The sequence below is a fragment of the Eschrichtius robustus genome, chromosome 2 (assembly GCF_028021215.1).
Source record: "Eschrichtius robustus isolate mEscRob2 chromosome 2, mEscRob2.pri, whole genome shotgun sequence".
NCBI lineage: Eukaryota > Metazoa > Chordata > Mammalia > Artiodactyla > Eschrichtiidae > Eschrichtius > Eschrichtius robustus.
Genome location: NC_090825.1, coordinates 110818837 through 111919199, shown reverse-complemented (window position 1 = coordinate 111919199; position 1100363 = coordinate 110818837). Strand labels below are relative to the sequence as shown.

Genomic DNA, 1100363 nt, shown 5'->3' with positions numbered 1-1100363 from the left:
TCACCTACAACAAGGGAGTCCCTTCCTGCGCCCAGGTTTCTCCCCCAGCTGCGGAGGGCGCGGAGTTTGTGGGTACCTTGGAACGGGAGCCAAGGTGTGAGCAGTCTGTGCCCCGGGCCCAGTATGTCCTGGGCTTGGAACTGGGGGCTTCCTAGAGCTCGGGGGCTGCTCGAGGCTGTGCTCGAACACCGGGCCGGCAGAGTTAGGACTCCTCAAAACTCCATTCTCTGGCGCATCTTCCAGCCTTCTGCCAATCTGGGACCTCCTTCCAGGTCACCCGCACACACTGCGAACGCAAGCATATACCCCTCACACTTCTATTGAGTGCCTGTTGTATGAGGGACTCATACATTACACATCTGTGATGGGCCTCTCAGCCATGTGGCGGCTCCGAGGCGCGAACACAGCCAAGTGGGCAAGGGGGAAATATCCCGCCAGACCCCATTCCAATCCTCCAGCCCCACCCCCCCCACCCCACCCCCAACACCTCGCTCAACTGAGTTCCATGCCTGGAACCTGCGGCCGGAGGAGGGGAGACTTTGGGCAGCTACGTGGGCCGCGGGATTCTGACGAGGGGTCAGTGGTCCCAGCAACTTAACCGGGAAGTCGCATTCCCGCAGAGCCCATTGACTCTGAGCCTGGCGCAGGCGGGCCCCCGCAAGATCTAGGCTGCAGGGTCTGTAGCCGGAGGAGAGCGGGAACGTGAGCCACCTTCCATCGCATCTACCAGGCACCTTGGGTCATGTCCACGCGGGCCTCCTCAGCACACTTGACCTCAGCTCAGCCACTGCATCTAGGAAAGACACCGGCCCTTTTGGATCGCGGTGCAGTAAACCCAGCAGGTTTCGGTGCTGGATTCAGTGTAGACGTTCCCACGTCTCCCGAAAGCAACTGGTGCAGAGGGTATTTAGGAGGCGAGAGCGTCTTGGATGCGTGTCCGGTTCAGAGTCCCACAGGAGTCCTGTAGCGGCGCAAAGCCTGGCCGGAAGAGGGCCGCGCCGCCCCTGCGGGTCCAGGCCCAGCCGGGCTGGCTGCGGATCAAAGAGCCACGGCCGCCCTTCTCTGCGTTCAGATCCTATCTGCACCCGCCCAGCGGGGCGCCTCGGCCCCCCACCTCAGGGCTAGAGTGCCCACTTTTCCTCCCTTCCCGGTGCTGGAGGGGCGGGGCGTAGGGGGGAGGGGGTTGGGCACTGGTGCTCAGCTTGGTGATGGAGATGTGGGAAGACCCTGCCCATTAGGTCTCCCCGGGCTCCTTTCCTGGCTGTGAGCTTGCTGCTCAGTCTCACTCATCCCCTCTAGAGTGTGTGTGTGGGAGGGTTGTTCCAGCCTGACTTGGCCCAGTTGAGGGGCAGAGGGTACAGGAGGAGGGGCCCACAGCTTCCCCCATCCCCTGCCCCTGAGGTTGCAGGGTCTGACTTTGGAATGAGCTTCCTCTGGGAAGTTGAATGGGAATACGAATCTGCCTAATCCAAAGGCTTTGGAGGTCCTCCTCTGTTTGCGGGTGACCCAGCTTAGTAGCAGCCTCCTTCCTCCAGGAGAAGGTCTGCAGACCCACGCCGTCACAGTGGACATAGGCCAGTGGGGATTGAAGTTTTCTCCATGGAGAAAGGAGAGAAGTCAGGGCAACAATGAAGTGGTTGGTTTGTTTTTCTCAATAAGGCTAAATTTTTTTCAGCTTAAAGTATTAGCCTTTAATCAGAGATTATGAACTTTCTGCTCTATTGGGATGAAAACAGCCTTTCTTTACTAAAATGATAGTGAGAATTGATTTTTTAAATATCCTTATTTGGCAAAAGAAAAACTTGGCCACTCTCTGTTCCCTCTGCCACCCCAAATTTCTTTGGACATTTTATAGGGCTGTGAAATCCCAAGGTCTGGGATCTGCTGCCCTATGGGGTCATGGCCCCAACCTCTTGCCCTGCTGGGTGGAACTGGGGGAGGGGGTGGGGGAGGGGGTGGGGGAGTAGGGACAACAGAGGGGTGAGGTGGGGTAAGGTTGGGAGAGAGAAGCTGAGGCTCAGACATCCACAGCCACACTGGAATCAGCCTGAAGGCTTGCTGAGGGAGCCTCTACCCTATATCTGGACTCAGGCTGTGGAGAAGGGAGGGGCCGAAGTGGGGACCTGCCCTCCAGGAGGCATTGACTGTTTGAGAAGCTCAGAAATTACTAGAGCTGAGTTTGTTACTGTATTAATCTGTACAGATGATGGGCAGAAGGAGCTCAGATATGGGGAGATCAATGTGGCTGGAGCGGTCAGGCTGGTTTCCTGAAGGAGGCGGATTTCGTCTGGGTCTGGAAGGCTCTGTAGTGCTTGGAGAGATATAGAGGAAAAGGTATTCAGGCTTGTCCCCAAAAGATATATACTCACCTCTGCAGCAGCCCCTTGTCTGGTCAGCACTGAATCCATCATCCACACAGTGACTTCGTATTACTGAGTGATTACTACGTGCCAGGCATCATGGCAAGAGCTTCACACACATTATCTCGTTTATTCACCATACCAATCCTATGACATAGGGACTATTATCCCCATTTATGAATGAGGAAACTAAAAAGCTCAGAGAAGTTGAATAAGTCACCGCAGGTCTCACAGCTTAGAAGTGAGGGTATTAGTATTCCGAACCCTGGCAGTCTGACTCCTGAGCTACCCTAACCACCACACTCTAGTGTTCCATTATGACTTCTAAAATTCCAGAGGGTGTCCTTATCTGCTTTGTGATCTTTGCAGACAAATGCTGATGAATGAGCTGTCACTAATAGAATCCCAGCTTCCTGGGTGGCTCACGTTGCATACAGGGGCCACCAGGAGGATTGGGGAAACTTCCTGGCTGGTCTGAATAGGGTGGCTCAAGCCCTTTGCTGGTTGAGAGGGCCCAGAGCATCTGCCTTGAGTCAGACAGACCTCAGCCCGTACCATCTCTCCCTTGGGCTCACCCTAGACTGCCTGCTCTGGGCGCTGACTCAGATCCCAAACAGAGATGATAGGCCCTGGGGTTCCTCTGTGGGGTGGTGAGTGGGATCTGCTGTGGCTGCCCCCCCGGAGGTGACCAGGGAGTTTGGGGACCAGGGCCAGCTGCAGAGAGGCCCCAGAATCTTCTGGACTCACGCAGCCCAGGCTTCATTTTCACACAAATGAACCAGGTGGATCGCGCTGTCATCAGATGCTGAACGCAGGACAAAATCAGAGCTCTTAAGGGTTGAGGGATGGAACAAGAGAGCTCTGGGTTTGGATTTAGACAGACCTGGTTTCCATCCCTGCCCTGTCATTTATTAGCTGGGGGACCGCAGATAAATCACTGACCCTCTCTGAGCCTCAACTTCCTCAGGGGTAAAATGGGTGTCACCCCAGAGCCTGCCTCGCACTGTGGGAGCAAGGCTGAGATGACTCATGTATCCTAGGAAAGAGCTTAGCACAACACCCAGCACATTCCAAGCACTCTAATAAATGGGTGCTCTTGAGCTAGATATTTTTCAGAAGTTGTTAGGCTAATTGGCTCTTCATGTAACATCATGTAAATCATCTAAATGTTCTCATGGCCTGAGCCCACTTAATCACAACTAAGGCTGAAAATATACATTTCCTTTCCTTTTCTTTCAAGTTCCTTTAACATGAAAGGCCCGCATGAACTCTCTGACCTTTTCTAACAGGGAGACCCTTGAGATGTGGTGTTTCCAGAAAACAGCTCAAAGGAGCCCCAGATGGATTTGGTAAATTACAACGGGGAGAGAGGTTCAGAGTGGGTCTCTTCCTGCCCGCCAGCCGCCTGGCATCCTGTTGGGGCTTGCTGAACGCTGCCTGGAGGCTGGGCTGCTGGCTCCAGGCAGGAACACTTCCCATGGAGCTTTCTCTCTCGGGGCAAAGCCTGGTCACACGTCCTAGAGTCAGACTGGTTTGTTACTAGAAACACAGTTTGCTCTCTGAAAACTCTGTGTAGTTTCACTGCACGTCTGTGCATGTGTGTCTGTGTGTGTACATGTGGGAGGTTGTAGCCTGCAGAATGGCAAAGACACACAATTGCTGGGATGTGACTGCTCTGGCAGCTGCCTTTAAAATGAAGCAAGAGGGTTTGGGGGTCATTTTTTCCATCTTTATAATCTTCTGTGTGTTCTCCCCCAGACCCCCTCCCCCACAATTAATGCAATAACCGAGAATTACTCTTAAAATAGAAATTTAATAATGAAGCTCGATGTTAGCTTTTCCTGATGAAAACCCAAGGAAGTTTGGCCAAACTGGCTTGAGGGGTCGTAGTGGTGGTGAGATTATAAAGAGAGCTGCCCCACAGGTTCAGAGGGCTCCTTATGACAGTTTCCCAGGGCTTATCTCCCACATGGGACCAGCTATTGTTCCCAGTGAATGGGGCTGGGATTTGCTCACCCGGAGGAATAAAGAGTCCTGGGTTTCCACAGGAAGGGGTCTGGAATCAGAGGCACCAAGGTGTCAGCAGCAAAGGCAAGCTGGGAGTGGCTGCTGCGTGCCCAGCACTGTGCCGCCAGGGCGCACTGGTCTCCCAAGAGCTCAGCAGTGGGAGGCTGTGTCCCGTACCCTGCTCCACCACTGGCCTGCTGGATGAACTGCCTTCTCCGGGCCCAGTGCCCCTTACCTAGTTTCAGGGATGCAGTGAGGAGCCTGTGGCGATGAGTCCAGAGGTGAGAGACAAGAGGCACCCCAAATGCAACAGGAAGTGGGGGACACTGAGGCCCAGTGTCCATGTGAGAGTCGCCGGCAGTTTCACGGAAGGGTGTGCCCACGTTCGCTCCTGTTTGGGTTGTGGGAACGGTCCCGGACACGTTGACGTACGAACGTCTTACCAGGAAAGTACCATTAGATGTCTCTTTTTGAAACAGGGCTGTCAGGGCTTTGCTGCTTATCGCTAGGGTCTGACACAGAGCTGGCGAACTGCAGTGCTCAGAAATTTTTGGATGGATGACGTACTTGATGGATGGATGGATGAGTAGGTGGATAGATGGATGGGTGAATCATTCACAGCAGGGACCACTTAGAATTCAGGGAGAAAGTAGCAAGCCCAGTACCCGCTTTCTAGGAACTTGCCGTCTTGCGGGGGACATCAGGCCAATAGAGTTCCCAGGAGCCAGGGGTTTGGAAACATGGCTGTTGTATGCATGTCATGGTGGACAGGGAGGGCTTCCGGAGGATGAAGGTCAGCCTAGGAGGCAAGCAGAATTTAGGAGGTGGGGCAGTAGCCCACACTCTGGGTGGTGATGAACTTTGACCCCATAGGGTCTCTGGGGCCTAGGTGAGCCAGGATCCTGGGGGAGAGTTTGGCTATCTGTTGATCCTTGCCCAGAATGGCACATCTTCATGCCCCAGTTCCTACAGTCCCCTCAGCCCCCCTCCAACTGGGACAATTTCTCCCAAGTACCGCCTCCCCAGACACCAGCTCTCCCTGTTTACCTCCTCTCCTAGGACAGACTACTTCCTGGGCGCATAATCCACCACCTTGCACTGGGCTTCAAGGCTTTCCTGGCTCAGTGCCCCAAGTAGAGTGCCCCCTCTTTTCTAGCAGCTGGGCGGGGGGAGGAGCAACAGGACATGGGAGGTAGGGAGGATTAAAGGGGACCTGGGCCAGACCCTGGAGTCACTGCCAGTCCCAACGTACATGGCCAGTAAAGATTCTGAGAAGTCCTGCACCAGGAAAGTCCTGTCTAGCCTTCCTTGGTTAAGTGCCTTCCAAACTTATCTGACCGTAAAACTATTTTTCCATGTATGATTTTCCAAAGAACGTGGCTCCCCTGAAAGTCTTTTGGGAAATGCTGGTATCCCTGGTTTCAGGAGGCAGAGATGGGCACTCCTTATCCAGAACATATTCCAATTTGTGTCCCTGATATGGAGGAAATTAGCAACACTTGCACCCCAAACTGGTCTTTACAGCTCTAACCAGGCTTCACTCTAGGCCTACTGGAGTCTCGGCTTCTTGGGATCACGGAACCTTCATCTGTGCCATTGCTGAGTGCTAATATGGACCAAGCATACTGTGGCTCTTAATAAATGCCTGCTGCCCATGGGATGGGGCTGTTGTGTAAAGGTCCAACCCACCTCGGTTCCTCAAACTCCCAGGGGCTATTCCCATCGGTTTGTTAGCTGGGAATTCAGCAGCGTCTGAGATGCCTTGCTTTTTCAAGGCTCATCTCTGGTCTCTCCCTTATCCAGGAAGCCTTCCCACCTACTTGGGTCCACAGGGCTCTCTCTCCCTTCCAGACTCCCATTGCCTTTTGAATTGGAACCCCTCAACTGCTCCTGAGCTGTTCAGTCTCTGTTTCCCGTGAGTGAGTCTCCTGTCCCTCGACTGCTGTCTGTGTTGTCTGGTGGTCAAGAGCGGGGCTTAGAGCTCACAGCCTGTGTGTGAACTAGGGCTTCTGCACTTACTCATGGTGGGTGGGACCTTGGGCGAGTCACCTCTTTCTTGGAGCCTTCGGTTCCTCATCTGTTAAGTGGGCGCAATGATAGTATTGTCTCAAAAGCTGGGAAGGTGAGATGAGTTCCTGCTTGTAAAGTACTTTGCACGGTGTCACGTGTGGAGTAGGTTCTTGCTAAGTGGCAACCAGTTTCAATTATTATTATTGATCCCAGCCAGCAGGGCTGAGCCCGGGACCAGCCCTTCAAAGTGCTTAGCAGAGGCTGTCCTGCCATCTCGCAGTCCTGCTAGTCATGGGTGGAGAGCGGGAACCAAGGTGGGGAAGGCACCAGGAGCCCTGCCTTCTGAGGCCAGGCCGAGGCCACTGAGTGTTCAAGTGGGGACTCCTGAGTGGGGACTCCTCCTGCCAAGAGATGGCCACCTCCACATGTCTGCAGGCCGGAGGGAGCCAGCTGGCCTGTGGCACCTGAGGGCAGAGACAGGACTAATGGGAGGAAATTACACGGAGAGATTTCATCTGGCTTGAGGAAGCACGTCTACCAGGCAGAGCTGGCCAACCGTGGCCCGCCCAGGCCACCGACAGAGCCAGTGAGCTCTCTCTGTCACCAGAGGTGTACGAGCAGAGGCTGGGGGCTTCCAAGGGAGGGAAGCCACTGAGGGGATTTCTACCCTTGAGGCTCCTCCGAGGCTGTGGGCAGTCCCTTGTACTTCCTGAGTGGGCCTGCCCCTCCCTGGCCCATCTGAGTCCACCGCAGGTGTCTGAGAGTGAGGGCAAAAGCTTGGATACTTCTGGCTCCAAACTGGGGCTGGAGGCTGGAGGGGAGAGGGTGTTGCTATAAAAGGGTGATCTCAAGGGGGTTAATAACCACAAAGTCACCTTTTTGAGGCAGCAGCTTAGTTCAGTGGCTGACATCATGGAGCCGGAGCCTGTTCTGTGCCCAGGCACCTGCCTTAGGCCTGCTGGGGTCATGGAGGACAGAGATTGGTGGTAGGAGGGGTCTTATTCTTAAATCAGCCTCCTCTCTCTTGCTGCACCTTCTAAAACCAGGGGCTGAGGAGAAAGACGGGAAGAAGCAGGAGAGGAGAGAGCCTGGGTTTCAATACTGGTTCTGCCACTTGGTAGCTCTGTGACTTTGGACAAGTCACTTAACCTCTCTGTGCTTCAGTTTTCTCTGTAAGACGGAAAGATAATAATAATACCTCCCTCATTCGGTTCTTGTGAGGATTAAGTGAGTTATTGTTTGTGGTCCATAATAGTCCATAGTAAGTACCATGTATTTGTTAAATAGATAAAAATTAATTGATAAACTCACCTATGCCTAGCCTAGTAGCGTGCAAGGGTCTTTATATCAATCACCTTGTTTAGTCTCCACAACAGCCTAATGAGGTTGAAACTACTATTATTAGGGAAAGTGAATCTGAGAAGGTCAAGTTCCTTGCCCAAGGTCACACAGCTGATGAGAGGCAGGGTGAAGGTTTAAACTCCGGATGGTCTGGCTCTCCAGTCACTTGGCTCTGCTGCCCCACAGGTTTGCAGCCTCTCTAGGGAGGTAAGGTGCCAATGAGAGCAGGGTAACAACAGATCAGTGGGCAGGAAGGGGTCAGAGGCGTCCCCCAACCCCCATCCGCCTTGGTCAGGCTGGAAGCCCCCTCTCGCGGCTGCTGCCTGGGAGAGATTTCTCTGACTAATTTGTGGAAACGTTGCTGGGTGACTCCGATTACAAATTACAGCCCTGCTTCCTCCAGCTGAGTAATCTCCATGATGGGGAGGAGGGGGCCTGGAAGTAGCCGGAGTTCTGGGCTGGCAGTGTTTGCCTTGGCGGTGACACTGCTGAGGGAGCTGGGCCACCCCAGACAAGCTCCAGGGACAAGGGACAGGAGCTGGACAAGAACACAGTCTCTCTGGGTGGTGTGGGGCTGTGGGCCTAAGGTGTCCTGCTCACTCCCATTTTCTCTTCTGTCCCAGCTGGACTCCTCTCTCTTGCTCATGACTGTGTGCCCTGGGCTGAGCCAGGGCCTGGCAGAGAGCAGATGTCCAATAAATACCTGTTGGGTTCCAGAAGTCTCCAGACACTGCACTTCCCTGTTTACAAAATTCCTTCCCCTCTGTTATCTCATCTGATCCTTACAACAACGATGAGAGGTAGATGAGGAAACTGCGGCTCAGAGAGAGGAAGTGACTTGCCCAAGGTCACACAGCTCAAACCCGGGTTGCCAGGCTCCAAGTTAACTGTAGCTCCGCAGCCCACAGAGACGTCTCCCTTGTCCTTGTGTGAGGACAGTGGGAGGACAGAAAGAACCCCTCATGGATGGAGGCTGCCCCATGGCCTCCTTCGGCACAGAAGTACTCCTCAGAAACCGTCAGGGGAGATGGCCTTATTGTCTACTGGGACACAGAGCTACAGCGTCCGGGGCTTCTGACTGGGATGAGGGGGCTCAGGGACGCCAAGTTCTTTCCCAGCCTCTCCTGGCTGTCAGATAGACAGGTCCATGCAGTCAGAAGCTCTTTGCCAGGGAGGTGCATCCAAGTCACTGTCCCAAAGGCCAGTCTCCATTCTGCAGTGGTGAAAGTACATCTCTTCACCTCTGGGTCACTGGTGGGCCTCTGCTGACAACTGCGGTTTTCCTGGTCAGCTCTGCTGTTTTTACTTTTTGTTCACTGCTCTATTATTACTGATATCTTAAAGGGTTTCCCCTTCTGGTCAAGCTTTGTCTTTTGTTTTTAATATAATTTTGGAACTTCTCTCCTCTCCTCTTTTCTTTCTCCTCTCAGCCTGTGGTTTTGGAAGATGCTGAAGCAGGAGGTAGGTGGGAGGCAGTTTAAAAGCAGCTTCCCCTTGCCTCCCTCCTCTCCCTGTCCCTGCCCCTAACAGGCCTGAGGGGCCCCCAGGGTGGACCCAGCTCTGAGGGCAGCACTTGGGGGAGAAGGCGCCCCTTTGAACTGGGAATTCTTTTTCTTGTTCTAAGTGGCTTTGGTTCTTCTAGCCCTGCACATACAAGCCCCCTTGGTGCCGTGAGCCACCCCTTCTCTTTCTCTCCAACATTCTCCCCCTCTCGGGGCTGTCCCCACTGCTGAGGGAAGCTTCTAGCACAGCTGAGACAACTGACCATAAACAAGTCAACTTCTTGGGGCCTGTAGTGCCCTGGGAAAACGGGCACATGCCAGAGCCTGACAAAATGGGGGATGGGAAAAGGCTTTCGTGCGGCCCCTCTGCTCATCCTGATTCATTGCGGGACTAGGTCTAGGCAGAAAACTCCCCTTCTGAAATTCGCAGCCGCTCTGGCTGGGGCAGGGGTTTCTGCAGCTGCAGCACTTGGGCCATAGCCACAGGCCCATTGCAGCACATTCTGGGCCTTAGGTAGGGGCTGGGATGGCCCTTCCATCCTGACTGTGGGGCTAGCGCTTGCCAGTTGGTTTTGGGAGGGCAGGACTGCAGAGCTCTCAGAGATTAACTTGAATTCATACCTCCACCTTGGAGCCAGAGGGATACTCCTGGCCTCCTGCTCAGCCTTGTACGCAGGACCCCAAACTGGGAGGGACAGAAGTTCCAAGGCTTTTTGCTCCAGCTCCTCCCGCTCCAAAATAGTAGGGGCGGGACCTGGCTGGTTCTAGAACTACTCTTGCTTTTGTGGCTGAGCTCTAACTTTTCGTTTTGTGTTCAGAGATGAGATTCAGATCTGTAGGGGGAAAGCACTTAAAATCCCTTTGGTTGCTGAGACCTGTACCTGAGACAGACCCACGGCACACCAGCGTGGGAAATGCTGTTTTGGTCTTTCCTTTACACCCACAGAAAGTCCCGAAGGTGCCCAGGGCACCAGCTCACGGGCTAGTCAGGGAGCTGAGCTGTGATGCCGGCACAGAGAGGACCAGGCCTGTCTTGTTGACTGCTGGTGCCAGAGCCCCCAGAAAATGGGGGATCGTCAGTGGGAAGTTAAAGAGTTCCACTGTATGGACGAGGGCCTGGTGTAACTCCAGGCCCCAGACAGCTGAGTCTAGCTGTGCAGGCCTCAGAGAGTAGGAGAGCAGTGAGGACCAGAGTGGTCAGGGAGGGTCCCTGGAGGAGGGGCCAGAGCTGCACTGGAGGGCAATGAGATGGGAGGCAGGGACGGGGGCCTTTGGAGCAAAGGTTAGGAGATGCTCCTCATCCTTTCTTCCCTCACCAGCCCTGAGCACTGAGGAAAGCCAGATGGCTAGAGCTCAGAGAGACTCAGGAGATTGCCAGGACCCCTGAATGTGCAGGCGGGGAAAGAGGCCCAGAGAGGCAGGTCTCACAAATCATTGGCGCTCCTTCCTCTACTCCATAGCTCAAAGAATTTAGGAGCCCCCTGCCCCAAGCTCAGGACATCGTGAAACGTGCAGCAAAATAAACAAAAATCCAAAGCACACATTTAATATATTGAGCATGAGCTGCTTTTGTAATAAAAAATAAACCACTTAATGTCATTAAAAAAAAAATGCAGGTGGAAATAAACACTTTCGGGGTAGGGTGGGGCTTGGGAGCTTGCTGCATTACAAGTCGTTCACGCCCTCACTGCCCCGGCCGGCCCGGGTGACCAGGCGGCTCCTTCCACAGCCTCCTCCCTCCCAGTGTTGGGGAGGCTGGATCCTGCTGGGGAGCAGCCAGACCCGCGCACAGCGCCCCCTGGTGGCTGGATCTGGAAGAGGCTGTGTCTGAACGGCAGGGGTGGGAAGTAAGGAAGTTGGCGCGCGAACACTGGATCCCCGCCTCTCTCCACAGCTGCTCCCACCGAATACTAGAGGACAGGCGCTCGGTCTCACCGGAGAATTCACCTCCCTCAGTTATCAGGGAGCTGTGACAGGGTTCTCACCTGGGCTCTGGAGCAGGCCTGGCGGCCGGATGTGCAGGTTCAACTGAGCCCCAGAAGGGGGGTCTTTTAGAGCAGAATCGTTCACACGGGGCCTGACGGGGGTGGCAGGCTGCACGAGAGCTTGGAAGCCTCCAGTTGCTCCTGAGCCTCGGTCTGAGCCCCACCTTCAGTGCTGCTGACAGACCTGTGGTACACAGCTGGTGAGGTCCCACGGTGAGGGCTGCCCCGAGAGTGACAGGGCCACGAGGCCCCGCTCTACCCCGGCTCAGCTGCTCAAGCTGGAAGGATAGTAGCAACAGTAATGGCGGTAGGAATGTCACCTGGCATTTACTGAGCGCCTCCTGTGGGCCGGCACAGCCGAAGCCTCACAACAGCTCCGTGAGGCAGGTGGGGGTCTTCTTTTTACTGAAAAATCTTAAAGGTAGAGAGAATTGTATAATGAACCCACCTATATCCCATCGTCCCAATTTCACAATTATCAAGATTTACCACAAATGTTTCGCTTTTCCTCCCTCCCTTCCCCTTCCTTCCTTCCTCCCTCCCTCCCTCCCTTCCTTCCTTCCTTTTCTTTCTCTCTTTTTAATTAAATATTTTATTTATTTATTTTTTTAATTAAATATTTTAAAGCAAATCCCAGATATAATGTCATCTCACTCTTGCATGCTTTAGTATGTATTTCTAAAAACATGGACATTTTCTTAATAACCACAAAGCCGTTATCACATCCAAAAAAAATGAGTAATAATTCCTTGGTGTTATCTAATATCCAGCCTGTGAGGCAGGCACTCTTATTGCCCCCATTTTATTAGATGAGGAAACAGAGATTCTGAGGGGACCGGTAACTTGGCCCAAGGTCACAAAGCTTGTTAGTGATGGGGATGGGACCTGAACCCACAGAGTCTGACTTGGGAGCTTGCCCTCTAAATCACTCTCTCTGGTCCTCAGTTTCCTTCTCTGTAAAGTGAGGAACAATAATGACTGCCTTACTACTTCACAGGATAATGCATGAGTGTACCATGTTATTCTTGCCTCTAACAATAACAATGAAAATAATAACGACATAAAGCAATCAGAATTAATAGAACGTTGGTATGACTGCAAATATGGCAATTAAAGGAAATTAAGTTCTGCTGAGTCCCCACTCATGTCTCAGCTTGTGCTTATCTCATGGAATCTTTACTCCAATCCTATGTTTCCTGAATAGCAGCTTCATTCTGCAAGTGAGGGAACTAGAGGCTCAAAGGGAGGAAGTGCCTTTCCAAGGTCAGGATACTGGTAGCTGATAGGAGAAGGATTTGGAGCCAGGCTGCTCTCTTGGGGATGGCAGACATCGCTGGGGTGTGTCAGGAGCTGAAGATGACCTTTGCTAAGGACTTAGGGCATCCTGCCATCATGGGGAATGTGCCAGTTGGGATTACTGCTTGTAAGCAACAGAAATCAGCTTTGGTAATTTGGGGGCAGAATAGGAGTTTATTGGAGGGATATGGGATGGCTCACAGAATGGATTAGAAGGAGAGATCCAGGCTGGGAAAAGATGAATGTGAAGTAGCCCTGTGGCCTGGAAGGCAGCAACTGCTCAGAGGTCTCAACTGACCCCCCAGCTCCCAACACACATCCTGGGATAAATCCACTTCTGCCTATTTCTCTGCTTCTACCCAGAGGCCCAGGAGAGAGCATCAGGGAACCCAGCCTGATGGCACAGCCCCTGCCCATCATGGCTGGGAAAGCATGGCACTTTCCTGGAGGGTTCCAGAGTGCTGGGTGGTGCCAGGGCTTTTTCAATGAGTGAAACAGAAGGGAGCTGGAGGGGATTCCCCAGAGAAGGCTCTGCCATCTCTGGTTTTCACACTGTAATTTTGCTTTTAGTGCTTGGTGTGTGAGTCACATGTGAAAGTCTCTTGTTTTTCGAGGCCTGTGTCTGCTGCTGCTACCACCTTCACAGCGGCTGCCACCTCTAGGTAGGAGGCCCAGATCGCAGGCAGGATCCCCTGTCTACCACTGGGTGCTACAGATATGGGAGCAAAGAATTAGGGACTGTAATCTTGGGGCCCACTCTTGGGGAGGGGTTTTCCATCCTTTGCATCATATGCAAATAGATGCTAATGATATGCAAACGAGCAGGTGCCCTCAAAGCCCAGCTGGGTAAGATGTGAAGGCAGGGGACTTGGCTCTGGCTGGCTTGTGCCCTCCAGAAAATGCTCTCTTGATCCAGCTTGCCCCTAGAGAGAGCCCTGGCTTTGGGCAGATCTGCTGACATCTCCTTCTAGAAATGTGCCCTGGGCAGTGTTAGAGTCTGTACCCCTGGGCACTAAGTACTCCCTGAGGGGCCTCAGATCCTTATGAGAAGTAGGTGGGGAATAAAGTCTAAATTAATAAATAAAAGGCTCCACCTGTGGCCTATGCACAGGGCTGGACACACAAAGCCTGCTGGATTGGCCCAGGACCAGCCAAGGGGCCGGGCTGTACCAGCAAGGCCTGGGAGATGTGGGACAGCCCCCTTCCCACTGGGCCTGACCCCTGGGCCTTGACAACGGTTTCTGGTGAGGTGAGGGAGGCAGCTGGGAAAGGCTGACTCCAGGGAGAGGGTGTGAAGGCTGTTTAACACCTGGCAGAGCCTCTGGAAACTTCCCAGACAGGATGCCCTGCTCTACTCAAGCTGTGCCAGATAGTTCAGATGAGAAGATGAGCCAGTGGGGGAAGTGGAGAGGAAGGGAGTGAGAGGGACCCCCATGGGCCTTCAGGGCCCCGAGAGGCAGGAGGGCTTTAACTTCCGGGAACTTAAAGGGCCGATCCCATCGAGGGGCAATTCTGCGGTGATTAGAGGGCAAGCCAGAACAGTCCCCTAAGCCAGGCCCAGCCAGATGCTGACTGGCCCAAATTACAGTCTCCCCAAAAGCCCTACTTCTAAGAGTCTGGCCTCAACCTGAAGCACTCCAGGCTCTGAGCTGGTGAGTTTCAATGAGTTCTGTCTTTCCTGCCTGTCTGTTTACTTCCCCTCCTCCTCTCCTTTCCCTCTCACGGCTTCTCTTCATGAGGCTCCATTTCTCCTTGGCCTCAGAATTTTACCCCCACTGGGGCAGCCTCAGCAGCGTCTGACCGTCTTGCTGATCATAGCTGCAGGATCTGAGCCTGGAACCCTGCCTGGCTTGCCCCCTGCTCCTGAATAGATATAGGCCCCGGAATCACAGGCCCTCAAACACAACTTTGAATCCAGTACGGCCCACCTGGGCTGTTTTCCTGTCCCTTATGGACCCAAACTTGGCCCCTTCGGACTTGGCTCCCTCCCCAGTGCCTCAGTCTCTCTGGGGGAGACTCCAGGAGTGAGAGTAGGCACTGAGCCTGCCCTGGTCACCATGACTTGAACTCCCTACTTATGCAGGCTGCAGATACCTCCAAGGATAAGGTTGGGCCGAGCTCATTCAAGAAGCCTCAGAGGCCTGGGGCCAAGGGTGTTCATGTGATGGAGATGGGGCTGGTGGTCAGGGCCACACAGGGGACCACTACCTGTCCAGGCACAGAGGGCTGGAGGGTGAGAGGGGAGCAGTGTCAGAGGTTGGCAGAGGATTGTCCAAGAAAAAGAAATCCTTGTGTTGGCAAGACCTGTCCTGTGAAGTTTCCAGTGGGAAAGTCCCCAGGAACCTGAGCCCCGGTTGTGGGGGAAATGAGACAACTATCTCCTTGATGGCTGTGACCCTTATTCTGGACAAACACACACTGCTGCTCCTGTCCCGCTACCACCCAGAGGGGCACCGCTGAGGTCCGCTCACCAGCAGCCCCTCCATAGGTGGGGGTGTGTAGAGTGGCAGGGACCAAGTGCGCTCGAGCCACTGGAATGACCTCTGCCTGGTGAACCGAGGAGGCTGTGGGCTTCCGGGAAGAGGTGGCTTCCCTATGCCTGTGCCCAGCTGCCAGTGTAAATGCACCCTCACCGTTTCATCATCCAAAGATTTATTTAAAAGAGTTTTGTGTTGTGGCTGTTCTGGGTGAAGTTCTCAACGATCTGATTTTAAAAGCCTTTTTCTCTGCCTGGACCCTCAGTGAGTTCCCCTAGGGATACTTTAGAGGCAAAAACAGAGCTAATGAGCTTGATTGTGCCCTTGTGATCCTGAATGTTTTCCATTCTGAGCCCTTAACATATAATTAAAGATTATTTAGCATGGACTTTTTCTTTTATTGTAAATTAATTTCAAAACCAAGTTCTGAGGTTAAATAATGATTGTATTTGTTAATCAATCCAACCTGGGTTTCCTTCCAAAAGAAAACCGGATGCCATTGTCGAAACGCTGGGAACGGGACGTTTGAGAACTTTGGGGTTTCACTGATTGCAGCAACGTTAAGGGTTCTGACAGTGTTGATGTGTGTCGATGTCTTTTCGTTAGACAGGGATGGGCTTTGGGAAAGGGTGAAACTGGAGAAGCTGATGGGAATATGAGCTGGGAGCTGTGAACCTCCAGCTATGGTCTGGGTCCCAGGAAATTCACAGCTTCCTGAGAGGGGGCCGTCGGCCCCTTGGTCAGGCCTCAGCTTGCCTGCTGGAGAGCCCATATGTATCTACTCAGACATGGAGAGGTGGGTGAGAAGGGATTGCCACTTGGCCCGTGAGACAGGCTAAATCGGCTTGCAGTGCCTCATGCTGCCCGACCCCAGTCTCTCTGTTAGAGAAACTTCTGATGTTTTCCTCAGGGTTTTTCAGTCTTGGCACTATTGACATTTCAGCCAGATACTTCTTTGTTACCAGGGACTGTCCTGTGCATTGTAGGATGTTTAGCAACATCACTGACCTCTACCTGCTAGGTGCCAGTAGCCCACACGCACCCCTCCCCCACTGTTGTGACACCAAAAGTGTCTCCAGAAGTTGCCAAATGTCCCCTTGGGGACAGAATTACCCCCAGTTGAGAACTGCAGAGTTAAAATATCATACACATTCATGATAGAAAACAAGATAAAAATAATCTATAATTCCAGTATCCAGAGTTAACCTCTTTTAAGGTTTTTGTTTGTTTGCTTGGTTTTTCGCCATGCCATGCGGCATGTGGGATCTTAGTTCCCTGACCAGGGATTGGGCCCGTGCCCCGTGCAGTGGAAGCCCGGAGTTTTAACCACTGGACCGCCAGGGAAGTCCCCCCCTTTTAAGGTTTTGATGTTCTTCTTTCAGACTTTCTTTTCCATGCATATATGCATTTTGGCTTTTTTTCTGAAACCGAGGCCATACAGTACATTGTTTTATCACTTGCCAAGCCATGGGCTGCACAATGGATATTTCCCTTCATCGCCAGATCTACTCTACTGCACCTCTTTCCAAGCTCCGTTGGAAGCATCCGCCTTCAGTAATGGGCTGGAGGGCCTGGAAGTGTGGTATGAAGCTCACCACGATCACATCTTAAGCTTTCAGGGCCCAGGGGATCAGTGTGCTCATTCCCCCAGAGGTGATGTGCTGTGGGGACAGACCCACACTCACACCAGTGCACTACTTACCAACAAGTCACCCCAGACCCACACTCACACCAGTGCACTACTTACCAACAAGTCACCCCAGACCCACTTCCACCTGGCCCAGTGCCTGGGTTGTGCTCTGTTGGGCTTGTGTTTTAATGGATAGGCCTGGTGGAGAGCCCACCTTTCAAGGAGGGAGATGGAGGGTAGGCCAAGGCAATTGGAAGCTGTCAGGTACCAGGCAGCAGGTAGAGGAGGGTTCTGAACTTGTGATGATTGTGGCCCCTTTGAGGACCTGATGAAAGTAGGAGCCTTTCTCAGGAAAAACAGCCACATCTGCCTGGTTCTGCATCCAATTCCATAGATCACTGGTTAGGAACTTCTGAGGGCAGCGATTTTCCTGAGGACTTGTGGTGACCTACAGGCTTACTCCTCTCTCTTCTAGGAATATATGTTCAGGTCCTGGGAAGGCTATGACCTCAACCCTTCCCCATTACACAGGGCAGGGCGTCCTTCACAGAACAACAGTGTCGGTCCCAGGCAACAGATGGATGGATGGGTAGATGGATAGATGCACACATGCACGGATCCGGAGAACTGAGAGTAAGATGTGAGCTTCTCCAATGATAATGTTGATCAAAGCTAGCATTTGCTGAGTTTGAGTGTGGAAAGATAAAAAGTCTAGAACTCTGTTGCAGAATAATGTGAATATTCTTAACATTACTGAACTGTACACTTAAAAATGCTTAACATAGTAAATTTTATGTTATGTGGTTTTTACCACAATAAGAAAATGTGGGAAAAAAGTCAGTTGTGGAAATCTGAATGCTGGAAGAAAAGAAAAGAAGTCTGCTTCTGGCTCTGGCCTTGTCTCTTTCCCCTGCAGGTGGGCAGCACCCGACTCGCTCCTCCATCTGAGTTCCTGGGGGCTGTCTCCACATCATCTGAAGGGTCTAATGGGGCCAGAGAGAAACTAGCAGTTTGGGGGAAATATATGAGAGGGTGGAGCTTGGACCAGCCTGAGGGCTGAGAAATGGGAAATGTGCACCCCAAGGGAGTTTTATTATATTTTATTTCATTTACCTTTTGAAAAGACTACATAGGTAGTGGGACAAACTTCAAAAGGTACAAACAGATATGCAGTGAAAATTGTCTCTTTTCTACCCCCTTGCTTCCCCCATCCCCTCCCAGAGATAGCCATTGCCATCACTTTTCTGTTTATCTTTTCAGAAATAGTCGATGTACCTACAAGCACATACGAATGCAATATTTTTCTGCCATAAATGGCCCATTAAACATATTGTCCTGCACTTTGTTTTTTTTCACTTAGCAACATATCTTGGAGATCACTTAATGTTAGTATAGAGGGATGGCTCTCAATCTGCTTTAGTAGTGACACAGTATTCTACTGTATGAACCATATTCAAATGGATCAGTCTTTTCTTGATCATCATATGGATTGTTTTGGATATTTGTGGTCATAAACAATGCTGCAGTGAATGATCTGGTACATTCACCATTTCACACATAGGCAAGTATATCTGTGGGCTAATTCCCAGCTGTGGAAGTGCTGGGTCAAAGAGGATGCATGTTTGTAGCTGTGATGGCAGTAACCAAGTAGCCTTCCCACTTAGGAAGGTGCCAGGCCCACCACTGCCTCACCAATACTCAGTGTGATAAAATGTGTCAGTCTTTTCTGTTCCCATGAAGAAAGATGGCATCATGTTGCAGCACTCTTTTAAGTTCTCATCTGTGTCCTCTGTGTCCTTATGCCCATTTTTTCCTTTGGGTTGTTAGCCTTCTTATGAGTTTATAAGAGTGCTTCTTGGACTACAGGAGTATTCCTATGATTCAAATTGTGGCTTTTTAGAGAAAGAGCTGAAGAACCATGAGGCTCTCGGCCTCTCCCAGCCCCACATCTCCTGCTAAAGGTCTGTGTTGGGCTCATTGAGGAACTGGCTGGGGCCGGACTCTGGGTTGAAGCAGCAGCTCCTGGGGAGGAGGGGCAAACTCACTGCTGTGCAATGCAGACAGCGAGGCTTCTCCTCAGGACGTGCCCTCCCATCAGCCTGGTTCTGAGGTTGCTGCATGTGGTCACCAAGCTTAGCCTGCACAACTCCAGGAGGCATTGTTTATGGGGACTGTCATGTGAATGGTGACCCCGGGAGTTCTGTGACATGGTGGCCCTTTTGGGGTCCAAATGGAACCAGTGGTAGGCAGCTAAACTGGTCTCTACTTTCTTGATGTTGAGCAGACTGTGTGACTTCCTGAGCACCCAGGTCTGGGCAGGGCCCGTCCACAGCCATGTGTGCACTGACCTACATCGAGGCAGCATAGGACAGCCACGTGGGGTGTCTATGTTGTCACGGGCTTGGCTTCCTACAGAGATTAGCTCCCCAGCCTAGCAAGCTCCCTTGGAAGGGAGTGCCCAGGATCCCTTGTCCTGGGGCAGGGCTGATGGCCCCCGGGAAGGAAGCCTTAAGGGGAGCCTGGAGATCTGAGGACAGGCACAAGGAGCCTGAGTAGATCTGGTGGCTGCTCTGGGCATTGCATGGAGCCCAAGTCCCCAGGGAGCTGAGAGGTAGGGGCAGATTGTCCAATCCCTGGGTCTACAGTGTCCCTCGGCAGAGAGCGGGTGGTGCCTGGGCCTATTCCCAGATGTATTGAGGAAGCAGCGGGCAGGGGTCTTTGGCACTGCTTGCTGGAGGTCAACCCCTAGACCAGCTCCCCGACCACCCAGACTGCCAGCCTCAGAGCAGGACTGGCCTGGGCAGCAAGGAGTCTGGAGGTCCACAGGGAAGACAGCCCCTTTCCTGGTTTCCCAAATAGCCAACATTGAGGGAGGCCTGCGGCATCAGCCTGTGGCATCGCCCTGGGGGAAGGCAGGGGCATGGAAACAGAGTATCCCTTGTTCCCTGGATGAAGGAGAGAGCTGGGTGCTCTACAACTCCCACCCCCAGAATAGGGATTTGATAATGCTGAGAGTCCTGGCAGAGAAAGCTTCTGGAACCTGCTCAAATCCCAAAGCTAGGGCTGCTCAGTCAAGCTGCTGGCGTGGGGCCTTGACTGGGGGCAGAGGCAACGTTTTAGTTGCCTTGTCTCCTGGCATGGAGGGCATCCCAGGACTGGGACTCCTCTGGGGAGCATGGGTGTGTGTGTGTGTGTGTGTGTGTGTGTGTGTGTGTGTGTGTGTGAGAGAGAGAGAGAGAGAGAGAGAGAGAGAGAGAGAGAGGGAGAGAGGAGCACCGCCCCTCCTTCCCCATCCAGCAGCAGTGAGGCCTGGGGAGGAGTTGGGAAAGAAGGCCCTGGGAGGGAACAAGAGAGTGGCAGTCAGGCCCTGGGTGGAGGAAGTGTGCCCCTCGCTGCCGTCCCCGTGAAATACCTCTGCTCCACTCGGGTAGAGGCTGCCTCAGTGGCTGGTGCCCCATGGCTGTTGAGGACTCAAGGGAGGCTTGTTCTTGGTTTCCTCGATAGGGCAGAAGTCCAGAGCTCTTTTCTAGAATTACTGTGTGGCTCTGGGTTGTCTCCTAGCCTCCCTGAGAGTCTCATCAGCACCGACCAATAGAATTTTCTACAGTGATGGAAGTGTTCTCTGTGCTGTTCAGAAAGGTTGCCACTAGCCGCATGTGCCTAGTGAGCATTTAAATGGGGCTAGTGTATAAAATAGGTAACTAATGAGAACCTACTGTATAGCAGAGGGAGCTCTACTCAGTGCTCTGTGTTGACCTAAATGGGAAGGAAATCCAAAAAAGAGGGGATATATGTATACGTATAGCTGATTCACTTTGCTGTACAGCAGAAACTAACACAACATTGTAAAGCAACTGTACTCCAATAGAAATTTTAAAAGAATGGGGCTAGTGTGACTGAGGAGCTACATTTTAAATTAAATTAAATTTTAGTAATTTAAAATATAAATAGCTGCCAGTGGCTAGTGGCGACCTTCTGGACAGTGCAGCTCTGGTCCCTGGGCCCCATTAGCCTCTTGCAGCTCACTGGAGCCCCTGTGAGTGGGAGCGGATGGCAGTATCAGGTATGGAAGCAGGTCCCCCAATGATTTCAATAAACCACAGTCTTGTGATAAAGTCCATGAAACACCCTAATCTCTCCTCCTCTTGGATTTTTGAGATGCATATTACCATGTGATATAAAGGCTCTGAGATGTTTCTGCTCAGAAGAAACCCATTGGTTTCATTTAAGCTCAAATGTTCCAAATGCATGTGAGCACAGCGCCTTTTTCACATGGCACATCTAGTAGTATTCTGGGAACCCTTTGAAATGCTGCGAAAGGAGGCTAGACTCCCAGAGTAGCTAACACTCCCAAATGGGGCTACTTCTGGTTCATGCAGTGTATGTAGGGAACCTGGAGCTCTTGGTTAAAATTGAAGATGTTCCCATGGGTTGCCCCAGGGCTTCCCGGCCTGGGCAGGAACCCAGCAGGGACCCTGGGAGGCTCCATCACTGTGTGCTCTGCCCTGGACCTGGCAGCTGCAGGCCAGGGCAGCCCCTCCCCGCTCCATCCATTGGCCTCTTGGTGGGGAGCACAGAGGCAGCTGCCCCATTTCATGTCTTTCCAATCTTCTACTGCTTTGACTGACCACGTGTCTGGACTGGGAGAAGCTCTGTTGTTTTTCTAGTTTCTGAGCTGGACCCTGATGAGAAGAGAGGGGAGACGGGGCAGGTGTCTGTCAGGGGTTCCCTCCATCTGCCCAGGTAGGCAGTGACCCAGAGCTGGCCAGGACTTGCACCTCCGCAGGGAGACTCCAAGAGCTCCTACTGGACACTCTTCATGCTGATTCGATAAGCCCTGTCACCTGCATTAAGCCAAGCAGGGAAGCAGCTGCAGCCCACCCCCACTCCCCACTTTCCTACAGTGCTTATCAGAATAGGGAATGGCCAACAGGAGAGGGGCTGCCATGGCCACTTTCTATCTTTCTCTGCAAGGCTGTGGCCCAGCAGCCGTCTCTCCCTCGGGGGATGGTTCAGTCCTCTCTGGGCAGCAGGGAAGAGGGCCTTCACCCTGACTCCCCCTAGAACTCTGTGGGTGCAGGTCTCTGCCCTGCATGAAGGCCTATTCTCTCCTACCCAGATCCATGCTTTGAGCTTGATATGAGGAGCACTGATGGGAGAGCTGGAACACTTCCTGCTGCCTATTCTGGGAAGTCTGAAGGCACGTCTGGGAGGCCTCGTCGGGCCCTGTGATAAGATGTCACCAGCCACCTAGGCAATTACATGTCTGTAGGGCTTGGGCTGAGGTGGGATGCTCAGCTCTGCCCCAGCCTGGAGTCCTGCGGCTGGGCCTGCTTTCTGTGGGCTCACTGGACACACATGCAGGGCTACCGTGGAACAACTCTGGGGGCACCGCTCACAGAGGACCCATGTGACTGTGCTGGGGACACACACATGCATACGTGTCAGTCTTGTCACCATGCACACTTCCTCACCACACCTCAGTATCCCCAATACACAAAAATCCAACATGATTATAAAGAACAGGCAGTGATCTTGCCCACCCTTGGAAATTAATGGCTTCCTTCAGAGCATTTGAAGTGGGTTCCATTTACATCTAACTTTGCAGGACCACATCCAGCTCTGTCCGGTGAGGTGCACCTGTGCTCCAATGACTCACACATACATTCAGGCTTGCCAAGGGCCAGGGCAGCTGCTGTTCCCAACTACAGCCGATCGCTGGTAGATTTAGGAAACCATAAATCACCTTTATTCCCTGGAAGGATGATTGTGTGTTAGATTGAAAGAGGCCTTTGCCGCAAGTGTCTTTGGCAAACCCTGGTCAAAGCTATTAGCCATCATAAGGAAACTCCAGCAGTTCTGCTGGTACCTGGGAAGTGGTAAAGCGCTAAAACCAAGAAAGACTTGGATGCGAATCTGTGATAACCTAAGCCCCAGGAGAGAATTTACTGAACTATGCAGCAATGCTACAAGTACAGTACCTTTCTTCCATCCTTGTGGCGGGCCAGAGGCGGTTGGTGGGGGGAACTTGCATGAGTGGGGGGACTCTAGAACCAGTGCTGGAGATCACCCAGAGAAACCTGCCCATCTTCTAGATGAGGAAACAGATCCAGAATGATCAAGACGTTACCCTAGCATTTAACAGAACGCGAGGGGCAAAGCCAGGACCCCAACCTTGGTCTTCTAAGCCTGACCCCTGTCCTGGAGCCCTCCCACACACAACTCCCTCTCCAGAACAGAGAGAAAGCCAAGACGGTGACTCACAACCCGCTTGGCAGTTTTGCTGATAAATTCTTTGTTTTGAAGCGAGATGTTCTGCCTCCATTAAAGTCTTTAGGAAATTATAGTGATTTTGACTTTTTGAGACATGTTTGAATTACTCACAGTCTGGAATTCCCAGGCAGAGGGTGAAACCCAGAGAGGCTGCAGAGAAGTTAGGGGCACAGGATCTGGGGTCAGATGGATCTGAATTCAAATCCACACTCTGCCACTTACTGTGTGAGTTAACCACTCTTTGAGCCTCAGTTTCCTTGCTGGTTTTGGTAACTAACACCAGGATTAATTCAAGAGTTGCTGGGGGACTAAATGAGGTAGTGAGCAGAGAAGGCTTGGTTCCCAAGAGACCTGAATAAATGGGCAGTTGGGTTATTCCCTGACTGAGCAGGAAGGGAATAACCCCTGGGGTCTTGCTCAGCAAGCACAGAATCAGCCTGCATTGAGACCTCAAGCAGAGCCTGCTCGGCCTTATGAATCACAAGCAGGGCTGCCTGAGTTCATATGCAACTCTGTCACTGACCTAGGGCCAAAGGACTCGTCCTCTCCGAGGCTGTTTCCCTGAAGGAAAAATAAAAGCGGATAATGGTAGCGCAGGTCTGTTGCAAGGACCTCCATGTTCAGGGTTAGAACTGGTGCCGGGTGCTCATGGATGGTCGTTTTATCACTGTCCCTATTCTTTCTGCCTGTGTTTCCGGCAGGGCAGCAACGGCTCATACAGAGGTAGTGGGAGAGTTTCCATAGCTCTGTTTCTGCCAAATATGGTGCGAATTTGAGCTTCTCTTGTTCAGTATGTGACTGAGACTTTGCCCATGCTGTTCCATTGCTAAGAAGACCCTAACTTCTCCATCCCTATCTATTAGCATCCTTCCAAGGCCTAGCTTTAAAGGCTGTGGGAAGAATGGGAAGAACTTTCCTGATTCCTCAGTCCGTATATTCATTGAAAGTTGAACAGATATTTACTGAGTGCCTACTCTGTTCAGCACTGTGCTGGTGGTAACTTCTCCATTCTTTTTTCCCAGCCCATTTTTGCACTTGAACACTTGTGTATTCTGCCTTATCCTGTAGCATTAATATTTTAGAAGGCAAAGGGCCTTAGAAAACTGCATAGGGTTCGAGGGCCAGTTTGTACCCGGCAACCTCTCTGTCTTTTCTGACTTTTTCTGACTTTTCTCCCTGACCACAGACTCACCCAGGGGGCAGATGTGTCAGTCTTCCATCCCCAGCCAACAGCAGATAGATCTGAGCATGCTCAGTAGGACCGTAGGGGGGTACCACCACCCAGTTGGGGATTCAAAGCCCTTGAGAGGTAGCCCCCGAGGGAAGATGAAGGCTTTAAACTGTTATTGTAAGTGTGCCTTCTCTCCGTGGGTTGCATGGAGATCAAAGTCTGAAGGAAGTAGAAGGTTGCTCTCTGACAAAAACACCATATTTTTAGAAGCGCTTGGTGGTTTAGGATGTTTGCCCCAATGCTGCCTTTCAGTGGCAGGGGGTGGGGCTGGGGTGGAGGCCAAGGGATGCGACCTCAGGCTGAGGGTTGGTGGGAGTGGGTTTCCTGGCAGCAAAAGGCCTGAGGGTGGAGGCTGAGGGTGGGAGGACGTTCCATCATCACTTATCTTTCCTGAAAACCAGAGACCCCAGACCTTACACTTGGGGAGTGGGCAAGGGAGGGGGGACTTCGAAGCCTCTGACTCCATCTCCTTTCAAAGATGGGAGCACTAAAGCCCGGAGGGGAGCAGAGAACTGGCTAATCTCCACCTCCCCACCCCCTCCATGCTTCCCCATCTGGGGATTTGGGACTTGCACACATGAAACCGTTAAAGAACAATGTATGCATTCTGTAATCAGCGCTAATTGGTGTGGTTCAGAGGAGGGGGAGGAATGCCAGGCATTTGAGGGCAGAACATCAGTGGGTCTCTGAACCAACTGCCCACGAATAGTCTGTGGAGAATTGGAATAACTCTTGGGATCTGGGAAGGGTAAAACGTGGGTAGCTGAGAGGACAGCCCAGCAGTATGGGCAAAAGGTAGGAGGTAGAAACTCACTGGGCCTGAACATGGGGAATTATGGGAGTCTCCACGCTCCCATGCTCGGCGCCTGCCTCACTACGTTCTGTTGAGCCTCATTTTCAATGGTGGCGGGGAGAGGTGAACTGGCTACTCCCCGCACCCAAAGGGAAGCAGAGAGAGACATGTTGGGGGGCTGCCCGGCTCTCCCCACCTCCCCCCAGGACTTCTACCTTATAATCAGGGTGGCCCTTCCTTAATGTTTATGCCCAAATCCTAAACAGCCAGGCTGGGATGGTGAGCTATAATTTATATCATTTTTCACATGGGTTCTAGGCTCCAAAGGCTCATACTCCTTCAAATGGGAACCACATTGAAGAAGGGGTAAACCGATGTTAAGAAATCTGGTCCCAGGAAGCCACCTGCTTCTCATTTGGGATGTGCCTGGGTTTATATTGTTTGTTTCCAAGGCGCAGCTGGTTTTGAGAGGCGGCAGGGCAGCCGTGGATCACTACGCTTGCCGGGCGTCCGCGCTGAGGCTGGGGCGAGCCTCTGCTCTGAGTCCTCCCGGGCTCCCGCGTGCCCCCATGTGAGGCTCTGCGGGGGAAGCTGGGAGCACACTGGTCTTTGTCCTTGCCTGTCCCCACAGAGCAAAGCCAGCTGGAGACAACCGAGTCTGGGCAAAGCCCCATGGCCTGTGGGAGGCCTGGCGCCCCAGGCTGGTTCAGGGGAGCGAGGACTCTGGGCTCCCCCAGCCACTACCAAGAATCAGGGCACCAAATCAGGCCAGGAGGCCGGCTGCAGCGAAGATGAATGAACCGAAGCTCCACGCAACAACACGGATGGACCTTACACGTGTGGTGTTGAGTGAAAGAACACGAATGATGGACTCCATTCATATACAGTCCCAAACCAGGTAAAACTATGCTGTGGTGTTAGAGAGGTAAGCTTAGGAGATAAAACTAAAGTTGGAAGGGATTACCCTGGAGGTTGGGATGATGGTAGCCTTTAGTGAGGAGGTTGGGGATTGGATTGGGTGCGGCGGGGGGATTCCAGGGGGCAGGCCATGTTCTAGTTCTTGATCCTGAGGTAGCTACAGGAGCGTTCTCTACAATCATTCATTAAGCTGTACATTTATGCTTTATGGACTTTCTGAATGGGCTATTTCTCACAATAAAAAAGGCTAAGAGGGACTTCCCTGGTGGTCCAGTGGTTAGGACTCTGAGATTCCACTGCAGAGGGCATGGGTACGATCCCCGGTCAGGGAAATTTGCAGGCCGCGTGGTGCAGCCAAACAAAACAAAACAACACAACAACAAAGAAAAGTTAAGAAAACAAAAAACAGGACATTGAACGAGTGAGCATGGCACTCACTGCCCTCCCTGGCTTGTCTCTCCTCTCCATCCCACTTTGTCCTCAGGGCCCTGGAACACTCCCTCCCTCTTCTCCCCCACTCCAACTCCCACCCCATGAGCCAGCGGTCAGCCCCTTCCCACTTGTCCTACCCAGCCTGGCTCAGGCCCAGGCCTTCCTTGGTGCTGATGGCGTCACAGGTGAGGGGGACTTCCTGATCCCCAGAGAGCCCTGAAGCCCAGGGGGCTGTGGAGCCCTCTTCTCAGTAGCCCCTGCCCACTCTGGGCCTAGCCCAGCACTGGGTCCTGGATCGATTGGCATGACTTTCCTGGCTCTGAGAGATTCCGCATGGTCGCTCACCAGGTCAGGAATCGTCAGAGCTGCCTGGACTTCCCTGCCTCAGCTCCTGCAGGAACAGCCCACAAGCTGAGTAGCTGGTCAGAGGACCTCTGTGGACGGTCGTCGGGTGGCCTCTGGTAACAGGCCTGCCCTGGCAACCTCAGCTCTCTCTGAGGGATGCCCTGGGGCACCCTCACTGTGAACGAAGGGCAATCTTTAGAACAAGCATAGTTTTTGAAAAAAAAAAAAAATCTCTGATCTTCAAAGTTCTGTTTGCTCTTTTAAAGGGCATTGCCTTTTAATGGGTGAAATGGATCCCTCAAAGTGGATGCTGAAGAAACTGTAGGAGAAAATGAGAAGCATGGGGTTGGGGTCCCTAAGTGGGAGGGGCCGGACTCGGAGGGCTGGCTTCCTCCACACTCCTAATTTCTGGGAGCAGATGACTCTCCCCAGGGTGCCCTGGCCTCGGGGCTCTTCCACAGAGCTTTCAGGTGAGAAACTTTCCATTGTTGCCTTATCTTGTGGCAATCCCCGCCTCGCTGCCCCAGAAACCACAGGTGCGCGCAGATCTGAGGCCCTGATCTGTTCCATTCTCTTTGTGCCACGCGGAGCCGGGGACGTGAACCCCGGCATGAAACGGCGCCCACAACCGCAAGGCCCGCTGTGCGCCCTCTGAAACTGTAGGTAAAGACAATTACCGGCAATTTCCACAGCATGGTTTGTTTTTTGTTCAAAGGCCATGAAGGCATTCTCAGCAGCGGGCCCAAAATATAGTATTCCCACCGCACGCCGCCCTCATAAATGTGCGATAAAAGCTGTGGTCACTTTGTCCCGGCTCTTCCTTTTAACAGTCAACCCTTCAAATCTGATGTTGAAACTGCTTTTTTCTTAATGTGTACTTTGATGGCCCAGATAACGCTCCATGATAAGGAACTGCCTTCAAAACTACTCACTGTACCTCGTGCTCACCAATAGGATGTGCGTCACAAGAGAAAATCAGGTGCCCGAACTTATGAGAAGTGGGATAGTAATGTGCTGAGTCTGTGAAATTCTCCTCTCTGATGCCTGTATTGAAGATTTTGCAAAGAGGGGAAAAAAAAAAAAAAAAAAAGAACCAGGCAGCGATCAGAAGAGGAGAAAATGGTGGGCCATGTCCTAGAAAGAGCTATTTCCCCTTGGCAACAGTTGCCAAGAATCTGCGCACTCAGGCCCATCAGTTTTCCTTAACAGAAAAGACTCCATGAGGCTGATGTTAAGCGGCCTAGAGAGCTTGGGTATGTCGGAGCTCTCCTGGGGGAGTCTTGAGGTTCTGGATTCATCAGGTGTTGCGTCTCCTGTGGTTGACTTTAAGCTATTCCCTTAGCTCATCGGTATTTGGAATCTACCAAGAGCTGCCCACACCTGGAGTCATTACCTCACAACTGGAAGAGACCCTTGCGTTGTATAAGCAATGGTTGCTTTTTTCAAAGCACTTTCATGTCCATTATCTCATCTCCAAACCCATGGAGAAGGTTGACATCAATATGGCGGCCAGCACAAACCCCAGTAGGGTACTAGGCCCATTTTACAGAAAAGGTAAGAGTGACTAAAGTGACAATTGCAAAAAATACTCTAAGGCCAAGAGATGGGCTTTTCAGTGGAGGTCTCATAATTGTGTCTGCAAAGACCAGGCATTTTCAAAGACTTCTAAGATTCGGGCTAAAATCAGTGGCTTCTCAAGTCTCTTAGGAGGGATCATCCTGGCTCTTGACTTCATTTTTAGCTTTGCCTTGTTCCCAGGGACCCCAAAGATCCCCGGCCTGTGAGGCAGAGGGATTAGAACTGGCTTGGATCAGACAAACTGAGGCTTGAATCTGCTTAACCAGCTGTGTGACTTTTTGTGAGTTACTTTACCTCTCTGGGCCTCAGTTGCTTCATCAGGAAAATACAGGTGTCATGGTTAAAGCTCCTCAGGGTCCCTGCTAGGCATGAGCGTCTGTGATTTTGTGATTCTATGAATTACCCTGAATTTGCATAAGCATAACATCTTATAGGTTTCGAAGCACTTTCACATACCTTTTAGCAGTTCATTTGATCTCAGCCACAGCTCTGTGGGGTAGGCAGGCAGGCATGCCATATTTTCATATCCCCATTTGAGAGATGGAAAAGTTGAGGTACAGAAAGATTAAGTAGCTAGCCGCAGGAACTCTGGCAAGCTGGTGCTGGCCAGGAGCTGAGCAGACATGTGGAGATTTCTGGACTGTCTGTGGGCAGCCCTTTCTGTCAGGGATCCCTACTGTGTTATCCTGGAGGGGACTGAGAAGCACCAGAGCTTCAGGGTCTGGCTTAGAGTGCCTGGCCCTCTGGGCCTCCTTATCATGTGCAGCCTCAGTGGCTGGACCCTTGGCCTCACACACAACAGCTGGCAGCATTCCAGGAGATGCTTCGGGAGGCAACTACAAAGGCCTTTCCGAGGCGGAGGCAGGGGAATCACTGCTCCAGCAGAGTCTTCTCCCTCAGCCCCTCTCCTGTGTGTCCACGCCCTCTGCCTTGGATCACACAGGTTTCCCCTGCTGGAATCCCCTCATTCCTCCTGCCAGTCAAATTCTCAGCTATCCTTAAAGCCCAGACCAAAAAGCCCTCCTTTGAGCCAAGTGCTCTACATACATTTTCGTATTTAATCCTCTTTGTTTCCTTGCCTGTAAAATGGGAATAGAAATATACACAGCCAACATCATTTATCCCCCATTTTGCAGATGGGGATACTGAGGCTCAGAGGGTTAAGCCACATGCCTGAGGTCATGCAGCTGACAGGGGCTAGAGCCCGGATATGAACCTTATGACCTAAAGCACTCAGGGTTGTAGGCACCACCCAACACTGACTTCTTTGTCCCATTCACAAAGCACCTGGGGACCACCCCTCCGTCTTCTGAGCACTCCCATACTCACTGAGTGTGTGTTCCATGGATCTCACTTATCTCCCTCTCTGGGCTGAGCCTTGCAGGTCAGAGGCTGCATCCTCTTCAGCGCCATCTGCTCCGCATACCTGCCTGGCACATAGTTGGTCTTGGTAAGCCCTTGCTAGTTGAAGGTTCAGAGAGTGAAGGCACCTGGTGTGTGGAGGGGTACCAAGGCCAGTGGGGCCTGTAAGACTGGGGGCTGGGACTTCCCTGGTGGTCCAGTGGTTAAGACTCTGTGCTTCCACTGCAGGGGGCGTGGGTTTGATCCCTGGGGGGGAAGATCCCACATGCTGTGCTCCTTGGCCAAAAAAGGAAAAAAAGACTGGGGGCTGCTTTTCCTTCCATCTGGTTCCACCGGGGGCCGGGCTACTCCAGTGCTCTCTGGCCTAGCACTTAGAGCACAGCATTGCAGTAGGGTGACCCACTTTGTTTTTCTCACACTGCCCACAAACTTGGTCCTGACTCTTCTAACAATGTAGAATAATGTGCTATTTAAAAGCACAGGGTCAGTGTTGGACGCTCTGTCCCCCATCTACTGTATGACCCAGGACAAGTGACTTCATGTATTTTATGAATCTGATTCCATCCATCGTAAGGTGTACCATATTTTATGTCCCAGCAAGAAAGAGAAAAACACTCCCTGCCAGTTAAGCTATGCTAAGCCACCAGCTGTAAGATGTATCTCAGTTTCAGAGATATTAAGGTTTGTCTAGACACTTCACAAAAGAAAATATTCAAATAGCTAATAAGCACATGAAAAGATGTTCAACATCATTAGTCGTCAGGGAAATGCAAATTAAAACCACAGTGAGATACCACTACCATATCCATCAAAATGGCCTAAAAAAAAATCCCAAACTGACCATACCAGGTGTTGGCAAGGATGTGAAACAACTGTATTGCTGCTGGGACTGTAAAACCACTTTGGCAGTTTCTTGAAAAGTTAAACATATACCTATTATATGACCCAGACATTCTACTTCTAGATATTTACCAAGAGAAATGAAAACACATGCATACAATAACTTGTACATAAATGTTTACAGCAAACTTGTTTTGTAATAGCCCCAAACTGGAAACATCCCAAATGTCTACCAACAGGTGAGTGGATAAACAAATTGTGGTACATCCATTCAATGGAATAGTACTCAGCAATTAAAAGTAGTTAACTATTGCTACATGCAACTACATGGATAAAACTCGCAATAAATACGTTGAATGAGAAAATCCAGAGAAAAGAGAATACATACTGTATGTTTTGATCTATACAAAACTCTAGAAAATGTAAAGGAATCTATTAATAAATTGACAGCAAGTAGGTCTGTGGTTGCCTAGGGCTGGGGTGGAAGGAGGGAGGAATGGATTACAAAGAGGTAAGAGAAATCTTTGGGGGGTGATGGGAATATTTGTTAAGTTGATTGCATGGGTATAAACAGGTCAGAACTTATTAATTGTACACTTTAAGTATGTACAGTTTATACCTCAATAAATTTGAAAAATATGTGCATTTAGGAGAGAATGCTTTCCTTGTCTGTAACCCAGGAATATTGTTATGAGGCTTAAATGAGATAAGGCATTAGCCCAGTATCTGGTGCTTTACCTCTGTAGGTGGCTTGTAGATTTTATTTCACTGTGAGGTCCCTTTAGAGACAGGGGCCTGGGGCTGGGAGAGGCCAAGGACCCTGCCCTAGGTCCTACAGGGAGTTGGTACAGCGCAGGCCAGCATTCCCAGTCAGAGTGTGTCCCCGGTCCCATGCATCTTGCACTGGCCCAGCCCCAAGCAGAGCAAAAGGGAACAATGCCAGCCTCCAACAGCTTGAGAACGGTCTGGCTGGTGGGAGCCAGGGCCCCTGGGGACTGTGACTTGAGAAGCCCTTGACATCTGCTCTTGGGTCCTTCTCGAGGGTGACTGCCTGCAGCGCGCAGAGTGGATGTCACCCACCCGGCCACCTGCCCACATCGACACAGTGGTCCTTCTACACAGCCTGCCCCGGCCGGGCCCCAGGTCCCCTGCAAGTGAATGATTCAAAGCCGCTCTTCACAGCAAGTGTGAGAAGCCTCCGCCGCAGGCCGCCTTCGCCTTCTGGGCGGGCCGAGATTCGACATTACTCACAGCTTCCAGTACCTGCCTGAGTTCAAACAGGAAGCCTGGTTTTCCCTCTTGGGTCAACAACAACCTTTCTTTCTCTCTTTCTATTCTGGCCTCTGGGCTCTCCTGTGGAGTGGGTTTCTCGGGGTGAAAGTCGGGGGCGTCAGTGGGCCCCACCAGCAGATGTCAGAACCTCCTCTCCTGGGGAGGCCTGGAAGAGGGCTTTGTGCCAGCGGGCCGTGAAAATGACCTAGCTCATCTATGGCTGTGTAAACCAAGGGAGCACCTGGCCAGGCACATAGTAGTCCCTCAATACATGTTTGTTTGACTGATCTAGATTGATATGCAGTATGTCTCCAAACAAATGCAGCTCCTCCTAGCTTCCTGGCTCAGCAAATATCACCTCCACCTGCTCCCCTGGCCCAGACACGCTGGAGGCACATCTCTGGCTTTTCTATTCTCTCATTCCCCACCCCAAGTGGACACTAAGTCCACTTGTCCTTCTACCTCGATGTTTCCCAAATCCATCCCCTCCTCCCCACACTCTCTGTGATGGTCCCCTTCTGACCCCTGTCACGCGAGGCTGTCACTTTCTCCTCTGTCTCACCTGGCCCCGTTCCACCCACAGACCACACAGCCACCAGAGCCATCCTTCCTAGACGCTTGAGGGACCACATCACAAATGGATCTTCTTTGCTTCCTATCCTTGCACACCTCGTGTGGCACATCTAAAGTCCCTGCAGTGGCCTACAAGGCCCGTCTCTCAGAAGTCATCCTGCTCCCAGGGCATTCTCTGTGTGCTGAGGATACCCAGCCACTTGCGGTTCCCTAAGCAAGCCTTAGTCTTCCTGGCCTGCTGGGCTTTGCACAGTGCTCCGAATAGGCCCCTGCCAGCCCCTGCTCTCTCCACGCCAGTGCAAATACTCTCACCCTTCAGCTGAATTCCCACCATCCCCGCACGACCCACTCCCTGTAGCCTTTCCTGAGGGATAGCCAGAGTTCGTTTCCCTCCTGTGCATGTGTGTGTGTGCAGCTTGGTTTTGCATGCATCACCCATGTATATTTCTAGGCTCTGAAGGCAGGGGTCCAGTTTGTCTCTGTGTCTGCAAGCCAACCCAGGCTTGTTGGGTCAAGGAGTGTCCAACGTGGAGCAGGGGCTTGGGAGCTGTGTGTGCTGGACAGCCATCCCTTTGTGCACTTCGTGACCTCAGGGGACCTGACTCTAGAAGCAGCTGGCACGTGGCAGTGACTCCCCAGTTCTCCCTTGCTCCCCAGGCTCCCTGGTACAGCTTGCTTTATAAGGAACACGTTCCGTGGCACTGATAATTAGGGACAGGGCCAAAGAGGAAGGATCTCTTTCTAGGGCAAATTTCCATGAACATTGAATGCCTTTTGTGTCCGTCTCCGGCTTTACCTGGAGATCTGACCTGTGGCCAAGGCTGGGACACTCAGACAACCTCATTCCATTTTTGCCGAGTTCTGAAGACAGTATTCCTGGATTCCTGGACAAATGGGCCTACCTGGGTTGGATGGGTTCTAGGAAGGCAAAAGGGAGGTCTAGTTCTTCTCTGTGGTTATTGTGAGGATTAAATGAGTGAATATACATGAAGCTCTTAAACAGAGATGGACACACAGTGCTGTATATGTTGGTCTTGATGATGATGTTGGTTATGATGACGACGATGGGGGTCTGTGGGTGCCCCAGTGTGGTGGGAAGTGCACAGATCCCAATGTGGGGAGGACAGGCCCCAAGTACATGGGTCTGGGCCATACATCCCTCTCTCGTGAGGGCTAAGCTCTGTGAGGGTAGAGGCTGCATCTGGCACATGGTGGATGCTCAGTAAGAGTTCGTTGAAAGGAGTTAGAGTTTTGACTTTTTGGACCAGGTGGAGGTGAAGTTTTTTTCTCCTGTGTCAGGGAAGGCAGACTTTGTGAAGCAGTTGAGGGTCAGGAGGTTTAAGGATGAATGTTTAGTCTCTTAAAAGGAGAAACACTTTAAGTGCTTATTTTACAAGGGTAGTGTTAATTAGGAATCATTATTATCTGGTTATTAAGTCAAACGTCCCCCTAGAACTGTTAGGTACCCACACAGACCCAAACTGAGCTAAGGGCAGGCAAACTGCATTCCTTGAAAACAACCTGACTCAGCTCCCAGAGAGTCAGGTTCTTGTCTCTCCTGCCTCTTCAGCCTCCTGCGCCTAATGGCCCTGGGTCTTTGGATGGGATGATGCCCCACAGAGGCCATCTGGTCCAGCCCTTTGCCTCATGACCAGAGGCACATGGCCACCGTGGAGGAAAGGCCATGTCCTGAACACTTTGAAGGCTGCTGTGCTGTAAGAACTCTCAGCCTGGGCCCGGAGTCCCTCCCTGACACCACAGATACCCCTCGGACCTGAATCCACTGGGTATCAGGTTATGCTGGGTGCCGGGGAGAGAGCAATGAGCAAAACTGACTCAGCCCTGCCCGCATGGGGCTCAGCGGGGAGGGGAGACGGGGAGACAGACATTGTACAAACATTAGACATATATAAACATCATTGCAACATGTACTACCTACAAAGGAAATGGCCGAGATGAAAATGAGGGCTGACCTCAGCAGGAAATGACCTGGTCTGAGGGAAGCCCTCCCCAAGAAGTGAGGCTTCCTCAGAGATCTGAAGCGAGCATCGAGTTATCTTGGTGAGTGGGGATCTGGGGAGAAAGCCTCGTAGGCCTAGGGAACAGTGTGTGAGAAGGTCCTGGGACCTGTTGAAAGACAGAAGGGAGGAGGAGCTGCATGGCTGAGCAAGGTTACAGGGGGTCTGAAGGAGGGGCAGGGACCCACCCATGATGGCGCTGTTCGCTCTGTCTAGGTTTCTGCAGGAAATGAGTCTTGGATGGTGGACATTTTCACAGACTCCGTGAAGACTATCTAATACCAAATCTCCACTCGCCAGCTTGGAGTTCCCTCCAACAGCCCGAGATCCTTGCAGGGTGGGGTAAGCATTGCTCTTCTCCAGGTCTCTTAAGAAAGGGGAGCCAGCAGTCCTCCCACTGTTGAGCGGTTGGGGGTGAGGCTGCTACAGACACCTTATAGGTTAGGTTGACCTGGCCTGACCAGCAGCCCCTCGGGCAGCAAAACCTCCTGCTTTCCGTTTGCACCATCCAATGCTTCCTCCCTTTCCTCTCCGTGCCCTGGTGTCTGTGAGCCAGGGTGGGACCTCTGGCGCCTGACTCCCACCCAGGCTCTGTGCTGACGCTGGCTTACAGGACCCCCACCTCAGCATGCTTGCTTCTCAAGGTAACATCCTTTATCAAATTAGATTAATTTCCAAGTTTTTATTCATTCTTTAAAATTGACTTGACGGGGCCTCCCTGGTAGCGCAGTGGTCAAGAATCCGCCTGCCAATGCAGGGGACATGGGTTCGAGCCCTGGGCCAGGAAGATCCCACACGCCGCGGGGCAACTAAGCCCGTGTGCCACAACTACTGAAGCCCGCACGCCTAGAGCCCGTGCTCCGCAACAAGAGAAGCCACCACCATGAGAAGCCCGCGCACCGCAATGAAGAGCAGCCCCCGCTCACCGCAACTAAAGAAAGCCTGCGCAGCAATGAAGACCCAACGCAGCCAAAAATAAATAAATAAATAAATAAATAAATAAATAAATAAATAAATAAATAAATAAATAAAATAAAGTTCCCTTTAAGAAAAAAAATTGACTTGATGATAGTAATACAGATATTGGAAAAGAAAATAAACAGCATGGTTAGAGCTAGAGTTCCCTCATCCCAGGACCCTCCCTGGTGGGGGGGGGGGTATCAGTCTTTTTCAGTGCATTTTTATTTATATGTCTATAGATACAAAGACACTTTTGTTTGGTGTGCACTGGCTTTTTTTTTTTTTTTCATTGAAGTGTAGTTGATTTACAATGTTGTGTTAGTTTCTGGTGTACAGCAAGTGATTCAGTTATACATATATATTATTTTTCATATTCTTTTCCATTATGGCTTATTACAAGATATTGCATATAGTTCCCTGTGCTATACGGTAGGTCCTTTTTGTTTATTTTATATATAGTAGTGTGTATCTGTTAATCCCAAACTCCTAATTTATCCCTCCCCCACCCTCTTTCCCTTTGGTAACCATAAGTTTGTTTTCTATATCTGTGAATCTGTTTCATAAATAAGCTCATTTGTATCATATTTTAGATTCCACATATAAGTTATATCATATGGTATTTATCTTTCTTTTTCTGACTTACTTCACTTAGTATGATAACTTCTAGGTCCATCCATGTTGCAGCAAATGGCATTATTTCATTCTTTTTTTATGGCTGAGTAATATTCCATTGTATATGTACCACATCTTCTTTATCCATTCATCTCATCTCATAGTTTTCTCTGGATATATGCCCAGGAGTGAGATTGCTAGATCATATGGCAACTCTATTTTTACTTTTTTGAGGAACATCCATACTGTTTTCCACAGTGGCTGCACTGACGTTTTTTAAAACATAAATCTGAGTTCTTTGTATTGTTTAGCAACTTCTTTTTTTACTTAATAGTACACCTTGGAAATCTTTGCACATCAAAGTATGTAATCCCACAATGTTCCTTTTTAATGACTGTACAGTATTCTCAAGTGTATATTCCCATAGGTTGTTTACCATTCTCTCACTGATGAACATTCATTCACGTTGTTTCCAGATTGTCACCATCACAAGTGAACCCTTGTATGGGACCCTCAGCCTAGCTCAACACAAGGATAGCTGCCTTGACTGGTGATGAGATCTCCATCAGAGGCGGTATTCAAGTAAAAGGTGAAATAATGTCTTCCTCAGCCCAGAACAGTAATGCTTAAACTTTATTGTTTATGAGAATCACCTGGAGACCTTTTTAAGATACAGAGTGCTGGGCCAGACCCCGGAGTTTCTGATTCAGGAGGTCTTGGATGGGCCTGAGAATTTGCATTTCTAACAAGTTCCCAGGTGAGGCTGCTGGTTCAGGAGCCCTGCTTTGAGAATCACTGCCTCAGGGTGTTGGCTACTCAGCCTCCACGCACTTGAAGAGTCACCTCACCCTTGGGAAACAATGTTCAGGGAGAATTCACCCTGGGCCCCTCCCTCTACTGAGAAGTGGGTTTTCTACTTGACATCCCTCTGGGAGGCAGGGCCCTTCAGGGCCCTGGTTATGGGTCCAGAGGTCTGGCTAGCAAGGCTGTTGGGCAGATGTTCCAGCTGGGGCTGGAAGCCCAGGGGCCTCTAGACACAGTCTGCAGCACCAGCCTTTTCTGGGCACCACCCCCCTACTCCTGACCTCACCCCACTCTTCCCTGCGGAGTCTAATGAAGAACTGAGGCTGGCTGTGAGCTGTTTACAGAGAGTGACTGGGAAGTGCTCTGGGGTTTTCATAAAAGAAACAACAGGAGACCACATCCCCAGAGAGGGTCTTCTAAAGGTCTTGAGGTTTCAGGACCCTAAGGCACTCTTTGTTTCCAGCTGGACTACAGGAGGTCACACTGGGGTTGGGGGAGAGCCTCTCTGGGGTGAGGGTGGGGGCACCAGGAGCCTGGACCCTAGGAACTAAAAAGCATCCCCCTTCCCAGACCTTCCTGGTGGCCTTGAGGGGGACACTTCTGCACCTAAGGATGGTCAAGTTGCAGGCTGAGGGTCAGATCCCAATGGGCATTTGCCCCATACCTCCACCCAGAGCTGAGTTTTGACACCCAGCCGCTCACCAGGCTCCTTGCCCTTTGACCTTAAATGTGCTGTCCATAAACATCAGCAGCCTGGGTCATCAGAAAGAAGCTTCCCCTAGACTGCTGGCTCCTGTGTTTGCAGGTAACAGAAGGGAGGAGGGAAGATGCCTCAGCCACAAATCTGCTGATTTGTGGGAGGGATGGGAGGGCCTTTGGAGCTCAAGGAGAGCTGCTCCAGGCGCCTCTCCCTCGTGGGGGCAAAGTTTAGACCCAGTTCTCCTCCCATGCAGGAGTGCTGTTTGAAGCAGACTGGCGTGCCTGTGTGCTGCTCTCTTTGGGGCTATGTCTAAAGTCTCGAATGTTCTACCTGATTTGTTTATGGTTGTAATCCCAGCATCTAGCACATGGTAAGAGTCTAACAGACCCTTGTTGAATAAATGAACAGATAAATATCTTAGAAGGTGTCCACAGGATGGGCTCAGGCTGCTCATTCCCTGGATGTGAGGCCAGACCCTAAGGCCAGCTATTCAGCTATCTGAGGCCCTTTCTGCAGCACAGCAGCTGCGAGGGGCTGGTTCCCACCACAGCCTCTGTACAACCTCAGCTATGAAAGGGGCCCTGGGGAAACTCTGCCTCCTATGCAGGGCTTACCCTGGGACAGGCCAACCGCGGAGGAGAGTGTGGAGAGGAGGACTGGCTTCCCGTTTCCCGTGGCGGAGCGGCTGGAATGATCTTTGAGCCCGGCCAAGGTCTGGCGGTGCACGCACAGGGCAAGGCCAGGCTCCGTCCAGGGTCCCATCACCCATCCCTCCACCTGCCCTCTCTCGCGAACTCTACAGTAATACTGGAACTGGGGGGTAGAGAGAGAGAGACTTTTCATCCTTTCAGACTCAAAACTGAACTTCTCATTTCTCTCAAGATACCCGCTCCTAACCCAAAAAGCGAAAGCGAGGCTGGGGGAATCCTGCTTGGTGGAAAAGCTCAGGGTGTTATTTTTGGTCTGGGTGGGGCCGGTCTGCCGCGTTCACAGCCCGCTCCTTGCACCAGAAGTGCCCTAGGCTGAGGGCACCGAGGGTCTGCGGGTCGGGTTCTTGACCCGGGCCGAGCGGGGGCCGCGGAGGAGGGCGCCCCCCAGGGGCTGGGCGAGGAGGCTGTCTCCACCTGCACCGCGTGGCACAGCTCGGCCACGAGTGACCTTCCCGGCCTCGTGGGAAGGAGCGCATCCCCTGGAGGCTTGGAAGCTTCCCTCTGCGGCTTCCCAAGCCCGGCCCCTTTCTCTGCCCGCCCTAACGGGACGCTTTGAAGTGGCCGAGTTCGCAACCCCGGTCCCCAGGGAGGCGCCGCCCCCGCTGCGCCCGCACCTTGGCAGTGGCTGAGTGCTTTGCATGGGAATGGGCCCCGTGGCGCCCGCTGGGCTCTCTTTGTAAATTCATCCCCATCCCCAGGAAGGCCCGGCCAGAGGCCTCTGGAGGAACTCGACTCCCGGGTCCCAGGGCCGAAGGGTGTAGGCTTAGGCTCCTGCAATCCGCCAGACTTCTTTCAGGGTTAGATACCTCCTCCGGACTTAGGGTGGAACAGTCAGAGCCCTCACAGGTTCCTCTGGGGGAAGTGGGGCGGGCTGGGCAGGACCCAAGCGCTGAGGAGTCCGCCCGGGCAGGGGATCAGCGCACGAGTTTTCAATGAAAATCCAACAGGCTATTTGGCAACATATTTGTACCGGTGCTTAAAAACGCTGCAGACCTTTGATCCAGCAGCTCTGCTGCTGCTAAGAAAATAATCATAGATCTGTGCAAAGATGTCCTTACATACAACACATTGGAGCGTTGTTTAGAACTGGGGAACTGTGAACATACCCAGCTGTAGAGATTGCTTATATTCACTAATGAGTTAAGTTTACCACGGGCCAGTTACCGTTGGAGGAAATCTGTGATTTCAAATCATTAGCAATGATGATATAGAATATTTACTACAAAAAAAATGCTCTTGATGTTAAATTAAGGCACCAGTTATAGTATATACGTGTATGGAAAAAAGACTGGAAGGTAGAGGATACCAAATTATTAGTAGTGATTTTCTTTGGATGCTGAGGTGAAGGATGACTGTTATTGTCTTAGGCTTTTCTGAAATTTGTTATAATTTATTCTATAATCATGTACTTAAAATAAACTTTATTTAAATAGAATTTCAGTTCTAAGAATTTAAAACAAAGTTTTGCCAGGCTTCTCCATAATTTCTGAATTTGAACAGCACGCCACAAGACTCACAGCACTTTAACAAGTTTTTCTCTTTGGTTTTCAAAATAAGCTTCCAGCACCGAGGGGTGAGTGGGCAATTATTGTTATCCCCATTTCTCAAAAGAGAAGGCTGGTGCCTTGGGGGGCGATGGATGGGTAGGAGGCAGAGCAGGGCCAGACACCAGTCCTTCCATAGTGCCAAGCTCCTTCTAGTTTGCAGAGCGTGCATGGAGTCATGGAGTGGAAAATGGGGACGGGGTGGTGTGCAGAGCCTCCTGAGCAGGCCCCCTCGGGCTCTGCCTGCTGCAGGCCAGATGCCCCTTCAGGGTGCAGCCAGGACCCCGGCAGTCTTGGTTTCCATGCTACCATCAGCATGCAACATCCCCACCCCCAATTGCAACCCAAAGCCTTAATGGTGGAGAAATGAGATGTGTTAGAAGTGTTAGTAGGTAGGAACATGACCCCCAGACCGTAGTCTCCCAGATGTCCTGGGTCTGGTTCTTCTCACCCCTCTCTTCTCTCTGATGCTACTCAGGTGCCCTGAGGTGATGGAAGGGAGCTTCTACAGGACTTGGAGTTGTCCAACGTTCAGCTTTCTTCTTAAAAGGCGATGATTAGCTAGCTGTGGGAGAATCCCTCCACCTTTGTGTGGTCATCCCTCGACTTCCAGCAATCCATTCATGGCTGGCCCCTCACGTGGTAAAGAACAGTCCTGAATTATTAGGGCATGGGTGATGGGGGAGACATATTGAGGAGAGGTCTGTTGTCTTGGGATGTATTCAGAGGGTTGGAGGCCAATTGAAATGGCTACTGTGATTGAAATGGGTGCCTCAGTCTTCCCCATAAAGTTTAGAGAACACTAAAAAAATTTTTCTTTTCTCTAGTTAGCTTTGGTGTTGTTTTGATGTTCTTGTTTCTAACATGGCAGTTTATTACTCTAAGTCATTCTACGCTTCTGATTTCTTTAACATTCATCTTTGTTTTCTTCTGAAAGCACAGTAAAACCTGGGGGGTGGCTGTGTGGGCCACAGTTCTGCTGGGGCCCCCAGGGGTTACTGCTACTGAGTGAAATTTGGTTTACTAAAACACACAAAAACTACATCCCAGAGAACTTTTTTTCTGTTCTAAATTCACTTTAGACAAATGTACCAATTCAACACAGAGATTTTTAAAAGATTGAAAATAAATGAGAAAAGGAGACCAAGACACACAGAGGATAGAAAAGCAGGTAAAATACCTCTAATATGAATTTCAGAAGACGACAATGGAGGGAATGGGAAAGAAGCAATATGCAAAGCACTGACAACTACTAATTTTCCAGAACTGATGGATACACGAATCCTCTGACTGAGAGGCACAGTGATTTCTGGGCAGAGAAAATATAAATCGGTCTATACTTTGCCCCATTGTAGTGGAACTTCATGACACCAAAGATAATGAGAAAATCCCAAGAGAAACCACAGAAAAAAGAAAAATTCTCTGCGAAGAAATGATAATTAAACAGCAAGAAAGGAGGTGAGAATACTATCTTCTGAGTGCTGAGGGCAGAGAATGATTATCCTCAAATTCTATACTGAACTACTTGTTGTTCAAGAATGAGGGCAAGGGGGCTCCCCTGGTGGCTCAGTGGTTGAGAATCACTAGGCCTGTGAGCCACAATTGCTGAGCCTGCGCATCTGAAGCCTGTGCTCCGCAACAAGAGAGGCCGCGATAGTGAGAGGCCCGCGCACCATGATGAAGAGTGGCCCCCACTTGCCGCAACTAGAGAAAGCCCTCGCACAGAAACAAAGACCCAACACAACCATAAATAAATAAATAAATAAAATTTATTAAAAAAAAAAAAGAATGAGGGCAAAATAAAGACCTTTCAAAAAAGGACTGAGAGGGCTTCCCTGGTGGTGCAGTGGTTAAGAACCTGCCTGCCAATGCAGGGGACATGGGTACGAGCCCTGGTCCGGGAAGATCCCACATGCGGCGGAGCAGCTAAGCCCGTACACCACAACTACTGAGCCCACGTGCTATAACTGCTGAAGCCCGTACCCCTGGAGCCCGTGCTCTGCAACAAGAGAAGCCACCGCAATGAGAAGCCCGCGCACTGCAACGAAGAGTAGCCCCCGCTTGTCACAACTAGAGAAAAGCCTGCGCACAGCAACGAAGACCCAACGCAGCCAAAAATAAAATAAAATAAAATAAATTTATTAAAAAAATACAAAAAAAGGACTGAGAAAGATTTTTCACTTATACGCCTTCATTGAAAGAACTACTAAAGGATGTTCCTCAGAAAGAAGGAAATTAAACCCTGAAGGAAGGAGTGGATGAAAGAAGCAACACTGAGAAAAAAAAAGTATATGTGTGGGTAAATCTAAATAAGCCTTGTATATAAAAAGCAACAACACAAGGAGTACTTCCCACAACTTCTGCTGCCAGTGTCCTTGTCCCTGCGGTGAACCACAGCCACCCCCCACCTCTGCAGGAGACCCTCCAACACTAGCAGGCACACTGTTGAGGCTGCTCTTCTTCCTTGGCTACTGCCTCCAGAGGACACTGACCCCTCAAAGAAGAAGATGCAATAACCCAGAGTGCTACCTGCCTGATGCTCAGTGCCTGTTCTGTAACATTTCTTCCTTCCTTCAAAGATTCAAGTGCTGAAAGAGTACTGAGAAGCAACAATGTCTAGATTTTGAAAAAAATTGCAGAAATTTCATGCATGAAGACCTTTTCTCCCCAGTCTATGAGAAGGCACAATAAAAATTAATTCTCATTCGAGACAGCTCAAAAAGGGAATAGTTAGAAATCAAGAGACAGATGAGAGAAACAAATGGACTGGACTTATTTTCAACATCAAAGTATGATCAAAGCTGGTAGAACTGCAGAAACTAACACACCATTGTAAAGCAATAATACTCTAATAAAGATGTTAAAAAAAAAAAAAAAAAAAGCTGTTAGAATGGACTTCCCTGGTGGCGCAGTGGTTAAGAATCCGCCAGCCAATGCAGAGGACACGGGTTCCAGCCCTGGTCCGGGAATATCCCACATGCTGTGGAGCAGCTAAGCCCGTGTGCCACAACTACTGAGCCTGCATTCTAGAGCCTGTGAGCCACAACTACTGAGCCCATGTGCTGCAACTACTGTAGCCCACACGCCTAGAGCCCCTGCTCCGCAACAAGAGAAGCCACTGCAATGAGAAGCCCGAGCACTGCAATGAAGAGTAGCACCTGCTCACCGCAACCAGAGAAAGCCTGCGCGCAGCAGTGAAGACCCAATGCAGCCAAAAATAAATAAATAAGTAAGTACATTTATAAAATTAAAAAAAAAAAAAACCTGACAGAATGCTTGAGCAAGGAAACAGTTGTGCAGTCCATGGTCTCTTTTCATTCCTGAGGCAGTGTTAGTAAAATCAAAAGAATAAAAAAAGTTGATGAAAAAAAAAAAAGCAACAACAGTAATACTGGCAACTGATTGCAGAGGGGTTAAAAACAAGAAAAAAAAAAGTACTAGACAATAAGATGGAAGAGGGTAATTGGAGGAAAGCATTCTAGGATTCTTTTGTTATTTTGGAAGAGAGTAGAGCAGAAAGTGAATTTATCATGAAGCTAAGGAAGCATAAACTGCAGGACTAATTCTTTTACTCTTTTTAATTTTTTTCTTAGAGAAGACTCCCAAATTGAATAACCTTCAGGTCCCATAAAATCTGGATCTTCCTCTGGGGTAGGGTTAATGTTTTAATATTTATATTTATATTTTATTAAAACAGTATGTTTGTAGAGACTTCCCTGGTGGTCCAGTGGGTAAGACTCTGTGCTCCCAATGCAGGGATCTGGGTTCAATCCCTGGTCAGGGAACTAGATCCCTCATGCTTCATGCTACAACTAAGAAGTCCGCATGCCGCAACTGAAAGATCCTGGGTGCCGCAACTAAGACCCGGCACAGCCAAAATACATACATAAATAAATATTTAATTTATTTATTTCTGTATTTATTTCTTTTTGGCTGTGTTGGTTCTTTGTTGCTGCGTGCGGGCTTTCTCTAGTTGCGGCGAGTGGGGGCTACTCTTCGTTGCAGTGCGTGGGCTTCTCATTGCAGTGGCTCCTCTTTGTTGCAGAGCACGGGCTCTAGGTGCACGGGCTTCAGTAGTTGCGACACGTGGGCTCAGTAGTTGTGGCTTGTGGGCTCTAGAGCGCAGGCTCAGTAGTTGTGGTGTACGGGCTTAGTTGCTCCGCGGCATGGAGATCTTCCCGGACCAGGGTTCAAACCCGTGTCCCCTGTATTGGAAGGCAGATTCTTAATTACTGCGCCACCAGGGAAGTCCCATAAATATTTAAAAAATAAATAAAACAGTATGTATGTAAAAAGTTGTAAATACAACTACTAAAAGTGTAAGAAACTAAATGTGTATTTTCTAATGTGGTAGGGAAATTAAGAAAATTTGATCAAACCAATGAAAAGTAGGTAAAGAGGGGGGAAAGAAGCAAAGAAAGCACGTTATAAATAGAAAACACAAGCTAGAATGGCAGATATGGCCTAAATTATTATTTAACCCTGATATCTGTTCCCCCTTCTCACATGGCAATGTAATTTTTAGCCAAGCAGTTTAAAACCTACATCTCTCATCCACCCTTACAGCTGGATATGGCCACTGGTATGTGACTAGAAGTGGTGTTGCAGCTTGTGGGTTGCCATTAAAAGGAAGGGAAATTTTCTCCTCTTTCTCCTTCTCCTCTTCCAGCTGGCTGGAATTTAGATGTACTAGCAGGAGCTAGATAATCTATCTTGTACCACAAGTGAGTAGGATGCATATCAAGGATGACAGAGCAATAAGAAAGAAGGAGACTGGCCCTGATAATTTTGTGGAGAGCCATCATACCAGCTAGGACTTTTATGTGAGAGGTAACTTCCATCTTGTTTAAGCCATTTGTCCTTTGATAGCTTGGCAAAAGCAGCTGAACCAATATACTGACTAATTTAGTAGGTGTAAATATAAATATGTCAGAAATCATAGTAAAAGTAAATAGATTAGACTCACTGGTTAAAAGACAATGATTTTCAGATCAGAATAAAACAAATAAACAAAAAATAAATGCAGCCACATTCGTTACATATTGTCTCTAGCTGAGGTATATTCACAGGATATTGCCAGAGTTGAGTAGTTGCAGTAGAGACTGTATTACCTGCAAAATAAAAAATAATTACTACTTGACCCTTTACAGGAAAAGTTTGATGACCCCTGAACTAGGTCATAAAGCAAACTTTAACAAATATCAAAGAATAACTATCATACTGGCCGTATTCTCTGATCTTAATGAAATAAAATGCGAAGTCAAAAGCAAAGAGGTAGCCAAAATAACCTCATTACATTTGGAAGTGTGTTAAAGAATTCACAGGGAAGAGAAGAAATCATAAAGGAAATTATAAAATATTTGGAAGTGGAGAACATTGAAACACAATATAAGAAAATTTGTGGAAATCAGCTAGAGCAATGGTTAGAAATTTATACGCTTTGAAATATATATTAGAAAAAGAAAAATACTAAAAATTAGTAAGCTGAGTATGCTCAACTCAAGAATTAGAAACAGAATAATAGAATAACCTAAAGAAAGCAGTGAAAGGAAATAAGAATGGAAACAAACAAAATAAAAAACAAAGAAACAGTAGAGAGATAAACAAAAGCAAAAGTTAGTTCTTTGACGAAACCAAGACAAACCTCTGGCAAGATGCACCAACAAAAAAAAAAAGGGAGAGAGAGGAATGGAACAAATAATAATAGATTAGTTTACTAAATTAATTTACTAAATGATTTAATTTAAAATAATTAAAAAGTGAATGTAATAAAAGGTACTGTAGAGATTTTTTTTTTAATTATGAGAGAGGACTCCAAGCAGCTTAATGCTAACAAATTAGAAATTTCAAAAGAAATGAATAATTTTCTAGAAACGTGCAAATGTCCAAAACTGATTCGAGAAGTTATAGAAAAACAAATTCTCTGTCCTTTGTATCAGTTACCTATTGCTAAGTAACAAAATCACCCTAAAACATAGTGTCTTAAAACAACAACCATTTTATTTGCTCATGATTCTGCAGGTCAGCAGGTTAGCTAGGCACTATGGTAAGAACAGGTCTTCTGCTGCTCTTGCCCTGGGTAACTCAGGCAATGGCATCCATCTGGCAGCTCTACTGGGTCTAGATGGTTCAGGATGGCCTCCCTTAGATGTCTGGCAGTTGATATTGGCTGTCAGCTGAGTCATATCCCTCCATCAGGTTATTCCGTGCTTCTCATGTTAGCAGAAGGATTCTAAGCAAGCAGCAGAACGGGGCAAGCTCCAGTGCACAAGTATCTTCAAGCCTCTGCTTGTGTCGCATTTTTCCGTGTCTCACTGGCCAAATAATAACAAGTCGTGGCCAAAGCAAGTCACTGTGTGAGGGATTATACATTGGTAAGGGTACAGGGATAGGCATTTATTGGGGGCTTGTTTCTATAACAATCAACAAAAACTGTTAACTCCCTAAATATAACGTGGTATTCCACATTGGATGCTGGAACAGAAAAAGGACATTGTGGAAAAACTGGTGAAATCCAAGTAAAGTCTGGAGTTTAGTTAATAATAATGTACCAATATTAGTTTCTTATTTTGACACATGTTCCACGGTTATGTACTCTTTTTTTTAATAAATTTATTTATTTAATTTATTTTTATTTTTGGCTGCATTGGGTCTTCGTTGATGCACGTGGGCTTTCTCTAGTTGTGGTGAGGGGGACCACTCCTCGTTGCGGTGCGGGAGCTTCTCATTGTCATGGCCTCTCCTGCTGCAGAGCACCGGCTCTAGGCGCGCGGGCCTCAATAGATGCGGCACGCGGGCTCAGTAGTTGTGGCTTGCGGGCTCTAGAGCGCAGGTTCAGTGGCTGTGGTGCATGGGCTTAGTTGCTGCGTGGCATGTGGGAACCTCCCGGACCAGAGCTCGAACCCGCGTTCCCCGCATTGGCGGGCGGACTCCTAACCACTGCGCCACCAGGGAAGCCCCCATCGTTATGTCCTCTTATAGTAACATTAGGGGAAACTAGGTAAGAGGTATAGGGGAATTCTCTTTGCTATCTTTGCAAAACTTTTCTGTAAGTCAAAACTTATTCCGAAATAAAAAGTTTATTTTTTAAAAATGCAACAACCTTCCAACATACTGAAGCACAACTGGCCCAGATAGTTTTATGGGTGTTTTTTGCCAAATTATTTAAGGAACAGCTATCTTTCTTTTATTTAAACTGTTCCAGAAAATTGAAAAAGAATGTATGTCTTGTAATTAACTTTATGAGGTTAATATAGTCTTGATATGCAAGCTGGTTAAGGACAGTATGAGAAAAGAAAACTATAGGCCAATCTCACTTATGAAGAGAAAGGCAAAAATCTTAAGTCAAATATTAGCAAGTTGACTATATATATAATTGATCCAGCAGGGATACAAGAACAGTTTAAAATGAGAAAGCGCAAATTAACCAAATTAACAGAGTAAAGAAGAAAATCCAAATAATCATCTCAATAGATGCAAAGGTAAAAAGCACTTGATAAAAATTTAACATCACTTATTATAAAAACTCTTGACCACCTCAGAATTGAAGGAAACTTCCTGAACCTGTTAAAGTCTGTCTAGCAAATACCAACAGCAAACAATATCCTTGATGGCAAAATATTTGAGGGATTTCCTTTAAAATCATGCATGGGAGAAATCTACCTGCTATTGCTGATACCATTCAACATTGCACTACGTGTTTTAGCTAGCAGAGACAAGAAAAAGAAATAAAAAGAATAAAAATTACAATGGAAGAAAAAAGTTGCAGTTTTATGTGCAGATGACATGATTAGCAACATAAAACATTCAAGGAAATCTACAGGTAAACTGAAGAAAGAAGTGTTAAGTAAGATGGCTGGATATATGGTCAACATACAAATGGGATATGAAAAACTTAACAATTGTCTCCAGGAGGAAAGATGGGGAACAGGACGGAGCATGGGCTTTAGCCACGTGTGTAATGTGTGTATATATATATATATATATATATATATATATATATATATATATTTTAAATTCTTTTAATTAATTTATTTTTGGCTGCATTGGGTCTTTGTTGCTGTGCGCGGTCTTTCTCTAGTTGCAGCAAGCGGGGGCTACTCTTCGTTGCAGTGCGCGGGCTTCTCATTGCAGTGGCTTCTCTTGTTGCGGAGCATGGGCTCTAGGCACGCAGGCTCAGTAGCTGTGGCACGTGGGCTTAGTTACTCCGCGGCATGTGGGATCTTCCCGGACCAGGGCTCGAACGCGTGTCCCCTGCATTGGCAGGTGGATTCTTAACCACTGCACCACCAGGGAAGCCCTGTAATGTATTTTTCTTAAAAGACAAGAAGAGGAAGGAGGTCTGAAGCAAATAAAATCTTATTTGTTAAATCTGGATGGGGGGTACAAGTATGTTATATGGTTTTCTTTTTAGAAAGTTTCTGTGTAATATACATAATACACATAGAGTGATTTATGCAACAAATATATGACTTACGAAGTATAATTTAAGAATGAGCCTGGTGACCCCTCCAACACCATTTTGCTACCTGTGTCCCCCTTCCCCATTCCTTGTCTTTTAGCCCAGAGGTGGGCCCTGTCCTGAACGTCGCACTGATAAATTCTTTGCTTTTTAAAAATGGAATTTGATCTATCATATTGTTTTCTGTGCTCTTCCATGTGTTTGAAATGCTTCAAACTTAAGATAAAATAAATGAAGCAAAACGTGTCTGTTCACAGTCTCCAAGAGAAAAATGATTATAGGAAAGAAAGGTTTGGAAAGAGTACGTTGACGGGGAGGAGCTTTGATTTATCTGCGTCCACCTCACTATTCACGCAACAACATTTCCTGAGCGAGCGCCTCCCTGGTGCCGGGGACTGGGGATGCAGGCCCTCAGCGTGGGGGAGAGTGGCTGAGGCTGGGATCATGTGTGTGAGGTGCATCATCAGCCTGGTGGCTGGAGCACGGTTGCCACTCAGTATCTGGGGACCATTACTGTTGCTGGTTCTTAAGAAATGGCACAGCTGCCAAAAGTCCATCTGCCAAGGTTTGTCTCTCATCGATCCTACCCTTGGCTTCATTGTGCCCAGTGCCTGCTCACTGGAGTCAGTATTCAGCGTGTTCGAGGCGGTTCTGGAGGCTGGCAGCCCAGCGTGTAAACTAGTCATCACCAGCAGAGCCGCTGGTGCGGCAGCTTGGGCACCGGCTGGTATGTAAGTTGCAGGGAGGCCTGTAGATTTCATGAGGCAGAGAGTGAAGGACAGAGCCCTGGTGGGGTGTGATTGTTTCTGCAGGAGACACACAGTCTCCCCGGGCCTCTGCCCAAGCCGGGCTTTGCCCTCATTCCTTGCTCCCTGTGCCTCTCTGCGTCACCTTCAGCCACCCAATCAAACATTTGCAACAAGAGAAAACAAACAAGACGTCGAACTTGGGTAGCGTTTACATTTGCTGTTGCTGAGAATCTGTTCTTGAACTAAAGGCACAGTGTATGGGGGGGGGGGGGTACAGGGTGTGTCTGGCTTCATTATTCTAGAACAAAAGAATCACCCAGTTGTCTGAGAACTCTGGAAGCCCTTGCATGCTACAACGGCTCGGGGATGTGCCGATCCTCAGGAGGCCCGAGGTGTCGGCTCCCACTGGTGACTGTGAGCACGGCTGCTCAGGCGCTGGGTGCGGGGCCTATCCTGGAAGGCAGGGGAGCCCCTCCCAGGGTCCAACACCCACTGTACGGGGCAGGCGCCCTGGCCCTGGACTCTGCTGTAGTTTTGGTTGGAAGACGCAGGCTTTGAAACTCCACTAGGCTCTGACGCCAGCCAGTTTCCTCCTGGTCTAGAGCTGGGGAAGACCTGGGTCCAAGCACATCCAAGCCTTCCACCTGGGCTCGCATCCCTGAAACTGGGCCTTAGCTCTGTGGCCTGGGAACCTGAGAGCCTCACGTTGGCTGGTGGGGTGGAAAGACGCAGGCGTGCCCAGTCTGCTGCTCCTGTCAGGGCCTTTCTTTCCCCATTGCCCCAAGCCTAGAGCTCTGTAGCTCCCTGCCAGCGTTGCTGCCTCACAGGTTGGCTAAGCCTTTTAAGACTCGCAATTTGTGAGTCATGGCCCATGTCAGACCAGGGACCATGGGCAGTGCTGAGTCACTTGGGCTTGTCTGTTCTGCTGAGGACTGCTGGGAGGGCCAGCCTCACAGGCACTGGGGAGAGTGATGAAGCCCACATTTGACTGCTGGGCGGACTGGACTCAGCTCGGGGGGAAAGGGCAATGGGTGGGGGGGCCAGAGCCTGTCCACTGGGGTCACAGTCCCCTGGAGAGAGGCTTGGGAGAGCACACAGAGAAACAGTTTACTTCTCTAGGTCAGAAGCAGGGGCGGAAATACACACCCGGAGAGGAGTGCAGACGTCCTGAATGAGGAGCACAGCAGAGAAGTGATTGAAATCACCTATATAGGGCAGTCCTTCCGGGTCTTTGTTTACATTTGGCCAATTATCTTGTTTCTTTTTTCACACCTGACTGGTCCTAGGACCCCAAGATGTGTGCACAACTTTTTGCTAAGATGGATCCCACTGCAGAGGCCTGTGGGCGTCTGTCCATACTTATTATGCAGTGGCGCCCCGTCCCTTTTTGACCCCCAAGGAGCCTTCCTGCACATGTGCAGACAGGGAAGTTTTCCTTGGTCTCAGGAGTGGTCATCGTATCTCTTTATTCCAGCAGAGCTCATCTTCTGCCACTAGCTTTGTCCTTGGAGTGTCTGGGTGAGAACAAAGCTTCAATTTTACTCCACTTGACAGACACCAGCCGTCTGGCCCAGGGCCCTGTCTACCTCCGACCTCACAGCCGCTCACTCAGCCTTCCTGCACTCACTACTTACTTAGAAAATAAGGACAGAAGTGGCAGCAGTGAGGAGCACCTTTTGATTTTTTTTCCGCTCACCAGATTGGCAAAAAATTTAAAGGACTAGTAATACCCAGCGTTGAAGAGAATACAGGGAAACAGGTACTGTCCTATGAATATGGCAGGGAGCAAGGGGGCCCAGCCTGCCCCTGAAGGGCCACTTGGCAGGATCTGTTAACGTTTAACCAGCAGCACACTTCTGAGAACATGTCATATGGAAAAATTTACAAAATGATACAAAAACATCTTGCAATTCCAAGTATGTCTACAAGGGTAGGTAACACAGAAAGTTATGTTCAAGAATGTTCCCTGCAGCTTTGTTTGCAATTGTTAAAAAATAAATAACAAGAGCCTTAATGTCTGTCAATAGGGTGATATAAAAAAACTAGACTCTGTACTATTGAATACTCATAGCTGTTTAAGAAAAATGAGGTAGATCTGTATGTACCAACTGATATGAAAGAATGTTTGTGATACGTCATAAAGTGAAAACAAGTCACAGAACCATGTGTTTAATATGATTTTGTTAAACAAGCAAAGCCCCTGGTGGTCCAGTAGGTAAGACTCTGCGCTCCCAATGCAGGGGGCCAGGGTTCGATCCCTGGTTGGGGAACTAGATCCCGCCTGCCTGCTGCAACTAAAAGGTCCCTCATGCCGCAATGAACATCCTGCATGCCACAACTAAGACCCGGGGCAGCCTTAATAAATAAATAAATTAAAACAAACAAACAAAAAACCAAGCAAAGCCCAGTGTGTGTGTGTGTGTGTGTGTGTGCGCATGTGCACACACGCACATAGGAAAAGGTCTGGAAGTATGTTAGTGGTGGTTTTCTCTGGGAGGGGGCTGATAACTGAGATAATGGGAGACTTTCACTTTTTAATCTATATATTCCTATACTGTGTGACTTTTTACTAGTGTGTGTTTACTTTCAAGTAAAAAGAAAAAACAATTAAAAACAAAATAAACAATTGTCTTTATGCATCATGAGGACCCGAATGATTGCGTGAATACACATGTGCATGCATGAGAGATTGGGAAGTGTCTGAGATTTCTCCTGCTTCCCCCAGCGCTGAAAACTCTTCCCAGGGTCCCTCCTCCCTCAGGTCAGATCACCCAGTGGGTGCCACAACTGGGTCTAAATCCCATTCCTAAACAACTTCCCACATCTACCCTCCAACCCTCCCAGTGACTCCCTTGGGGGTCCTTCCTGCCCCCACCCTATGTCCGAGAGCCCCCTGCCTGTCTCCTCTGTGACCTCTTCACACTGGTTATCACCCCCTCCACCCCATGCAGTTACACCTTGGGCACCACCAAGGCAGGAACCTACCCCTCTTTGCTTTTCATTTATATGCACAGAGAGGAGCCTAATAAATGTTTGGTCAGTGACATAAGAATGAATAATAAAGAAACCATCAGAGGGACGCTGGACGGGAAGGGACCTCTGAGATCAGCTGGCCCATTTTCCTACCCAACACCCAAATGCCCTCGGCTTGACACCTCTGCTGCTGGGGCAGCCACTCCCATCCAAGGCAGCTCACACCCCCCTTCCTGTGAGGAGTTAGTGGCTTCCTTGGGTTAATCAGGAGCAGGGGCAGTGGCTGAGGCATTTCCCAGGTACATTGAAAAGTCTGTGGTCAGTTCAGCTGGTAGTTTAGAAGCTTGACAGGGTGAGATGAAACCCCTCCATTCCTCCAGCCAGGGGAGACCATACCTGCTGCATATTGCACCTCATCCAGTTCCAGCAGGTCAGCCCCACCCTAACCACCACGCTGGCAAAGTAAATTAAGCATTAAAGACAAACTAATTAGTACTTCAGGGTAGCTTCATTCAGAAAATTACCACACCAAGGAGGTGTCTCATTTAGAACCGACTTAATTAAAAGACATTTGGTAAATTCCTGTAAAGATGAAGACAGCAGTTCCCAGAAACGCTTAACTGAAATGTTTTACTCTGTATATCAAATGGTTATTAAATCTTTACTATCATAATTCCTTAAGAATGCCATTGACAGTGACAAACATCCACCCTCGCAACAAAGGAGTCAACTGTTCCCTCCTCTTGGCTCTGCAAAACTGCAGGAAGTCGTAATTTCTCTGCTGTACTCCGTTCTGTGCGTTTTCAATGCCTATGAGTAAATGCCAGCTCTGGGAGCAATCCACCATAAAGATAAAGAATGGGAAGAAGACTGTTTCTGACTGTTTCTGACTGGTTGACTTGTGGTTTAGAAAAAAACGCATCTTTCCCAGGTGAGGCGGCAGGGGTTGGTTGAATATCTGCCATGGTGGGTGGGCTGTGGTCTGGGGGTAGCACAGAGACGCTGAGTGAGTTGCCCAAGTTGCCTAGCAAACTGGAGGTGGGAGAGAAGACCCTGCTCATCAGTGCGGGATGGCCAGGCACTGCTCCTGCCCTGGATGTGGCCTGAGGCAGGCAGGATGGTGTGAGCAACCTGCTCTGTCCTCCCACTCCCCACCTTGAGGGTTTCCTCCCAGCCCAGCTCTTGGGGGACTGAGCAGGTCTTCCTACAGGATGGGGGCCAGGCCTTCTCCCAGAGCACCTGGCCCTGGCATGGCTCAGAGGAGGAACCTGGCAAATGGTGGAGGGTTGGGCAATAGGTCCACTGATCCACAGGAAATTGACAAAATGCAGAATTTCTCAGGCTTTGGGGGTGGGCGTGTGGGAGGGGGGACGAGGGAGTTTGTGAATAGAGTAGGGGCCTTCTCAGAATAAACTGAAAGTTACCTTCTTGCTGACTTGCTGTGGGGCCGGGCAAGTGGCATGCCCACTCCTTGCTTCCGTTTCCCCGCCTACAAAAGAGGTGGAAACGTCACGAGGGCCTGTGTTTGGAGACAGCGTGATCTGAGTTTGAATCCTGCTTAGTTACGTATTTTGGGATTTGGAGCCTCTGTTCCTTAACCTTGCAAAATGCGGAGCGTGGCCCCAGGGCATGCAGGTCAGAGTTCAGTGAGTGAGCACAAGCACATTGACTGGCACCGCTGCTCAGTACATTGATTGGTGTTGATTGTTCCTACTTCAGCTGGGTTTACAGAAGGAGGAAAGGGAGAAGGTGCAGCTGGTGTCAAATCCAGATGGCGAGCAAGGGGGACCTGCTGACTCAATAAGGCTCTGACAAATAATCAAGCCCTCAAAATGGAGCTGAAGACGGTTGGTTATTGGTTGCCCTGACCTGCGCAAGCACCCTAGTGAGTCTTCTCTCTCACCCCGGCAGGTGGCATGCACAGTGGGTACTGCAAGGGCTGCTTGTAGATTCTGACAATAGACTTAGAGCGCAGAGCTCCGTGAAACCATCGGAATTGGCTAGCCGACCCCCCTCCTCAGACAGATGGGGGTGCTGAGGCACAGAGAAGGTATTTCAGGTTCCCATCTGGAGAGCCATGGCCGAGTGGGAGTCAGGGCCTGGCCCCCTGGCTCTTGGTCCAGGGCTCCTGCAATTCACTGCTACAGTCCAGGCAGCCGCTGGCCCTTCCGGCACCTTTGGGAAAACCGCAAGAAGGTGTTCCATCCCCCTTGCTGGAGGGTGCAGGCTGGATTTCAGCCTCCCTGGCTCCCTTGACCGCGTGCTCTTGTGCAGGGCACAACCCACACACTGTATGTGGCGTCTACGCTGCCCACTCTTTTTTTTTAAAAAAATTTATTTATTTATTTATTTATGGCTGTGTTGGGTCTTCGTTTCTGTGCGAGGGCTTTCTCCAGTTGCGGCGAGCGGGGGCCACTCTTCATCGCGGTGCGCGGGCCTCTCACTATCACGGCCTCTCTTGTTGCGGAGCACAGGCTCCAGACGCGCAGGCTCAGTAGTTGTGGCTCACGGGTCTAGTTGCTCCGCGGCATGTGAGATCTTCCCAGACCAGGGCTCGAACCCGTGTCCCCTGCATTAGCAGGCAGATTCTCAACCACTGCGCCACCAGGGAAGCCCTATGCTGCCCACTCTTTCTGCAGCCAGGATCATGCACACTGTTAAGAACTACCCAGAGGGCTCTTCCACGGGGGCTGGAGAGCGAGGGGGTGGCTTCCCTGGCCCTCCAGATGACCCCCACCCCTGCCCTTGGTGCTTCTTTTGCTGGGGAGGCAGGGAGGTCTTTATCCACCTGGGTCACAGCCCCCTGTGACTTACCCTGATTCCCCCGCCCACTCACCCAAAGCCCATTCACTAATGTGCCCAGCAACAACCTCAACCCCAGTTTGACATATTTCTAGTATTCCGTTTGAAGAATTTTTTGCATCTTGTGAGTTTTTCAGGGAGTTTCTTAAGCCAGTTCTTATTAGGACAGTTCTGCCTTAACTCCAGGTCAACCAGTGCACTTTAGAAGCTTCTAAGAACAAATGGAAGACCTCCTGCATCCTGTCCTAATTTGCTGAGGGAAGTTGTGTGAATTGTCAAATTGGTACTCGGGAGGAAGAAGAAAAAATGCCCTTCCTCCTTCAAAATACAGGACAAGTTATAATAATGTAAGTAGCAAGAATAAAACAATGCTGTTTCCTGGAATAAGCTTTTCTTATTCCTAGTTGTAGGGACCCCCGTTTTCACCTTCTCTTACAGTGTTGATTCATAAGAAATATTGTTACATACAGGAAAACTTCATCTGTATGGGATATGTATTTGCAGTGGTGTTTGAGCACTGTATTATTTCTGTGCATTACCTTAGTGTCAGAATGTTGTCTTTATTTTAAGATCATGTGCATGTTCTCCTGCCAAAGAACCTTTACACAGACCCAAACAAACAAAAATTCCTTCATATTCTGAGAAAATGAGGCACAGCATGGGAAAGGAATAGGAAGGAGAAATCAGTCGCAACTTGGGACACCGACATATGTCTATAAAGCCAGTGCACACAGGAACAGTGGGCCTGGGTAAAGGGTGATGTTGGTAGGACCAGTAAATAAAGAATAATAAAAGACAAAGGGAAAAGAAAAAGAAATGGAAGACCTTGGGAGAAAGTCATTCATGTGTAGAAGAAGGGGCACTCCTTCCCCTGTAATTAGGAGAACATCAGTCTCAGTAGAATTTCTCACTTTCCTTATTTTCCATTCCCTTTCATCTCTCCCCCTGCCCAGAGGAGGGGGGATTACTGGGGGGACTTGGAAGTGTAAATGGGGGCCTCTCTCTAGCATATCCCCCAAAGGATGCACTGAGGAACTAAAGGGTTGAATAATTTAAAAGCAAACTGTACAACCTGTAGAAAATAGAATTAGTAACTTCTCTGGAAAGGGAAGGTGTTTCAGACCTGGAAACAGCGGATGAACATGTAGAAGGGTAGGTGGTGGATTGAATAGGTCTACATTTCCATATGTAAAACAAAAGAAAACAAAACATAATTGAAGGGAAAACATGCTTGAAAGATTTAAAAATGCACCATTTGAACCAGTAATTCAATTTCTGGGGAGTCTTTGCTAATGAATAGACATATATAGAATTTCATTATGCATGAAGTTGTTTATTGTAGAATTATTTATGAAAGTAGGGGAAAAAACCAGAAAATAACCTAAATATGCTGTGATTGAGGAATGGCTCAGCCTATTTAAAAGAATACCAAGAAGTTATTTTAAATGCTCTTTCTAAAAATGTTCACTGAGAGGCAGTGATACAATGCATTAGCAATATAGGCTTGGGGTCAGCTAACTTGGGTGAGAAACTACACAACCTTGGAACTTAATCGCTCTTGCTCTAAACCTTAGTTTACGCATCTGTAAAATGGGGATAATGACAGTACCTACCTCATAGGGTTATTGTGAGTGTCACATGAAATAATATATATAAAATACTCAACACAAAGTAAACCCTCAACTGTCACATATTATGATTATTATTACTTTTGCATAACAGAAAAATTATCTATGTTCATTCATTCCTTAATTCAGCAGATATTTATTGAGGTCCTATTTGTGCCAAGCACTGCTCTAAATGCTGGAGCTATAGCAGTAAATGAGTTAATGCTAAATGAAGAAAAATCAGAAGGTATGCATGCAGCATGAACACAGACATGTTAAAAATAAAAAGATGCCGTGGGGGAAAAAAGATGAGAAAAAAAATAAACCAAGGTCTTAACTGTAATTTTCTTTGGATAGTGAGGCCATCGGGTGGTCTGTCCTTACCACCCAATTTTCTTTAATGAGTATGAACTTTTTTTTTCTCACATTTTATTTTATTTTTTTTAACATCTTTATTAGAGTATAATTGCTTTACAATGGTGTGTTAGTTTCTGCTTTATAACAAAGTGAATCAGCTATACATATACATATATCCCCATATCCCTTCCCTCTTGCGTCTCCCTCCCTCCCACCCTCCCTATCCCACCCCTCTAGGTGGTCACAAAGCACCGAGCTGATCTCCCTGTGCTATGCGGCTGCTTCCCACTAGCTATCGGTTTTACATTTGGTAGTGTATATATGTCCATGCCACTCTTTCACTTTGCCCCAGCTTACCCTTCCCCCTCCCTGTGTCCTCAAGTCTATTCTCTAGTAGGTCTGCGTCTTTATTCCCGTCCTGCCCCTAGGTCCTTCATGACTTTTTTTTTTTTTAGATTCCATATATATGTGTTAGCATATGGTATTTGTTTTTCTCTTTCGGACTTACTTCACTCTATATGACAGACTCTAGGTCCATCCACCTCACTACAAATAACTCAACTTCGTTTCTTTTTATGGCTGAGTAATATTCCACTGCATATATGTGCCACATCTTCTTTATCCATTCATCTGTCGATGGACACTTAGGTTGCTTCCATGTCCTGGCTATTGTAAATAGAGCTGCAATGAACATTGTGGTACATGACTCTTTTTGAATTATGGCTTTCTCAGAGTATATGCCCAGTAGTGGGATTGCTGGGTCATATGGTAGTTCTATTTTTAGTTTTTTAAGGAACCTCCATACTGTTCTCCATAGTGGCTGTATCAATTTACATTCCCACCAACAGTGCAAGAGGGTTGCCTTTTCTCCACACCCTCTCCAGGATTTATTGTTTGTAGATTTTTTTGATGATGGCCTGAACTTCTTTTATGAGTGGTGACAAAGCTCCTATGTTTTTAAAAAGTCAGAGAAAGATGATGGCGCATACTGATTAACCTTTTATGACCCAGTATCATGCCGTGATGTAGGTGTTGTGAAGAGCAGGGCACGGTGGTGAAGTTGCCTCTGAGACCCTCATACGTGTCCTGCGTCACTGCCAAGCCAGCCTCACCACCCACGTGGGAACACCACTGGGTCATGTGCTGATTTGCTTTGCATATATCCACGTGGCACAGAAAAGTGTGCAGAATCAAAACAGAAAACAGCAAAAGCAACCCCAGAGGGTTGGTTGCAGCTGATGGCAGGGTCTGCAGTATCACCAGCTAAGGAAATACTTCTTGGCCATATGACAATGAGGAGGCAGCCTCAGGGGAGAGGCCTGGGAGGCTCTGCAGTCTTTTCTGGCCCGGAGTTCCCTACTGCGGGGCTGAATGGAGACCCTGTGGCCTGGAGATGGGCAGGAGAGCATCTTTTCTCTCTCCTGCAGGAATGGTCCTCGGAGGCCTGGCTCACACCCCCTGTCCCGGAAGCCTTCCCAGTCCCTCGGGAACCTCTCCTTACCCCATCCCAAACTCCTGTTTGGAGAGACCTTGGCAGCATCTCTGACGTCACCCCTCCCCCCCCCCCCAGCTATGGGGACACTTACTGAATCTCTGTTGCCTCTGTGTGGGCACCGCGCCCCTGGGGGCCGCCATGGACTGCTTGCCTGTGTCTGCAGTCATGCAACACCCAAGTCTATGAAGCAGGGTTTCTTCCCTGCACCAGCAGGTGGCTTTTCATGCAAAAAGTATCCCTTTGTTCCCTTTCTGAGACCCAGTTAGGTATCAAAGGTTTCCTTCCCTGGGGAGATTCCAAGAAAGTGGCCTCCCCACTGCTCTGGGGTGGGGCAGGAGAAGGGTTCCAAGGTTCAAGGGCACTTGTTTGGTTACCAGGCCTTCTGGGTGCATGTGTGCCTCCCTGCCCTCTCCTGGCCTTCACTTCTTGCATTTCTAAATGGGATGAGCAGGGGGGTGGGGGGCTGCTGAGATCACTGCCACAACTCTGACAGTGCAGCCATGATGCAGGCTCATTGCACCCTCAAACCAGGCTTCGTGGTGGCTCTCCTCATCATCCCCACTTTACAGATGCGAAGATCGAGGCGCTGAGACATTAAGCCACGTGCCCAAGGTCACCCCACTAGTAGGTGGTGGAACTGGTATGAAAAGCAAACCAGGTGCTATTGACCAGTCTGCACAGCATATTTTAGGAGACTAGCTTAAGTCTGGGGGGCAGCTTCTTCTTCCTCTATCCTGAGGTGCTGCCCCAAAGGACACAGAACCAGGGGGTCTGCAGCCTGAGTTCTGGCCTTTACCCAACCACTTCAGACCTTGGGTAAGTCCTTCCATTTCTGAGTGTGGGAAGCAGAATGATGTTCCCCACCTGCCTAAAATGCCTGGGTCCTAATCCCCAGAACCTGTGAATACGTTTCCTTACATGGCAAAAGGCACTTCACAGATGTGCTTAGGTAAAGATCTTGAGATGGGGAGATGATCCTGGATTATCCCAGTGGGGTCAAAGTAATCACCAGTCTCCTTCAAGTGGGAGGCAGGAGAGTCCGTCAGAAGAGGCGACACAACAAAAGCAGAGGTGAAGGAAGTTTCAAGCTGCTCCGTGGCTGGCGTTGCAGACCGTGGATGAGGTCAAGAGCCAGGCAATGCAGGCAGCTTCTAGAAGCTGGAAAAGGCAAGGAAATGATTCTCCCCTAGAACCTCCTGAAGGAATGCAGGCATGCTGACACCTTGATTTGAGGACTTCTGACCTCCAGAGCTGTAAGTTAATAACATTTGTGTTGTTTTGAGTCACTGAGTTTGTGGTAATTTGTTATAGCAGCAACGGGAAACAGATATACAGGGCTTCAGCTGTGCCCTCTGTAAACAAGTTGGGGGCTGGTCAGAGGGGCCAACACACTGCTTTCTCCACAGGCAGCCAAGTCTAAGCCAGCCGGGCCTGGAGTTGTTTTGACTGATTTTGTGGATTTTCTTTGGGAATCTTGCTCCTTGGCCATTCTTTTTCCTCCATGGAAGGAGCTGTTGCTTTGTCCCTTGTTGGCACTAGGGGGTTGGCCTGTGAAGAGGTCAGGGAGGAAAAGAGTGGGGCTTTGCCGGGAGAGCCTTGTTGGGGGTGGCTGGGCCTTTGCCTTGAGACCAGCCCCCCAGAGGCTAAAACTGCCCTCTGGCTCCCATGTAGAATTAGAGCCCTTTCCCAAGCCTCCCTTCCCCAGAATGGCCTGGGTTGAGGGTTCCCTCTGTCAGGGCTCTGCTCTCCGTGTGGCCCGGGTCTCTCTTGTGTTCCCAGAACTGGCACAGTGACTCTCATGGATCAGGTGCTCAAGAATTGTTTGTTGAATGAATGATACAGGGACACAGACACACAGCTCAGTAAATCACACAGTCATCACTATACCTGGACATACGCTTCGATAGGTACCTGCATACAAGTGAGCACACTAGGGACTTCCCTGGTGGCGCAGTGGTTAAGAATCCGCCTGCCAATGCAGGGGACACAGGTTTGAGCCCTGGTCTGGGGAGATCCCACATGCTGCACAGCAACTAAGCCCGTGCGCCACAACTACTGAGCCTGCGCTCTAGAGCCCGCAAGCCACAACTACTGAGCCCACGTGCCACAACTACTGAAGCCCGTGTGCCTAGAGCCCCTGCTCCTCAGCAAAGAGAAGCCACCTCAATGAGAAGCCCATGCACCGCATCGAAGAGTAGGCCCCGCTCACCGTAACTAGAGAAAAGCCCGCGTGCAGCAACGAAGACCCAACGCAGCCAAAAATAAATAAATAAAATAAATATATTTAAAAAAAAAAAAACAAAAAAAACAAGTGAGCACACTAACACACACACAGATAGGAATGTGCACACACAGACACACACATATAGGAATGTCTACACACACACACACAGATGGGAACGTGCGCACACAGACACCCAGAGGGGAATGTGCGCACACACGTGCTGTTGAGCCCCTCTTCTGAAGGAAGAGAAACCTCTGTTCTGTGGAGAGAGTTGAAATGCCAGCTAGCTTAGCAGGGCCCTGGAAGTTTTTATGAATCCACTGGGGGCTTCCCTGAGGGCCCAGCAGCTGAGGAGGACCAGGCAGGAAGGAGGGGGCAGATCTCCCACTGATAGTCGGTGGGTAGCCAGATGTTGGCTGCCGTTGGTGGGCACACACACCTGCACACAATGCGAGCTGGAGCTGGGCATGGGGAGGGACTGGGGCCCCTGCACAGATGTCTGAGTCCACTTTCCTCCAAGGGGAGATGAGCCCCTGAAGGTTAGGCCCCAAACCACAACCCACCTGGGATCCTGGAGGAGACCCAGCTTTGGGGCAGTTATCATGGAAACGAGGAAGTGCAAGCTTGAAATTCCACTGGTAAAGAGACAGGGGAGGGAGGCAGGGTACTGAGCAGAAAAGAGCGCCTGATCTGGAGTGGGAAAGGCTGGCTTTGAGTCCAGGCTGCCACTGACCAGCTGGGTGACCTTGGGCTGGTTGATGAGTATCAGCTTCCTGATCTCTGAAACAGGCTGATGAAGGCACCGACTCATCAAGGCTGGAGAGGGGATTAGATGAGAGAATGAGAAATAGGTGCCTAGCTCATTGCCAAAGAACTGAAAAATGGTCGTAGCTTAAGAAAATGGAGGCACTCAGTACAAAGTCTACTCAACCCATCCTAGACCAGAATAACCAAGGAAGGAGGTGAGGAGTCCTCTCCAGCCACTTCCCACCAGTCAGCCCCACAGCCTAGAATCCTGCTCTTGTTGGGCTGATTCCTGGGAGGGGTATGGCCCGTGCTAACCAGGTGCTGGCTTGCTGTGTGACCTTTAGTAAATTTTATTTTTTTTGGCCACACCACACGGCATGAGGGATCTCAGTTCCCCAACCAGGGATTGAAACTGTGCCCCCTGCAATGGAAGCACAGAGTCTTAACCACTGGACCTCCAGGGAAGTCCCTTTAGTAAATTGCTTTGCCTCTCCAAACCCCAGCTGCGTCATTTTTCTCCAGCCTGGAAGAGTCGTGAAGCTCAAATGAGACTGTGCATCTGAAAGTTTTAAGAGAAGTGAGGAATTCTCCCTCAGTAGGGAGCACCTCTGGCCATCCTTGGCCATTCATTATTGATGATACCACTCTACCAGGCCAGCTGACCCTTGAGTCTCTGACCACGGTCCTCCTGCCACCTCTCACACCAGGCTCATGGGTGTTCACTGAGGCTGTTGACAGGATCCAATGGCACCAGCTGGGCCTCTGTGGGCCTGGCTTCAGATGCTCCCGTTCCCTCATCCAAACTCAGGAAAAGGCCCAGGCAGGGTCCCCAGCCAGCATGTCTCCCAGGGCCCACACACCCTGGGTGTCAAGACAGGGGAGTCCCCAACCACTTGGAGCCTCGTGGTTTCTGCCCTGCTGTGTGCTCCCTCCAGGAGGGTGGAAACATGGGGGAGCCCAGTTTCATCAGGAAACAAAAGTCCTACAAGCAGATGAACCAGAGCCTGTCCGGACCTGCCCTGCGGCACCAGTGCTGAGTGAGCCCACACCATCTCACCTGCTGGCCAGGAGCTCCCACGAGGCAGGGCCCGGGTATGCTTCACCTGGTCCTGGGCACTCAGCACGGGCGTGTGGGCTGTGGGCTGCTGAGATGGAGGGTGGGCTGTGAGGTCCACAGTCACTGGCTCGGTTTCCATTGCCATGCCCTGTCTCCTCACCCCTCCTTGCTAAGGGAGGAGACCTGGCCCCATCAGGGCCTGGTCCCCTGCCAAGTCCAGTCTGCCCAGGGTGAGTATGGGGTGAGCAAGGGGTGGCCGTGGCCTTGAGCAGCCGCTGCTGTCGGACCTGAGCCACCGGTGCCGGGTCAGTGGGCAGCCTTGTTTCCGAGCCTGCCACGCCCTCCCTTGACTCATCTGGAGAGAGCGTTGCCGCGAGGGCTTCTGGCCTCTGCATTCACCTTTGGTTTGGTTTCTGCTCGGGCAGCTCAGAGCAGTTTTGTTTTTAAGTGCAAACCCACAGAACTGCTTTCCCCTTTCTCTGATGCCCCAAAACAAACAAAGGATGTTGGTCTGCGTTTTGGTTTGTTTTGAAGCTGAGGGAAATGGGTCACCTCAGGAGCTTCAAGGGTGGCCAGGCCAGTCAGGGAGCGTGAGGGTGTCTGAGGAGGGGTGGGTGGCGGCCAGGGTGGCGCCTCTGTCCCTTGGAGTGTGGGCTGGCCAGGCCACCCCGTGTGGGCCCTGCTTCCACGGAGTTCCCTATCAGCAACAGGGAGGCTTGGAGCTGGGGACTCCTCATGGGGCCAGAGCAGGACCCTGTACTGAAGGCAGGAGGCCTGGGGCAGAGGCATGGCTCTGAGGCCCCTTGCTGTGTGACATTAGGCAAGGCCTGCCCCTCTGTGAACTTTAGTTTCCTCCCTGGTGAAATGAGGTATTGGGGGTTGGTTTTTTTCCAGAGAGAAGAAATTTTTATTTCATTTAGTAATTCACTTTCTGTTGTTGTTTTTAATTTATGAAAATTAAAAAGGAAAATAAATACAATATTGCTGTATAAATTTGATAGTCTATTAAAACTTCTTACATCATGTTAACTTTTTTAAAAAAAATTAATTAATTAATTAATTTATTGCTGTGTTGGGTCTTCGTTTCTGTGCGAGGGCTTTCTCTAGTTGTGGCAAGCGGGGGCCACTCTTTGCGGTGTGCGGGCCTCTCACTATCGCGGCCTCTCTTGTTGCGGAGCACAGGCTCCAGACGCGCAGGCTCAGTAATTGTGGCTCACGGGCCCAGTTGCTCCGCGGCATGTGGGATCTTCCCAGACCAGGGCCCTAACCCGTGTCCCCTGCATTGGCAGGCAGATTCTCAACCACTGCGCCACCAGGGAAGCCCCATGTTAACTTTTTGTTTCATGTGCATGTCACATTCATCAAGCCAATATTCCATGTGGCGCTCTGGGGAAGTTAAGGTAATTCAGGGAGAAATGCCTTCTAGAGTCCCCTCTTTCTTATATGGGCAGTAGGCACTATTGGGTACCTGGGTTTTTCTTCAAAGGGCATTTGGAGATGGGGAACCAGTGGCTTCTTTTAAGGTATGAGTGCTGCATGCTTAGGGGTTTCTCTTGGTTGCCAAAAGGGGCGGTAACTTTCCTGCGGACTGAGGGAACTAAGGCCCTGCTCCCCGTCCTGAGAGGCGCCTGTTTTGGTGGTCCTGGTAGGCTCACCACCTACAAGGGCTGTGCTGGCACCCCTTGTTTTCTCAGTTGACAGGCGTGGGGGAGTTTGCTCTGTATGCGTGTGATGGGGCGCTCTTTCTGGGATCCCCTGCAGCTTACTAAAGCCCACGCAGGCGCCAGCCAGGAGCAGTCTGAAAGTTTGGGGGAAATGTCTGTAGGCAGACACCCCACACTCTTAGGGTGAAAAAACCCTCTCGGGGCTGGAGGCTAGCGCCTGCCGCCTTAATCCGGAGGCCTCTGTCTCCTCCCAGGAGGGTTTGAGAACAGCCCTTTTGGGCCTGATTCTAGTGCCACCTGGTGGCTAATTCTCTAATAGCAACCAGGTCTCCACCTGGCGGTAGAGGGTTCTCAGCCCCGGCTGCGTCCTGGATTCACCAGAGGGAGCTTTTCAAAGTACTGCTGTCGGAGGGCCATCCCAGACCAATTAAAGCGTCATCTCTGGGGGTGGGGCCGGCATCAGGGTTTTGTAGCCCGTCTGTTGCACTTTCAACTCTTTGCAATGTATCGTTTATGCGTTTGTTTCCTTGTTTATTGTTTGTGAACCCCATACGTTGTAATTCCTTGAGGATAGAGGCCATATCTAGAATTTACTACAATACCCCAGTCCCTCACACAGAGATGTGATTTAATAAATACTCTTAAAAAAAACTCCTGTATTTTGAAATAATTTTAATTATAAAAATAGTACTGAGGGCTTCCCTTGCGGTGCAGTGGTTAAGAATCTGCCTGCCAATGCAGCGGACACGGGTTCGAGCCCTGGTCCGGGAAGATCCCACATGCCGCGGAGCAACTAAGCCCGTGCACCACAACTACTGAGCCTGCGCTCTAGAGCCCGTGTGCCACAACTACTGAAGCCCGTGCGCCTAGAGCCCGTGCTCCGCAACAAGAGAAGCCACTGCAATGAGAAACCCGCTCACTACAAAGAAGAGTAGCTCCTGGTCGCCACAATTAGAGAAAGCCCGCGCGCAGCAATGAAGACCCAGCGCAGCCAAAAATAAATTAAAAAAATAAATTTATTAAAAAAAATTGTACTGAGAGTTCAGATATACTTTGATTCTGCTTACCCTAATGTATCATTTATAACGATAATACAATCCTCTAAAAAAAGGAATTAACATTGATACCATACAATGCGCTCAGCTACAGATCTTTTTAAAAAATTTTACTGAAATACAGTTGATTTACAAAGTTGTGTGTAATTTCTGCTGTACAACAAAGTGACTCAGTTATACATATATATATATTCTTTTTCATATTCTTTCCGTTATGGTTTATCACAGGATATAGCACAAGGTCCTGTGCCATATGGTAGGACCTTGTTGCTTATCCATCCTATATTCAATAGTTTGCGTCTGCTAACCCCACACTCTCAATCCTTCCCTCCCCCACCCCCCTTGGCAACTACAAGTCTGTTCTCTATGCTTGTGTTTTGTTTTGTTGATATGTTCGTTTGTGTTGCATTTTAGATTTCACATATGTGACATCGTATGGTATCTGTCTTTTCTCTTTCTGACTTACTTAGTATGATAATCTCTAGGTCCATCCATGTTGCTGCAAATGGCATTATTTCTTTTTAGTGGCTGAGTAATATTCTGTTGTATATGTATATCAATATATATATCACTTCTTCTCTATCCATCCGTCTATGGACATTTAGGTTGCTTCCATGTCTTGGCTATTGTAAATAGTGCTGCTATGAACATAGGGGTGCATGTATCTTTTCAAATTAGAGTTTCGTCTAGGTATATGCCCAGGAGTGGGATTGCTCGATCATACAGCACCTCTATTTTTAGTTTTTTGAGGAACCTCTATACTGTTCTTCATAGTGGCTGTACCAATTTACATTCCCACCAGCAGTGTAACAGGGTTCCCTTTTCTCCACACCCTCTCCAGCATTTATTATTTGTATAATCTACAGATGTTAATAGAACTTATATGGACCCATTAGTGTCCTCTCTTTTCTGGTTGAAGTTCCAATCCAGAGATTGCATCCTGTGTTTAGGTGTCATGTCTCTTCAGTTTCTCCAAATCTGGGACTGTTCCTAGTCTTTCATGATCTTGTCACTTCAAGAGTTTTGGCCAGTTATTTTGTGAATGTGCCCCAAACTTCCACAATTAGGCTGAGGTTATGCATTTGGCAGGAATACCACAGAGGTGATGCTGTGCTCTTCTCAGAGTGTGACAGCAGGGGGCACATGTGTCTCCATGTCTCACTGCTGGTGATGCTAACTTTGATCACGAGGTTATGATGGTGCCTGCTGGGGTTCTCCACTGTAAAGCTACTATTACTAAAAAATATCTTGAGAGGAAATACGTTGAGACTATGAAAATATTCTATTTCTTGTCATATTTTCGCTCACTAACTTTAGCACCCGTTGATGATTCTTGCCTGCAACAATTACTGTGGTATTTGGCAAATGGTGACTTTCTATTTCCATCAGTACTTCTACATTTATTAACTGGAATTCTAATGTAAGGAAGAGTTGTCCTTTCTCCCCCGTTTATTTATTTAATATTTATTTATATCAGTATGGATTCATGGAGATTTATTTTAGTCTGTGGATTATAATTCATTAATAGCATTATTTTTTGCTCAAATTGTCCCAGGTTTGGCAATTGAGAGCTCTTTCAGGTGGTCTCCTGGGTATACCTATCCTTTTTTTTTTCTTAGAAAATTTGTAATTTCTGGAATCACAAAATATACCAGGCTCACCTTGTACAGTCCCTGCCTCAGCCCAGGGGCAGCCATTTCTCCAAAAAGCCCTGGTCCTCTCTATTGGAGCCTGGTGCTTAGAAACCAAGATCTGGGGGCCAGGTGGACTCATTGTTACTGGAGCATCATTGCTTCTAGGCCCTGTCAGTGGACAGAACTGGGAAATACATGGACATGTGGACACATACACATACATCTCAATCTCTTTCTTTTTTTCCTCTCTCTTAAAACAATCATGACTTTTTACTGATACCTCTGACCCAGTTCAGTACCCCAGGGTTTATTTTAACTTATCCCCTTTCCTTATTTGTAATTCCTTTCTTCAAAAATGAGAACCCTGGTCCTCTTTATCCACATATGTTTACTTATTTGCTCAATCCCAGTATACACATTTTATTAATTTCGTAAAGTCACTGTAACAAATTACCACAAACTGGGTGGCTTAAAACAACAGGATTTAATTTTCTTCCAGTTCTGGAGGCCAGTAGGCCAAGATCAAGGTGTCAGCAGGGTTGATTCGTTCTAGAGGCTCTGAGGGAGCAACTGTTCTATGCCTCCCTCCTAGCTTCCGGGGACTGCGGCCACCGCTGGCGTGCCTGCACAACTCCAGTCTCTGCCTCTGTTTTCACATGGCCTTCTCCCCTGTGTGTTTCTGTGTGTCCGATCTCCCTCTTCTTTTTCTTACAAGGACACCAGTCATTGGATTTAGGGCCCCCTCTCATTTCGAGATCTTTAACTTGATTACACCTGCAAAGACCCTATTTCCAAATAAGGTCACATTCATAGGTTCTTAGACACGTATTTTTGGGGGACACAACTCAATCCACTACATACACAAAGTAGTTTTAGAATTGCTAACCCATACGCTTCTGAGAAACAAATTTACTAACTGAAATATATATGTATAGTTCTTTTTTGGTCTAGCCATGTACAGTCAAAATCATGTTTTCCAAAGTTACTTAGATTAGCACTTTTCTTCTTCACTTTCTGGTGTGACTGGTTCTATTTGTTTCTAATATAATTAAATTCATTTGTTACTGTTTTTATTCCGTTTGAGGCTCCCCTGTATCCTGGTTGATTTTCATTAATTTTTTTGGTATATGAAATATTCCCATGGTTTTAAGACTCAGAACTATACAAAAAGATAAACTCCGAGAGGGAGCGCTCCCCCATCATGACTTCTACCCATTTCCCTTCCCTCCTTCTTACCATCCATTTCCATCCTCCCATGTAGGTAAGCAATCTAATAGTTTCTCCTTCCTCAATTTTACTTCTCTGCAGAATGAACAGATATACATATATTTTCTTATATCCCCTTTTTCTTCCATGAAAAAGTAGGATACCATAGAGACTCCTTTGCATTTTTCTTTCTTAATATCTCTTGGGAATCAATTTGTACTAGTTTCCTCATTTTTATGTATAGCTGCATACTACTCCATCATGCGGTCATACCAGAGTTTATTCAACCACTTTCCTGTGCATGAACACTTAGTGGATTCCAGTGTTTTGCAATTACAAACAATTCTACAATGAATAACCTTGTGCATGCATATTTCACATTGGAGGTGTACCTTCAGAGTAAATTCCTAGAAGTGGGTTGCTGGGTCAAAACTTAGGTGCACATGTAGTTTCGTTAGGCAATATGTTAGTTTCATAATGCTGCTGTAACAAATTGCCATAATTTTTGTGGCTTAAAACAGCATGAATTTACTGTCTTACAGCTCTGGAGCCAAAAATCGGAAATGGTTTCACTGAGCCCAAACCAACGTATTGCAGGGCCATGTTCCCTCCAAGGTTCTAGGAGAGAATCTGTTTCCTTGCCTTTTCCAGCCTCTAGACCTGCATCCCTTGGCTCATGGCCTCTTCCTCCATCTTCGAAGCTAGCACGTAGGCTTATCCAGTCTACTACAGGTAATTCATGCTTGTTTGAACTAAGTGAATTTGATACTTATAGATTTACTCCAAGTCTTCGTTTTCCCATCTATAAAAGGCAGGGATAAATCCAGAAAGTTTTTAAGGTTCCTCACTGTCTAAAAATCCTATACCTGTGTTTAGTTCTTTCTTGATCAGCTGGAATGGTCAATAATGGCTGCTTCAAAATATGACAAGGTGGTCATCCAGGGCTGCATTGGGGCAAAATGTGAGGTCCTTGTAGTCTGTCTCATGAGTGACAAGTGATAGTAATGAAAGTGGTGGGTGACTGGAGCACTTTTCCTGTCACGTCCCTTGGGCTCCCTAGAGGTGAGAACTTGTTCCAGAACGTCTGGGCCTAATTCATGATTCTAGCACAAATGGAGAGGTGAGGGGAAAACTTTTCTACCCTGAAACCTGCTGGCCTGAACTTTCTTCTTATTAGAGCCACCGAACAGAACCTTGCGAGGCAGTGAGTTCCCTGTCACTGGGAGTTCTGAACAGAGGCTAAATGACCAGAAGACATTCCAGGGGGATCTGTGCATTATATAGGGCCTCACTGTCCAACATGGTAGGCACTAGCTACATGTGCTATTTGATGCTTTATGTTTATATTTAAATTTTTTTTTAACTTTTTATTTTGAAATAATTAAAGATTTGCAGGAAGTTGCAAAAATAGTGCAGAGAGGTCTCATGTACCCTTCACCTAGTTTCTCCCGATGGTTACATCTTATTTTATTGTAGTACAATATCAAAACCAGGAAATTGATGTTGGTACAATGTGTGTATAGTTCTATATCATTTTCTTACACGTTTAGATTTATGTTACCACCAGCACAATCAAGATACGGAACTACTCCATGACCACAAAAATCTCTCACATGCTGCCCTTTCATAGCCACACCCATCACTATTTCCCCCACCATCTGTAACCCCTGGTAACTACTAATCCGTTTGCCATCTCCATAATTTTGTCTTTTTGAGAATGTTATATAAATGGAATCATACACGTGTGCTATTTAAATTTAAAGTTGAATTCGTTAAAGTGAAATCAAATAAAAAAATCAGTTCCTCGGTCTTACCAGTCACATTTCTAAGCTCAGTAGCCACAGCTGACTAGTGACTATCACATTGGACAGCACAGATATACCGCTGTTTCATCGTTGCAGAAAGGTCTATTGGAAAGTGCTGCTTTAGGGAATAAGACCAGCTCCATGGTTCACAAATGCTGATTCATAGCCCACGGCACCCGGGAATGTCATGAAATAGAGAGTCCTGAGTATATTACTCATCTATTGCTGTTTAATAAATTATCCCCGAAGTAGTGGCTTGAGACAACAGTCAACCTTTATTATCTTGCATACGTTCTGTAGGTCAAGAGTTAAAGAGTGACTCAGCCGTGTGACTAGGCCCAGAGTCTTTCACGGAATTGCAGTGAAATGTTGGTCAAGACTGCGGTGTCTGGATGCTTGGCTGGGGCTGGAGGACTGACTTGCTCACATGGCTGGAAAAGTGCTGCCTGTTGGGGTGACCACTCGTCTCCACTTGCCCAGGACTAAGAGGTTTCATGGGATGTGGGACTTTAGTGTGAACACTGGGGACTGTCCTGGACAAAGAGAACAGTTGTTGGCAGGAGGACTCAGTTCCTCCCAACATGGGCCTCTTCCAGGGCTGCTTGAGTGTCCTTATGACATGGCCATCGGCTTCTCCCAGAGTGAGTGATCCTAGGGAAAGCAAGGCAGAAGCTCCGATGTCTTTTCTGACTTGTCTTGGAAGCACATGGCGTCACTTCTACTGCATTTTTTCATTAGAAGCAAGTCCCTAAATCCTTTGATCCACAATCAGGAGAGGAGAATTAGGATCCTCCTTTTGAAGGAAGGATTGTGAGAGAATTAGTGGACATATTTTAAACCCTCTACACTGGCCTATACTTGAGATCCTGATTGGGCAAATGGGGCACAGCCCAGGAAACCATATCAAGGTTTCCTGTTGACCCCTGATGTGCAGTCACGTTTGCCCATCTCAAGGTCCTGTCCCACCATAAGATGGTGGTCATCCCACTTACCTCAGTGGATACTCACAGGAGGGAAGAGGGGGAGGGCAACTCCAGGCTAGTGAGATTGGTGAGCTGAGCATGATTCCTGAAGCTCTATTAGATTACTTGGATGTCCTTTCCCACAGGATGAGGGAACAACAACTGGGGAACCATTTAGAAAATTCTCGCCACACTGAAACATTGAATGCTGTTACAAATGACCATCACCAAACTACATAGCAACAAGGGAGAAAAAAACTTATGACACAATATATACACTCGTGGGATGGTTGAAATGCTAGAGCAATACAGGGACAAGGTCTGGATATGAATTTATTATACAAACAGCAACATAGTTGCAGTTATGGTAAGTGGGTGGGGGGAGAATTGTGAGTAACGTAAAGAAATGCCTGTTAGTGTTACTTAGATTGTCTTTTCAATAAAAGAGAGTGGTTCCTTCTTCAGACCTCAACTGTCACCTTTCAGAGGCCTTTCCAATCTTGGTTAAAGTTGGGCCCCTCTAGTTGTTGGTATCTCAGTGCCTTGTTTGTGCCCACATAGCACTCGTAACATTTGAAAATATGCTGTCTCTCTCTGAAGCCTCTGAGCTCCTTGAAAAAGGCAGGAACTGTGTCTGCTTTTGTCCCCTGTGGTCTCTCCAGGGCCAGAACAGTGCCTTGGACACGTTTGCGGATCAGGAACTGTCGAGTGAGGCATGAAAGAGGTGATGTCTGTGGGAAGGAGGAGGGAGATGCTGCAGGTGAAGGACGCAACGGGAGGCCTCTCATGGCTGCCTGGGGGAGGGGCCTGGGAGTCAGCCTAGTCCAGTGGCCCCTGGTCTGCAGATGTCCAAGACCCCACGAGCCACCCACTCCTGAGACTCTGATTGGTTTTCTCACGCTGGGCGCTGGGCGCTGTTGCTCATCTGGGCTAGATGGTCCTCCTCGTTGTGGGCGCTGTTCTGTGTGCGATGCTTGCAGCATCCCTGGCCTCTCTCCAGTCTTTGCCAGTAGCACGTGCTCCCCTGTGGCGACAAACGTATCTCCAGATGTTGCCAAATGCTCCCTGGGCATCGCCTTTGGAGCTGGATCAGAAAACCAGCCCAGCACCCTAGTGGCCTGAAATCTTTGCATGAAGATGAGCTGGGGGTATAAATGAGGGAGACTGATGCCTGTCTCACCGGAAAAGCTTCTTTGGTTTTTTTTTTTTTTGGCCGCACCACGCGGCATGTGGGATCTTAGCTCCCTGACCAGGGATCAAACCCGTTGCCCTCTGCAGTGGAAGCGCGGAGTCTTAACCACTGGACCGCCAGGGAAGTCACTTTGTTTGTTTGTTTGTTTTTGGAAAAGCTTCTTTGAGAATTTGTTGCTCAGAGCCTCTCCGTGATGGGCACAGAGTGTGCTGCCACCTGTTGGTGGGTGGGTGGGAGTGCACCCATGGCTCGCCAGCCCGGAGCCAAGTGGAGCAACTTGCCTTGGCAGGTGGGCTGCAGTCGGGCTAGTTAAGGGCCACTCCTTAAAGCTGGGCCAGAGAAGCTCCACATAAGGCCAGGGTGTGCAGCAACCAGGGAAGTCAGCGGGAATGGGACATTTTCCCATCATTTTTGTTAAATGTTTAACGATGTACTAGTTAAGAAAAAATCAGGCCAACTTCATTGATTGCTCTCTCCCCTTTTCCTACAGACGTGATGATTCCTCCTCCTCAGACTCTCTTTCCCACCAGGCTGGGCTTGGGGAAAAAGGCAGGAGGCTGGCGCCTCCCATGGTCAAACCCAAACTCACCCTCTTTCCCACACCTGCCCCTCCTCAGTGCTCCCAGCTCAGTAGAGACAGCGCCAGCCCCTCATTACACAGCCAGAAGCATCACCTCCCTCACTGAGCCCTACAGGTTCGTCTACTTCCTCTACTCTCCCCATCTTCACTGCTGTTCTCACCATTGTCTGAGCCACACTCATCCCAAGCCTGGGCTAGTGCAGTGGCTCAGCGGCGCCGTTCCTCTGTTCCATGTGGTGTTGCCTGGGGTCACACTTGTGGTCGCATTTAGCTGGGAGCTTGGCAGAGCTGGAGTGTTCTAGATGGCTACTGGGGGTGGGGGTGTGGAGGCAGCTGGACTTCTCTCTCCAGCAGGGTTGTTGAACTTATTTAGCGTGTGCGGGGGGACCGGGCTGCAAAAGACAGAGAACGGCAGTTGACTGGCCTCTAAGGTCTAGACTCAGAGCTGGCACAGTGTCTCACCCACCACGTTCTGTTGGCCAGAGCAAGCCCCGAGGCCAGCCCAGTTTTAGTAGGAGGAGAAGCAGACTCTACCTCTTGATGAGAGGAGAGGTTGGGATGAACTGACCTCCATCTTTACAGACAACCCACCTCCCTCTGGTCAGGTCAGGCTCTCCATTCAATATCCACTTGCTCACTTCATTCACATCCTTCATTTCTATTCAGAAGTCACCTTCCCAGAGAGGCTTTCCCAGACTGTCCTGAGTAGATCACCCCCCCCTGCCATTGCTCTCTACCCCAACCCTGACTTAATTTTCTAAAGAACACTTACCAGCACTTGACATTGTAATTCATATTTATTTGCTGTCAGTCTTGCCCACTAGACAGTAAGTACCAAGAGAGGAAGGACTATATCTGTTTATTTTAATGCTAAGTCCCCAACACGTAGAACAGTGCCTGGCCCATTGTAGGAGCTCAATACGTATTTGTTGAATGAATGAATGAATGAATGAATGTTTCTAAGAATCTTTCTTCCATAGAACTTATCAAAATTCATCTTTACATGTTTATTTGTATGATGATCTGAGCAAAGTCTATCTTTTCCACAAGGGAAGGGACAGTGTCTGTTTCTACCAACCATTATATTAGATCCCCAGTTCTTAGGGCAGTGTCTGGAAAATAGCAACCTGCAATGAATATTGGCTGAGTGAGTGAGTAGGAGGGACAGGACAATGGCAAAAAGTGAAGCATCTTCCTAGAGAGTCATCCCTCTCTACAGCACACAGATGTTGGATCTTGAAGAAGAGCAGTGTTAAAAAAAAAATCTTCTGAATTGATTTCCTTTTACACCCCAGGGGACTAATGTTCAGAGCAGCCACACCCCGAATTTCTTCCTGTGAGGTTATGTAAGGTCACAGCCATTCCCTGAGCCTGCTGTTCCAGGATCAATTGGGGTGCTTGTGAAAAATGCAGGTGCTGGCCCCACCCCGGAAATATTAATGGAGAAGCTTGAGAGGTGAGGCCCCGCCCCCTTCACGGTCCACCAGCCCTGCAGGTGACTCTCATGTACACCACATGTTCAGAAGCATCACCTTTCCATTTCTGTGTTCTAAGTTTGGATTTTCTTGGACTGCTTTTTCCTTTAGGCTATCTTGCGTCTCTTAAGACCTTGGTAGCTTTATTTACTTATTTCCCCAGGAAGGCTTTGTAAATAAGCAGTTCATTCCATAATCCCTGGAAAATAAAGAGTGTTTCCTTACTTTTGCTGAGCCTGATGCTCAGGGTCATGAAGAGGTCATGTGGTCCAATCCTCTGTGGTTGGGCAGGATGATGCTTAAACCACACCAGACAGGGAGGAAGCTAAACTTGGTTCTCTCCTACTTCAGATTTACTGTGTATGGAATAATGAGGTTTGTGTTTGTGGCTTAGGGAGAGGAGGGGTGAGGTCCTTGGGGGGAGGGGTGGTTTAGCACACTTAAGGGGAAGCAAGGATTTCCCCAGGCGTTAGGAGGAGCTGGGGAGGAGTGAGGGAGGGAATAAAGGGCCTAATCTTATGTAAGAGTCATGGATGAACTTGTTTTGTAATACCAGGGCAGCAGGGCTGCTAAGTTTATTTTACTATTAAAATTTATTTATTTATTTATGGCTGTGTTGGGTCTTCATTGCTGTGCGCAGGCTTTCTCTAGTTGCGGTGAGTGGGGGCTACTCTTCCTTGCAGTGCGCGGGCTTCACTGCGGTGGCTACTCTTGTTGGGAGTATGGGCTCTAGGTGCGCAGGCTTCAGTAGCTGTGACACGCAGTCTTCAGTAGTTGTGGCACATGGGCTTAGTTGCTCCACAGCATGTGGGATCTTCCCAGACCAGGGCACAAACCCATGTCCCCTGCATTGGCAGGCAGATTCTTAACCACTGTGCCACCAGGGAAGCCCAGGGCTGCTAAGTTTAGATTTGAACCTGAAACTTCTAAACTTCCGAGAGGCATCCAAAGCTGCTGCTGTCTTGGGCTGTGCTGACTGTGGCTGGAAGTGAAACAGGAGGGAAGGAGGCAGGGCACAACCTCTGAAAGAATGACATAGCCCGAGGACATGACATAAACTGATTAGAACCAAATGGGTCCAAGATGACGGACAAGTCGACTTCCACTAGACCTTGAGCCTCAGTATACACTCACTGTAACACATCAGCAAGCTAAATGACACACCCACAGCCGCCATGACAGTTCCAAAGCAGACCATAAGCATCAAAAAGTGGGCGGTGGCCCAATTCCTGGAAATCCCCACCCCTTCCTGAAATAGCTGGAATGCTCCTCCCACTCATTAGCCTATGAAATTACCCACCCCTATAAAAACTGACAACCCCATACCCTGGTGCCTTTTCTCACCTTTTGAGATGGCCCACACTCTGTCTGTGGAGTGTGTGTCTCTCTAAATAAATCCACGTCTTACCCGTCACTTTGTCTCTCACTGAATTCCTTCTGCCATGAGGCATCAAGAACCTGAGCTTCATTAAGTCCTGAAACCAGGTGTGTGATCTCAGTTGGAAGACTGTGGGTTTTGGCCGGGTTCGAGTCCCAGATGCATGGGTTCGAGTCCTAATCTGAGTTTTGGCTGGGCTTGAGTCCCATCTGCGTGGGTTCAAGTCCCAATTAGAGTTTTGGCTGGGTTCAAGCCTGACCATGTGGGTTCAAGTCCCAATCTGAGTTTAGGCTAGGTTTGAGTCCTGGCATGTGGGTTTAAGTCCCAATCTGAGGTGCACGGTTCCAGAAGGACTTTGTCTGTGGCTCTGCAGTCTCCTCCTGGGCAGCTGGGGGAGCTGGTGGGCAGTAGAGAAAGGAGGTTCCTAACAAGTTTTAGGAAAGCTCCAGCATTTCCAGAGAAAACCCTGTTGGTCAGCCCGCCCTCTAAAATCTCTTCTCCAGCACAGACTAGAGTAGGTCACAGAGGAGGGGGCTATGAGAGACTGGGGTGGGGACAATAGCAGGGACACTTGAGCTCCTAGCCAACTTGGCTGCTGATTTGTTGTCTGTCTACCTGTCACTGCCCACACTGGAAAGAAAGTTCTTCCCAGCAGCCGGGAAAGAGGAGCAGAGGAAGCAACTACTCTCCAGCTCCTGGAGGAGGCCTTGGGGAATAAAAACCAGTAGGCAGTGTGCTCCCAGCCGGGGCAGATGCCTGGTGGTCTGACAGCAGACCTCAGTCAGCCAGGAGAAACCAGAAAAAGCCAGTCCTCGGGCAGAGTGTATGTGTGTGTTTGTGTGTGTGTGTGTGTGGGGGGGGGGTCAGAGCAGTGCAACATTAGAGGGAGCACAGTCAGCAGGACGATCCCCACTGCTGACACCAGTTGCAAGTTTGGGGTCTCCAAGAACATCCTTACATTTGATGATTCAGTAGAAGGACTTGCAGAACTCACTGAGGGCCGTTATACTCACACTGATGGTTTGTTACGGGAAAGAGTACAGATTAAGATCAGCCAAAAGGGCTTCCCTGGTGGCGCAGTGGTTAAGAATCCGCCTGCCAATGCAGGGGACATGGGTTCGAGCCCTGGCCCGGGAAGATCCCACATGCCGCAGAGCAACTAAGCCCGTGCGCCACAACTACTGAGCCTGCGCTCTAGAGCTCACGTGCCACAACTACTGAGCCTGCGTGCCACATCTACTGAAGCCCGCGCACCTAGAGCCCACGCTCCACAACAAGAGAAGCGACCGCACCGCAACGAAGAGTAGCCCCTGCTCGCCGCAACCAGAGAAAGCCTGCGCACAGCAACAAAGACCCAATGCAGCCAAAAATAAAAAAATTTTTAAAAAAATTAAAAAAAAAAAAAAGATCAGCCAAAAGATGAGAAGCGTGGGGCAGAGTCCAGGAGGGTTCCAGACGTGGAGCTTCCAGCTGTCCTCTCCTCGTGGACTCACAGACACTGTTAATTCCTCCAGCAATGATGTGTAACAATACACATGAACTATTGCCAACCAGGGAAGTTCACCCAAGCCTTGGTGTCCAGAGATTCACTGGGGCTCTGCAGACTATCCACAAAGCTGACATCAGCCTCCAGTCCCCATGGAGGTTCAGCTGATACCGTGTGAGTCAAAGCGCCCACCCTAAATCATACTGTTAGTTTATCCTGTGTGGCCAGTCCCCACCCTAAATCACACTGTTAGTTTATCCTGTGTGGCCAGCCCTTGCCCTAAGTAAAGATACTCCTATCTGGCATGACATTGCAAGGGCTTAGAGGTTTCTTTCCAGAAGCCTAGGGCAAAGGCCAGACCTTCCTTTGGGTGAGGTTAAATTCTTTACAGATTAAACAGTACCAGCCCACACCACGGCTGTGAGTCCATTCTTCCTGGAGGATTCACAACGCAAGGAACACGATTCCTAGATGTCTGGCCATTAGGACAGAAAACAGCGTTTGCCAAGGTGCGCAACCTGCAAAGAGGGGTGGTAAGTGACTCCAAGTCAGTCCCCTTTCTTTCTTTTTTTTTTTAAACAATATCTTTTTTAAAAAGATAAATTTATTTATTTTATTTATTTATTTTTGGCTACATTGGGTCTTCTTTGTTGTGCACGGGCTTTCTCTAGTTGCGGTGAGCAGGGACTACTCTTTGTTGCGGTGAGTGGGCTACTCATTGCGGTGGCTTCTCTTGTGGCAGAGCACGGGCTCCAGGTGTGCGGGCTTCATTAGTTGTGGTGCATGGGCTCAGTAGCTGTGGCTCGCGGGCCCCAGAGCGCAGGCTCAGAAGTCGTGGCGCACGGGCTTACTCGCTCCGCGGCATGTGGGATCTTCCCGGACCAGGGCTCGAAACCGTGTCCCCTGCATTGGCAGCCAGATTCCTAACCACTGCGCCACCAGGGAAGCCCCAGTCCCCTTTCTTTATGCTGCATGTCCCTCATCATTTATTCAGTCATTTATTTACTCCCCATTTACTGAATACCTGCAATGTGATCAGCACTCATTCTAGCTGGGGAGACAGATAACAAAGAGCAAACCAGCTGTTAAGTCATTTTAAAGTGTGCTGCGTGCTATGGAGAAAACAGGGCTGAGCTCCGAGTAAGGACGGAGGGGAGAAAGGAAACTGCCTTAGATTGTGGGCGGGGAAAGGCAGCTTTGAGGCGGTCCAACTGAAGCTGAGGCCCAGAGAATGAGAAGGCACCAGCTGTGGGAGAAAACGACAGAAGTCAATGCCTGGCAGAGAGACACATGGGCCTCAGCTGCCAGCTGACGCCTCCAAACAGATTGTGAAAAGGTGCCCAGAAGTAGAAACACAGTCCTTTCCTTGTGGCTGACACAGTCTTGTTGGGACCCAAGGCTCCGTGAGCTGTGGCAGAATTTCAGCCCCACGCATCCCCTTGGCCTGTGCTTGTGCAGTGTGTAAACCACTCCACCCTACATGGCAGGCTTGGACAGACAGTGCCTGGAAGCCAGCATCCCTGGGCAGCCCTACAATGTTGGTACCAGATATAAACCCATTTTAACTCCATTTGACTTCACCCACCATTTAAAAAACAAAACAAGTTGTGCCTCTTAGCAGAGTCCATGATGTAGAAATTGGGAAATTCTTCATCAAACCCCAGACCCTTGCGCAGTGAAGGCAAGTCATGGGGAAGAGGCAGCTCCATTTCTGCCTTTAGGGAAAAGCACATGTGTCCACTTACTGGTAAGGTCTGGAAGAGGGGTTCCCTGTCCCTTGCAATAAAAGGGGATCCCAGCTGAATTTTTCCCCCGTTTTCTTCATCTCTCTCAGGAGCCAGCACATGCTGAGCAAAGGAGAAACTCTTGCTTCTCTTAGCTCAGAAGTCTCTGGAGCAAAGGAGAAACTCTTGCTTCTCTTAGCTCAGAAGTCTCTGGTAGGATTCCAGCCCGGGTCAATTCTACTCACCACCCTCACAACCCACACCCATGTGCACAGGCACACACACTGATGTCCCTTTGAGGGGACCGGACAAGTACCAGAGCCGGGCCTGGACTGAGGCCTGGGTTGGCTGCACAATGATAGGAAGGTCTGTGTTCCAAACTGCAGTTGGTTTTTTTTTTTTTTTTTTTTTTTTTTTTTAGGGGGCGGACCGCAGGTTGCGTGCCGCGCCTGCGCAGCACAGCGCCCGCGCCGCCCCTGCAGTTGGTTTTATATAGCAGAAATCCCTGCCTCTTTTCATGATTGTTTGATTTTAATATGTTTACCACATTATTTATAAGTTGGAAAGTAGAGAATATAAAAGAAAAAAGCCACTTGGAACCTTGCCATTTATTAGGGACCACATGTTTGTGTTTCCTCACCCCCAATTCCACTGTTGAACCACCAATGGGAAGGTCTTAGGATATGGGGCCTTTGGGAGGGAATTAGAGCTAGATTAGGTCATGAGGGTAGGGCCCTCACGATGGGATGAATGCCCTTATAAAAAGGAGAGGAGACAAGGGATCTCTCTGCCTGCACACATCAAGGAAGACCGTGTGGGGATGTAACCAGGAAGAGGGCTCTCACCAAGAACCTGATCATGCTGGCACCCTGATCTCAGACTTCCAGCCTCCAGAACTGTGAGGAATAAATGGCTTTAAGCCACCTGGTCTTCTGTTACACATAGCAGCCTGAGCTGACAGCATTCTAACAAATCATTTTTAATATTGTCTTCCAAAGGTTCATGTATTAGTTTCCTATTGCTGTCATAACAAACTACCACAGATTGAGTGACTTAAAACAATTTAGATTTATTATTTTACATTTCTAGAGGTCAGAAGTCCAAAATCAGTCTCAGTGGCCTAACGTTAAGGTATCAGCAGGGCTGGTCCTTTCTAAAGGTTCTAAAGGAGTATCCATTTCCTTGCCTTTTCCAGCTTCTATAGGCTGCCTGCATCATGTAGCTCACGGCCCCTTCTTACATCTTCAAAGCCAGCCATGTAGCATCTTTTGGCTTCTCTCTCTCTTTCTCTCTGATCTCTTCTTCTGTTGTTACATCACCTTCTCTCACTCTGAGGCTCTTATAAAGATCCTTGTGATTACATTGGGCCCAACTGGACAATCCAGGTTAACTTTTCCATCTCAAGATCCTTAACATAATCACACCTGTTACGTTCCTTTTGACATGGAAGTCTTGTGTGATGAGGGTAAGGAGCTCTTGTGGAGGTCATTATTCTACTATTTTTAAGGTTTTTAAGTTGTGGTTGCAGTAATACTGAAATATAATTGTGTTCAATGAGCACTGTAACAGAAATATTTCCCCAGAGGAAGTCTTTGTAGCCTTCTTTCCGCAAGGCCATGAGTGCTCCATTGAGGGGATGTGCTTCTGTTTGCTCATGCTGGAAACCAGTCTGTATTGCCTTCTGGGCTGCTATACATCTTTCTGAAGCTAGCATTCCCCATACTTGGGATTGTTGCCTTAGCATAGGTTCTCAGGAACAGGTCAAAGGGAGCAGGTTTATGATTTGTATTACATATTGCCTAATTGCTATCCCGGATTGTATCACTTTACGTGATCTCTCCTAATCAGCCTCATTTGGCTTTTTTAAAAATGAAAGAAAGTTCTTTTTATAGGAAAGGTATTATATCCTCATTAAAGAATATCTGGGAAATATAGAAAGAGCCAAAGGAATAAAAATACCTCATAGTCCCATAAACTGAAACACAGCTTTCATTAGTATTTAATGCTGTTCTTTCTAATATTTCTGTCTTTGAGTGTATATATAAACACCACCACCACCACCACCATGGTTATGATATTGGAACTTCTTGGAACTATTTTAGTTGTAGGACACCTCATGGTTTTGGATATGGGGGAGAAAAACTTTTATTGTTCTTATCTTGGGATGGTTACCATCTTGTTTTTCCAATTGATTTCTGCTCTCCATGTCACTCAGAACCTGGAGGCCTGGTCAACTCCTTTCCTGGATAATGAGTGACAGGGCACATTGTAGGGAGTATGGACTGGGATTCTTGACCACAAATCCTCAGTCTTGACTCCTCCTACCCAGTCTCTAGCCTGAAAAATGGTTGGAAAGTTTAAGTTTTATAACAATTCAGCTTTATAATCCAATTCATTGATGCTGGTTACAAGTAGAATTTTTTTTTTTAAATTTATTTTATTTATTTTTGGCTGCATTGGGTCTTCGTTGCTGCGTGGGCTTTCTCTAGTTGCAGCGAGCGGGGGCTGCTCTTCGTTGCTGTGCGGTGGCTTCTCTTGTTGCGGAGCATGGGCTCTAGGCACGCGGGCTTCAGTAGTTGTGGCACGTGGGCTCGGTAGTTGTGGCTTGCGGGCTGGAGAGCGCAGGCTCAGTAGTGGTGGCACACGGGCTTAGTTGCTCCGTGGCATGTGGGATCCTCCCGGACCAGGGCTCGAACCCGTGTCCTCTGCATTGGCAGGAGGATTCCCAACCACTGAGCCACCAGGGAAGCCCTACAAGTAGAATATTTTTAAAGAATAATTTATATATATATCTTCCATCTTCCATCTTCCATTTCTATTTTCATGGACCTCATCTTCAAGCTCTGGTTACTTGACAAAGACAGTATTAAGAAATCATATTGAGGAAGTCCTGGCCACAGAAGTCAGATAAGAAAAAGAAATAAAAGGAATCCAAATTAGAAAGGAAGAAGTAAAACTGTCACTGTGTGCAGATGACATGATACTGTACATAGAAATCCTCAAGACGCCACCAAAACACTACTACAACTCATTAATGAATTCAGTAAAGTTGCAGGATACAAAATTAATATACAGAAATCTCTTGCATTTCCATATACTAACAATGAACTATCAGAGAAACATCAAAAAGAATACAATACCTAGGAATAAATCTAAGTGGTAAAAGATCTATACTTGGAAAACAATAAGACACTGATTAAAGAAACTGAAGACAACATATACTTACACTGATCACCCATTCCAATATGAAAAATGAAAGTAAAATCTCCTCTTTCCTGGATGTTGTACGTTGCTCTGCTTGCACAGAGGAGAGGAACAGAGTTAGGACCTGGAAGAAAACCTAATCCAAACTGGACTAAGCAAAAAGGGAATCGTTCATTTCAGAGAGCTGGAAAGCACAGGGGGTAGTCAGAGGCAGGGCTAGATCCTGGAGCAAGAGGTCCCCAGGACCTGGTTTCTGTCTATTTTGTGGGCTGGCTTCATCTTTAGGGAAAATCTTTATTTCAATAGACCCAGGAAGTCTGGGCGGGTCTCACTGGTCCATCCCTATAGCAAGGGGAGTGCAGTACTCTGATTGGTCAGGCTGAGCCAGGGTTACTGCAAGGACAGCCCTGGAGTTAGGGATGGAGTCAGGGGTGTAGTCAGCTCCATTAAACCTTGTGTACTGAGAGGAGAAAGAGAAGGGTCGTTCCCCCAAATGAAAACTTTTAGACTTGACCTGGATTTCTTAGTTTGCAAGAGAGGACCTGATTGGCCACTCTTGGGTCAGGTTTCTATCCCCAGCCCAATCAGCTGTAGCAGAAGGAGTGGAGGCAGGGCTGGCAGTGTGGCTCTTGGTGGTGTGGTAAGCCTGGTAGGACAGGCTGCCTTTGCTCAGCTCTTCCCTCAGGGAGGGGTCAGCACTAGGTCCTGAGGCTTCCGTGTCCTACCTGATTCCTTCACTGTTTTCTGAGTGCTTACTTGTACGTGTCTTATTTTAAAATCACAACAACCCTCCGAAGTTGAAGCTGAGAGGTTGCGCCTCTTGCTCAGGGTCACACAGCCAGTAAGTGACTCAAAGGGCACTCAGGTGATTCATCTGAAAGTGAAACCGTGCACCTCAGATTGGGACTTGAACCCATGCGGATGGGACTCAAGCCCAGCCAAAACTCAGATTGGGACTCGAACCCATGCAGCTGGGACTCGAACCCGGTCAAAACCCACAGTCTTTCAACTGAGATCACACACCAGGTTTCAGGACTTAATGGAGCTCAGGTTCTTGATGCCTCATGGCAGAAGGAATTCAGTGAGAGACAAAGTGACGGGTAAGACGTGGATTTATTTAGAGAGACACACACTCCACAGACAGAGTGTGGGCCATCTCAAAAGGTGAGAAAAGGCACCAGGGTATGGGGTTGTCAGTTTTTATAGGGGTGGGTAATTTCATAGGCTAATGAGTGGGAGGAGTATTCCAGCTATTTCAGGAAGGGGTGGGGATTTCCAGGAATTGGGCTACCGACCACTTTTTTTTTTTTTTTTTTATTTACATTTATTTTTGGCTGTGTTGGGTCTTCATTTCTGTGCGAGGGCTTTCTCCAGTTGCGGCGAGCGGGGGCCACTCTTCATCGCGGTGCGCGGGCCTCTCACCGTCGCGGCCTCTCCCGTTGCGGAGCACAGGCTCCAGACGCGCAGGCTCAGTAGTTGTGGCTCACGGGCTTAGTCGCTCCGCGGTATGTGGGATCTTCCCAGACCAGGGCTCGAACCCGTGTCCCTTGCATTGGCAGGCAGATTCTTAACCACTGCGCCACCAGGGAAGCCCTACCGATCACTTTTTGATCCTTAAGGTCTGTTTTGGAACTGTCACAGCGCCTGTGGGTGTGTCATTTAGCTTGCTGATGTGTTACAGTGAGCGTATACTGAGGCTCAAGGTCTAGTGGAAGTCGACTTGTCCGTCATCTTGGACCCATTTGGTTCTAATCAGTTTATGTCATGTCCTCGAGCTATGTCATTCTTTCAGAGGATGTGCCCTGACCCCTTCCCTCCTGTTTCAAGAGTAGCACCTAGGGGAGCCCCAGAAGGGACCCAGAGAAGGTGGGGCATGGGGAACTCTCCCCAGGGCTGAAGGTCAGTGAAAGGGGGGTTGACAGGGAGGTGCTGGAGGGGCGGGAGCACCTTGGACATTTGGTCCAAGTGTCACACCTGGGCTTTACTGACCTTGGGCAGGCATCTGCTCCTAGCTCATGAGGTTTCTGAAGCTGCATCTTCTAGACGAGCCACCTGGTACTACCTACCTCTCTGAGGTCCTGTCCTCCCAAGTTCTTCCTCACTGCCCTGGTGGGTTACTCAGTGGCTTTCCAGGAGTGGGCTGGGGCCTTTGTATGGGGGTGGGGATGGCCAGGTTGGGGAGCTCCGAGTCTCCAGTCAGTCATGGAGCAGGTCATGGGCCTGGAGAGAGTTCTGGAGTTAGTCTTCTACTCTTCAGGACCTCAAGGGGTCCAGGAGCTCCTCCTCACATTTTCAGTCAGACCGGAGCCCCTACAGGGGCAGGGCACTCTGTTCACACCCGCTCCCCCACCATAAGCTCCTTTCTTTCTCAACACCCCTAGGGCACTGGAACACTACTTGCCACTTTCCTCATTGAAGCTGCTGCCTCTTTCCAGCAGCCTGGCCTGATTGCCTCTTTGAACGCCCCAGTTGCCTACTCCTCTAATTTGTGCCACAACTGCTTGTGAGCGGATGTCTTGATTCTGTAGACTGGCGCCTCCTCCAAGGGGCCCTAGACGCCTCAAGCCTTGGAGAACGTTTATTGGCCAAAGGCGAAGGATGCGCAGAATCTTCATCCAGCCAGGCATTCGTTAATTCTCTAAGTTCGCTAGGGGTGGGTCGCGTAGGCCTAGCGGGGAGACTGCGCACGCTTTAACCGAGCCCCGCGGGCAGGCAGGCCCTGTCTGAACGCGGGTTCCCGAGGGGCCCTAGGCTGGTCCGCGCGCCATAGGACCCAGCAGAGGACGTTCTTGCGAGAGGCAATTTACTTTTCTTACGTCTCAAATGCTCCGAAAATGGCTGCTAGCAGCTTCCCTATAGGGGTAAACTGCCTACTCATCTTGAGTGCATACTCGGCAGACAGGGGTTTTCTCGGCGCCTTCCGTTCCAGGCCCCTGCAGGGATTTGCGAGCCTGGAGTTGCAAGAGGGAGGGTCGGAGGCGCCGGAAACATTGTGTCTGGAGCCGGGAGCCCAGGGCCGAGGGCCAAGGAGCAGCATTCGTGGGCACTACTCTGTATCCGCGCCACCTCGGGCGCCCATTCCCCTCGCCGGGTCTGTGACTGCCCTCAGGGGCTCGGAGTCCGATTTAACACCCTGAGCAGGTTTTGCTGGGGAGGACCCGGGGGTCACCTCGTCCACCCAGGCCAGGCCTTGGTCCAGCCACCCGCCACATCAACTCCAGGGGGAGGGGTGTTGTCTCCCAGCTCCGAGGCCGAGCAGGAGGCCCAGGTCCCCCCGTGTCTTCTGTTAGCGCAGGGGACCTCGGCCACTGCTCAGCTAACCGGAAGACCCCTCCCGCCCCGAATGCTTCAACCTGGAGGGACCTCCAGCAAGGTCGGCCGGCGCGGGCGGCGGCACGCCTGTCCCTACGCACGCACACAGCTCTGCACACGTCAGCCCCACGCCGCCCAGTGCCCGGGCGCACGCAGGCAATCACGCGTGTCCGCACTCGCCCGTGGGCACACGCGTCTGCCGCGGGTACCGAAGGGCCCCAAAAGGTCCGCGCGCACCTCAGGCGCTGCAAGCGAACCCGGTCCGGGTCCGGGCCCGGGCGGTGTCCCGGGAGGGCCCAGGGGGCGGAGCTCGCGGGGCCGGGCTCGCTGGGTCGGGGCGGGTCTGCGCCGCCGCCGTCAGTGCCGCCCCGCCCTCGGCCCCGCTGCTTGCTCTGTTCCTCACGCTGCAGCCCCCGCCGTAGCCGCCGCGGAGCCCACTGCCACCGCTTCTGAGGTAGGCGCAGCGGAGAGGGGTCAGGCCCCTGACTGCGCCCCGAGTCGCGGGCCGGCCCCTGGGGGGTTGGGGGAGGAGATGGGATGGGGAGCGGGTGAGGGCGAGGGGCCCAGAGCCGGGCCGGGGCAGGGAGCGGGAGCGGCCCGCCAGGGCCTGGCGGGTCAGCGGCTGGCAGAGCAGGCCGCGCGGGGCGGGCGGGCGGCGAGCAGGCCCGGGCGAGGGAGCGGGTGGCCGGACATCCGGAGGCGCCTGCGGCTGGGAACCAAAGCCCGCGGGGACCTTCGGGCGGAAGGGCACGGGCCGCCGCGTGGAGGCCCGGCCCGCCGCAGGTCTAGGTGACCTTCCTTGGAGGCGATCTCTGGCCCTCGATCGCGCCAGTGCGGGTCGGGCAGGGACCCGCCCGCCACCTAAGCTCGCGGGGCTGGGCTCACGGACCTGTGCGGGCCACGCTGTCGCCTAGGGGATGAGCTCATGTGACGACCGTGGTCCCGCGCCCCCGGCCCTGCACGCCCTGTCGGGTCCACGCCCGAAGAAGCTGGCTCCCGGCACTGTCTGCGCCTGCCAGCACCTTCCGGGCGGAATGGGAGGCTGACAGTCGACTTAGGCCGCAGGGACCAGGGCCGGAGCTGGGGGCTGGGCAGAAGGTTAGGCCTTGGAAAAAGAGGTCCCGCGGGTAGTGATGTGGCCTTCTTGGCCTTAGGAGGGATTCCTGCCTGATTCGGTCGCTCATTCATTCACCAAATGCAGCGGTGCCTTCACAGAACTGCTTCCGAGCCCTTTGGATTTGAGGCACGCAGCATTAGTGATTTGTCCAAGGTCACACAGCCGGGAAGATACTAAGCCTCTGTTTTTTCATCTGTAGAATGGGAGCAATCATACCTCTCCTTCATTGGGTTTTTGGGAAGAAAATGAGTTGATTAACGTCAAACATTCAGAACAGTGCCTGGTAGGGAGAAGGTCTGGGCAGAAACCTTGACAATTACCCTTGAGGCTTTTAGGGGAGGATCTAGCCCATCCCCTGCAGACTATTTTGCTCCACGTGGTGCTCTGGAAAGGGTTCAATAAAGGTGGCCTCTGTTATTTTAAACATTATTATTAAGCATTTGTGTGCCAGGCATTAACTTTCAGGGTAATTCAAAAAACCTTTAAGATTACAGACAGACAGGGTCAGGCTGGAGCAGAAAGTTGAATGTGGGTTCAGACCTGGGCTAAGCCTAGGCCTGTTCCACCTGAGGCCCCCAGCCCCTGGACCAGCCTCCCTTCTCCAGAGGAGATAGGGAAATGAACACCTCCTTTGCCTAATGTGCTGTAGGCAAGGGCAGGGCAGACTGCCCAGGGTGTGCCTTCTTTCCACCCCAGCTCTGGACTGAGTTCCTACAGGGTCAGGCTTAAGCCTTATACAACTTTGTTTTCAGTGCGTGGGGTGGTGCCACCTGGCAATACTAGGTGCTTGAGAAGGGTCTGTGGGGGTGAATGTACTCTTGCTGACAGAAAGATAGTTTTCACCATTCCAGCATGTGGCTTATAGTAGGTGCTCATTAAGTATTTGTGGGATTATTGAATGGGTATATGTAGTGGCTGCAGGCCCAGACCATAGTCCCTTGATCTTGGACATCCTTTTTGAGGGACACACATCTCATTCACTTTCAGAAAATCGCCTTGCCTAGCAGAGAGTCACAAATAACTAAAGGACTACAGCGGTGTGTACAGCCCTAGAGCAGTGAGAGGCAGAACTCTTTCCTAATTTGAAATAATTGCTTTGAACATGTTATCCTCATTCTGTGACTTTCCAAGTCCTTTGGGAAACTTGTTGAACTGGTGTTTCTGGGCTTGCGGGGCTGGGGGTGACACTGGTGAAGGGGATTCTCCTAAAGCCCTTGGGCCTGGTGCCTCTTCCCTCTCTGATGGTGAGGGGGTCAATGGCTTCTACTGGAGTTGTGCTGAATAAAGTGCTTGACCCTGGGTATGGGGGGCTGCTCTCAGTCAATTAGTTTATTTCTGCTATTCTATAGGCAGGGGCTGTTTGTAGACAAACAGAGGGGCTCAGGGGGACAATATAGTGAGGATTTGCCTTTGGGCCTCTGGCCCCACTGGACAGTAGGCACACGTGGACAACCACCTCCAAGCTGGTGGTCATGGGGAACATTCACCGCCACCTTTACCAGTAAGGTGCTCCCAAAGTCCATTTTGCCCTTGATGGGATTTCTCAAGGTGTGACGTCTTTGGTAAGAGAGAGGCATGTATGGCTGAGAGCCAGCCCAAGCCTGCAGGCAGCCCCTCAGGGTGCTCAGGGGCTCCCCTCTGGTTGCCACTGAGGAAAGGTGATCAGGTGATTAGCTGGGCCTGGGCACAATCCTCCATTTCACCGCCTGCTCTCAGAGGGGTGAGGGTAAGTGAGAATCTTAGCCCTTTACCCAGAACTCCGCTGGAAAGAGTCCTGGAGAGTAGATTGAGCTCATATAACACAGCTCTGACATGAGCCATGGGGTCTAGTTACAGGCCAAGTTACCTCCTTGTTCCTCAGTTTCTTCACTGTAAGTGTGATCGTCATTATTACAGTCATTCTTTATTGAGGGCCTGCCCAGCACTCTCCTGGCTGGTTGACATATGTATTATGACGTTGAATCCACTGTCCTCCAAGCCCTGGGAGAGAGGTACTGTTGTTTCCATTTCACGGGTCAGGAGACTTGAGCACAGAGTGGTGAGGTAACGATCCCAAGGTCACACAGCTCAGCAGGAATGGGGTTGGGATTCAGGGCCTGGACTGGCTAGCTCCAGTGCTGATGCTTTCACACTGCAGTTGCCACTCCAAGGGGCCACTGTGAGGAGCTAATAGATTTGAGTGCCTTTTGAAAGGTAGAATTTGCTATTCAGAGTGGAACTGTTACTCTTTTACACTGACCAGAGGGAGCATGTGCATGGCTGGGTGTGGTCTAGCTGTCAGTGGACAGCAGTCAGTGGAGTTACCCTGTTTGTTGCGAAGACAGTGGCACAGGGTGTTTATCAGGAGAAGGGTCAGTTTTCCGTGGGATGAGGTAGGAGGCATTCTTCCAGGACCTGGCTGGACAATATTCAGCTAAACAATACCTCATTATGGTTGGGGAGAACTCTGGACCCTGTGGTTCAGGGTGACCTTTCAGCAACCTGCACAGCAGCTATAATTATGATAAGAAATATATAAAATGAAAATCTGTAATAAGTTCTATCTGTGTTTGTTACATATTTACTGGGTACCAGCCACTGTACTAAGTGCTTTGTACTAGCAATCTCATTCAGTCCTCAGAATGATGCTGAGTCAGGGACTCTTTTCCTGTACTGGAACTGAAGAAAAATGAGGGGCAGATAGGTTGTGACTTGCCCAAGATCTCATAACAAGGGAGTGGTGGAGTAGGATTGGAACTCAGGTCTGCTGGACTCCCGAGTCTACCTGCCCAAGCACTGTCTATTTTATCTCCACTGGGTCAAGCCAGGCAGCGAGCAGGAGCCCTAGGTGCACCTGGGATCCAGACCTTGGCATGCTGCCTGCCAGCCCAGGTCTTCTCCTCTTGATGGGTGGGTGGGCAGGCAGGGTGTCCCCAAGTCAGTGCGTTCTCTTGAGGCTTGTGGAAGGCTGTGCCGGTGGTGGCCCACCTCCCAGGGTGTTTTAAAATAGAAGTAATACCTGGAAAGCCCAGCTGCCCTGTGTGAGACATTTGTGGAAGGGGGTGGGAGGACAGATGCACTGAGAGGACAGACCTACCAGAGTCTGGAGTGGATCTGGCGGGGCAAACAAAGAATATCCAGAATAATGGGTTGTGGTTACACTACCACTTACTGAGCCCGGGCATTGGCTTTGCCAGCATCCTGGAGATCCAACCAGGGCCATTCTCCTGGGCTGCCACTTCTGGTGAGCAAGTGTGGGGTAGGGGTGTAGGGAGGCTCCTGATGGTGTTGGCCTCACATACTGGCTTTCGGAGCAGCTCTGGCCTCCTGCTGGGGAAGTTGCTTTTCCTGTTCTCCAGAGTTAGGAGTAGTTGCTTTTGCTCTAATCCCTGGCTGGTCTGATGCCCCTCTTATAGGCTGGCCCAGTTCTGCCCTGACAGACTGCCTAGAATGGTGTTAGAAATAGCAAGAGCCAAAGGCTTTCCTACAATTCTCCCTTCCTAAGGGGAACCTGAGATGGTGATGGTGAAGGCGATGACTGCTGTGTTGGTTGGGGTCCTTGCAGGAGTCAGATGTACACCCCCATGGGTTAATTAAAGAAAGCGTGATGAAGGGATCATTTGCAAAGGTATGGGCAGAGTATGGGGGACCTGACAAGGGGTGTGGGCCCCTGGGTCCTTTAGAACAAGGAGGGGGTCCTTTGGCAGGAGCTGTGGCGTTGGGTAGAGGAAAGTCGCTGCCCACCTGAGGACCAACAGGGAGGGAGCCTGGGGGATGAATACCCCAATTGCACTCTCCCATCTTCTGCTGGTGCCCCCTATTTGCTGAGCCCAACCCATAGCCCACTGAAAACAGTGCATAATGATCAGCTCTTGGGGCATAGAGCAGGATGGAGGAGGAAGGTGGATCTGGAGGGGCAAACAAAGAATATCCAGATTAGTGGATTGTGGTTACACTACCACTTACTGAGTACTCACTGTGTGTCAGACATTTCTGCGTGCTCTATCTATTTTCCTTACTTAATCCTTGCAGCCACAGTGGTAGAAAGGCACTATTGTTAGCCCCATTTTATAGATGAGCAAAATGAGACCCTAGGAGTATAAGTGGCTTGTCCAAAGTCACACAGCTAGAACCTCTGCCAGGCTCATAGCCCCTTCCATTCGTCATTGTGCCCTGCTACCTGGGTACTCGGATGGGTGGAGAAATGCCATGGCAGGGTGGCTCTTGGTGTTTAGGTCCTAGCCCAGTTATACCCTTGCCATTAAAAATGTTGTCTGTTGACCCACTGGGTGTTCCCTGTGTTCAGAAAACTTTTCCTCTCAACTATTCCTGACTGAGCCGTTTGGACCCATGGCCACCCTGCTCTCTGTATCAGCCATTGCAATGGTTGTTGGCTTTCTGGGAGCACCAAGGCTCCCCTGCCTGGATCCTTCTGAGGGAGCTTCTGCAGAGAAAAGAACATGCTTCAAAGTGGGGGTTCTGGGGGTGCTTGGTGCGGGGAGCCAGCCCACTCTTCTCAGTGGCATCTGAGGGCTGCCCTGCCTGTGCGATAGGCAGTGAAAGACAGAGGGAGGAAGGAGACTTTTGAAAAAGTGCCTCAGACGACTCTCATGCACACTGAAGTTAGGGAGCTCTGCCCTACTCCTACCTTCTGGGCAGGGTGGCCAAAGCCATCAATGGTCACCTGAGGGTAGAATGTGCCCCCCACAGGCCTTACCTGTTAACCCTGCCACCTCGGTGTGATTTGAATCTGTTCTTGGAACCAGTATAGACACATTGATGGTTTTCCCTTTTGGCACCTCTGCTGCAGTAGCCTTTTGGAATGTGACTTGTGGCATCATGAATGCAGCGTGGCTTAATTTTGAACACATTCGTTAGGTTTTTAAATTTTCTGTCCTTAGTTTAAAAAAAAATTATCAAGCACACAAACAACTTAAGTGATTAAGTAAAATCAAAAATGAAAATCCTATTTTAACTTCACTGCTTTCCTAAACCCCCTTTCCTTTCTAGAAGCAGCTCCAAGGCAGCCACAGTTTACAGGTTAGCTCATGTCCTTCCCTTTCACATACTTTTCCATCCATTCACAAATGTGGAACATATAAAGATGCATATGTAAAATGGTTTTCCTCCAGTCACATGGAATTTTTCATTTTCTGTGGCTTGCTCTTTTTCATTGAACTAGTATCATAGGTAGCTTTCTATGCCACCACGTAGAAATCCACCTCATTCTTTTTGATTACCACATGGTATTCCTTAGTTTGCAAGCACCTTAATTTTTATTCATTTGTTTCCCTATTGGTGGACATTTAGGTTGCTTCTGGGTTTTGTGTTAAAAATAACCCTGTGGTGAGCATCCTCCTGTATATATCTTTGGGTGCCTTGGGTGCCACTGTGAGTGTGTTCCTAGCAGTAGAATTGCCGCTAGAGTTACTGCGTGTTCACTTAGGCACTGCCCACCAATGGGCTCCTCAGGGGCTGTACTGTACGTAGTATTCCTACTTGGGGAGAATGGGAGTGATCATTTTCCACGCCAACAGTAGATATTGGCATTTACATTTTTGCGAATCCATTGGTTGAGTGAGCTGCCCAAACACAGATGTGTCAGTCTTTCTATAAGGGCCTCCCTGAGGCCCTTTTAATAAAGTCCATGCTTGGTTCTGATGTCAGAAGTGGCAGTACTCTCTTCTGAAGGCTCTTGGTTGGTCTCCTCAGCTTGAGTTCAGCTCTCCTTAGGCCATTGTGGCGGTGGGGCATGCTAGTTGTGCGTCTCCCCCCCATCCCTGGTGGTGCCGCAGTTTCCCTGTAGAGGGAGCTCCTGCCTACTGGTTACATTGTCATTTGCTTAGTCCCTATTGTCGGATACTAAGTTTCCTTTTTTTTTTCTACTGTAAAAATACTTTGATACTCACTGCACATTTACTTATTAAACAGACAGTGCTGTCAGAATACCCTGCTTCATGCTCAGCCTCTAGAAGCTGAGTTTCTTCTTTTTTTTTCCTTTTTTATTGAGGTAAATTGGTTTATAACATTGTGTTTCATGTATACAACCTTATATTTCTACTTCTGTGTGCACTACAGTGTGCTCACCACCAAAAATTTAGTTTCCATCCATCACTATATCAATCCCTTTACCCATTCCCACCCCCTCCCCTCCTTTTCCTTTCTGGTAACCATTACTCTGTTTTCTGTATCTATGTGTTTGTTTTGGTTTGTTCATTTATTTTGTTTTTTGTTTTTTTATATTCCATATATGAGTGAAATCACAGGGAATTTGTCTTCTCCCTCTGATTTATTTCACTTAGCATAATACCCTCAAGGTCCATCCATGTTGTCACAAATGGTCAGATTTCATCTTTTTTTTTTTTTTAATGGCTGAGTAGTATTCCAGTGTGTGTGTGTGTGTGTGCGCGCATTATCCAGTATTATCCATTATCCATTCATTATCCATTCATTCGTTGGTGGTCTCTTAGGTTGTTTCCATTTTTTGGCTATTGTAAATAATGCTGTGACGAGCATAGGAGTTCACATGTCTTTGTGAATTAGTGTTTTCATATTCTTTAGATAAATACCCAGAAGTGGAATTGCTGGCTCATATGATAGTTCTAGTCTTAATTTTTTGAAGAATACTGTTTTCCGTAGTGGCTATACCAGTTTACATTCTCACCAACAGCGTATGAGGCTTCCCTTTTCTGAAGACACATGGGGTGGATGCTGCAGAGACAGATGGGGAGTGATTTGGAGCTGATCGAGGTGGCGGAAGGGGCCAGGACCAGGGTTCAGTCTCCAGGTCAGTGCAGGCAGGGTGTTAAGTGAGAAAGCAGAATGCTGAATTCTCTCCCCATCTAGTCCTGGCCTGAGAAAGCATGGATGGCAATCATTGTGTTTACATTAAAATTGTTTTTGAAGCAGGTGCTGAGAACTGTGCTGGGTGCTGTTTGCAGTTGTAGGAAAGCTGAGCTTCTCAGAGAGGCAGAGCTGCTTCAGTCCTGTCAGATAAGTGCAGCAGGAGACGAGAGGTGGGGAAAGAGGAAGACTCCATGAAAAGCAAAAGGGGAAGCTACAGCCACACAGCCTTTGGTGAAGGGGAGTCAGCGTCTTGCCCCGCTTGGTGGGTGTTCCCTCAGGGCCAGGAGTGGGTTTGGCTCCACTCAGCTCGTGGCTCCTGTGCATCTTCCCTGCCAGCCGCTGCGCTGGGGATGCAAGGAGAGCCTGGCCTTATGTGAGCTCCCTCTGCCATCCCACCTCTCTTGTCCTTGCATGGTAATCTCCTCAGTGGCCACTTTAGGGTGATTTTTGCTGTGGGTGGAGTGTGTTTTGAAAGGTGGCTTTGCTTTTCAGTTTTGGGGATTAGGGATAAGCAGGGGCATTTGGGGAGCATTAAATGATGAGCGTTCTGACTTTTTCCTGAGGGATGGACCAGTCCAGACGTGAAAGCCACGTGTGCCTGGTGAGGCGGGTCCTGGAGCCAGGGGAGGGTACTCGGGAAGGCCCTGACCTCTGAGGTACAGGAGGTCTTAGCTGACCCGGAGATATTGCCACTGGACTGCCCTTCCTGTCACCCGGCTGGGGCTGAGTTTGTGGCCCAGCTGGGAAGGGGACAGCACTGAAGAGGGGTGTTCTGTCCACTGATAACTGTTAGCAATTGGTGTGTGTGTGGAGAATGTCCTGGGCCCTTTGCTGAGATGTTTTGCACATTTCCTTGGGGCTCTGTTACCTCAGCCTTCAGTCCAGGGTTGTTTCATTGCTTCTCCTGGGAGGGGCCCGGGCCCATCTGTGGCTGGGGCGTGTGCCTAAGGCAGGGGGTATTTCTGGAGGACTTGGTGGATGGTTTCCTGGTTTGTCCCTGGGGTGGGTGTGCCTATGGGGTTCATTTGGGGTGGAAGGGGAGAGGGGAGGGAGCCTTGAAAGAGCCAGTGGGAGCAGCCTGAAATGGTTCTTCCACCGTGTTCTTTATGCCCTGATCCTAATGGGGACTGAGTTGCCCATGGTTCCAGCCTGATCATGTGTGAGAAATACAATAATAACAGCAACAAAAATAGGATCGCGTAAACAGCTTACTGGGCTGCTCCTCTCTGCTCTGACACAAAAGGGAGCTGGGACAGAATTAGCAAAACCTCTGAAAAAAGTAAAATAGGACCAGGACCACAGTTTTATAATTTAAAATTGTGGAAGTTTATAGTTTTTTAACATTATACTCATTGGTTTTTTGGGCTCCCCGCAATGTCTTTGAAGTTGAGGCTTTGGTCAGGATGCAACTTCCAGTTGTGATATTGTTCCCCTGAGATCACTTGCACCACTTCTCACTGGGTTCCCATTTAACCAGGAATATGCCCTGTGGGTGTTAATTTGTGTGACTACATTTATATGTGACTTTAGGTGAGGTGTATGCAGTTTGGTAATTTAAGTATACTGTATTTAAAATGGATGGAACCATCCTCGGGTTAATTGAATTTCTGGCTAATTGAGGCTAACAATTTTAGATGGAGAAGATGCAGAAGATGGTGCTTTCTCGCATTCCCCTCTCCTCCTGGGTGCAGCACAGAGTGTGTGCCGTCCGGATTAGGGTTTTAATTCTGTGTACACAATGTGTCAGTGCAGAGCCTCCCAGCAGCGCAGTGTGGTCCTTAGGGCAAGGACTATTTGAAGTTCTTGCCTTCCTTGAACAGCGAGGTGTTTAATAAATGCTTGTTGACTGACTTAGTGATGTGCATCAATCCCAAGTACTACTTTGATAGTTGGTTTTAAAAGTAAAGTCACATTGAAGCTCAATAGGTGTTTATTTGAATGAAATTTGGGGGGGATGTGGTTGCATTTCCTTCCATGTGAAGAATTGCCTAGTTAGGTAGGTAGGTTTTACTGTTTTCTCTATGAGGAATATGATACTCTAAAAGTGGGTTCCCGTAGAATGCAAAAGTTTTGTGAAAAGTTGCGTCCATTCTGACACATAGTAGGTACTCCATAAATATTTGTTGAATGAATGAAATCAGAACTGTATAGAAAATACGTTGGCATGAAAAGCTCTGATTTCTCTTCAGTGTATTTAATGTCCTAGCAGTCGATATTTTGTAAGAAGATATGTTTTATTGGCAAGAGTCCTGCAGTTCAGTAAAGTAGCTGGCTTATGGGACTGTGTCTGTGCCAATGAATTCATTTAGCAAATATTGACTGACTCCTACCGTATTCTGGGCCTGTGCTCAGTCCTGGGGATGCCTAGGAGAAGAGGTCCAAAGTCAGGCTGGTCTGCTGTCAATAAAAACTTACTGGGTGTTTCAAGCTCTGGCCACAGAAAGAAGCAGGAGATAGCACAGGCTCCTTTGTCCACACCTGGGGGAATAAGGTACCTGGAACTCAGTGCTGATGATTTTTATTGGTGGAAAACTAATATCCATAATTACCAATGCGTTTATTCTGGTGGTTCTTTTATTATAGCAGAAGATGGCTGTGCCTCCCACGTATGCTGATCTTGGCAAATCTGCCAGGGATGTCTTTACCAAGGGCTATGGTGAGTGTTGCATGGAGTGGCCTTTCAGCTCAGAAACTGGGTTGGCATGTTTGGTATTTCACCCCTTACAGTTTGAGAGACTTGGGTCAGTCAGCTCTCAGAAACTTCATGTCAGGGAAAAAAGATAAGCCTTCTATGGCTAGTGAAGCAGTTTTGGTTGTGCACCCAGTACGGGTAGGCTTGTGAATTGCTGCAGACAAGTGGACATTCTTGTTTCCTCTCCTAGGCGGGAGCAGGTCTGTGGATGCTGCTGCAGTGGAGTGCGGCTTCTAAATTTAGAGCTCGTCCTTAGGCATGTGCTCACGCTGTCATGCACCCTTTTCTCAGACTCCACTGGGAGTGCAGGCGGGGCCTGTGTCTGTTCTGCCTGCCACTGTTCCATGGCAGCCGGGCTCCACACACAGAGAGGCAGGCGGCAGTGGAGACCGGTGCCCTCTGCACTCATCTCATTTTTATTGATTTATTTTTCGCTGCATTGTGTCTTAGTTGTGGTGCGAGGGGCTTAGTTGCCCCGCAGCATGTGGGATCTTAGTTCCCCCACCAGGGATCGAACTCTCATCCCTTGAATTGGAAGGTGGATTCTTTACCACTGGACCACCAGGGAAGTCCCTCATCTCATTTTTAAACAGCCTAAGGGAGGCAGAGATGCTGCTCTTGAGTTAGTTATTTAACGTATTAACAGTTACCATGTTCTTTCTTTAGGGTTTGGCTTAATAAAACTTGATTTGAAAACAAAATCTGAGAATGGACTGGTAAGTTGTCTGCCTATATGGAGCATGGGTATTTATTGTAGATCAATAAATAACAAATAACTTCCGTCTGGGTGGCAAACAAAGGGACTTTTCTGATTGTGGCAGCTTGTGGTTGTCACATTCATTGCATCCTCTGTGACATGGGTGGTCCAGGGGAACCATGTGACTAGGTCCCCAATTCAGCAGCTGTTAATACTCATAGGAATATGGGACAGGCCTCAGTTTTATTTTTCCTCATGTTTCTTATTTCAAAATTGACCTGTGTTCCATACCACATAATTATTGAAAAAAACCCCCAAATCTTAGTAAGCCCTTTTAGATTGTGAATTGTTGGAAGGAAGAAGTTTTGGGTAGAATTACTGCAATGTCAGCTTTAGCTCAGAGCTTTTTCTCTGTATGAGCCTGGAGGTAGGACAGAAGGAGAATTGCCTTCCTGTCTAGACTAAAGAGTTACAGGGGAGGAAGGAAGCTTTCTCCTGATAAAGAATTCCCTGAAAGAGTCCTTTAATTAGCAGACTCCATCTGTACTTCAGATATCTAACTGAACTGTAGAATGAGCTTTTGCACCCACGCATTCAGGGTCTCACCTCTTGCATAAAGGAAAGTACAGTCCATTTAGGGGTGGAGCAATGCAGAATAAAGTGCTGGCATGCAGGCTGTGACTCTCTTCTTTAAAGGAATTTACAAGCTCAGGTTCAGCCAACACCGAGACCACCAAAGTGACGGGCAGTCTGGAAACCAAGTACAGATGGACCGAATATGGTCTGACGTTTACGGAGAAATGGAACACTGACAACACACTAGGCACGGAGATTACTGTGGAAGATCAGGTAATGGTCACCTGTGAAAAGACACAGTTTTATTAAGTGACATTGGCCACCTGTCTTGTGACTAAACCTGTTGGTGAATTTCTTTTCTGTTCAGCTTGCGCATGGCCTGAAGCTGACCTTCGATTCATCCTTCTCACCAAACACTGGGTAAGAATATCATCTGTTTTCTCCATAAGGACCTTTAGTGGTGTTTTATAGTAAGATTTAAGATTCATTCTGTGCTGTTTGTTGTTGTTCTCCTGGCCTCAACTGTGGAGGCTGCAGGATTTCTGGTCCAGTAATGCTCCATTCCATGTGAGTGAGGCTGCTGGTAATGTAAGTGGCCAAGGCTCTAGGGCAGCAGGCAGTGTTTGGAAGCAAGGGCTGTTGGTCACTGTTGCCAGCCCCATTTTTCATGCTGGAGGGCCTTTTCCCTAGCTTCCTACTTAGGGACACTGAGAGTGTGTGGGCTTAATTGCAAGGTGGCTCCTGAGACTGCACTTTCCTGCTTTAGGCCCTCCAGCCACAGACAGATTAGGCTTGCTGGTTATTGGGCACATCAGGAGGCAAGAGGGCATGTTGATCTGCCTCAGCTCCTGGTGTTTTTCAAAGTGGCTAGAGGGAGTCAGTCTCTTCTAGAACACACTGTTGTTTTTTTCCACTCAGAGCAGTGGGTCTCCTAGGCCTGGGAAGGTTGTTTTGCACACTGATGACAAGGCCAAGGGCATGTATTGAATTTCATTTCTTAGTTTTTTTAGTTTTTAAAAATTGTGGGGACTTCCCTGGCAGTCAGTCCAGTGGTTAAAACTCCACACTCCCAGTGCAGGGGGCACAGGTTCAATCCCTGGTGGGGGAAGATCCTGCATCCTGTGTGGTGCGGCCAAAAATAAAATTTGTGGTAGAATACACATAAAATTTACCATCTCAACCATCTTTAAGTCTTTATTTTTCATGACTCTGACACTTTCAAAGATGATTGGCCAATTTTTTTGTAGAATCCTTTGATTTGGATTTGTCTGATGTTTTCTCATGGTTAAACTCAGGTTATTTATTTTTGATAGCTGTAGATAGGATGTTGTGTTCTGTCCATCTTGGTACATGACATCAGGGGGTATATATCAATGTGCTTCATTACTGGTGACGTTACTTTGGTCACTTGATTAAAGTGGCGTTTGCCGGATTTCTCTGTAAAGGTACTTTTTTTCTCTTTATAATTAACAAGTATCTTGTGGGGAGATGCTTTGAGACCATGCAAATATTCTAATTTTTATACTTTGACTCACAAATATTAGCATCCATTGGTGATTCTTGCCTGCAACAATTATGTTTGGCAAATGGTGAATTTCTTTCTTTTTTTCTTTTTAATTTATTTTTTTATATGTTATTTATTTTTGACCATGTTGGGTCTTCGTTGCTGCACGCAGGCTTTTTCTAGTTGCGACGAGTCGGGGGGCTTATTGAGGTGGCTTCTCGTTGCGGAGCATGGACTCTAGGTGTGCGGGCTTCAGTAGTTGCAGCACGTGGGCTTCAGTAGTTGTGGCTCACGGGCTCTAGAGCGCAGGCTCAGTAGTTGTGGTGCACGGGCTTAGTTGCTCTGTGGCATGTGGGATCTTCCTGGACCAGGGCTCGAACCCGTGTCTGCTGCCTTGGCAGGCGGATTGTTAACCTCTGCGCCACCAGGGAAGTCCCCCAAATGGGTGAATTTCTATTCCCATCATTCACTCTACATTTATTAATTGGGATTTTACTGAAAGGAAGAGCTCTTCCTTCTCCACCTTTTATTTATTTGATCAGTTATCTGTATCAGTATGGATTCTTGGACATTTATTTTATTCTATGGATTGTAATCCATTACTATATTTTGTTACTCATATGTCCCAGATATGGCCATTGGGAGCCTTCAAGTTGACATCCTGTGTGCTTTTGACAAGCCCCTGTCATTTTTTTGGAGCATTTCTTCAGAAAGTGTACTTGTTCTTCCCTAGTCCTGCTATCAGCTATTTCTCTGAAGAGCCTTTGTTCCTTTTATTGAAGAATGGAGTTTAGAAACTAAGACTGTGGGCACAAGATGTACTCATTGCTACTGGGTATTTGAGGAAAGTTTTGATGACTCGATGGAGATTGGAAATGAAAGCTGGCTTTCCAAAGTGTCTGAGGGGTACAGCCTGGGAAGGTATCCTGGCTTCCTTTAAGGAGCTAAGCATATACCACATTTGGATGAAGCTGCAGACAGACCTCATCAGGGGACTGGCACCCACACTGAGTACCTACCACAGATAAAGCCAGCTTGTTAACCACAGATTAAGATTATACCTCTCTCAGGTGCTGTCAAATTAGCACCATTATTTAAATAGCTTTAAAAAAATCACAATAATATTTGAAAGAAGAAAAGCTCCAAAGGCATAGAATGCTGCCTTAGAGCCAAGCCTGGAGAGAAACCTAGTCACTGCCCCACCAGTGCCCGTTCCTTGGGGACCTGGTGCCTCTGGCCAGAATCCAGTGGGGTGGCGTGTGGAGGCGCTGTGTAACTGTCCAGTGTGGCTTGTGCACACCACTGGTCAGAGGCCCTGGTACAGGTGTCACATTTTGTGTCAGCAGCAGCATTTTACCCAGTGAAGATGCCTGATTTTTACATGTCTTGATTTCCCCTTTCTAAATGTCAGCCTCTGAGCAGCTGTTTTTTTCATCAATCATCCTACCCTGCTTGGTGCCAACTGGATACTTGGTCATAACCCAGGTTTCTTCCTCTAAAGAGCTGGCAGACCAAAATAGGTTTATTTTAAGTTTTTCTTATTGAGAGTTAGTTTGTCACTCCTTTCCTTCAAAGCTTGCAAAAATGCACAGAAGCAGCTTGAACAGAAGTTGTAAGTTTCATTGTCACTAGGGACGGGTGTTAACTTTATTTTCACCTATGACCTCTGAAATTCCGACTCATTGGAACTTGGGAGTGTTTAATCTTTAAATTTTTTATTATGGAAAATTTCAAACGAATTTTGAACAAATGCAGAAAAGTATATTATACCTTCATCATGTTCTCATCACCCAGCTTTAATAATTATCAACCCATGGCCAATCATGTTTTATTTATACATCCATAATCAACCCTTCCCACCCTCATATTATTTTGAAGTAAACAACAGATATCACATACTTTCATCTGTATATATTTTTCTATGTATCTTTAAGTTTCCGTTTAAAAAAAAGCATAACCACAGTATCATTGCATTGTGAAAACTAATCATAATTTCTTAATATTGTCAAGCCTAGTCTCTTCAAATTTACATGATTTCATGAAAATTTTTTAGAGAATCAAAAATTGTCCATGCAAAAATGTAAAAATTGGTTCACATGGCTCCTAAATCTTAGTTTTTAGGTTCTTCTTCTGTTTTTTTACCCCTTGCAATTTATTTGTTAAAACTAGATCATTTGTCTTCTAGAATTATGTATAGAGTAAATTTTGCTGATTGCATTCTGTGGTGTTGTTTAACTTGTTCCCCTGTCCCCCACATTTCCTGTTAATTGCTAAGTCTAGAGGCTTCATCACATTTAGATTCCATTTTGGGGGGTGCTGAAATCTGCTTCCATAGGGATGCGCACAGAAGGCCTGGTTTTCTCTTTGTATGTTAGTGCCATTCATGATCTACTCATAAGGGGTTACAAATTCTTGATAATTCCACCGTTATCTTTCTTTCTTCATTTTTAGCTGGAATATTTCTATAAAGAGAAACTTATCAAATCTTTGTTTATCTTGAGATATAGTTAGTATAGGAAAGGTGGGATACATGTTTGATTCCTTTTTTATTTACTCTTTTCAAAATAACAAATTGATTCTCTAGTCCCTAAAGATGACCAATGTGTGTGTGTCTTGAGTGTCATTATGAGTTCATAGATTTAAACATTTGATGTGCTTCAGTCGCTGCTGATATTATTCTTGATGCTTATATTGTCTCATATTTGAAGCCCTTGGGAGCCTGTTTTTTTAAAAAATATATTTACATATTTATTTATTTGGCTGTGCTGGGTCTTAGTTGCGGCATGCGGGATCTTTTAGTTGCAGCATGCAGGCTCTTAGTTGTGGCATGTGGGATCTAGTTCCCTGAACAGGAATCGAACCTGGGCCCCCTGCATTGGGAGCATGGAGTCTTAACCGCTGGACCGCCAGGGAAGTCCCTGTGGGAGCCTCTTCATCTTAGCTTTCAAGTCCTTTTGCTCCAACCTCAAAGTCTTTGATAGCTTTGCTAGATGCTTCAAGCTCGTCTTGCACCTTTCCTGCCCCAACCTGTAATCTGCAATTTTCTGAGGAGTGCTGGTTCCTTTTAGGAGGGAATGGTATTTAGGGCCCCCAGTTTGGGTGCTGGGGATGAAGCTTTAATCTCAGTGTGAATGAAGCTGGGCTGGACAGGGCTATGTGGTCCTTGAACCTTGAAGCATATCTGGTTTCTCCTGTGGTCTCTGCTGAGAATATTTCTTGCTGTGGAAGATGTCCATTTTGCAGTTGAATGACAGAAACAATCAGGTGAAAATAGTCTAAATTATATTTGATAGATGTGATCTTGTCTCTAATGCTGACTTTTGGTAAAAGGCATTGTGATAATATATTTGCAGGTGACATGACTCACTTGCCTTTCCTGAGAAATGTTGGGTCTTGAGTAATAGTCAAGGGAGGCGCTATCTGGCCGTGTACGCAAATCTGGGATCAGCAGACTAGACCTGGGATCTTGTCCAGTCCACCAGGGCTTCCGGGCTCCCTATGACTGCAGGGCCCCAGGTTCTATCTACCTCACTATCCAGTTCTCTGAAATATATACTCATTGGGATCTCATGGATACTGAATTAAAAGCTGTCTAACTGTTGTATTTACTTAGAAGGGATTTAGTATATGTTTCTTTACTAAGTGAGCCACAAAGTAAGAAGGTGACCATCTCATTGAAAGCTGCTGTTTAGATAGCTGCCTTCATGACAGATGTATCTTTTCCACAGACTTGGAAAATAGCAAAGATGCATCTGTTTCATAGTTACATGGTGGTGCTCTGCGTAATGAATGCCTGTGTAGGCCACTACATTAAGCACAGGGAGAGGATAGTAAAAATTACTTAGTGCTTCTTTTTCCAGCTTTTCTTGCCTGTGTTCTCACTTCATTATGGTGGTGTTTCTTCATTATTCTGGATTCCAGTTGAAGAGAGGTTGTGTTCTGCCCATTGTGGCACAGAAGTTGCTTAAGGGAGATCTGGGGCCCTGACTTTGCCTTCCTACCCCCCTATTCAAACGGGGATTATTATTTTTTTAAATTTGTGTCTCTTGGCATGCTTGTCGCAAGGTGAGTTAGCTTCTGATTTTAATACAATTTCTTTTCCTCCAGGAAAAAAAATGCTAAAATCAAGACAGGGTACAAGCGGGAACATATCAACCTGGGCTGTGACGTGGATTTCGACATTGCCGGGCCTTCCATCCGGGGTGCTCTGGTGCTGGGTTACGAGGGCTGGCTGGCTGGCTACCAGATGAATTTTGAGACCACGAAGTCTCGAGTGACCCAGAGCAACTTTGCAGTTGGCTACAAGACTGATGAGTTCCAGCTTCACACTAATGTGTAAGTGTATGTGAGTGTGTGCGGTCGGGGGATTGTTTACCACGATTTTTTTCTAAGCTCAATTTTTAATCACTGGGAAGTGAGTTTGTTGGAATCAGATGAGCCAAATGGCCTGCTAGTATTGTTCTTGTTTCCCACCTACCCGTTTCCTGAAGTGATGTAGGTTCTTCCTATTCTGTGAACAGTAAATGTTGTCCCTGGTACACACAGAATGGCTGATCACTTACGGCAAGGGCATGATGTCAGTCCACAGGAGTGTCCCTTCCCTGCAGCTTTGTGGACATTGGAGGGCCTTTCATTTTAGTTAACAAAATGGGGGTGGGGAGGTGTAGCTCTCTTTCTCTGTATACTGCCTGAGGACCAGCTTGCTGTGCTTTAATGAAATGTAGGCATGGGAGCCAAATTAGGAGTTGATTATCTCGGTTAAATACTGAGTGTCTTCTCTGCATGGCAGAACATTTAAAAGTTTATTAACTGGACAGTATCATGAAGGGAAGAGGAAATTACAGGGTAGGTAAGAGAGAGCCCTTTGTAATCAAACTTGAGGGTTGAAGCAGAGTGCTGGTTTAGATTTAAGGGAGACAAATTTCATCCATGAAATCTCTGTAGACATGAAGAACTAATGCATGGTGCAAGCTGGGTACAAATTTACCAAATTTCTCTCTTTCCACTAGAGGTCACTGAAGAAGTGACTTTTAAAATTTAGAGACAAGTAAATGGTATTTGGGTCTAAACTAGTAACATTTCTATAATAAAAATTTTTGAGGAATTTTTATAATTAATAAATTAATACAATACATTAATATAATAAATTAATAAAATTTGAGTCTTTTAAAACTAAAAAAATCACAAGAAAACTATGGAGATGGACAGCCCAGTGGTCGGGGGAGGGGAACAGGGAGGGTGTCACTTTGAAGGGGTGGCACAGGGGAGTTTGGTAGTGGGACTGTTCTGTATCCTGGCCACACGAGTCTTTGTATTAAAATTCATAGAAATGTATACTGAAAAAGGTCAAAAAAGATATGTAAATTTTAAAAAGGTAACATGCAAAAAAGCCATAAGAAAAATATCACCTGCATAGAAGTGTTTTTTAATTGAGAATTTTGGCTGACATGGAAAGTGCTTCCTTGGTTTGGAATTGGGAACTTGCACCAGTTCCAGGAAGAGCAGTGACTTTTAGCTGTTTTACTTACCTGAGTTTCAAGATTTTTAATAAGTGGACATGGTTTATTTTTGGAACTGGCATGGAAACAGCTGACATAGCTAATCTGGGTTGTCCTGGTCTTGCAGAGGCCCAGGTGTGTAACAGATGTTCTCTGTGCTTCATGTAGATGACTTTTTAAAAAAAATTAATTAATGTATTTATTTATTAATTTTTGGCTGCGTTGGGTCTTCGTTGCTGTGCGTGGGCTTTCTCTAGTTGGGGCAAGCGGGAGCTACTCTTCGTTGCGGTGCGCGGGCTTCTCATTGCAGCGGCTTCTCTTGTGGTGGAGCACGGGCTCTAGGTGCGTGGGCTTAAGTAGTTGTGGCACGTGGGCTCCGGTAGTTGTGGCTCACGGGCTCTAGAGTGCAGGCTCAGTAGTTGTGGTGCACGGGCTTAGTTTCTCCGCGGCATGTGGGATCTTCCTGGACCAGGGCTCAAACCCGTCTCCCCTGCATTGGCAGGTGGATTCTTGACCACTGCGCCACCGGGAAGCCCTAGATGATTTTTTTTACAACGAGTTCCTTTATGGTTTTAAGAGTTCAGTACAGGAAGGCAGTGTTGCTGGTTTTAGAATGTATTGAAAAATCTAATGTTTAAACACATTTAAGCCCAAGGAAATTTCCCCATTTGAGTTATACCAGAGTCACTCAAAAATCTATTATTTTTGACAAGCTGCTGTTTTGTAGCATGCTCAGACTTTCTGAAGAAGTCAGGATTCTCTGTGAATCAGGTGGTATCTATGCTCTTCCTGTACTTTCTGGAAGCACAGTGTCTGTCTGGCTGAATTTCAGGGGAAAACTTAAGAATTTAGAATGTATTTAATGAGCATCTACTTTAGAGAGAGTGTATTAGTGAAGAGCAGAGTTTGCAATGAAACAGCAACAATTTATTCATGGGTTAGTGAGTTCTAAGCTCTTTGCTGGATTCCAAAGCATATGGGACCTGCCTTAATAGTTTCCAGTGCTATTTCCACTGGAGACACCCAAAATGATGAGGCAGAACTTTGACATTGTTTTTTTTTTTTTAATTTCTTTATTTTATTTATTTATTTTTGGCTGCATTGGATCTTCGTTGCTGCACGCTGTCTTTCTCTAGTTGCGGTGAGGGGGGGCTACTCTTCGTTGTGGTGCGCGTGCTTCTCATTGCGGTGGCTTCTCTTGTTGCAGAGCACGGGCTCTAGGCACGTGGGCTTCAGTAGCTGTGGCACGCGGGCTCAGTAGTTGTGGCTCGCGGGCTCTAGAGCGCAGGCTCAGTAGTTGTGGCGCATGGGCTTAGTTGCTCCGCGGCATGTGGGATCTTCCTGGACCAGGGCTCGAACCCGTGTCCCCTGCATTGGCAGGTGGATTCTTAACCACTGCGCCGCCAGGGAAGCCCCCTGACGTTGCATTTTTATGTTAAAAATGTTAGGGTGGGGAAGGGGATATTCCCAGAGGCTGCGGTCAATACGGTGTGTTTGGAAGACAGGAAGGAGTTTGGCTTGCTGGGTTTCATTCCAATTTTGAAAGACAGAAGCATTTTGTAATGTAGCAAGTTGCTCCTTTTCAAATCTCACCAGGACCATAGATGTTGCAGCATGGGTCAATAGTATGCATAGGCCAATGAGCCTGAATAATAGGTTATGCTCTCTTGTAATTGCTGTTCCTCCTAGGGCCTGGGTCAGTTCTGGCTGTGCACCCTCAGCAGTGGATGCAGCTGCTGGTGCTAAGGGTTATAAGCTGCCTTCTGAGGAACATGAGTGGCCCAGACTTTCTTGCCATTTCTGGCTTTGTTCTCTCTTTCCGTTTTTATAATAGAGCATTTATAAAAGTAATAACCTTAGCAGCAGAAGAAAGAAATCACTCAGAATCCAGAATCCCAGTGCCCTAGTTACTGCTTTTATTTTAAAGATTAATGTGGAAGCAAACTTCAAGTTCCATGCAGCCTGAGTAGTTGACTGAGCTGCCTCTGGGTGTTCCCAGTGATGGCTGAGATAGCCTTTCCCTTCCTCTGAACCTTCCTGACCCTGGTGTCTGTGCCATTCCTATCAGGCTTGCCGTAATTTGGTGCCTGTTTTGTGATCAGTTGAGTCCATTTACAACATGCTTGTCCTCTGTTAGACTTGGTCAGCTCTGCCCAGCTCAGGTCGCCTTCCTCGGCTGCTTGGCATCTGTGCTGTGCTTATTTGCAGAAATGATGGGACAGAGTTTGGTGGCTCCATTTATCAGAAGGTGAATAAGAAGTTGGAGACTGCTGTTAATCTGGCCTGGACAGCAGGAAACAGTAACACTCGCTTCGGAATAGCAGCCAAGTACCAGATCGACCCTGACGCCTGCTTCTCGGTGGGTACCTGTGGAATCATGTATCTCTGAGACATAACCCTGACCCTTAGGTTGGAATCCTTTTGGATTGATGGAGTTCCATGCTTTGGCTAGAGATTTTCTCACTGTGAAAGGGTTCACAATGAGTAAAACGATCATAGTAATAGTATGTACTATGGCTGCCAGGCACTGTATTGAGACCATTATATGTGGATTACTGTATTTAATTCTTATACAACCCATTTGAGATAGGTGCCTTTTTTTTTTTTAATTATCCCATCCATGTTTTCACAAATGAGGAACTGAAAGCTTAGAGTGGTTGAGCAACTTGCCCAAGTGCAGGCAGGTGGTAAGTGCTGGGGTTTGTGTTTAACCCAGGCTGCCTTGCTATGGAGCCTCCTTCTCTAACCAGTCCCTGGTCCATGCTGCAGACTGTAAAGGGGGTTACCTTGAGCCTGAAGGTTTTAAATGTTCCTTTCCCCCTCAGTTTTCATTCTCTTGCCCAGCTCCTGTACTGCATATTAAGAAATCAGGCCCGGCATTGGGTGGTTGGCATCTTATTTTGCAGACCCTGTAGCATAGCTAATGGACCCTTGTGTTGCTGCACAGTTTTTGCATTAAGTCTTGTTGAGCTCATCTCTGTTGTCACAGGGCACTGCCGGTTGTATCCTTTTTGGGGTGGAATGAGGAAATCTCATGTTGCAGGATGGTTTCTGGGCTGACTTGTGTAATTAACAGACAGCCTATTTTAAGTTTCCTGAAATAGGAACTGAATTTGGCTTCCTTAATGTTAGGCACTTTAAAACAAAGGAAAAGGGGCCTTATTATTTGGAGGGCATGGGCAAAATTGAACATCTAGATGGGGCACTGACTGCCTGGAGGCCTACCTTCCTGTTTTCTCCTGTGAGAGATGCTGGGTCTAAAAACAGCATGTGAGCAGGAAAACACACACCCTGGTAGCTCTAGCTTTCGCCAGGACTCGGTGTTCTCACAGCTTGAGCTTGCTCTGCTCCTGACCTCTCCTTATTTCCCCAGAAAGGGGTCAGGGAGAGGCCCAGATTTCCCTACAACTCAGGCAGAAGAATAAGGGCAAAATTATTATCGACTCAACTGCTTTACTAATTATTAATCAGCATTCACTAAGTGCTGAGATTTAAGTGATTGGCTAGGTTATTGTTTTGCTCCAAAAATTCAGGCTTGTCAGTGCCAAATTTTTTTGATTTTTGCTTCTCTTTTTCATGAATAAAAAATTCGAACAATGTTCTGCCATTTAAAAAAACGCTTCAAAACCCCATCTGACATTTGGTCTGTTTTTCTTTATCCCAACAAATACAAGAAAGTCTTTTATGTCTCTGGCCATAAATAAAGGTGTCCTCACCTGTTATAACTTAAAAATACAGACCTACTATGTATAAATGGAATTGGGCACACATACTGTAAGGAATCAAATGTAAATAATAACTTCCTTTTACTTGAAAATTGTGTTGTTTCTTTGTGTTACCCTTCTGAGACCTAGTTCCTAAATTTGATATATTTCATATTGAATTTAATGAATCCTATAAACAAAGTGGTCATGAAAAAAGAGAATTTGATACTGAAGTCCAGAGTTGGTTGATTAAAAAGCTCTTATTCAGTTTGGAGACAGAAGCGTGAAGTATTTAACATTTTCACTCTCTTATCTTTCCCTTGACTAGGCTAAAGTGAACAATTCCAGCCTGATAGGGTTAGGATATACTCAGACCCTAAAGCCAGGTATGTGTTGGTTGTGTGAAATTAGTTCACAATGGCACATTTTGTGCCATTAAAAAAGATGTGTTGCTGGTTTGCTGCTTTATGTTATTGCTTATAAAATGACTGTGTACTACATTGTAAATGAGTGTATATAAAGTTTTATAGTCGACTGTTTGTAAAGGAGTGCAGAGTCATTATAAAACGGTTGGTGAATAGGAGAAGTAGTAAGTAGGAGAAAAAAGGCCAAGGCTAACATGTATTACATTTTTGGTTATTTTCTTCCATTCTTTTTCCCAGTGTGTGCCTAATGCTTGATACTTATTTCCAGCAGGTTCTTAAAACCAGCCTATAAGTCATCCCCATTGTAAAACTGGTTTGTAGGTTTCCTCTGCACAGTTAGCCAGGCCAGTCCATAGTATGTTACAGCTACAGGAAATAATACCACCTTGGGGTTAGTTTGGTCAAACTGGGGCTTTGAACGCTGGAAATCTAAGATTACATGATGGCAGAAATTTCTAGAGAAAATAGCATTTAGTCGTGTGCGTGTGTGTTTGCATTTGTGTGCATGCTGTGATTGGGAGTGTAAGACCGTGGAGTCTGATTCATGGTTGGGGTTTCGTTTCAAGGGGCTTTTGCTAAAGAAATTTTCTGCATGGCGCTGATTATAGATTTTGTAGCGGGGATGATGAGAGGATGAAGAAAAGTGGATTTGGGTGAGCTGTGGAATAATCATTATTGTTGTACACGCTCATCCTAGGCTACCTAGTCATGAGTCGGGTGGTGCTGAGTAGCAGGGATTGAAGGGCCGTGTGGTTTTGCTGCTGCTGATCACACTCAGCTGGAACAGGTTCTGAATTGGGTGTGGTGTCACCAGTGTGCTTCAGCGATCCTCCATTTGCTAACCTTTCTTCTCTTTTCTTTCCTCCCTCTCTCCTCCTTTCCTCTTCCTGACTTCTCCCCCTGCAGGTATCAAACTGACACTGTCAGCTCTGCTGGATGGCAAGAATGTCAACGCTGGCGGCCACAAGCTTGGTCTAGGACTGGAGTTTCAAGCATAAATGAATACTGTACAATCGTTTAATTTTAAACTATTTTGCAGCATAGCTACCTTCAGACTTTAGTGTACCTTTTAATGTTGTATGTCTGGGATGCAAGTATCGCTAAATATCATGTTAGACTTCCAGGTTAAAGAAGATTCAGCTTTAGGGTGTTACCCTTTCAGAGGTACAGAAGAAACCCAATTTCAAAAAAGGTCCTTTCAGCTGTAGACTTGAGGGGGAGCTTGCTGGCCCCTCTAGAGATGTCAGGGTTCTTTTTTACCTAGAAATGGCTGCAAGTGGAAGTTGATAATCTGCAGGCACTTTGTAATTTGTAAATTCGTATTGAGTAAATGAATGAAATTGTGACTTCCTGAGAATTGAACCTTGGTTTCCTACCCTGATTGAGGAGAGGCTGTTTGATGGTGTATACAAACTCATCTGAAAGGGACTTTTTTAGGCAGGGACTTTTTCCACCCCAATCCATCACCTCTTTTACACCAAAAGTAGTCTGCAGGGCGTGGTAGCTGTTTCTTTTGTGCCATTTTGGGGTGGAGAAGGTGGATGTGATGAAGCCAATAATTCAGGACTTAACTGTGTTTTTTCTCATGTTGTGTTTTTTTTGCCCTTGCTCCAGAGTATGAAATAGCTTCTAAGAGCTCCAGCTGCAAGCTGGGAAGAGTCTCTGTGACTGTAATCACATGGTGACAACACTCAGAATCTAAATTGAACTTCTGTTGTATTCTCGCCAGTTTATTTTTTAGCAGTTTAATGGGTACATTTTAGAGTCTTCCATTTTGTGTGGAATTAGTTCCTCCCCTTCAAATGCTGTAATTAACATCACTTAAAATAAAACTTGAATAAAATATTGAAACCTTATCCTTCTTTTGTTGTCTTTATTAATAGAAGTGTAAACAAACAGGGCATATGTTTGGCCTTGTTCTTTGGCCCCTTGGTGTGGCTGTGTGTGTGTGTGTGTGTGATATTTTTAGTTTTCTATTGCTGCATAACAAATTACCACAGATTTAGTGACTTAAAACAACACTTAATTATTTCACAGGTCTGTCGGTCTGAAGTCCAAGCACTGGGTGCCTGGGCTCTCTTAAGTTTCTCACGGTGCTGAAATTAGGATGTCAGCTGGACTGTGTTCTCATCTGAAGTTTGGGGTCCTCTTCCAGGCTTATATGGTTGTGGCAGAATTCACTTACTTTTAGTTGTAAGATAGTGGTTTCTGTTTCCTTGCCGGCCATCAGCTAGGGGCCACTTTCAGCAAATAGAGGCCACCTGCATTCCTTGCCATGTGGTGTCCTCCATCTTCAGAGCTGGAACAGAAAAATTTCACTGTCAAATCCTTCCCTACTTCAAGTCCTCCAGAAGAGACCGAACACCTTTATAATTTAAAAAAAATTTGTTTTTAAAATTAAGCTATAATTGGCCTATAACATTATATTAGTTTCAGGTGTACAACATAATGATTTGATGTTTGTATATATTGTGAAATGATCACCACAATAAGCCCAGTTAACATCCATCACTGTACAGAATTGTTTTTTTCTTGGGATAAGAACTTTTAAGATCTACTCTCTTTGCAACTTTCAAATATATAACACAGTACAATTAATTATGGTCACCATGCTGTACATGACATCCCCATAACTTATTTATTTTATAAGCATTCCAGTCCTTTTAAGGGCTCACCTGATTAGGTCAGGTCCACTGAGGATAATCTCCCATTAAAGTCAACTGTCCACACATCATAACCTAATCACAGGAGTGATATCCCATCATATTCACAGATTCCTCCCACACTCAAGGGCAGGGGATCATATAAAGGCATGGGTCATTGGATATGGTTTCAGAATTCTGCCATATATAAAAAAATAACGGATTTCAAACGTTTACAAAGTATCAATAGAATAGTAACAACTCTGCATATACATTATCCAGCTTCATCAAATGTAGACATTTTTTTCTATTCAATGACAAATATTTTTAGGCAGAATTCCTTTTTATGGATGTTTGGAAGTGACAATTCCCAACAGGTATCAGATTTACTTATAGCATTTTGTGTAACTGGTCACCCCAAACCTGCTGCCCTCAGTATTTATTATACTGTCTTCATCAGGTTCATGAGGACCCACAGCTATTTCAAAGTTCACTTTATTAAATGTGTCCAGAGATTTTGGTGCATAATGGTTGTTGGGTACATCCAGTCAGAAGCCAGGTGCAGTATTGGTATCTTGAAATGTACAAAGGGCCCTCTGAGGGAATATTTTCCTCCCATTTACATATTTTCTGGTTGTTGCATGTAGCATGTCAGAGTATTGTGCAAAATGCCTTGAGTTCATGATATCTCACTAGTAAGAGAATTGAAATAATCTGGTATGGGGCCAAAGGAACAAAGTGGACAAAGAAGAGAGGATTGAAGGTGTGTTTATTACAGGAAAAAGGCCTGACTAAGTCTGAATCTCCCAACATGCAGAAGCTAGAACTGAGAGGCTAATTCGTTAAACTGAGTGATGGTTTCTGTACTCACAGAGGGAAAGCTCCAGGGGAACTTGGGAGGACTTTGTACCCTGGCTACCCTGGAAGTTTTGCAATAAGTGCACCATTCAGTCTATCTGGGCTTGTGGTGGGCTTAAGGAAATGAATAGATGAATGACCTCTTAGTTTTCTTAACAACACAGAGTTTGTGTGTTTTTGAGCGGTCACTAGCGCCAGATAAAATGTTAAGGGAAACCAGATTCAGGAGAACACAGGCTTTTCTCTTTTCAGAGGCAGCTCAACTGTCTCTGGGGGATAGCAGCGATCCTCTGAGGAAATCATGGAGACCAGAGTGGTGAAGCTGTGGGGTAAAATAAATGTCTTGCTTCATGCCATGCTGATTTTCCTGCAAATCAATCAAATGTAATTTTACGAGCTGAAGCCTATAGACATTAAGAAAACATTCACAGGCTCGCGCCCGTCTCTGGAGCTCATTTAAGCGGCCCTCTTTAAAAAAAAAAAAAAAAGAAAACATTCACGGAACACACAGACCAAAGCATTGTGGCTAGGGCCCTAAGGGAACTTCCTGGTTTCTAAATTTGCATTTTCATATTCTGGGGGGTTTAAGTTAACAAAATTTAAAAGAAGCTTATTGTAGGAAATGTGGAAGCTGTTTGCACACCTCCTTTCTAGCCCACTTCCCTGCTTTTCCTCCATAATACCTTTACCATTGTATATAGTATGTATTTTACACTATAGTCTCCCTCACAGAAAAATAAATTCCACAAAGGTGGGGAGTTTGTTTTGTTCAGTGCTGTACATTGAAATATGGAGAGGTACTAAGTATTTGTTGAAGTAATAAATGATTACGGGGAAATGTTGAAAATAGAACACTTACCTAAAATTCCACCACCCACTCAACATTTATTTCCTTTGCCTTTTTTTTTGTTTATTTTTGGTTGCATTGGGTCTTTGTTGCTGCACGCGGGCTTTCTCTAGTTGCGGCGAGCAGGGGCTACTCTCTGTTGTGGTGCTCAGGCTTCTCATTGCGGTGGCTTCTCTTGTGGAGCACAGGCTCCCTGCGCGTGGGCTTCAGTATTTGTGGCTCATGGGCTCTAGAACGCAGGCTCAGTAGCTGTGGCACAGGGGTTTAGTTGCTCCGCGGCATGCGGGATCTTCCCGGACCAGGGCTCGAAGCTGTGTACCCTACATTGGCAGGCGGATTCTTAACCACTACGCCACCAGGGAAGCCCTCCTTTGCCTTTGGGAGGGGGAGGGCAGTTACTTCTCTTTTGGGATCAGTCTATTACACAGCTGGATAGTCCTTCTAAAAATGTTCTAAAAGTTATTAGCTGTATAGTAGCCCATCACGTGGGAAGAAGGGGCTCGTTGTGACTCTCTTCACACCTTACACAATACATCCTTAGCTTGCAGCCGAGTTTCTCGTGCTTCCCTTTGCCCCAACTCTCGCTATCCCTCTCCCTCATTCCCGCTCCCAGAACCCAACTCCAGGCTGCCACGTCATCACGTTGGGACGTAAACGCCTACGGCCGCGATGCCATACGCAGCGTCTGACGTCATGACGTAGAGCCTAGCAACCGCGCAGGCTCGCAGCCGACACCGTTATGGCCGCCGTCGCCCTGAGGAGGATGAGGGGAGCCCAGCAAGCGAAACTGCGGCCCAGGCCGGCCATCCAGGTCCCCGGAGGGCTGGCGCTGCTGCTGGTCCTGGCGCTTCTGCTCGCGTCCGCCACCACGTCCAGTGGTAAATGGGGCGCGGCGGTAGGGAGGTCGCGGGAAGACGGGGAGAGCTCGGGCGCGGAACGCCAAGACGGGCCCGGCCAGGGAACGGGCGCTTCCGAGTGTCCGAAGCAGGTGGCGATGTCTAGAGGGGCAGGGTCTCTACAGCCCCGACGAGGGAGAGTAGGCTGTCTGAAGGGGTCTGTGGAGGTGGGGTCTCCAAGAGGCCTGAGAAGTGGGGTTGAGAGCTGCAGGGACCCAGGCAGCAAGCGTGTAGATGGGCGGGGAGGGAGGAGTGGTGGTGGTGTCTAGAGAGTCTTGTAGAATGGGTTGCCACAGAGAATGGCGGTGATGCGGTCTCCAAGATTCCTTGGAGGTGTCGATTACAAACAAAAACAAAAACGCACAACTGTAAGAACTGTGAGTTTATTCAGTGTCTTACTGAAGGCTGTAGCGGGGGGAGCCAGTTTCTCAGTTCTGAGAAATTGTTCGAAGAGGTGAGGCAGGAGCCAGGTTAATGCATGAATTTTTTGCTGGGAAAAAAACATGTAGTCAAACATCAAAAGATTACTGCTCATCATAAAGAACAGACATCTGAAGTTCATAATTTTAGTACTTTGTATGGGAAGACGCAAGATTCTGGGGTTATTGAAATTCTTCCTTAGGTATGCATCTTACTTGTCTAGGACCCGTGTATCCAAAACAGAATACTTCATCCTGTTTTTCTCCATCCTGAGTTCCCCTCAGATCCACTGTAGGTGGGCAACTGCAGTGGCTAGTAGCTTGATTCTTGTAGAACTGGGATGGCATGCAACGTTTTTTTTTTCTTTTTTTTCTTTACAGAGATGGGAGTTAGGAGGGTCTAGAAGAGAGCACAGAGGGGACAGGTGCTGAGGAGACAGCCGAGAGTAGGAGCTGTGGTGTCTAGAGAGAGTCCCAAGGTCAGGTGCGGGTGCCCAGGGGTCTAGCTGGGCCAAGGGAAGGCGGGGGCTTTCCAGAACGGGTGAGATCAGCGGTAAAGACGAAGGTGGGTAGGGGCACTGACCGGACCGAGCCGATGGAATAATTTGGAGAGTGAAAGTGAAAGGAAAAGAGCTGTCTTTGAGTATTGGTGCATCTGTGAGGACTGGGAGGTTCTGGGGCTTGGTAAAGAGCCAGAATGCTGGGGCGTTGGACTCCTGAGGGGCTTGGGAGGAGAAGAGGAGTTCTGGGACAAGGGAGATTCTTTGTAAACATGGTCCCCCCCCCCCCCCTGCTTCATTTTAATGGATCTGTAGGATTTAAGTATTTATTTATTTTTTATTGCGGTATAATTGACATATTAGTTTCAGGTGTACAGCGTAATGATTTGATGTTTGCATACACTGTGATCACACATAAGTCTAGTTACCATCCATCACCACACATAGTTAACATTTTTTTCTTATAATGAGAACTTGTCAGATTTACTCTCTTAGCAACTTTCAGATATGCAGTACAGTATTATTAACTATAGTCACCGTGCTGTACATTGCATCCCCATGACTTATTTATTTTATAAGTGGAAGTTTGTACCTTTTGATTGCCTTCACCTCCACCCTGCCCCCGTTCCCTCCAACCACCATTCTGTTCTCTGTATTTATGAGTTTAGCTTTTTTATTTGTTTTGTTTTGGTTTTTAGATTCCACATGTAAATGAAACCATATATCTGTCTTTCTCTGACTGACGTATTTCACGTAGCATAATGCCCTCAAGATCCATCCATGTTGTTGCAAATGGCAAGATTCCATTCTCTTTTGTGGCTGAATGATAATCCACTGTGTATGTGTACCACAACTTCTTTATCCATTCATTGATCCATGGGCGCTTAGGTTGTTTCCATATCTTGGCTATTGTAAATAGTGCTGCACGATTAAGTATTCCTTTTCTTAGAAATGTTACATTGTGAATCAAGATATTGAAGGCTTTATTGAGAAAAGAGGAAACCTGTAGACCAGGGCCTGAGACTTAGGGGGAACAAATCCACTAGTAAGAATTTATAATGATTAAGCAGTATCTTGTTTAGTAGTCCCTTTTTTATTTCAGGCCAAGACACGATCCTGCTTTTTCTGCCTAAATCTTGTTTGAGTTCAGATGAAAAACAGTATGAATGGGATAGTGTCCATTTATTTGCCAACAGGGGCTGTCTAGCCATACATTCCTGTACTACAGTGCTGCGGTTACTTACTTGGGTTTCCCCAGCAGCAGTGAGGGCAGGGCACCTGGACCACCCTCCCAGAAGTGTTTGTAAGTCTGTGGGAAAGGACTGTGGCCCATTTTCCCAAGGCCCTTTCATTGTTAGTAAAATATAATGAGGATTTCTCTGGTTGATGCAGATACTCCTGTTCCTAAAGTACTTAAGTAGCGTGGTTGTTTTGGTCATTTAATCGTCTAAGAAAAAACTGACATTTAAGCATTTATATTTCTTGCTGGAGTGCTTAAGATATACAGTTTGGGGAATATGTAGCTGGTAACTGTAGTTTCAAAAACAACTTTTTCTCTTAAGAGATGGTTGAAAATTTTCTGATGTGTGGGTAAGCGAGGGTGCGTGTGGAGTATTAAGGTGTCCTCTTGTCTTTTTTTATTTGTTAGGGCCCCATACACATTGCTCCAACTATACTGGGACATTTCAGGGAATGGTTTTCTTTTATTAAGTTTTTGTATATATCAATTTTAAATTCAGATTATTCCCTACTGAAAATAACTTAAATGAAAACTAACGTGTATGCTTTTAATAGGGAAGCCGCTCCATTGTAGTACAGTGTAGCATGTGTAAAGCTGTGGGTAATATAAGTGTTCTTATGGGTAAAGTGATTTCAAAGTAATTACTCTTGTAATAAGAAAATTAAAGTCTAGCTAGACTATATTGCCTTCCAAACTTCAAGTAAGCATAGGAAGTTAGAAAGTTTCCATATCAGATTTATTTAAGCTTGTTCCATATTAGGTTTCTTAAAATTTCAGTGCTTGGGTGTATTCTTGGCAACCTGTAAGACTTTTTACAGATGGTTTTGTTTTGATAAAGTTTAAAAAAATTAATGTAAGTGTTATTTTGGATCACTGGATGCTCACCGTATGACCTAGTCTTGCCATGCCATTTCAAAAGTGCCTGCTTTCTACACTGACCATCATATTGCTCCTAGATGTTGCCTACATTTATTTAATGTGTAATGTATTTAATTTTTAAGGCACTGTTTCCCAGAATTCAGTGTGTGAATACATTCTCAGGGTCTTCTGCATTCTTGTTTGAGAAATATTGATATAGTTTATTTTAAGGCAGTTTTTAAAAAGGTACCAGTAGGAGAGAATTAAATTAAAAAATTTTAATTTTTAAAGTGTTAAGTTTTAACTAGAGAGGTAATATCAAATAGGAAAGGGTAGAAATGGAACATATATCAATATTTAGAAGTCTAAAGTTATATATATATATATATAAACTCAGACAATTAAATCCATAAAGTCAGAGTTATCACTTTGTTCTGAATACTCTTTATAGCTGACTGGATCAACCTCTTTCATTTGAAGGAGTGGCAGTCCGGGAGGTTGATCTAATTTACATCAGATGTTTCAGATGAAGTCCTAGTTTGTTTTCTTGTATATAACATCCACGTGTTTTTTTTTTTTTTTTGCTGCGTTTCACGGCATGTGGTATCTTAGTTCCCCAACTAGGGATCGAACCCTTGACCTCTGCAGTGGAAGCGCCGAGTCTTAACCACTGACCGCTAGGGAAGTCCCAACTTCCACATTTTTACTCCTTGAACAGTATTTATTAACTCTGCTCCTACTTGGTGCTAGGTATTGGAGTTAAAACAACAAATAGGGTGATGTTGGAGATATCCTTAGAAGAGTGGTGGGGTCTTACCTGGCTGAGAACTATGAGAAAGGCTTTTCAGAGGGTGTAGTAGGTGCAAAAACGCTACTTGGGAAGCAGTGTAGGATTTGTGGTGAGAGTTGAGCATTTTCAATAAATATTTATTGAATGCTTGCTATCTGTTAAGTAGGCAGTGGGGATAGAATAGTTAGGAAGATTAGTAGGAGATAACAGCATTGAGATAATGGGGACCAGATCATATAGGATCTTATAGGCTATTATAAAGACTTTGAATTTCACTCTTGAGAGAAATGGAGAGCTACTAGATGGTTTTAAGCAGAGGAGTAACGTCATCTAAGTTAAGTTTTTACAGGATGACTCTGGCTGTTACGTTGAGAGTGGACACTAGGGGTTAAGGTAGAAGCAGACAGATTGTTTAGAAGACTACCATGATAATCCAGGTGAGATTGTGGTGGCTTCGGCTAGGCAGTAGCAATGGAGGGGTGAAAACTCTTCAAATTCTGCATATATTTTGAAGGCAGAGAAACAGATTGGATGTGGGGTGTTAAAATAATGACTCCAAGGCTTTTGGCTTGAGTAACAGAAAAATGGAGTTGCCATTAACTGAGAGGGAGACTATAGATAGAACAAGTTTTTGTTTTTGTTTGTTTGTTTTTTCTTTTTGGAGTGGGGAGTAAAAATGCATTTCTTTAACCTTTTCATTCTGAAATAATTGTAGATTCACTTGCAGTTGTAAGAAATAAAATACAGAAATTCTGTGTACCCTTCACCCAGTTTTTCCCAGTGATAACATCTGGCAGAACTGTAGTACAAAATCACAACCAGGATGCTGATATCGATACAATCAAGATACAGAGCATTTCCATCACCATAAGGATCTTTCCTGTTGCTCTTTTATAGTCACCCTCACTTTCTTCCTATCCCTACTCCCTCCTGAAATCCTGGCAACCACTAATCTTTTTTATTTCTATAATATTATCATTTTGTGAATGTGATATATGGGATCTTATGGTATGTAACTTTTTGGGATTGGCTTTTTTCACCTAGCATAATTCTTGGGAGATTCTTCTAAGTTGTTTCATTTGTCTATAGTTTGTTCCTTTTAATTGCTCAGTAATATTCCATGGTATGGATGTACTACACTTTGTTTAACCATTCATCCATTGAAGGACATCTGGGTTGTTTCCAGTTTTTGGCTATTATGAATAAGGCTGCTATAAACATTTATGAACAGAATTTTATGTGAACATAAGTTTTCATTTCTCTGGGATAAATGCCCAGGACTGTAACTGCTGGGTCATATGGTAGTTGCACATTTAGTTTTTTAAGAAACTGCCAAGCTGTTTTCTGGAATGGTCGTCCTATTTTACATTACCAGCAGCAACATATGAGTGATCTTGTTTCTCTGCATCCTTGCCAACATTTGGCATTGTCATTATTTTTTATTTTAGCCATTCTGATAGGTGTGCAGTGATATCTCATTGAGGTTTTTTTTAAAAAAATTAATTAATTAATTTTTGGCTGCGTTGGGTCTTCGTTGCTGTGTGCAGGCTTTCTCTAGTTGGGGTGAGCGGGGGCTACTCTTCGTTGAGGTGCATGGGCTTCTCATTGTCATGGCTTCTCTTGTTGCGGAGCACAGGCTGTAGGTGCACAGGCTTCAGTAGTTGTGGTACGTGGGCTCAGTTGTTGTGGCTCGCGAGCTCTAGAACTCAGGCTCAGTAGTTGTGGCACACGGGCTTAGTTGCTCCGCGGCATGTGGGATCTTCCCGGGCCAGGGCTCGAACCCGTGTCCCCTGCATTGGCAGGTGGATTCTTAACCACTGTGCCACCAGGGAAGCCCTCTCATTGAGGTTTTAATTTGCATTTCCCTAATGGTTAACATCCTTTCATGTGCTTATTTGCCATCTGTATATTCTTTTTGGTGAAATGTCTCTTTATGTCTTTTGCCCATGTTCTAATTGGATTGTTTGCTTTTTCACTTTGTGTATTCTAGATACTAGGCCTTTGTTGGGTATGGGGCTTACAAATATTTCTCCCACTTTGTAGCTTGTCTTTTCATCCTCACAGGAAGGTCTTTCACCGAAAAAAGTTTTTAAATTTTGATGGAATTGGGCTTCCCTGGTGGCGCAGTGGTTAAGAATCCGCTTGCCAATGTAGGGGACATGGGTTCGAGCCCTGGTCTGGGAAGACCCCACATGCCACGGAGCAACTAAGCCCGTGTGCCACAACTACTGAGCCTGTGCTCTAGAGCCCGCGAGCCACAACTACTGAGCCTGCGTGCCACAACTACTGAAGCCTGTGTGCCTAGAGCCCGTGCTCCACAACAAGAGAGACCACCGCAATGAGAAGCCTGCATACTGCAACGAAGAGTAGCCCCCACTGCCGCAACTAGAGAAAGCCCATGCGCAGCAACAAAGACCCAACACAGCCAAAAATAAATAAATAAATTAAAAAAAAATTTTTGATGGAATTCAATTTATGAATTTTTCCTTTTATGTATTTTTGGTATCAGGTCACAGAATTTGTTGCCTAGTCCTAGATTCTGAAGATTTTGTCCTAAGTCTTTTTTAAAAAATCTGTGTAGTTTTACATTTAAATTTGTGATACATTTTTAGTTAATTTTTGTAAAAGGTGTGAGACTTAGGCTGAGGTTCATTTAGCTTGTTAATATGGTGGATTACATTGATTTTTGAGTATTGAGCCAGTCTTGCATCCCTGGAATAAACCTTAGTGATCATGGAGTATCATTCTTTTTATATATTGTTGATTTCTTTGTTTTTTTTTTTTGGCTGCACTGCGTGGCTTGTGGGATCTCAGTTACCTGTCCACGGATTGAACTTGGGCCATGGCAGCGAAAACCCGGGATCCTAACCACTAGGCCACCAGGGAACTTTATATTAAAGTTGATTTCTTTTTTTAAAAAATTTATTCATTTATTTATTTTCCGCTGCGTTGGGTCTTTGTTGTTGCACGCGGGCTTCCTCCAGTTGCAGTGAGCGGGGCTACTCTTTGTTGTGGTGCGCGGGCTTCTTATTATGGTGGCTTCTCTTGTTGCGGAGCACGGGCTCTAGGTGCACGGGCTCAGTAGTTGTGGCGCACGGGCTTAGTTGCTCCGCGGCATGTGGGGTCTTCCCGGGCCAGGACTCCAACCCATGTCCCCTGCATTGGTAGGTGGATTCTTAACCACTGTGCCACCAGGGAAGTCCTAAAGTTGATTTCTATTTGCTAATATTTTGTTAAGGATTTTTGCATTTCTGTTCATGAAAGATATCAGTCTGTAATTTTCTTATTCTGTAGTGGCTTTGGTTTTGGTATCAGGATAATAATATTAGCTTCATAAAATGAATTGTGAAGTGTTCCCTCCTCTGCAAGTCTCTGGAAGAGATTGTGTAGAACTGGTGTTAATTCTTCATTAAACATTTGGTAGAATTCTCCAGTGAAACCATCTAGGCCAGGAGCTTTGATTTTGGGGAGTTTTAAAATTAAAAATTCAGTTTCCTTAATAGTTAAAGGGCTATTCAAATTATGTATTTTGTATGGGGTAAATTGTGGTACTTTGTGTTGTTAAGACTCTGGTCTTAAACTTTCTCTTTTAGTTGGCTTTTTATGACATTGCTCTGGCAGGGGAGGTGGGGATTGGTGCACATTACTGGCAGGTAGAGCTAGAAATCTAGGGTCTCCACTTGATCTGTGTTGACACCTGAAGGGTGGTGGTGGTCCTGTTAGTTCTGGGCAGGGGTGGGAGTTTTGGCTCCCCTCATGGTCTGCACTGAAATATTGTTGGGGGTGGCCTCATTACTGCTAGACCATGGTTAAAGTCTTGACTGTTCACTAGGCCTCCTCTGACATCATCCTATTGTGGAAGGGAAAGGGCACCTCATTACAGCTTGGTGAGGGTGGAAATCTAGGCTCCCCACTCGGTCTTTGCTGGTGTAGGTGTGAGTGGAGCCACAGTTTTTTCTGTGTTGTTTGCTTGGAGTAGAGCAGTCACTGTCTAGAAGTTTTCTTTCTTGCTAGGCTGCCTCTCTCCTGATCTCCTGGCAAGAGAGAGCAGGCTTTTTGGGTGGCCCTTTTTGTCCATACCCCTGGTGTTTCCAGGTTGCTGGGCTCTTCAGCTCAAGTCTGGAATACGCGAGGTAAAAAGAAAATCCAGAAAAGTCACCGCTGGGTTGTTTCTCATGTCCTGAGGTCTCTAAACACTCTGCCTTATTCTTTCCACCTTTCAGAGTCGTCTTATGTTATTTTATATGTAATATGCAGGGTTTTAATTTGTTTTTAGTGGGCAGAATAGGGAAAAATACATCTACTCCATCTTCCTGGAAGTCAAAGTCAGAATTCATTTTGAACATGTTAATTTGAATGACAGACGTCTAAGAGGAGATGTCAGGTAGGCATTTGGACTTATGAGCCTAGAGTTCTGGTAGTACATGGAAGTTCTCTTCTGATGGCTTCATTTTTCTCAGAGAAGTTAGGAAGTGATGTTAGCCTTTAAAAATGAGGACAACAGAGAAGGTGTTAGAAGTTTGAGGACAGAGGAGAATGTGAATGGTCTACTAAGGGAGTAGAAGGGTGAACGGACTAGGAAAATACAGTATAATTGCTGACAGCATTACATGTATATCTCAGTTTTGGGCATTGAATTTAAAATGAAATAAAAAAATGAAAAAATTAAAAAATTAAAAAGAAATAAATTGAAATAAAAAACGAAATATTCATCAGATAACAATTGCCTTGCCAGATGGTAACAACTTAAGCAGCATAAGAGACCTACTGCATTACATAGCCTGCCACTGTAAGAAAAAGAAAAGAAAGAATAGAGAGGGGTTTGACTTTAGGTCGCAGTGGCAAAGTTCACACAGAGCTTGTACCCTCTGTTTTCATTTCACAGAGGTTTGACTTCAGTACCCAGACTCTACCCCAACCCCAGAACAGAAAGACAGGTGGCTGATCCTAGCTTAGTGAAAAGTTTAGGTATATGTGCTTCTAGCTTGGTGGAGATAAATTTGAAGATTTCAGTTTAATGTTCTTTATTTACTTATTTTAGCTCTATCACAGACTGATTTGCTGAGCCAGACTGTACTCAAGACACATGTTTCTTCTCCAAGTACGAATGCTTTAACAAATGAAAACCAAACCAAACCTTCTATTTCCCAAATCAGCACCACTCTCCCTCCCACAACTAGTACAGAAAAAAGTGGAGTGGCGTCTCTGTCCCCTCATCCCTCGCCTACTACTTCTCTGTCCCAAGAGGAAGCTGATAACAATGAAGATCCTAGCATAGAGGAGGAGGATCTTCTCACACTGAATAGTTCTCCGTCTACTGCCAAAGACACTCTGGACAATGGAGATTATGGAGAACCAGACTACGACTGGACCACCAGCCCCCGGGACGATGAGTCCAATGAGGCCTTGGAAGAAAACAGGAGCTATATGGAAATTGAACAGTCAGTGAGACCTTTTAAGACCCCACCCTCAAATATAGAGGAAGAAGATAGCCATTTCTTTTTCCATCTTATTATTTTTGCTTTTTGTATTGCTGTTGTTTATATTACATACCACAACAAAAGGAAGGTAAGTTTGGGATTTTTCACCCCTTCTAGTTGCCCTCTATCATCTCAGTCATATTTCTTATTAATACTTTTGCTGATTCAGAGTTTTTTCTTTTTTGGTCAGGTTTCAATTGATGGTAAAATATCAAGATGTCTCATATCAGTTTATAAATCTGTGGTGTATTTTAACAAATGAAAGACAGAATGCTTTACTACATGTGCTTCTAAAAAAAGAAACCAAAATATTTTTATTGAGCAAAACCAAAGCCCAGTGATTTTTTTAAAAAAAGGTTTTGTATCTTAACTTAGCATTGCTACTTCATTGGGAGTACTTGTGGAGAGAGATTGTTAATTTAGGACTTCTAATTTATTAAGCACTGAACTTAATGATATTTTGATAACTTTTTTCCCTGGTTGTTAAAATATTACGTGTCTTTTTTAGGGACACAGAAAAGTGTAGAAAAGAAAATATAAGCTACTACCCAAAGCTGAGCATTATTAACATTTTGGTATATTTCTGGTCTGTAAATGTGTGTATAGTTCAGACATATATGTGTATGTTAATTTTTAAATGAATTTGATTATTTCATATAGAGTTTTGTATCTTGCTTTTTACCTAACAAATCATGAGCATTTTTCATATCATTAATAATCTTTAAAAACATGATTTAATAGCTACATAATTTATTTGGCTATTTTCCTGCTGAGTATTTAGATAGTTTTCAATTTTTGGTTCAGAAATAATATTGTGATGAACACTGCTGTACTGGAATTGGTGTGTTGGACTACATGAGGCAGAGGAGGCATAAATAGGACTGGATGGATAATTTAGTGTGAGGGTTCATCTGGGCACTGTGTAGTCCCAGAGCTAAATAGTTAAGCTTTTTAAACATTTAAAGGGAGATCAAGCACAATGCCCTTTTTAATACTTATTGGCCAGGAAATCTCAGCCTTGACTTTGTTGTACCTTGCTTTGTCATTCCTGGCAGCCACCTTCCCCTTTGGGACCTTTTTCTCATTTGCGAAATGATAGAACTGGACCAGAGAATTTCACAATGCCTTCCAGCTTTGAGAATCAGTGATTCTAATATTTTGCTTGTTGTTTTGACTTAGAAAACAAGCAAACAAACCCTTTGGTTATTTGTGGTTTAGTGGTCTATGACTAGCTCTGTAAATATTTGTAGATGGACAAAATTTTGAATGCCAGTGATATTTTATTCCAGTGTTTAGTGTTGGACCATCTCTATTATAAATACCTAAGGGACTTGTTAAACAGGTAGGTTCCTGGACTCCACTGCAATCTGCTAACTCGTCTCTGAAGAGAGAGGCCAGGAATCAGTCTTTAATAGGCATTCCTATGTACATTAAAATTTAAAAAGCACTGTCTCACCTTGTTTACAAGATGGAAAACAAAGTAGCCCTTTTGTTGACATTTTACTTTTGTATTTGGGAACCTAGGAGAGAGATACTTCACTTGTTATAAAAAACTTTTAGCATGTTCTCTATTTTCTTTTTTGCATATCTGATTTATTTTGCTTTATTCCAGATTTTCCTTCTGGTTCAAAGCAGGAAATGGCGTGATGGTCTTTGTTCCAAAACAGTGGAATATCATCGTCTAGACCAGAATGTTAATGAGGCAATGCCTTCTCTGAAGATTACCAATGATTATATATTTTAAAGCACTGTGATTTGCGTTTGCTTATTACGTAATTTTATTTGCTTGACTTTTTATATGATATTGTGCAGATGTTCACCATTGGCAGTTAGTACTTAAGTGAGAGGTGGGCCTCTCTTTATTTTGCCTTGGTGCTTTGGAAGTTAAGTATCATGAACAAGGAGTATATAATTTTTTTATCTACATTTTTAGAGTTGAAATCAATCAGGTGTCCAAAATGTGGAGCTAAGCATTACCTGTTTTTATTGTTTTAGATTTCTTTATTGTGCTTTTTCTGGAAGTGTTAGTAATGCTACTTTTAAAAGATCCCAAACTTACAATTAAATTCTAACACATCTGATACTGCTGACTCAGATTCTCTTTCTGCCATCCAAATACTGTTTCTTAAGCACACATTTCTTTGTGCTGTCAAACTGTACCTTTGTATGTAAGGATGTATGTAATAATGCTTTATATATAAGTAACATTTTTTTCTTCCAGGAAAATTGCTTTGGATATTTTTGGATAACTTATACATAATTTATTATTGCTCATTCTGACCACAATTTTAAGTAACACATTAATAAATTTGTCTAGAAATTCTGGCAGTAGAGACTCTGCAGTTTGCAGTGGACATAAATAAAATGTTATAGAGAGCAGTTTTTGGTTTGAATTACTGAATTAAATTTAGAGGTAGAAATTGTCATAAAATTTTAAATATGTGAGTAATTGCTTTTACTTAGCAACTGATTGTAGTATGGGTTTCTCCAAGCTTTCAAGCTAGGGGCAGAGTTTAAAATTATACCATATTTGTTCACTTGTTTATTTTTTTATAGTAAGTTTGAATAAATTTTAGGGGCCATGTCACTTAAATAATATTGTATCTAAGTCTTTCAAATTAAAATTATACCTGAATGAAGTTGTTTGTATACATGAAGGATATATGTGTACGCTGACTCTTTCTCCCCCTGTATTTGTTTTGTTTTCTTGTTCTTTTTTAATAGAAACTGGAAATTATTTACTGTATTTAGTTTTAGCCTGTCTTTCTATCATAAGGAGTTGATCAATATGTAAATATGTGGTTTGAAACCTGGTTGACTTCTTACAAGTGTCACGACAACTTTTTGGAAAACATAACCCCTAATATATGTTAAACACCACTCACAAAGCCCGGATGAGCCAGTGGGCATGCGGTTTGTGTAGAGATGGAAGAGGCAGGGCAGTCCATTGTTGCTCTCGGGTGGACAATTTACTGTTATAATAAGGAAGGGAAGCAGAGTGGAAATACACCTGAACTGATTTATTGCAGTAATTTTTTTCATATCTGAAATTGTATTATTTAATATTTTGAATAAGATTTTAAAAAATAAATGGCAAAGATATAAATCCATGATTTTATAATGTGTTTCATTTTAATGATGGCATGGGGTCCTTCATTTGGGTGGTGATAGATGGGTAGTGCTGTGTCTGGGAGGAAGGTAAGCTGATTAGCTTGCTTTTATTCCTTTTAGCAATAGGACTGTGCTTCTATGAATTCCACGTACATTTCTAGATCTTACTTTAGGTCTAGTTTACTGTTATGTACTGAAGTTTATTGAAAACTGTAGCAAAGTAGGATTGCAAAGAAAAGTAAAGCAGCTAAATCAATGTGCACTTCTAGCATCCTAGCTTCCCTGTTGTCTCCCTGTTGAAGCCCCCCGATCCTGGAGGATCATCCCCCTTAGTGGATCTGGTGTTCTTGGGTGCTTCCTGATGGCACAGTCTTTGCTACCCATGTCCCAGTGCTGCAATCAAGTAGCCTCTGACTTTTGGAGCATCGGACTGTACGTTGATTTAAAATGCTGCCAGTGTCTTACAGAGGCACCCAAGCCACTGGTCTATAAATGTGTATATAATTCACACATATGTGTATGTTAACAATTTTTAAATGAATTTGACCTCTATAGCGTTTTGTATCTTGCTTTTTACCTAACAGATCCTATCATTAATATTCTTTAAAAACATTTAATAGCTACATAATTTATTTAGCTATTTTCCTCTTGAATGTTTAGATGGTTTCCAGTTTTTGGTTCAGAAATAATATTGTGGTGAACATTTCTGTACTGGAATTGGTTTGTTGGGTTAAATGAGGCAAAGGCGTAAACAGGATTGAATGGCACAGATAAGACCCACATTTGAGTCTTACAGCACTAATATATCCTACTTACATGTGGTATTGTCTGTTGCCTTCTTTCAGTGTCGGTTTCTGGAGAGGCCAGGAGCACTGCACCAAATGTTGGTACTAACGGCAAAATAGAAAACACTTTAGTTTCTGTTTCTGTATCTTATCTGAAAAAGAATGTGTTGAAAGTTGTGAGGCAGACAGAAACAGACATTTAGAATTTGTGCAGGCAAGCATGTCTTGACTGGGGTTTTGATTTTAGATGTGAACTCAAGAGGGTGAGTGCAAGCTCTTTAGTAGAATGTGTGCAGGAGGCGGCCCTCGCTATGGTTTGCTCCACAGAGTGTGAGCTTGAGAACTGAGACTGGCCCTTACTCATCTCTAGCCCCTTACTCAGCACTGCCTAACACCTGCTAGGCCCCTTGAAATCATTCGATGACATACTTGCGAAATTAGATGAGGAGAAAACAGGCCCTGCACTGGCTCATGTAATTGGCATACAGTCCAATACTACTAAAATCTGGGACCTAGCACTGCAGGCAGTGGGGGAGAACCAAGATGTAGTGTGTGAGCTTTATCTGAATATCCACATTCCTACATGAGGCTAAAGCCCACATTAATTGTGTGAGATATCACCTCTTCATTCAAATCCCAGGTTCTGATCAAAGCAGCTGCTGCCTATGAAGGTGAAGGCATGGAGAAGGTTACTGCAGGCACAGCTGCTAAAGTGTTCTGGTTCTCTCTCTTTACCTCTCTGGCTGACTTTGCCTTTTGTATTTCGCCTTTTGCCCTCTCTCAGTCCTATCTGGTGGTGCAACAGTTTGCCTTCTTTTCAGCAGTAAGCTGAAAACGGTGTGGGAACTTCCCAGCAGAAATTCAAGAGGTTAAAAATATCTTGTGAGGGCCAGACGTCTTCCAAGGGAGCTGAAAATGGGGCTGTCCTGAGGTTTGAGGTCAGTCTGTAGCTAGATTCTGTTCACCTGTCGTTTTACTTACTTGACATTTACTTACTTGAGGAGGGGAAGTTGCTAGGATAGATTGTGGAAATGGAGCTGGGGCCATTTCCGACTCCCCTCTCAAGAGCCCTGTGTGGTGGTGACCTGCTGTCTAGGCTGCTGAAGTGACTCCAGGGAGCCTGAATTTGGACCCATAAGCAGCAGCTTTTACCCCAGCTTTTATCCACCTCTCTTCCAGCTCCCTCCTAAGGAGTCCCAGACCCCTCTGCCACTATTGATGAGGTTTCAGATTTAAAAGCCCTTGCTTCTTAGGAAGCCTTTCTCTACCTAACACACTAATATTTCTGCTCTGAAACCCTATGGATCTTTCTCTCAAAACCCCAAAACTCCCTCATTTCTCTGCTGGGAAACCTAGAGATGCCGTGTTCCGGGAATCCTTTACTTCCTGCATGCCCTTCTAATAAGGCCCTTTGTGCTTCTCTCCCAGGCTACCCTTCAGAATGTGGATTGGACAGCACTCCCGAGACCCTTCCAAAGGAGGCAGTGCCTTGCAGTGGGTTAGAGCTCTGGTGGGCCCTGTGTCAGACAGTTCTGGGTTGGATTCCCACCCTAGGCCTGACCTCTAGACTCAGAGTCCCTCACATGCCATTTTGCAGCCTCCAGGGAGAGGCCAAACACATTTCCTGATCCCCTGGGAGTGAGGAAGGGTCCGGGATCTCCAGGGCTAACTTGAACGTCCCTGGGCTTTGCTGAGGCTAAGGACGTCCTGGCCCACATTGCACCTACCTGCTCTTCTAGGCAGCCAGACCTGGGGAGAAATGGAGGGGAAGGAGGAGTGTGGGATGAGGTCAAGGCTGGATGACTTTGGCCTGAGCTCTGTGTTTGCATTAGCCTCCTACCTTATAAAATGGGCAACTGGTTAGCTTCCGGGTTTGTCAGGAAGAAAAAATGGATTTATGTTTGTGAAAGGACTTTGTGTACGGGGAGGAGTTTCCAACATATCACTGACGACAGAAGAGCCAGCTTGAGCCTTGGGCCCACCAAGGAGTGAGAGCCCGAAGGAGCTGCTAGAAGCTGCCCACAGTCCTGGGACTGACTGCCCAGCTCCCCTGGGGCTCCCTGGAACCATGCAGCTTGTCAGAGCTGGGCTTATACCCTGTCCTCCAGGCTTGTACAGCCTGCTAGGGAACAGATGGGGCTTCCTTGGAGCCTCCCAACCCCATTCCCTCTTCCCATCCTCATCCTTTCCCTGAAGCAAGGCCAAAGGGTCCTTCCCATTATGCCCTGGGCTGTTCCCAAGAACTTTGTCTAAAGGCAGTGAGACCCAGGACCCCAGGGAGGGTTGCTTTTAGGCTCCTCAGTGTGCCTGAGCTAAGGGAGCCTGCAGCTCTGCCAGGGGTGAGGGTTGGGAGGTGTGCAAGGACGGAGGCAGGGCTTGGGAGCCGAGGTTCACCCTCAGGTGTCTACCTTCTGCCATTACCACAGCATCGCACTGAAAGCCAAACACCTGGGCTCCTTTCATTCCGGCTCTGTGCTGTGAGCTGGGGGTGCCAGTAGGTTAAGGCAGACACTGTCTCTGTCCCCATGGTGCCCTCTGTCAGGCAGAGAAGAAAAGGAATTAAGCAGTCACAGTGAAGTGTGATGAACGTTATACGCCAAATACCAGATTGCACCTTTTTTTAAAAAAAATTTTTGACCACGCTGCTTGGCTTGTGGGATATTAGTTCCCTGACCAGGGATTGAACCCCGGCCCATGGCAGTGAAAGCACAGAGTCCCAACTACTGGACTGCCAGGGAATCCCCTCACCTTTGTTTCTTCATGGTCAAGGTAATTTAGACTTATTACAATAGCAACTAACAGTGAGGGCTTCTCATGGATCAGCTACTCACTCTTCCGTGTGTGTACACTGGCCAAATAAGGTAGTTACTATTATTATCCCCATTTCACAGATAAGGAAACAAGCACACAAGCGACTTGCCTGATGTCATAGAGCTGATAAGAGAGAGCTGGAGTTTGAATTAAGGTAAGGTCTGACTCCAGACTCCCTGTTTTTTTTCTTTTTTGATCACAAATTGTCTGTTATTATAGAAAATGAGACAGCTACACAAAAGAAGAAAAACTATCCAAAGCTCCTGTCCCCTTAGGCCCTAAACATTTAGGTATATTCTCGTTTTCTTCCTTTAAAAATTGCTTTTATTATGAGTATAATATAACACACTATAAGAAAATGCATCAAACAAATATACAGCTTAACAAATTATTAAAGAGCAAATGCTTATGTAGCTATTGTCCAAGCAGAGAAATAGAATTTTGCCAACATCCCACGCTCCTTTTCCCAATCATCACCCTCCCCCTCCCTCTGTAGGGAGTTATTGTTTTGACCTTCATGGCAATCACTACCTTGCTTTTCTTTTTAGATTTGCCATGTAAATATATATTCCTAAACACTACAGTTTAGTAAGTTTTGGACTTTCATATAAATTGAATCATACAGTATGCATTGTGTATATTCTTTCGTGACTAGCTTCTTTCATTCTACATTATGATGGTGAGATTCATCTTAGCTCAGCATGTAGCCGTAGTTTATTCACTTTCATTGCTGAATGGTATTCTATTGTAAAAATATACTGCAATATATTTATCTAGTCTACTGTTGATGGACATTTGAGTTATTTCCAGTTTCAAACTATTATGGATGATACTATTAGGAACATTCTTATACATATACACGTTTATATACACATTTTTTGTTGCTTGCAGGAGTGTTTGCATTTCTGCTGGGTATATACCTAGGAGTTGAATTGCTGGATGCATACATTCAACTTGAATAGCTAATGTCAAACAATTTTCTCAAGTTGATTGAACCAATGTACACTCCTTCTTCTAGCAGGGTGTGAGAGTTCCTGTTGCTCTACATTCTTGCTAACACTTAGCATTGGTTAGTGTTCTTAATTTTAGCTAGTCTGGTGGATATCTCATTGTGCTATTATTGTGGTTTGACTTTGCAGTTCCTTAATGATTAATCATATTGATCATTTTTTCATATGTTTAACAGGCATTTGAATATCTCTTTTGTGAAGTTCTTTTTCAAGTCTCTCACCTATGTTTCTATTGGAGTGTCTTTTTCTTACTGTTTTGTGGGAGTTCTCTGTTCTGGATATGAGCCCTTAGTTGGTTATATATGCGACATCATTTCTCTTACTTTGTGTCTGGCTTGCCTTAGCACTGTCTTAATGGTGTCTTTTTGATGAACAGAAGTTCTTAAGGTTTTTTGAGGAAATTATAGCTCTGTTTTACTGAGGTCTACTTTGCATACTTAAATTCACAGATTTTAAGTTGTTCAATCAGTTTTTACAATTATATATATCTGTGTGACTGCCACCCCAGACAACAGATCCATCACCCCAGAAATTTCCCTAGTGCATCTTTCCAGGTGTTTCTTTATTCACCTTTCAGAGGTAACCATTTTCTGATTTCTTTCACCGTAGATTAGCTCTGCCTGTTCTACAACTTCATATAGGTGGAGTAAAAAGCATGTATTCTCTTGTGTCTGACTTCTTGTGATTAGCACAATGGTTTTACTTTTGGTCTTTGTTTTTAAATTCACCCATATTTTTGCATTGTCAGCAGTTTATTACTTTTTATTGCTGAGTAGTGGTCATTGGACTAATAGGCCATAATTTATTCATTCTTCTATTGATGGACATTTGTATTTTTTCTAGATATAGTCATACACATATATCTGGATTTAATATATATTATACATATTAAATATATTTTAGTAATTTAATAATGTTTAATAATTAATATATAATATTAAACTTTTAATTTTGAGATAATTATAGATTAATATGCAATTATAAGAAATAATGTAAAGATCCTGTGTATCTTTTACCCAGTTTCCCTTGATAACATTTTATAAAACTAGTACAAGAATAATACACTATCACAGCCAAGGTGTTATCTTGATACAGTCAAGATACAGAGCATTTCCAGCACCACAAGGGTCTCACTTGTTGCCCTTTTATGGCCACTCCCACTTCCCTCCCACCCTCGAACCCTCTTTCATCCCTGGCAACCACTAAGCTTGTCTCCATTTCTGTTATTTTGTCATTTCAAGAATGTTGTATAAATAGAATCATATAGTATATAACGTTTTGGGATTGGCTGTTGCATTCAGCATAATCATCTGGAAATTCATCTAGGTCATTGCGAGTAGCAATAGTTCCTTCCTTTTTATTGCCCAGTAGTATTCCATGGTGTGGGTGTACCCCGTATTTTTTAACCATTCACCTGTTCAAGGACGTCTGGCTTGTTTCCAGTTTTTCACTATTATGAATAAAGATGCTTATAAACATTTATATACAGATTTTTGTGTAAGTATAAGTTTTCATTTCTCTGGGATAAATGCCCAGGACTGCAATTGCTGGGTTATATGGTAGTTGCATATTTAGTTTTTTAAGAAAGTGCTAAAGAGTTTTCCAGAGTGATTGTCTCATTTTGCACTCCTACCAGCAACAAATGAATGATCCAGTTTCTCTGCATTCCAACCAACATTTGGTGTTGTCACTATTTTTTTACTTAGGTATTCTGATAGGTGTGTAGTGATGTCGTATTATGGTTTTAATTTGTATTTCCTTAATAGATAATGATATAGAATATCTTTTCATGTGCTTGTCATCTGTATATTCTCTTTGGTGAAATGTCTCTTTATGTAACTGGAATGTTTGCTTTTTTGCTGTTGGTTTAAAAAAAAATTTTTTTTTTATTGTGGTAAAATATAACTTAAAATTTATCATTTAACTATTTTAAGTATATAATTCAGTGGCATTAATTATATTCATACTGTTGTGCAACCATCACCACTAACTGTTTCCAAAACTTTTTCATCACCCCCAACAGAAACTCTGCAATCATTAAGCAATAGAAACCCCCCTAAACCTTGATAACCTCTAATCTACTTTCTGTCTCCATGAATTTGCCTATTCTAGATATTTTACATAAATGGAATCATATACTATTTATTCTTTAGTATCTGGCTTATTTCATTTAGCGTAATGTTTTCATGTTGTAGCTTGTATTAGAACTTCACTCCTTTTAATGGATGACTAATATTCCATTATATGTATATACTACACTTTGTTTATCTGTTCATTTGTTAATGGTCACTTAGGTTGTTTCTACCTTTTGACTATTGTGTATTGCTGCAATTAACACTGGCATACAAATATCCGAGTCCTTGTTTTCAATTCTTGTGGGTTTATACCTAGGAGTGAAATTGCTGTGTCATATTGTAACACTATGTTTAGCTTTTTGAGGAACTACCACACTACCACGGAAGCTGCACCGTTTTTACATTCCCGCTAACAATGTAGGAGGGTTTTAAATCCTCATCTTTGCTAACACTTGTTATTTTCATTCATTCATTTATTTATATGTATCCTAATAGGTATAAAGTGGTATCTTATTGTAGTTTCCATTTGCATTTCCCCGATGACTAAGAATGTTGAATATATTTTCATATGTTTATTGGCTATTTGTATATCTCTTTGTCTTTTTTTTGATTGGGTTTGTCTTTTTGTTGTTAAGTTTTAGGAGTTCTTTTTGTATTTTGGATTATTTATTTATTTATTTATTTATTTATTTTTGGCTGTGTTGGGTCCTCATTTCTGTGCGAGGGCTTTCTCTAGTTGCAGCGAGCGGGGGCCACTCCTCATCATGGTGCGCGGGCCTCTCACTATCGCGGCCTCTCTTGTTGCGGAGCACAGGCTCCAGACGTGCAGGCTCAGTAGTTGTGGCTCACGGGCCTAGTTGCTCCGCGGCATGTGGGATCCTCCCAGACCAGGGCCCTAACCCGTGTCCCCTGCATTGGCAGGCAGACTCTCAACCACTGCGCCACCAGGGAAGCCCTGTATTTTGGATCTTAATCCCTTATCAGATATATGATTTGCAAATACTTTCTCCCATTTTATGTTCTTTGATGCATAAAAGATTTTAATTTTGATAAGGTTCAATTTATTTATCTGTTTTTTCTCTTCTTGCTTATGCTTTTGAGTTTGTAAGGATTCACTGCCGTATCCAAGGTCATGAAACATTGTTTTCTTGTAAGAGTTAATGGTTTTAGCTCTTACATTTAAGTCTTGATCCTTTTGGAGTTAGTTTTTGTTTTGTTTTGTTTTTTTGGCCACATGGCCTGTGGTTCTTAGTTCCCTGACCAGGGATGGAACCTGGGCCCCTGGCAGTGGAAGTGCAGAGTCCTAACCACTGAACCACCAGGGAATTCCCCATTTAGAGTTAGTTTTAACATCTTGTGAGGTAAGGTTTCAACTTCATTCTTTTCTGCATGTGGAAATCCAGTTGTCTTAGGACCATTTGTTTTCTTTTTCCAGCACCATTTGTTGAAAAGACTGTTCTTTCTCCATTGAATAGGCTTAGCATCCTTGTCAAAAATAGTATCTATAGATATATGGGTTTTTTTTCTGGACTCTCTGTTCTATTCCATTGGTCTATATTTCTATCCTTATGCTAGTATTACACTGTTTTGATTTCTGTAGCTTTGTAATAAGTTTTGAAATCAGAAAGTACAAGTCTTCTGAATTTATTCTTTTTTTCAAGTTTGTTTTGGTGGTTTGGGGCCCCTTGCAGTTCCATATGAATTTGAGCATCAGCTTTTCTATTTCTTCAAAAAAGTCTGTTGGAATTTTGATAGGGGTTGAATTGAATCTGTAGATCTCTTTGAGTAGTATAGACATTTTAATAATATTAAGTCTTCCTACCTATGAACATAGGGTGTCTTTCCATTTATTTAGGTCTTTTATAATTTTGTCAGCAATGTTTAAAGTTTTCAGTGTATAAGGCTTTTACCTCATTAGTTAAATTCATTACTAGGCATTTTATTCTGTTAGATGCTATTGTAAGTGAATTTGCTTTCTTAATTTCACTTTTGGATTGTTCACTGCTGGTGTATAGAAACAAATAGATTTTTGTGTTTTGATCTTGTACCCTGCAACTTTCCTGAACTTGCTTATTAGTTTTAGCAGCTTTCTGTGGATTCTCCAGGATTTTCAATATATAGGATAATGTCATCTGCAAATATAGTTTTACTTCTTCCTTTCCAATTTGGATGTTTTTTTATTTCTTTCTCTTGTCTAATTGCTCTGGCTAAAACTTCCAGTACAATGTTGAATAGCAATGGTGAAAGTGGGTATTCTAGTTTTATTCCTCATCAGTCTTTTACCACTGAGTATGATTTTAGCTGTGTATTTTTTGTAAGTGCTCTTTATCATGTCAAGTAAGTTCCCCCTTATTCCTAGTTTTCTGAGTGTTTTTTAAAATGAAGAAAAGTTCTTTCATTTTGTCAAATACCTTTTCTGCATCAATTAAGGTGATCTTTCCCCCCTTTTCCTATTAGTGTGGTATGTTACAGTGATTGGTTTTCTTACGTTGAACCACCCTTGCATTGGTTCCACTCGGTCATGAATTATAATCCTTTTAATATGCTGTTGGATTTGGTTTGCTAGTATTTTTTAATCTATATTCATAGGGATATTGGTCTATATTTTTTTTCTTCTGAGGTTTTTATCTGGCTTTGGTATCATGGTAAGGCTGGCCTCATAGAAGGAGAGGAAGTGTTCCCTCCTCTTCTATTTTTTGGTAGAGTTTGAGAAGGGTTGGTGTTAATTCTTGTTTAAATGTGTGGAAGAACTCACCAGTGAAGCCATCTGGCCCTGACCTTTTCTGTCAGAAGGTTTTGTTTACTGATTCAGTCTCATTACTTGTTATAGGTCTGTAGAAATTTTCTATTTTATCTCAAATCATTTAGGTAATTTGTGTGTTCCTAGAAATTTGTCCATTTCATCTAGGTTATCCAGTTTGTTGGCATACAATTGCTCATGGTATTCTTTTATAATCATTTTTATTTCTGTAAGGTCAGTAGTGATATCTCCACTTTAATTTCTGATTTTAATTATGTGTATTTTCTGGCTTTTTCCCTTGTCAGTCTAGCTAAAAGTTTGTCAATTTTGTGATCTTTTCTAAAAACTAACTTTTGGTTTCATTGATTCTATTATTTTTCTATTCTCTATTTTATTTATCTCTTTTCAAATCTTTATTTTCTTTATTCTGCTAGCTTTGGGCTACTTTGCTCTTCTTTCTTCTAGTTCCTCAAGGAATAAAGTTAAGTTATTGATTTTAGATTCTTTCCCTTTTTTTTTTATTATTATAGGCATTTACATTTATAACTTTCTGAGCACTGCTTTCTCTGCATCTCATAAGTTTTGATATGTTGTCATTTCCATTCATCTTTGCTTTCTTGTTTGATCATTGATTAAGAGTATGTTGAATTTTCTGGTTTCTCTTCTGAATTATTTATTTTTAGCTTAATCCCATGGTGGTTGGAAAATATACTTTTAAAGATTTCAGTGTTAAAAAATTTATTGAGACTTGATTTGTGGCCTAATATTTGGTCTATGCTGGAGAATGTTCAATGTGGATTTGAGAAGAAAGTATATGCTGTTGTTGGGTAGAGTGTTTTATGTATGTCTGTTATGTCTAGTTGATTTACAATGCTGTTCAAGTGTTCTGTTTTCTTGTTGATCTTCTGTCTGATTGCCTACCCATTATCAAAAGTGGTGTATTGAAGTCTCTAGCTATTATTATAGAACTGTCTAGTTCTTCCTTCAGTTCTGTTTATGTCTGCTTTATATATTTTGAGGCTCTGTTGTTTGGTTTATATATGTTTATAATTGTTATATCTTCTTGATGGCCTTTTTCTCAATATATAATGTCTTTTTTTTTTGGTCTCTTTCAATAATTTTTGGTTTAAAGTCTATTTTGTCTGATTTACTATAGACATCCCAACTCTCTTTTGGTTACACTTTGTATGGAATTTCTTTTTCTGTCTTTTCACTTTCAACACATTGGTGTCTTTGGATCTAACGTGAATCTCGGGACTTCCCTGGTGGTCCAGTGGTTAAGACTCCACGCTCCCAGTGCAGGTGGCCAGGGTTCGATCCCTGGTCAGGGAACTAGATCCCTCATGCCACAACTAAGAGCCCACATGCCGCAACTAAAAAAAATCCCGCATGCTGCAACTAAAGATTCCCCCATGCCGTGACGAAAGATCCCACATGCCGCACTAAGACCCAGCACAGCCAAATAAATAAATAAATATTTTAAAAAAGTGAATCTCTTGTGTATATAACATGTAGTTGGATCACGCTTTTAAATCCATTCTACCAATTTCTGCCTTTTCACTTGAAGATGTTAATCCATTACATTTAAAATAATTACTGATAAGGAAGGACTTACTTCTGCCATTTTACTATTTGTTTTCTGTATGTAATTTTAGCTATGATATGTCTTGGTGTGGGTCTATTTGGGTTAATCTTGTTTGAGATCCTCTGTTCTTCCTGTACCTGGATATCTATTTCCTTTTTCAGGTTTGGGAAGGTTTCAGCCATAATTTCATCAAATACATTTTTGACACCTTTTTTTCCTTCTGGGACCCTTATAATGAGAATGTTGGTACACTTGATGTTGTCCCAGAGGTCCCTTAAACTGTTATCATTTTAAAAAATTTGTTTTCCTTTTTGCTGTTCTGATAGGGTGATTTCCATTATTCTATCTTCCAGATCATTTGTGCATTCTTTTGTATCACCTGGTCTACTGTTAATTCCTTTTAGTGTGTTTTTCATTTCTGTTATTGTATTTTTTGGTTCTGATTGTCTTTTTAAAAATTTTTTTTAGTTCCTCGTTAAAATTCTCACTGTGTTTATCTCTTATCTTTCCTAATTCAGTTAGCACTCTCATTACTAGTTCCTTGAACTATTTATCTAGTAAATTATTTATCTTTGTTTCATTATTTGTTTTTTCAGCGTTCTTTTTTCATGTTCTTTCATGTTCTTTTCCTTGAAACAAATTCCTCTGTCTTGTCATTTTGCTTAACTTTCTCTGTATCTATTAAATTAGGTGAAACAGTTACCTATCCTGGTCTTGAAGGGTGTCCTTGTGTGGGAATGTCCCTATACAGTCTGTATGTGCCCAGTGGCTTTGCTGGGAGAGTGGGTCTGACATGAGTATGAGTCATGTTTTCCCCTAGGGTGTGCTGGCAGCTATCACTGAGGTGGGGCTGGAGATGGAGGGGCTAGAGCCAGCCAGGTGTGAGGCAGGGCTTCTCCTCTGCCCACTGACCATCACCACCCTATTGGGGGTGGGGTTGGTCCCAAGTTTCTGGAGTGGCAGCCCTGAGGCTCAGGTCCATGCTGTCTTGGTCCCCTCTAAATGTGTGCTTCCCCCCCACTCCCAGCATTGGTAGCTTTGCCCCAGAGAGGAGCAGTGCTGGAGCAAGAGGGGCTGGAGTGGGTATTTGGTATGGGTTGGGGTGCAGGCTGGGGTGGTCCCATCGTCAGTCAGAGTTCCAGGCCACTCCTGATTGGCTGCCTCCATGAACACCAGCAATGGCTGCCCTCACCCTGTTCAGATGCTGTGTTGGGTCTGAGCTGGCTCTGTCCTCTACAGCTGCTCACTTTCTTTGGCTGTGGTAGCCTTCACCTTAGTGTGGAGCTGTGCCTTGGAGCTGGAAGAAAGGTGATAGCCTTGGTCTCTGATGAGAAATTGATTGTTACTCTTATTGAGGGTCTCTTGTACGAGATGAGTTGCTTCTCTCTTACCGCTTTCAAGATTGCCTCTGTTTTTTGACAGTTTGACTATAATGTGTCTCAGTGTGGATCACTTTGAGTTTATCCTGCTTGGAGTTGAGCTTCTTGGATTTTTGGATTTGTAGATTCATGTTTCCTGTCACATTTGGGAAGTTTTTGGCTATCACTTTTCTTCAAATATTCTTTCTGCCCTTTTCTCTCTCCTCCTTCTGGGATTCCCACAGTCCGTACGTTGGTCTGCTTGATGGTGTACCGCAGGTCTCTTAGACTCTGTTCATTTCACTTTTCTCTTTCCGCTCTTTAGACTTGATAATTTCAGTGGTCCTATCTTCAAGTTTGCTGATTTTATTTCTGCCTGTCCAAATATGCTGTTGAACCCCTCTAGTGAATTTCGGTTATTGTCCCTTTTAGCTCAATAATTTCTGGATATCTCAGCTGAGTGTCAGGAGTGTTAACGTGGTGTTATCCTGTGTTAATGAGATTTCTTCACTCAGGCAGGGTCGTAACATCAGTTTCCCTCAGCACGCTTTCTCTCAACCCAATAGCAGCTACTATCTGCCAAGCCTTAGGCGGTCTCTTTCTACACGTGTATAGCCTAGCCATCAGCCACAGATTTACAAGGGACCCCTACATTGACCTCTTGGGCTCCTTACCTGCACATCTCGCTTTTTTTCAATGACCTACCTCTCAGATTATAGCTGCTTTAGCTGCTCTAAACTCTGATCTCTGCCTCTTCAGCTCAGTAGGTAGTACTGTCATGCTCTATTTGGACTCCAGCTCTTTGAAACATGATTGGGAAATAAATGAACGAACAAAAAACAAACAAATAAATATTCCAGTTTTATTATTGTTTATGATGGAAGGGCTAGACTCTACTAGCTACTCCATCATAGTTAGAGGCAGCAGTTTCCCTCTTTCTGGATGAAATGGATTATGTGTTGGCAAAGATGTCAGGCAGAACTAGCTACTCTCTCTGATGCCCTGTGTTTGTCAGGTCTCTCTGAGCAATAGGACCATCACTTGTTAGGCTCTGCAAGTGAATAGATATGATGTTTTGTGTCCCCCTCCGTCCTTAGTGTACTTCAAGTGAAGGGACTTCTACTGCATGAGCGTCGATGGCAAGATTCTCTTGGACCCTGGAAGTCATTCACCTTATTGTTGCCAACAAATAAAGAGTGTGTTCATTTTCCATTAAAAACTCAGTTCTGCCTGCATTAGCCTGCTCTTTTGCAGCAAGGAGGTTAATGTTGCTCTGTTGCCTGGTGGAGGGTGGATGGGAGCACAACACCTTCAAAGTCTATTTGGCTTCTTTGCTGCTGTAAGTCATTAGCATGTGGACCAGACTCTAGGCCTTGGGCCTGCAGGCTGAAAGCCATGTGGTAAACCATGTTCCAGCAGAGGAGGACACACAAGGGATGTCTTTCAGAGCATTAGGAAGGAGACACTGCCAAGTCAAACACCAAAACAGAGGAGTTACTCTGAGACATGCTACACCTATAAAGGAATGTAAAGTTTGGCGTCTCACCCTGCTCCAGGAGCCCACAGGCAGCTCATTCATTCAACAGACATTTGATGACTGCCTGTACTGAGCCAGGCCCTGGGTTGGGTTCCAGGGATACAGGGTAAGGGGAAGATTCATCAAGGATATGATGCTTGAATTGGCTCCTGGGGTCAAATCTCGGTTCCAAAGAAAACTGAGGGAAAAAATTGCAATCAACTCGTCTTTCCATATTGCTATTTGAATAGAAGAACATACAAACTGAATTTATTTTCTAGAAAGGGATCCAGAGATTTCATTTTGGAGGCTGGGACGCTGCTTTGAGGGGGACCTCTGGCCTTCTCTAACTCACCCACACACTCTTAGAATAGGCCCTCTCTAGAGCCCATACCTAGTTGTGTTTCCAGAGCTGAAGGCATGAATGAGCTCTGGCCTTTCTGGAGGGTTGAGGACTCTTTCTGATCTCACTCCTCTTCCTCTCTTCTCCAAGAAATAACTGTCTGAGCTTTAGGTGGCCCACTCCACAGGTAGGATTAGCTGTGGAACTTTGGACTCCATCCCTGGGTTACTCCTGGGACTGGACCCTCTCTTCTTGACCTCCTGGCACCCTCAGTCTGTAGGTGGGTTTCTGGTAGGTAGAAAAGGGGAATTTCTATTTTAGGTGCCATGAGCCTCACTCTGGAGCAAGGAGGCTGCTGGCCAGGGTGAACATTTGTGGGTCTGTGTGTTCTTTGAATAAGTGAATCTACCACCCTCAGAAAAAGTCTTGGCATTTTCTCTGTAAATTCAGTTTCTGTTGAAGGGAGGTTTCTGCAGGATCTAATGGTACTAAGACTCCAGAGACTTCCTAGGTTTCCAAAGATGATTTCTGGGCTTCCTTTTTGTTAGTTTTACAAATACATCTCTGCCTTCTTTCCTCAGTCACGTTCTTGTGGGCCCTCTGGCTTAAGGGGCCTGGAGCCATAGAATAAGGGAAGGCAGGCAGGGGTTTCTTGCCTGCTGGGTGTAGTTTTGAGGTTCTCTTGGCCACACTGGTGGATGAAGCTTCCAGTTTGGGGTCAGATGCTGCCCAGGGCCGTATGCCTGGACAATGCCCTTACCATTCCTTGTCCTGGTTTCCCCATCTTCTCTCTCTTCCCCTCCCACCAGGCTGCACAGCCCTTTTTCCCTTTTGCCCACTGTCATGGGCACGATGGTGCTGCTCACATACACCGTGCCCCTCCATGGAAAGGCTTAGATTTTTGAGGAAACACAGATTTTTTTTGTGTGTGAGGGAGAAAAAGTCTATGATATTGTGATTAGAATTAATTGTGATGGAAATTTATTGATTTAAAAATAGAACAATTAGGTCTGGAAAAGATAGCTTAGATGAGGTTCTCTAGGTGGAAATATGTGGACTATGTGGTATGCTCTGTTTGTGGTTGGAATGGGGTTGACTTAGGAGGCTGGAGCCTGCCCTTCTGCGCAGAGGGAAGCTAGTCAGCACAACCACTAGGGGGCGACAGAAGCCACAGCTGCCACATTCCTGGGTGATGGATCTAACACCGGCTTGTTGGCCTCTCTCTGGAGAGTAGGTATGAATGCTAGACAAGAAAGGGGACACTGTTCTACAACCTGCTCTATTGTACAAAGCAAGTAAGCTGTTTGGTAACACTAACCAAGGTCACCAGGGTGTAATGGGACCAAGGCTTAGAAACGGTGCTTTGGACTCTCCAGGAATGTACCTGAAGGGGAGGAGGGTTGGGGGCAGGGAGACAAGGGGGAGTTCACAATTTTGACTCAAGCAAAACAAAAACAAAAACAACAAATAGATAAATAAATGAACAGGGAAAATATATGGAGCTGAGAGTAGTATTGGCCAAATGGATCCAAAGCTTTCCGATAGACCAGACTTCAAGGACCGGGTTTTCATGGTGCATGAACTGCTCTGAGCCTTAATGGGTTTGATTCCTCCCTTCTCGCTCTCCCCGCACAGCGAGAGGCGGCTTTTCTATAATTGGCCCTTGAAACATTACTACAATCACTTTGTGGCCTCCTTCAGCTTATTTTTAATTACAAGCTCTATTGCATTGTTAAATTATTAACTCTGACAATTACTTATCTTAGCATTTTCTTATCTTGATGGAAATGAAAATAGCAAGGTCATGTTAGCTCACTTGAGGTTTTGGTCTGCTACAGCTAAAATTGAGCTGGATCAGCTCAGCAAATGTTTGCAGTGCGGTGAACCGAGTTTGCAGAGGGTCTGCTAGTGGAATGGTGCTGAGGGGGCTCTGCACCCACAGGTGCTTATTCTGGCTGGTTAGGGCTGGGCTGTCCCTGGAAGTGGGATGTGCTGTTGCAAGTGATGGTGTCGCAGGCGCGTGCGGCTTCTTCTCTAACCTTGAGGAAGGGTCCTGCATGCAGGGCTCACACTTGCAGAAGCTCTCAGTCCGGTGACTGAGACAGCCAAGGCAAGGTCGGGAAGTGGAGCACATCCCACTGCCTCTCCTGATGTGTCCCAGCTCTGCTCTGGCTCACGGTCCCCCTTCTGCTTTTCTAAGTCCCACTCATCTGAAGCCCTTTCTGGACCCCTTCTTCCCTACCCCTCTCAGCCCACGCTGACCTCCCAAGGTGCTCCCTGTATGACAACACTGGCAACAATGACAGCAACTAAACAGCCACAGTAACAATGACTAACATGTACTGAGTGCATACTGTATACCTGGTGCCTTGCCCGCAGTGGACTCTTGGCAAATGTCTCCAAATGCTGGCCATGGCAGGCCTCATTGTCATGCTGCCTTCTGTCCAGCAGGGGGTAGTGTGACTACACCATAAAGGGGACCCTCCTTTACCTGCGTTCTCAGGAAGAGTGAAGCTTCAGAGTTTCTGTGGATCCTGGAAGAGTGCTTCTGGCTTTCACAGTGGGTCAAAAGGCTCCAACAGACAGTGAGGGTAAAAGGCTGCACAACGGTCACCCTCGCTCCCCCCAGCCTTGGGCACTTGGGGTCCATCAGTCCCAACATCAAGTCATTCTATGTTCAATCCCTGGCTCTACTGACTTCATGGAGAGCAGAGGGCAGGCACGAACTTGGAGAAATGGCTTTGGCCTCAGTCGACAGCGCTGATTCCATGGCAGGTACTTGGCACCTTGCTTCCTTAGGGATACACAGATGGTTCCCAAATCAGACAGCCACTTGGTAGGAACTAGAGATTGGGGGAGCGCAGATCCCCAGATGTGTTATACACATTAATGGATGGTACCGCTTTTGGGAGACCACTTGGCCCCGTGAGGCAGTGGTTTCAGTGGGCAAATGTCTAGCCTGTCTAGAGTTTCTCAGGCAGAAGCCTGTGAGAAAGTCTCATCTTTCCCATAGCCTGGTAGCCAATTGTTCCCACAGTGAGGGGAAGAGGTGAGACTACTGGCGGTTTGTGGTTGCGTCATCTCTCACCTCTCTTACTTGCGGAGGACCTCAGTGAGAGGGTAAGGTACGAGCTGGCTCCCGCTGTGGGCAATTTCTGTCGACCCAGCTCTGGCTGTGGTCTCATGCTTTGGAAAACAGTCAAGAGCTTCCCAGAAATGACTCCACTGACATTTCTGCCAATACTAGGGCCTGCTCAAGACTCTGAAGGCTGATTCTTTACTTTAGGAGGGATTTTTGTGTCTGGTCCCCAGCACAGATAGGCTGGGAGATCTCTGACTAACTTCCGTGAGGAGTTCAGATCCTGGGTCCCTCAGCACAGCCCACATCTGAGGCTCTAGTTCCATGAACTTAAAGATCGATGTGGCCGCCCAACCTCTCGGCTTCTGAAGTGCTTTGGGTTCAGATGTTCAAAGCAGCCCTGAGTTATCTTTGTAGCTTCTCTAAATTCCTCCCCTATTCTCTAGGCCCCTGTGAAAAGAAACTGCTAATCTATCACAGACTGCTCACTCCACCCCCAGCCATCCACCTACTGGCAGCCAGAGGGAAGCGATCAATCAGAAAGTGTTCAAACTGTAAAATGGCTGTGCGTCCAAGGCAATGCCCACATTCGAGGCCTCTTGCTCCCCATCACCAGGCCTCACCCAAATTGGCCTTTACTGTAAAAGGGCTCAAGTTCAAGGAAACTGTGTCTGTGTGTGCACGCTCTTTCCAAGTCTGTTTTTTAAAAAATATTTATTTATTTATTTTTGGCTGCGTTGGGTCTTCGTTGCTGTGCATGGGCTTTCTCTAGTTGTGGCGAGTGGAGGCTACTCTTCGTTGTGGTGCGTGGGCTTCTCATTGCAGTGGCTTCTCTTGTTGCTGAACACGGGCTCTAGGCACGCGGGCTTGAGTATTTGTGGCACGTGGTTGTGATCTGTTGTGCAGTTTCCCAGACCTAGGCCAGTTCACATACCTGAAACCACACGGCTGCAGGGTGTTCTTGGCCCTCTTGAGGAAGAAATCTACAACAGTGCCACATGCTCCCAAGCTTTCCCCAAGGGAATCCATAGCCATTTACTAGGGTGACTGTAGACTAAGGAAATATACAATCCTTTTGGGGGCAACTTGACACTGAATCTTAATTTTTGCTAATTCTTGGGGACTCAAAATGCCCCTGTAGTCTACCAGTCAAAGAAAAGGTTTATGATGGTCAGGTGATAAATGAGGTTTTGGACAATCTTCCTCTCACACTGGGTCCATGGCCCTACTCTGTGAAGGCTCCTTAGTTTCTAAATGTGTAATTGGCGTCGATAACACCCAGCAACTGGCAGAATCGTCGCATTAGCAGCCTGACCTGTGAAGTGAGAACTAATACAGAATTTCCCTTTCCTACAAGGATGCTAGGCCAAAACCAATACTGCATCCTTGGAAGAGAGATTAGCATCAAAGAGAGAGGATTTCCAAGAGAATCCTCTCTTGGAAGAGAGAGGATTTCAGAGATTAGCATCAAAAAGTCTTGAAAGATGTAGAGGTAGTGATTTCTATCGCATGCCCATTTCACTCATGTATTTGACCCATGTGGAAAGTGAGGGGCTCTTGGAAAATTACTATGGATTATCATAAACCTAGATTTTTTGGTAATTCTAGTTGCAGCCACTGTTCCAGTTGTGGTATCTTATATTTATTTATTTATTTATTTATTTATGGCTGTGTTGGGTCTTAGTTGCTGAGCGTGGGCTTTCTCTAGCTGTGGTGAGCGGGGGCTACTCTTTGTTGCAGTGCATGGGCTTCTCATTGCTGTGGCTTCTCTTGTTGTAGAGCATGGGTTCTAGGGCATGCAGGCTCTAGAGCGCAGGCTCAGTAGTTGTGGCGCACGGGCTTAGTTGCTCTGCGGCATGTGGGAACCGGACAAGGGCTCGAACCCGTGTCCCCTGCATTGGCAAGCAGATTCTTTTAAAAATCAGGGTTGTTTTTTTTTTTTTTCATTTTTATTTATTTATTTATTTATGGCTGTGTTGGGTCTTCATTTCTGTGCGAGGGCTTTCTCTAGTTGCGGCAAGTGGGGGCCACTCTTCATCGCAGTGCGCGGGCCTCTCACTATCGCGGTCTCTCTTGTTGCGGAGCTCAGGCTCCAGACACGCAGGCTCAGTAATTGTGGCTCACGGGCCTAGTTGCTCCGCGGCATGTGGGATCTTCCCAGGCCAGGGCTCGAACCCGCGTCCCCTGCATTGGCAGGCAGATTCTTAACTACAGTGCCACCAGGGAAGCCACAGTTGTGGTATCTTTATTGGAACAAATCAACACAGCCCCTGGCACCTGGTATGATCTGACAAGTACTTTTGATTTTACCTGTCAGGTACTGTTGACAGGGCACCTTTCTAGTGTTGTCTCAGGATTATGTCATCTTGTCTGGCATTTGCCATAATATAGACAATAGAGATCTTGATCATCTTAGCATTCCACAGAACATCACACAGGTACATTGCATTGATGACAGCTTGCTGATTGGACCAGATAAGCAGGAAGTACGTAGTATCTTAGAAGCCTTAGAAAGACACATATTAACCAGAGGATGAGAGATTAACCCTATGAAAATTCTTCGAGGCTTTTGGAGTCCAGTGGTTTAGAGAATATGGGGATATGCCCTCCAAAGCGAAAGAAAAGTTGCTGCATCTTGTACCCCTTGCCTTTCAAGAGGCATAATGCTTGGGGGGCCTCTTTGGATCTTGGAAGCAATATATACAACACTTGAGTGTGCTGCTCCAACCTATTTATTAATTTATAGACTTACAGTTTTGCAAGGAGCCCAGAGCAAGAGGAAACTCTGCAGGACGTCCGGACAGCAGCACAGATGCTCTGAGACTGAGCTTTAGGACCTAGTGAGTGTCTGTGGTAAATAAGGATGCTGTCTGGAGACTCTAGTAAGCCCCAAGAGGATAATCAGGGCAGAGACCCTTAGGGTTCTGAAGAAAAACCATGCTTTTTTATGCAAAGAACTATTCTCCATTTGAGAAACAGCTCCTGGCTTCCTACTGGGCCGTGGTGGACTAAATTCCTGACATCAGTAAACAGGCCACCTGAACTACCCATTGTGCACTGGGTCTTATTTGACCACAGCCATAGGCTGGGTTTCCATAGCAGCAATCCCTCAAGTGGAAGTGGTTGCTGAAGGAACTGGAAACTACAAGTAAGGTGCATGAGTAAGTAAGTAGATGCTCTTGCTGCATTGCCTCCTCTCCCTCAATCCACACCTATGGCCAAATGGGGGAGTTTCTTATAACTACTTGAGTGAGAGAAAAAAATGGACCTAGTTTGCAGAAGGTTCTGCAGGATATGCTGGCACATTCTGGAACAGGATTGCTAGGGTAGAGACCATAATAAGGAATATTTCTGAAAGAAAATGGCAAAGAGAAATCCTCCAAGAGGACAGAGCTTCAAGAACCACCTGTGGTTTTCCACCTTCTATGGGCTCAGAGGTGGCCACAAGTAAGAATCTACTCTAATTAATGGGCAGTGGCTGTTAGTTTGGCTAGATGGTCAAGGACTTGGAAGGAACAGGATCAGAAATTCGTAGACTTTACAGACAAGCAAAAGCTAAGAGAATTCAGCACCACCAAACCAGCTCTACAACAAATGCTGAAGGAACTTCTCTAAGTGGGAAACACAAGAGAAGAAAACGACCTACAAAAACAAACCCATAACAATTAGGAAAATGGTAACAGGAACATACATATCGACAATTACCTTAAACGTGAATGGATTAAATGCTCCAACCAAAAGACACAGGCTTGCTGAATGGATACAAAAACAAGACCCATATATATGCTGTCTACAAGAGACCCACTTCAGACCTAGGGATACATACAGACTGAAAGTAAAGAGATGGAGAAAGATAGTCCATGCAAATGGAAATCAAAAGAAAGCTGGAGTAGCAATATTCATGTCAGATAAAATAGACTATAAAATAAAGAATGTTACAAGAGACAAGGAAGGACACTACATAAAGATCACGGGATCAATCTGAGAAGAAGATATAACAATTATAAATATATATGCACCCAACATAGGAGCACCTCAATACATAAGGCAACTGCTAACAGCTATAAAAGAGGAAATTGACAGTAACACAATAATAGTGGGGAACTTTAACACCTCACTTAAACCAATGGACCGATCATCCAGACAGAAAATTAATAAGGAAACAGAAGCTTTAAATGGCACAATAGACCAGATAGATTTAATTGGTATTTATAGGCCATTCCATCCAAAAACAGCAGATTACACTTTCTTCTCAAGTGCACTGGGACATTCTCCAGGATTGATCACATCTTGGGTCACAAATCAAGCCTCGGTAAATTTAAGAAATTGAAATCATATCAAGCATCTTTTCCAACCACAACACTATGAGATTAGAAATCAGTTACAGGGAAAAAAACATAAAAAACACAAACACATGGAGGCTAAACAATACATTACTAAATAACCAAGAGATCACTGAAGAAATCAAAGAGGAAATCAAGAACTACCTAGAGACAAATGACAATGGAAACACGATGATCCAAAACCTATGGGATGCAGCAAAAACTGTTCTAAGAGGGAAGTTTATAGCAATACAAGCCTACCTCAATAAACAAGAAAAATCTCAAATAAACAGTCTAACCTATACCTAAAGGAACTAGAGAAAGAAGAACAAACAAAACCCGAAGTTAGCAGAAGGAAAGAAATCATAAAGGTCAGAGCAGAAATAAATGAAATAGAAACAAAGAAAACAATAGCAAAGATCAATAAAACTGAAAGCTGGTTCTTTGAGAAGATAAACAAAATGGATAAACCTTTAGCCAGACACAACAAGAAAAAGAGGGAGAGGACTCAAATCAATAAAATTAGAAATGAAAAAGGAGAAGTTACAATAGACACTGCAGAAATACAAAGCATCCTAAGAGACTACTACAAGCAACTCTATGCCAATAAAATGGACAACCTGGAAGAAATGGACAAATTCTTAGAAAGGTATAACCTCCCAAGACTGAACCAGGAAGAAATAGAAAATATGAACAGACCAATCACAAGTAATGAAGTTGAAACTGTGATTAAAAATCTTCCAACAAACAAAAGTCCAGGACCAGATGGCTTCACAGGTGAATTTTATCAAACATTTAGAGAAGAGCTAACACCCATCCACTATGGAGAACAGTATGGAGGTTCCTTAAAAAACTAAAAATAGAATTACCATATGACCCACCAATCCCACTACTGGGTATGTACCCAGAGAAAACTATAATTCAAAAAGACACATGCACCTCAATGTTCATTGCAGCAGTATTTACAATAGCCAGGTCATAGAAGCAACCTAAATGCCCATCGACAGACGAATGGATAAAGAAGGTGCGGTACATATATACAATGGAATATTACTCAGCCATAAAAAGGAACGAAATTGGGTCATTTGTAGAGATGTGGATGGATCTAGAGTCTGTCATACAGAGTGAAGTAAGTCAGAAAGAGAAAAACAAATATCGTATATTAACGCATATATGTGGAACCTAGAAAAATGGTACAGATGAACCGGTTTGCAAGGCAGAAATAGAGACACAGATGTAGAGAACAAATGTATGGACACCAAGGCGGGGAAGTGGCGGGGGTGGTGGTGGTGGAATGAATTGGGAGATAGGAATTGACATACATACACTAATATGTATAAAATGGATAACTAATAAGAGCCTGCTGTATAAAAATATAAATAAAATAAAATTCAAAAATTCAAAAAAAAAAAGAAATTGGTAGAGGTTTGGCTAAGAGGTATATCTATATCTGTCTGTCTGTCTGTCTGTCTCTCTCTCTCTCACTCAGGAAGAGCACAGGGCATGAAGATGGTTGTATCCCATGTGAATGCTCACCAAGTTACATCCACTGCAAAGGAGGCTTTTGGTAATCAGGTGGATGTGATGACATGTTCTACAGAGTTAGTCAACGTCTTTCCCCAATGGTCCCAGTGCTTGCTCAATGGGCCCATGAACAAAGAGCCCATGGTGGAAGGAATGGAGACCACACATGGCCTCAAAACCTGGTCTTGTCTGTTCCAAGGCTGATGGTTATCACCACCACTGCTGAATGCTTAACCTGCCAGCAATAGAGACCAATGCTGAGCCCCTGATATGGCACCATTCCATGGGATATTTGGCCTCTTCCATCATGGAGAGGGCAGCAATTTGTTCTCTCTGAAATAGACAGGTATTCTGGATATGGATTTGCCTTCCCTGCTTCCTGCCAACACTGCCATTAATGGACATATAGAATGCCTCATTCACCATTAAGATACTCAGATGACATTGCTTCTGACTAAGGAACTCATTTCGTTGTAAAACAAGCACAGCAATGGGTGCATGCCTGTGGAATTCACTGGTCTTATCATGTAACCCATTGCCGAGAAGTAGCTGCCTGAAAGTAGGTTGAAACATATAAAATTGCCAATATTCAATAAAATTGGCAGTTTCAATGATTCAACTCAGTATAACAGTGGAATGGCCGATTGAAGATTCATGTGTGGCACCAACTGGGAGACAACATCCTGAAGGATTGTATAAGTATACTGTCTTATATGATGCAGTATGCTTACTCTGAATCATGGACCAATTATGGTGCTGTTTCTCTTCCAGCCAGAATACAGGGATCTAGGAATCAAGAGAGTGAGTGTGGGAGTGGCTCCCATCACTACCATACCCAGTAACCCACTATGATGATTTTTGCTTCATGGCCCTGTAACTTTGGGCTTAGCTTATTTTGAAGTCTTGGTTTCCAAGGGAGAAATGCTTCCACCAGGCAACACAACAACCACACAATGGAAGTGGAAGTTGAGACTGCCACCTGGCCACTTTGGGCTCCTCATGACGCTGAGCCAACAGGCAATGAGATGGTTTACTGTACTGGGTGGGATGATCAATCCCAATTACCAATAAATTCATTGTTTTGCTTAAGTTAGTTTAAGTTGGTTTTCTGTCCTTTGCAACAAAGATGTACAATAGGAGCTCAATAACTACTGAATTATAGGTTAGCATCTCTCTATCTCTTTGGGTTGTTCCATAGGTGGGTCACAGAAAAGCACGTAAAATTTAAGCTTTTTCTCTGGGTGGGAGCTTCCTGTCTTTGGCTTTTTTTTTTTTTTTTTTTTTTGACTGCATTGGGTCTTTGTTGCTGCGCGCAGGCTTTCTCTAGTTGTGGTGAGTGGGGACTACTCTTTGTTGTGGTGTACGGGCTTCTCATTGCAGTGGCTTCTCTTGTTGCGGAGCACGGGCTCCAGGCACGCAGGCTTCAGTAGTTGTGGCTCGCGGGCTCTAGAGCGCAGGCTCAGTTGTGGCTCACGGGCTTAGTTGCTCCGTGGCATGTGGAATCTTCCTGGACCAGGGCTCGAACCCGTGTTCCCTGCATTGGCAGGCAGATTCTTAACCACTGTGCCACCAGGGAAGTCCAGGGAGCTTCCTGTCTTGAGGACACCTGGAGATGCTGTCACTCCAGGAGGGATGAGAGGGCAACCTGGATAGAACAGCAGAGAACAGAGCCAAACTTTTGGTTGTCATTTAAAACATGAAAAATGAAAAAAAAAAAAAAAAAAAGGAGCACTTTCACAGATATCAGTTTGTGTTTAATTCTTTTCCCTAAACTCTCCCAAGGATCTATGGAAGTTTGAAATTGCTTCTTTGTTTCACACCTTTGACCAGGGATGGCTTAAGGTCTGAGTCAGAGCTCTAAACGAAGTTGCTTTTCTTCCCCCTTCTCCTTGTTACAATGTCCGGTGATGCCTATTAAATGGGTCAGAAATGAGGTCCCATGTGTCTACCTCAGGGCTTTGAGAATCTTACCTGGTTGTACAACTTTCACTCAAAATTAACGCACTGCGTGGTGAGGGGGATAAATAAACTCGTTAGGAGCGTTAGCCAGCATCCTCATTGTCACCTAACAGCATTCATTGTGTGTGTGCTTAGAATAATGTCTTTTCTACAAGCCAGATGGGAAGCTGCTCGAATGCATTTTCCTGAATTTGGCCTGCCACTCTTGTAAATTACCTTGCTTAATGGACTCTGGGATTCTGTTACCTATTTGGAAACTCCGGGGCTCCTTGAGAACCAAATCAAGTGCCTTAGTCCGGAGGAAGGGAAGGCAGGCTTAGAAGATTTACAATTCTGTGAACATCATTATTGATGTCTGTTATGTTTTGCAAACAACTTTCTAGTGGAATAAGTGCTTATGATGAGGCCGCGGGCACTTTTTTTGGATAAGTTGCCCTGAAATAATGACTACCAGGGCCCATAAATCACCTCTGGAAATCAACATGCCAGGAAGGTGTTTGGCACTTATTCCACCCCCACCCCCAGCCCGGCTGCATGTGGGCATCCTGCCAAGGCCCTCAGCAATCTTCCGGCCATTTACCAAGAGCCGCTAAAATAGTCATAATATACCTACCACCACCACCATGGCAGCCCACAAGTGTGGAGCACTTTACAGCTGACAGAGGGGTTCGCTGGCCTCGTTTCATCTGCTGAGACATGGAAATGGAGGCCCGGAGAGGTCAGCCAGGAGTGAGGGCCAGAAACAGAGTGGAGCCGGGCCTTCTACTGTCTTTGCTCCCTACCACTGGGACAATTAATTTTCTGTGTTGGCTTGACTGGCCATGGTGCCCAGTCATTGGTTCGAACATTATTCTGGGTGTTCCTTTGAGGGTGTTTTTGGAAGAGATGAATATTTGTATCGGTAGACTGAGTAAGGCAGACTGCCCTCCCCAGTGTGGACGGGCCTCATCCAATCTGTGGCTGAACTGACTAGAACAAAAGGCTGATTCTCTCTTGAGTAAGAGATTCTCTTGCTTGATGACCTGCGAAGGGACATCAGATTTTGGCTTGCCAGCCTCCATAATCACATGGCCAATTCCTTAAAATTAGTCTTTCTCTCTCTGTCATGTATATTGGGGTTGGCTGTAAGAAGTTACAGCAAAACCCGAATCAACTTTTTGGCCAGCCCCAATATGAACTTCCTATTGGTTCTGCTTCTTTCTCCTCATGTAGTTATACGACGTGCCCTGACTGCCAGTCCTTGAGCTGAGGTACGGACCTGAGCTGGGGGCTACAAAAAGGCTAAAATTGGCTGTGAAAGTAAAGGTTAAAAAAAAAAAAAAACAAAAACTTAAAAAAATTTGTTTTTAATTGTGTTAAAAAATGCATTACATAAAATTTATCACCTTGATCATTTTATTTATTTTTAAAATTTTATTTATTTATTTATTTTATATTGGAATATAGTTGATTAACAATGTTGTGTTAGTTTCAGGTGTACAGCAAAGTGATTCAGTTATACATATACATGTATCTATTCTTTTTCAAATTCTTTTCCCATTTAGGTTATTACAGAATATTGAGCAGAGTTCCCTGTGCTATATAGTAGGTCCTTGTGGGTTATCTCTTTTAAATATAGCAGTGTGTACATGTCAATCCCAAACTTCCAGTCTATCCTTTTCCCCCACCCCATCTTGACTATTTTAAATTGTACAGTTCAGCATTGTTAAGTATATTCACATTGTTGTCTAAAGTTTTGATTTAAACTGGGCTAGATAGGGCTTTTTTTTTTAAATTTAATTTAATTTATTTTTTTCATAGAGCAGGTTCTTATCAGTCATCCATTTTATGCACATCAGTGTATACATGTCAATCCCAATCTCCCAATTCATCCCACAATCACCCCTCCCGCCACTTTCCCCCCTTGGTGTCCATATGTTTGTTCTCTACATCTGTGTCTCTATTTCTGCCCTGCAAACCGGTTCATCTGTACCACTTTTCTAGGTTCCACATATATGCGTTAATATACGGTATTTGTTTTTCTCTTTCTGACTTACTTCACTCTGTATGACAGTCTCTAGATCCATCCACGTCTCTATAAATGACCCAATAGATAGTGCTTTTTAATACCTGAAGATGAGATCACCCTTACAACGAGAAGTGACCCCAATAGTTATGGGATTTGCCCGAGATGGCTCTGAGTGACAGGAAAGGAGGTCCAGTGGAGTGTGTTTGGAGGTAGGGATGAGAGGAAAATAAAAAACAAACAGCTCCTGGCTGTTTGCCTCTGTGGAGCAGAGGCCTTTCTCTAAACCAGGAAGAGAACCAGCTGCAGCGCTGTGATAACATCAAGGTGAAGTGGGGCTGAGGACACAAAGGAGGCTTGGGGGGAGGGGGTGGCTGAGCCAAATGCTGAGGGGTGGTGGGATCTGAACAACTGAAGAGGGGAGGGATGAGGGGGGGCGTGAGGCAGAGAGCAGCGTGGGTGAAGGCCAGCCCCGGCCTGCACACCGGCCTCCCTGCAGCAAGGATAGCGGTCATGTGTCCTTGGGCCATGTCTACCATGGTGACCATACACGTTCCCACCAGCCTCCGCAGCCCTGAGCCCTGGCCAGGCTCTGAATTCTGGAGGAGCGCCGTGCCCACCCCCCACCTCCCCTTGAGCTTCCAATCCACGCCTGAGAAGCAGCATTTTATAAATAGCCGTGTTGACAAAACCTTAAATATAGCACCTCTGGGAGCTTAATTACCCAGTTGCAGAGCTGAAAGTAAGTACCGTCTGGGGTGTGACTAGTGGGGCTGGCAGTGCAGGGAGGGGCAGGGGTCTGAAATGCGGCAGGCAGCCCTGGCTCCACGTCCCCGTCCCCCCTCCTGCACCCCCTCTGCCCCACGCCCTGATCATTACCAGCAGGCCTGGCCTGAAGGAGGGCGGTAGGAGCCCCTGGGAGCAGCCTTTGTCTACACAGAGGGAAGTACCACCCCAGCCCCCTCTTGTGGTCCTACCAGTTCCCTGTCCCTCATCTGATCAGAACTCGGGGTCCTCCGTCCTGACTGGCTTCTCCTTGGAGACCGTGAGATGGCAGAGGCCACAGCAGGGGCAGTTTTGGGAGGAGCGAGCTTCTGGGGTCAGGCCTGGGACCGTGCTCAGAGGATTCTACTTGAGCAATTCACTTAAGTGGACCACATCCGGCCTGCCTGCTCTCAGCAGCCCCCCAACCCTCCACTGTGCTTTCCACACCGTGGCCCCAGGCGTCTTCTTTTGGGAGCTCACAAACACCAAGCCCGGGCTGCACACAATGCTCCTCTCCCTGCCCAGAGCGCCCTCCTCTTCCTGCTCCCCTAACAGCCTTTCCCCGCTACCCTTCTCATCCCGACCTCAATTCTGCAGGTGAGCACCCCTGCCCTGCTGGAGGGTAGCCCCCAGGGCACACTCACGAGGCACCGTGTTCTTCTTGGGTACCTCATATTCTAATCGTTATTGCGTCCTCCTTGGTGTCGTTGTTGGCTGCATGTCTGCCACCTTTGCGAGACTGTAGGCTCCACGAGGGCAGGGGCAGTGTCTGGCTTGTTTCTTCCTATATCCCCTTGCACAGGGCTTAGCACACAGTGGGTGTGCAGTGAGTGTGCAATGAATGAAAGAAGGACTATCTAGCAGAGCCCACACTTGTCTAGGACCAGAAGCACCCACATCCCACAGCTGAGACCTCCCTCCACCTCCCTGGAGACATCTGGCAACCTCAGCAGCTGAGGCCAGCGGGAGGAGATGGAAGGGTCAGCTGAGACCTCTCTGAGACCAGGGTGTATGAAGCACGTAGAGCAAGGAGCACTGGGCTGAGGTCTTTGGCCAGCAGGACTGTAATGGCAGCAGGGACGATGGATACACATTGGTTCATGGTCGATGCCATCGTGTCAGCCACTCCGAGTGGTCCAGAGGGTCAGGGGGACCACCTATAACCACAAAGCAGGCTGTGGAGGGGCGGGACCTGCTGGGGAGGGGCACGTGCGCAATGTAGGCTGCCAGGCTTCAGGAGGGGATGCGCAAGGCTCCAGGGTGTGTCAGGAGACAGAGACGAGGATGCAGGGAAGATGCAGGGATTGGCCTCAGTTCTCACAAAAGCCTCAGCCTTTCCTGATGAGTCCAGGCTTTGCTGCCCACACCGGCAGCCTGATGCCATGGTCATTTAGATCCTCTGCCAGGGAGCTGGAAGTCTGGCACCTCTGGGCAAGCCACAGCCCAGCAAGTTCCAGAGGCAAGGCAGAGGACTGGCCAGTAGGGGCAGTTGGTCCAGACAGGGCAACAGGTCTTCACAGTTTGCAGGGCTCAGATGTCTGAGAGGAGGAGGATGGGGGAGAGGCAGGGAGGGGAGGAGAAGGAAGTGGGGGGTAGATGCCCTGGCCTCATGGTCACTGGGACAGGCCTGGTCAGGCGCATGCGTGGCCCCAGCACTCCCGCTGGGGGTGCAGGGCCTAGGCTGGTGCCAGGGCAGGGAGCCTTTTGGCCCAAGCCTCACATTCACAACCACCTCTTCACACTTAGGCTTTAGGAATTATTCCAAGTGAGGTTTTAATGTTAAAAGCAGTAATTTGTTCAATGTAAGCATTTAAAACCTGCCACAGGTTTACAGCTCTATCTTGGCATGTCTTTGGTTTTTAATCAGAGGACTAGGAAAGTGGAAGTGGTCCAGGCCTCTTGGCCGTGGGCAACCCAGCTGAGAGGGCCTTTCTCAGGGACAGAGACCTAGGCGCAGCCCCAACCTGTACACTTTGTTGAGTGTCTCCCCTTGCTGGCTTTGCTCAGGCCACCATGCACCCCTCCCACCCCCCCTCGTCGAGAGAATGTAAGGATGTTTTCATTGCTTCTTGTTCACCCTAGGGTGATGGGGCTGCTGAAGGACAGATGAGAGTGACAGCAATTTATGGGTCATGTATACTCCCGGCCTGGGGAAGGAGGAGACAGCACACCAGGCAGGGCCGCACGGGGGCTGCATGTGGGAACAGAGTGGACAACCAGGGTTTATGAGAGGCAGGTTTTACAGCATCAAGAGGGTGAGGTGGCCCCTGTTCCCGTGGGAGGATGTGATTGGCTTGTTTGAGTAACTCAGTGACTGGCAGGGAACTGAGCCCTGCTACTCAGGGATAAGCAGGAACTGTGGCTGGCCTGTGTGATGGGAAAAGTTGTTAGCTAGGGGACCTTATCTGTGGGGCAGAGTGGTGAGGGGCAATGCGGTTAGACCATTCGAGACCCTCCCATTTTCACCAGCTGTCGGGCAGCACATAATATTAGGCCTTGATTTCAGGTTGTAGCGCTCTTGCCGAAAGTACAAGGAGTGACACAGGCTGAGACTGGGTAGACAGCCATGTGTGCAGGGGGCTCAGTGAGAGCTTGGGACCGATGAAAGTTCTCCTCTAGCTGGCATGTTGCTGTGGATGCTTCTTGAAACTGTCCCTGCTGTGTTTAGACCAAATCAAACGTACTCCCACTAGAGCACAACCCCGTTTTTCTGACCTGATGGAGAACACATATACGGGTGTCCTTGGACCAGGGGTCCCAAGGCCAGGAGCCTAGCCACCTGGGAGACAGACTGACCTTGGTAGGGGAAGGCTCAGGCTCCTGGGAAGCGGGAAGCCCCTCAGAGTGTCCACTGCTGCCCCCCCAACCCCCAGACTCTGGATCCAGGCTCCTGGAGGGCTTTGGGGAGCCAGGGGCAAGATGGAGAGATATAGCCCAGAGTCACACATTCCAGATCTCCATGGTTCTGCCCTCTGGTCAGGATCTTTGTCTCCATCTTCTCACAGTGACGCATCAGCCCCTTGCAGTGTGTGCTTCCCTGCAGCAGCCTCTGTACCCTCCCCGCAGGCTTGCTGCTCTGCCCTGCTCTGTGCCAGACTCCAAGACCTCACCTGAGCCCTCCTGGAGCTCCTTCTGGGGTTCCACCTGCCCTTCCATAGACCTTTTCCAATGCCACACACACTGAGCATCTGTCCTCAAAGGCCCTGGTCCCTATTACGCCTTCCCAAGTTGTGTGTAAAATACAGGATGCAGGGACAGTTAATTTGAATGTGGATCAGTTTTGTTCTCACTGAAACATTTGGGGCCATTTTCCTAAACCTGGGAAGGGGCTGGTGGTTTGGTTTGCAGGTTTTACAACAATAGAGATGGTGCCCCAGGCCTAGCCATTCCCTAAGGATGGGCAGGACCTCAGGGAGGACGGTGTGCAAGATGGGCCTGGCAGAGGTCCACCCTTGATGCCACATTGGGGGCGACCAGGGAAGACTGAAGATGTTAGATTCTTCCTGAATATTCTGCTCTGTGCAGGAGCCCCAAGAATATTGCACAACTCTAGGAAGGGAAAGAGGCTTCCCTAAATCCCAACAGATGTTGGATTTCTCATCAACCTTGGTGAGTGGCACGCTCGTGAAACACTGCAAGCTCATTTTATTCTAAGTAACTTGTCTTAGAAAATTTGGAAAATATGGAAAAGTACAAAGACAACCAACCTCAGCCAGGGGTCAGCACGCCTGCCATTTCGGGATCTTACCCTGCAGTCACAACTTATGTGTATTAGACGTGGGTATGTCCAGTTTACAGGATGGGCATTCACTATAGAGAGAGTTTTACTTCTGCCTTTGGTTTAACAGCTGCACGATATTCCACTCTGTGGATCTGCAGTCATATAACACTTTCCCTATTTTGGGTAATTTGGGTTGTTTCCAGTTTTTTGCTATTATGGGTAATGCTGCAGTAAATATCCTTGTGTGTCAAACCGTATGTATGTTTCTGATAAAGTGATTTGTCAAGTGTTACCATGTAAAGCCCCTGCTTGGGAGTCAAGGGGTCTCTGACCTAGAGATCCAAAGCCAGAGGCAAATGCCCATCTTCGGAGCTCTCTTCCACTTAGAGCTAAACTTCCCTTTACCTACATGATCTCATTTAAACCTTCCTCACGACCTTTTTTTTGGTTTAATTAATTAATTAATTAATTAATTAATTTATGGCTGTGTTGGGTCTTCGTTTCTGTGCGAGGGCTTTCTCTAGTTGCGGCGAGTGGGGGCCACTCTTCATCGCGCTGCGCGGGTCTCTCACTATCACGGCCTCTCTTGTTGCGGAGCACAGGCTCCAGACGCGCAGGCTCAGTAGTTGTGGCTCACGGGCCTAGTCGCTCCGCAGCATGTGGGATCTTCCCAGACCAGGGCTCGAACCTGTGTCCCCTGCATTGGCAGGCAGATTCTCAACCACTGCGCCACCAGGGAAGCCCCCCTCACGGCCTTTTAAGGACACCATTCCTGACCCCACTGGAAAGATGAGGGAACCGAGGCACAGACAGAGCCAATTAATCGCCCAAGGCTACAGAGTCGGTAGGTGGCTGTGCTGGACTTAAAGACAAAACAAACAAAAGCAAACGGCCCATGCAGTGCAGAGAGGGGCTCTGGCCTGAATGTGGATCTGACGTCTCTAGAGGTGGCTCCTGGGTGCCCACTGCTGCACTTCACTTTCTCCCCTCGTGTTTCACGCACCCCAGCTTTCCGGTGGGTGTTCAGACGCTCGCAATTCAGGACTGTTGAGGCTCACACTGCCTCTGTCCACCTCCACCTACCTCATCTGAGCAGCAAGAAGGAGCCTTGAAAATGCCACTGGAGCAGGGATGTCATGCTCTCAGGTGGGGGCCCCCCAGTGACTCATGGTTGGGCTCCGAGCCTCTGGAAACACTCCTCTTGGCAAGGGAGTCACTGTGGCCGGCGGAGCTTTGTGAGCCCCAGGCCCTGCCCGAGCTACCCAGGAACAGAGCTCCCCCTGGTGCTCCTGGAAGGGCCCCCATGGTCTCCCACAGCCTCCACAGATGGTCCGAGGAGTGAGAGCCAGGCTGCAGGCGGCGCTCGGAAGTCCTCAGTTGCCACCATGCACTCTGGGCTCTCCCCAGTCCCAGGATCCTGCAAAGCTGCTGGGCCACCTTTCCAGAAGATTCTTCCTGCCAAAGCCTGAGGTGCTGACGAAGAAGAAGCAGAGTGAGACCACGATGCTGGAGAGTGTGTGTATGGGGAGTGTCGTGGGTCAAATTGTTCAGGTGTTACCACCACCGTGTGACTGATGGGAAAACTGAGGCTGCATGGGGTGAAGTGACATGTCCATGATGCCACGGGGCTGGGGTGTGACCCTGGCTCTCCTGCCTGGAGTCCAGGCCTTGTAGCCTGGATCAGTGAGGAACACTAATTAGTACTTGTTAACTTTGACATTGAAAAAGAAAACAGCCAGCCCATCCAGCATTTTCCAGAATGTGCTCTGAGATTTTTGGGCCCTCAAGGAGCTCTGTGAAAAATCTGCAAGCTCTGGTCTGTTGCATGGGGGCATAAGGGAATATGTCACAAACACATATATCAGCATCTCTAAGGGCACCTGCAGTAAGGCCGCCCTTTTAACTTCCCAGAGCACTGGGCTTCCCTGTGAGTTTGGACCTTGGAAGCCTCCTTCCCTATGCCTTCCCTTCATTTCTCGTAATGAATAACCACCCTGCAGTAGACGACTTGGACTCCATCAATTCTTTGGTTTCTCCTTACAAGAAAAGCCCTCACTTGCCGTTTCCAGATGATAACTGGAGGGGAGGAGGGGACAGGGCAGAAAAGTCATGGCAGAGCCTCAGATCTGGCACCGAATCCTCCTGGGCTCCTGGACTCGCTGATCCTCTCAGGAAACGCAGGACTTCCCAGGAGGGAGGGGCCCTGGGGTAGCTGGGAGCGTGGGTGGGCTAGGGAGAGAGCCGGGCCCTGTGGCAGGAGCTGCCCTCCTAAGCCAAGTGGAGCAGACTGTGGTTAGTTATTTGTTTTCCTGGATAGCACTGCCTACCCCTACCTGCAGTTCCTGGGCCTGATTACATTACCCCTCTCCGTGCAGATTCATCTCAAACCTGTCTGATGCTTCTCCAGAGAGCTCCGTCTGGTTCCTGCACCGTTTCTGACAGGTGGCTAACACGGCTCTCCCGAGCGCCCTCAACACCAGGAAACGTCGTCCGCAGAACTGACTTGGCTTTTAGGTCGTGTTTCTGTCTCCCAGTTGTGTGTTTGCCACGACCACAGACATCCGTATGAAAATGGAATCCGTGTTTGTAAGGGCTCATCTGCTCGGGCTACCTGAGAGGAGGCACTGGGGGGCACTCTGCCAGCCCGGCAACAACCCATGCGGCTCCACGGCTCCCCATGCCAGGCTCCCCCGGCCTCTGAAAGCGCGGGATTCAGCCGGGATTTATGGCCTGAGTGGGCCTCCCTGGGCCTTGGGAATATCTGCTTCAATGTGGCGCCATCTCCAAGCATCTGTCCAGGCCTGGGCCCAGGCCTCGCAGGCTGCGGGCCCCATCGTGGAGCCTTGGCAGAGGATGGGGCCAGCCTGCTGGGCTGGGAAGGGCCGGTGACTATCAACCGGCCAAGGGGGTTAGAGATGAGCCACCAAAAAGGACATCGAGTGAGGTACCAGGGCCTGGGTGAGAGCCAGCACAGGTCCTGGCCTGATGCAAATCAACAGGGAGCGTGTCTCTTTTCCTCCCATGTGAGCGTGGACCTTTAGTGTTTGGTGTTTTCAGGGTGAGTATTAGGGAATGAACGTTTGTGTCTCCCCAAAATTCATATGCTGCGGCCCTACTGCACAATGTGATGGTATTTGGAGGTGGGACCTTTGGGAGGTAATTAGGTTTAGACGAAGTCATGAGGGTGTGGACCCCATGATAAGATTATTGCCCTTATAAAATGAGGACGAGACATCAGAACTGCCTTGCTCCACCACATGAGGACACAGTGAGAAGGAAACCAGGAAGAGAGCCCTCACTAGAACCCAGCCTTGCTGGCACCCTGATCTCGGACTTCCACTGGAGGGCTCTGAGCTGAGCAGTGACAGCGCCTTACCCATGTTTTGACAGGAGCACTTTTTGTTGAGAATGGATGGCAGGGCCAGGGATGGAAGCAGGGAGGCCTGTAGGGAGGCTGGCACAGTGTGATCCAGGGGAGAGATGGCAGTGGGTGCCTGGACCAGGGAGGAGGTGGTGGAAGGAGTCAGATTTTGAAATATTTGCTGACCATTTGGATATGGAGCGAGAGAGAGAGGGAGTGAGGGAGTTTGTGGCGTAGGCAAATGGAAGAATGGATTTCCACTGAGAGGTGGACGATGTAGGAAGAACAGGCTTCCAGCCAAAAGACAGCATTTCCATCCTGGAAAGGAAAGGTTTGTGATGTCCATTAGAAATCCGAGTGAGGCTGTCGAATGACCCTGGAGCTCAGGGGTGAGTCTGGGCTGGAGAAATCAAGCTGGGAAGGTCAGCAGATGGAGTGCATTTAAAGTCACGAGACTGGATGATATCACAAGTGCAGGATTGTTGGCAGAAGAGAGAAGATGGCCGAAGCTTCTGTCCTGAGCTGGCCAATGTTAAACAGTGGGAGAGATGGGGAGGAACTGACAAAGATTCTGAAAAGAAGGTACCAGGGAGGTGGGAGGAAAACCAGGAGGGTGAGTTTGCTGGAAGCTAAGATGTGTTTCAGGGAAGATGCCTATTGCATTTTTCATTCCTCTGGCCACAGTGTTTGGTTCACACACATGACCCAAGTGGGTCTAATTGGAGCACATTCAGGGCTCTTTGTGGAATTATAAAGAATAAGAAACATACTCTCTTTTGCCTCATGGTTCTTAGGTGGGGGATGAGCCTGGAGCTATTGGTAGCCATTTTACCCACTGGAGTGAACAGCCAGCACAGAATCAAAAACGCAGAGACAAAGAAGGAGACAGAGCTCTGATGACATCATCTCTGCCCTGGATCCAACCATGCCTGAAACCCCTAGACTTTTAGTTTCCCACTTTTGCTTACGTCAGTTTGAACTGGATTTCTGAATTTGCAACCAAAAGTTTTGACCAAAGCAGTAATGTGCCCCTTCCCTAATACCATCCACATGGAAAACATGCCCCACTGCAATTGTGAGGCTCCCCTCCCCCATGTTGAACACCTGTTCCATGTGGCACTGAGCCCTCTGTCATAGGGACATCTTACAGTAGTCACCTTTATCTGAGGTTGAGCAAAGAGGGACTGAGGAGAAAGCAATGGAGAATCCCTGGAGAGGATTTTTTGTTTGTTTGGTGGTTTATTATTTGCTTTGCTTTTTATTATTTAAAAAGTTCTTATTATTTTTTATTTTAAATATTTGTTAAATTGAAAATGTTTATTATTATTTGCTTTATTGATTAGTTTTTTTAAAAAAGGGGGCAGGGCTTCCCTGGTGGCACAGTGGTTAAGAATCCGCCTGCCAATGCAGGGGACACGGGTTCGAGCCCTGATCCGGAAAGATCCCACATGCCGCGGAGCAACTAAGCCCGTGAGCCACAACTACTGAGCCTGTGTGCTGCAACTACTGAAGCCCTCGTGCCTAGAGCCCGTGCTCCGCAACAAGAGAAGACACCTCAATGAGAAGCCTGCACACACGCAACGAAGAGTAGCCCCCACTCGCCACAGCTAGAGAAAGCCCATGCGCAGCAACGGAAGACCCAACGCAGCCAAAATAAATAAATAAAAATAAATAAATTTATAAAAAAATAAAAAAGGGGGGAATGACAGGATTGTACCTGTACTTTGGACCCCAATGGCTGTGATAAAGGTGAGCTGGAGGGGCTGAGGCTCCCGGCGTGGGGAGGGGTAATAGGAGGATGGGCCCCTGAACACAGGAATAGGCAGGGTGATGGGTTCAAGAGAAGTGGAAATCTTTAAGAGTTGTGACATATTGACCTGAGGGGATGTGTGGAGAATGGAATCAAGGACTCCTGTTTATTTTGTTTTTGTTTTGGCTAAAGCACCTGGGTGGACAGGGAAGAGCCACTGAGTCAGATAAAGGGTTGAGAGAAACCAGCCCCCGGAAGGGGCAAGTCCAGGCCCTGGCCCTGAGGCCCCCTCCCCAGATTATTAATCTCTTGTTGTATCTACATGTTTGCTTTTCTTTTAATATGATTTTAAAAGAAAATTTATTTATTTATTTATTATATACTTTTGGTTGCATTGGGTCTTTGTTGCTGTGCGCGGGCTTTCTCTAGTTGCGGCGAGCGGGGGCTACTCTTCGTTGTGGTGTGCGGGCTTCTCATTGCGGTGGCTTCTCTTGTTGTGGAGCACGGGCTCTAGGTGCAAGGGCTTCAGTAGTTGTGGTGCACATGCTTAGTTGCTCCGCGGCATGTGGGATCTTCCCGGACCAGGGCACAAACCCGTGTCCCTCGCATTGGCAGGAGGATTCTTAACCACTGCGCCACCAGGGAAGCCCTAAATGTTTGCTTTTGAAGGGCATTTTTTCCTCCATGCCTTGGAGTTACTTAATTCATTAGTTCTTCATCATTTATGTCCTACTTCATTATGTTATAATTTTTAAAAAATAATTAATTAATTTTTGGCTGCGTTAACTAATTAATTAATTTTTGGCTTCCCTTATAACAGGGAAGCCCTGTTATAATCTTTACAGTTGTTAATTTGCATTTCATTTCCTGCAGTGACAAAAAAAAAAAACCCTACCCGTGAAAAATGTTATTGTTGTAAATATTAATACAAGTCACAAATGATCACCATCCAGACCCCATTTCACAGAGCAACGGTTCCCTTTGTCTGAAGCTGGGAGGATTCAGGGTAATTACCAAAAGCAAGAGCTCTGCATGCCCTGAAGCTGAACGAGCAGAACCAGTCACAAGCCCTGAGATAATATTAGAAGAGGCAGAAAAAAACAGCACTTGTGGGGACTTCCCTGGTAGCGCAGTGGTTGAGAATCCGCCTGCCAATGTGGGGGACACGGGTTCGATTTCCTGGTCTGGGAAGATCCCCCATGCCACGGAGCAGCTAGGCCCGTGCACCACAACTACTGAGCCCGTGTGCCACAACTACTGAGCCCGTGTGCCACAACTACTGAAGCCCGCGCACCTACAGCCCGTGCTCCGCATCAAGAGAAGCCAGTGCAACAAGAAGCCCGCGCACCGCAACGAAGAGTAGCCCCCGCTCGCCGCAACTAGAGAAAGCCCTCACGCAGCAACGAAGATCCAACACAGCCAAAGAAAAATAAATTAAAAAAAAAAAAAGCACTTGTGGATGGCCACAACCCACTTGTGCACCTAGTGCCACTCCTGACATAGACCCCACGCTGCTGCACCTGAGTGGCTCAGAGGCGAGAGGGACAGATGGCTGCCTCCATGCCCTGGGGGTTGGGGATAGCCCCTGTGTCCAGGAGGACAGAGGAGGAGCAAAGCCGAGGTGAGGTCCTCCCTGGAGGAGAGCCAGGGAGAAGGGGGCCCTGGGAGGGAAGGAGAGGGTGGGCGGTGGGTGAGCAGCTGCATGCACTCCAGCCCCAAGCCCCTCAATTCCTTCTCTCCTGGTCCAGGACAGGACTCTTGCTTTGTGTCTTTTTAAGGACATTTGCACTGCAAAGGGTCATTTCTTTGCCCTGGAGACCAGAGATGACCCATACTCCCAGCCCCTGAATGAGCTGCTTCAACATCTAGACCTGGAAGGAAATGCCCGTCACTCCTGAGAAAGTTCTGTGCCTCCCCCTGGCCCCGCCAATCCCCCGCCCCTTAAGAAGCTCCAGAACAAATCTGGGGCAGCTGAGTGAGAGCTCTTCCTGGTGGGTCCCAGTGCTGTGCTGGGAGGTTAAGGCTGTGAAGGTCATCCCCACTGTGGTCTCTGCTCCAGAACATATCTGGGTCCCAGCTCTGACCACTGACTGGCCCCCACCTACACCTGACCCCAGGATGAGCTCCAACTCTGGTCACAGACCTCTCTGGACCCCACCTCTGATTAAGCCCTTACTCTGGCCAGGTACTACTGCCCCAGTCACTGGTCCCAGAAAGAGTCCCAGTTCCACTCACTTCTCCCCGGTGTAGCCTTGGCTTTGATGGAACATAAATCTCCACTGTGCCACACACCAAGCTCATAATTGATCAGGCTGGGGCAGGGGCTGCTGGAAATCCCTCCCCTGGGAGCCGTCTCCACACCATCCGCTTCTCCATGTGCTTCTCCACTTTTGCTGGTAACTTCAGTCCCTCTTCCTCCAGAAAGTCTTCTCTAGTCAGCCCAGCCCTCATTGACCTCTCCTGCCAGGGGCAACCCGGGGCCTGGACCTCCATGACTTTCTGGTTCTCCTGCTAATGTTAATATCATTTGCTGTTATTAACTAGGACTTAATAGGTGCCAGCCACTGTGCTGAATTCTTCACACCCCTTAGCCCAGTTAATCCTCCCAATGGCCCAGGAGATGGAGACTAAGTTATGCCCTTTGTACAGAGGGGGAAACAGGCTCCTAGATACAAATGAAGTTGCTCAAAATCACTCAACATGTAAATCACAAATCCCAAGGTTTGAATCAGGTACTCTAGCTATTTCTTTTCTTTAAAAATTTTTCTTCCTTTCTTCCTTTCTTTATTTTTGTTGAAAGTTTTAAACCCACAGAAAAGTTGGAAGAATTACACTGTACCATGAACACCTGTGTACCCCTGTTAATACCTTCTTGCCCACTCCATTTTTCTCTCTTTATATACACACACAGAGTTTTCTTTTTTTGGTTGTCACTATGGACTCACGATTTTTTCCCCCATCAAATGTGCTAGAATTTCCATGATCGTCATTACTCTTTTTGTGGCTAGATTTGTCCCAAATTTGACCCATGGGATCCCCTTTTGGCTGGTTATGTCTTTTAAACATGACCCCATTAAATCTTTGATCAGTCCCTTGCTTTCTGGTCCACGATATTCCAAGTTCACTTTGTACTTTCCCTGCTCTAGAACTGGCATCAGCTGTTTTCTAAGAAGTCCTGGGTTATTATTTTTTAATTAATTAGTCTCCTCACAGGCTGAGCATAGAGGATATGCCTACTTATTTATTTATTATTTCTTGTAGGATGGGTCTCCTGGAGAGATCTTTTGTAATCTATTGGTCACTATCTGAAGGTGATGTCTGTAGTGATGACGGTCGGGAGAAATGGTGATGACCTCAGGGTAGTAACAAATCATCATCCAGAATGCTAAGCATGGACTAAGGTCCCCGCAAAGCAAAGGCACTGAATGGGCTGAACAGGGCCCCCCAAAAGATATGTCTATATTCTGGAACCTGTGATTGTGACCTTATTTGGAAAAAAGGATCTTTGCAGACAGATGTGGTTGAGTTAAAGATCTTGAGAATATCCTGGACTACCTGGGCCCTAAATCCAATAACAAGTGTCCTCATAAGAGCTAGAGAAGATACAGAGAAGGCCATGTAAAGACAGAGGCAGAGATTATTGTTTTGCAGCCACAGGCCAAGGGAGGCCTGGAGCCACCAGAAGCTGGAAGAGGCAGGAAGGACCCTCCCCTTTCCTTCTGAGGGAGCCCGGCCCTATCAACACCTTGATTTTGGACTTCTGGCCTCCAAAACTGTGAACAAATAAATTCTTGTTGTTTTAAGCCACTCATTTTGTGGTTCTTGGTTAAGACAGACCTAGGAAACTCATGTGGCACCAAGAAAAAATTTTCCTGAAAAATCATCTAAGTATTTACCATAGGAAAAATCAGAGTGGTATTAGATCATCTTACACTTTGGTATGGCGTGCTTTGTTTTTATCTGGAACCACTGCTTGAGTCCTCTAGGTCTCGACTGACCCAGCTCTGCCCTGTGTTCCTGATGGCTGTGGCCGTGGCTCTGTGGTGTTTGCTGTGGTCTGATGCAATCTCCCAGATGTGTGGTGGCCGGCTCTGGGCCGTGCGTCCAGGTGTCTGCAGGCTGCCTCCCCCAGGGCGCTGCCAGTGCAGCCCGATGGTCCTCCCCAGTGCAGAAGGTGCCTGACTGCATCCCTCATCTGCATACCCCATTCCACGGTGTGTGCACCCTGGGCCACACGACTGGAGCCCAGAGCAGCACTGAGGTGACACACCAACATGCTAGTCTGGAACCACTGTCATTGCAGCTGTGAATTCCCCCACTAATTCTGAATCTGATGGGCTGGGGAGCAGCCCCCAGAGTGCAGGCTCGGGCCAAACCACAAAGCCAGGTGGGGGCTGGAGAGGCCAGGGGGTCTGAGAGAGAGCCTGGCGCTATAAGGCTTGGAGGCCCTGAACCTGTTTGATGAGGGGCGTCTGCTGGAGGGCCTGGCATGAGCCCCAAAGAGCTGAGAAGCAGGCTGGTGGCAAACACAACCTGGTGGCTGCCAGGTGACCCGGGGAAGAGATGGGTTGTATGGGGTCAGTGTCTCTCTTGGAAGAACTAAAGCTACTCCTCTCTTGAGCTGTGCCTAACTGCAGGCTTTGCCGAGGAGTTTTGCACCCTAAGTGGTTTGGAGCTTTTGAGAAGGTGGGTCCTCAGAGGTGAACCAGACCAGGGTGCCTAAGCTGAGCTTCGTGGCCTGGGCCCTGGGGAGGAGGGGACTGTAGAGCAGTGTTTCTGCAGAAGTCCCCACCCCAATCCCTGAGATGCTTAGAACCTTGGCCTTCTGACTAGAGGAGGGCAGGAGGAAATGACCTTGGGCCTGAGCTGAGCCCTCTAGCTCTGAAATAGGGACACCTCTCTGACACTCCTGATCGCCACTAATGGTCAAACCAAACCATAAATTCTGATTAGGGAAAGATACTGGTTAGCAATGACATACAGAAAGTTTGTGATTAGTGAACTGTAAAAGCTAACATGACATGCTCATAATTGGGATGTATTTACTGTGCAAAAAAATGTCACACTGCCATTCAGGCAAAGTGACTTTGAGGGAACTTTCTAAAGGAGTCCAACACAACTTCCCTCTTTTGCTTACCAAACAGCAATAACCATTATTGATGGTGCTTTTCAAAAGACCGCTACAGAGAGAGGGGGCTGTGATTTCTTGTCAGAACTGTTTTATGGTGTCGTATTTTCCGGGTGTTTAAGAAGTCCTGTTCATTTGTAGCATTATCCTGGGTGATTTATGGACCTTCAAAAAGCTTACTTCATTTCGATGTTTTAGGCATTTTGCTTTTTTACAACAAACCTTCTTCCAATATAATCAATGGAGGTTTCTCCCTCTGGCCTGTGAGGGGAGTGCCGTGTGGGTTTATAGCAAAATCAGTAGGAGGATAAATGGACAGCAAAGAAAGTCCATTGTCAGGGTGGAAAGAGGCTTGAAAGTCCCGGCCTCGCGGTACAGCCATCAGCAGGCACTGGTCTGGAGGCTGGCCTTGCTGAACGCAGTTGCGGGAAGTTGTTCTGGCTGACCAGCCCAGGGGGACGCTGGGGACAACACAGCCAGGCAGTGGGGAGAGGGCTCAGACACACTTTAATTAAATAAGTTTATTTATAAGCGACCCCCCCTCAAGTCTCATGAATGTTTGATGCTGTTTGAATGTGTTTTCTAATTAAAGTAAAAAATGATTCCCAAACACGTCAGTGTTCCAACTGATGAGAAGGGGATGAGAAAGCAGATGAGTAGCTCACAGATGGATCTAGTGTCCCCTGAAGGAGACCTTGCAGCTGCAGAGGCCCCTGGAGGAACCCCAGATCCACTTGCTAACACTTGTCCCCCAGTCCTTGCCAGGAAAGTCCTTGGGTTTTCTCTGGAGACATGGAGGGGTACCATAGCAGGCCGCTGCTTCCAGAGGGGCTTGGAGGTGGGGGAGTATGGAGCACCAGGAGGGGGTCCACCATGAGGTAAATGAGGCCATTTAAGACAGATATGAGTTTGCTTGTATGGGACAAGGAAAACTTACAGGCCTCTTGAGGCCCCTTGGTGGAACACAGTAAATATTAAATTAATGGGCAAACAAAGAAAGTTCTGGCTGGAAGTAGAATCCGGCTCCAGACAGAATAGACAGACAGGTAGAGGGATATCTCCCTGCCCTGGGCAGCCTCATGGTGCAGACAGTAGCTCTCTGTCCTATCTGCTGGCCTTACATTCATTCACTCATGCATTCATTCACCGATCACCTAGCATGGGCCAGGGCTGGCCCAGGGTCTGCAGGCACAGTAGTGCCTGGGACAGGTAGGCTCCAGCCCTCAGGGAGCTCATAGTCTGGTGCAGTAGATTCATATATCACTACCAGTGATCAGTGTCATGAAGGAAAAGAGCCCAGTCAGCTCCCCAGCCCTCTAAAGTACTCCCACCACCCTCAGGCCAGAGAGAACAACCTAGTGCTTGATGGATTTGGTTCCGGCCTCAGGCCTTTATTTAAGTAATCCTCCGTCCCCAATAATCCTTTCAAGAAAGGTCACAGAACGCTCAGGGCCACCCCTTCATCCTTTTCTGCCCCATCTCCCCCAGACAGTTTAATATGAGCGGGCAGAGGTCTTGTGAGGTTTGGCTCCATGCTGGTCCTTGTGCTGGGCACGGAGAAGTCAGCCATCAACTTCCAGAAACAGTTCCTTTCCTCCAAAAATTTACACCCTCATCTTTGTGCCAGGCACCGTTCAGCATTTGATTATCTCCTGCCTTGGGCTGGTGCCTGCTCATTTCACACATTAGAGTCCCAGTATATCTGGGGGTTCCTAGAGGCTGGGGCCTCACTGCTCCCTTGGTGGTCCCCTGCAGCACATCTGAGCACAGGGCCAGACTCAGCTGGGGCTCCTGCTCAGCTTGTTCTGGCTCCCCCAGGGGACTCATTACCTGTTCTAAATTACAGTGACTCTCTCTATCACTAGCCCACACAACTAAGCCTAAGCTGCATGTGGCAGAGATGGCTGGCTGCCCAAGAAAACCCATCCTCCCCTGGCCATAGCAAAGAGCAGTATCTGGAAAGCCCGCCCAGGGACATTTTCCAGCCACATCCCCACTTCCCTACCCCCATCCCATGCGTCTAAGCATGACTGTGTGACTAGTTATTTTTGTGACCAATTTTTTTTTTTTAAACATCTTTATTGGAGTATAATTGCTTTACAATGGTGTGTTAGTTTCTGCTTTATAACAAAGTGAATCAGCTATACGTATACATACATCCCCATATCTCCTCCCTCTTGCGTCTCCCTATCCCACCCCTCTAGGTGGTCACAAAGCACTGAGCTGATCTCCCTGTGCTATGCGGCTGCTTCCCACTAGCTATCTATTTTACGTTTGGTAGTGTGTATATGTCCATGCCACACTCTCACTTCGTCCCAGCTTACCCTTCCCCCTCCCCGTGTCTTCAAGTCCATTCTCTACGTCTGCGTCTTTATTCCTGTGCTGCCCCTACGCTCTTCAGAACCATTTATGTGTATCATTATTTTTTTTAAACATCTTTATTGGAGTATAATTGCTTTACAATGGTGTGTTAGTTTCTGCCCTATAACAAAGTGAATCAGCTATACATATACATATATCCCCATATCTCCTCCCTCTTGCGTCTCCCTCCCACCCTCCCTATCCCACCCTTCTAGGTGGCCACAAAGCACCGAGCTGATCTCCCTGTGCTATGTGGCTGCTTCCCACTAGCTAGCTATTTTACATTTGGTGATGTATATATGTCAATGTTCCTCTCTCACTTTGTCCCAGCTTACCCTTCCCCCTCCCCATGTCTTCAAGTCCATTCTCTAGTAGGTCTGCGTCTTTATTCCTGTCCTGCCCCTAGGTTCTTCATGACCACTTTTTTCTTTTTTTAGATTCCATATATATGTGTTAGCATACGGTATTTGTTTTTCTCTTTCTGACTTACTTCACTCTGTATGACAGACTCTAGGTCCATCCACCTCACTACAAATAACTCAGTTTCATTTCTTTTTATGGCTGAGTAATATTCCATTGTATATATGTGCCACATCTTCTTTATCCATTCATCTGTTGACGGACACTTAGGTTCCTTCCATGTCCTGGCTATTGTAAATAGAGCTGCAATGAACATTGTGGTACGTGACTCTTTTTGAATTATGGTTTTCTCAGGGTATATTGTGACCAATTTTTGACAATAGAATGTGAATGGAAGAGATGTATGTTGCTTCAAGGCCCAGCTTCTTTGTCCTTTCATCAGCTGTATGAAGATGACCAAAGGCCGTAAGAGATGGTAGAGCCACAGAAATAAAAATCCTGGGGCCCTGAATCACTGTGTGGAGGATGCTGTCCACCTGCCTGGGACACTTGCTTTAAACTGTTTTGTAAGCAGGAAATAAACTACTATTAAGTAAGCCAAACCCCCCACATATATTTAGGGCTACTTGTTGGGTGCCTGTCCTCCCCAGTCTGTACACCAGCATGAGACCCCCCGCCCCCTTTCCAGCCGCCACCAGACTCTGCTTTCTCGGCCACTTACTCATCTCTCTCAGTCTTTTGCTTATGAGGGAGAATTGTGCCTTTGGCCAGAGCATGTCTCAGAAATCACCATGGTTTGCTTGTTTGTGTTGTTTTTAAACTTTATATTATGAAGATATATGTATAGAAAAGTAGAAGGAATAGTATAATGGGAATATATAGTATAATGTATATTATAGCAGTCTAATGGACACCCTTATGCCTATCACCTGCTTTGAACTACTGTTTACATCCTGTTATATTTGCTTCACCTGTTTTTTACTTCTGAAGTATTTAAAAATCAATTACAGACACTATTACATTTCACCCATAACTATTTCAATATGCAACTCCAAAAAATAAGGTAATACTGACACATAATCATAATGCCATTATATTAGTTAGGGTTCTCCAGAGAAATAGAACCAACAGGATGTCTGTAGATACATAGAAAGAGATTTATTATAAGGAATTGGCTCACGTGATTACGGAGGCTGAGAAGTCCAAAGATTTGCAGCTGGCAAGCTGGAGGCCCAGGAGAGCTGACAGTGTAGTTCCAGCCTGAAAGCCAGCAGCTTCGAGACCCAGGAACTGCCGATGGTTCGGTACAGTGTCCCAGCTCAAGCAGTCAGGCAGGCGGCATTCCCTGTTACTAGTGGGAGGGTCAGCCTGTCAGCCTTTTTGTTCTATTTAGGCCTTCAACTAGCAGATGAGTCCCACCCACATGAGAGAGGGCAGTCTGCTTTACTCAGTCTACCTAGTCAAATGTTAATCTCATCCAAAAAACCCTCCCAGACACAGAATAACGTTTGACCAAATGTCTGTGGCCCAGTCAAGTTAACACATGAAATTAACCATCACAGTAATTATTTTCCCTAACAAAGTTAACAGTTCCCTGACACCATCCAGTACCCTGTCTATATTCAGATTTCCCCAAATATGACATACAGAATTGTTTCTTCAGACTAATACCCAATGAAAGACAAAGCATTCCATTCAGTTGTTTCCCATGACCCTTTGAGAAACCCAGCAGCCAGGGTCCGTGACTCCTCTTGGCTTGGGTGAGGGGGGACTCTTTGGATGTGGAGTTGGGCTGCCGGTCTGAGAAGATAATTATTCATTACTGAGAACAAGCGCAAGTGAAGCATCATCATGCTCAGAGCTCCATCTCTGGCAATTTATGGGCCCCAGCCATCAAGCACTTATGTCTCTAAGTGCTTTACATTGTTAATTAGATACACTCGGGAACCCCAGCAAGGGCGAGTCATCGCTGCCAGGGTAACCTCCAGCAGCGCATGAGTGGCTGAGCTGCCCACTCAAGGTCACCAAGCAGGTCTGGGCCTGAGTGTGGACCTCTGCCCCAAGCACGGTGTCCTGGACTCCTCTCCAAGGCTAGAAGCCAAAGTCCAGCCAGACAGGGGCTGGGCACCAGCCAGGCCTGGCCCAGCATTCCCAGGATGATTAAGCCTTCCTCCCTGCAGGGAAAGTGGCAGGACAGCAGCCCAGGGCACCCAGAGGCAAGCATAGTTTCCCAACAGGCAGGACACTAAACATTGTAAGTCAGATTACATTTTAAATGCATTAGGGAAGTTTGCTCAAACTCCAGGTGAGTGCTTTCCCAAAGTAAAAGATCCTTTCCTTATGTGGATAATTTGTCCGTGAACTATCAGGTTTCTGTGAACTGGGTTTTCTGAAAATGACCGTAGAAGCACAGGAGTTAAAATGGCGGGCCACTGGATTCCAGACTCTGCCTCACCACAGGTGGCTTACCTGTACAAGCCTCATATATAAAATGGGGATTATAACAGTGTCTACCTCAAAGGGTGGTTACGAGGATTATACAAGATAACGCTCAACTTAGTGGCTGGCACATTACAAACAATAAATGTTGCCTAGCTTTCTTGTTATCATTTTGTTATTATCTATTGGCCAGACAAACAGATAGATGATCACACAAACAAAACTGCACAGAATTTAGTTCAGGTCCCAGGTTTCCTATCGGTCACCCAGACTGTACTAAAACCTGGAAGACATCCTCAGGGCATGATGACCACTAGTGTGGGTTCCTGGTGGGGCAGGGATGCAAAACAGGTTGGGGTGATTAAAGCCTGGGTAGTGTGTTTGGGCTGATCTATACATTGTCCAACACGAAGCTCCAGAAAAATCCCAAGGTTCATCCAGGACTGGACCGTCTCAGGCTAGCCCAGGACTGAGGCTTGGCCGTGCTGCTTAATCTCCCTTTCACCTTAGTTTTCTTGTCTGTCAAATGAGGGTAATAATGTCCACCTCCCAGCATGGTAAGGCCGGAATGGGATTCAGTGGAGAAGGTGTTTTGCTCAGGGACTGGCATAGGTGGTCTGGAGTAGCCGCTTGTCATGCTAACTTAAGTGCTAAACGCTCCTTGAGGGTGTCTCCCAGAGGTGGCAGCCACCCCCATGAGCCAGAATGCTGGGCTACCCGGGCTTCCACCACCCGGTCCAGGGCCCGTCCCCAAAGTCCAGCTCAGGAGTGGAGAGTCTCTCTTGGAGCTCCCTCTTGCTGGGGCAAGTGGCCCTCTGGCTCTAGATGCGCCCGGCTGCCCAGGCGCCTCTGCGAGCAGCAGCTCTGCATGCTCCTGCTTGCCATTCACAGCCAGCTGCCTCTGCTCCCCTTGCCACATTATTTTTCAAAGTGATGACCCAATGAAGCAATTACTGTTCCAATCGGGAGGAAGATCTCTCCAGCCTGCAGCCAAGCACGGCCTCTGCAGCATCTGTTACTCTCCTCATTTCTTCCTCCGCCTCGCCAGAGACCTTCTCTACGTTCATGCCCACTGAGAGTCTCTAAAGGCTCCAAAAGCAAGGCCAAGCCCCCCTCTGAGTGGACACTTTTCCTAAGAAAGGGGGCTCCACGTTATCCCAAGAGCCTTTGTGAAGAAGCCTTTGTTTGGTTCCACCCATGGTGTTTGGATTCTAGGAGATTTTTCCCCCTTGGAGAGCAAACAATTAAAATTGCACTTTGTTTATAGATATGGTATGACTGCAGCCTAGAAAGTTTAATCGTGGAAGAGTAGTTCCACAACGCTTGGCCAGGCATTGGTGGTCTATGAAAAGACTGCTTGCTCCAAGGTGCCGTCAAGAAAAAATGATTGTGCAGCAGAAGGAAATAAGATGGGGATCCTAGAAGTTGTGTCTGCGTGGATTCTACTTCTGCACAGTGTGTAGACGCTGCCACTGAAGACGCACGGATCTTCTTCCCTGGTGCCGGTGGAGTCCCAGCCTGGAACTGTGGAGAGCGGGGCTGTCAGGCAGCCCACCTGCAAGGGAACTGTTAACTGCAGGGGTGGGACCTTGCACTTGGAAACAAGCAGTGGGCTGGCAGGACGACTGATGCGTCACCTTCCTCCTGAGGCCTCTGCTGTCATCCCCACCTTCCCCCAGAAGCGTCCCTCCAAGGTGCTCAGCTGGCTCTGCCTCAAACAGTCGTTCCTGGACCCCCAGGCCCCCTGAGAAGCCTTCTCCAGGTAAAGGAACAGGGGACGACTGTGCCGGGTACACTACTCTGTCCAGCTGCCACAGCAAGTTCCACCTCCCGAAGGCCGTGTGTGCTGTGACCCTGCGAGCCTCAGCCATTTCTGTATGCATGTGGACCAACCTAGGACTTGGGGTGGTAGGGCCCTTGCTCCAGCCTGGCTGGGGCTATGTGCTGATACTCTCCAGTCTCAGAAGAGCTTATAAATCTATGTGGCTACAGGTCTCTTTGCTGGGAAAGGGGACTGAGAGGGACATTTCCTGACACTGCAGAACCTCTCCCAGCTGCCCCATCTGAGGCTACCCTATTGCCCACCACGTGGGATGCAATGGGCACCGAGGCCTACAGGAAAATCCCAAACGCTGCAGTTAGGATACCCCCTTCTTGCAAAGGGCCCAGGCTCAGAGCTGCCAGGACAATGATGTATTTTGGAATACCAGTGCCCCGTGTCCCTGCAGGACGACTCAGAACTGCGCTCTCCCAAATCAGAAGCAACGGCAGTGCAACTGTCATAGCATTTTGTTATTCTCTGCCTGCATTTACATAATGTTTCTGCAAAGTGCTTTATAATCATTTCATTAGTCATTCATTTGCTTAATTGCATAGCCTTCAATTCAGTTAGAAATTCTGACTTTAAATTCAAGTTTCCACTACCACAAGTTTTAATTCAGAAAAATTTTTTTTTTTTTAATAGGTGGAAACATTTCCAAATTTTGAGCCCCGTCCCATAAGCAGTGACTGTTTCTGGAGTATAGAGGGAAAGACATTTAAAAGTGGCGGCAGCAGTGGCCTGGTTTTAAGGTCTAATTTAGAATGGCAGAGGACCCTTGCCCACCATCTTGAAACAGGAGGAGCGCCAGGTTGAGCACTAACGTGGCAGCTGGACAGAGTGATTGCTAAAGCAGACTCACAGGACCTCAAATCATGATGCTTAAGAACCTGTGGTTTATTGCAGGACAAGGATACAATACAGCACTGGCACGCAAAAAGGAAATGTGTCCCTGCCAAAGGCTGCCTTGAGGCATCGCCCAGAGAGGCCAAGGTTGGGCTCCAATTGTCCTCTCTGTGAAGGGCCATACTAGATGCACTTCCTCTCTTGGACCAGGAATCTCCAACACATGCATGGAACACCTTGAATTGGGAAGCCAGAAATGGAGTCTTGGCCAGGACTCCTTATCCCCTGCTGGTCCCATAGGCATATTTCTTGCTGCAGTACTGGCCTAACGGCAGAGCCTCTGGGGTCTCATTGAGACTAGGTGCAAATCATCAATCTCGCCGTTCTCAATAAATGATGCTGTCTACCCGGTATAAAATGCCCTGAAACGCCTCAGACCCGTGGTTGCAAAGCAACACTATTAATCAGTGAATTTCCCGCACTGATCATGGGGGTAGCGCTGTGCAGGTACAGCTCTTGTTTCTGTAACACAGCTCAGCCCAATACCAGGCCTGCTGGAATTAACCCTCCCAGTTCAGCTCAGGGAGTATGCGTTACCAAGAATGAAGAGGGAGTAGAACCCGCCCGCTCTGCCAGCCTGGGGAATCCCCTGGCGGAAGCCACAGGGCTCAGCCTGCTGGTGGACAGGGTTCCCTGACCCTGACCGTGGTCACAGCCCCTAGTGGCTGCAGGCCTCCAGCCTCTCTCCCCTCCCATCCATTCTCCATTGGCCACCCAAGCCCCGCTCTGGAGCACGCAGTTTTGGTCATGTCCTGACTCAAATGACTCCCTTTCATCGAGCCCTTCCTTGCACCCCTTATTTAAAATTGCACCCCCTCCTCACACTCCCTATTCCATTTCCCTGCTATATTTCTCCTTTTCATGTGTAACCCACATATCTTGCTTATTGTTGTCTTTCCCACTAGAGTGCAGGCACCATGAAGCAGGGGTTTTGCATCTGGGTGTTCACTGCATCTCTGTGCTTAAGTCAGTGAGTGCCTGGCATGTACTGTCTCTAACTCGATGCCTCACACCCCACATTCGTTCCCCCTGGTTTTCAGAATCCTGGCCTGGGCCCTCTCTCGCTTGGCCCAGGCTGCCTTTTTGGTCTTCTCTCCCATAGCTTCCTCCATCCCACCCAACACATACCTGTCATTGCCACCAACCGCTTCCTGGTCCTTTAACCCCTTCCACCTCACACATGTTGTGCCCCTGCCTGGATTCTCGCCTATTCGTCACCTTCCTGTGACACCCAGTGTCACTGTCTCCTCGCCTGCTCCCCCAGCTCCTATCCATCTTTCAAGCTCCGGTTGAAATGGCACTTCCTCCCAGATGCCCATCCCTACCCTGCTTCCGCCAGACCAAACCCACTGTCATAGCACCTTGTGCTCGCCCTGCAGCCCAGCCCTGCTCCTGTGGCCTAATGTTCTGTCTGTGACCGCCCGCCTGCTGGGCTGTGAAGCCTCCAGGGAAAGGTGAAGAGAATTTCTGTGGCTGCTGCCATGGCCACCACCATCAGGTGCCAGGTGTTGGGTGGAGGGCCTGACGTGGATGATCTCATTTGATTTCCCAAACTCCCCACGAGGTAGGTATGTGACTATCCTCATTTTACGGAGGAGGAAACTGAGGCACAGAGATGCCAAGAACCTCACTGAGTGTCACACAGCTAGTAAGGGGTGGAGCCAAAAGTCAGATCCAGGTCTGACTCCAAAAACTTGTGCTCTTAACCACTCCCATCCCACGCCTCCTCCCCCAGCTTGCTGATATTTTTTAAAATTTATTTTTAAATTAAAAAAAATTTTATTTTTTAATTTTATGTTAAAAAATTTTAAAATTTTATACTGGAGTATAGTTGATTAACAATGTTGTGTTAGTTTCAGGTGTACAGCAAAGTCATCCAGTTATACACATACGTGTATCTATTCTTTTTCAAGTTCTTTTCCCATTTAGGTTATTCCAGAATATTGAGCAGAGTTCCCTGTGCTATACAGTAGGTCCTTGTTGGTTGGTTATCTATTTTAAATATTTGCTGATGTTTTTATTCACCATGATGTTGGGGGAAATACCACCTTTCCACACCTCTGGTTTCCCTTGACGGCTCCTGACTCCTTGCCCCACCCCTTGCTGTGCCTGGTTGACAGGTTTGGGGAAGGAAGTGGGTGTGCCTGCCCTGCCCCTTTCCTTTGTCTTGGTCCTGGGAGCCAGGGGCCCCCAGACAGCCCGTACTCCTAACTGCTGTCAGTCCTGTGGTGTGTCCCCACCTGATAGGGTGGGAAAGCCTACGTATTTTTGAGGTCGAGCATCAGAGAGCTACATGCCCTCAGATACAATTCAATTGAGGGATTGAATTCCTCAATTCAGCCTGTTCAGAAATCGAGGCAGCCTTTTAGTCTCCCCCTCCCTTAATATCTTGTTTGTCAGTTGGCTCAGATTCAGGTAGAGAAGGGGGTAGTGATTTACCAGGTCCCTGAATGGAACTGAGGGAGGAGAAGTGAGTGTGAGGAACGGCAGGCTTGGTGGGGGGCAAGGGGTGCTGGGCAGAGGAGGCTGGACCAGGCTCTTTGCACGGAATGGAGCTGTTCTCCAGACATAAGGAGAGCCCTGGGCCAGAGCGGACGCTACAGTAACCGTGCGGGGTGATGATCCTGGGCCCCAGGTGATCCCACGCTGGGGCTTATTGAGATCAGGGTTAAGGGAGAAGGCGGGCCTTTCAGCGCAGCTCCCAGTCCGGCATTCTGAAGGTGACTTTGTGCCTCTCGCACTGGCCTGGCCTCCGTGTGGTTAGCGTCCTTCTGGCCCACAGCCCGTCTGCAAAGAGTGTGTGGTCTTCGGGGTCAGGCAGGAGTTCTCCGGGCTTTCCTCTGTGCCCTGCGCTTGCTCCATGCTCAGGCCCGGCCTCGCTGTCTTCCAGCCAGCTCACCCACGCTCAGCACTCCCGGCAGCTGCTGCCTGTGGGGCTGTTTGGAGCTCCCGCGGCTGCGTCTCGCCTCATGGCCCCCTTGCCTCCCCTGAGAGCAGGGTCTCTAGCTCACCTGCCTGGCTGGATCGTCCTTGGTATGCTGTCACACGGAGCCCGGAGCCGGCAGCCCGAGGTAAGGACGCTCCCCGCCCCGGTCACGGCTGCTCGGAGCTGAGCGCTCAAGGTCTGCGTGGCGTTCTCTCCGCCAACCTTAGCTTCTGAGTCTGGGCGGTCTGCCCCTGGGGCTTGGCAGGTGGGAAGGTACAGAGGCTCAGGGTGTCCACGGCTCAGCCAGAGCCCTCAGCAGCCTCCCTCTTTCCCACTTTTCTCTGTCTAAGAATATCAGCCAACTTTTAGTGAGGCTTATTGCGTGCAAAGAGCCTTACACACAGCACCTAATTCCATTCTCACAGCCTCTTTCCCCATTACAGCTGGGGCCCGAGAGGCCAGGCCTGAGGTCCCAGCAGGTGCTGCGGCTGACGCTCGTTTCTCTGTCTCCGCCCTTTCTCTCCCAGGGCCCGTGCTTCTCCCACCAGGCCCTTGCACCTCCTATTGTGGTCAGATGTGCATGAGCCCTGGGAGGCCCGACTTGGAGCCCAGGTGTGCCTGCCTGTGGAAAGTTCTGGTCAGGACCGAGCTCACTAGGGTCTCTGTTCCTTTTCTGTGTGGCGGATGTCTGCCCCTTGCTGGATACGTGATCCTTAAACTGTCACTCTGTACTTACCCCTGTAGCCCACTGAGCCGGGAGAGGAGACAAGGCAGTACTGGTCACGGCCCCTTGGGGCACCTGGTATCTATCAGGGCAAGACAGGAAATTCGTAACATTTCAGTAGCTTAGACCAATAATGTTATAAAGTTTATTTCTTGCTTGCACCTAGTCCAGTAGGGCTGACCCAGGTCAGGCAGCTGATGCGGTGATTCAGGGACTCAGGCCCCCTCCATGTCATGACTCTGCTGACTTCAGGGACCCACAGTCACTTAGGGGTCGTTTCCACTCCAGCCAGAATGGAAAGCAGCAGGGTGACTCTCCCGTGGAAGGTTTGTATTGGCCAGGCTTGCAAGGAGCACACATCACTTGTGCCCACATTCCATTGGTCAGGACTCATGGTCGCAGGGGCAGCTGGGAAAGGCCTTCCTGCTGAAGGCCCAGGAGGAGACAAGCTTTGGTGAGCAGGCAGTGCTGTGCTATGAGGCCTGGCTTGGCCACATGGGGGCCATCTGCAGCCTCAGAATCCTGGTGTGTCTCCTTGCTGCTCCCTGGGACATCTCTCAGGCAGGGTGAGCCCCTGGCTGAAGGCCCTGGTGCCTCTGCAGGATCAGGGACACTGAGTAGTGAAGGCTGGGTGAGGGCTGGGCTCCTGCCCCGACTGACGTGCAGGTGACCATGGGTGAGGCCTCGCACCTCTGGTGGGTCCAATACCTGTTGAGCCCAGCCTGCCTCTGGGAGTTGCCAGAGGAACAAGGAAAGGCACTCAGAGAAGATAAAGAGCTGAAGGGAGGAAGAGGCAGAAGGAAAAGGAGGTTGATCACAGCTGGACACACCCCACAAAAGGCTGTGGACGCCCAGCCCCGAGGATGCTGAGGTATCCAGCATGCACGGTTCATTAGGCCCTGCTCTGCCTTCCATGGCCAGGCCATCCACCTTGACCCTTTGTCTGATCACTCTGCAATGTACACCCCTCCTCCCAGGGGATCTTAACACATTAGAGGCATTTGATCCAGCACTGTTCCCCTCCAGTTAAAAATAAGGCTCATAAATTGAGGCCATGCCCTAGGGGACAGCAATGTTACAAGCTCATCTCCTGATGATGATCAAACCTAGTTATAAAAATACACAGCACCTCCGCACCAGGGAGCAAGTGACCTACTTTATACCTCATGGACCGACACTAAATTGGCAGGGGGAAGGTCCAGGCCCTTGTTCTGCCTTTAAATTCTTGACAACCGGTGTTCTCGGGCTGATTGCTCTTCTTAAAGCCGGAGGCCCCTAACTGGTGTGTTTTTCTCGGGCTCATGCTGCAGCTTGCTTGACTCTGGGGCCACGCAACAAGGTGCTCTGGGACTCAGGTTTTCTGGGCACCTGACAGGGAGACTTCTTGGGTTTCTTCCTGTCTCCCCCATCCAAGGGTGTTGGTCCCTTAGAGCGAGGAGTGAGGCCTTCCCAGGTGTTTGGTCTCCCCCCTTCACTGTGCCTGGTGCCAGGTCCCTGCAGGATGGGGCCCCATGGTCCTTGCTGTCATTACTCTTGCGTCCTCAGTCAGCTCTGTGACCTCCCGCCTTGGAGCCTCCCCTGGGTCCAGAGGCCGAGGACACAGGACCATCTGCTTGCTCTTCACTCATTCATTCAACAAGTGTTTACTGCGAGTGTTCTGTGACCCAGGCCTGGCGGGCAGCAGGGCACACAGATGTGAATCCTCCTGTGTGGCGCTCAACCTCCTGGGGCAGGTGGATGTTTACCTACCAATTTCCTGAGTGTGTCTCTCTCTCTATCTCTATATGTCCAAATCTATCTGTCTACGTATATAAAAATTGCTAACGGTGGTAAATTCCAGGAAAGGGGGGGGCACCTCCATGGTATGGTGCTGGGAGGCTACAACGTGGAAGTATGACCTGATCGTTGAAGTCAGGGAAGGCTTCCTGGAAGAAGTGACGAGGTTGCTGAGACTGAAGATGTGCAGATCGAACCGGGTCAGGGAGGAGAATGTAGAATCAGGACATGAGGTGTGGAGCAGAGCGTGGGAGGTCAGCTGAGGAAGGCTCCCCGGGGCTGCCTAACCAGAGCTGCATCCAGCTCCCACTGGGGGCGCAAGGGCCAGTGGCCAGGGCTGTGTCTCCTGACCCTCCTCCTCTAATATCTGTGCCTTTAGCAGTCACACACCATGGCTGTGCAGCAAGCCCTTGCTGGGTTGAATTCAAGAACAGTTCTTCATTTTTCTATTAACCCCCCTCAAGGTTTACGTAGTTTCTTTGAGGTCATAACATAGCCCAGAGTCCCCTGTCTGGTCAACGTTGGTGGTGGCGGGGGGCAAATGCCCACACCTAACTCTGCCCCTCCCGTGAGTTTCAAAGATACTCTCAATATTCATTTTTAAAGGGAAGACATTTGTTTTCCGGCAAAAAAAATCTGGGATGTTTGCTTGCTTGGGGAGTAGGGGTGCCATCATATGTGACCTATTTAGAAGTTGGGCCTGAGAACTGAGAGATTGCTCCTTCCTGCCCTCTGCCCCTGGTTGATGTTGACTTTGTACACAGCAGTTTGCAGTCAGCTGACCCCTTTGTCCAGGCTGTGAGTGACCAGTGTGCTCCCGGTGGCTGGGTCTGGCCTGATGAAGCTCCAGGGGGAGGCCAGCGGGTCACAGGTGCCCCCACCTGGGAGAACCCTTGGAGGGTGGTCCTGTACATTGTGGGTAGGCGACAGCGCTAAGGAGAAGTTGCTCAAGGCAGCACACCGGACCCATGTTTCCCTCTGGAAGACCAGCTCTCTGTGTGACGTTCTGCTCCAGCATTAGTGCCTCCTCTGTTCCCACATCTTACCTCTGGCTCTTGTCCGCTCCACGTTAGCCTGGAAGGGGCTCACTGGCAGTGCAGGCTCTAAGGGCTCCCATGGCCTCCTCACACCGGAGCTGGCCCTACCTCTCTCTCGTCATTTCCAAGGCGGCTCCCAGTCCTGACTGTGGAAACACCCAACCTGCCACACTGGTCTCAGGGCGGTGGCCTCCTTGGTGGGAGAGGCCATCCCACGTTCTCCCAGTCCAGGGCCCCTGGAAGACCTAGGATAGAGCTGGGAGGGGGTTTACAGATCTCTAAGGCCAGAACTTGGCATTAGTGGCGTGGCTAGAGAGATCATTATTGATGTAACTGTTACCCTTTGTGGGACAGTTAGAGTGTAATTACGTAAGTAAATGAACTGAACAGCACTGATTTTACATTGTTATGTTTACACTTACCAAAGAGCTTCACCTCGTATTATGAGGGGTCATATTTGACACCTCAGGGCTGAGGGGTCAGAGGGGCACACAGAGCAGTCCTGGCCAGATGTGAAGGCAAGCCTTGGGGACACCTGAAGAGAGAAGCAGGGACTCTGGGAGGCCCAAGCAGCCCCATCCTCAAAGACGGAACACAGGTGTGTCTTGGTGCTGACCCCCGGCGCTCCTTGCTGGAAGGGCCTCGGTACTGGGACTCTCCCATCGGTATGCTCAGAGTCGTCCGTGCTCCTGCTATCCAGCCTGCCCTGCCCGATGCATTATTAATAAGGCAGCCTTCATTTCCAGTTTTAGGGTAGCTAATTTGTTCCTACAGTCATGATTTCAAATATCACATGAATAATTCAGAGAATTGTTTTATTGTAGTTTGATAAGCCTGTTAGCTGTCACACGTCTGAATAAATTAGCTTCTCCATCTCATGGGGCGTGGAGAAGCGGTGTTGGCCATGAAGCGGGGGTCTAGCCCAGGCCAGCATAGCACGCAGATCTTGGCTTCAAGAGGTCAGGTCTGTCTCGGGGCTGAGGGTATAATACGTACTGTAATTTGTCATGGAGGAGCTTGGTTGATGCTGAGAGTGGGTCGGTCACAAATGACAGTCTCCCTTGCCCAAATCTGGATTGGAGATGTGCACAGCTGTTCAACAAGCCCTGGGTGATACAGCTGAAGCCCCTCAACTCAGAAATGCAGACCAGGGTCCATGCTCTGCATATGAAGCAGGGGACTCTGCCACGTGACAGTTTCAGAAAGCCCCCCCACCCGCATCCATATACTCCCTTCAGGAAGGTGGGGCACAGATAGAAATTCACCTGATTTTTAATTTTGCTGTTGGTGGTGGTGGGGTGCCCTGGCTCCATCCCTTATTAAGTGGGTTGTATTTGGGAATTTGCTTCCCTTCTTTGAGTCTTGTTTTCTTCATCTGTAAATTGGGCACAATATTCTTAGAATGCCTCACCCACTGGGTTTTTGTGAGAGATGAAACTGAAGTAATGGACATGCAAAAACTTTGCAAACTACAGAGTCCCGCAGGGCTATCCAGGTTACTCAGTGCCTGCCTCCAGTGCCTTCAGGACAAGCCTTATCTGTATCCCTCCTCAGTAAATACCCGAGAAAAGGCAAGTCTAGCCCTCTCCCCAACATCCATTCTGGTATTTGAGAACCTACCCAGTTCCCCTTTTATGCAGCCATCACTGGCCATGTGCCAGGACCTATCTCTGGCCTCATTCCTTGTGCCCCTGGTATGTCATTCCCAGGAACAACTTTGGTTAGGACAGGTGGTCACCTGTGCCAGGGGCAGCAAAGCTCTGGCCCTGGGGATGGGGCTGTCTCTGGTGTTAACCATCTGACCGAGAAGCTATGTCGTTGAAGGCAGAAGAGTAAGGTGCCCTTAGGCCCCATCAGGGAGCAGCCTGAGCCTAGAAGACCAGGGAAAGGGGCAGGTGTGGCCTGGAGGCACGTCTGCTTGTGCCTGGTGCAGTGCTGGCCATGGCGTGTGTCAGCAGGTGCCTGCTGGAAGAATGACCAAGTCCCTTGATCCCACTTGGATAAAGTAGGCTGGGTCCCCATGTGGGTCCCAGCTAGAGCTCAGCTTGAGGGGGAGGTTGGGGAGCAGCTGGGCGGGGCCTGTGGAGGGTGGGAGTGAGGTGCTCAGCTGGGGTGACCAGGGCCGGTGAGGGGGAGGTCTGGGGCTCCCACAGGGGAGGGGAGGAAGGAGGCTGCAGAAGAGCAGCTGGGAAGGACTGGAGAGAGAACCAGGGGCCAGGGCTTCAGGGGCTATGGCCAAGGGCAGCATGGCCTGGAGGGTAACGATGCAGGCTCTTGGTTCAGACCTAGGAACGGTCCTGGTGCCACTACTGGACAAGGACTGTGACCTCTTCAGACTTTGGTTTTCTCCTCTGTGAAGTGGAGGTGATAAATGCACTCATCTCTGGGTACCATGGTGTGGGTTCCATGAGATAATACTTTGAAAGCTCTTAGCACAGTGCCTGGCATACAGGGAGGGCTCAGTACACATGAACTACCACCCCTACCGTCATCACTGTACCCATTACTGTGGTCCTCACTGGTTTCTAGACACTTGTCAGTTGCCTCAAACCGCAGAGCCTTCCCTGGAGTCCTGGCCAGACAGGCATGAGGTGCAGGGGGAGGAGATGTGTACGCTGCCCCCCGTTTCACAGCTCCTTTGAGGCTATGCTGAGCATCTTTCTAGCACTGCCCACTACCCACTGCTTGGGAGTCCAGGACCTCCTCATTGGCTTCCTTAGCCTCTTTCTCTGGGTCAGACCCTTAGGCTCGGCTTAGATGCCCCCAGGGGTGCGTGGCGGAGGTGGGGGAGACTCTGCATCCTTAGGGACACGTGGTTAATTTAGTTGGAAGACTGTCCATCAGTGTGCACAAGCTGGGGCCGGTGGAGGATATCCTGGGGGATCCTCTGTATTAGGGAGCCCCAGGACAGAGTGGGAAGATGCCACCTGCCTAGGAAGGAGGGGTCCGAGCACTACCTGAGGGAGGAGTCCGTGAGGCTGTGCAGGAAAGTGGGATGGCTTGGCTGAGACTCCAGAGGCAAGCAGGCTGCTGAGCAAGCCATTTGTCAGGATCTCGGCGACAAGCGTTCACAAGGAAAAATATTCGCATGTGTACATTTTTTCAGAATGATTAATATTCAAATTAGTGTTGGAGATTCAAATTGCTAAAGTGTAACTAGGCAGAAAACTTCTCTGACAGCTTGTAATTTTCGGTCCATTCCACCGTTCCCCACTCCCCCCATACCTCCCTACCTAGTTCCCAGATATACCTCTGGGCTTCTGCAGCCTGGTCCCGGAATGGCAGCAGCTCCAAGGGAATTCAATTCCTGCTTCTTACCATGCTGTGGGTGCCTGGCCTTCCAGACCAAAACAGCAGCTTCCCTGTGACCGGCCGGAGCCCTTGAGATGCTCACCTCCTGACACGCTCCCCCCTCCCCCTCTGGCATCCTCCTGCACACAGCACATTCCAGAGGTGCCATTCTAAGGCACAGCTGTAAACATTCCATCCCCTGCTCTGACAGTGTCAGCGTTACCCCACTGTTTGCAGAACAACGTCTGAATGCCTTTTTCTGGAAATCATCATCAGGACCCAAACTAGCTTTACAGCCCTCTAACTTCTGCTTCCCTCTGCTCCAGCCAAATGAGCACCTTCCCCATCCCCGCCCCCCGCCCCCTGTCACCATCCCCTGGGCACGAGTGCATTTCCTTCTCCGTGCTGTTGCTCAAGCGGTGGCCTCAATGGGAGTGTTTCACTGCACTACGGCATCTTGTTTCAAAGTTCTTTAGGGCCCACTTTCCCTTAACCAAATGTAATTCCACTTGCAGTTGAGAAAATGAAATTGGCAGAAGGTGGTAACAATAGTTACTTTTTTTTAATAAATTTATTTATTTATTTATTTTTGGCTGTGTTGGGTCTTCGTTTCTGTGCAAGGGCTTTCTCCAGTTGCGGCGAGCGGGGGCCACTCTTCATCGCGGTGCGTGGGCCTCTCACTGTCGTGGCCTCTCCCGTTGCGGAGCACAGGCTCCAGACACGCAGGCTCAGTAGTTGTGGCTCACGGGCCTAGCCGCTCCGCGGCATGTGGGATCTTCCCAGACCAGGGCACGAACCCGTGTCCCCTGCATTGGCAGGCGGATTCCTAACCACTGCGCCACCAGGGAAGCCCCAACAATAGTTACTTTTATTTCTCAGGTTTAGAGCAGGCTGTAAATATGCTTTCCAGTTTACAGATTGTTCTTAATACTATAAGATACACATGGAGGTAGCAAGATCACTGCAGCATTGATTCATAACTTTTAATAGATCTTAGGCTCTACCTATGAGAGCTTTTGTCTGAAGATGATTCACTGAGCCTGTGCCCCATGAACCAGCCTCTGGCAGACTAGCTCTACCAGCCAATCACACGTTCCACCCTCTCGTAGTCCCTGCATCCTTATTCTTGGCTTGTTTTTCCTCTTACGTACTGAGTGTTCCCTGAGGGCAAGTATAGTGTCTTATGAATCTCCAGCACTTAGCATCCATCCACCTATCCATGCATCCATCCATCCGTCCATTTATCTATCCATCCATTCATCCATTAATCGAACCAGTATTTATGGAGCACTTAATGAGTCTTCAGCCTTTTTCTAAGGGCTGGGAATAAAGCAGCTAACAACCCAAATCCATTTCCTGACCTCTAAAAGCCCCTTGTCTAGTGGCCAAGGCAGAAGGGCAAGGAAGCAATTATCATGCAGGGTGGTCAGGGGGCTTTGGGAGCCAGAGGAGGCACAGACCAGGTAGGGTGGGGAGGGGGCAAAGGGGAGGGGTCAGAGGAGCCTTCCAGAGTCAGTGACGTTTAGGCCACAAGAATGGGTGCTAGAGAGAGGGGGCTTTGGGGTCAGGTGGCCCTGGATTTAAGTCCCAGTTCTGCAAGCTGAGAGACTGTGGGCAAGTGAGGTCACCTCCCTGAGCCTTGGTCTCCTCATCTCTGAGATGGAGATAATAATATCTATCTCATCTGGTTATTGTGGGGATTTAATGGATTTCTATGTAAAGTACTTAGCATAGTGCGGGGTGCTTGGTACGTGCTCAGATCTCTAGCTAGTAAGCTGAGATCTGCAGGCTGAGTAAGAAATAGACAAAGACAGAGTTTTCTAAGCAGTGGGACTGTCCACAAGCGGAATCCAGAAGCAGGAGAACCCATGAAGATTCTCTCTCTTGTGGGCATCTTGGTGTTCTCTCCTGCCTCTGGGAGTGGGGTGAGGGCTGGTGAGGAGGAGGAGGGAGACGGGTCCAGCCAGGTGGAGTGAGTGCAGGGGTGGCCCTGGTAGCTGTTGGGGCAGAGTGGGCAAAGTCTCAGGAGGGAAAGGGCTGGATCAGCCAGTAGGGGGTGCCATTTCAGATAGCTGGAGTGGGTGTTCTCAAGTGGTGGCTTAGCCCCTGGGTGTCATTGGAGATGGGTAGGGAGCCAAGACCAAGCCACATTTGCATCTGTCTGGCATTCAGCAGAAGGTCCCCAGACCTCTGTTGTTGTCTCCAAGATCTGCACCCGGCCACTGGCTTCAGACTGGAAGAGAGGGTGCCCTTCTCACAGATGTGACCAGGTTGAAAGCATCCAAATCCTCTTCCTCTCCAACCTCCTCTCCAACCCATCCCTAGCTAGAGGACCCAGCCTTTGTATGGTGAGCCCGACAGGCAACTTTCTACTGGGAAGGCCAGAGAACCACAAGTTGGAAGCAGAAAGACTGACGTAAGAAGCAGGAGGGACAGAAGACACCAGGGGGCTTGCAGACCCTGGGTGGGAGAGTTTTTAGGGTGAGTACAGCTTCAGGTGGGTGGGATGCTAACAGACTGGAAGGTGGAGAAAAAGGATTTTAAGAATTTTTGTTATGCTTTATGAAGGAGTCTCTCTTTGGAGATAAAGTTTTAGCTTGCTTTGCAATTATATTTAATTTTTGGACTGGTAAGTTTTTGAAAGCAAATTTATAACCAGACTTGCCCATGAGGTGGGCCAGCTCTGCATGGCTTACATACTAGGGCACTCAGCCTGAGAGGTTGGACCCATCCATGGTCACATGTGTGTTGAACCAATGATCACATCTGGGCATCCCAAACAGGGCCATTTCCCTTAGAGCATGCTGGACTGTGGGTGAAATTCCATTTACCATATTCCCAACCATAGCCCAAGAAGTCTGGAAATAAATGAAAAATAATTTGGGGGTGTACTACTATATGGACATTTAAAAAGTTACCTTAAAGAGTGCCTAAGTCAAGAAGAAAATCCAGAACAAAAATCAGAATAATTAAAAAAAGGAACAAAATATCAAAACATATGGGATGTTGCCAGAACAGTTCATTTAGAAAAACTATATTATTCTAAATTCCTATGTCTCTAGGAAAGATCAAAAACAGAACAAAACAAAAAATCATACACACAGAGAACTGAGTCCCTACATTGAAGCTCTTAGACATGTAAGAAAGAGGCTAAGAAAATTAGGAAAGCAAGCAATAATAAAGCTGTAAAAACAAAACAGAAAAAATGAGTATTGATGGATAAAACCAATAATTAGGCCTTTGAAAAAATCCACAAAGCTGTTAGTCCAACAGATCAAAGAAAGAGCAAATATAGAAGCAAACAGAACCAGAAATGAAACATGAGATGCAACCAATAATATAAAAGAGATTTGTAAGATTTGGGGAGAATATTGATTTCACTTATATGAATAAATATGCAGATATGGATGTGTATCTGCAAAAAAGTCCAAGATATGGCACCTAATGCCATGAGCACACTTGCAAAGCAAATGTATCTTCTTGCTTTGTCACTGAGATCTGTTATGGGTTGAATTGTGTCCCCCCAAAAGATAGGCTGAGGTCCTAATCCCTGGTGCCTATGAATGTGACCTTATTTGAAGATGAAGCCTTTGCAGATACGATCAAGTTAAGATGAGATCATTAGGGCGGTCCCAATTCAATCTGACTGATAGCCATATGAGACGAGGGGAAAATTTGGACACATACAGAGAGAACACTGTATGATGACAGGGGCAGAGACTGGAGTAATGCAACTGTGAGCCAAGGGACACCAAGGGTTGACAGCCACCGTCACAAGCTAGGAAGAGGCAAGGAAAAGTTTTACCCAGAGTCTCAGAGGGAACATGACCTTGCTGATACCTTGCTTTCCGACTTCTGGCCTCCAGAACTGTGAGAGAACACATTTCTGCTGTTTTAAGCCTCTCAGTTTGTGGAATGCTGTTACAACAGCCCTAAGAACCTAATACAGTTTCCCTCCATTTGTCAGCTATTGGACCACATATGTCACGTTTCTCACGCCTATAATTTCTCTATTAATCTTCTTGATCTGTCGCTCAGAAAGTAGAATGTACAGCCAGGGGCATTTGTGTCCAACTTTCTTGCATCTATTTTGTGGCCATGGGTGTTTGAACCGCATGTTTGTCTTGGGCTGCCATTGTTAATTCATTTAAAAAAAAAATCTGTTCTATTGTACCTTTGCGTATCTCATAATACTCTTTGCTACAATCTACTTTAACAGTTATAATGCGACTCTTGCTTATTTATTTATTTTTTTGCATATTAGGGCAATGTTTTAGCTTTTATTTACTTAGGGTTAGGGTTTGTTAAGGTTTTTCTTAGGGTTTCTTTAGGCAGAACTACGTGTTTATTTTGTTTCAGAGTTCATTCATGAAGTTTTTCATGGATTACTTATCATGCAAGTATTATATGCAGGTACAGGACTGGCACTGGGGACACAGAGATACCCTGCAACCCTGGCTTTGCCTTCCCAGACCTCAGAGTCCAAGGACGTTCTGCCAGTGGCAGCTCTTCTTTTAGTAGGGAGATCAGCTCATCTGCATGTCAGGTTAGCACTGACACAGATGGAACGCTCTGCCACTGCCATTAAAGAGAGATTGAACAGTGGAGAAGAGCAGGAGGAAAAGACCGGAGGGCAGGAGACAGGGAGAGAAAAGGGAGGGCTTGGGGTCCTAAGGATATTTAGAGAAGTGTTATTTTCTTGTAACCGGAGACTTAACAGGTGGTATCCCTGGTCCTGTTCCGTGGAGAAGATGTAATTCGGGCCGAGGTGGCACTAGTGCTGTGGCGATCTCACATTGCTCCTCTTGCCCATCTCTAGCACCAAGTCCCTTCCCGTCTGACCCACTGTCTCTGCCCTGCGGGGCCTGAGAGCAGCTCAGGTTGTTCTCTGTTCTCAACTCCTGAGTGAGCCGGATCCCCAAACCCTCTGCTGTCATTGTGATCGGGAATTCCCTGGAAAATTGGGCTTCTCTAGAGCAAGGCACCTGATTTTCATCTTGAGGCAGTGCCTCATATTCTGTTGTCTCTCGTGCTCCCAACTTTAAGCAGCTGTGGCCTCTAACGAGAGAGAGAGGGCATCAAATGTCACCATCCTTAGAGACCATCCAGTTTAACTGGCTCCCAGGACAGATGAAGAAACTGACCCAGTGTGACGGCCCACAGCGAGCTGGTGGCAGGTGGCCTGACTTGCAGGCAGAGCTCCCTTGGCCCTCCGGGTGGACATCGGTACTGGTCACCCAACTCTCTCTCCCCGAAAGGGACAGCCTGGTCTGAAAGCAGCCAGTTTCCTGGCTGGCTGGCCTGGCTGAGCTGATCCTGGCAGCCAGCACCGGGAGGCTGGACAGAAGGGCCCTCTTCCAAGCACCAAACTCTGCACGTTCTCACCTCATTTTGATTTCCAACTCCCGTCCAGCCACATCCATCACCCCTACAGCTTCCACCCTGGAACCTTCACGATTTTAGAGGGCTTTGCTGAAATATGCTCTATTAATAAAAGCCATGGGTCCAAGTCTTCACCTGATCTTCTCTGGACTGGGACTTCTAACTGAGCCAAATTTATTTATCCAGATCTCCATTGGCCATGAGGGGGTGGCCCTAAAAGCCCATAAACCAAGTGGCATGGGAAAGGGGTGAGCAGCTTGGAAATAAATCACCAACCCTGGGGTCTCTATGCCCTGACTCAGGCCCAAGGACTCAGAGTGACTCCCCTGGCCCAGTCTTAGGAGCCTGACCTGGCCAGCTCATTGCAGAGGGTGGTGGGGGACCATGCTCTGGGTATGTTCTAGAAACAGCACTGTGTGTGTGAGTGGACCCGCAGTACCAGAAAACGCTGGCAAAGCAGCAGCCTCCACATGAGACATAGTCTTGCCCTAGGGCCTGTGCACCTACCCCAGCCCACCTCCTGAGCGGCGGACGGCAAGCTTGGCCAGCCATGCAGCATCTCACTGAAGACTCACAGCCACCTTGCAAGCCAGATATTATTTTTATTCCCATTCCCAAGGTCTCAGAACCAGAGAGTGGCAGAACTGGGGTTTGTACCCAGGAGTCTTTTACTTCAGAGTCTGTGCTTTTATGTATCCACTGCCCTCCACCCCATAACTGGGGTGAGCATGGCTGGAAGGGAGGCCAAGTCTTCCATCCTTTCTGGACCTTACATTCTTTGAGTCCCTTCTTTACACCAGCCAGACTACTCAGAGGGAAGAAGATGTCCATCACGCTCACTGGCTCTTGAGGTCAATAGCCTGGTGAGTCAAAGGCCAGGAGGCCAGAGGTGGGAGCTAGCTCCCCTGCAAATCTCCCGTATTCCACCAGCACTTGAACCCCAGTCCCTGCCGTCCTCAGAGACCAAAGAGGTGTCCCAAGGGTCAGAAGGGGGTTTAGCTCATTTCTGGTCTGGCCCCCCAAGTATCCTTTTACACACAGTCCCATAGGGCAGAGGTGGTTGTGTGGCTTTCCCGGCCCCTCTGTGGACCTCCTTCCCTAGCTCAGCCCACTGGACCATGGCCTAGGACTCTGGCCAAAGATTATCCCAAACAGTGACTGCCATCCCACTGCCATCCCAGACACTGAAGGGTGGCTTTGGGATACACCCAGGATCTCCATTGTTTTTTTTTTTGTTTGTTTTTTAGCTGACAAACACCCATGTAAGTTTCCCTTCTCTGAATTGCTGGCACTGATCAGGGCCAGAGGGACACAGAAACCAGAATGCAAGTTAAATGTTATCTCAGATAATTCACACTCGGAGAGAAGCTGTCTGAGATAGCTCTGAACTTTGGGAAAACTCTGGAAAGTTGGAAACCTCATAGGGAGTGAAAAGGAATTCCTGTGATTTAATCCTGGGATGCCTGTGTCAGTTTATAAATCTTCATTATTCTAATTTGATGTCTCTGAATCTCCCAAAGAACAAAAATATAATAAACGTGGACTTTGGTTTTTTGGGCTTCCCTCATCAAGCTGTTCATCGTGGGTGGGAAACCCAGGGGGCTGGGGCTCTCAGATGCACGGAGTATCTGCCTCAGTGTGTCCCTAAGAGACCTCTAATCTGTAAATGCTGGGGAGGTGAGAGGTGGATTTGGGGGAGGCTGATGGTTGGTCCCTGAGCTCTCCAGGGAAGGTCACCCAAGAAGTCTTGGAGCCGGGCACCCCCATCCTGCTCCCTACCCCTCGCCAGCAACAGCTGCAGTGCAGCCCCTGAGTCTGCCCGCATAAGCGGGGTAAGGTCCCACCTCCGCTGCTACTGCTTCCTGAGCAGACTCACACATCTGCAATCTCCACCCCAGCAGGGCTCCGGAATGTTTGCAGCCTTAGAAGTAGTCACAATGTGCTAAAAATGCAGTGACAACAGCTGTCTTTGGGGAATATATTTAAGGGTAATAGGATCTGAGAGTCATTAGTGCCAGAAATGTGGATCTCATCTTATTTTTAAAAACAAAGTGTCACATCACCAGATGCTCCAGCCCACACCTCAGGCCATGTCATCAAATAAGCACAGCCCTGGTGTCTCCTGAGTGCTGGGGTCATGGTCAGAGGTCATCCTCATGGGTGTCCACATTGGATTCCAAGTCTTCATGGTTCCAATTCGGACAGAGAGTCTGGTGTGAGGAGGCAGGGCTCCCAACTCAGCTGCTTCTCCTTCTACATTTCACATGAGGCCCACCCCAGGGAAGGGCGATGTTTGGGGCCCTTTGGGCATGAAGGTCACACCTGGCAAAGGGAGCCCCACGTGGAGCAGGCATGGCTGACCCCTCTGGCCAGTGTCCGAGGCCCAGGCTGCAAGGGACCCGAGCTCCATCGGCACCCAGAGATGCCAGTGTTCCTGGCTCCGGAGGAGGAACAGACCCGTGGTTGTGCTGTTGCACAGGGTTAAGCATGAAGTTTGGGGATTTCAGAGGAAAGGCCCCCTGACTTGTGGTCAGAACTGTTGCTCAGATGACTTTTTCTCTAGATCAGCGCTGTCCTATACAAATATAATGCAAGCCATATAGGTAATTAAAAATTTTCTAGTAGCCACATTAAAGAATTAGAATGGAACAGATAACATTAATTTGAGTAATAAATTTTATTTAACCCAATCTATCCAAAATGCTGTTATTTCAATGTGTAATTAATGTACAAAACTGTTAATGAGATAGTTGACATTCTCTTTTGTACAAAGCCTTTGAAATCTGCCATGTATTTCATATTCACACATATCCATTTGCACGAGCCACATTTAAAGTGCTCAGTAGCCGCATGTGGCCAGTGGTTACCATACTGGGCAGTGTAGCTCTAGAGCCTGTTCTCAGGGGGCATGTGGAAGGGCCAGTGTGTGGGGAGGTGGGATAGTCTCTGGCCCTGAAGGAGCTGTGATAGTCATTCATGGTTGTTTTTTCTCGGGGGATCCAGGACAGCTGGGGGTGATGGGGTCAGTCCTTAGGCCTTTGCACACGCTGTTCCCTCTTCACATGGCCAGGGGCCCAGGTCTTGGGGCTCCCTGTGGTTCATCACAGAGGCTGGAAAGAGTGCAGAGGCAAACTTCCTGGGGGTGTGGGCCCTGTGAACAGACAACCTCCCTCCCCCCCCATTTCCTCCCCTATAATATGATTTCTCTGTGAGACAGGGAGCAAGGTCATCCACCCTTCAACAAATATTTCAAAGCACTGACTACTGCAAGACTGTACTCTAGGATCTGGGAATAAATAGAGCAGTAAAAAAAAAAATAGACAAAAACTCCTGCTTTCATGGAGCTTTTTAGTTGGGGGTGGTGCGTGGAGAGACAATAATCAAATATATATCAGTAGTGATAAATATTGTTTTAGTCTGTTTGGACTGCTGTAACAAAATACCATCTACTGGGTGGTTTATAAACAATAGACATTTATTTCTCACAGTTCTGGAGGCTGAGAAGTCCAAGATCAAGGTGTCAGCTGAGTCAGTGTCTGGTGAGGACCTGCTCCTTCATGACCTAGTTATGTCCTAAAGGCCCCACTCCCAGCACCGTCACATTGGGGGTTAGGTTTCAACATGTTAATTTGTTGGGAGACAAAAATTCAGTCCTTAGTGAATGTTAAGAAGTAAAATAAAGTAGGAAAAATGATAAAGTAAAATAAAGTAGGAAAAGAGAGTACTGGGAGGGGATGTCCACACCTATCTGTGGAGGAATCTGAGATCGCTATGATGGTGACACTGTATACAGAGACTGGAGGAGAGCAGGAGGAGTGAGGTCAGAGCGTGGGGCGGGGCCCACATCATGTGGGCCTTATAGGCCTTTGTAAGGTCGTCCGCTTTTACCCTGGGTCAGATTAAAGGCCACTGCAGGGTTTTGGGCAGAGAGGTGACATCATCTGACTTACATTCTACCAGGCTGTTGGATTAGTTTTCTGTTGCTGCTGTAACAAATTACCACAAATTTGGAGGCTTAAAGACCACAAATTTTTTTATTGAAGTATAGTTAATTTACAATGCTGTGTTAATTTCTTCTGAAGCAAAGTGATTTAGTTATACACATATATATATTCTTTTTTTAAATATTCTTTTCCATTATGGTTTATCATAGGGTACTGAATACAGTTCTCTGTGCTGTACAGTAGAACCTTGTTGTGTATCCATCCTATGTGTAATAGCTGACACCTGCTAACCCCAGCCTCCCACTCCATCCCTCCCCCAGCCCCCTCCCCACCCCAGCAACCACAGCCTGTTCTCTATGTCCCTGAGTTTCATAGATAGGTTCGTTTGTTTCATAGATAGGTTCGTTTGTGTCATATTTGAGATTCCACATGTAAGTGATATCATATGGTATTTGTCTTTCTCTTTCTGACTTACTTCACTTAGTATGAGAATCTCTAGTTGCATCCATGTTGCTGCAAATGGCATTATTTCATTCTTTTTTACGGCCAAGTAGTATTCCATTGTGTATATGTACCACATCTTCTTTTCTTTTTCGATGATACACTTGCTTTAGTAGTAAACTAAAATCAATATATATTTTTTTATGACTTTTTTTTGAATTTTATTTATTTATTTATACAGCAGGTTCTTATTAGTTATCCATTTTATACATATTAGCGTATACATGTCAATCCCAATCTCTCAATTCGTCACCCCCCCCACCCCCCCTGCCCCCACCACTTTCCCCCCTTGGTGTCCATATGTTTGTTCTCTGCATCTGTGTCTCAATTTCTGCCCTGCAAACCGGTTCATCTGTACCATTTTTCTAGGTTCCACATATATGCGTTAATATATGATATGTGTTTTTCTCTTTCTGACTTACTTCACTCTGTAACAGTCTCTAGATCCATCCACATCTCTACAAATGACCCAATTTCGTTCCTTTTTATGGCTGAGTAATATTCCATTGTATATATGTACCGCATCTTCTTTATCCATTCGTCTGTCGATGGGCATTTAGGTTGCTTCCATGTCCTGGCTATTGTAAACAGTGCTGCAATGAACATTGGGGTGTATGTGTCTTTTTGAATTATGGTTTTCTCTGGGTATATGCCCAGTAGTGGGATTGCTGGGTCATATGTACCACATCTTCTTTATCCATTCATCTGTTGATAGACATTTAGGTTGTTTCCCCATCTTGGCTATTGTGAATAGTGCTGCTTTGAGCATAAGGGTGTATGTATCCTTTTGGATTAGAGTTTTGTCTGGATATATGTCCAGGAGTGGGATTGCTGGATTATATTGTAATTCTGTTTTTAGTTTTCTGAGGAACCTACATACTGTTTTCCATAGTGGCTGTACCAACTTACATTCCCACCAACCATGTAGGAGTGTTCCCTTTTCTCCACATCCTCTCCAGCATTTGGTATTTGTAGAGTTTTTAAGGATGTCCATTCTGACCAGTGTGAGGTGGCACCTCACTGTAGTTTTGATTTGCATTTCTCTAGTAATTAGTGATGTTGAGCATCTTTTCATGTGCCTATTGGCCGTCTGTATTTCTTCTTTGGAGAAATGTCTGTTTAGGACTTCTGCCCATTTTTGGATTGGGTTGTTTGTTTTTTTGTTGTTGAGTTGTATGAGCTGCTTGTATATTTTGGAAATTAACTCCTTGTCAGTCACATCATTTGCAAATATTTTCTCCCATTCTGTTGGTTGTCTTTTCGTTTTGCTATGGTTTCCTTTGCTGTGCAAAAGCTTGTAAGTTTGATTAGGTCCCATTTGTTTATTTTTGTTTTTATTTCTATTGCCTTGGGAGATTGACCTAAGAAAACATTGGTACAATTTATTGGTCAGAGAATGTTTTGCCTATGATCTCTTCTAGGACTTTTATGATGTCATGTGTTACGTTTAAGTCTTTAAGCCATTTTGAGTTTATTTTTGTGTATGGTGAGAGGGTGTGTTCTAACTTCATTGATTTACATGCAGCTGTCCAACTTTCCCAACAACCCTTGCTGAAGAGACTGTCTTATTCCCATTGTATATTCTTGCCGCCTTTGTTGAAGATTAATTGACCGTAGGTATGTGGGTTTACTGCTGGGATCTCTATTCTGGTCCATTGATCCATATGTTTATTTTTGTGCCAGTACCATGCTGTCTTGATTACTGTAACTTGGTAGTATTGTCTGAAGTCTGGGAGGGTTGTGCTTCCTGCTTTGTTCTTTTTCTTCAGGATTGCTTTAGCAATTCTGGGTCCTTTATGGTTCCATATAAATTTTAGGATTATCTGTTCTAGTTCTGTGAAAAATGTCATGGGTAATTTGATAGGGATCGCATAAATTTGTAGATTGCTTTGGGTAGTATGTCCATTTTAACAATATTAATTCTTCCAGTCCAAGAGCATGGACTATCTTTCTATTTCTTTGAATCATCTTCAGTTTTCTTTATTAATGTTTTATAGTTCTCAGCCTATAAGTCTTTCACCTCCTCCTTGGTCAGGTTTATTCCTAAGTTTTTTATTTTTATTTTTATTTTTAAAAAATTTTTGTTTATTTATTTATTTATTTTTGGGCTGTGTTGGGTCTTCATTTCTGTGTGAGGGCTTTCTCTAGTTGCAGCAAGCGGGGGCCACTCTTCATCGCGGTGCGCGGGCCTCTCGCTATCGCGGCCTCTCTTGTTGCGGAGCACAGGCTCCAGACGTGCAGGCTCAGTAGTTGTGGCTCACGGGCTCAGTTGCTCCGTGGCATGTGGGATCTTCCCAGACCAGGGCTCGAACCCACGTCCCCTGCATTGGCAGGCAGATTCTCAACCACTGCGCCACCAGGGAAGCCTAGTTTTTTATTTTTGAGGGTGAGATTTTGAGAGGTATTGTGTTTTTTACATTCCCTTTCTGATATTTCATTGTTAGTGTTAAGAAATGAAACTGATTTCTGTATGTTAATCTTGTATCTTGCTACCTTGCTGAATTCATTTATCAGCTTTTGTGTGGAGTCTTTAGGGTTTTCTATGTATAGTATCATGTCATCTGCATATAATGACAATTTTACCTCTTCCCTTCCAATCTGGATACCTTTTATTTCTTTTTCTTGTCTGACTGCTGTGGTTAGGACTTCCAATACTATGTTGAATAGAATAGGTAAGAGTGGGCATCCTTGTGTTGTTCCAGATTTTAGCGGGAAGGCTTTCAGCTTTTCACCATTGAGTATTTTTTTTTTTAACATCTTTATTGGAGTATAATTGCTTTACAATGGTGTGTTAGTTCCTGCTTTATAACAAAATGAATCAGCTATACATATACATATGTCCCACCATTGAGTATTATATTGGCTGTGGATTTGTCATAAATGGCTTTTATTATGTTGAGATATGTTCCCTCTATACACACTTTGGTAATAGTGTTTATCATGAATGGATGTTGAGTTTTGTCAAATGGTTTTTCTGCATCTATTGAGATGATCATGTGGTCTTTGTCTTTTCTTTTGTTTATGTGGTGTATCACATTGATTGATTTGTGTATGTTGAACCATCCTTGTGAACTTGGGATGAATCTCACTTGGTCGTGGTGTATAATCTTTATGCATTGTTGGATTTGGTCAGTTTAAATTATCTTTTACTTCTTGATTTAATTCTGGTGGGCTGTATGTTTCTAGAAACTTTTCCATTTCTTGTAGGTTGTAGAATTTGTTGGCATATAATTGTTCATAGTATTCCCTTATGGTTTTTTGTATATCTGCACTATCGGTTGTTATGTCTCCTTTTTCATTTCTTATTTTGTTTATTTGGGTTCTCTTTTTTCTTTTTAGTGAGCTTGGCCAGAGGTTTGTTAATCTTGTTTACCCTTTCAAAGAACCAGCTCTTAGTTTTATTGATTTTTTCTATTGTTTTTAAATCTCTATTTTACTTATTTCCTCTCTGATCTTTATTATTTCCTTACTTCGGCTGACTTTAGGTTTTGTTTTTTCTTCTTTTTCTAATTTTTTAAAGTGGTAGTTTAGATAAACAACACAAATTTATTATCTTCCAGTTCTTTGGACCAGAAGTAGGACATGGTCTCACCAGGCTAAAGTCAAGGTGTTGGCAGCAAGGCTGCATTCCTGTCTGGAGACAGGCTTCCTCGCTCATTCAGGGGTTGGCAGGATGCGGATTGACGCAGCTGTAGGACTGAGGTCCTGTTTTCCTGCTGACTCTTGGGTGGGACTGCCCTTAGCTCCTCCAGGCCACTTTCCCATCTTGCGTGAAGCCTCCTATATCTCAGAGCCAACAACAGATGTGGAATTCTTCTCATGCTGCCCTTCCTTTGAACTTCTTCCACTGTCACAGCTCTCCCTGACCATAGCTGGAAAGGTTCTCTCATTTTAAAAACCCACGTGGTTGGATCGGGCCCACCCAGATAATCCAGGGTGATCTCTCCATCCTTAACCTTAATCACATTTGCAGAATCTCTTTTGCCATGTAAGGCAACATATTCTCCAGTTCCAGGGATTAGTGAATGGGCATCTTTGGGGGGATAGCACCATTATTTTGCCTCCCATGGGAATGGATGAGATGGTGGTGGGTGGGCGACAAAGGAAGGAAGCCAGGAGGCAAGGAGGAGGCCAGGGCAATAATCCAACAAGAGGGAGTGGTGGCTTGGCCCAGGGTTGTAGGATGGTGGGGGAGCAAAGTGTTCACATAATGCACTTATTTTGAAGGTAGAACTGACAGGTTCTGCTGTGAGATTGGACATAGCATGTAAGAGAAAGGAAGGAGTCAAACACCCTGACTCCTCGGTTTTGGCCTGAGCAGCAGGAAGGATGAAGTTGTTGCTCTCTGGAACAGGGGAGACTGTGGGAGAAGCAGGTTTAGTGTTTGGGAGGTGGAGTGGGATTCAGGATTTCTAAGAATTTCTGGTTCCTGAAAAATCTCGTTCAATTTAGGGAGACAGAAAGTTGGGGAATATTATCAAGGAACTGGCCAGCAAGCGTCACAGGGTGAGGTCACTGGCACAGCAGTTCCCATTGATAAGGGCCAAGTATCTGCCATGTATGCAGAAGGGACATTATGACATCAGCTTGGCTCTGATGTCGGCTCTCTGTGGCAGGAGGCTGACCGCTACCCAGTACCACCTTGCTGTCTCAGCCCCTGGGGAGCTTTGAGTCTCACTGAGAGGTCAGAACCAAGTGCAGGAAACACTAACTTCCAGGGCCAGGCAGCAGCTGCTTGGTGCCGGCGAGGGGGCCCCAGGTGAGAGAAGCTGAGGGCTGCCCTCCAGAAGAGGCCTGGGCTCCCTGGGAAGTGCCTGCACCTGCCACTCAACCCCTCAGCCAGTGGCTCTTCTTTTCCACGTTTGGTGGCTGTGACAGCCAGGCCAGTGTCTATGATTTCCCACATCTGGTGTCCTGGATCTCCACGTCTGTGTCTGTCCGTGATCCCTCTTGTCTAATCACCATGGTTTCTCAGGTCACTGTCCAAGATCTCCCACGTCCGGGATCCACATTCTCTCATGTCTGGGGCAGCCAAAATGCCACTCATCACCTGCGGACCTCGCTCTGGGAGCACAGCGGGGAGGAGGCTAGTGTGGAGCCAGCCTGGGTTTCTGGAGGAGCTCCTTACCCCGAAAAGAAGGCAGTGTGTCTTGCGTTAGGGTAGTGAGAAGGCTGCCTCTGAAGATCACTTGGTCCAAATTCCTCTGTTCCAGATGGGGAAACCGAGGGGATTCGGGAGGACACCCTGGTCAAGACCCTTGCAGGTGCTGGTGGCCTTGCACAGCACTGCCCAGTGTCATTTCCCGGGTGGCTTCTCTTCCATGCCCTGGCTGGGGTGACCTTGCTTTGAAGGGTGGGAGGCGTGACTCCAGGTCAGGTACGCTCTGCCGTTCTGCCTTGTCCTTTGTGGCCTGGAGCCTCCTCCTCACACCTTGCCCCCTCCTCTTTCAGTTCTCCCCTCTCCTCCATTGATGCTACCCGCCTCCTCTTCCCCCTTTATCGGGCTCCTCTAACCCAGCTCCCTCCTCCTCCTCCTGTTGTTTCTCCTCCTTCTTGTCCAGGCTGCAAGGGAAGTTGAAGCTGGTTTTGGGGTAGCCGGTTGCTGGCTTCCGTGTGGGGCTGGTATTCAGTGCCCACAGATGCCTGGGCCCCGTGGGGGGGGAGGAGGAGGGAGGTCTGGTGTTCTTCCTGCCCCAGGTTCCTGGCTCCCAGGGATGGCGTGGGGAGACCTGACTGCCTATTTTGGGGAACTCTTGGGCCAGAGACTACCTTGAGGGCCTTCTGCAAGCAGAGGGGACCATCTCAGAGGAAGGCCTGTGACTGTGACCTTCATGGGGCTCCTTTTGTTGGCCTATGTGGTAAGTAACGTCATTAAGATGAATGTGTGTTTTGGTACAGGGTGTAAATGTATAAATAGTATCCTTTCCAGCTCCATATATCACCCTGCGTTTATTCTGTGCCTGGTGCATAAGCTAGAAGGCACACATTGCTATCTGGGGCTGTGAGTTTTAAAGTACATTAAAGGAGTTTACTGAAAACTCTTGGCAAACAGATAAAATACAATTACTCTAATTCCCAAGGCATTACAGGCAGAGTGTCCTGAAAACCTGCAGTATAATAATTCACAGGGAGCCATGACAGGCAGCCTTTGAGGCATCAGAAGCGCTGCTTTTGTAAACTTCAGAGGCGGCCAAGAGCTGTCCCACGGGAGACCCATGTCCTGTGTTTTATTAACCTCCCTGTTTCTAGCTGAGGAGCTGCAGGGGGAATCTAGCTGGCAGGGCTGGCTCCTGCCCTTGTGAGCTTTTCTAGGGTCACATATTGGGGGGAGCAGGGAATGAGATGTCCCACTTTCTTCTGGCTGTACCCCTCCCTGTCTACATGCTGTTCAGTAGCAGGCTGTGCTGGATAGTTGCCTTGCATCATGGGAAATTCTCATTGCCCATGAAGTATGCAGGACTCTTAGCCCCTTCCTGGGAAATGGAGGCTTTTGCTGGGATACCTGGAAGAAGGATATTAGTGATCAAGTTTTTCAGCTTCCCAGAGGATTTGAGGTTGATTTCTAAGCTATACACAGGGGACACAGGACAAATTCTGATGCAGAGGTGGAGTTGCCACCCCATGGGGCTTGAGCAAGATCCCACAGGTGCTCTTCTCTGCCTTGCTTCCCTCACTTTCCAGGGAGATGGAAAATGCCCCTGGGGCCTACAGACTTTGGGTGCTGCTGAGTAACTGGCATCCTGTACCCAGGATGGGCACCCGTGCTGTTCTCCAGAGCTCAGGGAGAGCCCGGACCTTCCTGGGGAGGAGGTTTGGTGGAAGTGGGTGGCTTAGCTACTGGGCATCTACGTGATCAACGGTGGACAACTATGAGAGGGTCAGAACTGTGGGGACCCTGGACCCCAATTTCTTAGAGAGGGAGCTTTGGATGGGGCTTCCTTGATCAGGGCTCCTCCCTGGCCCCCAGTCCTGAAACTCCCAGTCCTGGGCCACTCTTCAAAAGCTGGACTAGGTCTGCTGTGCTGAAGATCATGGGCAGCGCCAGAGAATTTGTGCAGGGTGAGCAACGGTCTTTCAGACATGATGTATAGAGTGGGTAGAGGCAATCAGAGGGCAGAGTGGGTGAAGGTCTGTGTGACTTCAGAACTCTGTGACCAAGTTCTCAGAGCAGAGCAGACTCTTGTGGGAGAAGGGCCTTCCATGGACATTGAACATTGCATTGAAGAGATGTCGCAATAGCCAAACCCCAATCAATTGCATGAGCTGAAATGTTGGGGGGCCTGAGCAAGGAGTCAGGTGAGATGGAAGTTTAGAGGAGGAGACTTCTGGAACCTACCCTCTACCTGCATCAGTAGTTCACTGCGAGATTTCATTCTCACCTGTGTTGCAAGAATACAATAATAATAAACACCTCCCCAAACAGCAACGCCTAGGATTTACAAAGTGTGCACTTCCAGGGTGGCTAAGGCCCAGAGAGGACCTGATACCTGTGGCCGCCTGGCTGGCAGGCCTCAAGTGCTGTCCTTTGGAAGGTGGCCCCAGGACCGCCAGCCAGAGTCTGGCTTTGATGTCTCAAAATTGGCGCCTTGTTTTCTTTTTCATTAAGCCTCTTCGTGAAGCTTCTGGCAACAAGTGAGTCTTAACCTATCCTGTCACTTAGCACACTCGGTCTTGTAGTCGGGCATCCTGCTTGGAGCCCAGGCAGGGCCCTATTGGGTACAGGGATTGGGAATACTTTGGGTGGTCTAAATGGAGTCAACCTGGACCTTTTTCCAGTGCCAGATTTACAGGGGCTGGGGAAATTGGTAGCTTTGGCTGGGATTTAATTGCTTCGATAGAACTGTATGTGGAGTTTCTTGTGGGAGATACAGAAATTAGACCTGCTTAACTGGACTGACCCCTTCTCAGCCACAGTCACTGTATACAAGCATCCTCTTCCACTACCAGGGAGACTTTGTAAGTGGTGTTGTTTAAAGTAGTTATTCGTGGGACTTCCCTGGTGGCACAGTGGTTAAGAATCCACCTGTCAACGCAGGGGACACAGGTTCGAGCCCTGGTCTGGGAAGATCCCACACGCCACAGAGCAACTAAGCCCATGTGCCACAACTACTGAGCCTGCGTGCCTAGAGCCCGTGCTCTGCAACAAGAGAAGCCACTGCAATGAGAAGGTCGTGCACCGCAATGAAGAGTAGCCCCCGCTCGCCACAACTAGAGAAAGCCTGCTCACAGCAACGAAGACCCAACACAGCCAAAAATAAATAAATAAGTAAATAAATAAATTTATTTATTTATTAAACAAAAAAGTAGTTGTTTGTGAACAATCATCGACAGTGAGACACTGGAACTCACCAAAAAAGATACCCTACATCCAAAGACAAAGGAGAAGCCGCAATGAGATGGACTTTGACAGGACTGGGGGAAACAGAGACTCCACTCTTGGAGGGCACACACAAAGTAGTGTGCACATCAGGACCCAGGGGGAAGGAGCAGTGACGCCATAGGAGACTGAACTAGACCTTCCTGCTAGTGTTGGAGGGTTTCCTGCAGGGGCGGGGGGTGGCTGTGGCTCACTGCTGGGACAAGGACACTGGCAGCAGAGGTTCTGGGAAGTACTCCTTGGCATTAGCCCTCCCGGAGTCCTCCATTAGCCCCACCAAAGAGCCTGTAGCCTCAGTGCTGGGTCACCTCAGGCCAAACAGCCAACAGGGAGGGAACTCAGCCCCACCCATCAGCAGTCAAGTGGATTAAAGTTTTACTGAGCTCTGCCCACCAGAGCAACAACCAGCTCAACCCACCACCAGTCCCTTCCATCAGGAAGCTTGCACAAGCCTCTTAGATAGCCTCATCCACCAGAGGGCAGACAGCAGAAGCAAGAAGAACTACACTCCTGCAGCCTGTGGAACAAAAACCACATTCACAGAAAGATAGACAAGATGAAAAGGCAGAGGGCTATGTACCAGATGAAGGAAAAAGATAAAATCCCAGAAAAACAACTAAATGAAGTGGAGATAGGCAACCTTCCAGAAAAAGAATTCAGAATAATTATAGTGAAGATGATCCAGGACCTCGGAAAAAGAATGGAGGCAAAGATCGAGAAGATGCAAGAAATGTTTAACAAAGACCTAGAAGAATTAAAGAACAAACACCTAGAAAAATTAAAGAACAAACAAACAGAGATGAACAATACAATAACTGAAATGAAAAATACACTAGAAGGAATCAATAGCAGAATAACTGAGGCAGAAGAATTGTTAAGTGACCTGGAAGACAGAATGGTGGAATTCACTGCCGTGGAACAGAATAAAGAATGAAAAGAAATGAAGAAATCCTAAGAGACCTCTGGGAAAACATTAAACGCAACAACGTTCACATTATCAGGGTCCCAGAAGGAGAAGAGAGAGAGAAAGGACCAGAGAAAATATGGGAAAGGAAATAGCCACCCAAGTCCAGGAAGCACAGAGAGTCCCAGGCAGGATAAACCCAAGGAGAAACATGTCAAGACACATAGTAATCAAATTGACAAAAATTAAAGACAAAGAAAAATTATTGAAAGGAACAAGGGAAAAACGACAAATAGCATACAAGGGAACTCCCATAAGGTTAACAGCTGATTTCTCAGCAGAAACTCTACAAGCCAGAAGGGAGTGGCATGATATATTTAAAGTGATGAAAGGGAAGAACCTATGAAGATTACTCTACCCAGCAAGGATCTCATGCAGATTCGACGGAGAAATCAAAAGCTTTACAGGCAAGCAAAAGCTAAGAGAATTCAGCATCACCAAACCAGCTCTACAACAAATGCTAAAGGAACTCCTCTCAGTGGGAAACACAAGAGAAGAAAAGGACCTGCAAAAACAAACCTATAACAATTAAGAAAATGGTAATAGGAACATACATATCGATAGTTAGCTTAAAGGTGAATGGATTAAATGCTCCAACCAAAAGACACAGACTCACTGAATGGATACAAAAACAAGACCCATATATATGCTGTCTACAAGAGACCCACTTCAGACCTAGGGACACATACAGACTGAAAGTGAGGAGATGGAAAAAGATAGTCCATGCAAATGGAAATCAAAAGAAAACTGGAGTAGCAATACTCATATCAGATAAAATGGACTTTAAAATAAAGAATGTTACAAGAGACAAGGAAGGACACTACATAATGGTCAAAGGATCAATCCAAGAAGAAGATATAACAATTATAAATATATATGCACCCAACATAGGAGCACCTCAATACATAAGGCAAATGATAACAGCTGTAAAAGAGGAAATCGACAGTAGCACAATAATAGTGGGGGACTTTAACACCTCACTTGAACCAATGGACAGATCATCCAGACAGAAAATTAATAAGGAAACAGAAGCTTTAAATGACACAATAGACCAGATAGATTTAATTGATATTTATAGGCCATTCCATCCGAAAACAGCAGATTACACTTTCTTCTCAAGTGCATTAGGACATTCTCAAGTGCACTAGGACATTCTCCAGGATTGATCACATCTTGGGTCACAAATCAAGCCTTGGTAAATTTAAGAAAACTGAAATCATATCAAGCATCTTTTCCAACCACAATGCTATGAGATTAGAAATCTATTACAGGGAAAAAATGTAAAAAACACAAAGACATGGAAGCGAAACAATACGTTACTAAATAACCAAGAGATCACTGAAGAAATCAAAGAGGAAATCAAAAAATACCTAGAGACAAATGACAACAAAAACATGATGATCCAAAACTTATGGGATGCAGCAAAAGCAGTTCTAAGAGGGAAGTTATAGCAATACAATCCTACCTCAATAAACAAGAAAAATCTCAAACAGTCTAACCTTACACCTAAAGGGACTAGAGAAAGAAGAACAAACAAAACCCAAAGTTAGCAGAAGGAAAGAAATCATAAAGATCAGAGCAGAAATAAATGAAATAGAAACAAAGAAAACAATAGCAAAGATCAATAAAACTAAAAGCTGGTTCTTTGAGAAGATAAACAAAATTGATAAGCCATTAGCCAGACTCATCAAGAAAAAGAGGGAGAGGACTCAAATCAATAAAATCAGAAATGAAAAAGGAGAAGTTACAATGGACACTGCAGAAATACAAAGCATCTTAAGAGACTGCTACAAGCAACTCTATGCCAATAAAATGGACAACCTGGAAGAAATGGACAAATTCTTAGAAAGGTATAACCTTCCCAGACTGAACTAGGAAGAAATAGAAAATATGAACAGACCAATCACAAGTAATGAAAGGGAAACTGTGATTGAAAATCTTCCAACAAACAAAAGTCCAGGACCAGATGGCTTCACAGGTGAATTCTATCAAACATTTAGAGAAGAGCTAACACCCATCCTTCTCAAACTCTTCCAAAAAATTGCAGAGGAAGGAACACTCCCAAACTCATTCTACGAGGCCACCATCACCCTGATACCAAAAGCAGACAAAGATATTACAAAAACAAAAACTACAGGCCAATATCACTGATGAATATAGATACAAAAATCCTCAAAAAATACTAGGAAACAGAATCCAACAACACATTAAAAGGATCATACACTATGATCAAGTGGGATTTATCCCAGGGATGCAAGGATTCTTCAATATACACAAATCAATCAGTGTGATACACCATCTTAACAAACTGAAGAATAAAATCCATACGATCATCTCAATAAATGCAGAAAAAGCTTTTGACAAAATTCAACACCCATTTATGATAAAAACTCTCCAGAAAGTGGGCATAGGGGTTAACAAAATAGATAAACATTTAGCCAGGAAAGAGGGAGAAAAGAAACCTCAACATAATAAAGGCCATATACAACAAACCCACAGGAAACATCATTCTCAATGGTGAAAAACTGAAAGCATTTTCTCTAAGATCAGGAACAAGACAAGGATGTCCACTCTCCCCACTGTTATTGAACATAATTTTCGAAGTCCTAACCACGGCAATCAGCGAAGAAAAAGAAGTAAAAGGAATACAAATTGGGAAAGAAGAAGTAAAACTGTCACTGTTTGCAGATGACATGACACTATATGTAGATAATTCTAAAGATGCCACCAGAAAACTACTAGAGCTAATCAATGAATTTGGTAAAGTTGCAGGACACAAAATTAATGCACAGAAATCCCTTGCATTCCTATACATTAACAATGAAAGATCAAAAAGAGAAATTAAGGAAACAATCCCATTCAAACAATGTCAATCCCATTCAACAAAATTCCATTTTGTTGTCACCATGGCAACAAAAAGAATAAAATACCTAGGAATAAAGCTACTTAAGGAGGTAAAAGACCTGTACTCAGAAAACTATAAGACACTGATGAGAGAAATCAAAGATGATACAAACAGATGGAGAGCTATACCATGTTCTTGGATTGGAAGAATCAATATTGTGAAAATGACTATACTACCCAAAGCAATCCCTTTGGGTAGTATAGTCACTGCACACAGATTCAGTGCAATCAGTATCAAATTACCAATGGCATTTTTTACAGAACTAGAACAAAAAATGTTAAAATTTGTTTGGAGACACAAAAGACCCCGAATAGCCAAAGCAATCTTGAGGGAAAAAAACGGAGCTGGCGGAATCAGGCTCCCTGACTTCAGACTATACTACAAAGCTACAGTAATCAAGATAATATGGTACTGGCACGAAAACAGAAATATAGATCAATGGAACAGGATAGAAATCACAGAGATAAACCCACACACCTACGGTCAACTAATCTATGATAAGAGAGGTAAGGATATACAATGGAGAAAAGACAGTCTCTTCAATAAGTGGTACTGGGAAAACTGGACTGCTACATGTAAAAGAATGAAATCAGAACACTCCCTAACACCATACACAAAAATAAACTCTTAATGGATTAAAGACCTAAATGTAAGACCGGACACTATAAAACTCTTAGAGGAAAACATAGGAAGAAAACTCTTTGACATAAATCACAGCAAGACCTCTTTTGACCCACCTCCTAGAGTAATGGAAATAAAAACAAAACTAAAAAAATGGGACCTAATGAAACTTAAAAGCTTTTGCACAGCAAAGGAAACCATAAAGAAGACAAAAAGACAACCCTCAGAATGGGAGAAAATATTTGCAAACGAATCAAAGGACAAAGGATTAATCTCCAAAATATATAAACAGCCCATGCAGCTCAATATTAAAGGAACAAACAACCCAATCCAAAAATGGGCAGAAAACCTAAACAGACATTTCTCCAAAGAAGACATACAGATGGCCAAGAGGCACATGAAAATCTGCTCAACATCACTAATTATTAGAGAAATGTAAATCAAAACTACAATGAGGTATCACCTCACACTAGTCAGAACGGGCATCATCAGAAAATCTACAAACAACAAATGCTGGAGAGGGTGTGGAGAAAAGGGAACCCTCTTGCACTGTTGGTGGGAATGTAAATTGATACAGCCACTCTGGAGAACAGTATGGAGGTTCCTTAAAAAACTAAAAATAGAATTACCGTATGACTCAGCAATCCCACTCCTGGGCATATACCCTGAGAAAACCATAATTCAAAAAGACACATGCACCCCCAATGTTCATTGCAGCACTATTTACAATAGCCAGGACATGGAAGCAACCTAAATGCCCATCGACAGACGAATGGATAAAGAAGATGTGGTACATACATACAATGGGATATTACTCAGCCATGAAAAGGAATGAAATTGGGTCATTTGTAGAGGTGTGGGTGGACCTAGAGACTGTCATACAGAGTGAAGTAAGTCAGAAAGAGAAAAACAAATGTCGTATATTAACGCATATATGTGAAGTCTAGAAAAATGGTAGAGATGAACTGGTTTGCAAGGCAGAAATAGAGACACAGATGTAGAGAACAAATGTACAGACACCAAGCGGGGAAAGCCAGGGGAGGTGGTGGTGGGATGAATTGGGAGATGGGGATCAACATATATACACTACTATGTATAAAATAGATAACTAATAAGAACCTGCTATATTAAAAAAAAATAAAATGCTTATTAATCTAGCATTATTAGTCAAGCATTAGTTATGGTAGTTAAGCTTTTAGAGATAATGAAATGTACATGTGCCTCCAGAGCATGCCATGTTCCCCGAAACTGAACACATTCGTGAAGAAAAGTTGTTGTGGTAGGATGATGGTGAATATTAATTGTGTGGATTTACATACTCTACAGATGGCAGTGCAGATGCTGGGTACAGTCAGGAGCCGTGACACAGGCCAGCAGGAAAGGGGAGCCTGGGCTCGCTTTGCGCTTCTCGCTGGGCATGTTACCCTAACTGGCCACTGAAAGTTTCCCGCTGAAGTTTCACAGGCCACACCAGGGTCAGAGGTGAAGCTGGGCCTCAAGCCCGGGGCAACCTGACGCTGAGCTCTGCTCTTCACCAGCTGTCCCACATGGGCGCCCGGGTGGCCCGTCCACCTGTGTCCCAGTGGGGGCCTCAGCTAGTTACCGCACATCTATCCTGACCACCTCCCTCCTCCCCAGGCCCCTCCCACCTGAAGTCAGGAAGGGCCAGTGATGATTATTTTTAAACCAGCAGTTGTTAATTATTGAGTGCCTATGCATGCCAGGCACCGTGCTGGCATTGAGGTTACTCTCACTCATGGAGCTGACGTCTCAGCAGTCAGCAAATAACCACCAGGTAGATGTGCATTTACCGACTGTGAGAAGGGCTCTGAAGGCAAAGCAAAGAGAGCGATGGGAGATGGTAAGATGTTGGCAATAGTAATAATGGCTGCCACTAATTATTTACTACGTGCTCCACACAGTTCAAAACACTTTCAGTGGGTTTTGTCCTTTGACCCTCCTAACAGCTCTATGAATTAGTTCCACTTTACAGATGAGGAAACAGAGGCTCAGAGAGGTGAGGTAACTTGCCCATGGTCACAAAGCTCGTAAGCAGCATACCTGGGATTTGAATCAGGAAGTCTGATTGCAAATTCCCTGCTGCTCGCCACTATGCTCTGTTGCCTTAGAAAAGAAAGAATGAATTTGGATGACACAGGAGGTAGGGAAGACTTCTCAAAGGAGGCTGTGTGTAAACTGGACCTCAGAAGCGAGCTGGTCACGGGGGAGAGCCCTGGGAGAGGAGAGAGCTTGGTGTCCTGAGGCGTCAGCATCCTCAGGGCTGAGGCTGGGAGTGCTGGCCCCTGCAGTACAATTCAGTTTCACGGGGCCTCTGGGGCTGGTGAGCTGTGAGTCCTTACCTAAAAGCCACACGACGCCGTGTCAGGGTTTTGAGCAGGGGAGTGACAAGAACCAACCTTTTTTCCCCCTACATTATTCCTCAGGGAGGGAATGAGGCCCCCTTTCCACTGTATAGAGGGTCGGTTTGGTAAGTTGGCATTTAGTCTATGGGTAGAGCATCTAAGTTCAGGGCAGACTGGGTGCAGAAAAGGCATCTGTCGGCTCCGTTTTCAGACTTTGAAGAGGCAGGGGAGAGATGGGACACATCACACTCAAGGTGGTGCAGCCCTCTGTGTGGCGGGAGGGATGAGAGGCCAGCCAGCCCTGGAAGCTGTGTGTGTGTGTGTGTGTGTGTGTGTGTGTGTGTGTGTGTGTCATGCCTTCTGAGACAGGACAGTTGGTGAATGCAATAGGCATGGGCATGCACATTTATCTCTGAGGGAGCTGTAGCCCAGCAGTGGCTTATTTGAAAGATTACAGCTTCGAGGAAAGAAACACATTGGTTAGCACTGACCTGTGGTTTATGAGTCCCAGGACCCCTGCCCCTTAGAGGGGAATGACTCTATTTGCTGCATAGAAGATGGGGTCCCTTTGTGTTAAAAAGGAAAAGGCTGCAATGCATATCTTGGGAGCTGCCATGCACTTAAAGTAGGAGGAGATGGGGACTCAGGAAGCATCCGGTTCTGCTCTAGGGTGGGCTCTTTGGCGGGAAGATTTTGGTTGGTGCCAAGTTTTATCAAGCCCAGGGAGAAGGCCAGGGTCTGAGACAGTGACCAGAGTGAGTGAAGAGCGGAAATGTACAACATACTTACTGCAGAAAATAGAAATACATCAGCGGTTTTGCTGAAGAGGTGAAAGGCAGTGAATTCACCAGCTGTAAGAAGGTGGAAATCTGGGAGTGCTTCCTGGCAGAGGCAGGCCTTGAGCTAGACTCTATGACTCTCAGGACAGTGATCTTTAAGCCCTGAAAGCCCCTGCAGAGGCCTGGCCCTGGGGAAAGGTCCTGCTCGTGTTAGAGCCTCATGAGGTTCCACAAGCCAAGGTTCAGATAACAGCCCTGAGGACTAAGTCCAGGCTTCTCATTCTGTGCCAAGCTTTGGCGAGTGGTCTCCACATGTAAGCTCTGGAGTTCCTACATGGATTGAAGGGTCTGTGGAAAAGTGGGCTAGAGGACTGCTGTGTTTGTGTCGCTTCACATGGTCGATTGTCTCATCAGGAGTGGGGGCAGTGATGGACCTGAGGGGGCCCCGCAGACACCCCCAGCCACCCCTTAGCGCTGCCACTAATCTTAGCCACTGTTCTCAGCTGGGCTGAGGGCTGCTTCCCGATACCAGTCCTCTCTTCTGTTCTGATGTCCAAGGACAGGCTTACACATTTTCAATCCATCGAGGGCTATTCTTGACCTAGAACAATCTGCATATTTTATGTTCGTCCAAACCCAGCGACCCTTCAGGACTTTTTTCCAGTGCTTCCCCTTCCTCTCACCATGAGCTCCACAAGCGCAGAGATTCCCGATTTCATTCCCTGGGGTTTTCCTAGCTTATAGATCATGGTCTGGCATGTAGTGAGTGCTCAGTGGATAAACATGGAATGAACGAATGAAGCTTTCCTGTCCTTCCAGCCCTGGATTTTTATGAACCGCAGTTGGCATTTATTGAGCTCATTCCTGTGGTGGGTTGAACAGCGCTCCACACCCACCCCAAATTCGTGTCAACTGGGAACATCAGAATATGACCTTATTTGGAAATCGGGTCTTTGCAGATGTAGTTAAGGATCTTGAGAGAAAATCATCCTGGATTTAAGGTGGGCCCACATAAGACTAAAATCATCCTGGATTTAAGGTGGGCCCACATAAGACTGGTGTCTTATATGAAGAGAAGACACAGCAATACACAGGGAAGGAGGCCATGTGAAGACAGAGGCAGAGACTGGGGTGATGTGTCTAAAAGCCAGGGAACACAAAGGATTTCCGGCAACCACCAGAAGCTCTGAGAGAGACGTGTGACAGATTCTCCCGCATAACCTCCAGAAAGAGCCAATCCTGCCAACACCTTGATTTTGGACTTCTGGCCTCCTGAACTGTGAGAGAATAAATTTCTGTTGTTTCAAGTTAGCCAGTTTGTGGTAATTTGTTACGGCTGCCCTAGGACACATACAATTCCTACTGTCAGTATTTTGTAAGCTCTCACTCCCTTCTAGAGCAAAGGCTTGGTCAGGTCAGGAGCAAGTCTGGGTCACCACCATAGGTCCACTGCTTAGTGACCAACCACCCTGGTTTGTCTGGGACTGAGGGGTATCCCAGGATGTAGGATTTTTAGAGAGCTAAAATGGGGGCAGTCCTGGGCAAACCGGGATGACTGGTCATCTTGCTTGCAGGGTGCCTGACACTGTGTCAGTGCCTGGTAGTTGGTGGCAGTTGTGTCTTGTGTGTGGGAAGAGCATGGGCTGGGCCAGATGCAGGTGGTGTGTGCAGAGATTTTGTGCAAGATGAGCCTGGAGTCGGATAGGAGAGAACTGAAGAACTGGAAACTTACTGTGGGTAATAGGGAGCCACAGTAGGTCTCTGAGGGCTGCAGGGTTCCTCTTGGGAGGCCTGGGGATTCCTGTGCTGGAATCCCTGTGGGCTCCCTCTAAGCCTGCTCCTGGGAGGGCCAGGCACTTTGGCTGCAGGAGTTCCCCCACAGGCCTCCCAGAAGCGGGTCTCCTGCCCCCAGGCTGCAGCCAGCACCTGCCGGGCCCAGGGAATTTCTTTCTGAAACCAAGGGCGGAGAAAACCTAGGCGTGCCCACATTCACCCTTCCCTCCATTTAAATATACTGAATGGAGCTGATTGCCTAAATGGAAGGTATTATAGTACAATGATTGTTATAATTAAAACTATTATCATCTGAAAGAGACCAGAACCTGGGAAACCACTGCCAAGACTTTTAAAGCTTTTAGAGCATGTTTTAGAACCAGATAAAAGCTCCTTTGTGTGGAGTGTTTGAGAGAGGGAGTCTGTGAGTGGGCACCTGTGGGCTCTGAAATGCAGCCTGGTCCTCCATGAGGTGGGTGCGGGCAGCAGGGGTTTTCGGCCAGAGGGTGCCCGCTGCTCTGTTAGCCCAGACCCGAGATGCTGCCCTCAGCAATGCGGGCAGAGCAGGGTTCACTCTGAGGGTCCAGGCCAGGCGGGGATCCGATGGAGGAGCGTTGTCCTGAATGTGGGGCCTGTCGAAACAGACATGTTGCATCCCCCCCTCCCCACATTTGGGAAGGACAGTCTGGCTCTGGCGGGAGAAAGGGGGGCAGTGTCTGGACTGGAGGTGTGAAACCCTGGGGGTCTCCAGATGGCAAGAAGAGGGGACAGTAGTCCTAGAGTGGTAGGCTCAGGGAAGGCCTGGGATGGCAGGATGGGGGCTTACAGCGGGCTCTCGACCTGGCCATCAGGAGCCCCCTCTGCTCACGGGACAGGACTCCCAGATGCCCAGGTGGGTGTGGAGCTGGAAACAGCCTGAGAGGAGCTGGGGCTAGCATAGCCGGCAATGACTCTTCTGAGTTTGGTTACCTCACACTCTCCTCAGTTTCCCCACCCCCACGTTGTACAGGCGAGGAAGCTGAGGCTCAGAGAGGGAAGGGATGGGCCAGGGTCACCCAGCTGGTAAGTGGTAGGGGCCAGGCTCTGGACCCCAACTCCAGGGTGCCATGCCTTTTACCTCGGGCCTCTCTGCATCTGGCGATGGTGGCCATGCTTGGTTAGCTGTCTCTTGGGTTGGTACCATGTGTGCTGGTCCTTGATTTGGATGGGCACTTGATTATATTTTGTCCCACCTTGGTTTCACTGCTTTTTTTCCTTTTTCTTCTTTCAAAAAATTATACAATTAATACACGAAACCGTTCTTATTAAGAAATCAAACATTATGGGTGATAATAGTGCCAACTAAAGAATGTTGCTCGCCATCTGGTTCTACAAGGATTGAGTCATTAGCCACTGTAGTCGCTGACCTTCAACACACCCTGAAAGCAATTCCAGGTGGAGATCAGGAATGAGGCACTCTGTGCTCTGGGAAAACTGGCAGAACAGTCCTTCAGGTAGATATTTTTAGGAGAAAATTTTAGGAACCCAAATTCTTGCATCTCCCCATACTTAGAAAAGCGCTAAAACCATTAACTAAGATACCTGTTCCTGGTGCCTAGCAGCAACCTTCTACTGAGATGTGTGCTTGATCCACAGGTACCCTTCGCCTATCACATGTACACTGACCTCCCCCCTTACCTCTTTGGAACAGTTCTCAGTGCTCTCTGAGAGGCGGTTTCCCAGGCTACAGTCCTCAGTAAGACACTGAATAAACTCAACTCACAGCTCTTCCGTTGTACGTTTTTTTCAAGTTGATAATAGCTAACTCAGAGCAATAATCTTAGACGTGTTTGTGTATATGTATACATACATAATACATTTAGTCCTCATACAGCCTTTTGAGGTAAGCACCGTTTTCCTTATTTTATAGAAGAGAAAATGAAGGCCCTTGCTGGAGGCTACACAGCTGGCCTTAGAACTGGTAGACCGGTCAGAGCCTGTGTGTTTGATTCCTGTAGTATGGAGAAAGTGGAATGTCCCCTTGAGAATATCCCCTTTCCCCCCACAGTCTTACTCCCTCCTCCTCCTGAAGCAAAGATCAGTTACTGTTTCGTGTATCTGCTTTCAGACCTTTCTCATGAATTTACACATAACAGAGTTTTTGTGTATGTGTTTTTGGACATAAACAGTATCATTTGGTATTTATTGTTTGCAGATTGCTTCCTTCACTGAACAATACATTGTGGTGATATTTTCATGCCAATAACATGCCAACGCTGTACCCTTCTTAAATGTTGCAGTGTGTCCCCTAGTTTATTTATGATTGAGTTTATTTATGATTGAGTATATACTAGTGCCATGGACTGAATATTTGTGTCCCCACACCCCCCCAATTCATATGTTGAAACCTAATCCCCTAGGTGATGGTATTAGGAGGTGGGACCTTTGGGAGGTGATTAGATCAAGAGGGTGAAACTCTTGCAGATGAGATTAGTGTCTCTATAAAAGAGACCACAGAGAGCTCCCTTGCCCTTTCCACTATGTGAGGACACAGCAAGCCATCTTCCTGATTCATAAATCAGGAAGCAGGCCCTCACCAGACACCAAATCTGTTGGTGCCTTGGTCTTGGGCTCCAGCCTTTAGAACTGTGAGAGATAAATGTCTGTTGTTTATAAGCCACCTAGTCTATGGTAATTCTGTTGTAGCAGCCTGAACAGACTAAGACGACTAGTAATCATGAAGATATAAAAAAAAAAAGGAGACGCAGCTTTTTCACCTGACGGTTTAGCAAACATTAAGCAGATCGCTATCATCGAGTGTCAGCAAGGACGAGGGAAGATTCTTGCTCATTGCTGATGGCTGTGCACATTGGGGCAGCCTTCATGGAGGGCAGTTTGGCAGTATCTATTAAATTTAAACTAGCACACCTTTGTCCTACCAACCACCGCCAACCCCCCCCCCCCCCGCCCCCGGCTCACAACAGCTTCTAGATCTCTAGCCTAGAGACAGATGTGCATATACCAGCAAGGAGACATCCTAGTGATGTTCACGTAACACTGTTGGTAGTGGTGCAGCATTGAAACAGCCTGTTGTCCTCATCTTGTGTCTCAGCTGGATTGTTCAGGTGCTGGGTCCTAGGCTGGCTCCCAGCCTCCCCGAAATGGACAGAGACCTGCGCATATGCCAGGAGATCAACAGATACTTTCTGGGATTTTTTTGCTTTGTGAACTTTTCTTACCCAGGTTCTGTGTATGTAGGTTCAGAACCCAAATAGAACTAGTGGGCTTAGAATGAAAGATGGCAGTACCCTGCCCCTCGTTCCCTGCTCCCAGCTCCCAGGAATCAACTGCTTTCAATGTTTAATATAATTTATTTTTGTATTTCTTGTATTTTCTCTGCATTTCTATACTACTTGATTTAACTGCTTGATTTTTTTTTTTTTTTTCATTTTGGATATGACCCATAGACTTTCTTTTGAGGAAGGGAAGGATTATTAATTTTTATTACTGGCACAGCCTCCTCCCCTGCCCTGCCTCTCTCCCCCCACCCCCTCCCAAGAACTTCCCCTTCCTCTCTCCTGAGAATGTTAAATCCTCATTTTGGGTTAAGTCAGTATTCAGTGTTTATATTATTATGACTATGTAACTAATATTTACAGAGAGCCACATGCAGTACTATGATTATAGTTTCTTGTACAACTTTTAATTTTCTCAGAAGTTAATAATTGCTCATTTCTTTTCCTTTATTTTGTTTTGTGTACCAATTACAAATTATTTCCCAAACTCCATGACAACAATGAAAATCTCTGAATATTTTAAACACAGCACCAAGCGACTTGTTTTGTTTGTTTATTTTTCAGACAGCCCTGAAGAGCCTCCAGCCTGCAGCTGCTGTCTAGACTGTTCTCTGAAAACAGCACCCAGATTCTTACCTGAACTTTCCACCACCTTCTCCAGGGCATCCCCTGCGCCCTGGATCCCACTTCCTTGTCTTTCTTGGATTCTTCCCTTCTTTTGAGGGGAATACTTCCTCCAGTAACTTCCTGAGGAAGGGGACTAGGAGGTAAGTTTTTGGAGACCTTGTTTGCCTGAAAATGTCCTTATTCTAGCTTCACATTTGATTGATAGTGTGGCTGACTCTAAATTGGAAATCATTTTCCCTCAGAATTTTGAATGCATTGTTCTATTGTCTTCTAGCTTCCATTGTTGTTGAGATATCAGATACCGTTCAGATCCTGAGGTTTCTATGTGACCTGCTTATTTACTTTTAGAATTTCTCTCCATTTCTCTTTTCTATACTTCATGATGGTATTCCTTAGCATGGTTTAAAAATTTAAAAAATTTTTTAAAAATTATTCTTTTAAAGTTTAATTCATGATGCCATATACTTGGAAGATTTGTTAAACCTTGAAATACATTTCCTTCAGTTCTAGAACAGTATCTAGTATTATTTTTTGATAATTGGATCCTCTCTGTTTTCCAATTTTCTTTTTCTGTAACTCCTATTAGTTGAATAATGGACCTCCTAGGTTAATCCTTGAATTTTCTTATCTTTCTTATTTTCTACTTTTTTTCTGTTTTTAATGGAGATTTGTTCTATTTTATTTTTCAAATAATCTGTTGATTAAAAAAACTCTGCTCTCATGTTTTTCATTTCCATGTTTTTTCTTGTTTCCTGAATATTCATTTTCATAGTTCCCTTGTTCTTATTTCGTGAAATGCAATATCTTATAATTTTTCTGAGGGTATTAAAGTACAAACATTATTATTATTATTATTTTGTTTGTTTCTTGCAATCTCTCTATTTCCTTTGGAATTCTTTTATCTCCTGTTTGCTCTGATCCTTCAGTTAGAGGCTTTTCTCCAACCTCTGGTGCTCTATGGCCCCCCACACATATCTGAGAGTGAGGTACCAGATACCCCCAGGGACGCTCCCTGTGCTTGAGTGAGGCTCGATGACCAGTAAGCGTCAGTATAGAGTGATTGGGGTGGGGTGACTTGGTTATTTGCATATGGGATTCCTGATGTCAGGTCCTTTCTCTAGGGGTGGTCGGTTTCTCCAGAGAGAAATCCTCCCATTATCTGCCTGGAGGAGGGGTATAGGTCTGGGTGAGAACTTTCCAGAAGCTCAGTGGGAGAAGGTGACATGAGTTTTCACTGTTCAGTTTATAGAATTACCCTTATTCTCCCTGTTTTAAATATGGCCCCCACCCCCATGCTCAGCTGTGTCTGCTGTCCTTGAGGGCAGAAACTCTTTTGACGCAAACTCTCCAAAGAGTTGGCCTCCCATCTATTTTCATGGTGAGGGTAGGGTGGTCATCTTGCTGGGAAGTGGGGGTAGGATTCCTAGTTCTCATGTGGACTTTCCTAGTTTTTAGCCCCACCTATGCCTCTGCCTTCTGAGGTAGTATTTGTTGCTTCCTCAGTTCCTGGGTCTTTCAGTGTTCTGAATGGGTCTGCTCATACAAAACAGGCTTCAGCTTTCCCTGATCCGCTAAGTGAGTTGGCTCTTGCCCATCTGCTTTCCAGCTTCCAAACTGTTGTTGATAGAACTTGTCTTCTGTCATCTTCTCTTTTCTCTGTCCTTGTGGGTTTCTGTCATTTTTAGACCTTCACTACTATTTTGGGGGGGTTCTTTTTACAGGGTGTGTGGCAGAAATAAGTGCGTATGTTTAGTCCTATGTGTTTACCCTGGACTCCTGAGTTTTTTCTTTATGATAGAAGCATGAGCAGAGGCACAGATCATCTGTTTGTTATGTGTCCTCATGAGCATGGCTTTTATCAGGGCCCTGTTTTCTTGCTGGCATGCTGTTTTATGCCAGAAAACCCAACCCAAATGGCTTAAACAGTAAAGAGATTTATCTCATTTAATGATAAGCTCTGGGGTAGGACGGCTCCAGGTTTGGTTAATTTAGCAGCTCAACAATGTCATTGAGGGCACAAGTTCTTTCCATTTTTCTACTCCACTTTAGTGCCCTTCATGGTCACAAAGTGGCTGCTGTGGTTCCTTCCACTCAACCTTCATGTCCTTGTATACAAGTGTCCACAAGCAGAAAAGATAGCGTCCCTTCATTGTTTTACTCTCTTTAAAAAAGTAAAATTGTGTCTTAGTCTGTTCAGGCTGCTATAACAAAATACCACAGATTGGGTATTTTATAAACAGCATACATTTATTTCTCTCAGTTCTGGAGGCTAGGAAGTCCAGAATCATGGTCTGGCAGATTCCATGTTTGGTGAGGGCTTTCTGGTTCATTTAGGTGACTGTCTTTTTGCTGTTTCCTCACATGGCTGAAGGGGCTATGGATCTCTCTGGAACCTCTTTTTTAAGGGCACTAATCCCATTCACGAGGGCTCTGTCCTCATGACCTAATCACCTCCCAAAGGCTCCACATCCTAATACTATCACCTTAGGGGTTAGGATTACAACCTATGAATTTTGGCGGGGACACAAATATTCAGACCATGGTGAATTGTTTGAATAGGTGTTATATCCACAGGTTAGCAATCTAAAATACTTAAAAGGCATACAATAAAAAGTCTCCCTATTACTCCTATCCTTTCTTCTCATGAATAGGATTTTCTTATTTATTCTTGATGGCAAAAACTTGGCCTCTGTTCACCGGTGCCAAATTGAAACTTGGAGACAGAATTTTGGGTGAAGTAGAATAGAATAGCTTTATTGCTTTGCCAGGCAAAGGGGGACAGAGTGAGCTCCCGCCCTCAAAAACTGTGTGTCCCAACCCCAGAGGATTTGGTGAGGAGTTTTATAGCAATGATTCAAGGGTGGGGATACTGATAAGATTAAGTTGTGTGCAGGGCCTACACTCCTTTAATCTGGTCTCAGGTAATCTCTTGATGAGCTTCTCTGGTTCCTTTAATCTGGCTTCAGGTGGTCTTCTCTGGAATGAAGAATGCTGACATTTTCCATTTGTTGGGGGTTTTAGTTCTGTAAAGAGCTCAGAGATATTATGTGTGTCCTTTGAGGTGGAACCAGGACCTTGCCTCAAGGCTGCACTATTGTTTCTTGGCTGCTCCTCCCTTGTCTCTGCATCCCCTCCCTTCCCTGATTAGCAACTGTTTGAATCTGCCCTTGGGAACTCAGGGAAGGTCATGGAGGCTGGAGTCTGTTCCCTACAGACAAGAAACAGGGGACACAGAAAGGCTTCCATGCCCAGGAACTCCACAGGGTCCTGCTCGGTTTCATTCTTCCAGAATCTCTTTGTGTAATAAGGCATATTACAAGCAAATATGAACATATAGTTTTATCTATCTCACTGTCACTTTTCCATGCTCTAAGCATTTTTTAAAATTAAATTAATTTAATTTATTTATTATCTTTGGCTGCATTGGGTCTTTGTTGCTGCATGTGGGCTTTCTCTAGTTGCGGCGAGCGGGGTCTACTCTTTGTTGTGGTGCGCAGGCTTCTCATTGTGGTAGCTTCTCTTTGTTGTGGAGCACAGGCTCTACGTGGGCGGGCTTCAGTAGTTGTGGCACTCGGGCTCCATAGTTGTGGCTTGTGGGCTCTAGAGCGCAGGCTCAGTAGTTGTGGCACATGGGCTCAGTTGATCTGTGGCACATGGGATCCTCCCGGACCAGGGCTCGAACGCGTGTCCCCTGCATTGGCAGGTGGATTCTTAACCACTGTGCCACCAGGGAAGTCCCTCTAAGCATTTTTTGACACTGCTTTTTTTTTTCACTGAGCAAAATATTTTGGTACATAAAGCACATCCTTAACATTGTTTTATAGCTATATTATATTGCATTATATGCATGTAACCTAATTTGTTTAACCAGTCATCCTTTGATAGATATTTGTTTCCCATATTTGCTATTATAATAAATTCTGAAAATCTGTTAGTTTTCCTAGAGCATAAATTCCGAGAAGTAAAATTGCTGAGGCAAAAGGGGTATGTATTTGTGACCTTGACAGATGTTGCAAATTGCCCTTCCTGGGGTTTGTACCAGTTTATTCTCCCATCAACACCGTATGAAGGGCTGGTTTCGCAACAACCCACAAGGTATCTTCTCAACCTTTGGATTCTTGCCAATCTGTTAGGTGAAAAATGGTCCTTGTGTCTCTATTTAAGAGCTAAGAAACCATTCCCAGGAGTTTCTCCAGCAGACTTGTTCTCCTGAGCAAGGTCTCCTTGGCCAGAATTTTGTAATGTGCTGCCTCCTAAACCAGTCATTGGCAAAAGGAATGAAATGACTCTAATTGGTCTAAATTAATCCAGATTAACATCTTCTGGTGGGGTTGGTATAGGGGCAGCCTTCCCACTACAGGGATGCCTGGACAGTACTGGGTTCTGTTAGTGAGGGAGATGGGGTTAATGCCGTTGGCTAGGCACCCAGCAGTGTCTGGGATATCCCTGGTCCACCACCTGCTAGAGAGCTGGGCTCAGACCTGTGCCTCCAAGGTCTGGAAGGCTCCTTCTAGGACTCCCCATTCTCACGCGGTCAATGCTGGTAGGCTGCCTGGGGTGGGAGGATGGTTTGTGGTTGCACAAACAGCCTGATCTCTGATCAGATCCAAGATACTTGTTGCATAAACCAGGTCAGAGAAGAGTCTAGGCTTTAGAACTGGCAGCCCTGGGTTCAAATGCCCCCTCTGCCACTTAGTAGCTATGTGACCACTTAGCCTCTCTAAGCTTCAGTTTTCTCAGTTGTAAAACTGGGCCAGGAAGTCCTGCCTCAGTAGCTGTCGGGAAGTTGAGTGGAATGTATACCATGCGCCCATCCCAGGGCCTGGCGCACAAGGAGTTGCTCAGCAGAGGCCCGTCCTGGCTGAGGTCTCCTGTCCCCCAGGAGGCAGGGAAGAATATTCCATGAGCTCTGCCCCAGGTCCTGAGCTCCTGGGTGTGGCCGGGGAGGGGGCTCAATCGACCCTGTGTCCTCCAGGCCCAGCACACAGCCAGAGGCTCAAAAAAGTGCTCCATCTGTGCTTGTCGACTGAATGAGAGAGCAGCAATAAGTTAGCACAAAAGCTGTTGCTACATATCCTAATGGCGTTTGGCTTTTTAAGCCATATTGAGGCAGAATTTCCCTTGATACCAATCTGTATCGAATCATTTACACATGCCGTGCCTCCCGATGACACGCACTGTTTATCTGCGGCATCAGCTTCGTATTGATTTATCAGTGCCCGTTTTGCACAAAGATCAATAATTAATTGCATCTCTGCAGACATGGGAATGCAACCTGTTTGCCATGTAGAGTGCAGCCCTGAGCTGAGAGCCTGCTGAAGACTTTGTTTGCTCCTTGTGAGTTTTCCTACATACGGTGCTGCTTTAATGGCCAGTGACAAGGTCCTGAGTGACCAGCCATCTCCACTGCCCTGGCAGAGGTCAGGACCACGGGAGACCTGATGGCCGTGCTGGGTGTGTGTGAAGGTATCCGGATGGATGAGGGAGAGTGACCTTGTGGAAAGGGCTTTTTTTCGGGGGGTGCATGCACCTGGTGGGGGCTTCTCTCCTGTGACCCTTCCTGGGGTGGGTGTCTCCCCCTTTAGCTCTGTCTCTCTGGTCATTTCTCCTGTAGACGGAACACCTCAGAGTAGGATATGTTCTAGCTTGTCTGTTTCCCTGGGGACTGCCACACACATAGTAGGGCCTCAGTGAAGGCTGGCTGAATGCTTGAGGATGAAATGTACCATTTTCTGGGTTTCCTTGTGGTGCTTCTAGATGGTCTGGGAGCTGGTGAGTGGTGGTGGCGAGGCTCGGGCAGTAGGTGGCGCTCTGCCAAAGTCTGCGATCCGTGTCTGGAAGGAAAGCTGTCAGGAGAGCTTCAGAATCCACCCAACTTCAAAATTAACAGAAAATGACGATTGAGCATTTCTTACTTAAAAATTTTTTGAAATGATATTGGAAAGCCTTATTTTATAAATGTTAGGGAATTACAATCAATCGACTGACATAATGTCCATTTGTTAAGCACCTACTAAGTGCCAGGCATGGTATTAGCGAATTAATTCTGCTGGCTGGAGTGTTCCTCTTTCTGTAACATGTCCCCCTGTCTAATTTATCTATATTACTTACCTTTTAGAGGAATACATTGATGAATTGCTCTATTAAAAGAGAATAAAGACACTTAAAGTCCTTAATGGGAGAGGACTCACAAAGGAGTTTTTAAGTCTAACTCAGAATTGTGTAGAACACTCGGCACATTATGCTAATTTTGTTTTCAGAGGCTGAGCAGCTTAGAGGGGAAAAAATTCAGCCTGTTCCCATCTAGTTGCAGAAGCCGGGTAATCTGTGTCTCATCAGTGCTAACAAATATACCCCCTAATAACAGTTTGTGTTTGTAACAGTGAGAAATGCTTCCCTGGAAAATATTATCAGCGCTTATATTATCTTACAGATTATACTCTCACTCAGTGGAGGGTCCCACTAAAAATATAATAGCAGACTGCAGCCGATGGGCTCTCTATTTTTATGTTAGAGACTTCATTATTTTGCAAAGTGGAAAGAAATTCTTTGAAAACACAGGCACCTGGTGCACAGGCACAGTTGCCAGAGTCCAAAGCTGGGAGGGGGTCTGGGGTTGGGGGTAGGGCTGCAGCCTGTCGGGAAGCTGTGGGAGCTGGCAGTCTGGGGGGGTGCTGCCTTCCCCAGGACCGGCAGAGTGAGGGGTGGCTCTGAACCCTTCCTGCTCCGCGGCCATCTTCCCTGCTAGACTGTCAGCTCCGTGAGGACGGGGTCAGGGTTAGGGACAGGGTGTATGATTCCTGCTGTCACCTCAGCAGCCAGCACGGTGCCTGGCACACTTAGGGGCCTCAGCAATCCTGGGTTACCCCAGGTGTTGGAGCTACAGGAGAAATAGCCAGAGAGGCAGGGCTAAACAAGGTGTCACCCAGGGACCGGGCAAGCACTTCTCCGTGTGCCTGGGCCACCTCTCAAGGCCTCGGGCAGGAAGGAGCCCAGGCTTATGAGGGCTGACCCCAGGGCAGGACTGTGGTCTTGGAGATGCTGGTGTGAGGATGGAGGGGGGAGATCTGCCTGAACTGAGGAAGCTGGTGGAGGCTACTGGAGGAGGGAAGGTAAGCATGAAGTGAGGGGGGCATTAACAAGGCTGGAAGCAGGCATGAGATTAGGGGTGTATAGGCCAGGGGGCGGGGCGGGGCGGGGCCGGGAGAACCTGGCTTGATGAGACCCCAGACCCCAGGGGCACCCTAGCCCAAGGCCCGTTTCCATTCTTTTCGTCCTTGGAAGAGAACTTGGGGCTGTTCCTCTCCCAGAGGCCCCTCTCCCTTTCTCAAAGGGCCGTTCCCCTTCCACGAAGGTATGTCTCTGAAGATGGCAGCGGTGCCGTGGGTAGTGAATCTGTGGACGGGTTTCACCTGCACGTCAGCAGCCGGGCATTTCTCTGAGGGTGGCCGCTTGTGCTGATCAGGGAGGAGCTCACAGCCCAGTGGAGGAAACAGAATCATCATGTGGGACGCTGCAGTGCACAGGCCACGAGGGGAGTCTCTTCCATAAGTCTTTGTGTCCCCAGGCCAAGCACAGAGCCTGGGCCACAGCAAGTTCTGATCTTGGTGAACTGAAGAGAATTAAGGTTTGGGGGTCATGGGGCTATCAGGGACCGAGAGTGCGGGCTGGAGCTGAGCCGCGACATACATCGAGTCTGGGGAGGGCTGATAAGCAGGAGGGGGCGAGGCACCCCAGGCTGACGCAGTGACAAGGGTGAAGCCTTGGAGGTGGGAAATACGGCGACGTTAGGGGTGCCTGGGCTGTCTGAAGTGTGGTGTACAACAAGGGGGGCAATGCCTTTGGGCCCAGATCAAGAGGACCTGGGATGCCAGAGTGAGGTGTCTGCACTTGCTTCTCTGCTCTCTGAGTGGGAATCTGGGCAGGGTATGCCCAGATGGGGTGGCACCCCAAGGGCAGAACTACAGAGACCCCTGAAGCTGGGGCTGTCCCTGCCTGGCCAGCTGAGGAGGCTCAAGAACAGCTTGGGGGACACGGGGCTCCAGCCTGAAGCTTGAAGCCAGCTGGCTTCTTGTCCAGCAGATGGTGAGAGACCCCGACCCTTATTCTGGAAGGAGGAGCAACACACGGGGGTCTGTGTCAGTCTCCCGGCAGGGCCAGGGGCTGCTCTAGGGCCCATCACGCCCCCTCAGGTGGAGGTGGAGCTCGTGCTCTCTGGCGGAGCCCCAGATCTGGCAGCCTCCAGGCCCAGGCAGCCCGCACACTGGGCCGCCACCTTCTCTTAGGGGGCTGCATCCAGGTGAGTCTCCTCACTCAGGTTCCACAAACCCTCCAGAGTCTGTGCCACGGAAGACGCCCCTGCCCACACCAGCCTGTGTGCCGTGTGCCGTGTGAGGTGTTGCAAGGGGCACAGGGCTCTGTTCTTTGCTTACAGATAAGAGCCGAGCACCCGAGTCTCTTAACGCCAGCGTAGGTGATGTTCCTCTTGCAGCTGAGGTCAGAAAAGTACCAGGGATAAGATGATCAGTTCAGGGAGAGAACAAAGAAAAACAGCCACCTTCTACTGTGCGAGGCAACATATAAGGAGCTCCAGGTGAGCAAGGGAGTTTGTAAAGACGAGAGAGAGTCACAGACAGTCATCAGCTGTGGGCAGTGAGAACAGAACTGGGAACAATAATCTTTGCCTGAGTGACAGGGTCCAGGCTCCCCACGGGGCACTCGAGGACCTTCTGTTCTGACCCTGCCCGCTTTTCTCCCGGGTCCCCACCCCCCTTGCCCCTCACCGGGTGGCTGCCCAGCTCTCCCAGACCTCAGCCCTTTCCTCTGCCTCCAGAACCCTTCCCTGTCATCAAGCTCTGCGTCAGGGAGTCTTCCCTGGCTCTCCAGTGCAGAAAGGCCCTGGTCATTCTGGACCCAGAGCTCACCCAGTCACCCATGGACCGGGCCGTTGGCATCCCTCCCTCCCCTTCACCATGGTTGGGTCCCTTGAGGGTGGAGACTATCATTTTTTTTTTTTGTCTCTCTGGCTCCAGGGTCTTGCTTGGGGCCTGAGATGATGTTTGGGGTGTGAACGGATGAAGTAGGAGAGGATGCATTCTGACAATTTTGGGGTGACAGGAGTCGATGGGGCTGCTGTGCAGGAAATGGGGCTGGGCAGGGGTCCTGGCACAAAGCTTGAATGCTTGGTGGAAAAATGCTAGTTCTCTGGAGGGCTGGGTGTTTGCACAGTTTAGTACTTGCTGCTGCTTGGCATTCTTTTCCTTGGGCTGACCCTGGGCAATTTGAGGGTGCATATTTTATTCTATTCATTTCTATATCATCATAGTCTAGTTCTGGACCCGAAAAACAGTAGGAACTCAATAAACGCTTTCTGACTTACTGATTGAACTTAGTGTGTTGTAAATGTATGCAAACCCTCTTATCTCTCTGGGCCTCAGTTTCTCCATATGTAAACAGGGAGTGAGTTGGAGAGGCTCCTCTGGTCTCTTGAACTCTCCAGCTGTGACTCTGACGCTGGGTGCTGGGCGCTGTGAGTTTCTCCAAGTCTCTGCCACCTTCGTCCTTCACCGGGGCCCAGAGAGGGTGTGTAGGTGCATCCCCAGGGCTGAGCCCACAGCTGCAGGCCCTGCTGACCCGCAGGACATGGCATCCACGTTCTTCTACAGCGCCTGCCAGGGTGCACTCATGCTTGTGGGGAGCTGTGCCCTGGGACATGTGCCAGTGAAGGATCGCACCCATTGGGTGGGTTGCTGTGATTAGCTGGGCTCTGAGCTGGCTACGAGGGGAAGGAGGGGGGCAGAGAAAATGGGCGTATGCTGCTGCTTGTGGGAGAAGGCCTCTGAGGTGGTGGGGCTCTGCGCCCTGCTCCTTTGGGGAAAGAGTCAGAGGATCCTGGTATTCTAGGAGGTGGCAAGTGAAATTAAAGCCGCGTGCCCAGAAGACCTGCAGAGCTGTGCACATATTTAAGGGTGAGGCACTAAATAGCAGGACGGAAGTGTGTGTGTGTGTGTGTGTATGTGGCCCAGCAGTCGGCTTCACTGAGGGTAAATGGAATTGAGGGGTGCATTAGTTTCCTAAGGATGCTGCAACAAATTACCATGAACGGTTCTGGAGGCCAGAAATCTGAAATCAAGGTGTCGGTTGGCAGGACCACACTCCCCGCACAGGCTCTAGGCTTCCTCGCCTCTTCCGGCTTCTGGATGACTCCTGGTGTTCCCTGGCTTATGGCAGCACAGCCCCAATCTCTGTCTTCACATGGCCATCGTCCTTATGTCTTTCTCTGAACTTTTCTGTCTTTTAAAGGACATTCTCATTGGATTTAGGGCCCTTCTAACACAGTGTGGTCTCATCTTGATTCTTACCTTAATTACTTCTGCAAGGACCCTATTTCCAAATAAGACCAGATTCTGAGGTTCTGGGTAGCCATAAATTTGGGGGGAAAACTATTAAACCCACCGCAAAGTGGCCACTTGTCCATCTATATCTGTAAATCTCTTTTCTTGAGGTGGTAATTTTCTTTGGAGCCGGGTTACCAGTGTTCCCAGCACCAGGCAGGGGAAGGGAGCTGGGGTTCTTGCCTTTGGGTAGGTGGACTTTCACTTCATTCGTTTTCTGCAGTGCCTGGGGTCCCAGAGAGCAGGGACTTGGGACCAACCTCTCCTGAGAGCAAGCCCCCATCTCTCTGTGTGTGCCAGGCAGGGAGGGCACTGGGGGTGTACAGGCTTCTTACACAGATTTGCAGGCAGTCCCTCTGTAATGAGTGTCACGTTTGCCCCCGCTCTCAGAGGTACCTGGGACCTCTGATTCCAGGGCCCGTTCTGGGTGGGAGAAGTGCAGATCCACTGTTTCTAGGGTTTCCACACTGCTGACTTGGTCTTGCTTTTCTCTCATCTGCTCTGCCAGGTTGTCCTCAGCCACCTGCTTCCCAGCTTCCCAGATTTTGATGCTATTTGTCTCCTATTCCATTCACATCTTTGGGGGTGTTACCCCTTTACTGTCACTCTACTAAAATCTGTCAGAGGACTCTGATCCCCTTTAGAATGATGCCCAGACTCTGACCATGTTGTCCTGGGCCTTCGCGGGCCGGCCACCCAGCCTCCCAGACTCATCTCCTCACACACTATCCTCCAGCCTCTGAGGGCCTGAGCTCACCCCTGCTCATCCTTTCTCCTTAAAAATGTCACTCTCCAGAAAGACCTTCCCAGCCCTCTCACCCACTCACCTTTGTGCCGTATACCCCATGCTTCCTTCTTGGCACAAGTAACAATTTGTCTTTGCACAGCCAAGAGCCATGTCCCGTCCACTCGTCCCTCAGATACTCTCCTCCCTGTCCCTTCAGGGCCAGGAGCTGACCTGTAAGGGCCGCATCAGTGCCCCCCACTCACCTCTGGCTTCCTGTTGAGTTCATTTAGCGGGCTGCTGGCAGGAGAGGGGAGGGTAGGAGGAAAGTGAGCTTGGCGTTTTTATTCTTCTGGCCCCTTCCCTGATGGGTCTCCGCGGGCTGGCTGTATCCCTTCGCTGAAGGCCTCAGCCCCCATCAGGTGGTCCTCTCCATTCGCACACTCTCTCAGTGTTCCAGTAACTTCTCTTTCCCTTTGACCCTTCTGGCCTAGAAGTGGTTACTATGCCCTCTTTAAACACTGCCTATGCCTTGAAAAATAGCCCATCCTCAAGTACCAGGTTTGACCGTGCCTACTCTCCTGCTAGCTCTCCTACACTTTTCTTGCTAATTTACTTGCTTACTCTTGTTCACCCCTCGCAGACTATCAGCTTTGTGGGGAATGGCACTGTCTGTTTTCATTGCTGAGCCCCCCGAGCTTACCTCAGGGTCTGACACACACTGGGTGCTCATAAATGCCCATTAAATAAGAGACCACACCCACACATGCGTACACACTTGCACACATGTGCCCATGCAGACAGACAGACAGACACACACACACACACACTCTCTCACCCACTCACACCAAAGGCCTCTGCAGTTTTCGGCAGCTTGGAGTCTTCAGATAGTTGAGACCAGAGCTTGCTCCACAGCAGGTGGGCCTGGACCTTCTCAACCCCCTTCCATTGATTTGAGATGCAGTTTGTGGAAGCTGCCAGCGTTCCTGCTGTGTGGCCCCAGTGGGTCAGCCTAACATCTCTGGGCTTCAGTTCCTCTCACAGGGATAGCGATAACTGCTCTGTGACCACCTTCCTTGGTGACCCTGGAGGTCACGTGCCACCTTCTGCTGGTCTGCCAGTGACCCCTGGGGGTCAGAGTGCAGAATGCTTAGGATGTGCCTGGTTAGCTGTGGCAGCAGCAGGAGGGTCACATGAGCCTAGAGGGACTTGCCTGGGAGTGGTGGTGGGGAGAGACTTCTGTGAGGGGGTTATTGCATCACATCGCCTTCTCGCTAAGGGTTTACTCAGGCTGCAGTCAAGCCCCAGTTGCCTGTGGGATTTATTGTCTTAAAGGGGAGGCGGGGGCCCAGGAGAAGTCAGCTGGACAGCTGGGTATCAAGAGTGATGCAGGCCCAGCCTTGGCCCCCCTCAGCCAGGGGGAGGCTGAAGAGAACAGGCTTCTGTGCCAGGGAGGGGGGGCTCCCATTCAGCTGAGGGAAATAGACACACACCCAGAGCCCTTCTGGCTATTCCCTCCTCTCCTCTTCTTCTCTTACCTTCCTTCTGCTGGATTTCTCTTCTCCCTTCCCTTGGTCTGGCCGAGAGAGTGCCTGGAACTTTCTGGAAGGTTTCTTGGGGAGGCTGGGGAATGGGGCCCATTCTCACTGAGGCTTTAGAAGGAAGCCATAAAACCTCTCTGAGTTCAGGTTTCTATTACACGTGTAGAATGTAGAAGCTGATGATAGTCTATGAAAATTCAATAAACCTTGAAAACAGCATCAGGGTTGATACCTGTAATTTAAAATAATGGATACCAAGAAATTGTTTCTCATTTATCTCACTGCTGAGATTGTGGCACGAAAGAGACTTCATTAAGCGCAGATTTTTTTTTAAAGAAAAAAATAGTGTCATTTATCTCAATCAATGACAGATGAGGGAGGTGGCTGATGGTGGTGTTTAATAACACCCGAGCAACAAAAGCCTCGGTTCCTTCACAGTATGGGACAAGTAAATGGGTGCACAGAATCACTTCACAGTGGGAGAGGTGCAGAAACTTAAAGTCTCGTTCTGCCCCACAAGTACCACTTGTCATGTGTTAAGCAGCACATCTGGCTTGTGGTATTGTTCCAAAATTAGGGGAGGAAGAGGGGACTAAATTGTGGCTGGGTCCTGGGCCACAGCTGGTCAGTTTAAACCCCCCTCCACTGCCCCCCCATCCAGAAGCCTTGAACTGAAGCTGGGGGAGCCTGTGAGAGAGCCTATTTTTGGCCCTTTGCCTGCTGCCAGCTCCCAAGATGGGCTGTGCTTGGCTGGAGAGATTCCTAAAGTGTGTGTGTGTGTGTGTGTGTGTGTGTGTGTGTGTGTATGTATATGCATGTGTGTGTATATACACATATGTGTGTGTGTATACATATATATCCATGTGTATGTATATATGTGTGTGCGTGTCTGTCTGTCTGTGCCATGTCCAGGCTTCCTTCTAATGAGTTAGGAGACACCATTCCTCTTTTTGCCGTATTCCCATTTCAGAAACCAAAAATCCAAGAGTCTAGTTCCTGCAAGTGACAGATTGGCAAAGCAGGAGGCAATCCACGTGAAGGTGATTAATTAACTCCCTTTTTAGGACAAAGAGCATTTAACCCACCATCTTAAGCCCCTCCACAGTTCCTGCATGGCCGGTGGTGGAGGGCAAGGCCTGCTCCCGAGTCCAAGTCCATGGGCATCTGGACGTGGAGGCTCCCAGGTTTGGATCCCCCAGGTTTGGATCATTTGTTTCTTTGATCTTACGCTGGTTGTGTGCTGTGGGCCAGGCGTAGTGCTGCTTAAAGCCAAGGGGGTTGGTGACAGTGATGCAAGATGATCAGGGACACGGGAGCCCCGTGGGCACTCAGGTGGGCTAGGGTGGGGGGATTCCCAGGGCGGAGCCCACTCTGCTAATATGCGAACTCCTGCTCCCCTTCGAGCTTCACCCCGACCTCCCCTTCTCTCCCAGCACAGGCTCAGGCTGCTTGTGTTTCAGATGCAGGTCATGTGTGTGAGCCTCTTTTCCCCTTGAACACCCTCCCCCTGCGGAAACAGCAAGCCTAGCTCATGCAGCCACAGAGCCAGGGACATCCCACTGTTAGGACATGGATCAAAGAATGCTAATTGATCAAATATTAAATGTGGGCTAAACACTGCACTGAATAATTCACCTTTTCTCATGTGAGCAACTTTGCAGCAGCTAGAATAGGAAGCAGGAGTTTTCATGCTGTTAACAGTGTTAGCAGGGGAGAGGAGGGAATGTTGTTTGTTTTCCTGAAGTGTTGCAAAATGTGTGGGGACCCAAGTCTTCACTTAATTAAATTCAGTCCTGTAGGAATACAGCGTCAAGGTTTTCCATCTCAACCTGATTTTTAGAGAATCAGGTGACAGGGACATGGAGGGCATGGAGAGGAGGGGGGAGTGATGTCCTTGGTGGAGGAACAGCTGATGGGACTGGGGATGCTTTGCCTGGAGAAAAGAATAAGGGGCAACCCCACCGTGGTAGGCCAAGTCAGGGCCCCCCAGGATGTCCTTGCCCTAATCCCTGGAATCTGTGAATATGTTCCCTTACATGGCAAAAGGGACTTTGCAGGTGTGATTAAGTTAAGGTGTGATTAAGAAGGTTAGCCTGGGTCATCCAGGTGGGCCCAATGAAATCACAAGCGTCCTTTTGAGAGAGAGGCAGGAGTCAGAGTCAGAGAAGGAGATGTGATACCATAAGCAGGGTTTGGAGTGATGCCACCATGAGCCAGGGAATGCGGGCAGCCTCCAGAAGCTGCAAAAGGCAAGGAACAATTCTCCTCTAGAGCCTCCAGAAGGGACACAGCTCTGCCAACATCTTGATTTCAGCCTTTTATGATCCATATTGGACTTTTGACTTCCCGAATGGTAAGGTGATAACTTTGTGTTGTTTTAAGCCACTAGAGTTGTGGTAATTTATTACAGCAGCAACACTCAGGTGTCCTGGAGTCTCTCCCCCTGCAGCTTGCTATGTGCCTAAAATAGCACCAGCAGATCTACCCCTTTGGGGGCACCTGTGGAAAGCAGATATTCCTTATTATAATTACAATTAGTAACACTGGGAAGCCCTTACTATGTGCCACACTCTGTGCTAAGAGCTCTACCTGCGTTAGCCTAGTGAGTCCTCATATCAACCCTACAGTCTGTGGGGTTCAGAAACCCATCGCTATCCACGCTATATTGTTTCTATTGCTCTGTAACAACTTACAGCTTAAAACAAGATACATTTATTATCTCACAGTTTCTGTGGGTCAGGAATCTGGGAGACACTTAGCCGGGTGGTTCTCATGAGGATGTCTCACGAGACTGTTGTCAAGGTGTCAGCTGGGGCTGTCGTCATCTCAAGGCTTGACTGGAGGCAGGTCCGCTTCCCAGCTCACTGACGTGATGGGTGGGAGCCCTAGGGTGCCCTGGCTGCTGGCTGGAGGCTCCAGTCCCCAATCCATAGGGCTGCTCACAACATGACAGCTGGTTTTCCCCAGAGTGAGGGATGAGAGAGACGATGAGGGAAGGGGAGAAAGGGAGAGAGAACTCAAGATGGAAGCCATAGTCCTTTTATCACAATCTCAGAAGTGACAGCCTATCACTTCTGCCATATTCTATCCATTAGAAGCCAGTGACTAGATCCCGCCACACTCATGTGGAGGGGCTTACGCAGGGCTGTGAATACGAGAGGCGGAGATTATTGGGGACCATCTTAGAAGCTGCCTACCACACCCACTTAACAGATGGGATAACTGAAGTCCAGAGAGGTCAGGCTAGTACAAGTTAGAGTGAGGATTTGAATCCAGCTCTGTGTGAGCTGGGAGCCCACATTCGTAACAATTTTGCTGTCTCGCTTTTATGAAGCCTAAGTTATTTTAACGCTCCTGCCACCCTCAGACCTTATTGCCCCTCCTTGGTGTACACTCATGTACACCCCAGACCTAGCATGGACCACCCTATACTACTGTGTTTGGTTTGTTGTCTGTCCTACTAGATGGGATGGTGAGCCAAGTGCTGAATAAAGGAATGAAATAAGAAATGAAAGGATGGGCTCAAAGAAAGAAGGGTGTCCTTGCAACATGGGGGCCACAGGGTGCAGCACCCTTCTGTGATGGGGCGGGAGGTCCTGTGCATGTATGTATGTTTCTGTATTTGGTGGTCTCTGTGTGGGCTTTCCCTGGGGTCTCAGAAGCTCACCAGTTTGGCAGCTCCCTCCTTCAGACCTTGTCTCTCTGGCATCATCTCTGTGGCTCTCTCTCTGCACAATGGGAGGAAGGGGCTATGTTCCAAAGACCAGGGGTTAATGGGCCTTAAAGGGCCTGCTCTGGGAAAGGAGAAGATACAAGCTAGTGCAATCGTGTTCACTATACATCTCAGGGGGCCTCCTTCCTCCTTCCTTTTGGGGCGCTGGGCAGGTGAGAGGCTCAGGGATCCCTAGAACGTTATTGTCTTCCCACAGTAGAGAGAGGGCTTCCCCTCACTGCTTCAGCACACCAAAGCCTCGGTGGCCTTCTTCCTTAATGCCATCTGCTGAGAACCTCTAGGCCAGTGCTTCTCAAAGTGTGGTCCTTGGACCAGCGGCAGTATCACCTGGGACTTGTTAGAAATTTAAATTCTCAACCCTTCCACCCCAGACCTTTTGAAACAGAAACTCTGAGGTGGGACCCAGCAGTCTGTAGCTTAACAAGCCGTCCACGTGATTCTGATGCATAATAAAATCTGAGAACCACTGCTCTAGGCCTTAAAAAAATCCTCTAAAAACTTCTCCATTTCTTAAAATAAAGATTTTCAGAAGTAAAAATCTTCAATATATAAATGTGTTGGAAAATCCAGCAAAGCAATAGGAAGGAATTTAAATTACCTGGCGATTAGTATTAACTTATTGGTGCATGTCAATTCATTGTTATAGGGATATGTGTGTATTTATAAATATGTATCATGTTTAACAGAGTTGAGATTTTACAGTAAATATAGTTTTGTACACTGCTTTTTAAACATTCTCCCATGGCATCACGTGTTCCTGGCTGTCAGGTCCTCCATTGTTGGAATGTACTGTAATTTAACTGATCCCTGGGACTTGTGCATCCACTGATATTGGCTGTGAACCGGGAAGATAGACTCACAGTGTAAGCAGATGGCTGGCAAAACCAATGAACTGCTCCCTCTTGGCTTGGAGGGTGGGACCAATGAGGAGGCTCATGAGAGTCTGGCCTCCCGGCAGAGGCTGGACACAGCCATGGGAAGGCAGAGAAAGGGACAGATGAAGGAGGCGCCACAAGTTCAGTGAGTGCCCAGAGTAGGTTTTTTTTGGGGAGGGGAGTCAGAGGTTCAGCATCTGTGTGACACAGAATGCACTGTAATAGGAACACATTTTTTTTTTTTAACACCTTTTTTGGAGTATAATTGCTTTACAATGGTGTGTTAGTTTCTGCTTTATAACAAAGTGAATCAGTTATACATGTACATATGTTCCCGTATCTCTTCGCTCTTGCATCTCCCTCTCTCCCACCCTCCCTATCCCACCCCTCTACGTGGCCACAAAGCACCGAGCTGATCTCCCTGTGCTATGCGGCTGCTTCCAACTAGCTATCTATTTTACATTTGATAGTATATATATTAGTCCATGCCACTCTCTCACTTCGTCCCAGCTTACCCTTCCCCCCACCCCGTGTCCTCAAGTCCATTCTCTACATCTGCTTCTCTATTCCTGTCCTGCCCATAGGTTCTTCATAACCATTTTTTTTCCTTTAGAGTCCATGTATATGTGTTAGCATACGGTATTTGTTTTTCTCTTTCTGACTTACTTCACTCTGTAGGACAGACTCTAGGTCCATCCACCCCACTACAAATAACTCAATTTCGTTTCTTTTTATGGCTGAGTAATATTCCATTGTATATATGTGCCACATCTTTTTTATCCATTCATCTGTCGATGGACACTTAGGTTGCTTCCATGTCCTGGCTATTGTAAATAGAGCTGCAGTGAACATTGTGGTACGTGACTCTTTTTGAATTATGGTTTTCTCAGGGTATATGCCCAGTAGTGGGATTGCTGGGTCGTATGGTAGTTGTATTTTTAGTTTTTTAAGGAACCTCCATACTGTTCTCCATAGTGGCTGTATCAATTTACATTCCCACCAACAGTGCAAGAGGGTTCCCTTTTCTCCACCCCTCTCCAGCATTTATTGTTTGTAGATTTTTTGATGATGGCCATTCTGACTGGTGTGAGATGATATCTCATTGTAGTTTTGATTTGCATTTCTCTAATGATTAATGATGTTGAGCATTCTTTCATGTGTTTATTGGCAATCTGTATATCTTCCTTGGAGAAACATCTATTTAGGTCTTCTGCCCATTTTTGGATTGGGTTGTTTGTTTTTTTGATATTGAGCTGCATGAGCTGCTTGTAAATCTTGGAGACTAATCGTTTGTCAGTTGCTTCATTTGCAAATATTTTCTCCCATTTTGAGGGTTGCCTTTTCATCTTGTTTATGGTTTCCTTTGCTGTGCAAAAGCTTTTAAGTGTCATTAGGTCCCATTTGTTTATTTTTGTTTTCATTTCCATTTCTCTAGGAGGTGGGTCAAAAAGGATCTTGCTGTGATTTATGTCATAGAGTGTTCTGCCTATGTTTTCCTCGAAGAGTTTGATAGTGTCTCGCCTTACATTTAGGTCTTTAATCCATTTTGAGTTTATTTTTGTGTATGGTGTTAGGGAGTGTTCTAATTTCATTCTTTCACATGTAGCCGTCCAGTTTTCGCAGCACCACATATTGAAGAGGCTGTCTTTTCTCCACTATATATTCTTGCCTCCTCTATCAAAGATAAGGTGACCACATGTGCGTGGGTTTATCTCTGGGCTTTCTATCCTGTTCCATTGATCTATATTTCTGTTTTCGTGCCAGTACCATACTGTCTTGATTACTGTAGCTTTGTAGTATAGTCTGAAGTCAGGGAGCCTGATTCCTCCAGCTCCGTTTTTCTCTCTCAAGATTGCTTTTGGTATTCGGGGTCTTTTGTGTTTCCATACAAACTGTGAAATTTTTTGGTCTAGTTCTGTGAAAAATGCCAGTGGTAGTTTGATAAGGATTGCATTGAATCTGTAGATTGCTTTGGGTAGTATAGTCATTTTTCACAATGTTGATTCTTCCAATCCAAGAACATGGTATATCTCTCCATCTATTTGTATCATCTTTAATTTCTTTCATCAGTGTCATAATTTTCTGCATACAGGTCTTTTGTCTCCTTAGGTAGGTTTATTCCTAGATATTTTATTCTTTTTGTTGCAATACTAAATGGGAGTGTTTTCTTAATTTCACTTTCAGATTTTTCATCATTAGTGTATAGGAATGCAAGAGATTCCTGTGCATTAATTTTTATCCTGCTACTTTACCAAATTCATTGATTAGCTCTAGTAGTTTTCTGGTAGCATCTTTAGGATTCTGTATGTATAGTATCATGTCATCTGCAAACAGTGACAGCTTTACTTCTTCTTTTCCGATTTGGATTCCTTTTATTTCTTTTTCTTCTCTGATTGCTGTGGCTAACACTTCCAAAACTATGTTGAATCATAGTGGTGAGAGTGGGCAACCTTGTCTTGTTCCTGATCTTAGTGGAAATGGTTTCAGTTTTTCACCATTGAGGACAATGTTGGCTGTGGGTTTGTCATATATGGCCTTTATTATGTTGAGGAAAGTTCCCTCTATGCCTACTTTTTGGAGGGTTTTTATCATACATTGGTGTTGAATTTTGTCGAAAGCTTTCTCTGCATCTATTGAGATGATCATATGGTTTTTCTCCTTCAGTTTGTTTATATGGTGTATCACATTGATTGATTTGCATATATTGAAGAATCCTTGCATTCCTGGGATGAACCCCACTTGATCATGGTGTATGATCCTTTTAATGTGCTGTTGGATTCTGTTTGCTAGTATTTTGTTGAGGAGTTTTGCATCTATGTTCATCAGTGATATTGGCCTGTAGTTTTCTTTCTTTGTGACATCTTTGTCTGGTTTTGGTATCAGGGTGATGCTGGCCTCATAGAATGCGTTTGGGGGTGTTCCGTAGGAACACATTTGATCCCATTTTTGCTTCAGGAAAAAAAAAACCCACAAAAGCAAAAATCCGTCTTTATGTGCACAGAAAAATGGGTGGAACGCTATAAACCAAAATGTTAATGTGATTTCTGAGTGGTGATGTTATGAGATATTTTCATTTTCTTCTTATTGCTTATCTTTCTGAATTTTCTATAAAGAACATCCATTACTTTTGTAATAAAAACACTGAAATAAAATAATTGAGGGAGTGAGGAGGAGAAGTTAAAAAGGAGGAGGAGCATCTTTTGGGTGGAAGATGCTGGAAAGGTCTGTTTAGTTGTGTTGAGGTGATGGCCTCATGGATGCTTAGAAAAAGAGGGTCAGGATTGAAGGAGTGAATTTGTAAATCTTTCTCCTCGAAATGCCCATGATGTCATGGGCCAGACTGAGCATTCTGAGGCTGGGGGAGGACCATGGACCTCCTGTTGGTTGATTGAAGGACCCTCGCTGGCTCAGAGAGAGTGCTGCCAGGGAGGGGCTCTTCCGCCATCGCGTTGATCTCCCCAAGCCTGCCGTGCGTGCATGTGCGTGCGCGTGTGTGTGCGTGAAGTGACCACCTCACCAGTGGGAGGATGGAGGCCAAGCCCCTGATTTGGGCTCTGCAGACCCCAGCATGGGCCTTGGTGGGCAGGAAGGCGTCCAGTTCTAGAATCTTCCTCCAGATGGGGCTGTTCAGGAGGGAGTCAGGACTGTTAACCTCTCCTCCTTCTCCACGGCTTTCACTCATCGCAATGCCCTGCGGAAGAAACCTTGAAAGACAGCGCTCAAATGAGTTTCAGTGACATCTAATCTGCCGCTCAAGGGGCTGTGCTGGTTTTTTATTAAAGTTCATTATTTTCAATTACGAAAGAGGGGGTTTGGCGGGCTTACGTCTTCGACCTAATTGAACCATTTCCCCCACTCCTCTCCCTAGTGTAAAGCATTCTCACCCTTTGGTGCAGAAAACAGCAGAGAAAACATTTCTTCATTTTAAGGAAATATATTTATCCATGAAGGGCATCGAGAACTGAAGAAAACATAACAGGCTTGGTTTGGAAGTGAGGGAGGAAGAGGCTGCTGCCAGAGAGCCCGACACTGCGGGTCCTTGAAATCCAACACCAATGGGGAGGGGTCGCTAGTGCCAGCTCCCAGGATTCCTGGGTCCTCCACTGGGGTTCCATGGGCTGCTTTGGTTCCTGGGAAATGGGGGCTGCTTTACAGGGAATACTTTATAAGGTCGATGGAGGCCACTAGCTGGAGGGACAGCGGAATTGTTCCTGGATAAGCAGAGCTCTCTCTCTCTTCCCTCCCATCCTCCCAACAAGATTTCTGGATTGGAAAAAAATGATTATGGCTGGAGCTTGTCCTTGAAAGGAGCTGAGCTCTGGAGTTCGACCTTCCACGGAGCCTCAAAGGGATTTCATAAAAAGCGTGTGGCGGAGGGGTTGGGGCCTGTGGGGCAGGGTGTCAGGAGAGTTGGCAGGCTTCTTGCACATGCATCTCAGCTCTGCACACGCAGTCACCAGCTTGCTTTGTAACATGTTTCCTAAAGCATTTCTGCAGAAGTCTGATGTCGAAGCCAGGCAATCCAGTGAGTGGTGAGAGGTGGGCTGGGGGATTAGGAAGCCAGGTCCTCGAGGCTGTTGCTGTGTCACAGGGGAACTGGGAGGTCACCGTCCTCCCCCTGTGCAGGGGACCCCCTTGCTCTCTCCTGCTGAAAAGGGCTGTGGTGAGGACAAGCATTCCCCCCAGACCAGAGCCCAAGTGGGGCGGCAAGGTTAGGAGTGGTGAGCATGGAGAAATGTTCTGACCAAGTGCATTCAGGTCTCGTCTCTGATTACTTTGTCCCCTGCCTTTTATTTGGGTGTGAAGGAAGCCGGGGAGAAGGGGCACAGGAGGAAGGGTCTGCTATTCTGGTAGAGCTGGTGGAGAGAAGGGAGGGATTGCTCTGGGGCCCTGTCCACTGGCCATCTGATTCTTGGGAGTGGCTCTCAGGCCCTTCTCATGAATCTGACCTTGGGTTCCTGTGACCTGTCTCTTTATTCCCCTCCCGTCAGTTGTCCCTGGTGCCTTTTACTGCCTGGGCACTGTGAGCTTTGTAGGGGGGTTGCAAAGTGATAAAGAGATGTCCCCAATGGCATGGAGCTTGCTGGTTAGCAAAGAAGATGCCAGGTGTCCATAATGACTGTGCTCCCAGCAGAGGGTGGAGAGGGTTTCAGGAAAGGGGCTTTCTGGGACATTCAGATACCATGGAACTTGGAGTCAGGGAAGGCTTTAGGGTGAAGAAGCACTTCTCCTGGCCTCCGTAGGATCTGACAGGGAGATGTTTGAGAGGATGTTCTGGGCTTGGGGGCCAGCAAGGGAGAAGGCCTGGAGGTGGGTAAGGGGGAAATGGAAATGGGGAGATTCAGTGCTGAGCGTGGGTGAGGGAGGGTGGAGAGGGTGGGGTGGGAGGGGTAAAATGGATGCTACCTGTGGGGAGCCTTGGACAGCTTCTAGGAGCTTGGTCAGGGGACAGGAGGAGGAAAGCTTGGGAGGTCTGCGAGTTTGGGAGCTTGCTTAGAGGTCGCTTTGAGAAAGCTCATTGATTGCCTGGCTGCTGGGTCTGGGGCTGGCAACGTGGTGAGAGGGGAGGAGGTGAACAGGGGTGCTTTGGAAGCTGCTTGGGGAAGGGGCAGCGGGGGTTCTCTTCCTCGGTGCCCTGAGCATCACAATGGAAGGCACGGCCAAATGCTGAATCAGCCCCATGTGTCCCTGGTGCCCTGACTGTCTTGTCTGAGGCCATGGCTAGGAAACTGGCCCCGTCTCTAACTCCACTGTTTAAATCTGGGCCCTTGAAGGGCTGGAACCTCATCCCCAACCAGAACTGACAAAGCTGGCTCTCTCTGCTGTCTAGAGGACTGGAAGCCTCTGGTATTGGTTGCCCGGATCATACCCAGCACCTGATACCCGCCTGAGCCTGGATCTGCTAAAGCCATCCTCTCCCCACCTACCCCCATCTTCTGCTTCCCCTGAGTGCTAGTCAACACCCAAGAAAGACTTTGGTGCTCTGAAGACCCTGCCAGCGAGAGGGTTCTCAGTGAGCCTGAGGATGGTGGGCTGGTGGGGATGCGGAAGCCCAGAGTTGACACTTGAAACGTGTCATTATTTTATTAAAGTTTAAAATTTAATAAAACACAATTTATGGGAGATGTTCCAGCTCCACATACATCATTCGGCTTCTTGCTGATGCAGCATGTTGGGCGCACAGCCATGACTCTCCGTCTCTGGATGTCAAAAAGGGAAGGCCTGGTGGTTGTTGGGGACTGCTGGGGTTGGGGGTGGGACAGAGCTGGGCCAAGGTCAGGCCGGGCCAGGGTCATGTCTTTGGTGCTGTTGTTCTGAGCCCATCTAACATTTCTGCCTTCATTGCAGCTGTCCTTGACCAGTAGTTGAGGGTACCCTGAAAGCCCTTAAACCCCCACGTGGAGAGGAGTAGAGCAGAGGATACAGGAATAGACTGCAGAGCCAAACGGTCAGGATCCCAGCTCTGCTGGCTACTTGCTGTGCTGGTTCCCGAGCGCTTCTTCATCTGTAAGGTGGCAATAACAAGCGATCCACCCTCATTGGGTTATAGCCAGGTTGTGCCAGTGAGGTGCTTAGCATAGTGCTGGCACTTAGCACAAAATGAGAGGTCACGCTTTTTTTACATTTTATTATGCGCTAGATGCTGTTAGATATTATGTCCCTACCCTCACGGAGCCCGAAGTCAAAATAAGGGGGTAAGTTCATGGACACTTGAAATACTCGGAGGTATGCTAAGTATTGAGAGGAACCCATAGTGAGTGCGTGTGTAATCTGGGGAGGCTTCTAGGAGGAGGTGATTTTTTGACCTGGCCTCTTAGGGAGGGGGGAGGCGTTCAGTTGAAAGATCTAAAGAAACCTGACAAATACTACCTCAGCCAGGTGACCAAGGTCAACATCAATGGTGATAAATCATGTTAATATTGAATAGTATATACTCTGGATATGAGAATGGCACTTTATCTCTGTAGTCTTCCTCCCTAAAACCCATAACTCAAGTCTAATCAGAAGAAGAACATCAGACAAATTCCAGTAGAGTATCATCTGACACAGTATCTGACCAGTACCCCTCAAAATTGTCAAGGTTATCAAAACCCAGGAAATCAGAGAAACTTGCACTGCTGAGAGGGGACTAAGAGGATGACTAAATGTGATGTAATATCCTGGATGGGATCCTGGAACAGGAAACGGACATCAGATCAAAACTAATAAAATCTGAAAAAAGTAAATCTGAAAAAGTTTTAGTGCAGCTAAAACAAAAGGATCTAAACTCCTTTTCTCTGAAAAGGGAGCAACTGAGAAAAGCTGAGCATATGATTGTCTCAAAGAGGTATTCACAATGATTGAAGTCTTCAGCTAAGGGCTGGGATTCCAACCATCACTGATGCTGATGCTAATGAGGGTGATACCAACAATAACAATAATAACAATGATAACTGACAAGGAAAATTTAGATCTACTAAGGCAGGTGTTTATTGGCCTGGACTTTGCCCTCCTTCCTAGCATACCTCTTAAGGGTGTGTATCACGGCAGACTGCCCATCAGGAAATCTTACCGTGAGCTTACCCAGTGTGGGACATGGTTCCTGACCCCTGGAGGTCACGGCTGCTGGGGACACTGGTGAGGAAACAGGCCTCGGCACAGGGTGCGTTGAGGGTTGGGAATGGGTGCACAGACCTACCTGGAGTGATGGGCGAGGGAGCCTCCCAGACCCGGGAACATGAGCATGCGCACAGGCCTCCTTGGTGAGGGTGTGGCGCTGGGAACCCGCTCGGAGGCTTCTCCGCAGACTCGGTCACACCACCTGGACCAGAGCATAGCCCCTCATAGCAGCTGGGTGACAACATTTTTTAAAAATCAGAGAAATGATTACAGTTTGGCCCAGATTCCAGTGCTGAGAGAGCAGTGAGACATTTGCATGAAGGCCTTGGAGGGTCTGGAGCTCTCTGCTGTCATTCACGGCTTTCCTTTTAATCGCTATTTATTTTTAAATATCTGTCTAATGTATAATACAAGCTTAGGCTCTTGAGGCCATCGCCTCCCCTTTCAGCTCTGTTTCTGAAATCCCATTTAGGGAGGACAAATAGCTTTTGGGTACAAGAGTCTTTGCCTCTTCAAAGGAGCAGTTAGCCGGCTGTTCTCTCCTGCCTGTGTCTGTCTGTGGCTGGGGGCAATAAAGTGAGATTATTTTAATTCCATTTAAACTCTCCAGGGGTCTGGCTGTCGATGGAGGCAGCTGCTGTCTTTGTTGGCTTCCTTTTCTCATAGAACTGCTGTGTCCATTTCTTGGGGTGGGATGGGGAGGGTAAAGCGATGGCACTGGCAGGGGTCTGTCTCTGTCTACCGGCCGCCATCAAGGCCTGAGGAACTGGGCCCAACATTTCTCTGAACTTCAAAGAATCTCTCAGCACCATGTTTGCGGTAATGACTCAGAAGGGCATTTGCTGAGTTTGTGAGTATTTCTGTGTGTGAGTGCCCCAGGCCATGAGGTTGACTGGATTTGTTAAGCATGCTTATCCTCTGAGCCAGAATTTATGGAGCACCAACTATGTACTGGTCACAAGCCACACAAAGATGCCAAGTCCCCTGCCAGGTTGGTGGAGTGGTAAACCCCGGGAAGGAGGAATATGGGGTGCTGGGAGAGCTCAAAGGAGAGGCACCTGACCCAGTTCGGGAAGGCTTCCTGGAGGAGGTGATGTTTAGATTGAACTCTGAAGGATGAGTAGAGGTCATCCTGCTAGTACTTTGCTTTTCCATGAGAGAAGCATGGGTACTGGGTCTGCCATGTGCAGGCCTGGCACCTTGAGAGGAACGTTGTGAGGTGGGGACGTGATCAGACACTTGCAGCTCAAAGGACTGTGGAGGTGACGGTGAGGGGCAGGTGATGTCAGAGTCTGCCTGGAATGATGGGGTTGTCTCAGGCTGGGGAGGGGATGGTGGGAGTGGTCCTTATCCTTAGACCCTTGGGACTAACTAGGGGACAAAATAGTTTGGGAACAAATAGCAGGTGTCACATCCCCCCAGCAAGGAGGACTAAACCAAGAGGTGATGTAGGGGGCCAAGCAGGGACCTCAAATGGTCTCTCCTGCCAGGACCCTCATCTGGGGATCATCTGGCTGTAATGACAGGTCTCAGAGCTGTAGTCAGGAGTTGGGGGAGGTGGTGTGGTCATCAGCTGGTGCTGAAAGCTCTTCTTGCCTTTGTTTAACCTAAGAGTGGCCCCTTCCAGTGCCTGGGGGTGCTTGGTTCCTGGCTGGGGTTTGGAGGACTTAACGGGAGTCTTCTTCCAGTGTGTGGAGACCGTGAGGACCCCAGGCCCCGGCTCTTTGGAGCATGACTGTGACAAGACAGCCTCTCGGCCCACTGTCTGGCAGCTACTGGACCCTGGCGGCAGATTCCCTCCCCCTCAGGGAGCCAAGCCCTTGAGCTGTGTGTGGAGCTGGAGGCTGGGTTGTGTGCTGTGCCCTTTAGTGTGCCAAGGGCGACACTTGGCTTGTGGGCAGTTGGCTCACGAGGCATCTGTTAGTATGGCAGCATCACAGGGCCAGGTATTAGAAAACTCAGGTTCTTGCTTAGGGATTTGCTGGGTTATGTGGTCAGGTCACCTTGCCTGACTTTGCCTCTGTTTCTTCTCCTTCTCCCTCAGTTTTATCATCTTAAAATGTGGGTGGCTGAGATTACATGTGGCATTCAGTGCTTGCTTTGCCAGAGCAGGCTGGTATTCCAAGGCCTATACTCAGGCCTGGCCCTGCATTCTGCAAAGTCCCCTCCCCCAACTCCCTTTTGGGCCTCAGGGGTCCAGAATCCAGAATGCCCACTAGGCCCTCCCTCTCTGGTGACTCAGCTCTTGGAGCACAGGAAAAAGTCAGAGCAAAGAACGTGAAGATGAACTCAACAACAGGGTCCTCAAAATAGCTCCCCTGACAGCTTGGGATAGGGGGGCAGCACTAATTTTATCTGCTTGCGTTTCCTCAGTTCACAGTGACAGCAAAGTGCCCTTCCCAGATAGGACCAGATCATTCGCTCTGGTTTTGGAGTCGGGGTAGAGCAGCCGTCTGCCTGCCAGGCCCCGAGGATGTTCTGCGTGAGCACAGATGCTTGTGTTAGAGCTCCGTGGAGGGCTCAGGCCCTGCCCTGGGGAGCCCGGCATTGTCACCTGGAGAATCTCTCCAGTTTTCTGTTCTGCACAGTCCCACTCTTCCCACTCCGGGAAGAGTGTCTGGCCTGGACTCTGGGCTGAGTGATGGGCAGGCATTGCTATCCCCATTTTACAGGTGAAAGGGTGAGATCCAGAGTTTACCCGATTCTTCTTGGCTCACACGCAGAGTCAGAGGCAGGGTTCGGTGTAGAAATGCTTCTCTATGCTCTTCCCGTACTGCCCCAAGATGGGTCACCCCAGGGACTTGCTCTCCATCCTTCTTCTGTCCCCCCATCTTCTTTCCCCTTTCTCCCATCCTCTGGAGCTCTCCCGTCCACACAGTAGCCACCAGCCACATGTGGCTACGGAGCCCTTGAAACGTGGCTGGTCGAGATGGGCTGGAAGTGTAAAATGAACCCTGGAGTTTGAAGATTTGGTACAGAAAAAAGAATGTAAACTACCTCATTAATAATTTTTTATATGGACTACATGTTGAAGGGATCATGTTTTAGAGATACTGGGTTCAATAAAATATATTATTAAAATTTATTTTTAATGTACTTACAAGAAAATTTAAAATTACAGATGTGACTCATGTTCTCTTAGAAAGCGCTGCTCCGAGTCTTGCTACTCAAAGTGTGGACCCTGGACCAGCGGCACTGACATCGCCCGGGCTAGGCGCTGTGCCCACGAGGGCCCCAGGGGGTGCACGGAGGGTGCTGCCAGGGCCAGCAGCTCGTACACATGCTGATGCCTGTGGCCCTCTTCACTCTAAAGTCAGGATCTGCTGCCAGGACTCATGTCTGCTCCCCCTGGGCCTGGGTTTAGTGGACAGAGTAAGGGTTTAGAGTGAGGTTTCCCCCTGCCAAGAATCTGATTCTGAAGAAGTGATTCTGGTCACCTGAGTCTATTTCTCCTCTGCGATTCTGTAAAATCTGATGGTGACTCTAGCCTTCTGGGTTGTGTTCCAGTGATGGAAGAGAAGGGCGTGTTCAGTCCTTCAGGCTGGTGTGATGGGATTTTCAAGCAAGAGAGCCCCTGCCCTGGGAGGGGGAAGCTGGCCTGACATGCGGTGTTGGGGCAGGGGGCAGATCTGAGGGTGGCAGGTGACTGGTGCAGGGGTGGAGGGGGGTGTGGCCGGAGAGGACCTGTGGGTGCAGCACCGGCTGCGTGGGCCCAGGCCAGAGGGACTGCCCTGGGGACACCCCCTCCCTGCCCTCAGAGGTGACTGCCAGGAGTTAGGCCCCTGCAGGGCTGTGGACCCCATCTGGGCCCAGGTGGGTGCTGGCCAGTCTCCCAGCCACAGTCTGACAGCTGGACCAGGCACCCAGCTGACAGGGAGGGGGTTCTGTGTGCTCATGGCTGTCTGGCCGGACATCAAAGACAGTGCTTAACCTGAGGGGGGGAGAAATCTGTGTTCTTTAAAAGCCTTGTTCTTAGGTGTCTGCATTTTCCTTATGGGTTATTTTTTTCCCTGAGTTTCCCAGAAGGGTTTCTTTTGAAAAATTTAAAAACTTCACATTGAGAAATTTACCCCAACAGCTTTCAGGTGGAGGAAAAGGATTTGCTGCCACCTGGGCTGGGATAGTGGGGTAGGGGTTAGGGCAGGGGAAGAACAGGCAGGCCTGGAGTTCCCTCCCTCAGGGAGGGTAGCAGGATGGGAATCAAAGGAGGCATTTACTCTCCCACCACCCCTTTCCTCTCTTCAAATCCTGCTCAGTCTTCCGGGCCAACTCCAGTGCCCCTTCTTCCAGGAAGCCTTCCTGACCACTGTCTCTTACACCTGTCTCTGCTAGGTGCTTCCCTAAGTGATTTACATAGATTCTCTCTTTAATCCCCACAGTAGCTGAGAGTGACGTGATTATTATTATCCCCATTTCCAAATGAGGCGACTAAGGCTCAGAGAAGTTAAATGGCTTATTTGAGAGTATGTTGTTGGCGAGTAGTCGAGCTGAGATTCTAAATCAGGACTTCCACTACATACAGCAAGTACTTAATGGTTTATGGCTGCAATTGGACTGGATGTTGATTTCAGAACTCAGTCAACTAGCCTGAAGGGAGTTACTTAGGCTTGTGGTCACACCCATGGGTGTGGTGGGTGGTAGGAAGGCGGGGCCTTGAGAGAACAGACCTGCTCCTTGCTGGACAGGAGACTGGTAGTGACACGGAGGCCAGGGTTAGGGTGTGCAATGGGCCACAGAAAGACTGGCCCTGGGTGTGGTACCCACTGAAACAAACAGCCCAGTTTGAATTTGGGACCTCTATCTGGTGGGGGATCGGAGGGTGTCACCTACCCAGGCATCCCCATATCCGGTGGCCTTGGCCACTGACAGCCCCTCGGCCCAGTATTGGCTGGCCAGCAAACCCCAGTGTAAATCCACATTCTTCTTCTCTTTGCTCACCCTTCTCACTGATCATCTCTCTCAGATGAGCATATAATAGGAAGAGAAATACAGTGTAGGGCTCAAGCCTGTTTCCTCAGCTCTGACATAAATAATTCAGCCCCCTCCTTATGTGTCTACACCGTGCTTGACCACATGACCTTGGCCATTATTTAGAGGTGGCTTGGTCTTTTCTCCCTGGGCTGGTATTGAAGAGCCCACTCTATCTCTCTCGGGTGGGATGTGAGGGCAGGGATGAGCCCTGACTGGGTCCTGCTGGCCATGACATGGGTCCTCAAGCTGGAGGGGCTAACACAGGCCATCTTTCTGCCTTCACCAAGGACATCCCACGCGTCTCTCCATAGTCTGACCCCTGGCTTGCAACTAACTCTGGGGTCTGTGTGGTTGGCAGGTCACTGGCCTCAGGGACATGTGGGGCAAGGCTCTTAGTTATTTCTGATGTGTTTATTTACTCATTCAATAAGTATTTGCTGAGTAACCACCAAGCGCCTGGCTCCGGCTGGGCAGGAGGTGACGCAGAGATGAGTGTGGTTCTGCCCACAGTGAACCTGGTCACGTTAGGACGTCTGATGGTGCTGTGATGGAGATAATGGTAACAGCCATCACCTAGCAGGCACTGACACCTTGCTATAGGAATTTGGTGTGCAGTTTCCTCATTTGATATTGGTTTTATTTTTATCATTTACATGCTGTGGATGAGGAAACTGAGGTTCAGGGAAGGTAAGAAACTTGCCAAAGGTCACACAGCCGGGATGTGAAGGAGCTGGATGTTGAACTCAAGTGTGTGATTCCAGAGGCTACACTCTTTTTTTGTCTGCTAGAATTTTTATTTTGGTTGTTTCATCTATAGATATAAAATTTTGTGTTAATTTTCTTCTTAGAATTATTTAAAAGCAATATTCCACTGTCCTGTGGCCTCTGTGGTTTCTGATGAGAAACCCATGGTCATTCAAATCATTGTTCCCCCTATACAGTTGGTCTTTTTTCTTTCTTTCTTTCTTTTTTTTTTTAAATTGACGTATAGTTGATTTATAATGTTGTGTTAGTTTCTGCTGTACAGCAAAGTGATTTAGTTATACATATGTATACATACTTTTTCATATTCTTTTCCATTATGGTTTATCACAGGATACTGAATATACTTCCCTGTGCTACACAGTAGGACCTTGTTGTTTATCCATTCATATCTGTCCACAATAGTTTGTATCTGCTCATCCCAAACTCCCAATCCTTCCCTCCCCCACCCCCTCCCCCTTGGCAACCACCAGTCTGTTCCCAGAAGCTACACTCCGAACTGCTGTACTCTTCTAGGAGCGCAGAGGAGGGTGGGAAACCCAGCCCAGGGGGGAACGTGAAGGAGAGAGGTGTTTCTGGAAGTCTCTGTGAGCTCTGCTCTGGTTATCCATAACAAAGAACCTAAACTGAATGCTGTAAAACAACAGTCATTTACTCTTCTCATCTCCCATGATCCTGAGAATTGACTGGGCTCATCTATGGGTTCTCATTCAGGGTCTCTTGTGAGGTTGCCGTCAGATGGTGGTTGTGGTGAGTTATCCTAGAAGGTTTCCTCGCTAACCTGTCTGGTGTTGGAGGCTGCCTTTCACCCGGAACCTCAGCTGGGGCTGTGATGGCCTCTCCATGTAATCTGGGCTTCCCTGCAGCATGGCAGCTGTGGGACAAGAAGAGTGGTCCCCAGAGTCAGGTAGAGCTGTATTACCTTTGATGACATAGCCTTGGAAGTAATGTAGTATCACTTTGCCGCACTCTCTTCACTAGTAGTGAGTCTCTAAGAGCAGGACATACTCTAGGGGAGGGGAATTGGACTCCACCTCTCCGTGGGAGAGGGTATCAAGGAATTTGCTGCTGGTTTGCACAAACTCAATGTGAGAAGATAAGCAAAAGCATAAGTAAGAATGTAAGTAGCAAAGGAGGGAGAGTGAGAAGGTGTTCTTAGCTGAGGGTACCTTAGTAGCAAAAGGTGGGGAGGGACAAGGGGCTTGGGTGGAGTCGGGAAGGCCAGAGAGGGGAGGGTGAGAGACATCCCGTGCAGGCCCTGGGGGCAGGGGTGTGGGGCAGGGCATGGGGGCCATTTGGGGCTGTGGAGGTAGGGTTTCCATCTAGACCTGACCCTTAAAACAAAAAGCCAATTTGCTGAGTTCCTCGTTGGGCTTCAAGAGCACTTTGGAAGCAGCTGGAGGAGAGCAGCACCCCTGGGCAGCAGCTCTGGGCTGGGAGGTTCACAAAGGCAGATCTCAGCCTCTGAGCCCACTGACCTACCCAAGGTCGGGCCCCACGAGGTCTTCGTGTTTGCATCACCCTGCTCCCCAGTGCTTCTAAGATGTGATCCTCCCTCCCTCCCAGCATCCTTGAGAACACTGGCTCCTGGATGTCCAGAGCCGGGGCAAGGAAGTAACCCATTGGGCAATTGGTAACTTGGTACCTGGGGGAGGGTGGGAGAAAGAGGAGGGGAAGGTGAAAGAAGTTCTGAGGAAAGGCCTCCGTTTGATTGGGTGTGAATTATTACCACTCAGTCAAGAGTCAACTTCTGGAAGTATCTGTTCCATGTTGTGCTCGCTGGTGAAGGGGCTGCTCCTTTGTTCTTCCGTCCCTCCCTTGCATACACGTGTACACACACACACACACACACACACACACACACATCCCCCCCAGTGCCTGAGCTTGCTGTTTTCTGACCTGCCTCTTCACATGTCCAGGCGTGGAGGCTTGGTGAGGGCAAGAGCCAGCAGAGCCTTCAGGGTGTGGTGGGGAAAGGTGTGGAGTTGGACCCACTGCCTGTACACAAAGATAGGCAGATGGTTGGTTTTAACATAGAATTCTCAGATGGCGCCCACGATTGCCACCCCTGGTGCATGTGCCCTGCATAACCATCTCCTTGGGTATAAGTGGGATGGTAAGTACGACGGGCTAGCACTCCAGAGATGAGAGCTTCTCCTACCGGCTTTGAAGGGCTAAGCTGCCGCATGGTGGAGGGGGCCGGGTGGCCAGGACCTGAGGGCAGCCGCGAGGGGCTGAGGGTGACCCCTAGCTGATGGCCAGCAAGAGACGGGGACCTCTCTACAAGTCCTGCAAGTGCAAGTAACTGAATTATGCCAACAACCTGAATGAGCTTGGAAATGGATTCTTCCCCAGTCAAGCCTCCAGCTGACAGTGCAGTTGGCTGACACCTTGATTTCCGCTTTGTGAGGCCCTGAGCAGAGAATCCATTTGAGCTGTGTCTGGACTTCTGACCTACAGAACTCTGGGGTAATGAACGGGTGTTGTTCTAAGCTGCTAAGTTTGCGGAATGTGTTCCGCAGCAGTAGGACACTAGTACAGTGGGGGACGCCTCTGTCTGCGTTTTGGGTGGTGTCTGGGCCCTTGGCAGTCAGGGCCTGCAGGGGCTGTGGTTGGGTGTGGCCTGCACTGTGGCCACGGTGGCTGGGTTTCCGGTGGCCAGTTCTAGACCCCTGGGCCTCATGGCTCACCACCCCTCTAGCCCCCAGTCACATGACGGCCCGCTTCATGGCCTCGTGCAGACACATTTTATTGTCGAATTAGTAGGAATAACAGCGGCGTTTTAGTGGCTGATTGGGAGATGTATATTAGCGATTGTATTAATAAATGCACAGTGACAGGAGACCGGTGAGAGTGAGAAAATGAGACATGGTATTTATCCCCTGTGCACAATCTTTTTTATCATTAAAGGCACTGGGTTAACTGAGGATAGATTTAATGCTGGTGGTAATTTTATGGGATCAGCAGCAGCCCAGGGTCCCCACTGCAGCCTGAGCTCTGGAACCCTCATCCAGGGCCATTGGATTCCTTGGAGAAGCTGCAGGGCTGGGGAGTTGCAGACGTGAGCACTTTCTTGGGACCTGACCTGGGCCTGCAGTTCCCTGTAGGCAGATGCTGGGCAGCTGATGCGAGACAGGGCGAGTTCCTCGTCCATTTGGAAATGAGCAAGGCAGTCAGTGCAGGTTCGGAGGCGTCTCAAGAGAGAGATTGCAGGGAGAACATCAGAAATGGTGCAGGCGCACCCCTGGCTCTCGGGAGCCTCCCAGCAGGGGGCTGCACAGCTGGAGGGTCTTGTGTTTTGGGGGCGGCCAGCCGGTGCCTCTCACCGTGTGCTCTGTCCCGTCTAGTGCTAGCTGAGTCTGCTGTGTGGTCCAGCCTTCGAGAGGGATGGGTGTGCCTGGCACTGGCTGGAGGAGTCCCACTGCTAAGGGCCCCCTGGGGGCGGAGCCTGGGGCTGTGGCCGCCTTGGTGCTGTGTGCTGTGGACCATGCATTCTGGCAGGGAGACTGTACTGAAGACCCTTGCAAGCTCTTAGGCCTCTGAACATTTTACAGGAGGGCTACAGGTTAGACTATGAGACAGGAGAGGAAGGCATGGAATCCAGAGATGCTGGTAGCCGATGGTCCCAGCCAGGCCTCCTTCCTTCCCATGGACTTGTAGGCCACCTCAAGCCTGCTTTCTTTTAGCTTCAGTCCAGCTCCCTTCACCACTTCTCTGTGGTTCTCCTCTGAAGGGTCAGCCCCTCTTCCCTATAGGTTTCTCAGGGACCCTCATCTGACCCTCTCTTTGCACCTTCTACCTCCCCCACCAGCAGACGTTGGGGAGCAGAAGATGTGTGATGGCAGGTGAGGGCCTCATGTAGCATAGGTGACGGAGAGCATGGCGTCAGAGAAAGAACATGGGCCTTGAGACACAGCTGACCTGGGTTTGTGCCCCGGCCCTGCTCTGTGCTGGCTGGGTGATGTCAGTCCTGGGCGCAGTGCTTACCCCCGAGCCTTGCTGAACTCAGCTGCCAAAGATGACCACCATCTCCACGTCACAGGGGGATGGTTGTAAGGACTGAAAGAGAATGAACATCTGTAAAGGGCTTTGTACGCTATCTGGCACATAGTACATGCTCAGTATAGAGCATGTTATTATTTCTAGAAGAACTCAGACTCTTGCATTCTCAGAGGAACCTCCTGGCTGATAGTGAGGTTAATTTGCTCACTCGTTTGTTCTTTCCACAAGTGTTTGGTGCTGGGTGTTGGTGATACTGTACGAAGCAAATAGCAGATGGTCAGTGAATGTTTACTGATTGGATGACTACAGAGATTCTAGACAAAGTTCTTTCTCTTGGGGGAGTTTGCCTGGGAAGGGGTCATGTTGGTGAGTGGTTATTTTCTGGTTTTCCTCAGGCCATTTGCTCTTACTTTGGTGCCGAGTGCCAAGGAGGAAGCCTAGAAGGTTCCTCCATCCCTGTGGGCCAGAGACATTGCCTCTTTCCTCTGTAGCTCGACATTTTTTTGATACGGGATCTCAGGGAGATGTGACCTTGATTTTATCCTGCTTGGCAAAGACAGTACAGACCTCCTTGGCCTGGGGGCAGGGGGTTGGTGGAAACTTCTGGACACAGTCAGCATTTCTTAGCCTCCTGTGGGTGCTGCGAGGTCTCCATTCTCCCTGCCCCATAACCATGCAATTCCTCTGCCTCTGTCCAGCCCAGAACAGACACAAACCTGCCCTGCAAGTACCCAGTTGAGATATAGGGAGAAGCGATCATTTTGGGAAATCTTCATGTGCTGCTCTGGAGAGCTTGAGCTGGGTTCCTTGGGGTGGGAAGGTGGGGAGGGATTCCTTTCAGTAAGGTTGAAAGGAAATGATTCCTTTTCTTACATTGGAGTTCTTTTTGGAGTGTAGGTCCTTGCCTCCAGACTATGTTCCCCAGTGTCAAATCCTGTGTAGAGTGCTGGCCTGGCAGGGTTATGGCTTGAATAGCCAGCCTTGGAGGTATTCGAAAACAAATGCTGGCCTTGCTATCCCTAAAGCTGAAGAGAGCAGATTGAAATTGAGTGACAGTAGTTTGCTGAGCCTGGGAGCATGTGGAGGGTCCAGGAGCTGGCAGCCTTTGGGGCCACTGAACCTTCACATTCAGAGGCTGATTGTGCAGAGACCAGCAAGTGTCCCAGACCCTGTGGTGGTGTGTCTGTTCTAGGGCTGAGGACTGGAAAATCTGTGTGATTGTTTATTGCCTCCATTTTTTATTATCAGCAAAACTTTAATTACAGCTCTCGCTAAACCTACTACCTTCTGCCGGCATTTACAAGGCAATAAATTTCCCCTTCTCTCCTTACACAATCTGAACCTCCAGTAGGGCCATGCATATGCACCAGAAGATATTGATTCCCCAAAGAAATTATAACAGCATTTGTTCTCAAGTAAACACACAGAGAGGCTATTATAGCACTGAGGAAGAGTCGATTGTCTTTGCTTTATTAAACAACACAGCTCTCAATTGGAAGCATATCTAAATTATCAAGAGACTGGTAGAACAGACAGGCAACGATGCCTGGAATAAGGCTTTGAGTGGGAGGACTCTAATGCAGAGATTAGGAGGAAGGCTTTGTCCCTTTCTCCTTGTTTCTCACTCCTTCATCAAGCCAAATTGCTCCCCACCCCTCACCCCTGCAGTCCTTTTGCATTGAAGGGGCATTGATCATGGCTCTCAGCTAGGGAGTGGAGAGCGCACTGCAAGCTGGCAACAGTGAAGCTTGCACAAGGCCAACTGGCTAATGGCCCCATGTGTATTGGCAGACTGTAAACACAAACCTTTTAAAAACTTCTTGTTGTGTTACTGGCAGGTAGAAAAGGTTGATGCATTCATCAGCCTAATTTGGAAAATGGTACACGGCCCGTCTTTGCTTTGGAACACCCAGAAATGCATCCCACTGAGCAAAAGAGTGATCAGCCATGACCTCGCTCCCACCGGCGAATTTGAGACAGAATATTTTATTATGAACAACTTGGTTCTACAGTCCCACAAGAGCAGAGATGGAATCAAAAGTCTGAGGATGTTCTGTGCAATGTTGATGTATTTTACACAGTGTTTATGGGGTGTTAATTGGTATCCTGTTACTAAAAGGATAACTTCCCCCAAACCTACTTTCCATGATTAAATAAACTCATGAGACCTGGGGGTGAGACAAAGTTAAGCAGATTTCTTCACTTCAGGACTTTTCAGAGGCTGTATGTTAATATGCATTATGAATCTGGAAGAGGGTGAAATATGTGAAGTTCCCTGAATTTTTTTAAAAACAAAATTCACATCTTGTATGACCAGAGTTTTTATAGAACAGTCTTTGAGAATAAAGCAAAAGTAGAATAGACCATGAGAAGTGGTCTGGATTTTCTTTGCTGTGTTGGGCGTGGAGAAAGCCTTAGGAGTAAGTCTGAGCGCGTAGTAGAGGAGAGTCAGGCTCTGATGGTCAGAGTAGCCAAAACTTTTCCAAAATGGTACCTGACCTCTCACTGGGCCTCTGGGAAGATTTGCCCAATGTTGATGTGATAAGTGCTGCCTACCTGGAAGGTGGGTTCATCTGAGCTAAGAGAAGAGCTCCAAAACAGAGGTGTCCTTCACTCAAACATAATTATGGCAGTCTTACCTCAATTAAAGAAAACTCCAAGTTAATGGAGAAGGGAATTTCTATGCTTGGAAGTGACACTCTAGCTTATTTTAGGCTAAACTACTATCAAGAACAACTAGACAAGTTGTGGCTGATTGTATTTTCCAGATGGCCGCATCAATGTCTATTCCATACCACACGTCCATGTGTGTCATGTCATCTTATAACACATTATTGACATTCCTGCATTGAGGGGTAGGTTTTATGTTCCTTCTCCTTGAACATGGATGGGCTTTTGTAATAGTCCTGACCAACAGAATGTGGCAGAAGTGAAGTTGCTTGACTTCCGAGACTATGTCATAAAAGCTTCTGCCTGCATCTCCTTTTCTCTCCTGGGATACATACCTTGGGAGCCCTGAGTCAACTTGTAAGAAGTTCAACTAACCTGAAGCCTCCGGCCTGTAATAGCAACATGGAGAGATTACACAGAGATAGTGGGGTGCCTGGGGAGCCCGATTCCCAGTGGTTTGAGTCTTCCCAGACCAGGTACAAGATATGTGAGTAAAGAAACATTGAGATGACCCCAGCCAAATCCACCATCTGATTGCAACCTTATGAGACACCCCAGGCCAGAATCACCCAGCTGAACAGCTCCGAAGTTCCTGACCCTAGTAGCTGTGAGAGATAATAAGTGATTAATATAGTTTGAAGCCACTAAGTTTTGGGGAAACTTGTTGTGCAGCCATAATAACTAGAACACAGACCCATAAAATTAATAAAACATGTTAAAGTCTTTGGAAAGCTATCAAAATAATAAAGGCTTGCCTCAAGGGACCAGAATTCTTGAAAGAAGGGAAACCCCAAGAGGAGAGAGCCAGACATTTGATTCCACTTTCACCCTCAAGTTAATTATGGGCTCAAGTGCAACAGCTGAGAGGCTGAGCAGAAAGTGGCTGCTAAATGGCTGAGAAGTTGAGCACAGCTCTTGGCATTTTCATGGGGCTGTGGGGGAAAACTGGGGTTCAGGTTCTGCCAAATAGAAAGAGTCCTGGTAAATACCGCAGACTTTCAGGTGCAACTCTTGACTAAGAGTAAAGTTGAACTTGAAATAGGTTAGCCCTAATAAAATCTGAATCCTGCCTTTAAATCAGCTCACCCGGTGACTAGGTTAAGGTCATGTGTCTCTACTTCATCTGCCACCAGAAATAAAAATGAACCCTCTCTTGAGCAAGGCAACATTATACGGAAACTCACATTATTTCTACAATATCTGGAATTCATTAAGAAATAGCTAGATGTACATAAGGCAAGAACTGACTGATAATCAAGGGAAAATACATAGTATAATAGACTTAAAGGAAGTCTGGCAACTGGAATTATCAGACATGGACTTCAAACCAACCGTGATTAATATGCTCAAGAGTTTGAACAGCAACATAGAGAATTTCTGTGGAGAATTGGAAACCATAAAATAATAAAGTGGAAATTTGAGATTTGAGAAATCAGTCACTGAGAAATCAATAACTGAAATTTCAATAGAGGGATTTATCTGCATATTAGACACGGTGAAAGAGCAGATTGGTGAACCAGAAGAAAGATAAGTGGACAATTTCCATTTTGAAGGACTGAGGAAAAAATGATAGAAAATACAGAAAAGGGCATAAGAGACACATGGGACATAATGAAATGGAAAACATGTATAACTGGAGTCCTAGAAAGAGGAGGAGGAGGAGTAGAAGCAGTATTTGAAAAGATAATGGCCAAGAATTTCCCCCAACTGACAAAAACATCAAGCCACAGATTTAAGAAGCACTATGAACACAAAGTAAAATAAATTAAAAGGAATATACCTAGGTACATCATAGTAAAACTGCTAAAAATAATAAAGAGGAAATCTTAAAGGATTCAAAGGAGAATAGGACATATTACCTTCTAAGAACAACGCTGAGCATGATACTGACTTCCAAGAAAAAAATGGAAACTTGAAGGCCATGGAATGACATTATTCATGGTGAAAGAAAATAACCTCTGTGTTAGTCAGCTTGGGCTGCTACCACAAAATACCATAAACTGGGTGGTTTAAACAACAAACATTTACTTCTCAGAGTTTGAGGCTGGGGAGTCCAAATAATGGTGCTGGCGGATTCAGTTCCTGGTTAGGACTCTCTTCCTGGGTTGCAGATGGCTGTCTTCTTGCTGTGTCCTTACATGGTGGAGAGAGAGGGAATGCTGGTTTCTTTTCCTCTTCTTATAAAGACACTAATCCTGGTCCCTGCCATGAGCCACAGCTGCCCCCTGCCTCTGCAGGATACCCTCCAATACTAGCAATCAAAATAAAAAATTTCAACTTGGAGAGGAACCAAGATGGCGGAGTAGAAGGATGTGCTCTCATTCCCTCTTGTGAGAACACCAGAATCACAACTAGCTGCTGGACAGTCATCGACAGAAAGATACTGGAACTCACCAAAAAAGATACCTCACGTCCAAAGACAAAGGAGAAGCCACATTGAGACAGTAGGAGGGGCGCAATCACAGTAAAATCAAATCCCATAACTGCTGGGTGGGTGACTCACAGACTGGAGAACACTTATTTCACAGAAGTCCACCCACTGGAGTGAAGGTTCTGAGCCCAACGTCAGGCTTCCAAACCTGGGGGTCCAGCAACGGGAGGAGGAATTCCTAGAGAATCAGACTTTGAAGACTAGTGGGATTTGATTGCAGGACTTCAACAGGACTGGGGGAAACAGAGACTCCACTCTTGGAGGGCACACACAAAGTAGTGTGCGCATCAGGACCCAAGGGAAGGAGCAGTGACTCCAGGGGAGACTGAACCAGACCTACCTGCTAGTGTTGGAGGGTCTCCTGCAGAGATGGGGCATGGCTGTGGCTCACCGTGAGGACAAGGACACTGGCAGCAGAAGTTCTGGGAAGTACTCCTTGGCGTGAGCCCTCCCAGAGTCTGTCATTAGCCCCAACAAAGAGCCCAGGTAGGCTCCAGTGTTGGGTTGCCTCAGGCCAAACAACCAACAGGGAGGGAACCCAGCGCCACCCATCAACAGTCAAGTGGATTAAAGTATTACTGAGCTCTGCCCACCAGAGCAACACCCAGCTCTACCCACCACCAGTCCCTCCCATCAGGAAGCTTGCTTAAGCCTCTTAGATAGCCTCATCCACCAGAAGGCAGACAGCAGAAGCAAGAAGAACTACACTCCTGCAGCCTGTGGAACAAAAACCACATTCACAGAAAGATAGACAAGATGAAAAGGCAGAGGGCTATGTACCAGATGAAGCAACAAGATAAAACCCCAGAAAAACAACTAAATGAAGGGGAGATAGGCAACCTTCCAGAAAAAGAAGTCAGAATAATGATGGTGAAGATGATCCAGGACCTTGGAAAAAGAATGGAGGCAAAGATCGAGAAGATGCAAGAAATGTTTAACAAAGACCTAGAAGAATTAAAGAACAAACAAACAGAGATGAACAATACAATAACTGAAATGAAAGCTACACTAGAAGGAATCAATAGCAGAATAACTGAGGAAGAAGAACAGATAAGTGACCTGGAAGACAGAATGGTGGAATTCACTGCCGTGGAACAGAATGAAGATAAAAGATTGAAAAGAAATGAAGACAGCCTAAGAGACCTCTGGGACAACATTAAATGCAACAACATTCGCATTATAGGGGTCCCAGAAGGAGAAGAGAGAGAGAAAGGACCCGAGAAAATATTTGAAGAGATTATAGTCAATAACTTCCCTAACATGGGAAAGGAAATAGCCACCCAAGTCCAGGAAGCACAGCGAGTCCCTTACAGGATAAACCCAAGGAGAAACACACCGAGACACATAGTATTCAAATTGGCAAAAATTAAAGACAAAGAAAAATTATTGAAAGCAGCAAGGGAAAAACAACAAATAACATACAAGGGAACTCCCATAAGGTTAACAGCTGATTTCTCAGCAGAAACTCTACAAGCCAGAAGGGAGTGGCATGATATACTTAAAGTGATGAAAGGGAAGAACCTACAACCAAGATTACTCTATCTGACAAGGATCTCATTCAGATTCGATGGAAAAATCAAGAGCTTTACAGAGAAGCAAAAGCAAAGAGAATTCAGCACCACCAAACCAGCTCTACAGCAAATGCTAAAGGAACTTCTCTAAGTGGGAAACACAAGAGAAGAAAAGGACCTACAAAAACAAACCCAAAACAATTAAGAAAATGGTCATAGGAACATACATATCAATAATTACCTTAAACGTGAATGGATTAAATGCTCCAACCAAAAGACACAGGCTTGCTGAATGGATACAAAAACAAGACCCATATAGATGCTGTCTACAAGAGACCCACTTCAGACCTAGAGACACATACAGACTGAAAGTGAGGGGATGGAAAAAGATAGTCCATGCAAATGGAAATCAAAAGAAAGCTGGAGTAGCAATACTCATATCAGATAAAATAGACTTTAAAATAAAGAATGTTACAAGAGACAAGGAAGGACACTACATAATGATCAAGGGATCAATCCAAGAAAAAGATATAACAATTATAAATATATATGCACCCAACATAGGAGCACCTCAATACATAAGGCAACTGCTAACAGCTATAAAAGAGGAAATCGACAGTAACACAATAATAGTGGGGGACTTTAACACCTCACTTACACCAATGGACAGATCCTCCAAAATGAAAATAAATAAGGAAACAGAAGCTTTAAATGACACAATAGACCAGATAGATTTAATTGATATTTATAGGACATTCCATCCAAAAACAGCAGATTACACTTTCTTCTCAAGTAGCACGGAAGATTCTCCAGGATAGATCACATCCTGGGTCACAAATCAAGCCTCAGTAAATTTAAGAAAATTGAAATCATATCAAGCATCTTTTCTGACCACAACGCTATGAGATTAGAAATGAATTACAGGGAAAAAAACGTAAAAAACACAAACACATGGAGACTAAACAATACGTTACTAAATAACCAAGAGATCACTGAAGAAATCAAAGAGGAAAACAAAAAATACCTAGAGACAAATGACAGTGAAAACACGACGACCCAAAACCTATGGGATGCAGCAAAAGCAGTTCTAAGAGGGAAGTTTATAGCTATACAAGCTTACCTCAAGAAACAAGAAAAATCTCAAATAAACAATCTAACCTTACACCTAAAGGAACTAGAGAAAGAAGAACAAACAAAACCCAACGTTAGCAGAAGGAAAGAAATCATAAAAATCAGAGCAGAAATAAATGAAATAGAAACAAAGAAAACAATAGCAAAGATCAATAAAACTAAAAGCTGGTTCTTTGAGAAGATAAAATTGATAAACCATTAGCCAGACTCATCAAGAAAAAGAGGGAGAGGACTCAAATCAATAAAATTAGAAATGAAAAAGGAGAAGTTACAACAGACACAGAAGAAATACAAAGCATCCTAAGAGACTACTACAAGCAACTCTATGCCAATAAAATGGACAACCTGGAAGAAATGGACAAATTCTTAGAAAGGTATAACCTTCCCAGACTGAACTAGGAAGAAATAGAAAATATGAACAGACCAATCACAAGTAATGAAATTGAAACTGTGGTTAAAAATCTTCCAACAGGGGCTTCCCTGGTGGCGCAGTGGTTGAGAATCTGCCTGCCAATGCAGGTGACACGGGTTCGAGCCCTGGTCTGGGAAGATCCCACATGCCACGGAGCGACTAGGCCCGTGAGCCACAACTACTGAGCCTGCGCGTCTGGAGCCTGTGCTCCACAACGGGAGAGGCCACGATGGTGAGAGGCCCGCGCACCGAGATGAAGAGTGGCCCCCGCTTGCCACAACTAGAGAAAGCCCTCGCATAGAAACAAAGACCCAAAACAGCCAAATAAATAAATAAATAAATAAAGTCAGGAGCTCTTTAAAAAAAAAAAATCTTCCAACAAACAAAAGTCCAGGACCAGATGGCTTCACAGGTGAATTCTATCAAACATTTAGAGAAGAGCTAGCACCCATCCTTCTCAAACTCTTCCAAAAATTTGCAGAGGAAGGAACACTCCCAAACTCATTCTATGAGGCCACCATCACCCTGATACCATAACCAGACAAAGATGCTACAAAAAAAGAAAATTACAGACCAATATCACTGATGAATATAGATGCAAAAATCCTCAACAAAATACTAGCAAACAGAATCCAACAACACATTAAAAGGATCATACACCATGATTAAGTGGGATTTATCCCAGGGATGCAAGGATTCATCAATATACGCAAATCAATCAGTGTGATACACCATATTAACAAATTGAAGAATAAAAACCATATTATCATCTCAATAGATGCAGAAAAAGCTTTTGACAAAATTCAACACCCATTTATGATAAAAACTCTCCAGAAAGTGAGCATAGAGGGAACCTACCTCAACATAATAAAGGTCATATACGACAAACCCACAGCAAACATCATTCTCAATGGTGAAAAAGTGAAATCATTTCCTCTAAGATCAGGAACAAGACATGGATGTCCACTCTCACCACTATTATTCAACATAGTTTTAGAAGTCCTAGCCATGGCAATCAGAGAAGAAAAAGAAATAAAAGGAATACAGATTGGAAAAGAAGAAGTAAAACTGTCACTGTTTGCAGATGACATGATACTATACATAGAGAATCCTAAAAATGCCACCAGAAAACTACTAGAGCTAATCAGTGAATTTGGTAGAGTTGCAGGATACAAAAGTAATGCACAGAAATCTTTTGCATTCCTATACACTAATGATGAAAAATCTGTAAGAGAAATTAGGGAAACACTCCCATTTACCATTGCAACAAAAAGAATAAAATATCTAGGAATAAACCTACCTAAGGAGACAAAAGACCTGTATGCAGAAAACTATAAGACACTGATGAAAGAAATTAAAGATGATACCAACAGATGGAGAGATATACCATGTTCTTGGATTGGAAGAATCAATATTGTGAAAACGACTATACTACCCAAAGCATTCTACAGATTCAATGCAATCCCTATCAAAGTACCAATGGCATTTTTTAATGGAACTAGAACAAAAAATCTTAAAATTTGTATGGAGACACAAAAGACTCCGAATGGCCAAAGCAGTCTTGAGGGAAAAAAATGGAGCTGGAGGAATCAGACTCCCTGACTTCAGACTATACTACAAAGCTACAGTAATCAAGACAGTATGGTACTGGCATAAAATCAGAAATATTGATCAATGGAACAAGATAGAAAGTCCAGAGATAAACCCATGCACCTATGGTCAACTAATCTATGACAAAGGAGGCAAGGATACACAATGGAGAAAAGACAGTCTCTTCAATAAGTGGTGCTGGGAAAACTGGACAGCTACAGGTAAAAAAATGAAATTAGAACACTCCCTAACACATTACTCAAAAATAAACTGAAAATGGATTAGAGACCTAAATGCAAGACTGGACACTATAAAACTCTTAGAGGAAAACATAGGAAGAATACTCTTTGACGTAAATCACGGCAAGGTCTTTTTTGACCCACCTTCCAGAGTAATGGAAATAAAAACAAAAATAAAAAAATGGGACCTAATGAAACTTCAAAGCTTTTGCATGGCTAAGGAAACCATAACCAAGACAAAAAGACAACCCTCAGAATGGGAGAAAATATTTGCAAATGAATCAACGGACAAAGGATTAGTCTCCAAAATATATAAACAGCTCATGCAGCTCAATATTAAAGAAACAAAGAACCCAATCCAAAAATGGGCATAAGACCTAAATAGATATTTCTCCAAAGAAGACATACATATGGCCAAGAGGCACATGAAAATCTGCTCAACATCACTAATTATTAGAGAAATGCAAATCAAAACTACAATGAGGTATTACCTCATACCAGTTAGAATGGGCACCATCAGAAAATCTACAAACAACAAATGCTGGAGAGGATGTGGAGAAAAGGGAACCCTCTTACACTGTTGGTGGGAATGTAAATTGATACAGCCACTATGGAGAACAGTATGGAAGTTCCTTAAAATACTAAAAATAGAATTACCATATGATCCAGCAATCCCACTACTGGGCATATACCCAGAGAACACCATAATTCAAAAAGACACATGCACCCCAATGTTCTTGTAGCACTATTTACAATAACCAGGTCATGGAAGCAACCTAAATGCCCATCGACAGACAAATGGATAAAGAAGATGTGGTACCTGTATACAATGGAATATTACTCAGCCATAAAAAGGAACGAAATTGGGTCATTTGTAGAGACGTGGATGGATCTAGAGACTGTCATACAGAGTGAAGTAAGCCAGAAAGAGAAAAACAAATATCGTACATTAACGCATATATGTGGAACCTAGAAAAATGGTACAGATGAGCCAGTTTGCAGGGCAGAAGTTGAGACACAGATGTAGAGAACAAACGTATGGATACCAAGGGGGGAAAGCCGCGGGGGGTGGGGATGGTGGTGTGCTGAACTGGGCGATTGGGATTGACATGTATACACTGATGTGTATAAAATTGATGACTAATAAGACCCTGCTCTATTAAAAAATAAATAAAATAAAAATTAAAAAAAAAGACACTAATCCTAACATGGGGTCCCATCCATGTGACCTCATCTGAACCTAATTACCTCCGAAAGGTCCCACCTCCAAGTACCATCACATTGGTATATGATTGTGTCAAAAGTGACACATCCCTCATCATCATGGAGTCCTGAGCTCCAGACATGCCCACCTGGGTCTTTCAGGCAGCCTATTCTTGCAGGCACTGGTGATATGGACCATTGAGGTGGTTATCTCATTTTGGAAGTAGGGGAGGGGAGGTTGGTCTAGGTGACTTTTATTTAGTACTGAGAGCAAACCTACCTGAACCATCTGGATCCTTCTCAATTCATTTCTTTATTTTTTTGAAAGTTGCTTTCCTTTCATTATTTTTGCATAAATAATTTATGTTCAGTACAGAATAATCAGAAAAAAATGAGAAGCAAGAAGAAAAATAATCATTCATAACTCTACCCCTAGAGATAATTTTTATTGCATTTCCTTCCAGTCTTTTCCCTATTTTCCAAAATGGGCTCTAACTAAATATTATTTGATGGCTTACCTTTAAAAACTTTTCAGTTGTATCAAGAACACCTTTTAAAGTCAATAAATATAGGTTTATACTTTTTATTTTAGTACCATTTATTTTTTCTAATTTTATAATAATATAAACAATACAAAAAAGGGGAATTAAGAAAATTAACATCTCTAGAGATGACTACTTCTATTTTTGGTGAAAAATTTTCAGTCTTTTCTCCATGTGTGTATTGGGTTGACCCAAAATTTCGTTTGGGTTTTAACATAACATCTTATGGAAAAACCCAAATAAACTTTTTGGCCAACCCAATATATAATTTCTACTTTTTTCTCTCTAAATCAAAATTAGGCTCATATTATATATGGCAACATTACTTTTAATGACTGAATTGTATCCCACTGTATCCATGTGCCATCTGTTATTTATACAGTTTCTTACCTTTGGTCATTAACTTGTTTCTATTTTTTTTGCTATTGGCAACAATGCTGCATTTATTAGTTGGGTAATCTATATCTTACGCCACTTACCCAGTTTTCTCTAAAAAAATTTCTTGAAGCTTAATTGCTCGGTCAAAAAGTATGCCCATGCTTATGGTTTTCAATTCCTCTTGCCACATTGCCTTCTAGAAAAGCTGTGTCCACTTACATTCCCACCAGCACGGGGCCTCTTTTCTTCCTGCTCTTACCAATGTGGGACACAATCCTCCTTATGAATCTGTGTAATGCCAGTAGATGGAGAATGGTATCCTGATGTTTAAATTGGCATTACTTTGATCTTTAGGAGGTTGAACATTTTCTATATGTTTATTGTTCATTTGTATTTCATTTTTTGTTACTTTCCTGGCCACACTAGATCAATTCTGTGGATTCCAAATAGGGACATGTCTGACTTCTTTGGTGAAGGCTCTTATCCAGAGTTCTAGATAGAGTTGTGTCCTAAGTCCCTTTCTGTTTTGTTTGTTAGTCAGATCCAAAAGGATCTGTTTTATTTTTTTATTTTTATATTTTATAAATTTATTTATGTATTTTTGGCTGCGTCAGGTCTTCATTGCTGCATGCGGGCTTTCTCTAGTTGTGGAGAGCGGGGGCTGCTCTCTGTTGTGGTGCGTGGGCTTCTCATTGTGGTGGCTTCTCTTGTTGTGGAGCACGGGCTCCTGGCGTGTGGGCTTCAGTAGTTGTGGCATGCGGGCTCAGTAGTTGTGGCTCACGGGCTCTAGAGCGCGGGTTCAGTAGTTGTGGCGCATGGGTTTAGTTGCTCCGTGGCATGCGGGATCTTCCTGGACCAGGGCTTGAACCTGTATCCCCTGCATTGGCAGGCGGATTGTTAACCACTGCGCCACCAGGGAAGTCCCTAAAAGGGTCTCTTTTAAATTGTCTGAAATGATATCTAGTCTTGGAATATCTGAACTGAAAGAACACATAGAGGACATTTATTCCATCTCCCAGTTTTACAGATGGGAAAACTGAGACCTAGAGAGGACAAGGGGCATGCCCAAAGACACACTGCATAACTCTCTGTGTCTAACTACCTGCTTCTTTCTTTCTCAGTCATGTCTTATTGAAATGTGATGTCTGGAATGGCTCATTCCGTCTGGAACCTTCTGCTATTCCCTACCCGTCACCTGGGCTAAAGATGGAAATATTGGGTACGAGGCTGAGATCCCAAACTGTCAATCTCACTGAATCGGACAGATTAGGCGAAAGTTTAGTCTGAATGTGAATATTCTTGAAAGGAAATGACTCTAAACTCCACTGTGATTTTAAACAGATTTAGGGGATGTTGTCAAGTTTCAGCATGTTCAGGATTTGCTTTAATGAACAGATTAAAGTCATTTATACATAATTTATGATTTTAAATGAAAATGGGCACTACAAAAGATGTTTAAAGTGTGTTTGAAAAATCATTTATTTTCTTTTTAAAAAATCATTTCTTAATAAAACTTTTATATTGAGGTTATGTCTATTCCATTAATTCACTTAGAAAAATCCTTCATAGATCATTTCAGACAGGATAGGCTAAGTTTGCTGCAGTAACAAGTAACCCCCCCAAATCTCAGGGATATAAACAACAAGAGTGTATTTCTTATTCACTCTGCATGTCCAGGGGGAACTGACTGGGGGCTCTGCTCATCAGAGGCACTCATGGACCCAGGCTGATGGAGGCTCCATGTCTAAATGTACTTCTGTGGTCATCTGGGCTGGGGACATGGGTATAACAAATCACCCACTGATTCTTTTGAGGCAGGGCTTGGCAAACTATAGCCTTTGGGCCAAATCTGACCTGTCACCTGTTTTTGTACATTCTGCAAGTTAGGAATATTTTTTTTACCATATTTTCAAACAGTTAAAAAAATCAAAAGAAGAATCACATTTTGGAGACACAAAAATTATATGGACTTCAAATTTCAATGTCCATAAAAAAAGTTTTATGAGAACACGGCCACACCCCTTTGATTACATATTATCTCTGGCTACTTGCATATTATAATGGCAGAGCTGAGTAGTTGTGGCAGTGACCACGTGGCTCACAGAGCATACTATTTGGCCTTTTAGCAAAAAAACTTGCTGACCTCTGTTTTAAAGCACCTACCTGGAACTGGTATATGGTACTCATGCTCACATTTCATTGGTCAAAGCAAGTCCGTTGGCCTTGGCTAAATTTAGAAGAGATGGAGAAATGTACGTAAGGAGGGGAACTGGAAATATTTGGTGAATAACACTGATGGCGACCCCATAGACAGAGGGAAGATGACCTTCTCCCTAGTATCTGGCTGAGATCTCACCAATTCTTAATGAATTGAATCCAAGCTAAAGATAATTTACTTTAAATGCCTGTCAAAACTCTGCAGTGCCTATGTTTGTGTAGACCTGGTCCTGCCTCAGAATGACTTCAATCGATCTGTGATTATTCTCATAACGTCAATTTACAACTTGATAACAACAGCTGTAGAAATTTATAAGCAACCCAATGAGCAATTTTAAGGAAAAAAAAATCAATTCCAGTTCTCCAGAGTACAAGGGGACATTTAATACTGTAAATTGTCTGAGCTCAGCTAGAAAGAGAAAAAGAAAAGCATTTACTTTCTTATTTACAGCCTCCATTAGGGTAAGCGTTTTGACCCTTATCTTGGAGTGACATTTCCCAAACAAGGCAGAAGGGGGACTAGCTAGGCTGGCACTGCTTCCTGAGAAAGTTGCAAGCCCCTCCACCAGCTTCAGACATGTTCCCCACATTAAGTCCATAAATGCTAAGTAAACCATTAAGAAAATAAGAAATGTGAGTAATTTTCAAATGTTATCTCAGGGCTGCTGGATTTAGACTCCCCTCATGAAATGTAGACACATGCTTAGCTTCCCTCCCCGAGTTCCTGGTCACTGACACCAGTGTAGGACACTACAAATGAGCTTCGGGCAGTCGCTCCCCAGACCACTCTCTGCCCCGTGGACACACAGACCCGAGAGAGCAAGCTTGGGCATCCCGACCAGCTGTTCCAGAGGCCACTGAGGCCACTGAATCGGCCTCGCTTATTCTGGCTCCCTGAGATGTTTTCTCCCTGCCTTCTCTCACACAAGTTACAATCCCTTTCTTTTAAAAAAAATCTCCTGAAAGCTCTTGTGCTTTTGCTAACCATAGTTATTCGTAATGAATCATCCCCAGAGGGCACGTCTTCATGAAGTCTTGCCTACTTCCTTATGGTTCTGGCAACTGAGTAATCAGGGGATATAAGAGCTCTTGTTCTCTGCCATAAAATATGTTTATAGAGATATAATTAGCAATTATATTATCTTCATTTGGACTTAGCCATATTAAATGTCCTACAAGAGTGGTTTACGAGGTGATATGAATGGTAATGGTATTAATAACGCGATTAGCCAGAAGTATCAATATTTCCCACCACTCACTGCCTCCTAATGAGGTTGCATGTGGAGTTCTGGGATGGGAATGAGCTGGTGGATTTATAGAAAGTTGTAAGGAAGCACTTAAGAGTCATTAAAAGGAACTTGGTAACCTTCAACATGTAGGGCCCTTGTCCTTCCTTGAGCTACTTGCAGGGCAGGTTTCTGGACACAGATCCCGGTGGCCCTGGACCCACCCTGCTCTTTGCTCTCTCCTTGCCTCCGCAGGTCTTACTCCCCTGCCTGAGGCACCCTGGCCCGTTCAGTCATACCCTCCAGGGGCTGGTTCTCTTACTGCCTCCTCTAGGGAGCACTCAGAGCACTCACTGGGGGCTTAAAACGATTCCATCCTCTACTGCGGATGGCCTTGGCTCACGGGCTGTCTTGTCTTCTGACAAGAGTGTGGGTCTTTGAGATGGGCACGCTGTTTCCCATTTCAGTATCTCTTACAGCACCCAGGAAGAAATAGGCTTGACTCTCCACCCTCTGAGCACCCCAGCTCTGTGTCTTTCAGCGCTCTGCAGGTACTTCTGCCTCCTAGGTGCCCCTGGAGTTGTAGGGGGTAGAGCTGGGGAAGCCTCAGTTGCCATTTAGTCCCGCCGGTCACTTTACAGAAGAGGAACCCAGGACCCACAGTGGTGATCTGCCTTGCCACGGTCTCATGTGGTGAGTGACAGAGCAGGGAACAGAGCGCATCTCTCTGAGTTCCCAGGCCCAGCTTTGGAATGGACACGTGGGAGAGGAGAGGAGAATCACCGTGGAAGCTCCAGTGCTGGGCAGAGGGTGCTACGCCATTACATATTACATATTAATGGTGCTACGCCATTCCTGCAGAGGCCTGGATGTTCACCTGACTGAGGAAAACTCCCGTGGAAGCCAGAGGGCAGCATGGAGGAGGGAGCTCTGGGGCTGGCGTTAGGGGCCAGCTCTGTGCCTTGCACGCCTGCCGTGGCTGAGCCTCGGTTTCCTCATCTGGGAAGTAGGGATGATATTCTGTTCCGTTGGCCTCCCTGTGTGCCTGTGAGAATCCCATGGTAGACTCGCCGAGAAAGTGCTCGGGTTTGTGCGCTCTCCTCCCTGCCTGGGCAGGGCTGGGTGGGGGTGAAGGGAGAGTGTGAGTGCGGTGAGCAGGGCCCCCTGCCCAAGGCCCTATCCATTCTGCTGGCAGTGGTGGCCCCTCATTTCCTCCGTGTGGTGGCGATCCCAGCCCAGGTCCCCGACCTGCCTCTGGGAGCTGCTTCCACCCATGTTGGGCGGGCACCCCGGGGAGCAGTGTGCCCCGTGGTAGCATGTCTCATGCTGACACTGACACATCCTCCTGATTCATGGCCAAGAAGCCTGCTCCGTCGGGGATTAGCTCATCACCACCCCTGACCCTTGACCTTGACTTGGGCACGCATGCCTGAACACAAAGTGAAGACTATCGGCCGCTGGGTTAAGGCTATAACAATCTCATTGGCACATCTGTCTGGAAGAAGTGGGCAAAGACTTGTTGATTTGTCACTGGAGCCCGCTTTTTGGGGGTCATGCAGGACGTGCCTCAGAACATCTCTGAGGGCAGAGCTGGGCTGTCCCCTTAGTCTTCATGCAGGCCAACCCTGGCTGTCACCAGCGGGCACTCTGGCCCTCAGAGACGACAGGGTCTTGTCCAAGGCCTCACGAGGAGCCTTGAAGAGGGATGGAGCACTGGATCCCCAGACACTGAGGGTCTTCTCACCATGAAGGTGAGGGCAGAGGGACCATGGTTGTGAGGGTGGAAGAGAGATGATGGGCCACCCTGGAGCAAACCCGAGGATGGGGTCTCTAGGAAGGCCTTCTTCCTCAGGCCTGGCCTCTGAGAGGAGACCAGATTTTGTATGAAGACCAGGCACCAAGTTCTCCCATTGCTCCCCAGGTGGGCACCTGCACTGGCCAGCAGTTTGGGCTCTGTTCTATCACTCTGGGGTCAGCAGGGACAGCAGGACCACTGACCCTTTCTCTACATCCTTTGATAACACCAGGAAAGTATCCATCAGCTTGGGAACTCCTGAGCACTGGCAACTGTCAGATTCCTTGCTATACTCACCTCGGAGCACGCAGTAGGTGCTTGATACACAGTATCAAGGTGCTGATACTGTGTATACACAGGTGCTGAGACAAAGGTACTGAATGAATGAATGGGTGAGCAGGGCATATAGAAGACAGGGTGGTTGGGTTTGGTGTTTGGGATGTTTTGGAGTCTTTTCTTGGAGGAAAGTGAAAAATCCCCCTGAGTCTCACCTGAGGGAGAGCATCCTTCTGATGTCCCAGGTGAGTGGTTTGTGGGAGGGGTGGGTGGCAGGAAGCGCAACTGGGCTCCACTCTCCCCTTTGCTGACAGGGCTGCCTGTCCGTTGTATATGGCTCCTCTTAGCCCTCTCAGATCCTATTATGCCAATGTAAATTGAGTTACAGCATCAAAAGCTCTTTGTTTGGTGAACCAAGCACTTTGTATTAGTTACTACATCTGTCTTGTTATTTTACGTCATCTTTGCTAGAAGCCTGCGTGCGTGTCCTCAAGGAGAAAGCTGAAGAGACTAAGTGATTTATGAAATCTATTTGGATCTTTTGGTTATTCTTAAATGGGATAAACATTGGCATGGGGGTTCCAGTATTTGCAGGGGAGGTGCATAGAGGGTCCAGGGTCATCCTTGGTCCGGGAGGATCGTAGTGCCCGTGGTACCCCATACATGAACAGCTGAAGGTGCGGCTGATTTTCTCTGTAATCTAATTAGGCATGGTCTGTTAGAAACAGTTCTTGCAGAATGGTTGCAGAGATGTGAGAATTACTAAGGCTGCCAATTCTTTGCATTTGTACAGTTTAAAAAATAGCAGTTTTTCCACATTATAAAAGTAATACTGTGTACATTGTAGAAGATTTGGAAGATAGAGACAAAGCATAATGGAAAATAAATTCCAAATCCCACCACTAAGGGTAAAACTCTGTTAACACTTTAGTGTGTGGCTTTCTAGAGACCCTTCCAGGGGTGTGTGTGTGTGTGTGTGTGTGTATGTGTATGTATGTATGTATCTATACCTATACATATGTACTTACAATTTTTACAAGAAAGGGATCAAAACTGTATTTGCCTTTTATCCTCGCAGCCATGGTGTCTTTGGTTCCCGGGGAAGCTGGCTGACCTGTCAGCTCACACAAACCCTCCTTCCCTGGCTACCACTGTCCCCTAGGGAATCTGATCCATCTTAACACACAGGAGGGTGACAGAAAGTGGACCACGTGTCACCAACACCCAAAGCTCTGCACCTGCTGGGGGGGTCCTCACGGGACAGGAGTTGGGACTGAGTCCCCTCTGGTGTCCCTCGATGGCTTTGTCACCGAGGAAATACCAAGCCGTTCTGCACCTCTTGGTGACTCTTTCCAGCCCGGGGCTGGGATGGATATTGATGTGCCCCTGTGTGGCCGACCTCTCAGGCCCTGAGGCGAGTCCTCATCCTTGAGCCTGCAGAACCCCAAACTGTGCCCGTGCCTCCTGCTCTGCCCTTTTCCTCACCCTTCTGCCCGAGGATGGCTCCAGGGAGGTGTGTGGCCAGCCTTGCAGGCAGGGTGCAGAATTTGGGGTGGGCTGGGGTGGAAGAAATCTATGCTTTGCAGACCTTTCAGCTCGTGGAGGAAAATAATACCAGAGGAGCTTACAAACTTTGGTCTTCCTGCTGGCCTTAGGAAAACGTGACTTTTCGTCTCTCAGTCACTCACGGGTGGTGTTAAAGGATCTCTGCCTTATTGCCGATTTATAAGGGAGTATTTGTTCAATGTCCACTTTCCATTTTCCCAGAGAAATCAATCCTCCTTGTCAGAAACACGTAGTTCCAGGCGATGCCTGCATCGAATTCAGGGGCGGTGGCAGGGGGGCAGGGTGGTCATGGGGCGGGGGCAGTGCTCCTTATTCAATATTCTTTGACCTCCCAGCTCACCCTGACTTGGATCGGTTGATCGCCCCCCTGCTATCAGGAAGGCCTGCCCTTGAACGTGGCTGAGGATTCATAACCCGTCAGAGGCAGCCAGGTGTGTCTGCACATGGCGGCGCTGGGGGCTCGTTAGCTGGCTTAGTAATTAAAGGCAAACAAAGCCCGGATGGAGACCTATTGCTGGTGCTGGGGGCGTCGAGGCAGAAACGAGCGGGAAGGCAGTCAGCTTCCAGACCCCAGGAAGACGTGGCGTCCTGAGAGGTGACAGAGAGGTGCTGAGTTCCTGCAGCGGGGGAAGCGCGTGGCTCCACCGCAGGCCATCCTGCAGGACCACGAAGTCCCCACTCCCATCTGGGCCTGGGGTGGGCCTTCTGTGGTGCGAGAGGAGGATGGCAAGGCCTATTCTCACGTCACTGCCCTGCTGGGCCCTTTATTGGAATCAAACTGGGTGTTGGTAACATCCTAAGAAAGGACTGAATTTTAGTTATTGCGTAAGTGGCAGAGGCGGGATTCAAACCCAGAGCTTCCCGACTCCAAACACTTATTCTTGCTGTTTTTCCATAGGTGGGGTGTATAAAGGGTTGAGTGGGTGGTTTCCCCCCAAAGTTATGTCCATGTCCCTGAAATCTGTAGATGTGACCCTATTTGGAAAAAGGGTCTTTGCAGATGTAATTAAGGATTTTGAAATGGGGTGACCATCCTGTATTAACCCGGTGGGCCCTAAGTCCAATGACAAGTGTCCTTATGATAAGAGAAAGGCAGAAAGAGATTTGAGACAGAGAGGAGAAGACACAGACGGCAGAAGTGGAGGCAATTTGATCACAGGGATAGAGAGTGGAGTGATGCGGCCACAAGCCAAGGAACGCTGAGCCACCAGGAGCTGGAAGAAGCAAAGACTCTCCCTTTGAGCCCCTGGAGAATGTGTGGCCCTGCTGGATTTTAGACTTCTGGGCTCCAGAACTGTGAGAGAATACACTTCTGTTGTTAAAAGCCACTCAGTTTGCAGTAATTTATTACAGCAGCCGCAGGAAATGAACACAGGGTGGCTCAGCCTGTCAGAGCTGGAGATTTGCAGCCCCTTTGCCATCGTGGCAGCATTTTTTTGGACATGGGACAGCCCTGCTGGGGTGTGGCCTGGGCGTGGAGGCATGTGGCTCCCCCTGCATCCATCCCTCCAGGCCTCTCATGACATCCATGGCATCGCAAGCTGCCATAGTCTCGGTGTCCTTCTCGCGTACCCTGGAGTCCCCAGGCCTGGAGCACAGCGAAAGCTGACCTGATGTTGCACATACATCTTTTATGAATGGATTTTGCTCAGCTCTGAGGTTGCCTGTTTCTTGCCTGGAGGCAGTGGCAGGAAGTTGGTGCTGTCTGGGGCCTTTAGGCCTGAAGTGGCCCACTCCCTCTCCAGCCTCATCGGTAGGTAACCTCACAGGAAAGTTATAAATAGCAATCAGGAATGGGTTCTGAGTGCCTTAAAGTGGAAGCACAATCACTTGATGACAGTTCAGTGCAGGGGGAGACAGCAGGATGCCGGGGGCCAAGGCTTCTCTTCCGCTCTGACGGTAATCAGAGCAGGCAGATGTCTCCGACAGCTGGGGCTAATAGGCTGTCAGACAGGGCCGGACTGGCCTGGGACATCCTCCGTGCTCCCTGACACTGGTCCAGCTCAGACCGAGGGAAATCAAGCATGGGGCCTACGGGGGAGGCTGTGGACCGGCTGGCAGAGGCTGTGCCCTCTCTCCCTCCTGATGAAAACTCACTCACTAGGAGTGGAGGTCTCCTCCGCCCACCCTGGACAGTTTTTTCATTTGTGGGAAATGGTCATTTGAATTGTTGATGAGAGATTAAAACTAGGCTAATTCAGTTCAATTTCTCTAATAGACGAAACTATTTATAATTAACCTAGCATCAAAGGTCAAGGCAGTGGTAAATGGCTGGGGTGGCAGAGGAATTGTAATGACGACCCGCTTTGTGCTGGGGTGGAATTTATGCAAGAACCATCTTGAGAAGTGCTTTGAAATGAATTCCTGATTCAAGACCAAAGTGTGGTGCTACCTGAAAGACTTTCCTCTCAGCCTTGGGACATTTTGAGCAAAGGAGGGTCTGGGTTTGTTTCTTCAGTGTGTAGCCCTGAAAAGGGAGCGAGCTGGTAGCTTCTGGGAAGGGGAGCCAAAATGTTCTTGACTTGCCTGTCCAGGCAGCTGGGGCTTTGTCTTTGGTGGGAGTCCTGGACCAGGGTACCGTTCAGCAAACTTGACAGGGTGAGGACTCAGGGATCTGGCAGAAGGTAGTGGTTTCTTCCAGCACACAGCTGGGTCCGCCTCTCCCCTGCCTCCAGGGCACCTGCGCTCGCTGTGTAGGAGAAGTTTAGCTATTTTGGCGATGAGTGTCCTGGTGAGGAACTGGCACACAGGCAGGCACTCCAGCGCGTCATAGGAAGGCACAGGCCTTCTGTGCCCCCAGTTGTTTTTTTTTTTTTTTAACCTCTGTTTTGGAGCTGAGTAATGCATCACCTCTTATTTAATGCTGGTAAAATGTATTTGGCTATTCACTGCTGAACCACAGAAGTAGCTTTCACATATCTATATAGTAGCAAAACCCTTTAAAAAATGAAACCTTATGAGCAAATTCAAGAAGTAAGACAGAAAACGTGTAGGGGCTGCTCTGCAGTGGGCGAGCTGTGGCCCTACCTAGCTGCTTCCCTCCCCAGGGGCAGGCTGGCCTCTGGGGGACCATGAGGACGACGCTCATCCCAATCCCAGGGTATGCTGACCTTGGTCAGAAAACTACCCGATGATAGCGCTGACCTGCTCATTTTAAAGCAGAGGGACCTGAGACTCAGAGAGGGGAGTGGACGGCCCAGTGTCTGTGGGCTCCTGGCCGAGCAGGACTCTCCAGGTTTCTAGGCTGGTGGTGGAGGGAGGAGGGAGGCCGAGGGGGTTTCTGTCTCTGACCACACATCGCCTCTCTGGGAGCTGTTCTCAGCCCTGCTGGGGGTTGGGTCTCTGAGTTTCTGAGGACCTGGCCTCCAATAAGATCTCCCCACTGTATGACTAGTCCCCTAAGACTTAATGTCAGGCTAAGGCCTCACCACTCCTGTCCAGTAAGGCCCGACACAGACCCTGGAAAGAAGAGAGGAGGGGAGGGGAGGGGAGGGGAGGGAAGGGGAGGGGAGGGGAAGGGAGGAGTCCTGTCTGGCAGAATGTGACTATAGCTCAGTAGACCAACAGGGCTGCCTTGGGACACTCTCTTCTGATGTTTTGCATTTGATTTGTTTCCTGGGTGGCTGAAGCTGATCTTGGAAGGAGCTGATGGGGATACATGGGTGGCACAGGAGTGCCTGGTGATGACCGGATCTGGCTCTGCTTTCCACTTGTCCTCGCTCATTGTCCTTGACCCTGTAGAAACTCTTGGCTTCTTGATTGAGGATTTGCCTCACATTGGTCTCCTGAATGCTATGGCACTAAATCACCTTCTGATCTACCATATACTTTCCCTAGTTATTATGTCTGTTGCTTATGGTCTGTTTCCATGCCCACGACTGCAAATGTAAGCTCCTTCAGGGCAGAGATACTGTTTGTTCACTGCTGTAGCCCAGGTAAGATCTCAATAGATATTGTTAAAAGGATGAATGAACAAGTGGCTAACATTTCCTTCCCACAGACCTACAGACCTTTTGCCTTTCTCTGAAGGTTAATTCTCTGCTTTTTTATTTTATTTTAATCTTTTGGGCCTCTTTTTGGGTAGAGTTAAAGTTTGTGGGTTCCAAGAAAGGGCGTTTGATGTTTGCTGGAGGAATATAAAACTGGAGGAATATAAAACTATGTCTTCAAGATGGGATCCATATTCTTTCTGAAATAATGCCTTCCCCAGACTGTATGTCTGAGCGTTTCCATGACAGTCCCTGGAGGGTTCCCATCCATAGCTTTCCTCCTTCATGCTGGACCCTGTGTTATTTCACAGGGCTCCACTCTCACCTCCTTCGGTTTCTGCAGTTTTGAAGTCTGCCCTCACCTCTCAGTAATGAGGAAATAAACACTGCTGCCGTGTGTGACCTCTGATTTTAATTGGATTTTAGATCAGTTTTGAATGAATGAATGAAGTTGTTAGGCTCTAAGAACAAGCGCTTCTAGTAATGAGCTGAAACTATTACATTAATTTCCTCAGGACCTCTTCCTTCCTCAGCTCAGATTGCTTGCAGACACCGGTCAATGCTACATATAAATTGAGGTCTCAAAAGGCTAAATTAACAATTAATCGGAAGCATTCCCAAGCCCCTAAAATGGAAATTGTCCCTCGATTGTAAGAGGAAATCCACCTTCAGACACCTCTTGTTATTGAAGACGTGCACCTTGAGCACGTCAGGGGAACGTGACGTGAACTCTGGTTTATAAGGTCCAAAGAGGCGAAGAGTGTTCATACATCAAAGACATAATTCTTAGCGTTCTGTCACATCAGCTTTTCTCTTTTCTCGTGTTAACGCCAAGTATTGGAGGAAAAGGCATCTCTGTCGCTCAAGGAGGGCAGCAGGTTTGATTTAGAAATGTGCGTTGAGTGTGTCCCCGTGGCTGCTCGTCTTCACTCCTCCTTCTCGCTGTATCTCCTCAGACTTCTCTAAGGCACTTGGCATCTGATACCCATACCTTTCGTGCTCCTCCTTCCTGAACCACCACGTTCTCTGCCCCTGGATTTCTGGCTGCTCTCCTTGCCTCCAGCATATCCCTCCCCATCCTTTCTGAGCACGCGGTCTGTAATTACCCTGCTCAAGAATCCTCAATGACTCCGCACTGCCCGTAGGAGGAGTTAGGAGCTCCTCCCCCAGCCCTGCACTTCCTGCTCTGCACCGTCTTCCCTGCCCCAACTGTGCTCCACTCTCCACGTGGGCTGGCTCTTCATCATGCTGCTCCCCACTCCCCACAGCGCTGCTAATTCCCACCTCCAAACATTTGCTCCCACTAATTCTAGGCTGGTTCATATTATCTATTGTCCAAACCAGGGTGGTTTTGATAATGAAAGGGGACACTATTAGTAATTGTGTTGGGACAATGGGTGTGAGTTGGATGGTCCCAGGAAATCAGGACATGGGGTCATCTTAGCTGTGTCCTACCATTGTTCTCCCACTTTCCATCTCCGTTCTCACCCTCCTGCTAAGTTCAGCTCAGGTCTTTCCTGTCCTTGATGGCTCACTTCCAGGAAGCTTCTCATGGTGAGTTAGAGTTTCTAAGTCTTCATTAGAAGGCTATGTGCCAGAGGCCCTTTGTTCCCCCTGGCTCTGTGCTTCTCATCTTAGTACCTCCCAGTAGGTGAGTGGTGGCACCCAGATTAGGAGCATGGATTCGGCATCAGAAGGGGGCCTTCCTGTTAGTGCCAAGAGTTGGACCACAGGTAAGAGCATAGGATGTCACTCGGTTATGTGTCATGGTCATTGCCATTCTTTTTGTTTTTCCAGTATCTGAACCCCGTTATTCTTAAGGAATTTCCTCCTTTTGAGGCAGACTGTGTCTCTTACAAATACAATGAAAAATGCCAGGTACTCACTTTCTGGCTTCCCTTGCAACCAGGGTGCAGGAAGGGACCATCTGGACTCTAGTCTGGCGAGCGTGGCAGCCGTGACAGCAGCCAGTGGTCCTAATCATGGTGTCTCCTATCAGGTGTTGGTGGCAGCCCCAGCTGAGGTGTCTGCACCTGGCACAGGGACATCAGTGGTGGCTTCTCTGGACCAGTTCTGGTGTAGATGTGGAGATCTGTTCCTGGTTGTATGCCTCCAAGGATGGTTCTCTGGCCCTCTTGGTGACTCTGGGGGCTATTTACCATTCTTTATTACAAAAAATGTGAACCATAAACAAAAGAAGAGAAAAAAAAATCACACAATGAACCCAAGTCCCTGCATGCTCACCACGTAGAGTCAACAATTATAAAACTCTGTTCATTTTGATTCCTCTGTTCCTGAGGGCCATGTGGTTTTTGGTGTCGAAGTAGAAGGTGGAAGAAGGGGTGGAGAATGCACACCTGCTTCTTACCCGTCAGGGAACGACACCCAGAGTTTCTCATTCCATTTGTGAGAGTTAGTCGCGTGGCCAGCCCTGCATGCAGGAATGGCTGGGACATAGATTCCCTTGTTGTCACCACTTCCCAAGGCAGTGCTACACCATGGGAGAGGGAACATCCATTTTCACAGACAGTTCTGCCACTGCTTTCATGGTTTGTGCAGAGCCTGGCTTGAGTGATGCAATCACACATGGAAACGCAGGGCACTGCTATTCCTGCACATTTTCCTTTTGTTACAGCCTCTGGGTGTGGACTTCTCATTCTGCTAGTTGTTGCTCATCTTGCCCACTATCCGATTCTTCCCCTGATGTCCCTGGACCCGAGGGAGGGTCTCATTTTTAGCTCAGTCTTGGCAAGAACCAGATGAAAAAGAGATGTGGATGGCGTGACATCACGGATCCCTCAAGGAATTCTGCTACCAATCAGAAGAAAGTTCTTTAAAGAGAAAGCCTTCTCTCTTTAATCAGTGTTTTTTACTATTTAACATTTACTCTCTTTCCTAACCTCCTTGTGAATTCTCCAAAGGTTGACAACAGCCTGTAACATAGTTTGTATTCAACTTTTAGAGCGAAGGATTAAAACATGTTTTCAGAAGACATAGCTTTCAAATAAAATCAGTGGCTGCTCTTATAACTTCTTTGCAAATCTTAAACTTCCATCGACCCCTGCCCTTTTCTGAAAATAGCCCCTTATTGGTTAGGACACAGTATTTAATTATAACATACATTGCGTTGTTCTGCAATAGTTTAATATGTCTTTTTTTCCCCAACGACTTTAGAAGTCCCCAGAGAGGGGATAGGATATTGTATGTCTTGATGCCTCGTTCACCTCCAGCTCAGGCCCAGCTACAACTATTGCTGGTGGGTTGGTAGACTGCTCTTACGTTGTCTAGAAAAGAAGTGACACACAAAGTGTGAATGCTAGCACTTAAAAAATCTCAAGCCGCATGTGGTTTTGGGTTTGGTGGAACGTTGTAGAGTTGGGGACCTCTGCTCTCCCTGTAAAGTTACTCTATTTCCTCGCTGTTATACACAGGCCAACAGACTATGAGATGTATAAATCATGGACTCTAGGAGGGGTCAAACTGAAGGACCATTTAAATGTTTCATAGGAAAAAAAAATGTACATCAAGTGGGGTAGGGAATGAGGAGGTAATGCCTGTGCCAGACAAGCCTTTGTATGTGTTTTTTTAAAATTAGTTTATTTATTTTTTATTTTGGGCTGCGTTGGGTCTTCGTTGCTGCGCGCAGGCTTTCTCTAGTTGGGGCGAGCAGGGGCTACTCTCTGTTGTGGTGCGCGGGCTTCTCACTGCGGTGGCTTCTCTTGTTGGGGAGCACGGGCTCTAGGCGCCCGGGCTCAGTAGTTGTGCCACGTGGGCTCCGTAGTTGTGGCTCGCGGGCTCTAGAGCACAGGCTCAGTAGTTGTGGCGCATGGGCTTAGTTGCTCCGCGGCATGTGGGATCTTCCCGGACCAGGGCTCAAACCCGTGTCCCCTGCATTGGCAGGCGGATTCTTAACCACTGAGCCCAAGGGAAGTCAAGCCTTTGGTTTTGAGTGTGCTTCCTGCCTGAGGGGGAGAAAACCAACGTGGTCACCAGGAGGAGTGTTCCCAGGCATCTGATGACACTATAAATAGCATAAACAATGACAAATTCCATAAACATCACTGATGGAGGAACTTGCCTAGAAGTTCCTTCTGGGATCTAATTTAAAGGAACATTTTGGTGAAACCAAGGTCATGAGGGAAGCAGAAATAAATGGAGAGAAATGCGGTGTGACAGCCAAGCCCTCCCCGCCGGCCTGCCAAACTGCGCTGGCTCTGCCTGCTGGAGGGAGGGCTCGGGGAGGAGGTGCTGGTGGGAGTGATCCTGCAGCAGCAGTAACCCCTCAGGCCTGCCGGCACCAGGCCCCACAGGACAGGAGCTGTGCCGAGCTGGGAAGAGGATCCAGAGTGAGAAGATCAGAGATCAAGCCTTACCTCTGCCGTTTACTATATAGAGTTGAGTGACCTTGAACAAGTCATGTGCCTGAGTCGACACTCCCTTATCTGAAAATGGAGCTGAAGTTGTTGCCCACTGGGGCTGCTGTGAGGACCAAGTGCAGTCATGTCTCCAAGGAGAGGAAGGGTGGTTGTCATGCAGTCAGTTCATGAATAAGGAGGTGCTGGCCAGGGGACGTTTATATAGGGTCCCCCAGTCTGAATATTCTTCCCATTCAAGGGTTTATTTAGGCTTTTAGTTTCTGAAAAACAGACTTTTTCTTTCTTTCTTTCTTTTTTTTAAAATCAGAGTTGGGAATATGAAGTTGGAAAGCAGGAGGGTTCATCCAGAACAGCGTGGGTGGGCAGCCGGGTTTCATCTTGATCTCTGGATGTATTGTGAATGTCTCAGGTCACCTAAACCTGTGTGCAACTCCAATGCTGCCGTAAGTGTAGCAAGTAAAGGGCACACAGGCACAGAGAGACACGTAAATTAGAGCCTGCAGATCCCAGGGCCCTTCAGGCGGTGCTTTGTTCTGCAGAGAGGGTGACACGCCTTTTGTGTGGTCCAAGAGGCCAAACATGAGGGTCCTGCAGGCTTAGCAATGATACCTGTGTTTCTCAGCCGCCCAGCAGAGTGGAGGCCTGGGGCTCTGATGTCCCTGGAACCAGTTGTTTAAAAACTGTCAGGAGAGAAGCTTTTCTCCCCAGGGAAAATAGTACAGATGAACCTATTTCCAGGGCAGGAATAGAGACGCAGATGTAGAGAACGGATATGTGGACACAGGGTGGGAAGTGGAGGGTGGGATGAACTGGGAGATTAGGTTTGACATAAATATACTACCATGTATAAAATAGATAGCTAGTGGGAACCTGCTGTATAGCTCAGGGAGCTCAGCTTGGTGCTCTGTGATGACCTAGAAGGGTGGGATGGGGGTGGGAGAGGGAGGTCCAAGAGGGAGGGGATATATGTATACATACAGCTGATTCACTTCATTGTACAGCAGAAACTAACACAACATTGTAAAGCAATTACACTCCAATAAAAAAATAAAGTATTATAATACAAAAAGTAAAAAATAAAAATAAAAACTGTCAGGAGGGAAGCTTTCCTCCCCAGGGCCCTGCACCTGCCAGCTGGTAGGAGACAGAGCGTGTGCCTGTTTATTTTCAATTTCAAAGTGAAGCTGACTTTAAGCTCTTGTTCTAGGTGGTTCTTATTTTAGCTGAAACCTACAGTGTCTGTCCTCAGGGCTGCAGGGGAGTGTTCACTGTGTAAGGGAGACGGGAAAGCAGCAGGCAGGGCCCGGAACATTGAGAAAGGATTGGGGAAACTGTGTGCAGCATGGGCATGGGGGTGAAGGGCTGGGCAGATTCGCTTGGTTCATGGAATCCTGTTGATCTTCCTGGAAGTTGTGTATGTTTATTTTGTCTTCAAAAACATCTTTTCTAAGAATATTTCGGAAGAGAAGGGCTGGGGGGCTGGGTGGGGGACTTTAAGCTGAGTCCCTTTCTGAGGTGAGTGAGGTTCTTTTTGAGCTTACAACTGAGGTCTAATTCCTCCTTCTAGAAAAGGAATCTGGAGAGAGGCAGGATTTGTTATTACTATTTTAAAAAATATTTCATTGAAGTATGTTGATTTACAATGCTGTGTTAATTTCTGCTATACAGAAAAGTGATTCAGTTATACACACATAGATTCTTTTTCATGTTCTTTTCCATTATGGTTTATCACAGGATATCGAATATAGTTCCCTGTGCTACACAGTAGAATCTTGTTGTTTATCCATTCTCTATATAATAGTTTACATCTGCTAACCCCAAACTCCCAATCCATCCCTCCGCCTCAACCTCCAGCGGCCACAAGTCTGTTCTCTAGGTCTGTGAGTCTGTTCGTGTTTCGTAGATATGTTCATTTGTGTCATATTTTAGATTCCACATGTACGTGATATCACGGTATTTGTCTGTCTCTTTCTGACTTACTTCCCTTAGTATGATAACCTCTAGGTCCATCCATGTTGCTGCAAATGACATTATTTCATTCTTTTTTATGGCTGAGTAGTATTCCATTGTGTATAGATACCACATCTTCTTTATCCATTCATCTGTTGATGGACATTTAGGTTGTTTCCACGTCTTGGCTATTGTGAATAGTGCTGCTATGAGCATAGGGGTGCGTATATCTTTTCAAATTACAGTTTTGTCTGGATATATGCCCAGGAGTGGGATTGCTGGGTCGTATGGTAGTTCTATTTTTAGTTTTTTGAGGAACCTCCATACTGTTCTCCATAGTGGCTGTACCAATTTACATTCCCACCAACAATGTAGGAGGGTTCCCTTTTCCCTACACCCTCTCCAGCATTTCTTGTTTGTAGAGAGAGAGCTGGGATTTGGTGTGGGGTGGGAGAAGGTCTAGGGGTGCACGGACCTGTTCTTTTTTTTTTTTTTTTTTCTTTTAACATCTTTATTGGAGTATAATTGCTTTACAATGGTATGTTAGTTTCTGTTTATATCAAAGTGAATCAGCTATACATTTACATATATCCCCATATCTCCTCCCTCTTGCATCTCCCTCCCACCCTCCCTATCCCACCCCTCTAGGTGGTCACAGAGCACCGAGCCGATCTCCCTGTGCTATGCGGCTGCTTCCCACTAGCTATCGGTTTTACATTTGGTAGTGTATATATGTCCATGCCACTCTCTCACTTTGTCCCAGCTTACCCTTCCCCCTCCCCGTGTCCTCAAGTCCATTTTCTGCATCTGTGTCTTTATTCCTGTCCTGCCCCTAGGCTCTTCAGAACCATTTTTTTTTTTTTTTTAGATTCCATATATATGGGACCTGTTCTTTAGAGTGGATGACACTAGGGTCTCACAGGCACCATGTACGTCACACCACATCCTCACTTGCTGTCTCTCAGCCTTACCCTCCCATCTGTGAGTGTTTCTGGGGCGGCAAACCCCCAGACTGAGCTCCCCAGGCTTCCTTGCCCGCGGGCCTCCTGGTGGGTTCTGCCTGCAGGAGGCCCGAAGACGGGAAGGTAGGGGAGGCCTTGGTTCTTCTTGGCTCTCTTACTCTCTTCCTGACCCTTCCAGTGGAGTCTGAGAGGCAGGCAGCACCTGCAGCGGCCCTTTCTCCATCTTCCAGCTCCTGGGGCTGAAGCCCCCTCCTCTCCCCCTCTTCTCCTCCCTTTGTGCCCCAGCCCCAGAGGAGGTGTTGGCTCCTTGCATTTCCTAATCTCTGTGTCACCTCAACTTCTCCTTAGTAGTGTCCCAGCACCCGTATACGCGATTTGCTGTGTTAAATCTCCTTCGTGTGGAGGACCCTGCATGGTTTCTGTGTCCCTGACGTGTCTCTGACCCATGCAGTGGAATCCTGTTCATCATAACAAGAGCACAGTCTTGGAATCAGACAAGGCAAGGTTCACACACCATGACTCCACCCCTTCTTGCTATGTGACCTCTATGTGTGCATCTGTAAAATGGGGATGATACTAGAGCCAACCTCATGGGGTTATTGGGAGGAATTAACGAGACAATTCTTTTGCAGTAATAGAAGTAAAAGCTTCACGTAGTGTGTTTACGGACAGCGACACGGCGTGAGGATGTGTTTCTAGAAGTGTTCGTTGCTTTCTCAGGTTGGCCCAAGGAGTGCTGGGGAGGCCACTGGAAAGGGTGTGTGAGGTGGTGGGCTTGGGCAGCCGGGGGCTGTGTGGGGTCTGGAGGGCCGTGTGGACGGGGTCTTGCTGGAGCAGTCTCATGTCTTCTCCCAGTTTAGCTCAGAGGTTCAGCTAAGCACCAAGGGCCGGGCCCTCCCCGGACCTGTAAGTGTTATGGCCTTTTCTTCAAGTCTCCGGGGCTCAGATAAGGGAGGACAGGTCAGTGCCTCAGTCTGAGGCATCATTGGTCACGTGGCTTTTAAAATCTCCTTATTCATTTTACCTAATTAGCCAATGACCTCACACCAGCCTATAATGTTATTTTCCACTGCGAATGACACTCATGGGGTTTGGGAAGCTGGAATATTTCATCTGCTGCTGGATGGCCAAAGTTCCCAGCGTTTCTCACTCAGACCCTCCAGTGGGGAGGGTGGCGCTGGCCCTGCCCCGGGGGTTATCTGAGAGTCGCAGGGCCTCAGAGGGGATGGATGGGCCCCCGTGGAGTGCTGGGTCGGCATGCCCACTGTGAATGGATGTCCCTGGGCTTTTTATCTCTAGGATGTCGGGAGGGTGTGGTCATGATGAGCAGGCAGAGGCTCTGCCAACCTTGGAGGGATCTGAGTCAGCAGAGCTGAGACAACTTGCACCCTAAGCAGGTGGTCTGGCCTGTGTAGTCTCGCCCACCTGCCTGCGCTCTGTTGGGCCCTGCCTTTTCCCAGGGTGCTCCTGGAGAGCTGGAGCCGGGACCCTGCGTTCAGAAGAGCAGAGGCCCAGAGTGCAAGGTCCTCCCTCTACCACCTGCCCTCCCCACCGGGAAGTCCCCAGCCTCGAGAGCGTCCTCTCCTTCAGACAGGTCAGCCCCCAGGGTGCACCTCTTTGCCCCCAGCCTTTGCCACACCACCTTGCCGGTGATGCCCTCTCCTCTCCGAGAGTGCAGATCCTATTTGTTCTTTAAGGCCCTAGGAATTTTCCCTGCTGTTCAGAGGCCCGCTTACCTCCCTCCGTCCTGCCGTCTCCGTACTGTGTAACGAACGCTTCATTAGGTTTTGCCTGACATGATTCTCCAGGTCTTTGCAAATGTCAGGCTGGAGTCTCTGTTGGCTTCTGTAAAGTTCAGGATTGCATGACCAGCCCTACAGGGGTGCAGATTTCACTTTGGGACCTTGGGTACAATTCTGGGTACTCTTACCAGGAAGGCAGAGTTTTCAGGTAGTTGCTGTTTGGGGCCATCAGCTAGGACTTTCCCACCTGTGGTTAGGGGAGGAGCACCCAAGGTTTCTTAATCCGACTTTGTGCCTGGGAAAATATTAGAAAATTTAATTCTTAGACCTCACTCCCAAACACTCCATTTTAGTAAATCTGGAGGCAGGGCCTGGGGATGTGTGCTTTGAAGCCAGATTCCCAGATAAATCTGATGTCCAGCAGAGTTTGGGGACCCTGGCATAGAACAACACACGAAGAACAATCATCCTTACAACTATGCAACATCCTGTATTTTTGGGGACAGTCTGATTTCAAATATTCTGTCCCATTGCTCCTACAAGCCACTGAAATGGCCCCAAGCCCCAGGTTTTATTACCCCAAATGAGTGTCTCAGGCCACCTCTCAGACATGAATAAGACAGTAGGCGTTCTCCAGACCTAGTCCTGAGTTGGGAAATGGGTGCCTGCCCATAAAAGCAACTGAATCATGAGGTACTTGATTTTCACTTCTCTCGAAATCTAAGATTTAGCAAAGAGTAATTCAAGAATCTCCTCTGGGGGCTTCCCTGGTGGCGCAGTGGTTGAGAATCTGCCTGCTAATGCAGGGGACACGGGTTCGAGCCCTGGTCTGGGAAGATCCCACGTGCCACGGAGCGACTGGGCCCGTGAGCCACAACTACTGAGCCTGCATGTCTGGAGCCTGTGCTCCGCAACAAGAGAGGCCACGATAGTGAGAGGCCCACGCACCACGATGAAGAGTGGCCCCCGCTTGCCGCAACTAGAGAAAGCCCAACAGAGAAACGAAGACCCAACATAGCAATCAATCAATCAATCAATCAATGAATAAATCTTTAAAAAAAAAATCTCCTCTGCACGATTCAATCAGTGCTAGAACGATCCCAGCAAGAGGAGCCCACACTTGTGCTGTGTTGGTGACCCCATGGGTGGCCCAATGGGTTAGAGCGTCTCCGTTCCTGGGGTGGATGTCCTCCTTCCTGTCCCTCTCAACCCTGGGTTCAAGATTTATTTTGGAGGTGGAGCCGCCTGGAGTAGCTGATTGTTTTCACTGTGGTGGGTGGGGGGGGGGGGTGAAGGAAAGAGAGGCATCATGGAGGATGCCTAGATTTTTATCCTGAGCAACTGCATAAATGGATGGTGGGGTTCTTTACCAAGATGGTGAAGCCTGGGAGAGGAATGAATTTTGCAAGAGGTGGGAATTGAGTATCAAGAGTGCAATTTCAGGCGTGTTGAGCTAAAGATTACTTTAGACATTCTATGTGGAGACACTGAGGAGGAGCTTGGATGTATGACTCTGGATAGAGCTCAGGGGAAGTGTCTGGGTCTGTGATGTAAACACAGAAGCCACAGGCACCTACGTGATATTTAAAGCCACAGCTCTGACGGGATCCCCAGGGGGCTGGGGTAGATGGGGAATGAGAGGGTTCTGAGAGCCCTCTAGCACTTAGAGGTGGAGCAGAGGGAGAGGGGCCAGCAAAGGGGATGGTAAACTTGACAGAAGGCACAGAACCCAAACCTGGGACATTTAAAACTCCTGAGCCTAGCTCTGGTTGGCTCCAGGCATGAGCTCCTAGTTTCTGGCCCTTTGACGATTGTATTTGAGGAACTCCCAAGCCCAGGGTGGCTTCAGTGTTGAGTAGGGAAGAGGGTTGGGCTCTGGGGCTGCCTCAGGCAGTCCTCCTGCTATCTCTGCATCCCAGGGAGCATCCAGGATGCTGCGGGAACACCTTTTGTTCAGGATGGGATTTCAGCCAGGTCTCCACGGATGAGAGCAATGTAGGAAGGCTTCACAGAAGAGGCAAACCCTGAATAAGCCTTGAAGGGCAGTGAGAATTAAGATGGGAGAGGGCCCTTTAGGTTTGAAACCAAAACCTGAGGCAGGAGTAACATGGGATGTTGTGGGGAAGAGCTGAAGAGAAAGGGGGCTTATGAAGAAGTCTGTCTAATTTTGGTAAATGAGATAACCTATTAAGTGGCTATATCAGAACTCAATAACGTTTTTTTTTTTCAAAAGTAGAGGTTTTATGTGGGTGTGTAAGAGAAATATGGCTGGATGGGCTGGTACCCATTTGGAAATAGTATAGCACTTTTGAGGGGTGGAATGATGAGTTAAGGGTGGTGTTTGAGGCTGATGAATCTGGCGTGGGGCAATGTGAAAGGCGACTGAGTTTCTGAAATACAAGTAACGCAGTCATCACGTCCAGGGGAGATCAGGAGGGCTGGACACCGGGCACTGAGCAGGTTGTGCCAGATGAACCAGAGGATCTGAGAGCTTTGAGCTTCTGGACCAGCCCCTACGTGTCACCTGTTAGAGGGGCAACCCGAGGAGTGGTGGCCCCAGGCATCAGGGTGGTCCTATGACTCAGATCCTCAGAAGTCAGAAGCCCTGCACGGGCACGTACGTGCAGAGGAAGGGCTTAGGTGTGATTCCCAAGCTCTCCTTGCTCTCGAGAATGGGCCACATCTGAGGAAGCAGAGTGGCCACCAAGCACGTGGCATGCACGTGGCACACCCGTGGCTTGAAGCACCTGTCCCAACTGTATGCTTATCAAAACTGGTGTAATTACTTATTAAATGTCTATATCCCCAGCCTGGCCACACTTTTGTGCAATGTGGTATGTTCAGATCGCAGCACTGGGCCTGGCAAACAGCAGGTGCCCAATTAATGTCTATGGACCAAGTGGAAGCCAGTGCTGTCCTCTTCGCCTGGGCTGTCAGGGCTGGGAGGAACCTTGCACGGAGGAGTGAGTCCTACTGTCCATTTCCAGGCAGCCCCGCTGGGAAAGGAGGGAGAGAGGGTGATAACACTTCTCCCACTTGGCCCTTTACCCTTAGCGGCTGTGGGACGCCCGCTGTGAGCAGAGTCCTCACGCCGGTCCCGGCTTCTTCCTCCTGTCTCCTTCCTGAGCTGCCGACTGGTCTCCTCTGACCATGTAGTTTGGGATTGATTGATTGATTGATTGACTGATTGATTTATAATTTATTTATTTATTTATTTTTGGCTGTGTTGGGTCTTCGTTTCTGTGCGAGGGCTTTCTCTAGTTGCGGTGAGCTGGGGCCACTCTTCATCGTGGTGCGCGGGCCTCTCACTATCGCGGCCTCTCTTGTTGCGGAGCACAGGCTCCAGATGCGCAGGCTCAGTAGTTGTGGCTCACGGGCCCAGTTGCTCCGCGGCATGCGGGATCTTCCCAGACCAGGGCTCGAACCCGTGTCCCCTGCATTGGCAGGCAGATTCTCAACCACTGCGCCACCAGGGAAGCCCCTGGGATTTATTTTTACACAGTTTTCTTTTTAAAAAAAATTTAGGTGCTACCCTGACTTAGGGGTAGACACTTTCTTTGAGTTTTGAAAGTTCAGACCTTGTTGTTGAGACTAATTCTGCTGAAAGTGGGGTGCAGACACAGGAGAAGCTGTTAAACACACCAAACTGAGCACTTGGAGTTAGAAAAGGTAATTCCTGCATTCTCTCGCCTGCCCCACACTGTCACCAGTGCTCAGGTTACCCTTCAGGGTCATCAAACCCGCTGCTAAGAAGTGGGCCTTCCTGCCTCTGGTCCTTGAACTCAAGTTCACTCTACTCATTCAGAACAACTGCCTTTGAAGTGAACGGACTGAGCTACAAGGTCCTAGGCATCCTGCAGCCCCAGTGATTCTGGTGCTTTCACCGAGTTCATTTTTTTCTGTTCTATCTTCCAGGCCCTGCCAGGTTTTGTGTGCCTGGGTAGCAGAGGAGGGAAGGCATACTTGCTTCTTGGGGTGTTTGTGTTGTCACGAGGCCCTGGGGTCTCTCCCTTCTCCCTCAGTGCAAAAGCCCAGAGGGACCTGCTGGGTGAGAGATCCCAGCTGGCTTATTCCTTGATTTCTCCTTTCAATGACTTTGTGGGAGGCGTGTGGGAAAAAAATTCCAGAAAGCTCTATTTTACCATCAGGCTTTCAAAGTCATTCCGAAGGATACCAGCTAAGATAGCATACTTAACTTTTCTCTTTTGTTTTTTGAATTTTTTTCTTTAGTACTGCAAAGTTCACACCGAAGCCCCTTAACATCTGGTCTTGCAGCTGTAGGTGTTATCCTTGCAGCTGCAGGTGTTATCCTTGGTTCCCAGCCCCATGCTGGCCCTCAAGCCTGGACGGGTTTGAGGGCAAGATGACGAGAGGCATGTCTGGTAGCAGTTAATTGGCTTGGACCATCAGGACTGGAGACTGAGCTTTGCCAGATGTGCCCCAGATTAAGTGACATGACTTTGCTCTGTCCTGGAGATGCTCCCCGCTTCTGTGCATCCTTCCCGAATTTGGTCCTGAGGGTTCCGTGTATACTCAGCGCCCTGGCCACTTAGGAAAGCCATGTGTCGTGTTCTGTTGCAAATGTGCTGAGTCTTAAAGATGGCAGGACCTTGCATTCTAGTTTGGAGCAGCAACATTTAGAGGAGTTTAAACACTGGGGGGAAAAGTTAAGCATTTGACTATGTTAAAAAAAAAACAACCCTCAGTTGAGTATTTCATATTTTATGCCTTAAAAACAAAGTTCAGTGTGTAACTGGCAAGGATTTATTTGAGGCTGTGTGGTGGGAAAACCCCTTCTTTTAAGTTCCTAGTGTCCGGTGGGTGAAGAGACAGCAGAGGGGAAATCTGAGGTGAGAAGCTGGTACCTGAAGTGCAGGAAGTATGGGAGTGGACAGGGTTCTGGGTGGAGACGGAGAAATTTCCCCCAGAAGGTGCCAACCAAAGCAGGACGAGAGGACACCATCTTACCATCCAGGGAGAAGATGGGCTCATGCGCTGTGGGCAGATTCTGTCTAAGTGTGATTAGGGCCTCCCTTAGTTTCATCTGGATTTTGCAGGGAGAGGACCTGACCCTCTGTCCACGGAAGCTTCGAGAGGCAGCCCTCTGGCTCTCCTCCCCCCTGCACCTGTTTACCGAAGGCCTCTGGTTTCCACTGGGTCGCTTAAACTGCCCACCCATCTGCAGCTCTTTTCTGGTTACAGAGTGTCCTCACGACTTTCAGAGGCAACAGTCAGCTGGTGGAAAGCGAGGGAACAGAGTTCCAAGGGAACGAAGCAGGCATGACCTGCTTCTATACATTTTGAGCATCCCTCTGTTCATTTAAGTGTCTGTTTGCAGAACATCCTCTTCGATTATTGCATTTGTCCTCCATTTAAAGTGTGAAGAGCCCTCTTGACCCCATACAAGCCAGTCATAAAAGAATGTTTTAAGAAAAGCTCTCTGAAGTAGAATTCCATTTACAGAAATGCGATTTGAACACAGTCTCCATCTATACAGGGGCGGTGAGCGGTGCTCACGGGGTCATGCTTGCATTTGGAATGCAGCAGCTTCCCCCAAAAAGCGCCCGGCATTTCAGATTTTAGCTACAGTAAGTAAATATTAGTCTTGTCTTGCTGTCGGGAGACTGTGGAACAGAGAGAGGAGATTGGGGCTTCCTTCCCAGCCTCCTCCCCTGACCCAGCAGACCACTCAATGTTAAGAGGCTGTTTAACAACAAAAGGAATCGTGTTACTGTTGCAAGGTTGATGGGATGCTCATGAATATTCACGTGACACTTATGCATATTCACAAAGCAAGAGTGTGATTGGCAGGCCACACCTGAAAGGGTTCCCGGAGTGCCCTCAGAAGTCTTCTCAGCCATGAGCCTGGGTGTCTGCCCCCATCTGGGTGGGCTCTGCAGGGACGGGGACCCTTCAGGTAACATCTGCCTGGAGGGTCAGCTGCAGTACTTGTCTTCCCATTCATGCACAGCGGGTGCCGTTATCCACGTTGCTCCAAGTCCTGCTTTGGGAAAATAAACATTTCCCCCACGACTCCCGAGCAATGCGGAAGCATAATTTGTAATAGAAGCTAATACTCTGGGACTTCCCTAGTGGCACAGTGGTTAAGAATCTGCTTGCCAATGCAGGGGACACGGGTTCGATCCCGGGTTCGATCCCTGGTCCGGGAAGAACCCACATGCCGCGAAGCAGCTAAGCCCACGAGCCACAACTACTGAAGCCCGCGTGCCACAACTACTGAAGCCCGCGCGCCTAGAGCCCGTGCTCCACAAGAAGAGAAGCCAAAGCAGTGAGAAGCCCACGCACCGCAACGAAGAGTAGCTCCCGCTCGTCGCAGCTGGAGAAAGCCCACGTGCAGCAATGAAGACCCAATGCAGCCAAAAATAAATAAATAAAATAAAGGCCCCACTAAATGATCTCATTAGGAGATACATTTCAATAATACTAAAAAAAAAAAAAAAAGAAAAAAGAAGCTAATACTCCTGGTGTGGCCAACCCAGCAGCACCCAGGAGCCAGTTTCTCTCTGGGTCAGAAGAGGGAGGAGGTGAGAAGGCTGGTGCTCTCCAGATGGGTGCCTGGGGTTTCCTTACCAGCTACTTCATCCATTCTGGGAGCCAAGGCAAGGCGCATGCCTTCCCGAGACCCCCGCTGTGGACTGAAGATTATGCTGTTTGCTTTCTCTCCAAGCAGCTCTGAGGCCTGAGAATGACAGCAGAGCCTAGGAGTTACTCAGTGGTCCTGATTTTGTCCCCCGCTCCCTCGCTGGAGGAGACCGGTGGGTGTGGATGTTGTGGAGGCCTCTGCAGACGGGGAACGCCTGTTTCCCTGCCAACTCTCGATTTCACCTGCAGCTCCTGCGCCCCTCCTCACCCACGTCTGAAACCTTGGCACTTTCTGAGTGGGATGTGAATCTCCTCTCTGTCCAGAAGCGGGCTGGCTAGGTGGTTTCCACACATGCCACAGAATGTGTGGATTTCTGCTGCTTGGCGTTACTGGTCAGGGTTCTCCAGAGAAACAGAATCAACAGGATGTATGTACCCATCCATCCATCCATCCATCCATCCATCCATCCATCCATCCATCCATGCATCCTTCCATCCATTCATTTATTATGTATATTTTAAAGAGGGTAAGCAGATTTTTTTCAAGGGGGCTATTGCAATGGAGTTTTGTATTAGGTGAGAGAGATCAGCTCAGCTCCCTAGACATTTATTTTAAGGAGTTGACTGGCTCTTGTGATTGTGGAGGCTGGCACGTCTACATATGCAGGATGGGCTGGCAGACTGGACACCCAGGGAAGGGTTGATAGTGCAGTTTGAGTCCAAAGGCTGTCTGCTGGTAGAATTGCCTCTTTTCAGGGGAACTCATTCTTTTTCTACTTAGGCCTTCAGGTGATTGGATGAGGCCCACCTATGTCATGAAGGGTAATCTGCTTTACTCAGAGTCCACTGATTTAAATGATAATCTCATCTAGGAAATACCTTCACAAAACCTCTAGAATAGTGTTTGACCAAGTATCTGGGTACTGTGGTCTAGCCAAGTTGACACATAAAATTAACCATCACACTTGGCTTCCCTGATGCTTGATGTCATAGGCTTGCTGTGAGCCTGCTGTGTGACTATGTGCTGCTGATAATGGAGCAGGCCAGGATTTTCTAGAACCATCCCCTTGGCATGGATCTTTCAAGTAGTGCTTCATCCTGGAAGAAAAACCTTCCAGGGTCCGAGTCCCAGTTTTAACCTGAGTTTGTGGCAGAAGTGAAGCTTCCTTGTCTTGATTTCTTGCTGTATGACAGCTTCTCAGAGGCTGGGATCCTGGCTGACTCATCCTTGCCCCTTCGGTAACCAGCATCAGACCTTGTACAAAGTTGGAGCTTGGTAAATATGCTGAGCTGACTCTTGGGGTCTGGCTCTGTGGGCAGTTCTCTTAGTGGTCCTGGGGCATTCAGACGCCCATGCCTTTGGTCAGTGAGCCGTGCCTGTTGCTGCCCAGGGCCCCCATCCCTGTCCTGCATGGCCACCCTTGGAATACCACCTGTCAGCTCTGTGGTCCCATCGCTTGGGCTGCCTGGCTCTGCTTTGATTTGATTGGATTCCTCAGCAACAGGGGTGCTTCTTATCCCCTCCTCCTAGCCTCAGCCCTGGGACCAGGCCCTTGAACATGGAGCTTAGGAAAGGTTTACTATTGCTACTGCTCATTTGAGAACCAGTCTGGGCTTCATTAATAGGAAAAAAGTTGGCAAGAGGGGACCAAAAGAGTAAATTAGCCACAGAGATTTCTAAGGGGTAAAAGAAAAAATAATCAGGACAAAATATACTGTGATAGGGAAGCCTGCCCTTTGTTTACTGACACACATCTCTGCTTCAAGCTATTTTGAAAATGACTATTTTATTGATAAAATGAATGTGATGAAATGAATGTGTGGAGGTGATAAGAGAATGAATGGAAATTTACCTGTGAACATGTCTGTAATTGAGTGCCTATCTGCGGGATGAATAGTGGAAGAAAATTATCCACGATGGGCCAACTCTCTGCTTTTGTAGGACTGTGTGTTCTATTCTTCCTGCTCAATAGAGGACGTTGTCTGCTCCACCAAATTAGCCAAACACAGATAATGTTGTCAAAGAATGGCTCCATTAGATTTCACAGACGCCTGACACCAAGACAAAAGCCTCTACCCTCACAGCATTTCAACATCAATTTTTTCCTACATGACTCAAAAAATAAATTTGTTTTGTGGGGCAGAGATGATGTGTTTGACAGGTTTTTAGAACAGAAGATAAAAGAAAAGTTGGCAATATTGGCTGGGGGGATTCCAGCAAATTTCATTAGACTGTGTAACATACATGGGGATGTAGGCAACTTGGTGACCTGGAGAGGGCCTTCCTACTGGGGGACGGATCGGGAGGCCTGGACTCCAGTCCCCATGGGGATGTTAACTTGGTTTGCACATTCTGCCCCATGGAGATGATAATGTCGAGATTCAGAGTAGGGACCTTGAGCTAGGAAGTCTGGTGGGAACTGAGGGTTGGGCACGGGTCACACCCACAGCCTCCACGTGGTTGAATGTTTCTTATAGAACTCAAAACAGTGCTCAGATAACAGTGCCGTGGAAGTCTCAAGTATGTTGGGAGAACTGAGTGGAGAGTAGGTCACAGGGCATCCTGAAAGTGGGACAACTATTCAAACAAAGAGAGGACGGGGAAGCGCTGCTCCCACAGTACTGTGTGGGCTAATTTCAGCACCCATTTAAGGAAGACGTGAGAGAGCTAATGATCTGTCTATACTTTATTTTCTTTTTTATTGAAAAAATAATAATAGGGAATCCTAAAAAATAACTCTACCATCTTACCACCCTGATATAACAGTGAACATTTTGCCTGTGTTTTTCCATATGCATGTGTGGAAGGCTGGTTTTTCTGTTCGCTATTCTCGTCCGCTCCGGCTGGAGCGTGGCACACACCTCCTTTCTGGGGCATACACTGAGCTGGCAGACCTCAGGGGGAGAATGGAGGCAGGCACTCTTTCTGCAAATAGCACGCAGCGCTGGGCCCAGGGCGGACTCCTTGGCAGAGTGGGGGCCTGGGTGTCTGCTGGATATTTGATGGGAAGACCAGGGTCTCCTTCATTCTCTCCCCGGGGGCCTGGCTCTGACGCCTTCTCAAGCTTGATGGGCAATGGGCTGGGAAATGGCGGCAGATGTGGGAGCAGGATGATGGAGTACTGAGTCTGAAGACCGAGGGGGCCAAAAGTGGGGTTCTAGGAGGGGCGAGCAGAGGGAATTAAGAAACCAAGGAGGCAGTGGGGCCGGGACTCAGAGAGAGGTGGGATTAAGAGAAAGGCCCTCTGAGCGTCATAAGAGGGTCCCAACAGGAGCGGTCCTGAGAGTCAAAGAGAGGGTTGGGAAGCCCCCGTCCAGGAGGGCTGCACACAGATAACAGTGGGTGACTGGTGCCGGCATTAATGGCTCCCCTGGGCCCCTTTCTAGATATCACATAGATGAGCAGTTAATTACGGGTCAGACTGTTTTATTCCTGTTATGGATTGTTCCATCTTGCCCTTTTAGTGTCTAAGGGAAGGAGATACAGTTTTACTGTGTATATGTGTGTGTGTGTGTGTATGTGTGTTTGTGTGTGTTTTCAACCCTAGTATACCCACCAGTCTAAGGTCACTTATTTTTGTCTGGTGCGATCCATGTTTTCAATGGCCGTATAATCCACGACTGAGCTGATTCACCATGATATACTAGGTACTACAATAGATCCATGGTCTAGTGTCCAGCAGGCCCCCAGGACAATGTGGCCAGGCAAGGCTTTAGAGACAAGGACTTTTCTTAACAGTGCCAGGACAGCCCAGCTCTTCATCTGGGTGGCTGCGGGGCAGCTTTGGTCCTGCTGCCTTCCCCTAGGATGAAGGCAAGGTCCTTTAGAAGAAACAAAAAACAGGAGCTGCATTAGGCATTTTGAGCAGAAAGTGGTCAAATGTAGGGACTTAGGGCCTCACGCAGTTGTTGGGGGTGGGGTGGGGGAAAGCAAAGGTCAGAAAGTTCACATTCAGGAAATTTGAAAGTATAGAAATCTCACGGGAAGCTGCAGATGATGGTCTCAACCACCTATAGCATTGGAGTAGGAGATTCTCAGAGGAAACCTGGAAGCTAGTGACGAAACCTCAGATCACCTGCTCCCAGCTGCTACCAGAAAAGCATGGCTTCTACCTCTCCTTAGCCTTCTGGATCTCACATGAGTGGCTCTTGCTGGCAGAATCTAACTGGAACCCTGTGGACAAGGGACTCTGGGATTCTCCTGTGATTCAGGAGAGAGTGTAGAAGGGGCCACAATGATACCACGTAGACAGTAGACAAGTTGGTACAGGGTCTTTGTAGCCCCAAAGCCTAGCACAGTGCCTGGCACAGAATAGGAGCTGAACACGTTTCTGAAATAACAAAGTGTGGGTGGGAGCGCCATTCAGAGGGGCATTTCTATTCCACCCAGAAAGACCACAATTCTGCCCCTAAGAGTGGGGTGAGTGGTGGGCTTCCAGAGGATTTACTTCCATTTAGGAGAGAGGGGCTGGAACTCCAGAAAGTGCTCCTGGGCCTGGGAAGTAGAAATAACAGCTCTTGTGTGGAGAGCTTCTGAAGTCCATGGTGGAGAAACATGAGGCCTGCACGGGAGCTGCATCTCTGGGGACTGGGTTGAGGTATGGAGCCTGGACTCAGATGGGGTTTCTCTTCTCTGGCCTACTGGCCAGGCATGGCCAGCTCCTCCTCTCAGACTATAATCTTAGACACTTGGCCCGGAGTTGGAAGAGGCAAGTTTGTTCATGGACACAGGGGTTAATCGTGGGAGCTCCCAACGATGAGGGCTATATTCATCTAAACTCTTGATTGTAAATGATAGGCAAACCTACTTGAGCCAAAAAGGATGTTTACTGACTCATGTAACTGAGAAATTCAGGGGTGTCTGCCTTCAGGCAAGGCTGGATTTAGCAGCAGAAATGATTCTCTTTCTCCCACCCTCTCCCTCTCTTGGCTCTGCTCTCTCTGATGTTCATTCAAGTGTGGGTCTCATTTTCTCCTGCTGTAGGTGGGCTTCCTTCACATAGTCAGGGAGAAGTGCTACTAGCATGTCTAGGCTCACATGATCCTAGCTTGGTGAGTCAGTGGAAGGTAAGCTTCCTCTCCGTGTATGGATCTATAAACCTGAAAATGATTGGGCTTGCTGGGTCAGGTGTCCACCTGGACAAATTACTATGTTTAAGGGGACATGGTGTTGTACCTGTTTTGGCTTGGCACACCTGCCCACGTCTGTGGCCAGAGGCTGGGGCTGGGGGAGGGGAATTGTCATGAATAACCTCACAGTACCACATGGAGAGCAGGAGGGATGATCCCCCAAGGAATAAAAATTGTAAGTGAAAGCAACATATTTCTAGAACTAAAGAGAACAGGAAGAAGCCTGGGCTGGGATGACGGTGACTCCAGGCAGAGAAGAAATGCCATGTGAGAGCCCTCAGCTTGGTCGGCATCATCTTGCACGTACCTGAGCGTCCAGCCGGACCCTTCCCCAGCTCTGGGAGAGCTGGCAAGTGTCCAGCAGGTGTGACTGTCCAGCAGCTGGACTTCTCCCTGGGGTGTAGCAAAGCTCCTTGCTCCCCTCAGTTATGTTGCATTTGCCATGAACTTATTTTTAAAAGCCATATTTGGTCTTTTCCTGGACACCTTGTTTGAAAATAACTAGGCTTTTCAGCTGCATGGGTTTTAAGGTGAAATGTACCCCATTCAGGAAGGATCCAAGTGCTCTCCCTCTCTCGTCTTTCTGTCTTGATCCCTTGGGCTCCTACTTAGAAAATGCTGAATTATATATCTATTCAGTCAATATTTACTGAGAACCTAGTGTGTGAAAAGCCCTGGGATCAACAAAACAAGCTCAGTCCTGGCCCTCACCAAACTTAAAGTCAGCAAAATGAAACAGTCAACAAAGCAAAAACAGCACCCAGTTGGTGAATCCATTACTCAGGGGTGATGGGATACATGCTCCAAGGGGGAAGCATGGGGTGATAAGACTGACCTGGCACTGGGGCAGGGAGGTTCCTTGAGAAGGGGACATTAAGCTGAGAGCTAAAGCATGGCTGGATTTTGGATTTTGATGAGGCTAAAGGGGTAGGGAATGGGGAAGTGTGTTTGGATGCCAGGGCTCTGAGCAGGGAAAATGGGGTTCCTGCTGGCAGGGCTGGGTGAATAGGCTGGAAGGGGCAATATTTGAGGGTCTGAAGGCCAGGCTGGGGGTAAGGTCTCTATTGCCACCCCCAGTTTGCCTGGGAATAGGACCTTGATTCCATTCTACCAGAGCCCTCAGCTATGAGCACGAGAGGCCACTGTCCAGCTCCCTCATGCCCCCTTTAAGTGCTCCCCCCCTCACATCACCTGGCAGGGAGGAGGGCATTTCCCCAACTGCACTTGAACCTCTCAAGTCAAGGCCGGGCTGGCAGTGGGTGGGGACGCTGCTGTAACTATGCTAATTGCAGGGCTGCTTCCCTGGCTGCATTTGAAGCAGAGCAGGGCTGCCGGGTGGGGAGAGATGGCGGTGCTTGGAAGAGGCTATTAGCAGTGGAGGTGGCACCAAGTGCTGGATTCACGATGTAGTTTGGAGGTAAAGCCATGCAAACTCGTGGGTAGAGCTGGATGGGGTGTGGTGATGAGGAGAAAGAGAATAAGGATGGCTGCAAGTCTGCAGTCTTGGGGGATGGTGGTGCCATTAGCTGAGGTGCCTTTGGGGGAAATGAACACAGGCACACGTATTCTGTCTTGGACATTTTGAGTTGGAGGAGATATCAGGGAAGCAGTTGGATATATGGGTCTGGGCTGGAGACACAAGTGCTGGAGCTCTCAGCCCAGAGATGGTGAGTGAAGTCATGGATGTGGGCGCCTGTGTGTGGCGTTGAGGGAGACCAGGCCCGGGTCCCGAGGAACGGAGCATTTGGAGGTCTGCGAGAGGAGAAGCAGCCAGCAAACAGATAAACCCGACGGGGTGCAGGCGACAACCTGCCTGTGATAAATTATGCCTGCGCTGCCCAGGCTGCAGATGTGTGCTCTGAGGACCCCCCAGGCACCAGGGGCCTGTCGCTGGGTGATGGATGAAGGCTGCTCCCACCCACCCGCCTCCCGCTGGCACATGCTTCCTGTCGCCACCAGGCAGTCCGTTGGGAATAGAGAAAATAGCTGAGCAGGCTTGCCGTGACAGCCTTCTAAAAGTGACTTTTAAAACTTCTTATAGTGGGACCTTCAAGATGGCGGAGGAGTAAGATGTGGAGATCACCTTCCTCCCCACAAATACATCAGAAATACATGTACATGGGGAACAACTCCTACAGAACACCTACTGAGCACTGGCAGAAGACCTCAGACCTCCCAAAAGGCAAGAAACTCCCCACGTACATGGGTAGGGCAAAAGAAAAAAGAAATAACAGACAAAGAATAGGGACAGGACCTGCACCAGTGGGAGGGAGGTGTGAAGGAGGAAAGGTTTCCACACACTAGGAAGCCCCTTCACTGGCGGAGATGGGGGGCTGGGTGGGAGGGAAGTTTTGGAGCCACGGAGGAGAGCGCAGCAAGAGGGGTGCAGAGGGCAAAGCAGAGAGATTCCCTCACAGAGGCTCGCTGCTGACCAGCACTCACCAGCCTGAGAGGCTTGTCTGCTCACGGCCGGGGCAGGTGGGGGCTGGGAGCTGAGGCTCGGGCTTCGGAGGTCAGATCCCAGGGAAAGGACTTGGGTTGGCTGCGTGAACACAGCCTGAAGGGGGCTAGTGCACCACAGCTAGCTGGGAGGGAGTCTGGGAAAAAGTCTGGAACTGCCTAAGAGGCAAGAGACCATGTTTCGGGGTACGCGAGGAGAGGGTATTCAGAGCACCACCTAAACTAGCTTCAGAGAGGGGCGCAAGCCACAGCTATCAGCTCAGACCCCAGAGATGGGCATGAAACGCCAACGCTGCTGCTGCAGCCACCAAGAATCCTGTGTGCAAGCACAGGTCACTATCCACACCCACCCCCCCACCCCCGGGAGCCTGTGCAGCGCGCCACTGCCAGGGTCCCATGATCCAGGGAGAACTTCCCTGGGAGAGCACACGGCGTGCCCCAGGCTGTTGCAATGTCATGCTGGCCTCTGCCACCGCAGGCTAGCCCTCCATTCTGATTATAAATACTCTATCCCTTCCTCCGCCCAGCCTGAATGAGCTAGAGCCCCTAATCAGCCGCTGCGTTAACCCCCTCCTGTCTGGGTGGGAACAGAGGCCTGAGGGTGACCTACACACAGGGGTGGGGCCAAAACCAAAGCTGAACCCCAGGAGCCGTGTGAACAAAGAAGAGAAAGGGAAATTTCTCCCAGCAGCCACAGGAGCAGAGGATTAAATCCCCACAATCAACTTGATATACCCTGTATCTGTGGAATACCTGAATAGACAACGAATTGTCCCAAAATTGTGGTGGTGGACGTTGGGAGCAACTGTAGACTTGGGGTTTGCTGTCCGTGACTGATTTGTTTCTGATTTTTATGTTTATCTTAGTTTAGTGTTTAGTGCTTGTTATAATTGGTGGATTTGTTTATTGGTTTCATTGCTCTCTTCTTTTTTTATTATTATATTATTCTTTTATTTTTTAATTTTAATAATTTTTTTAAAATTTATTATTCTTATTTTTTTTTTCTTTCATTTTTTTCTCCCTTTTCTTCTGGCCGTGTGGCTGACAGGGTCTTGGTACTCCGGCCTGGAGTCAGGCCTGAGCCTCTGAGGTGGGAGAGTTCAGGACACTGGACCACCAGGGACCTCCCAGCCCCATGTAATATCAATTGGTGAGAGGTCTCCCAGAGATCTCTGTCTCAGTGCTAAGACCCAGCACCGCCCAACTGCCAGCATATTCCAGTGCCAAACAACTAGCAAGACAGGAACACAGCCCCACTCATTAGCAGAGAGGCTGCCTAAAATCATAATAATGTCACAGACACCTCAGAATACACCACCGGACGCGGCTCTGCCCACCAGAAAGACAAGATCCAGCCCCACCCACCAGAACGCAGGCACCAGTCCCCTCCACCAGGAAGCCTACACAGCCCACTGAACCAACCTCACCCACTGGGGGCAGACACCAAAAACAACGGGAACTATGAACCTGCAGCCTGCAAAAAGGAGACCCCAAACACAGAAAGTTAAACAAAATGAGAAGACAGAGAAATATGCAGCAGATGAAGGAGCAAGGTAAAAACCCACCCGACCAAACAGATGAAGAGGAAATAGGCAGTCTACCTGAAAAAGAATTCAGAGTAATGATAGTAAAGATGATCCAAAATCTTGGAAACAGAATGGAGAAAATACAGGAAACGTTTAACAAGGACCTAGAAAAAGTAAAGAGCAAACAAACAATGATGAACGACACAATAAATGAAATTAAAAATTCTCTAGAAGGAATCAATAGCAGAATAACTGAGGCAGAAGAACGGATAAGTGACCTGGAAGATAAAATAGAGGAAATAGTTACCACAGAGCAGAATAAAGAATAAAGAATGAGAAGAATTGAGGACAGTCTCATAGACCTCTGGGACAATATTAAATGCGCCAACATTCGAATTATAGGGGTCCCAGAAGAAGAAGAGAAAAAGAAAGGGACTGAGAAAATATTTGAAGAGATTATAGTTGAAAACTTCCCTAATATGGGAAAGGAAATAGTCAATCAAGGAAGCACAGAGAGTCCCATACAGGATAAAGCCAGGGAGAAACATGACAAGACACATATTTATCAAACTATCAAAAATTAAATACAAAGGAAAAATATTAAAAGCAGCAAGGGAAGAGCAACAAATAACATACAAGGGAATCCCCATAAGATTAACAGCTGATCTTTCAGCAGAAACTCTGCAAGCCAGAAGGGAGTGGCAGGACATTTTAAAGTGATGAAAGGGAAAAACCTACAACCAAGATTACCCTACCCAGCAAGGCTCTCATTCACATTCGATGGAGAAATTAAAACCTTTACAGACAAGCAGAAGATAAGAGAATTCAGCACCACCAAACCAGCTATACGAGAAATGCTAAAGGAACTTCTCTAGGCAGGAAACAAAAGAGAAGGAAAAGACTACAAAAAGAAACCCAAAACAATTAAGAAAATGGTAATAGGAACATACATATCGATAATTACCTTAAATGTAAATGGATTAAATGCTCCAACCAAAAGACAAAGACTGGCTGAATGGATCCAAAAGAAGACTCGTATACATGCTGTCTACAAGAGACCCACTTCAGACCTAGGGACACATCCAGACTGAAAATGAGGGGATGGAAAAAGATATTCCATGCAAATGGAAATCAAAAGAAAGCTGGAGTAGCACTTCTCATACCAGACAAAATAGAATTTAAAATAAAGACTGTTACAAGAGACAAAGAAGGACACTACATAACGATCAAGGGATCAATCCAAGAAGAAGATATAACAATTGTAAATATTTATGCACACAACATAGGAGCACCTCAATACATAAGGCAAATGCTAACCACCATAAAAGGGGAAATAGACAGTAAGACAATAATAGTAGGGGACTCTAACACCCACTTTCACCAATGGACAGATCATCCAAAATGAAAATTAATAAGGAAATACAAGCTTTAGATGACACATTAAACCAGATGGACTTAATTGATATCTATAAGACATTCCATGCAAAAACAACAGAATACACTTTCTTCTCTAGTGTTCATAGAATATTCTCCAGGATAGACCATATCTTGGGTCACAAATCAAGCCTTGGTAAATTGAAGAAAATTGAACTCGTATCAAGTATCTTTTCTGATCACAACACTATGAGACTATATATCAATTACAGGGAAAAAAAAACTGTAAAAAATACAAACACATGCAGGCTAAACAATACACTACTAAGTAACCAAGAGATCACTGAAGAAATCAAAGAGGAAATCAAAAAAATACCTAGAAACAAATGACAATGAAAACATGACGGGACAATGAAAACCTATGGGATGCAGCAAAAGCAGTTCTAAGGGGGAAGTTTATAGCAATACAATCCTACCTTAAGAAACAAGAAAAATCTCAAATAAACAACCTAACCTTACACCTAAAACAAATAGAGAAAGAAGAACAAAAACACCCAAAGTTAGCAGAAGGAAAGTAATCATAAAGATCAGATCAGAAATAAATGAAAAAGAAATGAAGAAAACAATGGCAAAGATCAATAAAACTAAAAGCTGGTTCTTTGAGAAGATAAACAAAATTGATAAATCATTAACCAGACTCCTCAGGAAAAAAAGGGAGAAGACTCAAATCAACAGAATAGACAATGAAAAAGGAGAAGTAACAACTGACACTGCAGAAATACAAAGGATCATGAGAGATTACTACAAGCAACTATATGCCAATAAAATGGACAACCTGGAAGAAATGGACAAGTCCTTAGAAAAGCACAACCTTCCAAGACTGAACCAGGAAGAAATAGAAAGTATAAACAGAACAATCACAAGCACTGAAATTGAAACTGTGATTAAAAATCTTCCAAGGAACAAAGCCCAGAACCAGATGGCTTCACAGGCGAATTTTATGAAACATTTAGAGAAGAGCTAACACCTATACTTCTCAAACTCTTCCAAAAAATAGCAGAGGAAGGAACACTCCCAAACTCATTCTACGAGGCAACCAGCACCCTGATACCAAAACCAGACAAAGATGTCACAAAAAAAGAAAACTACAGGCCAACATCACTGATGAACATAGATGCAAAAATCCTCAACAAAATACTAGCAAACAGAATCCAACAGCACATTAAAAGGATCATACAGCATGATCAAATGGAGTTTACCCCAGGAATGCAGGGTTCTTCAATGTAGGCAAATCAATCAATGTGATACACCATATTAACAAACTGAAGGATAAAAACCATATGATCATCTCAATAGATGCAGAAAAAGCTTTTGACAAAATTCAACACCCATTTATGATAAAAACTCTCCAGAATGTAGGCATAGAGGGAACTCACCTCAACATAATAAAGGCCTTTTATGACAAACCCACAGCCAGCATCGTTCTCAGTGGTGAAAAACTGAAACCATTTCCTCTAAGATCAGGAACAAGACAAGGTTGCCCACTCTCACCGCTATTATTCAACATAGTTTTGGAAGTTTTAGCCACAGCAATCACAGAAGAAAAAGAAATAAAAGGACTCCAAATCGGAAAAGAAGTAAAACTGTCACTGTATGCAGATGACATGATACTATACATAGAGAATCCTAAAGATGCTACCAGAAAACTACTAGAGCTAATCAATGAACTTGGTAAAGTAGCAGGATACAAAATTAATGCACAGGAATCTCTTGCACTCCTATACGCTAATGATGAAATATCTGAAAGAGAAATGAAAGAAACACTCCTATTTACCATTGCAATGAAAAGAATCAAATACCTAGGAATAATCCGACCTAAGGAGACAAAAGACCTGTATGCAGAAAATTATAAGACACTGATGAAAGAAATTAAAGATGTTACAAACAGTTGGAGAGATATACCATGTTCTTGGATTGGAAGAATCAACATTGTGAAAATGACTCTACTACCCAAAGCAATCTACAGATTCAATGCAATCCCTATCAAACTACCACTGGCATTTTTCACAGAACTAGGACCAAAAAATTTCACAATTTGTATGGAAACACAAAAGACCCCGAATAGCCAAAGCAACCTTGAGAAAGAAAAACGGAGCTGGAGGAATCAGGCTCCCTGAGTTCAGACTATATTACAAAGCTACAGTAATCAAGACAGTATGGTACTGGCACAAAAACAGAAATATAGATCAATGGAACAGGATAGAAAGCCCAGAGATAAACCCATGCACATATGGTCACCTTATCTTTGAAAGAGGAGGCAAGAATATACAGTGGAGAAAAGACAGCCTCTTCAATAAGTGGTGCTGGGAAAACTGGACAGCTACATGTAGAAGTATGAAATTAGAACACTCCCTAACACCATACATAAAAATAAACTCAAAATGGATTAAAGACCTAAATGTAAGGCCAGACACTATCAAACTCTTCGAGGAAAACATAGGCAGAACACTCTATGACATAAATCACAGCAAGATCCTTTTTGACCCACCTCCTAGAGAAATGGATATAAAAAGAAAAATAAACAAATGGGACGTAATGAAACTTAAAAGCTTTTGCACAGCAAAGGAAACCATAAACAAGACCAAAAGACAACCCTCAGAATGGGAGAAAATATTTGCAAATGAAGCAACTGACAAAGGATTAATCTCCAAAATTTACAAGCAGCTCATGCAGCTCAATATCAAAAAAACCAACAACCCAATCCAAAAATGGGCAGAAGACCTAAATAGATATTTCTCCAGAGAAGATATACGGATTGCCAAGAAACACATGAAAGGATGCTCAACATCACTAATCATTAGAGAAATGTGAATCAAAACTACAATGAGGTATCACCTCACACCAGTCAGAATGGACATCATCAAAAAAATCTATAAACAGTAAATGCTGGAGAGGGTGTGGAGAAAAGGAAGCCCTCTTGCACTGTTGGTGGGAATGTAAATTGATACAGCCACTCTGGAGAACAGTATGGAGGTTCCTTAAAAAACTAAAAATCAAACTACCATATGACCCAGCAATCCCACTACTGGGCATATACCCTGAGAAAACCATAATTCAAAAAGAGTCATGCACCACAATGTTCATTGCAGCTCTATTTACAATAACCAGGACATGGAAGCAACCTAAGTGTCCATTGACAGATGAATGGATAAAGAAGATGTGGTACATATATACAATGGAATATTACTCAGCCATAAAAAGAAACGAGATTGAGTTATTTTTAGTGAGGTGGATGGACCTAGAGTCTGTCATACAGAGTGAAGTAAGTCAGAAAGAGAAAAACAAATACCGTATGCTAACACATATATATATATGGAATCTAAAAAAAAAAAAAAAAGAATGGTTCTGAAGAACCTAGAAGCCAGACAGGAATAAAGACACAGATGTAGAGGAGGGACTTGAGGACACGGGGAGGGGGAAGGATAAGCTGGGACGAAGTGAGAGAGTAGCATGGATATATATACACTACGAAATGTAAAATAGATAGCTAGTGGGAAGCAGCCACATAGCACAGGGAGATCAGCTCGGTGCTTTGTGTTCACCTAGAGGGGTGGGATACGGATGGTGGGAGGGAGACGCAAGAGGGAAGAGATATGGGGATATATGTATGTATATAGCTGATTCAGTTTGTTATAAAGCTGAAACTAACACACCATTGTAAAGCAATTATACTACAATAAAGATGTCAAAAAATAAAAATGGTTCTGAAGAACCTAGGGGCAGGACAGAAGTAATGACGCAGATGTAGAGAATGGAATTGAGGACACGGGGAGGAGGAAAGGTAAGCTGGGATGAAGTGAGAGAGCAGCACTGACATATATACACTACCAAATATAAAATAGATAGCTAGTGGGAAGCAGCTGCATAACACAGGGCGATCAGCTCGGTGCTTTGTGGCCACCTAGAGGGGTGGGATAGGGAGGGTGAGACGGAGGCTCAAGAGGGAGGGGATATGGGGATATATGTACGCATATAGCCGATTCACTTTGTTATGCAGCAGAAACTAACACAACATTGTAAAGCAATTATACTCCAATAAAGATGTTAAAAAAAAAAAACTTCTTATAATTGATGATTAAAAGGCCCATTGATCCAAAGACTCTGTTTGTGGTGGAAGAAGAAAAGTCATTTTAGAAGGAATTTCTGGTGAGGTGAAGTGTTCCAGCAAATTGGCCAGGCAGCGTTTGCAGCCCCAGGCTTATGTTTCAAAAGCCATTAAAAGCCCCTGAAGAAAGTGCTGCAAAGTAGTTGTTTTGAGAAAGGGAAATATTTTGGGGTAGGGGGTAGAAGGAGAAAATGCCAGCTGAGGGGCTCACAGTGGGCAGTGAGAGGAGGAAGTGGAGGCCCCCTCTTCACCTTGGCCTTGGGGCAGGGCTGGGCTCCTGGCTTCCTGCACTGCGGCCCATGCTCCTGCCCATCGCACCTCTACCTCCGGCCCCTGGCTCTCACTGCTCCCCTATTTGGAACGACCCGTTCTCAACACTCAACGACCCGTTCTCAACACTCTCCTTTCCACAGTTAACCCATTTTGTAGCCTCCTTTCCTTAAATTTTCCTGGTCCCTAATATCCCTCACTGACCTCCTGTGGCCATCGACCTCTGCATGACTCATGCATTTCGGTGGCTAGGGAGACCCATAGGGACCCTCATGCTGCTCTTTCATGCATGTCTCTGGCTTCCCCCAGCAGGCTGTGTACACACTAAGAGAGAAGGGCACTCACGGTGCTGGGCGTGGGGTGAACTCTCCAGAACCTTAGCGGCTCATTTCCTCCTTGCTGAGGGGCCAAGGTGCTGTGGGGAGCCGGTACTCAGCACCCATAGTGTCTCTGTCCTGGACCTTGTTACGACATCCCATGTGGGGCTGTCCTGGCAAATTCAGGCAGGGTGAATGAATTGTGTATGTGTGTGTGTGTCTTCTCAGCTTTGCTGTGGTTGTCAAGGTCAGGGCAGCTAGACAGGCTGGCCAGGGGAGGACTGCCCAGCAGCATCACCTGGGAGGGAGGTGAGATCATTAAGCGTTTGCATACAGCACACAAGCAGGGCGGGAGGGGAGACTTGGTGCTTCCCTGGCCCTGGCACCAAGTGTCTCCGGGTCCCAGTGGGAGCCCAAGACCTGCCTCCGAGCCCTGTGCTCAGGGTGGGTTGCAGACAGGTGGGCTTCTGGGAAGGCAGATCTGCTCACCTGCCAGGAGCTCAGAGAGGTGCGGGGAGTCCCTGCCTGTGGGTGCCAGTCTCCACTCCTGGCATCTCTCTGAGTCCCACACCTGCACTCGGTGTGTGTTGTTTCTGTTCTGCTCTCGTTAATGCTGGTTTGTGTGATCGTTTTGGAAGTTTTCTCTCTAAACGTAGTCTCATTGCTGAGCTGACGTAAAGCCATGCCCAGGAACCACATTCACGGGAAGGGTTCATGTGTTCACAGTAATAAAATCTGGCATTTTTAAAAGCTTCCCTCTGAAGATACCTCCTCTCAGAACTGTACCTCTCCTCACCCCCCCTCAGCCCGAGTTTGCTCTTCTGGGAAAATGAGGCCGCTCGATTAGCTGGATTTCAAAGATCATAACGTTATGAGTCCCTAAACCCCATTTTTTAAAGAATCCCAAAGTGTATGAATTAAAATATGCTTTACTTCTTTTCAGCCTGATGAGGAGAAGCCTGTGAAGGACCCTATCAACCCAGAAGGAGAAAATCTGATGAGCGATGGTGTGGGCAACGGTCCTGCGGGTGAGAGGAGGGCACGGCGAGGTGAGACGTGAGGCTGGGGCTACTGGGCTGCCGCAGGTTTTGGTTCCGCTCAGACGTTGTTGCGTCCCCATGTGAAGGAAGTGCTTTGGGGCCAGCACTGTCCTTGGATGACAAGCGTGTGCTGGGGGGAGAAGTTTGGCATGCCGGGCTTCTGTGGGTGTGCTGGGTCCCGGAGGCTGTTTCCAGAGGTTTGCTGAGAGTCTGGGGGGAGACCTGTTGACCTCAGGGCATACTTGGGGAGCACAGCACTGCCCAAGGGATGAGATGGGCTTTGGGGTCAGAGAAAAGGAGTGAGGGCTGAGATGTGGAATTTAGCGATGGGAGTTGGAAAAAAGGTGCCCGGCCCTGGCCAGGCACCTGGGGTTGAGACTGACTCCTAGGAAGGGCTGAGAGGAGGAGGGGTCGTGAAGGGGACCAAGGAGTCCTGGGCTCAATGCAATCTGGTCTTTAATGGAGCTGGGGATGGGCACTGTTAATCCCTAAGATTTCTCAAAGCGTTTTGGCTTTGCATGGTAATCTGGTAGCACAGATTTGTTTCTCTGTGGTTGTAAAAGAAACTTGTGTGCTTATCTGAGAGACAGCTGTGTAAGGGACACATTGGAACATGGCTGGGAGAGGGAGGAGTTGTAGCAGAGGAGAAGGATGGGGACCAGGGATGGAAAGGGGGGTGCACAGGGCAGGGTCCTCAGGGACTCAGGGGTGTGTCAGGGTCTTTAGTGCTTGGGAGCCCTGTGACTCCCAGAGAGGACCCCGGCGGACCCCTCCCGTTGCATACGTACCTTCACACAAAACGTGTCCACGTGGACACCAGCTTGGGCAGTGCCCTTCTCTTACTCATTGGCAGTTCCCAGGTGGGGATTTAGGCCTCATAGAAGAGGAGGCAGAATTTCTCAAGACCTCACAGAGATGTGGCCGCTGTGGACATTTGTGTCTCTCTCTGAAACTTCCTCTAGACACTATTTCACTCCATTTTAGAAGGTTCCGTTGGGTACCAGTCCTGGGAGCTGCTCTGTGGCCTCCTGAATAATACTGGGGGATACCCCATCCTCTGCTTCCTTCTTGGAGGTTCCCAATCAACAGTAGCATTTCAAAGGCTCCGAGAAGTCTGGCAAAAAGCATCTGTTAAACGTTCTTTAATCCTGTATTTCCGAAACTCATTTGACCGCAGATCCCTTTTGCTACAGGAAGCCTATTAAAGTCCTATGCAAGTCTCCTGTCCTCCCACACACCTTGGGGCCCTCTGATTACTCTATATTCTCATGCTAACTAAGATCGTAGGAAAAACCCGAACGAACTTTTTGGCCAATCCCAATGCTTCACGGACTCGCACGCTCTAAATTTCCTTCCAAGGTGAAGATCAGGCAGGGAGTTTATCATCTGGCCTGCTGTGGCCTCCTCTGAGCTTGGAGCAGGCCCGCTAGAGCAGAGCGCAGACACATCTGTTCACCTCGACCGCTCAGCCAGCCCCTCTGGCAGCCTGAGTTTGCAGACCGATCGCTTCCTGGTTCATGCTTTATGGTTCAGCCGGAGCATTTGGCCCGAAGGCAGGCATGTGTGCTCACTTTCACAGCCAAATGAAGCTCACCTGGGCCCAGGCTGCTTGGTGGAGGACGAGATGTGAGCAGAAACACTCCATCTGCCGAATCCCACTCCCCTACAGCAGCGCAGGCCCTGGGCTGTTCTGACTGTCTTGTTTTGCATATAGTGATGAAATATTAAAGGGAATTCTTCCAGTTTGAAAACCTTTTTGTCAAGGCACAGGGGCAGCCTGAACATGTGACAGAAGCTCCCTGAGCTTGAGAGAGGAGCAGAGGGACACAGAGAGGAAGCAGGAACCACCCGAGAGGCTGGAGCTCCCTTCATAGGGGCCAGGAATGGCTCAGGGTGGCCACCTTCTCCCACCTTGTTGCTGCTGGCTGCTCAAGGTGGGCACCGCTGACCCAGAGCTGGTTCTTGCGAATGTTTTTGTTTTTTTTTTGTCTTACTGCTCTGCGCTTTATTGTGATTCGCAGATGTTGCATCTTTTATAAATAGAAGGTTTGTGGCAATGCTGTTTTGTCAGATGATGGTTAGCAGTTTTTTGCAATAAAGTTTTTCTTAATGAAGGTATATACATTGTTTTTTTAGACAATGGAGTCCTGGATTGGGAGGCTTGTGGTGTGTCCTTGGGCAAGTACTTGAACCTCTCAAGGCCTGGCTTTCTCCACCAATGAAACTGCGTGGTAGACCAAATGCTCTGGGGCTTGTTAAGGCTTAGGTAATAAGATTCTACTTGGAAGCTGGTTTGTCTGTTCAGACGTTTGTTGCCAATGTTACCTTGATCCCTAGTGAGACACATTGGACCCAGTGGCCGTCCCGGAAAGGAGGGCTGCACCTAGAGGGCCCACCCGAGTGTGACCTGCTATGGCTTGGACAGACCCAGGCTTTCCTGCCCACCAAGATGGTGCTGGAGTTGGGGCAACCACAGCTAAGGGTCAGTGTGGCACTGGCCGGCCACATTTCAAAGCTGGCCTCGGGAGGATAGTGCTATGACTTGACTCCTGTTGGGCATCCTCACAGTGTTATGTCTGCATCCCTCTCTGTGTCTGCAGTGGGGTCTGCTCTGGGCACAGACACTGAGGCAGCCCCCTGGCATTTCTGATACAAAGTGTCAGACCCGACCTGACCCCAGTCAGAGTTGATCCTGGAATGGCCAGAGCATCTGCAGGGCCTGAATCTGTGTCTCTTTGGCAATGTAGCCCTCATGCTCAAAGCCACGTGCTCACCCATCTCCCAGGGAAAGAGTGAGAGGGCCCCCTTGGATGATTGATTAGCAGCCTGTATTTCCCTTTGCCAAGGTGTCTCAAAAGCACACAAGCAGGTGGCTTCTCGGGGAATTCCTCTGGGGAACCATGCTTCTACAAATCCAAAAACATGCAGAAATCCAATATTCAAATGAGAGAAGAAGTTGGGAAGGAAAATGTGCTCTTTCCTCTCCTCTCAGTTAAAACCTAAATACAGAGCTGGAGGGGTCAGAAGTAGCTTCTACTTTCCCATGGTTCTTCTCCCTGTAAGAGAAGAAAAACAGACCCGGGGCTGCTTCTAACCTCCAGGGAAGGGGCCTCCGAAGGGCTGTGGCTCTGGCATGTAAGTCCGAGGAAGTGGACTTAATTCAACTGAACAAGCTTTGCTTAAGCAGCTACTGTGTGCTAGGCCAGGGCCCGGCATTGTGTGGAGTCAGGTCTGATAGCTTACGGCTTAAAAAGCACTTGACATGGATCTGGATTTTGTTCCCAGCTCTGCCACGTTCCAGCTGTGAGACCTCAGACCAGGGGCCTTAGGCTCTCTAAGTCTCAGGTTCTCAGCCTGTGAAATGGGGATCATAGTACCTATCTCATAGGATTGTTGAAGGAATCAAATAAGTTAGGGCATACAAAGCGTTTAGCAGGGGCCTGGCTCATAATACGCTCTCATTAATCACATACACTCTCATTAATCACACGGCCCCAGGTCCTCACAGCTGGCAGAGGGGATGTGCCCCGTGTTAGAAATGACAGAGCAGAGGCTGAGAAAGGTTATGTGAGTTTTCCTAAGATCACTTGGTTTGTTACCGAGAAGGCGGGGCTGGGATTGGGGTCTCTCAATTTTCCGGTAAGATGTCCCAGCCCTGCTCTGAGATGGGGGTCCCTCCCCAGGTCTCAGGTTGGTTTGGGAGAAGAAGAGCCCGCTGGTGGGGCCTGTGCCACCGCTGCTCTTTGGCAGAGGTTGGGCCATTAAGAACATAGCTCTTATTTTATGTGTTTTTTATGCTTCCTCGAGAAAAGTGTTTGTAGAATTCCAAGGAGTTAGAAAAGCCACCCAGATCCATCCCCCAAGCTGGCAAAGACAGTCCCTCTGTGGAGGGAGAATTCAGAGCCCCTTTCCCCCAAGACCTGATCTTCCCCACCCTGCCCCGCATCTGTGTTTCACGGGGCTGCTTGCTCTCTGGCATTTGGCTTTTCCTGTTCCTTTCCCTGAGGTTTGGTCCCATGAATGTTTATGAGCAAATAAAACTTGGATTGCTGCTTTGGGCCGTGGTATCAGTGTTGACTTGGGGAGGGATGTCTAATTTAACGTAATCCCGCTCCTTCGACTTTCTGTGACTTCCACTGCAGTCCCCTCTGGGAAGAGTAGCAGAAGGAGTGGAACGTGATTAAAGCAGAGGCCTCGCCTCCTCTCCTAACCTTGGCGCCATCAGTCCCCTGCTAAGAGCGGGATGAAAGCCAGATGAAGTGTCGGAAACACAGATGTTGCTTTTCTTTGAATTCCTACATGGACATGTATGGATGGGCAACCTTTGGGGACACATGAGCTCAGGGGTGTCACGGGTGATGTGTCAGCTGGTTTCCCATAGCATGAGGTCTCAGGGCAGGGCTGGAGGGTATGTTTTTGATCATATGCATGAGGATGCCCTATTCCTTCTTTGGAGCAAGAAACTGAACGGCATAACTCATTCAAGGATAAAATCCGGTTGAACTGGTGTGTGGTGCCACGTAGACCCCCCATGTTTGTACCAAATGTATCATTTTTATTTTCCTAGGTGCACAGTGTCCTGTTCGGGATTTCCCCCCGAGCTAATGGGCTCAGAGGAGCAGTCTTGGTGGAGCCAGGGTAGGGGCTGAGGTGTGGGGAGGACTGCACGTCCCTGCGGCGGGGGAGGGGCTGCACGTGGGCTGCGTGATGGAGGTACATCTCCCGGAGATGCAGCATATTCCTTCTGGGGCTGTTGACAGGGCTGTGAGGCAGGTAGGAGGAAGGTAATCACATCATTTCATGGCACTCTTGTCTCAGGGGGTCAAATGAGCTGACTCTCCAAAACTAGGGTTTACTTTTGACTTTTTAATTTACGGGCTGATACAGATGCACGCTAGTGCACTCCTCAGGTTTTCTGGAACAGCTGGGGTGTGCCTCGCAGAGCGGGTGAGATTAAGCGGGGCAAATGTGGCTCGACACTGAGGATCTCAGAGGTTAGCAGGGAATATGGAATAGATCACAGTCCACGCCGATGCTCAGCGGGATGGGAAAATGGGCAGAGGAAAGGCACGGAGAAACCCAACGGCAAGCACCCAACACTGGCTGCAAGGGCTTCACGGAGGAGGGGGGCTGGCTCTAGGAGGATGGATGGGATTTCCACACGTGGAGACGGGTGGGCAAGGCTTCAGGGAAAGTTCGTCCAAAACGTAGGTGTCTAGACAGAGAGACGAGAGCCACTTTAGTAAGAGGTTCTGTGGAGGGATGTTTTGAAAGTGGCTGGAAAGGTCGAGGCCCTAATGCACTTTGAAGATGCTCAGTGGGTATTTACTGAATAAATGTGTGAGTTAACGGCTGAGCCTTCCTTCAGCCGACAAGTACTTACTGAGTGACTACTATGTGCTAAACACTGCTAGGGGCTGGATGTGCAGCCGTGAACAACACAGATACACGTTGCTCCCTTGTGCGTTCACATTCTAGCAGGGGAAGACAGACAGTAAACAAATAAATATAATACGCAAGTAATATATACAGTGTGTTAGGAAGAGGTAAGTGTAGGGGGAAAGAATGAGTAGAGGGTGGGGACAGCAGGGGTGTATGTGTGTGTTTGGGGGAGGTTGCAGTTTTGACCAGTGCTGCGGAAGAGGCCTCGTTGAGATGACATTTCAGCAATTTGAGAGGGATGTGAGGAGTCAGCTCGGGGGATATTTGGGGGCAGAGCATTCCAGGCATCAGATCCCGAGGCAGGAGAGCTGATGTGCTTGAGGAGCAGCAGGAGGCCCATGCAGTCGCAGCAGGGGGACAGTGGCAGGAGAGAAGGTCAGAGAGCCCCTGGGGGCCTTGAGGCCAGCGTAGGGCTTTGGACTTCAGCGTCAGTGATGTGGGGGCCTCTGGGGGACTTTGAGTAGATGAGAGATGTGATGTGACTTCTGCTTTGAAAGTGTCATTCTGTGTGTTGTGTGCAAACCTGACTGTGAAAACCTGGAGGCAGGGAGACCGTTTGGGAGGCTGCTGCAGCCCCAGGTGAGAGGTGATGGTGGCCTCGCTGGAGTGGTGTCATGCCAGTGGTGGCAAGTAGTTCCGTTCTTGACATGGACGATTCCTTAACAGACTGAATGAGGGTGTGAGAGACCGGAAGAGTCAAAGATGAAGACACAGTTTCAGCCTCAGTGATGGGGATTGGGAAGGCTGTGGGTGGAGCAGGTTGGGGTTGGATCAGGAGCTGGTTTAGGCGTGACAAGCTGGAGATGTTGTGGACATCTGCGTGGAGATGTGCGGGGCAGCTGGCTTTCCTCGTAGAGTTCTAGAGAGAGATTGGGGATGGAGATGTAAATTTAGGGGCCAGTTGACCTGAGATAGCGTCAATGCCACAAGATAGGATGAGATCACCAAGGGGTTGATGGAATATAATGACAAGCAGGGCTAACGCTTTGTTTAGTTTTAAGCGCCAGGCATTCTGTTAAGCACTTCCCACATTCTCTTTGTTCCAGCACAATCTGATGAAGTGGGAGCTGTTATTTTCCCCATTTTACAGAAGATGAACCTGAGGGTCAGAGGCATTAAGTAAATTATTCTGGTCAGAGCCAGAATTTGCACGTTGGTCTGACTCCAAACTTTTAATCATTGCACTTACTGACTCTCTGAATTATGGACCTAATTCTGTGCAGAGTAAGGGATCCACTGAGGTGTTTCAGCAGAGAAAGGACTCGGAGCTGTGGGTTAGGCAGAGGCATCTGGAACCTGGGGGCTCCTGAAGAATGTACCAGGGAGGGGAGAGGTAGAGACCAGAGGCAGGGAATATAGAGAAGGTTTGGACCACACAGTGGGGGTTGGTAATGGGGCTTGGAGAAGGGATTTCCTAAGAAGGGAAGAACCAGGTTGTGGTGAATGCAGTGTTATGAACTAAGTCTTTGTGTCCCCCCCTGCCCCCTGCCCCCTGCCCCACCAAATTCACATGTAGAAGCCCTAATGCCCATGTGGCTGTATTTGGAGATGGGGCCTCTAAGGAGGTAGTTAAGGTTAAATGGGGTCATAAAGGTGGGGTCAGTGTCTGATAGGATTAGTGTCCTTATAAGAAGTGACTCCGGAGAGCTCTTGCTCTCTCTCTGTGTGTACAAGCACTGAGGAAAGGCCCTTTGAGGACAGAGCCATGGGAGGCTAACTGCAAGTCAGGAAGAGAGCTCTCACCAGAAACCAAATCACCAGAACCTTGATCTTGGACTTCCAGCCTCCAGAACTGTGAGAAATAAATGTGTGTCGGTTAAGCCACCCAATCTGGTATTTTGTGATGGCAGCCCAAGCCGACTAATACACCCAGACTCTTTGGTATTCTGCTTTTTCCAGACCTGTGTCTTCTTGCCAGGCTACAGGGCTCAGCCATTTGATAACTGGTCTCTTAAGGAACTTCTCTTCTTCCTCTAAACATTTCTGAATGGACCAGAAGTGTCATTGAACAATTATCTAGTCGTTAGCTTCTCTGTGGAGCCCAGAGAGTTGCAGGAAGAAAATTGGTAAATTCTTTTCATTCTTAGTAAAACCTAACATTATCTTGCTAATGCCTGATATTAAGAGTGCAAAGTCATCTCTCTACCATTGATCTTCAAAGGAAGAGATTTCCTTATTTGACAAGGCCTGAAAAAATGTGGGTGAGGTTCCTTTCAGATGGGAATTTTATTTCGATTTTGTTTTTAAAAAATCTTTTAAGTATTTTTGTACAATAAGTGTTGTAGTTTCTTTCTTTCTTTCTTTTTTTAAATTTGAAAACACCAGAGTGTGGGGGAGGACTGCAAACAAATAACAAAAAAAGATGCTTTTATAACGTTATTTTCACTGTTGAGAAAAAAGCAAATCCTTCCCACAGCATTGAAAAGTCCAAAGATGAAATAATCTCATTTTTTTCTCTAAAGGCTTTAAAAGTGTCTGCCTGTTGATTCCATCTCTTGTGTCAGTGAGGCCATGTCACTCTTCAGTGGCCCAGGGGTTCACTACTGCAGAAAGATCAGCCCAGGTTTCTGGGCACATGCCGAAGCAGAAGGGTGGAAGCATCAGGGGACTAAAAACCTTTCCCAACAGAAATGCTGTGGGCAAGGAGACCCTTCCCTGAACCAGAAGGAGGGACGGGCAGCACCACTCCACCCCCAGAGCAGAGGATGGCAAGAGGCCTAGGGTCCCACTTCTGTGTCCATTCCCTTCCCAGAAGATTGTAAAACCAGTCAAAATGACATGCCTGTGAAGAAAGTGCAACATATGTTTAGAAATACTGGTAGAGGGAAACATCTGAGGAATGAGAAAAGGTTTGCCAGCTTTTACTACAAATGGGGGAAGAAGCCGTCAGGGAGATCCCACCCCCAGGTAAACAGACTTTCCTTTTCTGGAACTCCCGTAGCCTAGGAGGTCAGGTTCAATTTCCCTGTCCAGTGGACTGGACTTCCAGATGAGGCATTGTGGCTGCCTATGGACTCAAAGCACAAGACCACGATCCAGGGCCCAATTCCAGCTATAAAATCACCCCAGTGCCGACAAATGACGTGATGGTCACTTACATCCTGCAATTGGGAAATCTCACAGTATTCTAGATGAGAGTTTTAGAACATTAAACAAATTTGCAAAGTGGCTGACTTCTCCCCACCATCCTTGCCACTTCCCGCCCTTGGCCTCCATCAAATCACTGGGTTCAGTGGCAACATGTGCCCCCCGAGCATTTCGAGCCCACCAAGGGGCAGGGAGCCCCCGGGGAGGCTGGCACCCTCATTTCCATCCCTAGTCTGAAGAGGAGAGGGCTCTGGTGCTGCTGGAGCTCGTCTGCAAGAAGGCACAGAGAGGTGTGCTCAGTGCCGCCAGCCTCTCGGGAAGCCGATGTTTCTGGGATCTTAAGGTTTTCTCTCCTTTTCCTGCAAAAACGCTCTCTCAGTAAAAATGAGTTGTCAGCTGCGCTTGAGACCCTCTAAATTGATTTTGGCTCTGTCCATTACAGGTAGCTTCTGTGTGAAGAACCCGTATAAATCTTACTCAGTGAGGGAGTGTTAAAAATGGCAAATTTCAGAGTAAAGGTTTAACAAAAACCATAAATAAAACTTCAGAAATAATGGAAGTGTTTATAAGCATCTGTGGAACTCCGCACAGGAACAAGTGTGGTTCAAGTGCCAAGAGATTGACTGAGATGCTGTGTTTGCCTGGAGAGAGGGAATATCCATCTTTGTTTGGCCTCTGCTCAGGGAGGCTTGACGTGGAGAAGCACAGACATGGGCAGGGCTCCATGGCCGGGTGCGTGGGAGGGACTTTATCACTGTCAGGCGCCGGGGCAAGTCCGGGCTCGGGAGGCTGCCAGCGGGAGAGGAACTTGCCAAGGAGCGGGGCCTTGAGTCCCAAGTGTCCAGGCCTACTGTGCGCCTGCATGGTGGGCAGGTACTAACATCACAGTGATCTCATAATCCCAGCAACAAGCGATGTGCCCATGGCCCATTTTCCAGCTAAGGAGACTGAAGCAAAGAGGGGTCTGTGGCTTGTCCAGGTCCTAGAGCAAGCCATTGCTGGAAGCTGGAGCAGAGCCAGTGGTTCCCAGTGCCTGGCCCCAGTGGTACCAGGCCTGCATTGTCCCTGCCTCTCTGGGGAGTGTCCCTGCCTCTCTGGGGAGTCCCCCTGCCCTCTGAGTCCCCTGGTTGTGTTTTCTAAATGAAACACTCTGGAGTTGCTGAGGCCCATCGGGCCTCCATCCCTGCTGGAGGCTATCATGCCTCCACCCATTGCAGCTTAGTTTATGCCCAGAAACAGGGCTGGGGGAGCCAATCCCTTGGTAGACTTTCTAATGGGACGTAAATCATTACAGATGGGACTCAGGTTTTACAAAATAGTTTAGGAGGTAGATAAATTAGATCATGAAAAGTGCATAAGGGACATCAATTATGCAGGAGCCAGAAGAATGATTATAAAGTGATCTGGCCTCAGTTTTGGCCCATGAAACATTTAACTGCGGTCATTAAAGTAGAACACATCCCTTGCTCCCTACTTCAGAGAAGTGGGGTGGTGGGGGATGCAGCTTTGCCCGAGGGGGGTTGTAAAACACGTGATGACCTCCTTCGCTTGTGGGCGTCTGGGGGTAAAAGGCCACCTGGGAGGCACAGAGCACTGGAGCTGGGCTCTTCAGGTGGAGAAGCATCCGGGGGGCTCTGGGAGCACAGAGGGCCTGGAGAGGGCTCAGCAGAGGCTCTCCCAGCTCTTTTAACCCAGAGCACAAAGGTGCTCACCAGAACATCCTGGGGGAGTCAACAGACAACGTGACCCCTGGGTCCTCAAAAATCCCCCAAAGCTGTCATGCTTGTCCTGCTTCTTGCCCAGCAACAGTGCAGACCTGGCCTTCAGTGGGCTGGCATCTGCCGAACTTCCCTGACCTGATGCTACCGGTGAACGTGGGCGTCCAGGGAGATGGGCAGGTGATGGTGACCCTGCAAGCAAACTGTGCATGTTGGCTTCCTCCATGAAGCTTCAGCCAGCATGGCTGGTCCCAGGCCTGGGCATGACTTCTTCTTCTCCGAAAGAACCCCGACCTGACTCTGAGCCACACACAGAGGCTTCCATGATGGTCTCTCAGCCCTACTGGAGGATGTGCTGTGTTTCTGGAAGGCAGGGGCCTTCTTCCTCCTTCTCTCACCCTGTGGGCTTTGGGCTGGGCATGTGGTGCTTCAGCTGAGCCTGGTTGGGTGGGGCTGGGGGTTAGTTACCAGCTAAGGGATCATGGCACACACTCCTGGGCTCTCCCTCCCTGTGGTGGGTCACTCTTGGCCATCGGCATCTCTTGGAATCAGGGTGTGCTTCTACCTGGAGTCCTCTCTTTGCTTTAGGCCCCCCTGTGCCTTGGAACACAGCTGCCAACAGCCGCCAGGAGGAAGAGGCAAATGGCGTGGCTGCAGGAGTTCAGTCCTCAGCCTCGTGCCCTCGGCGGCGGGAGGGCTGAGCGGGGCATGTCGTGAGTGTGCTGTGTGAGCGGGGAGCTTTGTGAAGGGAGGTGGAGTGGGAGGTGGGTGAGCGCAGTGCCAGGGAAGGTCTGTTCCCGCTGGAGGTCAGAGGTGAAGGCGTGTGTTCCCTATCAGCTGGGTTCTCATCGCCCCCATGGCCCTGGTCCCCCGGGCCTCTGGTCCTTCCTCCCCAAGGTCACCATTTCACTGGGTCTTGCTGTTGGGCAAGATCAAAAGCTTTTCCTTGGAGTGGAGAAAGCAGTGATGTGACCTCCTTGTTAATACAGGGGGCTCGGGATTCTGACAGATGTAGGATCACATCCCTCTCTGCCATTTACAAGCTGGGCTTCCTGGGATAAGTTACTTAAGCTCTCTAGGCCTCAGTCTTCTCAACTGCAGAATGGAGATCACAATGACACCTATCACACTCTGCATATGAAATGAATTCTCTGATGGGTGCTTGTCAAGGAATGGTGTGTTCTCCCCACAGTGGAGAGATGGGTGTGGGACTTTTAGCCCTGCTTGGCCTTTTAGAGGTTGGAGTTTGGGGGCAAGCACTTGGCCTTCCTGGTCTCAGTTTATGCATCCGTGAAATAGACTGACTTTGTGGTCAGATTAGCCATAAATATCAGCAAGTCCACTTTTCAAAGGCCGAAGCCATTTGGTACCGGGGTATACCCTACTCATCCACTTTAAACTTGCATTATTGGATCATTAGTATTATTAAAGACAATCGCTAACATTTATCTGAAATTTCTCATGGTGCAAAGTCTGGGCTAAATGCTCTGCATGTGCTTTCCCAGCTAACCTCCCAACTCAGTAGATGGTGGAGCTGAGGTCTAGAGATATTAAGGGGCGTGCCCGAGGTCACAGAACTAGAGTGATGGAGGCAGGGTCTGAACCCTGGCAGTCTGACTCCTGAGCAGAGACATTCACAGGCAGGCCTTCATGGCAGGAGATTTCCGAAGTCCTGCCTGGGAGCCCACCATTCTAGAATGAGGTGGACTGTGGCAGTAAGGGTGGGAAGGAATTTCTACGGTTTTTCCAAACCTGTCAGAAGGAGCCCCATGAAGGTGATTTCATTTTCTCTCGGATTCCAACACCAGTCAACCTGCGGTAATTTTCCCTGAACCAAAGGCCAGTCCGCAAACCTCTGAAATATGCTTGCACGCTGAAAAGGGCAAGGCAGCCCAGCACACAAACGAGGGAAAAGGCACAGGGCTGGCTCAGCCATTTTGTGAGCTGATGGCTGGAAACGAATTTGGATTGTGCTTCTTCGGCATTTTGCACGCAGTGGAAGGAAAGTTTAAAAGATACTGCCTGGAGCTCAGACTAGGCGGAAGATTCCACCACGATGAAGGAAGCAAGAGGGCACATGTGTCTGTGGGGCTGGGGCTCGGTTGACTGTAGATTTATCTATAGATAAGGCTAATTTATTGCCCAATCCACGAGGCCTTTGGATGAAAGCTGTTATTCATACTTGCACTGGGGTAATAGCATGAAATGGGAGTGTCCTTGGGTACGATTGTAGATAGTGTAGTGGGTACACTATCTACCCACTGTCCTGGGGTAGATAGTACTCCAATTTATTGATTAACGCAACCCTTCTGGCCTCTGAGGAGCAGGACCCTGCTTGGCTGGTTCGTGTTGTGCCCACATTTAGAAGTCGTGGGACGGTTCACTTAACTGCATTGAGCTTGACCGTTAAAAGGTAGAGAAGGAATCTTGGAAGAGGAAGGCCACAGAGCTCCTTGGGAGGCTGGAGGGCTGCAAAGCAGCGAGCATCTGGGAGTCTCTATACTTGGGTTCTTCCACCTAAAGGGAGCTCCTAGAGTTTTGGGAACCACTTCCTAAACTGTAAACTGTGTAGTCTTTCGTGTGCGGAGGCGGTGGCGGCGGCCGTGCTGAGCACTGATGATGCAAAGCTATCATTGGAATTGTCGCGGGAGAGAGTTCCTGGCATCCCTGAGGCCTCCCCAGCTCCCGTGACAGTGACAGTGGCACAGGGCTCCTCCTGCCTCCCAAAGACAACGTGAGGGCCTGATTCCCAGCTCGCTTTGGGCTCCTTGGGTGGTGTTCCTGCCTGGGATGAGAACTCAGGCAAATGGCCATCGTTTCCGAGGGTGACAGGCAGGGGTGGAGGGCCGGGGCTTGGGTGCCTGTTGTGTATGACCACGATGCTAACCAGCTCTACCCTGTTCCGGGTCTTGGGGTACATGAACCTGTGTGTAAGTGTCACAGCGAGTTTGACAGAATGTGGTTACTGCTGGCTCTCCTGGTTGGTATCTTGCAGCTTTCCCACTAGAGAGGGAATGAAACCAGCCCTTCTGTCCCCTATTGAAAGCTCACAGGGAAGTGTCTTATTGGCCCGTCCTGACCAATCACCGAGGGCAATGGGGGGAACTGAGAGGGGTCTGGCTTAGGTCAGAGCTCTGATTCTGGCCATTTGCAGTAGCTGGAGGTGACAGAAAGGCAGAACATAGCAGCTCCACTTCCAGCCATGTGGCTGCAGACGGGGTGGCTGGCGGAGAGATTCCTTGCAGGAGGGTTGCCTTTTCCAGAAGAGGGGGAGAGCCTGGCAGAGAAGACTGGTGAGCCAGTGCACATTTTTACCAACAGCAGCAGAGGTAGAGTTGACAGTCTGCCGATTTGATCGAAGGGACAGTGTCTGATTGAAATGTGTATTTCTTGATTACTAGTGAGATTTGTTGGCCATTTGTGTTTTTTTTTGTGTGTGAATTTCCTGTCTGTGGTCTTTGCCCATTTTTTTGGTAGCCGTTGCTGAATATTTCAGAGGAGTAGGGGAGGTGAATCTGAGTTTGCTATTTTCCGCCGCCTTTGGTGGGTAATTGTGCTGACTGTATTTACTCCTGCCTAGAAAAAAAACAGCTGGGTCTCCAGGAAACCACTGTGGGAATCCAAGTAAAATGCTCTCTCCTTAATCAAATTTCTTGTATTATGAATGGTCATTAAATATTTTATGTGAGAATGTAATTACTGATTAGGGCCAATATCAATAGCCTCAGATAAGCAGTGTATAACACTAATTAGAAGGTACTGAGTAGCTCCCAGTGAGTTGTCTATAGCAATTTGGGAATTACCGTAATTGTTGGCAAGCTGAGCTGGGAGGCGGGCATGCTGGCTAGGGGTGGTGCGTGTGTGTCTCTGTCAAAGTTGCGTTGATGGGCAGGGTAATTGTGGTGTGGCGGGAATCACCCTGCTGATTTGGAGGGCTCCCTTTGGGTGAGCTGTCCTGCCTGGTGGGTGGCATGGTGGGCTGTACTGCACCCTCCATCTCCAGTCATGTGGTATCTGGGTTAATGAGGTGTTGCTCTGAATGGTGCAAGTTTCCAGCATGAGAGGTGGGACATCCGATCACTGCCTCGCTCACCTCCCTGCCTGTGTACATGTCTCTCCAGTCTCTCTTACCCCTTCCAACACACACACACACACACACCCCACTGTTTAAGCATTACTGGCTTTGTTTGTTTGGAATATTACTTTGTGAGGGTTTTGTTCTACCTCTTGCAGGGGCAGCTGAACAGGCTGCAGTGAGATTTACTGGCTGCAATATGTCAGGATCACATCAGCATCCCAACTTGGGTTACCCGATGTGTGTAGCTCGTGAGAGGAGGGAGGGGCTTCAGTCTTGGGGCCCCCATGTCTCGGCAGGAGTCACACTGAGTTAATCCCTCCTGAGAGACTTCGTCAGCCGTGGGGCAGTGCTTCCTTCCTCCCTGATGAGTGGGCTAGAAATCATCACCAGGGACCAGTGGAGAGGGCTAAGGACCTGCAGGGAGCCACAGGAAGAAGGATGGGGGGTGTCTGCTAATGCTGCCCATGGGAGTCCACTCATGGTGGCACCATAGTTGGGGAACTGGCTTAGGGGTCAGAATCCCAGCTCCACTTCCCACCAGTTCTGGGAAAACCATGGCACCTCTCTGAGCCACTGTTCCCTCTTCTATAATTAGAGGGTAATGATACCTACCTTGCGGCTGGTCATTTTAGAGGTGGTGCAGCCTCCAGAGCCACTCGGATGGCCTGAATGCCTGTCCATGCCTCTCCCCATCTGTGCAGCTTCAATCAAGTTATTTAACCTGTGAGTCTCAGCTTCCCAACATGTGAAATGAGGATAATAACAGGACCTACCTCACTGGATTACTCGGAGGATTAAATGAGTTGTAAGGAATTTAGAGCAGTAAATGCTACACAAGTGCTTGTTAAATATAAATATAAGTTGCATAAATGGCCTGAGATGTGCCAGGCAGCACCAGCCAAGTGCTCAAGACACCCACTGTACTAAGTGCTGGAGACACAGATGTGAAGGAGCCAGACAGGGTGCCCCCCTTTCCAGTCCAGGGGAGACACAGGACACCAGTCGGAGAGCAGGATCATGGCACATGGTGGTTAGCGCCATGAAGAAAAGGAAAGCAGGGTAAAGTGGTGAGGAATGACGGGATGGGAGGGAAGGTTATTTTAGGTAGTTGGGGCCACATTTGAGTGGATACCTTGGTGAAAGGGGGGAGTGAGTCATGGGAAGAGGCAGAGGGAAAAGCAGGCAGAGACCCTTAGCTGAGGCTTTGGCTGCTCTGACCCCAACCCTGTGCATCCCTTCCCAGGCTCATGCGCACTCCTGCCCGACCCCATCCTCCCTTCCTGCCTTCCCTCCCAACTCCTGGTGCCTGCAGCTCTTTGTTGGCAAACTGACCTCAGGCTGCTGGCGGACAGAAAGGATACCTGGGAATTTTCATCCTCCCCCACCCGCCGGAGGCAGCCTTTAGCCAGTGACTGCTGGGTGCAGGGGTGCACCTGCCAGCCTCTTTGCCCCTGATGGGGAGTGACCTCCACTGTTTCCTGGACTCCCCGGAGGTACCGCGTCAAACCACTGACTGTGGGACTTTGCTAGATGGTGCTCGCTCGCCTGGCTTCGTCCCCTCCTGATACTTCTGGCTCATTTCCTTACTGGTTTTGTGGGAACGCTCCCCTAATAAATCAATTTCACATGACCCTCCTCTCAGCTTCTGCTTCTGGGGAACCTAAATCAGACCCTGAGCCAGAAACGAGTGTGACATGTTGAAGGAATAATGAGAGACCAGCAGAAAGCGGGGAGAGGATGAATGGAGGAGATGCTACAGAGGTAGGCAGGGCTGGATCATTTGGGGACTTGTTGGCTGTGATAGATTTGAATTTTCTCCAAGAGCAGTAGGAAGTTATTCGAAGTTTCTAGGCAGGGGAGTAACAGTATACAATTTATTTTATAAGAAAACATCTCTCTGGCTGCTATGCAGAGAATAAACTATTAGGGGAGAAGAGTGGAAGCAGGGACACCAGTTAGGAGGCTGCGGTAGTCACCCGAGAGAGGGATGATGGCCTTGAACTAGGAGGGTAGCCAAGGGGAGGGATTTGGGGTTTGTTCTGAGGGTTGGTAGGTGATTGGCCACTATTAATGTTTAGACACATGGGTTCAGTTCTATAGTTTGCCCAAAGTCATAGCAAGTCTAAGAGTTCAAAATGGGGACTGTGGGCTGGTGGTGGGCCTGTGGCGGTCCTCCTCCATGGGTCCTCTCCTGCCCCGCCACAGACATGAGACACAGACGCACACACGTCTCCTTCCTCTGAACCCAGGAGCCCCTGTTGGAGCCTTTCTACATCGTCACTTTGTACCTTGTCCTGGCTGCTTGTGCCTTCCTCCCTGCTGCTGGGCTGTGCCCTGGGGCCCTGCTGGAGGGGTCCTGTGGGAAGACCCTGGGCAGGAAGGTGAGGTCTCCATCAGATCCTGCCCCTCCCTGGTCCTGGCTCCTTGCCTTGGATGGAAGGGAGTCAGGGGTAGGAGCACAGAGGCCCTTCTGAGGCCTGTTCAGGGGCCTTTAAAGGGAGGTTTTGTTGAGAGCTTTGCCTGAGGAATGAAAGGCCAAGGGGGCCCCTGCTGAGACCCAGCCTATCAGGCAAGGGCCAGACAGAGCCCACTGTAGCTGTGATCAGGTTGAGTTGGAATCCATTTTGCTTCTGTGAGTTAAGACATTATTTCTTCAGAAAGCAAGACAGTTGTTATAAGTTATGTTTTTTTCAGGTATGAAGTATCTGGAATATTAAAACGCTTGGCTCTGACTTCCAGACCCCCAGGGGACAGATCTTAGAGATATAAACTCCTTTCTGCATGAGATATAAAGTTCATGGTGAGCTTTAGTGGGTGCTGGGCTTTCTTTGAGAAACCTTTTCCCCTGGCTACACTCCTTTTCATAATCTGAATATGAAATAGGTTGCTGCAGGCAGCTGGAACCAGGCAGGGTCTGTGGTTTGATCCCCAGGGCACATCTGGTGGGCAGATGTGGAGAGTCTGTGTTCCTGGGTGCTGGGCAGTCCCTCAGCAACCCCATGGACCCCTGGGAGGCTAGGAAACCCCACCTCTAGAGCCCTAGGACCCATTGACCAGATGAGACCCCCAGTTTCCCCAGAAGTAGCCGGTGGTATCTGGAGAGATCTGATCTGTCTATGCGGAACTTTTAACACTAAAATATCCAGACCTTCAACCTCTTTTTAAAAAAAAATTATTTATTTGTTTTTATTTTTGGCTGTATTGGGTCTTTGTTGCTGTGCGTGGGCTTTCTCTAGTTGGAATCTAGAAATTCCACTTCTTAATGTCTATTCTAGAAACATAGTCCTAATGTATGCAAAGAGATATTTATGTGGCTGTTCCTTCCAACTTGTTTTTTTTTTTATTTTTTATTTTTTAAATTTTTTTTTTTTAATTTTATTTATTTATTTATTTATGGCTGCGTTGAGTCTTCGTTTCTGTGCGAGGGCTTTGTCCAGTTGCGGCAAGCGGGGGCCTCTCTTCATCGCGGTGCGCGGGCCTCTCACTGTCGCGGCCTCTCTTGTTGCGGAGCACAGGCTCCGGACGCGCAGGCTCAGCAGTTGTGGCTCACGGGCCCAGTCGCTCCGTGGCATGTGGGATCTTCCCAGACCAGGGCTCGAACCCGTGTCCCCTGCATTGGCAGGCAGACTCTCAACCACTGCGCCACCAGGGAAGCCCCCAACTTGTTTTTTACAGTGACAAAATGGAAACAAGCTTAAATTGTCCTAAATATTAATTAAACTGTGGAATAGTCATATTAGGACCTGCTTTTAAGGGTAAAAATCCTTCAGCTAGTTATGTGCATAGTGTTATGTAAAGACCCCCAAGCTTTATTACTAAGTGAAAAAAGTAAGGTGCAGAATAATTTGTATAACATGCCATTTATGTTAAACCCCCCCTTTATTTCTCTACATACCGTAAAAGCTAGACAAAGCAAATTGAAAGCAGTGATTATCTGGGGAGGGGACTGGGATTGCGGGTGGCATCCTTAAGGGGGACTTTCGTTTCATACCTACAGTTGGAGTATTTTAAAAATGAGAATATTTTTCAAAACTACTTGTATGGTGAAGAAGGTTAATACAGGACATAAAGTAATTGATGTCTATTATAAGAGCTTTGTTAAGCACAGAGCAATGTCACCTCATGTTCCACTGTTAGCATTTTGGTGCATTTTCTTCCAGTCTGTTTTTTCCTTATGCATTTTTACACAGTGTTAAGCATAATATAAGATATCATTTTGTCCCAGCTTTTTCCTCTTAACATTTTGTCACAAACACTTTCTCTACTGTTTCAGACTCTGCATAAATATCTTTAATAGCTTCATAATTTTCCATTGTGTGTATTTAGACATTTCCCATTTTTCCTTCCCATTTTAAAAGTGATCTCCGTTTGCCTAGGAAATCTTCCATCAGTCTGTGAGACAACAAAAGCATAACTATCCTCATGCCTGGTGCAGTGTGGTACATGGAGTGTGATCGGTGCATATGTGTGTGTGTGTGTGTGTGTGTGCGCGCGTGTGTGTGTGCACACGCGTGTGTGTGTGTGTGTGTGAGTGTGTGTGAGTGAGGGTGATGGGAAGCTGAGGCCGTTCCAGAGAGGTGGACCAGCATTGGCTGTCCCAGGGTAATTCAGGCAGAAGAGGCTTGCAGGTCAGCTCATTGGTACTTTTTGGATATATGTCTCTTCTACGGAGTTATGACAGCAGAGGGAATGGGAGTGTCCCACACTGGGGCCTTAGAGTCCTGGGTTGGAGACTAGCTTACACTAACTCTGTTACCCTCTCTGGAAAACATTTTTCACCGGCCTGCAAACCATTTTGTGAATACAGACAAGGAGATTTCCAGAGGTGTGTTCTCTGGATGATCATGTCCAGGCAGAGCCTTGTGGTTTGGTCCCTAGGGAGGCCCTTGTGGGAAGAAAGGGAGCAGTTTAATCTGTCCCTCTTCTAGGCCTTGGTTTTCTGCTCTGAGAAGTGAAGCTACCTGTAGCAGGAAAGAGACAGAAAACCTAAAGGGCAATTTAAGACAGGTTAAAGACGGGACTGTTTACAATGGCGTGGACTGGTTGAAGGGAACCTGCAGGGGATGGTGTTGTACCTCTGGGCTAGCAACTGCATCTCTAGAAACCATTGCTACCCCTGGCCTTGTAAGGGGAGGGGGAAGGAGCTGTTAGGAACTCAGGGAGAGCTGAGGTCATAAGAGAGAGGCTGCTGAGCTGAATCTGTGACCTTAAGCTGTCCTTATAAACTAGGATTTAGTATAGAGGGAGCTGGGGGAGTAAACACTACAACCTCTGTTTCCTCCAATTTCCTAGTCCTCTCCCATTGGCAAACCTAACCAAAAGCCAGAGGTGCAAAGGGAGCCTGGGGCATGCCGTCCACCTGGGCCAGCCACCCGGGGCACAGAATAGGGCTCTACTCCTTTGTCAGGGAAAAAAAGCGATGGCCCCAACACCATGGAAACACAAAGTCCCATCAGCTATTGGATTTTAGTATGAGGAGATCAATCCAGTTATATTCTCACCAGGAATCTAATTAAAACGTTAGCTTCTACCGGTGTGCTTCATACAAGGTAGTGGGAAAAAAATTAACAATTAATTAACATAAAACACAGGAGCTGCCGTCTGGTCTGCAGCCAGTCATGAGGCATGAGTTGATAACCTTAGCTTTGGTTTTTCACCAACCATTCCATGTGCCACTGATCCTCTGCCAGCACCTTGGCTTGCTGGCTTATTTTTTTTTTTTAACGTCGTGGTTAAAACTTTACATGGGCCTATTGATCAAGTGCTGGGGTAATTGGGAAAATAGGTGATCGGCTTCACAGAGATGGTCATTTCATCCGTGTGATTTTTGAGAGCCTTTGTGCTCTCAGTTCCCTCTGGTGAGGATACCCATGGGACAAGGACATCTTCACACATACTCTGCTCACTCTGAGTCGTCCTTCCTCATAGGTGTCTATGTCACCAATATTTCATTCTTGTTCTTTGTATGTTTCTGACAAGCTGTCTACCTGTTAGTGACTGACTAATCAGGGTAGATTTATCAGGCTCTTTCTCCTTCCATGGATTTCCTGAGTTTCTGCCCATTGGGAGGCATTGGGAGGGTTTCCCCTCACCGTTGACTTCCAGGGTCATTCTTCAGTGGGATTGCGACGTATTGTCCATCCACTTCTGACTCAGTTGAGCACACTGTGCAAGCCAGCAGTAAACCAGGCCATGCTTTACCCTCATCTCTTTACTGATTGTAGGGAGCTCTCTATGAGGCATAGGTGTGGGTCAAGGCAGATGGGCTGAAGCTTTGGGAGTAAGTGCCATGGGAGTCTGAGCCACCTGCTGTACAATCTACTCTTCCTTCTGACCTGTACAGACTAGATCTTATATATACCATTTCCATTTGACAAGATAATTCTGCTCTTTACTTCCAATTTTGTAATTCAGCGGATCACACAGCTCTTAGTTCGTGATGGGTGGTTTATGTCACGTAGTCATTTAGTATCCCATGGTCTGGTGTTCAGCATTTTCCACAGCTTAGCAGGAAGCCAGGAGCTGCTTTACAAATGCAGCTCTATTATTAGCAGAATTCCTACTCTAAAACCTTGGGATTTGTGCTGTAATATTTATATTAGGGCTTGCTAGAGGCTCTATATAACATCTCTATCTGCCAGAAACATTTCTAGTACAATTGGATGTGCTGGGGTCACCACATAAGAGCCACAGAGCAGCTTATAGCCAGGACCTTCTATAGAAACTTCTCCTGATCCAGACCTCACTCAAAACTGGAAGACTTACCAGTTATCTAGGAAGAAATCAGAACAAGATGCCCAAATGTGTTATATATTTCCTCCACAATCCAAAGAGGCCAAATCAAGTATTATGTTTTCCTTTGTGGTGAATGGTGGAAGGAAAGCAATATTTTTGTCACTTTAGAGGGAATATACCTATGTGTTCTGGGCTACTGCACCCTTAGAAACTTTACTTATATGTCAGGCCCTTGAATTTTTGCAGAGTTTATCACCCATTTTCTGGCATGCATATGTCTTACTAAAATATGTATGGTGCTTACTCATTCCTTCTCAACAGGTCCAGCTAGCATAATTACTTCAATGTAATAGGCTATTGTGATTTTCTATGGGATAGCAAGACAATTAAGACTATACTGCAACAGAGAACAGACTATATTGTGACAGAATAGGAGAGTTGACATAACTTTGGGATAAGAGAGTGAAGGTATACTGCTGTCCCTGTCATGTGAAAATGAATGGTTTCTGATTATTTTTATTGACCAGAGTTTGTTAGCTCAATAACTGCACACAAGATTTTTATGCAAGGGAAATCTGGTTCTTTGAATGAGGATGAGGATCCACTTCAATCAGCAAGGAAATATCAAGAGGGTTTAGAGGTTCAAAGTTCTCATCTACCTAAATGTCCCCATTCCAGTTACAGGGTCTTATATCTTCCCAGCCAGTGCCCTCTTACCTTAGCACAGTGTCTCTCAACCTCGGAACTACTGACATTTTGGGCTAAATAATTGTGTGTGGGGCTATCCTGTGCCTCTCTGATACTTACAGCTACTCTGGTCTCTATCCACTAGATACCAGTAGTACGCCCCACAGTTGTGGCAACTCACAATGTCTCTAGACATTGCCAAATGTTCCCTGGGAGGCACACTGCTCCCACTTGAGAACCACTGCCTTAGTATAAGAGATCTGGCAAATATTCATATTCATGGTATGAGAACTCTGTAATGCTTATAATTAGGCTTTGTGCTTGGTCCTCAGCCATATCTGCCCTGCCATTATGGAGGATGAGGGACTCCTTCAAAGTGCCATGAAGTCTTCCTGATTTTCTACCTGTTTTTTTTTTTTTTTAAACTCAGGAATTCAAGGTCTTCATTTTGTCATTTTCTGTGTGTATTCTCCCTACAGCAGTCAGGGCAGTTGGCCCATCCCAGGGTCTTTGTAATCACCATTGTCACTATAGTGCCAGAGTGCCAGAGCCACCTCAGCTCCCTACATTTTGTCTTCTGCTGTCACTCGTCATTTACCATCACCAGTGATTTGAATAGTTGTAATGCCCCTCCTTACCACAGATTGTCACTATCCCATCTGCCCTTAAAAGAGGCTCTCATCGATTAGGTTAGTTACGCAAATCCCATTTTTAGGCCCTATTTCCTGGTGCCACCTCCAGTACCAAGTATTGTAAAAGTCAAGAGAAAAGTGGCACACTCAAAAGAGTAATTAAAGAGAGGTTAATGAAAGAACTATTTATAAACGTGTGAGCAGGATGAAGGGATCCAAAGTAGACAAAAAGATGGTGAAGCACCCAGAAATTAGTAAGAGCAGCAAGCCATTCCCTCCCCTGGACTAAAAGAGGAGAGGGAAGGAGCTGTGCCTGGAACCCAGTGAAAGCGGTAGACAAGGGCGAGGGGTCTCTGAAGTTGTTGAAGGTAACTACTGTTGGAAATGTAACTATTGTTAAGTGACTGCCAGGAAGGAGAGGAGGTGGGGGAGTAAATACTCTAACCTCTTTTCCGTCCAATCCTCTCATCTCTGGGTGCCTCTTATTGGCTGAACTGGAAGCCAGGGGAAAAGAAACCCATTTAAGCAATCTAGATAGGTTAGCCTCCTGGGGCACAGAGCAAGAATGGAGAAGACTGGAGAGGAATATGGTGGATAAACCAGGAATAGTGGCTGAGCCAGGGTTTTTTTTCAGTTTTTGTTTTCTTTGTCACATGAACTTGTTTTGCCGTAATTTAATCTTCCAGTCCCAAAAGAATCTTAAAGATCACTTAGTCATTTTTGAGTGGTATATAATGAAGGCATAATTTTATTTATTTTTTATGTGGCTATGTTCCAATAAAACTTTATTGACAAAAGTAGGAAAAAAGAAACAGGCAGTAGACTGGACTCAGTCCACAGGCCATAGTTTGCTGACCCTTGAGTTAAAGTATAATACAGTAGAATATCTCTTAGATATACCTTGGTTTACATAACCACTTTCTTATTGCTGGGCATTTAGATTATTTCCCCAATTTCCTTATCCTAATGAAAAAATTTAAATACACGTCTCTATGATTATAACTTTGCATTTCCAAAATTGCCCTTGGGGTAGATTCCTAGAAGTAGAATTTCTAGATCAAAAGCTATAAATAATTTTAAGGCTTCCTATTCTTTTGCTGCTTGTGGGGAGTATAAATTGGTGTGTGTCATTTCTGGAAAGCAGTTTGGCAATGCCTAATTGATGCCTCCCCAAGATCTTACTAGTTCTAAGTATGATCGTTGTAAAGGAAAACAAAGAAAGTGGCATGGATTTTATGTTTAAAAAAAGGTGTCCCAGTGTATTGTTTTGTGTGTGCACAACTGATTACAGAAGTTCAACTTTTTTCTGTATTTTCTTTTTTGAAAAATTTATTTTATTAAAGTATAGCTGATTTACAGAAGTTAACTTTTTTCCATCTTTCTTATCCATTTGCATTTCTTCTATTTCAAAGTTTTTGTTTTTATCTTGGCTCATTTGTTTTCTTTTCTTTCTTTCTTTTTATAATTTTGTCTTTTCCTCTCCAATTTTATTTCAATTATATGTATGTTTAGGGGGTAAAAATCTAAAAGCATAGGTTGTAGAATCAGACTGCCCAGGTTCATACTCTGATTCTGCCACTTCCTTCCTTCTTATGCCTAAACTTCCGTGTTTCTAGAATGGAATCAATAAGACATATTGTTGCTTTGAGAAAAGTATGTAAAGCACTTCCTGCATTGCCTAGCATATAGTAAATGTATAATAAGTACTATCTATGACAATGATAATGGAGACAGTTCTTTGGCTACTTAAATGTTCATTATCTATCTGGTGATCAAATACACTTTTACCTCTATTTTCTTTTAACTTTATTACGGTTTAATTTAAAAAAATTCCTTGGATGTTATTTGGTATAAGGTATGAAGACAGGCTCTAAATTAATTTATTTTCCAAATAGCTGAATAAATATTCCAATATATTTTATTGAATAGTACATTCCTTCCTCATTAGTTTGTGCTGTGACCTTTATCAAATATTTTGCTTTTACACATTTTAGGATCTACCTCTGGGAAACCAAGTGTTTTAAAGTTATCTGCTTCACCATCACTGATATAACGTTTTAACACCCCATAATACAACTAACTTGCATTACTCTAACTTCTCATTTTTCTCTTAGTCTCATAAATTTATTCTCCCAGTTGCATTTTATAGTCATGTCGACAATTTTCAGAAAGAATTGCTGTTATTTGAATTCAGATCAGAAGTAAATGATACTTACAGAACAACCTGAGAACTGACATTTCTATAATGAGCTTTCTTTCCATCCTGAAACATAATGTGTATCCTCATTTATTCAACTCTTCTTTTATATTTTTTCAGTAGAGTTTTATCATTTCCTATATCACGTAAAAATAGATAATACTTATTGAAAATTAATGCTGTGCAGGGCTTTGTTCTAAATACGTTATGAATACGTTTAACTCTTAAGACTGTAAGAGAGAGGTTTGCCATTATTCCTATTTAATAATGGTGAAACTGAAGAATGTGAAGGGTAGGTGATTTGTCTCTGATCACCTTAGGTCCAAAGTCAGAACCAGAGTCTGTCTCCAAAAGCCCATGTTCTTAATTATTCTGATATACTCATCGTATACATTAGATGTTAAAAAGAATTCTTACATATATTATATCATTGTGGCTATGTGAATGAGATAGTTTCCTCACCTCCAGTATTCCTTTTAACTGGTTACTGCTAACACAGAAGGGAAAAACTATTGTCTATTATTGATAAACCCTTATAATTTGTAAGTTTATAATTTGAGAGATTAAGAAGAAATACATAAAATTGGGTACAGATTAGATCATTTTAATTTAAACATAATTTTAATTAAAAAATTGAGATCAGTATCGTTAACGTTTACATTATCAAGTTTATTCCACAAATAGCATTTAATAATATTAATTAAATGTTAGAACAAATTAAACTTCTTCCCATTTAACGACTCATAATAATTTAATAATAAGAAGAATAATGGCTAGGGACTTCCCTCGTGGTGCAGTGGTTAAGAATCTGCCTGCCAATGCAGGGGACACTGGTTCGAGCCCTGGTCCAGGAAGATCCCACATGCCACGGAGCAACTAAGCCTGTGTGCCACAACTACGGAGCCTGTGTTCTAGAGCCCGTGCTCCACAACTACTGAAACCCGCTCGTCTAGAGCCCATGCTCCACAACTACTGAAACCCGCTCGTCTAGAGCCCGTGCTCCGCAGCAAGAGAAGGCACCGTAATGAGAAGCCCACTCACTGCAACGAAGAGTATCCCCCGCTCACCGCAACTAGAGAAAGCCCGCGCAGCAATGAAGACCCAACGCAGCCTAAATAAATAAATAAATTTATAAAAAAGAAATTCTCACACAAAAAAATAATGGCTAACATTTAGTTTGTGTTTCCTCTATATTAGTTGCTATAGCGAGTGCTTTGCAGGCATTAGTTAATTTAATTTCTTTTAATTAGTTACGCAAGAAAAAGCATGCTTTGCCAAGAAATAAATATGACATCTATCATGTTTGTTGGGGACTGGATATATATTAAAACCCAGATTGAAATTTAATTATGTGATTCAATAGCAAATAGACAAAAGCTGCTTTCATGACCTGGTGTTTTGGATTCTTGCATTTTGCACTAAAAAACACAAATGGTTTATTTTGACTATGTTTGAAATGACAAGATAAGAGAGATTGGTCTCAGGCTGTTATTTGTAAGCATTTTGTCACAAATAACATATTTTGTGTATGGGCAGTCTTGATTCTCAACAAATGAAAAGCCAAATTGTATATAATTGTCACTATGTTTTCTTTTTAAACATTCACATTTTGAAGGAGTAAAGATAGCTCAATGTACTATATGTGATTTCTGATCAGATGACTGCAACTTCCTGATCTGGCAAAAATCATCTTAGGGTGATTGTGCAGAATTATTATCATTTTTTATAGTCTTCAATAATTTGTTGTATCTTAACATCAGTGTTTCTTATACTTCCTGACTTTAACCAATGGCCCATTATAAGTTAAATAATGTATAAGAATAGGACATTTAAAAGAGTATAGTGATTAAACTTGCTATCGCAGTTAGCACTTGTTCAGCTAAGTTACAAGTCCATTAAGAAACTGATTTGTTAGCAGGTCTCGATTGCCATTCTTGCTCTCTTAATGCACCTTAAGGAACTCTTTAAGTTTAAAAAAACTGAGGTACAGTTGATTTACAATATTATATGAGTATCAGGTGTACAACATAGTGATTCATAATTTTTAAAGGTTATACTCCATGTATAGTTATTATAAAATACTGAATATATACCCTGGGCTGTACAATATATCCTTCTTTTTTTTTTTTCTCTCTTTTTTTCTCTTTTTAAAAAATTTTTAACATCTTTATTGGAGTATAATTGCTTTACAATGGTGTGTTAGTTTCTGCTTTATAACAGAGTGAATCAGTTATACATATACATATGTTCCCATATCTCTTCCCTCTTGCGTCTCCCTCCCTCCCACCATCCCTTTTCCCACCCCTCTAGGTGGTCACAAAGCACCGAGCTAATCTCCCTGTGCTATGCGGCTGCTTCCCACTAGCTATGTATTTTACGTTTGGTAGTGTATATATGTCCCTGCTACTCTCACTTTGTCCCAGCTTACCCTTCCCCCTCCCCGTATCCTCAAGTCCATTCTCTAGTAGGTCTGTGTCTTTATTCCCATCTTGCCCCTAGGTTCTTCATGACCATTTTTTTTTCTTAGATTCCATATATATGTGTTAGCATACGGTATTTGTTTTTCTCTTTCTGACTTACTTCACTGTGTATGACAGACTCTAGGTCCAGCCACCTCACTACACATAACTCAATTTCGTTTCTTTTTATGGCTGAGTAATATTCCATTGTATATATGGGCCACATCTGCTTTATCCATTCATCTGTTGATGGACATGCAGGTTGCTTCCATGTCCTGGCTATTGTAAATAGAGCTGCAGTGAACATTGTGGTACATGACTCTTTTTGAATTATGGTTTTCTCAGGGTATATGCCCAGTAGTGGGATTGCTGGGTCGTATGGTAGTTCTAGTTTTAGTTTTTTAAGGAACCTCCATACTGTTCTCCATAGTGGCTGTATCAATTTACATTCCCACCAACAGTGCAGGAGGGTTCCCTTTTCTCCACACCCTCTCCAGCATTTATTGTTTGTAGATTTTTTGATGATGTCCATTCTGACTGGTGTGAGATGATATCTCATTGTAGTTTTGAAGTGTATTTCTCTAATGATTAATGATGTTGAGCATTCCTTCATGTGTTTGTTGGCAATCTGTATATCTTCTTTGGAGAAATATCTATTTAGGTCTTCTGCCCATTTTTGGATTAGGTGTTTGTTTTTTTGATATTGAGCTGCATGAGCTGCTTGTAAATTTTGGAGATTAATCCTTTGTCAGTTGCTTCATTTGCAAATATTTTCTCCCATTCTGAGGGTTGTCTTTTGGTCTTGTTTATGGTTTCCTTTGCTGTGCAAAAGCTTTTAAGTTTCATTACGTCCCATTTGTTTATTTTTGTTTTTATATCCATTTCTCTAGGAGGTGGGTCAAAAAGGATCTTGCTGTGATTTATGTCATAGAGTGTTCTGCCTATGTTTTCCTCAAAGAGTTTGATAGTGTCTGGCCTTACATTTAGGTCTTTAATCCATTTTGAGTTTATTTTTGTGCATGGTGTTAGGGAGTGTTCTAATTTCATACTTTTACATGTAGCTGTCCAGTTTTCCCAGCACCACTTATTGAAGAGGCTGTCTTTTCTCCACTATATATTCTTGCCTCCTCTTTCAAAGATAAGGTGACCATATGTGCATGGGTTTATCTCTGGGCTTTCTATCCTGTTCCATTGATCTATATTTCTGTTTTTGTGCCAGTACCATACTGTCTTGATTACTGTAGCTTTGTAGTATAGTCCGAACTCAGGGAGCCTGATTCCTCCAGCTCCGTTTTTCTTTCTCAAGGTTGCTTTGGCTATTCGGGGTCTTTTGTGTTTCCATACAAATTGTGAAATTTTTTGGTCCTAGTTCTGTGAAAAATGCCAGTGGTAGTTTGATAGGGATTGCATTGAATCTGTAGATTGCTTTGGGTAGTAGAGTCATTTTCACAATGTTGATTCTTCCAATCCAAGAACATGGTATATCTCTCCAACTGTTTGTAACATCTTTAATTTCTTTCATCAGTGCCTTATAATTTTCTGCATACAGGTCTTTTGTCTCCTTAGGTAGGTTTATTCCTAGATATTTTATTCTTTTTGTTGCATTGGTAAATGGGAGTGTTTTCTTAATTTCGCTTTCAGGTTTTTCATCATTAGTGTATAGGAATGCAAGAGATTTCTGTGCATTAATCTTGTATCCTGCTACTTTACCAAATTCATTGATTAGCTCTAGTAGTTTTCTGATAGAATCTTTAGGATTCTCTATGTATAGTACCATGTCATCTGCAAACAGTGACAGCTTTACTTCTTCTTTTCTGATTTGGATTCCTTTTATTTCTTTTTGTTCTCTGATTGCTGTGGCTAAAACTTCCAAAACTATGTTAAATAATAGTGGTGAGAGTGGGCAACCTTGTCTTGTTCCTGATCTTAGTGGAAATGGTTTCAGTTTTTAACCATTGAGAATGATGTTTGCTGTGGGTTTGTCATATATGGCCTTTATTATGTTGAGGAAAGTTCCCTCTATGCCTACTTTCTGGAGGGTTTTTACCATAAATGGGTGTTGAATTTTGTCGAAAGCTTTCTCTGCATCTATTGAGATGATCATATGGTTTTTCTCCTTCAATTTGTTAATATGGTGTATCACATTGATTGATTTGCATATATTGAAGAATCCTTGCATTCGTGGGGTAAACCCCACTTGATCATGGTGTATGATCCTTTTAATGTGCTGTTGGATTCTGTTAGCTAGTATTTTGTTGAGGATTTTTGCATCTATGTTCATCAATGATACTGGCCTGTAGTTTTCTTTCTTTGTGACATCTTTTTCTGGTTTTGGTATCAGGGTGATGGTGGTCTTGTAGAATGAGTTTGGGAGTGTTCCTCCCTCTGCTCTATTTTGGAAGAGTTTGAGAAGGATAGGTGTTAGCTCTTCTCTAAATGTTTGATAGACTTCGCCTGTGAAGCCATCTGGTCCTGGGCATTTGTTTGTTGGAAGATTTTTAATCACAGTTTCAATTTCAGTGCTTGTGAGTGGTCTGTTCATATTTTCTGTTTCTTTGTGCTTCAGTGTCAGAACATTGTGCATTTCTAAGAATTTGTCCATTTCTTCCAGGTTGTCCATTTTATTGGCATATAGTTGCTTGTAGTAATCTCTCATGATCCTTTGTATTTCTGCAGTGTCAGTTGTTACTTCTCCTTTTCCATTTCTAATTCTATTGATTTGAGTCTTCTCCCTTTTTTTTCCTGATGAGTCTGGCTAATGATTTATCAATTTTGTTTATCTTCTCAAAGAACCAGCTTTTAGTTGTATTGATCTTTGCTATCGTTTCCTTCATTTCTTTTTCATTTATTTCTGATCTGATCTTTATAATTTCTTTCCTTCTGCTAACTTTGGGGTTTTTTTGTTCTTCTTTCTCTAATTGCTTTAGGTGTAAGGTTAGGTTGTTTATTTGAGATGTTTCTTGTTTCTTAAGGTAGGATAGTGTTGCTATAAACTTCCCTCTTAGAACCGCTTTTGCTGCATCCCATAGGCTTTGGGTCATCAGGTTTTCGTTGTCATTTGTTTCTAGGTATTTTTTGATTTCCTCTTTGATTTCTTCAGTGATCTCTTGGTTATTGAGTCGTGTATTGTTTATCCTTCATGTGTTTGTATTTTTTACAGATTTTTTTCCTATAATTGATATCTAGTCTCATAGCGTTGTGGTCAGAAAAGATACTTGATACAATTTCAATTTTCTTAAATTTAGCAAGGCTTGATTTGTGACCCAAGATATGATCTATCCTGGAGAATGTTCCATGAGCACTTGAGAAGAACGTGTATTCTGTTGTTTTTGGATGGAATGTCCTATAACTATCAATTAAGTCCATCTTGTTTAATGTATCATTTAAAGTTTGTGTTTCCTTATTTATTTTCGTTTTGGATGATCTGTCCATAGGTGAAAGTGGGGTGTTAACGTCCCCTACTAGGATTGTGTTACTGTCAATTTCTCCTTTTCTGGCTGTTAGTATTTGCCTTATGTATTGAGGTGCTCCTATGTTGGGTGTGTAAATATTTAAACTGTTATGTCTTCTTCTTGGATCAATCCCTTGATCATTATGTAGTGTCCTTGTTTGTCTCTTGTAATAGTCTTTATTTTAAAGTCTATTTTGTCTGATATGAGAATTGCTACTCCAGCTTTCTTTTGATTTCCATTTGCATGGAATATCTTTTTCCATCCCCTCACTTACAGTCTGTATGTGTCTCTAGGTCTGAAGTGGGTCTCTTGTAGACAGCATGTATACGAGTCTTCTTTTGGATCCATTCAGCCAGTCTTTGTCTTTTGGTTGGAGCATTTAATCCATTTACATTTAAGGTAATTATCGATATGTATGTTCCTATTCCCATTTTCTTAAATGTTTTGGGTTTGTTATTGTAGGTGTTTTCCTTCTCTTGTGTTTCTTGCCTAGAGAAGTTCCTTTAGCATTTGTTGTAAAGCTGGTTTGGTGGTGCTGAATTCTCTTAGCTTTTCCGTGTCTGGAAAGGTTTTGATTTCTCCATCAAATCTGAATGAGATCCTTGCTGGGTAGAGTAATCTTGGTTGTAGGTTTTTCTCCTTCATCACTTTAAATATGTCCTGCCACTCCCTTCTGGCTTGCAGAGTTTCTGCTGAAAGAGCAGGTGTTAACCTTATGGGGATTCCCTTGTGTGTTATTTGTTGTTTTTCCCTGGCTACCTTTAATATTTTTTCTTTGCATTTAATTTTTGATAGTTTGATTAATATGTGTCTTGGCATGTTTCTCCTTGGATTTATCCTGTATGGGACTCTCTGTGCTTCCTGGACTTGATTAACTATTTCCTTTCCCATATTAGGGAAATTTTCAACTATACTCTTTTCAAATATTTTCTCAGTCCCTTTCTTTTTCTCTTCTTCTTTTGGGACCCCTATAATTCGAATGTTGGTGCGTTTAATGTTGTCCCAGAGGTCTCTGAGACTGTCCTCAATTCTTTTCATTCTTTTTTCTTTATTCTGCTCTGCAATAGTTATTTCCACTATTTTATCTTCCAGGTCACTAATCCGTTCTTCTGCCTCAGTTATTCTGCACTGATCCCGTCTAGAGAATTTTTAATTTCATTTATTGTGTTGTTTATCACTGTTTGTTTGCTCTTTAGTTCTTCTAGGTCCTTGTTAAACGTTTCTTGTATTTTCTCTATTCTATTTCCAAGATTTTGGATCATCTTTACTATCATTATTCTGAATTCTTTTTCAGGTAGACTGCCTACTTCCTCTTCATTTGTTAGGTCTGGTGGGTTTTTGCCTTGCTCCTTCATCTGCTCTGTGTTTTTCTGTTTTCTCATTTTGTTTAACTTACTGTGTTCGGGGTCTCCTTTTCGCAGGCTGCAGGTTCGTATTTCCCGTTGTTTTTGGTGTCTGTCCCCAGTGGGTAAGGTTGGTTCAGTGGGTTGTGTAGGCTTCCTGGTGGAGGAGACTAGTGCCTGTGTTCTAGTGGATGAGGCTGGATCTTGTCTTTCTGGTGGGCAGGTTCACGTCTGGTGGTGTGTTTTGGGGTGTCTGTGGCCTTATTATGATTTTAGGCAGCCTCTCTGCTAATGGATGGGGTTGTGTTCCTGTCTTGCTAGTTGTTTGGCATAGGGTGTCCAGCACTGTAGCTAGCTGGTCGTTGAGTGAAGCTGGGTCTTGGTGTTGAGATGGAGATCTCTGGGAGATTTTCACTGTTTGATATTACATGGAGCTGGGAGGTCGCTTGTGGACCAGTGTGGCTCTCCCACCTCAGAGGCACAGCCCTGATGCCTGGCTGGAGCACCAAGAGCCCTTCATCCACACGGCTCAGAATAAAAGGGAGAAAAAATAGAAAGAAAGAAAGAAAGAAAGAAAGAAAGAAAGAAAGAAAGAAGATAAACTAAACTAAACTAAACTAAAATAAAATAAAGCTATTAAAATAAAAAATAAAGGGGCTTCCCTGGTGGCGCAGTGGTTGAGAGTCTGCCTGCCAATGCAGGGGACACGGGTTCGAGCCCTGGTCTGGGAAGATCCCACATGCCGCAGAGCGGCTGGGCCCGTGAGCCACAATTACTGAGCCTGCGCATCTGGAGCCTGTGCTCCGCAACAAGAGAGGCCGCGACAGTGAGAGGCCCGCGCACCGCGATGAAGAGTGGACCCCACTTGCCACAACTAGAGAAAGCCCCCGCACAGAAATGAAGACCCAACACAGCCATAAATAAATAAATAAATAAATAAATAAATAAAAATTAAAAAAAAAAATCTTCTTAAAAAAATAATAAAATAAAAAAAATAAAAATAATTATTAAGAAAAAATTTTTAAAAAGTGAAAACAAACAAACAAACAAAAAACCAGACAGACAGAACCCTAGGACAAATGGTGAAAGCAAAGCTATACGGACAAAATCATACACAGAAGCATACACATACACACAAAAAGAGAAAAAGGGGAAAAAAAATATATATATTGTTGCTCCCAAAGTCCACTTCCTGAATTTGGGATGATTCGTTGTCAATTCAGGTATTCCACAGATGCAGGTACATCAGGTTGATTGTGGAGATTTAATCTGCTGCTCCTGTGGCTGCTGGGAGAAATTTTCCTTTCTCTTCTTTTTTCGCACAGCTCCCAGGGTTCAGCTTTGGATTTGGACCCGCCTTTGCGTGTAGGTCGCCTGAGGGCGTCTGTTCTTCCCTCAGACAGGATGGGGTTAAAAGAGGAGATGGTTCGGGGGCTCTGGCTCACTCAGGCCTGGGGGAGGGAGCGGTACGGAGGAGGCAGGGCGAGCCTGCGGCGGCAGAGGCCGGCGTGACATTGCACCAGCCTGAGGGGCGCCGTGCGTTCTCCTGGGGAAGTTGTCCCTGGATCACGGGAGCCTGGCCATGGCGGGCTGCACAGGCTCCCGGGAGGGGCGGTGTGGATAGTGACCTGTGCTCGCACACAGGCTTCTTGGTGGTGGCAGCAGCAGCCTTAGTGTCTCCTGCCCGTCTCTGGGGTCCGCGCTGATAGCCACGGCTCGCGCCCGTCTCTGGAGTTTGTTTAGGCGGCGCTCTGAATCCCCTCTCCTCGTGCACCAGGAAACAAAGAGGCAAGAAAAAGTCTCTTGCCTCTTCGGCAGCTCCAGACCTTTTCCCAGACTCCCTCCCGGCTAGCACCGAAGCCGGAGCCTCAGCTCCCAGCCCCCGCCCGCCCTGGTGGCTGAGCAGACAAGCCTCTCGGGCTGCTGAGTGCTGCTCGGCGCCAAGCCTCCGTGCGGGAATCTCTCCGCTTTGCCCTCCGCACCCCTGTGGCTGTGCTCTCCTCCGTGGCTCCGAAGCTTCCCCCCTCCGCCACCCGCAGTCTCCGCCCGCGAACGGGCTTCCTAGTGTGTAGAAACCTTTCCTCCTTCACAGCTCCCTCCCACTGGTGCAGTCCCCGTCCCTATTCTTTTGTCTCTGTTTTTTCTTTTTTCTTTTGCCCTACTCAGGTACGTGGGGAGTTTCTTGCCTTTTGGGAGGTCTAAGGTCTTCTGCCAGCGTTCAGTAGGTGTTCTGTAGGAGTTGTTCCCCATGTAGATGTATTTCTGATGTATTTGTGGGGAGGAAGGTCATCTCCGCGTCTTACTCTTCCGCCATCTTGAAGCTCCTCCTATCCTTATTTTATATGTAGTAGTTTGTACCTAGGAGTTCTTTAACTTTTAAATAATTATTTTATGTTATTATTATTTTTTAAATGGAAATGGAAATCCTGACTTATGGACATGGACCCTTGCTACTGTCCGTAACCCTCTAGAAGGTTCGTAGGCGCTCTTTGGGTCAGGCAGAGCAAGAGGCACCTTTGGTCCCACTCTGGTTTTGCTGAGGATGGTGCTGTGGGGTGCATTAGCTTTTCAGGAGGCAGGGTTGACCACGCTCCACGAGGCCAAGCGTCCAGCATGCCAGAGCTGGAAGAGGCACAGCAGTCATGTGGTCCAGATCTCTTAATACTCTGTACTGAGGAGGAAACCATCCCAGAGATTTACCAGCCATGATGAGAGAAAGCGCTGTCTTTTCTCTCCTTACAAAGGATTGCAGAAAAGTGTTGTTGTTGAGCGTATCCCTGCCCCCCTCCCCAGGGATAATGGACCCTCATTTCCTGTGGCAGGCATAATGGCTTTTCTGTCAGCTGTGCCAACTGGCCTGTTGAGGCTGGGAGGATGACAAAGATGGGCATTTATCTCTGGAGTCCAGGAGTGATTTCCAATCCTCATCTCTACTGTGTACCTGGGACACTGAGTAGATTTAGGTCCATGTGGTTCTGTTGTGGATTTAGAAAGCAAACACTCAAAGAGTCTTCCTTGAAGCCAGGAGCTGGTTGGTAAGGCCAGTAAGTGGAAGCAGTGTGGCTTTCCACACAACAATCTTTGTGACCCACAGGACAGACCCAGAGAACCCCAAACATCTGATGTAAAATGCAGGAGACAATTGCTGTCTTTCTGGAGCGTCAAGGTGCCCCCAGCAGTGGAGCTAACTTCCTTGCATCGAAATGCTTTTCAAAGCCTTTTAAATTGGAGCTTTATTCTCTTTTCCCTTTTTTTCCATGACAGAAGCCTCTCTGTACTCTGAAGGAAGATTCAGGGTAATCTTTTTTGCTGGCTGGTGGCTCTGCCTCCAGCCCTGCATAGCAGATAAGCCGGGATGGCAGTGGTCATGGGGCAGGCACAAAAGAAATTTTACACAAAGACGAAACTCTCCACTAAGATGTGCCTGCAGCAACGGCAGGTCTAGTGTTTTGGTTCTGATGGTTTCCTTCTGCAAAGTGTAGGAAAAATTCCATTCCCGTTCATTCAGGGAGGTCTCTGGTCTCCCTCTTGTGACTCCATCACAGACTGAATATGAGTGCGGAGCGGCTGCTGCTTCACTGATTACTTCGAGCTGTGGTTCTCGTCCCTTGAGGGTTCACAGAGCCCTTTGAGAGTCGTTGAATGTGATGGGTCACCTCCTCCACAAAATGCCCACTGCACAGGCTCTGAGTTCTGCCAGCACTTTGGCTGTAGGGGTCGGTGTTCACAGACTATCTGGAAATCCATACGCCCGAGGTTCAGGATGCTGAGGTTGACAGTATCTGTGGTCCTGTGTGGAGCAGAGTCAGACCCATCACAACCCATATCAGCTGCCTATGGAGAAATGGCTTCTGGGCCTGTGTGTGCATCCCACGTGGAGGATTACCTTATGTCGGGAAGATTAAGCTGCTAAAAATCCTCTTCTTGGTGTTTCTCCCTTGGGTTTGCAACTTCTTTTCTCCCATTTTGCTGACTCATATTCCTCCTCCTCTTCCATCAACACAAGTATTTGTCGAAATTCTGATCTGAGCCTTTGTCTCTTCTCTCTAAATCCCCTCGCTGAATAATCTTGACCATCACTTGACCTTTTAGCCATTGATTTCCCAACCGACTTTTCAATGCTGCGTTCTCTCTTGAGCTCCAGACTCCTTTCCAGCTACCATGCAGTTGCCTCTTAAATCCAGCACCCTCCAGAGCCCCCACCCCTCCTGCAACCCACCCACTCTTCTCTCTCCATGCTGCCTCCCCCAAGCCGACTGCCTGCTGGAACCATGGACACTACCACCGATGGCCTCCAGGGCATCCATGTGTGTGTGTTCCCTTCTCCTCATCTCTACATCACGGCCTGGAAGGTTTCAGAATTCTTCCATGCAGGCTCCCAGCTCACTTGTCCTTCAAATCAGATTCTAAATTGTAGCCATGCCACCTTCAGGCTGAGAAGTCTTGTTTGCTCCCCATTCCCTGTAGACCAGTAGATCCCTAGCTCAGATGCACTCAGGCTCGCCACAGCAGGACCCACCTGTAGCAGATGCTGTTCATGTCCTGCTTGCATCCCTTAGGTCCTACCATATCAGTGCCCTCCCCCTGCCAGAATCTGCGGCTCTGTGCCTCAGGGCCCACTAGCATCGATGTGTAAATATTGGGCCCTGGCAGCAGAGCTCACCCTGCTAGGGCACAGGATAGGTTAGAAGTGCCATGAATTAATGCCTCCCTCATCCCTGAGAGCAATCCTCAATAAATAAATGACTGATGGGAGTTGATATATAAACACCGCAGCGTCTTTGTCCCTTGGGTGAGGTAACTCTGAGGTGCATATTCTGCTGTGTCTCCCTCAGGGCTGGTATTTCCTGGGACCACCTCCCAAATACACTACTTACACTGAAGTCTTTATTTCAGGGTCTGTTTCTGGGGGAACCCAAATTAAATCACCAGCTGACCTTTTCCAGCTTTGCCCCGTCACCAGGGGCTCTGCCTCTCTCTGACCTTCCCCTGGCTCTGTCTTTGTACCTTTGCTCAAGCCAGGTGCTCCCCATCTCTGCTTTTGGGACTCCTGCCATCTTTAGGTGAACCTGAAAGGTGGCCTCTTCCAGGAAGTCTTCCCTAGGACCCCACCCAACACTCCCAGCACACTTTCTGCTGGCACCCCTCTCTACATTATATCCTTGTTCATTGGATTTGATGTCTCTTTTCTGTAGGAATGATGTCTCTTTTCTGTAGGAATGATGTCTTTCTAAATGTTTTTATCCCCTGCAGCACCTAACCCAGAGCTTGGCACTTGGACCTTCAACAAATGCTTATTGAGTTAAACTCTCTTAGTTCTCCCAAATTATTGTGACCCTCTCCTTACACATACTTTGCCAAGACACCCATCCTGAGGCTTAGTGGCCTAGTGCCCTGCATTCTTTCTTTGGAGGCAGGTTGAGTCTTCTCCTCTGAACTGTCCTTCAAACTAGAGGCCCAGGGAGGTTCTTAAAATTTATCAGGCAATGAATATTCAGATAGTGAACCATGTACTAGGCATAGTGCCTATGGGGATGAAAATATAAGGGTGAGTCTTAAATTCAAAATGCTTTCGGTTAACCTATTAATTCAGGGTTGGGACACATTCTGTAAAGGGTCAGCTAGTAAATAGTGTAGGCCTTCTGGGACACATATAGTTTCTGCGGCCCCCTTCCCCTCCTCCCCCTCCTCTCCCTCCTCCTCTTCCTTCCCCTCCTCCTCTTCCTCCTCTTCGTCTTCTCCCTTAAAAAAATTTAGAAACCATTCTTAGTTCTCAGGCGGTTCAAAAAGAAGCTGTGATCTGCCCCTGCATTAGTTCAATGATTCACCCAAGCGGCATTTATTAAGTGCTTCCTCTGTGCCTGGCACCTCTTTGGCAAAGTTACTCCTTCTGACGGGTCCCCTCCCAGGCTGGGTACATACCTGGCAAGTTGTGAAATATTCCTGAGAAGTTGAGATGAGTTGACCACAGTGCCGACCGTAGCCCTGGGCTGGGGATCAGGGAAGGTTCCTCTCCTGCACCCCTGGTCCTTCTCTGCATAGCTCCTCCCTAACAACATGCCTTTCTTGACTTGATTGTAATTTTAATTTCTGCTGGAGGTCAGCTGGTCTTCCTTCCTAAATGGCCGCTCTTCCTGCTTGAATTTTATGGGTAATGGCATAATCTTATCTCTGCTTTTACTTTGGAAACTGACTCCATATTAACCTCCTACCTGGCCTCCATCCTTTACCTTTTCCCTGCCACATTTGCTATGTGCCCTTCTCTTGTTTTTGTTGCCTCCTCACCACTGTACTCTGCCTCTGGCTTTGTCCAACTCGCCTCCCTTCCTGACTGTCAGGGGCCTTCCCAGGAATCATTGATAGCCTTTATGTCTCTCATGTGCACAATCAGTCTCTTCCATTACTGGTCCCCAGGGCTCTGCAGTGGCCCAGGCCCCGATGTCAGCCTGAGGTCACAGCCAGTCACTGCCCAAAGAGGTGTCCGCTTACTGGCTGCAACCCAGCTCTGTTTTGGACTCAAGAGTTTCCTGAGTGTCAGAGCCCTGCCCTGCACTGTTCACCATGGTGGTTGCCTCTGTGATGAATTAGATCCCTTGGCATTCTTGCTCTCTTCACCTCGAAGGAGTCAGTCATGCACTGGTTAATTTGGTCTTTGCAATAGATAATAAGAAAGTAACATTTTCTATAAAAAACCCTTCTTGGAGGTACAGATACATGATAAATAGAAACCTTATGCCTTAAACTGTCCACCCTTCCCTACTGGCATTCTTCACTCACAGTTACCCATTCTACAGAAATCCACTGTAATGAAGAGGAGGAATAATTTGCACATTCCCAAGTTTCCCTTGGTTTGGAGAATTCACTGCCAGCTTTTATAAAGTAATGAGCTCCCTTAGTGCATTTTAAGTGGCCTTCTTTGCAAGATTTTGATTCAGGTATAACTTTTTGGGAGCATAGGGAATACATAAAGCACTCTCTGGCATATTCATGCTCACCTGGAGAGAAGAGTTACCCCATGTAAGTGAGGAGAAGATCACTTGCAAGTCTGATGTGGATGTTCTACCCTAAATCCCACAGGGCAGTAAGTTCATATTCCAGAATGTGGATTTCTCCTACTCTTTTATCTTAAGAAGCTCACCTGTAAGAATCTGTCTCTGGAATGCAGGAAAGTCAAGATCTGAGGATTCGGGTCGAATGTGATTATGATCCATTGAAGGAATTCAACAGATCACGGTGGTATTTGAACAGCACTCAGAGAGTGCTACCCGCTGAAGAGGGCCGTGTATCAGCTTTCTCTTTGCTCAGAGGTTCCTGTATCTGTACCTCCAAGAAGGGTTTTTTATAGAAAATGTTACTTTCTTATTATCTATTGCAAAGACCAAATTAACCAGTGCATGACTGACTCCTTCGAGGTGAAGAGAGCAAGAATGCCAAGGGATCTAATTCATCACAGAGGCAACCACCATGGTGAACAGTGCAGGGCAGGGCTCTGACACTCAGGAAACTCTTGAGTCCAAAACAGAGCTGGGTTGCAGCCAGTAACCTGGTGTTCTCAGACCCCAAGCAGTCTACCTATGGGCTTCCAACCCTCTGAAAAGGCATGCAATTTTATGTGCCCCTGCTTCTATGCACCCTTTTGGGGAGCAAGTCTAGGGCTTTCTTTGGATTTGCAAAGGGTTTGGGATCCCGAAATCCTCACCCATGTCATTGTCTCAGGAGTTGAGATGCTCCACGAAGTTGGATCCTTTGGCTTGTTCTCTGCTGGGTCCCAGCTCCTGGAGCAGTGCCTGGTGCACAGTTGGTGCTCATTGTATATGTATGGGTTGAATGATTCAGTAAGTGAATGAATAAAATGGCCGCACCGGGACTTGAACCTGGGCTGCTCTGACCCCAGAGCACTCTGCCCTTCATCCTCCTAAAGGAAAGAGGCTACTTGTTTTTCCAGGAAGGCTGGGGTAGGAGTTGGGCACACAACTTGTGAATCAAGGACCCAAATCGCTGCAAAAGAAATCTCAAAGCAATAACCAAAGCAAAGACTGCAAGAGGCAAGACAAATCAGATTTTCTGAGGCGCTCTCTCTGAGCAGTTACCTCTGAGCCTGGGGAGGGTCTGGGCTCTGGCCAGCCCTGGATGCTGGCGGCAGGGGATGTAGAGCAAAGTGCTTCTGAGGTGACTGTAGCAGGAAGCAGCTGGCTCGGCCTCTGGCTCTGGGGAGCAGAACATGCGCCAGGCTGCAGCCACGTTCTGTTGCAGAAGTACTGCCAGGGGCTGCTGTGGGTGCTGAAGGAGCCAGTCCCCCGGAGGGACAAGGCACTGGACTGAGGGTCAAAGGGTCTAGTCTCCGGGCCTGACTCTGGCTCCTGGCATACCTTGGATCCCCTGCTTCCCCCTCTCGATTTCAGTCTCTCTCTTTCTGTAGAAGGGTTTGCAGCGTTTGTTTTTATTCTTCCCAGGGTTAGTTGGGGGAGGTGGTGAGGACTGGTGACTGGGTTTTACAAACTATAAAGTATAGAAGGCCCAGCTGAATGTGCTGGACAGGTGTCCTCCTGTCTGGGGTCTGGGTCAATGTGCTCGTACCCTGTAGTCAGCTGGTCAAGCAGATGCTACTGGTGAGCAAGGGCTCCTGGGAAATGCATGGGGTCAAAGTTGGCCGGAACCTGGGAACGCATGGAGGGGGCTCAGAGGGGATGTGGCACTGTCACGGGAGACTCATAGGCTATTCGGGTGAGTGTGTGAGGATAGTCATTTGTTTGGAAAGTCGAGGAAGGAGGAGCTAGGACTCCATCTATGCCCTAAGCTGATGATCTGGATCTTTTTAGAGAATAAGAGTCAGTTATTAGAGCCACTTAATTAATTCCAAGATGCTGAGCTGAGCAAGACAGGTTTAGCCCACTCCCAGTGGCAGAGCCGGTGTTGGCTCATCTTGAGGGCAAACATGGCCAGTGGCCCATCTCAGAGTTATGGGGGTGGGGGCGTGTTCCAGTTAATAGAGGGATTTGTGTCCAAAGTGGCTGGGGATTTCCTGATTCAGAATCCTGGAGGGGAGATGAGCGATTCTCGGCATTTCCAGCACTCCTGAAGTTTGGTTTAGACTGAATGACACAGCAAATAGTGTTCCTGGACCCAAAGGCCATTTCCAAGGGAGAGGGCAAAACTGTCACGAATGGGGTAAGGCCCTGTTGGATTGGAGATTTAGTGCCATCCTGCTCAAAAGCAGAGGAAATGGATGTTGTAGTTGCCTTGTCAGCATCTACCCAGGCTCTCCCTGATCTAGCAGCCTCATGGTTTGAGTGGCCCTAATTGTCCAAGTCAGTCAGAGAAATCCCACTCCCACCCTGCTGGAGGGATAGATGGAGAGATGGTCCAATCAGAACAAAGCTTAGGGCTTCAGTTCAGTGGTCTGAGAAATGTCACTCTTTTCCCCTCTGGATGTGAAAAGTCAAGCACAGAGTCCTCGTTTCTATTGGCAGCCCTTCTGTGACCATGATGGAAGAGGATCTGAAGACAAACTTAACACATGGTGGGCAGCTGAGCAGAGAGGGTCACAAAGAAATGGAGCTGGACTTTCTGGAGATATGAGTCCATAAGTCTCCTTTATCATTCAAGTCAATTTGAGTTGGCTTTTCTGATTCTTTTTTTATTGAAGTATAGTTGATTTACAATGTTGTGTTAGTTTCAGGTGTGAATCACAGCAAAGTGCTTCAGTTGGCTTTTCTGTTTCTTGCATTGAGTGCTTTCTAACTGACATGTAGGACCTGTTGGTTTCTCAGGTTCTCTCAATCCTAGAAGTTAATGATTTGGCTTTTTTTTTTTAAATGTCCTGAGGCTAGAGCCCAAAGCAGGTGGAAATGAACATCTGGGGCTAAAGTTCTCCTTAGACACCGAGGCTTTGTATCGGAGGTTGGAACGTTGGAAGCTGATCTGTGATGGCACCTCTTTGACCAGATCATCTCAGATCCCTTTACAAGCATGGAGAGGCCCTCTTTGCATTGTTGGAACACTTAGGTCTAGAGGCTTGTCTAGCTTGTGGTTGGTTTGTTGGTGGTTAGAGATGGTCCAGATCTAGAAGAGTCCAACCTGAAAATTGAGGTTTGTTCTTCAAATGATCTGTGAGTAGGAAAACGCTAGTGAATTGAGAAAATGATCTCTTCTCAGTTGTGTTCTTACCTGCCAGAGTCAATTATTCATAAATCTTAGAGCTCACTGTGTTACTTAAAATTGTACAGTTCCTAAGCCCATATGTCAAGGGAAGCCAAACAAACAAGCTTCCGTTTTACGAATCCTCAGATGTTTCCACAAAGGCTCCCTTAACTGTCTCTGACAGTAAGAAAATTAATAGATGCAGCTGACAATGTGTAAAATGATCGTATGTGTCGAGGTCTCAGAGGATAACATAATGTCTTCACTAGAAACGATTGGTGTGTTGTGGATTAGGAGCTCAGGAGATGGATGGCTAGAAAGCCTGCTATGGGTTAAATGCCATCATTACTGGCTCTTTCAATCAGGAAATAGCTATCAAGGACCTGCAGTGTGCCTAACACTAGGCTGGTACCCAGAATCCATGTGTGCCAGATAATGTTAAAGGGGGAGAATAGCATTCCTTGACCTTGAGGAGCTGCCCTGTCAAGCTGGGAAGAGAAGGTACACATACCTAGCAGCCAGGGTGTGCTTTGCAGATGTATACGTTCTCAGAAGTCTGGAAGAAGGAAACAATTGTTGGTATCTGGGCTTTCTCAGGGAAAATGGGGCTTGAATTAGACTTCACAGGAATTGAGCAAATTATTATTTGGGCTGGAATTATGTATTATCAAATGAACCTTGAAGCAGCCATTCATTGGCTAGGGCTTGGAGATTTTATTTACCGAGAATGTTGGAAAAAAATTTATTATAACAAGAACTGGCCTGCCCTGTATTTGTCCTATATTTAAAACATGTAATTTTTCAAAGTAACAGCAGAGAACATGAAATTTAAATGTAGGCTTCTTTATGGAGTCTTGGAAATGACTTTTCTTCCTGGATGGAATTGGACTATCGACTGTGTTAGGTTTGGTGGTGATTGAGCAAAGAGTATTTTCTATTTGATCTTATTATATTTTAATCACATTGCAAGAAGTGTCAGAATAGTACAAAATGAGAAACTTCACAGGCTCATATTTCATTATAAAGTCAGTTTGTACAAGGCTTTGGAAGGGACCTCACTTGCATTGATTTGTTGTGGCGATCAATTATGGCTCAGCTCTAACGGACTGGAGCTGGTGGGCCAGGAGCTTCCGCCATGCTGAGCCTGAAGATCACATCCCCACATCCTTCTGCCTGGAGCCCACCACTCTGTTCTCTGTTTTACGGTGTGACTTGAATCTGGAGGTCAGTGGGTGAAATGCCACTCTCTGTGGCTCTGGTTTGCTGACACATCAAACCATCATGGCTGAACAAATATTGCCTGTGGGCTGAATCATATTTTGAGATATTCATTTTTCTCGTCTATCCCCCACCCTCCTGCTTCCCATTCAAGCAGGTAGCAGGCTTGGGGCTTCATTGCCTCGGTGGAATTGCATGGCCAGGCTGCAGGCAGAAGTCGCCTGTGTGACTTGTTGGCTTTTATTTTCTACAAGCTCAACGCTGTGGTGTAGGGTGAGATTTTAGGAAAAAGGCAGAATGCATGGGAAAAGCAAGAGGCAGAGAGCTTCTGTCCATCTCCCTTAAGTGAAGATTGCCCTGTCTGGGCATCCAAGGGTGGGTGACAAGTCCCAGACATGATACATGTGCAGAGATGGAGCTGCAGCCCCAGGGTCCCACATCCCTGTGTGATGGCATGGAGGCAGCAGAGAGCTGCAACTCACCAGACAGAGGAGGCGATGAGCAATTCAGTGGCCAGTCAGCAATTCTAGAAAGTGGAATCTCTGCCTCTTTCTGGGAACCACATAATTCTGGTGGGACTGGGAGAATAGGAGCCCCAGAATGACCCCATGGAGCTTGATGTCCGGTGACTCTGTGGCTTCCATTCACCACTGAAGGGGCTTGTGGCCAAGGCTGACTATTGGCGTCCTTGGTCCAACCTCTCTGGGGGCTTGGCATCTTCTCAGGATGTAGCCATGGCAGGCCTGCTTCTCTCTGCCTGCCTCTGCTAGCCCCCTGCAGTCTCCTGGGACAGCCCCTCTCTCTTACTGCCCTCTTAGGGTTTCTGAGAGGTCCAGGAAGCTGGGCTAGGGATGGAGGGGGAGTTGGAGAGAAAGTGCTCAGTCTGTCTAGTCCTTCCACAGCAGCCAAAACCGAAATACATCCTGGCATTTAATGTTATTTTTTCTGCCATTCTTATTAAACAGAGAGGCATAATGGAGCACACAAAAATCATCCCTCAGCCCATCTACAGAAGAATGTAGAATGATCTAGTGTTGAAACTGTGAACTGGTTCAGGCCAGCGGTTCATGTGGCATCCACCAATGTTGAGTATCACTGTGTTTCTCTAAAAAATTAAAAACACCTCGTGACTTCCTATGAGTTTGCTGCAGTGCCTGGGGGTGACTTGGGGAACAGTCTGGGAATCATAATAATAGGATTCCATGGTATATAAGTTTTATATATTGCTTGAAACTCTGACTAGTTGCACGGCACTATATTTGTATATACCACATATTACTGGACCCTACTGTTGGACTTTAAGGCCATGAACAAGTTTTCTCCATTATAAACATTGTTACCGTAAAGAGCTTTGTAGGTTAATCTTTGAGCACATTTCTGATTTTTTTGTTAGGATAAATTCCTAGAATGGAATGGCTTGGTCAGAGGGAGTCACAAGTTTAGGGCTGTTGGTATGAATCACCACCTTTCTCTGAAAAGGTGGTACCAATTTATACTCACATTATGTATGGGCCCATTTTCCATACCATCACCAACACTAAATCGTGTCATTCTGTTAAATCCTTGATAGTCTGATGGCATCTGCTTGGTTAATTTGCATTTCTTTGGTTATTAGCAAGTTTGAACTTTTTCATTTGTGTATTAGTCTTTTCTGAATTTCCTGTTTATATCTTTTGCTCATTTTCCTCTTGGAGTGTGTGACGGTTTTAAAATATGCCTGCACATTCTTTGTCACTCTTTTTTCTAAAAGTGGAGCCTAAGTCTCATCCCCTTGAACATGGGCTGGATGCAGTGACCCACTTCTAAAGAACAGAATCTGGCAGAAGTGACGATGTGTGTCTTCCAAGGCCCGACCAGAAAAGACATTGCATTTTTTACTCTGTGAAATGGTTTGCTCCAGGGGAAGTCAGTGACCATGTTGTGAGGACACTCAAGCACTTCTTTCAATAGAAGTAGTGAAAGCTGCATGGGGAGGAACTGAGGTCTCCTACCAACAGGCAGCACCAACTTGCCAAGCGGAAGTGAGCCACCTTGGAGGTGGATCTTCCAGCTCCAGCCAAGCCTTCAGATGACCGCAGCCCTGGCTGACACTTAACTGCAAGCTCGTGGGAGAGGAGTTCAGCTAAGGCCGCAAAGGTGGAGAATAAAACCTTACCTGTCAACTACTTCACATTTTAAAGTGAGGGGTTAGATCTGTGCTGTCCAATATGGTAGCCACCAGCTGCAAGTGGCTATTGAGCACTGGACCTGGTGAGCCCAAACTGAGAGGCCCTGTGAGTGTAAATACACACTGGATTCTGGAGACTTAGTATTTAAAAAAAAGGATGTAAAATACCTCATTAGTAAATTTTTATATTGATTACACATTGAAATGATAATATCTTAGCTGTGTTGGGTTAAATAAGTCTAACAATAGGCTCTAGTAACATGTGGTATATACAAATATATTTTATACTTTTTACTTTTCACTTGATTGTTGATGATAAGATGACCTTAACAGTAACTAAAAGTTGATGAACTCAGTGATACATTGATTCTCGGCCTACCAGGGTTAAATTCTTTGAATCTTAGAGTCCTGTCAGTAAAATAGGAATAATAATAGTACATGCCTCGGTGGGTGGGCTATCAGGACGAAATCAGACAATCCAAGTAAAGGGTTTGGTGCAGTACCTGATACATGGTGAGCACGTCAAAAATACTTGCTGCTATTGTTTTCACTAATAATCAAAGGAGGAAATAAACAAAGCATTACCTATCCTGACTTTCTTGACTCAGACTAACCAAACTGTGTGTTAAGAGGATGTGCATGCAATACCCTAGTGAATTGTCGTACTGGCTCTGACAGAGCTCCAGGCTGCCCTCATTTCATAGCAGTGAGGTTTGACTGCCTTTCATATGTCAAGCCCTTGGATTTGAAATCCCTTGTATGCTGTACAAATTAGTTAGCTTTATTTTATATTGTACACATGTGGAGTTACCACCTCTTGACTTCAACATTCAAATTTATGTGAAAATCATGGAAATGATGCTTCTCTGAATCAACTAGAGCCTTGGGTGTCTGTCTGCGACCTGCTCTGCCTCACATGCTAAGCTCTGTGTTTACAGTTCCTTCAACTCAGCAAAGGCTCAGGAACCCAACCCTCCCCCTCAACCCCCAGATTCTAAGCCCTCCCTGAGGACCGGGCCGCTGGGCTCAGTTAGCTCAGCAAACATGCGTCACGTGATGCTGGCTGCACCTTTTCCTGTTTTCTCTGAGTCTGGCAAAGGCCCCAGAGGAGGAGAACACAAGTGCCCCACACTCTAAAGCTAGGGGTTAGGCCTGCGCTGCCCAGTAGGGTAGCCACTGGCCACACACAGCACTGAGCACTGGATGTGGGGAGTCCAAACTGAGAGGCCCTGTAAGTGTCAAATACACACTGGATTCCAGAGACATAGTATGAAAAAAATGGGTGTAAAATATCCCATTAGTAAATTTTTATATTGATGACACATTAAAATGATAATATCTTAGCCATATTGGGTTAAATAAAATACACTATTAAATTTAATGTCATCTGTTTCGTCTTACTTTTTTAATGTGGCTACTAGAAAATTTAAAATCACACATGAGGCTCACATTATATTTCTTGTGGACAGTGCCAGGTTAGGCCATCTGTGCAGGTCTTGTCAAAGAGGGGCTTGTGTGGGGAGGGGGCTAGAGATTCCAGAGTTTGTTGACGCTGTTTCCCATGGTTCCTGTGGTTCTGAAGAGCCAGATGGGGCCCCCATCAAAAGCAGAGATTCAGACAGGGGTGGAAACCTGAGAAGGAGCCCACTTGAGAGCCTTGTCTGGGAGGCGTGAGCTGAGTCCTCAGCACATGAGTAGACTTCCAGAAACTGCTTGCTGAGGCAGGCAGGGGCCGGGGGGAGGTGGTCAGAAGTGGACAGTAGGAGGAGGCTTTGTCCCTACCAGAGGACTGCAGGTGACAGACCCCTCTCCTCGCAGTGACGAGACAGGTATTTCTGAAAAGGAGAACCAACCCTGCCCCAGCGCCCACAGAGAAGGACTGAGCATTTAGGGCTTGCTTCATCCAGATAACACCACTGACATATCACAACCCTACATTTTTGGCCTCTAACCAACACTCCCCTGCCCTGACCTCCACCCCGGCGGGCCAGATGCTCCGTGTGGGGGGAGGTGAAGAGGAGGTAGGGTGGAGAGAAGGCCCTGGCAACCCCTCTCCCACTGTGGCCCAGAGCTAGGAGAAAGGATACCCTTAAACTGGATGAACTGAGAGTTAGTTTATCACACTGGGTTTTTTGTCAACCTGACAAAAAGGGACTATTCACTTATTACCCTGTGATCTCTTTCTAACTCGGCAGCTGGAGTGAACCTACCTATTAATATGTGTGTTGAATCAGGTCCCTCCTCAGCTCAGACCCCTCCAGTGGCTTCCCTCTCACTTGGATTAAGAGCCACAGTCCTTGGCATGTTCTCCCAGGTCACGCCACCTAGGTGTGCTGTCCTGCTCTTGTCTGCATCTTGCCTCATCCTGCTGCAGATGTGGAATAATGTAGTCTCTCAAGGAGTGGTGGCTAATAAGCTCTGCTCTGTTCATGATGGGTGATTGGCCCTATTTTTCCTTCTCATTGGTGGCATGAGCTTAAAACCTTATTAGCTTATGGCTTCTACTAGCATTCCTACTTTACAAATTATATACACACCTGGAAGTAATGTTGAATGCATTAAGTCTTATCTATGGGGGAGTGTGGATAAAGCAAAGAGAACTATTTGGGGTTATGACTCAAGAGCCGGCCGCTTGAGGAATGGCGTTCCACTTGACCCCCCTCTGCCCCCAACCACATACGTTAAGGAATTAGAAGGTGATCCAAGACATTACAGAGTCTTCTAACTTCATCCCTCTCCCTCCATCCTCCCTTCCCCCCTCCCTCCCTCCCTTCCTCCCTTCCTCCCTTGCTTCCTCCCTTCCTCCCTTCCTCCCTTCCTTCTTTCCTCCCTTCCTCCCTCCCTCCCTTCCTCCTTTCCTCCCTCCCTCCCTCCCTTCCTCCTTTCCTCCCTCCCTCCCTCCCTTCCTCCTTTCCTTCCTCCCTTCCTTCTTTCCTCCCTTCCTCCCTCCCTCCCTCCCTTCCTCCCTTCCTTCTTTCCTCCCTTCCTCCCTCCCTTCTTTCCTCCCTTCCTCCCTCCCTCCCTCCCTTCCTCCCTTCCTTCTTTCCTCCCTTCCTCCCTTCCTTCTTTCCTCCCTTCCTCCCTCCCTCCCTTCCTCCTTTCCTCCTTCCCTCCCTCCCTTCCTCCTTTCCTTCCTCCCTTCCTTCTTTCCTCCCTTCCTCCCTCCCTCCCTCCCTTCCTCCCTTCCTTCTTTCCTCCCTTCCTCCCTCCCTCCCTCCCTTCCTCCCTTCCTTCTTTCCTCCCTTCCTCCCTTCCTCCCTCCCTTCCTCCCTCCTTCCCTCCTTTCCTCCCTCCCTCCCTCCCTCCCTCCCTTCCTTCCTTCCTTCCTTCTTTCCTCCCTTCCTCCCTCCCTCCCTTCCTCCCTCCCTTCCTTCTTTCCTCCCTTCCTCCCTTCCTCCCTCCCTCCCTTCCTCCCTCCCTCCCTCCCTTCCTTCTTTCCTCCCTTCCTCCCTCCCTCCCTCCCTTCCTCCCTCCCTCCCTTCCTTCCTCCTTTCCTTCCTCCCTTCCTCCCTCCCTCCCTTCCTCCCTCCCTTCCTTCCTTCCTTCCTTCCCAGATGTGATGACATAATCAGATCTGTCTTTTAAAAACTAGTTAACTGGTGACTGTGTGAAGGATGAACTGGCATAGGCCAAGCAGACCAAGGAGGCTGGCATATTAATCTAGGAAGTGATAAGAACTTCAACTAAGGCAGTGACAATCAGGAAAAATTTGGAAGTAGAATGGTCAGCATCAAATGAATTTGGTCTTAGACCTTCTGAGTTTGAGGCACGTGGCGGACACTGCCCAGCTCCCTCTGTCAGGACTGAGGCCCTCATTCCCCCAGGTGGCCTGGGTATAGGTGGATAATGGATCACAGCTGCATCCCTTCAAGGAATTTCCCTTGACCCAAAGGAGCTGCATTGTGCAGGAAGCCATGGAAACTTGGGAAGAAATGGTTACCAGAAGGAGAGAGTGGTGGGCAGAGAAGGCAATCTGAGAGTTCCCGTTGGATTTGGCAATATAGAGGTCATTGGTGACTTTGGCACAGATGTATGAGGAGGGGCAAGGTATGGGTTGCAGTGGTATGAAAACTATCTGGAAGGCAATGATGAGGAGCTGGACCTGGGTCTTGAAGGAAAGGTAGGCTGTGGGGCATGGGAATACCTGCCATGAAGGGGGATGATGTAAGTGAAGGAACTCAGGCTGGAGAAGTCACCTAGTTTGACTGGAGGGTGAGGGGAAGGTGGGAGGAACTCAGGATGGAAATGTGGATGGTGTCCAGGCATGGCTGTCTCTGAAGAGCAGAATCGACGGGGCTGTCTCCACACGTGTGGGAGTGCCATTGGGTTCAGGATACTGCCCTCTAGTGGGCACTGGGCATTGTGTCCCCGGAGTGGGGACCTGGCCGATCACATGCATGTTTTGATGGTGTGTTTATGAATGCAGACGTAATGAATTCTCTGAAGTGAGTTCCATTAAGCCAATTGAATACCTTGATCAGTTTCCTAGCCTGTCTAGTAATCTCATTTCCAATACTTTAAATTTTACTAAAGTTATTTTCAAAGAATTTAATTTTGTTTTTTGTAAATTTTACAGGAAGAATTTAATACATTTATCGAAGTGTATCCATTATAACTTCTGACATTATGAATTTCCTGTTGTGACCATTGCTTCTGTCAAATCCAATTTTCCTGGACAAATATTTGCAGACCTAAATTTTACCAAGGCAGTTTGATATGTATATATAAAATTCTAACAAACGGTACCATGTGAAATTTTAACCATTAGCCGTGCTATTTTGAGGAGATTATTCCTTCTAATAAAATTCATTATGACTAGGATAAAAGATTGATAGTTTATATTTATTTCTTCACTAATTTATTACAAATTTATGAGTAGACTCTGTGAGATGGTTCTGGTTTGCTCTCTATCCAGGACTGAGTGATTGAATTGTGAATGTAATTCTTCTGTTTCTGATTACTTTGTGTCCTGTATATAAATCATCTCCTCTGTTGGCGGCACCCGTTGAGGCTGGGATATCCTCAGGACTGGTGCAAGCAAGTGGCAGGATTTCCCTCTCAGCTCGTGACAGCTCCCTGCCGAGCACTCACGCTGTGCTGTCCCTGTGCTAACACTTTACAGACATTATCTTATCAAATTCTCCTTTCTTATCCCATTTCACAGGTGTGCAAGCTGCACCTTAGAGAAGTTAAGGGGTAAAATTGGGATTTGAGCCCTGGTTTGTCTGAATCCAAAGACCACAGTTAAAACCACTGGGTTACACTGTATTTCACTGTATTTGTGTGCTCAGCAGACACCACTCACTGTCTGATGCTATTTGGGCGAGGGTTGGTTGGTTGGTTATGGTCATAGAATGTCTGGTCCAGACCCTCCCCATCGTTATATACAACACACACACACACACACACACACACACACACACACACACACACACACACACACACACACACACACACACACACACATATATATAAACACACTACAAATGTGGAAACCAAAGCCCCAAGGAGAGAAGGGATAAGCCCAGAGTCAAATAGTTTTTGGGCGGCACAGCTGGCTAGAATCCAGGTTTCCAGCCCCTGTGCCAGCCTCTGGTGGGGGTCACCCCTCGGCTTAGCTCAGCTGCCTGCCCAAGTGTCTTCAAATCTTCCCCAACTCACTGGGTGGCCAATTTGATAGGGGAGCCAGGCAGTGTGAGTTGTCTGAGAGGGGACTCCTGGATCCAAATTTCCTTTATTTCAGAGAAGTTGGGAGAAAATGCCCCAGTGATGGGGACTGTTAAATCATTGCTAGAAGTGACCATGCCTGCCAGGTGCCACATATCTCTCCTGGGTCCTTCGGGCTTTTGGCAGGGTCTAGTTTCCCCATTAGAAGGAGCCATGTGGGACCTCCAGACCTCTGGCCCTGTCCGTGGGACACTGAGCAGGGAGCAGAGGGGAGGGCTGCCTCTTCAGTTTGTGGAACTCGGAACAAACGTGTCATTTTGGGCCTCCATCGTGAATAAGGCACTGAGGTATTTCAGGTCCTGCAACAACTGCAAAGAAGGTTTTTTTCTTTGTACTATGATAACATATTTACTTTTCTGATTATATAAAGAATGCTGGTTCATTGTGGTGCAGTTTTCCTTTAAAGGGGTTATTTCATAATGACCATCACAGTTAGAATTATAATAGTATGAGAATTAGAAAGAGGTCTTATTGTTTTCCCCTTTCTTGAAAACCCACATTCGGACAAAGGAAGTGGGGGGCTCAGAGCATGAGAAAAATAACGATACACTTGACCTAATTAGAGGCTGAGGGGCTGGTAGCAGGCTGGGGTGGAATTCTGAGGGATGAGTGCTGACAGCACTGGCCCTCAAACCCCTCTGTCCCCCACCATCCCTGCGCCGTGACAAATAGTCACAATTACCTGTACAAGGGAAGAGGACTTTCCAAACTCCGCATCTCAGATATTTTCCACTGATGCTGGGTAAGAAAGTCTGTGAGGAGAGGAGGAATGTGGCTGAGAGGTTACTGGGGAAACTGGCCAGGGGGTCCTTTCCTTCACTGCCCTCCTGTGCCCCCAGGAGTCTGGCCAGGGCTTAACCATAGATGATGACTTTGCTCTTTGAAGCTGGAGATACTCCTTCTGTTTCTAACATTCCACCCCAACGAGGCCCCACATCCAAAGACCCTGTTCTGATGGAATATTTTTAGCAGGTCGGGCAAACACAAGCCCCAGGGCGGCTCTGCCAGTCTGCCTTCTTTGTGGTCCTCTCTGGGGCCAACGTGGGCTTCTCCTTGGCTTAGCATCTCAGGTGGCCAGTCTCAGGGGTGTGCCTGGGAGGGTGGGGTGTGCAGGGCGACCGCCAGTGTTCTGCAGCTTTTGCCACCCGGAGCCCCAGCCTCCATCAGTGGCAGAGACATGGAGCACGGCCGGCGTGGCTGACCTGCCAGTGGATCTTTCTTTCTTTGGCTCCATTAGCAACTGACCTATCAGACTTTGTGAGATAAAGATTCCAAACCCCACCTCTGACTCCAAACAGCTTTCCACAGAAACAGTTGGTCTGCACCCCTCTCACAGGTAGTTTTGGGCAGAGAAAGAAGAAATGGCCGTTGCATCTTCCCAGAGCATTTTGTAACAGGACGATTTGTTCTAGGTGCAGTCTATTTTGCCCGACACCTCTCAGACAGTCAATAATTCCAGTTTGTTGATGATTATCCTTGGTCCCTCCCCTTCCATCTGCCACCGGAGTTCGCGCCTCTCGCGGCAGCGACCCACAGAACGTGGAAGCATCTGTTTCTCTAATGACCGGCCGTGGCAATCTCAGCTATTCAATATGGCGAGATGAAGAAAACATTTAATTCCTACGATATGGGGCACTCCAAAGCCAGATTTGACAACTGTTCCACTGAACACTACTATTTCACAATTTCCTTAGATAACAAGAAGAAGCCGTTCTTACTCCCAGAGGGATATATTTACAAGATGGGAAGTTGATAACTAGGCCACTAGAATGACAAATGGTTTTGAAATACACTGTGCATTGACTCTGATGACCGTGTGCTGCCTTCTGTGAGAGGGAATTCTTCCAGAGTGTCTTGTCCTTAGCCTGAAGGGCCTTGAGAAGTCTCAGGGAGAAGCCAGGGCCTGAGTCCTGCATCCTGGGGCCTTCTTGGAGTCAGAGGGAGAGAGCTTTTGGATGAGGACCCCTGGACAAACGTAAGTGAAAGTAGGAGCTCTGAGGCAGGGAGATCCCTGAAGGCCAGGGGAAGCTGGGTCTGCAGAAGCTTCGTGTAAAGGTGGGGTGCACATAAGTGGTGAAGGATGGGAAGAGCTTTGGTAAATGGGGAATTGGGGGGACAGGGAGGGTGAAGACATAGAAACAGTTACAGTGAAGTGAAGAGTGGTCGGCAGGGACCTGGGTGGAGGGGGCCACTCTGTGGGTAGGGAAGGGACTGTGGATGAGTTCTCAGGGCTGTGCTCTTTTGACCTTGGCTGAAATACATAGGTCCACGTTCATGCATGCAAGCAGGGGCAAGATGTGCCTCCTGCCTCGGCCCTGTGGCTGTGGAGGGAGGGGTCCCAGAGACAAGATTCACAACAAGACCACCGTTATTGAGGTACTCTGTGTGCCAGGCACTGGGCCCAACGCCTTGGGGGTGTTTTAGCAGAAGAATCACAAAGGCCAGTTGGCATGCTGGGAGCCTGGGATGGGGAGAAGGCCAGGATCCTCAGATGCTCCCAGAGGTGGGGGTCCTTGCTCCCATTTTAGAGACTCTCCGCCTGTGCTTCTCCCCTCTCAGGGGCCATGACCGGCTTCAGAGGGGCACAGCCGCCCTCGCCTGCCCTGATGCTTCTGCTCGTGCACAGCCCCTTGTCCCTTCTGGGGCTACACATAGGAGGTCCGGGCTGTGATGGGAGGGAGGGGAAGCCAGAGTTAGAAAATCTCCTTTTACTTCATGAAACCGCAGACATCCTCAGAGATTGGAGCAGCGAGAGACAGGCACAGAAATTATGCAATGGTTCGGCAAGAAACACCTTCCACCAACATTTTGCTTTAATTCCTGCTGCTTTAGGCTTTTATGAGTAATTAATTGGGGGAGCAAGCTCACGCCCTGGGTTTTTTAGATAATTAGTAGGCCAGACAACTACCAGAAAGGAGGATTTCTCGGGCTCCCTCTGGGTCCTGCATTTTCCTGGTACTTCCCTTCCTGGCACCGCTTTGTGAAAAATGCTCCAAGCTTCAACTTGCTTCTCGGCTCAAAATAGGAGTCTATCTCCACCCCCAGCCCCCAACTCCTCCTCCCACAGCTCCCGATAATCTTTAGTCAGCTCACCCCATGGTGGAGTGAATCCCCGCAGATCTGGTTTGGGAACTCCCAGAGAGAAGAGGATTCTGTGACCCGTTCCCCTCTGCAGAACACATTTAACTTAAGAAGGAGGTGGATTAAATAAACTTTGTTATGAGATTTTCACCATATCTCTTGAGCTGTTATAATACCAGGCTTAAGTATTTCTACCCTAAACCCTACTCAAGTCATCTCTAAGGCTCAGGGTGATTTAGTGATGATGTGATGCTTTTATTTTTGATACCTCCACCTTGCAACAGGGCTGGGAAGGGTGGCAGGGATTGTGGGAGGGAAAAGCTGGACTGTCAGATATACCCTGTAAGGATGGTTCCCAGCTCTGTCCCCTCATCAGCTGAATAGGCTAGTGGCCCCTGCTTTATCCTTCCACAGGAGGTGGGGTGGGAGGCTTCGGGAAAGGCACGATGTGAACACATTATTAGGGATCAGTGTCATGTGGGTGGGCCTTGGCCCCTTGCTTTCAGCCTGTGGCTGGTATTTCACTTAACAGTTGGCTGCTTGAGCAGGTTGTGCACTGCTCAAAGGTGCTCAGCTGAGGGAGCAGATGGGGGCTGGAATCTAGTCTGCACGGCAATACCAACCTGTGTGCCCTTGGGGCTGTGTTTGCCCCTGGGGGCACATTATTTTCTCATTCATAGAAAAGAATAGGCTATTTGTAGCACTGGCTAGGAACCCTCAGGCTGGTCTCAGAGCAGGGCCTGGTCACTCAGAAGTCCACACCTTGTGAATCCCTCTAGGAAAGAGCACTTACACCTTAACTCCATGCCTTCCGGCTTCTCATTTGTCCCTGCCCCGAATGTTGCCCTCACCCTGGTCCCTCTGAAGTTCAAGCATCATTGCATTCCTTGAGGGGCCTGGAGCCCAGCTGAAGGCCTGTGCCAGGCAATGATGACTGATCAAGATCGGTTCCCCTGACCCACTTCTACTCACAAGCAATGTACTCCTGAAGAGGTTCCTCCACCTCTGGCAGCCGTCTCCTCCTGCCCCGAGGCCCAGACCTGACACCCACTGTGTTATCCTCACAAGGCCTCGGGGCCTGTTCCCACAGTCTCATGCATCTGCTCCCGACTGTGGCCTCTAAGTTTGCATCTCCACCTCTGACTTTGAAAACCTCTCACCCATAGTCTCAATTCTCTCCCTGCTTCCTTCTGCTTTCCGCCCCCCCCGCCCCCCCCCCACCGCCCCCCCCCCCCTCCGACATGGCCAGGTAGGCAGGGCCTGGGGCTGCTGCCCTCACTTCAGAAGGCCTGGCTGGGTCATGACATTGGGTCTGTCTGTGTTTAAGGAGAAAATCCTTTGGCTGACTCTGTTGCCTTCAGCCCAGAGAAAAGGCCCTTTCCACCTGGCCAGTCTGTTCAACAATCTGAGTGGCTCATGGGGAGGGGGTGCAAATCCCCAGTTAGCTATTTAGAAACTTCCTTTTGTCTTCTATGCATAAATTCCTCCAAGAGATTCCACAGGGGCAGGGAACAGTTCATTGAAGGCAGGGTTTAGAGACTCAAAACTGAGTAGCTCAAGCATTTAACTGCCCTTGGGATTCCCTACCTGTTACCCACCGAATCAGTCTGTCTAAAGCCATTCTTTGGCTTCAGTCCACTACCAGCCACATTCCTGGCTTCCCCAGGCCCCAGGCAAGGTCTGAGGTCTGGAGGAAGGGGGAGGAGACAGTCAAGGACACACAGAAATTTCCCAGCAGCTCTTTAGGTGCTAAACAAAACCAAAAGAAAATGAACCCAGATGCATTCTCTAATTGCTTAGATCTTATTAGAGCCTGATTACATAATCTATCTTGGTTTACATTCTCTCTTACCCTGTTTTTTAATTGGCAATAATAGAGCTTGAGAGTCTCATGTTGGGCTCATACATCTGGCTGGGGTGGGTGGGTGGAGGCAATTTACTGTACGCATAATTCTGGGAGACCCAGAAGTCTCTGCACAAACAAGAGGTTGTTACTAACAGTGGTTGCTTTGTGTTGTGGGATTTGCAATCAGGATTGATCAGCATTGCAATAAAGGGTCGCTAAATTACCAGGTGCCACAGCTCTGGTAGAATCGTTGGGTTTGTGTTCTCTGGGGGTAATCCTTTAGTTTCCATGGGCCTGACGAAGCTAGCTAGAGAAAGTTGGCAAGGGAAAACTTTATGTGTTTATAGAATAATGTGGGTGGCAAATTTAGCGTATTGGTCTATCCCTATGCCCCTGAGTTCTAGGTCCTGCTTTCTCTGCTCCCACTGCTGCAGATGGCAGGAGGCCCTAGTCCCAAAGGAGACCTGTGAGGAAAGGTCCACGTTAGGCAATATAAACAACAGGTAGCGCATAACAAGGCACAGCCATGGACTCTCAGCTATGTGCTTTGTGGTCAAAGAGAAGCTTCTTATCTATCCTCACAGCGCCCCTAGTGGCCAGGAGGAGTTAATGGAGCATTTCCTCCAGGCCCCTCAGGAAGCCTGGAGCTGAGGTATTTTTCATCTGCTCCTTATTCTCCTAGCTGGATGAGGCAGTTTAGCTGTTGGCATTGATCTGCCATCATTTTTTTCTTTTTGTTTTTTAACCATCACGTTATATAGCACATTCTTTATTTTGACTTGTTTTGCTTTTTGCTTGTCTCTCTCCACTAGACTATAGCATACAGGAAAGCTGTGATTTGTGCTTGTTTTGTTTACTGCTGGGTCCCCAAGGTTTAGCACAGGGCCTGGCATGCTCAATCAACATTTGTCAAATGAATGAAGAAATTCTGTCTTCAAGCTGTCAGTAGACAATAATACTGTCCATCCCACAGACTCCTTGTGAAAGACTTTGATGGTCAGTAATTCAAGCACCTCCTTGACATGATATCTTATGATATAGATTCAGACTGTTGTGTGTGTATGCGTGTGTGTGTGTGTGTGTGGTTCTGGTCTGAAGATTAATTGTTAAGTGTCAGAATTAATACTGTTGCTGTCGTTATCATTTTTTAAAAAATTTTTTTGAATTTTAGAATTTTATTTATTTTTTTATACAGCAGGTTCTTATTAGTTATCCATTTTATACATATTAGTGTATACATGTCAATCCCAATCTCCCAATTCATCCCACCACCGGCCCCCCCCCACCACATTCCCCCCTTGGTGTCCATACATTTGTTCTCTACATCTGCGTCTATTTCTGCCCTGCAAACTGGTTCATCTGTACCATTTTTCTAGGTTCCACATATATGTGTTAATATACGATATTTGTTTTTCTCTTTCTGACTTACTTCATGCCATCATTATTTTCAATGTGTTGTTTTGTCATTTTGCTACCTAGATGTCTATTTGGTTTCTTTTTTTTTTCTTGGTGAAAAAGGAACACATCTCTTTGCCTACTGTTGATGTCTTTTTACAATACCAGTTTTCCTTTATGCTTGTTCTTGTTCATTTAGCTTGCAATTAGTGTTTTGTTTAGTTATCACTAGCAGTTTGCCTGACTTTTTGGGCTAGAAATGATTTCTTTTCTGCCTGGCGGGGAGAAAGTCACTCTACTTGGAAAGCAATTTCCCCAGATTCAGGAGCCAAATTGATTTTATGATTTAGATATTAAGCTTTTTTTTTTTTTTGCTTTGTAAGTTTCTAATTTTCCTTTAGAAGAAATATATGCATAGCAGTCTGCATATGTCTGTCTGAAAGGACGGAGCCATGTAGGTCCATGAACTTACATTTATAATCTCCAGTGGACTAAAAAGAGAGAGAGAATGGGACTCACACACATGCGTAAGACCTGCCTGCTAACAGATGTGCTCTTCAGAATGTTATATATATTTTAGAGTTTGGAATCAATGATTTGTAGATCTCAAATCCTTTGAAACAAGGAGTGACAAGACAGGCCTCTAGTACAGAGCCTCATTGTGAGTGTCTAAAGGATAATGGGGTTGTCTCAACTGAGTGGACTCCTTAATAGTAATTTTCTTTGCTTTATTTTTTGAGGCGTTAAAAAAACTTGTTTTGCCTAGTATATTAGCATTCATTTCTAGGCTTTGAAAACTAATCCTACTTTGAAAGGAGAGTTTTAAATTTGAAATATGAGGCCTGTATAGTGGTGCCTTGAAATCATTAACTGTCCCTTCAATATTCATTGCAGGTATATCCATCATGGGGAACTTGTTTGTCATTAACGTGAGGGGGATGCAAAAGCAAAAGCTCCTGGAACCCCTCCAGGGGTAATGTTGTCACTCAAAACTTTCTTCTGGAATCGATCTGACCTCAGAACTGGGCCGTACCTATTGACAAAATGACAGTTGGTAGTTCTAACAGATCTGACGAGTGGCAGTTTTCGCAAATGGAATGGGAGTTGGTTTGTAGATGAATCCGCCAGGCAGCTTTGGCCCTGAGCAAAGTTTCTGTGGTTGAGTCTAATTAGCCTGAGGGGTCAAAGGGCAGGGCACCTTGGAATCGACGTTTAATTCCACATTTCTGCCAGGGATGTGGCTTATCTGCAATGCAGCCCAGCTGCCACAGGCTTGGCCTGGCAGAGATGGCATTTATATTTGTTTGGGTCTCTGGCTAAAGGAGCATTAATCTATGTATATATGATACCTGGATTAAAAAATGTTAACCACTTCCCCACGTCCCTCAAGAGCCTCCATGGCTTGTCTCCTTATGTGCTTATTGACTTGTGTGCTATTGATTCCCTGTTGGGGCTGGTGACTTCTCAGTTTTTGCTCTTATTCAGCAATTTTGCTTGTTAAATTCTAATCTGGGTGTAAAACATTTTTCAATAAAGCCAAAGCTTCAGGATCATCCAGTTGGAAGGGAAGTTAGATCCATAGAGGGCCTTCAGAGTACTTCCACTGAAAGGGCTTTGCCTGGGCCGTGGAGCAAATACTCTCACTCTAGAAATCTTTCTGGTCGTGGCAGAATGGGCCAGAAGTGTCTCTTTTTAGAACTGAGTTTCAGTTCTTACCTAAGCCACGCTGGTTTCTTACAGAATGCTGTTTTCTTGGTACAGATGAGGAAGAAGCCCAGAGCTGACCAAACAAACAGCCTTGACCCCATTGTTGATAAAAGCCTCCAATTCCCAGCTTGTCCCTTTGCCAGGCCAGGGAATTTTCTGTGGTGATGCAGTCCAGGTATGGGAATATCCGATTCCCTTTACTCTTCAATAAATTCAATTTAACAAACACTTATTGAGGGCCGGCTCTGTAAAATTACCATGGAAACCCAAGTGGAATCTTTAAAATCCTCTGGGGGAGTTGTTCAGAGTTCCCACATTCATTGACACTTCAGCGAGCAGGGAGGGTGCATCTTGGTCCAACTCATGCCTGTTGTATGTTTGCATTCAGCCCAAACAGCAGAAAGGGGAGACAGATGGATGAAAATTTCTAAAGCTGATAATAGGGCTTTTTGTCCCTGGTGGTGTAATGTTGGGCCCCCAGGGAAGGCAGGTGAGGAGCCAGAGCTTTGATTTCTGTTGGAGCAAAGAGCTGAGTTCAGCCACCGCTGCCTCTGCTCCATAGTGTTGTCGGCCCCATGCTCGGCACCAGGGCAGGACCTACAAAGGGATGTCTCCATGCCTGTTGACAGCCTTGTCTGTGCACCTTGCAGTGCAGGGGGGTGCTGTGGCTTCCCAAGATCAAAGCCTCGATGATGTGAGGCACTCGTCACACAGCGGGAGCAGGGCTTGTCCCTGACACAGGGCTCGGAACCACAGCATCATTGCCCTGCCGGGGTCTTAGAAGAACTGGGAGACTTCATGCTGTTTTTTCTTAGGAAGACAGTAGTTCCAACTGTGCTGAGAAATGTTCCAACTCAGAAAAGGGGAAGATGGGGCTTTGACATTTAAGGTCATTGTCATGATTATAAATCTTTGGGTTGCAAGTGACCGGAAAAAAAAAAAAAAAAAAAAAAGAGAAGAAAATTAAACTGGCTTAAACTATGAAGGAAATCTGCTGGTACAGTTAACAGAAAAGACCAGATGTAAGTTCAGGTGAGGATGAACCCAGGAACTCAGTGATGTCACCAGGGACACCATTTCTTTCCATTTTCTGTGCTGCCTTTTGACTGGTTTCCTAGATGGGCCCATGCTGGCCACCAGCAATGCCTAGGGCTGCAGGCTTCCTCCTCCATGTCTAGCAGGAAGTACAAACTTCTTTGCCTTGACTTTCCAGGCAATACTGAGATTCGCCCTGAATGGGTCATTTCCAACCCAGACAGCCCAGGACTCTCTGAGTCTGAACTGTGCTTGGAATTTTTTGCTCCTGGGAAAGAGGGATTTTTTTTCCTCCTGGTATGCTTCTTTCTTAGGAGAGGTGATTCCTTTGATAGGCTTTTGTTTTTCCCCTAAATAAACGTCATATTCAAATATTTTCTTTGCTGATCTTGGGGCATCTAAAATCAGCAATCAAATCACATCCGGGGATGAATTTCCAGTGGGTGATGGTACATCTACCTGAGGTGTGTCACCTTTCAGCTGGTGGATTCTGATCTCCACTGTGTGCGCCCCGCCCCATCATCATTTGGACAGGCTCTCTGCCCCGGTGTACACCGTATTCCTCCAGGTACACCGCAGAGCCCACTGTGCCTCCAATTCCCAGGGTCCGAATGGAAGAGCCAACCCCTTCTCCCACTCCCTCCGTCCCCAGAGGAGGAAAATTTAATTTTCAGTAGCTCATTGTGCCTTTCATCTGGTTTTGCCATCGTGATGTCCTTTCCACTCTCTGTCTCCTTAGAGCCACCCTCTGAGGGCTCAGGGATTCTCATCATCTGGGCATAGCATGTGCCTCCCGTACGTAGGTCTGTTGCTCTGCATGTACCAACTTTGGATTACTGCTTAATGCCTGCCCAGTAGCAGTTACATCTGAGATTTCACTTTCCCTCCATCTGTGTACGTATCTCTGTCATCAACCTTGAAAATAGCTTTTGTTTCCTGATATATCATGTCTCTATTTGGGGGACATTGAATTTTCTTCTCTCGGGGTGGTTGTGTTTGTGCTCAGCCAGTGTCTGTGCACCATTGGACTCCAGGGGCAACAGATGGCACTTCTGATGGTGGCTTGGTGTGCCAGGTCCAGTGCCTGCCCGCTCAGCGCACTCCACAGGGTAGCCCTACTTCTTCCTTGGCATCATGCGGGCCAAGCACCAGGATGATTGAATGCATTTGTGTTCAAATTAATGAGCTGCTTTGTCACCACGTGGACCTGCCAGAGGTAAGAGTATGCAGGTGTCCGTGACACTGATGTAGTGACCCCCATGCATGAAGGCTCCGTGGGCAAAGTGCCATGTTTACATTTCCCTTCTGCAGGGTCCAGAATCAGAAGTTGATGACATGGAACAGTTTGTCCTAGAGAGGCGATGGCTCTGGGTGACAGAGAGTGAGAGAGTCTTCCAAAGATGATAGAAGCCAACTCTGAGATATGAAGTGTGGCACTGGATGTCTTCTTAAAGATACAGGCATCTCCTAAACTCCATGTTATAGCTACCCTCAGCCACGAGGGCTGGGAGGGAGGTTCACATTGACTCCTTGTGCTATTGTGGGTTACCTTTTTAGAGATTGGCCTGTGGAAAAGGAAGTGTGTGCGGCCACCGCACAGAGCAATGGGTGTGGGTACCTGAGTTTCACTGTGACAGCCTGAGCCTCAGACTTTCCACCTGGGGAGGGAGGCTCTGTGGTCTCTTCGGCTTTCTGGCTCTTGCATCTGTTACAGGATGCGCTGGATGCTATTTGTGCCCGTCCTGACCCCCTCTCTCCCAATGCTCCCATCCCCTGGCTGCTGTGTGCTGCGAGTTCTCTAGGAATTGCCCTCTGCCCAGGAAGTTTGTTTTTTTTTTTAATTTTTATTGGAGTATAGTTGATTTACAATGTTGTGTTCGTTTCTGCTGTACAGCAAAGTGAATCAGTTATACCTATACATATATCCACTCTTTTTTTAGATTCTTTTCCCATCTAGGTCATCACAGAGTATTGAGTAGAGTTCCCCCTGCTGTACAGGAGGTCCTTATTAGTTACCTATTTTATATATAGTAGTGCGTATACGTCCATCCCAGTCTCCCAGTTTATCCCTCTGCCCCTTCCCCCCCGCCCCCCCCCCCTCCCCCCCCCGTAACCATGTTTGTTTTCTACATCTGTGACTCTGTTTCTGTTTTGTAAATCAGCCATAAGAAAGAACGAAATAATGCCATCTGCAGCAACATGGATGGACCTAGAGATTGTCATACTGAGTGAAGTGAGTCATCAGAGAAGGACAAATACCCTCTGGTATCGCTCATATGCGAGATCAGAAATGCCTGGAAGCTTCACCACCTCTCCCACCCCTGGGGCCAATGACTGACTGACAAGGGGGTATAAAAGGTCAGCCCACGTGCCTCAAGGCGGGGTCAACTTCACAGGGACGGTTGGTGCTTCAGAGTGTGTCACACTGTCAGGCTAAAGCCAGACTCCAGCTGCAACCACACGCTTGCTTGCTCTTTCCCCTCCCTTGTCCTGTTGCCTCACTCCTCCCAATAATATTTGTTGAGTTTAATACATATTCCTGAGAATATCTGCTCAGTAGATCACACGGACCCAGATCCCTGTCTTAGTTCTTGCTTCTAGGGAATCTGACCTCAGGTACATGGTCACCGATGACCAGGTTTGTGTCATCAGCATAGGATTAATGGGGTGGGGTGTCCTCCATACATTCCAGGCCTCCAGACCCATTCTCCTTCTTTGCCTCCCCCGACACTTTCTCTTTTCCCTACTTAGCTGGTTCATATAATTGCATGCACTCACCTACTCACCCATCCACCCATCCATGCACCCTTCTGCCCATCTGTCCACCCATCCACTCACCCAGAGACTGACCTTCAAACCCTCCTGTATGGTGAAAAAACCAGGATTCAGATTCTGCCCAGATGGAGGCTGCTTGGGGCCACCTATTGCTTCTAGGCTGGGCTTCATTTCTGTTCCTGTAGAGAATGGGTAAGGCTGGGAAACAGAAGGGTGAGTGTCATTGTTCTCAGCCAAGAAGAACACCCATCCGGAAGTGGGAACTGGCCTGGTGGACCTAGTATGACACACCTTTAGCACATTCTCTGCCATTTCCTGAGCTTGTTTTCCTAGAGGCTCACCACCTGGCCCTGGGTCACAGCAGAAGGAGGAGGGGGAGTGTTTTTCACTTACAAATGGTGTAGAAAAAATTAAGGCAAATTATCTGGCTGCTGCATGAGTGCTTTATTGATTAAAAAGCGCCAATCAAATTAGCTGTCAGAAGAGAATGCAGATGGCACCATGTGGAATGGATTTTCTATATCCCCTAATTGCATTATTTCAATCAGCGGGTGAACACTGCATGGCCTGCGGTGGGATTTGGGGGGTTTGGGGAGAGGGGGTGGGTCGACACACACTGTCTGGGCCAGGCTGAGGATATGGGTTTGGATGTCACAAATATTTTCATATCAAGATTGAGGCATTAACAAAATGGATCTGGATTGTTTTATGGATTCAAGCAGGGCAGGGCAGGACTTCAAGCATGTGCTTACAGGAGAGAATGCCTCCCCGACACTTGCAGGTTGGAGATGTGTCAGTTCCTAGTATAAGCGATTGAAACAACTCTCTTCCACATTTTGAAGCTGGTATTACTTTTACTTAGCACTTAAGAGCTGAAGTTCTGGTCCAAATCTCAGTTCTATTCCTTACTAGTTGAGTGACCGTTGGCAGGCTACTTAACCTCTCCAATCCTCAGTTTCCTCATTTGTATAATGGGGCTTATAACTGTACCGTCTTCACAGAGCTATCGTGAGAATCAGAGGGGATCGTGTATGCAAAGCGTTTAGCACAATACCTGGCACATGGATGATGCTAAATAAACGTGAGCCCTGTGACTTCCCTGGTGGCACAGTGGTTAAGAATCCGCCTGCCAATGCAGGGGACACGGGTTCGAGCCCTGGTCCAGGAAGATCCCACATGCCGCGGAGCAACTCAGCCTGTGCGCCACAACTACTGAGCCTGCGCTCTAGAGCCCGCGAGCCACAACTTCTGAAGCCTGTGCGCCGAGAGCCCATGCTCCGCAACAAGAGAAGCCACCGCAGTGAGAAGCCTGCGCACTGCAACGAAGAGTAGCCCCCGCTCGCCGCAACTAGAGAAAGCCCGCACGCAGCAAGGAAGACCCAACGCAGACAAAAAATAATAATTAAAATAAATAAATAAATAAATAAACGTGAGCTCCTCCTCCTGAAGGCCATTTACCTTTCCTTAGGACACTTGGAAATTTAGAAGGTTTCCCAGGCTGGATTGTGGAATGGCTGCTTTAATGACAGAGAAAGACCTAAATGCACGATTTCTGCTCTTCTCAGAAATTCTTTTTATTTATTTATTAAATTTTTATCTTTTTATGTATTTATTCATTTATGAATTTTTCTTTGGATTTGACTCTTCCTCTGATCGGGCAAGATAAACATGTGAGCTCTTCCCAAAGACCTAGCCGGGTGGAACGCTGAGTCTCTGCTGGTGGTGGCGTGCTTCTGTAGCTGGTCTTCATCTACCATCCCCTCCCAAGTGCCCACTGGCAAGCTCACTTCCATGTCAGTGCAAGGTCCACTCAATCACAAAGCTGCTTGATACTGAAAAAATTACATCAAAGCCTTAACTGGTTTCTTAGGCTCCATGTGGCCCAAATTTTTGGATGACCTGCAATTTGGGATAATTTGTGGTTCTTCCTCCAGGTTAGGATGTTCTGTGTAACTAGGATTTGAGTCTAACAGGAATTTGGATTTGGTGCTCAGTAAAAAAAACTACAGATGCATTGTTGCACTGTAGCCATCCTGTTGCCTGGCAGCTGTGGGCTTTGAGAGGCAACTGATCAGTGAGCTCCAACCCAGTGAGACCCGTGGCAGCAGCTTCTCTTTGCACTGGGACTGCTGCAGCTCCCAGCTGAGGACCCCCATAGAGTTCTGGATGGAAACAGCTGGGCAGGAGTTAGGAGGAGTGGTGGGTGAGATCTGTGGGGTCCCAGCCTAGGCTCCATCACCTCCTTGAAGTAAAACCTCCATTTATCATTAGCCTTGGGCCTGGGGTGGCATCTGTGACTCCTCTATACCATGCTGCAGCTCGGGGACATCTTTGGCTGTCCATGTTGTGGTCACTTGCTCCCGTCTTCAAAAACCCTCTTTTTCATCTCCCACCTGAGAACTTTATCCTTTCTCGGGCAAGTGCATTACCTCCCCTAGAAGAAAGGAGTTTGCAGGTAAGGGACAACCATAAGATGGCATCAGGGACCACTTTGCCATTTGGAGAAGCAAAAGATGTTCTTTGGGTCAGAAGAACAGCTACTCTCACCTCCACCATGATGGCCAGGCAGAGTGGGATGTTACAGGAAGAAGAGGGAATTAGGAGCTTTTTCAAGCCCTCAAAGACTCATTCATGTGATCCATCCTTAGGTATTGGGGTCACAAACATGACTTTGGCCAGATCTGTCCAGGTCACAGGAGGAGAGGGGAGAGACTGAAACCATATCCTCATTCTCCATGCTTCGCAGATGGAGACCAGGGTCTGTAATATGGAATGCTCTTTGTTTGATAAGAAAACACATGCAAGCAAGCAAACTCCAGTAAGTTCACAGTTCAGAGTACTAAAATCTTCCAACAGAAAACTCCAAGGAAATCCAATTAGGAAGCCTTTAATCCAATAAGTCTCTGTGCTCTGGGACTGTGTATCATGAAGGAGAAGGGGGGGTTGGTGGGGAGGCTGGGAGGTAGAAGCCCAGGGACTCTTTCCACCTGGGTTGGCAGGAGCCCTGGGTGAGGGCAGCCTGGCCAGGATGCTGACGGAATGCTTCTACTCAATGAACCAGGGACAGGTTGAGCGAATCCTGAGAGCTGTCTGGTTACTCCAAGTCCCTTCCTTCCTTCTCCTCAGGCATTCCCTGGGTCATACACCCCTGGCATCTCTTGTTTGGACTGTGATGCTGTGGTCCATTCATTGTGCAGCCAGCTGAGTGACGAGAAGTGTCATATGCAATGTATGACTGATAATAACTAAAGCACTAATGTTTCAAAATAATTTACTTTTTTTCTAGATTAGCAGATTCAAGGTTGTTGTTTTAAATCTCATTTTCCTTCTGCTGTCGTTCTGATAGACGATGAGAGATGCCATAACAGAGTTTGGGGAGTTGCATGCGACCCATGGCCTCTCTTACTGACATCAGAGCCTGTGGTCTGGAAATGTCCACAGGAGTGGGTCAGGCTCAGGCAGTAAATATTGCTGGAATTAAAGTAATAATTGGTATCATGGACCTTACAACAACTCCTAAGAGGCCTCTTGCCTTCTGTCTTCCCTCCTCCTATTCATCTTTCACACTATAGACAGAAAGATTTTTCTAGAATGCAATTGAGATTGTCCTTCACAGTTTCCTTTTCCCAAAGATGAAAGCCCACACTCCCTGGAAGCCCCCTTGGCATGGCCTACAAGACCCTGCACGATGGCTTTCAGTCTTCCAACTTCCAGCCACAGTCCCCAGATAGCATTAAGGCCAGGGATGGTTGAGTGTGGGTAATATATAGTTCCACCCACTGGTTGTTTTTCTCTGCATTTCCAGCACCAGAGACTGAAGACCTGTTTTACAGAGTCAGAGGGTTGGTGGTGGAGAAGTGAATGCTAGCTTTGGTGATTCTGTCATGACCTGGCTTTGCTTTTCCCTCCCTCTTTCAGGTGAGCTGGAGTACTAGGGCAGGGTCTTCAGGAAATACTTCCCTGATCTTTACAAACTGAGGGATAGGAAAAATAAAGTGTGTACCATTATGACGATGTGGGGTAACCTCTTCAGCTTGTAGAGGCCTCAGTTTTCTTGCGACAAAATAAACCTACACTGGCAGGTTGGCAAATGTTTTTCTGTTGCTGTTATTACAAAGAAATCTTCAGATCCTTGTTAAAAGACTATGATTCAGGGGGCAGAGTCAAGTTGGCAGACCAGGAGGATGCGGATTTCGTGTCTCCGCACAACTAGGGCACCTCCCAGGCACCGGTGGGGGACCACAGACACCTAAGGGGACGGGAGGAACCCCCAGCGACTGGGTAGGATGTGGGGCATGGGGGGAGTGAAGGGGGAGGGGAAGTGGAGGCGGGGCGGGACTGGCGCCCCTGAGGGGCGGCTGGGGGAGGGGAAGGAATCCCACGCGCGAAGGGGGAAATTGGGGAACCACTGGGAGGACAGAGGGTCAAAAGGGAGCGTGGCCAGGTTTCCCTGCGCACGTGGGCCCCCGGGAGCCTGTGGAGATCCCGGGCCTGATCCTCTGCCCACCAAGCCTCCCTCCAGCCTCGGGTCCTGAGGGAGTGAGCGGGGGGAAGGGGGAGCAAAAGTAAAGGTCGACCTCTGGACCGGCACCCCTGAGGGGTGGCTGGGGGAGGGGAGGACTTCCTACACCCAGCAGGACCCACCCACAGTTAGGGGTCCAGTGGGGACGGGGGAGACCCTGGGGGAGATGGTGGGGGGTCGGCACGGAGGAATGGAAGGGAACTCGGCCTAGGTGTCCACTTAGGCACCAGGGAGCCTGTTGGGCTCCGGGGCCTAATCCTCTGCCCTCAGAGCCTCCCTCCTGCCACCCAGAACCCAAGCCCCGCCCATGCACCCCCACCCAGGGCCCTACCTCCACACTCGGAGACCCCCTCTGAGACCCCCTCCAATGCGCTGGGCCTAAACCCCACCTACACACCCTCGCCCAGGGCCTTACCTCCAAACTCCAGAACTCCACACTCCAGAGGCCCTCCTTTCCACATGCTGCTTCTCCCCTTCTGTGCAGGTCCTAAGCAGAGGGCCTGCTCCATGCTTGAATGTGTCCCTCCCACCCCACCCAAGGCCTTTTCCGGCTGCCTGGGTCCTGAGTCTAGGCCCCACCCCATGCTCAAACATCACCCCCCACCCGCCTAGGTCCCACCCCTGCCTAAGTTCAAAAACAAATAAATAAACAAATGGGACCTAATGAAAGTTAAAAGCTTTTGCACAGCAAAGGAATCCATAAACAAGACGAAAAGACAACCCTCAGAATGGGAGAAAATATTTGCAAATGAAGCAACTGATAAAGGATTAATCTCCAAAATATACAAGCAGCTCATGCAGCTCAATATCAAAAAAACCAACAACCCAATCCAAAAATGGGCAGAAGACCTAAATAGATATTTCTCCAAAGAAGATATACGGATTGCCAACAAACACATGAAAAGATGCTCAACATCACTAATCATTAGAGAAATGTGAATCAAAACTACAATGAGGTATCACCTCACACTGGTCAGAATGGACATCATCAAAAAATCTACAAACAATAAATGCTGGAGAGGGTGTGGAGAAAAGGGAACCCTCTTGCACTGTTGGTGGGAATGTAAATTGATACAGCCACTATGGAGAACAGTATGGAGGTTCCTTAAAAAACTAAAAATTGAACTACCATATGACCCAGCAATCCCACTACTGGGCATATACCCTGAGAAAACCATAATTCAAAAAGAGTCTTGTACCACAATGTTCATTGCAGCACTATTTACAATAGCCAGGACATGGAAGCAACCTAAATGTCCATCGACAGATGAATGGATAAAGAAGATGTGGTACATATATACAATGGAATATTACTCAGCCATAAAAAGAAATGAAATTGAGTTATTTGTAGTGAGGTGGATGGGCCTAGAGTCTGTCATACAGAGTGAAGTAAGTCAGAAAGAGAAAAACAAATACCGTATGGTAACACACACATATACATATGGAATCTAAAAAAAAAAAAAAGTGGTTCTGAAGAACCTAGGGGCCGGACAGGAATAAAGACACAGACATAGAGATGGGACTTGAGGACACGGGGAAGGGAAAGGGTAAGCTGGGATGAAGTGATAGAGTAGCATTGACATATATACACTACCAAATGTAAAATAGATAGCTTGTGGGAAGCAGCTGCATAGCACAGGGAGATCAGCTCAGTGCTTTGTGACCACCTAGAGGCATGGGATAGGGAGGGTGGGTGGAAGACACAAGAGGGAGGCGATATGGGGATATACGTATGCATATAGCTGATTCACTTTGTTATACAGCAGAAACTAACACAACATTGTAAAGCAATTATACGCTAATAAAGATGTTAAAAATAAATAAATAAAAGGTCTTTCTAAATCTTAAAAAAAAAAAAATACTATGACTCAGAGCCACGAAAGGAGCAGCAGAGATTAAAAATGGCAAAGGTTGTTTGGGGACGGACATGTATTTTGGCAAAGGAAAAGACAAAAAAAAAAAAAAAGAAAAGAAAAATTAAGAAAAAAGCCAGCATGGAATATGCTATGACTTTTTATTTTTAAACTTGTGTTGATTTTAGAGAGGAGTTAGGCTTGTGGTGCTTCTCAGCCCTTGCCAGGGGAGTCACTTCTGATGGATGTTGGTGAAGAAGGACCTTACTTGGATGCTGAGAAGCCTGTCAGCAGTAGAGGGAGGTCCTAATGGGGCACTTCCTGGTAAGGAGCCTCCTCCGACAGCCCCACAGGGATGCCCTGGTCTTTCAGGTCCTACATTACACAGAGTCCTGCTTACTCTCACAGTCTCTCGCTGGTTTACTCAAGATGCTTATCAGCATACACACAAGACACTTTCCCTGAATGTAAAGGAGTCCAAAGAGGGAAAAGATCACAGACATGGAGAACAGAGGGTGGACGTGAGGTTAACTGGGGCTCTTGGAAAAGAGGGTGGAGCAGGTGAAATAGAAAGAATAAAGACATCATAGAGGAAAATATTGAGGTGAGAGAAGATATGCATATCCAAATTGAAAGGGCTCACCATGCTTTAGGCAAGATGAGTAGAATGAGATCTGTATTTCGCTACAGGCTGGTAGCATTTTAAAACAAAAAATATTTTTACTATGGAAATTTCAAGCATACACCAAGTAGGGCCTACGGCAACCCACCCTTGTACCTACCACCCAGATTTTAAGTTATCAAAATATTGCCACATTTGCTTCACCTACCCCCTTTTCTTTTCTTGTTCTTTCTTCTTTCCTTTTGTTTCCTTTCTTTTAATTTTTGCTGGAGTAATTTGAAGTCAATCTCAGACATAATATCATCCTCTCTGCATGTTTAGTATATATCTCTAAAAATGCGGGTATTTTCTCACATAGTTATAATGCTATTATCATACTTGTTAAAATTAACAGTAATCTTTGGCAGTGTTTAGTATCTTTCCATAAGAAAATTTTCCTGAATGTTTACAAAATGTCTTTATAATTGGCTTGTCTTAATCATGATCCAAAGTTCATACATTACATTTGTTTGCTATGGTGGTTTTAAGGTATGTCCTCAAATTGTTTGACACTTCTCCCTTCAAAAGATGGAGACCAGTTCCCCTCCTCTTGAATGTGGGCTTGATTTATTGTCTTGCTTTTGACAAGGAATGTGACAGAAGTAGTAGTATACGACTTCCAAGGCTGGGCCATAAAGACATTGATTCTTCCACCTTATGCTCTCTTGGAGGGGTCACTGTGAGGGAAGCTGGTTGCCATGTCGTGAGGATACTCAATAGCCTGTGGAAATGTCTGCATGGGGAGGCACTCAGACCTCCTGCCAACAGTGGGTATCAACTTAACAGCCATGTGAGTAAGCAAACTTAAGCTGGAAGCACTTCCTTAATTCCAGGCAAACCTTCAGATGAGTCCACAGCCCCAGCTCACATCTTGACTACAACCTTATGAGAGGCCCTGACCCTGAGCCACTACCTAGTTAATGAACCTTTGAATTCCTGATCCACAGAAATTGTGAGATAAATATTTACTGTTTTTTAATATCTGTTTTAATCTAGAGCACACCTCCTTTTATTTTTTTCATACAATAGAAACTGAATCAGTTGTTTTATAGAGTGTCCCATCATCCAGATTTCCTTATTAACTTCCCTATAGTGTCATTTAACTTGTTCTTGTGTCCTCTTTGTTTCCTGCAAATGAAAGTTAGCTCTAGAACCTTGATTTCGTTCAATATTTTTGGCAAGAATACTTTGTAGGTGGTGCTTTGTGCATGAAATGATGAGTGTCAGGAGGTACCCATTGTCTAGGTGCATCATGCTTAGTGTTAAGACTGATCAGCGGGTTCAGGAGGTCTGGCTACATTTTGGAACTTCAAGGACAAAAGTGAAAAGTCCTATGTATAAGTACATAGTTAGAAAAACTAGATTACCCACCATGAGACACTGTTGGAATCCAAGAATGTTGTAACCAACCAAGCTGATTTTTATTTGAGAGTAAAGACAATAGGCTGACTGATTCTGATATGCACAAGTTCAGAAATATATATCAACCACATATACTTCTTGGGGGAAAAATACCTCGAGGATGTCTATCGTTTATTCATGCATTCATTTGATAATTCAACAAATATTTGAGAACATCCCATGTGCCTAGGCACTATGCTAGGTAGGGACTAGAACTTGAACTGTCTAGGAAGGAATGAAATTAAGGACTTGAGCTCAGAGAAGCCATGTGTGGAGTGAAGGGCCAGGTGGTGAGCCTGAACCACTGATGCACAGTGAGAAGTCCAAGAAATCATCTTCAGTCTGGTTGTAGACTATCCAGGTTGGGCTGTTGTTCCAAGCCAGCTCAGGTGGGCCTTGCTTCAGGGGTATCTGATTGCAGGTGGTGATGGAGAGCTGGGGAACACCTGGGTGGTGGGCAATGCAGGCCTGGACTGAATCCCACTGCTGCCTGAGGGTCTGGGCATGTGGAAAAGGAAAGAGCATCCTTGTGGGAAAGCACAGGGCACAGAGCATGGAGTGAGTGCCTGATGCAAACCAAGAAGGGGAGCCCAGGAGGAAGGCTATGCACAAGGGAAGGGAGCAGTTGGTGGGAGGGTAGTTCTGCTAGGCCGTTGGGGAGGGGGGAGTGAAGAGCCTGCAGATGGGTGGGCTTTCTAGAAGTTTCTAGCCCTGTTCCTGGGACTGGGCTAGGGATGTGAAGGGACATTAAAGGGGCTATGGAGCAGATGGGCCCCAGAGATATGCGGGGAGCAATAGCGATGGTATCCCATTGACCCTCCGGTTCTGCCTGATGGCTCTTCTGTCAGGAGTTCTAGGATCGGCTGAGTGTGGAGGTACCCTCTTTGCAGGGCTGTCTTCCTCAGGGCCCACAGTGCAGTCCCAGCCATGGTCAGGGCACAGGCCCTGGTTATAGTCTCAACCACAAGCCTCCTCTCCTTACAGTAGCAAAAAGGCTCAGGAGGGCGTTGGGTGCCTGTCAGAAGATTTACTGCTCCTCTGGCAACTGGCTCTGGATTGACTTTAGGGGGTTCCACCACTCTGTCGGACCCATCATCCCCAGGCGCCCAGTGGGGAGCAGGTGGGTTGGTTGTGCATGAATCACTGGGTGCCACCCTCAGCTGGGGGTGAGGGGTGCTTATCAGATAGTGCCTGGGTGGGGATCTCCCCGACCCTCTGGCAAAAGGGGCTGGGAGACGCTTTAGAGAAGATGAATCACAGAATGAGGGAGAAGAAGGAACACTGATTTTAGCTAATTAGAAAGTTATTTCTTATTTCTCTGCATGGCAGTCTCTGAGCAGACTTAAAGTGCTGGCACATTGCAGGCTGTGCCTGTGTGCTTTCTCTCTGGGCAAGCATCTCCCTGCATCTTCGGGTGTGCTCTGCAACTCAGTGGGCATCCCACCCCCTGCCAGCACTCCTTTTGTCCTGCTTTATCTCTTTTCCTTCTTTCTTTATTGCTACTCTCAAGAGGTAGTGTAAAAATAACTCTGACCCTAAAACTCCTTTGGCTCCCTACCTTAGCCAAGCTCCAAATCCTCCATCTGTATTTTTCCCCCTGCAGATGTGTAAACTCCCAGGCTTTCAGCTCTCTGAGAAACCTCCCTTCCACTTTCTAGATGCCCTGTACATACAAGGAGATGGGACCAGGTGTCAGAGTGTTTGTGTTTTAGATTGCTGTGTGGTCTTGGGGTATCTCCTGACCTCTCTGGTTTCCTGTGATGTTCTCATCTTCAGTTTCTTTCTCTCCTGTGCTGTGTGCAGCAGTGTTGATTGAAACAGTGTTTTGAATCCTCTCCAGTGTGTGGATGACTTCCTTTGTGTCCATCCCTGCCTTCAGGCCAAGGTTCTTACAGTCCAGCCCAGCCCAGACCAAAATGTGAATGAGCCATTGCTGGAAGTCCACGGACACAGATGATTTGATCTCAACCTCCCTGAGGGAGCGCTTCAGTATGGGCCCCTGTATCAGGCAAGAAAAGTGTGCTCACCCTAAATTGTGCCTGTTGTTTCTTCACCCCTTTTCTCTGCTGCTTATAGAGAGAGAAACTGGGTCAGCTCTCTGCCCTGCCCCCCACCCCCTGCACCCCACCTACCCTGGCTGCCTGGGAGTCCCAAAGCAGGTCAGGGCCAGAGCAGCCCTCTGGCCATTAAGTGTCCTACTCAGGTCCAGTCTGCATGCCCGCTCCCAGGGGCCAACTCCCATCTCTTTTCTTCTCTGGGACACATTCAAGGCATTCAGCATCTCTTTCTTGGTCATATTTCCCACTGTTTTTTGTTTGTTTGTTTCATTTTCTGCCTTTCAAGTTCTACTGTGTTCTCTAATTGCTCCAGAAGCCAGACAGATGGACTGATTTCTTTAGCCAAAATGAAATTTAAAAATCATCTCAAAGTAAATGGGATGCTCAGATGTTTCAGTTCACTTGCATGTCTCTCTTCGATGGCTAGTTTGCCATCACAAAAACTTCCTGTTTTTAATAAGCCATCTGGGCTGGCCATACCTCCCTCCAGAAGGTGTCTAGCAGCTTTGCTGGACTTGGCAAAGGACACTGTTGACCAGAAATGACCAGCTGGATTGTGAGTTCCCCCAGTGTGTGTAGAATTGGGCATGACTCAGGCTGAATGAGACGTGCCAAATCATTCTGTCCTGCATCCGTTGTGCAGCTATGGGACCTGCAGTCTTGGAGGGCAATGGCCCAGGACCACACAGCTGGGAATAAAAGCTAGGTCTCCTGACCCCTGGTTTATCTAACTTTCTTTCACATTATGGAGGCTGTACAGAGAAGGAGCTTAATAAGACGTTGCTGGAAGGATGAATGGATGATCTTCTTCAAGAGGAATATTGAGAGTCTTGATGAGGTGGGCATGGTTGAGAGACTTGAGCTCTTACTCTCTCCACTTTGGAACTCTCCAGCCTTAGGAATAAGAAATGAATAAGGTTATATCTTCCCATACTACTTCAATATCTGGTCCCAGCGCCTCAGGCTGTTCATATGAAGAAAATTTAAGTCCTAAAAAAAGACTGCATTGATCAGGCTAACCTCAAATTAACTTTATACAGGTTTGTACTATAAAAGCCAACTTACTAGCTGTAAGTGGACAAGGGTCTACCAGATGACCAGGTGGTCATGTTGCTCTGCTAGAGATTGTTGGAGACTATGGAACTGCTCTGATTATCAGAAGGTTGTTGCTGAGCACAGAATAGGAGCCAGGAGGGTTGGGTGTTCTTAAGGATGTTCCCACCGAGCTCACCCCTCTGTTCCTGAGGCTCCTTCTTCTAATGCTCAGGACCAGGTCTTTTCGGAATCTGACATCCACCCCTCTGAACTGGGGAGTGGGATAGTACAAAGAACAGTGTTCTCTCTGTATCTCCTTGCTTTCTGAATCAAATCATCTTGAAATTTTCTTTCTTTTTCTTCTTCCCTTCTCCCATTATTAGTAGGGTGTGTTGGTGGTGGGTAAATTTACCATTTAGTCTGTAGGTGGTAGAACACAGAGGTGGGAGAAGTGAATGTTACCCAGAGATCTTGGCCTTGAAGTTGGATGCAGTAACTGGAAATGACTTTGGGCTGTTGCCTTTTGAGAAGCAATGAGATGGTAACACAGTGTTAGATGGAGGAATTTTTAAAAAGTGTATGTGAGGAAACCTCCACAATGAACACTTATTGGTCTCTTACTGGGTGCCAGGTACTGTGCTAAAACTTCACATGCATTATTTGTTTAACACTACCAGCAAGCCTTAATAGGGATATTATCCCTGTTTTACAAGTGAGGAAATGGATGCAGAAAGTTTAAGTAGCTCTCCCAAGGTCAAGACAGAACTCAAACCTTGACGGTCTGGTTCTAAAGGCCTAAGTTATACCGCTGTCTGGAGAGGTGTGTGCGTGTGTGTGTGTATGGGCACATGTGTTCATGAATCTAAATACGCAGGTAGGCATATGCCAAGCAGCCGAGAAGTTATATGTGATGGGCTTCTTTTATTTCAGCTACTTGGCCTCTCTTTTCCTTTTTTGGTAAGCCTCCCTCTTATCTTTTGAGGACCTTCCTCTACCAAATTTCAGGGACCGAGCTAAGGGCAGGCACGTCCCTGAGCTGGACCTATCAGACACTTTCCCCTGGACTTTGAATCCGGGGTAGGGTTGTCCTGAGCTCTGTGCTCTGAGGGGGTGACCTGTGACTCATGTCACCCAGGGCAGTTCTTGGGCCGATTGAATTACTGTCCTGGGGTCTTGAAGAGATTATCTATTGGATTGTCCTTTCGCAGCTAGACTTATCCCACAGCCCTTAGTGATTGCTCCCCATGCCTATCTGGGGGGAATCTGGGTAAAATGTTGATGACTTTCTCCTGCAGATGGTGGGGATACATTTACTGCATAGATACAACCCTGGCAAGGTGACTGCTTCAGCAATGGAAGAGGAGGTCGTGGTGGCTTTTTTAACAAAAAGTTGAAACTAATGTTCTGATCTGTCTGCTACAATTTCTGAGCCCACCAGGAAGTAGCCATCTCTATTTCAGCTTTCATGAGGGTCAAGCTAAATCTCCTTTTAGTCATTAAAATGCCTTTTGTTGTTGCCAAGTTTGCTGCCTGTTGGGGCTTTTCCATTTCGTTTTCTGTCCTGCTACTTCTGAAAGTTGATGGCTCTCTGGGTCCCTGCATCTTCTCTTTGTCTGGGACATAGTTAGCTCTGGATGTGGGATGTGGTTTGTATAATGTAAAGACATGATTGAGAATAAATTGATGGTTCCCCGTCTGCTGCCGCCCAGCTTCGAATGTATAGTTAACACACTGACATTCCACTGGCTCCAATTTGCAGCTCGATAATAATTCAAACATTAACATAGGAGGCCCCAGACTTTGAAAAAAAGGAGACTGCTTTTTGTGTGAAACAGTGCTTTATCTTGCATGTGAAGTGATGATATGCCTTTCTTAATTTCATTCAGCAAAGGATGGGAGTAAAAGAAAGAATTGTTCAAACTGGCTTTATTTTCAATATCTGAAGTATGATTGGTTTTACAAATTGAATCCCTTCATAGTTTTTTGAAGCTGAAGGTATATTATTCAGCTGGGATCCTCTTCCTCTATTCAGAGCCAGCTGCCCTGCCTCTCTTGAATCTATCCCTTCATTATTTTCAGTGCATACAATACTAAAATATTTTAAACCCCACGACTATAAGAAATGCCCCTCGAGCCACAAAAAAACCTTCTGCTTCTTCTTTTGGCTCATTCACGGGGATAAAGGAAATTAGGATAATTTCCATAGCAGCATTTCCTGGAGGAGAGTGAGGATGGTTGTGATGTGGTGAGGTGAAGCGCCCTGTGAAGGACATGGATGAAAAGCTGCCCTTCCTTATGGATGCAGGACACACCACCTTCAGGACCACCTTTACAAAAAGAGTGTTTTCAGGCACTGTCAGCTGTACTGTGCTCAGGAGTGGATGCCACCTCTTGATACCAAGTATCCCCATGGCCAGCAAGGCTGAGTACTGCAGGGGTGTCAGTAAGGTCTAGATGAGTGGCATGGCCAAGCTGGGTCATGCAATCACTTTTTGGCCTGGCTTCCCTCTTGTATGTGTGAGTGAGGTGGGCTCAGGTGTGGGGATCAGGCATAGGGATACTATCTCCTATGGGTGTCAGTTCCACACAGGGGAGATGCCATTAGCCACTCCTTGATAGCTCAGCTATTAGTGAGCACATCACTCAGCATTCCAGAGAAGGTGAAAGTCATAAGGATGGTCTGATGATAACATTGTACTTAGCTGGCTTAATCTGGACTCTGGGACTCAGAACAAAGACCAGGGGAGAGAGAGAATGGGGGGGTGGGGCTGGTCATTGTCCTTTAAGGTTTTATCTCATGAATGACATAGGTACTGACAAAATTTCTGATCTGGACCATATCCTCTTCATTTTCCCACATGCATCTCCCCAGTGTCAACAAATGGAGGTCCATCTGATGCCCAACAGAAGGTAAACTGCCCTCTGTTTTACATGATTGACTGCAATTTTGGAGTCATGAAGACAGCTTCAGTCCCACATACCCAGATACCCTCTTTCAAATATATGAAGGTCGCTATTAATAACAACCCCTTACATCGGTGTAGAGCTTCATCCTTTTCCAAATCTCCACAGCTCTCATAGTGTTTTATTATCACTCTTCACACTCCTGTGAGTGGCAGTGTGTGGTGCAGGCCAGCTCACCCAGAGACGACAAGACTCTGACCAGTAACCCCAGGCTGTTAGCCAGGATTTGGTGAAAGGCAGGAGTGAGGCAGATGCAGGATTTTGAAGGTTGATTGTCCCTATAATTAACAATTTAAAAGCATGGCATGCGTGTCTGAGAGATACTCGTCTCCTAAACAAAACAAATCACAGATCTGAGGAGTGGTTGGCTCATGGAGAGCACATCTCCAGTGGACCAGTCATTTACTGACAGACTAACGCGATATCTCAGTAATAGGCCATTTTCCCCATCACTGCACAGAACTAACCAACCTCCATGTTGCATCTAAGTTTTCATCTCTGGATCTAGTTTGAGGGTTTTTTTCTGGCCAAGTCAACACAGTGAAACACCACATTTTGAAATACCCTCTAAAGATGATGTTCTAAATTTAATATGAAAATGGAAAGGACCTAGAATAGCTAAAACAATTTGAAATGAGAACAGTGTTGGAAGACTTACACTACCTGGTTGTAAGACCATAAAATTACAGTAATCAAGGTGGTGTGGTATTGGCATAAATGCAGACACACAGATCAATGAAACAGAATAGAGGCCAGAAATAGACCCATGCATATGTGGTCAATTGGTCTTCAACAAAGATACCAAATTAATTCGATGGACAAATAATAGTCTTTTCAACAAATGGTGCTGGAACAGCTGGATACTCATATGGAAAAAAAAATGATCCTCAACCTTTACCTCACGTTGCGCACAAAAATCAACTCAAAATGGATCATAAACGTAAATGTAAATGCTAAAGCTATAAAACCTCCAGAAAAAAAAAGAGAAAATCTTCATGACCTTGGGATATGCAAAGATGCGTAAGACACAAAAAACAGAAGCCAGAAAAGATAAAATTGATAAATTTGATTTCATCAAATAAAATAACCTGCTCTTTTAAAGACACTGTTTTTAAAAAGTTTTTTTAAATTTTATATTGGAGTTTACTTGATTTACAGTGTTGTGTTTCAGGTGTACAGCAAAGTGACTTAGTTATACATATTCATATATCTATTCTTTCTCAGATTCTTTTCCCATATAGGTTATTACAGAGTACTGAGTATAGTTCCCTGTGCTATACAGTAGGTCCTTGTTGATTATTTTATACATAGTAGTGTGTATATGTTAATCCCAACCTCCTAATTTATCCCTCCATCCCACCACCTTTTCCCTTTGGTAACCATAAGTTTGCTTTCTAAGTCCGTGAGTCTGTTTCTGTTTTGCAAATAATTTCATTTGTATCATTTTTTTTAGATTCCATATATATATAAGTGATATCATATGATATTTATCTTTCTCTGTCTGAATTACTTCACTTAGTATGATAATCTCTAGGTCCATCCATGTTGCTGCAAATGGCATTATTTCATTCTTTTTATGGCTGAGTAATATTCCATTGTATATATGTACCACTTCTTCTTTATCCATTGATCTGTCGATGGACATTTAGGTTGCTTCCATGTCTTGGCTATTGTAAGTAGTGCTGCAGTGAACGCTGGGGTGCATGTGTCTTTTCAAATTATGGTTTTCTCCGATATATGCCCAGGAGTGGGACTGCTGGATCAAATGGTAACTCTAGTTTTAGTTTTTTAAGGAACCTCCATACTGTTCTCCATAGCGGCTGCACCAGTTTACATTCCCACCAACAGTGTACGAAGATTCCCTTTTCTCCACACCCTCTCCAGTATTTATTGTTTGTAGACTTTTTGATGATGGCCATTCTGACCAGCGTAAGGTGATACTTCATTGTAGTTTTGCATTTCTCTAATAATTAGTGATGTTGACCATCTTTTCATGTGCTTTTTGGCCATCTGTATGTTAAAGACACTGTTAATGAAAGGAAAAGTCAAGCCACAGATTGAGAGAAAATACTTTCCATGTGTATTTCTGACAAGGATCTTTTATTCAGAATGTATAAAGAACTCTTACAAGTCAATAATGCAAATATAAATAACCTAATTTTTTAAAGGGCAAAGGATTTGAAGAGATTCTTCACACACACACAAATATATGAGTGGCCAATAAACACAATGAAAAGTAATTCCACACTATTTGTCACTAGGAAAATGCAAATTAAAGCTGCAAGGAGCTACCACTACCCATGCATTAGAATGGCTATGATTAAGAGAATACCTGTTGGAGAGGATATGGAGCAACTGGAACCCGTATACCTTGTTGGTGAGAGTGTACAATGGTACAACCACTTTGTAACATAGTTTGTCAGTTTCTTATAAAGTTAAAGATACACTTATGATAAGACTCATCAAGAGGATTCCCTGGTGGTCCAGTGGTTAGGATTCTTTGCTTTCATTGCTGAGGGAGTGGGTTCAGTCTCTGGTCGGGGAACTAAGATCCTGCAAGCTGTGTGGCATGGCCAAAAAGCAAGCAAACAAACAAAAAAACAAAACAAGACCCATCAATTCCACTCCTAAGTATTTACCCCCATGAAATAAAAACATGTTCATCCTAAAACTTGTACATGGACGTTCATAGCAGCTTTATTCATAATAGTTAAATGCTGGAAACAATCCAAACATACATCAACAAGTGAATACAAATTGTGGTATATCCACACAATGGAGTACTACTCAGAAATAAAAGAGAATGGATTACTGATACCTGTAAAGACATGGATGATGCTCAAAAACGTTATGCTTTGTGAAAGAAGTCAAGACACTGAAGAATAAATAATGTATGATTTTATTTAAGTGAAGATCTAGAAAAGACAAATCTAATCTATGGGCACAGAAAGCAGATCAGTGTTTGCTTGGGGTTGATGGGCTTGACTGGGATGGGGCACTAGGGAACTTTTCACCTTGATGGAAAATTTCTATATTTTGATTGAGATTTATGGTAACATGAGTGTACAGGTTTGTCAAAATTCATAAAAACATATGTTTAAGATGAGTGCACTTTACCCCTATGTTCAAAGCATCGCTATTTACAATAGCCAAGACATAGAAACAACCTAAATGTCCATTGACAGTTGAATCAATAAAGAAAATGTGGTATATATATATATATACAACAAAATATTACTCAGCCATAAAAAGAATGAAATAATGCCATTTGCAGCAACATGGATGGACCTAGAGATGATCATACTAAGTGAAGTAAGTCAGACAAAGACAAATACCATATGATATCACTTATATGTGGAATCTAAAATATGACACAAATGAACTTATCTATGAAACAGAAACAGACTCACAGACATAGAGAACAGACTTGTGGTTGCCAAGGGCGTGTGGGGGTAGGGGAGGGAAGGACTGGGAGTTTGGGATGAGCAGATGCAAACTAGTATATAGAGAATGGATAAACAACAAGATGCTACTGTATAGCACAGGTAACTATATTCAATATCCTGTGATAAACCATAATGGAAAAGAATATGAAAAAGAATATATATATGTATAACTGAATCACTTTGCTGTATAGCAGAAATTAACACCACATTGTAAGTCACTATGCTTCAATAAAATTTTTAAAAATGGGTACATTTTATAGTTTGTAAGTTGTACCTCAATAAAGTTAATTTTTATAAAACAATATAGTAGAAAGCACATTTTAAAAAAATTCAGCATGTTTCTTTCATTCTAATGAAATAATAATATTGTTTTGAAGAAAAAAAATGTGATTCTTTCACATGCCTCTTTGGAACTTCTGAAATGAGTGCCCTATCAGGAGTGTTGTCTGTGATAATGAACCTCCAAGGCTTGCTCTCCAAATAAGAGTCAGAGAAAACCATTTATAGGCCAGAGAGTGGCTGCCTGTAGGGTCACTCTGGCTGAGGACACTCTGACTTTTAGGGACCAGGTAGGAGATTTGCCAAAAAGCCAACTGGCTAAGGGACAGGTACTTACACTGAAAGAAGTACTGGTTTGGAATATCTTATTCCAATTCAGTAGTTTAAGAAACACTCTGTCTAAAGTTTCCTTTTTAAAAAACTGGAATTGGGTTTTGTGGTCCATAAAAGTTAATATTTGGGATTGATTTCCATTTGACGATACCTCATGAGGGAAGGGACTCTGTTGTTCTTGCTAATTCTTGTGTTCCCAGTGCTTAATGGAGTGCCCAGCACATTGAGGGTTCTTAGTAAATAGTCCTTGGATGATTGTATGAATAGATGATGTCAGTCTTCAAATAATGAATATGTTTGTCGAATGTATTAGTCAAGATACGATAGGTTATGCTGTGGTAAAAAACACCCCCTAAAGCTCAGTGTGACTAAATGACAAGTTTATCTTTTGCACAGAGCTAGTTACATGGTCCAGCCTGATGGCAGGGGGGCTGGGAAACACAGTTTTCTATGTTCTCAGAAAAGGAGGAATGTGAAGTGGCATTTGGTGAACACATAGCGTTGTTTCTGCCACATGAAGTCTTGAGTAGGTTAAATTTACAGTTTGAGGCAAGCCTCTGCCAATGACCTGAGGTTTTTTGGGAAGGTGAGCCTTGCGTGATGTGAATACAAGTCTTTCTGATGGTCTCTATCAAATGCCACGCTCACCTGCACTTTTATACTTCAGCTTGTGCAATTCCTTCCATCTGGAATGCCCTCCATTTTCTTGTTGGATGAGCTGTAATTCTGATCCATTTTTAGATGCTCAGTTAAGAGTTACTTCCTGCAATGATCCATTCCTGGTGCTTGGCCATGATTAACTGCACCTGTGTTTGCATGCTTAACTGCACTTGATCCAGCACTTGGTTATATATAATCACATGTTTTCTGATGATGCCATGTATCTAAGGATTGTTTCCTCAGGTGGTCCCTAATCTCTTAGAGAGTTGACACAGTGCTTTCTTCTGCTGCCTCTTCCAGCAGAGGACTAAGCACAAGGTGGAAGCTCAATAAATTTGTGTTTTTGATAGACATTGGTTGAACAAACCAATGGGAAGCACCCACTCTGTGTAGCTGAGCAGCCCAGATTTTGCTGGTGTGGGCTGTGCACAGGTCTCCGTGCCATTCTTCCTGAACGGTTGGGGCAGAGTTCACAAGGCCTTCCATGATGTGATGTGCAGCAGGTATTTATTTATCAGTCCCACACTGCCCAGTTCCCACCGAGCAAAACCAAACCAGGTGAGCCCTGAAAAAATAGTGTCCTATGGGCTGTGGCTGCTGGTCCTCTGAGAAATTTAAGAGCTCTGGCCCCAGGTCCCTTCATTACCAGCCTAAGTGATGTTAATCTCTCCCTTTCCCCTAAGTCTAGGCTGGGCATAAAGAACAAAAGGCTTAATCACTCTGGTATCAAGAAATTCCTTTCCATCTGTGCAGATGTTCTTGGGTGTGTAATGTGAACATGCTGCACTCATTTGGAGCCATTGTTCTCTCTAAATGAGAAAATGCAGATGAGGCACTCAGGGTACCACGCTGTTAACTCGCTGCGTAAAATTCTTGACATCAACATGAAGCTACTTAGCATAATTTTCCAGTTAATAAACTGCCAATTTAGTCATTTAGGTTTCAGCTTCTAAAGAATGCAACAGCATCAGGCTGGGTTATTTTCCCCCCAATATACGCCTGAGTTTATTATTTTGATGTTTATGTTAAAACATAGGAAATTGGAGTTTATGCGATTATTTGGAGATCTTCTACCCTAATTTGTTTACTTTCATAATTCAAGGAATCTTTGCTCATTTGAAAGGCAAAACATAATTTTTCAGAGCATATTCTTCTATTCAGGACAAAATTTCCATATTTAAAATGACTGAGGAACATTTTGAGGATCTGGATGAGTAAAGTCTATCCTAAAGGCGTCGAACCAGGGGACCGTGCCTGCCCTGGCCCCGTGTGGAGATCCGGAAGGAGACAGGAAGCTCCGGGGCTTGACGGAAGGCTTGGAGGTGCTCAGGGTCCCCGTCGGTGTGCAAGTCTCATTTCTGGAGTCCCCACCCCAACCCCCCATGTTCTCTACCTTCCTGGCCATGGTCCAGTCATGCCAATCTCCTCGCTGGTCATTTATGTCTTCATTCAAGGAATATCCACTGTGTGCCTACTATGTGCCAGTCACGGAGATGATGCTGGGCTAACACATACCCTAATGGGGGAGACAGACGTTACTCAGTGAACCATATGACCACAAGTTCAAATGCAAAGCAGGAGAGCAATGGTGCTCTGGGAGAGCAAAACAAGGATCTGACTGAGATCCTGCCTTCAAGAGCTCACAGTCAGGATTTACCTAACCCCAGCTTGGCAGAAGTTTTATGAAGCTTAAATTATCTGCCAAGTTTTTCCAATTCTCCAGGTTGTTGTGAAGTATAGACACAGCCCAGCTAGATATTTTTTGAGCATCTACCCATGTCAGATTTTATTTGAGGCACCAGATAAGCAGGGCTCTCGGCTTCCCAGTGAGATCAGTGGAGGGCAGCCCTGTCTGGCCATTAAGAGCATGGGCTTCTGGATTAGGCAGGCATGAGTTAGAATCCGGTCTATACCACTTCTCAGGCGTGTGTCTTTGTGCTCCCGTTTTAGAATGAGTAGCTGAGTGATAGAGTTGTTGGAGGGTTAAATGCGATGGTGGAGCACAGTGCCTGGCACGTGGAAGGGGCTTGATAAGTCATGGTTATTCTGTGTTCCCGGAGAGGAGGGATCGTGTTGGATAAGAGCCGTGGCTGGCGTTTTTGTATCACTCCCGTGTCTGGGCCAGGGCTGAGCTGGAGGGCGGTCCTTGTGGAGCTGCCTCTGACCATCTTGTCATTGTGCGATTCCAACCCAGAGCTCAGCCGGGCCCCTCCTGCTGTTTCCAGCTTCTGACCTCTTCTGTGGGTAAGTGGGCAGGGGTCTGGGAGAAGCAGGCCCCTCCTGGAGAGCACCTTGTTCCTGTGGAGAAACTGGCAGCCACTGTCTTTGGGTTTCCAGGGTTCTAGCTGGCAAAGTGGGTCAGCGTCCAGGTGCCCTCTGTGGGCTAGTGTGCAGGGTAACGGATCCCTATAGACGTGCCCTGTCCACCCCAGTGGAATGGCAAGGGCTGAAATGGCTTCACCATGGCTGCCTCCCTCGTTTCAGTGTTGGAAGAAAATAAGCGATCCCATTGCTCCTGATCTGGTGGTTTATCTTCTCTGAAGTCCTCAGACCTTGCTCCGGCAGGAAGATCAAGGACTTGACATGCTCAGTCTCTCCCGGCCGCTGTCTAGGACCCAGCAGCTTGGTTTATACAGCTGGATGAAAGCTCCCTGGTGGGGGGTTGGCCTGGACCAAACGGGGAAGATGGAATGATTCCCCAAAGCTGTCTGGTAGACAGCTTGAGCTCTTGGTTCCTTGATTCAGTGCATCTATCCTACCTTCTTGGAAATTCTGCGGGCTTTTGTTGTCTCTCTTCTAATCCAGGTGCTCGGCATCATCATTCTGTGCTTGCCTCCTGCAGCGCAAAGGCAGCATCAGTCAGCTCTGGACCCGCAGGAGGGTAGCCCACAGGCTTAGGACAGCTGAAGCTGTCCTTCCTCCCTTCCTCCCAGGCAAGGGAGGAAGCTGCTCAGCCATTTCCTTCCCATCAGATCATGCACCTTGCTTTGCTTTTTTATGGATTTGTCCCAAGCAAATGTTGGAATGATTATGCCAACCCATCATGTATCCTCTGTTCATTCTAATAATTAGTAGAGTTGCAGTGATCACATTTTAAAAGATAAGCTAAAAATAAATATATCTTTATAATTTTTAGTTTTAATTTTCAAGACAAAGTCTCACTAAAATCTTTTCTTCACTCCTCACTGTGGACTCTGTTTTGAGTGGATTCACAGAGGCCTTTGTCTCTGTTACCTGTTATCCTTGGAGAGCAAAGACCTCCTCATAGACTTATTTTATAAAACATTGATTGAAATATTGATGTTAAGAGTAGAACATAATTCTAGCCTTCCAGTGAGTTTCAGACACCAGGTTCTTATATGCTCATCTATCTTCAGCCAGGGGCAGAGAAAGAGGTAGAGCGGCTGTGAGAACCCTGCATAAGCCACAGAGCCTCCCGAAAGGGGGTATCCTCATGTGCCTATGTTGTCCTGTGGGCAGCTGTGCCTGCTGGGGCAGAAGCCTGGCCGTGCACAGCTGGTGGGGCCCAGCCTCCCACCCACCTTTCCAGACACCTGCACGGACTCATGGGCACTGACCTTCAAAGGCCCTCTGGGGAAATCCTGGCCTTCATGCTGGCTGGGCTTTGGTGTTGCACTCTGCCTAGGTCTCCAGGACAAATCCAAACAAAGTGGTTCTCTCTTAAATGGTCTACACAGGCCTTTTGTATTTCTCAAAGTGAAGCTTTACTTCACAGCCAGACATCGTTCTAAGGGCTTTCTGCATGATAATTCATTTAATCCCCATTTTACAGATGTTGAGACTGAGGCTCAGGGCACGTTGGTAGCTTGCTAGGTCATACAGCTGGTGAGATGGGAGGATGGGATTTGAACCCAGTATCCTGGCTCTGGAATTGGTGCTTTTGGCCCACTCTGCTGGAGTGCTTCCTGAGGGGCGTCATTCCCACTAGCAAGGGTGTCACAGACAGGCTGTCACAGGCAGGCCAACTCCGTTCCTCATCCCAACCCCGCCAGGCCTATTTATGAAGCGCCACAATCTCCATATCAATACTGGAACGATGTCATTGATTTTAGTGGTGTTTAGACCACAAGAGCCTGTCTGGAGCTGTGCCCCGAGATTTATGCTCCCCACATCCATTAGAGCTAATGGGAAGCATCTGCATAAATCATGAGCGGCCATGGGGAGTTATGACTCTGAGTTGCCCTCGATGCATTTTAACTGCCGACTCTGAATCAGAACGCTCACCCTCTCTAGTTACCACATATCCCCTTGTATCTCAGTTGTTAGTTTTCTTGGGGAGGCCTTGGTTTGGGGAGAAAAGTCCAAAGGACTGGGCTGGATATTCTGTAGCTGTGTGACCTCCGGTAATTTCCGTCACCTCTCTGAGCTGTCTTCAGTTTTCTCACCTGTAAAGTGAAGACCTTGGTGTGCTGTTTTAAGAAGAGTTAAAGCCCCAAGCCAGCAAATGTCAGCAGTCCCTTCCCTTCCACCATTTCTCCTCTCAGCACAGGGGACACAGAGAGGCTGCACTGTTCTTTGGTACCTAAAGTCTCTGGCTGAGAGAACTGCCAGGTGTACACGGCACCCGGACCTGGAGAGGCTGCGGAGCTCAGAAACGAGCACGGCTCTGCCCACAGGGTGCAGATAGAGGCCAAGGCTGCTGCTATTCACTTGCTCATTTGTAGCCATGTTTGTTTGTTCAGCCATCACTCTGCAAGTTTATATATTTTTTTTACCGTATTTATTTGAAGGTTGGGGACAAAAGTGCGGTAGTAGTATCCTGATGGTGTGAAAATTTGGTGATTCCTCTGCTCTTACCTTACTAGATTGTTCTGAGCTACTCAGCTGCCTTGCAACCCACAGATAGATGCTACAACTGGTCCTTCAAGCTTGGCTCTTTGCCTATGTGCTTGTGCTTTTACAATTTTTTGTACAAGCCTGGTGCCCAGGTCCGGGTCATGCTTTTTAACCAGCTCTCTGGGCAGCTCTACGTGGTCAGGCTGGGGATGAGGGCTATGGAGTGGACAGCAAATGAGAAAGGACAAGTTGTGGCCAGCACCCCAAGAAGGTGGGCTTGTGCCCCCTGAGCAGGGCACAAGTTTGTGAGTGTCTGATGGGGGCCCCTGAGGGTCCAGGCTAAGGAGAGTGTGAGAAATCGTGCCTGTACAACTTATCATCCAAACTGGGACATTCGAATGACAGGGAGCAATATTAATAATTACAGCAGACAGGAGGTGTAAACCAAGACTGGCTCAGGCAAACTGGCACATCTGGTCTCTGGTCACGTCAGGCTGGGAGGTGGCAGAAGGCTTGATGCAGCGGGGAGCCCGAGGGAGGAAAGCATTTGGTGTTCAGATCGCAACCCCCCAGGAAGGGATGGTTTCGTCAGATGCAAGCAACTGTTCTAAAAGTGAGCACTTTGGAGGGTCTGCTTTTCTCTTTTTCTAAGGAATAGGAATCGGCGAGTGCTGATAGCTGACAGCACCACCCGCCCGAGCATCGGGCTGGAGCTTGGACCCCCGCCTCCTGGGCACTGCTCCCTGAGTCCCTCCGTGTCAGCCTCAGTTCTGCCTCGAGAACCTGGGTGCAGATCCTCCTGGACTGCAGAGCTGGGAAAGAGACGTCCCCAGGCTCTGCAGGCTTGTTTCCTAAACTCCGTGTCTTTTGGTCTTCCTGCCAAGCATGCCCCAGAGAGAGCACATTGCGTCCACAGATTTATGGAGATATGTCAAAGCCCCTTCATCTCCAAGACAATAAAGATAAAATTGATGGCCTACATAAGGTGACTGGATAGCCATCCTCTCGGTTGGCTCTTTTGAGTGGTGGGGGCGTGAGCCTTGTGGATGAGGCTATTGTGTCTGAAACCTATTCACCGTGGGGTCTCTGGCCCTTCGTGTGGCTTGAGATGGGCCTCTGGGCTGTGAGGGAGGAACAGAATGAAGGGACCATACGATCAGGGCAAGTCACCATCCCGAGAAAGTGGATGCAGGAGCTTCTACCTGCTCTGAAATGCTCCAGAGGGGCTCAGGCCATTGCTTGGCAATGCCAAGCGCAGCTGATGGCTGCATCACTATATTTCATCAGGGAAGATAAACATCTCTGAAAGTGCCCTTCCTGCTGCTGAGGAGGAAAAATATCCTGCGGAAAATATACCGAAGGAGCCAGTGTTAAGTGAAGCCAGTCCTTGTCAAGCTCATATCTCAAGCAGAAGTCAATTGTGGAGCTGGTACGTGAGGGAGAGAGTGTGGTTTATTTGACAAAACTGCCAGCTGGCCTTTCAAGACTGAAGCTGATTCTCGTGAATAAATGGGCTTTTACTTGGGGGACCCTTTGGTCTAATCACTGTAAAAACCCTCATTTTCTCCCCTGTCTTCTTAGCTCCTCCTAAAGTGGTCAAAACAGGTTTGACACGGGTGGTCCATAATCTGGAAAGATTTCTTTCAGCCTGTTGGTAACAGCTGTGCTTCACGTTGATATTGGCCTCATGTCTAAAGTGTTGTGTAGAGAATGATTTGTAAGTCAAATCCCTTTTAAATGCTCTGGGGAAGTTTGTTATGGATTGATATTATCATCAATAATGACAGGCAGTGTTTATAGCCTGCCTACTGAGTGCCAGAGGCTGCTGGGGGCCAAAATGGTGGGGAATGAGACCATCAGTACCCTTTTCTCGTGGAATGGGCTTTCTAGTGGAGGAGAGAGCCTTCCCAAGCTTTCCTTCCCTGGGAAGTTAAGGCTGGCTTGGGTGTTCCCCCACCGACATCTCAGGGAAAGCCAGACCAAGGTGACTTCTCCCTTGCCCTGTGTTTGGGCCATATTGGTCAGTTCCCGAATTTTAAAAGGAGAGAATAACCAGAGAGGACGATAATGTCAGCACGTAGAGCTGCAGCTCCTTGGGCTGTGTGTTTTGGGAGAACACGGCCAGGGTCTTCTGTGGTCTCATGGTCTCTCCCAGGTGCCACGTACTGCAAGCTGGTGGTCATGAGCAGCCTGTGGAGCGAAGTATGTTGCTGCAATGCAGCAGGGCAGTGCCCGGGCCTGGGAGGGACAGTGGTCAGGCCCGTGGGTCTGGTTCAGTGTCTCAGGTCCAGCAGGGAGGTGGCTGGTGGGTAACGGAGGTGCATATCAATGGACGGGGCCACCTGGGATGTGGCCCTGCTGTAGCCCCACCCACTTCAAAAAAGAGCAGAGGCCCACCCATGGGTTGGGGAGGATCAGAGCCGGGCACCCAGGAGATGAAAGGGGCGTTGCTAGGAAACCTCCCTTGAGGGGTTTGTGGCTAAGGTTCAATAAATGCAAACCACCTCATTTTGAACGGACAGGGGCATCCTGGCATCACCCTGACGTCTTTTCCCCTTCCTTCCCCCCTTCCTCCCTCCCTCCTTCTCTCCCACTTCCCTCTTTTCTTTCTACCCCACGGCTATTTACTGACAATATCACACACCCCGCTCTGTTCTCGGCATGGGGGAAGGACATCCCTCGTTGTCAGGAAACCCTAGACTGGTTTCTAACCTGACAATCAAACATGCCTGTGGGAGCACAGATGGGGAAAGACCCCAAATGCACTGCTCTGAGCGGGGAAGCCTCCCCAGTGGCAGGGGCGTAAAGTGCTACCTGAAGGCTGGTTTTCTGGCAAGGGGAGTAGAGACCTAGGTTCCCGAGAGGAAACAACACGGATCCACTTTGGAACCCAGCCGAGGGCTGAGCCTGTGGTCCGAGCTGCTGGGGCTGCCCCCTCCCGCCTGTGCAACTTTACAAACCCTGATGCACCTGGGGATGTTGCTGTCATTGGTCTGGGTTGTGGCCTGAGCCCTGGGAGTTTCAAAGGCCCCTCAGGTAATTCTAATGCCTCTAATGGATGCCCAGGTGAGAACCACTGGTCTGAGAAGGAGGGAGGTTTACGTGAGTGCCGGGAAGAGGGAGAAGGCCAGGGCTTCTGAAGAAACTGAACGGGTTTGGAGAATGTGAGCAAGCCGCAGAGGAGGAGGCCGGGGACTGCCAGGTGAGGGGGCCGTGGACGGGGGAGAGGGTTACAATGGAAAGAGTCCTCAGGGGTGTGGTAGGGTCAGGAGGGAGGGCGCAGTGGGAGGGAAGGAAGGGGAGGGTCGGCCATGGCAAGGAGAGGAGACACCGGAGGTTGCGGTGAGCTGTGGCCAGACCCTGAGAGACAGTTAGATGCGCTCCGATTGGCGTCAAGCACATCTGCAGGAGCCCTTGCCCCAGGCACGCCTGCCAACCTGGTACAGCTTCCCCGGAGGGAGGTGGGTGTGTGAGAGGGGCAGGGCAGCCACTTCATGTCTCCTTAAGAAGGGGGAACTGGCAGGGGCATGGTGGTTGTAGTTCCATGAAGCAAACAGCTGCCTTTCCCCTTCTCTGGTCCAGAGGAGACAGAGCTGCCGGCTCTTAGCCTCATGGAACACAGGGCTCGGTGGCTCCTCGCTGAGTGTGAGGTGGTCCCCCCTCTTCCCCGTGAGCTGCGGCCTCCTGAGGGCTGTCTTTGGAGGCACCTCTCAGTGGCTTGGCGTGACCTCTGTGAAATTCTTTCTGGCCCCTTACGCTTTCTCTTCTGGAGAAACTACTGTTGAGTGCTTGGAGCACAGCATCCCTAAGCCAGCTCACTTCATCCTCGAGGCTGAGATGCTGCAAGAGCTGCCTCGAGGCCAACGGCAGAGGCAGGATTCAAACCCAGAGCTTGGGGCTCCAGGGCAGGCTGCAGAGATGTTTTCTAAGCCAACTGTAGCCTTTCCTCTGTGTGTGCATCATTCATTTTCCCCAAGTGTTTGGCGCTACTTGGTTATATTGTCGCATTTAGGTCCTGGGAGATGATTATGTTCCATGAAATAGCGTGATTGATTGACCTTTTGAAATGTCAGAAGCCGCTCCCCGGCTCTAAGGGATTTTGTGGGCTTCATCAACCCTTGCTTCCTAGGCCATGTGAACAAACCTCTTCTGTAATTGGCAAGAAAGCAGTGAGAGGGGAGCTTCCCGTGGGCCAGGGAGCTTGACAACTGCTCACAGGCTGGATCCTGGAGGAGCTGGGGCACAAAATCATCCCTGTTATTTAAGCACACCAGAATTGAGTTAGGGAACAGGAGAGCAGCAGCAGGAAAGCAGCGTGAGTCAGCTAATCACCGAGATCTGAGCGGGCACCAATTTAGTCCCCTGACACCCTCCTTCTTGTAGAAGAGGGGAGCTCACCTAAGCCTTGGAATTGTCATGGATGCTTAGCGCCTGCTGACAGGAATGACAATATGCTTCTGAGCGAATGATGATGCAGTGTGAGCCTGCCTTTCTGGGCTCGGCCACTGCCAGGTCTCTGTGCACCTTCCTCCCTGGGTCAGGGGACTCGGCCCACCTGGTATGGGCTGTGGCCTCTCCGGGGCCTAAGGGGGACGTGATGGCTGCCAGAGGATCACGGAAGTTGTTGTTTGGGTGGGGCCTCTCTGCACTGCTTGAAGGTGGCTCCTCCATGTCATCCTTCCCCTGAGTCACATACCCATGGTTTCTAACCTTGAGGGCTCTGGCACATCAAGAGGAAGGGATGGGATTAAACTATCCCATTTCCGCTGTGTTGGTTGACGATGGAAGAGCCACGCGGAAGGGGGCTGGCTGTAGGTATATGCTCACGAGTATTTACGTATGTGCATGTCTGTCATTCACACAGTAAAGGTTGGATGAAATCTCCTTCCAGCAATCAGAAAACCCTGTTAAATGGCATTTATGAAATCTCCCAGCACAAAATGGTCAAGATTCTCATTGATGACTAAAAAGCCTTAGGAAAGTCTTAAATGTCTTCAGATTCATCAGTCATTAAGTTGTAGTATATGCTAGTTTATTCCTTGCAAAATTGGTAGTTTTAGTATGGCAGCTCTGGTAAATTTCTTTTAACCGAGATGATTAACTAACCAGAACATTCTTTTCCTAACCAGTTAGTAAAAAAGAGGTATTATCAATTAATTTTCCATTATTGGAAGTTTCATGCCATGTGAATGATTCAAATAGCTGAGAAGTGCTAGAGCCACTGGTGGGGGGGGGGGGCGGGGCAGGGGGGTCGGAGGAGAGAGAGAGAGAGAGGGAGGGAGAGAGATGTAGAAGTCCAACTTTGTGGAAGAGAGGCAACTTGGTTTGGATCCTGAAGAATTCAAGGGAGGTGGTGAGGAGATGGGTGAGGGCTCAGGCGGGGGCCAGAGGACCCATAATAGGGAGGGAGAGAAGATTGAATGTGCTGTTCAGATAGGTATTGGGTTTCTGTGGTTGCAACCCCTACATCCCTGGCTGACCCCTCATGAGCCCCCCAGCAGGGTCCCTGCATGATCAGAGGAACACACAAGGTCATCCTGGATCCTGTGGTGGTTGGCCGGTATCCTGTGAGAAGGACTCATGGCCCATCTGAGGCCGCCCCAGAGGCAGGAGGGGAGCAGGACCTGCACAGAGGCCTGGCAGTGGCCAGGGCCAGGGACAGACGGGGGCAGGGGTTCCCTGTTCCAGAAGGAGGTGTGCGGAGTGTGCAGGCAGATTCTTTGTCATTTCTATAACCATAGCTAGAGTTAATCTGTAAAACACACAGTGCGCTAACCTTCACTTACCCTCACAGTCCTCTGGCACTTTAGCCAGTATCCAGATGCCTGGGCAATTCGGCCCCAAAGAAATATTTGCATTGTCACCTGAAGTTATAAGTCCCAGGAAGATGGCAAATGCCTTTTCGTGTTCCCAGATCACGGATGAACCCTGATTCTGTTGGTCTCCCATCTCAGGTAAGCAGTGCATGTGCCATTAGTATCCAGTGTGCGATCTGCCTGACACCGTGCCTGGCACAGGGTGATTCTGGCACTGGTGACAGTGAGTGAGCACGCCCTGAGCTCCTGTGAATTTTGATCGAGAGAGGCCCCTGGCTATATCTGAGGACTACCTGGGTGTCAGAACACGGGCAACCTTGCACCTGTGGCCCCTTCGGTGGGCAACCGGGATTTAGGACTGGCTTTCTGTGCCCCTGGTTCAATCTGAGCTGATGCCACGGGTGTCTCTCGTGCCTGGGGGCCTGAACCTTCGCTTGTAGGGAGCCACAGGAGTCATGAGGTTGGTCTCCTGGTTCTCCGCTCATCTGCTCTAGATCCTTCACTAGGGATGTGCCTACAGGATCCCAGAATTGCCAGTCAGTTTCATGAAGCTGTCAATTATACCGATTTCTTGGCATGATTAGCCAAAAAAAAAAATCAAATAAAAAACAACAACAAACAAACAAACAAAATCCCTTCAAGCAAGTTAGTTATGGGACTGAATTTCCCGGTTTTCTCCTCCATCGTGCAGATGGAGCCATTTCCTGAGCTCTCCTCCGATTCCCATTCACAAGGCTCACCTGTGGCCTTTGCTGGCTCTGCCACGCTCAGGTGGCATGGCCCGACTCAGCCTGGGCAAGGCGCCTTTTCTCCGGGTCAGTTTCCCTTCCTGCCAAGCAGGGATGGACCCTGTGGCTGGTCCCCACAGCCCACCTCCTGCTCCAGCGTGGTGTGTCCCCAAGTGCATGCCTTCCTCTGCTGGCCAAGGGATCCTCTCTGGTGGAGGTGCAGGGCCTCTGCTGTGCCCCACGTCCTTCACTCCCAGGACAGTCCGGCCCGCACCTGTGTTGTAGGTAGCAGCTGTTTACAAGTGTGTTTTGAGCACAGAGATTTTCCTTGACACTCTTTTCCTATATTGTTTTTTAATGGAAAAACAAGGAGCCTGGATTGAATAAGGAGAAAATCTTGCCACGGTGCTGGCTGTGTTTCCTGCAGAAGCTGGGGCTCTGCTGGGCCCCAGGCAGCTTCCTCTGCCCCACCCTGCATCCACTTGGGTCTGGGGCCTTCCCCTCTGGAAGTCCACCGGGCTTGAGGTCCACATGCCCACATCTGTGTCCTCAGTGAGCTCCTGGCTTTCTCTTCCTGCCTGCTATCCTACAGAGTTTCTATCTCATTTTCTGTTTGTGTCAGGCCGAGTCTGGGAGTTCCTGCAGGGGCTCTAAGACCTCCCTTCACAGTGGGTTCCATCTCTTCTTGGGAAGTTTCCCAGGTACAAAAGTCCTTCTCCATCCTGCTGGCCCGTCTCTTTGGCCAGGTCAGACAGTGGTCATTTACACGTCTTATCTAGTGTCCTACAGAAGTGTCCGGTGAGGAACATTCAGCTGGGCCGGCTGAGTGATCATAAGGAGATGGGCATGTTGGTGGAAATGGTCCTGGGGTATAATCCTGGCTCTTGCCTAAGTGACAGTCCATGGACAGAGGGACAGACCCTGGGAAGCTGTGGCTGAGCTTCAGCTTTGTAAATGCCCTTTCCTCCTCGGCCCCTTAAAGTTGATGTCTACGCGGGAGCCCCTTTATAATGATTTAATTGGAACGGTAACGGATGTAGCATTCTGCCACAGCTAACAGCGAGATTGGAATTTGAGGAGACGCAGAGACAAATTACCTCTGAATTTTCTTGCAGCCATAAAAGCTTTTACTGTATAGTAATTTTCCATTTTTGCTGCAGGCATATTTGCATATTGCTTAACAATTTATCTCCTGTCATTTGTCAGATATTATCCATCTCCTGTTAATAAACTAAGACAGGCCATATTAAGACTTGGAGGCCTCCCACGTTCACCATCAGCCCAGCTCTCCTGCCCACAGGGCCCCTCTGCCGTGGGAGCAGACAGGGTGTGACGGGCTGTGGCTTGGCTCCGTGCCAGGGCTCTGTCCGCTGCCCCTCTTGCTCCTGCCCCAGTGTAGAGGGAAGATGGAGCCGTGGTGTGGCCCTGTTCCTGGTCTTTGGAGGAAGCTCTGGTAACTCAGGTCTCCTTAAGCAGGGGTTGGGCTCCATGCGCAAATGGAAACAGCCCTGCTCTGGGTTCTGCTCTTGGCTCTGGCTCCCAGTCTAAGATTTTGCCTAACTCTTTTCTCTCACTGGAACTCAGTTTCCCCATGTCTGGAATAAAGATTCTAGGATGGGGTTAATTAACTAGTTCCTCTTTGTCTTCTTCTCTTTTAAATATAAAAGCAGTGGCATCCTTTTTTTCCAAAATAAGACTTCCATGGTATCTCAGTCTATAGAACAGGCAGTGTGAACTGTATCGGGGAACGCGTGGAGAATGGGTCCTGTTTCCCCGGCCTGTTTCCACTGACATCTCTTGTGTCCCCACACAGAGAGGCCCCCTGGGTACCTCCTGGTCTCCTGGGGCCCCGTGGAGCATGGGAGGAAGGTGCCTGGTGGGATGATCTCTGTCCGGCCTTCTGCCCCGACTCCCTCGGGCCCCTGGGTGATCAGCACCTGTCGCTGGCCTGGCTCTGTGCCCGGGCTGAGGAGTGATGCATTTTCCAAACTCAAGATGCTGGGACTCTGCTCCCACTGGTCCTCGAACTGGTAGTAGTATGTTCGGCTGGCCAGTGGTAGACAGATTTTGAGAGGGAAGAAAAATGGCTTAATGTTGAATATATGATGAGATTTGCATAACTGAATTGAAATAGAGTTAAAGGGTCATATGTTTACACAGTGATTTCTAAAATCAGATTGCAGTGATGTGTGCTCAGTACTGAAATGGGATCCTCAGGGACATGTGGACCTCTGCTTCCCAGAATTTCTGCTAGAGATGGAGAGAAGTTTCTGAGGGGGTGGGAATGGTTTTGGGGTTGCCTGTCAAGGGGCCAAGGGGTGCTAATGACAACGGTAGTTTTCTGGTACCAGACCATGTGCTGAGGGATTTGCATAGATTTTCTTGTGGAATCCTCCTATCTGCGACATGGGTACTATTACTGTTCCCCTTTTACAGATGAGGAAACCGAGTCTCAGGTGGTTAAACTGTTAAGGGATGGAGGCAGGACTTGAACCCAGGTAGCCGAGGAACCCAGGAATCTGAGCCATTCTCTGTGGAACTGAGTGGCTGGGCTCAGGCATTCTGTTGGGAAAACATGCAGACATGTTCTACTGTGTACTCTTTGTGACTGACCCTGTGTTTCTGCTATCACTTCTATTTAGAAGTTTGATCCCTGCTGTTATTTTGATCTAAAAATAAAATGTCAAAATGTACCAGTCAGAAGATGTGTGCCGGGAACAAATGATCGGTGATGAAGAGTAACAGATGCCCATGCAGTACCGAGCCGTGTCCAGCAGCCGTGAGAGACTGCACTGCCCAGCAGTGCCAGCGTGCACTCGGGGAGCCCCAGGCTGCCCTCTTTAACTGTGTGTGTTTCTCTGACCAGCTCCTCACCTGGTTTTGGTATTCGGCATGGAACGTCCTCCCTAAGACAGTCAACCTGGCCAAGGCTTGACAGTTGTCATAATTATGATTGAGACACTGACATTTCTCATTCACACGAACGTGCCTCAGGATCAGTCTGTGTCTCAGCTGGTAAAGAGAGGTCCATCGTTCTCAAGGTCGCGGGGCAGCTCTACCTTCTTGTCATTCTGACATTGTCTATGTCTGGAAGAGAGTCAGAATGCTGTGGAATTTCCAAATGAGGGCTGGGAGAGACTTTGGCCTAGTGTACCCCTGGATCCCTTCAAAGAGTCTTCACACACCACCTCGTTTGATCCTTACATAGCCCAACAACGTAGGTCAGGCTATACCCAGCGTGCGGATGAGAAAACCAAGGCTGAGAGGGTGAAGGGACCTAACGAAAGTTACACAGTAGTTGGGATCGCAGAGCAGTGAGGAGAAGAGGCTGTCTGGGTTCCTCTTTCGGCTCTGCCACTTGGGAGCTATGCGATGGTGGTAGATGTGGGGTATTGTGTTGGGTCTGCACTCCATCCTGGAATATAATTAAGCATCTAGATCCTTGGTATAGGCGGAGTACATACTCGCCTACACACATCATGGTTACTTGGCTTGGCCATTGGAATGCTAGCAGAGGTGATGTGAGCAGAGGCTTTCAATGTGCGTCTTTGGTTTGGCTTGCGCTCCTGTGCTACTTGATCTGTCATTGGGGGGCTGCTGATCCTTCAGCACGGACCACAGGATGAAGACCCACGGGAAGACGTGAATCTGACATGAAGTCTGGAGTCCAGTCTGTTGCAGCCAAGCCCAAACTAGATTAGCCAAATCGTAGCTGACATGAACACCTGGACAAAGAAATATTTATTATATAGGGCACTGAGATGTATGAAGTTATTTGCTGTGCAGCAGAAACCGACTAGCACAATGTCCCTGGGCAACTCACTCACTCTTTGGCGCCTCCATTCCTTTATGGATAAAATCGAAACACCAATACCAGGCTTGTAGAGCCATTGGGAGGCTGAGATGAGATAAGCACAGTTCCTGGCGCATAGTAAATACTCAGAGTTTTGTTTTGTTTTCTTAGGGTGGATTTTGACGCTAATGATGTGTTGGCAGAGGAGGACTCCCTGACTTTGGAGTAGAGGCTGATTCCAGCAGGCTTTGTCCCTCCTGGCTCCCCAGGCCCCAGTGGGCCTGGCTGGCTGAAGCAAGTAAAATGTAGCATGGATTCCTCAGGCCCCACCTGGGACTCTGCTTAGCCTGAGTGACAACATGCAAAGGCTTACGGTGAATTCATTTTCATTCCTCTTAGTTGTTGTAAATGTCATGCCTTTCCCCTCGGAGAGTCAAAGGCTGGCAGAGGGCTGGGCTTTGGGAGCCTGGGTTGCAGTAGGTCCCAGACCTCCACGACACCACACCACCGACTGCCTTTCCTTCTAGCTTCATTGAGATTCTGTTCTGCAAGGTGTGGACCTTGTCACCATCATCCTGTGAAGGAGAGGTCAGAGCAGCTGATGCCTTGGCTTCAAGAATAAATCTTTCTCTTTGAAGTGAAGGCAAAGCTCTGTGCCTGAGTGCTGTGGGTTCCTCTCCTTTGAGGAGACCCACCAGGTCTCAGAACTACTGCCTGGGCTCTCTATGTCTTGTTCTACCTCGTGGCCATTAGTCCCTCCAGAACTTTGGCCATCACTGTGAGCAGATCCAAAGCTCAGGCTTCTCAAGGAGCTTTTTAGAACAGACCCGGGACCTTCTCCCTGTCCTGGTAGTGAAGCCACCTCTCACGTGCTGGGCGCTGGCTCTGCAGGTGTGGTGCTGGGCGTGCTCTGTGCACGCTCGCCTGGGATTTTCACAATTCCATCACGGGGCACTATTTCTATTGCTGTCTTACAGAAGAGGAAATGGAGGCTAAGGCAAGTAGAGAGCCTTGCCCAGGGTCACCTGGCTTATAAGTGGCAGAGCTGGGATTTGGAGCCAGGTCTGTGACTTCACACTGTGTTCGTCCTTGCCACAGAGATTGTCTCTGTCCGGCTGCATCTGTCCCTCTTTCTTTCCCTGGAATCTCGTAGACGAGGTCCAGCCCTTCAGTACAGATACTCTAGAAGTTTCTGGCCTCTGGAACATTGCTCCTCCAGTTTCCCTCGGGACTCTCCTTGATACTGTCCGGGTACTTTCTGAAAGCCAGCGTGTGTGAGTTTTAAGTAAGGTTGCAAAGTTGTTTTCTCTGTGTGGCTTTCCTTTGGCAGTCTGGGCTCAGAGACTCTTCCCGTTTTTGATTTCTTCCATGGAACCAGGTACAGAGTGAGTACTTGATCGATCCCCATTGACTTAACTCAAAAGGAAAGAAAAGAGACCAGCCTCAAAGTTCTAGAACTCCGTTGGAAGTAAAGCTGGTATGCTGAGCATTAAGACTTGGAGATGAGCCCTCAACTATTTGAGTTGTCTTTTTTTTGAAAACTTTTCTTCCCCTGGTGACAGGAACAGACGCTGGGAAGTTCTGCTGAGGCAGGCGTTCATGAGCAGGGAAGGAGCCGTCAGAAATCTCAGCATGTCCTGGCGCCTCGGTGACTTTGCAAGGCTCTGCTGGTGGGTGGTCTCACAGCTCGGTGTGAGGGTGGTGACCCTCCCTGGGGCTACAGGCAACTAGCCTTCACTTCCCCTGTATCTGAGGACCAAGCACCCTGGTGCTGTGGAGAGGATGGCTGTGTCATGCCAGAGGGGGCCCATTTTAGATTGAGTTTGTAAATTCAGCCTCTTAAAGAGGCAGAGATTCTGACAAGTGGGGCTTCAAGTTTAACTCCTCATTAGCTGTTGATGGGCCTTGAGTTTTTCGGTAAATTCATGTGAATGGGGGAGGGGGTAGAGACTGTCTTTTCCATTGCTTTTGAGGTCAAAAGTGTCTTTTAGTGGGGGGAAGAGGCAGGTGTCAGCATGGTCTGGGGCTGAGGGTGAGGTATCCACTGATTCTCCTCTCTGGCTGCCTAGCGTGGCTGGTGGAGGCTCTGCTCTGGGCAGCAGGTGCTGAATTGGGTGGTGGGTTTCGCCTCAGGGTGGCCTCAGTGGACCTTGGATCAGGCTGCCCGGGCCCTCCCTCATGGCGGTGGATGGGAGAGCATCCTGCGTGGTGCCTCCTGGCCCACAGCCCGCCAGTGCCAAGGGCTCAGTCCTAACAGAGAGCCCATTTGCTGCTTATGTAATGCCTTTGCTATTCACTGGCAGGGACAAAGAGGAGAGCTGCACAGAGGACGTGCCCACAGTTGCCATGACAGTTTCCAAGCCCCCCTCACCGCCCTCCACTAATTCCTCCTAATCGTCCTGTGTTTCAGGCACTGCAGCTGAGGTGGCCCTGTTGTCTGGCCCAGGATCTCATACTAGGTGTTGGGTCTCCTCTCCCACAGAGGGCCCTCTGAGGCAAGCACGGGTCCAATTAAGCTTCAGGGACCCTGGGCCATGGGGCGACCCATGGGCTGCCTCTCAGTCTCACACCTTGATCATTTCACACCAGAGTTTCAGACCTCCCCCATCTCCACATGCATGCATGCATGTACACACACACACCCCTACTGCAGAGACAGTCGGGTCGGGGAGGTACTTATCCCCAAGGGGGCTGCCAGCTGGGGATTCCTCCTCCCTCCCCACCACCCTTCTTGCCTCACCCAGATGAATTAGAGCCACAGGAGGAATCTATCTGTCCATCTGCTTGCCCATCCATGTGTACAGGTAGCCACTCAACAGATACTTTTTTGAGGCCTGGCCACGTGCCAGGGAAGTGTACAACACAGAACTGGTCAGAGTGGACCTTTTGAGAGAGGAGGTAGACATGCGTAATTGAAACGAGGAATACACGGGCTAAAAGGAGAGCACAGACAAAGGACCCAGGGCCCTAGAGGAGAGGGAGCTCCAGGTTTCCGAGACACTACAGAGGAGCCCAGGTGGGCAAGGGGATCACGAGACGGGTCAGCAAGAGCAGAGGCACGGTGTCGGGAGGCTGGGTCTGTTTAGGGCCTTGTGAAGGGTTCTGGGGGCCTGCAAAGGGGCCAGTGGGTGGAGCAGACCCCCAGAAGGACAGTCACCAGGATATCATCAGGACCCTAAGGCAAAGCTGGGAGCTGGGCACCAGTCCTGCTCTCAGAGGCCCCAGACAGAATCAGGACAGCCAAAGACCAAAGATGTGGCTTCCCCTGCCCTCCCTCCCCTATCCCAGCCCCGCTCCGAACCCAGGAGTGAGCAGGGGTGTGGGAAGGGGAGGGGGCACAGTGGGGAAGTCAGGAGCCTCTGGAGGCAGATGGACCTGAGGACCGTTCGCTATGAACTAGCTGTGTGATCAGGGACCTGCTTCATAGCTTCTGAACCTCTGTGTCCTGAGGATGAGGGCCATGTGTGCACGAAGATTAAATTAGATAGTACAGAGAGAGCTCAGGCACAGACTCTGCCAACAGATTGCAATGGAGATGGAGTTTCAGTTGAGGTGTGGCTTTCTTTCCGAGGAAAAGAGATGGGAGAGGGAGGTGGGTGTGGGCTTGATCATGCATGGAGCCATCCGAAACAAACACTGGGATCCGGGCTTTATTTTGTGGGCAGGAGAAGCCTGACCCAGGCTGCCCTCCGTGGAGGCTGCTCGCAGTCTTGACTCCCACCCTGTCCCTCCCCCGCTGCCCACATTCTCTGCTCCCTCCTGGTTTTGCAGGCAGGGGACACCTTTGGTCTCGGGCTCTTCTGTCTCTGGCTGGGGCCTCTGAGGTCAGCACCGGCTCTGAGCTGTGCCAGGCTCCTGCTGATGTCAGGTTTAGAGGGTGTGGCTGAGGCAGGCACTGGACTTGAGTTTGGTGGCCCCCCAGCACCCTCCCTACTGTGGCCACTGCCCTGTAAATCCTGGGTCATTGCCATGGGGCCTCTAAGCCTCTGGTCTCTTTGGTCTTAGGGGTAAAGGACTGCTTGGGGGGAGCTATGTTTATGTACAAATCCCTCGAAAAAAGTGGTGATTTAAGGAAAATAAAAGCCTTGCCTGCTTTGACATTTGGGAAGCCTGCCTTTTCCTCTGCCACATGGCAGCAGGGCTGTGCCTCCCTGCCCTCTGACCTTGCTGTGCAGGGTTGGGGTGCTAGGGGTTGTGCTGGGCGCCAGGGTCACAGACCACCGCCGTGAACCAGAACCTGATATGCACTGTGGCGTAACAGTTTGGAAGCAGAGGGGAAGATGAGAATGTGCTAGCAAAGCGACTTTGCTAGTAGGTGCTCAGGAGCTGGTAGCCTCCAGGACGTTAGCGGTGATCCTCATGAAGAAGAAGAGGTAGACTAAAGAGGGCTACGGTCAAGTGCAACATCATGGCAGGCCTGGCAGGGCCGTTGTGTTCATCCCCATGGCTGATGGGATAAACCTGGCAGTCCTAGTTGTCATCTGGTGCCACAAGAAGGATGACTCAGAACAGGACAGATGGTAACAGATGTGGGAGAGAAGCTGGGCACGGAGCACTAGGACGGCCCTTTGTGGGGCCCGTGGCCGTGTATGTACTTGGGAGAATGCTGATCACTGCCTGTTGCCCCTGCTGGACTGAACTCCAAGAGGGCAAGAACCAGGTTAATTTTTCTCCCCATTGTGTCCCCTGCACCCCCAAAGTGCCTGCACACAGTACACTCTCAGTTAATATCTGGTGAATGAATGTTGTTGAGTGAGTGGATGTGACCAGGGAATTTCCATGGCGTACAGAGAAAATTGTGGATCATCGAGGCAAGGGCAGCCTTAGGCTCTAGGTGGACATGGGCCTTAGTAGCACTCACAGATGAGGCCCACCCTGGGCCCGGGGACAGAGTGACGCAGATGGGACACCTTTGGAGGGCAGGGCCTCCCTCTCCTCTCCCAGGTTCTCCCCCATCCCAGTCACACGATGCAACACTGGATGGTGTTTGTGGCTTTGCAGGGGACCGGAGGGGGCACTGGTCTGGGATTTGGAGTCTTTGGACCTCCACACGGAACTTGGGTAGGGCTCGTAATGCCTGGCACAGGAAGGGTTTGTCCGTAGTAAGGTGGCTGGCAGAGCCCTTGGGAGGACAGAGCCAGGGCAACCGAGTCAATCAATTTATCAGTAAAACATGGTTGCTGACATTAACCCATGCTGGTCCCCCTCAAATTCCAAATCAGAACCCCCCGCTTCCCTCTAGGTGGAAATAGAAATGCAATTTTCCTTGGGGGATACATACGTTGTTGTAATTTGGGAAGATGCAACTCATTTTTTATAATTGTATAATTTGTATATAATTTTTTTGTCATAGAGTGTGATGATGATAGTTCTGTTCTCGTAAAAGGCTCCCTAATCTTCTAATTATGAAAGGATGTTTCCTGGGCTCCAGAATGGTCCATCTTTAAAAGCTTTTTTTTTTTTAATTTTTTTTTTTTTTTTAAATGAGAGTCAGTATTGAGTTATTGAGTTTGGATTCTTCTGGCTATATGCTTTTCAGTGGGTCCACATCTTCTGAGCAGAGCAGAGGCAATGGTCCCGTCCAGTTCCTGGCCCCATCTCCCAGGAGGATGGCCGAGAGAGAGACCTTTCTCACAAATGGAAATCTTTCCATATCTGCCAGAAATGTTATCACCTGAGACAAAGTATGTGGCTGACTTTATTTCACATCCATTAAACAAACACTAACTAGCCGCAGCAGATGATGGTGGGCTTGACCTAATCAGGGAAGCCAGAGAGGGCCTCTGAGGAAGTGACCTTTGCGTTGGGCTTGAAGGATAAGTGAGAGTTAACTGGGTAAAGGGTGGGGAGAGCACTGTAAGCTAAGGGAGCAGCACGAGGTGGGAGAGAGTCTGACCTGTTTTCTTCTTACACTGGGGGAGACACCAGTTCTTCCCCCCTCCCTCCCGTGGCCTGAGCAGCAAAGATCTCATCCTGGACCACCTGGAGCTCGTGTCCCTGCTGGAGAGGTCAGAGCTCCCATCAGCCTCTTTCATCAACGTCCTCCAGAAGGGTTTCTTCTTGTTCAGCTTGTCTACTTTGCACACAGCCACAGCTCTGGAGACCGAATCCAGCTGTGCTACACAAGTCCAGGCCACGACCATCTCTTGCCATAGTCCACCTGGATTGACAACAGCCCTCCTCACCATCCCTCACAGCCAGAGGGGTCTTCATGTAGGACTGATCTGATCACATCACACCCTGCTCAAGCCCTTCAATAGTTTGAGGTCATCAATGTATGGAATCCACGCTCAGGCCCTGTTCTACACACTCCAGACGCCCGACTTGTCTAGGGCTGATAGATGTGCCCAGCTCTCCCTCTCCTCAGGGTCTTTGCACATGCCATTCACTCTCCTTGCCCCAACCCTTATCCACCTGGCAGATTTCTTCCCATCCTTCACTTCTGAGCTTAAAAGTCACCTCTTCTGGGGAGGCCTCCCGTGACTCCTGCTGCAACCCCTTTCCAGCTCCTGGATCTAGTCCTCCACTCCACTTTGCTCCAGATGCTTGTTTAGTATTGGCTTGCCCCTTCTGACACCAAGCACACGTCTGTCTTATTCACAACACAGTGTGTCTTCAGGGTCTCTAGAGTACTGGCACACAGTGTGTGCTCAGCAAATGAGTGAATGGTGAAGTTACAGCCCGCTGGCTGTGTCCTGCTTCTTCCCTCTCACTGGGATGTTCACCACAGCCCCTCATCCCTTCACGGGCTCTGGCTTCTTGTTGACGTCGATTGTGGAGCGTCCCTTGGGCACCATTTCTCTGCTTGTGGAGGAGTCGGTCTAGGGGACAGACAGCCCTCCCTGCATTTACCCCAGCCTCGAGGGTTCAGCTGCTCGGGGATGGGTGGGAGCAGGTTTCAGTGGGAGACTTGGACTTATGGGGAGTTCAACAGTAGCTCTGCCTCAAATCCTTTCTGGGACAGAAGGGAGGAATTCAGGAATGAGTAGGGAAATGATGTGAGGGGTCCATTCCCTCAAGTTCTCAGTTCTGGGCAGCTTAGTCGGATCACAGCCGACTCGATGGCAAGACAAGCCAGCTGGGCAGGCCATCCAGCTGGCAGGAGTCCGCCCTGAGTGTTGCTGGCCACGCAGGCCTCTGGGAGAAGACATCAGAGACACATTGTTTCTGGAGGCTGCAACCGAGTATATGGCTGGCAATTATCTATTTCTGATCCATTAAAGAATGCTTTGACATAGGATATACAGATTAGGAGTGCAACTGTAATATAATCAGATTGCCTTTTTATGGAAAGTACTACATTTTTCTCTAAATAAAATTCAGTAATGAAATTTTATTTGCTTTTCCCCAAAAATGCCTTTCCAAATGGATTTTTCAGAGAAACCGTGAAAACCAATGTGGTTAAGGGGAAGAAAGGTCTAAATCAGAGGCCTCTGATCCAAAGCACAGCATGGCTATTATTGGTGAGCTCCGGATACCCTGGGCTCAGAGCTTCTCTGAAACCCAGTGCACTCCTAGCTGGCTAGCTCATCTTTCACAGAGCTCTCTGGGAGATGGCATCAATCCTGAGATGCCCCTGCCGGAGTAGAGGAAATGTGACAGCAAAGGATGGCTTGTTCTTTCTGAGTCACCCCATGGTAATGGAGCAGCAGGCAGGTGTTCAGAGGAAAATTATTAGAAGAAGCAGATATGAGCTTTAGAGTTTGGAAATTGCTGGAGAAGAGGATGTGCAAATTACTTTCTCTATGGGCAAAGGTTTGCAAAAAGGATTTTAAGCTGTCCATGCATGGCCCCAGAACATTCATATGAAAAGTTAAAAATTCAGTTCATACAAAAAAATCAAAAATTCAGGGTCAGTGTTTGCCCTGCATCTTTATACTTGGAAACATCTGGATTATCATTAGAATTGATCATCCACCCAGATGCTTGATATTCCTTGTATGGGGACAGCTGTATGCACACAAGCAGGAATTGAAAGTGATTTATTCTTTTTGTAATAACTATAATCAGCCATCAGGTTTTCAATAACTGTGATCAAGCATCATATATTTATTAACCTCTAATGCTGGGCATATGCAGGATGTGAGAGATAAGTCATGTCCTTTATGTAAGGAAAGTGGCATCTTGTTTGAGAGATAGAATCAATAAGTATGGCACACTTCATCCTTGTTGCTCTCTTTTGTTCTGTCCATGAGGTCCTTCCTGGGTGTATGATAGGGACCAGAGAATGCTGGGCAGCCAGGAAGGCTTCTTGGAGAAAGAGAACTAGACCCACATCTGACCTTATGAATGGAATTTAAGACAGTGAGTGGGAGGAGGGGGTCCCCTTATGTTAGGGAAAGAAGATGGGCATGTTCACAGCAGGGCAGACAAATGAAGGGGAGGATGAGTTGATGGGGGAAAGGGAGTGTGGGTGGGGAAGTTAGAGCACTGAGACCACTAACTTGACTGTGACTGTGGGTTGAATTTTGGGGAACAAGCAACGTTAAGCAATTTGGGGGAACAAGCAACTATGTAGGGTGGGGCTGGATGGACAGGGACCTGAACCCTTAAAGAAAAGTCTTCCCTTTATTCAGGGGACTGAGGTTCCCAAGGAGGAGTCAGCGTTTGTGCAGGCGGTCCTTCTTCATGCCCAGCACAGCACCGTCTGTAGCTGGAAGAAATAATTATTCTTACATAGGTACCCACAACTGTACCTGCATACATTGAGGCTGGTGTGAAAAGAATGCAATTTTATTGAAAAGACTGGCCGAATTTCAAGCAGCTGTTCGGCACTGCGGATTGTCTCTGGAGCAATGTTTTCCAGACTTAGATAATTACTCTCAGGTTTAGGAGTTCATTTTGCTGTTAGGAGGAGAACCTCCTGCCTTAGAGGAAGGGCACCCCTGCCCCAGGTAGAGTCAGCGTGGGAGGGTGCTGGTCCAAGATGGGCTCTGAGGACGTGGTTGTGGAGCTGAGTCAAGGGCAGGTTGGAGAGGTGAGAGAGGGCACACTGGCTGGCCAGTAGGGGCACTAGGGAGAGAATGGGGTGCAAGGGGCTAGGAAGGTGGGGTGTAGAGCAGGGGAAAACCCAAAGGACCGTGGGGAGGGGCAGGTGGCCAGGGCACTGGCTGCAGGCCTCTGCTCAGGGAGACAAGCAAGGACACCGGTGCCGCTTCTCTTCCTGAACGGCATCGCTCCTATCACCCCGAGTGGGTGGCTGCCACCCACGCCCGGAGCTAAAGGACCAGCAGTATGAGAGGCCTGCAGGGCTTTGTTTTCTAGGCTATGAAATTCGATTTCCCCTCACCCACCTCAGCAGAGTACTGCGGGCCCGGCCTGGGGCTACAGCTGATGGCATGAGAGGCCTCGTGGGGGACAAAACAGAAAGTCAAGGGAAGTCAGCAGCTAAGCACCGGTTTCTACCCTGCAGACCATCAAAACCGTGGGCCCTTAATGTTTTCCATCAAAGTCACATGTTTACCAAGGAAGTCAGAGTAATTGAATTCAGAAAAAAATGAGTCCCAAGTCAGGCCTGTTTATTCCCCTTGAAGGTTAAATCCAGTTGTCTGGCTCTTGTGTGAGCTCTGTCTACAGAATCTTTGTTCTGTCCTCAGAATGACTAGGACGAGAGAAGTGGAGAGCAGCAGCTGTTTGGAGGCTAAGATGGAAAGCATTTTCAAGTCAATGGCAAAGCACAAAAGCCTTTTTTTTTTTTTTTTGCCAGAGAGATGAGTTGTCCCCCAACATCCATCCTCTCTTCTCCAGAACCATCACTTTTCAGCTGGCCCACGGCTGCACTTGCCAGCACTCCTGCCAGCTGGCTCTGGCCACATCCTAAGTGCTGGCCTGTGGGAGGTGAGCCCAGTGATGTGAGCCATTTCCCAGATGTGCCCTTAAACCATGTGCCTTGATTTCCCCCTGTTTTCCTTCCCATTTTGTCTGGATGCAGAAGTGGCGGGGTGAGCTGGCCAGAACCCTGAGGACAGGGCAGCCCCCTTGGGGTGGGTGGAATGATTAGACAGAAGGGGTCTGAGTCCCCGGCACCCTGCAGTCACCATGCCAGCCTGGACTGATTATGCCCAAATTGCCGTGCATGAGAGAAATAGATATCTCCCTTATTGAAGCTACTGTTATTTTGCATCTCTCTTCACAGCAGTTCCATCTAGATCCTCATTTATAATTCTTTCTTTCAAAAGTCGAATATGTATAGTTGGAGAATAAGGAAGGTGTATAAACAAACCACTTGAAGGTTTTGGCAACTCAAAAATGTTTGGGTTTGCTGCCTTGGGGCATTCCTAAAGACCTGCCAGTTGGCAATGAGTTTTGAAAACTCACCGTGATGGGAAGCCCCCTTGGTTATTCTCCAAATTCATTCCAATTATCACCTGGCTGAGAAGTTCATCATCTCTTACTGGGATGAAATGTAAACTCCAAGAGAATAGGGATTTTTGGTTTACTGCGTATCCCCACACTACAAAGTTTACCTTGCAGATAATAGGTGCTCCACCCATGCTGACTGGATTAGCATATGTAGAGCTCAAACTGTCTCCTGGCTTCTGGGCTCACTGCTCTCTTACCCTAGTCTAGCCTACACAGTCATTTTCTTCATCTTGCTACCATGCACATCTTACCACCCAGCCCACCCCTCGCCCCAGCCTGTCATAGCTCCCTGCAGGATAGCGTCTATATTCCTTGAGTTACCACACATGGGCTCCCAGTTTCTCCTGGGGCATGGGCTCAGTCCTTGGTACATCTTGCAGCTCCCAAGTCATGGTGCCATTGCCTACATCCATGCCATGCTGGGTTTGCTGCCTCTATTTGCAATGCCATTCCCAAACCCTTTACCTGATGAGCTTCTCATCCTCTAAGACTCGGCCCTTACTGGCTGACCTCTTCCTACCCACCACGTCCTACAGAGCTGGCCCTCCCTGCCCTGCTGCCCCAATCACCCTTCCATTGCAAAATTTCCTTCCACTGAAGTCAGTTCTCTGGAGTTTGCCCATCTGTCACCATGGCTGCACGAAGGCAGAGCCCAGGTTACGTACGTCTTAATTCCTGGCCCCCAGATCAGAGAAGACATCAATGAAAGTAACAAATGAGTCAAGCAACTTGGGTTTTGTCCTGTCCTTGTAACCCTGCATAAGTCGTTTCTCTTATCCTTCTGGCCTCAGTCCCTTTGTGTATGAAATGGGGGTAATATTAGTCCTCTGCCTATCTCATCTGGACTTCACAGGTATGGTGGGAACGTACATGGATAAATGTCCCCTGCTGCCTGGTATGGATATACACATCTCTTCTCCAAGGCGTGGTACTGGGGTGGCTTCTGAGGCACATCCAACAAATATGGTTAACTCTGACACTGAACCAACTGAACTGCCCAGAGGATGGGGCTCATTTATTTGTACAAACACTTATAAAGCACTTACTGTGTGCCAGACACTGGTTAAACATTATACAGCATTATCACATTTAATCCTATCTGCCACTCTCTGAAACGGGTACCTCTCTTATCCCCATTTTACAGATGGGGGAACCCCAACAGAGAGGTTGAAAACACTGCTTGAGGGCAGAGTTAGTGAGTAGAGGAACTGAGGTCTGAAGGCAGGCAGTCGGGCTCTGCAATCCGGGCTGTCCACCTTTGCACTGACTATCTTTCCAAAGCTAGCAAGGGCCAGAGGGCTGGTGACTCTGTCATGGCAAATGTGTGGGATGGTCATAATTGTGGTTTTTATTTGGCATCAGAGGAGAAAATAGAAACCCCCAAACAGAGTCTGTCTGGTGGGCTCCCTTCAGACACAGAGCTGGTAATTTCACAGTAATAAATGCAGACCTCTTAATCAGGTGATCTGACAACTGCCCCATTTGCCAGGGAAATTATGCCCCTCTAGAAGTGATGGTGGGGAGAATAAGAAAAACAAATGAGTTGGGAGTATGTCAGAGCTGATAAGCCTCGGGGACATGGCTGGAACACAGTGAGGATGGGCTTTTTAAAAGCAGTTGCTGGCAGAGCGATTGGGGTGGGTTTCACATATATCCATCACCAGGAATTGTGGCCAGCCTGCCTCTTGCCAGTGCTGGTCGTGAGCCCACATCCTCTGGCTCATATCTGGCTAGTTATGCCAGACTTCCATTACTATTATGACTGGCACAGGCTGGATGCCTTATAGGGCCTGGATAATTCCACTGAATTATATCTGTGGGTGAAAGAAGAAGAGGGCTGAGGTAGCTCTATCTTAGACAAGGCTTGTGGAAGAACCAGAAAACAGCAGGAGTGTTACAACTTTGTCATATTGTCACAGCAACAAGGAGTAACTGCCCCTTATATTAACACAGCATTTCACTATTTCTGAGTACATGCACATCTCTTGTTTAATCTGCCACATTCTGTACTTCTGTTTTGTTTTGTTTTTTTTTCTTTGTGTAAACACAGCATATACTGGGCCCTTGGTGACCACTGCCATTAGTCAGAAATTTTATTCTTTGGGCCATTTCAGCTTCCCCTTCCCAACTCAGCCAACCAAGGACCTTGCCCCAGTGTAAGCTTCTGTGTTCTTTCTGAGGTGCCATATTGAAAGCCCGCAAACTTTGAATTGAATGGGAAGGGGGTAGGGTTTGTCACCTCCAAGCTGGATTTCTAGCAGAGGAAACAACGTACTATCTGGGAGAGTGATGGCCTAATCTCAGGAGAGTTGCTGAGTCCTGGGGGCGAGTTGCTGACACCAGAGGAGCTGTGGCCATTGCCCTTTGAAAATTGGGACTGTGTGTTTCTGTTGCCACTGGTTGGTTGACCTTGCTAGGGCTGGACAGACCCTGTGCACTTGGTCAAGAGTTCAATGCTGGCATTTAACTCTTTGTTAGAGAAGAATTTATAGGCTCTTTGGAATAGGTCCTCTGGGTATAGACTAAAGCAACGTGGTTGCCATTTAAATGTTGTCACAAATATATCTCAATCCCTGGAGCTTCTTTTTGGGAAGAAGCAGGATGCCTTATAAAACGATGAATAATAATTTGGGGATGTTCATTATTTATAGCTGCCCCAGGTCATCCATAAATTATGCAGCCCTCAATTACACTTGATTTCTTCTTTCCATGGAGCCACCTCTCCAGACTGCCATCACTGTGGGTGATATCTATGCACCAGCTAATTGCACCATGAGGGCAGTTTCCCATTTCTTGAAATGCTTCGAGTTCCCTGGTTGAATGATTTTGTTCCACAAACTCTGTGTCTCAATCATGAGTCCCCGGATACTTGGAGGCAGAGAGTAAGACCAGGGATTAGGCTTGACAGAGAAGAGTGCGTGCCTCTCTCGGCCGGGCGTCAAAGAAAGCCTTTAGTGGGTACTTGGGGAGCAGCAGTTGCCTGGGGTGAAGGAGGGGGTCAGTGCCAGCGGTTGCCTCTCTGACCTGGGGAAGCTCAGGGTGGCTGAGAAGCAACAAGTGAGGGAAGGGCAGTGGGGTTGCATCACCTCCCAGAGGTGTGCAACCAATTAGTAGAGTTGGGGTGCAAGCCCCTGCTCCTGGTGGATGCTCTCCCTCTATAACCACCCCAAGCTGACCGGGATGGTCGGTGGGGAGGACAGAGGAGGTGGAGGTGCACAGCAGCGTCTGGCCAGGCAAGGTGAGCATCTCCTCCTGCCTTTTGCTTACCCATCACTTTCAGCTCTGTGCTCGGCATGTAACTGAAAACAAGACCTTTCCTTAACGCAGAGCTTAATGATCCCTTTAATGCCCTAGCTGTAGCATCGCTTTGCTCTCGGGCCTGTTCCCTGTCAGCCATGGGGCATTAAACCGGTGATAAAAATGCCTTTTTCGTATGGTCCACAAACTCACCAAGAGGCTCCTGGTAGCAGTATAGCCATCCAGCATGAAATCAAGAGGCAATCACCGCGGATGAGGCGAGATGAGCTATGAGTGGGAGCAATTAGCAGAGCCCGCATCCCGGGTCCCGTCCTTCACCATCTCCTTGCTCGTGTGCCCACCGCCTCGGCCCCAGCAGGGAGGGCTCCCACCCTGCAATCCCGAGGCCCAAGTCCAGTTCTGAAGTAGGTGCTTTTCCTTTCCTGTCTGCTTTTAGGGCAGTGAAAGATGCTTCATCAAGTCTTTAATCCAATTGAATGCAGCATTCCTGACCCAGGTGGCCCCTTGGTTATGTTTTCAATCCAGAAAATATAAAACACAAAAGAGAAAAAAAGGAAAGAAATGGCCAGTTATGAATATGCATTAACATGATGCCACGTTTGGAGCTGGAAGCAGGAATCATTTATTTTAAGCAAATAGGATCTTGATACATGGCCGTGAAGGTGCCGACTGCTCTATCACGCGAACACGCTGGGCAAGTTTGATTTATATGGTGTGGTTGGGAGGTTTTATCCCCCAATTAAAAACAAACTGAGAAAAATCATTAACTACTGTATATTAAATTTGCATTAAAACATCCGTTTGTCTGTATTTATATGTGAGTTATCGAAAATGTGAGCTCATGAATTCTAATTTCTAAGATCACATGCCAAATATTGAAGATTAATTTTATTTATTTCTGCAATTAATTCTGTGAGAACAAATAGCTCTAATTTAGGGGATGGCAGATGTAACTGTCCGCTGGTGCCCTCCTGCATAACAAACATAACATTCATCTTTTCTCATTAGGGTTTTCCTGTGCCTGCTCTCAAGATATGCAAACCTTGGCTATCTTTCTGTATCTTGTGCTTCCACCCTCAGCAGACATGCCTAGAAAATACTTGGGAAAATATGGACCGTGTCAAATCTCTTTTTTCTGCTTCTCTGTGATGTGCAAAGGCTTCAACTATATCCCAAAGGCTTAACAAACATTTCTTCAAAGGATATCTTGACATTAACCACTTGGGTGGAGGAGTTGGTGCCTTCAATATCAATACCTGGATCATAAGGAAGGGGGGCTATCACCCAGTCTCTTCATCTGAGCACCAGGACCTCTGGTTAAACTTAGGATTTTGCATCCCCTGTTCTCTCTCTGCAGGAGGCCACCCCAGAAGCCCACCTTTCCTGGGTTGGACTGTATGTGTTGAGGATTGCAGGCTGAAGGGTGGTCATAGCCTGTCAGGACACAGTGCTTCTCAGGACATACACAACTCAGGGCTCCAGTCACATGGCTGCAGTGACAAAAACACTCCAGGTGTGTTGTTCTCAGAAGCTCTACCCCAGGGCAGCCAGATGCTGTTTGTCATCACCCAGGTGCCTAGAACAGGCAGCCTATTTACTATAAAGGCTTTCTTCGGGTAGACGTCTATACTTGTTGCCAGCACTGGTATTAACATGTAAATACTCTGCACCCACTGGGTTGTACATGAGGTTTATGCCATTTTTAGCCATTAGTTTGAGTCAGTCCCTACCCTCAAGGAGCAAAACAGGCAATGACAATGCAGTGTGATGGGCGCCGTGATCAGGGCCAGACCAAGGGAGTTGAGAGCAAGAACGGGGAGGACTCCTGCGTCTACTTGGGATGCTGTCAGCTGACTGGGTGGCTGAACTTACACTTTTGCCCCTGAAGAGTTTTCACTGCATCAAGAGTCCCTTTCACTGCATCAGAGTCCCAACTCTGATGGTTGTCAGGTCTCTATAGGGGTTGATGTGCCATATCCCAGTCAGTGTTCTGGGCGGGGCTCTCATGGTGTCAGGATGATGGTTGGGCCAGAAGGAACTATGCCACCTAGGGGTGAGGTCCGTTCACTGCACCATGAGATACAGAGTTTCACTTGCCCTGTATCCTCTCTGAAAGCAGAGCTGAAGCCTTTCTTCCACGGGCTCATCCACCATGAATGCATTAGCAAGAGGCCACGTTCTCCATGCCAGAAGTTCATTTCCTGAGTGTGGCTTGCTGGTCTCACCTTCTGGGTGTGATTACAAGGCAATTCCAAGGGCAGTCTTGGCCGTGGCCTCTGTTGGGGCCAAGGGGCTGCTCCCAGCAGTCACTTCTATACAGGAGGGACCCAAGTCTGAGTTGGGAATGCTGCATCCTTCAGAGACTAGGTCCATCCTGCCGGAGGCAAAACAGCAGCTGGAATTTCCTCTGTCCTTGCTCCTCTCCCAAGGAGACTCCCGATTCCTCCATCTGATTAGCAGCCTTTCTAAAATCTCAATTTTTAATAATCAGCCCCAAGCACACGCAGGTCAAGTACATCACATTACCAATGACAATTGTCATGTCAAGGTTTTTTTTCTTTTCTCTCAGTAACAGGATGATCAGACAGTCTCCCCTTTGATTTTCAAAGAGTATGTCACTCTTACATTTGGCTTTAGAATATCTTAACATATCCAGGAATGGATCACAGACTCAATGGGGCTGCAGCTGAGTCCTTCTGGCGGCTCCAGATGGGAAGCCTCTGACTCAGGGCTGTTGGAGTCAGGAAGGGCTGTAATAATCACCTTTTATTTCCCTGAGGTTGGAGAACATATGCCTGTGGGGTGGAGGTTTGCGCTGCTTTACTCACTACTCCTGGCCTGAACCTCACATCATTTGGGGGCAGCTCAGGAAAGCAGAGGGTGGGACGACCCCTTGCCATGGTCTACCGGGGGTCTGCCTTCCCTGGACAACTGGACAGCTGGAAACAAAGCCAGAAAGAGGATGAGGTTAGGGTGGTGCCACCCCACCCGCCTGCCATCTCTCCTCCCACATTTGCCCTGCTCCGGTGGCTCGTGCTGTACCATGAAGTGCAAATCATCAGAACACAGGAATCATCGTAGGGAGAGAGCCCATCACACCCATTCGGCCCCGCCTGCACCACGCTCCCCTCTGCCTGCCCTGGCTGCTCCTGCTTCGTGCAGACATCTGGCCTCAGCAGAGAGGCCACAGCACCCAACGGGAAGGACTCTGGCTCTAGACTCCCGAAGATCTAGGTTCAGTTCTTTTCTTTTTTTTTATAAATTTATTTATTTTATTTTATCTTCTTCTTGGCTGCGTTGGGTCTTTGTTGCTGCGCACAGGCCTTCTCTAATTGTGGCGAGCGGGGGCTACTCTTCGTTGTGGTGCTCAGGCTTCTCACTGCAGTGGCTTCTCTTGTTGGGAGCACGGGCTCCAGGTGCACAGGCTCAGTAGTTGTGGCACACGGGCTCAGTAGTTGTGGCTCACGGGCTCTAGAGCGCAGGCTCAGTAGTTGTGGCGCACGGGCTTAGTTGCTCCGTGGCATATGGGATCTTCCCGGACCAGGGCTCGAACCCGTGTCTCCTGCACTGGCAGGCGGATTCTTAACCACTGAACCACCAGGGAAGCCCTAGGTTCAGTTCTGACTCTGCCCGTGATCAGCTGCATCACCTTGAGCAAGTCACTGCCCTCATTGAGCCTTAGTTTCCTCACCTGTAAAAGAAGGGTGATGAACAGTGTCTATTTGAGGGTAACAGGAAGTCACACATGTGATTTTATCAGCACAGGACCTGGAAAGCTGTAAATCTTTGCAAATGGTGGCTGTTGTGATGTCAGTATTTATTCTGCTATAACCAGATTACCGCATTACTTTGTGTCCACTTTTTCTCTCTGCCAGAGGTGGGGTGGGGTGCCTGTAAGGAGGGGCTTTGTCCTGTGGGCTGATAAGAGGTTTTCATTGACGGTTGTGCACTGAGGACTCACTGGGAATCAAGCTTGCCTGTAATCATGGGTTGTTTCTTGTCCTTAGTGACATCCTGGTGGAGAAGGGGCGACCAGGGAGTGAGATGGTAATCCTCTAAGAAGTGGGCCCCGTGCTATGGGAACCCTGGACAGGGAGTGCTTGCTTTAGGTTGATTGGAGCCCACAGAAGTCTGCCTGGAGGAGGTGGCATGAGGCATGGCTGGAAGGAAGAGAGCCATCTCTTTAGGGAGGATCCTGTGTTTGGAGATGTGTTTACGGCCCCCAAGGCCAGGCATTGCACATCTGGTGGAAAGCCTCAGTTCACAGGTGTGCCTTCTCCCTCAGCCACGTGCTTCTCGGGGTGGGGCTGGGGTGAGGAGAGGATGGTGTGCTGTTTGTGTATCTCTAGAATCCAGCACAAGGCCTCATAGTAGGTCTCAGTAATGTTGAAGGAATGAATGAAGATGTGAGTGAATGAGAAGGCATGAAAAATTGTGCCATTTTGTGGAACACAATCTGGGATTTATTATGTAGACTTTGGGGTACCAGCAAAGGTTTTGGGAAATTATCAGACTTATGATTTATGGAATCAAAACCAAAGAAGACAGCTACCTGCCACTCCGACATCCCAGCTCATCTCATCATCTTGACTTTGCTGAGTTCTGTTAGAGTCTTATACCTGACTGTACAGGTATCTTACCTACTGGGGTCACCCTGGGGCAGACTGCCTGGGAATGTGGAGACAGGAAACTACCCGGCTGGAGGGAGAGGAAGGCTAGTACCCAGGCTGTCTCCATAGTCCAGGGAAGTGGGAGCTAAGAGCTAGTGGGCCTGGGGCCAGAGGGGGTTAGTGAAGTGAAGGGGCAGGTGGGGGGCTACAAGCCAAGAGCTTTTGCAGAGAAGGGCATCTCCCATCCACGCAGGACCTGAGCAGATGCCCGCTCTGCTAATAGGTGACCAATGTGGCCTTTTTGCAGACACTCCCAGGGTGTTTACTTTCAGGAAGTTGCACCTGAGTCCTGGAATTAATCCAACCAACTTTCCAGCTCTCTGAGCCTTTGTCTAGGAGGTCACCTCTCGGCTGCCCAAGTGATGGGCTCATCTTCTGGGGCTTTTCAAGAGTTTGGGTACCCAGGTTGCCGAGAAACACCTCAAGACCAGCATTTAGTCCTCAGATGCTTGAGGGAGCACAGTTCCCATGACTCAGGAAGGAGTTAACATTCTTCCTAGACTGCTGGCCTTAGAAAGCTCCACCTGCACGATTGCACTTGGCTGGCATCTGGGAACCTGGCTGGTCAATAGTTCCCTACACTGATCTGAAACTTTCCCTGAATGATAAAGGTGGCTCACTGTGCCCAGACTGTTTGTACAGTATGGTTTATGCTGAACACCTGCTTTCCTCCTGGGAGTCAGGAATTTTGGTACATGCTAGGCAGAGGGTGTCTGTGTGACCAGCCCAGATAAAAACCTTGGCTTTAATGAGACTGCCTGGGAGAAACATTGCCCACATGATTCTGTGTTTTCCTTACTGAGGGAAGAGTGAGCTCTGTGTGATCCCTCATGGGAGGGAAAGAGCATAAGGGCTCCTGTACACGGGTTCCTCCAGACCCTGCCTGTGTCTTTTCCCCTTATGACCCAGCAGTATATCCTTATATGCCATTTTATATCCCTATATACCATCTAAATGTAATGACCCTTAGCTCCGAGCACAGCTCTATGCTATTTGTTCTAGTGACTCTGAACGGAGAGGACTCTTGAGGACCTCCGCCAGACCCCCCATCACCAGCTTCTCCTTCTCCCAGGCTGTGAGCACCTAAGGACAAGGAGCCTGCCCCACACCTCTCTCGGTACCCTCGTTCCTTCACCTGGCCACACACGTCATCACTGCCCATGTGCTTGACTGGGTCTGATTGCCGAAGGCCAGTTAGATGGTGGCAGGAGGTGAGGCCAGACAAAATTTCTCTCATGAAGAAAGTCATAATAATAATGACAGCAATAGTAGCTGCTCCCATTTATTGAGCACTTCTCTGTGGACAGCCCTGAGCCAAGCTCTTTTCCTCCAAACTGCAAAAGCTAAGAGTCAATTCTCTGGTCTCATCTTCTGCAACCTGAGTGGCATTTGATAAAGTGAATCACCGCTTCCTTCCATCAGAGTCCAGTCAGGATCCGGTCGGGAAAACAGAAAGCACACCAGGTATTGTGCTTCTCTGGCTTTTATTGATCGTCACTGCAATACTACCCCATGGCTGGGGAACAGAAGGAAGAGGTTTAGAGTGTCAGAAGCTAGAAGCTCAGAGGAGGGGCCCATGGAGTTAAGACTCAGACATCTGAGCAGGGGCACTGCTCAAGGGGAGCTGGAATCTACTGTCACTGCCAAGGGTGAAGTACCTCTAGTACCGCTACAGGGAAAACCTAGTGGGAATCCAGGTGGCCAAGGAAAACTAATTTCAAGTCCTGGCGCTGGCATCATGGAGCAGAATCTAGATAGAGGGTTAGGGGCTGAGAGCCAATAGCTTATTCATTGACACAGCCTGCCCGTTGAACTGTTCAGCCTCCACACACACCCTGCCATGCACATCTACGAACTTTCATACAACTTGTGTGTTTTCCTAACAAGGTGCAAGTATCCTTTGTACAAACAAATGTGCTCTCTCCCTACAAAGGGAAGGCACGACAGCTCAGCAGTCACTGTATCCATACCTGGTGAAGCTAACCATTCTTTCAATTCACTTATGGTTCCACACAACTGTCTGTAACGTAAAGACTAAATTTTGAAGTTAATCACCACCAGTAATTCCTCACAGCAAATGTAGGAAAGAAGAGCAAGGAAAGATGAAATTAGTTATTACAGTTACATATAAACAGGCAGGAAAGAAAACAGGCAAAGCTACAAAGGTCTGTGTTTCTAAAACTGGTCACAAGGCTGTAATTGATACAATTCTTTTCTCTCACTGCCCTTTCCATGTTGGGGTTCTTTACTCGTGTGGTATTCCAAACTTTCATGCCTGAAGGTCTTCATCCACAATGGTCTTGTCTTTTTTGGTGGCAGGTGTTTTCCATTAACTTGGGGTGGACATGGAAGTACCAAGAGCTGCTGCAGAGAATCCTCTGGATTCTAGACAGTCCTTCCTGCCCTTTCTGTGCAGCTGCAGCCTGATTTGGGCAAGCAGGATCAATAATCTCAGGACAGTAGTCCTCTGTTAGTTGGCCAGGGAGCTGTCTCAGCTTCCAATTCAGTGGCATCGTTTTTGTGCCTCCGGGTGGACCTTCTTCTCTTGAGTTCCAAGACCTCTGAACCAGCAGAGACCAAAGTTGAAAGAATGGAAAGAAAAATTCTGCGAGTGTGTTATTAGCTGTTATGAGAGGAGCCACTCCCATCTCCACCCCTTGATTCCAGACCCATGTGATCTGGCTGTGGGGAAAATAGTACCATGTGTTGGTTGCTGATCCAGAGCATACACTGAATCCTGTAAATCAAATCCCAGCCTTTCTGGGTGTGGTCATAACTGATGCCATACCTCTTGGTTTTCCACTCTCTGTCTCCACCACTCCTACCCACCCTGTCATTTCTCAGCCTCCTTTGCTGGCTCCTTCTGTTTTACCAGCCTCTAAATATTGACTTATCCAGGACTTCATCCTTGATTCTATTTTCTTCTGCACCTACAATCCCTCCCCAGGTGATCTCATCTAGTCCCAGGGCTTTACATACCTTCTATACAATGATGATTCCCAAATTTATATCGCCAGCCCTGACGTCTCCCCTTGAAATCCATGCTCATATATCCAACCATCTACTCAATAGCTCCACTTGTATACCAAATAGGCATCTCAAAATGAACGCGTTCAAAACTGAACTCTTGATTTCCTCCTCTGGACACACACACTCCCCCCACATACTCATACACAGATCTACCCCTCCCCCAGGCTTCCCCATGTCAATTACTAGTCCTGACACTTATATGGTTGATGCTCAGATCTATAGTATTGGGATTATCCTTGCCTTCTTTATTTTCTTATACTCCACCTCCAAGCCCTCAGCAAACGCTATCATCTTCACTTTCAAAATAAATCTAAATTCTGACTAGTTCTTGGTGTTCTCCTGCCAACCCCCAGAGCCATCATTATTGTTTGTTTGTTTGTTTGATTGATTGATTGATTTTCTTCTTTTTAAAATGAAGTACACTTGACTTACAATATTATATTAGTTTCAGGTGTACAACATAGTAATTTGATATTTTTATGGATTATACTTCACATAAAGTTACTATAAAATAATTGGCTATATTCCCTGTGGTGTACATGACATCCTTTTAACTTATCTATTTTATACTTAGTGGTCTGTACCTCTTAATCCCCCTCACCCACTTTGTCCCTTCCACACCCCTCTCCCCTCTGGCAACCACCAGGATGTTCTATATATCTCTGAATCTGTTTTTGTTTTGTTATATTTGTTCATTTGTTTTATGTTTTAGATTCCACATATAAGTGATATCATACAGTATTTGTCTTTCTTTGTCTAACTTATTTCATTCAGCATAATACCCTCAAGGTCCATCCATCTTATTGCAAATGGCGAAAGTTTGTTCCTTTTTTGGCTGAGTAATATTCCATTGTAGGTATATACCACATCTTCTTTATCCATTCATCTGTCATTGGACACATAGGTTGCTTCCCTATCTTGGGTATTGTAAATAATGCTGCTCTGACCATTGGGCTGCCTATATCTTTTCAAATTAGTGTTTTCATTTTCTTTGGATATATACTTAGGAGTGGAATTGCTGGATTATAAAGTAGTTCTATGTTTAATTTTTTGAGGAAACTTCATATGCTTTTCCACTGACTGCACTTTACAGTGGGTTGTTTTTTGTTTGTTTGGTTGGTTTTTGCCTTTTTTTGATATTGAGTTGTAGGAGTTCTTTCTATATTTTAGGTATTAACCCCTTATTGGTCATATGATTTGCAAATATCTTCCTCCATTCAGTAGGTTGTCTTTTCATTTCATTGATAGTTTCCTTCACTGTGCAAAAGCTTTTTAGCTTGATTTGGTCCCATTAGTTTATTTTTGTTTCCTTTGCCTAAGGAGACAGATCCAAAAAAATTTTGCTAAGACTAATGCCAAAGAACATACTGACTATGTTTTCTTCTAGGAGTTTTATGGTTTCAGGTCTTACATTTAGCTCTTTAATCCGTTTTGACTTTATTTTTGTATATGGTGTGAGAAAATGTTCTAATTTTATTCTTTTACGTATACCTGCACAGTTTTCCCAACACGATTTTTTGAAGAGACTGTCTTTTCTCCATTGTATATTCTTGCCTCCTTTGTCATAGATTAATTGATCATATACACATGGGTTTATTTCTGAGCTCTCTATTCTGTTCCATTGATCTATGTGTCTGTTTTTGTGCCAGTACCATACTGTTTTGATTACTGTAGCTTTGTAGTATAGTCTGAAGTCAGGGAGTGTGATGTCTCCAGCTTTCTTCCTTTTCCTCAAAATTACTTAGGCTATTTGGGTTCTTTTGTGGTTCTATACAAATTTTAGGATTACTTGTTCTAGTTCTGTGAAAAATATAATGGGTATTTTGATAGGGATTGCATTAAATCTGTAGATTGCTTTGGGTAGTATGGACATTTTAACAATATTAATTCTTGCAGTCTATGAGCATGGGATATCTTTCCTTTAATGTGTGTCATCTTCAGGTTCCTTCTTCAATGTCTTATAGTTTTCAGAGTACAGGTCTTTCACCTGCTTGGTTAAATTTATTCCTAGGTATTTTATTCTTTTTGTTTTAACTGTAAGTGGGATTATTTTCTTGATTTTTCTTTCTGATAGTTCATTATTAGTGTATAGAAATGCAACAGATTTTAGTATGTTAATCTTGTATCCTGCAACTTTACTGAATTCATTTATCAGTTTTAGTAGTATTTTTGGTGGTGTCTTTAAAATTTTCTATATACAGTATCATATCATTTGCAAATAGTGGCAGTTTTACTTCTTCTTTTCTAATTTGGAAGCCTTCTATTTCTTTTTCTTGTGTGATTGCTGTGGCTAGGACTTCCAATTCTATGTTAAATAGAAGAGGCATCCTCATCTTGTTCCTGATCTTGGAGGACAAACTTTCAGTTTTTCACTGTTGACTATGAGGTTAGCTATGGGTTTGTCATAAATGGCCTTTGTTATGTTGAAGTATGTTCCCTCTATACCAACTTTGTTGAGAGTTTTTATCATATACGGATGTTAAATTTTGTCAAATGATATTTCTGCATCTATTGAGATGATCAAGTGATTTTTACCGTTCATTTTGTTAATGTGGTGTATCACATTGATGGATTTGCAGATATTGAACCATCTTTGCACCCCTGGAATAAATCCCACTTGATCATGAGGTATGATCCTTTTAATGTATCGTTGCATTTGGTTTGCTAATATTTTATTGAGGATATTTGCATCTATGTTCATCGGGAATATTAGCTTGTAATTTTCTTTTTTGTGGTGTCTTTGTCTGGTTTTGGTATCAAGGTCATGCTGGCCTCATAGAATGAGTTTGGAAGTATTCCATTCTCTTCAATTTTTTGGAATGGTTTGAGAAGGATAGGCATTAACTCCTCTTTAAATGTTTGGTAGAATTCCCCTGTGAAGTCATCCAGTCCTGGACTTTTGTTTATTGGGAGTTTTTTGATGACTGATTCAATTTCAATACTAGTCAGTTTCAATACTAGTCATGTTTTCTATTTCTTCCTGATTCAGTCTTGGAAGATTCTATGTTTCTAGGAATTTATCCATTCCTTCTAGGTTGTCAAATTTGTTGGCATATTTGTTTGTAGTATTCTCTTATGTTTGTATTTCTGTGATATTTCTCTTTCATTTCTAATTTTGTTTATTTGGGCCCTGTTGGGATTATTTATTAACATGTCTTCCACCTCCCTTGAGGTTGTTCTCAAAACAGTAGCCAGGGTGATCCTTTTAAAATGTTTCTTCATAGTACTTAATCACAACCCAACATAATCTTTGTTCATTTGTTTATCTGTCTCCTTGTGTTAAAATATAAGCTTCATGAGAGTCAGGACTTTATTGGTGTGTTCACTGCTTGTCTTCTCAGCATCTAGAATAGTCCCTGGTTTTTGGTGGCTATTTGTTGAAGAAATAAATCAATAAGCACAACTTGTTTAATCCTCACAATAACCCTTTGTTTGAGGATATGAAAACTCAGAGTGATTAAGCAACTTGACTAAAGTCATTAGCTATTAAGTGGCAGATGTGGGATTAGAATTCTCTTTTGAGTCCCAAGTTGTAGATCTTAATGCTCTGCTAGACTCTCCCATATGTGTGTCAACTTCCTAGGCTGCTCAGGCCTGAAAAGAACATTTTCCTAGGATCAGAAATGAAGGATGTAAATCTCTATTTATGAGACTGCTTTATTCCCAAGCCTTCAGTCAGTGTCTCCAGTGGATATGATCCACTCTGCTCCTTAACTGATGGTCTCTCCACACTAGAATATTCTGGTTTCTAACCAGGCCCCTCCCTCTGAAGTCAAAATGGGGTAGAGACCTCAGATGTCATTAATGTACAGTCTCTGGGCAGTGAAGCTAACAGGTGTTCCTGATTTCATATCCATGCCCATGCAGGGGACAAATCGTAGATGAAGCTGCCCAGATCCGATGGAATTCAGCTGAATGACCTCCCCGACTCAGGACGTGGGTCTCTAGATTGCATCCTAGGAAAAGAGTCTTAGCAGAAGAATTTTTATTCGAGGGGAATGTAAATGTTTTAGATTCATGCTGATGTATGTGAGAATGATTCTCTATTTGAGGATTTTAGCTTTTAAACAGAGGCACAATTTGTCAATTTTGGTTTCAGTTTTACAAGCACTGTCTTTTCCGAAGACTAAATTTGTGAGAGCATGAATATAATAATGAAACATGACATTTTCCTCTATTAAATGCAACTTCTCTGGGGAAGGGTTCTAAAAGAGTTCATAAAACTCCTCATGGCATTTGGGGAAGTACATCATTATATGTATAGATGTTTGAAAGCAGAGCTAAAGCCCTCGTGGTGGAAAAGTACTCAGAGTAATTTAAACTATTAACATCAAAAGACTAAACAGAATACAGAATTAGATGAGAGAAGTACAGGGATACACACTTTTCTCCCTTCCACTTTCTGATAAGGGACTGGCTTGCAAATGTGAGAAATTTCCATTATGACAATATTCACAATTTAGTTTTCAGACTGACACAAACTTGACTAAATTTTATCCTAAGAAGCCCAGAAGAACAATCTACTTTTTAAACATCTGAGCCTGTAGATTTAGTCAAAAGCAAAACCTCATGGTGTTCATGCATCTTCATGTGATAGAAAATTGGCAATATTAACACTAATGTGTTTTGCTGTTAAACTCCAAACTGGTAATTATCCAACTCTTTCTAAGCCTGAGGAAAAGGCTTTTCTAAGCAAAAGAAAAATGCAGGGAGAACAGTTACATTTCAAAGCATTTTTGAAGGACTGGAATCTTGAAAGAAGAAACTAATTAATAAAAAGTCTTGTTAAAAGCAGAATTACTTTCAGAGAGCTAAGAATACATGGAATTTAAAGTGTTCTTAACAAAAGGTATTGTTACAAATTTTTTCATCTGAAAGTAGTTGAAGAGTAACCAGAAAAACCCCAGGAGTAGTGTTAGCCCGTGGGGTTGCAAGATAGCAAAAAAAGTAAACCTCATTTCTTCAAACTAATGTTAGTGTTACAATGTTTTTTAAAGAAATCCTTAGGATAAGGTATTTCTTAGAAAACAAATATGATGAGCAGGTACTCATCCCCTCACCCACTATTATATTTTGCTGTGGTCTCTGAAATGCCTCTGCATCCTCTAGTTCAGTAGAAATTAAACGTTCTGTTTAATTCATTTATACATTTGAGGGTCCCCCAGTCCCCTGGGGTCTGGCCAAGGAGACTGAGGTGAGGAGGGGTTTTCCAGATAGGGAAGTCACCAAGGGTGGGGCTCGGGAGCACCCCAGCTGGTCCCAGGGTCTGTCCCCCGGGACTCACTCTGCAGTCCTGGGGGAGAGTCCGGGCCTGGAGGCCAGACAACAGGGCTTCCCACCACTGATGCTGTCAGGAACAAGGGCAGCTCCTTCCTGCCCCTCACTGACATGTTCACAGAGATTCACCCAAGTGAGATAAAGGAGCTGTGCTCAGTGACTCCTTGAATTTTTGTGTATTCTCAACCCCAACCAGTTTAGGGTGATGGTGATGGGCTTATTTTACAAACCAGCCTCTAAGGGTTAAATCTCAAGTCTTGAGTCCAGACCTGGCCAAGGACCTTTGCTCGGTCCGTTTCAGTAGGTGTTCACGACCCTCTCCCTCCTGCCGACAGGCTCTGTACAGTGTGAGGCACTGACGACACCAAGCCCTAGTGTTGATACAGTACATCATCTCACCTGATCCTCAGAAGCCCTCCTGTGGGTCAGTGGCGTTGGCCTTTTTAGGTGGAAACGGGCAGAGTGGTGAGTGGCTTGCCCGAGGTCCACAGTGGGCAGGAGGCCTGGCTGCCCCATACCCTCCCACCGCCACCTGGCTTGCAATAAATGGGTGGTTTCAGAATCAGTGACTTCTGCTCACTGCATCATGTTGAGATTGGGAGACAAATATCACTGGCAACAAATATCACTTTTTTTTAAACTGTCAATTTAAAAACATTCTTCCCACAATTTAAATTATTCCATGTTCCCATTTCCATTCCAAGCTCTTTCTCACATTAGATCCCTTGTGCAAGCTGTTCCTTGTGCGCTAATGCTTTTCCTTTAGAACTCATTGAAAGAAACTACTCATATTTCTGGTCTCTGCTTAAATGTCATTCCTCTGAGAGGCCTTCTTGGATCGGCCCCCGCCCCAAGTCTAACCCACTCCCCCAGGCACTATCACATCACTGTTTCATTTTCTTTATAGGTCAAATCACAACCTGATTTTAAAGTTTGCTGATTCATTGTCTGCGTCATCACTAGAACGCAGTCTCCAGGCGGGCTTGTTCCCTGCAGTGAGCCCAGTACCTAGACTAGTGCCTGAAACATAGCATGAGCTCAGTAAATGTGTAGTGAATAGATTTCTTGGCCAAATTAATGAATATGTGATTATAATCAGAAATCTGCCAGCTTATGTTGAGAAGAGTATTTAATTTTTTACCCTGATACCTATGAGCAGGTTCTCTTTTCTTTACCCACACAGCTCATGGGATTGCTCTAATTGTATTCAATTTGCACTTATTGAGCACCTACTGCATGCCAGGCATGGCGTTCTGACGTGCACCATCTGTGATCTCCAGTCAGCAGAACAAGAAAAGTCTCTGCTAGTTCATATCCACACGGCTTCTATTAACTCACATACACATATGTATGGACGCCTCCTTGGTCTTTCCTGCTTCATTCTCGGCGATTTGTCAGGTTTCTTTTGTCTTAATGGGATCTGAATCAATAAGTTTTGCTTCCCTTATTTATTACAGTGTGCAGAGAACCTTTTCCTCTTCCGGTTACTTTGTGTGAAGGGTGGATCCTCAGGGTGACCAGTAGTGTTAGAAATGATAATAGCCCAGCCCCCCTGTCCCTGCAGGCCAGAATTGCATTGACCTCCACCATTAAGAAGACAGCTGAAAGCTTCGAAGTGGGTAGGGGAAAATATCTCCTGGCCAGGCATGTTGTTGTCATCCAGCTGATGCATTTTACTTAGTGGAAAGGCAGACAGCCCTAAGTATGGAGACCACTGTGTGTGATAGAAGTGAGCAGGATAGAAGCAGTGGTCCACGGACATCAGTGTGTGAACGCTTTGCTCACAGAGGGAGACAGAGGTCCCCTCAGACGATCTAGCCACCTGGAGCCTCCGCAGGTCACCACCGTTCCTACAGTGGGGACCTCTGTTGTTGCTGTATCCCTGCCTTACACTGTAATTATTGTTATAGTGATTACAAACATTTAATTATGTTTCCAAGACTGCTCATTATTGAGGCAAAACCAATGAGAATTGCATTGTAGAAAATTATAATAAAAACACACAGACAAGTAGGTCCTGGCGCTGAGAGGAACATGGAGAGCTTGAATCTTGCTTGCCCTGTTTTCTGGTTACCTTTGTCCTTCTAATACAGCCCTTATCATACTTGGCCTTGAATGAAGGTCCCTTTTACTTACATCTTTCTCCCTTACTAGACGGTGAATCCCTGTAGGGAGAGAGGATGTTTTATTTATTAACTGGCCATAGCTCTGTGCACATAGTAGGCCCCAGATAAGTATTTGTTGATTTGCATAGAATTAAAGTTTGGTATCTGGAAAAGTCCCCTAAATTGGAGAGTTCAAAGTGGAGGCAGATGAGTTGAATTTGAATCCACAGTTGCTGGCGGGCAACGTGAGATGTCAGATTCAGGACATGAGTTGATTATTCAGATGATCTTGGTTATTTTTGTTGAAGAGGTCTGAGTGACAGGAGTGCTGAGAAGCCATCCTGATTGAGAGGAGGAAGATCCCGCAGTGAGCAGCAGCCAGGGCGGTCGAGCTGGGAGGAGACACCCCTTCTATGGCAGGGACCCTGATGGCCCAGTCGGGGGCTGCCCCTGGGCGGGGTCACTGCTGAGGCTTCTAACCCACAAGGAGAAGGGCTGGAGTCGCCTCACCCATGTTCATGGCTACCAGGTCGTGCCTGCTTTGAGTTGCTTCCTCAGAGACCTTCCAATGGGAGGCAGAAGCCAGCCCTCTTCTCAGCCCCGTGGTGCAGCTCTGAAGGGCTGTGACGGGAGGGACCTCATTCCCATACTCCCTCCATACTTGCTTTGCCTTCTCTTTGAACTCTGGACAGAAAATTTGTTCTTCTGACCTCTGCTGTCTCAATTGCATTGATTTGTTGTCTTTCCTCTTTTTTTTTTTTTTTTATCCCATTTCAGTTAGCACTGTTGGTCTGGCTCGTCCTTTGGACAAAAATCACTTATTCACCCATTCACTTGTGAATAAGAGCATGGGCTTTGGAATGACACAGATATGAGGTTTAATCCTCGCTCAGCTGCTGTATCAGTCAGGATGGGCTAGGCTCAGCTATAATGATAATCCCAAATCTCAGTGGCTTACACCCAAAGGGTTTATTTCACTATTATGTGTGATGTCCATTGTGGGTTGGCTGGGAGCTGTCCTCCAAATCACATTCAGAGACCTGGATGGAAGAGACAGTCACCACTTGGTACATCACTGGTATGGCAACAAGGGAAGGGAACGTGACAAATCATGCATTCCTTTAGAGTCGTTCTCCCAGAAGTGATCCACGTTGCTTCCACTTAAGTTTTTGTCCAAAACAAATCCCGAAACTCTGTTCAACTTCAGTCTCACCAAGTGCCTGGAAGGAGAGCCAGAATATTGGCACACAGCTCAGATGACTACAAGGCCATTTACTAGCTGTATGACCCGAGATAGTTTTGAGACTTGCTCTAAGCCTCAGGTTTACCTGTAAAACAGGGGCAATGGCCCCTATCTCTCTGGTTGTTGTGAGAATTACAAGAGATGATGCATGTGTATCAGTTATCTAGTGCTGTGTAACAAATTACCGTGACTTCAATGGCAAGCTCACTGTGTGTGGTTTGACAATCTAGATGGGGCTCATCTGGACAGTTTTTCTGGTCTTAGCTGCACTCAATCACTATGTGTGATCAGCTATAGGTCATCCATGCTGTGTAACAAATTTCAGTGACTTCAACAGCAAGCTCACTGTGTGCAGATTGACAATTTAGGTGGAGCTCATCTGGATAGTTTTTCTGGTCTTAGCTGCACCCGATCACCATGTGTGATCAGCTATAGGTCATCAAGGCAGCTCTGCTTCTGGAGGCAGTTAGGTCGTCAGCTGACTTTCCCAGGATCTGCACCCTGTAGCAGGCTTGCCCAGGCTTATTCTCATATTGCAGGCAGGCAACCAAGGAAGACAGCTGGAGAATAGAAGGAGCCTTGAAGCCTGGGCTTGGAACTGGCACACCATCAATTCTTCTGCATCCCATCAGCCAAAGAACGCTCCCGAGTCACCCTAGAGTCAGAGGGTCTGGAGACAGACTCCACATCTTGAGGGGTGGAGAGGCCAAGCCATACTGGAGAGTCTATGGACTCAGAATTGGGCCATTTGTGCAACTGACCCATTAACTAAAAAAAGACAATGCAGGATCAAAACTACAATGAGGTATCACCTCACACCAGTCAGAATGGTCATCAAAAAATCTACAGACAATAAATGCTGGAGTGTGGAGAAAAGGGAACCCAGAAAATGCTGGGTGTGGAGAAAAGGGAACCCTCCTGCACTGTTGGTGGGAATGTAAATTGACACAGCCACTATGGAGAACAGTATGGAGTTTCCTTAAAAAACTAAAAATAGAACTACCGTATGACCCAGCAATCTCACTACTGGGCATATACCCTGAGAAAACCATAATTCAAAAAGAGTCTTGTACCACAATGTTCATTGCAGCATTATTTACAATAGCCAGGACATGGAAGCAACCTAAGTGTCCATCAACAGATGAATGGATAAAGAAGATGTGGCACATATATACAATGTAATATTACTCAGCCATAAAAAGAAACGAAATCGAGTTATTTGTAGTGAGGTAGATGGACCTAGAGTCTGTCATACAGAGTGAAGTAAGTCAGAAAGAGAAAAACAAATACTGTATGCTAACACATATATATGGACTCTAAAAAAAAATGTTCTGAAGAACCTAGGGGCAGGACAGGAATAAAGACGCAGATGTAGAGAATGGACTTGAGGGCGCGGGGAGGGGGAAGGGTCAGCTGGGACGAAGTGAGAGAGTGGCATGGACATATATACACTACCAAATGTAAAATAGATAGCTAGTGGGAAGCAGCTGCATAGCACAGAGAGATCAGCTCAGTGTTTTGTGACCACCTAGAGGGATGGGGATGAAAGGTGGGAGGGAGACTCAAGAGGGAGGAGATATGGGGATATAAGTATACATATAGCTGATTCACTTTGTTATACAGCAGAAACTAACACAACATTGTAAAGCAATTATACTCCAGTAAAGATGTTAAAAAAAACAAAAACTTAACTGGAAAAATAAAAAAGACAATGCAGGAGGCTGCAAAAGAAAAGAGTTTATTTGGGGTCTTAGGAATTGCAGTTTGGGAGACACCGATTCAGGTAAGCTCAAAAGAGTGTTCCAAGGAAGAGAAAGAGTCAGAAACTTATAAAGACAAAAAGTCACAAGGCTGTTGCCTGGTAAGAATTATGATTGACTTTTATACAAGTCAGAGAACATTTGTCCTTAAGGAATCACAAGTTGTTTTAGGGCAGGGGTCCAATAAGTATCTGGCAGGTGTTGTGGATGACTTCATCAGGTCAGTAGGTTAGATTCCATCCAGGCTGGGATGTGCATAAGTCATACTTCCTTAACAGCTTCCTGGCTCCATTTTATTATTTTTTTTTAAGATTTATTTTATTGAAGTATAGTTGATTTACAATGTTGTGTTCATTTCTGCTGTACAGTAAAGTGATTCAGTTATATATATACATTCTTTTTCATATTCTTTTCCATTATGGTTTATCACAGGATATTGAATATAGTTCCCTGTGCTATACAGTAGGACCTTATTGTTTATCCCTTCTCTATATAATAGTATGTGTCTGCTAATCCCAAACTCCTAGTCCTTCATGCCCCCACCCCCTCTCCCCATTGGCAACCACAAGTCTGTTCTCTATGTCTGAAAGTCTGTTTCTGTTTCATAGATAAGTTCATTTGTGTCATATTTTAGATTCCACATACTGTATAAGTGATATCATATGGTATTTGTCTTTCTCGTTCTGACTTACTTCATTTCATATGATAATCTCTAGGTCCTTCCATGTTGCTGCAAATGGCATTATTTCGTTCTTTTTTATGGCTGAGTTGTATTCCATTGTATATATGGACCACATCTTCTTTATCCATTCATCTGTCAATGGACATTTAGGTTGTTTCCATGTCTTAGCTATTGTAAATAGTGCTGCAATGAACACTGAGGTGCATGTATCTTTTTGAATTATAATTTTGCCTGGATACATGCCCAGGAATGGGATTGCAGGATCATATGGTAACTCTAGTTTTAGTTTTTTGAGGAACCTCCATACTGTTTTCCATAGTGGCTGCACCAATTTACATTCCCACCAACAGTGTAGGAGGGTTCCCTTTTCTCCACACCCCCTCCAGCATTTGTTATTTGTAGACGTTTTAATGATGGCCATTCTGACCGGTGTGAGGTGGTACCTCATTGCAGTTTTGATTGGCATTTCTATAATAGTTAGCAATGTTGCTGGCTCCGTTTTAGAGAGCTCTCTTAGCGATATCAACTCTATTTTGATTTTCTTTTCACAGATCTTCCATAGTCTGTCCTCTGTCAGAATGATTCACTTTCCTTCTCCATGCAAAATATACTCTTCCCCTTTGAAGATCCCCCCAAAGTCTTATCCAATCATGGCATAATTTTCAAAATCCAGGATCATGTATTCTACATAAAATCCACATGTAGCACTTCTTGATCTGGAGACCTAATGAACAAAAAAGACAGGTGATCTGCTTCCCACACACCCAGCATACCGTGGTGAAACAAGGATAGCATCATAGCAATAAATATTCCCTCTCCAAACAGACTAGCCACCTAGTCTGTTATCTGTAATATAACATTATTGTCTGTAATAATTCTGAAATCCTGCTGGGCAGAAATGTTGCCTGGGATTGCCACTCTGGGATGGGGAGTGTTCCTCGATTAGACCACAGTTCTGCTCCCTAGAAATGATGCTCCAGTTCCTTATTTTCTCCAACTCTCGACTCTACCATCTAGGTTCTTGGCTCTGCCCTCTGAGATGAGCTTCCTTTTCCATCACACTCTGTGGCTACTTCTAAAGAAATGGTCTATGTTGGTGGCCCAGTAGTTTTCTCAGCCTGCTTCCTGGCCATAGAAAGTTAAGGATCAGAGACCTTTTTGCAGTTTGGACAGTCTTGGTTCCTTTTAGCCCAGACTGGCAGCACTTTTATTAGTACAACTCACGTTAACAACATTGTGGAGTTTCTATATATGTTGTGATTGCCCACTTCATGCTTAAAAAGCTGCTTCCATTTCACCATTATTTCAATGTGCACCTCTCTCTACACTTACTCCTATGTTGAGATTAGGCTTCTGTGGGATCTTGCCCTTAAGCTTCCTAAAGCCCATTTGTTCATCTGGGAAGTTCTACTGGACAGTGCATTAATTCTTTTACATGTCTTAACAAAAGATCTTATAGCTACACACTGATTTGATTGATGGTCCCGGGCTTCATTATTTTTAACAGCTTTATGGGGAATAGTTGACATACAATAAAATGCACATATTTGAAATCTAAGTTTTGACATACGTATATACCCATGACACCATCACCACACTCAAGATGGGGAACATATCCATCATGTCCAAAACATTTTTGGGACCCTTTGTGTTTCTGCCCTCCCACCCATGCTAGCCCCTGCTCCATCCTGCTCAAACACCTTCTGCTCTCTGTCTCTATAGGTTACTTTGTATTGAACAAATGGAATATAGTTACATTTCCTAGAATTTTAGATAAATGGAATGATACAGTATGTACTACTTTTTGTTTAGGTTCTCTTACTTAGCATACTTATCTTGAAATCATCCATATCGCTGCACTCATCAATACTTTATTCCTCTTTTTTGGTGAGCAGTATTTCATTATATGGATAGAGTAAAATTTGTTTACCCATTCACCTCTTAATAAATATTTTGGTTGTGTTCAGTTTGTGGCTATTACACAGAAAGCTGCAATGACTACTCAAGTACAAGTCTGTGAGTGGACATGTGCTTTCATTTCTCCCAGTTAAATACCTAGGAATGGAGTGACTGGGGCATACGATAGGTATATATTTAACTTTCTATGAAACTGCCACACTATTTCCCAAAATAGCTGTACAGTTTTATATTCCTACCAGCAGCCTAAGAGTTCCAGTGGCTCCACATCCTCACCAACACTTGGTATATAACAGTCTTTTTAATTTTAGCCAGTTTATCGGTGTGATGTGGTATCTCATCGTGGTTTCGATTTGCATTTCCCTAATGACTGAAGATGTTGAATATTTTTTCAAGTGCTTAATTACCAACCATGTATCTTCTTTCATATATGTCTGGTCAAATATTTTGGCCATTTTAAAATTGAATTGTTTGAGAGTTTGTACTGAGAATACTTTCTATATTGTGGGTACAAGTCCTCTATCAGACATATGATTTCCGAATATTTTCTCCTAGTCTGCTGCTTGTCTTTTTATTCTTTTAACAATGATTTAGCAGCTCAGAAGCTCTTATTTTGATAAAGTTCTCTTTGTTCTTTTAAGGATCATGTGTTTACCATTGCATTTAAGATCTTTGTCCTCCAGGGTCCCTATACATCTTGTCACTACCACCTGTTTCAGTCTGCCAGTCAGTCTTTACCTCGATCCTCACTTCTTTAGACCGGCTCACCAACAATATAAATGAAACTCTCTAGTACTGTATTAATAACCTCTCATAGCGCAACAATGATGTGTCATTACCTTGAAAAAAATCACAGTCAGAGAGAGGATGGGGAGAAATAGTGTATTGAGAGAAAGCACTTTCTTCCCACCTTCAAAATAGAACTAAGGTTCAGTGATTTTAAGGAAACTGGTTAAGGTCACAAAGGTGATTTGTTCTTTTCAGGATCATATATCTACCACTGTATCTAAGATCTTCGCATATCCAAGGTCATGGAGATTTTCTGCTACGTTTTCTTCTAGAAATTTTTTAGCTTTAGGTTTTACATTCGGATCTATGATCCTTTTGGCTTTTTTTTTTTGTAGGGTGCATGGTATGGATCAAAGTTCTTTTCATTTTTATGTATTGATTGATTGCATGTGAATATTTAATTGTTCCAGCCCATTTTCAGAAAGACTATCCTCTACCCAGTGAATTGCCTTTGCACCTATGTCAGAAATCAATTCACGGGCAAGAACACTTCTGGACTGGCTGAGTGAGGACCTTTGAAAACCTACTCCTTCCTAAAAGCAGTGAGAATGCTGGTAGAAAACTGTCAAGATGAACTTTTTCAGAACTCTGGAAATTAACCAAAGTCTTGCAACAATATGAGGAATATTTATTAAGGAAAAACAGCTGAATCTCGATAAGCAAGCTTTCTTGCATTTTAACTTACTCTATCCCCGCCCCCTTTTGACATCCCATCCTTTGGGAGCAGGCCTTAGGCGGCAACTCAAATGCCTGGGAGCCCGAGATGGAGAAGGCTGTGGTTGTCGGAGGAGAGCATATAGGTCCTCAGCAGTGTGGGCATGTTGGGAGCTGTGCTTGTAGCTGGACACAGGGGTCATGTGGGAAGGTGGTGAGAGGAGGCCTGAGAAGGGGCAGGACCCAGATCTTGTGCAACTAGATATACCAGGCCAGGATGTGGGCCTTTTTCTTGAGCTTACTGGGGAGGTATTTCTGACTTTTAAACTGAGAAATCAGAGCAGCTCAGTCTAGCACTTCAGAAGTCCCTCTGGTTGCTTTGGGGAGATTCGCATAGGGCAGGGAGTAGGTGGGGCTGTAGTGCCGGGAATAAGCTCACCTTCCCTGTGTGAGAGTCACGGTTGAAAGCAGAGGCACTGAGACCCTCAGCATTATTGCTTGATCTGGGGCTTATCTCCTCTGGACTTGCCTGGTTATCAAAGCATGAGGGTGGATATCTGGGATACGTCATACCAGGATCCTTTTCTTTTCCAGAGGCTCAGTAGAAACCTGGCTGAAGGGAGGCAGGGGGACCTAGTGGGTCCTCAGACGCATTCTGACTGGTGCTGTCAGGTGGAGCTGCTCAGAGAGCAGGGCACACCCCTGCCCTTCCTGACCCCACACCATGACAGGACTGTTCCCTGGCTGAAGGATGTCCCACTGCACTATTCCTGCTGTCTCTCCTATGAATTCCCAGAAAGCATTGTCCTCCCAAGCACCTTTGTCTTCAGCAGGAACAGGTCAGACTGTGAAGATGGACTCAAGGCCGACAAGCCTCCTGGTGTGCGGGGTGGCCGCCTAGAACCTCACTTCCCACGCTCAGTCTTTGCTTTGGGACTCTCATCTGCTCCGTCCACTCTCCGGGGAGGGTGGGCCTGAGTGGCTGACCCCCCACCCCTGGGAATGTGTATTTAGAGGAGGAACCCGGGAAGAGTCAGCTCTGTCCAGCCCTGGTAGGTGACCTCAGGCGGTTGAAGAAGGGATTTGGGAGCAGGGATTTTTCTGGTGCCCCTTAGATCCTATCAGTGAGGCAGCCAATTATGCCACCTATGTGAGGCTCTAATTATTAAAGTATCCTGAATTGTGATGCTAATAGAAAATTTGTTAAATGGAAATGAATTTTTAATATCATAATTCACCTTTTCCTCTTCATCGGATTCATTTTCTTACTAGATGTCACTTCATAAGAGTGAATGAAACTTGGAAACATTTCTTGCCCTTTCTGCTTGTGACATATTTAGTTACATTTCATCACATCTTGGAATTTTTCGGGACTTGTTAAAAGCGGCACTCCCAATGGGCCCTGCTGATTTATTTTAGTGACAAGTGACCCCAACCCCAAGCCTCACCTCCAGGTTGATAAGGCCAGAAGGCAGAGCATCCAGGACTTGGCAGAGCTGGTAATGTCACCCAAGTGGGGTCCAAGTATCCCCAGACCCGGCCAGTCTTTGGCTATTGATGAGGTCATGTTAGCAGCATAACCCGAAAGTCCAAAGGTCTTATGCATCCCCAGCTGCTTGGGCCCTTGACCCTTCCTGAATGTTTTGGAAGGTCTCCTGGAGTATCTCTTGGGCTCACAGACTAGTTCGTGCCTGCAGCTCCCTGAGCCTGCAGGAGACAGAGCTGCATGGCATCTGTGGTGGAGGGGAGAAGTCGCTTCTCACTTCTTCAAATACCTGTCTGCAGGCATACTAGCACTTAGTGAAACAAATCTACATTTTTACTCATAACCCTCCCCTGACCGAAAAGGTATAGAGACAGTCTCATTTACTCATATCCATGTGGCTCTCTTCAGAATCTCCCCTACTCTCTGACCCCTGCAGCTCTGTCTTCTTGTAAGATGAGTGGTCTGGGGCTACCTCAGTCCCTGGTGTGATAGACTTGTACAGAAACCCCCCCCCCCCCAGACCACCAAGATGCCTGCAGTGACTGACCCTGCACAGCGAGCCCAGCTCAGAAGTAAGATCCAGTGAGTGGCCTACGAGTACATTCAGATGTTGAAAATCATACACCTAAGTTTCAGTTACAAGCTTAGCACCTGCTGGTCCTATCACAAGGAGCCCCTCGACCAGTCATGGGTTCACGAGCCACAAATGAGCGAGTGAGAAGTGTTAGCAGGCATGCAATGTGAGGATGAGTCCCTAGTTTAACCAAATGTATTGAGTCACTACTGAATCTCATTTATTCATTCAACAAATATTTGTTAAGTGTCTACTGTGTGCCAGGTAATGTTCCTAAGCGAACAGACGTAGCAGTGAACAAAACAGTTAAAAATCTCTGCCCTTGTGGAGTTTATATTCTAGAAGAAGGAAAAGATAAAGTACAATATAAAGTATGTTAGATGACAAGAAATGTGAAGGAAGATGCAGCAGGGAAGGGAGGGCAGGCTAGGAGTGAGGATGTTACGGCTGCAGTGGTCGGGATGATGCTGGAGCAAGAACCTTGCAGATATCTGGGCAAGAGCATCCCCGGCAAAGGAACAGTCAGCACAAAGGTCCTGGGGTGGAAACAGGCCTGGTGAGTTTGAGAAACAAATGCCCTCAGCTGGAGCTGAGGGAGTCAGGGGAGAGTTGTAGGAGATGAGGTCAAAGGGAGTTTTATGGGCCGTTTTAACAGGACTTTGCTTTTTAAAAAACTTTTATTTTATTCAAGTATTTTATTCACAGCGAAGTGATTCAGTTATACATATATACGTTCTTTTTCATATCCTTTTCTATCATGGTTTATCACAGGATATTGAACATAGTTCCCTGTGCTGTACAGTAGGACCTTGTTGTTTATCCATTCTCTATATAAACGTTTGCATCTGCTCATCCCAAACTCCCAATCCATCCCTCCCGCACCCCCTCCCCCTTGGCAACCACAAGTCTATTCTCTAGATCTGTGAGTTTGTTTCATAATCGGTGTTGTATTTTAGATTCCACATATAAGTGATATCATATGGTATTTGTCTTTCTCTTTCTGACTTACTTCATTTAGTATGATAATCTCTAGGTCCATCCATGTTGCTGCAAATGGCATTATTTCATTCTTTTTATGGCTGAGTAGTATTCCATTGTATATATATATATATCTCATCTTCTTTATCCATGCTTCTGTTGATAGACATTTAGGTTTTTTCCATGTCTTGGCTATTGTGAATAGTGCTGCTATGAATCTTTTTGAATTATAGTTTTGTCTGGGTATATGCCCAGGAGTGGAACTGCTGGATCATATGGCAACTCTGTTTTTAGTTTTTTGAGGAACCTCTATACTCTTTTCCATAGTGGCTTCAGCAATTTACATTCCCACCAACAGTGTAGGAGGGTTCCCTTTTCTCCACACCCTCTCCAACGTTTATTATTTGTAGATGTTAAATCATGGCCATTCTGATCAGTGTGAGGTGATGCCTCATTGTAGTTTTGATTTGCATTTCTCTGATAATTAGTGATGTTGAGCATCTTTTCATGTGCCTGTTGGCCATCTGTATAAATAAGACTTTGCTTTGACACCGGGAGGTCATGGAGAGTTTAGAGCATTGAAGTGGCATGACTCTCTTTATCTTTTCAAAAGATCATTCTAGCTGTGGTGTTCCAATTAGACTATAGGAGGGCAAGATCAGAATCAGGGAGAAGATCGGTGCAAAAAATGTAGGCAAGCCACAATGGTGGCTTGGACCAGGGTAATAATGATGGTGGAGGTGATAACACATGGTCACATTCTGGACAAATTTTGAAGATGGGGCCAGTAGAACTTAGCTGATGGATTGCAAGCGGACTGTGAGAGAAAAAGCAGAAGGAAGGATAACTGCTAGGCTTTTGCCCTGAGAAACCAGCACACAGCGCTGCCCTTTGCTGAGAAGGAAAAAGTGGGGGAGGAGAAGGAAAAAGTGGGGGAGGAGCAGGTTTGCAGAAGATCAGGGATTAGGTTCTGGACACGCTCAGCTTGCAATGCCTGTGAGAAACCAAGTGCAGATATTAAATAGGCATTTAGCCATGTGAGCTGAGGACACAGGGGTGGAGACAGAAAAGGGAATCATCAACATTTTGTTGGTGTTTATGGCCAGGAGACTAGAGCGGAGTAGAATTCAGATATTGGGGAAATCATGACACTTTAAACATACATCTGTAGCAGTGTTTTCAGCACATAAAGGACCTTACTTAAGATACCCTTTTCAATATGGGAACAACTTTCTTAATTTCTATTCAGTTTCTTTGTCCAATCGTCTGTTTTGATTCTGAATAAAAGGGGAAAAAGTTTTCACTGTTAAAAAAAGGTGATTAACATAGAATTGCCTTGGACAGGAATAAAGACGCAGACATAGAGAATGGACTTAAGGACACGGGGAGGGGGAAGGGCAAGCTGGGATGAAGTGAGAGAGTGGCATGGACTTATATGTACTACCAAGTGTAAAATAGCTGGTGGGAAGCAGCCGCATAGCACAGGGAGATCAGCTCAGTGCTTTGTGACCACCTAGAGGGGTGGGATAGGGAGGGTGGGAGGGAGACGCAAGAGGGAGGAGATACGGGGATGTATGTATATGTATAGCTGATTCACTTTGATATAAACAGAAACTAACACACCATCGTAAAGCAATTATACTCCAATAAAGATGTTTAAAAAAAAACAACATAGAATTGCCTTAAAATCAGATTCAAACTGTGATCCCCGCTTGAGGTGTTTCAGGGAAGAGAACAGCCCAGGAAAAATGGCATCGTATGAGACGGTGCTTCTGTGAGGTCATGAAAGAGGGCTAAAGCTACCAGGGTTCTGAAAATAGACTTTTTTTTTTTTTAACAGTGAACAGTTGAGAAAAAGCTTTTAACATTTTAAATGTCCTTTAACCATGGATATTTATTTCTGTGAACTGATTTACATATAATTAGAATACCTACAGGTTCTAAGGGGAAAATACATCCTTATTCTGAGCTATAGAAATACAATGTTGGAGGCTTTTCAGAGAATAGGGAACAATAAAATAGAAGAAAAGTATCAGAGTTCAATTTCTTTTATAATTTACCAATATTTTCAAGGTTTCCAAATAGATTTTTTTAAAACTAGCTATAGGGAGCTAGTTCTAGATTTTCCATCAATTTTCTAATTAAAACAGGAATTGGAAGAAAAAAAAGGACTTTGTTCACTGAAATGATTCTTTACGTTGAAGATGCTAACATGAATTCCATAATAGTATAATATAATATCTGAGCAGCTTGGCTGGTTCACTTGCAGATGAGCTGCTGCTGCATCTTACAAGCTATTTCTTTAGTGATTATCTTTTTTTTTTTTGTAATTGGCACAAGAGATATGATATGTAGGACACTCCCATGCCTGACTTTCCTACTGGGGACTTTGGCCGCTAAAAAGCCAGTGAGGTCAGGGTCTAGAGAAAATACCACACCTGAGCGGCCATGGTCCCGAGTGGCCAGGTGTGTGGTGCCATTGGATTCTGTCGCAGCCCAGCTCTGCAGGTGTCCAGTCGAGTTGCCTCCCTGGGCACAGGGAGCAAAGGGCTGTGCAGAGGCATGGCTGTGCTCACTTGCTCTGCATTTGTTTGCTGGCTGGGTGTTTTCAGATTTGAATACAGAGGAGGAGGAAGAGACCCTTGCAGCCCCCTCTGCTATGTGCCCCAGGTCAGCCAGATGTTCCGGGGTCCAGTACATCTAACTCCTGACTTTGCTTCCAGAAGAGGCTTTCTGGGCTATAAGTCCCAGTTCTTTTTCACTCACAGAAGTGAGGCTGCTTTCCCAGTCCAACTTGCACACCAGAACAAACCTGGACCCCATGGTGACAGATCAAGTTGGGATGGAGGCACTGAGAAAGCCATTCTCAGGGGGTTGAGCCCTGTGGCAAAGGCATTTGTTCTTTCTCAGTGCCCAGGTGCTCCCTTGTGTTTCTCAGACCTTGCTGTCAGGTGCTGGGCTATGTCTAGTTCTGGCCAGTGGGCTGTGAATGAAAGCAATGAGTGTCACTTCCAGGCCCAGGCATTTAAAACTGGGCGAACGTCATCAAGGAAATTAAGACAATACGTAATGAGATACTACTACACATCTATTAGAATGGCCAAAATTTGGGACACTGATAGCGCCAAATGCTGAGTTCTCATTCATTGCTGGTGGTAATGCAAAATGGTTTAGCCACCTTGTATGACAGTTAGGCAGTTTCTTACAAAACTAAACATACACATACCATACTATCCAGCAATCACGCTCCTTGATATTTACCCAAAGGATTTGAAAACTTATGTCTATACAAAAATCTGCACATGGGGCTTCCCTGGTGGCGCAGTGGTTGAGAGTCTGCCTGCCGATGCAGGGGACACGGGTTCGAGCCCTGGTCCGGGAAGATCCCACATGCCGCGGAGCAACTAAGCCCGTGCGCCACAACTACTGAGCCTGCGCGTCTGGAGCCGTGCTCCACAACGAGAGGCCACGACAGTGAGAGGCCCGTGCACCGCGATGAAGAGTGGCCCCCGCTCGCCACAACTGGAGAAAGCCCTCGCACAGAAACGAAGAACCAACACAGACAAAAACAAATAAATAAATTAATTTTTAAAAAAATCTGCACACATGTGTTTACAGAAACTTTATCCATAATTGCGAAAAGTTGGAAGCAACCAAGATGTCCTTCTCTGGGTGAATGGATAACTATGGTACATCCAGACAATGGAATATTAATCAGTGCTAAAAAGAAATGAGGTATCAAGCCACGAAAAAACATGGAGGAGATTTAAATGCATATTACTAAAATCTGAAAAGGGTACCTATTGTATGGTCTCAACTATATGACATTCTGGAAAAGGCAACACTACGGAGAAAGAAAAATATCAGTGTTTGCCAGTGATTGGGGAGGAGAGATGAATAGGTAGAGTACATAGGATTTTTAGGGCAGTGAAAATACTATGTATGATACTATAACGATGGATAATGTCATTATGCAATGGTCCAAACCCATAGAATATCCAATATCAAGAGTGAACCAGAATGTTAACTATGGACTTTGAGTGATTATGATGTGTCAATGTAGGTTCATCAGTTGTAACTAAGGTACCACTCTGGTGGGAGATGTTGATAATGGGGGAGTCTCTGCATGTGTGTGGGTAGGGAGTATATGGGAAATCACTGTACCTTCCCCTCAATTTTGCTGTGAACCTAAAATTGCTTTAAAAAATAAAATCTTAACATGAGAGAAAGGAAGGAAAGAGGGAAGGAAAGAAGGAAGGAAGGGAGGAAGAGAGGAAAGGATGGAAGTGGGTGGAGTTCTTTATTCCCTCCTCTCTTCCTGCAGTAACAAGATGGAAGAGGACAGGATTGATTCCTGAGTCATCCTGAAATGAGGCCTGACCAAACCTCACTGGAAATCTGATGAGAATGAGAAATATATGTTTGTTGGGTTAAGCCATTTAAGGGTTTAGGTGTTACTGCATCATAGCAGAGCCTACGCTAACTAATACAACTCTTTTCTCATAGCCACCCTCATACTTCATGGAGTCTTCATCACTGGTGTGGTTTGGGCCCAGGAGGACATATGTTTCAGAGAAGGAGCTTCAAACTGCTTTGTTTGGGACCATGATTACCCTGCATGTTGATGACAGATTTCCCAAGTGATGGTAACCAGATGGGTGTTGGAGTCAACCTCTTTGCTCTGGCCAGGTGGGTGCACAGGTATGCCGATGTCGTTCACTTTTCATAATATGCATGAAGTTAAAGTGATCTCAGTCCTAATCAAGGAGACATGATCTTCAGTAGAAAGAACAACATCTCATATAAAATTCTGTGTACTGGGTCATCTTTCATCTACCTTTGAAATGATTCATGACTCTCTAAGCTAATAAAACACCTTGCTGAAATAAAACGATTTGGCCAAGCAAATAAAAACCCTGACAGAGTTACTGTATGGCATTTCCTAGGGAGCTATAACTGTGATAGCTAGTTCACTGAGAACTAAGTAGAAAACCCAAATACTGACAAAGCTGCAAAGGAGAAATGAATCACCATTGTGGGGAGTCTGTGCCAGGAAGCACTCCGAGGTCATAAAATATATGGACTCTCAGTGCAAGAGGACTTCGGCGGGCAGCCAGGCTGGCTTCTTGCCTCGGGCATGCCAAAGCTATCATTCACCTGGCTTCACATGTTTACAGAGCTTCCCTTCTGCACCCACCTCATGCCAGGCTCTGTGGGGGAGGAAGGAGCAGTGCAGGCAGTGTCTCTCTTAACAAGAGGCCTGGAGATCTGCTGGGGAGGTGAGATTTATTTTGGGATATGATGAACCACCAAAGAGTTAATGTGTTCAGGAAAGCAGATACACAGTAATGGAGTTTGAAAAACTTAAAAGGGAAGAGCTGCACTGGATCTTGTCTTCAGATCAGGGTCCCCTACCTCCAGTGTCTTCATTGTTGGTATCATCTTCTTAGAGTGGGATGGCGGCCCTTGATGGGGACCCCTACAGCATCCTTAACAGGTGGTCATTTGATCTATGTTCAAATATTTCCAGTGTCTGGAAACTTATTACCTGTCAAAGAAGGTCTGTTGGACAGTTCTTTATATTGAGTTGAAACCTGCTTTCATCTAGCTTCTACTTGCAGATATAAGACCTGCCCTCAGAGTTAATATAGGGCAAATCTACTCTATCTCCCACACAACAGCCCTGTAGATATTTGCTTACAGCAGCCAGGCCATACCTCCTGACATATATACATGGCTCCACACCTTCTCTCCAGGTTGAGCATCCCAGCTTGATTCAGAAGCACAACGGGGCTTTCAGACCCCTCACCTCCTAGATGGCCTCCCTGGCTTGCTTCAGTTGTCAAAGGCCCTGGTGAAAGCCTGGCTGTCTACGTTTGCCCTGGCTGCTGTGCTGCCTCAAGGTGTGACTCTCTCAAGTTACCCCCTAGTAATCATATCCTTCCCCCCAGCCTTGGCAACCTCTGATCTGCTTTCTATCACTATGCTTTGGTCACTTTGAGAATGCTGTATCAGTGGAATTGCACAGTATGTAAGTCTTTGAGACTGGCTTTTTCCACTCTGCACAATGCCCATGGGTATCTTCTGCTTACATGTACTCATGATCCTAAATCATTACATTTTAAATAAAGTTTTTTTTTTTTACATTTATTTTTTATTTTTTATTTTTATTTATTTATGGCTGTGTTGGGTCTTCGTTTCTGTGCGAGGGCTTTCTCTAGTTGTGGCAAGCGGGGGCCACTCTTCATCGCGGTGCGTGGGCCTCTCACTATCGCGGCCTCTCTTGTTGCGGAGCACAGGCTCCAGATGCGCAGGCTCAGTAATTGTGGCTCACGGGCCCAGCTGCTCTGCGGCACGTGGGATCTTCCCAGACCAGGGCTCGAACCCGTGTCCCCTGCATTGGCAGGCAGACTCTCAACCACTGCACCACCAGGGAAGCCCTCATTACATTTTATATTTTTTATCTTGGACGATGTGACAAGGCCTCCGCAATGCATACAGTGACTCATGCCACCATGGCCAGTACATGGAGCATTGGTAGCATGAGCTGGGTGACCGCAGGGAGGCTCTCCTGGTGCAGCGCATCTTTGCGGAGTTCCCCGGGGCTCTGGAACTATGAATGGGATGGATTCGAGTTTTTGCCTTCCTCTTCTAACTATCTCTGTGCTTTAAAACACCAGCATTTTTCACTGCCTAAAGATTTTAGCATTTTCAAATGGTGGGCATAAAAATCAAGGGTAATGAAACTTGTCAACCTATAGGTTTTTTTCAGAGATGTATTCTAGCAGGGATGATGGTTCTCATATTGCTAACTCCCTCCATGGTATATGCCTTCAAAGGGTGTGTGTACTCTATGACTGTCTGATCTGGAGAAAAGTTGTACAAATTCAGATTCCAATCTGACTTTGTTAAACTCGAAAGTGATTAGCCAAAGAGTGAAAATATCCACAGTGATTTGGCAAATAGTAATATTGCTGCTGAGTATGTCAACTGTAAATGAAAAAGTAAAGTGTGTAAAAATTGAGGTTTAGATGGAAAAGAGAGCTGCTCATGTTTTAGGAATGAAAATGATTATTTAGTGAGCTTATATAGGTACAACATTGTACTAAACAAGGAATTTGGGTTTTTTCTCCCACCTTTGAGAAATCTGGAAGGTTTAATGGAATGAAAAATTTCTAATGCAGTCCTCAAAAGTAAAAATTTATTGGATATAGATTAGCTAACTTGTTTCAGAGGTCAAGCAAAGTAAAACTCAAGAATTTATGAATGTAATTAAATATGCATATATATGTGGTTGGATTCTGGTAATACAATTATTTTTTAAATTCAACAAACATTGGCAGGTGCCTACTTTGTGCAAAAGTCTCTCTGATAGGTATCCAACAAATATTTGTTGAATAAATGATGAATGAATGAATGAATGAACAAGGACAATTTAATAAGGGTGGGACCAGATACCTTGGATCCTTAAATGAGCAAATAATGCAAACTTCAGGACAACACAGAAATCCATAAAGAATCTATCTGAATCCCTTTGCTTAATTAAAAAGTTATTTTTATGAACGAGAGCTTTGTATTTTGTTTAAACCAACTCTAGGAACTGATTAGTAAATGTTATAGATTAGGTATCATGCATCCACCAGAAACGACTTCCCATATTTTCTCGCCATAGAAAATAACGATACAATGTCCTTCATTAGTACTCCCAGGTTAGGCTGTAATATAGTAGCTCGCATTTTAATGCTAATGGCAACACTAACAATAAGCAACTCCCTTTTTGAGCCCTTGTTAAACACCAGGCTCTGTGCTAATTGTGTCACAAGCACAGTGCTGATTAATCTTCACCACCTTGTGAATCTATAACCAGTGTCTTTACAAATGAGTTAACTGAGGCTCAGAGCCCTTCAGCCACGTTCCCAAGATCACAGTGACGATAGCTGTAAAATCAGGGTTTGAATCCAGGTAATTGTCTCCAAAGTGGGAGCTCATAATCTCTTCTACTCTTTTCCATACTCTTGTCTCTTTCTATTCCTAAAGCCAGTGTGGATGGCATTTGAAATGGGCCTCACCGAACTTACCATAGCTCCTATTGCTTTTTGCCTTCAATTATTTCCTAACTCAGGCTCCTTCCTTGATCCATCTAAATTAGTAAGTCTGATTATGCATAAAAGAAAATTAAGGCATGGAGCAAATATGTAGACAAGCTACAGAGAGACATGGTGGGCCTCAGGAACCAAGTGGTCACATTGACACCTTACACATTGACACAGCCTGGGGAAATGGGACAGGGTAGGGACCTTGTGAATTCTGAGCCTGTGTACTGAGAGGACCTGAGCTGTTTATAGATACATGGCTTCATGATGAGTATAAGTACCATGGCCTTGACCACATGGGTATGTCCTCCCCGCAGTCCCATAGGATGCAGAAGACAAGTGAGCAGCAGGGCAGCAGTTTAGGCCAGCCTCTGCCCTTGGCACCCACTGGTGGAGGAGTGATGTCTTTCCAACTTCAGCTTAGGTATCACTACATATGGGAGGATTTCCCTGATTCCCACAGGCTGGATGCTTCCAAGGTGCTTGTACCTCCCCTACTCTGTTGAAATGCTTTTATTAAAAATTTTTTTTGAAGTACAGTTGATTTACAATGTGTTAATTTTTGCTGTATAGCAAAGTGATTCAGTTATACATATATTCTTTTTCATATTATTTTCCATTATGGTTTATTACAGGATATCAAATATACTTCCCTGTGCTATACAGTAGGACCTTGTTGTTTATCCATCTTATAAATAATAATTTGCATCTGCTCATCCCAAACTCCCAATCCTTCCATCCCCATCCCCCTCCCTCTCCCCCTTGGCAACTAGGAGTCTGTTCTCTATATCTGTGAGTCTGTTTCTGTTTCATAGTACGTTCATTTGTGTCATATTTTAGATTCCACATATAAGTGATATCAGAGGATATTTGTCTCTTTCTGACTTACTTTGCTTAGTATGATAATCTCTAGGTCCATCCATGTTGCTGCAAATGGCATTATTTCATTCTTTCTTATGGCTGAGTAATATTTCATTATACACACACACACACACACACATTCTTCTTTATTTATTCATCTGTTGATGGACATTTAGGTTGTTTTCATGTCTTGGCATTGTAAAGAGTGCTGCTATGAACATAAGTGTGCATGTATTTTTTGAATTATTGTTTTGTCTGGGTACATGCCCAGGAATGGGATTACTGGATCATATGGCAACTCTATGTTTAGTTTTTTGAGGAACCTCCAGAGTGGCTGCACAAATTTACATTCCCACATTTGTTATTTATAGAATTTTTAAAATGATTTTCTTACCTTAAATTCTTTAATTAATTTACATACACATGAATGCATTATTACACTTGTGAAAAAATTTAAATACAGGTAACACTAAATTTTTTGACAAAAATTCCCAGCCCTGGTTCCCTTCCTACCTTCTCAGAGGTAACCACTGTTACCAGTTTTGTGTGCATTCTCCCAGACCATTTTCTATGCATTTAATGCATATGTATGTAGCCATAGGAAACAATTTACTGTTTTAGGTTGTTGATTTGTTGTTGGTTATTTTATTTACACCAATACTATGATACATTATCGATCATTCTTCAAGTTGCCTTTCTCACTAAGCAATCAGTCTTGGAGTGCTTTCTGTATTGATACTTATAGAACTACTTCATTCATTTTGGCTGTTGCATGGTATTCTGTGTTGTGACTATACCATGGTTTATTTAGCCCGTGTTGTATTAGTTGACATTTAGGCTGTTTCCACTTTTTCTCTCTTACAAAGGACATGCTCATAGATGCTTCCTTATGTAGCTGTGTGAGTGTACCCCTAGAGTAGATTCAGAGAAATGGCGTCACTGGATCTTAAGATCACCTACTTCTTTCTATGTGTGAGTGAGAGGAAAAGCTCTTTTGAAGATCCTGGAGGAGAAAAAGCTTAGTTCTTAAAAGTCCAAAAAATGATTTTCCCCTGTAGTTTGTTCTTGGTGTCTAGTATTATCTTGAGGTTTCTAGCTAGGGAGGATGGGTACAACTGAACAAGTAAGCGGACATATCAGGATTGAGAGGAATGATAACAGTCAGGTTTGGCTGAGTTCAAGATGCTGTGTTCTCACTCCCTCTCTTTTTTTTAACATCTTTATTGGAGTATAATTGCTTTACAATGTTGTGTTAGTTTCTGCTGTATAACAAAGTGAAACAGCTATATGCATACGTATATCCCCATATCCCCTCTCTCTTGTGTCTCCCTCCCACCATCCCTATCCCACCCTTCTAGGTGGTCACAAAGCACCGAACTGATCTCCCTGTTCTATGCAGCTGCTTCCCACTAGCTATTTATTTTATATTTGGTAGTGTATATAGGTCAGTGCTAGTCTCTCACTTCATCCAAGCTTACCCTTCCCCCTCCCCGTGTCCTCAAGTCCATTTTCTACGTCTGCGTCTTATTCCTGTCCTGCCCCTAGGTTCTTCAGAACATTTTTTTTTTAGATTCCATATATATGTGTTAGCATACAGTATTTGTTTTTCTCTTTCTGACTTACTTCACTCTGTATGATAGACTCCAGGTCCATCCATCTCACTACAAATAACTCAATTTCGTTTCGTTTTATGGCTGAATAATATTCCATTGTATATATGTGCCACATCTTCTTTATCCATTCATCTGTTGATGGACACTTAGGTTGCTTCCATGTCCTGGCTATTGTAAATAATGCTGCAATGAACATTGTTGTACAAGACTCTTTTTGAATTATGGTTTTCTCAGGGTATATGGCCAGTAGTGGGATTGCTGGGTAGTATGGTAGTTCTATTTTTAGTTTTTTAAGGAACCTCCATACTGTTCTCCATAGTGGCTGTATCAATTTACATTCCCACCAACAGTGCAAGAGGGTTCCCTTTTCTCCACACCCTCTCCAGCATTTACTGTTTGTAGATTTTTTGATGATGGCCAACTGACTGGTGTGAGGTGCTACCTCATTGTAGTTTTGATATGTATTTCTCTAATAATTAGTGATGCTGAACATCCTTTCATGTGTTTGTTGGCAATCTGTATACCTTCTTTGGAAAAATGTCTATTTAGGTCTTCTGCCCATTTTTGGATTGGGTTGTTTGTTTTTTTGTTATTGAGCTGCATGAGCTGCTTGTAAATTTTGGAGATTAATCCTTTGTCAGTTGCTTTGTTTGCAAATATTTTCTCCCATTCTGAGGATTGTCTTTTTGTCTTGTTTATGGATTCCTTTGCTGTGCAAAAGATTTGAGTTTCATTAGGTCCCATTTGTTTATTTTTTATTTTATTTCCATTTCTCTAGGAGGTGGGTCAAAAAGGATCTTGTTGTGATTTATGTCATAGAGTGTTCTGCCTGTGTTTCCTTGAAGAGTTTTATACTGTCCGGCTTTACATTTAGGTCTTTAATCCATTTTGAGTTTATTTTCATTTATGGTATTAGGGAGCGTTCTAACTTCATTCTTTTACATGTAGCTGTCCAGTTTTCCCAGCACCACTTATTGAAGAGGCTGTCTTTTCTCCATTGTATATTCTTGCCTCCTTTATCAAAAATAAGGTGACCATATGTGTGTGGGTTTATCTCTGGGATTTCTGTCCTGTTCCATTGATCTATATTTCTGTTTTTGTGCCCATACCATACAGTCTTGATTACTGTAGCTTTGTAGTATAGTCTGAAGTCAGGGAGCCTGATTCCCCCAGCTCTGTTTTTCTTTCTCAAGATTGCTTTGGCTGTTCGGGGTCTTTTGTGTTTCCATACAAATTGTGAAATTTTTTGTTCAATTCTGTGAAAAATGCCATTAGTAGTTTGACAGGGATTGCTCTGAATCTGTAGATTGCTTAGGATAGTATAGTCATTTTCACAATGTTGAGCCTTCCAATCCAAGAACATGGTATACCTCTCCATCTGTTTGTATCATCTTTAATTTCTTTCATCAGTGTCTTATAGTTTTCTGCATGCAGGTCTTTTGTCTCCTTGGGTGGGTTTATTCCTAGGTATTTTATTCTTTTTGTTTCAGTGGTAAATGGGAGTATTTCCTTAATTTCTCTTTCAGATTTTTCTTCATTAGTGTATAGGAATGCAAGAGATTCCTGTGCACTAATTTTGTATCCTGCTACTCTACCAAATTCATTGATTAGCTCTAGTAGTTTTCTGGTAGCATCTTTAGGATTCTCTGTATAGTATCATGTCATCTGCGAACAGTGACAGTTTTACTTCTTCTTTTCCAATTTGGATTCCTTTTATTTCTTTTTCTTCTCTGACTCCTGTGGCTAAAACTTCCAAAACTATGTTGAATAACAGTGGTTAGAGTGGGCAACATTGTCTTGTTACTGCTCTCAGAGGAAATGGTTTCAGTTTTTTACCACTGAGAATGATGTTGGCTGTGGGTTTGTCCAATAGGGCCTTTATTATGTTGAGGTAGGTTCTCTCTATGCCCACTTTCTGAAGTTTTTATCATAAATCGTTGTTGAATTTTGTCAAAAGATTTTTCTGCATCTATTGAGATGATCATATGGTTTTTCTCCTTCAGCTTGTTAATATGGTGTATCACATTGATTGATTTGCATATATTGAAGAATCCTTGCATTCCTGGGATAAACCCCACTTGGTCATGGTGTATGATCCTTTTAATGTGCTGTTGGATTCTGTTTGCTAGTATTTTGTTGAGGATTTTTGCATCTATGTTCATCAGTGATATTGGCCTGTAGTTTTCTTTTTTTGTGGCATCTTTGCCTGGTTTTGTTATCACGGTGATGGTGGCCTCGTAGAATGAGTTTGGGAGTGTTCCTCCTTCTGCTATATTTTGGAAGAGTTTGAGAAGGATAGGTGTTAACTCTTCTCTAAGTGTTTGATAGAATTCGCCTGTGAAGCCATGTGGTCCTGGGCTTTTGTTTGTTGGAAGAGTTTAAATCACAGTTTCAATTTCAGTGCTTGTTATTGGTCTGTTAATATTTTCTATTTCTTCCTGGTTCAGTCTTGGAAGGTTGTGCTTTTCTAATAATTTGTCCATTTCTTCCAGGTTGTCCATTTTACTGGCATAGAGTTGCTTGTAGTAATCTCTCATGATCCTTTGTATTTCTGCAGTGTCAGTGGTTACTTCTCCTTTTTCATTTCTAATTCTATTGATTTGAGTCTTCTCCCTTTTTTTCTTGATGAGTCTGACTAGTGGTTTTTCAATTTTGTTTATCTTCTCCAAGAACCAGATTTTAGTTTTATTGATCTTTGCTATTTTTTCCTTCATTTCTTTTTCATTTATTTCTGATCGATCTTTATGATTTCTTTCCTTCTGTTAACTTTGGGGTGTTTTTGTTCTTCTTTCTCTAAATGCTTTAGGTGTAAGGTTAGGTTGTTTATTTGAGATGTTTCTTGTTTCTTGAGGTAGGATTGTATTGCTATAAACTTCCCTCTTAGAACTGCTTTTGCTGCCTCCCATAGGTTTTGGGTCATCGTGTTTTCATTGTCATTTGTTTCTAGGTATTTTTTGATTTCCTCTTTGATTTCTTCAGTGATCTCTTGGTTATTTAGTAGCGTATTGTTTAGGCTCCATGTGTTTGTATATTTTACAGTTTTTTCCCCTGTAATTGATATATAGTCTCATAGTGTTGTGGTTGGAATAGATACTTGATAAGATTTCAGTTTTCTTAAATTTACCAAAGCTTGATTTGTGACCCAAGATATGGTCTATCCTGGAGAATGTTCCATGAGCACTTGAGAAGAAAGTGTATTCTGCTGTTTTTGGATGGAATGTCCTGTAAGTATCAATTAAGTCCATCTTGTTTAATGTGTCATTTAAAGCTTGTGTTTCCTTATTTATTTTCATTTTGGATGATCTGTCCATTCAAGAAAGTGGGGTGTTAAAGTCCCCTACTATTATTGTGTTACTGTCAATTTTCCCCTTTATGGCCGTTAGCATTTGCCTTATGTATTGAGGTGCTCCTATGTTGGGTGCATAAATATTTACAATTGTTATATCCTCTTCTTGGATTGATCCCTTGATCATTATGTAGTGTCCTTCTTTGTCTCTTCTAATAGTCTTTATTTTAAAGTCTATTTTGTCTGATATGAGAATTGCTACACCAGCTTTCTTTTGGTTTCCATTTGCATGGAATATCTTTTTCCATCCCTTCACTTTCAGTCTGTATGTGTCCTTAGCTCTGAAGTGGGTCTCTTGTAGACAGCATATATATGGGTCTTGTTTTTGTATCCATTCAGCCAATCTATGTCTTTTGGTTGGAGCAGTTAATCCATTTACTTTTAAGGTAATTATTGATATGTATGTTCCTATTACCATTTTCTTAATTGTTTGGGTTTGTTTTTGTAGGTCTTTTCCTTCTCTTGTGTTTCCTGCCTAGAGAAGTTCCTTTAGCATTTGTTGTAAAGCTAGTTTGGTAGTGCTGAATTCTCTTAATTTTTGCTTGTCTTTAAAAGTTTTAATTTCTCCGTCAAATCTGAATGGATCCTTGCCTGGTAGAGTAATCTTGGTTTTAGGTTTTTCCCTTTCATCACTTTAAATATGTCCTGCCACTCCCTCCTGGCTTGCAGAGTTTTTGCTGAAAGATCAGCTGTTAACCTTATGGGGATTCCCTTGTATGTTATTTGTTGCTTTTCCCTTGCTGCTTTTAATATTTTTTCTTTGTATTTAATTTCTGTTAGTTTGATTAATATGTGTCTTGGCATGTTTGTCTTTGGGTTTATCCTGTATGGAACTCTCTGTGCTTCCTGGACTTGGTTGACTATTTCCTCTACCATGTTAGGTAAGTTTTTGACTATGATCTCTTCAAATATTTTCTCAGACCCTTTCTTTTTCTGTTCTTCTTCTGGGACCCCTATAATTCTAATGTTGATGCATTTAATGTTTTCCCAGATGTCTCTGAGACTGTTCTCAATTATTTTCATTCTTTTTTCTTTATTCTGCTCCCTGGCAGTTATTTCCACCATTTTATCTTTCAGCTCACTTATCCGTTCTTCTGCTTCAGTTATTCTGCTATGGATTCCTTCTAGAGTATTTTTAAGTTCAATATTGTGTTGTTCATCACTGTTTATTTGCTCTTTAGTTCTTCTAGATCCTTTTTAAATGTTTCTTGTATTTCCTCCATTCTGTTTCTGAGATTTTGGCTCATCTTTGCTATCATTACTCTGAATTCTTTTTCAGGTAGGTTTCCTATTTCATCTTCATTTGTTTGGTCTTGTAGGTTTTTACCTTGCCCCTTCGTCTGTAACATATTTTTTTGTCGTTTCTTTCTTTCTTTTTTGTTTTTTTTTGATGGTGCGGCTGTATTGCTGTCTTACTGGTTGTTTGGCCTGAGGCGTCCAGCACTGGAGTTTGCAGGCAGTTGGATAGAGCTGGGTCTTTGTGCTGAGATGAGGACCTCCGGGAGGTTCACTCTGATTAATATTCCCTGGGGTTTGAGGTTCTTTGTTAGTCCAGTGGTTTGGACTTGGAGCTCCCACCACAGGAGTTTGAGCCCGACCTCTGGCCTGGGAACCAAGATCCCGCAAGCTGCATGACATGGCAAAAAAAAAAAAAGAAAGATTAAAAGGAGCAGTACAATATCAAAGAATAAAGAGCAAAATAATATTAGAAAGATAAAAAATATATTAGGAAAAATTAAAATATAATTGAAACAACTGCAACAAGGTAAAATAAAACCACAACAGAAAAAAGAAAAACAAAAGGGTGGAGGTGAAGAAGCCAAAAGGAGAGAACAATAACAAAAGATAAAGAATAAAATAAAATTAGAGAAATAAAAGATTTATTAGGAAAAATAAAAATATAAATGAATAAGCAACAATGAATCAACAAGGTAAAACAGAACCCCAATCTAAAAGAGGAAAAAAGAAGGGGAAAACCCCCCAAAAACAGCCTTGGCTATGGGAACAGAGTTTAGGTGGGGGTGGAACTTCAGCTGGGGTGGGGTTTAGGGTGGGGCAGGACCTAGGTGGGTGGGAGGCTGACATTCAGGTATGGGGCAGGGCCTCTGCTTAGGACCTGCGTGGAAGGGGAGAGGCAGCAGGTCCAAAGGAGGGCCTCTGGAGTGTGGAGTTCTGGAGTTTGGAGGTAAGGCCCTGGGTGAGGGTGTGTGGGTGGGGTTTAGGCCCAGTGCATTAGAGGGGGTCTCCAAGTGTAGAGGTAGGGCCCTGGGTGGGGGTGTAGGGGTGGGCCTTGGGTTCTGTGCGGCAGAAGGGAGGCTCTGAGGGCAGAGGGTTAGGCCCAGGAGCTCAATAGGCTCCCCGGTGCCTAAGTGGACAGAGAAAGTGCTGGCCACATTCCCTTCCGTTCCTCCGTGCCCCGCCCCCACCATCTCCCCCAAGGTCTCCCCTGTCCCCACTGGACCCCTAACCATGGGTGGGTCCTGCTGGGTGTAGGAACTCCTCCCCTCCCCCAGCCATCCCTCAGGTGTGCAGGTCCTGGAGGTCCAGCCTTTACTTTTGCTCCCCCTTCCCCCCTCCCATTCCCTCAGGACCCGTGAGACTTGGGGGGACCTCGGTGGGCAGAGGATCAGGCCTGGGATCTCAGCAGACTCCTGGGGGCCCAAGTGGGCAGGGGAACCCTGGCCATGCTCCCTTTTGATCCTCTGCCCTCCCAGTGGTCCCCTAACTTCCCCCTTTGGGCGTGGGATCCCTTCCCATCCCCCAGCTTCCCCTCAGGGACACCAGTCCTGTCCCACCTCCACTTGTCCTCCCCTTTCACTCTCCCCACATCCCACGTCCTACCTGGTCACTGGGGGATCCTCCCCTCCCCTTAGGTGTCTGTGGTCCCCCACTGGTGCCTTGTAGGTGCCCTAGTTGTGTGGAGATGCGAATTCTGCATCCTCCTAGTCCTCCATCTTGACTCCACCCTATGGAATTTTTAAAGATGTCTCTTTTGACCAGTGTGAGGTGGTACCTCATTGTAGTTTTGATTTGCATTTCTCTAATAATTAGTGGTGATTAGCATCTTTTCATGTGCCTCTTGGCCATCTGTATTTCTTTTTCGGAGAAATGTCTATTTATGTCTTCTGGCCATTTTTGGATTGGGTTGTTTGTTTTCTTGTTATTGAGTTGTATGAGCTTTTTGTATATTTTGGAAATTAAGCTCTTGTTGGTTGCATCATTTGCAAATATTTTCTCCCGTCTGTAGGTTGTCTTTTTGTTTTGTGTATGGTTTGCTTTGCTGCACAAAAGCTTATAAGTGTGATTAGGTCCTTTTGTTTATTTTTGTTTTTATTTCTATTGCCTTGGGAGACTAACCTAAGAAAACATTAGTACGATTTATGTCAGAGAATGTTTTGCCTCTGTTCCCCTCTAGGAGTTTTTTGGTGTCATGTCTTATATTTAAGTCTTTAAGCCATTTTGAGTTTATTTTAGTATATGGTGTGAGGGTGTGTTCTAACCTCATTGCTTTGTATGCATCTGTCCAACTTTCCCAACACCACTTGCTGAAGACACAGTCTTTTCCCCATTGTATATTCTTGCCTCCTTTGTCAAAGATTAATTGACCATAGGTGTGTGGGTTTGCTTCTGGGCTCTCTATTCTGTTCCATTGATCCATATAGCTGTTTTTGTGCCAATATCAGGCTGTTTTGATTACTGTAGCTTTGTAGTATTGTCTGAAGCCTGGGAGGGTTATGCCTCTTGCTTTGTTCTTTTTCTTCAGGATTGCTTTGGCAATTCTGGGTCTTTTATGGTTCCATATACATTTTAGAGGTATTTGTTCTAGTTCTGTGAAAAATGTCACAGGTAATTTGATAGGGATTACATTAAATCTGTAGATTGCTTTGGGTAGTATGGCCATTTTAACAATATTAATACTTCCTGTAATTGCTTTTTAAAGTGATTTATTTGACTGTGAGCTCTAGGAGGGCAAGGAGAAGGTCTACTTGTTCACTGCTTTGTCCTCAGGCCGGACAGAGGGCCTAGAACACAGTGGCTGCTTAGTAAATAGTTATGAAATAATTTGTAATGCTTTCCCAAGCAAGGGAAGAAAGAAATTATCTGGAGACATTACATGAAAGGAATGAATGAAGCCTAGAGTTTTTCTCACTGTCTGAATTTGATCATGCTGGGTGTGCAGGACTCCTGACTTTAGTCCCTCAGGCCATAACTCTTTTTGTTGATTTATGTCTTTTTTCCCTTTTTCTCTGTTTCTTGCTGACCTCTTGCTCCCTCATGTACTTTCCTCCTTTTATCTTTTCTCTGTTACTTTGGTTTGGTTTTGAATGTCTATTTCTCTGAAATTCTTTTTCTGGAGGAACAAATACATACTGATAGCTTAAAAAATTGATAGGGGATAAAGTCATTGTTCTTAATAACTTAGGGACAACTATTTGAAGAATAAAAATAAAATGTATAACTTTTACATCAGGAGAAGAAAATTCCATCTATTCAACAGAATATAGGGAAAAAAGGAAAGGATAAAAAAGGAAGCATGGAAAATTTGGAACATAAAAAAGGGCAGAAATAAATATTGATATAAGAGGAATTCAATAAATGTAAATAGTTAAAATGCTTCAAAATATAAAGACTCTCTAATTGAATTAAAAAGATAAAATCAAGCGATATATTGCCTGCAAGATACATATTAAAAACAAAAAGGTACAGAAAAGATAGATAGGAAAAGATTTATCAAAAATAAGTCAAGATAGAAATTGTAATATGAAAGAAATATTAATTTAAGGCATGAAATATTAAAAGAGGAAACTGAAGATGTTATATATTAGTAAAACAAATAGTACATCAAGAAATATAATAATCATGAACATGTATGCCTCTGACAATATGACATCAAAATACATAAAGCAACAACTGATAGATCTAGGATAGAAATAATATATCAAAAATCATAGTTGATGATTTTAATATACCCTCTCAAAAACTAGTAGTTGAAGCATATGAAAATAAACAAAGATATAGAAGACTATACTGATATAATCTGTCCCTATCTTTCCCCAGGAAACAAAATATTTTCTTTTCATATACCCACAGATGTGCTAGGCTACAAAAGAAACTTTAGTAAATTTAGGAGTCAGCGTCATATATACAACACAGTGTTCCTGACCATGATACAATTAAATTAAATTTAAAATCCTGTGTCTAGAAATTTTAAAAATACTACCATATATCATTTGGCTATAAAAGAAATCAAAGCTAAACTATTAAATACTTACAGGGGAACAGCAATGAAAGTACCACATGCCAAATTTTGTGGATCATATTCAAAGCAGTACTCAGAGCTAAATTTATAGCTTTAAATATGGCAGAAATTAAGAAGAATGCAAACAAGAGAGTTAAGCTTTCCACTTACAAAGTTCAAAGAGACAAATAGAGTAAACCCAAATAAACAAGAAGGAAGGGCATAAATAAGAATATGGGCAGAAATCAGTAAATGTGGATAACAAAAACTAGTAGGAACTTAACAGAACTGAACATGTTCTTTAAAAAGGCTAACAAAATAGATGAGCTTCTGGCAAGACTCATGGGAGAGGGAAAGACGGGAGGAAATGTGAATAAACAAAATATGAGTGAGAGAATATATGTATAACTATACACTAATAAACTGGATACTTAGGTGAACTAGATAAAGTTCTGAAAAAAATGTAAAAATGCTAAAAGTGACCCGAGATTGTAAAACTATAACCCTTAAAGAAACTGAAATGGAATCATCATCACCCTTTCAAAGAAAGCCCCAGCTCCAGATAGTTTTACAGCTAAATTCTATAATGCTTTCAAGGAAGAGATAATCCCAACCTTATAAAGTTGCTGTAGAAAAATAGAAATAGAGAGAAAAGTGTTCACATTATTTTATCAGGTTAGTGTAAATTTGATTCCAAAACTGGATGTAAACAATTCAGGAAAAGAAAATTAGAGCCCAATTTCTCTATGAACATAGATGTGAAAATCCTAAATATGATATTAGTTTATGAAATCAAATGGTTTATTTTTTAAAATACATACAGTCAAATTGAATTTATCCAAGGAATTTAAGAAAGTTTAAACATTAAAAATATCTATCATTGTGGTTCAATATATTAATGAAATAAAGGGGAAAATCTCATGATTGCTTCAGTATACACAAATGATGCATTCGATAAAGTTCATCATCTATTTATCATTAAAAAAGTACTCTGAGAAAACCAGAATAAAAGGAAATTTTCCCATCTTAACAAAGTCTACCTACTAAAAATTAATTTTTTAAAATGTGATTTCTTACAGCATCATTTATAAAGGAGGAGTTTGAGGCAGCCCAAGTGTCCCCCTTTAGGAGAATGGATAAGAAAATGTAGTCTATACACCTGTTTTTAAAAAACAAAACCCCAAAAAACCACTACACAACACCTGCTCAAAATAAACTAGATTTACATATAGTAATGCAAATAGATCTTAATATAGAATTGAGTAAAAAAGAATGAAATTTATAATTTTTGAATTATAAAAACAAACATATATAAAACAATACATATTTTTCATGGATACCCAGATATCTAGTGGCATTGATAAACGTGTTAGAGAGGCTACCTATGGGCAGGGAAGAACAGATGTGGAAACAGGGGGCTAGGGGAAATAATAAAATACAAAACCAGAGACAAGCCCTGTGCAGACCAGTGAAGACTTTGCATCGAATTGAGCAACATGAGCCATTCAGCTAAAAAGCTCCCATCTAGCTCATGTAGTAAGGTAACCTGGGTGCACGCCACTGTCTCCTGGGGCTAAGTTTTCTCCTGGCTATCTTGTGCTCAGAGCTGCTAGCCTTGCTACATTCCAGCTCTCCACTGTGTTTTTGAATCCACCGTCCCTCTTCCAAGCTATGTGAACACTCTGCACCCCAGGCTAGGTACTGTCCCAGGAGGGCTCTCCTGAAGGTTTAGAGCAATGGAGAGGCAAGGGTAGGTGGGGATGGTCACAGCACAGCATAGCAAATTTAACAAACTCTTCTTTGAGCTCCAGACTCGTGTATCCAACAGTCTACTAACAGACATCTCAAACTTATTAAATGTCCAAAACACTTCTGGATTTCCCCACCCACTGCTCTGAATTGGTGTCTCCCTCTAATCTCTCCATCTTAATAAATGACTCTTTCATACTCCATGACCATCCCATCGTTAATTCTGATACACTGTAAATTTAAACTATAGCCTGAATCCAACCACAATTTAAATGCCACCCTAGTCCAAGCCTACAGATCTGTCACCTGAACTGTCATAGCCTCCTAAATGATATTCCTCCTTCTATTCTTGTCCTCTACTGTCCATCCTTCACCCAGCAACCACAGTGACCTTTTAAAGATGTAAATAAAGTCACTCTCCTACTCTAAAACTTTCCATGGCATCCCCATCATACTTTAATTAAAATGCCAATTTCTTACCTTGATCTCTGAGTCCCTACATGGTCTAGCCTCTAGTGCCCTCTCTGGATGCAATTCCCACCACCTCAGTCACTCAACCAGCCACAGCCTTCTCTTTGCTGCTTGAGCGCACCAACGCTGCTCTCACCTGGGGGCCTTTCCACATGGTGTCCCCTCTGCCTGGAATGCTCTAGCAGCTGCTGCTGGCGCCTTGACCATATCCTCTTGGGCCTCCACATCTCTGTGCACACAGCCAGAATTCCACCTGCCAGCAGCTGCTTCTCCTTGTCTGGGTATTCTCGCTGGTGAGAGCCTCATCTGCCTCTGTAAATGACCAGTCAGAAGGGCCAGAGAAGTCATGCCCCTGAAAGCGGTCCTCCACCAATGAGATGGGAGTTGGTGTATCAATATCCCAGCTCCCTCAGCCCTTTGGGTGGGAAGGAGATTTAGAGACATGTGTTTTACACTGGATCCCAGAGGTCCTCCCGCAGGTTCAGGCTCCATCTGCCCACACTGGTATCTGGCTTGATGACATACCCTTTAGAGGCTGCCATCCCGTCTCTCTTTCACTTTCCCACTCCTCTGGCAGGGTTTCCTGGGGTCACCTCTTAAATAAACTGCCTGCCTGTGAATCTTTGTCTCAGTTCTGCTTCTGAGAGAACTCAAACTAAGACACTGCCAACCCCAACAAGTCTCAACTGAAACATCACCTCCTGGAGAAGTGGCACAGCACAATGGTTAGGAGAGTGGATTCTGGGGTCAAGTTACTGGGGGAAAAGCCTGGCCCCGCTGCTCACTCACTTTGTGGACTTCAGCTCTCGTGCTTAATTTTCTCAGCTGTGAAATGAGAAGTAATAATAGTAATGAGGCCAAGAGCTATTTTCATTGGGGTATCCAGGATTCACAAGGTAACAGTTATTGAATGCTTACTACACACCAGGCTGTGTTCCAAGTGCTCCATGTTTATTAATGCATTTAATCCTCGTGGCAACATATTACTAGCTGATATTATAGTTTATCTTGTTTGCTCATTCGTTGCTTTCTGTCTCCCTCAATAAGATCCTTGGTCCCCAAGCACATGGGCTCTCTGTGTAGCTCCCCACTGCACGCCAAGCTCCTGGCCTGGGACCTAGCTCACAGCTGATACTCAGGCACATTTGTTTAGTAAATGACTCTTAGTCAACACCTTCCTTTAAAGAAAGGCCCCTGAAGAGTTCCCCCACTGTGTACCTCCCACTACTGCCGCTGAAAGCGCTGTGTGCATTGGGGGAGGGGCAGGCATTGCTGGCTTTGGGGCAGGGAAGTGACTTGATGCAGTGCCGTGCTTCCAGGAGTTTGCTCTGGTGGTAGGTGAGGGTGAACTGCGGTCGCTAGAGGCTGGAGGCGGGGGTTCTGTGGGAGGCTCCAGCTTAGCCTCAGGCAGATGGGAGGTGAAGAGATGAGGCGGGTGGAGGTCCTGGACACAGGGAGCAATTGTGGGGAAGAAGAGGAGGGCCTGGTGGGTGAGGGAGGACAGGGAGAGATTCCAAGGTCTGGAACCTGGTTCCAGACTAGACAGAAAGGGATAAGAAACACAGGAGGAAACAGGCGTAGGTAAAAGATGGTGAATCTAGTTTGAACTGTGTTGGGTGTGAAAAATAGAGGTGACCTGGAGCAGACAGATGTTGGTGCCCCGTTAGATATACTTGGTCTGCAGCTTAGAACCGAGGTAAGGCTTGGAGACAAAAATTTGTGGATATGTTGTTTCCTGGAGAAAGTTGAAGCAATTGAGGGGAATGTGATCACAAACTTCTGTCTGAAGAGAATCCCAAGCAATACCAGAGGGCCCTCAGAAGATCTAGATGGGCCAGGGAGGCCCTGAGGGCTGTGTTCCCACGGAAAGGGCCTGGACCCCTACATCCCTGCGGATTCCTTGGCACTTGTCCCAACAGCTCTCCATCAAGGAGGTTTGCTTTTCTTCTCCTCCTTCCTTCCCCTTACCTGGTATCCCTGTGGCTCTGCACCCAGCCCTGGGAGGACTGAGGCCAGGTCAGAAGACGTCCCTTCCACGTGATCCGTACCATCAGCAGAGGTCTAGAAAGAAAGACAGCAAGAAGACTTCGCCCGGAGGCACCAATGAACTGATGGTGGAAACGGGGAGTGCAGGCAGTGACCGCTTGTGACCCAGGGCAGTCTGTGAAGTGAAGGCTGGCCCCAGGGTTTGCGGGGTGGGGAAGAACTTGGGATCTGAAGTCTGACTGTTTGGCATCCACATCCCTGTTTTGTAGCTTGGCAGCTTGGGCAGGTTGTGTAACTGCTCTGAGCCTCAGACTTCTACTGTGTAAAAGAGCAAATGAATTGTATTCACTTCAGAGGGTTGTGGTGAGGATTAAATAAGGTCATTTGGGCAAAGGATCCAGTCTAAGTGCCCATAATAAGTCTCAGTACATGGTGGCTGTGATGATTTCAAGCACTCCAGGCTAGAGAAAGGGAACAGGTTTGCATAAGACCCCTTGACCTGTGAGAGGCAGAGCTGGAGATGTTAGAAATTTCTTCAAACACACACTCAGGTTAATTACTGCCAGACTGTTTGCCTTAGAAATTAGCAAATTTAGCCCCCCAGGAATCTTCTTTCTGCCTAGTGCAAGACCCTTTTTAGCAAGTCCAGAGCTGATGAGGAAAGGCTGAGTGAACAAATGAATGAAGGAATAAGGAATAAACAAAGGAATAATGAACCTTCTGTTACGGCCTTTCAGCACTGACCTTTCTCTGATTTCACACTACAAATTGGTGGAGTCGAGTTTGAGATGCAGTCTGGTGCAGTCTCTCATTAGCTGGCATGTGTGTTTGTGGTGTGTGTGGTGTGTGAGCGTGTGTGCATGTGTGTGTTGAGTTAACATAGGAATAAATCACAGATGTTTAATCTTCTTTGTCCCTGACAGACCAGTTAAGCAGAAGTTATCAAGATGTAATTTCACGTGCACTTTTTTCGGCTTCCATCAGTCTCAGCATGGACAGTGGTGGCCTGCAGAGTGCCTCGTGAATTAATAAGGAGACATCAGCTTATCCAGCCTTCACTGCTAGATTGACTTCATTTTAGGATTTGACCACAATAAACAGCAAAGAACTCATTTCCTGCCCAAGATGCAGCATAGTTAATCCTCAGCAGGAAAGGAGATTCAGCGTTGGAGCAGGGAGGGATACTTTCCTGAGGAAGAGATTTCCAGAGCCAGTGTTCAAACAGGGCTGTCTCCTTGTGGCCCAAAGAGTTTGGGGTTCTGTAGAGGCCTTCAACGACCTGACTCGGGTGTCTAGTGGGGTGAGCTTCACCTCGGCAAGTTTGTCTGCTGAGGAGACAAGGCCTCAGGGACAAAATGCTGCGTGAACTACGTTAAGTCTGTGAGTCAGGATGATGGTGTTTGACCTGGAAGGGATTTTTGGATTCCTTTCCCTTCCCTTCACCTGAGTTTCCCACTCACAGATGGAGGAGGCTGAGCCGTTTCATTGCTAAAAGGCTTTCTTGCACTAAAAACTTGCACCTTGACTCAACACGCGTGTGCTCTGGGCTATGAACATGCGTGTGTGGTGTATGACTTGTTTTGTCTGAGGCCTAAGGCAGCATTACCTGACACAGGGAATCAGCATGTATGTACAGGGTAACTTCTGGGTATATGAACCCCCTCCTGGCATGCACTGTGGGCAATTTTATAATCAAAATGAAACACCTAATAGATGGGATGTAGGCAAGGTACCCACTGTCACCATGATAACTGTGGGCGCCTCTCCTAACTTGCCATTGTCACATTTATGTTTACTTAATACATCTATTGGAATATTGTCGGGATATCAATGTTCATCAAAACAGGTACGGATCCTTGTTTCTAATTTTAAAAAGTCAGCACCAAGTCCCTTGGTCTGGCCTGCAGTGTCAGTGCCCAGCAGACCCTTTGAGGCCAGGAGAACTGAGGCTGATGAATGCCCCATGACTCAGCAGGCAGCTGTGCTTGGCTTCTTCCAGGCTTGGAACTGTGCTGGGTACACCACAGGTGCATGCATGATAAATGCCTACTTTATTGCGTTGGTATGTGATAGCCCTTTTGGGGGGTCAGCCTAGAAACAGAAAGTTCATCCTGGAAAAGTTGGTCCTGACAACTTTAGTCAGAGGAGACCCTCTTTGCCCAGTAGCTATAGTGGCACCACTAATTATTAAACCACGCAGCAATTCAGTGCTGCCCCCTAGGGTTACTGAAATGAACGGGATTGTTTGCCCTGGTACTATTTGGCCCAAAACTTTTCCCATTCTTATTTCTACTTTTTAATTTCCGTCACTTCCTTTGTTCTCATGCTTTTAGCTGTCATTCATTGGCATATACCTCATTCTAGAATCACCTCTCTTCGTTTCGTAGTTATTGTTGCTAGCTTCTTGTGAGTTGGGAAATCAGATCATCAAGAATGTTAGTATCAGGCATAGCCTTAAAATAAGATATTAAATAAATGCTAAGGAGGGCAGAGTGAAACTAGAGTGACTGGATTTATGATTTCTGGTGAGAAATATGCCTAAACCTCTGTCTAGTGGTATGAGGCCCTATGTGTATTTTGCCTTCTTCCTGGATCTTAGTGGTATGCTGTATGTTAGAGAGGAATGAAAAGAATGACCTACATGCAGATTTGGGAGGTGATTCTTCAGATACCTTCTCCAGAAAGAGTACCATCTATGAATTTTTTTTTTAAACATCTTTATTGGAGTATAATTGCTTTACAATGGTGTGTTAGTTTCTGCTTTATAACAAAGTGAATCAGTTATACATATACATATGTTCCCATATCTCTTCCCTCTTGCATCTCCCTCCCTCCCACCCTCCCTATCCCACCCCTCTAGGTGGTCACAAAGCACCGAGCTGATCTCCCTGTGCTATGCGGTTGCTTCCCACTAGCTATCTATACCATCTATGATTTTAATACAAGACTTCAGCTGCATGGCAGGCCCTGAGCAGGCTCCGTCACTGTAGGTTTCCTTGTCTCTGTTCCCTGGAAGGCAGGTGAGTAGTTGAGGAAGGTTTAGACCATGTGTACATGCTATCCTTTTATAGGGAAAGTTTCTCATAATATATGTGTGGAGGGAAGATTGGGAGGGGTAGTCATTTTTTAGAACTCAACATCCTGGGGTGACACTGACCTAAAACATAAAATATTTTAGTGGAGTGTTTGGTAAGTAGTGGTTTGTTCAGGTATTCAGGATATAACTTTCAACCACTGTTTCTCCCATATCTTCTCATGGTGCCTCCAACAGGGTCAAGATCATGGTGAGTGGTTGGAAGAGCCAATTGGATAGGGTGGAAGTGTTATTAAATTAGATCCCAATCACTGGAACCCTTAATTACAGTGGACTCTGGATGCAACATGGGAGACAGGAGAGGTATCTCCTTTAGAAGACCCCGCTCCCTGCTTCTGCTGGTTTTCTCTGTGCATTGTTGTGTTGTGGATGGTATTAGGGGACTAGATCTAGGCGACCAATGGTCCTAGTACCCCTTCTGCAGGAGCCAGGATACTTTTCCTTGGGTCCCCAAAACACTAGAAACTGGGATAGCTTTCTGTATCTCAGAAGACTTTATTGACACTGTAACAGGAGTTACAGGGAGGACCTTTCCCAGTTTCATTCCTCTCCTGTTGTCCTCCTCGTCCCCCTCTTTCTCTCATCTTAATGAATGGCACCATATCCAGCCAGTTACTCAAGCCTAAAATCTTGTTTTCATCCTTAACTCATGTCTTTGTCTTATACCCAATATCCACTCATTCTTGACAGTTCCATCTCCAAAATATGTCTTCAAACCATCTCCTTCTCTCCATCTCTAAGGGATCACATAGTCCATTTTCAGTGCTTGAGTAGAAGACTTTAAGAGTGTACTAACTGGGCTTTGTGCTCTCCCTTGATCCCCCTCCAAGCTGTTTCCCATCAATAACCAGAGGAATTGACATAAAACCTTAATAGCCCAAGGTATTCCGGTGCTCTCAACCATCGGATGCCTTTTCATCACAGAATAAAACATGGAGACCTTACCGTGGCCCATAAGCCCTGTGTGTCCTGGCCCTCCCCACCTCTCTGACCTCATTCCACCTATACTGGGCTTCTTCGTGTTTCTAGAACATGTAAGTCTGTTTCCTATCTCACAGCCTTTGGCTTGTTGTCTCCTCTGCCTGGACACTCTTTCCCGAGAGCTTCCTATGGCTGGCTCCCTTCCACCTTTCACGTCTAAGCTCAAAGGTCACCTCCTCAAAGATGTTGGCCCTGACCTCCAATCTAAATAAAGTACTGCTCTGCACTCTTCTCTATCTAAGGACATTGTTGTACTCATCATAGTTTGTAATTACTCATCTTTTTTCACTTGTTCATTGTGTGTTTGCTCCCCTAGACTGTATTTGCTCCCCTAGACTGTATATTCTAGTGGGTAGGGACCATGTATGTTTTGATCAGTACTCTATCCTCAGAACCTAGTGTATTAGTTTCCTAGAGTTGCTATTATAAAGTACCACAAACTGGGTGGCTTAAAACAAGAGAAATTTATTCTCACACAGTTCTGGAGGTCAGAAGTTCCAAATCAAGGTGTTGGCAGGGCCGTGCTCCCTCCAAAGCCTCTAAGGGAAGATCCTTCCTTGCCTCTTCCAGCTTCCGGTGGATACCAGTGTCCCTTGGCTTGTGGCTGCACCACTCCAGTCTCTTTCTTCATGTTCACACTGCTTCCTCCTCTTCTGTCAAATGTCCTTCTCCCTCACTCATATAAGGGCAGTTATCATTGGATTTAGGGCCCACCCAGATCATTCAGAATAAACTCCTCCTCTCAAAATCCTTGGTCACATCTTTTGCCATATAAGATCATATCCACAGGTTCTGGGGATTAGGACGTGGACATATTTTGGGGGCCACTAGTCAGCCCACTGTACCTAATAAAGGTCCTGGTACCCATTAGGTACTCAAAGACACTTGTTGAGTGAATGAATGAATCAACCAGGGCTGCTGTGATCATAGAAACCAGGCAGCTTGTTGCAATGACCCTCACCTTTGATTAGAAATATTTGCCTTTGGGTGTCTTTTCCAAGTGGGTGCTGGGTTTGCTGCGTTAACCCTTGCCTGTATACCTGAGGTGTGTGCTTCACCCATCATCCACCATGGCTATCTCTTAGGGCTTCTCTTTGTTCAGAGACTGTCTGCATCACCCACGAGGGAAGAAAAAGCAGACTCCCAAAAGCAAAAGGATGGCAGATGTATCATTTAAGATCTTGAAAGGAAACAGTATCCACTCAGATGGGTCAAGTGAAGAGGCTTTAATGAGAAGACTACTTAAATTAGTGTGGGAAGGGGAAAGGGAACAAACAAGGGATGGTGAGTTCCGCAGTGGGAAGGTCTCACCACCCTTAGGACCACGGGGACAGGGAGAGGAAATAATGCTAACAGAGCCCCGTGAGAGTTAAGCTATGGAGCTGCCTGGCAGGAGATATAGTCATAGAGAGAAACGGTGTCAAAGCGGGGAGGGAGTAGGGAGGGAAATATATAACCTGTCTCTCTTTCCATCCTCTGATCTACTGCTGTTCTCAGTGGGCAGAACTGAACCAGAACCAGAGGAAAGGGGGCTTCTAGGTGCTGCCCATAGTCCATAGCCCTCAGCCCCTGGGGCACAGAGTCAGGAAGGAGACAGGACAAAGTTCCGGAGGAGACACAAATGGAAAATTACCAGCAGGGCAGATTACCGGCAATGACTCCATTTGAAGGATCAGAGAGGCAGGAGGCGGAAGGAGCTGTCACTTGGTCTAAACAAGGCAACAACAAGTAAGAAACATCCCTCCCTCCCCCATGATCCTCCCCCACCATCACCACCCTCCCTGTAAGCAGAGAGACTACCTCAGTTGTTCTAACATTTGTGACACTGAGGGTTGGGGACAGGAAGAGCCCAGCTACTGAGCCACATTTGCAAGAGGCTCTGGAGGGTGAAGATGCTTGTGGAGAGCAGGGGCTAAAGCCCAGCAAGACTTTACAGCAGGCAGGGAGAGGATCTTTACAGCAGGATCTTTAATTCTACTGTGGGGTTCACAGATCAGTCCCTGCCCACCACAGGGTTAGAAAGAAAAAGGGAACTTTAACTTCTGACTTGCAAGCTGGAACCAAGGAAAGCATGAGAACCGGAGTGGTCCTTCTCAGCACAGCTGCAAACTTGAATTCTAGCAACCAGAAGGGCTGTTCCAGCTGAAGGCAGATTCCGCATCTCTCTTGGACATCCAGGCATCCAAGCGGAGTGAACCCTCCTTTCTCCTAACAAAGCACATCCCTGTGGCCCTGAGAAGGACACATTTTACAAAGCCCAACACCTTTACCCTTTTCTCACCATTTTATTTTGATAGATGCTTGAATTTAGGAAATCTTTTTTTTTTTAATTTATTGGAAGGATAACAGAACTATTAGAAATGGTAGAAAGGATAAGCTGCCTCCCTGCAAGGCAGTAAGATAAGAATAGCTTTGTTCTGTCCTTGGGTCTTCTTTGCATGCTGTTTCATTTCTTCCTGAGTTGCTGCCAGGCTCTCCTTTCCCTCCTTGTAAGCGGGGGTGGGGGGGGGGGGCGGAATGCCAGCTTCAGTCTCTTTTCTCTCTGATCCTTGTGAGCTCCGTGGCCGATGCTGCCTTTGGGGTAGTCTTGCACTTTATTAAACAGAACAGTCAATTAGTTTTATTCACCCTGAACAACATTGTCGGGCAGTTTCTCTTAAGTTCTTGTGTCTATTGACAGTTTTATGGGAAGGGCACCTGTCTGGTGGGTGACCTGCTCTGCCCTTGATGGTGGTAGAACCCTCTGTTCATTGTGCAAAACTCCAGAGGTCCACCATGGGAGTACGTGCCTACTCCATAATTTTAGGGATCAAGACATAAGGCCCAGAGGGGTGGCATGACAGGCATGAGGCCACACATCAGGCTGCAGGAGGGTCTCCCAAGGCCCAGGGTCTTGGACTCATCCCTATACAATGGCCCCAGGTCTTAGAAAGCTCTGAAGAGCCATCATACTCATTCTTCACAATGGAAATACCTTTAAGGTTTTTGGTGATTCTAGTAGTAAGTAAAACTTGCTCATTGCAGCATTTGAAGCAGTTCAAGTCTGTGTGAAATAGCCAGTGAAATTCCTTTACCATCTCAACCTACAGAATTAACACATTTTCGGAGCTTGCAGGTATAGTTCCAGATTTTTTTAATGTTCGTATCATTGTTTTAAAGCAGGGGTCAAACCTTTGTACACTTTATCCTACTTTATTTTACTTTAGAAGGTATGGGCAGTCCTGCTTTCACACATAATGCATTTCTGAAAAGGTGTTCAGAAGTTAAATACGCAAAAGTAAAAAATCAACGTACATTTTCTAAGGTAATTGCAATCTCAGAAGTCTAAATTATTCTGGCATCCCGTTCACATTCTTAGAATTTGTTCTTATACTTTGCAGTTGAACACAAGTCCACAAGCTTAAGTCCATGAGCAGCAAATCAAGGCTGAAGACTTTCTCCTTGCAGTGCCCAGTAATTTCTTTGTTTCAATTTTATTAGGCATATGAGACCTTGTCTTCTTGTTGTAAATATCAACATTTTAATTTCTCTCCTTATTATGCATTTTAATAAAACAAAGGGGCATGATGCAATAAAATATACAAGGATAATTGTACTAACCTGCCTGGCCATGCTCCTTAAACTGGATCGGGGGCTGGCGGACAGCACCACCCTGCAGATCTTGAATATGCATCCTTTTGGTGAATTCTGAAGGTCTAAAGCTGGTACCTGAGTGATGGCTTAGAGGGTCTCCACGTGTGTTGTGCTTAAGTGTGGGTTATTCAAAAGTTGAAATTATAAAATCAAGGATACCTGTATTGTGGCTGTCTTTGAGGGCAGTGGAAGCTGACTTAGCTCCTTAAGAAGAAAATGAACTTACTGAAAAAGATTGGGTAGCTCAGAGAGATGCTGGGGGCCAGAGCACTAGGTCCAGAGCTCTGCTTTGAGGAGCAATGGCCAAGCCCATGATACAGAGCTGTCCTGATGAAAAAACACTACCAGGAAGCTCTTGGTGCTACAGCTGGCTGTGCTGGGAACTCACCTTTGCTGAAAATAACCCTGCCACTAGCACTGATAGGACTTCTGTATCAGAAACTCAGCCTTGCAAGTCCTAAAGCAGGATGTCTCAGCCAGTCTCCTCACCAGCAAAACGCTGCCCCTCTCTGAGCCTGTTTCCTCACTTTCTTTTTGAAAACTTGTGTGGTGTGTCTCTTTGGTAGAGCCAGGTTACATCCCTGTGTCCTAGCTGCAGAGGAGGCTGGGAAGTGGGATTTCTGGCTTCTGCTGTGGGGAGAAGGTATCATAAGACAGCTGATTTTCCAAACATTAAAAGATGTTCAAAATTTGCTGGGACTGCAGAAAAGGAGGAGGAGGAGGAGGAAAGGAAGGAGGAGGGGAAGGGGGAGGAGAGGGAGAGGGAGGGGGAGGGGGAGGGGAAGGAGGAGTCCTCTACAAGTACACATAGCTATAGCAGATTATTTTAACGTATGCATAGTATCGCATTTTATGCATATAATTCGTTTAGCAAATTCCTTATTAACATATATTCAAATGATTTCCCTTATTTTTGCTGTTAAAAATCATATTTCTGTATGTGTATGTATACACACATATATACACACAGAAGTGCAAATATATTGGTATATTTTAACTTATTTTTGTAGGATTAATTCTGAGGAGTAGAAGTGCTGGTCACAGGGCATTAAAAATCTTATATTTTGATATGTATCATAACATTGTCTTCTTAAAGCTTGTTGAAGTGCCTCTCAACAAATATAGGTCATGTTTAAAGGAGTTGTCAAGTTTAGAGAGTTTTAATAATAATCAAATAATTTAAAAATTAATTATTAACAATGCATGTTTCTACATGATAGCTTTATTAACCAGAATATCTAGAATAAATGGAACGGCCCCTTGCCCTACGGAGCCTGATAACAGAAAATTCACTATACTAGTAATCTGTGAGGCTATACATGGATTTTTCAGGCTATCAATGTGGATACTGTGTGCTTGGGTCTTTGTGATCCATTTTTGTGACACTCTGCGAGCCCTTAGGAGTATTAACTCCAAGTTGCTCAGTCACCCACAGGGCTGCTGCATATGGTTGTACGGAAATGACTTCCTGACTCCAGGAGGTGCTATTTCACAATGCAGTCTATGGCAATTGTGCCCCCCTGGAGCTGTGCAGTAGATAACCTGCACAACAGTACATAGCACCCCTGCCAAGCAAAGCAAAAGGAGTCACTTGGAAACCCTTCCCATACTTCTTTTGAACTTTTAATTCATTTGTCTAAGGCAACTGATTATGACACATTAAGCCCATTTCCTTGCCTGAGCAGTGAGGAAGCTACGGTGACAGTTCCTAAATACATAAGAAATGCATCTTGACTTCTGTGATATTTTACATTCCCCACTCTGCGCAGCGGCCAGTGGTTTCTTCTTCCAAGTGACATGCTGATTGTACATACATGCAGGGTGACTCTGACAGTGTTTAGTATTTTGAGCTCATCATCTGTTATCCCATTCTTATTGTCATCCTAGGCCCGGACAGCATCAAATTGGAAGCAATAGTGTAGAAAGTTACAAAAAAAATCAAAAAAGACTACAGCTGTGAAATGAATCAGGCCATTGCTCCACATTTAGTATTTCCCCTGATGTAAACACACTGCTTCTTTCTTTGCCCCGTTAGGAGGTCTCAGAGCCAGAAGTGTGCTGGGATAATTAGAGCTAAACTCTGACCTTGCTTTGGAGTCAGGTACAAGGTTTCCCCAAGAGCAGCAGATTCTGCTGTCCTAGAAAACGTGTCACATCTTGGAGGCCGTGGGGTGGCTCACCAAGGTGTGACAGCGAGGAAGCGGGGATTAACACGTGGTGATTTATGTGGTTGTGAGTGGCAATTTCACTCTTACAGGGCACCAGGGTTGGCCCATTCCCCCAGGTTTTATGAGATTCTCATTAATCACACCCCTCCAGGTGGATTTGTAACCAAGGGGATAATGAGAGGATGCCATGTTGCTAGTTGGCATGAATGTAGGTGCAGCTCCGTCAGGGTGGATAATTTCATGCCTCAGCAGAATGAGAAGCCTTAATGAATGGCATGTGGGCCAGGTGCACCTTGTCACCGTGATAACAGTAGGCTCCTCTGTCACTGCACCGTGCCTGTTGTCACTTTTTTGTTTGCTTAACTTACCTGTGGTGGATGTGAATGGGACCTGCCTCTTACTGTTAATCAGAACCAGAGCAGATTCTTTCTTCTTGTTCTAAAAAGTCAAGTCTGACTCTTTTTCCTGGGTCACTGAGAGGCTGGACAAAGAGATGGGGACTGGAAAATGTCCCTGTCTTGGGTGCTGACCCTTCAGAGCCTGTGAGAAAGATTACCATGGGTGCGGTGACCACATTTGTCTCCTCTCCAGGCTCAGCCCTGGGCTTTTAGTGCACAAGGTGGTAGATAAAAGCTTGTTTCTTCCCCTTGTTGTGCGACCCCTTGAACCTGGGCGATCAGAGATAATGCAGTAGAGGGGGAAGACATCCCCCTGAGGAGGTGGGGTTGGAGGCTATAGTCCATGTGGGCTCCTCCCTGCCCACTGCCCTTCTCTACCCTCAGTGGGGCTTCCTCAGATGGCCCCAGGGAAAGCGGCCCTCCCCTTCCTACCCCAGGGATTCTGCCCTACCTGGAACGTCCTGACTTGACTTAGAGCTCTGGGTTTGCTTTGGAAGCAAAGAAAGCTCTGAGGACAGGGTGAGGGCCTCTCTCGGGGAAGGAGCTGAGGCTGTTAGGAAACCTGCCTGGGAAATCTAACCCCTCTCCAGCGTCACCCTAGGAGACTCACACATCTTCTCTGTTGACCTGGGGTTGGGGAAAAGCTGATGGGCTGCTCACAGACCCTCCCCTCTCTGACTCTCAGGATCCCCATTCATGTACTAAATCATCCAATCAACAAATGTTGATAGATCTATTGCCACACTGGTCTAGGGATTGAGGATATAGTAATGAACCAAATGGATAAACATTCAGCCCTCGGGGAGCTTGCATTTCAGTGGGGAGAGAGAGTTAAAAGCAAAAGAGAGAGTATGATGAATGAAAGCAAGTGCTATGGGAGAAAAATAAAGCAGAGGAAGGGGGCAGGCCATGCTAGGATGGGGAGCAGTTGAAGTGTTAAGTAGGCTGGTCCGGAAAGGTCTCGTGGAGAAGCAGAGGCTGTGGAGGAGGAAGGGAGTCTAGCGGGTGTCTGAGAAGGCAGCCTCAGGCAGGCGTGCGCCTGGAGTATTCCACAGGCTAGGGCGGCTGTAGCTGAGTGAACAAGGAGGACGGAAGGGAGACACACGTCAGAGGGATGATGGGCTGATCGTGTAGGGCCTTATAGGCCCTCATGAGGACTTCGGGTTTTCCTTGGAGTGCAGTCACTGGGGGAGGGGGTCAAGAAAAGGAGAGATATGGTCTACCCGATAGTTAAGAGGAAGCTCTGACTCCTGTTTCGAGAATAGTCCCTGGCAGGGCCGGGTTGGTGGGAGGGGAAGCCGGTGCTCACAATGCAGCTAGGAGCTGGTTGTGGCCTGCGACAGTGCTGGGCTGCTATAAAGGCAGTGACACGCTGTCCGATTTTGGATCTGTTGGAAAGTGAAACTGATACCATTTGCTGATGGATTGGACTGGGATGTGAGAGAAAGAGAAGAGCCATGGGTGACTCTAAGGTTTTGGACTGAACAACTGAAAGGACGGAGCTGCCGTGATCGAATCTGAGGAAGGCTGAGTGGAGCAGCTTTGGAGAAAGAAAAGTCAGGAATCAGACTTGAGCCCATTAAATCTGAGATGCCCATTAGTTATTCAAGGGGAGGTGCTCAGGGCAGTTGATACAGGAGCCTGGAGTTCAGCAGGGTGGTCCAGGCTAAAGACACGAGTTTCAGAGTTGGCATCTTGCACAGGTAATGAAAGCCATGCACTGGAAGAGCTCCTGAACACAGTGAGTAAAGATCCTGAAGAGCAGAGGTCCCAGGACTAGGACCCAGAGCACTTCAACATTTACAGGGAGGAGATGCAAGTAGGAACCGGCATAGCAGCCCGAGCAGGAATGGCCGGGGAGGGAGAAAGAAATGCAGAGAGAGTGACATCCTGGAAATGGAGTGGAGGAAGTGTTACTAAGGTGAGCAGGTGATTGGCTGTGTCCAGTTCTGCTGACCACTGGACTGCACGTTCCTGAGCACAGACATCTTTTCCTGTATTATTCTATGCTTGATGTCTAGCCACTAAACTGGGATCTGGCACGTAGCAGATGCTCAACAAATAATCTGTTGAGTGAATAAGTAAGTCAAATAGGATGAGGACTGAGAATTTGCCACTGGATGTAGCAGTGTGGAGGTCGTGGGTGACCTTACAAGAGCTGTTTGTGGTGTGATGAGAATGAAGGCTGATTTGGGGTGGGCTCCGAGGGGCAGAAAGTGCAGGCACAGGACAGAGAACAGACAAGTGAGCTTCTAGCTGGAGAAAGTATGATGCTGAGTCCAATCTGTCTTGTCACATTATTAATGGTGTCATCATCCAAGAGCCTGGCGTTCATCTTGTCCTTGCAGCTTCCCAACAGAATAAAGTCCAAACTCCCCTGACACGATCCAGGTGCCATCCATCTTTTCATCCTTGTTTTTTGCTCTCTCTCTAACACCTTTCTATTCCAGCCAAACAATGTAGATCCCAGCCTCCTTATGAACTGTGTAACTATCAGCAAGTCACTTAACCTCTCTGAGCCTCAGTTTCCTCATCTGTATAATAGGGATAATTACTATATTTGCCTCATGGGGCTGTTAAGGGAATTAAGTGCTAGTGTTCAGTTGATATTCAATAAATAACAGTAATTCTTATTCCCGTTTTTGCACATTTGCTTGTGCTAGTTCCACCCCCCATAGACCATCTGTTAAAGTCCTCTCCAAGATCCTATTCAAGACTGTCTATTCATTTATGCATAGTTTAATAATAATAATAAGAGCAAATATTTACACAGCACTTACTACTTATTAAATGAGTACTTTATACATATGAACTCATTTAATTCTCAGAGCAGCCCTGAATGGTAGGTTGTGTTATGGTTCCCATTTTGTAGAAAAGGAAATCAAGGCACAGAGTGGCTGGTGCCTTGTCTCAGGTTGCACAGCTCTCAGGTAGAAGAGCCAGGTTGTTTCATTCATCCTCTATTCAGTAAATATTTATCAAGTGTTGACTGTAAGCCAGGCCCTGTGCCGGACACTGGGGATTTAGAAATGCCGAAGATACTGCCTGTGTCCTCAAGGAGCCCACAGCATGGCCTTCCTGACCACTTAGGGCCAAGGCACATCTGTTGAATTCCTGTAGCCCTTACTTCCTGTCCCACTCATGAAGTGTGAAGGCTGCTGAGAGTTTCTCTGACCTATAAGCCTGCAAGCTCCTTGAGGTTGGGCTTCTGTTCTGGGACCCCTGAGTCTTGGAACATTAGTCTTGTCTTGCATATCACCAGGACTCAGTATAATATCTTCTGTGAAATGGCCATTGTCCTAACAGCCTCTCAAGGTTGTTTATTCTTTCGTTTGACACTTACTTATTGAGGGACTATTATGGGCCAGGGGCTGACCTGGGCCTTGGGGATTCAGCAATGGACAAGACAGAGTCCCTGCCCACGTGGTGCCATGCACTGTGACGTGGCATCATGCTGTGGGGGTGGCTGCCTCTTCCTTCACTTGGCGTCAGTCGTGCCCACAACAGGGCTTATCCTCTTACCATTGGACTTAAGACGGACTCACTTGGATTTTGCTGCGGGAGGAAGGAGTGGAGATATTTTCACTGTTTCTGCGAACTCAGGAAGGACGAACCAGGGGAGTTTTAAGGCGGTGATAGTGTTCTAGTCCACACACCTTCCCATACACAAACAATGGCAATATGTCTTTCAGTCTTTTCCTGTTTAAGTGTCGGGGCAATTGGCTTACTTCGCATCAAGACCATTGTTATCAAACATATAAACACAGTCTTCTCTGGAGGCTACCTTATCTCCTCTGATCCTAAGAGTCCTGTTGTGCTTTCATCATTTACTCCCCTCCTCAGAGTACATCAGCATATGGCTCATTATTGAAGCCTCCTAAAACCAATGAATCCTCACTTCCTAACTGCCTTTATATGTAAAATAGCAGGTGACTGCTTTCCATTCCAAATTAGATGTAAAGAACAGATGGGATGGCAGTATGATGTCTATGGACTCCTTCCTATGTTTTTAAAAAATGAATAAAATAGACAAGAGATCAGTAAAGTGCCAAGTAAAGGAACTATTTATCCCTTTACCCTCTACCAGTGATGCAATAAATCAGAGATCCCAAAGTCTGGAGTCTCTTGTTTTTACATATATATGTAAGTTTATATATATAAAACTAAGCTCTGGGTAAACAAGGCATTGCTCTCCATTTCCTGGGGGAAGTTTGTTTTCATGCCACTTGCTGTGGAATATGAGGATGCTCTCTAGAGAAGGCCAAAGAATGATAGAGGATGATAGAGGAACAGGGCACAAGGACTCCTCTGTACAGTTCTTTTCTCAGTGGTAACATATCTAACATATCGCAAATCTCAGCTGATGTCATTAGTGTCAGCACCTCCCAACTGTGGTGTTCCAGAGGATTCATATTGCTACTTTTAAAAATCAATGAATGGACTTCTACTTTCAGAAAGCTGGAGCAGACAGATTTTTCCCTATTCTTCCCAATAACTACAACTAGAAGCCCTAGACATTACAAACATTAGAAGACTCAAAGGTGTTAGAGAACGTTGAGTAAGGATCTAGACTTCCACCCCTGCCCAGCAGGAACAAGGAACCCCTCCTTTTTCTTGCTGAAGTGGTGTCAGAGGAGGCCTTATGGAGTCAGGACTTTCACCACTGCCTCTCTCTTGGTAACAAGGCCACTCTCCCTCCACTTTCTCCCACCCCATGGTGTCAGTGGAGGCCATATAGGGAGTAGTAATGAGGTACTCCTATCCTCCTCTGCCAGGGAGGTAACAGTGAAAGCCTAGTAGGGAGATGGAACTGCAACCCCTGCCCAGCAGTAACAAGGAGTCCCCCTCCCCTTAGGTGTCAGTGGAAGCTGAGTAGGGAACCTGGAGCAATGTCAGAGGAATCCAGCTAAAACAGATTTCAGTAAGATCCAGGTGTGTTCTATTTACAATAGCCAGGACATGGAAGCAACCTAAGTGTCCATCAACAGATGAATGGATAAAGAAGATGTGGCACATATATACAATGCAATATTACTCAGCCATAAAAAGAAAGGAAATTGAGTTATGTGTAGTGAGGTGGATGGACCTAGAGTCTGTCATACAGAGTGAAGTAAGTCAGAAAGAGAAAAACAAATACCGTATGCTAACGCATATATATGGAATCTTAAAAAAAAAAAAAGTTCTGATGAACCTAGGGGCAGGACAGGAATAAAGATGCAGACGTAGAGAATGGACTTGAGGACACGGGGAAGGGGAAGGGTAAGCTGGGATGAAGTGAGAAAGTAGCATTGACGTATATATACTACCAAATGTAAAATAGATAGCTAGTGGGAAGGAGCCACATAGCACAGGGAGATCATCTCGGTGCTTTGTGACCACCTAGAGGGGTAGGATTGGGAGGGTGGGAGGGAGGTGCAAGAAGGAGGGGATACAGGGATATATGTATACGTATAGCTGATTCACTATATTATACAGCAGAAACTAACACAACATTGTAAAGCAATTATACTCCAATAAGATGTTAAAAAAAAAAAAAGATCCAGGTGTGTTAATTAACCTGATTGTGGTAATCATTTCACAGAGTATACATATGTCAAATCATTACATAGTACACTTTAAAAATACACTATTTCATTTTATTTGTCAATTATACCTCAATAAGGCTGAAAAACAAATAACACTGAGAGTCTTAAAACATAATATCCAAAATGTCCAGGATTCATTCAAAAATCATACATCATACAAAAAATCAGGAAGATCTCAAACAATGAAAAAAAACCACAGATGCTAACACTGAGATAAATGAAATGTTAGAATTATCTGATAAGATTTCAAAGCAACCATCATAACAATGCTTCAGTTAGCAATTATGAACACTCTTGAAACAAATGAAAAAATAGAAAATCTCAACAAAGAAATGGATGGGAATTCCCTGGTGGTCCAGTGGTTAGGACTCTGTGCTTTCACTGCCTAGGGCATGGGTTCAATCCCTGGTTGGGGAACTAAGATCCCACAAGCTGTGCAGTGCAGTCAAAAAAAAAAAAATTCAACAAAGAAATAGAAGATATAAAAAAGTACCAAATGAAAATTTTAAAGCTGAAAAATACAGTAACTGAAATAAATTTAATGGATGGGCTCAATAGTTGAATGGAGGGGACAGAAGAAATAATTAGTAAACTTCATAATAGAACAATAGATTTTCCACTGTGAACAACATAGAGAAAAATAGGCTGAAATTAGCAGAGTATCAGGAACCTATGGGACTATGACAACAGCTCTAACATTTGTGTTATGAGTCCTAGAAGGAGAGGAGAATGAGGGCAAGACTAAAAAAGTGCTCCAGGAAATGATGGTAGAAAGTCAAATCGGGCAAAAGACTTTATTTACAGATTCAAGGAGGTTAGCAACTGTAATTAGGATAAATCCAAATGAATCCACACCAAGACACTGCTTAGTCAAACTCCTGAAAACTAAAGATATAAAAAGTCTTGAAAGTAGCAAGAGAGAAATGACACTTTATCTATATGGCAAAAACAATTTGAATTACAGAGAATTTTCCATCAGAGATTATGAAGGTTAGAAGGAAGTGGCACAACATTTTTGAACCAATGAAAAAAAACCTGTCATCCCCAAGTCTTATATCCAGAGAAAATATCTTTAAGGAATGAAGGAATAACCAAGACATTCTCAGGGAAAGGAAAACTGAAGGACTTTGTCTGCAGAAGAACTGCTCTAAAACAGTGTCTAAAGGAAGTTTTCAAAAAAGAATGAAAATAAAAAAGGAACCTTGGAATATCAGGAAGGAAGACTGTGGTAAGCAAAAATATGGATAAATACAACAGATTTTCCTTCTCCTCTTGAGTTTTATAAGTCATGTTTGATGTTTGAAGAAAAAATTGTAACACTCTCTGATGTGGTTCTAAATTTGTGTGGAGAAAAGATTTAAGACAATATAAATGGAAGGACAAAGGGATGTAAAGGAAGGTAAGGCTCCTATACTTGAACTGGTAAAATAATGCAGCCAGTAGACTATAATGTTATCTAGAAATGATGTAATACTTAGAGCAGCCACTAAAAATCTATATAGGTACACTAAAAAATGCTACAGATAAATCAAGATGGAATTCTAAAATATGTGTGAATAACTCACAGGAAGGCAGGAAAAAGAAAACAGAAATGGAAAACTGAGACAACAAACAGACAACAAAAAACAAAATGACAAACTTAATCATTAACATGTCAATTAAGTATAAATGGTCTAAATACACCAATTAAAAATAGATTTTCAGAGTGGAATGAAAAACATGACCCTATTATATGCTGTTTACAAGAAACTCACTTCAAATATAATGATATAGAAAAGTTGAATGTAAAAGAATGCAAACATTAATCAAAAGAAAGCCAGAGTGGCTATATTAATAGCAGATAATGTAGACTTCAGAGCAAAGAAAATACTAGAGACATAGAGAGACATCATATAATGATAAAAGGGTCAGTCCACAAAGAAGACGTAACAATCCTAAATGTGTATGCCCTAAACAACAGAGTTGCAAAATATGTGAAGCAGAAACTGATAGGAAAAAGAGATAAATCCACAATTTGAGTTGGAGACTTAAATAGCCCTCTCTCAACAATTGATAAAACAACAGAAAATCAGCAATGATATTGGAAACTCAACATCATAAACCAACATTATCTAATCAACTTTTATAGGAAACTCTACCCAACAACAGCAGAATACACATTGATTTCAAGTATGTACACAACATATACTAAGATAGACCATTTCCTGGGCCAAAAAATAAAACTCAACAAATCTGAAAGAATTTAAATCATACAGGATGTGCTCTCTAACCACAATGGACTCAAACTAGAAATCCATAACCGAAAGATAACAGGAAATTTCTAAACACTTGGAAACAAAACAACACACTTTTTTTAAAAATTTATTTTTATTAGAGTATAGTTGCTTTACAATGCTGTGTTAGTTTCTGCCGTATAGCAAAGTGAATCAGCTATACGTTTACATATATGCTCTCTTTTTTGGATTCCCTTCTCATTTAGGTCACTACAGAGCATTGGGTAGAGTTCCCTGTGCTATACAGTAGGTTCTCATTAGTTATCTATTTTATACATAGTAGTGTATGTATGTCAATCCCAATCTCCCAATTCATCCTACCTCCCCTTCCACCGCAGGTATCCATACGTCTGTTCTCTACGTCTGTGTCTCTATTTCTGCTTAAAACAACACACTTCTAAATAATCCATGCATCAAACAGGAAGTCTTAAGGGAGATAAAAATATATTAAACTGAATGAAAATTAAAATACAGGGGCTTCCCTGGTGGCGCAGCGGTTGAGAGTCTGCCAGCCAATGCAGGGGACACGGGTTCGAGCCCTGGTCTGGGAAGATCCCACATGCCGCGCAGCAACTGGGCCCGTGAGCCACAATTACTGAGCCTGCGCGTCTGGAGCCTGTGCTCCACAGCAGGAGGGGCCGCGATAGTGAGAGGCCCGCGCACCGCGATGAAGAGAGGCCCCGGCTTGCCGCAACTGGGGAAGGCCCTTGCACAGAAACGAAGACCCAACACAGCAAAAATAAATAAATAAATAAAATTAAGTAGTGTTGTAAGAAAGGTTTAAAAAAAAATTCCTTTAAAAAAAAAATTAAAATACAGCATATCAAAATTTGTGGAACAGAAAGTAGAACTGAGAAGAAAATTTTTAACACTAAATGCATACATTAGAAAAAAGAAAAATTCTCAAATAATCTGAGTTCACACCTAAAGATCTTAGAAAAAAGGAAATAAAAAACCCAAACCAAGTCGAAGGAAGGAAGTAATAAAGGTAACAATAGAAATTGATGACACTGAAAAGAAAAAAATTAAAAAACCATCAGAGAAAAATCAATGAAACAAAGTGATGCTTCTTTGAAAAGATTGATATCATTGACAAACCTGTATCAATACTGACAAAAGAAAAAAGGGAGAGGACACAAATCATCAATATCAGGAATGAAATAAGGAATATCACTATAGACCATGCAGACATCAAATGGAGAATAACGTAATACTGCAAACCACTCTACATGCCTATATTTGATAGATGAAACGGATCAATTCTTCAAAAAACACAAACTTCCACAACTCGTCAAAAATTAAATAGATAATTTGAGTAGTTCTAAATCATTAAGGAACTTGATTTAATATTCAAAAATTTCCCCATCAGGAAGTCTCCAGGCCCAGATTGTTTTGGTGGAGAATTTTACCAAATATTTAAAGACTGAACACTAATTATACACAATTTCTTGCAGAAAATTGAAGAGGAGGGAATATGTCCGAATTAATTTGATAAATTTAGTATTACCCTGATACCAAAACCATATAAAAACACTACAAAAAAGAAAACTAAAGACCCACATCCCTCATGAATATAGACACAAAAATCCTCAGGAAAATATTAACAGAGTATTCAGCAAGCTATAAAAATAATTATATACCATGACTAAGAGGGGTTTATTATAGGGATGCAAAGGTAGTTCAGTATTGAAAAATCAGTGTAATCCACCATATTAACAGGCTAAAGAAAAATCATATGGTCATATCAATTGATGCAGAAAAGCATTTGACAAAACTCCATTCATTATAAAAAATCTCAGAAAAACCAGAATGCAGAGGAACTTCCTCTACTTGACAAAGAGCATCCACAAAAATTCTACAACTAGCCTTATACATAATTTTGAAAGAGTGAACGCTTTCTCCCTAAGATCAGGAAGAAGACAAGGATGTCTGATCTCACTACTCTTATTCAATATAGTTCTGGAAATTTTAGCCAATGTAATAAGGCAAGAAAAGGAAATAAAAGACAAACATACCATTAAGGATTAAAATAGAGGAAACACTCTACCCAATTTCAAGACTTATTATATTTACAGTAATCAAGACTGTGAAATATTGGTGGAGGAATAGACACATCTGTCAATGGTACACAATAGAGAACCCAGAAATAGACCTGCAAAATATGCCTGATTATTTTATTTTTATTGAGATGAAATTCATATAACATAAAATTAGCCATTTTAAAATGAAACCAAACAGTAGCATTTAATACATTTATAATATTCTGCAACCACCACCTCTATCTAGTTCCAAAACTCTTTCATCATTCCAAAACAAAACCCCATACCCATTAAGTAGTTACTTCTCATTTTTCCCTCCAACCACCAATTTGCTTTCTATTCTATCCAGAATTTACTTATTCTGGATATGTCATGTAAATGGAATCAAACAATATGTGACATTTTGTGTCTGGCTTCTTTCACTTAATGCATTGTTTTTGAGATTCATTCATATTGTAGCATGTATCAGTATTTCACTCCTTCTTATGGCTGAATAATATTCCATTGTATGCACTTACCACAATTTGTCCATTTATCTGTTGATAGACATTTGTGTTGTTTCTAAGTTTTGGCTATGGTAAGTAGTGCTGCTATGAACATTCATGTACAAGCCTTTGTTTGAGAGCCTGTTTTCAATTCTTTGGGTATATATGTAGGAGCAGAATTGCTAGGTCATATAGTCATTCTATGTTTAACTTTTTGAGGAACCACCACACTGTTTTCCATAGCAATTGAACCACTTTACATTTCTACCAGCAACATACAAGGTTTCCAGTTATCCATGTCCTTACCAATACTTGTTATTTTACTTAAAAAAATTATTATATAGTATCTAATTTTGATTTTAAATTGCATAATGGCTAAGAATGTTGAGCATTTTTTCATGTGCTTTTTGGCTATTTATATATCTTCTCTAGAGAAATGTCTATTCAAGTTCTTAGCACATTTTTAATTGAGTTGTTTGTCTTTCTGTTGTTGAGTTGTAAGGGTTATTTGTATTTTTTTATATTATTCCCTTATCAGATATATGATTTTAAAATATTTTTCCCATTCTACTGGTTGTCTTTTCACTTTCTTGATAATGTTCCTTGATGCACAAAAGTTTTTAATTTTGATAAAATCCAATTTCTCTTTTTTTCTTTTGTTGTTCATGCTTTTGGTGTCATATCTAAGAATCCATTGCCAAATCTAAGGTCATGAAAATCTACCCCTATGTTTTCTTCTTAAAGTTTGTGGCTTTAGCGTGTATATTTAGGTCACTGATCAATTTTGAGTTAATTTTTATATATGGTGTTAGATAGGGGTCCAAATTTGTTCTTTTACATGTTGATATCCGGTTGTCCCAGTGCCACTTGTTGAAGAGACTGTTCTTTACCTCACTGAATAGTCTTGGTTCCCTTGATTTAAATCAATTGGCCATAATATATATTTCTGGACTCTCAGTTCTACTCTATTGGTCCAGATGTCTATCCTTTTGGCAGTACCATACTGTTTTGATTACCATAGTTTTGTAGTAAGTTTTGATATTGTGAAGTATGAATCCTCCAACTTTGTTTTTCCTCCAATCTTCTTTTTCAAGATTGTTTTGGCTTTTTAGGGACCCTTGCAATTCTTGCCCAACTGATTTTTGGCAATGGTGCAAAGCAAGTCAATGGAGGAAAAAAGCTTTTTCAACAAATGATGTGTGGCAATTTGACATTCTTAGCGGGAAAAAAAGAATCTCAGTCTAAGTCTCAGACCTTGAATGAAAATTAACTCAAAATGGTGACAGACTTAAATGTAAAATGTAAAACTATTAAACTTTTACTTTAAAAATAGGAAAATCTTTGGCATCTTGGATTTAAACTTGACATCAAAAGGCAGATCTAGAAAAAGGAAAAGGTGATAAACCTCACTGCATCAAAACTAGAAATGTTTCCTCTGCAAAATTCTCTGCAAAGAGGATGAAAAGACAAGCTAGAGACTGGAAGGATATATTTGTAAACCACATATCCACAAAGGACTAATATCTAGAATGTATAAAGAACTCTTAATATTCAACAGTAAAAACAAACAGACAAGAACACCTCAAGTAATCCAATTAGAAAATGGCCCAAAGACATTTCAACAAGGAGAATATACAGATGACAACTAAGCACATGAAAAGATCACTAGCCACTAGGGAAATGTAAAATAAAACCACAATGAGGTATCACTACACACCTATCAGAATGATTAAAATAAAAAATAGTGACACCAGCAAATGCAGGCAGAGAAACAGAATCATTCATGCGTTGTTGGAACATGCTATAGCCACTCTGGAACACAGTTTGGTCATTTCTTAAAAAGTTTAACATGCAACTATCAGACAAACCAGCAATTGCACTCATGGGCATTTATCTCAGAAAAATGAAAATTTATGTTCATATAAAACCTGCATACAAATGTTAATAGCAACTTTATTTATAATAGCCCAAAATGGAAACAACCCAGGTGGTTAAACAAATGTGGTACTTCCATACCATGGAATACTATTATACAGAGGAACAATTATTGATATGTAAAACAATTTGAATGACTCTTGAGGTAATTATGCTGAGTGAAAAAAGCCAATTCCAAAGGTTACCTATTGTATGCTTTTCTTTATGTAACATTCTTGAAGTGACAAAATTATAGAAATGAAGACAGATTAGTGGTTGCCAGGGGTTAGAGATGAAGAGGGAGGGGGAGAGGGAAGGGAGGGAGGTGTGGCTATAAAAGGATGGTGTTGGAAAGGTTCTGTATCTTGACAGCAACAACATCAATATTCTGGTTGTGATATCGTATGATAGTTTTGCAAGATGTTATCATTAGGGGAAACGGGGTAAAGGGTACACACGATTGCTGTGTATTATTTCTTACAACTGTATGTGAATCTCCAATTATTTAAAAATAAAAGGTTTAATTAAAAAACCAATAAGTGCTACATTATTTAATTTTTTCCATTTATAAGACTGCAAGCCTGACAGTGTGTAACAAGTGAGCACACGTAGCCGTTAGGGGGAGGTCAGATGAGGATGCTCATGATTCCATCACTCAGTTCATCACTTGGCTGAATAGCATTGACTGCTGGGATGGTCGAGACTGCTGCATTTTAAATTGTTTTTCTTCTTAGTCAAATATGTTTGATTTGTGCCCATATTAGATCATGTTTAAAGACTAGAAACATAAGGAACCCGATGATGAAATACAAGATAATTAAGAGCAAAAATGGTCAGATTATAATCTTACTTCAAAATTACCTTTCCTAATCTGTAAATGGCATTCATCTGATTAAAAAAAAATCATTATATAGAACATCAAGATGTCTTTGGTACTTCAAAAACAGTGTTAAGAAGAGAAAATAGAGCGACAATTATATCTAATTTGGCTTTTCATTTATTGAGAATAAAGGGTCCACAGCCACAATATGCTATTTGCAGAGTGCTTGCAAATAGCGGCCTGAAATCTGTCCCCTCTTGTCATTTATAAACAAAACATAGAAATTATAAAACTAAACCTGTAGTGTTTTTAGCATAAAATTCCATAATTTCAGACATAGATTCATGGAAAACAGCTTTTGCTTGTACTGGTGCTGTGTCAGGGAGTTAAATCCCAAAGTTATTTTTAGTATACATACAGTCTCCAAATCAGATTTGACATATCATTTTTTAGTATATTTATTTAGCATAATTTAGAAAATTATGCTTTCTCTTGTATAAGTTAAAAAGAATTAAACGTGCATTTGTTGTTAAATGATACAAAGTGGAAATTTGTCTGTAATGACTGTATATTATGAATATTATTAATGAACGCATTAAAACAAACTGTAGTATACAATACTTAATATGATACTCTTAAATAGTTTGTTTGAAAGTTCAAATCACATCTTTGTCACATACCACAGAAAAATGGCAAAACCAGTTTAAAATTTTTTGGAGAAGGTTGTAGTGAAAGGTGTTTGCAAGTCACATACGGCTGGGCTGTGCGGTGGGTGTGCATGCATTTGTCAGCTTTAAAGCATCCTGTACAAATCAGCTGTTAAGTGCCCACTGGCACTTATCTAGGACAATTAGGAAATGAGAGTCTTGGTTAGTGACATGTTCTCCATAACTGAAAATTACTATATGTCTGAGCACTGGATTGGGGTCAAGAGACTTCAGCCTTTCACTAGCTTGGGGTTCTTAGACAAATTAAGTGGGATGATGACAATATTAATAGACACCTATCTCCCATGGTGAGTGTCTAAAGCCAGTGTCAAATCAGCATTTTATTTACATTTTAGCTTCTTTCTCATTTGGTATGTTTTCTACTCTGAGTAACAGAAAACCCCAACTCAATTGGTTTAAGTCGTGAGGAAAATAGAAATCCCGAGGTAGGACAGCTTCAGAGTTGGTTATTTTAGCAGCTCATTTCACCACTTCACAGAGGTCCTAGGTTCCTTTCCCTGTTCTGCTACCATTCATGGGTCAACTCAGCTGCTCTCAGGGTCACAAGAGGATGACCTTGGGTCTAGGGGACCCTGTAGTTGATGAGGGTATCAAGAGAGAAAAGAGGCACCATCTCCTCTGGTGCATCTTTTTATCTCCGCAGCTGACTTTCTCTCACCCCTCCTTGGCCAGCACTGGGCCCCTGCTCACCCCCTGGCCAGTTCCCGGCAGGGAGAATGGGAGCTCCATGACTGGCTTAGACCATGCTGAACGGAATTGACATTCTACAGGCAGAGAAGAAGAGAGAAAGACTTCATGTTTGGTTTTGGTATGACAAGGGTTCACAGGACAATTAAGTAAATATACCTACAGGTTCAGAACAAAAGGTTTTCCAGGCACTGATTTGTAGAACATGACTTCTGACATCAGGGTTAGCTGCCACATACATAGACATTCCGTGCAATCAATGTAGAATTGCCTCGTGATTGTGAGGGCAGACTCCGAGTCACATCCTAGCTCTGCCATTTGCCAGACAAACTGCCTGAGATTAGTTGTGTAACTTCTCTAAGTTTAACTTATAAAATGGGGACCTAATGTTGTGAGGATTAGGTAGAACAATACATATGAACGGGTAGGCCTAGTGCCCAGTGCATAGTTAGCAATCAATGAATGTGTGATGCTGGTATGATGCAGTGATGGTGATAATGAGCTGACATGACCTTGCACCTCTCAACAGCTGAATAGCTGTTTTTCCTGCTTTTACTCTTTCCAGCAGCCACTATGCCCTCTACCCATCTACTCTATATACAGCACCCAGAGTGACCTGTTAAAAACATATAGTAGATCCATGTCTCTACAAATGACCCAATTTCGTTCCTTTTTATGACTGAGTAATGTTCCATTGTATATATGTACCACATCTTCTTCATCCATTCCTCTGCTGATGGACATTTAGGTTGTTTCCATGTCCTGGCTATTGTAGGTAGTGCTGCAATGAACATTGGGGTGCATGTATATTTTTGAATTATGGTTTGTCTGGGTATATGCCCAGTAGTGGGATTGCTGGGTCATAGGGTAATTCTATTTTTAGTTTTTTAAGGAACCTCCATACTGTTCTCCATAGTGGCTGTATCAATCTACACTCCCACCAACAATGCATGAGGGTTCCCTTTTCTCCACACTCTCCCCAGCATTTATTGTTTGTAGATTTTTTGAGACATGGATGGACCTAGAGACTGTCATACAGAGTGAAGTAAGTCAGAAAGAGAAAAACAAATATCGTATATTAACACATATATGTAAAATATGAAAAAATTGGTATAGACAATCTTATTTACAAAGCAGAAATAGAGACACAGACATAGAGAGCAAACATATGGATACCAAGGGGGAAAGGGGGGGGTGCGATGAATTGGGAGATTGCGATTGACATAGATACACTATCGATACTATGTATAAAACAGGTAACTAATGAGAACCTACTGTATAGTACAGGGGACTCTATTCAGTGCTCTCTGGTGACCTAAATGAGAAGGAAATCCAAAAAAGAGGGGATAAGTGTATACATATAGCTGACTCACTTTGTTGTACAGTATAAACTAACACAATATTGTAAAGCAACTATACACCAAAAAAAAAAAAAAACACATGGTAGATCAGATCATTTTCCTGCTCAAAACCCTCTCCTGGCTCCCATTGCACCTAAAATCAGATCTGAAGTCCTTATTCATCACAGCCTACAGGGCCTATGTGGTCTGGCCCTTGCTTAGCACTCTGCCTTCTTCAACAACTCCACCCAGATCCCTCTGCTTTGCTACGTTGGCCTGAATCGCATCAAGCCAGTTCCCACATCACAGTTTTCATGCCTGTTGGGCCTTCAGCCTGAACAGTCTCCCCACTAGATCATCTCATATCTTCTCCCCTCATGTATTCATGTTTGTGCTCTAAGCACCTCCTCAGAGAGAAGTTTGTCATCTGCCCTCTTAAAAACACTCACCACACTCACTCCCACTTACTCTTTCTCTTAGTCTGGATTGTCTAGAAAACAACCTGAGGCAAAAGCTCATGTGCTGACACTTGATTGAGGAGGAATACAGTCCCAGGGAAGCAGGAACAAGGAAAAAGAAAGAGCAAATACCTGAAAGGGCTCCAGCTTTGTAATCAGTGTAGCTGAGGGCTTAGTCTCCAGGAATGTCTTGAGACGGGGCATAGGGAGCTCTGCCTCTCTGTACAGACTATCCAGGGAAGGAAGAGAGAACTGATCTGCTGGCTCCCTTCTGTACCCTTTCTCCCACTGGTCAATCCACCCGTGAAGCAGGAATTCCCCCCCCCCCACCTCTATGATGTAGTGAGTAGCACCCCCAGGCAGCCTCTGGAAAAGCCAGAGCCTCAGGGGTCCAGTCTGACCAATGCATAGGCGTGGAGGCCAGTGTTTTCTTGTCAGTTGTTGCCACACGCAGGGCTTCTTGATCTGAGCTGCTGGCAATAACAGCAGAGGTACCTGGCTCTAAGACTGTGCAAATAGCATGGAAGAGTTGATAGGGTCACTCTGGTCAGGAAGCAAGGCAAGTAGCCAAAGCCCTGGTGGGGAATGGGGGCGGGGAGGTCAGCGTGGCTGCTCAGATTTGAGTGGTATATAAACTAAGTCCAGCACCATCTGCTACATCCTCGTCTTGCATAGTTCTCTTCATAACACTGAAGATGACCTGCCATAATACTACATATTCATTTGAATGGAGCAGATATTCACCAGGATGGAACCTCCATAAGCAGGAGCTCATCTTTTTGAAAGATCTCTTTTTCAGATTGTCATGCTATTTACCACTCTCTACTAATGAGCTGGAAAACAGAAGCATGACAAAAATATCCCTTGTGAATAAAGGAGGTTGGCCCCTCCCTTGGCTCTCCTCCTACTGTGCTGCCTCTTTCATGCCTCTTCCCACTCCCAGTACGTGTGCTGTTTCGTGGCTTGGAGGCCTGGCCTTCTCATCCCAGATTCTCCCTGTGCACATGGAATTCTGAGAGTAGCTGAATTTCATTTCCTCTGGTTCTCAGTGCCTTTCTAAGGCCCTTTGTACCATCACTCTAGGCCCTGGGAGTTAGATGGGACTTTTGTCTCTGGAACAGTACTATGATGAAGGGTTTTGTTGTTCACCTCCCTCCACGTTCCCCATTCACAATTTCCTCTCCATCACTGCATCTTCTCATTCATCCTACCTTCTTAATTAAAATTCTGACCCTATACCACTTCTTCATTGCCTTGAAAAATTTCCCAAATCAGTTATCTCTTGAATGAATACCTTATCTCCATGCTGGCTCCTTTTCTCCCTAAATCAGAGTTTTAAATAATTATTTCTGAGTGTGATTTTAGGTCTCGGTTTTTGAATTTGTTGCCTCCATTGCCTTAATTTCTAGATGATAATGAATCATCACTTAAGAAATCAGCATTAATATTAGACTTAAGGGAAACCTTTAACACCATAGCTCTAGATCAGAGTAGCCATAACTTCTAGCAAAATATAGGCATCGACTTGCAGAACTGAAAATGGCCTCAGAAGTTCATTGAGTATGACCACTTCCCACTCCTCTCCCAACCCCTTCTTGAGAGATGAGGAAACAAACCAGAAAAGGTGGGACTCCTCCAGACTCACAAAGCCAGAGAGGGGCTGAGGCAGGCTAGGGACCCAGTCCTTTTGCCTCTCTGTCCAGGGCTCTCCTAAGATCCAGACTGCTTCTTCAATCAACTGCATAGTTTGGTTTGAAGGTTTACTAAGACATTTTTGGACAGGCAGCAGAATGTTAAATCATGCAAGACAAGGAAGACAGTTCCCTGCCTATTCCCACCTTCTCATGTGACCTCCCGGACTGGCTTCAAATGGGTATTTCTGGGACTGTTTGATCAGCCCAGGGTAGACCTGACCCATTGCTAGTGACAGGGTAACTTTTGGTAGAATCTGGAGGAGGTGTCCTGCTTCCTTCTGACCCCCACAGCTATGTGTCACTCTGGGTATCCTGATGTGCAGCTGCAATCTGAAATGACCTGTAGGAGCCACATTATTTGGCAGCAGTTTTTGGTCATGTGGTTGTGTTTTTGGTAAGATTAGAAATAGAAAAAAGTTTTAAAACTGGTAAAGTATAATCCCTAATATATATTGGGGATTTTTAAACTTCTTGATCTTGTAAAAATACACTGATAACTTTCTTTTGTGTGTCTCTGAGTCTGCCTGGGGCAGTAATCTGAATTTATGTTGCCTTTTAACTTCTTCCTTTCAAATTTACTGAATTGTATGATTTCAAAATTTAAGCATCATAGTTGGCTACTGAGAATCATCAGTATGTTTGCAAGTTCTGAAACAGGGTTTCAGGCAAATTCTGAAATTCTCTGTGTAAAATCTAGCCTATTTTCCAAGTTGGGGACTCTTATTAAACCAAGAATTGCCCTGAGAAGTGAAAGCACAGAGCAATTCAAAGAGGTGTCAAGGTCTGCTGGCATCTGATGCTGCTTCCCTGAAGGCTTGTTTTGTCATTCACACTTCACCTTTTTTATTCAAAGGTGACTTTTTTAAAAAAAAAAAATATTTATTTATTTTATTTATTTTTGGCTGCACTGGGTCTTCGTTGCTGTGCTCTGGCTTTCTCTACCTGCAGCGAGCGGGGGCTACTCTGTTGCGGTGCATGGGCTTCTCATTGCGGTGGCTTCTCTTGTTGTGGAGCAGGGGCTCTAGGCGCAGGCTTCAGTAGTTGTGGGTCGCGGGCTCTAGAGCGCGGGCTCAGTAGTTGTGGCACACAGGCTTAGTTGCTCTGCGGCATGTGGGATCTTCCCGGACCAGGGCTCGAACCCGTGTCTCCTGCATTGGCAGGCGGATTCCTAACCACTGCGCCACCAGGGAAGCCCCCAAGGTGACTTTTAATTCCAGTCTTATTTTATGCACAGTAGTCACACTAGCTCACTTCAGTTGTTAGCATTATCTCTAAGGGATATTCCATGCATCTGATTTGCAGCAGCTACATTCCCCCCTTCTTTGGGAAGCAGAGGAAGTTTGTGGAAGTCCAGTCCCTGCATTAAACAGAGCTATTTCTGATCTTGGTCGATTTACAGATCCTGACTTACATATGACCCTGAAATTATTAAAAACACACACCCCAAGGCCTGCCTTGGTTATGTAATAGGGCCACTCGGCTGACTCAGGGACTTTGTGCTCAGAGCTGAGAACAGAAACTGGCTTTTCCAAACACCTCAAAGTCTGTGAAGGGAGGTGAACCCAGCCTCCAGGCTGTGGGGCTCCATCTTGACCACTGACTTAGAATTAAATTTCAGGGGGAGGCTCAGCATGTTTCCAAACTTCCCTGCTTCCTTTTATGCTCAGTCTTAATTTTCTTTTTCCCAAGATGGGAAGTGCCACCCCTTTCCTGATCCAGCTGCAGATAATCTGGTCTCAAGCCAGCCTTGGAGGTTCAGTCATGGGTGGCCTTGGCAAAGATTCATGGTCAATTCTGAGAGAATATCATGCCTGCCAAGGCCAGGGGCACGGAGCATGGAGTAGCCTTTATCCTTCTGAGCACAAATCATGGTATCCATGGAGGAAATCACAGCAGAGTGAGCCCTGGAAGTCACCCAGGTTTCCTCCAAGTCCTCATTTTACTGATGGGGAAACATACCAATAGCAGAAATATGACTGGCTCTGGGTTACAAGCTGAGTGGTAGTAGAGGGTGGGCTGCATCCCAGAACAAAACCTATGAGAGGGCAGGGACCACGCTGGCCCATCCACCGCTGTCTCCCAGTATCTAGTACAGTGCCTGGTAGACAGGAGGGCCCAGTAAATATCTGTCGAAGGAAAGAACAAATATAACACCTCTTCCTCCATGTCAGCTTTCTATTTTTCTTCCCCTTCTCCTGATATTTAACTAACCTTAACCTCAGAAGAGCCCCTCTGCCCCTCCTCCTGCCCCTCCTCCAGGCCAGGAAAGGTCACAGGGGCATGAACAAGACACTGTTCCCCTAAGCCAGGAAGTCACCTGGTGCCCACACAGCCAGAGCAGGAGGCTTTCCCCCAGAAAGTCTCCTGCCCATCAGTTACCACAGCCTAGACTGGCTATAGTCTACTCTTAAGTTTGATGCCAGATTGGAGCTACAGTATGACCACTTGGGGGGCCCTAGTAGTTACAAAGTTGTTTCCAGTTTATTTGGACACCAAGACTGATCTTTAGGCCAATTAATGGAAACAGAATGATCACTGGGCTGTGGTCTCCAAAAGTTGTGGGCGTTGAAGAGGGATCCAGAAAGCTTTGGGAGCCGCAGGCTTAGGGATGAGGTCCAGGCCTCATGTCTGGTTCTAAGGGAGAAGAAGGGACTCTCTGGTCACAGTTTGGCCAGGCTAGGCAAATGTCAACTGGGACTGCCTCTGTATGCCCAGGATTTAGTGAGATTCTGCAATGAGAGAAGGCAGATTCAGAAGAGAGAAATAAAAACTTCGCTCTTTCGCAGGTTGTTGGCTCTCAGCGAGGGGGAGTGTCCTTTGACTTTGCGTCCAGGGACAGCTCTCTTGGTGCCGTGTACTGGCCCGCCTCAGCTCCACAAGCTACAGCTGCTGATTAAGACCAGCAGCGCATCTTGAGAGCACAGACTTGGGGAACCCTGCCCGGAAAAGAGCCAGAGGAGAGGAGGAGTGTGTTGGGGGGTGGGAGAGCTCGTCGGCCGCCGGGCTCCACAGAGCCAGGGCCGGGAGCGCACCCCGTGCCCCTGCGGCTGCAGAGATCGCCCTGGAGCGCCGGGAGTCCTCCAGCCCCGAGTGCGCGCCCGGCTGCTCCGCGCACCTGCCGCTGGCCCCGCGGGTCTGAGCGGCGGGAGGGCGGGCCGCGCGCACAGGTGGCGGCGATTGGGCAGGCGGGGCCCGGAGGGTGACGTCACGGGCTCCGGTCCCGGCGGCAGAAATAGGGCAGCTGCGGCGGTGGTGCCACAGCAGCGGGCCCCGGCGGCTTAGAGAGCTGGAGCCGCGACAGCCTCCAGCGCGCGCAGGACCCGCCGACAGCCGGAGAGACCGATCGAAGGACGCGGGACCGGGTCGCCGCTGCCACCACGGGGCGCTCCCTCTCGCCCTCCGAGACCGGCCGCCTGGTCTTCCCCTCGGCCCCGGCCGCCTCAGGTACGCGGGCGCAGCTTCGGAGCGGCCGTGGGGAGGGTGCCAAGCCGCCGCCCCCGCCGCCGCCAACCGGTCCCGCCGCGCCCCGCTGGGGTACTGGCGCCCGCGGCCCCGCGTTTCCCTGCAGGGCCCGGCCGGGCGCTTGGTAGTGCTCACCGCCGCGCCTGGTGAACCAAGTTTGCCCGCCTGCCGGGAGGCGGGCACGGGACCCCAGGACCCGGGCTGGGCAGGGCTACCCCGGCCGGAGCCAGGACTCGGGGTAAAGGCTGGGGAGCCGAGGCGTGTGGCCTGGGTCTGCAGTGGGGACCGGAGTGACCGGGCTTGCGCGCAGAGCACCGCGCAGAACCACTTGGGCCGAGCCCGAAGCGGGCGCCGGGCTCCGAGACCCTTCAGGTGCCGTTCTTGGGTTCTGGACCCCGAGCGGCCTCGGCGAGACGGGAGAGCGGTTGCACCTGGGCTCGGACTCGTGCCCTTGGCCCCGGGCTGGGGCGCGAGGCGGGCGTCCTCACTACCTCTTTCCTCCAGCTTTGCGGGGAAACTTGGTGTCTGCTCGCTGCAGCCCGAAGGGCCCGCGGCGCCCGGCCTGGCCCTCACAACCCCGAGGGCCGCCGCGTCCGGGGCTGAGCGCTTGGGCTTCTCGGAGGAGGCGGGAAGGACCCGCGACCCCACTAGGCTCCGGCAGCCCGCCGCTCTCCTTCTGCTCGGCCAGGCCGGTCGTTGTTCTAAGCAAGCGGCCGGTGTTATTTGCTGGGAAATCACTAGTGAGCAATTTGTTTGGGGGATGTTCAGGCGGGGGGCTTGGTCCTAAGAGCTTGTAATGTGGGTGATCTCCACCCCTCTTGGCGCCAGCAAAAGACCTGTTCCAAGTTTCGGGGGGACCTAGGCGAAGCAGGCAGAGCTCTCCGCTTTGGGTGCGAGTGTGGCCTCGAGTTTGGGGGAGAGCTTGGCGCGAGCCTCCGGGGCTCCCTTCAGCTGACAAAGCGGTGCCCTGAGCGCGTTCGCTTGAGGCCTGCCACCTGAGGACTTCGGCGCCCGCCCCTCTTGCAGGAACAGAAACCTGCTGGAGCAGTAGGGTTTCTCACCATGCCCAGAACGTGGCGAGCATCCCGTACAGCGTGTCCGTCTATGTAAGTTCCTGGGGACCTGCAGAGTTGGGCCTTCTAGGTCTGCGTCTAGCCCAGAGAGTTGGTCCCACATGCGCTGTCCAGCCGACCTCTCTCCTGATAACTGTCGCCGACATTGATGAATAGCGCTTCCGCAGCCTCTTCTCCGGTCCCCTCTAGGTGTCGCTTCCGCCGAGGATTCCGGCGAGCGGAGCCGGTAGCTTTGGTCTGTTCCCTTAGTGAATTTGTTGCAAGCCTGTGCACCAGGAATTGTACTAGATGGGCTCCTGAGACGCAAACATCCGTCCACATTCTCTGAGCCAAACAGAAACAGAATTTCAGTAGAAGGGGCGCGGTAACTTAAGCCCATTTTTGGTGCACATTTTGGTTATCACACAATCCGAGAGGGGAGAAAAGGGATTGGGAAGAAATTCGGACTTTTCTCAAAAGTCCCGAGTTATTTTCCTACCATCAGGTTAGGGGAAAGCCAGAGATGACTTCTAACAGTGTCCTTTTAATCCTGGAATGGCCCAGACAGGCTCTGGGTCTGGGCAGTGGTCAGGTGGAGGGCTCACCTGGGAAGCAAATGGTCAAGGGAGTGAGGGATACGGCTTCTCTGACCCCAGAGGCTCAGCAGCCCTCAGGCAGTAACTCTAATGGAAGACCTGAGCCGATGCTCCACAGGGCGCATGTCTGCTTTCCATCTTCGTTTTGTGAGAAGACACTGCAGCATTACTAGTTTATTTCTGTTTAAACACACTGAGGTGAATGTTCACTTTCTTCCCCTGCTAGGGAAAAAGACAGCCCGTCTCTCCAAAGACTTCAGACAGAGCCAAAGGTTGTGCAAGAAAATAGTCTTTGATGTAATGAATTAAAATTGCTTAATAAAAGTTGTTCCAATGGATTTTTCTCTCTCCAAATTTTTTGCCCACCCTCAATTGTTGTCAGTTCCAGGAAGGCTTTTTGTTCCAGAGAGGGGCCAGCTTGTTCTGGGTATGGCGAGAACTTTTATCACTTTGGCTGTGTCCTGGAGGGGTAGGTTGGATTTTTCTACCTTGACCTGCCAGTCACTCAGGATTCTTCTCCTTCTAAGGGCTGCAGGCTTTTCTTTCTTTCTTTTTTTTTTTTAAGTGATCTTCATGATGTGAGCTTCTGTTTGACAACATTACGTTTCAGAAATTGTCATTGAGTAGTCAGGATTTCCTAAAAATCTCCTTAATTGCTACTTTGCCTTTTTTGGTATTTCTGTGCAAACTCAACTTTCTTGTGTTGCTCTGTGCTTACTAATTAATCAAATTAGGCAGTTATTTCAAGAGCACATCTTTCCTTACATTTTCTATCTTGGTGCATAACACAAGGCATGCAACTTCAAGTAAAATAGAACTACGGTGGAGCGAACATGGTACTTAGGAGGTATAATCTGAATGTTGGAAGGGTGAGGGTTCTGTGCGTTAACTTCATAGTAAATAGGAATGTCATAGATTTACACATTGCACATAGACTAATTTAGATATCAAATTTATCAAATATTGGAACAATTAACCAAAGATACCGAGTAGATAATTAATAGGAAATGCAATATAACTTCATTATGGATTGCTTCAGGGTTGGCTTCATTTGTTTCCATGCCTAATTTCCTGGGATTGGTATTTTAGGGATTATTTTAGGAAGTTTGAACCCTTTTCTTTTTTCCTAAAACACTCACAAATCAAAACTGGGGTCCTAAACCTTGCAAAAGAAATTAGCATACAGCTTCCTGGTTTTAGGTTGGAGTTGATATGTCTTTTTTTTTTTCTTTGAACATTGGGCCGGCATACAGAAGAGAACTGTAGGATTTTAGTGGTCCCCAATTGGGTTCTATTTGTTGATTGCCAACATCACATGTGTAAAATGCAATGCACCTAAAAGTAATTGGCTAGAGCATACACTTTTCAATTAGGTTAGAAATTCAGGTGCCTCAAAGTCACAGACCTTACCATTCTCTTCAAGGCTGGGTGGTGGTGCTTAGTTCTGCCAAATCATCTTCATAATTTCTGGTCCTGTCTGTTACAAAGAGAAGCCATTTCCGTGTGACTATTCCATAGTGTCTGGTCTGGTAGTGTCACCATATTCTGAGAGAGAGGATGAGAGAGAACGAACCAGTGAATAACTTTCCCAAAAGCTCCAAGGGTCAGAATTCCCATTCTTCCCAAACAGGGCTGGTTCCTGAAGGAGGAAAGAGAAGTTTGTACTTATGCCCGTGCTTCTCTTTGGCTTCTGACCCTGTTCAGTAAAGACAGCTTACATGCTGCTGTATGTTCTCTGGTGGGGTAGATTTGGAGTTTACATATTCATACCTATTTCTCCCTGATCATTTGCATTCTTAGGTCACAGTTTTTCAACTTCCTTCAAAAAACAAGTCAGTATTTGGAATGTTACATTCTACAGATTTTTCGTACCTCTATGAATTTACATACAAATAAATAATAGCACGATATCAGCTTATATTATAACACCAGAAAATCCTGTGGTTTTCACAGCAAGGGGGTAGATGATCTAATGGGGCCCACCCTGAACTAAAAAAAGCAAAATCAGTCTGTCTAAACAGAGAACGCATAGATATTCCATACGTAAGTTTGTGATTATGTTAGAAACAAAACAATTGCCTAGGGGTCAGGATGCTTGAGTTTTAGTCTAGGTTTGGCCACTGAGTTGGCTTCATACATTGGGTGAATTCCTCCACCTTCCAGGCCTTTGGTGTCCTGTCTGTGCAGTGGCCAGTCTGGCACCTGATTCTCCTGAGCATGGGGAAACATGAGGCTCAGGTGGGAAACCTCAGAGGAAGCAGTGAAGTACTTCTCTTGGAAACGAGATGTCTTAAATATCAAGTGATTGTGTCTTATGAGTTGTTTGAAAGGAAAGGTAGTCCCAGGTCTTTTATGAGAACAATCTCAGGTAGATTTATAACCAATCTTGGGACTCTAGCATGGATTGAATGAAGCTTATAAACGTAAATTGATTTCAAAAGGAGCTCTAGGTTGAAAAAGAGGGTTTGTGACCTTATTAGTGGTACCTTCCCATTTCTATGACAGGGAGATTCTTGTTGTATTTTCTTCCGTCTGAGGGCCAGTAGGGCTATTTGAATTTGTTGAGTAATCTTCCAACAGGTCCTCTTCGCCCAAAGTGACTGCCTACCAGGCTGGTTGGTGTTGCCCATGAGCTAAAGGGTGCTCTTGATGCCTGGCATCCTTTGTATCGCCTCATGGTTTCGTTATTTCAACCACATTCTTTCTTGGCCAACGAAGACAGCATCAATGAAGGCCGAGGAGAGCGGGCCGAGTGGCCGCATCCTGGGTGAAGTGTAGGAGGGGGGCAGCTTGGCTTCCCCCTCACTCTGCTCCTGTGGCCTTGCTCGGAGCCATGAAAGCTGGAGGAACACAGCTCTTGGCATCTGTCAGAGGAGAGACTTGGGGCTCATGGCCTCTGATCTTGCTGTACATAGATGTTCCCCCATCTAAAACCAACCATTCATCCAAATAAAATATTTCTAAGTATCAAGAGGCAGCAGGGGATGGGGTTTAAGAGTATAGACGCCAAATCCACCTGGCTGGCTCCGAGTCCCAGCTCTGCCATTTATTTGCCACGCGGCCTTGGCAAGGTACTTAACCCTCTCTGCGACCCATTTCCTCTGTCATCTGACTAGAGGATAATCATTGCCCTCCTCATGGAGTAGAAATGAGGATTATGAGTTAATACCTATGAAGCATTTAGAACAGTGCCTGGACACATAGTAATTGCTATATGTGTTGACCAAATAGATAGTCTCTATTTGGTTATTAGACAGATCATCAAAATTGATTTAGACGCAATATTCTTTTTTTATGAACCGAACTGTCATAAAACTTGGGTTGTAAATTTTAAGACTGTTGTTGCTGTAGACGGAATGAATTGTCAATCACCATGAGTATAAAATGACATCTCAGACTCATCTGCCGTGCAAATGAAGTTTGATCTAGTGGTGGCCAAGCTGAAATAAACGTTACAGAGAGGCTGCCTAGGAATATTTCAGTAGTTGGCCTGGCTCGTGCGTTTCCCCGTCGCCCAATAAAATCCTACGGGAACCTCAACACAAACCAGACAAAACCAGAGATGACTCCAGGTGCAGTAGGGCTGCAGTTTAGCTTCCTGAAACACGTCTCAGAACAGCTGGTTTAATGCCAGAGGTCTGGGCACACCCTCTTAAATGAAGTGATTTGGCGCTTCCCAAAACAATTGAACAGAATTTATTCTGGTATTATCCATTAATAATAAAACGTCCAAAATAATTGGTCTTGGATTACTAGGCAAACTGAAAACTAAATACTAGATATTGTGGCTCAAATATCTCATAACTCCAGGGATTGACATATGTGCATTATCTAGAGTAAGTTGTGATTATCTTGCTGTTTTTAGTTTATTTGGGCTTGAAGGCATGAAAAGGGAGAGAAGAAGACCTTTTATATATATGCTCACTCCATGAGCACTGTTTGATGGTGGATAAGTAGGGAAGAATTAATAAAAGTAGAGTAGGAAGCAGTGTCTTTCTAGTTTTAGCTTGAGTTACTCTTGCTGGTTTAAAAAAAAATTCCAAAAATCCAGCAACTGCTTTCTGCAGTCTCTGGAACATGGATGGCTCTGTGTTCAGAAGAGAATAATTTATGGGGAGTAGGGAGTTGCCCTATTTATTTTTAGAAAAACTGGTTGCAGTTAGGGAAGTCATTTTTATTCCCTTTTAGTCCCAAATGTGATTTTTCACTCCTCATCCCTGTACGGACACACACCCTAGCTCGAGCCCCGGATAGGGAGCGTAGCACTGGGGGGCCGCTGACAACGCTGCAGCCCTCTCCCAGGTAGCTGCGGAAGCTGCAGCGTTCTGCCCCACTCTGCCTCCTTCAGAGGGCGGAGCTGGTGCTGCCTGCTGAGACCATGACCTTCAGATTGCATTTACTAGCCACTCGGACCGTTTCCCCAGGATCTCTAGCTTTCCCTACAGATGTCAGAGATGAACGGCTGAAGAAACAGAGGTAGAAGTAGGAGCCTGTGGACTCTTAAAAAAAAAAAAGAAAAGAGAAAGAAGAAAGAGATGTCTTCTCTGAAAAGACAGTCATAACTTATAACCGTGCCTTTCATAGGCCAGTGTTATATGCCCACAATTTTTAGTTTGACTTCTCCTTCCTGTGGGCGTTTCTGTCTCAAGTTGGGGACATAAAGCAAATCTGGAGCAGCAGCTTTATTGGGGTATGGAAGGCAGCCAAAGGAAACCTGGCATGTGGCAGGAGTGTATTTGTTTGGCAGCCCTGGCATCAGCGCTAGTGATCATTTGACACCTCCCCTTGTGTAGAGCAGGGATCCTTCAAAGCTGTGGGCTCTGGGGGTGAGCACGGGTGGACCCCTCAAACAGGCTGTAAGGTCTCTCAAGCAGCTAATCATCTCTGACTCGGACACCTGCTCATGAGCAGCCCTAAGCCAAGTCACGGGGGTGCTGGCCTCCAAGGAGCTCTGTGTGTTTTCATCTCCCCAGCCATGAGCAGGATGCAGTGTGGACCACATGCAATTAAGCACTAAACTGTATGGTGCTCACAGAAATCAATAACCCTTAAAGTTTCCTTGAGTAAGAGCTCTAAATACTGCATGATGAGTTCTATCTGGATATGTTTCTTAGAGATACTGAAATTAAGGTTGGAATATGTTCACGGTGGAAGGCTTAGAAAGTACAGCTAATTGGACAAATGCACCAGTCTGTGTCTTTGTCCTCTTAACACAATGCCCAGCATATGTTAGGGAGTTGAATTTTTATTATAGCTGATTCTTAGTTTTTTTCATCCATGTGATTCTTTGATTACTTTCAATTGTCCATTTCTTAGACAATTTATCAAGTGAGTCTCAGGAGGTATCTTAAATGCTACTGAAATCCTATTATCTATTGGATGCTGGGATTCTATTACAAGGACTGGTCTTGAAACAAAAATAAAAATAGTAGACCCTTTAATGCTGTTTTTGAAGTTCACTGTCTTGTTAACTGAGGCATCAGCTACAAACAGGGGTGCTACAGATTTAACATGATTCCTCATCAGCATTTCTTGAGCACTAGTGTGCCCAGCTGCAAATGCTTTCTGAGGAAACAGAAGCATGGACGTAGGGTAACCTAACAGAGGTGCCTCAGCCTTCTCACCCTCATTTGTTCTTGCAGTTGTAGTGGCAGGTGCATTTCAAGTGGGTTTCTACATACCAGTTAGCATTTCTAGAGTTCTTACTATGTGCCGACCCTGCGTGCTTCACTCCTCACAGCAGCGCTATTGGGTACATATTCTGACCCCATTTTAGATGCGAATAAACTAAGGCTCCGAAGTAATATAACTTCTCCATAGGAAAACAGAACGGTTGGTGCCAGAATTTAAACTCGGCTTTAGCTGATTCTGGAGCACAGGTGCTCACTAACTAACTATGCCTTGACTTCTTTACACTTTGCAACGCTTAGTTCTGAGTGTTTGTCATTTTCTCAACAGACTCAACAAAATGAAGCCAGGATGCTTTTGGCTGCATCTCACACTGCTTGGAGCCTCCCTGCCTGCTGCGCTGGGGTGGATGAACCCAGGAACCAGCAGAGGATTGAACATGGGTGTGGGAGAGTCCCGGGAAGAGGTATAGTCACGTCACGGCTGACGTGACATTTAAAACTCATTGCTTTTCAATGTTAGAGTATCTAATTTCCTTTCCACTTTTAGTTTTTATCAAGTAGATTGCAGTGAAAATTAAAATCCTGCCCCCTTTTTGGTAGGGGACAGAAGGCAGCCATGCGTGTTGATAAGGACAGGAGGTTTATATCATGCTGTTAAGTAATTGTCTAAAATCTCTCCAGTGCCAAAAATGTATCCCCAGATCAAGCTATGGTTGCGTGTTTTGTCTTCCACACAGACCCACCAGAGAACGGCCTTTGTGTGTATTTAATAGCACTCTGAAAGTGCTGACTCATTGGTGGAGCACACCCATGTGAATTAGTGAAGTCTTTTAATTAAAAAATATGTTATAAAGGAAATAGACTTCTTTTCAGCTACATAGATAAGAAGAACCAGGCTGAGTAAGAACTGGAGGGTAGAGGTCCTAAGGGAGACGGCCTTAATGAACAGATAAGAATGATTAATGGCATGTTAGGTATATATAAATGCTTCTAAAGTGCTTGAAAAACTTGTTCTCAAATACCTCCGGGGAGAGTCTTGCTATCCTGCTAATTGCTTAGTGAACTCTGGTCTGAAGTAGTGAAGAGGAGTCATAAACTGCAGCCAGCCCTGCTCAGGTAGTAGGCCTCATGAATTTGGGTCTCATGAGGGATGTAGATTTTCTGCAGAAAATGTTTTGACATGCTGAACCTTGAGAAATGACTACACCCTTTCAATAAAACCACCTAGGATTTTCTTGATGACGTGATGAATACTAATTCTTACCTGAGAGCTTTCCAGGGCATCTTAACTGCCGCTGTCTTCCGTGATGCCTCCCCTTCTCCTTTTCTCTGTGCGTGCTTCCCGTCCTGTGGAATGAGGAAGAAAAATCACCCCCAAAAGTCAACGTTACCGGGAGAGTGAATAACGATACACACTCTATGGTAGGATTAATGCGTTATTTGATCAAAAGACACGATTTCTCTTTCATTATTACTTAATTGTAATGCAATCCCAGAGCTACAAGCCTTAATCTGCAGGGAGCTACAGAGGTAATTTAATGCGCACTCTTTTCCTGCTGAAGTTAGTGTGGCTTCCCTTTGTGGTGAGCAGATGATTAGACAGAAACACTATCTCTCCCATCTAAATCCATGAAGGACACAACTTAATGTTCTTGTGAAAGAGTCTGAAGGCTGACTTGCTAGCGAGCCCAGCATTTCCAATGGGAATCGTTTAATCGTTATACTCATATCCATACAGAGGGAAAATGATCACTTAAATCCTATAAATATATTGTTGAATATTTAACGGCAAAGCAAACAGGCAAACACACAGCTATGTGTATTTAGTCTTCTTACTTTTGGGGCTCATTGGCCCACTGTTTTAAATCACTTATTTCAATTAAAAGAGTCAAGCCTATTACGGTGGGATTTAGCTGGAGGTAAATTGAAGGTAAGTTGATATCAACCTAGGGTCTCTTTATTTTAGTTGTTACCACCCTAATTCTTTGTGTATCAACAAGAAAGAGTACCTGATGCTCATCCTGAAGAAGTGAGGCTTTTTTTTGTTCGGGGGTGTTGTTGTGTTCCCCCCTTCACCCCATTAGGATAGAGCCCCGGAGATGCCATTGTCTCCCAGGTTCAGGAATTTCACTGCTTTGGGAAAAGGAAGTAATGCCTCTGTGGACTCCCAAAGGCCGGAACAACCGCCCTACCCATCCAGTTCTCTTTGCCGTAGACTGAGTTTTTGTGAAGTGTTGTAACTTCTGCTCATTGAGTCTGCTTCTGTCAACTGTTAAATGAGATGGTGACAATGTGAATGGGCCCAGGACATAGGACAGCCTCCGTGAATGTTTAGAGAGAGTGGGCAGGACATGTAGCGTAACTGGTTAGTTTGCTGACCTTGATGACGCTTGATGCACGGCCCCTCCGTGCCCTCATTCACTAGGGTCCTCCTGCCCCAGTGCCGTCCCCTCTTTTTGCAAGTCTGAATCAGCCCCTCTTCCAAGGCCCAGCTCTGGTTCTTACCTTTTCTCTAGAGTCTTCTTTGACCACTCTTGGTTACATTTGATCTCTTTCTCTGAACTCCTAGTCTTAGTCTTTCCTATCTTTTTCTTAGCTCTTGTATTTGTACTTTAGCATATGGATGAAGCCATCTTATTTCCTTACAGCTCTTCCTTACAGCGTCTAATAATTTTTTTTTTTTTTAATTTTATTTTTGGCTGTGTTGGGTCTTCATTGCTGCGCGCGGGCTTTCTCTAGTTGCGGTGAGCGGGGGCTACTCTTTGTTGCGGTGCGCAGGCTTCTCATTGCGGTGGCTTCTCTTATTGTGGAGCACGGGCTCTAGGGTGCACGGGCTTCAGTAGTTGTGGCACGCGGGCTCAGTAGTTGTGGCTCGCGGGCTCTAGAGCACAGTCTCAGTAGTTGTGGCGCACGGGCTTAGTTGCTCCGCGGCATGTGGGATCTTCCTGGACCAGGGCTCGAACCCGTGTCCCCTGCGTTGGCAGGCGGATTCGTAACCACTGCGCCACCAGGGAAGGCCGCGTCTAATAATTTTAGGAGGAAAATAGAGGCTCATTGAGTTTTTGAGTCAATTGATATTTATTCAACATTTGGTACTAGTCATGAAGTCACCTTGGTGCTTTCAAATTTCACATTAGACTATCATGTATTTAAAAGAGTTTTTTATACCTCCCTGCACAGCAGGCTCATTTCTGGTGTGGACGTGAATGGTCCCCCCAGCAAATCTGTTAGCAGTTTGTGGGCCAAGCCAAGCTTGTACCTTGTCAACATCCAAGATAGTCCTGTGTGTTACAGGTTCTGGGTAGTTTCTTCTTTGAATTGTAGCTCTTAATATATCCAGAACGCACTGCCTAAACCATATTAAACTCCTCTAGCAGTTTCCTCAGACAGTCATTTTCTAAAAGAATCAAAACCAACAGTTTCCTGAGACTCAATAAATAAATGAAAAAAAACCTTTCCGGGAACTAAATGGTAAAATGTTTCAGTGTGTGTTTTCTTCCTGATCGTAGTACTTTCCAAAATATTCATTGACTTAAGTTTTTTTAAGTACTTGGAAAGCATTAATAAGATTTGATTTGCCTTTCAAGTTATTATACCAATTACTTGAGTGTCCTAAGGGTAAATAAGGATTAAATGACCAATGTGTGTGTGCTTGCACATTTTTAAAGCAATTATAACAATTGTGAATTGTGTTAAATTATTGTTTTATGTACAAAGACTGCAGTTGAAATAGTTTCAAGGAGTTTACCCATTTACAAAAGTAGATAAAAAGAAATGTAGCTGGGTGGAGTGCCTCTTTAATAAAGAGCTGAGTGGCAGGACATGATCTAGAATAATAATGCAATTCTGAATTCAGAGGAAACAATTCTGAGAGATACAACTTACCGAAATTCTGAAATAGAGTTATGTTTTATTTTCCCCCTTTCCCCAATACTCTGGCCAAGATAGATACAGTAGTAAAATCAATATTGGTAGAATTTTATACTGGGGAGACCAGGAAAGTGAGAAGGGATGTGATAACAGTCCCTAGGGACGTCCCTCTTGAGGGGCAGACATTTGTGGGCAGGTCCCCTCCCCTTTGAGACCTGGATACTGTGTTGCCATCACCCGCTGGGCTCTGGGATTGGATGGTGGCCGTTACACAGTCTTATGCATCCTTCTTGATCTTACTGAACTTTTCCTAAATTGCTCTTACCCATGGTTTCTAGTCATGCACTAAATATCTGTAAATATTAATATTGGTTCCATTTAAAATTGTTAGCTTTGTATGCCTTGGTGCTTATAGACCCAAGATATGCTTTGATGTCAGACACCATTTGTTTTCAGTGTGTGTGAAGTCTCATAAGAGTCTTTGAGGAAAAAAAAAAATGTAGTAGGAGTGGTATCGGTAGTCAGGATGCTTTCTGTCCTCCCTAACTCCAGGGGTCAGCCTAAGAGAGCAGGATCCTGCCCTGGTTGACCAGCCCATTCCCCTCCTGCAAGTGTTGGCCCCTGACGCTGACTGCACTCCCGTCCCTGTGAGGACACCTTCAAATTGCAGAGAACTTAAATGCTCTGGCTTCTTTCTGCATTGGTTGGGCATTCAGGAGGACTCAGGCTGCTAAGACTGAGCATTAATTTAAAAAATAGTTTTCTTCCTTAATAAGTGTCCTTGTTCTTGCACATTTGATTGCAGTTAAGACAATGCTCCCCTGCCCTTTCTAGTGATGTTCTCCCCCCCACAGCTCCCACCCCATGCCCCTGACTTCCTTTTGATTGATTGCCGGGGAAGAAGAGTTGATCACTCCGGCCCCTCACTCTGTGGGAGTGGAGAAAACCAACTCCCTCCTCCCTGTGAACAGACAGGGTCCAGGCTGGATACTCAGCGTTTTCCAAGCCTCATCTGCAGTACAGGCCTGCATGCAGCTTTTATGTCTGTTTTCTGCAGAATCACCCTTCCTAAACACTCCCTGGTACCAACTGCAGCTTTCAAAGAAGACGAGACTCTGGGTGAAGTGTCACAGCAGGAGGCGCGAGTGGGGCCTTTCACTGGGCGTGGCGCACTGGGATGCAGATGGCACCCCTTATATGAATCCGGGACTTCTGCTGCAGGGCTGGTTCAGGCAGGGCGAGGCCTCTTCTCTGCTCCTCCAGCTCTCGGCCATGGCTGTCTATTACTGTGTGTCAGAGGGTATGGATGTTAGTTTCTTAGGTAAAATTGGGAGAGCACAATCTCCCACCTGCAGATGTGAGTGAATCCATAATTTCCAAGGTGAAGGGTGGTGGCAGATCCTCCAAGCCCCAGGGGAGGATGAGCTGATTTCCACCTTCAGAGTTAGTGTGGGCTGTACCTACTCCTGTGCAGTGTCTCTTGAGCTTCAATGTGCTTGTGAACAGGCCCTGATACTTCCAGTCTTGGAGGACAGTGGGCAGAAAAGCCCTAGAGGTGTCCCCTACCACCACCCCCTCTGCACACATCCAAGAAGGAGAATCCAGTTGGTGATGAACCCTGGCCTTTTTTAGCTTCTTGCTAACATGATGACGCTGACTGCAGTCAGAAAAAGGAGAGAAACACAAAGGCTGCAGTCATGCCGGGAAATAGCTTGCCATGAAATTGGCTTCGGGGGAGGGGAGGCAGGGGCAGGTAGGTGAGGGGAGAGGTGAATTGAAACAGCCTGGGTTTGAGAGTCATTTTCACCTATTTTCAAGCAAGCAGGCAGATAAGAAAACTTAGATCTCTGAACCCAGAGTTCCGCCCTGGCTTACCTACAGGTGATTTAAATCTAGAGGGTCGGCCCACACTCCCATGCTCTCACTATCACCGCCTCTGTGCCAGCCATCCTGGTGTCCTGCCCAGTTTCTGTCTCCAGCACCCAGCCAGGCTGCCTTGGGGACCACAACTGCCGGGTTGGTGCTGTGTTTGGGGGTCTTGTTTTCATTTTTATCCATGGACAGGGGAAGCCACCGTCTTTGTTCTTTGTGTTGGATATTTCTCCTCTCTCGCCGCTCCCAGCAAGCCTTCTACTCTGTACCAGTTAGTGCATTGTATGCCCCTTTAGTATTTTGAGATCATAGCTGACAGAGTTTTAGTTGGCTCTGAAAAGTTCTGTGACCCAGGAAAATAAACATTTATGAGTTCACAGAAAACCATTATTCTTCCTCTTAATTTAGCCTTTACTCATCTATTTTCTGTATGTCTCTGCTGCTAAATAATCTCTGCCTCTCTAGGAAACTTCCCACGATTGTAAGCAGGACATCAGGCCTTGTGTTGTCAGTGGGGCTCTGATTTCCGTTGTCGGGGCACTTGGCAGCGTCAGCTCTGTCAGGCCCCAGTCATCTGCTTGATTTGTTCTCTGTGACTTGTCCCTTGTGGGTTGTCTCTCTTGTTTCCCATTCAGAGAGAAATGAATGCCGTGTTGGTGTCAGACTCTAGCAGGCCCCCTGTGCGTGGCCTCCACTTCCCTGTCCTGCAATCCAGGGCCATTGTCCTTCTGTCTCCACTGCTGTGGCTTCTGCTCTGAGCCCCCTGGGAAGGGGAGGGTACTGGCTCCGGAGATGGAGGGCATAGGATGAGAGGGGGGTCCCATACCTGAGAAAACTGCAGCAGGGCCAGGTGCATGCTGTTGGATGGAGGAAGCAGCCGAGCTGAGCCCCCTCAGGGCTTAGAGAAGCCCTCCGTCCATTGGGCCTCCCTTGTTGTGGCCACACACTTGCATCTTGGCCTTAGGCATTCCCTGAGGCAGGAAGGCATGGATGCAGAGAAACCCAACCTCTTTCCTCACGGGATGCTGGTTCTAATACCTTGGGGTTTCTTTCTTTCAAAAAGTAAAACCTGGGTATCCTCACTTACTCCTTCGTGTGAGTGGGGCCTCCAGCTTACCCTGGGGACCTAGCCCCATGCTTCACTCAGGTATTTCAGGGACTATAGTGAAATTCAGAAAATAAAATTAATTTCGCTTCAGCTTAATTTTAAAATGTCTCCCTGACAGCCCTTCTGGGCTTGGTAGGGAGTGGTGACACAGAATCCAGCCCTGAATGGACCCCTGCAGGGTGGAGAGGAATGGAATTCCGTAGGGAAGGGGGTGGGGAGGGGTTGGGCAGCTAGTGGTTTGCCTGGTGCTGCTGCTTCTGCAAGGGATGGTGGCATACAATTAGGTTTTGGAGAAAATAGTCCCCAGGGGAAGAGTCTGAGTGTAGTGAGGATGGGCGGAAGTGGGGGGTGGGAGTGGGAGGGTGGAGGGAGAGGGCTGTGAAGTGTGATCGTTGGGTCAGTGAGTAGAAGTGGCTGGCTCTGGCTGTCGAGCTGGGGATGACACAGGGTATGTGCCAGAGGCCGGCGGTCCACCTGTGTCTTACGGCTTGGCCTTCTCTCTGCGGTCCATGGTAAAGCCCGTCAGCCCTTTGACCCGCTCCCAAGATTTGAGAAATGAGCCACTGAGGCAGAACCAAGCAGAGCCCCTTAAGCACCGTAGCAGCCTTCTAGCTCAGAAGCACAGTCTGCCACGAGGCTGCACGTCTCAGGGTGAGAACACAGGACCCCATTTGGGCATTGTGTTCCAGGTCTAGCCTGGCACAGCTAGTTCCGTGGACTTGAGCTGCTGCCTTCTCTTCTCTGGGCTTCAGTTTCCTCATGTGTAGAGTGAGGGGGTGGTCAGGATGCCGACTGAGGTCTCTTTTGTGTTGTTTTCTCATCTAAATTCTATCGCTGCAGACTGGGCCCCTTTACAACGTGAGCAGAAAGCTCAGTGTCCTTTCAGTTGTAATCCTGCCTCTCCTTCTTAATCCCGTATGGCCAGGCAAGGGTGTGAGGCCTGAAGGCATGGCCCGCCTTGCCTTGCCTGAAGTCTCCTTGGGTGCACTCCTCTGGGAAGGGGTAGCAGGTGAGGAGTTCATGGAGACCATGTGGGGTGGAACCATATGGGCTCTGTTTGACCAGAAACACTCCCCCGACCTTCATACAGACCCGGGTTCAAAGAAGGCCCCCTGGGTTAAGTGCTGATGCCACAACCACCAGCGACCTGCTGGTGTCAGGGAGAGAAGTCCTTAGCGTACTGAGCCGGAAAGGAACTGGAATTGATTGTCTTATTCAGTGTCTAACAACAGCTAAATATCTGCTGTGTGCTGGGAACCGTGCTCAGAGAAGGGGTTCCTAGACTGTTTGACTTCAAGAGCAGAAAAATGAAAACTTTTTAAAGAAGAAACTCAGCTACCTCCTGGAATCCCTATCACCTCTTTACTTATTTCATTATTTATACTTTCTTATTTATAAAAAAGAATAAAGGCCAGACTTGCAGAACAACGTGCAGTCCATCCCACAAAAGCCTTCCACAGGCACGTTCTATGTTGCCTGTGCAGGTGTGTTTTATCTGAGGACCAGTCACAACAATTACATTCACAATGTAATTGTGAATCACAGGAACATTGATCTAGATCATAGGGAACTGAGTCACACTGAAGCATTTGGTGGCCTGGCTTTGAATTTCCTGGCGAGCTGGAGTCTAAGCCCTGTGGAGACACCACGTCCCAGACCTAGGTCCAGTGTTGTTCTCTGCAGTGCCTGTCCTAATTTCATGGCTGGAAAGACCTAGCTCCAAGATAGGTAGGATGGATGCTCATCCCAGAAAGAGGCCCCTGGGCCCTCTGTGTAGGTGGCAGGGGGGTCCCCCTGCAGATAGGTTTCCATTGTCCATCCCGCACAAGTCTATGTGGAGGTGACAGGTGTGGCTGGGTTTAAAGGGAGACTGGGGTGCAGGATTTCTTGTTCATGGTTTTGAAAATTTCTTGCCATCTCTTTAATCTGCTCATGAAAACTGACACACCACTGCTGTTTGGTGGACAACTTCTTCCTCCTAATAAAAGGCATTCTCGTTTTACTCCTAGCCAGGAATAAGAAACCTCAGCGCTTGCTCTTGGCTGGAGTGAAGAAGGAGGGTGAGTGACCTGTGGGACCTGGGTCTTCCCTTGGCCAAAGGGTGCATTTCAGCCTGACTCTGTGCAGGGTAGGAGTGGAGAAGCTGGTGCTGATGAGAGGCTGGGGTTGGCCTGCAGGGAACCACCCTTGGCTTCCTTCCAGTTGCAGGACCTTCTAGAAAGACACCTGAGTGATTGCTTGATGCTTCACCTGGAGGCTGAGCCCTGCTTTTCCCCCCTCCCCAGTGTTCCAAGAGGGTCTTGAGTTCGAACTGAAACCCTTCTGAGGGCTTAGTTGGAAAGGAGAGCTGCCACTGTTACTTTTGTTAAAATACTTTAATCACTGAGGGTCTGTATTGGGGTAGAAAGTGTATGTGTGTATTTTTTGAAGAGTTGAGAAGTCATCCCTGTATTTCTCAGAAAAGTCCTTTCCAGAGAATACCACTGGTGACCAGCGAGCCCTTAATATAGTAAGAAGTGGATTAAAGAACCACGTTTGCTGACCACCTAACCAGCTATGAGGGAGGTGGCAGCTGCCAACGTCACCACCCAGGTTTCGGCCCCAGCCTGTGGAGCATAGCCTGCTTTTCTGACCGCACATCTCTCCCTGCTCAGGCTGAGCGTTCTCTGTGCTCCTGGTGGCTTGTCGGCTGGTGGTGGGCAAGCTCCTGGCATAGACAGCCTGAGGCAGACAGCTGTCCCTGCCATGTCCTAACTGAACCCTGCATGTTCTACGTTTCCTCTTTCTCCTCCACGATGTTTGTTGTTGCTTTAAAACTCCATAGCTGCTTTTTCCAGCTGGGGCCAAATCACTCACTTGCTGTTCTGCCTGTCTGCGCTGCTTCCTAAGGGATCTCCGGTCCTGCCTTTGACTCAGGGGCCCCTCAGGTCGGAGGGCCCAGTGGTTCAGATCTGCTTCTCCCCTTCCAGCTGTGTGGCTGAGAGAAGTTCCTTACTCTCTGACCTTCAGGTTAGCATTGAGTAAAATGCAGGCGATAAAAGCCCCGGTTTCCGAGTTGTCATGAGGACTAAGATGGTGCATGTAATACCCGTCATGGACACCTGCTCAGAACATGGCAGTCAGAGCTGTGGTTTGTGTCCGTGATCTCAGAACCCCACTAAGTACCCATCAAGAAGACCGTGCATTTCTCTTGCGCCAAGGGCTGGCGTGTCACCGCCAGCTGCAGTGCTTGTCACTCAGTGTTTAGCAAGGTAGCTCTTGGGGTGGGAGGGTCCTCTTTCTGGTGGAATGGTCAGTATCCTGAGGTCTGGGCCCCCTGGGTCCCCAGTGTCCAGGGGAGCTTGGTACACAGCAGGATGTTCAGATACTTGTCAAGTAAGTGAATGAGGCAGCGATCTTTTATTATTGTTTTGGCATCATATAGGGATTTAGACAAGGTGACTTGAGTTTCTAGGACTCCTTACAGAAGAAATCCCAGGAGAGACCAGGCTGTTCTTTGGTTTCCACTTGTAGCAGAATCCCGTCACAGTTTCAAATCTTTCCATCATCCTTACTGAATCAGTAGAAGCTTAAGAGCGTCCTATGGGTTGTGTATGGGGGACGGGGGTGGAATCCCTGAATCATTTGCTGTCTCCTTCTTCGACTGGTCTGAGGGCCTGCCTGACCCTGACGGTCCCTTCTGCGAAGAGGCCAACACACCAGGCAAGCACACCAGACCCTCACCCAAACTGGAAACCTTAGAGTGCAATGTAAACTCACATGCAGGATGTTCTGTTCATGCTTCAAATTTTCAGGGTCAGCAGAAATAGTCTGTGGCTCCAGGGAGGGTGGCTGCCATCTGTCCCTACAAAGGGAGGACTGAGGGCAGTGAGAACGGAAGTTGTCTTTGGGGATTTTGTTAAACAGCTGTTAGACTCCTGATGGCTTTTCTTGACACTAAGTCTTAGGTCAGTTGGAGTAAAAGCTTGCTTAAGCTGTTCTATCATTTAAAGCTTGCTCTCTAAATAAAGAAAACAGAACTCTTCCCATTTATTTGCCTTTCTAACCTTGCATTTAAAACATGATGGAAAACTTCCTCTATAAGCAAGGGCCTCAGGTTTCTGTGGTTTTGCTGATGTCACATTTTGTGCATTCATTCCAGGGAGTTAGACTTTCACGTGGAGACACTAGGAGATGTCAAATGGGAGAGGCCTGCCAGGCGATGCTCTAATTGGAGTGCTTCTAAAATGTGCCCCACTGGGCCTCCTCTTCCTCCTCCACTCTCTTCTGTTTGGTTGTTACCTATGCTGTTGTTTTCACTTTAACATTTGGCTGTGGAGAATGGGCTTCTCTGCCTCGTGCCTGGGTGTTCATCCCCTGGCAGTGTAGCTGAGGTGTATGTGTTTGTGTCCCAAAGCAGAACTTCCCACTTGACCTTCTCAGGATGCTGTGCACCTACCTTGTGTGGGTCTCTCGACCCTGGGATATCTAGGCCAACTGGGATATCGGGTGGTCTTAAGTCTTAGTCATCAGTAGGTATCCACTGGGCACCCCTCTGTGTGCTTGGCCCGGTTCTAGGGCCAACTGGATGAAGAGAAATGGGATTGGTGATTCTCTTCTTGGGGCTTGAGGACCAGTGGGGCATGAGAGTGGGGTGGGGAACTGGGAGGGTGATGGAGCCCTTGGCTATTGCTGAACAGAATATGAGTTAGCAGAAGGAATTTAACCCTATGTCAACTTTAGCCTAAAGGAAATTAGGTATCTTTCTTGAGTAATAATGGAGGAAGTAACTCCCGCCTTCCCTGGTTTCACTGGTCCACCCCTGGTCCCAGAGCAGGATGCTTGTTCTCACTGTCCAGACTTTCTCCTCTCCAGAGGGGTTGTGACTAATGGCAAATCTAGTATCACAGGTTCATCCACGGCCCATGACTCAGCTGCTCTGGAGCTTGGGGGCTGGAAGAAGCTGGCATCTCAGGGTGTCACCCCCACAGGCTGGACACAGTGGTGACTGTAGTAGCTGGTGGTGTCCAGGGCTCAGAATTTCAACCAGAGCCCCCCAGCCCTTCTCGAACTTGTCCACCAGAGCAGGGTCTGCACCCCTCTGGGCCCTCTCCTGAGGTGGTTCTACCCGATATGGCCCTGTCCTTCTTGTTGGCTCAGAGGACTTTGTCTGGCCGTGGGGAGGGGATGGCTGCTCATTGTTGCTGTGTCTCATCTCTCTGGGGGTGCGGTAGCATGTGACATTACCACCCCAGTGCCCACACCATCATACCTGGAAGTCTTAGCTCTTGCTTTTGAGTCCCATCTTGAGCTAGGTGTCCCTCCTTGTACCAATTGTTGTACCAATTAGTTTGGTAATTTACAGGAAGAAAACACTTCTGTGGCCATGCTGTTAGGACAAAATTATCTGATTCATTATACATTCTAGATGAAAATGTATAATAAACTTTAAACCTTATGTCATTCAAAATGACTGTTCTTATGTTGCAAGAGAGGATGATCCTGAGCTGCATTCTATAGGAAATTCCTGTGTGTGGTGGGCTGATGTCTCACCGTGAGATTATGAGAAAGGAAAGGGAATAATCACAAACAGCTCTAAGAAACCGCCTATACACGTGCACACGGTGAGCAGTTAATGTGGTACAGAACGTTAGCAGTGGGGGCCCAATCGTGGGTGATGGGAGAGTTGAGAGCAGAGAGGCACTGGGTGGGAGGCGGGCTTGGGAAGGGCCTCTTGTAGGTGGAGGGCCTTGGAGATGCTGGCAGAGATGCGGGTGGGGAGAACATTTAAGTATTTAAGGAGGAGGCGCCCTCCGAGTGTAGGTGTGGGCTGGAACAGGACTGTGTCTGGTGGGAAGGGAGAAGAAGACGGACTAATGGGTGTGGATACCCAGGCCTGCTGGCAAAGTGACGCATGAGGGACCCTTGGTGACCACAAGCAGAATCACCTTCCAATGTGTTTGTGTACAAAGAAGGGTTATGTTGAGGCCCCAGAGACCTTCTGGAGCCCAGCAGGCTGCCTGGGGGGTGCAGGGTGTAGAGTCGTCAGGAAACCTGTCCCCCCTCACCCCCCTTCCCAGCTGCACCATCTCCAACCTCCGCCTCTCTCTCCTTTGCCTGTTCTCTCTGGAGACCGGCCTTCCTGCAAACCTGCAAATCCCGTCTCATAGCCTTTACATTGTAACATGGCCCAGCCACCATACGAACCTCCGGCTCCAGGGCCCTGGACTACCCAGTCGAGGTCTAGTCTCTGAGAACCTGGTTGGCTCAACTTGGCCAAGTGTCTGCGCTGGTCCTGTCATCTGTGGCCAGGGGACAGGTCCCCAGAGGTGAAGTCCCATTCAGGGGCTCTGAGCAGAGGCTGCAGGTGGCGGCCTGGGAGGCTCCAGTGAAGAGGCGAGAGAGCAGGTCACTGTGGGTGGACGGGGCTGGCGAGGCTAAGGAGCCAACCTCCAACCTCTCAGGGCTCAGAGTAACGTGTGCTGCGTTTTCAGGAGTGCGGGCGTTTCATCAAGTTGAGCTTTCCCATCTTCAGAGCTGGAATTGGGGGTAGGAGGGCCTGCCTACGTGGTCTTAAATCTTTGCCCTTCTGCTTCGTGTGCGCAGCTTCCTCTACCTGTCTCACTGTTACCCTCACCATACCAACCTGGCCTGTCTGCGGCTGGGCAGCTTGGAAACCCAACTTACCCTCCCTGGTTTATCCCAGTAGACAGGCTGTGAAGGCTGCCTGACTGGCACGGGCTGACTCGCATCTCGCCAGTCCTCACCGTGACCCTCTCAGCCCTCCTGGTGCCTGTGCTCCCGGTGCCTGTGTTCACGCCCTGTCTCCATCAAATTGACTAAAGGGCAGCAGGCTTCGGGGCTTGGAGGTGGCCCTGTGACTCCAGAGTTCACACATCTTGTAGGGCAGGGAGCTCCTTAGTGCAGCTGCTTTAAGGTTTAGCTGGAACTGTTCTTGGGAAGAAAGATGGGGCTACATGGGAGGGGAGTCATGGCTTTACCAGATGCCTCTTCTTAGAGGGTCCACCACCCTGTGGAATCCAGTGAGTAACATCACAGTCGAGCTACTGTGGGATAATTAGGCCAGTCACCGTGGAAGACGAGACACGATGGATGCTCTCCCAGTTCTCGGGCTGAGCTTTGTTCCCAGCCAGGTGGCAGACTCTTGTTGCATTTGGAACTTGGGTTTTGCTATCATGTGTATTTCTGGGTAACTAAGAATTAAGGAGTGTTAGGAAACTGGGGACACCTCCAGGGTGGGCATGTCAGGGCAGGGTGGCCTCTGGAGCTCAGAGCTGGGAGTCTGAATGACAGTTCTCACCATTCTTCTACAGGAATAAGGAGGAGATTCCTGATAGGGACACCTTTGAATTCCATAGTTATTAATGTTGATAACATTAATAAACAGCTATCATTTTGTCAAAGCTTTAAGTACATTACTTCATTGGCTTCTCAAAAAGATTCTGTGAGGTACCCTTGAGTTGCTTATATTACACATGTGGAAACGGAGGCTTCAAGATGATGGGTGAGTTGTCTGAGGTCTCCTGTGTGTTAAGTGGTAGAGCTGGGCTTTGCACCTGGCATTCTGACTGTCCTGCTATGCTCCTCACAAGATCCAGCTGTGCTTTTACCCAGCCCTCCCCCTTTACGTGTTTTTGAGACCAAGAAAAGGACATGTGATGATGATGAGCTTTGAAGGCCAAAGCAGACCCTGTCACATCAGATAATGTATCCCCACCTCCCAGAGGGCAGCAAAGCTTGAGGGCCTCCTGACCCTCCCCGTGGGGAGTGGCAGAGCATGTCCTGTCCCTATTCACCCCCTGGTTCCCCAACATGCGTACATTTCTCTTGTCTTCTCCCACTGTGGGAAAGGGCCCACGGGGCAGCCGTGGAATCCACGAGAATGAACATCTCTTAGGCTGTTTTCTTCTGTTCTTCAAGGGGGTCTGGTGGGGACTTTGCAGTCAGTGCCCTGTGGGTCCCTGAGCATCTGCCCGCATGTAGGGCAGGGCCTGGCCAGGCCCACTGCTGTGACTGTGCACGTGGAAAGGTGGGTGTCTGGGCTCTGGATGGAGAGCTAAGCATGATGGTGTGTGGTGCTCTCTGTTTCTGCTTCTAAGAATTGGCCTTGGGGAGTGCCTAAGGGTTGATGAGAACTGTCTCCCTTTCAGAAGCTGGACTCTGGGACATTGACTTTAGGGAAGAGGCAAGAGTCCCAGCATCGGTGACCAAGGTGGCCACCTGTGTCAGATACAGGTTTCTGGAGGGTCAGGAATCCCAGCTGGAAACTGTTGGTGTTTGCTGACTCTTCCACCAGCCACTGGAAGAGAGCAAAGTGGTCAGTGCTGTGTTACAGCCAGAGGCAGGCTCCCTGTGTTCCTGCTGCTGGGGGGAGGCTGTCATGGAGGGCGGTCCTGTCTTCCCCAGAGGTGGGAGTGGTAGGGCAGCCCCAGGTACACAGGGCACTAAGGTTGGCCCAGCTGTGGGAGCAGGCACTGGCCCCTTCAGAAGTATGCCTGCCTTCTCCAGGTGGGCGAGCACACGAGGAAGTTTCAGCCCCTGCCCCATGGACGAGGAGGGAAGGGCAGGGGCATACAGAGTGCCCACTGCGGAACACCAAGGGGAAGGAATCCTGGCATTTAAGTGTACTGGAGCCAGTCAGCCAATGGGCAGCCCCAGAGGGTCAGAGAAAGTCAGGGAAGGCAGCCTGGGGTGGGTGTAAGAAGACAGGTGAGGGGACAGCTCTGGGCAGGTGTTGATGGTTCACGATTGACACTGTACCACCTGATGGCGCCATCCCCCCACCCTGTCTCTGCGCATCATTGCCCACTGGGGCAGCAGAACTGTCGGCCCCTCCCCACTCCAGAGGCCCCGAAACACTGATGAGCACCTCTTTTGTTCTGCTCATCACGGTGCCGGGCAGCCTCCGATGGAGTGTAGTGGGCCCTACACTCCAGACTGCGGGCAGCGTGACACCCGACGGTCCCCCAGATGCTGGCTGTGGCTGGGAGCTGGTAAGCTACAGCAGCCACCAAGCAACCTTCCTCTGTCAGGTCTCCCAGCAGCCTCACAGGCACTACCCTGTATCCCACTTTACGGCTGAGGAAACTAGCTCGACGTTACCACCTTGGAGCCGGAGACCCAAGGTGCTGGGGCCCAGATGAGCACTTTCACGACCACCCAAAGCCAGCTTGTGTGCTCCAGGCCAGTCACCCTGTTCTCCCCATCACTGGGGCAGCTCCCACTTCTGGGTGCTAAGCCTGCCCTTCCCAACTGCACCCAGTGGCTGCTGAGATCTGCTGAGACCTAGATGCTGGGGTGGCATTGCTCCCCATGGAAAGAGACCCCAGGCCTACCCAGCCATCCACCTGCTTTAATAAATCTTGCTGGGAAAGAGAAATCGGCGCTACTGTGTCTGTGCCTGGGAGAGTCTGGCTGGCACCCGTGGAAGCTGTGGTGGTCCATCAGAGGCTGCCCGGCACCGCGATGAGCAGCAACGGCAAGCAGAGTGAGAACCCCATTCTGGGGGAGAGAGTTTGTAAGATACTTGGTTAGCCCAGTGGTTCCCAATCGTGTCCATACATTGGAACCAGCTTTATGAAAATGCTGATTCGTGTGTCCCAGCCCTAGAGGTTGCGATTTAATTGGTCTGGGGTGTGGCCTGAGCTCTGGATTGTTGAAAACATCCCTGTTCAAGAACCACTGGGTTAGCTTGTGGAAGAAGTGCAGATAGAACGCCCACTTCTCTCATCATTGTCCTTCTCAGCAAATGCTCTTCAGGGGGAGAGATGATTCCGGGTGTTGGAGACAAAGCCCCCACGTGCCTTTGCCCCAAGTGCAAGGCCCTCTGGGAGGTGTGGGTGACTAAGGCTGGCCTGGTTCCTGACCGGCAGGTGGAGGGCAGGTGTCTCTCCAGCCGAGGAGTGAGGCTCAGTGTTCTCTGCACAGGCCTCATTCTATTCTCAGGACCACCTTCTAGGCACCACCCTGAATGTCATCTCCTAGCTGAGCAGGCTGTAGCTCCTGGACCATCCTACTTAAGTGCAGCAGGGGAAGGACAGGGAAAACACTGTCGGTTTTACCTGGGACTCTCAGAAGGGCCAGCTACCAAGTGAACAGCAATCCAGCTATGCTGTCCATTGGGTGCCTTTCTTCCTTTTTGACTCTGTTATAAAAGAAGATTGAAAAAGAGCCTTATTGTGCCTTAAAGGCTTTTTAATTATATATAATTCATTTAATTTAAACTACTTTAGGTTCCATTTTTAATACAAGTTTATAGTGGTACAATGAAAGTGCTTTCTAATCAAAGTGTGTTTGTGGATTTATCTCCTTGTATAGAAACCGACACCCATGGGAACACAGGCCAGTTATTAATTCAGACAACAATAAAAAATCACCATGTCCTGAGTGGGAGGCATGGTGGTGGAGGCTCGTGGGGTGGCATTGGGGGTTCCTCCGGAGGTTATGAAGATTGAAGGGGGTGGGTGTGGAGAGGGCTCAGCAAACAGAAGTGGCCATTGTGATGCTCGCTGCCATTTCTGGGGCCACAACTGCTTCCACTGCTAGTTCTCACTGCTGGTGCCACAGCTGTTGACAGGGAGATGGTGGTGGAGACGGGGGCTTGTGTGGTGGCTCAGAGGAATGACTGAACAGTCCTGAGCAGGGGAAGGTCCTGCTCTGCACAGCAGGGAGCAGGGGACAGGTCTGTACTCAAATAACAGCCCCTGGAGGGGCCCCCCGATCACCTTATCTAAAGTAGAAAAGCCTTTCCCCTCTCTCATTCTGTCTCCTTTCCCTGCTTTGTTTTTGACCATGGCACTCCTTACTATGACATGTTCCATACATTTCATTTGCTTGTTTGTTGCTGTCTCTCTGCGTGAGATCATAAGCTTCATGGGGATAAGGGCTGTGGCCGTCTTGGCATTGCTGTATCCCCAGGACAGTCAGTATTTATTGAATGAACAAATACATGGATAGATGAAGGTAAGAATAAATGAACGATCAAGAGACTTACAGGAGCTCTGTTGGGAGCCCTGGGTGAGGGGCTGAGCGTCTCAGGGAGAACCAGGGTGGAGGGGAATAGCAGGATAAGGCCTGACAAAAATGTTTCCGCAAAGGCGAGCCCACAGAAGCAGGAAGTGATGAATGAGGAAGTGAAGGCGATGCTGAGGGTGGGCAGAGGGGCCACTGGCCAAGCAGGAGCACCAGCAGGGAGGGGCCTGTTTCTGGGCAAGCTGAGAGATTCTGGTTGTGACGCTTAGACCAAGGGGTTTTTGCTGTTTCTTTTGGGGGAAGTGAGTGTGCCTGTCCTTAGTGTGCTCACCTTCACACCCACTCCAGCCTTTTTCTGTTCCCTACTTGTGCCCATAAAGGGGTGTGTCTGGGCTGGAGACTCAGGCTCAAATGCAGGGGGTGTGGACAGGCAGCCAATTACCAATCTCAGTTTAGTCTGCCAGGCAAACTGTAGCTACTCTCTAGACTCAGCTTCTGAAACTGTAAGACTGTGAGTGACGCAGATAGTGGTGGAAGAGACTTTTAGAAAATAGACAACAAACAACTTACTGGTCACTCAGCTAATGTGATGGAAGTTGCCCAATGAAAAATGAATGAATGGAAAAAAGAATACAGCTGGATTGTTGCCACACATTTATTATTCAATAAATATTGTGTGGTTTGGGGGGGAAAAGGAGCCCCACCATGGCTCTATAAATTTTTGCATCTTTAAGTCAGATGATCTGTATCTGTGACCCACCCCCACTCCATGTGGGGGTGGGTCACAGATAAAAACAAGAATGAAAAACAGACTCAGACATGAGAACAGTGCTGGAGGGCAGCCTATTTTCCTCTTTTGTCTTTTAATTTTCTAGACACAGGTTATTCTAAACCTCATTGTGGCTTACAGCTGGCAGAAGAAAAAAAGTGGCAGGTTTGAATATCACATTAAACAGGTTGATGCTAAGTTACGTTATCTATTGGATGGTACCTGGAGGGGATAATGAATAATTAAAATGTAAACTACTGTCCCTTTCCCTCCCAGAGGCCATCTGTCCTCCCCCCGAACACCGACAAGATGGTTTTATTTGTCTTGTCGTCCGTGGACGGCTGGAGCACAGGACGGGACAACGGGTGGACATGAAGCTTCGCAGAATGAGAAAGGCATCCTAGGGTGTCCTGATCCTGCGGAAACTTAGCTAAAAATGGAAAATATAGAAAGTCACACTTCAGTGATAGTCAGTGTGTTCCACAAGCCTGGAGGAGACCGTCACTCACCCCGTATTCTCCTCAGGAGATCATGAAATAAACTGACTTCATTCTTGCAGTCAATCTGTTTAGGGCCTATGGTAGGCCAGGACCTGTACTGGGGTGAGAGAGGAGTGAGGTGTGGGCCATGGGGGAGACAGATGCTGCCCTAGTAATGACAGCCCTGCATGACCGTGGCCCATTGTAATCAGCTCTGTGTGGTGAGCTGGGCTTTGTCGGGCCTGCCTGGTGTCCCCAGAGAGGACAACTGTTAATGGGGTGGTCCCTGGGGTGCCAAGTTAGAGCCCCATGCTGCTAACTCTTAGGATAGTCCTGCCTGCAGTGATTACTTGTTCTCAAGCAGAGATGTGCATTACTTTCCCCAAATCAAAAACTTAATTAGTTTTTAATTTGTTGGGTTGTCAGAGAGATGAAGCTGGAAAGTGCCCCTCTCTCCTTCTTGGTCTCTTCATCTGGCTGTGTGCAGGTGATGATGTTTAACAAGGTGGAGAGATCAATTAGTCATTGACATTTATGCCATCAAATGTAATTTAATGTTTACTTGTACTGTTATATCAGTAGATTCGCTACAAAAGACAACCTTAAATCCAAAGCCAACTTTTCTTTTTAATTGTAAATTAATAACCTTTAATATATAGCTTTAAATATTACCAAGAATTTAAGATCCCTATAATCCTCATATAATATTCTATTCGTTCTTTACTTTTAAAAACAAGAAAATTAACTTCCAAGTCATCTTAATTTCTGAAGGCCTGGCAAATATCCTCATTCTTTCTTTTTACTCTGGTGTTCTTGTAATCACCATCAATATCTTTTCTCTTTAGAGTATCACAGCTTTTCTCCAATGTGGCCCCCCTGTGTTCCCCATCAGAAAGCGCTGAGCAGAACTGCCTGTGGATTCCGCCCATGTTTCTGAGTCACTACTTAATTTATCCTGGCTAGGCTGTCTGGTCTGCCCATTCACAGATGGGGAACCTGGAGTGGGAGGTGTCTGGGCTGCGGCTGGTGGAGCACTTACTAATAAAATCAGGCTATTCAGGCCTCCTAGAGGCTATGAGGACCTTGTTTCAGTTTCCCTTGTGAACATAATGAAATTGATGTTCCCCACAAAGGTGCCGCAGGGAGGCTATTGGTGATTTCATATTAATGACTTAAAAAAAAAAAGATGACTGCACCTTAATCATAAAGAGATTTCTGTGATATTTTTTCAAAATTATCCATACATGATCTTTTCCATTTGTCTTAATAGCCCTCCATTAAATGCTTGGGTCCTGTGTAAACACCTGTTTGCTTACACTGATCCATTTATCATTGGACAGGAAATAGAACGGACACAGAACGTGCTCACCATATGGTCCATGTTTCAGCCCTGAAGTCTTGGAGAAGGTCCCTTTCATTGCCTGTGTGGTCATGCTCCCCACCACTTCCGTTCTCATTTTCCTGATAGAGGCCAGGGAGGCCTCACTGCATCGGACAGCTTGTGGGCTGAGAGGGGAACACCCATGCCTGTGCCCAGCAACCTCTGTTCCCTAAGCATCCTGAGGTGCAGGGTGGCTGGCTGTGCCTCTCCCACCTGTAAGGCTGTCTACCTGAGAGGACACACTCTGCTCTACCCAGAGGACTCCTGGCATGAGGTGCTATTCTCAGGGAGGTGGGGAATGGGCTCTGACCCCTTGACTAGGTGAGGTGGCATTCCTCAGGAGCGGGCACCTCCTCATCAGTATCTTCCTTAAGCGCTTGCCATGGGCTCCACATGACCGGAGGGAAAGCTGATGTTCAGACTCCCCCCCCCGACCCCCCAGGAAATCCTGTTGTTGGCTGGATTATTCACCTTGGCTCTCAAGCTAGCTCTTGAGTTTAGGGTTAATCCCCTAACCCTCTCTTCATCTGGCTTTGAAGGCCCTGACGCGGTGTGCTGGCACATCTAACAACGCAGTGGTTTTCCTTCTGCCTTTACCTGAGCCATATAAATGAGATAAAGTGTACCAAACACTTACTGTGTGCTCAGTAAATGGGAGACAGTGATGGAATACACAAGGCATCGCTTTATTTAGCCGTGTTCTATTCATCCAAGTGAAGGCTTTAATTGCAGAATGGTGTCCTGCTAGCAAAAATCAAAGTCATTAAGAGTCAAGTTTTTAAAATTCAAATGAATAAATGAAAAATTGTAAGAAAGGTTGTTAAAGAAGCATTAGTTTTAAGAGCATCTCAGATATGAAAACCTTAGAATTTAGTTGTCAGAATTTGAGTAGTGATGAGTGCTGTTAGCAAAGCTTCCATACCAACTGTACCAAGTGGTTTATAAATTGAGCACTTGGGCTTCCTCTCATAGCTTCTTCAGGCAGTGGGAGCCTGAGGAACTCTGCAGCAGGGGCTTCCCCAGCCCCTCTCATGCTGGACTGGGGTGCTGCCGGGCATGGGCTCAGCATCAGGACACTGGCAGGGGCAGAGGTCCTGCAACTGCCCACCTCAGCAGGCCATGCCCCATCTGCACCAGACTCACCTCTGCTTTGTCTACAAAGACCTGGCCACGTCAAGCTCCATTCAACTTGCGTTTCCATGGCCTTCTCTTCTGAGTAGTGGGTGCTTTTGATCCCCACTTTGATAACTCACAGAACCAACATTCTCCCAGAAACCACTGAATCCCATAACATTTCAAGTGACACACTGAGACTTATTCTCTAACCAAGGATGACTGGACACACGGCCAGGGGGGATGAATTTGATCTGTGGCCAAGCTCCACCACCGTTTTCCTGAGCCTCACATACAGCCTAATGTCCTGAGCACCACCTAAGATGGATGAAAAGGATTCAGGCATGGAATCTGAGGATCTTCATTTGTCCTCTTTCAGCAGCTCACAAACTATTTTTTGGTAGCTGAGAATCCGTAATAGATTTTTGGATTATGAAAAATATTACTCAGCACTCATATTATATTGATTCAAAAATAAAGATTATGCAGTTTCAACTGTACAATAAAATACAGCTTTATGGAATGGTAATTTTTTACTTAAGTTCTTCTACATTATAGTAGAAGATAATGGATTCAGGAAGGGCACAATGAGGAATAAAGCTGTTGTATTGGTTAAATGACATTTTAAATGATTTGGCTGTCAAATTCGTGGAAAGGTTATGAACAGTAAATGAAAAATCGAAAATTAATTCCCTACTTCAAGAAAATGTGATTTATACCATAATAAAATTAGATTTTTAGTTAAAGAAATTTAGTCATTAAGTAATGCCCATGTGCTAACTCTCATTTCTAACCATCTGGTTTGAAGCTTCTGCAGCACATAATTTCTTCCTTCAGCAAAGCATCTGGGGCCTTGGTGTCACTTCTATAAGTGAATTCTGTTCTGTACAGTTCTGCTACAGCTTTTTGGGGCATACTTTTTCAAGTACTGGAAAGATATTCTTATTTATCCACAATAATTGACAGAGACATTGAACTCATTTCCCTCCCCAAGTGACCTTACTATTTCTCTCCCTTAGTTATCGTCATTAATGGCAATAAAGATGATGATGGCGGCCATCATTTAAGGACTACTGTATGACAACCACCATGCTAAGTGTAGCACAGGCTTATCATTTCACTTAGTCATCCCAACAACTCTACAAAGAAGGTACCATTCCTGCCCCTTATTTCACAGATGAACAAACTGAGGCTTAGAAAGGTGAGATAATTAGCCAAAGGTGGCAGGGCCATCGCTGTCAGGAATAAGCCAGGATCCAGCCCAGATCCATCCGACTTCAGAGTTCCATTTTTTAATATCTGTCATGTGTCTCCTGAACATTCACTGAGTATTTGCTTTGAGGCAGCAGAGCATAGTGGTAGGATTTCCAAGACTTGAGTCTAGCCTTGACTTGGCCACTTGCTACCCTGTGATGAGTCAGCAAGCTGTAGCCTTTCCCTCTGTAGAAACTTTCTCATCTGTAAATTAGGGAGTATGATTATTCCCTTTCTTCAACAAGTTTCTGTTGTGTACTACAGGTACTTTGTCCTATTATATATATATATTTTTTAACATCTTTATTGGAGTATAATTGCTTTACAATGGTGTGTTAGTTTCTGCTGTATAACAAAGTGAATCAGTTATACATATACATATGTTCCCATATCTCTTCCCTCTTGCATCTCCCTCCCTCCCACCCTCCCTATCCCACCCCTCTAGGTGGTCACAAAGCACAGAGCTGATCTCCCTGTGCTATGCGGTTGCTTCCCACTAGCTATCTATTTTACGTTTGGTAGTGTATATATGTCCATACCACTCTCTCACTTTGTCACATCTTACCCTTCCCCCTTCCCATATCCTCAAGTCCATTCTATAGTAGGTCTGTGTCTTTATTCTCGTCTTGCCACTAGGTTCTTCATGACCTTTTTTTTTTTTCCCCTTAGATTCCATATATATGTGTTAGCATACTGTATTTGTTTTTCTCTTTCTGACTTACTTCACTCTGTATGACAGACTCTAACTCCATCCACCTCACTACAAATAACTCCATTTCGTTTCTTTTTATGGCTGAGTAATATTCCATTGTATATATGTGCCACGTCTTCTTTATCCATTAATCCAATGATGGACATTTAGGTTGCTTCCATGACCTGGCTATTGTAAATAGAGCTGCAATGAACATTGTGGTACATGACCCTTTCTGAATTATGGTTTTCTCAGGGTATATGCCCAGTAGTGGGATTGCTGGGTCGTATGGTAGTTCTATTTTTAGTTTTTTAAGGAACCTCCATACTGTTCTCCATAGTGGCTATATCAATTTACATTCCCACCAACAGTGCAAGAGGGTTCCCTTTTCTCCACACCCTCTCCAGCATTTATTGTTTGTAGGTTTTTTGATGATGGCCATTCTGACTGGTGTGAGATGATATCTCATTGTAGTTTTGATTTACATTTCTCTAATGATTAATGATGTTGAGCATTCTTTCATGTGTTTGTTGGCAATCTGTATATCTTCTTTGGAGAAATGTCTAATTAGGTCTTCTGCCCATTTTTGGATTGGGTTGTTTGTTTTTTTGTTATTGAGCTGCATGAGCTGCTTGTAAATTTTGGAGATTAATCCTTTGTCAGTTGCTTCATTTGCAAATATTTTCTCCCATTCTGAGGGTTGTCTTTTGGTCTTGTTTATGGTTTCCTTTGCTGTGCAAAAGCTTTTAAGTTTCATTAGGTCCCATTTGTTTATTTGTGTTCTTATTTCCATTTCTCTGGGAGCTGGGTCAAAAAGGATCTTGCTGTGATGTATGTCATAGAGTGTTCTGCCTATGTTTTCCTCTAAGAGTTTGATAGTGTCTGGCCTTACACTTAGGTCTTTAATCCATTTTGAGTTTATTTTTGTGCATGGTGTTAGGGAGTGTTCTAATTTCATACTTTTACATGTACCTGTCCAGTTTTCCCAGCACCACTTATTGAAGAGGCTGTCTTTTCTCCACTGTATATGCTTGCCTCCTTTATCAAAGATAAGGTACTCTTCCCTCCTTTATCAAAGATAAGGTGACCATATGTGCGTGGGTTTATCTCTGGGCTTTCTATCCTGTTCCATTGATCTATGTTTCTGTTTTTGTGCCAGTACCATACTGTCTTGATTGCTGTAGCTTTGTAGTATAGTCTGAAGTCAGGGAGCCTGATTCCTCCAGCTCCATTTTTCGTTCTCAAGATTCCTTTGGCTATTTGGGGTCTTTTGTGTTTCCATACAAATTGTGAAATTTTTTGGTCCTAGTTCTGTGAAAAATGCCAGTGGTAGTTTGATAGGGATTGCATTGAATCTGTAGATTGCTTTGGGTAGTAGAGTCATTTTCACAGTGTTGATTCTTCCAATCCAAGAACATGGTATATCTCTCCATCTATTTGTATCATCTTTAATTTCTTTCATCAGTGTCTTATAAGTTTCTGCATACAGGTCTTTTGTCTCCTCAGGTAGGTTTATTCCTAGATATTTTATTCTTTTCATTGCAGTGGTAAATGGGAGTGTTTTCTTAATTTCAGTTTCAGAATTTTCATCATTAGTGTATAGGAATGCAAGAGATTTCTGTGCATTAATTTTGTATCCTGCTACTTTACCAAATTCATTGATTAGCTCTAGTAGTTTTCTGGTAGCATCTTTAGAATTCTCTATGTACAGTATCATGTCATCTGCAAACAGTGACAGCTTTACTTCTTCTTTTCCAATTTGGATTCCTTTTATTTCTTTTTCGTCTCTGATTGCTGTGGCTAAAACTTCCAAAACTATGTTGAATAATAGTGGTGAGAGTGGGCAACCTTGTCTTGTTCCTGATCTTAGTGGAAATGGTTTCAATTTTTCACCATTGAGAATGATGTTGGCTGTGGGTTTGTCATATAAGGCCTTTATCATGTTGAGGAAAGTTCCCTCTATGCCTACTTTCTGCAGGGCTTTTATCATAAATGGGTGTTGAATTTTGTGGAAAGCTTTCTCTGCATCTATTGAGATGATCATATGGTTTTTCTCCTTCAATTTGTTAATATGGTGTATCACGTTGATCGATTTGTGTATTTTGAAGAATCCTTGCATTCCTGGAATAAACCCCACTTGATCATGGTGTATGATCCTTTTAATGTGCTGTTGGATTCTGTTTGCTAGTATTTTGTTGAGGATTTTTGCATCTATGTTTATCAGTGATATTGGCCTGTAGTTTTCTTGCTTTGTGACATCTTTGTCTGGTTTTGGTATCAGGGTGATGGTGGCCTCGTAGAATGAGTTGGGGAGTGTTCCTCCCTCTGCAGTATTTTGGAAGAGTTTGTGAAGGATAGGTGTTAGCTCTTCTCTAAATGTTTGATAGAATTCGCCTGTGAAGCCATCTGGTCCTGGGCTTTTGTTTGTTGGAAGAGTTTTAATCACAGTTTCAATTTCAGTGCTTGTGATTGGTCTGTTCATATTTTCTATTTCTTCCTGGTTCAGTCTCAGCAGGTTGTGCATTTCTAAGAATTTGTCCATTTCTTCCAGGTTGTCCATTTTATTGGCATAGAGTTGCTTGTAGTAATCTCTCATGATCGTTTGTATTTCTGCAGTGTCAGTTGTTACTTCACCTTTTTCATTTCTAATTCTATTGATTTGAGTCTTCTCCCTTTTTTTCTTGATGAGTCTGGCTAATGGTTTATCAATTTTGTTTATCTTCTCAAAGAACCAGCTTTTAGTTTTATTGATCTTTGCTATTGTTTCCTTCATTTCTTTTTCATTTATTTCTGATCTGATCTTTATGATTTCTTTCCTTCTGCTAACTTTGGGGTTTTTTTGTTCTTCTTTCTCTAATTGCTTTAGGTGTAAGGTTAGGTTGTTTATTCGAGATGTTTCCTGTTGCTTGAGGTAAGCTTGTATTGCTATAAACTTCCCTCTTAGAACTGCTTTTGCTGCATCCCATGGGTTTTGGGTCGTCCTGTCTCCATTGTCATTTGTTTCTAGCTATTTTTTGATTTCCCCTTTGATTTCTTCAGTGATCACTTCGTTATTAAGTAGTGTATTGTGTAGCCTCCATGTGTTTGTATTTTTTACAGATCTTTTCCTGTAATTGATATCCAGTCTCATAGCGTTGTGGTCGGAAAAGATACTTGATACAATTTCAATTTTCTTAAATTTACCAAGGCTTGATTTGTGACCCAAGATATGATCTATCCTGGAGAATGTTCCATGAGCACTTGAGAAAAATGTGTATTCTGTTGTTTTTGGGTGGAATGTCCTATAAATATCAATTAAGTCCATCTTGTTTAATGTATCATTTAAAGCTTGTGTTTCCTTTTTTATTTTCATTTTGGATGATCTGTCCATTGGTGAAAGTGGGGTGTTAAAGTCCCCTACTATGATTGTGTTGCTGTCGATTTCCCCTCTTATGGCTGTTAGTATTTGCCTTATGTATTGAGGTGCTCCTATGTTGGGTGCATAAATATTTACAATTCTTATATCTTCTTCTTGAATCAATCCCTTGATCATTATATAGTGTCCTTCTTTGTCTCTTGTAATAGTCTTTATTTTAAAGTCTATTTTGTTTGATATGAGAATTGCTACTCCAGCTTTCTTTTGATTTCCATTTGCATGGAATATCTTTTTCCATCCCCTCACTTTCAGTCTATATGTGTCCCTAGGTCTGAGGTGGGTTTCTTGTAGACAGCATATATACGGGTCTTGTTTTTGTATCCATTTAGCCAGCCTGTGTCTTTTGGTGGGAGCATTTAATCCATTTCCATTCAAGGTAATTATCGATATGTATGTTCCTATTCCCATTTTCTTAAATGTTTTGGGTTTGTTATTGTAGGTGTTTTCCTCCTCTTGTGTTTCTTGCCTAGAGAAGTTCCTTTAGCATTTGTTGTAAAGCTGGTTTGGTGGTGCTGAACTCTCTCAGCTTTTGCTTGTCTGTAAAGGTTTTAATTTCTCCATCAAATCTGAATGAGATCCTTGCTGGGTAGAGTAATCTTGGTTGTAGGTTTTTCTCCTTCATTACTTTAAATATGTCCTGCCACTCCCTTCTGGCTTGCAGAGTTTCTGCTGAAAGATCAGCTGTCAACCTTATGGGGATTCCCTGGTGTGTTATTTGTTGTTTTTCCCTTGCTGCTTTAATATTTTTCTTTGTATTTAATTTTTGATAGTTTGATTAATATGTGTCTTGGCATATTTCTCCTTGGATTTATCCTGTATGGGACTCTCTGTTCTTCCTGGACTTGATTAACTATTTCCTTTCCCATATTAGGGAAGTTTTCAACTATAATCTCTTCAAATATTTTCTCAGTCCCTTTCTTTTTCTCTTCTTCTGGGACCCCTATAATTCGAATGTTGGTGTGTTTAATGTTGTCCAGGAGGTCTCTGAGACTGTCCTCAGTTCTTTTAATTCTTTTTTCTTTATCCTGCTCTGCAGTAGTTATTTCCACCATTTTATCTTCCAGGTCACTTATCCGTTCTTCTGCCTCAGTTATTCTGCTATTGATCCCTTCTAGAGTATTTTTAATTTCATTTATTGTGTTTTTCATTGTTGCTTGGTTCCTCTTTAGTTCTTCTAGGTCCTTGTTAAATGTTTTTGCATTTTGTCTATTCTATTTCCAAGATTTTGGATCATCTTTACTATCATTATTCTGAATTCTTTTTCAGGTAGACTGCCTATTTCCTCTTCATTTGTTAGGTCTGGTGTGTTTTGACCCTGCTCCTTCACCTGCTGTGTGTTTTTTTGTCTTCTCATTTTGCTTGTCTTACTGTGTTTGGGGTCTCCTTTTCACAGCCTGCAAGTTCGTAGTTACTGTTGTTTTTGGTATGTGTCCCCAGTGGCTAAGGTTGGTTCAGTGGGTTGTGTAGGCTTTCTGGTGGAGGGGACTAGTGCCTGTGTTCTGGTGGATGAGGTTGGATCTTGTCTTTCTGGTGGGCAGGTCCATGTCTGGTGGTGTGCTTTGGGGTGTCTGTGGCCTTATTATGATTTTAGGCAGCCTCTCTGCTAATGGATGGGGCTGTGTTCCTGTCTTGCTAGTTGTTTGGCATAGCGTGTCCAGCAGTATAGCTTGCTGGTCATTGAGTGAAGCTTGGTCTTGGTGTTGAGATGGAGATCTCTCGGAGATTTTCCTTATTTGGTATTACGTGGAGCTGAGAGGTCTCTTTTGGACCAGTGTCCTGAACTTGGCTCTCCCACCTCAGAGGCACAGCCCTGATGCCTGGCTGGAGCACCAGGAGCCTTTCATCCACATGGCTCAGAATAAAAGGGAGAAAAAATAGAAAGAAAAAAAGAAAGAGGATAAAATGAAATAAAATAAAGTAAGATAATATAAAGTTTTAAAATAAAAAATAAAAAATAATTATTAAGAAAAAATGAAAAAAAATTTTAAAGCAAAACAAAACAAAACAAAACAAAAAAAGTACAGACAGAACCCTAGGACATATGGTGAAAGCAAAGCTATACAGACAAAATCTCACACAGAAGCATACGCATACACACTCACAAAAAGAGGAAAAGGGGAAAAAATAATATATCTTGCTCCCAAAGTCCACCTCCTGAATTTGGGATGATTCATTGTCTATTCAGGTATTCCACAGATGCAGGTACATCAAGTTGTTTGTGGAGCTTTAATTCACTGCTTCTGAGGCTGCTGGGAGAAATTTCCCTTTCTCTTCTTTGTTCGCACACCTCCCGGGTTTCAGCTTTGGATTTGGACCTGCCTCTATGTGTAGGTCGCCTGAGGGTGTCTATTCTTCGCTCAGACAGGACGGGGTTAAAGCAGCAGCTAATTCAGGGGCTCTGGCTCACTCAGGCCAGGGGGAGGGAGGGGTATGGATGCGGGGCGAGCCTGCGGCGGCAGAGGCCAGCGTGACGTTGCAGCAGCCTGAGGCGCGCCATGCGTTCTCCCGGGGAAGTTGTCCCGGGAGGGGAGGTGTGGATAGTGACTTGTGCTTGCACACAGGCTTCTTGGTGGCAGCAGCAGCAGCCTTAGCGTTTCATGCCCGTCTCTGGGGTCCGCGCTGATAGCCGCGGCTCGCGCCCATCTCTGGAGCTCGTTCAGGCAGCGCTCTGAATCCCCTCTCCTCACGCACCAGGAAACGAAGAGGCAAGAAAAAGTCTCTTGCCTATTCGGCAGCTCCAGACGTTTTCCTGGACTCCCTCCTGGCTAGCTGTGGTGCGCTAACACCTTCAGGCTGTGTTCACGCCGCCAACCCCAGTCCTCTCCCTGGGATCCGACCTCTGAAGCCCGAGCTTCAGCTCCCAGCCCCCGCCCGCCCCGGCGGCTGAGCAGACAAGCCTCTCGGGCTGGTGAGAGTGTTGGTCGGCACCGATCCTCTGTGTGGGAATCTCTCCGCTTTGCCCTCTGCACCCTTGTTGCTGCGCTCTCCTCCATGGCTCCGAAGCTTCCCCCCTCCGCCACCCGCAGTCTCCTCCCGCGAAGGGGCTTCCTAGTGCGTGGAAACCTTTCCTCCTTCACAGCTCCCTCCCACTGGTGCAGGTCCCGTCCCTATTCTTTTGTCTCTGTTATTTCTTTTTTCTTTTGCCCTACCCAGGTACGTGGGGAGTTTCTTGCCTTTTGGAAGGTCTGATGTCTTCTGCCAGCGTTCAGTGGGTGTTCTATAGGAGCAGTTCCACGTGTAGATGTATTTCTGATGTATCTGTGGGGAGGAAGGTGATCTCCGCGTCTTACTCTTCCGCCATCTTCTCCTCTCTTCTATTATATTTTTTAATTTTTGATTGGGACGCATCAAATATTTTGGAAAGTGTACACCTCTTAAGTGTAGAGCTCCATTTACTTTTACAAAGTGAACACAACCAAGTAACTACCGCCAAGATCATAATTTAGAACATTTCCAGTACCCCAGAAACCACCTTTGTATCCCCCTGTTGTTATACTCCCAAAGCTGAACACTAATCTGTCACCAAAGATTGCTTATGCTTGTCTCTGAAATTTATAAAAATAACATCCTATACATTGTACTCTTTTGCGTATGCCTTTTTTTGGTCAACATTATGTCTGTGAGAGTCATCCAAGTTAATGCATATTGCAGAGTTGGTCCTTTTGCATTGCTGTGACATTTCCATTGTGTGGATATGCCACACTTTATCCATTCTACTGTTGGCGGACATTTGAGTTGTTCCCTGTTCTTGGCTATTACGCATCATGCTGTGGTCAGCATTCTTGTACATGTGTTTTGGTACTCATGTGAATGTACTTCAGTTGGACATTTACCTGGGAGAGGTATTGCAGGGTCAAGTAAGACAGAAATATTGCGCTACTTATTTTAATAGAATTGGTTAAACAGGTAATAAAGGGTTAAAAAGCCAAAAAAAAAAAAAAAAAAAAAGACTGCTGTGATAACTAAGAGCAATAACTGCAGGAAGCAGCTCTTGTCTCTAGGGAAGGAGCCCCAGAAAGCTGAATCTCAGGCCAATGAGGAGAGTCCTGCTGGTGCTGGTTCCTCTAAAAGTGTGAAAATTATAGTTGCTCCATATCCTCATAAGCATTTGCTATTACTAGTTTTGCTTTGTTCTCTTGTTATCTTTTCTATGGTGTACAGCCATATCCCACTGTGGTTTTAACTTGTGAAGTTCTTATTCAAGCCTTTTGCTCATTTTTAATTAGGTTATTTGTATTTGTCTTATTTGTCTGCAAAAGTATCTTCTATTCTGAATGAGTGCTGTGTCGGATATATAGATAAATATTGCAAATATATTCCCTTAATGGGGCTCAGCTTTTCACTGTCTCAATTTTATCTGTTAATGAACAGAAGTCTTCATTTTTAAAAAAGAGTTCAATATATCATTCTTTTCCTTTATGGTGCTGCCTTTCACATCCCATTTAAGAAATGTTTTGCTTACTTAAAGGTCATGAAGATATTCTCTTATGGTATCTTCTAGAAACATTATTGTTTTACATTTCACATTTAGATCTACAGTCCATCTGGAAATGAATTTTCTGTATGTTATAAGGTAGGAAGTCATTTTTTTCTTTATGGATATCCAATGGATCCAGCTCTATCTGTTACAAAGCCATTCTTTTCCATTGTACTGCACTGACACCTTTGTCATAACCCCAGAAACTGGATACGTGTGATATCTTGCTTGACTTCGCATTCTGTATACCTTTTCTCTTTTTTTCTTGATCAGCCTTCTTAGGGATCAACTTTATTAATCTTTTCAAGGAACTAAATTTTGACCTTATTTTTTCATGGTATAATTATTTTCCTCTGTTTCATTGATTTCTGCTCCTATTATATTTCTTTCCTCCTATTTTTTGTGGGCTTACATTGGCCTTTTCTAGCTTTTAGAGATAGATGCTTAGGTCATCAATTTCTAGCCCCCCCTCTTTTTTTCTAACATAGGCACTTGAGGCTATAATTTTTCTCTAAGCACTGCTTTAGCCACATCCCATTATTTTTTAAATGCTATAATTCAATTGTTATTCAGATTTCCTTTGTGTCTTCTTATTTCCTTTGTGATGTTTCTCTTAGAAATTATGCAATATACTTCCAAATCCATGAGTCAAGTATTTGGAGAATTTTCTCCATATCTTCTGTTACTGATTTCTAATTTAATTTCACTGTAGTAAGAAAACTATTTATGTTGTCTATATGGTTTTGATAATTTGAGATTTGTTGAAACTTCCCAGTGGCTCAGAATATGGTCAATTTTTATAAATGTTGAATGGACACTTGAAATGAATATGTAGTATGCAGTTGTTGGTACAGCGTTTGATGTACATCAACTAGGTGAAGTTTGTTAATCATGAGGGTCAAATATTCTACATTCTTACTGATTTTTCCTCAACTTATTCTACCATTTAGTAACAGGTTTCTTAAATTCTCTAATCATTATTGTGAATTTGTCACTGTGGATTTCTTCTTTTAGTTCTTTTAGTTTTGATTTTATATGTGCTTAGGCTATATAATTAGGCATGTACAAGTTTAGAATTGCTATTTATTCCTGTTAAATTGTCCTTTTATCACTATAAATCTAACATATTATTCTCTCTTCTTTATTCTTTTTTCCCCTACTCTTTCTTGTCTTTTGTTTTTTTTTTTTTTGGATTAGTTTTTTGTGATCCCAGTCCTTTGACCTTATAGCACTACTTTTACCATATTTTGGATAGTAATAAGATTGTAATACTTAAATTCCATCTGACCTCCTGACCTTTTGTGATCATATTGTCATGCATTTTTGTTCTACAAATAGTATTACCTTAGAGGGCATTATTGTTGTTGTGTTAAGCAGCCAAAATTAGATTTATTCATTTTTAACACTTTCTGGTGCTCTTTATTCCTTCTTGCATAACTATGCATTCATCTGAAAAACTTTCCTTTTGTTGAGAGTGTTGCCTTGTATTGCTCTTAGCATTAATCTGCTAGCAATGTATTCACTCGGTTTTTGTCTGTCTAGATATAGCTTTATTTTACCTTATAAATATCCATATTTTCACTGGATATAGAATTCTAAGTTTTTTCAGAATTTTAAAGATGTCATTCCATTGTCTTCTGGTTCCATTATTTTCTCCTGAAAAGTTGGCTATCAAATCTTATTGTTACTCCTTTGTAGGTAATATGTCCTTTCCACCTCCACCACCCACCCTCTGACTGTTTTAAAGATTTTTCTTTTTCTCTTTGAATATTCAACTATATTTGCATGAGTACCTAGTCATGGTTTTCATTGTATTTATCTTGCTTAGGGTTTGTAGACATTCCTAAATCTCTGGCTTGATGCCTTTCATCGATTTTGAAATTTTTCAAGCAGTATCTCTTCAAATATTGATTCTGCCTAATTTCCTCTCTCTGAAACTTCAATTACATGCTTGTTAGAAATTTTCACCATACCCCATAATGTCTCTCATACTCTACTGTGTGTTTTTTTTTTTTAATTCTTTATTTATTTTTTTTTTACTTATTTATTTTTGGCTGTGTTGGGTCTTTGTTTCTGTGCGAGGGCTTTCTCCAGTTGTGGCAAGCAGGGGCCACTCTTCATCGTGGTGCACGGGCCTCTCACTATCGCGGCCTTTCTTGTTGTGGAGCACAGGCTCCAGACGCGCAGGCTCAGTAGTTGTGGCTCACGGGCCTAGTTGCTCCACGGCATGTGGGATCTTCCCAGACCAGGGCTCGAACCTGTGTCCCCTGCATTGGCAGGCAGATTCTCATCCACTGCGCCACCAGGGAAGCCCCCTCTACTGTGTTTTTTATTCTTTAATTTTTCCTTTAAGATCTTCAGTCTGGTTATTTTCTACTGACCTAAGCTCCATCTTATTAATCCTCTCTTTAGTTGTCTTTAATCTTCTATTATATTCATCTATTGAATCTTGCAGTTATTTAATTTTCAGTTCTAGAATTTCCATTTGATTCTTATTTTAATTCCAATTTTATGGTGAAATTCAGCATCTTCTATTTTCCTGAACATATTAGTCATAATTATTCTACAGCTTGTGTCTGATCATTCTAAAATCTGGATAACCTGTGGATCAGTTTATGCTGTCTGTTTTACTGGATTTTAGTCATTTGATCCTGTTTCCCACCCTGCCTAGTAATTTTGGATTGGATGCTGGACATTATATATTGTAAAAAAAAAAAAAAAAAAAAAAAAAAAAAGAATAAACAGAAACCTCAATTAAATAGAGCTGGGACACTAGAATGGGGAGCTCTGACACCCTGTGACAATTGCAGAACCCAAAAGAAAGAAGAGACTCCTTTTATTTCCTGGCAACAACTCAGCTAATGAAAAGCCATGAACTCTGTGTTTACTATAGGCCTCCCATTTTTCTTTTCCCCTCTATAAAAGAGATTTCCTTCCTTTGTCATATGGGGACTTGCAGATGGCTCATCATGGTTGTAGACCCTGAATTTCACTTATCTGCTGATCCTGAATAACTCCCCCCCCCCCCCATTTTTTTTTTCTGGAGAAATAACTATTTATTTTTTTTAGGTAAAAAATATGAAAAATTGTAAACTCTGTAGACTACTTTATTGTCTTTCAGAAAAGATTTACTTTTATTTGTTAGATATAGAATACTGGCAGATCATCTTGATCTACTCAGGAATAGAAATTCTTTGAGAATATATGATCTTAACTGAAAGTCAGCTGCATTTACCAGGACCACTCTTCCTTTGAAAGCTTACTTTTTGTCTTCCTAGCACCATGATGCTGTCAAAATCTGTGCTTAGTTTCTTAGCTTGTTTGAGGCTAATTTTTTGCTTCTCAACCTCTTGCTCTTTATATGTACAGCTCAAGCATAATAATTTAACTCAAGAGGAAGCTGTGTGCAGAATATTGGGCTCACTTCTTTCTGATTCCCTTTTCTAGGATTGTAGACCCTCAAGTTCTGGTTGCTTTTGTAGCCCCAACTCAGGTATCTCCCAACTCAGTAAGGCTACTTTAAGCTCCAGAACATTACTTTTGTTTGGCTTCTATGTAAAACCATAAATGCCCCAAAGGGAAAATCTGGCAGTAAATATGGGGCTCACCTCAAAAGCCTCCTCTTCTCTCCAAATATTGGCTCAGTTCTGTCTGCCTTTGTTGCTCTCACATGCCTACAAAAACTTTGGGGGGTTATTTATCCAACTTTTATAGTTATTCTTAACAGAAGGATTGGTCTAATACAAGCTAATCTTTCACAGCCTGAAGCAGAAGTCTATCTCATCTAATTTTTATACTATCTTTATGAATTAAATACATAGAATGTTGTTATGTGCATAAGCTTTGGGATTAGACTTTAGAATTTAAATCCCAGCTGACCACTGACCAAAATGTGAGAACTTAGACAAATTTTAACCTCTCTGACCCTCTACTTCCTCCCATTTTAATAAATATCTGGGAAATGAAGTTGCAGAAACTTCATTTTCAACTAAAATCAGATAATCGGACTTTATTTAAACTATTTCAGTGCATAATATGAGGAAAACTTCCAAATCCATTATATGAAGCTGGTATAATTTAAATTCCTAAAACTGAGAACAAGGACACCTAAAAATTATAGACCAATCTCATTTATGAATATTAATGCAAAAATGTATTTAAAATCATAGCAAATAGAATCCAGCAGCATATTTTTAAAAAGGCATCATGATTAACAAAAGCTATTCCAGAAATACAGGGATAATTGAATGCTATGAAATCTACTAGATAAGCCATCAAGTTAATAGAGCTGAGGAGAAAAACATCATAGGATCACCTCCATAAATGCAGAAAAAGTATTTGATAAAATTCAACACACATTTATTTTATTTTCATTCAACAAATATGTATTGAGCATCTGCCCTATTTAAATAACACTGAGGATGCAAGCGTGAAAAAGATACTGGCACCATCCCAGCTCACATTCCAGCGGAAGGAAACAGACAATAAACAAACAAGTCAGAGGACAAGCTAGAACATACATTTATTTTTAAAACTCTATAAAATATGCATAGATTTCACTAGTATAATAAACATCCTTTGGGCCAAGAGCCAGCATTTTACTTAATTTGGAAACACTACAGGTTTTCTTCTTAAAATCCGAAGACTAGGGTACCCACTATGTTTACAACACTTAACATTAGGTGGAGGAATTAGCTAAAAGAATGAGACTAGACCAAGGGACCTTCAAAATGACGGAGGAGTAAGACCTGGAGATCACCTTCCTTCCCACACTAACCTCAGAAATACATCTACATGTGGAACAACTCCTACAGAACACCTACTGAACGCTGGCAGAGGACCTCAGACTTCCCAAAAGGCAAGAAACCCCCCATGTACCTGGGTAGGGCAAAAGAGAAAAGGAAAAACAGAGACAAAAGAATAGGGACAGGACCTGCACCTCTGGGAGAGAGCTGTGAAGGAGGAAAAGTTTCCACACACTAGGAAGCCCCTTCACTGGCGGGGGGAAGCTTCGGAGCCACGGAGGAGAGCGCAGCAACAGGGGTGCAGAGGGCAAAGCGGAGAGATTCCCGCACAGAGGATCGGTGCCGACCAGCACTCACCAGCCTGAGAGGCTTGTCTGCTCACCCGCCGGGGTGGGTGGGAGCTGGGAGCTGAGGCTCGGGCTTCGGAGGTCAGATCCCAGGGAGAGGACTGGGGTTGGCTGCGTGAACACAGCCTGAAGGGGGCTAGTGCGCCACAGCTAGCCAGGAGAGAGTCTGGAAAAAATTCTGGAACTGCCTAAGAGGCAAGGGGCCATTGTTTTGGGGTGTGCAAGGAGAGGGGATTCAGAGCACTGCCTAAATGAGCTCCAGAGATGGGTGCAAGCTGCGGCTATCAGCGCGGACACCAAAGATGGGCATGAAATGCTAAGACTGCTTCTGTAGCCACCAAGAAACCTGTGTGCAAGCACAGGTCACTACCCACCCCTCCCCTCCCGGGAGCCTGTGCAGCCCACCATTGCCAGGGTCCCGTGATCCAGGGAGAACTTCCCTGGGAGAACACACGGCGCACCTGAGGCTGTTGCAATGTCACACTGGCCTCTGCTGCCGCAGGCTCACCCCTCATTCCATACCCCTCCCTCCCCTGGCCTGAGTGAGCCCGAGCTCCCTAATCAGCTGTTACTTTAACCCCGTCCTATCTGGGCCGGGAACAGATGCCCTCAGGCGACCTACACGCAGAGACAGGGCCAAATCCAAAGCTGAACGCCAGGAGCTGTGCGAACAAAGAAGAGAAAGGTAAATCTCTCCCAGCAGCCTCAGGAGCAGAGGATTAAATCTCCACAATCACCTTGATTTACCCTGCATCTGTGGAATACCTGAATAGACAACGAATCATCCCAAAATTGAAGCAGTGGACTTTGGGAACAACTGTAGACTTGGGGTTCACTTTCTGCACCTAATTTGTTTCTGGTTTTATGTTTATTTCAGTTTAGTATTTAGAGCTTATTATCATTGGTAGATTTATTTATTGATTTGGTTGCTCTCTTCCTTTCTTTAAAAAAAAATATGTTTTCCTTTTTCTCTTTTTGTGACTGTGTATGTGTATGCTTCTTTGTGTGATTTTGTCTGTATCGCTTTGCTTTTACCATTTGTCCTAGCATTCTGTCTGTCCGTTTTTTTTTTTTCTTTGTATACTTTTTAGCGCTTGTTATCATTGGTGGATTTGGTTTTTGGTTTGGTTGTTCTTTCTTTCTTTTTTTATTACTTTTTTATTTTTAATAATATTTTTATTATTTGTTTTAATAACTTTTTAATTTAATTTAATTTTTTGGTTCTTTCTTTCCTTTCTTTCTCTCTTTTCTTCTGAGCTGAGTGGCTGACAGGGTCTTGGTTCTCCAGCCAGGTGTGAGGTCTGAGCCTCTGAGGTGGGAGAGCCAAGTTCAGGACATTGGTCCACCAGAGACTGCCCTACATAATATCAAATGGCAAAAGCTCTCATAGAGATCTCCATCTCAACGCTAACACCCAGCTCCACTCAACAACCAGCAAGCTACAGTGCTGGACACCCTGTGCCAAACAACTAGCAAGACAGGAACACAACCCCACCCATTAGCAGAGAGGTGGCCTAAAATCAGGGTAAGTTCACAAACACCCCAAAACGCACCACCAGATGTGGTCCTGCCCACCAGAAAGACAAGATCCAGCCCCAACCACCAGAACACAGGCACCAGTCCCCTCCACCAGGAAGCCTACACAACCCACTGAACCTTACCCACTGGGGGCAGACACCAAAAACAACAGGAACTATGAACCTTCACCCTGTGAAAAGGAGACCCCAAACACAGTAAGTTAAGCAAAATGAGAAGAGAGAGAAACACACAGCAGATGAAGGAGCAAGGTAAAAACCCACCAGACCAAACAAATGAAGAGGAAATAGGCAGCCTACCTGAAAAAGAATTCAGAGTAATGATAGTAAAGATGATCTTGGAAATAGAATGGAGAAAATACAAGAAACATTTAAAAAGGACCTAGAAGAACTAAAGAGCAAACAAACAGTGATGAACAACACAATAAATGAAATGACAAATTCTCTAGAAGGGATCAATAGCAGAATAACTGAGGCAGAAGAACAGATAAGTGACCTGGAAGATAAAATGGTGGAAATAACTACTGCAGAGCAGAATAAAGAAAAAAGAATGAAAAGAATTGAGGACAGTCTCAGAGACCTCTGGGACAACATTAATCGCACCAACATTCGAATTATAGGGGTCCCAGAAGAAGAAGAGAAAAAGAAAGGGACTGAGAAAATATTTGAAGAGATTATAGTTGAAAACTGCCCTAATATGGGAAAGGAAATAGTTAATCAAGTCCAGGAAGAACAGAGAGTCCCATACAGGATAAATCCAAGGAGAAATATGCCAAGACACATATTAATCAAACTATCAAAAATTAAATACAAAGAAAAATATTAAAGCCGCAAGGGAAAAGCAATAAATAACATACAAGGGAATCCCCATAAGGTTAACAGCTGATCTTTCAGCAGAAACTCTGCAAGCCAGAGGGGAGCGGCAGGACATCTTAAAGTGATGAAAGGGAAAAACCTAAAACCAAGATCACTCTACCAGGCAAGGATCTCATTCAGACTCAGTGGAGAAAGTAAAACCTATACACACAGCAAAAGCTAAGAGAATTCAACAACATGAAACCAGCTTTACAACAAATGCTAAAGGAACTTTTCTAGACAGGAAAGACAAGAGAAGGAGAAGACCTACAATAACACAGCCAAAACAATTAAGAAAATGGTAATAGGAACATACATATCGATAACTACCTTAAACGTAAATGGATTAAATGCTCCAACCAAAAGACACAGACTGGCTGAATGGATACAAAAACAAGACCCGTGAATATGCTGCCTACAAGAGACCCACTTCAGACCTAGGGACACATACAGATTGAAAGTGAGGGGATGGAAAAAGATATTCCATGCAGATGGAAATCAAAAGAAAGCTGGTGTAGCAATTCTCATATTATACAAAATAGACTTTAAAATAAAGACTATAACAAGAGACAAAGAAGGACACTACATAATGATCAAGGGATCGATCCAAGAAGATATAACAATTGTAAATATTTATGCACCCAACATAGGAGCACCTCAATGCATAGGCAAATGCTCACAACAATAAAAGGGGAAACCGACAGTAACACAGTAATAGTAGGGGAATTTAACACCCCACTTTCACCCCACAGATCATCCAAAATGAAAGTAAATAAGGAAATACAAGCTTTAAATGATATATTAAACAAGATGTACTTAATTGATATTTATAGGACATTCCATCCAAAAACAACAGAATACACTTTCTTCTCAAGTGCTGATGAAACATTCTCCAGGATAGATCATATCTTGGGTCACAAATCAAACCTTGGTAAATTTAAGAAAAGTGAAATCGTATCAAGTATCTTTTCCGACAGCAACGCTATGAGACCAGATATCAGTTACTGGAAAAAATCTGTAAAAAATACAAACATATGGAGTCTAAACAATACACTACTAAATAAACAAGAGATCACTGAAGAAATCAAACAGGAAATCAAAAAATACCTAGAAACAAATGACAATGAAAACATGACGACCCAAAACCTATGGGATGCAGTAAAAACAGTTCCAAGAGGGAAGTTTATAGCAATACAATCCTACCTCAAGAAACAAGAAACATCTCAAATAAACAACCTAACGTTAAACCTAAAGCAATTAGAGAAAGAAGAACAATAAAACCCCAAAGTTAGCAGAAGGAAAGAAATAAAGATCAGGTCAGAAATAAATGAAAAAGAAATGAAGGAAACAATAGTGAAGATCAATAAAACTAAAAGCTGGTTCTTTGAGAAGATAAAATTGTTAAACCATTAGCCACACTCATCAAGAAAAAAAAGGAGAAGACTCAAATCAATAAAATTAGAAATGAAAAAGGAGAAGTAACAACTAACACTACAGAAATACAAAGGATCATGAGAGATTACTACAAGCAACTTTATACCAATAAGATGGACAACCTGGAAGAAATGGACAAATTCTTAGAAAAGCACAACCTTCCAAGACTGAACCAGGAAGAAATAGAAAATGCAAACAGACCAATCACAAGCACTGAAATTGAGACTGTGATTAAAAATCTTCCAACAAACAAAAGCCCAGGACCAGATGGCTTCACAGGCGAATTCTATCAAACATTTAGAGAAGAGCTAACACCTATCCTTCTCAAACTCTTCCAAAATATAGCAGAGGGAGGAACACTCCCCAACTCATTCTACGAGGCCACCATCACCCTGATACCAAAACTAGACAAAAATGTCACAAAGAAAGAAAACTACAGGCCAATATCACTGACGAACATAGATGCAAAAATCCTCAACAAAATACTAGCTAACAGAATCCAACAGCACATTAAAAGGATCATACACCATGATCAAGTGGGGTTTATCCCAGGAGTGCAAAGATTCTTCAATATACTCAAATCAATCAACGTGATACACCATATTAACAAATTGAAGGAGAAAAACCATATGATCATCTCAATAGATGCAGAAAAAGCTTTCAACAGAATTCGACACCCATTTAGGATAAAAAGCCTCCAGAAAGTAGGTGTAGAGGGAACTTACCTCAACATAATAAAGGCCATATATGACAAACCCACAGCCAACATCGTTCTCAATGGTGAAAAATTGAAACTATTTCCTCTAAGATCAGGGACAAGACAAGGTTATCCACTCTCACCACTATTATTCAACATAGTTTTGGAAGTTTTAGCCACAGCAATCAGAGAAGAAAAAGAAATAAAAGGAATCCAAATCGGAAAAGAAGAAGTAAAGCTGTCACTGTTTGCAGATGACATGATACTATACATAGAGAATCCTAAAGATGCTACCAGAAAAGTATAAGAGCGAACCAATGAATCTGGTAAAGTAGCAGGTTGCAAAATTAATGCACAGAAATCTCTTGTATTCCTATACACTAATGATGAAAAATCTGAAAGAGAAATTAAGGAAACACTCCCATTTACCATTGCAACAAAAAGAATAAAATATCTAGGAATAAACCTACCTAAGGAGACAAAAGACCTGTATGCAGAAAACTATAAGATGCTGATAAAAGAAATTAAAGATGATTCAAAGAGATGGAGAGATATACCATGTTCTTGGGTTGGAAGAATCAACATTGTGAAAATGACTGTACTACCCAAAGCAATCTACAATTTCAGTGCAATCCCTATCAAACTACCAATGGCTTTTTTCACAGAACTAGAACAAATAATTTCACAATTTGTATGGAAACACAAAAGACCCCGAATAGCCAAAGCAATCTTGAGAAAGAAAAACGGAGCTGGAGGAATCAGGCTCCCTGACTTCAGGCTATATTACAAAGCTACAGTAATCAAGACCGTATGGTACTGGCACAAAAACAGAAATATAGATCAATGGAACAGGATAGAAAGCCCAGAGATAAACCCACGCACATATGGTCACCTTATTTTTGATAAAAGAGGCAAAAATATACAGGGGAGAAAAGACAGCCTCTTCAATAACTTGTGCTGGGAAAACTGGACAGCTACATGTAAAAGAATGAAATTAGATCACTCCCTAACACCATACACAAAAATAAAGTCAAAATGGATTAAAGACCTGAATGTAAGGCCGGACGCTATAAAACTCTGAGAGGAAAACATAGGCCGAACACTCTGTGACCTAAATCACAGCAAGATCCTTTTTGACCCACCTCCTAGAGAAATGGAAATAAAAACAAAAATAAACAAATGGGACCTAATGAAACCTAAAAGCTTTTGCACAGCAAAGGAAACTATAAACAAGTTGAAAAGACAACCCTCAGAATGGGAGAAAATATTTGCAAATGAAGCAACTGACAAAGGATTAATCTCCAAAATATACAAGCAGCTCATGCAGCTCAATATCAAAAAAACAAACAATCCAAAAACAGGCAGAAGACCTAAACAGACATTTCTCCAAAGAAGATACACAGATTGCCAACAAACACATGCAAGGATGCTCAACATCACTAATCATTAGAGAAATGCAAATCAAAACTACAATGAGCTATCACCTCACGCCGGTCAGGGTCAGAATGGCCATCATCAAAAAATCTACAAACAATAAATGCTGGAGAGGGTGTGGAGAAAAGGGAACCTTCTTGCACTGATGTTGGGAATGTAAATTGATACAGCCACTATGGAGAACAGTATGGAGGTTCCTTAAAAACTAAAAATACAACTACCATATGACCCATCAATCCCACTACTGGGCATATACCCTGAGAAAACCATAATTCAAAAAGAGTCATGTACCACAATGTTCATTACAGCAGTATTTACAGTAGCCAGGACATGGAAGCAACCTAAGTGTCCATCGACAGATGAATGGATAAAGAAGATGTAGCACATATATACAATGGAATATTACTCAGCCATAAAAAGAAACGAAATTGAGTTATTTGCAGTGAGGTGGATGCACCTAGAGACTGTCATACAGAGTGAAGTAAGTCAGAAAGAGAAAAACAAATACTGTATGCTAACACATATATATAGAAGCTATAAAAAAAGAAAATGGTTCTGAAGAACCTAGGGGCAGGACAGGAATAGACACAGACGTAGAGAATGAAGTTGAGGACACGGGGAGGGGGAAGGGTAAGCTGGGACGAAGTGAGAGAGTAGCATTGACATATATACACTTCCAAATGTAAAATCGATAGCTCGTGGGAAGCAGCTGCATAACACAGGGAGATCATCTCAGTGCTTTGTGACCACCTAGAGGCGTGGGATAGGGAGGGTGAGAGGGAGACGCAAGAGGGAGGGGATATGGGGATATATGTATACATATAGCTGATTCACTTTGTTATACAGTAGAAACTAACACACCATTGTAAAGCAATTATACTTCAATAAAGATGTTAAAAAAAAAGAATAGACTAGAGAAAGCAACTGTAGACATAGAAACTGGGAGGAAGAAAGAAAATCACTGCTATTTGCAGATTGTATAAATATATAAATGGAGAGCCCAAAAGAATCATTGGGAAACCTATTACAAACAATAAGAAATTTAGTAAAGTGGTTGGTTATATATACATAAGAATCAATTGCTATCACATATACAAACAAGAACTAGTTATAAGATATAGTGAAAGATAAATTCCATTTATGATAACAAAATGTATGTAATAAATAAATTTTCAACATATATACAGGAAAATTATACTCTTGAAAGAAATAAAAATAGACTTGAGCAAATTATTAAAAATACCATGTTAGATAAGGGGATACAACGTTATACAGATGTCCCTAAGATTACCCTAAGTTAATTTTTAAATTTTATGCAATTGCAATAAAATTTCCATAAAGTTTTTTTCTAGAGCTGTACCAGTCCCTATTCCGCAAATACTAGTTATTTCCAAGGATGGAGGTGCCAGCCCCTAGAACAGAGAGCTGAGGAGCAGTGTGGAAGGAGCTGGGTTTACTTAGTGCATGATGTGCTTCATGGCTTTCGTATCTCTCATTACAGTTACTACTGTCCAAGCTCCCTCTTTTGAACCCTGAGCTGCTGAGGAACCAGCATGTTGGATGCTTGTTTGGTTAATTGTGCTGTGCTGATGTGCTGCTGCCCTATAACATGTATCTTCAATTGGTCTCCACTTGGGCTTTTGACTCATTACAGAGATGGCAGTCAGAAAGTGCAATTTGGGCAGGACAGTCTTTTCAGTGCCTCCTCAGTTTCCTTTCTAATATTGCCTCCCGTTCCTGGCTCCGTAAGAATGCTAGACAAGAATGTTAAGGTATGAAAGGCAATATCATTTGTTTAAAAAGTGATGGTGCTGAGTGGTCTTTTTGGTTGTGATTTTGAGTTGTCCCAAGTTCGGTGTTTGATCTTCTTTTCCTCAATTGCTAGAATGGATTTTCAGCTTATTCTCAAAATTAGGCTTTTTATCCTAAACTGGTCATTTATAATGGATTGTAGATACTTTTTATTAGTTATGAAACTGCAATATGTTTCAGCCTTTCCCCCCATTACTTCCCACTGGGTCTTTTACTGCTTCCTGACCATGCCCTGTACTTTTCTGCCACCCTGTCTTTTCTCAAGCCATTCTCTCTTCCTGGTGCACCCTCCTTCCCTTATTGCTGTCTGAAAGCCTTCCCATTCTTCAGTGCTATTTACAAAGTGCTTTAAAAAAAAAACAACAACACTTTTTCTTATATTTTCAGTTGAATGTGAATATATTGGTATTTATCAAGGCAAAATCACCCCTTTATTTCTCAGTAATTTGTGTTTGTTCTGTACCCTTCTATTCAACTGTGCATATCTTTAATGCAGGGACACTGTTTTACCTATGTAATTTCTGAAACACTTTGCTCATTGCTTTGCACAGTGCATGAAGATGAGATTGAATTTAGAAAAGCCAAGGGCTTAATTCAGTCCAGTGGCGTGGACTGGCTATCCAAATTGTCCATAATATCCCACCCTTTGGAAACTACTAATGAGCATAATCAATCACCAGATCATGCCAGTGACCTGCCCAGGAGCAATGGTAGTCTTCACCGTGGCACCACGAATCAGAACCTGCTGCTGCTCATATAATTCTGGCCCCTGTCTTCTTATGTTTTCCCCAGGCCCTACAAGCACCTGCAGTCTAGGTGGAGGGTGGGAATTCAACTTGGAACAAGGTCTTTCCTAACAATTGGTACCAGCCCAGTTTCCACATAAGGAAGACCATGAGAGTTGGCTCTGCTCATTAAAAACTGCATGATTAACAGTATTTTTTGCTTAAGCCAACAAAGCAACAAGTAGTTTACATTTACAGATGTGTGTATGTATGAGAGTTTAATAAACCCCACATTGCTGGATGTCTTGTTCTTATGACATTGTTCACCTTTCTGTGAATAAATGTCTTAACAACAGGTGAGATATTTTCAAGTATCTCTACATGTGAATTATTCTTCAAAAATACCAAGTCTTTCTTTTCTTGCAGGAATCCAGAAGCCTTGAAGTCACAAGAAGAGAAGGTAGGGAAGATGCATTCATGCTCATTTCATTCTCATCGTTGACATTTGGATGTAGTTTGTTGAAGTTAAGACGAACTTCAGCCTGTTCTTTGAAATTTCGTGTGGCCTTTTCTGGGTGCTGACTATTTGGCACTTGCCTCTAGGGACTGCAGGAACTAAAGTCCAGGTTTGCTTGTGAGAACTGTGTCTTCTACCTTCTAGTATCAGAGATGGGGTCTGGCGAACTGGCTTATTCATGATAATGTTTACAGTCTCTCCAGAGAGGCCTCATCTTCTGAGTGAAGTTTGAAGTAATAATTTAGTTCCACCCAGTGAAAACCACCTCAACAATAAAAAATGGTTTATGGTTTGAGGTATTTCAATATCTGGGAAAATGTGCCACTGTGAAAAATATTTCTTAGATTTTTACAACTTTAGTTAAGCTGAAATAGATATAAGCAATTAATTTCCCTTCCGAAAACAATGCAATGGTGTTTTATTTTCCCTGCCAGAGTTCCTCTAGCACATTCGTTTTCTGATCACTGTGGTAAATATATATATGGGTGGTAACTTCTGAAATCTTTTAGTGGAAATTGAAGTTTACTTGCTTTCAGTAATACCTAGTCTCTCATGAGAGGGTGTCTTTTGTATGATTTATGGAAATCACCACCAATCAGCCCTTTATTGCAGGGATGGGAGGATGAAGTCAGAAACCAAAGTGAATTCTTGGTCTAGAGTCTGGCCTTTGGCTTTAGCCCTAATCACGTCTCCTTCTCTGTGGTATTGTCTCCAAAAAGAGTGCCAATCTTTAAAAGTGAGCAAATACCATATTGACTTTCAAATCTAAAAACCTCCCCCGTGGTTTAGTTCTTATTTTATGCAGCACAGTGAAAGACACAGAATGGCCATGTTACCAAAGTGTGTTCCTAGACCTAAACTTTCCATACTATCTGTACAGATGGGTTAATAGAACTGGTTGTTTGCTGCTGTCCATGGTACTGGAATACTGGATACAAAGGATCTGGATTATCTAGCTATAGGATGAATTTTCTGGCTTTCATTCTCATTTGCCATCATCTCTGGTTTTGGACTCAGTGTCCTCTGAACTGCATCCATAGCGTAAACTGCATTGTTTGGATATCAGAATAAAATGAAATTGGATGAAGGTGGGTGGGGCAGCAGGGAAGGCATGTTTCTTATTCAAAGTTGTGTTCACAATGGGTGCAATGACATGTATACTAGAGAGAAATAGCCAGAGGTTGGCATGAACTTTGGTTTAGAATACTATTCATTCACTACCCCTGAGTGTGACTGTTTAGAATTAATTTGCGTTATGGAATCACATATAAACTTGACTGTTTTGGAATATTACTGTCCTTGTGTTAGAAATGTCTTTAAATAGTAAGGCTAGGGTATGAGAGAACCACATGTATTTTTGCTCAAAGGCATAAAAGGCCTTACTGTACCCAAGACTCCCAATTCCTAGAAGACTGAGTGTCTGAGGATGAGCAAAAGCATGGTCAGGCTGTGCTCTAATCATCCATAATCCCCTTCTCTCTAGAAGCAGCATCTTTCACAACTGGCTTACTGGGAGCATATGCCTTGGGTTTGTACTGGTAAATCTGTCTTGACATAACTTAAACTTTTTTCTTCCTATTGTGAGCTGATGTGTTTCTTGCTTGTTTCTGTCAAAGTTGAGTGTTTGAAAATTCCTGAAATAGCCCAGTGCCTTAATGCCAGTGCTTATAACCTGGCAGGAAGGAAGGAAGAGTGGGTTCCAAGTATTTTCAAGTCTGAGATTCACAGGCTTGGGTAGTAGGGTTGTTAATCTTTTTTTTTTTTTTTTTTTTTTTGTATAGATGACTTTTTTTATAAACAGTAAAATACATGTAATGTCTCAACTACAAGCCTTTCATGTTGAAAGAGTCTCTAACATGAGTTACTTTAATATTTTGAAACAAAAAATTTAAGAATGTCACAATGGAAACAATCCAACACTGATAAACTCTAGTGATCGAAGACATTCTCTTTTAGTTAATGTAAAACAATTCATAATTACAGAGAATGTTCTAGCTGTGGATATCATGAGACAAAGCCACCTTTCCAGACCAAAAGCAACTCAAGGCTAGGGATGAAATGGAGCTCTGATCCAAACCACCCAAGTGGGTTCCTTTAAAACAGTGGTCACCTACTGTTCAGCTTGAGCAGTCCAAGGACAAAGGAAAGCAGAAAACATTTCCTTCTCTTTAAACCTGCCGTTCACACCACACGTACTGGCCACTCTCATTGCTTTGGTCAAGTGCGTGGAAGGCAGTTCAGTTCCAGTCCGGAGCCACCATCTCCCCATGCAAAGCTGCCACGTGGATGATCCAGACTTAGTATTTTTCCTGAGAGCCACCTGCCAGGCATCTTCATGAGGTGACCACAACTGTATACTTTCAGACTGCTTCCTGACTAGGCTCCATCCAGGACAGACCCTGACAGTGCCATTCCTCACGGGGCCAAGTAGTTTTCCTCGGTCAACTCCTGAGTCCCCATGACAAGGCAAGAGGAACTCGAGAATCTTCGTTGCTGGACTTATAAGGGAGCATGAGAGTAGGGTTATCAATCTTCTCCAGAATAGTGTATGGGTATAAAAATAGTAGAAGCACTGTGAATATTTCAATAAACTATTATTCCTACAAACACAAGTAAGACATTGTTGTCTAGCAACATACACTTATGTTGATCTGGCACTGAAAGAGGAGCAAATAATTAACACTCTGGATCTTTCCGCCCGGTTTACCAAGCCCAGGAGATTCTGGAAAGGTCTAGAGAGGTAGCCTCTGGACCACAAAACCCAAGATGTTTTCCTTTTTTGTTGTTCGGGTTTTTTTGTTTGTTTTAATACTACACCTGACTCAAGATATCAGCTCCAACCAGAGTTCATTGCAACAAATGGATGACCAATTGCAACTTTACGCTATGTGACTTTTGCAAACTCTTGACTAAGTCTGTGGAGTGAGAAATGAGGGGGCTAATATTAGCAGTGGAAGTGGAGTCTGGGCTAAGTCACAGTTGGGTTGGAGATCATTAGGGTGACATGAATGCACTGTGTGCCTCAGACCCACTCTCTGCTTTATTTCCCCCTGTGGTCCTCCCATCCAGTGATGTCACGGTTCCCAGACGGTGGCCCAGCTTTCTTGCCTCTGGCCTTCGCTGTTCCTGCAGCCTGCATGCTCTTTGTCCCTCATCTTTTGTGAAGTTCCACCTCTCCCTCACCCCTTCCAACTCTCTTTCTGAAGAGTTTTGCTTACCCTACTTTACCTGAGAGTTAAGGGCTCCTATTAGGTCATTCATTTCCTGAGAGCTGAGACCCTCCCCTCATTCACTCCCGAAGTCCTCAAGGCCTTAGCCCAGGGCCTATAGTTGCTCAACAGTCATTTCTTGAATAAAGTGAACATTTTAAAAGTTGCTTTTTGTATATACTTTTCACTCTGATTCTGTCCTTGTGCTAAGCAGGAGAGGCACTGAGTCATTTGGTCCCACAAACGCACTTTTAGGGAGTGTTCTGTGGATATCTAGATATTACCAGCTGGCGCACTGATGAAAGTGCCCCATGTTCACATAAACTTGGTACTATGGGTTGAATTGTGTCTCCCAAAAAGATATGTTGAAGTCCTAACCCAGGACATGTGAATGTGACCTTACTTGGAGATACGGTCTTGGCAGATATGTGATTAAGTTGAGATGAGATCATACTGGAACAGGGTGGGCCCTAATCCAATGAGTGAGATCCTTTTGAGAAGAGGGAAATATGGACACAGGCACACAGGGAGAAGAGCTTGCTTTGATGGAGGCACAGATTGGAGTGATGAGTCTGTAAGCCAAGGAACACCAAGGATTGCTGACAATCACCAGAAGCTAGGAAGAAGCGACAAATAATCCCCCCCTAGAGCCTTCAGAGGGAGTGTGGCCATGTCAACACCTTGATTTCTGACTTCCAGTCTCCAGAACTGGGAGAAAACAGATTTCTCTTGTTCGACTCAGGTTATGGAACTTTGTTACAGCAGCCATAGGGAAATAATACACCTGGTAAATGCTGGACTCAATATTGAGCTAGTAGTTGTTATTTTTACCGCAGAACCTCTCAGGTCTTTAAGATGCTAAATAGGACTTTCAGAAGGAGGTGTAATATGCAGCATTTCCCAAACTTAGTTTCCCATGGCATCTTGACTTGTTGCTTTTAATCATCTCTGGGCTGACATTCCATGCAGTGCCCTTTGCAAGCCCTGCTCTAGAGAGTCCATGAAGAGGGATTGCTTCATCAGAGCCCAGGACATGCCCCAGCACCAATGACTGTCTTCCAAGGGTGGTGCATGGAGAGAGTGGTGAGCTAGTTATAATGATGACTATATCTCAGTTGTTCTGAAGTTTTCAGAGAGCTTTCATGTTCTTTACCTCCCTTAACTCTCAGTAACCCATGGTATGAGCAGAGCAGAGAGCACCTTGCACGAGACTCCTTCCTTTCCATGCTAATTTTGGTAGGAACAAAGAGTCCTCTGGGTCAGCATCCCTCTGGACCAATGTCCCTCTGATGCAGTGAACCTCTCTAATGGGTGGGATGGGGTGGCTTAAATGACTTGATCTCGCTTTATCATCCAAGGATTTCTAAACATACACGATCACTGCCAAGCCCAGAAAGCTGAGAGGGACTCTTGGAAGAAAACTTCCTAAGGGAGCTTTGTTTCCAATTTAGATTTGTGGTAAGGGCTCTTGGGAGATAGAGTATCAGAGGTTGTGGCAGGACAGCAACACTGGGAGGACGTCTCTTAGGAAGGGTACATGCCTACCCCAGCTGGACCCAATTCCTCCTTCAGGGCGGTCCTATATTATCCTCCTGCCCTGGGACCCACCTGTGCCAGCTGCACGGGGAGGGAAAGATGGCTGCTTCTTTAATCTGCTTTCTAATGCAGGTGTTTTTACACCTCCCTCTAGACACCTACAATTTAATTTTAACTTCTTCTGAAGCTTCAGCAAAAGTTGCCAACCTCACCTCTCCAAGACACTCCCATGTCCACTCTGAGGGCTGATGCTGATTACGACTGCCAGAATTCATCTACTCAAACCAGTGCTTTTCTCTAACTGATCCCATCACATTGAATTACAGCCATGAGAGAACACTTGAGTAAGCTGAGCAAGCAACTGGGATAATTCAGCCCTTGTCAGCCATCTCTTAGAGCATGGGGTGATCCGTAAGCTATTCCAGATGTCTGTGATTGTGCTGCGATTAGAGGCTGTGGGTTTTGGGGTGGGCACCAATGTCACGTTGCATTACCCACCCTCCCAACGATGGTTCACTCACACATTCCAGTCTAGACCAGCCTGGTGTGGCTTCCAGCAGGGCTGTGAGGGAAACCTGAGAAGAGGCATGCTGCTGTCTTCACGAAAAAAGAGAGGGGAGTGACAGTCACACAGGCAGGCTGGCTCTGGCTCCTTAGCAATGCAAATCTCCTACGTAAACATGACCTGCCAGTCCTGAATGTGTAACTAGAGCCTCACTTTGTGAAAACCCTTGGAATTATCCCCTTAATTGGCAGCTGCCTCTAATAGCCCCTTTATAGTTCTTTGCATCTGGGTGAACTTCAGCTATCAAGAATTGCAGTCTGTTTACCATTAATTTTGATTTTGTTTAGCAGATGTTTTCTGGATCTCTCAGCTGCCTGCATAATCTATCTTGGTGTAATGTACAGTGGCTGACTGTCTTCGATGAAACAGATTAATAAACTCCTAGCTTCTTTTGAGATAACTTCTTGAATGGCTGCAGATGTAGGGAATTTAAAAGGGAGCCATCCAGATTGACAGTGCCTGGGATAGTGGGTCCTTTTCCAATCAAGACTGCCTTCTGGGGAAAGAAATGGGGTTTCCTTCCCCATCCTACCCCCACTCTATACAGCGGAGCTTGTTGGTTCTCTCCTGCAGTCATTGGGCTCCAAAAAGGTGGAGGTGGCACCTGACTCCTTCAGTTTCTAGCCCCACAGCAGTGGACTCTTTCTGGATAGTGCTGCCACTCTTTAGCTGCTGCAAAACTGTATCGTACCTAGTTGCCCCAGGTTAAGTGGGGAGTGGATGACACAGCTGGCTGATGTGTTCTGGTTGCATACAACGTTTTGGTACCCAGTTTAGTCATGACCAATCGGCAGACAGTAGAATCCCACCTCTCCAGTTACAGTGTGACTTTGGGGAAGTTACTCAGTCTTCTCTGAAAAAAATGAGGATAGTAATAGTATAGACCATTAGTCCCAACTCTGGGTTGTTGAAACCCAACTTGCACTGGCTAAAGCCTAAAAGCCTTGTCAAACTGCGGAATCTAAGGGAGGGTGGATCTGGCTTCAAGAACAGCTTACACAGGGGTTCTGACACCCCTTCTCCTTCCTCCTCTTGGTGTGTTGGTCTCTTCCACACAGCTTTGCAGGATGACTCCTAGCAGCTGCAGCTCACAGGGTCCTGACCGCTCACCATCTCAGAGGGTGGAACTGCTTTCCTCCAGAGTGACAGGAGAAAAGTCTCAGTGAGGATTCTGATTTGCTGGCCTTGTATAATATCATGACTCGAGCCGTAAACCAATCACTGTGGCATGGAGGGACTGGAATACTGTGATTGGCCAGGCGAGATCACATATTCTCCCCTTGAAGTTTGCAGAATCACCCTTACTCAAATGCCAGGGAGTGGATGCAGGTTTGGTCCACAGAGGAAGGATGCTGGGCAGCATGCAATTGATGCCCCTCACAGCCTCCTGGACGTAATATGGGGAGGGATTTGGCATGGAGGGCCCTTGGCACAGTGTGGGCAGTGGCGTCAGTGCCCAGTGAGGTTGGTAGTCTTCATTATGGCTATTCTCATACTGTATCTTGTAGATTTGGCCTCGGACATGCAATGAGGAGTGTCTCAGTCACCAAGCCCATTCCTCTGTCTCCAAGCAGACTTAAGGTGACTTTGCATATTGTAGCCTGTTGACTTTTCCTGAGAAGGATTTTCGGAAATTTAGCCATTCCCATCTGTCCCCTCTGTCAGAGTCTTTAACTTTCTGCTCAGATTCTCGTATTCTGCAATCAGAAGAACCAAACAGCTCTCTTCTTGATGCTGTCTTTAAGAACGTATGGACAAACACACATAAAATTTGTCTCCCCAGATTAAGGGTTTCCTGGGCACTGGGGTCAGAAACTGTCTTGAGCATCACAATTACTAGACCCTTAATATTTCCTTTCAATTACTTCTTCATAATAAAGCTCAGGGAGTGCAGACAATGGCCTTCCCAAGGACCGAGCACAGCCTTAGCCAGAGGATTCTCGGGTTGTGAGTAACCCCAAGCTTCTGTTCCCCAAGCTTCCCGAAAACAATTCTAAGTGCCTGGACCTGGAAAGACCAGCCGTGGACTAAGCCCGAGTGAGCCTGAGTTCTCTCTACTGCCCCTTACATGTTCTCCCTTAATCAAAGGTCTTCCAGGCTGTTGGTGAGTGGCTTTTTCCTCCTATCACCTGGCTGATGTCATTTTCTCCAGTGATTTGGAAGAAGCAGGACCTTGCTGCATACACCTCAGGGAGTCCCTCGTGCTGCTGTTTGAATGTGTGTGATGCCTCACCTGGTGCCTCAGCGCCATGGCACACAGCACTGGTGGCTGTGGCCTGTGCTCCAATGGCAGCTGTCACCCTGCTGGGTAGGATGAGCCCTGGGAGAGCAAGGATCGAGGCTCTTCCTGCTGGGGTCTCCCACCCTGTGCACACAACGAGCACTGAAAAAGTGCTAGATCCTGGCACATCCTAGGGCTGACCCAGCTCTTTGTCACACCTCCACTTCTCATAGAGTAAAATCACAGGTATAGGTGCTGCCAGGTAGTTTGGCTGTGGACCCCACAGTTCCTGGGCACCCCTGTCCCATCTGCTGTGCTTACTTTTCCTACTACTGCTCTTGGAAGGGCTCCCTCTCCTTAACGACCATCCTCAGGGAGCTTACTCTGCTCTTTCTGACAACTTGTGGGTCCCTCTGATAGAAAGTCCTTAAAAGGTGCTCATGCGAATCAGCTAAATCTCTGTGGTTACGAAGGGCCTCAGTAGGTCTGAGCGGGGTCAGGAAGCCCTGTACAGCGAGCTGTGTCAGCGAGGAGTCTCCCTGGGGTGGCATTGCAAAACGTGCGCATAGCTCCCTGTCTGGAATTGGTGGGGAAAGAGTCATGTTACCTAAGAAGTCATAACCCCTAAAAGATACGAACCACTGCAGATTCATAAGGACAGTACGGCAAGCCCTTCATAAGACAGCATCACTCTGAATCACACCAAGCTGGCCTGTCAAGGCCTGGAAAGTGACGTGCAGCACTCCTGCTGGACCTGCTGAGGTCCCATCCTGCCCAGGGGAGTCGCCTCTCTGCTCTGAGATCCCAGCAGTGAAGGCTGACGTTTGTCATCTTCGCCGCTTGCCTGGCCCCCAAGCCAGAAGGAGTTTCTCTGCTTTTCAGGAACCCTTGAAATGATCTGCTGCATATAAACACTGAGGTCCTTTTCAAACTTGTTAAGCCATTTGCCCCAGCAATATTAATGTGCCTTCACCGAGCCTCTGGGGTTAATTATCTGTGACTTAAAAATCATTTGCTTCTGTCTCTTTTATGTTTTTGCTGCTCAGCAACCTTTCTTTCTTGGGAACGAGATACAGGATCCAACTGACCGTTATGATGTAATTCCTTTCTTGTCCTCAGAATTACTTCATCTGTTAAAAATTCTTAAAAAAAAAACAAAAAACCCCACAAAACCCTCCCATCGCCTTACTTTCAGATTGTGTTGTCTCTTTACAACAAATCTTTAATCTCTCAGCTTCAGCAGTCACAGAGCCCAAATGGGGAGTAATCTGCAAGGTGATGTGTCTCATCTGAAGGAGTGAGGCGCGTGCAGTGCTTTCTCTCCTGATCAGCCCCGCTCACTTCTGGGTGCTCACTGCTGCTGAGCCATTGGCCTGTTTCTCCTTGTGGCTGTGGTGAGGGCTTCACGGTGTGCCCTCTGGTGCACAAGCATGTGGTGAACAAGCCACGTGCCCCTGGAGGGCCCTTGCAGGTCAGGCAAGGAGGGCCGGAGATCCTGGGCATTACAGCCCACCCAGTGGTTCTCTGCACACTCAGTCTTTGGTTATGCTTTTTGGCTGGGGCTGTCATTGGGTTCCAAGAAAATGCTTCAGGGTCTGCATGTAGAAAACTTTTTTCAAAATGTTGAATTTTGCATGAGGTAAGATTAGCTTGCCTTATGCTCTCAGGAAGTCAGGAAACATGGGCCCCGGAAATGAGCAGGCACTGACTAGCCACTGGCTCTGTAGGATGTGGACACTGACCTGCACGCAGCCTCTGGGATGTGGGTGAAGTCAGCAGGGGGCAGTCTGGGCCGGAGTGTGAGTACTGTCAGTATTGCTGGATGGTGCATGGTGCTAGTTCACCTGGGTACCTAGGCTGGTCGTTGCCCACCAACCCACTCTCTGGAGGCCTCTGTGGGGAGTTCTCAGGCCCTCAGTTGCCCCCTCACCCCTGCAGTGCTTTTAAAGCAATGTCTGGGAACGTATTTTGATCATGATTACTTCTAAAAGAGAAATCACTCTGGTGGAAAGGTAAATACCATTCTTAGGGTTTCGTGAAGGTTTATTAGGTGCTAATGAAAGTTTCCTCAGGTGGATTGGAGTCTGCTGGGTGTGCGGTGATGACAAGGAGTGGTCCCTGCCTTTACAGAGCACTTGCATCCACTAATGTGTCAGCGGGGAGATGCGCGAGTGTCCTGTAGATAGAAAGGCACCTGGCTGCCCTGCACCATGGCTAGGCACCTTGCAGGGGGGCCGACCCCAAAGCGGGAGAGTATTTGCTCAGTGTAGACCGACACGGGGGCCTAGGGGAACAGCTCTCTGAATGGCCTGGTGGACGTGACTTCTCAGGATCTTCTCTCCAAAGGATGGTTATTTATTTATTTGTTTGTTTGTCTGTTTATGCAGGCTGTGCCGGGTCTTAGTTGCAGCATGTGGACTCTTAGTTGCGGCATGCATGCGGGATCTAGTTCCCCAACCAGGGATCGAACCCGGGCCCCCCGTATTGAGAGCGTGGAGTCTTACCCACTGGACCACCAATGAAGTCCCCAAAGGACGGTTCTGTTGGCAGAGGGCCTCTTTTTGGGCACACTCAATTAGTGGGGGACATCTTTGTTGTTGGAAATAGCAAAATGTAGTCCAGCTAGCCCAAACAGAAGATCTTGTTGGCTTAGGTAACCGGACAGCTGGGCAGGGGATGGAGGCGTGAGGGATGCCGGCTTCAGGCAAACCTAACGTAGGGTACCAGGACCTGGTTTCACTCATATTCCCTCTTGCAGCTGATTCCCCCTCAGGGGGAGTGCCAGCCGCCCCTCCTTCCACCTCCAAGTCCCGTGAAGAGGGAGAGCTTCTGGTCTGCTATTTCCCCCCAAAGTGCTAACATCTACTCAGATTGGATGGGCTTGGGTCACATGCCCCCTCCTGAATCAGTGACAGGCCAGGGGGATGCCACATGCTGCTGGGTTTAGCAGAGTCACAAGCTGTACCCCTGAGAGTGAGAGGGAGGTAGATCCCCAGATGACAACTAGGGCTCTGCCCAGGTAGGGAACACAACGCAGGAAGGTGCATATTATCAGTTACTTAATTATTTCACATCTGGTTTCTATCACATCCTCCACCCCCAAGGAGTGTTCAGTGCCTCAAAGGCAGGCGAAGATTCAGCAAGCATTTACCTAACGTTTCAGAGGAGGGCATCTCTTCCATCTTCCGAGAAGGAAACCGAGGCTAAGAGACCACATTGATGACCCAAGATCACAGGAGCTTATAAGAGAATGTGACTTGGAACCCAGATCCCTGATGACAAATACAAGCACGTTTGGTTTTATTAATCATGGCTCCCTCCAGGGACGGGATCTCCTGCTCCTTCAGCCTCTTCCCCTGTGATAGACACAGTGACCTGGTGAGGTGCAGCGAGCATCCCCTGGCCCGACTACGGGGGTGTTACTCTTTGTTTGGACCCCCAACACATTCTCCTTTCTTTAGCCCTTCAGCCAAAGGGCATAAAGATCAAAAGCTAATGTGCAAATCCCCCCAGTCCCACCCCTTGGTGACTTCAGTACTCACCTCCATGAGGCTTCCAGAAGCTTTATTTTCCATTCTTCATAAGAGATCCCCCTTTTTTCTTGGAAAGGGGACGGCGGGGCCTCTCTGCACTGCTGCTTCCAAATGGGCATTATGTGGCAGGCAGGGGCACAGATGTGGTGGGGTGACCTGGGCCTTACAGAAAACCAGCGCCCTTGAACACGAGCCGCTTTTAAAGTAAGTGCTTTCTCGTTTGTCTATACATTCATTTAGGAGTGAAGGCTTACTTCACTGCTTTAATATAAATTCCCTAGATTGGAAGGGTTCTTAATGGAAACAATTTTCACACTCAGTCTTTTATTTAATCCTCATAAACACCCTCTGACACAGACATTGCAATTTTGTTTTGTAAATAAAGAAAAATGGGGGACCCTTTGAACGCTATAGGAAATTGATAAAAGAATTAAAATGGGCTTAACTGAGGTCATCCAGGAAAGCACATTCTTGATGGAAATTCAGCAATGTTTGTACAATTCTGATTGAAATGTTCACATTCGCAGACGTGAACTCATCATTCTGCAGTTGAAGTGCCCACAGGGTTAGGGTGATGGGACCCTGCAGGGCTGCCGCTGCCAGAGAGAACCAGAGACCTCCACGTTCAGAAGAAATGGGGCTTAAAGCAGAAAATCACAGGTCCAGAAAAGGAGTCATGGGAGGGAAAATACATTTCAAATCTGTTTGTTTTACTAATTTTACCAGTTATTTGTGCTCTCTTTTTGCTGGAAGCAGCATTCCCATCCAGCTGCTTGGCTGCTTCATTTAAATTTTTATCATTTATGTGAATCACTGCATATTTGGGCCCAAAATGGGAGTCCTGTGGCTAAGAGGAGACGTTTATCTGACAGGGTCAGATCTAATCTCATGCTTAGAAACTTCAACTGAAAATAAAATGAGTTGAGGTTGTTTTTTTTCTTTCTTTTTTTTTTTAAAAAAAACAGCAGGTCTGTAAAGCTGTGCTAGCATATCACTTACCCCCTTTATACAGAATGTACATCTTATACTTGGATAGTGTTACCAGGCTGCTTTTTGCTCTCAGAGAGCTTTCTCATTTGTCATCTCATTTACTACATTTAAGAAAACTTGCGCGTTGGGTGGAGTGAGGATATTATCATTGTTAACTGATGGGTGGGGAAACTTGATGCTCAGAGGTGGCAAGGGACTTGTCCCGGGTCATGCAGCTAATGGAGGTGGGGCTGGAGCCGTGATGTCAGCTCTGTACTCCTCCCACCAGGCTTCCTGGAGGAGTGTGAGTTTACAGCAGAAGTTTTCAAATTAGAACCCAATGCGAAAGCACAGAATTTTCAGGCCTGTTTTGGTTCTTTTAAAAATAAATTACTGTGAAGACAACTTTTCTCATCTGTCAATGTAATGATCCCATACCTTGGGGATTCAGAATATTCAAAATGTGTGTGGGGGAAATGGTAAAAGTTAGTCATTTTCACAGTATCTGTCTGTGGTGAGGTTTAATTACCACTTGACATATTTCGTGGTTTAAAATGATGACAGTTTAAAATAGAGCCAGGGAGAGCCAGAAAATCCATTCATTACTGTGTGTCGGGCACTGCTTTAGAGTAACCCCCAAATACAGATGCTCCCCACACAGACGATTCTGCAGCCTGTTCAGATTGCTACAGGTGTCCCTGGAACTGAAACCCAAATTGAGAACTCCATTCTGACCCTGCTGTCATCATCCAGAGGGAGCATGGGTGAATCTAGCCTCATGGTTTGTTTCTTGGATCATATTCCAGATGCTCACCTCCCTGACGCTCTCCCAACCCAAACCTCTCACTGGCTTTCTGCAGAATTTCTAATGAACGAGACAATTCACTGTGATGTGTGCTTTGAATGAATGAATGAAAGCTATTTAAACTACAAGGGGTGATAAACGTTTCCATGTGTCTCTTGGGGAATTGCATGCCTTCCCAAGATGAGAAGGTTGAGAAGCAGCCTCCTGTAGTGGTTGTAGTTGTGGTTGCTGTTTAGGAAGCTCAGCTGTTTGTCTGTGTAGGAAATAATTAAATAATTGTTTCTTTCCCATGGGATTTCTGGAAGAGGAGCCGTTCGGAGTGGACCTGTCTATCCAAATTTCACATTTCACTTTGGAGAGCCCTGGGAGAGGGAGCAGATGAAGCCATCTCAGAAATGCAAATGCTGTTTGACATCTATTAGCTCAATGCTTATCCATCACTGACAGCAGGATCCGTTAGGATGCCAGTGTTCACAGATCAGAGATACTCGGAACATAGTGAGAGATACGCCAGTGCTGGCCGAGCCCCATTTAGATGACCTGAGAACATGCGGGATGTGCCTAGCTGTCTGGGCCAGGCGCCCCCTGTTCCCCCACCTCACTCTTTGTCTCCAAGACCAGTCCTACAGCCAGTCTTTGTGGCTGTACCCCCTCCACCAAGCAGCCTGCCTGAATGCTCTGCGTGGCAGTGGTCATGCCCTCCTTGGGAAGTCTAACTCTCTTTCTGGTGCTGCCATTCATGGAATCATCCCATGATCCAACCCCACGTCCAGAAAATCCCTGCAGGGTCAACCCTTATTTTCAAAGGTGGAGACACACACCTGAACAGGGGAAGTGACGGACCTGAGGTCCCATGGCTAGTGAGTAACAGAGGAGGGACGTGAGGACCTGAGCCAGTGTGCATAGACCTCCGGGCTCTCTGTGGTTGATTTTCTTCCTTTTCTTCCCTTTCTTCCTGCCCTTGGGGCCAGGTTTTCCTTTCTCTCAAGAGGTGGCGCAGTGTCCAACATAACCTGGATACTCAGCCATCATTTCCTAGGGATGGGCATCTTGGTTGAGATTTCTAGTTAAATTTTCCGCTTTGACTTTTGTTTAAAATGTTTCTAAATATTTTGTTTTTCCCTTGAGGGAAGGGGACCATGGGGGATGGAACACATGGTGACAACTGTCATTATTAAAGCCCCCACCGTAAGCTTTGCCAAGTTAACTTGTTTCCACACTCAGCAGTCCGGTGTGGCCCACTAGTGTGACCTGCTGTTTTATGGCTGAGGGAACACGGGCTTTGGACGGGTTAGTGATGTGGCTGGCTGGGTGCTTCAGTTGGTAGACGGCCCTTATATTAACGCTCATTGTAACAGAATGTTCAGAGTCCTCTGTGATACCGCGTCCCTGTGTTTTGCTCTTGTAGCCTCCCTAGGACCCTTGTCCCGAGGACTCTCAGCTCTCAGGTACCTCCCCAAAGCCACTTCTAAATGGTCAGCCCTTGAAAAGCTTAAGAAGAGCAGGCACCTCCGTGGCTGCCCTTGATGGAAGAGGGAGCAGTGTGGACGACTGATGGAAACAGAGGAAGGGAATGTCGGAGGCCAGATGCTGTGAGGCTCGGAGTGGGATGCTGGCCCAGTCTGTTGATCTTGGACGAACCTCGGCTTCCGCCCTCTTGATATAGACAGTGAGCTGCCACCAGGCTCTTCCTCCCCCACGTCCCCAGGAGGCTAGAGCGAGAGCTCCGTTTTGCGGGCCAGGATATCGGATGGCAGAGACCAAAGCAGGAGACTTTGCCTGGAGGCCGCCTCACCCTGCACCCAGTGGATGCTGGGAATTCTGTGGCTCTGCTCCTATATTCCAGGGGCCAGGAAGGACTTTTGCACACACATGCCTCCCCTGCCTGCTGGCTAGTACCTAAACCCACCATTCTGCTTCAATCCCTTCTTTCCTCGTGAACACCCCAAAGTCATTTTGGGTCCTGAACGAGTCCCAGAACTTCTAACGAGCCATGTCATACCCTACCTGGGCAACTCACTAAGCCTGTGTGCCTCTTTGTAAGAAAACCAAACACAAGCTTTTCCTAAGATCCCTGGGCCCAAAGTCTGTTCCATATTTGTTCTGTGTGAGAGGTCTCAAACTGGTGTCCTGTGGACCAGAATCAGCCGGTGATCATGTTGTTTGACTTACACAGTGTTGGCCTACAGGGGTTTGTTTGTGTTTTTATTTTAATTTGAGTAAGTTGTCAACATTTAAAAACATGAAAATTCTACTTACAGATTCAAATAGGCTGATTATCTTGGAAAGTGAAACGCTTTGTTAACTCTGGCCGTGTGACTTCATGGCAGCAACAGGCTGGAGTGAGTAGCCCTGTCCTCAGAGAGTATGCACCCTTTCCTATTTCGCCACAGTCTGCCCTGCTCCCTAGTGCCTCCTTGATACTGACACAGAGTGTCAGGTGCAGTTTTGAAAAATAAATAGGAACAAGTTGAAATGCCAGCATAACCGTAATCATTAAGTTACCTGAGTGGCCTGTGTCGGTATTTGAGTTTTCAGTCCCTGTTTGTACTCAGGTACAGAACTTGTTAATAACAGCACAGGAGAACCAGATGTCAGCAAGGGTGGGGGTGGGAAAGAGAGCGGGAAGCAGGGAGAAATTTAGTGTAAAGGCTGGAGTAACTCTTATCTACTCAGCCCTCCTTGAGCATCTCTGGTGTAGCTGGTGTCTACAAGTGGGTCCTCAGTTTAGGCAGCTAAGTCTTCCATTAAACTATTTTATTTTCTGATAGTTATGCCTTGATCTGTAAACATTAACTCCAGGCTATAAGTTTGCAAGTGAGTTTCCAGCTTGGTAACTAATATTTGTGTCCTCTCTGTGTAAGTTAGGTCTTTAAAATGGATCAGTTGTTTTAAGCATTTACAAAACATTCCACATATACTGTAATTACTCTCCAAAGGTATTTCCCACTGATACTTTGTTACATCTAAATATACATTTACAGTACTCAGTAGAGCAGAATAGTTCTGATTTATGTATTTTGGTTCATTGGGCTAAAAAAAAAGACAAATTTAAAGTATCTTTTAATCAATGCATTTATCCCAAAGATTCTCTTGGCTCCCCCAGAATCAGTCACATGGTGTTAGAAAAGTAATAAACATGGTGTGTCCTCTGAGCTGATTTAGAGTTTAATGAGAGATGACATCTCAGCCTAATAGTGAGCATGGCTAACTTTTAATCTGGGCTGCGAAGTATCCTAGAGCTTGGAGGAGCATATTAACTTCCTCTGCGTGATTTTCTTAATGTGCAAAATTCCGATGATAAACAGTTACTGCGCTCGTGTGGTGAGAATTAATGCTTGCTGAGTAGCAAGTACTGTTTTAATAAAATAGTCTTAATTGTTTGCTTGGTACACTTTCTGCTTTATTATTTTTCTTGCCTCTGTAGTTGGTAGTTATTGGATTCTCATTATTTCTATAATAGTCATTTTATAAAAACTATCTTGTGATTTGTCCTCCCTCCCACACTTGTTTCTCCCCCAAATGTCATTAGCAGAGGCAAGAAGCAGGCAAACATCGCTCACCTCTAACAGAGTTGGAGCTACAAGCAGCTTCTCGTGGCTCACGCCTGTCTTTAGGAACAGTGATTCCCAGTTTGTTGGCTGCTGTGCTGTGAAAGGACTTACATGAAGCCAAGGAGATTTACTAGAAAAGCACCATAATTAACAGAGGGCAGAATGTGGGAGGAGAGGAGCAAGATGTGCCCATCTAGTTAGGGACAGGCATAAGTGTGCAGTGACCACATCACGTGGAACACTATAGCAAAGGGCGAGAAAGCCATTCCTGCACAGTGCAAAGCAACCCAAAGTCTGTCTGCTTATCAGCTGGCTCCTCTGCAACATTTCCAACCACCATTACCTGGGGACTTTCTCCTAGTCTTATTCTTCATATAATCGCACGTCATGTACCATTGTATTCTCTAATTTTTCTGTGTGGTTTTTCAAACTTAACGTAGCCAGACTTTCTGAGGATGATCCAACTTACTAGCTATATTACTTTGGGCAAGTTGCTTAATCTTCCGTGCCTTGGTTTACTCATCTCTAAAATGGTAGTATTAATTCTATCTCATATGACACTTGTATGGATTAAATGCATATTTAAAAAAGCTTAGCACAGCACTGGCCCACCTTCTGTGCAGGCCCCTTGTTCGCCAACACGGTTAGTTACTCACTCACGCCAGGGCTGGGCTTGGCTGGGTTGTGTCTTGTAATTCTAATTGGACCTATAGGAAACCAGGACATCTGCAGTGAGTACTTGCTGAAATGAATTGGGTTAGAAAGCCTTGGGTTTAGTGGTCCACATTATTTACTTTCATTAAACCTAAGTAATCACATTTACCCACTATTTCAGGAAGAGTGGGCAATAATAAGGTGAAAAGTTTAGAACTATTTGTGCAGGCTTTTGTTTCTAGCTGTGTGGCTAGAATCCTTAACTGACTCTCCCACTTGAGATAATTTAAAATAATGGATAAAGCATTTAAATAATCTGTTAGTGACATCAGTGAGAAGGCAGGAAAGTGGAGATTTCCTAAGAGGCCACAAGCTCAGAGAAAGTTGAAAATCAGAGCTCTGAAGCTGCTTTTTGCTTTGAGGGTGTTTGCCCAATGCAGGTGACCTCGAGCTTTGAATTTTTATGACGTCAAGATATATGGGGGGACAGGGACTTCCCTGGTGGTGCAGTGGTTAAGAATCCGCCTGCCAGTGCAGGGGACAGTGGTTCGAGCCCTGGTCCGGGAAGATCCCACATGCCATGGAGCAACTAAGCCCATGTGCCACAACTACTGAGCTTGCATTCTAGAGCCTGTGTGCCAGAACTACTGAAGACTGCGTGCCTAGAGCCTGTGCTCCGCAACAAGAGAAGCCCCCACTCGCCACGACTAGAGAAAAGCCTGCACGCAGCAAGGAAGACCCAATGTAGCCAAAAATAAAATTAATTAATTAATTAATTAAAAAAACATATATACGGGGGACAGGAGCCCAGCCTAGGACATATCAGTCTGTCAGGAAACCCGGTCCACCTAAAGCTGAGGCCCCAAGAGGCTACATGTGTCGTGTGAGGGTGGAAGACAAACGCACCTGTCTCCCCTCAGGGATGAGTGAAGAAAACTGCCTGCCCCAAGCCTTGGTGCCAAGTGAAGGGTTAAAATATCTCCTCTGAGAACTAGAGCCACGAGCCAGGTTTTCAGTGGAATTCATACAGCAGACTGGTCTGAGAAGACCTCAAGCCAAGAATCTAGTGCAAAGCTGTCCTGTCGGTAGTACTCCCAGGCACATGGTAAAGGAAATGCAAATCCTGTCTAGAGGAATCCGTCTTCATCAGAGGCCTCAGATGATTTTGACAGGTTACCATCCAAGGAATGTGAGCTCACAGTCAAAAACCAAAAAACATAAAAACAATAAAAAAGACACCAAAGTGAAAACCAGTAAAAACAGAAGTTCAGATATTGGAATTAACAGGTACAGCATAAAAAAAAAAAAGTAGAATATCTTATAAAGATATTAAAAAAAGCTGAAAATACAAACAAAGAGTAAGGCTATAATACATGATCTTGATTTTTGAAAAACAGCCAAGTATAATGTCTAGAAATGAAAAATGTAATTGAAATCTTAAAAATCAATAGATAGATTTAAGAGCAAATTAGACGTAACTAAAGAGAACTAAAAGGAAGGTCCAAAATCGTAACCCAGAGTACACACAAGTGATGAAGGCATGTGTTCCTCATGTGTGCACAGAAAGCTTAAGAATCTTGCCATAAGTTAAACCAAAGAGCAGTTCTCATAAAATTTCCATGCAGTAAAGTAAGAAATTTAAAAAAGATGACTAGAAATACTCCCATATGTTTGAAGATGAAATACTTTTCTAAATAATACAAGAGTCAAAGAAAAAATGAGAATATCTAACTAAACAATAACAAACATTACATACTGAAATTTGTGGTATGCAGTTAAAGTAGAAACTGGAGGGAAACCCATCATCTTAAGTAATTCCATTAAAGTAGAAGAAGGCCCAAAGTCAATGAATTAAACATCCAACTCACAAAGGTGGGTAAAGACTAGCAGAGGAAACCCAAATAAAGGAGAAGGAAGTGAATAACAAAGAACATTACAAAGAAATGATAAAAGTTGAAACAACAAATCAACAGAAAGGATAAACAAAGCCAAATGCAGATTCTTTGAAAGAACTAATAAAACGGACAGAACTCTGCGAGGGAATAAAGGAGAGACAGAGGGAAGGAGGAGACGAGGGAGAGAGAATAAATATGTAATAGGAGGAATAAAAGGAGATGTAATTATTGAAGCTGCAGAAATTAAAACAGTAACAGAATCTTATTTTGCCAATAAATTTGAAAGCTCTAATGGTCAAATTCCTAAAAAAGAAAAAAGTAAAATAAAACTTTACAAAACTTAAGTAGAAATAAAAAACCCAATCAGTTTTATGATCATTAAAGAAATAGAATCAGACTTCTATTTAGAAATCTTCCCACGAAGATGATTATCAGATCCAGATACAAGTACTAATAAATTAATAAACATTCAAGGAATAAAAATTTCAATTCACACACACCATTCTAGAATGCAGAAAAAGTGTGTATACGTATGAGGCTAGAATGAACTTGATACCCACATCTGGCAAGAATGGTATTTTAAAAAGAAAGGTGGGTTTTAAACATAGCTGTGAAAGTCCTAAGCAAAAATTAGCAAACTAAATTTAGTAGTGTATTAATAAAAAATAATGAAACATAATACTTTGGGTTTATCCCCTAAACTTATATTTAGGTTGCCACTAGAAATGTCCTGATGTATTTCTCCACAGCAACAAATTTAAGTAGAAAAGTCATATGATGATCTCACTAGATGTAGGAAAAGCATTTGAAATACTAACATTATTTCAGAAAAAAAATCATTAGAAAAGGAGGACTAGAATAGAAGGGAACTTACCTAACTTAATAAAGCATAATTTAAAGAACTCAACAGAAGACAAATGAGTAAATATATTGAGTATAATGAGAACCAGATTTCTCACTGTTAGGAAAGGGGGTTACAAATATGGAAAGAGGCACATCTAGAATGTACCCTTTGTTGTTGAATTAGAGTTGCAAGTATCAGTAAGAACTCAAAGTGTGTCTGTGTATGTGTGTATGTCTGTGTGTGTGTAACATTTCCTAGCTTTGTTTGCTCAGATGGGCCAGATGCATGATACCCCAGTAGCAATGAAAGCCCTTAGTGCCCAGATTCTCCTCTAGGGAGCCAAGACTTCTTGGAGAAATGGCTGATTGCACCAGTGGAGCAGAAAAAGTACACAGTGAATCTGAAACACTATTTTGTTCCAGAAAGTATGGCAGTGCTCAAAAAATCATGGGAACTTGTCAAAAGGATACAGTTGCCAACTTGAAAGGGCTCACACTGGACACATCTGGACAATTTAGACTTAAACAAGAAAAGAGAGGATAGTAATATATTTGTGACAGATTTTCCAAAGACAGCCACAGCAGTATTTCCCATTTTGTACTTTTTTTTATGATGTGCCTTTGAAACCCCTCACACTGAGGGGTGTAGTCTATGCTCCTTCTCCTTGACTCTGTGCGGGCTTGTGATATGGTGGAAGTGATAATATGTGACTTTCGAGGCTAGATCATAAGAGACATGAAAGCTTCTACCTTGCTGGCTAGAGTACTCATGCTGGAGCCCTGAGCTACCATATAAATTGTCTAACTATCCTGAGGTCACTATGCTATAAGGAAGCCCAAACTAGTCCATGAGGAGGAACTACATGGAGGGACCCTGGGACTTCATGAAGAAAGAATAATGCTGCCTCAGCCCCCAGCAGCTTCAGCTCCCCACTGTTGTAGCTTCAGCCACCATCTGACTACAACTACATCAGAGCTTGAGTCAAAACCACTCAGCTGCACCCATCCGAAATTTCTGACCTACAGAAATACTGAGAAGTAATAATAAGCTTGTTGTTGTTATAAGTCACTAAGTTTTGTGGTGATTCACTGCATAGCAATAGATAATTGTAATAGATTTGGGACGGGGATGTGAAATGGTGCCACGGCAAAAAATCAAGGCATATAACATTGGTTTTGGGACTGGATGGGAGGAAGAAGCAGGAAGTGCCTTAAAGAGATTGCTGGTGAGAGCTTAAAGGGATTTGTGAGAATGTTAGTAGAAACCTGAAGAGCCTTGAGGAGGCCCTCAGTAAGAGCTTAAAGGCAAGAAAGGAAAACATTATTAAAAGTTGGATGAAAGAGGATGGTTTGGTAATATTGTCACCTGTGGTAATACAATAATAGGAAATTTACCAAATGAACTCAATGATCCAGCTAAACAGATAATCAGGCAGAATGTCAAAAGGACCCCCTGGCTACTGCTTGCCTGTGATAAAACATAAGAGGAGAAAGGTGAGCTAAGGATGTAAGGGGCCAGGACTCACTGAATTTGAAAATAAAACTTTCTCATTCTCAACCTCTCAAAGATGGCAGCAAAAAACTGGTCAAATTAAGAAAAGATTTCAAGGCAAAAATCAAATCCGTGGAAGGTTTGTAGAATTCTTTTTTAAAACTTCCAAAAAATTTAAGGTATCTTAGATTCTTCCAACAAGAAAGAAAGAAAGAGACGAAAGGAAGGAAGGAAGGAAAGAAGGAAGGAAGGAAGGAAGGAAAGAAGGAAGGAAGGAAGGGAAGGAAGAAAGGAAAAGAAAGAAAGGAAAAGAAAAGAAAGAAAAGGAAGAAGAAAGAAAAAAGAAAAGGTCTTCTAAAGATCTTAAGGGCATGCCTTTTTAAAAAATTTTTTTTTATTGGAGTATAGTTGATTTACAGTGTTGTGTTAGTTTCAGGTGTACGGCAAAGTGAATCAGTTATACATATACATATATCCACTCTTTTCTTTTAGATTTTTTTCCCATATAGGCCATTACAGAGTATTGAGTAGAGTTCCCTGTGCTATATAGTAGGTCCTTGTTAGTTATCTGTTTTATATCTAGTAGTGTGTATATGTCAATCTCAGTCTCCCAATTTATCTCTCCCCACCTTAGCCCCTGGTAACAATAAGTTTGTTTTCTACATCTGTGACTCTACTTCTGTACCAATTTACATTCCCACCAACAGTGTAGGAGGGTTCCCTTTTCTGCACACCCTCTCCAGCATTTATTGTTCATAGATATTTTTGATGATGGCCATTCTGACTGGAGTGAGGTGATACCCCATTGTAGTTTTGATTTGCATTTCTCTAATAATTAGTGATGTTGAAGATCTTTTCATGTGCTTTTTGGCCATCTGTCTGTCTTCTTTGGAGAAATGTCTATTTAGATCTGTATGTGGAAAACTATAAGATACTGATGAAAGAAATAAAAGATGACACAAACTGATGGAGAGATATACCATGTTCTTGCATTGGAAGAATCAGTATTGTGAAAATGACTATACTACTTGAAGCAATCTACAGATTCAACACAATCCCTATCAAAGTACCAATGGCATTTTTCACAGTATTAGAACAAAAAATTTTATAAGTTGTATGGAAACACAAAAGACCACGAATAGCCAAAGCAATCTTGAGGAAGAAAAATGGAGCTGGAGGAATCAGGCTCCCTGACTTCAGACTATACTACAGAGCTACAGTCATCAAAACAGTATGGTACTAGCACCAAAACAGAAATATAGATCAATGGAACAGGATAGAAAGTCCAGATATAAACCCACGCACCTATGGTCACCTAATCTATGACAAAAGAGGCAAGAATATACAATGGAGAAAAGACAGTCTCTTCAATAAGTGGTGCTGGGAAAACTGGACAGCTACATGTAAAAGAATGAAATTAGAACACTCCCTAACACCATACACAAAAATAAACTCAAAATGGATTAAAGACCTAAATGTAAGGCCGGACACTGTAAAACCCTTAGAGGAAAACATAGGCAGAACACTCTTTGACATAAATCACAGCAAGGTCTTTTATCTGAACCTGAACCTGATTTAGATAACGATATCCTGGACTTTGTGTTATTGCACTAATAGACTTGGTGATATTAAGGAGAGGATGGCATGCATACATGTGGGAGGTATGTGAATTGTTGTGGTCAGAGGGTGGAACATGGCAGACAGTATTTTCCAAAGATGTCTGCAACAGTATCTCCATCACATGTCTTCTCACAGTGTTCTTTGCCCTTTCTCCTATCAAGAGATGGGATCTATTTCCCACCCCTTGAATTTGTGCAGGGCTTGTGACTGTGATAGAAATTACGCTACATGACTTCTAAAGCTTGGTCATAAAAGGTAACAAATCTTCTGCCTTGCTGGTTGGATCACTCACACTACAGCCCTGAGCTGTCATGTAAACTGTCTGATTACTCTGAACTCACCATCCTCTGAGGGGACCCAAATGAGCCAATGTGGGAAGACCTCATGAGGAGACTCTGAAACTACATGAAGAAAGAGAGATGCTCAACAAACCCCCAACAGCTGGCTGGTCCCGCACTGCTCCAGTTCCAGATGTTGTCTGACCTCAACCACATGAGGGACCTGAGCCAGAATCAGTCCTGCCCAGATTCCTAACCCACAGAAACTGTGAGAGATAATGAAATAGGTGGTGTTGCTTCAAGCCACAAGATTTTTGAATGATTGGTTATACAACAAAAGATAACTGGAACAGGATTATAACACATTGACTAAAATAGGAATCCGCAAGTCCATTCTTATATAAATGGATGAATAAATGAATTGGGATAAAGGAAAGCTCTTCCTTCTGGTAGAATGCCAGATAAGAAATATAAAAAGAATAATGGAGTTTAAAAAATCATCAGTGGATACTGACAACCAATAGCCAAACTTTGATGAGGAACAGAGGATATTACATATTCTGAAAGCACTTCTTCACCAATAATTTTTTAATTACAAAGGGAAATTACTACCTCTACTTTGGAGACACTGGTGGATAACACCTTAACCAAGTGCTTGAAGCTAACATCACCGGTACCAGGACAAGCTAGAATGTGTGCCTCTTGATATGATGTACTGAGGACAAAATGTTAGTTTTGTAATATTCTTGTGAAATTTTTATAACTTGGAATCTTGTCATGAGGAAACATCAGAAAATCCAGGTTGAGGGATATTCTAGAAAATAACTTGCCTGTACTCTTCAAAAATATCAAGATCAAGAAACACATAGAAAAGCTGAGGAACTGTTCCAGATAAAAGGACACTAAAGAAACATAACTAAATCTATGATCCTTGGTTGAATCATGTAGTAGGAAAGAAAAACAGCTATAAAGAACACTACTGGAACATTTGACAAAATTTGAATATGGACTGTGGATTAGATAATAGTATTGTAGCAATGCTGAATTTTACAATTGTAGTGTAGAAGGATGTTTTGATCTTAGGAAATATATGCTTAGGCTTAAAGGCACATTATGCCTTTAACTTGTTCACAAATGTTTCCCCCAAAAGCGTGTGTGTGTATACACACACACACAAAAGTGTGCATGTGTGTGTATATATACACATATATATACATGTGTTTGTATATCTATCTCTAACTAGTGAGAGAGAGATAAATGACAAGCAAATAGGGCAAAAAGGTGAATCTGATAAAAAAAATTTTCTTACACTATTCTTGCTATTTTCTGTAAGTTTGAAATTGTATCAAAATAAAGTGACAAACCTACAGCAAATGCTGTTTTTAATAGACATTGAAAGCATTCCCTTTAAGATGATGAGCAAGCTAAGTGTTCCTGCTATGTCTCTTTTATTGAACATTGCACTGGATGGCATAGCTAGTTCAATAAGGCAAGAAAAAGAAATTAACAGCATAAAAATTGGAAAGGAAGAGATGAAACTGATTATTCACAGTGATACGGTTCTATAGAAAATCCAAATGACTGTGAATAAATTATTAGGATTAACCAATATATTTTAATAAGGTTGTTAAATATAAAATTAATATACAAAGTCTAATTGCATTTCTATACCACAGCAAGAAAGAGAAAATATAATTTAAAATGATACCCAAATCACTGACATCAAAAATATAAAGTTTCTAAGAATTAATATAATTGAAATATGTAAGATATTCATGGAAAAAGGGTTATGACAACTTATTGAAACACGTAAATTAATGGATAAGAAAGCTCAATATTGCAAAGAAGTTTATTCTCCCCTAAAATGATCAGTATATTAACTTTCTATCAGGTATATGTTAATGTGTGTATGTAATTTGACAATCTGGTTCTAAAATTTATATGGAAACAAAAGGGCCAGAAATAGTGATGGTCATCCTGAAGAAAAAGCACACATCAGGGGACTCTAATATATACACCACTGGTGAGCATATAAACTGTATGACTCTTTTGGAAAAGTTTGTTCTTATTTAGTGTAGCTGATAGTACTTATACCATAGGAACCAGACATTCCACTCCTGGTATATACTCTCAGAATTTCTTGCATATTTTATGCTGGGAGACATGAGCAAGAAAGTTCTAGCAGCTTCATTTATAATAGTTTAAAACTACAACTTAAAGGTGTAGCAACAGAAGAATGTATAAGTAAACTGTGATATAGTCTACAGTGATAACATAGTGATTTATTATCTAGTGATATATAGAAGATAAGTAGAAAGAAGTAGAATATTGTAACCAGCGAAAATCGATGCATTACATCTACATGTAATAACATTGATATAATATTCTAAGAATAAAAGAAACAAATTACAAAAGGATGTCTTTACATTAAAGACATCTAATATACATCTAATAACTAATATTAGTTTTACAACTAATTTACTCAATCATTGTTATTTTACACGATCTTGTACATATATTTTATAAATACTTTGTTTCTGTTCAAAAGTTAATTCTAACTTTTAAATAAATTTAAAATGTTTTTCACGGCATCAATTATAATAATAAATTATTTTAAACTAAGAAAAAGCAACTGAGTAAAATAATTACGGTAGATCCATGCCATAGCATACTAAGCAGCTATTTAAAACAGTGTTGTACAGTGACGTTTGTTGAAATGGAAAGTTGTTCACAATATGCTGTTAAGGAGGAAAAAAGTAAGTTATAAAAAGATATGCACTATTGGATTCTATTTTGTAAAAAAAATAATAATAATAAATGAGATAAATGTAGAAGTATATAGAACAAAAAATCAAGAGGCTTATTTCTAAATAGTCAACTTGAATAATTTTTTTCTTCATGACTCTCTGTATTTTCTAATATTTTCCCAGAATAAACGTGTGTAAGGGGGTAAAATCTGCTGCTAAACAGAGGCGGGTGGGTGAGAACATATTCCACCATGTACTCAGCTCATTCGTTCACTTGCTTGTTCCTCCATCAACCACTTAGTATCTGTTGTGTGTGTGAGGCCCTCTGCTTGGCACTAGGAAAAGAAAGATAAGCAAGGCATGGTCCCTGCCCTGGAGGAGTTCAGTCTCTGTATAAATAATACAGTGTCATATGTAGTATGATGACACTATATGACACTCTCATTAATACTAAAGTGAATGCTACTTCTTCACTTCTTTCCATCAACCAAAGAAAGCCCCATGATTTCCAACCCAGTTTCTACCCCCTCAGTTCTCCTTCCTTGCTCATTAAGAGGCAGGTTGGTCCATGTATTAAAAGGATAAAGAAGTGGTTGCATGGAGGAAAGGCCAGGGCTGCTGGGAATGAAGAGGTTATAGCAATAGTGGGGAGAGATGCCTGGGACAGCTGGGGGTGCGAGGGAAAAGAGGCAAGGAGGAAAAAAGATGTTACCATAATTTATGTATGTATGTCCCAGTAGCTGTTTTAGAAAAAAAGCAAGTAAAGGAATTGTGTTATTTGTTAAAACAATTTTTGAACTTAGAGCTATGTTCCTTCAACCACATTATTCTTTCAGGACTGGACCTTATGGATCTGGGTTTAATGGTCACACAAGAATAGTATAGTAATGAATACACAAAGGATGGAGTTACCCAAGACTTTTATCACCAGGAATAGAAGTAAAATGGGTAGTGAGAAGAAATACATCAGCATATAAGGAACTCATTACTGTAGTTAAGTGTATTAGACAAAATCAACAACAAATTTTCCTTGCAGCTTACCCTGGGGCTTGTTTCTTCCCCGTACCTGGGCTTGTCCGAATTTGGACCGGATTGCGGAAGACAGAGCAGACCTTGGCTGGCTGGGAAGTGGCAGAGGCCTTACTGACTGACTGACCTTTTCTGAAACTCAAGTGATATAAAAATAATTTGCATCCAGTAGTTTAGGATGATTTGTGAACTTGAATGTGCAAACTCTTATTTCATAGGAGGTTTTCGGGGTTTTAAAAATTAATTAATTAATTAAGTTATGGCTACATTGGGTCTTTGTTGCTGCACGAGGGCTTTTTCTAGTTGAGGCGAGCGGGGGCTGCTCTTCGTTGCGGTGCATGGGCTTCTCATTGCGGTGGCTTCTCTTGTTGTGGAGCACGGGCTTTAGGGCGTGGGCTTCAGTAGTTGTGGCACGTGGGCTCAGTAGTTGTGGCTCACAGGCTCTAGAGCACAGGCTCAGTAGTTGTGGCACACGGGCTTAGTTGCTCCGCGGCATGTGGGATCTTCCCGGACCAGGGATTGAACCCGTGTCCCCTGCACTGGCAGGCGGATTCTCAACCACTGCGCCACCAGGGAAGCCCTTCATAGGAGGCTTTAATTTTAAATATTTTTTTCTTATTTTTTGCTTTTTAAAATACAACCAGTTTATCTTCTAAAGTGACTTGCTCTGGCCTGAGGTTTGGCTGTGGAGGTGTGGGTGAGAGGCCGTAGCTCTATTACCTCAGAGGCCCTCTTTCATCTCTCTGCCGCCAGAGGAGAGGACTCGGGTGAGCTCCAGCTGTGGGCTGCTGGAGAGAGAAGTCAGGAGGCAGGAAAGGGCAGTGAGGCTGGAAGGAGATGCCTCAGGGGCTGAATGGCCGTCCCCCTTCCTCGGTGGGGAACTAAATCAGTCTGCTCTGAGGTGTGCGCACAGGGTGACTCATCTCGAACGTGAGGTGAAGCTGATCACAAGGGTCCATTCTCCTCAGCTGGCTTCGCTGGAAGTCTGTCCTACCCAAAGCGGGGTGGAGGTGATTGTGCTCATGGAGAACTCATGTGTTTCCTGTCCCTGCTGTGACAAATTGCCACCAACTGGGTGGCTTAGAACAACACACATTTATCCTCTGCAAGTCAGAAATCCAAAATTCTGCAAGTCAGAAATCCAGAATCAGTTTCGTTGGGTTAACATCAAAGTGTCAAGCTACATCATGACTGCAGGGGTTATTTCTGGCGGCTCCGAGTCCGTGATAAAGCCCTCTAGGCCCCCTTTCATTTCCTGTGTTAGCTCTTTGGTCCACAAGGTGCTGCTTGTTGCTTGATGGCTGGTTTTCTCCAGGAGCTCCAGGGCCTTTGAGCAAAGGGCCGAATCAGGCTTGGTGCTCTAGGAGGCTGGTGGGCAGCCCACCTGAGACCAGCCTCTCTGAGCCAGGACGACTGCCGGTGCCAGTGCTGCTGCCGACTTTAGTGGAAGCTCTGACCTGGGTCATCAGAGCAAGCCCAGCTGTGTTTACTGTGCAGTGTGTATTTTTGCCCTCTCGCGTTTGGAGAACCAGCAGTTCCCATGGGGTAGATAAGGCCCGACTCTGAAGCTGGAGTCCTGTTTATGAGTGGCTCACGGGAGGGGTCTCAGTACTTTCTAATAAGTCTTTCCTGGGAGCTCTTTACTAACCAGAGCACCTACCTCCCCGGCTGTGTTATAATGGAGGCTTTGTCACATGACTGCACATCTGCTCAAGCTCAGACCTGGAGATTATATTGAATATAATTCCCTACACCATGAATTTATAAAGCACACAGCACGGAGGTGATAAGGTGAGGGCAGTTTGTAGTGACTGTAGATTTCTGGAAGTTATAAAGATTGCTTGGTGCGTGTGGCCTCAGACAAGCACAAGGCAGTGCTTCCTTCTAGAGACTCTAGGGGAGAATCTGTTTCTGTATATTTTTTAGCTTCTTGAGGTTACCTGCCTTCTTCACTCATGGCCCCACATCACTCTGACTTCTGCTTCTGTTGTCACATCTCCTTCTCTGTTCCTTCTGCCTCCCTTTGAGAAGGACCTTGTGATTATATTGGCCTCTCAGGGATGGTGCAGGATAATCACCCCCCAACACCTTTAACTTAATCACATCTGCAAAGTCCCTTTTGCCATGTAGGGCAACGTGTTCACAGGTTCTAGGGATTAGGCATGGGCACCTTTGAGAGCAGTATTCTGTCTACTGCAGAGCTGGTTTAGGGACTACTCCCTGCTTAGCTCCCTGCCCTGGAGCGCTGTTCTTGGTTTCTCTTCCCATGATCAAAGGACACAGTTTATTGAAGTGTTAGGTGTTGCAGTGATGGATGCCAGGAATGAGCTCACTAGAATACTTTTTAATATCATTCTGTTGAGACTAGGATTGTGACCAAGACGTCTGATGATTGCCATTCCTATCACTAACCTGTGATTTTGTAAACTGAAACTTGACTGGCAATTTGAAAAGGGTCATCTTTCCCTTTCTATTTTCTCATTTCACACTGATTTATTTCAGGTTGTAGCTCATAGTCTTAGCAAATAAGATGATTTGTTGCTTATTCTGTCACTGTTCATTCCCCTGAGATGAGAGACCTCCTTGGAACAATAGTCCTTTAGGTAACTAGTTCAGCCTGGAGGGGCTCGATTTCTGTTGTGTAGGGAGAGCCACACCATATGCAGCTCAAGACCTAGTTCTTCTCAGCTGATCTTTAACAGCAGAAGCAGGATGTTCAAGGCCTCCTGACTCCCTAGTAAGAATAATTCTGAAACTCACCGTGCGGGTCTCTCCGTGGCAAGGTGACCACTATGGTCTGGGCTCCAGCCATCTCACTCCACTCCCCTTTCATGCCTCTCACTCTTAGCAGTGGAGGGAAGCACTTTCTCCAAAAGTGGTACCTTGTAACAATTATGTAGGGGAATATGTCACCCAGAAGGCTGTTAAGATTTCGATGGAGAGATGTTGAAAAAAACCAGTATGAAGACAAAGTCACATCAGTGGTCCCAGAGAGACGCTAGGAAAGGGTCAGTCAAGATGGCTGGGGCCCATCCTTTTTTGCATTAGTTCTCCTGGCAAAGAAGACTGTTGGCTCCACCTGGGCCCAGCCTTGTCTCCAGGCTCATCCCCAGGGTGTTGGAATCTGGCCCCGTGTCAGGTCTGGGCACTGCTTGCTGTGGTCCATATATTGGGCATTGGGGCAAATCCTTCTCTTGTGTCTTTGCTGTTGCAGATCAAGTAAGTGTGGCAAGATCCAGACCTGAGTTTGTGGATGCAGGTATTTGGAACACACAGACCCCACTTAGGACCTGCTTCAGTCTGAATCTCGGGTCCAGCTCTGTTTGCCAGATCTCTGCACTGGGGCGTGGGGCCTGGGTCTAGCTGTTCGCAAGAGGCTACTTGGCTCTCTTTTGCCAAAGTGTCTTCTGTATTTGGAGACTTTGTGGGGTCGGGGCAGGTCCCTAACTGTAGGTCCACCTAACAGCAGCCCAGATACACAGCTATTTCTAAGAGGAGAAAATGAGGTTCTGTTTCTGTGAACACTTAGATCTTATCCGTGACACAGGAGAGCGTATTACGTGTGTGTCTCGCCTTCCTGCCTCGACTAACGTGTCCTTGAAGGCAGGGATGATGCTTTTGCTTACCTTGTGCTTCGACGGTGCCTAGGCTAGTGCTGAGTACAAAACTACAGGTCACGTGACTCAGGATTACAGGGGCCCTTGAAAACTGCTGTATGAGCTGTCTTGGAACAGCCAGCGAAGGGTGCGGAGCAGAGAGGCAGCTGGGAGCCCTGCAAGGTGGTTTTCACCTGCTCTAACCTTGAAAGTGAGTGTGAGCAGTGGCTGCGCTTGGGCTGCCGCACTCTGGATCGTGCTGCAGCTGTGAAAGATGCTGATACGCTAGTTTTCCCTGCACCCTTTTTCCTCTGTCAGATCAGTGGTTCCCACCCTCAGTGTTACAGCACCCCAGGGTGTCAGCCCAGCTGTCTCAAGGGCTGGCACAGGATTCTCAAAACCATTTGCTTTTGCAGAATATGCAGAATACAGCAGTTTCAGCTGAGTTTGGAGGAGGGGAGGAAGAAACATGCCGCAAAATCCAAACAAGCAAATTGAGTGTCACACTCCAAAAGGTTGGAATCGCTGCCTTAGAAAAGAGAAATGGTTACACAAAGCCATTGTCTTTTCGTAGTGGTTTGGATCAGTGTTTGGGGGCTGCTGCACAAATGCAGCCATAGAGGATTTTTTTTTAAAAGCCATTTTACTGCTTGCGTTTCATTCTCTGTAGAAAATAAATGTTATTATAGATGAATAGTGTCATACAAAAAATCATTCAACAGAGATCTGAACCAGCAACTCTGAAGCAGCGAGTCTTTAGTGAAGCAGAACGTCACTGTTTGCTGAGCCCCGTGGGCTCGGGAGTGGGTTCAGGACTAGAAGTGCTCTGACTGGGTTGGGAGGTTTCCAGCTGCTTGATTAGTTACTAGGGAGATAGTGGTACCTCAGTTTCTTCATCAGTTTCCTCATTCCTAGTGGAGATGATGATAATATGTCCCTCATGAAGTTAAGAGAATTAAATGAAGGTTTATAAAAACCTTTGAACCGAGCCTGGCACACGGGAAACATTATGTAAGTGTGTGCAAAATAAAATATTGAGAGCCTCCTGTGTACTGGGTTTGATGCTAGGTGGGCTCCTGGTAGCTGATGTTTTGTGGCATCAGAGAAGACAGAGAAGGAGACAGCTGAATGAAATACACTGTGGTGAATGTAGTTCAGCACGGAATTGTGGGAAGATCCTCAATTAAAATGTGGATTCTGGAGCTGGCATTGGTTGTTAGTATTCTGGGGGAATTGTTTATCTTTTCTGAGCCTCAGGGTATGTATTGGGGTATGCTAGGTTACAGTAACAAGTAGGCCCCGCAGTTTCAGTGCCTCAACACAATAGAAGTTTATTTCTTGCCCTAGGAACAGTTCTGGGCAGGTGTTCAGATTGTCAAGGCAGCCGTCCTCCACATGGGCATCCAGGGACCCAGGCTGACGGCAGCTTCCAAGTTAGCACCCGAGCCAGCCCTGGAAAGAGGTGAAGGCATGCCTGCGGGAGGGTCTCACGGCCAGACCTGGAGGGGCATTCTCAGTACCCTGCACACTCTGAGCAGGAGGACCTATCACATGGTCACAACTAATAGCAAGAGCGGCTGGGAGAAATCGTTCCACTCTGTGTCCATAGAGGAACAGATTTTACGAGACATCTCAGTTTGCTCCTTTCTAAAGTGGGGGGGGGGGTGATGCCCCCTGCCATGCTGACTCACATGTGTTGCTGGGTGTCAAGTCACTTGAGCTGAAAATAGCCATGTGAACCAGGGCACGGTGACCTAAGCTTGCAGGAGAGCAAGGGAGCAGTTTAACCGGCATTTCAGCATCACTCCTATGTTGTCCCCTGACCAAACCAGTCAAGAAGTGTTCACAGAGTTGTGTGTGCCAGACCTTGCCCTGGGTGCTGGGGACACAGTGGTCACATGACGAGGACAGATGTGAATTAGAGTCGCAATACAGTGCAACGCGCACTGTGAAAGCATACGTGTGGCATCTGATCTGGACAAGGTCAAGGTGTCCTTCCCCAGAATGGGATGTCTGCCAGAGAGCAGAGCCGCTAGCTCGGCAGGGGCAGGGCAGGCAGGGCCAGGTGGAGGGAGGGTGTCTGGAACAGAGGGATCCCAGGATCAAGGTCCTGAGGAAGTGGGAGCACAGTCTGGGGAAGGTACTGAAACGCAACGCAGCAAGACCTTGGGTAGAGGAGGGGAAGCCAAGAAACCAAGGGGTTGGAGGGCGGTGCAGAGCTCCACGGGCTATAGTCAAGCCTACCGGGGAGCTCATCTTCCTGTGGGAGGTGCCCCTTTATTAAAGGTGACTTATTTTCTGGAGCCACAGTGGTGTGTCCTAGGAATTATACTGAAGCGGCATGAAAGCATATGGTATTTTACCTGCAACCATGGCTCTAGGACCACCGTCCACCTGTCCATGATGGACACATCTAACCGCCCCTGAGGTGAAGTGGCAGACACCCACCAAGGTTATGTCGTGGTGCTTGCATGGAGCCTGACGACCAGGGGTCATCCTCATTCCCAGCATGGGCTGTCTGAGTGCGGGAAGCTAAGTGAATGAGATTTGTGCCTTTGCAGACTTGCAGGTGCGCGCACAGTACTCCTTGGGGCTGGGAGATGGAGGCCGAGTGAGGCCAAGGCTGCACTTCGGTGTGTCTGACCCCAGGCCATCGGGGGCTCCCTAGGACCCTCCTGCCTGGGCCCAGAGCTGCACATAGCTGGCTGGGCCACAAACCCTGCTGGTCATCACTCCACAGTCCCCTCAGTCTGTGCATGCTTGTGTCTCTCTTGCACCTTGATGTTTTGAAATAAGGAGAAAAAATAAGGGAGAAATCAATAAAGTGTGAATGACTCTTAGTACTCTGAGTTCCCTCAGCTCTCCAGTTTACAGCTCTTACAGGATCAGTGCTGGCCTGTATTTTCAGAGATGATTCTTGGTTGTTTAATAGCATTATGTGTCTGGAATGCTTATAACACCCATCAGTATTGCAGTGAGCACACTCGTGCACACACTTGTGTGTGTGAGGGGGACATGGGGAGATTACAACTGAGAGGAGGGGGGAATGGGCACAGCAACTCCCCCCCAATTATGTGGTGAACCCCGGTTTTCATGAGGAGTCAGAGCAGTTTTTGGTGAGAGTGATGTGGTCTCCATGCGGCGTCAAGCTGCATCATTCTTCCTGGAACCTTGACTGATTCTTGATTCTCTGGTTCTGTTCGCCAAGCATTAGACGAAGTATCAAAATATACCCTTCAATTTACAGAGAAGTGGAAGGTATTCAGACACAGAATAAAAATAAAGGATAATCTTTCATCTTCCACTGAAACCTCTCGTTCTCCAGCAGCATAGAAACAACATGAGAGGCAGAGGGAGCATGCGGTGACTGAGAAGCTGCACATTAGCCGTCCTTTGGGGAGAGTGCCGGGTGCGGTGAGGCTCTCTGGACAGAGGGTGTGCTCAGGAGTCCCCGTGCCCACATCACTAGTGCTTCTGTGGACATTCACAGGGCAACGTGCTGCCTGCCCCTCTGCTGGTGGGAAGCAGGAGGACTGGGAAACCTCCTCCTCACGTCCCTTTAAAGATGGAGGGAGTCAACTGGCAACTCCCTCCTCCCAAATGCACAACCTCAACCCGCTCACAAGTCCCCCTTGCTCCCGCGTCAGCCGCATCCAGGTTGGCAACAAGTTCTGCTCCTTCTCCTCCTCTTTCAGATCCAACCCTCCTTGACCCTTTTGTCTTCATCCCTGGTTCCCTGCAAAGGCGTCTCTGGCCCCAGTCTGCCCAGCACCACTCCACTAACGGTCCATGGTATCGCCTCACTCTTGGCCAGCTGGGTTTGGGGGTGGAGCGTGTGCCGTAAGCTCATTCACATGGAGGTCTAAATGGCTGAGCTGGAGATCGCTGGCATCGTCCCTGCCCTTCTGACCAAATTCTGAGGCCATCCTTGATCCCTCCTCATCTTCCTCTCCAATGACAAGTGCCACCCACCCTGCTCTAGCATGCTTCCTTTTTTCTGGCTGTATATTTGGGCTTCTTCTATTTGTGAACAAAGTTTCTATTTCCTGCAAGATCCAGCTAAGGTCTTGTCTCACTTTCTCTCTGTTCATCTGCTTTTTCCTCACCACCCAAAACCCACCCCTTATTGTCCAGTGCTTGATAATGAGGCTACCCGCTTGGTCTCATGGATTACCTCATCTCCCCAGCTATGTGGTGAGGAGAATAAAGCCAGCTACAGACACACTGATCACTTACTATGGGCCAAAGATTGCGCCAAGCCCCTCTTAAATATCACTGCACTTAATATGCTCATAACTCTGTGTAGTTAGTATCAGTGTCTCATTTTAGTTAGCAAATCCCACTGCCAGGAATCAAAGGTGTTTACCTGTAAAAGCAGTGCTTTTAACCAGCACCCTTACTGTGTGTAGCATATAATAGGTGCTCAGTAGATAGTTATTAAAAGAATGAACAAGCCGTTATGTCTTCCCCATGACCCTAGAGCCCAGCACGGTACAGAGCACATAATACATGCTCAACTAATGCATCTTTGATCGACATGTTTGAAGGGATAAAGAGGAAGGGAATACGGACAGCTCACACTGGCTGGTGGAGTGACCCGGTGCTTTGGTTGTCAGTCTAGAGATCCAGATTCTGGTGTTGGAGCTCTGCTAGTTGGCCGTGGGACCTTGGGCCCTAATCATCCTCATACATAATTTCCTTATGTGTATGACAAGGGTTTGTGCTCAGGTCCTGCGAACTCTGAAATTCTTAATGCTTTTATTTTCATTCCCTGAAGAGGTTAATTAGGATGCAGTGCTCTTTAACTGGCAATTACACAGCTGAGACATAGCTTGTTAGTGAGGATGGCATCCTTGCCAAGGCCGGTATTGTTACTGATGACTGTGTGCCAGTCTCAGGAGAGCAGAGACCATGAGGAGATTGCTTAAGATGAATAAAAATTCTCCCCACTCCAGCATCAAATGAGAAAGCTATGGATTCAGACCTGGGGCACCTTAGTGGACAGGATGTTTTAATGCTCCTAATTTAGCTAGCTCTCATCCTCCCCGAAGCATCTCTTCATTCACATTGCGAAATAAAGGAGCTGCCTTTGAGTGGGACCTCGGCATTTCCTCATGAGGGAGCCAGGACCATCTAACCTGATATGGACATGGGCAGTGCAGGGAGAAGGGATCCAGCTCCCCGGATCCGGCCCTCATCAAATATCACACTTGGCCGGCTTGGCTTGGGGTTAGAATGTGTGTGATAAGCTAATTCGCATGGAGGTCTAAATGGCTGCCAAGGATTATTTGCATTTTTAACCAAAAGGATTCATAATTAATAGAAATCCTCCAGGCGTCAAGTGGACTTGAACTTAACCATCCCTCAGGCTGTTGTGCCAGAACAGGAGAAAGGTTGGAGCACCAGTCTTCTGGGAAGACTCCGCATAACAGGGTTTAAAAGGTGAAATTTCAGAGGCCTGTTTGATCCCAGATGTTAGTGCTACTGGGTCTGTTCAAGGATTCCTCATCTAAAGCTTATACATGCAAATTAGCAAGATCAGGTGGTTCTAAAGGGCTTTAAAGGGGACTGGGTACAGTGAGGTCAAATTCAGTCCTGACATCCAATGTCCACCTGCAAGTCCCAGTTGATGTCCAGGTAGGTGGCATCCTTCAGGAGACGGGCAGCGCAGGTGGGATACTGTGTGTTGGTTGTGACCTTCCTGAGATCCACTCTGCACATTTGAATCGCTGCAGTATCATGTGAGCCACCTTAGGGAGCGTTTCTGGAGGGTCCTCTGTATGCCAGGCTCTGTGGCAGTGCTAGTCCAAAGCAATGGCGTGTGGAGAAAGCACGTGTCTCTGGTGCTCTGTCTGCAGCAGGCTCATCTATAACAGGCGGCTCTTGACCTCTGTTTCCCAAGTTACAGCAATCTGTGACAAGGCGAGGTGACATATGGTATGTGTTCCTCATAAACTCCTTGGGGCTGACACCACTCTGACCCTTCCCTCTTACACTGCCAGAGGCTGTGACTCTGTTTTTTTACCCTTCAGTCATCATAAAGCCTTTTCCCTATGTATTGTCAGGCTTTGGAAAACCCAGAGTAATTATAATGATTTATCTTCTTAAACCCTCCAGTGGCCTTCCATTATGCTTAGGATAAAATCCAATTTCTTCCCAGAGCCTGCAAGGCCCTGTATGATCTCACCTCTGCCTGCCTCTCGCCACTCATCTCCTCCCTCTCTCTCTCCTGTTCCCCATACTCCAGACACAATGATTTGCTTTCTTTCTGCCCCTCAAGTAGAACAGCCTTGATTCCACCCTGGCCTTTGCACTTGCTGTTCCCTCTGTCTTGAAAGTCTTCCTCAGATCCTTCACACTGCCGCCCTCTCACCATGTGGTGTCCCCTCAGACGGTAACTCCCCGGAAAGGCCATTGCTGACTTTCTCATCTCAGGGAGACCCCTCTTCCCTCCACTGTCCATTACTTTTATTTATTTATTTTTTTATGAAAATTGTCAGGCTCAATTTTTTTTTTAACATCTTTATTGGACTATAATTGCTTGGCAATGTTGTGTTAGTTTCTGCTGTATAACAAAGTGAATCAGCTATACATATACATATATCCCCATATCCCCTCCCTCTTGCGTCTCCCTCCCACCCTCCCTATCCCACCCCTCTAGGTGGTCACAAAGCACCGCTCTGATCTCCCTGTGCTATGCAGCTGCTTCCCACTAGCTATCTATTTTACATTTGGTAGTGTATATATGTCCATGCTACTGTCTCACTTTGTCCCAGCTTACCCTTCCCCCTCCCCGTGTCCTCAAGTCTCCAGTCCATTCTGTACGTCTGTGTCTTTATTCCTGTCCTGCCCTCAGGTTCATCAGAACCTTTTTTTTTTTTTTTTAGGTTCCATATATATGTGTTAGCATATGGTATTTGTTTTTCTCTTTCTGACTTACTTCACTCTGTATGACAGACTCTAGGTCCATCCACCTCACTACAGATAACTCAATTTCCTTTCTTTTTATGGCTGAGTAATATTCCATTGTATATATGTGCCACATCTTCTTTATACATTCATCTGTCAATGGACACTTAGGTTGCTTCCATGTCCTGGCTATTGTAAATAGAGCTGCAGTGAACATAGTGGTACGTGTCTCATTTTGAATTATGGTTTTCTCAGGGTATATGCCCAGTAGTGGGATTGTTGGATCATATGGTAGTTCTATTTTTAGTTTGTTAAGGAACCTCCATACTGTTCTCCATAGTGGCTGTATCAATTTACATTCCCACCAACAGTGCAAGAGGGTTCCCTTTTCTCCAGACCCTCTCCAGCATTTATTGTTTGTAGATTTTTTGATGATGGCCGTTCTGACTGGTGTGCGGTGATACTTCATTGTAGTTTTGATTTGCATTTCTCTAATGATTAGTGATGTTGAGCATTCTTTCATGTGTTTGTTGGCAATCTGTATATCTTCTTTGGAGAAATGTCTATTTAGGTCTTCTGCCCATTTTTGGATTGGGTTGTTTGTTTTTTTGATATTGAGGTGCATGAGCTGCTTATTTATTTTGGAGATTTATCCTTTGTCAGTTGCTTCGAATGGGAGAATATTTTCTCCCATTCTGAGGGTTGTCTTTTCATCTTGTTTACGGTTTCCTTTGCTGTGCGAAAGTTTTGAGTTTCATGGCGTATGGTTTCAGTGGCAGCCACTGAAATATTAAATGTGAACAATGCAACTGAAAATTGTTTAGGCTGCAGGTCACATCAGAGAGATGTCTGCATCAGCATTATGCCATCAATTATGACCTCCAAAATTTAGGCAGAATGTGAAAAAGCTGGAAGGGGTCCAAAAATGAACAACAAGGGTGAATTAAGGGACAGAAAATGATGCTGTGAGGGAAAGCGAAAAGAGTTGTGTTTTTTTCTTTCCTTTTTTTCTTTTTATTTTTTTGTGGGAAAGTCACTGTATTTAGAACTGTTTGTAAACAGCAGTCAGCCAAATAAGATTGCCTTCTCATCTAACCCCATTATATGCGTTCTCCCAAAGCTTTACAAATTTAATTGTAGAAATAAAAAGGCAACAATCTGTTATGTCTCTCGTTGTAGCCAAGGGTATTCTTAAAAACGCTAAAACAGACAGAACTAAAGGGGACAACTGGAATATGAACTCTATAGTGTATTTTCCAGTGAAATAAATTCACGTAGAATTGAAAAGGATAAATATCAGAGAATAAACACTCCAAGGGCATACAGAGGCTTGAGGGACATTTTGTACATGAAGTCCAAAAGTTGGAAATATTGTGTTTTTTTATTTTTTAAATCCCCGTGCCCAAGAGATTGTGGCAAACGGGTAATATACTGTCTTCTAGGGTGGTTTAAGGAAGAATGCTGGCCAGCTGTTTAACATTTTCTTGGAAAATTTCATAGGAGTTATGGGCTCAAGTCCAGCAAAAGAAAGGTGGAGGAGGCAAAGGTGTGAGCGTTTTGATTTTTACTGTGATTAAATGCTGCATTAGACCAGCAAGAGAATTGCGCTACCGGCGGTCCTGTCCTGATGGCCCTTTGTCTTGAGTGATTACTGTGCAAGTAAACTCAAGCCTCTCTCGCTTGGTGGAAATCTCAGTACTCACTAACAATTTCCCCCACAGCCCTATGTCCCTACGGGGCCTCTGGGGGCCTGGGACCCATACCTCTGTCTCGCTTTGCGCAGTGCCTCCTGAAATGTCCGCATTTCTGTCATAAAGGGAGCTTTACATCATCTAGTTGTGCCTCTTGGCATCCCTACGCAATTGCATCACTGTGCTCTCGGGACAACCCTGCAGTTTAGGTATCCAGCTACCTGAAGGCAGGAGATTAAACCAGATAACTGTGAAGCCTCTTTGTGGCCAAAACATCCAGAGATGTTCTTTCTTATAACTTAACAATCGGTGTGATATCATGGTTGCCCACTTTGCCTCTCCATGAAAAGGAATTTAATAAAAATTCCCACTAAGACATTAATGGCCACAAAGAGTTAATAGGGTCCCTCTCTGGGAGTTAATTTAGAAAGCGTTTATAAGATAATGGGAAACAAAATGGAAAAGGAAATAATGTTCATTGAAAATCATTTTTCTTTCAAAATACAGCAGGTTTACAAAGGAGATGCTATTGTCCCACTTGTGTCATCCTTTCAATGATTCCACAAAGGCTTTTAAGAGCCAACTAGATGCCAGGCACTCACAGGTGCTGAAGAGAGGGTGGCACACATGCAGAGTTCCTGTCTTCAGGGAGCTTGCAATTCCTCATCAATTAGGATTTACAATTGCAAGCGACAGAAATCCTACCAAAACTGTCTTTAGCAAGAGGAAAGGGATGTGTAACTGGAGAGGCCAGTGATAACTGGCTCCAGGCATGGCTGCATTCAGAGCTCAGTAGGGAAGCAAGAGACAGCCCCTCCCCAGCTGCTTAAGCCAAAGCCGGAGGTCTCCTCTCGCTGGACCACCTTGCGTCTTGGGCCCATCCTCCAACACCTATTATAGAGAGAAGGAAAGGGAAGGAAAGGTTGCACCTATGGTCAGGTGGAGACCAGGTTTTCCCCCTGGGGATGAGGACAGCGTCACCTAAAGAGTGGGGCTGGGGTGGTTACTCTAAAGCAGGTTCCAGGTACTCTCATCCTAAGAAGGAGTAGTGGGTGCTTGATGGTGGGTGTGCGTGTGTGTGGCACGGGGGGAAGCAGTTACTTCTCACTACACCAGAGGAGGAACCAAACTGCAGAAAGTTTAAATGATCCACTCAGGGTTGCAGGACCGAGCCGAGCTGGATGTTGAACCCAGAGCTTTCCCTGCACTGTGCTCCTTTAGGAAGCGGCTTGCAGTACTTCCCTGGTCCTCTCTGCAAGAACAGTCTTCCTCCATATCAACACCTCTAGACGCTTCACACACTCGTGCCCTTTCACCCAGCAGAACTGATCCTGTGTCTCGTTCTCCAGCGCCTAGCTCTTGGTTTTCCAAAACGATGCATAATTCTAAATTATTACATATAATAAAAATATACATATATTATTATACATACACATATGTACGACTTTTCATAAAAGCAATGCTGTTTTTAAAAATCCCTTTATTGAACACTTTCCCCCCTCCCGTCCTTCTGACCAGTGCCTGAGCTCAGCATTACACTGTCTAACAGCAGGGACCAAGCAGCTCCCTGGTCTTGGCACTTAGCACCACACTGGACACACAGTAGATGCCCGTGGATGTGTGCTGAATGCCGGGGGTGGGGGGACGTTTTCTCCCCCTAGAGTACTGTACTCACCTCGCACCTTGTTTGTGTCCTGACAGCTCTGCCTGTCACTTGCTGCCTCGGCGTCTGCCCGCCACCACCCCTGCCCCCCGACTCTGGGCATGCCAAGGGGCAGCGCTGGGCTTCTCTTCCTGGTGCCATGCCCAGCACTCTGCAGTGTGGAGTCTGTGCTCAGTGTGGGCTGGTTGACTGGAATGCTTCCTTGAGGCTGCACAGAGGTCTGCAGGGCTGAGGGGAAGGATGCAGGTCCCGGACCTGCTCCACTGCCCAGGACTCTTTGCTTTGAGGTCTAGTGACACTGTCCGAGAAGCTCCCTGCCCATCTGCCTTTGCATTGTCTGCCCCTCAAACCTGTATGTATTTTTAAGTACGTGAGTAATACAACCAGATTGCAAACAGAAAATGAGGGAGGGAGGGAGGGAGGAAAGGAAGAGAAAGGGAGAAGAGTAAAAGAAAGGAGAAGGAAAAGTTAGAGAAGAGATATGGAAAGCCGGTTCCTTTTGCCTCTTTGGCGTTTTCCTTCCAGGGTTTTTTCATGTACATCTGGTTTATGTTGCTACTTTTTTAACACAGTGGTGCCCACTGTCTAATTTAGCTGCTTGTTTATCCCAAGTAATTTTATGTAAATTTTTTTCTGTAGAAAATTTACTCTCAATCTTCTGGAGCGCCCCTTGCCAGGGCTAACACCTACATCTACTGCCTACGTATCGTAATTAGAACGAGAATGAATGCATGTGACTTGTGGGGTCGTGGGCCCTGGGCCCTCTCCCTCTGATTAGAAGATCTTAGAGATGACTTATTTTGAATTCTCGTTCCTGACTGCACCTCTTAGAGCAGAAGTGATTCTTGCTAAACAACAAAATTCTCTATAAGAGGCAACTTGCTGGGGAAGGAGGGATAATATCTGGTTGGAAAAGTACAGCTAGTTATTGCATGAAAAACGCCAGAGTGGCTCAGTCACCATTGTTACTGCCATTGCCCCTCTCTGAAAGGCGTGTAGCCACCCAGCTGCCTCAAAATGCCTGTGGCCATCGGGGCTCTCCTTTGCCTTGCAACTTTGGAGGGAGCAGACTACAAGAGGCATGCCCCTTGTGACTGGTGACATAACAGCCCCAAGGCACTACCAGCACAGGCTTCCCGAGGCCAGCTAATCTCCTCACTGGTGCCAGGTGCTGGGGTAGGAGCAGAAAGGGACAGCCTCCAGGGGTGCTGGTCTGGGAAGGAGCCAGCTGTAGGGTAGTTGTTACTGCCCACTTAGTCACTGTGTGTCCAGGGAGCAGTGGGCACATTCTGGCTCATAGAAGGCGCGCTCTGGTGTGGATATGTGTTGTTGGTTTCTATGACAATCCGAACAAGTGGTAGCCTTTGGAAAGTGCCATACGTGACATCAAACAGTAAGGACAAGCAATGGAACTTTAGGGGCAGAGGTGTGAGGGGGACCTCATCCTTGCTTGGGGGACCTTTGTCCCCACCTGACAAGTGAGCCTTGGAACCCAGAGCCTGGGTTTATAAAAATGTTTTCTTCTCTTTAGGTCTCAGTACTTTTATGTGTAAAGTGGTACTCATAATAGTCTTTCTTCTCTCTCTGGTTTGATGAAAGACTCAAAAAAGGACTAACCATATACAAAGATTATTGCTAATTTTGTTGCATGCTCTGGTGGTCAGGGAATAATATCCTTTGTAATTGAGTTTTAAGAGAGCTTTTTGTTTGTTTTCTGTTTCCAAAGTGATATATCTGTATTGTAGTCAATTTGGAAAACACAACAAAGCACACAAAAAATATTTTTAAACTACCATCTGGACATTAAACACCATTACTGTTTGTATGTATGTCCCATCAGGCTTGTTTTCCCATGCATGGGTTAAGAGTAACAAGCATTTTGTATCTTTGTACTTACATCCTCATCTATGTATTCCTAATTTTTCCCTTAACGTTTAGTTTTAGTAGTGAAATTGCTGGAATTTGGAGCAGCATATATGCAGAGTTTGAGATCTTTAGAAACATAGTGTCAATTTGCCATTTTGAAAGGGTATTTTAATTCACATCACCAGAAATCAAACAGAATGCTGTTTGTTTTCCCCTTATCTGTCCTTCGCTGAGTGTTGATATTTTAAAAAATCTTTACTCATTTGATAGTATAAAGTGGTATGTCCTGGTTTAATGTGCCTGTTTTTGATTATTGGTGATGATGAACCTGTCTTCGTCTGTTTATCAGGCACTTGTATGGATTTCTCTGCAGCTTGACTGTTCCTTTGCCTTTCTTTCTCTCACGTATTTTATCTTTTTCTTACTGATTTGTAAAATAACATTTTAATATATAAAAGACATTAACTTTTCAGCATATATTTTGCAAATATTTCCCCAATTTGTTATTTGCCTTTTAATTTTGTTTGTGATAGGTTTGACATACAAAAGGTTTTTTTAAATGTTTATTTAGTCAAAATTTTCTTTTTTATTCTTCATAGTATCTGCATTTGCTTATATGCTAGAAAGTCCTTTCCAAACCAAGGATGATATAAATATTAAGTTATACTTTCTTCTAATAGTATTATGATGTCTGTTTTTACATTTTTTTTTAGTCTGTCAGGAATTTAATGTTTGCTGTGAGGCAGAGAATTAATTATCTCCCACGTGGTTAACTAGTAGTCCCAACACCATAAACTGAATGGTATATCTCTTCTTCTTTACTTTGAAATGGCACCCTTATCATTTAGAAGTTTTTCTTCCTGGATTTCTAAGTCTGTTATTGTGATCTGTCTGTTCCTACTCCCATATGCCACTGTTTCAGTTTACTTAGTTTTACAATGCAGTTTATTTTTGGATACGTACACTCTCTACTGCCTTGTCCAAATACTATTTTGGAAATATTTTCCACATGCATTTGAATAATCTTTGTTCCAAAAAGAAACCCTGTCGGAGATTTATTGGAATTGTATTAATATAGGTTAATGTAGAGAAAATTAAAATTTTTACAAAATTCTATTTAGTTGTCTCTCATTTTTCTCAATAAACTCTTGTGATTTTCTTCATATGTGTTTTGCACATTCCATAGTCATTTTCTATTTCTGATCGCTGTTGTAAACTGGATTTTTTTGGCCATTATATTTGTTTTTCTGTCAATTTACATTGTAAACAGTTGCCTTACTTCTTAATATTTTTATTTTATTACTTTTACTGTATTACTTCTTAATAAATTCTAATAATAATTTTGCGAATTGAAGATTTTTTTTAAGAAAAGAGGATTATTTTTCTCTCCTTTCTAAGTTTTTCGACTGCTATTTTCTTGTCTAATTGCAATGACTAGACCTTGCTGGAAACAAAGTCATATATATTGTATGCAAGTGTCTTTGTCTTAATTCCAAAAGTAAAGTGAATGCCCCTAAGTAAATCATGGTTGAAAATGATGGTTGTTATTTTGAGGTCAGTAGTATTTATCATATAGAGCAAGCATCATATTTGTACTTTTCAGTAGGAGCTTTACATGAGGAATGACTTTGAAACTTCGTCAGCTGCCTTTTCTACATCTGTAAAGTGGTTTCTCACCTTTGGACTGTCAATATGTTGGCAAAGAGGTTAAGAGTGTGGGTTCTAGATCTAAACTCCTGGGTACAGGTTCTGGCATCCCCATTTACTAGATGTGGGGTTTTGGACAAAATCCTTAATCTTTCTGTGTCTTGGTTTCCTCACCTTTAAATCAGGATAATAATAATTCCTCAGTAAATTTTGGCTAATACCTGTTACTGCTATTATTGCCATGTATGAAATTCATTCCCCCCAAATAATCACCAAATTTTTAGAAATAGTGCTCCTTGGTCATGATGTGTTACTTAGGGTTTTTCCTTTGCATAAATTTTCATGATATGGAGCTGTAGTTTTCAGTTTTTATGTTTCATTTCTCATGTTTGTGTTAGTGATCACTCACTTTGTAAAGAGCTGGGAAATTCCATTTTTTTTTTTCAATATAATAGACTGTTAAATACTATTTGCCACCATACCTCCTCTATGTCTGATGTTACTATTACCAACCCTGCTTTTTTGTAAATTGGTTTTTCTGATATTCATTTTCCAGCAAATATTTATTGAGCACATACTATGTGCTAAGCATAGATTCTCATTTGTCCATCCTTTAATTTGTGTTTTCTATGCTTTTCTTATTTAAAAAAGATACCAGGTGTTATTTTGTTGAGCCAGTCAAGTCTTTTATTTTAAAACAAGAGTATTTAATCTACTTATTTTATTACATGTGTTATGACTGGAATTACTTCTTTCAGCTTGTTTTGTTTTCTGAATTTATGCTTCTTTTGTCTTTGTTTTCTATATTTTATTCAATCAACTATCATTATTTCATTATCATGTTTTAGTGTTTTATTTTGCATTTTTGGGGGTAAGTTTTTATTCCCAATTACCAGTAAGGGTTGAACATTTTTCTGTGCTCTTCCACAATGTAACTTTTCTCTCCAGCTTTATTATGATATAATTGACATATAACATTAGTAAGTTTAAAGTGTACAACATGTTGATTTGGTATATTTATATATCGCAAAATGGTTACCAGCATAATATTAACTAACAACTCCATCACATCACATAAATAGCATTTCTTTTTTGTGGTGAGAACATTTAAGATCTACTCTTTAAGCAGCTTTCAAGTATATTACAGTATTATTAGCTATAATCACCATGCTGTACATTAGATCCCCAAAACTTGTTAATCGTACAACTGAAAGTTTGTGCCCTTTGATGAATATCTACCCGTTTCCCCTACTGCCACTCCCCATTCCTGGTAACCACCACTATGCTCGTTGTTTTTCTGAGTTCAGCTTTTTTAGATTCCACATACAAGTGATATTATACAGCATTTGTCTTTCTTTGTCTGACTTCTTTCACTTAGCATAATGTCCTCAGGATTCATCCAAGTTGTTGAAAACAGCAGGATTTCCTTCTTTCTCATGGCTGAACAATATTCCATTGTGTATATCATTGCCTACACCACATCTTCCATTATCCATTCATCCATTCATCCATTGACAGACACATAGATTGTTTCCATAACTTAGCTATTGTGAATAATGCTGCAGTGAACATGGGAGTATAGATATCTCTATGAGATCCTGATTTTTATTCCTTTGGATAAATACTCAGAAGTGGGATTGCTAGATCATATGGTACTTCTATTTTTAGTTTTTTTTGAGGCACCTACATACTGTTTTCCGTCGTGGCTGCATCAGTTTACATTGCCACCAACAGTGCACAAAGATTCCCTTTTCTCCACACTGTCACCAGTTTGTTCCCTGTTCTTAAATCTCCCACATTTAAATTTTTTGACGCACTCTAAATTGATCTTTCTCTAACTCTTGAGTCCATTGAAACAATGTCTTTTGAATTTCAATATTAACTCATTTTAATAAATTTTTACCTTCTTTTCTGTTTCCAATTTCTTTCCTTACCTGTCTACCACTTTTTAGTTTCTATTATTATTGGAGATTTGGAGCCAAATCAATTTTTTAAATGTTTGGAGTCTTTTCTTTAAAAAAAAATCATGTTGACATTGATGTAGGAAATTGAGGATGATACAAATAAATGGAAAGATATCCTGTGTTCGTGAATTGGAAGAATTAATATTGTTAAAATGTCTGTACTACCCAAAGCAGTCTATAGATTTAATGTAATCTCTATCAAAATGCCCATGACATTTTTCACAGAACTAGAACACATAATCCTAAAATTTATATGGAACCCCAAAGGACTCTGAATAGCCAAAACAGTCTTGAGGAAAAAGAACAAAGCCAGAAGTACCGTGCTCCCTGACTTCAGGCTATACTACAAAGCTACAGTAATCAAAACAGTATGGTACTGGCACAGAAACAGTCACAGAGATCAGTGAAATAATACAGAGCCCAGAAATAAACTCACACACATATGGTTAGTCTATGACAAGGAGACAAGAATATACAATAGGAAAAAGACAGTTTCTTCAATAAATGGTGCTGGGAAAACTGGACAGCTGCATGTAAAAGAATGAAATTAGAACATTTTCTCATACCATATACAAAAATAAACTCAAAGTGGATTAAAGATCTAAATCTAAATGTAAGACCAGAAATCATAAAACTTCTACAGCATAGGCAGTGCACTCTTTGGCACAGGTCTTAGCAATATTTTTTTGGATCTGTGTCCTCATGCAAGGGAAACAAAGGCAAAAATAAATAAATGGGACCTAATCAAAATTAAAGGCTTTTGCACAGGGAAGGAAACTATCAATAAACAAAAAGACAACCTACTGAATGGGAGAAGATACTTGCAAATGATATGTCAGATAAGGGGTTAATATTCAAAATATAGAAAGAACTGATATAACCCAATATGAAAAAAACAAACAACCTGATTAAAGAATGGGTAGAAGACCTGAATAGGCATTTCTCCAAAGAAGACATAAAGATGGCCAACAGACACATGAAAAGATGCTCAACATCATTCATCATCAGGGAAATGCAAATCCAAACCACAATGAGATACCACCTCACAGCCGTCAAAATGGGTATCATCCAAAAGACAATAAATAATAAATGTTGGCACAGATGTGGAGAACAGGAAACCCTAGTATACTCTTGGTGAGAATATAAATTGGTACAGTCACTATGGAAAACAATATGAAGTTTCCCCCAAAATTAAAAATAGATCTACCATATGATCCAGCAATTCCACTCCTGGGTATATATCCAAAGAAAATGAAAACACTAATTTGAAAAGATATATGCATCCCAATGTTCATAGCAGCATTGTTTACAAAATCAAGATATGGAAGCAACCTAAATGTCCACCAATAGATTAATGGATAAAGAAGATGTGGTGTGTGTTTGTGTGTGTGTATGCATGCATATGTACATACAATGAAATATTACTCAGCCATCAAAAAAGAATGAAATTTTGCCATTTGCAACAACATGGATGGACCTGGGGGTGGTATTATGCTTAGTGAAATAAGTTAGACAAATACAAATACTGTATGTTTTCACTTATATGTAAAATCTAAAAAATAAAATGGATGAATGTAACAAAAGTGAAACAGACTCACAGATAAGGAGAAACAAACTAGTGGTTAACAGTGTGGAGAGGGGGAGGGGAAAGGGCATGATAGGGGAGGGGATTAAGTGGTACAAACTACTAGGTATAAAATAATTAAGACACAGGGATGTAATGTTCAGCAAAGGGAATATAGCCAATGTTTTATAATAACTTTAAATGGAGTATAATCTATAAAAATATTGAATCACTATGTTGTACACCTGAAACTAATATAATAGTGTAAATTAACTATGCTTCAGTAAGAAATATGTTGACAGTTTTTTTCAGCTTATCATCCAGCATAATAGCATTTATTTCGATATATCTATTGTTTATTTAGTTGCATGGCTTATTGAGGGTTCTTTTATAGTTTCAGGAGATATTAACTTTCTTCTCCTGGGTTAGTTGTATTAATATTATATTTTCAAGCAATGCTTTTGAAGGAAGAGTGCATAAGTATTCTACTGTCTGAAATGTTGCATATCCAAGAATATAATACTATTATGCATGAAAGACAACTTCCCTGGCTATACTTCTTAAATAAAATAAAATTATTTTCCCTTACAACTACATAGACATTGCTCCATCATCTTCCAGTATTTTGTGTTCCAAAATAAAAATCTAAGGGAGGCCTGATTTTGTTTTCTTGCAGAAAATCTGTTCGTCATTGTTCTTTTATTTTCTTATGACAGTGCTAGAACCACTTGTATTTTATTTTTGTTACTCACATGTTTTGTTTAGGTAAGTATAGTTATACATTAACATTTATTTTCTTCTAGAACATGGTGAGCATTTTTAATCTGGGCTTTGATCTTTAGGAAAATTTTCCTCCTCAACTATGTCTTAATTATTCATTCTAGTTTGTCTTCTGAGCTATCTGAGTATATAGATCTCTATTGCCTGCCTTACCCCTCTGTCCTCTCTCTTTGCTGTGGGAAAGCTTCTGAAGTTCATCTTCTGCATCACTGATTTAGTTTTGTACCATTTCAGTTCTGCTTTTTACTGGCTCCTATATGGATGTTAATTATGCAAATTCATTTTCTGCCTCTTAAAATCTCCCTTTTTCTAAGCTACCTCACATGAGATTTCCTCATGTTGTCCCTCCATCCTTTTCTATTGAGTTGATTCATTCTCTTGTCTTTTTATGTGTTCCTCTTCTCTATGAATCTCTGCTTCTCTCTCAGAAACCATGACTTCTTGAATTCTCCTGAGGTGCAGGGTTTTCTTAAATTTTCTTCTGAATCCTAAAATTGACCATTTTCTGATATGACTCTTCAGGGAGATACTCTCTTGATGTGAAGATTCCGCCCTGACACTCATCCCTGTTCCTTTGCCCTAAGGATTTAAGTAAAGAACTTAAATCCTTTACTTAGCGAAATGACGTTCCATTCCCATTCCTTGTTTGCCAGTAGACAGGGTGTTTAGATGCTCTTGTCCTTGTCTATCTATGTGGGCTGCTGAACACAGGTTCACTAGCATCCAGTCCCATCTGCAGGTCATAGGAGGAATTCAGCTCATGATGAATGTTTAACCAAGTGTATCTTTTAGTCCCACTGGCTACTCCTCTGACATTCTGGACATATGGATAGGTGCAGGACAAACTATATTCATAGAGTGTACTGCTGCTAGGATCTCTGCTCTCGTGCACTTTGTCAAAATGAATTCAGTGTAATCACTGCTTGTTCTAGTGGCAGGCTTCGTTCTCTCTGGACAAAGGACACAATTTAACTTTTGTCCCATATAATAATTAACAGCCGCAGCCTGTTGGTAGGAGTTCAGCATTAGGGGTCTGGCGAACGAGGCTGCATAGCCCAGCTGTGCCATTTGACTCTGTGGCCTCCGACCAGTTGGTTAACCACAGTGAACTCAGTTCCCCCAACTGTAAAAATGGGGATAATACTCACGCATGTCTCATAGGGTTGTTGTCAGGATTAAAGGAGGTAACATGTGTAAATGCTTTGGCACAGGGCCTGGCATGCAGTGGGCCCTCAAACCTTAGCTACAATTATTAAGTATGAGTGAGTGGGCCAGATCTTTTGCCACCTATCTGTGTATGAACTCTAGCATCTGGGAGTTGTGCCAGACATTTTTCCCCAGAGCCTCATAGGCATTTGACATGTACACGACCTCTGAGGTCCTTGCCCACGTTCAGTGCAGGTGCTGCAAGGTCAAGGCCCTCGGCCAGTGGGCGCTGCCCAGGGCAGCAGGAGAGGCAGGGCTGGCACACTGCGCAGTTTCACAGCCGGCTTGGTGTCTTTTCTCTTTTCCTGTTGCTTACATACGTTATCGTATTCGACCCATTATCCATAATGAAACACTCAGTGTTTAGCAACCCAGATGCTATTGTCGTCCTGCACTGAAGGACTCTGTTGTTATGAAATGAACCATTGCCAGAAGAAAACAAGGGAAAGCTCCCACAGCCATATTCCTAGGTTGAGAGCATAACCGTTTGAATAGCGAGAGAGAGCACTCAGTGGTCCAGCCCCTTAAAAGGTTTTCTTGGGATGAATTGGTGCTTGCCAAGTGCTGTGCGTCTCTGTGAGGGTATCCAGGGTGCGGTAATGAGTGAGGAGGGGGCAGGCACAGGGATGGTGACGGCTCCCCTATGATAAAGAATCAGAGGAGAGGAAATCAGGAAAAGAGAAATCTAAACAGAACATGGAAATGAGGCACAGAATAGGTTGGCCAGGTCTTTGCTGTGTGTGAAAAGGAGGGGAGGGCTCTGTCCCAGAAGAGCCTGGAAGCCCAGGGGAGGGGAGGCTTGCCGCGGTGGGGTGGGGGGTGGAGAGGCGGTGCAGCATGCCTGCGGCCAAGGCATAACCACGGGAGGAAGGGTCCCCCACCACTGCAGGGGGCAGCTCTCGCATGGTCGGAAAGAGGCTTCCACATGGGGATGGCCATGTAATAGGGTGGCGGGGAAATGCCTGCATTTTGAAAATCACTGCCAGATTTGTTTTCATATGTTGTAGGTATTTTCAAAAGAGAGCATTAGATCATTGAGATGGTGAAGGCAGTTTCTGAGCTAGTTCCAAAGCAGCCTTCTGATCGACCTGCAGAAATGACACACTGGGCCCAAGCTCTTTGCAGCCCGATTGGGGAAACTATAAAGAACTGGTACAGCATGCTGCATTTGTATTAAGAGGGTTTTTTTTTACCTACTTTTTTAAAGTCCCGATCTAATTTATTTCAGATGAATCTTGCAAAAATACTTGCTATTTTTTGTTTATTCAGCTAGCCGTTCCTCCAACAAATATTAACTGAATGACCCCATTTGTGCCAGGCACTGTTCTGGGCCCTAGAACAGAGGTAGACATTTAAACCGCTCTGCTTTCAACCTGATTCTCACCTTTGTTGGTGTCCTGCCTTGGCCCTCAAATCCGTGGAATATTTCTGTCACATCTGCTCTCACAACAACGCTGGGTGGATGATACCCCTGTCACGCAGGTGAGAAAAGAGACTGAGCGTGATCAGTGGTTGTATGAACTACCAAAGTCAGTGGTGAATCAAAAGCCAGAATTTTCATTCTGCCCAGTTGAGTTTCCGATCTTTCTTCTTTCCCTTCCTGCTCATCAGCTCTTACCTGTCCCTTCCCTCATTCTTGCAGGGTTGAGCTTTTGACTTTTCATGGTGACAAGTTGATGGAGTCAGCTCCTCTGTGCTAATGGGTAGGAAGCTAATAGTGACTCACTGTTACCCTCTGTGCACTTGCTTTACCTGCCACAAGGTTGGCAACTTGTCACACACACCTCTCACCTTTGGCTCGGCAGACTGTCTGTTAGCTAGAGTCGGGGGTACACCTGGACTAAACCTTTATAACTAGGTAAGAGCATACTTCTGCCATGTCACAGATCCCTGGGAAACCAAATGAATTGACACAGCCTTTATTTTTTATGAACTAATTGTCAGCCTTTTCTCTGAGAGCTGGGTTTGGGTGACAGCTTTAATGATACCGCATGCAATGAGGACTCCCTGAAGTTAAAGGTCCTTCCCCACCTCCAAAGAGACCCCACCTTGCTGGGATTGGCAGGTAGCCCCTTGCCCACTCTCTGGGATTTTTCAGTTGTCTTGCCTGAAATAAACCTACTTGAAGAATATATTCCCAAGCAAGTGCGATGGGTATTTTTGATGGGGGTTGAGAAGAGATGTAGTTTATTGGATTTTATCTTGCAACTGATTTGTTTCTGCCAGACGTTGATATGCAGCCTTGATGCCATGATTTCAGGCCTCGGGAGTATTAAAGTTATAAACAACCTTCCATTGCTTCATCTGCTAGTAGGAACCTTAATTTATCACATAGATGTTAGAGTCAAAGTTTCTCATCCACTCATTAAGAAAAAAAAACCCAAAACCCGACAGCTATAAGGAATGCATCCCCTCTTTTAAAAATTCATTCTAAGGAATAAGAGAGAATTTATTCTAAAATATCTTCATCCCAATGGAAATAAAAATCCTGCTTAATGGCCAGGAATCTCCCCTGGGCTTTGATTAAGAAGGAACTGCAAAGATGGGCATTTCTTCTCTGACTGTTTGTCTTCTGGGCTAGTCAGACTTCAGGAAGAAAATTTTGTCTTGGGTTCTCAATGGGGCTGGGACCTTCTAGTACACAGAGGTTGGCCTGTGAGAACCGGCTGCTGCCCAGGGTATGCTGTGGGGATGCTCACTGGTTCAGAGACCTGCTGGGCACCGGCGACAGAGGAGAAGGGCAGGACCTTCCGTCGTTCTTTAACTTCAGACACAATGCCCCTTCTGCTGTGTTCTTACATTTAAAAACAATACCCTTCATAGCTTTCTTTCCTGATTATAATAATAGAACATGTCCTTTATTTTTAAAAATGAATATATATGTAGACAGGGAGGCAAAACTTTCTTGTAATCCCACCACCCAGACATCATCTTTGTTATTCTGATTGATATCCAGCCTGTTCTCTCTTAAAGCATTTATGTTGTTTCCACAAAACTGGGATCTTCCTGTACATTCTATTCTGTAACCTGATTCTTTTCACTTAACACTACAGTTTTCATTTGTTGCTATTAAAAAAATACATATTCTGCATCTATCCACGAAGAAGTCATTGTGGTGTTGTGAGCGTACAGCAGTGACTGGGCCCACCGGACCAGCCCTTATTGAGTGCTCATCTGAGAGGAGAGGACATTAAACAAAGAATTGCCCCAATAATCATTTGATTACAACTGTGATAAGAGCAATGAAGGAGAAGGACAGGGGACTGTGGGCACCTGACCTAGTCTGGGTACCAGGAAGGCTTCCCCGAGGAAGTGGCATGAAGGCTCAGAGCTGACAGCTGAGCAAGCAAAGAGCCCGGGGGAGAGTGGGAGGGAGACAAGAGCTCTGGGGGAGCTGAGAGCAGCCGGAGTGGCTGAGAGAGTGAGGGAGTAGGTGGCCCAGAATGTCACAGGAGAGGCAGGCATGGACCAGATCACTCAGAGCCCCGGTTAAGGATGTTGGGTTTATCCTAAGAGCAGTGGTGAGCCATCATGGCACTTAATCAGGTATGGGACTTGATAAGATTTACAGTTTTAAAGGATTATTCTGTAGCAAAGAGTGGGGACTCTGGGGTAGCTGTGAGAAGTTGAGTTAGGAGGCTACTACAGTAATCTAGAAGAGCAATGCCAGTGCTTTGGAGTAGAGTGATAGCAGAGATGGGAGAAGTGGGTGGAGCCTACCTGTTTTTTCCTTTGAGGAGTACATTAATCAGATGTGGTGACTACTTAGATATGGAAAGCAAGAAAGAGAGAAGCAACAAGGATGCTTCATGGATTACTGCCTTTTGCAACTGGGAAGAGGCACTGGATGCTGACACGGGGAACCCTGGGGGAAGACTAGGATTTGGGGGGTAGATAATGGACTCTGGTTTAGACATGCCAAGCTGGATGTACCTGTGGGAGAGGAGACAGCACACAGGCTATTGGCCAGGTAGGGCTGGAATGCAACAGAGGGCCGTGGCCTGAACATAAAGATTTAGGGGTCATCAGCATGTGGGTGGCAAAAGAAGTTATGACTGGCTGAAAATGTCTGGGGCCTGAGGGTAGAGTCTGCAGAGAAGAAGGCCTAGGGCAGGGCCTGGAGGGCCAGAGCCTTTGAGCTCATGTGTAGGAGGGTGGATGCACTGGGCTGGGCCTCTTCAGCTCCTTTAGGCCAAGACTGTGTGCGTTCCTTCAAGATAACTTCTGTCCGTTCTGCTTTGTGAGTCAGTACTCCACGTGGAGTACTGAAGCCAGCTCTTTTGCTTCAGGAGGGCTTGTATTAGATTTTCAGGAATTCTGTGAGCCAATTGTTTAAAATTGGCCATCATAGGAACACTCTCACCATGGAAATTGGCAAATGCTACAAATTAGGACTTTTTTTTTCCCCTTCCCCTTCCTGGAGAGCTGGTTGTTAAAGATTTACCAGCACACCACTGTTTATAACCAACTTTGTTTCTAATGGTATTTTGTGGGTTATTTCCATTGGGATCTGAGAAGGAGAGTATCTGTGATGGCTTTGCTATTTCCCTGAAAGTCTCTGATTCTGTTCTAAATTACCAGCCCCTTCTGCTAAAGAGGGAGTAAGCAAGTGACATGTTGAAATAGTGAACTTCTTCAGTCTCTGTATCAGTTCTCTGTTGCAGCCACAACAAATCACACACTTAGCAACCTGAAACAACACGAACCTATTGTCTCAAGGTTCCTCTAGGTCAGAGTCCACCTTGGTCCAGCTGGCTTCTCTGCGTAGGGTCTCACAAGGCCCAAGTCAAGGGGTTGGCCAGGCTGGGCTCTTGTCTGGAGGCTCTGGAGAAAAACCCATTTCCAAGCTCCTTCACGTTGTTGGCAGAATTCGGTTCCTTCTGAACATGGGACTGAGACCCCTGACTTCTTGCTGGCTGTCAGCTTGGGGCCACTCTGCTCCTAGAGGTCACTTGCATTCCTTCCCCTGTGGCCCCTCCATCCTCAGGTCAGCAGCAGAACATCGAGTCCTTCTCATACTTGGAACCTCTGACCTTCTGCCACCAGCCATAGACAGCTCTCGGCCTTTAAGGGCTTGTGCCATTAGATCAGTCCCACCCAGATAATCCACCCATCTTAAGGTTAACTGCTCCTGTCTTGGTTTCCTAGGGCTGCCATAACAGAGTACCAGCAACTGGGTAGCTTAAGACATTGGAAAGTTATTCTCATAGTTCTGGAGGCTAGAAGTCCAAAATCAAGGCGTCAGCAGGGCCGTTCTCCCTCCAAAGCCTCTAGGAGAGGATCTTCCCTTGCATCTTCCAGCTTCTGGTAGCCCCAGGCATTCCTTGGCTTGTGGCAGCACAGCTCCGATATCTGACTCCAACTTCCCGTGACCATCTTCCTTCTGTGTCTGTGTTCTCCTCTGCGTGTGTGTCCATGTTCACATTACCCACTTCTCATAAGGACACCAGTCAGGTTGGATTAGAGTCCACCCTAATGATATCATCTTAACTTGATTACACCTGCAAAGACCCTGTTTCCAAATAGTCACATTCACAGGTACCAGGGGTTAGGACTTTGAAAAAACTTTTTTTTTTAATTATTATTTTATATTGGGGTATAGTTGATGTACAATTAGCTTCAGGTGTACAGCAAAGTGGTTCAGTTATACATATACATATATCCATTCTTTTTCAGATTCTTTTTCCATATAGTTTATTACAGAATATTGATTAGAGTTCCCTGTGCTATACAGTAGGTCCTTGCTGATTATCAATTTTATATATAGTAGTGTGTATATGTTAATCCCAACCTCCTAATTTATCCCTCCCCCCCACGTTTCCCCTTTGGTAACCATAAGTTTGTTTTCAAAGTCTGTGAGTCTGTTTCTGTTTTGTAAATAAGTTCATTTGTATCATCTTTTTAGATTCCACATATAAGTGATATCATATGATGTTTGTCTTTCTCTGTCTGACTTACTTCGCTTAGTATGATAATCTCCAGGTCTATCCATGTTGCTGCAAATGGCATTATTTCATTCTTTTTAATGGCTGAGTAATATTCCATTGTATATATGTACCACACCTTAACAAATCTTTTTGAGGGGCACAACTCAACCTATAACAGTGCCATGGAACATATAAGATAATCACGGAAATGGGATCTCATCGTATTGGCAGCTTCTAGGAGTTAGGGCCTAGACTCTAGGGGTGGGTACACTCTTAGAAACCTACCCACCTCAGTCTCCAAAGATGCCCTTTGAGGGATTGTCCCATTCGCTACCTTACCTAAAAATAGATTCCATGCCCCCAGGGCTCCTCCTTGGATGACCTCAGTTTACACCTTTTCTTCCCTCCTCCAGTTTTGAGTGTATTGTCTGCCTTCCAAACAGGATTGTCTCATGGACCATACTGCTCTCTTTCTTGGGGCAGGCTCAGTAGAAATTGACCACCCATGCTGATTAAGGTGGTTGGTACAAGACACAGTGATGAGAAAGAACTTCAGCCTTCAAACATGACCAATTTTGTGCTCTACTCATCAGCGAAGGGAAGTTTGCTCTTGCTTTTTATTTTTTTCTTAAGATTGCGGAGCGTGTAACAAATTGCTCCCCATTTACCCCTGTATGGTTGTGGTCGGAGGACGTCTTCATTTCCCTGGCGCCCTCTGCACCGCACTCTGCCGCCCACTGGAAGTGCATCTGTGTGGGCTGGAGTCATCTCCATGCCTACCTGTTTTCGGCCTGCCCTCTCTTTTCATCTTCCCCAGAAGCACATCTCCCACTGTGTGTGATGGCTGAAACTACACGGCACTTAGAGTCTTCCTTTATCTCCCCCTGCTCTAGATGTCGAGCAGATTCAAAAGTTAAAGCACACGTTTTGTGAAGCAAACAGGAATCTTGCCAGTGTCGGTGTTTCACAGGAACGTTGAGAGCTGAATGGCTTCCCACTGTGTGTCCAGTTTGTTCTCTTCTGGGCAATGTCCTTTGGAGAATTTAATTATGCTACGTTATCGTATGATCGTCTACTCCATCCAGAAAGGTTAGAGAGGAGAATTAGTCATTTAGGAAATCCTTTTTGGAAATGGGCTTGGTTATTTTATCAGCTTTTATATCTTCAAAGGTTAACATGTTAATCAGTTTTTTTTTTTAACATGGCTAATTTGTAAAATAGCCTCAGGGTGTGAGCTTGGAAAATTAACACTGTTGTTATTTTGTGTTTCTGGACACTGACCCTTGCACCCCAAGATGACACGACACCCCCAGAGTCAGGAGCCTGGGCTTTCTTGCTGCTGAGGCAAAGTTCCAGGCACGTGTGCTCCGACCTGGACCGTTTGGGCTCAAAGCTTTGCGTTGCAGGTCATTCTGTGAAGACAGCATGAGGAAGGGCTTCTTCTGAGGAGGGAGTTGAACCCACAACCTTAGTCTCCTTAACCTTGCTCACTGGCAGCGTCATGCAGTGTGATGAGCTGAAGACCGGCGCTCAGTCAGCGTAACCACAGTGTCCGCTTTGAGCCTCGTTGTTGTGTGAAACCAGGACAAGTTGTCGAACCCACCACAAACGTTGTATCTTCCTCTGCAGAGTGAGGGCTCAGCTTCTCTTGCAGGGACATTGGGAGGGTCACATGAGTTCACAGATATGAACGTGGGATGTTGATGGGGAAGAGGAGGATGGAGAGCCAGACTCATGAGATAAAAGACACTTCAACTTAAAATGGGGCCCAAGGTGGGCTCTTTAGAACTCCCTCTCTACTCCTGTAGCACAAAACAGATATTTATTCAATGCTCCAAGTGTTTACGAAGCACCCTCTACATCCCCAGCCTTCTGCTGGCCCACGGGAGGGGATAAGAAGGAAGCATGCAGCATGCTTTGCAGCCCCTCTGGTCTCGTTGTAAAGATAAGACTTGTGCAGAGTGGGCTCTAAATACATATTGGTTGATTGAATATATGAATGTCAAGCAAAATATGAGAAAGCAGAATTGGGGTCCTGCCTTTCCAGGATCCCATTATCAAGCTAAACTGTGTGCCGTGGGAGGTGGGGCTGGGTAGAGATCATTGCTGCCCTGAGGGCTTCAAAGGGATGGGAGAGAGGTGTGGGGTGGCATGGTCCCAGCAGCAGCCCTGCATCCCCAGCATGGGATGGATCCATTGAGCCCGCGCTCAGTCGCAGAAGGAACTGAAAATCATGTAAGAATGTGCTTCACTGAAGCAAAGCTACATTGTCACTGTTACGAACAGCAAATTTTAAGCTGAACTGAAACCCTGAGAGGTTGCTTTATTCCTGGGTTTGAACCTGGAGAAGCAGTTGGCAGTCACAATTTGTGCAAGTCTCTCCTGGAAACCCCAGCGCTATAGCCCTGATCAAGGAAGTCTGACTTTTGCTTCCACCCACAACAAAGTGAGCCTCCCACCTGCGTAACTAGGGGAATCCTACCACGCCTCCCTGGCCCCCTCAAGACCCAGTGGCGTGTATAACCAAGAGAAGCCTCTGTTGAAATGGTCAGATCCCTCCAGAGAGTTCAGCAAAGACTTGGTATCTTGGTTAATCTTGGAGCTATTTTTCTAGCTTTAAACCAGCCATCTCAGGACCAGGTTAGACAGGGGTAGAATAAGAGCTACTTAGCAGCTCTCCTGTGTGTGGATTTTCGAACATGGCTGTGAAAGGGCTGAAGTTTAGCCAGACTGCAACCATTTGTCTAAACTAAGCATTTATGGCTGTGGTCCATTCTGAATGGTCACTGCTCATGCCACACCAGTTGTTTAACATTTGGAAAATAACCAGTGGGTAAAAGTAGTGTGTTCAAGCACACTGTGTGTGTGTGTGTGTGCGTGTGTGTGATTTGTTGATGGTGAGAACATGCTCAGTTTAGGGGATCTGAGGAGTTCCTGTATTCCCTGTCAGACACCCACGTGTTGATTGTATACGCGTTTCCTCTAAACAAGGAAGATGCATTTTGACAAAAAAAAATGGAAATCTCCTCCCCGGGACTCAGCCCTCACAGGTAGTGCCACTGAGCCCAGCTCTGAGGTAATTGGTTCTCCACAGAATTATCTAAGACCTTCCCTTCCCCACTGAGGAGGAGCTTTCCCAGGATGGAGCAGGGCTTAGCATTCTGGACTCAGACCCATGTAATTTCCAGTCCTGGTTCCGCCACTTACGTAGCTGTGTGATCTTGAGATGGTCACTTTCCTTGAGTCTCTCTGATAGGATGGATATACTAAAGCCTACTTCACAGAGGAAGTACGGAAATCAGAATGAGTAATGTAAAACCCTTGGAACACTGCTTAACTCATAGTACCTGCTCAGTAAATGGTAGCGAGGGCTGCTGATACGATTATTGTTGTTGTTTGTCTGAGGGGCAGGGGAGAAGCCTCAGCTTCCTGCTCAGGCTGAGCCCAGGCAGCCCCGAGGCTGGTTCCTTATCCCCATTCATCAGGTCTCTTCCCCTGACATCCGGTCGTGGGGGACATAGTGCCCTTGATCCAAGGAAAGGGCAGGCTGCGTCCCTATCAGATCCAGAATCTGTAGTGTCACACACACAAGAAGGCAGCAGGAAGGGTGCTGGAGCTGAAGGCCTCTGACCTGGCACCGGGGCTGGAGCCCGCAATGCACTGACATCCGGCATCTCTGATGAGCCTGGAACATGATTCAGACCCAGACACATGAACTTGCTGCTCTCATGAGTCCCTGGGTCTGCCTGTTCTGCCCACTAATTTTTTTTCCTTGCTCTTTAAATGCAGGGAATAATAAAATGTGGTTGTACAATTTTATTTTATTTTTTAAGTAGAGGATGCTCCCAAGAGAGCCAGGATTTAGAGAAAGGTTTAGAGGAAGGAGATTTGCAGGCAAGAATTTACCCAGAAGGTACTTCTGCTGAACCCACACTAAGTGGTCTGTGCACTGGGCTTGTCTGTGACTTGTGGGGTCTGTCTGCAGGCATGGCCCCAGCCTACACGCTGGTGGCACCAAGGGGGTCTGACAAGGGAAGCTGCAGCTCTCCCATAATATTTTTCGGCACCTCCCTCAAAGAGGCACAGTTTGATCAGAGCAGTGAGTGTGCTGGGCAAATGAGACTTCAGGGTAAATCCTCAGGTGCCCCCCGCCCAGGATGACTGACACCCCAAGCTGTCCTCCTCACAGCTTCCAGAAGTGCCATTGGTGTTTATTCTACATCCTCTCATCTCCTTCAGTAAAGTAATGTTTGAGAAAGCTTTCTCTCCCCAGAGCTCACTATTCGTGGCCTTGCTTAATAAGAATTGCAACACAGAGATTGATAAGAACTGGATTTTATCATTATAGTCTCTGTACATCAGAGTTGTCCTTTTACAAATGATATATCATACCTTTAAGGCCCTTTCCAACTTTCTGGAGCCTTTTTCAGATTTCATAAAAAATGACCGTCATTCTCCCCTCCCTGCCTGCTCAATCCACACCCATTCACCTGCTTTTTATTGAGCGCCTGCTGGGTTGTCTGGTCTGAGCTGCTCTGGCAGGACCAGAGCCAGGAGTAGGAGCAGATACAGCCCCTGACCTCTCGGAGGCTCTGGGGAATCAACACAGCTCAGGGAATGCAGCCCGGAAGGGAGGTGTACCATGGCGGGCAGGAGACCCTGGGGCTGAGATGAGCGGGGCCGGCCCCTGGAGGAAGAGGAGGCAGCTGGGTCCTGAGGGGAGGGGACTAGGTTGGGGGCCTCCAAGACCAGAAGGTGGGCAGAAGGAGGGTATATGGGAGGCAGCGAGGCAGAGTCAGGGCTGCCGGCACCAAGAGCTCCCTCTGGGAGGGGGTGCTGGGGAAGGCGGTGGTCCTGGGTGGTCACAAAGGTAGTGGACCAGAGCAAGGCTAGGCCTGAGCAGGGCAGGGGGGAGCAGTGCCATGCGCTGGCTGGGAGGGGGAGCGACTGGCAGGGAGGAGCCCGGTCACAATGGTTTAAACTCTCTGGGGCCCTCTCTTCCTTTGGGACAGCTCTGATCTGATAGGCAAGCTGAGGCAGAGGGGGTTCAGGATTTCCTTGTTCCTCACCCTTGCCTGTGCATTTCCTGTTGAGGCCTCACCGTCACTTCCATCCTACGTGAGAGATGGTAAGGAGGCCTATCTCCTGGGTCCTGGGTTGATTCAGAATCTCATGCAGCAAAGGCAGGTCTTTGCCTAGGACACAGGGCTTAGGGCTCTGAGGTTCCTTTGGTGGGAGGGCCATGTAGCCAGGTATGGAGGAGAAGCTAAGTCAATAGTGGCTTTTCCTCTTAGACCTTAGACCTCTGCAGACCCGGGCTGTGGAGGGGTTAGTATGAGAGACCACTGAGTGCCAGACCATGGGACTGGGCACTGTGTTCTCCCTTCTCACTTTAGCAGCTTAAAAAGCAGTCTGTATTTTAATCTACAAGTTGCCTTTGTTTGTTTAAATGTTTGCACGCTTGCAGAAGGTACGCTATACCCACCAGCCTTACGTCACAGAAATACATTCTATTTAAAGAAATTAAGTATAGACGGGTTTGGATTTCAGGGCATAGCTGGAGACACCGTGAGTGCTCGGGAGGGTGGAATCCCAGTTATGTGCTATAGGTGGAATTGGTCCTTCTGCCCCAGCAGTGGAGCTGCTGCACAGCACATCTGCCCCTCCTCTGCCCTCTGAACATCTTAGAACCCAGAGGCACCCAGAAGACCCCTGAGCTGCTCATCCTGAGGCCACAGCCTGTGCAAATGCTCATGACTACGTGAGAGGAGAAACCTCTCTCAGCACTCAGATCCCGGTGACTCCTGCTTTAAACATAATTCTAACCACCTCGATGATGTGGTTTCCCAGCCCATGAGCAATTAGATGCAGGAAAGGAGATGCCAGAGGCAGCAGATTTTGGCCACAGTGCAGGGGACAGATGGCAGCCCAAAAGCAAACTGCAGAAGTAGACAGAAGGTCACCAGTTTACTCAGATTTGGCCCAAACCTCCCTCCTACACCTCATTAGGCCCTGGGAGCAGAGCATGGGCTAATCATTGCCGCTCACTAGGATGATCTGACTTCTGCACAAAGCCCTGGGAGCTATTCAGTTCTCTCTGTGTAAAATGTCTGGATGTGGGTAATGCCGCAGAGAAGGGACTCATCCAAAATGATCACACTTAGAATAAAACAAGTTTTACCATGCAAAGGTCTGAAGCTCAGTTATTTGGATTATTTGCTCATCTGCTTAGAAATACCCTCAAATGTGCCAGCTTTAGGGGGTGACGTGTAGCACTTACTTGCTGGGATTGATGTTCAGTTTTGTTTTGTTCTCCTCAGTGATAGGGAAACTGCCTTCTAGGTGTGACTGCTACATCTGAGACACTTGCTCTTTCACCCATAGACGTGTGGAAGCCCTGGAAATTAGCTGCAGAGTTTCTCTGAGATCTGGGAACTACCTCCGCACTTGCCCTTCCCCACAGGGGCCTGGGCAGGTCCCAGCCTCGCTCATTAAAGCACGTGTCTCCACATCTCCTATCAGCTGCAATCCCTCAGTCCTGGCCGGTTTGTAAGCATTTGTGTTGATCCTTCTCATAAATGATTGCAGTGTTTGTTCCCCAGACTGATTTCTGGGGATGTTGCAGGCCAAGGCAGGAATCATCCCTCCTCTTTGTTTGTTCACCACGGATATGTTTGGGTTTCTGCAAACAGTTGTTTGCAGCCTCACCAGTCAAAATATTTGCTAAATGTAACCTGCAGTTCCAGGACTGAGAATGGGAGAAAAACACAGTTCACTTTCCAGGCTGATCAAAACATTTGCACCAGATGCCTTGGCACGCAAGCAAGTCCGCTGCCTCTCTGTGCTGGGACATTGTGTTCACGCCAAAGTCCCACCAGTGGGTTTTCTCAGGCTGCAGGCCACCTTCTTTTAAATGTAACGGAAATAAATGTGTGCATAAGCCAGACCATGCTCTTCAAAGGGACATCAGGATTTCACAGTTTTCAGATACAGTTTAATACCATGGAATTCCGATTTGATCAAAATCTATGCTCAGAATTCCATAAGGTCTAAGGACTCAATTGTTGACCATTTTACCTCCAAAAAATACTACTTCTCGGTGTATTTTATGCTGGCAGTGTATCCAAAATGTCTGCAAGTGTATTTCAAGAGTGGGAGTCCATGTGTGCTTATGTCTTTTGTGCATTAGTAACAACATCACTGATTCAGTGAACTTACTCCTGTGAGATGCTGGGCTTGGGAAGCTTTCAAGGAAATTAAATTACACATTTGTACAGCACAATTTTTAAAAAGACTGCACCACAAGTATCATCTTAGGCATGATAACCCAGCATTAAGCCCTCAGTGGCAGACTGTAGTTGTGAGACTGTCACATATGAAATCCTCCATCATCCCAATTCTAGAGAAGTGGAAATGTCTTCCTTTTCTTCTTTCTGCTGTTGTTTAGATGTTGTTAAACAAATAGCTGCTGTGTGTATTTAGCCTCTCTGTTCCTCAGTTTCTTTAACGATAAAATGGATGGTAATATCATAGGGTTATCGTGGAGATCACACGTCTCAGTATGGCTAAAGTGCTCAGAAAGTGCCTGGCACATAGTGGGTCTGCTATTGTTATTACACATTCTAGAGCTCCGTGCTTCACTGTTGGAGTTTTCTTTCTTTTAGTTTTCTGTAGTTTGAAGCAACAATTGGCTGGGGACTGGTTTTTACCTCAGAAGAAAACGAATACTCAAACGAGAGGCTGGAAGGCTCACCTTCTGACAGAAGTGATCTGGCTTGACACCAGACCCATCCACTGTCCCCACTCCAAACATATATAAATACTGGATAAAATATTACTAGGAAAAAAGGATGGTTGGTTGGTTGGTTTTCTAAATACATGGTTGAACATGAAGGTAAGGAAAATTCCTAGGTGCCGAAATGAACAAGAATTCTCAAAGGCAGTGATTACTGAGGATGCCACTGTGATGGCACCCAGCAGTTTCAAGGGGTAGTGTCACATCCAGACATAAGCCATGAGGGTTGGGAGCAGGGCTTTTAACATCCATGCCAGGACAGCAGGTGTGGTCTGCCTGCACAATAGAAAAAGGCCCCTACAAAAGGCCAAAACCAAGGGAACTTCCAGGGACTATGAAAATTTTACCTGCTGGGCCAGGAAGTGGAAAGTAACTTGTGATCTGCTGAGGTTTTCTCCACACATTAGTGTGAGGATCTGCATTTACACTGTTTATTATACGTGGTTCTGAAATTCTAAACCTAGAAATTAACATGCAGGTAGGTCCCAGATCAGTAAAACTACTAGGGATCCTAGAAGAAACGCATGTAAATTTTGTTTGTTTGTTTGTTTGTTTTTATTTATTTATTTATGGCTGTGTTGGGTCTTCATTTCTGTGCGAGGGCTTTCTCTAGTTGCGGCAAGTGGGGACCACTCTTCATCACGGTGCGTGGGCCTCTTCACTATCGTGGCCTCTCTTGTTGCGGAGCACAGGCTCCAGACGCGCAGGCTCAGTAATTGTGGCTTACGGACCTAGTTGCTCCGCGGCATGTGGGATCTTCCCAGACCAGGGCTCGAACCTGTGTCCCCTGCATTGGCAGGCAGATTCTCAACCACTGCACCACCAGGGAAGCCCCGTAAATGCGTTTTAAATGAGTACCTCCACACCAGAACATATGGGATTCTCCTGGGAGAAAGAAAACCTGAAAATATAAAATTGCTGATCATAAGGAAGTAATTTGCATTGAGGAAGAGTTAACAGACTCAGCACACCAGAGGGTTAGCCCCTCCAGAATGTTCAGATAATAAAACAATGTAAAAGTAACTATCTAAAAATTTGTGTTTGAAATGATTAGAATAGTAAAGGAGAAGAGAATTATAAAGAGGAGAGGAGAATTATAAAGAAAGAATTGTAGAGAAAAAACACAGGTAAATTTGGAAAAGTAGAATTTCTCGAAATTTAAGTTATTAAAATTGATAACTAGTGGATGGGTTAAAAAGCATATTAGACATAGCTAAAAAGAGAATTATTGAACTGGAAGATAGATCTTGGAAAATTATCCAGAAAAGAACTCAGAGACATAAAGTTGAAAAAACATAAAATATACATTGAGAGACTGTTAAGACCTTGAGATATTGTTAAGAGATATTGTTAAAAGATATTAATACTTGAGGAGAGAGAATAAGGAGTTCCATAAGGAAAGTATGAAGGGAGTTGGGGAGAGGAAATATTGGAAGTGATAATGATTAAGAATTTCCTATAATTGAAGGAAGATATAAATTTCTAGACTGAAGAAGCACACCAAGTCCTGAATGGGATGAGTACAGGTTATATCACAGTGAACTGCAGAATACAAAAATAAAAAACAAACAAGGAGAAAAAAAAGATTAACTGCTAAGGAAAAACTACTGATTGCAAACGTTTCATCAGCAACAGTGGAGGCCAGAAAGCAATTGAATAATATCTTCCACATTATGAGGGAAAATAGTCAACTTAAAATTATATGCAATGGTGAGGGCAAAGATACTTCATGACAAAGATTTGAGAGGTTACCATTCATAAACTCTCTCTGGAAGAAGTACTAAAAGATATACTTTAGGAGGAAGGTGATTGAACCCAGAAGATAATAATGGAATACAAAAATCACTGGCAAGAAAGGCTAATAGGCAAACATAAAGGTAAATATAAGTAAGCATTGACTAGAAAAACGGCAATTATAAGATGACTCATTTGGGGTGTTTAAATATGAGATGAGAGGTGATGATGATGATCAATACTAAAGCATTTTATAATTTTTGTGTTATTTGAGGAGATAATAGCCCTTAAAAAACTTTAGATTTTTAAGTCAAAACGCATATTAAAACTTTAAGGGTAACCTGTAAAAGAATATAAATGGGATATAACTTCTAACACAGAAGAGTGGAAAAGAGGTTTTGTTAAATAACACTCGAGCAATTCTACAGAAGGCAAGAAAGTAGACAAAATGAAGCAAAGTAAAAGCATAATAATGTAGTAATAATATATAATAATAAAAATAGTAATACATAAATAAATGTACAAAACAAGATGGCAAAAATAAGTCTGAATATCAGTAATAATTATTAACGAATTAGACTCATCTGTTAGTCAATAGCAATTCTCAGATTGAATTTTTAAAATCTAGAGATGTGCTACTTAAAAGAGTCATGTCTAAATATAATGACACAAAATTTGAAATGAAATCTATGGGGAAAGGTATACTATAAAGTTATACATACTAAAAGAAAAAACATGCTTTGTAGTAGCATTAATATCAAAGTGTAGTTTAAGACCCAGACACATTGTTGGGTTTACTGCACACTGACAAAAGAAAGAATTCACTGAGAAGACATAACAATTATGAACCTATAAGTACTTAACATAGGTGCTAAATAAACATAAAGCAAAGCCTAGAAACTTACAGGAGAAAATTGACAAATCCACCATTATGATGGGATATTTTAGCATATATTTCATAAGATAAGCCAAGCAAACCAAAATTCATAAAAAACAGATATTTGAAAATTATAATTAATAAACTTACTCCAATTACTATATGTAAAACTGTGTACCTAGTATACATCCTTTGCATATACAGTTACAAAAATTAACCACATTCTAGGCCAGAAAAAAGCTTCAACAAATACCAAGTAGTTGATAGACCATAGTCTTTCACCAATATGCAATAAATTTATAACCCAATAACAAAAAGTCCACTACAAGCTCATACATTTAGAAACTTAAAAATATACTTCTAAAATATAATGTACACATGAAACTTATATAATGTTGTAAAACAATGTTACCTCAATTTAAAACTATAAATACAGTGTGTATATATATATGTGTGTGTGTGTGTGTGTGTGTGTGTGTATACACACACTTCTAAATAACTCAAGGGTCAGAGAAGTGATCATGATAAAAATTATTGAATGTTTAGAACTAAATAATAATGAGTTCATTATATATCAAAATATATAGGATGCTGCTAAAGTGATACTTGAAGGGAAATGTATAGCCTTCAATGCAATGTTAGGAAATTAGAAAAGTTGCAAATCAAAGAGCCAAAGAAGTCAACTCAAGAACTTTGAAAATAATAAGGCTAAGAGCAGAAATTAATAGAAAACAAAGAAACAGTTGTGTTGATCAATGAAGCCAAGATCTGGCCTCCTGAAAAAAATGAATAAAATACATTAAGCTCTAGCAAGACTGGTGATAATCATGCTCATGTGCCAGAGACTTCCATGTACCTTACATTTAATTCACTTAAAGGCCAAAACAACCTAAGAGGCAAGTAAGTGTGCTATTTCACCACACAGCTACTGGTGCTCCGTAAGACCTGAGAGAAACACTGCCATTGCAGGACACTCCATTCTTTATGACAAATGTAAATTTGTTTTAAAAAAGCAACAAAACAAAACCATAAATAAGGCAAAAAGGATGGGAGGTAACTTATGACAAGATATACATAATTACTAGGGCAGGTATAATAAAACGTGAAAATGGAAGAAACAAATTTGGCAAAGAAGAGAATGTCTTATACTAGGAACGTGAAATGAGATGCTGGTTCCTGGCATTCAAGGTTAGCGTGGAAATGGGCATTTCCTGGCAAAAGGGATGAGCTATAGGAGATGATGTCAGTGGTTGCAGTGTTCAGGCTAGAGTCTTGCTTTCAGGGCAGAGGTAAGCCTATGACCTGGCTTATGTACGTCCGTGTCTATTCAGATGTCAGTGATGAGTGGCTGCTCGTCCATTGTCAGCCCCCAGGGAGGGCCTCAGAGCCATGCAGGCAGAGTCAGGAGCCCCCTGGGACTAAATAGAGCTGAGGAAGTGGGGGTTATTTAGAGGGTGACATATATATATATAGATATAGTCATTGCCCAGACACAGTGTGCTGTGTGTGCTCTAAAAGGGAAGTTTTCTCCCCAGAGCAAACACTGGTCCTGAGCTTATGCACGTCTTCTGAGAACGTTTCAGTAGTCTCAGCCTAAGGCTTTCCTGAGGGTCATGGACAACATCTGAGATGACAGAGCATCTGGACGGGACCTCAAAGGCACTCGAGGGTTCCTCCCTCGGCAAATGGAGGCCCTGCCACCTGAGGTTGTCACAGTGACAGCCCCTGACACCGACAGCCATGTGTATACAATTATTACATGATCAGGTTGATTAGGTTTCTCCTTCACTCCATATCACACCTGGCCCTTCTCAACACCTAGTGCGGTGAGAATTTCTGAACAGGAGCCAGGCTTCCATAGTGCCCTAGGCTGAGTAGATGGTGGGAAATGCTCCATCACTGATCTGTATAGTTTTCTCACCACAATGATCATTTCATTTATCCTGGGCTTTTTAAAAATCCTCAATAGCATAAGATAATTATATCAACAAAATCAAAATTAATAAACATTGGTTAATAATAGAAAATATATACACAGCTGTGTAGGAAGTGGTCTGAATTCTAGTTCCCTAACTCTCTTTGCATGAAGCATGACCCCTTCCCTCTTGGAGCATCCGATTTCCCCTGTGTGAGACGATAGTGCTGGACAGGACTATTGCTTTCGGACCTCACCTGTATGCTTGGTCCTAAGGATGGCGAACCCCAGGCCCACAGCAACAAGGTTGGAGGTTGGAGACCCAGGTCTCCCAGAATCTTCTGGAGATTAGAGATGGCCCGAGGTGCTAGTCCTTTGCTGTGGTTCTGCAGAGTGCTCAGCCAAACCAAGTGTTGGGGCTGGTTAGGGCAGTGGGAGATGATGGCGAGGGAAGGTGAGTGGGGGTCCTGCTGCATGTTGGAGACCTGCAGGGGGCAACAGCCTTCTCCCACGGCTGACTCTCCTTCACTGAGTGAGGACTTGCCGTATCCCAAGCACGGTGCTAATATGTTCATATCACAGCTCAGTACACACTCCCCACCACCCGGTGAGGTAGGAATTTTACATTTAATAGTGAAAACCTGAGGCTCAGAGGCCATCGCTTATCCAAGGTCACAGAGCTAGGCCGGCAGCAGAACAGTTCACCAAGACAAGGACCCTGCCGTCATGCATCCAGGGGCCCCGGTGAGTGATGCTTAACCTCGGAGCGGCTCATCCTCCATCATCTGCAAGGAGAGATGGTGACAGCTCAGGCTGCGGGAGGAGGAGAATACCAAACAGGCAGTAGATAAATCGTGGGTGCCTGCCCTTTGCGTGTGTTCATCCTGAGCTCCGGCACCCCTGGGTGCCGAGTGCAGGGAGATGTATGCACTTGATGTGGGTGGTGAGACCAAGTGTCAGGCCCCCCCAGTGCTCACAGGGAGGAATGCCCACGGTAGAGCGTCCTCTCGGGCTTATGGGGTGCTTTTTTTTTTTATATATATACATTTTTTTTAATACATGTATCCACTTATTTATTTATTTATTTATTTATTTATTTATTTACGGCTGTGTTGGGTCTTCGTTTCTGTGCGAGGGCTTTCTCTAGTTGCGGCAAGTGGGGGCCACTCTTCATCGCAGTGCGCGGGCCTCTTCACTATCGTGGCCTCTCTTGTTGCGGAGCACAGGCTCCAGACGCGCAGGCTCAGTAATTGTGGCTCACAGGCCTAGTTGCTCCGCGGCATGTGGGATCCTCCCAGACCAGGGCTCGAACCCGTGTCCCCTGCATTGGCAGGCAGATTCTCAACCACTGCACCACCAAGGAAGCCTTATGGGGTGCTTTTAAAAGGCGTCAAGGACATGCTTGCTGTCCGCCTGCTTTGCATAGCCTCTGCCAGTTCTTCTCTGTGTTTCGCTGGTATAGTATTGGGTATAGTATAGGGTAAGATACTATCTTACTATCTTACAGATACTATCAAGGACGGTCGGTGTAAATGTATCAAAATCTTTGACAAACACAGTTCTTTCCTCAGAAGGCGGGCGTCAGGGCCTCCAACAGGAGTCATGGGGGAGCCCAAGATTCTCCTCCTACCGCTGCACAACTTCAAGCACATTATCCTGCCTGAGCCTCCGTTTGCTCATCAGTCAAACGGTGATAATATTGCTTTGCGTAATTTTGTGGAGTTTCACTACGTATGCAGCGCCGAAGCCAGTGTGGTGCAAAGCTCCCCTCACCCCCAGCTCCAGCTTTCAGGCTCACTGGCCTCTGTAAACCTGACTCCTGGATGTGGCCTCAGCCTCCCTCTACGGACAGGGAGCTGCGGGGTGGGGGTCTCTAGGCTCTTCCAGTAACATGTCCATCAGCTGTGAAGGGCCACCTGGGTTGTTTTTGCTTCCTTAATGCAAGCCAGTGAGAATAACTTGTGTTTGATGATGGATTTTTCACAGGGAAACATTTTTCTTCAACTTAACTCCTCAAAAGCAGTTTCAGACTTGGTTGATGATTGAGCTAGTTTTAAAGAAAGTGAAGGACAGAACAGGGGTGGGAATGCTTGCTGGAGTTCTGTCCCTTTCTCTTATTCCTTAGAGGAATGTCTCTTTCCCTCAGCCTCTTTCAGTCTTTCCTTCAGTCTCTCTCTGTCTCTGTCTCAATGTTTTCTCAAGGTCTGTCTTCTTGCCTGTCTTGGTCTTTTCTTCCCTCCCTGTACCCCCTTTCTTCCCTCTCTTCTCTTTAGGTCTCTCTCTTATACTCTCATAGTCTCTCTCCCTCACTGGCTTTCTTGATCCATGTCTCTCTCGGTCAGTCTCTTGCCCTCAGTCTTTCTCCCCGTCTCTCTCTCTCTCCTGTCTTTCTGCCCCTCCCTCCCTTCCTCTCTTGCTGTCTCTCCCTGTCCCTGTCTGTATCTCTCAGCCAGCCCTTCTCCCCCGTCTCTCTCTCTCACACACACTGTGCTCTCTCTCAAGCATGAGCCCGTGTCTTGCTGATGCCTACATGAAGGTGATATGTTCATGAGTGTGAGCTAATTCTGCTGTGACTAATCTTTTCCCAGTGGCAAGTAGTCCCTCCTCAGCTTGGGAATATGTCCATTTACCAACAAAAAGACAGTGAGCCTGGTCTAGGATTGGAGGAAATAGCAATTTGCCACTTAAAGGAGAGTTTGTCTTCTGCAATAAGCGCATTGTCACAGCTAATTGGTTGGGGTTATAAGGATGCACTCCCTCAGATAACCATAGTTCAGGACCAACTTGTGCCCATGTACACTGGACCTCAGCAACTCAGTCTCCTACACAGTATCTGATAGCCAGAAACTGGCTGAGTTTTCTAGGGACAGAGTGTTTGCTAAGGAGCTGGGCAGAGCCTGCAGCAGAGCCTGCAGCCTGCCCGGCCAACCCGCTCAAGACAACAGCTTGTTTGCAGCTGCTTGGGCTGCTCCCATTTGCATATTGGCTTGGAATGTGCTGATTATAAATTCTTTACCTCTTATAAAGTGGGTTTAAAGGACCTCTGCAGAGCAGCAAGTCCTGGCCATTCTTTCTACTTTGTGTTGCTGCAAAACTGAAATTAAATTAGATTTCACTTTCAATGTTCCCAAGCTCAGCCACTGCTAACACAGGCTGGCCATCCTCCCAATTAGCCTGAAGTGGCGAGGTTTACCTACATGGGAAGCAGTGCCATTACCTGCCCATAAAGGGCTCCGTCCTACTTCCTCCACGAATCTCCAGCAGATATTTCTTTAACATCTGCTCCTAAGAGCCAGCTGGGACTGTGAACTCTGCCTCTGTACTTGTTCTAAAGCTCATGCTAAGAGAACACGTGTGCCTACAGCGTGGGCTGCTGCAGGGTCCTCTCAGGGCCATCGGGAGAAACTCCTGTTGCCCTAGAATGTCTCATAAATTTTTTTTTTTTTTTTCTGGGCTGAGGAATGGCACTACCCGGGGCAGTCACATTTCATGTTTAAGCCAAAATTCACAGCTACTGTCAAGGGTAATATAAATGTATTGAGATCCTTGACAAAGAGGTAAAAACAAGAGAAGAGCTAGGAAAGTCCTTTGGGTGAAGTTACCCGTCAAATCAAGCTTGAATTGAGACAGCCGAAATTGCATCTTTCTTGCAGCAATAGTAAGAATTGTTGCTTAATGAATAAATACAAGGTGCTTGCATTTAGAGAGCTCTAAGCTGTCACATTCATGATCTCAATTTATCCTTAAAGGAAGGCATCCCCATTTCACAGAAAGGAACTTTGAGGCCCTCATGCTGACATCAGTTGCAAAAGTGATTTGACAGTGATTTGGCTAGATTTGGCTACATTTGAAGTGTCCTGAATGCTGGCACCAGGCTCTTGTCACTGTGTTATTTTGTCACTTAAGAGACAGTAGACACCATTGCTGAGCAGTGTGTAAAAAGTGCAACCGCCAAGTGCACATAAAACAATGGGGGCCTAGAAAGTGGAAGTTCTCTTTACAGTCAGGCAAAAGCAGGATGAGGAGTCTCAGATGGGCTGTTCTAAACCTTATACGAAGCATGTTCTTCTTTGACACATGATGGTTCTTACAAAGCAGGAGAATATAGTTCTTCTTGCATATAAGTTAGTATCATCTTCTTTTCCTTCTTGGCTAGTTAAGAAAGCGAGATTTTTACTCTTTTTATTAAAAAAATATTACATCCTATTTGTTTAAGAGGCCTCTCTTCCAGTGTCATCATCAGAGTTCTGTGTGAGAGGCCTTTAAGTGAACCATCCTTCTCAAAAAGCTTTTTTCTTCCTACATTTCAATTTTCTGCAAAGAGGGGGCTCAAAGGTGGTGATAGCACTGCTGTTGCCTTCCATTCACTTCAAGGGGCTGTGCCTGGGAGATGAAGAAATTGCCTGGTTTGCCGTGTAGCAGAGAAGGTGCCACACCCAGGGGACAGAGAGCCTTTGTGAACCCACCACCTGGGCAGAGACACATGTGGGAGAGAGTGGACAGGGCCAGTTGGGGGCACTGAAAGGCAGGCATGTGGCTGGAGCCTGGGCATGGAGAGTGATGGATGCTGGCGATTTGGAGTAAGGGGATGGGGAGAAAGGTCCAGAGAAAGAAAATGCGAGTGGACATTCTTGCTGGGAGGCCTGGCAGGCTGCAGGAGGAGCCGGGGGTGGTGGGAACTTTGCAGCCAGCACCTCTAGTAGAGACTCTGGGGAGGCTTGCCCGGGTGAGGGCCAGGGAGGCAGGTGGTGGGCCGTGCAGCAGGACTGCAGCAGGGAAGGGTTCATCTTCCGCTGAGCCCGCCCCCGCCCCTGCCCAGAGGCTCCCACCTGCCCTGGAGACCTGTTGGTTCCTCCCACTACCATGAGGCACGTGAACCTTGCCAAGCCACAAAAACTGGTAGAAGCTCTGCGAAACAGTGACACCAAAAGGAAGAGGTTGCCTGGTGAATTTGCCCTGGCCTCCAGGCTGAATAGTGAGGCCAGTCTGATGCCAGGTCGGGGGGTGGTCTATGGTCAGAGAACAGATGACGGCTCGCCCAGCCACAGGGTATTTGAATGGCCTTAGAAGGTCAGGCTTTGGAGAGATTCCAGTCATAGCTCCAGCCAGCATACCCTAGCCCTTTTGCTGGGATGGGCGCTGGGCATGGGCTCACAGCAGTGCACACACGTGCGGGGGCATGTGTACACACAGCCGCTAGCAGGCGCCCGCAGTCGGCCACACGCCCTTTGCTGGGTGCGTATGCTCTCTCTGCGGATGGCTCTGGTCCGCGAGAGCCTGCAGGCTCTGTACAGCACTCCCGTGTGGCCCCTATGGATTGTCTGCATGGGGTCAGGGGTCATCACTCCCAGAGACACAGAGCCGCCAGTGGGCCCGCTCTGAGCCTCCCTCCTCTTGTGAAATTGCAGCTGACCCTTGCACTGGCTAAGGGAGGATCCCTGAACCTCTCCCCTCCAAAGGAGGCCTTGGGTCCCCCGCTCTCTGGCACACCAACGTCACCTCCTCACCCTCCCTGCACTCTGCGGCTGCAGGCAGACATGGCCTGACTGTGGTCCTGCTCATCATTCTCAGATGGTTTTCTTTCCCACCTGGTGTCAGCTGCCTAACCCCCACCCCGCCCTTCTCAAGACAAATCAGTCCCAAGAGACAGGATCCCCTTCTCTCTGCCTGATCCCCTGGGTTTGGCACTGTAGGGGTGCTCTCTTAGATACCAACAAGAGGAGCCCAAGTTTACAACCCCCATGTTATTCCTGCATCAGGCTGCCATCTCTGGGGGCAGGACTTTCCCCCTTGATGGTGGGTCAATTCTATATCACTCCCTGCAGGCAGGGACTGTGCTGACTTGTCACCCTGGTGAACACAGACAGTGGCACAGAGTCCGGCCTGCAGTGGGCACTCAGTAAACATTTGTTGAATGAGTGTATGAATAAAATGTCTTTTGAGCTGAGCAGCTGACCACCTGTGCTGAGTTCCTCCCACAGTAATGCCTGGTAGCTCATGAGTGATTAGGATAAAAAGGAAAATCTACAACCCAGCCCCCAAGCAGGGGTTAAACATCTCAAGGCCAGAGAGACCTGGACCACACGCCTGCAAGCTTGTGGAGGCACCAGCCCTGTGCCCACTCTCAGGACGTCCTCAGCAACAGCACGGTCCCCAGCCCCTGGCGGGCTTGCTTATGAGACCAACAGCCCCTGTCCCTCTAGCCCGGACCCCGGAGGTGTCTGGGATTGCCAGGGCTGCGTCTGTGTCATGGGCTGGCCCATTGCCACCCCTTGCCCCCCAGGCCTCAAATGCGATGTGCTCAGTCAGAAGCTGCCCTTTTCTTGGAAGTGTTGCTGAAAGGCAGGCAAAGGCTTCGGGAGAGAAACCCCATTTTAAAATCGAGTTTCTCTTCCTGGGAAAACAGAGACCCATCATCTAGTGAAGCATTTCTTCGGGGTCATGTGGAAGGTCATTTGAAAGCAGAGGCTTTAAGGATTAGATGTGGGATTCTAAGGGGACTGCTGAGAGGCACCTCTGGGGAAAACAGCAGAAAACACTGTTTAGGACGGAGGGGGCTTCCTTCCCTTTAATTACTGAATTATATACAGTCCTATGTTCCACATTTGGTTCATCCATCCACCAGTTAAGGAAGGTCTGGGTTTTTTTCCACTTTTTGGCTACTGTATCATCCTCTTTGATAGAAAAAGAAACTTGAGTCTCAGCTTTCGCCCTTGTTACAGCTACGTGATCAGTGGAGTCAGGGAGACGCAGGCTGGTGCCTCCTGGCTCATTCACTGATCCAAGCAAACACTTATTTAGCTCCTTCTGTGTTCCTGGCACGGGACTCAGCCCTGGGAGCTCTGCAGTGAGCAAGACACAGAAGGTCCCTGCCTCCGTGAGACTCTCACTCTTGTGGAGGGAGACAATTAGCAAGTAAACAAACTTAAAATTTTGAGTGTTAGCTAGTGATAAGTGCTATGAAGGAAATAGCATAAGGTAATGTGAGAAAATGTAATGAGGAGTTCAGAATTTTTTTAGCATTTTTATTTTAAACTTCTCTAGATTTTTTTCCCCCAGCACTTGAAATTTCTATTTTACTTAAAGAATTTCCCAAATAATTTCGCCTTGCCTGGAAAATATTCAAAGATTTACAACAGAGAAAATCATTTCTATCTGTATACCTTGGGGACACACCCATGGACTGCCTTGTGGGTGCGTGTGGCTTCTCTGCACACTTTGTGGGATCAGTACACGCCAGGTTCTCTCCCCCATGCCACCCACCCCCACCTGACAAGGCAGCATCCTTTCCATTCCACAACTGGGGGCAGCTCAGAGGCCTCAGGAGCCTTCAGCTGAAGCTGCATTAGTGTGTGTGAGCAAATTACCCCAGTTATCTGGCCGTGTAGAAAGTTACAGTTTTGCTCTTCATGAAAAATTAAAATCTTGTCCTGATCTGATGGAAGGAAATAGATGAGGCAACTTAAGTGAACTCAGCCATTGTTGATCAGGCAGATGATAAACTACACATTTTCTTGACTCAGGGGATCAATGGAGAACCTTAAAGAGAAAAACCACAGAAGAAATTAAGATTAAATTTGCAAGTCTGTAATATTGGGAATGCATTCTAAAACTGCAGCACATTAAGGCTCTTGCCTGAAAATGCATTATTTATCCCCTGCCTGTTACCACTGTTACAGATGCTCCTTCCCGTGGTTTGGACCCCAGTCAGTTATAGAAGCAGACCAGAGACAGACGACTTGCAGCTCACCAGTAAAGTTAGAATTTCAGATGAGCAGTCGAGATATTTTTAGAATATTTGTGTGTACAGTTGCATCATAAATCGTGAGGATGAAGGTAGCTACGTGAGTCTAAATCCAATTGGGGCCACAATGCTGGCTTTGTACGGCATAAATTTTATTGAGAAAAAAATCATGGAATTAGTTATGTGGTTCATTCCCACATGTTTTTCATTAGTAAAATCTTGGAGGCACATCAAAAGTGATTTTTGGTTCATTGGGGACCTTCAGTGGAAGAATATAATTTCCTTCCTAATGAACCTGGCTCATACAATGATATGTACCAGCGTGAGATTCAGAAAGAGAAAATTGTTCCACTGGCGTTAATGGATTGGCATCTGCCTCAGATGTCATCGCTGTTGAAGTCACACAGGCCAGACAATGAGAACTTTTTAGTAATTGAAGCATAAAGTAATATGAAATGTCCCCAGTGAGAGGTGTGCTTCAGTACCCAAGAAAAGAGTTATCAATTACCTGGGCAAATTTCTGTCTGAATTCTCTGGAAAACTGGCACTTCTCAGGGGAAAAAAGAAGGATTTTGCAGAGTTTTGAAGATAAAGTTTGAAAAGGATGCTTTTAGAAAAGTTGTTGCCCAAGCCAATTAAAATTTCAGCAGGTTGTTCTCTCAGAAGAGAAGCAGACAAGACATTAAAGGGTCACATCTGTCGCTCTGTATCTTCCTAAAAAGAGAAATACTGGGAATTGGTTAAGAGCGGAGATCTGGGAATAACAGGAAACAGTACTGGTACTAACAAGTTCTGTGGCCTTGGTCAAGCCACACATGCTCTCCAGCCTCAGTTTCCTCATGTGGAAGGTGGAACATCATAAGCCCTATCTCCACAGATTTGCTGGGAGGATCCAGTGAGAAGTGTGAAAATTATTGAGTGAAGTAAGCAGCGTAAAGTTAATGCCCAACATGATGGTAATCTACCAGAAGGAGTGGAAAGAGTGGAATTTTTTAGAATAGCAGAGCAAAAATGGCAGAACTATTGATCATTTATGAGAAATTTGACTTTCTCCTTTGAGAAATCAGAGCAATATTCTTATACACCAACTAAGCTATTAGCAGATTTGAGGAATGTGTAAATATTTAACCCTTTCCCTCCCTCTCTACTTCCCTCCCTCCCTCCATTCCTTCCTTCCTGGATTTTTTTTTCTCACTGACAGTTAATGAGTCACTTGAGCAGTTATTTTAAACCAAACTTTAAACGTAGCTGGTAAACATTTGCATATCAATGATATTAGTCTGTTGGCTCCTTGAGCAGAATGATGATGGCAGAACACACAAGTCTTCAATAATAAAATGATTCACTAAGCACATACTATGTGCCAGGCACAGCCCCAGGCGTTTGCCAAAGAGGCCAGGTTATGGGTATAACCTTCAGATGGGTCAGTTGCTGGTCCACCTGAAGGATCCTATGATCCCAGCCCCAAGGACTGAGTATCCCTGAGCCAGGCTTAGCTTGGTCCCTCATCCAGCCATCCCCTGGGGTTTACACAATGACATTAGAAGGAACTTAGAAATTAGTCCTCCAATTATGGTTATAATGTATGTATGTAAATCTGAAGACCAATCAATGTGTATCCCACTGACATGGGGTCAGCGAGGTCTGCTCTCCATAGACAGCTCTCCCTACTTCTGCCTCCTGAACAAAGGAAGAGTGGTAGGGTGGGGAAGTGAGGGCTCAGGAGAACATGGTGGAAACATTCATGGGACAGACACTTCTCTTTCCTCAGAGAATGAACGTTCATTGGTGATGAGAGTAAGTTTGATATCTGATGCACTTTTTTCTGAGTAAAAGTTTACCACGGAGCTAAGTGGCTGGGCTATAAAAACTTCACAGAACCATTTTCTCCACCACAACTGCTCTCTAGCTAGCTTTCCTATCACTCATGAATCTTTATGCCTTGTCTGCTTAAAATGCTTGGAGGGGGAAGAAAACAAACTTTGTTCTCAGTCTCCAATTTTTCTGAGGTATAAGAGCACGGGTATAAGGTAGTAACTGGGTACTGCTGAACCAAGTGCTTAGACCAATATTCATTTAAAGCTGAAGCCTGCTCTGTATTAACAGCGAATTGTAATAAGGCATACAGGAGGTAAGGATGTGGGGCTGTGTGCATAAACACGAGATGTATCGGTCTCCGCTTCCTTCATCTTTTTGTAATCAAACTTAACATAATTTACTTGAAGCTAAGTGACGAAGCTTCAGAAGGTTTGCAGATTGATTCCATTTGGTTCAGATACTCATCAGGACTCTGGTCTGGTGCTGTGATCTCTGCTTTTGCTCCGTGAACCTGCCTTCTTGCACCTTCCTCTGCCCTCCAGCGCCCTTCTGTGCCTCGGTTCCTCTTACTCGTCCTCCCCGCGGCACCCTCCTGCCGCCTTCTCACAGGGCCCCAGGAGGCCGGTCCCGCCTGCCCAGACAACTCTTGAGGGTGGATATTAAAAGGCAGTTCTGCCACTCAGAGTCTCTAGAAAGCAGGGACTATCACACACACGGGACAGTGGGGGAGCAGAAGTGGCTCGTGAATGCAGGCTGCTTCTCAGGCAGATTTTTGGAGTTGTGGGGTAGGGAGCTGAGTATGCAAACCACTCCAAATTCAGTCTCCTGGTTTATGTTATCGCTGGAGCCTGTGACGGAAGCACTGCCCAATGATTCACACTTGCCTGTTACTTACGCTTTATCTAGAGGAAATAAAGAGAAACAATTACCTTGCTGTGACATCCTGCCATCTCTACAAAGCCACCTGCACCTGAGACTTTGCGCGCCGCAGAAATAACGAGTTAAATGCTAAACATTTCATAGAGAAGACAGTAGCAGGGCTATTGAAAGTAAATTTAAAAGACCTTCATGTATTCTGGTCATATATCCCTGGCATAAAACTTCTCCAGAGATAAAATAGCTTTCTAACGGGAGGGTTGGGTAGGGGAGGGGTTCGGCCCAGTAAGCGGGGCGAGGAAAGTAGCCCTAGAAACCCGCACCACCTCCTTAGTGAAGGCATCTTTGAAATGACTGAAGTCGGACTATTACTGCAGAACCCTTTTCAGTAATGAATTTTAAATTATAAATGACATTTTGTTGTGTGCCCTTCTCGCCCACCTGTTGGTAGTTAACTGGGAAAATTGATGCAGGTTTCTGGACAGAGCAAACTTCTTGGAAAGTTAAGTCTGGAGCTGAGTTTCAGTTCATAGCTAAGAATGCTCCCCTACTTAAATGTCTGTCAAGGCCACGTCCTGGGCCCAGCCTGGGCTGGATGTGAGGCTCACGGCCCCCTTGAGACAAGCATGCATTCTCTTTCAGTCTCCTCCCGTTGAGGCCAGGCTGTGGGAACCAAGTATTAGGACGATTCGGGACCATGGGATGACTTAGGCTGCCCAAGGACCCTGGGAGGCTGATTCCCTCCCATGGGGTCGTGGGGGTGAGTGAGAACCATCAGTTAAAATCACAGAACTAGTTCAACGGCCAAGTATCAGTCAAAACTACGAAGAAATTGCTGTTTGTTTATTGCCTTAAAGGAAGCTGCTAAGACAGAGGAAAGATAATTTCAGAGTAATCTGTGCACCAGCCCTTTCCACTGACCCTGGAGCTCAGAGTTTTCTCTTCTTACATCAACCACTCTTGGCAATTAGGCATGCTTTCCTTATTAATGCCAGAGTAGGGGAGCAGATAACGAAGGCCCTTCTTCGCAAATAGCTGCTCAGTATTGCAATGCCTGCCAGTAAATCATGCATTACCGTAAGTAAGTCATGCATGGAGGTTTGCCCATCCCTGAGCACCGAATGCCCTTGGTGACAGCTGCAGGATAGGGCGACTAACACAGATAAGCAAGCCCTGGCATGCCCTCCGGCCTGTGCACTCCCCACATGGGCTGGAGTGGAAAGGGCCTGACCCTGGGAGAGTCTGAGCCCCGCTCACCCCCAACCCGGTACAGAGGTGTCACGTCCTCTTGCTGGGTCCTGAGCACTTGCTACTTCTCAGCAGGTCCTTGGCTCCTTCTCCTCTTTGTCCTGTCTCCTCAGGCAGTATGACTGGAATTGCTGGGCTTGGCCAGGGAGCAGGATGCAGGGGCCAAAAGCTGGGGCATAGAGAGATTCTGTGTGTGTGTGTGTGTGTGTGTGTGTGTGTGTGTGTGTCTCATTCCCTGGTTATTAGGCACCAGCTGTGCACAAGCCACCACTCTAGATGTCTCAGTTTCCAGAGGTGACATAGGTAGCACTGAAGATGGGGACCAGCTCCAATGTAGCCCCACTGAACCTAGAATGGGAAGAAAGTTCAGCAGGAAGAGTTGAGGTGAGACCTGAAATCTATTTTCTTACTGTGGGATAGATTATGCCACTCCTGGAGTTAGATTTCTCTGGAAATTCTGTCTTGGTTATTTGTCCTCCCTAAATTCCTAAATGCAGAAGGTATTCTATGGAAGCATATCAAGGTAGTGGCACTGGTCCAGAGGCAGAGGATGGGCCTAGCTGACTTCTTGACCCCATAACCACTTGGTCAGCCATCACGCCAGGCTGCCGAAGGTGGCAGGCTGGTCACTCCTGATCACAGACTCATAGAGGCCCCGGGAGGGACACACTGCCCATGACTAGGAGCCATGTTGTCCAGCTGACTGGCAGGCCACGCAGTGCACTCCATCCCTGGTGCTCTGCAGACCGGAGGCTGTGGTGCTGCTTCCTGGCCAACTGCCGAGTGGCTGATATGCTTTGATGTGTCACCTCTACAGAGCACACCATTGATTTATTTTTTTTTTCTTTTCAAATTGGAGCCTTTCCAATAGCATGCCAAAACTGAAGGAACAGAGCACTAGATTAGCACATGTTGGACACGCAAGGTTATCTTCTCTAGAGAGGGAATCAATAGCTGTCCCTACTGGGAGGAAAAGTGTCTAAAGGAACAGGGCCGGGAAGGCTTCTCAGAACTGGAACTGGATGATAAACTCCGCAAAAGTCAGAACAGGCTTTGCCGAGAAGGCAAAGTCAAAGGCACAAGCTTCTTCTGCCTAGCTTGTTGGTAGTGAATCCAGGCAGGTGAGCAGGGCACGAGACAGGTCATAATGAGGGCAACAGCCAAGGCCGCTTTCCTCCAGTCCCTGCTACACTCTGACAGACCTTGGGAAACTCACGTCACTATTCCAATTCTGGTTTATTCATCTTCAAAGGCTGCGGTTGAATTCAGTGGCCAAGATCTGTCCCTATCATGCCAGCATTTGAATGGCCTCCCATCATTTTTCTATAAGCTGATTCTAAAAGTTGAGGACAAATAAATTACATTTCTATTATTATAACTATGAAATATTGTTCCCTGGAGAGTCAAATCATGTCCTAGTTTTTCATTTCATTCTCTGTGTGCCAGCATACTGACCCCTTGTGTCACTCAGTGAAGGCTTTTTTTCTGACATCAGGTTCAGATAGCGTCTCCCTTTTCACCCTCCCTCAGTTGCCTTTCACATATCCTCACATGCATTCATATGCTCTCATTTATCATCAGTTGTCTCTTTTGCCTCAAGTCCTCTCTTCTGGAGCCTCATTTTCTTGCTCCAATCTAGAATTTTTTTTTTTTTTTTCAGTTGCACCACTCTTCCTAGGATGTCCTGACTCTTCCTTTGTTAGCTTACATTTTCCTTTTGCTGGCATACACCCTTGTGTAACTTCCTAAGAAAGCGTGTACAGGAGTTCAACTTTCTACTCCTCAAATGTCTGAAAATGCTTTTATTCTGTTTTTGTACTTGGCAGATTGGATGTAGAGTTACAAGTTGAAAATTTTCCTTCTAGTAGTCAAGGTAGGATAACTCGAATACCAGTGACATAACAGAGTTTATTATGCAGTCCCATCACAGCCTGCTCATTGCTCCATAATATTGGGGTATTCTCTGATCCATACAGTAATTCAGGGACCTAGATAGACTCCTTCTATATTGTAGTCTCCAAGAAAAGGAGAAGGAAAAGGCCCGCCAGCTCTTAACTGACCCAGCCTAGAGGTGGTATATCATTCTATCACACTTTCTCTGTGAGAAGTAATCACATGGCACCATCTAGATGCAAGGGGAATCGGAAGCATAGTTAATATAGGCTTGTAGAGAAAACCACACCTTCATACTTTTAAAGGCATCATCTTCAAGCAAGCGGTCTTTGATAACAAGTCCAATGCTAGACTGATTTTTGTTCCCTGTGGGTGACCCATTTTAATCTATCTGGAAGCTAGTAGGATAATCTCTTTGTCTCCTTTAAGGTCCATGAGATTAGGTACTTTGTTTCACTAGTTTATCTCCAGTATCTCTGCCTGGTATGTAATGGGGCTGGGATTAGGGTGAGGTGACTAAGGCCCTCACTTTCAGCACAAAAACTCAATAACCAATATAAATATTTAATACAATATTTTACAAAATAAAAATTATTACCCAAAAAATCCATGATGTTAAAATAATAATTAATAGTCTTGGTGTTATGAAATTTTGCAATGATGTGTCTGGCTCTGTGGCCCCTTTCGTGGGCTCTTCAATCTGAAGATATATATCCTTCCTCAAATGAAAGGAATTATAATTTTTTTTCAATAATTCCCTCTTCTTGGTTTTCTCTCTTGTCTTTCTGGAAATCTTAATTGAATATGTAACCTCCTGGGTCAATAGTTGCTGTCACACCTTTTCTCTCAAAGTTTCTGTTTCCATATATCTTATTCTATATTCTGGAAAATTCCCTTGGTTTTATCATCCAAACTGAGAATTAAACTTCTTATTTCAAGAATTGTGCTTTTAATTTCCAAGCACACTTTCTCATTCTCTGATTTCTACAAGTGACACCTTGAAAGTATTTGAGGATACTAGTTAGTAATTTTTGGTTTTCTGTTTGAATTCTGCTTTTACTTTTAGTTTTCTTCTGTCATGTAGATTATCTTTGTGTGTGGTTTTCTTTAATTGCCCTTTTTTTGTTGATCTGTTTTCAGGTTGCTCTGTTTTGGGTTGTGGGTCTGGCAATACTTGGTTGACCTTCCAGGTGTAATAATGAAGAAGGTACAAATGCTGATGGTCAGGGCTTGTCAGCTGGAGGTTCCACTTGAGAATGAGCCTGGTGTGAGCCAGACATCACACTGGGTGGCCCAGGTGCCAGAGTGAGGAGGGCACCAACACCCACATTAACTGCTATGGTTCTCCTCAGGCAGTTAATTCCATTTGTTTCGAGAAGAACCCTCTGGGTGTTTTCTGGATGAGGGAGTTTCCCATACACTGAGCATCTCAGCCGTGCCTCTGGCGGAGGGGTCGTGCAGCTATTGCCCCTTCAGTGCATGTTCTAGGCTGTGGGCTGAGGTGCCCTCTGCCCTGCTCGCCAGTGACTGTTCTTCAAGACCTGTCTTTAGATCCCTTGCTCACTGAGTGTACCTCTCTCGTTCTCTTCATTTCTGTGATTTATTCTTTTAAGGTCATTTTAATTGAGTCTCAGGAGGATGCGTGTGCCTACCCTGTCATTTTGAACCCTCCTCTTTTGTTCTAACCTATGGAAGATCTGGCCTTCTGGTATTAGCACTTGGCATCTCAAGTGTAACATGCCCAAAGCAGAGCTGTTATATCCCCTCTGCCATCCCTGAGAAGTCTCTGCTTCTTCTCTGGTCTTACCAACCTTGGGGAACAGCACTAAACTCCACCCGCTTGTTAAATGGAAAACTGAGTCATCTTTCTGTCGTTCCTCCCTTTCCCATCTCCAGCATCAAGTTCATTTGGCTCTGCCTTCTGTGTTTGTATCTCAAATCTCTCCATATCTCCACCCCAAGTGCCACCACCTAGACAAGCCAAGACTCTAATCTCCTCCACACTCTTCCATTCTTACCCCACTGCCCATTCTTCCTGTGGCAGAGCGATCGACCTAAAAGGTAATTCCGTCTCGTTGCTCCTATCGCCCTTTCAGTAGAATCCAATTCCCCACCGGGCCTGCCTGCAAGAACTAACTCCTTCCCACCTCCCAAACCTCAGCGCATTCCCCCTCTCATCTGCCTCTGGCTTCAGCCACTCTGGCCTCCTCCAAGGAGCACCCAGCCCCCAGCCCTCCACACGGCACCCCCTTTCTCATCCTTAGGCACCGCTCAGGGTCTACTTCCTCTAAGTAGGTTTCTCCCAATCATTATTTTCTTGTCCCTGTACCTATTCATTTTCTTCACGGCCCTTATCCCAATTCATATTTACATACAAATGGTTTATATCATCATGTTTTATTCACTAGTTTATTGATAGGTGGTGCACTGGATCCCAAGTACCCAGAGGACAGGAATCATGCTGGTTCTCTCCTCCAGTGTGTACTCAGCCTGCATGGTGCCCGGGGCAGTTGTGCTCAGCAAAATTTTGATGGGCGGGTGAGGGAGGAAGGGAGGACATGCTCAGCATGGATGGGTCTCAACGCAGCATTTGGGTTATGGGCCCCTGGGCTGTTGTCTTCTCCTTGGGCTGATCTTTCTGGCAGATCCCCTGACTCCATTGCACCCCTGGCCAATGCAGCTCATGGTTTTCAGAACTGTAGACATTACCTCTCCCAGTACACAAAGGAGAATTCAGTCCCCTGGCTGGTTGTCCCACCTTTCCACAATCTGGTCCTGAGCTGATTTCCCAACCTTACCCACCTCTGCTCTCCTCTGCCTCCTGCCCTCCTGACCTGGTGACACTACCAGCCACCCTCAGACACATATCTGTGCCTTCGTTCAGCTTGAGATGCCCTCTCTTTCAGACCTCTTTCACTTCTGCCCATAGAGCATAATTCTTCCCATAGAGCATAATAGAGCCTGGATTAAATGCTACCTCCTCTGAGAAGGACTCCTGAATCCCTGCTCTTGTAGGGACTCTCTCAACCCTTTCCTGCATCTTGTTATAGCTCACAGGTCACCCTGCCGTGCACTTGGTCATTGGGTAGGTGTGTCTCCCCCACTGAGCTGTAAGATCAGAGGGGAGTTTGCCTGGTGCTGGTGCACAAAGAATCTGGGACCTGGATGTTAGGCCTGGGGGTGGGGTTACTCAATAGCTAACCTGGTGCCTGAGTGGAGGCATTGCTCTTAGCAAGCCAGTGTGGCTAGAACTCTTAAGAGGCACCAGTTTCACAGCTCTGTGCCCCGTGCCTGAGCAGGCAGCTTTCGTAAGATCCTCCAAGAAGCTTCCAATGCGCCTGCATGAGAAAACAGAGGGAGTGGTGGAGCCCCATTCACCCCCTTACATCCTAATTCATAGCCATCCCTTGTACTGCTCGTTAGCTGCCTCAGGAATAAACCAAAATGCAGACGGCCGTGAACTGGGTCCAGGCATCCATTCCCAGCTGCCCTGACGGTGGTCCCGGGGTCTGGGCTAGCTCAGCAGGATGGCGTCGTCTGCAATCCATGGGTGACACACTGGAGCAGTAACACCTACGTGGCGCTGAGGAGGGCCCTGGTGCCCTGGTGGTGCCAGAGGTAGTGAGCTAGGTGGGTGAGAGCACCCCTGGCTCATGTGGGCGAAAAGTAACCTCTTATTTTCAACTTCCAGCAGGAGGAGTCACCAAGGGGCTGCGAAGTGCGGTGCCCAGCACCTGGCACACCTTTCTCTTGCTGAGACACTGGCCTGTGACAGGACAGGCAGATTGCTCCATAAGTGATGGACCTGGAAACAGTCTGCCAGGCGTAGCCTCTGCAGCGTGGAGGCTGTTCCCTGTGAGTGCCCCATTCTGAAGGCAATTAGTCTAACTGCTTTTCTTATTTCAGAAAACAAATTAAACCACCCGAGGGTTTCAGGGCAGAAAAACGTCTGCAATGTATAAGAAACATTTCAGGAGCATTTAGTTCACAGCCAGCGGTGTCTGAGCAAACAGGCACCTGAGAGGCCTGAGGGCGGGGCACTGAGGAGGTTGGGACATTTGTGGGTGAGCAGCGGGCCCCATCGGGGTGGGGCCGGGGGAGTCTCCACTGCTGGCCGCCTCTGAGTGTACTCAGGGTCCTGCGGAGGCCTGGGAGCCATCCCGGAGTCCTGCCCCTGCCCCCGCCCCCGCAAGGTCCGCGGATGCTGTGTCCTCTTGCCCATCCCCTCCCATCACTGCCTGGGCCCAGGCCCACCCTTTGCTGTCACGATGGCTAGAGTAGCCACCACCTGAGCTCCCTGTCGTCCTCCCAGCTGCCCTACTCACGGCCACCATGGGGGCTGCCTGAAACACAAGTAACGTTAATCGGATCCTGATCCCCCGCTTCTGAACAGCTTTGTGGCTTCCTATAGGCCACCAGAGAACGCTTAGCACCGGCGAGCTGGAGGCCCAGCCTCCACCTGCAGGCCCAGCCTGCCTGCTGACCTTGACAATCATCTTGGTTCATCCTGCTTTTGCTCTGTGCTTCGTTCTGCTCTTCGTCTGTCCCAAGAGGGGTGCGATGCTTGCACACACACGCACACGTACTCTGGCCCTAAACCGTTCCTCAGCCTTCAGGCCTGGCATCCTTGCCTTGTGAAGCTTTTCCAACGTGGTAGGAGGAGTTAGGTGCTTTCTCCTTTGTGCTGTGCTGGGCCTGGGACTTTACTCATGTTTATGCTGTGTAGCCTCCATTGATCTCTCTGTTGTTCTCACCAGTTTGTGTGCAGCTGAGAGAGCAGGGGCCTTACCTTCTTCGCTTTCTGCTCCTGGCATGTGGCAAGAGATCTATTATTCAGAGAGAATGCAACACATGTTGGATGGATAGATGGGTGGATGGATGGATAGTGGATTCATGAGTAGCCCTGAGGATTGGTAAATGCTCTTGTCCCAAGAAGTTCCTCCACCTCAACCTGACTCAAAATCAGAAACTACCCCAGGGGAAGAGAGAGAGATGGGTTGATTCAATTGGGGACTCTGTACTCCACTGGGCAACACCCTTTCCTGTGTGGGGAGCAGAACGTTGTGAGACATTTGTTCAAAGAGTGGGTCAGCAGTTTGATGACAGAGGCTGTATCCTACTTCCTTCCACTCTGAACCAAGTGAGGTTCACAAATTAGCCTATCTCCCTGCTCCACGGCTAAAAACTGAGTAAACCCCCACTGAATCTCTCCCTTAAGCACTGGAGCCTGCTTGGTGTAGGGATGGAGGTCTGGTCTGGCGGACAAGCTAGCCACCCCCTCCTGTGTCCCTACAGGAAGATCCTGAAACACAGAAACACCCATCCACCTAAAGTTCTCCTTGATGATGTGTTGGAAAAATAGAGGAGGATGCAGCTAGAAGGTCTCTCCTGTTCTCAGGACTCACAGGGCTCTTAAATCCAGAGCACAGACCATCTGCACTACAGTCGCTGGGAGGGTTTCTTAAAAATCAGCTTCTGGGGCCCCACCCGAGTCCTGCTGAATCAGTGTCTGGGGTGGGGGGAATCTGGGATGGGTATTTTAAACGAGCACCCCTGGAGATTCATATGCAAGGGAAGGTTTAGACTCATGCCTGAGAGATGCCGGTGGTAGTTGGAGAAGAATTTTAAATGGCAGAAACTTGAGTCACATACATCCTCTTCCCTCTCTCCGGCTCCAGACTTGGCCTCTTGGAAACCCATCCATGGATTCAGCAGCCTTCGCCTCCTCTCTGATCTACTTCTCCTGCCTTTTCAGAAACACATCCTGATCCTACATCTTCAAAGCTACCTTGCATCTTTGACCATCGATGTAATTACTTGGAAATACCATATCCCGGGTAGAATGTATTTTAGTCATGCTTGTCTGTGTGCCACTTCATCAGACGCATCACTAAGGCTTCTTTCTTCCCCCCTTCAGCAGAGGCATTGTCGTTCATTCAGTTCACACTGGGCTGTCACACAGCCGAGCCTGTGTCTCAGGCCCCACGCTGAGGCCCAGCTGGAGATGACATGCTCCCTGGAGCAGCAATGGCACCTTCCCCTCCACTGCTGGGCCACCGCCTGGGCTCCCAGAGGGTGTGATCTCGCTGCCCCCTTCCCAGGGTAGGGACAGACTGGCTCTGGGTTACATGCGCCTGGGAACTCGGGATCTCTGCCCCTGCTAGTTTGCCCCTCCCCCAATTTCCCCACTGCTCCCCATGCTCAAGCCCCCACCCTGCGCTCAGCACCGTCTGGGGGTCTCGCAGGACACTTGCCATGGGGCTGCCCTCAGGAAGGTCACTCCATATTGGAGAGAACACGTCACACAGGAGGTAACGGGGCGTAATACCAGACAACACGGGGTGTCTTCCACGTTCATGTGGAGCAGCCCTGTGACCTCGAGGTGCTCAGAGCAGACGGATGTGGGCTGAGCCACACAGGCAGGGCTTTGAGAGGCAGCCAGAACTGGAGCCCAACTTGGGCGGGTGGATGGGTAGTGGAGTGGGTGCTCCGGCTGGGGGTAATGATGGGCATAGGAGGGAACGGGTGCGGCAGAGGCCAGAGAGGACAGCACGGTGGCACCTGTCAGAGACTGGCAGTGAGAGACCCGACTGCCCTGTGGACAAATGATCCTTTCACCCAGGGCAGGGGAAATGCCTACAGGTGCGTTTTACTACACAGACTATCCAGATGAACGCGGGCCCCGGAAAGGTCTGATTTTTTTTTTTAACATCTTTATTGGAGTATGATTGCTTTACAATGGTGTGTTACTTTCTGCTTTATAACAAAGTGAATCAGCTATACGTATACATACATCCCCATATCTCCTCCCTCTTGCATCTCCCTCCCACCCTCCCTATCCCACCCCTCTAGGTGGTCACAAAGCACCGAGCTGATCTTCCTGTGCTATGCGGCTGCTTCCCACTAGCTATCTATTTTACATTTGGTAGTGTATATATGTCCATGCCACTCTCTCACTTCATCCCAGCTTATCCTTGGGAAGGTCTGATTTAACTCACTAGTTCACTCAGTGATGTTTCATAGGCAAAGCATAAAACATAAGAAAATGGCCTCTTCTTTCAGGTCACCTTTGAGAATTTCCCCCATCAAACCCTGCAGTGACCTTTCCCCTGGCTCCCCGCCCTGAAGTCGCAGACCCCGACTTCCTGTACTGCAGCTCTCCTCCGTCTTTAGGGGCTGAGACGCAGTCCTGCTGTGGGGAGGGGCCTGCTGGGCAGAGAGGGGCAGGGAGGGTCCCTGGTGCTTCTGCCTCAGCAGTCCAAGGAACTTGCCCAGCAGGCTGGCAATGCTTCACTGTAAAACTAGTCAATGATTTTCTTTTGTGAAAGAAAGAGATTTTTCCTTTGGACCCCTTGAACATTTAAAGTCCGGTTATGATTTCTTTTTTAGGGTATTTGGTGGTAGGGGTGGGACTATCTTTCTCACCATTTAACCAGAAAAACCTGCATTTAGAGTCCACCTATAGAAGAATGGTTTGTCACTGGGGAAATGCAGCAGCCCTGAAGCCGGTGACTTGGGCTGTTCCCAGGCTGCCGCAGCCAGCTGGCCCGGTAGGCTCGTGCCCAGACGTGGCCGCGGCAGGCTCTGGGCAGTGCCTGTGCTGTGCGGATGGGGGAGGTGAGCCTCTTTGACATCCCTGACGCGAGTGTCCGCTGCCAAGAGCAGAGTTTCTGGGGAGGACATCTGCGGAGACCCTAGAGGCGTGAGGCGGTTATGACATGTCAGTGAGCACACACTCATTCAGTGTCTGTCCAATGGGGAGGTAAGTGGGACTGAATTTAGAACGACGACTCAGAACAGACGTGGTGGAACCGTTTGGTGCAGGAAGGATGGAGACTGCCCTGCAGCAAGTCGGTAACGCAGGTAGAGGATTCGGTCCTTTTGCCTCGTCAACCTCCACCTACCTTTCTGGTCCTTTCTGTCCTCTTACCTGCCTTCAGGTGCTCAACACCTTAATTTATTAATTTAGTCTCGTGGGCAGCCATTTGTATTCATTCTCTTATCATCTGCTCTCAGGAAAAGGTATCATCAATTACAACCTCAGTGTGTGTTAAGTCAAACTCCTTGACACAGGGTATTTGTGCTTTAAACCTTAATTCTCATTGTGGTATGGAAAGCTCTGTCCCCTATTTATGTAAAGATTTTGTACCAGGAGGTTGAGAGGCCAGGACGAAATGAGAGAGGAGATGGTGCTTTGGGTAACAGGTCTTTTCCTGTGCATTGTTGCCTGGGCCTGAACCATCGGAAAGCAAAGCATGGGATGCTGAGGGGGGATGATGGGTAATGTTCAGGAGAAATTATTCTAACACTTGCTAAAAACAGCAAGGAAGGTTTTATTCAAGACTATTGATCCCACACACACACACACACATACACAGACACACACACACACACACACACACACACACACACACACACAGGAATACTACTCAGCCATAAAAAAAAGAATGAAATTTTGCCACTTGCAACAACATGGATGGACGTGGAGGGTATTAGGCTTAGTGAAATAAGTCAGACAGAGAAAGACAAATACTGTATGATATCACTTAGATGTGGAGTCTGAAAAAATACAACAAACTAGTGAATATAACAAAAAAGAAACAGACTCACAGATACAGTGAACAAACTAGTGGTTATCAGTGGGGAGAGAGAAGCAGGGAGAGGGCAATATAGGGGTAGGGGATTAAGAGGTACAAACTATTATATATAAAATAAGCTACAAGGATATATTGTATAACACAGAGAAAAAAGCTAATATTTTATAATGACTATAAATGGAGTATAACTTTAAAAAATTGTGAATCACTATATTGTACACCTGTAACTTTTATATAATACTGTACATCAACTATACTTCAATTTAAAAAAATAAAAATAAAAGGAGAGCAAAGAACAGAAAGAAAATGTATAAAAATTTAAAAAAAACTTTTTAAAAAAGACTATTGCAATAGAGGAGAGAGAGATTCACCTCAACTCCAAGTCAACAGGGACAAGTAGGGATTTATAACCAGCAGGAAGAGTAAGGGAGGGGATGGAAAATTACTGAGAGGATCTTGGTTAGGTATCAAGGGTGTGGAGGGACAGGAGCTTGAAAGAATATCAAGAGTTGGGGGATTCTGGATAAACTGGCTTAGTAGGATTCTTTCCTAAAACTAGGCTCAGCAAGCCAAGGCCAGGGTCTAGTGGAGAAGAGGATTCAAAGGAGCCTGACTGAAATTTTGTCAAGTCTTTGTCACCAGGTGTTCACAGGGTGGAGACTGACCTGCGAGGTCTAGCACACTGTTACTGAGGATACTGGAGGGGCCACTGGCTGTTGTGAGTTCTTGTAGGTGCCCCATGCGTAGTAAAGATGGTTTAATTCCTGAGATCTAGAAGGGGCCTCACTTGGCTTCCCCAGCCAGGCTCTGGAAAGAAGTCAAGGCCAGACCCTGTTTGCTTGTGAGCTCCAGGAGAGCAAGGAATCCCTGGAGCATGTCTCCCATCCCTGAGACCATGCTCTCTCAGGTTACAGACAGCCCCACTCAGAGTGGCTCAAGCAAAGATGATTTTCACACCTATCCGTGGGTAGGGCAGGTCCCAGGCTCCAACCATCAGTGATATCATCAAGAACCAGGCTCCTTCACCCTCCATCCCCCAGGGGCCGGCTTTGCCATCTGTCTGGTCCCTGCAGGAGTCACACTTCGACATTACAACATCCACTAGAAGAAAAGACTGTCTCTTAATCCTTCTTCAGTGCCCAGAAGAGTGCCCCTCACACTTCATGGGCTGGGGCGGGATATATGCCCCTTTCTGAGCCAATCATTGGCATGGAAATGGGATTTCAGGGGTGTCTTGAATCATTTGGAGTGAAAAGGAAGTTAGAGAGTCAACCATCCATCCTCACATGTGCTACATGGAGTCCACCTGAAGTGAATGGAATTCTGAGCGCAGAGTGGAGTGTTAATAGGCTAGGAGCTAAGTAAGGAGTGAGTGAGAGGGGAAGGAGAGCCCTGGCAGCAAAGGGGTCAGAGCTTGGCAGTTCTTTGCAGGGACCCTCCGGAGTGTTGGGGAGGAGCAAATGCCGAGGCCCCGGGCCTTGCCCCTCAGGGTTGTGTGCAGCAGGCCCGTGTGTGAGCACCTGGTCAGCCCCTTACCTGGCCAGCTTTCACTCTGAGACGGTTGCATCTGTCATCAGAGCCTCAGGGACAGGAGGGGACGTTGTAGGGGCAGTTGTCACTGGCTGTCTGGCCCCAGTGAGGATGTGGCCGTGAGGAGCTATGTCTGCGTTTCTCCGCGCCCACCGCCCCCTTCTTGGATGATGCCTGTGAATGACTCAGAATGAGTCCAGATGGTTTGTGAAAGTAGATGCCCCTCTTATTGCCTGAGACCATCGTCTACTTCCCGTACAGTGGCTGCACCAGGGGTTACGTGCTTGGCAGTACTCTTCCTCTAAACCTGCATAGGCCTAGAGCTTTCCTCATTCTTGCTGAGAGCTGGAAGGTTCCGAGGCATGGTTGTGAGAATGTGTAATTATTTTCTTATTTGAACATCCTAGGTCATTGGGTCTTTTCTTTGTAAACGTGTTGGGGGTAGGGGTGGAGCTCTCAAATGAAGAAAATATATGAGATTCATTACCCAGGCTGATCAAATAGCATAATAAATCATCTAAATGGTATAAAATGCTTAGATATGAATAGCATACCAGTGAACAGGGTTGAGCACCTGCCCATCTCCGAGGGCACTAGTGTGACATGTGTGAACCCCCAGATGTGTCTCATCAGTCACCCGCAGGGTCTGCAGCCTACAACTGCAGTAGAATTTCTCTGAAAACTTGGACATTTTTTTGGTTTGGGGGAAAAAATCAAATCTGCATTCATCCCAGAATGTTTCAAGGACAGATTTGCAGCAGCAAACGTTGGTGAGCTAAAACTGGGAGATGACACTGGGAAGTTGGGATATGGGACAGGAAGTTTGTAAATGCCCCAGTAAACTACTTAGGAATTGAATTAAGAGACCAAACTGCTGAGAATGTGAGAATCACCCGTTGTTCTTGAAACCCACTTCTGAAGGCAGTCAGTCTGTTATGACAGGGAAGGATGGATGGCAGGTCCCAATATTGAGACACGGGATTGAAACCCACACTAGTTATGGCATTTTCCCTTTAGATTGGAAATTTTAATAGTGGAGCAGTGTTGACAGATGGAATTTGAGTAAGTGATTTTGCAAGCAGTCCACAATTCACAAGAGGGTTTTGTTCCCAGCATCTGGCGTCTGTCGTGAGGCCGTTGTTTGGACCTTTGGAAACTAAAACGCATTTTTTCCACAGACATATTCCCCAGAATGGAGGTTGATTTCTAGACAAGTCTCCAAAACTTTATTTAACCCTTAATGTAGCCAAAAATACCATACATATGTGGTTAGTATTAGGGGCCCCAGTGTTATAAGTAAAACAGAAACACCGAAGAGAAAATTGGTTTTTTTTTTTTCCTTGATTGGTGTAACGTGAAGGAAGGTGAGAAGCTAACCACATAGTGTGCCAGCGTGGAAAGGGTTTGAGTGATGGTTGAGTTCAAGCCCTCGTTTGTCAGATGAGGAAACTGAGGTTCAGAGAGGTGCGGTATTTGGCTGGAGGTCACACAGCCAGTGAGACAAGAACCCAGGCCCCCAGCCCGACCCAGCGAATAAGGCCTTTGGGAAGTTTCCAAAGAGACTATCAAATACATTCACGGTCTTCCGGGTTGTGTTGGGCCCCATTGGATGTCTATTTTCCCCAGTTTCACTATAAAATATGTCCTGTTCCTTCTTTTTTAAATGAAGTTGGGGCCTAGGACTACTGTTAGACTTCTCTGGGAGTAGAGACGTGGAGCTCACAGACAGGATGAAGAGAGAAGAAATGTGTGTTCCTGTGAGAAAGAACAACAAGGTGGAAGTAAAGGAGCTGGAAATAGCAGGAGCACAGGAACTGAGACCGTGGAGGAGCCGGGCTGTGCCTCTGAGAGCCTGCCGGGGGCTGGCAGAGCTCCACGCCAGGGGGCGCTGTCACCCCCTGCAGCTTTGTCGCTGCCCTGGGTGGCCAGAGGACTGTGACACAGAGGACCCTCTCCATGATGGGGAGGGGGAGAGTCCTTGATGAAGGAAAGGGGAGGTAGTCATCCAAAAACATAGTTCGCTCGTCAAGTGTGCATGGCCCAGAGCCCATCAAGGGTGAAGCAAGAAATAAACACCGAAGTACCTCCCATCACAGAGCCTAGGCTGGCATGGCCCCACATGGCCTCACCATGCCCTCTGTCGAGAGGCAGCCTCAGACACTGGGAACTCATGTGTCTCTTTCCTCTTCTGTCTGACCCGTTGCCTCAGACTACGCTGCTTCAGGACAAGGACTATTTTGTATTGTTTTTAGTTCTCTACGGTTCCCTCAGCAGATGTTTGATAATGTCTATTGATTGAATTTACTCAAGTTTATAGATTTCTGAGAGCGAAGCTGTTTTTAAAATAACACAATTTTAAATTTATACTTGAAATTCTAGACAAGTGTTTCTTTAAAATCTAAAATTCAAAGATTTAATCCTAATTTCACGTGACTGTCCCAAGTATTGAGTGGCTCGTGCTATGGTGTTAATTCCGGGTGTAGGCTCTTGGCAGGGTGGTTGCTGACGGGCAGTCTCCCTGCCCACCCCCTGCCTGGATCCAGGGTGGTCGGAAAGCACTGGGGAACACTTGGTGGGTTTGCCTTGTTCCATGTTCTCAGCTTCAGAATTAACATATGTGCCCTCTGCGTTAGCCTCTCAGGCCCAAGGAAACAGGAGAAAACGGTGAAATCCCCTCAGTTTCCGGAAGGCTGCTGGCTGAAAGTTCCCCGGGAAGGTTCAGCCCATGGGTCTGTTGGGGGAAGCGGAGATGACAATGCACCCCCCGTCCCCTAGAGACGCTGAGATCTGAGCTGTCCATCAGCACCAGCCCACTTGAAAACTTTCAAGGTGAGAGAAGCTCTCCCTGCCCGGCCCTGCTAGAATGCGGCGGTGTGTGTACCTGTCCTCCCTCCCCTGCTGGCCCAGTGCTCCATGGGGACGTTTCATGTCCTTCCCAGAAGGCTGGCCAAGGCCTAAGCACGCAGTAGGTCATTCAGGAGACACTTGCTGAAATCATCTAAAAAGATGCAGGTTTCAAAGTGCTCTTCCTTCCCTCACCCCATCCTGTGTTTAATGACAGTACTCTTGCCAGTAAGGACAGTCATGCCATCCTGTCTGTGAGGGCCTCGTAAGTGGCTAGCAGTTGCCCATCATCCTGCTGAGGCCGGGTCACCCCCATTTCACAGCTGGGGTCAAACTCAGGACAAAAGTCTTGCCGGATGTGGAGAGGCGGGGATTCCAGCCCCGGGGCACGTCTCTGGAGTTACCATCAGGAGAGTCCGTTCTCCCCTTGTGAATAGTGTGGGGTGGGACACTACCTTGGCCAATTCCAAGACTAACTTCAAGCTGGGGTGCAGATGGAGTGGAAATGGGAGGAGTATGGCTATCTCTTCCCCAGGAAGGTTGCGTGACGGCATCCATGTTTCCTCTCAGATATACTGGCTGAGATCGTAAAACCCAAAACAGATATTTCAAGGCTTCCATTACTATTTTCTTAAGGACAAAAATCATTCTTTATTTATACATAAATAAATTTTTCTTGAGCAGGCCCAAAGAAATGAAACACAGATGGAGATAATGTTGAAAATGTTTACCTATTTCCTCTCTGAGGACATCAGATTAGCCTTTCTCTGGGCGGAATGTGTAATCTGCTGGAAGGCAATATCATCCTTTTGATCTTGCAATACATTTTTCATATCTTTGCCGCAAAAGCTGATTATTATTGTGACATCTTTAAACAATGACTGTTCGCCGTGCAGAATGGAATGGGGAAGCTCAGCTGAACGTATAGATAGACGGATGCCTGTCGAAGGCCAGACTGTGGGAATGAATTTTCCCCATGTTGCTTTTGCCTGGGGACATTGGCATTAACTCCTTCATCCTGGGACATGTCTTGTGCGCTTACTGGAATCTGATGCTCAGCTGTACAAACGGGCCTCCCCTCACTTGCACGCGGAGACCACTGATTGATGGCCTGTACACTCCTTCCAAGGTCTCTGTGCCCTTCCTTCTGGAAGTCAAAGGATCCTTGATTAAATGGCAGAAGCAGGTTGAATGGGGAAATGTATGAGGAAGGGCTTTTACAAACTGTGGGGCAACGCAGACTTGAGGTGCTGTTGATGCCTTAGTAGATAGAGCCCGTTGGGGCAAAGCAACACAGGCGGCCCCGGAGCATTTGATTGGCCCCGCTGCCTCAGCTCGCTGACATGGAAACTGACATTTCTGAAAGTCTCCTTCGCGCTGCTGTCTCGCCTCCGTTCAGGGCTTTACAGCCTTTCAAAGGGAAGGCATTGGATGAAGGAGAAAGCAGCAGAAGTGGAAAAGACACAGATTTCAAACCTGTTCTGTTTCACTTTGGCTCCAGAGAATTTTGTTTGTGTGGGGACTGGAGTGAGTCTTTCTGGGGAGAAAGACTCTCTCTGAGTGCACCCACCTGTGTGCCTTAGTAGGCCTGTGATGTCCTGCCCAGTGGCTGATATCAACCAAATGCCAGGCTGCGTAGCAGCAGAGTGAGGGCGGGAAGCAGCCAGCAAAGGAGGGGTTAACACTGCCCAAGTTGTTTGCGGCTCCGTGGCATGCAACATCCAACAGCCAGACCATCTTGCAACAGAGTTAAAATTCCTCTGCAGCCACAGGGAGGGAACAGGTAAATCATAAATGAATTTGAAATTATATTTCCTTCTCTTAGCTTTCTTTTTTTTTCTTTTTTCTTTTTGTTCCTTCTCTACTTCCCCACCCTGGGAACAATGTTACGGAAAACTGTAGGTTGTAAATTCCAACCAGTGCATTTAGCCCCATCCTTGCTAAGGGTCTGTGAAACGGCATCTCCCCAGGCCTATTTCATGGGGCCTGTCAGTGAGTTCTGCACTGTGCAGACATCTGAAGAGCAAAAACAGGAAGTCATCAGGATGGAAATGGAGCCAGAGGTGGGCAGAGGAGCAGGCCGGGTGTGTGTACTTTGGGCACATCTGCACTTAGAACCTATAGTATCATGAGTTGGGTATAATAGGGCCTTGTCCCTGTGCTGGACCAGAGCTGGTAAAGAAGATCTCAGGCGTCTATGCCTTGTTACTTGTGCTGAAGGGTTGTTTCCTTAAAGCAGAACTTTGTGTGATGCTGTGTCTTGACCATTGACAAGCCTTTCTAGAGAAGAAAGAAAAAAAGCTTCCTACTCTTGGGTACTAACCAAAATGTCAGTGACCACCAAGGGCCTTCGACCTGGGCAGGGGAAGCCCATCTCTGGGTCTCAGGCAGTGTGGTCCAGAGGCAAAGCATCATTTGGTCCTCCACATTTGTAAGGTGGACTTGAATTCACAGCCGATGGGCTTCATTTCTCCCCACTGGGATGTTTGGTCTCTGGTGTGTGTGTGTGGGTGTGGGTGTGGGTGTGTGTGGTGTGTGCTCCAGATGCGATGCAGAAGCCAAAGCTACAGGCCTTGAGGAGCCACTGGGGTTCACAATGGAATCCAGAAATTACCTCTGAAAGCCTGATCCACTCAATAAAAAGCCTCAAGCTCTTTGCAGGAAATACCCAAGCTGCTAATGTCACTGTTCCCAGAAGAGCGGCCCCTACCACACCAGTGGCACCTGCAGGGCTTGCTGATGGCAAGACGCCAGGAGGGCTGGGGCCTGAGAAGAAGGGCTGTCCAACCAGGCCCTCCAAGGGCTTCCCTGCACGTTCAGGGGGACCACAGCCTTTGGACGCTGCCCAGTCTTGAGGCTCTCCCATCCTGCCCAGGGGATGGGGGCCAGCACAGCTTTTCACTGAGCACGGCCTGCTGCCCAGGAGCCCCCGTCTGCAGGCCAGGAGGTAGAATGGGTACCAGGCTAAGAGCCTGGTCCATAGGTCCCGTCACCAACTCTCTGCCTTTGCCTTCTCATGTCTCTCCCAACACCTTCAGTGTTACCTCGTGCTGTGGAAGCCTCCTCGGGTCTGGTCTCTACCTGGCATAAGCTGCCCCTGAGATTTTCCTCCGTTCTCTCCCTCTAGACTTTTTTCTCTTGCAGGCCTCCTTCAAAGATCCTCTGCCCTCAGCCTCTGCTGGTGAAATCTGCATGCCTGACCCTTTCTAAAAGGGTGAATTTATTTGAAAAGGCAATCCATATAGGTTAAGAAATATAATCAGTAAGGTACATGCACATACATGTTTAAAAAACAAATGTCTTTCATCTTTTGCTGTGTTAGCAGCAGCAGCTGCAGGGCATTACCTCCACCCAGAGGGCATCATGCCTGCCATGCTCCTGTTCGTTCTTTTAGGTTAAACATTCCCTGCCTATCTTTTTTTTTTAAAGATCAATGTCAATTACTTCTTAAAAAATTTTTTTAATTCTATTTTTTAATTTTAATTTTTACTATTATTAGTATTACTATTTTTTATTTTTGGCTGTGTTTGGTCTTCGTTGCCGCGTGTGGGCTTTCTCTAGTTGTGGCGAGCAGGGGCTACTCTTCGTTGAGGTGCATGGGCTTCTCATTGCGGTGGCTTCTCTTGCTGTGGAGCATGGGCTCTAGGAGCACAGGCTTCAGTAGTTGCGGCACATGGGCTCAGTAGTTGTGGCTCACGGGCTCTAGAGCGCAGGCTCCGTAATTGTGGCACACGGGCTTCGTTGCTCCAAGGCATGTGGGATCTTCCAGGACCAGGGCTCGAACCCGTGTCCCCTGCATTGGCAGGCGGATTCTTAACCACTGCACCACCAGGGGCATCCAGCCTATTATTTTCTTAGGAAATAAAAACACTTCTCAAGACACTATGCCTGGCATTTTAATATGATGAGTTTATTCTTTCTCTGTGGCAGAAAAACAAGGAAGTACCCAGGTGAGGAGCCCAGGAAGGTGAAAGAACTAAGAGGAGGGAGGGCCAAATGGGGAGACTGCTGGACATGCCACAGGCACCTTTCTCTCTCCCCTTCCCCAGCTGCGCTGGAAGTTTCTCCAATCAGGGCATCTCTTGCTCACCTCTGTGCCCTCCTCCCTTGGTATGGAGGCTGCCATGCGGGCATTTAACGACTCACATTGAGTGAGGCCTACTGTGTGCCAAGCTCTGTGCTGGGGTGGGACGCTGAGTCTGATAAGACGTGGTCCTCGCCCAAGGTGCTCCAGTCTGTGGAGGAGTTTGGCAACAGAGAATATTAGAGAACAGAAGGCCACAACGAGAGCCCAGTGGTAGGACAGAGTACTTTGGAGCCCACACATCTTGGGGTTTCTCAGCGATCACAGGCTCAGTCCAGGGGCCGAGGGACTGAGGGCACTAAACAAAAGCGTCCACACCCCAGCCAGTGACTGGCCGACTGTGTGGCATCCATAACAACCGGATCCCAGTCAGCAGAACTGGGACGGCTGCTCATAACAGGGTGTGGCAGCCATCTTGCTGGGACCTCCCAGTGTTCCCAGGCTCTGTGCAATGCCACCTTTGAGGGCAGAGGGAGCTTACTGTGTAGGCAAATGTTTCATATGTCCACGCAACCCTCCGCCCTCTGTCTAAGTGTACCAACTCCAGTAGTTGCTGCTGCAAGGTCAAATTCAGGATTGAGGCTGGTATCGTGGAATTGGATGTGGTAGAAGGGATTTCATTGGTGCAGACCCACATTAGGGAGAAACCAAACCCAGCACCCTTTCAGATAGAGCTTACCCAGGACTTCCTTGCCAAGCTTCATTTTTAAAAGCTCTGCAACTTTACTTAGATGTATGTGTTTTTGCTTTATAATCAGATTTTCACCAAACTGATATATCATTAAACCTTTGTTTTGTTTTTACAATGCACGCTCTATTGCAAAACCAATTTCAACAAAGTATTGCAGATGCAATGTAAGTTTTATGTCTTAGTGTTGTGTGTTGTGTTTTATTGTTTTTTTTTTTTTTTTTTTTTTTTGGTTGCTAGGGTACCAAACACTTTTGAGGAAGTAGCTTGATAGTATCTATAATATGCTGGTTTTCTGGATAAGAGATTGCATTATCCCCATGTAATATATTTGGGCAGACTGTATCCATCATGGCTCGGCTAGATAAATAAATTAAAACTCGCTGATCGAGGAAGAAATGTGATATTGCTCTTGCTGAGAACGGTTTATGCTTCTCTTCTGACAGCTGCTGTGTTGCCCGTATGCCTCATCTCTGCCCAACTTAGTTGTTTCCACTTCTTGTGGAAGATAAAAATGCTGCAGTGGCTTTCAGAACCGTGAGAATGCTGCCTCTGAGACTGGTGGCCTCCCCTCCAGCCCCTCAACCCCGCCCCCTCCCTAATTAGTCATGAGGGCCTCTACTAGGCACTAACCAGGTGCTCCACGTGGTGGACCCCTGAGGGGACCACACACCCTCTCCTGGCTGTGTGCTGTGGCTCCCAGCCATGGACTCGGGCTGGGAGACCTTGGAGAAGGTGGCTGGTTCCTTCTCTCCCATCTTCTTCCCCAAGTTGGCAGCCTGGGCTGGGTAAGGGTCAGGGCCAGCCCAGGGTCTGACCTGGATCAGGTTTTGATCCCCTGAGACAGCCCAGAGGAGTCAGAGCACAGTCCCCTGTGTGAGGCCCCTACGCCAGGTGGAGCAAGGAGCTGCTCCCAGGGAAAGGTACCCCTGCCCGGGGGAGGAAGCATGCATTCAAGAGTTCATCTAGTCTCAGTACATGAACTTGGAAAGCTATACTGTACACTCAGAATATCGTCTTCATGAGGCCATGGGGATGATGATGATGATGACGATGACAACGACAGACTACAGGCTTCAGGAGAGTGTGGCATCAGTTAAGTCTTCAGTGAGTGTCAACTGCTGGGCTCACCTCATCTCTAGCCCTTCCCTCCCATGAATGAGACCTCCTTGCAGGAGAGAGAAGAATTGTATGTCCTTTCGGCCTTCTCGCTGCCTTTGTTGTCATTGGATCTGGAGTAATTTGTTCATTCGTTCCTTCCTTCATTTATTCATCCATCCATTCATTCACTTTGGAGCGTGTATGTGCTCCGGACACTGCTGTGGACACTGACATATATCCAAGTTCGCAAGGCGTTGTTTGTGTCATCCCACCGAGTCGCTTCCCCTCTGCATCTCGGCTGCCTCCCAGGGTTGTTGGGAACATTCAGTGACTCAGTGTGACACAGTGCAGAGTAAGCCTGCAGTGGAGGAGAAAGTCATTACCATCATGTGTGGGGTTTCTAGATGAGGTCAGCAGAGCTGTGTCATGTGTGGTCTCTCTGGGCGGGAATAGAGCCAGCGCACCTCACTCAGCCCCCTGGGGCCCTGCTTTCCCAGTGGAAGACCACTAACCCCTTTTTTTCTGTGTAAGAAGGACTCAGAAGCTCAGAATGGCAAAGCATTTCCATTCTTCCCTGTTGGAAAAGTCCCTTTCTGAATTTTTTCTGAGATGGACTCCCAAAATTAATTATGTCAAAGTCTACTAAAACTAACTAAATAAATCCCTCCAAACTAGCTGCAGAGGTCATTGGAAATGTGAGCCTTTGTTGTGAAAGTTAATTTAATGCTTTCACTATAGATCATTTACCATTCCTGGCACATTCATGGTTAAGATGATGGATTCTGGACCCAGACCGTGCCTAGGTTCAAATCCTGGCTCTGCTTTTTATAAACTGAGTAATCTTGGCCTAATTGCTTAACCTCTCTGAGCCTGAATTCCCTCATCTGTAAAGTACACGTAATAAGAGTATGTACCTCACAAGGTAGTTGTGAGGATTAAGTAAGTTAATGCACATAAACCTCTCAGAACAGTGCCTGGCACCTAGTAAAGCAATGGATGTGTTAGCCACTGTTAGTGTTTCAGGGGGAATTTCCATTTAAATGAGAACTGTCTACAGAGCCTGCACAGAAATCTCTTAGCTCAGGAAAATTTTCCCAGCTGCACATCGCACTAAGTATTCCTGTGTTGTTTGCCCTCTTGTTGTTTGGTGCAACACAAGTACTTTTGTCATCTTTTAAAAATCCGATTCTTTGGTTTGGTACTTGAGAAATATGAGCAAAGGATGATGGAAACCAAACAGTCTGTGTCTTCTTAGACATGCTTCTTCCCAGGTAATCAGACAGGCCAGAGTGACACTCCGCAGTGCAGCGGAGTTTTTATGAGGGACACTGGGCCAAGCAGCTAACCCTACCGACTGCTGACATCTTGTCTCCCAGCAGCCTTGGTCTGCGAGGGTCATAACCTACCTGGCCACGGCTCTCAGCCCCAGTGGGTTTGCACATTCACAGGCTGCGCCCAGACCGTGGTCCCCCAGCGTGTGCTGGGGCTTCCAGGTGGGCGGATGTGAGACTGGCCTGGAACCTGGAACCCTGGGGTATGTTGTCAGGGGCCACCTTTGACCTGCACCACCAGCACCCACTCCTCTGCAAGGTCAGGGGCTCCGTCCTCTGTGTTCCCGCAGCCAATGCATGGAACCCATGGAAGCCCCAGGTGCTCCACAGGTCCGCCTCCCAGTCAGGTGTGGGCTCCTGGAGGAGGAGGGACTGTGTCTTCTATGTCTGCACCTGCAGTGCCTCCTGACACGGGACAAGTGACGGGGCAGGCAGGCAGCAGAACAGATGGTCCTGTCTCTGTGGCTGTGGGCGCCTTGGTGCTCCTAGCTCACGGTGATCCCAGTGCTCTCTTTCCCCGGTGAAGAGTTACAGCGATTTCATTGCCCAAGAAATAGAAAAAGTCCAGTTCTTCTGCCTGCCTGACTCTGACAATTCTGTTGCCTTCTGAATTGTTCCCGGGGCATCGGAGAAATCCCTTCCCTTTTAGGTCTGCATGTTTTGTCTGTAAGAGGAGTGCTCTCTGCCCAGCGCGGTGCTCCACAGAGCTCAGCCAGTGGCTCTGCCCACAGGTGTGTTTGAGCCCTGTCCCCACTGCACTGCTGTTGACATTCTCAAGTTTCCCCTTTGTATGTAGAAGGCCCTCAAGAGATTTCTTGACTGGAATGGAAACCTTGACCATTAGCCAAGGCAGGTGGAAATAGTCAATGGGTACAGTCCCTGCCTGCCCAGGTCAACTCAACCTGCCCTCGAGGGGCTTTGCCAAAACAGGGGCCAAGGGGAAGGCCTCTTCCTCCAAGTTGCCCAGGCCCAGTTCCCACTCTCCCCTTCCACGTTTCCCTCCCTCCCTTTCCTCCTCCTCCCTCCTTCCTCTGCCCCTCCCTCTCTCCTCCCTTCGTCTTCCACCATTGCTCCCTCTCTCTCTCTCTGTCTCCCTCTCCTTCCATCTGTCCTTCTGTCCCTCTCCCCGCCTCTGTCCCTCTCTCCTTCCCTCCTACCCCTTATCTCTCCCTCTCCTCTTCTCCCACACTTTCCCTCCATTCAGCCACGACCCCGCCCCCCCTGCTCCCACAGTGGGAAGGGCTAGGCCACCTGGGAATACCTGGAGTCCAGGTCTTGTCCAGAGTGCACTAAATGCGGACATGGTCGGCCTCTCTCCCGGTTGGTCTGCAGCCGACCCTCCCCTCCTCTCTGAATGCCCCAGATCCTTGATGGATACGATCTGAAGAGGCACCAGTAGATGCCTGCATCAAGTCAGCTGCTAGTGGCACCGAGATGACAGGTGCAGTGTTTTCCTGGGGATGCTAAACTGGGAAAAGCACCATCTCCCATCGTAATGGAGCTAATGGCATTCCACTCAGGACAGCTGCACTTACATCTGGTGTTAAACCACCGTTATTTAAACTTTATGATGCGAGAGGATGCCAGCTCGTCCACTTGCAGCATATAAATTACGTTGATTGCTCATGCACTTTTTTTAACCCTGATTCTCCTGAATTATGAAAGACAGACAAGACTGGTGATGGTTCTCAGGGCTCCCCTGGGCTCCATGAGCTGTGAGTGTGCAGGAACCCTTGCTCAGGCTGTGTGCAGATGGCTAAGTGGAAGTCGCAGGGCTGGAGCCCAGAGCCTCCCCACCCACTGGCCATGAGGGCGGCCATGAGGGCGCAGTCCTGATGGGGCCCCCAGCTCCTGAGGGAGGCCAGTCTAGGGTGAAGCACTGAGGTAGCTCAGAGTAGACCAAAGGCACAGCCACCCTGCCCCATGGGACTGCCGCAGGCGTCAGTGAGGTGCAGCAGTGGTTCAGTGAGCTTGCTGTAGAGTGCACGCACCAAGGGAATCCAAGGAGTGGGGGCTTGGGCATGCCCCCGTTCCCTTTTCAATGTTTATCTATACGCCTAAAGGCCACCACGAAAAGGGAATATTCTTTGGGAGGGAAGACCTGTTCATACCATTGTCAGAATTACCTCCCCAGTAGGAATTAGTCAATTGGCCATTAAACATCTGGGTGTGAATTAGTCAGTCGATTACCTGAAACATTGGTGGCAGCTGTGGTTTAAAAGGAGCACTGGCAATGGGGACCTGAATTTAAATCCCTGTCTTATCCCCTTGAGAGGGTGTCAAGCTGTTTTGTGCACCTTGACACAAAAAGTGTTTGTTCAGAGCTCAGGACATTCAGCGCCCATATCCTGGGGTACTGAATCAGTAGGACATTTTTCTAAACAAATGCTGCCAGAGGTCAGGGCCGCCCTTTGAGAAATGCTGAAGAACATCTGACCTTGGGAGTTGTCGGCAATCTCTCTCAGCTTCAGCCTCTGTCTCTAAGGCGTGGGTGTTAATGTGCCCCCAAAAGTGCCATTGGGAGGAGACTGAGAAGTGCCAGCATTTGTGGGAGAGCAGTGGTGGCAGGGAGGCCCTCGTCTTGGGTGTGACCCCACTGTCAGCCCCAGGAGCAGGGGAGCACCTGACACTCACTATGTGTGCTGTGAGCGGGTGCACTCAGGGGCGTGAGCACCGTGGTGCTGTAGACAGAGTGACACCCAAGGGGACAGGCCGGCAGAGGCCTTCTGCACACATGTGCCCCAGGTTGTGGAGCTGGAAGCTAAGTGCCTAGCATGTGGCCCTGGGTGCTTCTCCCCTTCAGATGGGTGGGTGCTGGCCTGGTGCGCTCCCATGTCACTGAGGAAGGTTGCCCAGCCTGCGGAAGACAGAGGGTGGAGAGAGAAGTTTGGAAGCCATGACTCTGTTACAGAGTGGACAGATGCCATCAGAAGGGCAGCCCCGGGGTGGAGCGCGGCATATGGCTTCATCAGGGGCAAGTTAGTGCAGTGTTGTCTTCCCGCTACTTTATGATCGCTGTTCGCTGAGAGTGCTTAATTAAGTGTCTTCGCAGCGTCTCAAGTGTGAGCAAAGACTAAACACAGCTACTTTCATGCAAATATATGAAACGTGGTGTACTCGCACATGCAAACACAGGATAGAAATAACAATTTCCTTGTTGAAGATATTTGAGATAAAAATCTTGCCATCTGTTCCAAGAAAGAAAAAAAAAAAAAAAAAAAAAGAAAGTTCTGTTGAAAGATTAGGAAGTTTCCACCAGAATGGTGGGAACATGTAGCTTGCAGTAAAATGGTATTTAAAAAATAATAACCCTGTGTACATTGTTGCTCTTTGTGTGTTTCTGTGAACTTTATCCAGTTTGAGTTTCAGGGATCTGACCCTTGATCCCGCCAGGTGTATTGTCTTTTCCCCTGTGCCAGCCAGAGTGCTTCTCTCAAGCTCAAGGTTTGGAAATTTCCGGGAGATGCATTTTGTCCTGCTTTCATCTGTCAAGTAAAAGTTCGCCTTGAGAAAAGAGAGAACAGCGCTGTGGCTTAGGGGTGAACTTGGGCTCTGGGTGGCCCCACATGGCCTTGGGCAAGTCCTTTCCTTGCTCTGTGCCTCAGTTTCCCTAACTAACTTGGGCTGGTAATGATGCTGACCCCATAGGTGAGGCTTGTCACGTGCCTAGTGCCCAAGTCCTCCTGGTATGTGGCCAGGGCTGCCCCTCCGCTTCCCTCTGCCATGACCCCACCATCGTGGCCCACACGTGGTAACTCCATGGCACAGGCAGAGGAGCCCAGAGTGAACTGTCTCGACTGGGTCCTGCAAAGTTAGAAGGAAATGGAACTTTTTTCATTATATTTGACTTAATGTGCTTTGTTCACATTTAATAAGACAGGCAAGGTACCTGTCGTTGCTTTAAAGAAGGTACAGGGTGTGCAATTATACATGGCAAAAAGGTACAATGTGTATGAAGCTTGGAGATATTGGTGGTATTGGCTCAATGGTATAATGCGACTTCATCAGTGAGCGGTTTTGTCTTGGTGACTGTGAAAGCCCGATTGAGCCTATCCGACTCAGAAGAAAGAAGGACATGAATTTTGGGGTCCTTTGACTGAGGATCATTGCACAGATGCCTCTGTGTTTTTTCTTCTTACTTCCACCAGAGTTCAAGATGATACACCATCTCATGGGAGCTTTTTAAAAACTAAATCAGAGAATGACACCCGTGCTGTATTGTATTGGTTTTACCAGATATGCTTTTATTGACTCTGGTCAAAAACAGATGAGGATTTTTTTCCTTTATCTTGATAAATAGAGGTAGATAAAAAGCATCAACATCACATCTCTCAAGAAAAGCTGCAGAAGAGGATGTTCAATAAAAATGGCTCTGACTCCATGCTAGCCTAGACTATCCAGCATCTTTTATTCTAGTGACTTAATGGCAAGACATTGCAGTTGTACAATTAGCAACAAAGAGAAATGATTGGGAGCTGAACAGGATGCCTGTGCTCTCAATTTGCAGTCTTGTTGCATCTTCTTGTAACCAAGTAGAGGGAGGAAGATAGCTGGGATCTTATTACCCCATGGTGCCGGCATATAGCTGTCCTTAGCCCACAGCTGCCAAGGTGGACAGAGCTTGTTTCTGTGCCCACACCACTCCCCCAGGGCCCTTGCCCCTCGCCAGCACCCAGGAGCTATTCAGTGAATGGAAGCACCCAGTGTCCAGAGCTTCTCCTGTGCCACCTGCTAGGCTGGACCCGCCATTCTTCCAGGGCCAGGGCCTCACTGCAAGCTTGCTTTTCTTTCCCTCCTCCCACCCCATCTGTCCTCCTACCCGAGAAGCTCTGCTCTCCAAGGACCGTCGTGCTTAGAGTGACTGAACAAGTCATCTTGCTTAGAATGGATAGATCAACATCTATCTCCTCCCAGGGGTCTGAGCCCTAATTCCTACAAATGAGGGAGTGAATCCCTAATGAAGGGATTTCCACCACTGATGGTGCCAGGCTGGGGCGTGGGTAGAGGTGGGCCAAGCACATGAATACACTTGAGCTTGCCCCCTTCAGCAAAGCCTTCCACATGGTGCCTGCTCTGCCCATGTGCACCCTGGCTGCCACACCCACCGGGCACAGGCTGTCTTTGGACAGTGACGCCATCTCTGCAGTCATAGATACCAGTGCCAGAGCTGGAACACCTCTAATTCTAGACCTTGCTTCAGAGACAAGGAAGATACAGCCCAACGAGGAAAGGGAGTTTCCCTAGGTGTCCCATGAGTCAACACCTGAAGATTCCTGATGCAGGAGAGGAGGAGGCAAGATGCTCTGCTTCCCCTAACTTTCAACTCCTGGTAATCCTAAGCTATTTATTTTTAGCAGTGGAGAGGACAGTCAACCTCCCACCTGACAACAGGATGAAAATGTTAACCTGTGATATCAGTCCTCCGTCTCACCCAGAGCCCTGAAATAACTTGTACTGATTTAAGGTAGAAACTCACGGCCCCAAGAGTAACCAAATATTGGCAGATCTGGGCCTGTTCACGTCAAAAGTCTTCTAAAAAGAATGTCTTGTTTAAATTCGAGAGGCGATAGATTGAAGGGCTCAGAGAGTTCTAGAAAAAGGAAACACAAAAACAAAAACAACTTCTAGACACTCTTGTTCTACTCCCATCAGCTACCCCCGCCCCACCCCTAGGGGGTGCAAATCTCCCAGACATCAGCCGAGGCTGGGAGAAGAGCCCCATACTGACTTCCACAAGAGTGGGCAGAAATAAAAAAGGTGTGTGGGATTCCAGCAGCTCTTGAGCATCCAAACTCATCTGGCCCTTTTACATATAATACAAATCGTTTCTCATAAACCGCATTCTTTGCCTGCAGCCCGCATACTCTCCTAATTCCTCTTCAGATCTTCCCCAAAGATGGAGCTAACTAGACCAGTTCTGTTCATCCTCTATATCTAGGGTAGTTAATTTGCATGTGGTTTTTCCTCATTATTATGTCATTCTCATGAGGTGTGAGTCCCATTGTCAGGACAGCGAATTTGCAGGTCTGCTTCACTGAAAACTTTCCTTAGTCAAACTCCCTCTGAGTTCCTCACTCATCCCACGTTTACGATCCTGTGAAGGCAAAGATTCTGCACTTTCTCCCACATCTACCTCTTTCCCCCACCCCCTGTGCCTATTTCTCCACATTGTCTTAATGACCTGTGTATGTGTCCCTGACTGCAGGGACTTCACAGTTTCTTTTTCGTTGATAGGCCCTAGTATATTTCGTTCCACCAATACAATATATTCTCCTCCTGATAGATACTGCCCAACCCAAAGACATATCCTGGAAAATGTTTTGAAACATACACACACAAAAATTCTACTAACATTGCGGAAGAAAAATCCAGTCAACTCATGAGTTCTTGTCTGTAAATACTGAATGCCAGAAGATCCTGGAGCAGTAGTTAGAGAGCTTTGAGGACAAATGATGATGATCCAAGAATTTCGTACCCTGCCTAAGTGTTGTTCATGTGTGAAGGTAAGAGAAAGACATTCTCAGTTATGTAAGTGTTCAGAAGCATATGACATCTTCCTACTTTTTCCTGTTTAAAAAAATTACTTTAAGTCATACTCCACCCCATTGATAAATGCATCAAAATAAATATCCAGAAAGAGAAATTGTGTCATAAAAGAATGGGCCATGAGATTCCAAACGAGTTAATAACAGAATTAAGTATATATAATTAGAGTAATATAGTAAAATTCATTAATAATAAGAAAGAGAAAGAGAGAAGGAAAGGAAGGGGGAAGGAGGAAGAGAAGACACAGAAGGAAAGAAAGAAGGAAAGAAATTAAAGAGGAAAACTTGTCCTGTGGAGCTGAAAAATGGAAAAATAATGATCCAAGGAAAAGGACAAAACAAGGAAACATTAATAACAGAAATAATGAAAAAAAATTTTAAAGAACAACTTCCCAATGAAAAGGCAAAGACCCCTACATCGACTCAAAACTCCCACCCCATAACCTGACTATATTCTATTTGCATTAAATGTTGGCTAATAAGTGTTCTTTACTCAATCTCTAATCTTATAGATTTAGTCTTAGATGATCTTCTTTTCTGATTCTATATTCTCAAGTCACCTCATCCATGCTCAAAGTTTCAAGTACCACCAAAGTGCTGTGACTCACCTTTATAGCTCCTACTCAGACCTCTGCTCTGATATCCAGGCCCATAATTCCATCTTCCAACTGGGCACCTGCACTTGAGTGTCTTACAGGCAACTCATACTCATAATGTTCAAATTTAAACTCGTGGTCTTTGCCCATCACCAACCCTCCTGCCAAAACAAAAACAAAACACTACTCAACCAGCATTTATATCTCAGTAAATGATACCACCATCCATACATTTACAGAAGCCAGAGATCTGGGAGCCATCTCCATACTTCTTCCTCCTGTAGCTACCCAATCCAATCCATCACCGAATCTGTTTGGCTCTACATCCTATATGTGTCTCAAACCCATTCACTTCTCCCCATCTCTAATTCAAAGTACAGTTTTTTCTTCACCAGGCTCTCATAATCACATCCTAACCAATCTCCTTATATCCCCTCTTGCTCTCCTGGAATCTATTTTCTACCCAGATACCAGAGCAATTTCTTTTCAAAATGCAATTGATGATTATGTCAATCAGTTATATGCAGATAAATGTTTAACAACTGGATCTCCGGGGGGCGGGCGGTGGGGGGGGGAAGCCCTGATATGTAACATTTGCCAATATCCATGGTATGAATACTACTACCATGGGTGATTTCAAGTGACCAGTTCAGTGCTGTCACTGAACACAGAGTTGGGAAGAGATATGCCCAGTTCTGCTCTTGTGTGCAGAAATCTGCAGCACATCACTGCCTGTAAACCCTCTGCTTAAAACCCTTGAATGACTTTTCATTGCTTGTAGAATGAAGGCTCATATCCTCAGCAGGACCTAAAAGGTTCTTCATAGTCAGACCACACTGACCTTTCTAACCTCAACTCATACCGTATTCTCCTGTTCCACTGCTTCTGGCCCCACTTGCTGGCAACAAGTTCTTTCCTGCCACAAGGTCACCATGTGTCCGGTATGCTCCCAGTGCCCCCCGCCCAATCTGGTTAACAAAACATCCTTTAGAGCTGAGCCTAAATGTCTCTTCCTCAGGAAAGCCTTTCCTGAGCAGTCCCCCAAGCTAAAAGAAGTGATTCCATTATAAACTTTTGTAGCACTTAGTAGCTCATAATGCTCTATGCCACAAAACATATACCACCATTGTAAATTTACATATACTTAGGAAATTATCGATGGGTTAATGTCTATTTTTCATACGGCACTTTAATTTCTGTGAGGGTAAGCTTCATATTTGTTTTATGATCACCATTGTATTCCTTAATGCCTAACACTTGGCACATAGGAAGTACTCAACACATTTTTGATGGATGAGAGAATGAAAAGACATACAATTAAAATCAAATGGCACAAGGAGGTTAAAGGAAAAAGAGTGGGCAAATATCTATAAGTCAGAAACACAAAAGATAGGAAAGATAACAATTTTATAGACAAAGTAGAATTCAAGGTAAAAACGTTAAATGAGAAAAAAGGAGGTGGTTTTATGGCGATAAAATCCATAAAGAAGATTCAGTGGTCAAGGAGCTTTATGTACCAAATAATATCAGCCGTTACCGTTAGAAACAGAAAGAAAAATAAGAGCTGTAGCATGAGGCCTTGACACACCAGTGGAATTGAATGTAAGGGCCAGGAACAAACCTTAGGACACAGAACACTAACATAAAGACAGTATTTCAGAACTGTGAGAAAGGGATAGGATATTTTCAGATGGTGCTGGGACAAACAAGTGTTTATTTTTAAAAAGTGGGATTGCTCCATGGTTCCAGTTAGATAAAATGGCTCTTCTAAAGCTTGTCCCAAAACACTCTTACACGACATTAATAATCAGAATAGGAAAAGGGTTCCATAGTCAAATAATTCTGGGAAACATTATGTTAAGCCAAGGTAAGCAGATTTCTTTATTGCAAACTTTTCAAAAATCTTTGTTGCTACTGTGAACTAGATAATTTCAAGAGAAATTATACATACTATTCCCAGAATTTCTTGACCACAGAACATTTCATGAGACTGATATTTCATGTTCTGCAGAAACCACTTGGGAAATGGTAGCTTAAGAAGTAAATAAAATCATAAAAGACCTCAAATAAATATACAGATATTTATATGCTTTTATCCAGGTGAATGAGTATCTCCTAACCCAAACAAAAAGGGAAGACACGGGGCTTCCCTGGTGGCGCAGTGGTTGAGAATCTGCCTGCCGGTGCAGGGGACACGGGTTCGAGCCCTGGTCTGGGAAGATCCCACATGCCGCGGAGCAACTAGGCCCGTGAGCCACAATTACTGAGCCTGAGCGTCTGGAGCCTGTGCTCCGCAACAAGAGAGGCCGCGATAGTGAGAGGCCCGCGCACCGCGATGAAGAGTGGCCCCCACTTGCCGCAACTAGAGAAAGCCCTCGCACAGAAACGAAGACCCAACACAGCCATAAATGAATAAATAAATAAATAAAAATTGTATAACTTTAAAAAAAAAAAAAAAAGGGAAGACACAATTAGGCAAACAGTTGATATATTTGATGACATAAAATCTTTAGGCTTCTGAATATCATAAAGCCAATGAAAAACTGAAGGAAAAAATAGTAGTTGGAGTTAGGAATAACTTTACTATATAAAGAGTTCTTAGTAATCAATTAAAAAAAAAAAGATTACCATCCAAATAGCAAAGTTGATGAAGAGCAGGAATGGAAAGTACATAGACACACACTCACGTTCACTTCCATCCACCAAATATGCATGATGGTTAAATATTGGAAAGATGCTTAACCTCACTCGTAATCAAAATAAGGCAAATTAAAACAGCATAATACATTATTTTGGCTATTAGATTGGCCACTTTTAATGATAAAATTCAGTTTCAGCAAGGTAAAGTGAAATAGGTACTATCAAGTACAGCCAATGGGAATATGAAACGATACCACCTCTCTTGCCAATAATTTGGCAGTACCCATTTATCAAGTCTCTTTTTCAAAATGCCTTTGATTCAGTAATTCCACTTCAGGCAATTTATCGCAAGGAAAAAAAATCAGAGATTGCCTAAAGATTTATGTACAGGGATGTTTACCATAGCCTTGTTTATAACAGCAGAAATATTGGAAGCAGCCCAAATGTCAAGCAGTGATTGGTTAAAGCAATTATGGTATGCCTTACATGATGAGATATTATGCAGTCATTAAAAATTATGACTTATAGAAATATTCACAAAAAGAACATTAAGTTGAAAAGCATGATATAAAACTACATCCAGATTCCAATTTTATAAAAATGCATATGTATGTTTATGTAACTGGAAAATACTAGGGTGAAGTATACTAAAATGTTGAGTTATTCTGTCTGAAAAACATTCCATTTATTTTATAACCATCCCCCACATCTCCACATGTAATCCATTAACCAAGTTTTATCAACTCTACTTCCAAAGTATACCCTGCATCTTGCCAACTTTGTCCATCCCCAGCACTGTGCCCTGCCATCATCTTTCACCTTGACAAACACAGCAGCCTCTCACTGGTCTCCCTCCCTCCCCCTTTGCCCTGTTATAGGCCAATCTCCATGCGATAGCTAGAGTAATCTGTTTCCAATGTAAATCAGACCACATTACCTCCTGCTTAAAACCCTTGAGTGTTTTCCCATCACACCTCGAGTAAAATCCAAAGGTCTTTCCTTTGGCAGAGTCCAGAGGCCCCCAGAGATCCTGGCCAGCCTGTCTGACCTCATCTCAAGCGGCTCTGTCCTCCCACTGTGCTGCGGTCTCTCCCTCATGTGCCCAACCTTAGCCTGGCTCTAGCTCTCCCTCTGCCTGGGATGCTTCCCCCCGCCCTTTGTGTAGTCGATTCCTTCCTGTCCGCTCTCAGTTTACATGCAACCTCCTCTGAGAGGCCTCCTGATCAAATCAGTGTATTTTCATTTTCTGCATAGCATTCATTACGGTCTGATTTTTTTCTTATGTGTCTATTTCTTTGCGTATTGTCTAAACGTCCGCCACTAGAATACAACCTCCATCACAGCCTGCTATATTCACTTAGAACCCTGCCTTAGCAGGCAATACATGCTAGCTGAATGCGTGAACTAGAAAATGAACCCAAAAATGTTTCATCAGTACTGGAAAAGTTAAATCATGACAGGCTACTTGACCAACAATCTTCAAAAAAAAACTACTCTGGAAAATCTGCAGGTTGGAGGGGTATCCCGCCCTCGTGTAGATGCACTATTGCCAGAGAGTGGGAAATCCCTCCCCTCACTAACCTCCCAGACCAGAAAATGACATTAATGTGGGTGGGCAGGTGGAATGGATTTGCAGTGTCCCTTGCTTCAGAAACAAATAACCCTATTAGGCTTTTGCAGGTCTCTGGGGAACTCGTCCAGGTTTTGGTGAATTCCAATGAGCTCCAGTCTTAATCATGCAAGGTTTCACCTCTGGCTTTCAGCTCACTGAAAGAGAGAGCAGCTTAGTTATTTGTTTGCCTCACAACTCCAGTAATTTCTCTTTCCCAGTGTGACAGCCTGAGAAGTCGGAGGTAGAGAACTTAGTGGAGCTGCCCTTTAATGAGATAGGACCCAAGGAGCATTCTCCCCTTTTTGTAAGCCATTCCTTAGGACTGCTGACAAGAACTGGGTCATGACCTCACACTGCAAGGCACTAGAGCATGAAAATTTGAAAAGTTGAAAAGTTGCCAGATTTAGTGTTTGTGGTCTTAACTATACTGTAAAAGTCCCCACAGGACACTAATTTGTCATGTTGCTGTGGAATAAATTTGAATCAAATGTGATCCAAGGCTGCTGTGTGGAAAAAGATCGCTGAGCTAGTGAGTGGGCCTAGCCAGCCATCCAGCACCCCTTCCCATAGAGGCTTCTACTCAACATTGGAGTATAAGATCTCTAAGAGGCAGATTTCTGCCTATTTTGTTCCCTGCTGACTCCCTTGTGCCTAGAACATCACATGCACATAGCAGATAATAATTAATGTCAAATGAGTTAATAAATGAGTGATGGGACTTCCCTGGTGGCACAGTGATTAAGAATCCGCCCACCAATGCAGGGGACACGGGTCGAGCCCTGGTCCAGGAAGCTCCCACGTGCCGCGGAGCAACTAAGCCCGTGCGCCACAGATATTGAGCCTGTGCTCTAGAGCCCGAGAGACACAACTACTGACGCTGCACGCCTAGAGCCCGTGCTCCACAACAAGAGAAGCCACCGCAATGAGAAACCCGCACACCGCAATGAAGACCCACAACAGCCAAAAATAAATAATTAATTTTTTTAAAAACTATTAAAAAAAATAAATGAGTGATGACATTTGCTCCCACTTACTGAGCACTCCCTGTGTGCCTTGCCTGGCTCAATTCTCATAGCAACTTGAACTCTTAGTCCTCACACCACCCCCAGAGGTGGGTTTTGCAGAGGAGAACCTAAGATATTAGGTGCTACACATCTCTCATGCAGCACAAGACTCTGAAAGTTAGAGCTGATTTCCTTTGTAAGAACCCTATCCTATCTGATCTTCATTGTGTTGAGTAGCTACTGTGGGAGAAGCAGGAACGGTGGTGGGGATGCTCATGGTGAGGAGAACCTCTCTCTACCAGCTAACATGTTTAGAGAGGCAGTGTGATTGTACAGAAAAACCGCTGGCCAGGGACTTGTCGTATCTGGGTTCAAATTCCATTTCCTTTGCAAACCAGTATGAACTTGGACAAATCACAACCTCTCTGAGCCCCAGTTTCCTCATATGTTAAAATACGTGTGTGTGTGTGTGTGTGTGTGTGTGTGTGTAAAATGAAACTAGCCTTGCCCAGCTTATATGGGCTATAGTGAGGCAGCAATGAGAGAAAAGACATGATTGCGTACCTGTCAAACCCTCTGCTAGGTTGAGTTAACTCTCAATGAGGTTGGTCCATCAGTATTTGGCCCAGTTCATGGGGGTTTGGTATTTATCCTTGGGTACTTGGGGAGATTTGGCGTATAAATGAACTATTCCATATAAAATGTTTCCAGGTGTCTTGCACATAGTAAGCATTCAATAAGTACTACTATTACTATTGTGTTACCGGAAAAGCCTCCGAAGACTTGCTGGGCCCTGAACACAATTTTTATCTATACCCAGGAAGGCCAATGAGTTTCACTTTGTGTGATATGCATGTTATTTATAGTGGTGTAACAAATTACCCCCAAACTTAGCAGCTTAAAAGCAACAACCTTTGCATTATATCTCATGATTATGTAAGGAATTTGGAAAAGGTTCAGCTGAGTGATTCTTTTGTCTGCTTCAGGTGGCTTTGATAGGGCTACTCAGTGGTATTCAGAGGCCAGCCGGGCTGTAATTGAGGGTCCCAGCCAGTATCATTCACATGTCTGGCACCTTGGCAGGGTCAGATGGACCCCTCTTCTCCTCCCACATAGTTTTAGAGCATTTCCACAAGTCTGTCCTGCAAGATAGTCAGATCTCTTACATGGTGGCCCAGGGCTGCAAGAGTGAGTGTTCCAAGACACGCTTGTGGAACATGTGAGGCTTCTTAGCCTCAGAAGTCCCAGTTATGTCTGTCACATTCTATTGGTCAAGCAAGTCACTAGGGACAGACCAGATTCGGGAGGAGGGAAATTAGACTTTGCCTCTGAGAGGCATCAGAAAATTTGCTGCCTTCTTTAATCTACCACAGATGGTAACTCTAATCTCTTGGTAGTGTCTGCCTGGAGTGATGTGAGAGAGAAAGGAGAAGGCCTCGCATGGGTGCACTGGGCAAGAGTGGGGTGATTCCCATTGTCTGCCTTTACGGTTGGGGCGTGAGTGCCCCATATTTGCCATCCCTGACTTAGTACTTTCTCCCTCAGAGTGTGTACCCCACCCTCTCTGCGTTACCCTATTTTCTTCCCATCAACGTTTTATTCTGATTGTATTTAACTATTGTCTACCATAGAGTTTTGTAGCAAATTTGATTGTTCACCACCACTTTGCAGGAACGGTGGGGCCTTAGATCTGTGCTGGGGATTCGTTTCTTTTTCTCTAAGCTTTGTCCATGCATTCCTGGACAAGCTTTCTAAGGCCTTTGACCACTCTCTGTAGTTTTACCCAGTCAGTTAAACAAGGCCAGCCAGGCATCTCTACATCTAGTTGTGGGTGTGTCCTTCAAGAAATGGTGAAAAACACAAATGATTGTGTTACTTCTAATTCTACCAAGTAGACTCCTATTGAAATACATATCAGGAATTTGTTCAGGAATTTGTTCAGGAATTTGTGGGAGGGAGGGAGGGAGGGAGGGAGGAAGCTTATTATTTTGGAAAGTCGTATTTCACTCTTTTGTTCTGCAGAGTAAGAGTTTGATATGAGTTTGGCTAAAACAACACACGCAGTGAGCTAAGGCATGCCTGAACAGTTATTCCTCCACTTCTTTTGTGAGTTCATGACTGCATCTGTAAGCAAACATATAAGGGCTCTGACTTGTCCATCCCTCTCCCAGGTCCTGCTGAGATGACAGTGATGAACTGGAGACTTTATATTCATTTCTATGGCAACAAACATCACCGTCCCAGGGCCACTCCCCGAAACCTTTGCAAATGCCGCTTTCCCATTAAGCCCAACCTCTAGGAGAAAGCAGAGTGTTTGCAGAAACAACAAAGAGACCCACCCCACAGGGCCACCGTGGCTGGAGGAAGACTAGGCTTCAGAAGAAGCACGTCTAGCTCCACGTACCTAGGAACAGCAGGTGAAACAAAGACAATTAACTCAATTGGTTTTTCTCCAATTCTTCTCTTGTAAAGTTTGCCCCTAGTGTGAAAAATCTTACTTCCAACTTACATTCCACACCCAGACAGCTTTATATCTAGAGTTTGGAAATTGCCTGGACAGGGAAAAATTGCACCTCCCATTTCCCAAGTGCTTTGTGCATCTTGGGGCCACCCAATCTTTCTCAAGCACTAATTATGAGCATTTATTTACAGCTCACATCTCAGAGGCTGATGCTGTGCAGTGTGTCTGTGACCAGTGACCTGCCGTTAATCAATAATCAGAGATCCGAAAGCAAGAATCTGTGACCTATGGTACAGACCCAATTAACCTGAAAAGGGAGGGGAGGGACCTTATCATCTAATTGAGTTATATCTTGGTGTGGTGTGGGCCAGTGGATTCTGGGAGGTCACTGAGGGACAATGACCACAGACTGAGAGTCGATGCCTCACAGGGAGTGGGTCCTAAGTTTATCCTGCTCCGTCCTGTTTCCTGTGGGCAACCTGGGGCATACAGACACCCATAACACAGTGAACCCCGATGGCCTAAACTGTCTTGAAGCCTAGGAGCCTCGAGATCCACCCTCAGAGGACAGGCCTAATATTGAGCAAGGCAGGTTCTGGAAGGAGAAAGAGCTTGGACTTAGCCGCCATCCTGGACATCTTCTGTCAGCGTGACTGCTGTCACCGCTACCCTATTTCTTCCCATTTCCCTGGATGGTGGTCTGAGCACAAGATCTGGTCCCAGGCAGTCCCGGCATAGGATCCTCCCTCTGCCTGTCTTCTCGCCTGTAACATGGGAATACCAGAACCCCCCTCAGGAGATAGTTGTGAGGATAAAATGAGGTCATGCCCGCGGGGCAGTTGGCACGGAGCCTGGTGCACAGTCAGAGCCCAGCCCAGCGGCGCTATCACTGTCTGAGTTGAGGATTAAGGGGGCAGCTCCTCAGCATGGGTGACTATGGGTGATGCGCTTCCTGAGAGCCCGTCTCCACTGACGTGGGACACCAAGGGGTAAACCAGTTTACGCCCAGGACCCACGTCAGGCCACTCCAGAGACCAGATTTCCACAAGATTACTTTTTATGGAATCTTTAGTGTTTGATTTCTTCCCATCTGTGGTATCCTTAGGAGCCCATCTCTAAGGTAGGAAAGAGAAAACTAAACTCCCTGCCTGTGGACAAGGAGGCCCTCACTCATTTCTGAAAAATGCCACTGGGACTTAAGGAGGCAACTTAGAATGATGATGTTTGCATTTAACGTGGTAACAGAGCTAGCGCTGCTCGTGTATCACAGTTACTCTGTTAACAGTGAAGCCAGTCGGCGGGCCGGGCATAGCTCACTGTGTGCCGGCCCTGGGCTGGGCACTGGGGAAAGTCCCCAGAAAAAATCCTTTTAAAGAGTCGCATTAAGGTTAATGGCCAAAGAGAAAGGGGCATCCCGAGTTGGAGTGCCCGTGTGCCTGTCTGCAGTCACGGGCGGGGCTGGTCTGCAGCGCGTGATGACGAGCACCCCTGCCCGTGGCATGCCGGCACCTGGGCGGTCGCTTCCTGTTTGCATGGGGCTGCCCGGTGCTCAGGGCCGGGCGACTGCTGCCAAGCTGAGCACCGGCACAGCATCCGCCATTCGCGCGTCTCTGATGGGAGGAATGTCTGGGCTTCCCTGTGGACCACCCGCTGGAACCTGCAACGGGCCTGCCCCGGCCCTCCCCTCCAGCCTTGCCCTCTGTCTCTCCTGTTTGGTCGGCTCTAGGCAGGGCATCCCCACAGGCCTCTCCAGAGGCCCTCACAGTTCCGGTCAGAGATGGCAGCAGGGTGAGGCCAGCAAGGCGCCGGCTCAGGGGCCCTGGGGCAAGACAAGAGCTGTGGATCACAGCCCAGGTGGCGCAGCAGGTCTGTCTCCCGCCGTGACATGTGTGACGGGTTACATCATCTGTCTCGCATACCCAGGTACCAAAGACCAGAAGCCCTGCCCGGTGCCACACACGTTGGCTGCAGTTCCTCATACATACGCCACAGTTTTTCAGAGCACAAGTGTGTGAGAATGAGAGTTTTGTCAGGATAAATTTAAATCCGCTCAAAATTCATTCTCTGAAAAGTAACTCATTCCCAATTTGGCACACCTCAGGCATTGTTAGTCACACGTTACTTGCAACCTCGCAACTAACGGAAGGTGACATCTGGTTTTAGAGGGTGATTCTTCTCCCATTAGGGGCCTCAGCAGAGTCCTTGAAATAACCACCTCCCCAGCTCTCTCTCTCTTACCCTCTGTGTACACCTGACTTTCCAGAAAGATCCATAATGGAAAGCAGATGTCCTCTGCACCTCCCCTGAGAGACCCAGAGGCCCACACTTCTCTGGTGCCGCGTGGCCAGGTGAAACCTCTGAGCCGGTGTGTTGCCCTCGGCCCAAGCAGGGCCGCCACCCAGGTCAGGGGAGAGGCCGGGACCCGCTGGAACTCCAAGCCTTGTGTGTCCCGACTGCAGGAGCTGGAGCCCTGCGGGGCTTCTCTGTGCGTGGTCCACAGCTTTGCAACCTAACTTCAGCCAGGGCACTTGTTAAAAAGGCACACACTCCCAGGACCTGCCCCAGCCCCAGAACTGCTGAATCAGAATCTCTGCACATGGAGTCTAGGAATCTGCATTTTTACCCTGAACACCCCCCCATCACTGACCCCCCAGTTATGTGCACTCCTGGCAGGAAGCACTGGTGAGGAGTGTTCCTGTAAAGCCCTCCCCCTCCCACCAAAAGAAGTCCATGTCTCAGGGCTTGGGGAGCCCTAGAGAAGGCGGCAGCCCTGCCAGTGGGGAAAGGCAAGCCCCTGAGCTGGACAGTTACAGCTTCTCCCAGGGGGGCTCCGTCCTCTCAGGCTTCTGGGTTCATTCCTTTAGAATAGGGTTTGGCTGAAGAAACTGATAGAACAAGGAGCCCTTCCAAGTACTGAGAACCTTCTAGCGGCCCCAGGTTGTCCTGAGTGCTGTGAGTGAGCCCTCTCTTACCCTTAGGCGAGGTACTGGTTGTTAGCTCTTCAGCTGTAGAAACTGAGGCCCAGAGAGGTGTGACTGGTCCAAGGCCACGCAGCTGGTAAAAGCAGAAGCAGGTTGTAAACCAGGGCTGGCTGACTCTCTTCTGGTGACACTGCTGGGACCTTCTGGAGGAGATGATGTGAGCCAGCCTATAAGAAGGAACATTGGTGTACTTTCTGATTCAATAAAACCAAATGCCCCCTGAGCCTTTGAGCTCAGAAGTCAAATGCCAAGAATGTGACAAGACATGCTGAGACTGAGCTGGTTTTAGATCCTGAAACGCTGGCTTGCTCCTTCCAAAACCCATGCTGACTCTTGGAAGGAAGAGATATTTTATCCGGGGTTTGGGTTCTCACCTTGTGGTGGCAGTGGAGTTTGTTAAGCTGACGAAGGGACTTGGAGGTTCTATCCATGTGTCATTAAATCAGGGATTGGAAGGTTGTCCGCCTGCAGGTTGGGGTGCAGCAGGACAGATGCTCCCAGATTATTCCACCCCCAGCCCTGCCTCCGCCACCCCTTCTGCCACCACTTCCTCTGCTCTGCAGCTGCCCACTGTCTTACCCCGTCAGAAGGCACAAAGCCGTAGAGATCATGCCCCCAGCCCATGATACAGTTCAGCCTCCTCTGCTGTTAATTGGCCGTGGGAGCTGTGTTATGAGTAATCAGAATTGTTAGTCTCTCCCCTAATGATCTCTGTCAGGAGACCACCTTCGGATTGTTCTCCAATTAGGGAGCTTCCAAGCCAGCAGGGCAGCGCAGCCCATCTGCCCAGAGCCACCACGCAGTGACAGTGGCTTGTTATACTGGAGCCCCAAGTCCACTGGTCCTGTCAGTCAGCACAGCCCCACGGAGGGGCGGGAGGCCGGTCTCCTCAGGCTCCCAGCTGCTCTGTGCTCACTCCCTTGGTGGGGAAGCCCTCCCTGTGGTCAGGCATAAAGGGCTACACTCAGTATTCCGTTAGCACGTTCTGTGTTTTAAGAATTCCTACCTGGGAGGGATGGTTTCTTTTGAGATCAGAGGCCTACTCTCAGGGACGGTGGACCAATAAGGGCAGATGAGAACTGCAAGGGAAGTCACAAATAGTCCAGTTCCACCTGCCCCTAAACCGAAGAGCAGGGGGCCGAGGCCAGGGAGAGGAGGGTCTTGCCCAGTGAGGTCCACAACACTGGACAGGAGGACTGGAGCCCACCCAAGTGGTCCTGCTTCCCTTCCCCTCACCCCAACTTCAAACACAGACTCTCTTTTTCATGTCTCCGTCCTCCCATTGAGGCCTGGCTGTGGGCCAGGGGGAGACCTCTGCCCAAACCAACAGGCTGTGGAGACATCCGTGAGACCGTCACGGCCCTGTGACCTTGTGTTCAGGACCGTCTCCTCCACAGCCTTTGCATACGTCAGAATAAAAGTGCCCCCAGTGGGCAAACAGAGAGCTGTCAGTTCTTGGCTTGGCAAGTAGAGGACATCTCTGTGAGAGAAAATAGTGTCCCTTCATCCAGACAAATTCAACCCAATGCCAGGAAACATAGACTATGAACTAGACTAGATTTCATCCCCCACTGGACGTATTGTGCAGCGCACAAACTGCACAGCTGTATGTGGTAGCCATAAGCTTTGAGGGCAGGGTCCATGTGTGTCCTGTTCTCTGCTGTATTCCCAGGACATAGTGCCTAGCCCATGTAGGAACACAAAATTATTCAATAAGTGAATGAATGAATGAATGAATGAATGCTTTAACTTAAAGTTCAAATTGATACTTTCAGAGAGGAACCCAGAAGGGCTATTCCAGGAAATGAGTCTCCAGCAGTGGAGATTCAGATGTCATGGAAGTCTTAGGAGTCAGTTGGGCCTTAAATCTTTCCTCACAGGAGTCTGCTAATTACTTTGCCAGGTTTTCTTCTGAACAGTCTAAACTCACATTCAAAATAGTTTTCCCTTATGTCTCTTTCTTAATATCTCAACACAGCTCCTGCTATGGACAGTTGTTAAACCTCAGGCCTGGCAGTTTAACAGCTTTGCCGACTGGGATGGGCCTTGTCTTATGTGTGCCAGTCAAGATGCCTTGCTCTGGGTCTCCTGATAAAGGGCAAGACCAGTTGGGACAGGCCATCTGAATAGCTTGAGAACAGCTTCTGGAACAAATCTTGGGCTTTAGCTAAAGCTCATTCATTTTTGTCACTTGAACAAAATTTTAATATTAAAAAGATGCACAAACTAAAACCTTTGTAGTAAAGTGTTTTTTAAAATTGGTAACACAATCACCTATGAAGAAAATCTATATCAAGCACTTCTAGTGTCTGGAGCATAGTAAATGCTCAATAAATGTGAGCCCATCAATCTTTTCTATCAGTGTTCACTTGAAATAGGTTAATTCACAGGCTAAAATTTCAGCACAATCTGATATAGATGAGAAATTTCATGTAAAGGATCTATAGATTTGTTTTTATATGTTTCCTTTCAATGGAATCTCTTTTTATTGGGAATGGAGAAAGATCTAGCATGTTCCTGGGGCATGCTGGCAGTTGGGCCAGGTGTTTTACGTTCATTGTATTCTTCTCTGCTGACCTCCGGGTAAGGTTTGTTCTCCCATTTTCCAGATGAGGAGCTCAAGATTGTTGGACCCCAAAGCCAGCATTCTTTCCCTTCTCTGGTGTTTAGAAATGAGCCCAGAAATGGGAACTGTCCATGGTGAACTCAGCCAAAATGGCCCATGTGACCACATGGTCAGGGCACTGCCGGCTTCCCTGTCCAGTCCAGCCTTCCTTTGGCCTGGGATGGGCAGTGGTGCCTTTCAGAGGACACTGTCATCTAACCTGTCAGTATTGCAGCATCACCAACAGGGAGGCAGTGTGGGCCAGCAAACCGAGGGGACCCAGGTGCCCCGGACGGTCTAAATATCAAAACTGAGTGGCTGCAAACTCAGAGTGCTTCAAAGTATGCTATTTCCTTGTCTCTAATGTGTTGAATAAAAATATCTTTTTCTTTATAGCATTTTTTTAAAAATTATTTATTTATTTATTTTTGGCTGCGTTGGGTCTTCGTTTCTGTGCGAGGGCTTTCTCCAGTTGCGGTGAGTGGGGGCCACTCTTCATCGCGGTACGCGGGCCTCTCACTATTGCGGCCTCTCTTGTTGCGGAGCACAGGCTCCAGACACGCAGGCTCAGTAGTTGTGGCTCACGGGCCCAGTTGCTCCGCGGCATGTGGGATCTTCCCAGACCAGGGCTCGAACCCGTGTCCCCTGCACTGGCAGTCGGACTCTCAACCACTGCACCACCAGGGAAGCCCTAAAAATATCTTTTCTTCCCCATCTTGAAAACATTTCCGTCAGGTTGTATATTTCTCAAATTTTCTGTGAACTTCTTGTGTTGTCAGCTGGTCCCAGGAGAATGTTTTCATCATTCTGATAGGATTATTTCATAGGTTTTCCTGACATAGCCTCCTGCACTGCCCACAGGTCTCCACTAGTAACCAGTGAGTGGAATCCTTCTGCACTGACTTTTTTGAACTGCTAGAAAGTTCAGGGGCACCCCGTGCCCAGGAATGGCTGGCTGCCTCAGGTCCCGGGGTCCCTGAAACCCAGGTACAGGCACTCCTTCTAGTGGTGTCACACAGAATGCCCTTTCTGGTGGGCAGCCCATCCTGGTTTCACAGAGGCAGGCGTGGCCCTGCTTATCTGCGAGTGCCCTTGGCCCTGGAGCAAGCGGTGAGGTGGGGTGGGTTGGTCACCCGCTGGAACCGCAGCGCTGTCCCCCACCTCCCCGCTCGGCCTCAGCACGTGGTCCGTGTGCGCGGGGGGCCTCTCGTCCTGGCCTGTGGGCCCCCAGCCTTCGTGGACCTATCGCGTGTTCTTTTGTGAAAAGGTTCATGCTTGGTCATATCTGTCTTTTTCCTGCCCTGTGCAGGTCCCCTGGCCTCTCTCGTGCGTCATTTAGGGGACTCCTTCTCAGAGGGGAAGAAAATGGCCTGTGTTTCTCACCCCCTTTATCGTCATCACCACCGTCCTGTCCCTCACCACTGTGGACCACCACCCCTTCACCTCCACAGTCATCCCACCGCTACTCAGCGACCCTCGCCTTCAGCGCTGTCACCGCCCCAGCCCACCCCACGTCCCCACTCCGGTCCCCATTCGGAGTCTCCTTCCACCTCTCTGTCTCCCCACCATCGCCACCCCCTCCCCAGCACACAGCTGTTTGGAAGCTCCTACTTGCATGTGACAGGGCCTTATTTCCTTGTGTTGTAGCAGAATCAGGCAGCACCCCTGCGTCAGGGTTGGGACAGATGTGTGGAGCATCTCCTCTGCGGGGAGCCGTGGTGTGCAGTCCCTCGGCAGGGGCACCGGGCTACGTGAGGGAGCAAGGCGGGGGCCTCCCCCCGGGAGGAAGATGTGCGCGCTGCAGCTCCTAAAGTGCAAATGGGACAGCTGGGGGGCCGCCTGAATGGGCTGCGGACTGAAGCTTCTGCTGATGTAAACGAATGCAGGTCCGGGCGCCGCCTCCATCAGGGTGAGCAGTGCTGCATTGTCAAACGGGAGTCAGAGACACCGGCCGAGAAACAAGTTACTGTGTGCAGTCCGAGGACGAAGCCAGTGCGCCGGCTCCAACATGTTTCAGAAATACCAGGGGATCTTTCTCCTTTATGGTCCTCGTACAGAAACTGTGCACAGGAAACGCCACAGCTGGAGCTCGGCTGCCGGGAGGCCATGCAGCTCCAGTCTGTTCGCTGTTCATTTGGCCTCAGGCTCTCAGAGCACCAGACCGGGAGCCTCGGTCGTTAGAACAATAACCAAGTCCCGAGGACCTCGGGTGTTGTTTCTAAGCTGGAACAACTTGTACCGGTAAAGGAAAAACAAAATAATTTTGGCAAGAGTTTCTTTTAAGTTAGCCTGAATAACCTAATTAAACACATCGTTTTCAGATTAAACACAAATTTCCTAACGCAGAGGTGGAATTGTTAAATTTCACAAATTTCCACACTTGAGAATTGTCTAAGAATAACTTTTTCAGGCTAACCCTCTTTTCTTCCTTATCTACACTCTTTCCCTGGGTGATGTCATCTAGTCCCATGATTTTAAAATCTTCCAAAACTCTGTCTCCACTCACACTTATTTCCTGGACTCCAGGCTCACAAAGCCAACTGCCCCTTGATTTTCTGTGCTGGGACGTTTAATAGACACCTCAGTCTTAGTGCAGTTGGAACAAATCTCTTGATGTTATGACCAAACCTGATCATCCCCCATTCTCCCCGTCTCAGTGGATAGTAAGCAGCATTCACGTGGTTATCGGGCAAGAAGCCTGACGTTCTCCTTCACTCACAGCATCACCTGCTGTATCAGCAAGCCCTGCCTGAAACAGCACAGAAGCCTCTCCGCCCCTCCCCCAGTCCCACCCCCTAGTCCAGGGCCACGGCATCTGATGCTCTGGCAACTCCAGCAGCCTCCTAAACTGGTCCCTCTGCTTCTCTTTTGGCCACCATTTCAGTCAACCCTCCCCCCACCCCGCAGAGAGAATCCATTTTAAAAGCATTAATCATATCGAATCACCCTCCTGCTCAAATCCCCCAGCGGCTTGTCGTCACACTTGGGTTGCAGTCAAGGCTCCAGCACGGCCCTGCTGGCTCCCGGCATTGCTGCGTAAGACTTGGGAGCAATAGAAAAGATTTCTTAAATTTCCATTTGTGATCATTTAATCTTAAGTGTCGTCTTGAAAAAAGTAAAACCTGAATGTGGATTCTTTCTTAACTGAAGTATAATTTACATGCAATGAAAGGCATAGGTCTTTGTCAATAATTTGTGACAAATGTATATACCATTACTCCAATCAAAACTTTAAACATTTCCATCACCCTGGAAAGTGATCTCACGTCCCTTTCCAGTCAACCCTCCCACATGCAGAGGCAACCACTACTCCAGTTCTTGTCACCATAGATTAGCTTAGCTATTCTTGAACTTCATTAGGTGGAGCTATACAGTAGGAAATCTTTGGTGTCTGGCTTCTTTCACTCAGCATCACGTTCTTGAGTTTTCTCCACGTTGTTGGTAAATCAGTTTGTTCCTCTGTATTGCTAAATAGTATTTTATTGAATGACCACATCACAGTTTGCTTAGTCATTCCTATTGAAGCACATTAGGTTTGTTTCCGTTTGGGGACTATTATAAATAAAGCTCCTATGAATATTTTTGTACATGTCCTGTGTGGACATAGGCTTTCATTTCTCTTGGATAAATACTTATGGATGGCACACAAACACATAAAAAGATGCTCAACATCATCAGTCATTAGGAAATACAGATTAAAACTACAAGGATATTATTAGAATTTCTAAAGTTTAAAAGACTGACCATAGCAAGTGTTGGCAAGCATATGAGAGAACCAGAACACTCATATACTGCTGGTGGGAATGTTTTCTATTTTGGTGATTTCTTTTTCTTTATTCTATTCTTTATTTTATTACCTTTATTTTTCTTCCTTCTACTTCCTTTCGGTATTCTTTCTTCTTTTTCCTTCTTCTTGTAGTGGAAGCTTTGTTCATTGTCTTTTGACTTCCATTGTTTCTGATGAGAAATGAAACATCATTCTTCTGGTTTTTTTTTTTAATTAATTAATTTATTTGTTTTTGGCTGCACTGGGTCTTCGTTGCTGTGTGTGGGCTTTCTCTAGTTGCAGAGAGCAGGGGCTACTCTTCGTTGTGGTGCATGGGCTTCTCTTTGCAGTGGCTTCTCCTGTTGCGGAGACAGGCTCTAGGCGTGCGGGCTTCAGTAGTTGTGGCACACAGGTTTAGTTGCTCCACAGCATGTGGGGGTCTTCCCAGACCAGGGCTTGAACCTGTGTCCCCTGCATTGGCAGGCAGATTCTTAACCACTGTGCCACCAGGGAAGCCCCAACATCATTCTTCTTATTCTCTTGAAGGTGGTATACCTTTTTTCTTCTGGCTGCTTTTTACATTTTCTTGTTATATTCGGTTTTCAGTAGTTTAATGATGGTTTTCTTTGTGGTTTTCTTTGCTGGAGTTCCTTTTGCTTTGGTTCACATACCTTCTTGGATATTTGGTTGATGTCTTTCAAGTTTTTCATTTGTTTGTTTTGTTTTTTGTGTTTGTTTCAATTTTTATTGGAGTACATTTGATTTACAATGTCGTGTTACTTTCTGCTGTACAGCAGAGTGAATCAGGTATATTGAATACATGTATCAACTCTTTTTTTAGATTCTTTTCCCATATAGGTCATTACAGAGTATTGAGTAGAGTTCCCTGTGTTACATAGTAGGTCCTTATTAGTTATCTATTTTATATACAGTGGTGTGTATATGTCAATCCCAATCTCCCAATATATCCTTCCCCCTTTTCCTCCTGGTAACCATAAGATTGTTTTCTACATCTGTGACTCTATTTCTGTTTTGTAGATAAGTTCATTTTGTGCCGTTTTTTTTAGATTCCACATATAAGCGATATCATACAATATTTGTCCTTCTCTGTCTGACTTACTTCACTCAGTATGACAATCTCTAGGTCCATCCATGTTGCTGCAAATGGCATTATTTCCCTCTTTTTATGGCTGAGTAATATTCCATTGTATATATGTACCACATCTTCTTTATCCATTCTTCTGTCAATGGACATTTAAGTTGCTTCCATGTCCTGGCTGTTGTAAATAGTGCTGCAATGAACACTGAGGTGCCTGTATCTTTTTGAATTACGGTTTTCTCCTATGCCCAGGAGTGGAATTGCTGGATCATATGGTAGCTCTATTTTCAGTTTTTTAAGGAACCTCCATACTGTTCTCCATAATGGTTGTACCAGTTTACATTCCCACCAACAGTGTAGAAGGATTCCCTTTTCTCCACACCCTCTCCAACATTTATTTTTTGTAGATTTTTGATGATGGCCATTCTGACCAGTGTGAGGTGGTACCTCACTATAGTTTTGATTTGCATTTCTCTAATAATTAGTGATATTGAGCATCTTTTCATGTGCTTTTGGCCATCTGTCTGTCTTCTTTGGAGAAATGTCTATATAGATCTTCTGCCCATTTTTTGATTGGGTTGTTTGTGGTTTTTTTGATATTGAGCTGCATGAGCTGTTTGTATATTTTGGAAATTAATCCCTTGTTAGTCCCTTCATTTGCAAATATCTTCTTCCATTCTGTGGGTTGTCTTTTCATTTTGTTTATGGTTTCCTTTGCTGTGCAAAAGCTTTTAAGTTTAATTAGGTCCCATTTGTTTATTTTTGTTTCTGTTTTCATCACTCTAGGAGGTGGATCATAAAGGATCTTGCTTTGATTTATGTCAGAGAGTGTTCTGCCTATGTTTTCCTCCAAGAGTTATATAGTATCTGGCCTTACATTTAGGTCTTTAATCCATTTTGAGTTTATTTTTGTGTATGGTGTTAGGGAGTGTTCTAATTTCATTCTTTTACATTTAGCTGTCCAGTTTTCCCAGCACCACTTATTGAAGAGACTGTCTTTTCTCCCTTGAATAGTCTTACCTCCCGTGTCATGGATTGAGTCAGTTTTTAAAATTTTATTCAATATCTTTTGAAATATTCCTTTTGCCCTATTCTTTCTCTCCTCTCCTAAAACTCCAATTACATGTATGTTAGTCCTATTCAGATTATCCCCCGGCTCTCTGGTGATCTGTTCAATTTTTTTTCACTATTTTTCTTCTCTGTGCTTCAGTCATTTTTATTACTGACTTATCTAGGAATTTGCTGATGTCATTATCTGCTGTGTCCAGTCAGCTTATTCTTATTAAAGTCCAGTTAGTAAGTCCTTTATTTCATATATTGTATATTCAGTTCTATTAAAGCCTTGTTCTTCTCTGAATTTGGTTCACTTAGACATATATTCCATCATTACTGTCACATGACTTTAAGAAATATATGAATTTTAGTCCTTCTGGATTTTTTTGTTGTTATAATGGGGACAACAGTCTTTTGGAAATTTCTCTGTCCTATACAGAAGTATAATTCTGTCTGAAATTTAAGATGCCCTATTTTTAAAAACATTTTCCATGTCACTGGAAAACTGTAGGAACAGTACAAAGAACTCTCATATATACTTCACAAAAGACCCCATTCAACTTTTGCCGACTGTCCTAACAACATCCTTTTTAGTAAGAGAATTCACACCAGATCACCCATTACATTTAGCTGTCATCTATCTTCAGCCTGCTTCAGTTCAGAGCAGTTCTTCAATCATTCCTTGACCTTCATATCCTTAACATTTTTTAAAATTATAGGCCAGTCATTTTAATAGTGTCTCTCAATTTGGGTTTTTCTGATGTTTCCTTGCGACTACATTGAGGTTATGAATTTTTGGCAAGAATATAAGTGAAGTTATGATGAGCTCTTCTCCTGCATCCCAGCAATTAAGAATTAATGTCAACTCCTCCCATCACTGGTGATGTTAACTTTGATCACTTGAATAGGTGATATCTGCCACCTTTCTCCACTGTAAAGTTGCTCGGTTTTCCTTTAAAACTAATAAATGTTTTCTGATGAGCTATTTTGAAACTATGTAAATATCCTGTTATTCCTCTTTCACCCACTAGTTTTAGCATTTATTGATTTTTTTTTGGCCTGAAATAATTAGTACTAATTATTATTGTACTAATAATTACTAGTACATAAGTACTAAATAATTAGTACTAATGATTATTTGGCAATAATCATTGCCAAATGAAAATGTTCTAATTCCTTGATTTCTTCTACTTTTATTCATTGAAATTCTACTGTAAGGAAGAATTTTCTGTGTTTCCCCATTTATTTGCTCACTTTTTAAAACTCAGTGTGGATTTGTAGATTTCTGTTTATTCAGTGGGATATTATCTGCTGCTATCATTATTTATTTTCATGCCCAAAATATCCCAGATTTGGCCAGTGGGAGCTTCTTCAAACTGGTTTCTGTGTCTTTTGATATGTCCCATCTTTTGATATGTAAGAAAGTTTTTCCTTACTTTCTGGCACAACAAGCTATTCTGGGCTCTTCTTATACTTTCCCTGCCCCTTCTCTGGAATAAGCCATTTCTTCAAAGAGCTTTGGTTCCCATTAGTGGTGAATTGCATTTAGAAACCAAGACATGAGAGTAAAATGTGCTCCTTGCCACTGGAGTTTTGCTGCTCCTGGACCCTCTCAGAAAAGAGATACAGGAAATCACACACACACACACACACACACACACACACACGCACACACACACACATACACACACATATATATATACAGGGTTCATTCTATAGGGTTCCTGCTAGCTTCCCTCTTTTCATATTTATAACTCTCTTCTTCAATGAGAAACCTGGCTCCCATTATCCTCAAGGTATTCATCCATTACTAGGTCCCTCTGTATATAAAATAATGTCCTGACTCCACTTCCTCTGTGGGTCCTTATTCCACCTTGCCACTGCCCAGTGCAGCTGCCTACCAGAACCAACCTGGCCATCATCCTTTGGTCCCCTTCCTTGCGGTGCCCCACCCCCACACCTGGCCACCACTATGCTCTGCTGCCTACCTCTTAACTATGAATTTTTGAAGTTAAAATATCATTAGAATTTTCTCTCCTTCAGTTAAAAAAGCAAAAGTCATTCTGACATGTTTAGAGTTGAGATGATAAGTATGCTAGTTGTCACAAATCAAAAATAATTTTGTTTTGGCTAATAAGACCTGCTTAGAAGGATATTTTGATTTTTAATATTGTTCCATTTTGCCACTGTAAATAACACCTATTACAGAGTGACTTCTGCCCAGGCTTTAGGTAGAAATATGTCAGTGAGAGTAAAGCCCTCACTCTGATGCCTGCTGCCTACGGAGAGCAGGACCAGTCGAAAGCAGGTTTGCTGTGGTCAATATAAACTAGAGATCAGATGACATTAAAGGTCGGAGACCCACACGGTGCCTAAAGGCATTGTTTATTCAGAAGATACTTCAAACTCAACTCAATCTTTTTATTGCTTTTATTACAAGTGGTCCAAAAGCGGCCAGTCACCCTCCTTGTATTTGTCACCAGCCACATCTGTATACTGAGAAAAATACTGCTACTGAGAGACCCTGCTCTGGGCTTTGAGGTGGCAGATAGGGACATAGGTTACTGGGGACAACTGTGTCTCTTTTTTTTTTTTCCACTGCACCCCATTCATAGACTTCTCTTTAATTTTTAACTTTCTGGTGATGGAAGGGCTTAAATTTGCTTTAAACATGCAGGTGGACTCAGGAAAATTACAGTAGGCTATCTGGCAATGACCCCAGCCTTTCCTGAGTCTCTTCTGTGGCAGGAACAGTTCTCAGCCACTTTCCAAAGAGCTAACTAGTGCTGTGTTGAATGTCATACCCCTGTATTTACCTCAGTTTTTTAAATTGTTATGTAAAATTTTTTAAAGTCATAATCTAACTTCTGCCTCTGGCAATGGGCAGAGAAATATATTTTTAAATTCTTTTAAGCTTTGATGTGCTGGTAAGAATGTAAGGAATACTTAGAGGTTAAAAAAGCTAGTGAAATCAGAAACCTAGAGAGGTAATGTAGCTATGAAGCTGGCTTTACCTGGAGGGCTTTTGCCAAACTGGGTGAACCTTAGCTTTGGTTTGCACACCCAGCATAATTCAGGGCAGCAAGGACAAATCCCAGCATCCTTCCAAGGTGGGCATATTTGGAAAAATTTCCCCCTTCCCATTATAAACCTGAAACTCCAAAGGGTTGCATCCACAGTGGAGGGTTAAACAAGAAAGAAACACACCTTGTCCCAAGCAAGTGCAAGAAAATGTGCTTGTCTCAAATCTTGGCACAAAATTAGAGAGCAGAGAGGGAAAACGTCCCATGATAACATATAACCATATGCTGATCTCCACAAGAAATTGTAGCTCAGATGCAAACTATCTAGGTAGTCTGTAAAATCTCAAACATAAAATTGAGTTTAACCCAGAATGATGGAGTCCTTGAATGCCTGGCACAATCAAGATGAGCCCATCTTCAAACTGTGCATCCTGAATTTTCACAGATCGACTTCCAGGAACTGTGAGCTCATTCTCTTAAAAAAAAAAAAAATCTTAAAACACCGTGGGGGGAAGCACCATGTAACAACCAGCATAAATAGCAAAGTAACACAGAAAATAAAATATGTATGTTTAATATTTTTTGAAGATTGGAATATGTTTGAAAATCAAGAGATTCTACAAATGACCATTCATCTTCATGAAGAACTAAATAGAACTTCTAGAAATAAAAATTCAAAGTTAAACACTCAATGGGAGAATGTAAGAGTAGACTAGAAAAAGCCAAAGAGGGAATTCAGGAGCTAGAAGATGAATTTGAAAAAATTACACAGAATGCAACACAGAGAAACCAAATATGGGAAATGTGAAGGAGATAAGAGATATTGAGATAGAATGAGAACTTGTAACATGTGTCTAATCAGAATGCCTGAAAAAGGAGAGAAATAATGGAGCAGAGAGAGTATCTAAAGGAAGATGGCTGTGAGTTCCACGAATTGATGAAAGACATGAATCCTCACTTCCAGGAAACCCAATGAATTATAGGCAGAACAAAAGCAAAGAAATATGCTTACTTACATCATAGAGAAACTACAGAAAACCAAAGAGATCTTAAAATGATCCAAAGAGAAAAGATGGATTGCCTACAAAAGAATGAAAAGGCTGTCAGCTGACATCTCAACAACAGTGGAAGCCAAGGAGCAGGGGAATAAAATGTTTAATGAGTTGAGAGGAAAAATCTGTGAACATAGAATTAATTACGCAGCATAAATGACTCTTTAAAACAAGGATAAAATGGATATTTTAGACAAACACAACTAAGAAAATCTGAGGAATAAAGATAGAATTAATATATACTATTATCATATATTTAGGTCAGGAAAGGAATGATTGTAGTTCATATGCTCTTCTTCATGTGTAGGGTAAAGTTATTGGGTAACTTTAGACTTGGGTTAATTTATACATTTTTTAATTTATGGAGTAAAGAGTAGAAGAATAAAAAGAGTATGTTCAATTTTTATCTGACTAGAAGAAAAAGAATGAAAGGTGAAATATTCAATCCAAAATAAAGAAACAAAAGAGAGAAAGAGGACCATGGGAGAAGGCAATCAACAACCTAAATAGACTATATAAATAAATAATGCTGTGTGTGTACAATGGGCAACATAAGTGAAAATGAATTAAAGGTATATGCAACGATGTGGATGAAACAAAACATAGTGCAAGAGCAAAGAGGTAACTTCTCAGGTAAATAAATACAATGTGATTTATTTCTGTCAAGTTCAGAAACATGTAAAAAAAAAAGCAGTATATTGCATAGAAATACTAAGATGAGATCAAACTACAAAGAAAAGCAAAATAATAATAAACAAAAAAATCCAGATAATGTTTACCTCTGAGTGGAAATGAGGGTATAGTATCGGAGGAACTCAAAACTAATGAAACTGTTCTTTTTCTCTAAATGGGTCGATGAGTACATATTTGTTCATTGTGCTGCAACGCTTATGCTGTCCACAAAGTGTGTAACTCTTCTTTTATATCCACTCATTATTTAATAAGAATAACAAACATTTACAGCTACTTGAATTTGACTTTTATGTGGTGTGAAATAGGGTTCTGATGTTATTTTATTCCAGGTGGATAGCTAGGTACCCCAACATCGTTTATCAAATGACTATCATGTACCCCATGCAGTAGCCACTCTTGTCATACATCGAATTTTCAGATACACAGGGATTTATTTCTGGATCCCTTCTTCTATTTTATTGTTACAACTACAGTCATTGATCTGTCTATTCCTCAGTCGTTATCGTATTGATTTGATCATAGCAGCTTTCTGGTTTGATGTTCTGCTATCTGGAAAGGCGCGTCGGAAAGGCACATCCCCCTTCATTATTCTTTTTCTTATTTTTCTTGGTTATCTAGGGCCAATATAGTCTTATCTTTTATAGTCTTATCATTATTATCAGTGGACTATTTTCCCTTTCCCATTTCTAATTATTTTGCTAGTGAAGAAAAGAATGGTTAATTTTGGCATATTTATCATCTGTCCAACCACCTCATAATAATTCTCTTAAAATTTTCATATCTTTGCACTAGAGCCCCTTGGTTTTCTAAGTATATAGATATACAATCAGCAAAAAGAGATAATTGTTAGTTGTCTTTTCCAAATTTTTACTAATATTTCATTTTCTTGTCTTACTACACTTCCTTTATGAATAAAAATGGTGATGACAAGTATCCCTGTCTGGCTCCTGATTTTTAATTGAAACAGTGGTTGGTCATTTAAAGGGACGTATTTGGAAATTGTCCTCCATGCCTTTTTTCCTTAAAGTTTTTATTTAGAGTGACTACTGTATTTTAGAACTTTTTTTTCTATTTTTGTTCTGGGCTTTGAGATATGTACTCTACTTGATCTTGGAGGCCACTCATTTGAGTCCCAATACTGACCATTCTCTTTTTAAATTCCTCTGATTTTCTTTTGGGTTCAAAAATCACAACTCTCTTGAAAACCTTCTCTGGGCTGTAGTCACTTCTCCTGCAGTTTTGATGGTTTGTTGTCTCTGTTGAGGTTGTTATCCTTCTCCAGCAGCTCTGATTCTGCTTGTTCTTCCTCCCCCTGGAGGCTGGACCCCCTAGTGTGCATGGTGATTGTCCACTGCCTGCTCGCTGGAGCTCAAGTTCAGACGCGGAAGGACTCTAACACAGTAGTGGTCTCCCAGATAGGCCCTGATAGGGGGTGGCTGGTCCTGAGGGCCTCTATGTGGGAGTAGACAGGTTGTCGAGCCCCTGCGAAGACACCTGGAAGAAGCCTCCTGCTCTCTGGTCAGCATGTGCTCTCCTGGTCTCGGGGGGGAGACCCATTCAGCCAGGATAGCCAGCCTCCCTGAGCCCTTAGGCCCACCTGCCAGAGGCCTCAGCAGCCACTTGGTTCAGGCAAACCAGAGGAGAAATGGAGTTACCTATTTGATACTATTACTAAGCTTTATTTTGATATTATCCAGCAAATACTTTTATGGCTACTAATCCCAGTGAGAGGAAAGGGCAGATCTTTGAGAGGTGAAACTGATACCCTTCTGATTGAAAGTACTAAATTCTTCTGTGCTAATATTAGATATTTTCATTGTGCTTCATTTTTTCCTTTAAAAGGATGGTCAAGAAGTACATATTATTCTCTCTGTTTATAAGATACATCAAAGACCAGTGATCTACCAAGATAATGTGTTGACCTGGGGGCAGCACTTGTACAGCAGGTAAAGGGCCCTAGAAGGATTTAGCATCCCCTCTGCGGTCATAGGTCTAAAGTGTTGGGGAGCATCCTGGTGGCTCACGCTGAGTGTCTTCACGATAATCCTTGAAATAATTGGAGGCAGTCCGAGGTGTCATGGCCTTGAATCATTAGTTGGTGGAGAAGCAGGAACGAACCCACGTAATGAGGCATCATGGAGAGAGTGAAGACCCACTGAGAACAGCAACAACTGGCCCCCTCAGCTGGAAGACACAGGGAGCCCCGAGGAGCTAGAGAAAGTGACAAGGGAGCTCGGTACCAGGTGGAAAAATGAGGGCCCTGGTGACGGAGAATAAGACAGATGCGAACTGGAGAGGAACAGGAACTTTGGGATAGGAATATATTTGGAGGAAGTACTCTAAAACAAAACCATTTTGTAAAAGAAACTCTCCCAAGGGCAAAAATCCTATTGTGCTTCACATCTTTATGCAGCTTTTCTTCCCAAGTTCGTCTCTGAAATAACCCTTCAGAGGCCAGTTGAAATAACTTGATAGGGCAAATAGAGGCAAAAAGAAAAAGAAGGGATTATTGTAGTTTTATTACAGCCAAAAGATGTGCAAGTTAGAACACAGGCTTTTATAGACACCCTAAATTCAGTCTCAAGGAATTTCGAGACACTGCCTCACGTTACCGATAAGGAAACTGCGGCTCAGGTGTGAAAGAGACTTGCTTTGGTAGAACCCGGACAGAACCCAGGTCTCCAGTCTCCCACCCAAATGCTGTCCACAGTCTCCACTCCTTCTATTACTCATTGTGTCGCCATGTCTGTTTCTTTGGAACCATTGATTTCTGATTACTCAGATCTCTAGCAAGCTGTCTTGGGTCTCTGCAGTGTCCTAATCAGATTCTGTCTTTCGCCTGGCGTTTTCCGCAGCCCACTCTGTGCCAGGCCCCGTGCCGAGCTCTGAACAGCAGAAGTAGAACCTGGTCTTTGCCCTGAAACCACAGGGACCACCGCATGCCCGCCCTGGAGCTCTGGGTGACTGTGAAGTCCGGCTGCGGAGGCCCTGCCCCAGGGCCTGCTCTTCTGTCTGGGGAGCCACAGGACCAGAGGGTGAGAAGTGCTGAGTGCCGGCAAACAGCTAGACAAAGCTCCAGGCCGGCAGTCTGGGAGCCCGTTTTAAGTGGAGTATGCCTGTGGGAGGCCCCAGGGAGAAAGCTCTTAGAAATCGTGAGTCAGGTAGCTTTACTATCATCATACAATATAGAGGGAGAGGTGGCATAACAGTGCAAAGGGCTCCCAGAGGGGAGAGATACACCAGGACTGACTGAGGTAAGTGGGCCTGTGACGTTCACAGGACCAGGGCCCGTGCCATGGCTGCCTTTGAAACTGAGCTCTGGGCTTGGCTGGCAGGGACCCTGAGGTGTGGAGTGGAGCCTGCTGCGTTTGGGCTGCAGGCCAGTGCTGGTCACTGTGCCCTGAGGATGTGTGACTTCAGACTCCCTCAGGAGCTGGGCAGACTTCACTTGGGGCAAGCAAACTCCCAATGTAAGGGAAACTGCAAGGGAAGCATTTCCTCGAGATATTATGAAGCATGCTATTGCGAGTCTGCCTTTTAAAACCAGGCAATACTTTCTATATAAATATGCTCCCCTTTTCATTAAGGCAGGCCTCCTGAAGATTGTAACCAGCCCACGCTTGTATACACTTATATCAGTAAAACCAAATGGCTTCTTATTTTTCAGTCTTATTTATTCAACCTGTCAGTAATTCCAAATGTCTGAATTGAGCACTTACTGTGTGCCAAGCCCTTCACATGAGTCAGCGCATTTAATCCTCAAAAAAACAAATCCTGTGAAGGGCAAACCATTGTTATCCTCATTTTTAAATTAGAGGGAAAAGAGCGTGGGGAACTTGCCTGGAATCACACAGCTAACAAGGCCAGGAGCCCAGGGCTGGGTCAATGTGAGGTTTAACCACGGGTTGCTTGAAACCCAGATGCGGTTCAGGGTTCACGTGAGCACCCGACCGGCTCCAGCTTGTTCTCACCTTCCCACACCAGGTGCCTTTCGGCACGTGAGAGTTCAGCAGAGCTGAGCTCAGTGGTTCGGGGTCTCATTTCCTCCCTCTGGGGTCTTTTGTGAGGCTGGGGGCTCCAGAGGAAGGAGCTGCCCCAGGTAGGAGGCAAGGGTGAAAGTCCTGGCAGCCGACTCAGATGACATCTGTAGGCACTTTGTGGCATTGGGAAAAGTATCCAGAGCTTGGGAATAAGGACAAGGGAGGGTGGCAAGTTCTCCCCGTGTCATATGGGAACATGTTTTAGCAGTATAAAAATGATACACTGATCCACGCTAGGGAGTTGTATCTTTGTTCAACTCAATATTTTGTGTGAATTAAAGGCTCAGACTATGCAGTTACATGTTAACTTACAGATTTGTTTCCAGTAAAGATGCAAACTATTTCTTTCTGGTGGAAAAAATAACCCCCAAACTGTATGGTGTTCTTGCCCTGTAGGTCATTACCTGGTGGTGTGCCTCTGCTGGCTATCTCATCCCACTTTCTCTCTCCAATGCCTGTATACCTCCTCCAACTCTCCTTTGAACCAGCTTCACCCTCCTGCAGGTCCCTCATTACTGAGTTGAATAAATCTTTAACACTTTCTCATTTTGTATTCTCATCAGAGTCCTGTTTTCAAGTTTTTGGAAAGTATACTTTGGCACTTACGTTCTTCATCCCTGACTGGAAATAACTGCCTCCAGAAGCCCTGCCCAGGGACATTGGACAGTGTGTAGCATCCTACTCTGTGCTTTGGTTTGATGCAGAATTGGTTAGAATCAAATTCCTCAGGCAGAACTGAGAGCCCGCTGAGGGTTAAAGGTCCTCCTTCTTCTCTCCGTGTGCCAGGCATTTCTGGCTTTGACTTAGTGGCGTGTTTTGAAGCCAATTTGTCAGACTTTAATTTAGTATCTGTGAGCCATACACAGAACAGGTTAAGTTATCTTCCAGCGATGGGTAATCATATGTTTCTGTTAAGCTTTGGGAGCTGGAAAATTGATCACATGTTTCTGAGCTGGTCAAACTTCCATTTTCATGAAGCACACAGTGGTCTCGGCTTAGGCTGTGCTGTGTGGTCACTGAGAGAACATCACGTCTGCCCACTAGTCACCTGAACAATTTCAGGGGAAAAGCCCAGAGGAGGGGGGCAGGGGGCCACTGAAGCTGAGAGACATCATAATGGAGGGAGGGGGTCGCGGACCCGGTGTCCATGCTTGAGGAGTGGGTTTGGGATTCGATGTTCGAAGATCCAAGCAGCACTTCCTCCTGTGACTCTGTAAACCTCCAGCCCTCAGAGAATTTGCTAAATTGGCCTCCTAGCTGCATGTTCTTGTGTGAGCAGCAGAAAGCCTACTGGCCAGAACTGCTGACATTTGTATGTGTCCTGATGTTGGAGAAGCTCAGACTATGGACATCTGAACCCTCCTGGCCTGAGTTCCTTGAGGCAGGGATCGTATTCCTGACTGAGCAGATTATCCCAAGTCCGAGGGATTTGGGGTGAGACTCATTCAAATATAGGCTGCACCACCTACAACCTACTTGCTGTCTGACCATAGGCATGTCACTGCTTGACTCATATTTCCCAGTCTGTAAAATGGGCACATATACATGCCACAAATACATTCAGAGTGAGGCCTGTGTGTCTACTTCACAGGGCTGTTACGAGGATGAAATGAGGATTAGATGAGCTCATGTTAAGTGTTAGGCATGGTGCCTGGCCATTGGCACGCCTCAGTAAACAGGAGTTTACCGTTTACTCAGTAACTAGGAGTTACTTTAAGCAACAGCCCCCCTGGCTGGGTACTACTGGAAATGCACATCTCCCTGGGAGGAACTGCAGATTCTCTTTCCAACCCTTGAGTGTGAATGAGACTTTGCAGGGCAGAGGTGGACCCAGGGCAGCCGCAGTACTCAGGTCACCCAGAGAATATGGAGGTTGCCACCAAGGGGGCCAGTGCTGAGACCAGGAGAGCTTTTCTCGTCCCCACCAGCAGCCTGTGAGGTGCTAAGAGCCTTGTGGCCTGTGGGAGTGTTTGAGGACGGGCCCTTTCAGCCAGGCGTGGAGCTAGGAGTGTTGAATGCCAGGAGATGGGGCCTCCCTCCAACACTCAGTTCCCAAGAGCTGACTGCAGGCTTCCAGGGAACGAGAGTCACCCCACTTCCCCAGGGGTACAGCTGGGCAAGGCGGCAAATTTGACTCTACAGACTGGTTCTGCCCCAGTGAGGTCTGCCTGGGAGCAATCCAGGCCTCTCCCTGTGCCGCCCCCTTGCTCTGTACACAGGGCTCCGGGCCCCCAGGCTGCTGTTCTCTCCCCGGGGCTCTGCCACCTAACTTTCAGGTCTCAGGTCAAATCTCACGTTCTCAAGGCAGAAGACCTAAATAGACATTTCTCCAAAGAAGATATACAGACTGCCAACAAACACATGAAAGGATGCTCAACATCACTGACCATTAGAGAAATGCAAATCAAAACTACAATGAGCTATAACCTCACACCAGTCAGAATGGCCATCATCAAAAAATCTACAAACAATAAATGCTGGAGAGGGTTTGGAGAAAAGGAAACCCTCTTGCACTGTTGGTGGGAATGTAAATTGATACAGCCACTCTGGAGAACAGTATGGAGGTTCCTTAAAAAACTAAAAACAGAACTACCATACGACCCAGCAATCCCACTACTGGGCATATACCCTGAGAAAACCATAATTCAAAAAAGTCATGTACCGCAATGTTCATTGCAGCTCTATTTACAATAGCCAGGATATGGAAGCAACCTAAGTGTCCATCGACAGATGAATGGATAAAGAAGATGTGGCACATATATACAATGTAATATTACTCAGCCATAAAAAGAAATGAAATTGAGTTATTTGTAGTGAGGTAGATGGACCTAGAGACTGTCATACAGAGTGAAGTAAGTCAGAAAGAGAAAAACGAATACCGTATGTTAACACATATATATGGAATCTAAAAAAAAAAAAAAAAAAGGTTCTGAAGAACCTAGGGGCAGGACAGGAATAAAGATGCAGACGTAGAGAACGGACTTCTTGAGGACACGGGGAGGGGGAAGGGTAAGCTGGGACAAAGTGAGAGAGTGGCATGGAAAGTGACATGGTAGTGGCATGAAAGTGGCATGGTAGTTTCATGTATACACTACCAAATGTAAAATAGATAGCTAGTGGGAAGCAGCCACATAGCACAGGGAGATCAGCTCGGTGCTTTGTGTTCACCTAGAGGGGTGGGATAGGGAGGGTGGGAGGGAGGGAGACGCAAGAGGGAAGAGATATGGGAACATGTTTATGTATAACTGATTCACTTTGTTATAAAGCAGAAACTAACACACCATTGTAAAGCAGTTATACTCCAGTAAAGATGTTAAAAAATATAAATAAATAAATAAAGTAAAATGAAAGCCCCCCCCCCTCAAAAAAAGAAGGCTTCCCTGACCTCAGATGAAAGCCGGCCCACCGCAGCGCCCTATTTAACTCCTTCCTGGCCTTTTCCCCAGCCCACATTTGTCTTGTGTGTGTGTTTGCCTGTTCACGCTCTCATGTGTCTTCCTGCACTGTACTATCAGTGCCCTGAGGACAATGTCCCAGTCTGCCTTGTGTCCACAGCACCTAGAATAGGGTCTGGCCCATAGGAGGTGCTCCGTAAGTATTTGTTGGATGAATAGGTGGTTGGAGAGCTGGCCGGCAGGCACTCCTGAAGCACCCCGTTGTTACCACCCACCCCATCTGGTATGTAGAAACTGCACTGGCTGCAGACCTGGGTCTCTGCCTGGCTCTCGCACAAACCCAAATTCTGCAGCCACTTCCAAGGCACTTGCATGGTCTCTGCTAAGCAGAGTCAAAGTTTACCAGATGCTCTGTCTCCAGACCACCTTGGGCATGTCTGGGGCTGTGAGGTAGGGACACGTACTGGGACCATCACCTTCAGCCCCTGGCTGATACAGCCCACATAGCTACACCTCTGTACACACACCACTCTTCACTCTAGGTCTTTAAAGAACCTGACCATGACACAGGATATGGGCTGCAGCTCCCCGGTGGATCCATATCAATGCACAGAAAATAAAGCATATAATCTGTGTGTAAGGGGCTATGTCTGCTGACAGGTGGGCCCCTCATTCCTGTACAAATACCTTCTGTCTGCAGAAGCTGGAGACCGCTGCGGTGCCAGACAGGGGTTCACGGCAGGCAGCAGTGAGGCCATCAGCGTGCAGGGCGGCCGGTACTTGGGGCTGCACCTGTCGCCTCTCGTCTTCCGCGTCCACGTCCCCCTCTTCTTGGCCTTGGGCCCTGCAGAGTGTGCAGCCACTGTAGAGCCAAGCCATCGCCTCACTGTGGCTTTGTGGAAGGGTGGGGCGAGGTAGTGGGCGTTTCAGCCCCAGCCCTTCAGCTGGGACACTGAGGCCGGCTGGAGGGGGCCTAGGCAGTACCGCCCACAGAGACCTAGAATGACCTCTGCAGGCCGGGGGCGGGGGGGGGGGGGGGGGGGGTGGAGGGAAGGGGAGGGGCTCCCCTAGTAGGCAAGCCAAGGGCAAGTTCTCAGGTGAAATGCTGCCCTGGGCAAACATGCCCGAAGTGGAATTACCATCCCAAAGAGGAACTTGGAGGGGTTTCCCCTTGTGTGCGATTCAGGGCACGATCCCTGAGAGGGGAGAGCTCACTGGTTTACTCTGTGTGAAGAACCAGTTTCAGAGACTGAGTCAGAGTTTGGGGGCAAAATAGCTGAACTGTCTGTGCTCTGTGCTGTGGTCAGAGGTGAGCAACCAAGGAAGGAGGCTTCCTGCTCCGGGCAAAGGAGGAAGGCTCGCTCCCTCTGATCCCTCCCCCGGGGTCGGGCGGGCGTGACTCGACCGCGGCTAACCTCCACCACCTGCAGATCCCTGGTCTGTGGCGGTCAAGTCGAGAATCCTTATTTGAATTGCAGAGGAAGGCTTTAGCACCGACTGGTACAAATGGACTTGTTTCTTCTGCCACCATCACTTTCATGTAACAATTCCCGTGTCTGACCATGTTCGGTACATTTAATTAGTGTTGAAAAGCAGCTTATTTGGTGAGATGATCAGTCTCTAACCTGGGTAAATGACTTTCTTTATGACTATAAATTAAGCACATTATATCTTTTTCAGGCATCATGGTCGTCCTCATAAATACTGTAGGCAGTTGCTGGCAGTCTCACTTGGTTACCTTTCCCATTACCGTTTTATCATCGTCCTGGTAGGAGGGGGGAATTCATTCTGTTTTCATAACAAGGAGGAAGTGGTGACAAGGGGCTCATTTAATGAAACCACGCTTGGCCGGCGTCTCAGAGGCCGGGGTCGGGACCCCAGGCCGCCCCCATGCACGGCATTCTCCGCTTGTCGGGGAGCCCACTGGCCACAGACTGGGAAGGGCAGATGCAGGGCTTTCAAGCTACTTTTGTCTTAATTGCCAATAATTAGGAATCAAATATTTGCCAACAGTCCATTTCCATGTCAGCGAGAGCCTGAGTGCTCTGGGCCACTTGGATGAGCACGGGTTGGCACAACTGTTTTCTTAACACTGACCCCTCGGAGCACAGGCTGGGGGAGGCCCTCAGAGCCACACCTGCAGCATGATCAAACCGGGGCGTCGGAAGCGCCACGTGCAGCGCTGGTCCTCAGAGGTGTTGGGTGCAGCCTGGGCGTGTGGGCGTCTCAGAGAGGATAGGATCAGGTAGAGAGGATTCTCCCCACCCCCGTCCACAGCTCACTGGCCTTCCATTGATGCACTGGATTAGGTGGTCTCTGAAGGGCCTCGCTGCACTGCCACTCCTGGTCCTAGTCCCCTTTACCCCAGAGAAGGCCCACCTCTACGGACAGTTGCCTCCCCTTCATGCCTCCATCCCTCCAGCTCCCCACGTGGAGGTGGCAAGGGAGGTACACCCCTGAACAGTCACTGCATGCAGGGCCCTTTCCACCTTCCCATCCCAGCTTCTAGCCTGGGGGTTAAGCACCGAAACAGAGTTAGGGAGAACAGCTTTGAAAACTATTGTGTTTCTTAAATCCTGAGTGAGGGGGCAGGCTGAAGAAGACAAAGGCCCTGCACCCGTGGGGCGTCCTGAGGCCAGAGAGTGGGGCAGACCCTCTCAGGGTCAGGGGGTTCAGAGAGGGGCCCTCAGACTGGAGGTGGCAGCAGGCACCTGGTGGAGGAAGTGGACCCCAAGGGTGCATTGGAGCTGATGTACCCAGAGAGAGCCCAGTCTGGGCAGGTAGCACAGCCGGGGCAAAAGCACCAAAGCAGGAACTGAAAGACCAGAGGCTCGGAAAGTTGGGCTTTGTTTCTTCAAAATGGGGTGGCTAGTGGGTAGCTGATATTTTTAGAGCTGGTTAGTTTCTTCCAGTAGCCTCCGGTGCTTTCCAGGATAACCCATTTTCCAATAACCCAGGAGAATCATACTAATCAAACACACTCCGTGACAAAGCAGCCATAAACACCGTGGGTGAAGGGCTTCCCGCCCAGAGCCTCCCACTGCCGAGTGCCTTGGGTCCCCCCCGCCTGTCAGCCTTGGCAGGAGGGTGCATGCTGGGGCCAGTGAATGCCACCTAGCCTTCGCGGTGACACGCCAACAGTTAGCAAAGTGGATAAAGGAGATTCCCACGCCCACTTACAATCTGCACTTTTATACTGCTCAGAGATATTTTGACCTTCTAGTTTATTATGATTCAAGAAAAAGTCAATATTTCTCAGCTTGCCAAGGCTGGAGGAATTTAAATGAGTTATTGAACCAAGTAGTTAATCTACCGATAACTGACTTTTCTTTTTCTTTTCAAATCTATAATGATGGAAAACAGACTCAACCAAAAACAAGTTTTTTTTTTTCCTTAGGCATTTTAATCCCATGGGGTAGGAGTTGAGGCTGAAAGTTCAGTCTTGACGGCCCAGGCCATTCTGTCTTGCCAATATTTTGAAGAAGATTTAATTAAAACTTAAAAGCAAAGACTTCTGTGGCCATAAAATCTGCATTCATGTTTTAATTATTTGCGTTTTGATATCCCTTTATAATTCTCAATTTCCTATCTGTTGCCATTAATGCCACGTGGCAATCATCCAGTTTTCTGGACTCTTTGGAGGAGTGTCACGTTGGTGGTAGATGCTTTTTTGGCCCTCCATGTAAGTGTACCTTTTCAGCAATAAGCCTCTCTACCAGCTGTCCTGCTGCTTTGGTGTGTGAGCTCTGGACACCACTGCCTGAGATCATTATGGGCATGTGTTGGGTGCAGGAGACACACAACAACATGGCAAGTGTGAGACCCAAAGGAACACAGCAACTGCTGTTTCCATGGTCTCAGCCTTCTTGCCCACGGCTGCAGGCTGCAGTACTGTGCTAGAAAGGACTGAGCAGTGGACAAAGGCTGCTGGTGCCACCACTGCTGTTGTGTCCTAGCGAACTGTATTCTCCTCAGAGGAATAGGTCAACTTCTGGCCTCCCTGCCTTGGCTGCCCCCCGATCCTGAACACTTCAGAGTACCATTTTCTCCTTACTCCACACTTACTCCTTAGACCCCACCATGGCTCCCCAGTGCCTAACATATCAGACCAAAATGCCTCTGCTTGGCTGTCTGAGTCTATAAGGCAGAACCACTCCTTGCTACCCTTATCCCCCCAACCCATATTCCCCCAACCCACACCGTCTCCTCCCAGAGACAGGCAAATGCTCCCTGTGCTGTGGTTACGGGAGCCTTGGCTCAAGCCCTCTGTCCCTTGGAAAGCCCTCCTCCGCTCAGTCAGCAGGGTCGATTGGTACTTTGCCAGCTCCATGTGGCCCTCTGTTTACTCCTCCCTTCCAGGATGGGCAGGGGTTGTGTCTGAGACGTCTGGCGAGAGCCAGCCAAAAAACCTGGGCTCTACACGGCAGGGCACTGCTCGTAGCACCCCCGCCAGAGGGGCAGGGGCTCCATGGGGCGCCCGAGCCCCCGGGCCTCAGCTTCACAGACTCTGCTCACCACAGCCTGAAAGAGCCACACAGATGGCCCATGCCACACACCCCTGAGTGCTCACGGCTGACCTTCTGTGTTTGTGTGCCTGGCAGGGCTTTCCGGCCACCGTGGGCTGCCGGCCTCCTGCAGGAAGAAGTTCTGCAGCCGCGGGACAAGGTGCACACTCAGCAGGGAGACGGGGGAGCCCGAGTGCCGGTGCCTGGAGGCCTGCAGTCCCAGCTACGTGCCCGTGTGTGGTTCCGACGGGAGGGTTTACGAAAACCACTGTGAGCTCCACCGTGCTGCTTGCCTGCTGGGGAAGAAGATTGTCATCGTCCGCAGCAAGGACTGTTTCCTTAAAGGTAGGAAGACGGCTCCCTGCCTCTATGCTCGTGGGTTTTGTCATGGATTTTCTAATGCCCTTCTGACAAATGACCTGGGTGCTGCGTCTTACAGGTTAAATGTGTTTTTAAAAAAAGAGAAAGAGGAAAGAGCCTTAACAGCATAGCAGCAGCAGCATTTCAGTGATGCGTGTTCGTTTGTGTCCACCTCCAGAGGCCCCTGCCCTTAGAGGAAGGCCCTGGGAGAGCAGAAGCCAGGGAGGCTCACGAAGCCCTGGGTTGGTGCAGAGCATGTGTCCAGTAGGAACCAGGCTGAAAGGCACTGCCCAGGTCTCTTGAGTAGGGTGGGCCCTGCCAGGTGGCGGCAGAGAGCACGTTGGCCCCTCTGGACAGTGTCTCGTGAATCAGGAGACCATGCGGTGTGTAGAATGTGGCCAGATGGACCCTGCAGTCCAGTGGTTCCCAGTATGGTGGGCACTCCAGCTCTGGCCTAGAGCGGTCACCTGGCCTGTCCAGAACACCTCTGAGCAAGATGAGGAAGGCCCTGCAAGGACTTCAGAACGTGTCCGTGGAGTTGGGGCCAAAGGGTTCATGCCCTCTGCTGGGCTTGAGTGAGAGGGGCAGTGCCAGCTCCCAATGGATGGTAAGAGCCTCAAGGGCAGAGCCCATGGCTCTTGGTGCACGAATATAGTCTCAGCACGTGGCTCAGGGCCTTGCACCAAGACGTCAACAACTCACAGATGCTCAAGAATATGAGAGCTAGACCACAAATTCCCATGTCCATGCGGCCGCAATGAATAGTGCATGCCACAGCCTGTAAAAATATTTGTGATGCTGAACCCAAATGGCCACACATGAATAAATTAGACGATGTGAGACGGCAGAAGCAGCACTTGGGCAGGTGGGAACAGGCCCACTGTCCCGAGCCAGGGGATGCTGGAGGTGGGGAGCCCACGTGGGGCTGCATGAGGTCCGAGACCTGCTGTGGGGCAGGGCCGGGAGGGGGGGAGAAAGCCTGGATGGAGCCCCACTGCAGAGTGCTGGTGACACTGGCAGAAAAGGGCTTCTGTGTGGTCACAGCTGGGAGCCTGGGCGCCCAGAGGAAAGGGCAGAGCTCTGGTCTCACTTGCACTGGCGCCAGGACCATGTGGCAGGAGGATTCACGGTGGAGGAGTCCAGGTCTGTGGGCCTTCTGCACCCCGAGAAAGGGCAGCTTTCCCACCTCATCCACGGGCCCTGGCAGCGGGGTCCTGGAGCAGGCGGGTCTCTGGAAAGTTGAGTTTATCTTGTGATGGGAAGAGTCTTGGCCCCTTTCATGGCCATGCTTATGACACGAATGCTGACGTGCTTTAGAAATCATGAGGCCCAATGTGGAATCAAGACAAAATGAGCCCAGGAAAAATGTCCGAGGCCTGGAAGCCCTGCCCACCAGCCCAGGCCTGCCGATGCCTCAGCAGCCGTGAGCACTAAAACACTTGACCACTTGCTCCAGCCTTATTGGCCATGTTGAATTTTATAGACTGACGTTCCATTCTCTGGTTTCCAGTATCCCCCAACTTGCATCTTTCTAAAGGTTTTTATTTCTGCATCAGAGTGTGCACGGCCTCCCTCACCATCGGTTATTCAAACAGCATTTCTTACGTCACGTGAGGGAAAATCACCCACCACAAAACCTGCCGTGGTGAAGGGTGCTGGGGGAGAGCTGGAGAGCGTGCGGGAGGGGCAGGCAGATTAGGTCTTGGTTCTGCTTCATGCTGATTGAATTTATCCACCGAATCCTTCTGATTCGTTGGGTTTTTCACCGATTTTGTGAATTCCCACCCACTTGAGTGGCAGACAGAGCCGCTCTGCAAAAGATCCCTTTTCGGTGGAAAGGGGTACCTGCAAAGTCCCAGAGGGACCTGGGGTTGCAGCCCAGCTCTGTGACCTTGAGTGCATGACTCCGCCTCTCTGGGCCTTTTCCTCAGCTGTAAAAGGGGCTATTGGCAGTTCCAACCTGCTCCGTGGAGAAAAGTAAAGGAGATGCGGCACAGAGACCACTTAGTGTGGGCCCGGTATGTTACACGTGTTGGGTATTAATGACACCTCTTGTCATCATTTATCTAATTCAGTGTGGCCTCAGGCCTGGAGCAGAGAGGTGCACAAGCTGTGAGGGGAATGCAGAGGCAGGAACAAGGGTTCTGACCAGCAGGTCTTGGGCCTGGATGGCTTGCAGGTAGATGGAGAGTGGGAGAGGAAGGTGCTGAGAGTCAGGCCCTCAGGCTATCCTGGAGATGCCCACCAGGGGCTACGGCTCCCCCGTCTGCAACCCTGGCCTCGTCTGGACCCCACGGAGAAGCCTTCACTGCCTCTGGTTCAGTATCAGCTCCAGTTCCTAGGCAGGAGGCCAGCCAGCCTCTCCTTCTCTAGCGTTTCCATAGGGAATGCCCAGCAAGCAGTAGAGACCTGTTCACTGATCCCAGGGCCTTGGAGGGCGCGGAGGCAGCCAGGCCTAGGAGGGTCCTTTGGGAGCGCACTTCTCCATCTTCGCCAGAACCATGGCTCCAGCGGGGAGCGGGCAGTAATGGATTGACAGAGGGCTGGGGGGCAAGCAGGATGGGATTCTTAGGAAAAAGGCTGGTGGGTATAAAGGACAGCTTCCTTCAGTCCTCACCCCAAGATGGCAGCAGAGTATTTAATGCCATCTTGAGCTCCATTGATGACGATTTGTCTTTCATCCCAAATTTCCAGGGAGTTGTTGATCCAGGAAACTTAAAAACACCTTTTTCCCATGCAAACAAAAATTCTAAAATCATAACGTATCACTGTCTTTTCCTACCAGCTTTACAAAGAGAAGTTATGACTTCACTCTCTGGGGCTTTCTCTGCCCCCAGAAGTCACTATATTAGGACCGTCCTTATGGGGTTGGAGCACGTAGAGCGAGGGGGACGGGGACGTGGTGGTGGGTTCCTAGGCGAGGCCACCACAGTTCAGAGCACTCGCTCTGCCACCAGAGCCCCTGAGCCCCCACTGGGGTGCAGAGGGGGTTCTCAGGGGTACCGCCTAGGGACATGACACTAACCCCTCTGCCAGGGAGGAGAGGCAGCATTCGAAGCCCATGTGCAAGAAAACTTGTGGTATCACATTCCTGTTACTATGGCAATGGGATACTGTGAATACAGAATGAAATACAACATCATTTAGGGATCATTAGCCGGTGAGAAAATCAAAACTAAACTCAGCAGCCTTGCTTCAGCGGGTGTTGGCAGCTTCCATACCAGCAGTCCTGACGTCCCAAGCAGGGTCTCACTCGCTGAAAGTCAGGGGGACAAGGGAGGTAGGATACTGTCTCTCCTTCTCCTTGGGGCAAAATTAGAGTCACATTTGTCCTCGGTACCAAATATTACCAATGAACACCAAGATAGTAGGTGGATTTCTCTGTACCTTTAACTTCTTCTAGAGTTTGTGTCTTAAAAGTTTTCTTGTGACAGGACATTCCTATTTGTGTACTAGCTGGCACTTTTTAAATGATTTTTCTGACTCAGTTCTGAATTCACGCTTTATTTCCTACACTGTTGGAGAAGACAAGCTTGCCACTCAGCTATCACTCACCACGCCTGGCTTGTATTATCCCAGATGATAGTGTCATAGTTGGGCAGTTTTCCAAACAAACCATGAAATTATGGAAGAAAGAAGCTTCTTAGGGTTTCAGTTCTAAACAGGCCATTAAGCTTCCTCATCCTGCATGGAATTTGTAGGTACGCTTTGGTGCTTCAGAGGGGAATTCCCAGGCTTATGAAATCAGAGGAAATAATTGCCACTTTTTATTTTAAAAATTAAACATACTATAGGCTCACTAATAAACCTTTTTTTCCTAAGTGTTACTAAACACAGGAATAAAAACCCAAACTTCTGTTACAAGTTAGCAGAGCAGATAGATCTTGCTGCCAAAGACTTCTTTTCTTCTTTTGGGTATTTATTTAGTTGTTGTTGTTACTTCGCATCTTACTGCTTCAGAAACATAAAATGAGTCCCATGCCTCCAGGGCATTTCCACACTTCGACAAGTCTCCTCTGCCCTGCCAGGGAGAGCTACTCACATTCCCAGCTGTTTTGGCCCAGCCCCAGAGAGACTCGGCGTCCCACGGTGTGGGAGCAGCGGGTGCAGGGCCGTGTTGGTGGTGGCAGGCATCCTAGGGGATTTGGCTTCACCCTGCTGGAGCGGTCCCTACAGCAGGGAGGTGCTGGGGCCTGCGGAGAGGCCCGTGCTGAGGGAGCAGGTGGCACAGGACCAAAGGCACCGGCCTTAGGTCAGCCTTGGGGCCATTCCACATCGCCTTGGAGAAGGCACATAAGCTCTGTCTCACTTACTGCGTCTGTAAGATGGGAATGATGATAGCGCCTACCTCATGGTGTCGCGAGCATAAAATGAGCAGTGCCAGTCACATCATGAGCGCTCTTCTCTAAGCAGTGTCAGCAGCACTCCAGAGGATGGTGTTGTCATTGCAAACATCAGGGCACAGTCGAGAGGCAGACACAGGAGGCTGTAAGAACCCTGCCCGCATGTGACCACGCTGGATACGGGCTTAGAGGTCAGGGGTCTGGATGTTCTGTGAACAAGGAGAGAGAAGAACATTTGTCCTCCATGTGTATTTAACGAATGACTGGATTTGACCTCCAAATGATCAAACTTCTATCACCTTCTCCAACTGCCTTGTTGTTTTTTTTTTAATTAGAGTAAAATTGCTTTACAGTGTTGTGTTACTTTCTGCTGTACAATGAAGTAAACCAGCTATATGCATACCTACATCCCCTCCCTCTTCAACCTCCCTCCCCCGCTTTCCCCCCCATCTAGGTCATCCCAGAGCACCGAGCTGAGCTCCCTGAGCTATACAGCAGGTTCACACTAGTTATCTATTTTACACATGGTAGTGTATTTATGTCAAACCTAATCTCCCAGTTCATCCCAGCCTCCCCTTCCCCACCCCCCCATGTCCACATACCTGTTCTCTACATCTGCATCTCTATTCCTGCCCTATAAGTCGGCCTTGCTTTTGAAAAGAGATGCAGTGAGTCATCCAAGTTCACCCCGTGAGCTGGTAGAGATGGAAGAGAAGAACCAAGAGCTCCTGATTCCAGGTCTAGAGGAAGTTTCTGGAATGCATGGAAGGCTCTCAGGAACTGTCAGCTGAGCCCGAGGGAGGGATTGGTCCACCAGAGGATGAGAAGGGGAATGTCTGGGGAGGGAGCTGGAGAAGAGACATTTGAGGTGAATCTTGAAAGGTGAGTGAGGGCATCCTAGGGTGCAGACGGGACAGAGCAGGTGATTCAGATGCAGGTCCTGGGGGCGGGGGCGGGGGGGGGGATGGTGACGGAGACTACGGGTGAATGCAGGCAAGTGGGTAAGCGTGAGGCCTGTGTGCCAACCTAGGTAATCTGAACTCAAGCTGACTGAGTGTCAGATAAGATAGTCCAGCTTTCCCGTTTCCCAGATGGGAACCCGGAGGTCCCGAGAGGGCGAGTACCTGCCCCAAGTTCCATAGGCTCTGCCGCTACAGCCCACCCTTCATAATCACCCCCAGCTTTGGGGCTCTTTTTAATTCGGTCCCAGCAAGGCATGTTCACAGCAGATGCGACTGCTTTATCCTTTTCCCCCAGGAGACTTTGTGGAGGGAGGACTCAGGAGCCATGGTCAGTGGGAAAGGCCTCTGCTGCTGGGCCGGGCCTCCGTGCTGTGCAGGTCAGCAAGAGGCCCAGCTGGGAGCTTCTCCAGGAGAGCTGGCTCAGTCATCCCGAACCCACAGGGCCTCTGCACACCAGAGCACCAGACCACTTCCTCTCCCCTAAGGAAGGAGTGGGAAACTCAGCATCTCCCAGAGCTGCCAGAGGAGCCTGGAGACGAAGCCACAGGGCCTCTGGGGCATGCCCACTGTTAGCTTGCTCTGGCCTCTGGGCACTGGCCTCTACTTTCTCTCCAGCCCCCCACCTGTTTCCAGTTTCTTCCAATTGTCCTTCCACTCCGGGCCCCACCTGCATTCTGTCCAAAGGCCGCTGCTGCTTCCCCAGCCCTTGCAAAGGAATCCCTCTGTACCCTTCCTGTCCTTCACTTTGAGCTCCACACAGGGGGATGTGGCCATTTGCCACCAAGCTGTCTCGCTTCAGAGATATTGGGTTTTTTTTTTAATTTTATTGAAGTTTAGTTGATTTACAATGTTATGTGTACAGCAAAGGGACTCAGTTATACATCTGTATATTCTTTTTCATATTCTTTTCCATTATGGTTTATCGCAGGATATTTAATATAGTTCCCTGTGCTATACAGTAGGACCTTGTTGTTCATCCATCCTGTATATACTAGTTTGCATCTGCTAATCCCAAACTCCCAGTCCTTCCCTCCCCCACCCCCCTCCCCCTTGGCAACCACAAGTCTGTTCTCTATATTTGTGGGTCTGTTTTTGTTTCATAGATATTCATTTGTGTAATATTTTAGATTCCACATAAAAGTGATATATGGTATTTGTCTTTCTCTTTCTGACTTACTTCACTTAGTATGATAATCTCTAGTTGCATCTATGTTGCTGCAAATGGCATTATTTCATTCTTTTTTGTGGCGGAGTAGTATTCCATTGTATATATGTACCACATCTTCTTTATCCATTCATCTGTCAGTGGACATTTAGGCTGTTTCCATGTCTTGGCTATTGTAAATAGTGCTGCTATGAACATAGGGGTACATGTATCTTTTTGAATTATAGTTTTGCCTGGATACATGCCCAGGAATGGGATTGCTGGATCATATGGCAATTCTATTTTCAGTTTTTTAGGAGCCTCCATACTGTTCTCCATAGTGGCTACACCAATTTACATTCCCACCAACAGTGTAGGAGGGTTCCCTTTTCTCCACACCCCCTCCAGCATTTATTATTTGTAGACTTTTTAATGACGGCCATTCTGACTTGTGTGAGGTGGCACCTCATTGTTGTTTTGATCTGCATTTCTCTAATAGTTAGAGATGATGAGCATCGTTTCATGTGCCTATTGAACGTCTATATGTCTTCTTTGGAGAAATGTCTATTTAGGTCTTCTGCCCATTTTTCGATGGGGTTGTTTGTTTTTTCGTTATTGAATTGTAGGAGCTGTTTGTATATTTTGGAAATTAAACCCTTGTCGGTCGCATCATTTGCAAATATTTCCTCCTAGTCCATAGGTTGTCTTTTCATTTTGTTTATGTTTTCCTTTGCTGTGCAAAAGCTTATAAGTGTGATTAGGTCCCATTTGTTTATTTTTGTTTTTATTTCTATTGCCTTGGGAGACTGACCAAAGAAAACATTGGTGCAATTTATGTCAGAGAATGTTTTGCCTGTGTTCTCTTCTGGGAGCTTTATGGTGTCATGTCTTGTATTTCAGTCTTTAAGCCATTTTGAGTTTATTTTTATGTATGATGTGAGGGTGTGTTCTAGCTTCATGGATTTACATGCAGCTGTCCAGCTTTCCCAACACCACTTGCTGAAGAGATAGAGACATTGTTGAATGTCCACTGGGTGCCAAGGCTGTGCAGGACCTGAGGGTACCAGTATGATCAGGATGCCAGGCCTGACATCATGGAATTAGCAGCCAAAAGAAGGTCGGGGTCTAGTCCCCAGCACCCCCACTCTCTGGGCCACTGTGTGGGGCTGCTCTAGCCAGAGACACCCCAGGATCTCAAGGACCAATGGGAGTCTTCACGGACCGTCTCCTTCTTGCAGCCTCCTCCGTAGGTTCTGCCGGCATCAGTGCATCACCAACAGCCTTCCAGCACAGTGGCCCTCGGGTCGCAGTCATCCCATTTATAGTATCTGCTTCCAGGATCAAGAAGCATGACTTAAACATGTGTCCCCTCTGGATATTTCCGCTAGGTTTTATGCAAGACAATGTCCTGACATGAGCACCCTGCAAGTACACAAGAATGCTGTCCGTTCAGCACGTGTGGTGTGCTTCACAGAACCACCACACTTTAAATACATTCCAGTAATTAAAAATTGCTAATAAGTTATTGAGCTGAGAAAGTCTCGCACTGCACTGATTTCACTTATGGAAACAGGTTGCAGTCTCCGAGGCCCCCCACAATGTTCCCTGTTCTTTCCCAGCACCCGCCCCTTCTTATTCCAGCCCCTCCTTCTCTGTGTCCACTGACATGCTCACACTCTTTCACCCTACAGCGCAAAGAGCCGGCTTCATCCCAGCATCCCTCAAGGTACCATTTCACCTCTCCCCTCCTTCTCTCCCAGGCACCTGAAGCCTTGCCTGCACTGGCCGCCTCCGCTTTCCCAGCTCCCTGGCGCTCTGCCCACCAAGGCCTGCGCCTGGCTCTTGTCCCCATTGAGAACACCGTATCCTTGCAAATGCCAAGTCCAGTTGGCACTTTCCAGGTCTGGTCTTACTACATCCGTCCTACATGGGTGTCCATCAGTCTTCCTGGTCCAGCCTCTGCCCCTCTGACTCTTCACAGGCCCCCTAGTTGTTCTCCCAGCTCCTGGTCAGATATTTCTTCAAACCTACCTTCCATGTGGCTTTAAGAGTGAACCCTCCAAGAGGTAACTCTGACCATGTGCTCTCCTGCTTGAACCCTTTCATCCGTTCATCCAAAGAACATACACTTCCTATGAGTCGGGTCTACTCTGGGCACTGGGGATACAGCAGTGCACAAACAGACAGGGTTCCTGCCCTCGTGGAGCATACAGTCTTATGGGGGAGACAGTAAACAGAAGATGAGGTGTCTTAGGTGGTGACAAGTGCCAGAGAAGAGGAAGACAGGGAAAGAAGTTAGTGAGAACATCTAACATGAGAAGTGACTTTTGAGCAAAGGCCTGAAGGAGGCTGGGAGGTCAGGGAGGGAGGCATTTGAATATCCGGGGCAAGAGCATCCCAGCGGAAGAAATAGCAGATGCAAAGACCCTGGTGTGAGAGGTCTCCTGGCACTTTTGGAGATCAAAAAGGGGACCAGGGTTGCAGGAGCAGAGTGCAGACAGGGAGAGATATCCAAGAGGTGAAGGGACAGATCATCCAGGTAAGGCCTTGTCAGCACTGAAAGCCCAAACTCTTAGCCACTGTGCTGTGTTTTCTTTCTGATTTCCACCACCCTCACCCAGGGATGGCCTTGAGGGGACCTCCCTCTTCATCACCACCCCAGAAAGCTTGAGGGGTGTGCTGTGGGCTGGAAAAGACGACTTGTCCAGGAGCTCATCACCAAGGATTTCTAGGTTCATGCTTTAACTGAGATAAACCTATAGGGCCCAGGGGATTTCCTGCATAAGCCCCAAGCTGCCCAAGGTGCCATCAGAACTTCCAGCAAGAGCAGCGTCGTCCCTCTGTTACAACTTCTTGTTAGCTTGCGTGTCCTCCCACCATCTTGGATGTCCTTATGAGTGGCGAAATGTGATTTGTCTTTCTATTCTTTGCTTATTGGAGATGTTCCATTCATTTCTTAGATGAATGCACAAATTGATGATTATGTGTTATAGGGCTCGCACAGTCCCATAGAGGGCCCCACATGAGAGGATGGGAAGCCCTAGCTGGAGACCCACCATGCAACACAAATCACAGGGTCCCAACAAAGGAGGTGAAAGATTCATACGTAGGACCCTGCTCAAAGGGGGAGTGTGGGGAGCACATCAGTGGGTGTTGAGGGAGCATGAGGAAGGAGGGAAGGAGAAGGAAGTGGGGTGAGGGGGTCACATGGAGCCTTCTGCCCCCCCAAGCTTCCCTGCAGGAGGCTGCTCAAGGAAGGCCCCGCGTGGAGAGGAGGGAGACCCTTGGTTCAGGCTGCTTAGCACCATTTAATGGAACTAAGGCCAAAACTTGGGAGACTTTGGATGATGATCAGGACTCAAATGTTTAGTTACTAGAGCGAGAAGTTGATTTGGGACTTCTTTAAGGTTCTCCCCTATTGCACCTTCAATTAAGATCAAGGCCCCCGTGTAGCAGCCGCTAAATGACACCACATACTGAATCTCTGTGCTCAAGCAGTTTATTTAATTATCTGTGTGACAAACTCAGCAGCTGTCAGGCCAGCCACAACTCAAATATGTTGACTCTGGGTCCCTGCCTGACAGTGTTTCCTGCTTACTGACAGGCTGGAGGCAAGGGCTTTCTCGCTCTTCTGTACACAGGGAGTCCCTTTCAGGTTCTTCTGTTCCCTGATGGCATAAGGTGTTAAAGGGGCCAGTGGCTGGGAAGACAGTGGGTACGTGAGTCCAGCGAGGCCTGCAGGTCAGCCTGCAGTTCTTGGTTCTCAACCCCCTGACTCACCTGCACCCCTTGCGGCTGGCATGGGTGCCCAGACTCTCTGCCTGCTTTTCTGGACAGGGAAGCAATGTACCAGTTTGGGCCATCTTTTTCTCCAAAGAGAGGGAGGTACACTTATCACTGTGCCAAATTAACTGAAATAAAGAAGGAAGTTTGGAGGTGGAACAGACCCCCAGAGTGACCCAGGGAGAGGTAGGTGATGGCTAATCTCCCCCAGCAGAGCAGGCTCATCAAATGCATGAATAAGGAGATGCAGCTCTCAGCCTGTGGAGGTGAGCCCCCACCTGGGACAGCCAAGGGGCAGAGCTACAGAACGCTGGGGCCCAGCCCTCGGCAGCATCCTGGGGCTCAGGAACCGCCCGTTTTCCTATTGTGGGTAGACTTGTGCCTGGCCCTGTGCCACATGCCATGGAAGAGCAGGGCCCAGAACATGGGGTGTTCTTGAAGCTAATGAGAGCAGAGCTTCATAGTGACTCCCAGACTTGGGCAGCCGGTCCCCGCGAGCCCTGCCCTCTGCCTTGATTCTTCTTGTGCTCACTTCTGCTTTGATGTGTTCCGATCCCTCATTAATGAAGGTAAGCAGAGTGAATCTACTTTCAGAAAGCTCCCCTAAATGAAAGTAGTAGAATCACTCTGCTTGCAGGAAATTAAAATCACCAGATGCAGTGAACTCTGTCCACTTGTTATAAGCAGGGTGTGTGTGTTGTGTGTTTCTCTCTGCAGCGGGAGGAAAGAGCTCATCCAGCGACCTGGCAGACATGTCTGTTTACTTGTCTTCCTTAGGGAATTGTCTTCCACTGTCTGTCCCTTAGTCCTCTCCTGCCCACTTTGGTCAGCTGAGGTGTGGCCCACAGGCCTGTCTCCGGTGGACCAGCAAATGCCTCTGCGAGCCCCACATGCCCCTTTCATTCTGCCTGGCTGAGTTCTCTGATCCTCTACCCATACCTCTCTCTCTCCCTGTCTCTTGTGTGTGTAGCTCACTTAATCATTCCTGTTTCCATTAAAATATAGCAAGTTCAAGGTCTTTTTTATGGGCTTAGCAGAGACCTTCGCTTCACCCAGTCAGATGGAGCTTGTGCACACCCAGCTCTGCATGGGCCCTCGTAGCTGAGGTTGTAAATTTCTCCCCCCACCTGAGCCTGTCCAGTGATTTCAGGAACCCAGAGGTTGATGGGTCTGATAGCAGAAGCTTTTCCTGGTAGGGGGTAATGGGCAGGAAAGAGGGACTGAGGATGAGCTCTTTGCCAAGCTGCAGAAGGAAGAAAACCCCAGAGTGAGGAAGGCATTTCAAAGTGGGACACCCAGGGACACCAGGATAGCAGTGGAGGTGGTGGCAGGAAGGGTCAGTGACGCATCGTCCCAATTATTTAGAGAGTGAGCTTGTGAGTTCTCCTTTCCCCCCATGAACAAAACCAGATTTTCAAGGGTGTCTCTCAACTATGTGGCCACAAGTGTTGGTTACAGTGAAGTTACAACCCTTCAGTGGTATTTAGTGGCAGTGACATGCAGGTAGCCGTAATTCCACAGTCTGGACCATCTCGCCAGGGCCGGGATGTGAGTCAACGGCAGTGAAGCCTTCACAGACCTGTTTGAACGTGAAAGAGAGGTTGGCACATTCACACACGCTCTGTTTTACACCCACGTCTGTCTCCACGTGGATGTGTGCCATGACCAGTGAGGTGAGCACGCTGCACAGAAAGGAAGTCCCGCTCCCTGCCACGGAGCCACCGCGGGCTCTGCTCAACAGGAGAAGGGGACGCTCGTGTCTCCCGTGCCTCCCCGCGTCTCCCCCTCACCTGTGTGCCTGCTCACCCCCACCACACCCCACCCCTGCCAAACTATAGCAGCGTGAAGGTCTTGTTTACATGCCAGGCTTCTCTCAGGAAACACTCTACTCACAGGTTTGTTTTTCTTTTTTTAAAAAACCTTTGGGTTTATTTATTTATGGCTGTGTTTGGGTCTTCGTTTCTGTGCGAGGGCTTTCTCCAGTTGCGGCGAGCGGGGGCCACTCTTCATCGCGGTGCGCGGGCCTCTCACTATCGCGGCCTCTCTTGTTGCGGAGCACAGGCTCCAGACGCGCAGGCTCAGTAGTTGTGGCTCACGGGCCCAGTTGCTCCGCGGCATGTGGGATCTTCCCAGACCAGGGCTCGAACCCATGTCCCCTGCATTAGCAGGCAGATTCTCAACCACTGCGCCACCAGGGAAGCCCTTGTTTTTCTTTAATTGAAGTATAGTTGGCTTACAATGTTGTGTTAGTTTCAGGTGTACAGCAAAGTGATTCAGATATATATATAAGTGTGTGTGTTCTGTTTTTAATTCTTTTCCATTATAGGTTATTACAAGATACTGAATATAGTTCCCTGTGCTATACAGTAAATCAGTAAATCATTGTTTATCTATTTTATATATGGAAGTGTGCATCTATTAATCCCATACTCCCAATATATTCCTCCCCCCTCTCCACTTTGGTTAACCATAAATTTGTTTTCTGTGTCTGTCTGCTCACGGTTTTAAAGGAACAAACTTTGCATTTTAAAAAGTTTTGTGGCTCTCAGGGCAAACAGTTGTGGGTATCAGGAAGACCTAATGAGAACGGGCATCTGTAGAGAAAGAAGGCAGAGTCCGCTGCTGGGAAATGTGGTTTCTCTCCCGTGAGAAACGCCGACAGGAGCCCATGTACTCATTTAGAGAAACAGTTGGTGGGAAACAAGATGCACCCTTGAACGTGCCTGTCTAGAAGGCTGGGGAAGAAGTAACTCGAAGTGAAGGCTCCGCCGGCCTTCCTTTGGGTGCAGCTCCACAGGGACTCAGTTGGCTGCGATTACAATCATCAAAATTTGCAGCAAATTATTGTGATTTTACGCTTCTCACCCTTTTGAAGAGATCAGAGATTTGGCTTGGAATGGAAGGCAGGGTAATAGCTAATGCAAGAAGCTCATGCAGTGTGCCGGGCCCAAGGCTGGGTACTTTATTCACTCTTTCTCATCAACCCCACACGGCCCTCCCGGATACGGACTATTAGTATTCCTACTTGGCAGATGAGGAAACTGAGGCTCAGAGAGGTTTAGTGACTTGCCCAAGACTAGCCAGCTGGTGAGGGGGAGAGCTGCACTTCAGAGTCACGTCTCTGACTTTTTTTTTTATTTTTTTATTTTTTTATTTATTTTTGGCTGTGTTGGGTCTTAGTTTCTGTGCGAGGGCTTTCTCTAGTTGCGGCAAGTGGGGGCCACTCTTCATCGTGGTGCGCAGGCTTCTCACTATCGCGGCCTCTCTTGTCGCGGAGCACAGGCTCCAGACGCGCAGGCTCAGTAGTTGTGGCTCACGGGCCTAGTTGCTCCGCGGCATGTGGGATCTTCCCAGACCAGGGCTCGAACCCATGTCCCCTGCATTGGCAGGCAGATTCTCAACCACTGCGCCACCAAGGAAGCCCACATCTCTGACTTTTTGATTTTAAATGTTACATATTGTCTTAGCGCCTACTGCTGTACTGCATCTCTTATACCTATAGTGATTTTTACAATTAACAAAAGGAAATAAGCTCTGGAAATCACTGGACTTTTAAAGCACTCAGTGACTGTTGCTCAGCATCGTGGCAGATGGTGCCTGTGTCCACGTTCTGTTCTGAAGGAGGGATTTTTTCACACATGCAGCTGACGGGCACCTTGCTGTTAGCCACTCTTGTCTCAACCAAGAAATGGTGATTTTTTTTCTAAACGTTTCTTCCTTTGTAGTCTTTGCTCCTTCTCCTATGCCGTCTGCATATGTGCTGATTTTTATAAATAAAAAAGGACAGAGACTTTGCCGTGAGCCCCACCCAGTCTAACCGTGGGTCAGGATGAGCTGGGAACCACGTGTGTTCTCTTCGGAGGTGCCAGTGGACAGAGTGGGCTTGGGGCCAAGCTGCCGACCAGGCCTGCTGACTCGGCCTCCCACTGCGGCCCCAGGCGGGGTCCTGGGAGGACCAGGAACCTGTGGGATGGCCCGAGGTGGTGTCCATGGAGAAGGGGATCGGAGCGGGTGTGATCAGGGAAAGCACAGCATCACGCAGGATTTACAATCAGCACCAAGGTGTGCCCTGACTTCATTCCACCTGTTTGCTCTCGTTCCTGGGGCAAGTAAAGCAGTGGCCTGTTTTCAACATTACGTGGACCAAGGTTCACTCTTAGGCTTCAGGATTGTTTAAAAAAAATCTGTGGTTCTTATATCTGGCCATTCATGACTTGGCAGGTCTCAACAACTCAACGTTTCATTTATTTCACAAGCACTGTGGGCCAGGCCCAGTTTAGGGGCTGGGGACTCAGGAGGAGTGTGAAGTGGCCCCTGCCTGTGGGGAGCTCCTAGTGGAGATGCATGTAAACCAGGGTGGGGAGCACCACGGTGGAGCACCTCCAGCCTCTTACGGAAGGAACCGGGAGGCCTCCTGGAGGAGGTGCCATCTGGGCTGAGTACTGAACGATGGGTAGAAGTAGGTTAGTCAAAGAGGAAGGGAAAGGGCCTTTTAGGCCAAGGGTTGGGGTGTGAAGCCAGTATGGGGAGCCACAAGCCACCTGCTGTTTCTCCAAATATGAAGTTCAAGGTGGGAGAAAGCGGCAAGAGTTGAATCTGGGGAGAGGCTTTGGCCAATTCTGGGCTAGACCTTGAACTTCAGGTTAAGGGGATGGGGGCTTTCTTTTGCAGGCAGGATTTGGGGGTTTTAAACAGTCTGGCTGGTGTTTAGAAAGATCACCCAGCATTGCCATGGGGAGCAGCTTGGGGCAGGGCCCAGCGAGGAGGCGTTTGACGCATGCAGCAGAGAGATGTGGGAGCCTGAGTTAAGGGAGTGGACAGACTGGGGAACTCTTCAGGAAAAATCAGTTTGGCAGGACCAGGGATTTGTTGAACACCCTGGGAGAAGGAGGTGGGAGTGACGTTGAGGCTCATGGCCTGGATGGAGCGCATGCCTTTTCCACCGAGATGGGGACGCAGGAGCGGAAGCTTTGTGAGTGGTAGACTCACCCCGTCTGCTGTGGATGTGGGGAGTCTAAGGCCCTGCAGGAAGGCTGGGGGAAGAGGGACTCAGTTTCTATAAAAGCCTGCCCTCTAGACTTCAGCCATTCCTTCCTAAAGAGGCTTTCAAACATTTTGGGGATGGCAGAGTCAGCCCTGCCTCCTACCCTTACTGCATTAGTCAGGGCTCTCCAGAGACACAGAACCAGTAGGATGTGTTTAGAGGGAGAAAGAGATTTTTTATACGGAATTAGCTCATGTGGTTATGGAGGCTGAGAAGTCCCAAATCTGCAGGATGGGCCAGCAGGCTGGAGACCCAGAAGGAGCCAGCGTTCCATTGCGAATCTGAAGGTCATCTGCTGGAGAATTCTGTCTTACTTGAGGGAGAGTTGGTCTTTTGTTCTATTCAGGCCTTCAACTGATTGGATGAGGCCCACCCACATTGTGGAAGGCCATCTGCTTTGCTCAGTTCACTGGTTTAAATTTTAATCACATCCAGAACACCCTTACAGAAATACCCAGAATAATGTTTGATCCCCTATCAGGGTGCTGTTGCCCAGCCAAGTTGACACATAAAACTAAGCACTATCTACTCACCCCAGGGTTGTTCTAACTGCCTTCATCAGACCTTAGCCAGTCGTCGTCTAACTGTAAGTATAGGCCATCACTGGGTAGGTCTGCATGAGGTTCTTCGATCCACAGGAACCAAGCATCCCATCTGGACCAGGCCCTGAACAGCCGTGTGGACATGCTGGCCCTTTGTCAGGGGCGCACCCCATTGCCACTCCATCTAGAGAGCAGGACGTGAGTCAGGAAGGAGGCACTGCTTAGATGTCCAGTGAGAGGTGTGCTTCCCCCACCCTGGGGCTCAGTCCCTGACTTTGGGCTGCAGATGGAGTGTTGACTCTCGGGGTCATTGCACCTGCTTCCCCTGAATTGCAGCCCAGCCCTCACCCCCACCCAGCACCCAGGAGATCCACCGAAGGGGGGTGTGGCACTCACCCCAGAAGGCCCCACCCTCCTGCACCCACCAGCCTTAGAGGTGCTTTCTGCCAATGGCTGTTTTCCTAGTAAAGTTCTTCTCTCCCACAAGCTTAATAGTTTAAACAATAGCTGTCTGAAATTATACTTAAACACTCAAATGATATAAGATACAAACTTGAGAGGAGAAAAATCAAAGGGGAACAAAGGCGTCAAATTTCTCAGAACACAAGGAAGATGTACACGTGGCGGGAGATGGTGGCAGGGCACAAAGGCTGCTGATTAAATCCTAACGTGGCTCCGTTCCAAGGATACCTTTGTCTGGAACCGCACACCTCAGCCAGCAAGCTGCCAGGTTCAGAGAAACAGGAATCAAAGTATTTAATCAGCTGCCTTGGTTGACGGTAGCGTTGCGGGGAGAACAGGGAGGTGCAGTACCTCCTGGATATGAAGGCGGCAGCAGGAGACCCGCCTCTTAATAAGACAGTGACCAATTAACAGAGCAAATGTTTGAGGTGTCCCCACCGAGTGATGGGATGCCTTCTCTTCTCCCAGAGCCCCCTGGGGGCCCGTCAGTCAGACAGGCAGGTACATGACTTAAGTTAATTGGAGAAAAACTCCTTCCAGGGAAGTGAGCACTGGCTTGTCATTTATTGGGACCGAAGTTTGTTTTTGACAAGTATCTTTGCCTGACCTGGAACAAGACATGTCCTTCAGATAGGCTCCCCATCCCTACCAGCCACCACCATGGAGACTGTGTGGTTGTGTTTCTCACCAGGGGATCACAGAGCCAGAGGGCAAGCCTGCGAATCTGGGAAGCCAGGAGAATTTTGCAGTAGAGGTGCCCGGTGCACCTGGTCCGTGGTCCGTGAGAGGGTAGCTCTCTTCCCCTGTCCAGGCCGAGTCTGGAGAGCCCCTGCCAGGACCCCGCTGGGGTCTGGGATCCAGGGATGACCAGGAAGGGGTGCAGGATGTGGGCCACGGGAGAGGCTGGGACGCAGGACGTTGGAAGCTCAGGGGAGGGCAAAGTCAGGGTGGGCTAGGCTCGCTCTGACGGGGAGGAGTTGGTCATGCCGAGGGAGAGGCTGACTCCTGAGTGGGCCGAGGAGTAGATTTCAGTAACGGCCCCATGGGCACATGGGCCTCCGCCAGCTGAAGTCGGAGGCCAGTTAAGGGGTGGGGGGGGGGAGCTGACTGCACATCCCCCAGGCAGGCGCAGTCCCCCCTTCTCTCTCTCCTCCCCGCTGCCCCCTCCCCCATCTTCTCACCTCGCCCTTTCTGCTTTCCCTCTCCACCCCTCTCCCCAGGAAGTGTGGCTTGAGTGTGCCCACACATACCTAAAACAAGCGGCTGGAAAATTACCTGTTTCTCAGTGAACTGGGTGTCACCAGTAGTTTTAATGACTTAAGCAGTTTCACTGGCGTTTAGACACAGTTGAAATACGGAATTGTCCACCCTCCCCTGGACATCATCACCCAGCGTGGGGTAGGGGATGGGACCCCTTCTGTCTGACTCTCCTGGTGTGTGAATGGCGGTGACTCCATATGAGCCAGCAAGGTTGTCTTTTGTTAAAGGAATCCTTCTCTCCAGCTTTTCCATCACAGTCTAGATTATAAATAAGTGACTAACTCAACAATCAAGTGAGTAATTTCTCAGGGTTCTTGCCTCCAGTTTAAAGAGGGAGGAGGAGGGGATGATGGGAACTAACAGTGAGGCTGGTGGGTGGGAATTATTCCCGCTTGTGAAGCGGAGACCAAGGCTCCGAGGGGGACTTCGCACCGCACCCCACAGCCAGTCAGCACAGCAAGTCACACGGATCCCCCACAGCACCGGCGCCCCCGTCATCGCTGATGGGGAAGGGGGTGTGGTGAGTGAGCACAACTCCAGCTGGGCTGTTCTCCGGAGTCCCCTCACTCACAGGTCAGTCGAAGTCGTGTGTGAGACCACATCTACAAGCGGACATGTATCCTTCCATGAGAACGCGTTCGCAGGTGGGAGTGCGTCGGAGAAAATTAAACAGCGTTCCCCTTCACGTCTTGGTCCCACTCTACTACTAGGGAAAATCCAACGGCGGCTGTAAATCCCGAAAACAGAACATAAGGGCTAATCGGTTTAAGGCTAAAATTCATCTCTCCGTAGCCTTGGAAGGAAACAGTCTCCTTACACGTCATTTCAGTACCTCCTGGTTATTATATCTAGGTTTCACTTTTGCCCACCAGGTATCCCACATACACAAACAGAAATGATGAAGCCATGAAAAGAAGCTGTTCTTTTAAGTTTCGTGTCAGAGCAGTTTGAAACTTTTAGCATAACAAAAGCAATTACATTAATCATACACAAATTGCTTCCTAGTGACCAAATTTTACATTCCTGAATCCTTCAAGTGTTTAAGAATATCCACAAAATTAACATTTTAGAGACAGGACTAAAAGACTTCCCAGTGTCTTCCAAGGTTTCTGCCCTGGGCCTGGGTATGGGCCTGGTTTAACAAGCATGAGTGTATAAAGCCTAAATGTTCCTCTTTAGCCCTTGGCACGACAGTGATCAATTAATTAGGAGGTAATAGGTAACATCATCCCTCCGCTGAACTGTAGAGACCAGATGCGCCTTGCTCAGTGCTGTATCCTGGGCACCTGGCATGGACTAAGCATGCCATAAACACATGCTCAGGAGAGGGAGGGAAAGCAGGGGAGGGACTGGACGGAAGCAAGCCTGGTTTTCACCTTGGTCAGTAGAACAGCAAACAGTTGATGATTTCAAAGCTGAGAAGGACAGAGGAAACCTCGATGAACAGCACTCAGTCTGTTACTCACATGGCAGCGTCACCTACAGCAGGATGTGCTCAGGCCAGAGAAGTGTTCCAAGGCCATGCCCTCTCCCACAGGCACACCTCTTCCTCCAGGGTCGGGCTCCATGAGCCTTGGCAATCCCCTGCACGTAGATGTGCCCATGTGCAGTGCTGACCTGCCGGCACATTCAAAGGAGTGGAAGGGAAGCCACTTGTTGAAAACGGAATGGTTTTCTTCATTTTTTATGGTGAAATATGACATGCAGACAGAAGAGGATACAAAATGTATGTTTGCAATTTAAAAAAACCTTGAGAAGAGCCATGTTTTAGGAATTAGGCTATGCTTTAGAAACACCCCCTCTCTCCTGCCCCCCACCAAACTCACATCTTCCTCCCTGCCCTAAAGGTGTGTGCTATCCTCTCTGCCTTCTGTGATCATCATGTTCTGGCTTTTGTTTATAGTTGTCTCACCTAAATATGTGTTGAGACATGGTTTGCTTTTTCCCAGTTTTGAACCTCATATAAACGGAACTGCGTTGTAGATGTTCTGTTTTGATTTGCTGCCCTCACATGACATCGTTATCTGTAAGACTCATCCATGTTGAGTACAGCTGTAGCTTGTTTGTTTGTGTTGCTGAAAACCCCTTATATGAACGTATCACCATTTATCCATCCTACTGCTGACAGCCAGCATCAGTTCCCACTCGGGGCTATTCTAGGCAATGCCACTGGAATCATTCTCATAAATGTTTTCCACTGTGCACATGCAAGAGCTTTTCTAGTGTATATCCCTGGGCAGTATGCTTCTTTAGCCTTACTAGATATTGTCATACTGTCTTCCAAAATTGTTGACCAGTTTACCCTGAAAACAGCAGGGTATGAGAGCTCCTGCCCTTCCCACTGACACTTGTGACAGCTAAACATGTTTAATTTTTGCTAGTCTGGGGGGTATGAAATGCTATCTCATTGTGGTTTTAACTGAGACTTTTTTCTAATCACCAATAAGACTAAGCATCATTTCATTTGTTTATTATCCATTTTGATTTCCTCTTCTCTCAAGGACCTGCCCAAGTTTTCTGTTCATTTTTCCATTCAGTTGTTTGTCTTTTTTTAAATTGATTTGTAAGAGTTCTTCCTATACTCTGGATACTTATTCTTTGTTGATTATGTTTATTACAAACATATTCTTCCAATGGTGGCTTGACTTTTCACTCTGTCTTGTTTTCTTTTTAAGGATGGAAGTTCTTCATGTTAATATAGTTGAATTTATCAAATTTTCCTTCATATTGCAATATATAAATGTATCAAGTCAACATGTACCATTTAAACATATACAATGTTATATGTCAATTATATCTCAATTAAAAAAAAACTTTTCCATCATGGTTAGTGGATTTTATGCTTTTTTAAATAAATCCTTCCCTGCCCCCCTACATTATTCTATATCATTATTATAGTGTTGCTTTTTACATTTAGTTTTTTTTAATATAATAGTTTTATTGAGATATAATTCACATACTATTCAATTCACTTATATAAAGTATACAATTCAATAATTTTTAAAATTTCCCAAGAGTTATGCAAACATCACTATAAACAATTTTAAAACATCTTCCTCCCCTCCCAAAAGAAACCCTGAACCACTAGCAGTCAGTCCTCATTTCTCCCATCCCACCTGTAACCCTCCCAGCCCGAGCAAACATGGTAATCTACTTTCCGCCTCTACATACTTGCCTATTCTAGACATTTGAGGGAATATATGGTCTTTCATGATTGGCTTCTTTCACTTAGTATCGTGTTTTCAAGATTCACCTACATTGTAGCATGTATAAGTACCTCATTCCTTTTTATTGCCAAATAGAATTCCATTGCATGGATACACTAAATTTTATTCATTTATCAGTTGAGAAACATTTGGGTCATTTCCCCTTTGGGGCTGTTATAAATATGCTGCTATAAAGATTTGTGTACAAGTTTTTGTGTGGATATATATATGTTATCATTTCTCTTGGGTGTTTACATAGGAGTAGAGTTGCTGGGTCATATCTGAATTCTGTGTTCAACCTTTGGAGGAACTGCCAAAATGTTTTCCAAAGTGACTGCACCATGTTACATTCCCACCAGCAGTGCATGAGGGTTCCCATTTCTCTATATCTTTGCCAATGATTGCTATTATCTGTCTTTTTAATTACAGTCTTCCAAGCAGGTGTGAAGTGGTATCTCATGTGTTTTGATTTGCATTTCCTTGATAGGTAATGGTTTTGAGCATCTTTTCATGTGATTATTGGTTATCTGTATATCTTCTTTGGAAAACTGTCTATTTATATCCTTTACCCATTTTTAATTGGAAAATTTGTCTTTTTCTTATCGAGTTACAAGAGTTCTTTATGTATTCCTGATACATGTCTCTTATAGTATGTATGCTTTGCAAATATTCTCTTATTCTATGGATTCTTCTTTTCACTTTCTTTGTGTTATCCTTTGAAGAATGAAAGTTATTAATTTTGATGAAGTTCAATTTACCTATTTATTATTTTGTCAGTTGTACTTTTGGTGTCATATTTAAGATAGCTTTGCCTAACCCAAGATTACAAAGATTTACTATAGTTTTTTTTTTTCTGAGCCTTACAGTTGTAACATTTACATCTTACATTTTAGCATTTACATTTAGATCTTATATTAAGGCCTTAAGTCCATTTTGAGTTAATTTTTGCATACATTGTGATACAAGGGTCCAGTGTCACATTTTTACATGTGGATATCCAGTTGTCCCAGCACCATTTGTTTTAAAGAGTACTCTTTCCCTTTGAATTGTCTTGGGACTCTTATTGAAAATCAGTTAACCGTAATTGTAACAGTTTATTTCTAGACTCTTAAGTCCATTCCGTTGATCTGTATGTCTAGCCTTAGGCTGGTACCACATTGTCTTGATTACTGCAGCCTTGTAGTAAGTTTTGAAATCAGGAAATGTGAATCCTCTGACTTCGTTACTCTTTTGTAAGATCATTTTGGCTATTCTGGGTCCTTTGCATTTCCACATGAATTTTTGGATCAGCTTGTTAATTTCTGCAAAGTCAGCTGAGATTCTAATAGGTGTTGTATTGAATGAGCCAATCAGTTTGGGAAGTGTTGCTGTCTTAACAGTATTAAGGCTTCTGATCCATGACCACGGGATGTCTTTCCATTTATTTTGGTCTTCTGTAGTTTCTTTCAACATTTTTTTGCAGTTCTGTAGTAAAACTTTTACACTTCTTTTGTTAAATTTATTCCTAAGTATTTTATTCTGTTTGAATCTGCTGTAAATAGAATTGTTTTCATATTTTCATTTTCGGAGTGCTTATTGTTCATATATAGAAATACAACTGATTTTTTGTGTATTGGTCTTGTACCCTGTAAACTTGCCAAATTCATTTAGTAGTTTTAATAGGGTTTTTTTTTATATGACTTAGAATTATCTATATATAAGATAATGTGAGCATAAATATAGTTTTACTTCTTCCTTTCTAATCTGGGTGCCTTATATTTCATTTTCTTGCCTAATTGCCATAGGTAGAACCCCCAGTGCAGTGCTGAATAGAAGTGGCAAAAGCAGACATCTTTGTCTTGTTCCTGATCTTAGGGGAAAGCATTCAGTCTTTCGCTATTAAGTATGATATTAACTGTGGGTTTTCCATAGATGTTCATTATCACGTTGAGAAGCTCCCTTCTATTCCTACTTTGTTGAGTGTTTTTTTAATCAAAAAAGGAATTTTATACTTTATCATTTTTTTTCTGCAACCCTTGAGATGATCATGTGGTTTTGTTCTTTTTTCTATTTATATTGTATATTACATAGATTGATTTCATATGCTAAGCCAACCTTACATTACTTGGGTAAATCCCATTTGGCCATGGTATATAATCCTTTTTATGTGTTGCGGGATTTGGTTTGTTAGTATTTTGTTGAGGAGGATTTTTTTTTGTACCTATAATCATAAGAGATGTTGGTCAGTAGTTTTATTTTCCCTGTAATGCCTTGTCTAGCTTTAGTATCAGTGTGATACTGGCCTCATAGAATGAGTTGGGAAGTGTTCCCATCCCTTCTATTTTATGGATGACTTTATGAAGAATTGGTATTAAATCTTTTTAAATGTTTGGTAGACTTCACCAATAAATCCATCTGGTCCTGCACTTCTTTGTGGTAAATTTTTAAATAGTTAATTAAATATCTTTACTTGTATAGATTTTCTGTTTCTTCTTGAGTCCATTTCAGTAGTTTGTGTGTTTCTACAAATTTATCCAGTTCATCAAAGTTATCTAGTTTGTTGGTATACAGTAGTTCATGTTACTACCTTATCCTTTTTATTCTGTAAAATCAGTAGTAATATACCCTCTTTCATTCCTGTTTTTAGGAATTTGAGCCTTCTGTATTTTTTTCTTATCAGTCTAGCTAAAATTTTGTCAGTTTTGTTTTTTGTTTTTTTTAAGGAGACAACTTTTGGTTCTGTTGATTTTATTTTTCTATTCTTTATTTCACTAATTTCTACTCTAATCTTTACTATTTCTATCCCCTACTTACTTTAGGTTTAGGTTGCTCTACTTTTCTAGTGTGTTAAGGTAGACGGTTAGGTTATTGATTTGGGATTTGTTTTTCTTTTAACGAGGAATTTACAGCTATAAATTCATTCCCCTCTAAGCACTCCTTTAGCTGCATACCTTAAGTTTTGTTATATTGCATCTTCATTTTCATCCATCTCAAAACATTTTCTAATTTGCCTTGTTATTTCTTCTGTGATTGAGTGGTTATTTAGGAGTATGTTGTTTAATTTCCACATATCTGTGAACTTCTCAAATTTCATTTTTGATATTGATTTCTAATTTCATTCTATTGTGGTAGGAGAACATATTTTATATTATTTCAATCCTTTTAAGTGTATTAAGCCTTGTTTTATGGTATAGAATATGGTCTATCCTAGAGAATGTTCCATGTATACTTGAGAAAAATGTGTATTCTACTCTTGTTGGATGGAGATTCTATAAAGGTCTATTAGGTCTAGTTGGTTTATGGTGTTGTCCAGGCCTTCTATTTCCTTGTTTATCTTCTGCCTAGTTGTTTTCTCCAGTATTAAAAGTGGATATTGAATCCTCCAACCATTATTATTGAATTGTCTATTTCTCCCTTAAATTCTATCATGTTTTTGTTTCATGTATTTTTGGGTTCTGTTGTTAGTTGCATAAGTGTTTATAATTGTTAAATATTTCAGATGAATTGATCCTTTTACCATTATAAAATATTCCTCTCTATCTCTAGTAACATTTTTTTGTTTTAAAGTCTATTTTGTCTGATATTAGTATAATCACTTTAGCTTTCTATAGTTCCTTTTTCCATCCTTTTTCTTTTAACCTGTTTACATCTTTAATTCTGAAGTATATCTCCTATAGACACCATATATCTGGATCTTGTTTTTGTATACATCCAGACAATCACTGTCTTTTGGTTGGATTGCTTAATCCTTTTACATTGACTATTATTACTGACATAGTTGTTTTCACATTTGATATTATACTTCGTTTTCTATATGTCTTACGTCACTTTGTTCCTCTCTTCTTCCTTTATTGGTTTCTTTTGCATTAGATGAATGTTTTCTAGTGTAATAGTTTAAGTCTTTTAAGGCAATTTCACTATATTTTTGTAGTTGTTTTCTTAGTGATTGCTCTAAGCCTAATCATATACATCTTAATTTATCAGAATCTCCTTCAGATTCATACCAAATTCCAGTGAGATATAGAAATGTTACTCCTATATACCTGTATTTCCTCTTCCCGTTTTTCTGCTATTATGGTTATACATATTACATCTATATATGTTACAAACCCAACAATACATTGTTATAATTATTACTTTATGTAATTTTATGTCATTTAAAGAAGATGAAAGGAAAAAGGAGAGCAAGTATAAATTTATAGAGTTTGTTATATTAACCTTATTTACTATTTCTGGTTCTCTTCATTGTTTCTGGGGATTCAAGTTGCCATTTGGTATCATTTCCTCACTCCAATACAATTTTGCATCCACTCACCTCCCTTGTGCTGTTATTCTCAAATATATTACATTTCTATATGTTATAGGCACAACAATACAATTATTTACATATTGTTTTATACAGTTGCTTTTTAAATTAGCTAAGACAAGAAAGAAGAAGAAAAATATATTGTCTTGAATAATTACCTTCACCAGTGTTCTTTGTTTTTTTGTGTGTGTGGATTTGAATTACCATCTGGGGTCACTTGCTTTCAGCCTGAAGAGCTTCCTTAGTATTTCTTGTAAGGTGGATATGCTAGCAACAAATTATCTAAGTTTTTGTTTGCCTGGGAATGTCCTTATTTTCCCTGCATTTTTGAAAAACAGTTTTGTTGGCAATAACATTCATTGCTGTCAGTTTATTTTTTCTTTTAACATCCCACTGCCTTCTGGCCTCCATTGTTTCTGATAAGAAGTCAGTTGTTAACCATACTGAAGTTTCCTTTGTACCTGATGAGTTGTTTTTTTGGTTGTTTGTTTTGCCTGCTGCTTTCAAATTTTTCTCTTTGTCTTTCAACATCTTTACTATATGGCCGAGTGTGGATCTTTTTGTGTTTCTCCTACTTGGAATTTGTTGAGTTTCTTGGATGTATAGATTAATGTTTTTCCTCCAATTTGGGAAGTTTTCAGCCATTAGTCCTTTAAATATTTTTTCTGCATCTTCTTCTCTCTCCCCTCCTTCTGGTACTCCCATTATACATATGTTGGTGTGCTTAATGGTATGCCATATGTCTTTGAAGCTTTGTTCATTTTTGTTTTGTTTATTTCCTTCCCTGGTAAATTGGCCAGCCTATAGTCTAGTTTGTAGAGCTAACAGCCTCCTCTTAATTGCTTACCACCAAAATCTCCTTGTTATAAGAGCACTCTTAGGCTTGAACTTCTCCATACTCTGTTCCAAATAAAGTCACTTCCTCTCAGTCACAGCTCTCCATTTTTTTTGTGACCTGCCTGTCCCCTTGGGCAAAATCTCCAAGCCAGTGCTCCAGAGCTTGAGGCAGGGGTAGTGGCCCGATTCTCTCAGAGTGACACCCCTGGTTTAGGTTTGAGGTGCTAGCTAGGTGGTGATTGTAGCCTCTGGTCTTCTTGTCTTGCCTCTCCCATCACGGGACCTGTGTCCTGTGAGTGAGCTGGGGTGAGAGCAGTTGGGGCCTCAGTATCCTTGGCCTGCCTTGCCAGCAGTAGAATTTCCATCCTATGAGTCAGGGCTGGATATAAGAAGCAAAATCCATATCCCTCAGCTGCACTTGACTTGAATTTAGCTTGTGCAAAATGGAGGAAGGAAGGATGAGAAATGCTGGTGTCCTGCCCTCCCAGGAAGGTACAATAGGCCTTGACTGAGAGCTGGAAGAGAAGGAGCTCTATCTCCTGGGCCACTCCCATCCAGAGTAGAGAGGGGAAAGTAAGTAGGTCATGGCTCAAGTAAGACTCTCACTGTTCTTACTGAGAGTTATTAGGTTTTCTTTTAAAAAAAGTTTCTTCATGTGTCATATGCCCTTAAGACAATTTCCAGACACTTTAAAAAATGGTTTTAAAAATCATTTTACCAGTTATGGTTGTTTCTCTGGGAAGCATGTCTCCAGAGCTCCTTATGCCATCATTCCAGAAGTAGAATCTCATATTTATTTTTTCTTCTACATGGAAGTAATTTTTTACGAATAGTGTCAAACAGAGGCCATTTTTTCCCACATTGTGCTTGCATCATTTCTTAAGAGGTCCATCTGTTCCCCTGGAGATCTACAATAAGATCTCTGTCCTATAGCAAATGCTCATATTTTCAGGGGCCTATTGTGGAACCCTTTCTTCTATTCATTTGATCTATTCCTACACCAATACCACACTGTCTCAATTAGTAGAGTTTTATAATAAGTTTTGATATCTCATAGGGCAGACCCTTGTTGTTCTTCTTTGGGAGCACTGCAGCTGTCCTTGGTCCTTTATACCTATCAATAAATTGTAGAAGAAGCTTGTTCAGTGCACGCACCCATGTGCACATGCACACATGCGTGTGTGCACATACCCTGTTGGAAATTTAATTTGTATTGAATTGAATCTCTGGGTCAGTTCGGGAGATTTGACGTATTTACACAACTGTATCTTTTAATCCCCAAACGTACCATATCCCGCCATTTGTTTAGGTCTGAATATCAACTGATACAAGCAGTATGTTTGCTCTCCAGGCCATGGATCTTTCAGTGACTTGTAACATTTTCTCCTGTCTCCACTCCTTTGTCACAAGGGTTGATCTCACTTTAAATTGTGTCAGTGGGAGAGAAACAAATTAACCTTAGAGTTTATTACTGATCCAGATGTGACAGAAAGCCAGATTTCCAGACAGGTAGATATTTAGGGAGCTGCCTCTAATGGATCAACTATACCCAATGGGAGCAAGAATAGAGGAAAGTACATTTCAAAATAGCACCTACTTTGAAGCTCCTCCGCCACTTTTAACTAACCAGTTTGTTTCCTTTCATGCTTTCACCAACATTCCAGCCATTTTCTGACAATGGGGAACTAGCGTGAGGCTCTGCTACTTCAATCAAGGCAGCAAAACCTTGATTGGGGTTTTTTAAAGTAACCACTGTTGCTTTCTTTTTATTGTTGTTTTTCTGATTACAAAGGTATTATGTATTATTTGCAGAAAATTTAGGAAGTACAGGAAAGCACAAAAGAGAAAAATAAAATGTATTTGCCATCAGAGAGAACCGTGGATAATATTTTGGCATATAACTTTAGAGTTTTTTTCTTTATGTGTATATATGCACCCATGTGCACACCTTTTTTTTTCCCAAAATAACGCTTTAAGTGTTACTGTAAGTCGAGCCATCACTCTCTTGGGAGAAGGGCCTCCAACCCAGGCAGGGCAGGTGGTGGGGATGCAGAGGTGCGTTGCAGGTTAAGTGGGCAGAGAATTCCTTCAGGAGAGGCAGAAGTGTCCAAATTGAAACAGCCCCTGCAGTTCTGCATCGTATAAACATTTTTAAAATCGTGTACTTGGTTAAGTTATGTGCCAGCTCACTCATGGTGCTCAGCCCACTCATTTTTAGATGGTTAACTTACGATTTTCACGACCTTTAGGTTCCTTCCAACTCCAAAATGTTGGGATTGCAAGGTCTCCCTGAAAGGCTGAATGGTTGCCATGACGATGTTTTGTTTGGCTTTTCACCAAGAACATGATTGGAAGAGTCCGTATTTAACCAGCATGTAGTGCCGTCCCTATTTCCATCTAGAAGGGAAATGTTACAAGGTCGTTCCATCTGCACAACTTACTTGTACAGAGAAGAGACGGTGTTTCAGAGCTTGTCTCTGGTGAAGTTGTCTGTGTGCCCTGGGCTCAGGCCCCTTGCTGAGACCCTGCCCTTCTCCCTTCAGTTCTGCCACTGACATGTACCCTGCCCTGAAAGGACCTTAGTGTGAACAAACTTATCTCCATAGTGACTGGATAGGAGAAATTTGTACAACTGCCTTTAATTATAAAATAAACTCCCTTGTGCCCAGGGCAGTAAGCCTGAGCGCAGGGCAAGTGGGGTAGCGGTGGGCAGGAGGACCTCCCCAGAGCCTGTGAAATCACCCTGAATTACCACCCGGGGTGGGCTCAGGGCTCCCTTACCCGACGGCCTGCATTTCAGGTCCGGCGGAGGCAAGTCACTTGGCTCTTCTACCTGTGCTGATCAGGAGGGAGGCAGAGCTTTAGGGCAGAAACTTCCTGCGCTTCCCAAAGGGTGGGGGTGGATAACTGTGAAGCGCCATTTAAGCCAGCGTGGAGAAGAGCGTCACACTGCATGGCAGAGGATGCTTCATGCTGAAATTTAGAGGACTATCCACAGCCACCCACGTCAGTACCCCACCCAGGGGGACCAAGGGGCACTGTGGCCCCATCCCAGACTTCATGGCCTAGGTTGCGGTCGGGGCTTCCCATGCAGAGAGTGTGGGAGCTGTGGCATCTGCCCCAGATGGTCACTCAGCGCGGGGCCAGCATCCCAGACTCACGGCCAACCTGCTTAAGGACTGTGCCAACCTGTGCCAAGTCATTAAGGCCAGGGGATATTTGTCCCCCTGTAACACTCAGCCGCCTCTGTGGAGACCAGCGGGGAAGCCAGTGCAGTGGGCTGTTACTGAGTAGATTGGCTTGGCCCCAGAAGCAGAATATTCCAGCTCACACGTTCTCACGCTGGTGCTGCTGCTTGTTGACGCCGGTTCCCTCTCACGTGCACACAGTGCATCTCTTCTTCTGTAGACACCTCGTTACACAGCCCTCCCGTGCTGTTGCCCGTGGATTTCACATTATCACTCTTGAGATGTGTTTCAAGGAGGAGTTACACACTGGAACAAACCCTCCCAATCCCCAACACTTCCCGAGGCCTGGGATTTAAGGTGCAGACAGCCCCCTACAGGGTCCCCATAAATGCAACAGGGAGGTTGCTGGCCTCAGAGCCCCAGCCCCTTCCTCAGTGTGGAAGGTGGGCCACACAGTTCCCACCAGGGGGCAGCTGGTAGGAGAGCCTGGCACAAGGAGCGGCCCTTCCTCTGGGCACAGTTAGAGGCAGTGCCCTCCTGGTCAGTGTCATGAATTTCTACTTCTCCCCCTGGAAGCCCAGTTTCCACCATAACATCCCACATTTGAAATGCAGATTCCTGGCACCCTCCAGAGGTCTGGAGAGAGTGTCCCCATCCGCCCCAGGTACGTGGTGTTTATACTACAACACCTGACTTTCATTCTGGCTTATTATTCTCGCTGCAAGTGTCACTTGGAACTGGTCCAAAGTGAAGCAGCATCTCTGTAATTGCCCTCATTGGCTTTTTCCCACCTTGTAAATCCCCCCATGGAAGCCTGGAGGTGGGGTTCTTGCTGGCTCCAGGAGTGGTTGTTGGACTCTCTGGCTGGACGGCGACCAGGAGGCCTGAGCCATGACCCAGTCCTCACAGGGACCTCGAGGGGGGGAAGGGACACCCCACTGAGCCCTGGCTGGACCAGGCTGTGTTGCACGTTCTCTCCTTGGCTTTGCGTGTTGAAGGGGATTCTGACAAGTAGGTGGCCTCCAAGGAGGGAAGACTAGAGTAGCACTCAGTCTAGACATTTCATCCCACAGGACGGTAAAAACAACACTGTAGGTTTTCCCCAACAGTCCCCAAAATCTCAGCCTAAAGCACTGTCTCCCTAGTAAGAGAAACAAGAGGACTCTCTCCAAGTGTGAAGGGCCTTCACCTGGGAGTTCGATGTGGGATGTTTGGGCCCCGTGGCAGGTGGACGTTGGGCCTGTGGGTAGGAGGCAGATTTCAAAGTCTGCTTGTCAGTATCGTGAATCTCATCTCCTCCCCTCTGGAAGCAGCCTCTACCATAACATGGTGAGCCTTCCAACAGCTGGGGCTTTATATGTGCAACAGAATATGGGGCCTCCCATCCTGGGATGCAGCAGGGGAGGCTGGTGGAAGAGAGGGAGAACTTCCTGCCCTGGGAGGGAAGGTCACCTGGAGGGCCCTCCAGCCTGGAGGTGTCCACTCCAGTAGACACTGCTGGACCTTAGCAGTATTTTTCAAGCCCAAATCAGTTTATTTAAATGATGCTCCCATAACAAACAGCGCCCAATGATCAGTGTGACCATCTTTTCCCATCGCACTTCAAAGGGGTCTGAGAACAAAGGAGAAGATGACACTTCCTTGTCTTCCAGTGGATGTTTATGCACATGAATCAGCTGCCACTTTCTGTATTATTCTGCAGGCTCTTCAAACGGAGAGGAGGCTTCTCCCCCCTCCGAGAATTCTTGGGTTGAACAGGCAAGTGGCAGCCCGGCCTTAGGGACACGCAGGCAGCTTCTCCCCCCACCACAGGCCTCAGCCTGCCACCAGGCGCCCCACGCTCTCCCCAGACCTCTTCAGTCATGCTGCTTTTTCACTCACGGGGGCCTTGGGGACACTGACCAGCTCCAGCTTGAAATTCCGTGAGACCCACATTGGAGAAAGGCTTCAGGAGCAGGTGTGTTCAGCGTCAGGAACGTCACCTGCTGTGGGGGTGTGAGAGAGCAGAGCCGGCTTCCGGGCAACCCCGAAATGCGGGCAGAGCTTACCCAGTCCGTGGAAGCCGAGGTGCAGGCTGGGAGGCTCATCTCACTCAGTCCCCCAAGGCTGTCCTCTACTGATGGCCTGGGAGCGGCCCCCTTCTCAGTGCCTTGGGGCACTCGGGCCGCTGTGCCCCTTCCTCCATGGGCCCATCTTGCCAACGTTACCTGAGACTGCCCAAGAGCCAGGCCTGGAGCTGGGAGGGGAAGCAGCCGAAGTCTCTCTGATTACAGGCCTGATGTATAAGCCCACGGCTGTCCTGGGGCCCAGGTTGCACCCAGTCACCTCCCCTGAGACAGAGCGACCACTTAACCCCGGGTCGACTCAGCACCCAGCCTCCCCTCGGCCACCACTGACCTGCCCCTGTCACTCCGTGGAGCCAGTCACCTCGGACTTGGACGGGTCCTCCTCTGAACTCTCTGTCCTTCTTTCCTCTCTCCCCCAGCACCGCTTCGTCTCCCATCCTTCACCTCGAGCGGGTGAAACTATGGAGTCCAAACCCTGGTGCCCCCTATAGACCAGGCTTCCTAGGCCCATGCGGCTCTCTCCCCAACCCGTCCTCAGGTCCCTCACCACCCTGGCTTGCCCTGGACACATCCCAGTCGTGTCTCTCTTCTGGGCTGGGACAGGCCGTCCATCTCTTCCTTTAGGTATCCTCTGCTAGGCTTCCTGCAGGGCCCATGGCTAATGTTTTTAAAAATTAAAACTGCCCCAAGGATAGACTCCTTAAATGATCGAGATGATTCACGCTAGTGGGATTGCCCTCAGGGTCAGATGCCAATGATGGAACCATCTCTGGCAAAGAAGCAGGGCTGGGGCAGTCTGTCTCAGCCCCTGTCTGGCTGCCCACTGCCCAGCCTGCCAGCCATGGCTGCAGTATCCAAGTCACCTTGTCATTCCCTTGGCCATGAGCTGAGCACTCTTGGAGGCAACCAGTTCTCTCCTCTGCCCTGGAGAGCTCAGAGTGACATAAGGACAGACTGAAAATAATTAGGACATGATTCAAGAGGATGCTCGCCAGGAGAGGGTATGGGGCACTCACACACACACGGCAAGACTTCAAAGGAGAGGGACCCGTGAGCACTGGGGGAACTGGGGGACCTTCCTGGAGGAGGTGGGATTGGAATCCAGCGCGATGGTCTTGTGTCAGAGAGGGACCAGCCTCAGCAAAGGGCACTGACCAGCAGGCCCTCACTGTCACCTGGCAGACAAGTGCCACTCGTCCACCTCTGTCCTGTGTCCTTGCCACCCAGGGCTCTGCCCTCAGCTCTGAGGCTCTGGGGCTTTGGAAGGGGGGAGGGGAGTCGAGTGAGTCCATGGGGTCCTGCTGATGACAGGTGACCGGGCGACTAGGAGTCCACCCAGGAAATAAAATGACACGAGTGCCATTTAACAATGTTATTTCAGGCTCTACATGTCAGTTGGAGTCTCCAGAGTGTCACCACGTAGGAGACGCCCACCTGTCAGAATGGGGCCTGCCTAAGCTGAGCTTTTGCGGAGAATGAGAAAGCAGGCACCAGGGTGGAGGGAACAAGGCCCTCGCTAGGCTGAGGTGTGCTGGGCTGGCCTGGCATTTCAACCTCCTGGGGTCGTGACTTTGAACAAACCTGGTCCCCGCCCTGCCTCCTGGCAGGTGGCCTCACTTTCCGCTTCTGTACAACAAGGGGTTGGTCTGATTCTCTCTCACCTTCCCGCCGTGATATTCCATGACTCCTCCGTGAGCTGTGTTAACATGTCTCAGTGGGGGCTCAGCCCGGGTCCTGCTGAGGACCCACAGGAGCGAGGAGCCCCAGGGAGGCGGCTGACGGAGGGACGGCGCTTGCCGTGCATTAGCTAGATGCCAGTTGTCGAATGCAACAACTTGCATAATTGGCTTCTTGTTTTAAGAGGCATGATTCTCTTCAACCAATTCTCAAATGCCAGATGGGCACTGAGCTTTGAAAGATATAAAGAGATTAACATTATCAAGGAAAAGGCAGACTTGGGTGGCTTGGAGGCTGGTGGCTTTCAGCAGGCCCCATGCAGGCGTGCCTGACAGACCCCGTGTGGATCCCAAGTAGACCTGGAAGCTGGCGTCTGCTGCTTTTCCATCTACTGGAAAGGCTTCTCCGCCTATTAGGAGGGTCACCTATATTTGGCTCAAGACTGGCTTTTCCCACTGAAGTGCTGTTGGCCGGAAAATCTTTTACAGGAAAAGCCAGTTGACATTGGGAGAAAAATCCTGGCCTGCTAGCTGATCTACATTTGGTGATTAGTTGGGCCAGATGACAAGCCAGCAACATGTCCCACAGTTAGGACACCAGGAAAGGACCTAGTAGACTTTGGCTTGAAGGATCCAGTTGCATCTGACAGCAAGGCCAAGAGCACAGGTGCCTGTGGGACCAGATTGCAGGGTCCCCGCGTATAGTTCTGTTCTAGCACATGTCTGTTTCCTAGCTCAGGACATCTGCGTGCCGTTCCCCTGTGGTGCTAGGGATCTGTACTGGCCATCAGGAGGCCTGAGTTCTCTTCTGGGTCTCCCTCCTCCTCTCTGGACCTCAGTCTCTACAGAGTTGGATAGGCCCCAAGACCTCCCTAATTTCATATACCAACTGCAAGTTTAGGAGTCCCCAACACCACCCTCGTGTTTGATAATTTGCTACAAGGGCTCACAGAACTCAGAAAAGCCAGTATACTAGTTGTTATGGTTTATTACAGTAAAAGGATACAGATTAAAAACAGCAGAAAGAAGAGCCACGTAGGGCAGGGTCCAGGAGGCTCCAAGTACAGAGCTCCCAATGGTCCTCCCCCAGCAGTTGTGCATACATGCTTGTTTCTCCCAGCAATGACATGTGACAACACACGGAGTAACGCCAACAGAGGACAGTCACCTGAGCCTTGGTGTCCAAAGATTTCACTGGGACTCAGTCCCATAGAGATGGCTGACTGCCCACGTGGCCGATTAGTCTCCAGCCCTTGCAGAGGTGGAGCTGACACCATGTGGACCTTGGCCCCCATCATAAATTGCATTGTTGGGACTTCCTTGGTGGTGCAGTGGTTGGGAATCCGCCTGCCAATGCGGGGGACACGGGTTCGAGCCCTGGTCCAGGAAGATCCCACATGCCGCGCAGCAAATAAGCCCATGCGCCGCAAATACCGAGCCTGCGCTCTAGAGCCCACGAGCCACAACTACCATGCCCACGCACCGCAACTACTGAAGCCCGTACGCTTTAGGGACCACATGCCACAACTAGTGAGCCCGCGTGCTGCAACTACTGAAGCCTGCGCACCTAGAGCCCGTGCTCCGCAGCAAGAGAAGCCACCGCAATGAGAAGCCCATGCACCACAACGAAGAGTAGCCCCCGCCCGCTGCAACTTAGAGAAAGCCCTTGCGCAGCAACAAAGACCCAATGCTGCATAAATAAATAAGTAGATAGATAGATAGGTAGATAGCATAGACTGTCTGATGCAGCCCAAAGCTCACAGGTCAACAAAGACATCTATCAGGCCAGACATTCCAAGGGCTTAGCGATCACCTCCCAGGAGCCAGGGGGCAGAGGCCAGACTCTCCCTGGACAAGGTTAATCCTTCACTGCAGTTTCCATCCGCACACAATGAAGGGGTCAGATCAGAGCCTGGTCTCCTGGCTTCTTCAAGGTCTCAGGCTCTGGGGTCTTGATCCTGCCTCTTGGGACTGGGTTTATCAACAGCAGAGCATGGAGAACAAAGTCCAGCCAACCAGCCAAATGCAATGAGAAACTGTTAGATTTCTGTTCAGGTACATCCCATATTACCTGTGGAATTGCGTTTGATTTGTTCTCCCCCAAAGATCATAGCTGGCAGACCCTTTAAAACCATTAGCTTTAATTTTCTACTTTCCTGATCTTTGAATCCAAACTCCTGGTGTGGCCTGCTGCAGAAAACCCCACAGTGGCAGGCAAACCTGCTTCCTTGCACTTCTGAACGTCTTTCATCCTCAAGGTGAGGAAGGGCTGAGGGGAGGAAGCGCAGCTAAGCCAAGGCTGTTCCGTGGCTCTGCTCGCTGCCGACAGGCATCCGGTGTGAAAGTGCTCACAGAAAAATGCCCATACCGTGGCGCTGAGGCCTCTTCGCATCATGATCCTAAACCCCTGGGGGCTGCCTCGAACGGAATTAAAGCAGCACAGGCCTTTCTGTGATGCCTTGGTTGGATTACTAAAAAACTTCTAAGAATCAAGTATGCCATATGGCTGCTTCTTTGTTTACCTTAGGGCTGAAGGGAGACATTCTGGGCCAGAATCTTCCACATTGTTTCAGAGACAACATTTCCAACCCCACACATTTTTAGCTCATGCTAAAAATAGTGGCCCCCACTTTGTGGCAATGTGAAACACATATCTCAGGCCTTTGGAATTGGCATTGCTGGCTGAATGGAGGCTTCACTCACTGTAGGGCAAGTGATTCTGGGTGTCCTGGTATCCACCCCTCCGTGCTGCCTTAAGCAGGTATGCAGTCAGGTCTGCTCATCCCTCACCAGCCCTGAGCTGAGCTCTCCCAGGAAAGAAGGACTGCTGTCCTCCACCTACATCTGCTCCAAAGATGCCATAACAGAGTCACTCTCAGGACAGACCTTCAAGGGGAGGGCATTGAATCACGGGAGTGGGTCCCTATCATCTCACAGAGTGGATACTGTTTAGCTTCAACATTCAATACAAATCCAAGTTTAGATGGATCACTGGTCAGCATTAAAGTGCCCTGCACCAAAAAATTAAGCAAAGGGTTTTTCTTTTTTTTTGCCTTCTCAAGCTAGGGTGAGTGCTTTAATTAGGCCTAATTTCAAACCTTCGATTTTGAAAATGGTTTCATTGCTGCAAATGATGCAAATGATACTGCTGCTTTGTGCTTGTATAAGAAACTTCTATTTTAGATCTATCACTTGCTGATTTTTTGAGCGAGTAACTGCAGTGAGTTAAAATCCTGGGTACTGGGTTTCACCTGGCCTCGGTGTCACGGGAATATGTGCTTTGGAACCTCCCAAGAAGGGCTGAGAAAGGGGCACAGGGAAGCAGGTGGAAGAAAGCTTTCAGTGGCCATTGTGGAGTCTGAATTACGGGATTATGTTTTAGTAAACTACTGTTGCTTTCATTCTGTCTTCCTTTAGGCTGCTATAACAAATTACCATAGATTAGGTGGCTTAAACAACAAACATTTATTCCTCACAGTTCTGGAGTCTGGGAAGTCCGAGATCAAGGTGTCAGCAGATCTGGTGTCTGGTGAAGGCCTGCTTCCTGGTTTATAGATGACTGCCTTCTCATTGTGTCCTCACGTGGTGGAGAGCAGAGGGAGAAGCACGATCTCCTGACTCTGCTTGTAAAGGCACTAATCTCATTCACAAGGACTCCACCCTCATAACCTAATTATCTCCCAAAGACCCCCACTTCTAGATACTGTCACATTAGGGGGGTTAGGATTTCAACATATGAAGTGTGGGGGGACACAAACATTCAGTCCATAACAGTCAGTAATCATTTATTGAGGACTTGCTGTATCTTTGTGATTATGCCAAGCACTGGGGATATGGTGGTGACCATGACAGACAACATCCTTGCCCTTGGGCTGCCTACATTCAAGTAGAGTGAGACAGAGAATAAACACATGAACAGATGAGTGTGATAAATGACTCTGAAAAGAAGTAAATAGGGTGATGTTTCAATGGGGAGTTTCATAGCTAGGGTCTCTGTCAGGAAGGCCTGTGTGAGGTGACACTTGAGTTGAGAGCTGAATGTTCAGGAGGAGGCTGCCATGCAAAAATCTGGGAAAAGAGAGATCCAAGCTGAGGCTCAGCCCATGCAAAGGCCCTGAGACTGGAGGGAGCTAGGGCTGCTCAAGGCACAGAAAGGTCACTGTGGCTGGAGCATCAAAAGTGAAGTGAAGGCTGGTAGGAGACGAAGTCAGGGAAGGAGCCAGAAACCCAGGCAGAGGGAGCCTTGTGGATCTGTCTGCTAGAGATAGGAGAGGATCTGCGGGCTGAACCTCATCCCTTTGTCTGGTCCCACCAGAGACCTTGGGATGTGAGATTTGCAGGCTGTGGGATGCTAATGCAGATGGTGAGTGTTAATACCCTTGGCCCTGGTCCGACCTTTTCAGCATTGGGTGTTCTGATTAACTGGCCATCCTCCCACTTCAGCACACGTGGAAGACACTTTGTTCAGGAGGAAGTTGAAATGGCCAGCCCATCTAATAACAGAATATTAAAAAGGTCATAGCAGTACAGCTGAGTCCTCCAACCTACAAATCACAGAGAGTGTCTGCTCAAATAACTCATTCTCCTGACAAATCAAGGAGCAAGGACTGAGCTGCACAGCTGATTAGGCTAGTTGGAAATCAGAGGGCCAGGGAGAAATCGATGGGAGAACATCGCTGCCCCATGCAGGGAGTCGGGGCAGCACAGTGCTGATTAGCAGATCAGCAGGTGGTGTGCATGCTGACCCCTGGTGGCTGCTCAAATAACAGCAGCGTCTGGAGGTGAGCTGGAGGGCCCAGAGGAGCCTGGTCCAGGTCCAGGTCCTGCGTGGGGAGAGGGGCCCTGTCTAGGGGTCCTGCCAGGCCAGTGGTTTAGCCTTTTCTGTTTTACCACAGAATTATTAAAAAAACACCTTTCCCTAAACCATGGCTAAATAAAACACTTGCCATTAAAATCCCTAAAGTTGTAATTTTTTTTTTCTACTAAGGTTTTTTAGAAATTAGCTTTTGCCATGAACAGCCTTTGGAAAAAGAATGAGCAAGAACAGTCAAAACTCAGACTCCTCATAAAATGAGTATAGGTTTATGGCTTCATTTATTATGGAGTTCCACAAACAACGTTCAAGAAAAACGACTGATTTAATTAAAGACTGGGCAATTAACCTTCTGCGTACTAAAACAGAGGGCTTTGTGAGGGCTTTCCGCAGAAGCGTGTCTTCATCTATGAAGCAGCAGCTGCAGAGAATCTTAATAGATCGGCGAAGCCGGATTGAAGTGGAAAGCTCACCTTAAAAAGAAATCTAAGAAGATTAAGAGAGGGATGAACATCAGAAATGACTCTGATTAAACCACGATAAAGGATGCTAGAAACTGAAAGGGAGAAACAGGATACACAGAATATATTTTTAAACCAAAGGCACAAAGATTTCAGTGGGCTTTGGAGATAAGGGGGACTGACATTTTCAGAACAGTTGATTAAAAGCTTTTCGGCACAAATGCTCATTTTCACTGGGGGTTGAGCACAAAAATCCATGGAGTAAATTGAAATTCTACATGCTAAGAGAAGACTAAAAGATTTACTGCCACAGATTCAATTAAGTGACTAAAAAAATGTACCATCTCCCTCAGGATTCATTTCGACGCCTGCCTCATAACTGCACAATTTCCCAAATGCTGTTTGCTAATGTGCGTCAGGAGGGATGGCTTGTGCAAGAGGGCCAAGGCGTCTTGGTTATGGGGCCTTAAATCAGGACTCAACAGAAGCAGGAGGCACCTGGCACAGGACAAGCCCGCTGATTTTCCCCTTCACAGCCCCCCTGCCTCCTGGGGCCGGAGGCTCCTGGTCCCCTGGAAGCATGATGGCACTTTCTCTGGAGACACAGGCCTGGGGACAGCAGGCCCACCCTCGCCCCCCGTGACAGAACCCAGCTTTAGAGCTTGAGAGTGGTCTGGAGTCTTTCAGAAATAGAGCCTAGCTCAAGATGTGCTTTGAACATGTCCCCGCTGGGCAATGATTGGAACCGTCCACCCCACGGGCACACTTGGTCCTGTGTTTCTGAGCTGTCAATCTGCCTGCTGATGCTGGAATTCAGTATGTGCCGCCTTAGCCAGTGTGTTCAGTAGGAAGGGGTTATTTAAAGATCTGTTCCTGGCAGCGCATTTAAGGCCCAGAGGTGGGCTGTAATCAGCAAGAAGGCTGGTGGGTTATTGCAAAGTGGCAAGTGTTCATAATTTAATGCCCTCTGTGCCACCACCTCTGAATTAACCCAGCCACAGAAAACCATCGTTAGCTCAGTGTGAGGTGTTCTCAGTGCCAAGAGGCCTGCACACAGCTTTAACACTGACGGAAGGACAGGACGTGGAGCAGGGTGTGGGTGGCCTTCATTTTACGCAACCCTTGGTGTGGAGAATTGCAGCAGATCAAGTGAGTGAGTGGGAGCTGGTTCCTCGGGTCTCCAGCCTCCCAGCTCTGAGATGCCCCTCACCCTACAGCCCAAGTATCATCCTATAGCACCAAGTGTACTGCCTGTAGGTTCAAGAACAACCTTGCTTGGCCTCCTACATCGAGGCTACATGCTGTTGTTTTTAAAAGAAAGAGCAAAGGAGGCAAAATGAAAAGGTAGCTGATAGAGTTAAAGACTTGAGTTGCGGCTGGTGATAGGCGTTCAGGGCTGCCAGGTTCCTGCAGGCTTCAGCGGTCAGAGAGGACTTCCCCTGGGGGCTGAGCTCTGGGGAAGGCAAGGTTGCGGATAGGAAGAAAAAGGGAAGTCATCTTGGGTGGAAGTTTCCAGGATTCCTGGGGAAAAGCAAGGGTTGATGGGGGCTGCAGTAGATGACCCCCACTGCAGGGCTGGAGCTGGAGGTCGGGGACCTCCCAGCACACCCCCACCCTGTATGACACCCCACCCATGGAAGCATGGGAGACCTCCTCCTGTGAGAGACTGGCGCCTGGCTGTCACTGCCAGCTGTGTCCCCACCAGCACTACACCATGAGTTTATCTCTACACCTGGTTTTTCCCTCTGTGGATCATCCAGATTGTTTGCAAAGAGAAAAAAATAAAAAGAGGTTATTTTCTTCTTCAAGGATGATAGAGCAGACATAAAACCCCAAAATGGAAATAAACCAGGCATAAGTTAGAAGAGAGGCGAATCAATAAAACAGATGAAGTTTAAAACAAGAGGTTTGGAAAGCTGACAGCTACACGAGACAGGAGAAAAGGAATTAGAAGACTAGAATTGAAATCCCAGATATTAACCTTGAGATAAAATAGAAAAGAAAGTTATAAAAAAAACAGAATGAATTTTGAAATTAAGTATTAAAAAGGAGATAGGTTAAAAACATAGGAATTAAGTGAAGATCAAATAAAAGTAGGAAATAGAGTGTTAAAATAAAAGGTAGGGCTTCCCTGGTGGCACAGTGGTTAAGAATCCGCCTGCCAATGCAGGGGACATGGGTTCAAGCCCTGGTCCGGGAAGATCCCACATGCCGCAGAACAACTGAGCCTGTGCGCCACAACTACTGAGCCTGAGCTCTGGAGCCCGTGACCCACAGCTACTGAGCCCATGTGCCACAGCTACTGAAGCCCGTGCGCCTAGAGCCCATGCTCCTCAACAAGAGAAGCCACTGCAGTGAGAAGCCTGTGCACCGCAACAAAGAGTAACCCCTGCTCGCCACAACTAGAGGAAGCCTGCGTGCAACAATGAAGACCCAATGCAGCCAAAAATAAATTAATTAATTTAAAAAAAAAAAAAAATATATATATATATATAAGGTAACTAGGGTGAAGAAATAGCTGCCGAGCAAAAGAGAAGCAGAGGCGGCGGGAGGTGTCCAGGCAGGTGAGCCTGAGGGGAAGGTCCCAGAGCTGGCGCAACCCTGACACCTCCTGCTCACAGCCCCCAGCCCTCGTCCTTTCTTCCCAGGCCAGAGGGACAGCGTTTTTCAGTTTGAGTGGGAGAGGGCTGTCCTTCCTTTACACACAAGCAGGCCCAGAGGCCTCAGGGCCTGGACCCATCAGAGAAACCCTGAGTGTGCAGGTAGCAAGCCCCTCATGGCCCCCTAGAAGGCTGGGGAGTGAGAACTAAGAAACCAATACACAAGCAAATGCACAAAAAAAGGCTTCCCCTGCCCTCTCTGGGGAGGGGCAGCTGGGTTCCACAGCTAAATCTTCAAGTCCTGGTTCTCAACTCTATCAGACCCAGTACCCGCTTTTTATAACAAATTATTTGTAATACCTTCTTTATTACCCCAAAATGAAAATTATAGATAATATAATGTACTTACACATGTAATTTCAGAGGATGCCCTGATTGAAATATAAATGAAAAATACAAAGAAGGTAATTTGTAGTGAAATACTACATATTTCAATATGTGGGTGCTCATGTGAGAGCACAACAGAATTCCTAATGAGGAAGCCAGGTGTTGGCATGAAAGCAACCTGCATAAACGCAGCTGATTCAGGTGTATGGAGCTGGCAGCTCATACCACGAACAGTGCATTTTCATAGGCAATGAGGTCATAGTGAACAGCATTTGATAAAGTTCTGAACAAAACAGTGTATGCTCTTTCCTTGGTTTTCATAGCAGTTGTATCCCAGGAAAATTCCAAATATATTAAAACCATGCACAAGATACCTTGTGTTTATGTATAATCAGAGTTAGGTTTTAGGCTTAAATCATTGTTTTCACCTACATGAATACCCAATGAGACATTCCCCCAAAATGGGGACATGTGACAATTCATTGTTGTGAAGAACAATCCTGTGCAATGCAGGATGGCTGGCATCCCTGGTCCTTTTCCATTCGATACTAACAGCAACCCTCCCCCACCAACCACACCCCCAGTCATTGTGACAATCCAAAATGCTCCAGTGATATCCAGAAAAGCTGCTGGGAGGCAGTTCTGCCTGGCTTAGAACAAGCGTCTTAGAGGGGGAAACATGGCTGATCAAGAAAACATTTGATCTTCCACCCGTTTTTTGATTGGGTTTTTTGGTGTTTTGATATTGAGCTGCATGAGTTGTTTGTATATTCTGAAGATTAATCCCTTGTTGGTTGCTTCGTTTGCAAATATTTTCTCCCATTCTGAGGGTTGCTTTTTGTTTTGTTTACGGTTTCCTTTGCTGTGCAAAAGCTTTTAAGTTTAACTAGGTCCCATTTGTTTATTTTTGTTTTATTTTCACTACTCTAGTAGGTGGATCAAAAAAGATCTTGCTGCAATTTATGTCAAACAGTGTTCTGACTCTGTTTTTCTCTAAGAGTTTTATAGTGTCTGGCCTTACATTTAGGTCTTTAATCCATTTTGAGTTTATTCTTGTGTATAGTGTTAGGGAGTGTTCTAATTTCATTCTTTTACATGTAGCTGTCCAGTTTTCCCAGCACCACTTATTGAAGAGACTGTCTTTTCTCCATTGTATATTCTTGCCTCCTTTGTCATAGATTAATTGACCATAAGTGGGTGTGTTTATCTTTGGACTATCTATCCTGTTCCACTGATCTCTAGTTCCGTTTTTGTGCCAGTACCATACTGTTTTGATGACTGTATCTTTGTAGTATAGTCTGAAGTCAGGGGGCCTGATCCCTCCAGCTCCGTTTTTCTTCCTCAAGATTGCTTTGGCTATTCGGGGTCTTTTGTGTTTACAAACAAATTTTAAAATTTTTTGTTCTAGTTCCGTGAAAAGTGCCATCGGTAATTTGTTAGGGATTGCATTGAATCTCTAGATTGGGAGATTGGGATTGACATATACACACTACTATATATAAAATAGATAACTAATAAGAACCTACTGTATAGCACAGGGGACTCAATACGCTGTAATGGCCTATATGGGAAAAGAATCTTAAAAAAGAGTGGCTATATATATATGTGTAATTGATTCACTTTGCCGTACACCTGAAACTAACACAGCATTGTAAGTCAACTGTACTCCAATAAAAATTTAAAAATTGAAAAAAAAAAGCATTTGACAGCCCCTTGGACCTCCTCATGGCTATCTGGGTACACATTCCAAGTCTCAGAAATGGCAGGGAACTTTTTTTTTGCAAAAGAAGATATTTAGGAATAAGAGCAGGAAACCCTGAAAGAGAGGCCTTTGAGCTTTGGCCAAGGTGAATGAGTGTGATGCTGTGGGGAGCTCTGTAGATTCTCAGGCAGGGAACAGTGAAATGGGTCTCATGGAGACAGAAGACAACTGCTGGAGAAAAGGAGAGGTGTGAGCTCAAGCAGGGCCAGAGGACCCACTAGAGAGCCTGCTGCTTGTTGTCGAAGGAACAGCAGCTGACGGAAGAGAGGATGCTTCTCAATTAGAGTAGTAAATATATATAAAGAATTATTGTAATTGACTGTGGCATCTCAAGATAACAGATAAAGAGTTAGAGGTAAGGGGCTCCCATTCCTGGCATGGTGTTCATCTAGACACAATGCTTTTCATCTAGTTATTAGAAAGCTCTGGAAAGAAGCCAACACTGCACAGTTGGAATGTGAACCCCTCCTTAGAAAATTTATTAGAGCAAGAAGAAGTCAGGAGTCGTGTTTCAGACTCAGTCTCAGCTGGAAGGGCCCAGAAAAAAAGGTAATCGGATATTCTTCTTGCTCTGGGTCATATAACTCACTTCTAAAATTGGCTTCTTGCTCAGAGCAGAATTTTGAGGTTTATAAACTCCAAGGAGAGGAGAAAGTTAATACACAGTTGTGTTATTGTGATTGAACCATTTTATTCTCAAAGATTTAATTCCCTAAATTTTGCTTTAGGAAAAAAAAAATAAATGCTACACATGGTAAGATGGCAATTAAACTCCCTGTGTGAGGGAGTATTACGGTGATAACTGGGAAACATGACAGAGAATGGGACATGCCATCTCAGAAGAGATGAAGAGTCTTTGCAATTACTCTGGAACTTTATTTATTATTTTTGAAGGGTAAATGCATTGCTGCTCTTAACTGCCTGAATTTTGAAAACATAGCCTCTTCTTTGAGTGTATTTTTATTTTTCCTGAGCATAATTGGTTGATATGAAGAGAAGTTTCCTTTTTAAATGTGTCATCTCTTATTTCCCTCAAGCTGTAATCACATCAATAGGAACTTTCCTGTGGGGATTTTATTGCCTTGTCTAGTTTCCTTTTCCAGCCTATCAAACTTAGTGAGTTTAAAGATTGTTCACGAAGAATGAAAGCTGGTTTATTGCAAAAAGGTTTCATTACCTGAAAAACAAACTCTAAGAGACACTAATGATAATGTTTATGTTTTTTAACTTCAGATTGGAAGTGAGAATATTTTCAGATTTAGATTCTACAAAATGATCATTGGACCACAACACATTTCCATGCGTTAAGGTCAGATCACGGAGCCAGCTTTGCATTAAACAATGGGTTCTTCCTTTCTCACCATAAAAGAGGTTTTAAAAGGTCAGAGAACAGCTAGGTGCATGTAGGGGGGAAGTCACCCAAAGTCCTCCTTCACAGTTTGAACAAAAATTTAGGAGAAAATTGTACTTGGACTGTATAATGCAGCTAAATGATTGGCGGTGGAGAGGAGCGGGGGCGTGTTGCCCCCAAGCGCCTGCACGTGGTAGAGGCGGAAGCCCCGAGCCTCCGTCGCCTGTCGGGACTGTTGTTTCCCAGGAGCACTGTAGCAAATCTGCTCTGCTTGGAACCCACCTTGTGGGGTTTAGAAAGTAGAAGGCATAGGAGCCTGCAGGCAGGCTGGAGCTCTGGACACCTGGCTCTGCTCTGTCAGGGCGGTTTTGAATCTAAGACCCAGCAGCCCAGAGGGTCAGGGAGAGTGCTTCTACACCTGCCCCACCCTCTCTGGTTCTTCCGGAATGCTCCCATGAGGGATGCTGAGGCCACAGTCAGCAGAGGAACAGAGAGAGAGAGGGTTCCGGATAAGAGTTTCCATCAAGCCAAAGAATAGTAAAGAAATGCTGTTAAAAACAGAAAAGAGGATGGAGAGAGGGTGGACGTTAGTTAATTAAAACACACTCTAAATCTATAAGAACAGAACGCTAATATTACTCTTAATAAGGGGCTAAACTCAGGAATTTTGACAAACGCATCACACCTGCATAACCACTACGCCAATGAAGATATAGAACGTTACCATCACCCCAAAAAGTTCCCTCGTGGTCCTTTCTCAGTCTGTCGCCTCACCCACCAGGGCAATTTCCTGATTTCCATCATTATAGATTAATTCTGCCTGTTCTAAAATGTCTACTAAGAGTAATCATACAGTATGTGCTCTCTGGCGTCCGGCTTCTTTTGCTCAGCTGAATATTTTTGAGATTCATCACATTTATTCATCAGTGCCACAGTCAGTCATTAAATATCCATAGATTTCACACTGTGGACACACCATGGAAAAGATAGTCGTGGTACCAGCGTTCTTAGAGTTTACTCTGCACCTTCGGATCCAGCTTTTCCATGGCCAGGGGTGTTTCCCAAACCATCACAACAGTGCAAAAGGCTTAGATGGCAGCACTGCTTACAATAGTGAGGAAAGCTTACAGAATGGCCACCAGGGACTAAGTATTCTATGGTAGAGGGAAGGGCAGAGTCCGACTGTGTTGTCACAGATCATGTTCTAGCTCAGAGAACATCCAGTGACACCAGAAAATGTTGACAACAGGTTAAGAGCAAAAAGGTTACAGAACAGCGTGTATGGTTGCTCCCCCCGCCCCCGCATAAGAATTTCCTTATATGTAACTGTACCTAGACGCTCATTCTGGGTGTTGGGATCACAGGAGACTTATTTCCTTTTTGGTGCCTTTCTTTACATTCCAACTTGTCTTGAGGGAATGTGTGTTATTTTGTAATATTTCATTAAAAAGAATGATCCCAGGAAAATTCTTTTTTTATGAAAAAAAGGCCCTTGAAAGCATTTGCAAATCCATCACCTGCTGCAGGTTTGTCCTCAGAGAAGAGGAGCCAGGTCAAACCAAATCCTGAGAAGGGACGAAACCCCAGCTGGACAGGCACCGTCGCCCAAGTGAACCCAGGGTGTCCGGGCACGGCCTCAGGGGTCGTCGGGGGAAGGCCTGGGCCCCCTCATCATCCCCACAGTGCCCCTCCATTGGGGGCCTCCTCTGCTGTCAGAGTCCAGGCCCTGCTGTTTGAGCCTTTGGGAAAGAGACATGTGAAGCCTAATTTCTGTAATGCAATTTTATTGGTTAGTGTTGGAGCTGACGGGTTGAGTTGGGCAGTGTGGTAGGCAGAGTGATGCCCGTTCCCAAAGGTACCCACACCCTAATCCCGAAGTCTGTGACTCTGTTCCTCACATGGCAAAGGGAACTTTGCAGGTGGGATTAAATTAAGGCCTTTGAGATGGGGAGGCTCTCCAGGTAAGCCCAAAGTCATCACAAGGGTCCTTGCAAACAAAAGAGGAAGGCGAAGTGCCGACACCTTAATTTTAGCCCACTGAGACCCATTTTGGATTTCCAACCTCCAGATCTATATGATAACAAATCTGTGTTGGTTTAAGTCACTAAGTCCGTGGCAGTCTGTCCAGGCAGCCACAGGAGATGACTCCAGGCCAACAGTTGCCCTGAGAGAGAAGGACCAAGGGAGAGCAGTGGGTGAGGCCGTGCACCAGGGGAGGTGCGGGCAGGCCCTGCAGATGCAGGTGGGTCCAGGCCAGCTGCACACTTCGCCAGGCTGAGCTGGCACCGTGACCGCTGACTGGTCATCCTGAGCGGAGCTGGCCCCGCCTGGGCTGCTCCACCGCACGCAGCCAGCAGTGGGGAGGGCCGGAGAAGATAAGGTGGGAGCATTCTCGGGAAGGGCCTGGGGCTAGGTTGGCCCCAGCACACTTTTCCTTTGGGGGCCTCAGTGTGCGCGTCTCAGAGCCCAAGTCACCTGCTCCTGCCTCATTCTGGGGAAGGGGATTATAGAGAGTGAGCCTGAAGGAGGCAAATCTTCGGGCATGAATCAGGCAGGAAACCCTGTGAAGGCAGCTGAGTCTGCAAAGCCTGCAGGAAGCAATGAGGCAGCGAGAGGGCTCTGTAGCTTGGGGTGCAGCGGTGCACTTCTTATGGTTAGGTCATGTGGGGAGGCAGCGTCCAAAGGAAGAATTCACTTTTGCTTAACAAGGGATGATGTCAGACAGAGCCTGAAGCCTTCGCTGAAATCAGCACCTTCTAAACTGCATTCTATAAAATGGCAAAAGCCCAAACTCAGCTAGAAATTGGTTCCCTGGCTCCCAACCCGGTCCACGTGCCTTTTTTACTTCCTGCCAGTTGGTTATTTGTATGATTACTAACTGGCATATCCTGGGAGCGGGCACTGAGGATCCAGCCAGGAGAGAGAGGAGAGAGCCCAGTCTGGAGGAGACAGACGGCAAACAGGGATTTCTGACAGGGGAGGGGCGGGGATCCAAGAGAGCACAGACAGGAAGGAAGTGAAAAACTACCCAAACCATCACATGTGCTCTTCTTAGCCCTGGTCTGAGGCTACAGTGGCCATCTCAAATGCTGTCTTTCCTCCACTACCTGCCAACGGTCTGATCTGGCCCCACTGACCAGCAGCTTGCCAGTTCCTGCCTGAAGGGTGCCTACTGGTCTCCATGTGCCCCAGCTCCACACTCGGGCCCCCTGGGCTCTCGGACTCCAGGGCTGATGCAGCTTTAACTGGGCTCTGCACCCCTTCTTGCCCTGGATCATAAAACTTAGCTCAAATTTAAAACGGGCAGGGGGAAGTGCCCCTTTATTCACTTAGCTGTGAGTAAGTGCACTTTGGGATGAACTGTTCCAGACCAGGGGCTGTGTGATGTGGCCTAGAGGGTCTCACGTGCATGCCCAGCATCCTCATTAAAGTCCCAGAGGAAGCTTCAGGAGGCCACTTTTTGAAAAGACTGCATAGGCCCGATGTTCCCGGCAAGGCAGGCCAGAAGGCAGACCTAGGGCAGCCGTGCCTGGAACCAAGACGGTGGGCTCTTCACTCATTTTTTGGTTTAAGTTTCTCGTCTCACGGCGTCCCCTGCAGTTGCCACCCTCAAAGTGGTTTCTGGTCTCCTGCTGCCCAGTTGCCACCATTTACCCACCAGCAGATGCCCTATTGGCCACTCTGGCACCTGTTCCCACCTGGAGAAGGTTGGAGAGTCCCCTGAAATTTGCTGAGGGGCCTCCAACCTGTCCTCTCTGGCCTGCCCTCTCCCCACTGGATGTGGCCAGACCTCGGGTCAGGGGCCTGGCCTTGGCCACCCAGGCTTGCCGTGACATGCTTCTTTCTCTCAGTGCACCCTCCAGGTACCTCCTCCACATGGCCCTCCAGACCCCATCCCCAAATCCAGGTTCAGCCCCCACCTGGGAATACCCAAAGTGCCCAGAAGGGCCGAGGCTGGCGGTGCCCCAGCTGTGTCCCTGGGGTCTAGCACAAAATAGACACGAAGTACGTGTTTGTGATTGCGTCTTTGGTAAATAAGAATTACTTTGCAATGTAAGTAATGCACCCCAATGTTTTTGCTTTGTGGGAGGAGGAGGATAAAAGACTATCTTTTAATCATGAAGACTTCTTATAGCAGGACCCCCTCGGCTCTCGGCTGGAGAGAGGATTTGGGTAGTGAGTCATACCTGGCCTCCATATCCCTGAGGGCCCCTCGGGACCCAGGCTCCATGCCTCTGTGAAAGGCCTTGAGAGTCTTCCTCTTAAAAGGTACAATGCCACCCAGACTGGGCTGCCCAGGAGGCCTAGACACCCGCCCTCACTGAGCATCAGCCGATGCCTCCTCCCACAGACCAGGCTGCAGCCACTGGTGTTGGTTTCAAGTCCCCAGGAGTGCAAAGGGGATCTCAGACCAGCACGAAAAAGGGAATGCTGAGTCTGAAATAAAGGATTAGAAACCACTTCTTGGCCATTAAAACCTAAATAGCTGAAGAATTTGATTTTGATCTTCTTTTACAACTGAATTTGGCGTTGTTAAGGCTGGTTCTCAGTTTCCACTAGAGCTTGGCATGTCTCCTGAGCCCGAAGAAAGATTCAGTCAAATTCAGTTTAATTCCACGCTAAGTATTGCTTATCTGTTTTCTCTCTTCGAAACTTGATGAGCCATCTGGGAATAACTGTGAACTAGACTGCTCAGGCATCTAGAACACTGTTCCCTCAACTATTCTGGTTAAACGTCTAGTGCAGGCTGCCGCCACCTGTGACTAGTATTCTGTATTTCCTGTCTTTTCACATGCAAACTACTTACTAACAGCTGCTCAGGACCGGTGAAGTGTATACCACAGCTGGAGCCTGACTGCTGCTAACAGTGGGGCTTCCTAAATTCAATTAGCAGAGGACAGAGTCCACGCCGGTGTGACAGGAGCCAGCAGGCACGGAGCAGGCATGAAGCTCACACCAGCGTGGGCAGTGACATTTTCCCACACCTGTGCACGCACACCCATTGCTGCCATCAGTCTGTTCATTTGGTGGAAAAAATAGTGTTCCTGGGGCTGTAGGTTTGATGTAAGGCACATGAGATCTGCATGGGCACAGACACGACCTTTGGATTATAAGATTGTCACAAAGCCATCAACTAGAGGGCTGGTGCCATGCCCACTTAGTTATATCAATACCTGTGGGTGGTCTCATTGATTACCTGCCCAGTGCCCAGCCGTTAGCTGTACCACTCTCTGCAGCTCCATCTTAGGCCATAGCAGGGATGAGTCCAGTCTCTGTGCACAAGGAGTTTATGTGGTCTCACTGCGAAGGTAACAGTGAATCCGTACCCAGTGGTAATGGGCACGGCCAGAGGCTGGGTGACCACAGGGCTGCTGGGAGCGGAAGGCAGAGAGACCTGGGCCTGGGTCACTAAGGCTCTCCATGACGTCCTCTCCATCTCACAGCTTCCATGCGCACTCAGCCAGGAGGGCTGAGCTGGGAAACTCCCACAGCTACTCCACAATCTCCATCCCGCTCCAAACACATTCACGGGGACCCTTTTTAGGAACCTCTGATCGCGTTCCCGTTTCAACAGCAGGGATGTTGCCCTCCTTTGTTCCAAGGCCAGTTGGGGCCGGCTTATCGTGTGTTGTTCTAGCTCCTTCTCTCTTTCCACCCTGGTAAGAGCTGCCCATCACTCCAGCGTGGCATTACAAACTTTCCATGCTTTGCTTTGCTTTCTTTTGCCGATATCATTTCTCTCAATCCTTAGGAGAGTCCTGCATAACTGGGGTGATTTTGCAGGAGCTGCCTGAGGCCACCCAGCAGGAGCAAAGTCCAGACCAGACCAGCCCCCTGAGCCTGCACACAGTGCAGAGCGGCGGGGCCACCTGTTTTCTGAAGCCCCCCCGCCCCCGCCTTGTTCCTTTGCCCCTGTTGGTCATAGCTCTGGCCCTGACTCATCCTCAGCAGGGGAGGTGACAAGGGGGACAGTGCCCCCTGCACTGCCCAGCGTGTTTGGGATTCCTGCTGCCACTGGAAAGAACTGAACTCTAGGAATGTGGTGTACACCTGAGGCCAACAAAGTCCTGGCAGGCAGCATGCTTCCTTCCTGCTTCTGAAGTTGTTATTTCAGGGGTGTGTGTACATGCATACAGCTCACAGTCTCCTCTGTAACACTGTCAGGAAGCAACTTTCTAAAGAAAGCCTTCCAGAAAGTGTTAACCTGTGGTTTCGTGGCTCCCGCTGCCCCCACCCCACCCCCCTTCAGCTATTGGCCCCTGAAGGTATCTGTGCAGCACTCCCATTCTCCCTCCACACTGTTGCCATCTGAGAAAGGACGCCCCACACACCCTCCCACCAAACCCCAGGGAGGCCGGAGCACACCCTTACCTCTTTGGGGGTGTGGAAGGGACCCCTCGTGCACCCTTCCGCCTGGGGGCGCAGTCTGGTTCCAGCCCACCTGCAGACCTTTGTTTCCTCCTCTGCAGAGGGGTTGTTTGTTTGTCACCAAAAATTATCTCCAGAGTAAAAAAAAGCTCAAGAAAAGTTCCCAGTACCTCCTCCCATGGATCAGGGCGCTATCATAGTGCACTTCATGGCTCGGCTGTGAATAGCCTTTATAAAGCCTAGTAATATAAACACCAAACATTGAGCTAACTGAAATAGAGCATATTTCTACTGAGAGGAAGGGTAGACAGGAGGGTGCCTGTTTCTAGTGGGGATGGGGGGAAGAATTATGCAAAAGGTAGCTAAATTCTCATCTTCCATACTGGGAAGTTAATGGATAATGCCTAACACTAAAAAAAAAAAAAAAAAAAAAAAAAGAAGTTGAGTGTTGTTTAGGTTAATTCTAAAATAACCAAGTAAAAATGCTGAAAGGGATTGCCTCTAGGGAAGGGAAATGGCAGGAAGGGGCAAAGGCTTGCTGTTTTTCATAAAAAGCCTTAAGTAACTATTGGGCTCTTTAAATTATGGGCTTATGTAACATGTTTAAAATATAACTTTTTAAAGTATATTAAATTTTTTAAGATATCAGAAAGATTAGATCATCCTGAGAGAACTAAATACTCTAAAAAAGAGCCAAATGGAACTTGTAGGAAAAATCTTTTAATTGCCGTTATGACTAAGGATTTAAAATATAGTTTAGACAGCTGAAGAGAGAATTAATGATTTGGAAGACAGCTGAAGAAATAACCCAGAATGCAGCATTGAGAGATAAAGAGAAGGGAAATAGAAAACAGCGGCTAAAATATGGATGACAGAATAAGAAGGTCCAATACACATCTAGTAAGAGTTATAGAAAGTGAAAATAACGAGAATGAAAGAGAAGCAATGTTTGAAGATAATGGCTGGGAATTTTCCAGGATTGAAGAAATACTTTAATCTTCAGATTGAGAAAGTTCCGGACAAGATAATAAAAGCAGATCCAAAATTAAACAAATAATGGTAAAATTGTAGATCACCAGAGACGATGAGAAAAGTTTAAGAGCAACCAGAGATAAAAAAAAATGTATTACCTACAAAGGGGAAATGCTTAGACTGGCAGAAGACAACAATAGGTGCTAGAACACAATGAAATAATCCTAGGAACAGCAAGGTGGCCTCGGAGATAGGGAGTGGAAATGCAGTGTGGAGGCAGTGGGGAGATCTGTGCCCAATTCCCTTTGCTCGTCAAAATAAAAAATTTATATAGAGCAGGTACTGCTAGTTGCCTTCCAATATCCTCTCCTCACCTCCCTCTTCAGTAATAAAATCTCAAAGTTACCTGGACACATTGCCATTCAGACAGAAGACTATGTTCCCGGCCTTCCTCATCACTCAGTTGGCCTTGCAAATAAGTTCTGCCCAATGGGATGAAGCAGAAGTGCTATGTGAGATTTCCAGAAAGTTGCTTTACAGTAGAGGGGGCATGCCCTCCCCTTCCCTTCCCCCATATTGCTGCTGGGAAGGAGGAATTCTGGCTGAGGCTCTAGCTCGATCTGGGACCATGAAGCCAAGGGCCACACCAAAAGGATGGCAGGGGGTGAACTGGGATGACTCCAGGTCTATGACAAGCTAGCGGAGACACCACCCCAGCTCTGAATTTCCTGCCTCTGGATTCTTTTATTTACATGAAAAAGATGACAAAAACTTATAACATGTTTAAGTCACCCTTTGGGGATTCCTGTTACAGCAAATTTAATCTTTTTTAAAAAATGTTACTGAAGTATAATTGATTTACAATGTTGTGTTAATTTCCGCTATAGCAAATTTAATCTTAACTGATGCTGAAAAGCTTTTGACAGCAGAAACTAAAACAGGGACCCAAACCTTGGGATAAACCTTGAGAAGGAGGGGTGCGGGGGAAACCAAGGGAGGTGGTCAAGCCTGAGAGCCTGGGCCTGGAGGGAAGACCCTCCTGTGTTCACAGAGCATGGGCCCTTCCTGCAACAACGAGTCCTCACCGGGCAGGAGGCCAAGAGAGGCTGACTATCGCTCCCGCACAGCTTTGCTGGCCCCCAAGGGTCCTACTTCAGCGCTTCCAATAACTGTCACCCTTGGGAGGTGTATGACACTCTCTCCAAGGATGAACAAAACTACAGCCCACCCCATAAAGTGGGTCCTTTATGGTATGCCCACTCACAGCTGGCATCGCAGACTTACAAATTTCCAAGTGCTGAGCTGTGCTGGCTGGGCTCTTAGGTTCTTTGGTGCAGTGGGGTTGGGTCCTGTCGGTCAGTGGTTTCTGTACTATTTGGAGCTCCTCAGAGAGCCGGGGCCGCAGGGAGGAGGAGGACACACAGGGAAACCCATGTGCACGTGTGTGCGTGCACACCCACACGCACACACACGTGCACATACTCGTGCACGTTGGCTTCCAAGAGGAAGAGCACTCAGTTTTCTAGCAATTAGAAGAGAGCACTGTTTCTTTTCCCCTCAGGACTGCCGAGTGCTCCTCTCTGGGTTCATGATTCTCACACAGAGGCAGGGTCTACACCCCAGCCTCTCCTCTGCAAAGAGGAGTGAAGTTGTCACAAGATGTGTTTCATTTGTGGCCTGTGAACTTGAGAGAACTATTCTGAGTTTCCACTGAATGTGATTACAGACCCCAGAAGCCCTTGCGGCCTGACTCTTACTGGCAGTTATTGAAGAGATGATGATGACTTAGATGTTTTAATTAGCCTGCTTGCGGGAGTTCCCTGGTTCTGCTTGTTTAAGTGAGCTGATTTCAAAGCTAGCATGTCGCTGTTAGCCATGATAATAAGAGCCGCGTTTTTGCGGGTACTTTCTCTGCGGCAGGCTCCGTGCTAAGGACTTTGCATGCGTCATCTCAATCCTCACGACTCCCCAGTGAGGTCAGCCCCGTTAGTGTCCCCACTTTTCCGATGAGGACACTGACCGGCTACTAGCCCCTCCACAGGGAAGTGGAGGACACAGACCACGGGTGAGTTCAGATCTGTTGGACTTGAAAGTCATGGGAGGCGAGGTGGGGACACCCAGCTGAGAGGGTCCTGCTCCTGCCCAGGGACTCAGCCTGAGGGACAACCCGCAGCCCTTCTGCCCTCCAGCTCCCATGCCTGGCTAGACTCCGGGCCTGTCTAATCTAGCAGGCTCACAGCCCCTCATGGCGCAGGCCTCCTCTCTCCTGGGACCCCCACCAGCTTTTATGGGATTTTGATCATCTCCTCCAAGGAAAGGGGCCATAAAGGCCCCCTCTAGAAGAGGGACACCAGGGATGACCTTTGCTGATCTCATCGCCCAGCCCCTCTCCCCTCCTCTCCCAGCCCAGTAACTTGATCTCCTACTGGGAGAGAAAACAAGCTCTTAAATTCCCACACATTCTCCCCAACTCAGCTGCGTATGCTCTGCATTTTATGGACTCCATCGCTTTAGTTCTTGATATTAAAAGCCAAGCTTTTAGAGCTTAAGAAATAAATTATTTTTCAAAAACCCTGTCTTCTGCAAATTGAAAGCCATGTTTCCAGAAAATCGTCTCTGCTATGAGTTTCAAGAGCCAAGAATTTGACACCTTTGTGTTCTGTGCACCATACCCTCCCCTGAGGCCATAATGCTCAGCCTTGGGTCTAGTTTTAATGGTGAAAGGACGTAGGAGAAAATATGATTTGCTGAAACTGAAAAACCACCAGCTATCATTTTGAAAGACTGTCCTGCTCCCCTGACTTTGGCTTTGGGTAACACCCAGCCTTGGGTTCCTTGTCTTTTGAGGGAGGAGTTGAACTTGCTGGTCTCTCCATCCTTACTGGCTGTGACGACCCATGATTCCTGCATTCCAGCAGGATAGCTGGGACCCATTCAAAATGGACATGGGCAAGGAAAGGTCTCTCTCCTCTGCAATTTGAGGCAATTGGGGAAATTCAGGATCAGTCTGAGCCTTCCACACTGCATGAACAAGATTAGGCCCAAGACAAATGGTCTCGCCAGAAATGAGAAGCTGGCCATCTCCATCTGCAGGGATGTAGAATTGGGGTTGTTATGGGCCTGATTTGTGAACTTCAATGAGGGCTTCTAGAAAGCTACTTGTAAAATTCATTGCTGTCTCTGGCTGCAGCTAACACATTCCATCTTCCATCTTCCGACTGGGTGATTTCACATTCCACGCATCCATAAAATAGAGTGGGCTGTGGAGTAAGTGTGGGAAGCAGGGTGAAGGGGAGGGGACGGGACAGTGGGGTGGGCATGGGGAGAGTGCCACTGGGCAGGAGAACCACAGGTGCCACACTGCTGAGTGGGGATTCAATTATGGGGCACTTCCCATCAGCTCCCACTGCCTAGCACCAGGGGCTGCCCTTGTCTGCTTTCTCCTGGGGAAATCCTCAGACCCTGCAGGGCTTTTGCCCCAGTTTGCAGAGATTTGAAAGCAAAGCAAGCTTTGCAGCTGAACGCGGGTCTGCACTTCTGCCCTCCTCTGCCTGTCTTGGTGTGTCCTCTGTTTCCAGGCCTGGTATGGGACAGGTCTTCTGAAGGGGTCCAGGTCCTGTGAGCAGGACATGTTGGGAAGAGGCCCGGAATGCTGGTGCAGCTGGAGTTGGGCCTCCTCAGCCCCTGAGGAGGGATAGGGAAGATTTGAGACCAGCAAAGAGGAACTGGCAAGCTTGACCAGGCTCAACTCAAGCCCCAGCACGCTTTGAGGGAGTTGAAGCTACCTTAGATCCTTCTGGAACAAGGTTTTCTCTGTCAAACAACCATTACACTTCTGGGGGCACATAGGGCAATGTTCTGGATCAAAGTGTAATTTTAATTTAAAAACTAAATTAACTTCAATTAGTGGAGAAAATTAATTGCCTAAGCTATTCTTTTATGCCCTTAGAGGAATTTGACTAATATACTCTGCCAAGCCTCAGTTTGCCTATCTGTAAGATGGGGGTAATGCCCCATGCTCTGCTTGCCTCCCAAGGCTGCTGTGATTCTCAGTATGTCAATGCGTGAACTGATTTTATGGTATTCACATGATGACAGGGGTTATTTTCAATAGCTCCAAGTCCATGATAAAGCCCTCCAAGCCCTCTTTTGTTTCCTGCATTAACTCTTAGGTCCACAACTTGCTGCTTGTTGCTGGGCAGGAAGTCCCTGGAACTGTGGCTCGGAAGTTTCACAACAGAGATGGGGTCTGCGGGGTTTGTCCCTAGGAGAGTTGGGGATGACTAGTCTGGATGTGTTTTGGCCTCTTGATGGCTAGTTTTCTCCAGGAGCTCCAGGGCCTTTGAGCAAAGGGCCGAATCAGGCTTGGTGCTCTAGGAGGCTGGTGGGCAGCCCACCTGAGACCAGCCTCTCTGAGCCAGGACGACTGCCGGTGCCAGTGCTGCTGTGGCACTTTAGTGGAAGCTCTGACCTGGGTCATCAGAGCAAGCCCAGCTGTGTTTACTGTGCAGTGTGTATTTTTGCCCTCTTGCGTTTGGAGAACCAGAAGTCCCCATGGGGTAGATAAGGCCCGACTCTGAAGCTGGAGTCCTGTTTATGAGTGGCTCACGGGAGGGGTCTCAGTACTTTCTAATAAGTCTTTCCTGGGAGCGCTTTACTAACCAGAGCACCTACCTCCCCGGCCGTGTTATAATGGAGGCTTTGTCACATGACTGCACATCTGCTCAAGCTCAGACCTGGAGATTATATTGAATATAATTCCCTACACCATGAATTTATAAAGCACACAGCACGGAGGTGATAAGGCGAGGGCCGTTTGTAGTGACCGTAGATTTCTGGAAGTTATAATGGTTGGTCTGTTGGCCTCAAACAAATGTGGAAGCAGTGCTCGAAAGAGCAAGGCTCTGGGGTCACTGAGAACTGTGCTCTTCTGGCTCGGCCACTTCTCACACGTATGAACTTGAGCAGGTGTCCTACACTCCTTGAGTCTTTTTCCTCGCCTCCAAAATGGAAAAATAGGGTGGTTTGGGGAATTAAATAAGATAAATGGATATAAAGCAGCTATAAAACACCTGGCTCAGAGTAGGCCCTTAATGAACGGTAAGAACTTTTTTGTTTGTTTTTGTTTTTATTAGTTAATAATTGTCTTGTTCAAAGTCTTCTTGAGGGCTAAGAAGAGGAAACTACATGGGGCAGATCTGACCTCAAGGATTTGGAAGTCCTGGAGGATTGGGCAGGGTAGCTTGTCTGTGCGTCCTGAAGTGAGCCACTGGGTGCCTCTCTCCCTCTCTCTCTCTCTCTCTCTCTCTCTCTCTCTCTCACACACACACACACACACACACACACACACACACACACACACACACACACGCCATTGTGCACAGAATTCACAGCCAGCCCTCCCAGGGCAAGACACCTATACAACCACGGAGGAAACTAGTGTCAACTGAGTGCATGAAACATACAGACAGATTGGACAAACAGGGGTCATGAGACATTTGAAGAAAATCAACAGCATAAAAGAGAAGAACCAAGATGAACAACAACAGAAAAACCCACAACTAACCCTGGAGGATATGGAACAAAAGAAATTTTTTTTCATCTGATAAAAACCCTTAGAGAGACTTGAGAATATGTTTTCATATAATCAGAAAGCGCTGTTGTGAGAAAGAAGAATAGAGCAAGAAATATTTCTTGGAAATTAAAAATATAGTTGCTAAAGTTAAAAATTCAGTAGGAGTCAAAGAAAGAGTTGAGGAATTATCCTATAATATAGATTAAAAACTGAAGAGATGGAAAAGGTGAGAGAAAAACTGAGAGATATGGACTATCAACCTAGGGGAACGAATGAGTTGACTTACAACCAAGAAATCTGAGAGGAGGAAATTATCAAGAGAGGAACAGAAGAACACTCCTCAGAGCTGAACTAAGATACAGACCTTCAGGTGGAAAGACCAGATTAGAACTGGAGAAGGGGGAAATGAAAAAGATCCACAGCTGCATATCCCTTTGAGATTTCAGAACACCAAGGACAAAGAGAAGATTGTAAAAGCTTCCAGAGAGAAAAAACTTGTCCTCAACAAAGAGTCAGGAGATCATTGTTATCAGATAGGAATTATCACCACTGGAAAGCAGTGGAGCAGTTACCTTCAAATGTCTGAGGGAAAACAATTTTTACCTAGAATCCTATACCAAGTAAAGACATTTTCAGACATGCAAGGACACAGAAAATTACCTTCTTTCTTAATTTAAAAAAAAAGGGTGGGGGTGGGTGGGAGGGGTGGTACAATCCAGTAAAGCAGGAAAGGTATTTAGTAAGAAGAGCTGGTCCAAGAAACAGCAGAACTAACCCAGGCGTGTAATGAAGGGGATCCCAGCATGACAGGTGGGACCACCTGGGAACCTGGAAGATGATCCAGTCAGGTTAGAAGAGGAAGTCAGAAGGTTCTGAGAAGAAAGTCCTCAAGAACAAAGCAGATTCCATTTCACAAAAATAAGATTAAGAAGCTCTAAACCTCAGTGATAAAGAAAGAAAGGAATCTTGTAATACATTTCTAAGGCAGTTAAAAATTCTGGGAAAAACAAATTACTGAACAAGAAGGACATGGTCCCATATTAAGCAAACTCAAATATGTCACGTATTTGAGTAACTGAAGGAAGGTGAAGAAACAGAACTATTTGACTGAGGCCTGAAACAGCACAGGTGAGTCACTGGAGCTGCCACCTCCTTCCCCGAAGGGAGGGTCACCGTGTCTTTCTGCTGAGGATGATGGACCAGAATGTTCGTAATGCTCTTTATTCATTTTCACTTTTAGATGCAATGAATAGAAACTGGCACTTATCACATACAGTTACAGAGTGTAACAAGGTAAAAATTAACATAGAACATTTAAATCAGAAGTTAACAGGGAAGGATCAGGGATTGGATTTCTTCCACAGTGAAGGGGCTGGAAAGACTGCCTAATTGATCTTAATGCGTTAAAGTTTGGGGTTTTGTTTTTATGGTGTGCGTATTTCGCTTTCAAAATGTTTTCAAAAGTGGCACCGTATTGAATATTTGAAGAGCTTCTACCCAACTCATTGTCACAGGCTATCTCATGCTTATAAGAGTCCCCTGCATTTTCTATTCTGCGCCTTTTACTGTATTTTTATTTATTTGCTGTTCTCCAAAGACTGCCATTTTGAATTGCTCAATATATTTTCTCAGCTGAAAATGTCAGTGTAGTTACGCAATGAAAGCGCCACCATGTATGTATATATCTGGGATTAGCAAAGAGATGATTAAGGCAGTTCAGTGTTGATCAATAATCATATTTAATTTGGGCTTTTTACTTTGCTTCCTCAACCATCCTGTACTTTGGTATTTATTACGACCCACTGAGATCCTGGCCTGGACTAAACAGAAGCTGCTTGAGGAAATTTACAGTCTAGTGATTGGATTCCAGTGGCGCTGCTCTAGGAATGACGATACAGAATTAGGTCTCGCAGAGCAAATAGAAACCCAGTGATGGGAACTGTGCCATTAATAAGAATGTCTCCTAGTGCTTTGAACACAACAAAGCAAATATCAGCAAATGCAGCCCCTAGTCATGAAAACTTTATGTCACAAGTGTAGGGTCAGAGTCCTCTTTCAGATGTGCTAAGCAACTTGAGCAAAAAGTGTATTTTTGACTCGTGTGATTTTAGATCTGAGATTCTCAAATCCCAGGGTTCAGAAGGATGACACAGTGTTTTGAAAAGTTCCCTGTATTCCCTTGTGAAGCTCCAGGGCTGCTCAGATGTTTCCAGGACAGAGAGGTAGCCCTGGGCCGACCTCCCAGGGAGCCCAGATGCGGCTGGCTGTGGGCTGTCTCTGTATCTGTGCCGAGCATCCAGGCCTCTGTTGACACAGCCGGCGGCTCACAGGAGAACTTCCATATCAGAGCCAGCCTCGGCCCTCTCTCTGTCCTCCTCGCGGAGGGCTCAGAGGATGGGTCCAGAAACCTTCTTTTTCCAGAGTTGCTAAGGAAATCTATGTCCTGCTTTACTTCTTGCTAATTAAAATAAAATGGATTTGTCCAGGGCAGGTGGGCCCTCATTATAATGCATAATAATAACACACATGACAGGAGCATCTTTCATCCTGATGAGCTAGCAGGGGTGCTCCCAGGCCTGCTTCTCCTCAGAAGAAAGGAAATGCCCCAGGGCCCACAGTCACTTTGATAAGCACTGGGGTGTTCCAGGGATGGCAGGAAGTGGCTTCCCTTGCAGTGAAAAGATCCGTGAGCAAATGGAAACAAGAGTCTTCCCAGAGATGGTTACAAAGGCAGAACTCTGGGTACCACGAGTGTTGTCATTGCTATAATGCAAACATGTGCAGCATGAAGGCAAACAGCAAAAGGGACCATGCAGAAATAGAGGTGGCCTTGCTGTTAGAGGTTCAAGAATCACTGGCGATTATTTTTTCCTTTTTCGAAATTTTCTCATAATCCCCATGAAAGGGGAACTTACAGGGCTACCACCTAGTTATTTGCATTGAACAGAAGTTTGCCCAGTGCCTTGGGCTCTTCATAATTTTACGAACAAGTGAGCCACAGGACAGCGTAGGGATGCAGGGGTAGGGTTGAGACTCAGCCACACTGCCTGGGTCTCACCCCCCTCCTTCCCTCTCCTGTTGTCAGCGAGGGGAGAACACCCCGACTACCAGAAGATCCAGGCTCAGAGAAAAGAACACTTTTCTGTGTCAGAGATGGAGCTCTCCCAGGGATACCTTCAGTTCGGGAGGGGGCTGAAATCAGACACACATGCAAGTCTCCAAAGACCTACTCAGGTGGGTACCCATAAAGTAACAAGTCTAGGCAGCCTTGGGGCCCCATCAGCTGCCCCAGTCCCTGCCCCGGAGCAGCCCTGCCTAACGTCCCATTTGTCCACGGGCTCCTAGTGTCGAGGCTGCCGGAAAGCCACCCATCCTCTCCCCACCCCACCTGACCAGGGTGCACACATGTCATCTCTGTATCACTGCATCCTGTCATCCTGGGCGTGTGCGCACGCACGTGTTGTGGAAGTGCAGAGGCCCCGTGTGCCCGCGGCTCACCCAGGCGTCCAGAGCAGCCCTCACTAAAGATAACGTGCATTTCCTGTGCACCTGGACCCACTGAGATGCATGGCCCCTGCCAGAGCCAATAGACAGAAACCATCTCCAAATGTTGGTCCTTCCTCTGCCATTTGGGGTAAAAATGTAGCAAATGAGCAAGTCAACAGCTTGCCTCCTCACTAAAGTATTGGTAAGTGGAAGACGAACAAAGCTACTCGTTCAGGGATGAATTACACGAGGTTTCCGCGTTCGTCTTGCCAGTGTACCTTGCTCCAACGAAGACACGGTTTTGTTTTCTCTGGTTCTGAGCTGTCTTTGCTCCTGCCCCTCCCCTGTGCATCCCCCCTGACCCTCACAGCCTCTCCTCACACGCCTCCTCCTGCCCCTCTCTGGCCACATGAGGGTCCAGCACCTCTTCCCCTTCTGGTCCCACACCCGCCATTGCCTGAGCTTCGAGTGATGCTGCCTCGGGCTCTCCAGCCCCACCTCCCCCTGGGCCGGTCCTTCCCAGCTCTCCTTCCTATCCACTTATCATCTGGTCCCAGCTCTCTGACAAGCCCCCTCTGTGAGAGCACTACGTGAGCTGCCAGAGCCAGAGGTGGGGTGACTCGGGCCCTGAGGAAGCCGTGGGCGCCTGAGAGGCAGTGCTAGAGCAGGTACCAGGCACTCTCACGCACCTGGGGCAGATACCCACACCCTTGTGGGCCTGGGGCCGGGGGGTGTAGACGACAATGCAGTGGAGGCCTCAGACACGTCAATAACATAGGTACTCGTACAGTTCTTGCTTTGTGAATAGGATTCAGAGAGGTGAAGTGACTTACGTGAGGTCACACAACTTGTAAGTGGCATATCCAGTGTCCATACCTAGGGTTTCCTAGAGGAAGACTGCTTCAGGATGGGCCTGGAAGGACAGATGGGATATGAGCAGCACATGGGGGCGGTGGTACAGAGCGACGGGGTCTGGAGTTTGTACAAAGGTGTTGGTGGCTGGATGTGCTCCATTGGTAGATGAGAACAGGGAAGAAAGGAAGAAGTTTTCCTCCCTGAAAGGACTTCATGACACTCCTCTTACCCCCTCCCTTCTCCTACACACACACACGCACACGCTTACACATAGCAGCTTGGCAGAGAGTCCTGGGACCACCAGAAGAGGCTGGTGAACTTCCTTTGGCTGTGTTCTGGGGTCCGGGAGTCAGTGGCAGAGCCTGCCTAATGTCCAGTAGGAAGCCAGCTTATGGTTAGGGATAGTCATCCTGGCCTTGGCTGAGATCTTAGGTAGTTAATGCAAATGTGATTGAGTTCCTGCACATATTTTCTACATTCCCCTTCAGTGGTTTAGGAGAGAGATGATAGTTAAAGACGCTGTCATCAGAGCGGGGCTGTCTCTCCCTGGCTGGGTGGAAAGAATGTAAGTGGGCTGGTGGTTCCCTGGACGGGAACTTCAGAGGACCTTTGGGGGTCACATACCTGGACTCAATCAGTGGTTCTGAAGTCTGGCCGTGCTTCCATCTACCCCAAGAGCTTTTGAAAACAGAGGCCTGGGCCACATCCCAAGAGGGCTAGTAAGACTGAGACCCAAACAACCCTTGCTCAGGGGCATTCTGTACATTTTCGTTGAGTTATCTGAATGAATTATTTTATTCCTGTTTTATGTCCCGAACAAGCCCACATCATCATTTTATTAATGTATCTGCAATTACTGCATAATGATTTCCAGTTTAGTGTGGTCTGTGCTATGGGGATGCTTAATCAAATATCGCATGATGGACCTTTAAGTTCTCTGGGGCCAGAACTGGCCCCACCAATTAAGCTTCAACAAAATGAGTTTTTAGCTCATCTGCAACTGTGTTTTTATGTTTCTTTTATGGCTCCCCTGCCTTCTCCTTGTGTCCTTAGAGATACCTGAAAATGTGGTATGGGGCTGAGATATTTATTAGCAGTGTGCAGAGAACAGGTTTATAATGGTCATTACGAAATATTCAAGTGCCTGCTTTGAAGTAGGATAATTTGTATTTCCATTACAGTCATTTCTTGGGTGCCCTCCCCCCTCGACTACCAGTGTCACCAGAGAGAGGGGTGTCCATCCTGGGCCCTGGGGCCTCCCTGGGATCAAGGCCCTGGAGGTGTTTCCTCTGGAAAGAGATTGAACTCCCAGTAACTTCCCTAGAGCCCACACTCCCCCCAAACCCAGAGGTCTTGGCAGTCTGACCCACTAAATGCAGAAAGGATTTCCCGGCCATCCAGAGTCCTCTTCCTCTGTTCCAGGCGAGGGGCCGTCCAGGGCACTGACTCAGACGGCCCTGGGGGACACAGGTGATCAGCCCCCTCGTGCACAAGAGGAAACAACGGCTCAGGGTGAGAAGATCTAAGTTTCTAGCAAGCAGGCGCTGCTCGGCTCACACACATACCCAGAGAAGGAGCACGCAGAGATGTGGGCACACCCAGCCCTCCAGCCTGTCCTGTGAATACACGTGAGGGAAAATAAAGTAAAAGCGAGAGCTGGAAGGAAGGACTGTCAGGACACTCTGACCCCAGTGCCCGTACGTTCATGCAGTGAGCAGAGCTGCCTCCGCCATCAGTGAAAGGGACAGCAGACCCCAGATGGCCCAGGCCAGCTCCCGGACACGGGCAGGGCTCGCGGCCAGAGCGCCTCATGCTTACTCGGGCCTACTTGCCACCGTTCCTCTTCTCCTGCCCCGACTCATGTGAAGGAGGTGGTTTCACTAGAGGAAGGTTCCAGGTGGAGGTGGAAGGAAGGCCTGTGGGCATGGAATATCCATGTTTAGCTAACCCAACGGCTCTTCTATGGCATCCTGGGTCAGAAGGAAACTTAGAGGCCATGTGTGTCTCAGTAGAAGGAACTCTGGACAGAAGTCATTTGCCTGTTCATTTGGTCACTCCTTCGTTTCTTGGCGTGTGCTTGCTGAACACTAATCACGTGCCAGGACCCCCACTGGCTCTCAGGCCATGACGGGAGGGGCGTGATGGACAAGCCAAGGAAGCAGAGAGAATAAATGCTCTGAAGGGGGTGCCCAGGGCACTCTGAGGACACACACGGGGAGTGTGCACCCAGCCAGAGCGCTCAGGGCAGTGATACGCAGGGGAAGCTGTGTGCCAGCTAAGACCCAGAGATGGTGAGGGGTCTGCTAAGACGGGCACGGTGTGGCGATGGTGCCATGGCCCACGGGTGACGCCAGGCTGGTTTGCGGTACTGGAGGCGACTCAGGTTCCCTGGGGTGAGTGTGCACCGTGGGAGGAGGTGAGCCTGGAGAAGGGGCCAGGCCAGCTGAAGAAGGTGTTTCAGGCCAAGGGGAGCAGCTTGGCTCTACCCTGAGGACGGTGGGGTGCCCCCCACAGATTCCTCCAGCCGCTGAGTGGATGGGGTCAGTGGGAGCGAGATTGGAGCCATGGGCTAACCAGGGCGGAGGGGTCATCCAAGTCATGTTAGTGGTTTCCTTGAACTAGAGTGGAGGCTTTAGGAGTGGGGAAAACTGGCACCATGAAGAAACTCTTAGGAGGCAGGAGTGGCCTGAGCCAGGACTGATGGGCTGGGGATGGCGGGGTGTCGAGGGCAACCTCAGGTGTGTGGTTGGGCAGCTGAGGGCTTTGGTGGAGGGGCCACTGGCTGGGGTTAGGAGGTAAAAGAAGGAGCAGTCTCGATGGCAAGTTCACTTTGGGCCGTGATGAGGCAGGAGCCTGCGGGACAACATGGAGAGATGTCAGGCCAGCAGTAGGGTGTGAGGTCTGGAGCTCAGGAGAGGGTCTGGGCAGGACAGTGAGTGGAGACCTCTCCAGCCTTCCCCAGCTCCAGCCCTTGATCAAAGGGACTGAGCGTCTACTGGGAAGCAGCCAGAGGCTCCCCCCAGCTCACGTCACTCCAGTCCCCAAAGAACCAAAGCTTCTGGAAACCTGGAAGGCACAGGAGCAGGAGAAACAGTCAAAATACCCCAGCGATGATCAGGTGTGGAAGGGCCTGCAGAGACCAGGGCGGGAAGATGGAGCATGGAGAGAGGCCAGACCCGGGGGCCACGCTCACGCCCTGCTCAGAGGAGCTGGTCCAGAGAGGGGCACTGGCATGGGCAGGTCAGCACACCCCACTGGGGCCTCCAAGAGCCGAGTGTGATGTGGGCAGGGCCAGTGAATGGCCCAAGCTGCCCCATCCCTGGGCGGATAGCGGCTTCCAGCGCGCACAGGGCAGTCTGGGCCAGAGCAGAGGTAGTAAGGATAAACCAGGCCCCTCCAGAGACATGGCTCAACCAGTACTCGCTCATGACCTGCCCAAGGAGGTGACCGGCTCCATCCAGACCCCGCTCCCAAGCTCACCTCCTGGGTGAGCCAGGAGACCAACACACACAGAGACCCAGCCTCACACTTGTACACACCTGTGATACACAACACTCCCAGAAGTCCACTGCCAGGTGCCCTCCACACACATATGAACCACCGCAACACCGTCATCTGGAGCCACACAGGTAAAAGTGACTTGTGGGCGAGAGGCATGACTGTTTTCAATACTAAATCTCCATTTCTGCAAACAGTGTCCCCCAGGATGCTCACTACATATCACTTAAAAGCTAAATCAACTCCACTGAGCTAGCTGACCTTGGGAAGAGTGCTTCTCCAGCTCTTAGGTTTGCTTTCTGATGAATAGGATGATGATCCTTCACTCCCTGGTGCATCTTTAAAGCTCTGAGAGGGGTGCAGCTCTAACATGCAGCCTGAAACGTGGAGACATGAGCCGGGAGAAGAATCTCCCAAGACAGGGGCGGCATTTTAAATGTAATTATCACTGGTGTTCCTACGCCGCAGCCCCAGCTTTCAAGCGGACAGACTCCCTCCTTTCATGTTTACTTTTAGTCCCACACTCTTTCCTGTGATCCATTAAATCTACTAAGTCATTTAAAAGCTAGGGTCATGGCCATTTGCTCAGGTGGATGTGATCCAGATAAGGGGATCCAGATCCCCTCCTTGAAGATGCCGTAGGCTCCAGTTCCGCACTAAAGCACCCCAAATTAGCAGGCAGAGCCGGCCACCGCCAGTTTACCTCATCTTTTTTTTTTTTTTTTTAAACATCTTTATTGGAGTATAATTGCTTTACAATGGTGTGTTAGTTTCTGCTTTATAAAAAAGTGAATCAGTTATACATATACATATGTCCTCATATCTCTTCCCTCTTGCGTCTCCCTCCCTCCCACCCTCCCTATCCCACCCCTCTAGGTGAACCCAAAGCACCGAGCTGATCTCCCTGTGCTATGCGGCTGCTTCCCACTAGCTATCTATCTTTCATTTGGTAGTGTATATATGTCCATGCCACTCTCTCACTTCGTCCCAGCTTATGCGTCCCACTCCCTGTGTCCTCAAGTCCATTCTCTAGTAAGTCTGTGTCTTTATTCCCGTCTTGCCCCTAGGTTCTTCATGACCATTTTTTTTTTTTTAGATTCCATATATATGTGTTAGCATACGGTATTTGTTTTTCTCTTTCTGACTTACTTCACTCTGTATGACAGACTCTAGGTCCATCCACCTCACTACACATAACTCAATTTCATTTCTTTTTATGGCTGAGTAATATTCTACTGTATATATGTGCCACATCTTCTTTATCCATTCATCTGTCGATGGACACTTAGTTTGCTTCCATGTCCTGGCTATTGTAAATAGAGCTGCAATGAACATTGTGGTACATGACTCTTTTTGAATGATGGTTTTCTCAGGGTATATGCCCAGTAGTGGGATTGCTGGGTCGTACGGTAGTTCTATTTTTAGTTTTTTAAGGAACCTCCATACTGTTCTCCATAGTGGCTGTATCAATTTACATTCCCACCAACAGTGCAAGAGGGTTCCCTTCTCTCCACACCCTCTCCAGCATTTATTGTTTGTAGATTTTTTGATGATGGCCATTCTGACCGGTGTGAGATGATATCTCATTGTAGTTTTGATTTGCATTTCTCTAATGATTAGTGATGTTGAGCATCCTTTCATGTGTTTGTTGGCAATCTGTATATCTTCTTTGGAGAAATGTCTATTTAGGCCTTCTGCCCATTTTTGCATTGGGTTGTTTCTTTTTTTGATACTGAGCTGCATGAGCATCTTGTAAATTTTGGAGATTAATCCTTTGTCAGTTGCTTCATTTGCAAATATTTTCTCCCATTCTGATGGTTGTCTTTTGGTCTTGTTTATGGTTTCCTTTGCTGTGCAAAAGCTTTTAAGTTTCATGAGGTCCCATTTGTTTATTTTTGTTTTTTTATTTCCATTTCTCTAGGAGGTGAGTCAAAAAGGATCTTGCTGTGATTTAGGTCACAGAGTGTTCGGCCTATGTTTTCCTCTAAAAGTTTGATAGTGTCTGGCCTTACATTTAGGTCTTTAATCCATTTTGAGTTTATTTTTGTGTATGGTGTTAGGGAGTGTTCTAATTTCATTCTTTTACATGTAGCTCTCCAGTTTTCCCAGCACCACTTATCGAAGAGGCTGTCGTCTTCTCTCCACTGTATATTCTTGTCTCCTTTATCAAAGATAAGGTGACCATATATGCGTGGGATTATCTCTGGGCTTTCTATCCTGTTCCATTGATCAATATTCCTGTTTTTGTGCCAGTACCATACAGTCTTGATTACTGTAGCTTTGTAGTATAGTCTGAAGTCAGGGAGCCTGATTCCCCCAGCTCCATTTTTCGTTCTCAAGATTGCTTTGGCTATTCGGGGTCTTTTTTGTTTCCATACAGATTGTGAAATTTTTTGTTCTAGTTCTGTGAAAAATACCAGTGGTAGTTTGATAGGGATTGCATTGAATCTGTAGATTGCTTTGGTTAGTATAGTCATTTTCACAATATTAATTCTTCCAATCCAAGAACATGGTATATCTCTCCATCTATTTGTATCATATTTAATTTCTTTCATCAGTGTCTTATAATTTTCTGCATACAGGTCTTTTGTCTCCTTAGGTAAGTTTATTCCTAGATATTTTATTCTTTTTGTTGCCATGGTAAATGGGAGTGTTTTCTTAATTTCACTTTCAGATTTTTCATCATTAGTGTATAGGAATGCAAGAGATTTCTGTGCATTAATTTTGTATCCTGCTACTTTACCACATTCATTGATTAGCTCTAGTAGTTTTCTGGTAGCATCTTTAGGATTCTCTATGTATAGTATCATGTCATCTGCAAACAGTGACAGTTTTACTTCTTCTTTTCCAATTTGTATTCCTTTTATTTCTTTTTCTTCTCTGATTGCTGTGGTTAAAATTTCCAAAACTGTGTTGAATAATAGTGGTGAGAGTGGGCAACCTTGTCTTGTTCCTGATCTTAGAGGAAATGCTTTCAGTTTTTCACCATTGAGAATGATGTTTGCTGAGGGTTTGTCATATATGGCCTTTATTATGTTGAGGTAGGTTCCCTCTATGCCTACTTTCTGCAGGGCTTTTATCATAAATGGGTGTTGAATTTTGTCAAAAGCTTTCTCTGCATCTACTGAGATGATCATATGGTTTTTCTCCTTCAATTTGTTAATATGGTGTATCACGTTGATTGATTTGCGTATATTGAAGAATCCTTGCATTCCTGGGATAAACCCCACTTGATCATGGTGTAAGATGCTTTTAATGTGCTGTTGGATTCTGTTTGCTAGTATTTTGTTGAGGATTTTTGCATCTATGTTCATCAGTGATATTGGCCTGTAGTTTTCTTTCTTTGTGACATCTTTGTCTGGTTTTGGTATCAGGGTGATGGTGGCCTTGTAGAATGAGTTTGGGAGTGTTCCTCCCTCTGCTATATTTTGGAAGAGTTTGAGAAGGACGGGTGTTAGCTCTTCTCTAAATGTTTGATAGAATTCGCCTGTGAAGCCATGTGGTCCTGGGCTTTTGTTTGTTGGAAGATTTTTAATCACAGTTTCAATTTCAGTGCTTGTGATTGGTCTGTTCATATTTTCTATTTCTTCCTGGTTCAGTCTCAGAAGGTTGTGCATTTCTAAGAATCTGTCCATTTCTTCCAGGTTGTCCATTTTATTGGCATAGAGTTGCTTGTAGTAATCTCTCATGATCCTTTGTATTTCTGCAGTGTCAGTTGTTACTTCTCCTTTTTCATTTCTAATTCTATTGATTTGAGTCTTCTCCCTTTTTTTCTTGATAAGTCTGGCTAATGGTTTATCAATTTTGTTTATCATCTCAAAGAACCAGCTTTTAGTTTTATTGATCTTTGCTATCGTTTCCTTCATTTCTTTTTCATTTATTTCTGATCTGATCTTTATGATTTCTTTCCTTCAGCTAACTGTGGGGTTTTTTTGTTCTTTCTCTAATTGCTTTAGGTGTAAGGTTAGGTTGTTTATTTGAGACGTTTCTTGTTTCTTAAGGTAGGATCGTATTGCTATAAACTTCCCTCTTAGAACCGCTTTTGCTGCATCCCATAGGTTTTGGGTCATCGTGTTTTCATTGTCATTTGTTTCTAGGTACCTTTTTATTTCCTCTTTGATTTCTTCAGTGATCTCTGGGTATTAAGTAGTGTATTGTTTAGCCTCCATGTGTTTGTATTTTTTACAGATCTTTTCCTGTAATTGATATCTAGTCTCATAGCATTGTGGTCGGAAAAGATACTTGAAACGATTTCAATTTTGTTAAATTTACCAAGGCTTGATTTGTGACCCAAGATATGATCTATCCTGGAGAATGTTCCATGAGCACTTGAGAAGAATGTGTATTCTGTTGTTTTTGGATGGAATGTCCTGCTTGTAAGTTTGACAGGACAGGGTTAAAGGAGCAGCTGCCAGTTTGGCAGTTGTTTAATGTATCATTTAAAGCTTGTGTTTCCTTACTTATTTTCATTTTGGATGATCTGTCCGTTGGTGAAAGTGGGGTGTTAAAGTCCCCTACTATGATTGTGTTACTGTTGATTTCCCCTTTTATGGCTGTTAGTATTTGCCTTATGTATTGAGGTGCTCCTATGTTGGGTGCATAAATATTTACAATTCTTATATCTTCTTCTTGGATTGATCCCTTGATCATTATGTAGTGTCCTTCTTTGTCTCTTGTAATAGTCTTTGCTTTAAAGTCTATTTTGTCTGATATGAGAATTGCTACTCCAGCTTTCTTTTGATTTCCATTTGCATGGAATATCTTTTTCCATCCCCTCAATTTCAGTCTGTATCTGTCCCTAGGTCTGAAGTGGGTCTCTTGTAAACAGCATATATACAGGTCTTGTTTTTGTATCCATTCATCCAGTCTGTGTCTTTTGGTTGGAGCATTTAATCCATTTACATTTAAGGTAATTATCAATATGTATGTTCCTATTACCATTTTCTTAATTGTTTTGGGTTTGTTATTGTAGGTCTTTTCCTTCTCTTGTGTTTCCTGCCTAGAGAAGTTCCTTTAGCATTTGTTGTAAAGCTGGTTTGGTGGTGCTGAATTCTCTTAGCTTTTCCGTGTCTGTAAAGGTTTTAATTTCTCCATCAAATCTGAATGAGATCCTTGCTGGGTAGAGTAATCTTGGTTGTAGGTTTTTCTCCTTCAGCACTTTGAATACATCCTGCCACTCCTTTCTGGCTTGCAGAGTTTCTGCTGAAAGATCAGTTGTTAACCTTATGGGTATTCCCTTGTGTGTTATTTGTTGTTTTTCCCTTGCTGCTTTTAATATTTTTTCTTTGTATTTATTTTTGATAGTTCGATTAATATGTGTCTTGGCATGTTTCTCCTTGGATTTATCCTGTATAGGACTCTCTGTGCTTCCTGGACTTGATTAACTATTTCCTTTCCCATATTAGGGCAGTTTTCAACTATAATCTCTTCAAATATTTTCTCAGTCCCTTTCTTTTTCTCTTCTTCTTCTGGGACCCCTATAATTCGAATGTTGGTGCGTTTAATGTTGTCCCAGAGGTCTCTGAGACTGTCCTCAATTCTTTTCATTCTTTTTCTTTATTCTGCTCTGCAGTAGTTATTTCCACTATTTTATCTTCTAGGTCACTTATCCGTTCTTCTGCCTCAGTTATTCTGCTATTGATCCCTTCTAGAGAATTTTTAATTTCATTTATTGTGTTGTTCATCACTGTTTGTTTGCCCTTTAGTTCTTCTAGATCCTTGTTAAACGTTTCTTGTATTTTCTCCATTCTATTTCCAAGATTTTGGATCATCTTTACTATCATTATTCTGAATTCTTTTTCATGTAGACTGCCTATTTCCTCTTCATTTGTTAGGTCTGGTGGGTTTTGCCTTGCTCCTTCATCTGCTGTGTGTTTCTCTGTCTTCTCATTTTGCTTAACTTACTGTGTTTGGGGTCTCCTTTTCGCAGGCTGCAGGTTTGTAGTTCCTGTTGTTTTTGGTGTCTGTCCCCAGTGGGTAAGGTTGGTTCAGTGGGTTGTGTAGGCTTCCTGGTGGAGGGGACTGGTGCCTGTGTTCTGGTGGATGAGGCTGGATCTTGTCTTTCTGGTGGGCAGGTCCACGTCTGGTGGTGTGTTTTGGGGTGTCTGTGACCTTATTATGATTTTAGGCAGCCTCTCTGCTAATGGATTGGGTTGTGTTCCTGTCTTGCTAGTTGTTTGGCATAGGGTGTCCAGCACTGTAGCTTGCTGGTCGTTGAGTGGAGCTGGGTGTTGAGATAGAGACCTCTGGTAGATTTTCGCCATTTGATATTACATGGAGCTGGGAGGTCTCTTGTGGACCAGTGTCCTGAACTTGGCTCTCCTACCTCAGAGGCACAGCCCTGATGCCTGGCTGGAGCACCAAGAGCCTGTTATCCACACGACTCAGAATAAAAAGGAGAAAAGAAAGAAAGAAAGAAGAAGATAAAATAAAGTTATTAAAATAAAAAATAAAAAATAATTATTAAAAAAAATATTTTAAGTAATAGAAAGAAAGAAGAGAGCAACCAAACCAAAAAACAAATCCACCAATGATAACAAGTGCCAAAAACTATACTAAAAAAAAAACCAAAAAACGGACAGACAGAACCCTAGGACAAATGGTAAAAGCAAAGCTATACAGACAAAATCACTCACAGAAGCATACACATACACACTCACAAAAAGAGAAAAAGGGAAAAAAATATATATATCTTTGCTCCCGAAGTCCACCTTCTCAATTTGGGATGATTTGTTGTCTATTCAGGCATTCCACAGATGCAGGTACATCAAGTTGTTTGTGGAGCTTTAATCCGCTGCTCCTGAGGCTGCTGGGAGAGATTTCCCTTTCTCTTCTTTGTTCGCACAGCTCCCGGGGTTCAGCTTTGGATTTGGACCCGCCTCTGCGTGTAGGTCGCCTGAGGGCGTCTGTTCTTCGCTCAGACAGAACGGGGTTAAAGGAGCAGCTGCTTCGGGGGCTCTGGCTCACTCAGGCCGGGGGGAGGGAAGGGTATGGATGCGGGGCGAGCCTGCGGCGGCAGAGGCCGGCGTGACGCTGCACCAGCCTGAGGCGTGCCATGTGTTCTCCCGGGGAAGTTGTCCCCGGATCACGGGACCCTAGCAGTGGCGGGCTGCACAGGCTCCCAGGAGGGGAGTGTGGATAGTGACCTGTGCTTGCACACAGGCTTCTTGGTGGCGGCGGCAGCAGCCTTAGCGTCTCATGCCCGTCTCTGGGGTCCGCGCTGATAACCGCGGCTCGCGCCCGTCTCTGGAGCTCCTTTAAGTGGCGATCTTAATCCCCTCTCCTCGCGCACCAGGAAACAGAAGAGGCAAGAAAAGGTCTCTTGCCTGTTCGGCAGCTCCAGACCTTTTCCCGGACTCCCTCCCGGCTAGCTGTGGCGCGCTAGCCCCCTTCAGGCTGTGTTCACGCCGCCAACCCCAGTCCTCTCCCTGGGATCCGACCAAAGCCCGAGCCTCAGCTCCCAGCCCCCGCCCGCCCCGGCGGCTGAGCAGACAAGCCTCTCGGGCTGGTGAGTGCTGGTCGGCTCCGATCCTCTATGCGGGAATCTCTCCGCTTTGCCCTCCGCACCCCTGTGGCTACGCTCTCCTCCGTGGCTCCGAAGCTTCCCCCCTCTGCCACCCGCAGTCTCCACCCGCAAAGGGTTTCCTAGTGTGTGGAAACCTTTCCTCCTTCACAGCTCCCTCCCATTGGTGCAGGTCCCATCCCTATTCTTTTGTCTCTGTTATTTCTTTTTCCTTTTGCCCTACCCAGGTACGTGGGGGAGTTTCTTGCCTTTTGGGAAGTCTGAGGTCTTCTGCCAGCGGTCAGTAGGTGTTCTGTAGGAGTTGTTCCCCATGTAGATGTATTTCTGATGTATTTGTGGGGAGGAAGGTGATCTCCCCGCCTTACTCTTCCGCCATCTTGAGGCTCCTCCCCTCGTCACGTTTTAAAGACAGGTAAAACGTGTGCACAAATTAGTTGCACAGGATTCTTTACAGCTGTCTTCTTAGTTGGAAAATGTACCTTTGGCTGTGTCATTTGGGTCACAGGGAGAGAAGCGCCCACCCAGAGTGCAAGCATGATTTCCCTGGGTGGGCGGCTTGTCTGCTGAGCCTGTGCAGCTGGTCCGGAGGCGGGACTGGGCGTGCCCATCCCAGCGCTGCGCTCCTGGAAGGGCAGGCGGGAGGCTCTGGGCCTTGCCGGGAGGACGCTGCCCTGAGTTGAGCACCAGGCCTGCAGCCCCTCACCCCGCCGCCCTGAGTGAGACCTGCCCCGGCGCGGGAGGGAAGGATGCAGCCCAGCCGTGCTGCTCATCTTTCCGTGTCCTAGGGCTTGGCCTTCTGGAGAGCAGGACCTGTGCCTTGTCCCCTCTCTGCTCCACTGCCTGGCCCAGCGCTGGCACACCTACACCCCAAGTGCAGCAAGGAGTCAGTGCATGTCTATTGAATGCACGCGGACAGAACCTAAGAGCTGTTCAGGGCTGGCTGTGCTCTTTCCCCGCACCCACACCCATCCCTCCTCCCCAGCTAGACAGCTTCGCTGGGGAGGATGGGCTGCCACCTGGGTTTTTGGATTCAGAGCTCTTCACCCAGTGCCCCTTTGGCCTACATTCGTGCTGAGATGTAGAGTTACGGTAAGCCCGGCGGTAATTCATGTGCTCTTGAATTCAGATCGGGGATGAGTGACGAGGTTGCCCACCTGCCAAGCCAGATGTCCGGAATGGTTGTAAATTATCTCCCACTGTGGAGCGAACTGCCTCTGCTCCCCTGGTGTAGATTATCTGAACGTCACGTTGCTTAGGACCGATTAGTCCGTCCCCAGGGATGGAGCATCCCGCGTGGGCGTGGTGGGTGCCAGAAGTGCAGAGAGGGCTCACAGCCTCCCCGCCCCTGCGGCTGCCACTGCGGCACATCAGGCCGTCTGCTTGGCAGGCGTGCACCACCCACTGGAAAACGAGTGAATGCTGGAAGTCAGGTGCAGGGTCTGGACCTTGGTTGCCACAGAAAAGGGGAGGGGAGCTGGCCAGGGACAGCTTTCCAGGAGGAGGCTTGAGCTGTGCCCAGCAGGGCAGGCCAGGCCCTTGGCGGGAGGAGCGTAGGAAGAGGAGGGTGCAGCTGGGCCCGCTGTGCCGTCGTCATGGAAAGCGAGTCGGGCACAACTGGACCATTAGGTGAGATTGCAGAAGGGTCCATCTCCATCCCCTCTGAGCAGGGGACCCTTGATGCTCATTTCTGGGCCGCATGAGCCAAACAGCAGGGCCGTGGAGGTCAGTCCTAGCTGGGCCTGAGTCCTCATGTCAGTCCTCACCAACACGGGAGCCAGTTCTGTGAGAGGTTTCCCAGGCCTTCCCCAAGCCCTGTGGCTCAGGGCGCTCACTGAGAATAGCCTGACTCCGCAGCAATACCTCTGAGTCAAGAGCCGCCCACTGCCAGCCAGGCCCGTGACGTGAGCCAGAGCTCACAGGAGGGCGCCTCGGAGCCTCGCCCACAGAGCCCGTGAGGGGTTGTCCCAGCTGCTGGTTTGAAGTCGGAACAGAGTGCGGGGTTGAGGCCGGGACGCCCCAGACAGTGGGGATCCCCTGACCTCGGCCTCTTCCATTCCTTCTCCTAAGGCTCCTCTGCAAACCCCACCCCTCTCCCACCCCCTCCTCAGAGACCCAGGCCTGAGACCCTAACAGGGAACACCTCCAGGGAAGGTGGGCATCCCGGCGCTCAGGCTGACGTGTGGGCCGGTGCCATGCCCGCAGACAGAGCCTGAGGGACCAGGCAGGCGGCTGCTACTCCACATCACAGACCCCCTCCTGTGAAGCCCCGCTCCCGGTCTGTGTACCCAGGCCGGTGCCTGACCAAGGACAAAGACCCTACCCAAGGCAACTGATGTTGAGAACCATCAGATTGCCTCTTTTCAATAAGCATATTGCAGTATAACACATACAGAAAATGAATAAATCAGGAGTGTACAGCTCAATGAATTTTCACAAAGAACACATCTCCTGACCAGCACCCGGAAGTGCCCCACTGTGCTCCATTCAAGTCCCCGTCCAAGTGTCACCCTATTCAGGTTGCCTTTTGAAAGAGGAAAAGATGACAAACCAGATCAGGGACAAAAGCCAACACTGTCACTTAGAGGAGGCCCCAGGAAGAGAGGGTATACCGAGAAAGAAAGCACAGGCCAGAGGGTTAAGAAAAGCTTCATGGGAGTGTGGAAGAAAATGATCCAGTGAGTTTGGCAGGCACAGGCCGACTGTGACGTGTCATTGCACTTAGAACACAAAACAACGGCCTAGGAATTTACTAGTATGGGTTACAATATCAACTCCAAACTCGGACCCTTTCTAGGCTCTACACCCAAAGGAGGAGAGACTATTGAAGGGAAGCAGTAAAAATTCTTAGTGGAGTAGAAAATAGAGATCTGTTGGCTCTTCCTGCCACTGGTGATGCCTTGGGACCTGGGTGGGGCCTGGACCTTCTAATGACCCAGAGGTCCGACACAGGGCATTGAAGGCCCCTCCCAGGTCAGGCCGGGTCCAGTTCACTCCACCCTTCCCAAGAGCAGCTCTGAGCCAAGGCTGCTGGCAGAAAAAGGCCAGACCTGCCAGTGTGTTGGTGATAATAAGATTTGCCCAGGAATAGGCCCTCGCGTCTGGGCAAGGTTTCTACATCCTCCTCATGCTACAGAAAATCCCATTCTCTCTCCATCACAGTCTCCTTCATCCTTCTCCACAGGTTTATTTATGTCTCGTGGGGTTTCTTTACAGGAGCCAGAAGGCTGAAGTTAGAAGAGAAGGGAGGCGGGGCTGGGGCAGGAAAGGCTCCCAAGGGTGTGGGCACAAAATGCCAGGCAGGCAATAGCCCAGCTCCATCACCAACACCCTGGGCCCCAAGACAGACCCCTTAGTGTTCCTTGGCCTCGGTTTCCATGTCAATACAATGAGGAGTCTGGACTACGTCATGCCAAGGCCTTTACCCTCTGCTATTAGGATCTGCGGCCTATGATTTGTGCTGGGCAGCCTGCGTAGGGGTCTCTAAAAGGTGAACAGGGCTGGGGGACGAGGCTGGGGCTGAGTCGCTGGTACAGGATCAGTGCCACTGGGCTGCGCCCCTGAATCTGCAGCTGTGTGTGTGCGTGTGTGTCTGTCTACAGGTATAAGGACTTTTTATCCAGTGTCCTCTGTGCACCTGGCCCTGGGTGGCATGCTGAGGGCCTACAAAAAAATGAAAGAGCGTCTCATCCCCACGCTCTTGAAAATCTCACCAGGACACTATACTCATTAAACAGCACCATTAGCGGGAAAAACACAAATCAAGGCAAGAGTAGGATAAGATTATTTGATTGATGGCTCCCATTTTTACTAGGGGCCATTAGCATCATTAAGTGGTGGGTTTTGAGCCTCAGCAGGTGGTTTCTCAGATTTGCCCTTCTCCATGGAAAGTTCTTTATGAAATTTTTACCCACCTTTTTCAAAGCCCAACTCAGAAGAAGGCAGGTGAGCATACCCTGAGGCTGAGGCACAGCGCGCTAGTCCTGTGACACATGCAGGCTGCACCCCATCCGCAGGGGTGCACACAGGGCACCTGCCACAACCTCAGGTGTGAAGAGCATCGAGCTGTGGGGCACTGGCCCCCCTTGGTCCACCCCCAGGTGTGCTCCGGGCTGTATACATTGTCCTTGGGAGAATCCTGGAGGGTCCCTGTCACGCCCATCTCCTGTGGGTGCTGAGCCCTCTTAAAACTCCTGAATCCATTTTCCTCCCAGATAAGGCAACGAGGAGGCCATTCTTGGGATGGGAGACCTTATGATTAAGGAGAGCGAGGCGCAGGCCAAGCAATTTCCCCGCGTGTGACTCTAATGAGAGTCAGTGCATCGGCAAATCCCACAGCGGTGTTTGGGAAGCGAACAGAGCAGACGGTGATGCGGCTGAGCTGTGTCTGGAATAACTCAATTTGCTGGAGGGGAGGGGCTTTCTGAGCAGCAGAGGAGCCGTACCCCGGACTCCTCTTCAGTCCCACTGCCCTCCTCCTTCACTGTCAGCCCCCGGCGCCTCATTGCCAGGCTCTGGGTCTGGACACGGAGCCAGGACCGCTGTGGCCAGCCCATCAGCTCAGACACATCTGGCCTGGAGCTGACTTTCACGGAGACAAGAGTTTCTGGGGCTCTCTCCGCAGGCTGCCTGCATTTTGATAGGTTTCCAGTGTGGATAATCCCCAGAACAGAGGTGTAGTTGCATAGAGGGAGAGACTTCTATTTCTTCTCCGGCAGCTCAAGCACGGGAAATACTCCAAAGCTATCCCCGAAAAGCTGTTGTTCTCTCTCAGAGTTGTTATGGAGTTTTGTTTTCCTTTGTTTTGACCTGGGATTTACCGTCAATCATACAAGTCAGAGAGGTTCAGATAAATCTTCAAACCTCAAGAAGCTTCTCCAAGTCATCTCGGGTCTAAAAACCTCTGTTCAGGTAATTCTCTCTGAAATACCATTTCCTGCCAAGGCCACATAAAGACATGAATCCCCAGCTTAGAGCAGACCCTGGCTTCTGAGAACATTCTCAGGCAGTTTTCCTCTAATACTTTTCCTTCTAAAGTAAATGTCCCCACGATCCCAGCTAAGCTTCTGCTGGGGGAAAGGGGGACCCCATTCCCATCTGGGCAGTTCTTTCCTGGAGACCCTAGTTCAATGGCATTGATTTGCAGTCCACGCACCCCGCATGCCAGAGAAGGAGCGTCTCTGCTTGCTGTCTTAAAAGCCAGTGGCTCTCTTGCTTACTCAGAAGGTGAGGATTACTGCATCTGAGCAGACACCCCCAGACAACACGGAGGAGAGAAAAACACCACGGGCCATGCCAGGCGTGTGAGACATGGGCTCAGAATACTCCCCATCCCGGTCTCTTCACCTGTGGGCCCAGAGTGCACAGTCCCTGCCCAGGGGACGTCCCAGAAGAAAAGAGCCAGGAAAGAGCCCAGTTCTGGAGAAAGGGGGAGGGAGGCAAGTCCCTGCCCCCTGGTGGTGCCCATGCGGGGCCCCTCGTCCCCAGCGGGGTGGGCACAGAGATGAAGCCCGGTCCTCGGGGGCTGCTGCTAGCCTCCTTCCTAGGGCCAGACAGCTCCACAGCCCAAGGTGTGGCCCTGCACCTTCTGCCTCCCTGCGCTTGGCCTTTGCAGGCTGGGCTTGCACACAGGTACACGTGTACACGGCATAGCCATGGGGCTGCACGCACACACTCAGGTACACTCCTGCACTGTTCCCACTGTCCTTTAAAATCCCAGAACCAAGGAGTGTCAAAAGAAGTAAGGCCACTACCTCACAGCCATTGGGATGGCTACTAACAGTAAAACAGAAAATAATAAATGTTCGCAAGGATGTGGAGAAATTAGAACCCTTGGGAACTGGTAGTGGGAATGTCAAATGGTGCAGCTGCTGTGGAAAACAGTATGGAGGTCCCTCAAAAAATTTAAAATACAACTACCATATGATCCAGCAATTCTACGTCTGGAATCATATCCAAATTCCACTTCTGAGTGTTTATCCAAAAGAATTGAAAGCAGGGTCTTGAAGAGACATTTATACACCCATGTTCATAGCAGCATTATTTGCAGTAGCTAAAACCGGGAAGCAAGTCAGTGTCCATCAGCCAATGAATGGATAAGCAAAATGTGGTGTATACGTACAATGGAATATATTCAGCCTTAAAAAGGAAGGAAATTCTGACACATGCTACAACATGGATGAATCTTGAGGACATTACGTGAAGTTAAAGAAGCCGGTCACAAAAAGACAAGTACTGTATGATTCCACTTATTTGAGATACTCAGAGGAGTCAAAGTCATAGAGACAGAAAAAAGAATGGTGGTTGCAGGGGCTGAAGGAGGAGGAATGGGGGACTGTTGTTTAATGGGAACAAAGTTTCAGTTTTACGTATGGAAAGAGTTTTGGAGATGGGTGGTGGTGAGAGTCGCACAATATTCTGAATATCACCGAGCTGTACACTTAAAAATGGTTAAAATGGTAAATTTTATACTATGTGTGTCTTACCACAATAAAAAAGTTGGGGGAAAAAATCAGATTTTAGGTGTTCACATAGATGACTTGCTTTAACCCTGTCAGACCCAAAGCCACCTTTTCACAGCAAGTATTCTGTAACATCCCTGTATTATCTTGAATGAATGTGTGTCTTAACCAAACCTGGGATATAAAGGAGAAATACAAGAAAAGTCGTGGGCATACAACATGCCTTTCAGTGTGTAACTGGACACCAGCTACACACACCAACTCACAGTGGTCAGACGTCAGCCCTGCCACATGGATCCTGCGAACACCACGGCTGCGGATGGAGCCTGTGACGGGCGTGTTAGGTTGACAGTTTGAGTACTCAGGTGACATTGTGTGTGGAGGGGTGATTCTCCAAAATAGTGGACAATCTGTGATAAAGTTGTAAACCAAATTTACAATGTACAGCATAGGTGCCTCCTTGGAAAATCCTTGCCAAACCCTGGCGGGGGGGAAATACTTTATGTGTAACACCATGTTAGGCGTTAGGTCCTAGTAACTGGAGAATAGTAACTGGATCTTTCACTCCACAACTGTCCACTGTGACATTTGAAAACTTGTACAAGATGCCAGCCCAGCAAATGTTTGTTGGGCAGGACTGTGCTACAGAGAGCAGGATCCCTAAGGTACCTGCTCCCCCCATTAAGTGCTACTAGGGCCCCCACCAATCATCGTGATAACCAGAAACACCCACATGGAATTCCAAAATGCATCCTGGGAACAGCACCGCCCTTCTTGAGATCGTGCCTCTCCCGTGTTGTGACTCCACACAGAGCAAAGTGTTCACTTTGCCTGGATGTAAGCCTCACTCTGGCACCAGGAGCCCTTGTCCCCACCACTCACTGAGCCCACGGTGGCCTCAGACCCTACCACGTCTCTGGGCGAGGTCCCCCTCAGCTCAGTGGCCACTCAAAGACCACGGCGTAGAGAAATGCAAATCAAAACTACAATGCGATATCATCTCACCCCAGTCAGAATGGCCATCATTAAACTCTACAAACAATAAATGCTGGAGAGGATGTGGAGAAAAGGTAACCCTCCTACACTGTTGGTGGGAATGTAAATTGATACAGCCACTATGGAGAACAGTATGGAGGTTCCTTAAAAAACTAAAAATAGAACTACCGTACGACCCAGCAATCCCACTACTGGGCATATACCCTGAGAAAACCATCATTCAAAAAGAGTCATGTACCACAATGTTCATTGCAGCTCTATTTACAATAGCCAGGACATGGAAGCAACCTAAGTGTCCATCGACAGATGAATGGATAAAGAAGATGTGGCACATATATACAGTAGAATATTACTCAGCCATAAAAAGAAATGAAATTGAGTTATGTGTAGTGAGGTGGATGGACCTAGAGTCTGTCATACAGAGTGAAGTAAGTCAGAAAGAGAAAAACAAATACCGTATGCTAACACATATATATGGAATCTAAAAAAAAAAAAAATGGTCATGAAGAACCTAGGGGCAAGACGGGAATAAAGACACAGACTTACTAGAGAATGGACTTGAGGACACAGGGAGTGGGACGCATAAGCTGGGACGAAGTGAGAGAGTGGCATGGACATATATACACTACCAAATGAAAGATAGATAGCTAGTGGGAAGCAGCCGCATAGCACAGGGAGATCAGCTCGGTGCTTTGTGACCACCTAGAGGGGTGGGATAGGGAGGGTGGGAGGGAGGGAGACGCAAGAGGGAAGAGATATGGGAACATGTTTATGTATAACTGATTCACTTTGTTATAAAGCAGAAACTAACACACCATTGTAAAGCAATTATACTCCAATAAAGATGTTAAAAAAAAAAAAACAGAAAAACACGGCGGCTGAAAGCTCAAAGCAGTAACATTTTCTGGACAGTCTGACCCCTGACGAACTAAACGTTTGCAGCCTCAGTAGCAGGACCCTGCCCTTTGGTTAGGTGTTTGGGAAGCCTCCCAGCAATTCTCAAGAACAAAATTGATGGAATCACAGCAAGTGGGCTGGTGCCCACTCTCTTCCCCCTCACGCACTCCAGCTTCCCCACTGCTGGCCGTCCTCTGGTCTGCACTACTGCTTCTCCTCTTGGTGTGGGTGAGGGCAGGTGGGGAGCAGGCAGGGGCCTGAGCTTCCAGGCCGGAAAGTGGGGGAGTGGAGTCTGTAAGGAGTCAGTGCCCTCCTAGAAAGCATGACTCACTTGGTAGGGAACCTAGTTGTTTGAGGTTCCCACGAACACAAGAGTAAAAACTAAAGTTCTTAATGCCAGGAGGGCTTTAGCATTCATTCAAGTTTTCAAACATTACTCTTTCACTCTGGGGCCACCTGACAGATGCGCCAATCAACCATAAAAAGTGTATGTGGATCCCTCTCCTAGGAATCCAACAAATTTTGCTTTCTCTAATAGGAATAGAAGAGAGGACTGTAAATGTCAAAGAGCAGATTGTATGGCAACATCAATTGAACCAGGCATTGATGAGCAAATGTACCATTTGTCCAGCAAAGCTCTGGGTGGTTTTGTTAATTTAAATTACCTGATGCTGGGGCGAAAACTGAGATGAGGTTTTGTCCGCGAACTCAGGTGCCGGTGGAGGTGTTTACTTCCACCCAGCGTCCGAGCAGCCTTGACCGGCTCTGGTGCAGCAGCTGGGGAAGAAGGTGCGTGGCATGTGTGTTGGGCCAAGCAGGGCAGGAGGCCACGTGGAGCCTTAGATGTGCAGATCCTGTTGTGGGCCCAAAGTGGGTCCTGTACCTTCAACCCAGAACATTCCAAAGAAGCTGGGGTGACAAATAGCACAGTCCAGGGAAAAAAGCAGAGGACACTGACCAAGGACAGTTGGCCAGCCTGAGGCTAGGCCCTCTATGGGGTCTGGGCCGATGAGGGGCTGCTAATGAATGAGTGTTGGGCCTGCGGTTGGTTCTGGGGTTGAGACTAGTACGTGAGAAGGGGAGCCAGCTGGAGCCCAGAGTGATGGTATGGTGGGAGGCCGGCCAGGCACCCCGAACCAAGGGCAGGCAGCAACTCGCCGGCGCCCTCGTGGCCCGTGACAGTGTCCACTGCAGTCCCCACGGCCAGTTCTGTAAGAGACTGAAGACACTCACGCAGGAGATGCAAAGGCGTTGGAGCACAGTCTCGGAGGAGACGGGCAGAGACGAAGACAGGACGAGAGTGTGTGGCTTGGAGCAGACAGAGCACCTCCTTAGAGCCGGGCCTTGGGAGAAAAGTCAGATCTGAAGAGAGGGCCTTCCAGGAAGGGGCACCTGGAAGCAAATCTGCAGGCCGCTTTCTGGCAGGCAGTGGGCGTAGCCAGGAATCGCGGCTCAGGCCACGGCGCAAACACCTCCGCAGGGGGCCTGAGTGTGGCAGTAGTGACCCATCTGCTCAGAAGTTACCGGCCCCAGGGGACAGCCAGCATGGAGTCACCAGGTGGAGTGACTTTGAGTACAACTGTTTGTGTCTGTTTGGGGATTGTGAGGAGGCCGTATTGTGTGTGCTTAGCAAGCTCCAGGAATTTTCAGAATTTTGTGGCTTGGTCAACACCATCAGTAAAAGTACATCGTATTAGTGAAAACATATCCTAAAGATAAACCCATTGGTTTTGGCATTTATTGTTGATTGAATTGTCCCAGAAATGGCAGCGGAAAGATTGTTAACGTTCATGCATTTACATCAAGTTAAACATCTGTTCCTCTTAAACTAAACTCCAGTAAAGTTATGGCGGCTCATAAATTAGACCAGGAAGTAAAATGCTTCTTGCTCTTTGCACAGCTTAGCGGTTTCAAAATAGACTTCCGAATGACACATTGCAACGGAGGCCCATGTAACACAACCATGTTCAGCTGTGATGTTGGTGCCAGACGATTAAGCTGAGTTTTTGCTTTGGTGGTGAAGATCCCAGCTTTGCCTGCAGCAGTGACATTACTTATCAGGCCATCTGGGGACAATGTGAGAACCTGCTGGTGTTTGGGTGGGGCTCGGGGCAGAGCCTACCCATGAGCGGACCCAACAGCCGCCAAGAGGTTGTGGCCACATCCAGTCTCTCCCCTGGACCCTTCTGGGGGTTCTCCCAGGTGAGGGTCTCTGGATCTGAGCCTAGGGGCTGGGCCACCCTGCCAGGTGGAGGAGGACTGGAGTTCAGAGGGTGTGGCTCGAGGGCATGGCTGGCTGCTGTGTGGCTTCTGGAGGGATGGCCTGTGTGCGGCTCGGGAAGGGAGCTGCCCTCCCCCTACAAGTGGGCATCTCAGAGCACGAGCCACCGGCCCCCCCCCCAGCGCTTCCTTCCTTCCCATCCCCCTGCTCCTTAGCTCACACCCATGCCCAAATGGGATGGCTTCTGCTAACGGCAGAGGAGTTCTTCATGATATCAAGTAACCTCTGTCCTGCAGTCCCCTCTCTCATAAATTTGGGGTTTGCAGGGGACTTCAGAAGTGCAGGGCTGCCCTGGTGAGAGAAGAGCCAGCACCCTGGAGGCCGCTGGGGGCTGGGGTCTTCACAGGGCCCTCAGGATCCCCCTCACCCCGACCCCCCAGTTCTGCCTGTGTATAAAGCTCTCCGTGGGAGCTCAGAGGGTCCCCAGGGTCAGCTTTGTGCTCCGTTACTGATTAGAGCCCTGGTATGGGACCAGGCCTTTCCCGAAGTTGTGCGGTGGCCAAATTCACCCTCAGGCCTCCCCACCTGGGCTGCTGCTCCAAGCCTAGCCCCCTCCCCCCCCCGCCTGGCCTTTTCACAGGGCTGTCCAGGGTGTCCTGACCAGCGGTGGCAGAACCAGAGGACAGACCCTCTCATCCTCCTCCTCTCCAGAGGCAGGTCCCGAAGAGCCGTGTGTGTCCCCACAGGGGCTCAGAGGAGACATCTTCCATGTGACCCAGTGTCCAGCAGGGCAGCAGCCCCTCTGTGGCTCACCACCACCACTCCCGGCCCGGCCATGCTCAACTCTGTGGGGCCCTGTCGCAAGTTTTGGGGTGCCCCTACTAGCGAGGTAGGGCCCATGCCCCCGGCAGTGAGCACAGCTACACGTACCACACGTGCATCTCACGCCCCCCTCCAACCAGGAACGGATATGATGGGTGATGACACGGCCCCCAGCCCTCTCCGGAGTCGCAGACCTCAGTCACTGTGGCTCAGGGTGGCCGGGATCGTCCCCTCCTCAGGGCAGGGCTGTAGCGGCTCTCCGCCAAGATTCCACCTTCGTCCAGCCCACAGGCATTTAATGAGCACCTTCTGCAGGCGGGCGCGTGGGCCAGGTGCTGGCGTCACACCTGCAACAAGGCAGGGCCCTGGCCTCCAGGGGCTCCCATCTGCCGGGGCAGCCTGACACCAACAGTGTGTGAATAACAGAGAGTGAAGCCTGGGGAAAGGGCAACGACAGAACAGACGGGGGGCGGGGGGGGATGTCGGAGAGGGTGGCAGGCAGAGACGGCCCCTCTCCACCTCGCTTCCTGGTGCCACGGGTCTCCAGCCCACCCCGTCTCCTGCTCCAGGCCCCCCCGGCATCTGGGACCTGGGCCTGTCCGGGGCCTGGCCCACATGGCCTGTCTCCCTCTCGGTTAGAATCAGAGCGTCCTGCCTCCTGGCTGTTGCCTCCCACCTCGCCCGCCCCGTGCAGCGCCCCTTCCTCATCTCGGGAGCCACCAGCCCCTCCCACACAGGGCACCGGAAGCTTTGCCTACCGCAGAGTGAAGACCGCCCCTTTGAGGCCCAGGCTGGCAGGGGCTCATGTGGCTGATAGAATATTCTCAGTGTCTCCCTTGCTTCCCTTTGTTTTGCAATAGAAAGCGTGCCTTTGATAGATGTTTAATTCCGGAAGCTGCTACCTGCTTCCTATTTCTCTTTGCTCAAAAAATTAAATGCGGACGTGCCTGTGCTCCTGCTATAATAATCGCCCTCGGAGTGGAAGGACTGTGGCTGGAATGGGAGAACATTAGAATCTTCCAAGAGGGACAATTATTGAGGGAACTAGATTAATGAGGTGTCATAACAACTTAGCCAGATCTGCGGCTGACCTTTCTCGTGGAGAAGGGGCTTGATAAATGTAGTTCATTACCAAGTTCTGACATGAAAATAGGATCACACTCTGGGCTCCTCAGCAGGCTGATCAATATTTTATCTGCCAAAACAGGCCCGGTCTGTGAGCAGGAGGGGCCCCGTGCACACATGCTGGCTGGAAGCCCGGGGCCAGTGCTGGGGGCTGGCCGAGAGGGGCCAGTGCTGCGGCACAGGGGGCACCCCAGCCAGCGGAGGATGGCTGGGCCCTTCCAAGGGCCTGTTGGGGCTTCTCATCACTGCCAGGCTGGCCGGGACACAAGCCTCCCTCCCTGAAAGGCCCTAGAGCAGAAATGTTCATGGGGAGGGGAAGGGAGGGAAGAAGTCTTCACTGATTTTGTGGCCACCTGTGCCAGGCGCTAGGCATCAGTGAAGGGGACAAAGACAAATGCACCAGGCCCCAGCTCACATAGGGCATTGAGCCCATTTCATGCAGAGAAATGGAGAGGAGAGGAGAAAGCACGCAAGAAGGCACCCAGTAGGCCAACATCGGCTGCAATCAGGCACAGTGAGCTTATGGGTCTGGAGGGGTCTTCCCTGGGACTCTCCAAGCCTCACTAAAAGGCTTTGACCTAGCCTAAGTCACCAAAGAGACCCCAAAATCCCCGTATTATAATGACACAAATTTTTCTTTTCCTTGAAGACACCAAGACACAGAGGAAACACTTAAATGACTTTCCAAGCATGTACAAATGATGTTAGTCTGCCTACTCATGAAGCAGGTCCCCTAAGGTCCCAGCTGGGCAGCTCCAGGTGAGCTCATTCAAGGCACAGACCTCAACATCATATACAAACGTCCTCCTCTCCAGAGTCCTCTCTGGAAGTCCCACCTGCCCTGGATCAATAGCGAGGAAGTTGACCGTACTGCAGGCTAGGTCACAGAGGCCCAGGCTCAGGGCTCCCAGGACAGGCTGGGCATGGCCATTCTCACCATCATCACGGTCAGCCCCCGCGGGGGCACCAGGGAGGGGTGCTGTGGTCCCCAAGCCTCTGCTGTATCCCCTCCAGGGGCCTTCCCTCCAAAGGGGCAGGGTCCGTCCCTGGGACCCAGGCCCACCCCAGACATGTGGGGCACAGAGAATTATGAAGCTGGGGGTGCTAGTTTAGATTGGGTGATGTTTCTGCAGTGGCCAATATACAGTGAAGAGTAAGCTGGGCAGAGGTTTGGGTAAAGAACATTGGAGGAATATTCCATTGTATGTATGTACCACATCTTCTTTATCCATTCATTTGTTGATGGGCACTTAGGTTGCTTCCATGTCCTGGCTATAGTGCTGCAGTGAACATAGGGGTGCATGTGTCTTTTTGAATTATAGTTTTCTCAGGGTATATGCCCAGTAGTGGGATTGCTGGTCATATGGTAATTCTATATTTCGTTTTTTAAGGAACCTCCATACTGTTCTCCATAGTGGCTGTGTCAATTTACATTCCCACCAACAGTGCAGGAGGGTTCCCTTTTCTCCACACCCTCTCCAGCATTTATTGTTTGTAGATTTTCTGAGACATGGATGGACCTAGAGACCCATACAGAGTGAAGTAAGTCAGAAAGAGAAAAACAAATATCGTATATTAACGCATATATGTGGAACCTAGAAAAATGGTACAGATGAACCGGTTTGCAGGGCAGAAATAGAGACACAGATGTAGAGAACAAATGTATGGACACCAAGGGGGGAAAGTGGCAGGGTGGCGGGGGCGATGGTGGGATGAATTGGGAGATTGGGATTGACATGTATACACTGATGTGTATAAAATAGATAACTAAAAAAAACCTGCTGTATAAAGAAAAATAAAAGAACATTGGAGGGAGCAGTAAACACCAACCCCAAGCAGCACATTCGTGTGGCAGGTGCTATTAAGATTGTTTCTCCCTCCACACCCCTACCTCTTCAAGTCCCCGGTGGACTTGCCGGGTGGGCGGGCAGCAATGGCCCGCATGATACTGAGAAAGACCCAACCCTTGGGTATTGAAGCTCTTGCCCAAACTGAGTAAGGGAAGAGGAAGATCTGAAAACGGGCTCTGTGGGCCGGGCCCCGGGCCCCGTGCAACACACGAGGCCAGCCAGGGCTCCACTAGTTTGGCTCACAGTCAGGGTCACCTGTGCGGAGGGCCGGGCTTCACCTCTGGCCAGCCTCTGGGAAGGGGATTATGGGTAACTTATTTTCTTTCTTTATACTCATCTGCACTTTCCAACTGTTTTGTTGTTGTTGTTTTGATGGACGTGTGTTTCTTTTACAATAAGACGAAGGTTTAAAGCTGGCAGCAGGGTGGGAACCTTTAGCTAAAGACCAGGTCTGGCAGATTCACAGACGCCCGCTCTCCACCTTGGTGAGCTGTCCTGTCTGACCCCACAGTGTGACCGGGGGGGCTGTGAATGAAAGAAATAAACCTGGGACTTGGTAAACTCATCCTGGAAACCAAAAGGGAAGGCTTTTGAGAGGGCAGTCCTTGCTGGAGATGAAGCGTCAGAAGTCTTGAAAGAGGTTGAATTTGGGAATCTAAAGTGACACCGTTAGGGGGTCTTTCCTCTGATGCTCATGGTCCCCCAGAGCTATAGGGATGTTAGAGGAGCTCAGGAACATTGGGCCAATGATTGAATTATTCCAGGTTGAAACTCATGTAAAGTGCAACTGCTCCTGGGATAAAGAAGGACTTCAAATCGTCTTCCAGGAGCAGCTCAATTTATCTCAGGACCCCCATGCCCAGCAGCAGCCAGGCACAGTGAGGCCCTCAGTAGAGGCAAGAAGGACACGGGAAGCTTGGCAAAGTGTGATCTGCAGGGCTTGGCATCCTACGCCAGCTCCACACTTCCCTCCAGCCTCGTCTGTGCCCCCATCCCTGCCTCACTCCGGTTCAGCCACACCAGCTTCCTCTGGGCTCCAGACACACTGTGCCGCCAGCTCCTGCACCTGCAATCCCTGTGACCTGGCATTCCCTTCCCTCTGCCTCCTTTGCCCACAGATCCCTCATCCTGCAGGTCCCGTCCTTAGGGAGACTTCCTTCACCCCGGCCTCGTTAGCTCTCCCTCCACGGGCACCCTTGATGCCCAGCATGGGAAGCTCCATCGTATCCTCAAAGTGCCGCCCAGCTTCGGGCACAGAGTTTGTGAGTAAATGCTGGTAAAAAGATGGGAAGGGCATGGCTGGCATGAGCCCTAGCAGGAGGCCAGGCCAGGGGCTCAGGGAGCTGGCCCTGGAGACTGGGGGCAACCACCTCTTTCCCCCAAGTTGATTTCTAGACATGTACATACCTTCCTGACCAGGAGTCATGTGCTGGGCAGCTGCCAGGGTGGAGAAGCCACTGTGAACTCACAGTGAACCGTAGGGATGTGATAAGAGGGTAAGAGCCTGGGGAGGTTGCTGCAGCCCACCTGACAGAACCCACCTTGAAGGTTTCCCTGGCCGGCCAGAGTGGGAGGTGCTGTCTAGCTTCGGACCCCTGGCCTAGGGCAGCAGGCAGCTCAGAGGAGATCTGTGCCCCACCAGGGTCTGTGAGGAAGATTGGAGGGTTGGGAGGACCTGCAAGAATGCGACATCTCTGCCCATCTGACCTGGCCTGGCCCATCCTTCAGGTGGCCCTGCTGTAGTGTGTTTTTTTAGGAGGCTAACTGTACGCTAGCATTTCTGAGTCGAGCCTCCTATCAACCCCATATCCATCCGCTGTGTACACTAGCTTCCCAGCATCTGGGCATGAATGCCTGTCCCCAGGAAAGCCTGACAGGCCCTCCGGTGCAGGTCCCTGCAGATCCCCCCACAGAGACTTCCACTGCCGTCTCCACCAAAGCTTCTCTCTCCACTCAGATACCGCATCCAGCTTCCATCCATTTGCCAGGACTAGTTTCACCCTCCTGGAGGCTGGAGGCCAGGATTTGGGCAAAGCTCTTCCTCTACTTTCCCCAGACTGACCTTTGTCCAGGCTCAGGAAGCAGGGCCCAGCAGGCCGCCACGTCTTCCCCTGGGCGGGAGTGTGTGGCCATGGGACACGGCCACAATTTTCAACGCCGTACAGACTTGAGAATCGGGTTTGCCAACCAGGGGCCCTACGAGCTCCCAGGAATGGATACCCTACAAGGCCAAAGAGGGGTGGGTAAGCTGTTCTTGTCAGAGCATAGAAACTCCCAGAGAGCAAATAGATTTGATTATATTGAACACAGCAATTGATTTTTTTCTAAATAAACATGCAGGAGGAGATGGTAACAGGCGTCTGTTTCTGCCAAGAATCAACTGACGCCAAATTGGAAGAAAATCTAGAAACACAAACAAGCACAAGAGAAAGTGATTGGACCGTCCAGGCTTGTCTAGGGAGGCAGGGAGAGAAACAGACAGACTTCCCCACCAGCACTCTCCCCACCAAGCAGCTCCCGTTTGTTGCTCTTCAGCAAATGCGGTTCCAATAATGACAAGGGGGAGAGTAGCTATCATTTTATGAGCCCTTACTAGGTGCCAAGCCACTGCTGTGCCTTTTATGTGCGTATCTTATTTAACCCTCCTAACAGCCCTATGTGGGAGGCACTGCTCTCCCCACTTCACAGATGAAATCACTGAGGCACCTTATGCAAGGTACACACTCAGGCGGCCACAGAGCTGGGACTCAAACCCGGTGGACTCCAGATCCAGTGCTCTCCAGCACCCCTGAGCTAGGACCTGGTGCCCTAAACTGGCCTTGGAATTAAGGGGAAGAGCCCCAGGCCCCAGACACTCCCTTCCCAGCAGGGCACTGGCTTCAACCTGGACTGGATGAGGAGGAGCCACACCCATGCTCCAGGGCTCAGCAAAGCCAGGTGCTGGAGTACATATTCCACCCCGGGAGGTGGGGCAGTGGGGCCAGAGGGGCTCTCCCGCTCGCTGACAGCCCGGCAGCCTCCACTCACGGTGCAGCCCTGTGCGGGGAGCACCCTCATGGCCTGTTGCCAGCGAGGTAAACTATGTCATGTCACAGTGCATCACAGGCCTCATTTGCCAGAACACCGTGTGGTTCGGATGCTGTGGGCCAAGCATGGCCATGATAAAAGGCCTAAGAGCAACGGGCTGTGCGCTTTGCTTTTAATTTTGTAAAAGCTGCCTTTTGTTTCTTGGTCGTAGGCTTGTGTACTCATGTTCGTTTTGAAGTAATCCAGCTCTGGGAGTGTACCTAATTAACTTAAGCAGGGCGTATTAGTCCTGTTAACTGGAACTCGCTAATCTATGAGGCCAAGGATTCCAAAGCAGCCTTTAAGGTAGGATTAAGGCAAAGATGAGCTATTACAAAATGGAATCGGGGCGGCTTTCCTAAAGCCGCTGTGGGGCTGCGCTGGGACTTCCCCTGGACGAATCTCCCCATTCTGTCTGGCAGTCACTCTGTGTCTGGCTGTAGTAGGTGCTCAATAAACATTTGCGAGATGAACAAACAGGCTCCTTCCAGCATTTGCATCATGTGTAGCATGTATCCAGTGCTCAATAAATATTTATGGGACAGACTGGTGGACAGACGGACGAATAGGTCTCATGTACTCCGGAAACACCCTGCACTTGCACATAGTGAATGCCCAGTAACTGCCGATGGGTGGGGTGCATGGGGGTCTTCTCGAGACCAGGGAAGGAGTCTGGCTGCAATAACCCCATCTTCTCTTCCAGGTGACCAGTGCACCATGGCCGACTACGCCCGCCTGAAGAAGGCCCTTCTGGCGCTGCAGACCCGCCTGCAGCCACTCCATGAAGGGGACAGCAGACAAGACCCTGCTTCCCAGAAGCGGCTCCTGGTGGAATCTCTGTTTAAGGACTTGGATGTAGACGGGGATGGCCACCTCAGCCGCTCTGAACTGACCCAGGTGGGTACGGCATTCGGTGAAATTGCATAATGGAGGAATCCAGTTTTCCATTCCGCGTGTGAAGGAAGAGAACCGGGAGATCCACGTGGGGAGAGTCATTTGTAACCGTCTCTGTAATGGGATGCCGAGGAGGCCTTGCTCCTGCAAGAGAAAGCCATCTCCCGGGAGTCGGAGAGCTTGTGTTTAACACCTCTTGAGAATATCTGACAAACAGAACGATGTCAGTGTCTTCTTCCTTCCCACCAGCCACCTTCAGCCAATATTTACAAACAAGCTCTGAGGCCCTCTCAGCTAGCTGGCGAAACACACACAGCACACCGGCTGGGCTCTGAGGTTTTCATTAGGAAATAAGTCTTTTCTTCCTGAGTCCTTTGCTTTCCTCAGCAGGAAGGTTCAAAGGAAGCAGGTTTGGTTCCCACCAAACACCTTTGGAGCTGTCACCTGGGTGTCCCCACGTCCTCTCCGCTAGGACCTCAACCCTTTGCGGTACCCAGGAATCAGTAGCCCACACCCCAGCCTGCTGGCTTGCAGGAAGCCCTGTGGCCACCCGCAAACACTGCTCTTCACTTTGAGAGAACACTTGGACGGGGCCTCCCTCCCAGACACAGCACACGTGTCCCTTTGCCCAGCTACAAGGTGGTACAAGGGCCTGGAGCATCTGCAGCAAAAAGAAGCTAGGAAGGAGCAACATAGGGCACCAGGCAGGCCAGCTGCAGGGTGGGCCTGTTGGGTGCTGGTGGCAGAAAGGCAGGTTGGGTGGGCCCGAGGGCCTGAGTTCCTGCTCCTACTCTGCTGATTTGCCTCTGAGGACCTGGGGCCCTGGAGCCACACCAGGGGCAAAGATATGGAGGGAGGACGAGGTCAGGAAGGGTGGGAGGGCCTAGCAGCTCTGCCCCAGAGACCACAGAGTGCCCCCCACCAGAGGACAGGTAATAGGATGAGTCCCCACCTTTGATGCTTCTTTAAAGAAATCCTTCACAAGGCACAGCAATGACCTCATCAAAGCTGCGACCAGGTCACCAGGAAGGCCCAGGCTAGGGAGGGTCCTGACATTTACGGAGCACCCGCTGTGGGCTCGGCACTAAGCAAGGCCCTTTACTTGTGATGCACCTAACACAGATGTGTTCCTCACTCGGAGGGAGAATAGCTACGAACGCAGACTTCACGGTCAGACTGCCTGAGTTCAGGTCCAGCTCCAGCATTTACAGGGACCTAGTGGGTCTATGCAGACAACTTCACCTCCCTGTGCCTCGTTTCTTGTCTGTGACTGTCACAGGGTCATCGGGAGGGTTAGATGAGCTAAGACATGTGAAGTTCTCAGCCTAGCGCCCGGCACGCGGCACATTCTCAGTAAGTGACAGCCGTCAGCATCACTTCGTCATCATCACCTTTATTGTTGGTATTATTTCCTCCTTAAACCTTTCAGCCACCCTTTGCTGTGTGGCAGGTGCTAGTGTTATCCTCACTTCCCAAGTATTTTTAGATGAGGAAGCAGCTCCAAGAAATCGAGACTTGCCTGCAGAGTGTGTACTACCTAGAACATGGTGAACTAAGACGAAACCCGGGGGCCAGGGGGTGGGGGGGGGGGAGGTTAGTGGACCTGCTCTCCTCACGGTACAGGGGGCTCCCTGGGAGGAGGGCTCCCACCACAGGCTCCACCTGATCCTCTCCAAGTCTGTGGGGATGACAGGTGCCCATAAAATCTGAGTACAGAGCAGTTATCCAGACGCTTCCCCACGCAGGGTCCCCTTCTCAAGTCCAGCCAGTCCAGAGCCTGCTTCCAGGGAGTGTGTTGGGAAACACAGATCCTAAGGCGTTTGCAGACCGCACCCCCCCCCCCAACTCACCCACACCTGGCAGCATGCGCAAGTCCATCCACGGCCCGCACCCCGGGAGGCCTCCCAGGCACGTGCCAGCCTGCATGTCACCACTTCCAGCAACACTCAGCCCCCAGCTATGGCTAAGAACCCAAGCGGCGGGGCCAGGGACCCACAGGTGACCCACGCCGCTCTGGGGAGAGCCCAGGTCCTGTTAGTTACGGTTACCTGTGAGAAGAGCCATCTGGCGATTCGATTCCCCGCAATACAGGCTGTGCGGGGAGCCCGGAGGGCAGGCGTTTTCTCCTTATTTAACAGAGGCAGCTGTGGGCTCTTGGCGCCCCAGGCCAACGTGGCTCCCGGTAGCTGCCAGGTAAACAGAACCTTCCTGGGCGCATTGCTCTAACCTGGCAGAGACATGCCCCGAGGCACCTGAAGCCATTAACAAGCATGGTAATTGGACTATGATTTCCTCTTTAAAATTTAATGTGTTTAAAGTCCATTTCATAAATCTGCCGAGCAGGGGCCAGCTAAAATGGGACTTTCCTTGACACTGAATCAGAGGCATCAGGGAAAAACTTGTCAGTCCTATGAAAAGTTAATCAATTTCCAATACAGAAATAGGCAAAGGGAAATTTCCATCTTTGGAAGATTGATTTCGGGCGTTACGGTTGATCGCCCTTTTATCGAACGCTCTTACTTGCTGGGTGAAGGGTCATTTTTTTAACATTATCACATTAAATTGCCTTTAACATAGCAGGCCCAGCTGAGACTGTTAAATAAAGAGGAAATGCCTCTGTTCCCCTCTCCCCGCAAAAATAAAATCATTTTCTTTCTTCTGAGATTTCCTTCTGAGCATTTTCCTTGCAAGACTCTAGTTCCAGACACACATGCCAAAACGTGACTGGTCATGCTGGGGAGACCTCTGCCCTGTGGCCCCAGGCCACATCCAGAGAGGAGTTCACAGGGGCTCCCCCGTGGTCCCCGCGACAGAATCCTAAGGGTAGTGGTTTGTGTTCCTGGCAGGACAGGGCAGGCAGAGACGGGGGCCCAAGCGTATGTCGGTAGAATGGCAGTTTCCCCTTCCCGGGGGGAGTGCTGTGGCTAGGACGTGCTGCCCTGAGATTGGAGTGGGCTGGTGGAGGCGGGGAGGGGAACACTGATGGAGCAGTGACCTTCCAGCTCTACATAGCTGGGAGCCACTGAGTTCGGCCACTGTTTGCTGGGCTTATTTGATCAGGCCCCTTCTCTTCCCTGTTTCCCCATCTACAACGTGAAGGGGTAGATCAGGTGACCACAGGATCCTTCCCACCTCAGACTGTCTGGGATCTGTTTGCCCAGGCAGGTAGAAGACAGACCTGAATGCTAATCCCGAGTCGGCCCCAATCACTGTGTGACCTTGGGAAAGTCCCTTCCCTCTCTGAGCCTCAGTTTTCTCATCTATAAAATGAGAGGATCAAACAAGACAATACCAAAGAGATCTGGGTGCTCCTCATGGCCCACCGAGCTGTCGCTGGAGTCCCCACACGCACACACACGCACACGCACACACACACACACACACACACACAACCAGGCCGGTGAGCGCAGCCCCACGCACTTGGCCTGAGCCATTTTCCAGCAGTGCCCACAGCTCTGAACTCACTCCCGGTTCTAGCCTCGCTCCCTTTCTCACCCGCAGCACGTGCTGAAGGAGCAGGCCCTGGAAGAGGACTTCCTGGGGTGCTCACCAGGCGACCTCCTCCGATTTGATGACTACAACAAAGACGGCCTCCTGACCCTCCATGAGTTCTACACAGCCTTCCGTAAGTCAGGCCCCAGTCGGGGCTCGCAGTGGGCAAACAGACATTCCTGCACCAGCATGGTGTAAGGGGCCTGGAGTCTGTCCTTGGTTGTTTCCAAGACTGGCTTCTTCTATAGGTGAAAGCAGTTGAATTTGTTTTGCAACAAGCCTGAGCTTTAAGGGAAGAGTGAGGAGGGTAGGGGTTGGGGGGGACTCGCTCTGCTCCTTTTGGATAGTTTCTTCGCGCTGTTGCTATTGTTTGAGGGACCCGGGACTGCGACGTGAGCACGGTTAGGAGGGCACTGCCTCACATTGCTAGGGGATTCTGTGACTGCACGTGGCGGGAGCAGATGTTAGGGTTCTCCCCAGGCGGCGGCCTGGCCCCATCAGGGAACCCTGCCTGGGGGTAAATCCTGCAGGAGGGCGCTGGAGGCGTGGCCAGGCAGGAGAGGGAGCAGTCACTGTGAAGGATGATGAAGAACAAGGGTCCTGGCTAATGAGAGGCAGGGGAATCCCTGGAGAAGAAGAGACAGGGGGTGCTCTACCTGAAAACGGCGGAGGTGCCCAGAGTGGACCCTCTGTGCAGTCGCTGGTACATATGGCGAGTGGGTAGGGCAGCTGAAGGACGCAGGTCTTCTCCCTGAGGTGCTCCCCCAAGACATGACCTCATGCCAACCATAGCTGGGGCTGGAACAGGGCTTCCAAGAGATGCGGCATGCAGGAAGGAGCCCCAGGTAACTCCAGACAAGCTCACTAGGAGAGGAGAGGGAAGGGTGATGCGGGGGCCCTAACTCGAGGCAAGAGGGGACATTCTTGGCCCCAAAGAGGTGAAGCCCCTTTATGACAGACAGCATTCGGGCTCTGCTTAAAGCAGGTAACGTGTGTGGCCTGTGTGAGGCGCCCTTGGACGTGACCTGCAAGCTCACAGCTCCTAACTGCAGGCCCTGGAACTGGGGAAGCAGGGATGAGATCCCCAGGGTGCCCTGAGTACTCTGAGCCACAGGTCCTGGCATCCTCGGCCCCGGCCCCAGCCTGTACCTGGAGTTCCACTTTCCAGGAAGGTATTCCTGCTTCCTGTCGACATCTCCGTGTGCTATTGTTATTCCAGACATTCACAAGGCCTGAGAATCCTTGTGATTTGTTGGCAAGAAGAGCTCTTGTGGCAGATAGAAGAGGTACTCATGTGACCTAAGAGGAGAAAAATGAGTGTGATTCTTCCCTGTGGGAAATGTCCATGAGCTTGTTGCAGGCGGTGCCTTTCCAGTCCACGACGTCCCTGTTACCAAGGCCCAAAGTCCAACCCCCAGTTCCCGGGCTCTGCTTGATATACGGTGACTAGGTGTGGGTCCCCAGCCTCCTCCTTCCTGCCCACGGTTAAAACCCATGTCTACATCTGGTGGTTCATAATACGGTGTGAATGACTGTAGGCTCAATCTGCTGTGGGAGGGATTTGCTTTGTGGATTGAGGAGCTTATCCCATGAAATAAATCTCTAAATTTTAGAATGTGTGGAAGTATCAGCAACTCCAGAGACCTAGCTCATGAGACGATTCTTAGATTTTCAGGACTTTTGCAAGGCAAACAGTGAAATGGTTGGTAGCTTTAAATCAGCCATAGTAGGAGTGTTTACAACACAGAAATCTACACTACACAAATGCTACAGAAGGGCGAGGGCGCTCTTCTCCCTCTGGAGAGCCCATTGTTAGGCACTGACCTGCACACGCTGGACGAGACCCCCCCTCCGCTCCTGTCCTCAGCATCACCTCCCGCAAGCTCCTCTCCATCCAGCTTCCCCAAACGGAGCCCTCTTGATGATGCTATTCCCACAGGACGTGAACAAAAAGAGAGTAGATGTCGGGGCAGATGACAGGGTGAGCCGCCCTCCACATCAGGGAAGCAGCGGCATGCTCTCTGGGGGCAGTTCTGAGGTGCTTTGTGCGCTCAGGCCCCTCTGGAAAAGGAACTGTAACGAAAAAGATCAGTGCCTTTTAAGAGCTGGGGGCCAAGGCTGGACTTCAAGGACTTGGGGGATACACTGAGCATCGCACTCAGATGTCCCACGATGGCATCATTAGGCAGAGAATGGCACTGCTTAGGTACCGTCCTGGTACCTGGTGCCACAGAAGCCTCTAGCGCATGAGCCCACTCCGTGAGAATTGGTCTGGGACCAAATGGGAGCTAACGGCTCTACTTTCAAGGAAATGGCAGCATCCCTGTTACCCCTGATGAAAGAGAAGCCCTCCCTGGCCTCCCTAGTGAAGGTCATTAGGAGCAGGGGCTGCCCGTGGAAAAGGAGGGAAGTCCTTGCTTCACCTCCTGCCATATGTCCCATGCACAGCAATGTGCTGTCTGTTTCCCTCATTCCTGGATTATTATTTGAAAAGCTTTATAATCACCGTTTTTAAAGCAAATTAGATTCTGCTGTCGCCTTGGACTTGTTTTGAACCTGGCAGCTAAACCATTCATCACAGCCCAACCCAAATAATAGATATGCAATAAAACGTAAACTCGCAGCCATTAAGGAAGCTGCAGCATGAGTTAACCTTGCCATAGAGGCCCCACACTCGGCCACTCGGAGCACACAGGATCAATGGTCTTTCAAAGTCACAAGAACTCTAAATTCCCATTGCTCTGGGAATGGATTTATGGTTCAGTGAATGTTAAATAGGAAATTGAAATGAGACATATAGGTACAACTTATTAACCAGAAATCAATGGGCATTAAAGAAATCTCCCTAAAACTCAGAAAGTAATATCTGAAGCATTTCAGCAACAACATCTTGGGTTTAATTTTCAAAACTGCAGCTGACAGGCTGGCAAAAGTTGAGGCTTTACAATTGTATTTTTTAGTCTCTATTTTGCCAGGATCCTTGGGTACCAGGCAGGGCAGGGTCTGTGGGGTGACTCCTGGCACAGACTCGGCTGCTCTATTAAAGGATGGGTCTAGGGGACTTTTCCCTGGAGAAGTGGGTTGTATTTATGAGTTTTTGGTGTTGCGGGTGGATCTCCTAAATCTCGTCTTCTCATGCGGCTGGCGTAGTCCGGGCTGGGCCGGTGTTTGCCATTGTCTATGGATGGCTGAGGGCAATGCCAGGAATCCTAGGGCTGGTGGCTGCCGCGCTCAGTTGAGCCGGTTCGTGATGGGGCTGCACCTTCCTCCTGGCTTTGCAGAACAGGTGACCCTCCCCCTGAGGAGGGCAGAGGACAGATCCCTTAGCCGTGGAAGTCAGGTCAGCCTCTTTCTGTCAGAAGGTGGGAAGGCTGCAAATCACCCGTCTCTGTACAGTGATGGCAGTGGAATAGGAGGGTGGCCTCCCTCTCTTCCTCTATTTATCACCCAAACATTCTCTTCAGGTTGCTTTTGGCTTTCCAAATCACAGGCTGATCTCGGAACTAAAGACATAGTGTCCCCTCAGCACGTGTCCCCCACCCTTCCTCCCCGTCCCTAACAAGCCCCAGAACCTCCCGTCCCTGCTATGAGGCAGAGACCCAGCCCCCAGGGTTGCTGGTAAGCGTGGTGCATGCCAGCCTGTCTGTTCATCTCGATAAAGAAATCTAAAAGTTGCTCGCTTAAAAATCTTTCTCATAATGCATGTTTTTGCACTTTTCTGAATGCTTGGGTTGGGATCATGGGAAAAATGTGTTGCTTTAAACGAGGATTTTTCTCTCACTTTGAATTCGTTACAAGTTCCTTCTGCTTTTTAGAAAGATACTTGTCCTTTTCATTAATCCTATGAGAGCAATGCGCTGCATGCAAAGGAAGGGTTTGCGCAGCTCGCGGTGCAGGATCAAGGGCTTTCCGTGTTAACGTCCCGGGCTCACAGGTGCACAGTGTCCAGGAGGAGTACCCGTGTCAGGCGGACCGCAGGGAGCTGATTGTGTGAGAGTCAGGTGCCCTCCCTCAGCTCCAGGCAAGCAGGAAGGAAAACAGTGATTTAATCTGATTACTGCAACACCTCTGTATCCAGGGCAACTCTGTGAAACAGAGGAGGTGGTCACTTGGCGAATTTCCAGCTGTTTTTCTGCCATTGTTTCTGCGTAATGAAAGGATGGTTATGGCTTCACCTCGCACATCGTTATCCTCTGGAATGAATAATGCCCGCCCAGGCCAGACGCCGTGCCAGACACATTTTCTTAGTCAGCCCTCACAGCCACCCTGTGATGGTAAAACAACGGCAGCCATCCCTCCCCCAAATCTATCCGGCTCTTTATCCATGTAGCATGAGTTCAGACAGGAAATTCAGCTGGTAAGAATACCACTTTATCCTACTCTGTTCATTTCCTTAGTTTGGGATAGTGAATAGCAAAATTTCAGATAGCATGGGGTTTATCAAAAATTTTATCTGAGTCTATTTGGCTCTTGAGTTTGGAGAGCAGGAGTAACCTGCGCGCTGGTGTCGGTGTTGGCGGATGCTAAGACCATCAGTGTGATGACTGCCCAACCCCAACATGTGTGATGCCTCATGCCGGACTTGCAAATCAAGGGGCAAAAAACGGATTCACTGCCCTTGGTCCCTCATTTGCTCAAGGGCATAAAACAGCTAAATCGGAGTGGCCACTGGAGGAACTGGAAGCTGGTATCAGGTGCTGTGAGCCTCACCACCCCCTGCCAAGGACTTTCTCCTCACCTCCAGTAGAGAGAGGGGCTCCAAAAAAGTTTCCATGTGAGCTTCAGTGCCCCTGAAGCCAATATCAGTGTGCCATCGAATGCTTTTTTGCTTGTTAATATTGCTTTAGTTAGTAATGAGCTCTTACTACTTGAGTCATATAAAATGATACCTAACACTTATCATGTGTCAGCACTGTGATTATGTCCCAATTTTACAGATGAAAAAACGGAAACTCAGAGAAGTTAAGTAGCTAACCCAAAGTCACACAACCAGCAGGTAGGAGAACCCAAATGCCTGGTTCCAGAAACATTTCATGCATTTAAACACAGGTTGCAACTCATCAGCATTCTCCATTAAGGAGAATCTCACTGTCCCCCCAGTGGGTTTCCCTGAATTTCAAGTCCCAGCTCAATGGTCTTGTCTTCCAGGAAGTCTTCCTTAATTTCTCTCCTCTACCAAGCCCCACACGCTTTCCTCTGTGTGCCAGTAGCCCTGGGTTCATCTCTACACAGTAATAAGACTGTGGCCTGGTGGTTGAGTGTGGACTGAGTCAGACCTTGTTCAAATCCTTGTTCTGCCACTTACTAGCTGTGTGACCTTGGACAGGTCTTTACCAGAGGTTAAGCTGAGCTTCAAGCACCTTAACTATAAAATGGGTATACTAACCACCACATAGTGTTACTCAGCACTAAATGAGATAATACGTGTAAAGTGATTAGAATGATACCTTGTATATGATAAGTGCTAAGTAATCATTAGCCGGGTAGGTCAGTGATGGAGGTGATGATGGTGATGATGAAGATTTCCGTGTGTTCCCAGCCCCTCCCTCCCAGCCCCTGTCACTCTGTGCCACACTGTTGTCATCTGGCCCGTATTAGTCCATAGGCTCCATGAGGCCAGGGGCTGTTTTGCTCACCATGTGCTCATGGCAAGCAGAGGCATCCAAGCACAGTGTCACCAAGGGTCACGGAGGGCCTTAGCATGTCTCCGGGGGGGCAGAGGAAGCAGCTTGCTGGGGCCTCACAGGTGGGATCACTGGTGGGGGAGCACCAGCCAGGCCAGACCAGGCCAGAGGGCACCTCCACGGACGCCCCGATCTGCTGGATGAGTGACTGGGGTGTGAGGTGAGCCCCTGATGCCCACATGGGCCTAATGCTCCCTTAATGAAGACAAAAGCTGCTTGTCCCATAAAGCTCTCGTCCTGCTCCCAGGGCCGCTGACCAGCCGTTCAGCCTCCTCGGGACACGTGTTCTGTTAGTCTGTTAGGTCACCTGCCCGCTGCTTAATTACCCCCACTCCCGACAACTATGTGTGCAGACAAGGGATCATGCTCAGAGCCGCTCCTCAGCCCATAGCCACATGCCCAGTAGAGGCAGCAGACCCTGGCTGTGAGCGGTCCAGGCTCAGCCCCACGGCTCCTGCCCTGCTCCCACACCAGGAGGTCAGCTTTGCCATCTTGGTGCAAATCTGTGCACCTTGGAAAATCATTCACTAGCATGGAACGTGGGCTTGCGCTTCCTCCTAGACTCTGGCACAGGCCCCTGCCGGGCCCCGCAGCCATCTCCCTCCCACCTAAGGCCACATCACAAAGCCAGCACCCACAGAGGAGGGCACAGCATGCCCTGCTGAAAACTGGAGCCCCTGGCAGCTTGAGACCCCCAAGCTGGGCCCTGGCAGGCTGGGAGGACCAGCCTCTGGATCACAGCCACTGAGCACAGAGACCCAGCCTCCCTGACTCAGGCCAGCGCCAGAAAAGGCAGCCGCGCTGTTACTGGAGCATCGTAGGAAGACAGGGCGCATCTGCCCTGGTGCTGGTGTGGGCCAGGCTCTGAAAGGAGGGCGCATCTGGGCAGGGAGCCTCTGGCCCATCCTCTCCACACAGGTGCACGTGGAGTGCAGGGTCCACTGAGGGGCCGGGCGGGCGACCAGAACACTTTAGGGGAGCCTGGCCAGGGCAGGGAGAGCACGCATGAGGAAAGGTGCAGACACAGAAGAGGAAGCTTAGAAGGAGGAAAACATTAGGTCAGCCAACACTCCCAGAGCCCAAGCACCAGGCAGGGGACACAGCATGAGCAAGGCCCCCAAGCCCTGCCTGCAGGGAGCTTGTAGTAGTTGGGAAACAGAACAACCACCAAATACAGCAGGAGCTGGGACAGAGAATAACCGGGTGCAGGCTCGGCAGGGAGGCCTGCACAGAGAACTGGGGATGATCAGGCAAAGGGGGAGGAGAAAGGGTCCTGGACAGATGCGGGGAGGGTGTGGTCCCAAAGGGGCAAAGGACTTGGAGTGAGTCAGGAGGCTGTCACGAGGAGCGATGGCTGACCAGTGGGGCCCTAGAGGGCAGATCTCGGACAGAGGGGCCGGGCCAGGAGAAGGCCGACTTCGCTTGGATCTGCGAGGGCCTACCCCAGCCGGCCGGCGGGCCTGGCAGGAGCTGCTGGGGAGTGGTGAGGCCCCTTCACTGCGGGTATGCACCCTGCCTCCCCCCGCACCCCCCCCTCATACTCCATAAGGCGCTGGAGAGAGCACTGAGCATCGCGTGGAAAGCCAGACTTCGCCTTGGAAGCCCTTCTAGCTTCAGATCTCCAGTGATGACTGTCAGGATGATAAAGTGAGCAGGGCTGTTGTCTAAGGTCCCAAGGAACTGATGCTCCAGTGCCTGAACTCTGTCCTTCCAGGCTCTCCCTTCTCTGTGAAAGTGGAAACGCAGCCGAGGGCGTGCTCGCCCCTCCAACAGCCCCAGCTGGGCAGGAAAAGCCATTGGCAGCCCGTGATGGGGTGTGGGGGAGGGGCGGTGTTCAGTGAGTGCCTTACCCCCATGGGGAGCCAGGGTGGTAAAATGGGGCCCCCCCCATGCATGTATCAGGGCTCTGGGGTGAAAGAGTGTCGCCCGGCATCACACCATGGAGGGCTCAGTTCTGAGCGAGAACTGCTGCTCACCAGCCACCTTGCCCTCTGCTAGTTTCTCCTTGGAATTTTCAAACCCACACGGCCTCTTTCCCATCTCCAGTGGTTTGCTGCTACAGCTGCACTCTTGGTCCCACTTTCTAGCGTTGTCTGGAGCTGAGTTTTCCAGCACTTTCCATTTTTAAAGATTCCAACTGGAGGCTGTCAATGGCCTCAGTGCAGAGCAATTGAATAGTAGAAAATGAACTTGTTACAGGTTGTTACTGAAAATCTATTATATACAAATTGCAAAGAAAACTCATTAAAATATGATGCGTTGGTGATATTTTTTAAAACCCTCCTCTTCGAGGGAGAGGCAGGGGCAGGGTGGCTGGATACCTTGTTTCTCCCTGTTCCGAGGTAAGAACTCCCGGTGGGACTCCAGGCCAGGCTGTGGATCTTATGCTCATGTGCCACCCAGCCAGCCTGCCTTGAAGTTTCGCATAGAACAGAAATGTTAGTAAATACTCAGAAATGGCTGCAGAGGAAACAAAAAATTTCATTACAAAGATATAAAAGGAGAACAATTTAAATGTCAACTTTTTACCAGGATAGTACCTTATTGTCCTCATAAATTTCACTGTTTTTGCAAAACTTTTGTGAGGACTTCAAGGACCTAAACGTGCAGTTAAGCACTGAAGGTCACATTACTGATTTCCAAGCTTGCTCCCTGGGATTAAGGTGCTGGGAAGGCTTGGGATGTGAATGGGTGAGCTGTCCAGAGCCCAGATCTCCGAGGGGCTCCTCAGATGCCGAGGCTGCGTCTCAGGCGCCAGGCGAGAGCCCAGAAAGCAAGGCAGGCTGCCCCCCAGCTCGCTGCCTCCTCGTCCTACCGGCAACACCCGCGTGCCAGTGTGGATGTGGCCTGGGGGTGGTGTGGGCGCTGTGGCACCTGAGACCCCCGTGGTCTGAGGCGTGGAGAAGCCCTGCCTGCTATGTGCCTGAGAGGTGAGCCTTCCCAGGGCTGTGCGCCCCTGGGGAGGATACTTGGAGCATAAATCACTGTCCTGTGCCTTGTGGTCTTTCCTTCGTCTCTAGCCACCTCCTTTCAGGCTCTGTGACAGCTCCCCGCAAGACCTCCCCGGCCACTACCACTCTGCAGGCCCAGCTTGTGGGCCGGGCAAGGAACAGAGTGCTGGGGAGCGACGGGGCGAGGGCTCTGCTTACATGGGCACAGCAACCAACAGGGTGGGCAGCATATGGGCCACTCTTGGGGCTGGGGGCACTCGCAAGCCCCAGCACCAGGGTGGCCCCTGGCAGGAGTGGCTGGAGAGCCAGGCTCTGGGCGCAGACCGGACCTGGATAGGCGGAGGGAGTTGTCTTCTCCTGGGAGAGGAGAAGGGAAGGGCAAGGAACGCCCAAGCTGCTGCTGCCTGCCTGAAACAGGCATTCGGGCGGCACGTGAGGGGCTGGTCAGAGACCCTGGTGACCCATCCAGGTGTCCTCTGCACCGGCCACACTTGCTGGCTCACAGGTCCTCACCTTATCATGACTAGTACTCAGCAACTCTCCAGCCCCAAAGGCTGAGGGTGCCTCCCACTGGCCCAGGGCCCAGGCCCTCCTGCTGGGCCTGGGACTGAGGGGAGGGAAGATGGTAGGTGGTGGATGTATGGGCGGAGCCCACGTGACCAAGAGTACCTGAACACAGGAAGCAACGGAAGGGACGAAGCAGAAGCAAACCCAGGAGGCAAGAGGGCGAAGGAAGGTAGGGACTGCGTCTGAGAGCAGGCAAGGTTGTTATTGCCTGAGGCATTTTGTTCCAGCTGGAGGACAAGGGAGCAGGAGAGAGAGACAGAAGCCTAGAGCTTTCCACAAGGTGGCTATTCAGCCTGGTATATAGTAGGTGCTTGAAAAACACTTGTTGAAAGGATTAACGACCACGATGGATTTTTCTAAATCACAGCAAAGCAAAAAGGTTCAAGGAAGTTGTAGCGATTCCCAGAGAGAATGCAGAACAGTCAGGCGGTTCTCTGGTGGTGGAGGTCATCCTACTGCCCACGCGTGGCACTGGCCGGGGTCAGCTGCCCACCTTTGTTCCTCAGGGATGTCGGGTTATCTGGATCACTGGGTTGGCAGAGAGGTGCCCTCTGCTGAGACAGCTCCCACCCCTGCTGTACTTCACTCACCCCTCTCCTGGTGGGACTTGTTTTTCCCCAAAAGCTGGCCCTCTGAGGGAGAGCGCAAAGCCACCTGTAGATCCCTTTATAACTACGGCATCTGACAAGTCCTTACCAAATGCCGCCTGGAGGCTCCAGGCTGGACGCTGTAAGGAGGAGGCCCCAGGCCAGGGAGGGGACTGGGATTCAAATGCCCTTCGCAGTAAAATGGGGACTTGGGAGGTGTCCCCCCTGACGGAGGAGAACATGTTCCAATTCTGGGTAGGAGGCAAGCTACTCACGGCCGTGTGCTCCAAGCCCCGAGTTCCTGCCTCAGCTCACACAGGATTTGGTGGGATTCTGAGGGCCTCAGACCTTTGCCTCCACTTCTGGACTCTGCTGTTGTTCTTGGACCCGTGGGATCCAGGCTGGGCCTAGGACAAACAATGTGCATTACCCGTCTGTTGAACTGCGGGAGGACTCAGCAGAGGTCCAGGCAGGAAGGCAGTTTCATTCTCCTCTGTGCAGACTTTCCAGTGAATCCTGAGGCTTCTCCTGCCTGTGGGCTGAGGGGCAGGATGAGCTGAGGACCCCTGACCGGCTGCGCCACCAGCACTAAGTGGCCTTCTGGTGCCCTTTAAACATGGGGCTACTTGGCAATGGTTTTCCATTTCGGGCTTTGGCCAGGATTCCAAGTCCCCTGGCGCGGTCCCGTTCCTGGATCCTCCACAGTACGGTCTGCCCAGGGGAGGTGGGAGGGAGGCTGTGCGTGAGCCGCCCAGGCACCCGTGAGCTGAGCCTTGGAGAGCCGTTCTGCTCCAGACGGCATGGGCGTTGTTTGTCTTCAGGCGCTTCAGGCACAACTGTTGGTACGCTTGTCAGGACTGCAGATCGAATCCAGGTGGGAGTAGAAATGGGGCCCAAAGGACTCTGCCTTCCACAGGTGGCAGGAGGGGCAGTGAGATGGGCGGGCAGCCCCTCTGAGGCCTCCTCCGGTTCACTCATCTTCCCAAATGCTCTCGAGCCTCTCCAGACACAGCCCCACTGGCGCGGCGCTCATGGCTCTCCAGAGCACACAACGCCGCGTGCCAGACGCTACCCCCGCGCCTGGCAGGGCCTCCCTCCCGACCCCGAGTTCTGAGGATAAGGAAACTGAGTCCGGGGAGGCTGGGGGCCTGTGAGGTGCCCACAGCTGCTAATACAGACGCCAACACAAAGCCAGGTCTGCAGAGTCACACCTGCGCACTTAGGCACTGGCTACACACCCTGCTCTAGACAGGACCCTTTGGAGTTTCCAGTTCTTCCCCCAGAGGCCAAGATCCAGAAAGATCCCCACGATCTGTGGCTCTGGGATGGGGCAGAGGGAGGGGTCAGTGAGGCCAAACCCTCGCTGAGGGCCATTCACCACATGCTGCTGCAGAAGAGCGCCCCTCACTGTGTGCTCTTTCTGGATCCCGAAGTCCGTGTGCTGCAGGTGCTTTCAGACACGTTTACCAGGTCCCCTTCCGATGACACCATGGAAAGAGCCCCTTAGGACCGGAGGGCTTCAGCGCAGGGGAAGGTGGGGCCCCAGGGAGCAGGCCTGTCACTCAGAACAGGCGTCCCCATGCTCCCTGAGGGATCAGGTCCCCCACGGAGAGATAGATGCTCTCCTCTCAGACCCAGAACCCGTCAAATAGCAACCCCTCCTCAGCTCCCACAAGTGAAAGCACATCCAGAGTCTCCTCTTCCTGGGCCTGTCCAGCCCTGGTGTTGGTCCCAGTCTTCAAAAGCCCACCTCTGTGCAGCGGTACTTAGAAAAGTGCCGGTGCTTGACAGCAGGACGGCTTGGGAACAACACTGCTGTTCATGGGTGTTCAGACCCCCCTTCCCCTGAGGTCCCCCTGCTGACACCTGGGTGCAGGCTGACAGCCAAGGAGGAGCTCACCAGGCCTAGCGCTGTCCAGGCGGCAGCTGCATCCGACCACCTGTGGGGCTGCCATCGCCCAGCACCCAGGGCACAGGGCACCGTGCGGGATCTAAGGGCCAGTGGAGGCCACCCATGGCTGGCTCATACAGGACAGATGGTGGGCTGGGAGCTGGGTTGAAAAGGACTAGAGGGCAAATAAGAGCATCGACAAAGCTCTTGAGGCTGCCCAGGGCCCAGCCGGCCCTGACACCTGGGGGTGCTGAGTGGACAAGTGACACTCAGGCTCTCTCTTTCCGTGGAGACAATGGTGGTCACGTCTCCTGGACCACATCCCCCATCCTGGAGGCACGGGGTAGGTGCAAAGTGAGGACTGAATCGGGAGTCCTGCTGTGTCATGACCAGTGGTACAGCCCTGTCCTCCCTGGGGACCCTGGTGGCCTGAGGGTTAGATCACGTACAGAATTACCATCCTGTGAACTGGTGGGCAGTCAATGAAGCACTTCCTGATGAAGCTCAGGGCTTCAGGTTTGGGAAGAAACAGAAAATGTTTCTGGGAATGTTCGCAGGCAAGGCATTGGCTGTGAGGAAAGGAGGGGATTTGGAAAGAGAGTAGCAGGTGTCACACCTACAGGGAGGCTTGGAGGCAACCTGGCATATCTCACCCTAAACGCAAAGGTCCAGTCTGCCCCGTGGATTCTCTAACTGACTGTGCCCCACACAGTTAGAAGTTCTACTAGTTTTTCCTGGGGTCTCACTGTCCCCAGCCCCATCATTACAGAGCACCTCACCCGCCCCCCTTGCTTCCAGCCAGGGACACACACACCCCTTACCAGACAGGAGGGGAGGTGCTGGGAGACCTTCTAAGTGCTGCCTGTGTAGCTTCTAAGGGAGCAGCGGCGTGTGCTGGATGGAGAAGCAGTCGGTAGCTGCATCTAATCAAAGAGGAATGCCAATGTGCTTCCACTTTGAATGTTTTCCTTGCATTCTCTAAATTAACATGGGCTGAGCAGGGCTCCCGGTCCCCTAGAGTCAGCCCTCCATCATTCAGAGGCTGATTGTTCACTTTGGATTATTCATGCCCAGATTCTCCCAAGCCTCCCTGCCTCCTTGCCTCCCTGCCTACCAGCCACTGCCTCATTAGAGTTTGAGAGCAGCTCTTGTGAAGGGGAAGCAGAGACAGGAGGAGAGAAAACTCTAAGCAGCTAGGTGGGCTGCTGATTAATGTCTCTGGGCAGCAGTGGTTTTGGAGAGGAGGGCAGAACCAGGGTTAAATGGACACAGGAGGAAGAACTGGGGTTATCTGTCCATGTGGGCCCCACCTGAGCCTCCACACTCGTGTGCCCACCTCCCTTTGAAGTCAGGAGAGGTTGATCTTGCTTGGAGTGAAGGGCACACACCCAGCCCAAGCCCGTGATCCGTGGCCACGAGGCTGCAGGCCACAGCCCCTCTGTGAGCAGCCCTAGCCGGGCAGCTGGGCAGATGAAATATTCACAGGTCCAGAGTCTAGGCAGCTCAACTTTAGAATGCCTGTGTTGGACTAGACCAAGCCTGCTTCTTTGAAGAGCTGTGGCTCAGAAGGCTGAGGTCCTGCAGGCTCTGTAACATCTGCAAACAGAACATCTGCCAAGATGCCCAGGGTGTGGGAGGTGGCCTTCATCACAGGAAAGCAGATGGTCCTTATAATGACACAGCCAGGGGGTCTCCCCAAATGTACAGGGATGGCCTCCCGACCCTAATCCCTGTTCCTAACCCTCAGATGGGGACACTGTGATGTATGGTTGCTTCCAGGGTGAGTGGCCTGACCAGCAACTGTCCCTGCGGTCTCTGCGGAGGATAGCAAGCTTCCAGAGTGACCGAGACACCCCCGGCAGGTGTCAGATGGCTCAGCACCATGGCTTAGTTTACTGGAGGAGGTTTCCATGTGACAACCGTGGTCTATGAAGTCACAAAACCATCAGGTTAGGAAGCTCTGAGTAAACAAAAGTTTAAGGAAACGCTTCCAAATGGAAGCAACAGGTAAATATTTGCTCTCCGGTTTGCATTCATGCTTAGCAAGTGCCAGCCTGGGCCCTGGGAACATAATGGTGACCATAGCAGGCCTGACCCTGTCACCCTGTCTACAAGTTGGTTGCTGAGGAAATGGTTTGGGGACCACACAGGGAAGCCCCCCCATGATGGGGTATTTCCTGTATGAACTGACCCAGCACCCAACACACGGTGCAGAGGCCCCAGGGCTCTGGGGCAGAGCAGCTACAGGGCCCATGATGTGTTGCAGAGCTTGCTTCTGAAGACATATAATGAATCTTGGGGAATAATAACAGCGCTAAGAGCCGATGCTTACTGAGTGCTTAGCACGTGCCTTGGCACTGTTCTAAGTGAATCCATTAGTCCTTGCGACAGTCTGTGAGGGAGGGACGGTCATTAGCCCCTTTCTGCAGAAAAAGCCCAGAAGCACCAAGCACTAGAGTAACTTGCTGCGTCTCAGAGCTGGAGTTTCAGGTCAGGATTTGAACCCAGAAGTCTGGCTTCAGAGGCCAAGCTAGGCTATACTGCCACTCAAGGAATTCTAGACGCTGTGATGCCCAGAGTGTTTCAGCAGGGCCCCTGTGGTACCTCAAACTTGTCAGGTGTTAGCCTCATGGATGTTGGTGGCCGGGGGGGGGGGGGGGGGGGAGGGGGTGTATCCAGAGGAGGGGGCACAGCTGGCCCAGTCCCACCCACTCCCACCCCCTGCATCCTGGCCCACAAAGGCCGCTGCACCAGAAGCACCCCTGCTTCTAGAGTCTGTCCTACCCACAGGCCTGTGAAGGACCGCTGCAGGGGCCCTCCTCCCCGTTGGCCAGGACCGATCTGGCAAGCACTTCCAGAGGCTCCTGTGTCCAGCCTGGGGCTTCTGTGGGCTGTGAGTGACAGGGAGCTGGGGCCAGTCAGGCACACAAGTACTCAGACGGAGGAGACAGGCAGCAGGGGCTGTGGCATTTGTTACCACTAATCACATTTGTTGAGTGTTAACCGGTTTTGCATTATCTTATCTAGTAACAACAATCCTTATGAAACAGATTTTGTTTATCCCCATTTTAGAGTTGAGGAAATCGAGGCACTGAAAGATTAAGTAATTTGCCCAGGGTCACCCAGCTTGGACCCAGAAGGCAGAGGATTTGAACCCAGGCACTGCGGCTGCTGCGCCCTCCAGCACATCTGTGATGAGGCCACTTGTGACCACATTTAAGCCTTGGCTTGAGGGCAGATAGGAGTTTCTCCTCCGCCCCTGGCACCCTGGGGCTCCCCACACTCCATCGTTGTGCCTGATTCAATCATGAAACTGAATTTTCTTTAACTGGGGGACTGATTCCTCCTCTGTCTGGCAGGGATGTTGTAAAAATCAATTAATACGCGTTTGCAAAATGCTTTGAGATCTCGCACGTGAGACAGGACACATTAGTGCAAAACAGTTTTGGGTGATGCTATTTGGTATGAAAAATGGTCCTCTTGGCTCCTGGCCTTTATTCAAAATGTTTTGCATCAAAGGGTGCAATTACTGATTCTGGAGGGCCTCCTGATGCAGTTGAGATAGGCTGGTGCGTCCTGCCCGCGTGGCCTCAGAGGTGCCCTTGCAGCGGCCGGTGGTTGGCAGAATTTAAACACCGAACTCCAGGGAAGGCCTCACCAAGCAGGGGCTGTATGAGCCGGGTGTTGGGGTGGGCGAGGGGCACTAGCCACAAGGTCACCTGGGGAAGACAATCCCAGGCCCTCAGGTGAGAAGAGGTCCATCCAGTGGCTGGATTGGCATGGGAAGGAGGGGGTGAGGTCAGAGGTCCTGCAGGGCCCTGGATGCCAGCGTGAGGACTTGTTTTTACATTGAGTGAAACGGCAAGTCTTCAGAGGGTTTTGAGTTGAGGAGTGACATGATCTGACTTTATAATCTAAAGGAATCACTCTAGCTTCTGTTGTAAGAATAGACTGCTGCAGGCCAAGGGTGGAAGCAAGCAGACAAGTCAGGAGGCATTTACAATAATCCGCCTGAGAGATAATGGTGGCAAAGACCAAAGTGACAGGCCTGACAGTGGTGAGAAGTGGTCAGTTATGGGTTTAGTTTGAAGGGTAGCACCAAGGAGATTTGCCGGTGGGTTGGGTGTGGTTATGAGAGAAGAGATGGGTCCAGAATGACTCCGAGGTTTTCCGCATGAGGACTGGAAGGATGGAACTGCCCTTTACTGCGATGGAGAAGACTGTGGGTGGAGTAGGTTTGGGAGGGAAGATCGCCGTTACTTTGGGGGCATATTGAGTTTGAGGTGCCTATCAGACATCCAAGTGGCAATGCAGAACAGGCAGCTGGGTATACGAGACTGAGTTAGGGCAAGGTCCAGCCTGGAGATGGAATGTGCCAGTCCTTAGCATATTGACAGTGTGTGAAGCAGTGAGGTTGGATGAGATCACTGAGAGTGTGAGAGTAGATGGAGACTCTCAGTCAGTATCCAAGACTGAGTCCGACGAGTGTCCGACATGAAGAGGTCAGGAGATGGGGGTGGGCGGAGGTAGCAAAAGAGAGCGAGAAGATGCCAAAGAGGTGGGAGGGAAACCAGGCAAGTGCGATGTCCCAGAAGCCAAGAGAAGAATGTGCCAGAAGTGGTGAGTCCTGCGAATGCAACTGAGAGGTCAGTTAAAATGAAGACAGAGAAAAGAGCACTGGCTTGTGAGTTGCAGGGTCTTTAGTGACCTCGAAGAGCAGTTTCCACGGGATGGCAGGGGAGCGGGGGCAAAAGCGAGTGGCAAGAGAGGAACTGGAGGAACGAGGTATACAGAGCTCTTCTGAGTTCTGTTGTGAGGAGTAGAGGAATAGGGCAGTAGCTGGAGGGACAGTAGGGAGGGGTAGTAAGAGCATGTCTGCATGGTGATGGAAATAATCAAGTGAAAGGGGAAACTTGATGCTGTGGAAGGAAGCGGTGACACGCCTGGAGTGACTTCTTTGAGCAGGTGAGGGCAGTTGGAGTCCAGTGCCGGGGTGGAGGGGCTGCCCCAGGGCGAGGCTGGTAGATCCATAGCAACAGGAGAGAAGCCCTCGGTGTGAGCACAGGTGCAGGTAGGTGGAAAGGTGTGGTGGGAGCATGTGTAGATGTCTGTTTTCTCAGTGAGTCAGGAAGCAAGGTCATGGCTGAGAATGAGGATGGGGAAGGACATGCAGAGGCTTGAGAAGAGAGAAGGTCTGGAACGATCATCCAGGAGAGCGGGAGGGTGGCCAGATGGAGAGGAGGTGACATGGTCACCAGGCAGCATGAAGGGCTCATTGGAAGCGCAGAGTCATGGACTCACAGGGACCCCAGTCAGCAGGGTGGTGTGCTGTCCCCAGCCATGTTCAGCTACTCAGATGTAAGCACAGAGCACACAGACAGGGTTAACCAGGGCTGGAGTAGGGCCGAGAAGGGCAGAGAATTGAGGGCGTGTGCAATGTATGATTCCAGTGACTTAAATTCCATGGAGCTGAAGCTGGGGGAGAAGGAAGTGACATCATAAAGGGGTTGACGGAAAATTAGATGGTAGGTCAGTAGATTGTGGGTCCCAGTGGAGCTGAGGAGTTTTCGGAGTCTGGATACCAGAGGGAATAAACCAGAAGAGATGGGGGGTGGGAGGGCAGTGATCAGAGAGGAGGATGCCTGAAGATAAGCCTTTTCAGGCTGCCATTATTTATAATGATGATCTCTAGGTGCCGGGATACTGTCATGGGAGTGAGGGCTGTAAAGTGGAGGGCTGGCAGGGTAATCCACTTGGATGTTTATATCACCCAGTGGATGTAAACACAGGAGGAGCATCAGAGAGACTATGGTCAGCCAAAGGCTACGAGCATCAGAAATGGGGTGAGGAGTGACCCAGCCTCAGTAGGTGACTGCAGCAGAGAGGGGTGGCAGTGGTACATGGAGCCTGCACGGGTGTTTCCATCTCTCCCTGGGAGCAGGTTCTGTGAGGTGGAGTCTTCTTTTTATCCCTATTTTACAGACGAGCAACTGAGGCACCAGATTGTCAGTACGTGGTGGTAGAGCTGAAACACAAATCAGGGAGTCCGCCTCCAAGGCTGGCTCCCTGGCCACCACACAGCATACCTTCCAACCGTGGGCATGAGGGTGATGTGGTTCCTGTCCCCAAGGAGTTCACTCTCCTGTGGGACACCAGAGCATGAGCAGAGATAAGGCAAAAAGGCTGTGAGATGGTTGCCTACAGAATGCCCTGGAAACTGAGGAGGGTGTAATACCTCCAATCAAAGAGATGCCAGAAGTCTTCAGAGAAGGATGGCTGGCATTTCATAGGCAAATATGGGAGTAGGGAAAGGCATCCCAGTCAGAGGGAACAGCCCAAGCAAAAGTCCAGATGTGGGAAGGCCCAGGACCATCCTGCATGGCCAGTGTATCCCTTGTGTCATGGATAAGTAAGAGAGAAGCAGAAGGTGATGCTGGAGGGAAAGATTAGAACCAGAGCAGCAAGGGCTTGTGTTAGTCAGGAGGCTAAACGCAGGCACAAATACCCCCAAGTCTCAGAGGCTTAACACAATACAGATTTATTTCTCCCTCATGTAACAGTTCACTGCTGGGGTTCAGTTCATGGCCACATGATGACACAGGGACCCACGCATCTTCATTTTTGTGGCTCTACCATCTCATAGGGCCTCAGATTCCTTTACCAGATGCCCTGCACCTGGCCAGTATATGGAGAGGGAAAGAGAGAGTAGAAGGTCTTGCAGGAGATTTGGGGGGAGCCCAGCTAGGACTTATGTGCATCCCTCCTGACATACTCCATTGGCCAGAAGTCAGTCATATGGCCACGCCTGACTGCAGGGGCAGCTGGGAAATGTAGTCCAGCTGTGTCCACAGGAGGGAAAGGAAGCAGGTTAGATGAACACATGGCAGTCTCTGCCGTAGGCCCCCAGATCAGGCCACGGGGTTTGGGCTTATCAAGGAAGTCAGGGAGACCAGGGAAGCAGGAAGAGACATGATCAAAGCCAGCTTGCGAAGGACTGACCCGGAGATAACCACAGGGGAGATGACGGGCTGGAGAACTCGGGAGGTGATGGAGACCTGAACATGGAGGCAGGAGTGGGAGCAGAAAGGGCCACAGAAAGAGATGATATTGAGAGGCCCTTGGGATCAGTGGCTGGGGCAGGAGTTGCTTCCCACGGGGCCAAGATGGCCGCCCACCTCCCCATCTCCACAGTGGGAGCACCAAGAGACAGGCTCAGGCCTTGGGAAAATGAAGCGGCTGCAGGTGGCCCATGACAGTCCTCCTCAATCCACAGCCTGGCCATCAGAGAGGGAGGAAGAAAGGACCTATTTTAATTTTCTTCTTGGGCCTCCACATGACAAAGGAGAAATATCACCCAACATTATTATTGCTCAGAAAATACTCTCTGGAACCATAAAAAGGGAAATACAGTGAAGCCAGACCACGGAGGCTGCCCCTTAAATCAGGGGCTTCTAAATTATCGTGGTGGCGCTCTCTAATTCCTCTGGATGAAAACATTAAAGATGACAATGTCCCTTTAAATCAAATGCCCTGAGAGTTGCTATAAAGAGTCAGTGGGCTTTTGTGTTTTTTTTCCTTGTGAGGCTTTCTCTTTTTTTTGTCTCTTTTCACCTTGTAATAAAATATAAATCATAACTTGTGGGGGCAGGCTCTACAGAACAAGCTGTGAACATGGATTTTCTGAAAATGAAGGTGTTTTGTTAATGGGAGTCATTTCAGGAAATGTGAGATTTTCAAATGATAAGTTTGCTACCTAACTTCACACTTTTTTTTTTTTGGATTCAAGGGCTGGCCTGCAGGTCTAGCTGTGGCACCACTGGGAGGAATCAAGACGACATGCTCTAGGAGGCCAGGGTGGGGCAGCGGGGACTGCCCAGACCCCTCCTGGGGTGGGCCACTGGGGCGGGGCTGTGCAAGGTGGGACGGAGACCCCAAAGCCCACCTCCATGGTGCAGGGAGGTACAGTCTTGGGAGGAGCACTTAGAGGCAGGAGAACTGGGGCCAGGCCTGGCAGGCTGAGCTCTTTCTTGGGTCACACAGAGAACCCAGGGGCCAGTGCAGCTCCAGGAGGAAGGGATGGAGCCTGTATGGCAAAGCCTCAACTCAGCAGACCAAGTAGACATTTTCTGGGCTCTGGTGTGGAAAGAGGGTAAGAGATGGGAAAGAACTGGTGAGTTGACCCCGACAAGGGCCAGCACCAGGGTAACATGACCCACGAGGTTTGGCCCTGGGTCTGCGGCTCCCCTCTCTACACTCCAGCTCCCATTTCCGCAGACCCCTGTGGAGACTCGAGGCCTGACAAGGCCGAGTCTGTGAAGCTGACTGGACAATTGTAACCAAGGTAGGAAAGCAGACTCAGATATTTCAGAAATATTTTCAAGGCTTGGATCTGATATAGAAGGGTTTGCCGGTTGCCCTTTACACCCTAATACCTGCAGCCCCCGCTCCTCGCTGAAACAGCCAAGCATCTTACCAAGGGCTCATCTGTGCGCCTGGATGCCGTGACCCTACCCCTCACTCCTGGCTCTTCCCTCTGCAGCCATCTCCACCACACCCTCGTACAGATGAGGAAACTGAGGCCCACAGAGGTCACTGGGGACCTACAGTTGGCATATCCACGGACACACCTCAGCCTCTAGCGGATTTGACCTCTGCAGGCCCTACTGATCCCTCTCCTTGAGACGCCCATTTGCCTTCCACCTCTTCTCCACCTCCTTTGTGAGTGAGCTCCTCTCCTTTGCCAGCCTCTTAAACTTTTTCCATAGATGGCCAGGTGGCAAGTACTCTGACATCGTGACACAAAAGCAGCCATAAGACCAATGAGTGCGGCTGTGTTCCAGGAAAACTCTATTTACAAAAGCAGGCAGAGGGCCTTCTTGAGACACTTAGGCAAGCTTCTCTCCTCAGGGGGGTCTTGCCCCACCCACACCTCCAGACACCAAGTTTCCAGCTGCAGGTCTTCACCAGCCCCCTGGTGTCCCCTCGGTCATCACTGTGGGCTCCACACACTGAGGTGACCGAACTCCCCATCCTCCCCCAAGCCCCGCTCTCCTCTGCATCTCCTATCTCACCAATGTACTTTCACCTCTTCCCTTCAAGGTACTTCATCTGTAATCAGATTGCTAAGTGCCTCCAAGCGAGTGGTTGGGTCTCCGAGGGCCCCGTGGAGAGACTGCAGCACCAGAGTAGGAAGCCGCCCTTGAGGGCTTGCTGGGCCTGGGTCGCTGCCTGCCGACGGGCCGGCTGGCCAACAACCCAGCGTCTTGGCATTCCAACAGGGCCCCACAGAGTTATGTTGAAGGAAAAGGAGTCTGCGGATGGATTTGCCCGGTGCAGGCAGGAGACACCAGGTGAAGGGCAGCTAAAATTCAAGGGCTTCAGACATCCATGTCAAGATCCACAGACCCTGCAGAAAGTGTAACTCCATGAGGGTCCCCCTGTTGCCCTCGTGGGACCACCTCCCCGAGGGCTGCTGACATGCCAGGAAGCAGGGCTCTGGACCGAGAGGGAAGACTCAGGTTCGGGCTATATCTTGTCTCCACGCGGAGGAAGCTGGCAGGCTTCGCCATGGTCTTGCTGGGGGGTCTTGCCCCCCAGCTCGGTTGTGGGTTGAGGGTCTGGCGCTGGCGCGGAGGGGTTAAGCGGCGGGTGCGGATGCCGAATGTGCCTGCTGATTGTTGCGGCTCTAAACCTTCTGTTCATTTAGAGCAGCAAACAGTCTCACATGCTTCCCAACCAGTGCATGCAGAGATAAAATTCCATCTTACTCATTCACTCTCCTCCTTGCCGTCCCGGGCCACCTAGGCGATAATTAATCACCGAGCTTCCTTTGGGAGGGGCGAGAGGCACACCCCGCCTGGAGGACACACCTCCTGGTGCTGCGCCTGCGCCACCGCTAATAGATTGACTGCGAAGCTTTGCTCTGTGGCCTCCTTTTTCATCCTTGTCTCTCTCTCTCAGGGGTGGAAAGCTGTCAGCAACCCCCTGGTACCCAGACCCCGCTCTTGGCACACTCAGGAAGGTGCTGGAATTTATTTTGCCCATTTGGATGCAAATGCAATTGAGACAAAATTCTTTTTGTTTCCGAAGCCATTGCTCCATTTCTGGTTCTCATCAAGTGAACTGATGGCCAAGGAGAGTGGAAATAAACAACTGTGTGCCTGGCTGTGTCAGATGAACTAAATCCCCCACCTCTTACTGCCACGTGGAGCTCTCAGATTACTTTACCAGCCAAGGGCTGATACCTGGCTTCGGGCAGCTCTGGAGGCAGAACGGCAGGCTTGGGGCTAGTTTTGTGCCAGGACTGGCTGCTGGACCACCCAGGAGTCAGCTGAGCTAGGAGACAGGTGACCCCAACTGCAGGACACCTGTCCAGCCACGCTGTGGTCCCTCACTCATTCCTGGGGTCTGAAACACTGTCTTAGAAGGCTTCTTTATCAGCAAAGATTCTGGGGAAGAAAGACATGCCCAGTCATTCACTGGGGAGGGGGAGGAAGTGGTGGCCCAGGCCGTGCACTCTGTAGCTCCCGACCCATCTAGGGAAATGAGGCCCACGGGCAGAAGACAGTGCGTGAATATGGAATACTAAACCACAGGGGCTGTGTGCTAGGTGCTATGGAACTATGGTGAAGGTCAGCAGCTTTCCTGGAAGAAGATGGACTTGAGATGGGCTTGAAGAATGGGGATGGGGTAGACATGGATAGACAGAGAAAAAAGGAAAAGGCTCTACCTTGTGGTGAGACAAAGGTTCAGAGGAGGGATTAGGAGAGAAGGTTCAAGAATTTACCTTCATCCAACACTGGTTAAGTACCTGCTGTATTCCTAGTCTGCATGACTGGAGGACTGAAGTTGGACAGATCAGTGGTGGGACAGTCGCAACTGAGCCTCCAGGCCAGGCTGAGACATGTGACCTCCAGCTCTGTCCTGCTTGGCCCTGGGGCTCCAGACCTGGCAGCCTCCGAGGTCCTCACTGTTATCCCAGCTCCAGGGTGGTAGGGGTTGTGCTCACCCCATGGGCAGGGAGGGACCTGGGTGTCCCACTCCTGGGTTCCCCTGGGATTTCTGGCACCATTGAAATGTTGACAGAGCAGCTGGGAAGCCAGTGTCACTGAGCTGTCTTGCTCCTGGTGAGTGCCCCATCAGAGAGGGGCCGTTCCTGGAGCTCCCTTGCCCAAAGGCCCTCTTACAGGGCTGTGCTTCCCTGAGCCCAGGCTGCAGGGACAGGAGGAGAGGGCACAGCGCCACCTCTGGGGTGTGGAGAGCAGCCACTGATGGACTCTGACACTTGTCTTTGGAGGGAGGGCAAGAAGTTGTTCCTGTGACCCAGGAGCAATTAGCGAGGTGGCATGAGACTCAGAGAGACGGGGTACCCCTTCGTCCCCAGGTGCCGCCTTCAGTGCTGTCCAGCTGTCCTGACAGGGCTGCCACTTGGGTAGGTCAGTAGAGCTGGACCACAGCCTTTCTCACAGGTACCCCCAGGCCTTGGGTGCAGCTCAGCGATTCCGGAACAAAGGGCCCCCCCCCCAAGAAGGTCGTGTCCCAGCATCCAGGGCTAAGAGGGACGGGGTCGGGACTTGTTAAAAGTTTGGTGCTTTGTTTTGGTGAGTTTCTCACTGCAGGGCTCTGAGCACTGTGACTGCGCCACGCTTGAAGCCGCTCATGGCTGGGCAGGTTCTGTGTTCCATGTCGTGAGTACTGAAGGTGACACTTTCCACATGAGCAGCAGCCCCGCCGCAGACAGCTCTGCGCAGTGCGTGCGCCGGACGGAGGCTGGGAGGGGCGGGCAGCGGCTCCCCCCAGCCCGGCCCATCCCCAAGACCCTCATCTAAGGTCCACGGACTCCACAAGACCGCAGCCTCAGGGAGATAAGTCAGTTACTCTCAGGGCTACCCACCCAGTGAGAGGTAGAGCTGGGATACTTAAAAAGTCAATGACTTTTGTTAAAAGGGCAATAACTATTCTTTACTGAGCCGTTACTCTGTGCCAGGTACTCTGCTAAGCAGTTTATATATTTTAAGTTTTCAGTCCGCAGGTACTATTATTAACCCCCTTGTACAGATAAGGTGACTGAGGTCAGGCAAGAGCAGAGCTGGGATTAAACCCAGGCAAGTCCAACTCCTAAACACACAGCTTGTCCACTGCACTATTCTGCTTCCCAGAAGAAAGGGAGGGTAAGAGAAGGATGTAGGGTGCTTGTGGTATGGCGGTCATGGAAGGCTCCTTGGAGGAGGTGGCATTTGGCATTTGAATGGCATCCAGAAGAATATGTGTGATTGAACCAAATGGCAGGAAGAACAGTGTGAGGAAAGACGTGGAAACTGGAGGGCACAGAATACGTTCAGCAAAGAGGGCACTGCTGTATCCCAGAGCACGGGGTGCAGGCAGTAGGGGACAGTGGGAACCAGAGTGGTGAGGTCACCCAGAACACACAGGCCTCCAATGCCAGGCCAGGGACAGCCATCCAAAGCTCTGGGCAGAGGAGAGGCAGGGCCAGGGCTGAACTGGGTGGGACTCCCATGCCTGCATCTTACAAAAGGAAATGACCCAACTGCTGCCTCTGTCACAAGCCTGAGCCTAGGTAGCGTCCCCAAACCAACGCTGACTTAACAAAGACTGTGACTCAGAAACTCCCAGCAGCTGTGCTCCATTCCTCTGCAAAATAGTTACTCTATAAAGCTTTGATGCGTTTAGAGCTGAGGCTTTCTGGCTGAGAAGCACTGGCATTTGGCCTGTGCATGTAAAGATGAGATCACCAGTCCACACAACCCGCCCGCAGTTGAGGGTTTGTTTTTAAGTGAAAGAGATGGAAAGAAATTTAAAATCAATACTTCTTGAATTAGGTTTTCCTTTTATGGAATTAAAAACGCTTCACTCAAGCCCAGAGGAGGCATATGTCTGGGGGCAGCATCGAGGTGATTAGTGTGTCTCATAACTTCCAGACGCTCACACACGCTTTGAGTAAAAACAAAGACAACCAAAATCATTTCCACAAAGCAGCTAGGAAGGCCCGCTGGCTTGTCAGGATCTTTTCAGTCATTATTGACCAGTTCAAATGTCCCTTCTGCCAGGAAACTGTCCCCGGGCCCCTTCTCTCTGGCCCTTGCTTGCTTGGGATGTGTGGGGAGGGTCCCTGATGCCGGGATGTGTCTGTGAGCTGGGGCAGGGTCTCCAGTGACTGGTCAGGCCCCCACCCCTCCCCAGGCTGTGCTTCTCCCTCCTCACACAACAGCTTCTCTGAGGTGATGTTTTTTAAAATATTTAAAAGCTAAAAAGCTCTTTTGAACCGTGGCTTGTGGGCGAGAAAAGTTTTTGTCAAGACTAAAGAGATGATTAATTTGTGGTGGGTGGATGTGTATCTAAAATGTGCTCCACAGAAACAAGAGCTCTTTGGGAAAAAACTGGGTCCAAGTGTTTTTAGGTACGTGAGTTTGGAGGTCTGGGCAGGTCTCCCAAAGCCCTGGAGTCTGGTGTTCCTCTCTGGTGGTAGTACAACTGGACAGATACTTACCATGAGCTGGCACAATGCTAAATATGTTTCACATATTAAATCCTCATGGAAGGTCTGGGAGGCACACCCTAGAATGACTACCATGCTATAGAAGAGGAAAGCAAGGCCCAGAGAGGTAAAGGAATTTGCCCAAGTGGCACAGTCAGTAAACGATAGAGCTGGGATTAGAACCGAGGCTCCCAGGCGCTGCTTGACCTCATACTCCGAGACACTCAGCAGACCGGCCTCATGTTATGACCGTGTCACACACACACACCCCGGCTGCAAGCTCCATGAAGGCAGGCAGGGGCAGATTCTGCTGTGCTCTGGCACCCAAAACAGGGCTTGGTGCAGAGATGAGCTATCGATGCCCTGGTGGTGGGGCCACTGATCCGCTCCCTTCCTAGGACCCCGTGCCCAGGACTGTGGTCGGCCCTGAGGGTGCTGAGAACCCACAAGGCAGGTCTCGACAGAGTCTGTGCCTGGCTGTGGTCGAGCCCGAGGGCCTATCCTGGGGTCTGCAGAAAGCTAGATGCCAACTCCTGCTTCATCTGCTGCTGGAACATCCCAGCCCCAAGCTGTGTCTGGTGGTGCCTGACTCCATCGGGCCAGGGCCTCGAAGGCCTCTTCTGGGGAGAAAGATGAGGTGAGCTGGAGGTTCAGGGAGGCTGCCTGGGGTGGCAGTGTTTGAACCCTTGGGACGTGAAGGACACTGGGAGACGATTCCTTCGGAACTGTGGAGAGGAAAATGCGAGGGTTCAGATTCTACTCCATGGTGCCTTTAAGGGTGAGGTGTCAGGGCCAAGGGAGTGGGCAGGTCTCTGCTGCAGGTCTGAGAGAGCCTTTGGTGCCAGAGGCAGCCTGCGGAGAAAAGGCTGCGGTCCCAGCCGGGCTGGCACCTGGCTGGACCTTACTGGAACTTTATCTGTTCCCCCCATTTCGCCAGGGCACTGTACAAAACCAAAACGTTAGTCCTGTTACAGGGTTTTAGCAGTTCCCTCTCCACCATGATTTCCCTCTGTCTTTTCGTTTCTCTTTTCGTTGTTCATAACTATTTCTTGCCTTCTCTGTCTTCTCTCAATCAGAGCTCTGCCTATGTACAGTAAGAGGGCACAGGAACGTGTGCCGACCTCCCTGTCCCGCATGAACTAGCCAGGCGTAGTGGGGGCAGCATCACGGGTGCCAAGGCTGACTCAGTGCCATGCTCTGACCACTCGCAAGGCTGCCTGGCAGGGCTCCCAAAGATCTCCCATCGCCTTGTGCTCACCTGTTCCAGAGCCTTCGATGGCTTCCTATTTCCTGCCTCACTGAGTCTGAACACCTCTGCCTGCTCCTTGGGACTCATGCCCCAGCCAACCCCGTTCACAGTGCCCCTATGCCCTACCCAGCCTGACTCTTCCCTGGGTCTATTTGCATTTCCCCAGCACTTCCCCTCCCCCCTCCCCCCCCAAAAAAGGGTCATTTGTTCGAGGAGGGCAGGGACTATGTCTGATTCACCTGTCTCTCCAGCATCTGACACTGGACAGCCTCTCAGATTTTAGAGTGTTAGTTTACTAACCATTTTGAACCAGGAAGTGGGAAGGAGGTTGGCAGATGGGGGCTTTATCCAGGTCTTGGATGCCTGAGTCTTCTCCAACAGGGTTGGCTAGGGACTTAAGAAAAAGATCAAGTGCCCAAAGCAGAGTCAGGGCCCAGAGCGGCTATAGAGCCACATGCGCTGGGCAGAGCTGTGCCAGGTGCTATGTCTGCACAGTTCGGGGGGGGGGGCGGGGGGGAGGAGGAAGAGCACAATGGGGGGGATTCGGGGGGAGGGGCTACCTAGAAGGGGGCGCTTAACCGGCGGGCAACTGCTCACATCTGCAGGGGCCTCAGCTGCGAATACCAAAGATGTTCACACCCTTCCCCCAGTTTCTGCCCCAAGCACACATGTCTTAGGATCAAGAAAGAATGTCACACTTCAACAATAGGAAGACAGTGTTTTGAATGACATGACCCAGTTCTAAGTCAAGAAAACAACACTTTGATTAGCAGCAGTCTGACCGGGGGGCACAGACTTGTGAGGTTTGCTCCTTGTGTTGTGCTTGGAGTTCCAGATGTGCAAATGGTCTCTCCCAGGGTGTGCCGGGTCAGGGTAGGACCCCCGCCTACCTCTGTGCAGATCAGACTTCACCTCGCACGTGGGTCTCCTGCTCACAGTCGCCAGCACGGTTTCCGTGAGAATCGCCAGCTCGCTCTTCACCCTCAGGCCAAACACCTTCAGGGCCTGTTCTCAATGCCCCCCAGCAGCTCCCAGAATTTGCTCGCCTGGTGATCTGCCACCTGGGGTCTCCACGGGGAAGAAAGCTGGGGGTCTGACATGATTGGTTTGAGCAAGAGGGTAGGCTGCCCCCTGGATCTGGACCTCCAACAGAGTCCTCACAAGTTGTGCCTTGGTGACTTGTCTTGTTTGGCTTTATTTCTCATTTCCCAATGGACACAGCTTCCTAAGACAGGGCCCGAGTCACTGTCTACCATCTGGACAGCCAAGGGCCAGCCCCAGAGCTGGGTCCTCAAGGCACGGCCTGGCCCCATTACAGCCTTGAAGACACCACACGCTGGGCTCAGGGCCCAAAGGCCCCAGGAAGGGCTCCTGGAACACACCTTTAGGGGGAAGATGGTTAGGGGCACTTAATCCCTCCACCAAACTCTGTCACTGGTGACTAGTCCTCAGAGGCAGGCAGCAGGTTCCTCTGTGACCTGGTGACAAAACCATGGCATGTCTGCTGGGATGGGGGCACCTCGTCCTGCCTGGGTCCCTCACCTTGTGCTAACAGGCATTTCGTGCCCCTCTGCTCCCAAATTATTTCTCAGAACTTGATGAGTGTCAACAGCTGTGTCTTGGCAAAGAGGTAAATGTCAGATGAGCCTTGTGAGACTGTGGTGTTTAGAGAAAACAGCCTTCGTGGTTAAAGGGGCTGTTTGTTCCTTGTGGGAAAAGATCAGACCCTTCCAGAGCAGAGTCCCGGGGCTCAGAGGACTAGAGTGGATGTGACAAACCCCTGGTTCGATGGAGCTGAGCCCAGGTCAAGGTTCAGGGCAGGTTCTGCTGACCAGGCAGAATCAGCAGGCTGCACCCACGGCCAAAGTGACCCAGGCGTCTGCTCAGAGAACCCCGGGGGCAGCCCTAGCCTGGGGCGTGAAGAAGGGACATCTTCTGGGACAGAAGGCCCCGACTCCGCCCCCAGGAGCCACTGCTGTGCCTTCATCTCCTCTCACAAGGGGAGTCCTATGGGGAGAAAACAATCCTACTGCTAATGGGATTAAAATACATTTTGAGTTTTCCAATCACATATTTCAGTTACTCTGTGAATGTTAACTGGAACAGTGCAACTGTGAGCTGGCAGGAAACCAGAACTGACAGCTTCTCCCCCAGACAGCCACAGGTTCCCCACCCCAGAGCACACAAGGATACACCAGGACTCCTCCGGGCCCCAAACGTTTAAGGAATGTCCGCCATGCTCTCAGCCCTCAGCATGTGGCCTGGTGCTCCTGCCACTGCTCATCTGTCCCCATAGCAGTACGTGCCTTTGCACATGCTCTTTCCTCTGCTTGGAACCCCCTTCCTAGGTCCCACCCTTCCCCGTCCTCCTTCGAGGCTCAGCTTAAGTGTCCCTTGCTCAGGGTGACCTCCAAGGACACAGAACAGATGCCCCCCAAGACTTTCCTTCACAGCCCAAGTCTGTCCTCAGCTCCCTCTCCTGGACTTACTCATCTCCCGTTCCCCAAGCCATGCGGGGCCTGGCACGTAGCGGGTGCTCCATGAATTCAGGCTGCAGGGAAAAAATAGGCACTGACCTTCCCAACCAGCTCCAGCACCTGAAAGGCCAGGCCTTGGCCTGACCTGCAGTCTTAGAGCCACGAAACCTAACCCCAGACCCAGGTTTGCCAGCCACTCATGTAGTGAAATCCTGGCCACTGCTGGGGCCAGAAGTCCTGATAAAACCCTACGGCCACACCTGCCTCTGACTGGCTCCCTTGAGACCCAACCCATCCCTGAAAAACCGAATACCAGGATGGGGGGCCTGCCCAGTACCGACCCTGAACTGGTAACTCATGAAAAAAGAAAACTCCCTGGCCACTTTCCTCAGTCTCCAGTCCCATCACACTCTTCCACTTTTAGTCTCTTGTTCCAGTTATTCAGCTCAAATCTCAGGAGAGACCTGGACCAGGACTGCGGCAGCCTTTAGGGAGCTCAGGTGGGGAGTCCTGAAGAGCTGAGTTGCTTCACTTCTCTGAGTCTCAGTTTTCTCATCTGTACAATGGGAGTCAAAAGAGTACCTGTTTCATAGGGTTGTTCTGAGGGTTCAGTGAGTATTGTGTCTATAGGACTCAGCCAAGTGCAAGGCGGGGATGCTCATTATTTTTATTGTCACTATTATTGACCTCCTAAATCCAATCTATTTGGGAGCATTTCCTAGAAAGAGGGTTCCAGGCAACAGCCAGCAGGGGTCTTTCGGGGACTCTGAATTCATGACCTTCAAGTGGCCCTCAGGGCCATTAATGCAGATCACAAACACCAGGCAAATAGGAGAGCTAGCTGGCTCAGGGCTCTGGAAGCATGGCTGGTGGAAGAGGCAGGAATCAGGTGGACACCCCCCACCACCACCAAATCAGAGCATCCCAGTGTGTCCCAGACCCAAGGAAACAGTGTGCGGGCCTCTCTGCCCGCTACCAAGTGTTTACCTGTGTTGCACATGCCAGGCCGCTGGGATTCAGTGGTGAGCAAAACTAGATGTGGTTCCTGCTCTCGGAGAGCTTATAGTCTTTGGGGAGAGAGGCAGAAAAACAGTGGCTGCTCCCTCTAGATAGGGTAGTTACAGGGTGAGGTGCCCCACTGAGAGATATAGTAAAGGAAGAGACCTAAAGGATGAGAAGGAGCCAGCCGAAGTCCAGGCCAAGGACACAGCCTATGCGAAGACCTGGAGCGGAACAGGCTCACTGTGTCCCAGGAACAGGAGGCAGGCTGCATGGCTGGGATGTAGTGGTGCAGGAAAGCTGTCAGCGGGCAGCTCTCGAAAGGAAGGAGGGTGGATTTTACACAGTGTGCGGTGGAGAGCTGCTTATTAAAGATCTCTGTGGCCCTGGGTAGGGCTTGGTTTGGGGGCATGGGGTGCCAGGCTCTGCGCTGGGCCCTGCGAGACCAGGCAGTCTCGGTCCCTGCCCCTGGGGAGCCCCCGCCTGATGGGAAGTGTCTTGGAGTCCTTCGGTGCTGAGGCCTTGGTGCAGCCACGTTTCAGGAGGAATTTTCAGAGCAGGTAGGGGATGAGTTTTATGCCTCATTTTCACCCACCTGGCCCAGTCCACCTCCCTCGTGGCATGGACCTTGGCTGGGAGTTTGAGATACTTGCGGTAACTTGGCTCATGAATATTCATGCCTGGGCTCAAGGTAGAGAGCTCTGAGCTAACTGCAGCTGGGTGAGTGGGCGGGACTGAGTCTATGGCTTGAGACTTCAAGCCCTTCTTCCTGCCACTTTCCACGGGAGCCAGCTTAAGCAATGTGGCTTCCGGAAGCCAGAGAGCACTGAAATGATTGGCCAGGGTCAGAGCTGGTAGCCAAATGTAGGCCTAGAAGGTGCTGCAGGTTGATTCGACCTCCTGAACTCAAGGGAGTCCCCTGTGTACATTTCCTTGGACGGCCATAGCAAAGTGCAGCAAGGTGGCTCGAAACAATGCAAAGTTATTCTCTCATAGCTCAGGAGGCCAGAAGTCTGAAATCAAGGTGTTGGCAGGACCATGCTCCCTCTAAAGGTTCTAGGACAGGATGCTTCCTGGCCTCTTCCAACTTCTGGTGGCTCCCGGCGATCCATGGCTGATAGCAGCACAGCTCCTGTCTCTGCCTTCATCTTCACGCGGCCTTCTCTTCTTTCTGTCTGTCTTTTCTTCTAAGTCATTGGATTTAGAGCCCACCCTACATCTAGGATGATTTTATCCTGAGACCTTTAAATAATTACATCTGCAAAGATCCTATCTTTAGCTAAGGTTATATTCCGAGGTTCTGATGGACCTGAATTTGAGGGGGACACTGTTCAACCCACTATAGCCCATAAGGAGGTGGGCCTGGCAGGGAGTTGGCGTGGGGTGCCTGCTGTGTGCTGTCTTGGCCCTCACAGGTGCTTGCCCTGTGGCACCTCCACGTCCCAGCCACTCTGTGCTCTGTGACTCCCGTTGTCACCATGTTCTTAAATTCCTTTGGGTCCACTCAAGGAACCCCTGAACTTTCCAGGATACATGTGCACTGGCCAGCCCAGGCTCAGCCTGCACCTCCTCCCAGACTCCTGGAACCCAAGTTTGGCTACAGTCTAGGCCACTGGAAGTCCGGAGAACACACAATCAGCTCTAAAGAACTTCTCTACAGAAACTGACCTTCTTCTACACAAACCCCCAGCATCATAGCCACACTTGAATTACAGCCACACAGGATGAGCAGGTTGGCCAAGGCTGGGGAGAGGCTGGGGCCTCCCTCTGCATGAGGGTTTGACAGGTGTGCAGCTGCATCTTCCGGAGATGATGCCCGTCACCCCCACCCTGGTCTGGGAGTCCGGGGGCCTGAGTTTCAGACCCAGCAAGGCCATCAGCGCCCTGTGTACCCGAGGCTCCCTTGGTTTACTTGTCCACAGGAGGAGCGGGGGACCAGATGGTCTTCAAGGGCGCTTCCCTCCGTGATGTCCTGAGCGGGAAGCACAGGCATGCCCCTGCCCAGCTGTCTGGGAGTGGCTGGAATCTTTGAGGTGAGAGTGATGTGCAGGCCTGTCACAAGCCCCCTCCAGAGAGGGCTACCCACCTCCAGCATGTCCCTCTGAGCCCAGCACCTGGTGCCCAGTCTTCTGCTGTGAACTTCCTCCCACCTCCGATGTTCCCCGAGGGGCTCCCGAGGCACCTCTTCTGGGATGGCCTCCCAGGGCAGGCAGGGGAACGGACCCTGGCTCCCTTAGACTGTGGCGGGGGAAAGTCATCATTGAACCCCATCTGAGTCATGACAGAACAGGAAGCGTAAGCTGGTGTTAGCCTTGCTGGAATGTGGGAAAGAAAGATCCAGCAGAGGCAGAACCCTCCTGGAATGCTTGAGAACAGAAAGGCTGTCCATGTGGCCGGCAGGCAGGTGAGGTGTGGGGCTAAGAGTCAAGACCGCAGCCGAGGCGTGGCAGAAGTCGTGGTGAGCCAAGGAGGGCAGGAGCCTCTGCAAGAGTTACGCAAGGTCTTTCAAGGTCCCTTTTGCTCCAAACACACGTGCCATATCAGACCCAGGAGCTGCAGGGGAGGCAGGCTTTTGGACAGGGTGTGGGCACCTGGCCCTCCCATGAACTGGCACTTTTTAGCTCGCAGTTGTGAAACCTCTCAGTGCTTCCGAACATCACCGCACTAATTGCATCAGCCCAGCGGCGCTTTGCATGGGCCATGAGACCAGGTCCCCACGGATACGCTGGGGGCAACCCTGGAGGTGCCCATGCAAACCTCTTAAGGTTCCTGGGAAGAGTTGTCCCATCTGTGAAGTAGGCATGCCTTCCTGCTGTTTGAGGGCCCCGTGGTCCAGCACCCAGACACCCTCCCTCCTCCCAAGTGTAACTATTATCCTGCCTTTCTAATACCATAGAGTCATTTTGCCTGTTTTTGCACTTTATATCAGTGGAATACTATAATATGGCCCTTTTGTGTATGGCTGCTTCCTCAAAACTGTGTTTGTGAGACTCATCTATTGAATTTCATCTGTAGCAGAAGTTTGTTCCTTTTCATTGGTATATAATATTCCATTGTAAGATTATACCACAGTTGATGTACCTGGCTTGTTTCCGTTTTGGGGCAATTATAAATTATGTTCCTATGAACATTCTTGTGCAAGTCTTTGACATGCATTTCTGTGGGAAATATATCTTGGCAGTGCCATTGCCAGTCAGGAGTAACAAGGTATTGTCTGCTGGTTTGAAACATGCTCCTATTGTGAGACTGGGGACTTAGACCATGGTGGGGAGGTGGGGGATGGCCTTTAGCCCAAAGGCATCTGTTCAGGGTCAGCTAGTGACATGCCCTTGAGAAGTCATAACTGCTCCCCCGCCACAGTCTTGAGCCCCTGGGTGTTCCTGCAGGCCACTCCCTGCCTTTGGGCCTGGGCCACTCTCCAGGAATCTGGATCATAGACTGAGGGCTCCCTGGGCCGAGGCAAAGGGATGTGAAGCAGCAGCCAGGAGAGGAGCCAGGGCCAGACAGACCTTCAGGGATTCTTTAGACAGTCACCTGCTCAGAGGAGCCACCTGCCTTCCCTTCCCTCTCCCTCCCTTCCCTCCCCCTCACTTCCTCCCTTCCCCTCCCCTCCCCTCCATCGGGGTCCAGCATCCAGCCAGCATGGCCCCTGCTGGCAGCCAGCCAAGGGGCGGGGCTGCAAGCACCCCCTGTGGCTCCCACCCTGGGGGACAAGAGATGCATTTCCCTCCTGGAGTAATATGCAGACCCCACTTAAAGGGGTTTCTCTCTGTTGACTTGAATTATGTTTAGTATAATGTTAGTCAAATATGTACAAACATAAAACTAGGTACACGTTCCTTATGAGTAAGAGCTCTTTTACAACCATAAAACTAAAACAAATTTATAAATGAAATAAAAACAAACTGCAAAACCAATAAACTTTAAATTAACAACATTAATTTAATGGAACAAATGATACTGTTTTCCTGAAACTAAATCAGCACTCGCAGCATGATTCTGGGGCAGCCTGCTGCAGTTCTGTGAGGTTTTCTGCGACTTCACCGTATGCTGGGGGATGACTCAGCCCTCCCACCACTTTTCTCCATTCAGACCACTTCAAAACCTTCATCCCAGCAGTCTCTGGACCTCTCTGAGCCTCTGTTTGCTCATCTGTAAAATGGAGACAGTAATAGGATTTGTTGTGAGAATTAAGCCAGTTGATGCGTCTACAGCACAGAGCCAGGCTGGCCATGGGCGGGTGACCTCTGCAGCCACACAGGCCTCCGTTCTCAGAAGGCCCCGCGCTTGGTTCAATGCTCTGCTATCTCCATCTTGAAATTCTTGTTGCTTTTTTGAACAAAGGCCTTGCATTTTCATTTTGTACTGGGCCCCACAAATTACGTAGCCAGTTCTCTGCACGGCACAGAGCCAGGCACACCGTTGGCACTCAGTAATAGCTGCTGTTGCTGGCACCCTGTTCTTGTTATTAAATGCAATTCCTTTGTGATGTTTTCCTCTGAAGACAGTTTTATCTTCCCATTATTTAGTAGTGGTTGGAGAGGCCACCTCATGTGGGTAATTGTATTTGACTAATTCTTGGAGTTGCGTGTGTGCTCTGGGGCGAGGACATGGGTCTGTTGACGGACGGGTTAGCACCTGTGATCACGCGGGCAGGCTGAGCACAGTGACCTGTCCAGAGCCCTCTCACTCAGGACCAGACCACCAGACTCTGCTGACATTCAATCACTTTTATTGTAACTGGTACAAAATGGGGCCAGGCGGAGTACTGCTATTTTCTTGAAACCTCTTAAGTAGGTGACCAGAGTTTAAGACAGCAGGTTATGGAGTTGAAGACACTCTAATGGATTAGAAGCTCACACAGAGTTGCTAATTTAATTTCCCTTTTTTATTGCTGTTCTCCTAAAAAACAGCACAGATAGCCCTTTCCCAGAGCGAGATATTAATAATCAGGGCATTCTGCAAGAGCAGGAAAGGGCATGAAGATTTCTCTCTTTGTCCCTGATTTCTTGAGGCTCTCAGCTGGCCCAGATAGGGGACAGGCCCAGGGGACTAAGTGCTCAAAGTTCTAGGATGTTGAAATGGCACTTAGCTGCTGTCACCAGACTCAAGTAACATCCCTGCCTGCCCAGAGCACATCTCTGCAACAACCCTCCATCAGGCCCTGGCCACTGACCTTTGGTCTGCCAAAGGAAAAGGAACACTTAGGCCTCAAAGTGCAGGCATTAATATTCCACGTGCCCTCATCATGGAGGACTTTGTTCCCCAAGGAAAGTCAATCTTTCCTTGGAAGACACAGCAGGCTAAGGACTAAGTTTACTCCCTGAGCTTGATAATCAGGCCTCAGGGCTAGTCTCCTGGTGGAGAGGCAAAAGAGACCTGTTCATCAGTCGGCACATCCCATGTATGCCCAGCGTCATGCTTGACTGGGCAGGAATGGGACTGAGGAGCGGATGTGGACCCTCCCATCGGTGTCCCCTGTCAGCACTGGAGTGGTTTTCCTCCTTCCACCACCTGAAACCTGGGTTTCCCTTTGGCTCTCCAAAGGCGTAAGGACAAGGAAAGACAGCGAGGGGCATCTTTGCAGCTGTTTTTTTCCAACAAGCCAACCCTTCCCAGGCCTGCTGGATTCCTGCAACCTCAGGGTCAGACAAGCCTCCGAGGTCATCAGTGGCCAGCGTGCCCTGTTCTGTACACCTGTGGGAGCGTCACCAATTTCTGCAGGCAGATCCCCCAGGGCCCCAAGCAGCTCCCACTGATACCAAGCAGGGTTCTTGGCCTTCCCCAATCAATAGAAATTGACTAGAGGCCACACAAGAAATTCAGACAAGGCTTTACTGGGGCCCCTGCTGCAGCGGGGGGGGGGGGGGGGGAGCGAGAGCAAACAACAGGTTCCCTTGCAACACTGCAGCAAAGGGTCCCAGGTTCCAGCCTGTCTCACCACCTCAATCCAGGGGAGCCACAGGCACAGGGAAGCCACAGCTGGGCTGCACAGGACCCCCTGCCTGAGGACTCTGAAGCTGTGCTGTCCAGTATGGTAGCCACTAGCTCCATGTGGACGCCAAGCCCCTGAAATGAGGCTTGTCCAGAGTGAGATGTGCACACCAGATTTTGAAGCCTTATATGGGAAGAGAAAGTAAAATATCTCATTACATTCTCCTATCTGACTTTTGTATTGATTACATGTTGAAATGATATTTTAGATATATTGAGTTAAATAAAGTATATTAGCGGAATTAGTAGCCCCTGTTTCTTTTTACTTTATGTTGCTGCTAGAACATTTAAATCTGCTAGGTGGTTTGCATTGCATTACATTCCCACTAGACAGCACTGCTGTAGAGAGGACAGGGGAAATATCTAAAAAGTCAACCAGGAAGATCAGAATTCTGACAAGGGAAGAAGTCTCCCCAACAGACCCACAGCAGGCTATTTCCCGAACCCTGGCCCTCGAAGGCCTCCTGCACCTGCTCCTGAAGTGAGGACGTGCTGGTGGGAACTCTGGCCAAGAGGTCCCCAAAGGGGGAAACCAGAGGCTGTGCTATTACAAATATGATCAGGGCCAGAAAGTCACACTAGGTTTTCAGGGGCCACCTGAGTACTAACAGATGGTCCAAGTTTTCATAGTCTCTTCTGAGTCTTAGAGCAAAACCTGGAGAAACAGTCACAGATCTGCTGCCACATTAGTGCCCACAGACGTTCACCACTCGTGGTATCGTCTTTAGTGCTAACGCAGTGCAGTCGTTTGCAGACTAATAAATCGGAAGAGTTATTATTCCTTTAAAATGCAAGCATATCTGGGGTATCCACTTAACGACGCACATGGAATAAATTACTTTTAGATGACACTTTTTAATTGAATTGAACTAACAGCTTAGTAATATGTTGCAATAAGAAGAATATTAGGATGATTAAAAGATCTGAAAACTCTTGTGAAGTTAAATGATTAAACATAATGCTGAGTAAATGAACAAGCCTGTGTATATTAATCAGTTGTGGGCCTCAGCAAATGGCCGTGTAACTAAATGCTCATTACGGCCCTCAACACGCATGAGTACCCACGCTCTCCAGGCCAGCTCTCCATCACGCACTCCTTACCGCCACCCTGGGCAAGCTTTTTCCACAGATAAACAATACGCTAGTCATTTAGTGAGTGTGATTGGTGGCAACAGCTATTGCTTCTTGGCAGACACGCATTCCTTCAGTTGCGGGCTTCGAGGAACGGCCACGTAGTTCATTTTCTGTCTTTGTTTTTAACTAAAATGAAACTTTTTTTTTTAATAATTTTTTAAATTTATTTATTTATTTTTATTTTTGGCTGCCTTGGGTCTTTGTTGCTGCGTGCAGGCTTTTCTCTGGTTGCGTCGAGTGGGGTCTACTCTTTGTTGCGGTTTGTGGGCTTCTCATTGGGTGGCTTCTCTTGTTGCAGAGCACGGGCTCTAGGCGCGCGGGCTTCAGTAGTTGTGGCACTCGGGCTCAGCAGTTGTGGCTCACGGGCTTAGTTGCTCCAAGGCACGTGGGATCTTCCCGGACCAGGGCTCGAACCCGTGTCCCCTGCACTGGCAGGCGGATTCTTAACCGCTGCGCCACCAGGGAAGTCCCTAAAATGAAACTTAAAGTGGCAAAATTTATTAGAATTCTGGCTTCTATTCTGTTCCTGGGAATTGACCCTTTCTGAGATGTCTCTGTTTCCCGTTAACCCTGTCACCTCCATGTGCTTGAGGTCATTTCCTCAGGACTGTTAGTTAGCTATGTTGGTCTTAGGAAGCAGAGGGTGGAAATGTCACACTAGAAAAAAGTGCTGATTCCCAGGGCTCCATGGCCAATGCTGGCTGGCCTGGGGTGGAGGAGAAGCAAGCAGCTCCCGGGTGGGGCGTGTCCCAGGAGGGCATCTCCCGGCTCCCTCCATCCACCCCACCTCTCAGCCAGCACCTCACAGGTGCCTTTTGTGTGACCTAGAAAACTGATTAACTTCCTTTCTTGGCTCATCCCCCGCCTGCCCAGAGATAACACAGGTAATATCTGATTGTATAAATCTTTCATGCCCAAGTCGCGCTCATAATTAGTTGCATAAAAATTCAGGTTACGACTCAGGCTGTTATTAGGAAACATGAAAACAGTGAAAAGTGGTTTCGCTCGCTAATAAAAACTCTCAAGGTCTCTGTTACAGAGAACAGAAGGGACATGGTATCTCATTAAGAGTAACATTCAATTCAGCGGAGAACCTCACATGCTGGACGTGATGCTGAATATATTTTTAAAAAATAAAAATAAAAGCCCCAGCCACTGCTGGCAGGTCTGTGCTCCCCCCTTCCCTGCACTGCCGTGATGGCCTCCCCAGGACCCCTTCCTTCAGCGGAGCTAAGAGCCTCGTGCTTCCTAAACCAATGCTGCAAGAAGCCCAGCAGAGGCATCTTCTCAAATGAAAATATATTTCCCAAACCAAAGTGCTGACCCACCCAGTTTTGCAGCACATCACATTGGAAAATAATACAGTGGAATTTCATTAAGCCGATGGCTCCTAAGGAACAAGTCAGCTTTCTGAAGGTTCCAGATAAAGCATTGCAGTTGTTTCAGTGGTTTAGTGTAATTGACTACCAAGAGTGCTGGATTCACCTTCCCCAATTTATCTTTCCCCAAATTCGGAGCCATAGGAAGGAATCACATTCCCATAATTAACCGGGAGACCAGAGGCTCCTCAAGGCAGGGGTTGGCAGGCTTTCTTCCCCTCTGCAGACACTGTCCCTCCCTCTGGCCCAGCTCAGGCCTGGAAGCCCAGCTCATGAAGAAGCACTTGCTAGACTCCATTTAGAATGTAAGACGCCCCTCAGAGAGCCAAGGGGTTGAACTCCAAGGACGGGAGTAAATTTTCCCTGAGGTGACCAGTCCTGCTGACCCAGGCCCACTATGAATTATTAAACTTGCCCTTTCCAAATGGACCATGCCTACTCAACCCTAGATCCAGCAATTCAAGTGGACTGGGCTTTGGGTAATTTGGGGTATTTTACGTGCTGCCAGGCAGGGAAGTGCAGGGTGGCGGTGGCCTGTGCCTCATGGAATCCCAGCCCCTACGTTGTCATCTGCAGCACAGAGTCAGACCCTCACCTCAGCAGATGTCACTCCTTACTTTTCTCCAGGGCAGAAATGCTGAAAACACTAATTTGTCAAAACTCTGAAAGCCACAGGCTTGAGCCAACAAGGAGAAAAGCAATCAAGACTTTGTCATCAGAGGAGGCAGACGGCCCCAGTGTCCTATCAAATTTAGTTCAAAATGTATTTCACCATTATCGTAACTATGCCCTTCAGCTGCCACGTCGTTTCTGGAATGGAGCGCTAATACATTCTGTGGCATAGTCTCTTTATGGGGAGGACGGGATCCCGGTGCCCCTTGACAGAGAGAGAATAATAGCATGCTGCAACAGAACATTTTTGAAATGCTAATGCATGCTCCCCGCAACTTAATTTTATTTTTTTCTTATTGGCTTTTTTATATGACATTTCACAGTCCTGTAGCCTCAATAGCTAGATTGGCATCGTAAAAGTGACAACACAGTGATTTAAGGAGGAGAGTCCATCAGAGCGAAATGGATGGTATGCTTTGAAAGTATCAGTTTAGCCCCTCTTACCTGGGGTCAATGTTCATTTTCAGTACATCATTAAAGCATCCTGTTAAATCACTCAGAGAGTGGCTGTGCTCATCTTCCCCGTCTCCATGTTGGATTAGGGAGATAATGAAGGGGAACCCTACAGGAAGGGCCATGTTAGGCACCCGCACTCTATTGAGTTGGGGGCTACCAGGGAAGTCTGACCTGAATTCAAGACTTGGAGAGGGATGGAGAGAGAGAAGACAGCCAGGTATGTGGGCATTTAGGTTTCCAACCAGAAATTGGTAATGAGGGACTGATGGCATCAAATGCAGCCTCCTCTCTTCATCAGCTTTACAAGCATGGTGTTCACCAAACCAATTATCATAAAAGTTCAAGCAGCAGTCAACTCTGTGGCCCATAACCCAACAAGATGAGAGAGGACACATTACCGTGCCTTGTAGAAATCTGTAGATCCCAAAGTCAGCTCAAAGGCAAACACATTAACAGGTCCAGAAAATCTTAGATGGAACAGAGCAAAGGCCTCACCTCTGGTGAGGGCTTGGACCAGAGCATCAGGCTGATTGAAAACTCACACAGCATGAATTCCTAAGAACTCATCCCTCAAATCCAACCTCTCCCATCCTGATGCCAAATTCTGATGCCTTTGAACTTGAACCTGAGCCTGTTTGTACATGAGACCCTGAAACAAGTGATACTCCCAAGGACTTTCTTTCATTTTCTTTTTGCAATGTCTTTTTTGTTTCAAAGTAGTATATGCTAACTTTACACAACTGCATATTAAGTCGAAGGATAACTCCTCCCCAAACCCACTGACCCCCAGTTCTGTGCTTCAGGGACAACCTCCATTGACAAATTGGTGGGACCCATCCAGGCTTTCCTTCCTGCATGTACAAACACCCGCAGAGGTATTTTTGTGACCTAGGATCAGAATCTACACATTGTTTTACAACTTGCTTTTCTCACTTAAAACCACATCAAGTCAGTACAAACAGTACCTGGATCCTTCCAATAGCTGTATAATATTCTATTGGGGGCTGAAACAGTGTATTTAGCCAATCCCCTGGTGATGGGCATCAGGTTGTTCTTAGTTTTTCATTATCACAAACAATACTGCAATCAGCATCATTGGTCAAAGACATCTTTGCACATAAATACACCATCAAATAAATTCACAGAGGCTTCTGGAGGGACCTGACTTTGCAGGTGCCTGCCAGCTCCTCCAAAAGTGACAGGCTCTCGTCTCTGTATCTTATGGTTTCCAAAGTTAGGAAAAGACTAAACAGCCCACTCTCTCCTCCCTATCTTGGAATGAGGAGGGAGGCAACTAGTATTTGCACTTAGAATTTGCTCCTGAGGAGCTGGGCTACAAAGATAAATAAACCATGCCTCCACCGCCTCCAGATTGACCTACAGAGGCCTCAGAAGTCCCTGGGTCTCTTCAGTCATCCAGGAACTCATATGCATCAGCCCAGCTTCTCAAACCAACTCCCGTGGCAGGCAGTGGTGGCTTACAGACTCCTGCCTCCCAAAAAGCAACAGCACAGAAAGTGGGGTAGATGGAGCTCTGGGTGTTGCCATGAAACTATCCACCAGTGAAAAGGCACAACTTTGACCAGATCTGCATTTAAAAACCCAAAGTCTTCTGCACTGTAGCCTGGTGACCTCAGAGCTCAGACCACAGCAGATGAAGCTCTGAGGAGGAGTGAATTCAGCCTCTGTTCTTGGTGAGCAGTGCTCCTTCTAAGGCCTGTTGAGTGGATTTATCCTGATTTATCCTTATGTTCTGATTACCAACCCAGATGTCTCTGACATCTAGGTTTCCAAAGTGAAGCCCTCTTTAGAGCTTGAGTTATGATCATCTGGACTTTTCAGAAATTACTGCATATTGGCTACAATTTTATTTAAGCCCATTGAACTGGGTTTGCCTTTTTTTCTTTAAATGCGAAATTGCTCACTTTCAACCCAAGGGCTGGTGCTAGTGAAAGCAAATTCCTCCCCAAGTTGCTGGCAGACACGACACATCAATGATACTGTTCTTTCCTGCTGAGCCTGGATGTAGCCCAGACTCCTTCTCAACGCGACCAATTAGATCTGGTGCAGACACTGAACCACCTGCCACCCCTGCTGCCACAGGCACGGGAGGCTGACCAAGAAGTGAGAGGTGAAAGCTGGCGTCCCAACGTCACACCAACACCTGTGGTGCCCAGATTACACACACTTACTTTGTTTAATTTTTTAAAGTTTTTTTTAAATTTAATTTAATTTTTTAATTAAAAACAAAAACTTAGAAGACTAATTTAGGGCTGCCAAATTTTCATTTGGCCAAGTAATGACTCGTAGCTTCTACAATTACCACAGCATCATAAAAAAAGGGTGTAAGTCAGATAGGAAATAATTTCAGACTAAAGGAAGGGCTACTGGCAGCCTCATAGTAACAGCAAGACCATCTCACACACACACACACACACACACACACACACTCACACTCACACACTCACTCCTCACCGCCCTCCAGAGAAGACGTCTTCCACAGGACAGCACTGGCTCTCGGACCAGAGTTTGATCTGGTGCCACATCTGGAGGAAAACATCTGGATGCCAGGTGGACTTCCCAGCTCTGTGCAGGCGCTGGCACTGGGCCCTCACAGCATCACCCCACCCGGGTTGGGCCTGACATCTCCCTCCGCTGGTTTGGCTGGTGCAGGAGAGGGTCTCTCCCCTCCCAGCCAGCCTGCTTTCGTGCTGCACACGCCTGGCTTCTCAGCCATGTCAGTCCTCATCAGCTTGGGAGCAGTGCATGGGGGCAGGCGGCCACCGAGGGAGTGGGTGGGCCAATCAGTGAGTTAGAAGGACCTGGCACCGTGACCTTTCATCTGTCATGAGAGCTCCTGGATCCTGAGACAAGCACAAAGGAGGGATGCAAGTGTTACCTGGAGGGTTAGAGCATCATTTGATTGAATGTTAGCATTTAACCTGTTGGTTTACAGATAGTTGGAAAACAAAAATGGCTTTTGAAAATACAGGTGAAACTTCCAGAGCCTGTGATGCAATCTAGGAATCCAAACAGCAGCTCTGATACTGTTTGGAGCCAAGTGTGGGGTGACACAGCCTGGGAATCCTTAGCACACAGCGCTTGAGGTGCACGTGAGTTGAAGTGTGGGGTGTTAGCTGTACTCCCCGGGAAAGCATCCTTCAGGAGCGGAAAGGGAAGCTGCTTGCCAGAAGGAGCCCTTGGCCCTTCACACGCCAGCCAGGCCACTGAAATGTGGAGCTTGGGGAAGTTTACCTCCTGTGTCTAATGACCTTATCCCTGGAAGCTCCCATTCTGATCTCTAGACCCCTCCTTTGCCCCTAGCAAACCAAATTCCCCCACAGCTGGAAAGATCTAGCTGTCTCCTCAGTGTTAATGACTAATAGCTGTGATAGGCACTGTCTTTCCAGGTGAGTTTCAATTGCAAAATGACCCTTCAGTGATGGACCCATGTATCCATTGGCAGGAGGGCAACACTGAGTCCTTCCCCACCCCAGGCACTGAGGCCTCACTGTGCCCTCAGTGTCTTCCTCCAAAGGACACCCGCTCTGACCATACAGGGTGTCAGGGAGAGGACCCCCCGCTCTGAGACCCTGGGCCTGTTGCTTCGCCTCATTTGCCCGCGGCATCCTCATCTGTGAGATGGGCAAATGCTCCCCTCCCGGGCCTCCCCACAGGGTGATGTGACCCTGGATGTACAAGTGTTTTGTGACGAAGTGGTGTCCTTTCTGCCACTGCCCGGTTAACCGCAGTCCCAGGATGCCCTCTCACCCACCCTGTGGGCCTCGTGGGCCTCCTGGTCCTGGGCTCAGGGAGGGGCCCTCGCAGCCACTGCAGACATGCTGGTCTTTGACAGGCGGTGGGTCTGCCACCTTCTGACAGTTAACACCCACCTCCTTCGGCACCTGTCGATTCCGATTCCGTGCTTGCCCCGTGGCCACCTCCGAACCCGGCCCCCAGAATCTTGTCAGACTGTAGGGTGCCTGAGCCAGCTCTGTGCTCCTCCCCCTCCCCTGGTCTCTTGTCTTTCACTCCTTCCCTCCCCCTCCCCAACAGGACCTATCAAATCAAAATCACCCAGGTTTTTCCTACTGCTACTTTTCCACCTCCCAGGAGAGTGGTCCTGAGAAATGGGGTCACAGAGACTCCAGGGGGAGAGGAAATGCAAAGACTGGGTCCACCCTGCCCAGCCAGAAGGCCAGACCCTCCACCTTTGTGACTTGTGGGGACTTCAGTGCTCTCCGAGGGCATGGGGGGAGATAGGGGCATGCTTGCCCCTCTCTGGTTCCTATGGGCGTAAACAAGGTCATAACCGTTCTAAAGGCTGAGGACGCCCAGGGGGACCCAGCACCAAAGGGGAAGCCTGCTCACTGCTCTGGGCCAGCGACGCCCACGGCTACAGCTGCTGCAGGCCGACCACACCTACTCCACAAGGGGACATGCCCAGATCCCAGGAGGCAGGGGTGGATGGTATCCTTTGCTCTCTGCTGCCAAGGACGCCCCACGTCTTAATGCAGGAGTGGGCAGAGGCAGGCAGCTGCCCCACTCGCTTCTCGTGGAAGGACAGAGAAACCCGGAAGCCCTGGCCCTCCCGCATTTCCCAGGCTCCGCTCACACCCAGGCATTTGTTCCACGCCATTCTTGGCTCACCATCTTCTCTCCAAGGTCAGGAGCCAGTGTGGAGGGTGTCTCTGGGGGCAGATGGTGAGGCTGGGGCTGCTAAGTGGACCCTGTCCAAGCTAGGCAGGCGCACGGCTCACCAGGCGCCTACCCTCAGCTGCTCCTCAGCCGGGAGAGGGCCAGGCCTCCTGAGCCACATACATTTTAATGGACACTGGCGATTGCCCCACGTCTGCAGGAGCTCATTAAAGCAGCGTTGTTTCAGGTCAGCAGGAAGCCTTTCTGCCCACGACTTCCTGGCCTGTCTGTAGAGCCGCCAGGAGAAAGGAAACCCATTTCAGCTCCCAAGGTCAGTGCCGGGGAAACGGCATTCAGCCGCCACATTGGCTGCACGTGCTGTGGTCTGTGTACCCCATGTTTGCACACAGAGGCCCCCATGCTGGGTGCATGCTCAGCATCCTGGCCAGTACTTGCTGGGCTCACGACACCCAGCCAGGAGCTGACGGGAGCGCTGTGGTCACCGGTAGCGGGGCCCTTGAACTTGGCAGCCCCGGGGCCACCCTGCTGGGTAGTCACTGTGCCCTCACCATTACCGAGCGCCCCATTGTGGGCCTGGGGTGCGGGGGCAACATGACTGGGACTCACAGGGCTACTGCCTGCCTTCAGGGAGAGTACCTTCTGGTTGGAGCCATCAAACAATCAATCCCTATCACGTGGTGGGTGTGAAGGGGAGGGATGGGAGGCAAAATAAGGGCCTCGCTGTGTATCCCAGCCTCACTGCTGGGGGCAGCGTGCTCACTCAGTGGCTAAACCCGAGCTCAGCTTCAGCCTCGCGGCTTCTCAGCTGTGCAGCCCTGCGCCATCCCTTCTCCTCTCTGAGCCGCAGGGATAAGGCAGCACCCAGCCAGGTGGCCGTGGTGTGGAGTAACTCCCGTGGCGCCTGCGCACAGCGGGCTTGGAAACCAGGGCTGCCACGATCCTCGCCCCGCCGTTCCCTACCTCCTTCCACGGCCCAGGCCCTTCCAGCTCCCAGCAGCTCCCGCCCTTCCGTCCCTCGGTGCCTCAGCTGCCTGTTTGCTCCCTCTTCAATCGGTAAGCTTACTTTTCCTTGATTCAGTTGGCGTTTATTTGTATCGGCTGAGTGCCAGGTCCCGTGCAAGGTGCTGAGGGGGCAGCCGAAACCCAGGCAGAGAGTACCTGCCGCCCCTAACCCTGCCTACCGCTCACCAAACGTGATATAGGGCACCCTGAGAAAGCCGTGCTTCCGACATTAAGTGCAAGAGGCGGGTGTGGCCGCAGGGGCAGCCTGGGCTGGAAGCCTCAGGAGGGTGCAGCGGGTGGAACAGGAAATGACGGGCTGCACCAGCTCTCACGAGGCTCCAGGCTTTCCCCAGGCATCAGGGTGGCTGTCCAGGACGTGGGGCAGGAGGCAGGAGGCTCTGGCCTGTGGTTATGGAAGTGGAGGACAGGCCGAGCTGAAAGTCTCGGGAAGGAGGAGGGGACCAGTCCTGGGACCGTGGGGGCGAGAGGCGGAAGGAATGAGAAAGGATGGCGCGGCAGGGCCCGGGAAGGGCGACGGGCCGGGGAAGACGAGGGGAGGAGAAGGCCAGGCTGCCTAGGGTAGAGGTCCTGTGGACGTCAGAGCACCAGTTCCACAAAAGCTCAGGGCGGCCCCAGCCAGGAGTGCCAGGGGTCTGATAGCTCCGGGCACACAGGGCCTGGCTCCCGCAGGCACTCGGCCCATGGGGTGTGGTGTGAGTGACTGTGAACGGACAGATGGATTTTCATGTTGGTGATCGCTTCCAACCATGCCACACTGGCTTAAGGAGGGAGGGCTCGGCTGGGTTCCAAGACCTTAACTCCACTCTCCTGAAGCACCGTGGGTTTAACAGAAGGAGCCTGTGACCAGTGACTCCCGTTTCTTCCCGAGGACTGCTGGGCCGGCCCACGGTCTGTCGGGGGACCGTGGTGTGTGGCGTCCATGGAGCTGAGGGCAGGTGGCAGGTCTCCTGGTATCAGGGTCATTTCTCCAACCCCAGCCTTTCCAAGATGCCTGCAGATGAGGGCTCAGGTGTGGAGAGGTGAGGTGAGATCAGAAGCAACCCGGCCAGGACCTAGGAGAGTCACACATTTGGCTGTTGTCGGCTCCTCAGCAGGAACTAGTTTCTCAGAACCCTTTCCTTCCTGATGGGCCAGAGTGGAGACGGAGGTGAGGCTGGGAAGGGTCATCTTGGCACAGATGGGGTTACAGTGGGCAGGAAGGATGGCCTCCCAAGGCTGCTCCAGACAGCCAGATGTCAGTATAAAGCAAGCAGGTGGGAGGTATGAAACTGGGGTCTCCATGGATGGAGAAGTCAGGACAGGGTCCTGGGGTATCTGTGCAATTTGTTTATATGCGGGGTGTTTATAGAACCCAGATGATTGTTTTATTCCAAAGAATTCTGATGCCTTTGAACTTGAACCTGAGCCAGTTTGTACAATGAGCCAAAGAGAAACTGGGCCTGGGCCCAGCACAGTTTCCTGAAATGGGCTGCATCCCAGGTGAGGCCCAAACACGTCCCCACATACCATGTGCAGGCCTCCCCATGAGAGAGCCATTTGTCACACGCTGACCTCTGCTCAGGCTATGCGTGTGTCCCCTTCCACGCGGTCACTGGGACCCCTGCGGTGGCCCAGCCTCTATGAGACTTTTCAGTTATACAGCCGTAAGGTCATTCAGTGCCACAACCGTGAGCAAAACACATGAGATCAAGATAAATCGGTCCCCATTGCCAGGGACAGGGTGCCATTGCTGCGTCCTTAGGCTTCCCCTGCCCCCTCCCCCAGCCTGGCAGAGGGACTGTGAGGGAGGGTGCGGCGGCACTGTGTTTAACTCTTCAGTTACCTTCCTCTCTTGAGGTTGAGACCCAGATTCTCTTCTGGAATTTATCATTGCCCCCTCTCCCTCTGACCCTATTGAAATGGGGTGCTAAGAAGTACACAGCAGTGTTCGGAACTGCAGGGTGTTGGTCCTGCCACTGTAACTCTCTGCGCCTCGCTTTTCCCGTTCCTCCATGTGGGGACAGGCCTGTCAATTGCATGAGACCCTGGATGGCCAGCCCAACAGGGATGCTGGGCGGCCTGCCTGTCGGGCACCTCCTGCCAACCTGTGAGTCCCTGGTAAGGGGATGACTCCCCTGCATTTGGTCTGGAGGTCAGTTCTCCAAAATTCAACCCACTAAATGCTGCATGTGTCAAGTTGTAGAGGATGTTTTAGTTTCACCTCTACTCTTGTGATCATTGGAATTTCTCTGTTTTTGAGCATGTATGCCCTGAGTACTCTCTCTGGGTCCGGGGCAAGACACATGTGGAGAGTGTGTTCAGTTTGGCTCAGGCTAAGCGGGAGCTGTGGGGATGCAGCTGGAAATAGGTGCTCGCGGGCCTTAAACACCAGGCAGAGGAGTTGGGCTCCCTCCAGAGACAGTGAACAGGGAGGTGGCCTGGAGGCAAGCTGCCTGTTGGTGGAGACATTCCCAGAGAAGAGGCTGCTGTTCCGGCCAGTAATGAGGTCCTGACCGGAGCAACCTTGGAGGAGATGAAGAGAAAGGGGTGAACTCAGAGGGGCGCAAGGGCGGTTTGGCTATAGTTGTAAAGATGGGGAGAGGTAGGTGAGATTTTTGGCTCATTCATCCCTAAAATGGACCGTTCACCCAGCCAGCCTGCAGCCTCTGCGTGTGCCTCGCAGGGCAGGAACTACGTTGTTGGATGCAGCCAGAAGCAATTTGCTGTGGGTCAAGATGTGGAGATGTCCAAACTGACAGATGGCAGTGGAGTCTTTGGGGAGGAAACGGGAGGCATTTTTCTTACCAAGATCTGTCCTTGGACAAAGCATACATTACAGCGTTCTCTCCGAGAGATAATTTAAAGAACCTACCCAAGACAAAAGAGAGAGAGAAATATCCCATAGAGGGAAAAGAGATTTCTCACATCTCAATATTTTGGTGCCATGCATCTTGCCCGACACAAGGAAGGTTTCAGCAAAGGCAACTAAGTTGGTTTCTAATGTCACAACTACGATGATCATAACACCCAATCATCTGAGGTCCCCCCTCCCCAGTCACCTCCCCGCATGGAGACCCTGCCACCCCAGGAGCAACAGGGGGTCCACCAATCCTGGTGTCAGCAGTAAAGCATGATGGCCGAGCCCCGGAGTAAGGATTGGCCTTGTCAAGCCGCGGGGAGGAACGAAGGGCCTTCTCTAGCCCCCACAATGTAACTGCCAGGACCTAGGTTGGTCTACACGGGGCTTCGTCCACATGTGCAAGCCGGCCCTGCCTAGGGAAGGGCAGTGAGAGAAAGGACCTTCACTTCCAAGAGTTAAGGATAAGTGTTTCTTAGAGCGCTCTACAAGTCACATTATTACTGTTATTTGTGGTTATTAATGTAAACGGCGGTTCCCCATGGTGCCACTACTGACATTTGGGACCAGATCATTTTTGTTGTGGGAACTCTTCTTTTTTGTGGTGCTATTTATAGTCTTTATTCTTTTTTAATTAATTTTTATTGGAGTATAGTTGATTTACAATGTTGTGTTAGTTTCTGCTGTGCAGCAAAGTGAATCAGTTATACATACACCTATATCCACTCTTTTTTAGATTCTTTTCCCATATAGGTCATTACAGAGTACTGAGTAGAGTTCCTTGTGCTGTACAGTAGGTCCTTATTAGTTATCTATTTTATACATAGTAGTGTGTATATGTCAGTCCCAATCCCCCAATTTATCCCTCTCCCCCACTTTCCTCCTCGGTAACCATAAGTTCATTTTCTACATCTGTGACTCTATTTCTCTTTTGTAAATAGGTTCATTTGTACCATTTTTTTAGATTCTACATATAAATGATATCATATGATATTTGTCTTTCTCTGTCTGACTTAACTTCACTCGGTCTGACAATCTCTAGTTCCATCCATGTCGCTTCAAATGGCATTATTTCGTTCTTTTTATGGCTGAGTAATAGTCCATTGCATATATGTACCACATCTTCTTGATCCATTCATCTGTCCATAGACATTTTGGTTGCTTCCATGCCTTGGCTATTGTAAATAGTGCTGCAGTGAACATTGGGGTGGATGTATCCTTTCAAACCATGGTTTTCTCTATATACATGCCCAGGAGTAGGATTGCTGGATCATATGGTAGCTCTATTTTTAGTTTCTTAAGGAACCTCCATACTGTTTTCCATAGTGGCTGCACCAATTTACATTCCCACCAACAGTGTAGGAGGGTTCCCTTTTTTCCACACCCTCTCCAGCATTTATTGCTTGTAGATGTTGATGATGGCCATTCTGACTGGTGTGAGGTGATATCTCATTGTAGTTTTGATTTGCATTTTTCTAATAATTAGCTATGTTGAACATCTTTTCATGTGCCTCTTGGCCATCTGTATGTCTTCTTTGAAGAAATGTCTACTTAGATCTTCCACCCAGTTTTTGATTGGGTTGTTTGGTTTGTTTTTGTTTTTTTTTATATTGAGCTGCATGAGCTGTTTGTATATTTTGGAGATTAATCCTGTCGGTCACATCGTTTGCAAATATTTTCTCCCATTCTGTGAGTTGTCTTTTCATTTTGTTTATGGTTTCCTTTGCTGTGCAAAAGGTTTTGAGTTTAATTAGGTCCCATTTGTTTATTTTTGTCTTTATTTCCATTACTCTAGGAGACCACTCGAAAAAGATCTAGCTGCAATTTGTGTCAGAGAGTGTTCTGCCTATGTTTTCCTCTAAGAGTTTTATAGTGTCTGGCCTTACATTAGGTCTTTAATCCATTTTGAGTTTATTTTTGTGTATGGTGTTAGAGAATGTTCTAATTTCATTTTTTTACGTGTAGCTGTCCAGTTTTCCCGGCACCACTTATTGAAGAGACTGTATTTCCTCCATTGTATAGTCTTGCCTCCTTTGTTGTAGATTAATTGACCATAGATACATGGGTTTATTTCTGGGCTTTCTATCCTGTTCCATTGATCTATATTTCTGTTTTTGTGCCAGTACCATACTGTTTTGATGACTGTAGCTTCGTAGTTTAGTCTGAAGTCATGAGCCTGATTCCTCCAGCTCCCTTTTTTTTTGTTTGTTTGTTCTGTTTTTTTTGGGTTTTTTCCCCCCTCAAGATTGCTTTGGCTATTCAGGCTCTTTTCTGTTTCCATACAAATCGTAAAATTTTTTGTTCTAATTCTGTGAAAAAATGCTCTTGGTAATTTGATAGGGATTGCATTGAATCTGTAGATTGCTTTAGGTAGTATAGTCATTTTCACAATATTGATTCTTCCAATCCGAGAACATGGTATATCTCTCCATCTGTTTGTGTCATCTTTTATTTCTTTCATCAGTATCTTACAGTTTTCAGAGGACAGGTCTTTTGCCTCCTTAGGTAGGTTTATTCCAAGGTATTTTACTCTTTTTGATGTGATGGTAAATGGGATTGTTTCTTTGATTTCTCTTTCTGATCTTTCATTGTTAGTGTATAGAAATGCAACAGATTTCTGTGTATTAATTTCATAACCTGCAACTTTACCAGATTCATTGATGAGCTCTAGTAGTTTTCTGGTAGCATCTTTAGGATTTTCTCTGTACATATATTATCATCTGAAAACAGTGACAGTTTTACTTCTTGTTTTCCAATTTGGATTCCTTTTATTTCTGTTTCTTCTCAGATTGCTATGACTAAGACTTCCAAAACTATGTTGAAAAAAAATGGTGAGACTGGACATCCTTATCTTGTTCCTCATCTTAGAGGAAATGTTTTCAGTTTTTCACCCTTGAGAATAATGTTTGCTGGGGGTTTGTCATATATGGCCTTTATGATGTTGGGGTATGTTTTCTATGCCCACTTTCTGGAGAGTTTTTATCATAAATGGATGTTGAGTTTTGTCAAAAGTTTTTCTGCATCTACTGAGATGATCATATGGTTTTATTCTTCAGTTTGGTAATGTGGTATATCACATTGATTGATTTATGTATACTGAAGACTCCTTGCATCCCTGGGATAAATTCCACTTGATCATGGTGTATGATCCTTTTAATGTGCTGTTGGATTCCGTTTGCTAGTATTTTGTTGAGGATTTTTGCATCTATATTCATCAGTGATATTGGCCTGTAGTTTTCTTTTTTTGTGACACCTTTCTCTGGTTATGGTATCAGGGTGATGATGACCTTGTAGAATGAGCTTGGGAGTGTTCCTTCCTCTGCAAATTTTTGGAATAGTTTGAGAAGGATAGGTGTTAGCTCTTCTCTAAATGTTTGGTAGAATTCACCTGTGAAGCCATCTGGTCCTGGACTTCTGTTTGTTGGAAGTTTTTCAATCACAGTTCCAATTTCAGTATGGTGATTGGTCTGTTCATATTTTCTATTTCTACCTGGTCCAGTCTCAGAAGATTGTACCTTTCTAAGAATTTGTTCATTTCTTCTAGGTTGTCCATTTTATTGGCATATAATTGCTTGTAGTAGTCTCTTATGATCCTTTGTATTTCTGTGGTATCAGTTGTAACTTCTCCTTTATCATTTCTAATTTTATTTTATTATTTATTTATTTATTTATTTATTTATTTTTGGCTGTGTTGGGTCTTTGTTGCTGTGCGCGGGCTTTCTCTAGTTGCGGTGAGCTGGGGCTACACTTCGTTGTGGTGCGTGGGCTTCTCACTGTCATGGCTTCTCTTGTTGCGGAGCACGGGCTGTAGGCATACAGGCTTCAGTAGTTGTGGCACATGGGCTCAGTAGTTGTGGCTTGTGGGCTCTAGAGCACAGGCTCAGTAGTTGTGGCGCATGGGCTTAGTTGCTCTGTGGCATGTGGGATCTTCCTGGACCAGGGATCAAACCTGTGTCCCCTGCATTGGCAGGTGGATTCTTAACTACTGTGCCACCAGGGAAGTCCCCTTTCTCTTTCTGACTTACTTTGCTTAGTATGATAATCTCTAGGTCTACCCATGTTGCTGCAAATGGCATTATTTCATTCTTTTTGATGGCTGAGTAATATTCCATTGTATATATATACACCACATCTTTTTTATCCACTCATCTGTCAATGGACATTTAGGTTTTTTCCATGTCTTGGCTATTGTGAATAGTGCTACTATGAACATTGGGGTGTATGTATCTTTTTGAATTATAGTTTTGTCTGGGTATATGCCCAGGAATGGGATTGCTGGATCATATGGCAACTCTACTTTTAGTTTTTTGAGGAACCTCCATACTTGTGGAAACATGCATACATGTTTCCACAGTGGCTGCACCAATTTACGTTCCCACCAACAGTGTAGGAGGGTTCCCTTTTCTCCACACCCTCTCCAGCATTTGTGATTTGTAGATTTTTTGATGATGGCCATTTCTGACTGGTGTGAGGTGGTACCTCATTGTAGGTTTGATTTGCATTTCTCTATTAGTTAGCGATGTTGAGCAGCTTTTCTTGTGCCTCTTGGCCATCTGTATGTCTTCTTTGGAGATGTCTATTTAGGTCTTCTGCCCGTTTTTTGATTGGGTTTTTTTAAAAAATTTATTTATTTATTTATTTTTGGCTGTGTTGGATCCTTGTTGCTGCACGCGGACTTTCTTTTAGTTGTGGCGAGTGGGGGCTACTCGTCGTTGTGGTGTGTGGGCTTCTTATTGCGGTGGCTTCTCTTGTTGTGGAGCATGGGTTCTAGGCACGTGGGCTTCAGTAGTTGTGGCGCATGGGCTTAGTTGCTCCGCGGCATGTGGGGTCTTCCTGGACCAGGGCTTGAACCCGTGTCCCTTGCATTGGCAGGCAGATTCTTAACCACTGCACCACCAGGGAAGCCCCATTTCTAATTTTATTGATTTGAGTCCGCTCCCTTTTTTTCTTGATGAGTCTGGCTACAGGTTTATCAATTTTGTTTATCTTCTCAAAGAACCAACTTTTAGATTCATTGATCTTTGCTATTTTTTTTTTCATTTCTATTTCATTTATTTCCATTCTGATCTTTATGATTTCTTTCCTTCTACTAACTTTGGGGTTTTTTGTTCTTCTTTCTCTAGTTGCTTTAGGTGTAAGGTTAGGTTGTTTATTTGAGGTTTTTCTTGTTTTTTGAGATAGGATTGTGTTGCTATAAACTTCCCTCTTAGAACTGCTTTTGCTACATCCCATAGGTTTTGGGTCATCGTGTTTTCATTGTCATTTGTCTCTAGGTATTTTTTAATTTCCTCTTTGATTTCTTCAATGACCTCTTGGTAATTTAGTAGCATATTGTTTAGTTGCCATGTGTTTGTGTTCTTTACAGATGTTTTCCAATAATTGCTGTCTAACCTCATAGTGTTGTGGTCAGAAAAGTGCTTGATATGATTTCAGTTTTCTTAAATTTACCGAGGCTTGATTTGTGACCCAAGATGTGATCTATCCTGGAGAGTGTTCCGTCTGCACTTGAGAAGAATGTGTATTCTGCTGCTTTCAGATGGAATGTCCTATAAATATCAGTTAAGTCTATCTAGTCTAATGTGTCATTTAGGCTTGTGTTTCCTCATTAACTTTCTGTCTGGATGATCTATCCGTTGGTGTAAGTGGAGTGTTAAAGTCCCCCACTATTATTGTGTTACTGTCGATTTCCATTTTTATGGCTGTTTCTTCTAACTTTGGGTTTTGTTTATTCTTCTTTCTCTAGTTTCTTTAGGTGTAAAGTTAGGTTGTTTACTGGAGATTTTTCTTGTTTCCTCAGGTAAGATTGTTTTGTTATAAACTTCCTTCTTGAAACTGCTTTTGCTGTATCCCATAGGTTTTGGATTGTTGTGTCTTCATTGTCATTTGTCTCTAGGTATTTTTTTATTTCCTCTGATTTCTTCAGCAATCCATTGGTTCTTTAGTAACATATTGCTTAGCCTCCATGTGTTTGTGTTTTTTACAGCCTTTTTCCCTGTAATTGATTTCTAATCTCATAGCATTGTGGTCAGAAAAGATGCTTGAATTTTCTTAAATTTTGTGAGAGAGAGAGTGCTTTTACTTTCAAGGATTAAGGATCAGTATTTCTTTGAGGGCTGTACAAGTCACATTATTACTGTTAATTGTGGTTATTGATGTAAACCACGGTTCTCCATGGTGCCACTGCTGACATTTGGGACTAGATCATTCTTTGTTGTGGGGACTCTTAAATGCTTTGTAGTATGTATAGCAGCATCCCTGACCTGCACCCACTAGATGCCAGTAGGAAAACACTCCCTCCCCAAGATGTGACAACTAAAGCTATCTCCAGAAATTACCAAATGTCTCCTGGGGGGCAGAATCACCCCAGGTTGTGAAGCACTAATATACACCAAACAGGCCTTTCCCCGTCTCTCACCATTGGGTGCACATCTCCACCTGCACGCAGGCTCTGCCCACGCTCTGTCATGAAGCGCAGAGTCTCAACCCTGGCCAGGCCTCCACTTATTCTCTGGGAGCCCTCCACCTTCACCCACTCGGAAGCTTTTCTTCTAGAATCACCTCTTCTCTTTTTGGCATCATGAAGTTCACCCTCTCCATTCGATCGTTCCCACAGGTTTGTTTTTTAAGCTGTTGTGTTTGGAAGCCAGGCTTTCCTTGGCCTTCCACCCACCATCCCATTTCTCGGCTCCCCTTCCTGACAAAACTCTTCTAATGAACTCCTCCTCTGCACCTCCTGTCCTCTCTCAGCCTATTCCAAAGATGACTTCACTCCCCAGTGCTCTAATGAAACACTAGAGGTTCCAAACATTTAGTTCCTGACTACCTTCCATGCTACCAAGCCCATGATCTCAGTCCCAGCATGACTGGAGCTGTTGGCAGCACTGGACCCAGGTGACCCCTGCCCTCCCTCACGCTCCTGCCCAGGCTCATTGTGACTTCTCCTCATCCTCCCACCTCTAAACCTCAGTGGGGACCAGTACTTAGTTCTCAGATGTCTCCCCTCTCTTCACACACTCCCTGCTGATCTCATTGGGTCCCATGGTTTTAAATATCACTTAGCATTGATGAATTCTAAAGCAGTATCCCTGGCATGGACCACACTCCTGAGCCCCAGACACAAATAGCCAACTGCCTACCCCTCAATCCACCTACTGTGGGAAAAACAGAATGTGGATTTCACCCGAAATATCCGCTCTTTCTTCCTTATCCTTTCAGTAAATGGAACCAAACCCCACGCAATTTTTCTGGCCAAAGTTCTAATATTCGTGCTTGATCCTTTCCTTTCTCTCAATCCCGCCATTCAGTCAATCAACACATCTGTTGGCCCTGCCTCTAACAGCTGTCCCAGAACAGTCTGGCTCCTAACAGGTCTCCCTCCTCTGTTGCCCACTCTGTCCACCCACCACGCAACCCCCAGCAGGCTGTCCCAGCACCGTGCACCTCTTTCAGACAGAGCCTTGGTCAGCCCACCTCCTCCCACATTTGCATGCCTCCCAAGCCAGTCATGGTGGTTCTCTCCAGTGGTTGCTTTGGGGTGAGCCCATGACACAAATCTGGCCAAGGAAACCTGAGGGGAAGTCGGGGCGTGAGGGCCTCTGGGAGAGGCTTCCTTGGCCCCACAGTTCACGCTCAAGGGAGAGTCCCTCCTCTCACCCTCCGGTGTAGCGCCTAAAGCTGTGCCGCACAGCCGCACTCTGAGGGCTGCAGGGCAGGAAGCAGAGGGCCTGCGGGCCATCTTGGGACCACAGGATGAACCTACCAGGGCCTTCTCGCTATGTCGATAATAGCTTTTCCTTACTAGGCAGCGCCTTTCCCAGTCAGGGTTTTCTGTTAATGCAGCTGAAAACGTCACAACCGATGCACAAGGTCTTTAAAAGTGTAAATCAGACCATTTTACTCTCCTGCTTAAAATCCTCCATTGGCTTCTCGTGGAATAAAACCCAAACTCCTCACCGTCGTCATGGGGCCCCTCCAGCTCAGCTCTTGACCACATGTCCAGCCTCACCTCTGACCTCTGCCCCCGGAGGCCTCCTCCCTAACTCCGTGCTGCCCTTTCCCTGCTTGTGCTCATAGCATCACACTCTGGTGAGGGAAAGGCTCCTCCAAATTCAACCCTGAACCCCCTCTGCCAAGACCCAAACCAGGCTGTCAGGGCCAACGCCCCACACTGACCTCCTCTCCTTCCAACAGTTGGACTCAGCTGAGCTCCCTGCCCCATTGATAAATACTCAGTGACCAAAGTTATGGGAGCAGAGGGGGGACACAGAGGGAGGACGCAGTCTGAACATGGCTCACCCTGGACCTGGAGGTGGTAAGCCAAGGTCCTTGGGAGCCATGTTGGAAAGGACGGAGGTCGTGAGCAATGTTTCCTTTAAGACAGAAGTTGGCAGGAGCTCCATGGGCCCTGGGAGAAGCAGAGCCCACCGCCAGGCTCAGGAACCCCTCATCAGGAGTTCATCGGAGCTGTGGTGCACTCCGGAAGTTGGAATTGAGACAAAAATAAATACACTGATGTAAGCTGTTTCCAAAATGGCCTGCTGATGCCTGTTTACAAAATGCAGCCATGACTTAGCGTCCTCAGGAGATCGGATAATTAAACAGAAAACAAGATATATTATTCATGTTCTTGCAAGGCCCGATGGCTTCTCCCCTTTGCATGCATGAAGCATGGTCCCAGCTCAGAGAGGGCCCAGCCTGTGCTGCAGGGCAGAGGTGGAGTGAGGGGACGCATCAGGGACAGGCTCCCTGTCTGGCTTCTGCTGCTTGGTCACACCCCAGCCCCTGGACAATAGAGGATTGTGTCTGTTCCTCTTCCTCGGCTGAGACTGTGTAGTAACAAGAGTGCCACAGTTTAGAAATCCTCTTCACCTCTTATTCACTAAAGAGAACAAGAATGTGCTTGTAATCTACATTTCAGATCACACGCCTTGGGAAGGTTTAGCGGCTATCAGTCAAGACAGAGATGGCACCTCAAGGCTGTGTGTGGGTCTCTGGACCTCCACTCCCAGCTTGCCTCACCTTAGGGAATGCCACTGTATTATGCAAGAGGATCAAGCCAGGAATGCAGGAGGGAGTCATCCTGAAACGCCTTTCCCTTGCCCCTTCATCCACATTATTTCCAAGCCTTCCTCTTCTCCCCATCTCCACAGTCACCACCTGTCTCCCCTGAACCACTGCCTCAGCCTCCTGGATGGTCTCCCCGCATCCTCTCCTCTCCCCTAATGGTCCATTATTCCCACAATAGCCAAAGTGATCCTTTTAGCATGCAAATCAGATCACAGCCCTTCTTGACTTAAAATCCTTCCCATCACTTTCCATTGCCTTAAATTAAAACTGTTACGTCTTCCCTTTAAGGAACCATGGCTCTGCCTGTTCCACCTGGCTGCATTCTGCCTCTCTGACTGCATCTGTGCCACACACACCTGCACTATTCCCTGTGCTTCAGCCACACTGGCCTTCTTCAGTTCCCAGAGCACTCTAAGCCCCGTCCTACCTCAGGGCCTTTGCACGAGCTGTTTCTCTGACTAGAATGTCTTTCTGCCCATTCTTGGCCTGGCTAGTTGCTTCTCTTCTTACAGATCTCTACTTAAATATCTCCTACTCAGAAGTCTTCCACCACTGCTCGCCACTTGCATCTTTTTTTAATCAATATATATACATTTTTAATTGAAATATAGTTGATTTACAATGTTGCATTAATTTCTGCTGTACAGCAAATTGATTCAGTTATACATATATATACATTTTTTATATTCTTTTCAGTTATGGTTTATCATAGGATATTGAATATAATTCTCTGTGCTATACAGCAGGACCGTGTTGTTTATCCATTCTGTATATAAAAGTTTACATCTGCTAACCCTAACCTCCCACTCCATCCCTCCGCCAACCCCCTCCCCCTTGGCAACCACCAGTCTCTTCTTTATGTCCATGATTCTGTTTCTGTTTCATAGATAGGTTCGTTTGTGTCGTATTTTAGATTCCATATATAAGTGATATCATATGGTATTTGTCTTTCTCTTTCTGACTTACTTAGTATGATAATCTCTAGTTGCATCCATGTTACTGCAAATGGCATTATTTCATTCTTTTTTATGGCTGAGCAGTATTCCATTGTATATATGTACCACATCTTCTTTATCCATTCATCCGTCAATGGACATTTAGGTTGTTTCCATGTCTTGGCTGTTGTGAATAGTGCTGCTGTGAACACTGGGGTGCATGTACGTTTTTGAATTATAGTTTTTTCTGGTTATATGCCCAGGAATGGGATTGCTGGATCATAGGGTAATTCTATTTTTAGTTTTCTAGGGAACCACCGTATTGTTTTCCACAGTGGTTGCACCAACTTATGTTCCTACCAACAGTGTAGGAGGGTTCCCTTTTCTCCACATCCTCTCCAGCATTTGTTATTCGTAGACTTTTTTAATAATGGCCGTTCTGACTGGTATAAGGTGGTACCTCATTGTAGTTTTGATTTGCATTTGTCTAATAATTAGTGACGTTGAGCATCTTTTTATGTGCCTATTGGCTGTTTGTATTTCTTCTTTGGAGAAATGTCTATTTAGGTCTTCTGCCCATTTTTCGTTTGGGTTGTTTGGTTTTTTGTTACTGAGTTGTATAAGCTGCTTGTATATTAAGCTCTTCTCAGTTGCATCATTTGCAAATGTTTTCTCCCATTCTGTAGGTTATCTTTTCATTTTGTTTATGGTTTCCTTTGCTGTGCAAAAGCTTATAAGTTTGACTAGGTCCCATTTGTTTATTTTTGTTTTTATTCCTATTGCCTTGGGAGACTGACCTAAGAAAACATTGGTGTGATTTATGTCAGAGAATGTTTTGCCTATGTTCTCTTCTAGGAGTTTTATGGTGTCATGTCTTCTAAGTCTTTAAGACATTTTGAGGTTATTTTTGTGTATGGTGAGAGCGTGTTTTCTAACTCCATTGATTTACGTGCGGCTGTCCAACTTTCCCAAAACCACTTGCTGAAGAGACTGTCTTTTTCCCATTGTATTTTCTTGCCTCCTTTGTCGAAGATTAACTGACCATAGGTGTGTGGGTTTATTTCTGGGCTCTCCATTCTGTTCCATTGATCCATATGTTGGTTTTTGTGCCAATACCACGCTGTTTTGATTACTGTAGCTTTGTAGTATTGTCTGAAGTCTGGGAGGGTTATGCATCCTGCTTTGTTCTTTTTCTTCAGGATTGCTTTGGCAATTCATTCTGTGTCTTTTATGGTTCCATATAAATTTTAGGATTATTTATTCTACTTCTGTGAAAAATGTCATGGATAATTTGGTAGGGATCACGTTAAATTTGTAGTTGCTTTGGGTAGTATGGCCATTTTAACATTATTAATTCTTCCAATCCAAGAGCATGGGATATCTTTCCATTTCTTTGAATCATCTTCAATTTCCTTATTAATATTTTATAGTTCTCAGTGTATAAGTCTTTCACCTCCTTGGTCAGGTTTATTCCTAAGTATTTTATTTTGGGGGGTGCTATTTTAAAGGTATTGTTTTTTGACATTCTTTTTCTGATATTTCATTGCTGGTATAAAGAAACGCAACAGATTTCTGTATGTTAATCTTGTATCGTGCTACCCTGCTGAATTTGTTTATCAGTTCTAGTAGTTTTTGTGTGGAGTCTTTAAGGTTTTCTGTATATAGTATCATATTATCTGCTATGATGACAATTTTACTTCTTCCCTTCCAATTTGGATACATTTTACTTCTTCATCTTATCTGATTCCTGTGGCTAGGACTTCCAATACTGTGTTGAATAGAAGAGGTGACAGTGAGCATCCTTGACTTGTTCCAGATTTTAGCAGGAAGGCTTTCAGCTTTTCATCATTGAGTATTATATTGGCTGTAGGTTTGTCATTAATAGCTTTTATTTTATTGAGATACATTCTCTCTATACCCACTTTTGTAAGAGTTTTTATCATGAATGGATGTTGAATTTTGTCAAATGGTTTTTCTGCATCTATTAAGATGATCATGTGGTTTTTGTCTTTTCTTTTGTTTGTGTGGTGTATCACTTTAATTGATCTGGATATGTTGAACCATCCTTGTGACCTTGGGAAAAATCCCACTTGGTCATGGTGTATGATCTTTTTTATGTGTTGTTGGATTCAGTTTGCTAATATCTGTTGAGAATTTTTGCATCTATATTCATCAAAGATATTGTCCTATAATTTTCTTTTTCGGTAGTATCTTTGTCTGGTTTTAGTATCAGCGTCATGTGGCTTCATAGAATGTTTTTGAGAGTGTTCCCTCCTCTTCAATTTTTTGTAAGAGCTTGAAAAGGATCGGTATATGTTCTTCTTTGTATGTTTGGTAGAATTCACCTGTGAAGCCATCTGGTCCTAGACTTTTGTTCATAGGGAGTTTTTTAATTACAGATTCTGTTTCACTTCTAGTGAGCAGTCTGTTCAAATTATCTATTTCCTTTTGATTCAGTTTTGGTGAGCTGTATGTTTCTAGAAACTTGTCCATTTCTTCTAGGTTGTCAAATTTGTTGGCAAATAATTTTCCATGGTATTTCCTTATTTTTTTTTTGTATCTCTGCAGTATCAGTTGCTATGTCTCCTTTTTCATTTCTTATTTTGTTTATTTGGGTTCTCTCACTTTTCTTCTTGGTGAGCCTGGTCAGAGGTTTGTCAATCTTGTTTATCCTTTCAAAGAACCAGCTCTTGGTTTTATTGATTTTTTTTTTTTTTGCCTGTTTTTTAATCTCTACTTTATTTATTTCCTCTCTGACTTTTATTATCTCCTTCCTTCTGCTGACTTTAGGTTTTATTTGTTCTTCTTTTTCTAATTCTTTTAGGCGGTGGGTTAGGTTGTTTATGTGAGATTTTTCTTGTTTCTTAAATAAGGCCTGTATCGCTATGAACTTCGCTCTAAGAACTGCTTTTCCTGGATCCCATATATTTTGTATGGTTGTGTTTTCATTGTCATTTGTCTCAAGATATTTTTTTTAAATTAATTTATTAATTTATTTATTTATTTTTGGCTGTGTTGGGTCTTCGTTTCTGTGCGAGGGCTTTCTCTAGTTGCGGCAAGCGGGGGCCACTCATCATCGCGGTGCGCGGGCCTCTCACTATCGCGGCCTCTCTTGTTGCGGAGCACAGGCTCCAGACGCGCAGGCTTAGTAATTGTGGCTCACGGGCCCAGCTGCTCCACGGCATGTGGGATCCTCCCAGACCAGGGCTCGAACCCGTGTCCCCTGCATTAGCAGGCAGATTCTCAACCACTGCGCCACCAGGGAAGCCCTCAAGATATTTTTTAATTTCTTCTTTGATTTCATCGTTGACCCATTGGTTTTTTAGTAGCATGTTATTTATCTCCGTGTAATTGTTTTTTCTTGTTTCTTTTTCTGTGGGTGATTTCCAGTTTCATGTTGTTGTGGTCAAAAAAGATGCCTGAGATAATTTCTATACTCTTAAATTTGTTGAGGCTTGTTTGGTGCCATAGTATGTGGTCAATCCTAGAGAATGTTCCATGTGCATGTTCCATGTGCACGTGTGCAAAAGCAGAATGTGTATTCTGCTTTTTTTGGATGTAATGTCCTGAAAATATCAATAAGTCTAACTGTTCTATTGTTTCATTTACGACCTTTGTTGCCTTATTGATTCTCTGTCTAGATCTGTCCATTGATGTGAGTGGGGTGTTAAAGTCTCCAACTATTATTGTATTCCTGTCAATTTCTTCCTTTATGTCTGTCAGTATTTGTTTTATGTATTTGGGTGCTCCTGTATTAGGTGCATATATGTTGATGAGTGTAAAATCCTCTTCTTGTATTGATCCTTTTATCATTATATAGTGTCCTTCGTTATCTTTCCTTATGGCCTTTGTTTTAAAGTTATTTTGTCCGATATGAGTATTGCAACCCCTGCTTTCTTGTCATTTCTGTTTGTGTGAAATATCTTTTTCCATTCCCTCACTTTCAATCTATGTGTGTCCTTTACCCTAAAGTGGGTCTCTTGTAGGCAGCATATTGTAAGCTCTTGTTTTTTTGTACAATCTGCCACTCTGTGTGTTTTGATTGGAGCATTTAGTCCATTGACATTTAAGGTAATTATTGATAGATATGTATTTATTGCCATTTTAAACCTTGTTTTCCCATTGATTTTATCTTTCTTCTTTGTCCTTTTTGTTTTTCCTTTTGTGGTTTGATGATTTTCTTTTGTATTATAATTACGCTCTCTTCTTTTTGGTTTTTGTGAATCTGCTGTATGTTTTTGATATGTGGTTACCCTGTTTTTCAAGTATGTTAACCCCTTCCTATATCTACTTGCCTTAGACTGGTGGTCATATAGGCTCAAACACATTCTAGGGGGAAAAAAAATCTACATTTTCTTGCTCCCCCACATTTTATGATTTTGATGGCCTCTCTTACATCTTCATGTTCATCCTTTTGCTGTTAATTGTGGTTATTTTCACTTTCACAGAAATTTTTTGATTTTTTTCTTAATATGTGTACTGGCTTATTTAAGTGATTTACTTTCCAACTGTGATTTTCTCTTTCCTATAGAGTCTTCTTTTCTATTTAGAGAAGACCTTTCGATATTTCCTTTAGGATAAGTTTAATATTGCTGTATTCTTTTAGTTTTTGCTTCTCTGAGAAATTCTTTATCTCTCCTTCTATTCTAAATGATAATCTTACTGGGTAGAGTATCCTAGGTTGCAGATTTTTCCCTTTCAGGACTTTGAATATTTTGCCACTCCCTTCTGGCCTGCAGCATTTCTGTAGAGAAATCAGCTGATAGCTTTATGGGGGTTCCCTTGTAATTAACTCTTTGTTTTTCTCTTGCTGCCTTTATAATCCTCTCTTTATCTTTAACTTTTGCTATTTTTTATTATAATATGTCTTGGTGTAGGTCTGTTTGTGTATATCTTATTTGGGACCCTCTGTGCTTCCTATACCTGCATATCTGTTTCCTTCTTTAGGTTTGGGAAGTTTTCAGCCATAATTTCTTCAAATACATTTTTTATACCCTTTTCTCTTTCTCCCCCTTCTGGAATCCTTATTATGTGTAGATTGGCATGCTTTATATTATCCCGTAGGTCTCATATTGCTTTCTTTTTTGTTTGTTTGTTTGGCTTTCTGTCTGCAGGCCTGATTGGGTGGTTTCTGTTATTCTGTCTTCCAGGTCACTTATTTGTTCTTCTGCATTATTCATTCTACTATTCATTGCCATTAGCTCAGCTTTCATCTCTGAAAATGAGTTTTCTAATTTTTCTTGATTCCTCTTTATAGTTTCTAGTTCCTTTTTACAGTACTCTGCATTTCTGTCAATAGCCTTTCTTAATTCCTTTAGTGTTTTCATTATCTCCTTTTTGAAATCAGTGTCTATTAGACTGAAGAAGTCTGTTTCATTATTTGTTCCTTCAGAGAAATTCTCTTGGTCTTTTAACTGGGAGTGGTCCCTCTGCTTCTTCATTTTACTTATATTTGTCTTACTCTGTGAGTTTAGGAGAAACAATTGTCTACTGTGGTCTTGGAGGACTATTTATTTGTGAGGGTGCCCCTGTGTAGTTTGTGTGGTTTTAATATATTTGGTGCGAGGGCTGTTTTTAGTATGGATGCCTGTCGCCTCTTTCCTCAGGGAGTGCTGGTCATTATCCCCTTGATAAGGAGTGTACAGATGTGGCATCTGGTTCCCAGTCCTGGGGTTCTCAGCAGCAGTGGCGGCTCAGGCGCATCCCCAGAGCACATGATGGAAGTGGATGTGGCCCCTAACCACTCCTGGAGTTTGCGAGGGCAGTGGCAGAGGCTCATGACCGCTCCTGGTGTTTGGATGAGCAGCAATGATGGTTCACAACTGCCCCTGGAGCCTGTGCAGGCAGTGTCTTGCCTTCTGCAAGTGTGCACAACGGGAAAAGGGCTACAATCTGGGTCCCACCTCTCCCCTTGGGCACCCCCCCCAAACAATGGCGACTGGCCTCTAAGGCAGCCCAGACTTCCTCTGCATACACCCTCAGTTGCAGTCACATAGGATTCCAGCCACCCCAGACTGTTTCCACACAGCCAACCTCAGTCCTCTCCCTGGTTCTGATCTCTGAAGCCCGAGTTCCAGCCTCCAGCCCCTGCCCGCATGGGCGGTTGCATCTCTTAGGCTGGAGACTGCAGGGCAATGACACTGACCATCTGTGTAGCTCTCCCTCTGCTCTGGCTGCCACAGACTGGCTGCTGCGGTCTCCTCTGAGGTTCTGAAGCTCCCCTTCTGTCCCAGCCAATCTCCCTGCCGGATGAGGGGGCTTCCCAGGGTGCAGGAACCTTTCCTCTTCCACAGCTCCCTCTCAGGGATGCAGGTCCCGTCCCTATTCCTTTCTTGCTTTCTTTTTTTTTTTTTTTTTTCTTCTCTTTTCCTACCGGTTACATGGAAAGTTTTTTGCCCTTTCAGCAGTCTGAGGTCTTCTGCCGGTGTTCAGTAGATATTCTGTGAGAATCGTTCCAAATGTACATGTATTTTTGATGTATTTGTGGGAGAAGTTGAGCTTCATGTCCTACTACTCCACCATCTTGATCCTGAATGTCTCCACTTGCATCTTGATAGGGCTCCCCTGATATTCTCTCCTAGCATCTTATTCCTTCTACCTATAGAGCATATTATACTGTGTAATTTATTTACACATTCTCTCCCATCCCACCCTTAGATGCCCCCTCCCTTGGGCACAGAGTTTGAACACTAATAGTGAAAGCAGTAGTAATAGCTATGGGATAAGGGAATGAGATCCCTGGACAGATGTTCTGGGGATTGGAACAGAAGTTAGATCTCCTCTTGTCAGAGGATTCTCAGAGGTTTCCTGACCTGAATGCCTTGCCCTCCCAACGGTCCCTTCCACATCTCATTACAATTTCTTCAGTGGAAGTAAATTAACTTATATTTTTTCCTCTTAGTGGGGGGGGGGGCGGTGTTATGTATTAGGTAATCAACACCAGGTGCTATAGAAACCCTAAAATCTCAGCGGCATAATGCAGTAAAGACTGACTTCTCACCCTCATCAGGTCTGATAGGGTCAGGCAGCTCTCCTCAAGCAGCAACTAGGAGACTACTTTGTTCTTTGCTCTCACAAAATGCTTCGCCATACAGACTCCATGGAAGGAAACGAGAGCGTGGATGATAACTGCATAAGTTAGGGTTCTCCAGAGTACCAGAACCAGTAGGATGGGTGGATTGATGGATGGGTGGATGGATGGATGGATGGATGGATGGAGAGTGATTTATTTTTAGGAATTGGCTCACATGATTATAGAGGCTGAGAAGTCCCAAGATCTGCAGTCAGTAAGCAGGAGGCCTAGGAGAGCCAGTGGTGTAAGTTCCAGTCTGAAAGCCAGCAACCTCAAGACCCAGGAAGAGATGTTGTCTTGGTTCAAGTCTGAAGAGAAGAAAAGACCTATGTCCCAACTTGAAGGCAGTCAGGGAAAAGAAACTCTCTCTTACTCAGACTTTTTGTCTTATTCAGGTCTTCAGTTGACTGGATGAGGCCCATGGACATTAGGGAGGGCAATCTTCTTTACTCAGTCTACTGATTCAAATGTTCATCTCATCCAGAAATATCTCATAGATACCCAGAATAATGTTTAACCAACTCTCTGTGCACCACATGGCCCAGTTAAGTTGATATATAAAATTAACCATCATAATGACTGCTTGTGTAGCCAGGCATGTTCAGATTCTTTTGGTTAGAACCAATCGTCTCACTGCATCCAGGCTCCAAGAGGGGCTGGGAAATAGTCTTAATGAGTGCTCAGAGACTGGAAAATGAACCAGCATCTGGGAACACATAGCATGGCACCCTCGTGCTGGTTAGATAAAAGCTGTCTGCTCATCTCCACCAACAGCTTGTCCAGGAGATTCCAGATCCAGTCTTTGACATCTGTATGAATTTTTGCAAATTCCGAGTAACTAGTATACAATTACCTAAGACAATACCTTCTTTTCCCTACAGTCACCAAAAGACAACTTTGGTTAAAATACTTTCCTTTTGCAAATATCTTGAGCAGAGGTGCTTCCATCCCCTTTGGGAGCCGACTTGGCAGGGTGTGGGAAATACATAGACTGGCTGGCCTGGCCGAGGCTCCCCCAGGCCACAAAGACCAGCTAGGGAGGCACCATGGAAGCCACGCACCCTGCTGACCAGGAGGCCCTGGGCTTTGAACCTTGGCGCTGACCCCATGCTTCCAGTGATGCGTCTGCTGCCTGCCACACCCGTGGCACCCCGGGGCACCCTGAGACAGTGATGTCACAGTCTCTGGGCGCTGAGCTCACCTCTAACCTCCCCTCATCTGCCCACAGTAGTCACAGTGTGGTTTAGTTTTCCCAAAGCTGAAAGGGTTCATTGGCCAGAGGAGGCAAAACAGAGCCCTAGAACTCAAAGGATGCCCAGCTGACCTGGCCCCGCACAGGCCTCTCCTGCAAACAAAGAGAAGCCTACACCAGACCAGGGCTCTTTGGGAGCAGGACATGGGTCTACCTTCTGCATCCACCCCTGCAGGGCCCACCACTGGGCAAACAGGGAGCTCTACCAAAAGAGGGCAGTCAGGCTCTGCAGGAGCCAAGGGCTCTGCACCACGGTCTGTGGACAGGCTCAGGGACCTGCTCTCCCTCCAAATGGCACTTGTCCCCCTGCTGAACCAGGAGTCTCAGGTTAGCAGGCTCTGGGCCTGTTCTACTTGCTAGCATATACCCACTGTATCCTGGCAAGTGCTCAGTATATAACTGTTGAATGAACACTGCCCTAATCACTCACTTGCTTAAAACTACTTATTAAGCCTTTTTGTGTGCTAGGGGTTGTATTAGGTGCTGGGATACAAAAGAAATAAAAGACATATGGTCTCTGTCTTCATGCAGCTTATAAGGGTGTCTGTTTACCTCAGAGAGTAGAACTTAATAACTGAACTGCAAAAATGGTTGAAGCAACCCCAAACAACATAAGTCAACTGAGAAAGGAAATTACCCCCAGATCTGGAGGTAATTTTTTTTTTTTTTTTTTTTTTTTTTGCCGCGCCACTCGGCTTGTGGGATCCTAGTTCCCCAACCAGGGATCAGACTCAGGCCCTTGGCAGTGAAAGCATGGAGTCCTAACCACTGGACTGCCAGGGAATTCCCTGGAGGTAATTAACTGGTACGTTTATTACCATCCCCAAAATGAAGCAAGCAAGAGGGAATATGACAGTGGCACAAAAATTAAATCTGATTATGCATAAAGAAACAGGAAATTTTGGATGAGTGCAAGTCTGGCTGGTCCAGAGCCACCTGCCCAGGCTGGACACACCCCAGTGTTCAAAACATGCGTGTCAAGATGAAAGGCCCCAAGACCACCTGTTCCCGGCCTCCCACCCACACAGTCTCGGCAGACGTTTGAAGGGATCCCAGAGAGGCAGGCTCTGGTGGAGGGGAACAGGGGAGGCACGAAGCACCCCCATCACCTCCTCATGGGGCGAGCCAAAGCAGCCCCACCCTGTAAATGCCAGGGGAAGCCATCAGGCCCAGGGGATGTTAGACGTTGCCTGTCCCCTACTTGGTCAGGTGACCTTAGGCATGCACACTCTACCCTGGTTTCTGTTCCACTCACCGATTTCACAGTGTGGCCCTGGTCACAGGAACAAGACCAGATTAATAGAGTCTGTCACACAGGGCCACACCCCCTTCGGCAACTCCCAGGCCACCCAGGAAGGAGGTGTTCCCCTGGGCACGGGGCAAGCACATTACTGCGGGAGGAGAGCAGTGCGAAAAGAGGCCACCACCGCAGAGAGCTCTCTAAGTGCCTGGCCTGAGGCGTCTCTCCAGGTCTCCTTCATTTCCAGCCGGCCCCTGAGCCCAGGTTTGCCCTGAGCCTAGCTCAGTCAACACAGGGATGTGGGGGCCGGTAGACTGAGGTTTGAACAGAGTCTTTCCACCAAGAGCATCATTTGAAAAATGGCAAATGTCCAGGCAGGAATGTGTTCCATTAGTGCATTTCTAGCATAAGAAAACTAACGCCAACTTGACAGGAATTTAAGAAATTTAATTTCTATTGCTGTGAAGCACCAGAAGCCTGCTTGAGAGGGTGCTGATGGGTTTATGAGTGTCTCATTGAGTTCAAGTCAGTGTGAGAAATAGCGCCTGAGACTAAGGGAAAGCTGTAATAGGAACTAAAACCCAGTTCTCCCACAATTCAAGTTTTATGGCCTCCTGCTTCTAGGCAGGGTGCTTGTTCGCTTGCTCATGGTGGGCCCATTAATCCCCCATGCTGCCCCTTCTCTCCAAGCTCCAAGGAGCAGGGAGAGCGCATGTGTGGGGAGGAGAGTGAGGGCTGTGTCTGGAAAACCAAGGGTGTTCCCACTGTGGTTTGAAGGGCCTAGAGAGCCAGGGAGGTGTCTCCCTGGACTGGGCCTGAAGCCCACCTGCCGTGTGCCAGGCACTGTACTAGATACGGGAGGGCCAAACAGCCCTGCTGAGACCCCCTGCTGGCGTGCAGCCTGGTGAGTGTGATCTCGGGTGGCCTTGGCCTGCAGCGGCTCAAAGCAGGATCTCAGTTCCCCGACCAGAGACTGAAGCCAGACCGCGGCAGCGAGAGCACCAAGTCCTAGCCACTAGACCACCGGGGCCAGTGGTTAGTGACAAGGTCAGCTTTGGAGAAAGGAATTTCAACAAAGAGATGGAAAGTAGTGAAACAAGTAAAGTGTTTATTTGGAGGAAAAATGTATGTGTGGATAGACTCACACAGGTGGGCTCAGAGAAAGAGTTGCACCTTTGGGGTAGTTTAAATCACTTATATGGGGACAGTTCTTCTGGGTTTCTTCTGGCCAATCATCTTGCTTTGCCTGGCTCTGAGTCTATATTTGGTCTGACTCAGGGCCCTCCCCTGTGTGCGTGTGCATCTCTTAGCCAAGATGGATTCCAGCGCAAGGGTTTCTGGGAAGTTGACAGAACATATTATGGTCTGGCGCCCCCTCCCTTCTCTGATCTCTGAGGAACCTTTCTGTGCATGTGTAGTTTGGGCAATCTCCTTGACCTCAAGAATGAGAAATATGTAGTCTCTTTATTTTTCATCCAAGCAGGACTCAGCTCCTCCTTGCTCCTGCCATTATCTTTATCTTGGAATATCTGTCCACAGGGGATAGATTCCAGCTGCTCAGCCTGGGGCCCATCTATCTCCTGCCTCAAGTGAAGCAGGAAGGTCTCTCTTGTGCTGAGCAACCCACGCTGACTTTGACAATCATGGCAATGCTACCTGAGCCTCTTCATCCCAGGAGGAATAAAGAAAAGCTGACTGATGTCTGAAGGCCTGGCCCATAGGGAGACAGATGTCCCCAGCTGTGAGGAACCCCCGTCTCCCTTGCCCTCCTTGAATTGCCTACACACCAGGCAGCCTTCCAGTACTGGTTCTTATAGTGAGGACATCGTCTCTTTGTGTCCACCTCTGCCTAGCAGTGCCAGACAAGCTCCCCGTCCTGGCCCTCCCTTTCCAGGGACACCAGCCTCTTCCTACAGATGCATTGTCACCCCAGACCTGACAAGAGCCCCCAGCCCAGCCCTCTGTCACTGCCCCCACCATCCTCTGGGCACAAGGCATATCTTGTTGCTTGGTCCCCCAGAAACCTAGGGACGCTTCCCACAGAGTGGCGTATGGGACCACAGATAGTCAGCACCATGGGAGCAGCAGAGCCACAGCCGAGAGCTGAAAGGATCCCTTGTCGGCCCTTCCGCAGGCTGCTCCCTGGAGGGCTGCAGTGTGGCTTCTCCACCTCCCTCTCCCATGACACTGGGCCCCACCAGAGCAGAGTCCAGGCGCAGACATATCTGAGTCCCCTGCTCTACAGACGTGCCTGGGCAGGGGTGGGGTTCAGCCCACAGTAGAAGTTCAGTCAGTGTGTTCACTGAACACATAAGAGGGCCATCTACGCAAATCGCAGGCTGCCTGGCCCTCCTCCTGCCCCGTCACCATGGGAGGCTCGAGAGGACTGTGGGGTCCCCTCAGCTCTGCCGCACCACCACCACAAAGCCCTTCCAGATCACTCTCCAAAGGGGGCAGGTGGGGGGCAGACGGTGGTAACTGAAATCAGGTTTCCTTCTGATGACTCTCGTTGTCTTCACAACATGGCTCCAGCCACCTTCCCATCATCATCTTGCACCATGTAGAGGCTTCCAGACGGGGCTGTGAAGGAATGGAGGGGACCGAAGGGGCCCTCTCTGTGTCTCTGTGGGGGTCATAGGGTGTTGATCTGCCCAGCACACCCTTTCTGTCATGACATCTGACCCCACCCCCAACCACCCAGCACCCGGCCCAGAGGTGACCACATGGCCCAGGCCTGTGGGTCAGTCAGTACTGCGACTGCAGAGTACTCCATCCACCTGGCCTGGTTGATTGCTTCAGGGAAGAATGCAGGAGATGAGTCTGGGCAATTAGATTCCCCCCCGTGCTTTTTTGCAGGGCTCTCAGGAAGGATTTGGGCCCTTTCTCCGGGATCCCATGTACAGGAACAATGTGAGGGTGGGGCCACCCCTGGACATCTTGCAGCCACGCAGAGAGTGCCATTGTTGAGGGCCCTGGATGCTTGCAGCCTCCTCCACCCCCTTAGATTTCCCAATTACAGGCATTAAGATCATCCCCGTTCTTGTTTTTTCTTTTTTTTTTTCCTAGGCTAGTTGAACATTTCTGAGAGTTTCTGTTACTTAAGCCTGAAAAGATCATGATAAGTTCACCAGGATGATTTCTTTCAATCTTCACCCAATGTCTGTCCAAGTGTCTCCTTATGTGAAGATTTCAGAGTCCCAGAAACATCCCATGAGGTCATTGTGGAGATGGGGACCAAGAGTGTGAGAGTCTCAGAATAGACAAGTAGAAGGTACCAAGTAGGCACAAGCTTAGGCCCCAAACCACAATGGGATGGGGACCAGTGGGTACCATGTTGAGTCACCTGGGAGGAGAATGTGGGGCAAGGTCAGGGACTGTTCTCAATTCATGGTGAACCTGTGGGTGATGGGGAGCCACTAGTAGCTGTTGAGCAGGGCTGTGATACATCTTGTACTCCAAGTGGTGACCAGGACACTCACGGACAGAAGGGGCAAACTGGAGGGGTGACCACACAGGAGGCTGTTGAGGACCTGGCTGGAGAGGGAGGGGAGGGGAGGGTTCAGGGGATATCAGGAGGGAAGCCCCTGTGGGCTTGGCAACTGTTCATGCTGCCACTTGAGGCATCACTTGTGCCATCACGGCAAGTGGGCACGGAACAGAGGCAGGTGGCTTTGCGGGACCAGCAGCTGGGCAGCTCCCGGCAGGACCAGGGAGAGTGAGCAGGGACGTCTGCTCAGAACCGTGCGCTCCGAGTCCTAGAGCCTGAAAGCCAGCCGGGCCCCCAGAGCCCTCCTAGCCCAATCCCTCATTATATGGATGTCTAAACTGAGGCCCAGGGACGGGAAGGGACCTGCCCGAGGCCACTCGGGTGCCACCAGCAGAGCCAGGCCTGGAGGCCAGGTGTCCAGAGCCATAGCCAGGCATCTGCCCAGTTCACTCGAGCCCCAGGCCATGATGCTGCCTCGTTTTTCCCTCACTGGGAAATCACCCTGGGAGACGGGGCCTGCCGGGGAAGACGTGTTGAACAGTAAATAACCGCGAGTGAGGAGCAGTTCATTTGCCATAAATATCTCCAGAATTTTAAAAGGATCTGGGGAATATTGACATGGACTAAATCTAATAAAACATTCATTTAATTAAAATTTAAATGACCCAAATATTTGCTGTTTGGTTAATATTTGTGTAGCTGACAGGAGCAGAATTATGATGGTTTTGTCAGTATTCGTGCATTCTAATTTTGCATGCGTCTTTCCCATGAAAATCACACATCTTCAGACATACAAATGCTCGAGGGTGCGCTCAGGAAAGATGCGGGAACCAGCTATCCCAGCGGCGGATGGCGAGCCACACAGGCTTACCACTCGGGTTTGTTTGTTTGTTTGTTTGTTTGTTTTTAGCCCTGTGCTATAGGCTCCTCCAGCCATTTTTCTACAACTGTTTAAAATGCAAGACTTTGGGGCCACATGGAGGAAGGGGCTCCTACATTGCACGTAATCTTACATTCCCATGCTCCTAGACTGGTAATTAAGGCCCCCGGGACCCCACCAACCACACTGCCTCCCCTCCCCACCCGCACCCACATTCTCCCTTTCCATCTCCCCATTCCCGCCACACCCCAATCTTTTAAGGCAGTGGCTCTCAGGCCTCAGGTACCACAGAAGCCCCTGGATGCTTGTTAAAACCTGATGCCCATCCTGCCACCAGACAGTCTGTACCAGCCTGGGCTTGAGGGGCAGGAGTCTGCGTTTTGATCAGTTGCCCCAGAGATGAGATGCAGGTGGCAGGAGGGACCGTACCTGGAGAAGCAGAGCTCTGGAGCCCCGGGGAGGTCCTGCTTCCTCTGAGGGCCCCTCCCTGACTTCCCATTTGGCCTTTTACTTTTACTCTCACTGGTGCTCATACATGCAAAGAAAACATAGGTTCCTTTTGTAACATAACTGACCTCTTCACACACCCCACCCACCAGCCACTGGGAGAAAAATGTCCCTAAATGTTCAGTCCATTGTAAAGCTTAGTCCTAGCTGATCATTTTAACAGTCCACGGAAGTAATGCCCTAGCTAATAAAAATGCTTTGTGTCTCCAATTCCCAGCTCCCCAAGCTGGTTTCTGAGTGTAGAGGGAAGCGTGTGGCTGTCCACCGCCACCTCTGGTCCCCACCGCGAGGACCCCTGGTTGCGCTGTCCACGGGCACCCGCGGCAGAGGTCAGCCCTGCTGTGCTCTTGGTCTGGACACTCTCAGCCTAGTGGAGTCCAGAGTCCCCACTGGCATGATGCGCCCTCGAGGTCTGGAGGCCGTTCCGTCAGGCCCAGGTCTGAGAGTCCGATGCAGTCCTCAGGTACAGAGGCCCAGAGCACACCCTGACCCGGCCAGGAACCTCTGGGCCCCTCCATGCCGCGAGGGATCGAGGGGGCTCCGGCAGGCGAGCGCAGGCCCTGGCTCTCTGCCTCATCTTTGTGGTCGCCCGAGGTGGTGGGGTGCAGGCCGCTTGAGGGAGGGTTCAGCCTCCTCCTGGAGCCCCCCGTGGTTCCCCTCACCCGCACACCAACGGGCATGCTCTCTGCCCTTCCCACTGTCTCCCTCCTTATTCCCACACGCCCGGGACGAGGGGGGCCTTCCACACCCCCTCCCACTTCCACAGAGCACGGAGCCTTGTGGCTCTTCTGAGGAGGAAGAGTTGTCTCCTCTGCACTTGGGCACAGTGGGAGCTAAACTATTTTAGCAAATTCTTCTCTCCTTCTCTCTACCCCTCTGAATCTCCAGAGCCTGGGTCTTGCTACAGAGGTTTAGTGGCTTCTCTGCCCTGAGCAATAAGCCTCATGACTCAGAGGTGGGAGGGCAGCAAGCAGAACATGATTTAAGAGGGAACTTGAAATGCATCACTTTAATGTTTGTAAAATATTACGCCAGTTGCGTCTGCATCAGTCACTCAGTGCTCATCTTTCCTCGTGTGGCTCCTTCAGCGGGAGTCACATTTTTCCTGTGTGCGATTGTCCCCTCTCCACTGGCCTGTTGGCTTTTTTTTCCTTCTTTATTTCCATTTTCTCCATTTTTCACCCATCCATCCAACAAGCACTGATTAAGCACCTAGTGTATATCTTGTTCCTCTTTGTGGGCCCAGGGCCAGGCCACTGAATGTTTGCAGAGGGGAAAGGGCTTTGGGGCTTAGGATCAGACCTTAGTGCACCTGCTTTCACCGTACCTGCTTTGCGGTGTGTGGCACCTGCAGCTGTTTTTGCTCCTCTTCCCCTCCGCCTTTCCCACACACACTGGCAAGAGGGTGTGAGCACAGGTGTGCTGCCTGGTCACAGCTCAAAAGTGTCCCGCTGAGTCACAGAGCTCAGGTCCCAACTCGGTGCCTTGCTCCACCTGTCAGGCCCCCAGGTCCCAGCGTCTTTGCTGGCATCCCAGAATAACACAGGCCCCCAGAGCCAGCGCCCCCCCTCCACTCATGCTGCCCCTGGCTGCCTCCCCAAGCTCCCCAAGTAGATTTGGGGGCAGAACAGTGGAGGGGCAGTCCAGTCAGTGAGCTAGTGACGCCCCCTCCAAGCCTCATCCCATTTTGGCATTTGTATACCCTGAGTTTGATTCTTTTCTTTAATCCTGAGAATTTCAAAAGGCCTGTGATTGCAGGGAGATATTTTAGACCCTTCCTCTTTGCCTGACGGATGATCAGTCTTAATGCCAGTTATCAAGTATAAAATGGCAAGGATTAATCATTTGTACAGCCCAAAGTACACTTCAAAAAATTAAAGGCTACAGTGCACGGTGGCTGAGCAGAAATCCAAATCCAAGTTCAGAGAATCCTTAGACAGAAACAAACCTTCAAAGGTCAGCCAGTTCATTCCCCAGACTTCAGACAGTGCAACCTTTAATTTGCCCCCAGGTGGATGAGAAAACTGTCGGCCCAGCCAGCAGACCTTGACAGCACTTGGCAAGGCCCCGACTCCAGGGGGCCTGGAGGGCACAGGGCAGGGCCAGCACACCTGGCTCCCTGGTTTCGGAGGGGCAGCCCACACTCTTAGCTTGACTCACAGATCCACAGCCCAGATGCTTCCCCTACGCTAGCTGTGGTTCCTGACCTGATTTGCCTCAAACAGCCCTTTGAGCATTTAACATAAGTTGTGGCCCCTCTCCCAGGAGGTGTGTCCATCTGTACATTTAGTCAGCACATTGTGGACAGTGTTCCTGCCCCCGGAATTTGCCCGAGGCCCCTGACCTGCAGTAGATCCCTGTGGCTGTATCCCTTCAGGTATAGACTCCATCCCCTGGGCCTCCAGCTGACGGCTTCTCCTTTCCCTGCAGAGGTGGTACAGCTCAGCCTCGCCCCTGAGGAGAGGGTCAGTGTGGCCACAGTGACCGTGGGCCTGAGCACAGTGCTGACCTGCGCTGTCCACGGAGACCTGCGGCCACCCATCGTCTGGAAGCGCAACGGGCTGGCCCTGAACTTCTTGGATTTGGAAGACATCAATGTAAGTCACCTGGCTCTGACTCTGAGCTCAGACGCACCTCCCGGGGAAGCCAACTGTGCAAGATGCCGAGATGCCATGTGGTAGCTGCAGGGCCAGAGGGCTTTCTTTTCACATCCCACGTTGGTGCCATTCAGCCTGTTGTCTGGTGTCTGGAGGTATCAGTCCCACCTCGTGCAGAGAATAGGATGGATGGTGGCTGCAAGCTGCTAGCCAGCCCCAGAATAAGGTGAACAGGTGCCGCAGACCGGCTGCAGAAAGCTAGAAGTTCCTGGCGGTGAGGGGTAAGGAACTGAAAAGCACCAGTATGGGGTCAGAAGGGCCAAGACAACTGATGGTTGCAAGGCAAGTTTATTCAAAGAGCATGAATGTATATATAGGTTTAGTACGGAACGAATATTAGACAATAAATCAGTAAACCTTGTATTTCCACATATTCTGTCGCCACTATCTATGCGCCACTATCTATGCGCCACTATCTATGCGTCAGCATGCCTTATGGGCCGTTCTTTGGAGATACAGACTTCCCCCTCAGGGCAGCTCGTCCTTCTTCTGGGGAACAACCAGGGGCTCTTAGATCCAGAGCAGGCACCTGGAACGAAACTGGCCGCAAGCCATTTTCCTTTTTTACGCTCAATACCGCAGCGTCAGGAGTGCATACCAAGAAAGAGACAAGCAGTTCTCCGGAAAGCAGGAAGCTGAATAAGCTTACAGCTTGGGGGCCACCACATTTCCCCCTTTTTTATTATTTTTTAAAGCTTGATAAGGTAGTTTTAAGCCATGAACATCCTGACGCAAGACAGCGAAGCGCCCCATTACAAATCTAACAACACAAGGTAATAAACCGATCACTAATAAAAGTAGTACACCAATTGATATCAGGCCTGAGAGCCCTCCATGAATCCATTGTATCGGATTTAGCCCTTGTAGTTGATCTAATAATCCTTGAATCAAATTCTGGGGTCCATCTTCGTCCAGGTGGGCCTCTTGAATAGCTTGTATTTCGGCATTTAACTTTTGAATATCAAGGCTAATGTGTCCATCAGTCCATATACTTAATATATGCATTTTTACTTTTTCCCAATCCCATTGTGAATCATTATATAAATGTTGAGTTACACAAATCCAGGTATATTTGGCATGACAAATCAAATGCATTTTTAATTTTAAAGCCATAACTTGATCCCCTATTCCTATTAGAACATTTTTTAATTCATCTGCTTCCGTTTTTAGTTGGGTATCAATATGACTTTGTAGGGCTAATGCTACACTAGTATTTTTAGATAACTGATTAACATAATGAGCCTGGTGAATAGTTTGTGAAAGAGCAATCCCAGCAGTGGCCGCAGTAGCAGTTAAAGCTGCTAAGGCTAGGATTGCACATATTAGAACACCTATAAATCTCTTTGGTCGTTTTAATGCTTCAGTCAATTCCAGCCAGGCTTGCATGCCAGTGTTATGATACCATGGTTCAGACAAATTAACAGGTAACATTATATAAGAAGGTTGCTTCATAATCATAACAGATGTAGATCCTTTAACGGGCAAAACACAACTACTAAAGATACAATTAACACAAGTAATATTATAACCTATAGGATTCATAGTGTTTTCTACAATTAAATCTCCAATCAATAAAGCATAAGGAGGAGCGACGCAAGTAATCACCGGTCTATAAGAAAAGGATACGGCAAGTTTCCAGAATTCCCATTGCTTGTAAAAAACAAGGCTGTTATTATTAACGGGGACAGAAGAAACTAGTATGGTGCCATTATCATAATCTAAAGTACACCAGACAGAGGCTTTAGTCCATGTATCATTACAAACAGGAAAATCAAACTGCGGGAATTCAGAAGCCATAAAAGCAGGAAATTGTAGTCCTGTGACAGTCTTTACGACCGTAATTTGATGTCCAGCTAATAACGTCCCTTGATTACCTATGGTAGTTTCAGTACACAAATAATGTCCAGTATCTTCAATCCTCAAGCAATATATGCATAGAGAATGATCCAACGAAGTAATAGAAGCAAGCTTAGTTACTCTAGCATTCATGTGAATGGGAACGTTATCCTTATACCAAAATACAAAGGTGGATAAATCTTCTCGTCTAGAAACAGTCTGTTTGCAAGGAAGACAAATATATTAGATCCCACAGCTTTATAATTTTTACGTAAATGAGTAAAAAATTGAGAATTTACAGTGGTTTGGTAAGAAATAGCATGTTCTAAAGCAACAGCCTTAACACAAGCCAAATTGGTACTCATAGGACTTAAACAAACAGGGGGAGTATTAAACCAATTAGAGTAATTAACAGAAGTATTAGTAATAGGCAAATTTCCTAGCACTCTTCCAAAAGTAAAATCATTATAGAAAATTGGAAGGTCAGCTTCAGACCATGTAACAGGTTGTAATAAAGGAGGATCGGGTACATAAGCCCAATAAGATTTAGCCTCTATAGGTGGGGCTGCCAATACAGCTATCATGGCTAAAAAAAAGGTAAGAGGAGAGCGAGGATGAGCACTCTCCTCCATAATCCTACGTGCTTGAAATACTAAACATTGCAATTGATACCAAGTAATTTGATTTCGATCTCCCCTCGCCTCCCTGACAAGTTGTCTCCTACTCCGTCGCCGCATTCTTCTCGTCCGCCGGGGGAACCGGTTGGGGTGTGCTGTGGTCGATTGCGAGAGCCTCAGGCGACGCATTCTTCGAGTCAGGGTGTTTATTGGTGATGGCATGATAATGTCGAACCAAGCGCTCGGGGAGCCACCGAGGAGAGTCTGCCTCCCTAGGGAAAACACAAGCATGGCCTCGGCCCCATACTAAAACAGGGTCTGGTCCATGCCAAAGGTTAGTCATGGGATCTTTCCATTTAACAAGCGCTTTTTCAGGAGGGGTTCCAGAAAGACCTGTAAACAATCGTTCATAAGGCGTGTGACTAAATGCATCTAAAGTTAAAAAATTTAAAATAAATAAAGCATGATTAAGCATAATCTGAGGAGATCTATCATATTCCCCCTTTTTTATTTTTTGTAACGTAATTTTTAATTGTTGGTTGGCACGTTCTACAATACCTTGACCCTGAGGATTGTAGGGAGTGCCTGTTTTATGTGAAATATGGAAAGTTGCCCAAAAATTGGCAAAAGCTTTACTCGTATATCCTGGAGCATTGTCTGTTTTTAAAGCTTTAGGAATTCCCGTAGATGCAAAACAATGAAATAAATGAGTAATTACGTATTTAGTAGATTCCCCAGCCAAAGGCGTAGCACATATAAAATTAGAGTAAGTATCAACAGTTACGTGAACAAATTGTAATTTACCAAAAAAGGGAATATGAGTAACATCCATTTGCCAAAGATGATGAGGGAGTAAACCCCGAGGATTGACTCCAAATTGTGGAACAGGAAGGTGGGGTAAACATTTAGAGCAGGACTTAACAATGTATCGGGCTGTTTCTCTAGAAATAGAGAATTGTTTTTGAAGCATAGCAGCAGATTGATGATGTAAATTATGTGATTGAGTAGCAAGATCCTGAGGTTGAGATAAACTTAAGGCTATACTCTTTGTATTTTCGTCAGCCAATTGATTTCCCAAAGACAATGGGCCAGGGAGACCTGAATGGGCTCGAATATGTAATATGGCTACAGGAAAGTCATGCTGACGAATAATCTTTTGTAGTTGAAAGAAAGTCTGAAACAATTGAGAATCAACAGTATTGCCAATTATAGCAGTTTCTATGTTACGCAAAATAGTAACCAAATAATGGCTATCCGTATAGAGATTAAAAGAACAATGTGAAAAGATTTGAAAAGCCAAGGAAATCGCATGTAATTCAACTCGTTGGGCAGAGGTATGATCTGTTTGTTCTTTATGAAGTAAGTCATCAGAAATAACCACAGCGATGCCATTGGCAGAACCATCAGTAAAAACATTTGGGGCATTGAGAATAGGAGTTGAACAGATAGTTTTAGGAAAAATAAATAGATGTTGAGTAGCAAAATGAAGGCGCTTATTAGAAGGATAATGATTATCAATAATTCCTGAATATCCAGCAAAAGCAAGAGCCCAAAAATCAGAGACAAATAATAGCCAAGAATATTGATAAGTAGTATAAGGTATAATAATAGAATTTGGTTCATATCCTACCAACTGAATATTTCTTCTACGACCCAATTGAACAAGGGTTGCTATTAACTCATAATAAGGTGTAATGACTGTATTAGGCGTATTTTTCATATGAGTCCATTCAAGAATTCCTGTTTCTTGCCATAATAAGGCGGTAGGGGTATGTGACGTAGCACAGATTATTAATAGTATAGGTAAAGAAGGCTCAATTCTAGTTAGCTGAGCAGATTGTATTGCTTTGTTTACAAGCTTGAGTGCTTGTTGAGCTTCAGAAGTTAAAATACGAGGGGAAGAAGGATCAGGACTTCCCTTTAGGATATTAAAAAGAGGCTGTAACTGACCCGTAGTTAATTTTAAAGAAGGTCGCAGCCAATTAGTATCTCCTAATAACTTTTGAAAATCATTTAAAGTTTTAAGAACGTCAGTCCATATCTCTATCTTCTGAGGTGTAATATTATAATTTGTGATATACTTACCAAGATATGAGAAAGGTGGGTTCATCTGTACTTTGTCAGCAGCAATGACTAGTCCTGATCGTGACAAATGACTTTGAAGGGAATTATAAGCCTTAAGTAAAATATGTTTATCAGAATAAGCAAGTAATAAGTTATCCATATAATGAATAAAATATATCTGAGGGAACTGTTTACGAACAGGGGCAATAACTTGAGCTACAAACTGTTGACATAAAGTAGGACTATTAGCCATACCCTGAGGCAGCATTTTCCATTGATAACGTTGCATAGGTTCTATAAAATTTAAAGAGGGTAAGCTAAAAGCAAATCGCAACTTATCAGCCGGAAATAGAGGAATAGTAAAAAAGCAATCCTTAAGATCAATAATAATAATCATATAATTTTTAGGTATGGCTGCAGGAGAAGGCAAACCTGGTTGCAGAGCTCCCATAATTACCATAGTTTGATTAACAGCACGTAAATCTTGCAATAAACGATATTTTCCCGATTTTTTCTTTATAACAAATATAGGAGTATTCCAAGGGCTATTAGACTTTTCTAGTCTGCCCAAAGCAAGCTGTTCATTAATTATATTATGGGCCGCCATTAATTTCTCCTTAGAAAGGGGCCATTGGTCCACCCAGACAGGATTATCAGAGATCCAAGTTATAGGGTCAGCATGTGGTGGAGGAGAATCCAAGGCCCCTAGAAAAAACCCAAGCCTGTTTTATCCCGTTTATTATCAGTCTGTAAGGGTAATTTATTTCCCTGTTGATTTTTTCCCAAACCATTCCTAGGATCATACCCTTGATTTAACAATATATTAGTTACAGTAGGGTTGGGACTAAGCAATAGGATTCCCATTTGTTGTAATATATCTCTTCCCCAAAGGTTAACTGGCAATCCGGGCAATACGTAGGGTTTGAATATTCCTTGATTACCTTCAGCATCCTGCCAATGTAGGTATTGCGAACTTTTGTTGTGGAGAATTAGATTGGCCAATACCTTGCAACTGTGTAATGGTTTGGTGCACGGGCCAATTTTTTGGCCAATGTATAAACGAAATAACAGAAACATCAGCACCAGTATCTAATAACCCAGAAAAAGGCCTTCCATTTATTTTTAATACCAATTGTGGTCTTTCCCTACCAATTTGTTGAATCCAGTAAACTGCATCAGAGGAACCGAAAGCACCAGTTCCTCTTTTGTTATGTCGTAAAATTTTTCCTTCTGGTATATATGGAATTAATAGAAGCTGAGCTATTCGCATACCGGGCGTGATAAGAAAAGATCCTTTTGATGTTTGAACCATAACCTTTAATTCCCCTTCATAATCAGCATCAATCACCCCAGGAATAATAGTTAAGCCTTTCATAGACATACTACTTCTTCCAAGGATTACACCAACCGTTCCCTGGGGTAAAGGCCCAAAAGTTCCCGTAGGAAGGGCTTGGGGTCCCATATCCGAGGTTAATAAGAATTGGGTGGAGGCACAGAGGTCCAGTCCTGCACTATTTGGCGTGGCCCTTTGAAGGGAGGAGATTCCATTCCCTGAGGAACAAAGGTCTGAGCTGGAGGCGGTGGAGCAGGTTGTGGGGGGATTATTGACATTGCTCCAATTGTTTGATGGGGCCGGAGCAGGCCCCTCCGGAAGTTTCCCGACAAGGGAGTTCCATCTTTATGAGTCACTGATCGACATTCTTTAGCCCAATGCCGTCCTCTTTGGCATCGGGGACAAATTGTGGGAGGAGGAGATTTACCTTGAGGCACAGAATTTACGACAGGCATATTAGGAGTATCAACAGTACAATTTTTTGCAAAATGACCTGGCTTCCCACATTTAAAACAGTTTTTACTTTTAGCATTTGGCCCAAATCCTGCCTTAGTCAGGGCTGCAGCTATAGCTGCTCCCTGTAAGTAAGATGATCCAATATCAGAACAAACTCGAATATAATCCTCTAAATTTCCTTTCCTTTTCCATGGACGTATAGCTGCTTGACAAATATTATTAGCATTTTCGAAAGCCAATTGTTTGACGATGATTGCTCCAGAAGGACCATCAGAAATAATTCTATTAACAGCCTGTAATAATCTAGCCACAAAATCAGCATAAGGTTCATCTGCCCCTTGCCTTATTTTAGCAAGGTCTTCAGTCCTAGTGGAGGCAGGTAAATGTTTCCATGCATGTAGAGCTATATGATTGATCTGAGCATAAGCCACAAAAGGGAAAGCTAATTGATCCCGTAATAACTGATGTTGTCCTTCCCCAATCAACATCTCATAATTTACTAGCACATCATGTGCAGTATTTCTTTCAGCTTGTTCAGCAGCCTTTTCATAATATTCTGATTCCCAAAGTAAATAGTCGCCACCAGTGAGACAAGCACGAGCAATAGATTTCCAGTCTGCTGGAGGCAATGCTTCTGTTGCAATAGTATCCAACATAGTAATAGTGAAAGGGGCTATAGGCCCATATTGTGCACAGGCTGCTTTTAAATCTTTCAAAACCTTAAAGGAGAGAGGCTGATATTCCCAATTATTTTGTTGTGGATTTTGAGGATTGGGTCGTTCCACCACCGGGCAGCAGAATAAAGGATCCTCCCCTCTATTAAGAGCTCCCCGTACTGCTTGTTGTAAAGGACTAAGCTTAGGAGGGATAGGGACAGAGACATGTAATTGCTGTAACCGCGGAAGAATATTTTCATCAGGATATTTTTCAGCCTCATATTTGGCTTCTTCACCCGCTAAATCAAAAGAAAAGTCATCATCATCAAGTGAATTAACACTCTTTATCCTCGGTGGCAACGGAGGAGCAGTAGCTACTGCAGCAATATGTTCTACAGATTTAGCTGTTAATTTTGGAACTGAATCATAAATTGGATTAAAACAATCTCTTATTAAATTCCACAAGCTAAAAATGGAAACTGAAACAGAAGATGGTCCATGAGCTTCATGATATTTAGATAACTCATCTCCTACACGAGTCCAAATTGCTAAGTCCACTGATCCTCCTTCAGTGAACCAAGGACAAGCATCATATACTAATTGCAAAAATTCCAGAAGTTGTGAGGTAAGTTACCTTAGTTCCACGGGCTTTTAACATTGAAAGCAAAACCTGAGCAAATAAATCACGCTCCTTAGAGCCCTTTTGTCCCATATTATTTTACTTCTGACTCTTTCTCGAGTTACCGTCCTAAAAACGAAATTATTTCTTGTGGCCACACTATCTCACTCGAGAGTTCTACTTACCTGAAATCTTCCGAAATGCCTCACGCACTCAGGTCCCTGTTCGGGCACCACTTGCCGCAGACCGGCTGCAGAAAGCTAGAAGTTCCTGGCGGTGAGGGGTAAGGAACTGAAAAGCACCAGTATGGGGTCAGAAGGGCCAAGACAACTGATGGTTGCAAGGCAAGTTTATTCAAAGAGCATGAATGTATATATAGGTTTAGTACGGAACGAATATTAGACAATAAATCAGTAAACCTTGTATTTCCACATATTCTGTCGCCACTATCTATGCGCCACTATCTATGCGCCACTATCTATGCGTCAGCATGCCTTATGGGCCGTTCTTTGGAGATACAGACTTCCCCCTCAGGGCAGCACGTCCTTCTTCTGGGGAACAACCAGGGGCTCTTAGATCCAGAGCAGGCACCTGGAACGAAACTGGCCGCAAGCCATTTTCCTTTTTTACGCTCGATACCGCAGCGTCAGGAGTGCACACCAAGAAAGAGACAAGCAGTTCTCCGGAAAGCAGGAAGCTGAATAAGCTTACAGCTTGGGGGCCACCACAAACAGGGGAGGCGCGGTGGGCAGGGCAGGAGGTTCCTGGGCAGAGGAGAGCATCTGGCTGGGTGCCCCCCAGGAGAGACTCTGGATCCGGAAGCTGGGGAGGATACAGACAGCTGGACGCCGAGGAGGGGGTATTCCCTGTGGAGGGCAGAGGTGAGCCTCTGGGCTGGGTTGGCTGGAGGGCAGGGGCAGCGGGGTGGTGAAAGGAAACAAGATCAGGCCAGAGGGGCCTGCCCAGGGGCCTTGTTTGCTGGGAGAGGGAGTATGGATGTGATGGGTTGAGCAGAAGAAGAGAGCTCCAGAGCTCTCACAGTCTAACGTGAGCAACAGGGGTCTCCTGGGTTCCGAGGGCCCGGGCACCCCGCACTGGGGTCCCAGCACCACCCCACTCTGCCTTTAGGACTGGACAATTTCTTAAACTGATCCTCAGTGAATTAATCTATTAGAAGAGCAACATTATCGGTGCCTCCCTTCTACTGGACTTGAGGAATAAAGGGATTGAGTCAAGAATATGCACTGGCCCTGGTTTGGCACAGGATGAGGTGGCTTCCTGGGAGTTCATGGGAGAAGATGGAGTGATGTCACCCACATAGGGCGCTGCCAGGATGGCTGACAGGTCTTGAGCTACTGTGACAGGAATACAAGTTTCAGGCAGAAAAGGGGCAGCCCTGGTCTCCTTGGCTCAGGACAGGCCAACCCAGGATGGGCTGCTTGGCCCCAAGAAGGAAGACCTGTGGGATGAGTGGTCAGTTCCTGTAGCCACTGTGAGGTGGTGAGGGAGGTGCTGGGGCAGAGGGAGCTGGCCTGGGCCGTGTGACCCATGAGTTGGACTAGCACAAGGGGCAAGGGACCAAAAAGAGACCAATTGGTTTGCTTAGATGCAACACCATTCCAGCCATCAGCCCTGCCCCGCAGTGGAGTGAGCATCACAGGAGGCAGTGAGCTCCCCATCCCTAGAGGCATACAAGCTCAAGCAGGATCATGGTAAACAATGCTGCTAGCCACAAGAGGGCAGCTAAACCCCGTGACCTTGAAGATCCCTTCCAACTCTGAGACTGCTTTGTGGGGAGAGAGGTCCAGCGTTTAATCCTGCAGGAACCACAAAGTTGGAACTCTGCTACTCTCTAGGCCCCTTTGGATGTGCCCTGGAGAACATGGGGGAAGCAGATGGGAAGAGGGGGTCACTCTAGAGTCCCACCCTGGGCAGAGCTGGGGAGAAGTGCCCTTCCCCCACCTTTGTCGCACCAGGCAGGATGGTTTCCTTGCAATTTCCCCACTATAGTGAGCATAGCCTATATCCCACCCGTCTCTGAATGTCAGGACCAGCACGAGCCTGGTGGCTGCTTGATGGTCAGATGCTGGGTGGGCAGAGTTCTTCATCTTCTGAGCCTGAGGTGCCCAGGGCTTCTCTGCGATCTTAGCAAGGGAAGGCACTGGCGTGTTTGTAAAGACTAGGGTGTATGTGTATGTGTGCATATGCACGTGTGTGTGCTGGGGTGCACATTTGTGTGTGCATATCTCTCAAGGTGGGTTGTCAGCTTTTAACTATGTTTGGCCAGTAGTGATTAATTCAGAACTAGGTCAGGTCCTCCTGTGTCTGTCTGAACATCCATGTGCATTGCTTGATGCTCTATTTAAAGACATTAGAAATAAAGGCAGAGGCAGAACTCCTCTTAATGCACTTGCCAATGGTTAATTAATTTACTCTGAGTGTCTTTGCCCTCCCTCGAACACGCCTCCAGCACCAGCTCAATTGAATTTCTACTTTTCACAGTGAGGTTAGCAATTTGGGTAATTGTGGGTGCAACTGGAGATTAATGGCCTCTTGTTACCTCCCAGGAAACACTTGCTGCTCTGGGCAAGTCAGCAGCCCACAAGCAGGCAGGGGCCTGTGCTTCTCAGAAACCCCCGCGTGAGGGTGCAGGGCAGTGCCAGCCCCGCAGGGGTCCTTGCCTGATGCATGCAAGCACACACACACACAACACACACAACACGCTCACACACACACACACACACACACACACACACATACACACCTGCCTTTAAGAGGGGAGGGACGCAGCACAGCCTACTCATGAAGGGCCAGGCTCTGGGGTCAAAAGGATCTGGCTTTAAGTCTCAGCTCCGCCACTTACTAGTTGAGTGACCTTGGAAATGGCACTTGACTTCTCCAGGCCTCAGTTTCCTCCTCTGTGGAAAAGGGATAAATAATAGATCCTGCCTCATAGGGTTATAATGAGGATTAAGAGACACGTGAAATTCTTAGCATATAATGTTCCATGCTAACTATTATCACTCTCATTTTCATAATATTACTAATTATTATTATTATTATTATTATTACTGCTCCCACCAGACAACACTCTCCACCCCTTGCAGCCCGAGTCCCCGAACAGCAGCCAGCACAGTCCGGTGAGGCTCCCCGTCAGGCAGGTGTGACCCTGGGGTGCCCCTGCTGCCTGTAGTCGCCTCGATTCAGGTCAGCCTTGATTCATCCGGAGGGCGACACTGACCAGCCACCTCCGGCAAGTCCAGGGCCGCCACCTTCTCTGGGCCTGCGGGGAAACGGGGATGAGGCTCTCCTCCTCGCGTGGGCATTTTCAGGCTAAGCGTGTCCGAGGACGGTGAGGAGAGCAGCCCCAGGAGGACATCAGGCTGGAGATGGGTAGAGCTGGGTCATCAGGATTCACAGGGCATTTCTGAAGCAAGATTGGTCAGGGGAGAAAAGCCCAGGGGGGGCTACCTGGTCGAGCAAAGATCGGGGATCGAGGGGTTCATAGAGCCCCCCAGCCTGTGGCATCTCAGCGCCCTCCCCCACCTGCCACAGTCAGAGATGAAACACGATCACGGGCCTTGTAATGAGTGACTGGCTCCCAAACGCTCCACAAACAGGGGAAGTTGATCAGCTTACAAAACCCCAGGCGGGCAGATTAGAGAGCACCGAGAGGTGTGGGCCTCCTTTCTTTGTCATTTGTATGAGACATCTTGATTGGCAACAAAATATTAATCACTTTTTCACTACTCTTAATGAGAGGCTTTCATGGGCAACAAAATATTAATTTGTCTTGTCTTATCTGTTAAGAATTCTGTTAATGAATTCAGTCACAGAGCTATTACAGAATGCCATGCTAATGACACATGTAATTAAACTTTTCTGACTTGCAAACATCAAGGATGCCTCAAGCATCAGAATAATATTTGATCAGAAAGTAAATGTGCCCTTCTAGCCCGGAGCCAAGCAAGAAGGAGCCACTTGGATTCCCCAGTGAGCAATGTCGCTGTCAGGAGCAGTCAGGAGTCACCAATGTGTACACGGCCGTCCAGATGGCCTACGTGGGGAGCCATCCTCTGGATTCACTTAATAAGTTCCTGCGAGTGGCAAGCCCTGTGCCAGAGCGTAGAGCAAAGACATTCTCCCCGGCCTCGCGGGGGCAAGGTAGCACAGACCTGTTGTGCCCCGCCCCCGGGATGCCTGAGCGCCCCTCTGCAGGATGGCTCGGCCTCACTGCAGCACAGGCCATGAGGGGCCCTGCCTCAGCCCCACCTGGCAAAACAAACCCCCCAAGCAGAGGGCAGCACTAGGTACCAGGAGTGCAAAGGCCCCCGAGACAGGTGCTCCCCAGGAGGGGCGGGAATTCTGCCTCACCTCCCGGCAGCAGGTCTCTGGATTATGATACCTCCTTCTGTTTGCGTGATAAGAAATCAATAGTTTCTGCTCATGCACGTTCCCCAGAGCTCACAAAGGGGGGCCTGTAATTTGTTTACTTCCTGGCCAGCTGCTGGGCTCTTTACAGAAGCAGTGGTGGGTCTGGCGGCTTCAGACCTGGCCCTGTGGCCCCCACCTCAGCCCTCAAGGACCCACGGCCACTGCTCCAGCTTAGAAGCTGAGGGCAGGGGACAGGCACAGCAGCCCCCTGATCTTAGGCCAGGCTGCCGGCCAGCAGAGCACCTATGCCGGCGTGCCTGGGCGAGCCCGCACCCCGTAGGCCATGCACTGTGCGCCTGTGGTCAGCATGCCCAGCCTAGGGCCCTGCTCTGCTCAGACAGCCCTGTGCCACGTGGGAGAGGGCAGCCCGTCACGCTGGAGGGCCACAACCAGAGTCCGTGGGGGAAGTTTACCCTCAGGAAGGACTCTGCCTTAGGAGGCAGGGAGATGCCTCCCACCACTGGTACCCAAGCGGAAAGGGGACCAGCCAGGTGCCCCCTGAGGGCTCTCTGGGCCCTGGGGCCATACAGTGGTGTGATAAGGAAATTGTGTGGGAAGCAGGGACATGTGGGGCATGAGAGCCCTGCACAGGAGCCAGGAACCTTGCTTTTTCACCTGGACCACAGAGCCTCCATCATTCCTGTCTCCCGAGGCCTGTGCCCTGAGACAGGCATCGGGGCTGGGGTGGGGGCCCATCTCTGAGGCAGATCCATACACTTCTCGCCCTACCCTGGCCTCCACACTAGGTGTCCTTGAGGTGAGGGAGAGGCTGCCTCACTTTCTGCAGAAGTGGAACCCATCCCTGGCTGCGCCGCCCTGCCCAGACCACACAGTAGCTACTCCGGAAGTAAAGTGACCGTCCCCAAACCCAGTCTTCACGCCCTGCCCCAACAATGTCACCTGCCCTCCCCTCGTAACTGTCTTCCTCACTGTCCCTTATATCCCCAAGGACAGGGGCTGCCCATCAGGGGAGGAGAAGCAGGGAGAAGACATCCCCAAAGTCCCAGAAAATAGCCGACCCCTGAATCCTTGCTAGCGTTAATGCTGTTGTTTCTACCATCGGTACTAAGCCACTGCTGTGTCCAGGAGCCAGTTTCCATGCTAGTCCACTCACAAGCATTTAATCCTCATCGCAGCCCTGTGAGGCAAGTGGGGTTCTGTTAGTCAGAGGGTCCAGGAACTTGCCAGGGCCTGCAGCCAGCCTGCACACCCAAGCCAGAGCTCCCCGGGTTCCTTGCTCTTAGGACACAGCACCTAGCACCAAGCATTGCCAAGGCCTCACCCTGGGGCAGCTGGGCCTGCCTCCTGCTTCAACAGTAACCGCTGCAGTGTCCAAGCCCCAGTGGATGTGTCCCCTCCTGGTGCAGCCCATGTGTCTGGTGCTAGAGGTCTCATTAGCCACCAGCCTCTGCCACAGCAAAGAGAAGGCAGAAGGCTCTGAGACCAGCACGTGGAATTGTTTGGCCGAGATATTCTCAGGGAGAGGAAACATTTTTCTATTGTATTCTTCTTTAAAAAAAAAAAAAAAAAAAAAGGCTTATAGCAAACCCCATATATTGCAGATGACTTGAAAAAGCCACTCTTTTTTGCTGTTTTTTTTCTTTCACCAAATCTCCCTCTTGGGGGCTTTCAGATGTCGGCAGGCAGAGTACAGTGACAAAAGCAGAAAAACAAAACCTATTAAAAGAAATTATTTGTGGCAGTGTTTGAAGGATGTGTTAAAAGATTCACTTTTTCCCCATGCCTATATGGTGTAAAACCATGAACAAATAACTCTAATGAAGCATATGCTCTCAGCCAGCTCTTCTTTGGAAGTGAGTTATTAAAAAGACCAAAAGAGAATGATTTAAGAGCTCATGACTCATTTGATTCTTATTGTCTTTGTATGAACCAGTCATGAATCTATTGTAAAAAGATGAGAGGCGTTTGATTAGCATGGAGAGCTGTTTGCAACATGCTAGACAGTGGTTGTAGGTTCTGCATTAAAATAATCTCATTAAACGCTTGGGTACATTTTGTTTTAAAATCTTGGAAAACAGTATACTTGAAGCACTCAAAGCCTTTGGCCAGCTCATGTCAAAAACCCTGGTTACAGATGAACAACCGGTTCTTTTGAGCTTTGGATGAGCTCAAACCATGAGAATTGGCCAGAGCTCTCCAAGAGACAGGGCCTGGGCCCATGGTACATCAGCCTGTGGAACTCACGGGGGTCTCTGCCCTCCCAAATACCTCCACTGGCCTTGGCTTTCTCAGTGGCCTCCTCAGGATCACCCCTCTTTCCCCATAGTGTTACCGACCAGGGTTTTTGGCCTCTTTAATCAACAGAAATTGATCAGAGGCCAGACAAAAAACTCAGACAAGGCTTTATTGGGGCCCCTGCTGCAGCAGCGGGGAGCGAGAACAAACAACAGGAACCCTTGCTGGCTCACTAGCTAGCTGAGCGGGGTGGAATCAGGGAGCTTGTTCTTTACATGAGGTGAGAGTAGGGGTGTGTCCGGGGGGTCGGGCTGGAGGGCCAGCTTACGTGGTTTGCCCACCCCTTCGGTGGTGTTGTGTGCAGAGGGCATACGCAGTACCCTGCTTTGCTTCCGACCCCTTGGTTTTGCTCCAGGCTGTTCAAAAGTGGCAGTTGGGTTTTTTGGTCTCTTTGTATCTTTTGTCCGGAATTTGCCCGAACTGCGCATGCGCGCAGTTATTTTTAGTCCCATACAGTTTCTTTGCATTCTGTTGCTCGAGGAGAGGTGTGTCCAGGTGCAAGCACTGCAGCGCTGCAGCAAAGGGGCCCAGGTCCCAACCTGTCTCAATAGTACTAGCTTCAAGGCTTTACTTGTGCTCAGTGACCTCTTCTGGCCCCATCTCAAAGGTACAGAGTCCCTCAGGAAGGTTCTGATCCAGCTTCCCGACCCTGAATGCAGAGCCCCAAGCCCTACGCAGGGGAGCTCACATTCAGGCTGTTTTCAGGCTTTATCTAATGAAAACGACACTGTGGTGAACATCCTTATACATACCTCTTTGCACATTTGTGTAAGCAGCCCTGTAAGATTAAGTTCTTAGAAGTGGAATAACTATACCCAAGAGTGGACATGTTTTCAGTTTTGATGGATATTGCCAAATCTCCCTCCAAAAAGGTTGCACCAGTTTATACTCCCTCCAGTGGTGTATAAGATTTTTAAACACCATAGCAGGAGAAAATTCCTGATTGCAAGCCTTGTTGGTCCCTGAAATGAGCCATGGAAGGAAATTTAATCAAATCCTCCCTGGGGTGTTTCCGGAACAGCAAGAATGCCTATCAGCTATCTTGGCTGGGAGTGTGACCCAGCTTAGAGGAGCTGGTAAGGCCCTCTAGGCCTGGGGACTCGTGATGCAAGGGGCCCCCGGGGGGAGGGTTGCAGGGTTCCCAGATGAAGGCAGCAGGTTCGAGATGGTGTGGAACTTCAGTTGACCCTGCAGGGCAGTCTAGCGCCTGAGTCCCTTCCCACCCAGGCTGGGCACACAGGGCTGATCAGTTAAGTATCTGAAGCCCCATTCAGGGGCTCAGGCCTGCAACTCCCCGGAAGACCCCAGGAGCTGCCACTCATCCACGTGATATACTCTAGAGTCCTGGCCAGTCAAGAGGTGTCTGCCCTCTGGCCTCTGGGGATGGACGAGCTGGTGCTCAAAGCAATGTCTCTGGCGTGAGCCTTCTCGTACAGGTACCCAGGCCCCTGTGTGCACTCAGACACTCAAGCTTGTCCCCAGGGCAAATGCTTAGCATCCACACAACTGGGTCAGAATCTCCCCCATTTGAGTTCTGGAACCAATTACAAAGTTAGAGACAGCAGTTCATACAGGAACGGCCTCACTCTGACATCAATTTCAAGTTTGGGGAGTTCCCCAAGCTACCTTTAGGTTTAATAATTTAACTAGAAGGACTCACAGAGCTCACTGACAGCTGTTATGCTCACAGTTATGGTTTATCATCAGGAAGGAGTACAGATTAAAATCAGCCAGGAGAAGAAGCCCACAGGACAGAGTCCAGGAGGGTCCACGTGCGGAGCTTCCATTGTCTCCTGGCGCGGTCATGGTTCCCGGCATAGACGTGTAACAACATACCTACCAGGGAAGCTCACCCAAGTCTGTGTCCAGAGCCTTCACTAGCACTCGATCCCATACTGCCCGCATGGCTGACCCCTAGTATCCAGCCAGGAGACAGGAGGCAGAGCTGGTACCATGTGGTGCAGGGCTCCCATCATAAATCACATTGTTAGATGCTCTGGTTTGCTCAAGCAAACTAAGGCACATCCCAAGGCCTAGAGTTCACCTCCCAAGAGCTGAGGGCAAAGGCCAGACTCCTCTCTGGGTAACGTTACTTCTTCACTTCACTTCCTATGGCTCCCCACGAGCCAGCACTCTAGGCTGACACACCTCCATTCATTCAGCAAACACTAACTGAGCTCCCGTTATGCACCAGGCACCATGCCACACATGGGCACAGGATAGGGGTGCACAGAGAGATGAGGTGCCTCCCCTTTAGCACTGACCACATAAACCCCAGGCAGCAAGTGACTGCACACTCCCCACAGTCCTGGGGAAGCCCGGAGCCTGCCCACAGAGCCTTCTCCCACACCTGTGGCTCCCTGCCCTGGGCCAGGCCTGGGAGTGGGCAGGAGGACAGACCCACTCCAGGCTGCTCACACCGAACGTGACTGTCCGCAGCAGCCTTCCCCTGGGGGCTCAGTGGCCACTTAGGCATTGCTTCAAGTTGCAGGGACTTCTCTTTTAAGAGAACTTTGATCAAGAGGACTGCTTCTGCAGGCCCTCGCAGAGTGACAGGTCTGTCCTCTGAGGGGCTAGAAGGAGGTGACCAACACGGGAACCCCAGTGTGAGTCCAAGGGGTCAGCTGTGTAGAGAGAGCAGTGGTTTGGAACATGTGTGTGCACACATGCTCATGTTTACTGCATGTGTTCCCAAGGGTGTTTGTCTGTGCCCACCAATGATGCATCTGGTCTTTGCTGGGTCTGGATAATGGGTGTGTGTGTTCATGTGAGTGCAGACATCTCTGAGGACCGGCCGTCACCAAGGCGCTGCATCGCTCAGTGTTTGGGTGCATTTGTGCAGGTGGGATGCTAGGGTTAGTGAAATTCTGGGGGCCAGAGTCAAACCAGCCTGGGGGAAAAGACCCTCTCCTTTACTCCATCCTCTCCAAAGAGAGCCAAGAGTGCTCCTGAGAAGGGCAGAGCTAGAAAAGCTCTGAATAAATGTTTCTAAACTTTGTAGCACTGACAGTACCATTAACCTAACCTCTGAAATCACTCTGGAGTCCTTGTGTCTAACGTTTAGTCACTAAATAATCAGCACTGATGGCTCATTTTCATATTACTTAGACCTGACTCACATGTATCACTATGACAACATCCCCCCATCTTGCCTCTGCTTAAATATTGTTTAATACTGAAGTTTCATTTAATTACTTTATTAAGGACAGATACTTAGAAAATAGCTTTTTAAAAGGCAAAAAATACATACCTTTAAGTAAAACTGTCTCTTTTCCAAAGACAGGTGTGCATCAATACAAAGAATGGTCTAATCTGGCATCTGTTTATTTCTGGAAGGAACCTTGATTTTGCTAATACATTTCTATGCATCAGAGCAAAAGAAAAAAAAGCCATCCATAAAAAGACGGTTACAGAGATGCAATCAAGCACTGATAGCAACATTCAGACACACCTCAGAAAACCTTCAGGAGGAGAAGGATTGCAGGTTTAGTTTTATGTAACTTCTTCTAAATCAATTTTTAAAGTAATTTCCTTACATCTAATGAGGTAAATTTGATTTCTGTAGCCAGTATTCATGCTCCAGAAAATAATATGCACTTTTTTCCTGTAATTATATGATGCCTATTGTTTCAGCCCAGAGCCATTATTTTACTTAGTACAGAGTCAGGTTCTCCCCAGAGCCTAACTCACAGGCTGGTAATGAGTTAGGTGCTCGAAGTAGAGCCATAACGCATCCGGCAACCCACACGCCTCCACACCTGAGCGATCACCCAGGGGACATGCCTCTGCTCCCAGGAGCAGTGAGGAAAACCAGACGGAGAGGTTAAGCAACTCTGTTAGGGGCTCCCAGAAGCCATCAGCCCGGTGTGGGACTACACGCATGGGCTCTGCCTGCTACACTGAGCTGAGCCCTCCCAGTGTGCCCAGGCCTGAGGATGCAGCATGGAGAAGGGGGCAGGGTGGGAAAGCAGGGACAAGACTTGAGACCAGCTCTCTGCCTCCCCACCAGCCACTTGCTTTGGACCCCGTGTGATTGGTAACATTTGGGGGCACAGGAAGGCAGGAGGTGGGCGCCTCCATTGTCGAACCCAAAGAACCGGAACCAGGGCACAGCCCCTGCAGAGAGCCTAGCTCAGCGCCGTGTGCAGTCTGCTCAGCGAATATCCACTGAGGGCTCACTCTGTGTCGGGCTCCGCTAGGCACTGGGGACACAGCAGAGCGCAGCAGGCACGAGGGCGGAGCTCACATTCTAGCTGGGGAGACACGCAGCAAACAGTATGCTAAATGGGAGTAAGTGCGTGCCAGGTGCTCCGTGGGGGTTACAGATAGGGCCGGCAGATAACATATGAGCGGACTTGAAGGAGGTAGAGCAAGCCAGACTGATAGTCCTGGGGCAGTGGGACAAGGAGGAGAAAGTTCCTGAGGGGGCAGGATGCCGGGCATGTTGGAGCAACAGCAAGGGGCCACAGTGCTGGACAGGAATGAGCAAGGGAGCGTGGAAGGAGACGGGGCGGAGAGGGGACGGCAGGTCATCCCTGCAGACCCTCTAGGGCTGGGACTCTGAGTGAGGGGGGCGTGGTCTGGCTGCGGCGCAGAGGGGCAGCGGCGGAGGGCCGTGCGTCTGGCCCACGGCAGTAGCAGTGGAGGTGGTGAGAGAAGGTCAGACTCTGAATATATTGCGCAGGAGAGCTCTACTTTCTCACCCCATGGGGACTGGGCATTTGTTTTGCTTTATGGTTTTCAGGGTTTTCTCTGAGGCTTAAACAAAGCGACGTATGTCAAGATTCCCAGCACACAGTTAGCTCGTGGAGGCTGTGAGCTGGTGTTATTACTGGGCACCACTCTGCAGTTGATCTGTGGGAACCTCAGCCTGGGGGCTCTTCTCAGCCTGTGGTCCCATGACCACCCAACCCCACTGAGGTGGCAAGAAGAGCAGGGGGTGCCAGAACCTGAGACTGACTACAAGGGCCCTCCTGTGAGGAAGGGCTGTGGGTATGAAGGCTCAAGAAGGCAGCACAGAGGGAAATGCCGGGGGGTCCCCAGCACCAAACCCCTTACAAACAGCTCTGGTGTTGCCCTTTGGGATGGAGTCTGTCCAGGAACCAACCAAGTGAGGTATTGAGGTTCCCCAAGGTGGGGCCGCACCCAGCTCCCCAGCCCTCTTTCGAGATGCCATTCCACCGCTGAGACTCCAAGCAAAATGTATTTTCCTGCAGACTTAGGTTTTGACACAGGAAACAACTTAGATTAGAAATATGTCAACCCCAGAACTGACTAACCATTAACTTTTCATAAGCAACTCAGGTATGAACCCTTTATGACTCTGTTATGCCACAGGACAAATAAGCTATCTGGTGTTTTATTTTTATTAGGGAAGCTTCCACTGCGTGATAGGAATGGGGCTTTTTACAGCAGAGCAATGTTTCAGAGAAAACTCTAAGGGTTTCTTACAGCAGCCTTCTCCAATATTTCACTCCACTGGGAGCACTTCTGAGTATTTTTTTCCTTGATACTGAAAGCAGGCTGCATGCATCCACTCTCCACCTTCCAACCTGTGCCTTAACCCAAACTTCTCTTGGGCCTGCACCCTTCATTGGGTTAATTAGCCAGAAAGCATCTTTAAAGGACTCATGATGGTTGTGGCCGGGCCCTTGGACAATCCTTGTGCCACACTGACTGGTGGCCTTCCGTCCCTCCTGCCACGAGATTGCTTCTGTGGAAAAAGGAAGCTCAGGAAGGACAGGGAGAATGACGGGAGGGATGGTTTGGTGTTGTCTCCAGGGGGTCAAGAGGAGTTTTGCATCTTTTGTTAATAATAAGAAGAGTAGCAGCCCCCATGTATGTCACACTTCCCACATTGGAAAATGTACTCGTGGGCATTCTCTTGCCAGATCTCCCCATCACCCCAGGAGGCAGATAGGGCATATAAATTGTCCACAACTTACAGGTGGGGAAGCCAGTGCCCAGAGGGATGAGGGAACATTGATCAGTGCCAGAGTTCAAGCTAAAACCTGAGTATCTTGAGTGCCAGCACTGGGCTTCCCCCATCACTCCTCACAGCTAGTACTGCCCAGGCCTGTTTCTCACCAGGGAGCCAGGACCTCCTCTGTCCCATCAGCTCTGAGCACCACACCTCGGAGATGTTTGCTAGCTAAAGCCAAACCTGATGAAAGGTCTCCCTGAAACACCGGTAATTCCATTCCCCAGCATGTCTGCAGTTGGTGCCTGGATAGGGCCAGCATTGTGCATTGTTCTGCAGGAGACAAGGCAGCTGGCTGGAAAAGCCCTGGGGGAGTGCTGCATGCCCAGCGCTCACCAGGGGACTCTGACCAGCTCAAAGCCCCCTCCTGCCCATCCCTCCCCATGTGCTGGCCAAATAAGATCCCACTCTGTGAGGCTGCAGAGGTCACAGGGACAAGGCTTACTGAGCCATTTCTCATGGAACCCCTGGCATCAGCCCCTTCTGCTCTAGTACATCCCTGCCCTTGTTTTTTGTTTGCCCTCATTTTCCTCAGAGTTCAATTTCCCTTCTCTTAGGTTACCCAGATCTCTGTAAGCTGCCTGAAATTATTTGGAGATGGGGGTGAGATCTAAACCAGTGGTAGGCAAACTATAGCCCATGGGCCAAAGGCAGCCCACCACATTTTTTTTTAATAAAATTTCATTGGAACATAGTGATACTCATTAATTTAGGCATTGGTATGGCTATTTTCATGCTACAAGGCGGGGCTGAGTAGTTGACAGAAACCCTATGGCCCAGAAAGCCAAAAACGTTTGCTATCTGGCCCTTTAAGAAAAAGAGGGCTGACCCTAAAGGAGGCCGCCCTCCAGAGCTTCTCAACAGGTGGACAAGAGCCCAGGAAACCAGCCAAGCAGCAGCACAGGAGGGGCAGGTGAGCCCAGTTGTAGAAATGGAGAGGGAGGGTGCTGGGGAAGGTGTTCAAGCCAGACCTCACAGAGAAGGTGAACAAGATCTTAAAAGGATGTACAGGGTCTGGGCAAGCAACACGGAAGAGACATGGAGGTCCTGCTGCCCAGCCCTGCAGGGAGCTCTGGCTGAGTAAGGGGGCCAGGCAGAAAGGAAGTCTCTCGCAGCTACAGGGTTTCTATTTTCCTGCAAAACCGGAGACCTGGCTATCCTTCCCAGGCTACTCAACAGAGAAGCCAATCTTGTTGTCTTCCTTGCCCCAGCAGGACTTTGGAGAGGACGACTCCCTCTACATCACCAAGGTGACCACCATCCACATGGGCAATTACACCTGCCATGCCTCTGGCTACGAGCAGCTGTTCCAGACCCACGTCCTGCAGGTGAATGGTTAGTAAATGGCTCCATGCATGTTGTCCCCCCAAAGTGTTCCCAAACGCTGCTCAGAACAACCCTCCTCCCCTCCTGCATTCTGTCTTCTTAAAGAAATACCTGACCCCAAAATGTCCCATCTTTCCTGTAAGTAAAGAGGGGCTGGGGAGGGGGGCGAGCAGGCAGGGGCAGAGTCTGCCAACTCATTTCCTGGTCTGGCTTCCCCCAAAGCCTCCTCTGATGAAGTGAGTTAAGGTGGGAGGGGGTGAGTCACTAAGGCAGGTCACACCCAGCATCTCCAGTACGCCCCTGTAGAATGTGCAGTGTGCCCTGTAGGTGATGTTACCAAACCGAACTTGGGTCCACCTGCCTGCTCAAGGTAAAGCCAGTCTACTGACACTGGGTTGTGGTGAAGGAAAGCACAGTGTTTGTTGGAGGGTGCCAAGCAAAAAGTCCAGGCAGCTAGTGCTCAAAAGGACCCAACTCCCGAAGGCTTTCAGGGAGAGGTTTTAAAGACGGGGGTTGGGGGTGGGGTGCTGTGGGGCGCGTGATCAGATCGTGGACATTCTTTTGATTGGTTGGTGGTGAGGTAATCGGGAGTCAATACCGTCAACCTTCTGGTTCCAACCGGTCTGGGTTCTACGTACTTGTGGACAGCATAGAGTTAACTTCTTCCACCTGGTGGGGGTTTCAGGATCTGCAAAACAGCTCAAAGGGCATGGCTCCGAATATTATCTATAGCCCTTGAGGAGGAACTAAAGGTCCTTGACTTTGTTTAATGGCTAAACTATTATTATTTTGTCTTGCTTGACTGTTTTCCTTTCTGCATTTTCTCACTTGTCTGATTAAATTTATTCTTTGGCACTCAGGGCAGGCCTGGGAGTCTAAAGGTTTTCTATAGACAAGAGGCAGGTGGAGGACATGGGGGCTGGGAGGGAGTCTGTCCCGGGAAGGCCCCATAGGGTCCTGCTCGGTTACAGTGACATGGAGATGGCAAGCTGTTGTGGTCTTGATCCAGTGAGAAGCAGACAGTGTCTAGAACACGCCACTCCTCCTCCAGGTACTGTGGACCCAAATCACTTATCCAGTTGGGAGGCCTTACTTTCTGCAAAAGGGGCTGGTTCCCGCCTCCCTCCCCCCAGAGGCTTAACGAGCCTCAGCTTGGGCCCAGCCAAGCAGAACCTCAGCAGGCTCGGCAGGTTTTCTTTGCTTCTCACAGGCCCCTGTGTTGCCAGGACTCCCAGAAACTGAGAAGAATTAACCCCTGCTGATGACCACATCAGCAATTACAATAGCCAGTGTTTTCTGAGACTTTCTCTGGCCAGTCCTTGGGCTAACACATCACATGGACTCTCCCAGTCAGTATCTTTTAACCCACTTTATGGATGAGTCTCTAGGTAAGGTCACTTTCCTGGGGTCACACCACTGGTAGGTGTCATTCTAGACCCAGGGCTTGTGCTCTGCCCTCTGTCACACTGCTGGCCACTCCAGCCATCACAACAAACAAGCCATCACAGTGCCGTGGCAGATCAGCACTCCAGGGAAATTAGACGTGTCCAGCCACGCCCAGCTGGACATTACTGCTTTCACCAAGCAGGCCTGAGCAGGGCATCTGTGCACCAGAGAATAATGTGAAAGCTCCAAGTCAGCCCCAGATCCTTTGTGCCAGCTGTGTCCAGGGCTTCTGCTCTGAGATAAAGTGTACGCGGTGTTGAGAATAATTACATCATGAGGTTCAATGTCACTTACCTCTGGGATCCTGGGTGACAAGCCATTTAAGGACAACAGAGTGAGCTCAGCTTGCCTCTACATTTGTCCTATAGGATGTTTTAGGGGTTTTTATGTTCATATGTGCCGAAGCCATATTTTATTAGTATTTCCCTTGAGCTGGGACATATTTAATCCTTTGGGGCTTTGTGGCTGTGTTTGTTGGCTTGAATCAGGGTGTACAGGCGCCTGCAGGAGACTCTGTGGTCTTAAACACCTTTAATACATGAATGGCAGGTCCACGGTGCTGGGAGGGCCCTTCTGCCTCCTGTTCCCCCAGAATTCTGAGACAGAGCTCATGATGGGAATGAGCCATTTCCTCCCTCCTGGTGCTGAATCTGGCAGCAAGGCCCAGGCCCACGGACACCATGTGTTGCTGGGCTGAAAGTAGAGACTAGGCTGCTTCCTGTTGCTACCCAAGTGGGGAGTGGACTCTGCAGCTGACACTGGAGAGTTCTGTTCGAGCCTCCCCAGCCACTCCACTCCCACCCACGCCCCAGCCCAGCGATTGCTAAAGAGGCTGCTCGGGGCCTAGGGGAGTCTAAATAGCAAAACCTCCCCACTGAGATCCAGAGACAGGCCACCTGAGATCCATTTCCTAATTGCTGAGAGATTTAAGGCTTCTCTTCCAGCCGAAGTACTAGAGTCAGCGGCAGCATGCTGGGACCTCTGCATTTTGCGGTGGGCTTTCCACCTCATGCCATGGCTCACTTCGCTCAGTTCCATGACGGCTGGGCTGGGCCATTAGGGTGGGCCTCACTCCAGGAGCCCACAAGGTCCCTGGGCTGGGCTGACCCCCAGGCACTTGGGGGTGGCATTTGGGTCCATTAAGCAGCTCCCTCATGGGAGCACCGTACTAAGGTAGATCTGCTGTTGCCTCCCAAGGACATGAGTCCATTGCCTGCTGACCAGGGAACAAGACACGAGGTTTTCAGAGTATTCCAGAAATGAAGTGTGCTGTGTTGACTGAGAGGGAAAAACCTCCCTATCTGTGTGGGAAGGTGGGAAGATGTCGTTGAAAGTAAAATGGTACTAAAGACACAATGACAGTAGGAACATTTACTGAAGAATTACTGGGCACCATCTCTGTTTCACAGATGAGGAAACTAGGGCTCAGAGAGATTAAGTGATTTGCCCAGGAACCCCAGCCCTACAATTAGTATATAACTGCAAAATGGATCTTGACACCAAAGCCTAGACTCTTGACGCCTTCTCCGCCCCATCCTCCCCTTTGGGACATTGCACTGTTGCTGTTGGCGAATCCAGACGTGGTCGTTCAGCAGGTCAGTGTTGATCTGCTGTCGGGGTCACACTGTGGGGGACCGGGGACAGGACCCCTGCCTCGTTTATCCCTGCCCCTGGTGCTGAGCTCACGCTAGTCAGAAACAGCTGGCTTAGCGAGCATCCAACGAAGGACCCACAGCGTAGATATAAGGGCAGCCCCTGCCCGCAGCAGGACTGAAGTTGATGACCTGCGCGGCTTGGTCGTCCAGCTCCAGGTGGGCTTGGCAGATCACTGTGCCGATGCCCGATGCTGCTCAGGTTCCCAGGGGGAGGCCCAGGAGGGCTGGGCTGCTGCGGAAGGCTCACCGAGGCGGTGGGCACGGGGGGCTTCTGGGCAGGAGGACTGGGAAGGTGAGAAGGCACCGTCTGTGCTCAGACCAGAAGGAGCCCTGCTTTGCTGAGGCATCTCGTGGAGAAGATGTGAGAAAGCTATAACAGATTCATCTGTGGGATTCGTTCCTTTTCATCAGTCATCCCAAGCGTGAGTCAGAAGCATGAAAGATGTCCCAGAGCAGCTTGAGTAGAATTGGTGGGGTCGCCCGGCTGTGCTGTGGGTGGTGGGATTTGGTCCCCTCTTGGCCTGGCAGATGGCCTGTGGCTTACTGAGCCGAGGCGGTGCCCAGGACACACAGACAGGGAACAATGTTCTGTCGGTTCCTTCTCCTTGCTTCTCCTCAGTCAGAGGGAGGACAAGAAGGGGAGGAAGATGAAGCGGGGAGAGGAGGCCCTGCCAGCTCCCCGCCTCTCTGAGGGCTCAGAAGACTCCATGTGAATGGCAGGTGTGCTGGGGAGGCAATGTGTGGCCAGTGGGCCCAAGAGACAGGGATACCGCTCACGCAAACAGGAGCTGGGTGGCGCTGTTCCACCCAAGGCACGGCGCAGACCCGAGCTGGAGACACCTCTGTCATAGGGCCAAGACATGAACTCTGAGCCAGAGAGACCTGCATTCAAGCCTAGTACCTATCCAAGTGCTGGTACTTCCTTGACATACATCTTTGGCGAGTAAACTCACCTGTGAAATGGGAATAACAATAGTGCCTCCTCCCTTACAGGCCTGATGAGATAGGATATGTGTCAAATGCTTGGGAAATCCCTGGCCAGATATAATTCAAAGTCCAAGATGGGACAGATATGGGGGAGATTTTGTTTTGTCTCAAGCCATATTTAACTGTAGTTGGTGGACACAGATGGTCTGAGCTGGTAGCCCCTCAGAGACCTTCCAACGCATTATACAGATGGGAAAATCAAGACCCAGAGGAAGTTGCCAAGCCAGGAATAAAATATAGACTTCTCCCTGGAGCTGCCTCACTCCCTGGTGGCAGGGGCAGGCCTCCATATACAGGCTGGGTCACCATCTTCTGCAGCTTCTTCTCCATCCAGGACTCTGCCTTGACCTGGTTTGCTAAAGGAAACCCTTCCAGACCTCCCGGAGATGAGGCCCAAACACTGACATGATTTATAACTTCATGCAAACTTCCCGCATTGCTTCCATAGGAGGAACAAAAACTTCAGAAATAAATGATTAATCCATTAAATTAAAAACACCCTCAACCTCCCCACAGTTCAGACAAGTAACGATTCATTCCCAAAACACAATAGTAATCTCCCAAATCTGTTTATTACTCCAGCTTGGTACTTTTGTGAATGTGCCTCTTACTTAAGACATATTTATGCTGCCTTTCACCTTGGAAATGATTGATGTTTCCCAAAGAAAATGTGCCTTTGTGTTATGTATTCAAATATTTTCATGGGAAGGTTTTGCAGGTTTAAAAGAAAACGAATATGTTTATCCCAGATACATTAATTCGAATGCTTTTTAGTGTGTGAATTAACACAAAGGAAGAGGGGAGATCAGAGCCAAAGGAAAACAGTTGGGCCTTTGCCTTGCTGCTGGCAGAAAGCTGTGTCTCCACCTGATCCCTACCGTGGGAAGGGTAGTTTCTCACAAAGAACATGCAGGACTTTTTCTGAAAGGACCCTGACCAAGCAGGGGCCAAGGGTACCAAGGTCTTTGATGCCTCCCTGCCCAGGGTTCTCCTTAGGTCCTCCCTGTCCTGGCAGGAGGCTGGATCAGGGCTCTGGCTGCAGTGTTCTCTCAGAGCCCGGGGCCTGTTCCACACCAGCTGCAGTCTTAGCAATGCCTCATCACACGCGAGGAGGACAGTTGGGTCCTGGAGGCAGTGGCTGAGCTTCTACCCAAATGATGGGATGGTTATTTTTTCCCTCTAACATCCTATTGCCAGTTTTCAACTTAGCAAAGGTCAGGGCAGGGCAAAATGGGCTTCTCGGTGGAGCTCCTTGGTACTCCGGGGTTTGCCTTCCATGTCACAGGCCCGCTCGTGCCAGGCATGGAGCTGGGAAGATCCAGGAGGCTACTGGCCCCGATCTAGCCAGGGGTCTGGGCCTGTCTGCAGGGCCCCCTCCCATTGCTGCTGGCTGGGCTGTGCTTCTTTGGCCTCCTCCACGCCCAGAGGCCAGAGGGCAGACACCTCGTGACTGGCCAGGAACCACAGGAGGGGAGGCCCAAGCCACTGGTTCACAGAGGGGCAGCAGCAGCTTCCATCCCCGGGAGTCCACCGTGCACGCTCACAGGCGCACACACGCATGCACACCGGGACCCAGGCCCTGCCCCACCCCTCCCACGTGCCCCTGCCCCGTGAACTTCTCTCCCTCTGCCGTGCCCGCCCTGCCTTCTTGACTCCACTGCCCTGCACTGATTGTTCCCTTGGCTAAGAATCCTCCCTCCCAGCCCCCTCTCCCCGCTCTGCGCTGCCTTGCTGCCAACACCACCTCATCCTTCACTGTCGTCATCATTCATTCAGTAAGCATTTACTGAGGTTCTCTCCATGCCACTCACCAGGCTGAGCACTGAAAACATAGCAGTGGACAGACCAAAATCCCCATCCTCATGGAGCAATTCAAAGGGTGGAAAATACTAAGGAGGAACATTTTAAAACAGGAGGGGATAAGGAGACTCAGATAAAAGGTGGAAGCTTTAGGTATGATGGCAAGTAAAGGCCGTACTGAAAAGATGACATTTGTGTCCACTTGGTGGGAAAGTCAAACATGCCTCCAAAGGATCTGGGTCTGAGCACCTGGAAAAGTAGAGGCCATTCACTGAGAGGAGAAGATCGTGGAGGAGCAGCTTGGAGAAGAAAGATCAGGAGCTCGTGGGGACATGACAAACGTGTGATGTCATGCAGCCCATGGGGTATCTAAGTCTGGAGCTGAAGGAAGAGGTTTGACTGGAGGTATAAATTTCTGATGCCTCACAGGGTGGCTGGTATTTAAAGTCAATAGACCAGGGTAGATGCTGAAGGAGTGCAGACAGAGAATGTCCAGCAGCCGAGCACGACAGCACTGAGAGCCTGGGGAATGAGAAAAAGCAGCAAGGAAGGCAGAGAAGAAGCCACAGAGACAGGAAAACTAGGAGTATGGTGTCTGGGGCCAAGGAAGAGGAGTGATCAGCTGTGGTGAATGCCACCGGCAGGTCAGGGAAGGTGAGGAAAGAAAACTGGCCATTGGGTCAGGGTCAGTGTAGGGGGGGGTGGGGCACTGTGGTCCAGAGCAGAGCCATTTCCACACGTGGTGGGGAAAGGTCTGCCTGGAGCTGGCTCCGGGGGGGTGGGGAGGAGATGTGAGAGCCACCAAGTATGGACAACTCTCCAGGGTGTTTCCAAGAAGAAAAATGGGGCAGAGTTGGGGAGAGAAGCTGGGGTAAAGAGGTTTGGGGTTTTTCTTCCAAGATGGAAATTAAAAGCGTTTAATGGACTAATAGGAAAGATCCAGTAGAAAGGGGGAGACTGATGCAGGAGGGACAGAGAAGTGCTAGAGCGACGTCCTGGACAGGACGTGAGGAGATGGAATCTAGGAATGAGGCTCGCGGGACAGGAAACTCAAAACTGGGTCCTTTTCTGGAGAATGGAAGGAGGATGGTCTGGCGGTGACAACACCTGCCCCACCTCCCAGCCCATGGGGTAGGGGACGGGGCGGGGGGAGGAGTGTGGGGAGAGAGAGCCACATGCACTTAAAAGGCTGCAAGAGAAGGAGTGTCACCAGGTTTCCATCTGAGCAAGAAGGTGAGGAACACTCACAGAGGAGTTTAAGGATAGAGGACATTTTGCTGACGGCAGAACATGAGTTCTAGAAGGCACAACAGAAGGTTTTGGGGATGGTGGATGCCCCAGCGGCCTAGGCTCTTGTGAAGACTGACAGAATCCCAAATCAAGGGCATGAGGGAAAGGGTCCTGATGGTCCTCAGTTGGAGACGAGGAGACTGGGGACAGGGGCCACTGGGAGGTGGCAGACGCGGGGTTCTGAGGCCCATCTTTAGTCCTGCTGATGGAGGGATGGAGGTTTGAGGGGGAGTGGTCGTAGCCCCCAGGATGACTTCGGCTCCTGGAGACCTCCAGGCCAGCCAGGGTTTCCTCTCTCTCAGCATACGTGAGCTGTCTTCTAACCCCTGCCACTGGAGGCCCAGGTGTCTTTGCCCAGCAGATAGTCCTTTGTTTTTAAGTGAATGGATGGTTCCACTCCCTTGACTTTCAGTCAGCTTTCGTCTTGTTGTAGAACAGCGCCACCTATTTCAGTTCAATCGGTCTGCAAGAGCTTCCAAGTCAGGGCTGACCCAGGGTCTCACCTGGAACCTGACAGGTAGAAGCAAATCCCCCAGCCCCAACCAAGACCTCCGGAATCAGACACTGTGGGGTGGGCCCAGCATTGTTTTAACAAGAGCCCCCGCTCCAGCCAGGGGATGCAGATACACACTCAAGTGTGACAGGTTCCTGGGTCCACAGATTCCCATCAAAGGGCAGAGCAGAGGCAAAGGCCAGTCTTCAAGGCTGGTGCTGGCCACTGGGCACCTCACTGAGGAGACCGGTGCCCAAACCACCAGTTCACTGGACAAACATACTATCAATAAAGGGGCAGGCCCCACAGGCATAAGGAAGGTCGGTGTTTCCTTTGTGAGGTGGAGGGAGTGGATCCAAGTGCTCTATTCTGATAAGTCTTCCCAGACCCCTATCCCTATGTCCCCAAAGCTCCCTTCTGGTAATCCTCACCACACTTGCAGTTATGTTACTCATCTTCCCCCTGACAGAAAGCTTCATGAGGCCAGGGACTGGGTCGATCTTATTCACTGCTCTGTGTGTAATGCCTGACACTTGGTTGGGATGTAATAAATGTTGACTGCACAGTATTGAGTTGACAGAACTTTGTAAACTCAATAAAGACCATTAATGTGCTGCTGGACTCAAAGATGGGAAGTGCCTCAGCCCTCCCCCCTCCTCCCCAAACTGCCTTTCCCTCTCCCCCTGCCTCTCCCCCTCCCCCTATTTGCTATTGTAATACTTGAAATACTTCGTAATATCTGGTATGGAAAAATGACAATCACTCTTGTTTTTCAAAATTTCTTCTGCTGTTCTTTCACATTCTTTCTTCTAGCTAAATTTGAGAATTATTTTGTCAAGACCCCACTAATTGATTTTAACTGGAATGAGATTAAATGTTTGGCATAATTTGGAGTATCTTGTTTCTTTTTTTTTTTTTTTTTTAAATTAATTAATTAATTTATTTATTTATGGCTGTGTTGGGTCTTCGTTTCTGTGCGAGGGCTTTCTCTAGTTGCGGCAAGTGGGGACCACTCTTCATCGCGGTGCGCGGGCCTCTCACTATCGCGGCCTCTCCCGTTGCGGAGCACAGGCTCCAGACGCGCAGGCTCAGTAGCTGTGGCTCACGGGCCCAGTTGCTCCGCGGCATGTGGGATCCTCCCAGACCAGGGCTCGAACCCGTGTCCCCTGCGTTAGCAGGCAGATTCTCAACCACCGCGCCACCAGGGAAGCCAGTATCTTGTTTCTTAACAACAGTAAGTCTTCCTATCCAAGATCATCTCTCTCTAATTTTTCAAGTCTTTTTATACGTCTTCAGTGAGATGTTATAGTTTCATTCATTTCGGTCCACTGTGTTTTCTATCTGGTCGCTACTGGTACGTAAGTGAGCTATTAATTTTGTCTGTCTGCGTACTGGCCCCTTATGGTACTCGCTTATTAAACCTTACACTTTTGGTTCGTTATCTGGAGCATATCCAGGTAAAGTATCATTTTTCTCCACCTCTTTAATATTTATCCCTCTCATTTCTTGCCTTCTATTGACAGTAACATCCAGCAAAATGTTGAGAGTCTGATATTGCCTCCTTTCCTCTTTCCTTTTTGTTTTATCCCCACTTGATGTTTCACCATTCTGAAAAGAATGGTGCTGGTCCCACTTTTTATAGAGATATTCTTCATTGTAGAAAGAAAATATTATTCTGTTCCTATTTTATTGAGGTTTTTTCCCTCAATAAATGGATTTTGAATTTTTTTCAAAGGCCTTTTAGTGTCTAGCAAGAGAATCAAATGGGTTTTCTTTTTTGACTGCCTTTGACTTGCATATGATTAATTATAGATTTCCTAATAGTTAGTCATTGAAACGTATTATACTTGGTCACAGTATGTTCTTTTATTGGGTTGGCCAAAAATGTCGTGAGGTTTTTCTGTAACATCTTATGGAAAGTAATACATCTTACCCAATAATACCATGCTAGGTTTGATTTGCTAATATTTTTATGTGTGTATTTGTTTTTTGTGTGTTTTTTTAATTTTTATTGGGTTGGCCAAAAAGTTCGGTCGGTTTTAACGTATTATGGAAAAACCTGAACAACCTTTTGGGCCAACCCAATAATACCATGCTAGGTTTGATTTGCTAATATTTTTGTGTGGGTATTTGTTTTTTGTATTTTTTTAATTTAATTTTTATTTTATATTGGAGTATAGTTGATTTACAATGTTGTGTTAGTTTCAGCTGTACAGCTAAGTGATTCAGTTACACATATACATATATCCATTCTTTTTCAGATTCTTTTCCCATATAAGTTATTACAGAAATGGAGTAGAGTTCCCTGTGCTTGCTATACAGTAGGTCCCTGTTGATTATCTATTTTACATATAGTAGGTGTACATGTTAATCCCAAACTCCTAATTTATTCCTCCCCCCCCCCACATTTCCTCCTGCCGGCAACCACAGGTCTGCTTTCAAAGTCTGTGAGTCTGTTTCTGTTTTGCAAATAAGTTCATTTGTATCATTTTCTTTTGGATTCCACATTTCGAAGTCTGTGAGTCTGTTTCTGTTTTGCAAATAAGTTCATCTGTATCTTTTTTTTAGATTCCACATATAAGTGATATCATATGATATTTGTCTTTCTCTGTCTGACTTATTCGCTTAGCATGATGATCTCTAGGTCCATCAATTTTTTCTTAATTTTTATCTTATATTGGAGTATACTTGATTAACAGTGTTGTGTTAGTTTCAGGTGTACAGCAAAGTGATTCAGTTATACATATACATGTATCTATTATTTTTCAAATTATTTTCCCATTTAGGTTATTACAGAAAATTGTGTAGAGTTCCCTGTGCTATACAGTAGGTCCTTGTTGATTATCTGTTTTATACATAGTAGTGCGTATATGTCAATCCCAGACTCCCAATTTATCCCTCCCCCAAACCTTTACCCTTTGGTAACCATAAATTTGTTTTCTAAGTCTGTTTAGAGAGACTGTTTCTATTTTGTAAATAAGTTCATTTGTATCATTTTTATAGATTCCTCATTTAAGTGATATTGTATGATATTTGTCTTTCTCTGTCTCACTTGCTTCACTTAGTATGATAATCTCCAGGTCCATTCATGTTGCTGCAAATGGCATTATTTCATTCTTTTTAATGGCTGAGTAATATTCCATTATATAAATGTACCACATCTTCTTTAACCATTCATCTGTCAATGGACATTTACATTGCTTACATGTCTTGGCTATTGTAAACAGCACTGCAGTGAACATCAGGGTGCACATATCCTTCCAAATCATGTTTTTCTCTGGGTATATGCCCAGGAGTGAGATGGCTGGATCATATGGTAGCTCTATTTTTAGTTTTTTAAGAAACCTCCATACTGTTATCTATAGTGGTTGTACCAACTTACATTCCCACCAACAGTGTAGAGCAGGGTTCCCTTTTCTCCACACCCTCTCTAGCATTTATTGTTTGTAGACTTTGTGATGATGGCCATTCTGACTGGTGTGAGGTGATATATCATTGTAGCTTTGGTTTGCATTTCTCTAATAATTAACAATGTTGAGCATCTTTTCATGTGCCTCTTGGCCATCTGTATCTTTTCTTTGGAGAAATGTCTATTTAGGTTTTCTGCCCAATTTTTGATTGGGTCGTTTGTTTTTTTTATATTGAGCTGCATGAGCTGTTTGTAACTTTTGGATATTAATCCCTTGTTAATCATGTCACTTGCAAATATTTTCTCCCATTCTGTGGGTTGTCTTTTCATTTTGTTTATAGTTTCCTTTGCTGTGCAAAAGCTTTTGAGTTTAATTAGGTCCCACTTGTTTATTTCTGTTTTTATTTCCATTACTCCAGGAGACAGCTTGAAAACGATATGGCTGCGATTTATGTCAAAGAGTGTACTGCCTATGTTTTCTCTAGGAGTTTTATAGTATCCGGTCTTACATTTAGGTCTTTAATCCATTTTGAGTTTATTTTTGTGTATGGTGTTAAAGAATGTTCTAATTTCATCTTTTTATATGTAGCTATCTAGTTTTCCCAGCACCATTTATTGAAGAGACAGTCTTTCCTCCATTGTAGAGTATTTCCTTCTTTGTCGTAGACTAATTGACCATAGGTGCATGGGTTTATTTCTGGGCTTTCTGTCCTGTTCCATTGATCTGTACTTCTGTTTTTGTGCCAGTACCATATTATTTTGATGACTGTAACTTTGTAGTGTAGTCTGAAGTCAAGGAACCTTATTCCTCCAGCTCCATTTTTCTTTCTCAAGATTGCTTTGGCTATTCGGGATCTTTAGTGTCTCCATACTAATTTTAAGATTTTTTTTGTTCTAATTCTGTGAAAAATGCCATTGGTTATTTGATAGGGATTGCATTGAATCTGTAGATTGCCTTGGTTAGTATAGTCATTTTGACAATACTGACTCTTCTAATCCAAGAACATGGTATATCTCTCCACCTGTTTGTGTCATCTTCGATTTCTTTCATCAGCATCTTATAGTTTTCAGAGTACAGGTCTTTTGTCACCTTAGGTAGGTTTATCCTAGGTATTTTATTCTTTTTGATGCAATGGTAAATGGGATTGTTTCTTTAATTTCTCTTTCTGATCTTTCATTGTTCGTTTATAGGAATGCAAGAGATTTCTTTGTATTAATTTTGCATCCTGCAACTTTATCAAATTCATTGTTGAGCTTTAGTAGTTTTCTGGTAGCATCCTTAGGATTTTGTATGTATCGTATCATGTCATCTGCGGTGAGAGTTTTTTTTTTTGTTTTTTTTTTTTATGCTGAACCAGGACAGAAGAGACCTGGTTTTTATTTATTTATTTTTGGTTAGGTTGGGTTCTTGTTGCCGCGCGCGGGCTTTCTCTAGTTGTGGTGCGCGGGCTTCTCATTGCGGTGGCTTCTCTTGCTGCAGAGCACGGCCTCTAGGCACTTGGGCTTCAGTGGTTGTGGCTCGCAGGCTCTAGAGCGCAGGCTCAGTAGCTGTGGCGCACAGGCTTAGTTGCTCCGTGGCATGTGGGATCTTCCCAGACCAGGGCTCGAACCCGTGTCCCCTGCATTGGCAGGCGGATTCTTAACCACTGCACCACCAGGGAAGTCCCTGCAGTGAGAGTTTTACTTCTTCTTTTCTAATTTGAATTCCTTTTATTTCTTTTTCTTCTCTGATTGCCGTGCCAGGACTTCAACCCCTATGTTGAATAAAAGTGGTGACAGTGGACATCCTTGTCTGTTCCTGATCTTTTTTTTTTTTAATAAATTTATTTATTTATTTATTTATTTATTTTTGGCTGTGTTGTGTCTTCGTTTCTGTGCGAGGACTTTCTCTAGTTGCAGCGAGCGGGGGCCACTTCATCACGGTGCGCGGGCCTCTCACTATCGCGGCCTCTCTTGTTGCGGAGCACAGGCTCCAGATGCGCAGGCTCAGTGGCTCACAGGCCCAGTTGCTCCGCGGCATGTGGGATCTTCCCAGACCGGGGCTTGAACCCGTGTCCCCTGCATGGACAGGCGGATTCTCAACCACTGCACCACCAGGGAAGCCCATGTTCCTGGTCTTAGAGGAAATGCTTTTAGCTTTTCACTGATGAGAATGATGTTAGCTGTGGGTTTGTCATATATGGCCTTTATTATGCTGAAGTGTGTTCCCTCTATGCACACTTCATGGAGAGTTTTTATCATAAATGGGTGTTGAATTTTGTCAAAAGCTTTTTCTGCATCTCTTGAGACAGTCATGTGGTTTTTATTCTTTAATTTGTTGACGTGGTGTATCATACTGATTTGTGGACATTGAAAAATCCTTGCATCCCTGTGATAAAACCCACTTGATCATGGTATATGATCCTTTTAATGTATTGTTGGATTTGGATTGCTAGTATTCTGTTGAGGATTTTTGTGTCTATGTTGATCAGTGATATTGGCCCATAATTTTTGTTTTCTGGTATCTTTGTCTGGTTTTGGTAACAGGGTGATGGTGACCTCATAGAATGAGTTTGGGAGTGTTCCTTCCTCTGTGATTTTTTGGAATAGTTTCAGAAAGATAAGTGTTAACTCTTCTCTAAAGAGTTTGATAGAATTCGCCTGTGAAACCATCTGGTCCTGGACATTTGTTTGTTGGGAGTTTTTTAATCACAGTTTCAATTTCAGTACGTGTGATTGGTCTGTTCATAATTTCTATTTCTTCCTGGTTCAGTCTTGGGAGATTGTACATTTCTAAGAATTTGTCTATTTCTTCCTTAGTATTTCTGTTGTGTCCATTGTAACTTCTCCTTTTTCATTTCTAATTTTATTGATTTGAGCCCTCTCCCTGTTTTTCTTGATGAGTCTGGCTAAAGGTTTATCAGTGTGGTTTATCTTTTCAAAGAACCAGCTTTTAGTTTCATTGATCTTTTCTATTGTTTTCCTTGCCTCTGTTTCATTTATTTCTACTGTGATCTTTATGATTTTTTTCCTTCTACTAACTTTGGGTTTTGTTTGTTCTTCTTTCTCTAGTTGCTTTAGGTGTAAGGTTAGGTTGTTTATTGGGATTTTTCTTGTTTCCTGAGGTAAGATTGCATTGCTATAAACTTCAGCCTTAGAACTGCTTTTGCCATGTCCCATAGGTTTTGGATCATCGTGCTTTCATTTTCATTTGCCTCTAGGTATTTTTTTATTTCCTCTTTGATTTCTTCAGTGATCCATTGGTTGTTTATTGTTTAGTAACATATTGGTTAGCTTCCACATGTTTATGTTTCTTTGTTTTGTTTTGTTTTCTTATAGTTGATTTCTAATTTCATAGCATTGTGGTCGGAAAAGGTGCTTGATATAATTTCAATTTTCTTAAATTTACTGAGGCTTGCTTCTTGGCCCAGCATGTGATCAATCCTGGAGAATGTTCCATGTGCACTTGAGAAGAACGTGTATTCTGCTGCTTTTGGATGGAATGCTCTGTAAAAATCAATTAAGTCCATCTGTTCTAATGTGTCATTTAAGGCCTGTGTTTCCTCATTGATCTTCTGTCTGGATGATCTGTCCATTGATGAAAGTGGGGTGTTAAAGTCCCCCACTACTATTGTGTTACTGTCAATTTCTTCTTTTATGGCTGTTAGTATTTGCCTTATATATTGGGGTGCTCCTTGTTTGGTACATATATATTTACAATTGTTATATATTCTTCTTGAATTGATGTTTTGATCATTATGTAGTGTCCTTCTTTGTCTCTTGTAACAGTCTTTATTTTAAAGTCTATTTTGTCTGACATGAGTATTGCTACTCCAGCTTTCTTTTGATTTCCACTTACATGGAATACGTTTTTCCATCCCCTCACTTTAAGTTTGTATGTGTCCCTAAATCTGAAGTGGGTCTCTTGTAGGCAGCAATATATATGGGCTTTGTTTTTGTATCCATTTAACCAGTCTGTGTCTTTTGGTTGGAGCATTTAATCCATTTATGTTTAAGGTGATCATCGATATATATGTTCTTAGAGCCATTTTGTTAATTGTTTTGGATTTCTTTTTGAAGGACTTTTTTCTTCCCTTCCTCTTTGTTCTCTTCTCTTGGGATTTGACGACTATCTTTAGTGTTGTGTTTGGACTACTTTTTGTTTTTTTTGTATGTATCTAATGTAGATTTTTGGTTTGTGGTTCCCATAAGGTTTTGATATAGCAGTCTATACATATACAAGATTATTTTAAGTTGTTGGTCTCTTAATTTCCAATGCATTTCCAACATCCTACATTTGTACTCTCCTTTTCTCACAGTTGCTGGTTTTGATATCATATTTGTGTGCAGATGATTTCCTGCCTTTACTATATGTTTGCCTTTACTGGTGAGCTTTCTCATTTCTTGTTTCTAGTGTGCCCTTTTCTTTTCAGCCTACAGAAGTTCCTTTAGCATTTGTTGCAAAGCTGGGCTGGTGGTGCTGAATTCTCTTAGCTTTTGCTTATCTGTATAGGTTTTCATTTCTCTGTCGAATTTGAATAAGAGCCTTTCAGGGTAGAGTATTCTTGGCTATAAGTTTTTCCCTTTCATCATTTTAAATATATCATGCCACTCCCTTCTGGCCTGCAGAGTTTCTGCTGAAAAATCAGCTGATAACCTTGTGGGAATTCCCTTGTATGTTATTTGTTGCTTTTTCCTTGTTGATTTTAATATTTTTTCTTTGTCTTTAATTTTTGTCAATTTGATTACTCTGTGTCTTGGTGTGTTATTCCTTGGTTTTATCCTGCCTGGAACTCTCTGCACTTCCTGGTCTTGGGTGAGTGTTTCCTTTCCCATGTTAGGGATGTTTTCAGCTATTATCTCTTCAAATATTTTCTCAGGTCCTTTCTCTCTCTCTTCTCCTTCTGGGACCTCTATAATGTGAATGCTGGTGCATTTAATGTTGTCCCAGAGGTCTCTTAGATTGTCCTCATTTCTTTTCATTCTTTTTTCTTTATTCTGTCCCACAGTAATGATTTCCACCATTCTGTCTTCCTGCTCACTTACTGTTCTTCTGCCTTATTTACTCTGCTATTGGTTCCTTCTAGTGTATTTTTCATTTCAGTTATTATATTGTTCATCTCTGTTTGTTTGTTCTTTAGTTTTTCTAGGTCTTTGTTAAACATTTCTTGTATCTTCTCAGTCTGTGCCTCCATTCTTTTACTGAGATCTTGGATCATCTTTACTGTTATTACTCTGAATTCTTTTTTTCAGGTAGATTGCCTATCTCCACTTCACTTAGTTGTTCTTCTGGGTTTTTATCTTGTTCCTTCGTCTGGGACATATTCCTCTGCCATCTCATTTTGTCTAAATTTCTATGTTTGTGGTCTCCTTTCCACAGGCTGCAGGATCATAGTTCTTCTTGCTTCTGATGTCTGCCCCCTGGTAGGTGATGTCTGCTTGTGCAGGCTTCCTGGTGGGAAGGACTGTTGCCTGCCCTCTGGTGGATGGAGCTGGGTTTTGTCCCTCTCTTGGGCAGGGCTGTGTCAAGTGTTGTGTTTAGAGGCAGCTGTAAGCTCAGTACAACTTTAGGAAGTCTGTCTGCTGATGGGTGGGGCTGTATTCCCACCCTGCCGGTTCTTTGGCCAGAAGTGTCCCACAGTGGAGTCTGTAGGCTGCGGGGTGGGGCCAGGTCTCATTGCCAAAATGGAGAGCTCACACTGATCAGTATTCTGAGCCCTCCACCACCAGTGTCCTTTCCCCCACAGTGAGCCATAGCCAACCCCTGCCTCCCCATGGGACCCTTCAAGACCTTCAGGTAGGTCTAGCCCAGGCTCCTATGGAGTCACTGCTTTGTGCTGGGTCCCAGTGCATGTGAAATCTTGTGTGCATCCTCCAAGAGTGGAGTCTTTGTTTCCCCCAGTCCTGTGGAGCTCCTGCACTCAAGCGCTACTGGCCTTCCAAGTCAAATGCTCTGGGGGTTCCTCCTCCCGATGCCAGACCCTCAGGATGGGGAGCCTAACATGGGGCTCAGAACTCTCACTCCTGTGGGGGAACCTCTGTGATATAATTATTTTCCAGTTTGTGTGTCACCCACCGGCAGGTATGGGATTTGATTATATCACAAAAGCTCCCCACCTACTGTCTCTTTGCGGCTTCTTCTTTGTTTTTTTTTTTTTAACATCTTTATTGAAGTATAATTGCCTTACAATGGTGTGTTAGCTTCTGCTTTATAACAAAGTGAATCAGTTATACACATACAATATGTTCCCATATCTCTTCCCTCTTGCATCTCCCTCCCTCCCACCCTCCCCATCCCACCCCTCTAGGTGGTCACAAAGCGCCGAGATGATCTCCCTGTGCTATGTGGCTGCTTCCCACTAGCTATCTATTTTACATTTGGTAGTGTATATATGTCCATGACACTCTCTTACCCTGTCACATCTCACCCCACCCCCTCCCCATATCCTCAAGTCCATTCTCTACTAGGTCTGTGTCTTTATTCCCGTCTTGCCGCTAGGTTCTTCATGGCCTTTTTTTTTTTTTTTCTTAGATTCCGTATATATGTGTTAGCATACTGTATTTGTTTTTCTCTTTCTGACTTACTTCACTCTGTATGACAGACTCTAACTCCATCCACCTCATTACAAATACCTCCATTTCATTTCTTTTTATGGCTGAGTAATATTCCATTGTATATATGTACCACATCTTCTTTATCCATTCATCTGTCGATGGACATTTAGGTTGCTTCCCTGTCCTGGCTATTGTAAGTAGAGCTGCAATGAACATTTTGGTACATGACTCTTTTTGAACTATGGTTTTCTCAGGGTATATGCCCAATAGTGGGATTGCTGGGTCGTATGGTAGTTCTATTTTTAGTTTTTTAAGGAACCTCCATACTGTTCTCCATAGTGGCTGTATCAATTTACATTCCCACCAACAGTGCAAGAGTGTTCCCTTTCCTCCACACCCTCTCCAGCATTTATTGTTTCTAGATTTTTTGATGATGGCCATTCTGATCGGTGTGAGATGATATCTCATTGTAGTTTTGATTTGCATTTCTCTAATGATTAATGATGTTGAGCATTCTTTCATGTGTTTGTTTGCAATCTGTATATCTTCTTTGGAGAAATGTGTATTTAGGTCTTCTGCCCATTTTTGGATTGGGTTGTTTGTTTTTTTGATATTGAGCTGCATGAGTTGCTTGTATGTTTTGGAGATTAATCCTTTGTCAGTTGCTTCATTTACAAATATTTTCCCCCATTCTGAGGGTTGTCTTTTTGTCTTGTTTATGGTTTCCTTTGCTGTGCAAAAGCTTTTAAGTTTCATTAGGTCCCATTTGTTTATTTGTGTTCTTATTTCCATTTCTCTGGGAGCTGGGTCAAAAAGAATCTTGCTGTGATGTATGTCATAGAGTGTTCTGCCTATGTTTTCCTCTAAGAGTTTGATAGTGTCTGGCCTTACACTTAGGTCTTTAATCCATTTTGAGTTTATTTTTGTGCATGGTGTCAGGGAGTGTTCTAATTTCATACTTTTACATGTATCTGTCCAATTTTCCCAGCACCACTTATTGAAGAGGCTGTCTTTTCTCCACTGTATATGCTTGCCTCCTTTATCAAAGATAAGGTGACCATATGTGTGTGGGTTTATCTCTGGGCTTTCTATCCTGTTCCATTGATCTGTATTTCTGTTTTTGTGCCAGTACCAAACTGTCTTGATTACTGTAGCTTTGTAGTATAGTCTGAAGTCAGGGAGCCTGATTCCCCCAGCTCCATTTTTCGTTCTCAAGATTGCTTTGGCTATTCGGGGTCTTTTGTGTTTCCATACAAATTGTGAAATTTTTTGTTCTAGTTCTGTGAAAAATGCCAGTGGTAGTTTGATAGGGATTGCATTGAATCTGTAGATTGCTTTGGGTAGTAGAGTCATTTTCACAATGTTGATTCTTCCAATCCAGGAACATGGTATATCTCTCCATCTATTTGTATCATCTTTAATTTCTTTCATCAGTGTCTTATAATTTTCTGCATACAGGTCTTTTGTCTCCTTAGGTAGGTTTATTCCTAGATATTTTATTCTTTTTGTTGCAATGGTAAACGGGAGTGTTTTCTTAATTTCACTTCCAGATTTTTCATCATTAGTGTATAGGAATGCAAGAGATTTCTGTGCATTAATTTTGTATCCTGCTACTTTACCAAATTCATTGATTAGCTCTAGGAGTTTTCTGGTAGCATCTTTAGGATTCTCTATGTATAGTATCATGTCATCTGCAAATAGTGACAGCTTTACTTCTTCTTTTCCGATTTGGATTCCTTTTATTTCTTTGTCTTCTCTGATTGCTGTGGCTAACACTTCCAAAACTATGTTGAATAATAGTGGTGAGAGTGGGCAACCTTGTCTTGTTCCTGATCTTAGTGGAAATGGTTTCAGTTTTTCACCATTGAGGACAATGTTGGCTGTGGGTTTGTCATATATGGCCTTTATTATGTTGAGGAAAGTTCCCTCTATGCCTACTTTCTGCAGGGCTGTTATCATAAATGGGTGTTGAATTTTGTCGAAAGCTTTCTCTGCATCTGTTGAGATGATCATATGGTTTTTCTCCATCAATTTGTTAATATGGTGTATCACGTTGATTGATTTGCGTATATTGAAGAATCCTTGCATTCCTGGGATAAACCCCACTTGATCATGGTGTATGATTCTTTTAATGTGCTGTTGGATTCTGTTTGCTAGTATTTTGTTGAGGATTTTTGCATCTATGTTCATCAGTGATATTGGCCTGTAGTTTTCTTTCTTTGTGACATCTTTGTCTGGTTTTGGTATCAGGGTGATGGTGGCCTCGTAGAATGAGTTTGGGAGTGTTCCTCCCTCTGCAATATTTTGGAAGAGTTTGAGAAGGATAGGTGTTAGCTCTTCTCTAAATGTTTGACAGAATTCGCCTGTGAAGCCATCTGGTCCTGGGCTTTTGTTTGTTGGAAGGTTTTTAATCACAGTTTCAATTTCAGTGCTTGTGATTGGTCTGTTCATATTTTCTATTTCTTTCTGGTTCAGTCTTGGCAGGTTGTGCATTTCTAAGAATCTGTCCATTTCTTCCAGGTTGTCCATTTTATTGGCATAGAGTTGCTTGTAGTAATCTCTCATGATCTTTTGTATTTCTGCAGTGTCAGTGGTTACTTCTCCTTTTTCATTTCTAATTCTATTGATTTGAGTCTTCTCCCTTTTTCTCTTGATGAGTCTGGCTAATGGTTTATCAATTTTGTTTATCTTCTCAAAGAACCAGCTTTTAGTTTCATTGATTTTTGCTATTGTTTCCTTCATTTCTTTTTCATTTATTTCTGATCTGATCTTTATAATTTCTTTCCTTTTGCTGGCTTTGGGCTTTTTTTGTTCTTCTTTCTCTAATTGCTTTAGGTGCAAGGTTAAGTTGTTCATTCGAGATGTTTCCTGTTTCTTGAGGTAGGCTTGTATTGCTATAAACTTCCCTCTTAGCACCGCTTTTGCTGCGTCCCATAGGTTTTGGGTCGTCGTGTCTACATTGTCATTTGTTTCTAGGTATTTTTTGATTTCCCCTTTGATTTCTTCAGTGATCACTTCGTTATTAAGTAGTGTATTGTGTAGCCTCCATGTGTTTGTATTTTTTACAGATCTTTTCCTGTAATTGATATCTAGTCTCATAGCGTTGTGGTCGGAAAAGATACTTGATACGATTTCAATTTTCTTAAATTTACCAAGGCTTGATTTGTGACCGAAGATATGATCTGTCCTGGAGAATGTTCCATGAGCACTTGAGAAAAATGTGTATTCTGTTGTTTTTGGGTGGAATGTCCTATAAATATCAATTAAGTCCATCTTGTTTAATGTATCATTTAAAGCTTGTGTTTCCTTATTTATTTTCATTTTGGATGATCTGTCCATTGGTGAAAGTGGGGTGTTAAAGTCCCCTACTATGATTGTGTTGCTGTCGATTTCCCCTCTTATGGCTGTTAGTATTTGCCTTATGTACTGAGGTGCTCCTATGTTGGGTGCATAAATATTTACAATTGTTATACCTTCCTCTTGGATCGATCCCTTGATCATTATATAGTGTCCTTCTTTGTCTCTTGTAATAGTCTTTATTTTAAAGTCTATTTTGTCTGATATGAGAATTGCTACTCCAGCTTTCTTTTGATTTCCATTTGCATGGAATATCTTTTTCCATCCCCTCACTTTCAGTCTGTATGTGTCTCTAGGTCTGAAGTGGGTCTCTTGTAGACAGCATATATATGGGTCTTGTTTTTGTATCCATTCAGCCAGCCTGTGTCTTTTGGTGGGAGCATTTAATCCATTTCCATTCAAGGTAATTATCGATATGTATGTTCCTATTCCCATTTTCTTAAATGTTTTGGGTTTGTTATTGTAGGTGTTTTCCTCCTCTTGTGTTTCTTGCCTAGAGAAGTTCCTTTAGCATTTGTTGTAAAGCTGGTTTGGTGGTGCTGAACTCTCTCAGCTTTTGCTTGTCTGTAAAGGTTTTAATTTCTCCATCACATCTGAATGAGATCCTTGCTGGGTAGAGTAATCTTGGTTGTAGGTTTTTCTCCTTCATCACTTTAAGTATATCCTGCCACTCCCTTCTGGCTTGCAGAGTTTCTGCTGAAAGATCAGATGTTAACTTTATGGGGATTCCCTTGTGTGTTATTTGTTGTTTTTCCCTTGCTGCTTTTAATATGTTTTCCTTATATTCAATTTTTGACAGTTTGATTAATATGTGTCTTGGCGTGTTTCTCCTTGGGTTTATCCTGTATGGGACTCTCTGTGCTTCCAGGACTTGATTAACTATTTCCTTTCCCATATTAGGGAAGTTTTCAACTATAATCTCTTCAAATATTTTCTCAGTCCCTTTCTTTTTCTCTTCTTCTTCTGGGACCCCTATAATTCGAATGTTGGTGCGTTTAATGTTGTCCCACAGGTCTCTGAGACTGTCCTCAGTTCTTTTCATTCTTTTTTCTTTATCCTGCTCTGCAGTAGTTATTTCCACCATTTTATCTTCCAGGTCACTTATCCTTTCTTCTGCCTCAGTTATTCTGCTATTGATCACATCTAGAGTATTTTTAAGTTCATTTATTGTGTTTTTCATCATTGCTTGGTTCCTCTTTAGTTCTTCTACGTCCTTGTTAAATGTTTCTTGCATTTTGTCTATTCTATTTCCAAGATTTTGGATCATGCTTACTATCATTATTCTGAATTCTTTTTCAGGTAGACTACCTATTTCCTCTTCATTTGTTAGGTCTGGTGTGTTTTGACCCTGCTCCTTCATCTGCTGTGTGTTTTTCTGTCGTCTCATTTTGCTTATCTTACTGTGTTTGGGGTCCCCTTTTCACAGGCTGCAGGTTCGTAGTTCCCGTTGTTTTTGGTATCTGTCCCCAGTGGCTAAGGTTGGTTCAGTGGGTTGTGTAGGCTTCCTGGTGGAGGGAACTAGTGCCTGAGTTCTGGTGGATGAGGCTGGATCTTGTCTTTCTGGTGGGCACGTCCACGTCTGGTGGTGTGTTTTGGGGTTTCTGTGGCCTTATGATTTTAGGCAGCCTCTCTGCTAATGGACGGGGCTGTGTTCCTGTCTTGCTAGTTGTTTGGCATAGGCTGTCCAGCACTGTAGCTTGCTGGTCATTGAGTGAAGCTGGGTCTTGATGTTGAGATGGAGATCTCTGAGAGGTTTTTGCCATTTGGTATTACGTGGAGCTGGGAGGTCTTTTGTGGACCAGTGTCCTGAAGTTGGCTCTCCCACCTCAGAGGCACGGCCCTGATGCCTGGCTGGAGCACCAAGAGCCTTTCGTCCACACGGCTCAGAGTAAAAGGGATAAAAAATAGAAAGAAAGAAAGAAAGAAAGAAAGAGGCTATAATATAGTGAAGTAAAATAGAGCTATTATAAAGCAAAGCTATACAGACAAAATCTCACCCAGAAGCATATACATATACACTCACAAAAAAAATGAAAAGGGGAAAAATTAATATATCCTGCTCCCAAAGTCCACCTCCTGAATTTGGGATGATTCGTTGTCTATTCAGGTATTCAACAGATGCAGGCACATCAAGTTGTTTGTGGAGTTTTAATCCGCTGCCTCTGATGCTGCTGGGAGAGATGTCCCCTTCTCTTCTCTGTTCGCACAGCTCCTGGGGTTCAGCTTTGGATTTGGACCCGCCTCTGCGTGTAGGTCGCCTGAGGGCGTCTGTTCCCCGCCCAGACAGGACGGGGTTAAAGGAGCAGCTGCTTCGGGGGCTCTGGCTCACTCAGGCCGCGGGGAGGGAGGGGTACAGAGGAGGCGGGTTGAGCCTGTGGCGGCAGAGGCCGGTATGACGTTGCGCCAGCCTGAGGCGCGCAGTGCGTTCTCCCGGGGAAGTTGTCCCCGGATCACGGGACGCTGGCAGTGGCGGGCTGCACAGGCTCCCGGGAGGGGCGGTGTGGAGAGTGACCTGTGCTCACACACAGGCTTTTTGGAGGCGGCAGCAGCAGCCCCAGCGTCTCACGCCCGTCTCTGGGGTCCGCGCTGATCGCCGCGGCTCGCGCCCGTCTCTGGAGTTCGTTTAGGCGGCGCTCTGAATCCCCTCTCCTTGCGCGCCGTGAAACAAAGAGGCAAGAAAAAGTCTCTTGCCTCTTCGGCAGCTGCAGACTTTTTCCCGGTCTCCCTCCCAGCCAGCTGTGGTGCGCTAACCCCTTCAGGCTGTGTTCACGCCGCCAACCCCAGTCCTCTCCCTGGGATCCGACCGAAGCCCGAGCCTCAGCTCCTAGCCCCGCCCGCCCCGGCGGCTAAGCAGACAAGCCTCTCGGGCTGGTGAGCGCTGCTCGGCGCCGAGCCTCCGTGCGGGAATCTCTCCGCTTTGCCCTCCGCGCCCCTGTGGCTGCGCTCTCCTCCATGGCTCCGAAGCTCCCCCCTCTGCCACCCGCAGTCTCTGCCCGCGAAGGGGCTTCCTAGTGCGTGGAAATCTTTCCTCCTTCACAGCTCCCTCCCACTGGTGCAGGTCCCGTCCCTATTCTTTTGTCTCTGTTATTTCTTTTTTCTTTTGCCCTACCCAAGTACGGGGGGAGTTTCTTGCCTTTTTGGAGGTCGGACGTTTTCTGCCAGCATTCAGTGGGTGTTCTGTAGGAGCAGTTCCACATGTAGATGTATTTCTACTGTATCTGTGGGAAGGAAGGTGATCTCCGCGTCTTACTCTTCCGCCATCTTCTCTCCTCCAAGTGGCTTCTTCTTTGTCTTTGGATGTAAAATATCTTTTTTGGTAGGTTCCAGTCTTTTTTTTCGATGGATGTTCAACAGTTAGTTGTGATTTTGGTGTTTTTGTGAGAGGAGGTGAGCATAAGCCCTTCTACTCCACCATATTGTCCAGAATCCTGATTTGCTAATATTTTACTTGGGATTTCGGTATATCTAGTGCTGAGTGAGTTAGGTCTGTAATCATCTATTTTGTGCTTTCTTTGGCAGGTTTCCGTGTCCGGGTTATACAGCTTCATGATAAAATTTGGGGCATCTTCTCTGCTGTATGCTCTAGGAATTATCCGTTCCTGAAATGTACAAAAGAACTTCCTTATGAAACTAATCAGGGTTCTTTGGGGGTTAGTAGTGCCTTTTTAAAAACAGCTTTATGGACTTTCTTTGTAAAGGAGCCGGTGACATAGGTGTGCCGAGACACCGTGAATTGAAGAAAAAAAAAAAAAACCTGAATAGGTTACCAGAGTAATTCAAGGTAAACTACAAATAAAGGATAATTGAGACAGCAGAAAAAAAGAAAAAGAAAACAACTTTATAGAGGTATAATTTATATACAAAAAAACTGCACATACTTAATCTATACAATTTGATGAATTTGTACATGTATACGCCTAGGATACCACCACCACAATCAAGGTAACAGACATACCCATCACCTCCACAAGTTTCCTTGTGTCCCTTTGTTTTTCTTTTTTGTTCGTTTTTGTGGTGAGAACACTTAACATGAGATCTACTCTCTTAATAGATGTTTAAGTGCACAACATAATATTGCTGATTATAGGCCCTATATTGTATAACAGATCTCTAGAACTTATTCACTGCATAACTGAAAAGTAGTGCTTTAAAATGTTTTAAATGCTCTCTTCTTGATTCCATGTCAATACTTTAAGTTTCCTTTTAAGTGATTCATTTCATTGAAAGTTTCATGTTTATTACCTATAATTGAACAAAGTATTTCCATATTTTTTAATCTCCTCTGTGTTCTTTATTTTTGTCGCTAAACAAACTTGCCAGAAATTTGGCTATTTTATTCATTTTCACGAACATCCAGGTCTCAGATTTATCAGTTCCACTCTTTTTTGGCAAATTGATCCATTCCTTTCTGCTTCTATCTCTATTGATTCTTCCCTCACCTTCTTTAAGTTTACTGTGTGGTTGCTTGGCAGGCTTATATAAATAAATGGTGATCTAGCAGGAGCCCAAGGTTATTCACTCCTAGGTCCTGGCCTCCCACATTCTAGAACCCAGGCTGCTCTACCTCCTTCTCCAACTCCCCACCAGTCCGGTGTTCCTAGGCCCCCCAGCTCTATCTCTGTGCTTTTGAATCATAGCCTCTTGAACAAAACTCTGCTGTCTCTTCAACTTGAACCCCATTCCTCTCTTTACCAAATCCAGGGTATAGGAAGTTTTCCTAGATAAATTACTATTTCTTCCCTCTTTGAACCAAGGGGAATCAGAGAAGAGAGATCCACTTCTGTGTTCTAAGCAGTCCTCCAGATACACCCTAGCTAGAAACCCTTTTACTTCATCCATCCCAAGTGGCCTGACCCGTGACAAGGACCTTCTCCCACACCCTGGGACTCTCCCCCAGAACTGCAAACAAAGAGAAACCAAGGAAATGACTCAGATTTTATTATTGTTTGGTCTGTGTGTGGTTAGTCATGGGTGCCTCTGAGCTCACGTTATAGAAACAGCTCTGGCCACTCTGAAGGTGGGTTTGTGCCCTTTGCCAGCTATCCATTTGGCTTTGTCCTCGGCCCCCTACTTTGCCCCATAGGTCAACCAGAGGAAAGACTTGAAACTCAGGCTAAGTTGATCAGATTATTACCAGCCTCCTGGGTTTTGACAGGACCTACAGCATCTGTTTCTCACAATAAGGTAATAGAATTTTTCTTTTGTCCTCAGCCTACCCAAGCACAGATCACTAGAAATCTTCACATTCTAGGATCAACATTATCACTTCCTTCTATATATGCATCAATTTGTTCCACCTCTAGTTCCAAGAAAAATCTCTCTCCTAACATACTGGGTCACTTTCTTTTTTTTTTTTTTAAGTTATTTTTTTTTAATATTTATTTATTTAGGCTGTGCTGGGTCTTCATTGCGGCACACGGGATCTGCGTCGTGGCATGCGGGATCTTTCAGTTGCAGCATGCGGACTCAGTTGCGGCATGTGGACTTATTAGTTGCGGCATGCAAACTCTTAGTTGCAGCATGCATGCAGGATCTAGTTCCCCGACCAGAGATCGAACCCAGACCCCCTGCATTGGGAGCGCCGAGTTTTACCCACTGGACCACCAGGGAAGTTGCCCTGGGTCACTTTCTTTTATTGGACAATAAGAGTGTCCAGATAACTCTGGGAAAATGTAGTTGTCGGCTTCAAGGCAAAGAATGCATCTCCCAACTTTCCAAAAGGTGTATGATGTGGTTTTTGTTATTGTTGTTGTTTAGTTTAATATCCAGGTGCCTTTACATAAGCTCTCATAAACCCTTTTTGGAAGTATGTAGAGAAAAATGCATGAATAAGTAAGAGCCCCCAATTCCACTGAAAATGATAATTATTTTATTTCCTGGGCCCAGAGCTAGGGGTAAGAGGGAAGATCCTCCAGACAGTCCTCACTCCTTCCTGCCCCACAGACAGCCCATGCATGTAGGAAAGGCCAGAGGGTAGAGGGTACTGATGCCTTGCCTACCCCTGCTCATCTGATGAGTGGACCTGGTCACATCCCCAGCCCTGAACTTGACTGCCAGGACCCATGGGTGAGTCAGGAGCCAAGGAGGGCACACTTGCCTTTCACCCATGTTCCAGGTGGTGAGAAGTGGAAAAATAAAAATGACCCACTGGAAAACCAATGGTCTTCCCTAGAGCAGTGATGTAATTAGGAGCCCTGCCAGTCAGTGCCCATAAGTACTTTGTGAAGCACTTCCTGCAAGAAATTAAGCCCCTGTCCAATGGCTTTCCGATAAGAGAAATAATATATCTGAATTTTATTCATTCAGAAATAAATTTTGGCAGTTGTTGCTCTTTACGTGTAGCAGCCGAGCAGCCTTAAATATTTGGATGTCTCTCTGATCATATTTAGAATAATGATGAATGCCATGAATTACAGCATACGAAGCCTGACATGTTTATTGTCGGCAATCCATTTTATAGCCCTTTCTTTTAGGGCTTGAGTTGCTGCAGGATGACTGCAAACTGGTTACAAAGAGAACTCCAGAGTTGTCTCTTGGTTCAGCCCTCTGGGCAGGGTCTCAGAGTTGGACCACAGGCCTGAGTCAGGTGAAGGCCTTTTCTCACCAGCACTAACTCTCACCCACAGTGCCACCCGTCATCCGTGTCTATCCAGAGACCCAGGCACAGGAACCCGGAGTGGCAGCTAGCCTGAGATGTCACGCAGAGGGCATTCCTATGCCCAGAATCACTTGGCTAAAAAATGGCATGGATGTCTCAACCCAGATGTCGAAACAGCTTTCCCTTTTAGGTAAGAGCTCCGCTCGGTGTCTCTGTGCCTTTATTCCCATCAAGTTCAAGCTGACGCTCTCCCCAGGAATGGAAATGAGAGAAGTGATTTGTTTCTAAGTCAGACGTTTGGGGGAGCAAACAGATATCTCCCCCAGTTTCCCTGCTCTCTGGACTCACACAGATGTTTCTGAGCACAATGATGAGATGCTGTCAATCAGGTCCCAGGTCACCTGCAGTTCATTTCTGCTGTTCCAGCCCTTCCTGGGCGTATATCAGGGTACTGGCTACCCTCAGCCCTGCCAAGGGGCTGTGCTTTTAACCTCACCACTTTCAATAGAAGGGAGAAGGGAGGAAGGATGGAGGTCCCAGCTGAACAGGCCCTCCTGAGCACTGTCCCTTCTACAGCCAATGGGAGCGAACTCCACATCGGCAGTGTTCGGTATGAAGACACAGGGGCGTATACCTGCATTGCCAAAAATGAAGTGGGCGTGGATGAAGATATTTCCTCCCTCTTCATCGAAGACTCGGCTAGAAAGACCCGTGAGTCCACGCTTGCCTTTGAGCTCCTCACTGAGCTGGTTGGGGGATGTTGGGTGGCAAGGGCCACAGCCACCAATCATGAGCCCCTGGAGACAGGGATAAACCTCATATCCTTCTGTGCTCAAAGCTGGGGACAGGGGGTGGCCAGAGGTGGGTAGACCTTCCCTGTAAACCTAGACAACTCTGGAGGCATAGACAGGGAAACTCTCTGGACAGCAGACAGAACCCAGGACCACAAGGAAGCTCGCATATCATATCCCCAGTTCTGCTTCCTACTTGCTCTGTCCCTCATCCACAGAAGTGCTCATGCTAACCACGCACCAGCGGCTGCTGCCCATCCACAGCCCAGGAACTGGCCTGTGCACGCTCACACGCCTGCCTTTACCCCAGGGATTGTTGCCCACCGGGGGTGCTAAGCAGGCTCTCCCTCGTAGCTCCTGCTCCCCAAGAGACCCTGCAAGGTTGATTTCATGGACATGGGTGTTGGACATGGTCTCTTTCCCTTGATCAAAGGCTACTGCTCCCCAAGAGACCCTGCAAGGTTGATTTCATGGACATGGGTGTTGGACATGGTCTCTTTCCCTTGATCAAAGGCTACTGCTCCCCAAGAGACCCTGCAAGGTTGATTTCATGGATATGGGTGTTGGACATGGTCTCTTTCCCTTGATCAAAGGCTACTGCTCCCCAAGAGACCCTGCAAGGTTGATTTCATGGATATGGGTGTTGGACATGGTCTCCTTCCCTTGATCAAAGGCTCTAAGCTGAGTCTTTATCATCAAGGGAGAAACTCAGAAGTATTGCAGATGGTCTTCCTAAGGAGAATCCTAGCAGAAAACCAGCTTGCTCCTGGAAGTAGTCCAGGAGGTCTGGGAGAGACGTTGCTTGCTCTTTATCATCCACAGAAGAGGAGAGTCCCATTCGCTTCTGTGATCCTGGAACCTGATTCATTAGGAACCAAAAGGGTCCTGAGCCCTGGAAGCATTTGCCCACGTCCAGCGTCCCCCCCTCAGTATTGCTGGGGCCATGAGTGGTGCAGGTTCTATACATGATGGACTAGATACCAGTATGTTCATGAACTGAATCACTACAAGGAAGGTTCTGAAGTTGCTTTCTTCTTTTTTTTCCTTCCCTCCATCACGTTCCTGCTTTCACCATTCTCTGATGCTGCAGTTGCAAACATTCTATGGCGAGAAGAAGGTACCAAGCTTTCTTATTCTGTGTCGTGCCTGTGATCACGTGTGTTCATGGTTCCATAACAGGCCATCTTTCCATAAGCCACCAACAGCTTTTCCAGACATCAAGCGGTCCCCACAAGTGGGGTCCACGGGCCAAATCAGATGGGAGAGGGGAAGTCCAAAATCAAGTGGCACACTTGAGGCAGATTTAAACTTACTAGTGTCTTTAACGGACATTAGACGATTAGAATTTTTAAAACGAAAGTTTCCATTTAAAGCAATTTTGAAACCTCCACTGAAGCCAGCTTCTTGGCAGGAGTCCTGGTCAGAGCTGGGCCTTAAACTTTTTTCCAGTAACTGATACTGGTGTTGGGGTTTAGCATATACTTTGAGGAAATGCTGAATAAAAAAGCTACCATGATTTCTGTAAATGTATGTTTACATGTATATTTCTAAATGAATGGTTTTTTAAAATTTGTATCTATCTAACAATCTGTAGATATTAGGTTGGGCCATACAAAATTGCCATTTTTGTATATCAAAAATGGTCTAATAACGTGGCTCCAAAAATAGCGGGCACATGTGGGCGCTGGGTTAAAGAGCCTGAGTCACTCTGTGGGGTGTACGTGCATTTGTGGACCCCAACCCTACCTATGAACCCCTCCACCAGAGAGTCCAAATCCCCTGAGGTAACTTATTCTCCAGCTAGGTGGACAGAGGGACGGTATGAGAAGCAGCAGAAAGCACCATGCAATTTTGGGGCTAAGCACTAAATTTCCTCCTTTAAAAACCGTTATATTTCCTCATATTTTTTCCTTAAGAACTTCCATGTTACCTACAGTCTAGCATGTGCACGCATACACACACTCAGAGTAATTTCCTGAATGTCAGGCACTAATGCTCACACAGTAAGTCTGGGAGCAAAACAAAGGCAGAGCCCGGAAAATGAGGGATTGCTGCCAATGGGCTTTAGGAATCCTCAGAAGGAAAGTCAGAGCAGCAGTCGCTAATCATGGACGGTGGTCCCTTGACGCCGCCTGAACTTAGTCCCTAGGCCACAGTGCACACAGAGAGCTTTGGCTCTGTGTCTTTAAAAGGTGTTTTCTAAGGGGTGTTTCCAAATTTCAAAAGTGGAGACCTGCAGAGAATGCAGGAGGCCCTGGAAAGTGTTAAATGCAGCTCTGGAGGCCCAAAGGCCAACTTAAGACCCACAGCTGCCTCGGGCCTTTAGGCTGGCTGGTGCTGCGCTAATATTGGACAACCCAGCAGCGAACAAGCTCCATCACGCCTGGACAGCTAGCTGCTCACACCCCTCCCTGCTCAAACTCCAGGCCTGGAGATAGGGAAATACAGAAGCAAAAGCAAAGAAGCCGGCAGGGCCCCAGGGCGCTCTCAGCTCTCAATAGGAGCAGTGAAAGATGATGGGCGCGCAGAGCAGAGAAAGCTCCTGTGTGCCCCCTTGGTCAAGCTAATCCCAGGCAGAACCTTCCAGGGGCTGGCTCGTGAGGCCAGCTCTCCTGTGAAGTCAGTTATTTGTGGAGCAAGGCCTTGTTGAGCCTCACATTGCACTGTCGACTGTGACAAGGCCCGGTGCTCAGCCTGCAGTGTAGCCACAGCTGCAAAGCCCACGTGGGCTCTACTGAGCTTTCCGTCTCATGTGGGTTCTTCCAGCTACTGATTTTCCAAAAACCTTGGGAGGCTACTGCGGGGTCTGTGGTCTTGCAGGGACTTTGACCCCCTCTGGCCCCTACAGGTTTGAGTGAGAGAAGCGTGTCAGGTGAGAGTGTACAGAAGAGAAAGTCCTCCTGGAGACAGGATAGATTGGGGTCAGAGCGAATGTGTGCTACCTAGCCCACTCCAAACACTGGACCGCCGTGTAGGAGGCGCTGGCCTGCTTCGTCTGGCTCTCAGGACAGGCTGCCCAGCACCCCAGGATTCCCAGTGGGACCTATGCAGTGCTCCTAGGTGCTCCCAGTTTCTGAGAGGCTGGCGTCTAGCTGTCTTTAGTGGCAGGAGCCCTCCTGCCCGAAGCCCCTCTCAGCACAGAAGCAGAGGCAGGTGAGGCTGTGTCACACAGTCAGGGACTTCTGTCCACACTGGGAACCACAGGCCCTGGGGAAAACGACCTGCAGGGCCACAGAAAGCAAGTGGAACGGTGATTCCTATTTGCCTGTTTTACTGTTTTCTAACTCACTAAAAACTTACCCAGCTAGTCAGTTAAGTCAGTACACTGGTTTTCTCAGCATGCCTGAAAAGAGAGAATTTTCCACATAGCTCATTCTCTCAGAATTCATAGCAATCTTTTCAATGTTTTACCTTCAAACGAAATGAAGGGAGGGAGGAAGGGGAGCGGAGAAAGAGGGAGAACTCTAGACCTTACCCACCCTTGTGCCATGTTGACCTTTTATGGAGAGCAGGGTGAGGGGACAGAGCCCAGGGCTGGGGCTCGGGGTCTAACCCCGGCTCGGGCACGAAGGCACATGGCCTCAATCAAGCCCCTCCCCATCTTGGACCTCAGGTTCTTTGTCTTTAAAATAAGGAGGCTGAACTAACTGGTCCCCAAGGCCCCTTCTCTGCTGGTCTAAGGAGATTTCTCCCCAGACAGCCCTGGGCTGGGATGGGGGTGCAGGCAGGTGGCCTAACCAGGCTGTGGGCTCCGTCGCCTGGCATGGGGCTGCTGTAGGGAAACTGGTAGGGCAGATGTTGGAGCAAACTGTCTTGAAGGAAGGGCTCACGGGCACAGACAGGCCCGGTTTGGACAATGGAATACCAGCCACAGCTTTATTAGGCCCTCACATCCCAGGTAGCAGCACTGTACATAAATGTGTTTTAAAAAAATAAAAGCCTTCGCTTTTTTGGCATCACCTGATCTGTTCTGATTTGACTGGTTGACAAAGACCACGGGGGACTTTGCCTTTCAGAACAGGAAAGGTCAAATGTATGTCAAAGCCTAGGCTGTCACTTATTTGAAAACTTGGGTTGGCGGCCAGCCCTGGATGACCTGGCGCAGGTATGCGTGTCTGGGAGGACAGCCTGGGGATTGCAGAGCCCTCGGTGTACATATTGATTCGCAGCCCTCAGGCACTCGCTCCCCACACACCGCCTGCTCGTCTCTCCTCACCCCACCTCGACCAGGCCTTGCACTCTGTGCCTGTAGCAGACGCAGCCAAACTGTAGGTTTCATCTGTGCCTGAAGTGGCATGTGACCCTGCCTGGGGACCAACTGCTAGGAAGGGCCTAAGTGTGGCTGTGCTTGCTCCTCGCAGGCCTCAGTGTGGGAAACATGTTCTACATCTTCTCCGACGATGGCATAATCGTCCTGCACCCAGTGGACTGTGAGATCCAGAGGCACCTCAAACCCACGGAGAAGATCTTCATGAGCTACGTAAGTGTCTGTGCCTGGGGCCCGTCCATCTCACACACAGCATCCTGAGAGGCAGCCTGGCACCATGTGTGCCCCTTGATTTCTTAAATTCCATTTGCTACATGTGGTGTGGCTCCAGATGTGGTTCAAGGGTAAGCAAGGAGCACGTGAGGCTTAAACTCTCATTCCTTCCTCCAGCGGCCACTTCCATGCACTGAGCCTGAGGGGAGGCCCAGGACGGACAGATGGGTTCCTGGCCTCTGCGAGTTCACAGTCAAATGACGGAAACAGAAGTGTGAACAGACAGCTGCCAAACAAGTGCTGCTGTGGAAGGATGTGTAAGGTGCACTGGAACATTGAGGAGAGAGGCCTCTCCAGACCTTGGGGGACAAAGTCAGAGAAGGCTCCTGGGGCAGGTGATGCCTGGGCTCAGCTGTGAAGAACAGGTGGGAATTGGTGATGGGTTTCGAGAGGAAACATCATGAATATGGAGCACAGAGGCATAAAACATCAGGTCACATTCAGGGAACCGCAAATATTCTCTATGCCTGGAGGGACGAATGGATGTGGGAAGGGCCTCAGATCAGGGTGACAGTAGGTAAGGGTCAAAGCTGAGGAGTTCTCATGGGAAGCACTGAAGAACTTCAAGTGAAGCATGGCCAGGATCAGGGTGCTTTGGGACCTGCACAGGGCCTCACGGTGGGTAATGATCAGAAGGGTTGCAGTAGAAACACAGAAGGGGGTGAAGAGGCTGTTGTGATCACCCAGGTGAGGGTGGTGACCTGGGTTAAGCCAGTGGTGGTGGGAATGGGAAGCACTGAGTAGATTTTAGAGCTTGGAGGCCCTCAGTGGCCTCCAGGGAACAGGGGAGAGAGCTTGAAATGTGTGAATGGCCCACGCATCAGAGCTGCTGTGAACAAATAAGAGGCCAGGTAGAAAGTGGCAACGTGACATGCAGTGGGCAGAGGCAAAAGAGATGATTGCGGGTAGCAGGTCCAGAAAAACCCTTCCAACCCTCTGGTCCTCCAGAGCTGTGCTTCCCCACCCCACGGCTCTGTCCCTCCCACTGGTATCCCACTTGGTGTTGTGTTGGTGGTTTCTTGCCTGAGGTCTGACCTCTTCTACTAATCCTAGCGACTTGAGTGTAGAAGTATGGGATTAATCCAAGAGTCATCTAAAAGCCCCCACGTGCCCTCTCCTTGAAGACAGACAGTGGATAAACTGGGGCACAGTAACAGGCTTGGAGCTAATGGAGCAAGCGGGCCTGGCCCAGACAAGTTCCTGAACCGGGTGTGTTGCACTGCTGTCCTGACTGGTGGTGTCCCTCAGAGCGTCGCATTTCTCACATTTGCAGCTTGGGAGCAGCTGTTTTCCAGGCTATTTCCTTTGAATTAATCATGTTTTAAAATATGACCTCTGATAAGTTTTCCCTCCACGTGATAGCCACAAAACCATCGAGAAAGAGTGGTCCTAGTTAATTTCCAGCAGTTAAGTTTGAATAATTGTAACCCATCACATTGGCACTGATTTCTCATATATTTGCAATAACCTAACCTGTAGCTTGTAGGGGACATCTCTCAAATCCTAACCAGGGCTCAGTTTTCCGAAGAAACTAGAACAAGACACAGTAAGAGAGGTCTTGTAGGCATTTCAGGCAACACAAGACCTCCGTGAGCTATGGAACAGTCCCAAATAACATTTTCCTCATCTAAAACATGCCTAGAACCTCACAGGAGGGTTACAATGAGCTGACCCTCCTTCTCAAGTGCTGAGTGAGTAGGAGGTTGGCATCTCATCTCCAGCCCCTCTGCTGGATGAGATGTTCACTTTGCCCAGAAGGAAGTGGCAGGATTAATAGGTAAGGGCACAGGCTTTAGAACAGGATCTGTACAGGTGGGTTCAGGTCCCACCTCTGTCACTCAGCAGGCTAAGTGGCTTTAGAAAAGTTACTTAACCCCTCTAAGCCTCCGTTTTCTCACAGGCAAATAGGGGTTATTGTGAGGGTTAAATGTGATGACAGAGAGTGGCAAGTATAAAAGGAGAAAGACCTGTTTCAGAGCTATTGCAGCCATTTAGGAAAGAAACGGGGCTGGAGATGGAAAGTAGAGGAACTCCAAGATTTAGGAGGCAATCTCTCTAGTCCTCGATGACTAATTCACAGTGACTTGTGTGGGAGAAGGAAGAATCAAAGATGGTGTTCCTGCTTTGGACTTGGCTGATCAGATGCTGATGAGGACCCAGAGGAGGAGCAGGGATGGAGGCGAGGACCGGTTCAGATGTGGATGGTTGTGTATGAGGTGACTGTAGGGGAACCACGTGGGAACTGGGGAAGGTGGTTCTGAGCTAAAGACACAGATCTGGGAGCCATCAGCATGAGAGTACTGACGAAAGCCCGGATGGGAGACCCGATCGCCAAGGGTGCATGTGAGTGATTTGAGTCGGGTGCCTAGCACAGAACCCTGGGGGGCATCAGCAGTTAAGGGGCAGATGCACCAAGAGGAACCACAAAGGTTGAGACAGTGTTGGACAAGAGTCATGAGGAGAAACATGAGAATGTGTATCATGGAAGACTAAGGGAAAAGACGGTCCCCCTTTCTCTCATTTATTCATTCAACAAATATATTTTAGGCACCAATTCTGTGTCAGGTACTTTACTAGGTGCTAAGAGTATGGCAGTGAGCCCAACAAAGAGCCTGCTCTCAAGGCGCTTACTATCTAGTGAAAAAAGAAAGACTAAACATAGGTAGACAAACAAACGCAGAAGGTCAAGTGGTAGGTGAGAAATGCGGCAAGGTGAGGCAGTGAGGATGCCGGGGCGCTAAGCTAGGTGAGACCAGAGAGGGTGTCTCAAGAAGACGACACGTAAGCTGACACCCAAAGGACATGAGGAAATAAACCAGGTAGACATCTGACAAACAGCCAGCTGCACAGGCCCTGGTGCAGGAGGGCGGCATGAATACAGAAGAGCAAGCATGCCGTGTGCCCAGGATGGATGGGAAAAGGAGAAAAAAGGCAGAGATGGGCAGAGGAGCCAGAGTGTTCAGGGCCTCGCTGGCTTCAGGGAAGACTTGGACCCTGTTCTGAGCAAGAAAGAATGTTACTGTGGTGGAGGGAGTTGAGCTGACTCGTATTTCACAGTGATCCCTGTGGTTTCTGTGCCAGGAACAGCTAGCAGGAGGCCAGGGTGGAATCAAGGAGCACAGTCTGAATGCTGTAGCAGTTACTCAAGGGACAGATGTGGCTTGAGCCAAGGTGACAGAGGTGGAAGTGGTCGGAAAGTTTAATTCTGAATATATTCTTGAAGGTAAAACGGAAATGATTTTTGACGCATTGGATGAAGGCTGAGAGCATGGGGAGAGAAAGCAGTCAAAGATGACCTGAAAGGTTTGGTCTAAGGAATTAAAACAAGGGAGCTGCCATTTATTTGAGTGGAATGAGCAAGATTGGGAGGCAAAATTGAGAGTTGATTTTGGACTTATACATTTGAGATGTAAATTAAATAGCCAAGTAGACCTAGGAAGTGGCTAAGTCTGGAGTTCCGAGAAGAGGACTGAGCTAAAGATATGAATTTGGGAGTTGTAAGCACGTAGATTGTGTCTAAAGTCATAGGCGTGGATTAACAAAGATTAGCAAAGGAAGTGGATTTTAGAGAAGTCGTCCAGGAGCGACCTCTGAGCATCCTGGCATCTAGAGATCAGCAAACAGAGTAGGACTGAGCAACGGAGAAGGATCAGCAACTGGGGAGGATGGAGGGAAAAGAACCAAGGAGTAGTCAACACGCTGTCAGATGATGCCCCAAGTTCAAATAAAATGATGGCAGAGCTTGACTGTAATAACTGAGAAGTCAGCCTGGAGCTCGGTGAGAACACCACCAGCTCTGTGCTGAGGACTAGAGCCAGAGGATTAAGGAGCTTGTGAGAGGTGAGGAAGCTGAGAGTGCGCAGGTAACTCCTTCAGGAGTCTGCTCATTGACAGAAGTTGTTTATATGATGGATGGGGATGAGGAAAGGGAGAAGGTAGCTCACAAGAGTGGAAGAACATGGACCACGCAGCTGCTGATTGAGAGGCCGGCAAAGGGAGTTACAGCCTCAGTAGGAGCAGGAGGAGGTGAAAGATGAACGGAACGTGGAGTGAAAACCTCGTGATGCAGGAGGGCGCACATACCGTGCTCTCTGGATGTGAAGAATTCTGGGAGAGGAAGAAAGGGACAGAGCAGGGTCGGGGAGAGGGAACCCAGCGATGATGAGGGAACAGGAAATTAAGAAGACATATGGCAACCTGTCTCCTTTACAGGAAGAAATCTGTCCTCAAAGGGAAGGAGGCGCCACCCAGCCCTGCCAGTGGGCGTCAGCAGTGAATGTCAGGGACCGCTACATCTACGTGGCCCAGCCCGCGCTGAGCAGAGTCCTCGTGGTCGACGTGCAGGCCCAGAAAGTCCTCCAGGTACATCTCTCTGAGGGAAGGGGGAGCTTGCAGTTCTGGGGCACAGCCGGCCACATCCTTCTTTGTTTTCCGCACACTCCCCAGCTCCTAGGAGAGGTGATCAGAAGTGGGAGGGAGCAAAGAAGATTCATGTGCATTTTTCATCAAGTATTTATTGCCTACTATGTGCCAAACTTTGGTCTAGGTGCTTGGAAAACAGCCATGAATGAGCAAGTCCTAGAAATTATATTCTAGCTGGGGAGACAGACCATAAATCAGAATTTTAGGGAGCTATAGATGGTAAGAGCTATTTACAGGTTGAAAGGGACAGAGGAACTGGAAGACTATTTTTAAGTGGGCCTCACTCTGGAAGTGAACAGAATCTGAGATCTGAATGCCCGGTGGGACTCCCGCTCTGGGAGCAGAGGGAAGGCCAGTGGGACTGGAGCACAGCCAGGAAAGGGAGAGTAGGATGTGGCAAAGTCAGGGGTAAACAAAGGCCAGTGAGATAGCCAGACATTCAGGTGTTTTAATCAGGGGAGTGACATAGTCTGACATTTTTAAAGAGTCAATCTCCCACTCAGTTAAGAGCAGCCTGGAAGATAGAACAGAGATATTGGTCACTGAAATAATCTGGGCAAGATGATGACAGCAGTGGAGGTGGTAAGAAGCTATCAAAGTCTTGCTATATTTTAAATGTAGACCCCCAAAGATTTTCTGCTCGATTGAATGTAAGGTTTGAGAGAAAGGAATAATAATAATTTTAATAATAATAATTTAAGCAACTGTAGAATGGTGATGCCATTTACTGTGTGTGGTGGGATGAATAATGGCCCCCAAGATGTCCACATCCTAATCCCCAGAACCTATGAATGTCACCTTATATGGCAAAAGGGACTTTGCAGGTATGATTAAGATTTTTTTTACTTTTTTTTAATTGGCGTATAGTTGATTTACAATGTTGTGTTCGTTTCTGCTGTACAGCAAAGTGAATCAGTTATACATATACATATATCCACTTTTTTTTTAGATTCTTTTCCCATATAGGTCATTACAGAATACTGAGTAGAGTTCCCTGTGCTGTACAATAGGTCCGTATTAGTTGTCTATTTTATATATAGTAATGTGTATATGTCATTCCCAATCTCCCAATTTATCCCTCCCCCGCTCTTTCCCCCCGGTTAATTGTAAGTTTGTTTTCTACATCTGTGACTCTATTTCTATTTTGTAATAAGTTCATTTGTATCATTTTTTTAGATTCCACATGTAAGTGATATCATATGATATTTGTCTTTCTCTGTCTGACTTACTTCACTCAGTATGAGAATCTCTAGGTCCATTCATGTTGCTGCAAATGGCATTATTTCATTCTTTTTTATGGCTGAGTAATATTCCATTGCGTGTGTGTGTGTGTGTGTGTGTGTGTGTGTGTGTGTGTGTGTGTGTATCACATCTTCTTTATCCACTCCTATTTTGATGGACATTTAGGCTGCTTCCGTGTCTTAGTTATAGTAAATAATGTTACAATGAACATTAGGGTGCATGGATCTTTTCAAATTATGGTTTTCTCCAGATATATGCTCAGGAGTGGGATTGCTGGATCATATGGTAACTCTGTTTTTAGTTTTTTAAGGAAACTCCATACTGTTCTCCATAATGGCTGTACCAATTTACATTCCTACCAACAGTGTAGGAGGGCTCCCTTCCCTTTTCGCCACACCCTCTCCAGCATATATTGTTGGTAGACTTTTTGATGATGGCCATTCTGACCGGTGTGAGGTGATACCTCATTGTAGTTTTGATTTGCACTTCTCTAATAATTAGTGATGTTGAGCAGCTTTTCACGTGCTTTTTGGCCATCTGTATGTCTTCTTTGGAGAAATGTCTATTCAGGTCTTCTGCCCTGTTTTTGATTGGGTTGTTTGTTTGTCTGATATTGAGCTGCATGAGCTGTTTGTATATTTTGGAGATTGATCCCTTGTCAGTCGCTTCGTTTGCAAATATTTTCTCCCATGCTGTGGGTTGTCTTTTCATTTTGTTTATGGTTTCCTTTGCTGTGCAAAAGCTTTAGGGTTTCATTAGGTCCCGTTTGTTTATTTTTGTTTTTATTTTCATTACTCTCAGAGGTGGATCAAAAAAGATCTTGCTGTGGTTTATGTCAAAAAGCGTTCTGCCTATGTTTTCCTCTGACAGTTTTAGTCTCTGGCCTTACATTTAGGTCTTTAATACATTTTTAGTTTACTTTTGTGTATGGTGGTAGAGAATGTTCTAATTTCATTCTTTTACATGTAGCTGTCCAGTTTTCCCAGCACCACTTTTGAAGAGACTGTCTTTTCTCCATTGTATATTCTTGCCTCCTTTGTCATAGATTAGGTGGCCATAGGTGTGTGGGTTTATCTCTGGACTTTCTATCCTGTTCCATTGATCTATATTTCTAGGTTTGTGCCGATACCATACTGTTTTGATGACTGTAGCTTTGTAGTATGGTCTGAAGTCAGGGAGTCTGATTCCTCCAGCTCCGTTTTTCTTTCTCAAGATTGCTTTGCCTATTTGGGGTCTTTTGAGTTTCCATGCAAATTGTAAACATTTTTGTTCAAATTAAGGATTTTTAAATGGGGAGTTATCCTGGATTATCTGGGCGAGCCCTAACTGCAAGCACAAGTATCCTCATAAAAGGGAGGCAGGAAAAAATGTGACAACATAGAAGGAGGAGGCAGTTTAAGGACTAAAGCAGGTTTGCTACACTGCTGGCTTTGAAGATGGGAGGGAGAGCCCATAAGCCAAGGAATGCAGCTCTAGAGGCTGGAAAAAGCAAGGAAATGCATTCGCCCTTAGAGCCTCTAGAGGGAGAACTGCCTTGCATACATATTTATTCTGCCAGTGAGATTAATTTTGGACTTCTGTCCTTCAGAACTGTAAGAGAATAAGTTTGTGTTCTTTTAAGCCACCAAGTTTGTGGCAATGTTACTGCAGCATTAGGAAACTAATACACTCTGATAGAGGCTTTGAGCAAGGCAGGGGATACAGGTCATGAAGCAGATACAGGGGAAAATTAGTAATTCAGCTTTAGAGTTGTTAAGCTTGAGCTGCCATTTTAAATATATACATATATATATATGTATATATATATGCAATTGGATAAACAGGTCTGGAGTCAAAGGAGAGGTCTAGGCTGGAGATATGAATGTGGGCATCATCCCCATGTGAACTGTGTTAAATCCAGTTAACTGGAGGAAATCATGGAGGGAAGTACAGATAGAAAAGAGGTCAAGGTTGGAGCCTTGAAGTATGCCAACACTTAAAGATCAGGAATGAGAGAGGAAGCCAACAAAGGAGACCAAGAAGGAGTAGCCTGAAAGGTAGGAAGAAAATGAGGAGAGGGTGGTGTTCCACAAGCCAAGAAAAGAGCTTTTTAAGGGAGAGTTAGTGGCCAGTGGTGTCAAAGGTTGCTGAAAGCATTTGTATGTTATGAAGACTGAGAACTAACCACTGGATTTGGTACCACATGGATCACCTTGGCAAGAACAGGTAGGACTATAATGGCAGAATGCAAGCCTGAGGGGGTGGATTCAATTTAGAATCAGAGGGAGTAGAGATGGTGAATATAGACAACTATTTTGAGGGGTTTTGCTATAAATATGAGAAAAAGTAGACAAATGAGGCAGTAGCTGGAAGAGGATGCTGAAGAAACTTTTAGAATAGGTGATATTACAGCATTTGTATGCTAATGGGAAAAACTTCTCCCACAATTCTTCCCTTTCTTTTGTATCATCGAAGTAGGCAGTAGTCAGCGGAATCCAGGACATACAAGTAGATATGCTAGCCTAAGATAAAAGCACATTCTTTCATCATAACAGGAAGAAATAGAAAGTATTCAGGCACAGGTGCAAATAGGTGATACAATTGGTGATAGCTGGATGACCTTCTCTTCTGGTTGCCTTTATTTTCTCAGTGAAATGAGAAGGAAAATTATCACCAAGGCTTGAGGTCTAAGGAAAGAGGTAAAAGTTGGATGTGAGATTGAACTGACCAGGGAAATGTGATAGGACTGCAGGGCAATAGTGAAGGCCCACTTAAGGATAAGGGGTGCAAATGTAAAGTCAGACCAGTGAGGAGGGTTGTATCTTTTTTCCCAGGAATGCACAGCTGCCCAGGTGCAGGATCATTGTTGGGAGAAAGTTGTATAAAAACCAGGGTTGTGGTTGTGGTTTCTCCTGAAAAATATGATAGGAGACTTTCCAGCTATCTTTCTGTTATTGATTTCCCTGGCCAGAGAAAGTACTCTGAATAATTTCAGTCCTTTGAAATTTATTGAAGCTTGCTTTATAACTCAGCTTATCAACTTTCATAAATGTTCTATGTGCACTTTAAAAGAATGTGAATTCTAATGTTTTAGGTAGATTTTACATACATATCAATTATGTCAAGTTGGTTTATTGCATTGTTCAGATATTCTAAGTGATTTTTTTGTCCACTTAGTCTACCAGCTGCTGAGAGGCATGTTGAAGTCTCCCACTGTGATTGTAGATTTATCAAGTTCCATCCATTTTTGCTTTAAAATTATAGTATCTTCCTGGGGGAAAGACTTCTTTCTTCTTACAAAATATCCCTCTTTATCTCTGGCAAAGCTTCTTGCCTGAAAGTCCATTCTGTCTAATATTAATATAGCTAAATCAGATTTATTTTGATTAGTGTTACCATGGTATAATTTTTCCATTCTTTCACTTTCAATCTTTCTCATATATTTAAAAAGTGATCTCTTATAAAGCCACATGTATTTGGATTTTGGCTTTTATCTAGTTTAATAATCTTGATCTTTTACTTGGATTATTTGATCCATGTATTTTTGATGTAATTATATGGTTATGTCTACCATCTTACTGTTTTTTCATTTGACCTACCTCTTTATGTTGCTTTTTTCTTCTTTTAGCTTTCTTTTGGATTAGTCAAACATTTTTGTTCTTCTATTTCTCCCTCTATTAGTTTGTTGTCCATGCATACTTTTATCATTGTTGTTATTATTACCACCATAGAGATTACAACATGCATCCTTGCCTCAATACAGTCTCATACAAATTATTGCTTCACTTGCCCAATAATGATAGAAGCTTAGAACACTTCAACTCCTTTAACCTTCCTCCTGCCTTTGGCACTATTGTGAGAATGAATTTTAATTCTACATGTAATTTAACCCCACAAGACATGACTATTATTATTATTTTGTACAGTTGATAGTCATTTACATTCACCCACATATTTACCTTTTCCATTGCTCTTTATTCTTTCCTGAAGTACATAGTTCTGTCTGGTATCATTTTCATTCTGGCTGAACAAGTTTCTTTAATAGTTCTTTTAGTGCAGGTCTGCTGGTAACAGATTCTCATAGTTTGTGTTTGTTTGAAAATTTGCCCTTTATTTGTAAAGGATATTTGCACTGGATATAGAGTGCTACATAGGCAGTTAAATTCTTTCTGCATTTTAAGATGCCGTTTCATTATCTTCCATTGTTTTTGTTAATAGATCAACTGTCATCTTATTGTCTCTCTTTTGAAGATAATGTATCTCGTTTTTTTCTCTCTGGCTACTTTCTAGATTTTCTCTTTGGTCTTTAGCAGTTTTACATGCCCAGATATGGTGTTCTTTGTATTTATTCTGATTTGGGGTTTTCAGAGGTTCTTAAATGTGTGGATTAATATCTTTAATCAGACTGGAAAATTCTCAACCATTATTTCTTCAAATATTCTGCTGCCTCATTCTCTCTCACCTCTTCCTTGGGAACTCTGAGAGAAAAAAAGTTAGACCTTTCTATTGTGTCCCACACATCTCTTTCACTCTTATTTTCCATCCTTTTTGTCTCTTTGTGGTTCAGTTTGGGCATATGCTATCAACTTGTCTTTCAGTTCAATAATCCTATCTTCCACTGTGTCTGAGGTATATATAACAAAACCTATTTATTGAGATCTTAATTTCAGGTGTTGCAATTTTTCACTTTTAGAATTTCTGCTTAATTCCTTTTATATGTACAATTTTTAAATTATTTTTTTATGGATCACCCGTGAGTCTGTTTCTATTGTCTTTTTTATGTTGTTTTCAGTTATATAAGCTGTATCTTGGAGTGCCTAGTAATTTTTTCTGAATGTCAAACATTCCATATTACATTGTAGAGACTTTAAATGGCTGTCATCCACTGAAGAGGGTTTACCCTTTTCTCTGCTAGGAAGAAGGACAGTAGAGAATGAATCACTTTAATCAAGTACTAAGTTGAATCAAGGCTGAGTTGCAGCTTTCATAAGGCTTAGTCAGTCTCTGATTCACTCCTAGTAGGTAGCACTTCAGGTCTTTAAACTGAGAGTCTGGTGTGTTCTTCAGGACCTTTTCCCTTCCATGTCTTTGCTCCTTAGCATATTGAGACTGTGGAAAGCTCTGTTCTGAATGTAAGAGATTTTTGGTTTAGGTTTTCAGTCTCCTACTCCATACCACCTCAGTCAGAATGAGAATATGAAAAATGATTAGAGAAAGTTAAGCAGAAAGGAGAGATAATGCCTGCAAGTCTAAACTTTGGGGAAGTTTGAGAAGAGGGCAGACAAATGGGATAGCTGGAGGAGAATGTGTAATCAAGAGGGTTTTTAAAAGAGTGAGAGAGAAAATACAAGAAACTAGAGATAGTGTCAGGATGGTATCATTACTGGTGAGAAAAGAAGCTCTGGGTAGGGGAAGACAGTGCCAGATCCTAAAGCCTTTGGTAAATGAAGGGAAGCAGCCAGGATGAGAAGGTCAAGGAAGAGTAGCTGGAGGCATGAACAAAGGACCTGGGGTATGTGAAGTGTAGGAAAATAGAAACAGCCTCTACTTGAGGCTTCAGGGCAGAGGAAGTTTTAATTAGAGCAAGAAAGTACAAGGAGACTTCAAAGATGGTGATAACTGGAGAAGAAATATATTTCAGCAGGGATAGGCAAAATCAAGAGTTCAGATTTGTATAAAGTTGTGGTCATCAACAGAGGAATGAATTCTAAAGTCATCAGAGTATAATGGGTTACTTGAAGCCATGTATTGAATGAGCTCACCCAGGGAAAGGATATAGACAGAAACAAGGTCAAAGATGAAGACTGGGGACATGCCACCATTTAGAAGTCAGGATGAGGAAGAGCAGCCAGGGAGGTGGGAAGCTGAGTGAAGAGAATGTTTCCAGAATGGAATGGTTAACCATGTGGAATCTTGCTGAAATGTCAAGTTAGAGGAGGACCACATAGTGCTCTCTGAATTTGACATGAAGCTCTAGAGCAGTTCAGTGGAGTGGTGAAGACAAACAGTTAAGAGGAAGTGGTTTCAGGGACTCCATAGACATTTCTTTAGAGAAGTTTTAACCAGTGGGGGCAAAGATGGTTTTCCCCCAAGATCAGAAAGGCTAGAATATGGTGGACTGAAATGTCAGAAATTTGTTGACAAGGTTTAAGTTATGGTGGCTGCAGTGGGGAAGAGGAAAAGATCACTGAAACCAAGAAGGAACTGAGAAAGCAGGGCTTTGAATGAAGGCACCAAAGTTGGGGACTCAGGGAGTGACAGAGAAAACAGAGCATCTTTAGTGAACAAAGGGAGTGACTAGAACTTTGGCCAATGCCAAGAAGAGCAGGGGTCATAGTGGCATAACAAAACAGAGTTTTGGAACTTATAAAACTACATTCTGAGAAGTAGAAAATTCACCATTTGACAGGGCCACTGGGGAAGCTCTGTCCTCAGAAAATAGCAGAGTTTCAGTTAGTTACAGCAGTAGAAAAAGACGACTCTGCCTGATGCTACAGTCTGAGTCCCAGAGGCTCCAGGTGAATGATGTACCAGATAGAGGAGTCTGCACAAAGAGACAGACAGGTGATAATGGATAAGTTCAAAGTCAGTCTCAGATGACCCAGGAAGAAGAGCTAGAGAAGGACGCTGAGGGGTCAAGAGGCCCCAGAGGCTTACAGGAGAAGTGATGGGAGGGTCCTGAAGCTGATTCTTGAGTGGAAAACTGAAAAAAAAAACCTCTGTGTTTGTTTAGGCTTTTGCCAAGATGGTCTGGGTACCCTTTAAGTAAGAAAGACATGCAGTGTCTCACCTACTCTTCATTGCAGTGTGCAGGCTTCTCACTGCAGTGGCTTCTCTTGTTGCAGAGCATGGGCTCAGTAGTTGTGGCGCATGGGCTTAGTTGCTCTACAGCATGTGGGATCTTCCCGGACCAGGGCTCGAACCCACGTCCCCTGCACTGGCAGGCAGATTCTTAACCACTGCACCACCAGGGAAGTCCCTGCAAGAAATTTTTGAAAGGAAGAACATTACTGATAACCAATTTTATGCCTCTGAAGACAAACCCAGAAGGGATGTTTCTACCCTGGGTTCCCAAACTGGCTCATTGTCAAGGCTGCTAGGCTGGCTTTCCACTCACCCAAAAATGGCCTAGAAATGAATCAGCTTCTGCAACAACAATGACCAACTTGTCGCTATTTTTTTTCAAGTCCATAGGTGTCGACCCTCTGCCGGCTAAGTTGTCCTATGACAAATCACATGACCAAGTGTGGGTCCTGAGCTGGGGGAACGTGCACAAGTCGCAACCAAGCCTCCAGGTATGTTGAGTACATGGAAGACAACACCCACCTGCAGGAAAGAGCTCTCTCCCTAGCTAATAAATGTCTCCTGCTTCCCTAGGTGGCTAATCACATTTAGCCAAAGTATGTCCATGAAGGCTATGGAGACAGTAGGAAACATCCTCAGGATAATGCCCCTTATAGGCAATGAACAGGGTATCTTCTGCCAGGCCTGCTATTAAAAAGACAGTAACACTGATGATGGATAAGAGATTCTAATGTCATGACAACCAGAATGTGGCTCTTGGGCCCCACCCAGCCCAGCCCCAGAACACTTGCCTCTTCTGAGCCAGGAGCTCCTGGAGCCAAGCAGAAATGAACCTCTGGACTTCAAGCAGTGAGAAGGGAGCCAGGGCTTTCTTCACCTTGGGCTGCATGGGCTGGAAAACACTGTCAAAGCAGGCACCAGATAATAAGGAAGGAGAAGTAAAAGCAGCAGCAGCAATTATGTTCATAAATGGAAGCACATTACTGAGTGCTCACAGTGTTCCAGGCACAGGAAGTTTCAATAACTGGCCCCTGGTCCAACCTAGGCATACATTCAGCCCTGCAGCCCATACATTCAGCCACTGCACTGTACTGCCTCTTGGGAAGAGCTTGGGCCCAGGACATCTGTGGGATCCCTTCCTCCACCAGTCAGGGAAGGTCAACACCAACCCTATGTTGAGTGTGTCTGGCTCAGCCTTTCTCATTAGGGGTACATGAGAGGATTAAGCCCTACAAAAGGTGATTTGAATGCCTGTTCCCTCGATTCTCCCAATGATGGTGCATAGAACCATTCTAGATGCACAGAAGAGAATTCACTGCATACAGTGGATTCCTCGGGATATTTATTAGGGTTTTATTCTCTCTCAGAACCCCAGCTGAGAAGGGCTGCAGATGGAGCCAAGTTCACACTGTTCCCAAGACTGGTAAGAGGCCAGGGATACCCAGTCTACAGAAGCTTCCTCCTGGGGACTGGCCACCTGCCTTACCTACCTCTGTGCTGCTGGGCCAGGGGAAGGACACTACTTCACCTCCTACAAAACAAGACTATTGTCCCTCAATGAACACCATCAACACATCCTGGGCCCCAGTGAGCTGATGACAAATAATAACAACAACTCATTAGAGGACCTGGGAGCCAGAATAAAGGTCACTCAAAACAGAGTATAAGCCCAGAAAATTGGTTCCTCTGGCAGCTCTAAGAAAGCATGTAAGGAAATCCAAGGGGAGGGGGCCACCAAAAAATATTTTTCTAAAACTAAAATTTAACAAAAAATGATTTCCTAATTTAAAACTGCAGTAGATAGATAGATGAGTTGAAAATGCATGATTTCTACTGAGACTCAAAATAGTAGCCTGAAAGATAAAGAACAAGAAAAATCCTCAATTCACAGAATACAAGAAAAGATTAAGATATGAAGTCTCAAAAGATGTTTCAAAGTCAAAAAAAGTTTAGAAAGAGAAAAGGTAATAGTTGGAATGGAGTCAAACATTAAATAAATTTGGAAGAAAATTTCCAAGTTGAAAAAGTAAACCATGTAGATTAAAAGGATCTGTAAGTTCCAGGCTAACTTGATGAGAAATAACACATCTCTGCTCTTGGTAAAACTCTGGGCTTCCAAGAATAAAGGAAATATATTACAAGCTACAAGGCAGAAAGAAAAGTCACCTGTAAAAGAACAACTAGGTTGGCACTGGACTTCTCACCTGCAACAGCTGCTGGAAGACCGTGGCATCACATCTACATGCTATTAAGATAAAAGGGCTGATATCCAAGGTATCACTTACCTGTCAGGACAAAAGAAAGACCTAAGGATATGCAAGAATTCAGAGAGCAGATCATGAAATATACCAGAAAAACAGTAGGTGAACCAGATCAGAGACATCGAGATGGCGAAAGATAAAGAGGAAACAGCCCTAAGTAAGAAACCTAGAGAGGAAGGTCCAAAAATAAAATAAGATGGATGAAGAGAGACTACCTGGAAATGTATTTATAAGTGCTAAATAAGGGCATTTGAATTAGGAGCAATGCACTGAAAGAGAAATTCTGATACCAGGCTCTAACTAAAGATGATAAATTATTTCTGTAAAAGTAAGGGTAGGGAGTGGAGGAAAGAGTACAAATACTCAAAAATGTCATCTTACAGGGATAAGAGAGGATATAGAGAATGTTCTTTGAAATTAATAGTTGAGATAGTTCACTGTCTAATTATTCCAAATGTGACAAACTGATTTCTCCTGTTAAAAGCAGAGATGATGAGATTGGGTTTGGAAGGGAGGGAGAGAAAACTAGCTGTAACTTGTTTACAAGAAACCCATAAAGTGATAATAAAAGGTTGAATTGAAAGGGGTGGAAATAGTGATGGTAGGTGGACAAAAAGATGTATGAGTGTAATATTAATATCAGACAAGGTCAAATTTAAGGTTAAAAGCACTAAACAGCATAGGAGAAGCATTATATGAAGACAAACAAACAGCCAACAGATAGCAAACAACATAACTAAATACATAATACAAGAGTGATTAAAAATAAAGGAACTTGATTTACAATGCACTTAAATTGTACATTCCAAAGAGACAAAATAATGACATGGGAAAAATGAATAATATGAATAAGGAACTTGGTTTAATAAATATATAGAAAACCTTTCCTCTGCCAAATAGAAATTTTTCACATGTCCACATATATGTGTCAGTAATCACAAATAAAAATTTAGCAAATTTTGTAAAAGTCAGTGTTACAGGCTACATTATCTGATAATTAGAAACAATTAAAATGTGACCTACCTAATAAGGAAACACTCCTAGATCACTACTGCATCAAAGAGGAAATTAAAAGGAGAAATTACAAACTGTCTCAAAAGCAATGAAAAAGAGACTGCTTCTCATCAAAACCTACGGGATACAGAGAAAGCTGTACACAAGGAATATTTGTGTCTTAAAAGCCTGCAGAGAATGTATTTGTATAAAGGAATAAGAAAAAGAACAAAGTAACTGGCAGGAAGGAATTATTTAAAAGACTAAAATTAGTAGAAATTAAAAAAGGACAAACAAAAACCAATAAATCCTTCACAAACCTGACAAAGAAAAAAGAATATAAACAAAATGAGAAATGAGGAAAGGCATATTACTGCAGATAAAAGAAGATGAAAATAATTGTAAAATAATACTACACTGCAACTCTGGGGTGGCAAATTTTAAGACCTAGAAGAAATGGATGATTGTTTGCAAAATGCAGGAAAAAAAAACAAACTGACCTAGTCAGAAAGAGAAAGACAAGTACCATATGATATCACTTATATATGAAATCTAAAATATGACACGAATCTGTCTACCAAGCAGAAACAGACTCACAGACATAGAGAACAGACTTGTGGTTGCCAAGGGGGAAGGGTGTGGGGGAGGGATGGACTGGGAGTTTGGGGTTAGTAGATGCAAACTATTTACATATAGAATGGATGGACAACAAGGTCCCACTCTATAGCACAGGGAAGTATATTCAATGTCCTGGGATGAACCATAATGGAAAAGGTATAAATATAATAGTTATGTAATATTTATATAAATTTTAAAATATATATGTGTAACTGAGTCACTTTGCTGTACAGCAGAAATTAACACATTGTAAATCAACTATACTTCAATTAAAAAAAAATTAAGAAGGAGGAAAAAAAAAACTGACCTAAGAAAAGGAAAATTTGAAATAGAACAATTACCAGAGAAGAGGTTTTTTAAAGATCAAAGATCTACCACAGAAAAATGTACAGCCAAGTTTTCTCAAACCTTTCAAATGTAGATAATTTTAATATCATTTGAACTATCCCAGACCATATGGAAAAAAATGTGCGACTCCTTAGTACTAAAAAATAAAACTATCACCAGTTAGAATGGGCATCATCAGAAAATCTACAAACAACAAATGCTAGAGAGGGTGTGGAGAAAAGAGAACCCTCCTGCACTGTTGGTGGGAATGTAAATTGATACAGCCACTATGGAGAACAGTATGGAGGTTCCTCAAAAAACTAAAAATAGAATTACCATATGACCCAGCAATCCCACTGCTGGGCATATACCCTGAGAAAACCATAATTCAAAAAGACACATGCACCACAATGTTCATTGCAGCACTATTCACAATAGCCAGGTCATGGAAACAATCTAAATGCCCATCAACAGACAAATGGATAAAGAAGATGTGGTACATATATACAATGGAATATTACTCAGCCATGAAAAGGAACGAAATTGGGTCATTTGTAGAGACGTGGATGGACCTAGAGACAGTCATACAGAGTGAAGTAAGTCAGAAAGAGAAAAACAAATATCGTATATTAACGCATATATGTGGAACCTAGAAAAATGGTACAGATGAACTGGTTTGCAGGGCAGAAATAGAGACACAGATGTAGAGAACAAACGTATGGACACCAAGGGGGGAAAGTGCGTGCAGGGTGGTGGGATGAATTGGGAGATTGGGATTGACATATATACATTAATGTGTATAAAAAGGATAACTAATAAGAACCTGCTGTATAAAAACAAAATAAAATTTAAAAATTCAAAAATAAATTAAAAAATAAAACTATCAACTAATCTCACTTATGAATACAGAAGCAAAATTCTAAACATGGTATTAAAAGTAGAGTCCAACAATGCATCTAACTGCTCGAGCAGGGAACAAATTCCCGGGATGCAGTAATGGTTCACTCTCAGGAAATCAGTCGACATTACTCATAACACAAAACAGAAAAAAAGCTATAATATTTTCAATAAATGCTAGAAGGCATTTAACTAAATACAGCAGACATTCTTAATTTTTTTTAAAAAACTAAAAATAGGAATACAAGACATAAACATAATGAAGACTATTTCCCAGAAACCAAGAGGAAATTTTGCCTAAATGACAAAACACTAAAAGCATTTTAATTAATAGCAGGAATTAGACCATTATGCCCACCATCACCATAATTGGAAAGTCTTAGAAATGCACTATGACAAGAAAATGAAATAAATTGAATAAACCTACCTTCATCTCTGTGGACTAGGGTTCAGGAAACCACTGCTTGCAAAAACTGCTCCTGGAAATGTCAGTGGGCAGAGCCTTTGTGGTGAGCAATTTGGAAATGTGAACCAAAAGCCTCAGAACATTGCTTTCAATCCGGCAACTTGACCTCTCAGAACTTATCCAAAGACCAGGATCAGGGATGGGCACAAAGATTGAGCTACAACATTATGTGTTACCGCAATGTTTATATTTGCAAAACATTGAAAATACCATCTTAATGTTTCTAAATATCCAACACTAAGGAATTGGTTAAACAAACTTCGCTATGACTAAATGAAGGTGGTTCTATAAATGAGGCTTATTCCACCAAGGCCCTGCCCCAGGAGCCAGTGTTTGAACCTTTGGCACCGTCTTGAATCCTGCCCATCATGCTCTCGCCCACCCACTCCCAGCTTTCAGCTGCCTCTCTGCCCATCCCACTCGATATCTTGCACCCTGCCCTTCCCCAGCTGCCACCTCTCACCTGGCTTTGTCCACTCCTCTGAAGCAGATGCTCAGACTTCCCTACCCCACACTCACTACTAACTTACATCTCCTGATACCCAGCCAACTATGTGCATCTCCTGAACCAAGCCCCTAGAGCCAGCAAATTTGAGAAGCTCAACAATTATCTTTTGGTCACAAATGTGCCCAGCCATGTGCTGGGACACAGGCCAAGAAGGAACTCATGATTCATTGGAGAAATGAGGCTGACTAGCCCATGTCAGTTCAGTGGCCCATGACACCGGGTTTTGATGAAGTAACCTCTGAATATAGGGTGTCAGGGTGGTGAAGCATGAATGACACTGACTGCTGACAGCCTGTAATTTTCCATCTCTATTATAAGCTAAAATGACAGACCTTATATCAAGCAATGATTGCATGGCTTCTTGGAATTCTCTGGCATTTTCACCTGGACTCTCTAAGATCCAGTTTCCTAATACTGATATTTTCTTAATGCCTAGTTCTAAGCTTTTCCCATGGACTTGCCATGGAAGTGTCATTTGGCCTTTTTTTTTTTTTAATCACAGGAAAATAACAACTTTAGAGCTGCCCCAAGACTGAAAATGCACAGCTCTCATCATTCTAATCCGGCATTCTGCCTGCTGACCCCTCAAGGGAAGCATGATCCAAAAAACTCAAGCCTCAAACCTGCCCGAAGAAGCAGGGCAGGTGCTGTTTGTCTTGTCATTAAAGTAAGAGGCAGAAGGCAGCCCCACTCTTAAAAGGTAAAAGCATCCAGAGCTCTAAGCCATGTGAGTCACAAAGCCCCATCACAAATTGTCCTCAGCCTCAGGCTGCAAAAATCTGAATCCTTCCTTCTGTATAAATGGCCACAACATGAAGATCAGGAAAAGTGTCTCCCCTCCCTGGTCAGAGTCTAGCATCTGCCTCCTGTCCTGCTAAGAGGGTCTGGGCTTGTCCTTGGGGTCCTCCAGGCAAAACTGCCCGCAAGCTGGCCAAGCCCCTCATCTGGCTGCAGGTCTGCCACCTTTCTGGGCAATCACCTAGAACTTGGAGGCTGAAGAGCACATGCAGAGAAGGCAAGAGGACACAGCCTGGCTGGCTCAGTGTCTCCAGCCTGCCTGTGCCCAAGGCCTCAGTAGCTGATGGACAAAAGCCCAGCCTGACCATGGGGGGCTTTTTGGCAGGGCCTCCAAACCATGCTCTCATCCTGTCTAACCCCAGACATCACTTGGCTCTGTTCTGTGCTGTCACCGTGCCCTTCCCTGATACAGACACAGCAGGGACACACACCAAGGAACGGCTCAAGTCGCTTCCTGCCAAGTACGCAGGGGAGAAAGTGGTACCTCAAGGGGAACAGAGGCAGCATGCTCTGTCACTACCAATTTGTACAAAACACAGGGCCTAATTCTTCACTTCTCACAGCAAGTCCCCTTTGTGAAACTGGAACCCTCCCCGGCATCCTAATCACAGGCATCTAAATGACATGGCCAAGACACTATAAAGCTCTTAGAGGAAAACATAGGAAGAACACTCTATGACATAAATCACAGCAAGATCCTTTTTGACCCACCTCCTAGAGAAATGGAAAGAAAAGCAAAAATAAACAAATGGGACTTAATGAAACTTAAAAGCTATTGCACAACAAAGGAAACCATAAACAAGATGTAAAGACAACCCTCAGAATGGGAGGAAATATTTGCAAATGAAGCAACTGACAAAGGCTCAATCTCCAAAATTTACGAGCAACTCATGCAGCTCAGTATCAAAAAAACAAACATCCCAATCCAAAAATGGGCAGAAGACCTAAATAGGCATTTCTCCAAAGAAGATATACAGATTGCCAACAAACACATGAAAGGATGCTCAACATCACTAATCATTAGAGAAATGCAAATCAAAACTACAATGAGGTATCTCACACCAGTCAGAATGGCCATCATCAAAAAATCTACAAACAATAAATGCTGGAGAGGGTGTGGAGAAAAGGGAACCCTCCTGCACTGTTGGTGGGAATGTAAATTGATACAGCCACTATGGAGAACAGTATGGAGGTTCCTTAAAAAACTAAAACTAGAACTACCATACGACCCAGCAATCCCACTACTGGGCATATACCCTGAGAAAACCATAATTCAAAAAGAGTCATGTACCACAATGTTCATTGCAGCTCTATTTACAATAGCCAGGACATGGAAGCAACCTAAGTGTCCATCAACAGATGAATGGATAAAGAAGATGTGGCACAGATATACAATGGAATATTACTCAGCCATAAAAAAAACGAAATGGAGTTATTTGTAGTGAGGTGGATGGACCTAGAGTTTGTCATACAGAGTGAAGTCAGTCAGAAAGAGAAAAACAAATACTGTATGCTAACACATATATATGGAATCTAAGAAAAAAAAAAAGTTCATGAAGAACCTAGGGGCAAGACGGGAATAAAGACACAGACCTACTAGAGAATGGACTTGAGGATATGGGGAGGGGGAAGGGTAAGATGTGATAAAGTGAGAGAGTGGCATGGACATATATACACTACCAAATATAAAATAGATAGCTAGTGGGAAGCAGCCGCATAGCACAGGGAGATCAGCTCCGTGCTTTGTGACCACCTAGAGGGGTGGGATAGGGAGGGTGGGAGGGAGACGCAAGAGGGAGGAGATATGGGGATATATGTATATGTATAGCTGATTCACTTTGTTATAAAGCAGAAACTAACACACCATTGTAAAGCAATTATACTCCAGTAAAGATGTTAAAATAAATAAATATAAATAAAAATAAAAAATAAAGTAAATGACACGGCCGGCACCTCTGCCAGGATGCCTGCTTTCTCTAATAAGTTACGGAGTCACAGTTCTCAGAGAGCGCCTCTGTGAGGCGCATATGACAGAGACTCTCAACAAACCAGCCCAGGTGCCTGGCATCAAGGGAAAATACAGAGCCAGTCAATGATTCCAGCGTTTAGCATTTTCGTTATTTAAAACCTCGCCGCCTTTCCCAGGGTGGCCTAGGTGTTGAGAAGGTGGGACTCCCTGTCGTGGGGGAGGCTGTCTCTGAGCAGAGATGCTTAGGTTCCGAGGACCCTCCCTCAGAAGCCCCAGCACAGTCCCTCCAAGTCCTCACTCCGCTGTCACGTCACGGCGGCCGACAACATGCACCACAGTCAGTCAGGGGCAGGCCTGACCGAGCAGGAGGGAGCGATCCAGGCGTTCACTCCTGTCTCCCCACTTCCCCTCCCTGGAAGGATGGGTCCCTGCCTACGCCATTCCCAAGCAGCTCCCGCTCTGCTCCTGGCCCCCACCCCGAGACGGTGACTTGCCCATCATCTCTCTCTCAAGCAGCCTGTCTGCTGGGGTCTCCACCCAAGCGTGCATGTGTCTGCAGGTTTCCAAGCCCCGCTGGGATGGGCCCTCACAAGGACCTCCGCTCTGTGTTGCAGGTGATCACAGAGGCCAGCACCAGTCAGGGCCAGCACCTGATCCGCACACCCTTTGCAGGAGTGGACGATTTCTTCATTCCTCCAACAAACCTCATCATCAACCACATCAGGTGAGACCGGCCCGCAATGCCCTAACCTACTCCGTGCCCCAGCTCGGCCTTGCACGGGGCAGCTTTGCCCGAGGTGGCCCTGCTCCTTTCTCTTTCTCCCCCACTCCTCCTGGGCTGGCCTTGGACCCCATCAGGAACGGACGGAGAAATGGCCCCATCCCCAGTCCTTAATTGTTAAAGTTAAGGAAGGCACCCAGCTCCTAATGCCCTCAGGGGCCCAGTGAGGTCAGGAAGTCTCATCCTTGGGTGAGGACAGCAGAGGAAAGAGGGAAACAACCGTGGTTAATTGAGTACCCTCTCCTTGCTAGACGCAAGAAACTAGTAGAGGCGGTCTCGAATCTGTTTTATAGATGAGGAAACTTAGGCCCAGAGAAGTTAAGACACGGGCCAAAGTCACACAGCCAGGAACTGGCAGAGTCAGACTAAATGCAAAGCTGGGTCTCCTTTCAGTGCCCCATTTGGCCTCGTTCTCTGCTAACCACACCTGTGGTTCCTCTAGGAGTCCCCAGAGCAGCCATGCAGGGGCCTGCAAGGAAACAAGGCCTCCAGGGTGCCTGGTTTGCCACCATCCAAAAGAACAGCTTAATCATAACAGCCATGGCCTCGACTGCAAGCCTCATCCCAGCCTGGCCACTCCCCTTCCCTATTCATTTCAGAGAACCCCTGACATTTTCTGTCAAGGCACCACTGCCAGAAGACTGAGCATGCCCTTTTATAAAGTCATCAAGACCCAAATCTCTTGTGGCAGTGTTTATGCCTTCCTTTACTCTGACATCAAGCACCTTTTTCCAGGAAGAAATGACTCATTTTTGCAAGCTGAAGCTGGACTTGTAAAAATAGGGCTCTCCCATTCATCCTTGCCCAAGGGAGAAAATAACCACTTTATGACCTCCCTACCTCACTGCAGAGAATACCTGGGGCAGAGCCTCTAAAATGGTTGTAAATGGTAAACCCCCTCAAAGAAGCTGAGTTCAGCCAGGAGTCATGCACACTCAGGCTCTGCAGAGCCTGTGTGTGACTTTTACATTAGAGTTTCTTATAAGTATGGGGTTTTCTTTCCTGCTCTTTCCATGCTCTAGCTCTTTAAGGATGCTTTAAAGATGCTGTAAAGTGGGCATTTTCCCAACTCTGAGGCACAGCTTGTTATTCAAGAGAAAACTGTGGAAGAGATTTTTCTCTACTCCTGTAGGTGTACACAGCACCCAAAGGCCTCTGCAAGTGAGGGGTTTAGGCAGAGGCTCTCACAATCAGAGGGAAGTCCTGCCTGGAATCAGGCCCTTTTGCAGCTCACAACCAGCCTCCAAAGAGGAACTTCACGAAGTCCAGATGTGGCAGCTTCCACCTACTGACCTCTTCCACTAAAGGTCCCTCTTAGATTTAATCCTCCCAACAGCCCTTGGAAGGAACTACCCTCTTTATATTTGCAGGGGCTTGAAGAGGCAAGCAACTTGCCCCAGGCTCTGCAGCTAGCAGGGCACCACAGCAGTGCCAGGCCATCTGGCTGTAAAGGTAAAAGCTGTCCTCAGCCCCAGCCCAAAGGGGCTTCCTGTGACCAGCATCATCAACGTGGCCAGGGAAGAGGCTGCCCTCAACCCTTACCCACGTTCCTCTCCAAGGGTAAGGGAGCATGGATAGGACATCTGTCCTTGTTCTTTTGCATCTGCATCCCCAAGTTCTGACCCAGCCAGTAGTCCAAAAACCACCTCAGATATAGACTCACCTATCCCGTCCTCCTAGCAGGCAGAGTCAGGACAGACACCTCTTGTCCCTTCCCTCCAGCCACAGGCCCGCCACTTCCCAGCTGCCACAAGGCCTCTGCGAAGCTGAATCAAAGGCATCCCCGAGGCAGAAGCTGCTGAGGCACAACCATGCTCTTCCTTTACCATTGCTAAAGATGCGCGCATATTACGAGAGCATAAATCCAGGAACATTTTGTAACTCGACTGCATTTGGTTTGAGATCATAGGTGAATCGCTTATGAAGCCATCCCCTGCAGAATGGTAGATCTTATGAATAGGCTGGTAGATCACCAAAGGGTTATGAGAAAGGAAAAGAGAAAGGATGCCATCGTTTGAGACCAATGACCTATCCGCTACCCAAAAAGTCCTCCTGACCTCTGACCTCAGTTTGCGTCTCCTCCCAGGTTCGGCTTCATCTTCAACAAGTCTGACCCTGCAGTCCACAAAGTCGACCTGGAAACGCTGATGCTCCTCAAGACCATCGGGCTGCAGAGCCACGGCTGCCTGCCGCAGGCCATGGCCCACACCCACCTGGGCGGCTACTTCTTCATCCAGTGCCGACAGCACAGCCCCTCTCCAGCCGCCCCGCAGCTGCTGCTCGACAGTGTCACGGACGCCGTGGTCGGCCCCAACGGCCACGTTACCGGCACCCCACACACGTCCCCCGATGGGCGCTTCCTAGTCAGCGCCGCGTCCAGCAGCCCCCAGCTTCACGTGCAGGAGATCACGCTGCGGGGGGAGATCCAGACCCTCTATGACCTGAACGTGAGCCAGGGCGTCTCAGACGTGGCCTTCCAGCCCTCCTTCACCCAGGGCGACCGGTACTACGTCTACGCCACGCTGGAGACAGAGCCGGACCTGCTCTTCCTGGAACTGTCCACGGGGAAGACGGGCGTGCTGAAGGGCTTGAAGGAGCCGCCCGCGCCCGCGGGGCCAGCCCGAGCCTGGGCCGGGCCCCGCAGGATCGTGAGGGACAGCGGGCTGTTCGGGCAGTACCTCCTCACGCCGGCCCGAGAGTCACTGTTTCTCATCAACGCGAGACAAAACGCGCCGCGGTGTGAGGTGGCGGGAGTAAAGGGGGGGACCACAGTGGTGTGGGTGGGCGAGGTATGAAGCAGCCACGAGCGCCGCCTGGTACTGACACCGCAGCCCCAAGCAGGCACCCTGTACATTTTTACAGACAAAAGCAAAAACCTGTATTCGCTTTGTGGTTCAACACTGGTCTCCTTGCAAGTTTCCTAGTATAAGGTATGCGCTGCTAACGAGATGGGGGTTTTTCGTTAGGACGTATGATTTCTGCCTTGAGCTACGATGAGAATATGCTGCCGTGTAAAGGAATCATTTCTGCGCCCGGCTACGCGCCACGTTACCTGGGCCGCCATGGAACCAGGAGCTCCCGCTTTCCAGGCGATGCTTCGGTCGGTTGCCTTCGCCTAGTCATTCTCCAGGGTCCGGCCAGACTTCACCCTGACGGTGTGGCCTGAAGACACAGGCTCCCCAGGGCAGGGCTCTCCCTCCTGGCGTGAGAGCCACATCGCCCTCGCTCTGGACCTCATTTTCTCCTTCGCAGTTGCTTCTTGCTTTTCTTTCCATTTGACTTGTTGTAAGCCTGAGGGAGAGCCAACAAGACTTATTGCATCTTGGGGGATGGGGAAATCACTCACTTTATTTTGGAATTTTTGATTAAAAAATAATTTTTTATAATCTCAAATGCTAGTAAGCAGAAAGACGCTCTCCGAGGTTCAGCTGTATCCCTCCCTGCCTTAGGCCATGGCTCTGAGAGTCACCACCCCACATCCAGAAAGAAGACAATGGCCATCAAGCGATCGTGGTCCTCTGCACCAGGGACACCCCCAAGTGCAGATCAGGCCACCACATTGGTAAAGGCTCCGTTCTGGGTTGGGACCCCCAAGAGACCAAGACAAACCCTGCGTGCCTGCTTTTCACTACTGAAGGGGGACATTTATTAGCCAGCCCAGCACCCCAGATTCAGGGCAGACCAGGCTTGCCTGGAAAGGTGTGTGCGGCCTGCAGAATAGTGGCATCCAGGCTCAATGCAGAAACCCGAAGGATACAAGTGGGGTTCAGGCGGGTTCCTTAGGCTATCCCTTTTAAAATCCCATTTCTCTTCTCCCTGTGGCCCTCGCACTCAGCTCTGGCACCCCAGTCCCTGCATCATCATAGCACAGACAGCACATTTCAGTAAGTGTTTCTTACACATGGGTCCCTCTCTCCCCAATAATACACAAGGATACGGGCTGGCACTGCTGCATTATTCCCAAATGTCTCAGGCTGTGGTAGGCTCTCCAGTGGGCATCAAAGAAGTACAACCCAACAGCCCCATGAAGACAGCCCGTATCAGAGAATCTCAGCAAGGAAGAGGCCCCCTTGGGCTCTCAAAACACCCCTTTCCTTCTCGTGCACATCAGTGGCCAAATTGCACTTGTATGCTTTCTGGCTTGAATGGTCATTTTTCAAGCCACCTGAAGTTGGAAGAGGTGGTCCCATCACAGACACATTAGGTTAGATGCCTTCACCTGCCAACATGGCCATGAGTTTCCTGGGCTGCTGCGGAATGGCCCCTTTCAGAGAAAGGAAGACACAGACCTTGCCTCACTGGAAACAGAGCTTCTCACTCCCACCTAACTGCCCAGCCCACCTGCCCGCCACAGAGTTCCCGACATTGGCCAATCCTCTAGTGTGTTTCATGCATCTCAGTCCCCCAAACTCCTCTTGTACCCAATAACTCCCAGGGAGTGCCTAGACAAATACATTCATAGATTTTTTTTTTAAAGATATAATATGTAGATACAGGTTGAAGAAACTGACCTCAAAAGCCTAATATTTAGTTTCACAATAACTGGGATGGATGGAAAACACATCTCACCTTTTTTTATTCCTGCCTCAATGTCTTGACACATTTTCTTCCAAAGTCCCACTTCTATCCCTGAAATTCTCCAACTTTTGTGAGCTTCTTCCTTTGGAAAACATCTTCTGAATTGTGGCAGCCCCTGGAAGAAAAAGAAAGTTTCTGAGCCTACATGAGGAAGAGCCCACCAACTGCCAGGCCAGAACACTGGCCCCTCTGGACTGCAGGATTGCTGAGTAAAAGACCAATCCAGTCCCAACTGGCCTTTTCAACTGGGAGTGACTTCAGCGGCACCTGTTCCTTTTCCACAATTCCTTCCGCTTCTAAGTGTGTCTGGAAAGCTTCTCTGCCTCTCGTCATAACTGTGAAGTTGCAAAGCTGGAGATGGCCAGTTTAGGTCTTGCTGCCAGCATTTCAGACACAGTTAAATAGGAGCGGGGAATCACAGCCCTGAAAACTGTGAAATTTGCAAATTCACAAAGGCAGGAAAGTCAATGTTTTTTCAGCAGTGCAACCGACTGAAGGGCTGGCCAGGACTCCACCTGCCCCTTTCTCCCACACGTTAGCCCCAGCAGAGGCTCATGGAACACAGTTTGAAAGCCACTGGGGTACGAAGTCATCACAACAGCCAGCGATCCTTCTGATGAACACAAATCATCAGCTATCTACTAATATTTCACATTAAAGGAGTATTCGTTTTACCAAAAGAATCACCCCCAAAGCCACTTACGTGATGAACTATTTCAGATTTACTGGATTTTGAAATAAAATTCATTTCACAAAAATTCAACGTAGATTTTTTTTCAGACTAACAAACGGAAGTAATCAACACCTACGGAGACATTAACGATTTGAAATGGAAGCCTTCATTCTCCTTCTGCCCAAGTGAGCAAGACCCCACATGGAGGTTCTCAGTCCAAAAGCCCACGCAGCCACCCACGGATTGATAGCGGGAAGAGAGATTTGTCTGCTTCTAGACGCCTGCATGGACTTTCTGTGCAAGTAAGCTTGGCTGTGAACCACACACAGTGAGGCAAATGCCATCATCACAGCCCCAGTAACACTGAGCCAGTGAGCCCTGCCTGGGGCTGGCCCAGGCTCCTTTTTTAAGGCTCCAAGTCATTTGAGGGTCCTGCTACTTTCCCCAAGCCCCCGGAAGTAGCTGGAAGAGCCCTGTAAAGTCTAGGCTGGGGCCACACTCATACCAAGCTTCATATTCTGTGACCTAGAGATAGCATCACGGGAGACAGAAGCTCAGTCCCTGCAATCCCCCCCGCCCCACCATCTCAGCCTCCCAGATCCAGGTAAGTGCCCTGGAGGACAGCACTCCAGCCCAAATAAGGCCAAGAACCGCCTGCTGCCCTAGGGAATTGTAACTGCTGAGCCTTCATTGAGGAAAGCAGCCTGGAGTTGGCTTCGTGTGACCCCCACTTCTTTTCTGCTGACCAAATAACCTGTGAACTAAAGGAAATTTCAGAACTGAGATGTGAAACAGCTTCATGATGGATATATTTTTCTACAAGGGGCTTAAATAGTAATCCATTCATTTTTCACAATGTGTTTCATTCAGATACCACGGACACTGCACCATTTCATTACCCAATCCCACAGCTTGCTCTCCCATCCTCCTCTTCAGAAGCCAGCCTCCAGGAGCAATGATACTGCTTCCAACGCCCTCCTACACATCCACCAATCTACCTCACATCCTCCTCCTTGCACCCGGCACCTCCTCCTTGCACCTGGCACCTCTGAGCCAGGAGGCCAGACAGGTGATGTAGGATGACAATGATGCTGACATCGATGGCAAAGTCCTTTGCCATCCTCCCCCACCCAGGACCCCAGATCCCACTCCAAGTGCAATCAGAACCCACTGGGACACAGCTGCTTGCTACCCAGAATCACACCCCCCAAACCCTAGCTCACAGCCCTTTGGAGTTAGGTGACCAAGACAAGCGAGAACTCAGAACTGTCAGGGAAGTTGGCTATTATCAGACAGAAACTGTCAGACGGGAATAGAGACCATAACATCTCAGCCAAGCCCTTAGAGGACTGAGCTACACCTCCCTCCATCCTCACTTTGTTCTCTGCCTTTCCCGCTCCCTTCCTACGCCTGGGGCCTCCTGCTCATGAGCCAGTCCTACAATTCAAGGGGCAACTCACCTGACCACCACACCAGCCCCCAGTGGCCTTTGCATGCTGCTTCCTTGCTTTGGGTACAAGTGAAAAGTCACTCATAGGGCCAGATGTTATTATTTGCTCCCAGATTGGCACATGGGCAAAGCAGTTTTGTTCAAGAAAGTCACTAACTGCCTTGATTTCTCTCCAAAATCAAGAGATCATAGAACAGAGGGGCTTAAAAAAGTTCAAGGGGGAAATATACAGTGCTTATACTCAAGGTGTGACTGCAAGACCCCAAATACCTGGTGGAATGCAACCCACTTCCTGCTTTTGTCTACACCAGGTTACCTGCCAAGCCACTTGAGGATTTGAGCATCTTATCTGGGCCTTCAGGGTTTAGGTACCAGCCACCCAGCGGACACATGGAGCCCAGCAAGCACGGTTTCACCCATCCTTTGGACCTGTGAGCAGCATTGGGAATTAAACCAAACACAATGTGTGAAATTATGGAAGATAGGGGGAGAGCAGAAATTGACCTCCAAAATTCACAGCAAGGCTTCTTTAGCCAGCACAAGAGTGTTGAGCACGTGCGTGGTTTTTGGACAAACCGCAATTCACATACCCCTCTTTCCAAGCTCACCTTGACTCATACTCACATGGGACCATCCCTTTCTGCTGCGGCCCCAGGGAGCAGGCCATGCCCTGGAGGGCTGTAGAGGGCTCAGTCTGCAGGCCACAAAGCAATAACTGTCGACTCAACCCTACCCCCAGCCCAGTGACACGCAGCTCTCCATATGTCACCAAGGCGGGATCAGACAATGCTGCCCAGTGAGGGCACTGTCTTCAAGATCATTTCTGAGGAATGGCAACCATTATTGGCTGGATATGGGGCCCAAGAGCTCTCAAATGAGAAAATTTCCTAAATCTAAACCTTCATGCACTGCCCAGCGTGACATCGACCATAGCTTTAAGAGTTGTTTGTCCCTTGCTACTTCAGCTGCTTCAGAGAGGTGAGGGACAGTGGTCTGCAAGTCCCCCACCCCAGACCCACAGCGCAGCCTTCTGTGGTGCCCCCGACCCACACCCTGACTGCCCGGCTCCGGCGGCTGGCCAGCCCCCTCTCCGTTCCTGGCCCTGCCCCTTCACACCCCATCTCCCCCTCCCCCGCTGCTCATGCTTCCTGAAGGCCGTGTGAGATGATCTAAAAGCAGACTAGGCATGGAGTTTTGCTGCTGTAGTCACACACGCTGTGTTCATGCTATAGTGTAGTGAACGACCCTCGAGATATGCAGTCACACACACACAATTTGTCCCGTTAGGATTCTCATCCTCCCCCACCTCAGAAAACTTCCAGATCTCTTATGTCGAGGCAGATTACATTATTTTGAGCAGTTGTGTAGACTCCAAAATATATTTTCTGTAATCACTGGTATTTCTCAAAAGGCCACCTGTAATTACTATACATGTGAATTTTTCCTTATTTATAAAATATATATAAATTATTTTTAATACATCAACTTTAGTAGAAATTTGTACCAACACAGCAACTGTATGTGGCATTGGAGATAAGTTTGTGTTTACTTTGATGTATTGCACAGTATTGGACACACCATGTATTTGCAGTACCACTTGATATAAAGACGATTCACAGATTATCATGAAGTATTGTCATTGTAAATGCTCTTTTTCTGAGGACTTTACAATAAAACGTGACAAAAGTTACCTTTTTTGGTGCCAGTCTGTATGCACTTGCTAAAGTGAGAACTGATTAAGGCAGGATTACTCGGGGGCCTTCTCCCCCTTCTCCATCGCCATTATAGGTCCATGATGGTCAAAGCAAAATGGACACTGCTCTGGCCCAGTCCAAAGAGAGCCTGGACAAAGGCAGGCATCTGACCCCAGAAGTCTCTCTTCCCCATGTTGAAGTTTCAGGTCCCAAAATGTACAACTAACATCTGGCTCAAAACTGCTCATCATCTGCCCTGCAGGCCCTTAAAATCCACCCCAGCCCCCAGACTCTTATCCATTTCTTGACTCCAGTCACTCTTGATTCTTACTGGGGCAGACTTTCCAGCTAGGATGCAGAATGTATAAAGTGCTTGGTAATCACCAAGCTACCATGTGGATGGAGCACCTGCTATGTGCCAGCATGGCGCTAGGGAGGGGGACCCAGGGCCGCACAAAGGAGACACAGTCCCTGCCCTTGGTGAGTTTCAAGTCCACTGTGCCGTGACCAGTAGTGCAGGTTCTACAAAGAAACACACACACTCTGTGTATGTGTGTGCGTGTGTGTGCGTGTGTGTGTGTGTGTGTGTGTATGTGTGTGTGTAGGGAAAGGGAGATATAGTTTAAGGAATTGCCTCGTGCAGTTGTGGAGGCTGGGAAGTCCAAATCTGTAGGGCAGGTGGGCAGCTGGAGACCCAGAGAAGAGTTGCATTTCAACTCCTAAGGCAGTTTGTTGGCTGAATTCCCTCCTCTTCAGGGGAGCTCAGTATTTTGATTTTAAGGCCTTCAACTGATTGGATGAGGCCCACCCACACTATGGTGGGTAATCCGCTTTACTCAAAGTCTACTGATTTGTTAGAGAGGAGTCAAGATGGCGGAGGAGTAGGAGAACGTGGAGTTCATCTCTCCCCACAAATGCATCAAGAATACATCTATAAATGGAAAAATTCTCACAGAGCACCTGCTGAACACTAGCAGAGGACCTCGGACACTTAAAAGCACAAGAAAGATTCTCGCATAACTGGGTAGGATGAAAGAAAGAAGGAAAAAGGAAGAGGAGAGGAAGCAGGATGGGACCTACACCCCTGGGTGGAGCTGAAGGTGAGGACAGGTTCCCACATCTGGGGAAGGCCCCCCACTGACAGGAGATCATCTGGGACAGAAGGGGAGCTTTGGGGGCTCAGAGGAGAGTGCAGTAACCGGTCCGTGGCAGGCAGGACAGAGTGAGACCTACACAGAGGGTCCAAGCCACAGCCCTGCATATCCCAGACTGAGACACGTGCCCAGGGGCTGGGTGCTGGAACGTGGGGTTTAGAGAGCAGACCCAGGGAGAGAACTGCTGTTCTCTGCAAGGAGACAGCCTGAGGGGATGGGAGAGAGGAGCTCCTCAACCAGGAATCCTCCTGGAAGAAGCTGGGATCGCCATAGAAGCAAAGCGCCATTGTTGAGGGACACACAAAGGGCGGGGTCGCCATTGAAGCCTCTCTGCCCATGCACCAGCCCCTGCCTCCATGAGCATTAGGAAGGGCTCCCTCCAGGGCTGACTCTCTCACACCTACGGCCACTGGCTCGCTCCCCCACGCACCCCGTCCCCTCCAGAGCCAGCTCTCTTGCACCCACGGCCTCTGACTCTGCCATGTGACCCATCCCCACAGGGCTGGGCTCTTGTGCTCCAGGGCAGCCTTGGGAGTAGATGCCTGTGGGTGGCCCACACACAGAGGTGGAGCTGAAACCACAGCTGAGCCCCAGGGACTGTACAACTATGAAAGAAGAGCTGAAATCTCTCCTCACAGCTGCACAAATGGCAGAATTACACCCCCACAACTGGCTTTGTAAACTCAGCACCTGAAGAACATCTAAACAGTCAACAAATGCTCCTGCAGCTGAGACGGGTCTAGCTTTAGCAGCTGTGGACTTTGTGAGCACATACATGTGCGGGATGGGCCAGGCCAGAGTCTGAGCCACCCCCATAGTACCCACAGCAGGTCCAGATCCATGATTACTGCAATCTCCTGGGACCTGACATCAGTGGATCTAAACTAGTGGCCTGGTGAAAACAACTCCTGAGAGACACCAAGGCCAATCGCCGGCCTACCAGTGGTTAAGGTGGTGCTGAGAGCAGTGCCGACAATAGAGTAACTTGTGAGTTCAAACAATGGGTAAAAGGTGACACAATAGAGCAGGCTCATAGGTGAATAGCGCCAGAGGAGGAATACTCAGTGGCTTCTCTCTTATTGGGACTGCTCCAATGCCACCTCCCTTGCACTGCAGATCAGAAACACAGCTAAGAAACAGATCTGGGGGCCTCTACTCCAATACCTAGGGAAGAGACCCCACCCCTGACAGAGCAGTGACAACCATAGAGCAAAGGGGAGGCTCCACTCAATACCCAGGGCAGGCTTTGGTCACCAAAACACCAGTCAAATACCCTATCAGGGAGATAACAGCTAACATACACTGAAGAAAGAGGTGGCAGACATCCATACTGAAAACAAACATTGCAACCAAAAAAAAATTCAAACCCATGCAAGCTACACAGGGACATTCCCACATAAAAATAACCCTCCAAGACAGTCTGAGGGTCTGGCATCTGGAGGAAGAACCCCCAGAGCATTTAGCCTTGAAGGCCAGTGGGTCTTGAGGGCAGGAGCCCCACAGGGCTGGGGGAAAGAGAGACTCCACTCTTGGAGGGTGCACACAAGGTACCACGAGCACTTGGACCCAGCACAAAGCAGTAACTCCATAGGAACCTGGGCTGGACCTACCCAGGGGTCTTGGAGGGTCTCCTGGGGAAGCAGGGCTTGGCTGTAGTTCACTGTGGAGGCAACAACACTGGTAGCAGAAGCCCCAGGGAATATTAATCAGCATGAGCTCTACAGGAGGTCCCCATTTCAGCGCCAAGACTCAACCCCACCCAACAGCCTGCAGGCTCCAGTGCTGAAATGCCTCAGGCCAAACAACCAGCAAGACAGGAACACAGCTGTACCCATCAGCAGACAGGCTGCCTAAAGTCATGCTAAGCTCACAGACACAACAAAACACACCAATTGACGCAGCCCTGCCCACCAGAGGGACAAGACCCAAATCCACCCACCAGAGGGCAGGCACCAGTCCCCCCCACGAGGAAGCCTGCAAAAGGCCCTGGACGAAACTCACCCACTAGGGGGCACACACCAAAAGCAAGAGGAACTACGATTCTGCAGCATGTGGAAAGGATACCACAAACACAGTAAGTTAGACAAAATGAGATGACAGAGAAATATGTTGCAGACAAAGAAACAAGATAAAAACCTACGAGAACAACTAAATGAATAGGAGATAGGCAATCTACCTGAAAAACAATTTAGAGTAATGAGAGTAAGGATGATCCAAGATCTTGGAAAAAGGATGGAGGCACAGACCGAGAAGATACAAGAAATGCTTAACAAAGAGTTAGAAGATTTAAAGAACAAACAAACACAGATGAACAACACAATAACTGCAATGAAGAATACACTAGAAGGAATTGATACCAGTATAACTGAGGCAGAAAAACGAATAAGTGAGCTGGAAGACAGAGTGGTGGAAATCACTGTCACAGAACAGAATGAAGGGGAAAAAAGGATAGAAAGAAATGAGGACAGTCTCAGAGGCTACTGGGGCACCATTAAATGCACCAACATTCACATTATAGGGGTCCAAGAGGAAGAAGAGAAAGAGAAAGGGCCTGAGGAAATATTTGAAGAGATTATAGTCAAAAACTTCCCTAACATGGGAAAGAAATAGTCACCCAAGTCCAGGAACTACAGAGAGTCCTATACAGGATAAACCCAGGAGGAACACATCGAGAAACATATTAATCAAACGGACAAAAATTAAAGACAATGAAAATATATTAAAACAACAAGGGAAAAGCAACAAATAATATACAAGGGAATCCCCATAAGGTTATCAGCTGATTTTTCAGCAGAAACTCTACAGGCCAGAAGGGAGTGGCATGATATATTTAAAGTGATGAAAGGGGAAAACCTACAGCCAAGAATAATCTAACCAACAAAGCTCTCATTCAGATTCAACATAGAAATTAAAAACTTTACAGACACGGAAAAGCTAAGAGAATTCAGCACCACCAAACCAGCTTTACAACAAATCCTAAAGGAACTTCTCTAGGCAGGAGAAAAAAAAAAAGACGTCACAACTAGAAACAAGAAAATCACAAATGGGAAAGCTCACTGATAAAGGCAAAAATACAGTAAATGTAGTAAATCACCCACACACAAATATGATATCAAAACCAGTAGCCATGAGGAGAGTACAAATGCAGGATATAGGAATTGCATTTGAAATTAAGAGACTGGCAACTTAAAACAATCTTGTACATATACAGACTGCTACAACAAAACCTTATGGGAACCACAGACCAAAAATCTACAATAGATACATACAAAAAAAAAAGAAAAAGCAGTCCAAACACAACACTAAATATAGTATTCGAATCAAAACAGAAGAGAACAAAAGAGGAAGGGAATAAAAAGTCCTTCAAAAAGAAATCCAGGGGACTTCCCTGGTGGCGCAGTGGTTAAGAATCTGCCTGCCATTGCAGGGGACATGGGTTCAAGGCCTGGTCTGGGAAGATCCCACATGACGCAGAGCAACTAAGCCCGGGTGCCACAATTACTGAGCCTGTTCTCTAGAGCCTGCATGACACAACTACTAAAGATCACACACCTAGAGCCTGTGCTCCTCAACAAGAGAAGCCACTGCAGTGAGAAGCCCACGCGCCACAACAAAGAGTAGCCCCCGCTTGCCGCAACAAGAGAAAGCCCGTGCACAGCAACGAAGACCCAATGGACCCCAAAAAATAATTAATTAACTAATTTTTAAAAAACTTAAAAAAAAAAGAAATCCAAAACAATTAACAAAATGGCTCTAAGAGCATATATATCAATAATTTCCTTAAACATAAATGGATTAAATGCTCCAACCAAAAGACAAAGACAGGTTAAATGGATACAAAAACAAGGCCTGTATATATTGTTATCTACAAGAGACCCACTTCAGATCTAGGGACACGTACAAACTGAAAGTGAGGGGATGGAAAAACGTATTCCATGCAAATGGAAATCAAAAGAAAGCTGAAGTACCAATACTCATATCAGACAAAATGGATTTTAAAATAAAGACTGTTACAAGAGACAAAGAAGGACACTACATAATGATCACGAGATCAATTCAAGAAGGATATACAACAATTGTAAATATATATGTACCCAACAAGGAGCACCCCAATATATAAGGCAAATACTAACAGTCATAAAATAAGAAATTGACAGTAACACAATAATAGTGGGGGACTTTAACACCCCACTTTCATCAATGGACAGATCATCCAGACAGAAGATCAATGAGGAAACACAGGCCTTAAATGACACATTAGAACAGATGGACTTAATTGATTTTTACAGAGCATTCCATCCAAAAGCAGCACAATACACATTCTTCTGAAGAGCACAGGGAACATTCTCCAGGATTGATCACACACTTGGCCACAAAGCAAGCCTCAGTAAATTTAAGAAAACTGAAATTATATCAAGCATCTATTCTGACCACAGGTATGAAATTAGAAATCAACTATAAGAAGAAAAAAATTAAGAGACACAAACACGTGGAAGCTAAACAATGTTACTAAACAACCAATGGATCACTGAAGAAATCAAAGAGGAAACTAAAAAATACCTAGAGACAAATGAAAATGAAAGGACGATGATCCAAAACCTATGGGATGCAGCAAATGCAGTTCTAAGACTGAAGTTTATAGCAATGCAATCTTACCACAGGAAACAAGAAAAATTCCAAATAAACAACCTAACCTTACACCTAAAGCAACTAGAGAAAGAACAACAAACAAAACCCAAAGTTAGTAGAAGGAAAAAAAATCATAAAGCTCATGGTAGAAATAAATGAAACAAAGGCAAAGAAAACAGTAGAAAAGATCAATGAAACTAAAAGCTGGTTCTTTGAAAAGATAAACCACACTGATAAACCTTTAGCCAGACTCATCAAGAAAAACAGGGAGAGGGCTCAAATCAATAAAATTAGAAATGAAAAAGGAGAAGCTACAGTGGACACCACAGAAATATTAAGGAAGAAATGAACAAATTCTTAGAAAGGTACAATCTCCCAAGACTGAACCAGGAAGAAATAGAAAATATGAACAGACCAATCACACGTACTGAAATTGAAACTGTGATTAAAAAACTCCCAACAAACAAAAGTCCAGGACCAGATGGTTTCACAGGCGAAATCTATCAAACATTTAGAGAACACTTATTTTCTGAAATTATTCCAAAAAATTGCAGAGGAAGGAACACTCCCAAACTCCTTCTATGAGGCCACCATAACCCTGTTACCAAAACCAAAGATACCAAAAAAAGAAAATCACAGGCCAATATCTCTGATCAACATAGACACAAAAATCCTCAACAAAATACTACCAATCTGAACGCAACAATACATTAAAAGGATCATATACCATGATCAAGTGGGTTTTATCACAGGGATGCAAGGCTTTTTCAATATCCACATATTAGTGTGATACACCACATCAACAAATTAAAGAATAAAAACCACATGATCATCTCAAAAGATACAGAAAAAGCTTTTGACAAAATTCAACACCATTTATGATAAAAACTCTCCAGAAAATAGGCATAGAGGAAACCTACCTCAACATAATAAAGGCCATATATGACAAACCACAGCCAACATCGTTCTCACTGGTGAAAAACTGAAACCATTTCCTCTAAGATCAGGAACAAGACAAGGTTGTCCACTCGCACCACTATTAATCAACATAGTTTTGGAAGTTTTAGCCATGGCAATCATAGAAGAAAAAGAAACAAAAGGGATACAAATCAGAAAAGTAGTAAAACTGCCACCGTTTGCAGGTGACATGATACAATGCATAGAAAATCCTAAAGATGCTACCAGAAAACTACTAGAGCTAATCAGTGAATTTGGGAAAGTAGCAGGATACAAAATTTATGCACAGAAATCTCTTGCATACCTATACACTAATGATGAAAAATCTGAAAAACAAATTAAGGAAACACTCCCATTTACCATGGCAACAAATAGAAAAAAATACCTAGGAATAAACCAACCTAAGGAAACAAAAGACCTGTATGCAGAAAACAATATGACACTGATGAAAGAAATTGAAGACAATACAAACAGATGGAGAGATATACCATGTTCTTGGATTAGAAGTATCAACACTGTGAAAATGACTGTACTATCCAAAGCAATCTACAGAGTCAATGCATTCCCTATCAAACTAACAATGGCATTTTTCACAGAACTAGAACAAAAAATTTTACAATTTGTGTAGAAACACAAAAGACCCCGGATAGCCAAAGCAACGGTGAGAAAGAAAAACAGGGCTGGAGGAATCAGGCTCCCTGACTTCAGAGTATACTACAAAACTACAGTAATCAAGAAACTATGGAACTGGCACAAAAACAGAAATACAGATCAATGGAACAGGATAGAAAACCCAGAAATAAACCCACACACATATGGTCACCTTACATTTGTTAAAGGATGCAAGAATATACAATGGAGAAAGGACAGCCTCTTCAATAACTGGTGCTGGAAAAACTGGACAGCTACATGTAAAAGAATGAAATTAGAACACTTTCTAACACCATACACAAAAATAAAATCAAAATGCATTAAAGACCTAAATGTAAGGCCAGATACTAAAACAACTCTTAGAGAAAAACATAGGGAGGACATTCTATGACGTAAATCACAGCAAGGTCCTTTTTGACCCACCTCTGAGAGAAATGGAAATAGAAACAAAAATAAACAAATGGGACCTAATGAAACTTCAAAGCTTTTGCACAACAAAGGAAACCATAAACAAGACAAAAAGACAACCCTCAGAATGGGAGAAAATATTTGCAAATGAAGCAACTGACAAAGGATTAATCTCCAAAATATACAAGCAGCTAATCAGTTCAATATCAACAAAACAAACAACTTAATCCAAAAATGGATGGAATTCCTAAATAGACATTTCTCCAAAGAAGACATACAGATAGTCAACAAACACATGAAAGGATGCTCAACATCACTAATCATTAGAGAAATGCAAATCAAAACTACAATGAGGTATCACCTCACACCAGTCAGAATGGCCATCATCAAAAAATCTACAAACAATAAACGCTGGAGAGGGTGTAGAGAAAAGGGAACCCTCCTGAACTGTTGGTGGGAATGTAAATTGATAAAGCCACTATGGAGAACAGTATGGAAGTTCCTTTAAAAACTAAAAATAGAACTACCATACGACCCAGCAATCCCACTACTGGGCATATACCCTGAGAAAACCATAATTCAAAAACAGTCATGTAGGGTTTCCCTGGTGGCCCAGTGGTTAAGAATCCGCCTGCCAATGCAGGTGACATGGGATCGAGCCCTGGTCCGGGAAGATCCCATATGCCGCAGAGCAACAAAGCCCGTGCACCACAGCTACTGAGCCTGCATTCTAGAGCCCGCAGGCCACAACTACTGAGCCTACGTGCCACAACTACTGAAGCCCACGCGCCTAGATCCTTTGCTCCTCAACAAGAGAAGCCACCGCAATGAGAAGTCCACACACTGCAATGAATAGTAGCCCTCACTCGCAGCAACTAGAGAAAGCCCATGCACAGTAATGAAGACCCAACACAGCCAAAAATAAATAAATGAAATAAACAAATTTAAAATATAATAAAAATAAAAATAAAAAACATTTTTAAAAAAAGAGTCATGTACCACAATGTTCATTGCAACTCTATTTACAATAGCCAGGACATGGAAGCAATCTAAGTGTCCATTGACAGAGGAAAGGATAAAGATGTGGCACATATATACAATGGAATATTACTCAGCCATAAGAAGAAATTAAATTGAGTTATTTGCAGTGAGATGGATGAACCTAGAGTCTGTCATACAGAGTGAAGTAAGTCAGAAAGAGAAAAACAAATACCATATGCTAACACATATATATGGAATCTAAAAAAAAAAATGGTGCTGATGAACCTACGGGCAGGACAGGAATAAAGACACAGACGTAGAGAATGGACTTGAGGACACAGAGAGGGGGAAGGGTAAGCTGCGACAAAGTGAGAGAGTAGCATGGACATACATACACTACCAAATGTAAAATAGATACCTAGTGGGAAGCAGCTGCATAGCACAGGGAGATCAACTTAGTGCTCTGTGACCACCTAGAGGGGTGGGATAGGGAGGGTGGAAGGGAGGCGCAAAAGGGAGGGGATATGGGGATATATGTATACGTATAGCTGATTCACTTTGTTATAAAACAGAAACTAACACAACAGAGGAAAACATAGGCAGAACACTAACACAACACTGTAAAGCAATTATACTCCAATAAAGATGTTAAAAAAAGAAAAAAGAAAACACAAGCCTTAAATGACACATTAGGCCAGATAGACTTAATTGATATCTGTAGGACATCCAATCTGAAAGCAGCAGAATACACTTTCTTCTCAAGTGCACAGAGAACATTCTCCAGGATAAATCACATCTTGGGTCACAAATCAAGCCTCAGTAAGTTTCTGAAAATTAAAATCCTATCAAGCATATTTTCCAACCACAATGCTATGAGATTAGAAGTCAACTACAAGGAAAAACTGTAAAAAAAAAAAACAAAACCACAAACACATGGAAGCTAAACAATATATTACTAAACTACTAATAGATCACTGAAGAAATTAAAGGTGAAATAAAAAAATACCTAGAGACAAATGACAATGAAAACACGACAATCCAAAACCTATGAGACAGAGCAAAAGCAGTTCTAAGAGGGAAGTTTATAGCAACACAATCTTACCTCAGGAAACAAGAAAGATTTCAAATAAACAACCTAGCTGTACACCTAAAGCACCTGGAGAAAGAAGAACAAACAAAACCCAAAGTTAGTAGAAGGAAAGAAATAAAAATCAGAGCAGAAATAAATGATATAGAGACAAAGAGAACAATAGAAAAGATCAATGAAACTAAAAGCTGGTTCTTTGAGAAGATAAGCAAAATTGATAAACCTTTAGCCAGACTCATCAAGAAAAAGAGGGAGAGGACTCAAATCAATAAAATTAGAAATGAAAAAGGAGAAGTGACAACAGACACCGCAGAAATACAAACCATCCTAAGAGACTACTACAAGCAACTCTATGCCAATAAAATGGACAACCTAGAAGAAATGGATGTATTCTTAGAAAGGTACAACCTTCCAAGACTAAACCAGGAAGAAATATTGTAGAAAATATGAACAAACCAATCATAACTACTAAAATTGAAACTGTGATTTTAAAACTTCCAACAAACAAAAGTCCAGGACCAGATGGCTTCACAGGTGAATTCTATCAAACATTTAGAGAAGAGTTAACACCTATCCTTCTCAAACTCTTCCAAAAAATTGCAACGAAGAAACACTCCCAAGCTCATTCTATGAGATCACCATCACCCTGATACCAAAACCAGACAAAGACAACTCAAAAGAAGAAATTTACAGGCCAATAGCACTGATGAACATAGACCCAAAAATCCTCAACAAAATACTAGCAAACCAAAACCAACACATTCAAAGAATCATACACCATAATCAAGTGGGATTTATCCTAGGTATGCAAGAGAAAGAAGAACAAACAAAACCCAAAGTTAGTAGAAGGAGAGAATTCCAAGGATTCTTCAATATATGCAAATTAGCCAATGTGATACACCACATTAACAAACTGAAAAATAAAAAAGATATGATCGAGAAGGAAACAAGGTGGTGGAGTAGGAGGTCCTCTCACTCCTTCTTGTGAGAACGCCAGAGTCACGGCTAGCTGCTGGACAATCATCGACATGAGGACACTGGACCTCACCAGAAAGGGTACCCCACATCCAAAGACAAAGGAGAAGCCACAATGAGACGGTAGGAGGGGTGCAATCACAGTAAAATCAAATCCCATAACTGCTGGGTGGGTGACACACAGACTGGAGAACACTTATACCACAGAAGTCCACCGACTGGAGTGAAGGTTCTGAGCCCCATGTGAGGCTTCCCAACCTGGGGGTCTGGCAACGGGAGGAGGAATTCCTAGATAATCAGACTTTGAAGCCTAGTGGGATTTGATTCCAGAACTTCGACAGGACTGGGGAAAACAGGCTCCACTCTGTGAGGGCACACACAAAGTAGTGTGCGCATCGGGACCCAGGGGAAGGAGCAGTGACCCCCAGGGGAGACTGAGCCAGACCTACCTGCTAGTGTTGGAGGGTCTCCTGTGGAGGCGGGGGGTGGCTGTGGCTCACTGAGGAGACGAGGACACTGGCAGCGGAGGTTCTGGGGGGTGTTCCTTGCATGAGCCCTCCCAGAGTCTGTCATTGGTCCCACCAAAGAGCCCAGGTAGGCTCCAGTATTGGGTTGCCTCAGGCCAAACAACCAACAGGGAGGGAACCCAGCCCCACCCATCAAAAGTCAAGTGGATTAAAGTTTTATTGAGCTCTGCCCACCACAACAACAGTCAGCTCTACCCACCACCAGTCCCTCCAATCAGGAAACTTACACAAGCCTCTTAGATAGCCTCATCCACCAGAGGGCAGACAGCAGAAGCAAGAAGAACTACACTCCTGAAGCCTGTGGAACAAAAACCACATACACAGAAAGACAGACAAGATGAAAAGGCAGAGGGCTATGTACCAGATGAAGGAAGAAGATCAAACCCCAGAAAAACAACTAAATGAAGTGGAGATAAGCAACCTTCCAGAAAAAGAATTCAGAAAATGATAGTGAAGATGATCCAGGACCACGGAAAAAGAATGGAGGCAAAGATCGAGAAGATCCAAGAAATGTTTAACAAAGACCTAGAAGAATTAAAGAACAAACAAACACAGATGAACAATACAATAACTGAAATGAAAACTACACTAGAAGGAATCAATAGCAGAATAACTGAGGCAGAAAAACGGATAAGTGACCTGGAAGAAAGAATGGTTGAATTCACTGCTACAGAACAGAATAAAGAAAAAAGAATGAAAAGAAATGAAGACAGCCTAAGAGACCTCTGGGACAACATTAAATGCAACAACATTCGCATTATAGGGGTCCCAGAAGGAGAAGAGAGAGAGAAAGGACCAGAGAAAATATTTGAAGAGATTATAGTAGAAAATTTCCCTAACATGGGAAAGGAAATAGCCACCCAAGTCCAGGAAGCACAGTGAGTCCCATACAGGATAACCCAAGGAGAAAAATGCCAAGACACATAGTAATCAAATGGGAAAAAATTAAAGACAAAGAAAAATTATTGAAAGCAGCAAGGGAAAAATGAAAACTAACATACAAGGGAACTCCCATAAGGTTAACAGCTGATTTCTCAGCAGAAACTCTACAAGCCAGAACGGAGTGGCATGATATACTTAAAGTGATGAAAGGGAAGAACCTACAACCAAGATTACTCTACCCGGCAAGGATCTCATTCAGATTTGATAGAGAAATCAAAAGATTTACAGACAAGCAAAAGCTAAGAGAATTCAGCACCACCAAACCAGCTCTACAACAAATGCTAAAGGAACTTCTCTAAGTGGGAAACACAAGAGAAGAAAATGACCTACAAAAACAAACCCAAAACAATTGAGAAAATAGTCATAGGAACATAAACTACGATAATTACTTTAACGTGAATGGATTAAATGCTCCAACCAAAAGACACAGGCTTGCTGAATGGATACAAAAACAAGACCCACATAGATGCTGTCTACAAGAGACCCACTTTAGACCTAGGGACACATACAGACTGAAAGTGAGGGGATGGAAAAAGATATTCCATGCAAATGGAAATCAAAAGAAAGCTGGAGTAGCTATACTCATATCAGATAAAATAGACTTTAAAATAAAGAATGTTACAAGAGACAAGGAAGGACACTACATAATGATCAAGGGATCAATCCAAGAAGAAGATATAAAAATTATATATATATATACACCCAACATAGGAGCACCTCAATACATAAGGCAACTGCTAACAGCTATAAAAGAGGAAATTGACAGTAACACAATAATAGTAGGGGACTTTAACACCTCACTTACACCAATGGACAGATCATCCAAAATGAAAATAAATAAGGAAACAGAAGCTTTAAATGACACAATAGACCAGATAGATTTAATGGATATTTATAGGACATTCCATCCAAAAACAGCAGATTACACGTTCTTCTCAAGTGCACACGGAACATTCTCCAGGATAGATCACATCTTGGGTCACAAATCAAGCCTCAGTAAATTTAAGAAAATTGAAATCATATCAAGCATCTTTTCTGACCACAACGCTATGAGATTAGAAATGAATTACAGGGAAAAAAACGTAAAAAACACAAACACATGGAGGCTAAACAATACGTTACTAAATAACCAAGAGATCACTGAAGAAATCAAAGAGGAAATCAAAAAATACCTAGAGACAAATGACAATGAAAACATGACGACCCAAAACCTATGGTATGCAGCAAAAGCAGTTCTAAGAGGGAAGTTTATAGCTATACAAGCCTACCTAAAGAAGCAAGAGGCTTCGAGAGAGAAGATGGCGGAAGAGTAAGACGCGGAGATCACCTTCCTTCCCACAGATACAGTAGAAATACATCTACACGTGGAACTGCTCCTACAGAACACCCACTGAACACTGGCAGAAAACGTCAGACCGCCCAAAAGTCAAGAAACTCCCCACATACTTGGGTAGGGCAGAAGAAAAAAGAAATAACAGAGACAAAAGAATAGGGAAGGGACCTGCACCAGTGGGAGGGAGCCGTGAAGGAGGAAAGATTTCCACGCACTAGGAAGCCCCTTCGCGGGCAGAGACTGCGGGTGGCAGAGGGGGGAGCTTCGGAGCCATGGAGGAGAGCGCAGCCACAGGGGTGCAGAGGGCAAAGCAGAGAGATTCCCGCACGGAGGATCGGTGCCGAGCAGCACTAACCAGCCCGAGAGGCTTGTCTGCTCCCCGACCCGGGGCGGGCGGGGGCTGGGAGCTGAGGTTCGGGCTTCGGTCAGATCCCAGGGAGAGGACTGGGGTTGGCGGCGTGAACACGGCCCGAAGGGGCTAGTGCGCCACGGCTATCCGGAAAGGAGTCTGGGAAAAGGTCTGCAGCTGCTGAAAAGGCAAGAGACTTTTTCTTCCCTCTTTGTTTCCTGGTGCGCGAGGAGAGGGGATTCAGAGCGCCGCCTAAACGAGCTCCAGAGACGGGCGCGAGCCGCGGCTATCAGAGCGGATCCCACAGCAACAGGGGCGCAGAGGGAAAAACGGAGAGATTCCCACACAGAGGCTCGGCGCCGAGCACCACTCACCAGCCCGAGAGGCTTGTCTGCTCACCCGCCAGGGCGGGCGAGGGCTGGGAGCTGAGGCTCGGGCTTCGGTCGGATCCCAGGGAGAGGACTGGGGTTGGCGGCGTGAACACAGCCTGAAGGGGTTAGCGCACCACAGCTAGCCGGGAGGGAGTCCGGGAAAAAGTGTGCAGCTGCCGAACAGGCAAGTGATTTTTTCTTGCCTCTTTGTTTTGCGGCGCGCAAGGAGAGGGGATTCAGAGCGCCGCCTAAACGAACTCCAGAGACTGGCACGAGCCGCGGCGATCAGCACGGGCCCCAGAGACGGGCATGAGACGCTAAGGCTGCTGCTGCCGCCACCAAGAAGCCTGTGTGCGAGCACAGGTCACTCTCCACACCGCCCCTCCCGGGAGCCGGTGCAGCCCGCCACTGCCAGGGTCCCCTGATCCGGGGACAACTTTCCCGGGAGAACGCACGGCGCGCCTCGGGCTGCTGCAACGTCACGACGCCTCTGCCGCCGTAGGCTCGCCCCGCCTCCTCCGTACCCTTCCCTCCCCCCGCCTGAGTGAGCCAGAGCCCCCGAAGCAGCTGCTCCTTTAACCCCGTTCTGTCTGGGCGGGGAACAGACGCCCTCAGGCGACCTACACGCAGAGGCGGGTCCAAATCCAAAGCTGAACTCCGGGAGCTGTGCGAACAAAGAAGAGAAAGGGAAATCTCTCCCAGCAGCCTCAGAAGCAGCGGATTAAAACTCCACAAACAACTTGATGTGCCTGCATCTGTTCAATACCTGAATAGACAACGAATCATCCCAAATTCAGGAGGTGGACTTTGGGAGCAGGATATATTAATTTTTCCCCTTTTCCTTTTTTTGTGAGTGTATATGTATATGCTTCTGGGTGAGATTTTGTCTGTATAGCTTTGCTTTATAATAGCTTTATTTTACTTCACTCTATTATATCCTCTTTCTTTCTTTCTATTTTTTATCCCTTTTACTCTAAGCCGTGTGGATCAAAGGCTCTTGGTGCTCCAGCCAGGCATCAGGGCCGTGCCTCTGAGGTGGGAGAGCCAACTTCAGGACACTGGTCCACAAAAGACCTCCCAGCTCCACGTAATACCAAATGGCAAAAACCTCTCAGAGATCTCCATCTCAACATCAAGACCCAGCTTCACTCAATGACCAGCAAGCTACAGTGCTGGACAGCCTATGCCAAACAACTAGCAAGACAGGAACACAGCCCCGTCCATTAGCAGAGAGGCTGCCTAAAATCATAAGGCCACAGAAACCCCAAAACACACCACCAGACGTGGACGTGCCCACCAGAAAGACAAGATCCAGCCTCATCCACCAGAACTCAGGCACTAGTTCCCTCCACCAGGAAGCCTACACAACCCACTGAACCAACCTTAGCCACTGGGGACAGATACCAAAAACAACGGGAACTACGAACCTGCAGCCTGTGAAAAGGAGACCCCAAACACAGTAAGATAAGCAAAATGAGACGACAGAAAAACACACAGCAGATGAAGGAGCAGGGTCAAAACACACCAGACCTAACAAATGAAGAGGAAATAGGTAGTCTACCTGAAAAAGAATTCAGAATAATGATAGTAAGGATGATCCAAAATCTTGGAAATAGAATAGACAAAATGCAAGAAACATTTAACAAGGACGTAGAAGAGCTAAAGAGGAACCAAGCAACGATGAAAAACACAATAAATGAAATTAAAAATACCCTAGATGGGATCAATAGCAGAATAACTGAGGCAGAAGAAAGGATAAGTGACCTGGAAGATAAAATGGTGGAAATAACTACTGCAGAGCAGGATAAAGAAAAAAGAATGAAAAGAACTGAGGACAGTCTCAGAGACCTCTGGGACAACATTAAACGCACCAACATTGGAATTATAGGGGTCCCAGAAGAAGAAGAGAAAAAGAAAGGGACTGAGAAAATATTTGAAGAGATTATAGTTGAAAACTTCCCTAATATGGGAAAGGAAATAGTTAATCAAGTCCTGGAAGCACAGAGAGTCCCATACAGGATAAATCCAAGGAGAAACACGCCAAGACACATATTAATCAAACTGTCAAAAATTAAATATAAAGAAAACATATTAAAAGCAGCAAGGGAAAAACAACAAATAACACACAAGGGAATCCCCATAAGGTTAATAGCTGAACTTTCAGCAGAAACTCTACAAGCCAGAAGAGAGTGGCAGGATATACTTAAAGTGATGAAGGAGAAAAACCTACAACCAAGACTAATCTACCCAGCAAGGACCTCATTCAGATTTGATGGAGAAATTAAAACCTTTACAGACAAGCAAAAGCTGAGAGAGTTCAGCACCACCAAACCAGCTTTACAACAAATGCTAAAGGAACTTCTCTAGGCAAGAAACACAAGAGAAGGAAAACACCTACAATAACAAACCCAAAACATTTAAGAAAATGGGAATAGGAACATACATATCGATAATTACCTTAAATGTAAATGGATTAAATGCTCCCACCAAAAGACACAGACTGGCTGAATGGATACAAAAACAAGACCCATATATATGCTGTCTACAAGAGACCCACTTCAGACCTAGAGACACATACAGACTGAAAGTGAGGGGATGGAAAAAGATATTCCATGCAAATGGAAATCAAAAGAAAGCTGGAGTAGCAATTCTCATATCAGACAAAATAGACTTTAAAATAAAGACTATTACAAGAGACAAAGAAGGACACTATATAATGATCAAGGGATCGATCCAAGAGGAAGGTATAACAATTGTAAATATTTATGCACCCAACATAGGAGCACCTCAATACATAAGGCAAATACTAACAGCCATAAAAGGGGGAATCGACAGCAACACAATCATAGCAGGGGACTTTAACACCCCACTTTCACCAATGGACAGATCATCCAAAATGAAAATAAATAAGGAAACACAAGCTTTAAATGATACATTAAACAAGATGGACTTAATTGATATTTATAGGACATTCCACCCAAAAACAACAGAATACACATTTTTCTCAAGTGCTCATGGAACATTCTCCAGGATAGATCATATCTTCGGTCACAAATCAAGCCTTGGTAAATTTAAGAAAATTGAAATCGTACCAAGTACCTTTTCTGACCACAACGCTATGAGACTAGATATCAATTACAGGAAAAGATCTGTAAAAAATACAAACACATGGAGGCTACACAATACACTACTTAATAATGAAGTGATCACTGAAGAAATCAAAGGGGAAATCAAAAAATACCTAGAAACAAATGACAATATAGACATGACGACCCAAAACCTATGGGACGCAGCAAAAGCAGTGCTAAGAGGGAAGTTTATAGCAATACAAGCCTACCTCAAGAAACAGGAAACATCTCGAATAAACAACCTAACCTTGCACCTGAAGCAATTAGAGAAAGAAGAACAAAAAAACCCCAAAGCTAGCAGGAGGAAAGAAATCATAAAGATCAGATCAGAAATAAATGAAAAAGAAATGAAGGAAACAATAGCAAAAATCAATGAAACTAAAAGCTGGTTCTTTGAGAAGATAAACAAAATTGATAAACCATTAGCCAGACTCATCAAGAGAAAAAGGGAGAAGACTCAAATCAATAGAATTAGAAATGAAAAAGGAGAAATAACCACTGACACTACAGAAATACAAAAGATCATGAGAGATTACTACAAGCAACTCTATGCCAATAAAATGGACAACCTGGAAGAAATGGACAGATTCTTAGAAATGCACAACCTGCCGAGACTGAACCAGGAAGAAATAGAAAATATGAACAGACCAATCACAAGCACTGAAATTGAAACTGTGATTAAAAACCTTCCAACAAACAAAAGCCCAGGACCAGATGGCTTCACAGGTGAATTCTATCAAACATTTAGAGAAGAGCTAACACCTATCCTTCTCAAACTCTTCCAAAATATTGCAGAGGGAAGACCACCCCCAAACTCATTCTACGAGGCCACCATCACCCTGATACCAAAACCAGACAAAGATGTCACAAAGAAAGAAAACTACAGGCCAGTATCACTGATGAACATAGATGCAAAAATCCTCAACAAAATACTAGCAAACAGAATCCAACAACACATTAAAAGGATCATACACCATGATCAAGTGGGGTTTATCCCAGGAATGCAAGGATTCTTCAACATACGCAAATCAATCAACGTGATACACCATACTAACAAATTGAAGGAGAAAAACCATATGATCATCTCAATAGATGCAGAGAAAGCTTTTGACAAAATTCAACACCCATTTATGATAAAAGCCCTGCAGAAAGTAGGCATAGAGGGAACTTTCCTCAACATAAAAAAGGCCATATATGACAAACCCACAGCCAACATTGTCCTCAATGGTGAAAAACTGAAACCATTTCCACTAAGATCAGGAACAAGACAAGGTTGCCCACTCTCACCACTATTATTCAACATAGTTTTGGAAGTGTTAGCCACAGCAATCAAAGAAGAAAAAGAAATAAAAGGAATCCAAATCGGAAAAGAAGAAGTAAAGCTGTCACTGTTTGCAGATGACATGATACTATAAATAGAGAATCCTAAAGATGCTACCAGAAAACTCCTAGAGCTAATCAATGAATTTGGTAAAGTAACAGGATACAAAATTAATGCACAGAAATCTCTTGCATTTCTATACACTAATGACAAAAAATCTGAAAGTGAAATTAAGAAAACACTCCCGTTTACCATTGCAACAAAAAGAATAAAATATCTAGGAATAAACCTACCTAAGGAGACAAAAGACCTGTATGCAGAAAATTATAAGACACTGATGAAAGAAATTAAAGATGATACCAACAGATGGAGAGATATACCATGTTCTTGGATTGGAAGAATCAACACTGTGAAAATGACTCTACTACCCAAAGCAATCTACAGATTCAATGCAATCCCTATCAAATTACCAATGGCATTTTTTACAGAACTAGAACAAATCATCTTGAAATTTGTATGGTGACACAAAAGACCCCGAAGAGCCAAAGCAGTCTTGAGGGAAAAAAACGGAGCTGAAGGAATCAGACTCCCTGACTTCAGACTATACTACAAAGCTACAGTAATCAAGACAATATGGTACTGGCACAAAAACAGAAACATAGATCAATGGAACAAGATAGAAAGCCCAGAGATAAACCCACGCACCTATGGTCAACTAATCTATGACAAAGGAGGCAAAGATATACAATGGAGAAAAGACAGTCTCTTCAATAAGTGGTGCTGGGAAAACTGGACAACTACATGTAAAAGAATGAACTTAGAATACTCCCTAACACCATACACAAAAATAAACTCAAAATGGATTAGAGACCTAAATGTAAGACTGGACACTATAAAACTCTTAGAGGAAAACATAGGAAGAACACTCTTTGACATAAATCACAGCAAGATCTTTTTTGACCCACCTCCTAGAGTAATGGAAATAAAAACAAAAATAAACAAATGGGACCTAATGAAACTTCAAAGCTTTTGCACAGCAAAGGAAACCATAAACAAGACCAAAAGACAACCCTCAGAATGGGAGAAACTATTTGCAAACGAATCAACGGACAAAGGATTAATCTCCAAAATATATAAACAGCTCATTCAGCTCAATATTAAAGAAACAAACACCCCAATCCAAAAATGGGCAGAAGACCTAAATAGGCATTTCTCCAAAGAAGACATACAGATGGCCATGAAGCACATGAAAAGCTGCTCAACATCACTAATTATTAGAGAAATGCAAATCAAAACTACAATGAGGTATCACCTCACACCAGTCAGAATGGGCATCATCAGAAAATCTACAAACAACAAATGCTGGAGAGGGTGTGGAGAAAAGGGAACCCTCTTGCACTGTTGGTGGGAATATAAATTGATACAGCCACTATGGAGAACAATATGGAGGTTCCTTAAAAAACTAAAAATAGAATTACCATATGACCCAGCAATCCCATTACTGGGCATATACCCCGAGAAAACCATAATTCAAAAAGACACATGCACCCGAATGTTCATTGCAGCACTATTTACAATAGCCAGGTCATGGAAGCAACCTAAATGCCCATCAACAGACGAATGGATAAAGAAGATTTGGTACATATATACAATGGAATATTACTCAGCCATAAAAAAGAACGAAATTGAGTCATTTGTTGAGACGTGGATGGATCTAGAGACTGTCATACAGAGTGAAGTAAGTCAGAAAGAGAAAAACAAATATCGTATATTAACGCATGTATGTGGAACCTAGAAAAATGGTACAGATGTGCCGGTTTGCAGGGCAGAAGTTGAGACACAGATGTAGAGAACAGACATACGGACACCAAGGGGGGAAAACTGCGGTGGGGTGGGGATGGTGGTGTGCTGAATTGGGCGATTGGGGTTGACATGTATACACTGATGTGTGTAAGATTGATTACTGATAAGAACCTGCAGTATAAAAAAACAAACAAAACAACTAATACTAAACTTTCATTGGGTTATTTGTATGGAAATATGTTAATATAAATGTTTCAGACATTACATGAAATTTCTAAAAATCTTATATGTTCCGGTGTAATGTTATAAGTCATAATCTTAGTTATTACTTTAAAATGTGTAACTCAGAAATAACTAATTTTCTTGTCAACTGCATTATCATGAACTTTCATCAAATCTTTAACCATGGTCATTTTTAAGACTTTTGTCATTTACAGACAGTTCTGGGTGTACTCTGATGCTTTTGCAAATATTTTCCTATAAAAGGGTTTCATCTTCAAGAAATTCATGGAAAAGACTCTGACAAGTACAGGTTTCTGGTAACTGACTGTACTGCTGAACTGAATGAATAAGCATTTTCAGAACTCTAATGAAAAACTGATGAACTCATAAAAGTGCTAACAAAAGATCAAGATGAAAAAAAGAATTAATTACATGGGACTGAGTGAACTGATGAGGATGAGTATAATTTTTGTGACTTTCTGTTTGAATTAAAAAAAAAATCCCACAAGGACTCAGAGGCAAAGAATATACAAATCAATTTTCACTGCAAAGTAAAGGAGCTGCTACAGTGGAGGATTACTGGACTGAATGTCAATATTATGACATAGTATGAGTGTGTTTCATGTTTGGTATTGCAATCATTGTTGCTTTTATTGTTGTCATCCATGTACAATGCTTGGTGTCAGTCTATTTATCTCTTGGAAAAATAAAATACAGTGTGTGTGTGTGAAAAAAAAAAATTTCTATTCTTCAAATTGGTATAGATTTGGTCTCCTGACTGGACTCTGACTGATATAATTGGGAACACACTCATCACTGATTTTTGACAAAGATGCAAAAGCATTTCAATGGAGGAAAGAGCCTTTTCAAAAAATGCTGCTGGAGCAGTTAGACATCCATAGGCAAAAAACTAAAGAACCTCAGCCTATGTGACGCATCTTATCAAACAGTTAACTCAAAATAGATCATGAACTTAAGTGTAAAAGATGAAACTGTAAACCTTCAAGAAGAAAAAAATAGTAGAAAATACTCAGGACCTACAGCTAGGCAAAGAGTTCTTAGGCTTGACACCAAAGCATGATCCATAAAGAGAAATCTGATAAATCAGAGTTCACCAAAATTTTAAATGTTTACTCTGTGAAAATCCTGTTAAAAGAATGAAAACATAAGCTATAGACTAGGATAAAATATTTGCAAACCACCTATCCAACAAAGGACTAGTAACTTTGCATATTACAAAGAACACTCAAAATCAACATTAAAATAGCAAGCAATCCAATTAGAAAATGGGCAAAGGACATGAATTATAAAATTCTAAAGGCTACATTTCACCAAAGAGGTTATATAGATAGTAAATAAGCACATGGAAAGATGTTCAAAAACTTATGGCTACCAAAGGGTAAAGAGGGGGAGGGATAAATTAGGAGTTTGGGATTAAAAGATACACACTACTATATATAGAATAGATAAACAACAAGGACCTATTGTATAGCACAGGGAACTATATTCAATATCTTGTAATAATCTATAATGGAAAAGAATCTGAAAAAGAATGTGTGTGTGTGTGTGTGTGTGTGTGTATATATATATACACACACACACACACACACATATACATATGTAACTGAATCACTTTACTGTACACCTGAAACTAACACAACATTGTAAATCAACTATATGTCAATTAAAATTAATTAATTAAGATAAAATATAATAAAATAAAGATGTTCAACATCATTAGCCATTAGGGACATGCAAATTGAAACCACAGTGAAATATCACTATGTTATCACTATCAGAACTGCTTAAATATTACTCAGCTAAAATAAAAAATAATGACAACACCAAATGCTGCTGAAGATGAAGAAAAACTGGATCACTCATACATTGCAGATGGGCATGTAAAATGGAAGACGGTTGAGCAGGTTTAAAAAAAAAAGTCAACATTCAACTCCTATATGACCCAATAATTACATTCCTGGGCATTTATCCCACAGAAATGAAGATTTATCTTCACACACACACACAAAAAAAACAGCATACAAATATTCATAACAGGTTTATTCATAACAGCCCCAAACTGGAAATAACTGAGATGTTCTTCATTCAGTGGGTGAATAATTACACAAAACTGTGGCACATCCACACCATGAAACACTACTCAGAGAAAAAAGAGGAGCAAACTATTGACACACGAAACAGCCTTGAATGAACCTCCAGAGAATTATGCTGACTGAAAAGGCATATTACAAAAGGCTGCATACTGAATACATGATTCCATTTATATTACATTCCTGAAATGGCAGAATTACAGAAATGGAGAACACATTAGTGGTTGTCAGGGATTAAGAAATGGTACAAGAGTGAGAGGAAACTGCGTGTAGCTATGAAAGACAACATGGGAAATCCCTGTGGTTATGGAAATGTTCTTTGTCTTGATTGTGTCAATGTCAAGATCCTGTTTGTGAGATAATACTATGGTTTTGCAAGATATTACCTTTGGAGAAAACTGGGTAAAGGTTACATAGGACCTCTCTGTATTGTTTCTCACAACTGTATGTGAATCTACAATTATCTCAAATTTTTTTTAATTTAAAGCCTCCAGGCCAGACAGTGTCACCAATGAATTCTATCAGCCACTTAAGCAAGATATAACAATTTTACACAAACTCTTCCAGAGAAAAGAATGAAAGCACTAAAATTCCCAATTTATTTTGTGATATTAGAAGAACTCTTTTATAACAAAACCCCACAAGATCAATTCAAGACAGAAAAACTTACAAGCCTATTTTACTCATAAAATAGACACCAAAATCCTAAATAAAATATCAGCAAACTGAATCCAGCAACTTAGAAAAAGGATAATGCATTATGACCAAGTTGAATTAATCCCAGAAAAGCAAACTTGATTTAACATCAGGAAATAATAATTGATGTAATTTACAACATTGTCAGATTAAAGGAGGAAAAACACAGGAAAGATGTAGAAAAAGCATTGAAAAAAAATTCTAGATTCATTCACTTTCATGGTGTCCTCTTTGCAAAGTAGAAATAGAAGAAAACTTTCTTGATTATTAGAGATGAAAATCTACAACAAACATTCTTTATGGTAAAATATTGTAAGTGCTCCTTTTCAGATAGGGAACAAGACAAAGATCCCACTTATTGCCACTTCAATTCAGCCCTGTGCACTGTGGTCCTAGCCAGATCAATAAACCAAGAAATTGAAACAAAAAGTATAAGGGATTGAAACAAACAAAAAACAAGATTATATGATTGTGTAGGTAGAAAATTAAAATGAACATACAAGATACATTATTAAAATTAATGAGAGTTGAGTAAGTTTACTGGATTTAAAAAATAGTATGACAAAATCAATTCTATTTCTATATACTAGCACAAACAATAAAAATAAAATTTATTCTTTTGAAAGATACCATTTACAATAACATTAAAAGAGTACTGAGGAATAAAATCAGCAAAGGTATATAAGTTGTCTCTGAAGAGAACTCTAAGTGTACACATTAAAGACATTAAAAGGAAGATGTCTTTAACCATACCATGTTGATGGATTGGAAGATTTAATAATATAATGATGTTAATTTTCCCCAAACTGATTTACAAAATAATAACAATCTCAATCATAAATTCAAGAGGTGATTTTGGCAAGCTAATTCTAAAACTTATAGAAGTTTGAAAGGCCACAAATAGCTAAGAAACAAGAAAAAGCTGAGGAGACTTGCCCTATCAAATAACAAGACTTAGTATAAAAATACAGTCATTAACATAGAGAACAGACTTGTGATTGCCAAGGGGTGGGGAGGCAGGGGAGGGATGGACTGGGAGTTTGGGATTAGCAGATGCAAACTGTTATATATAGACTGGATAAACAATAGAGAACTATATTCAATATCCTATAATAAACCATAATGAAAAAGAATATGAATAAGAATATATATGTATAACTGAATCACTTTGCTGTGATTCAAAAATTAACACAACATTGTAAATTAACTATACTTCAATTTTTAAATATAGACATCTGTTTCCAGGTCAGCTGAGGGCAGGACACCAAGGAGGAGGTGGACGAGCCCCGAGTGACCAGTGGAGCCCTGACATTAGAACAGCCCTGGGGCTGAGTGGAGGGACTCTCCCCATTTCCCCTTCCAAATAGTTTAAACAATTAACAGTGAGGACAGGATCAAGATGGCAAAAGAGTAGGCTGGGGAGCCCACCTTCTCCCACAAAAACATTAAAATACATCTACAAGTGGAACAATTCACACAGAACCTCTACTGAACACCGGCAGAAGACCTCACACTCCCGAAAGGGCAAGAACACCCATGTAACCAGGTAGGACAAAAGGAAAAAAGAAAAAGGAAGGAATTAAGATGGGGCCTGTGCCCCAGGGAGTGAGCTGTGAAGGAGGAAAGGTTCTCACACCCTGGGAAGTCTCCTCACTGTCGTGGAGATCAGCCCGGATGGAGGGGGAGTTTCAGAGCTTTGGAGGAGAGCACAGCAACTGGTGTGCAGAAGGCAAAATGGACAGTAATGTGCACAGAAGGTCAGCACCACCGCCCTGTGCTCCCCAGACTGAGACGCTTGTCTGTCAGTGTGGGTGGGGGCTGGGTGCTGAAGCACAGGCTTCAGAGGTCAGACCCAGGGAGAAGACTGGGGTTGGCTGCACAGACACAGCCTGAAGAGGTTGGACTGTGGCAACTGAGGGTGCATTCAGAACAAGCCTGGGCCCACCAGAGAGGCAAGCACCTTTTTGGGGGGGCACACAAGGAGAGAGGTGGGACCACCATAAAGGTTCCTTTCCCTATGAGTGCTCCCAGAAAACAGGACACTGCCTACAGAAACTCCCCACAATGGTGGCGACGCAAGTAGCCGCCACCTTTGTGGGCTCCAGAGGTGGGCACAGGCCACCACTATGAGACCCGTGGACAGGTCGCAAGCGCTGCTCCCACTGTCCCAGGAGTGAGAGGAGAGCAGCCACAGCTAGGAGACCCCCAAGCAGGCACCAAGTGCAGCCCCCACTGCCCCAGGAGTGCACGGACAGCAGTCACCTATACGAGACCTGCAAGCAGGCATCGAGCCCTGCCCCCACCATCCAAGGGGTGTGCAGGGGCCACTGACCTGCACACCTGATATAAAAGGGACAAGGGCCAGCACACGCTGAGGAAAGAGACAGCAAGCATCCAAACTAAAAGCAGCCCCTCAATTCCAGAAAAGATGGAGTAGAAGGACTTCAGTTCACCTTCTCTCACAAAAACACCAAACTCACAACCAACTACTGAACAACCACTGACAAAAAAGACTGGAACCTACCAAAAATATATATATTTTACATTCAAAGACAAAAAAGCCACAACGAGATGATAGAAGGGGTGCTTTCATGATATAATCAAATCTTATACCCACTGGGGTGGGGGACAAAACACAAACTGGAAAATAACTATATCAGAGAGGTTCTCCAACAAGAGTGAGGTTCCTGAGCCCCACGTCATGCTACCCAGCCTGAGGGTCTGGCATCAGGAGGAGTCCCCAGCGCATTTGCCCTTGAAGGCCAGCAGGGCTGGAGTGCAGGAGCTCTACAGGACAAGGGGAAACAGATATTCCACGCTTGGAGGACATACACAAGGTTTCAAGTACACTGGGACCCAGCATAAAGCAGTAGCTCCATAGGACCCTGGGCTGGGCCTACCTATGAGTCTTGGAGGGTCTCCTGTGAAGGCAGGAGTCAGCTGTGGCTCACTGAGGAGGCAAGGACACCAGAAAGAGGAGCTATTATCATGCAACCTACAGAACGGAGACTAAAACACAGAAAGTTAGACAATATGACATGGCAGAGGAATACGTCCCAGACGAAGGAACAAGATAAAAACTCACAAGGAAAACTAAATGAAGTGGAGATAGGCAATCTACCTGAAAAAGAATTCAAAGTAATGATAGTAAAGGTGATCCGAGATCTCGGTAAAAAATGGTGGCACGGATCGAGAAGATACAAGAGATGTTTAACAAAGACTTAGAAGAACTAAAGAACAAACAAACAGAGATGAACAATACAATAATTAAAATTTTAAAATTCACTAGAAGGAATCAATAGCAGAATAAGTAAGGCAGAAAAACGGATGAGTGAGCTGGAAGACAGAATGGTGGAAATCACTGCCACAGAACAGAATAAAGAAAATAGAATGAAAAGAAATGAAGAAAGTCTCAGAGACATCTGGGACAACATTAAACACACCAACATTTGCATTATAGGGGTCCCAGAAGGAGAAGAGAGAGAGAAAGGACCTGAGAAAATATTGGAAGAGATAGCAACCGAAAACTTCCCTAACATGGGAAAGGAAATAGTCAACCAAGACCAGGAAGCGCAGAGAGTCCCAGGCAGGATAAACCCAAGGAGGAACACACCAAGACACATAAAAATCAAATTAATAAAAATTAAAGACAAAGAAAAAATATTAAAAGCAATGAGAGAAAAGCAACAAATAACATACAAGGGAACACCCATAATGTTATCAGCTGATTTCTCACCAGAAACTCTGATGGGCAGAAGGGAGTGGCACAACATATTTAAAGTGATGAAAGGGAAAAACCTACAACCAAGAACACTCTATCCAACAAGTCTCTGATTCAGATTCAATGGAGAAATCCAAAGCTTTACAGATAAGCAAAAACTAAGAGAATTCAGCACCGCAAAACCAGCTTTACAACAAACGCTTAAGGAACTTCTCTAGGTGGAAAAGAAAAGGCCACAACTAGAAACAAGAAAATTAGGAATGGGAAAGTTCACCAGTAAAGGCAAAAATACAGTAAGATAGGAAATCATCCACACATAAATATAATATCAAAACCAGCAATCATGAGAAGAGGTGAGTACAAATGCAGGATGTTGGAAATCCATTTGCAATTAAAAGACCAGCAACTTAAACAATTTTGTTTATATATAGACTGCCATATCAAAACCTCATGGGAACTGCAAACCAAAAATCTACAACAGAAACACACACAAAACAGAAAAAGCAATCCAAAAACAACACTAAAGATAGTCATAAAATCACAATAAAAGAAAACAAAAGAAGAAGGGAACACAAAAGATCTTCAAACAAAATCCAAAACAATTAAGGAAATGGCAGTAAGAACATAAATATCGATAATTGCCTTAAATGTGAATGGATTAAATGCTCCACCCAAAAGACATAGACTGGCTGAAAGAACACAAAAACCAGACGTGTATATATGCTGCCTAGAAGAGATCCATTTCAGATCTAGGGACACATACAGACTGAAAGTAAGGGGATGGAAAAAGGTATTCCATGCTAATGGAAATTAAAAGACAGCTGGACTAGCAATACTCATATCAGACAAAATAGACTTTAAAATAAAGACTGTTACAAGAGACAAAGAAGGACACTACATTATGATCACGGGATCAATCCAAGAAGAAGATACAACAACTGTAAATATATATGCACCCAACATAGGAGCACCTCAATATATAAGGCAAAAGCTAGCAGCCATAAAAGGAGAAATTGAAAGTAACACAATAATAGTGGGGGACTTTAACACCCCACTTTCATCAATGGACAGACCATCCAGACAGAAAATCAAGAAGGAAACACAGGCCTTAAATGATACATGAGACCAGATGGACTTAATTGATATTTATAGAGCATTCCATCCAAAAGCAGCAGAATACACATTCTTCTCAAGTGCACATGGAACATTCTCCAGGACTGATCACATGCTGGGCCATAAAGCGAGACTTGGTAAATTTAAGAAAACTGAAATCATATCAAGCATCTTTTCCAATGACAATGCTATGAGATTAGAAATCAACTACAAGAAAAAAACTGAAAAACACAAACACTTGGAGGCTAAACAATATGCTACTAAACAACCAATGGATCACTGAAGAAATCAAAGAGGACATCAGGAAAATACCTAGAGAAAAATGAAAATGAAAGCACAATGAACCAAAATTTATGGGATGCAGCAAAAGCAGTTCTAAGATGGAAGTTTATAGCAATATAATCTTACCTCAGGAAACAAGAAAAATCTCAAATAAACAACCTAATCTTACACCTAAAGCAACTAGAGAAAAAACAAACAAAACCCAAAGTTAGTAGAAGGAAAGAAGTCATGAGGATCAGAGCAGAAATAAATGAGACAGAGACAGAAAAAAATAGAAAAGATCAATAAAATTGAAAGCTGGTTCTTTGAAAAAATAAACAAAATTGATAAACCTTTAGCCAGACTCATCAAGAAAAAAAGGGAGAGGTCTCAAAACAATAAAATTAGAAATGAAAAAGGAGACATTACAATGGACACCACAGAAATACAAAGGATCGTAAGAGACTAGTATAAGCAATTATATTTCAATAAAATGGACAACCTACAAGAAATAGACAAATTCTTAGAAAGGTACAGTCTCCCAAGACTAAACCAAGGAGAAATAGAAAATATGAACAGACCAATCACAAGTACTGAAATTGAACCTGTGATTTTAAAATTTGCAACAAAGTCCAAGACCAGATGGCTTCACAGGTGAATTCTATCAAACATTTAGAGAAGAGTTAACACCTATCCTACTGAAATTATTCCCAAAAAAATGCAGAGGAAGGAACACCCCCAAACTCATTCTATGAGACTACCATCACCTTGATAAAAAAAAATAGACAAAGATACCACAAAAAAAGAAAATTACAGGCCAGTATCACTGATGAAGATAGACACAAAAATCCCCAACAAATACCTGCAAAATATCCAAATCCAACAACACATTCAAAGGATCAACACCATGATCAAGTGGGATTTATCCCAGGGTTGCAAGTAGTTTTCAGTATCTGCAAATCAATCAGTGTGAAACACCACATCAACCAATTGAAGAATAAAAACCTATGATCATCTCAATAGATGCAGAAAAAGCTTTCAAAAAAACTCAACACAATTTATGATAAAAACTCTCCAGAAAGTAGGCATAGAGAGAACCTACCTCAACATAATAAAGGCCTTTTATGACAAACTCACAGCTAACATCATACTCAATGGTGAAAAACTGAAAGCATTCCATCTAAGATCAGGAACAAGATGAGGATGTCCACTCTCACCACTTTTATTCAACATAATTTTGGAAGTCCTAACCATGGAAATTAGAGAGGGGGAAAAAAATAAAAGGAATCCAAATTGGAAAAGAAGAAGTAAAGTTGTAAGTGCAGATGATATGATACTATACATAGAAAATCCTACAGGTGCTACTAGAGCTCATCAATGAATTTGGTAAAGTGGCAGGATACAAAATTAATACACAGAAATCTGTTGCATTTCTATACACTAACAATGAAAGATCAGAAAGAGAAATTAAAGAAACAATCCCATTTACCATCACATCAAAAAGAATTAAAATACCTAGGAATAAACCTACTTAGGGAGGCAAAAGATCTCTACTCTGAAAACTATAAGATGCTGATGAAAGAAATCAAAGATGATACAGGCAGATGGAAACATATACCATGTTCTTGGACTGGAAGAATCAATGTTGTGAAAATGACTATACTACCCAAGGCAATCTACAAATTCAATGCAATTCCCATCAAATTACCAATGGCATTTTTCACAGAACTAGAACAAAAAAATTTTTAATTTGTATAGAGACACAAAAGACCCCGAATAGCCAAAGCACTCTTGAGAAAGAAAAACGGAGCTGGAGGGATCAGGCTCCCTGACTTCAGACTATACTACAAAGCTACAGTCATCAAAAAAGTACGGTACTGGCACAAAAACAGAAATATAGATCAATGGAACAGGATAGAAAGTCCAGAGATAAACTCACGCACCTATGGTCACCTAATGTATAACAAAGGAGGCAAGAGTATCCAATGGAGAAAAGACAGTCTCTCCAGTAAATGGTCCTGGGAAAACTAGACAGCTACATGTAAAAGAATGAAATCAGAACACTCTCTAACACCATACACAAAAATAAACTCAAAATAGATCAAAGACCTAAATTTAAGACTGGATACTATAAAACCCTTAGAGGAGAACATAGGCAGAACACTCTCTGACATAAATCTCAGCAAGATCTTTTTTGACCTACCTCCTAGAGTAATGGAAATAAAGACAAAAATAACAAATGGGACCTAATTAAACTCAAAAGCTTTTGCACAGCAAAGGAAATCATATACAAAACGAAAAGACAAGCCATACAATGGGATAAAATGTTTGCAAACGATGGAACTGACAAGAGATTAATCTCCAAAATTTACAAACAGTTCCTGCAGCTCAATCCCAAAACAAACAAACAACCCAATCAAAAAAATGGGCAGAAGACCTAAATAGACATTCCTCCAAAGAAGACATACAGATATCCAGGAGGCACATGAAAAGATGCTTAACATCACTAATTATCAGAGAAATGCATATCAAAACTACAATGAGATATCACCTCACACTGATCAGAGTTGCCATCATCAAAAAGTCTACAAACAATAAATACTGGAGAGGGTGTGGAGAAAAGGGAACCCTCCTTCACTGTTGGTGGTAATGTAAATTGATATTACTACTATGGAGGTTCCTTAAAAAACTAAAAATAGAGATACCATACGATACAGTAATTCCACTCCTAGGCATATACCCTGAGAAAACCATAATTCAAAAAGATACATGCACCCCAGTGTTCATTGCAGCACTGTTTCCAATAGCCAAGACATGGAAACAAGCTAAATGGCTATCGACAGAGGAATGGATAAAGAAGATGTGGTACATACATACAATGGAATATTACTCAGACATTTAAAAGAATGAAATAATGCCATTTGCTGCAACATGGATGGACCTGGAGATTATCATACTAAGTAATTAAGTCAGACAGAAAAACACAAATATCATATGATATCATTTATATGTGGGATCTAAAAAAAATGATACAAATAAACTTATTTACAAAATAGAAACAGACTCACTGACTTAGAGAATGAACTTATGCTTACCAGGGTAGAAAGGGGAGGGGGTGGGATAAATTGGGAGTTTGGGATTGACATGTACACATTGCTCTATTTAAAATAGATAACCTAACACAACATTGTAAAGCAATTATACTCCAATAAAGATGTTTAAAATAAAATTTGGAAAAAAAATAAAACATAAAATAGATAACCAAGGACCTACTGTATAGCACAGGGAACACTGCTCAATACTCCGTAATAACCTAAATGGGAAAATAATTTGAAAAAGAATAGATACAAGTATATATATAACTGAATCACTTTGCTGTACACCTGAAACTAACACAACATTGCTACTCAACTATACTCCAATACAGCTTGGTGTGCCGCCACAATTTCTTGCACCTTCAGTCTCTGCGCCTTTTGCAGAGCTTCCCACAGCACTATGTTGGGATAGAGCATCCAGAGGTTCACAACCTCTGTGGTCCGTAGGAGCCACTATGAGGAGGGTCCAGGGAAGAATTTACCATTTTCAGTGGAAAAGAAGTAGCAGTTACTAGCTATTATGAGTTTGTACTTTGGGTCTGGATTTGCTGTGTCTTTCTTCAGAGTTAGACAGCAACTGCTTAAAAAATAATCCATGAGACAGATATGTAAAGCAGCATTTTAAGAGGGGCAGTCTCTTTGAAAAAAGGATCAAACTCTTGAACTTAGCATCCTAGATATGTTTGTAAATAAACTTATGGCATAAACCCTTAATGCTTCTTCTCTGAGATATGGAACATGCTAATTGAGCTTGTGCTTACTTTTTATTTGGGCAATATTCCATTATTAGTTTCTTAATTAAATATTACATGATTTAGCTTGTTTCTTGGTCTTAAATTCTGAATTTTAATTTTTGTTTGCTGGTTCAGGAATTTGTCAGTAATTCACTGTGAAAGAGAAATGCAAACTTTGTCCTGTAAGCTTTTTTAATTTAAGGGGAGAAAAAAGATACACTTTTAGTCTTTTTTTACTTTGAAGTAATAAATTCATTTTTCTCCATGAGTGACAATTAGTTAACCATTAGGAAAACCAGTAGTGTATGCAGATTTCAGTTCAAGAGCTTCATTTTATTCATCTAGACCTATACCTTAAAACTGAAATTTTTCACTTGATAAATGTGCTACTGACCAACATTAGTCTTATTTAGAACGAATGAAAGAATATTTGAAATGGAATGTAATCGCATATGAGACAATATAGGAAATATTCCCATTTTATTCTGCAGCTTTGACTAGTAGAAATGGGTTACGAGATGGCTCTGGTTAGTAATTGTATCCGTGAATCAAAATTATGAGTAGTGAAATGCTGCTTACCACTTAAAATGTAATGACTTAGTTCCTAGGGTTTTATATTAGGGCAGGGGAAAAGTAATTCGCTACTGAATATTTTAACCCCAGTTTGGTCCCTAGAATACCTATCTTTCTTTAGGCTCTTCAATAACCACCTGGCAACTACTTAAATATGGATGCAATTTAGTTTAAATGACTTTGTCCAACCATTCCATGTATTTGTGTGTTGTTTTCTGATTATCCATTGATAAGTCAGATGTTATTCTGTGATTGGAGAGTTTTTCTATATAACATTAAGAATTTCTACCTTTGGGAACAGTGGAAGCAAGAGTAAGAGTTTAGGGTTCACAAAATGATTTTGAATTCTTGGTTCGAATCTTTGCTCAAACACAAATGTAACATTCTGGATTTTCTTGAAGGTAATGGGAATAGAGCCTCCTTCCTATTTTTACATTAGCTGAGCTATATAAAAATATTTTAAGTGCTGGAAAAAAAGCTATACTCCAATATAAAATAAAAAATTTTTAACTGTTCTGGTCATATTAATACCTCACAATAGACTTTAGAGTGAAGAACAAGGTTAAAGAGAGTTATTACATGATAAAAGTTGCCATTCACCAGGCAGATAAAACAAATTATAAAACCATAGCCTCAAAGTATATAAAGCAAATTTGATAGTGTTACAAGGAGGAACCAAAAATCTACCATCGTGCCAGGAGATTTTAACATAGTTCTCTCAATAATTGTCTTGAGCAAATAAAAAGTGATAGGGATAGAATATTTGAACCACACAACAAATAAGCTTGATTGAGAGATGTATGTAGAACCTTGCAATTAGAGAAAACAAAATATTTTCAAACTCACACAAAACTACACAAAAAACCATGTACTAGGCACAATGCCACAAAAAAACTTTTTCAGTACCACATAATCAAAATCATAAAACATGTTCTCTAATCATAATTCAGTAAAACAGAAATCAATAACAGAAAAGATGACCAAAGAATCTCTGTACATTTGGAGACCTAAATGTGTAATTGTTAATAATTCGTAAGTCAAAGAAGAAATTATAATGGACATTAGAAACTATTACAAATTAAGTGATTAGAGATACATCTATATATATTATCTGATATCTATTAGAGATATATATCAGAACTTGTATGATGCACGTACAACCACAGATGGAGGGAAATATGTGCATTAGAAAAAAATGTCTATATTAGAAAAGAATAAAAAGTTTAGACAGCAGAGATCTGAGAATTCAGCTCAAGAAATTACAAAAAGAACAGCAGAATAAACCTGAAGAAAATTGAAAGCATAAAAAAGAGTAAGAGGAGACATTTTTAAAATAGAAAACAAATGACAACAAGGATTAATAAAACCAAAAGCTGATTCTTTGCAAAAACTAATAAAATAGCAAACCCACAGCAAGACTGATCAGGAAAGAGAGTATAAACAACATTAGGAACAAAAAAGAAGATATAGTTTTCACAGATTTAGCAGAGATGTTTTTAAACATAACGGATTACTACAAACAACTTTATGCAATCTATATGAAAACATAAATGAAATGGACCATTTCCTAGAAAAATGGTTTGCCAAAATGAACTCAAGAAGAAATGGAAAACTTGAATAAGCTTATAAAAGAAAGCAAATCAATAGTTAATCAACTCACAAAAACAAAACCAAATCACCAGGCCCAGACACTTTAAGAGGCATCTCTATCTTACACAAAATGTTTCAGAAAATAGAAAGAAGGAAAAGCTCCTCAATTCATTTTATGATGCTGGGAAATTCTTAAAACAAATGCCAGACAAGAACAGTAAAAGAAATGAAAATTATGGGCCGATCTCACTTACGAACAATGATAGAAAAATTCCAAATAAAACTCTAGCAAATCAGATTTTTAGAAGATAATACCTCATGACCAAGAAGAGCATATCCCAGTAATACAAGCATTGATAAATTCTAAGGTACTAGTGTAATTCATTACATTAACATATTAAGGAAGAAAAATCTGTGATCCCCTCAATAAGATACAGAAAAAGCACCTGATACAATTAAACACCCATTTATGATTTTAAAAAGAAAACCTCTTAACTAATTAGTAATAGAAGGGAACTCCCTTGGGAAATAAATTAGTTTTGAGAATTATCATTAGTAATGCCCAATGGGTACAATTACTGGCACTTGAAACCGAGTGGACAGGGGGACCTCCCAGAGCCTGCCTGGCAGCATTTCATCATTACTGCTGACCAGGAAATGCTGTGTGTGTAGTCATCTTTCCTTTTCTGAAGAGAAATTCATGTAGGGCTCCTTCCTGCACTTGCTTCACCACTGGTCATTTGCTTAGGCAAGGGGAGGGCCGGGACTTGTCTTATGAGTTCACAGCTCATCGGATGACATGAAACTATATCAGGACCTAAAGGAGAGCCTGCGCATCTCCCAGAGAGCTCCTGGTATTTGATCTAGAAGGAGCAACTAGATGTGCCCTGGCTTGTATCCCTTGGGGAGAGGGCACCATGTTACATGTATGACAAAGATTGAAATAGATCTTTTGTACATGGAAGGGCAGACTGCGGCAAAAACTACGTAGCTGTTCACAAACCTCATTCCTTCTTCCTTCCAGGCACACCGGTCAACTACAGAATCCAGCCTCCATCACAGTTACGTGTGGCCACATGACTGAGCTCTGGCCACTGGAAAGTAGGCATAAGTGGTGCACACCACTTCCAGGCCTGATCCATAAAATTCTCCTATGTATGACCCTTCCATGTTCCTTCTGCTTCCATGGTGGCCTTAGAAGCCACATTTTGGAGAGAACTTGGGTCCCTTGTGTGACCATTTAGATAACTGTCCACCCACCAGAAATACATGACATGAAAGTTAACTGAGCAAAAAATAAACTCACTTTTTCATGCAGACACTGAGATTTTGAGGTCTGTTACAGCATCTAATATTATCTTAACTAATAGAGGTAACTAAATCCCACATCATATTTTAGGTGACATGTGAAACTCATTCTCTTTAGAGTCAGCAACAAATCAAGAAGGTTCAATGTCTCATGGAGATTCCTTAAAAAACTAAAAATAGAGCCACCATATGATCCAGCAATGCCACTCCTGGGCATACATCTGGAAAAGATGAAAACCCTAATTTGAAAAGATACATGCACCCCAATGTTCATAGCAGCACTATTTACATCAGCCAAGACATGGAAGCAACCCAAGTGTCCATCGAATATATGACTGGTTTAAGAATATGTGGTACATATATACATATATATATATCACACACACAATGGAATATTACTCAGCCATAAAAAAGAATGAAACATTGCCATTTGCAGCAACATGGATGAACCTAGAGATTATCATACTAAGTGAAGCCAGAGAAAGACAAATATTATATGATAACACTTATATGTAGAATCTAAAAAATAATACAAATGAATCTATGTACATAACAGAAACAGACTCACAGACATAGAAAACAAAGTTATGGTTACCAAAGGGGAAGGGGGGGATAAATTAGGAGTATGGAATTAATAGATACAAACTACTATACATAAAATAGATAAGCAACATGGATTTACTATATAACATAAGGAACAATATTCAATATCTTACAATAAACTATAATGGATAATAATCTGACTATATATACATATTTATGTAACTGAATTGCTTTGCTGTACACCTGAAACTAACACAATGTTGTAACTTCAATAAAAGAAAACAAAGAATGTTCACTGTCTCCCCTCCTTTCAGTATGGTGCCAGAGACTCCAGCAAGTATAGGTAATAAGATGGATGGACAGGAGGGACTGAGAGATAGATATGGGTGGGTGGGTTGATGGCAGACATACATAAGATTGAAACGGAAAAACAAAAAAGTTTTTATTTATGGTGTATATAAATATGTGGGAAATCAAAGAGTTTCTAAAGACATACTATTAAGAACAAATAAAAGAGTTTGGCGGGCTTCCCTGGTGGTGCAGTGGTTGAGAATCTGCCTGCCAATGCAGGGACACAGGTTCGAGCCCTGGTCTGGGAAGATCCCACATGCCATGGAGCAACTAGGCCCGTGAGCCACAACTACTGAGCCTGCACGTCTGGAGCCTGTGCTCCACAACAAGGTAGGCCACGATAGTGAGAGGCCCGCGCACCACAATGAAGAGTGGCCCCCGCTTGCCGCAACTAGAGAAAGCCCTCACACAGAAACGAAGACCCAACACAGCCAAAAATAAATATAAAAATAAATTAAAAAAAAAAGAAAAGAAAAAAAGAGTTTGGCAACTTTGACAAGAGATACAGAAAAGTCACTTGTGACTTTATACAAACAATTTGAAAATGTCATTTTTAAATGATGCATAATATATAATGGCACAAAAAATACAAGGTACCAAAGGATAAGTCTAACCAAAGTATATGCAAGTGTTTTTTTTGTTGTTGTTGTTTTTTAATTCTTTTTTATTTTATTTATTTATTTTTGGCTGTGTTGGGTCTTCGTTTCTGTGCGAGGGCTTTCTCCAGTTGCGGCAAGCGGGGGCCACTCATCATCGCGGTTATGCAAGTGTTTTATAGAGAAAATTATATGTTTATAAACAGTTAAAAGACTGATACAAATGATGATATATGTTCATGACTGGGAAGGCCCAATATCCTAAAGGTAGACGTTCTCCCCCAAGTTAACTATAAATTTTATGTACTTCCAATCAAATCTAATCAAATTCAAATAAGACCAAGAATAGCCAAGACAATCTAGGGGGTAGGGAATGGTAGATAAGATTTCTTACAAAGCTATAACCATTAAAATATAGTCGTATTGATGCAGGAATGAGTAAATACACCAACGGAACTGAGTAGAAAGGTCAGAAACAGATTAGATAGATAGATAGATAGATAGATAGATAGATAGACAGACAGACAGACAGACAGACAGACAGACAGAAAGATAGATGAGCCAGATACACAGCACAAGAAGCAGCATTTTTAAAAATCAGGGAGAAAATATATGCAATTCAATCATTGGTTCTAAGACAATTAACTATCCATATTGAGATAAGATAAATTTAGAGCAAAACTATAAAACCTTTAGAAGAAAACATAAAATATCTGGACAAATTTCCAAGATATACAAACAGCTCATACAACTCAACAACAAAAACAGAAACAACCCAATTGAAAAACGGGCAGAACACCTAAATAGACATTTCTCCAAAGAGGAAATACAGATGGCCAATAGGCACATGAAAAGACGCTCAACGTCGCTAAGAGAAATGCAAATCAAAACTACAGTAAGGTACTACCTCACACCAGTCAGAATGGCCATCATTTTAAAAAATCTACAAATAACAAACGCTAGAGAGGGTGGAGAAAAGGGAACCCCCCTACACTGTTAGTGGGAACGTAAATTGGTGCAGCCACTATGGAAAACAGCATGGAGGTTCCTCAAAAAACTAAAAATAGAGTTGCCATATGATCCAGCAATCCCACTCCTGGGCATATATCCAGACAAAACTCTAACTCAAAAAGATACGTAAACCCCTACGTTCATAGCAGCGCTATTCACAATAGCCAAGACATGGAAACGACCTAAATGTCCATCGACAGATGAATGGATAAAGAAGATGTGTTACATATAGACAATGGAATACTACTCAGCCATAAAGAAGAATGAAATAATGCCATTTGCAGCAACATGGACGGACCTAGAGATTATCATACTAAGTGAAGTAAGTCAGAAAGAGAAAGATAAGTACCATATGATATCATTTATGTGAAGAATCTAAAATACAACACAAATGAACATATCTATGAAACAGAAATGGACTCACAGACATAGAGAACAGACTTGTGGTTGCCAAGGGGGAGGGGGGCAGGGGAGGGATGGATTGGGAGTTTGAGATGAGCAGATGCAAACTATTATATATAGGATGGATAAACACACATATCACAGAAGTGAAACCTGATGGGCAACAATAAAATGAAAGGTTACTCAGTTTCATTAATAACTAGGAAAATGCTCTTTAAATTTACATTGCAGTACAATTTCACCCTCATAATAGTGGCAGTAATTAACAAGTCCAATAGCACCCAGTTCTGATGAGTTCCTGGGGAAACAGGGTCTTTATACACTTTTAGAGGAAGTACAAATTGGCACCACCACTCTGGAGAGCAATTTGGCAAAATCTAATTAAGCTAAAGATGTGTATATCCTGTAATCCAGCAGTTACATTTCTAAGTATATACCCTAGAGAGTCTAGCACATATGCACAAAGTAACATTTAAAGAATGTTCACAGTACCCACTGTTTGTAATAAAGAAAAATTGGAAACAATCTAAATGACCATTGGCAAAAAAAAAAGATAAAAAATTGTGGTCTAGGACTTCCCTGGTGGCACAGTGGTTAAGAATCCGCCTGCCAATGCAGGGGACACAGGTTCGAGCCCTGGTCCAGGAAGATCTCACATGCCGCAGAGCAACTAAGCCCGTGCACCACAACTACTGAGACTGCACTCTAGAGCCCGCGAGCCACAACTACTGAGCTCACGTGCCACAACTACTGAAGCCCGCGTGCCTAGAGACTCTGCTCTACAACAAGAGAAGCCACCACAGTGAGCAGCCTGCGTGCCACAATGAAGAGTAGTCCCCGCTCACTGCAACTAGAGAAAGCCTGCGCACAGCAACAAAGACGCAACACAGCCCAAAATAAAAATAAACAAATATATTTTTTTAAAAATCATTGTCTAATCACAGAAAGGAAATGTTAAATGAATGAATTAGAGCTACATGTATTAACATGGATAAATCTCAAAAACATAAGGTGGAGTTTAAAAATCAACTTACTTAAAGATGTGTACAATATGATGTCATTTATATAAAGTTTTTAAAACATTGAAAATATACTATACATTGCCTATTGTTACATTCACATGTAATGATCGTACAAAAACATAATAGAGACAACCAAAAGAATCCCTATCAGGGGTTAGCTCAGGAGTGGGAGTGAAGAGAATAGGATAAGGGAAGGGCATGTAAGAGACTTTAACTGTATCTGTAATATCCTATTATTTTTTAATCTAAAGAAAATATGGCAGGATACTGACATGTGACAGAGCAGATGGTGGATAATAGGTGGGCACATCAGAGTTTGCTATACACTTCCCTATATAATGAACACATTTTTAAAGTTAGACCCAGACTGTAAATAATTTAAGAATCTTGAAAGAATTGCAACATTTCTCCTTTACTCTATGTCCTATTTTTTTAAATTAATTCATTGCTATACTTATTATTTAAAGTGTAAATATACAAGTATACAATGTAAACTGTAATAATCTATTCTTAATATAAATATGGCTCTGGATGGTGGGTATAATTTTCTGATTTTTTTAATAAACAAAAATTCATTTCAAAATTCCAAAAAGGAAAGAAAAGAGAAAAAAACAATAAAGTGTCACTTTCAAGATGGTAAGCTAAATCAACGCCACAGTCTTCTCCTTTGGCAACAAATCCATAAAAGTGTTGGCAAAATCGTTAATAATAAATATATACTGTACTTATGTTTAAAACAAGAAAGGAAACTCTAGTTGATCACAAAATGTGAGGAATCCATGAAAGGCAAAAAAGAGAGAGAAAGCTGAAAACTGCAAAGGGATGCCACTGGCCAGGATACAGAACAAAAACGATTCACTTAGCAAAAAAAAGAAGAAGAAGAAGGAAAAGAAAGAGTGGGGAAAAAAAAAGTTTCGCGCTCATGGTGGAAACTCAGGGCCAGAGAAGGCCTGGGTCCATGGTGACTAACAGAGACCTGGTAACACGAACGCAGATGTAACCCTGCTCATTCCCACCACCACCCGCAATGTGCCAAGCATCATCATGAAGGTGTCTGCCTCCAGGGAGGAGCAGTGGTTGTGGATGCTTAGGTAAGAGAGATAGGTACTATCCCAAATAGAAGGGAACAATGCTAGTGGAAAGGGGGACAAGGCTCACTCATGCCCAGAAGATCAGCCCCCAAGATGTCCTTCTCAGGAAAGCAGCAATAGTGGTTCCCACCCATCCTGACAAACGCACTGTGCACAGAACAGGCAGACACTAAGGGTCGCTCAGCTAAAGATAAGTGCACAGTGATGGATCACCAAACACCAACAACCTGAGAGAGGGAAACTTGGCAAACAGGACAGCTAAGTCCAAGGAAGTAGAGTTAGGAGAGCAATTAGGACAGGATTTTTTGTCATAAGAATATTATATTTACATACTTAGAAAAATATGAGGATAACACATCCATTAAATAAAAAGAATAGGCTATGAAAAATCACCACTCTTAATAAAAATTAAACTTATGAGATTTAAAAAATTCAATAAAAGGGCTGAGTTTCAGGATGGATACATCTAAAGAAGGAATCAGAGGCCAGAAACGCTTTTAGAACAGGGCACCAAGAAATAGAAAGATAGAAACTACATAAGAAAATTAGTGAGGGGAAAGTAGAGGGAAGAAAAACAAACATTAAACATGGCCCACAACTAAAGACGTATCAATATCAATATATGCATCTGCAGGAAGAAAGGATCCAGTGAGTGCTAAAATAAATCTCACACACACCTACCAGATATGAAAACTCGACATAAAGCCTCTATGATTAAAACAGCATGATACTATGCATGACTAGACACACAGGCCAATGCAACCAAGGAGAAAATCCAGAAATATGAAAATTTAGTTTACAATAATGCACTATCTCAAATCAGCAGGGAAAAGATGGGCTTTAAGGAAAAATTAGCGTTAGTACACTAGATTGTCATAGAGAAGATAAAACTTGATCAGTTCCTTACACTAAACCCCAGGATAAATTCCAAACAAATCAGAGTTCTAGAAGTTAAAAATGAAACCATACAAGTATTAGAAAAAAAAATGGGTGAATATCCAGCATGATTGGAAAAAGTGGAGAAAACTTTCCTTACTATGTTTCAAAATCCAGAAGCAATTAAAAACAAAAACATAAATTTGACTACAAGAAAGTCAAACTTTTATACGACAAAAAATCAATAGCTCCTGTATACTAACACTAACCAATTATAATATATAGTATATAGTATATATATTATACTATATATAATATATAGTAGAAAAAGAAAGATATCAGGAGCTTCCCTGGTGGAGAATCCACCTGCCAAGGCAGGGGACATGGGTTTGAGCCCTGGTCCAGGAAGATCCCACATGCCGCGGAGCAACTAAGCCCGTGCACTGCAACTACTGAGCCTGTGCTCTAGAGCCCGTGAGCCACAACTACTGAGCCCACGTGCTGCAACTACTGAAGCCCGCGCTCCTAGAGCCCATGCTCTGAAACAAGAGAAGACACCGCAGTGAGAAGCCCGCGCACCGCAATGAAGAGTAGCCCCTGCTCACTGGAACTAGAGAAAAGCCCACGCACAGCAATGGAGACCCAGTGCAGCCAAAAATAAATTAATTAATTAATTAAACAAAACAAAACAAAAAAAAGAAAGATATCAGTACCATAATGTATCTTGGAATATACCTAATAACAAATGTGCAAGCAATAGTACAACTATAAGACTTAATTAAAGGATAATTAAAACATGACCTAACTGGAGAGGTAAACCATTTTCAAGACTGGGAAGATTTATAATAAACTTATCAATTCTCTCCCCAATAATCTATAAATCCAATGCAATCACAATTCTAATACCAACAAGATTTTTCAAGGAATTGCATAAGGTATTCTGACATGCATATGAGGGTGGGGAGGGGGAACTGGATGAGGGCAGTCAAAAGGAACAAACTTCCAGTTATAAGATAAATAAGTACTAGGAATGTAACATACAACAGGATAAATATAATTGACACTGCTGTATGTTACACATGAAAGTTGTTAAGAGAGCAAATCCTGAGAGTTATCACAATGAAAACTTTTTTTCTATTCTTTAATGTTGTATCAATATGAGATGATGAATGTGCACTAAACTTACTGTGATAATCAAATTAATTAATTAAATGCTTATGAAAATGTAAATATAAAAATGGTACAGTTACTTTGGAAGACCGTTTGGCTGTTTCTTATGAAACTAAACATACTCCTACCCATGTAATCCAGCAATTGTACTCCTTGATATCCACCCTTAGGAGTTGACAACTTATGCCCACATAAAAACTTGCTCACAAATGTTTACAGCACCTTTATTCATAATTTCTAAAACTGAAAGCAGCTAAGATGTTCTCCAGTAGGTGAATGGATAAACTGTGGTACATCCAGACAACGGAATATTATTCAGCACTAAAAAGAAATGAGCTATCCAGCCATGAAAAGATATGGAGGAACCTTAAATGCATATTACCAAGTGAAAGAAGCCAATATGAAAAGGCTACATACTGTATGATTCCAACCATATGACATTTTGAAAAGGCAAAACTATGAAGACAATAAAATATCAGTGGTTGCCAGGGTTAGGAGGAGGGAGGGATGAATAGGTAGAGCACAGAGGATTTTTAGGGGAGTGAAAATATTCTGTATGATAACCTAAGGATGGATACATGTCATTATACGTTTGTGCAAACCAATAGAATGTCAACGCCAAGCATGAACCCTAATGTAACCTATTGGACTTTGGGTAACATGTCAACATAGGCTCATCAATTGTAACGAATGTACCACTCTAGTGAGGGATGTTGATAACAGGGGAGGCTGTGTATGTGTGGGAGCAGGAAGTATGTGGGAAATCTCTATACTTTTCCCTCAATTTTGCTAAGAAGCATAAACTGCTCTAAAAATTTTGTCTTAATAGAAAAATAAATTAATTTTTTAAAATATACATACACAAATGTAGTAAAAACAAGTTTGAAAAAGAAGAGTGGAGCTTGCCCTACCGAACATCAAAACATATTATAAAACTATAGAAATTAATATTGTTTGTATTAGTGTAAGGATAAGCAAATAGACCAGAAGAATGTAATTGAGAGCTCAGAAATGGATTCATGTGTATATAGAGGCATTACAAATCAGTGGGAGGAAACTGGACCTTTTAATAATGTTATTGAGGCAATTGATTCTCCATTTGGGGAAAAAATAATTATGTCTCTACATACTATTCTCTAAAGTAAATTCTAGGGAGGCATAAATTAGGAGTATGGGATTAGCAGATACACACTACTATATATAAAATAGATAAACAAGGATTTACTGTACAGCACAGGCAACTATATTCAATATCTTGTAATAAACTATAATGGAAAATAATTTGAAAAAGAATATATATAAAATCACTTTGCTGTACCCTTGAAACTAGCGCAATATTGTAAATCAACTATACTTCAATTTAAAAAAAGGAAATTCAAGATAGAGAGATCTAAACTTCCCCGAAAAAGTCAAAGCTTTATAAGAAAATGGGAACTTAGAAAGTTCTTTGAAACAAATAATGAACAGATATGAATATAAATTAAAAATTTTAAATTTGACTAAATAAAAATGTAAAAGTATAAAAGGTAAAAACAAAATAAACAACATGAAAAGTCATGCTGTATACTGAAAAGTACATTTATCACACACCTAACAAAGTATCCAGCATATATAAAGACTCCCAGGAAAAAGGTAACCCAATAGAGAAATGGATAGATGGGCATTCATCTATGCCCTTTTTTTTTTTCCCCCATCTATGCCCTTTTATAGTGCCTGCTCATACTGACTCTGGGCTTAACAATATGACTTGCTTTGGCTAATGGGGTAATAAAAAACTTGACATAAGCAAAAGCTTAAGGTTTTGCCTTACAGACCCTCTCTGCTGAACCCAGGAATCTTAAGAACATTGCCTGACAAGACCAGAGTAACAGTGATTAGACGTAGAAAAGATGAAGCTCTTTAAAAATTATGGGTATAGCTTTTAGAAAATGGAGTTGAATAGAATCAGATACAAAGAAAATCCATAAAGTTTTTGAGGATATTGTATAAGTGCCTCCAGATTGGGCTGAAACTGTTCAAAATGTAAAAAGGCCTCTGGACAGGAAAAATGCTGAGAAATTGTCCAAAGGGCATGTTTTCTCTTCAGGAGTGGCCAAAGGAGGGCAATGGAAAATTAATGACACCTCAGAGGGTGATGTCAAGGGCCTTGGAATATAATGGACTAGAAAGCCACTCCTGGTAAGCAGAATTAGGTGCCATTCAAAGGACATTCACCATCCGGGAATTCCCTGGTGGTCCAGTGGTTAAGATTTGGCACTTTCACTGCTGTGGGCCCAGGTTCAATCCCTGGTGAGGGAACTAAGATCCCACAAGCCTCAAGGAGCAGCCAAAAAAGGACATTCGCCATCCCTGAAGTAGGAGGTACCTGGAATGAAGTCCTGCCAAAAATAGGGGAACCTGGCACTATTTTTCCACCTTGATTTTAGAATTGCTTTGAACAGTGATTCAATATGCCCTCCCCATTCTTTCCCTTTAAATGGGAGTGTCTGTTGCAGGTGTCCTGTCCTTGTCTCACCATTGTATTTGGGGGCAGAGAGCAGTAACTTGTCTTTTTAGTTCACAGGTCCCCAGATAAAGAGAAGTTGCATCCAGGGAGCCATATGCAGATCTGATGTTGATCATGAGGTCCTAGACTCCAAGCATAATGACATGATTGGAAAGTTTTTGGGGGATCCTGGAATGGGGGTGAGCATACTTTGCATATGGGAGGGATGTGATTAATCATGGCCAAAGGGTAGACTATGGTAGACTGACTGCTTCAATGGCCCCATTGTTTCATACCTCCCTGTATCTATGATTTTTAGCTGTGACCTCACAATGTCTCTGGACCTAACCACGTAATTTGCTTTAGCCAGTAGAATAGTAGCAAATGGGACACAAGCAAAGTCTTCAAAAAGTGCTTACATGTTTCCATTTCCTTTCTTGGAATCATAATGAGAACATTTCCAGAATGCCCTAATGGAAGGATAAGTGGGGAAAAGGAAAGTCATTCCACTCCAGACCATCCAGGACAACCAGACCACAGTCATCCAGCCAGCTTATAGCTAGGTCAGCCCCAATCAGTTGAACTACCCAGGCAACCTAGAGACTCATGGTGGCTGTTTTAAACTACTAAGGTTTGGGTTGATATGTTAAGGAATAGGGTGGTATTCAAAGGTAACTTTAGCCTTACTCATAATTTTCCTTTTAAAAAAAGATGATGAAGAATAAGACACAGATTATTTGTGTGATTAAACATTGATTTTTTAAAGTGGCAAAGGCTACAAACAATTAATTCTTAAAAGAGTAAATACAAATCCAAAAACCTATGAAAATACACTCAGTCTCAGACAAATGCAGCTTAAAAGAGTGGGATCTACTTTTGCTCATCCACTTGGCAAAAAATAACAAGTTTAATAAGATTAAATATTTACAAAGGTATGGGGGAAATGAGCACACGAGAAAGAGCTGGTGGAAGTACAAACTAGTATAGCCACTTTGTCCATGTCTGAATATTCTAAGGTCATAAATTTTAATTCTTAGTATCCATTTAGAACCAAAAAGCACCAAAAAATATTATGCCTCCCTACCACTCCTCCCATCAGAGTAATAAGTAACTCTCAAAACAAAAAACAATATACATGAAGAGACATTTCACTGAAAAGGATTATACAGATGGCAAACTAGCACATGAAAAGATGTTCAACATCATTAGCCATGAGAGAAATGCAAATGAAGACCACAATGAGCTATCACTACACCTATTAGAACAGTAACATAGTAGTGACATTGCCAAATGCTGACATGGATGAAAAGAAATTATATCTCACATACATTGCTGGTGGGAATATGGAATGGTACAGCTATAGCAAAATGTACAGGTACATCACAATCTCCCAAGACTGAACCAGGAAGAAATAGAAGATATGAACAGACCAACTACAAGTACTGAAATTGAACGTGTGATTAAAAAACCCTCAACAAGCAAAAGCCCAGGACCAGAGCCTTCACAGGTGAATTCTACCAAACATTTAGAGAATAGTTAACACCTAACCTTCTGAAACTATTCCAAAAAACTTCAGAGGAAGGAACACTCCCAAACTCATTCTATGAGGCCATCATCACCCTGATACCAAAACCAGACAAAGATACCACACACACACAAAAAAAAAATTACAGGCCAATATCACTGATGAACATAGACACAAAAATCCTCAACAAAATTCTAGTAAACCAAATCCAACAATACTAAAGAGGATCATACACCATGATCAAGTGAGATTTATCCAGGGAGGCAAGGATTTTCCAATGTCCATGAATCAATCAGTGTGATACACCACATTACCAAATTGAAGAATAGGCACAGGCTGAGACCACAGCCTGCATGCTCCAGGCAAGTCACAGCTCATGTTGGCAGGAGTACTTGGAATGACTCTGTTTCAGAGGGGACAAAGACTACCTGGGTTTGGGGTGATCATTTTACACCTTTTTGGGAAAAGTGACTGAAGACCCATCTTATGGACTGGAATTACAGCCTCTCCAAGTGGAAGTAGCTCATCCATTCCAGTGACCTCATTTTACAGTTCTCTCATAGGACCCCTAGAGCTGATTGATGTGGATGAGTTTTCTGCAATCGAGATGCTCACTGACAATTTGCTGCCCAGCTCTACCATATTCTTTCATTTGAATTTTAAGGGAAAAAAGTTTTTTCCTTGAGCTTGTTTGCACTCTAATGATTTTTTTCTCTGATGAAGCCTATTGGAAAAATAATTCCCTGGTTAGAATAAAGATGCACATTTTGGGAAGGAATTTGCAAGATGGTGGAGTAGAAGGACGTGAGCTCACCTCTTTTTACAAAAACACCAAAATCATAACAAACTACTGAACAACCAGTGACAAAAAAATGCTGGGAACTTCCCTGGTGGGGTAATGGTTAAGAACCCGCCTGCCAAGGCAGGGGACACGGATTCAAACCCTAGTCTGGGAAGATTCCACATGCTGCAGAGCAACTAAACCCGTGTACCAAAACCACTGAGCCTGCGCTCTCGAGCCTGAGAGCCACAACTACTGAGCCCACACACCTATATCCCGCGCTCCGCAACAAGAGAAGCCACCGCAATGAGAAGACCACACACCGCAACAAAGAGTAGCCCCACTCGCCGCAACTGGAGAAAAATTCCCGCACACAACAACGAAGACCCAGTGCAGTCAAAAACAAATAAATTTTTTTTCAAATGCTGGAACCTACCAAAAAAAGATATTCTACATCCAAACACAAAGAAGTAGCCACAGATTGGTTCAAGATGGCAGAGTAGAAGGATGTGTACTCACTCCCTCTTGTGAGAGCACCGGCATCACAACTAACTGCTGAACAATCATCGACAGGAAGACACTGGAACTCACCAAAAAAGATACCCCATATCCAAAGACAAAGGAGGAGCCGCAATGAGGTGGTAGGAGGGGTGCAATCACAATAAAATCAAATCCCATAACTGCTGGGTGGGTGACTCACAGACTGGAGAACACTTATACCACAGAAGTCCACCCACTGAAGTGAAGGTTCAGAGCCCCACGTCAGGCTTCCCAACCTGGGGGCTCCAGCAATGGGAGGAGGAATTCCTAGAGAATCAGACCTTGAAGCCTAGCAGGATTTGATTGCAGGACTTCGACAGGACTGGGGGAAACAGAGACTCCACTCTTGGAGGGCACACACAAAGTAGTGTGCATATCAGGACCCAGGGGAAAGAGCTGCAACCCCATAGGAGACTGAACCAGACCTATCTGCTAGTGTTGGAGGGTCTCCTGCAGAGGCGGGGGGTGGCTGTGGCTCACCGTGGGGACAAGGACACTGGCAGAAGAAGTTCTGGGAAGTACTCCTTGGTGTGAGCCCTCCCAGAGTCTGCCATTAGCCCCACCAAAGAGCCAAGTAGGATCCAGTGCTGGGTTGCCTCAGGCCAAACAGCAAACAGGGAGGGAACCCAGCCCCAGCCATCAGCAGACAAGCAGATTAAAGTTTTACTGAGCTCTGCCCACCAGAGCAACACCCAGCTCTACCCACCACCAGTCCCTCCAATCAGGAAGATTGCACAAGGCTCTTAGGTAGCCTCATCCACCAGAGGGCAGACAGCAGAAGCAAGAAGAACTACAATTCTGCAACCTGTGGAGCGAAAACCACATTCACAGAAAGATAGACAAGATGAAAAGGCAGAGGACTATGTACCAGATGAAGGAACAAGATAAAACCCCAGAAAAACAACTAAATGAAGTGGAGACAGGCAACCATCCAGAAAAAGAAGGCAGAATAATGATAGTGAAGATGATCCAAGACCTCAGAAAAAGAATGGAGACAAAGATCAAAAAGATGCCAGAAATGTTTAACAAAGACCTAGAAGAATTAAAGAACAAACACCTAGAAGAATTAAAGAACAAACAAGCAGAGATGAACAATAAAATAACTGAAATGAAAAATACACTAGAAGGAATAAATAGCAGGATAACTGAGGCAGAAGAACAGATAAGTGACCTGGAAGACAGAATGGTGGTATTCACTGCCATAGAACAGAATAAAGAAAAAAGAATGAAAAGAAATGAAGACAGCCTAAGAGACCTCTGGACAGCATTAAACGCAACAACATTCACATTATAGGGGCACCAGAAGGAGAAAAGAGAGAGAAAGGACCCAAGAAAATATTTGAAGACATTAGCCGAAAACTTCCCTAACATGGGAAAGGAAATAGCCACCCAAGTCCAGAAAGCACAGAGACTCCCAGGCAGGATAAACCCAAGGAGAAACACGCTGAGACACACAGTAATCAAATGGACAAAAATTAAAGACAAAGAAAAATTATTGAAAGCAACAAGAGAAAAACGACAAATAACATACAAGGGAACTCCCATAAGGTTAACAGCTGATTTCTCAGCAGAAACTCTACAAGCCGGAAGGGAGTGGCACGATATATTTAAAGTGATGAAAGGGAAGAACCTATAACGAAGATTACTCTACCCGGCAAGGATCTCATTCAGTTTGAACAGAGATATCAAAAGTCTTACAGACAAGCAAAAGCTAAGAGAATTGAGCACCACCAAACCAGTTCTACAACAAATGCTAAAGGAACTCCTCTCAGTGGGAAACACAAGAGAAGAAAAGGACCTACAAAAACAAACCCATAACAATTAAGAAAATGGTCATAGGAACATACATATCGATAATTACCTTAAACGTAAATGGATTAAATGCTCCAACCAAAAGACGCAGGCTTGCTGAACGGGTACAAAAACAAGACCCATATATATGCTGTCTACAAGAGACCCACTTCAGACCTAGGGATACATACAGACTGAAAGTAAGGGGATGGAAAAAGATATTCCATGCAAACGGAAATCAAAAGAAAGCTGGAGTAGCAATACTCATACCAGATAAAATCGACTTTAAAATAAAGAATGTTACAAGAGACAAAGAAGGACACTACATAATGATCAAGGGATCAATCCAAGAAGAAGATATAACAATTATAAATATATATGCACCCAACATAGGAGCACCTCAATACATAAGGCAACTGCAAACAGCTATAAAAGAGGAAATCGACAGTAACACAATAATAGTGGGGGACTTTAACACCTCACTTACACCAATGGACAGATCATCCAAAACAGAAAATAAATAAGGAAACGAAGCTTTAAATGACACAATAGACCAGATAGATTTAATTGATATTTATAGGACATTCCATCCAAAAACAGCAGATTACACTTTCTTCTCAAGTGCACACAGAACATTCTCCAGGATAGATCACATCTTGGGTCACAAATCAAGCCTCGGTAAATTTAAGAAAATTGAAATCATATCAAATATCTTTTCCAACCACAACGCTATGAGATTAGAAATCAGTGACAGGGAAAAAACATAAAAAACACAAACACATGGAGGCTAAACAATACGTTACTAAATAACAAAGAGATCACTGAAGAAATCAAAGAGGAAATCAAAACATATCTACAGACATATTACAACGAAAACACAAAGATCCAAAACCTATGGGATGCAGCAAAAGCAGTTCTAAGAGGGAAGTTTATAGCTATACAATCCTACCTCAAAAAACAAGAAAAATCTCAAATAAACAATCTAACCTTACACCTAAAGGAACTAGAGAGAGAAGAACAAACAAAACCCAAAGTTAGTAGAAGGAAAGAAATCATAAAGATCAGAGCAGAAATAAATGATATAGAGACAAAGAAAACAAAAGAAAAGATCAATGAAACTAAAAGCTGGCTCTTTGAGAAGATAAACAAAATGGATAAACCTTTAGCCAGACTCATCAAGAAAAAGAGGGAAAGGACTCAAATCAATAAAATTAGAAACAAAAAAGGAGAAGTTACAACGGACACTGCAGAAATGCAAAGCATCATAAGAGACTACTACAAGCAAATCTATGCCAATAAAATGGACAACTGGGAAAAAATGGACTAATTCTCAGAAAGGTATAACCTTCCAAGACTGAACCAGGAAGAAAGAGAAAATATGAACAGACCAATCACAAGTAATGAAATTGAAACTGTGATTAAAAATCTTCCAACAAACAAAAGTCCAGGGCCAGATGGCTTCACAGGTGAATTCTATCAAATATTTAGAGAAGAGCTAACACCTATCCTTCTCAAACTCTTCCAAAAAATTGCAGAGGAAGAAACACTCCCAAACTCATTGTACGAGGCCACCATCACCCTGACACCAAAACCAGACAGAGATACTACAAAAAAAGAAAATTACAGATCTTCCCTGGTGGCTCAGTGGTTAAGAATCAACCTGCCAATTCGGGGGACAGGGTTTCGCGCCCTGTCCCGGGAAGATCCCACATACCACAGAGCAACTAAATCCGTGCATTGCAACTAAGCCTGCGCTCTAATGCCTGTGAGCCATAACTACTGAGCCCACGTGCCACAACTACTGAACCTGCATGCCACAACTACTGAAGCCCGCACTCCTAGAGCCCGTGCTCCGCAACAAGAGAAGCCACTGCGATGAGAAGCCTGTGCACCACAACAATGACTAGCCCCAAATCGCGGCAACTAGAGAAAGCCCGCACGCGGCAACGAAGACCCAACACAGCCACAAAAAAAAAATTAATTCTTTTTTTAAAAATTTAAAAAAAAATTACAAACCAATATCACTGATGAATACAGATGCAAAAATCCTCAACACAATACCAGCAAACAGAATCCAAAAACACATTAAAAGGATCATACACTGTGATCAAGTGGGATTTATCCCAGGGATGCAAGAATTCTTCAATATACACAAATCAATCAATGTGATATACCATATTAACAAATTGAAGAATAAAAACCATATGATCATCTCAATAGATGCAGAAAAATTTTCTGACACAATTCAACACCCATTTATGATAAAAACTCTCCAGAAAGTGGGCATAGAGGGAACCTACCTCAACATAATAAAGGCCATATACGACAACCCACAGCAAACATCATTCTCAATGGTGAAAAACTGAAAGCATTTCCTCTAAGATCAGGAGCAAGACAAGGATGTCCACTCTCACCACTGTTATTCAACATAGTTATGAAAGTCCTAGCCATGGCAATCAGAGAAGAAAAAGAAATAAAAGGAATACAAATTGGAAAAGAAGAAGTATAACTGTCACTGTTTGCAGATGACAAGATACTATACTTAGAGAATCCTAAAGATGCCACCAGAAAACTACTAGAGCTAATCAATGAATTTGGTAAAGTTGCAGGATACAAAATTAATACACAGAAATCTCTTGCATTCCTATACACTAACAACAAAAGATCACAAAGAGAAATTAAGGAAACAATCCCATTCACCATTGCAACAAAAAGAATAAAATACCTAAAAATAAACCTACCTAAGGAGGTAAAAGACCTGTACTCAGAAAACTATAAGACACTGATGAAAGAAATCAAAGATGACACAAACAGATGGAGAGATATACCATGTTCTTGGATTGGAAGAATCAATATTGTGAAAATGACTATACTACCCAAAGCAATCTACAGATTCAATGCAATCCCTATCAAATTACCAGTGGCATTTTTTACAGAACTAGAACAAAATGTCTTAAAATTTGTATGGAGACAAAAAAGACCCCAAATAGCCAAAGCAGTCTTGAGGGAAAATAACAGAGCTGGAGGAATCAGACTCCCTGAGTTCAGACTATACTACAAAGCTACAGTAATCAAGACAATATGGTACTGGCACAAAAACAGAAATACAGATCAATGGAACAGGATAGAAAGCCCAGAGATAAACCCATGCACCTATGGTCACCTAATCTATGACAAAGGAGACAAGACTATACATTGGAGAAAAGACAGTCTCTCCAATAAGTGGTGCTGGGAAAACTGGACAGGTACATGTAAAAGAATGAAATTAGAACACTCCCTAACACCAAACACAAAAATAAACTCAAAATGTATTAAAGACCTAAATGTAAGACCAGACACTATAAAACTCTTAGAGGAAAGCTTAGGAAGAACACTCTGAAAAAAAATCACAGCAAGATCTTTTGTGACCCATCTACTAATGGAAATAAAAACAAAACTAAACAAACGGGACCTAATGAAACTTACAAGCTTTTGCACAGCAAAGGAAACTATAAACAAGACAAAAAGACAACCCTCAGAATGGGAGAAAATATTTGCAAATGAAGCAACTGACAAAGGATTAATCTCCAAAATTTACAAGCAGCTCAACAGCTCAATATCAATAAAACAAACAACCCAATCAAAAAATGGGCAGAAGATCTAAATAGACATTTCTCCAAAGAAGATATACAGATTGCCAACAAATATATGAAAAGACATTCAACATCACTAATCATTAGAGAAATGTAAATCAAAACTACAATGAGGTATCACCTCACACCAGTCAGAACGGCCATCATCAAAAAATCTACAAACAATAAATGCTAGAGAGGGTGTGGAGAAAAGGGAACCCTCCTGCACTGTTGGTGGGAATGTAAATTGATACAGCCACTATGGAGAACAGTATGGAGGTTCCTTAAATAACTAAAAATAGAATTACCATATGACCCAGCAATCCCACTACTGGGTATATACCCAGAGAAAACCATAATTCAAAAAGAGACATGTACCCCAATGTTCACTGCAGCACTATTTACAATAGCCAGGTCATGGAAGCAACCTAAATGCCCATTGACAGACGAATGGATAAAGAAGACGTGGTACATATCTACAATGGAATATTACTCAGTCATAAAAAGGAATGAAACTGGATCATCTGTAGAGATGTGGATGGACCTAGAGACTGTCATACAGAGTGAAGTAAGTCAGAAAGAGAAAAACAAATATTGTGTATTAACGCATATTGTGGAATCTAGAAAAATAGTACAGATGAACCGGTTTGCAAGGCAGAAATAGAGACACAAATGTAGAGAACAAACGTATGGACACCAAGGGGTAACGTGGGGGTGGGGGGATGAATTGGGAGATTGGTATTGACATACATACACTCATTTGTATGAAATAGAGAACTAATAAGAACCTGCTGTATAAAAAAATAAAATAAAATAAAATTCAAATCAGAAAAAAAAAACCACTCCTTAACACCATAAACAAAAGTAAACTTAAAGTGAATCAAACACCTAAATGTAAGACTGGATACTATAAAACTCTTAGACAAAAACATAGGCAGAGAATGCTCTGACATAAATCACAGCAAGATTTTTTTTGACCAACCTCCTAAAGTAATGAAAATAAAGACAAAAATAAACAAATGGGACCTAGTTAAACTCAAAAGCTTTTGCACAGCAAAAGAATCCATAAACAAAATGAAAAGAAAACCCACAGAATGGGAGAAAATATTTGCAAATGATGCAACTGACAAGGAATTAATCTCCAAAATTTACAAACAGTTCATGCAGCTCAATACTAAAAAAACTAACAACCCAATCAAAAAATGGGCAGAAGTCCTAAACAGACATTTCTCCAAAGAAGACATACAGATATCCAGGAGGCACATGAAAAGATGCTCAACATCGTTAATTATTAGAGAACTGCATATCAGAACTACAAGGAGATATCACCTCACACCAGTCAGAATGGCCATCATCAAGAAGTCTACAAACAGGGGCTTCCCTGGTGGCACAGTGGTTAAGAATCTGCCTGCCAATGCCGGGGACACGGGTTCGAGCCCTGGTCTGGGAAGATCCCACATGCCACGGAGCAACTGGGCCCGTGAGCCACAATTACTGAGCCTGCGCATCTGGAGCCTGTGCTCCACAACAAGAGAGACCGCGATAGTGAGAAGCCCGCGCACCGCGATGAAGAGTGGTCCCCGCTTGCCGCAACTGGAGAGAGCCCTCGCACAGAAACGAAGACCCAACACAGCCATAAATAAATAAATAAATAAATTTTTTAAAAAAGAAGTCTACAAACAATAAATGCTGGAGAGGGTGTGGAGAAAAGGGAACACTCCTACATTGCTGGTGGTAATGTAAATTGGTAAAACCACTATGGAGAACAGTATGGAGGTTCCTTAAAAAACTAAAAATAGAACTACCATACAACCCAGCAATCCCACTACTGGGCATATACCCTGAGAAAACCATAATTCAAAAAGAGTCATGTACCACAATGTTCATTGCAGCTCTATTTACAATAGCCAGGACATGGAAGCAACCTAAGTGTCCATTGACAGATGAATGGATAAAGAAGATGTGGCACATATATACAATGGAATAATACTCAGCCATAAAAGGAAACAAAATTGAGTTACTTGTAGTGAGGTGGATGGACCTAGAGACTGTCATACAGAGTGAAGTAAGTCAGAAAGAGAAAAAAAAATACCATATGCTAACACATATATATGGAATCTAAAATAAATGGTTCTGAAGAACCTAGTGGCAGGACAGGAATAAAGATGCAGATGTAGAGATGGACTTGAGGACACAGGGAGGGGGAAGGGTAAGCTGGGACGAAGTGAGAGAGTGGCATGGACATATATACACTACCAAATGTAAAATAGATAGCTAGTGGGAAGCAGCTGCATAGCACAGGGAGATCAACTCAGTGCTTTGTGTCCAACTAGAGGGGTGGGATAGGGAGGGTGAGAGGGAGACGCAAGAGGGAGGGGATATGGGGATATATGTATACGTATAGCTGATTCACTTTGTTATAAAGCAGAAACTAACAAAAAAAAAAAATAGAGCTACCATATGATCCAGCAATTCCACTCCTGGGCATATATCTGGAGAAAACCATGGTTCAAAAGGATACATGAACCCCACTGTTCACTGCAGTACTATTTACAACAGCCAAGACATGGGAGCAACCTAAATGTCCATCGAAAGAGGAATGGATAAAGAAGATGTGGTACATATACACAATGGAATATTACTCAGCCATTTTAAAGAATGAAATAATGCCATCTGCTGCAACATGGATGGACCTGGAGATTATCATACTAAGTGAAGTCAGACAGAGAAAGACAAATATTACATGATATCACTTATATGCAGAATCTAAAAAAATATGATACAAACGAGATTATTTACAAAACAGAAAGAGGTCCACAGACTTGGAGAACGGACTTATGGTTACCAGGGGGAAAGCGGGGCGGCAGGGGGGCAGAAATAGATTGGGAGTTTGGGATTGGCATGTACACACTGCTATATTTAAAATAGATAACCAAGAAGGACCTACTGTATAGCACAGGGAACACTGCCCAATATTCTGTAATAACCTAAATCGGAAAAGAATTGAAAAAGAATAGATATATGTATTGTATATCTGAATCACTTTGCTGTACACCTGAAACTAACATAACATTGTTAATCAACTATACCCCAATATAAAGTAAATTTTTTAAATAAATTTTAAAATAAAACAAATTCAGAAAAAATAAAAACATCTTTTCCCCAAAATATGCACAGCAAGTGCTGCCTCACTGCGAGACAAGATGATGGAGGACAAAGCTCCCAAGTTCTGTATGGCTTTAGAGCCTCTCTCTCTGGCCCCAGGGCCTGGTCCTGACCTCAGAGGAAGGAATTTAACCACCAATGTCCTCCAGTGCCACATTCAGAGTTTTACAGGTAGAAGGGATTGCTTAACACAAAAAGGGCAGAGCTCTAGGAAGCTTAACATGAATGCACGTTGGTGGGAGCAGTCTTTCCAGGCAACGGGAGACCTTTCCTGGTGCCTTTGCAAACCCCACCACCAGGGCCTGTGTATCCCTATAGACTTGGGCCCAGGTGAAAAGGGCAAGTCCAGTGACTGGGTACAACTTTTTTCCAAGCCAACAACACTCTGTGAGCTTTGGCAAGGTTACCTGTAATGAGCCTACACTGCCGTGCTAGGCCCACTCCACACACTGAGGACCCAGACGCAGCTCCTGCACAGGAAGAAGGCTCTGACATGGGGGACTGGCAAGGCAGATGCCCACATCTACCACCAGCTCCTCAAGTCCAGGGATATTCCTGAGAGAACCAGTAAAGACAAATATAAATTTTACAGATGAACAGCCATGCTTCTGTTAGGAGAGTTACTGTGAAGACCACTGTGGGCCGTAATAGATTCCATAACCAGAATTCTATTTGTTAACCAGTCAGGTGTTATACAAAAAAAGTGTCCCTGTGGCTACTGGGCAATTGAATGTCTTGACCTTCAGTTCCACTTTACTAGAGCAAGTCACACTATGTTGATTTGATGTATGAACACACAAGGAGGAACGAGATGAAATATGGAAATATTCGTCAAGACAAATAACATTTTACAAAGCTAGATAAGCTAGACGGAGATCTCAACCTTCAATGTGTTCTCTACTTTGGCTCATTTTAATTATCTTTCTTTTTCTCACTTGTTTTTAGAAAACTAGCTTCTGAGGCTTTGGAGAAGAAATACTGTTCCAGATGCACAATGGAAAAGACAAAAGGACAAAGAATTCTCTGGCTAATCAGAAAATCCGTTTCTCTTGTCCTGCAGAGGGAACATACGTGTGGAAATGATGGGCATTCCAGCTGCATTTGCCAACCATCCTTCAGACCTCTTCTGAAGCTAGGGACAAAACACCAGCAACAGAGAGTGAGGCCCCAGAAGGCAAGACATGAGTGGAGTTTGATAAACATGGTGTCTTATTTCCACTAACAATTTCCTAACCCCAGAAGAGCTGAACCTGTGCAGCAGCCTTCTCACAGGATCTATAACCCTGGGTGTTTGGATGATGAATAGAAAACCTCTGGAGCTTAAAGAGCCTTCACCTTGGGCAATTCAGAGCTCTGCACATCAGCCATTCTTCTCCATGAACCAGAACTCCTCTACATCTGGGGGGCCTTGAAGGAACTTTTGATAACATATACCATTAACCTTTGAGCATCACAGGGATTAGGGGGGCCCACCATCTGTGCAATCAAAAATCCATCTATAACTCATAGTTGGCCTTCTGTATATGCAGTTCCTCTGCATCCGTGGATTCCATCAACCATGGATCATGTAGTACTGTAGTATTTACTACTGAAAAAAATTGTGTATAAGTGGAGCCATGCAGTTCAAACCCATGTTGTTCAAGGGTCAACTGTACAGTGAGAGTTAGTAGCATGGGTACGAGGGCAGGAAAAGAGAAAAAGTGGTCACACAGCAAAAAAAAACAGCAGAGCCCAACTTCCAGGGCTGGCTTTCCTTCTAGGTCTTCTCGCCCAGGATTTTGCTTGTGTGCTGTCGAAACCAGCAGACCTTAGACGGAGTGCCAAGGGGAGGGTACTGGTTGACACTTTAATAATCAGCTTCTGATGGATCCTTGGAGCTCAGGAAGCAACTTCAGACCTCGCAGGGCTGCCACCCAGCTGGTTCTCACACCATTATCTGATGAAGTATGTTCACTAGGTGGCAGATGACTATCTCAGGACTCTGGGTTATGTGCCCATTGAATCAGATTGCTAATAAGGAGGTTTTAATGTAGAGTATGAATCTTTGAGCAGTAACTGTTTACCTCAAGTTTTTGTACTAAATACCACAAAATGAATCCCTAAACAAAAGAACATCTGTCACAGCAGCAACTTTAGTCAACATTGGACAGCTGGGCCAATCCCAAGTCTCTACCAAACATAGAGAAGCTTTCTTAGATATATACACACACACACACACACACACACACACACAAGCACAAGCAGCCTTCTCCTGCTGAGGAGTGGACAGATGATAATACAGGGTCACCCAGACTTGCCACAAGAAGGTCTTTTTCACCTGCTCCAACCACACATAGAATCCTTAAGCACACCAAACATTTCTCTTTCTGTCATGGTCACACTGTCTATGCTATAGGCAGAGATAACCTGAAACAAAAGAGAGTCTTCCCCAAGCAGGGAAGCATAGAGCTGGCTGGAATCCCCTTCCCAAAGTCCTTTTATTGGACCACAGAGTAAATTACTCTCAGAATCAGAATCCATGTGACTCTACTCTGGGAAGAAGAAAGACTACAGACACCAGAGTCTGTCTGGTAGCATGCAAGAGGCTGAAATCTAAATTCGGTACGAGTTAGGGATTTTAAATAAGAACTGAACTAACACTATGCCTATCCTATATTTAACATTTGCGATGTGCCAGGCCTAGTGGTGAGCACTTGTCTCATTTTATTGTCACAACCACCTGTGGTTGTCATCCCCAACTTAGAGATGAGAAAACTCAGGCCCAAAGAGGAGAATGATGTGCCCAAGGTCACAGTGCTAGTATGTGATGGAATCTGGATTCAAATCTGCTGTCTCAATAACTAAGGGCCTTCTGGCAATTAAAAAATTATGCACACACGCCTTGTGAGAGGACACATTAAAGGAAAACAGATGCAAGGGCCATGACTTTCCTAAGCTATCAAAAGTCGTCACTCTGGGGCTTCCCTGGTGGTGCAGTGGTTAGGAATCTGCCTGCCAATGCAGGGGACGCGGGTTCGAGCCCTGGTCTGGGAAGATCCCACATGCCGCGGAGCAACTAGGTCCGTGCGCCACAACTACTGAGCCTGTGCTCTGGAGCCCACGAGCCACAATTACTGAGCCCGCGTGCTGCAGCTACTGAAACCCGCATGCCTAGAGCCGGTGCTCCGCGAAAAGAGAGGCCACCGCGATGAGAAGCCTGCGCACCGCAACGAAGAGTGGCCCCCACTCGCCGCAACTAGACAAAAACCCGCACGCAGCAACGAAGACCCAACACAGCCAAAAATAAATAAATTTGAATAAATAAATTTTTTAAAAAAAGTTGTCACTCTGTTAATACTGATGGACACTGTTGGCCACACTTCTTCCTCATCAAGGCCCACAGGCTTAAGACTTGATCTCTGACCTTGCAGCATCACCAAGGACTTTCCCAGGATAGCTGGCACTCTCTTGGTGCTTTGCATGGGGCTCCTCATGCAAGATCCAAGCCTAAAACACGGTATTTACGTAACGAGCATCTCGACCACCACATGAAGCACATAACAAGGCAGAAATAGGGTATCTCTGTTGGATTTCAAACTGCAACAACACTTGTGAGTTTAGGAACATGAAAATCTACTTGGCTTACAGCCCACCAGCAATGGCAACAGGGAACAAGCAGACCTGTGAAGCACACAGCCCTCAAGCACAGCCAGAAATTCGCATCAAAGAGCAAACCTCAGAACGGAACGGAAAACTGAGCCCTGACTTAAACTCACTTGAATTTCAACAAGCACCCATTTCCATACAACACATCCCCCTCTCAAGGGGTCAGGGCGGTTCCCTGGGTGGGGCGCTTCAGCAGCTGAGGCCGGGCTAGGATCTCACCTTTCTGGTGCTTCTCCACCCTCCCTCCACACGTGCCACTTCCCAGTAGTCTGTGCACTCGGCCAGCCCTTGGAGCACAGGAACCCGCGCAAACACAGGGTGGATGCCAGTGAAAGCAGACAGCAAAGGGGCCACGCACTGTGCTTCTTCCCAAGGACTGGAAGCTGTGAAGGGGCTTCATCCCACACTTGCCAAATACCTACTACACACTGGGCATAGCGCTGATGTTGAGGCTGCAGCCCAGCGAGAGCTGGACCTGCCCTCACACAACCAATGAGCTAGCGGGGCAGCTGGGCCAGTGAACGGTCGCTGACAGCCCAGTGTGATCAGAACCGTGATACAGGATGTGCAGGATACTCTGGGAGGACAGGCGGTCACTAGACCCAGCAGAGGGTGAGAGTCACGGCAGAATCAGGGAAGCTTCCTGGAGAAACCTCTAAGCTGAGGCTTGAAGGATTAGAAGTCACCTTGGCAAAGCAGAGAGGGCGGTGGGGAGGGGGGGGTAGCTAGGGGAGGTGTCCCTAAAAGAAGGACCAATATGGCCAAAGAACTAAAAGCTGCTGCTGCTGCTGCAGCTGACGTACGGCACGCGCTCACCCCGAGCACCAAAAGGATGAGGAGCCGGTCCACCAGAGCTCAGCGGCCAAGACCCAGCCTCCTCTGAGCACACCCTCCTTGTGATGCTGCAGGTGGTCCAGACTTGTCCCAGGCCAGCCTGTCTGGCTGTGCATCCCATATTTGACACATAGCAGATGCCCAATACATGATGGTTATCATTCTCACTATTATTACTGAATCCATATGGCTTCTCTTGCAATCATGTAAGTTAAGAATGAATGTTCTTTAAGCCCTGCTAGAGAGTTTCTATTACAATTAAGTATTAATTAACTTAACAACCATTGTAGAATTCCCATTATAACTCTGCATCATGGGTTTTCAAATTTAAGTTTGGCTTCTCCTTCCATTGCTTCCTCCCATCTCCCACAATAAGCTGTTTACCATTTCAATTATTTTAGTTCCAGCCACTGTGATCACTGTACTTAAAATTCAATCAGGCTTCTAATTTTAAGCATCTTTTTTGTGTATAGCGCCAACAATTGACAAGCGTCCTGAATTTAACATCTGCTCCCAGCAGTAAACGGCTTTAAATTTGAAAAGTGAAAACACACATTAGACAATTATGAGCAGTTCTCGCACTGTGATTCATGGCTGTGCATCAGCAACTTCCTCCACGACAGCCACAGTCCTGATGGATGGGACTGCAGCCAGAAGCATTACTGCAACGCAGAGACTGAACAAACCGCTTGGACACCCTGCTGCCAACAACATACCTTTTGACCAACAAAAAAACAACCTACTGTGCACCAGGAAACCTGCTGGACATTTTTCTAGGCTCTTTCTCATGTAATCCTAGAGTAAGCTGAATTTGCCCAGAAGCTGGAGTAAAGACTGGATCTCATGCACTCAGACAGCCCTCTCCAGGAGTCTTCTTGATGTCCACAGCCAAGAAACCATGCAAGGTGGCCTCACCCTGCCTTAGTGTCTCTGTGACATTATTGATGTTTGTGTCAAGGCTCTGTCTGCTGTTCAGAGGATGGTGGGGCAGGGGGAATCCAGCCAGAAACTGTCCCACTGGGCTCACAGACTCAGGTAAGAGGTTATGGAAAGAGGGGACACAATTACAGCCAAAGGTGTTTTTCATTCCGACTTGGGAGGTGACACATCAGTTGAGACAAGGGAGGAATCATTAAGCGCACAGAAAGAAAGCAGCCATTTCTTTGGCCTCAACCAAATGTTAATTATACGTAAATTGGTAAACTGTGAAGGGAAATAAGTATAAAATGCTAGAAATATACTATATTATTAAGACTGTCTAAAATTTTCAATTAGGAATTTTAATATCTGTAATTCTCTAGGACAGAGCTCCTCTAATACCTCAGCCTTCCACTAGGCTTTCTAGAACTACAGCTCCATAATTTTAAAATACTCCCATATCGAAAAGGACAGGAAATAACTGTGACTGCAATTTGGATAGTGTTTTACAGTTAATAAAGTATTCTCTCAAATCTAAAAAGAAAAATTCTCCCATATCATCAGCCTCTATTCAAAAGCCTGCCTTCTCTGAAACCTGACTTTCCATGGAAGATGCCGCTTCCCCAGGCCTTCGGGGATGGGAAGTGGAGTCCTTTCCCTCTCTGCTGTCACATCAATACTTCCCCACCTTCAATAGCCTCCTTATCGTGTCACCCATTGATTGGCAACTCATTCGTCTAAGACTTGTGCACCTGGCACCCATCTTCCCCTTCACCCCCACTCCTTCCCTCCTCCTGGGTGACCAACATCCACATGGATAACCCGTCCTGTGCCCTGACCTCCACTTCCTAGACCACCTCGTTCCGGTGACCTCCTCCTCCACTCCATCTCGGCCACCAAGAGTCACACCTTGGACCTTGTCATCTACCAACAGTACTCCCCTGTTACCATCATTAATTCAGACATCACACTCTGACCACACCCTCCTCTTCCCAAGTTGTTTTAGCCTACTACTTCTCTGGACATTCTGTGACCAGTCCAGGACCTCCAGTCTGCCATCCCTTCTTTGTCTGCCCGATCCAGCAGTGTAGTGCAGGCACATGAATAGAGAGACCAATTCAACAGGTTGGTCTTTTTCCTCGTGTAAATTTGAACGCCTTTATATTTCATCAGTAATTATAATGCTGGCTTAGACTTGGGGTGTATGTGCATATGATTTTTTTAAATCACCCTAAGAAATTATATCAATCTATAGAGGGGTGGTCAGGAAAGGTCTTTACTACATTTGAGCACAAATGTTTGTAATGACACCAATTCTTCACACAATTAAGAGACATATTCACAACTGTTGGAATTAAGTACTATGGTTTTTAGATGCCATTGAGGAAAACACAGTTGTACCTTAACATCTGTTGAGAAAATACAAATAAATACGCTAACTGGCGAACAACTGACAGATAACTCAGTAGCCACTGATACAGTCATGCAGTTGAGGAATACGTCCCGTGTAACATGACACACAAATCTGGCCTCCGGCACATGCACACCATTGTCTCTTAAAAAAAAAAAATGAAAGGAAGGAAGAGAAGGAACCACAGGGTTTTCTGGGAAGAACATTCCAAGCAGCACAAACAGTAAATCCAAAGGCCTGGAGGCAGTAGCATGCTAGGCAAGTTCAAAGAACAACAAGGATGCCAGCACAGCAGGAGCAGAGTAAACAAGGGGGAGAGTGGTGGGCGGGGTAATCAAAGAAATGGATCAGGATGGCAGCAGGAGGCAGACCACGGAGAGACTCCAAGGCCACGGCTTATATAAGCCAAGGCTATGGCTTTTACTCTGATGGGAGGGTTTTGAGCAAAGAAGTGATGTACCCCAAGTTGCATTTTGAAAGGCACGCGCTGACTTCTGGGTTCAGAATTGCCTCTAGGGCAGAGCTAGAGTGGAAGCAGGGGTTCCAGGTAGGAGGCTATGATCAAAATCCAATTAAGATACAGGAAGATAGAAGTAAGAAATGGTCAGATCCACCTTGAAGATTGTATTTTGAAGGTAGAACCAACTAGACAGATAAAGATAGATGGTTAGAGAGACTGATAACTGATAGACGGGTGATAGCTAGAGAGCTGGTAGATGATACATCAATAGAATCAAGTAGGTGCGTATACGTATCTGAAAGCACATCCCCAGTCTATGGTTGAGTGAGAAGCATATCAGAGCCGTACGTATGATCCTACTTACACTAAAAAAAGACATAATTATACATGCATAGGAAGGTATTTGGAATGACACTCAAGTGCTAACAGTGATTTCCTCTGATGAATAGATTTAGAAGGGACATGGGAGAGCTATCATCTTCTACTTTATATGCATTTTTGGTTTAAACAATGAGTATATACACTCATTACTCATGCTGAATGGGACAGGTCATTTGGTAGTAAGCACCCCTCCGCAAGAGGTGGTGGCCCTGGACTGGAGGGCCAAATGGTCAGCCCTCTGGTGACACGGGTCAGTCACCAAAGGAGTCAAACATCAGATAGCATACTGGACCCAAAGATTCTCTCCAAGCCTTAGGCTTTCTCCTCAAGGTAAACAATCTTGTAGGATCCCCTCACTTCTCTGAGCATCAGTTCCCTCACTGGTAAGACAGGGATGACAGTACCTGCTCCAGTGGAGGCTTGAGATAATGTACATAAAGTGTCCAGGACTTCCCTGGTGGCGCAGTGGTTAAAAATCCACCTGCCAATGCAGGGGACACGGATTCGAGCCCTGGTCCGGGAAGATCCCATGCCGTGGAGCAACTAAGCCCATGTGCCACAACTACTGAGCCTGCGCTCTAGAGCCCGTGCGCCACACCTACTGAAGCCCGTGTGCCACAACTACTGAAGCCCGCACGCCTAGAGCCCATGCTCCACAACAAGAGAAGCCACCGCCATGAGAAGCCCGCACACCCCAGTGAAAAGTAGCCCCCGCTCGCCACAACTAGAGAAAGCCCACACACAGCAACAAAAACCCAACACAACCAAAAATAAATTAATTAATTTTAAAAAAAAAGTGTCCAGTACAGCACCTGGCACACAGAGACTCTCGGTAAGCATCAACTCCCCTCCCCTCCCCAACAAGGATTCCAGGAAAGTCCAGGAGGTGGGGCTGCTCCCAAAGGCTCAAAACACCCTAATATTGCAGGCTCCAGTGAGACAGGAAGGGTGCTGGCCTAAAAGGGATTCCAGCACCCATCCCCTAAAAGCATGAGCGTCTCCCTCAGAGAGGAGGGCAAGGCTGCTTCCCGCTGATCCTCTCGGGAGAAAGGCAAAGAGTAATGTAGAAATACCCCCACTCTACTAGCAACAACGTGTGGCTGGACTCCCCGGAGTTCCAAGTCAAGGTCAGAAGTTCCTGACAATGTGTGATTTTCCTCTCTTGGCTTGAGAGAAGGCCATGGGGAGAGGAAAAGAAAAGATGAATGCTATTTATCTAAATTCACTAATACTTTTTGAGAAGCTATAAAATGTGCATGCTCTTGCCAAATGGATGTCGAAAGAGCTTTGATCTCCATTGTGGCTGGAAATTATCCGTTCCCTTCCTAATGCAGATATATGGTTTTCGTGTCTCAAATCTGTCCAGTCAGATGCACAGCACATTCTTAATTATTTTGAAATGATTAAAAATAGAGCCATAAATCTATGCTTTGACATGACACGGTGATTTGAGCCCCCAGACATAACGTAATGGGTTATTAACAATGCTTCCCAAATCTATTGAAATTTTTTTCCAAAGCTATTCACTAATTAATAGCTATTCAGACAATGATCATTTCTGAGTAATTATGAAACTGTGTCACATTATTTTGTGATGAGAACATAATTATGTCCATTAAAATTATTTGTATAGTTTTTAAACTTCTGCCTAAAATAAATGAGGTTGGTCAAAGAGTAACACAAACTTTGTGGTAATACCTAGAGTACTTCTCAAAGTGTGTTTTGTAGCCCAGAAACTTAGAGGTCATCCTTCAGCTTTTTCAGAGCCCCTGGAAGCAAATGGCACTGAGGAAGTGCCTGGGAGGGAGGGTCCCCGTGATCTTACAGGATTCACACCTCCCCTCTGTAGCCATCAGGCTGCTCCCCCTCAGCCTCTGGTCATCTCCTGCATGGCCCCCTTGCCCACCTCACCCCTCCAGTCTGTCCTTCTGGCCAAGCCCCAGCACTCAGTTTATATAATCCCCAGCCCGCCCAAAATATTATTTCCTGGCCCCTTGCCCCACCTCCTCTGACTGACTGGGACCTGCTGGAAGGCAAGCGCTCACCTCACTCATCCCTGTACCCAGCAGAGCCCGTGAGACAGAACTTGCATCTCCCAAAAGGCCATCACCAAGAGGAAGAAGGTGTAGAGAGCTTGCTTAGTTCACACTTGCATTTGAGGAGCAAGACTGAGTGGGATGAGTCTAATAAAGACTTCTAACAAAGGCTTCACTTTTTGCTGGGACTATCTTAGGGTGTGTTTGGGTTGGAGGGGAGGCGTGCCTTACTGCCCTCCCAATGAGTAGTCCTTCCTGGTTCTAGGAAGCCTCGTGCCTCAGAGCTGGGTAAATCAAGAGGCCTCAAATCTGTAGGGCTTATATTTTAAAAATAATTGTCATTCATCTGAAATTCTAATTTAACTGGGCATCCTGCATTTTATCCTGCATCTCTGGATGGAGATGAGATGGCTGCAGCTGTCCACCAGATGGGCACCTCCCCAGCCAGCCCAGGCAGTCTCTCTTGTTCCTAAGGCACAAGCTGCTGCATGGTCATTCCTATCCTCAACACATCAGGTATCCTGGGCTCAGGCTCAGAACTCTGCAGGGCCACAAATGAAATCTTACCTGGAGGTCTTTTTCATCAAAATAACTGTGTGCTCTTGCCTCAGCCCCTGCTCCTGTCCAGCTCCTCCATCCAGCTGACTCATCTCTTACCTAGAGTTCACCTTCGCCTTCCAGGAGACAGCCTTCTCCACACCTTCACACTCTTGCCAGCATCTCTAGCTGTGGCCACAAGCGACTTCACCACCAGAAGCCACAGGCCTAGGAGGATGGAGCTCAAAAGGACCTGGCCCCTAACACTGGCTACCACAGGTTCCAAGGGTTTCCTTTGTAATGTGTGGGGAGCCGGCTGTGGGTGGGGGAGGGAGGAGAAGCAGGAGCAAAAGCTTACTGTGCAATCAGGCCTGTGACCTGTCTCCCCCTCCTCCCCGTCCCCCAAGAGGTCTTCCCAGGACAGGAGGCTTCCGGCAGCTTCCAACCAGTTCCCTAGATTCATTCTTTCATTTGGCCAATAAATACATATTGCACCCGACTATGGGCCAGGAACTGTTGTAGATGCTTGTTCTAGATGTTCTAGATGCTTACATCACAGAGAAAAAGAACAGAGATCCCTGCCTTGTAGCTCTGATTCACACAGCAATCCAGATATGCCAAAACTCAGCAACAAAACAGTCATGGATCAAACTAGAAGTCAAACTTTCATCAGCTGTGTGAAAAACAGGTAACACTGACTTGGACTGAAAACATTAGATTATTTAAAGAAAAACAGAGAAAATTCAAACATAATAAAACAATAACATTAATAAATACATTTAAGACTGTTCTTTGGGGAAAACCAGAGTTAAAATAGTCAAATCTCTGGCAAATAACAAAAAAGATAAAATGCTAAATGATAAAAAATGAAGCAGATATAGGGAAAAAATTAAAAAGTGTAAGGCACTCATACCTATGGACAATTAATCTTCAACAAAGGAGGCAAGAACATACAACAGGAAAAAGACAGTCTCTTCAGCAAGTCGTGTTGGGAAAGCTGGACAGCCACATGTAAATCAATAAAGTTAGAACACACTCTCACACCACACCATACACAAAAATAAACTCAAAGTGGCTTAAAGATCTAAATATAAGACAGGACACTGTAAAACTCCTAGAAGAGAACATAGGCAAAACATTCTCTGACATAAATCATACCAATGTTTTCTTAGGTCAGTCTCCCAAGGCAATAGAAATAAAAACAAAAATAAACAAATGGGAGCTAATCAAACTTACAAGCTTTTGCACAGCAAAGGAAACCATAAACACAATGAAAAGACAACCTACAGACTAGGAGAAAATATTTGCAAATGATGCAAGTGACAAGGGTTAATTTCCAAAATATACCAACAGCTCATACAATTCAACAACAAAAAAAACAACCCAGGGGCTTCCCTGGTGGCGCAGTGGTTAAGAATCCGCCTGCCGATGCAGGGGACATGGGTTCGAGCCCTGGTCCGGGAAGATCCCATATGCCGCGGAGCAACTAAGCCCATGCGCCACAACTACTGAAGCCCACGTGCCTAGAACCCATGCTCCACAACAAGAGAAGCCACCGCAATAAGAAGCCCACACACCACAACGAAGAGTAGCCCCCACTCGCCACAACTAAAAGAAAGTCCGCGTGCAGCAACAAGGATCCAACACAGCCAAAAATAAATAAATAAATAATTTTTTTTAAAAAACCCAATCAAAAAATGGGCAGAAGACCTAAATAGACATCTCCAAAGAAGACATACAGATGGCCAAGAGGCACAAGAAAAGCTGCTCAACATCGCTAACTAATAGAGAAATGCAAATCAAACTTACAATGAGGTACCACCTCACACCAGTCAGAATGGCCATCATCAAAAAATCTACAAATCACAAATGCTGGAGAGGGTGTGGAGAAAAGGGAACCCTCCTACACTGTTGGTGGGAACGTAAATTGGTGCAGCCACTGTGGAAACATGTATGCATGTTTCCACAAGTATGGAGGTTCCTCAAAAAACTAAAAGTAGAGTTGCCATATGATCCAGCAATCCCATTCCTGGGCATATACCCAGACAAAACTATAATTCAAAAAGATACATACACCCCAATGTTCATAGTAGCACTATTCACAATAGCCAAGACATGGAAAAAACCTAAATGTCCATTGACAGATGAGTGGATAAAAAAGATGTGGTGTATATATATACAATGGAATATTACTCAGCCATCAAAAAGAATGAAATAATGCCATTTGCAGCAACATGGGTAGACCTAGAGATTATCATACTAAGCAAAGTAAGTCAGAAAGAGAAAGGGGACTTCCCTGGTGGCACAGTAGTTAAGAATCCACCTGCCAATGCAGGGGACACAGGTTTGATCCCTGGTCCAGGAAGATCCCACATGCCACAGAGCAACTAAGCCCATGCGCCACAACTACTGAGCCTGTGCTCTAGAGCCCACAAGCCACAACTACTGAGCCCACGTTCCACAACTACTGAAGCCCGCACACCTAGAGACTGTGCTCTGCAACTAAAGAAGCCACCGCAATGAGAAGCCTGCGCACCACAACGGAGAGTAGCCCCTGCTCACAACTAGAGAAAGCCCACATGCAGCAACAAACACCCAACACAACCAAAAATAAATAAATAAATATATCTTTAAAAAGAAAAAAAAGAAAGACAAACACCGTATGATATCACTTATATGTGGAATCTAAAATACAACACAAATCAACACACCTACAAAACAAAAACTGACTCAGAGGGATAGAGAACAGACTTGTGGTTGCCAAGGGCAGGGGAGAGGAGAGGGAAGGACTGGGAGTTTGGGATTAGCAGAGGCAAACTATTCTATTATATATAGAATGGATAAACAACAAGGTCCTATTTTATAGCACAGGGAACTGTATCAAATATCCTGTGATAAACCATAATGGAAAAAAATATGAAAGTTATATATATAACTGAGTCACTTTGCTGTACAGCAGAAAGCAACATTCTAAATCAACTATACTTCAATAAAATTTTTTTTAATTAAAAAAAAAAAACTTTCACCCTCCCCCCGCAAAAAAAACTGTAAGGCACTTAGCTATTAATATTTTTTACTAATGAATTTGAAGATCTCAACAATATGGATGATTGTTTGGGGAAAATAGAAATTATAAAAATCAATCCTTTAAGAATTCTTTAAGATTAATAATCAAGGAAAAAGTTACCAAATCTTTACTTCCATAAAAGGCTGCATGTCCACGTGTCAAATTTAACTTTTAAGAAACCTCTAATTCTTGTCATGTGAACAATTTTACTACCTGAAAAAAAGTTGAACAGCAATCTAATTTATTTTATGAATCTATCCTAACTCTGACAACAAAATCTGAGAGAAATAGTAAACAACATGGATTCTCCTCACTTAAAGAATAAGTGTAGAGGGACTTCCCCGGTGGCACAGTGGATAAGAATCCGCCTGCCAATGCAGGGGACAAGGGTTTGATCCCTGGTCTGGGAAGATCCCACATGCCGAGGAGCAGCTAAGCCTGTGCGCCACAACTACTGAGCCTGCGCTCTAGAGCCCACGAGCCACAACTACTGAGCCCGTGTGCTGCAACTACTGAAGCCCGCGCACCTAGAGCCCGTGCTCCGCAACAAGAGAAGCCACCGTGATTAGAAGCCCGCACACCGCAAAGAAGAGCAGCCCCCGCTCACCGCAACTAGAGAAAGCCTGCGCACAGCAACGAAGACCCAACACATCCAAAAATAAATAAAATTTTTAAAAAAGAAAAGAAATAAGTGTAGGGATTAGCATATATAAACTATTACATATAGAATGGATAAGCAACAAAGTCCTACTGTATTGCACAGAGAACTATATTCAACATCCTGTGATAAACCATAATGGAAAAGAATATGAAAAAGAATATATAAATATGTATAACTGAATCACTTTGCTGTATAGCAGAAATTAACACAACATTGTAAATCAACCGTACTTACTTCAATAAAATAAATTTTTTTAAAAAGTGTAATAATCCTAAATAAAATACCAGAAAATAGAATTCAATAGACTATTAAAAGAATAATGCTTAACAATAAAGTAGGATCCATCCCAGGATTGCAAAAATGATTTAGTGTTAGGAAATTACTCATATAATCTCCCAGATCAGGGCATCAATTTTTTAGTGACAGCCTTATACTTAGACTCTTGTTAAATTCAACATGTTTACCTCATGAAAATTCTAAAATCTGGGAATAGAATGATACTTGTTAAACATAATAAAGTATATATTATACAAAGAATTTATCTTCCATGAGGATCCTGGTTATATTCAAATAATTGTGTATTTAATTATATGACACTATCAATGGGAAGAAAATATACACTCTCCTTGTTTATTCTATTTCTTTCACATTGTTGAAATAATACCTTTCGATCAATGTGTAAGGTTAATATTAAGTAATTCCTTCCCCTCCCCTTCCCATCAAGTTATCATTAACTTGGTGCATCTCAGAACCAATAGCTTAAATCTGAGGAAATCAGACATATCTCAAATGAATAATTCACTTCACACCTACCAACGTAACACTCAAGTTTTGATGTTAAAATCAGGAACAAGACAGGGAGGCTTGTTATCACCATTATTAACTAAGACTGTTCAGAAAGGCCTGATCAGTACAATAAGAAGCAGCATTTAAAACTATAACTATTAAAAGTGAGACTATACTATCATTTTCATTCATTCATTAATGATAAGATTATATTCTTGTAGAATTCAAGACAATTTAATCTAAAAAAGTATCAGAAATAATAAGAGAGCTCAGTACCATGTTACTAATAAATATGCAAAACTCCTGAGTGGGCAAGGGTGTGGTAAAACTGACATACTCATATGTTGTTCATAAGAATTTAAGTTGGTACAACCCTTTTGGAAACAATTTGGCAATAGGTATTAGAAATCTTAGAATATTCATATAAAAATAAATAAATGACAGGACTTACCTGGTGGCACAGTGGTTAAGACTCCTTGCTCCCAATGCAGGGGGCCCAGTTTCGATCCCTGGTCAGGAAACTAGATCCCACATGCATGCCTCAACTAAGAGTTCACATGCCACAACTAAGGAGACGCCAGCCACAACTAAGGAGCCTGCCTGCCACAACTAAGACCCAGCACAACCAAATAAATAAATTTTTAAAATAAATCAAATAAATAAATGTTAATTCCCCTTATGACAGATACTCTTGCTTTCCCAAAATCTATTCCTGCTTCTTTCCTACTAACAGAATCTAAACTTTGGGGAGCAATGTACTCAGCCCAGATCTAAGGCAATCATGGTAGTCCTGTTACTTTTTGCCAGTGATGGGTGTAGGAGTACACATTTCACTTAGACCACATAAAGGAAAGTCTGCTCAAGACTTTAATCCTTGCAAATAGAAAGCTCTTAAGAAGAAATCCCTTTTGCTCCTACCTTCTTCCTTCCTCCTTGGGATCTATCAAATAATGATGTGATGCTTGGAGGTATGGCAGCTATTTTAGACCATGAGGGCATACGTTATCAATACACTGAAAAACAGAAAGCACCTGTGCTCTTGATGATATCACTGAGCCACTCCTCCAGCCTGTATAGTCTTTCCTCTAAATTTGCATCGGAACACATACTAGGCATCCATCATTCATGGCGGTCTGACATCTTTTTAATAACCCCATGATATTCTGGTAGTTTCACATGAGTCTTACCTGCCTGTGCTAGGAATCCAAAGATCCACTTATCAGACTTCCTTATTACTAGACTGAGGACATGGGTCCCAAGTTCTGCCAGTATGACTCACCCGCATGAGACCTGGATTCAGAAGGGAGAGGTGAAATGACAGCCATGTGCAAAGAGCTCAGTTTTCTAGTAGTGTGCTGTTGGAGGCAACTGGTCCTCCTAGAGAATATGTGGCAGAGTTTCTGGAGCCCAAAACCCAGGAGTCATTAGAGCAAAGCATCAGGAAATGGCAGCAAGAGTGTTTCACTAGAAAGTCCCACAACGGGATGGAGCAGATTCTAGCTGCACTGTTCCTGGTTGTTGTATCCAAGCCTAGTTCTCTGCATCACCACCCCAACCCCCCAGAGATACCTATTATCTCGTGTAAAGATTCCTTTCTGCTTAAATATCCCCAGTAGATTCTCTCTCATTTACAAACAAGAGTCTGAAACTTTAATTCTACCTCTAGCAATCTATTCCAAAGAAAATAATACAAAACCTAGAAAGCACCTTATACATAGAGATGACTGTTGCTGTATTATTTATAATGGTTGAAAAAAATTTTAAACAAGTTAAATGTCCCACAATGAGAAAATTATTAAGTAATTTATAATTAATCCAGTTGAAGTCTATAAAATGAATATAATAATATGGAAAACTACTAAAACAAGAATGCAATAGAACAAAATCATATATAGTTTGATCACAGCCATGTTAATAGCAATGTGTCTCATAAGCATTTGTCCCACTTTTATTTATCCAACAAGTACCTCCTATGGTAAACACCTTAGGGGTATCTGCACAGCCCATGAGTCATCCCATTTCCCTGAGAATTTGCCTTCCCACACCACAAGTGTGGGTCCTGGTAGCCCTGTTTGGGCCTCATGATCCCTGCTCCCTGACCACAGTTGACCAGACCTGGGGAGACCACTTGAGCCAAGCTGAGTCAGTGAGAATCTTCTCCAGGTATTTGAACTCAAAATGTTAGTGTTAATTTATTCATGTGACTGGAACTGAGTGCCAAGTGAGAGAGATGGGGAGAGGGGGGATGAGGGGGAGACTGAGGGAGGGGAGAGAGGAACAGGGAGAGAGTGGGCCACTTTCTAGATTCTAGTCTCAGCCCATTCCTGAGTCCCAGCTTCCTCCTTCTCTTTGGGTTGTGAAAGAAATTCCTATGTCCTTGTAATAATTTTTTGGCACTAACTAGTTTGAGTGGGCTTCTGTTCCTCAGAACCAAAGATGGTTTTACTAGCACATTTCTAACGGTGAAACCTTAGGATGCCATACACAATCTGAGGGCACCTCACCCTCAGCATCCCTGACTTCTTTTCTGTCCACCTTCACCTTCCCAGAGGCTGAACCTTGTACCTCAGCCTGCGCAGCCCGGCCAAACTCACTCCAGGCAAATTTGGCCAAACCAGCTTGGACACTGAGCTCCCTTCATTGGACTGGTCAGAGTGGGGAACCAGAGAAGGATGAGAATGAGGAGAGCCAGAAGGTAACTACATAAGAATGGATTTGTCTTATGGAATACTACTCAGCCATAAAAAGGAACAAAACTGTGCAATCTGCAGAGACGGGGATGGATCTAGAGACTGTCATACAGAGTGAAGTAAGTTAGAAAGAAAAAAAAAATATCGTATAATAACACTTATATGTGGAATCTAGAAAAATGATACAGATGAACTTATTTGCAAAGCAGACATAGAGACACAGAAGTAGAGAAAGGACATATGGATACCAGGGGGGAAGGGGGATTGGGATGAATTGGGAGATTGGGATGGACCTATAGACACTACTATTAGATAACTAATGAGACCCTACTGTACAGCACAGGGAACTCTTCTCAGTGATCTGTGGTGACCTAAATGGGAAGGTAATCCAAAAAGAGGGGATATATGTAAACGTATAGCTGATTCATTTTGCTGTACAACAGAAACTAACACAACATTGTAAAGCAACTATAGCCCAATAAAAAATTAATTTTAAAAAAATGGACTTGGGGGGCTTCCCTGGTGGCGCAGTGGTTGAGAATCTGCCTGCTAATGCAGGGGACACGGGTTTGAGCCCTGGTCTGGGAAGATCCCACATGCTGCGGAGCAACTAGGCCCATGAGCCACAATTACTGAGCCTGCGCATCTGGAGCCTGTGCTCCGCAACAAGAGAGGCCGCGATAGTGAGAGGCCCGCGCACCACGATGAGGAGGGGCCCCCACTTGCCGCAACTAGAGAAAGCCCCCGCACAGAAACGAAGACCCAACACAGCCATAAATAAATAAATTAATTAATTAAATAAACCCAAAGTTTAAAAAAAAAAATGGACTTGTCTTTACTGGAAGGAAAATAAAAATGTTGGAGATGGGAGTTGCTTAAAAGGCCTTGGCCAGAGCCAGAAGGAATAGTGAAGGAAGAAAGACAGTCTGGAGATTGGGCGTTTTGAAAAGAAAGCAGAGATCTGAGCAGTTGCTAGAAGATCCAGTCTTCAAGGACATAAAGGGACAAAAGAGAACATTTAGGAAGTTTGCTAATAAATCCTCGTTGGTGATCCCATTAAGAAAATCTCAGTAAATCTGTTCATTATCCCCATCGAGGCTTTGAGAGACTTGTGCATTTCTTCTAGATGCTTAACTGTACTGAGACTGTCTTAATGAAAAGAGGTCCAGTTTTTTTTTTCTGATTTCACAGGGGGGAAAAAATGATCCATGCACTACTTGGATGGAGTATGGAGGATGAGATTTGGTGGTTGTGATCCTAAATATAAGAGGAAAGGGAGCACAGGAAGGTTTGTGCATTTTCTGAGGAAAGTGCCGCCGGCGAGCGCACATTCCCCCAACTTCCCAGAGTGCAGGATGAGCCGTGGTGTGCAGAAAAGCCCCATTGTCCTTCTGCACCATTTGCAACAGAACCTCTCCAGGAATCCTGCTTGAAATGTAATTCAATTAATGGTGATGAGTTGACTGCTGATCAGGATGATCAAAGCCTTTGCTGATGCAGAAAATCCGGAGCTTCGAAAGGACCAGAGCTGGCATGTCTCCCCCGATTCCCCTGGGCAGTGATGCAGTCCAACCAGGATGGAGGAGTCTGGTCTCCCCTCCACACCCGCTGGGCCCCTATCACTAGGGAGACAAAGAGCTTCCCATTCCAGCACCCATTCCTGCCACCTCCAGAGAAACAAGTCAAATCCAGAGATAGGAAGCAATCCTTTCTTCTCTCTGAGGCTCATTTTCCCCAAAGGAGACAGGCTTTCCCTGTGGCCTCCTGCGACTGCTGAGAAAGGAGATCGGGCTATCAGAGAAAGCACTTTCTGGAAGGTCCATGTCTGCATATGTGAGGACAGTCCCACATGGGTCAGGAATAATGTCCTGAAAAGAAATTTATTTCTATCTTGTCTCCCCCATCCCATTAACTCAGAATCCTTTCTCCTCCCTCTTCTCCTGTCACACTCTTGATTCCTTGATTATTTGCAAAGACCTATGAGGTTTGTATAGAAAGATGATTGACCTGTCATAAAGAATTCCCCACACAGTCTAGCAAACACATCGTCCCCTGCACCCCATGCACATCATGTCCCAGCCTGACCCCAACAACGGACAGCATGGCCCACCAGGGAGCTGACAGTTCTAATTAGGCAGAGAGACTTCACTAGCATAGCCATAGCAATGAGAACTCCGGAGAATGCAACAAAAGCCTGGAGGATCTCAAGACATGTCTGTGCAAAACAGTTAGGGGAGAGAAATGTGCCACATGCTGACCATAAGGTGTGATGTCCTCAACAGGCCCTGACCAATCCTTGTGTTGGAATGAGCCCCTCATTCATCCTCTCCATCCTCCATCAACCACCACCCAGTTATCCATCCACCTAATCATCCATCTTCCTTTTACCCACTCCATCTATTTATGCATCCATCCGTCCTCCCATCCACCCATCCTCCTTTCAGCTATCCATCCACAGATTCACCATCCTCTTTTTCATCCACCCTTTTATTCATCTATCTTTCCACCCAACCACCCATCTGTCCACCTCTCTGAGCTCCATCCAGCCAACCATTCATCCAACTGCAATGTTTTCAATCTCTAGGTTCATTTATGTCCTCAAAAAACCATCCCGCCACACATCCACTCACCCATCTATCCAACCAGCCTACTGCACGCAAGATCTACGCCAGGGTCTATGGCTACAGAAATGAATACCAGCTGCTCCCCACCCATAAAGACCTCTCGGTCCAGTGAAGAGGGTCCTTTATGAATAAAGGCCATGCAGTTAGCTCCTCTGGAGACCTGAATGTGTTCTCTGTCTGGGATCCTCAAGCAGCACATGCTGGTTTCCCACCCCATCAGCTCCATCACAGCCTGGCCCAGGGACGTTTTCTTAGCAGACCCAGAAGGCAAAAGAGGGGAGCAACGTCCCATGTGGAGCTGCCAAGAAGGGAGCTCCCAGCCGCCCAGAGCAGTGCCGCTCAAGTCCCTGACTGGGTGAGGGGGGTCTCTTTTCAATGAACGAAGGGCCCCTCATCTACACCACTTTCTCCCTTCAGCCTCTAGATCAGTGCTGTCCAGGAAAAATATAATGCAAGTCTGGGGAGGGGGAAGGGTAAGCTGGGACGAAGTGAGAGAGTGGCATGGACATATACACACTACCAAACGTCAAACAGATAGCTAGTGGGAAGCAGCCGCATGGCACAGGGAGACCAGCTCGGTGCTCTGTGACCACCTAGAGGGGTGGGATAGGGAGGCTGGGAGGGAGACGCAAGAGGGAGGAGATATGGGGGTATATGTATATGTATAGCTGATTCACTTTGTTATAAAGCAGAAACTAACACACCACTGTAAAGCAAGTATATGCCAATGAAGATGTTAATAAATAAATAAATAAGTAAATAAATAAATAAATAAATAAATAAAATGCAAGTCACATATTGAATATTAAATTTTCTAGGGGCCACATTTTAAAATGTCTTTAAAAAGGTGAAATTAATTTTAATATATTTTACTTAACACAATATATCTAAAATATTATCAGTTCCACATGTATTCAGTATAAAAATTATTGAGATAGTTCACGTATTTTGGTACTAAGTCTTCAAAACCCAGTGTGTATTTTATACTTACGGCACATCTCAATTCAGTCAAGCCACATTTCAAGTGCTCAACAGCCACACGCAGCTCGCAGCTACCATATTTTAAGGCCAGACCCAGACGTGAGGCCACCCTAATAATGTGGGGCCTTTTCAAATTGATATTTGCTAAGTGTTTGCTAAGCAGTTAAGCAGAGGACTAGCTAAGCAATGTGACGGGAAGGACAGGAAAACAAAGGGCACTGCAGATGATACTCACAGCCCCCCCTCCACTGTCCTGAGCAATTAAGGTCCAGCCCCAGACCGGCACACCCTCTCTGCAAAACTCAGGCTCTGCAGTCGCCAGACTGGCCTCCTCCAAACACAGTCTAACCACCTTGAGTTACTTAACTGTGCCTCCCGGAAGGCTGTCCCCACTTCTTAGAAGACCCTAAGGGAATTCTTCCCAACCACAGGCAGTGAGACCTGTCATCACAGTTCTGTCCACGTTCAGGGTTCTCTTAGCTCCCCTGAGAGATGGGGTTCCAGGATGTTATTCAGCCAGCCCACCTCTCAACCAGCTTTATCCCTGCTCAGATTCAATTTTCTCTGTTCAAGTGAATTCTCTCTTCTCCAGGATCAGCCGATGAGGCTGGAGAAATATAGAAATATTGGTCCCCAGGACAGAGACTGCCCAGTTCTTACATACTTGGAGATCTCATAGTTTCTCTGAGACCCCCCAGCAGCTTACGGGGTACGGAAGCCTGTCTCATTCTAGAGATGAAGAAACTGAGGCTCAGAGAGGCTGAGTGCCTTACCCAAAGTCATATAGGGTATCAATAAAAGTGATGCAGCAGATTGGACCGCAGGCTGCCCACTGTCTACGTTGCTGCCCTCTTCCCTCCCACCCTTCCCCACAGGCAGCCCCTCTAGACAGAGAGAACAAGCAGAGGAGAGGGCTCTCAGAGGGTCTCCTCCAAGGTCGCAGAGCCATTCCACTGCCAAGGCAGGCCCATGAAGAGGAGCCCTCACCAACCAGTCCCACCTTCCTCCCATCCTGTCTCCCAGAGACAGCACGCCTTGGAGAGCGTGACCTGCAGGTGCCTTCAACAAGCTCAGGGACTTCATACCTCCGTGCCTCCGCCCATGCTGCTCCTTCTGCCTGTAATGTTCTCCTTTACCTTTCCTGCTCAGAAAAGTCCTTACAGCCCTCGAGGCTTGACCAGAGCTCAGCTCAGTTAAGCCTTCCGTGACAGCCCCAAGAAGAATGACTGCTCCACCTGCATTTTTCCCTGTGAACAATACATTTGCTGGTTCAGGTGCCCCTCCATACTCTGACCCGCACAAAGAGCAGATATGGATCCTGTAACCAAAACAGTGCCCAACAAGCAGGGGACTGGCACACAGTAAGGACTCAGAAAATGTTTATAAATAATCAGGAGGGAAGCTTACGGTGCATTAATAACCTGTGTCACCAATGGGCTGTCTGAGTCCCCATTCTTTTTTTATTTTAATTTTATTGGAGTATAGTTGATTTACAATGTTGTGTTAGTTTCAGGTGTACAGCAAAGTGATTCAGTTATACATACACATATATTCATTCTTTTTTAGATTCTTTTCTCACATAGGTTATCACAGAATGCTGAATAGAGTTCCCTGTGCTACACAGTAGGTCCTTGTTGGTTATCTATCTTACATACAGTAGTATGTGTATGTTCATCCCAACCTCCCGATTTATTCTGGGTCCCCACTCTTAATCTCAGCCTCCTCCCACTTCTCCAGAAGCCCATTTGCCTGTGGGCCCCCCAGCCTTGGTGCAGCAGGGCCATTGGGAAAACCCTGAACACATGTTCACATGCAGAGCCCCTCCCGGAGTGACTCTCCTGGGGTCCCAGCTTCCATCTTTAACTGTCTGTCCCCTTGGCAGCAAAATTCCCAGGGATCTGTAGCCTCTCCCCCTCCCTACCCACCCACTGAAAGCGACATCCTCTTGGATCTAGATGGGAGACATCAAAAGTCACAGGTAATTTAGTTTGCTCAAGAGCATATCGGGAGATTATTTATCTGTGTTCTCTAGAAAATGAAGGCCATAGTAGATCTCGCTGATTATATTACCCCACTGAGAGGCAGAAATAATCCTGAAAGTGGCAAGTTAAATCACTACTTTGTAATTTACTGAAACAAAACTAATACCAAAAGAAATATTTTCTCCACCGTTTTATAGCAATTTCACCATTAAACTGTCTTTGATTGCAATTCATAACAATGAATAAAGAATAGGAAAAAGAGTATCTTCAACCCGGCCAAGAAATTTATTTTTCTGAACACTAAAAATTTTCCCCATTTTCTCCAGGCAAAAGCACTGGGTGTCATTTCCAGAGTAGCCACAGCCCACCTAAGATGATGAGTGGGAATGACGAGGGTCACACTGTGTGTGCAAACAGCTTCATCCTCCCTCCTCCCCAGAGAAAGCCACCAAGTCCTCTTGCTGGGACTGAAGGCTGGACGGCCCTCACTGGAGCAGCCCAGATGAGTCAGCACGACAGTGTTCCTCGTGCAGACTCCCAGAGAGCCTTGGACTCTGGGGGTCAGCATCTTTGGCCTTCAAGTCCAGGAGTATTTATGGTAAGGGCTCCTGGAGCGGGTGGGGACCCAGCTCCCAGGTACAGATGGACTCTGGGAGTATCTAGACATCAACCCACACAGAGGCTGGCGACGGTCACTGAGAGAGGGAGGCAGGACCCCTGGCCTTCTTCAGCCACAGCCCCGCATTGAAGGAACTTACCTCCTGCACTTTTGGGTTCCCGAATCTCAAAGAGAGCAGCTCCACAAAGCCTGGGATGGAGAGACAGGAAGGAAGTGGGGTACTGGGCACCCTGCTCAGCTGGGTGACCCTTCCTCACTTAGACACTCCACTTAGGCCATCCCCCTCACCCCTGTGGACTCTATTCCCACGTGACTCTCAGATATCTATCTCCGGCCATCTCTCTACTACGCGTGCTGGACTAAAATAGCCAACTGCCATCTTGACATTTCCTCTCAGACATTTCAACATCATTACAAAGTTACAGACATTTAAAACTCAACCATCCAAATCTGGGCTAGTGATTTTCTCCACCAAACCTGACTTTCCCTACTTAAGGGATTGGCACCTTCCTCCAGCCAGCCATCCCACAGGGCAAGCCAGACACCTGGAAGCCACCCTCAGCACCTCCCCTCTGCTCACACCACATGCCCAACCCTCCCAAGTCCTGGTGATTCCACTTCTTTATTGCCTCTTGAATAAGTGTACCTTTCTGCATCTCCACCTCCACCACCTGGTCCAAGCCACCACTGTCTCTCACCTGGACACCTGCACTCATCCCCTACCTGGCTTCCTTACTTGCATTCTGGCTCCTGGACAATCCATTCTCAATCAGGAGCCAGGGTCACTTACCCTCTGCTTAAAACCTTCAGTACTATCCCACTGCTTTTACGTAAAGACCACATTTCCTCTCCAACCTTCATGGCTCTGTGTGGTCTGGCTCCAGCCTGTCTCTCCCATTCCACCTCCCACTACAGACACTTGCTCTCTGCACTCCAGCTATCATTTGGTCTCTTGAACTCACCTTGACCATCCCATCACAGGGCCCTTACCCTCCATTCATACCCTACCTTTCTTGCTTAATTATCTCTGGTTATCCTGCAGATCTCAGCTTAAACATGCCTTCCCATGGTAGGAAGTCTTTCTTACCATGTACACATTTTCCTTACAGCACTCATCACAGTTTACGATAATGCTTTCATACGTATGATTATTAAATACCTGGCACCGCTAGAATATAAGCTCCATGAGGGCAGGGACCATAGATTTTGCTCATCACCATGCCTCCAGTGAGTAATTATTATGTAGATGAATAATGAATAAGGAAAAAATCAGGGTTCTGTCATGGCCCAAGTGCCTTTTCTCAAAGGAAGAATATACTCTCCACATGACTCAGCCCAAATGTCAGCCCCCAATGGCCCTAGATTGACCCTTGGCCCCAGTAGCAAACTGACTCTGGAGCCAGCCCCTCATTTATTCCTCCCTTGAGTGAGAGTGTGTGGATGGCTCAGGGCCACTTGTCCACATACTTGAAGACATACACCTCAGTGCTCTCCCAGGCACACCCTGTAGGCACCAGTAACACAATGGGAAAAGAAGCAATAGGCGGAGAGTGATCAAGATGGCAGAGTAGTAGGACGTGAAGCTCACCTTCTCCCACAAATGCATCAAAAATACATCTACACCTAGAGTCTGTCATACAGAGTGAAGTAAGTCAGAAAGAGAAAAACAAATACCATATGCTAACACATATATATGGAATCTAAAAAAAAAAAGTGGTCATGAAGAACCTAGGGGCAGGACAGGAATAAAGACACAGACCTACTAGAGAATGGACTTGAGGACATGGGGAGGGGGAAGGGTAAGCTGGGACAAAGTGAGAGAGTGGCATGGACATATATACACTACCAAACATAAAATAGATAGCTAGTGGGAAGCAGCCGCATAGCACAGGGAGATCAGCTCGGTGCTCTGTGACCACCTAGAGGAGTGGGATAGGGAGGGTGGGAGGGAGGGAGATGCAAGAGGGAAGGGATATGGGGATATATGTATATGTATAGCTGATTCACTTTGTTATAAAGCAGAAACTAACACACCATTGTAAAGCAATTATAATCCAATAAGATATTAAAAAAAAAAAAAAAAAACTACATGTGGAACAATTCCCACAGAATATCTACTGAACTCTGGCAGAAGACCTCAGACTGCTGAAAGGGCAAGAAAATCTCCACGTAACCAGGTAGGAAAAAAGAAAAAAGAAAAAAAAAGAAAGTGAGCAAGGAATCAGGATGGGACCTGCACTCCTGGGAGGGAGCTGTGAAAGAGGAAAGGTTCCTGCACCCTAGGAAGCCCCCTCATCAGCGGGGAGATTTGCAGGGACAGAGGGGACTTCAGAGCCTCGGAGGAGAACACAGCAGCTGGTTTGTGGCAGCCAGAGCAGACGGAGAACTACCCAGACAGTCAGTGCCGCCACCCTGCACTCTCCAGCCTTAGACACAGGACCCCCACTGTGGCTGAGGGCTGGGTGCTAGAACTCAGGCTTTGGATATCAGAACCAGAGAGAACTGGGGTTGGCTGTGTGGAAACAGCCTAAGGAGGCTGGAATCCAGTGTGACCACAACTGAGGGTATAAGCAGAGAAAGTCTGGGCTACCTTAGAGGCCAGTCGCCATTGCTTGGGGAGCGCATGAGGTGAAAGGAGGAACCTGGGTTGTAGCCTTTTTCCCTGTGTGCACACTTGCAGAGAGCAGGACACTACCTGTACGGGTTCCAAGTGCGGTCGCCCAGCCAGAGGCCAGGAGTGGTCACAGGCCCCCGATATCTCCCTCCCGGACACCAAGAGTGGTTGCAAGCCCCCACTGCCTCCATCCCGGACCCTGGGAGTGGTCGCCAGCCACCACCACTGTCCTCTCAGACTCCAGGAGTGGTCAGGAGCTACCTCTGCTCCCATCACGTGCTCCAGGGGCACGCCTGAGCTGCCACTGCTGCCAAGAACCCTAGGACTGCGAACCAGCCACCACATCTGCACACCCCCTATCAAGGGGATAATGACCAGCACATGCTGAGGAAAGGGACGACAGGCATCCGTACTAAAAACAGCCCTCACACCAAATATATTAAAGCCACGCAAGCTACACAGGGATACCCATACATATAAATAGCCCTCCAGGACCAGAGTAGATAATTGTTTCTCCTAAACTCACAGAGTAAGAGAAATACAAGTAAAATGAAGAAGCAGAGGAACCACTCCCAGTTAAAAGACCAAGAGAATTCCCCTGAAAGAACAAACAATGAAACAGAGCTCTTCAGCCTATTAGACAACAATTGCAAAAAGGAGGTAATGAAAATACTGAAAGAATTAAGAAAGGCTATAAACGGAAAGGCAGAGTACTATAACAAGGAACTAGAAACTATAAAAAGGAACAAAGAAAAATTATAAAACTCATTTGCAGAGACAAAAGCTGAGCTAAAGGCAATGAATAGCAGAATGAATAATGCAGAAGAACAAACAAGTGACCTGGAAGACAGAATAATGGAAATCACCCAATCAGAACAGCAGACAGAAAGCCAAACCAAAAATAAAAAAGAAAGCAATATAAGGAACCTATGGGATAATATATAGTGTGCCAATCTATGCATAAGAGGGATTCCAGAAGGGGAAAAAAGACAGAAGGGGCTCAAAAATGTATTTGAAGAAATTATAGCTAAAAACTTCCCAAATCTAAAGAAGGAAACAGATATCCAGGTACAGGAAGCACAGAGGGTCCCAAACAAGATAAACCCAAACAGACCTACACCAAGACATGTTATAATAAAAATGGCAAAAGTTAAAGATAAAGAGAGGATTCTAAAGGCAGCAAGAGAAAAACAAAGAGTTAATTATAAGGGAACCTCCATAAGGCTATCAGCTGATTTCTCTACAGAAACGTTGCAGTCCAGAAGGGAGTGGTAAAATATATTCGAAGTCCTGAAAGGGGAAAATCTGCAGCCTAGGAAACCCAGCAAGATTATCATTTAGAATAGAAGGAGAAATAAAGAACTTCTCAGACAAGCAAAAACTAAAAGAATACAATATTAAACCTATCCTAAAAGAAACATTGAAAGTTCTTCTCTAAATAGAAAAGAAGAATCTATAGGAAAGAGAAAATCACAATAGGAAAGTAAATCATTAAATAAGCCAGCACACAGATTAAAAAAAAAAATCAACAAAATTCTGTGAAAGTGAGGATAATGAACAGCTAAAGTATGAACATGAAGATGTAAAAGAGGACATCAAAATCATAAAATGTGGCGGAGGAGAGTAAGAAAATGTAGATTTTTTTTTTCCTAGAATGCATTTGAGCCTATATGACTACCAGTCTAAGGTAAGTAGAGATAGGAAGGAGTTAGCATACTTGAAAAACAGAGTAACCACAAATCAAAAACATACAACAGATTCACAAAAACCAAAAAGAAGAGAACATAAGTATAATACAAGAGAAAATCATCAAACAACAAAAGGAAAAACAAAAAGAAAAAGAAAGGTACAAAGAAGAAATATAAAATCACTGGGAAAACAAGGTTTAAAATGGTTATAAATACACATCTATCAATAATTACCTTAAATGTCAATGGACTAGGGACTTCCCTAGTGGTACAGTGGTTAAGAATCCTCCTGCCAATGCAGGGGACACAGGTTTGATCCCTGGTCGAGGAAGATCCCACATGCTGTGGAGCAACAAAGCCCGTGTGTCACAACTACTGAGCCTGGGCTCTAGAGCCCGAGAGCCACAACTACTGAGCCCACACACCACAACTACTGAAGCCCATGTGCCTAGAGCCCATGCTCTGCAACGAGAGAAGCCACCGCAATGAGAAGCCTGCGCAACACAATGAAGAGTAGCCCCCACTCACCACAACTAGAGAAAAGCCCACACACAGCAACAAAGACCCAAAGCAGCCAAAAATAAATTAATTAATTAATTTTTTTTTTAATGTCAATGGACTAAATGCTCCAATCAAATGACACAGAGTGGCAGATTGGATGAAAAAACAAGAGCCTACAATATGCTGCCTAGACCCACTTTAGGGCAAAGGACACACATAGATTGAAAGTGAGGTGAGGGAAAAAGATATTTCATGCTAACAGAAATGACAAGAAAGTGGGTGTTGTAATATTCATATCGGAAAAAATAACTTTAAAGCAAAGTCCATAAAGAAAGATAAAGGGGCTTCCCTGGTGGCGCAGTGGTTGAGAATCTGCCCGCCAATGCAGGGGACACGGGTTCGAGCCCTGGTCTGGGAAGATCCCACATGCCGCGGAGCAACTAGGCCCGTGAGCCACAATTGCTGAGCCTGCGCGTCTGGAGCCTGTGCTCCACAGCAAGAGAGGCCCGCATACCGCGATGAAGAGTGGCCCCCGCTTGCCGCAACTGGAGAAAGCCCTCGCACAGAAACGAAGACCCAACACAGCCATAAATAAATAAAAAAATAAATAAATAAAGTTTTAAAAAAAAGAAAGATAAAGAAGGACACTATATAATGATAAAAGGTTCAATACAAGAAGAGGATTTTACACTCATCAACATATATGCACCTAATATAGGAGCACCCAAATACATAAAACGAATAATAACAGACATAAAGGAAGAAAATGATAGGAATACAATAACAGTAGGAGACTTTAACACTCCACTCACATCAATGGACAGATCTTCTAGACAGAGAATCAATAAAGCAACAGAGATCCTAAATGAAACAATAGAACAGTTAGACTTATTGATATTTTCAGGACATTACATCCAAAAAAACCAGGATACACATTCTTTTCAAGTTCACATGGAACATTCCCTAGGATGACCACATACTAGGGCACAAAACAAGCCTCAACAAATTTAAGAGTATAGAAATTATCTCAAGCATCTTTCCTGACCACAACAGCATGAAACTAGAAATTAACCACAGAAAAAGAAATGAGAAAAAAAAAAATGGTTACATGGAGACTAAACAACATGCTACTAAAAAAAAAAAACAACCAATGGGTCAATGATGAAATCAAAGAGGAAATTAAAAAATACCTTGAGCCAAATGACAATGAAAACACAACCAAACAAAATCTATGGGATGCAGCAAAAGCAGTTCTTAGAAGGATGTTCATAGAGATACAGGCTTTTCCCAAAAAAATGAGAAAAATCTCAAATAAACAGTTTAACCTACCACTTAAAAGAATTAGAAAAAGAAGAACAAACAAAACAAAGTCAGCAGAAGGAAGGAAACAATAAAGATCAGAGAGGAAATAAATAAAATAGAGATTAAAAAAAAAGAGAGAGAAAATAAAATCAATAAAACCAAGAGCTGGTTCTTTGAAAGGATAAACAAGATTGATAAACCTCTAGCCAGGCTCACCAAGAAGAAAAGAGAGAAAACCCAAACCAAAAAAATAAGAACTGAAAAAGGAGACTTAACAAATGATACTGCAGAAATACAAAAAAAACATAAAGGAATACTATGAACAATTATATGCCAACAAATTCAACAATCTAGAAGAAACGGACAAGTTTCTAGAAACATACAGCCCACCAAAACTGAATCAAGAAGAAAGATAATTTGATCACTAAAAGAGAAATAGAGTCTGTAATTTTAAAACACCCTACAAACAAAAGTCCAGGACTAGATGGCTTCACAGGTGAACACTACCAACATACAAAGAAGAACTTATACCAGTCCTTCTCAAACTCTTCCAAAACTTGAAGAGGAGGGAACATTCTCAAAGACATTCTATGAAGCCACCAACACCCTGATACCAAAACCAGACAAAGACACCACCAAAAAAGAAAATTATAGGCCAATATCCTTGATGAATATAGATGTGAAAATTCTCAACAAAGTATTAGCAAACCAAATCCAACAATCCATAAAAAAGATCATACACCATGACCAAGTTCACAAGGATGGTTCAACATACACAAATCAATCAATGTGATACACCACATAAACAAAAGACAAAAACCACATGATCATCTCAATAGATGCAGAAAAAGCGTTTGACAAAATTCAACATCCATTCAAGACAAAACACTTACTAAAGTCAGTATAGAGGGAACCTATCTCAACATCATAAAAGCTATTTATGACGAACCCACAGCCAATATAATACTCAATGGCGAAAAGCTGAAAACCTTCCTGCTAAAATCTGGAACAAGTCAGGGATGCTCACTGTCACCTCTTCTATTCAACACAGTATTGGAAGTCCTAGTCACAGCAATCAGACAAGAAAAAGAAGTAACAGGTGTTCAAATTGGAAGGGAAGAGGTAAAATTGTCATTATATGCAGATGATATGATACTATATATAGAAAACCCTAAAGACTCCACACAAAAACTACTAGAACTGATAAAGAAATTCAGCAAGGTAGCAGGATACAAGATTAACATACAGAAATCAGTCGCATTTCTTTACACCAACAACGAAATATCAGAAAGGGAATGTAAAAAAACAATACCTTTTAAAATCATACCAAATAACAAATAAAATACTTAGGAATAACCTGACCAAGGAGATGAAAGAATTATATGCTGAGAACTATAAAACATTAATAAAGGAAACTGAAAATGATTCAAAGAAATGGAAAGATAGCCCATACTCTTGGATTGGAAGAATTAATATTGTTAAAATGACCATAGTAACCACGCAATCTACAGATTTAATGCTATCTCTATCAAATTCCCATGACATTTTTTACAGAACTAAAACAAATAATCCTAAAATTCATTTGGAGCCATAAAAGACCCAGAATTGCCAAAGCAATCCTGAAGAAAAAAGACAAAGCAAGAGGCATAACCCTCCCATATTTCCGACAATACTACAAAGCTACAGTAATCAAAACACTGTGGTATTGGCACAAAAACAGACATATGTATAATGGAACAGAATAGAGAGCCCAGAAATAAACCCACACATCTATAGTCAATTAATCTTCTACAAAGGAGGCAAGAATATACAATGGGAAAAAGTCTCTTCAGCAGGTGGTGTTGAGAAATTTGGAAGCCACATGTGAATCAGTGAAGCTAGAACACACCCTCTCACCATACACAAAAATAAACTCAAAATGGCAAACATAAGACATGATACCATAAAACACCTAGAAGAGAACATACGCAAAACATTCCCTGACATAAATTGTACCAATGTGTTCTTAGGTCAGTCTCCCAAGGCAGTAGAAATAAAAGCAAAAATAAACAAATGGGACCTAATCAAACTTACAAGCTTTTGCACAGCAAAGGAAACCATGAATAAAACAAAAAGACAACCTAAAGAATGGGAGATAAACCCACACACATATGGGCACCTAATTTACGACAAAGGAGGCAAGAACATGCAGTGAAGAAAAGACAGCCTCTTCAATAAGTGGTGCTGGGAAAACTGGACAGCTACATGGAAAAGAATGAAATTAGAACACTCCCTAACACCATATGCAAAAATAAACTCCAAATGGATTAAAGACTTAAATGTAAGACCAGACACTATAAAACTTTTGGAGGAAAACATAGGAAAACCACTCTTTGATATAAACCACAGCAAGATCTTTTCTGACCCACCTCCTAGAGTAACAGAAATAAAAACAAAAATAAACAAATGGGGCTTAATTAAACTTAAAAGCTTTTGCACAGCAAAGGAGACTGTAAACAAGACAAAAAGACACCCCTCAGAATGGGAGAAAATATTTGCAAATGAAACAACAGACAAAGGATTAATCTCCAAAATATACAAGCAGCTCATACAGCCCAATATCAAAAAAGAAAAAACAATCCAGTTAAAAAATGGGCGGAAGACCTAAGTAGACATTTCACTAAGGAAGACATACAGATGGCCAAGAGGCACATGAAAAGATGCTCAACATCACTAATTATTAGAGAAACGCAAATCAAAACTGCAATGAGGTATCACCTCATGCCAGTCAGAATGGCCATTATCAAAAAAGCTAGAAAGAATAAATGCTGGAAAGGGTGTCATGAAAAGGGAACCCTCCTACACTGTTGATGGGAATGTAAATAGATATAACCATTATGCAAAACAGTATGGAGGTTCCTTAAAAAACTAAAAATAGAATTACCATATGACCCAGCAATCCCACTACTGGGCATATACCCTGAGAAAACCATAATTCAAAAAGAGACATGCACCCCAATGTTCATTGCAGCACTAGTTACAATAGCCAGGTCATGGAAGCAACCTAAATGCCCATCGACAGATGAATGGATAAAGAGGATGTGGCACATATATACAATGGAATATTACTCAGCCATAAAAAGAAACAAAATTGAGTTATTTGTAGTTAGGTGGATGCACCTGTCATACAGAGTGAAGTCAGAAAGAGAAAAACAAATACCATATGCTAACACATATATATGGAATCTAAAAAAAAAAAAAATGGTACTGATGAACCTAGTTGCAGGGCAAGAATAAAGAGGTAGACATAGAGAATGCACTTGATGACATAGGGTGGGAGGGCGAAGCTGGGGCGACGTGAGAGTAGCATCGACATATATACACTACCGAATGTAAAATAGTTGGCTGGTGGGAAGCAGCAGCATAGCACAGGGAGATCGGAGATCGGCTCGGTGTTTTGCGATGACCTAGAGAGGTGGGATAGGGAGGGAGGGAGGGAGGCTCAAGGGGGAGGGGATATGGGGACACGTGTATGCATATGGCTTATTCGATTGTTGTGCAACAGAAACTAACACGGTATTGTGAAGCAATTATAGTCCAATAAAGATGTATTAAAAAAAAAAAGAATGGGAGAAAATATTTGCAAATGATGCAACAGACAAGGGCTTAATTTCCAAAATATTAAGCTCATACAACTCAACAACAACAACAAAAAACAAACAACCTTATCCAAAAATGGGTAGAAGACCAAAATAGACATTTCTCCAAAGAAGACATACAGATGGCCACAGGCACATGAAAGATGCCCAACATTGCAAATTATCAGAGAAATGCAAATCAAAACTATGATGAGTTACCACCTCACACCAGTCAGAACACCATGTGATCTAGCAACACCACTCCTGGGCATATATCTGGACAAAACTATAACTCAAAAAGATACATGCACCCCTATGTTCATAGCAGCACTATTCACAATAGCCAAGACATGGAAACAACCTAAATGTCCATCAATGGACGGATAAAGATGTGGTACAAATATACAATGGAATACTACTTAGCCATAAAAAAGAACAAAATAATGTCATTTGCAGCAACATGGATGCAGCTAGAGATTATCATTCTAAGTGAAGTAAGTCAAAAAGAGAAAGACAAATACCATATGATATCACTTACATGTGGAATCTAAAATATGACACAAATGTACCTATCTATGAAAGAGAATCACAGACATAGAGAACAGACTGGTGGTTGCCAAGGGGGAGGGGGTTGGGGGAGGGATGGAGTGGGAGGTTGGGGTTAGCAGATATAAGCGTTTATATATAGAATGGATAACAACAAGGTCCTACTGTATTCAATATCCTGTGATTATCCATATGGAAAAGAATATTTTTAGAAAGGAATGTGTATATATATATATATATATATATATATATATACACACACACACACACACAGATATAGATGTGTATATATATATATGTATAACCGAATCATTTTACTGTACAGCACTGATTAACACAATACTGTAAATCAACTATACCTCAATAAAAAAAATAAAGTAAAAAATAAATAAAATAAAAAGCATCAGCCCTTCCCAAAATTAATTAATTAATTAAAATTTAAATTTAAAAAGAAGAAGCAATAGGCTTCTCTCTCAGAAATTTGGGGTCCACTAAACTGGAACCACCTACTCCCCCGTGGGCAGTTCCATCTGCCCTTGTCTGTCCCCACTCCACATGCAGTCCTCATCTTGTAGGCCTCTCAACATCCTTCAGAGAAAAACATCATCCCTAAACAATCCCCAGGAAAAACCATGTGTATGGGGAGACACTTCAGGCTAAGCCAGGCTGGGCTCATAACCAGCAAGCTTGACAACAGAGTAAAATGAGCTTCCTGGGTGTCCATCTGCTAAGACATCGAAGCATCTCCCAGGAGAGGACTTGTCCTGAGAGAAAAATGACCAAGTCTGACGAACTTAACCCAGAGACCAAGCCTGATGATGTGACCAGCTCTGTCCCTGATGATTCAACCTGGGTGTAAGAGAGAAGAGGGCTGTAAATTAAAACCAACAGCCCCTCTCCTACAAACACTGCAGTGCTGCAGAATGTCAGCAGTCTGGCTGCACTACACTCCCTCCAACTGAAGAAACACGAAAGAGAAAGATGTACCTTCTCTTCACTTCTGCATAAGCTCAGGGCTATATGCATGAACCTGAAATACCCAAGAAACAGGCTCCAGGGAGAGACGGCAGCACCTTCAGAACAAGGAGGACCTAGCCAGAGTCAGGAGGGCCCAAGGGACTTACCAGAGCCCAGCTGATGGACCTGGAACAAATAAGGAGAACACAACCCAGACACACCACCACGAACGCGGACTCCACCTGTTCAAGGACATAAAGGGCAATCACAAGATACATGGGGATATCGAGTTTCCGTAGTATTGTGGTTATCACGTTTGCCTCACACAAAATACATGGGGAGACCATGATGGGAAGCGGTTCCCGATGAGCTGAGAGTCAAAGAAATGTGTGTGAAGATGGGCCAGCCAGGAGAGGGTTTAAATTCCCCAGTTACTTTACAAAATGTGTAAAATCAAAATGGTCCCCGGAGACTCAGACCTTCCAAATCTAAGTCCAGGGAGACAGGTTTATGGATCATTATTAAACTGATGAGAAAAGGTATAAACCAGGAGACTATTAGACATAAATCAGACAAACAAGCCTGCAGCCCCATCTGTGATGAGACATGGACACGGGCCAGCAGCACCTAAATCTCAGGGACACTGGTTCAGAGCAGGTGGGGGACAGGGAAGGGTCAAGGCCTGAGCTTCACTCCCCTCACCCCAACCAGACCCGCCTCAGTCCTTGGCCTTTGGACTTCAGGCTCAGGAGGCAGAAACAATCTGGTTCCTAGTGGGTGCTGAGTAAAGAGTAAGGTCTGATGCAATAGGCAGTCCTCATAGCTGCCAACTATGACGAAGACGCCCAGCCAGGCCCGGAGAGAGGGAGGATCAAGCCCCGGAAAGAGTTGTTCCTGGAGCAGGCCGATCTCCTGGGGAAGAGGAGAACATTATGTCGATGGGATTTTCCCGGGTTGGAGTTTGGATTGAGCCACAAAGCTCAGGACACCATGAAGAAAGGCCCACACATTTCAAAGAGAACAGCTCTGCCCACTTACTAAGACATGGCCAAGCAGGCCCTTATACACCCTGTCACCCCTCCTGCCCAGAAACTGTGGCGGGTCCCCTCCCAGAGGAGGAGCAGAGAGGATGCTCGGCCCCCAAGGCTGTGTGGAAACTTCGGGGGTGCCGCCAGCAGGGAGATTCCAGCTCATCCCCCTTGACGTTTCCTGAGCTGTGGAATCACAAGTCCTGGTGGCACTACAGCCCTAGAAGTGTGGCCTAGGGGAGGGGGAGAAGAAGACAGAATTCCTCTATCCACTTTACACACTAAGGCTCCCAGAAGTTACGTGAATAATCCAAGATGAGGCAGCTGGGTCGGCTCAGCCGCCTGTCTCTCCTCCTGCCTAGGTGGCAGATGTCAACATCTCCCCTAATGTCCCCCTACATGGACCAAGCACACCCTGAGGGCATGCCCCTGGGGACAACTGGACATGCGACCACTCCCCAAAGTCCCCTCCATCCTTGCCCAAGTGCCTTCTCCCCACTGTTCTTCCCCTTCCCCACTGCTCTTCCCGGACTCAAGCGCCAGGCTGGGCTGGAGTGGACACCAGAAAAAGGCCAGGCCTTTTTCAGACCCCCATGGGAATCCTAGCACCAGAGGGGCGAGGACGAGGCAGACAACACCCCACGCTCCCCAACCCGGCATCGCTGTGGGTCTTTTGTTGGGACAAATGACCGTTGTGATGAACAAAGGGAAGGGAAGGCAAGGACAAGCCTGCCCCCTGCTCCCATCTCACCCACACCACTGTGACCGAGCCACTCTCCTGCTACAGCACAGCTCCAGCCGGCAATGAAGGACACCCTTTTATTTTCCTTTACAAATTACTTTCCTGAGGGAAGGCATAAAACTGAACCAAAAGAGTTGTGTTTAAATAATTTAGAATGTTTTTACCTAGGAATGTCAGTGTAGGGTAAACAAACGGAACAAAGTTCAGGCCCTCTCCCACCTGAGGCCCGTTCCAGGGCCTGAACTCTGCCATCCACTGAGAGGGCCTTGGTACCGTTGGTTTATTCAGTGAGCATTTATGGATCACCCATGACATCCTGGGTGTGTCACAGGCACTGGAGTACAGCAATGAACAGGTGAGACGTGGTTCCTGCCTTCGTCTGAAGACTATGGCTCAGTGGTTCCTCCACTGAGCTTACAGTCTAGTGGCTATGATACCAGCAAACAAGACAAGTACAGACTGTGATAATAATCATAAAAGCTTACACTCCCTAAGCCTGACTCTACTGACAGGCACTATTTTCAGTATTTTACATGTATTAACTCATCTAATCCTATGAGGAAAGTTCTATTATTATCTCCATTTTACACAGGAGGCACAAAGGGATTAAATAACTCATCCAAGGTCACACAGGCCCAGAAGTGGAGGGTCAGGAACAACAAACACAGATGTGTCTGGTTCTAAGCCCTCTCTCTCAATCCCCTCACTCTGCTTCTCTTGTGATAAGACCATAAAGGAGACAAACAGGGTAATGGGAAAGAGCAACTCGGGGGAGACATTTTTACTTACAGGAACCCAGGACGGTCTCTCTGAGGAGGGATGGAGACCAGAGGAAGCAAGCAAGGAACAGTGGGAGCACCTGGGGAGCAGCCTGCCAGGCAGCAGAAACTGCACCACAAACTCCAGATGCAAAACCAAGGGTGGGCGTGATCAGGGAACGAAAGGAGGGCTGCTGAGGCTGGATGCAGAGCAGGAGGAGGGCAGTGGCCGCCGATGGGGCTACAGAGGAGACCAGACCCAGATCTCCTTGGCAAAGAGGGAGGCTTTGATTCAAAGCGCACGAAAAGCCAGTCCATGGTGAGCACACGCTGAGCCAGTGGAGTGAGGGCTCAGATTCCCACTGGATGGCGGGGGTGCGGGGCAGGGCCCTGACACTGAGTTCCATTTCCTCATCTGCCAGGGGGCCCTGCACGTTCTGGGGCCTTTGGGGAGATCACATAAGATAAAGCCTTATTGTTGATAGAAAACGGAGATCTCATGCACTCCCCTGGGGAGCCAAACTTCTGGAGGGTAGCATGGAGCCGCCCCAGGGTGAGTGAGGGGTGGGAAGGCAGGCTCCTTTCCTGGGTAAGGCCAGAGCCCCAGCTGCCCATGAGGGCACCTCAGAATCCAGCTGGCAGACAATGTGGCATGAGTTCCCTGCCAAGCTGGCCTCTCCTGCCACTCATTTCCCATCTAGGGCAAAAACAGTCTTTTTTTTCCCTCCCAGATCTGCAAGTACCTGAAAACTAATTACAACCACAGTCCTGTGCCATGAGATCCAAGGTTTTCTTTGATAGTTTAGAGTTAGGGTGAGAAAAATACGGATATATGCTGAACGTGGAGAAAAGCGGGGCGAATTTTTTGACCCCAGCCCATCCTGTCTGTGCCACATGCTGACAGGGTGTATCTCCTCTGTCACCACCTCCATGTACATCAGAGCCCTGAACCAGGGTGATGCGAGGAGGAAGAGCAGGGCTCAGAAAAAAAACTGTTCCCTTAATGTGAATAAACACGTTCATAACAATGAAACCAACATTCACTGAGCCAGACACTTACTGAGCATGTTTCATCTAATCCTCACAACAAGTCAGTGACGTAGGCAATGTTCTTATGCCCATTTTGTGGATGAGGAAGTGGAGCCTCAGAGAGGATAGTAATGTTCCCAAGGTCACACAGGTGACAGAGACAGGATTTGAACTGGGCCCTGCCCGACTCCAGAGTCTGTATTGTTTATGCCTCACCAAGAGGATTATTTTCACAACCGAGACCCAGGTGGGCTTATCTCACACTGAATGCCTATATGATTCGTGTACCCTGAGGAATAAGATGAGTGAGCGTTTATTTAGGACTTACTAGGTGCCAGGTGCGGCGCTAAGCACTGACACACAGCATCTTGTTTAATCCCCGCAGACAGATTCTGTCCTGACCCCATTTCACAAATCAGGAGGTTAACTGCAGGCTCCAGGGCTGGGTGGCAGGGGCACGGCTTCGGGCTCAGGGCTGTGTGAGCTACGTGACCAGTCATGGGTTCGTTGCTGGGAACCCGTCACCCTGGAGTGCTCTGGAGCAGACTGAGTCAGGGACTTGCCACCACCATCACTGCCACTCCCCGGCCCGCCGCGAAGGAGGCCAGACTGGAGCTTGCAGTCATGATGAGGGAAGCTGAGCCTGTCTGCGGCCAGGCTGGGAGCAGCTATCCTGGGCTATGCCCTCCCCAGAGAAATTGCCCCAGCTCCAGCTCTTCCAGGCAGGTCAGCCAGACGAGCTGTGTCAAGGCCATTGGGTCAAAAGAGAAGCCCCAAGCCAGCCAGTCCCTCTGCTCTACAGCACCTCAAACCCTGGGGGGCAGGTCTGCAGACCTGTTAGGTCCCCATCATCCCTGTGTCCTGGGAATGCCCCACCACGTGGACACAGAGAGGAAGCTCAGCCAGAACCCCACCCCCAAACAAAGGACATTGAGGACCACCCCACCTCAGGTCCCCTACACCCAACCACAGCTCCTACTGGGCCTTGCTCGGCACCTCTGCTCCCGTAGGAGCTGAGGCAGGGTGGGTGGACCCGTAGGTGGATGAAGGGTCTGGCCAAAAGACTAGGGAGCAACGTGACAGCTAGGATGGAGGCCCAGATGAGCCAGGAAAGACCCTGCAATACAGAGACGCTGCCCACTCTCCCAGCCCAGGCGGTAGTATGTGGTCAGCACCTTCTCCCTCTCCTACACAGGCCCACACCTGCCATAAGGAAGGCAGCCATACAGAACCCACCAAACCCAGCGCCCTCAACTGCTCCTGTGGACAGCCAGCTGCCCACCCCTCCCAGCTCTTTGGCTTAGCCCTCTCCCTTCACTTCCCGGTACTAATATCCCACTTTGTGCGATCTCTCTGTGTGCCCAGAATGGTGCTGAGCCCTCACACGCAGCCCTGTTACTCCTCCTCCTCATCCTCGCAGGCAGGACTATAGCATCATCTCCATTTTATAGATGAGGAAACTTAAATGCCTTGCCAGGGTCACCCAGCTGGTGCATGGTAGAGCTGGGACTGAAGCCAGGCCTGTCCAATTCCAAAGCCTTCCACCTTTTCCCTCAGCCTCCAGCCCTATCAGATATCTCTGCACCCAAATCTCCAATGCACCAGACCCCAGAGTGCATCAGGCGGTGGGAACCACCACCACCCCCGCCCGCGCTTGCACTGCCTCTTTCCCAGGGAGCTGTACCTTCTAACTTCTCTCCCCACCTCCTGTCCTGGGGTTCCCCAGGTTAGAAGCTCTTGGGCTACCCAGGAAAGCGCTGATTGGCAGGCCCATGCTCAGATGCTTCAAACTCCCTGGCTGCAGTGTGGTAGCATCAGGCTCCCCAAATGTTGTTTACTAATAAATCCCTGAGAATGTATAATAAAGTTGACGGGGCTTAACTGACGGGTCCAGGGCAAAAGGGAGCCAATTACCCGACACTCTCTGCTATGATCTGAAAACAGATGTTGGAGTGTGTAAAATTATGGCTTGTGGTTGAGAACTGCAGATACAATTCCAACCTTCCCTTTTATTGCCACACATAAATGTTAAATGCGGCAAGATCTACATCTGAAATTCAGTTGTTGCCATTTTGTCCCATGTTTCTGAAGCCAAGGCTACATTTGGAGTTGGTGTCCTGGTAATTACTCTGAAACCCCAGGAACAACATACAGAAACAAACTGGCACAAAGTGCAGCAGAGGACAGGCCCCCAGGGCTCACCTCTGATGACCCCAGAATACAGGTCAACGGGGTCACCAGCCCCTGCCCTCTGGAGTTTATACTTTAGGTGACCCAAACCTGGTCCGGCAGACCACCCTTCCAGAACCCAAATCAGCCTGATTCTCGGCACATTTATACGGGCCAAATAGGAAGGTGAGTTCTTGCACATTTGCGTGTGATTAGCATTTAGGGTTATACCTGGTTCTCTGGAATTTCCCTGGGCCACCCACAGCAGGGACTCCAGGAAGCCAGCCCTGCAACCCGCACTGCTTACATCACGTGCCTCCTCACACAACTGCCCACAGAGGAAGTGGGAGGAGTGGATACAGGATGGACACAGAAAAAGGAGTCTGCGAAAGTGGAACTCCCTGCCCAGAATTCTCAATAGCAAAGCTTCTTGACATTTTGCTCAAACCCGGAGGCCCTTCCTGACAGACCAGCCCCTGGACCTGCTCACAGGGCAATCCCAGAAACTCAGCCAACCCACCCTCGTCTCTGAGCATGTGTGCCCTGAAGTCTCAGAGAAATCCACACATAAAGGGGCCAGTTACATGTTGATTGCATCCCCCACAAAAAGATAGGGTGAAGTCCTAAACCCCGGTACCTCAGAATGGGACCTTATTTGGAACTAGGGTCTTCACAGTGTTAATCAAGGTGAAATGAGCTCATTAGGGTAAACCCTAATTCAGTGTGACTGGTGTCCTTATGAAAATGATAAATTTGGACACAGAGGCAGACCCACACAGAGGGAAGACGATGAGAAGACACAGGAAGAACGCCATCCACAGGTAAGGAATGCCTGAGCCCATCAGAAGCCAGGAGAGAGTCAAGGGCAGATTCTCCATCACAGCCTCAGAAGGAATCAACCCTGCCCACACCTCGATTTCAGACTTCTGGCCCCCAGAACTGTGAGAGAATCATTCAGTTGTGTAAGTCCCTGGCGTGAGGGACTTGGTTACAGCAGCCCCCGCAAACGAACACCCCACTGTCAGTGGGATGCCGACGGGGCAGAGGCAGGCCCCCTAACATGAGCCTCCTCCAGGCCCCGTGAAAGGCCCTACCGAGGTGTTCACGTGGTCCCATGTTTTTGGTGAACTTGTTAACTGGGCCATTTTAACACAAATAGGGCTGAAAAGAAAGGAATTTTCATTACCGCCAGTGGGCCTATGAAATAAGAAGGAAAAGGCTCAAAAATGGCATGAAGGGGGCATCACCAGAACCTCCCCAGAAGCTCCCTCAAACACTGCCCAGCTTGTTCCCCAAGAGCCCAGTGTGAAAAGAAGGCAGGAACATCCATCTACCTTTTCGCCAGGAGATGAAAACTGCCACTGATAGTCACGTAGGTCACTACGTGAGAGAGAGAGGGCCAAACAGAAAAGACACAAATGACTGTCCCGAAAGATGACTTCCACGTGACCTCCAACTGGGAACGGCAACTGTGATGCCCGACAGCCACACGCTGGGCCGTTTTCTCCGAGATCCAGGGCAGGCGTTCCTCTTTCCCCCTCCCTTGCAAGAACAGATGAGGTCACCCAGCTGTCAGGGAGCTGGGGAATGACCTTGATCACTGCAATTATGAGTGGGGGGAGAAACCTCAGCCAAGCCCACTTTAAACGTTGAAAATTTAGGAGCCGGGTTGAACAAGGACAGCAAACGGCCAGCGTGTCCTTGAGTGAGCACTTCCAGAGACCCCTGGGGCCTGAGCCCCGCCTGCCCATCTTCACCAAGCCACCTGCATCCTCACCAAGGCCTCTCCTCCTGCAGAGCCCCCCAGCCCTCATCCTTCACCCTCAACTTCCCCCGCCGAAGGGCCAGGAGCTGGAGGAGGCGGTGGCTGGAGAGAAGACACGTCCCAAACGGATTGTCCTGCTTGTGCTCACGGGATCCCCCTCTGAACACGTGCCGTGCCTTTCTTAACGTATGGAAACTGTGTGTTTCCTAAAAAGCAGATTGATTCCCACTGATTCTGCTCGTAGCACACGTGAGCCCCCGCCTAATCACAGAAACCTGGCCAGATCTCTGGCCACCCTCCTCCACAGGGAACCACCCAGCCGTAGGATCACTATCTCCCAGAGATACAGGCCCTCTGCCATGACCCCACAGCCAACCACTCGGCCTCACACAGCACCTCACCAGCCTCCCTGCTGCCGGTCCGTCCCCTCCTCCCCCCTACCCCCAAACAGCGGGACCTCTCTACAGTGCAAATCCCACGAACTGTGTCCTTGCTTAGAAACTTACCAGGGCTTATCAACACCCTCAGGAGAAAATCAAGGCCGTTTTTGTCTCTTATGAAATATACAAAGATCCAAGCCCCAGGAATTCCCTCCCCAAGTACTTGGAACTTCCCCAGGATGCTGCTTGCATGGGTGACTTACCTGCCACGTCCTACAAGGAGTGCCAGGCAACAGCACAGGCCCAGAAGCTGTGCTTGTAGCCACAGACAGTCCCCAGACGTGAGACACCTACTAAACCACCTACCCCTTTGTCTTGCCTGTTCAAGAGAGCCACACTCAGGCAAAGGTGCCTGGGGCCGAGGCACTGCAGGCTTGGGGGCCAGCTGTCTCCACGCACACACCCAGGTGTCCTCAAGCTGCAGCGGGCAGGGTGAGGATGTGCTTCTCCTCCCTCCTCTATCACCAGGCCGGATTCCTGGTTGCTTTATAGACCCTGTGGCCTTTCCTAGAATCTGACCTTGCTCACCACCACCCCCATCTCTGGTGGTGTATATCATCTTCAATTTCAAAAGGCCCCGAATCCCCATATAAAATAATGGCTGCAAAAAGGGGTTGTGGGGAGGGGTGTTTTATGTGATTCCACCCACTGGCCCCCGGCCCCTCATCTTTGACCACTCCCTGCCCTGCCCGCACTTTCCACCCAGAGCTGTTTGTCGATCCCTGCACACCTTTGGTCACGCTCTCTCCTCTGTCTAGGGCTCCTGCACCAACCCCTCTCTCTTTACTTATGTAGCTGCCGCCCACTCACCCTTTACCTCTCAGCTCCAATCCCACCCTGGGATTGATTGTCAATTATCTGTTTATTTGTAGGCCCCAGCAAAGGAAGGGCTACAGCAAGACAGCTCTGGGCCCTGTTGTATTTACATCCCTGGGACAGGGCAGAGCCCCAGGGCTACTCAGAGAATGTTTGTGGAAAGGACCAATGAGCCAACAAATGAAGTCCAGGCTCCCCATTTGTTGCAACCTCCAGGTTTCCTGGGGTTGTTGCCATGGTTCCCAGGTGCTGTCCTCTGGTGGCCACTGCCAGCAGCCTACTCTGAGAGGTGGGCGCCATCACAGCAATGCCAGATTGTCGGGAACCATTTATTTTGTAAACTCAAATTATCAGGAAGCAATTTCATTAACAGATAGTGCTGCTTGATGAGTTCATTCCAATTCAGGGCTTATTTTTAAAGTGTCCTTAAAAGCTATATGGAGCAGGCTGAAGAGCTGAGTCTGATTTAATGGAAATCGCGTGATATTATGTCTCACCTGAGAACATCGGAACGCCGGGGCTTTTCCCTTGAACTGTGAGGACCCCTCCAAGCTACAGATATCTCCTCCAGTTTGACGAGGGGGTGGACAGGGGTGTGCATACATGAAGCTGGGCTCTGGAGCCTGTGGGCCCAATTCGAGAAAGGAACTCAACCCAGCAAATGCTTCTCCACCCTGGAGAAGCTCTTAGCACAGCCAGGAGAAAGACACACACAGAGTAAGAAATCACAGACTTACCTACCTTGTGAGGGCCAGGGAAGTAAGATGCACCGTGGAGATAGGCCGAAGGCCATTGGTCCTGGAGAAGAGAAGCCCCACACACTAGTGCCCTAGTCACGCCGGGACAAGTGTAAACTAGATGTTGTGTCCAAAGAGACACATCGCCCTGCCATCACAAGTAGTGTCAAAGTAATTCCAAACTTGACTTGGCATTTCCAGAGGAACACTGCATCTTCCTCGCCTCCTGCTCCCCACGACTCTACTCCGGTCTCTCCCTTTCCACCTCCAGCCCACAACCACCTTCACCCTCAGCTGTTGATTGTCAATCAACAGCCTCATTCATTTCCCCTTTACCCATTACCGAGGTTCTCTCTTCCCAGAACAAAAACATCAGCATCACCAGGAACTTGTTAGAAATGCAGATCTTCGGACCCCACGGCAGTCCTTCCGACACAAAAACTCTGAGTGTAGGGCCCAGTAACCTGGGTTTTAACAGGCTCTCCAAGGCTTTCAGAGGCACAGTTGAGCCACTGTTTTACCTCAGAGGAGAGCCCAGGAGCTGATCCACAGGGAGGGTCCTCCCCACCACTCTCTCCCTTGCTGTTTCAGTTCAATCTCTTGTACCCGTTCTCCTGATTTGGCATTAAAGAAATCTGGAAAACAAGTAGCCAAGAAAGAACTCACAGAGGGTGGGCAATGGCAGGAGATAATCCTCTTTAAATGGATGGGGGTGGAGGAGAAGGCCTGGGGACCCTCATATACCAGGGAACCTTGTGTCTTTCATATCACTCACACGGGGATATCTACCACGAGGCAAGGAGGGGACACTAACTAAAATACAAAATACACTAAGGAGGTGTCTGGAGGCTCACATTTACCCCAGTTCTTCTGAAGCTGGTCTTAATCCTCTGCAGCAGAGCCCAGGATTCAGAGAGTCATACAGCTGATTCCTGGGAATCTCTATGCACACCTGGAGACCCTAACCTCTACAGAGGTCAGGAGCAGCCCCCTTCTGGGGCTACCAGTGGGATCACACCGAGTCAACAGGATAGGCTCAAGTCACAAGTAGTGTCCTCTGGCACTAGGTAGGATGGATTCATGTGCAGCTCAGGGGCAGGAAGGAACACTCCCTCTCCAACCCAGGGGCTAGTGACCATGCCCCCCAGAAGGAGGTCAGTGCCTCTCGGCTCCCTAGGCTGCCCATCAACAACGTTCCTTAGGAATCTGGGCTACTGGCAGGACAAGGGCAAGAAAGAAGTTTCCTCCACAACCCTGGGACTGCTTATACCTGGGTTAGCTGCTCCTTGCACTGCTAATAGGGCTTAAAAAGGCAAATTACATGCCTGGTGCTTGCAATGCCTTTATCCCTCTTGTTTGTCTAGAATGTCTTCCACATGCATCATTTCATGTGATGGGCAGAACTGGTGTGATCACAATTACACAGATGAAGAAACTAAGGCTCCTAGAGGTTTTTTTCCAAGTCAAAATATGGTCCATGATCAGCATCACCTGGGAGCTTGTTAGAACTGTAGTCTCCCAAGCACCTATCGAATCAGAATCTGCCTTTTAGCAAGAGCCCCACCTGAATTTGAGAAGCACTGGGCTGGGTACTCAAGATCTGAGGTCAGTCCAATATTCTTTTATTTTATTTTTTTTTAATTTTTTTAATTTTATTTTATTTTTTATAAATTTATTTATTATTTAGGCTGTGTTGGGTCTTCACTGCTGTGCACAGGCTTTCTCTAGTTGCAGCGAGCAGGGGCTACTCTTTGTTGCAGTGCTCAGGTTTCTCATTGCAGTGGCTTTTCTTGTTGTGGAGCATGGGCTCTAGGGCCTGCGGGCTTCAGTAATTGTGGCACGTGGGCTCAGTAGTTGTGGCTTGCGGGCTCTAGAGCGCAGGCTCAGTAGTTGTGGCACACGGGCTTAGTTGCTCTGCGGCATGTGGGATCTTCCTGGACCAGGGCTCAAACCTGTGTCCCCTGCATTGGCAGGCGGACTCTTAACCACTGCGCCACCAGGGAAGTCCCCAATATTCTTTTACAACAAGTGATGCCACACTTTGAGTGATAAGGACCCTTTACTAGCAAAAGTCCATAAAAGTTCTCTGCTTTCTCGCCTGAGGCCTCTGTTAAACCACACTTGTTTTGCTCTTAGCTACCCTGAAGGAGAGGAGATGGAGGTCTGCATTCTCTGAACTCTGGGACTCCTCAAGGAGTAAAGCCTTTACTGGGGCTGACCCCAGGCAAAGGAAGAGCGATGCTGCCCTCAAGTGGCAGCTTCAACACTGCAGTTCACACAACACCAAATCAGAACTGACTGGAGGAGGGCCATCGGATTTTCAGGGAGCCAGATGATGTCATATGCAGAGCAATTGTTTTGGGGGACAAAAGCCCCATACTCTAGGCACACACCTTTCCAGAAGATAAACGTTTTTCAAAATAGCTGGAATAGGGATTCCTGGCTCTGCCATCCACCTGCTCTGTCAGCTTCGCCTGCTTTGACCTTTTCCTCATCCACAAAGTGGAGAGTTGAATATGTTTTCAAGAATAGTTCTCATGGGCTTCCCTGGTGGCGCAGTGGTTGAGAATCTGCCTGCCAATGCAGGGGACACGGGTTCGAGCCCTGGTCTGGGAAGATCCCACATGCCGCAGAGCAGCTAGGCCCGTGAGCCACAATTACTGAGCCTGCGCATCTGGAGCCTGTGCTCCGCAACGAGAGGCCGCGACAGTGAGAGGCCCGCGCACCGCGATGAGGAGTGGCCCCCGCTCGCCACAACTAGAGAAAGCCCTCGCACAGAAACGAAGACCCAGCACAGCCATATATAAATAAATAAATAAAAATAAATAATTAAAAAAAAAAGTGAATGGGAAAATTCCTCTTAAAAAAAAAAAAAAAAGAATAGTTCTCATGTTCTGAGTTTTTTATTCACTGAAAATACTGCACGTGTGTATTATTCAAGTATCCCGTGCTTCATGCTGGCTGCAGGGGGCAGTTGTGAACTAGGCAGAGTCCATCCTTCAGTTGAAGGATATAGAATAAACATGGACAGGACCAGTCACAGAGGAAAGGCCCCTCACCCAGCCTGGGGCTTTGTTTATGACTGCATGAGCCCTCCCAATTTTCTGAGTTCTATTACATACAACCCTCCTGGTCTTCATGGCAGTCTCACGAGTTCTAGAAGACTGCCTACCGGCATTGCTGAAAGGTACCCTATCATTTGGGTCATCCTTTTCTGGAACATCTACTGATCCAGCTCATCCTCAGAAATGCTCTGCTGGGATTTACATCGTGGAAGCTGAGGCATTGAGGCGGTTTTCCAAGTGTTTCCAGCTTTCTCTCCCCCAAGCATTTAGCCAAGTCTTGACCAAATAGTAGACCAGTCTATCCTAAATTTTAAAGTGCATGTAGAGGGAGCTTCCCTGGTGGCGCAGTGGTTAAGAATCCATCTGCTAATGCAGGGAACACGGGTTCGATCTCTGGGCCGGGAAGATCCCACATGCCGTGGAGCGACTATACTCGTGTGCCACAACTACTGAGCCTGCGCTTAGAGCCCTCGAGCCACAGCTCCTGAAGCCCGTGTGCCTAGAGCCCAGGCGCCCGTGCTCCGCAACAAGAGAAGCCACCGCAATGAGAAGCCCGTGCGCCACAACAAAGAGTAGCCCCCGCTCACCACAACTAGAGAAAGCCCGCGCACAGCAACGAAGACCCAACACAGCCAAAACTAAATTAATTAATTAAAATAAATAATGTGCAGGTGTAAAAAACAATGTATGTGGTAGGTAAGGGCCTGTTTACTTGTGATAAGAATTTTAAGTGTTCTTTCTCCCTCCATTGATCCAGGACTCCAAATCTTACCAGTCTACCTGGCCTTTGAAGGATGTACACACGGACACAACTAATGGAAATGGCCCCAAACATAGCTCCATTTTTTTTTCCTGCTTGTTGTCCTTGAACCTGGCAAATCCCAGGTTAGAAGTATTTCCCCTTTTCTCCCTCCCTGCCCTTATAGCATGTGTCAAAACTGGAGTGACAAGGTCAAGATTAGCGTGGCACTTGCTCATGGCTATTGGACTGATCTGGAAAGCAGTCTGTATTTTCACATCCTCTGAGATCTTCCCTCCCCTGATCCCCCAGAAATGTATTCCCTCCGTTACCATCCTGGAAATGTTGCTCCTATCCCAACAACATGGCCGTTTTTCCATTTTGCCTCCTACCCTGCTGCTTAAGAGGTCACCTCCTTCATTTCTACAGTTATGGCACCTGCTCCAAATTGCAGTAATCCAGCTCAGAGGACCAGGGCATTGAGGGTCATATCCCAGGGCTGCTCCAGCCAGAGGCAAGGGAGCACCACCCAGGAAAGGAATGCCATGGTCTCCGGGTAACTGGAGGAAACTATCCCCTTTTGCACACAAGACAGCAGGCCTAGGATGCTGCCAACCTCCTTCCTCCCCAAGTAGATCCCTCATTTCAACTAGGCCAAGCTTCCTGACCAGATACTCTCCTCCACCTGGGGCCTCACTGCACGCCCACAAAGCCCAGCTACCCCCCTTCTAAAGCATCCTCTCAGCATCTAACCTCACTGGCCACTGCCACCTCTCACTTCTCAAATCTCCCTCCTCCCTAACATGCCTCATGGATGATCATTCCCCTCTGGCAGCTGCTTGTTTCCTTCAAAGCTTCCGCTTCCTCTTCATGACACAGCCAAACACCATCCTTCACTCTCTAAAGCAGAAAGAACAAACCCTGACCCCCAAAGCTTCCTTCCGCATCCAACTGCAGCTTCAGGATCTCTCGATTCCATGTCTGTACAATTTCCTAATCTTATCCAGACTCTCACAAACATCTGCACTGACTCCTGCAGACCGGAAGCTCCACATGTCTATTACATCTTTTATTCCAGGTTTGAAACCTTGGAGCCATTCTTCTTGAAATATACTTTTAATTTGTTTAACATTATAAAATTCCAAAATGCTTATTACAGAAATCTTAGAAAATACAAACAAGCAAAAACTTACAGACAGAAATCACTCTCAATCCCACACCGGGAGAAAACCATTTCATTTTGAAACACCTATCCAGTTTTGATATTTATGCAAACACATTCCATGTTCTTTCCAAACACGGGAAGCTGTGCGTATTGTTCTATAACCTGTATTGTAATTTTACATAAGAAATGATCTGTTAAAGCTAAAGAAAAATGACTGAAATCAATCAAGTATACAAAGTGTACTACCAAAAGCCAGATCAATATAAAATGTCAATAGGCCCCTGAAGCCTAGCCTGAGTTGCCTTGTCATTACCCCATAAAGGTTAACTACTTCCTCTGCTTCTAACAGCATGGTTTTGTTTTAAAGTCACTTTTCCATCTTCCCCCTTCCTCCCGTACCAAGACCTACCATTTCCCCCTTCATTTGGCTCATCCCCCTAAAACGTGGATTATTTTAAAAGTTCCACTACCTCCAACCTCCCCCAGGCCCCACTCACTCTGCACATGTCACATGAGCATCCCTAAAACATTGTCACTCTCAGGTCAGGCTAAAAGCCCCAGTGCGCCACACCAGGACTCCAGTCTCTCAGCCCTACCACCTCTGACAGTGCCCCAACAAAAACCCCTCAAGATGTTTGATAGGCATCTCAAAGGCCACTGCTCTAAAGCCTCTGTGTGAATTCTCACCAACCCGATGGGAGCCATAAAAGAAGTCCTTCACATTAAGCTGAAGCTGCCCCACTGCAAAACCCTCCCACCAGCCCTGGCTTGCCTCCAACACCCTCTTCCCCAGTGACACCAGGGATGCTGGTCTCTCTCCTGGGTAAACAGGTGTGCTACTCTTTCCAGGTGATTCCAACAGCCCTATAAAGTGGCTACACTCTGGATAATCACTAGCTAGCTGGCTTCCCACTCATATTACCAGGTGCCCACTCTTCTCCCTAAGACAGAGGCCCAGAAGAAAAAAAAAGACTTTACTCCAGACACTTCTTGAAGGTGGCGGGGCACAGGCCCTGTTGGTAGGCCTGGCACCGGGACTGTTAAGTAGCAGGACTACAGGGAGGAAGGCCCCAGACCCCTCCCCATCTAGGCCCTATGCTTTGTATAGTTAGGGTCTCTTCTGGTGGCTTCAAGCCCTTTCAACACTCAGCACCACCCCACATACACACCAAGACGCACATGCATGCACACACTGTTGGAACTGTCACTGGTAACAACCGTTACTAGCACATTCTGGGCCATGTCCTGTTCTTTGAAGGGGCAGTCATCAGTCCTGGCACTGGCCTTTATAGGGCCGTAACCCACCTCCTGCTAATATCAAAACCCTCAAAGGCCCAGTCACAGGAGCAAGGTAAGGATTTCTAAGTCAGAGAACTGGGCCAGGACTCTGCATGGGAGAATAAGTATGGAAAGAGCTACTTCTTACCACCCAGTGTGCTAAGCCTCCAACGTTCTTCAGAATGGAGGTCTCTGACAAATGTTAACTACTTGGAATTTAGCTTAGAGGACTCTTACCTCTAGAGAAGAGTTTTTATTTAAAACACAAAAACATACAAACATACACACATACACACCATTATGAAATTAAGAAAACCATTCCTTTGAGTGTAAGACAGGTTTCTTTTTATTAAGTTTTCCTAAAACTTGTCTCATGTTTACTGAATGTTTTTCTTTGTGTAAGAACGTAACCTGGAGCTTTAACAAACCAATTTGGACAACACAACCTGGATAAATGCTTGTCTGCACACAAGTCATCATTTACCATTCTCTGGCCTGGCCTCCATGTAAATCCAATTGGTCTTAAAGCCTATCTAAACAGAGAGCAAGCAGACCACATCATCTTATTTCTAGTTTAAACTTTAAACCTCAAACTCACCCCCAACCCAAGACCCACACCCGCCCCCACACACAGAAGAAAATTTTTAGAAGAAATGGCCATTAGGAACTGAGTCAGTTGCCTAAGAATTGGCTTAATCCTGCAGCCAGCACTCCTAAGTAGCTCTAGGCCTCACAGCAGGCCAGCTGGAACTCTTGAAGCAGGACAAGTAGAGAATGGATAGAGGAGGCTCTAAGAACAGGGCCAAGTCCTGGTGCTGCGAGGCTTCCACACATGCTTACACTCCAACATAAATACACTTCCACCTTCCTCCTCTAAGTGATGTTTCTCTACAGCACTGTAGAGCTTGTAACACTCTAAATTTTTTAGTGCAGAGATGGACAGAAACTTATTCTAGATATGCAAGGTATAATCTTATTTCTAACAACATAGGCCAAAATTAACAGAGCAGCTCTCTGTTATACAGATTAACAATTACAAAGGTCCAAAAAGTAACCAACAAAGATTTTAACAGTTTCTAGGGCAGGTACCAGCTCTGGCCTCTAATACTACAGGTTTCCCTTAGTTTCCAAAATGCCTCACTCCTATCAACACGGCCCAAAGGGCAGTCACAGGGAATGCTTTGGTGCTCCTGACACTGGCTGCACAGTAAGAATGAGGTGTTGCTAAAGTCAGCACCACACTTCTTTAACACTTATTTCAGACTCATCCAGTACAATCCAGTGCATCTTAGTTTTTTGTATGATCTGTCCGCTGTTTAACACATACAAATTGGCAGATTCATGACAGATATTAACACAACACGTAAGTGATTGTGAATGAGCAAAAAAGAACTTTTAACTCTTGTAAGACTTCAAGCTATACCTCAAATTTACACAGAACATCTCTAACCTGAATAAGCAGGCCAGGATACAAATCTTCACACCATAATTAACAAGAATCAATCCCTCAGTTAAATTTACCATGCCTATATCCAACAGTACGTCTACCCAATTCTAACCTTCCGAAGAGAAAATTATTTAGACTTTGATACTTGGGATATTAGTGGACATACTTTCAGGAACATACATTCTCAGGAAGAGCCTCCAGGTCTAAAATCCTCAGTTAACAACTTGCTCCACGTGAAAGGATCTATTTTCCCAGGAGCAACACACGGCATTTGTAATAGGAGCTCCTTTAACTGGGGGAAGATGGGAAGACAGGAAGACGGGGTGGGAGTCCCAGCGGAGCTGACTGACACGTGAAGAAGCTCAGAGCATACCTTTGTTGTTCTCTGTTAATCCATGCCATGCTCTCTAGTCCTCAGAAACAGAGGGAGACCCCTCCCCCATCCCCACACCAAGCAGGGAGCCTTTGTGGCAATCTCCACAGCAGATGTGTGAAGCACAATTAGAGTTCCTGCCATATATGTCATCACAAAAAGTCTGCTTGATAGCTAGGTATAGCTTGTGCTATAGCTCAACTTTCTAAAACAAACTTCTCTTTGTATAAGCATGATTAAACATAAAAGGAGTGAAGCATAAGCTCAGTAAGACTAACTGGGCTTCTAAATAGTACCATTATGAAAAAGATACAATGCACTTCATTTCTGTATCTAACTATTTCGAAGTCAAAATGCTCCATACATTACCTATATCCCCCCCCCCCAATCCCCTAAAAACTAAGAAATCTCCAGTATTTAATTGCTCTAGTTGATATTTAGAACAAAGTTGACAACTTAAAGCTTTATAATAGTCTGTTTTAATATAAACAATTGTTGGAATCAATCAATGTCCATTTCAGGAAGCTTCTTGTCTGAATCCGAAGGCAGAGCTGTGTCTGTACCCTGCTCAGCAGCCTGAGGGCCTGGGCTGTCTCCTTGTCCATCCACTGGTCCATTCTGCTCTGCATTTTTTTGCTCCTCTTTTGGAGGTTCCACTTTGGGTTTTGGCTTTGAAATTATAGGGCTACAGATACTCGTCAGCTCCTAGAACAACAGGAGAGAAAACTGTGGTTTCTTGTAACAAATTTTACATGGCATACTAAAATCCAAGTCCACCCTCTCCGACCCTATCCCCAAGCCAGAAGCAAAGATGCAATAATGAAATTCTCTCCTATTAATAATAAATAATGAGACTGACTAGAAAAGACTATTAAATCTTTAAAATCATACATTACTTTAATTTTAGCTTCAATCTCTTTTGCCTTGACAACTGGATCCACGGTCAGACTCTGCTTGTTCTGCAGATTCAGCTTGTTATTCATCCACTCCATGGCCTCATTCGTGCTTTTTTCTACCCTCACCAAGTCAACAGCATCCAAGTGGTCATACTGGTCCTCCTGCAACCAGTAGCCAACCAGACAAGTGTCAAAGGATGATACTGTCCCTACTCATATATTGTCTAGTTCTTTACCATCTTTCAAAAAGTTACAATCTTTCCCAAAATGAAGCCCATCTAGCCTCACAAACTACATAGACATTCAATTCCCGAAAAATTCAGAAAAGTAACCCCAATTTTTAAAACAGAGGAAATACATTTAAAGGCCAAAATTACACAAAGTGGTAATTAAAATGCTTCAGCAGCATAAATAGCACATGCTTTACACAAAATCTTATAATTCCACAATGTAAAAAAAAAAATTACATGTCATTAGGTATGAGACCTGAGGTTTAGGCATCCTTGTTAGGAACCAAAATAATAATGAGTACAGTTTTTTAAAAGAGGCCTTTCAGAAGCAAAATTTTTTAATTGAAAGTAATTTTTTTAGAAAGCTCAATTTATCTGTCTTAAAGTTTCTTACACTGACAATACATCAAGAACCTGGAGTATAATAGTGGAGTTAACCAAACTATTTACCAAAGTTTGAGAGCAATCCAAACTTTGGAATCAGACCTCAGGCCAAATCCCAGCTCCCCCAATAGTAACCTTGGGTGAGGATTAAAGAAGTTAGAAATTATCTATAAATGTTGATACTACCACCTACTTCATAAGGGTACTGTGAAAATTTAATCAGATAATATACTTATGGAATATATATCATATAGTGCTCAAAAAAAATGAAAGTAGTTTATTGTTGAGACAGTCCTACATCTGCATAACAAACTAAATTATTTGCCTAATGTGTTCTAACACCAAAATAGAGCAAGTTAAGTCAATGATCAAACATTTCATAACAAGAAAAGGAAGCTGAATAATATTGCTCAATTCCATAGTCCCCTTATTAAAGAGAAGCAGCAAATCCCAGGGTTCTTAGTAAGATTATATAAAATATTATACATTACATTAACATCCAAAAAGAAAATACTATCATTAAACAACAGTTAAAAAGAAGACAAAGAACTGCTACGTAAATGTCTCAAAATTTAACTCTACCGAAACAACAGTGGGGAAGAGGAGAAAAAAAAAAAAAAAAAGATACCTTGTTTTTGAAAGAGCTGATTACTTTCATAAACTGTTGGATTTGTTTCCCTAGTTCGTCAAATAATTTTGGTCTTTCTTCAGATTCCTGGAATCGTATCTTAATAGGCTGACCTAGATTCTTAACAGAAGAGAGAATATACAAATTCTTCACAGGGGAGTTTAAACTGTAAGAGTAGTATCTTTCTACTAAGATTGATTATGAATTAAAATACATTTAATCTCCATGTTCTATATATAAGAAGTTGAATATTTTTCCCCAGCCAATTGAAATATATCCCTCAGTCTACATGAGAATATACCTCAATACTGTTCCAAGTGGAGCCACTTCAACTTGTCACTTGAACCCTAGTTCTCAAAATACATTAGGGAGACAACCAAAAATTAGGTGCCTCCAGACAGTGATATACAACACCATATATGAAGTACACTTGAAAAAATAAAAACAAAAATTTTTTTTAAACCTGTATCTGACAAAGCCTCCAGCTGTAACCATCAATTTACCAGATAAGATTAAACACCAGAGTTGAAAAGGAGCAAAATTCAGACCAGGAATAAATCCTCCAGCACGAATGATCAAGTTTTTTCATCAACTAAGTAAGGGAGGAGAAATGATGGAAGGAGAACTATAGACACAGATTTAAGAGACATATCAACAGAATGTATGGACCCTGTTTGGATCCTGAGTCAAACAAACTAAAAAATAATTTATGAAGCAACTGGAACCTGAAAATGGACTGAAAATATGGTGGTATTAAGGAATTTTTATGCCTGTGATAATGGTACAGCTTAAGGCTACATTTTCTTTTAAATACACATTGAAATATTTTTGGATTAAATATAACCTGAGAGACTTGCTTAAAATAACTGGGAGTGGAAAGGAGCAGAAATGAAACAAAACCGGACATAAGTTGACAACAGTTGAAGCTATTATTCTGTCTACTTTCATGTGCTGGACATCTCCCATAATAAAGAGTAAATCAAAAACCTCAATGGGAAGGATGTCACTGGAGACTCTTAATATTCTTGCCAGAATGAAAGGAAACTGCAGGCACTGTCCTTCAGCAATTCCATTTCAGAGGTCTGTCACAACGGCCCAGTTTGACAAGAAACGAAGTAATCCAGAGAAATGCAAAAAGTTCTTCTTGTGTGTTTGCATCTTTTTCCAAACAAAAGCCCTCAACTTTAAATAATTCTTTGTGCTTTTAACTCTAAGGTGTAACTATCAGCTTCTTTATATACAAAACCAGACGCTTCTGCTCTATTGAGAATCAAAGCTGTATACACGCAGCCCTGCTCCAACTGCATTGCAAATACCTTTAGGACAGGGATGCATCTTGCTAGTCTTTCAATCTCTTGACACCAAGAACATACTCAAGCTCCAATTCAGTGAAACAGTTTAGGTCTAAACTCAATTTCCAGAAAAATTCTTTTGCTATTACAAAGTTCTAAAAGAAAGATAGTGAACCTAAGTGATAAAAAGTATAGCTCTTCAGTCACTTTCAACCTGCCTTCACTTACTTAACATGAGAATTACTCTCAATTTTGAGATACTCTCCATGGAAACTACAGCATTTCTGCTTTCAAGAGTCACTCACTTTTAATTCAGCCAATTTATCAACATAAACTTGCTTTGGCTGGTCTTCTCCATCCTCATACAACCAATTTTCAGTATCTTCTAGTTTTAAGGTAAAATTGTTACGGTCCTAAAGATGAAGGAAATATTGCAATTTAGTCAGTCAAAACTCAGTTGATTCACAAATGAAGAAGCAGGCACAGACTATGATATATACGGATTTTCTTTAAAATACGGGGGAGTGGAGAGATGGGGATATGGAAAACAAGATTGACAAAATGTTATCTTGTTTTATAGGTACAAGGGGGTTTATTACACTATTTTCTCCGCTGTAGGGGACATATGGATATGTTTGAAAATTTCAGAATTAAAAACTACATTTAAAACTAAGTGAGTTACATAGTTAATAATACTGTAGTGCATATATGAAAGTTACTAAGAGAATAAATCTTAAAAGTTCTCGTCACAAGAAAAAAAATTTTTTAAGTACGTGTAGTGATGGATGTTTAACTAGACTTATTGTCGTAATCATTTCACAATGTATACAAACATCGAATCATTATGTTGTACACCTGACACTAATATAAAGTTATATGTCAATTATACTGAATTTTTTTTAAGAAGTGAGTTAAAATAAACATCAGGGAAAAGTAAGCTGATTTAAAGAAAAATACTAGGTAAAAAATAGCATGCAAAAATGTATCAAAAAGTGACACACCAAAAAAAGAGTGATGCACAAAGTCTAACCTTTGGGAAACACTCTATCAATAGAAAATAAAACGATATAAAACTTCTCCCCAAAAAAGTGCATTTTTAATCATTTTTCTGTATACCTACAGATACAAACTTCCCTTGTTAATAACTACATTTAAGGATCCTGCCGGAAGACGCACACTAAGCAGGCACACTGCAGCACATACTTACATCTTCACTCACAAACTTCTCATATTCACCACTAAGCTTGTCTCTCATTTCGTACACGTATTCTTCTACTGCATTCTTAGCATCATTCCTCTCCTTCTCTAGTTTATCCTGCATGATCATCTTACCCTGTGAACAGTACAGTCAGACATTCAGAAAACTGAGACAATTTCCCCTTAACTATTAAGTAATATAAAGGTAGAGAAGCCTTCTTCCTCAAATCCTTTTAGTTCTGTGAATCATCCACGGAAAGAGAGCTGGAAGCATCAGTCCTTAGTACATTATGAAGATCAAGTGAGAGTTCTGTGGGTGTGCTTAGAAAAAAAGAGCAATAGAAGAAATATCAAGATGTTGAAACTCAAAAGCAAAAATAAGGAAAAGAATTTAAGACAAGAGAACTTTAAGAAACTATTAGTTCAATGTCACAAGGTGAGTATACTCTGCTTGTATTACATACCCAGGAAAATCAAATTATTCATATAGTATAGATGCTAAAGGGTCTATGAAACAAAACTATTCTAAGATCCAATGTACATATGATGAGAAACCTCACAGACAATAATTAATTGAATAACTGCGCTCCAGGGTCCCAAACCTTGCATCGCTCACCATAACTACAGTTACATATTGACTGGCAACAGGGAAAGGAACTAATAAACAAAATATTAAGGCTAATGTGATTTCTCCTGCTGATCAACTTCCCTGACCCTGGCCTCAAACATCCCAATCGCTAGTGAACAACCAAACTCACACACCCAAACATGAATGATACCTCCCCTAAATGTCAAAGATCTCATAACAGAGTTTTTAGCAATAAAGACATAATATCACCATAAAAGAATTTTGATGTTATGTCTTGGGATCTATTAAACTTGTCCTCCAATACCCCAAAATCTAAAATTGTTCTCAAACCCCATACAACCTAAAACACATGAAGGTCACTAGACACAGAGTTTGAACACTAAGGTCACGTTAACTTTTTAGCTTATTGTTCTAAAAGACTTAAAATAACCACCTCATTTTCAATGTACAAGTTGAGCATCTCTCTGTCTATCTGCCATAACAGCTGATTCTCAATTGGCAGGTCCACAGTACTGGTCTTCACTTTTGCCTTCTTGGCTTGAGGGGGCTGGTCCATCTTTTTGTCTTTTGATCCAGCTTGAGAAGTCTAAAATAACAGAAATCATTAAGAACACTTATACAGACTCTTAAACTTCCAAATGAGGCATGTTTCAAAGGCTGGCTTTGCTTTTTTATTAACTTAGTTTGTGTTCTTACAATATCTGGAAAGTTAAAAATATAAATATTTTTGACTATAAATAGTCAAATCCATAGAGATAGAAAGTAATGGTGGTTGCCAGGGGACGGGGGGAGGAGGGATAGAGGAATGGGGAATTGTTGCTTAATAGGTAGTTTTAGTTTGGCAAAATGAAAAAGACTGTAGCACAATGTGATTATACTTAACACTACTGATCTGTACACACACATACACTTATTTACATACATATACACACAAAAACAACCTCCCATAATCCCACTATCAACATATAATCACTATTAAATATTCTCTAATTTACTTCCCCTCTTATCTAAACATATGAACATGCAGAGGAAATTAGTGGGGAGAGGGTATGAAATTTTTAAGGATCAGAAATCCAGTAGTAATATGACTTCCAGAGTATCTGCACCTATTTACATTCTCACAAGGAGTAACAGAATCCATTCCACTGTACGCTGGCCAAAAAAAGGAATTCATTTACCATGATCTATTATTTTCGTTGGGTCAATAACCTTTTTTCACACAGTTATAAGGCATACTTATTTCTTCAAATTGCCTAGTCATATTTCATCCAGCGTTCTCTTGGGATCTTTGTGATTTTTCCCCCTAAGTGATTGACTCTTCTAGTTTTTTTCTAATCTTCTATTATTTGTCTATGCAAGCTTTTATTGTTGAATCTATCCACCTTTTCCTTTGTGATTACTTTCATTGCTTTTATGCTTTGAAAGCTCTTGCTGATCCACAAATTAGAAAAATATCCATTCCAGTTGTTTTTTATTTGTAACTTTCAAGTAATCTAGAATACAAAGTCATTTCCCCATCTCCTGTCCAAATCTTAAATCAGGGCTGATTTATGTATCATTTGTGTTTTATTTCCCTTAGAAACAATACTATGAATGGCGTCAGTTCCCGAGCCACCTCAGGGAAGCAACATAAATAACAAACCCCATGAAACTTGCCACAGCTCCATGGCATTGGCGGGGGGGGGGGGCGGGGGGGGCGGGCAGGCAGGCGGGTCCACCTCTCTCCTTTCTCCTCCCCGACCTTCCCAAACACAGAAAAATACATACTTCTCTTGCCCACTGCTGCCCCCAACCCAGGCTATAACAGGTCTTCCACCTTGGAAAAGGCCTACAGTACACTGAAGCATCTATGAGGATGATTTCCTCTGCCATTTTTTTTTTTACAATTATTTGCACAGCTAAAGGAATAAAATTTGTTAACTGACATGAAAATGGGTACCAGACTTAAGCCTCCTAAAGGCTCTGCCAAACTTTTTTAAATGCCGCAATCAGAAATACCTTAGAAGGTGAAATTATACACTGCAATGTCATAAATAATTTTAAAGAAAAGCTGTTTTCAATGCTGATGACAAAATTTAAACATGAAAACTCGAAAGTTAAAGAACAGGTTGTAAAGGATCCAAAAATGCTACATATTCATTTAAATACTTGGGATAAATATTAACATTATTTACAAAATATATTTCAAAACATTATTATTTAAAAGTGTATTTCAACAAAAAGACAAGTTTCAGAGAGTTGACAAAATTTGAAAAAACCATCTTTCATTGTTTATTAGTAAAGAATAAATTATGGGTAGGATGACTATTAGTAACAGCCATTCAGAAACCAGCATGAACCAATCACTAGCCTAGTAAAACTAGGGCTTCTAAGTGCTTTCTTCCCACAAACCATCCAGACTAAAGTTCAAAGACCATTCTGCCAAAGATACTTTCCAACCGTACTACAAAATCTTGCTTTAAAGACTGTTCAGATAAATGAAGATTTCTAATATAATTCCCTTCCAAGACATATGTCAGCCAAAACCATTATGTAAAAAGACAGCAAATCATACTCTAAAACACAATTCATACCTCCATTTCTTCAGACTCTGCCTTATTTTCTGCTGGTGTCTGCTGCTGTTGCTCTTCAACATGTGGTTCCTCCTGATCCACTTGCATCTTCTGAAAAACAGGTCACATCAAATCCTGAAACTAGGAAATACTAGTGAAAGACTAAGCAACCTTCATGACACATTGGCAAAATCACATGATGTGCAATTCCTGCTAATTACCAACAATCAGACAACCCAGACTCAAATTCCAGCTATAACACATACGTTACACTTAGAACATGAAAGTTCTCCTCTCTGGATCTCGGTTACTACATCTGTACAACGGAAATAACTCTTGCCTTGCCCTTATATAAATAAGAGCGGCTATAGAACTACATTGTAAAACCATAGCAGTACTTATAAGCACACAGCGTGGCAATATTTAACACAATAAAATCTGAAGAAAGCATGAGTTTCTCCTAGCTTCCTCATGAATACATTTCTCTCAAAAGTCGTAACTTTTTCTAGCAGTTTTTAAATCAGCCTTTCCATCCTCAAAAGTACAACCACTGTGCACATTAGGGGAGGTGGACACCTTGAAAATTCTGTTAAAGCTGTTAAAAGAACAAAGGCTGACAGAAATGACAAAGAAGGGAGAAGTTTGTAGAGACCTTGAACCACACTGGCTTTCAATGCCTGCAGCACATTATAATGACCTCGGAGGCTTTTAAAACTGACACCTGGGCTCTAGCCCAGACCAAGTCAAACAAAATCTGTGGGGATGAGACCCCAAACATTTATAGTTTTATAAAGCCTTGATTTTTATACACAATAAGTACAAGACCCAGTGCATGATTCCAACAAATAAGTGTGAATTCTATGCTACTTGTGGAAATAATCAACTGAGACTCAGCATTCCCCAGTAATCAGAAAGAACCAAGAATAAGTCAAATTGAGAGGTGCATGGTCTGAAGGAGGAAGCCAACTATGTCCCATTTCTATACAAATTCTGTATAAAGACTTTGTGTTGGTTCACATATGATGGGGTATGCATGCAAACCTACTCTCAGCAGCTCTGTCACCCAGTCTATTTGCTAGAATTTCTAGACAAGTGTCACCTCTGAGCCATTACGAATGGCCTAAAATGGTATAAGATTGTCTAGATTACCTCTTCCTCCTTTGCATTCTGATCTGTTTCCATCGGTTCCTCATTTTCTTCAAACTTGTGCACTTCCACTAGAGATGCACTGGACACACTGAAAATGCCATGGACATTTACTCGAACCTTGACTTTCACTTTTGAACTGGAGCCATCAGACTGAGGGGTGACTTTCTGAACTGAAAACTGAGCTAAGGACATAAGAAAGACAAAAGAGAACACATAACCTAAGAGGATGAATTCAAACACAAATACATGCCCATACTGCCAGGTTATGTCCATTTCTCCGTGAAAGGTCAGTAACATGATACTTCAAATAAGCAAAGTGGGCACTCTTAGAATCTTACTAAATCATCAGATTTCTCCTTCCTCTCTCACATATAGTCAAATTCTTATTTATCTTGTCTCAATTAAGGACTCAAGTACCTCCTAACTCTTCAAACATGTCCTTCCCTCCAGTGCCTTATTCCAATTCATCTTTATAGGCTACTGCCAGATAAATTCCTAGAATAGATTTGTCCCACTTTCCTCTACTGAAAACCCCAGTGATTCCATACTGCTTGTCACTTATCAAGAAACTGTCATTTCTAGATTCAGTTACCATACCAGGGTTTTGTTTATGTGTTTTAATTCATAAAACTCTGTAAAGTATGAATTATCACACCTAGTCCTGTTTTTAAAATGAGGAAAACAGAGTAGGTTAACTTTCCAAGCTTCTACGTGCCATTCAGGATATTCCTAATACTTTACCCATGCATTCTAGTTCTGTAATTATCATGTTAACTCTAGTTTCTCTCTCCTCGACTGGTATTATATCCAGATTCTAAGTTTCTCAGAGTCAATGAAGACTCAAGCCAACATGGTTCCATAACCTGTGATACTGATTATCACAATTTCTTAATGATTTTCTGTGTACACCTAACTCTATGTTAGGGTCAGAATTGAACCTCTTCCAACTCCTTTCAGTAACTAGCACCACATTATGCACAAGGTATAACAATAATGTGCATTAACCAAGAACTACAGCCCAGGGAATTCCCTGGCGGTCCAGTGGTTAGGCCTCTGCGCTTTCACTGCCGAGGGCGTGGGTTCGATCCCTGGTCGGGGAACTAACTTCCCGCAAGCCGCACAGAGCATCAGTCAATCAATCACTCAATCAATCAATAAAAATAAAAATTAAACTAAAAAAATTTTAATTAAAAAAAAAAAAAACAAGAACTACAGCCCACAATAGGAGATCCAATTAAATAATGACCATCCTGCTGGTTCTAAACCTGGTAATACGACTGAAAGTGGTTTTTTTGTGCATGTGATCTAAAATACCTAAATTTCAGCATACTCTACTTGCTTTGCTATTCCAGTTCTCCCAAGCACACATAATTTTTCTTTTCTTTTTTTTTTAATTCTCAACTCTTTACTTACCTATAGCAGGATCTGGATAGGGTAAATCCTGAGGAGAGCTATAATAGGCCTCAAGAGTGAAAGGTTCCTTTCTATAAAATGTGAGTACTTTAGAGAAAGGAGCAGCATGATTTTTTGAAAAGACTTCACAGTCACTGAACAGAGGAAAAAGACAAAAACACAAATTTAGGACATTGCTAACACTTTTTACCCATGTATTCTAGGTTTGTAATTACTGTATAGCTCTAGTTACTCTTCTCAACTGGCACTGTTTGCAGATTTTAAGGGTTCCCAAGAAAAAAAATATGTATATGTGTGTGTGTGTGTGTCTAGTGTCAGTTTTAAACATATATATATATATACTCCAATCAGCACATAAAAGGCACCAATTATTTCAGCAGGATCAAATAAAAGAAGCTAGTAAGGACACAAACTTATTCTGATGAATGACTAAATAATCACTTTGCTTCATGCACTACAGCAAAATATTACAGATGTGTATAACTTGAAATGGAGAGTATTTTCTAAGACTTAACACTTAAGTACAAAAATGATTAAAAAACATTATTACCTTGACCCTTCTTCAGCTGGAGAATTCCATCTCAGAGATATTGGATATGGTACTACATCAGTGATAGAAAATTCTCTGACTTTGAAAGCAGGCGATAAGATTGCACACTAGAATAATAATTTTTAAAAATTCCATTTGACAAGTAGACATACGAACTAATTATTACAATACCTATAAAGAATGACTTCAGAAGACATCTATTTACATTAATAACTTAATAGTACCTAAACTAAGTGGTTTTATAAATGTCTATCATTTGTCAAACCACCCATATAATCTAGCTATTCCTTATTACTTTTCCATTAACCTCAACCTTTATTTAACTGATGTATAACACTACTTCACGCAACAAATATGCCAAATTCTAGTGGTATTTCAGGCTTACGTATGTTTCTAGTGACTTATTTCATCTTATTACATGTTATATAGTACAAACAATTCCATTTATGAACACCACTTCTGACACCAATTTTAAAACAGAAGTTTTAGAATCTTAGACCTTAAGATCACTGAGCTAATCTCAGACTAGCTGGATACATAAAACCACTGCTGTATTTACAATGACCTATATAAATGGCTACCTGTGAAAGAAAGCAAGCTCACCTGCAATGCACAGCCTCTAGTAACAGCTTCATCGGCATTTAGTGTTGTACTAAGTTCTTTACCAAAAAATTTGCTGATCTTCTCTTTCACTGCAGGGATTCGTGTTGCACCACCAACTATCTCCACTGCATAAATATCTTCTTTCTTTAACTCTATTTAAAAACAATTAGAATAGACGTTTATATTAAAAGAATCTTTTAACTAGTATTTTACAGTGAAATAAAAAGAGCAATATAACGTCTTATCACAACAAAATAATTCACAAATGCATAACAAAACCCCACCACTCCTAATCCCCTCCACAATAACACGTGAGCGTGCACACAACACACAGGTGTGTGCTCAAAATAATGAGGGCAGAGTGGCACGACAATATTGGGACTTAAGAGGTGAGAGTCAGGAATACCTAATGTCCTACAGTGCACAAGTCCTACAATCTTGGAAACAGCCTCACACAAATAAATGTTAAAACATCAATAATTAAGCTGGCCATAAGGAAAATAAAAGGGCCTCAAAATATTGGACTATCCCTGACATGGCGTGAAAAAAAAAAAGTATGCAGATGCACATCTAGCCACTCCAGCACTCCAGCCAGAGTATAAGCATAGGCCAGATTATAACACAGGTACAATCTCCTCATATCAGAAGGAGAGAAGGTACACACCAAGGCTCTGCTGTCACTCATAAAACACCTCTTAATACCACCTGGTTGGGACTTCCCTGGTGGCACAGTGGTTAAGAATCCGCCTGCCAATGCAGGCGACACGGGTTCAATCCCTGGTCCGGGAAGATCCCACATGCCGCAGAGCAACTAAGCCCGTGCGCCACAACTACTAAAGCCTGCATGCCTAGGGCCCATGCTCTGCAACAAGAGAAGCCACCACAATGAGAAGCCCACTCACTGCAACTAAAGAGTAGCCCCCACTCGCCGCAACTAGAGAAAGCCCACGCGCGGCAACAAAGACCCAACGCAGCCAAAAATAAATATTAAAAAAAGACAAAACCCACCTGGTTTCCTGGTCACATTTTGTGCAACAAACACTGACAATTTGTTGAGAAGGGCTATTTAAAGAAATGGGCTGACCCAGTATGGAAAGAACATGCCCCTCTGTGATAATCATTCTGATTTAAGAGCTGAGCCTGTGTCAAGATTAGAGTACATCTCAACACCATGAAATAGCAACCAACACAAGAGTGGACTCTAGGAAAAGGTTTGTCAAAGGTTTGCAGAACATTAGTAATGCATTCCTAAATCAAACTTCCACCTTTTAGCCCAAGATAAAATTAAAGCATCCTATTAAGTATGTGATTATCATATCCTCCCTTTACTTATTTTTCAACAAAAGATTCACTGACAGAAAAAACCTACAAGACTACCACAGCAGCACTGCTAAAGACAATTTTTACCACCATGAAATACCTGAGACTTTAAATCCATCTTTGAATCTGAATTACATTTCCTGGGAAAACTATCAGATTTCCCTAGACACTATTGGAGGTCCTCCAGGGGGACGATATTGATAAAAAGAAGTTTCATACAGCACTGAAGTAGTTCATACAGTGAAAATTTGTAAAACTGGAAAAAAAAAAAAAGTAATTAACATTTTCCAAAGAGCCCAAGATGAACAGTCACAATAATACTTACTGGCCTGTTCCAAAACACTACGGAGTGGTGGCTCCACTCTAGCTAAGAGATCATCACACATCTCCAGAAATTTGCCTCTATGGAAAAGAACAATAATAGGTTAAATCACATTCCACTTTTATGTAAAATAAATCTCTATAATCAAAAAGACAGATAACAAGTACTGGCAAGGATGGAGGGAAACTGGATCTCACATACATTCCTGGTGGGAATGTAAAATGGTGTAGCCACTTAGCAAGAGTTTGGCAATTGCTCAGCATGTTATACATGGTGCTCCCACATGACCCAGCAATTCCACTCTAGGTATCTATCCAAGACAATTGAAAACATATGACCACACAAAATTTGCACATGAATGTTCACAACAGCATTATTCACAGGCAAAATAGTGTGAAAAACCCTATTATCCATCAAGTGTATTCAGCAAAAAAGAACAAAAACAATAAAAGTGACGGATACATGCTGGAACATGGATGAACTTTGAAAACATTATGCTAGGTGAAATAAGCCGATCACAAAGAACACGTTATATATGACTGACCCCATTTATATGCAATGTTCAGAACTGCCAACTCCAAAGAGACAGAAAGTAGATTAACCACTGCCTAGGGCTTGGGGAAGGAAGAACAGATGGGGAAAGACAGCTACTGGGTACAGATATTTTTTTCTCTTTAATTAATACACTTTATTTTTTTAGACTGGTTTTAGGTTTACAGAGAAATAAACAAAAAGTACAGAGAATTCCCATACACCTCTTACCCCCACACCCAGTTCCCCTGTTAACATCTTGCATTAGTGAGATACATTTCTAACAACTGATGAGCCAATACTGATACATGATAGTATAAATTAGGGTTCTACATGATTTGACAGATGGTGTAAGTATTCACCATTACAGCATCATACTGAATAGTTTCACTACCCTAAAAATCCTCTGTACTCTACCTATTCATCCCTCCCTTCCACTGAACCCTGGCTAACCACTGATCTTTTTACTGTCTCCATAGTTTTGCCTTTTCTAGAAGGTCATATAGTTGTCATATAGAATGTCACATAGTTCTAGAATGTCATATAGTTGGAATCATACAGCCTCTTCAGGTTGACTTCTTTTGCTTAGAAATATATATTTAAGGTTCCTCCATGTCTCTTCACAGAATGATAGCTCATTTAGAGTTTCTTTATGAGGTGATGAAAATATTCTTAAATTGGGTTGTGGTAATGGCTGCACAATTCCATGAATATATTAAAACCCACTGAATTATATACTTTAAATGCGTGACTTTTATGAATTACATCTCAAAAAAAAAAAAAAGAAAAATAGTGGAGGTATAGAATGCACCCACCAGAATGGCAAAAATTCAAGATCACTAATACCAATATTTGGTGAGGATGTGTAGCAATCGAAACAGTTTAAAATGACGGTTTGGTGGTCCAATGGTTAAGACTCCACGCTCCCAATGCACGGGGCCCGGGTTCAATCCCTGGTGGGGAAACTAGATCCCACATACCGCAACTAAGACCTGGCGCAGAATGCATGAATGAATGAATGAATGAATGATTATTTTTTTAAAACTCTTAGCTTTGCCTAAATAAATAAATAAACTGATGGGTAGATAGAAGGATGGATAGATGAATAGATCAATAGGTATGTGGAAAAAACAAGTACAGTTAATATTATCAGTAGACCCTAAGTGGCAGGGTAAGGATGTTCACTGTAAAATTCTTTCAGTTTTGCTGCATATTTGAAAATGTCCAAAATAAAAACATGAAAAGCGAAGGTACAGAGAGCATTCTAGAAAGATGTCAGCAGCAGCAGTAGAGGTTGTTCCTTTTTTTAAAGTTTTATTGAAATTTAATTCACATACCATAGAATTGACACATTTAAAGTGTACAATTCAATGGCTTTTAGTATATTCAGAATTGTGCAAACATCACCACTATCAATTTTAAAACATTTTCATCACCCTATAAAAGAGTATTTTCATCACCATTAACATTATTCTCCCAACTCCCCCACCAACCCTCCAGCCCTAGGCAACCACTCATTCTGGACATTTCATATAAATAGAATTAGACAAAATATAGTCCATTTTAACTGATTTCTTTCATCTAGCATAAACTTTTCAAGGTTCATCCATGCTACAGTACGCATCTGTACAACATTTTTTTTAATTGCCAAATAATATTCCATTGTATGGACATATCACATTTTGTTTATTTTATCAGTTGATGAGCATTTGGGTTGTTTCCATTTTGGGGGTATTATAAGTAGTGCTGCTATGAATATTCATATATAAATTTTTGTGTAAATGTGCTTTCATTTCTCTTGGGTATGGAGTGGAACTGCTGAATCATCTGGTAACTCTATATTTTACTCATTTTTATGTGAAATAAGTATTTCTGAGCCTTTATTTTTTTAATAAATTTATTTATTTATTATTTATTTTTTATCTTTGGCTGCATTGGGTCTTCGTTGTTGCACACAGGCTTTCTCTAGTTGCAGGGAGCGGAGGCTACCCTTTCGCTGCAGTGCGTGGGCTTCTCATTGCAGTGGCTTTTCTTGTTGCGGAGCATGGGCTCTAAGCGCACAGCCTTCAGTAGCTGTGGCATGAGGGCTCAGTTGTGGCTCACAGGCTCTAGGGCGCAGGCTCAGTAGTTGTGGTGCATGGGCTTAGTTGCTCCGCGGCGTGTGAGATCTTCCCAGACCAGGGCTCAAACCCCTGTACCCTGCATTGGCAGGCAGATTCTTAACCACTGCATCACCAGGGAAGTCCCTTCCGAGCTTTTAGAAGGGAAGTGTGCACTGCCACTAGAGATGCACTGGACACGTTGAAAATAGCTTGGTGATTCCTCAAAAAGCTAAACATATTATTACCACGTGACCCAGCAATTCCCCTCCTAGCTATATACCCAAAAGAACTGAAAACAAGATACTCAAACAACTTGTTCATGAATGTTCATAGAAACACTCATCACAATAGCTAAAAGGTGGAAACCCAAATGTCCATCAACTGATGAATGGAAAAATAAAATGTGATATACCCACACAAATGTAGTATTATTTGCCATAAAAAGCAATGAGGTACTAATACATGAACCTAGGAAACATTAAGTTAAAGAAGCCAGACACAAAAGAAGCCAAACACATACTGTATGATTCCCCCAACACATCATAGATACACAAAAAGTTGTTTAATAAAAATGAAAACCATCACTTTCAAGTAGAAGAGAAAGGTGACTACAAATCTGGTTACTAGGCACAGTAATCTAATTCTGGCAGATTAAAAGCAATTCTGACTCCATCTCAATTTTCTGAAGATGGCTCAGGCCACCCTTCTCCAAACAAGCCATCAGTCTTGCCTGAATTCTACCAGTAGAGTTCACATACTGAAGAACATCCAAGCAACCTAACCAGATAACAGAAGCATTCTGGGTATTTCTGAGGATAGCCCTGAAATGTCAGTTACCCAGAATTCTTGTAGTATTATACAAGAAGACCCGTTGTCCTCAAGTGATACTGAACTACTCAAAAACACCAATTTCTGAATCAATGACTAAAGCAAATTCAGTTTAATCTTGCATTAAAATAAAGCACTTTGCCCTGAATTTATGGAAACTGGTAACTCACGTGTAATACATGCACAAGTAAAGGAACTGCCAATTTCCTGGAATATTCAAATAACCAGAACAAACCTAAACCTAATAGTCTACATTATTAGACTAACCAAACCCAGCCTTCACATCAAAGGCAATATCTGGACTTCCCTGGCGGTCCAGTGGTTAAGACTCTGCACTTCCAATGCAGGGGGTGCGGGTTCGAACCCAGGTCAGGGAACTAAGATCCCACGTGCCATGAGGCGCAGCCAAACATAAAAATAAATAAATATTTTTTTTTTAAATAAAATAAAGGCAAGATCCTGAATGGCCTCTCATTTTTACCTATAGAACTGAAGTTATCATATAACATCCATACGATTTCAACAATTAGCTAATTAAGGCTAATATAAGTAGAGAAACATCACAGTTCAGTTTACCATCAAAATATTAATATGATTACCTATTCATAGTTCCAGATACATCAACATCATTCATAAAACATTCGATGCTCAAAGGAAGGTCTGAAGCATTTGCACTCATCAATTTCTTGAGTTTCTCACACTCCTGAGACAGTCGTAATAATGCACGGATTTTGGACTTTATGTCTAGCTTGTATTTCTTCCCAAATTCCTCACAGAAGTGATTTACTAGCACCTCATCAAATTTTCTGCCTCCCAGTGTTGTGTCAAATGCAGTGGCCAGAACCTTTGAAAAAAGATGATAATTAATTCAAAAACTAACCAATTTAAAATTTTATCACAATATATATTTAACTGGTAAACTGTCATAAAAAGGCTGAAACAAGGCAATGTGCATGTGTCATTTAATCATGGTTACAACCACTATGGAAAGAGACATTGTAATCCCCAATTTACAGATGATACAAAGACCTAGATAGATCAGATAACATGCAGGTCACAAAGATATTAAGTGGTAGAAGTAGCATTCAAAACCCAACCTCAATTCCAAAACCTATGCCTTCTCCACTACACCAATCTGACTCCAAGCAACAATTATAATTCAAGGCCCAATAGACTAACATGTCATGTACAGTTCTAGTCTTACTGCTACCACAAAACTGTGAATAATACCAAAGGCTTATTTAGTTCTATGCAATTTACTACCAGAAAATATGCTAAAGCCCGAACTCACAGCTATCTGTTTCTATTCAACATAGAAGACTAATTAGGTTAGGTTATCCTTTTCCAAATCTCTGGCAGATTAGAAGCAAACTAGATCTAATCAGACCCAATAATAGAAGACTGGCTAAATATGTGATGAACCACACCCTTAAAACAATCTCTTCAAAGAATGTTAAATGTCCTCAGGAAGTTTTTCTTAATAAGTGAACTCATAGGAGAGGAAAAAAAAGACACAGTTCTGTGTAATTCCAATTTTGTTTTCATAAAAGACTAGAATGAAATACACCAAACTGTAATAAGATCATGAATGTCTTTTCTTTATACATAAATGTTCCAAAATTTGATTTTATAATAAGTATTTTGATAATTAAGCTTTAATTATAATTGGAAAACTGACAAGTAACAGCTGATAATGAAGCAGAAACTAATACACATCACATTGACTCAAAGACAAGGCTAAATTATGGCCAGTATCTTCTGTCCAAAAAGGTGAGAGGGCTTCCCTGGTGGCGCAGTGGTTAAGAATCCACCTGCCAATGCAGGGGAGCAACAATGCCAATGTTGCTCCCACATGCCATGGAGCAACTAAGCCCGCATGCCGCGCAACTACTGAAGCCTGCGCACCTGGAGCCCATGCTCCGTAACAAGAGAAGCCACCACCATGAGAAGCCCGTGCACTGCAACGAAGAGTAGTCCCCGCTCACCGCAACCAGAGAAAAGCCCACGCACAGCAACAAAGATCCAATGCAGCCAAAAATAAATAAATAAAATAAAAAATAAATAATTAAATTAAAGTTAAAAAGTGAGAGTACAAAATGGAATTTAGAAATAATCCTATTATGGATAAAAGGCTTAAACAGTGAGAAAAACACTTGGTCCATCATTCATATCTGTAAAAATCGTGAACCTCTTATTTCCCAACCATCCCAAAGATTTATTTGTTTGCATTAAAAAAACAAAACAAAAACATAAACCATAGAAACAAGTCAGAATATAAAGCAGAGGCAAGTCCAGTTTTCAAAGAAACAGGATTGTAACAAAGAGAAACTCAAAATGCCTTCCAAACCTAACAAGTACTTATTTTGGGATAGGTAGTCCACTCGACCAACCCCTAAATTGGAGGCAGAAAACCAGTTTAGACCTAGCACTAAGAACCTTGATACAGAACCCAAATAATTAAATACTCAAAATATCCTTGGTTCTTAAGCAAATTCTAGATAAAATCACGAAGCTAGAGAACTGATTTTATATCCCACTGAGGAACTAGCATATACCATCAAATTCGACTGTGACTCACAGACATAGAAAACAAACTTATGGTTACCAAAGGGGAAGCGGGGGGGATAAATTAGGAGGATGGGATTAACACTACTATAAATAAAATAGATAACCAACAAGGACCTACTGCATAGCACAGGGAACTATACTCAATATTTTGTAAAAACCTGTAAGGGAAAAAAGAATCTGAAAAAGAATATATATGTATAACTGAATCACTATGCTACATACCTGAAACTAACACAACACTGTAAATCAACTATACTTCAATTTAAAAAAATAAATTAAAAAAAAACCCTCACTGAACACCTAAAATCTATACCTTTCACTCTATATAAATTTTACCTTAATAAAGAGACTAGTACAGGAAATGTGTATACATATTTTTAAAAAATTTTTTCAACTGTGACCATGATCACCCTCTGGTCCATCTCTGCCATTAACACTGCTAGACTTCTCTGTGTACAAAACTGCTTTCTCCAGAGCTCTAACATCTCCAGACATCTAGAATATCACTCCTAGTCTGGTTTCTTTCAGCCACGCAAGTTCTAGTCACTCCATCCTGTTCCCAGACCACTCAAAACCTTAAGAGAATACGTTTATCATTTCCTCAATCCTCAGTGTAAGATATATGAACATGTTAAAGATTCCTCCTAGTAAGCTTGCAAGGCAAGCATTATTTTCCCCACATTATAGATAAGAAAAATAGGCTCAGGACTCTAAGAGTTTCTTCCTCAAGGTCTATGCTCTTTGCTTCATACCATGTCAACTCTTGATAAATTATTTTGCGCTTACAACTTCCACCCAACCCCTACCTACCTAATTTCTAGTTCAGATAGCTCATACCAAGTTTCCACTAGTGAAACAAAATTCTTTAACCAATTACTTTAAGTTGTCTCTCATAAATTCCTAATTACCATACACTTGTAATACAGTCTTCTGGAAAAAATATACTTACTTTAAGTTTTCCTCTATTAAACGCACATACAGAAACTTGATAAGAAGAATGCCCCATGTCTACAAAAACTACATTTCTTGGTTTCTCTTCTAAGGCAGGAAGATCTTGTTTATAGATTCCATATGCAAGAGCAACTACACAATAAGAAAAAAATTCAACATAATGTTACCATTTAAGTACTAAACTTAAAATTCATTTAAAAAGGAAAAAACAGACTCTGTATACAGATCCATGAAAGACTCAAAATCTTTATAAGCTCTGAATGATTTATTCATGAAGAACACTAACTTCAAAGAGTTAAATGCCGACATTCACTTAGGTTTCCTTACGTTTCCAATTTCCAATTCCAACAACTTTGGCAATTTTTCCCAAAACCACTTCCTCCACTTCTCCAAACATTTCTTCCCATGTTTCTACTATCCTTGTGCCATCTCAACATTCCCATATATTCCACCCCTTGAGATGCTGCTTTATACCCCACCCCTGTAACTCCACCAATCCATAAGTTGGAGAAAAACCCAATATTTAAACCAAAGCAATGCTCCAAACACACAATAAATGCGTTCCTTTCCAAACAAGCATGCAATTAAATACCAAAGCAAGTGCTATGAGGATACAGAAAAAGCACTTCTCAGGTGAACTCTTCATAGAATGTGACAGAGTATCCAAAAAAACTATGACACACAGGTGGTAAGTGCTCCAAGCAAAACAGGGAACAAGAAAACCTAGGGTTTTAAGATTTCACAACCTTCAAGATGGAGCAAGTCAAAAATTTCAGTTAATAGTCTCTTACCTGCAGTAGTTTCATTCATTAATCGAAGGCAATTGAGACCAGCAATCTGTGTTGCATCCATCACTGACCGTCTTTCTGCATCAGTATAGAAACAAGGAACCTATAAAAAAATTTGAAAGTTTACTGTATTATGGAGATCCCTCATTTAAAATATACCTGTCAAACAACAGTAAAATCCAGAAACGCCCTCAAATACTTACAGCAATTTATTCTGTATATGATCAAGGAAGTATTTCAAACCAGTAGGAGAAAGTTGGATTATTCAGTAGTCTTGGGACAAATGGACAGCCATACAGAAAAAATAATAAAGTTGTATCCTTACTATACACCTAATACCAAAATATATTTCAAATCAAAAATTTAAATGTTTTTTAAAAATCATGAGTACCATAATAAAAGGGAATCTTTACCGTCAAAGAAAAGATGGGATTTTCTAAATATAACACAAAACCCAAAAGAACCGGCAGGTCAAGGTGGGAGTCCACTGGTGGCCAGTGCTGGGTCCCAAGCCGGGGCCGGGAGATCAGTGGCACACCTGGGCCAAGGGCTGCAGCGGGCAGGGCTGCTCGCTGCCTCTCGCTCGCCTGGCAGCAACAACAGCAGACATCAGTGAGGCCCGTGGGGACTGGAGGCACAGCCCGGTGGGTGGGACGTACGGCTGTCCCTGGCTCGCTCATCCTGCGTGATGCTCTTCTCGCCAACAGTGGCTGGGCTTCACTACTTTCAAGATCTTCTAGCACCTGGCTGGCCCTGTTGGTGTTCTCTGTGCTACTGACCCTGCGTGTGGACAGCCTGGCTCCCAGCCTCTCCTGGTGAAACGTGTCTGTGCCCTTCTTCGCCGCTAACAGGCTCAGCACCTACTTCCCCACTATCATCTCCGTGCATCTCTTCCAGGGCGGAGAGAAGCAGCTGGCCATGCTCAGCCTTTTCTGCGTCCTTAGAGTTCTTAGCCTCAAGTTCATTTTCAAGATGTTGTTATGCCAGAACATACACTCAAAATAAAATGAGCTCTCCTTTGACCTGATCAAGTCTCTGGTCTTCATTCTCCTGAAGCTGCTCTTGATCTGCACCTGCTGGGTCAACCAGCCTTGCAGAGGATAAGCTATTGACAGAATGCCCAAGCTGAAGTCCCTCTTCAACCACACCACTGAAGAAGTCTGGGTCTGAAAGCCAGCTGTGCCCTGCTGAGTACCCACTTTTCTCTGTACTGATCATGTCTGAAATAGTTGCCTCAGCAGGGCTACAAAGAGCAGCCTCGATCCTTAAAATGTATTCCCTCTTGGACTTCCCTGGTGGTCCAGAGGTTAAGACTCCGCACTTCCATTGCATGGGGCACAGGCTCGATCCCTGGTCAGGGAAGTTCCACATGCCACATGGTATGGCAAAAAAAAAAAAAAGTATTCCCCCTTATTTCATGCTTTGAATAACTAATCCTAAAATGAGATCCTGATAAGAGTCCCAGGCCAGACAGTCCTGAACTCCTCTGACAGTTGTAAACTGCATTTAAGTAAAATGTTCTGATGAGCTCTGAATATTTTCATGGATCCTGGGAAAGTACCCATGTGCAAAGGCTGCCAAGTTGGACTTGGGGTTTCCCCTGGGTAGCAGCACCGACCTGGGAGCGCACTGCTCCAGCCCCCAAGACAAGACTTCCTTAGATGCTTGAGCTCTAAAAAGTGTAAACCAGCTTGTGAATCCTCTCCTGTGCCACTGGGGAAAATGGTCCTTTCTTCATTCCAGCCCAGGCAGACAAGAGTATGTTGAATAAGCATAATTGGGACCCTATCTGGAGACCTGAAAAGAACTTGCTTTCAAGGCACAGCTTGGGTTCCTATCCCAGCAGATGGCAGTGCCACGACTTTTCCACCACCCTGTGGCCAGCACTGTTAGCACACCTGAGACAGATTTAGGCACCCCTAAGGGATCAGAGGGAGGGCAGGTGCTCTGATGCTCACAGGCACTGAGACTTACAAATATTAAGTTTACAAATGGTCTCAGCCCACCGAACTAAGGTCTTTGGTTTGATGTCAGGTGCCAAATGAGAACATCTGCTGAGATAAAAATAAGAGAATGTTTTGCTGGGGAAGAAAAGAAAAGAAAAAGGCGGGGAGGGGGGTTGATACATTTGACTCATTAAAAAATTCTAATGACCAAATGGGGAAAAATATTTGCAACTCACATCATAAAACAGCAAAGAGTTAATCTCTCTAATATTCGAACAACTACAAATCAAAATAAAGACCATACACTCAAAATAAAATGAGGAAAGGATAGGAACATTTCACAAAAAGCGAAATACAAAATGGTTCATAAATTTTAAAATGTTCTAGTTTACCTAAAGAGTAAAATATCAGCATTAAAATCACACACACTTTGCTACCATTATTTAGCTATCAGAATTATTTAATACACCAATAAGCTGTGCTGGTGAGGCTGTGGTCAAACAAGCCCTCTCATGCATTGCTGATATAAGTGTAAATCAGCACAAATTCTCTAAAGGGCGATTAAACAACAGCTGTTAAAGTTTAAAATACACATATCCTTTGTCCCAGCAATTGCACTTCTAGGAATTTAGCCTATAACCTACAGACTTATCACATAAGAGCAAAATGATACTTGTTCAAGTTTACTCATTGTCGTATTCTTCGCAATTAAAAAAAAAAAACAAAATCTGGAAGCAACCTGGATGTCCAACAAAAAGAGACTAGTTAAACAGATTATGGTACACATAAACTGCGACACTCTGCTGCACTAAAAGGAACGAAGCACCTCTTTACTGCTATGGAACATATATAAGGTAAATTGTCCAAAATATACTAAAAGAAAAATCAAAGTAAAAAAGGACCTATACATATTTGCCTGGGTACATAAAAACCTCTGGAAAGATCTGTAACAAAGTGGTAAAACTGGTAACCTCTAGGAAGGAAAATCTACTTACTAGGTAACAGATGTGCTAAAGCTTCCCATATACCCTTTTACACATTTGATTTGATTTGAACATGAGGGCTACTATTACCTTCCCCCAAAAATAAAGCTTATATTTTAACAATAATCAATTTATAAATAAAGCAAAATCCACCCAGGCCTTATTTACATAGCAATCAGATATACCATAGTACCAAAAGCTAGAGCAGTGACTGTGCAGAGAAGACTGTGCAGAAAAGAGTTCACACAGAGGCCAGAGACCACTATCCTTAGGCCCAATGGCAAGGTTGGCCCTTTTCTGCATCTAGGAATTTGAATGATAAATAGTTCCCTAAATCAACAGAAAAATTTCCCTAAATTATAAGAGTGGCTCACTGTGCCTAAACTGTTTGTACAATGTAGTTTATGCTTTACACTTAATTTGCTTCTGCAAGTCTGGAATTTTGGTACATGCAAGGCATAACATGCCTATGTGAATGACCTCCAATAGAAATCCTGGACTCCAAGGCTCAGGCAGAACTTCGCTGGTGTATGACATTTCATACGTGCTGTCACAACTTGCTGCTGGAGGAATTAAGCACTTCTGGTCTGACTCCAGTGGAAGGTGACTCTTGGAAGCTTGTATCTGCTTTCCTCCAGACATTGTCCATGTACTTTTCCACTTTACTGATTTTGCTTTGCATCCTTTCACTATAATAAATCTTAGCCGTGAATATGGCTTTATTCTGAGTCCTGTAAATTCTCCTATCAAATCACCAAAACTCTTGAGGACCCCCAACACATAACTTAATTCATCACCTTTTAACTTGATCCCAAAAGCTGGAAAAGCCACTCAGGCAGTCTTGCCATTTTACATAAATTTTACTTCTACATGGAGCAAAATTCAGAATCAAAGTTAGGGCAGTAAAAGGAGCTGTTACAGTGGAGGATTACTGGACTGAATGTCAATATTATGACATAGTATGAGTGTGTTTCATGTTTGGTAATTGCAATCATTGTTGCTTTTGTTGTGGTCATCCATGTACAATGCTTGGTGTCAGTCTATTTATCTCTTGTAAAAATAAAATACAGTGTGTGTGTGTAAAAAAAAAAAAAAACGAATAAATAATGAATTCCCGTGGCAACCAAAAAAAAAAAAGTTAGGGCAGTAGATGGGGGGAAATGGGGATAAATCTCAAAGTCCAACAGACATTTGGGGGAAGGCAGAAACCATCTAAGAAATACAGTGCCTGTACTGAATCTGAGCTCTTTAAGGGAAGTAGCATTCTTATTCTTTGCATCCCCAAAATGTGGGTTATGAGCCATAAGCCAATTCTTCCTGACAAATGTCAGTACTACTTTACTAGATAGCCAAGAACCAAGGAATCCATCAGTCAAAAAACTGTGAGGTGAAATAAGCCACCTAACAGTCCTTGCTTTGCCAACCAATGCACCAAAATTAAGACAAAAGATGCCAATAAACAACAAGGTCCTACTATACAGCACAGGGAACTATATCCAATATCCTGTGACAAACCATAATGGCAAAGAACATATATATGTGTAACTGAATCACTTTGCTGTAGAGAAGAAATTAACACAACATTGTAAATCAACTATAGTTCAATAAAATTTTTTAAAAATAAATAAAAATTTAAAAAGGCAAAGGAGAAAAAAAAAAAAAAAGGCAAAGGAGGCCAAAGAGCTAAAATATCAGATAACAAAGGCAGAATGAGGAGATTCATTGGAAAGGCCAATACAACCACCCAAATTTCAACAGTCCCTATGGACTTCACCATACTACAAGCACAAAGCTACAAACAGCCAGGCTTCCGTCTAAAGAGGGAAATGGAAAAGACAAGATGAAGTCTACTGCTGCCTTGCCTTTAGCGCTGGATACAAAAACAGCAAAGATACAGAGATAGAAATCAAGAAAAAAACAGCATTTCTAATTGAGAGTATTCAACTAATTCAACAAACAAGTGGCTACCATGTGCCAGGCACTATGCTAGGTGCTAGAAAGAATCCAGGAAGAAGTCGGCTTAGAGATAAGCCTTTAAACAGACAGAATAACAGAATCATGAGCAAAAACTAGGGGGCAGAAAAAAATATTCAAGAATATGAGAACTAGTTTGATAAAGTCTTAAAATAACCATTACCACCTAAGACAAAAAGCAATTTTATTTTCAATTAACAGCTTTCTTCTTTCTGTTTCTTCATGCAAGACCCCAATAATGTGTAGGGATCAAACTCACCGAAACAACACAGTCCACGACAGGCTTCTTAAGAACACTTTCTGCTGTCTCCTTCAGTTTGGACAAAAGCATGGCAGTCACTTGCTCCGTGGTAAAATTTCGCTCTTCCTCCATGTATTTCACCTGCAATAAAAAAACAAAAGGATCTAAACTTAATATTTCTTCATGTCCTAAAAACCTAAAATGAATAATCTCTAAATCATCAATGGAACATTAACTCAGGAAGGAATTAAGAAAGCTAGTTTCAGAAGCGAAAATAACTTGAAGGTCACTTTTAGCTTTTTAACATGCTTGTCAAGCATGATACCTGGAGATGAGGACCACTATGTAAACGGTATGTTGTGACCACCAACAAAACTTGAAGACAATTACCTGGGCAGAAGCAAATTGGTATAGCTCACTATGACCCACACTGTTCCTCCATAAAGGGATCTGGTGGTGGAAACTATTTTACCATCTGACGTACTGTGTGTATTTTACTTTGTTTACTGTGTTGACTTTATGATCATCGTCCCAATTAGGATCCAATCTAACGCAATGGTTTTTGTCAGATTTGTTCACTGTCATAGCCCCAACACGGAGGACAAACTTGACACAATAAATACTTGTTGAATTAAAGAATAAACGACAAACAAAGCTTCAAGATATCCTACACCGGGATAAAGGTATGCAACTTTGACAACAGTTACAAACTTTAAATGTTGAAAAGACTGCCTAAGTAAGGTAAGGTCCTATTCCACATGCCCATACTCCCCAAGTACAACCCAGACCAGAAAATGTCACTTTCTTCTTTTAGTTCCTGCTCCAACTCAACTTGAACACCACCTTCTCACTCCCCAGCCCAACCATAATTTAATCTGGTTTAGAATTTAACAGTGTCTCACTTTATTGCATGATAAAGATGGGAGAATAACCCTCCCAGTGAGCCTCTTTCAAAGCTACCCCTTCTTCCCTCATTTAAGTCTTCATCAATTCCTCCAAGCTCATACTTGGATCCACTTGTTCCCAGGTCTTCTCCCTAGTCTCTTTCTCCTTTGGCACTTGTAATGCTTCTGACTAAATCTGCCAATACCCATCCTATTTCTTTCTTGACTGTAAGTATCCCCCATTTCCTCAGCTCCCTTTCCTTTTTTCCTCCTCTGCACTCCATATTTATCCATTATTAGGCCCATTCAAACTGTTCTAAAATTATTGCTGAAAATACCATAAGTAAACCCAGTGATCATTTTTCAGTTATCAAAATTCTTCACTTCCAAATTCAAGTGAATTCTCAGCTACAACGGCACAATTAACTACCTTTTCCCCACAATTCTCATCATCTCTTGGATTTTGAACCTGTTCCCATGATCCTTATTTCTCCAAATGGGGTGTCTCAAACACCACATTTCCTCTCTCTAAACTCAGTTGCCTGAAAAGCTCAAATACCCTTCTGGATTCCTCTTATCACCTGAGTGCAAGAGAGAGATGTGTTCACCGTACCCATCCCTCAGCCTCTAATCTTTTTTGCATGATCAGTTCACTGCATGCTTCACAAAGAGACTCTCCTAGATGCTGCAGAGATAGCAAAGACTAAACTCCCTTTTCCCCAAAAGAACAACACCTTTCCAATCCTACTGTCAAGAGTATGACCACATATCTGGCAGTCACTTTAAAGCGTTGATTTCTTTGCCTGCTCTTCCGGAAGTCATTCACTAAAATCATACCAGCAAGACTGCTGCATTAGTCAACAAGACAAGTAGCAATGGCAGTTAACTTCACATCATTACCACCTATCTGTCCAACCCCTATTAACAGTGCCACCTATGGCTCCCAAATAAAATCCAGATTATTCAAAAAATGCCAATGGTCTTTACTAGCAAAAGACTTTCCAAAGCATTTGTAACCATTTTCATTACAACTTGAAAGTAGAATGGTATAATGTACAATGACCTGATAACATAAAATACTGTATTTCAATCATTAAGGTATTATCTTGAAAACCTTACCTTTATACCTGTTAACCCAGTGGGCAACTGCACAATATCATATGCAAGTTTAGATTTTTCTGCCTCCACAAATGGATCAGAGAATGCTCGGCCATGGAATCTTTTAAATCCTTGGACTGTGTTCTTTGCATTGGAAATTACCTAAGAAAAAGAGTATCAGAGTCAAAGGGTGGAAAGACTAATAGCAATTAAATTATGAAAAAAAAAATTCAACAATCTCAGGGTTAAATTAGAATCATTTTCCTTCTGAGTTAGTTTTCTTCAGCACTAAACCTTTCTGAACGATGCCTGCTAGCTTGTGAGGTGAGGAGTGAGGGACCTGTACAGGTCACATGCAGGGCTAGGACCAGAGCCCAGACTGCCTTACTTCCTCATGAAGACAGGTCATTACCCTTATAAAAGTATTCTCTGTTCTTAAACTTCTAACAAACATTTACATAAAATAATTTTCATCTTTTAAAAATTACCCGTAGTTTGTGATTCGAACTTTCCATGGGTCAATCTGGCAGTATGTATCAATTCAGTTATTCTACTGAAGAAAACTTACCATAAAGGAAAAAAAGATGACACTAAGCCCACAAAGATAATGCAAATAAACTGACAGAGCATTATTTATCACAGCAGAAAACTGCAAAGAGCCTAGAGGGTAAATGACAGGGGAATGGGTAAATAAATTATGGCATATCCATACAATGGTTAAGATTATTTTAGAAGTCTGGAGACAAGTATCTATATGATATGATGTCACTTTCTTGGGGTGGGGAGAAAAACATTTATATGCTTAGAAAGAGTACAAAAGGTTACACATTAAGATATTAACACATTAAGATTTTTGGATAATGGTAGTATGCTAACTTCCAAATTCCTTACACTTTTACATCTATATTTTCTAATTTCTCTAGAATAAAGTATTATAATTTATGGGAAAAAATGCTGGCAAAGGACATTCAAAAAATTTAAGAATGAACTTCTGCTTAAGACTTATAGGCTCCTCTTCCCAATGCAGAAGTGCAACAAGTCCCAAGGAAAAACAGCAGAGCTCCTCTGCATCAGGAATGTCAAAAGGCACAAACAGAAGTTCTTTTGTAAAACAATATGAGGGTTCCAAAGTCAGGCCCTGTTTCAGTAAGCTGCCAAGTAGAAACTCAGTATCACAATAACTACGTCAACCTAGTACTAGGCAGCCAGTTTAGTACAATAACTATTCTCAATAATGAAAGCAAGTTTAAAAACAGGAAGAATTCACTGGAATTTTAGAAGGAAAGACGTTTCAAAACAGCTCTGTACTTGCTATCTACTGTCTCCTAAAACATCTTGAACTTTCTGAAAATGAGATTATAAAACACCCAATTTAATTAAATTGGCCAAGCACCATTTTCTCGGGCTTATAAATCTTAGGTGCTGCCTGGTCCAGAAAAAGAGACAGTTATTCATTCTATACGTTGCTCCAGATTGAACTATTAAAACATCTAACATGCAACTCCTTAATTTTATAGCAACCTCAGACACTCAGGAAAATAGAACTCTTCAGGTTCTGCTGCTCTGGTTACAGAGGAACCAGCAAATATGTCAGGTTCCTGGTTTAAAAGTAAACTAATGATAAGTGTGCTTCTACAAGTATGTTTTCCTTCCTTGAAAACCTTGATCAACACTGACCTTAAATATAAGTAAGATGAAAACAGAACAAGACACTTTAACGAGCATTTAAAATACCCAGGAAAAAATTTAAAAAATAAAATACCCAGGAACAAGCAAACCTTGCTTAAACAATATCTGGATAAATACATCCTAGCACTTTGCATTAAACAGATTATATATGTTCATGCTATTTTAAAAAGCTATTTGTTTCTCACTCAAGTACATAAGAAGGATCAGGTTCATCTCTCTCAATTGTACACCCAGGGGCTCCCAGTGTTGGGCACATAATGGGCACTGAAATACTTGCTGAATGGGAAGGATAGACAAACCACAGAAAAAAGTCACTTTAGGGAAAAACAAAATTCTACCTGGCTTTTAGCTGCTGCTCCAATTGAACGATTCTTAGGACCAAAAGAAATGCAAGCCCTAGAAGACAAAACAAACATTTAAGCATCAAACCTTACTGTAATTATTACATCCAAAACCAAAGCAAGCAAGGACTTCCCTGGCGGTCCAGTGGTTAAGACTCCACGCTCCCACTGCAGCGGGGGAAAGGTTCGATCCCTGTTTAGGGAACTAAGATCCCACAAGCCTCGCAGCACAGCAAAAACAAAGCAGGCAAGATTTTTTAGTCTTAGCCGAAAAGCCCTATTATTTTTAACTGCACACAGTAAGTCTATGATTTTGACCTTTCTACTGAGTAAACTGTCCATGGAATGCACTGCTTCTTAGAATAATGGGAGTTCATCACTTAGATGTTGAAGTACAAGTTTGATGTGACCATCTGTCTGAAATACTGGAGAGAGGTGGACTAACCAGTCTCCACTATCCTCTAATTCTTCAAGTCTGGTGTTCAAAATTCCAATATAAAATAGTATACCCTATCAATACATCAATAAAATGTTCTTTGTGTTTAAGAACAGCTCATAACTTCACCAAGAGAACGGTCTATAAACCCTGAAAACAACTCTCGTCCTATTGTAAATACTGAATACGTAAAAAGTTATTTTTCTAGAACTAGTTTCCAAGGACTCAATTTCTTTTCTTTTTTTTTTTTTTAAAGACTCAATTTCTGACAAGGAACTTCATTCCCACTTCTGAACACATTCTTCCAAATCAATTCATATACTGCCTGCTGGTTTGATCTATATGCTGCTTATTTTAGAAAGCAAAATTGAAACTTGCTTAAAGGTATAAACACTTTAAAACACTGTTTAAGCTTAAAAAGTCAGTTATTTTGGAGTTGATGTTTTTGCTACCATGGCCTCTATGCTTCCCCCTGTTTTTCACTCTGGAACCTTGCATATATTTGTCACCTCCCTTTCCAGTAGCTGATTTCTCTCAAGCTAAAATAAGATCAAATTCACCCATGCCACCCCCAAAAAATCCAAAAGACAAAGCTCTTCCCAGAGTCCATTTCTCCCTCAGGTTAGTAAAGCCTTCTCTTCCTCCTACTTAATAATAATGACTGCATAAATTGCCTATATGCACTATCTCATTTAATCCTCATAAGCACCCTATCTTATTCCCACTTTATAGGAGAGGAAACTGAGTCCAAAAAGGTATTAATAAGTAAATTTGTCCCCAGTCATACAATCTGAAAGCAATGGGAGTCAGGACTATAGATCCTTTCTCCATACTTTACACTCTAGCTAGCTTTGACCCTCTCTCTATCCTCCCTGGACCCCTAATTCTTCGAACTTAGTGGAATGAGTAAGCATAAGAGCTCTGCAGCCATACTGCCTTGGTCCAAATCTGACCACATTAGATGACCTATTAATTAAGTAGAACTGTTTTACTTAGATAAACTTACCAGCCCTGTACAAACTGGCAGAATGCTCAGCCTCTCTGTGCCTCAGTGGCCCTTTCCAACCAATGGTGCAAGAATCCCTGTGAGCCAATCTCCCAGAGCAGTTACAGGCAGCTATGCCCTGTATCAATATGACACAGCCTGGGATTTCATCAGATTTCCTATGAACCCTAAGCTCTATGGGCCTAGAACATGCTGGGGGGTAGCCCCTCTAGAGCACAGGTGTCAAGCTCAGCCTTTCTGCAAATATACCACCTATCACTTTAAAAAAAAAAAAATTCCTAAGTACCACTTAAATGTCTCCCCTATTACAGCCCATACAGCCCTTTAGAAAATTGCCCACCGTAATCTTACCTACTCCATTCACCCTGTCCACTCCTTCTAGCCTATGCATGCAAACCTACATCTTTCTAAAAGCCACCAGATCTGAATTTCTAAGATGCATCCCACCAATACCTCAATCCCAACATAACTAAAAGCCAACATTATTTATCTTCCATTGTTTCCTGCAGCCCTGTTTTCAAACCTTCATCTCCTCAAAACAATACTAGCTCTAAGAACGAAAAAATTAATGTTCCCAACTTTATTGTATGTCCGTTGCAGGGTTAATTTCCTATTCTACCTTGATAACTCTGAATCTGTCTTGCTTCTAATTACCTTCCAAACAAAAACATTACCAGCAAATAGGGTCCAGATTCCTTAATGTAGAACCTAAGGCCTCTCACAATCCCAACCCCACCCCCATTTTCCAAGTGCAATCTCAAGCACACAGTGCCCCAACACAAGTCAAATAGTCTTCCAATCCTCCTGCTTTGCTCTACCACTTTTGCCACCTGAAATGCCCTGGTCCTTCTAAATCTCACTCATTCTCCAGAGATATCACACACTTGTGATGCCTTCCCAATCCCTCTCAAGTAAAAATTGTTTCTACCTCTTAAAACTTATTAGACTTGGCTTAAAACTTACTGGACTTTGGGCAATGTGAATGTAGAACATTTCCATCATCACACAATGTTCTACTGTACAGAGCTACTCTAGGTAATATTCTCTTTGAAGTCAGTTAACATTTTTACTTACTCTTAAAATCTACATCTGCCTTAGAAGTAATAGATAGGAAATGGTTCTTATATCTTGAAAAGCTAAATAAAAATTTGTCTCAGTTCAAATTATTCATCCTTTTATTCGTCTACATATGCACACACTACAAACAGTTCCCAACCTCTTACAAAGCAATCAAATGTCACTAATGGAACATCAATTTTCGCCACATAATATAGCAATTACACCTCAAACAAGGCATAACTCTTGCAAAGTATGGGCAGAATTCACACTTTTCTTATCATATTATAGAAAATCATTAATATATTATTACATAATGCTTACATTCTAAAAAAAGTTCTATAACAAGCCAACTAGTACATTAAAGAAAGGAATCCTTAGCTTTTCCACTTTATGGTCAATTTGATTGAGTTGAACACATGTACAGTAAAAAGAGCTCAGGCTCTAGAATTAGACAGTATGGGTCTGTCTGAATCCCTTCTCTACCTTTCTAGCTGTGTGACCTGTTAATTAACTGCTCTGAAATTCAATTTGTTCATCTCTGAAATGGGGGAAATTACCACACCTACCTAATATCGTTGTTATAAGGATTAAATTTGTTGATCCACTTTTAAAGGACTTTTATCAGAGACTGGCACATCATAAATAACATTAGCTATTACTAAGCCTCCAATGAAACCTTGGTCTGAGTTTCATACAAAAAAATATACCAACTAGGGAGTTCCCTGGTGGCCTAGTGGTTAGGATTCTGAGCTTTCACTGCCATAGCCTGGGTCTAATCCGTGGTTGGGGAACTGAGATCCCGCAAGACACATGGCACAGCAACAAAAAAAAAAAAAAAAAAAAAAACAAAACCAGAACCAAAAATATACCAACTAGTTTGCTATGAAAATTGTGCTTCACCTTCTCAAACTATCCACTAAAACCCACTCAGCCATCTTTAAAATCATGAGGAATAAAAAGTCCTACCATTTCCTTTTCAAAAGGACAACTGAATGAGGGTAGATATGTTAAACAGCACAAATTGAAGGGGTTTTTAAACTAAAACCTTACTTAAAGAAATCTAATACTTAAATGTGAAAAAGGCCCAAAAAGATTACGTCATTTTAGGGCCAACGCTAGAACCTATTCAGTGCTTCCCAGTGCAAGCTCATCGTAGAAAATTAGAAAAGTATAAAAAAGAAAATAGGGATTATCAGTAACTCCACAACCAACACCCTCCCACCAGAGATGGCCATTACTATTTAGGTAAATACTGTTATGCAATCCTAATAAATTAAGTAATTATTTATTTATTTATTTATTTATTTATTTATGGCTGTGTTGGGTCTTCGTTTCTGTGCGAGGGCTTTCTCCAGTTGCGGCAAGTGGGGGCCACTCTTCATCGCGGTGCGCGGGCCTCTCACTATCGCGGCCTCTCTTGTTGCGGAGCACAGGCTCCAGACGCGCAGGCTCAGTAATTGTGGCTCACGGGCTCAGTTGCTCCGCGGCATGTGGGATCTTCCCAGACCAGGGCTCGAACCCGTGTCCCCTGCATTGGCAGGCAGATTCTCAACCACTGCGCCACCAGGGAAGCCCCCCTAAATTAAGTAATTCTTTTAAAAAGAGAAGCTAAATACCCCCATTAAGTGTGTTTCTCCTCAACAAACACTCTAAAAAATCTTCAGTGGCTGAATGATTCTGTCAGGATTTGGACAGGGAACAAGATATTTAAAGGAAATATGTATTGATACTATTTGCCACTCACCAGGAAATTCCAAAATTTCACATAGCCTGCATGCAATCCCTATCTATGGCAGGAAGCCTCTCTTTCATCCAAGCAGGTCAAGCTCCCTTGTCCCACAGCTTTCATTTTTGAGCCTTCATACGCCAGGCAGTGTGCTAAGCATTCTACACTTGATTCTCCCAAATACTCTGAGACAAGAACTATTACTGACCCAATTTTGTAAATGAAGAACTGAATAAAGGCAAGTTAATGTGCCCAGAAACATAACTAGTACTAGAGTTCAGGATTCAAAATCAGGACTATCAAACTCCAAGTCCCACACATACATACTTTTTTTTTTTTTTTTTTTTTTTGGCTGCATTCTTCTTGCAGCGCGCAGGTTTCTCTCTAGTTGTGGCATGCAGGCTCCAGAGCACATGGGCTCTGTAGTTTGCAGCACGCAGCCTCTGTCGTTGAGGCGCCCAAGCTCAGTAGTTGTGGCGTGTGGGCTTAGTTGCCCCACTGCACGTGGGATCTTAGTTCCATGACCAGGGATCGAACCCGCAACCCCTGCACTGGAAGGCAGACTCTTTACCACTGGACCACCAGGTTAGTCCCCATACATACTTTTGTACTGCCTACCAAACCCTCTAGATTTATTCCTACTTCTATACCTTCACGCAGACTGTCCCAATCCTTTCTTCATGTTTTCTAATCCTGTTTGCTCAAGTCCCACTCTTGCCCTTCCTTATCACTCCATCCCCCACAGATGTGACTTGTCCTCTGAACTTGTACAATAAGGTCTATATTTAATAACCTTGCGCATAATTGTACTCTCTATTCTTATTCTATTTACTGTTGCTTTACGTCATTCATATTTCCAACTAGAATGATTACATCTCCACAGCAGGACTCTATCTTACACTTCCTCTATACTTTACACAAGGCCAAGTTAATGCTGCTAAAAACGGCAGTACTCAAGACACTTGCTACTTGACTGATATTACCTTTCCTCCATTCCAAATTACAGGCTGACATTACACAAAGTTAATTTAAATCAAGTTCAAGACTTCTCTGTTCTAATCTTTAAGTCCTATAAATAATCATCTTTTTAAACCAGAGAATAGCCTTTGTTCTCTTTCCTGGGTAAAAGATACCACTGACCAAACATTTATGCATATTCTGATAGGATGTTATAAACAGCTGCAACCAGCACAGATCCTTAAAAGGTACAGTTTCATGTTTATAAGTGTGTGTAGGACCACTCTCAGGATATTCAGACAGCTGTGACTCTAATTTCTTATACAATATAAGAAAATGAGTTTTTCAGAGAACCTACAATAGTATTTAGACTATCAAATAAGAGAAGCAGGCAAAACTGGCATGGAAATGGTTACTAGGTTAATCAGAGTACCCCATGGTCACTGCCTTAGCCCAGAACTAGAAAATACCCAAAACAGTTGATATCGAACAGATCAAACAACTCATACTAGCAAGATATGCAGTTCCTTAAGAACCACAAACTCCTGAGTCAATAAGATTTACACATTAAAAGCTACATATTTGATAAACCCTAAAGGCAAACTTCCATAGATTTCATTTTACTGTCCCAATATATGGTCCATTAATAAAGAGAATTAATAAAAAATACAAAAAGGTAATAATAGCAATATGAGCAAATAATTGGGCAGTATTTACTATGTAACAGGCACTATGCTAAATATTTTATATAATTTTAACTCATAATCCTCACAAACCCCAGTGAAACAGAGAAATCACTTACGTTCCTGGTGTAAATTAATCCCTTAAATTTTTGTAAAGTATTCTGGCAATAGGTACTGAAATTTTAAGCATATATATCCTTTCACCAATTTCACATCTTGAAATCTATCCAACAAAAATAAAAGTATTAACATGTAAACATAAAAATAAAAGACTTGTTGAAGACTATTTCTAATTGCAAAAATTTAGAAACAACCTGAACATCTGAGGAAAGCATATTAAAGCCATAATATGGACTATTATGTACTTAAGGAGGTAAATTCATATTTACTGACTCTGAAGGATGTCTAAAATATAAGTGAAAGAAAATAGTTACAAAATACAGTATGATCCTATTTGTTTATATGGGCACACACGCCCCCACATATATTTGTAGAAGTCTAGAAAAAGTTATGCAAGGATAGACAGCAAACAGCAAATAATTAGAGAGGAAACAATTTTACTTAGCACTTTATTTTTGTTGTTGTTGTTAAAGCAAACAAGTATTTCATTAAGTCAGAAAAAGTTTTAATTTAGGAAACCCAATTTAGAACCTGATGACATAAAGTTCCTGTAGATTACACCTACCAATTCTATATACAAAGTTGTATTTTAGTTCTTAAATGAGTCTAAGAAACTACTTTGATAACCTCAATTAGACATGAGAAGTGTTAGCAGTCTGAAGCTTTAGTTAACCAATCAACTTTCCTATTCACTGAACCCAAAAGATCCAGTCATCCTGACACTCTACTTAGATCTACAACGTGTAAAGATATTCACTCCATAGAGGAACACTTTTCTTGCACAAATAAGGTATCAGATATTAATCTGCCAGTTAGCCAGAACCCACCTTACTTTCAGCTTTTGCTCTCAAGGGCAGTTATTAACAGACAATTTCATCTCTTCAAATTCCTAATATACTGTTTTATGAGGAACTAAGTCCATGAAAATGATAACATAAACTATTCATACACAGAATTATCTTCTTAGGTAACTCATCTCTACCCTATAAATTTTGTACAGTACGGCCCAACTAACTCCTGTAACGTTTGGCAGTCCATTAACATTTTTATTCCAAAGAAGCTTTAAGGTTGTACTCTTTCTACGGTAATAATCCAACTAAATATAAAAATAGGCTTTCCATCTTATTCCAAAGCCTATGGTCATGAAATATCAACACGACACTCATAATTTAAAACTCCAAAGTTTATCTCTAAGCCGCCCACTTTTCTCCCATGCTTCCACACTGGTGGAGAGCAACATAAACTCCCACGTGGACCAAATGATTGCAATATCCTCCTAAGCATCATCCGGCTTCTTCTCTTGCCCTTCTCAAATAAATCCGTTCTCCACAAAAAAGCCAATCACATCTTCAAAATATCAATTGGATCACCTCCCACAGCACCTAGATAAAAATCTTTAACATGATTTACAAAGCCCTGCTATAATCTAACCTGCCTTGCCTAACTCCTCTGCAGATTCAATTCACAGCATTTTTTCAAGTGACTATAATCCTCTCAGTCTGTCAAGTATACCTCAGTTCTTCCTCACTTGCTATTCCTTCTGCCTGGAACAACTCTTCCTCGCTCCCACCACGAACCTCCATGGTAAAACCCTACTCATCCTCTGGGTTTCATCTTAAATGACACTTCTTTAAGAAGCACCTTCCATCACCACCCCATATCCAATTTAAATTAGGTCCCCATCATTGTTTTCCGTACTTTCCCATCTGGGCCTTTACCACAGTCAGCAATTACATATTTGTTTAGCATCTGGTTTTCTCCACTAGCCATGTCCATGATGGCAGGATCTTACTTGTTTATCAGAGTACCTTCAGTGCTTAGCACAACAGCTGGCATATTAGAAGCACTCATTATCTGCTAAAATGAAAGGAAGCCTAAATTTGGTGGGAAAGCAAGGGTTTCTTCTAGGTACTCAACTGGCTCCTCAAAAATGGAATTCAAATGCTGTTGCACCCACAATTTTAAATGAGTTACTTTCACCATACCCAACCCTCCAGAACCTGCATCTCATTCCACTCTCACACTAAAACAAACCTATGTCACACTCCCTGTGTACCTCTGAGATATAAATCCATTCTTCCATAATCACTACTTTAAAAAAAAAAAAAAAAAATCAACCTTTCTGCCCCCCATGTTCTACTTAGCCAAAGACTCCAACACAGAAATCTAAGCTAATCGAGATCATAGTTCAAAAACTACTTGAATGTATGGCATCCCTCTAAGTTCCCGGGAAATATAGGAACATGTAAGGAAAATTACTTTTAAGTATTTAAACAGATATTCTTATCACAATTACATGGTGTATCTGGTCACCCATCAAACAGTCTTTGGGACAAATTTAACTGTGATCTGGGAAGATTAAATTCTTTTCTGAAACAACTCTTTCAGTTCCAAATAATGAGATTCATTGTAAAACTGTTGTAGTTACTATTTGTCTAAAGGAGAAAAGGGGGCATAAGAGTCTAAAAGAAAGGACAGGAACACTTCATTCCAATATCTGGAATTCTCTTACTTTTGGAGCTAAAGTATGTTCAATTCTAGCTGGGAAAAGACCAAAAAGTTACATGCCTAACTCAGTGCTCTAGCCCTCTTAATTTGAGGAAAACTATCTCTACAGATGAAGCAAACTAGCATCCAGAGAGGAAAACAATAACAAATAGAAACTTAATGCTTAAATATTTAAAAACTTCATTGTACAATACACTTCCCTGGAAATACAAATTAGACCCACTGTTAAAAACTATGAAGATGGGAGGGTTGGGGATTGGGCTGTGACTGCTAATGAGTACAGGGTTTCTCTTGTGGGATGATGAAAATGTTTTAAAATTGTGTTGATGGTTGCACAATTTTGTGTCTACACTAAAAACAAACTGTACACTTTAAAAGGGTTAACTGTATGGTATGCGAATTATATCTCATTAGTTAAAAACTATAAATAGGGGCTTCCCTGGTGGCGCAGTGGTTGAGAATCTGCCTGCCAATGCAGGGGACACGGGTTCGAGCCCTGGTCTGGGAAGATCCCCCATGCCGCGGAGCGACTAGGCCCGTGAGCCACAATTGCTGAGCCTGCGCGTCTGGAGCCTGTGCTCCGCAACAAGAGAGGCCGCGATGGTGAGAGGCCCGCGCACCACGATGAAGAGTGGCCCCCACTTGCCACAACTGGAGAAAGCCCTCGCACAGAAACGAAGACCCAACACAGCCATAAATAAATAAATAAATTTTTAAAAAAAAAACTATAAATAAAATTGAGAAAGGAACATCAAACTGTAGTTTTGGATCTGGGATGGGTTTTGGGGGAAGCACATGGGTTAGGTCTAAAATAAGGAATAGAAATTTGATAAGTTTAAGGGAAATGTTGCCAGCCTTCTGGGTAGCAAAGATCAGTCTCGTACAGGGAGCAATCGAGTTGGCCAGAAATTGCTGAAGTGTAACAAAAGGTAGGGTGAAAAACGAGCCTTAAAACAGAGGCCCTTAATGAGACACGATGAGATCCTAGCAAATAACAGAAACTTCTTAAAAAGATTCTGGCCAAGAGGAAGACAATGGACTGAAAGGTGTCTCTATGTACAAAAGACTCTTACCCTATCCAAGGAAAGACCTGGGTAAGTCATGATTTCTTAGCGCTGTGTCTATACTGGCTCCATAACTTACCATAGGTTCTAAAAGTCAAAGTGAGCCCCTGAGTCATTCATTAACAATTGCAGCCAACACCCTGGTTGGAATGTATTACCGTGAAAGCGGAACGCTGTTAGGGATAGGTGCGCAAAGAATGACAGCAGAGAATGACCCAACATTCAGTTCAATATACTGAAGCGACGTGAAAAACCAAAGTGAATGCAAAGGTATCCAAAAGGCATCGATTTTATTAAATCCTTTTCTGTATCTTTCCGTGCCAACCCTATCTGGAGATCTCCGGTGCTCCGACTCCCTCTCTTCCGGGCGCCACCCCACCCCCCACTCACGTGGGACTCCGGCCTCTGCACTGTCTTACCGCCTGCCGGCAGACGCCAGACCGGTTCAATTAAACTTTTATTAAGCTCCTGCTGTGTGCAAAGCTCCCAACTCTGTGCTGGGCTGAAGAGACATCAGTACGCCCCGGGCCTATTATGTGCCCTCTAAAAGAGAATCTCGGTCCATCCCACATCCCGGGCCTGCCTTCGCTCCAGCTCCTACCCACAGCCTCCGCTGGTCCAAGTACCCACTCGGAGCCCTCGCTCGGCCGGCGGGCCACAGAAAAAAGGCCTCGCCCCTGCGCAGACCCACACGGGAGGTCGCGGCCCCTAGTGACCTAAAACGCAGTGGGGGTCCACTACCCACCGGAGTTTCGGCTCGGAACGGAGGTGACTGCCCGGCCCGCGTTCCCCAAGCCGCGAGGGTCACAGACCGGAGCAAGCGCTACCTCCCCACCCCACCCCCCCACCCCCAGTGCACGCGGCTACCCTGGCCCACACTCACGGCGTGCAGCGGTCGCTGTATTCATTAGCGATCGTTTCGATGCCGCCGGCGCGGGCTACAGCGACGTAGCAGCTCTGGAACCCCAGATCTATGCCCACCACCGACATGGCGCCGGCTACAGCTCAGGCTCGAGCCCGGGTCCGGCCGGCAAGACAAGACACGGACCCCGGCGGGGCTGGCGTGCGTAAAGCGGGCCGCGTGGGCCAGGGAACCGGGGCTAGTGGGAGACGTGCGGAGGGCCACGCAAGCGCCTAGGTTCTTGGAAGGAGGGCCACAGCGGAGGACACTACTCAGGCCGGCTCCGGCTCAGCGGCCGCAGCCTGGGCGCCGGTAGCGGGGGCGGAGAAGATCTCGAAAGGTCTCGTCGCGACGAGAGTAAAGAGCAGCGCGAGAACTGAGGGAGAACGTTCTCGCGAGACTCCGGCTCAGCTGCTTTTCTTCCCGAGGCCTCGCCCCCCCAGTTACGTACAAGTGTACGTCACTCCCAGGCCCAAGAACCTGGGAAGGGGTAGGGCCGCCGAAAGACAGTTGGGAGGTGGAGTTGGTCATTGAGCATGCACACCGGCCCCGCTGCCGCGCTAAGTGCGGCGGCAAAGAGCAGTGGAGCACCTCCCCTTCCAGAAGAAAGTAGGAGAGCCGGTTTAATGCAAAATACTGAGGAAGCGCTTTTGTCCTACTTCCGCTTTTTTCTTTATCTCAAAGGAAGATCCGGTTGTGGCACCTCCTACGCCACACCTTGTGTTGGGAAATGGGAGCGCAAACTAATCTTCAAAGTCCAGAGGCGTCTCTCATCTCCTCTCCTTGGGGTAGGTT

General features: G+C 46.0%; 4 protein-coding genes and 2 pseudogenes across 9 annotated transcripts; 5 read left to right on the top strand and 1 right to left on the bottom strand.

Annotated features, from left to right (window-relative positions):
- Positions 1–76995: 76995 nt before the first annotated feature.
- Positions 76996–109616, top strand: VDAC1 (voltage dependent anion channel 1). 3 transcript variants are annotated; one of them, XM_068535880.1, is made up of 9 exons: positions 76996–77015; positions 95248–95320; positions 96023–96072; positions 96750–96902; positions 96997–97049; positions 102241–102468; positions 105840–105990; positions 107664–107721; positions 108667–109616. In XM_068535880.1, exons 2-9 carry the CDS (start codon positions 95254–95256, stop codon positions 108756–108758), a joined length of 852 nt encoding a protein of 283 aa, XP_068391981.1. In that variant the 5' UTR covers positions 76996–77015; positions 95248–95253; the 3' UTR covers positions 108759–109616. The 3 variants fall into 3 exon arrangements, with proteins under 3 accessions (XP_068391981.1, XP_068391979.1, XP_068391980.1); XM_068535878.1 differs by lacking the exon at positions 76996–77015 and adding an exon at positions 85069–85176; XM_068535879.1 differs by lacking the exon at positions 76996–77015 and adding an exon at positions 85072–85176 and having other exon boundaries at positions 95251–95320.
- A 3191-nt stretch (positions 109617–112807) lies between these two features.
- On the top strand, positions 112808–125396 carry C2H5orf15 (chromosome 2 C5orf15 homolog). The gene is made up of 3 exons (XM_068535877.1): positions 112808–112985; positions 121852–122378; positions 123903–125396. The coding sequence occupies exons 1-3, from the start codon at positions 112847–112849 to the stop codon at positions 124032–124034; spliced, it is 798 nt and encodes a 265-aa protein (XP_068391978.1). The 5' UTR covers positions 112808–112846; the 3' UTR covers positions 124035–125396.
- Positions 125397–211701: 86305 nt separating this feature from the next.
- Positions 211702–946152, top strand: FSTL4 (follistatin like 4). Of its 4 annotated transcripts, none has more exons than XM_068535874.1 (19): positions 211702–211992; positions 216326–216528; positions 305984–306068; positions 446638–446820; positions 504855–504990; positions 549937–549970; positions 695032–695280; positions 785883–786076; positions 789575–789698; positions 864488–864654; positions 886177–886300; positions 913889–914050; positions 914437–914571; positions 915742–915768; positions 919013–919131; positions 923404–923553; positions 932022–932129; positions 941090–941199; positions 943343–946152. In XM_068535874.1, the coding sequence occupies exons 4-19, from the start codon at positions 446750–446752 to the stop codon at positions 944049–944051; spliced, it is 2619 nt and encodes an 872-aa protein (XP_068391975.1). In that variant the 5' UTR covers positions 211702–211992; positions 216326–216528; positions 305984–306068; positions 446638–446749; the 3' UTR covers positions 944052–946152. The 4 variants fall into 4 exon arrangements, with proteins under 4 accessions (XP_068391975.1, XP_068391977.1, XP_068391974.1 ...); XM_068535876.1 differs by having other exon boundaries at positions 305984–306089; positions 886180–886300; XM_068535873.1 differs by having other exon boundaries at positions 305984–306089.
- Positions 946153–981886: 35734 nt separating this feature from the next.
- LOC137758151 (cytochrome c oxidase subunit 7C, mitochondrial pseudogene) lies at positions 981887–982078 on the top strand (annotated as a pseudogene).
- Positions 982079–1057561: 75483 nt separating this feature from the next.
- HSPA4 (heat shock protein family A (Hsp70) member 4) lies at positions 1057562–1099919 on the bottom strand. The gene is made up of 19 exons (XM_068535872.1): positions 1099551–1099919; positions 1089106–1089163; positions 1087100–1087240; positions 1085115–1085237; positions 1079956–1080055; positions 1079163–1079296; positions 1076245–1076489; positions 1072188–1072264; positions 1070543–1070694; positions 1069940–1070046; positions 1069390–1069523; positions 1067977–1068158; positions 1066849–1066938; positions 1064709–1064861; positions 1063697–1063822; positions 1062795–1062902; positions 1061198–1061317; positions 1059956–1060117; positions 1057562–1059764 (listed from the first exon to the last, which is right to left on the bottom strand). Exons 1-19 carry the CDS (start codon positions 1099655–1099657, stop codon positions 1059561–1059563), a joined length of 2523 nt encoding a protein of 840 aa, XP_068391973.1. The 5' UTR covers positions 1099658–1099919; the 3' UTR covers positions 1057562–1059560.
- Positions 1080379–1081056, top strand: LOC137755272 (transmembrane protein 203-like; annotated as a pseudogene).
- Positions 1099920–1100363: the final 444 nt, after the last annotated feature.

What these genes read in the sequence shown, in the direction of transcription:
- FSTL4 (XM_068535874.1), top strand. Translation starts at nt 446,750, where the DNA reads ATGTTGATGACAGATTTCCCAAGTGATGGTAACCAGATGGGTGTTGGA. An exon ending in AGAAGATCTTCATGAGCTAC is followed by an intron (nt 919,132 to 923,403) that starts GTAAGTGTCTGT and finishes TCTCCTTTACAG; the next exon opens with GAAGAAATCTGTCCTCAAAG. An exon ending in AGGCCCAGAAAGTCCTCCAG is followed by an intron (nt 923,554 to 932,021) that starts GTACATCTCTCT and finishes TTTTTTTTCAAG; the next exon opens with TCCATAGGTGTCGACCCTCT.
- C2H5orf15 (XM_068535877.1), top strand. Translation starts at nt 112,847, where the DNA reads ATGGCCGCCGTCGCCCTGAGGAGGATGAGGGGAGCCCAGCAAGCGAAA. An exon ending in GTCCGCCACCACGTCCAGTG is followed by an intron (nt 112,986 to 121,851) that starts GTAAATGGGGCG and finishes TACTTATTTTAG; the next exon opens with CTCTATCACAGACTGATTTG. An exon ending in CATACCACAACAAAAGGAAG is followed by an intron (nt 122,379 to 123,902) that starts GTAAGTTTGGGA and finishes GCTTTATTCCAG; the next exon opens with ATTTTCCTTCTGGTTCAAAG.
- HSPA4 (XM_068535872.1), bottom strand. Translation starts at nt 1,099,657, where the DNA reads ATGTCGGTGGTGGGCATAGATCTGGGGTTCCAGAGCTGCTACGTCGCT. An exon ending in CTGGGTTAACAGGTATAAAG is followed by an intron (nt 1,085,238 to 1,087,099) that starts GTAAGGTTTTCA and finishes TTTTTATTGCAG; the next exon opens with GTGAAATACATGGAGGAAGA. An exon ending in ATAAATTGGCTGAATTAAAA is followed by an intron (nt 1,061,318 to 1,062,794) that starts GTGAGTGACTCT and finishes TCTTCTGTTAAG; the next exon opens with AATCTAGGTCAGCCTATTAA.
- VDAC1 (XM_068535880.1), top strand. Translation starts at nt 95,254, where the DNA reads ATGGCTGTGCCTCCCACGTATGCTGATCTTGGCAAATCTGCCAGGGAT. An exon ending in AGATTACTGTGGAAGATCAG is followed by an intron (nt 96,903 to 96,996) that starts GTAATGGTCACC and finishes TTTTCTGTTCAG; the next exon opens with CTTGCGCATGGCCTGAAGCT. An exon ending in ACCCTGACGCCTGCTTCTCG is followed by an intron (nt 105,991 to 107,663) that starts GTGGGTACCTGT and finishes TCCCTTGACTAG; the next exon opens with GCTAAAGTGAACAATTCCAG.